Source organism: Marmota monax, unplaced genomic scaffold, assembly GCF_021218885.2.
Source record: "Marmota monax isolate L192 unplaced genomic scaffold, Marmota_monax_Labrador192_F-V1.1 WCK01_AAM20220418_F8-fsc00025, whole genome shotgun sequence".
Classification (NCBI taxonomy): Eukaryota; Metazoa; Chordata; class Mammalia; order Rodentia; family Sciuridae; genus Marmota; species Marmota monax.
The window spans coordinates 10,526,409-11,655,477 of NW_026691950.1; the positions used below are offsets into that span (position 1 = coordinate 10,526,409).

General features: G+C 40.1%; 6 protein-coding genes, 3 long non-coding RNA genes, 1 other non-coding gene and 2 pseudogenes across 29 annotated transcripts; 5 read left to right on the forward strand and 7 right to left on the reverse strand.

Annotated features, from left to right (window-relative positions):
* Positions 1-24,331: 24,331 nt before the first annotated feature.
* Positions 24,332-28,694, forward strand: Rasl11b (RAS like family 11 member B). Its single transcript, XM_046443687.2, has 4 exons — positions 24,332-24,668; positions 25,231-25,287; positions 26,343-26,419; positions 27,220-28,694. Exons 1-4 carry the CDS (start codon positions 24,527-24,529, stop codon positions 27,688-27,690), a joined length of 747 nt encoding a protein of 248 aa, XP_046299643.1. The 5' UTR covers positions 24,332-24,526; the 3' UTR covers positions 27,691-28,694.
* A 7,194-nt stretch (positions 28,695-35,888) lies between these two features.
* On the reverse strand, positions 35,889-448,780 carry Scfd2 (sec1 family domain containing 2). Of its 2 annotated transcripts, XM_046460615.2 has the most exons (9): positions 447,797-448,780; positions 437,122-437,290; positions 402,635-402,762; positions 376,459-376,634; positions 290,926-291,175; positions 83,471-83,616; positions 64,615-64,749; positions 48,325-48,444; positions 35,889-36,299 (listed from the first exon to the last, which is right to left on the reverse strand). In XM_046460615.2, the coding sequence occupies exons 1-9, from the start codon at positions 448,632-448,634 to the stop codon at positions 36,207-36,209; spliced, it is 2,055 nt and encodes a 684-aa protein (XP_046316571.1). In that variant the 5' UTR covers positions 448,635-448,780; the 3' UTR covers positions 35,889-36,206. The 2 variants fall into 2 exon arrangements, with proteins under 2 accessions (XP_046316571.1, XP_046316616.1); XM_046460660.2 differs by lacking the exon at positions 48,325-48,444.
* A 10,097-nt stretch (positions 448,781-458,877) lies between these two features.
* Fip1l1 (factor interacting with PAPOLA and CPSF1) lies at positions 458,878-530,140 on the forward strand. Of its 16 annotated transcripts, XM_046461437.2 has the most exons (19): positions 458,879-459,202; positions 460,317-460,361; positions 460,454-460,493; positions 463,723-463,780; positions 465,094-465,197; positions 470,696-470,760; positions 471,254-471,361; positions 471,899-472,029; positions 472,309-472,377; positions 478,191-478,300; positions 485,098-485,205; positions 496,107-496,200; positions 498,277-498,433; positions 509,935-509,961; positions 511,974-512,028; positions 512,943-512,998; positions 520,912-521,125; positions 526,084-526,221; positions 526,920-530,140. In XM_046461437.2, the coding sequence occupies exons 1-19, from the start codon at positions 459,118-459,120 to the stop codon at positions 527,065-527,067; spliced, it is 1,812 nt and encodes a 603-aa protein (XP_046317393.1). In that variant the 5' UTR covers positions 458,879-459,117; the 3' UTR covers positions 527,068-530,140. The 16 variants fall into 16 exon arrangements, with proteins under 16 accessions (XP_046317829.1, XP_046317393.1, XP_046317928.1 ...); XM_046461873.2 differs by lacking the exon at positions 485,098-485,205 and having other exon boundaries at positions 458,878-459,202; XM_046461511.2 differs by lacking the exon at positions 509,935-509,961 and having other exon boundaries at positions 458,880-459,202.
* Lnx1 (ligand of numb-protein X 1) lies at positions 528,044-696,396 on the reverse strand. 4 transcript variants are annotated; one of them, XM_046461092.2, is made up of 14 exons: positions 696,145-696,396; positions 663,919-663,986; positions 649,810-649,857; positions 641,290-641,413; positions 622,801-623,280; positions 567,676-567,917; positions 567,016-567,168; positions 563,401-563,603; positions 560,432-560,803; positions 548,852-548,986; positions 546,015-546,192; positions 543,949-544,177; positions 529,007-529,165; positions 528,044-528,622 (listed from the first exon to the last, which is right to left on the reverse strand). In XM_046461092.2, the coding sequence occupies exons 5-14, from the start codon at positions 623,190-623,192 to the stop codon at positions 528,487-528,489; spliced, it is 2,199 nt and encodes a 732-aa protein (XP_046317048.1). In that variant the 5' UTR covers positions 623,193-623,280; positions 641,290-641,413; positions 649,810-649,857; positions 663,919-663,986; positions 696,145-696,396; the 3' UTR covers positions 528,044-528,486. The 4 variants fall into 4 exon arrangements, with proteins under 4 accessions (XP_046317048.1, XP_046317129.1, XP_046317206.1 ...); XM_046461173.2 differs by lacking the exon at positions 649,810-649,857; XM_046461250.2 differs by lacking the exons at positions 649,810-649,857; positions 663,919-663,986; positions 696,145-696,396 and having other exon boundaries at positions 641,290-641,468.
* LOC131424894 (arginine vasopressin-induced protein 1-like) lies at positions 592,073-605,518 on the reverse strand (annotated as a pseudogene).
* Positions 696,397-750,919: 54,523 nt separating the features above from the next.
* LOC124105641 (uncharacterized) lies at positions 750,920-780,088 on the reverse strand. Its single transcript, XR_006855808.1, has 3 exons — positions 779,878-780,088; positions 752,582-752,756; positions 750,920-752,216 (listed from the first exon to the last, which is right to left on the reverse strand). It is a non-coding gene; the product is annotated as an uncharacterized LOC124105641 (long non-coding RNA).
* Positions 780,089-813,715: 33,627 nt separating this feature from the next.
* LOC124105559 (large ribosomal subunit protein uL24-like) lies at positions 813,716-814,126 on the reverse strand (annotated as a pseudogene).
* Positions 814,127-825,545: 11,419 nt separating this feature from the next.
* Positions 825,546-835,957, forward strand: LOC124105681 (uncharacterized). Its single transcript, XR_006855819.2, has 3 exons — positions 825,546-826,547; positions 832,452-832,557; positions 834,927-835,957. It is a non-coding gene; the product is annotated as an uncharacterized LOC124105681 (long non-coding RNA).
* Positions 835,958-842,665: 6,708 nt separating this feature from the next.
* LOC124109957 (U6 spliceosomal RNA) lies at positions 842,666-842,772 on the reverse strand. Its single transcript, XR_006857146.1, has one exon. It is a non-coding gene; the product is annotated as a U6 spliceosomal RNA (small nuclear RNA).
* A 77,509-nt stretch (positions 842,773-920,281) lies between these two features.
* Positions 920,282-924,568, forward strand: LOC131424898 (uncharacterized). Its single transcript, XR_009228526.1, has 3 exons — positions 920,282-920,416; positions 922,181-922,246; positions 924,430-924,568. It is a non-coding gene; the product is annotated as an uncharacterized LOC131424898 (long non-coding RNA).
* Positions 924,569-980,227: 55,659 nt separating this feature from the next.
* On the reverse strand, positions 980,228-1,022,387 carry Chic2 (cysteine rich hydrophobic domain 2). Its single transcript, XM_046462588.2, has 6 exons — positions 1,021,926-1,022,387; positions 1,003,259-1,003,313; positions 1,002,972-1,003,127; positions 985,754-985,810; positions 985,528-985,587; positions 980,228-982,038 (listed from the first exon to the last, which is right to left on the reverse strand). Exons 1-6 carry the CDS (start codon positions 1,022,042-1,022,044, stop codon positions 981,988-981,990), a joined length of 498 nt encoding a protein of 165 aa, XP_046318544.1. The 5' UTR covers positions 1,022,045-1,022,387; the 3' UTR covers positions 980,228-981,987.
* A 41,400-nt stretch (positions 1,022,388-1,063,787) lies between these two features.
* On the forward strand, positions 1,063,788-1,065,462 carry Gsx2 (GS homeobox 2). The gene is made up of 2 exons (XM_046462499.2): positions 1,063,788-1,064,430; positions 1,065,021-1,065,462. Exons 1-2 carry the CDS (start codon positions 1,063,854-1,063,856, stop codon positions 1,065,359-1,065,361), a joined length of 918 nt encoding a protein of 305 aa, XP_046318455.1. The 5' UTR covers positions 1,063,788-1,063,853; the 3' UTR covers positions 1,065,362-1,065,462.
* The last annotated feature ends 63,607 nt before the right edge of the window (positions 1,065,463-1,129,069 follow it).

Below are 1,129,069 nucleotides of genomic sequence, written 5' to 3' on the forward strand. Positions count from 1 at the left end.
TGTGCATGGCGAGAGAAAGGGATTCAGTTTCATTTTGTTGCATATGGATTTCCAGTTTTCCCAGCACCATTTGTTGAAGATGCTATCCTTCCTCCATTGCATGCTTTTAGCCCCTTTATCAAATATAAGATAGTTGTAGTTTTGTGGATTGGTTTCTGTGTCCTCTATTCTGTACCATTGGTCCACCCGCCTGTTTTGGTACCAGTACCATGCTGTTTTTGTTACTATTGCTCTGTAGTATAGTTTGAAGTCTGGTATCGCTATACCGCCTGATTCACACTTCCTGCTTAGCATTGTTTTTGCTATTCTGGGTCTTTTATTTTTCCATATGAATTTCATGATTGCTTTCTCTATTTCTACAAGAAATGCCGTTGGGATTTTGATTGGCATTGCATTAAACCTATAGAGAACTTTTGGTAATATTGCCATTTTGATGATGTTAGTTCTGCCTATCCATGAACAGGGTACATTTTTCCATCTTCTAAGATCTTCTTCTATTTCTCTCTTTAGGGTTCTGTAGTTTTCATTGTATAAGTCTTTCACCTCTTTTGTTAGGTTGATTCCCAAGTATTTTATTTTTTTTTGAAGATATTTTGAATGGAGTGGTTGTCCTCATTTCCATTTCAGAGGATTTGTCGCTGATATACAGGAATGCCTTTGATTTATGCGTGTTGATTTTATATCCTGCCCCTTTGCTGAATTCATTTATTAGCTCTAATAGTTTCTTTGTAGAGCCTTTTGGGTCTGCTAGGTATAGAATCATATCATCTGCAAATAGTGATAATTTAAGTTCTTCTTTTCCTATTTTGATGCCTTTAATTTCTTTCGTCTGTCTAATTGCTCTGGCCAGTGTTTCGAGAACTATGTTGAAGAGAAGTGGAGAGAGAGGGCATCCCTGTCTTGTTCCAGATTTTAGAGGGAATGCCTTCAGTATTTCTCCATTCAGAATGATGCTAGCCTGAGGCTTAGCATAGATTGCTTTTACAATATTGAGGTATGTTCCTGTTATCCCTAGTTTTTTTCTAGAGTTTTAGTACTTTGTCAAATGCTTTTTCCGCATCTATCGAGATGATCATATGGTTCTTATTTTTAAGTCTATTGATGTGGTGAATAACATTTATTGATTTCCATATATTGAACCAGCCTTGCATCCCAGGGATGAATCCTACTTGATCATGGTGTACAATTTTTTTTGATATGTTTTTGTATCCGATTCGCCAGAATTTTATCGAGGATTTTTGCATCTAGGTTCATTAGAGATATTGGTCTGTAGTTTTCTTTCTTTGAAGTGTCTTTGTCTGGTTTAGGTATCAGGGTGATGTTGGCCTCATACAATGAATTTGGAAGTTCTCCCTCCTTTTCTATTTCCTGAAGTAGCTTGAAAAGTATTGGTATTAGTTCTTCTTTAAAGGTTTTGTAAAATTCTGCTGTATACCCATCCGGTCCTGGGCTTTTCTTAGTTGGTAGTCTTTTGATGGTTTCTTCTATTTCCTCAATTGATATTGGTCTGTTTAGGTTTTCTATATCCTCCTGACTCAATCTGGGCAGATCATATGACTTAAGAAATTTATCTATGCCTTCACTATCTTCTAATTTATTGGAGTATAAGGATTCAAAATAGTTTTTGATTATCTTCTGTATTTCTGAAGTGTCTGTTGTGATATTGCCTTTTTCATCCCGTATGCTAGTAATTTGAGTTCTCTCTCTTCTTCTCTTCGCTAGCATCACTAAGGGTCTGTCGATTTTGTTTATTTTTTCAAAGAACCAACTTTTAGTTTTGTCAATTTTTTCAATTGTTTCTTTTGTTTCGATTTCATTAATTTCAGCTCTGATTTTCATTATTTCCTGCCTTCTACTTCTTTTGCTGTTGTTTTGCTCTTCTTTTTCAAGGATTTTGAGATGAAGTATGAGATCATTTATTTGTTGTTTTTTTCTTTTTTTAAGGAATGAACTCCAAGCAATGAATTTTCCTCTTAGAACTGCTTTCAATGTGTCCCATAGATTCCGATATGTTGTGTCTGTGTTTTCATTTATCTCTAGGAATTTTTTAATTTCCTCCTTGATGTCTTCTATAACCCATTGATCATTCAGTAACCTATTGTTCATTCTCCAAGTGATGTATGCTTTTTCCTTCCTTCTTTTATCATTGATTTTCAGTTTCATTCCATTATGATCAGATAAGATGCATGGTATTATCTCTACTCCTTTATATTGTCTAAGAGTTGCCCTGTGACATAATATATGATCTATTTTTGAGAAGGATCCATGTGCTGCTGAGAAAAAAGTGTAACTGCTTGATGTTGGGTGGTATACTCTATATATGTCAATTAGGTCTAGGTTATTAATAGTGTTATTGAGTTCTATAGTTTCCTTATTCAACTTTTGTTTGGAAGATCTGTCCAGTGGCGAGAGAGGTGTGTTGAAGTCTCCCATGATAATGGTATGGTGGTCTATTAGACTCTTGAACTTGAGAAAAGTTTGTTTGACGAACATAGCTGCACCATTGTTTGGGGCATAAATATTTATGATTGTTATGTCTTGTTGGTGTATGGTTCCCTTAAGCAGTATGTAGTGTCCCTCTTTATCCCTTTTGATTAACTTTGGCTTGAAATCTATTTTATTTGATATGAGTATGGACACTCCTGCTTGTTTCCAAAGTCCATATGAGTGATATGATTTTTCCCAACCTTCCACCTTCAGCCTATGTATGTCTTTTCCTATCAAATGCATCTCCTGTAGGCAGCATATTGTTGGGTCTTGTTTTGTGATCCATTCTACTAGCCTGTGTCTCTTAATTGGTGAGTTTAAGCCATTAACATTTAGGGTTATTATTGAGATATGGGTTGTTCTTCCAGCCATATTTGTTTATTTATGTTACTAAACATGGTTTGTTTTCCTCTTTGATTATTTTCCCCCCCTTTACTGTCCTACCTCCCACTGTTGGTTTTCATTGTTATTTTCCATTTCCTCTTCCTGTAATGCTTTGGCGAGGATGTTTTGAAGAGATGGTTTTCTTGCTGCGAATTCTTTAAACTTTTGTTTATCGTGGAAGGTTTTAATTTCATCTTCCATCCTGAAGCTTAATTTCGCTGGATACACAATTCTTGGTTGGAACCCATTTTCTTTCAGTGTTTGAAATATGTTATTCCAGGATCTTCTAGCTTTCAGAGTCTGTGTTGAAAGGTCAGCTGTTATCCTGATTGGCTTCCCCCTAAATGTAATCTGCTTCCTTTCTCTTGTAGCTTTTAAAATTCTGTCCTTATTCTGTATGTTGGGCATCTTCATTATAATGTGTCTAGGTGTGGATCTCTTATGATTTTGCACATTCGGCGTCCTGTAGGCTTCTAGGATTTGGGATTCTGTCTCATTCTTCAAGTCTGGGAAGTTTTCTCGTATTATTTCATTGAATAGACTGCTCATTCCTTTGGTTTGGAGCTCTGTACCTTCCTGTATCCCAATGACTCTTAAGTTTGGTCTCTTCATGTTATCCCATATTTCTTGGATGTTCTGCTCATGGTTTCTTAACAGTCTTGCTGAGCTGTCTATGTTCTTTTCCAGTTGAAATACTTTGTCTTCATTGTCTGATGTTCTATCTTCTAAGTGTTCTACTCTGCTGGTAGTATTCTCCATTGAGTTTTTAAGTTGGTTTATTGCTTCCTGCATTTCTAGGATTTCTGTTTGTTTGTTTTTTATAACCTCTATCTCCCTGTATAGTTGATCCTTTGCTTCCTGGATTTGTTTGCGTAATTCATTGTCGAAGTGATCTTTCATTGTCTGATTTTGCTGTCTAATGTCTTCCTTGATACTCCAGATCATCTGAAGCATGTATATCCTGAATTCTTTATCTGACATTCCATCTGCTGCAGCTGTTACCTCTTCTAAAGTTGCGTTGACCTGCATTGCTTGTGGTCCTTTCTTTCCTTGTCTTTTCATACTGCTTGCGTTTCTTTCCTGCAGGCACTGGCGGCGGCTCTGCTCTCTCCTTATTCCAATTGGGATGTCGTGGCTACCACGCCGGCAGGTCACTGGGCCTGTTCTGGGCGCTGGCGGCGGCTCTGTTCTGCCCCTACTCCAATTGGGGTGACGAGTGTACCACGCCGGCAGGCCACCGGGCCTGATCCGCCGGTCGGTTGCAGGTTTGCCTACCCTGCAGGCACGGGCGGCGGCTCTACTCTGCCCCTACTCCAAATGGGGTGACTTGTCTGTCGTACCGGCAGGCCACTTGGCCTGTCCCGCTGGTTGGTCGCAGATCTGCCCACCTTTCGGGCACGGGTGGCGGCTCTGCTCTGCCCCTACTCCAATTGGGGTGTCGTGACTACCCCGCCTGCAGGACGCTGGGCCTGTTCCTGGCACGGGCGGCGACTCTGCTCTGCCCCTACTCCAATTAGGGTGGTGTGTGTACCACGCCGGCAGGCTCCTGGGCCTGATCCGCCAGTCTGTTGCAGGTCTGCCTACCTTGGAGGCGCGGGCGGCGGATCTGCCCTGCCCCTCCTACCACGCCTGCGGACCCCTGGGCCTGATCTGCAGGTTTGTCACAGGTCTGCTCACCCTGCGGGCACGGGTGGCGGTTCCGCTCCGCCCCCACTCCAATTGGGGTCACGTGACCACCACACCAGCAGGGCCTGATCCGGGCGTGGGAGAAGGATCTGCTCTGCCCCTACTCCAGTTGGGGTGACGTGTGTACCACACTGGCAGGCCACTGGGCCTGACCCGCCAGGCTGTCACAGGTCTGTTTACCTTGCAAGTGCGAACGGCGGCTCTGCCCTGCCCCTCCTACCACGCCCATGTACCACTGGGTCGCGGGTCTGCCCACCTTGTGGGTGCGGGTGGCGGCTCCACTCCGCCCCCTCTCCAATTGGGGTCACACGGTCACCACGCTGGCAAGCCGCTGGGCCTGCTCCGGGAGCTGGCGGGGCCCGGCTCCTCCCCTCTGGCTCGACGACAAATTGAGGAGACTCGGGTGTCTGTGCCTCACCACCCCTACCAGGAGACCAACTGTTTATGTCGCCGCTGGTATTGATGAAGTTCTCTCCTCCACCGCTTTCTGATGACATCAGATCTTTGCCATGTTGGTATCCTATGCGAATGGCAGCATTTCGTTCCCCTTGCCGGGCAACCCAAGCAACGGGTGAGTCCTGACCGGCCCTCAGCAGGACCCGGACCGAGAAGCAGTTTCCGCGGGCTCCTAGCCCTGGGCCGGGGCAGTTCCAGGAGCCGGAACTCGGCCGCTTAGTGCTTGGTGTATGCTCTGATAGGAGCAGGGTCCAAGAAGCAGCCTCCACAGGCTCCGCAGCCCTGGGCCAGGGCGGTTCCGGGACGGTTCCGGGAGCCGGAACTCGGCCGCCCCGCACTCGGTGTTCGCTCCGATAAGATCAGGTTCTAAGAAGCCCCCAGGCACTGAACCCTAGCAATCTGTCTGCAAGCCGCAGGTGAATTGCAGCCTGAAATTACCTGTTCTATAGCTGAATGAGCTGAGGTCAGTCGAAAACAGGGATGGTGACGTCAGCTTTCCAACATGGTGGCTGCTGGCCTCCTCTGTGGTCTGACCGGTGTGGAGAACCGAGATGGACCGCTTCCTTCCCCCATCTCAAACCCAGAATTCAGCCCTGAGTACGGTGCTTGCACGGCTGGCAGAAACTGCAGCGCTGTATCCCTGCGTCGCTATCTCCTCGTTTCGCAGCGCGCGCTGCAGACTCTAGCCGCGGGGCGATTTGCTGAATAAGCAGTGTTACCCTCCGTGCGACAAACCTCTCGCGTTTGAGTCCCCGTAGCCGATCCTCGTGCGATGGAAATCCTTCCTCCAGGTTCCGGAGCACCCCACTATTGCTGGAAATTCCTAACAAGATATCCTTTAGCCGTCCTGACTTGTCATACTCCCACACAGTGAAGCAGCACACGGGGGCAATGCACTCCCCTCGCCGCCATCTTCCTTCTCCTTGCACATGTACTTTCAAGTTAATTTTTTTTTTCTTCTGGGATTTGGGTACCAAATACCAATTATTTAAAAATAATTTTTATTTATTTATTTTATTGGTGCATTATAGTTGAATATATCGATGGCATTTGTTGTTACATATTCATACATGCACACAACATAATCATACAATTTGGCCAGCATCACTCCCCAGCATTTCCCCCTCCCTCCCTGCTTCTCTCTCTTTGGTCCCTTTTCTCTACACAGCCCTTTATTTTTTTACATTCTAATTTAGCTTTTTTTTTTTTAATGCTCTAAACTAACACTTAATTTCAGCACCTCAGTGATGATACACCCAGCGGGACTTTGAACTATAGTGATTTCAGATATAAATAACCATGACATGTTAGAGCATTGTCCAAAGGTTCAATAGCATCACAAAGGACAAGCTATGTCTCAATTTCTCTCTAGATTGGGAAATGCCTTTTTCTGAAGGTTTAGCCTTTAGGCAAATTTTGTATGTTGGTAAATTTCGTTGGAATAATCAAACGCCATCTGGGAGGCAGCTCTGGAATAATCAAGGTCCTGGCTTTCAGCCAGAGAGTCTTCATTTGAACCCCGTCTGGCTGTCTTGCCATTTTACAATAGTAGGACCTGGGCTGCCTGATCTCCATCAGCCTCAGTGACCCTCACCTTTGAAGTGGAGAGAAGGTCCACAGTGAGAAAGGAGAGCCACTGTGAGGAGCCTCTGCCTGGAGTCATTCACTGGGGCTCTTCTCCATAGACAGACAACATGACCTGCCTGAACTTCAAGGCCTGTCTCCTCCCTCCAATGCCCTATTAGCAGATCCATGCAGGAGCCGCAGTCAAGAGGAACCCCAAAATAAAAATAGGAATTATTAATTTATAAATAAAATAATCGATAAAATAAATATAAATATTTATTTATGGAATTTTCCATTTAATCTTTTCAGACTTCCCTTGGCCGTGGGGAACTACAGGCACTCAATACACGTAGCCCAGCTCCCTGTTTCTGATCTCTCTGAAGCACACGGTGATGGAGAAGACTGGCTGCACTCCTTGTTTCTCTTTCCCTTTTAATTTTGTCTCAGTAAAATGGGAACGAGGAAGGGAGCCAGGGCCCCCCCGACCTCACAAAGGGCCAGTGTCTGTGGGCTTGGCGATGTCTGGGAGGCCCATTAGGCTGAAAGGGGGTCCTGCCAAGTTTTCATATGGTTTTCATATCAGCCGGCTTGTTTTGACTCCTGCAAGCTTTCTCGCCACAATCCTTCTGGCAGGAAGGAAGCAGAGGATTCTGGAGCAATGGCTGCAATCGCACAGGCAACCCAGAGACAAAGAGAAGAAAACATCTCCAAGGCTGTGCAGGATCCCCCAAAGCTGTCCCCTCCAGGGGCTGTCTCCTCACTCCCCTTCCAAGGCGCCCAGACTCGGGCATGTGTTGGCCTCCAAAGAACCCAGTCATGTCTGCTCCTCCTTCCCAGAGGACAGGCAGGAGAATTTGGCAGACAAACAAAAGCCATTAGCAGTGTCTGGTCTGGCGGAGGCAGCAACAGTTGGGGCAGTCTTCAGGCTCTGGTGGGACCATGTGGGCTGGTCCCTTCATCAGCTACCCCTGGACAACTGCACCCAGGTCATTTCCAATTTGGGCAACTGGTTTCCAGACATCAAGATGGGTCAATCAGTCCAGGCTGATTCTAGGGGCTGTGTGAATGGAGTAGACTCTAGATGGAGCTTGAGGGTACTTTGCAGGAAAAATAATAATGATGACAATTAATTATTAAGTCAACAAATATTTTTGAGCTCCTACTTTGTGCCCAGTACTTTAGTAGTTCCAAATGAAACAAATAGTCCCTGCCAAGGCTCACTGTGTTGGCACTGACACCAAGCATTTTCGAGTTATATTAATGGATTCGCTGATGTGCCTTGTGAAGTAGATACCGTAATTACTCCCATTCCTCCAATGAGGAAAGATAAGTATCTTGCCCAAAATAACATTACTAGAATGGGAGTCACAATTGGGCGGTGGGCAAGAAAATGAAGCTAGGACCTTGCCAACATGAATGTCTGCCTGAGTCACCTACCAAGACTTCTGCTTCCTGAAGCTGCATCTCATCTTAGAAGAAGAGCAGGAGAGGCCTGTGAAATCCTGACTCCATACACACAATGTCGTGCTGAGCTCTCAGGCCTTTGCACTATAACCTGCACAGCTTTCACTTCTACCAAGTGAAGGTGCACGGGGCTGGGGGTGGAGGGAATGGGGGTGTGGGGGGATTCTCAGCCCAAAGCACATCACCTGTGTCCAGGAGAGCCTGGGCCCCACTCCCATCTTGCAACCTTATCTTGTTCTGAGACTGTCTTCAATGACCCCAAGCTCCTTCTCCCCTAAGGTCCTGGCTTGCACCTCATCTGGACCTAGAGTTTCTCTTGACTGGGGCTCCGGCATGGATCTGCTAATAGGGATGGGGAGGGAGCAGAGAGGCCCTGAGGTTCAAGCAGCCCATGTCATCTGTTCATGGAAAAGAACAGATGACCCAGTGGGTCTATGTGGTGGGAAATGGGAGGAAACTACTTTTCGGCTTTCCGTCCTTAGGGCAATTATCCAACTTCAAGGAAGGGGGAAAGCATTATCTCTGTTGCCCTCATTGTCCACTCTGGACACTGCATCTTTATCATAATCTGGATGTGACCAACAACTCTAGTCTCAGTTTTAACCCTTCCCCCTTCTGACTGACACCTTCCGCTTTCCCAGAACACAATCTCTAAAGCTCAACTCAAACCATCTTCAGCCTCAGTGAGTAGAGGACCCAACAAGATCACTGCCCCCACCTGCCTCCTTTCTCACATCCCTCTGTCCCAAGCTTAGTGACCACAGTCTACGTCTAGAATTACTTACTTGCAAAGACCTGCCAGTCACCTCTTTCTCTTTCTTGTTCTTTCCTGGCAGAACATGAGTTCATTACACCTTCACCTGTGCCTGTCTGTAGGCTGCTGCACAAGATTGGAGAGAAACACTGCTATGCTGTTGACCACTGATCTCAAATAGGTCTTAAGACTGCCTGAAAATCCTAATATTCACCTCCCAATTTCTCCTTCCTCGTCCTTATCTCAACTGCTGGCCTTGCTTTCCATGTCACTGAGATGAGGAAGCCCTTGGATAAGAACTTCCACACACTCCCACCATGCCCACCCTCCTGCCTACATCAGTGTGATGCTCTCCCACTCCCCGAGAGGGACAGTGCTGGCTACAGCCCAGGCAAAGATTTCCCTGAAGCTCTAAAGAAACTTCCACTTCCTCTATTTTGTTGACCAGAACTTTGATGCAATCCTTACTGCAGTGGACACTGGGAAATGAGAATTCAGTCCTTTGTCATCTGTTTCAGAAGCAGCAAGGGCCAGGATTGGCCGTTAGATCAGACAGCAACAGTGTTTGCCACAGATAGCCATGTTCATTCATGGCAGCGAGGTGGTTGCCTGTATTTTATGATGTTCTCCTAAGGTTCCCTCCCTCATTGAAGTATGGGGCCCTCATGGTCCTGTTATCCAAGGTGGGGGTACATTTTTTACCCAAGTTAAGAGGAAAGATTTGGCCATTGCAAGCATGTTGATCCTTGCTCCAGCTCTTAACATTAGTTGACCCTTTATCACTTTATTAAAAGGATCAGATTCAATCTCACAACCTAAACACGGAGGCGTGGTCTGCTTTTTATGTTTCTGTCTTTACGATCCATAGATATTTCTTCTTCATTCCCTCAACTACTCACTTATGTTGGGAACTGAGATGGGTTTATATATTGAAAAAAGTGTAATGATGCTGTACAGCAAACAATGATAAAGGAACAAAGGCCTAGCAATGAAGATAAGGAAAAGTTACTCCAGAATATTTAAGATATGCATTCAGTTAAGCATGAATCTTAGCTGCAAGTCTTCCAGGAAATGTAAGGAATATTGATTGTTAGTGAAGAATGAAAGGATACCTCATCATTCCATTAACTTGGTTTCAAAACTAAGCAGGTTTTGAGATCTGTGTCTTAATCAGCTCTTTTCTGTCCAGGCCCCCCCTTGGGAAGTCTCAGAGATGGCTTCTCTGGCTGCTGCCATGTTGAAATCATACCCGTGGAGACTCCTCATTGGACGCTTGAGCTTAGAGATGACCAATGAGAGCCTGAGGAGCCATTTTGAACAATGGGGAATGTTCACCAAGTGCGAAAAGCAAATTGGGAGAAGCAAACACCAAGCGCTCCAGGAACAATGCAGACATAGCCACAGATGCAAAGTCACAAGAAAACCCTGCAAGTGAGCTAAAGGGTCCTGTCTCAAGAGAAGACTACCAAAGGCCTGCTTAACTGGGCAAGAGCCATTGATTAAGGAAGATACTAAAGAATGCCTCTTTTAAAAAAATTTTTTAGAGCATTATAATTATAGTATTTGGGTTCATTTTGACAAAATAATACATGCAGGGGATTTGATTTCAATCTCCCTCCCCTCTCCCCTTTCCCTTCCCCCCTTCCTCCCCCTGATCCCTCTGCTATCCTTTATTGATAAAAATGTTTCTTTTTATTTTGAGTTTATTTTGAGTGGTAAAAAAAGGCTCAAAAGGATTAAAGTAGTGAGCAAGAATAGTTTGGGTAACTTTGAGAAATGATGACTCTGGTTGCTCAGGAGGTCCACCCTGTGAATGGCCACCACGGTACCACAGCCATGGAGCATCGGGAATGTCAGGAGTGTCATGGAGCGCAGGGTTGGCAGTGCATCCACCAGTCCAAGAGAGTCCATGCTTATCCTCCTAGAAATCCACTTATCTGCATGATAAAATGAAAATGTCTCCAGGCAGTTTCGCCACCCCTCCCCCCTTTAGCTGATCAGGTTCTTCTCCCTAAGCTAGAGGCACCAAGAGTTAGTGCTGAGCATTTGAGGAGGATACTTTGGGTGAAACTGTCTCCAAAGATGATCTAAGGACAATAGGTTTAAGTGAGGGCAGGAGGCAGCAAACAGCAAATTGCTGAGTCAGGTTTTCTGTGGAAATTTCTCTTCTTTTTATGTTCCTAAGTAATTAGACATTCTGCTGTGACATCACGGCCAGCTTAATGCCATAAAGCTATCAACATGATGCTAGTCTCAACTTACCCAGAGCATCTTTGTGCTCCCCTGGTGCCCAGTTTGTGACTGTTAGCTTATGTTCAGTAAATCCTGCAGCCAACGAGAAGGAAAAGTCATGGTTTTGCAGAAATTAGGGCAAGGCAGTCCATAAATTTTTACTGACTTCACCTTTCTCACTCAAGTAAGTGTTTAATGAAGTCAAGAGAAAGGTGTCATCACAGGTTGGAAATATTTCCCACCGTCAGCCTTCCAGAGGGAGCAGGGCCGTTTCATTATCCATTTTCATCACACAGGCTGGAGAATCCTGCTCCCAGCCTCTTCAGATGTCTGGTCTCTCTCCAAATGGGCTGAGCTCTCCTCCAGGGAAGGAGGGCTGCCCACCTGGAGGCTTGGTAGAGGAATCCACCATCTGTCTATAAATGTGTTTTAACCTCCCCCCCGCCGAAGTGGAAGAGCTGCCTTCAACTTTTCTCACATCTACTATAAGTGGAAGGATGAACACAAACAAGCACTGGCCCAGTCCTGGGGCCTTGTGCATGCATGTCTCATGCTCTATAGCCATCCTATGTTCTTTAACCTGCAGTCTTGGCTGGCTGGCAGGTTCCTTTCTCTGAACCTCTATTCAGCTGCACTACAACACATATTAAGCATGCAGTTCAGGCCACACTGATGAACAGCTTCAAGAACTTTGTTCGTATTTATTCTACATGGTGTTCTAGAGGTGCCCCTTATACAGAAAATTATATAAATGGGGACCCCTGAATGACAACTAAGTGGCTGCACCTTATATATTTTGTTGATGAGAATAGATGAATGACTGAATGAATGAAATTCTGACTGAACATGCTTTCTTGGGCACACAAGGTTCTCCTTTCTTTTTTTTGAAAAAATATATTTTATTTTTTAGTTTTAGTTGGACACAAGACCTTTATTTTGTTTATTTATTTTTATGTGGTGCTGAGGATTGAACCCAGGGCCTTGCACGTGCTAGGCGAGCTCTCTACTGCTGAGCCACAACCCCAGCCCAAGGTTCTCCTTTTCATTATGTTGTCTATTCTAGCTTGCCTTTTCCTAATACAAACCTAACACATAGTAGATACTCCATAAATATTGCCTGGAGAGTATCAGCTTCTAGATCAAATCTATTCCTATGATCATCTGCTTTCCATTTAGGCAATTTGACTGCTTATGGGAGCTTCTGGACAAGATCTGCTCAAGCAGACAGTTCTTTAGGATTGTTCATGCCCTCACCATCCTTCTTCTCCAGATTAGTGGTTACCCAGGGTTGCTCTTTCTCCTCATCCCATCACTCCTTTACTCCTGCTTGATCCTACAGGTAGATGTCTGCTCCTGGATCACTGCTGTGGTGAGTATTGTTTGTACCTTCTGAGACTCGTGATTCCCAGCATAAGGGCATTGAGAGGTGGCAGGACCCTAAAGATGTAGTTGGGTGGTTAAAGGGATTAGTGCCTTTTTCACAAGGGTTCCCACTCTCTCCAGACTGGATGAGTTATAGCAAGAGCAAGTTGTAATGAAGTAAGGCTGCCTTTTTTGTGTGTTGTCTCAGCCTTGTGGGCCTGCCTGACCTTCCACTTTTCTATCATGTTCTGTTGCAGCATGAGGCCCTCATCAAAAGCTGCCACCAGGCCCTGGGACTTCCCAGCCTCCAGAACCATGTACTTTTCTTTATAAATTCCCCAGTCTCAGGCATTCTATTACAACAACAGAAAACAGATTAAGACAAAAGGGACTAAGCTCCGTGGTTATAGTTTCCTTGTTTTCCAAGAACAAACATCAAAGATGGTCCACAGTTAAGTCAGTCTTTGAATAGTGGCCTATTTCTGAGGTTAGCCAAAGGCGCCATGTTTCTTCTCCTAATTCCTCACTTCCTTCAATCCCTGTGCTTCTAGTGTAATCTGGAGTGCACCTGTCTTGCCAATGGATTACGGAAGGGATGTCTTTTAGTCAGCTTTTGTGTTGCTGTGACCAAAAGATTTGACAAGAACAATTAGTGGAGGAAAGTCTATTTGGGGGCTATAGTTTCAGAGGTCTCAGTCCATAGACGCCATTCTTTGGGGCCCAAGGTGAGGCAGAACATCATGATGGAAGAGTGTGGTGGAGGAGATCAGCTCAGAACATGGCCACCAAGAAGCAGAGAGAGAGCTCCTTCAACAAGGACAAAGGCTTGCCCCCAGTGACCCACCTCCTCTAGCCACACCCTATCTCCTACAGTTCCCACACATTAATCCTTATCAGGGGATTAATGCACTGATGGGGTTCAGGCCCTCATAACCCAGTCATTCCACCCCTGCACTGTCTTGCATTGTCTCACACATGAGTTTTTGGAGGATACCTCGTGTCTGAACCATGACAGGTGGCTAACTGCTATGAGAGCTTTTCCTGCATGTTGCAGTCTTGGTTCACACTGAGTCTGGGTGGTAGCAGCCACTAACGAACGGTCAAGTCTGAACATGCCAGCTCCCAGCTTCCAAGTCCTTCCGTTATTTGGTTACATCTTATATATTGGGTTCGAGTGCCCTCTCTGTCCTCACACAATTCCTTCTGTCTTCACAGCCTTTCCCACCCCCACCACAATACCACCTCCATTCCTCCCTCCTTCAATTGCACACTCTCATCAAATCTCATCCACCCTACAGAGTCCAGCTGGATTTCCAGCTCCTCCGAGAAGCTTCCTGCAGCCACTCCAGCACTTATCGATCTTCCTTTTCCTCCTTAAATACAGTCTGACATTTTTATGGCATAATATATAAGTCATTCTTTCCTCTGTGGATTATTTTGCCTTCCTCAGTAGATTATAAATTTCCTGAGGACAAGGATTATGTCAAATTACTTCAGTGACTTTCACATTGGCACAAATGCACATCGTGATTTAACAAAAAACCGGACTGACCCTATATTATAGTTAAAAACCTAATATTTATGGGGTATCTCTCCTGGGAAATTTTTATTTTTTTAACATTTGAAAAATCCTTAACTTTTTCAAATTTTCAGCATCATGGTGACGAGGATAGTATTTGTTAGGGAATAAACTTTCTGCCCAAGTCAGAAGAATGAGCCATCTGCCCATGACAGAAACAGAATCTTTTCCTCCAAACCAGCTGGAGCCCGTTACCTGAACATAATTGTCACATGGGCAGGACATATGAAGCAATCGAAGGTTCTGTTGATGATTAAACAAACACTCTAGTGGAGCAGTGGCATTTGTCAACAGCCACCAGTGTTTGGCAAATGTGTTCCACGTCATTGAGCACTGGCCCTATTGTGAAGCATTATTCCAGTTTTGAATGGCACTGGCATTATGTAATAGAAGGACAGAAAGTGGAAAAAGCACAACACCAAGACATAGATAAATGCCACTTTTCCTTTTCTAAGCACCTTACAGAATGTCTGGCTTATGGTTGGAGATGATTGAATTGGGACTTTGATGAAAATAAAGAGGTGCTTGGACTGAATGCTTAAATTAAATTAAAAAAGTGACCCTCTTTCCCCCCTCCTCCACTAGGAATAGGCAGAGTCTTGGTTTAGTGGCTTTTTTAGGCAACTGGTCCTAAACTTTCTATGCTCCGACTCGGAATTACATCAGGGTCCTGCTGCTGTCCTGTAGCAGTGATCCACTCAGGTCTAGGGGGAAATACATAAAAAGTGATTTTTAACAACTGCAGGGCCTTTTAGAGTGTGTGTGTGTACATGTGCACACACACGCATGCGCACAGAGGCTCCTGGACTCCAGCCTCCTTCTCAACCTGCTCTTGCATTGCACACATTCCATTCCAAATACAAACCTCCTCCAACCTGCAAGTCTCAGAAAAGATAAAAAGGGGAGATCAAGGCTGACTATAAAGGGCACCCTGCTGGGTGGTTGCTAGACAGTGGGGCCTATTGAAAAGTGGGCAGCACATTCTGAATTGTGGGTCTCTAGAGCCAGAATGTCTGGGTTCAGATGTTGTCTTTCTCACCTTCTTTCTGTGTCTTCCTAAGCAAATGGCCTGATGTGTCTGGACCTGGACTCTATCTCTGTAAACAGGGATGACAACAGCATCTAACAGTCTTGGTTTGTTGTGACAATTAAATGAGTCAGCTTGCTTGGAGCACTTACAATAGTACCAGGCACACGTTCTGTGCTCAGTTGGTATTAGTTAGCATTGCAGGGGAAGTTGTGCAAGTCCCAAACAGGTTAGGAAGGGCCCACAGGAGAAAGTGAGTGATAGAAAACTGTATCTGCCAGTTCTTGCATTGACCCTGCCGTCGTGGATGAATTCATCTGCAAGTGGAAGTAAGTGGGAAGTGCCTGCCCCATGCAGTTACAGTCCAGCGTGTGGGCTCAGTCGCAGATGCTTTAATGGGGAGATGCCTCGCCCTGGATGCTTGGTGAGCAGCACAGTGCCTGGCTCTCAGGAAGGAATTGGTACCATCCTCCCCCTGCAGGAAGGCCTCCCATGGAAGCCCTTGACTGACCTCCCACTTCCATTCCACAATCAGCCACTCACCAAGATCCCGGGCAGACCCACCCACTTGGCTCCTTGTGATGCACCTTCTCTCTCTGCTTCCCTCCAGAGAACATTGCTGCCTGAACCATGAGCTCCAGACTCCCAGTTTTTCACTTCAGTTGCTCCTTTGGTTCTTGCTGAAGCATCTTTGGCAGATGTCTTCACCTGCTCTGTTCTCACACCTTCCGCACCACCGCCCTGCCATTCCCTGTCTCACCTCCCATTCTGAGCCAATGACCTTACTTCTCTTTGTCTGAAACCCAGCTGGCCATCAGCAGCAATCTTTCCAAGCTCTCCACTTGGCAATCAACTCAAACCATGCAGTTCCTCCTTCTGCAGTCAGTGGAGAGTGGGTCAAGGCCAAGCAAGTGCTAGGGCAACCTGAGAACCCTCACCTCCAAAGCTTGTGTTTCATCCCTTCCTCTAACCCCTCTAACCTCCACTCCTGCAGTCCTAGCTTTCTGAGACTCTCTCCAATGCCTCTTTTCTCAGTGCCCACAAAATGCACAGATTCATTCATTCATTCACTCACAAATACCCATGAAGTGCTCACCTGTGTGCTATGGGTTATCAGTTATCCTAGGTTCTTGGGATAGAGTTGTGAACAAAATAAAATCTGTACCTACGTGGAGCTCGCAGTATAGTGTGGAGAGCTGGAAATAAAATACCAAGCAAATGATGTGGCATATTGCATGGTAAACGATCAGCCTCTGTGTCTGTGGTTCTGCATCTGAGGATTAAACCAACTGAGAGTCCTAAATATTAGGGAAAATTTTGTATTTGTACTGAACATGTCCAGACTTTTTTCTTGAAATTATTTCTTTAACATTGTAGAATGAGAACTATTTACATAGTTTTTGCATTGTATAACTTATTATAAGTTATATAGAGGTGTTTAAACTATATGGGAGGATGTTTAAAATATATGGGAGGTTAGATGCAACCACTGCACGATTTTATAGAAGGGAGTTGAGCATCCGTGGATTTGGGTATCTTTGGGGGGTCCTGGAATCCATGAATACTAAGGGGCAATTGTGCAACAATTTGCGTCAAGTAGCACTGGGCCTATGTGAGCTGGTGACCAAAGATGGAGGGAAAGAAAGAGGGAGCTTATGCAGAAAAGTGGCCTGTCATAGTTGCGCCAGTTCATGATGGTGAGGGAGAAGCTGTTCAATCTCCTGCTACTTGAACGAATATTTAAGACACTTCTGGAGTCAGCTGCCTTGGACAGTACAACAGTCTAGATATCGCTCTCCAGAGTGTTCTGAGGCCTGGTGTGTGCTGTGACCACAAGGAGCCTGCCCTAAAGACACAGTGGGTCTGTTGATAGCACAATGCAATAGCTTGTCCAAAAGGAATCATTCCATCTCTTGCTTGGGGATAGGGAGCAGAGGAATGCCCTGGCTCTTGACTCCCCTGCATGTCTTTGGCAAATGAATGCAAGAAATTCTTCAGCACGGGTCTTTCCTCCTATCTCCTCATCTAGGCCCAGGTAATGAGGAATTTGAGAGAGAACTTGATGAGCTGTAAATACACTGCCTCCCAACCACTGATTAAAGGACAATGCAGGCTGGAAAAATAGCTCTTGGCTTCACTCTCATCACGAAGATGTAAACGTATTAAACTTGTATGACTTACTGGCTCTTTCATATGACAGGTCTCATTGGATATTGAATGTATTGTGTGATAAAAAAAAATCTGTCATAATTTATTTACCATTGAGTTAAATAGATCTTTCTGTTAGCATGGGGGACACATTAAACTGCAAAAAATAAACAAATTCTGTTGTTGTTGCTTGCTTTTAGGGTCTGTTAAGAATTATCTCAAACGATACTGAAGTTTTCCTATCTTGTAATACTTAAGGTCCTGAGGTAGATAGCTTTACATTCCAGATGAATTAATAATAATTACTAATGGGCTTCACACAATGTTCCCACAGAGATGTCCCTGCATACCAGCTTTCATACTCCTGATGCTTGGCATACGTGATTCCTCTGCCAGCTGCATTGTGCCATGTGCAATTTCTATCTTGGGGCCAACTTGTTTCTTTATATAGAAACCAGTGCCTTGTCAAATTAAGTAAGTACATGAGTCATTTGTGCATTTCCTAAAAACCATTACATCAAATTTTTTTCTCATCCACTACCTATTTTATTAATTTTTTCATCAGAAGGAAAATGTACTAACAATGCAAATATGGTGAAAATTCCTAAACACTGGTGGTCTACTGTTAAAAAAAAAGAGTTTCTGGGTGGTGACTGAATTTCATCCTTGTTTAAAAAATGATCGCACCTTCCTTTGCATCATCACCAACCAAGTAACTAATACACCTCTGTCAACTTGAGGCTCAACTTCTATAACTTCACACTATGACCATGATAATTTGGACACTAGTGAATGGCCTGAGATAGTAGCATTAATTAGAGTTTGGAAAGGTTCTGATTTACTGTAATTCTGAGAGCCAGGAAAAGCAATCACGATCATGGATTTGGTGCAAAACAAGACTCGATTTCTCGTTTTCTAGATGAAGTGTGAAACGGGGGAAGTGACACTTGTTCTTTCCCTGGATCGTGGGTGGATATTTATGAAAAGTTCTGATTTCCTTTTACTTTAGATCCTTATGTTAAAGGAGCTAAAGCTCTGGGAAGAGGACACCTACCAAAACAATAAGAATTCCTAAAGTGTCCTTAGATGGCTTTTTCTACATTCCGAGGGGCAGTAAGAGGGCAAATATTAGGTGTGTCCAATCTACTTAGGAATTTGAGACCCAAGGGGTTGGCCAAACAATTGGCTTAATTGTTGGGATTCTTTTATGAACCTTTTCTGCCTGTGCATAGCTTCTGATCACAAAATCAAGTATACCAAGAGTGCCTGTTCCTGTGGACCCAAGGCCAAAATTCATTGCTTTCTGCTCCTTTGTTTTCTGGACAAATCATGGGTTAGTGAGAAAAAGAGCAGGTGAACATGTTTGTACTGTTCTTCTTGCTGGACAAAAAAAAAAAAAGATAACGACCCAAAAGAATATTCTCACTGTCTACTTGCAATATTATTAGACTTTTCATTTAACTAAGGGAACTCCTAAAAATGGCTTTATTAATAATGAAGTCATGTCAATTCCTCACATCTTTCAGTGTTCCAAAAGCTATGGAAAATAGGCACTGAGATTTCTACTCCTAAGTGAAAACATGGGGGAAACTCATTAGTTGTCCCAAGTAATGTTGAAAACTTGAGTTTATTCTGAAATATTGTCATCAGATTGCTTACAAATGGGAGATCTGTGTTCCTAGGAAAATGACTTGGGCTATTAAGACTCAAGTCATTAGAGTAGAAGAAAACATCAGATTTTGCCCTAAATGAAAAAAGAGAATTACTTTCATCTTTTCTTCATTATTACATTGAAATAGAGCAAGAGGGCAGAGTCAACCTTCCAGAAGAGGACAGATAAAATCTGATTGAATAGCAGGGGAATATAACTGTGCAACACTAGTTCTTCTTTCTTTCTAAGCCTGGAAGGAGGAATTGTGACCTGTTTTGCTACCATAGAAACCCACCAAGGTATGTGAAGGAGGAGGGAGGGTCCATTCAAGGCCCATCCCCCCACCTTGGAACTTAGGATCCCATTAAGTTAAAGTTTTGTAGTCAAGAGGTGATCTTTCTAGTGGCAAGAGGTATGTATGTGTATGTTCCCTTTTATTTGAGTTCCTTCATGTCTACTTTGCCTTTTAAACCTAAAGATTCTGGCTGTCTTTCAGTCTAGACTTGACCATAAGGAAGGTTGGCAATTTAAAGCAACCCCCCCTGAGCACGCTACACGTCCCCCCGGAGCTCTCTGGTGTGGAATGTGCAGGCCTGTAGGATGTCTAACACACATTTCATGCAGTCACTGCATGACAGCTCTCTGCCATGCCTCATTATATCTGTCCTGTTCCTATTTGTATACTCAGAGATCTCTTTGAAGATAAGTTTTCTAAAGTGAAATTCCTCCCCTCTTTAATTCACAGGCTGTTTCCAAGCCATGTTTTCCCTGAATTAAAAAAAAAATCTGAATGTTAAAAGCTTTTATTGCAAATATTTCCCAACACAGATGCAGGGGCCATGCCTCCCATGCAGCCCATGTCCAGGCAGCTACTGTCCCCATGTCCCTTCCCCACTACTTTCCAAATGCTGTAAAAAGCAAAGCAAAAATGCACCAGGCTTGGGAAGCTGGGAGCACGCCAAAATCTGTCTTTCTGGAAGGAGGCTGGGGAGAGACAATGTGCTGCCGTGGGTGGTAGGGGTCCCACCCCAGGAAGTGTTCTAGATGAGGTGGGCAATCTCATGGTAGGGATATTGTATGAGAGTTCAAAACCTCAGGGGAGAAGTTGGACTAGATACTCTACAATATATATATATATATATATATTTACTAAAAAAGAAAAAAAAAGAATCAGACTACTTTTTTTTAAAGAAGTTTTTGATTTACAGCAAAAATGAGAGAAAGGGGCAGAGAATTCCCACACACCTCCCCTCAACTTCCCCCACAATAGTATATTTGTCATAGTTAATGGAACCTTATCAACACATCATTATTACTCAAAGTCTATGGTCTATATTAAGGTTCAGTCTCAAGTGCTGTATATTCCATGGTTTTGAAAAAATGTGAAGTGTGTCCACCATTACGGTGTCACATGGAGTAACTTCACTGCCCTAAAGGTCCTCTGTGCTCCACCTGTTTGTCCCTCCTTCCCCTTCACCAGGGCCAACCACCGATCTTTTTACTGACTTTATAGTTATGCCTTTCCCAGAATGTCACATGTAGGGTCATCTCTACGTAGCCTTTTTAGACCAGCTTCTTTCACTTGGAGAATATTGCTCGTCTGGATGGACTAATGGCCTCAATTGTAGGTTTTTATCGACAAACATGAAATAAGAAGGATGTGATGGCCTAATGTCTGTAATGTCTACTGAAGAGAGATGGCGGAGCTGCCGAGTTCTGAGTGACGGGTGTGGCTGATGCTGCAGACCCATCCTAGTATGGCAGCAGGGAGACCATGGCTCCAGGACAATAGGAAGTGTGGGGACTTATTCAGTACAAGTGACAACGACTCAGTGATAACCAGTTGGTTCTAAAAAGGGACTGTGTTGACTCCTGTAACTGGATTTTCAGACATGACTGGATGTAGAGCCAGAAAAGATGCCACTTGGGGTTCTGGCTCTTTCTGTCTCTCAATTTTTGCCTTCTTCTAGGCTGGCTTCATTCTCAGGCATACTCACACATGAGGTAGCCAAGATGGTTCCCTGGAGCTGCAAATTCACCTTCTACCAGCTCCTTTGGCTTCCATGGGGCATGTTCCATGAAAGAAAGGAGGACCACACAAACCTCTCGGACCTCTTCTGTCAATATGCATGTCTCTCCTTAAAATTCACCAGGGCTCTTCTTTCCGTTCGTCTGCTGGGAACTATTCTTTGTTTCTTGAATTTGTTTTTGTGATGTGAGTGAGCTCTTTGCTTTATTCACTTATTCTTTCATTTCACAGTCTACAGATATTACTGAGTACCTTCTGTCTTTTGGCAGGGGATGTTTCCTCTATTAAGTGCTACCAGACCACCTTCCTCGACTCCTGCCCCTGCTATATCTTTGCATATCCATGTGTATTTGTACATCATACACAACTTTGCAACCTCTCAGACACTCTTTCACACATGCTTTAATCCAGGATGCTGTATCCAGGCTTATAGTCCTGTAACTCCTGAATTTCTCCTATCAAAATCATTTCCTCACACTCTATTGAAATTGCTTGGTCACTTGTTTCTCAGCTAATTGTAATTGCCATAATGGCAAAGATTTGTCTCTCTTGTTGCCTGTGTAGACCCAAGACTCATGGGCATACCTATGGCCCAGAGGTTCAACAAATATTTATTGAGTTTATATTTTGGTATCCTAAGGGCTTCCGGATACTGAATTATCTTTGGGAGCTCTTAGGAAAAAGGTCAGCTCTGAATATCCAAGGAGGTGATAGAAACTTCACATGCTGAATTTTGTTTTTGAGACAAAATCAAAACCTGGGAAAACATTTATTTTTATTCCTCCTGAAATCACTCATATTTTAATCCCCTATCCTTATCTCTTTTAGTTCCACCAGAGACACAGAGAGACAGAAAAAGAAAAAGAGAGACGTTTAAACCTCTTTATAGCATACGATGTAGCAAACCTCTATTGTACCATAGCATACCATCTCATTGTGAATATCCTGGATATTTTAAATATTTTTGATGGAACATGTTAACATGCAGAACCATGAGCCACTAAGGTTTGCTAAGCAGCAGTGGATAACAGCCACTGGAAGAAATGATAGGAGTGTTGTGAAAGCAAAATGAGATTTTAAAATGCAATATCCTTTTCCTACAGCCCTCAATAAATACCAGTTCTCCTCTCCTGTCTCTTTCCTTTGCTTTTATTAATTCTTTGAATTTATAAGAAGGAATAGCTCTGGGTCATCATCTGAGATAGGTGGACTATATGGTAGATGCTTGGCATTTGAATTGCACTCTTTTCTTTTTTCCATCTTTCTTTCCTCCTTTCTTTTTTGTGTTCTTTAAAGTACAGCCAGATCATTTAGGTCCAAAATAAGAATACCAAATTCAGTCTTTGCGATGCAGACAGAAAAATCATAGGTTTGGTATAGCTTCATGGTAGTGAAAATCAAGCCCCAGAAGCTAAAATGATTCAAAGCAAAATTCTTCCCAACGACTTTTGTCATGTCTGTGTGTGTGGGGAAGGGGGGTGAAAAGCAGTTAAACAAATACTGTAGACTACATAATTATTTTACCATGTAAACATGATAGAATTGCAAGCTTTTGGGGAGGTGGGGTTTAAAAGTACAAGGTTACCTGTAATTATAGTCTTGCTAAGTTTGATTTTATAGACCAGCAAAACTCAAGTTTGATTTAAACCACACAGAAAGACATGAAGCATATTGGAAATGTTCTTTTTCTTTCTGACTCAAATGGCTGATCTTATTTCATTCTAGTGATCTCCCTAGAAGTGAACCTTTTATTATGGTTATTGCTAAAGTTGTGTCTTGGTAATTAAATTGCCCATCCTAAAAGGCTTGCTACCAAAGCAGTTTGAGATTATCTTTTTTCCCCAAAGGCATAGACAGAGGTTTATTTAGGAAGCAGATACACATTCAATGGAGAATGTGGGCTATCTTGAGAATGAGAAACCTTTGGAATAAAGCAACGGATACACATGTAAGGGACAATGAGTGCTATCGAGAGAGAGAGAGAGAGAGAGAGAGAGAGAGAGAGAGAGAGAAAATTATTATCTTTTTATTTCCCCTTAAATTCCTTCAAACTTCTAAGCTTGGAGACAAGAGAGTGCATCACAGTCTTCACTGGATCAGGTTGGTAAATTCTGCTAAATACCTGGTCAGTTAAACCCAGCGTGGAATAGGGTCAAATTGATGCCTGATGTGAAGATAAGGGAATTGGTTTATCATACGTTTACATTTAAATCTTTAATGTGGATATCCACAAGTCACAGAATTTGTTGGAATATTCCACAGGATAAAAGACTCGGGGAAGTCTGAGGTCCAGAAAAGCTGGAAGGAGGGTGCCGGGTGTATGGAGGTGATCAGCTTGAGAGAAGGGTGATGTATTTTGCAGTCAGTTCCAGCTACATAGGGTTGCTTGGAGGAGGAATTTGGCTTGCCACTGAGGATGCATTTCCCTGATGAGAATGTAAGGCTTGGAGCTCGAAATTTTATGAGTGCAGGGCCTACACCTCCCTTGGCATTAAGCCACTTTCAATTAACTCTTCTGGTATCTTGTGCCCAGAGACTAAGTACAGATCCTTTCGGGTTTCTGCCTCCCAATAGAGTCGGCATCCACAGACACTGCATTTGGGGTAACTGTTTTCTTACCATTTCATAGTTCCCCGGAGGAGGTGTGATGTGTGTGAGGCGCTAGAAAGCTTGTTCTATAATTACTTCTTGATTTGCCTCTTGGGGGCAGTACATGTGCTCTGCCGTGTGTGTGTGTGTGTGTGTGTGTGTGTGTGTGTGTGTGTTTTCATGCCAGCCTGCGCTGTCAACAGAGAACGTGGATCTAGAGCAAAATGGGTGATACTATTTTGCCCCCAAGTCAAACATTACATTTTAGGGGAGTAGGTATGGGGACCAATTATTGTAATTGTAACTAAAATTTATGATCCAGGATGCCACTGCGGATGCATCCAAGTCAGTGCAATCACTCCCTAAATTAGGGAGCCCAGCAGCAGAATGCGAGGGAGCTCCAGTCCCCCCAAAAGCTCATCACACCCATGAGGTCCTGCACTGCCCTGAGCAGGTTCCCTAGGTAGGAGCAGCTGTCCAGAAGTCAGCAGGATTCTGGGACGGGTGGGTTCGTGGGCTCTGGGCAGATGCCTGGGAATGCCCTTCGAAGCCTGGGGCAGCGCTCCCCCCAGGAAGGCAGAGAACAGGATACCCTCACTCAGCCGCGGGGCCAGGACATTTCCCAGGGTCTGAGACGCCCGCTACCCCGCGGCCACAGCAGCTGCCCACTGCGGGAGCCGCTGGAAACAGCCCGGCGCTCGCCATTGGCTGAGCGGTGGGCTCCGACCTACACGTTGCTCTCCTCGCGCCCGCGGCCCGGCTTTGCCCTCGCCTCACGGGGCCCAGGCACAGGCTCCAGGCACTCGCGGGGGCGCCGGGAGCGCGGAGCAGCCTTGTGGGCGGAGCTGCGAGCAGAGGGCCCTGGGATTGGCCGCGGGGGGCGAGGGCGGGGCCGGCCTTGGAGAAAACCAGGCGCGTGCCGCCGTTGTGCAGTCCTAGCTCAGAGCTTCTGCTCTCTCTGTTCTGTGCCCGGTTCCTTGCATTTCTTACTTTTTAATTTGTTTTCTTTACCGCGGAGCGCCCCGTCCGCGCCCACTCCTGCACTGCGCCGACCTCCTCCCGCCCCGCAAGTCCCGTCCCGCGCGCGTGGTGCAGCCCCGGCTGGAGCGGCGATGCGCCTCATCCAGAACATGTGCACCATAGCCGAGTACCCTGCCCCCGGCAGCGCCTCCGCCGCCGATTGTTGCCTAGGGGCCGCCGGCCGCAGGCTGGTCAAGATCGCCGTGGTGGGAGCCAGCGGCGTGGGCAAGACCGGTGAGTCCCCGCGCTCAGGAGTTGGCGGGCGCGCAGTCCAGGGCAGGACGTGGGAGACCCGTGCCGAGATTTGTGGCTTAACCAGGCGTGGGGAAAGGTGGGAGCTGCAACTGGACCGCTCTCCCGCAGTCCCGCCGGGATTGCTTCAGCAGATGAGGGTGACTGGGATCCAGATTGGCCACTACCAGCACAACGGGGGTTAGATCTTTGGGGTTTAGAGCCTTGGGCGATGTCTAGCAGAGAAAGGGAAGTTAGTGAACATAATCCCTCCCAGAGGTCTCTAAAATTAGGGGAACGTTCGCTGCTGGAAGGCTTAGGTGTGGCTGGCTGGACTTAGAGGAGGGGGTGGGCCACAAGACCCAGCTGGCAGAGCCATAATTCATCAGGCATGTAACCCCTTCGTCCTGTCTGTCTGGAAGAAGGGTCAAGGAGGTACAGGGTAGGAATTTCCTTCGGTGGCCGGCTGTGGCTTTCTCCAGGAAAGTTGTTTTCCAGATGGGGGGTGGGGTGGAGAGTCATCCAATTCCCGGGGTTAACCCTCTTTCCTCTCTCTGACCTGCAGCTCTGGTGGTCCGGTTCCTCACCAAACGATTCATTGGTGACTACGAAAGAAACGCAGGTGAGGAAATGTGTTGAGGAAGATGCTGTCAGGAGTACTGCCATTCCCATTTCTCAGTGCCTCCCAGGCAGGTTCCTTCAGAGTGACAGTCTGAGAGCATCAGGATTCTGGCACTTACAATTCTACATGTCCCTTTATACGCCCCCCCCCCCCCAAAAAAAAAAAACAAAACAAAACAAAAAAAACAACCCTGCCATCTGCCTCATTCCATTCCAGGCCCATTCATCATTTTATCAAGTGCCTGAAAGTATTCTCCTTGGTATGTTTTAACTATAGGGACCCCAGTTGGAAGCACCCTTTGTACTCCAGGGCCTCTCCCTTCAAAACAGGCCTGCAAAAGTCATAAAAAACATTGGCCAGCTCCTCCCCCTCCCCTCTTCCTCTCTGCTGGCTGCCTTTCAGAAGTGACCTTTTAAAGCAAAGGCCAAAGGACATCAGTTGTAAACCTAAAGTTCTCTTAACAAAGAAAATAACTGGATGGTAGAGTTTTAGAAGGAGAGTTCCTGAATAAATGAGAGGACAAATATTTCAATCCCTGTGATTAAGAATAGCCACTGGGAGGCTTAAGGGCTTTCTACCTATGCTCTTTTAGCAAATTGCTTAAGTCCATAGAGCCTATGAATTACCTATAGGGGATTATTTGAAATGAACTATGCAGGCCATCCCAAGATAAGATATGGTAGCCTTCTGCTTTGATGGAGAGTTGATAATTGTTGTGCCACATTTTTATTACATTTGATGTTAGCTGGGCATTACTAACCATATTTGCTTACTGAGCCATTATATCTCATGGCCCAAATATAAACTTCTTGTCAAAGAATGGTAACATATTAAAACAGAAACCCCACACAGGCTGAGCAACAAAATGTTCTTCAAGGAAACATTCTAGGGTTGAGTATATAATTCAGTGGTAAACTACTTGCCTAGCATGTGTAAGGCTCTAGGTTCTTCTCCTCAGCAACATATATTCACCCCCACCACACACACATGTTTTAAAAGTTGCACATGAAGGAAGATCATAATCTCTTTTTTTGTCTGTTTGTTTGCCTTCATAGGTAATCTCTATACCAGACAAGTCCAGATAGAAGGTGAAACCCTGGCGATTCAAGTTCAGGATACTCCAGGTATTCAGGTGAGAAGCATTGAGACTTACTAGGTCAAAGGGGAGCTTAACTGTAGAATTGTTCAGTTGTTCAGTTGTTCTCAAACTGGAGGGGGAAAAGACTTGAGGAGTCAGGTCTAGACTTTTACATGTTGTTTGACACATTAATTGTATCTGGCTGTTGGTCAATCTTAGCCTGGCCTAATTTGGGAGATTTGGCTAAGAGGCAGAATCCTTCTCTTAGGAAGATTCAACACAGCAGGAAAGACTAAACCAAGCACTTGGAATTGGCGGTGATTCCTTGCTATGGTTAAAAAGGTCAGTTTTTACATATGTGTTTTTGGCATTAAAAACCAAATATCTAGGTATAGTCTCAAATACTTGGAATCACTTTTATGTTATGGAAAGTTACTCTATAGACAAAAGAGCCATGCTAGTGGTTTTTTTTTTTTTTTTTTTCTTTTCTCCCTCTCCAGAACTGGGCAGTTATCCAGGTTTAAATGCTTCCAGCTCCTATCTTTACTTCCCCAGACTTACTGTCTAGCCAGTTAATTTCCCATTTTGTGCAACTACAAAGTCTCTCTGCATGGAGTTCTCTGCAGGTCAATTTTCCACTTGAGTGTGGTGAGCTGCACTGTTATTTATTCCAACTCTGTGCAGCTGGATCAACATATTGTCAAGAAAGCTGGAGTGTGTGGGGATCTAACTTGTTTATGACCTGCAGCCCGGCACTACTGTGAAGGGCTCTTTTGAATTTGCCAGCCACCCAAGCCAGGGTACTGTGCGGCACTGGCACTCCAATTCACCCTGGAACTGCCCTTCTCTTCCAGGTCCACGAGAATGGCCTGAGTTGCAGTGAACAGCTGAATCGGTGCATTCGCTGGGCAGACGCCGTGGTGATTGTTTTCTCTATTACTGACCACAAGAGCTATGAACTCATTGGCCAGCTCCACCAGCATGTCCAGCAGCTCCACCTGGGCACCCGGCTGCCTGTGGTGGTCGTGGCCAACAAAGCTGACCTATTGCACATCAAGCAGGTTGACCCTCAGCTTGGACTTCAGCTGGCCAGTGTGCTGGGCTGTTCCTTCTATGAAGTGTCTGTCAGTGAAAATTACAATGATGTCTACAATGCTTTCCATGTCCTATGCAAAGAAGTGAGTCACAAACAGCAGCCCAGCAGCACACCGGAGAAGCGAAGAACCTCTCTCATTCCCAGGCCCAAGTCACCAAACATGCAGGACCTGAAGAGGAGGTTCAAGCAAGCTCTCTCTGCCAAAGTGAGAACTGTCACCTCTGTCTGAAGCAGGCCACTCAAGGGGATTTGGTTTTCCCGGGAAGAGGGCCTGAGGTTCTTCCAGTGCAGGAATGTTGGATGTTGGATGTAGTTCATGGTTCCAGAGAGGGCTGGAGCAGGGGTGCCCAGAGGGCCTAAGGAACTGCTACAGAAAAGGAAGTGTTGTTTGGAGCAGGGGACAGGAGGACAGATGGATGAGGCTTGAGTGAGCCCATCGAGCCGCTCTGAATTATGTGACATATACTGTGTCTTTTCCTTTCGAGTGAAGAGGGGAGCAGACTGGCTTTGGCTTTTGTTCTTTGCCTTGTAAATGATGGTCAGTTGTAGTTTCACCAAATATACTGATGTGATTAATAGTGGGAAGGAAAGAACAAATTAAGCATTCAAAGCCCCCTTTTTTTTCTTTCTCCCCCTCCCCCTTTCCTGTTGGATCAGTATGATTTGCATTTTTGGAACACCGTTCCTTATAGAATACCTTTCAAACCTGAAGGATACCCAGATTTCTTTAAGAACAAGGAGGAAGCTTCCCCCCCCACCACACACACACAAAAGGTGGAGTTTATGGGCCAAAATATTCTGTATACAGACAGCATAAGCTGTGGTTTTCAGGAAGCGCTGGCTCTCCTGACACAGAATGGGCATGCCTGGTTGGACATGTGTGAATAGCTGTGAACTCAAAACAACTGAAATCCAGACAGACTAATTGTGAGACTGTGTAGTTTTTTTTTTTTTTTTAACTGTTGCTTGAAGTACACAGAAACAAAACTTGTCAATTGATTTTGGTGTGATTCAATTCAATGGCTCACGGCAATGACGTTAGGTTGATTCCTCAGCCTGGCTGAATCGTGGCTTTGGGTGGCTAACATACAAAACACTATGTTGCAGAAAGTGACCTGATGCCATGGCTACCCACCAAATCCCCTACCACAGATGCACTTTAAAAAGCCACTCATGTTTTGGCTGAAACTGTAATTAATTTATTTTATGTACAATAAATCTGATTTTAAAAGAGCAGACATCTGACTTAGTCTTTATTGAAATTTTAACCCTCTGCCCTTCAGATAAAACATCACTCAGTATCTTCTATTTCTTGGGCATGTTGAGTCAGGCATTATACACCTTTCGGGTTATCTCTTAAGTCTCCCAATGAACCATTGAGGTCGTTTGTTGGGGTGTCTTTTATTAGCATCTCCATTTTATAGATGATGAAATTTAGACTTACAGAGCAAGTTGAAGACCTGAAGGGCCACAACCTGTGAGTGTCGTGGACTGCGATTTGTTTGGCACTTTATTTATTCTCCAGAGTAGCTTATGTCTATTCATTTCCTTCATGGTCTTCCAGGTAAACCTAAGACGAATGTCTTACTATGTGAATCTCACAGCAAATCCTCGAGGGTAGAAATGCTTCTATACAAGATCAGTGCTTCTCTATGTGATTTATTTGGTAAGCCTCTTTGGGTGCGCAGTTCTAAAAATACACTTTATTCTCACTGGAAAGCTTACAGCCACCAATGTATGGCTGCTCAGAGGTACTTCCACAGAGCTTTCTGCCAGTGTGTGTGCGATGACCGCTGGGCCTCTTATCTGCTCCCACCTGGGCCTGGAAGCCTTTTTCATGCAAGCTAAGTGAGTCACCATTCTTTGTGGGCAAATAATCACACCTTCTATTTGAGTAGGGTTTTCACATACCTGATCTTGTTCAATCCTGGGGTAACCCTGTGAGAAGGGCGGGGGAGGTGATAACACCAATTTGCAAATGAGAAAAATGCACTCTGAGTTTTGAGTGGTGTCCTCAGGTTCATAACAGAGGACCTGAATCCGTGTTTTCTGAATATATTCAATGTTCTCATGATATTGCTGCATAGGTTGGGTGGTAGTGTCGGGGGAGCAGCCACTGTGACTAGCTATTGGGGTCTACTATCATGTGGACCCAGATTTTCAAATCTGTTTTCCTGGAGGAAAAATCTGACTGTTCTTGACATTGATGCTCAGGTGATGCTCCAAAGCTTCCTCATATGCACTTGGAGTCTCACCTCACCTCAAGGGTGCATATGTTGGGGACAGGGAGAGGAAAAGTTTCCAAGAGGAGACTAAAAACATCTCAGTACAAAGGCAGAGCCAACAATCTCTGACTGGAGTCCTCTCCCTTCATTTATTCTCATTCTGCGTGGTTGTGTTAACAGTGACCAGTGAGTGGGAGGTTAATCTGTATATTTTTTCACAGGGTCTCTTCCCCAGGTTCTAGAATGAAAGGAGGTAAAAGCTTCCCTGTGGATGGCTTTCTGTGGCAAAGGTGCCTTTGCATTTGTCACTGCGATGCTGCTTCCCCTTCCTTTCCATCAGCTCCACACCTCTGTTTGCATTTGGCTGGCCTCTGCTCCTCACTTCCTCACCCCTGCACAGAACTGGGTCTCACATGTCATCTCCATGTTCCAGCTTTAGTCCATTTAGAGGGATACAGGGGTTTGTTTCAGGCTATTGGGGGTGGGGAATGGGGAACAGAGGTAGACACAGAAGCAGAGTCCCAGCCAGGAACCACCCAGGGCCTAGTTCTGCCACCATCTCAGGCTGACTCCACTATTTATAGTGGTGCGGAATATACCATGTTTTCTTTTCTGAATTCAACCTCATGTTTCATTATTTTTCTTATCTCTTTTATGATTAGTATTGTTTCTCATCATTTCATCCCTTCCGTTTCTAAAATTTTCTAAACTATAATCAGCTGGCTCTGAAAATCAGCCCTTTCCCTCCTGGGGCAGGGAAATCTCTCCTTTGCCACCTGGCAAGGGAAGGCAGGGGTGTGGATGTGTCTGGGTGTGGGGCAGTGGAGAAGGGGAAGGAATTCAAATTCAAATTTATTGAATGTTTACAACATGCCACATTACACATGCTCTCTTGTAATTTTTTGAAGAATCCTTAGAAAGGTACTATCACTTCCATTTTAAAGATGAGAAAATTGAGGCTCAGAGATGGCCCACTTAGGGCCACATAGATGGTGACAATGATTGCTTCCACTGTGTTTACTGAACATCTAGGTGCTGGGCATGGTGGGAGGTTTGAAATAACAGACATTTTCTACAACTCTACCATGCATCTTTAGTTTCTTCTCCTAAAAAGAAAATGGGAGGTTCACAAGAACCAAGTAGCCAGCCAGGCTCTGAAGTGGCAGATCCAGGACTCCATCCCAGGTTCTTCTGATGCCACAGTTTAAAACTCTGGGGCCTGCTGGTCCCCGTTCCTTGAATTAGACTCCACCAGGGACCTGCCTTCCCCACTCTGTTCTGGCCTGGGCCTGCTTCCTTCTGCTCCTGGCTCCTCCCTGGCCAGTCCCCCTTTGGGGCTAGGCCACATCTGCTCTTGCCATCAGCCAGCTGCTGCTGGCCTCCAGCCCCCTCGGTAATAAAGATGTCCAGGCAGGAGGGGCGGCCACGCAGCCCGTCTGTCTAAGAACCAGCCGGACCCATGTCTGTCGTGATGTCTGGCTTTCGAGTTTCCTCCCTGCCTCAAATCAAAACCATTTGCAGCCTCTGCAGTAGGCCAAGCAGGGGCTGTGCAGACACAGGGATGGCTGATTTGCCAGCTTGGCCAGCTCTTAACCCCAAGGCTTAGGAGCTATGGATGTGTTTATAGAGACATCCTTGTTTAGGAGAAAAATGGGATTTCAACATTCATCTTACACCCCAAGAGGGAAAAAAAGAAATCTATTTTCTGGGCAAATGAACAAGCTTGTGGGCAAATCCCCACAAAGGAGTAGTTGGGAAACTGTTATCTAGACTTGGCTTAGGGGGGGTGGGATGGTTCAGAAGTCTCTGTAGAGAAAACTCATGACAGGCCCAGAGCAAGAAGGGGTGGGGGTGGGGGGGACACAGCCCAGAAGGAATCATGGAGCTTGTCTGGTTACAATAAATAATCCAGGAAAACTGGTGTTGTTGGCACTCCCTTGAAAGTCTAAAGAGAAGATTCCAGAAAGTTCTTATTGTCCTCATTACTCCCGAATTTGAGAAGAGAACGGGATTACAGTTATTGCTGATGATGGCAAGACCCCAGCCACCCAATGCCTTCTTCTCACAGTCTGCAAATCTCCCATCGTCTTGTTTGGTCTCCTTAAATTCCTTTGAAAACAGAGATGGAGTTTCTTGATGTTTCTTGAGCAGGATGAAGACAATGTTTATAATACTGGATTATTTGTTGTTAAGATTTGGTTTCTGGTAACCAGGGTAAAATAAATAATAGTGGTCTTGGGGGCGGGGAGCTTGATGGAATTCTTTGTTATTTAAATGTGGCTGTAAGTAGGGGCCCTAGGAGAAGCAGAATATTTGCATAGGCCTGGCCCTGGGGACCATGCTGGGCTGAGTAGTTCTGGAGCTCTGCCAGACTCTGTTTGCAGAGGAGCTCCAGAAAGAGGCTTACAAAAGTACAAGTCAATTGCTACAAAGTATTTACACCTTTATCTACTGTTGTTTATAAAAAGTGGCCTCTGAGGTCCTTGGCAGGAGATTTTCATGTTGGCATTGACTCTGGCCAGCCAGTTCAGGTGGTAAACACTCACGCCAGGCCTGAGACAGAAGGAACAGCACTACCACTCAGTTCTGCATTTCATGTCACCTTTGGGTGGCTGACATGGGGTGGGTGATCCCCTCAGAATGTCACATAGGACACAGGATAGAGGCATGAGGATGGTTAGAAAGGAGACAGGTGGGACAACACAAGAGTAACATAATTTGAAGTTCAGATTTACAAGTCACTTTCACATGCCCTGATCACAAACAGCACTATTAAATCAATTATTAGACCTTGTCCACAGGTACACCAATACTATGCTGCGTTTACAGAAGCATAACAAGGAAGAAAAAGAATACCCTGTCCTGATAATGGTCAAATAGCAGTAAATTACCCCCGACTGGCAGCAGTCATGCCCAGTTACCAACCCAAAGGAGAAATAAAAACACCCTCTTAGGTCATGTCCCTGTACTGTTGATCTCACATGTGGAATGCGCCTGGTTAAGATGGTGCCATCACTTGTGCTCTACTCTGTCTCTCAGTGTGGACTTCTTTCTTTTTCTCAATGAGTTCAGTATGTGCTTCACGTTGACCTGTCCTTAAATTCCTTTCTGTGACAACTTCAAGAACCCTAATGGCTAAGTTCAAGTCCACCTGCCTTTTGGGGATCTCCTTGGAACCCTCATCCCAATGACAAATGGACACATTTGGATAAGGGTGAAATGGTAAATCAGGATGTCAATCTCAGATTCTCTATAACTATTTCTGAGTAATGTTAGTGATGGAGAAAGGACTCTTGGAGACAGATGGCCCTGCACAAGTAATCAGACATTAATCACCTACGGTGGTGACTCCAGTGAATGAGCTTACCTCATGCTATATTCCTGCTACATGTGCATCAGCTCTTTTAATTCTTGCCACAACCCAGTGTAGTAGGCCCATTGTCCTCCGATGTCATTGTCAGCTAAGACCAGGAAAAGTGAACCACTAAGTGAAAGAACTGGAATTGGAATGTAGCCATGAGACTGGGCTACCAATACTGCTGTCAGGGTTATCTCGTCTTGGAAATGTACTGGACCAAGATATCCTCCATTTTTCATCCAGAGTGCCTTCAAACTTTTTCTTCATTTATTTTTGCTCTCCTCCTGACACTTTAGCATTTTGTAAAGTAATTTCATCGGTGACTTCAGCAGTAAAGACAGACATTGCTCGGGGGGTCACATGCTAAGCCATTGTGTTAGCAATGGCTCCATAGCATGCCTCCCAAGAGGTGGTACTATTATTATCTGTATTTTACAGATGTAGAAACAGGCTTGGAGGGATCCATATTGCTCTTAGTGGCAGAACTGACCCTGAGAAGGCTTCGGAGTTCTGTTCTGTACTCTGTTCCTTTGTAGTAGGTGAAGAAGGTAAATGGCAGCCCCTCCCTTGCCTGAAAAATGAGCACAGAAACAGTAGCAGAGAACTTCCAAGAGGGGCAGTGGTTCCAAGAGGTTCCAAGATGTGCCAAGGGGACAGTGCTCCATTTCCTGAACCATCATCTTTTTCCTTATTTACTGAAGGCCCTTTGTGGGATTTATACCAAGTTTCTATGATGTTCCTGCTTTTTAACCAATCAGCTGTGTCCAGTCCTGTGCCTCCTGCCTTCTTATTCAAAGCAAACTGGCTAAGACTCACTTCCTCCAGTTCACCTTCCCTCCAAAGCCTTCTGCCGTCTGCTTGTTCGCTGGCTCAGTTCCTCCAATCAGTGACCACAGTGATGGAAACAGATTATAAACAGCACTTTCTCCCCACCACTGAGAGACTAGGCCATGTTCAATGTGGCCATGTTTAATGCAGTATTGAGACCATTTTCAGGACGTGGTAACTACTACATAGTAACACTTATAATTAGTCACTTTCTCCTATTATTATATAAAAGTAGAAGATTTTGAATGTTCTTCTGTAATATAAAAAAAATTAACTTGTAAAAATACAATTGAAGTCACAAAAGTGCCAGGTGCAGTGGCACACACCTGTAATCCCAGCTACTGGGGCAGCTGAGGCAGGAGGATCACAAGTTCAAGGCCAGCGTCAGCAATTTTGCAAGATCCTGTCTCAATAAAAAAATATAAAAGACTGGGGATGTAGCTCAGTGGGAAAGTGCCCCTGGGTTCAATCCTCTTCACTGACCACACTCCAAATTTAAATTTTAATACCAAACAAAAATACAAGTTTGGTATTAAAAAAGAAAAAAAATACAGAAGTATACAGAAAGCGAGACTCCCTCTTTTCATAGCCCTCCCATTGGATATTTTCCCCCAGAGGTAACCTTGTTAGGAGTTTGGTTCTATATTTCTAGAAAGCTTCCTTTGCCTGTAAGTATATGATTTGCAACTTAACCTTGAGAAGATACTCACATAGGGCCCAGGCACAAAGGAAGCACTAGTTGCTTGTTCTGGGAGTGCCACTGAGTCAGGGATGTGTCTCCTCACGCATAACCATGTTTCGGAACCTAATAGAGGGCCTGGAATGTTATTGCAGGTGCTCACTCAACATGTGAGAATGAATTCAGATTTGAATTATATTACAGGTTTCTTCTAATTATACCATTTTATAAAATACTAGCCTCTGCTAACATCATAATGTCTTTGGGGCTACTGCCACTTTCTTCCTCATTCTGATAACTTTTAGACCAGCATGATAAAAAATAAATAAGTATATGAAGTCTCTGATTTTTTTTTAAATATTTGTTTTTTGGTTTTTGGTGGACACAACATCTTTATTTTTATTTTTATGTGGTGTTGAGTAACGAACCCAGCGTCCTGTGCATGCCAGGCGAGCACGCTACCGATTGAGCCACATCCCCAGCCTGAGGTCTCCGATATTTTGCACCAACAAAGCACTAGAGTGAGGGGCAAGAAAATGAATGTCCATTTCTATAAAAAAATCTTCACAGTTTAAAAAAAAATTTTTTTAATTAAATACTTTTTAGAGAACTAAAATCAGATAAATGAGTGTTGTGGTTTAGTTTTATTTCCTCCACCTGTTCAATTCATGTTAGAAACTTTTTCAGCTTTATTCCCTTGTTTCAAACAGCTTTTAGAGATGCCAGAAATTTCCACCAATTGTACACCTATAAATGTCTGGGTTCCAAGCAGGTTTTTTTTTTTTTTTTGGTCTTTCTTTTCTTTTTCCCTAGGGTTCTCATATAATTTCACTAAGTGGGTCTGGGTTTTTCTACTACAGCCAGAAAGAAATTTTAAACTTGCAGAAAAGATATATATTTTAATAGGAACTTGAAATCACAAAGGCCATGGGGGTCGAGGTCCTGATCTAGACTCCCTGGGACAAGATCTCTTCTACTGGGCCTTCCTCTGTGCGGGAGGAAACCTCTAGGCAAGGACAGCGCTCCCCTCGCCCTCTCTCCCACTGCTGTTCTAAGGAGCCTGGCAGCTCTGCCTAGCCAGCAGGCTGGAACAATGTGGCCCTTTGTTAGGCAGCATGATTTACAGCACACAGAGGCTGCCCCAGCGCCACCCCTCCCCTTGCCCGCCTTTTCAGAATTGTTTCAGATCAAGGGAGAAACAGAGCCTCAGATGCATCTGCAGCATGCCCTCCTTGGTTATGTAATCTTAAAGAAAAGCAAACTTTCCTCACACTCATAATTCTAAAGCATGCCTAAATTTTTCTTGGCCAATTCAGATCAAAAGACTCATTGTCATCTACCCACACTTAACAACAGGCTTTTATTTCGAATTAATGAACTTACAGGAAGAATCACAAATAAAGAGTGAAATTATCACTATTAGGTCAGCTAAAGAGAACTTGACACTTTTAGAAAAATGAAAAAAAAAACTTAAAAAAATATACGAGCAATCCAAACAGAGTACCTTGCTGCTCAGTTATCAAGACTCTTCCGGCAGAATGTGGTCATACCCACAATTAGCAACAGGGACACTGGTTTTGGAGGCATATCTGGAATGGGGACAGATGACGGTATTGGTATTCCAGCTTGGGCAGGTCTTATCTTCTTAGCAGTTGTCAGAAACCAAGGTCTGGATGTAGTCGATCAGTTGCAAATAACAGCTCGGGAATGTTAAGTGGCTTCAGGAGCTGTGTGGACAGTAGGATCACCTAACAACAGAAAGGGCAAACACACAGCAGAAATTAGGAAGGTCAATGCTGGGTTATTAGATGATGAGAAATAAAAATGCAATGCGTGTCTTTGGAGGGGTGTGGAGGGAACCTCAATGAAAAAAGCAAAGGTACAGGTTGAACATCACCTGGTGCCAGTGTCCTGGGTGGAAGGAGGGATGCAGTCTGGGGAAGGTGGCCTGAGGGACAGCTGGGATGTTTACCAGACCTTTAACCAATGGTGTACATAGAACAGCTAAGAAGAACCCTGGGTGTACTGGAGCGGCTGGGCCCAGCCACCACCTTGCTGCTGAATTGAATGGTGGCCTTCTCATACAGTAATTTGACCTCAATATTGAGGTTTCTTCCACTTTCAGGAAGTCTTTGCTCCTTGAAGGGAGCAAATGGAGGCGAACCCAAGGTGGGGAATGCTGTTGTTGGGGATGACGATGATGACTCTATTAGTTTCTCCATATCATAAGCCAAATGGCTTAAATAACAGTTCTGGAGATGAGAAGTCCAAGATCAGCCCATAAGGTTGGTTGCTTCTAAGGGCTGCAGGAAAAATTCGGTCCACACCTTTTTCTCACTTCCCTGTGTTTTCCCTTCTACTCATGTTTGCCACTATGTCCAAATTTCTCCTTTCTATCTGGACACACTCATATTGAATTGGAGTCCATGTGAATGATCTCATTTTAACTCAATCATCTGCAAAGACCACATTTCCAAATAAGGTCACATTCACAGGTCTTAGAGGATGGGGTTAGAACTTCAACATCTCTTTTTTAGGGGGAAACATAATTCAATCTGTGATAATCTTGCTGATGATTGCAGCTGATGTTCACTAGTTCTTATGCTATACCAGGTTCTGAGGACTTTCTCTAATCTCCATTTAATTCCTCAGCATACCCTTATGGAATAGTTGTTATCATTCCTATTTTGTAGACAGAAAAACAAAGTACAGAAAGGTTAAGTAGCTTTTCCAGGACAAATGTAAGTGGGTAAGTCAGGAGCCGCTGAGGCTCCAGCATCACCTATCTATCACCAAGGTTCTAGGCATGGCTGCTCTGCTCCTCTAGTCCACATGGACCTTTGGGCTCTCTGGCCCCTTGTTGGGTGATGCTTCCAGCTCCCTCAGCCTGGACTTCACTCTCGGCTGGATTTCTCTCTGGAACACTGGGAGAACCTGATCCTAGGGCTGGGGGTGTGTGTGTGGTATGCTTGGTACGTGCCCAGTGAGGTTCTGCCCATGCAGGTGCTGTAACCCCCTCAGCAAGGAGGTGACTACAGGAAATGGGGCAGGTGGTACAAGAGTTGGAATTTCCCAAGCCAGCGTCTGAGTGAAGGGGATTCCAGGGTGGCAGCATGACTGGGCTTCACCTGGCGATACTGCCTGGCCCTGCTACTTTGGAGGGGAGCAAGTTGGCCTGGACACATCCCATCCCCTTCTTCCCATCCCCTAAAGTAGTCCTCAGTCCACTGTTCAAAACAATAAAGTAACCAGCTCCCATTTCAGCTGGTTCACTGATGAAAACAAAGTCTACATTCCCGCATGGAGGAAAAGTGGAAGGATCTAAGAAAGGAGAAAAGGAGGTCTTTCATCATTTTCTTTTAAAGAAACAACTTTTAACAGTTTAATAAAGTTTTGTCTTTTTTTTTTTTTTAAGAAAAAACACTAGTTATTGGAAACATACAGTTTACTTGTTCTTGAAAGATAATCATTTAAAAAAATAGATGGCTAATGTCTTACCGCTGAATGGTATTTTGGCAGAAAAAACCCATGGAATTTGTGCTTGCCATTTTTCCTTGAAAGCAGACAAAGAGTATTTGAGGACACTGAGCAAATATTAGCATCCCCTTATCACCCACGCGTGTGGCTTAGACACTGTGGGCCTGGAGAGGGTCTCTTCTCATCCCAGGTCTGCACCAGGCCTAGCAGGTGAGTGGTGATGGTGGCTACTAGGCCAGAGCCCACTGCAGACCCTGAGTGATCCCAACTTCACTGCTGATAGGCTACTGTAGCCTAACTTCAAGTCTCCTCGCCTCAGCTATCACAGAAGGAAAAGAATGGCCTGAGCTCCCAGGATTGTCATGAGGATTACATAAGCTCCCGTGTGGAGACCACAGAAAGTGCTCAGCAAGCGTCAGCTGCTGTTTTACTGTGATTTTTTGTTTTTTTTGATTGGGTCACAGGCCTCCTTTTGAATATTATGTAAGTTAAGAACTCTCTAGAAAAATACACATACGTTCATATATAACTTTTCAAATGCAGTTTTAGGAGAGGTTGGTGGACTCCTAGGGATTCACAGAACACAATTAGGAAGCCCATTTAAAAACGCACACATAAAGGCAAAAATTCTTTGCACACTCTCTGGAAGCAGAGTATTCTGAGGTAAGAGAGGCCATTAATGGTTAATATACCAAAGGGCCCAGCAAGGTAGCACCCCCTGTGACTTGCCAGTCCCCATCATACAGCCAGCCCCTGCTGTCCTGCTGTCCTTGGTTCTAATATAAAGCTAGTGGATTCCTCATGGGTGTGAGGGCTGCAGCGAGTCTCCAAGGTGGTAAAGTTTGCTGGCAGAAATGAGGAACTGGAGATTCAGTTAATGTCAACATTTCAAGAGCAGCAATAACTGAACACCTGAGAGTGAAGAATCTATCACTCTTAGGTGGCACGCTGGGCTCCTGACCATGGCCGACAGAGACTGTGGATTCACTGTCCACCACTGAGCTGGCACCCAAAGACCAGGTGCCTCACATCTAAACAAGCAAGTATTTACACACACCCCAGGCAACAGCTTAGTGAGAGCTAAACCAGAGTGTTTCTGGCCCACTCTGTGGAGAAGTGAAAAGAAACAGATGGAAAACAGAGGCAGCTCATAAAGTCGGTTAGGTGGCCTTTGAGGATGGGAGAAAGTCAGGCTTTCTCAGATTCTTCCCAGGAGTAAGAGGTTAAGAGTAAAGGTTCAGGAGCACCCAACTGGAGCTGGAACCCAGCTGACCCTGAAGAAGTTGTTTAATCACACAGATCCTCAGTTTCCTCATTTGTTAGGTATAATTTTCATGAGGATCAAATGGGAACATCTGTGTAAAACAATGAACACAGTAGGCTTCAGAGGGGCCCAAGATGGCGGTTCTATCACCGTCTTGATCACCATCACCACCATCGCCACCCTCACTATTTGCTTCCTCTGCTGCACTCCTCTTGCTGCCCTTCCTCTGCTGTGTAGCCCCTGCTGTCACTAGGGCGATGCAGGGGAGGTGGAGTTGCCAGAACCTTCTTCTCCACCAAGTGTAAATCTGAGGGTATTACTCACAGGCTTCAAATCCTCCGCCTCCTCACTGCCCTTTGATAAGCCCAGCTCTCTGGAGAGTCTTCCAGGCTTCAGAATCGGCTCCTAGCTCAGCTCTTCACACCCCACCCCCTGCCTTCATACCCCTCACCATCAGTCCATGCTCCAGACACCCCAAATTATTAGCAGTTTTGTAACTGGCTTTTCAGGGACAATTTAAAAAGTCTGGAAGAAGGTTTCCCTACTCTTTGGCTGAAGACATCTCAGTTGTCCTTCACTCTGCTCAGGTGTCACCGCCTCCAGAAAGTCTTCCCAGACTACCCTCCCCCAAGACTGTGTCCTCATGGTGGTTTATAATTCACAGCTTTCTCCATTTCCTCCACTGGGCTTCTTAGCACAGTTCCTGATACAGAGCAGGTCCCTGATTTAGTGAGTTCATAAAGAATTGATGAACAGAAACTGTACAGCGAAGGAGGCAGGGAGTTTAGCAATGGTCAACAGGAAGGTTTTCACTCAGAGAAGCTCTGGGAAATGATGCTCCAATGGCTCTGGTTTTCACATGAATTCAACAAAAATCTACTCGTCTAAAATTCCTATTAAAGAGCAAGTGGGGTCCCCCAGCTAAGTTCACACACAGTAAGACAGTGACCCTTAAGTATTTTTTCATCTTAGGCATTTTTGACATTCAGACTGCTTTTGAGTATTTCAGGGTTTTTCTAGTTGGTTCAACTAAAGCCATTTCTGCACAAATGGACTCCAAATGGGGAAGGAAAAAAGACACTCAAAAATGAAAAAGAAAATGCTCAGAAGAGCCTGAGACAGGCCTATCAGATGACGCTTAGGTTTTTAAAACTCAGCCATCAAGTGGGTGACAGGAGACAAATTAAATATTATCTCTAATGTCCTTTTAGAGAATGGCCTGCTATCAGGCAGTGAGAGTACTAACACAGAACCCAGGGCGGCCCCTGTCCTGGCCACCAGGCCACGCCTGGTCTCTGAGCTGTCTACTCCTTTGTCCCCCTTTTGTGTCTTTGCCCTTCTTCTCCGCCTCTCCTGCAGGGCGACTGCAGGGCGTCACTAAGTGTGGCTAGCAGTTCCATAGCGGAGTGTTGGGGACGTAGAGATCCTTCATTAACAACAGGCATCTGGGACATAGCAGAAATCTGACATGAAAAAAAACTGTGCTGGCTGACTGAGTCAGGGGCAAGGACATTACGTTACCCAGAGCCAGGGAACTGATTCCCCACTCCAGCAGCCTCCGGGCCCCATGCTGGTGGCGTTCTGCTCTAAGATGCCCTGCTCTCAGCACCAGGAACAGCCCAGCCCCCAGAGACACCCAGCCTACTCTCTTGCTCAACCCTCCTCATCTGATATAATTTGTAGGTGCCAGCATCTTGCTGTTCTATTTCTGCTGAATGTGGAGGAAGCAGGAAAGTCTAGGATTTGGATGCTCATAACCCTCTGATTTCTAACACTGGGAATCAAAAGAAGCAGGGAATAATTTTGTTTTCTTCCTTTCTCTTTCTTGAGAGATTTTTTTCCCCCACCAAAAGTAACCCACATAAGCACAGGCACCACTATGCATATTCATTGACTTTTTTAAGAACTATTTTTTGAGCACATATCATATTGGAGGCATCATCTAATTCTTGTGTGTGCATACACACCCACGTACACACTCACATACCTGTCTTAATTGTAAAAAGGGTTTGATCTTACACCAATGGGACAATAGATTTTCTTTTTTTGGAAAATTCCTCGTAAGCCATTTGACCTGCTTTCACCTTGTCCCAATCTCGGTGTGCTGTGCTTCAGGCTCCCCAAGAGCCTGGAAGTGTGAGATTCAGGTCATCTTCTGTCCCTTCTGATTTTTTGTAGGTAGAGTTGGTGTTTTTAAATTTACTCACCTCCCTCCCTGGGGCTTCTCATCGATTTAAAAATAACCTGGAAGCAGGTTTTAGAGCAGGATTTAGTTCTCCTTGAACCCCAGAAGTTGTGTACAAAATTGTGTATTTGCATTGTTTGTCTTCCCCTAGTATTGAGGATTGAACTTAGGGGCATTTGAGTACTGAGCCACATCTCCAGCCCTTTTTTTTAATTATTATTATTGTTTTACTTTGAGACAGGGTCTCACTAAGTTGCCTGGGCTGTCTTCATATTGGTGATCCTTTTGCCTCAGAGACCTGAGTAGCTGGGATTCTAGGGGTGAATCACTATATCTAACCTTGTGAACTTGTATGCCTGACCATACTTTAAAAAATATATGATTATCATGTCCTCACTAAATATTCATCTCTGAATTGCAGAACTGCATGAAAGTAGGGTGGGTGACGAGCACAAGCCACCTCTGAAGAATAGCAGGAGCGGGGTCTGCCTGCCCGCCTAGCCCTCCTCTCTCTTCCTCAGCTGGCTCCTTCCTGTTATTTTCTTCTCACAATCACAGGCTTCTGGACTTGCTGCCACCACCCGGCTGCAGATCTCAGGTGACCAGAGCTGTCTGGCCACAAATCCCACACCAGGCAGCCAGTGAGTGAGGGCACAGGGGCTGGTGCTTGGCTGGGGAGGACTCCCACCTGGTTCTTGTGGCTGTCTGGGGTGTGTTGGGGAGTTGCTCTCCTCGATGAAGTCAAGAGAAGAGGGCTTTTTTTGTGGCCAGGAAAAAAGGACTTTTCCCAACTTGCCTCCTTCTCTTACCAGTATGTGTCCTGAGACCATAGACAGTGAGAGCAAAGCAAGCATCCCGTGTGAGTCCCACAGTCCTGGGGCCTAGAGGAGGGAATGTGTTTCTGGTTCCCCATGTTTCATGCTATTCTTGTCACTCTTTGTGAGAGAAAGTTTGTTCCTGCAGGTGCCTTAAAAGACTCCTATAGGCTTCCTTTGAATAGCTGATCCCTTATGTGCTTTCGCATCTCAGATCCAAAATGCTCTCCTCCCAGAGGAACCTGTGCCATCTGAAGGAAGCTTCTCCTCTGGTTTGCCCACCACAGCCCCCACCTGTATCCTCTGCATGTTCACCATGAGCTGCAGATCCTGCCTCTTATCAGTCACTCCCAGTTTTGAGAAAGCAGAAACATATCTAGCTTGACTACTGCTCACCCTCTGCACAAATATTGGCACAGAGTAGATGCTCAATAAATGTATTGTTGAGCAATCAGTTAATTCAATTTAGTAGAAATGATCTTAAGTGTCTCTACTTAGGTCTAAAAAGCACCCACAAATATATAGGATAGGGAAGATATAGATTAGTAGCAATAGATACAGAGATTAAGTGATTTTAGTTGTTCATATTCTCAATATGAATCAATAGGTTGGCATGATCTGTGTGGTCCAGAAAATCTACTTCTCTCTTATGCTACAATAATATAATAAATTTCTAATATTTAGTATCTGACATTCAATGAACATGGATGAATATCCACTAAGTGGCAGACCCTCTTCGAGGTACTGGGAAACGATAGTTAAGAAAGGCAAAGTCCTGAGGCTGGAAGGGAAGAGGTGCATAATAGAAAAGAAGCCCCAAAGGGAGGAGGATGAGACCCTGTGGGGTCTTGTGAGCCATGGCCAGGATGGGAGGAGGTGGCCTAATGTCCTCTGCACTGATCAGTCCACACAAGGGGATGGTTTTTTTCAGTTCCAATTGTGTGTGTGTGTGTGTGTGTGTGTGTGTGTGTGTGTGTGAGAGAGAGAGAGAGAGAGAGAGAGAGAAAATGAGGCTGATGACAACAGCCAGGATCACCAGGGACCTCAGGTCTGTGTCACTGGGTGCAAGTGAGGTGGCTATAGGAACTGAAGAGGAGCCCTGGGCAAGGAGAGGCACCAGCTTGGTAGGTCTGCAGGACTGCCGGGAAGACGGAAGAGCCTCATTTGCTTTGAAGTTCTGTGTGGCCCCAGAGCTGAGTGAGTGAGGGCTCTCAGGAGGCTGACTGGGGCTGCGTCTAGCAGAGGTGGCCTCTCCTCAGGCCAGCCGTGCATGGTGTGTGGATCCTGCAGAACGCCCCCTTCAGTTTTTTTTTTTTTATATGTGTAATGAGAATTGTTTTTTTTTTTTATATGTGTAATGAGAATTGATTTTTTTTTTAATTTTTTTATTGTTGGCTGTTCAAAACATTACATAGTTCTTGATATATCATATTTCACAATTTGATTCAAGTGGGTTATGAGCTCCCATTTTTACCCCATATACAGATTGCAGAATCACATCAGTTACACATCCATTGATTTACATATTGCCATACTAGTGTCTGTTGTGTTCTGCTGCCTTTCCTATCCTCTACTATCCCCCCTCCCCTCCCCTCCCCTCCCCTCCCCTCTTCTCTCTCTGCTCCCTCTACTGACATTCGTTTGTCCCCCTTATATTATTTTTCCCTTTCCCCTCACTTCCTCTTGTATGTACTTTTGTATAACTCTGAGGGTCTCCTTCCATTTCCATGCAATTTCCCTTCTCTCTCCCTTTCCCTCCCACCTCTCATCCCTGTTTAATGTTAATCTTCTTCTCATGCTCTTCGACCCTACTCTGTTCTTAGTTACTCTCCTTATATCAAAGAAGACATTTGGCATTTGTTTTTTAGGGATTGGCTAGCTTCACTTAGCATAATCTGCTCTAATGCCATCCATTTCCCTGTAAATTCTATGATTTTGTCATTTTTTAATGCAGAGTAATACTCCATTGTGTATAAATGCCCCATTTTTTTTATCCATTCATCCATTGAAGGGCATCTAGGTTGGTTCCACAGTCTAGCTATTGTGAATTGTGCTGCTATGAATATCGATGTAGCAGTGTCCCTGTAGCATGCTCTTTTTAGGTCTTTAGGGAATAGACCGAGAAGGGGAATAGCTGGATCAAATGGTGGCTCCATTCCCAGCTTTCCAAGAAATCTCCATACTGCTTTCCAAATTGGCTGCACCAATTTGCAGTCCCACCAGCAATGTACAAGTGTACCCTTTTCCCCACATCCTCGCCAGCACTTGTTGTTGTTTGACTTCATAATGGCTGCCAATCTAACTGGAGTGAGATGGTATCTTAGGGTGGTTTTGATTTGCATTTCTCTGACTGCTAGAGATGGTGAGCATTTTTTCATGTACTTGTTGATTGATTGTATGTCCTCCTCTGAGAAGTGTCTGTTCAGGTCCTTGGCCCATTTGTTGATTGGGTTGTTTGTTCTCTTATTGTCTAATTTTTTGAGTTCTTTGTATACTCTGGATATTAGGGCTCTATCTGAAGTGTGAGGAGTAAAGATTTGTTCCCAGGATGTAGGCTCTCTATTTACCTCTCTTATTGTATCTTTTGCTGAGAAAAAACTTTTTAGTTTGAGTAAGTCCCATTTGTTGATTCTAGTTATTAACTTTTGTGCTATGGGTGTCCTATTGAGGAATTTGGAGCCCGACCCCACAAAAAAATAAAATACTTGGGAATCAACCTAACAAAAGAGGTGAAAGACTTATACAATGAAAACTACAGAACCCTAAAGACAGAAATAGAAGAAGATCTTAGAAGATGGAAAAATATACCCTGTTCATGGATAGGCAGAACTAACATCATCAAAATGGCGATATTACCAAAAGTTCTCTATAGGTTTAATGCAATGCCAATCAAAATCCCAACGGCATTTCTTGTAGAAATAGAGAAAGCAATCATGAAATTCATATGGAAAAACAAAAGACCCAGAATAGCAAAAACAATGCTAAGCAGGAAGTGTGAATCAGGCGGTATAGCGATACCAGACTTCAAACTATACTACAGAGCAATAGTAACAAAAACAGCATGGTACTGGTACCAAAACAGGCGGGTGGACCAATGGTACAGAATAGAGGACACAGAAACCAATCCACAAAACTACAACTACCTTATATTTGATAAAGGGGCTAAAAGCATGCAATGGAGGAAGGATAGCATCTTCAACAAATGGTGCTGGGAAAACTGGAAATCCATATGCAACAAAATGAAACTGAATCCCTTTCTCTCGCCATGCACAAAAGTTAATTCAAAATGGATCAAGGAGCTTGATATCAAATCAGAGACACGCCGTCTGATAGAAGAAAAAGTTGGTTACACATATTCTTGACAGAAGTCTGAGTCCCCACAGATAATTGAGCTGGTGCACATGTCATTGTGTAGATGGCTCAGCCACCAGGCCTGATTCCCAAGGTGCCTCTAAAAACAGGAAACTGAACTCTTAGCTTAGCCACCAGCCATGGCAGCTGTGAGTCTGTCAGGTGTAGGAGAGGAAAATGCCAACACGCGTGATCCCCCTGCTTTACCGAACTTGGAGAGGACACTGTGATAAATGACCCACTTCCCTTAATGCCTTGGGAATCTTCCCAGGGCCTGTTAGCTCTTTGGGGAGCTTTGGGCACAAAGGACAAGTGGCAAACCATTGAGGCTGCTCCTTACGCCCAAAATTCTCTAAGAAGCTCTCTGGGCAGAAGACTGGGCACAGGATCAGATTGTGGCAAAGCCCTTGGAGGTTGGGGCTGTGTTGTCAAACTCAGGTCACAGGGCTTTGAAGACGCCTGCATTTATCCTTTTACAGCGAGGACTGCCATGTCTGCAGGCTGTTACAATGCATCCTTGTTTTGAAGAGCTAAGAATTGGGTTTACCGAGTTAGGGACAGTGAGAAGGGTACTTTCTAATTTTTTTTAATGTGTTTTTCAAAAAAGGCAACTGCTTATTAAATAGATCTTTAACATTGCTGACAGAGAAGGTCCTAAATGCAGCAGAATTTACCAATTTATCAGAAGTTTCACCAGCTATGACCGTAATAGGGTATAGTAATGACAGCAGGAATGGTCACAGCTAATGCCTGGTCACTCCTCTATTCAAGTACCTGTTGTAGCTCCCAAGTACCCAGTTCCAAGCTTCTCTAGTTGATTTTCTGGACACCAATAGAGACCAGGCTTGCTTGACTTCACCAGGTGGCCCAATCACTTACCACAGACTAGTCAAAGGCAGAGGCAGGACTAGAACCCAGGCCTATCAAATCAAAACTGCTTCGTCAAACCAGTTCTCATGGAGTCAATAAATACACCAAACTACTGAGTTCCTGCTACATGCTCAGGCCTAGAGAGCCCCAGTTTGTCCTCAGGGAATTCCTGAGGTTGAGGACACCAGGCCAGCAAAGAGAAAGCAGGTATGAGCAGGGCTTCACTGCACAGTATGGATTTGGGATGCCAGGAGAGACGCAGGAAGGGCCTGGCTCAACAGCAGGACATCACAGAAGGGAAAACAGGGGCTCCCATCGCTGGCTGTGTGGACCCTGATGGCAGTGGGTTGATGCAGCACACAAAGATGACAGTAGGTCTCAGGCAGCCATCCCTGGGCTGGAATCCCACGGCCCCATCCAGCTGGTTTCTGTGCAGCTTGGCGGACAGTCCCCAGCACCAGCTGGCATCCTGCCTGAAGCACTGCACCTCTGTTTGGTGTTCTGCAAGCTACAAAGCACCGCCCAGCTGTGTGTAGAGGTGGCTTGAGGCTATGACCTCCAAATGTCAGGAAGATAACACCCTGGAACCAAGTCCCAATCAGGGGTGGGAGTCAAGGGGAGATATCCAGGTGATGCTGAGGCATGTCATACACCATCCCTCAGGGCCCCCAGCAGGACTGGACCTCAGTTGTACACAGTATAACCAGCCCAGTGGTGCACCTTGTTCTGGATTTCGTCCTCTCACTGATCTCTGTTTCTCATCCCTCACTGTTGTTTCTTGGGATCATCTCCTAAGTAAACCAGCAGCTCTCGTGGCCCTGTCCCAGGGAAAGACACAGGGTGAGGGTTTAAATCTTACCAAGGTACTGACTCTGGGTCCCCAGTCAGATTCGAGCCTGCAGAGGCTGAGGCACTCCTTTTCTGGAAGGCTCTTCACTGGTCCATGAGCCTCAAACCCTCCTCCAAAGCAGGGTGGTGACTACTCGGAAAGGGTGGGTAATCACTGTAGCCACCAGTGCTGCCAGCCACCAGTCAGGCACCGTGTCAGAGGCACATTCTCAAACCGGATCTGATTTACAGCCAACCCACCCAGTTTCCTAAGTGAGAAAACAGGACCTTTCTCCCACAGAGTCCTAGGATAGTCAAAGGCAGAGGCAGGACTAGAATCCAGGCCTATAGAACCAAAAGTTCTGTGTTCTGAACCTAGGTCTGCAGGGCAGGCTTCCTGTTTGGGAAATGGGATGGGACCTCACAGGAGAAAGCTACACACTAGTTATTGTCTCGGCGATATCTGTCCCCTAATGGGCACAGTTGGGAGGAGGTCTCTGAGTTGTCCCTCAACTATAGAGAGCCTAGAAAGCAGGGTAAACTCTTGAGTGACTAAGCACAGGTTGAATAATCAATGCACTAAGGAGTGATGATAGCGACACCTGTGCCTTGGAACCCAGACGTAGGAAAGGACGGGGTGAGGAGAGCTCTCCTCCCTCTGCTCACTTCACCCACCCACCGTCACCCACCTGAGAGCAATTTACTTTGCAAGCAACACAGATTCAATTTAGGGTTAATTTGCTTGATGTGGGAATTAACCTGTCATAATGGACTCTATCTGTGGGGAACGAAGGCCATTCAGAGGGTGCTAGGTTGGATCTGGACAGGAGGCTGGCGGATTCTGGGGCAGGCAGGGGACTGTGCTGGGGGCAGCAGCAGGTGGGAGAGAGAGAAAGTCAGGACAGAGAGGGACACCGGGACACCTGCTGGCCCCTCCCGCTCCTGCCTCTGGACTCTTGTTCTCATCACCCATGACTTCGTACCTGGGCTCCTGGCTTCAGGGAAGCCACAAGGTCTTTGACCATTTTGGCTTCAGAGACTGTGATGCCACCCACCACGAAGAGGATCAGGAGCGGGTGGTCGCTGGGATGAGGCCGGCTCACCTGCAAAACAGAAGACCACCAGCGTCAGAGGTGGGCCCAGGGCCGCCACCTCATCATGCACTGGGACTTTGAGAGACTGTGATTTATCAGCCATTAGGTGTGTCAGTGCTTAGTGACTGAATTGACCAGGAAAATAACATGGTCCCTTATCACACCCATTTAAAGACTTTACCAAAAGAAAGGTCTCAGGAGCTGGTGGCTACCAGACAAAAGTGAAGGCGGAGGACAGCACGTTATACACCTCAGAATTGTTCAGGTCCCAGCGCAAACTTGCTTCCCTTCGTTGTTGCAGTGGTTACTTCCTTCAGAGCAGGTCCCACAGCCTATGGCCACCATATTCTCTTATTTGTTTCCTATCTGCTGTCTCCTGTACTAGAACAGAAACCCACCAGGGTAGGCACCTTATCTACCTGCTCTCTGCAACTCCCAGGATACCTAGTGTTTGGCCCAGAACAGGTGCTCTGCAAATGTGGGTGGAACTAATGAGCAGTTAGAACTCGCAGCAGGCGGGGGCAGGGGAGGTGTACAAAGATGGAGGAGACTGGGCCACCCTGGGGAGAGCAGACTCTAGCACAGACCTCGACTTCTTCAAACAGTCTTAGTGGAGAACCCCCACTGCCTGGAACCTACAACAGATGCTGTAGAGAATTCTTCATGATTACAAATGATTTCACCAATGAGACCAAGTATTATTTTATCCCTAAAATCAAAATGACTCTTTATAACCACTCAGGAAATGCAAAATAACCCGTGAACAGACTTAGCAAAATGATACCAGCCGGACAATAGGGTTTCTAAGAATTATGTTTTGAGTTATTTTTGGAGGCCGGAGTTGAATTGGTGAGGAGTGGGTAGGAGGGAGGGTGGAGCCAGGGTCTGGAGATAAGTGGTCGCCAGCTGGAAGGAGCAGCTCAGGGCCTGGCCAGGATGCACACCTGGAGGCACGACAGAGGGGCTCCTGTGTTCACTCACTCTGCTCACAGATGCACAAGCCTCTGCAGGCCTTGGAGTGACCCAGGAGCAGCAGGGTGGGCAGTGGGGCACCAGGAAGTCTTTCTGTCCCTGTCCCAGCTCCTTTCTCAGCTGGGTTCTGCTGTCCCTTGCCTAAAGATACCCATTTCTCAGTCTCTTATTTTAAAAACTCTTAAAGGGATAACACATTAAATATTCCAAGTTTTATAACTTATTGAATTCTGCAGAGAAACTCACAGTAGGAAGGAAGAAAGGAAGTTGAAAAAAGGAAGGGAGGGAGGGAGGAAAGAAAGGGTGGAAGACATTCTAAAGGTCTGCAAAATTAGTAATGGCGAATATTGGAAAAAGTTACAAAGCCCTTTCACCTTTAGAATAAGATTGTCGCCAGGCATGGTGACACACGCTGTAATCCCAGAAGCTCGGGAGGCTGGGGCAGGAGGTTCAAAGCCAACCTCAGCAAGAGCAAGACACTAAGCAACTCAGTGAGTCCCTGTCTCTATGTACAATACAAAAAAAGGGCTGGGGATGTGGCTCAGTGGTCAAGTGCCCCTGAGTTCAGTCCCCAGTACGCCCCTCACCCCAAAAGAGAAAAAGATTGTCAACTCCTCACCCACCTCTAGCATCCTGCTCTGTCTCTCTCCTTCCCTTTGACCTCTTTTCCATTTGTTGACTTCTTTCTTCCAACCCACCATCCATAACACCCTCTGAGACCCTGCTATTGTCACACTATCCCCTGGAATCGTTCACACTGAAGTCACTAATGGCCATTATATTGTAGGAGTCAAAGGATACTTCTTTGACTTTATTTAACAGGACATTTCTGTGGCATTTGTCACAATTAATGACACCCTTTCTGGTTACCATGATGATACTCTCTTGGTCTTTCCTCTTTCTTCCTTTCCTTCCCCTCCCTCCTTTTTCTTTCTTTCTTTCTCTCTCTCCCCCTCCCTCCCTCCTTCTATCCTCCCTCCTGTTTCTCTTTCTTTCTTCTCTTTTTCGTTGGAGAGGGCACCCAGGCCCTCATGCACACTAGGCAATTGCTCTACCACTGAGCAACACCCCCAGCCCCGGTTTCTGTTTCTTCTCAGATAAATGGCCCTGCTTAGGGCTCCATGCTTGGTCTCTTACTCTTCTCCCTCAACACACCATCCCAAGGGACCTCATCTTCTCATCTGCCTTTGACAATTTTTTAAATACTTCCCAAGTTTGTCTTCAGCTCAAACATCTCTACGATCCTTGGACATTGCCACCTGGATGCCTCCATGGATTCTAAACTCAACTGGCTTCAAATTTGATGTGCAACCTTCTTTTGATTCTACCCTTCGCTGGAAACTCGAACCACATGCCATCTTCACAGTCACTTGAGCCAGATGTAGGAGAGCCACCTCAGACTTTGCTGCCTCTTTTGTCTCTCAGGTTGAGTCCTGCCCTTTCTGCCCCTCATGGTCATCAGTATCTTCTGGACTCCCACATCCCCAACTTCTTCACTAGGTTACTGCTACAGCTTTCTGCTTCATCTCTCAGTCCCTGGTCTGGATATTCTGCATCCATTCCCTTCATTTCTACCTAGTAATCTTTATTTTCTTTTTTTTGTGGTGCTGGGGATTGAACCAAGGGCCTTGTGCATGTGAGGCAGGCACTCTAGTAACTGAGCTACATCCCCAGCCTATAGTAATCTTTCTAATATACCAATATTTAGAATTGATTATAGTGAGCACAATGCTACTTGTGTGCATTTTCTTTTTTTAATTCTGAAAATATCTTTAGAAGGCAAGTGCAACTATTAATGTATTTACAGATGAAAAGATTGAAGTAATGAAATTATAGAGCTAGGGGCTACAGTCCTACCTACTGCTCAGCTCTGTTATATGTGCAGATTCTCTGCATAGAGTTTCATGGCCACGAAGATGAAGTTCAAACTCCTCTATATACTTCAGTATATAAGGCTCATATTGCATAGCTTTGGGTTAAGTCTTCATTTCCTCTCCACATTTTTTTTTCTGGAGTCATTCACAATGACTTGTGCATGCCTCAATGCTTGGTTATTTGCATTTTTTGGGAAATTCTGTTGAATATGTGACATTTTATTGAATATAGGCCCCAGAAAGTGCATTCATCACAAGTGTACAATTTCATTTATTTTCACAAAGTAAATAAACCTGCATGCCCAACACCCAGATCAAGAAGTAAAAACTTGTACTTCAAGCCCCCTCCTGTCACCTCTTCTAGGATAACCACCACCCTGACTTCTACTGCTCTACATGGTACTTTGCTTCTTTTGCTTAACTATAAGCCTGGGAGGTTCTCTTCTCTTCTCTTCTCTTCTCTCTTAAAAGCACGCCCTCCTCTGAGAAGTTCTCCCCAGATATCTTTCAACCTCTGCACATGATTCCAGCCTGATAGCCCCCTCTGTCTTTGCCTTGGAAAACCAAACTGCTACCCTGATATACCATCTCCTCCAGACTCTGAGTTCCTGACAGGAAGGGACTGCATACATTTGCCTTGAAATTATGGGGCTGAGCATAGTACCTAGTACACAGGAAATGGTCAGAAATTGTTACATAAATAAAACAGAGGAATGAACAAGTGAATGGGTTGCACAGGTTAATGGAGATGCCCTTCTTATCTTAGAGAGCTTCTAGAAAGTGCTTTGCTCATGGTTTGTCTGGCTGAATAACTGACCCTGGGATTTCTCCCAGCCCCACAAACAACTGTCGTTTCTCAATCCTAGAACAGAAACACAATTGACTCCAGAGCTTCAGCATGGTACAATATGTTCCCTGTGACATATGCTTTCCATAAGAGAGTCTGGAATCTGTAGTACATGGCAAGAATCTTGGAAAGATGTATTGAAAGATGAAAAGGGGAAAAAGAAACGAACAGCAACAACAAAGAGCAATTCCCTGGAGGAGTGGAGGGAATGCTGGTTTTGTACAAATAAATGGGTCTAATTAATGCATGTTGCTGTTTGCTGTTTGGGTTTTAGTTTAGATTTATGTTTTGATACCAGACTTTCCCTTCAGACCATGTCAGGTCAGCAGGCTGTTGGGAACTGGAGCCTCTTCCACCCAAATAACGCAATCTTTATTAGCAGCCATACATGGCTGGGTCCCATTTGTAAGTTAATTCATGGTGAGACACTTTGAAGATGAAAGATTTGAGCATCATTTCTGCCATCACACATGCACAGATTAATAAAGCAAGTCAGTGTCTCTGCTCTTTCATTTTCAAAACCTTTGCCAGCTGTGACTTTAAGACAGCAGTTCTGGTCACAGAAGATGGTTTCCCTCCATATTGCGTTGCTGCCTTTCCAGCAGAGGCTGTGGGTCCTCTTTGCAGGTGTGGACCCTAAGGGAGCCCTTTGATGTCTAAGTGGCTTCCAGGATGGGGTTGTCAAAAGGCTTTCTGTTGCTTCTGGTTTCTGGGTGCTTTCTAAGAGCCCTGGGAATCCTGTGGTCACTTCCCTCACATGGTGTTCCTTTATTCAATTTCTCTCCCTCTGTGGCTCACTTGTCCCTAGAACAAGGAAGGTCAGGTCCCCGATTCTCCATCAGTGGGCAGTGCCTTGTAGAGGCAGAAACCGGAGCATGGGCCTTAAAGAGTACTAAACTCTGGAAAGACCCAGGCTGACTTTGAAGATGGCCCAACAAGGGCTTTTCTTCCACGGGAGTTGGTAACATTGCCACCACTGTCACCAGATATTTAATGTCTAATGCTGTGCTTCTTATTCAGTTTTTTTGTCCATTCAACAAATATTTATTGAGGGTCAGATGCTGCTTGAAGCATCTGGGATTCAGCAATGCACCAAACAGAGAAGAATTGGGGTGTTAGTTAGTTTTAGTGGTAGAACTTAGTTTTAGTGGTAGGGTGGAGGGTGGAGGGTGGGGTAAAAATAAATAAGTAAGCTGGTAAGTGCAGAAGGTGGTAAGTGCTATGGAGGAAAACTGGGGAGAGGGGAGCCATTACTCTAGGCAATACTTAGAATCTATGAAGTAGGAAGAAGCCCCATTTTATAGAGACACTGAAGCTTAAAGGGTAAGATAATTCAAAGTCACCAAACTAATATGCTGTAGGATTGAGACTAAAATTCAAGACTATCTCCCTGAAGAGATATAAATGTCCTCCTTTGCAATCCACACACTGCCATTGATAAACCAATTCTTCAAACTGAAAGTTCTTTAGAAACATCATTCAATTACCAGATTCCTGTGGACTTGCCCATTCAGTCACATTGCAAAAGGCTGCCATGCCACTACGCCACTCTGCTGTTGAGCTTGACCTCCCTGCTGCATTTGCTGCAGTAGATGGCTTCCTCCTTCGTGAAACTTCTCCCATGCTCCCTCCTCCCTGAGCCCTCCTAAGATGCTGTTCTCTTGCTCCACTTGCTCCATTACATATTGTGCTCCCATCTGGTCTGGTCTCCTATATTAGTCAGGTTTTTCTTGTCATTGTGATCAACATACCTGATAAGAACAACTTAGAATTGGAAAAGTTTATTTGGTTCACAGTTTCAGAGGTTCAGTTCATGTTCAGCCCACTTCATTGTTCTGGGTCCAAGGAGCATTGTGACAGAAAGGCATAGTGAAGGAAAGCTGTTGAACTCACGGTAGCCAGAAATCAAAGGAGGGTGGGGTGCACCGAGAACATACCCCCAGTGACCTATTTCCTCCAACTATGCCCCATCTGCCTACAGTTTCTACCTAATAATCTATTCAAATCACAAATTCATCAAATGAAAATCATCATCTAATTAGGTCACAGCTGCCATAATCTAATCATTAACCTCCTGCATTAGCACAGGAGCTTTTGGGGGACACCTCATATCCAAATCATAATACCTCCAGTTCCTGCTCTTTTCCCCACATCCCCCCTAGGCACCCCTCCCCCCTCACAGGTCAACACCTCACACATTCCAAGGGCTCCAGCTTGCTACTGTTGGACCAGGTTCTGCCAAGCCTAAGGGCTGTCTCCCAAGCCCCTAAGCTGTTCACGCCAAAATAGAAGTTACCTTCTCCATTTCCTGCTTCCCAATAAGAGATAATGTCAACCACATCCATCTAGTCACTCCAGACCAAGCAAATGGCCCTAGGCAACTTCCTCTCACTGCCACATTCAATCAATGCCCCCTCATTCCCTGAACCCTGAGCTTAGATTCTCACCTTCTCCCTTTCCCTCCCTGCCTGATGCCAGGTGGGCCCTTGTTTTCCCTTCTCTTAATGCCACCGGGACTATCTTCATGAAATGTAAACTTGTTGTGTATTCTTAAAAAAACTTTCAATGCCACTTCATTGTTTGGGTCACATTCCAAACCTCCAGCCCTTGTTAATCTAGCTTCTGCTTACCTCTGTCTTAATATTCTTCTACTGCCTGCATGCCACCTTAGCTCCTCACTTGGAACTAAAGCAATTCCCCCCATACCACAACAGTTCATTACTTTGTTCCTGATTCCTATTAGTCTGACAAAATTCAGTGTCTCTGGGAAACTTCCTCTGATCCTGGTTGAGCTACTCCTCTGTGCTCTCATATCACCTTTCCTGCACCACTCTTCTGTCTTGCAATCCTCAGTTTTCTTGGGAATCTCCCCAACAAGCTATAAGAAACATGACCTAGCTGTGCTGTGGTGTCTAATTCACTCTGATCTAGTTCATCTTATGTCTGCCTTCCACACAGCAGAAGATCTCAAGAATTATTCACTTCCAGACAAAGCAAAGCAGCAAGTTCTTGTTTTTTTTGCTTAACGGGTTGTACCAAATGTCCATTTCACTAGAACTTATGGAACACATTTAGCTAGTGTTAGACATCAATCAAACCCCACCTCATAAAAAGGAACTCCAGAACTTGTACTCATTTAATCAACAACTTGAATGCTGAGATGGTTTCCTCTTGTCAGAAACGCTGTTAAGTATGATAGACCTAAGCCAACAGTTTCTCTCTGACTCTTGTTTCTCTTGTGTGACTAAGAAGGAGCTGGACTAGATGATATCCAAGGTATATCTACCTCTCAAGTTCAAGGATCTAACATCAAAATTCACTTGAAGCCCAGTATTTCACTCTTCATTCCAAAATGGGTATTCATTCCAAAATTGGGTATTTCACTGCTGACACCTGCGGTAGATTCCTCTGTAGGTCTCTCTCCAGTCCACAAGCCAGTAGTCCCCCATGCACATGTTTGGAGCCATGTAGTTACAATGTGATCCTGCTGCCCAGCTACAGTTGATTGGTCATGGAATGGAGTCCAGAACTAGGCTAGGCCAACTACAGACCTTTTCCTCTGAATCAAAATTTGAACTAAGACAGATGAGGCTCCAAGCTAGGCTCTCAAAAAGAACCAAGCCATGGACTGGCTACTCAGCCATTCATTCAGCTAGAACTACTGAGCACCTAACAGAGGCTGGGCACTAGCCAGCTCCATACCTCCCTCATGGCTTTTCAGTTCTTAGTCCTAGTCCTTCCTGAGGTCCACTGCATTGCTGTGCTTGAATTCTCTGGGACACCCCTTGGTCCTCATAATTGCCCTTTCTTGGATTAAGTTGTCACAATGTGTTGACATATTAATTGCAAATGAAAAAGTTTCAAATGTTATCTTCTCACTGTGCCCAGTTTTTCAGGGCCTGCTGAGCAGTCGTTCATTTCTCCTTGTGGGTCTTTTTCTGTCACCACCTTGGGCGATGGGGCTTTTGTATCAACTCAAAGACAAAGCTCAGAGGTAAGCCTTGGTAGCTTTCATGAGCTTTTTCACAAATCTCTTATTTTTTCCAATTAAACATGGCCACATAACAACAAAGAACACTACTTAAAAAGCACACAGGATAGGAGGTGAAAGGGCCTCATGCAATAGATAAAACCCACCCTCCTCCTCATGCCGATTCCAGCAGAGAACACATCTTGACAAATCATGTCCTCTAGTCAAAACAAGCCGAGGTCCAAACACATGGAGTAGATATAAAATACATTGTTTTCAGGAGACTGAACTCCAACCCACAAATTCCAGAAACGCACTTTAAAATTGCTGCTTATTAGACATGCCAGTTTTAAATTAAATTAATGTGGGGGTGAGGAATGTTTTGATTTATTTATTAGATTGCTATCAAGCTTTCCTCTAAGGAGCTCAAGGTGCTCTGTGCAGAAGAACTACAGAGAGGGAGCTGGGCTGTTTCAGGAATGTCAGGGTTGGCCCTTCACAGTTCTTCTGAGTCCCACAGGAACCCAGTGGGCTTCCTGGTTGCCCTTGGAAGCTGGCAGTCAAATGGGTGAGCCACAAGTGCATCAGGCCAAATTGGAACAGTTTCTTAGAGGTACAGAAGAGTGACCTGGTGGACATGCTAGCTCTTCTACCCAGCTGGTCTGGTTTACCTTACAGGATTCCATAGAAATTGAGGAAAGTTCTGTACCTCCATTTCTTCGCAGGAAGTTGATTTTGTACTTTTTCCCCCCCTCCTTTTCCTTTAGATTATATTAAAAAACATCCTGGATAAATAGCAAGTTAGCCTTCATCATGAAAGCCTTTCTGGGCTCACTTATTTTGAGGCCAGGTCGGTAGTATGTATGATTTTCATGTCTTCTAGATTGGAGGGAAAACTCCTAGCTTCAGCCCAACACTGCCCTTACCCAGCCGGAGAGTCAAGCATGTATTTAGCGGAGTGCAGACTGCATTTCTCAAGAGTGATCCTGACAATGTTTTCTGTTCCTCATGCTCTTGGTCCTTTTTCAGTCTCTTCTTAAACCTGGGTGTGCATTGGTGTCTGTCTCTCTACTATGGAAGTGATGCTGCGTGACTTTGAAGACTGCATCGTAAAACACAATACAGCTTCCACCTGGCTGTTCCTCTTTGGATGCTTGCCCCTAAAACACAGCTGCCGTGTGTGAGAAAGTTCATTCAAGAGGTCTATGTGGAGAGGGACTGGGGCCCCAGCCCATGTGCATGGTCAAGCTACCAGGAGCTGCTCAGCATAACTTAGTGTCCATGAGAATGAGCCACTCTCCCTGGGGGGTGCACCCTGAGCTCTGCCTAGACTGCAGAGTCATGAACATAATGGGGGGTTCGTATTATTAGTCAATGTTTTGGGATAACTTCTTAAGAGACAACAAATAATCAGAACAAGTGGGATGAAAGACTTCTCTTGACACTCTGATTTACACAAGAAGGCTTTGCAAAGAGAGGTTCAATGAATCGTAATATGATATAAATGAAGTTCTGTCACTAGTGAGGGTGGAATCCAGCTACCTTGACTTCCCTGCTCATGTGGAATTTGTTTGATGCACAGAATCTTAGACACCCAGGCATTTTCATAAAATGCTGCCTATAAAAATGTATATAAATAGACTGGTTTTGGGAGCCACTTCCAAGTGCCTGGAATGGAGGCCTTCATTTGCCTAGGGAGCTGAGTCTGGCCCAAGAGCAGCAGCAAATCTGGTGGACAGCTCCTGCCCTCTCCCAGCGCACAGCAACTATGCTACTGAAGCCTTCTGGGGAGTCAGGGTTCTAAGCCATCTTGGGCTGGGCCTCTGTGTTCTGCATGGCCAGGGTCTACCGCTGTGGGCCTCTAGGCCTTGAACCCTCCTGTGTGGTACCTGTACAGTATTTCGTGGGCTCATCACAATTTGCCATAGGAGGAATAGTGTCCCCCAAGACTGAGGAGCTTGACAAGCTGGACCATAGTGAAGAAAGAAATGAGTCTGGAAAACCACATCACAGCCTTATGAGGGTGACTTCTGACAGACGCAATAAAGGAGGGCACTAAATCACATGTCTTTCTGTCAAGAGCAAATTGCTAGTAAAATCTGCAATGTCTGTGTCTTCTTTGGGGATGGGGTGTCAATTCTATTCTATTCTAGGCATTGAACTCAGGAGTGCTTTGCCACGGAGATACATCCCTGTTCTTTTTAATTTTTTTTTATTTTTTATTTTGAGACAGGGCATGCTAAGTTGCCCAAGCTGGCCTCAAACTTGTGAACTTTCTGCCTCATTCTCCCAAGTCACTGGGATCATAGGCATGCACTTACTGTGCCCAGCTCTTCTCTTTTATTGAATCACTTATGCACCCAACAGTTTGGCTGTGTATGCCAAATGCCTGAGTACCAGCTGTGTTCAGGGATACAAAGATGCTCTAGGTGGCTACTTTCTCAAGAGTCACAATTCTAGAAAAGATCAGCAAACGCTTACATAGCACTTACTACAGGCTGTGTACTGTTCTGAGTTCTGTGTATGTAGTCACTCATTTAATTCTCATAACTGCCCTATAAAGTTGGTGCTATTACCATCCCCATTTTATAATTAGGAAAGTCAAGAAAAAAGAGGCTAAATGATGTGCCCAAGGTCACATAGTTGGTGGGGCCCAAGTTCTAAGGCATGGGTGTGACTTCAGATGTGTCACATGACTCTATTGTAAACAGAAGGCAGAAGGAAGTTAGTACAGAATGTATGAGATTGGTGGGAAAGGAATGTGCAAAACAGATAGCCATCTATTATTTACAGAAACTAAAAAAAAAAGGAGGCTAATAGAAAAGAGATTTCTCAATTTTTCAGATCTCCCCTGGTATCACTCATCTTCTATCTGACCACTCTTAGGATCTTTCTCTCTCAATTCACTTAATTTCCCTAGCAAATAAGCCCTTTTGCTTTTGTCCTTTTCTCCAAGGAGACAAAGAAGTTGGAAGAAACAGGTTTCTATGCTGTTTGTGTGGAAAGGGGATGAGACTATCATTTGTTTTTGACAGAGGTGGAGGTGGCCTTGCCTCTGCTGTGCACGTGGTGGGAGGGTGATGAGCTCTGCTTTGGGGATTATGTAATGATGACCCAGTGGTCAGCTTCACCTTGCCTAGTAGCCACTAGAAAGGAGGACAGGGACTCCACTGAGGGTCACTGGAGTTGATTGATAAGGCTGCTACCTTCTATACATAGCTTGTGAAATTACCGAAATGAAGCTTGGATTCAGAGCTATATAGTACGCCCACTTAACTGATCTTTTGCTTTCCAGTTCCACTTACCTATGGTCAATTGCAGTCTGAAAATATAAAGTGGAAAATTTCAGAAGCAAACAATTTGGAAATTTAAAACTGCATGCTGTTTTGAGCAGTGTGATGAAATCTTATACTGTCCTGCTCTGTTCTGCTTGCACACATTGTTCCTTTGTTCAGAGTATCCATACTGCAGATGCTACCCACACATTAGTCACTTAGCAGCCATACTGGTTATCAGACCAACTGTGGCAATACCACACTGTTTGTGTTCAGAACCCTTATTTTACATAATTATAGCCCAAAGCAGAAGAATAATGATGCTGGCAATTCCAATATGCCAAAGAGAAGCTTAGAAGTGCTTCCCTCAACTGAAAAAGTGAAAGTTCTTGACTTAATAAGGAAAGAAAAAAATAACTGTATGCTGACTTTGCTAAGACAAATGGTAAGAGCCAATCTACCCATGAAATTGTGAAGAAAAAGAAATCAGTTCTAGTTTTATTGTCACACTACAAACTGCAAAAGGTATGTCTACAGTGCATGATATGTGTTTAGTTAAGATGGCAAAGGCATTAAATTCATGTATGTGTGTATAGAAAAAAAACAGTCCACCAAGGGTTTGGCACTATCTGTGGTTTTGGGCATCCACAGTAGTCTTGGAGTATATCCCCCATGAACTGATAGAGTTGGAAAAAGGAATCAGTGAGTTAAAACTGCTGCTTTCTGAGAGAACACTATAATAGGTCCACTCTTAACCTCCCTCCCATCTTTGGTGAGCACCAGTTACGGTTTAGGTATGAGGTGTCCTCCAAAAGCTCACATGTGAGACAATGCAAGACTGTTCAAAGGCAAAATGATTAGATTCTGAGAGATGTCACCTAATGGGGCATTAATCCTCTGATAGGGATGAGCTGGGAAGTAACTGTCAAACGCCTCCTCCATGATTTTGTGTCTCACTTTCAGCTCAAATTTAGGGGGTTGGCCACTTATGGACTGAGACCTCTGAAACTATGTTTCCTTCTCTGAAATTGTTCTGGTTGGGTCTTCAGGTCACAGTGGTGAGAAAGCTGACTAAAACACAAGGCTTAGCCAGATGCCAAGTACTGAGAATACAGAAGAGAATCTGACCTAGATCGCCTTCCGCTCTCACAGCCATAGCTGTTAGAAACACAGTTAAATCACACATGGGTGTGTGTGTGTGTGTGTGTGTGTGTGTGTGTATATATATATATATCAGCTCCTAGAATTCTGATCTAGTGTATTCTACTCGTGTCTTTAAAATAAAATGTTGATTACAACCCATTGAAACAATGTCTCTTTCCCCTAATGTGCAATGGACCGAGTTGTGCTAATCTGAAGAAAAACATTAATCTGCAGAAAGAAAGTTAACAAGTGTGATTACAGCATACTGTGTAAGGGTAGCCACAGGAGTGTGTACAAGGCATAGAGCTCTGAGGAGGACAGGAGCCTGGACAACTCTTTCCTGTGCTCTGTTACTGGCCATGAGGGCAGACACAGTACACCCCGTGGGAATCACTGAGGTCCTATTTCCAAGCACATCTCTCACTGGTTTCTCAATCTTCCCTTGTCTTCTGCACAGTCTACAGATACTGCCTCTGGGTGACCTCAAGCAAACATGGTTCATGAGACCATCTCTAAGTACAGAGAAAGAGCAGGACTGGGCCAGCAACTTGGCTCCCTTCCAGCTGATGCTGCACTTCTAGAATCTCCCATTTGTACATAGTGCCCCAGGCAGGGGAAGGGCTCCACATGGATGGTTTTGTTTCATCAGCTCTGCCTATTTATTTCCTCCTGGCTCAGCACTGGGGAGTCTTGAGTGAGAAGTGAGGAGCAGAGGCACAGAATAGGGCAGCAAGTGGCAAGAAAGGCATGAGCGATATGTAGGCTGCTGATCCAGAAAGAAGAGGCCATGTGCAGAGGCAGTTCAATAGCAATGCACACATTTATCCTCCTGGGGTGCACCACCCAAGAGCCTGCGGCCAAGTCCCAGAGGAAAAGACAGGGTGCCAGCAGAACTGGCTGTCTGAGGGACCAACTCAGGCATAGACTTTATTCACAGCTACACAGATATTGGAAAGGGAAAGCATTTGTGCTTGTGAGTAATTCTGAAGAAAACCAGAATTAATAACATACGAATATTTAACTTCCAAAAAAATGCCTGGCAGTATCTCAGAGCCAAGACATGTGGACAGGAGCCTGGGGTTTGGATAAATCCTGGTGTCACCACTATGTTGCCCTTTGGAGAGCACCTGAGGACAGAGGAAAGTGAAACACAATCCAGCCTTCTGGAGCTCACTTCCACTGCTCAGCTTTTCTGACTCAGTTTCCTCACTGGAGAGACAGGGATAATGACAGGACCTACCCCTTAGGGTGGTCACGAGGCTTAATACAAGAAAGGATGGAAACACACTGATCATAGGTTATTTCTCAAAGGAGACTGGTAAACCACCATAACCAGGTGAGACTGTGTCTTCCACACCTCTCTCTCCAAGGGCCTTAGAGTGGAATGGAATCTCTTCTTGATGGGTTCACCTCCATCTCAAAGAAGTGTCTTTGGGAAATTAGGGGTTCCTCAAAACCCCTATTGGCTGCAAGTTTATCACAATTATGTCCAAATCCTGAACACATAGGCCACACATAGCTTTCTTTGCCGAGCTCTATGAAATGTCAGGAAAATCCCACCATAGAGACTCAATCAGAAATAAAACAAAATGATTCTTCTTTGGGGGTACTGGGGTAGCAAGGGCTTTCCTACCAGCCTAGGGAGAGTCTCTCTAGCCCAGATGGACAGATGAGATGCCCTGCCCAGAGTTGAGGACCGAGCAGTGGATACTGACAGCTGTTGGTAGAACAGGGTGGTCTTCCTCCTCCTGCTTTTTTTTTTTTTTAATCATTTATGCGCATAGAACTCAGGGCCTCACACATGCTAGGCAAGAACTCTTCCACTGAGCTACAACCCAAGTCCTTTCTATTTTATTTTGAGATGAGGTCTGACTAAGTTTCTGTGGTTGGTCTCAAAAATGTGATCCTGGGCTGGGGATACAGCTCAGTTGGTAGAGTTCTTGCCTTGCATGCACAAGGCCCTGGGTTCAACCCAACACCAACACACACACAAACAAAAAAGTGATCCTCCTGCCTCAGTCTCCTGAGTAGCTGAGATTACAGGTGTGTGCCACTGTGCCCAGCTCTGATTCCTTTTTCTTAATTCACTTTGTGGAAACCTACCTCTGATATCATCTTCCAGCTGCCAGAGTGTTTCTTCATGAGCCCTCACAATGGGGTTTGGAATGGGGAACTTGGGAAAGAGGGAAGTGCAGTTTCCCAGTGCTGGCCCAGGATGGTTCTAAGATTCCTCCTAGGCCAAGTGCATTTAGCATAGTGGAGCTTCTGATCTCAGGAAGATGCAGAGTTTAAAGGGTAGCATTAAAATGTGACATCTCCTAGATGTTCCATGTCATGGAACAGTGGTGGGAAATGCCTGTGCGTGGTCCTCCCACAGTACAACTGTGCAGCCTGTCATGCTCCATGGTCACCTCTGAAAGGCACAGGGTCCATTAGCAGGTAAAGCCTGGATGGTGAATGACACAGGTAAGTTGTTTTTTGACCCAGCTTTTTACAAACCTATGTGATCGTGGAACCCTTTTTGCTAATAAACTGTTCTTCCTGTCCAAGGGACATCATTGGACAAGGAATAGAGTCAAGGTCCCCTCTCACCCAAAACTCACCTCTTAGAGTGCAGCAAACTGCCATTTGCACCCTTGGTCAGACCCCTTCCTTCAGGGCCCAACTTTACACAGAGGAGAAGCCTGTCTGGGAAAGGACAGAGAGGCCACTGTGCCATTCTCAGTCCTTACTGACCTGGACCTGAAACTCCACACTTGTTATTTAGTGTCTCTTCAGGAGTGAATGTGAGAATGAGAGAGGTCAAGTGGAGAAGGTTGGAAACTATGCTCAACCTGGAAGTGTTTGAACAAATTAGCAACCACAAAGGGCTAGTTAGGAAGAGGAGCCGCTCAGCGATTCTGGACTTACTGACACTCAATGCAGAAGCCCACAGGTGCTTTTAAGAAGTGGATCTAGGGGCTGGGGTTGTAGCTCAGTAGTAGAGCGCTCACCTAGCATGTGTGAGGCACTGTGTCTACATCTCAGCACCGCATATGAATAAATAAAATAAAGGTCTGTCAACAACTTAAAAAAAAATAATAATAAAAGAAGCCGATCTGCATTGCTTCATTAAAGAAAGAGAAGAAAAGAAAGAGGAGGAGGGGGACCTGTAGGAGTTGGAAAATGCAGCAGCCAGGCATTGCAACAGAAGTTGCTGGTAATTGGGACCAGCAGAACTGAGCCCTGTGTGTCTGCTCCAGCCGTTTACTGCTTGGTTGAGAGTCTGATTGTCTGGCGTCTGTCCTCGGGCTTTGGAATAAGCTGTTTTTCTGGAGTATGCATTTATTGAATTCTGAAAGGCCAGATCTTCTATGGAGATTAATTCACGATTTCAAAGACTTTTTGAAACTGGCAAAACATTCTGTTATTTCCAAAAGTTATGACCACTGAAATCCTGGCATAGCCTGGGAGGTCAGCCTGTAATCTTGTTTAGATTCTTTTAAATTTAGAAACTTTATAGTAGGTTAAAAATAGAAGCCACTTGTGTACTTTTCCTCCTTTCATCCCTGCTTCAAGGGCTGTTCAATCATTCTGACCCACCCCAGATATGAGCCAGAGAAGTTCTAGCACTTGTCACTTAGAAGCCTCCTGGACCTAAACCCAAGTCATTCATTTCCAAATGGATTTTAGGTTGATGTTAGTCACAGGACTGTGCAGAATTGCTTGTTAACCTATAACATAAGTTCTAGAGTTAAGAGCAAAGGATTATCACTAGGCCTGGTGAATAGTATATGGATTCATGGTTAAGTGAAATGAGGGTCACAAGGAGAGAAGTTTCCAGTGCTGTTCCCCATGTGGGAGTGGGTTGGTGTATGCCACCTTAGGCTGCACTAGGGGGTGGGAAATGACAGTGCTCAGGTCAGAAGAAGCTGTATGAGGCTGCAAGGTCAGGCTACTCATAACCAAAAGGTAAACAAAGACTGTCCTGATTTTAGAAGAGCTAAAATACAGACAGTTATCTGTGTGGCTCTGGCCAGGGATATCAGAGCACCACATTTTCATGCCCAGCCAAGGGAATGTCATTCTCCTCAGGATTACCTCTTCAAGGCTGCTTACCTTCATGAACATGCTAAATCCAGTTTTAAGGAGATCAGTGAGGCCTGAAGACATATGCTCAATATCAACAGGATCTGGCTTCTCAGGATTAAATATTTCTTCCACAACCTGCTTCAACAATGGCTTATAGATTGCCTGGAAAGACAAAATATTGTGCTGTAAGTGAAAGCACTTGTTGGTTGTGTCTGGAGAAAGGACATCTTATCTGCATAAAGGAAAATAAAGCAAGTTTATTTTGATACTGAGCAATGGCTGTGCTTTGTGTGTGTATGTCTCTGGTTGTGTGTGTGTGTGTGTGTGTGTGTGTAAAGAAAATGAAACAATATGGAGTTTCTTTGATACTCTCATCCTAATTCTTTAACACTATGTTCTGCCTCTTACATCCCTTTCTATAAGCAAATCTCTTTTACCAGAGTTATAATTATAGTTTGACTAATTGTTCAATTTTTTTTTTAAGTACAGGAATTGAACCTAGAGGTGCTTAACCACTGAGCCACATTCCAGCCTTTTTTATTTTTTATTTTGAGACATGGTCTCGCTAAGTTGCTTAGGGTCTCACTAAGTGGCTGAGGCTAGCCTCGAACTTGTAATCATGTTGCCTCAGACTGGCTTCCATCTAGATTTAAAGTGACAATTTTATGTGTGAAGTATGCTGGAAAGCAAAGTCCGGGCCTTTGATGGTCTCCATTTTTTTTCCTAAATATTTTTAGAATTACATTCCCCTCTGCTAGAACTCGAATGTTTACTGATGATGTGTCATCAACATCCAAGTTTGAACCAATCCCCCTTCATCTAAAGAGCACAACTCCAAGCTCTGGCCAGAAAAAGCAGCTCAAGATGACAAAACAAATCTGACCGAGGTCAGGGCAGAAAGCAGGCCACAGAGCACTACAGGAATTTCAGCAGAATTAGGGTAATGTTAGTTTACAACAAATCCTAGAGTTTAATAAACGACGCTTTCCTCTTCTCTGACTTGAATAACCCGTCCATCTTTAGGTTGCACTGGGAGGCCGCTGTCTCATTGACTGCTGTGCTTTCCGAGCAGCTCTTTCCTAAGATTTTCCCCATCTCTCTCTTTTTTCATTTTCATTTTTTATTTATTTGTTGATTTCGTGGGTGGTGCAGAGCTGGGGATGGAATCCAGGGTCTCAGGCATACTAGGCAAGCACTCTACCATTGAGCTACACAGAACTGATTGATTGACTGATTTTCTTTGCCATACTGTACCCCACCCCTTTTTAAGTTCTCACTGGAAGTTCTTCTGCGTCTTTGCTTCCCCTTAGCTGGGCCACCTTCCTCCCAATGTTGTTGTTGCTCCTGTTGATCAGCTCACATCTGGTACAGCATCTGGCAAATGCAGATACAGGGCAAAGGCAGAAGAAAAGTCTCCCCTCCATGCACTCTCTGATCCACAAAGAGCCGTGGTCTAATGGTCTAACAGGGCACTGTGGGGTGCAGCGGACTTGAACTCTGTTTCTCTCTTTGCGTTGGCCAAATATGTGGCTGCCTGTAGCCGTGGTCACAGGTATTTAGTACACTGACCTCATCCCTGTCTTCATCTTGCTTTTTTAACAGACATATTAAATTTATTTTTCCTTTATTCCAATTCTCTGGAAATATCTTAGAAATAAAGCAATACCAAGCTAATTAACATTAAAAATGTCCATTTATCCAGAATATATCTGGTCTATTCCTCAGGGATATGATGTAGGGAGAACCAGTATCCGCTCAGTTGAAGATACCACCTTCTACCTTTTGATATTTATTAGTCAAGCAGACCATTGTGTGCCCAAAGATTTCATGATTAAATAAATGATCATGAAGGGCATGCACTGAAAAAGGAACATTGATAGGATAGCAATCTATATAAAGCTATCAATCACCCTTGCTAATAATAAGAGAAATTTGAATTAACGCTATACCAAGATTTTTTTTTTCAACTTAGGCAAGTATCCAAAAGTTAGAAAATACACACTTTTGATGAGGCCCAGGGGTCACAGGCACTCTCTGATGTGGCTGTTTGGAATGTGAATTGTTGCAACCAACATGAAGAACAATTTGTCAATACCCATCAAAACGACGATGCATCTGATGTAGCAATTCCACTTTTTAGAAGTTTATTCCTTGGATATGTTCATGGATGCAAATGAGATCCAAAAAAGGCTGTTTATTGTTTGAAATAGCAAAACCAGAGAAACCACCCCAGTCCTCATCACTAGGAGCTGTTGAATGAGTGAGGTGGATCTACAGGGAGGAAATTCACGCATGTGAACGGGGCGGGGGTGGTGGTGGGAGGCTTCTGCGTTGATGTGGCAGAAAATGGGTGCAGAATCATGCGTGATGGAAAAGGGCAAGATGAGCCACAGGGTATGGAGGGCTGCCATTTGTGTAAAGAGTGGGAGGAAGAACACGACAGTTTCTATTTGCTAAATACACAAAAATAAACTGCTGTGATTTAAGCAAACTACAATCAGCAGAGATCAAGGGAACCAGACAAAGGGAGGAGGGAAGACTTTCCATTGTATCATTTTTATTTTTTTAAGTACATTTTAAGATACCACTATAAATAATAATAAAAAACTACCTCCTATTTGTTATAAATTAATAAATTATTTATGCTTGGGAAAGAGATTAGGGTAAAGCACACTGACATGTTAATCAGGGCTATTTTATTTCTGTGCTCAGGAAGTAGGAGGTATTTATTTCTTATTTTTCCAAATTAAAAGGTCTACTTCTGGATTCATAAAACAATCCAACAAATAGCATGCTAAATGTTAACGCCCACAGAGAGGCCTCTGGTTCTGCAAATACTCTTCCTGGAGTAAGTTGTCTTTGGAGCACTTCTATCATCTTAATCCTTCAGGATATTTATTCTCCTCAACTTCAATTTTAATCTCTTTAAACCTTCTCCAAGAAGAAAGAATCATCAGACATTAAGTTCTTCTTTCTTAGCAATAGATTCCAATTTTCAGTCAGCTGACTAAAAGACTATCTCCTCCAGCCTTCTTTGCAGTGCAGTGTGGCTGTGTCCCTAAATTCTGCGCAATGAGATGTAAGTAGGAGAATCATAAGGGACTTTCAGAAGTCTTCTTTTTAAAATGGAAACACATGCTTTTCTCTTCATTCTCTGTTCTGCTGCCTGGAATGTGGAAGTGATACCTGGAGCTCCAGCAGCCATCTTGGAAGACAGGGCTATTCCTTAGAGATGGAGCAGAGAACTGGGGAAACCTTGGGCAGGGATGATCTGTAGCGCGTCCATAATCGAACACAGATAGGCTAAATAAGGACCTATTCTACATGACAAAACTTTGTGGGTTTGAGCTACTGTTTTTCAGATTCCTGCCACTGAACTGAATGAATTTCTGATACGAAGCATAAAGGGAATATAGAGTCATAAGAGGCCATTCTTTACTTCTAGGAGCTTACAGTTACTTGTTTTATTAGCATATATAAAATTTGTTCTTAAACAGCAACTTGACGTGAAAACAGAGAAATACACATAGGCTTCATATTTTAGAAAAAAGATATATACTTCCCAATGAACACACCCACAAAAAGGTTGCTGCTTTTCATTGATTCTGAGGGCTGGGGCTGAGGCTCAGTGGTAGAGTGCTCACCTAGCATGGGTGAGGGAGGCACTGGGTTCAATCCTCAGCACCGCATAAAAATAAATAAAGGTACTGTGTCCATCTACAACTGAAAAATTAAAAAAAAAAAAGAAAGAAAAGAAAAAGAAAAGCAATTCTGACCTAAGCTCAGACCATGGACAAAGGTGGCTCTGTAAACCAAGCTAAAACACTACTCTGTTCTCCTCTGTGCTAGACACAGTATGTTCAGGGTGACAGGATTGTTCTCAGAGTTCCAGAGACCCCAAGGTAGACTGGAATAACAGGCAAGAGGAGGCAGGGGGGTTAGGGAAAGCAGGGATTCTGGGACCTTTCTCTCTGCACCTGCCTCTTTCCCTCATTCTTGCTCCACTCTGGGCTGGACTTTGGGGAACAAAGCACCCCTGAGCACATCATACGGGGTGAGCAGAGATTTAGAAGTGCTGCTCCTTTAACACTTTTATTCTTGAGATTTTTGTGGAGAATGTTGGAAGTCTTTTTTACGTTATTTTTTAAGATAGTAGGTGAACAGTTATTTAGAATGAGAAAATAAATAAAATTTAAAATACAAAAAAAGTAATAGATAAAAAAACACATCACATAATCCAAAAAAATAAATGTTTTTATTAACTGCTTGACATGCCCCTAGAATACTCGTTTCTTATGCTTTTAGCTGCATTCTCTCTGGTTATTTATTTATTTATTTTGTGTTGGGGATTTAATTTAAGGTCTTGCTAAGTTGCTGAGGGTGGCTTCAACTTGTGATCCTCTGGCCTCAGCCTCCAGTGTTGCTGGGATTATAGGTGTGTTGAGCTCTTGTCTCTCCATTTTTAAAAGTTCCCTTTTAGACTCAGTTCTGTGATGCTGGTCTTTGCAAACCACATATGTGCATAGCCAATTGGGTATGTTAGGCCCTGCCTATAGGGGTCACTAGAGGGAGGCTGGAAGGCAGAAAGAGCAAGCATGATTTCTCCTCCCTGGGGCTGTTCTTCCTGTCAGCATTGCCCTGGCAATGGTCTCTCACCAGCAGAGGCTGACCTTCTTCTGGACTTTCGTCATAGGCTCCAGCAAATTACCATTCTTGTTTAAGCCATTTAGAGCTTTTTTTCTTTTTTCTATTTTTACTTATAACCCAAAGATAGTAAGTAATAGAAGTATTACTCATTTAAAGAGAAGTCGATAGCTTTTGTCATCTCATACTTAGAAAAAAAAAAACCCACTAAATTTTCTATTAAAACAACTAGACACAAAATGACTAAGCAATATTTAAAAGTACAATTTGGGAAAGACTTTCTCGGGTACAAAGCATTGCTTGTCTTATGCCTTCTTAGGAACTACATCTGAACTTTTTCCAATTAGGGTTTTAATGATGAGAACCTTTGACTCCTTAATTTCAGCCACTTAATTTGAATTGTTCTGATCCCCAAATCATGTTTGAAATCTGAAAAAAACTGCCTTGCCCATGGCTTTTTCAGAGATGAGATGAGAACCTGATTGTCACAAAATTGTCTACTTAGCCAGGAGCCACCCACTTCTCAACAAAGGACCCTGCGGAAGATGAAAAGGAAGTGGGTATCATTTCTCTGGAACCCTACCAAAAGTTTTTCTCACATGTTTGAAATGGCCAGAGGGTAGATCAGTCATGTTGTTTGCTTCAACTTTAAGAGGGTCAACCACAGTAATTTAAACTTTCCTAATCAAACACTGCCTAGCAGTTCACCTTTTTGCGGGGGAAGGAGAGGAATTAAAAATTCAGACAATTTGCTCTTTCCTTTTCTCATTGGTCATTTATTTCTTGCTTATTTCACATGCTGTAGGAGTGGGTTGGGGTGGTCTGTGTTCTAGACAACCATTCAGAGACCAGGTTCCTGCCACTGAATGAGGCACTGGAATTCCACACTGGAGACTTCACATTTCCTCAGCAGATGATGAGAGAGAGAGAGAGAGAGAGAGAGAGAGAGAGAGAGAGAGAGAGAGAGAGAGAGATGCTATGGGCCTGGCTTGAAAATGTGTCACTTCTAGCCATAGTTCATTGGCCAGAATTAGTCACCCCTCCATATTTACCTACTAGAGAATCTGGAAAATGTACTCTCACTGCATACTCAGGACAAGTAAATGGAGTTTGGGGAACACACAGTATTGTCTCTGCCACAGACACACTGTAAATTTTGAAGCAATATTAATATAATTATTCCCTTAACAATTGGCATGGTGCATGTGTGAGCAAAGGATCATTAAACCCTTTTTCTCTTCTGCCTAGGAATTTGACCTTTGGTTAACTTTCTAGCTGTTTCCCTGGAAACCTGATAAAGAAAGAATGTCAAACTATGTAGCCAGGCAAGAGTGCTTATGACAAAATGACCCTGGCTTAGTGCACTGCATTAGACTGGGAGAACTACAAATATTTGATAGAAAGCTAGAGCTCTGGGCTCCTGAGTACGATGACTTGAATAATACCTGGGCGTGTCCCTGGGAGGAGCACTGGAAGCTATGCCCACGGAGTTGCTGCTGAGAAATGAGCTCCTGTAAGACATGAAGCTTTAAAACCAGGGACTCCTGCACCCACCCGATGAGCAGCTAGTCCTCTCACTCCTGAACGTCCCCTCAGGACCAAAATGCATTACTCCTTCCTTGATAGCTGCATGGGCTGCTTCATGCTTTATGGGTGATCACGAGGACGACTGCAGGGAAGCCAACCCCTGGTGCTCCTCTGATGGCAAGCTCTGTTCCTGTCCTGGGGACTGCTGTCAGTGGGGTTATGACTACAGAGCCAACTTATCTGGAAGGCACAGGACACATAGACCTCGGGCCCACATTACTTTTCAGGGTCCATGACAATGTCTTAATTTTTTATATCAGAAGGAAAAAAAGAAGAAGCTTTAAGTCAAAATCATGTTTTGAAATGAAATATTAATATGTTTTCCTTTACATCAGTAATAATTATACTGAATGTTTTAACATTTCTTGTTTTTATGGGAAGGAGCCTACAAAGGCAAGAGTGGTCATCACTCGGCTGGCCCTGTCTGCTGGTCTCATGGGGCTGAAGGTTTGGTGGAGCCTGAAGAGATGCCCTGATAGCAGCACACGTGAAACAGCCAAAGCGCCACAGAGCTGATCTCATATCAGAAACTCCTTGCCTTCCATTCTTTAAATGCCTAGTATCTTCTTAAGAACAATCTGGACTTTTAAAAATGCCGTATTTAGGGCTGGGGATACAGCTCAGTGGTTCTGTGGTAGAGTGCCTCCCTGGTATGCACAAGGCCTGGGTACTAATCCCCAGGATCACAAAAAATATATAAAAAATAAAAATAAAAAATCATAAAAATAAAAACTGAAAAGCAAACAAGAGATGCCATATTTAAACAAAATATGAAAAATAAAATACTCATGCCAATGTCCCCGGTTAATCTTGTGGTGGAGATAAGCAAAGTGTGGTTATGTCTAGAAGACTTTCATTGCCTGAGAAAAGGAACCGGGTACAGCAGCAGTGTCCAACATTATCCATAACAGTCTAACTCCAGCCACTTCTAGAATTTGGTGCACTTTAAACACGGTCCAGGATATCCATTTCCAAGGAAACCTGAACTGTCACCCCACGCTTGTCTCTCCCTCTTACACAGAACTGACTCCAAACACCAACTTCTCATGAAACTAGACTTGTAGAGGGTATTCATTTTGTTTCAGTCCAAGATGGCAGAGATAAACATCTGCTTGAAACTGTGGCTTTACTTGACTATTCCACGGCTTATTTATTTTTATTTTTTGCTATACTATGACCTATTATTTTCTCCTTTCATCTTCTTAATGGAAATTGTTTGCAGATTAAATCAATGATTCATTTGTTTATCTATTCACTCATCCATCCATCCATCCCATCCTTCTATATAGAAGATTATTTTTAAAAAATTTGAACGTAGTCCCTCAACTTCAATATGAGGCAATCAAAACCAAAAGATAGTAAAGAAATTTGCTTGAGTTTACATGGCAAGCTCTGGGAACAAATCTTTACTCATTTAAAGAGAAGTCGATAGCTTTTGTCATCTCATACTTAGAAAAAAAAAACCCACCAAAAGTTCTCTATAGGTTTAATGCAATGCCAATCAAAGTCCCTTATGATTCTCCTACTTACATCTCATTGCGCAGAATTTAGGGACACAGCCACACTGCACTGCAAAGAAGGCTGGAGGAGATAGTCTTTTAGTCAGCTGACTGAAAATTGGAATCTATGTGGACAGGGCCACGTTTCCTGGCTTTCAGTTTTAGTCATGTCCCATGCTGATTCTTTCCATAAGGCCACTTAGCAGGTCTGGGTTTAGGTAGATAGAATCAGGAGAAGGAATCAAACTTAGTCTGGGAAATGAACAGCTGGCAGCCAGGGCTGGGGCTCGCTGAAGAAAGAGAGGGGCCTGGAGATGTTCAGAGATCTATTTTTCACTGGGCACAAGATGAATCAAACTTCCTGGGCACTGTTGGGTCTAATGCTCCCGTTCAGCATGCCAGAGGCACAAGAGACAGCACACATCTGTGCAGAGTTTCTCGGCACAGCTCTGCTCTTGGAGACTTATGCCAAGGCCATGAAAGAGCCATTGACATTTGTCAGAAACACCTCTTGAGCTCCTTGCCCTGAGACCTCTGCTGATATGCTCCTGATGCCACCACTGAGGAACAGGAGCACATCAAACACTGGCACCAACGAAGGTGCCCACGGCTCCATGGAACCGGGACGTGTGCAATAAGAAAAGGAAGTTGGGGCTGGGGATGTGCCTCAAGCAGTAGCACTCGCCTGGCATGCGTGGGGTGCTGGGTTCGATCCTCAGCACCACATACAAATAAAGATGTTGTGTCCACCGAAAACTGAAAAATAAATATTAAAAAATTCTCTCTTTCTCTTAAAAAAAAAGAAAAAGAAAAGGAAGCACTAAAAATTCTGCTGCACAGGCACCATGGGAGCCGGGGCTTCGCTGGCCGTGGTGGACCCACAAACACAACCTTTTCAGACAGGAGTTAGCACTAAACAGCAGTAATGGCCAGTTTCAGAAGGTCCTCCTGCATAGCTCTCACTCAGTCAAAGGAAAGGATGGATGCTGCAGAAGACAACCAAGGGACCGGCTCTCTGCTCTGCATTTCTTCATGGCTGTCATTGCAAATATTTATGTGATGGTGATTATGTGTCAGATGCTGTCCAGAGAGTTTTATAAGTATTAACTTACCAAATCCTTAAAGCATCTTTGTGAGAGAGTCACAATTATAAGTTCCTTTTTATAGAGGGGGAACCAGGAATAGACAGGGAAGTGAGTTGCCTAAAGTCACTTTGTTAGTGTGGGGCTCAGCTGGTCTGTGAACACAGGTACCCTGGCTCTATAATCTTCTGTTAACCTCTGTGCTAACCTCCTTCTCAAAGAATGAAGAGCACAGGAAATGCCATTCTGGGTGGGGACCACACTCTGGCATCCCTCCACCTACCTCCCTGCTCACCCATAAGCGGCAAGCACTGGGCCCGACCCTACAGATCCATGGTGAGCAGCACAGAGGCTGCTTCCAGCTGTGCGGCATGTTCTTTACATCAGGATCTTCAGCAGCAGCCTCCTCGACCCTACCATCCCAGTCCCTGACTGTGGCGAGGTCCTGGCTCCCCTGGAGTGCCAGATCTGGTGATGTTCGAAACTTATTTCTGGAGGTCCAGTGCAGATCTCTCTCCTCTGGGTCTTCCAGAGGTTTGATAATCCCTTGTATGAACCACATTCTCCTTCAAAGGCAGGAGTGGGGTCTTCTTTCTGCATCTGAACCATGATGGACACATGTAGGATAATACATGCAGATACAATAAGAAGCACCTCCAGCACCAGTGGGGAAACATGCGTACCTCTGAGAGTTAGCACGTGTGCACCAGAGCAGGAGAGAGGGCACTAGAGAGGGACCTGAGGTGGCAGGGGTCCCAAGACCCAGGGCAGAGAGCCAGAGCACAGCACAGGGCAGATCTGGAATAGGAGCTGATGGCCCGACCAGGTGTAGTGCTTTCCTGGGTGTGCTGGGGAGCCCAGGATATCTCTTTTGCAGAGAGATAGCACAGCACTGGACAGAAAGCACAGATTTCTCCTGGAGCCATGGGTTGAGGACCAAACTGGGAGAAGAGATGGATAGAAAATTGCCCAGCCAAGTCCTATCTTCAAAAGTAGAACCAGCACTTTCTATACCAATTCATCCTGTGATCTGTAATAAAGACGTAAGTATTCTACAGAGGATGCATGTAGCAAGTATTTATTAAGCACCCGCTATGTGTAGGACACCTCTTTAGGCACTGAGGATATGGCAGCGAGCAAAACAGATCAGAAGCCCTGTGCTCACAAGGCTTACATCTGTAATTTAAAATTTTCTGAAATTTCAAAATACTTGAAAAGCCAAACAGGTAAAAACGATCCCTAATCCCATCAAAAGGTTTTCCTCTAGATATTAAATATAAAGCAGGAAGTCAGTGTTCCTCCCTGTCCATCCAACTCTCCTCGTCCTCTAGAAGGTCTCTATTATATATATATATATATATATATATATATATATATATATATATATATATATATATTTTTTTTTTTTTTATCTCCATATTGCTTTGCAGATTGGTTGCACGAATTTGCAGTCCTACCAGCAATGTATGAATGTGCCTTTTCCCCCACATCCTCGTCAACATTTATTTTTGTCTGTATTCTTTTTTTTTAATTTTTTATTGTTGGTTGTTCAAAACATTACAAATTTCTTGACATATCATATACCACACTTTGATTCAAGTGGGTTATGAACTCCCACCTTCACCCCATACACAGATTGCAGAATCACATCAGTTACACATCCATTGATTTACATATTGCCATACTAGTGTCTGTTGTGCTCCTCTGCCTTTCCCATCCTCCACCATCCCCCCTCGCCACCTCTCCCCTCCCCTCCCCTCCTCTCTCTCTACCCCCTCCACTGTATAACCCTGAGGGTCTCCTTCCATTTCCAAGCAATTTCCCTTCTCTCTCCCTTTCCCTCCCACTTCTCATCCCTGTTAAATGTTAATTTTCTTCTCATGCTCTTCGTCCCTACTCTGTTCTTAGTTACTTTCCTTATATCAAAGAAGACATTTGGCATTTGTATTTTAGGGATTGACTAGCTTCACTTAGCATAATCTGCTCTAATGCCATCCATTTCCCTGCAAATTCTATGATTTTGTCATTTTTTAATGCAGAGTAATACTCCATTGTGTATAAATGCCACATTTTTTTTTCTTATCCATTCGTCTATTGAAGGGCATCTAGGTTGGTTCCACAGTCTTGCTATTGTGAATTGTGCTGCTATGAACATCGATGTAGCAGTGTCCCTGTAGCATGCTCTTTTTAGGTCTTTAGGGAATAGACCAAGAAGGGGAATAGCTGGGTCAAATGGTGGCTCCATTCCCAGCTTTCCAAGAAATCTCCATACTGCTTTCCAAATTGGCTGCACCAATCTGCAGTCCCACCAGCAATGTACAAGTGTACCCTTTTCCCCACATCCTCGCCAGCACTTGTTGTTGTTTGACTTCCTAATGGCTGCCAATCTTACTGGAGTGAGATGGTAACTTAGGGTGGTTTTGATTTGCATTTCTCTGACAGCTAGAGATGGTGAGCATTTTTTCATGTACTTGTTGATTGACTGTATGTCCTCCTCTGAGAAGTGTCTGTTCAGGTCCTTGGCCCATTTGTTGATTGGGTTGTTCTCTTATTGTCTAATTTTTTGAGTTCTTTGTATACTCTGGATATTAGGGCTCTATTTGAAGTGTGAGGAGTAAAGATTTGTTCCCAGGGTGTAGGCTCCCTATTTACCTCTCTTATTGTTTCTTTTGCTGAGAAAAAACTTTTTAGTTTGAGTAAGTCCCATTTGTTGATTCTAGTTATTAACTTTTGTGCTATGGGTGTCCTATTGAGGAATTTGGAGCCCGACACCACCGAATGTAGATCGTAGCCAACTTTTTCTTCTTTCAGACGGCGTGTCTCTGATTTGATATCAAGCTCCTTGATCCATTTTGAATTCACTTTTGTGCATGGCGAGAGAAAGGGATTCAGTTTCATTTTGTTGCATATGGATTTCCAGTTTTCCCAGCACCATTTGTTGAAGATGCTATCCTTCCTCCATTGCATGCTTTTAGCCCCTTTATCAAATATAAGATAGTTGTAGTTTTGTGGATTGGTTTCTGTGTCCTCTATTCTGTACCATTGGTCCACCCGCCTGTTTTGGTACCAGTACCATGCTGTTTTTGTTACTATTGCTCTGTAGTATAGTTTGAAGTCTGGTATCGCTATACCGCCTGATTCACACTTCCTGCTTAGCATTGTTTTTGCTATTCTGGGTCTTTTATTTTTCCATATGAATTTCATGATTGCTTTCTCTATTTCTACAAGAAATGCCGTTGGGATTTTGATTGGCATTGCATTAAACCTATAGAGAACTTTTGGTAATATCGCCATTTTGATGATGTTGGTTCTGCCTATCCATGAACAGGGTATATTTTTCCATCTTCTAAGATCTTCTTCTATTTCTCTCTTTAGGGTTCTGTAGTTTTCATTGTATAAGTCTTTCACCTCTTTTGTTAGGTTGATTCCCAAGTATTTTATTTTTTTTGAAGATATTTTGAATGGAGTGGTTGTCCTCATTTCCATTTCAGAGGATTTGTCGCTGATATACAGGAATGCCTTTGATTTATGCGTGTTGATTTTAAATCCTGCCACTTTGCTGAATTCATTTATTAGCTCTAATAGTTTCTTTGTAGAGCCTTTTGGGTCTGCTAGGTATAGAATCATATCATCTGCAAATAGTGATAATTTAAGTTCTTCTTTTCCTATTTTGATGCCTTTAATTTCTTTCGTCTAATTGCTCTGGCCAGTGTTTCGAGAACTATGTTGAACAGAAGTGGAGAGAGAGGGCATCCCTGTCTTGTTCCAGATTTTAGAGGGAATGCCTTCAGTTTTTCTCCATTCAGAATGATGCTAGCCTGAGGCTTAGCATAGATGGCTTTTACAATATTGAGGTATGTTCCTGTTATCCCTAGTTTTTCTAGAGTTTTGAACATAAAGGGATGCTGTACTTTGGCAAATGCTTTTTCCGCATCTATCGAGATGATCATATGGTTCTTATTTTTAAGTCTATTGATGTGGTGAATAACATTTATTGATTTCCGTATATTGAACCAGCCTTGCATCCCAGGGATGAATCCTACTTGATCATGGTGTACAATTTTTTTGATATGTTTTTGTATCCGATTCGCCAGAATTTTATTGAGGATTTTTGCATCTAGGTTCATTAGAGATATTGGTCTGTAGTTTTCTTTCTTTGAAGTGTCTTTGTCTGGTTTAGGTATCAGGGTGATGTTGGCCTCATAGAATGAATTTGGAAGTTCTCCCTCCTTTTCTATTTCCTGAAGTAGCTTGAAAAGTATTGGTATTAGTTCTTCTTTAAAGGTTTTGTAAAATTCTGCTGTATACCCATCCGGTCCTGGGCATTTCTTAGTTGGTAGTCTTTTTATGGTTTCTTTTATTTCCTCAAATGATATTGGTCTGTTTAGGTTTTCTATATCCTCCTGACTCAATCTGGGCAGATCATATGACTTAAGAAATTTATCTATGCCTTCACTATCTTCTAATTTATTGGAGTATAAGGATTCAAAATAGTTTTTGATTATCTTCTGTATTTCTGAAGTGTCTGTTGTGATATTGCCTTTTTCATCCCGTATGCTAGTAATTTGAGTTCTCTCTCTTCTTCTCTTCACTAGCATCGCTAAGGGTCTGTCGATTTTGTTTATTTTTTCAAAGAACCAACTTTTAGTTTTGTCAATTTTTTCAATTGTTTCTTTTGTTTCGATTTCATTAATTTCAGCTCTGATTTTAATTATTTCTTGCCTTCTACTTCTTTTGCTGTTGTTTTGCTCTTCTTTTTCAAGGATTTTGAGATGAATTGTGAGATCATTTATTTGTTGGTTTTTTCTTTTTTTAAGGAATGAACTCCAAGCAATGAATTTTCCTCTTAGAACTGCTTTCAATGTGTCCCATAGATTCCGATATATTGTGTCTGTGTTTTCATTTATCTCTAGGAATTTTTTAATTTCCTCCTTGATGTCTTCTATAACCCATTGATCATTCAGTAACCTATTGTTCATTCTCCAAGTGATGTATGCTTTTTCCTTCCTTCTTTTATCGTTGATTTTCAGTTTCATTCCATTATGATCAGATAAGATGCATGGTATTAGCTCTACTCCTTTATATTGTCTAAGAGTTGCCCTGTGACATAATATATGATCTATTTTTGAGAAGGATCCATGTGCTGCTGAGAAAAAAGTGTAACTGCTTGATGTTGGGTGGTATATTCTATATATGTCAATTAAGTCTAGGTTATTAATTGTGTTATTGAGTTCTATAGTTTCCTTATTCAACTTTTGTTTGGAAGATCTGTCCAGTGGCGAGAGAGGTGTGTTGAAGTCTCCCATGATTATGGTATGGTGGTCTATTAGACTCTTGAACTTGAGAAGAGTTTGTTTGACGAACATAGCTGCACCATTGTTTGGGGCATAAATATTTATGATTGTTATGTCTTGTTGGTGTATGGTTCCCTTAAGCAGTATGTAGTGTCCCTCTTTATCCCTTTTGATTAACTTTGGCTTGAAATCTATTTTATTTGATATGAGTATGGACACTCCTGCTTGTTTCCGAAGTCCATATGAGTGATATGATTTTTCCCAACCTTTCACCTTCAGCCTATGTATGTCTTTTTCTATCAAATGCGTCTCCTGTAGGCATCATATTGTTGGGTCTTGTTTTGTGATCCATTCTACTAGCCTGTGTCTCTTAATTGGTGAGTTTAAGCCATTAACATTTCGGGTTATTATTGAGATATGGGTTGTTCTTCCAGCCATATTTGTTTATTTCTGTTACTAAACATGGTTTGTTTTCCTCTTTGACTATTTTCCCCCCCTTTACTGTCCTACCTCCCACTGTTGGTTTTCATTGTTATTTTCCATTTCCTCTTCCTGTAATGTTTTGGCGAGGATGTTTTGAAGAGATGGTTTTCTTGCTGCGAATTCTTTAAACTTTTGTTTATCGTGGAAGGTTTTAATTTCATCTTCCATCCTGAAGCTTAATTTCGCTGGATACACAATTCTTGGTTGGAACCCATTTTCTTTCAGTGTTTGAAATATGTTATTCCAGGATCTTCTAGCTTTCAGAGTCTGTGTTGAAAGGTCAGCTGTTATCCTGATTGGCTTACCCCTAAATGTAATCTGCTTCCTTTCTCTTGTAGCTTTTAAAATTCTCTCCTTATTCTGTATGTTGGGCATCTTCATTATAATGTGTCTAGGTGTGGATCTCTTATGATTTTGCACATTCAGCGTCCTGTAGGCTTCTAGGATTTGGGATTCTGTCTCATTCTTCAACTCTGGGAAGTTTTCTCGTATTATTTCATTGAATAGACTGCTCATTCCTTTGGTTTGGAGCTCTGTACCTTCCTGTATCCCAATGACTCTTAAGTTTGGTCTCTTAATGTTATCCCATATTTCTTGGATGTTCTGCTCATGGTTTCTTAACAGTCTTGCTGAGCTGTCTATGTTCTTTTCCAGTTGAAATACTTTGTCTTCATTGTCTGATGTTCTATCTTCTAAGTGTTCTACTCTGCTGGTAGTATTCTCCATTGAGTTTTTAAGTTGGTTTATTGCTTCCTGCATTTCTAGGATTTCTGTTTGTTTGTTTTTTATAACCTCTATCTCCCTGTATAGTTGATCCTTTGCTTCCTGGATTTGTTTGCGTAATTCATTGTCGAAGTGATCTTTCATTGTCTGATTTTGCTGTCTAATGTCTTCCTTGATACTCCAGATCATCTGAAGCATGTATATCCTGAATTCTTTATCTGACATTCCATCTGCTGCAGCTGTTACCTCTTCTAAAGTTGCGTTGACCTGCACTGCTTGTGGTCCTTTCTTTCCTTGTCTTTTCATACTGCTTGTGTTTCTTTCCTGCAGGCGCGGGCGGCGGCTCTGCTCTCTCCTTATTCCAATTGGGGTGTCGTGACTACCACGCCGGCAGGTCACTGGGCCTGTTCTGGGCGCTGGCGGCGGCTCTGTTCTGCCCCTACTCCAATTGGGGTGACGAGTGTACCACGCCGGCAGGCCACCGGGCCTGATCCGCCGGTCGGTTGCAGGTTTGCCTACCCTGCAGGCGTGGGCGGCGGCTCTACTCTGCCCCTACTCCAAATGGGGTGACGTGTCTGTCATACCGGCAGGCCACTGGGCCTGTCCCGCTGGTTGGTCGCAGATCTGCCCACCTTTCGGGCACGGGTGGTGGCTCTGCTGTGCCCCTACTCCAATTGGGGTGTCGTGACTACCCCGCCGGCAGGTCGCTGGGCCTGTTCCTGGCACGGGTGGCGACTCTGCTACCACGCCGGCAGGCTCCTGGGCCTGATCCGCTGGTCTGTTGCAGGTCTGCCTACCTTGCAGGCACGGGCGGCGGCTCTGCCCTGCCCCTCCTACCACGCCTGTGGACCGCTGTGCCTGATCTGCAGGTTGGTCACAAGTCTGCTCACCCTGCGGGCATGGGTGGCGGTTCCGCTCCGCCCCCACTCCAATTGGGGTCACGTGACCACCACACCGGCAGGGCCTGATCCGGGCGTGGGCGAAGGATCTGCTCTGCCCCTACTCCAGTTGGGGTGACGTGTGTACCACGCTGGCAGGCTGCTGGGCCTGACCCGCCAGTCTGTCACAGGTCTGCTTACCTTGCAAGTGCGGGCAGTGGCTCTGCCCTGCCCTTCCTACCACGCCCGTGTACCACTGGGTCGGGGGTCTGCCCACCTTGCGGGCGCGGGTGGCGGCTCCGCTCCGCCCCCTCTCCAATTGGGGTCACGGGGTCACCACGCCAGCGAGCCGCTGGGCCTGCTCAGGGCGCTGGCAGCAGCCCGGCTCCTCCCCTCTGGCTCGACGACAAATCGAGAGAGACTCGGGTGTCTGTGCCTCACCCCCCCTACCAGGAGACCATGTATTATATTTTTTTCCCAAAATTTTAAAGACTTATTAAACATACATACTCATATATATTTTTATTTTATTATATCTTTATGAAGTAGGATAATGCTTTACAGAATGATCTGTAATGTTTTTCTCCACCTAATGAATCATGAACCTATTGTAGTTGGACTTTCCCAAGAATCAGACCTTGGGACAGAGATTCCATATGGCCCTTGCCAGCATACCAAGCTTAAGCCCATTTGTTTTATGGCTGTGCAGTATTTCACTATGTGTTCGTAGCACACTTTATCCCGCCCCACCCCCCACTTCCTGATAGTGGCCATCTAGGGTCTTTGGTGAGTGTGTTGATGTTACTGATTCCCTATAAGGGGAGGTAGATGCAACAGGCTATGACAGAGGACAGAGTTCTGAGGCCTGGAGGACTGGCAGCAAGGAATCCATCTGGACTGCTCATCATTGTCCACATGACGCTCAAGGTTTATAGCTAATGCATGTGTATGTGAATGAAGCAGGCCAAATCACTTACCACGATGATCAGAAAACGGAAAAGACCTCATTAAATTAGTGGTTTATTTCCTCTTTCTAACTATAGCAGTTATTTGCTTCTTGACTTCTTTGGCCTAAACTTTATCGTACATCACCAGTTCTATCATTCTTTTGGAACTAATCCATACGGAAATATTTAAATTGCTGATTTTTTTTTAAATGACAAAACTGCATGTGATTAGTGATCTAAGTGATTGTATTTTGTGGCAGTGCTATCCTTAGATCTTTGTTTCTAAGTCAGGTGCCAGTTTCTATGGTCTTCAGTATAGTGGCAAGTGATTTTGGGTGACCATCAGCACCATCAATCAATACTTCTAGAACCTCCATGAGAACCATAGTACAGAGGAGCAGGAGTTTTTTGTGTTGGCTGCAAAGACCCAGAATCTGCCGCTGGTCACTGTGTGCCCGTGGTAGGTCAGTTGACTTTCCCGGGTCTCGGATGATGCCTCTTTGGCTTACTTATTGGAATCCAAGGAAAAACTAAGTGCAGAATGCTGTACTTAGGAACTTCAGCTGCTATAGGAACACACGGGGGAGAATCAGGATGTGCTAGCTGTCATGGGGAATGTTAGCTTGTCTATACACCCCCTTATAGAGCAGACTTTCTGAAGCTTAGCTTCTCACTGTGACACAGTCCTCATTAAGAGCACATTCAGCTCTCTAAGAAGTTTTATCAAATGCAGTGGATTTTACTAAAGATTTCATGGGAAGATGAGAAGATTCCCACAGTCAAAATTCATGATATTTTCCATCAGAAACATCTCTCCTTCCCTGGAAGCTCAGGCTTGGTCACCAGGAACCTTAGAGAGACTCCCCATGCTCCATGGCTACAGCTTTTTTTCACTCCTTGAGCTCCCCTCTGGCTTCTTCTGTGCATTCCCCACACTGAGTTTCATTTTAATATTGGTTTCTCATACTATCTTCCTACTCAATGGTCAAAACATTCTTTGATGTTCTCTTACTCTCCTCAGACAGCCCTGAGGGGGTTTTAATAATAAGTATTTGCCCCTCACAAACTTCTTTTTCCTTATTATATAATTTTTAAGTATTTTTATTATTCTGATTGTTCAAAATGTTTATAGACTGTTTAGATCCAGAAACTTAGGACTCATCTAGGGGCAGTCCTTCATTTGGCACCTCCCAAAGAAACCAAAACACTTGCCTAGGGCTATAAAATAAGCCTATGACAGACCCACAGTCAATAAACTATGGATGTGCTGGGTGCAGTGGTGCATGCTTGTAATCCCAGGTGCTCTGGAAGCTGAGGCAGGAGGATTATGAGTTCAAAGCCAGCCTCAGCAAAAGCAAGGTGCTAAGCAACTCAGTGAGACTCTGTATTTAAATAAAATACAAAATAGGGTTGGGAATTTGGCTCAGTGGTTGAGTGCCCCCGAGTTCAATTCCTGGTTACCCTCCACCAAAAAAAAAAAACAAAAACAAAAACAAAAAACAACAAACTATGAGTGAGTCCCAATCCAGTGCTCATCCTACTGCATCCCTCCTAGGGTACAAGTGAATTGAGAGGCTTTCAGAGTCAGTGGAACCCAAGCCCAGAACTAAAAGGGAATAGGCGTTCATCTAGAAAGAACCCCTCATCTTAGGAATTAAAATGAAGGCTTTCCGTACGTATAGTTGTAGCCTTTGAATCCTCAAAGTGCAACCAATTAGACAGTCACTTTAGGGCACATGCACTTGCCTGGTGGCCGTGATTCCCAGGGACACACACAGACTTGAACTGTTTCATGAGACTCCGAGCTCCGGCAATGTCCCGAAGAGTACTGAAGAGCTCATCCACGGCAATTTTGGATTTGTGAGATGTCAGGTTAATTGAAGAGTCACAGCCTGAAACAATCCAGAAATATTTTCTTAGGTGAGCAAATTTTTAAATTAAGTTTTCTTCATGACAGCTTGAGCTTGATAATACAGTTGGGAATTTTTTAAAAACCCCATTTTGCCCTGGCTGTTTACCAACTGGGCTGTTTCAATCACACATGAGCAACAAAACATATTGAGTCTAAATGCCTCTGACAGAAGTGGTGCTCAGAATGCTTGGGGTCATAGCCACTGGCTTAGACCCCTACACTGCAGACGGTTCATAGAAAGAAACTCCCTAGGGGCTGCACTCTTCAGAATACAGCTTTGGGAATGTCTAAGGAGCCTCAAAGGAAAATATAAGAGACCCCTTATGAAGCTCTCTTGCTTGAATCCCACTAACTGTTTCCATAAAGTCAGACAGAAAGACTGAAAAAAGATAATAGAGTTGCTCCAATAGCAGAACTTTCTGGGATGGGCATCTGTCTGATGTACTAACAAAGCATAAGGATATTTCAAAAGGCAGCCATTCAGAGCTGAGGAGACACAAAGGGGCCTCACAGAGTGTTCTTGGCATTCATTCTATTTCCTTTTGAATTAGATGGACTCACTCTCTATTTTGTTAGAAGCTCATTCAGAAGAGAAAAGATCAAGAATAAGACAGAAGTTTTTAAAATGGAGAAAGATTAAAATGTGTATTCTTGACCCTCTTATTTACATCAGATGAGCACTGACTCATTACTTCTCACATCGCCCTGGTGAGGTAGGAGCAATTATGTTCTTCATCTTGAGGATGCAGGAACTGAGGTGTAGGTTAGATAACACTCCCATAAGTGGACATTATCAAAATCCTGTCCATATCTGCAGTGTCACCCCTCATGTCACCTGTAGGTTTGCTGAACAGTTCTTAGGCACTTTGAGTGCTTTCTAGCTCAAGTTCCTGCATGTCTGTCTGTCTCCGTCTCTGTCCCTCATCTTTGTCTCTAGTTCTCCTCATCTGGAGTTTTCTCTGGTTGTAAGAGTGTCAAACCTGCACAGGTGCAGACTGGAAGTGCTGGACAGTCCATATACATAGAAATAACTCTACTTTCTCACCCCTTGCAGGGACACTTTTGAGTTGTGGTCTCCATAGCCTTTCTGAGGGGATCAGCCACCCACAGCAGAAACTCATTCATGAACGTCCCCTTGATCAGCCTTCCTTCCTTCCCTGCTGGCTCATTGTGATCAGGGGCTACCTTTACAAATGCAGTAACTGCACTCAAATCCTTGTCTCAAATCCTTGACTCCAGAGCTGCCACTGCAATTGAACCTAGGCAGGCTGCACCCAGAGCTGTCCTCTCCTTTGTCATTGTTGTTTGGTAATAGCTTTATTAATATGTAAATCATTCCCTATTTAAAGTGCACAATCCAATAAGCTTTTAGTATAAGACCATCACCCTCACAATCAATTTTAGAATAGCTTCTATTGTCCCAACAAGAAACTACACAACTGTCAGTAATAAATCCCAATTTTTCCCTTCCACTACACCCTGGCAACCACCAAAGTGCTTTCTGTCTATGGATTTACCAATTCTGAACATTTCATATAAATAGAATCATAGAATATGTGACATTTTGTGACTGGCTTATTTCATTTACCATGTTTTCAGGGTTCATCCAAGTTGTACTGTGTATCAGTGTGTCATTCCTTTTTATTGCCTACCATATTTCATTGAATATACTCATTCTACATTTTATATACCCATTCTTCAATTAAGGGATACAGGGCTCCTGTATCATGCCCACCCTCCCTGATCTCCCCTCCCACCCTTCTCCATTTACTCAAGTCCATTGCCTTTAGCCGAGGCAGAATGGTGGTTTCCATGGCTCTACCAAATGTTAGTTTTGCATGTACAATTTTTTGAGTGGATACACATTTTTCTCTTGGGTATTTACCTAGAAATAGAACTGCTGGGTCATATGACAACTCTGTGTTGAAATTTTTGAAGAACTGCAGACTGTTTTCGAAAGTGACTGCACTATTTGACATTCCCAACAGGAGTATAAGAGGGTTTAGCTTTATCTGTTTGTTATCCAAATTATCCATTTTCTTGATTATAGCTATCCTACTTAGTATAAAGTGAAGAGACACTTGTTGATTTTGATTAGAGAACTTGTTTTTTAGGGAGAAATTATAGAATCAAACAAGCTTAAACTTAAAAAGGAATTTATCTAACATTTATAGAAGCATTCAAAAGAACCCAACTCTATCAAGTAGCAAGGTAACACACAGGTAGCTGAGTCCATGCTCTTAATGACTGTGTGACATTTTATATAATAACTCTCAAAGGGAGGACAAAAATCCTGTGTCTAATCTTTGTCTTCTTGCTTCCAGAAACATCTGACTCATTACCATTAAGAAAAAAAAAATCAAAGTATAGTTGTGCTAATCCATTTTTTATTGTCATAATGAAATACTGGGGACTGGAAACTTTATAAAGAAAAAGGGTTTATTTAGCTCATAGGTTTGGGCTGGAAATCTAATATTTGGAGAATCTCTCTGTTCAGCCTCTGACAAGGGGCTCTTTAGCTATACCACAACATGGCAGATGATGGCATCATGGTGGGAGAATGTATGAGAGGAAAAGATCACATGTTGAGAGGAGAAGCCAGAGAATGAGGAGAGACCAGTATTTTTCCTTTAATAACAACTTGCTATTTTGAGAACTCTCTCTCTGTAAAACCAGTATTAATCCCTTCCAAGGTCAATGCCCCTAATGACCTAATAACCTTCCACTGGGTCTTACCTCTTTACAGTTTTACCCCTAGTTATATCACCACATTGGAGACCAAACTTCTAACACATGACCCTGGAGGACAACCCACACCCAAATCATAGCCCAGTGAGAAAAAAACATCCCTGTGTTCAATAGACCCTACACACATGGATCTATGAACTGCAGGGGCTGGAAGGGAGCCAGCTGATCGAGAGGATTCAGGGGTCACATGTTCTTACTCCCTGGAACCCAATGCCAAACTTTGTGAGAAGGAGCACGTGTGCAGTTTTCTAAGGGACACATTCATAACTTCCTCCTGATTCCTAAAGAGGTTCATCACCAAGAAAAGCTCAGATCCACAGGTACAGACCATTGAATGACATCACACCATGCTTGTCCTTGGTAAGACACAATAGTCTGTGCATCAGGCACCAATCAACCAGAAGAAGTCCTGGAAGGGAATGGCTTCTCACTAAATCAAGAGCTTTCTTCTTACAAATTCTCAGACTGAACCATTTAAGATGTCAGAAATTATATCAATGATATCTAAAGATCTAGAGTATGTATTGCTATTTCAAATAAAAAAGGCACAAAACTAAGGAGAAAGAAAATGATACTAGTTCTAATACTATGTAAAGTGTTTTATTTCTCTAAAAGACAACCTATCTAACAGAGTGACATTTTTTTATTTAAATCAATTCACTTTCTATAGAATTGAGAAATTTATCCAATTTTTTTATATGGCTTAATTTTTTGGAAAGTGAGGAGTATATTTACTCATTAAGCTGAGTGTAATAGAATCATCAGCTAGACTAAAGATTATTTACTAAAAATTCTAGATTATACATGGAAGTTGTTGATTGTACACTGAAGTTAAGCAAAAGCAACAATTAAAGTCAACAGTGAAGCAGGTTGTTTGAAAGAAGTGTTTATAGGTTCTGGTGAATTGAGCTCAAATGAATTCAACAGGAAAATAAAACTGTCAAATTGCTGGAAGGAAAACAAAAAGTCCAAAATTGACTAATAAAGTAAAAGTCCCCTGAAAAATAGCCAATTACGTCCATTGTTCAAACCAGCCGTACCAGGGCAACTTCCATCCAAATCGTTAACTCTAATTCATCTGTTATCCCCAAAGAAGTGTGCAAGGATGTGCATGCTTTGGCGACACTAGGTGAAGGGGATTTGTTTTTTTCAGTCTTTAGGCATTTTTCCTAATTAATCTTCACTAGAAAATCTATTTACCCAAATTGAAAGTTAAACGTGCAAACTCTTTAGAAATATGGTCAGAGAAGATAAATATCTTGTGGGAGATCACATATTGCTACCACCAGCAGGGCCAGGGTCCAAAATGTCCCTGTCTACAGACCTGAGCTGTCCATGTACATGGCCTCCCACCACTCAAAGTCTCATCCTTGAAGGCTGCTCATTTCAAGTTCACGATGAAATTAACAGATAAGAGGGGATGTGGATACAAAAGCTATTAAGTGGGGTGAGTTATTTTCTGAGAGGATAGTAATCCCTATAATCATGGAATGCTCACTCTATGCTAGGAACTATTCTAAGAAATTTATTCATATTAGCATGTTTAACCTCCACAGAAACCCATCAGATACTGCTGTCATTCCCATTTTGTAGATGGAGAAAGTGAGCCATAGAGAAGTTCCACAAGGTTGTTTCTCGAGTCAATGGTAAACCTGAGATTCAAATCCTTGCAGGCCCTCTCCAAAGGTGGTTCTGTGAATTCCCAGTACTGACTGCTGTCTCAGATGTGTTAAGATCATACATATAAAAAATCGATAGTACCCCCCCAACACACTTTTTTTTTTTAATAAAATACTTAATTCACTACCAAGCTAAAGAAACACTTTTAAAATGGAGGGAATGGTAAATGCCTCTCTTCCTGGGAAGACCTGGGCCTGTCCTGGGAGCAGATGCTAGTTGGCGGTTCAGGTCTAGACCCTGGCCCTTCTCCCTTGGTCACACAAGGTGTGAGGTTTCCCAGGACTGGCTGTGTGGGCTCTTTTGAATCTTTGCTCTGTACGGTGCTGTATTCAGTTACTTCTAATAAGCCCCTGACAGCCTGCTTTATTAAGCCAGTTCCTGAGATAACAGCATTTTGTAAGGGAACTCTTAAGTGTACAATTCCAGTGAACTCCATTTAATCCACTTAGTTAAATAGGTAATAAAACAGAAGCTGATCCTAGCCTTTAGCTAAGCATAGTCTGTGTACTTTAGTTGCCTACCTCTTGATAAGGGAGGCTCCTGTTTTCTTCCCAAATGGGGGAGGGGATGACTCATTCTTGCAGTTTCTTTCTCTGTGGCCTGGCATCTCTTGGGCAGGGGTCCAGTTACTCCTCAGAGTAACAAAGCAGGGCTCCTGTGTCATGCCCACCTCCCTGCCCTCCCCTCCCACCCTTCTCCATTTACTCAAGTCCATTGCCTTCAGCAGAGGCAGAACGGTGGTTTCCATGGCTCTGTACACGGTGGGCCACATTTTCAGCCACAACAAGGTTAAAATGGAAAGCAGGCTGAATCACTTAGCGATCCTCTTGGGATGGCTGGAATGAAGCTCTGCTCCTTCCTCTATGTGGCTGAGATATTCTATTCTGTACAAAATGGTCTTGAAGGTTTGTGGTTCTTGGGACATCTTTTCATTGTTTCCATGGTTTGATTTTATTCCTTGTGAATTCAAGAAAATAAAGCAAATAAAGCATCTTGTATGGGAGACTTGTCTCAGTCTGGACTGGAACTGAAGTAGCTCTTATCTAAGGCCTTACACACATACACATTCACATACACACACACACACACACGCAGATTAAACGATTAAACACAGGGCACAGTTACTTGTGTGGCTACATGTGCTGAAAAGCAGGGAGCGTGGCTAGATTAGGATTTGAAATGTCTCCCTATTTACTGATATTATTCTCCTCATAGTTCTAAAAGTTTTTCTGGCCCCTCATAACTTTGGAAAAAGGTAGGGTCAAGAGGCCTGGTCATAGGAGGGAAGATGGCGGCGAGGGGAGTGCATTACCCCCGTGTGCTGCTTCACTGTGTGGGAGTATGACAAGTCAGGACGGCTAAAGGATATCTTGTTAGGAATTTCCAGCAATAGTGGGGTGCGCCGGAACCTGGAGGAAGGATTTCCATCGCATGAGGATCGGCTACGGGGACTCAAACGCGAGAGGTTTGTCGCACGGAGGGTAATACTGCTTATTCAGCAAATCGCCCCGCGGCTAGAGTCTGCAAGGCGCGCTGGGATAGAGACGCAGGGTTACAGCGCTGCAGTTTCTGCCAGACGCGCAAGCACCGCACTCAGGGCTGAATTCTGGGTTCGAGACAGGGAAGGAAGCGGTCCATCTCGGTTCTCCACACCGGTCAGACCACAGAGGAGGCCAGCAGCCACCATGTTGGTAAACTGACGTCACCACACCTGTTTTTGACTGACCGCAGCTCATTCAGCCATAGAACAGGTAATTTCAGGCTGCAATTCGCCTGCGGCTTGCAGACAGATTGCTAGGGTTCAGCGCCTGGGGGCTTCTTAAAATCTGATCTTATCGGAGTGAACACGGAGCGCGGGGCGGCCAAGTCCCGGCTCCCGGAACCGTCCCGGAACCGCCCTGGCTCCGGGCTGCGGAGCCTGCGGAGGCTGCTTCTTGGACCCTGCTAATATCAGAGCAAACACGAAACACCAAGAAGCCGAATTCCAGCTCCCGGAACTGAGCCCGCGGGGACTGCTTCTTGGAGCTTACACTTATAGGAGCTTACACCGAGCACAGAGCGGCCGAGTTCCGGCTCCCGGAACCGTCCCGGAACCGCCCTGGCTCAGGGCTGCGGAGCCCGCGGAGGCTGCTTCTTGGACCCTGCTACTATCAGAGCATACACCAAACACTAAGCGGCCGAATTCCGGCTCCCGGAACTGAGCCCGCGGGGGCTGCTTCTTGGAGCCTACACTTATAGGAGCTTACACCGAGCACGGAGCGGCCGAGTTCCGGCTCCCGGAACTTCCCTGGATCGGGGCTAGGAGCCCGCGGAAACTGTGTCTCGGTCCGGGTCCTGCTGAGGGCAGGTCAGGACTCACCCATTGCTTGGGTTGCCTGGCAAGGGGAACGAAATGCTGCCATTCGCATAGGATACCAACATGGCAGAGATCTGATGTCAGCAGAAAGCGGTGGAGGAGAGATCTTCATCAATACCAGCGGTGACATAAGCAGTTGGTCTTCTGGTAAGGGGGGTGAGGCTCAGTCACCCGAGTCTCCTCAATTTGTCCTCGAGCCGGAGGGAAGGAGCCGGGCCGCCGCCAGCCCCCGGAGCAGGCCCAGCGGCTCGCCAGCGTGGTGACCGCGTGACCCCAACTGGAGAGGGGGCGGAGCGGAGCCGCCACCCACACCCGCCAGGTCGGCAGACCCACGACCCAGTAGTACATGGGCGTGGTAGGAGGGGCAGGGCAGAGCCGCCCTTCGCGCTTGCAAGGTAAACAGATCTGTGACAGCCTGGCGGGTCAGGCCCAGTGGCCTGCCAGTGTGGTACACACGTCACCCCAACTCGAGTAGGGGCAGAGCAGATCCTTATCCCACGCCCGGATCAGGCCCTGCCGGTGTGGTGGTCACGTGACCCCAATTGGAGTGGGGGTGGAGCGGAACCGCCACCCGTGCCCGCAGGGTGAGCAGACCAGTGATCAACCTGCAGATCAGGCCCAGGGGTCCGCAGGCGTGGTAGGAGGGGCAGGGCAGATCCGCCGCCCGCGCCTTCAAGGTAGGCAGACCTACAACAGACCGGCGGATCAGGCCCAGGAGCCTGCCGGCGGGGTACAAACACCACCCTAATTGGAGTAGGGACAGAGCAGAGTCGCCTCCCTTGCCAGGAACAGACCCAGCATCCTGCAGGCGGGGTAGTCACGACACCCCAATTGGAGTAGGGGCAAAGCAGAGCCTCCACTCGTGCCCGAAAGGTGGGCAGATCTGCGACCGACCAGCAGGACAGGCCCAGTGGCCTGCTGGTACGACAGACACGACACCCCAATTGGAGTAGGGGCAGAACAGAGCCGCCACCAGCTCCCAGAACAGGCCCAGTGACCTGCCGGCGTGGTAGCCACGACACCCCAATTGGAATAAGGAGAGAGCAGAGCCGCCGCCCGCACCTGCAGGAAAGATACGCAAGCAGTATGAAAAGACAAGGAAAGAAAGGACCACAAGCAATGCAGGTCAACGCAACTTTAGAAGAGGTAACAGCTGCAGCAGATGGAATGTCAGATAAAGAATTCAGGATATACATGCTTCAGATGATCTGGAGTATCAAGGAAGACATTAAACAGCAAAATCAGACAATGAAAGATCACTTCGACAACGAATTACGCAAACAAATCCAGGAAGCAAAGGATCAACTATACAGGGAGATAGAGGTTATAAAAAACAAGCAATCAGAAATCCTAGAAATGCAGGAAGCAATAAACCAACTTAAAAACTCAATGGAGAATACTACCAACAGAGTAGAACACTTAGAAGATAGAACATCAGACAATGAAGACAAAGTATTTCAACTGGAAAAGAACATAGACAGCTCAGCAAGACTGTTAAGAAACCATGAGCAGAACATCCAAGAAATATGGGATAACATTAAGAGACCAAACTTAAGAGTCATTGGGATACAGGAAGGTACAGAGCTCCAAACCAAAGGAATGAGCAGTCTATTCCATGAAATAATACAAGAAAACTTCCCAGACTTGAAGAATGAGACAGAATCCCAAATCCTAGAAGCCTACAGGACGCCGAATGTGCAAAATCATAAGAGATCCACACCTAGACACATTATAATGAAGATGCCCAACATACAGAATAAGGAGAGAATTTTAAAAGCTACAAGAGAAAGGAAGCAGATTACATTTAGGGGCAAGCCAATCAGGATAACAGCTGATCTTTCAACACAGACTCTGAAAGCTAGAAGATCCTGGAATAACATATTTCAAACACTGAAAGATAATGGGTTCCAACCAAGAATTGTGTATCCAGCGAAATTAAGCTTCAGGATGGAGAATGAAATTAAAACCTTCCACGATAAACAAAAGTTTAAAGAATTCGCAGCTAGAAAACCATCTCTTCAAAACATCCTAGCCAAAGTATTACAGGAAGAGGAAATGGAAAATAACAATGAAAACCAACAGTGGGAGGTAGGACAGTAAAGGGGGGGGGGAAACAATCAAAGAGGAAAACAAACAATGTTTAGTAACAGAAATAAACAAATATGGCTGGAAGAACAACCCATATCTCAATAATAACCCTAAATGTTAATGGCTTAAACTCACCAATTAAGAGACACAGGCTAGTAGAATGGATCACAAAACAAGACCCAACAATATGCTGCCTACAGGAGACGCATTTGATAGGAAAAGACATACATAGGCTGAAGGTGAAAGGTTGGGAAAAATCATATCACTCATATGGACTTCGGAAACAAGCAGGAGTGTCCATACTCATATCAAATAAAATAGATTTCAAGCCAAAGTTAATCAAAAGAGATAAAGAGGGACACTACATACTGCTTAAGGGAACCATACACCAACAAGACATAACAATCATAAATATTTATGCCCCAAACAATGGTGCAGCTATGTTCGTTAAACAAACTCTTCTCAAGTTCAAGAGTCTAATAGACCACCACACCATAATCATGGGAGACTTCAACACACCTCTCTCGCCACTGGACAGATCTTCCAAACAAAAGTTGAATAAGGAAACTATAGAACTCAATAACACTATTAATAACCTAGACCTAATTGACATATATAGAGTATACCACCCAACATCAAGCAGTTACACTTTTTTCTCAGCAGCACATGGATCCTTCTCAAAAATAGATCATATATTATGTCACAGGGCAAGTCTTAGACAATATAAAGGAGTAGAGATATTACCATGCATCTTATCTGATCATAATGGAATGAAACTGAAAATCAACGATAAAAGAAGGAAGGAAAAAGCATACATCAATTGGAGAATGAACAATAGGTTACTGAATGATCAATGGGTTATAGAAGACATCAAGGAGGAAATTAAAAAATTCTTAGAGATAAATGAAAACACAGACACAACATATCGGAATCTATGGGACACATTGAAAGCAGTTCTAAGAGGAAAATTCATTGCTTGGAGTTCATTCCTTAAAAAAAGAAAAAACCAACAAATAAATGATCTCATACTTCATCTCAAAATCCTTGAAAAAGAAGAGCAAAACAACAGCAAAAGAAGTAGAAGGCAAGAAATAATTAAAATCAGAGCTGAAATTAATGAAATCGAAACAAAAGAAACAATTGAAAAAATTGACAAAACTAAAAGTTGGTTCTTTGAAAAAATAAACAAGATCGACAGACCCTTAGCGATGCTAGTGAAGAGAAGAAGAGAGAGAACTCAAATTACTAGCATACGGGATGAAAAAGGCAATATCACAACAGACACTTCAGAAATACAGAAGATAATCAAAAACTATTTTGAATCCTTATACTCCAATAAATTAGAAGATAGTGAAGGCATAGATAAATTTCTTAAGTCATATGATCTGCCCAGATTGAGTCAGGAGGATATAGAAAACCTAAACAGACCAATATCAATTGAGGAGATAGAAGAAACCATCAAAAGACTACCAACTAAGAAAAGCCCAGGTCCCGATGGGTATACAGCAGAATTTTACAAAACCTTTAAAGAAGAACTAATACCAATACTTTTCAAGCTACTTCAGGAAATAGAAAAGGAGGGAGAACTTCCAAATTCATTCTATGAGGCCAACATCACCCTGATACCTAAACCAGACAAAGACACTTCAAAGAAAGAAAACTACAGACCAATATCTCTAATGAACCTAGATGCAAAAATCCTCAATAAAATTCTGGCGAATCGGATACAAAAACATATCAAAAAAATTGTACACCATGATCAAGTAGGATTCATCCCTGGGATGCAAGGCTGGTTCAATATACGGAAATCAATAAATGTTATTCACCACATCAATAGACTTAAAAATAAGAACCATATGATCATCTCGATAGATGCGGAAAAAGCATTTGACAAAGTACAGCATCCCTTTATGTTCAAAACTCTAGAAAAACTAGGGATAACAGGAACATACCTCAATATTGTAAAAGCAATCTATGCTAAGCCTCAGGCTAGCATTATTCTGAATGGAGAAAAACTGAAGGCATTCCCTCTAAAATCTGGAACAAGACAGGGATGCCCTCTCTCTCCACTTCTCTTCAACATAGTTCTCGAAACACTGGCCAGAGCAATTAGACAGACGAAAGAAATTAAAGGCATAAAAATAGGAAAAGAAGAAATTAAATTATCACTATTTGCAGATGATATGATTCTATATCTAGCAGACCCAAAAGGCTCTACAAAGAAACTATTAGAGCTAATAAATGAATTCAGCAAAGTGGCAGGATTTAAAATCAACACACATAAATCAAAGGCATTCCTGTATATCAGCGACAAATCCTCTGAAATGGAAATGAGGACAACCACTCCATTCAAAATATCTTCAAAAAAAATAAAATACTTGGGAATCAACCTAACAAAAGAGGTGAAAGACTTATACAATGAAAACTACAGAACCCTAAAGAGAGAAATAGAAGAAGATCTTAGAAGATGGAAAAATATACCCTGTTCATGGATAGGCAGAACTAACATCATCAAAATGGCGATATTACCAAAAGTTCTCTATAGGTTTAATGCAATGCCAATCAAAATCCCAATGGCATTTCTTGTAGAAATAGAGAAAGCAATCATGAAATTCATATGGAAAAATAAAAGACCCAGAATAGCAAAAACAATGCTAAGCAAGAAGTGTGAATCAGGCGGTATAGCGATACCAGACTTCAAACTATACTACAGAGCAATAGTAACAAAAACAGCATGGTACTGGTACCAAAACAGGCGTGTGGACCAATGGTACAGAATAGAGGACACAGAAACCAATCCACAAAACTACAACTATCTTATATTTGATAAAGGGGCTAAAAGCATGCAATGGAGGAAGGATAGCATCTTCAACAAATGGTGCTGGGAAAACTGGAAATCCATATGCAACAAAATGAAACTGAATCCCTTTCTCTCGCCATGCACAAAAGTGAATTCAAAATGGATCAAGGAACTTGATATCAAATCAGAGACGCGCCGTCTGATAGAAGAAAAAGTTGGCTACGATCTACAGTCGGTGGGGTCGGGCTCCAAATTCCTCAATAGGACACCCATAGCACAAAAGTTAATAACTAGAATCAACAAATGGGACTTACTCAAACTAAGAAGTTTTTTCTCAGCAAAAGAAACAATAAGAGAGGTAAATAGGGAGCCTACATCCTGGGAACAAATCTTTACTCCTCACACTTCAGATAGAGCCCTAATATCCAGAGTATACAAAGAACTCAAAAAATTAGACAATAAGAGAACAAACAACCCAATCAACAAATGGGCCAAGGACCTGAACAGACACTTCACAGAGGAGGACATACAGTCAATCAACAAGTACATGAAAAAATGCTCAACATCTCTAGCTGTCAGAGAAATGCAAATCAAAACCACCCTAAGATACCATCTCACTCCAGTAAGATTGGCAGCCATTAGGAAGTCAAACAACAACAAGTGCTGGCGAGGATGTGGGGAAAAGGGTACACTTGTACATTGCTGGTGGGACTGCAGATTGGTGCAGCCAATTTGGAAAGCAGTATGGAGATTTCTTGGAAAGCTGGGAATGGAGCCACCATTTGACCCAGCTATTCCCCTTCTTGGTCTATTCCCTAAAGACCTAAAAAGAGCATGCTACAGGGACACTGCTACATCGATGTTCATAGCAGCACAGTTCACAATAGCAAGACTGTGGAACCAACCTAGATGCCCTTCAATAGACGAATGGATAAAAAAAATGTGGCATTTATACACAATGGAGTATTACTCTGCATTAAAAAATGACAAAATCATAGAATTTACAGGGAAATGGATGGCATTAGAGCAGATTATGCTAAGTGAAGCTAGCCAATCCCTAAAAAACAAATGCCAAATGTCTTCTTTGATATAAGGAAAGTAACTAAGAACAGAGTAGGGACGAAGAACAGGAGAAGAAGATTAACATTTAACAGGGATGAGAGGTGGGAGGGAAAGGGAGAGAGAAGGGAAATTGCACGGTAATGGAAGGAGACCCTCAGGGTTATACAGTGGAGGGGGTAGAGAGAGAGGAGGGGAGGGGAGGGGAGAGGTGGGGAGGGGGGAGGGTGGATGATGGGAAAGGCAGCGGAGCACAACAGACACTAGTATGGCAATATGTAAATCAATGGATGTGTAACTGATGTGAATCTGCAATCTGTGTATGGGGTGAAGGTGGGAGTTCATAACCCACTAGAATCAAAGTGTGGAATATGATATGTCAAGAAATTTGTAATGTTTTGAACAACCCACAATAAAAAATTAAAAAAAAAAAAATAAAATAAAGATATTTAAAAATTCAAAAAAAAAAAAAAAAAAAAAGAGGCCTGGTCATGAGGCCATGTTTTCTTCTGGCCCAAGGATGTTCTTCTTGTCCTTCTAACTGGTCTGGAATTGAAAGCACAGGCCACTTTCTTGTTTGTCCCCTGCTGGCTGCTTCTCTGCAAGCTGCAGGGGGCCCACCTCGAAGGACCAGTCAGAGAAAAGATCTGCTAGGGGGTTTGACATGGCTGGATAGGGCAGAGCATTGGGAGGTCACAACCTACCTCATCCATCCAGCAGTGTGACAATGCCTATTCTCTCTTTTGAAATGATTGTTTGTAAAAATGGAGTTTTGTTTCTCAGGGCTTTCATTAAATGAGAAAATAAATAAACAAAATAAAAACCAAGAAGTCTTTAGCAAGTGGTGTCACATCTAAAATCTTCTAATGATGTGACTACATAAAATGACTCCTGAGTCAGGTGGCCCTGCCAAGTACATAAGGCAAACAATAGAAGCTCTCTTTTCAAGTGTGACTGGGAAAGACAGGAGACTGGGAAAGTTATTTAAAGAGAGGAGCACGAAAAATCAATATCTCATGCACATATCCATATCCATCCATCCATCCATCCTTATACACATATAAATAAATGTATTTTTTAAATTAAAACATAAATGTTGGGGCTGTGGCTGTGGCTCAACGGTAGTGCCCTTGCCTGGCATGTGTGAGGCACTGGGTTCGATTCACAGCACCACGTATAAAGAAATAAAATAAAGATCTATCAACAACTAAAAAAAAATTTAAAAAAACATAAATATACTCTCATTTAGTAATCCTTTGATGAAAGGCCAAGGTCTATTTTTTTGAGCATTGTCTGCTGGTCACAGTTCTTTCTTAACAACATGCAGGATGCACCTTGTGTGGTTTCTGATATACCATTTACTCCATTTAAAATGGAACTGGCAGTTAAAGAGAACTTCAGCATAATCTGAGGGCAGAATTCTTTTATAATTTATTGTCTTTTGATCCTTTATAGTTGCCTTATTTACACCTAATCTGAAAGGTTTATTTTGTTTGTTTGTTTGTTTGTGTGGTGCTGAGGATGGAGCCTAGGGCCTCATACATGATAGGCAAGTGCTCTACCACTGAGCTACGTCCCCAGCCCACAAATGCATTTTTAAAAAGTGACTTGTCTTTATTTTCAAAAGCATTCAGTTAAGTTTGTCACTAAAACAGTTTTCTTTCTGAATTTCTATTTTATCACTACATGAAAACATTTAATCAAATTTTGCAATTTAGTAACAAGTATAACTGGCATAAGTAGGTTTGGGGACAAACGTAGCCGACTATTGAGAAGTACCTAACTGGGAAGAGCAAATGTGCATGGGCACACAGAGATGGCTTTAGAACTACGAGGGGGTGAGTGTTTTGGCATTAGTCATATTTTACAGAAGGATTACCAACATTATTTTGGTGACTGGGTCATGTGAAGGCAGGTGAGGAATACAAGAAATGTGTGTAAGTATACAAAAATTTATATTCATTATATATATTATTACAAATGAGAAAAAATCTAAACACATTCCTGAAGTTCCAGTTATACTACCCAGACAGTCTCAGCTACATCATCAATCTCATCTAAATGACCTGGTGTGACTTTTGAGTCCTCTAATAAAAAGAATCATAATCTAGGTTGTCAGATTTCGGGTGTCACAGAGCCCATTTTCTCCTTCATTGTAGAGGCCCTGAGCTACACCACACAGCAGGGGCTTCTCAGCAGGGGTAGAGTAATGTTATGGTTTAGATAACATTTTGAAGTGCCCCCAAAAGCTCACCTGGGAGACAATGCAAGAGGATTTAGTGGTGAAATGATTGGTTCGTGAGAGCCTTAACCTAATCAGTGCATTAACCTGCTGATAGTTAACCCGGTAACTGGGTGGTAACTGTCAGCAGATAGGGGGTGGCTAGAGGAGGTGGGTCCTTGGGGGCGTGCCTTCAGAGTATATATTTTGTCCATGGTGAAAGAAGTCTCTCTCTTTGCTTCCTAGTGCCATGTTCCCAGTTGCTTTCCTCCACCACACTCTTCTGCCATGATGTCCTGCCTCACCTCAGACCCTGAGGAATGGAGTTGGCCATCTATGGACTGAGACCTCTGAAACCATGAACGCCCCCAAAACTTTTCCTTCTCTAATTGTTCTTGTCAGGTCTTTTGGTCACAGCAGAAAAAAAAAAAAAGCTGACTAAAACAAGCAATGACATGAATATGTTTAAGTGTATGAGGTATTCTAACAAAATCTGTGCCAGAAATACCAAAGTGAGGCCACAAAGGGTCCAAGAGAGGTAGGCACCCACGAAGGCTATTTCCTGAAGTCTCTTCATAAGCCTCCCTCTGGCTTCTGGTTGGACAGTCCTATTGGTTTGCTGACTCTTGCTCTGTATCCTATAATCTCTTATCCTGCAACTACAGTTGTTGCCTAAGTAACAATGGAGGGAAGCAGACAGAAGGACAAGCTTCAATGGGAGCAAGACTCTGAACTCTCCTCTGCTGAACTCTCACTGCTGGTCCCTAGCACCGTACCTGGCCCACTAAATATTTCTTAAATAAATGAATGGGGGAAAATAGAGAGGTTATAGGAAAAATAGTGAAATCAGAGTAAATATTCTGTACAGCAAAAGCACTGATTTTCTTGATAATAAACTTTATCTCAAAGATAAACTACCTCTGCAGGAAATTTCAAACAAAGAGCTCCCAGATGGTTTTGAGCAACTGCAGCCTACACTGGGAAAGAGATCAACTCCCAAAAAGGCGACCAGAGAAGAGCAACCTCTGTGGTTGCTCTGATGAATTCTATGCAATGATGAATTCTGTTTGTCTATTTAACACACAAAACTAAACCACACATGGTTTAGGAATATATACATATATGACAAAACTGTTTTTAAAAGAAGCGAGAATGACAAATACACACTTCAGAGCAGTGGTTACCTCTGGACAGAGTGGAGTAGGGACGTGTGTAAGCAAAGGGACAGGACAGGGTGGTGGGTCCATGGGTGTTTATTATATAATTATGCTTCTTAATGTATGCCACCTAATCTTTTATAGATAACAGCTATCTTCGTAAAAATATAAGAAAAAACAGTTCCACTGCTTTCTAAGCCTCCAGCAAATTCAGCTTTTTAAAATAGATGATTAAAGGAACAAATGACAGCTGAATTCTATTATCATCAGGCAGGTTTGGGATGAGTGGAAGACATGGGAAGACTTGTACAGTCAAGAGAGAATGTGACATGCTGCATGTGGATGCCCAAGCTCTGAGGCTTTTGAGGAGAACTCATGTAGGAGGAAGAAGGAAAGAAACTGTTAGGAACATGCTTTGAAATACACCCGTTTTTAAGGGTAGCTCTGCCTGGCAGGGTTCAAGGTCAAGTTGTCAGGCCCAGAAAGCAGAAATCCTATCTGAGGTGCAAGCAGAAGTGCCAAGGAGGCAGCAAATCAGATGATACTAGATTATCACAAAGCCATGAAATAACCCCAACTATTTCTAAAAATCTCCTCTAAGATGATTCTGAGAAATATCTCCAAGGTGGCTCTTCTGATTACCATAACTGAAAGATAGAGAATTTCTTTATCTTAAGAATGCATGTGGCTAACTATGGGAATCCTTGAGAACTTAATAGATGATATGATACTGTATCATATGAATTAATACAATTTCATGTTCGTCATGATGTTGTCTATCAAACCAATCTAAATATATTATAGGCAAAGAGATCCTGAAGTTCACCATTCAGAGTAACTGAAACAGATACAATGTTTGAGGATATTTCTCAAAAAACGTAGGCATTGGATTTTTGATTAGTTACATAATCTTCTATTATTGGGCTTTTACCATGGAAAAATCAGATCTCTTTCATATCAATTTTGACTTTGGGCTGCTTTCCCAGTCATGAAACCTGCCATACAGCCACTTACAGAGCATGTGTTCACAAATCTCACCATCCCCGAGGAGTATGGGCTCCTACTAGTCACAGCCAAGGGCTCAAAGTGGCAGATCTCACTATAAGTGCTTCCTAAAAAGTTGCTTGTTTTTGTTCAGTTAAATTAATTCTACTGAATTACAAGCTTGCCATTTATACTATAATAAGTCCCCTTTCAAAGTGTGGTGACATTTCTGCTGGGTCTGAAGAGCTCAATATGGTTTGCCCACTCTCAGAGCTGCCTTGACAGGTTACCTGGATCTGTTTTTTTTTTTTTTTTTTTTTTTAAGGGGGGGGGAGAGAGAGAGAGAGAGAGAGAGAGAGAGAGAGAATGAATGAGAGAATTTTAATATTTATTTTTTAGTTTTCGGCGGACACAACATCTTTGTTTGTATGTGGTGCTGAGGATCGAACCCGGGCGGCACGCATGCCAGGCGAGCGCGCTACCACTTGAGCCACCTCCCCAGCCCAGGATCTGGTTGTTTTCAAAAGCTTCCAGGTGGCAGAGCCCTGGGAGCTAGGCTGCACCTTAAGACCACCTGAAGGCCACAGTAGAGGAACACTATGACAAACTGTTACTGTGACTTCTCCTCTGAACCAGAAGAAAACAAGGTACACAGAGCAATCATCACACCCTGCTCACAAGTTAAGCACTGCTGGTGATATTTATGTTAAATTTTGCTTACTTTTTTTTGGTGGGTGGGGCAGTAGCTACAAAAGATGAACTGCAACAAAGATAACACAGGATGGATGAGAACAGGGTTGGAAAAATGTGATCTGCTTATTTTATTGTTCTCTGAATTGGAGAAAGCCTGCCAATCCTTCCATTACAGCTGAGAATAATATTTCCCTGGTGCAAAGTTTCAGCACCCATGGGCCAGGCCAGCATGTCAAAGAGAGGGAAAGGGAGTCCAGATACTCCTTCCATCGATGGTCTTTCCCAGACCCACTGGTGGCTGATCCCACCTGCCCTACAGGAAGCATGTCTGATGTACCCCTTCTTGCAACTAGCTTGTTGCTGTGTTACCCTCCATACCCTGTCCCGCCCTGTTCTCCATCGTCGCAAGGGTATTTGTGTGTATTGGTGGAAGAGGACAAGGGGGCATATTTGGGGACCTGAACAGATACAGCTGCAGCAGAGACTCCAGAGCTCCCCCAAAAGACCACATGGAAGTCTTCCTGCAGGTGCAGGTCAAAAAAGAAGCTGTGAAGAACCACAGTGTGAGGACTGTTTGTGTTCCAGTCTGATTCTTAGCCCATTTCCAGTCTAATTGCTGGTTTGAAAAATACTACCAAAAGCCCAATGCACATGAGGAAAAAGAGATAAGATTGTACTTCACTTTAGAAATGCCAATGAAAGTGGGCTTAAGAGTGTGCAAATAATACAGTGTCATTTCTGGCTATGACATGCTGCTGGGAAATGCTTTCTTACCCAGGTTGCCATGAATGCTGCCCTCTGTAATGCTGTTAATTACACAAACCTGCACTACGCTAATTGTCCATTTGTAGAAAAGGGTGAAATCAGAAGTTCAAATCATGGCATATTTAAAAGCTTTTCAAATTACTGTCTGGCTGTCTCCAGGCTCTTGTTCCCACTGTCATTTGGAAGATTTCTTTAAACCCTTTGTTTTCCATTTTGTTTTTTGAGCTGTGGCTCCACTGGGCTTGTTATGAGATTCTGGAAGCACAGGGGGACAGCAGTGTCTTCTTACCCTCATATTTTTGGGGGAAGATGAAGTGGTTAAAAATAAGGGATCATTTTCTGATCTCTTTGGGGAATAAGGAAGAATAAAAGGGAAGCTTACTGGCCTAAAGTTTCTTTCATCCCTTTTGTTTCTTAAAAGAATAGAAGAGCAAATGGCGTTTATTTTTCTTCCAATAGCAGACAGATCAAGTGAGGCCCCTCCCTCTCCCCACCCCCATGGGCACACAGCTCCGGCCTCACTCTAGGTCCCCTGCACCTGTTGTTGTAAATCTCCATTGAACCGAGCCAGCATTGCTGGGCCTGAAATTTAAGCTCTCACTAAATGAGGCCCCTTATCTATCACTTTTCTGTATTTTCTTTTGGAGTGGCGTGGATTAGTGTGTGGGTCAGCCATTCCTGATTCAGAGATGGGATGCAATCCAGAAAGGGCTGCCAATGTGCCTGTGGCAAGAGAGGAGGACAAAAATATCTCCCTGAAACCAGGAAGACGCTTGAGACAGACCCTGGAAACAAAGGCAGAGAAATCAAGGAAAGCTCACAGGCTCAAAGCCACTCAGGTGACACCCCAGTGGTTAGGGTTTGGAAGGGGCAGGACAGAGAGCAGCAGTTCTCTGCCTTGAGGAGTGAGTGAGGGTTTCTTGTCTGCAGCCTTCAAGGGACTCCTTACCTGCCTAACTACCGTCTAGACAGGCTCCACACAGCTTTTACCCCTTTCCTTCAACCTTTGCTGGAGATAACTGAGCTGAATCCCCTGGTCGACAGGTGACTCAAATTCTGTCTACAAAAAGAACTCATCACAAAGATGTAGGGCATCCACTCTTCCGCTGGCTTCTGAGCAGGGACATTGTGAAGCCCACAGCTATTTTCACCATCACTCTATAAAGGTGAGGGAGGGTGATTTTAGGCAAGATGGCTGGGCAGAGCTCTTCCCTCAGTAGGATGGGGACCGGAGGGGTTAAGGCACAGAACCAGCTCTGTGATCTGAGGGCAGAAGACACAGCAGCCCAGAGAGGGCTCGACATCTCATGGGCCTTGAAAGAGCCAGTTGGAGTGAATTAGTTGAGAAATAAAGACTGCGCAAAGGTTAGAATTTCTTTTGGCCTCCACTGTGCAGAGAAAACCCCCACTAACCCAGAAGGGCCACCTAGATGACACAGGAATTCCCTCCACACCAGCATATCACTGCCTTCCTTTCTGGGCCCAGCACTCGCCTCCATCCCAGTGAAACTGTGCCTAGGGCTCGGGACCAGCCTTAAGGAACAGCCACATCCCCTTTACCCATGGTTGCCACAACAGCTCCATTGTGAGCTCATAAAATGAGCCCGTCTCAGGCCTGCAACAGGTTTGGCGCCTCGTGCAGGGCCAGGCACCCAGGAGGTGGTCCATAAATGTAACATGTGGTGAGATTCAAAATGTGTAATTATTCTGGAAACAAAACAAGACGAAAAAGCCCTGCATGGAAGTTGCTGGCTATAGCTTCAGGCTCCAGATTTTCAGAGGCCATTGCACCGTCTGGTTTGCTTTGGGGCCAGGGGGACATGAAGGTCTGGAAGGTACACGAACTCCAAATGCACCTCCGGGAACTTCTGCAAAGCTTCCCACAGGCATAGTCAACAGGTACTGAGTGCCTACTGTATGCTGAGCTACTTGGCCATATGTGGCTAGTGGCTACTGAATCTCACTGTATGTCACAGAATGCAGATTAAGAAAGAGCTAGAGAAGTGGTGCACACCTATAATGCAGTGACTCAGGAGACTGAGGCAAGTTTGAGGCCCTGTCTCAAAATAAAAAAAAAATTCAAAAAGGCTGAGGATGTAGCTCAGTGTTAAAGTGCCCCTGGGTTCAATCTCCAGTAACCCCCCCCCCCAAAAAAAAAAGGACTAGAGAAATAAGATAAGGTAAAAGTTCCAAGGGATTTCATAGTAATATTGTTTATAATAATAAAAACTTGGAATTAATTAAATACCCATCAGTGGGAGGATAAAAATTAATGTGTCTGATCTATTATTGATTAATAAGAGATGCTAGATTAACTGACAAGAGTAGGTTGTTGAGCAGAACTACAGTACCTATGTTATATAGCATATGTCCTATCTTGTACACACACACACACACACACACGTACCCATTTGTATGTACATATACAAAATAATGTATTACAAACTGTTTCACTTATTATTCCTCTGGACTTTCTGCTTTGATAGAAATATCCTGTATCTGTGTTGCCTAATACAGTAACCACTAGTCACATATAGCCACTGAGCTCTTGAAATGTGGCTGGTGTTTCTGGTGAAACATTTAGCTAGTGGCTACTGTGACATACAGCACAACAGTAGAACATAAACCCAGAGAGGATAAAGACCTTTGTTTAACTACTGATGTATTTGAACCTTTTAAAATAGTGCCTGTGCTTGAAATGTGGTAGGTGCACAATAAATCACTGTTAAGCAGTTACCTCCTAAGGGTTCTTACTTGTGAATTATAAGAGGTTTCTACTTTCTTCTTTATGGGCCTCTGTTCCATTTTGATTTTTTAAGAAGCATATAATTTAAGCATTAAGAAAAATAAAGATATGCTATCTCTGAAAAGCAATCCACATCAATCTCCTTTTACTTTTCATGGCTGACCCAAGTACTACTCGCTTTGGTGGGCGGGGAGGGCGGCTGGCTCTGGGTAGTGGTGTGATTCATTGCTGGGTGCCTAGACTGACTCGCTCCCAGTGAACATTCCTGTGTGTCACAGCTTCACTCACTTAACCCCAGCCCCCTGTCCCTGATGCCTAGCAGAAGCCTGGGCTTCAGATTCATCTTTCACTCCTCAGTGCGGGCTCTCAGCAAGGTCAACAGCAGAGGCTCTATTTCCAGTGGGTAAGAAACCCTGACAGAAAATACAGTCTCTGTCGTTAAGATGCAGGGTCGGGCACATTCCTCTTGGTTATTTACAAGGCCAGTCTTGGACATGATTTATCACCTTTCGAAGTCAGCGAGTGTCTAAGTGGTAGGATCCTAAGGTAGCTCTCCTCTTCGCCCGCACACCTGTCTAGCCTGTCTGTTCACTGAGTCCCCAAGGCACAGTGAATGCCACTGCTTGACCTTCAGCATCAGGCCGGGCCTTCCAAGTCTGATGCGGGAAGCTGACTCAAGACTATTCTGCCCCTCTGCCTCCTTCAGCTTGTGCACCTGTCTGCCACATCCACGTTCCTAAACTTGAGTCACTTCTCAGTCATCTTCCCTTCAGCAATTCCTATGTACAGTTCAAATTTAAACAAATAGTTAGGAGAAAGATCAGTCTAAGCTATGACAGACCTAAATTATGGATTATTTAGAAAGATATTATCTTTATTACCTGCAACTGATACTAGGGCTCATCTGTAAGATACTAACAAGCACGGGAGTCTGCTTCTTGTTGCCATGAACATTTAAGACTGGATTTCTGCAAAGTGCCCAACACTAACCACACACCCCTCATATCATTAATGTGCTTTGTTCTCTCCAAAAAGCTAACAATGCCATTACCATTTTCTTGATTTTACTCACTTATGCAACAACCTTCACTTGATCTAGGTGAAAGGAATTTAAATTAAGATTTCATTGTACAAAATTAGATTCCGCTCCCAGGTTTACTCATCTCCAATGCCCCCGGGTAGTCACTGGTGTTGAATAGCAGCCCGGGTCCCCTCTTCCCGGTGTGTGGTAGAATTTCATGCTTTCCCATGTGAGGAGCAGCATGGATTGGCAGTGACAGGTGCCATATCTCAGTAGAAGCCTTTAAAAGCCAGTGTGTAGTTCACTTACTTCCTCTTCTACCTGCCTCTGTGCCCACGGAAGCCAGGAAGCCTCTGGCTGCCTGCAGGGCCCCTACAAACCAAGGGGGACACAGGATACAGAGAAATTGTTATCATTTAGATATAAGGTGTCCCCAAAAGCTCACATGTGAAATAGTGCAAGAATTTTCTGAGGTGCAATGATTAGAATATGAGAGGTGTGACCTAATAGGTGGATTAACCCACTGACAGGTTAGCTGGGTGGTAACCATAGGCAGGTAGGTATGGCTGGAGGAGGTTATTGGGGATGTGCCTTTGGGGTTGATATTTGTCACCGGTGAACAGAGCTCTCTATTTCCTTGTAGCCATGTCCCAAGTGGCCTTCTTGCTCTGCATCCTCTGCCATGACTTCCCACCTCAACGTGGTCCCAGAGCTATGGAGTTGGCTGACCATGGCTGAACCTCTGCTACCATGAGCCCAAATAAACCTTCCTCTTCTACATTGTCCTTGCCAGGTCTTTTGGTCACAGCAATGAAAAAGCTGAATAAAACACCAGTCTGCGTTGTTGTACACCACAACAACATGGCTCTCTGTAACTGGAGGTTCTGCAGGCCTGGGTTCAACCACTGCAGAGAGAAAATTCTTGGGGAAAAAACTGCATCCATATTGAGCATTACAGACTTTTTTCTTGTCCTTATTTCCTAATAATGTAGTGTAGCTACCAACTACATAACATTTATATTGTATTTGGTATTTTAATAATCCAGAGATAAAGTATATAGGAGAATGTGTGTAGGTTATATGCAAATACTATGTACCATTTTATATCAGGGACTTACTTGGACGTTTGAGTATTCTGGTACCTGTGGGAGTCCTGGATATCAAGAGATGACTGTACTGAGATTCTAGGGTTGTTTGTTATTAGCTCATCCTAACCTACACAGATACCAGCACTCTAAATTCTAGATGAAAGTGGAAGAAAATGAATAAAGAATCTAGCTAGTCAACTGAGAAGAAAATGAAAACATTAGGTGACCATTACTGTATTTTAGATATGTACATGTTACGCACACCTAACCTCAGTAACACTGAGGAGTAGGTATTATCTCCATTTTATATTGAGGAAACTGAGGTTCAGAGAAGGAGGAGAACTTAGTCCAAGTTACATAGCGAGTTAAGTGACAGAGATGAGTTTGAATCCGGGTCTGCATGAATCTGGTGATTACACTATGCTGTCTATAAAAAAGCATGACAACTAGATTGCTCCAAGGGCCAAACATGGGAACGCCGGGAGGGAGGGGCACCCAGGCAGAGTCCCGCCCACCATGCTAACCTGCTGTTGGGCACTGGGGTGGGATCCCCAGCACACAGGGCAGCTATGCTGCTGAACTGGTGGTGTTCTAGGCTACAGTAAGTTTCAGGATAGCACAAGAAGAGCTGTCTTGCTTGGGTAGGGATTGGGTGGGACTTAGGGACACACTCAGAGGCAAAGAAAGAAGGATAAGGGAACAAGAGAGGGGAGAAGGGAAACCAGGAAAGCAACGAGAAATAATGGCCAAATACAGAAGTCCTTCTCTTCCTGCCCAGATTTGCACACATTTGGTAAGAATATGCCACATGCCTTGCCCTGACACACACAGCTATGGTGGCATGCTGCTACTGCTTGAAAGACAGGTGCAGCCCCACCCTGTCGTCCACAGCAGCCCCCAGCCCAGCTGGCTTAGGAATTCCCACCAGGCAGGGAGCTCACTCCCTGAGGCACCGACGGACCTTTGTCTGTCCGTCTTCCTGCTCATTTATAAACTTATCGTATCCACCACACCTTGGACAGTGCCACTGGGCAGACAGCGCAGAGCGGTGGAGTTAGAAAAGCGTCCCAGGAAGCTGAGGGGCTGTGGAGCAATAGTAGGTTTGACGTCCCTGACAACCCAGTAACAGATCCCCAGAGTGGCTCATGTTTGTTCCAATTACCTTCAGTGAGGGTGGGCTGGGGGCACCATGGGGATGTTGGTGTGAAAGCAGTCGAGAGGGCTGATTCCAGTGTCAACAGAACCTGAGGAACAGGGAGCTGATTCAGAGAGACATGACCATCTCGGTTGGAGGTTCTGATTTGAAGAGATGGGATCTTGTGGTTGTTAGAAGCAAGGCCTCTGGAACCAAGGAGACTGGAACAATTCCTATCCTCTCTAGCACTGGCTATGTGGGGCTGGACAAGTTGCCTAACTCCTTGAGCTTCATCAATGCATTATGGGAGATAACAGTACTTTTTTCCTAGAGGTGTTAGGGGAGCAGATAAGTTACATGGGAAGACCTTGAAGTGGTGCCTGACCCTCAGGGAAAGCAGCTTGGTCAGGTTACCTTTAGATGGCACTTTCAATGAGTTACACCTTGGTTTGGAACAGAAGGTAGGGGGACTAAGGGACCAGGAGAAAGCATAAACAAGTGGATTAGTGTGTTGATATTCAAAATGTTTAAGCCATCCTGAGCATGTCGACATGAGAATGTCCTCATCAAGATGGGATTTGCCTCTTAACAAAACATATAGTTGCTGAAGACTTGACCTATATAAATCTACCCTGCAAGAAAAAAAAAAGCACATAAAACAAGTATTAAGAGAAAGAGAACTGGGCATTATCTGAATATGCATTACCCTGCTGCTACTAGAGAAAAATCTTCTAAAATGCTTCAGGATGATTAAAATGAAAGAAACGTGTGGGAGTAGCCCACCAATTCAAGATGGTGTCCCTGGCACAGGAGGCTGGCGGCAGTTCCCAGCTCCTCCACACTAGCAATCAAGACTATGCCTCACGGAATGTACTGAATTCTAAATATCTCACTTGAAACAAATCCTGTTAGTAACTCATGTTTTTTTTTTTTAAATCCCTGTTGAAGGTAGGCATTAAGCTTATGGCTCAGTCCATTCCATAGGACTATAACAGAATACTTGGGACCAGGTAGTTTATAAAGAATAGAAACACATTTCCTCATAGCTCTGAAGGGCAGGAAGTCCAAGATGAAGGTGCCAGTATCTGGTGTGGACCTTCTTGCTATGTCCTTCTGTGGCAGGGGTCAGAAGGGCAAGAGAACTACCTGCCTCCCTCAGGCCCCTTTATAAGGACATTCTGCTCAGGAAAGAGATGTGCTCCTGGCCTCATCACCTCTGACAGGTTTGGCCCCTAACACTGTCCCACTGGCAACCCCCGAACTTTGGAGGGTCAGATCACAACAACTATATGATGGCTCTGGGTGACCAGCTGCATTTCCTGTCCTCCCAACCCTTCAATGCACCTAAAATAGAACCACATTCAATCACATGGTCTCCTTTTATTTTTAGCCCACTGAGAACATTTTATTTACAAAAGACTCTAATAAAATGAAAGCCTAAAACATAAAAGCACCTGGATATCTAAATGTCAATGGTGCAAACAATTTTCAGCAGATAAACCCTTAGAAATTGACAAGGATAATAAGAACTAAAAATATTCTCAATGGACTTCACTGAATGATAGATAACACTTGTAAATTTAAACCCATCCTGTCTCATCGAGTTGTGTCTGAATTTATACAGTTTTGCATAATTACTATAAGTATTATCTCTTACTACTTATTTTATGTCAATGTAGAACAAGACTGAGAATTCTCATTTCTTTAATCATACAAATGACATATTAGTACTTATTTTTAAAAAAGATTTTCATACTTCCACAATATTATTAAGTTTCACTCCAGGAGCCCTGTGGTTGGGGGAGAGAAAAAGTGTGCTGTTTTTGTAACAACCACGTCTTAGAGATCATGTCTTAAGCTTCATGTCCTCGATACTTAAGGAAGAGACCACAGGATGAAAAAGAATCATAACTACATCATTCTATGCCTCAGAGTTCATGTCAGAGAACTGTGCAATACTGCAAAGAGATGGGTGGCGTGGCCTATATCTGCTGTTTCAGTGACACATTTATCATCTAAAGTTTACGCTCGAGAACAAAATTGACTGGCCTTTCTTATATGTCTTATGTGAATATTATGCAGCCAACAAAAATATCTATATGGGAAGATCTGAAAAAAACTCTTAAGATATATTAAATCAGAAAAGCAAGCTGCAGAACAATATGTTGAATATGATGCTCATATATGCTTTAAAAAGACTTATATACTTTTAAGCATCCCTTTGCATATCCATTTGTTATGTGCATACTTAAAAAAGAATGTGGAAGACTGTATCCAAACTAATGATAGAGGTTATTCAGGGAAAGAGGAATGGAATAAGAAAAGAGGAGACACTGAGAGGGACTTGTACTTTCATCTATATTGTCTAAATGTTGGTCAAGGAGAAAAAATCCACACATTCAAGCATCATGAGTCTGACTTAACTACACACTTATTTTTCTTTAAGGAACTTATCCCAGTAAATCTGGCTGCCTTCTTATTTCTAGAGCTCTGTCCCCCATTTAAGATTTTCTACTGTCAAATAATCTCTACGTAAATACATACATTTGGAGTCTAAACTGGCTAAATCATCCTGTATCCTCCTTGTCATGGAAAAAAGTGGGGCTAGAACACTGATCTTTTTACAAATGTTTCTTTTTTCATCAGCACTCAGTGTTGATCCATGGGAAATGTGTTCTGCTTCTGCTAAGTCAAGAATAAAAAACTCCAAATCAGAAAAAACAGCATCTCCACAATAAACAAAAGCAAAAAGATAGGATTCCTTATCAGCAGAAAGCCACAGCTCCCACTAGAACATGACCTTCTCACAGCCCCTGGTGACCAGAGGTCTCTAGATGTACTTTCCAAGAGCACATTTCAAACGGAATGATTCTTTTACTGACTTTAGATTTAACTCTTTTTTTTTCCTCTCCAAACTTTAAGTTATGGAAGGATTCAAGAGAACTGTAATACTCCTTTCTCTTCTTTAAGAACAAAGAGGGTGAGTTTTATACATCAAACTTCTGTGTGTGGGGGGATCTGATTCTTATTCTTAAATTAATGGTATTTCAAAAGCAAATCCTGCATCCTTTAAAAAATCATCTTCTAGTTCTTATAGTCTTAGGAGAAAATAAAAGTTGTGAACTTGGAATAATTCACAACAATAGAAAAAGGAAATAGGTTACTTGTAAAAGGTTCATAGAATAAGACGCTTACATCAAAAACTGAATCTCTTGGATTGGTACGCAGGATCTGCATTTTTAGCACCGACGGTCAGTCCTGACGGGTAGCCTGCTATCTTTTCCTTCTTGGTGTAAATGCATCTTCTGAAGCTGTGATTAGCAGCCATAGATAGTCTCAAAAGGCCAAAAATATCCTCAAATTCTCACAGTGAAAGATTTTAAAGTTTCTATTTAAAAATAAGTATATCCCATTGAGTGATTTTAAAAGGAGGAAGAATGCCATATTTCAAAATTACCAGAGCATTCCAACTCTAAAAGAGTTGAGGTCATTTCCGCCCCCTTACTGTTTGATGTCTATACCTCAAATTCATTATTATTTCTTAAACAAGGAGGAGTATTAAGTTCTCATAAAACTTTCTAGAGTTGGAAATACAAATGCTTTACCATGACAATGACTCTGCTGAAGGTCATGAACCAGCATTACCATTCCTGTATCCTCAACTAAAAATATTATTTATGTTTCTATTGTTTTTCATAACACAGCTACATAGTTTAATTTCCATAAAATCTTCAGAGTTAAAAGAAAATCGGTTCTCATCCTTTAAAAATTCTCATTTTCCAGTGTTGGAGCCATTGAGAATAAAGGATTGGCATTATTACCCAGGGATTGTTTTTCTTTAGATCTCAGGTATTTATGGTTGGAAAGCTGGGAGAGGCAGGAAAGTACACATCAGAAGAAAAGGGTAATAATCTTTGGAATGAAATTGGCTGGCCTGTCAAACTCAGCGGGCTCGAAGACACTATTGTTGTTTTCCCCTGATGCTATTTTTGAACCTCTTGTCTTGCTGATGCTTCCCAGCTGCTGGAGCCTGTGCACGGTGCCTGGGTGAGTGTGAGTGCGCTCATTCAGGCCACCTTGGGGTTCCAGCTATCAGAGTGGTGCTGGTCCTCGCCCTGTTCTTACAGTTTTTTTTTCCCTCTACCTAATTATATATATTTGATAACTCAGCTTGAAAAAACATCTTGGCAAATCACACTACAATCATTTCTCCTTTTGGCTCACCATTGAGAAAACTACATACTGTAATAAACCCGAGATTCAGTCACAAACAGCTATTCCAGGGAGCTTCAATTCACAGAGAAACTGCCAGACAGAAGCCAGGAGTCGATTCATTGTTCAGAGCAAGCTCTGGCTTTCACACACCTGTGACAGATGAAACTCAAGTTCCATCAGGGATTACTACTGTAAAGAAGTATCAGTTCTCCTCAAATTAATCTATTAATGCAGAAGAATTCAATGAAAGTCACAAAGTAAGGGGCATATGTGTAATTTAAAAAGTTGATTCTAAACATCTATGGGAGAGTTTAGGGCTAACAATAACCAATGCATATATGAAGATTAACAGTCATTAAACACATATGGTAATTAAGACAGTATGGTACTGACATAGAGATAGACAAAGAGACAAATAAAACCAAACAGAGGGCTGGGGTTGTGGCTCAGCATTAGAGCACTCGTCTAGCATGTGAGAGGTGCACCACATAAAAACAAATAAACAAAATAAAGGCACTGTGTTCAACTACAACTGAAAAAAATGTGTTTTTTTTTTTTAAAAAAAAAACAAACAAACCAAATAGAGGGTCTATGAACAGTTCCAGGCATATATGGAAACTTGATATTCAGCCAAGATGGCACTGAAATTCCACAGCAAAAGGGTGAACTACTACTGATCAAGTGGTATTTAGACAAAAACACTACAAAATCTCATCCCTACAATACAAAGTACATGGGGGAAAACTCAGATGCATTAAGACCTACAAGTGAATAACCCGAAACTTGAAAATTTTTCAAAAGAATTTAAGGATACCACAAACCAAGTGAAAAGACAAACCTAAGCTAGTCTAAGATACTTGTAACATATAGAACCAACAAAGGGTTGTCTAAACAAATGAAGAAGTTGATAAGAAAATCAATAGAAAAATGATAAACTTCTGAGTGGATAAGCAAAGAATTCAAACAGGCAAATCACAGAATAAACGAAGTGAACTACAAGAAACACATACATTTTTTTTTTTAACACAGATTCAGGAAAATGAGAATGATACACATGTAAAGCCCCTGAGGGATACAGCAATGGCTGGAAACCTCAGGTGATGATGCTGTATTGAAGATAAAAACTGTAAGAGGAAATGGGACAAGGAACATTATGTCCTTAGAACATGGCACGGCTTTGCTGACGACACACTTTCTCTTCCTTCTTTACTCCCTGGAACAAGGTTCCTAATACAAGATCAAGACATGACTGATACACCTGTGGTGCCACAGAAGAAACAGGGAGGTGGGGTGAGAAGACCTGGACTTATAGCAGCAAACTGTGGACAGACTTACAAACTTCGAGCCTCAGTTTTCCCTGAAAGAGCGACAGTGGCAATGAGCTAATGAACTGCAGCATAGACTCTGCACAGCTCCACAATGTAAGTCAGGGCCAATATCTGCTACTAGTGGTGACATGCCAAGTCTCTTCACTGCAACCAGTGGCTCACACATGGAAATATCATGATAATTTCCAGCTCCTACTTCTGTGTATGAAGTATGCATCCCAGAGGATGTAGCACCAGCCTAAGCAGCCAACAGAACAGGCTGGAGCCTTTCTGTTTCTTGCCAGTGTGTAACTTCATGGGGGTGGACAGGCTGGATTTAAATCAACAGGCGGGTTGATTCTTTTTGTGTCTATTTCCAGAGTGATAATATACATTCTCTTTCTTCCACATCCTGCCTTCTATTTTCTTCTCCCTACACAGGCACTTTGAATACCAATTTATTAAAAGTGGGCATCTTAAGAGATGGCTTAAAAAGACTCTTGCATCATCAGACTGAATTAGAATCTGAGCATAAAGCCTTCTTATGAAATAGCATGGACAGCCACATGACAAGATCTGGACTTTGACAGATGTTGCAGGGCCACCAACTCTCTGTGCAACTGGGACCATGTGACCTTGCTGGTGCTCCATGTCCCTATCATAAGTCATAATAGGACAGTAAAATATCCTCAGAATACTAGTCTACAACAAACACACATCTAATGCTTCTCTTCATATGTTCGTAATTTAACAGTGAGATCTTTCCCAATATGTACATTATGAAAATCTGGTTCTAGGTTCAGAACCAGGAGCCCAGGGAGAACGCAGGGCTGCTCTTCATAGGTAGGTTGTGTTAGTCTCTGACAACCATTTGTATCTGCAGCTGTCTCTGAAAGCTGCCACATTCCTTTTTGATGTCCAAGGTTCACCACTTTCCTTTTTGACTTAACCAACAGGTGTTCACTCGTGCATTGCTTTTCTGCATGAGCCATCTTTCTTCAGGGTTCCTTGCAGACAGAGTTTTTTCTACAAGATTACTGACAAGCATGGATAAATAAATCCCCCCAGCCACTGGCTCTGCTCTGAGAGCCGCAGCCTGTTATGTTCACCCTAATCTCCTCCTTCCTCACTTCTTGGAAGATGCCTGGTTATAGGAGTGATCTGAAAGGGCCAGACCCAAATGCTCCATGGAAACAGTGGCACCCCAAATTTTTTATCCTTTGATTTAGGATATAAAAAAATCCAGACCTATACCCCCAAACCACAGGAGTAGGCAAGATATTTGAACCTTGGTGCAGAATCCAGGAGGGTAAAGGGAAGCAGAGCCTGGAATTGTGGCACATGATGGATTGCTATGGAAAGCTGCTCTGGGCACAACAGATGGGCAGATGGGACAGCAGACACATGTGTATGCCCAACAGGACAGCAGACAGGGGATGAGGCAGATGAAGATGCCTTTAGATTAAATTTGGGGCACAGAACAAATAAGTTACCTTGAGAGCATGAGCATGGCGGATGGTATTTAAAGTATTAATGGACCACACACACGTGCATGGACTCACCTTTCTTTTGACCTTACGACCAATAACTTCTCTTAGATGTTGAGTTACTAAGTGAGGTCCTGAGGATATTGAGGAGTGTGAAAGAGACAAGTCAGGCTTCTTACCCCGAGACTAGAGAAATGTCCCTGGGTTGTGGATGGTGTGGAATTGGGTGTGGTTGTGATGTAAGGAGAGGAAAAATGTTGGGAACACAAAGTGTAACAAATGTTACAGGATCCTAAAAAGGGGGCCATACTCTACTCTTTATATACCTTTTCAGTAAAGGCTTGGGAGGAGGGAGAGAGTCCTTGGATAGACATATTTGTAGGTCTATAGAACAAAGAGGTCTATGCTTCACCTCTTGGTGATTCAGAGAAGAATTGGCTATGACATGTGTCATATGAGGTCACAGTGTTTTCCATGGCCCAGCACTGTCTGTGGCTCAGGGTGGCAGGGCTGCAGATGAAACCTAATAAAGACTCTGAGGACCCTAGGACTCCCTTGCTCAAAGATTGCAGAACCCAATGGAATTCAAAGAGACTCTGAGAGACAGTGAACTGGCTTCCAAACAGGAGCCAGGGACACCCACCAGGACCCTGTAGACTGACAGTGGAAGACCAGTGGGACAAAGGCTGTCTTGGGGATACTGTCAGAAACAGATACCAGCTCTTTATAGCCTTGGCTTTCAGAATATATTAAAAAATGGTTGGGGCCCTAGACTTGCCAGAGAGTAAGTTTCTGCAACCCAGGAGAATGGTAACACAATATATAAATTAAAGAAGTTAGAGGAAAAATATTTAATGTTGCATTTGCTATATACCTAAACATTTATCCTGACACCAGTGCTCACCACAGTGGTAAAAATCAACCTATAAAAAATGAGTCTAGTTTATGATTAACCCACTCCAAGAAGTGGTTTTGACTAACTGATTCTTCTCTTTGTCATTCTCTCCTCTCCTTCCTTTCTTCCCTTCTTCCTTGACTCACCAAATAGCCAGACACCCTGTTGAGTACTAGCAGTACTTTTCCCCTAAACATCTGTTTTCTTCCCTCAAGATTTAGGAATTGAGCTTGGAGTGGGAGAAGCAGAGAGGGGCAGGAACAGGATTCTGAAATTAGATCTAATGCCATATAGTAAGATGTGGCAACATGGATACTGTGGCCTAGGAGCAGAGGAGGGCTCATTAATTTGAGACTGGAAGGTCTTTGAAAATGGGTATCTCTTGCCTGGTCAATAAGAATCCCTAGGAAGACTAACTAACAATCTGAAAACCATAATCTACCCTGTAGTTCTGAAAATTCAAGGAGATTTACTATGGTGGAGACATCATCTGCAGAAAGACTATCCATGTGACCCATCTTGTCCTGCCCCCACTTCCACCCCAGCCATTTCCTTCCCCAGATGGGTACCCCATGGTGGGGCACAGGCAGTGACACATGCCACAGCCAGGGATCTCTCTAGGGATGATCTGAAAGCAGCTGCTCTCCCCCTGCAGCCCTCTGCAGTCTGCTCCCAGGCAATGAGCAGCTAAGGTTTGCACCTTTGGAAAAGGTTGGCAGTTGCTGAGAGAGAAATACTGCAAGCACATTAAATAAGGCCAGTTAATACTACTCTGGAATGAAATCTGTCTTCTCCCTCTCACAAAAAAAGACTTTAAAAGCACTGCCATTATGACTTCAAAGGCTATTTCAACAATATTTTTTATTTGTTCCAATCAGTTATACATGACAGCAGAATGCTCTTCAATTCATTGTACACAGATGGAGCACAGTTTTTCACTTCTCTGGTTGTACATAAAGTAGGGCCACACCATTTGTGCAATCATACATGTGCCTAGGGTAATGATGTCCGTCTCATTCCACCATCTTACCTATTCCCACAGCCCCTACCCTTCCTCGCTTTAGGCCAATCCAAAGTTCCACTCATCCACTCCCCCGAAAGTAGAATTAATCAACAATATCTTTTGAATGCGTGGCAGCCACATATAGAACCAGGGAGGTGACTCAAGCAACAGGTTGCTGAAGATGTTTTTCTTTCCTGATATATAACTCCCAATTTAGGAGGAACAGGGTGGATGAGAACTTTGTAATTTGTTGGTGACAAGGGGACACTTGCTGGAAACAGTCCAACAAAAAACTGACAGTATTTCACTCTCCCCAACATTAAATCCCCCCTATATTTTCTCAGATAAATATACAACTCTTCATGGAACCTAACTATTCCCTGGGAGTAGGGCACTGGTAATAAAATTACAACCAGCATCTTGAAATCTGTGGAAGTATCTTTTTAATTGCTACAGAAGAGGGGAGTGGTGTCAATAGCTTTACTGTCCCACAGGACCAACAGCTTACTCTACTGGTGAGGTTGAGTGCAAAGGCCTGTTCAAAAGTAACAGCAAGCAAATAAGAATGACAACCAGGCCAGGATGACAACCACAACCACTGCATTAGAGGAGCATTTACAAAGTATTGGGTGCAATATAAAAATAAAGATGTCTTTAGAATTAAACAACAATAACAAAACCACAGAATGCTGGGTGTGCTCCACGTATTTCCATCCTCAGTCCTCACAGGAGCCTTTGAAGGACTTACTATTATGGTCTCCACCCAAAATTTATCTATAGAAATTTCCAATGCTGCACTCCAAAGAACATGCGTCCAGTTGAGTTTTACACCTGCAGCCTGACTGTCAGTTGATGCCATTGACCACGACTTGGAGTAAGAGGACAACCAGCTTCAAGCAGAACAAACAGAAGGGAGGAATGTCTACTATGTCCACTACGTGAAGAGGTTCAGAGGCAGTGCTGACCACAGTCCTGCCAAGTCAAGTGCCTCCAAGCTGAGAGTGAGCAACACCGGGGGAGGCTAGCGCATCTCACCATGCCACGGTGCCCTGAGCACTAGAGCAGGGCCAGGCAGCTGCTCAGCAATGCTACGTGATTTCTGGGGTGAGCCTCCCTGGTAATCATGGCCATTTGCTCATCTGTAGGTGGCAGCTGCATATCTTGTGGTCTGGGAAAGTCTTTTCCCCTGTTAGAGCTTGGAAATTGATGATTTTCAGCCATTTCTGAACCACCAAAACAATTTCATATGGTTCAAATGAATATTTTCAAGTTTAGATTATAAAGATAAGTTCCCAGAAGAGCAGGAAAATAGCCACCTGCTCTGAGTCCCTGCCACTGAAGAGTACTGTCTGATGGTGACAAGAAGCTGGTTGGCTGTCAGGACATGAGAGCAGCTCCCACCCAGATCATAGTGTTCCGTACCTGCTGCTGCTCTGAGTGCTCCTCATAAGCCTCACACCAACCCCCACAGCACTGGGATTTAGATGTCTCCTGCCATTAGGGAGCAGAGGCATGGAGAGGTAAGGCATCTTGCCCAGGATAACACAGCTAGTAGGTAGCACAGACCAGCTGGGCGCAGGTCTCAGCCACTAGACCACAGGCAAACACTTGAGTAGGTAGTAAGTGCTCACCTGTCCTTCGTTGTAGACTGCTAATAGCATCAATCAAATATACCTGATATTTGATTCTCATTTGGGGGGTATCTTGGTTGTGTTCATGAATTGGTTTTTCTGGAGAAACTCTAACATAGGTCCATTAGTCATTCTCTACTTGACAATGAACTTCCCCAGGTATGTTAACGACTCCCTCCTCAAACTCATGTAGCTCCTCACGTTTTCAAAATCTTCTTCATATTCATCTTTGCATTTGTTCCTTACAGTCCCTGACTCCTCCAATTTCCTGTATTTTACCCTAATACCCATGGGCAAACACATCTAAGGCCCAGAAAAGCAGCACGAAAGAGGAACACGCAGTCTAGCAAAAACCAGAAGGGAGAGTCTGAAGGAAAGCAAATAAAATAACCATGACTCACGCAGCTGCATCAGCATCAAAGAAATGCATAAATTAAGTCCAGGATCTAATCATGTCCTCCAAGCACAAATACTGGCTCAAGGGTTGGCAGGCTTGCAGATGAACACACTGACTAGGACGTGGGACAAGGAGGGATTCTTCAGGGCCATGAAAGATAGAAGGAAGGGGCTCTGCCCCTGACCCCCACCCCAGGCGACGACCCCTCTCTGCATGGTGCAGACTCTCTTTCATCTGTTGCTTTTCTGCCTGCTCCATTTGATCCCTAAAGGAACCTCACCCACCCACCCTCCTGCTCCTGACGTCAAGCCTTCTCCCACGCTCTACCCTATTCTTGAGACTTTTCTCACTCCATCTGGTGGCTACTTTCCTCCCACCCTTTGAGCTTCACCTTTCATCTCCTCTTGCACAAAGGCAACCCTGGGAAGGTAGCAATACTGGTTGACTTTCTGCCTTGAGTACTATTGTTCCAGAGTGTTCCCTCTGATCTTTGATGAAGTGGGAGGGCTCTGGAGAGGGGTTTCCAGGACTTCCCTCTGCTTAGGTAACTAAGGCACAAAGAGGATCAATGATTTGTTTTAGGGACAGCATTGGTAAGCCACAGAGCTACAAGTCCAAACAGGAAGTCAGACTCCAGAAACCTGCTCTTAGTTTTCCTCTAGAAGACTCTTGAAAATTGCCTCATTTTCCCATAACTTTGTAGGACATTCATATAAAGACCCTGGCCAGTTGGTCATGATGGAGCACACCTATAATCCAGCAACTTGGGATGCTCTCTGGCCATATGAATATTTTCCAGGACCATATCACCCTGGATTGCTGTAGCAAGCTGAGGTGCCTGCTGCTGTGGTTGGCAGTACCATGGGGACTTCATTACAGGCACTGACATTTGTTGGTGAAGTGAAGGCTATAGTGGGCTCAAGTCTTCCTTCCAGTCTCGGGTCTGAGATGCCACAGGAAGGGCACTGGGATAATCTTCCACAGCAGGAAGTATGGAAGAAGCCCACGGTCACTTCTGGAGCTTAAAGAACTGTCCTCTTTGCAGCAGTGGCCACCTCCCTACAGCAGGCCAGAATCGCCTGACACATTTAGAAGGAAAACCTCCTCCTGCTTGGAGACTGGAAGGGGCATGTGGTTGAAGGGCCAGAGGATAGTGCAGTGGCTTCATAACAGAGACCATAGCAGGAGTCAAGGGTTCTACACTAGGATTCTTATTGCAGGTGACCGAAATCTAGCTTAAATCATATTTTATGGCAAACAGTGGAATGAATTGGTTCAAGCAATGGAAAGCCAAGGGAAGGACAGGTGACCAGGCAGGTCGTAGAACACTGAAGTAAGACCCTAAATCCTCCCAGGCCCTTTCATCTCTTTTCTCTTCTCTCTGAGGATCAGCTTTCTTCTCCTACATACTGGTGTCTTCCATGCAGTATGAAACATGGCTGCCAGCAGCTTTCATGAGCATATCTTCTCAGCTTCATGGTTAGGAAATAATGTGCTTCCTTTCATGTCAATTAGTAAAGTCCTAAACAAGAAATCCAGATGGCCCAGTTCAGTGGCAAAAAAGGTGGGGTAGTGTGATAGACAGCCCACTAAAATCTAATGGCTGGAGACAAAGAGTGTTTCCCCACGAAGAATTCTCAGGAGGCTGGGTGCATGGCAGGTGACATCACGATGCCCAACAAAGGATTTTCTAGTACAGAGCCCTCAAGTCTCTGCAGTATGGTGGAACACTGCCCCAGGGTGAGTAGCCAGAGGTTGGCCAAGGTGGAAGACACGATGGGCTGGAGTTGCTGAAATTTTAGCAAAATTCAGCTGGAGGTCAGAATGAATATGTCTTTATAACCCAGGTCTTCAGTGTTTTGGGGAACTCCTATGGCCTGGGAGATTGAAGTCACAGGAGAGAGGAGGGAAGTGGATCAGAGATACCCCAAAAGTCTCAAAACTACTCTGGGCTGTATATTCAAAGGTTGCATTCCAGAGGAGTAGGCTTGCAAACACAGCATTGTAAATGTAAGGGACAGGTGGGGGCACAGCACCTCCACCTGAGCCCTGAAGAGCGGCTCTGACAGCTGGCGTGGGATGCACAGCTGGGTCCACAAGTGCTGGGTGTGTGGTTCTACTTACATCAATAACCGGGGCACACAGTATAAACATCAGATGAACATGAAAGCTGTAACATCTGGAGAACTGGCACCATCTGCCACTCTGAGAGGCAGATTTAAAGAATCAGCAGGAGAGGAGCAGTATGTGGTCTGAGTTAAAAAAAAAAAAAATGTTGGCAGCTGCTGCCAGCTATCAGTTGCTGAGAATAGCAGTGGTTCTTCCTGACGTGGCAGTTTATGGGCTCTCACAAATCCCGGGTGACCCCTCACAAAGGCTGAGGCCCACATACCACACGGCTCCAACAGCCATCACTCACCAAGCGCATTCACCAGGTTTTGTTCTCATCTCTTCCGTTGCTTCACAATGGCAAGTGCACACCAGGCCCCAAAACCAGAGAAAAAGGGAGGGGAGGCTACTCATGGAGATGTCAGCAAAAGAATTCTCTCTGCTGTCTGACTTCGACTCAATCCTCATTTGATTTTGTCCACAGAGATGGGACTTAAACCTGCAGTCCCAAGTCCTGGGCCAGGTGGCCCGGGTTTAGATGAAAATCTAACCTGCTGGAGGAATGGGTTTACATCAGACCGAGGTTATATTTATGTCTTAATTTGGTAGTATAAATCTCAGCTAGCCACTGCAAGCAGGACTCGGAGGGCTGTTTTTATTAACTGGCTGGTTGGTGCTGTTTTTAAGGGAGTCCCATTAAACCCCGCACACAGCTTCCTTGTGCAGCAGAACAGTGAAGGTGATTATGATCCAATGGCCATCTCCAGGCACTCCTCAGAACACAGGCTCATTGTACACAGAAATCAAGTCAGACACAAAGGAACAAAGGTTCATTTTCTCTCATTGCATTCAAATTGTTCCTTTAGACTAGGCACAGCTACTTTTATTCCCCAAGGTAGGGAGGAAAAACAATGACACTTTAGGTCCAGTTAGAAAGTACACCCAGCATACACATTTGATCCGAGTCTTTATAACAAGGTCATGAACTTGGGCTTACATACTAAAATCTGACTAGGCTAAGAGACCCTTTTGTCAATACAGTAAAGTGGGCTTTATGTGTGTGTTTATTTATGGTTAGGAAGGAGACTAATTGGTCTCTTATTCCAGTTCTGTCACCAACCAGGTACTTTTCTCACTTCTCAATGGAGGAAGGGAAGGTGCTGGACAAGGTAGTTTCCTGAGGTTCCTTTTAGAACTAACATTCTAGAACATGATAGCATTTAAAACAATTCATTTAAAATTATATTGTTATATCATGTACATGTACAAATATATAACAACAAAACACACTATTATGTATAATTATAAGGTACCAATAAAAAACATGAAAAAATAATGCCTAATACAGCATAAATTCTATGTAAAAAAAATTGGTCAATATAATTCCCCAGAGTTTTTCCTTTCCCTCCCTTTGGTCCTTTTCCTCTATTCTATGATCTCCCTTTGATTTTCTTGAGATTCCCCTGCCCTACACCTTACATTTCCTTGTTCCTGTTTAGTTTCCACATGCGAGAGAAAACACACAACCCTTGACTTTCTGAATTTGGCCTATTTTGCTTAGCATAATGTTCTCAAGTTTCTTCCATTTTCCTGCAAATGGCATAATTTCATTATTCTTTATGGTTAACAAAACTCCACTGTGTATATATACCACATTTTCTTTACCCATTCATTCACTTATTAATACCTAGGCTGGTTCCACAATTTGACTATTGTGAATTGTGCTGCTATAAACACAAGTTATCATGTACCACTACAGCATGCTTTCCTTTTCTTTTCCATATTTTTATTGGTGCATTATAGTTGTACATAATGGTGGGATTTGTTGTTATATATTCACACATGCACGTAATACAATGATATAATCTGGCTAATATAATTCCCCAGTATCTCCCCTTTCCTTCTCCTCTTCCTTCCCTCAGTCCCTTTCCTCTACTCTACTGATTTCCCTTGGATTTTTGTGAGATCCCTACCCTTCACTTTTCTTTTCCTTTTTCGCTTCCACATATGAGAGAAAACATATGACCCTTGACCTTTTTAGTTTGGCTTATTTTGCTTAACATAATTTCTTCAAGTTCCATCCATTTTCCTAAAAATGACACAATTTCATTTTTTCTATATGTCCGAATAAAACTCCATTGTGTGCATATACCACATTTTCTTTCCACGCATCCATTGGTGGACAACTAGGCTTGCTCCATAGTTTAACTATTGTGAATTGTTCTGCCAAACACATGGGTGTGCATGTATCACTATAGTATGATGACTTTAGTTCTTTAGGATAAACACCGAGGGGTGGTATAGCTGGGTCATATGGTGGCTCCATCTTTTGAGGAGCCTCCAAACTGATTTCCACAGTGGTTGTACTATTTATAATCCCACATGGTGACCTTTTCTTTTTCTTTTTTTAATTTATTTTTTAGTTATAGGTGGACACAATACCTTTATTTTATTTTTATTGAGCCCCGTGCTCACGCATGCTAGGCGAGCTCTCTGAGCCACACCCAGCCGCCATGGTGGTCTTTTCTATGTGCTTGAGGAACACTCATAACTGGTCTTTCACTGCAGTTTCTCCTCCACTCCCAAAACTGACTTTAGTCTCTTACCACCAATCTAACATCTCTGTGTCTCAAACAGATGGACTTCCTCATAGTCACCACAGGCTCAAGAACAAAGTAAAAATTTTCCAAAAGGGAGTTTCTAACTTGGGACCAGTTGAATCCCACATCAGTCACCCACTACTAGCATGGCAGGAGGAGATGTGTGGTCAGGGCTGAGAAAAGGGGTTTTTGTACTTCTTGCTCCCAGAAACACTTTGCCATTCCATCCCAAATAGTATTGATGCCTTCTGGAAAACTACAGGTAAGTACAGTTCAAGCAGGGAGGTAATTTACCATATATAACAATAAGCTGATAATCATACTTGGGTACTAGCTGAATTCATTTATTAGGTAACATGCAAAGTACTTTACATGTATGATATGTAATCCTCTTGGAGATAGGAAACATTATTCTGATGTTACAGAGTAAAACACTAAAGATTAGAGAGGTAAAGTAATTTGGAAGAGGTCTCAGGGTTTGGTGGTGGTCAAGTTGGCATTGGGATCCAGACATTCTGACTTGAGTCCACGTTCTTAATCACTATTTAAGATGTCTCTTAAGAGAGGCAAAAGAGCAAAGCTTTGGGTGGGGTGTCAGGAGCCCTCCATAGTATTCTAGTCTAATGGCTGTGTGATGTTCAACAGGCCACTTCACAACTGTTGGCTGCAGTTGCTTGGTGCCTGATAACATGATATTGGGCTGGGTCAGTGTTTCCCAGAGCTTGGCAAACCAACCACTCCTGCCAGAATCACCAGATCTGAGCTCCACTCCAGATCTACAAAGTCAGAATCCTTGGGGTAAAGGGATTGTTGAACAAGAACCCAGGTGATTTTTAAGCATTAAAATCTGAGATAACATTGTCTGTGATTCATAAATCCACCTTTATTGTAATGGCCCAAAGTTTCCTTTGGTAAGAGACTTTTCAAGAAAGCAAGTTTTACTCTTTCATTGAGTCCAAAGTTAACCCTGAAATATCTGGAATATTCTTTAGATCAGTTGTATACAACACCAAGATCTTGCTTCTTACAGGAGAGGCAAATTCTTTATCCTTTGAAAGGTTGAAACCATACCAAACAAATTCCTCCCATTTAAAAGGAATGCAAAAACAAGATGACATGACCTTAGCTGAAAGAATTTTCTTAAAGTTGTTTCTCAAATAGAAGTGAATAAACATATGGAACTAGTTACTGAGGAAAGGGTCACTAGATCAGGGACTATTGACAGCACATATGAGAGAGGAGGTGGATTCCAAACTGAAACACTCACACACGAAAACAGGTAAAATTAGGCTGTAAGTGAACAATGTGAGAGCAAATAGGTCTTGTCACCTTTGACCATGGTCTTAACTTTTTCTCCTAATTTATGTTGCTGCTGTCTCCTGAAAATTTCCCCTTCACCCCATTGTCTTCAGTCTTTCCTTTTGGGTCTACTGATTTTTGTCCCTCCCTGCTGAAACTTAGGTCAAGAGAGACCAAATAACCTGCTCTCTATGTTCCCTGTAATTCCATCATCATGCTGCCTGACTTGTAAGGATGTAAATCTCCTCAGCTGAGGCCTTGACCCTGGCCACGGATGGTCAAAGACCTACATCAATTCAGCAGCCACCAGACCCAGGGGCTGCCTGCTGATCCATTTCCACAGAGATGCACTTCTCCTTTACCCATGCACTCATCCCTCTTTCTCAAACACACACACACACACACACACACACACACACGTGGGCACACACCAGCAAAAGTCATCCTCAATCTCAAAAATTTATCATGTATCAATGATGCAAAATAAGTTCCAGGGTCTATGAGCAAAACAAAATTGTAAATATGAATAAGATATGGTGTCCACCTTTAAGGATCTTAGCCTTCAGTTTTAGAGTAGGAGGGCTGCAGAAAGTAAGCATGGTTGGAGTTCATGGTCATAATGAGTAGTCTGGTTATAAAATGGTCTCCTGAGGGACATGGGACCTGAGGCTGGCCTTGGAGGAGAGACCGAGGAATCAGAAAGAGGCAATGTCTGCATCTATTTCCATTTATATTGATAACAGCACATTGATTGTCATTAAACTTACCCTTGGCCCTTGTGGTTCACTTGAAGGATTCAAAACAAGCCATATTTGCTTAAACCACGGGCAAAGAAAAGCTCTCCTTTATCTGGGTTTCCCATTCAGAGGAAGTAGCCTCAGAGCTATTGGTGGTCATTTTGCTACTACCTTGAGAGGGGAGACCAGAGAGGGAAACCAACATAAAGGAAAGCAGAGCCAAGTTGGAGAAAGACTCATAAGGACAAAGACAGAGGGAACCAGATGTATCCTTTTCATAAGAGCTGTTTGTTTTACCTTAACTTTTTATTGTGCTGAAATGGGCTTCCACATAAATTTGATGGGTGTAAGTGAGATGAAGGTGGCATGATTAAGAAAAAGCACAGATGGACTATGACATGATTAAGAAAAAGCACAGTGGAAGAGGTCATTCTCCTTGGTCACCTCTCAAAACGTGCTGTCCCCCACCCATTGTTTTCTTATTTGAAGTAATATGTTTAAAGGATAGTTGTGTAAATACTCTGATGAGAACAGCTTAGGGGACACAGTATGACTGTCTCCCCCCTCGCCTCCTTCAATCAGCCACAGGAAACCTGCCTCACCTTGATGGCTCTACCTGGCCACAGAATCTGGCTGCCTCTGAAAGAAGTCTAATCCCTTTTACTCAGGACCACTTATCCAATATTTTACTATCTGGGTCAATGTGAATCTTTCTTTTCCAAATTAATTATCTCCATGCATGGCACAGCTGAAGTTCTGAGCTTGGATGAGATCCCAAAAGGACAGAAGAGGAGGAAGGGCCGAGGCCTGAATCCACACAGAGGTGACTTGTTTACACATGGCTCATTGATTGCCTTCTTTCTCCTGCCCCAGCCCAACATGCACAAATACTGGCTTCGTTTAGATCAAGAAGTTCCTAAACAAACACAAGTTTTACTAAGTTGACTGAGACTCTAGAAGTACTCCATTACTACACTAGGGCACTTTAATTACTCTTTTTAAAAAGAACAAATGATTTTCTGTAAATTAGCAACTTGTTGTGAGAAATGTCCTGGTTGCTAATAAAAACCAAAACCAAAAAACAAATGAGATTACTCTGGAACTATTTTTAAATGATACTTGCATTAATATTCTGATAAGAACAAATAACTTGCTTTTTAATTGAAAAAAAATTCTACCCACTGTCATTTTTCCTGCTGTTATTGTTTTCTTCTGATGTAACATGAGATTGGAGGAATAGTGACACTATGTTGGGTCACTCACCCTTCCTGTTTTAAAAACGTTTATATGTACTTAATTCTTTTGCATTAAGAATTTGCTAAAAGGTCCTTGAACTGCCTTCTCTTCCCTGTTTCTTGGAGCAGGTTCTCAAAGCAATCCCATCTATCTTTCTCAGAGCACCCATGTCCTTGATTTGTCTTCCTCTTCCTCCTGCCCCCCTCCTTCCTCTTTCCTTTCTCCTCTTCCTCCTCCTCCTTTTCTTCTACTTCTCCTCCTCCTCCTTCTTCATCTCCTCCTCCTCCTCCTTCTTCATCTCCTCCTCCTCCTCCTTTTTCTCCTCACCCCTCATGTTCCTTATGCAAAACTGAACTACTGCAAATAAATATAAGTATCTAAGGCAAACTTACAAAATTTAACTGTCTTCAAGGTCTCCCCATCAGAGCCTGGGGGGTGTAGCTCTAATGATCTATTTGGTTTTCTCAGACAGAGGGGGAAGAGAACTTCTGAGACAGGTGTATCTTCTGCAAGTCTAATTAGTAGCAATCAGTCTCCCTCTCTGTCTCAGATCTGGGGCAAGAGGGGGTAGAAGGGATATGGACATGATCCAGTCACAATATATGTATGTATGGAAATGACACAGTAAAAGCCATCAATCTGTACAATTACTATGTGCTAATAATCATAATGAAATTAAACATTTTATAGGCAAATAGAATAATGTGCAATAACAACAAAAAACAGATGTGGAATGAGAAAATTTTGCATTCTGATCTCATCTAAATTGGTCAAGACAAGCATCAGTAAGTGGAACTTGAAAGTTCCATGTTGAGTAGCTATCTGAATAATTAATCAAATACATGAAAATCAAGAGATGTTTAAGAAAAATTAAAACTGGGTGTGAACGATTGGTCATATATTTGTCCTTCACACATTACATTATTCCTCTGTGATTGAGAGAAAGAATAATATAGAGATTTTTATTGAATTATTTCTACTAAAAAGCTCAATATTGAATTAACTAAAATCAACACATCTTTCCCTAGATTAGGTCACTTAGCAATATTCTGGGCACCAATTTTAGAAATGGAAAGCCTCCAAGTTGTTATGTTCCAAGATTTTTAAGTTAATTAGTACAGAGAAATTATTTTTATCTATGCATCATGTAAAGATTCAAAAACTAGGTCAGGCTTTTTTCTGTCAGTTGTTTAAGTTCTAGACTGGTTAAAGGCACAGGAGCTTAGCAGAAGGGTGAACAAGTATATATCACCAGGTTGGATTTGGTTCAGAGTTAATTCAGTAGTGATTGCTGACTGCTTTAACCATGACGTTCAATATTTTCTAATTAGAAAAGAGAAATCTTTTATTATATTATGAGGGGCCTCATTTTCTGGAAACCAATATCTTTTTCAAAGGCCTCTGCAGTCCCCTGGTTATCTCCATTCACACTCCCAGGCACAATCTATGAGTTGTAGGCTTGAGTTTTCATTTCACTTAATGAATGGTTCAAAGCTAAACATAATCATTTTGCAATATGAAGACAATATACTCAGCTACTATAATCTACCTCAGACTGTCATGAGAATATGGACCTTCAAGGATTCAGAGGTCACAAAAAAATGAACTCAGAATCAGAAGGGATCCCTGAATCGTTTAATCCCAAACTTCCATCCAGATTAGTTAGTGGTCCAGCCTTCACTTGATTACTTCTAAGGATGGGACAGATTGAAATAGGATGGTCTCGGATAAGCATTTGAAATAACCCATGTTAACTTGGTCTGTAATTTAGAAAATATACCACTGGAGATTCTATCCCACAATGGAAAAAACCTCACAGAAGCTGAGAAGAGTTACAGAGATGACATTAATCATATTATTCCTGACCACAAATGTCAATGATCAATGTGTCCTGCAATTCACATTAATTCTTGCAGCTAGCTGCATTCTTCATCGACACAATATTTACTTCAAGAAGAAATAGACATATTAATGGATTCCTCTGCTTTAAGCTGCTTGCGGAACTTACCTGGACTGTGTATCACTTATATGCATTATGAACTGATACAACAATTTGTAATAGTACCAGGGTATCTTTGCTGACAGTGTCATCGGTGGTACAATTTTTCCAAGGGCTTCTTACTTGGAGCCGTCAATGGCTTGATATCGTGGCGTTTTATATCCTCCTCCTTCTGCTTGTAGCAGGTTGTTTATGGTGGATGGCTAAGTGTGTTGGGTCGGTAGTCAAAGACGGGTAAGATCCAATTACAATGGTACCAACCTAAGACAGGAGGCTGACGATTTGAGGTCAGACCATCCAATGACGGGTAAGGACCATATGTAGTATTGGACAACCTAAAACAGGCATGGTCCCTAAGCCATATACTTGTTGTTTAATAAAACAAAAGGGAGGAGATGTTGGGGATGCAAATCAAGTCAAGATGGCGCCTGGCACTTTGCCAGGAGGAGTGGTTTGTGAAGCAACGCCAGTGAGCCATTAAGAAGATGAGGATTCCTTAATGACTGACTGCTGTATCTAGATGATGTTAATTAAGTTAAGCTGTGTGTAATTAGTTGGGTATATGTACCTCTGCTGTCTCGCAGAGAAGGGGCTCCTGCTACCTTGGGTGCCTGCTACTTTGAGTTCTCACTCAGTTCCCGCTGAGTTCACTTGCAATAAAGTAGTTCCCGCTTCAACCTTCAAGTTGCTTGTCACCTCTCGGTTATTTTGCCCAGCCCGACTACGGCACACAAGTGCAGAATTAATTGTGATTCATGGACATAGAAGATTCACAATAATAACCAAACCTGCACAAAGACACACATATAAGTGTTATTCCCTGATAGAACCTTTGCTCAAAATGCATTTATTGAAAACTAAAAACCTTTTTCTCAGCAAACAACAAACAAACAAAAATAATCAGTGAGATGAATAGAGAGCCTACTAATTGGGAACAAATTCTTACCATACATATGTCAGATAGAGCACTAATCTCTAGAATATATAAGGAACTCAAAAATCTTAACCAAAGGGAAAAAACCCCAAATAACCCAATCAATAAATGGGCCAAGAAACTGAATAGATAATTCTCAGAAGAAGACATATAATCAATCAACAAATATATGAAAAATGTTCAACATCTCTAGCAATTAGAGAAATGCAAATCAAAACCACTCTAAGATAGCATCTCACTCCAGTCAGAACGGCAGCTATGATGAAGACAAACAACAATAAGTGTTGGCGAGAATGTGGGATAAAAGGGACATACAGAGATTTTTATTGAATTATTTCCACAGAAAAGCTCAATGTTGAATTAACTAAAACCAACACATCTTTCCCTAGATTAGGTCACTTAGCAATATTCTGGGCACTAATTTTAGAAATGGAAAGCCTACACTGCTGGTGGGACTGCAAATTGGTGCAGTCAATCTGGAAAGCAGTATGGAGAATCCTTGGAAAACTTGGAATGGAACCACCATTTGACCCAGCTATCCCACTCCTCGGTCTATACCCAAAGGACTTAAAAACAGCATACTACAGGGACACGGCCACATCAATGTTTATAGCAGCACAATTCATAACAGCTAAACTGTAGAACTGACCTAGATGCCATGCCCTTCAGTAGATACATGGATAAAGAAAATGTGGTATATATACACAATGGAAAGAGAATAGAATCATGGCATTTGCTGGTAAATGGATGGAGCTGAAGCATATAATGCTAAGTGAAATTAACCAATCCACAAAAACCAATGCCAAATGATTTCTCTGATTTAGAATGCTGATCCATAATATGCTGGGGGGGGGGGTAGGGGGATGGGAGGATTAAAAGAATTCTAACTAGAGCAAAGGGGAAAAGGGAATGGAGGGGAAGGGCAGGGTCATAGGGGTAGGAAAAATGGTGGAATGCGATGGTCATCATTACCCTAAGTACATATATGAAGACACAAAGGATGCAACTCTACTTTGTGTACAGCCAGAGATATGAAAAATTGTGTTCTATATGTGTAATATGAATTGTAATGCATTCTGCTGTAATACATAACAAATTAAAAATTTAAAAAAGCATTTATTGAATACAACTACCAGCTATACACAACATGGCTACTGAAGGCTGAGCTGGAGAATATCAGAAATTTTCATGCTTCTATCCATGCCATTTCTGCAACCTGGTGTATGCCTTTGTTTTTCTGGGAGCTATATTGAAAACATCCTAATCACTTAAGTAGATTATAGAGGCTCAAGAAGGCCCTAATATTGATAGCTTCCTTAGCATATTACCAAACTTCTTAGATTTCCTAACATTAGGGCACACTATTTACTGATTTCTTGCCTTAGCCCAGGCCACATGGCTGTCTGGCAGTCCCACCCCAATGCTCACTTTTCTTCATGCATAATCTCTTTAATTCTGTCCCTGTCAAGCTAGTCATGCTAGTGTTTGTTCTGCCCACACTGTGCCATATTTTCCTACATCCACAATTTCCTTGCCTTCTTCTCCCATCAATAGGTCAGAACCTGTGCATGCCCAATTTCTATACTACTGCATAGATTTCAAAATGGTGTCAACATTACTTATAGGTCAGCTGCCAGAAGGAGTGCAACAGGACACACATTGGGCTGTTCTCTGCCCATTCTGTTTTTCCATACTTCCTCTAGTGCCCTCTGCTGTAGCCAGTATGCCTGGCTGGATCAGGCCTGTAAGCAAACACCTCACCACCATCTTTGTGGCCAAAACCTGCTCTGATTTGATTTCATCTGGTTTGACAGCTATTATAAAAAGACCATAGAAACTCACAATTCATTCTTCCATAGTTATGGCAGGAATATCATAATTTGATTCCTTCTTCTGTCATGCACTACTCACAATATTTGATTCTAGTTTCTTCATATGATATTCTGCAGTAATAATGCTACAGCTATTGGGATTAAAACAACATGGATAAACATGCCAAATATAGAACTCTGTGAATGCTAAAAATGTGTTAAACTTGAATCTAATTTATAAAGGCTCTCTAGGGACTTATAGGGATGAGAATTCAAAATGGCACAATCCTATTAAAATGAATGACTTATAGCATCAGCAATTAACATTTCCGTTCTGACATATTTGGGTACCCAAGTCCTCATGGACATACCAGATCACCAGGATTCTGGAGCCTAGGCCTCATGCCCTGCTTGGTGCCATTTTGTCCATCCCTAAATTGTCAGAGTTGTTTTGCTTTAAGTAAATGCCCAAGGATGCAGGTTTTGTAATTTTCCCTATTTGAAATTTGAAACAACCTAGAGTGATGATGTCTGCTTTTGTGCCTTCCTTCTACAAAGGTGCAAAGGAGGATGAGTGTGAGCACAGGTCCATGACCACCTGGGTCTTTTTCTAGCCAGGCCAGTGATCATCCATTTCCTTGCCACTGTCACCAATCTTCTAAATCTTCAAGTCCCTTTCTTCTTTGTCACATTACTATACAAATCACATTTATAGTCTGTTTTCAGGCTTATAATGATTTCTCCAGAAATCACAACTATCCTTTACTCTAGCTAAAGTAGTTCCAAGGCTTTCTATCTTCTGCATATTTATTTTTTAAAATAAATTTGATTTTGTAGAATTGTTTCAGATTCATAAAAAATGTAAATGAGGGAACTGGAGAGATGTTGATCAAAGAAAGCAACATTTCAGTTAGGAGGAGTAAATACAAGGGATCTATTGTACAACATGTTGACTACAATTAATAACAATGAATTGTACTTGAATATTACTGAGTGTAGATCTCCATATTTTCTCACCACACACACATAAGTGTTAACTATGCAAGATAATGGATATGTCAGTTAGCTTAATTTAATAATTTCATAACATATATACCATATATATGTATATACTATATATACATGTACACTACAAATATATACACTTTTTATATCAGTTAAAGTAATTGTAAATTGAGAGTTTTGCTGCATGCCTTTACTCCCAGCTATTTAGGAAGCTGAGGTGGGAAGACCACAAGTTCAAGGTCAGCTTGAACTTGTCTCAAAATAAAAAAGGAATGAGATGTAGCTCAGCAGTAAAGTGACCCTGAGTTCAATCCCTAGTACTTGCTCCAAATTTAAAAATTGTAAAGATATACAGTGGTGCATGCCTGTAATCCCAGCAGCTGAGGTAAGAGGATAGCAACTCCATGAGGCCCTAAGCAACTCAGGGAGACCCTGTCTCTAAATAAAATATAAAAAAGGGATGGGGATGTGGCTCAGTGGGTGAGTGCCCCTGGATTCAATCCCTGGTACAAAAAAATAAAACTGTTACAGAGACTTCTCATATTCCTCTGTATGCAGTTTCTCCGGCTGTGGTAATTTGTTACTATTAATGAATGATATAATTTTGTTGCATAATTGTAACTAAAGTCTACACTTCATACAGATTTCCTTAATTTAAAAAAGTGGTGAAAATATGTAACATAAAAATCTACCATTTAAAAATTCTAAGTGTGTATTCAGTGCATTCAGCATACCCATAGTGCTGTGCAACTAGTACTGCCATTCCATCTCCATAATTATTTTCATCTTGCAAAATTAAAATTCTGCCCTTGAACAATGATCCCTGGCAACCCCTGACCCCATCCTCGTGGCAGCCATCATTCTAATTTCTGTCTCTATGGGTTTGAGTACTATAGGTACCTTATGTAAATGCAGTCATACAGTATTTTGTCTTTTTATGAATGGCATGTGTTCAAAATTTACCCATGTTGTCCATATTCTGCATCTTCAACCCACTTTGAAAAGGCATGTTCTTCACATTTCCCATCTTCTACTATGGCTTTAATCTTCCTTCTAACTGATTCTCCACACTGGAGTCAGGCCTCTTCTACATGGAAATCCATCTAGCTTCTAGTTCTGGGACCTTTGCCTAAATCTCATTTAGTAACTGAGTCCTAAGAATGCCTCCTAGATAATAGTTTTGTTTTATTTTATTGTGATTATTTTTTGAGATGAGATTCTCACTAAGTTGTCCAGACTTTACTGGAACTTGTGATCTTCCTGCCTCAGTCTTCCAAATGGCTGGAATTATGGGTGTGTACCACTGTGCTCAGCCTAAACCACATCTTTAGAGTGCTAACTAATGGCAGTCCTTGCTCTAAGCAATTTTACATATACTGTTTTATTTAATCTTCACAACATCCTTGAGAGGTAGGGACCACCTTATGTAATCCCATTTCACAGATAAGGAATCACAAGCAGAGGGAGGGTCAAGAATTTATGAAAGGAATACAGGACAGTCCTGGAATCCCAGCCCAGCAGCTCCAAGCATCCTGTGGTGTCTGTTAGTCCCGGCTGGTCCTGGCTGTCCTTCCACCAGGGAAGAGGTTCGGCTCTCTGTACTCCTCACATATCTCCAAATAAACTCACTTCTTCACCCAATTACAGCTGCATCTGATTCCTCTTGGAATCCGTTTCTGTTATTTTTTGTCAGTTTGGGCCTGGGGGTGCCAGGTTTTCCTGAGCCATGCCTGAGCTTGCACAGCCTACTAAACCCTGCCTTGACCACCTGGGCTCTGCATGATTCCGCCCCTTGCCCCTCCCCCTCTCTTCCCTATTCCACTTCTGTCAGTGTTGCGTCCCTTCCCAGCTCCAGCATACCTTTAGCCATGGTCCACTAGGTCATTCATTTCTTAATGTAATTATTTAACTACAGGACAGGTGGCTTCTTATGTCCCATCAACACTTTACTGAATAATCTAGAAGGCTGGCAATACACAATATTCAATCCAAAAGCCAAAGTGGTCCTATGACCTGGACATGGACCACTGTGTGCCAGGGACAGTGCTAGGCTGAACGTACAGGTACATCACCCAGCTGTGTAGAGGGCTGCTGCTTGGCATTTGAGATGCTGGGCACAGCATTCTCAGTAAAAGGCATGAAGTCAGAAGCGGCAGCAGGGAGGAGATGGGGTGCTTAGGATGACACCCTGCATTTAAAAGGGAGCAAATCAGAACATGCAGGTACATTAGGTTGTACTATGGAGCTGGGCTTTGTTAGTGCCTGATTTTCTGATCTGTGGCCAGAGGGCAAACAGGTGATCAGATCTGCCTGCCTGTGTGTGGTCAGCATTGATGCAGTTGCAGCTGGCTGACATGGAACAGAGTCTATGATAAATTCTTCACTGCAACAGAGGAGGGCTGAGTAGAGATGGTTGAGAACCTAGCCACAGGACAGTGGGCGTGACACAGCTCTGAGTTACACTTCCAATACCGCAAGGCAGAATTGGACAGGGCAAGAAGGAAGCTGCTAGTTTGGGAACTGGTAGCACACTGTGTGTGTGTGTGTGTGTGTGTGTGTGTATGTGTAAGAGAGGGAGAAGGGGAGCAGGGGAAGGAGGGCATGTGCACATAAGAGATTTCATGTGCAGGCAACCAAACGTTACTTGGGGGTGGTGCCATAAGACACATTCACATACCTGTTCTAGAATCACACACACACACTGCTTCTGTGAGGAGGAAAATGGTTGAGTAATTAGGGTTCATGATAGAATATGACACATTGAGGGGATCATAAAGGGCATTCTCAAACACCCATCTCATCCTTCCAGGCACACGGGAGACGTACAACTCTATTCCCTGCAGGTGACCTGGCGGGTGACTCCTGTGGCTGGTGGAAAGCGAGCTGAGATCATGGGTGTTGTTCCAGGCAGAGCTTTAAACCGCATGTCTGTGATCTGCTGTTTCTTCTTCCCTGCTGCAGTGATGGCAGAAGTGCGTGTGGGGACGGGGCCTGGGCTGGGGGAGTGAGGGAGTGACTGACAAGCAGAGCCCTCTGCCTACCTGAGCTGGAGATGCAGAGTGAATGTAGGCGGGGTAAGCCCCTCAGATTTGAGGGTTAGCCACTACCATGAGCCGTGAGCGTGATTTGGAAAACATGAATATCGTGAGCCTGGACGAGAAGACAACATGCACAAGTGAAAAGCACTGTTAAGCCGGACCAGGTGATGCACACCTGTAATCCCAGAAACTCAGGGGGCTGAGCAGGAGGATCTAGAGTTCAAGTGGAGCCTTAATAAACTAGCAAGGCTCTAAGCAGCTTAGACTCTGTCTCAAAATAAAAATAAAAAGTGGTTGGGATATAGTTGAGAGACAGAGCATCCCTGGATTCAAGCCCCAGCTCTGGAGAAAAAGAAAAATCAGAATCTCTAAAATGTGCACTTTCCTTTAATATGGCTATATTTTCCACTTAAAGTATTTTTAAAGGATAGAGAGCTATAGGGATATAAAAGACAACCAGTAGTTACTAAGATTCTATTCAGGTGCAAATTTGAACTTAAGGCAGAGGCTTTGGTAAAGAAAGCTTCCAGCTATGGCTGTAGAAGTGTACTGCTGTTGAGATGAAGAAACTCCGACCTGGTGGGAAAGTGTCACTTTGATAAACAGAATTTGTTAGGGGAGGTATTTCCCTTGTCTTTCAGAGCCAAGCAGAAAATTTCTTCCTCGGAAGTCTCAAGAAATTGTAGCTCTCCCTTCTCTGGCTCCTGTTTTAATCAGAAGTGTCATCCAAATTCAGACAGCCACTTCCCAGGACTTCACCTCCTCCTGAAATCACAGAAAGTCCAGCAGAGAGTAAAGGCAGCTGGACCACAAACTTAAAAGACAAAGCTTGATGACACTCAGAGAAAGCTGGGCTCAGAGGAGCCACTGTGCCAATGCACCCATAGCATGTAAGGAACTGGCATTCCTAAGGACCAAACACTCAGATGCCTCACTGTGGCTATCAGGTGAATCCAGAGTCTACAGCTCATCCCAGCTTTGTTGTTTACTCCCACTGAGAGGGATGACATTTGAGATTTTAGCATTAATCCTAACAGGCAGACTTGATTTGAATCCTGGCTCCACCGTTTACTAGTTGGGTAACCTTGGGTAAGTTACTTTACCTCTCTGTGTTTAATTTTCTGATGTGAAAAATTGAGGTAATATAAGTCCTACTTCTTAAGGTTGCTGAAGGATTGAAGAGTCCTATTTGTAAAGTCCCAGCATGGAGCCTCACACACATAAGCTCTGTGGCAGGCCAGCTCCTATTGCTGCTATTATTCTTATCCAAGTCCCTGGAACTCCCTTGAAATGTGAACTTTACTTTGAACTGTTGTCCCCACAGGAGAGTTAATTTTGCCATGTGCCCTTGGCAGCAGAGAGAAACTTTAGGGCCTGTACATAACTGACGATTCTTGGAAGAAATTCAACTATTTTTGTACAATATTCATAGCATTATTAAGTGTCTGAAGGGGCCACTTACACTTGACTGCATTCTGTGGGAGAAATTATGTGCTATTATAGGACCATTTAGGAAACTGAACAGCTGCTAGGGAATCCTTCCCAACAGGGTGAAGGGTCTACCACATTCCAGGCTCAGGTAGAGAGGGTCAGGTACAGAGGTCACATCCCTTTCCCTTTCTTAGGGCTGGGAGGTGAGAGCTTTGTGGGAAGAGGCAACACAGCATTATCAGGGAATCATGGCTGCGGCCAGCTGGGGTACTTTGGGATCCACTGATCTCACAGGCCAGACTACAGACCAGAAAAAAGACAGGCTGTCTGGTAGGGAAAGACTAAAAAAGAGGGCATCAGCTTTGCTTCTAGATTATTCCATCCAGTTAAAGATGGAAGGATTGGGGCAGACCCTGTTCAGGAATGATGACTGCAGGACTGGCTGGTTTCTCTTGTTCTGTGTTATGGGGAAGATGAATAGAAGGTGAAGAGAAAACAGACACCGAGGAGCTGTTGGGACCTCCAGAGCCCTGCTCTTGCTTCAGGTGTATGAGTCTGAAGCACAGAAGCCAGCGCCCTCCAAGAATTCTTCCAGCCTGCCAAGGATACACAGGCACACACGCTGTGTCTGGCAGATGAGAAAACGCTCAAGCAAGGGTGTTGGATGTGTTGTTGGTCAGAAGTCTGAAGTGACACAGAAGATGAAAGGGGCTTGATTCTAAACTCAGATTCAGGATGATTTCTTTACCTGCCTGTTTTCTGTCTGTACTCAATGGCTCTATGGAACCGAGAGCTGCACTAAATGGACCACTTGGTTCACTGCTCTACCTCCAGCCTTAGAGCAGTGGTTGGCACACAGGTAGTGCTCAATAACTCCTCATGGGAAGGGTGAACAAAGGACTGAAAGAAGTATTATGGAGAGGGAAGCAGGAAAGCCAATGGCCGTGTTCACCAAGGGAGAAATGCAATCAGGAGTCTTGGGGCCAAGGCCTAAAGTGGAGGCTGATTCCAGAAGGTGTGAAGGGTCAAGGCTGAGGCAATGCTAAAAGTACTGTGGGGCAAGAGAGCGTCCTCTTAGGCAGAATAACTGCACGGGAGCCCTGGCCATTGCTCTCCCTGGCCTCTGGTCTTATTCCCAAACGACCCTCTAGGCACTGCTAAGGAACATTCTCATCAGAGTCTGGGAGAAGGGCCAGATTATGTATATCTGAGCCCAACCTTCCATGTGGAAAATTGCAGTGATACATCTTTCAGGGAGGATCAAAAGCAAGAATGTATGTAAAACACCTGGCACAACACTTGGTGTACCATTAGCTCTCAAAAAAGGTAGCTATTATTGTTGTTTTGAAGATATCAAATTGTACCGATGGTTTATTTCTTTAAAATTTGTTTTTAGATTATTTTTGTAATCATTGGATGTTTATTTGGATTCATTGTTTTATAAAAATAAAAGGGCATATTTTGCTTTAAAACAAGAAAACAAACAGAAGGAAGCAGCAGCAGTGGATAAACATGGTTGGGACATGAATCGTGGGGAGCATGTGTGTTTATGAAGAGGGTCTTGGAATATCACCAAGGCATCCACAGCTCTCTGGTTCTAGTAAAACAACACTAAAAATATGGCATTTTTTTTATAAGTATCACACTCAGGGTTAAGCAGGAGCAATCATTAGATTCCCAAGAAATATGTGTTTCCAGACTCTATAAACTATTGAACTATTTTTCTTTGAAAGTAGTTAAAAGTATAAAGTAGAAAAATGGATTATTCAAAGGACTAAGGAAATCCTCTTGCAACACACCACCTGCCTGATCCTGGAGATGAGACTTCTCCCAAGCTGGCGGGTGTGACCCACACCCCCAGAGTGTAGGCTTGCCAGGGACATATGCAATGACACAATCCATATTCCCTTTTGTCTCTTCAATTTTCAGGATGTTCAGAAGTTGTCTTTACAAAAAGATAGATACATGGATTTTTTTTCTTCTATGTCATTAAAACTTTACACTCACACGCCCTAAAATGAGGTATTTAAAATATACAATAGCACAATGAAGTACTTTCCCATAATCAACAGATCTCATTTATATGCACTTAAAGGTGCATCCAAATTCACTTAAAAGGTCTCCTGAGTGACAAAAAACATCAATTCAGAAATAACAAGGTCAGTTTTGCCAGACAGAAAATTGCCATAGTAAAAAAAACCGGAACAGGTTTATAAAACCTGTCCTGGCACCGAACCTCACATTCCTCAGGGTATGTTGTTATTGGCAACATAGTCAAACCCAATTACTTGCACTCATAAGACGAAGAGACATATACTTAATAGAAAGAAAATGGCAAATCTAAAATCGTGTTTGTTTTTCCTTTGAAAAGAAGTTAGAGACACTTATTTAGAAACAGAATAATCTGGGTTGGTTCCCATACCCCATGTCTCCCTCAACCCACCCGAGAGCAGAAACCTGAGAGTGGATCAGAACTTCTCCCTTCCCTTTGTTGTGCTTACCCCCTCACTCTTGGTTCCTCAGTACCAATCACCGCTCTATCTGCTCTCCACATCTAGGTTTTCAGATCCCCAGATTACTCCTTGTTGTGCCCTGCTCAGATCTATCTATGGCACACCACAGATCCCAGGGCACCGTTTATATAGACTACAAGGTGGAGGGCATCTCCTGGAGTTGGGAATACCACAGACTTCTCTCACCCCATTGTCATCTTTTAACATGCAAATATGGTTATGGTGTTCTATTTCTTAAATCCTCAAAAAGGGATTAAAACCACGATGTTGAAGATGATAATAGAGCAGGTCCCTGTCCTAATTAAACATTTAACTTGTTTAGTTTTCACAATAGCCCAGTGTGTCAGGCACTATGATTATTCCCATTTTACAGATGACAAATAAGGTTCAGAGGTGTTAGGTAATTTGCCAAGATCATGTGGTTTCTATGGCTCCTTTTCTCTTAGAGGTAGAAGAGCATGGAGCAGGACTTAGGAGGGGGTCAAACTGGGCTGGTGTCTCCCAGGACTGCAGGAGTTATACCATGTAAAGAGGATTTAGTGAGGTCTCAATAAAGTTAGCTAACAATGTTATTATTTGTTTTTTAGGACACTGTTCAAATTTTATGGAGCACATGTGGAACATACCAGGAGCTTCATGACATGGCACCTGTCTTTTTACAATTTTGTCTCTGGCTACAGACGCTCTTAAACTCCAGCTATTTCCAGAGGACACTACTACTTCCTGTTTCTCTGCATACCTGACTCCTTTTCTTGAAATGCTTTCTTCTTTGGCAGGTAAATATCATTCACCCATCATGCTTCGCTTGGTCCTCCATACTGATGGAAGTACTTAGTTGCCCCAGAGCTCACAGAACCTTTCTTTATTACTTCACCCAGTTTCTGACATGATTTATTGATTTATTGATTTTGCATATGAATCTTCCTGCTAGACATAGCCTGTACTTGGTATGGTGCCTGGCATCTGGTGGATACTCAGCAAAGTGCAGAAACTGGATGGGATTGATATGCAGAGGGCTCAGTTTCTAAATAAACCTATTTCAAAATTCACCTTTGTTTTTCTGGTACACTGATTTAAGAACATCTAATTAGTTATTATCTGCTATAGGCAATGGAAGAATTCTGGTTTGGGACCCTGGGAATCTAAGATTGGAATCTTAACAACACCGTCCTGCTAATGAGAACAGTATAAATTATGAAAATGCACTTTTAATAAAGGATGGTTAGAATTCCAATTTGGATACAAACCCACATGTAAATGCTGCATTTGGATAGAAAAGAGTGAGAGAGCAGTACATTTACTTTCTATGGAAGATGGAGTCTCCTGCCTGTTATAATTGTAGGCTTTAAGGCTTCTTGTATGGTATAAACATCCCTCTATTAATTGAAAACATACATCTCAATTAAAATATACATCTCAGTTTCAAAGTACTGTATATTCCTGTAATATACTTGGAAAATATTTTTCCAATGGCTTGTGGCTAACCTCTTGTATTGTTTCAGGATCAGTGCATGGTAGAGGTTTATTAAAAGACAAATTCAAGAGAACAGCTATCTTTTCAAGGGAAATGGGAAGGTCATTGCTGGAAAGGAATAGCTCTCTATTTCATAGAGGAAGAAATCAAGGCTCAGATGATTAATTTAATTTACTTCTCCAAATCACATCACCTTTAGGCAGAGGCGATAGCACGTAAGAAGGCCCTGAATGAGAAAGAATGTGAGTGGGTGCAGGGTGAAGAAGGGGAGATGGTCAGGTTTGGTGGGCTGCCACCAGGGGTATGGGATGCATTCTGATGAAGTTGAAGGGCTTCCCACAAGGAAACAGTAGGTTCTGATCTATGTTTTCAAATACAAATATAGTATCACACTGCTGCTAGGAGGGGAAAGACCAGCTGGAGACTCTTAAAGTTGTGCAGGTATGAGATTATGGTAGTCCAGCTGAGAGTGTGATGATTGAATTGGAAAGAAGGGGTGGATTTGAGATACATTTTGGAATTGGAATCAAAAGGATTTGTGGGAGGTAAGAAGAAGGGAAGATCAAAGACGACTTTGACATTTCTGGTTTGGGCAGATGGTGTTCCTGTTTATGAGACTGGAAGATACAAGTACAAGGAATGAAGAAACTGGCTTTGGACATGGTTATGTGAAGCTAGAAATGGAAACAGTGCAACAGAGGTTGCAATGCATGGTACCTAGCACTGAGCAGGCATGATGGTGGTGATGTTATTACCACCAGTGCCCCCATCACTACCACCCAAGGAGAGTTACAAAGGCCCAGGGGACAGATCTGAAAGATGATACAGTTTGGACAAAAGTCAGTTTAACTACACTGTGAGTGACAGGCAACTTTCTTAGTAAACTCATGCAAATGCCTCAAACTTTTGGTATAAAATGGCATTCATTGAAATGACATGATTTTGATGACTCTTCTATATAAGTAGTCAAAAGCATGCTCTGGATTATAACTAGTACTGATCTAAAGTTTGAACAGAATTTGTTACTGAACTTTTCCACTCTTCCAAAGTAAACAGCTTTAATTCATAATAAAGAAAAAATAGCATAAATACTACCATTCCTATTTGATTGGTCCATTCTCTAAAAATGGATATATCTACAACATAGTTCCAAAGTGTCCCTCACTGTCAGTGGAAAAGTGTCTTCCATTGTCATCTTAGGAGAGCACACCTTTCCTGCCTGCCCCCCATTCCTTTCCTGAACATCTTGATTTGGGCAGGCTGAGTGCTTGGCATTCCTCTACTGCTCTCTACTGTTCAAAATCATTCAGCAGCTGGATACATGTCCACACATGGCAATGCACTGGGGAAAAAGTAGCAACCTTTATTTTCTCTATCTATACTTCATCCAAATTTATTTTAGAGAGACATACATGACAGAAATAGTCAAAATAATGGTCCACACGGGACACCAAATACTTTTAAGAAAATCCAGCCTCATGGAATTCCATTGGGCATTATTTATGGTCACTATTCCCTACTCTCTCAGAGAAGGTATTTTTATTGAGCTCCAGTGTGAACTATTTGATCCCTTGCTTTATTGTGATGGCTTTTGACAGTGTTACAACTTGAAACACTTACACAAGGCATTGTTCAACTTACATAGGCATTGTTTCAATCCTTCAACCTAAGGCCTGGATGTTTGCCAGAGAACAGAGTCTATGAAAGTTCACGAATAAAGGGATAGAAGGACATGATAATTCTTTATACAGCCACATAAGGACACCAGATCCTAGAAAACCAAATTCAAATGTTCAATATATACATCTGCCATTTTTGATGCTTATAGAATGGGTTTTAATAATGGACACACCTAAAAGCACCATATGGCAGAGATTTGTGATAATATTTATAACTCTTCTTTCGTGTTAAATGATTTAAAGGGGGGGAAGAGTCACATTTTAAAGCTGCCAAAATAGTTTCAAAACTGTAGTTGTGTGTGTGTGTGTACCTGTTTACACAAATGTTCAAAGGCAATTTATTTATTTTAGCTTAGTGGAAATTTATCTCAAATGCCAAGATCTAAATTAAACTTTTTCGACAACCTACATATTCCAGACAATTATTATTTTTTTAATTTAAATAAAACACAGTGGCTCACAGAGGGTCTGTGCTCAGTTCCAAGAGCTAAGTGCTCAATTTCCTTGATCCTTTCAATAATTTGTCTATTTTACATTACAGAACCTAATAGTTTCTATGTTTTAGACTTTGAAACCCATCTAGATCATGAAAATGGTGACCTCTGCTGGAAAAAAATCAAACGAAACTACAGGCACAAACTCTGTCCTTTGTTTCTAGTTTGGTTTCATTATCTGGGATATGAAAAAAAGAACTATTTGCTTGCTTTAGGAGTAAGTCTAGTATCCTTGCTTGCCAGAAGCAGACTCTCATTAAGACAGATGCTCCACCTGGTCTCCTCTGTCCTGGGGAATTTAGACTGTTTTGTGGGACATCTCTTTTCCTAAGTCTCACCTCAATTATTGATTCCTCATAGCTTTCTTCCCTTCCTCCATCTCTCCCCCTCTCTCTCCCTTTCTTCTTCCTTGGTGAATATGGATCATAGGAATTTAAAACTAAAACATGTCACAGAGTTTGATTTTAATCTGGAAAGACATGCTACACTCCAGCAATCAGATTCTGGGATAATCCCTGTATCCTTACTATCCACTTTTAATCTGAGTTGCTTTCAATGGGTTTCTCTTCTTTAATACCAAATATTCTCTAAGACAAGGCATGTTTAAAATTGTCATTTTGATAAATAAATTCTGGGGAAAAAGATACCTTACATAAAATACCCTATCATATTCTGCTAGCATTTTAAATTCTCTTAAAAGAAGTACCATCTATTGTATTTTATTTTGCTTGGTCAATTTTAGAAAAGTTGGTTATTTTTCTTTTTTAAAATTATTATTTTAATTGTACAAATTTATGTGGTACAATGTGATAATGTAATACATGTATCCAGTGTATAATGATCAAGACAGAGTAGTTAACATTTCCATCTTTTTATACATTTGAAATTTTTTTCATTAACATAAAATTATAGATATTCATGGGGTTCAGGGTGATAGTTCAATACATATATACAGTATGTACTGATCGCTTCAGGGTAATTAATGTTCTCCTCTTCTTATCATTACTTTGTGTTTGGAGACTTTAAGTCTGTCTCTTCTAGTTATTCAGAAAATACATAATATGTCATTATAAACTCTAATCCCCAACTGTTCTGGAGAGCACTGGAATCTATCATTTCTATCTAGCTATGTTGGGATGCCTATTGTTCAAGTTCCCACTCTGCCTCCTCCCCACCTTCCCAGCCACCAGTAGTCACTATTATACGTTTTGGTTGATTTAAAAAAACAAACAACATATCCACATGGGAGAGAACATCAAGTATTAGTCTCTCTGCTTCTGACTTATTTTACTTAGTATAATGTCCTCCGATTTCATCCATTTTGCTATAAATGACAGAATATTACTCCTTTTATGGCTGAATAATATTCTTTTCTCTCTTTCCATTTCCTTTATCTATTAATCCATTGAAGGACATTTAGGTTGATTTCCCATCTTAGCTATTGTGTTGCAGTGAATATGGGCATACAGGTATCTCTTTGGTAGACTGATTTAAACATCTTTGGATATATGACCTGTTGGGAGTCACCCTGGCTCCAAAGACTAACTTCCCCATCCCCCGAGAAGAGACGTCCAATGGTGAGCCCTGCTGGCTCACATGATCCTAACCCACCAATCAGACTAGCCCTGCTGGCTCACATGATCCTTACTCACCAATCAGACTAGCCCTGCTGGCTCACATGATCCTTACCCACCAATCAGAAAGCACCCCATGCCAACTGTCAAACCGTTCAACCATTAAACTGTCATAACTGTCAAACCACCCCTGGCTCTATAAATATGCAGAGCTATTCCTCAATAAATGGGCATTTTCTCTTACGACAAGCCTTGATTGTTCTTTCGTGACCAGAAGTGGGATACCTGGATCAAATGTAAACCTAATTTTTAGTTTCTTGAGGAGGCTCCATCCTGTTCTCCATAGTGCCTATACCAATTTATATTCTCATCAACAATGTATGAGACTTTCCTTTTCCCCACATCCTTACCAGATTTATTTTTTATCTTTCTGATGGAGTGAATAGGGTTATCTCTTTACTGCTTCTGTGCAAAGCAGCTGTAGTGCTTGAGTCCATGGAAGAGAATGTAAGTGAGTGGTAGAGCATTCAAAACGCATGCTTCAGTCCCCCTGGGCTAGGTTGCCAAATAGGAAGCCAGTGACATGTGTCATAAATATGACCCCCTGAATGAATTACTCCAAAGGCACTTTTTTGTAAGACTCTAACTTTGGAAAGGCAGAGACTGTGTCATATATGTCCATATTGAAATAAAAGGAAGGAACATATATAATACTAGAATCACTGATAAAACAAGGTGAAGAATTTGAATGTTGGCTTGTCTTAAAAAGTAACTTTTCCTGCTGCTTTATAAAATAGTGATCTCAGCACTCTGTCTCAAAGACACCATTGTTATGAGTGCTGCTCAAACACTCCTATGAGTATCCAACGCCCTTTTATTTCTTTGTCAGAGAAACAAAAAGTGCCTGGCTGATTGACACTGGAATCAAATGCTTCCCAATGGAACTAAACTTGTAAAAGAGCTCCCAAGGGTTCAAGTTGCTCTGAAACCAGGGTCTCTTGAGGACATATATGACCTAAGAGTGACTATTATATGATAGAATGAATGGGAAATAGTTTATCAGTTGTGATTCCTAAACAAGTCTAAGTAGTTCTTCTTGTGGTTGATCACCAGTGACAAACCCTTAGGTCAGCAGAGGCCTAAAGTCATCTATCATTCTGATATAAAGGGAGAGGGGCTTGTGCAAATGTTTAACCTCAGCTTCCAAGTATTTGAATTTGAGTCCTCTTTTCTTCAGGGACTGTCTTCAACTTTCCAAAACAACTTTAATGAAATGCAGCTGGATTTTGTACCTTTCCCAATAATGTAGGAGATGGGGAAAATTATTTTGTTTACTTGCCCACACCTTTTATAAGGCAAAGTGCAAATGAACTATCAAAACCTTCTGAAACTTATTAAGCTGATTTCTGTCACCAGTAACACATTTTATAACTTAAAAAAAAAAAGCTATGAGGAATTTTGAGCAGGACATGGGTACTTAAAAACACAACTCACTCATTTAATTGGGAACCATACAGCTAAGCCTCAGACAATTTAAGTTTTAAAATTTCTCCTGGGGTTTTAAGAGTATTGATCATAAAATATTTACTTAATATTGTTGGACGGTGTGACTGTTTCCTGGCATTAGGAGTAATCCTTGCCCTGCTCTTATTCAGCTCAGAGAGCTGCACAGAATATTCAGCATGCATTAGTGAAAACCAGATGAACACCCAGCATTCTTTAAAATTTTGGGGACCTTCCTAATGTAGCACAGTCATTTTAGTTATTTCCAGTAAATATTTATTTCACTTGGCATGGTGCTTAGCTCCATATTTTATTAATTAGCCTTATGTTTCATCCTAAATATTAAAATAGAAGGCTTTCAAGTTACTAAGGATCCTGAATGCATTTCTAATGAAATGCTCATTTCAAATTGGTGACTTTGGGGATTTGGGTGTTGATAAATTTGAGGGTTTGTTGGAGAGGTGTCTACTGCCATGTTGCAGCATGTTATAAAACCATGACAGTTTTATTCTATTAAGAAATTACACCCCCAAAGGTGTTTGGAAAACTTCCTTTAGAAGATTGCAAAATGCCAGATGTAAATGTTTTCATTTAAAAAATTAGTTTAGGAACACAAACATCAAATGTTTGTGATTTTAGAAGACACAAGTAGCTGTCTGGAATTCTGGGTCAAAGACAGCAGGTTAGGGTCACATTAGGTTTAAAACAGTTTCTCCAAATATGCAACAGATGATGCTCTGCACATCCAGCTATGTTCCCCCATTCTAGAACAAAGCCCTAAACACACTCAGGGGTTTCCAATCAGATAAGCAAAATGCCAAGGAGAGGTGGGGCTATATGTGGAGATTTTTAAAGGTGCTGAAGAGATCTCCAAGGAGTAACTTCTAAGACACCGAAAGGACATAAATGGTGTGCAATTCCATATATTCTGCTCTTGCTCTTGTCCCTCTTGACATTGTGGTGGTGGAGACACATCTGAGCAGATCTTATTCTAGCCACCTCCCTTGTAGCTGACCCTCTCTGCAACCCTGGAGGGAGGATACTGCTGCACTTCTTCCTCTTCTCTCCCTTCCCTGGGCTACAGAAAGGAAAATGGTATAAGGTTTTCTTAAGGTTGCTGATCATATGTAAAGTTTGAAGCTTCTTTATCTTCTATTTTGCATATCAGGGGCAAGTTGTATGCTATGAATCTCACTCTGCGACTTCCATGACTAACAGTGAAGGCCCTGAGTGTAGAATGAGTGAATAAGTATTTTCTCAGCTACCATCGTGTGCTGGGTGCTGCAGGGAATGAGCCCATGAGTAAGACTGCATTCCTTGACTCATGCAGTTTAGGATCCAGTCATGGGATTGCAAAAATACCTAATTTAAAAATTTATATCTCTACAAGGAAGAATTAAGTATTTATGAGAAGAGAAGTAAAATCAAAAGTCTAAACCATATGAAATTATCAACATTTGGACATTTTTTAATCTATGAAATGGAAATTTCATATAGCTCAACCTAATGTTTTGTGAAAATTCTGAGTTTGATATACAATGTCTTGAAATGTTTAGTTGCAAACTAACCAAAGTTTGAAAGGATTTTTAAATGAGTGATCTCTGTATCGCTCCCTCTCCCCCTTCATTGTGCTTTAACAATACAGTTGAGGAAACTCCCATTTCCTATCAGCCATTCCTTTCCTCTTCATGACAATGATTTTTTAGATCTTGCTCTCTTTTTCCTCTCCCTTTTCTTGGAGTCTCTAGAGCATAGGTTCCTATAGAGTTTCTTCTTCAAGAGAGTTCACAGGAAGGTGAGCCATCTATTCTGAGATGGAGAGCACTTGAGACTGGCAATCTGCCATCATTATCAGCACCTTTTGAAAATTAGAATAACTAACTTTAAGCCTGCTTGGATTCTTTTACCTTTATCTTTCATTTATTTGAATTATTTTTTGTGCTTATTATACTGTTAACTGAGAAGGTGATGGTATATGCAACTAGCCGTCACCCACAAACAACAGACAAAACACACAATGCAATGCCCTCTCATCAAATTGACCAAGGGCAATAGCCGGAATATTTCTCCATGTAGAGGGACATACAGGCAAGAAATCAGGAGCATTGGGGTAACTCAGAAGATCCTCCCAAGGTTTGCCTAGAGAAAGAGCCGAGTACAACATCTGACCAGAGAGCTCACCACAGCATCAGACACCCTGCCCTCCCTCCCCTTTGGCTTTCTGAACTCTAGCTTTGCAGAAATTAGATGCTGCAGTTTTCTCAGCTGTGGGAGGAAGAAGAGAACCCTTAAGGGTAGGAAGAGAGAAGCAGCCAGCCACAACTCCCTCTTCACCTGTGGTAGGCAGAAACTTGAAAACTGAACTGTAATGCATCTTCAAATCCCTGACTACCACATGAGGTTGGACGTACATACTACTAACTCAAGATTACATTTTCTAAGTGTGACCAGGAAAGCATAGTTCAAGACATTATATATCAAAAGAAAACATAGTTCAGTATGATTGTGGACTTTCTCAAATATTCAGTCTAGGCTAAGGAAAGAATCAGGCCCATTGAATAATTTAAAGTAATAGGGAGAAACCAAGTAAGATTGCTTTATGATTTGACCTCATGAGCCACATTTGTCACAGGTTCCATAATTTAGGAGGCTTCTAGGAAGGGTGTAAGTTCAGAGGATCAAGTCCAGGGGGAAATGGCTGCTGCTAATTCTCAGGTTTTTGAACATTATAAAATCAGACTTCAACCTATGTAATACTTTATTGTTTTGTAAAAGCTGACTTGCCCTAATTTTCATCTTAATGTTGAGATACAGATTATGACATTTTTGAGGGATGCCAAACCTTCATTTTAATAACCTTTCATGAAGTCTGTGGCTGGATTTATTCTATTTCTGTCAGTATTTCCATTTAGGTACACACTCAGAGGCGATAGAGGATACATTTCCACTTTGTTATATGATAAATTCACTCCAGAATACTTTCTCATTTATTCTCCTTGAATTAATCATGCTCTCTCCCCCTCCTGCCCCTTTTTTCTAATACATTAATACATTTTCTTTTCTTCTTTTCTTGTTGGAATAGGGAGCATGTACTAGGGATTGAACACATGGTGCTTTACCACTAAGCCACATCCCTAGCTCTTTTTATCTTTTTAAAAAAATTTTTAGTTGTAGTTGGACACAATACCTTTATTTATTTGTTTATATGTGGTGCTGAGGATCGAACCCAGCACTGCCCACTAGACCAGCACTCTACTGTTGAGCCACAACTCCAGCCCATTATTTTTTATCTTGAGACAGGATCTCTTGCTAAGTTGCTGAGGCTGGCCTCAAACTTGTCATCCTCCTGAGTTGCTGGGATTACAGGTGTTACAATGATGCCTGGAAATACTTTTTCTTGATTATAAGACTGCTGTTCATTACTATTCAACTATTTTCTATAATACAAAATAACAACCACATTTGACCACTCACTTGTTCTGAATACAGGTGGTCCCTGACTTACTATGATTTGATTTACTATTTTTCAACTTTATGAGGTACAAAAGTGAAACATGTTCAGTAGTGATTGCACTTTGCATTTTGGTCTTTTCCTGGACTGGCGATGCTCAGTCTGATACTGTCTTGAGATGGGCAGTGGCAGTGAGCTGCAGCTCCCAGGCAGCCATGGGATCATAAGGGAAAAGTATAGAAACTCTACAAGGGGCTGATTTACTAAATGATGATGTTTGATAGGCTAATTGCAAAACCATTTTTCCACTTAGGATATCTTCAATTTATGAGATGTTCACCAGGATGTAACCCCATTGTAAGTTGAGGAGCACTAATATTTAATATTTTTTATCTCTGATAATCACGATAATCCCAGGGGTAAAGGAGCAATATGTTACAGGAGAAATTGGGACCTTAGAGAGGCCAAGTTAGTTGCTCCAGTTGGTAAAGTTAACACATCAGGAAGCCCAACCTCTGCCTAGTGTGTCCAATACTTATTCTGTTTGTTTCTGAAAGATGCACTGAATGGGCAGGCATTTTAAGAAAGGAAGAGAAATTTTGAATGACACTCCTAGTAATGCAAATGATTCAAGGATTATTTGGTTAGTCTTTTAATGTCTTTTTGTGAAATCAACACCTATTTATTGATTTTAAAGGGATGTTATGAGATCAATATGGCACTATTGATAATGTACACTGAGGAGAGATGATATAAATAGTCTCATTAACAGGCTAACTTCCATTTTGTCTTAATCCACACTGTGATCTCTAATATCATATATGATACATATTACACAATATAATATCATACTATAGTGTTTCAGCATCTGAAACATTTGAAATGTTCTAATTTAGGAATTCAATTATGATAAAGACACTGTAAGTTTCCCTAGTGTGCATGCTTCAAATATAATGCAAAAAAAAGATAAAAATGCCATGGAATGGTTCTGGAAGTGCCTGCAGCAGCATAATTTCTATCAGAGAAACCCTTTGCTTCTTTGTTAGATGTAATCTAGTGATGCATATTTTCCATTTTTGGCATTGAATTATATGCACCCTGATTTCTCTCTTCATTTTTAAAATTCTACTTTCTTCCCAATCTGCCCAGTGCATTTTGTTTTCTCAAAACCCTGGCTTTTCTGCTGGGTGATTCATGATCTCTCCCTCTGGGTACTCTGTGCCCTCCAGACACCCCCTCCCTGTGCTCTCTGCTCCATGTCTCAGGCGGGTGCTCACCTCCCCTGTTTTCCTTCTCTGACTCTCCACCTCTGCCTTGGCTCCCTCCTCCCCTCCCTCTCATCCTTCATGTCTGCTTCAACTTTTGCTCATTATTGCTGCATGCATAAATAGGCTGAGGTGATCTATCATTTATCTGAACACTCTGAGATAATCTCCTGTGGCATTGCATAGAAAGTAGTTAATCTAACGTGCTCATTTATTATCCTCCTAGAATGAGTGCTGAAGCAGGGGTCAAAAATGAAAGAGACATCTTAACATGATTCAGGGGCTCCTGAAGGACAACCAGCTATAATACGAAAGCTGTCTTCTTACATTTAAGGTTGACTGCAAACATGCTTCTAATGAGACAAAGCTGCTGCAAAGATTAGTGAGGACCTGGCAGATTCTAGCACCTCCCCACCCCACACACATGCCCGATGTGTTTTATTAGCCTTGTTTCACCATTACAATGAATAATGACTTGTTACTGTGCACTTCCAGTGTGCCAACCTGTTACTATTCCTTTTTAATTATTCAAAGCAAATTATCAAGAATACAAGTAATAATAAATGTTGGTGAGGATGTGGGGAAAAAGGTACACTTATACATTGCTGGTGGGACTGTAAATTGGTGCAACCACTCTGGAAAGCAGTGTGGAGATTCCTCAGAAAACTTGGAATGGAACCACAATTTGATCCAGTTTTCCCACTCCTTGGTATATACCCAAAGGACTCAAAATCAGCATACTACAGTGATGCAGCCACATCAATGTTTATAGCAGCTCAATTCACAATAGTTAAGCTATGGAGCCAACCTAGGTGCCCTTCAACAGATGAATGAATAAAGAAAATGTGGTATATATATACACACACAATGAAATATCTCTCAGCCATAGAGAAGAATGAAGTTATGGTATTTGCCAGTAAATGGATGCAACTGGAGACTATCGTGCTAAGTGAAATAAGCCAATACTAAAAAAACCAAAGACCAAATGTTCTCTTTGATATGTGGATGCTAACACACAATAAGTGGTAGTGGTGGTGGAGAGAACAGAACTACTTTGAACTAGAAAAAGGGGAATTAAGGGAAGGGAGTGGAGCTGGGAATAGGGAAGACAGTAGAATGAATCAGACATAACTTTTTTATGTTCATATATGAATACATGACAAGTGTAACTCACATCATGTACAACCACAAAAATGGAAAGTTTTACTCCATGTATGTATAATATGTCAAAATATACTCTACTGTCATGTCTAACTAAAAAAAACAATTTAAAAAAATTTTTAAAAATAAAGTGAATTATTAGTTGAAGGTTCTTCATATAGTTGCACAGTTTGTACAATGCATTAAGGAGTCCTGGCAAGGAAGAGAGCTGATGTGGCCTGCCAACCTGAAGGCACAGACTATCATTTATTCCCACTGTTCAGATGTAAAACATGGGGCACAGATGAATTAGGTAACTTGTCTAGATGGAAGAACCATGCAAATTACCAAGTTTAAACAGTCTATTTGAACACAAATGACAATGACAAATGTATAGTATATTGACCTCTCTCAGCAAAGCATGAACTGAGAGCAGATACTGTGTCTATGTTATGCATTTTTGTAGGCAAGGTTATCTTAGAATAAATGACAAAAGTAAAGAGTAGAAGTCATGAAACATCTAAAGGATTGGTTTTTCTAACAAAAGAGAAATACAGGATCCCAAAGAAACTGGCTACAATTGTAGCTCTTAAGCATTAGCTTCATCTTTAGTTCCATCAGAATGAGGGCTGAGGAGGAGGGAGTAAGCAAGCCTGGGCAGACCCACCTGAACTTGGAGCAGACTGGGCTATAGGTGGGCATGCAGGGAGGGTCACTGGTGTGCACAATTGGGAGATCATGCTGATTAGGAGTGAGCAGGGTAGGAAAGGGGCGAGAGAGTTAACTGAGGGCTACTAGAGAGCATCTTGCAGGGCTAAAGAGGGACTGAGGAGATGTGGCCTGCCAGAAAGCTTGTTTACAGAAGTACAGGGACGCTCAGGAGCTAGGTGGTTGGTGTCTGGAATGCTTGGGAGAGGTGAGTTTAATAACAATAGTGGCTTCGCAGTAATTATTTATGTGTCAGGTCCTGTCTGAAACACTTTGTGAGCATTATCTGACTTCATCCTCACCAAAACCTCTAGGATTGTACTATGATTCCTCCTGTTTAAACATAAGGAATTGTAGCTAAGTAAACTGTCAAGGTCTTAAGGACAGTAGAAGGCAAACTATGGATTCATTTCAAGATCTGCTGATTTCAGAGTCCATATTCTTGCCTTTTCCCCTTAGGCAGAGAGTTTGGGGTCCAGGGGGAGACCTCCCACCACCAAGAAGTATGGGCAAAGGATGGAAGGCTCCTGAATTTGGAGGTTCAGGGAAATCACATGGTTTTTGAGGAGGGGCTCAACTTTGGGGAGAGCAAGATTGGCACCTCAGGACAAAGCCTAGTGAAGGTCAGGGGAGAGGGGGGATCATCAGAGACAAAGAAAGCCTAGTTACAAGCTCCACATAGAAAAGCTCAAGGTGTTTGGATGCTGCTCCACTCGACTACCCAGAGAGGGAAGTGCTTTTAATTCTAAGGGCAGAATAAATTACGGAACCTGCGGTGGAACCTAACTATGGAAAGCAGGGTGCCCTGTGCAGGCAGAAATCATTTTGTCATTAAATTTTTGAGTTCCGATTGTTCTGTCTGCCAATATTTTTCCCAAAGCTATCTCCAACCTTTTTTGGAATGAGTTGGAGTCTAAACCTAAAAAAAAATGTACATCTGCATAGTGAATACATTTCTCCAGGCAACCTTAAAAAGTGTGTTTTTTTTTTTCTTTAATTGGACATTGTATGTATGTGCTGCAGCTAAGTCATCCAAATACCTACCGTGGTTCACTAGATGCATATCTAAATGCAGCTCTATGTTTTGGTCTCCAGTGTGTTTGTAGGCTCCATGTTAGTTTTTTTATTAACTTGTGCTTTTCTCTCCTCCAGATGACTACTTTAAGAATGAAGGAACAGACAGTGGCAAGGAGCTGGCACACAGGGACTGTCTGATGAAAACAAAATGCCACTGCACAGATGCTGGGGGAAGTTGGCAATATTGTTGGAGTTCCACCCCAAGTTTCCAGACAGTGAAGATAAAAATGTCTATAAAATTAATTTAAATCACTGTAACTGTCTAGGACAGGTACTTTTTTTTTTGACACTGAAATTATTCATAGACTGCTATGTATTTGGCAGTCATTGCCCTCAGGAAAAAGAACTGGAGATAGAACTGTGGGAAGTAACTGGGAATGTCAGAAAGATGACAGGCATGGGGTTAGGAACTGCAGGCCTTGGTGGCTGTGCCATGGTGAGGGAACATGGCACATGTGCACCTTGCCTGCCCTGCATGTATCTTCCTGAGGCTGCTCCAACCCTGGACAGGTGCAGTGGAGCAGGGCTGCACTAGAGGCCACTGTGGTCAAGAGGGGCAGCTTCCCAAAGCCAGGAGTGGACCACTCAGGGGCCATTCCCGGGGCATTCTTGGACCAGCATCTCTTCTGAATGGTGGGCAGAAAAGATGAAAAAATACCTTGAGGCCTGTGGATCACAGATGGGGGTGCCTGAGGAAGCCCAAGGGTTCTGGACCAGTTTCGCATGAACTGTGACTAAATCTGGAGAATTCTCTATATTTTTTTCACATTGCTTTTGTCTTTCACCTTTCTACCAAGCCCTCACATTTCACTAGCAGCTTACGTTATGACCATCCTGGAATTATAAGGGAACGTGGAAAGAATAAAGGACTTAGTGCTAGAGACCTAGATTGTACCTCTGGTTCTGCTAGCACTTCAGGTTAAGTGCATTGGACTTTCTGGTATCAGTGTTTTCCTTGGTAAAAGGTAGAGAGTGGACTGCAAGAGCCAGTGCTCAATGAGGAATCTGGAGATCATCTAGCCCACTGGACACAAGACAAGGACCACCTTTTAGAGATGAGGAGAGAAAGGCACCAAGTAGTCACATGCTCCCCTGACATCTCAGGTGGTAGAGGTCCTGCACTTAGACTTCAAAGCTTGTGACCAGTGAAGTCCTGTTTGCTGTGAAATGCCACAGAACAGTCTGGCTTGACACAGCTTCTGCTATCATTGCTTATGATACAAAGAAGCTCACTCATTAACAATAGGAAAGAATGAGAGTGTCTATATCTGTATAATATCATAAAGTATATTTACTGTCATCATCATCATCTCATAAAAATAAAACCTTTACAAACACCTACGGTGTTAATAATACCACTAACATATGTTGCTTAGGAAGTTCCTTAAGAAAGGAAGGAAACTGATGCCGTAGTGTCATTACAGTGTTGATTTGGTTTCTTTCTTTCTTTTTAATTTTATTTTATCTTTTTAGATTTGGTTTCTTAAGAGTAAGAACTAACTCCTAACTCCTTTTGTTTGACTAGCACTCAGCAACATGCCTGGCCTTGGTAAGACAGAAAGAGAAATAAAGTTCAGAGATGGTCCTGAAACCTTCCATCTCTTTTTCTTACCACTTCCCAAAAGATCTTTGTTGAAACACTATTGAAGCTCTGCTTGTTTTGAGGAAGTAGTATCTCTTTTGACCCCATCTCCAAGGAAAGGGGCAAGGAGCAGGTAGCAAAGGGGAAAGGAAAGAGGGAAGGGGCTTAAGGAAGTCTGAGCCGAGAAGGCAAGTGGTTGTAGGTGACTATTGGGTTCCATGAGCATCCCCTGTAGTGTCATCTCCCATGCACCAGCTCTGAGGTTGCCATTCCCGCCCAACATGGGAGGCCTTGATGGTCTGGCAGTAAGGGGACTGAGCTAGATTCTCGCTCAATGCCACTTCTTGCCAGAGTGATATCTGTTCCCAAATAGCATTAAATAATGACTGGAATCCTGGTACTGCCTTTGAGTCACTATCTTCCTCTGTCTCTAGTTTAAAGAGAATAAGGCCACTTATTCTCACATCACAAGTCAGACAAGGACCAAACTTTTAATTTGAAATTCTCATGCTAAAGGAGATAGAGGGACCCATTCCAAGCCTCTCTAGCCATTAGGACCCGTTCCCTTCTGGAACTAAAGCAAGGTCTTAGACACTTGATATGCAGACGATAACGGAGTAATGATAAAAACCCTCCAGCTGGAGCGGGCTCCCCTCATCACCTCTGGAACCCCCATCCCCGTTTCCTGTGTGGTGCATATTGGAAACACATTGGAGCTATTTTCCTCTTTTAAAATGCAGTTTTATGTTTCAGCTTTCAAGATGTCCCAGCTTCTGCCGCGCAGCATCTTCACAGACCGACTCCATGTGCTTCATGTTCACACGCAGAGGGCTTTCCCTCCCTGCCCCTTCTAAGGAATACAAGGAAGATGCTGGCTTCAGGGACAAGCAGTTCTAGGGGTATCAGGGTATGGGGTGGGAAGAGGGATGAAAAAATGAAATTCTACTGCAGCCCTTCTCATCTTGGAAAACCAAAACTTTGTGAATTATTTATGATTCTCCTGACCCTCACAGCAATGCAGGCTGTGGTTCTTGCCAAGAACAAATTAGGCTGTCTGCATCTATTGCTCCTCCCAATCCAGAAGATTTTGTGTGAGGAAGGAGCAAGGTCAGCAGCCAGGACAGAGGATCAGCCCAAGAAAGGGGGAAGATAAGGCCGCATTCCAAGGCTTCTACTGGAAACATACTCTTTGGAAGCACAGCAAATTTTTTTTTCAAAATCCAGAATGAGTACTTGGTTGCATTTTTAAGTCTAAAATGCTCAGAATGCCAGTGTCATCAAGCACATTTCAAATGCTGACTTTTGTCTTGCTTTGGGGTCATGCATGATTCCAGGCAGGTCCTGGGATAGGTTTGGCTTCAGGGACGTTGACCTTCCCCCAAAGCCAGGGTCCCTCTCTATCCTGCAATGCTGGAAATCTTTAGACTGCGTCCCACTGAGCCCACCTCAGAACCTTCCCCTGGGCTCTCACCTGTGTACAGCCAGTCATTATTATTGGCTCCATATGCAGATTTGAAGGGAGCTCCAGGCTTCCCTCCTCCCACTCAGCCCCTTAGAGGACCCTCTGGAGTTGGATGAAGGGATAAAAGCTCTTGGTGGGCCCTGTTGGTAGGGACTATTGGAACTTTCTGTGGCAGGAATAAATAGGCAAAAGGCCTTTTATAGTGGATTCTCTCATCCTTCCCAGGGGCAGGAAGGCAGGCCTCCTGCTTAAGTAGGGCTCAGTTTGAAGCAGAACCTGGGGACAGGAGGTCTGCAGTAGAGGAGGCGAATGCTAGTCCAGCCCTCAGAGAAAGGCCTTTCTCTATCTCAGAGCACTTATCATTCTCTTTGGGGCCTTAGGAATGGTAAAATATCACAAAGGCCAATCCCAGGGCTTGGGAAAGAGGTCCCCTTTCCTGGTTGGGAAAAAGGCCTTAAGTTACAAGAAACCTCAAGGCATCTGTGTCGTGTAACCCATTCACAAGCGTAGACCAGTGGGGGGGGACACTGCATCTTCCATCCACATTCTGGGTGGTCCCTGAGTTATAGGTGGTAGAGAAAGGTATCACACGGATGAACCCTCATTTGGGAAAAAAAAAATACCAACCAAATATACACTTTCTATGATTTCCCTCTGAAATTTGATATGAGAGTGTTTGAATTATCAATAGAGTTAATACATGGAATTAATTCTTAAGGAATTGAATATTACTTTCCAGAACATAAGATGATCCTTGAGAGTGATGGTGAGTAAGACCCTTGGGGACCTGCTCTCATGAATTGACCAAGATGACACAGAATTATCCCAGCTCTCTGATCCTGAAGTCTATTTGAACTTTGCATTTGCTTTGATGACCTCATTTCAGAGTCAGGACAACAGAGAATTCAATCCAATGTAAGCATGAATTACCATGATTTCAAAATTAATAAAGGATGAATTAATGCCATTATATTCCATTTAATATTTTTTATCAGATTTCAGGATTTTGAAAGGACAGAAGAAAGTTATCTGACCCAAGACATCAGAAATACAATTGAGTCCTCTTGATTTAGTTCATTGCTGGTTAAACCTGGAAAAGTCTATATTTCATATCCTTGCAGCTTTATATTTCTGGCCTGCCTTTAGGATGCAATCTTGGGTAAGCTATGACTTTCTGAAATCACCCGAAGAGAGGTCCATGTACTACCTCATGAACAGCATGGTTCAAAGTCAGGTCATTGTGGAGGGGTTCAAGAAGTGTCCAGGGGGAATTCCTTGTTGTCCTCTCTGATCCCTCCTGGACTATGCTGGGCAGTGAGAGAGACAGCAGTCTCTGAGCTCCTGGGACACTGGGTAGTCTATTTACCTGTGTGTTTCTGTAAACACCAGAGACTGCATTTTCCTAACCTCTGCATTCCTCCCCCCGCCTCCCCCGCAGCCTCTAGCACAATCCTTGGGGCATAGCAGATGCCCAAGAAGTGCTGATGGGATGCTGGAGGAGACAGCAACTGTGGGGGCAGAGCTTTCACAGGGGGCTCCCTTTGGTGGTCAGGCTGAAGAGATCCCAGGATGGGCAAGGCTAGAAGAGCCTGTCTAGATGGCCCTTGGGCAGTCAGGTGGTGGCATGTGCTTGACTTCTGTCAGAGGCCCCAAACAAGATTTTGCCCCCAATTTCTAAATACCAAAAGATTTTTTCCATGCATAGGGATTTCCAGCATCTCTTAAGAAAGCAGATCAAGATGGAATGGAGCCCTCATTCCATCTTGGCAATAACTGGCAGGAGCTTAGCAGGAATGACTCCCTTTAGATGGAACACAGTCTCCAATCCACAAATCTCTTGTGTTTATACTCTCCATATGGTTCTCTGTGCCATCTGAATTTGCCTCTGTTCCACTGAAGGACAGGTTAGAAAGCCAGCCAGATGTGTATGGAGGAGCCCTAAGTCTCAAAGTTTCTAGGACACAGCACTGAACTTCTCAACGTCAAGTCTTGGCCTGTTTTTCAGGCAGCCTGCTGCTCCTGGTCCTGGCAGTATGTATTCTCTAAGCAGGGCTGGATTTTGCCAGCCGAGAAAAGCTAGGGTCCCTCATGGGAAGGGAAATAGCTGTTGCAGAACTGCTATGTGAATATAGTGACCATTTGACATATGTTTGCTAAATGATAAATTTCTCCTTACATACTAAAACAGACAAAATATTCATATTGAATCATATTCTAATTGACTTTCTTTGCATTGGCGAGATGTTACTATATTGGGACAATAATATTAAGATTTAATTATGTTGCACTAGAAGGCTCTGAAGAGATAATGTTCCTTCTTGAGTTGCATAATTAAAGCACTAAAAACTGAGGAGTATAAATGCTAAAAAGGAAAGTTCCACTGGCTAGTAGGCCTTGGTATCTAATCAGGTCACTTTTTGAGTTCAAAGCCTTCTGGAGTTACCCCCTACTTCCAGAATAAAGTCCTAGATTTGACATATAAGACCTTTTGGGATCAGTCCCAGCTTACCTTCCAAGTTACCCCTCCCATCTGTCTGTCTGTCTGTATGTCTCTCTCTCTCTCTCTCTCTCTCTCTCTCTCTCACACACACACACACACACACAATCTGAGAACCCCACCCCCACCCCAACTCAGCAATCTGAAGCCTTGAATGTCCCATATTCTCTGATACCTCTACATCTTGTCCACCTGGAAAACTACTCATTCCTCAAGAAACCATTCCTCCAGGGACCATCATAGATGTTAAGGAAGAGGGAGGTGGTTGAGTACCTATGAGCATTTTGTTGACTTCTTGCTCTGACCTTTGAGTCCTCTGAGTTCAGGGCTATGCTCTAACCTTCTTAAATTCTCCACCATGGGGCATTCTGTTAGTTCACAGTGGGAATCTAATATGTATTTATATCATATAAGTAAATTCTGCAATGCCAATAAGGTGAAAGAGCAATGGAAAAGAGAAACATGAAAGTAATTCTCTATCCCAAGATGAGTTTGTTTATTCTTTATTTTCTATCTGTGGAAACCAACTATGATTCCTAAGCTACATTTCATTCCAAAGGCTGAGATTACCCAGTAATGGGTATCAGTTAAAAATATCTCTATCAGTTAAAAGTATCATAAAAAGGGTCTTCAGGGTTTTCCCACATATTTAACATATGCCATAACTGCAAATGGGCATGTATAGTCTCCCCTTATCCTTGGTTTTACTTTGCAGTTTTAGTTACCATAGTTCCATCCAACTATGGTCCAAAAAATTCCAGAAATAAACAATACATAAGTTTTAAGTTGTATACTGTTCCTGTTGGTATGATGAAATCTCACTTAATCTTGTTCCATCCCATTTGGGATGTGAATCATCCATTTGTGCAGTGTATCCATGCAGTATACAGTACCTGCCCAGAAGTCACTTCATAGCCATTTCAGTATTCAGATCAACTGGATATCTGTGTGATATCTCACAGAATCACAAGAAAGGTGAGTAGAGTACAGTATTTTGAGAAACACAGACCACATGCACATAATTTTATCACAGTTCATTGTTATAACTGTTCTACTTTATTATTGTTGTTAATCTATTACTGTACCTAATTATCATTAAACTTTATTATAGGTATATAGCTCTATATAAGAAAACATAGTTTGGTACTACTTGCTGTTTCAGGCATCCACTGGGGATCTTGTAACATATCCCCATGGGTAAAGGGAGACTACTATCATATAGTACCACAGATATACATAAGAGATTATATAATAAAACATTTTGTACCTCCTTAGTTGATAGATAAGCAAATTGAATCCTTAAGAACAAGTCTGAAGGACTGAGGACACAGCCCAACATGCACAGGGGCCTGGGTTCAATCCCCAGCACCACACAAACACACACAAAAAAGAAGATGAAAATACAAAAAAAATTAATAAAGAAAAGAACAGGTTTGAGGTCATGCAGCTAGCTGATGGCAGAGACCAAAACTGAGCCCTAAAATTGAGTGTTCTAGAAAGATCTAGAATTCTTCTATCATTGCAGTACTTAATCAAGAACAGTGAATTACACATTATAATAAATACTACAACACTGGCTGTTTTCTTTGTTTTAAATAAATGAGCATTCTTGATACTTCTCAAATATAATCCCTTGCTATAGTAATCAACCTAACTGCAGTTGTGCAGTTGGTGCTGTGGCCACCTTCTGAAGGACATACTCTTTTGCTGGGAGGGAGCACAGGGTGGCGGAGGAGTCTGTAGCTGCCTCCCTCAAAGGCCTGTCCTACAGTGGTAATTTATGTGTGTAAATTGTTGTTTTCTCTACCAGGACAGCCAAAAGCATGCACAGGGGAGGGGGAATTATCCCTAATTACTCTAAAGAGTTTACTCTAAAGTCATTCTACTTTCCTGCCTATTACTGAATTGTGGTTCTAAATTATTATTACTCTTTCTTTATTTGGCTTAAGTTTTGCTTGATTTGCAATGTACAAAAAAAAAAAAAGATAAAAAACCAACCTTTATTTTCTTGTAGGAGGGGTAAAGAATATAAATATGCCCTTTATTACAATAATAGAAACAAACTAGTTTTTCAGAGGGAGGGTAAATTAGTAAGATTACTAGTTTAATAATTTAAACTTTTAATGATGAGACAGGTTTGTGGGGGCAATAATATAATAAAAATTGTATAACATATAATTAAAAGCCAAACACCACAAACTGACTTAAATTCACATGTATTTATGTGTATGGCAATAGTATATGTAGGTATATTCAAGGAGAGAAGAGAGCTAACCTTTATAGGGCAACAAACACTGTGCCAAATACTTCACAACATCTCACATAATTCTCAGTAAATTTATGAGAAATATGTTATTTTATAGATGAGAAAACTGAGGGTATAAGTGGTTATGTAATTGAGTATACAGTACCTGAGAAGCAAGCTTAGCTAAAACTTGAATCCAAGGTATCAGCTGATGAAATCAATAACTGGACTTGCAATTAAGAAGACCATGGAATAATCTGAGAGCTCGGTTGTGGCTGTCAAGAAGGACAGGAGGGGAAAAGAAAGGCCAGAATGTTGTGGTTCAACAAAAGAAGCATCAGAGAGGCACTGAAAGACCATTTGTGAGAAATCCATGTTTAACAGGAAGTTGGGAGGGGTGATATAACAAGAAATTCTGTCTTTTGGCAGGCAGGGGTGGGAACCTGGGATTGAAATCAGGGATACTTGTCCACTGAACCACATCCCCAACCCTATTTTGTATTTTATTTAGAGACAGGGTTTAGCACATTGATTTTTACTGAGGCTGGCTTTGAACTTGAGATCCTCCTGCCTCAGCCTCTAGAGCCACTGGGATTACAGGCATGCACTATGGTGCCCAGCTGGAATTCTGACTCTTCAAGTGTAAGAAGCTGTATTTCCAAGTCAAGCAGGGAGCCAGAGGTGGGGACATGTCAGGAAAGGCAGATTTTCCTAAAGGAGTTAGAATGCATGCAAGGGATGCCACAGCTGGTCAGTGCCACTCTGCTGCTCTGACATGGAGCACTAGGCAGTGTAACTGATTACCATCACCAATCTTGCATTTATTTAGCATCTGATTCCATTCAACACTTCTTAAGTATCTCCTATGAGCCTCAATTTGGCTTTAGACAATGGGTCTAAAGGTACAGGCAGAAAGAGAATTCATGACTTCTGGGACTTACAGATACATAAACAAATATATGAACAGATAAATCCCTGCCATTAGGACTTAAAGACTGGTTAAACACACACACACACACACACACACACACACATACACACACACACACATCCTAAGATGTCCCCTTGGCTTCCCTTCCCTTCCCTTCCTGTGGGCAGGCGCCGTCATTAGTGCTGGGAGTACAGCAAGAGAGATCTCTCTCCTCAGAGGCTTAGGTTCTAGAGGTGGCTAACCATGTATAGGTGTTTGCATGTAAATTCAAATTCATAAAATTACAAAATTTGTTCCTCAATTGCACTAGCTACATTTTAATTACTCCACAGGCACATCTGGATAGTGCTACATCGTAGATAATGTAGATATAGCACATTTCCATTACCACAGAAGGTACTATTAACTGTTTTGGAGTGTTATTTTTAGTCAGTTCTTCAGAATCTAGCACTGAGCCTGGTAATAAGCACTATTACATAGTTGTCAAATGTTACAATAGTGTGATAAGTACTGATAACAACAAAGGATGTCCCAGTATGGAAACAGCACAGAGGAAGAAGTACTTTGTTTAAGTACTCAAGATAAGTACTTAAATAAGAGAGAGGATTGGTGCTAGGGTTTGAAATAGAATTAAAAGTTCTAGCATGACCAATGTCTGCAACCTGTATACTCAGGAAAATGAAAAATTATATCCCATCTGATTCAAATGTATGATATGTCAAGATCACTGTACTGTCGTGTGTAACTAAGTAAAACAAATTTTAAAAAGATTCAACAGAAAACAATGAAAAAAAATTCTGATATACATTTGGTCAACAGAGGCAGCTTGGAATGATTCTAAGGAGACCATAGTAGCAAAGGATTCCTTTCAAAGCTCAATCACAACTTTAATGATAGCACTAGTCAGATGCTTCTGGATGAGTGAGCTGGAAAGTGAGGAAAGAGAAAGCACACAATGACAGCTTTCAAATCCCTGAGGAATTCTCGTTAGAAGGAAGTCAACAAAACGCATGCCTCCTTATTTTAGGAAATAAACACTTTGCAAATAAATGTCTGAATCCATCCTGGTTCTAAATATTACTATGCTCTTCCAAATGACTGCTCTGTGAGGCCTCCCTTTTAATCAGCAAATATGCTAGTCAGAGCCATCTATAAAAAGAAGTGGTACTTAGGCGGCCATTTCTCAGCCACAGAAGGAAGCCGGTAACAACACATGCACGCTATGTGGTCTGTGGAGACCTCTGGGCCCTGATTCAGAACAGCTCTTGTCTAAAGCTGTCCAATCTGGTGGCTATCCCAGCAACACGAGATCAAGAAGATTGGCGAGTGTGCAAAGGAGACGTAAACAAGTGCCGCCGGGAGGCCAGGTTAGGCTGACTTCAGTGACCAATGTCTGCTGACCAGAGACATGCAGGCAATTATCTTGCATAAAGAGGACCTGGTGGACGGCCAGATACCCACCCACTGTCATTGTAGTCAGAATATGTCCCGTAACTAACATTTAGATACTACATACCAGATATCATTTAGTTCATTAAATCCCTACAATGACCTTACAACAGGGGTACAATTATGACCCTTCTGACAGGTGAAAGAACTGTCACAGAAGGTAAGTGAATTGCCCATGGTCATACAACTACGTTGGTAGTCAATCTGGAATTCGAGAGCATTGGCCATGTGCCATGTGTGGTTGGGGACAGACCAGCCAAAGGAAGGAGGGTAAGGTGGTGGGAGGATTCAATGCACAGATACATTGTCAGAGGCATTCTAGAAACTTTCCAGGGTGATTTCCCTGCCTGGCACCATGAGGACAAGCTGTGTACCATGGAAGTGAGGGGAGTGGAGAGGCGGGGAAGCTCTTACAGTTGGGTGGGTAGTTTAAGGGGTTAAGTGCCTCCCTCCCTCACTCTCTGGAAAGCTCTCTATTCTTAAGAGAAATGGGCTTTCTACTCTTAACTTTGGCCAGGACTCCACTCCCCAAGTCCATGGAGGCTAGGGCAATAGATGTTGAAGAGATCCGCCAATTCTGTACTTTTCCATGAACTCCTGAGAGGGATGAGCACCACTTACCCACCATTGCTGATCTCTGCAGATGGGAAAGTCCCTGGCATGCCTCCTGGAGGTCAGGCACCTGAGCCTGCTCAGCAAGGACTGAGAGCTCCAAGTGTTGGCCAACTCTGTACCCTAGTCACTGGCAGTCATTCATGAGGAGGAGTCTGTGAGGTCTCCCTAAGCTCCTCATGTTCCAGCTGTAGGTTTGTATATTACCCACTACAAATATACTTAGTCACCTGGCTTGGGAAAGGTGATTCACTTTCTTAATTGCATATATTTCCTGAGGTCCTTTGGTTCCATAGGAAATGGTAAAGCTATAAAAAGATGGAATAATAAAAGTTGCCATCAAAGAGACCCAAAGAATAGCACATTAAAAAAATAAGGCTTATGTGTGCTTATCAGAGCAGAAGCAAGTTTCCTTGTGTTGAGTTATGAAAACATCCAGTTTCTGATGAAGCTTCTCAAATATGTGTGCATATGCAAATATAAAAGGCAGAGCATTCTGCTGTCCACTTCATAGTAACGATGGTGGCACCTGCCTTTGAATGTTCTCTACTTTGTGCCATATGCTCCATCCCACACTCCAGAAGAAAGTGGGGTGGGCAGAGCTCTGTGTTCCTGAAACAACTTACCCTCCCCGATCCCTGCCTCTTCTTCAAACTCACTGCCTCATGCCATGATCTGCCTCCGGGCATAAGGTCTACCCCCACGTGCCTGCAGCCCGTGTACATCTAACACCTAAGCCTCCCCATCACTCCTCACCACACCTGTTCCCAGTTTGGCTTTGCACATCCCTACTTGCCTTCATCTACCCCTGCGCAAGTTCCAGATCTTTGTGCCTGCTGGGATTCATGCCCATGAGGACACTCTCTGTGTCTTCAACTTCTTTGAAACTTCCCTTCACCTTCTTGCTCACCCCAAAAGCAGCCTTTCCACTCTCCTGCAGCCTTCCCAAGCAATGGATCTTCTCTCCCCCAAGATGTGGATCTTCTCTTCTCCAAGTTTCACACCACTGTGACTGGAGTGAGAGAATAGTCTCTTTCAGTGGGCAGCAGAAGCAGCACTGCCAACGGCAATGAGGGTTCAGGAATGTTCCTGGATTTTACATTTGGCTTTATAAGCAGGCTGTTTTAAGGACAAGGAAACCTCTTATGTCCTTATGGAGTTACCTAACCTACCTTAGCTAACTTCAGCAAATCATATTCTTTAATCCATTGTTGTTTTTTTTTTTTTTTTTACCAATTATAATCTTATCTGTGCTAGGTATCGAGGCAGTTTAAAAATATACACTGTGGGGCTGGGGATGTGGCTCAAGCGGTAGCGTGCTCGCCTGGCATGCGTGCGGCCCGGGTTTGATCCTCAGCACCACATACAAACAAAGATGTTGTGTCCGCCAAAAACTAAAAAATAAATAAATAAATATTAAAAAAATTCTCTCTCTCTCTAACTCCAATGTGGGGAATGATTAAGGGCATGTGAGTGGTTTCCAAAAGACCATATGTAAAAATTATTTTCATGCACAAATCTCAGACTTGATGCCACTAGAAGTCAGGAAGGAGCGTGGATGGAAGGACAAGCTGGGTGAGCCCTTCATTAGAGACAGCATGAATCCCACTTGAACAGGGCAGTGTTTGCATACCTCTGGCCAATTGTGCTATGGCCTCTGGATGCCAACAGCCAGATTTGCCTTTTTTTTCCCCCAAGGGATTCTAGAAATGCAGATTTTAAAGTAAAACATAAATTTTTAGTGGTAACTGGTAATTTGAAAATTTAAAAACAGTGAGAAGTAGTTTGGTATTGGGTTAAGAGCATGGATTCTGGAGTTAGACTGTCTGTATTTAAATTCTAGCTCTAGTGTGTAGGGAGCAATCCATCTAACTATTCTCTGTGTCAATATTTGTATCTGTAAAATGGAGATATAATAGTTCACACCTCCCAACTCTACAACTTGCTAGCCAGGGCCTGGAGATACTCCATGAAAGTTTGACAATTATAATCATCTACCAAATGTCAGGATGACAACTGGGAACCTCCACTCATTAGCCACCCTTCCTACACAACAGGGAAACACCAGCTGTAAGCACCAGGAGCATTGGTCTTAGTGCATTTAAGTCAATACACAAGAGAACACTTTGGGATGCAAATAAGAAGGGCAGTTTGTAAGGCTTAAGAGATCCCCAAAATAGATTAATATGGAACAGAGTAACTTCCTTAAGAAGGTGAACTTGAGCTGCCCTCTAATGGAGTTATTGGCTAGAAAGCAAAAACAAAAAAAACAAAAACAAAAACAAAACAAAACAAAAAACAGAAGTTAGAGGAAGGTGGGTACATCAGTCAAAGCCTCTGCAGGAAACAGATGACATATTCAAACTGGGTAATTTGAGGAGAATTTAATAAAGGTTTATTTACAAATATGTGTGCTGGGTTGAAGGAAACTAACAAGCGGAGGTCCAGCACTCCTGGGCTAGTCACAGGCCAGGCATAGGTCTGAAGAGCCAATGGAAAGAAGAGTCCAAAACAAAAAGAAAGAAGCTCAAAGGAATGGGTGGCCTCATTCTCCCACTAAAGTCTATAGCTAAAACTCTCCATTAACTAATCCCAACCAGAAGCCATAGGGCAAGGGAGCTTCTGTTGTAGTCCACATAGGATTTGTTTCCTCCCCTTCCCATCCCAGAACAAAGCAGAGTGGAGAAGAGTGGGGAGAGGAGGAGAATCAGCACAAAGGGAGAGATGAAGCAAAATGTGAGCAAGAAAGCTATTCTGAACCTCAATTATTTAATCTACCATATTCATTTGCTTTCCCTAAAGTCCAGTAAATAACAGGAAACTTTACAATGTTGGAAGGACATTGTGGCCATCTACACTCTCATGTAAACATGTTTGGTAAGGTAGCGAAGTAAGAGAAAGATGGAAGTCAGCCAACAGGTCAGGAAACAGGGGTGCATGTATAAGACATTTTCCAAATATTAGTGAACAGTGTCTGGGGGTGTTTGTAGGAGGCCAAACACAAGTTAAAAAAACTTGAACTTGAATGCCTAGCCAGGTTTTTGGAGACAAGCTATAGAAAGCAGCTGACACTGTTTTAACGGGCATGAACTCAAACTTAATGGAATATGACTGGCTTCAAAGTCCAAGAGAAGTATTTTCCAATTCTGTATCTCTCTCTCATGCAGAACTGTATACTTGATTTAGCCAAAACTTAAATAAGTCATTTATGTACTTTTTCCTTCAATGGTGCAAAACAGATATGTGATCCTGACAGAATAATCTACACTCTCATGTAAAGAGCTGGGTCTAACAGCAATCCAAAAGCACTATGTATGTGCATGATCATGTTTTTTCTTTGGATTGTCAGCTTCTCCTCCCAATTACCTTTGATAAACCTGTCATCATCCATAAATGGGTATAAACTCCCACTCTTTTTCTGCTAGTATCAGCTCTAGAGCAACACATTTCACAGTGTTAGGCAGTGTTTCCTCTATCCTGAACTAACTTCCTTCAAGGGATGTTAAAGAACTTGGAGTCCAATTTTTCCAAAAGCACTGTCAAAGTCCTCACAGAAACTTAATGAACAAAGGATTCCATGGTCAAACAAGTTGGGGAAATGCTGGCTGAGACCCATCAAGGTGACCAGGTTATATTTAAGGATAACCTTTTGAGAGCTTTTCATATCAAATGTGAATGGTTGGGTGTACTGGAAAACATGGTATGCAGACATCTTCAAACTTGCTTTTTTTTCAGCAAGCACCTTGTAGGAGAGGTGTGTTGGAATCTGGATTACTAAAGAAGAAAGTGGGGTCCAAAGAACTGGAAATGTTTGGCTGAAGACTTCACAACTAATTGTGGCTTTCCCCTGACTGTAGTGGTACTGAGATTTAATATTGACCTTATACATAAGCTTCATTTACAGACCCAAGTAGGTTCAACCTCCAGTCCTACAGACTGAAGAATCCCAGCTGTTTTGTTTTTTCCCAATATGGCAGCTGTTCTCACTCACCATCCATCCCTGCTCCCCATTTTACTTGCATTTCTCAGAATCTTGCCTGATTCTATCTTTTCTGAGGAACAAGGCCAGGAACAGCATGCACATTCCAGGTGGGAACACGGGATGACTCTGTACATGTTTTTGGTCTGGGGTCCTGCACCTTTCCCAAGGACCCCAGCATTCCATTGCCCTGCAAGACCTCAGTGTTCAGTGTGATTTCTTAGGCTGCAAGGAGAGCTTGGAGAGCATCATTTTCTAAGTCCATGGCTTATGTTTCATTTCCTCCCCTAGATTAGGATGCAGACTATCTTATCCTACCTTGTATCTCCCACAGTATCCAGCCTCCCCTATGAGTATGAGTTTCCCAAAGTTTTACCCTTATTTTGCTAAGTTGATATTTTAGAAGTTTCTTCCCTAGGTCTGATCCTGCTCTGGCCTTAAAGAAAACACATTTGTTACATTTCTGTAGCCTTCACAAGATCTTCTTATTGTTTATATCTGACAGTTAACTTTACAATACCTCCAAATTTACAGTTACCTTGTTTAAATTACTTAAAGTTGTTTTGTATAAATTGGGGGTTTTTTTGGGGGGAGGGGGGCTTGTATTGTTACCTAAATATGACAGATTTATATCCAATCAGAGATTGTCTTTAAAATGAATGCTGGCTTTTATACAATAGCAAAGATGCTGGCAATGAAAGGCACAGTCAAGAGAACACACAGACTTCTGCTCACTGTCAAGACTGACTGCGGAGTCCAGCTGCTCCTTACACACAGCAACAAGGACAGAACATTCTTGGCAGGAATACCTGTCCTTGTGGGCAAGTTGCCTCTATTCAGACCTCCCAGTGCCCAGCACAGTTCTGGGCTCACAGTAGATGCTCAATAAACATACTTTGTGGAATGCATGAGTAAATAAAGGAATGAACAAGAGAACAAAGAAACAATATGGAAAAGAAACATCTTCCGTGTGGGACTGGTCTCTGCTCCAAAGCAAAATTTTTGGTTTTGTTTGTTCCTTTTCATGTTCTTTGGGATCCAACCCCTTCAACACATGTTTTTATACTCTGAGGCCATTCCTCAGATCCCAAACACAGCAGGGGGTAGTCTAATCAGTCATGTCCTTAGAAAAATGAAAATTTAACATTTTTGCACCTCTTTTGTTCCAAGGAGAATTGATGCCATAAAAACATTAATGAAAAACCCTGAAAAAATGCCTTTAGGAAATAAAGGTTCCTAGAGAGTACCTGGAAAGAGTATTCAGTTCAAACACTGTTCTAAAGCATGAAATATGTCTGCTTTAACATTTGTACTTGAACTCTATTTTTCAAAAAGCAAAAAAAACAAAACAACAAAACCCAAATAAACAAAAAACCAACAACAGGCAAAAAGACAGCAGAAAACTGCTTGCCAATTCATGGAACAATTGTTATATTCTGTATCTGTTTCTATGAGGATACTGTTATGGGGCTGTGTTCATAATAAAACCTTCATCCTAAATCTCTGTGCACCTTATGAATTTCACTCCATCTTGGCTTTTTTTTCCTAAAAAAAAGTCCCTCAGGTTCCTTTAATAACACCAGTAAAAAGCTCCAGGCTCCCCCAGCTGCAGAGGTTTACTGTCCTGAGAGATTTTCAATGTTACAATTCAAGCTTCCAATCAAAACAGTGACAGAGTTGACATGATTTACCCAAAAGAAGGACTTGATTAGGGACCAGCACACTACCAAGCAAATATTAAGCAACTACAGGGAATTTTTCATATGCAATATTCTCTCTGTTCACAACAAAAACAAGCCAGAAAGAATTTCCTGTGCTACGGCTAAGTGAGATGGAAGCTTATTTCCAAGGGTCCTCGGGAGCATTGCTCATAGTCGAGTGAAGCGGCCTTCACCTACGAGAAGCACGGGCTCCTTAAATGATTCCATCCTTCTCCATTCAAATGGAAACCAGCTGTACTTCTCAACTGTAACAAGAACACCTATCCAGGAGGTCAAAACTGGGCTGGGAGTCACCTCACTGAGAAATGTTTCAAGCTTCTTTCTCTGTGTTACAAGTTTGATCTGCTGTGTACTGTCAGTGACAACCTGTTGCTGGGAATTTAATCCCTTGATGCTTTCATAACATTATCTTTCTTCCTCTCCAGAAGGACAAATAAGCAAATAATATGCTGTGAATTAAAGACCGAAATGAACGTTGACTTCCAGAGAGAGAAAAAGATTCTGGGAAGACAAATTTAGGGATTTTCCACAGAGAATAATTAATTTTGGAAAGCCAGTTTTAGACTTTTTAAAAAAAATCTTTTAATTTAAATGGCTTGACTCTTTCTTTAGGATAATTTGAGAAGAATCCATCCCCCACTCACTGCCTACAAATTTCCAAAAACAACAGTAAGAAAAAGGTCCTGGCAGAAGTCAAAGGGTCATTGGACCCTAAATAGCTTTCAGGTTCAAGTATGCAGCATAAACAATGAGAAAAGCCCAGCCCTGTTATCATGAGTCACCCCTTGACAAGAGATTTCAAACCATAAAATTGAACAACTGAGTATGTAGCCCTCTGAACTGCCTGACTTACAAATCTCAGGGGGGTAAGTTTGAAATCTGGAGAGGCTGGGATGTCTCATTAGCATAAACACACACACACACACACACACACACACAGAGCAGAGATGGGAGGTGGATGCCAAGGCTGTGCTGGGACGCCCATCAAGCAGGCTGGTCCTCTGTGAAGTGCTCCCCACTTCCAGGAGAACCCAGGGCTATCTGTCTGGTCTGGGCAGAGGCCACATTAATGGACTGTTTGATGCAATTCTCCTTAAAATAAAATTTGAAAAAAATCTTTCCTTGCTCTTTTTCTTTCATTTCTTTGTTTGCATGGGATAAAACCCATGTCCCTCTCTACCCTGCTTCATTTTCTTAGCATTTTAAAAGAGACGAACTTGTGTTTTTCTAATACTGCTCACAAGCACCTTCCATCCAATTGGCAAAAAAGGTATATGCATTTAGGGAGTTAATTGACATCTTATTAATTTTGCTCAGATTCTCTCTTCTACCTCCCTCTCTATTCTTTTTCTCTCTCTTTTTCTTTTTTTCAAGAGAGAAAAAGCTAATGAAAACCATGTTTATGTGCTCAAAGGCACAGAGGAAATTCATTACTCTGAGGAATAGCACACTCCACAAGTGAAATGAAAGTAATCTTATTTATGACAGGAAGGGGCCCCCACTAGACTGCACTGCGCCACACTGAGAGGGCTGCATAGGAGGAGGCTGCGGGGCTCCCGCACCACTTCCAAACAGCAGCCTCGCTGAGAACACGTGTTGCCTCTGCCTTTGAGAACTGTTGGAAACTCTAGAAAAATAGCCATCCTAGACACGGGGAAAGAAAACCTGTTCAGAATGGATTCTTCTTCCCACCTTTCACTATCTTCTTGGGACTCCTTTTCACTAAATTTCAAAAAGAAGCCACATCAAACTGTTAATCCACAACATTTGTCCATGTATGGCCTGTAAACACAGCAGTGCTGGTCTCGTGGCCTTCATTCTCTTATTAGACAAGTTTTTCCCTGCACATTCATGGGCCCTAATCTGTGTGAACTCCTTAAATAATGCTTTTACTTCAAATGTCCACTTGTGCCCTTGTGGCCAAGTCTCCCTTTCCTTCTTAAAAATTCCAACAACAGTGTGTATATTTCCCTTTTTATTATTTGAGCTTCTTCCATATGGCTTTTTAAAAATCTAATTCTTTCAGTTACTCAACAAAATTCTTGTGTACTTGGGGCTGGGGTTGTGGTTCAGTGGTAGAGCACATGCCTGGCATGTGTGAGGCCCTGGGTTCAATCCTCAGTACTGCATATAAACAAACAAATAAATAATAAAAGAGCCATTGACAACTAAAAAATTAAAAAAAAAAATTCTTGTGCACTAAAGTCTGCTTGGGAGACAGTTTCTTCACTTTTTTTCTAGAGAGTTTGAGTCCTCTATGAATCTTAATTAACATTAGTGGGGTCTTGGCAGTGATAAGATGGTTTTGTAGTGTTTGTCATTTGGCTCCAGAGGATGACTTTTGCTGGAGGATCCTCTATTATCATCAGACCTAACCCTCAATTATAGATAGGAAACAGGCTCCAGGGAAGATCCTGGACTATATAGCTTCCTTTTTATTTCAGAGAATATACTTCTTTATACTCTAAGAAAGTTTCGATTTTTACCACCAAAGAAAAGATATTGTGAGTTCTACAGAGTGAATATTCCTCTCATCTATATGAGAAGTGTTTTCTCTTCCTTCAGTATAAAATTAAAAAGCTCAATAAAAAATATCTGGTATTTTGAAGTGACATACAGAGATGCTATATCCCAGAGCCAGTGGCAAATACATTAATTACCTAATTTGACCAACACATCTTTGCTAAGCTCTGAGGTACCAAGCAAGGGTGAGGAGAAAGGCCCTGGAGAAACACCACACACCCCCTTGTCCATGTCTAGGGGAGATTAGGCACACACTCTGCCACATTATGGTGTGGTAAATGCCATGATGCAGAAGCACAGGCCACCATGAGAGAAAAGGCTTCCTCCAGGATGAAAGGAGGAGTGGGTCTGTGGACAGACTGGCTGTGACGCTGCAGGCAGAGGGAAAAGCTTGTTAAAGATCTGGAGAAGAAAGTTTCAGAATTTAAAAAGTCAATATCAGTAATCCACAGTAGAGGAGGTAAGAAAGGAATTACAGTCAGAGCCTGGTTTCTACGGGCCACACCTAAAATCCAAGCGTTCTTTCCTGGCCTTGCCCAAGTTAACATTTTTAGTTTGGTATGTAACATTATTTTGTAGCTATTCTTCTGTAACCCCAGGGACTATTCTCAGTTCAGCTTCACAGCACACAGGTGATACACTTTGTTTGGGAAGGCCCCAAATCAAGCATGTATCAAGCACCTCACACAACTGCTCTCCCCATGTATACGCTCAGCCCTGTGTGTGTATGTTCTTCCACTAAGGCACAGATCACATTGCAGGAGGGCACCCTTGGGTCTCTTAGAGGTGCAGGAAGGATTATTTTATCCACTTTCAAAATCCTGAAACAATGCCAAGCATAGAGTAGGAGATGAATAAATGTTTACTGAAATAATACATGAGTTTGGTGAGTACAGTTCAATTTTCAAAACATAGGTCAATGAGCCTTTTAAAAAAAAGTATCGTGAGGACAGAAAGAGGAGATACTACAGACTGAAATGGAGTGAATTAAATTCTATGCATGAATATGCCAAAGTGAACCCAACTATTATGTATAGTCATATAGACCATAATTCACTAATAAAATCATTTTTAAAAACCATAAAAAAATTTTAAAAGTATCCTACACAATGTATCTTATGTGGATGGTACAGGGGCAATCAAACATGGTCAAGGATCCCTATTCTGTGAAAATGAGCATAACTCAGACTCCCTGCTATTTGGGTACAGGCCTATTTTTTCTCTGAGCCAATGGTATCCACTAGAAAATGTTACTGGTGCACTACTGGATGGCAGATGTTTTGAATAAAAAGTAGACATTACAGGCTAATGATTTAGCAAAATAAACCAAAAGTCAGCAAGTCAGGAGGGAGAAGAGAAGAACTATGTTAAAATGTCCAGCTTTGTTACAGGGTCTGCTATTTGCTACCTCAGTTTCTCATTAAGCAAAGTTCACTATATTTAAGGCAATTTTAAGAGTAAACACAGAAAAACAAAGTATAAAAACTAACCATATACTCAGATGGTCAGAACACAGGCCACGATTATGGATGTTAGGTCTGTGATCTACCACTGTTGGTCCTTAAACACCCATAATTCATCCAGCATTTGATGGGGACCTAGTTTGCACCAGGCACTGGGATGTGCATTGGGAATACAGAGGTAAGAAGACAACAGTTCTTCCCTGAAGGAATTTACAGTAAGGGAATTTATCAAAAAGTCAAAACTAGCCCAACCTTTGGAAGAGGCAGTAGGAGAGCCAGGTGGGCATTCCCAGAGTGGCCACATCTCTCAGGTGCATGTGGTTAACATGGGGTGGATCAGATAAGATGCAGACAGATTAGCATGTGTCTCCCATCACTACTAGAAAAATAGCCCCCAAGCACTGGGTATGATCCAGAGTCATAACAGAGCTTGACGTGCTCCACACTTGGTGTTCAGACTACATTGTCAAGCAGAACATTTATTAAAAATGTATTCATTTGCTTTAAAAAAATCATTAAGGTTGGTGAGGGGAGGAATGGAGAGTAAATTAAATTGGTGAACAGTTTGGAAGCTTTGATTTCCTTGTGCAGTAACCTATTCTGGCCACAAAGAGGCACTCTGGATTAAAGAATGAGCCTGCTTCTCTCTCCCAGTACCTCCTGTGAGGGACTTTAAAAGAAAACATGGGTTTATCTAACATCAGAAGGCCAGCAGCTCTTGTTGGAAGGCAGATGTTTGTCCAGCACAAAGTACAGATGTTTTTGACTGAAGTTCCAACATAAGTCTTATTTATGAAAGAAGAATTAAATGAAGGTGAAGACTGAATTTTTTTTTCTAAAGCTAAAAATAACCATTTTTTTTTTAACCCAGTTACCTGGGGTGGGGAAATAAATAAACAAAACTAAAACATGAGACAACAATAACAAACAACAAAAAACCCTCACAAGCTAAGACAAAGTTCTGGAAACAATGAGGACTTTTTTGAAGAGGACACACTGCTGGAAGCCGCTCTGATAATATTCCCCTTGGCATTGGTTTTGGATGATCCTATTCTAATAGGAATCTTCCTTAACCTTCATGTTGAACGAGCCAATAATCTCATGTTTGTAACATTACAGTCAGTTGCCATGGAAATAAATCTGCTGTCACAAATTCAGCTTTTTGGTTACAACTTCTGGATCATACAGAAGCAGAAAGCAAGAAAATCCTATCTATCCTGTGAGAACATTTTCATTTTTTAAGATTTCAAGCAGATTCAGAAAAACTGAAAAAAAAACTGCATAGTATGAATTTTTAAAGTCTTCCAAATCTATTTGCAAATTTTCAAAACTCTAGCACATTAAAATTTTTATTTAGCTGCAATTCCTGAGCTCTTTAAAACTATGAGTGAGCACTCTGAATATTCTTTGTACTAGACAAAATAAATGAATTGTGCTAAAGATGAGTAAGAGAATATAATCAGAAGATAAATGAAAGAAAACTTATATTTTTCATTTTTAGTTTTAAACTGGATTTGTATGAAGTTTTTGAAAAGTCTCCTGGAGCACTTGAAAAAACAAGAATCCTAAGATTTTCCAAGTATTTCTGGACATTAAAAAATGACCAAAATATCCTTCCTCCTGCTTTCTATCCTCATTCCTTCCCCTAAAAGAGAGAAGCAAAAGTTCTTGCTATAACAATCATATTTGGGTGGGCACCATTGACTAATTATAACACAATAGGCTATTTTCTGCTTCCTAAAAATAAGGAGAGCAATTATCCAGGGGTGGGGGTGTTGTGCAATGGTACCACATGGACCACACTTTACCCACTAAAAATAAACATGGAAAACATTTAAATCACATATGAAAAATAAGGAAAGAGACAGGATGAATAAAAACAAGTTAAGTAAAAACACACTGTGTGAGAGTGAGGTAACTTGCCCAAATTTTTGATGATGGTGATGTGATCTGTTTTATATCTATATTTAACTTGAAAGATGAAACAGTTAAGTGCTGTATGGGTTTTACAAACCTAAATAAAATCCTCAAAACACTTGATGGAACTTCATCTTTGAAACCATTTAGATTAACCATTTAGATTCCATCAGAATATGGCACTTTAAAATAACCAACATTAGTACGATGATCTTCTTTTAAGATAGATTTTTGGAAAAAAATAGTGAGCTATTTGTTGTAGTATAAAGAGCAGTGGGCTGGGAATCAGGAGATGATTGAGATCAGCTGTATAAGCCATGAGTTATGTCCTCTGGGGAGGTCACTTTATCTCCCTGGTGGGTGTCTGACTGACCCTTATCTGTAAAATGAAGGGGTAGAACTGATGATTTCTAAGGCCCTTTCTGGCTCCAGTGGTCCAAGATTTTAGTTGTTACAATCAAACTCTTATTAAAGTTGTAAGTATCAACACTGGCAAAGAAAGTCAGCTAAGAGTTACAGGTTGAAGGCTGAGGAGGGTAAAGGAAAACTTAAAAGTAATTTCAAGAATAAATTTTATATACAATTGATCTTCTACTCAAATCACTAGTGACCCTATCAATTCTCATTCCTCCTGCATTTCTCTGTCCAGGTAGCTGCCCAACATTACACAGGCCCTCTCCTCAACACTTCTCCCCTCCTCTACAACCTCATTCCAGCGGGTGCCTTGGCTTTCTGCTTCTCCAAGAAGCAGAAGTCTATCAGATGGGGCCTTTGTGTGCGCCTATCTCTCCTCTTCCGACCTCTGCACCTGTGCCCACATGCTCATCCTTCCCTCCTGTGTCTAAGGATGAACTACTGCCTCTGCTGCCAGTGAAAATCAAAGTCAGATGATGTCAATACTCTGCTGAAAAGCCTCTGTGACCTACTTTTCATGAAGAGTCAAAGCAAAAGTCCCTGTAAAGGCCAACCAGTCCTGCCTACCCTAAGCACCACCACCTCTCCTCCCGATCCTGCTCACTCATTCTGACCTCCTGGCTGTTGTTCCTGGAGGAGGCCTAGGGAGCTTAAGGGCCTGGGCATTTGTTTTTCCCCAGACCTGGTAGGGCATTCACCCCCAAATCCCAAAGCCTCATGGTCCTGCTCCCTTCAGGTTTGTTCAGATGTAACCTTCAAGGAGACCCCTCCTGATCTTGCCATGTAAAATAGTACCCCCATCCCACTCCATATCCTCCCTGACAATCTCCCCTGTTTTTCCTCCAAAGCTATCATTAGATGGGAGTTACTATAGACTTCATTACTATATTCCACACCAGAATGTAAGCTCCATGATGGCAAAACTTCATTGGTTTTATTTACTGGTCTAGCCCCATAAGTAAATGATCTGATTAATTTCTATGACATTATTAAACATATAAGAAAAGTTGATGAAAATCTGATACTCTAGCAAAATAAAACAAGCATTATTAACTATTATAAATTTGTTGTCCGTGGATTACTAAAATGGAAAAGGAAATAGGTAGCACATGTATAGCTAGAGAAAGGTAGGTCTAAATCTCAGAGCAACTCAGTGTTGCTCTGAACAACATGCGATCCAAAATGAGGTAAAAACAACACTTCTGACAAGCATCGCTCCTGACGGCAATAATCCAATGCTCTCACACTTCAGAGGCCAATTTCCTTCTGGTGATTTCTCCTCAATTCATCCTAAGTAGACAGAATCACTCAAGTCAGAGTGATTTATATTCAGTCAATCAATTTTCTGTCAGCAGGAAAACTGCACTCGGCCTATGAAGTGCAGTTTTCACGCTTGGAGTTCCCTTTATTGTTAGACATTTCTGGGAAAGAGACCCAACATATCAACCCTGAGGACCAAAACAGCATCGTCTGGGATGCTGAGGATGTCTAAACATAACAAACTCATATCAGCCTGACTTTGTTCATTAAGAACAATGTAAGGCACGTGCTCATGCAGGGCACATTTTAGATAGCTATGTCTGCTCTTGTTAGCCTTTAGACTGAGCATGATCACAATGAAGTTTGTTATAATAGCCACAGTACGTATTTGAGGTGAGCAGGTACTAAGAAGAATACTCCATGTAGCTACATAGAGACCAGAGAACATCCAATTTCTACTTGGTGAGTAAAGAATCATACTCAATGCTAAAATGATTTCGGTAAGTCAGGCCCTCTTACATCCAGATGGTGGGAATAAATGGCAGCAAATGTCCTGAGGTAAAATGGGACCCACAGTCATCAGGAGCCTTAAGAAGGATTGTAACCTTTGACCTCATAGTTCCATTTCCAGGACTTTATCCTAAGGAAGTAATCTAAGATAAGGACAAATATTTATGCACAAGGATATTCAAAAGCTAGAAACAACTGAAATGTACAAAAATAGAAAAATGCTTAAATAAATAATAGTAAATCTTAGAATATAATGCAACTATTAAAAATAAATTTTTGAAAAACAAAAAAACCCTGATATAAAGATTAATTTTTATTTAAAGCCTGTTTGCGTGTATGTATATACATATGTGTATATATTTTTATATTTACATATATTTATGTATACATTCCTATGAACTAAGAAACTTACCAAAATATTTAGAGTAATTATCTGTAGATGATGGGATTAAAGTTAATTTAAAATTTTTGTCTTCATAATCTTCCACCATATATAGATATTGCTTAATTGTCATTGGCCTGATTATAAAAGGACACTCTGCTTTCATGATCAGGAGAAGAAAGAAATAGTAAAAATTCTACTTGGATTCAAGGGGATTGGACAACTTCAACCCTTGAAAAATATATGCTTTTATTGGTGTTGCTAAAATCCTCTTACTCTATCAGGCATATTACTTTTGTCAAAAAAGTCACTTCCAAACATAAGATATACAAAATTATTCAGCTATGCTACTTGGCTGCTTGCCCCCACCTTCCGGTGGGTTCTCTGGTGGCCACTCTTTGATTTAATTTAGATTAATATGGTGGGTCTTAGGTGACTGCTCTGCTGTGGATCCTAAGCAATGCTAATTATTATCATAAAGAACATGCTAGTCAGGAGGTTTAAGGTTTAGGTGCAGAAAGCTCTGCCTACATTTCTGCCACTTGGCTCACCAAATTACAAGAGTCTGGCAAGTCAGTAGGAAAGACTCCAAACACAAAGGTTGTCTCTGGGCTACTGATCTTGTTGACCCCACCTCAGAGCCAAGAATTGCAGAGCCGTTTTCTCCTCCCACGCCAAAAACCATTAGCAACCAGCTTGTCCTGGCTGATTCTTTTACAACTATCTTTGAATAGGTAATAGCTCTTCCGGTGGTGCCCACACACTAAATTAGCATGTCATTTCATGATTTTCTTCATTGTAAAGGCCTTTAATGTATCAGTACAATACTGTATTTGCTAATGTTAATTCATATTAATTAGATGGTATTCTCTTTCAAATCAGACCTCCGAAAGTCATATGGTAGAGAGTGGAAGTGAAAGCCAGTTATATACATCTGGTGACTAAATGGGTCACTGTTTCAAAACAGTTTTGTGATATGACAAATTATTCAGAGCCTATTCATTCATTTATAATAATTTTCAGACAGCTTAAAAAGAAAGCCCAGATATGGAGAAAGGAGAGGGTACTGTCTATCCTTTGTGTATTTTTTGCCTGCCTGCCCCCGCCCCCCATCTAGTCAGTCACTAAATCCTAGTGATTAAACATTGCTACTGTGGGCTGGGGTATGGCTCAGTACTTGCCTAGTATGCATGAGGACCTGGGTTTAGTCACCAGCCCTGCAACAAAACAAAACATCTCTAGTATCTGTATCTTCCAGTTCACTTCCATACTGTGGTGCCTAGAACAAGGTTTCCTGAAAGATGATTCCAGATCTTAAAGACTAAGTAGCTCATTCACTGGGGTACTTTCCTCTTTCCATGAGGAATCCCATGTTTCCAGCCTCCCCTGTCAGTGGGAAGGCCCTTGTGACTGACTATGGGTGCCACTGACATGAGCACTGCCACACCTGGCCCTAAAAACCTCCCTGGTACTGTAGTAGGAACCAGGTATCAGAGAAGATGAAGGCAGGTATCTGGGTTATGCTTGCATGAGGTTGATCCTGAGGACCTGCCTTAGCCCTTTCATGAAAATGTGGTGCGAGGGTCTTAATGCCAGGGCAGATGGTTTGCTTTAGTACAAGTCAAAATTCTGTCCCAGACATTCCTTCCAGAATTGCTGCTGCAGCCGCCTCATCATTTCTCCCTAAATTGTCTAAGCCAGCCTCAAAGTGGTAGCTCTTTTAAAAGTCTTATATTCTTTTCGAAATAATTTCTACCATGACTAAGCATATGCATCTCTCACATGATATACTCATGTAGTGAAATTTTCAATTAAAGCAGAAAGCCATTTTAGAATGACAAGCATGAATTCAGGTCATTTAATTAATGATGGTCAGCTGTTAAACGTCTGAAGCCAATTTTAAATGATACTGAAGAGTTTCAAATAAAAATTTCAATTGTTTTAAAGTTTTTTCTTTAAAAAGATATCCTAAAATCCAAAACACTGAAATTTCTAATCCTAACTTTTTACAAAACATCTCTAACTACCGTGTTTTTTATAAAAACTTTCAACATATTTTATTTCTCTAGGCTTATTTTCAAACTAATGGAGAACCCTAATATTTTTCTAAACTTGCAAATCACTTCCTGAACGGAAACATGCTGTATGTTATGAACTTTAAAAGATGCAATGGCTTTTCTCCTTTGAAGCCTTTATAGTCTAGTGGGAGAGGGAAATACAAATAAATAACAGCAATACAACATGGGATGAAGTAAGTTCTCCAGGGGCACCTAGAGGGTGAAGGTGTTGGGAAAAGCTCCTTAGAGTAGGTGACATTTGAGATCTGTCAGGATTTGAAGATGTGGGGGAAGAACAAAGGTAGAGAAAAGCCTTGCTGGACTTTTTGACCAGAATTTTCTCCCAATATTTTTTTCTTTTATATACTTCAGCAAAATCTTGTTTTGCTCATATAAACAGTGCCGACAGATGAACATGATAGTTATTTTTCTGTAGTGCCTCTATACTTGGCCCTAGAGGCCATAAGACAGAATCCAGGTGACATTCTATGATGACTGGTGCCAAGCCAGCAGATGGAAAACATTACTTAGCCCATTCTACCCCAATGACTGGATGCCAGCATCCCCATGTGAAAAATGAGGAGGGGGTCACAGGTCCATGTATCAGAAAGCATGATGGTTAATGCCACTGGGGATGTTGTCAAGTGATTTGTGGGATTGTCGGAAGCCCTTCTACTATACTCTTTTGTTATTTAAACTTTGGGAGTAGGGAAGATATTATCTCTAGTAGGTTGGAAAAGGAAACTGAACTATGTAAGGATGTCAAGTGCAGGTTAACTATTGAGAGATGCATGTAAAAAGGAAGAAACTTTGAAAAAAATGTTTTTCTTGCTGGGGCATGGCTTTTTAAAAGTCGATAGTGATGAGGAATACAAGCACAGTATCTTTCTGTTCTTCTCCTCCCATAAGTCAGTCCTGAAAACATGCTGGGGCCCACAAGGTCAGGGTCTCAAAGGTCACTAGAGACCTACATTAAATCAGATAGCAGGTATAGAAAAACCCCTATGTTCTGATTGTTCTTCTCTATTTTCTGAAAGATATGTATATGGCATACACATATAATGTATGTCATTATAAACTATTATGTCATAAATAGCTCATATAATGTTATATTAATATAATGTCATAAATCGCTCTTTATCTTTTTTGATCTAGCAAATTGGAAGTCAGAAAAAAAAAATAAAAATCATAATTGTGAGAATGGTTTAATAGAGAAAGGTTAGGCCTTAGAGTTAGTGGCTAGGTTTTGAATCCCAACTCTGCATAACCTTGGCAAGTTTAAACTTTTTCCTTGTCTCCAGAGAGGGGATTAATTCCTGTAAAACTACCTCATAGGGAATTTAGAGATCAAAATAGAAATGAGATAGTACTTAAGAGACTCACTGGTCAGCTAGAAAAAAGTGCAAGGAGAGTTAAGTTTTTCTTCTTAATGTCAAGTAATAACAGCAAAATAATAATTGTAATGTACGTAGAGATTTTGACATTTTTATTTATTGCTTTATCCCCAGTGCCTGGCACAGTGCCTGGCAAAGAGCTAGAGTGTAAGAATTATTTATCGAACAAATAAATGAGTGGGCCCAAGGTAAATCTACAGATTAAGCAGTGCTTTCACAGGCTTTTTTTTTTTTTAGAAGTATCCAAAAGGCTAAAGAAAGCCACATTAAACCTCTAAGTATATCAGTCAACTGGTTTAATTTATGGTGCCCATGGGTAGTTGTATCTTCTTGAGACCTTTGTACATAGAGAACTCAATAAATATTTAGACTCAGGGGTCAGGGGTTTAAATGTAGAGTTAGACTCCAGGGAGGGAAAACCCTTTCCTGAGAAACTACACCTAATTTTGAATTGCTAGTTCACTTCCCTAAACCTCATTCCTTCCTTCTGATTTGAATTTTTCCCCTAAAAGATGAATATTGCCGGGATGAAAAGTTGAAATTTGTAATTGAATTATGATTCAAATTCTAACACTGTACTTGGAAAAACTAGGACATCACCTTCCAAAAGTACACTTTGGGAAAATGAACCATGGATCCATGTGAACTCTAAAAAATATTGCTATAGCCACAGGAAGTACCAATAATCTAGGAAGCACAGGGTCTATTTTGAGGGGTATAGTCTAGGTGGGCATGATGCTATGACATTAATCACTTCTTTTCTAAGATCCCAAATTCTAACCAATCTTAGTTCCTCATTTTTTTTAGCTCCTAGGAAGCTCTGTGATGAATCTAAACCAATTTCAATCATATAGGACTTTATGGCTTTTGCTTTATGGCTTTTATCTTATGCTTTATAATTATACTCAGTGGTTTTCTTTATCATGCCTTTAGCTTAATTTTATTTTATGTTTTTATTTTTTTCTTTCCCTGGTATTATCACTTATTTTATAGTATGTTTCTCTATAGCCACTTTGGCTCTCTTTTGAAAAGAGAGGTATTATTAATAAATGCAACTTCCAGTGCCAGCAGCCCTGAGTGTGAGCTCTGCCCCACTGGTTGTGGCATCTTCTTACCATGTGAGGGTGATCATTTAAGGGGCAACTTCATCCCACATTGGAAAGGCCTATTTGCATGAAAGATTGAGGGTGAGAGGGAATCCCTATTGATGGAAATCCAGAGTTCTAGAGACACTGTAAATTAAATAAATCTAAAGCTGGCTTGGAATGTAAATGCCACAATCAGCTCTGGCCTTTTTGAAGGGCCTCCAGAACCAACCAACCAATGGAAACCTGCTACTCTCCGTGTGTCTGCTGCCATTGAATTGTGGCTGTGTTTCTAAAACTCTAATGGCAAGTCAGCAGTCATAAGGAAGGCTGAAGATTCACATATCTCCCCAACATGAAGGATTCTAGGCTAAATTGTGGCCACAGAAAAGTCCTCTAAAGAGTTGATGGCTGGTCAGTCTTTTCTTATTTAACACAAACTGGACAACAAATGCTGAAAACCCAACATTCTCTATTTAACTTGTTCCATGTAACAGGTAAGCAGGATTTAAAGCTCTGTTTTTAAAAACAGCATGATTGACTTGGAGGAAGATACTGAAGGAAAGGTCTGGGGGAGGGGAACAACATAGAGGAGGCAATCAGTAAATATTTGATGTATGAATGGTTAAATGAATAAACAACAGGCCAGGACACTATCAATTGTTTACTATCAGTTGTTTGGTTTGGCCTATTTCGAAGACTAGCTATGTAATATCAAATTGGGGACTTTACTTTTTGCTGAAATAAAATAAATAAATAAACAAATAAAATAATCATTTTTTTCAGAAATCACTGGTAGCATTTTCATTAAAAGTTTATTTTAAATATCTCCAGCCATTTCCTTTGGCATCAGAAACTCCAAATAAGTTTTTAGCTGCCCCTAGGGATAATGTTACTATGAAAGAGTTCCATTGTCCCTTTAACTCTGTCCTGTCACCAACTCAATAAACACACATGGCCCAGATTATCCCAGGGCCCAAACAGTTTGAAGAAAGCAGTCCTTGGTAACTTGGAGACTGGTACAGCTTCTGAACTTCTTCTCCAGAGTTTCATCTTAGACTCTGCTAATATGCACTACCCTTAGCCCACTAGTTATTATTCTATGCCTTAATCTGGTTATTGCTGAATGGGAAACATTGTGATTAATTTCACTCTGTGAGCCTCTCCATAGCCCTACTGTGGACTTTGCTGAAAGCTTCTATTATTATAACCTGGAATAAAGAGAATGGAATGAAAGAAGAGGATGGAATGGAGGGAAGGTGGCTTAGCCCTTCTGGGTGGTCACCTCTGAAATAGAAAACTATACTTGCAAAAATCCTCAAATCATATTTATATACTTAAAAATGTCTTTTTTCCAAGTTGTAGATGAAGCACAGATGGGAATATCCATTTTACAACAAAATGAGAAAAATCAACACTAAAGCAAACATTTCTGTTAATCCATAAAACTTTTTTTAGTTTAATTGATACCAAATAGCATAGATACTTCCAAACTAAGAAACACATCAAAGAAAACTGAATATCCTCTGTATTATTAAGGAAGAATGCCTAGTAAGTACAATTTCAAGATGATCGTTAGAGTACTGGGAGACAGCCCTTCCCCAATTTCCATCATTTTAGTTAAAGCACAAATTTCCCTACCAAAGTCAGTCACTTTTATGCTTTCTCAGTATATTCTATCATGATACTGCCCATTATCCACGAGCAAAATATCTCCATTGCAAACGCAAAAGACTCAAGTCAAAAAGAGAAATAAAAAGCTACTCAACTCATGCAGGAGAAACAACCATACTGAAAGTTCTTTGAAGACAAGAACCTTGTCTTACTCACCTCTGATGGCCCATGTGGCCTGAAGCTGGGCACCATAGTAGACCCAAAACTCTTATTTAATGGGAGGCATGTCACTTGTCTTCTGGATTGAATTTGAAATAAAATTTCTCTAAATCTAACTTTTGTTAAATATATGCACAAAGCTGATATACTTGATTTGCACAAGGCCAGTTTCACAGATTAAAATTTTCAAGAAATCTTTTTACTTAGACTGAATTATGTTCTTAAAAAATCTACTTTAAATAAAATAGATGGAATAAATGACTACCGTTTTAGTTTTCTTATTTCCCCTTCACAGAAAAAAATTCCACATTTTACAAAAATGATTCCATCATTTGGAAAAAAAAAATCAAAAAACCAAAAACCAGAATTCCTTCTCATAAACTGTTACTTTTTATTACAATGTCCCCTCGCCACCCCCCACAAACTGTTTTAAGTTAAGTTACTCCTGGTCCCCCTTAGAGATACCAGGAAATTCTCTGCTTTGGGGAATAGAATATTCCAGTTTTAAGCCCCTTTCAAGAACATCCAGTCTAAGTTCTTCACTTATAGAAAAAGGAAACTTGTCCAGAGCCCACTGCCAATCAGAGGCATAACTGAAGTTTTACAGTGCTGGAACTGTCACTGTGCTTCCAAAGACTAGCATGACACTTGGTGCACAGCAGTCATTCAGTAGATACAGCTGGATAAATGGATGATTTAACAGGAGCTAAAAAGGCTGCCTCAGTTTCTAGTCAGGTCTCCACAGCACTATGGACAAGTCACCAGACCAGTTTTGCAGTGGTGCACTGAATGAAAAATGATAACCTGGTCCATTTACGGAGTTAAATTAACCTCTTGTCAGTTGGTAGACACTGGGATTAAGTTATAGTGAAAACTCTACAAGTCCATACTAGCTTATCATTGTGTTGCTGTTGCTAACCTCTAAGTTCTAAGTGATCACACTAGTAGCCAGATCCTTTTAGATGTCTGAAATACATTAAACTTCTAGGCAACTAGAGTAGTCACAACTGCTACTACTTGAAGGTTGTTGGAATAGGGTGTAGTACAGGCTGGGTGAAAGAAACAATGAGAAGCAAACTTTTAAACTTAAACCACTGTGCAGGGGGAAAAGCAAGAAATGGAGAATACAAATTCCAAAGCTGAAAATGATTACTAAGCTCTTCCAGATTTTTCCTACTAGTAAAAGTGTGAAGTTTCAAAATAATTCCTCTGGTCAAATTAGATGTGTGTGTTTTGAAATAGCAATGAATTAACTGTCACCCTAATAATCTGACAGAATTAACATAGACCAATGTAATAGATCCCCTTAAATTCCTAACTAACTACACCACCAGTGAGAGAACCAGTTTCTGACTGAGTCAGGATCATCCAGAACCATAGACTTATTTCACTGGAGTGTTCTAAACTCAAGAGCTCTGAAAATACATTCTCTCAGCCCACTGTGTTCTTCCCATCCTTCTAGGTCTTGTTTGTCTGCCCTCTCCACACAGCTGCCCGGTCCCACACATCTTTCTTTTGCAACTGAGCCCTCAGAAGTCATTCACAGAAAAGGTCTGGTCCAGTTCTGAAATGTCCTGGGCAGTGATGTTGGAAAAGTGGGCCAGCTTGCCTGTGCTGGTCTCCTGATAGGCATGGGTAGGATGATTAAAGAAGTCACTCCCAGCCCCCAAATCTATAGTTCCATGTACTCTCTTAGTATGTGTCACTTGGTAATTCTATAAATTCCTCACTTGGAAGTCTCAGGTGTTGGGGTGATTTGTTGAAGAATATGAGTAATGGATATACATATATTGAATGCAAAGTAAGTAAATTTTTGTGCTAATTCGGATTTCATTATTTTCTTCTTTCTAGACAGATTAGAGGTAGCAAGCATTAAAGTGTTAAGAAAAACATGAGAGAAATGCTTGAAGTTTTATCCATTAACTTCTTTTTTGGCAAATTAGACAAAAAGGCTATTACTATTTTTATTTTATTGATAAAAATATCAATAAAAAGTAAAATAAAGTTAGCACCTTGGTAAAGTTAGCAATTGCAGAATATTTTTTTGTGAATCATATTATAGTATTATTTACCTGACTTGTGGATATATATTCTCAATATATATTGTCCAACACAGAGAGGGATTGTGTCACATTCCTTCTGTGACTCCCTCACAACATGGCTCAGTGATACATGCTGAATATAGAGGAAACAGAAGAGAGGGAAGGAGGGGGAAAGTATAAGGAAGAAAGCTCTTTCCCAGGGTTCTAAGTTTTCCCTCCTCAAGCATTTAATGAGGTAAAGGGGGAGTGATTGCTTGACTCTTTTCTAGTTTGCTGAAGTAACTTTTTTCCTGAATTCTACCACAGAGTTGATTCAGTCACTTGATGAAATGTCCTTAGGGCTTATGAGGGTTGGAAAGGTCCAGTGTATTATAAATTGGCAAACTGGAGAGGTTTTCTGAACATTTCATTGATAAATGCATGTTACATGTAATTTACACCTTGCTTTGACATTCAGTTCTTTGAAACAAAAAAAAAATGTCAGTTTATAATACTCTATTCCAATACAAGAAAAAAGGCAAGCAATAGTAATAAAAAGAATTCTATTATTCAGGGCTCAAACAAATATCAAATGTTTTTGAGCTATAAAATTTTCCTTTTAATGTGGTGTGTGTGTTTGTATGTATAAAGGAAAATCATTCTATAATTTTACACTTTACCTATTAGGAAGAATCTGGAAAAGTTTAACACCAATCTTCATCTTTGGAAAAATCCTACCAAAAATATTTAACCTCAAGTGTGCACACGTTGCTTTTCATTAGCTTTGTTCTTCTGCCTATTCAATTTCATCAAGTACCAAGTCCTATTCAATTGCTGAAAATGGCAAGAAGGGAACAAGGCAAAGCCTTTTGGTAAGCATGTAGTCAGAGGCCCAGAGAACAGGATAGAAGCCCTAGTATTTTCTTCTGCACTCTTTTGGAACATCTTATGTGTGCACTGTACTTTGGAGACCTGCTCCTTAATTCAAGTTTTTATTACTTGAGTTTAATTACAAAATGCCTTCACTATAACTTTATTATTCTATAAACAAGAACATGGTATGAATGGAGTTTGGTAGCTTCCTTTCTTGGAAAAAAATTAGAAGCAATATGGTAGATCTTTAAAATTCATAACTCTGGAACAGAATAAAGTATTCAGAAATATACCCATACATATATGAAGAACTGATTTTGATAAATATGCAAAAGCAGTGCAATGGAAGAAGGAACATCTTTACGACAAATGGTGATGATATTATTGGATGTCTGTAAGCAAAAAAAAAAATCTAATTAATACTTTATACCTTACATAAAAATTAACTCTAAATTGATCAACTCTATGGTAGAATTCAGGAAAAAAGTTACTTCAGCAAACTAGAAAAGAGTCAAGCAGTCACTCCCCTTTAATATTTATCTCATTAAATGCTTGAGGAGGGAAAACTTAGAACCCTGGGAAAGAGATCTGAATATAAGAGTTAAAATTATAAAACTTCTAGAAGAAAGTATAGGAGAAAAATATTGGAGGTTTTATGTTATGCAAAAATTTCTTAACTGATATCAGAGCCATAATTCATTTAAAAATGATGAATTAGATATCATCAAATTTAGAAGATGCAGTTGAGAGAACAAAATTACAAATGCAGTATGAGAGAAAATATTTGCAAAACAATATCTGATAAAGAACTTGTATCCAAAAAAATACAAAATACATAAAACTCAATAAGAAAACAATCAGTGATAAAAAAAAATGGTCTATAAGATGGTATAGATTAAAAAAATCTGACAGTTTTAAAAAATCAAATATATTTACTACATGACTCAGTAATCCCAATCTTGTGCATTTACACAAATGAAATTAAAGCTTGTGTTCACACAAAAACCTTTATAACGAATTTATTCCATAATTTCAACAACTGGAAACAACTCAAATGTCCTTCATTAGTATTGGGTAAATTAACTGGCATCTCTATACAATGGAAGACTTCTCAACAATAAAAATAAATGAACAACTGACACATACAACGTTGGTGGATCTCAAATGCATTATGCTTAGTGAAGCAAGCCATATTCAAAAGACTATATTCTGTAAGATTCCATTTTATGAAATTATGAAAAAGGCAAGATTATAAGAACAGAAAACAAAATAGTGGCAAAGGTGATAGTGGGAGAAGGGCTTGACTACAAAGAGACAGTATGGGGAGACTTTTGAATGATGGGACAGTGCTGTATCTGGATTGTGGTGGTCACATGACTGTGTTCATTCCTAGAACTTTACACCAAAAAGTAAAGTTTATTATACTTAAACTAAAATGAACAACAATATTTCATGTAAATACCTAACAGCTGAGGGCTAATTCAAATGAATTATGAGAAAAATGAATGAAATATTCCTGTCCAGGTATAAGATAGATTTGTATGCACTTGCAAGAAAAGTTGTCTAAGAGAAAAGAAAGTTATAGAAGTTTAGACATATGGTTAGTCCATCTTAAGGAACATATGCACATGTATGTTAGTAATTGTATAGGAAAAAATAGACGAACATATTCTCCAAATAGGGAGAAATTTTCTAAGAAATTGGATGATAAGAGACTTTCATTTTCTATGATTTACCTATTATTATAGAGTTTTCTAAAAAAGATTTTTCATAATATAAAAATATAAAGATCTAACATGTCTCAAGCTGAAGATATGCATGTATATTCCAATAAAAACAGAATTTAACTGATATCATGCCAGCCACTTAAAAATGTGTTTTACCTATAATTCAAAATAGAATCTTGATTTTTATTTAAAGAGTCAGATTTGAGAGTAAGATTGGCAGTTTCTCCTTGAGCCAGCATTTGTATGTCATTTAATGAAACCCAATCTGATAGTATATTATGGAAACATTTGCGTTGCCAATCAGTAAATGCCTGCCAAGTTTAAAAGAATGTTTTATGAAACCAATGACAAACACAAACTAATCTGAGACCTATTCTGTAAGCACAGGTGTATGTAAAAGCACAGCTTGCACAGCCCCTAAACTTAAATCTTTTTGGACACTTATGTTCTCTTGGATTTGAAGTTGTCTTTTCACAGAAAATGTCTAATCTTTTAAAATCGTATCCATCCACTATAGGCCAGAGAACTCATCTGCTCAAGGCCTAGGAAAAAAAAAATCTACAATAAACATGACAACAATCCAACAATGAATGTAATGTCATGGTCCGACCAAACCCTGGGAAATATAGATCTTGGATATTTTCTTGGAATACTACACTTTATTGTAAGCCAGAATATGGAAGTTTTTATTAAGACTGCATTCAATGAAAATAAAATGGTGGTGCTACAGATCTTTTTAAGAGTGTTGGCCAATGTTAGGCTGTAAATGTAATATTTTTGAAAATTAATTGAAAACACAAATTGACTCTAGAAGAGCCACATGGTTCCCAGAATTTTTCTTAATAAGAACAGCATGTTGAAGAGATACTTCTGAAAAGAAAAAAATGAATACAAGTCTAGAAAAAGTCATGTTTCCTGATTTACTAAGCTATTTATTGGCATTCACTGGAATCCAGTAAGAGAACCCCACCTCCCTACAGTTGACAAATCCTCTCATGAGTCTCAAGAAGGTTCCATGGACCAGAGAACCTTCCCAAATGCAATCACCTTTCCCTGGCCCAGCCTCAACTATAAAGGCAACTCCTTCTTCTTGGATATAATTTTTCAGATTGATTACTGGGCTTCTTTATGTTTCCTTACAAATGTTCAAATGTTCACTGAAGAGTTTGTTTAAAACTGCTCTCATTAGACAGTCTGGTTTTGATGAAAATAGAACTGCAAGGAGAGTTTCATGTAGCAAACGTGCCTTCTGTCTGAAGTCTCTAAGCCATGGCCATACGAGTTTCCCTCTAAGTACAACAGCATACACAGAAAGAACCCAGAAAAACACCAGGTTCTTCACAAAAATGTAAATATACTTTAATATTAACAAATATCTTCTTAGATTCTCTCTCAAGATGGTAGTTTGATTGGAATTTGACATTTTTTTCCTCTAATCATACCTTAATTTTATAAGATGGGGTCATTCAACCCAAAATTTAATTACTATAATGCAATGAAATGAAATGATCATTATTACTTTATGTATGTATGTGGCTGTATGACCAATGTGATTCTACAATATGTATACTCAGAAAAATGAGAAATTATATCCCATCTATGTATGATATATCAAAGTATATAGTGCATTCACTGTCATGTATAACTAATTAAAACAAATAAAAAAAATTTTTAAAAAATCTCTTAATTGTACAATATTAACAATCCCTATTCTTTAGGTTTCCTCTATTCTCTGCAAACCTCAGCCATAAGAGTTCTTACGTGGGGCTGGGGTTGTGGCTCAGCTGCAGAGCCTAGCATGTGTGAGGCACTGGGCTCGATCCTCAACACCACATAAAAATAAATAAATAAAATAAAGGTATTGTGTCCAACTACAACTAAAAAACAAACATTAAAAAAAGTGTTTGTTTTTTTTTTAAAGTTCTTACGCCTCTTAGGAGCAGGTTCATGAATCTTCAACATTGCCAATAAACACTGTAATTTTTAATTATTTAAAACTTACTGATAAATTTTATAAAATATCTTTATCAAGAGTGAAAATGATAATTTTGAAAACAGATTAAGACATTTTAAACTTGTTGGTATTAAATCTTTTGTGAGCGAGATAAAACCCTTGCTGAACTTAAATAATTGCTCAGGTTTTGGGTGTTTACTCATTTCCCTTATTTGGTGAAGGGAAGTTAAAAAAAAAAAGGAAACCACAGGGTCTACTCAGTCTATAAATCTGCTATTAGACATATGCTGTGCGTATTTTCATAAAGACTTTTATTATGTGGTCTGCAAGCAGCATAGCCATGCCAGATGGGTGGACTGAAATATAAAGCACATCTCTCAGAAGAAGCTATTATTGGGTCAGTAATGTGCTAATTAAAAGGGCTTATGCAACCATCTGTGGGATCCCCAATGGCAGAGGCTTATTTCTAGAATCGTCCATGCTGTTGCATCCTATGTTGCCTCCTATAGTTTTTGGATGCCTGAGACGTTCTCACTGATGGGAACAAAAGTGTTGGAGAATCTGGTGGATTTATAAGGTGTTCTTACACTTGACTAGTATTTCTAATCATTGCACAAGACTTGGTAGACTTTAAGAGTTTTTATGTGTTTTGTTGTTGTTGCTCTAAAAACAATTCTATGCAGAATACATCAACATCCATTACAGTTATTGAAATAGCATTTAGCTGCCTGGTGTAAGTAAACAAGTGAATAACTTGCATATCACAGTCTCCAGGTCTAAATGTAAGAATTCAATTTTACAAGAGTATTGGGTGAAGATAAGAGCAACAAAGAAAATGAGCCACATTGTATTTGCTTTTGAAAATAAAAAAGGCCACTTGGTACATGTGGTTTAAGGTTTGGTTGATATATCTCTTAAGAAATACATACATTGTTGCTTAAAAATCCCTGTTTGGGGTTGCAGCTGTAGCTCAGTGGCAGAGCGCTTGCCTAGCATGTGAGAGGCATTGGGTTCAATCCTTAGGACCACCTAAAAATAAATAAATAAAAGAAGGCATGCTATTTATCTACAACTAATTTTTTTTTTTAAAAAAATCCCTGTTTCACTATTTCAGTGGTAGTACAATTACTTAGAACTGTTGGTGCTGAAATTCTTAGTTTTTGTTCTTGTCTGACATTCTATAGCATAGCCCAGGGTCTACTCAGTTCTTCAATTTTATTATCCACTATCCTTAGGAGTTTCCTTAATTTTTATATATGTCCAATTTTCAGTATAACAGCATGATGCATAAATGTTCCACTTTGTTAAGATAAGCTGCAGGACAAATAGGCTCTGTCAAAAAGATAAAGCATATCTCAACATACTTAAGAGCCCAGACCTGGTCTCCTGGGTCTAATTAAAGCATGGATACACTTCTTTCAGCAGAGCTTGACTATGCTTCCAACAGATGACTTCTGGGCCCTTTAGTCATTCACAACTCTGATGTGGCTTGCAAAGCCATTCTTGATGGGGACCACTACATGGCTTTTCTCTAATTCTCAAAACATCATGGTGGTAGAAGTACCAATTTCCCAACCCAAATGTGGAAGTGCATGAAGCCATTACATTGGTTTCACCAACCTGACATCACATTTATTTTTATGTGAGTAAATAAGGTTTCTTTAAAAAACAAAACAAAACAAAACAAAAACAAAAAACAAAAAGCTGCAACAACAGTGTGCCCTCATTCCCACCAGGCCACAATAAGCCAGAGTGGAGGAAGGGCCAGTGCTTGTGTTATAGCCCGGCATGGTTCAACACACCATGTTCTTTGCCTTTCTTGATCCAACAGAAAATAAAAGGAGGTATGTACTAGAATTCCTGAAACTTTAAAGCAGGGTCTAAATATCTTCATAAATAAATAAAATAATGTGTACAGGAAAACATATATGGGAAATTTCTGGTATCAGACAAAAGTTCTTGCACATATTAAAAATTGAAAATACTTGCACATATTAAACTACTCTCCTTTTTGTTTTGTCTCAGTCAATATTTTCCATCTGAGTGTTAATCCCCTGTATTCTACTTTCCTCTATTTATGCAAATGTTAGATTTCCAAAAATAGCAATACAATGGAGCTCCAGAATCCTTGGAGCCTATCCCCTTTCTTGGAGCAGCCTCTTGTGGTTTCTTCTTGGTACCATGCTGCTGCCATCCAACTGGGATCCCTAGTTTGTCATGGAGCAAGGTTGGGCTCAACAGTCACAGCCAGAGGTGGCATGTCTTCCTCTGTCTTTTGTGACAGAAAAACCAGAAAGCACCTAGACTTTATAAGTTAGAACAATAAGGGACCACAGGCACTGGTTTCTAAAAGTAAGTCCCACTTTACCATTTCTGACCATGGCAGTGGATTTGGAAACCAACAAAACACAATTATGTTAAACATTAATCAAGAGGCTTCTTATTAAACAGAGCAGGAGTGAGAGGAAAGGAGGCTAGGAAAACATCTCCATAAAGCTCTGCTTCAAAGTGCTGTAGGCAACCCCAGATCAGATGGAAGCAGGAAAGGCGCTGTGGGGAATCAGATGAAGCCCACATCAGGGAAGAGTGGAGCAAAAGTGATGGCGGTGAGCCAAAAGGAGGCAGGAAGCAGATGGCAGTGAAATTAAAGTGTCATGATTAGGCTGGAGATCTTAGGTGGCTGTCAACTAACAAATATAAATGAGTTAGGGAGATTTGTCATGCAAGAAACTGTATTGAAAAGAGAAACCAGCCATGTATAACTCTAAATGATTGTTGACTGTGAAATTTCATGCATTTGTAAATAAGAATTAGTTAAATCGCAGAAATATAAAGAAAAGATAATTATTTGGAAAATAATGTTTGGATAATCATATCAAAACATGAGGATTAGAATAGGAGAAACATTTTAATAAGTGTTCAAGGTCTCATCTTGTTAAACACAAAACAATTGGCAAAAGTATTATTTTTAATATTGTTCCACTTTTGTATATAACATGTTACACATATGATATATATGTTGTACATATATAATGTGTACTTATATATGAAAAAGCTGTGTGAGAATACATACCATATATTTCAAGTAGTAAAGGGAAATAGAAAACATCTGTATACTTCTGTATTATTGGAAAACTTTAAAAAAGACATCTTTTAAAGTTTTTCTTCAAATAAAAACATAAAATATTAAAAAATAATAAATTTCCCAAAATATATTTGTAAAATAAGGAATCTCTATTATTTTTGGACATTGATATGCAGATGGGGAAGGCACTGGACTTGGCCATTTCCTCCTAAATCTCCTTTAACAGGCAATCTTCAGTCCTGAATTCCCCTGTGGCTGTTCTCATCTTGTCAGACCTGCACCAGGGTCTGAGGTCCTCCCATCCCTGATCAGCCTTTCATTGTTGTAAGATGGACATCACTGTTGTAAGATGTCCCTGCTCCACTCTGCTCTGCCCCATTAGACACACCCCACAGGCACTCTTCCTCCTCCTCTTGGAGAGCTCCTCTCTACCCCGGATTCCATTGCAAAGGCTTTTTTACTTCTCTCTCTTTTTTAAAATTTTTTAAAATTTGTTTTAATTAGTTATGTATGACAGTAGAATGCAATCATGCACTTTGATATATCATACATAGATGGGATATAATTTCCCATTTTTCTGAGGGTACATGTTGCAGAATCATATTGGTCATTTAGTCACATATATACATACAGCAATAATGTCTGTTTCATTCTGCTATCTCTTCTATCCTCACATCCCCTCCCCTCCCCTCCCATCACTCTCTCCAAGGTAACACTATTCTTCTCTAGTTCCCCCTGCCTTATTGTGAATTACCATCCACATATTAGAGAAAACATGTGGCCTTTGGTTTTGTGGGATTGGCTTATTTCATTTAGCATGATATTCTCCAACTCCAACCATTGACTGGCAAATGCCATAATTTCCCTCTTAGTTAAAGCGGACTAGTATTCCATTGAGTATATATACCACATTTTCTTTATCCATTCATCTATTGAGGGACACCTAGGTTGGTTCCATAGTCTAGCTAATGTGAATTGAGCTGCTATAAACATTGATATGGCTGTGTCACTATAGCATGCTGATATTAAGTCCTTTGGGTATAAACCAAGGAATGGGATAGCTGGGTCAAATGGTGGTTGCACACACACAAATCAACTCAAAGTGGATCAAAGACTTAGGCACTAGAACAGAGACCCTGTGCCTAATAGAAGAAAAAGTAGGCCCAAATATGCACCACGTTGGTCTACGATCTGACTTTCTTAACAAGACTCCTAAAGCGCAAGAAGTAAAATCAAGAATCAATAAATGTGATAGATTCAAATTTAAAAGCTTCTTCTCAGCAAAGGAAACAATTGATAATATGAGGAGAGAGCCTACAGATTGGGAGAAAGTCTTTACCATGTCCACTTCCAATAAAGCATTAATATCTAGGATATATAAAGAACTTAACACTAAAAAACACAAATAACCCAATCAATAAATGGGCTAAGGAACTGAACAGACACTTCACAGAAGAAGAAATATAGTCAATCAACAAATATATGAAAAAGTGTTCAACATCTCCAGCAATTAGAGAAATGCAAATCAAAATTACTTTAAAATTTCAGCTTTTTTACTTCTTAAACCATGAATCTCTCCTGATATTATGTATTGTATAGGAAGCAGGTATGTGATCCAACCTGCACCAATAAGCATTGTAGCATATCATAAATTATCCCCATCCCCTTTTATTTTTGAGATTATAGCTGTTTATTTAAAAAATTGTTATTGGTGCCCATCCCCTCTTTATGCTGTGTGTGCTAGCTCAAGTAGGGTTCTAAGACATGTAACCACATCTCCTAACTACTACATTTAATGACCAATTTTCTCACTTCTAGTACATTTGTATGACATGAACATCACAGCTGAAGGTGTCCCTAAAACTTTATGGGAATTCCTGAAAGGCACATTGAAAATAAAGTATCTATAAAGAAAGTACTACTTCCCAGTGATTTTCATCATGAAAATACAACTTTACACCTTTAAAAAGTTTGAGACCTATAAACAAGGACAGTGTGAGGTTTGGGAATGAACACTGATGGAGCCTAAAGACCTGGTTTAGAATATGAACACTGAAGGAGCCTGAAGTCCCGGGTTATATGACACTGGGAAAGCCAATTTACTATTCTGGGGCCTAACTTTGCGATTTTTTAAAAGTGTGGATTTTAGACAAATTTATTTCTAAGGTCCCTCGTAATCTTATAATTCTAGATCTGCTTAGGACTGTTTTGCCAAAGATTATGACAGTGAATAAAATGTACAATGTGCTCAATAAATAATTTAGTTTGAATAAATTAATAAGCCATTAGAAACTTTGAGCATATTTTTGAGGACTTAGAAGCAACTAAATTAAAATATTTAATCTTGTAGACAAAGGAAATATGATTCATTTTTTTTGTCTCCTTAAACTCTTCTGAAGTTTCTGGGATTCTGTTTTCTTCCCCTTCTAGCATTTTAGCTCCTCTTAGAAGCACCCTCATCCTTTTCACTAATTCCTCCTGCCAAACCCAAGCTCAAGATAAGCTCCTTTCCTTACCTTCCTGTCCTGTGTCAGATTCGCTGAGTGACAGGCGTTAAAAAGTACTATGCAGTAATAATATATTTTGTCTGTATTTATTTGTGTTCATCTCCACCAGCTATAACACAGGCCTGCAAAGCCACGGAGATTTGTTTCATTCACATCTATATCTCCAGTGCTTAGCACACGGTGCTTCACAGGTACTTAATGAAAGCTTGTTGACTGAATGAAAGAAAGATCATTGTGAATATGGGTTTGAGTTATTTGGGCTAGAGACATAAATGTGTGGATTTCGAATGGGAAATAAGGAATGTCAGAAGAGGGGAGGGGCAGTTGTCATTTTAAAAAGGGCAGGAAGCCATCTAGCAAAGACCTGAACAGGTGACAGAAAGAGCCATTCTTTCTCTTACTAAGGTCCATGGGTTTGGATCTTGGCTTGAACACAGGCCAAAGCTACCACACCACCAGCTCCACTACCCTTACCGGAGGCAGAGACGGGAAGGTGCGGAGGTCCTGAGGAAGGAGCAGTCCTGGCAGGTTTGGGGGATGTAGAGAAACTAATGTAGCTCAAGTGGAATGAACGAGGTAAGACAAGGAGGAAGCGAGGTCTGAGAGGTTACACATGTCATGGGCTCCTAAGGCCACTGGGAGACTTTGGTTTTTATGCTGAATGAGGTGGTAAGTTACTGAGGGCTTTTCAAATAGAAGACTGATAAGTTTCAATATATGTTTTGAAAGGACAATTTTGGTTGCTATGATAAGAAAAGATTATAGGAGAGCAATAGCAGGAGCAGGGAGACCAGTCTGGATATAACATAGTGACTCCAGTTAGACAAATGCTCCACAGCCTGTCCAAAGCCACTGAGCCAAAGTCGAACCCACACTGTCCTTCCCAAACTTGCTTCTTCATCTATGTGTTCCACCTTTAAAAAAACAGCATCACTCAACACCCTGTTGCTTAAACCAGAAGCCATTTACAACTGACACATATTCCAATGGCTCTCCCCCAGGCACCTCTTAGAAGCCATTCCCTCCTCTCCACCAATGCAAGGGCTCTCATCAGCACTGGCTTGAACCCAGCAGTATCCTCCTAACAGGGTCTTCTTTCCAGTGTTGCTCTTAGCATAGTAACTTTTGAAAACCCAAATGTGACCACATTAGTCTCCATCTTCGATGACTCCCTACCACTTAAAGAATAAAATCTGTTCCGCAGGGCACGCAAGGCCTTTCAGGAAGTAGTTTTTGCCTAGCTGCGCAGACTCTGCACTCACTTCCTGCTCTCATGTACCCTACTGTCTAGCCTGAGTAGAAAAGTTATTGTTCAAAATACCCTAACCAGAGAACTTGTGACACAGTAGGTCCTAGATTTCATTCTTCCTCTTCCTCCTCCTCTTTGCTTATCTGAGTTTTGCAAAGTTCTCTCAGTGATTCAAATGCAGCAATGATTAAAGTCAGAAGGTCCTATAGTATCATGCTATAGTTCTGTCTCTGTTTTTACACAGTGAGTCTACTGGGAGGCAAGAGTATTTCTGCTTCTTTTTGCCAGCTCTTATTTGCATTCACTGTCTCCTTATCCAATTCCCACCTCCATTCGCCTCAAAAGAAAAACTGCCTTGAGTCTTGGCTGAGCTGTAGAACATACAGTCACCTAATACAATCGTTGATAAAAATGTACTAAAACTAAACAATGCTATTGCAATTTTAAAAAGTCAATAAATCTGTACCTGCATTCAGTGGACAATGGCAGGAGAAGCGCCACTCTGCTCTAGGAGACAGCATGGTGCCCCAATACACCACAGCACCAAGTGAGCTTCACAAAGACTCAGGCTACCCAAAGAAGAATTCAGGCACATTTTTAGCATTTTATTTTTTCTCTGTACTAAGTTTTACCAATATTGTTGTTTTGACTTCATGGACTCAACTGGAATTCATTAACATTTGTTTTATATTACAGACTTTTAGTTATTAGTATTCAATGAAATATGGTAGTGGTATTTGCTTTTCTAACCCTACAGGAACATCACTGGCAGGGGCACTTCATTTGTCAAAGTAATTTGTGTTTTCTTGCTATGTACTATTATGCCAAGGCCAACACATTTCTTATTAGATATCTAAGTCAGCCTTAAAAGTGTAATTTTGAGTGTCTGTAACATATTACTATATCTAGAACTTAGGTATATATAAAAATATGTTATATATGTGAATACCTTTTTCGCTCTCTGCCTAATGAAACATTTAAAATTTTATTTTCTCTCAAATTTCTTTATAAAATTAGATTGATTCTTATATATATGCATATCTTATATCCTTCCAAATAATGTATTTTTCTTTGAATGTTTATCATAAAACTTTTGGCGTACACACACACACACACACACATATATATATATACATATATCAGTGTTCAAAATGCTTAGTGGAAAAGTGAATAAATTAGTCTATCTACCAGTTATTTACATATTTTGGAAAATCAAAAATAGTCTGTGGCTATATGGATAAGCTCCTGTCAACTTAGAAAAAATTTAATATGCCCTAAAATGCTCTTCATAGAGAATTCTCTCATAGTTATCCAACTCCTTAAAATGTAGAGATTTGCTAACTATCCATGGAATTAAAAAACTTCATAGCTTCATATATCTGGAAGGTACCCCAGATCATTTAGCTGAACACTCATTTTAAAGATGAAGGAATCAAAGATCAGAGATGTCAAGTATATTCCCAAAGGCTACACAGGTACAGAGGCTGGACCAGAATCCAGCTCGCTGCATCTTTAGTTTAGTTTTTATTTTTCTTCTACTGTGAGGTTGAAAAGTTAATACTTAAAAGTATTTTCAGTACAAATCTTCAATGTTAAGATGATAAATTTGGGTATGGGCACACATTATTCTAAAACATGTATCTTTTTTTTAAACAGCACAGGTTGTTTATTATTTTGATACCCTGAAAAATCACTAAAAGAGAACAAGTTCCAGAAAATAATGTTTCAACTAGAAAGTTCTGGTTTCAGTGATACTTTACAGTCCAATTTTAACAATGTCATGTATTACAGCAAAAATGTATATAGTAATTATTTCCCCAAGTTTTTATTTTTCATATTTCATTCGATAATCACTTACTGAGTGCCTACAACATTTTAAGAATTTTTCTACAACTTGGAGAAAGAGAATAAAAAGAGAAAGAGAAATTTCCTGCTCCCCTGTTATTCTTGCAAGTATAAAACACAATTCTTCTCATGGATTGCTTCCTCTTGCCCATTAACTGTCTGTTCATAACCATATCCACCCCACCCCCAGCCCAATCTGCACACATCCACAACTAGTGCACACGCACATGCACACGCAGGCCAATACTTCTACCTTCTCACAATTTTGAAATTCAAAAATCTCCCTACTTTTGGCCTTGAGGTTCTACTTAGGTTGTTTCTACCCAAAGAAGGCCATTAAGGACACATTTATTTCTCCCCAAGAACCCCATATAAAGCTTGCTTTGCTATTTTGTTTACCTTGGCATAATGAATGAAGTTAAAACCTTTCTGAACAGGAATTTCCAAGTGGGTAACTCCCGGGATCTCAAATGATGATATTTTGCAGAGGTTTTAGTTCTGAAAAAGTGACTGGCTGCAGGCCTGACAGGCCTCCTGCCCCACATAGTCGCAGAGGCAAGGAGTTTGCCTTATGTTTGGTGATGGCTGAATATGGCTCAGGCATTCATTCAGCCTTTCCACAAGACCCAGGAGCATCTGGGGTAAGGTAACTTGAAGATACTTTAAATACTCTAAAACTTAGTGGCTCACTTTAACCCTTACAGTATTGTTTTGACCTAAAAAAGAAAAAAGATAAAAATACACTATTAAAACATCAATTTGGGGAGTGATTTTGTAGCTTGCAGAGCGAATCAAATGAATAGTAAATGAGAATTAGAAAACATGTCCCAAAGACTAAGTACAATAAAATGGTGTATTTGCTTTTAACCCAGGTCAGTTTATTTAACACAGAATACATCACAGACTTATTTCCATGTGGAAAAGCATTTTCTTCTTGGGAACAAATTTAAACCTTTAAGAATCTGGAATTTATCAAGAAGGGCAAAAAGCATAATTATGATGCCAAGGGCTGGAACTTTGTCTGACATGCATAATCTTAAGGTGGGTGGGTGAGGAGAAGAAATGTACAATGACCCGGGGGGAGGTTAGTAGTAACAGTAACAACAGCAATAATGCAAACACTGCACAGCGCATTCCATGTACCAGGCGCTGTGCAGAGCTCTTTTCATATCCTGAACTGAATCATTTCACCCTCAGAACGTCTTGAGGGTAGGTCTACAGACTGCAGACGCCCACAGGAGAGCACCAAGAGCCCTAAACCATGATGCTGACCCCTCACTGCCATCACACACCCCTACTGCCCAAATAACAAAGTGACATATAAACGTGAGCAGAGAGGCAGCGGGGTATGGGGTTCGGGGAACACAGCAGTTGAAATCATGGATCTTGCCTGACTCTGCCCCTTGCACCAAGCTGTCTCATCTCAGTTTTCTAATAATAAGATCTACACGGACCTCATGCCAGGTAATTTCATAAAATATTTTAGAAAACAACCATAAAATATTTCTTTAGAAAAGTAGCATACAAAATTATCTATACAAACTATGTAAAAATGCACAGGCAAAATGTTCTTCTTCAGTGGAGGGATTATGGGTCATTTCATAGTTTTCTTTTAGGTCTGTTTTTTCTGTTTTCTTCTTTTGGATTTTCAATACTTTAAAACTTTCTTCAGCTGACATGTTTTCATTCATGTACTTACTCACTCAGCAAATGTTTATTCCTGCCATAAAAGTCTATAGAGATTAAAAAATAAAATGGAAAAAAGAAACAATAGAAGATATTCTGATAAGTGTATGAAAGTCCATAAATACTCTAATATGACATGTAAACATAGTTGTATAAAGTAGGTAAAAAAATTTTTCCCTTTAAAATTCTATCTTAAAAAAAAATAAAAAAATAAAATTCTATCTTAACTTTTTTTTTTTTCCCTATGGCTACCTTTAAAAGCAGAAAATTTTAAACTATTGATTATTTAAGAGAAGCAAGACCTTACCGGAGATACTTCACCCTCCCCAATAATGGTTAACAAATGAGATGTCAATTCAACATTTTCATAATGGCGTGTGAGGCAGTCAGAGGCACTGCTTTCTACTAGCTCCAGATTAAGTGGCGGCAACCCTTGCCAGCAATAGTCTGGCTAAATAGCTGACGTGATTAACTGGATTGAGACAGACAGTAGAGAGGCCATGAGGAACATTTCAAGATGACAAAGAATTCAGAATTGGATTAGATTATTCTACTTCAATAATACAGATAACATCTCCATGTCTGGAACTGAAAATCACTGTCCATCCACTGGAGCCTGAGAGTTTTACATACAGTGGTAGGAGGTTCAGAGGGAAGAACAAGAACCAGGAAACGCCACACAGATAAAGCACCTGACTGCTGACACCATCCCTGGCCTCACTCCAATCCACTCTCAGCAGTGAGATCAACGTTTCATAAAACACAGATGTGGTCATGTGACTCCTAGGCTGAAACTCCTTCAATGGCTTTACCTGCTTTAGTACCCCAAATGTTTTATTTTCATGGCCCACCAGGCCCTGGGTTGTCTGGCTGCAGCCCCCTTCTCTTTGGGCTTCGGCTGTGCTTCCTTCAGTTTCTAGAAGCCCAATGCACCTTCTCTTGCTCACTCTGAAAGCTGCCTAATACTGTCTCAATTCTCTGTCATCTCTTAGTGACAGCTTATCCACATTTGCCTTAGAGGGACCTTCTCTGAACACTTTTTTACTACGTCAGGTCTCCTGATACATGCGTGCTCATACCTTCTGGCCTTTAGAGCCCTAATTTCAAATTTACAATTAAATTTTTATTTGTGTGATTGCTATATAAATTTCTGTCTCCTGGCTAACCTGTCAGATCCTTGAAGGCAAAGATCGCATCCATCTATTCCTCATGCCTAGTTCAGCAAAGGCACTAATGAAGACTTATTGGATAAAAGACTGAATATAAATAATTGCAAAAAGTAAGACCAGCTTTAGCACACTTTATGTCATTGTGGTCAACTGGTGAGATGAAGACTCCTTCTTATTTTTTTTTCTTCCTGGTACTTGGAAGACATTCGTCAGCCTCCCTTCCAGTGACGCTCTAGGGCATGCAGCTGTGCTCTGGCCTACCAAATACAGGAGTGATGAGAGCTCCTCCCAGACCTAGCAACAGAACACCCTGTCCAATCTTCTATACCACTCTGATCCCCAGCAGTATGGTGGGAGGCTGAAGATTCCAAGCTGTGAGACCGCTTAGGGCCAGGAGAGGTATCACCTGAACACACCATGTTTTGCTTAAGTGAGAAAATAAAAATTTTATTAGGGCAAGCTGCTTTAATTTGGGTTTTCATTACAGTAGCTAGGGTAAGTTATGCTTACTAGGATAATTGCTGGGATCGCTAATGTGCTGCTCCACCTGAATGTAAAGCCAAGCTCATGCACTAGGATAAACCACTGAGGCTTCCGTGCTCACCTGCCTAAAGTTAAAATCCTGACATTTATCCCGAAGAAGCCTGTTTAAAGAAGAAAGTAAGGGGCTGCGGCTATAGTGCAGTGGTAGAGCACTTGCCTAGCATACATGAGGCACTGGGATCGATCCTCAGCACTACATAAAAATAAACAAATAAAATAAAGGTATTCTGTCTGTCTACAAGAACCAGAAAGAAGAAGAAAGAAAGGTTTTAAAATTTGTTCTCCTGGGTGCCTCCTTCACATCTTAGTCAAAGGGGAGAAAGTTCTCGAAGTAAGGAAGGTAAAATATACAGAAAATATCTAAACACATCAATAAATGAGATGAGGATGGAGAGAAGAATGGCCCCAGCTTGCTGTTCTGGTGGGCCAAAATCTGGGGCTCGAATACTCAACACCAGGCCCCCTCTCCTTTAATCAAAGCACAACAGGGAATCTAGTTTAAAAAGGTAAAATTGGGGGGGGGCTAGGGTTATGGCTCAGTGGCAGAGCACTTGCCTACCATGTGTGAGGCACTGGGTTTGATTCTCAGCACCACATATGAACAAATGAATATTTAAATGTTCATCAAAATCTAATAAATTTTTTTTTAAAAAAGGCAAAATTGGGCTGGGGTTGTAGGCCAGTGGGAGAACACTTGCCTAGCATGTGTGAGGTACTGGGTTCGATTCTCAGCACCACATATAACTAAATGAATAAAGTAAAGAAGTCCATCAATAACTAAAAAAAAATAATAATAATAAATTATAAAAAGTAAAAATGCATCATATAACTTTCCTTATTGAGTCTTTCAGAGGTTTTGCTTGGCCTTCATAAGAAAATCCAAGATCCTCACAAGATCATATCCTGTCTCTGTCCCCACCCTCAACTCTGTCTCATCTTCCTCCTCATTCCACACAACCAACTGTTTCAGCTTCTGAACTTCAAGGGTTTTTCTCCAACTTTACAGCCTCTGAATATGCTGTTCCTTCTGGTTAACTCCCACTCAGCCTTTGGTTCTCAGCTCAGCTGGCACTTCTTTGAGAAAGGATTTCCTAACCTCTAGAATAGGACACAATTTTGACTGATTGCTCACTACAATTTTTTTGTCACATGTCCCTATGTCTGCCACCTAGTAAGTTTTCAAAAGTCATTTAATTGATGGGATGGAATCAAACTTAAAAGCTTCTTCACAGTAAAGAAAACAATCAAAAATGTGAAGAGAGAGCCTACAGAATGGGAAAAAATCTTTAATGTTTTATCTGAGGTACATGTGGTAATCTCCAGGATATATAAAGAACTCAAAAAACCTAACATTAAAAAGTCAAATAAACCAATCAATAAATGGGCAAAGGAACTGAACAGACACTTCAGAGAAGAAGAAATATAATCAATCAACAAATACATGAAAAAAATGTTCAACATCTCTAGTAATTAGAGAAATTCAAATCAAAACTATACAAAGATTCCATCTCACTCCAGTCAGAATGGTAATTATCAAGAATACAAGCAACAATAAATGTTGGCAAAGATGTGGGGGAAAAGCTATATTCACATTGCTGGTGGGACTGCAAATTGGTACAACCACTTTGGATAGCAGTATGGTGATTCCTCAGAAAATTTGGAATGGAACCACCATTTGACCCAGTTATCCCACTCCTTGGTTTATACCCAAAGGACTTAAAATCAGCATACTATAATGACGCAGCCTCATCAAGATTTATAGCAGCTCAATTCATAATAGCTAACCTATGGAACCAACCTACATGCCCTTCAAAAGATGAATGAGTAAAGACATGTGGTACACCTTAAACTCTACTACAGAGCAAAGATAAAAACTGCATGGTATTGGCACCAAAATATATATATGAAAGCCAATGTTACAAAATAGAAGACACAGAGACAAACTCATATACATACCGTTATCTCATACTAGATAAAGGTGCCAAAAACGTACATTGGAGAAAAGATAGCGTATTCGACAAATGGTGCTGGGAAAACTGGAAATCCATATGTAGCAAAATAAAATTAAACCTTTATCTTTCACCCTGCACAAAAATCAATTCAAAGTGGATCAAAGACTTAGATGTTAGAACAGAGACTCTATGCCTAATGGAAGAAAAAGTAGGCCCACATCTTCTTCATGCCAGGTTAGGACCTGACTTCCTTTACAAGATGACTAAAGTAATGGAAGCAAAATTAAAAATCAATTAATGGGATGGATTCAAACTAAAAAGTTTCTTCTCAGCAAAGGAAACAATAATGTGAAGAGAGAGCCTACAGAATGGGAAAAAATCTTTACCACATGTACCTCAGATAGAGCATTAATCTCCAGGATATATAAAAACTCAAGAAACACAACACAAAGAAAACAAAGAACCCAATCAATAAATGGGCTAAGGAACTGAACAGAAACTGAACAGAAGAAGAAATACAATCAATAAACAAACATAGAAAAATGTTTATCATTTCCAACAATTAGAGAAATGCAAATCAAAACTACTCTAAGATTTCATCTCACTCTGGTTAGAATGGCAATTATTAAGAATAAAAGCAATTAAATTGTAAACCTCTTCATGTTAATGGTTACTTTCTATTTACCTTTGAAGTATATGAAGTTTTAGTGTGGCTTTTTGGGAACCCAATATTTATAAAGGGCCAAAAATATTTCATGAGTATAACTTAGGAGAGAGAAAACTACACCTATCATAATGCTGGGTACACAGTCATAGAAATTTTCAATATATTCTCTTGCTACACATAAATACAATAAATAAGTGAAATAATACTAAGTAGCCTAGTATTAATATGGTTAATTAATAAAGGTTACATTCATAGAATAAAGTTTGTTTCACATTTTTATTTGCCTTTATTTTAAACGAGCTACGTGAAATTTCTACTTTATCTAGGTAAAATGAATATTGTAGTTTCTTATTGCTCAACTCAATATATTCTTATTTTTTATATTTTTCTAATTTAATAAATAAAAATTAATTTTTCCTCCTAAAAAAAGAATAAAAGCAATAATAGTGTTGTGAGGATATGGGGAAAAAGGTACACTCATACATTGCTGGTGGGACTGCAAATTGGTACAACCACTTTGGAAAGCAATATGGAGATTACTCAGAAAACTTGGAATGGAATCACCATTTGAACCAGCTCTCCCACTCCTTGGTTTATACCCAAAGGACTTAAAATCAGCATACTACAGTGATGTAGCCACATCAATGTTTATAGCAGCTCAATTCACAACAGCTAAACTATGGACCAACCTAGATGGCCTTCAACAGAAGAATGGATAAACCAGATGTGGTACATATATACAATGGAATATTACTCAGGCTTAAAGAAGAATGAAATTATGGCATTTTTAGGTAAATAGATGGAACTAGAGAACATCATGCTAAGTGAAATAAGCCAATCCCAAAAAACCAAAGGCCAAAGTTTCCTCTGATAAGCAAAAAAAAAACTGGTCCATAGTAGTGGGTAGGGGGGCTGTAAGAAAGAATGAAGGCTCTTTGGACTATGCAGAGGTTAGTGAGGGGAAGGGTGAGGCTGTGGGGAGGGGTGGGGATATGGGGATAGGAAGGATGGTAAAATGAGAGACATTATTGCCCTATATGTATGCATGATTACACTACTGGTGTGACTCTTCACCATGTACAGCCAGAGGAATGAGAACTTGTGCTCCATTTGTGAACAATGTGTCAAAAAATGCATTCTACTGTCATGTATAACTAATTAGAACAAATAAAAAAAATAAGTAGAAGGGAGGTCAATAGAATAGAAGAAGGGGATGAGGAGGAGGGAGGGAAGGGATAGGAAAGGTACTAGGGAATTAAATTGATCAAATTATACTGTTTTATTGTGTGCACATATGAATATATTACAACAAATTCCACTGTTATGTATAATTATAATGCACCAATAAAAAGGGGAAAAATGTGGTATATATGTAAACAATGGCGTATTACTCAGCCATAAAAAGAATGAAATTATAGCATTTGCTGGTAAATGGATGAAGCTGGAGAATATTATGCTAAATGAAATAAGCCCAACCCAAAGAATAAAAGGCCAAATGTTTTCTCTGATATGTGTATGCTGGTTCACAATAAGTGGGGGGGGGTGTCTAGGGAAAAATAGAGGTACTATGTATTAGACAGAGGGGAGTGAAGGAAGGGGAGGGAGTATGGAGATAGGAAGGAAAGTAGAATGAATCAGACATTATTACCCTATGAGCATATATGATTACAGGACAGGTGTAACTCTACATCATGTACAACCAGAAGAATGAGAGTTACACTCCATTTAGGTATGATGTGTCAAAATGTATTCTACTGTCATGTATAACTAATTAGCACAAATAAAAAATCGTGTAATTGATGAGTTAGAAGGCCATGGGAGGCTAAAGAGTAATGAGATAACTGAAACACTCTTGAACAGAACTTCATGGTCTTCAATGTTCCAACTACTGACAGATCCGTACTCCCTCAGGTGGGAACATGTGACAATTCCCAGCTATGTACCACATGATGACTGGGGCTTATACTATGAGCATTTTGTAAAGAGGGTTAAAATGAAAGTGGATAAAAAGTCCATTCTAAGTTTGTTTTCAGGTAACTAAAGGTCAACATGTGAAGGAAAAAATTAGTCACAAGTGGCCGCAGAGGTATCTTCATAGGATGCAAGTTACAAAACAAAAGTACTGCTACACGCAACAATAGAAATGGATCTCACAGATGAAATAAAGACGGAAAGAAGCCAGAAATGAAAGAGCACGTATTGTATGATTCCAGTTATCTGAAGCTCAAAACTGGCAAATTAACATATGGTGACAGAGGTCGGAAGGTGGTTGCCTCTAGGATGTGGAAGAGGGCTGCTGTGGTGTTGGGAAAGTTGTCTGCACAGGTGAGTGCTCACTATGGAAACTTCATCAGGCTGCACACTTAGGATCTGCATTACCGTATGGGAAGTAGAAGCTGCAATGGCTCTCTCACAGCTGGGGACAGCAAGCCTTGCTCAGCAAGGCTTATAAAGCTCTTATTACCCAGACCCTCAATGGTCTCTTCTCAATTCCTGACATCCCACACTCACACACTATGCTCCAGTCACACCGCTCCCACTCCACAGCTCACCTTCATGCTTTGGGGTTCATTCTTCCCTCTGACTAGAGAGGACAGGCCTGCCTTCCTCCTGACACCTTCCTACCCACCAGGTGTGTTAGTCAGCCTCACATTATGATAACAAAATACTTGAGATGATTTAAAAGGAGGAAAGGCTTATTTTGGGTTATGGTTTCAGAGTTTTCAGTCCATGGTTGGTCAGCCCAGTTGCTTTGGGGCCTGTGGAGAGATGTACCTCATGGAGGGAGTGTGTGGCATAAGAAGCTGCTCACTTCATGGTGGACAAAAGAGGAGGGGAGGGAAGGGAATTCAGGATCCCAATGACACCTTCAAGTGCACACCCCCATATGATCAGGAAACTTCCAACTAGGCCCACCTCTTAAAGATCCCACCCTCCCCCAGGTTGGTGACCAAGCCTTTACACACAGGCTACTACAGGACACTTATCCAAACCATAGCAAAAGGGAAGAATGTCCTCATAATTCCCTTGGTGAAGACTCCCCTGCTTCCCTGGGCTGGATCAGGAGTCTGCTCTTGTTCCCTGTGTATTTTTCATTCCTTTTCTAATGACAACTAGCACTCTGTATTGTAGTTGAATTTTTAGGTATTTGCTTTTCCCAAGCTTCTATAGGGCAGAATCTTACACAAGTCATCTCTGTGTCCTTAGCTCCTGGCATGGTGCCCACTAAACAGAAGGTGCCTGACAAATATTTGTTGAACTCAAATAGAAAATAAAAAAAAAATACAGAGATATAATGGGTAACAAAGATCAAAAGTACAGTTTAAACAATTTTTGATTTAAAAAAAACTAAAATGTTTTAGAGCACAAGAAGCTGAAGACAGATGAAGAATCAGCATGAATAGCTTAATTATCAAAAATAATTTTGTTTAAAAAATTAAATTCCAACTTTAAAAATATAAGTTAAATAGGTTAAATTTAACAGGAAGAGAAACAATGACAGCAATTATGGGTGGGTTTAGGGCACAGGATAGGACATTCACAGCAATAACAGTGATAACAGCAAAACTGTGGTGTCTAACATTGATTGTTTACTATTAACTAGGAAATTTGCATTCATTATCTGATTTAATCTTCATAATAACCCATTGAAGGTCTGCATTATTCTCTATTTTACCATATTAGAAAACTGATCCAAAAGGGTAACTTGCTGGAGGTCACACACAAAGGATGTGGTAGAGTTCAAATTTAAGCCAGGCCCATGAGACTCCAGAGCCTGAGGAAGAGGGACTATGGCCAGGATCCCTCTCACAAGGGCCCTTAGAGCCCATCATGGTGGATGACAGGTAGAAAAAGGACCCAGCCTGTTTCCCCTGTGTCTACCCACAGCATTTAAACCTTCACAGCTGCTAGAGAGCTACCCCTGAGAAAGAGTGCCTCAGAGTCCCAGGGGTTTAGAAAGCAGACTCAAAACAGGCTCATTACGAAATCACACGTGGCACAGTGTAGTGATTTCCTGTAAGGTATTCATCCCAGTAAATATTAGGGCAAAACAGAACCACCCTGGAGGAACCCACAGGATGAAAGATCTGAAGAAATAGCTACTGGTGTCCACGTACAAGGAAATAAAAAGAGGAAAAGAGAGAGGAAAAAAAACCACCAGAACTCACCAGTCTTATGACAGATATATGGGTCATACAGCAACCCACAACAAACATTCTGGTAAACGCCCTGGCACACCAAATGCCATCTGGTTCATTTGGGGCAGATCTTGGGTATAGTATATTTAGTGTGGCTTCCTAGGGTTTTGGGTATTGGAGCATGTGTCTACTCCTGGGTCTCCCTCCTGACTAGCTGAAGTGAAAATCATCTCTCTGGCCAAAGCAGACTACCATCATGAGAACCACCAGCCTCGTGGTGGCTCTTCATGTGGTTTACTCCTAGCCCCGACACTTAACTAAAAAGGAGGGATAATGACATACCCCAAAATGAACATGTGTATCCCTGGCACTTTTACCAAATCATGTTGCCATATTTTTTTATATGTTATTCCTCAAGGTACCTTCCAAAACCAACATTTCCAGGGTGTCCTGCTACTCTGTAATATAACTAAATTTTTTTTTTTTCAGGTCATAGGGGAAGGCAAACAGACACATTTTTTACATTGACAGGCCTAAAAAAAACAACAATGCACAGCCTGTATTATACAATAGGAGCCTTGTATTTTTACAGCTAAGCTGCATTAAAATACAGCGAGTGGATCTAGACTAAATCAATTTAATGACCCTCAGGTGAAGACCCAGGGGGATGTCCATTCTTACAGCAAGTCCTAACCATTCAACCTCAGCCATGGTTTAGCACTAGGCCCCATCAACATCTCTAAAATGCTAATGTGAAATGTATATGTTTTACGTCTCAGAGAAAGGACAGCTCCTGAACTTAGAGAAAGAGTAGATTTTATAGGCAAATGCTAATTCTATTTTATCCACAACAAATGGATTTACATCAAACATTTTCTAAGCATTATTCAATCAGAATGCAGAATCATGCATGATGTACATTTTGGACAATAACAAGTAGTATAAACCACCATGACACCAACTTCAAGATTGGATTTTCTGTAATATACTATTTCTTTTAAACTTAGCTTCTCTAGTAAGGAACCATTTTTAGCCACCAATAAATTATGTTTCTATACTTTCCCCATCTCCTGCAGCTTTAGAATCTTATATACACTACAATACAGTAATGATGGGGAAGGAGAGGGGACACCTAGTGGGAAGACTATAAAGAATGGAGAAGGAAGAGTAATGAAGACATGGAAAGAAATACTGGGAAAGAGACCAAAGTCAGGTACAGTTAACCAACAATATCAGGGACAGGGTACTTGCTATCAAGGCAGGGGGTAGGTGTGATGTGTCTTCAAGGTTTAGGGGGAAGGTCACTAGAGGCTTTTCATTAGTTTTCCAAATATGGTAGAACATAAAACTTAAGCCATATATACCTTGTGCTGTGTTAGTTTTTAAAAATAAAGTTATCAGCACTAATATTTAGCAGCTGCTGGGCAACAAAAAGACTAGCAAGAACTTGATGTCAGCTTACAGAGTGAAGATTTCTAATGGCTAGAAAATTACTCAGCACTCCCTATATAAACCATCCCAGAATTCGACAAGAGGAAAGTTATTCTTCCTCAGCAGAAAATTTTCCAGTATAAATAGTGCTATCAAATAAAACCTGACCAACCAACAGGCAGCTGAATTTGTTATTAGCTAATTACAAATATATTTCATTTTAACGTTCTATCATAAACAATGCTCAGTCAGGAAGATATAGGTGGTAATTTTAGTACCATTATAGTGCTATTATATTTAGTGCTACTACAGAGATTATTTAATAAAGAATCCTATTTGACTTATACATAATACTTCATGAGTATATTTCCATATAATTGTGAGGAGCACAGTAGGAGATTCATTTGTGTTAAGAAAAGTATTGATGTCATATTTAGCAAAATATGTTGAAAAATATTTGTTTGATTGCCATAATTTTTTATTTTGATCAAATTATTTTTGTGGCACTGGAGAACCCAGAGCCTTGCACACACAGTAGGCAAGTGCTCTACCATTGAGCTACACCTCCAGCCCAACAATGTTTTTAATAGACGAACCAATCATACATAGACAGTTCAAATACATACAGTATCCCAAGAAAAATGACAGAAGTTTAGGATAAAAGTCTTCATAGCAGTGGTGTCACTTTGGGAGCTTCAAAAATTACTATTCCTAGGTCACACTCCAGGCTAAGGACATCAGAGACTCTGGGGTTGAGACCAGGCACCAACAGCTGTAAAGCTCCCCACGTGATTCCAATTTGCAGTCAAAGTTCACAACAATAATTGCCAAAAAGGAAAGCAAAATCACCCCAACAATTTGCCCTTAACTGGATCTTTTTGTTTGGATCTTTAAGTCTGGATCAACTTAAAAGGAAATAACAGTGAGAACTTTTAGTTAAGTGTAGAAGAATAAATTCATAAGCTCATATCTGTTTATTTATCTGTTTATTTCCCAACCCCTAAAACTACCAGTAAAGTATATTTAAAAAAAGTTACTAACCTACAAGGACAAAGAAATTGGGAAGGAGGTGAATTTGATTCAAGGTAGACTTGGAAGATAGCACGCAGAAAGTGGTAAATGACTTAGAGCTAAGGAAGCCACCATGTGGCATGCCATTCAGTGCCACAGCATCTCAGAAATGCCCAGGACCACTGTGGGCCAGGGTATAGAGTAGAGCTCAGTGGAAAAAGTGGTTTAAAGTCTGTATAGGAAAATCCTGAATAAAATGAAACACAGAACTCCCAAAACCAAGGACACCAGAAACAGAGAAAGTTTGTGCTTGTTAAATCCCCCTACAACTGTGCGAGGGAGGTGTCTTGACCCCTTCTTACAGGTGAAGATGCCTCTTTATACTAAAAAAAAAAAAGTAAAGAACTTTTTTATACTAAAAATAATGAGAAATCTCCAAAAACTTTTGTTTATGTGGGTTTTATCTACTGTTGGTTAGAAATTAAACCTGAAAATAATAACCCATTACATGTTAACAAAGTTACTTATTTTTATATCTTTAAAAACTATATTTCCAAAAGCAACAAATATAGTGAATATATTTCAAATTTTTGCAAATTTCCTAAATCTCTTGCTCAAAAGAAGGCAGATAGCATCTTTTATTTCCTTTTAGATTCAGTCTGTTGTGATATCACCCCTCAAGCAGCCACTATGAGCTCATGAAAATAAAAACCAGAAAGGCAGACAATGTATAGTCTTGTCACTTAACTATGGGGATGCATTCTGAGAATGTGTCATTAGGTGTTTTGTCATTATGGGTGTATCATAAGTATATTTACACCTAGATGGTTCAGGTCCATCTCTCGATGCGACCTCTTGATACATACAAGAGGCGGGGTGACATGGTGTTTGTGAAGCTGCTGTCAGTGTAAACACAGTATGCTATCATATGGTCAACAACTTGTATTAAGTATAGTATAGTAAATACCTAAACCAGAAGTCTCAATGATCATATGAACAGTTCAAGAACTGCTGCTATACTGGCTCATACACACAGAAGGAACCGGGAATTCAGAATTTATCCCATGATTACTTTTGAATAGCAAAAATATGTTGCACTATATTTTTGGTTAAAAGCATTAACCAAGTACTTCTATAGATAGCATATAATATAAATTTATATTAAATTATACAAATAGAAAATATAAATATCTAAAATATACCATCATTTTTATAAGCCTGTTTCATCATTTCTTTATTAGATGTGCTAAGAACTTTAAAAGAATCAAATCTTTCTTGAGTTCTATATCTATTAGCAGAGAAAAACACAAAATTGAACATTTTGTCATTTCCAATTCTAATGGCTAATATTTACTGCAACCTTGCTTGAGCCTGGTCTGTTTCTAAATGCTTTCCACTCGTTCACAACTGAGTCCTCACAATGGTGCTCAGGGAGGGGACTGAAGCCCAGAGAGGTTCAATTAACTTGTCCAAGGCAGGATAGTTGGTATATGGACCCAGGCAGTGTCTAACCAATGCCCATGCTTCAAACCACTGAGAGAAGTGTTACAGAATAATCCTGCTTGGCAGAATACAATGCAAATGAGGAGAGGGAAAACACAAATCAGAGAGGCTTTTAAGATTATGTCAGGCCCATAATGTAGCTGGGGGTCTATGGTTCTGCCTTCTGTTGCTTTTACATTGTGGGTTCCTTTAGGGCAGAGTTCTGCTTACTGCAGTTGTGTTATTTATTCATTTGGAAAATAACACCCTATGTGTGAAGTGCTTCAGGGCTGGGAGATCAGATGGTAGTTTTTAAGGACTTTTTCCCTGGGGAGGTGTGTCACAAGAAATTCTCATAAAGGCAATATGTCCCCCGTCTCCATTATGCAAATCTGATTGCCTTAGTCTTCCTTCAGCAACTTACAAAGAACTGTGACACTAGTATACAAGTTGGTACAAAAGGGACAATAGGTCACTTTTCCCAAACCCACAGCAGGACAGAGGGCTGATGTTATTATATCCAGATGTGATGCCAGCCTTTAGTTCAGGGAGGTAGCAAGATGCTATTAGGTGATTTAAAATATATATTATTATCATTATAATTATATGAGATAGTATGCAAAAGCATAATAGTAACAGTAGTAGTAGTAGTAGTAATGGAGGAGGAGGAGGAGGAGGAGGAGGAGGAGGAGGAGGAGTCGTGTGTGGAAAACTTATGCTCAAACTCTCATCCTAGTTATCAGAGAAGCAAATGAAGAATTAGAGGTACTTTTGCTGAAGCATCACAACATGCCTACTAGCCAAACATCATTTTTCTTCAGCTGGAAAATTCAGGAGCGGAGAGACCAGTACTCCAATGAACAAAATCAAGAGCTCTTTGTACTTGTGCAAACGTTTTAAATCTTGCTCAAACTTTAAGTTTTATCCTGTCATAATATAAATATAATACAAGGGTAAAATTATGACTTAACACACAAAAAAAGTATTTTTACTTCAAGTGAGAGGTTATGCAAATCACATCTGTGATTTAACATAAGAAAACCTGGATTTTTGAGTATCTTCCTGGGACTTAGTCTCTCAGGTAACAAGGCTGGCATTAGTACATGGAACCCATATAATTTAATAGGTACATGATGATATGAAAACACTAAAATGTGAAATGACCTTGCCCTACCAAAAAAATCATTGTCTTGCAATTTCCTGAGTTCTTTTCACATTGAGATGTCGAAGTTGAAGTTTCAATTTTAAAATATATGTTCACAGCTAAATACCTAAGATAAGGTCCTGCTCATAAAAATAATTGTTTACCATATACTTGTTAATAACATGGTAAAGATTAATTTAGCAATTTCATATCCTTCACTATTGGAAATATGATTGGGAACAATTCCTTTTTGGGCTTTAATCTTTATAAATCTGATCTCATGGCACTCAACTTCAAATGTGAAAAACTGTTTTATCTATCTTTACATTAGAAATTCTAACCCTCCATCCCTTTAAAGAGAGAGAGAGAGAGAGAAAGCAATTTTTCTGTATACAATTCATCTTTCAATGTAACAGTCCTCCAAAAGCAGTAAGAGAAGCATATTTCCTTAGAGGAAATGTATCCTAAAATACATTTAAAATAAAAATTCTGATTTTAGAATGAGATAAAAAGGGAAGGGAGAGGCCTGATTTCACTATCAAATAATTCAAATAATATAATTATCTCCTTTAACAGGTAAGAAGAGTGAAGCCCAGAGAGGCAATGCCACTTGCCCAAAGTCTCAAGTCTGCTCAACAGGAAGTTAGGGTTCAATCTCGATCTCAAATCTGTCTTGAGTCCAGTACAATAGTGATGATAATAATAATCTTTCATTAAATGAGAAAAGTGAGAGAACATTACATCACCTGAATATGATTTTTTTTTTTTGGTATTGGGGATAGAACCCAGGGGCACTTAACTACTCCCACATCCTCAGCCCTTTTTAAAATTTTATTTAGAGACAGGGTCTCACTGATTTGCTTAGCACCTCGCCACTGCTGAGGCTGGCTTTGAACTTGTGATCCTCTTGCCTCAGCCTCCAGAGCCGCTAGATTGCAGACATGCACCACTGTACCCTGGCACGATTCATTTTTGAATGATGATATCCAGAATTTATTCTCTTCATTGAAAGTGAGTTCATCACTAAAACTAGAGTCACTTGATTAAAGTAACCCTCTGGGGGAAACCCCAGATAAGCATGATCAGCTTTTGGAAAAGGGTATCTTTGGCAGTTTCTATGCTTATCAGAACTTGTTGTTGTTATTACATTGTATACTTCTATTTTTTAAAAATTTTTAATTTGTTCTTTAGATATACATGACAGTAGAATATATTTTGACTTAGTATTCATACTTGGAGTCTAACTTCTCATTCTTGTGGTCGTACATGATGTGGAGTAACACTGGTTATGTATTTACATATGAACATAGAAAAGTTATGTCCAATTCATTCTACTGTCTTTCCTATTCCCATCCCCTCTCCCTTCCCATCATTCTCCTTTGTCTAATCCAATGAACTTCTATTCTTCTTCCCTTCTCCTTATTGTGTGTTAGCATCCTCATATCAGAGAGAACATTTGGCCATTGGTGTTTGGGGATTGTCTTATTTCACTTAGCATGATAGTCTCTAGTTCTGTCTATTTACTGGCAATAACCATGATTTCATTCTTTATGGCCGGGGGTTTTAGTCAGCTTTTTTGCTGCTGTGAAAAAAAGATATGACCAGAACAATTTTAAAGGAGGTGAAGTTTATTTGAGGGCTCACAGTTTCAGAGGTCTTAGTCCATAGAAGGCTGGCGCCATTCCTCAGGGCTTGAGGTGAGGCTGAACATCATGGTGGGAGAGGGTGGCAGAGGGAAGCAGCTCACATCATGGTGACTAGGAGGCAGAGAGAGAGACTCCACTCTCCAGATACAAATACATACACCAAAGCCACGCCATCCAGCCACACCCCAACTGCCTTTAGTTACCACTCAGTTAATCTCATCAGAGATTAATTCACTGATTGGGTTAAGACTCTCACAATCCAATCATTTTTCCTCTGAAACTTCTTACATTGTCTCACACATGAGCTTTTGGGGGACACCTCATATCCAAACCATAACACTGAGTAATATTCCATTATGTATAGATAGCATATTTTCTTTATCCTGTTGAAGGGCATCTAGGTTGGTTCCACAGTTTAGCTATTGTGAATTGAGCTGCTATAAACATTGGTGTGGCTGCATCACTGCAGTATGTTGATTTTTAAGTCCTTTGGGTATAAACCAAGGAGTGGGATAGCTGGGTCAAATGGTGATTCCATTCCAAGTTTTCTGAGGAATCTCCATACTGCTTTCCAAAGTGGTTGCAGTAATTTGCAGTCCCACCAGCAATGGATGAGTGTACCCTTTTCCCCACATTCTCACCAACATTGTTGCTTGTATTCTTGATAATTGCCATTCTGATTGGAGTGAGATGAAATCTCAGTGTAGTCTTAATTTTCTTTTCTCCAATTGCTAGAGATGTTGAACATTTTTTCATATATTTGTTGACTGGATCATCAGAATTTATTCCAGTTAAGCTCAAGGCATCGGGCATTTACCCTGGATTTTCTATTGTTTGTGGCTAACTTTGAAGAAAACTGGTCTCATGTCCCCTTTCCATCTTCCCTCTCTCCCTTCTTTCCTTTTTCCTCCCTCTTTTCTTCAATCTCCCTCTCTCCCTTCCTACAGAAGTTTGCTCTTTATATGAAATATCCGTGTCAACTCAAGTGTACTTTCTTTCTTTGGTAATGGCTCCCAGCACATCCATTTTTGATCAAACACCTGAATGCAACAAGAAAGCCACACTTTGGAGAAGATTCTAACAATATCCTGTTACTGCAAATGGTCTTTTGGAAATTGAAAATGGGGGAGCACTGAATTTATTACTAGGGTGAGTGTCTTCAGGACACTTGTGCCTCATTTTCAAAACTACAAGCTACATTATTAACTTTCTGAATATATATAAATATATAACAAAGATTGTTATAAATAACAATCTTTGAAAATCCTGACAACAATCCAAGTAACAGTCCCAGATCTCTGAGAAAGAGAGAAGGGACAGGAAGGCCTGATGTTTGACAGTGATGCTCTGTTACTCAGTAAGCCCCATCAGAAGATATACACTAATGCAATGGAATTATCTGGAAAAAAATATAATCACAGTCTTAAAATATGTCCTTTCAAAGTCTGGATTCCAGCTCCACCACTTACTATTTATGAGCCTTTGGACAAGTTTACTAACTTACTTGAGCTTCAATTTCCTCATTGGAAAACAGGCATAAAAAAGGGAATGATTTCATAGGGTTCAGTGAGGTGATTCATGTAAGGTGTTCAGCTTAGTGTCTGTCATGTAGAAATGATTCAATCAATCATGATTTATAATTAATAATGCTCTTAGTGTTTTTCTTTGGGGACATCCATAATTTTCCAATAGAATGCACACTTCTACAAGTTTACTTATGAAAGCATGTTTCTTTTTAGAAAAGATTCAATTTGTTTTTCCAACAGTCCCAGAAATTAAAATTTAATCAGAAAATACCTTGAGAGTGACAAGGACACTTTCAGCAGAAGCTCATCCTGGTAGAATAATTACTACACAAATGAAAGGCACGTAACTAGAAGTGGTCACAGATTACTTGTAGTAATTAGCACAATAAATTTAATACAGCTTTTATGTGTTAAGAATAGTTATACTGCAGGATTTTAATGCAAAAAAAAAGAATAGTTATACTGCATATAAATTACTTCAAGGATATAGACCAGGGAAGTAACCTGGGGAAAAGGATAAGAGAGAAAAACTTTCATATAAATTTAAAAGGAAATCTGTAAAAAGTAATGAATACTTATACTGTAAGAACACTCACTACACAAATAATAAGTCAGATGTCAGATTACGAGAGAGCATGGAAACCTCCTCAATCCTACTGAGAAACTATCATAGCAAACCATCAATAATACTCTGCTTTATCTAATAGAATATATTATTTTTCTTAAACTACAGTCATATTTCAAGACATTAAATGCTTATTGTTTTTAAATTATTATCACACCTCAAAGTACAGTCATAGTATATTTTAGATTAACATTATTCAATAGCATTACTATTCTAGTTCAGAAAATTTTATTTTTAAAGAAAGAATATATGATAATTTTCTATTTGGTTTCTGTTACCATATCAAAGTAAGAGTTTTCTTTTTAACTTAAAAAAACTCAATATATATAATGCTTCCTGTAATGAACTATAGTTCATTTAAAAAAAAAAAAACGCACAGTATAATCCTCAATTTGCAGAAGTGAAACATATTGTGAACTGAAAGTTTCAAAAAGGAAATATCCAGCAGAGCCCTTGAATAACAATACCATATATTTCACAACCAAGTTTTTACTACTGTATTCACTGAACAACTCTCACAGAATAAAACTTTAAGAAACATAAACTGTGGCAAGAGCAGACAGAATATTCTGGAATTATGCTTTGAAATAAAATAATTCCTTTAACATCAGGAGATTTAACACTACCATTTCACCATGAAAATAATCACAGGTGAATGTTCTGACCAGGACTAATATTGTCTTTGAAGTTCTCTAAGTTCAAGAAAAATGGTGCTTGACAAAACTTTCACCTTACCAAAAGGTTACAAAGAAAACAATTTGTGGGTAAGGCCTAATCTTTTTTGGCTAATAGCTAAAATCAAAGCTGTAACCTTAAGCAAATTTTAAAAGTATATAAAAATCATGTTATTGTGACGACCTAAACTTGAGAGCCTGACCTTTCATCCTTATTTTACAGTTATCAGGATGATGGAATAACTGCGGGGTGACAGCAGGCTCTTAGTAATCAAAATCAGAATAGTCATTGTGTGTGCTTTTTCCTTGTGATTGTTTATGATATGTGTTCAAATTCTGTAGCAAAAATCGCAGCTGTAAAAACAAATTTTATAGCTGATACAGAACACCCAAAATAAATATAATAGTCTCAGAAGAACATTTGCTTGCACCTGGATGAGTCCTGTGGGGCTGTTTGGAAGTTGAAACATTAAAAATTGAAGGCTGTTCAGTGATCTGGGAGCCTCCATCCAATCAACAATATTAAAAAGAGCTTTAGCACATGCTGTTCCTTCTGCCTAGAAAACCTTTTGCTCCCTCTCCCTAGTTCACGCCAATTCTTCCTTCAGGTCTTGGCTGATGTGCTATTTCCTTGGGGGCCAGATATCTGACCTGCCAGATTCAGACCTTCCCAATACTGTATGTACCTTTCCTCCACAGCACTTGCCCCAGTTCCAACTTTACATTATAAAGTGTGTTTACTGGCTCAGTTCTCTCCCGTTCAACCGCAAGCCTCAGGAGGGAAAGGGGCCACAGATGTTTGTTCTCACCATTGCAGCCCCAGAACCTAGGGCAAAGCCGGGCATATACTTTGACATGTGTTTATGAAGGATGAAAGAGAAAAGGGGAGTCATTACCACTTAGCTAGTTATTACTGGTCGGTTAGGTAGTAATAATGATTAGCATTCTACCTGAGAGCCAAGCACAGAAGAGTAGTGTACCATCCACCAATCATCCTTTATTTCCTTCCAACTTCTATCTTCTTCCCCGTCTTGCTGCAGGGAACACGGGTGGAGAAAGAGAAGTCGGGACTGGCATGGAGGTCTCAGTCCCATCTGTCTGACCTCTAGCTCTTGCATTTATCCCAAACATGCTGTACTCATCCTGGACCTCACACCTTGATTTGGGGTAGTACAATTAGTATTCATACTTACATTTCAATAAGGGCTCTCTGGGGGCTGGGTCATAACCCAAACAGTGGTGTCATAGCACTGCGCAGCTTTACCGAATGGGCCTGTGCACTGGGCACAACAGAACCTCGGAGGACCGTGTCCTCACCAGTACGCAGACATCCAGGGTAAAGAGACAGCTTGGTCCTTAACCAGGAAAAAGGCAAGGGCTGATAGAGTCTGGGCTTCAAAAGGCCAGAGGAGCCAGCCAGGAGAACCAGCAGGAAGAAACGGCCCTCAGAGTGCGCAGCCAGTCCTGTTCTTTCCTGACTGTGAAGAAATTAAAGATGGCCAAAGCAGTGCAACGGAAAGGGTCTTTTAGACTTTTCATAATAGGCTTTTTTTAAAAAGAGAAGTTTTAGCTTCACAGAAAAAATTCAGCAGAAACCACAGAGAATTCCCATATCCTGTCCCTCTATCTGCTTCACCGTGTCTAAAATATTTTTTTAAAAGATAAAAATGTAACTATCAGAAGTAAGATGTTCTGAACTATGTCCTTTTTTCAATTAACTAGTAAATGTCCTATTTTACACAAGTATAATTGCTAACTTATTTTAAATGACTTAATTTTTAGTTTATTTTGAAAATTCAATAAATAGTGATGAAGTGGGGAGAAAGAGAAAGAGCATAATTCCCTAATGAAAGGTAACTACAAAAAGTGTGTTGGAGTATATCTTTCAATGTAATATTTTTTTCCTGTGTATGTATTTTTTAAATTTTAAGCACAAAATAAGATAACATTCTACATTGCATTTTGGTTAAATAGATGATAGTTATCATTATCCATATAACAGAATATTCTGACAACCTTTGCACTTCATTAATTAATTCTTCAGTGCTATTTTTAAAGGCAGCATAATATTCCAGCTTGGAGGCCCATAGTCTTTAAAAACCTGTAACTCTGAGCTTACGACATTCAATATTTATGTGTGAAACTACAAGTATCTATTTTCCCCAATTCATTCTCTTACACCTCTTTAAAGAACAGCACTTGTAGGGTGGGAAAATGAGCACAGAGAAACACTATATAATTTATTTCAATCTTTATACAAGATCCTAGTGTTGGCAAGACAGGAGAAAAGAACAGCTCTTCCTATGACCCTCGTTTAACTTAAGACGGATGTACATGGTCCAAGGCCAGCAAAGCAATAAATAGGTTTTGGCAGCTCACTCTCTCTACCTTGAGTAGTATTACAGTGTGCCATTGGAGTGGGTCATTTAGAACAGGAAGCCAGGGACACTGTGTGGTGTTCTCCCAGGGTGAATTCACAGATACCTCATAGAAGGCTTTGGCAGGATTCTCAGTGGGCACAGAGAAGCATAGAAGTGGCTTTATCTTTGAGTCTCCAACTCAGCTGAAGGATTCGCTAGGGAATCCAGTAAAAGGGAAGGCCTGGGCTTGGGTTAAAAGAGCTGGTTTATTCTTGCTTGTACAGTGCACAAAAGCTTTACTGATTTGCCCAGCAGTCATCTGCTAATCTCACACCTTAGGATAAGTAATACCCACACATCCTCATTAACACTGAGTCCTCGACTCTAAAGGGAAGGATATTCAGGAGACAGAATTTCTAATTCACATTGAATTGAGTTTCTATATTTTCACATCTTAAGGCAATTCAGCGTAGCTATTGCCATTCAGCCCACACAGGCAAAGCAAAGAAGCCTCATCAACAGAAGCAGCTGTATATCACAGTACTCACTTGGGAGGTGTTTGATTTTACCTAAGTGGCTATTTCATTTTTAGAAAATAAAACTGTGGTGGGGAAAAACTGCTACCTTTATTTATAGATTTCTTATTACTTTTCTCCAAAATGAAAAAAGCTTGTGAGTTTTTCTCCCTAGTAATAAAAGTACTGCAACATGATACTGTAAAAATCCATAGAATATAGAAAAGAAACTCCCCAAAGTAAAAAAAAAAAAAAAAAAAAAAAATCACCTCTAACCCCATCACCCAAAGATAGCTGCTATTAAAAGATTGGATAGCTGGTGTATACTGTGAGAGATCGTTTTCTCCCTGACACTTAAATATTTGAAAAAAACACATTAGAAACACTTTTTAACCTTTTCTACTTTAACAATTTACATATATATGTTTCTGTGTCAATCAACATTGATTTTTTACAGCTGCAAAATTAACTATTCTTAATACTTGTAAAAGGCCTGACATATTTTTATTTCAGCAATTAAACTAGTAAGACCATTTGAGGGGAGTTATGTGTTTCATGTTGACATCTGACTTTTTCTAAAGAGGGAAATTTCTTAGTAGACATTAATTAAAATAAATAACCCAACCATTTATAGCTACAAAGTTATGCATAGCAAAGAAGACTGTATTATAAAAACAAAAATAAAACAATTAAAATGTCCAAAAAATTTATTTTCTTAGAATGGGTTTTTATCAGTTGCTTACTTTTGAATGAATTAAATAAAATTTTTGAGATTTTATGTATTGCCCAACATGTGTTACTTAAAACATGAAAATAAAAAGATCAGATTCTTTGTACAAAGCAAAAGCATTAAAAGCAAAAATTCAATTAAACTAAGAAAAATGTTCACTGGACTTTATTAATTTGAAATTAAATTATTATGAAAAGCAAAAGTCAATTAATTCTCAAAAGAAACCTTGATTAGTGTCCAAAATGATGAAGGGTATAAATAAATTTTAAAATGAAAAGGGTGTAAATAAATTTTAAAATTGTTTAATAATCTTTTAAATAATATATCATAAGCAGAGTGCATGAAAAAGAAGTCTTTGGCTTATGATGTGTGAAGCAATTGATTTAACAGGGCAAATTAAAATAATCAGCAATTATTATCAAATTTTATCCATGCTGTGTACATGGCAGCACCATATCTGGGTTTGAGAGTGGGGGAGCATGGGGAGGAATAGACAGACCCTAGATAGGCAAAGCGGGGGAGGGGAAGTGAGAGGGAGGAGGGGAGGAAAGGAAGTGGAATGAGATGAACATCAAGTGCATGTATGAAGACATGAATGGTGTGACCCTACACTGTGTACAACCAGAGATATGAAAAATTGTGCTATATATGTGTAAAATAAATTGAAATGCATTCTGCTGTCATATAGAACTAATTAGAATACATTAAAAAAAAACTACCTTTCTTAGTTGAGCGTTTGGCTAGAATAGCCATGTGACTAACTTTCAGCCAATGAGATATAAGCATAAGTGCTGTTACTTCCAGGAAATGTTCTTAAACATGGTCTTCTTTCACTCCCTCCTCTGTGACTTCTTCTTCTTCTTTTTTTCTGTTACAGCATGTTTTTGTAAAATTTTTTCCCATTTTTTAAAATTTGTTCTTGTTAGTCATATATAAGTAGAGTGTATTTTGACCTATTATACACACATGGAATATAACTTCACATTCTTGTGGTTGTACATGATGTGGAGTTAAACTGGCTGTGTATTCATATATGAACATGGAAAAGTTGTGTCTGATTCATTCTACTGTCTTTCCTATTCCCATCCTCCTCCCTTCCCTTCATTCCCATTTTTCTAATCCAATAAACTTCTGTGTCCTCTTTATTGCTGGACTGAATGTAATGATAACTTGGAGCTTGAGCTATTTTGGAATATAAGAAGGAAGTCATAAACTTAATAAAGCAAAACAAGACAGAAGGAGCCTGAGTACCTAATTACTGAACCAACATGCTTGGTCTAGAGGCTTATCTCGAGTTTGTAGGTTTGAAAGGGAAATGAACTTAACATTTCATAAAGCCACAGTTACTTTTAAGTGTTCTGTCACTCATAGCTGAACTGCTTATTAACAGATACAGATGTAAACACATGTAAGTTTGCATATAATTTTAGGGTGTGTGTGTCTGTGGACCCCAAATTTAGAATATTACTTTAGGGATATGCATAGGATACACTGAGCGCCACTAGTGTCTGCTCTTTAATTAGCAATTTTTTCATGTCCATTTTATTCCTTGATCTTCACAATCACCAATGAAGTAAATATTGTTTTAAATCTCATTTGTTTATTGATTTAAAAACAAAAAATCCTGAAGCTCAGCGTGTATCGCTTGTACAAAGTTAAAAATGGGGTGAAAACTATAATCAAGGTGAAGGATTCCAAATCCCATCCTCTATCATTTCTAATAACTGCAGTACATTTACAGGCATGCCCTACTTTCACAAAAACTAATTCTTAAAAACAAGTAAGAAAGGCAAATGCATACAACTTAAGTGTAGGGATTATGTTCTAAAAGAGAGTTTCTATTCCCATGTAACTAAAAAAAAGTGTAGAGATTATAAAGCTTTTTTTTTTTTTTTTTTTTTTTTTGGTGGTGCTGGGGATTGAACCCAGGGCCTAGTGCATGGAAGGCAAGCACTCTATCAACTGAGCTATATCCCCAGCCCCCAAAAAGCTTTTGACTATTTAAAATTGTTTTTAGTTTTCTGTATCAGATAGTAATAGAATTTTCACATTATTAAAAACATAAAAAGCAATTAAATTTTTGCTTAACATACAATGCTGTAATATCACCACCAAAATCCTTTCTAAGAGTGCCATAGGCTGACAAACAAGCCTTCAGCATGTGGGCTCTTGGGCAATATTTAAGATCCAAACCATAACAAGAATGCCAAGAATTACATGATAGTACATGTAGTATGTTAACCAGGACCTGTCACAGAGTGAGTAAATACTGAAATTTTTTTGTGTTCATTGATCCAAGACCAACTAATCCAGAGGCTGGGCTGAGTTAGTCAGACTTTTTTTCTTGAGAATTTGAAATTGGGATGCAAATGAGTTGGTTAGCTGTGGAGAAGTGAAGTGTAAGATTATGAAGAATACAGACAACTCTATGTGATACACCAACACCCTGAGTGAGTGGGCTAATGAAGAAGCAGAAACCAAGAAAGAAGATGATCCTGGTCTGTAAAGGGGACAAGCACATACAAAATTGTGTGTGTACTACCCAGAGAGAGACTGCCTGAATGAGACTAAAAGCCCAAAGGTTAGAGCTCCCCTGAAGATTGGCTGCATTCTGCAACTGGACTCCAGATGGTTCTCCATTCTTTATCATCAGTACCCTTTCTCTTGAACTGGTTTGGGTTTCTGACCTTTGTTATCAATACTTCCTTTTCCTCATATTATTGCAACTTACTCTCTACTGCTGGTTAGTATTCTAGTTCATCTAGCACAGTATCCCCAGCATAGAACATGCATTAAACACTTCCTTAGGACTTAGCCTTCTCATCCCTTCTGCTAAATTTCAGACATGAAAGGAAGCAAAATTCACATCTGAGGTGACTACCAACACCTTCCATAATTACTTCCTGGTAAAAGTCAGTGCTACTGGGGCTCCTTTTAGGCAAATTCGTCAGGTATAACGGATCAAGTTGGATTTTTCTGGTGGTCATCAGAATACTAGTGGAAAGGGATATTTCTTTGCTTCAAAAATATTACTTTAGGAATATGCATAGGATACACTGAGTGTCACTAGTGTCTGCTCTTTAATTATCAAAAATTACACTTGATATCACATTTTACTTAATGAGGTTATGTTTTTCTTCACATTTATTTTGTCTTGAAATCAGTTTCTTTCTGATGGTGCTCTGATTCTTAGTACATAATGCAAAATCATTTCTTAAACTTTTGTAAATGGAATTATCTCTATTGACTCTAGCAGCTTGCCAGTTATTCTCATTGTCAAGTAATAATAATCTGAATATAAATGCAGAAGGGTATATAATCACTTCCTACATTGTATGCTTATAATGATTCTATTTTTACATATTAGGGATTCTTAAAGTAGGATACAAGTGTGTGTACATACCATGACAGAATACATGTATTATTCTTCCTTGTATAAATGTACAAAGCTTTGAAAGTTATTCATTTTCTATTGCTTAGATAAAGCTAATTTCATGGGTCTAATAAGGCTGATTGGGTCCCTATAATTTACCTGTGCTTTGTTTTGTTCCTAGTGGTAAATACTGGCTGAATGAGGCTGGCATACCAAGCATTCCAAACCTTCTCACCCTATGAACTACATTTGGATTGTCCCTCTGAAAATGAGATCCAGATGCTAAAAAAAGGAGAAGACATTATTTTTATTGCCAAAGGGTTTATAGATATTCATGAATAAAATGACATATATGTGCAGAGATTATTTACAAGAAAAAAATAAGAGAAGCAGTTATACAGCAAATGGTAAAATTTCTTAATGACATTTAATGAAGCCTGAGCCTCAACAGCATTGGTCTCTTCAGTCTTAATTTTCTTGTATTACAAAAGAAAGCCTCTACGATAGTTATAACTTTTCACATGGACAACTGGACTAGTTATTCCAACCCCTTACATTCTTTTCTAAAGAAATCTTTGAATCAACAAAAACATTCAGTTATTTTCTTTTAGTTGAAAAAACAACACCCCATCTTATAAAGTAGGTGTTCTCTACAGCATCAAGGTTGATGAAAAGCATTCCCTTGAACAGGAAGTGTGGAAGACAGAATGGCAGACAAGAGCTGACCCATCTGTGTGGAAACATGTCACCATCCTGCGAGGCCAAAACCACTGACAAGAGCATACCATTATTTACGAGAAGCCTCTGCTCCCTGGCTCTTGTCAGGCTCATTCCCAAGCCGCTGTGGGGCTGAGTGAGCGTGCTGATATCTGCCTGGCCTTGTGTCCTCGTTACTGTCAGGAGCAGAGGTGCTAGTGAAATGTTAAGGGGAAAATGAGGTGGATGGACCAATCACTGGCAGAAGAAGGCATTTAAAAAGCTGTGAGTTAAAAAGGACCTGCCAACTCTGAGCATTTAAATACAGTTCTCCATCCAATTTAATGAACCTTCAAATGGTGATGAGCAAGGGGTTCGGGCTTCTCAGCAGCATTTCACTAAACTGGCCCAGAGGAGGCTGCTGGCCACACTTGGATTTAGCCAATGTTTTATCTCATTTCCTTTTTTTTTTTTTTTTTTTTTAAGAACAAATTATTTCCTCATTCAGCACCAGAACAGAACCTGGAAACAATAGGCTTGGTAATGGCACTAATTTTAATACATAAGAAGTCATTTTATATATTGCTCAAAGTTTGCCAAGAAAAGATTGAAGAGTCAGTTCAGTTGTAAAGACATATCTCATCTGAGCATCCAGTGGCATCTCATAAAACTTACACTGTTCTTCTTATGAGGAAGAATCTCCCTTTGTTCTTCTAAATGAATCCAGTTCTAGGGTTAAGGCTACATGCATAGGTAATCAGCCTAAGATTTAATTTTAGATTGCACAGTGTAGCAGGAAAATAACAACAAAACTAGAAAAGATAAATGGATGGATAGGTAGATAGATAGATAGATACATAGATAGACAGACAGATAGATAAAGGTTAAGGAGGCTGAGAAGTCCTATGATCTGCCATATAAAAGTGAAAGAACCAGAACATCAGGTAGTGTCATTCCATCTGAGTTTGAAGGCCTGAAAATACTGGGATGAGGGGGTGGGGTGAGGAGAGGCGAAAGGACTGACCATATGAGTCTTAGTCTCAAAGTCCACGGAACTAGAAGCTGGAACATTCATTTCAAACAAGGAGCAATTTTGTTCTATTCAGGTCCTTTGTGAATTGGCAGGTGCCTACCCTCACTGGTGAAGGAAATATTCATTTCTTATTCTTTCAATTCAAATGCCATTCTCATCTGCAAACAACTGCACAGGCACATCCAGAAATAATGTTTTATCACCTCCCTGGGCATCTTTAGCCCATCAAGTTAACACATAAAATGAACCATCACACTGAATTAAGATGGAACAGAATAAGGTGCAAATCAAGCAAGAACACAGCATTGCCATGGATCTGAAGCAGGTTTCCACAGGTATCCTACAATTAGGCACCACCACAGGCTATAATACCTAGATAGAGGGATCTAGATAGATGTAGCACTGAGAGTTTATCGACCTCTATGGTGCCCCTGCTTTCTAAAAGTTACTCCTCTTTCATCAGGAGGGATTCTGATCTGGACTGGAAACAAAGCGAAGGGGAGAGATTGTCACAGGCATGTGATAAATCTAATGTGAAAAGGATTTTCAAATAACAGGGATTCAGATTGAAATTAATGTTAGAGTATTCAAAGTACCTAATAATCATTACTATATGGCTCTCGGCACAAGAATCATTAGATTCTTACTCATGTTGATACTCCATTTATATCTTGTTTCATCACTTGTATTTATTATCCAATTTCAAATCCTCAACCAAAAAGATGAGAAAGTCATTCTCTCCATTACAAATCACCCTTAGGCTAAGACCCTAAGGAATAGTTGATGGATATATGGCAATATACAGATACATATTCGTGCTATACAGAAAACATATATAAGACGATTTATATGCATAAATATACATTTTAATATATACATAAAGAAATTCCTTTCTTCACATGGGAATAGTTAGGTATTCCTGTTGCGTAGCACATATGGACAGATGGTAAGGATTAACATATTTGTTTAAAGGTAATACCAGTGACGCTTTGCCTTTGGAGAAAAAGACCATCACATAGACCAAGTGTTTTAAGAATGCAGATTTTCCCTCCCTACCCCTTCCCCTTGACAATTTCTTCTCAGCATGCTAATTCTGAGTTCTCATTTCATGTTTAGATTTATAAGAAGTATGAACATTTTTAATAACCAGGTTCAGTCTGTCTTTAAGGGTAAAACAAACATTTTGTAAACAATGGATTAATAATATCATCTCAGTGTCCACTCAGGAACCTAAGATTTTTTCTGGTTTAAAAGTCCTTAGAGAAGACACTCAAGCAAAACTTTAACTTTCTTGTATTATAGGATATTTTAGCACAATTAGAATATGTTATGGCAACAAAAACAATTAAATTATGCTGTAAAATAAAAACACTGAAGAAATTCAAGATTTCAATTGAAAATAACATATGTAGAAACAGAAATTTTAAATGTCAGGGTAAGTTTCCACTTACTCCTTCAAACCACCCAAAGTAACAGAAAAGAATCTACCAGTAGGAACTGTGATAGGACTTTCTCTGGCCCACAAAGAAACTAAGTCAATCATTCTCAATATTCACTGTGCAAAAAGGACAGGGAAGGGGTGTGGGAAGCCTTCCTTTAACCTCTGAGAATTATTATTATGCAATTAGGAGATATGTCAACAACCGGATTTTAAAACCTCAAAATAAACACAACACTGGAGGAGCACTAACAATGATATTTCAATATAAATAGCTCTTTAGGGAACAGAAAAGCTAATCTGGTATGGCTGACCACTCTACAAAGGCACTGGAAGCAAACACACAATACAAAACCACACTTTTCACCACATTCAAGGCACCATCAATTCTATGTTCCATCTCAAAGACATTAAAATTTGAAAAAAAATGCATATTAAAGTAGACAAAATACAGCAAGTATGTGATAATTCTAGCTTCAGGGATTATCTAGTGTATTATTTCAATTACTTGTTGCAAACTATAGTCTACTTCCTAATGTTCTATAAATGCAAGACATAATTAAGTCTACACTTGAGCAAACTTGAAGCAGAATTTCAGGCAATTACCTTACTGGCTGGGTTAAAAAAGTCTAGGTGATCTCTATATAACCTACCATATAAACCCTAAGAGGAACATTTTTTTTGTCATACATAACTTATTAATAGGTAAAAATACTTAAGAATATAAGACTTTAGGAGGAAACTCTGGGTGAGTGATTATTCGTTGGAGTATCTGGATGATTTGTTGTTGTTGTTAATTGATTTTTATAGGCTTCCTATGCTGATTTTTCTTTTCTTTTAAAAATGTATTTAACTTCTTTTTTCTTTTGTTTTCCTTTGTTCTATACTGATTTTTTAAAAATGGGACAATTTACATATTAAAATTTACCACTTTAAATTATGAAATTCAGTGGATTTTATCATATTCACAAAGTTGTACAGCTGTCACCACTATCTAATTCCAAAACACTTAAATCATCCTTTAAAGAAACCCAGACCCATCAGGAGTCATTCCTTTCCCCCTTCCTCCTCCCTCCCCTTCTCTCCAGTCCTCTGCCAGGCTCTGGCAAACACTAATCTTTCTGTCTCTATAGATTTTCCCATTCTGGACATTTAATATAAACGAAATCATACAATATGTGGTTTTCTTGTGTGTCTGGCTTCTTTCATTTAGCATAATGTTTTCAAGGTTCATCTATGTTTTAGCATGTGTTGATATTTTATCTATTTTCTTACATTGTATAGATATAATACATTTTGCTAAACTGTTCATGAGCTGATGAACATTTGGGTTGTCACCAATTTGGGGTTATTTTGATTAATAAAAATGGAATACTCATTAGTAAGACTTCTGAAGCTTGAGAAAGAATAGAAAGAATTAATAAATGGAGTGGCATCATATTAAAAAGTGTCTGCACAGCAAAGGAAACAATTAAGAATGTGAAGAGCACCTACAGAATGGGAGAAAACCTACTTTTCTGACAGAGGATTTATATCTTGGGTAAAGAGCTTGAAAAAAAAACTACCCCTAAAACCCCAATTAATAAATGGGCAAATGAATTTTTTCTCAAAAAAAAAAAAAAGAAATACAAATGATCTATATCTTGAGCAATTAGAAAAATACAAATGAAAACTACACTGAGATTTCATCTTACTCTAGTTAGAATGACAGCCATCAAGAATTTGAGAGAGAGAGAGAGAGAGAGAGAGAGAGAGAGAGAGAATATACAAACAATAATAAATGCTTCAGAGGATGTGGAGAAAAAGAAACACTTTTACACTGTTGGTGGGATTATAAATTAGTAGAATTACTCTGGAAATCAGTATGGAGGTTCCTCAAAAGACTAGAAATGGAACCTCCATATCCCCCAGCTATACCACTCCTTGGTATTTATCCTAAAGAACTAAAGTCAGCATACTATAGCGATATGTGCACACCTATGTTTATAGCAGCACAATTCACAGTAGCTAAACTATGGAATCAGCTTAGGTGTCTGTCAATGAATGAATAGACTTTTTAAAATATGGTTTACGAGCCCTAATATCCAGAGTATACAAAGAACTCCAAAAATTAGACAATAAGATAACTAACAACCCAATCAACAAATGGGCCAAGGACCTGAACAGACACTTCTCAGAGGAGGACATACAATCAATCAACAAGTACATGAAAAAATGCTCACCATCTCTAGCAGTCAGAGAAATGCAAATCAAAACCACCCTAAGATACCATCTCACTCCAGTAAGATTGGCAGCCATTAGGAAGTCAAACAACAACAAGTGCTGGCGAGGATGTGGGGAAAAGGGTACACTTGTACATTGCTGGTGGGACTGCAAATTGGTGCAGCCAATTTGGAAAGCAGTATGGAGATTTCTTGGAAAGCTGGGAATGGAGCCACCATTTGACCCAGCTATTCCCCTTCTTGGTCTATTCCCTAAAGACCTAAAAAGAGCATGCTACAGGGACACTGCTACATCGATGTTCATAGCAGCTCAATTCACAATAGCAAGACTTTGGAACCAACCCAGATGCCTTTCAATAGACGAATGGATTAAAAAAATGTGGCATTTATACACAATGGAGTATTACTCTGCATTAAAAAATGACAAAATCATAGAATTTGCAGGGAAATGGATGGCACTAGAGCAGATTATGCTAAGTGAAGCTAGCCAATCCCTAAAAAACAAATGCCAAATGTCTTCTTTGATATAAGGAGAGTAACTAAGAACAGAGTAGGGACGAAGAGCATGAGAAGAAGATTAACATTAAACAGAGATGAGAGGTGGGAGGGAAAGGGAGAGAAAAGGGAAATTGCATGGAAATGGAAGGAGACCCTCAGGGTTATACAAAAGAACATACAAGAGGAAATGAGGGGAAAGGGAAAAATAATACAAGGGGGAGAAATGAAGGTCAGTAGAGGGGGTAGAGAGAGAAGAGGGGTGGGGAGGGGAGGGGAGGGGGGATAGTAGAGGATAGGAAAGGTAGCAGAACATGACAGTCACTAGTATGGCAATATGTAAATCAATGGATGTGTAATTGATGTGATTCTGCAATCTGTATATGGGCTAAAAATGGGAGTTCATAACCCACTTGAAGCAAAGTGTGAAAGATGATATATCAAGAACTATGTAATGTTTTGAACAACCAACAATAAAAAAAATAAAATAAAAAATAAAAAAATTTAAAAAATATGGTTTACACATACAGTGGAGTTGTATTCAGCCATAAAGAAGAATGAACTTATGTTAGTTGCAGGAAAATGGATGGAAGTTAAAAATTATACTAAATAAAATAAACCAAACTCAAAAGTCAAGGATCATATATTTTCTCTAATATGTGGGAGTTAGAGAGGAAAAAGAAAAAGTGGGGTGGGGAATCTCATGAAAATCTAAGGGAGATCAGGAGAGTACAGGAAAGGGACCAGGGAGGAGGGGAGGCAAAGAGCAAATAACTGGGAATGATATTGGTCAGATTATATTATTAGATTGTATGCATGTATGAATATATAACAATGCAGACCACCATTATGTTTAATTATAGTGCACCAAAAATACGAAAAAAAGAATGTACAGGGCTGGGGATGTGGCTCAAGCGGTAACACGCTCGCCTGGCATGCGTGCGGCCCGGGTTCGATCCTCAGCACCACACACAAACAAAGATGTAGTGTCCGCTGAAAACTAAAAAATAAATATTAAAATTCTCTCTCTCTCTCTCTCTCTCTCTCTCTCTCTCTCTCTCTCTCTCTCTCTCTCTCCCTCTCTCTTTAAAAAAAAAAAGAATGTACAAGCTTTGAGTGTGCATACATCCTCGATGCTCTTGGGAGTGGGTTGCTGGATTAACTTCTTGGAATACAATTGCTAGGTCAGATGATAATTCCAAGTTCAAATTTTCTGAGGATTGCCAAAACATTTTCCAAAGTGGTTGCACTATTTTATATTCCCACCAATGGTGCACAAAGGTTCTAATTTCTCCAAATCCTCATCAATATTCCTTCCCCTACCCAAATTACTATAGCTATTGCCATGGGTATGAAATGATACTTTTTTATTGGGGGGGGGACCAGGGATTGAATTCAGGGATACTCCCCAGCCATATTTTGCATTTTATTTAGAGACAGGGTCTCACTGAGTTGCTTAGCACCTCACTTTTGCTGACGCTGGCCCCAAACTTGCAATCCTCCTGCCTCAGCATTTCAAGCCACTGGGATTACAGGCATGTGCCATGGTGCCTGGCTTAATCTGATTCTTATTGTGATTTTAACTTACATTTACCTATAGGTTAATGAAGCTGATCACTTTTTCATGTATTTACTGGTCATCATCTTTGAAAAATTGATGCATCTCACTTGTATGCATGTATGAATATATAACAATGCAGTGTAGAATGAGAAACCTTATGTTGAAGATGTCCACGTAGGGCTTTCATAGATAGACAAGCTAAAGGATGCCCAGAAAACTGAGGAAACATTTGTTTGAGGTTACTTGCAGAAGACATAAGCATTTGAATTAGTAGACTGAGTAGAAAGATCATCTGAACAGTGAGGTAGGCCATGATCATAGCCACTGACGGCCTGAACAAAACAAAAACACAGGAAGACCAAATTTAGTCTGTGCTTGAAAGGGGACATCCATCCTCTACCCGGGGACAACAGTGCTCCTGGTTCTAAGGCCTTCAAACTCAGGTTAGTTGGCTCACTTGTTTCTAGGACTTCAGATTTAGATAGACTCATTCTCCTGGCTTTCCTGGACCTCCAGCTTATAGAACGTGGGGTATGGGATTCCTCAGCCTTTATAATTGCATGAGTCAATTCTTCATAATCTCTGTCTGTCTCTGTACATTCTATTGGTTCTATTTCTCTGGAGAACCCCCTGACTAGTAACAGATGTTAATACAGGGAGTGGAGTGCTGCTATAATAAATACCTAAAAAAGTAGAAGCAACTTTGGAACCAGGTAATGGACAGAACCTGGAAAAATTTCAAGGTGCATGCTAAAAAAGGCTAGTTTATCATGATAAAAACTACAGAAGTGATTCTTAGGAGGGCCCAGAAAGGAAAAGAGAAGGGCTATAGAGAAAGTCTCAATCTCCTTAGAAAATACTGAATGAATTGTGAACAGAATGTTGGTAGAAATATATGGATATGTAGAGCTGTTCTGGTGAGGTCTCAGATCAAAATGAAGAAGTTATTAACATCTGTAGGAAAGTCCGTCCTTACAAAATGGCAAAATTTGTGGGAATAATGTTCATGTCCCAGTATTGTATGGAGAGTGGAACTTTGGAGCAATGTACATTACAGGCACACCTCATTGTATTGCACTTCACAGATACTCTGTTTTTTACAGACTGAAAGCTGTGGCAAATCAATATTGAGCCAGTCTATCAGTACCAATGCTGTTTTTCCAATATCATTTGTTCATTCTCGTCTTTGTGATACATTTTTGTGACCTTCACAATATTTCAAACTTTTCATAATTATTATATCTGTTATGGTGATCCCTAATGTTAGCCTTGTAATTGTTTTGTGGCGCCACAAATCATACCCACATAAAATAGAGAATTTTATTGATAAATGTGTGTGTTCTGCCTACTTAGCCCACCAGCCATTCCGGTCTCTTTCCCTCTTCTAGGCCTTCCTAGTCCCTGAGACAAAGCACTATTGAAATTAGGTCATTTAACCCTGCATAACCACTAAATGTCCAAGTGAAAGAAAGAGCAATGTATCTCTCATTTAAGTCAAAAGCCAGAAATGATTTAGCTTGGCAAGAAAGACATACTGAAACCAAGATAGGCTAAAAACTGGACCTTGTATGCCAGAAAATTAGCCAAATTGTTAATGCACAGGAAAAGTTCTTGAAGAAAATTAAAAATGCTATTCCAGTGAACAAATGAGTGATAAAAAAGCAAAATAATCCTATTGCTGATAGGGAGAAAGTTGTAGCAGTCTGGAAGAAAGATCAAACCAGGCACAATATTCCCTTAAGCCAAAGCCTAATTCAGGTAAAGGTCCTAACTGTCTTCAGTTCTATAACGGTTGAGAGAAGTGAAGAAGCTGCATAAGAAAAGTTTGAAACTAGTAGAGATTGGATCATGAGATTTAAGAAAAGAAGCCACCTCCATAACATTAAAGTGCAATGTAAAGCCGCAAGTGCTCATGTAAAAGCTGCAGTAAAATTTCCAGAAGATCCAAATAAAATAATTCATGAAGGTGGCTACACTAACCAACAAATTTTCAGTGTAGAATGAGAAACCTTATGTTGAAGATGTCAGGTAGGGCTTTCATAGATAGACAGGAAAAGTCAATGCCTGGCTTTAAAGTTTCAAAGACAGGCTGGCTCCCTTCTTAAGGGCTAATGCAGCTAGTGATTTTACGTTGAAGGCAGTCTCCATATACCATTCTAAAACTCTTGGGTCCTTAGGAATTATACTAACTCTACTCTGCCTGTGTGCTATAGATGGAACAGCAAAGCCTGATGGCAGCACATCTGCTCACAATATGACTTACTGGATATTTTAAGCCCACTGCTCAAGAACAAAAAAAAAAAAAAAAAAAAGATTCCTTTCAAAATATCACTGCTCATTGACAATGCACCTGAGAGCTCTGACAGAGATGTACAATGATGTCATGTTGTCATAAGGTGGACAGCTACTGTGGTCTCCCAAGAGCTCTGACAGAGATGTACAATGATGTCATGTTGTCATAAGGTGGACAGCTACTGTGGGTAGTTATTTTTCTGATAGATCTGGGAAAACATGAATTGAAAACTTTCTAGAGAAGATTGGCCTTTCCAAATGCCATTAAGAACTTTGGTAATTCATGGGAGGAGGTCAAAATATCAACATGAACAGGAGTTTGCAAGAAGGTGATTCCAAAACTCATGGAGTACTTTGAGGGGTTTAAACTACAGCTGTGTTAGGAATAGCAAAAGAATTAGAATTTGTATTAGTCAGCTTTCATCATTGTTAAAAAAAATACCTAACAAAAACAACTTAAAAAAGGAAAGATTTATTTTGGCTCACAGTTCCAGAGGCTTCATTCAGTCCATGGTCAGATGGCTCATTGCTTGGGGCCTGAAGTGAGGCAGAACCTCAAAGCAGAAGGGTGGGAAAAATAGAAGGGTATGGTGGAGGAAAGCTGCTCAGCTGATGGCAGCTGGGAGCAGGTGTGAGGCGGGCGAAGGGAAGGGAGAGAAGGGGCCAAGAAAAAGATACAGTACCTGAAGACATGCCCCCAAAGACCCACTCCTTCTAACTAGGTTCCACCTCCTACAGTTCCCAACATCTTCCAATAGTCCATTCATCTATGAATACTTTGATTGATTCATCCATTTATGAGGTCAGAGCCCTCATAATCCAATCACTTCCCTAAATCTCCACTTCTGGTCATTGCTGCACACTGGGGACCAAGGCTTCAGTGCATGAAACTCTGAGGGACACAACATATCCAAAACATAAGAAAATTAGAAGTAGAGGCTGAAGATATGACTGAATTGCTATAATCACATATAAATTTTTAATGCATCTTTTAATGCTGCTTCTTATGGATGAAAAAGAAAATAGTTTCTGGAGAGGGAATCCAATGGAACCTGTGAAGACACTATTGAAATGACAACAAAGGATTTAAAATAGCTCATAAAGTTAACTTATAAAGCAGTGGTAGGGTTTGAGAGGTTTGATTCCAATTTGAAATAGTTCTACTCTGGATAAACTGCCATCAAACAATATCACATGATATACAGAAATCTTTCATGAAAGGAAAAGTCAATCAAAGTGGCATACTTCATGATTTTCTTATTTTACAAAATTGTCACAGCCACCCCAACCTTCAATAACCATTACCTTGCTCAGATAGCAACCAACAACACTGAGGCAAAACCCCACACCAGCAAAAAGACTGTGACTAGCAGAAGAGTCAGATGATTGTTAGCAATTTTTTTTTGTAATAAGCATTCTTGAATTAAGATATATACATTTTAAGACAGTAGTATTGCATTCTTAATAGACCACTATATAGTCTAAGCATAACTTTGATATGTCCTGGGAAACAAATCCATGTGACTCACATTATTGCAATATTCACTTTATTGTGGTGGTCTGGAACTGAACCTGTGATATCTCCAAAGTATGTTTGTTTTTAGCAAAAGCTGTTTCAAAGCAAAGTACTGAAAATGAGGTTTGGCTCCTTCTCATTGTTTATGATAAAACGAGAGAAAATGGAAATGTTTAAAGATGAAAAGTAAAAAAGGAAGTGGAACATTAAGATTTGCAAGATTCTCAACCTATTTTACTGAAAAAAAAGAAAAAAAAAACAGTAAAGTAAGGGTATGTCCAAGGAACCACTTGACAAAATTATGGATCAGACATCTCAACAGAAGCCAAGAGTAACCACAAAAGAATGATACTGAAGTAGATTCAGAGATCATTAGGAGGCTTCCTTTATTTCAAAAGTGTGGGATAGGGGGCAGGAGTCCACCCCACCTTCCAAAGGCCCGATGACCTCCATGCAAAATTGTGAGGGCAGGGCTGCCCAAAACAATGAGGGCAGGTACACTTAACCCTTGGGGTCCCAAGCCCTTTCTGGCAAGGCTGCAGAGACAGGACCCCCACCCAGTAGCTTTGCTCTAGTTGGTCTGGAAGACAGAGCATCGAGCCAAAGAAAATGATTGTTAAGCCCTATGATCTCAAGGAGTTTGAACTTATTTAGGATCCATCACCCCTTTCTTCTTTCCTATTTCTCCCTTTTGGGATGGAAATGTCTATTATATGCCTTTCCCACCATTTTATTTTAGAAGCATATAAGTTGTTTGGTTTCACAAGCTTATTGCTTAAGAGAAATTTGCTTCAAGATGAAGCATACCTTGAAATGTTGTCCCTACCTGATTTAGATATTTAGATAACAACTTAGATTTCAGATTTTAGAGTTGGAGCTGGAATTAATTAAGACTTGTGGGTCTGTTGAGATGTAATGAAAGTCTTTTTTACATGTAAGGACATGAAGGAGGGGGGCGGGGCAATGGTGGATGCTATAGATTCAATGTTTGTGTCCTCCCAAAATTCATATAAGGAGGAGCCTTTGATACGTGATTAACTAGGTGAATGGGATAAGTGTCCTTATAAAAGAAACTCTGGAGAGCTTCTACCATGTGATGATTCAGCAAGCAGATTCCATGTATGAACCTGAGAGCTGGCCCTCAGTGGACATTGAATCTGCCAGAAGTGTGACCTAGGACTTCCCAGCCTCCAGAACTGTGAGAAAAAAATTTCTGCTATGTTTATACCACCTAGTCTTTGGCTTGCTCATGCTTAAGTTGTATTATTTACCTCTTTAATTTTTGAATAATAAGAATTCTTTATATATTTTGAATGCTAGATTATTATCACATATATGATTGAAATATTTTATCCAATTCTTTTGAGTTGTCTTTTCACCCTCTTTCCATTGTCCTTTGAAGCAAAAAAGCTTTTAATTTTGATGAAATGAAATTGTGCTTCCCCATCCCACCCCTGGTACTGAGGGTTGAACCCAGGGGAGCTCTACGACTTTGAGGCACACCCCCAGCACTTTTTATTTTTTATATTGAGACAGGCCTTGCTAAATTGCTGAGGCTGGCTTGGAACTTGCAATCCTCCTTATTTAACCTCCCAAGCCACTGGGATTATAGGTGTGTGCCACCATGCCCAGCAAATTATGCTTATTTTTAAAATCATAAAATTCTTTATAAAATGTGTCATTATGAAAATAGTAAGATTAAAATATAGGGCTTTTAAGTTATTTATGACAAATAACTAATGAAGCAGCCTACAATTTCTCTACTGGCACAAAAGTGAAATTTTTTTCTGTTTAATTCTCTAGTTATAAAAGAGATATCTATGAAATAACAAGTTAAAAATTTCTTATTCAGATGACACTGATTCATTTTGTCATAAGGTCATAAGACATTTATAACAAAAGTATGTATATATATATTTGTGTGTTATGTTTGTGTATGGATATATATATTTGTGTGTATGTGTATAAATTGCTTAGAAAAGCATTAAAATAAATCCTATAGGGCCATCTTTAGATAGCCTATCTGCTTAAAGAATTTCCATATTTTTAAATTAGCTTTATAATTTAATCAGCATTTGAACTAAATGCTAATATTAATCCACAGAAATATTTGCTTGGCATCATTTCTGAAGTTGTAAAGATATACAAATATTTCCCCTGTGACATTCCAAAACATGCTTAACCATTAAAATAAAATTAATTTAAAGACATCTGTGCCAATATGTGTGACATATTTGTTTCTTCTACAGAGAGCTCCACACCAGAGTTTCGCTCTGGTAGTTATAAAGTATGCTATAGTGACTTCCAAGCACTGTACTGTTTTGCAATGAAAAACAAGTTGGAGAAGCTTTGAAGGTTTGTCAAGAAACTGTGATGTCTGGGTGGCAAGTGGGATTTTGCTAGGCCCAAGGGACTTTGTGAAACCCTCTTCCAGGCCATCTGCTGCTTTGTATGTACAGTTATGCTGGAAGCCAGTCAAAAAAAGGATGACAAGTGAAAACTATTTTGGCAACAAAACAAAAAATAAAAAACTGAAAACAAACATCTTCCCATAAACATTTGGGCTTTCTGTTGGATCCAAATTATACGTGGCAATGCTTTCTAGAAGGTACACATGTTGAACTCACTGACAATGCTGTAAAAGAGAGGATGGAGAATGAAAAGGAACCAGCAGGGGGGCCTCATCCAGAAGCCGGAAGCAGCAGGTCTGTTTTTCTTTCCAAGACAAAAATATGGGGATAGGAAGGATAGTCGAATAAAACAGACAGTATTACCTTATGTACATATATGACTGCATGATCAATGTGACTCTATAACATGTACAATCAGAAAAATAAGAAATTATACCCCATTTATGTATGATATATCAACGTGCATAAACAGATTCTATAGCCATGTTTACTAATTAAAACAAATTTTAGAATTTTTTAAAAACCTCCTTGAGGGCAGAAATGAAAACCTTTACACTAGGTATTTTTAGGAGCTCAATGCTAGCTAAATAAATATGTGAAAATAGGGTATAGGAAAGAATCATAAGATCTGGATAGAAAAGAAAGAAGCTTCCATGAAAAGCTTCTACAGTTTGTGATTTGGAATGAGAAAGAGTCCAACTGATTACATAGTAGTATTCCTGAGTAAGGTCTTTAATAACAATTCATTCACTTACTCAGTGTTTGTGAATCTACAATGAATAGTCTTAGATAATGAGAATACAGCTATCAACAAAACAGACCAAATCTCTGCCCTCATGAAGCTTACAATTAAAGGCTAGTAACTATGGAACACTGATATGTGCTAAGCATTGTACTCAGGGCTTTATATGTCTTATCTCCTTTGATCATCACATCAGCCCTATGAGATATACACTATCACTTCCCATTTTACAGGTGGACAATCGAAGTTCAGGAACCAGTGACTCAGACACAGGCCTGTCTAGGCATTCAGTCCCTGTTCTTCACAACTGCCCAAGCCATCACTGATTCATCATGTCAACCCAAGACCACAATCATAATTGCTGTACCATACCGCTTGATTTTGGGTGCCAATTATACAAATGGTTGTTATAATATCTTATTATATATTATACATTGTGGTCATTAACAGATGAGAGGGAGTTTCCAGATTTGTAAAGCTTAAGTCCAAGGGTTCAAAGAAGGCAACTTTGTGCCTTTGATGATTGTTGAAAGGACAGGGTTAGGAGATACAAAGTTAAAAGAGATGGTTATAATGCAAGAAAATAATATTATGAGTTTTTCTGAGATACAAGGGAGCTCTCTCCCAGCAGTTTAGGAGGCTGAGAAAGGAGGATTATAAATTTAAAGCCAGCCTCAGCAATTCAGTAAGGCCCTAAGCAACTCAGTGAGACGCTGTCTCTAAATAAAATTTAAAAAGGATGTGGCTCAATTGTTAAGTCCTCCTGGGTTCAATTCCTGGTACCCCCTCCCCGCCCAAAAAAAAAAGAGGAGGAGGAGGAGGAGGGAGCTCTTTCCCATGAGGGATAAAGAATTAACTCTTAGAACATAGGGAAAAGAGAAAAATAGGTAAAAGAATTCTGGCAAACTATGCTAGGGTGGTATGGAAGACTCAAAAGTGATTATTAACAAGAGATTAAAAACATAAAGCCTAAAAAAATCATCTGAATATGTATTGTCTCTGATTATCTTCCTTTAATCCAGACTCTGGAAAAACCTTATAAAAATATTAACACAATCCTCTAGGAATATCTATATAAATCTTATTGCTAAATAAAAGTTAATTACAATTTATTGTTCCATAAAATGTCAATTTAGTTCAACCTCAATAGTTCAAATATAGGACACCTAAAGTCCCTCCTGAGTGCAGAGGCTACAACTTTTGCAAAAATTGCTTTGGCAGACCTGAGGGTTTCTTAGGGGAGAGATGTACTCTCACATCTGGATTATATAAGACTGCTGGAATATGGAGTCCAACACTCTCAATTTCATTTTAGCAATGTCATATCTTCCATGTTAATACATTCTATGTCATATTCATTTTCCATTTACAATAACTTGAAGCTTCACCCTTTAAAAAATTCTTTTAATTTACATTCTGCTGGGATAACAAAATTCTATAAGAGACACCAATTTGATAATTAAATATAAATCCTCCAGAGTCAAAATCAACATAATTGTAGGTTTTTAGGCAAGTGGGGAATAAAAGGAGACATCAAAATTAGAATATTATTCATGCGAAATAATCCCACGGAATCAAAGCCACATTAGAAATTATCACATTAATAGGCCATATTATAGCCCATACTTGTGATTCATTTCATTCAACAAATATTTACACAATACAACATGTCATGCTAGACCTTGTGCTAGAAATGTATGTTTATATATATATATATATATATATATATATATATATATATATACACACACACACACATATACATACATACATACACACACACACACACTGACAAAATCTCAACCTTTTTTGAATTACAATATGGCTGATAAAATACATAACATGACACATAATAAAAAGCTCCCTTGTTTTTAAAACATCTTAAAAGGGAAATGATCTTAATTATGCTGGTTGAAATGTAAAATGATATTGCCATTCTGGAAAATACTTTGGCAATTTCCATAAGAAATAATTGTATACTTATCTGACAACCCAGCCATTATACTCTTATTCATTTATCCTAGAGGACTGAAAACTTATATTCACACAAAAACCTGAACACGAATGTTCATAGCAGCCTTGTTTGTAATAGCCCAGAATTGAAAATAATCCAAATGTCCATCAATAAGTGAATAGTTAAACAACTGTGGTATATATATGCCTAAAGCTCAATAGTGAAAAGCAAGATGCGGGATGCCAAAGGAACTATTGGGACATGACACAACTTTAACAGATTTCAGTGGCAGAAATTTGAGAAAAAAAGCCAGTCTCAACAGGTCACTTACCATATGATTCCATACGTATAATATTCTTGAAATGATAAAATTATAGAGACAGAAAGCAAATTATTGGTTTCATGATGTAAGAATAATGAAAATTAAAATATAGTATGTGAGATGGCAACAAATATTATGATAAAAAATAAAGGAAACTGAAAAAAAAAAAAAAAAAAAAACAACCAAGGGCCAATTTGGGGACAGGAGTTACTGCATTTTGTGTAGGCCATTCAGCAAGACTGCTCTGAAGGAAGAAAGAGTGAGACAGTGGTTCTGAGGAAGAGAAGATAAATATGATTTACCTTTAACAAAAAGGATGGGGAAAAGAGATACATGTATTTGTGTGTGTGTGCATGCGTGTGTGTGTGTGTGTGTGTGTGTGTAATGTCCCCACAAGAAAACACAAGATACTGAGGTATCTGGTGTCTCCAGGAAGCATAATGGTGGTGGTAGGGCTGGTGGAGCAGGTGGAGTAGGCTGGGAGGAAACCATTTCAACTGTATGTAATTTTTAAACTTTGAACTAAGTGACTAAAAATGAATAGCACTGAAATTATCTTTCTTATTTGAAATAGGTTATTCATATACTAATATAAATAAGAAGGGGAAACTTAAGAGAAAGAAAATTTGGCTTTACTAGGGGTATAACTTTAGCCAAGCCACACATCCTTTCAGAGCAGGGAGGTTGACAGTGCTGGGGATATAACTCAGGGGTGCTTTACCATTGAGCCACATCCCCAGTCATTTTAAATTTTTTTTCTTGAGACAGGGTCTTGCTAAGTTGTTTAGGGCCTCACTAAGTTGCTGAGACTGGCCTCAAACTTGCAATTCTCCTACCTAAACCTTCATGAGTCTCAATTTTCTCATTTGTAAATGGGACTCTTGTAGAGTAGCCTTACTTTATCTTAAGTTATTCTCCATTGTGCTTTGCACCCAGCCCCTTGTCTATTCAAGCATGTGGTTTGTATTAGTTTGCAAGGGATGCCATAATAAACACCACATACTGGGTGGCTTAAACAAGAGAAATTTATTTTCTCACAATTGTGGAGTCTAGAAGTCTGAGATCCAGGTGTTGATAGGATTGCTTTTTGTAAGGCCTTTCCCCTCGGCTTGCAGATGGCCATCTTCTTTCTTCCTGTGTGTCCACATGGTCTTTCCTCCATGTGTATCAGCATCCTAATCTTTCCTTATATTGGTACTAGTCATACTGGATTAGGGCCTACCCTAATGACCTCATCCCACTTTAAATTAACCTCCTTAAGGACACAATCCTCAAAGTCACATTCTGAGTTGCTGGATGTCAGTGCTTTCACATATGAATTTGGGAGGGCTGCAATTCAATTCACAACTTGGCTCTAGCACTCTACCCTTTTGTTCCAATATCATCATTTTTTTAACTCTCCAACAGATAATTTCTTCTTCTTCTTTTATTTTCCTTATATACAGTACTGAGGATTGAAATTAGAGTGCTCTACTAATGACCTACATTCCCAGCACTTTTTATTTTGGGACAGGTTCTCTCTAAGTTGTCCAGGCTGGCCTTAAACTTGTGATTTTCCTGCCTCAGTCTCTCAAATTGCTATGATTACAGAATGTACCACCATTCCCAGGTATAGATCATTTCTATTGGCATAAAATATGCTTTTATTTCTCTTATCAAATATATATGCATTTATTTCTAAATATATATGACTCCACTTTCCCTTCCTACAACCAACTATTTCTTCTGTCTCCTTTATAGATTAAGTGTTTCAAAGAGGTGTTCATAGTCAATGTCACATTCTTGTTTTCTAACTGTCTATTAAATGTAGTCCTACAAAGCCTTGCCCCTTTGCTATATTGAAACTGTTATTTCATTTGTCAACAATGAACTCTATGTTGCAAAATACAGTGGTCAAAAAGTGGTCCGTGTCTGATTAGCAGCATTACTGACATATTTTAACTTGGCTTTAAAGATAACATATTCTTTGAGGGAGTACTGGAGATTACACCCAGGGATGCTTTACACTAAGTCACATCTTCAGTCCTTTTTTTTATTTTGAGACAGGGCCTTGCTAAGTTGCTGAAGCTGGCCCCAGACTTGTAATCTTCTTTTTTTAGCCCCCTGAGTCACGGGGATTCTAGGCAAGCGCCATTACCCAGCAAGATGACATTCAATTGGGTTCTCCTTCTACCTCACTGGTTGCTCTTTCTCATTTTTCACTGCTGGTTCCTTTCTTCTCCCCTTCCATTTAACGTAAATCTTTGGTTTTGCTTCCTTCTCTAACTATTCTTACCCGTTGGTGATATGATTCAGTCTTATGACCTTATATAACATCTACATTCCAATGGCTCTTCAATTTCAGCCTTGGATGCCCAAACGATATGTCAACCTCAGCACAGCCAAGGGGAATTGATGTTTTTCTTTCAAAAACTACTTATATAAAGCCTCCTTCATCCCAGCTGACTTTAACTCCAATCCTTCTAGATGTCAGATCAAAAACCTTGGAGTCATCTTTGACAGCTTTCTTTGCCTTATGTTGTATAACCATTCCATATCCAATCCTTAGTGTATAACCCTCAAAATAAATACAGAAACTGATCTCTTTGAACATCCTTCACCGTCCTGGGCCAGGCTTCCACCACCTCTCACACAGGGCACTCTGAAAGCCTCCCCTAGGAGTTCCTGCTTCCGCTCCTGCTTCCCTCTTCAGTCTCTTTTCAACAGAATCCACAATGTGATCCTATGAAAATAAAGTCAGAGGGGACTTTTCTTCTTAAAATGCCCCAAGGGCTCTATGTTTCACTGAGAGTTAAAACCATAGCCCTGTAAAGGGCTTACAGACTTCATGGTATGCCGTTATCTTCCCCTTATCTTGCTCATTCTGTTCCTTAAACTTTCCCGACTTACCCAGCTTAGAAGCTTTGCTTTAAGCATTCCTTCTGCCTGGAAAGCTCTTCCCCCAGATAACTACTTCATTACTCCCTGAACCCTTTAAAATCATTTTTCTAATCTCATCTTCTCAATGCACTCTGCCTGGCACTTCTATTTAGTACTACCCACGTGAGTGCACACACATGCTCTCCAGATTTCCCTAACTCTATATTATTAGTTCTTCCCATAGTCTCAGCTTCCTTCAACTACCATACTATTACTTTCCCCACATCCCCTACCATCTAGTAAGATACTCTGTCATCTACTCATCTATCTATCCACACATTTTGCTTATTTCTTATTAAGTTTTTCCTTCAGCTAAATTGTAGGCTCTGTGGGGAAAGGGATCCTTGCGTGTATTGTTCACTGCTATATCCTGGGCATCTCAGCAAGTGCTCAAAAGCTATTTTTAAGTCAGTGAACACAAACACCAACATGATTGGTTCCATCACTTGTACCACCACCATTAATGTTAGAAATACATGAATAGTAAACAATTACAAATCATCACTAGTTTTCCAAAATCACTAAAGTCATTCACAGGACTATTTATGCAATCTGTTTCTTCCAAATGGGTTCATAAAATTTCACAAAGCCAAGAGTTTATCATTACATTCCTCTTACCTTGTGCCCACTAAGCACGCAATTGTTAGCTCTTTTCCTCACAATATCCTCTAATGGTTGTAACTCTTTTGAGGGATATTGTTACTTAACAAAATAAGGATTTATTAGTAAAAGGCATATTAATGTTCATAAAATACTGGACAAGACTGAATTGAACCTCATTCGAGTTTAGTGACATAGATAGTATAAAAGGGGAAGATAATGTAGTTTAGTGGCACTACTAAGCGCAACCCCCAGCACAAACAGGAGAGAGAAAGAGAGAAAGGAAGAAAGGGAGGGAAAACTAGTTATGAAATACCAATAAATTATGGAACCAACAAAGGAAACCAAAAAGAATATGGATATCAGGGAAGTACTGAAATAAATAATAATAACAGCACTCTAATATCTTTTAAATTTTAAAATTTTAAAAAATTTATAATGGGAGATTTCACTTTGGCTCTTATAAAATTCATGTCAGACAATGTAAAAGGAGACATATGCACTTGAAAATTATATTATTATTTCTGAAATGTTATTGCCATCAGGGGTCACATATATTTTTATACATACCTATATAAATACTTTTATGCATGTTTCAGGACTAGTACAGGGACAATATAATCATGGTTTTCCTATTGTGTTTCATACTAATTCTGAAACTGTTGTGGGCAAAAGTTAAAATTAAAGAATTAAATTAGATTGAATTAAATTAAAGAATATCAGAAACTTTAAAAACACAAAAGTAATAGGGCCGGGTACAGAAATGTACAACAAACATTGTCTATTATTATTATCTATTAAATTCCAAAAATATTAACATTTTAGTGATGGCCCTGAAGTTGTTAAGAATCAGAAATACCATCACAGTTAAGAAAGATAAAACAAATTATGCAAGCAAATAAATAAATGTGCACATACATATGTGTATAGTGAGAGAGATGGTTTCTTTTTTTATAACTTTATTCTTTTTTATAACTTTATTATGGATATCAGGGAAGTATAACTGATAACTTTATTTATAACTTTATTTATTTTTATGCAGTGCTGAGGATCAAACCCAGGGCCTTCCAGGTGCTAGGTGAGCTCTCTACCACTGAGCCACATCCCCAGCCTGAGAGATGGTTTCTTAATCTGATCAATTAATCTATCCATGCTAGACAGCAAAATTGAATTGCCTTCATTAAATTAGGTGTTGAAAGGTTATTAGGACTATATTATATTATAAAAAGATACTTTTATAGGTATTTTGAAAAATCATCTGTGAGAATAGGCTCTGGATGAGGGATGAATGGATGGGATGCAAAACCAGATTCACGAGACTTCCTATGGAACCAAATATGACCTCAGGCCAAACCCAACAAGTATTGAGAGTGAGTTTCTAGTTTTACTTCATCATTATTCTAAAAATGTGTGAGTTGTTTTGTTTTTTTAGTATCTATCTTTGGTAGTGAATGCAAGATATACCAATGCTAAAAGTGAACTGTAAAAAATAAAAAATAAAATAGTTTGCAAGTTTCCTTAAATCTCATGACTATGGAACTATTCCAGAACTTTTGCATAAAGAACCACCATCCCTAACCTGTGTTTCAGAATAAATCATGCAACCCACAGCTGGGAGACTAGGTATAAAAAAGAAAGATCTGCACTTCTGGCACAACTTCAAATGCCTGAAAAGAGACAGAAAAATGTCAAATGCAACGATTACACTGAAGCACTGCAGCTCCCAGGGACAGGAAGAAACTACCAGTACTTTGTGTATGGCAAAATACTTAACCCACGTCACCTCTGGAAAGGCTGGCTTGTAGAAACTCAGAACCAGTGGCTGTCTGGATTTACAAAAGTCACTCCTATGGTGTTGAAGAGCTGTGCTACCACATGCTGACGCACCTATAAGGAGACTGGGGCCTTTCTCTGGTCATTTTCCTGTCTTTGATTCCTGTCAAAACATTTCTGTTGCATTAATCCAAAGAGCAACCCACAGAGTTCTTGAATTATATTCTTATTTGATAGTAGTTGTTTTTTTAAGTTCTAGATAATGAAGGGTTTCAGTAGATTCCAGCTCACAGAACATGTGTGAAGTTTTAAACTTATCTACTGATGTAAAGGATGTTACTCATGGAAGAAATATTTTGATGCTAGCTAGCATAGAGTCTGGATGTACTGAGATAGTTTGAAATGACAAAAAAAAGTACTATGCATTGATTTTTAAATGAAAATTCAAAAAAAAAAACTAATAATGGTAGAGAAAACCCTATTTACAATGACATGGAAAAAGAGATAATACTTACAAGTAAACTTTAAAGTTCCAAAATATATAAATAAAACACTCCTGTGAATACAAATGTAGACTTAAATGGATGGAGAAACATTTCTGATTCTTAGCCAGGATATTTCAGCATCAATAGAAGACGTTTGTTATCACTAAGTCAATATATAAATTTTGTGAAATCCTAGCTTAAAAAAAAAGAAAAAGAAAAAGCCTTTTTACCCTTCCTGAAAAAAGACAAATTGACTTTACTACATCTTAAACTTCCTACAAAAAGAATAACCAAACAAGAGTATCTAGGAAAACAATGAAAAGGAAAAGCTGTGATGAAGGAATATCCATACCAGAAACATTAAAACCTACTAAAAGTCTCTATAATTAAAATGGTATTGTGCTGGAACACAAAGAGATACACAGACCAATGAATAGAGAACCATGAGTCCATAAAGACAGTCAACTGCAGATGGAACAGGAACATCTCAAAATGCTGAGACAAAGGTAGACTTTTTTTTTTTTTTGGTACCCGGGATTAAACCCAGGGGCACTTAACAGCTGAGTCATATCCCCAATACTTTTTAATATTTTTATTTAGAGACAGGGTCTTCCTGAGTTTCATAGGGCCTAAGTTTCTGAGGCTGGCTTTGAACTTCTGATCTTAGACTTTATAACAAAAGGTGATGAGACAACTGAATAGCTATTTGGAAAAACAAATTTTTATCAATTTCTCATGCCAGCCATAAACATGAACTCCACATAGATCTGATACCTAAATATAAGACTATACAATTAATTTTTAAGCTGCCAATTTACTCTATAACCTGAATGCAGAAAGGTTGTCTAATTCTGAGTTAAAAGCCAGATATAATTTTTTCAAAAGACTGATATATTTCACTATCAAAATAATGAATAGCAAAATATCATAGGCAAAGTCATAAGACAAATAAATTAGAAAAAATATTTGAAAATATACCATAAGAACAAATGTTCCTAATTTATAAATAACTTTAAAATTTTGATGAAAAGAGACCAAAAGTACTATAGAAAAATGGGCAAACAACATGAATAGACAATTCACATAAAAGATAAAAAGTTACTTTAAAATAGGAAAATATATTCAACTTCCCTTAAAAGAGAAATCCATAATATAATTACATCAAAATACCATTTTTCACTCAGCATATTAGTGAAAAAAAAAATCTTGATAATACAGTTGGTTGGTGAGATTGGAGGAAAACTAGCCCTCCCTCATGTGACTAGTGAGAAGGCAGACAGTTACAACAATGTACAAGCATTTCTCAATGTCTAATTAAACTATACACATTAACCTTTATCCCACATATCATGACTACAATGACCTATTTAGAAATTTACTTTGATAATATACTTTCAAAACATATATACAATATTCTCCAGTAGATCATTATTTGGAATCATAACCTAAAAAAATGCCTAAAATTTCAAACATAGAATATGGTTGAATTAACTCACACAATTGAAAGCTAGGCATATAAGAAAAAAGTTCTCTATGAACTGATACAGAATAACTTCCAGGATATATTATTCATTTTTAAAAGCACAGGAAAAAACAGTATGTATGTATAACATGGTACTTTTTAATATATGCGGAAATAAGACAGCATAAATTTTCTCTTATTATTTTTGAAAAAGAAACACAAAATAATGAATCAGAAACTAATAAAATTGGTTACCTAGAAAGGGATTAAATGGCAGGAGCACAGGATAGAGAAGTGAATGACATTTGTGATTGTACCTTTTTATACAGTTTTAAATATGGGAGAATATTAATCTTTTACATATTGAAAAAATACAATTAAATCAATAAGCATAGGTAAAAACCCTAAGTTAAAATACAAACACAAACTGAATCCTGACTGAATTATAGAACCACATTGGGAAAGACGGGTGAGGGAAGGCTAGAGAAGAACTAATCCAAGTACCATTAGAATATAGTATTTTAATTAATACCCTCAGTCTGGGGGAGGGGAATCTGCAAGTAAATCTTAAACTATTTTTGTAGACTTTCTTTGGGGGGTTGGGAGGGCAGGTACTGGGGATTGAACCCAGAGGTACTTTACCACAGCCCTTTTTATTTTAAATTTAAAGACAGGGTCTCACTAAGTTTCTTAGGGCCTTACTAAGTTGCTGAGGCTGAACTTGAACTTGCAATACTCAGCCTAAACAGTTCCCTGATATGAAGACAAACAACTAACACCACCAACATCCATGTACACACATACACACACACACACATACACACACACATACATGCACACACCCAACCACACACAACCACACACACACAAGCTCTGATCTTGGGAATCAATGGGGAAAAAACTTGATGAGAAGCACAATATTTGTATGGTCTCAAAATAAATGACCATGAACCACGTATTAGTCACAAAGGAGAACAGTAACTTTATTATAGGAACAAACTAGATAACATCTTGACCATCAAAATTAACATCATAAGTGAAGAGGTGGCTCTAGAGACATATCCTGAGAGGCCACAACTTCACTTATGTGCTCTTTCAGGTGAGATGGGGGTGAATCTAAACAATTTAATAAATGGATGATGGTGGGAGCCAGATTTTTTTACTGTTGGTATGGAAGTGTACAGACATATAAGGATATGAGGCTATAATCCATCCATTCACATAGGTAATAAATTAGAGTTGGAGATATCAGTATAACCAATGTTGAGCTTAACTGGAGAGAGATGGTTTCATAAAGAAATATTTTAGATATGTGCATCAACATGGATCTGAAAAAAAATACACAGATATACACACACACACACATACTTGCTCTATAAGCTAAGAGGATTTAGAAGGACAATGACTTCTTAGTAGTAACAAGCATACTTAGCTCTTGATCTTGATTTCTAATACTCTTCAGTGAAAAGAAACAACCCTTCTTGAAGAAATACCTGATTCTAGGACTAGGGCAGGAAATATATAATGAGTCTAGATCGTTTTGTAGTTCCTGAATGAAGGAAGAAAGGAAGAGAGCTACAGAGGGAAGAAAGAAGGAAGGAAAAGAGGGGAGGGGGGGAGGAAGATGCATAAAGATGAAGAAAACAGAAACTGACAAAAGTCAAAGATAAAATATTAGGAACAACAACAAAAAGAAGTATGGGATTATAACCCAAAGTACAAAATACATGCCCATAGTGAAATAAATAAATAAGAAAATCTCTTTTATAGAAAAACTCCAAATAACTTACATAAATATTTTGCCATCAAGGAGGCAGAACATAATTCCCATTCATTAGTATGCTCCACAAAATGACTTCCTTCCAAAGAGTGCATGCAGTATGTAAAGGGGAAAGAAGAATAAGTGCATCATGGAGAAAACAGGACTCTACCAAGTATCAATGTCACATTTATACTACATACCCTTGATACAATGTGACATAAGGATACATGATTACTAAATTTCATATGGTCCTGGAACAGAAAAAGTATATTAGGTTAAGTATTAAGGAAATGTGAAAAAATTAGAGACTGTTGTTAATAAAATATATCAATATCTGTTATTGGAATAAATGTGCATATTAACATGTGATGTTAAAATGTTAGCAAGTTTGAGAACCCCATATTAGCTTTGCAATTTTTCTGTAAATGCAAAGCCATTATAAAAAGTAAAATTTATTTAAAACAAAAATAAAATCCACACCAGCTGAACAGTTTGTGCTAATAGCTACTGTAGAATATTAACACATAACAAAGACCACTTGTCATTTCCCCACAGTTCCCTTCTCCAAAGCTCATGGGGTCATCCAGCATAGCACAGTTAGAGACTTAGTGGTAAAAAAGGAAATGAGGCAGAATATGACCAATAAGACATATTATTACTTAATTTTCTGATATATATAATTTCCCTTCTTTTATCATAATCTTGTTTGAAATTATTCTGAGTTATCTCTGATTTTTTCATCTTTCAAGCAAAACTCTGTGACACTTAGAAAGGCAAAAATTAGAGCAAACTGCAGATTAAAGATTACTTGGTAGAAAAGCTATTCTGGATCATAAAGTCCTGAGTACCAAGTGAGTCTTTGGACATATAATTGAGAAATGAAAAGGAAATAAATTATATAAGTTGAATTTTTGTACTTCTATCATTACTCATAGCATTATTGTTAATTTTACCGTTTAAAATTTTTCATATTTGAAAATATTGATTTGGGTTTCTGATTGTGTTATCTGAAATTTTTATTACAGATGATATTTTAAGACTATTTGTGTTTCAGTTTATCATACTGAAATTTCAATGCTATAAAAAGATCAGAATGAAACGCCTTTCATCCCTCTATTCTTGGATGTATTAGGAAGTAACTGTGCTTAATATCAAGATGAGTGTATTTGAGAAAAATAAAAGAAGTATAAAAAATGAGTTCCTCATTGTCAAGGAGAACAGACTACAAAGGGGAGTAGGGGGTTAATCTAAGACAGATGAGCTTAAAACAGCCTCATGAATGCAGGTCATTTAGTACGGTAGGCAGAGGCTGAGGAAGGTTCATAAACCAGTCAATACTGAACTAGATCTTGAATTTTTATGTCAATAGAGAAGATGGAATGGGGCTTTTCCACAACAATTTTAAAGACCACCTTCTAAATGACCTTGCCATATTGCCCCAGAATAGATGTCACTCAGGAAGTGTTTGATGACCAAATGGTTGATGAAGAAAGAAAAAGAGAACAGAGAATAAGACGGGAGTGGGGATGAAATTAGGAATGACTATTCAACTAAAATCTTTAAGGTAGTTTAACCAACTCCAAAATATCTTATAATACAAAAGACTCTAGTCCTAATGTATTAATCAATTCAAATGGAAGCATTTAAATATGATTTCCAATTTTCTTAGTTTAATGCCACATAATTATAAAGTCATCTGGAATTTACTGTGCAGCTGGCATGGCTCTAAGGTGAGCAAATATCAGTGAGTCATGACATCTGCCATCAAAGGGTCTGCAAACTCCACCTGAGCCAAGTCAGAGCCCTGAAAGTTTGTACCCTTTTTCTATTACAGGAACATAAAATAAACCTCAGAATAGTCTGCTGAAATAGTGTGACAGAGCACAAGTCTTGGAACCAGGCTCAGGTTTGAATCCCTAGTTTGGCACCTAGAAGCCCAGCTCTGTTCTTTCTCCAAGCTCGTTTCCTCACTGAGAAGACGTGATCAATAGGTTCCTCAGAGGATCTTGTCTAATCTCTGTTTCTCCAGTCTACCCACTTCTCTCAATTGTCACCGTCTAAATCGAGTCTCCATCTTCTCTAGCTCTATGGACCTCAGCATCCCCACTGGCCTACCCTTATTCATTCTTTACCCCACCCAATCCTATCTATTCACACCAGCCATGGCATCCTATCAAAAATACAGCTGAGTCTTACTCCACTTAAACCCTCTTATTGGCTTCCTGTAACTCTTAGGATAAATGCCCACTCTTTAAGCTCGCTCACAGGCCTGCAGTTAGTCTCATCACGTCGGTCACATTTGCCATTTCACCTTCTTTCTACCTCAGTCCCTTTGTCTTCTGCTTCAGAATTCAAATCAAACATTGCCTCCTAAGGAAACCTTCCCTGACCTCAGGACCAGCCTGGCAGATTTTAATGCTGCTCTCCCCCAAATTTTTTATTTTCCTACTTCACAGGAAGAAAGGTAGGACTACACTTCTCATAGTCCAAGTTAGGGGTGACCATGAGCCTTTCTGTGGCCACTGAGGCATGGGCAGAAGCTACTGTGTCACATCTGGGCAAAAAGTTTAATCACCAGTCCTGTTTACCTTGCTCTTTTGCTTTCCTCTGGAGAATAGCCACGTATTAGTGCTGCTCTGTCCATACATTTCTGGAGTGAGGAGGATGAAAACAACAATGGAGTACAGAGCTCTCAGTCCTCTGATGAACATGTAGGATAAGCCAGAAATTTATTACTTCAAGCCACTGAAATTTTGAGGTTTTTACTTCAAAATAATCTATCCTATCCTAATTGGTAGGCTTCAGTTAGAAATTCCACTAGAAGGCTCTCCCCACTAACAAGTCTCCTCTGCAATACTTCTTACCACTGCGATCATGTGAGTCATCTGTTCAATGACTCTACTGCTAGAAGAATATAATCACACCAGGATGGGTTTGTCTGTTTACTTCTGGAGCTCTAGAAACTATCACAGTACCTGACACAATTCTCAATAAGAGTTGGACAAAGGAACATATTCATTCTATGACATAATGTATATAATGAGGGAATGCATATAAAATAGAATAAATCAAGGATACAGAAGTTTTTCAATAATAATGACGTATTATTTGTCCTTGTTTTTGTTATTATTGTTGTATAACAACAAAAAACAAATTAGAGGCATCTTAGTGTAATGATTAAGAGCTAGACTTTGAAACCAAATTCTTCAGGTATTTGAATCCTGGTTCTACCACTAATTAACTGTATGACTTTGGTTAAGTTCCTTCAACTTTCAGTCAATCATGTCCTCCTCTGTAAAGTATGGGACAATAATTGCATTGGGGAGTAAATAAATTTTTAATACACCTAAAACTATACCTGGTATACACTAAGCACTAGGTGTTTGTTAAATGTACGCATACACACAGCATACATAATTATGAACATAAAAATGTGTTTGGTAGCTTTTGTTGAACTATATACCCAGGCTTCTTCAAAGCAGATGTACAGGGAGGTTCTGCGTAATATGAAGTCAGCATACTCTAACTTTTCTCTCCCACTGAATTCCACTACAAGATTTGGACAGAGTATTTAAGCTGAGGATGATAAAGAACCAACTTTGAAGTCTCATCAAAATTATGGTGAGTATACCATTTCTTCCCTTCTGTTTACCCAGCCTATACTCAATGAAACCAAAATGCAAATTCAAGTTGACTTAGGATTTCACATCAGAATCATAAGCCAGAGGAAGTAAAACTGTTTTAAAGTACTAAAAGAAAAGAAATACATTCAGTGAAACAGACTTCATAATTGCAGGTGAAATAAATTTTTTCAGATGAAAGAGGAGAATTTGTTGACAACAAAATTATTTTTTTAAACAATTTGCTTTAAAAAGTTATTCAGATTGAAGGAAATGATGTCAGGGAGAAAGGTGTAACATTAGAAATTAAGGCAGAAAAATAGACATAGTAAATATATTGGTAAATATAATAAATTATTATAGGCAGATCTTTAAAAGATGTTCAATAATTGAAATAAAAATATAATATTAATAAGCATAATTTAAATGTATGTAAATATAATACATAAGAGAATTACAACATAAAATAACTTAAGTACAGAATGCTTCTACATTATGCCTTGAATAGTAAAATGTTGACTGTCAGGATACATGTTAACTTTGTGTATGATAATCCCTAAAAATAGAATACAAAGAGATAAAATCAAACACACAATATAAAAATTGAAATTAAATAGTAAAAAGATGTTAAAAAAAAACCTTAACAGTAGTCAGGAAACAGAAAATAGAAGAATGAAAAAAATGAAATAAACAGAAAAATAATAAAATGGCAAAACTTAATCCAAACATTTCAATTATTACAACAAATGTAAATGGCCTGTACACAGGAAGCTAAAAGGCAGACAGTAGACTAGGTTAAGAAAACTAAAAGCAATGTAGGCACATAGACAAACTGGAGCGGCAGAAGAAGATATACTAGGAAATATAGTTAGGAGACTTAGAACTATCTCAAGAAAAAACTGAAAGAAGGTGATAAGAATAACCCTTGGCGAAAAGACTAGGACAGAACATCTTTAAATTTGTTTAAATATACAGCAAGAAACTGTTCTTTACTCAATGCTGCTCAATCCTAGAAGCTTTCACACTCATAGAAGTGGTATAAGATTTGCTTTTTTCCTGATTCCTAGTGGACAAAATTAATGACCATAAGAATACTAAAAGAGAGAGGGCAGACTTACCCTCTCTTTGGAGGTATCTTTCCTAATGCTGAACACATGCTGAAGTTGTAGGAATGCTGTGGAAGAAACTGGGGAAAGCAAAGCCAGTCATGTTACTACTTTAATCTCATGTTTAATTACTGATGATTGGATTATGGGGCTGGCAGGATATTTCCCCTTTGAACTTGCAATTTAAAAAAAATTTCTCTGACACATATATATGTGTAGCATGGCAATAAAGATGATAGTCAAATTCTCTTCAAGATGATAGTCAAATTCTCTTCAAGATGATAGGCAAATTCTCTTCAAGATGATAGTCAAATTCTCTTCAGTAGGTTTGTACAGACACTGCCTTTTTTTTATTTTTAATTTTTTATTGTGGGTTGTTCAAAACATTACAAATTTCTTGACATACCATATTCCACACTTTGATTCAAGTGGGTTATGAACTCCCACCTTCACCCCATACAAAGATTGCAGAATCACATCAGTTACACATCCATTGATTTACATATTGCCATACTAGTGTCTGTTGTGCTCCGCTGCCTTTCCCATCCTCCACCCTCCCCCCTCCCCACCTCTCCCCTCCCCTCCCCTCCTCTCTCTCTACCCCCTCCACTGTATAACCCTGAGGGTCTCCTTCCATTACCATGCAATTTCCCTTCTCTCTCCCTTTCCCTCCCACCTCTTATCCCTGTTAAATGTTAATCTTCTTCGCCTGCTCTTCGTCCCTACTCTGATCTTAGTTACTCTCCTTATATCAAAGAAGACATTTGGCATTTGTTTTTTAGGGATTGGCTAGCTTCACTTAGCATAATCTGCTCTAATGCCATCCATTTCCCTGTAAATTCTATGATTTTGTCATTTTTTAATGCAGAGTAATACTCCATTGTGTATAAATGCCCCATTTTTTTTATCCATTCGTCTATTGAAGGGCATCTAGGTTGGTTCCACAGTCTTGCTATTGTGAACTGTGCTGCTATGAACATCGATGTAGCAGTGTCCCTGTAGCATGCTCTTTTTAGGTCTTTAGGGAATAGACCAAGAAGGGGAATAGCTGGGTCAAATGGTGGCTCCATTCCCAGCTTTCCAAGAAATCTCCATACTGCTTTCCAAATTGGCTGCACCAATCTGCAGTCCCACCAGCAATGTACAAGTGTACCCTTTTCCCCACATCCTCGCCAGCACTTGTTGTTGTTTGACTTCCTAATGGCTGCCAATCTTACTGGAGTGAGATGGTACCTTAGGGTGGTTTTGATTTGCATTTCTCTGACAGCTAGAGATGGTGAGCATTTTTTCATGTACTTGTTGATTGACTGTATGTCCTCCTCTGAGAAGTGTCTGTTCAGGTCCTTGGCCCATTTGTTGATTGGGTTGTTTGTTCTCTTATTGTCTAATTTTTTGAGTTCTTTGTATACTCTGGATATTAGGGCTCTATCTGAAGTGTGAGGAGTAAAGATTTGTTCCCAGGGTGTAGGCTCCCTATTTACCTCTCTTATTGTTTCTTTTGCTGAGAAAAAACTTTTTAGTTTGAGTAAGTCCCATTTGTTGATTCTAGTTATTAACTTTTGTGCTATGGGTGTCCTATTGAGGAATTTGGAGCCCGACCCCACCGACTGTAGATCGTAGCCAACTTTTTCTTCTATCAGACGGCGCGTCTCTGATTTGATATCAAGCTCCTTGATCCATTTTGAGTTCACTTTTGTGCATGGCGAGAGAAAGGGATTCAGTTTCATTTTGTTGCATATGGATTTCCAGTTTTCCCAGCACCATTTGTTGAAGATGCTATCCTTCCTCCATTGCATGCTTTTAGCCCCTTTATCAAATATAAGATAGTTGTAGTTTTGTGGATTGGTTTCTGTGTCCTCTATTCTGTACCATTGGTCCACCCGCCTGTTTTGGTACCAGTACCATGCTGTTTTTGTTACTATTGCTCTGTAGTATAGTTTGAAGTCTGGTATCGCTATACCGCCTGATTCACACTTCCTGCTTAGCATTGTTTTTGCTATTCTGGGTCTTTTATTTTTCCATATGAATTTCATGATTGCTTTCTCTATTTCTACAAGAAATGTCGTTGGGATTTTGATTGGCATTGCATTAAACCTATAGAGAACTTTTGGTAATATCGCCATTTTGATGATGTTAGTTCTGCCTATCCATGAACAGGGTATATTTTTCCATCTTCTAAGATCTTCTTCTATTTCTGTCTTTAGGGTTCTGTAGTTTTCATTGTATAAGTCTTTCACCTCTTTTGTTAGGTTGATTCCCAAGTATTTTATTTTTTTTGAAGATATTGTGAATGGAGTGGTTGTCCTCATTTCCATTTCAGAGGATTTGTCGCTGATATACAGGAATGCCTTTGATTTATGCGTGTTGATTTTATATCCTGCCACTTTGCTGAATTCATTCATTAGCTCTAATAGTTTCTTTGTAGAGCCTTTTGGGTCTGCTAGGTATAGAATCATATCATCTGCAAATAATGATAATTTAAGTTCTTCTTTTCCTATTTTGATGCCTTTAATTTCTTTCGTCTGTCTAATTGCTCTGGCCAGTGTTTCGAGAACTATGTTGAAGAGAAGTGGAGAGAGAGGGCATCCCTGTCTTGTTCCAGATTTTAGAGGGAATGCCTTCAGTTTTTCTCCATTCAGAATGATGCTAGCCTGAGGCTTAGCATAGATGGCTTTTACAATATTGAGGTATGTTCCTGTTATCCCTAGTTTTTCTAGAGTTTTGAACATAAAGGGATGCTGTACTTTGTCGAATGCTTTTTCCGCATCTATCGAGATGATCATATGGTTCTTATTTTTAAGTCTATTGATGTGGTGAATAACATTTATTGATTTCCGTATATTGAACCAGCCTTGCATCCCAGGGATGAATCCTACTTGATCATGGTGTACAATTTTTTTGATATGTTTTTGTATCCGATTCGCCAGAATTTTATTGAGGATTTTTGCATCTAGGTTCATTAGAGATATTGGTCTGTAGTTTTCTTTCTTTGAAGTGTCTTTGTCTGGTTTAGGTATCAGGGTGATGTTGGCCTCATAGAATGAATTTGGAAGTTCTCCCTCCTTTTCTATTTCCTGAAGTAGCTTGAAAAGTATTGGTATTAGTTCTTCTTTAAAGGTTTTGTAAAATTCTGCTGTATACCCATCCGGACCTGGGCTTTTCTTAGTTGGTAGTCTTTTATGGTTTCTTCTATTTCCTCAATTGATATTGGTCTGTTTAGGTTTTCTATATCCTCCTGACTCAATCTGGGCAGATCATATGACTTAAGAAATTTATCTATGCCTTCACTATCTTCTAATTTATTGGAGTATAAGGATTCAAAATAGTTTTTGATTATCTTCTGTATTTCTGAAGTGTCTGTTGTGATATTGCCTTTTTCATCCCGTATGCTAGTAATTTGAGTTCTCTCTCTTCTTCTCTTCGCTAGCATCGCTAAGGGTCTGTCGATTTTGTTTATTTTTTCAAAGAACCAACTTTTAGTTTTGTCAATTTTTTCAATTGTTTCTTTTGTTTCGATTTCATTAATTTCAGCTCTGATTTTCATTATTTCTTGCCTTCTACTTCTTTTGCTGTTGTTTTGCTCTTCTTTTTCAAGGATTTTGAGATGAAGTATGAGATCATTTATTTGTTGGTTTTTTCTTCTTTTAAGGAATGAACTCCAAGCAATGAATTTTCCTCTTAGAACTGCTTTCAATGTGTCCCATAGATTCCGATATGTTGTGTCTGTGTTTGCATTTATCTCTAGGAATTTTTTAATTTCCTCCTTGATGTCTTCTATAACCCATTGATCATTCAGTAACCTATTGTTCATTCTCCAAGTGATGTATGCTTTTTCCTTCCTTCTTTTATCGTTGATTTTCAGTTTCATTCCATTATGATCGGATAAGATGCATGGTATTATCTCTACTCCTTTATATTGTCTAAGAGTTGCCCTGTGACATAATATATGATCTATTTTTGAGAAGGATCCATGTGCTGCTGAGAAAAAAGTGTAACTGCTTGATGTTGGGTGGTATACTCTATATATGTCAATTAGGTCTAGGTTATTAATAGTGTTATTGAGTTCTATAGTTTCCTTATTCAACTTTTGTTTGGAAGATCTGTCCAGTGGCGAGAGAGGTGTGTTGAAGTCTCCCATGATTATGGTATGGTGGTCTATTAGACTCTTGAACTTGAGAAGAGTTTGTTTGATGAACATAGCTGCACCATTGTTTGGGGCATAAATATTTATGATTGTTATGTCTTGTTGGTGTATGGTTCCCTTAAGCAGTATGTAGTGTCCCTCTTTATCCCTTTTGATTAACTTTGGCTTGAAATCTATTTTATTTGATATGAGTATGGACACTCCTGCTTGTTTCCGAAGTCCATATGAGTGACATGATTTTTCCCAACCTTTCACCTTCAGCCTATGTATGTCTTTTCCTATCAAATGCGTCTCCTGTAGGCAGCATATTGTTGGGTCTTGTTTTGTGATCCATTCTACTAGCCTGTGTCTCTTAATTGGTGAGTTTAAGCCATTAACATTTAGGGTTATTATTGAGATATGGGTTGTTCTTCCAGCCATATTTGTTTATTTCTGTTACTAAACATGGTTTGTTTTCCTCTTTGATTATTTCCCCCCCCCTTTACTGTCCTACCTCCCACTGTTGGTTTTCATTGTTATTTTCCATTTCCTCTTCCTGTAATGCTTTGGCGAGGATGTTTTGAAGAGATGGTTTTCTAGCTGCGAATTCTTTAAACTTTTGTTTATCGTGGAAGGTTTTAATTTCATCTTCCATCCTGAAGCTTAATTTCGCTGGATACACAATTCTTGGTTGGAACCCATTTTCTTTCAGTGTTTGAAATATGTTATTCCAGGATCTTCTAGCTTTCAGTCTGTGTTGAAAGATCAGCTGTTATCCTGATTGGCTTACCCCTAAATGTAATCTGCTTCCTTTCTCTTGTAGCTTTTAAAATTCTCTCCTTATTCTGTATGTTGGGCATCTTCATTATAATGTGTCTAGGTGTGGATCTCTTATGATTTTGCACATTCGGCGTCCTGTAGGCTTCTAGGATTTGGGATTCTGTCTCATTCTTCAAGTCTGGGAAGTTTTCTCGTATTATTTCATTGAATAGACTGCTCATTCCTTTGGTTTGGAGCTCTGTACCTTCCTGTATCCCAATGACTCTTAAGTTTGGTCTCTTAATGTTATCCCATATTTCTTGGATGTTCTGCTCATGGTTTCTTAACAGTCTTGCTGAGCTGTCTATGTTCTTTTCCAGTTGAAATACTTTATCTTCATTGTCTGATGTTCTATCTTCTAAGTGTTCTACTCTGCTGGTAGTATTCTCCATTGAGTTTTTAAGTTGGTTTATTGCTTCCTGCATTTCTAGGATTTCTGTTTGTTTTTTATAACCTCTATCTCCCTGTATAGTTGATCCTTTGCTTCCTGGATTTGTTTGCGTAATTCGTTGTCGAAGTGATCTTTCATTGTCTGATTTTGCTGTTTAATGTCTTCCTTGATACTCCAGATCATCTGAAGCATGTATATCCTGAATTCTTTATCTGACATTCCATCTGCTGCAGCTGTTACCTCTTCTAAAGTTGCGTTGACCTGCATTGCTTGTGGTCCTTTCTTTCCTTGTCTTTTCATACTGCTTGCGTATCTTTCCTGCAGGCGCGGGCGGCGGCTCTGCTCTCTCCTTATTCCAATTGGGGTGTCGTGGCTACCACGCCGGCAGGTCACTGGGCCTGTTCTGGGCGCTGGCGGCGGCTCTGTTTTGCCCCTACTCCAATTGGGGTGACGAGTGTACCACGCCGGCAGGCCACCGGGCCTGATCCGCCGGTCGGTTGCAGGTTTGCCTACCCTGCAGGCGCGGGTGGCGGCTCTACTCTGCCCCTACTCCAAATGGGGTGACGTGTCTGTCGTACCGGCAGGCCACTGGGCCTGTCCCGCTGGTCGGTCGCAGATCTGCCCACCTTTCGGGCACGGGTGGAGGCTCTGCTCTGCCCCTACTCCAATTGGGGTGTCGTGACTACCCCACCTGCAGGACGCTGGGCCTGTTCCTGGCACGGGCAGCGACTCTGCTCTGCCCCTACTCCAATTAGGGTGGCGTGTGTACCACGCCGGCAGGCACCTGGGCCTGATCTGCAGGTTGGTCACAGGTCTGCTCACCCCCTGGGCACGGGTGGTGGTTCCGCTCCGCCCCCACTCCAATTGGGGTCACGTGACCACCACCCTGGCAGGGCCTGATCCGGGCGTGGGAGAAGGATCTGCTCTGCCCCTACTCCAGTTGGGGTGACGTGTGTACCACACTGGCAGGCCCCTGGGCCTGACCCACCAGGCTGTCACAGGTCTGTTTACCTTGCAAGCGCGAATGGCGGCTCTGCCCTGCCCCTCCTACCACGCCCATGTACCTCTGGGTCGCGGGTCTGCCCACCTTGCGGGTGCGGGTGGCGGCTCCGCTCCGCCCCCTCTCCAATTGGGGTCACGCGGTCACCACGCTGGCGAGCCGCTGGGCCTGCTCCGGGCGCTGGCGGCGGCCCGGCTCCTCCCCTCTGGCTCGACGACAAATTGAGGAGACTCGGGTGTCTGTGCCTCACCCCCCCTACCAGGAGACCAACTGTTTATGTCGCCGCTGGTATTGATGAAGTTCTCTCCTCCGCCGCTTTCTGATGACATCAGATCTCTGCCATGTTGGTATCCTATGCGAATGGCAGCATTTCGTTCCCCTTGCCCGGCAACCAAAGCATCGGGTGAGTCCTGACCGGCCTTCAGCAGGACCCGGACCGAGAAGCAGTTTCCGCGGGCTCCTAGCCAGGGAAGTTCCGGGAGCCGGAACTCGGCCGCTCCGTGCTCAGTGTAAGCTCCTATAAGTGTAGGCTCCAAGAAGCAGTCCCCGCGGGCTCAGTTCCGGGAGCCGGAATTCGGCCGCTTAGTGCTTGGTGTATGCTCTGATAGGAGCAGGGTCCAAGAAGCAGCCTCCGCAGGCTCCGCAGCCCTGGGCCAGGGCGGTTCCGGGACGGTTCCGGGAGCCGGAACTCGGCCGCCCCGCGCTCGGTGTTCGCTCCGATAAGATCAGGTTCTAAGAAGCACCCAGGCACTGAACCCTAGCAATCTCTCTGCAAGCCGCAGGCGAATTGCAGCCTGAAATTACCTGTTCTATGGCTGAATGAGCTGCGGTCAGTCGAAAACAGGGATGGTGACGTCAGCTTTCCAACATGGTGGCTGCTGGCCTCCTCTGTGGTCTGACCGGTGTGGAGAACCGAGATGGACCGCTTCCTTCCCCCGTCTCGAACCCAGAATTCAGCCCTGAGTACGGTGCTTGCACGGCTGGCAGAAACTGCAGCGCTGTATCCCTGCGTCGCTATCTCCTCGTTTCCCAGCGCGCGCTGCAGACTCTAGCCGCGGGGCGATTTGCTGAATAAGCAGTGTTACCCTCCGTGCGACAAACCTCTCGCGTTTGAGTCCCCGTAGCCGATCCTCGTGCGATGGAAATCCTTCCTCCAGGTTCCGGAGCACCCCACTATTGCTGGAAATTCCTAACAAGATAGCCTTTAGCCGTCCTGACTTGTCATACTCCCACACAGTGAAGCAGCACACAGGGGCAATGCACTCCCCTCGCCGCCATCTTCAGACACTGCCTTTTAAAAGATCTAAGAATAGGATTTCTGTTCCAGAACAAAAATAAAATGCCGCAGAAATTTTTCATTACTTCTCAAGACATAAAAGATATATTTCATTTAAATCTGACCAATATTTATCTTCCACTTTTCTGAAATCTTTATTTCTTTTGGGTCCCTACATCTCTTTCATCTAGCCATGAACATTGGGTGGGCTGATTTCCCCTTGATTCAAGGATAAAGATGTGACACTGGTCTGATCAATCAGAACCCTGAATTCCTAGACCATGAGTTTGGTTCAAAAAATGGGAACATCAACTATCATGGCTCCTTAGAATTAACAGGAGCTAAGGGCTGTGGGGCATGCTTGTAATCCCAGCAGCTTAGGAGCCTGAGGCAGGAGGATCACGAGTTCATAGCCAGCCTTAGCAACTTAGCAAAGTTGTAAAGAAACACAACGAAATCCTGTCTCAAAATAAAAATATATTTAAAGTGGGTATGCTAGGGATGTGGCTAAGTGGTTAAGTGCCCCTGGGTTCAATCTCCAGTACCAAAAAAAAAAAAAAGGAAATGCTGGGAGTAATATTGGTGGTGAATTGTGTTTTTTATATTGTGTACATTTATGAATATGTAACAAAAATATTCAATCAATATGTACAACTATAACACACCAATAAAGGAGCAAATAAAATAAATTTAATCAATAAAATGAAAATTTGATGGGGAAAAAAACAGAATTAATTCTAGGACTCTTATTCAAGCAACCAGGAGAGAAATACCTTTTGTTTTAATTTGTGTATGAACCTGGAGTGTGTATAATAGTTAGGATAGGCTAAATTATGTTGCAGTAAAATACCAAAACCTCAATGCAATTATAGTTACCCCTCACACTATTATCATAGATCAGAAGGGGAACACTCCACTAAATAAAGTCACTCAGGGACTTTTACTCTTAGAGGCTCTGTCTTGACACATTGTCCAAGGATTGCAAGGCAGGGTGAAGAGGACATAGGGAATAATGCACTGGTTCCTAAACTCCTGCCCAGAAGTGACACATACCTCAGAGCCCAGTTTATTGATAAAAGCAAATCACATTGCCATACCTTATATCAGAAAACAAAGAAGCTTAATCCTACCATGTACCCAAAAAAAGGAACTCTGGTAAACATAGTTGGTAAACAACTAACAATTACACAGAATTTATTACATAGTCCCCTACACTGGAAGAGGGAGGGAAAGATTACTCTGGGCATCTGAATCCAGCTGTGCCTAAAGCTCAATGTCCTTGGACTACTCAGTTATGTGAACCCAGTAACTCCCTTTTCTGTTCAATTCACTTGAGTTTGCTTTCTTAGATAACAACTGAAAGAACCTAAGTCACATACTTCCCAGTGAATAACAGAGTTAGCACAGTATTTTGGTGTTTTGAGGAAAATGGAAGAAGGCAGAAAGAGGTTAACAGATTGAAATACACACAGGTCATTAAGCAATCACAGAGCCTCAACACAGATGTCCTGAAATTCTGTAGTGGATAAAAGTTGAAGCTGTTGAACAAAGAACACAACAGTTGCATTAATTTTAACTATACCTAAACCATGTGTCGGCATCTTAGCTGAGAAATCCCAAGAAATAACCATGGAAAGGAGGGGTTTTTCTTCTTCACAGAGGTGAGTAGCACTCTCCTGGGACAAAGCCACAGAACCTGAGGGAATCCCAGACTGTGTTGACTGCTCCTATGACCCAACTGCGGAGAGCTGACACAAAAGGGACCACTCTTCAATTCACTACTTCCTGTGATCTGCCCAATTAGCCCCAGAACAGTGTGGAGGAAAAGTCTTGATACCTGTAAGGCTTAACCAAGATTATCCATTAAGACAAGGAGGGACATGTCCTTGTTCCCATATAGCTTTGAATTGAATTTGGGTTCAAGTTCTGCCTCTGCTACTTTTCTACTGAACATTTTTGGAAAGTTCCTTAACTTCTGAGCCTCAGATTCCTTGTATGGACAGTGGGGCCAGTAGCATCTCCCACCATTTCTCAGGGGTATGAGATGATTTTAGGAAAAGGTAAAATGTTCTACACAAGCCTGACTCACAGAGTGGGAAACTGAGAGGTCAGAGCTTGCCTCCCTCTTGCCTTGCCTTTCCTGTGCTACTGCCTTGCTTTTTTCTGCAGGTGAGAAAAGGGAGGCTGCTGGTGTACAGGCAGGGTAGGAGTTTTGTATACATTAGGGAAAGAATTTGTCAGGCCGCAAGGTCTAGAAAGTTCAAGGATAAGTCCACCAACCATGGTTTGTATCTTTGTAAAACTTCCTTTAACACAGTTTTTGATATGCTCAAGCATCACAGGCAATTTTGTATAAATGGTATCAAAGCAAAGAACTTCTTCAAACAGAAAGAAAATGGTAGTAATCAAGATCTATTTTTCCATCTAATCAGACTGATGGAGATTATAAATAAATAAAACATCAAGACAAGTTAGCCTTGAATGAAAAAGCTTAGATCTTTTTTTTTTTTTCCTTAAAGAAAAATTCCCAGAAAGAGAACATTGGACTTCCATTTCAATTAAGTTGCACTCAATTCACCTAGAATTGATGTAGGGTACTTACTACATGCCAGATACTATGCAGTGTGAGAGAGACATAAATATAAATAAGTAATGTTGCTATTAAGACAATCTCTTTGAGTTGGGAACAGTAGTACTTACCTATAATTTCTAGCGGCTCAGGAGACTAAGGAGGAGGATCAGGAGTTCAGAGCTAGCCTCAGAAACTTAGCAAGGCCCTAACCAACTAAGTGAGACCCTATCTCTAAATAAAATATAAAAAGGGCTGGGGATGTGGCTCAGTGGTTAAGCGCTCCTGGATTCAATCCTCTCCTGGATTCAATCCTTAGTACCAAAAAAAAAAAAAAAAAAAAAAAGACAATCTCTCTGAGGGCAGGGACTTTTCTAGCTTCTTATTCGAGCCCTAGAACCTCCTCCCACCTGTACATGTGTACATGTAGGTGCTCAGTAAATAAGAAATAGCTTGATGAAATGATTAGCTCAAGAAGTTCATGGTTTCCTGGGAGTTAAGAGTAAGCAGCATCTGTCATAATGGTGACTGCATTTCTTCACCTATATAGTTACTGATTAGACAGAGTTATAGTGGTCAATGTGATGTGAAAGGATACAGGATCACAAAAAGAGATCATCTGAATATTCTATAAGGAAAAAAATGTGCTTAGAAAGTGCTTTGAGAGCATGAGATCCCATAATTGTAATAGTAGAATACTCTTAGAGGTTCTGTCTAGAGTAAGACATGGGAGGCAGCATACTATTAACTGTGGGCAGGCTCCTCCCTCCTCTCTGTGAGGGTGGTGCTCCACATTACTGACTCCCAAAGTGGGAAACTGAGAGGTAAGAGCTTGCTAAGGTCACAGCAGAACTGTGATACATTCAATTCTGACTCTTACACCCCCTGCTGCCATTTAGCCCCACACATTTCCTGTTATAGCCTGCAAGGCATCCCCCCTCCTTTTTTTAATGGAAGGCTTTTGTTCAGTGGAAGCCATATCACATGAGGTACAAAAGCCACTCTGGGAGTCAATTCTAATTTTGATTGAAGGCACTATATCTTGGTAGAAACCTGAAAGGAGACTTTAAGAAACTAGAAAGCAAGAGCCTGGCATAAATATTTTCTTTATGATGTTGCCCCTGAATCAAGTGTCTATTCAGAATAAGTAAGGTGTGGATCAGAAGGAGGTGGCAATGAGGCCAGCAAAAAAAAAAAAAAAAAACAAACCTGTGCTTTGATGGCTAAGAAAAAATTAAGTCCCCTTAAAGTCAGCATACATTGTCAAGTTTGCCAGTATTTGGGATAGGCAAGTCTTACCCCTCAAGTATAGTTTCACTTCAAAACTTTTTATAATCCTCTGGGGAAAACAGATATGCTGAGGTATTCTAACAACACAGATGAAACCCAGAACCCCAGGGCCAATCAGCAGTTATGTCACCCAGAATTCCAAAGTTGGCCTCTCACTGCAAAGGGCTTAGGCAGAAACCAGAGCCTTATTTTCCTTCAGCAATCAGGGATTAGAAAGTGTTGGGGTTTTAAAGAGTAATTTCAATGGGAGGATAGTCACCTTCCTTCAAACAGCCTCATCCACCTTCCATAACCAGGAAAGCAGCGGGCTGACTCCTTGAATGCACACCTGAAAGGCTCTTGCTTTGCCATATCGAACTTGGGGAAAAACACATCCGATATTTTTACAGTCTGATGATAAAAGGACTTGGCAATTCTCAAAGTAATGAGTGCATTTAAGAGAAATCTAGCACACTTTAACAAATACAATTCTATTTGTCAAGTATACCTCAATAAAACTGGGGGGAAAAGAGAGATACAAAAGAATTTCTTATTGGCTACCTCTCTATGATTTAAAGCAGATATCACCATTGCAATCACTACCCCACTAGAGCAGCAGCTGCCATTTGCTGAGGTCCACAATATAGCAGGCACTGTCCAACAATTCTATCTATCTCCAGAACCCCCAGGATACCCATTTTGTAGATGAGAAAATTAAGCCAGACATGTGATACAACTTACTCAAGGCCATAATACAAATAAATAGTAGAACCAGGATCTATTGCCAGGCAACTAAGGAGCCCTAGTTCTGAACCACTGTGGTAAGAGCAGTATTAACTTTTATGTTGACTGGTGGGGCAAGGCCCTGGTGTTATTAACAAAACAAGGATTCCAAGTTACCACCAAAATTCTCTGGGGCCCAGAGACACAGAGGTCTGTGTTTCATAGCCTACAGTGGGAGAAACAGACAGCATCAGGTTAGAGAAACTATGTGGCCCAACTGAATCCAAGAGGACATTTGCTTGGATGAAAAGAAAGAAAATTTGTTGAAATTTAATAAGGTCACCAAAGTTTAATGTCCCCAAAAGGGCTTTGGGATACAGTGGCCAAGGTATCCCATCACAAAATAAAAATAAAATCCAGTTTTTCATGGAAATGGAAAATTGCTAGTTGTCATCCAAACTCTGCATGTATTTAAAGAACGTCATTAATATCCCCGAACTGCCCCATTATGTCTCCTCTTCCAGCCAAACAAATGACCCCGAGTCCCCAAGCACTCAGGGGTTCTAGTCGTAGATTCATTCATTTAACAGATGTTTGCCAAGTGGCACATCCTGTGCTTGATACATTGCTGGGCCTCTAAGGACACTCATAGCTGTGTGGATTTTGAGTTCCTGTTTGCAAAAAAAAGTGACAGAATATTAAGTGAGCCATTTCCAAATTGGTCAGAAGTGCTGCTAATTATATTCCTCCATTCCACCAACAGGAGGGTGGAGGGAGCACACTGCAGTGACGGTGAAGCAGAGGCCACCAGATGCACTGTGCCTGGGACCACAGGTAATAACTGTAGAATATATCAAGGGACAGATTCTGGGGCAGGATGAAGAGCACAGACTGCTTCTAAGGGGCAGCCACCAGCCAGCTCCAAAAGTTCCCACATTTTCAGAAAGAAAAATTAGTAATTAATTAATTAATTAAAATCCAACTATTCATGAGAGAATCTATTGTTCAAATGGGTCTTTGGATTGAAAGTTAACATGAACCCTGAGTAGGCCAAGCAAAACAAGCCCCAGAACAGCAAAGGCTTGGTGGTTGTAAGTCTGGGATACAGTTGCTTCTGAGGTATAGAAGAGAAGAGCTGACCGAATCTGGGAAATGCTGGTGTGAACCATTCCTTCAGGTTCCTTCCAAATACACAGAAGAAGTGACCCTGGGGTTAGTGGCACAGCTTGCAGAGGGCTATGCTCACATCTTGACTCCTTGGTGCAGCACGTGACAGTCCAGCCAGGCTGCCTACATGTGGTTTCATGTGACACAAACATAACCAAGTGCTTATAACTTGTACAATGATTAAAACTATATTGCCAGTGTGCTTTTTAAAAAGTAGACATTAAGGGGAGGGGAGGGGATAGGAAAGGTAGCAGAATACAACAGACACTAGTATGGCAATATGTAAATCAATGGATGTGTAACTGATGTGATTCTGTAATCTGTATACGGGGTAAAAATGGGAGTTCATAACCCACTTGAATCAAAGTGTGAAATATGATATATCAAGAACTATGTAATGTTTTGAACAACCAACAATAAAAATTAAAAAAATAAAAATAAAAATAAATAAAAAGTAGACATTAATCAAGAACACCAACAGAAGCAGCTATCAATATAACTCTTATTCTTTTCAAAAAATGAGTCCTTCTTTCTTATATGTCAATGCCATTATCACATCGTGTTATCCATTTAAACTCAATGTTTACCAACTGGAATCACTTACAGAATCCCTTTCCAAGATTCACTAACGGTGGTGCTAAATATAAGGAACCAAGGGGAAAAAATCCTGGACCTCTGAACCCTGACACACTGCCAGCTCCAATTCCAGCTCGCTCATGAAAGGGAAGGAAGAGTAGGAAGAATTCTTATTTTGGAAGGTGCTTCAGCCACTAAACAACTTCATCACAACAAACAATGAAAGACAAACAGATGAGAAGGAATTGCTGGAGTGGTTCGGCCCAGAACCAGCCGGCAAGACAGCACAGAGATGAAGCAGCCTTGCCTTGGCCCCCTGGCCTAGGGTTGATTTCTGACTCTAGCATAATAGCAGTGTACATTAGATATAGCAATTAATCCTCTTCTATAAAACCAGTAGATTAAATGAGGTAAGTACACAAGGTATTTTATAGGCTTCCACTAAATGGTGGTTCTGCTTTTGTTTTTTTGCTGTGCTGGGGATTGAAGCCCAGGCCTTGTGCATGCTAGGCATGTTAGGCAAGTGCTACTACTGAACTACCCTCCTCAGCTTTACCTATTTTCATATTATTATAGTAAATGTGTAACTTATTTGTGTAAGAAAATTGAGACATTTCTTCACTGTGAGATTATTCACAATGTGTCTGTAATTCACATCCAATACTCCCCTCTGTTCCTGTAAAACTCTATAGAAGGACTACTTTGCCGACCCACTCTCCATCTAAATTATCATCACAGATCCACATTTTCAATGAAGACTACTATGTAGGATATCCACAGTCTAGATGTTAGTTGATTCATTTTCATTTCCACCACTGATGTAAAGTATGCTTCCTTCCCCTACCATTCCTACCTAACCCAGTCTGACAAGTATATGCAAAGATATCATCTTCTAAAGAAATAAAAAACAACATGCACAAACACTTCACCACTAAGTTTAAACATTACTAGTCAAAGTGAAAGTCAAAAAGATTAGGCTGCATACTAGAACAGCTATCTTTCCACACTCTCAGAATGGGTTTAAAAATGTTTCAGGTGAGCATGGGACCATGCACATTTCTACAGTAAACACTGCTCAGTGTTGGGCAACGCTGAGGAAACAGCCAACCTGAGACCAGGTTGCTGCTAACATGGGATGGGGACACTGATGGACACAGCCAGTGTTAGTTGAGTGCCAGTGAGAAGCAATGCTCATTGATGCGCAAAAATCTGTTCAGAACCTCTAGGCAACCCCTCCAAGAGGGAAATTCCCACCACCTTGTTTGTGTGATTCACAAGAGAGGCTGAGGTCCGGGCTACATCAAATGGAATAATATTTCAAGGAAAACCCCTTCTCCATCAAAAGGACTGCAAAAAAGAGCACACGGTTCCAGTTCCATACAGAGCCCCTAAACCACCTCCTCAACTTTCTGATTCAGTAGGTCAGGGAAGAACCTGCAAATGTATATTTTTAATGATCATCTCAGGTGATTCTGATACAGCTGCTTTGCAGAATAGTGCTTGAAAGCCACTGTATCTAAAAAAGAGTTCCTACTGCATCCCTGTACCTAGCACCACCTCAGATGCCCAATTGTTCCTCTATAGCAACTGGTTGAAAGAAGAAAAACAGGAAGAGAGAAGGGAAAAAAGAAAGAACAACCCATTTTGAAAGCCTAATTGTACATCAAATCATAACCGTTTGCAAATGTTGGGCTACGATGGTAGAATGCACCTTCCTTCATAACTGGTCTGGAAGCCTCTTCATACTATGTGAGACAAATGAGTTATCTACATAACTACAGAGGTGTTAGGTAATGATTAGCTGTTAGTTGCTGTGTGGATGAGCCACGACCGGAGAGAAAATGGGATTCCCAGGATCAGCTCTTATCAGGAAACTTTCCTACCCTCTGTGAGTTCTTTTCCACAAAATTTCTTTGGTTTGTTTTACTCCTATTGTGATCAGGTTAGAGAAGGATTTTCAGAAGACTGGAGGGTTAAAATATGGGTCTAAAATGTTTTGCACTCTAAGTATTGGCAGGAATGCTCAGTATCTGACTAGGAAAACAAGATGAGGGGAACAAACGGGGGAAGGGAAAAACAATAAAGATGAAGGAAAAAATGGGAAAACAAAATAGCTAATTTAACCAAAACTTCCAGAATTTAAAAATCTGGTTGCATAAAAATATCAAAGCACAAAAACAACTATTTCATTAATGCCTGATAGTTGTTTTCACTGCATGAAATATTTTCCTAAATATATTTCAAATAACAGTTTCAAAATGCTGTTCATAGCTGTGGCTTCCTTTGATGTTCCATTTTCTTCCTCAATCAGCCTTTCAATTCTCCAAGGCTGAGTCCCTCTGGTAAACCTGAAACATATTTGCCCTGTTGCAGAGTCAGAGTAAACCCAGAAACTGAGTGAGAGTTTCCTTCTTATTCTCTCATTCATTCAATTAATAGTAATGAAGAGCCTACTGTGTGCCTCCAAATATGATTGCTGTTTGAGATATGACGGTGAGCAAACCTTGTGGAGTTTGTGGTCTGGGAGGGAAGGCAGCCACTAACCGAATGATCACACAGCTATATAATAAAATGCATTCACTTGAAGACACGTAACGGTGTTGGAGGTGCCGAGCCAGGCTGGAGGGTCATAGACGGGCCTGAGGAGCTGGGATTTGGGCTGAGCTCTGAAGGGGTTAACTGAATGGGGCTGCGGAGGTGGTTGCAGAGAACTGCTTGTGTGAGGACCCCAGGTCTGAAAGGAGCATAATATATTTAAGGAAATGAAAAGCCTGTGGTTAGAGCACATGAAATAAAAGAATAAAATGGCCTCAGAGTGAGAAGGTAACCATGGGAAAATCACATTCTGCTGCTCTGAAAAGGTCAGTACAGAAGGGTGTGTCACTTTGGTCCAGACACAGAGGACACAGTGGGTGTATCACAGTGTTTGGTAACTGTTCCTGGTTCCTCCCTACCCTGGAGAGTAATGACCTAGATTTTTTTTTTCAGCCTGATCATGTGCACTTTTGCTATTATTTTAGGCAAAATATTGATTATTTTCACTGACAAACTTAAAAACAAGAGCCATGTCCTAAAAAAAATAAGTCAATAAAACAATCACTATATGGGGCTGGGGTATAGCTTAGTGGTAAAGCACTTGCCTAGCACGTGCAAGGCCCTGAGCTAGATTCCCTGTACCACACACATGCACACACTCACACAAAGAGCCAATATATGTATGTTCTCAGAATATTTTTATGATTTTTTACACATTGAATCTGAGTTTCAAACACATTTAGCCATGATTTGGCTCAAGAAATAACTGCAAAGATATAAACAATAAGGAAGTAATTAAGGAACTGATATTTTGACTTATCTTTGCACAAGCCCTACCTAAAACCTCCCAACAAAAATACCCTGGTGGCTTTTGTTCTGTTCTGAACTCTGTGTACGAGCAGCTCAGATACATAACAGCTTCAACACCTCCATCCTAATATCTGGCAGGGCTGCTGCTCTGAAATGCTATAATCACCCTAAAGTCAAAAGCCATTAAAAAAAAAGTCCATTCCTACAATGAAAGGGTTGTACTCATCTCCGATGATGTCATTTTGTCTGGACGCCTGTGTTCCCAAGGAGAACAACTTGAAATCATCAGGGAAGTGTGCAAACTTCCCAAGTGTCGGGGGGTGTGCACTCTTTCTGATTTCGTTTAGGTGTGAGATTAGGAATGGAAGAATGGTGAAGGAGAATAGTAGGCAAGAGATTAAAGCTTAAACATAAAAATAAAGAAACAATTACAGACTAAATTTATGTCTTGGAATCAGTTTCTTGAAACCAAATTTAAGGCATTCTATATTATTTAATATACAAAAAACATGTGCTTCATTTCTTGTACATGAAAGAGATGACCAAAATACTACACACTATAACCACAAGTGTTACTGTTTACTTGGTAAACTGTTTCTACAATTTTACAGAAAGGATTTGCATCTCCAGTTAAACACATTTTAACTGTGAAGAAAGTGTTCCTGGCCAAAGATTAAATTCCTTGTAAGGCAGAGATTTGTACAGAAAAGTAACCCTAAATCCTACCCCACTAAGTGAAAAGAACAGTTTGGATTTAACTGATTTTTCTCACCACCACAACAAAAATAAGAAAATAAAGAGTCCGTAATTTTAGAGTATAGTTTGGATAAAACCACAGTTTCTAAAATTAAAGCCCTAAACCATTCTGCATTTTAGAAAATGTAAATTGTTAATGAACACTGTACCATATCAGTTTCCTGTTCCAATTGGCTCTCTGTCAGGTTGGCAGCAACTCAAGAGCCTAAAGAAGAGGTGCAGGCATATGTTTTGTGTTTTAAAAAAAGAAAAGAAGAGGAAGAAAGAAGGGGGTTTCGTTTTATAAACACTTGAGTGAAAATTACCATTCCATTTGGGACCAATTCTATCCAGGTGTTAAGGAGGAATAAACAGGCATCACATGAAGGCAGGAAGAGGCAGGCTTCTGTGGGAATTCGCTTCTTGGTTACATTTAAAACTAAACTTCAAAATACAAATCAATATCACTGTGGTTGCACATACACATTCTCCTTTTAGTTTTTAAAATGCTCATCTTCCACTTTTGCATCATATAAGAGCTTGTTGTGTCTTTTAAAACATTTTTTTTTCTACTGAAATTTTAGGCTGAATAGTTTGTTATTTAAATGTTTTTCCTACCATCCAAGATCCTAATGCTTCTCCTTTTGGGGTTAGAGGATCCTCATTATTCTCCAATTAAGGGTAATTTTACTTTGCAAGAATAATGTCTCTTAGAAGTTGGGACACAGATGTTGGGACACTAGCATTCTCAACAACTTCCTTTCCATTGCTAGTTGTGAGATCTTTATGTTGATAATACATACATACAAAAATATATAAATAAATATATATGTATGTGTGTGTATTTATTTATTTATTTATTTATTTATTTAATTCTAGGCACTATGACCTTAGTAGATCAATTGCAAAATAGATGTAAAACAAAATTCCACTTGATACCTTCACCTAGGAGTATGTCTGGGATCTCTCTACGTACCAATTGATTTTGCACCAGATTTTGCACCAAATATACATTGAAATACCAACAGTCATTTTTCTCTATAGTGAGTTTAGAGGTAATTTTAAATTTTATTCTGTGCCTCTTAAAGAGCAAGAGATCTTTCAAGTATTCTTTTTTTTTAAAGAGAGAGAGAGAGAGAATTTTAATATTTATTTTTTAGTTTTCGGTGGACACAACATCTTTATTTGTATGTGGTGCTGAGGATTGAACCCGGGCCGCACGCATGCCAGGCCAGCGCGCTACCGCTTGAGCCACATCCCCAGCCCCTCTTTCAAGTATTCTAACAAGTTTGTCTTCTGTAATAAGGAAAAAACTAATTTATAAATATTTTTAAGGAATATGTAAAACTCCTGAATGAAGTTTTAAATTTTATCCAAAGGAGAATCCCTGCCCTTCTAAAGCTTATATTGCAAGAATTACACATAGTTACACAGCCACCCATCACAGGCACAATTACAGAAACTTGAGGGTTGAGAGGCAATCACAAGATGAAAGCACCTTTAGGTCTAAGAATTATTTTAATTAACAATTGCTCTGACACTGTTTTTCTAAGAGACCATGTAGAGAAAATCCTATATAATTATTTTTTGGCATGAAAACACCGACTCTTTAAGCAGTTATTCAGGTATCGGTGATATTTCCTTCCCCTTCTACAGGCAAAACAATAAATTTGAGAGAGAGAAGAAAAAATGCTTACATTTTTTTAAAACATAAAGATACAAACCTGGTTTACTAGTAAATGTTCTTATGTTAAACATCTAATTTTTCTATGTCAATAACTCCTTCTTTTATGGAATCATTCTGACTCTTACTCTAAGTAACAAAGATGGGACTGTCGGGCTGGGGTTGTAGCTCAGTGGTAGAGCACTTGCCTAGCATGTGCAAGGCCCTGGGTTAAATCCTCAGCACCACATAAAAATAAATAAATAAAATAAAGGTATTGTGTCCAACTACAACTAAAATATAAATATTTTTAAAAATGAGACTGTCAATCACAATATTAACTCCAAGGTCCATTTCTACAAATCCCAGACTCCAGTGCCCTCCCCCTCTTACGCACACACACACACACACACACACAGTCTGGCCACGTGGCCTGGCCAAAAGGTACCCCATCCCCTGCAACAGTGACTGAAAGCCAGTCACTTTCTTTCCTGGGATTGGAAAAAAGCATTCCTTTTCATGGGTTGCTATTCTGTAATGACATAAACCAGGAGTGTCTGGGAGGTATGAGAGGTCATACTGAGCAGCTGTGATAGGGAAGAATGGGACCAATGCCTAAAGGGAAGTTTAGAAGATGCAGAGTCCTAATCACATTGTTGCTCCTGCCTCCACTTTTATGTATACCCTCCCACCCCACTCCCACTCTCTGCAATTCCCAGATAGGCAAATACAAAAGGCAAACCCCAACCAGGAAAACATGTGACTCAGTATTAAAAAAATTTAAATCGAAGTGCTCAGATCTGAAATCATTAATCATATAATGAACAATTCAGTAGGAAAAAAAGGAAAAAAAAGGCCATAGCAATAATCAATAAGATAAAACTTGTAAGTATCCCCTACATTATTCTGTTTCCAAATTTTCTACAATGAGAATGATTGATTATAATAACCAAGAAAAATCTTAGATGCATTAATATACAAAAATAAATTTGAGAATGTTTGCCTGATAACAGCATGCAGGATGAAATCTAGGGGAGGCGGCCATGGACCACCATGCCTCTGGGGGAAAAGGAGCACCTTTGGAGAGATGTGAACAGGATCTCAAAGGAAACAGAAAAGGGCTGCAGAAAGCAGCCAATGACAAGGGGGTGAAGCTGAGTCAATGGCTCCCTTGCTTCTCCCCAGAAATGATGCCAGAATCCCTGAAATGACAGACTGTATGGAGGAAGAGCTGATTGGGAAGTAGGGGAAGTGCACATTGATTCTGGTAAAAATAAAAAAGTCCATGGAACTAGAACCACAGAATGGGTAAACAAAGAGGAGACTTAAGATGTGCCTAGTACAGATTCTCATGTTTTGATAAGGATACTGAGGCAGCAACAGCTAAGTGACTGACTTGTGAGTTACAGAAATACAGGCATGTTTACAAGCATAAATTGGCCCTCTTCCTCCCGACTGTTTTCTGCATAATCCAATTTCTCCTTCTTGATTCTCAGCTATGAGTTCAAGAAAACTACCCTTGTATCCATTTCTTCTTCCACAATTGAGAAATGTATACATTCAATATACAGTTAAGAAGAATCAGTAATGATTAATCTTAAAGAACTAGATAATCACATTCAATGAAAGTCACAGGTCTCCTAACAATGAGGAATGTGTTCTGAGAAACGTAACATTGACAATTTCATCATAGTGTGAATTTATATAAATCTAGACGGTATAGGTCAATCACTCAACATGACCTCTTGATGCAATCAAGAAACACAGTAAACAAAAGACGGAATTGCATGGGACCACCATCATACATGAGCTCAACTGTTAACTGAAACCTTGGTATGTGGTGTGTGACACTGTTGGCATTGTGTGCAGACCCAAAAATTAATGACATGGACATTATGTCACATGCATTTGTACAAATATAAATATGAGTACAAGATCTGTTCCAGTTTCTTAGTTAAGAATGATTGTTTTTATGATATGCCATGGAAAAATTAAGTATTTAAGAAAGTAATTTGTAGGGATCCCTTAACACATTAAGCACAATTGCTTTTCTAGTTAGCTACCTCAATAAGCAGCTCAAATTTTCTTTCTTTCTTCAAGCTTAAGATATATTTTAAATATGTACTAAACATTTGAAACTTCACTTGATATAGCTGTTTAGTAATGTGTGCTGTGGTTAACTATTTTAATATGTTGAATAGTAAAACGAAATGTAACAGTTCCAACATTTCTCAGGGGAGTGATTTAGGGCAGACATATGTTCTTCATCAGAGTTTCCAGCAGAAATCTTGGAAATCAAGAGGAAAAATAGACCCTATTTTACCAAACAGTGTTGCAAACTACAACAGAAAACAAAAACGTTCAGAGCTATTTTGTTTTGGCAGGCCTAAAACAGAAATCTGAAACACTAGAAATGAAGGTATGTATGTTCCTTTATAGAAAAATCTAATATCAGCATGCCATAATAAATGGGACTCAAAAATATGAACCAAGAGATGGGGTGAAACTTTCTGAAATAAATCTTTTTCTACATTTTGAAGTCTTCTTTCAGTTTAGTTAGTGGATTCTACTGTCATAGTTTTATTCACTGTCACCTACTGTCACAAGCTAAAGTTTCCATTCAGATTTCAATAACATGAAGATTGGTGATGGACTTTTAAGATCACTCTTCCAGTTACCATAGCAACATCCTTGTCATTGCCAGGCCAGGAGTATATTCAAGGTTTAAAGAATAAATTCTCAAGGGACATATTTTTAAAATCTTGAAAACTGTTTTTCAGTTGGAATAGCATCCTTAAGCATATAAATATGCAGAAATGCATATTCCTAAACTTGACAAATGACTGAGGGAAAACTGTGAGATGAAGGTGGAATGCAGAGGTGATTGATAGTAAAGGAAGATTACAAGGAGAAATTCTTATTAGCTCCTCATTTTTTATAATTCTCTGTTTGGGAGTACTTCATAATTTATTTAAAATTCTAACTTTATACAAGACTATGAAAAAATACCTGGCCCAATATGAAAAATGCTTTGTTTGAAAGCATACCTCCTCTAATATAATAAACAGAATGTCAATGCCCTGTGCTAAAGGAGATGAAGGCTTTTATATCAAATAGCAGTCATGAATAGCAATAATGGTTTTATAGGACCTATGTTTACTTGAATTTTTCAAAAACAAAAGATGCACTGTCATAAACAAATGATTACAAATAGGTTTTTACTGTTGGTTGCAGAATGTAGCTTTGTTTTACATGGATAAGAGCATATGTGTGTTTTCCACTGGAACATAGACCTGAAAATGTCATGAGCTGCCTTCCACAACCCAAAGGAAAACAGATCCTTGACTCCTTCCCACATTCACAGTGGATGAGAAGACTCCTTTTTGAGATTTCCATGAGGACATGCAATAGAACCCCAGCTGAAGCTCACTGGACTATGCCTAGCTTAAGTGTCCTTAAGAACAATACCATCTGTCTATCTATTGCTGGGCACTTTTTCCATCTTGGCTGCTGTCCATAGTGCTGCAGTGAACACTAGAGAGCCAACATCTTTGAGAAAATGGAATATTATTCAGCCTTAAAAATAAAATCCAGCAAAGGTAACAACCCAGATGAACCTGAGGACATTTACACTAAGTGAAATAAGCCAATCATTAAAGATCTATGCTAGAGGATTCCACTTATATGAGGTATCTAAAATGGGCAAATGTGTACAATGAAAGAGCAGAATGGTGATTACCAGGGGCTTGGGAGGGAGTTAAATGGAGATAAATCAATGGGCATAAAGTTTCCATTACACAAGATAGAAATGTTCTAGAGATCTGTTGTATAACATTATGCCTATGTTTAACAGTATCAGAATGTACACTTGAAAATTTGCTAAGAGCGTAGCTATCCTATAAGTGTTCTTACCACAATGCAATAAAATTTTAAAAAGAAGAGTGCTTTCTAAATTAAATCCGCCTTCCTCATTTGTTAATATGCAGTTGATTTAAAAGAAGACAATGAAAGGAAACAATCAAGAATGTGAAAAGAGAGCCTACAGAATGGGAGGAAATCTTTGCCACCTGTTCCTCAGATAAAGCATTAATCTCCAAGATATATAAAGAACTAAAAAAAAATTAACACACAAAAAAACCCATTCAATAAATGGGCAAAGTAACTGAACAGGCACTTCTCAGAAGAAATGTGATTGATCAACAAATATATTTTAAAATGTTCAACTTCTCTAGCAATTAGAGAAATTCAAATTAAAACTACACTGAGATTCCATCTTAACTCCAGTCAGAAGGCAATTATCAAGTATACAAGTAACCATAAATATTGGCAAGGGATGTGGGGGAAAAGGCACACTCATACATTGCTGGTGGGACGACAAATAGGTGCAACTATTCTGGAAATCAGTATGGAGATTCCTTAGAATATTTGGAATGGAACCATCATTTGACTCAATTATCCACTCCTCCATATATACCCAAACAACTTAAAATCCATGTACTATAGTGACGCAGCTTCACCCATGTGTATAGCAGCTCAGTTCACAATAGCTAAGCTATGGAACCTTTTCAACAGATGAATGAGTAAAGAAAATGTGGTGTGTTGTTGGGAGCTGCTCTGGACAGAAGCTATGCACGCACCTTTAAGTCCCAGGTAAGGAGGTACTGAACAGGTATTGCACCCTGCAATACAGTTTGGACTTTACCTCCACTGGGATAAAGAGGTGCAGCTCCAGAAGTGGGCGTCATCCAATGGGGTTGGATTACACCCACTTGTTTGTTGTAACCCTACCCCTTGCCTCATTTGAATGACTTCTTCCCAATAAAATCCGGGTTCAAGGCGTGCTCTTTCTCTTTCTTGCCTGCCTTGCCCCCCTTGTGGGAGCTGTGGCTGAGGAACAGTCACTGAACCCAAAGAAAAGGTACTTTCTGTGTGTCTTTATTTAGTCCCCAAATTCATTTGGAGTAACCCTGACAGGTTTAGTCATGTATCATGATAGTGTATATATTCACCTGTGTAAATATTCAATGGAATATTTCTCAGCCATAAAGAAGAATGAAATTATGGCATTTACTGGTAAATGGATGGAACTGGAAACTATCATGCTAAGTGAAATAAACCAATCCCCAAAAACCAAAGGCTGAAGATTCTCTTTGATATACATATGCTAACACACAATAAGGGGGAGGAAAGGAAGGATAGAAGTTCACTGGATTAGTGAAGGGGAATGAAGGGAAGGGAAGGGAAATGGGAATAGGGAAAATAGCAGAATAAATTGGACATAACTTTCCTATGTTCATATATGAATACACAACCCATGTAATTCCACATCATGTACAACCTCAAGAATAGGAAGTTATATTCCATGTATGTATAATACGGCAAAATATACTCTACTGTCATATATATCTAAAAAAAACAAAAAATAATAAAACAAGGTAATGGACAAGTGAGACAGAACAGAGAATAAAAACTTTAATAAACAAAATGCTTTAAAGTCAAAAAATTTTAAAGCTTTTAAATGACTTTTAAAAATTAAGCATAAAGGTAATTTATACATTTTATGCAAATCAACATGGAGTTTTTGATTATTCTAATTAAGAGTATCGGGAGTCCCTATCTCATTATTTTATGGCAAAATTTTAGGTATGATAAAGCAAAGGAAACATAATTACAGATCTATCTAGAAGAATATTATCTTCACAGAATTGAAAGAGAACTTCATGTACTTTCTACAAAACTCACTCTTCACATTCTGTAGGTACTTGAAAGTCTTATAACTCAATTAGTACAATTCCCAGTGCAAGTTCTTTGTGCTGGGAAGCTCTTCTCATGGGGTAAGTCAGACTTTCTGGATGGCTTTATTTTCTAGAATTATCTTCCCTTATATTAAACCCAAAGCTGCCCCTCAGCATTTTTTGTCCAATAGACAAGATTTCTGTGAGACATCTACTTCCACTTAAATGGTATCTTTACAGAATCTATCTAGAAGGAAAAAAATCTATGCAATCTCACTAGTAATCTTATGCCAGATAAAAATTTTAAAAATATGATTTTTAGTTTTAGTTAAAAGAGGTAGAAAAAGGACATCACTATATTCCTCCTTTACTTGCATGCTTTTTTCTTTATTATTATTGTTGTTTTTGCAATAACAGAAATAGAGCCCAGGTCCTTGCACACATGAGGCAAGTATTCTACCATTGAACTACATCCCCAAGCCCCCTTTCCTTTGCTTTCTCATGAAAACTATAGCACAGCATTTCATCCATATGGATCTTTTAGATTTCTCATAAGTTCAGAAGCTAAAGATCCAGTTACAGATTCAAAAATCATTCCTCTATGAATCAATATTAGGGCAGGATCTCTAATATAAAAATTGTAACCTGCAAGTCTACAAGTTGAATCCTACTTTCCAGTAATATCTTAAACTTACACAGTGTTTAAAAAAAAGACAATTTCTTAAACTTGGATGATATCAATTTTCTTTTTTAAAAAATCTAGATTCCTGCTTTCTTGAGAGGTTAGAATACTAGATGCTCCCCTGGAAAAAATAAGAGCATCTTCAGTTTGCCACAATCTCTCCCTCTTCCTATAGTCCACTTTAGTAAGACTAACTTTATTTTGTCATTTATTACTGTATTTTTCACTTTTGTTTTTCAAAACCTGAACTACTGTACTAATTTATATTACTTGCTACTCCCTGAAGGCATTTGAGTTTGAGATTTCTATTATAATACGTGGTTTCCCATTTTTAAAGGATGTGTGATGTCATATAATCATGCTTCGGGTATCTGTTAATTGGAGGACTCAAAGGGGGAAAGTCCTATAAATTCATCAATATCTTTAAATGAATTAATCTTTTATAAATCACAATAGCACCTAAAATATTTGTATACTTATATGTAAAGAGTAATAGTTTGTGGGTGACAAATACAGTACAAAGCAGTGAACCCTTGCTCTAAGTACTATGTTTTTACAGATCTAAGAGCCAAACGTTGAGAATCACTGTTTTAGTAAAAGAATTCTGGAATGAGAGAGAGAGAGAGAGAGAGAGAGAGAGAGAGAGAGAGAGAGAGACGAAGACTCCAGCCCCATTCCTGCACTCTACAGGCTATTTATTGGTTGGTTGTTTAAGGTAAGCCAGTTAACATTTGAGGTCTTGATTTCCTCATGTGCAAAGTGAACAGACTGGATAATTGCTGAGACTCTTTCTATTAAGAAAGCATAACAATCTATACCTTATTAGCTCTTTTTTGTTGGTGGGGGAGTACCAGGGATTGAACTCAGGGACACTCAACCACTGGGCCACATCCCCAGCCCTATTTTGTATTTTATTTAGAGACAGAGTCTCATTAAGTTGCTTAGTGGCTCACTTTTGCTGAGGCTGGCTTTGAACTCGCGATGATCCTGCCTCAGCCTCCTGAACTGTTGGGATTACAGGCGTGCACCACCATGCCTGGCTCTTATTAGCTCTTATACCTAACATAAAAACCCAGGTAACTACAGGACCTCCCAAAAGTGTATCTGGATTTATTAGGGGAAGGAATTGTCATGGAAAAATGAAAACAATGAAATCTGCAACTCTACTATTTTAAATAAAAATATAATTTTATCATCTGCCCCAAAGCATGTTTGAAAAACTAGTAATTTGTGAATAAATGATCTCATAGAGAAGTTAGCATAACAGACATATTTAACTTGAGCTCAGATGCTTGGGGATATATGTTTATTACACATGCAAGCTTATGTGCTCATGTATTCCATTTAAGGGATTGCATATGAAAGTGATATCAACACTATATTGTTATTACCTAGGCTCGTCAGGTATTATAATGCTATTACCTGGCATTACCCTGATCCTTGTCTATATGGGATTCTATTTGGTGAGACTTAATACAAGAATGTCAATTCTTTATTCATGCATATCATTTAATACCAAGTCATTGTGACATTCATTTTCACCCATTTTGGATGCTTAACTTCTTATTATGATATTTATTATGCTGTTTTGTGTGGTTTTCTATGTCAGTCTTGTCTCTAAAACAGCTTTGAAAACTCTAAGAGACATTTCCTGATGATTTTAACAATGATAAAAATAACAATAATGGTAAATGTAACAATGATGATGACACAGTTAGTTAATATATACTGACAATACATTATGTTTCAGGATCTGTGCCAAGCACTCTATTTTATTTCATGAGTTTGGTTACTATTATTACCCCCACTTAATTTATGAGGAAAGAGGCTCTGTGAAGTTAAACCATCGACTCAAGATCACACAATGACGAAGAGCCAGCACCCAGATCCACCTGACTCCAAACCCTGTGCTAAAAGAGCCACAATACTCTGTACTGCTGCCCATGTGTTCTACACATGGAGGGCTTATGCTAGACACCTACCCATGTTAATAAATATCAACTAGTTGAAAATGTTGGTATATAAGACCAATGAGCCAGCACAATATTATCTTAGTATATTCTTTAAAATAAATTTCCATGTCATTTTACTAAAATGAAGATACTGAAGATACATAGCAAATACCAGTTTCTTACCTAATATCCAATCTCACATTCTTTTTTTCCTAAGAAAACCCTAACTTTGTTCAAGACAATATATGCACTCATAAGACTGTCTTGTAGCTAGCGGTAACTGTGCAATGCAATTCTAGCCAAGGATACAAGTCTTCTAAGTGAGGTTTTCAAGAAAACTATTATTTTTATTAGAAAAACTACTGTGTGGGGACAGACTCAGCTAACATATTCCTTTTTCCTTCATCTCATCTTTCTTGCCCAATGCATGGGCACGATGCCTCAGCAGAAGTGCTCCCCTTGTGACCATGAAAAAACTACATCTTCAAGACACTGAAAAAGGAAGTAAGACCCTGAGGTCTGCCTGTCTCTGTGCTTTTGGCTGAAAATAAATCCTGATTTATTAAGTTAATCTGGTACATTTTCTGTTGCACACATCTGGGTGCAATCCTAAGGCAATGACGACAATTGAAAATCCCAGATTATCAACAGGAAGTCAAATAAGAGTTTAATAAACGTAAATGACAATTTATATGGTATTATCATGCCTCTATCATGAAATAACAGAATTATGAGATACTTCAGATCATTCATTCTCTTGCTTAACACTATGCCTAACTCAATAGATCTGGCCTTTATTGACTTTGTCTTTAAAGCTACCATAAAAATGCTGGGAAAATAAATCAATGAGTAATAAAAATTATTGTACCAAAAAAATCTTCCAACCACCATTTTCCCCAGCTATCCCACTTCTCAGTTTATACCCAAAGGACTTAAAAACAGCATACTACAGGGACACAGCCACATCAGTGTTTATAGCAGCACAATTCACAATAGCTAAACTGTGGAACCAACCTAGATGCCCTTCGACATATGAATGGATAATGAAAATGTGGTACATATACACAATGGAATGCTGTTCAACATTAAAAGAGAATAAAATCATGGCATTTGCAGGTAAATGGATGGAGTTAGATAATATTATGCTAAGTGAAGTTAGCCAATCCCAAAAAAACAAATGCCAAATGTTTTCTCTAATATAGGAGGCTGATTCATAATGGGGTTGTGCGGGGAGCATAGGAGGATTAGATGAACTCGAGACAGGGCCAAGGGGAGGGAAGGGAAGGGAGGAGGCATGGGGGTAGGAAAGATGGACATCATTACCCTAAGTACATGTATGAAGACACGAATGGTGTGACTCTGTGTACAACCAGAGACATGAAAAATTGTGCTCTATATGTGTACTCTGAATTGAAATGCATTCTGCTGTCATATATAACAAATTAGAATAAATAAATAAATTTTAAAAATCTTCCAAATAGTTTCCTGTGTCAAAAATAATATGGAAGTTTTGCTTCTGTTTCTTGATTCAGAGTTTTCTGACCAACCTGCCTTAGAGAACTGGTTTGCTCTTAACTGGCTACAGGTGTGCCAAGCTGCTGCTTCACCTCAGTCCAAGGGTCAGCTGGGTAGGAGGACTGCCTCTGACCACTGCAGTCTTATCTGTGCACACACCAGGTGAAAGGCTTGAAACGCTATCAAAATAATGATTACCGACTGACAATCCCAAATGGGCCCCAAATTAGTTCACACACATAACATCATTTTATTCTCTGTAAAATCACAGCAGTCAATATGGCACCTATGTTTCGTGTCAAGTTCAAGACGGGTGATTCGCCCACAAGCAAACAACACAGCTAGGAAACAACAGAGCCTGGACTTTCAATCAAGGATCCAAACCCTGCATTTTTCTCTGATAGATCTCTCTGTATGATGACATTCCAAAGCCTATACAGACCTTTAAAAATAGCATTTGATTTCATTCTCTGAAGTTCAAATGGTTTTCCTTTGTTTTGTCTTGTGACTGCCCTGCAAACATTAACGTATACAGAAACTGATACTCTCTTTGAACTTAGCAGGACTGAGAAAGCATAACATTAATCAGCATATTTAGGCTGTACCACTTTTCTTTTTACAGCTCCCCACTCCCAACCTCCAGAGAGCTAATCCTTGTTATTTTGTGTGAGTTGGGGAAATTTTTTTTTTTTTTGCTCACCACTCTAGAAACATCCCCCAAAGTAGCTATTATAAAGAGAACAGATTAAAAAGAAAATGTCATTGACGGACATGTTAAGTTTTTGTTTTGCCAATCACAACTTCTTATTGCCCTTTCTACTTGATGAAAGAATACAGAAAAATGAAAGAAACTGTCAAAAATAAATTACATAATGATCAGAAAAAAAGGGAACTATGAATTTTAAACACAGGACAATTATTGTCAAGAGATATTACTGAAATCAACAGAATTTATATTTTCTACTTCTGCTTCAAAAAACTAGATAACTGTTAGATTTCAATGGCTGGAAATAATATTTCAATTTCTTTATAACAGTGCCAAAATGAAGAGGATTCATGTATGAAAACAGGAAGGTATGGAAAACATCTACAAGTAGCTAATATAGACAGATAAAAAAGCACAGGCAATATCCAAAATATTAATGAGAATATTAATTCTCCATTCAGAACCTCATGGGACAGTTGAGCACACATGGTGTAAAACAATATATATACCCAACCATGAGTTACAGAATATGGTAACTTCAAAGGTTACAATGGTCTTAATCTTGAGAAGTATAGAAAAAGGGTTACTTTCTTGATCCTATCCACAGTTAAGAGGGAAAACTGCAGAAACACATAAAAAGTAGAGTACTTGTATTAATTGTTTTCAAAAATGCTTAACAAAATTTTCATCAACCACAAAATATGCACAAGGCATAAAATAAATTCTGCCATTAATAACATGAAAGTCAAGAATGTACACTGGAATAATGTAAACCCAACATTGTAGGCAAGTTCTTCATAAAAGCCAGGTTAACCTAGTTCCAGGATATGCTGAGCACATTTGAAAGGTAATTCAATTATCCCAATATATTTCACAAAACTGAATCACCCAATATTATGCTATTACTTTTTATCCCAAGATGTACCACATTCTCCTCAGCCATCTTAACTGTAAATATAAACCCTTCTATTTAGAAAATTTGGCTTCTCAACATATTTAATAAGAGGCATATCCACACTGGCCATTAAAAAGTCTGTCTTCAGAAATAAAGTCCTGTTGGTGTCTACAGAGGCTGATAAACATCTCTCTCTCTGTGTGTGTGTGTGTACATGCATGTGCATGCGTCTGTTTGAGTGGTTAGTTCACTTATGTGAAAGTTAAGTAACACAACTTCTCCACACTGTTTAAACTGTACACTCCAAGTTAATCCAGGCATAAATGTATACTTAATATTATAAAATATCTCTGAAATTTAAAGATACTAAAATTTCCACAAATTCTTGTTTTTTAATCTTCAATTTTGAGCTTACAAAAATTTTTCTAATATAAACATGAACTCAGACATATTTTAAAAGCAAGAAAATGCAATATTCTGAACAACCATGAATAAAGAAACTAATAAAAAAGGAACTGTTGTGTCAATGAACACCTTTAGTGAATGCTAAAAGAACACTCTTACAGCATGACATTACTTCCAAAAATAACATGGAAACATACAAACGTTATAAAAATCTATCCAAATGACCTCAGTTAAAATATATCGTCTTTGTTGTCTGTTTCTGAAATTATGCTCTTAAGAAGAACTTCCAATTAAATTCACCTAGCATTAAAATTTACTTTAAATTAAAGCTCTGTTCTAAGTACTGTACAAACCATATTAAATCTTCTTAAGTCAATATTCATTTATAGCCAAACAAACCCATTTTATCACGTATAGTGCTGAACTTAATGAAATGGAAACAAATTCCACAAGTTTTGCTCAAGTAGATTTGAAGCTGGCCAACAGTCTCTATTCTAAGCAAGGAAATGTTTCATTTCTGTGGAAACTTTGGTTTCCATCTCATCAGGGTTTCACTTTCCAAAACCAACCACAGGAAAGGTTAGCAGTGGGCACAAAATAAAGCACATATGCAGGAGACACCATGGTTTATGGCACACAGTTCTGAATAGTCTGGAGGCTTTCCCAGGGAGAACCAACACAGGACAAGGGGAAAGTGGAGGATATTCAGTCTTCTTCAGTTGAGCCTTTCTGAATGAAGAGGTCTGTATGCATCTGAACACACACACACACACACACACACATACACACGTACACATGAACAAAGGGAAATTTGCTGTTTTTAAAGTACTGATGTTTTACACATAAGTTTTAATAACTTCTCACTCCCAGACTTGGGCTCAATCCATAGGAATAGAAATATGTTTTAACCAAACTACTAGTTTGAATTTGACACAACATACACAAATGGGTGTTTTTATGAGTTATATCATAGGTATTGTTGGAAATGAAAACAGATGTTATGTTATTTAATTATATATTTCCCCCAAACTGACATAAACTACTTACTGTAATGTTAGGGCATCATTTGGGATAATAACAATTAATTCAAATTGAAATGAAGTATGAAAAGACAAAATATGAGACTATTCCTGAAAATGGCAATTTTCAACCCTGTAACATTGTATAACATCTTAATAAAAAAAAACAGTGTTAAGTTTGAAATGACAATCTCAAGAAAAACATGCAATAGAAACCCTTAGTATAAGATGTGCCACATTTTCTTTTTTTCCTTAAATACAACATTATTCTCATAAGGAAAATGAATTCTGATGCTCATTTAGAAAGAAAGCCATTTCACTACCACAACTAGAAAAGAAAAACACCACAGTGAAAACCTGACTCTACAGGTGGCTGGCATTCCTCAGGCCTCAAGAGATTCTGAATGATGCCAAGGGAGATGCTTATATCCTCTTCTTGAAATAGCCTTTACTTTTAACTCTGTTTTCTATATCATTGGTGTTTATGTCCTATAACTTTGTCGAACACTGACCTGTAATTTTTTGAAGCAAAGGTGACAACTCGGACTCCTCACAAAAAGCCTGAGCCAATGCTTTCTTCACTTTTTCTTCAGTATCTCCCAGGTCTTTGTCCACCACAAATTCTCCAGTGACAGAATGAATATATATGAGGAGGATCAGCAGCTCCTCAAGGTTATAGTCATCATTGGTCCTCTGGGTTGAAGGCTTAATCATAGGTAGTAGCTGACTTAATACAATAGACATTGATGATTCCCCAATGCTCTGAAATAGAAAGTGATAATAGGAAAATATGTCAATCTCATACAAAGACACAATTTATGCACCACAATTAGTCCAAAAATAGCTTGCAAACAAGTCTATGATTCTCACTGACCACACTGTTTTTAATTTATGTTTATTTGTCCTAGAGAGAATATTGCAAGAAGTTTGTCGTAAAAGTTGTTGTTTTGTGAGCTCTAGTTTTGTAAAATGGCTGGTTACTATTGCTTAAACAAACAAGAGTCCACTAATTTTAAAAATAAAATGTTAAGTATTTCAGACACTTGAAATTCTAAATAAAAATAATATATTGTAAAATCATGTAATTTTTTAAAAATAAACAAATATGGCAGATCTATACACACAAATTAATGCTGACCCTCCCTTATAGAATCACCTCAGATTTTGCAACACTCTTTTTTTAAAACTCTAATCTGTTATATATGACAGCAGGATGCATTTCAATTCATATTACACAAATAGAGGGCAATTTTTATATCCCTGGTTGTACACAAAGTAGAGTCACACCATTCGTGTTTTCATACATGTACTTAGGGTAATGATGTCCATCTCATTCCGTCATCTTTCCTACCCCATTGAACCCCCACATTTCCCTGCCCTCCCCTTGGCCCTATCTAGAGTTCATCTAATCCTCCCATGTTCCCCCCCACACACAACCCCATTATGAATCAGCCTCCTTGTATCAGAGAAAACATTTGGCATTTGGTTTTGGAGGATTGGCTAACTTCACTTAGCACAACATTAAAATCATGGTATTTGCAGGTAAAAGGATGGAGTTGGATATTCTCTTTTAATGCTGAATACCATTCTATTGTGTATGTATACAACATTTTCATTATCCATTCATCTACTGAAGGGTATCTGTGTTGGTTCCACAGTTTAGCTATTGTGAATTGTGCTGCTATAAACATTGATGTGGCTGTGTCTCTACAGTATGCTATTTTTAAGTCCTTTGGGTACAGACCCGAGGAGTGGGATAGCTGGGTCAAATGGTTCCATTCTCAGTTTTCCAAAGAATCTCCATACTGCTTTCCATATTGGCTGCACTAATTTGCAGTGCCACCAGCAATGTATGACTGTGCCTTTTCCTCCACATCCTCACCAACACTTATTGTTGTTTGTATTCTTAACAGCTGCCATTCTGACTGGAATGAGATGAAATCTTAGAATTTTTTTTTATTTGCATTACTCTAATTGCTAGAGATGTTGAACAGTCTTTCATATATTTGTTGATTGGTTGTATATCATCTTGTGAGAAGTGTCTGTTCAATTCCTTAGCCCATTTATTAATTAGGTTATTTGTTGTTTTGATATGAAGATTCTTTTTAGTTTTTTATACACCCTAGAGATTAATGCTCTATCTGATGTGTGTGGTAAAAATTTGCTTCCCAAATATAGGCTCTCTATTCACCTCACTGATTGATTGTTTTGCTGAGAAGAAGATTTTTAGTTTGAATCCATCCCATTTATTTATTCTTGATTTTTATTCCTGTGCTATAGAAGAATTATTATGGAAGTCAGGACCTAATCTGACATAATGGAGATTTGGGCCTACTTTTTCTTGTATTAGGTACAGGGTCTCTGGTTTAATTCCTCGGTCCGGTCCTTGATCCACTTAGAGTTGAGTTTTGTGCATGGTGAGAGACAAAATTTCATTTTGTTGCATATGGATTTCCAGTTTTCCCAGCATCATTTGTTGAGGAGGCTATCTTTTCTCCAATATATGTTCTTGGTGTCTTTGTCTTATATAAGATAACTGTAGTTATATGGGTTTGTCACTGTGTCCTCTATCCTGTACCATTGGTCTACCAGTCTATTTTGGCACCAATACCATGCTGGCTTTGTTACTTTTGCTCTGTAGAATAGTTTAAGGTCTGGTATAGTGATGCCACCTGCTTCACTCTTCCTTCTAAGAATTTCTTTAGCTATTCTGGATCTGTTATTTTTCCAAATGAATATCATAACTGCTTTTTCTATTTCTATAAGGTATGTCATTGTGATTTTGATTGGAATTACATTAAATATGTATAGTGTTTCTGGTAGTATGGTCATTTTAACAAATTTAATTCTTCCTGTCCAAAAACGAGGGAGATTTTTCCATCTTCTATGGTCTTCTTTAATCTCTTTCTTTAGTGTTCTGTAGTTTTCATTGTAGAGTTCTTTTACCTTTTTTGTTGATTCCCAAGTATTTTTTTTTAGGTTATTGTAAATGGGGGTAGTTTTCCTCATTTCCCTTTCGGAGGATTTGTCAGTGACATACAGAAATGTCTTTCATTTATCTGTGTTGATTTTATATACTGCTACTTTGCTGAATTCATATATATTCATATATTCTTAGTTATAGAAGTATTCTTGTGGAATTTTTGGATCTTCTAGGTTTAGTGATGCCACCTGCTTCACTCTTCCTGCTAAGCATTGCTTTAGCTATTCTGGGTCTCTTATTTTTCAAGGTGAATTTTATGACTGCTTTTTCTATTTCTGTGAGGAATGTCATTGGGATTTTGATTGGAATTGCATTAAATTTGTATAGTGCTTTTGGTAGTTTGGTCATTTTGACAATATTAATTCTGCCTACACAGGAACAAGGGAGATATTTCCATTTTCTAAGGTCTTCTTTAACTTCTTTCTTTAGTGTTCTGTATTTTTCATTGTAGAGGTCTTTTACCTCTTTCATTAAGTTGATTTCCAAGTATTTTATTATTTTTGAGGCTATTGTAAATGGGGCAATTTTCCTCATTTCCCTTTCAGAGGATTTGTCACTGATATGCAGAAATGCCTTTGATTTATGGGTTTTGATTTTGTATCCTGAATTCATTTACTAGTTCTAGAAGTTTTCTGGTGGAGTTTTTTGGGTCTTCTAGGTATAGAATCATATCATCAGCAAATAGTACTAATTTGAATTCTTCTTTTCCTATCTATATCCCTTTAATTTCTTTCATCTGCCTAATTGCTCTGGCCAATGTTTTGAGAACTATGTTAAATAGAAGTGGTGAAAAAGGCATCCCTGTCTTGTTCCAGTTTTTAGAGGGAATGCTTTCAATTTTTCTCCATTTAGAATGATGTTGGCCTGGGGTTTAGCATAGATAGCTTTTACCATGTTGAGATAGGTTCCTGTTATCCCTAGTTTTTCTAGTGTTTTGAAAATGAAGGGGTGCTGTATTTTGTTGAATGCTTTTTCTGCATCTATTGAGATGATCATATGATTCTTATCTTTAGGTCTATTGATGTGATGAATTACATTTATTGATTTCTGTATGTTGAACCAACCTGGCATCCCTGGGATGAATCCACTTGATCAAGGTGTACTATCTTTTAGATTTTTTTTTCTTTTTTTGTATTCGAGATGCCAGAATTTTATTGAGAATTTTTGCATCTATGTTCATTAAAGATACTGGTCTGAAGTTTTTTTTTTCTTTGATGTGTCTTTGTCTGGCTTTGGAATCAGGGTGATATTGGCCTCATAGAAAGAGTTTGGAAGTGCTCCTTCTTTTTCTATTTCATGAAATAATTTGAGGAGTATTGATATTAGTTCTGCATTATAGGTCTTGTAGAACTCAGCTTTGTATCCATCCGGTCCTAGGCTTTAATTGGTTGACAGGCTTCTGATGGCATCTTCTATTTCACTGCTTGAAATTGATCTGTTTAAATTGTGTATATCATCCTGATTCAATTTGGGAGAACCATATGACTCTATAAATTTGTTGATGCCTTCGATATTTTCTATTTTATTGGAGTACAAGTTTTCAAAATAGTTTCTAATATCTTTTGTATTTCTGTAGTGTCTGTTGTGATATTTTCTTTTTCATAATGTCTGTTAGTAATTTGAGTTTTCTTTCTCCTTCTCTTCGTTAGCATGGCTAAGGGTCTATCAAGTTTATTTATTTTTTCAAAGAACCAATTTTTTGTTTTTATTGAGAATTTTTGCATCTAGGCTCATTTTTTCAATTGTTTATTTCATTTCAATTTCATTGATTTCAGCTCTGATTTTAATTATTTCCTGCTTCTACTAATTTTGGTGTTGGTTTGTTCTTTTTTTTCTAGGGATTTGAGGTGTAATGTTAGGTCATTTATTTGTTGATTTCTTCTTCTTTTAAGGAATGAACTCCATGCAATAAACTTTTCTCTTAGTACTGCCTTCATAGTGTCCCAAAGATTTCAATATGTTGTATCAATGTTCTCATTTACCTCTAAGAATTTTTGAATCTTCTCCTTTTGCAACCCATTGATCATTCAGTAGCATATTATTTAGTCTCCAGGTATTAGAGTAGCTTTTATTTTTTATTTTGTCATTGTTTTTTAGTTTCATTCCATTATGATCTGATAGAATGCAGGGTAGTATCTCTATTTTTTGTATTTGCTAAAAATTGTTTTGTGTCATATTATATGGTCTATTTTAGAGAAGTATCCATGTGCTGTTGAGAAGAAAGTATATTTGCTTGTTGAAGGATGAAATGTTCTTTACATGTCAGTTAAGTCTAAGTTATTGATTGTATTATTGAGTGTCCCAAGATGGAGGTGGATTAGGCCTGGGCTCCTAGGTGGGGGTGGGGGGTTGGCAGACCCAGACCTACCCTGGGCCTGGGTCTCATGCAGGTGGGCAGAGGAGGATCTGGGCTAGACCTGAGCTCCATTGGGTGTCTGCTAGTGGCAGGATGGACCCAAGCCTCCATATTCTTTAATATTATTTTTTAACACACTCTGGAAAATATTGCTCAGAAAATATTTACAACAACAAAGTCATTTTCTGCTAAATTTTATTAATAGAATAAGGGGTAAAACTGAGTAATGTCACTTAAGGCTCTAGATTTGTTTCAGTGAATGTGAAGGTAGTTCACCTTAAAATTTTAAAAATTTATATTTTATCTCTCCATCAACTTTTTCAGTGATTTTTTAGCAGAGAATTTTCAAATTTTTTTAATGTGATTATAGCATTGCATTACTAGAAACTACTTAACTCCCAAGGAACTACACTCAATCCTAATATAAATTTTTGGTGAATACACAAATTCTAATTTTAAAACTCATAATTTAATTTCACTTATAAAACAGCCCCATAAAATTAAATTCCATTATTTGTATTTATATTCAGATCAGGGGCCAAATTATTACAACTTGCAACTTACCTCAGAAGTGTTCTCTGAGCACCTACTAAGTTCCAGCTACTATTCTAGGTCTAAGGATATAACAGTGAGCAAACATTCCCTGCTTTCATGTTGTTTACATTCTAATGGGAGAAACAGATAATTAAAAAGCTAAAGAAGAAAATACATAGTGCAGTAGCCAGTGGTAAGTGCCATGGGGCCTCAGGGGTGTGTATATGTCATGTACATGTGTGCATGTATATGCAGCCACTATTTTGTATAGGTCGAGCCAGGTGAAGAAGAGAGTACTGGGAAGGGCAAAGACTTGTAGAAACTCTCAAGAGAAAGTTAACAGTAAACAGCTGAATGTTGTTCCATACTGGAATGAGCACGCCAAGTGAGCTTTTCTAGTCATTTCTACACCTGGACAAATTTGGATAGATCATGTTGAGGTTAAGGTTCCCAATTATATTTTGTATACACATAAAGACATACACAGAGAAGTACATCTGTTGCCATTTATTTCCACTGAAAGTCTTGGATGTTCGTAGTGTACCGCTCAAAAACAAAATGCTAAGTATTTGGACTGGATAAGGTAAAAATGGAAAAGAACAGAGATTTTACTGGCATATGGTGACAGGGATGATTTACCAAGTATAAACAAATACACTCCTCACAAGTAACAAGGCCGAAAGGCTGCAGGCACTCTATGACTGTCCCATCGCCCAGAGTGTCTAGAGAGGAAACCTCAGGGGCTCTTTCTTTACTTTACTAGCTGCCAAAGTAATTTAAACAAAAGGAGCCATATGGTTGACCTGTTCAAAAAGGGCCACGAAGACTGCCACTTGCATTTTTGCTTTTGACTCTCCAACTCCTTGGATGTCAGTGAGCACTTCCCATCATTGCTTTATATCCCATTTCTAAAAAGCAGGTATATACCTAAGTATCTAACCTATAGGAGCCCTGTGGTTCTCTCCCCAGAGTAGAAAGTTTTTCTAAAAGACCATTTGAAAAAGTAAACCAGGGTAAGATAATCATCAATCATTTGTAAGTTTTCACACACTACCATCTGACTTTCTGGACTTCATGTAAGTCACTGGTCTATGATAGGGGCCAGAGTGTAGAATCCCCCCTCAGTGAGACTCTAGCAGACTTATGCTACACACCAATTTCAAAACTTACATTTGAAATCTGCTTATTGCAACCCCAGAAACCAAAAATTAAGTTGAACACAAAGCCAAGAATACAAACCAGAGGCATAAAGTATGGTGGGGAAAAAAAAGAGAGAGAGATTCCATTTCAGAAAGTGAGATTCCAATCCTGATTCTTTCATTAACTAGTTCCTTGATTTCTTGGGATCTTTTCATCTCTAAAATGACATGATCTGACTAGAGGAGGGTAGAGCAATGAGTGACATTTTGCTCAGATCTTCATTTTCATTTTCTTCGCTCCCTCCCCTTCCTTTTTTTACTTTAGCATTGGTAGTAGAAGGCAGCACTTTGTATTCTTAATATTCACTACTCAGCAAAATTTAAATGCTCAGCAAAGAAAAGCTTTACCATAGATGTGGATAAACAAGTTCAGAAATAGCTAAAGGTGCATGTGTAATGTGGGTTGGCACATTTCCTAATTTTGCCCACTGAAATGATCTGAAAGTGATGGCACCTCAGTAGCAATAAGCACATCTGGTAGCCAGACCTTGGTTTCTAATATCATTCTCCAAGAAAAGAAGCCCAGGATCTCCAGAAAAATGAATGATTCGAGAGATGGTGCAGGAAACACACAAGATGAACCAACGTTAGAGGCAGAAATCAAGAAAATGCTCAAAAAATGAAAGAATCAGAACCTGTCAAAAAGACACAGGAATCAACTAAAAGACTTCCAAATGACTGAAGCTGGGGTCATTTGAACAACAGTTGTATTTGTTTAAACCTAAAGTATACAATACGGGCTACGGTTGTGGCTCAGCAGTAGAGCACTCACCTAGTGCTGCAGTCCAGCTGCAGCAAAATAACCGGGGGGTGACGAGCAACTTGTGTACATTGATACAGCAGGAGTGGGAGCTGTTTATTGTAGGACAGGAGGGGTATATATACATTACACACAGCTTATCTTAATTAACATAAACTAGATACAGCAGTCAACCAATAAGGAATCTCCACACTTAATGGCTCGCTGGAGTTACTTCACAAACCACTCCCTCTGGCAAAATGCCAGGCACCATCTTGACTTGTTTACAGACTCTAACATTTCCCCCTTTTGTTTAATTTAAATAACGACCATAGTGGTTTTTACACAAACACCACAAATAATCTGCTACAAGCGGAAGGGGAGGATACAAAAATGCCACAATACCAAGCCAATTGATGGCTCCATGCAAGAAGCCCTTGGAAAAATTATGCCAGCAATGACACCATTTGCAAAGATACCGAGTTACAATTTGTTGTAGATTACAGTTTGTTGTCTCAGTCCAGGTAAAGCAGTTCAGGTAAGTTCTGTAGGAAACTAGCTTAAATCACAGTCCAGGTAAGTTCTGCAGGCAGCTAGCTTGATCCGAAGTTTCGTCCAGTTCTCAGCAACACTGAAAATTCTTCCACCCTCGTCCTCACCGGCACTGGGATGAAGGCAGGAACTCCGGCAATGATGCTAAAGAAAATCCCGTCTTCCGCCTGCAGCCTCCCAGGCAGCCCCAGATGGCCCCAGGGAGAGTCCAGGAGTGTTCCGGACTCAAACTGCCACTGGGCACAGGGAGCAAGAGCCTGCGAGACTGTGCCTCCGGGTCAGGTTTGGATTTGAGCTCTCGAAGTGGCGTCCCGCTCCCCGGGCAGGGGGCAGGGAAGAGACGGCTGCCACTGCTTGGAAAGTCCTTGCTGCGCCATGACCGGCTCGAGCACGTGGCAGCCGCGCGCTGATTCACGCACCCTCTGGTAACGAAAAGTATTCAGTAATAGCCTTTTGCTGCAACTTTTTTCCTGATAATCCTTCCTCCTCTGAACTTTCTTCTTTCTGACTAGAGTTCCTGGGCTTCTGTCAACACATGCCCTAACTATTCTTGGTTCCACTGGGGTGCCTCTTTCCCTTATCAATTTACTTAATACCCCTTCCATATTTTCATCACAAAGACAATACAATGAGACAAAACAAGACACAAACATACTGTATCAATCCTCTCCATTTTCTCGAAATGGCCATTTTTCCTCTCGCCCTATCTGTCTAGGGACGAGCAGATTTGCTTCCGTCCTATCTAGGGATGGGCAGCATTTTTTCGTCACTTACCCCTGAGTGTCCCGGGGCTCCCGGTACGGGCCACAATCTGCAGCAGTCCGGCTGCAGCAAAATAACCGGGAGGTGACGAACAACTTGTGTACGTTGATACAGCAGGAGTAGGAGCCGTTTATTGTAGGACAGGAGGGGTATATATACATTCCACACAGCTTATCTTAATTATCATAAACTAGATACAGCAGTCAACCAATAAGGAATCTCCACACTTAATGGCTCACAAACCACTCCCTCTGCAAAATGCCAGGCGCCATCTTGACTTGTTTACAGACTCTAACACCTAGCACCTGCAAGGCGCTGGGTTCAATCCTCAGCACCACATAAAAATAAATAAATAAAATAAAGGTATTGTGTCCAACTACAACTAACAAAAAATTTTTAATAAAAATAAAGTATATAAAAGACATCCATCAATCAATAAGTATAAATGTGGAGAAGAGACAAGCCTTCCTTTAAAAACTCCAAATTACTTATGTAGATACTCTCTCCTTAGGAGATGGGGCTTATTTCTCCGAATCAATTGTATATGTCCATAGTCATTTGTTTCTAAAGAAGAGAATATAGAAAAGACAAGAGCAAAATAACTTGACCTTATCTAGGAGAACAAGGTTGACATAACCAGTGGTGTCATATTATTAACCCTAACCATGGACTTCACTTTTGCAGTGTTCTTTCCCCAGACCCATAACTCAAGCCCAACCATAACAAAAACATCAGACAGATCCCAACTGAGAACACTGTATAAAATGCCTGACTTACACTCCTCAAAATTGTCAAGATCATGAAAAATAAGGATCAACTGAAAAACTGTCACATAGCCAATGAGACTAAAAAACCATAACTACAAAATGTAATGTGGCATCCTGTATGGGATACTAGATCAGAGAAAAAAGGAAGAAAAACTAATAAAATCTGAAAAGTCTGGAGTTTATAGTTGATATTAATGTACCCGTGTTGGTTCCATAGTTTTAAGGAATGTACTACAGCAATGTAATATTATAATAATAAGGTGGAGGCTATATAGAAGCTATATCTGTAAAATGGAAAAAGCACCACGAATACCTGATTATTAGGCAATGCGATAACAAAACAACATGTGTATAACATTGAGACAAATTGTTTCAACTACTCTGTGGTTTAGAATAAAGCACTAGCACAGTCTTTGGAAGGATTCTAACATAAGGTGACACCGTCTTTCCTGAGGACTAATTTAGCAGAAAATACCTTATCTTATTTAGGAATACACAATCACAGATTTGCTTCATCAGGTTGTTTTGGAGATATAATGACAAAAGTAAGCCACCCAGCCCAGTGCTCGGCACAAAGCCCCTTATGAATATCAACTGTGATTGCTACCATTCCCCCACCAGGAGGGCTGATGGAGGAACAGCCTACCTTCTAGGAATAGGAAGTCGTCTCAAAGGAGGGAAAGAGCCTACAAATACTGGGTTTGAAACTACACCTCAGAACTCAACTGCAGCCCTTAGTAAAAGGTCAAAGGAAAAATAAACATTATTAAATACCACCACTGAAAACAGAGAAGCGCAGCAAGCCATGACCAGTCAGGGGAAAATGGCTTCTTTGTAAAGTACCTGTGATGAAGTTTCTCAGTCACTTTATATAAATGGGCTTCCTAGTAGGAGCAGGGAACTAGAGCTGAGTCTAGAGTGAATAGACCTCTGTTTGTCTGCAGTCTGTAGCTCCTGTTGTTCTTGAATCAGTCCCCAATGACTCCACACAAAAGCCTTGTGTAAAATGTGTTATCTTTAGAAAAGCTGACTTTTTGGCTGAATTAAAACACCTCTGAGAAGCTTAGTCTCTGTTCTGGCATAAGCAGCATACTCCATATGACTGCAGGGCAGGCCAGGCCAGGCTGGCCCCACACCTGCTTCTCTGAGGCCAGAACCTGGAGACAGTGGTCGAAACTCCACGCCATGGCTACAGAACCTATCTCTGAAACTCCTCCCAGCCACGGTGTGCACAGGCATATGGGATGTTGCCAGTGAGGACCCAAGAAAGTGCCCAAGGGCCTTCTTCACCAAAACATCACTTACCTAAAACCTGTCACAAGGCTTTAAACTCCTGTAACTAAAGCCACTCTGTTTCTTTTGGGCAATGGGCTTATTTTTATATACTCCAGCAATATGCAAAACTATAAATTAGTATGTGTAAGATAATCATGGATGTACTCATGCATCAACAAATACATCAATACATATTAATTGTGCACACAATATGTGCCAAAGCCTGTGCTATGCTCTGGAAATACAAGAACAAAGCAAGACACAAAATTTAAGGAGCTCACTGGTGAACAGTGGTAGGAATCAACTGCTATGGCAGTATTAGAAATAAGTTCTTTAACAGAGGTGTACATTTAGTTTAGAAACACACCTAAATCCTGGAAGAGGTGCACCTCAGCTAACTCTTAAAATAGTTAGCATCTAATATCAGGGAAGATCAAGGCTCTAAGAATGAGTAGTGGAATGGAATCCTCCCTTCATTCCTTTAACAAATATCCAATATGCAGTTATTAAGACTGTACAATAATTATGGGCCTCCAAAGAAGCCCATGCCCCAGGCCCTAGAATCTGTGAATATGTTACTTGATATGGCAAAAGGGACTTCGCAGATGTGATCAGAGCTATAGATCTTGAGATGGGGAGATAAACCTGAATTATCTGAGTAGGTCCAAACTAATCACATGAATGCTTAAAAACAGAGAACCTTTCTCTGCTGTGATCAGAGAGATGTGATGATGAAGGGTTAGAAAGATGCAGCGTTGCTGGCTTTGATGGAGGAAAAAGAACTACAAATGCAATGGGCCTGTGAAAGCTGGAAGGGGAAAAGAAAGGAGTTCTCTCCTACAACCTCTGTTAAGAAATACATCTCTGATAACATCTTCATGTTAATCCAGTAAGACCTCCAGGAATATAATGTAATAGATGTCTACTGTCTTAAGCCACCAAGTTTGTGGTCATATGCTGGAGCTGCAGTAGGAAGTTAGTGTCGGTGGTTTGTGTGAAGTAGGGTATGAGCCACTGCACCAGAGCAGAGAACTGGCCCGTGGTAGGCCTGGATGTTTGCCCCCTCTAAAGCTCATGCTGAAATTTAATTGCCATTAATACAGTACAAGAGATGGATCTTTAAGAGGGATCCACCTTTGGAGTGGAATTTCTGCTACTATAAACAGGTGAGTTCTGCCACCTCTTGTTCACTCCTGGCCCTTCCACCTTCCACTAGAGGATGATGCAGCAGGAAGGCCCTTGATAGATGCAAACACCTTGATATGGACTTCCCAGACTCTAGAAGTATGAGCCAAAATCTTCTATTCATTATTAATTACCCAGTCTTGAGTGATCTAGTACATCAGCACAAAACAAAGCAAGATGTAGGGCTCAATATATGTTTGCCAAATGATTGCATGAACAATCAAGAGCAAGTGTGAACAGGACCTCAGTGGTACTTCTTTCTTTTGTACCACTAGAGCCAGTGAGTACCTTCAGATATGATAGAAAGGGAAGGCTTCAAGACACTTCAGAATTAAAACCTTCTAATTAATGATTTTGCCTACAACTACTCAGTCCAAAACCATGAAGTCTCCTAAGCTAACATTTATCAGATCCAGAATGATCACATAGGACAGTGGTTTTCCAAGTGGGGCACTTAGATCCCTGAGATCCCTGAGACCCTATCAACAGGTCCATGAGGTAAAAATTATTTTTATAATAATACCAAAACCTTCTTTGCCTTTTCCATTGTGTGGACACTTGTACTAAAACTGCAAAAGCATAATGGGTGAAATTGCCAATAACTTAACACAGACTAAGTCTGTGGCTCCAAACTATGCTAACAGTTACTATTACACTCTGCTACGTATTCATAGTTGGAATTAAAATTCTGAAAAAAGATGGTTTCACTGAAGAATTTAAGTTTCACTGAAAAGTGTCCCTGATGAGAGTAAAATTATTAACCTTATGAACTCTCAATGCTTAAATATCTTTTTCATATTCTGTGACAAAAAGGAAACCATATATGAAGCACTTTACTGCATACCACCGTATGGTGGTTATCTCTAGAAAAAGCCCTAGTGCAACTGTCTCACTTATGAACTGAACTCACTGCTTCCTTCCTGCAAAATCCCATTATTTGAAATAGTGATGGAGAAAGTATGATTATTAAGAGCTGGGTATTTGGCAAGCACGTTCTCAAAACTGAGCAAAGTGAGCCTGTTCCTTCAAGGAAAACAACTGATGCATTTATTGTAAATGACAAAATTCTGGCTTTTAAGCGAAAATTGAATTTTTGGAAAACTTGTATCTGTCATTGCCAGATTCTCTATTCTTAAAGACTTTTCTGATGAGATAAGTGGTGATGTTAAAGTGTGATTTTTTTTGAACTGTAAAATAAAATGTATCAACATTCAGAAGATCTATAAAATTCAATTGACCAATGCATTCCAAATGACCAGGCACAGGATAAAAGATCCATACAAAATAAAGGTAAGCCAGTGTACGTAAAGTAAATAGGTACGAAAAGCTCATTCATGGTTTCCAGTTCCACATCACAACTTACCTTTAAGAGATCACTATCTATAGAGTTTAAATATGGTATCAAAAAAGGATGTCTATAAACATCTGAAAAGGCGATCAAAATATTCTTCCCTTTTCTAACTATGTATCTGTATGAGGCTGAATTTTCTTCACACACTTCAACCAAAAAATTATGGCAGCATATTGAATGAGGAAGCAAATTCAAGAAGCCAGCTATTTTCAAGCAATAAGACATTTAATAGATTTTCAAAAACATAAACCAATGTTATACTTGCTTTCTTTTTTATTTTGGAAAATAGTTACTTTTCATAAAATATGTTATTTATATTAGCATGTAAAGGGCTATTACTTTGTAAAGGAATAAAATAATATTTTTAATTTTCTATTCTAATTTCTAATATTACATATTCATATTAATATTTAATAAATTTCAAGATGTTACATCCTAATGGGAAAGTTTATTATTTTCAACTTCCCTTAGCAGAACTGTAGAAAAATGGTGGCAAACCAGCTTCAACTATGTTCTTAGAGAAGAAGGCCAAGCAACAAGATAGAAGGAAGATAGGTTCCTGAATCAGGGCTTCTCAAAATTCAATGTGCATATATATTACCTGAGAATTTTGTTAAATTTATTAGGTCTGGGATAGGCCCTGAAGATCCTGAACTCTTCACAGGTTTCCAAATGAATGTCAATGCACCCAATTATTTCTAGACCACAGCATAAAAGTGAAATAAATGATCCTATTTGAGTCACTGTATGTGTTCTTCTGATACAGAACACTTTAACTTGAATACTAAATAATATGATTCATAAATGCATCATCTCTAGCCAAATTTTTTCCTTTGTTCCAAATCCAATCTATTAGACTTTTCCATTGTATATCTCACCTGCAATTTTAATTCACTTTGTCTAAAACTGAAATCAATATTCATATCCCAAAATTTGAGCTTCTTCTGTATATCCTATATTATCATTTAGTACTATTATTCTTCCAGCTGGTCAAATCAAAAATTTGGACTCTTCCAGTATCTCCCTTATCCTTGCCACAGGACATCAGCCACCAAATACTGATGATTTTAATATCCATTCTCTCTTCTCCAACCCTTTTTCTACTACCAAAGTTGCAAATATCATTACCTCATTCTAAAAATTTGATCTATTTGGATTTATTTAGTGACAATAAAGGCTTCCTGATAAAGCCCTTACCATTAACACAGACATTCCTTTTACCCCCGTGGCCCTCATCCATCAGGAATCCTCTCTTCATAGATCCCAATTCAGCTTTCTGAACTTTTTCCATTTGCCTCTGAGCATTTGCATAGGCTTATCTCCCTGCCTAAGAATGTTCTTCTGCCTCTTCACCTGGTCTCAAGAGTCAACTCAAGTATTATCCTCTCTGAACTTCTCTTTTTGGATTAAATATGTCCAGTTAAAATACAAAATAAAAGAAAAATAAGTAAGTATGGCATTTGGTTTATGTTTTTTAAGATCTTGTTCAGAGAGGCTGATCTCAAAATACAAATTTTCCCAAATTTAATCCCTACCAGAAACAAACTGGCATTCTGTGTCCGAGAAACAAATTATTCCGTGGCAGTGAGGTATAGTGAATTCCTCATGAACACAAAAATACATTCCATAAATTTTCTCTCCCATTATAAATGCCACCAGATTTTAAAAAAAAAAATGTGAGATATTCACACAATGGAATACTATGTAGCAATGAGAATGAATGCTCTACAATTTCACAAAACAAGAAAATCAATGAATCTAATAAATACAATGTTGAATGAAAAAGTTAGAAAAAAATAACATATTATACAATACCACTTGTTCAAACTATAAAAAGCAGGGAAAAATAATCTATGTTTTTAAAAATCCCTACCCCATGGGAAGAGGGAGCAACTGTGAGGCAGCAAAAGGGGCTTCCAGGGTAGCTGGTAATCTTCCAGGCTGATCTGGGTGCTGATTACACAGCTGTCTTCAGTTAGTAAAAATTCATTGAGCTGTACTTTTCTATATTATGTTTTACTTCAATAAAAAGTTTTTAAAATGCCATTATACCAGGCCATATTTCCTGTGTCCTGGGAAGAACAGAGCTATCTACTTAGAGTTCTTATTACAGATTAGCATTTATCCAAAGCAAGAGCAGGAAAACACAAGAAGCTTACAGGATTCATCAAATAATCTCATTGGGCTACGCATACCTTTGGCTAAGGGGACAGGGAAAGGTCCTGATTTCAGAGAGAGATGGAAAGAACAATTTCAAAGGCTGCTCAGTTTAAAATGCACATATGTTTCAGGGGGAATATAAACTTTCTTGTAATGTTTTTCCCCATTATGCTGTACTTTAAACAGAACTGCCAAGTTTAAGAAGCTGTGTTCTGTAAACAGGCTAGCAGGGCCTTAAGTCGCATGAAATGAGGGACAAGTGACTTCTTCCGAGAGCAGAACAGAACACCACGGGGAGTTGGGAACTGTGCATCCAACAAAACCGCCAGCCATTTGTCTTTATCTGGCCACCTTTAATGATTTAAGAGCTCTTGTTGTCATGTTATCATCAATCAATGACAATGATGGAGCAGCCTCTAAAATCCAGAGTTTTTAAAATGCAACTATCCGTGACCTAAATTTCCTGTGGTTCTGTTGGCCCCAGGTTAGGTCTGTTTGTCTATCATCAAGGGAGCCAATATAAATAATAAAAACAGGTCAATGCTGGGCCTTCCAAACTCTCTACAAAAAAAAAATTAAAATCACACTTCTCAAATCAGTGCCTATTTAAGATGCCCACTCTTTGCTTGAGCTGTTATAAATTCTGCCCCTAATAACAAAATATTCCACAAAATTTGTATATTATTTTAAAACTTATTTTGTTTTCTTCTTTCCTTGCTTGCTTTTTTTTTTTTTTTTTGATCTGGCCAAGCAACAATTTTGCAACTCTTAGCAGGCAACAAAAGTGATATCATTTCGCTGACTTCACAAAAAGGAGCTACATTTTTGGCAAATTAGGAATGATAGAAGATAAAAATACAAATTTTAGCTCTTTCAATGGAGAATGTGATACCTTGTTCCCAAGTCCCTGCTAGAATTTGACTTCAAGAATCCACAGAGAGGGAGATCCAACATGGCGGCGGGCGTGGAGAGATCAAGTCTCTGACCTCTTCAGCTGCGCGGGCATAGGGAGTCATAAATTGTCTAAATGCTGTTTGCTCAGGATCACTAGGCAATGCTGAGCTGATGTGGATCTGGGGCGAACAGTCTGGGCCCCACAAAACACACACACCGAGCCCGGATCGGCTGCATTCAAGTTCCGGTTCCCCTGCTTCTTGTGACTCAGCACTAACAATCCTGCTGAAATAACTGGCCGGCCCTTCTGAACTTACAGAGGTAAAAGCCAACCGAGCCTTCATAGGCAGTGGCCACAGGATTGAAACGGGGATTGGGAGAGACAGTCAGGACCCACCCGTTGCATTGGTCACCCAGCAAAGGGAAAGAACGGTCACCATTTGCATGGGATACCACCATGGCAGAGAACTGACATCACAGGCGGAGGAGATAACTTCATTGAAACCAGCGCGACAGGTGTGTAAACCCCTAGTCATCTCTCTCCACACAGCGGGGAAACCTTAAGGGCCCCTCCCAGCTCTCCTGTGAGCGCGATAGCCAGACCAAGGGAATCAGGAGTGGTGCGGGACTCGCGGCGAGGAACTCCCGGCTACCGCTCCCACCAATGCTGACAACTGAGGTCTCTTGCACCAGCTACTGGGGGCATGGCTACCGGAGGGCAAGCAAATTCACTGGGGGTTCTCAGCCCCAAGCTCTACAAACTTAGGGTCTGAGGGAGGCAAACAGGGAGAGTGTGCCCAGGCGTTCATGAAAACAGGGCTCCCAGGAGCAGCACACCTGGCGTGTAGCCAGTATTGTGGTGAGCGTCACAGGTGAGCGGGGCCTGGCTTGAGGAAACACAAGAGAAGGCCCCAGGCACCCAGGATTGGAGACCTGCCCAGTCTGGGAGGAAGAGTTGCTGCACAGTGATTGGTTCCCACCTATTGAGAGGAGAAGCTTGGCCCAGTGGGCACAGCTCCACCTACTGGAAGAGAAGTTAATCGAACTCTATGACTGCATTTATTATTATTTTTCTTTTTCTTTCATTTTCACTTTTTTGTTGTTGTTGTTCTTTAACTTTTTTTAATGTTTTTAATTTTTTTTAATATTTTTATTTTATTATTATTATTATTTTAAATTTTAATTTTCATTTTTTTATTATCATTATTTTTTAAAAAAAATTTTTTTTCTTTCTTTTTTTATTTTCTATTTTTTTCTTTTGTCTTTTCATTTCTTTTCAATTTTCTTATTCCCCCTTCCTTGAATTCTACCTGCCTACTCTCATTCTCTTTAGTGACTTCTTCCCTTCCCTTCTAATATCTTTCCTCCCAAGCATCAAATAAATTTATAAGAGTAAACAGTAACTCAGCAGTCAAACAGAACAAGAAGTAACATGAGCAGCATAAAAAAGCAAGGAAGAAAAGGGGTACAAACAATGAAGAACAGCCTAAATATTCAGGAGGACCTAGAGTCAGCAGAAAAATGGTCATATAAAGAACTCAAGGAATACCTTAGACAGATGGAATGGAACCTTAAAGAGGATACGAGACAGCAAATCCAAACAGTGAAAGAACACTTTGAAAATGAATTACATAAACAGATAAAAGAAGAAGTTAAGCATCTTTATCAGGAGATTGAGATTATAAAAAAAAATCAAACAATAATTCTAGAAATGAAGGAAACGATAAACCAAATTAAAAACTCAATTGAGAGTATCACTAACAGAGTGGAGCAAGTAGAAGCCAGAACGTCAGATAATGAAGACAAAATATATCATCTTGAAAAGAGCCTAGCCAACTCAGAAAGGCTGGTTAAAAATCACGAGAGAAACATCCAAGAGATATGGGATAACATAAAAAAACCAAACCTACGAGTCATCGGGATAGAAGAAGGTACAGAGACTCAACCCAAGGGAATGAGTAGCCTGCTGAATGAAATAATTACAGAAAACTTTCCAGAAATAAAAAAGGAAACGGATATACAAATTTTAGATGCATACAGGACACCGAGCACACAAAATCACAGTAGACCAACGCCAAGACACATTGTTATGAAGATATCCAATATACAGAACAAAGAGAAAATATTAAAAGCTACAAGAGAAAGGAGGCAGATTACATTCAGGGGTAAACCAATAAGGTTAACAACGGATTTTTCATCACAGACGCTGAAAGCGAGAAGTTCCTGTAACAACGTATTTCAAACACTGAAAGACAATGGATGCCAACCAAAAATTCTGTATCCAGCAAAATTAAGCTTCAGGTACGACAACGAAATAAAAATCTTTCATGATAAACAAAAGCTAAAAGAATTTGCAGCCAGAAAACCAGTATTGCAAAGCATCTTGAGCAAAACACTACACGAGGAAGAAATGAAAAACAATAACCAAAACCATCAGTGGGAAGTGCCTCTATAAAAACAGAGGGCGGGGGGAAAGCTAACCATGGAGAAACAAACTAAATTAAATAAAAAAAAAAAGAAGATAAATAATCAAACATGGCTGGAAGTACAAACCATATATCAATAGTAACTCTAAACGTTAATGGCTTAAACTCTCCAATAAAGCGACATAGGCTGGTAACATGGATTAAAAAAACAAATCCAACAATATGCTGCCTCCAGGAGACACATCTGATTGCAAAAGACATACACAGGCTGAAGGTGAAAGGTTGGGAAAAAATATACCACGCACACGGTCCTCGTAAGCAAGCAGGGGTGGCCATCCTCATATCGAATAAAATCGACTTCAAGACTAAGTTAATCAAAAGGGATAAGGAAGGACATTATATACTGTTAAAAGGAACCATTCACCAACAAGACATAACAATTATCAATATTTATGCACCAAATAATGGTGCTGCGACGTTCATAAAACAAATTCTCTTCAAGTTCAAGAATCAAATAGACCACAACACAATAATTATGGGTTCTTCAACACACCTCTCTCACCATTTGACAGATCCTCCAAACAAAAGTTGAATAAAGAGACTATAGAACTCAATATCACAATCAACAACCTAGACTTAACTGACATATATAGAATATATCAACCATCATCAAGTGGATATACTTTTTTCTCAGCAGCACATGGATCCTTCTCAAAAATAGACCATATATTATGCCATAGGGCAACCCTCAGTAAATATACAGGGGTGGAGATAATCCCATGCATTTTATCTGATCATAATGGAATGAAACTGGAAATCAATGATAAAAGAAGGAAGGAAAAATCCTACATCACATGGAAAATGAACAATATGTTACTGAATGATCAATGGGTTACAGAAGACATAAAGGAGGAAATCAAAAAATTCTTAGAGATAAATGAAAATACAGACACAACATATCGGAATCTATGGGACACAATGAAAGCAGTTTTAAGAGGGAAATTCATCGCCTGGAGGTCATTCCTCAAAAAAAGGAAAAACCAACAAATAAATGAGCTCACACTTCATCTCAAAGCCCTAGAAAAGGAAGAGCAAAACAACAGCAAATGTAGCAGAAGGCAAGAAATAATTAAAATCAGAGTGGAAATCAACGAAATTGAAACAAAAGAAACTATTGAAAAAATTAACAAAACTAAAAGTTGGTTCTTTGAAAAAATAAATAAGATCGACAGACCCTTAGCCATGCTAACGAAGAGAAGAAGTGAGAGAACTCAAATTACTAACATACGGGATGAAAAACGCAATATCACAACAGACGCTACAGAAATACAGAAGACAATTAGAAATTATTTTGAAAACCTATATTCCAATAAAATAGAAGATAGTGAAGACATCGATAAATTTCTTAAGTCATATGATTTGCCCAGACTGAGTCAGGAGGATACTCACAACTTAAACAGACCAATATCAATAGATGAAATAGAAGAAGCAATCAAAAGACTTCCAACCAAGAAAAGCCCAGGACTGGATGGGTATACAGCGGAGTTTTACAAAACCTTTAAGGAAGAATTAATACCAATACTTTTCAAGCTATTTCAGGAAATAGAAAAAGAGGGAGCTCTGCCAAATTCATTCTATGAGGCCAACGTCACCCTGATTCTGAAACCAGACAAAGACACCTCAAAGAAAGAAAACTACAGACCAATATCTCTGATGAACCTAGATGCAAAAATCCTCAATAAAATTCTGGCGAATCGGATACAAAGGCACATCAAAAAAATTGTGCACCATGATCAAGTAGGATTCATCCCTGGGATGCAAGGGTGGTTCAATATACGGAAATCAATAAATGTTATTCACCACATCAATAGACTTAAAGATAAGAACCATATGATCATCTCGATAGACGCAGAAAAAGCATTCGACAAAGTACAGCATCCCTTTATGTTCAAAACATTAGAAAAACTAGGGATAACAGGAACTTACCTCGACATTGTAAAAGCTATCTATGCTAAGCCTCAGGCTAGCATCATTCTGAATGGAGAAAAATTGAAGGCATTCCCTCGAAAATCTGGAACAAGACAGGGATGCCCTCTATCACCACTTCTATTCAATATAGTTCTCGAAACACTGGCCAGAGCAATTAGACAGACGAAAGAAATTAAAGGCATAAAAATAGGAAAAGAAGAACTTAAATTATCACTATTTGCAGTTGACATGATTCTATACCTAGAAGACCCAAAAGGGTCTACAAAAAAACTACTAGAACTAATAAATGAATTCAGCAAAATGGCAGGATATAAAATCAACACGCATAAATTAAAGGCATTTCTGTATATCAGCGACAAAACTTCTGAAACGGAAATGAAGAAAAACACTCCATTCACAATATCCTCAAAAAAAATAAAATACTTGGGAATCAACCTAACAAAAGAGGTGAAAGATTTATACAATGAAAACTACAGAACCCTAAAAAGAGAAGTAGAAGAAGATCTTAGAAGATGGAAAAATATACCCTGTTCATGGATAGGCAGAACTAACATCATCAAAATGGCGATATTACCAAAAGTTCTCTATAGGTTTAATGCAATGCCAATCAAAATCCCAACGGCATTTCTTGTAGAAATAGAGAAAGCAATCATGAAATTCATATGGAAAAATAAACGACCCAGAATAGCAAAAGAAATTCTAACCAGGAAGTGTGAATCATGCGGTATAGCAATACCAGATTTCAAACTATATTACAGAGCAATAGTAACAAAACCAGCATGGTACTGGTACCAAAACAGGCGGGTGGACCAATGGTACAGAATAGAGGACACAGAGACTAATCCACAAAGCTACAACTATCTTATATTTGATAAAGGAGCTAAAAGCATGCAATGGAGGAAGGATAGCATCTTCAACAAATGGTGTTGGGAAAACTGGAAATCCATATGCAACAAAATGAAACTGAATCCCCTCCTCTCGCCATCCACAAAAGTTAACTCAAACTGTATCAAGGAGCTAGATATCAAATCAGAGACTCTGCGTCTGATAGAAGAAAAAGTTGGCTCCAATCTACATATTGTGGGGTCGGACTCCAAATTCCTTAATAGGACACCCATAGCACAAGAGTTAATAACAAGAATCAACAAATGGGACTTACTTAAACTGAAAAGTTTTTTCTCAGCAAGAGAAACAATAAGAGAGGTAAATAGGGAGCCTACATCCTGGGAACAAATTTTTACTCCTCACACTTCAGATAGAGCCCTAATATCCAGAGTATACAAAGAACTCAAAAAATTTGACAATAAGATAACAAATAACCCAGTCAACAAATGGGCCAAGGACCTGAACAGACACTTCTCATAGGAGGACATACAATCAATCAACAAGTACATGAAAAAATGCTCACCATCTCTAGCAGTCAGAGAAATGCAAATCAAAACCACCCTAAGATACCATTTCACTCCAGTAAGATTGGCAGCCATCATGAAGTCAAACAACAACAAGTGCTGGCGAGGATGTGGCGAAAAGGGTACTCTTGTACATTGCTGGTGGGACTGCAAACTGGTGTGGCCAATTTGTAAAGCAGTATGGAGATTCCTGGGAAAGCTGGGACTGGAACCACCATTTGACCCAGCTATTGCCCTTCTCGGACTATTCCCTGAAGACCTTAAAAGAGCGTACTACAGGGATACTGCCACATCGATGTTCATAGCAGCACAATTCAGAATTGCTAGACTGTGGAACCAACCCAGATGCCCTTCAATAGATGAATGGATTAAAAAATGTGGCATTTATACACCATGGAGTATTACGCAGCACTAAAAAATGACAAAATCATGGAATTTGCAGGGAAATGGATGGCACTAGAGCAGATTATGCTTAGTGAAGCTAGCCAATCCCTAAAAAACAAATACCAAATGTCTTCTTTGATATAATGAGAGCAACTAAGAACAGAGCAGGGAGGAAGAGCAGGAAGAAAAGATTAACATTAAACAGATACATGAGGTGGGATGGAAAGGGAGAGAAAAGGGAAATTGCATGGTAATGGAGGGAGACCCTCATTGTTATACAAAATTACATATAAGAGGTTGTGAGGGGAATGGGAAAATAAACAAGGAGAGAAATGAATTACAGTAGATGGGGTAGAGAGAGAAGATGGGAGGGGAGGGGAAGGGGGATAGTAGAGGATAGGAAAGGTAGCAGAATACAACAGTTACTAATAGGGCATTATGTAAAAATGTGGATGTGTAACCAATGTGATTCTGCAATCTGTATTTGGGGTAAAATTGGGAGTTCATAACCAACTTGAATCTAATGTATGAAATATGATATGTCAAGAGCTTTGTAATGTTTTGAACAACCAATAAAAAAAAAGAATCCACAGAGAAAGCAAACACTACCAAATGTTTTCAGAGGAGGGAGATAATGGCCAACAAAAAAGACCTGTGTAGGGGCTGGGGTTGTGGCTCATTGATAGAGTGCTTGCCTCGCATGAGTGAGGCACTGGGTTAGATGCTCAGTACCACGTAAAAATAAACAAATAAAATAAAGATACACACACACACACACACACACACACACCTGTGTAAAAGCTGTCTGTGAAAAACAATTATCTTAAGTATTATTTCAACACATTTCATATCACTTGTTGGGAAGTAGAGAAGGGCACTCAATGGTCAAGGCCTCAGGCTCCTCTCTGAGAGTGACCAGCAACACAGAAATGCTACTCTGCAACAAAGCACTGTTCCTCATTCACGACCAGCCTATAGAAACCTGCTAGCAGTATAACTGGGACAAGATCCTGTAGTCCCCTCCCAGAAGTGTCCCAGCCAGAAGCCCTTCAGGCTGAATCAGCCTACTACGAAGCAATTCTGGAATGTTCTCTCCTCCTGAGGGGAAGTATGGACAAAGGCCTGAAAGGTAGAATGGATAGCAAAAATCATAGAGTAAATTTGCCTTTTATGGTCTCCCCATTCTCTCTGGCTTTGATTCTCTCTGTCCCCATCCAGAACTCACTGACTTCTTCCTATGAGCAAATAAGCCCATTCTTCCTCCAAGAGATGAATGACTAGGTGGCCAAACTCATCCAAGAAAAGTCTGCATTTAAAAAGAGGAGAGAGGGCTGGGTTTGTGGCTCAGCGGTAGAGCACTTGTCTAGCACACGTGAGGCACTGGGTTCCATCCTTAGTACCACATAAAAACAAATAAATAAAGGTATTGTGTCCATCTGCAACTAAAAAACAAACAGAAAAATTAGAAAAAGAGGAGAGAAAGAACCTCAGAGGATGTGGAGCTAACTCCTCAATGGAACTCTGTTTCAATAAGAATTTGGCAATAGAAAGCCTTTCTGAACCTACCTCAAATCACATTCTATAGAAATTAACTGAAGAGTACTTATTACCGTTTTCCTCTTTTGAAAATGCACTGGTACAGATTCAGAAGGTAAGCATCTCATTTCCTTGTAGAATGAAAGACTGCAATTTAAGTCACACTGTACCTCTTAGCCATAGCAAAGCAGTTAACATCTCTGAGTCTTGAATTCTTGATACAAAATAGGGACAATACCACATACTTCACTAGGCTTTCATGGAATATAAACGAGATGAGCTCTTTATAAATTTTAAACAATTATATATTTGCTTTATTACTACATTTATTACTATTTTTTCGACTTTTCTCCAAAAGGATGCTTCTATGTAGACAGGGGAACCAGATGTATTTATATGCCCCTTAAGATTTCCCTGCACCCTGCCCTCCAACCACCCAACCAAGCCTTAGCCACTTGTTCAATGGAGTCTCTGAGCTACTGCTGCCCTGCCTGGCCCAGGACTGCTGAATCCTTAGATTTCCCTGGGGAAGACAATTTTGTCATGATTACATCATGCCCATGCAAGCTACAGCAGCTCCTTACCAAGATCAACCCCAACTGGCCTGCAGGAGGCTCTGGCTTCCTTCATGATCACCTAGAGGAACCAGAGGACACCATCTGGAAGTAAGAGTGATTGACATTCTTTGAGAAAAACTTTAAGGCCAATGAGACATAAGAAGACAGAAAAGAACTGGCAGATGCACCCCTCACCCAGACTCTCCCCTGCTAACTATCTCTGGCATCAACAGTGCTGTGGAGCCTTCTTCAGGTTGTCGCATGATTGAATAACAAGTGGTGTTTCTTGTGAAACGATGGCCATTTCAGTCATGGATCCTCTTGTATTTGCTTCCTTTCCTTCCTTCATCAATTTTCCTTTTCCCCTTGCTCTTGCTATTCCAGGATTCTAACCCATCTACTTTAAAGAATTACCATACAAATTTTGCCCCAGAGTCTGTTTCCTAAGAAAATAGGACAAAAATACTTAGGCCACAAAGCTGAATTAGGCAAGAAGAAGGCTCCTGGTACCTCTGAGCTGTTTGAGCATGTGTGCGCATATGTGTGTGTGTGTGTGTGTGTGTGTTGTCTCTCTAAGTATCTACTTGTATGAATTTTTAAATAGATAATCTTGAGGACAGAGGAAATCTCTGCCTGCACTGATGTAATGAATGAAAAAACAAATTCTTCTCAATGTGATATGAAAGGATCTTGACTATTGTTTTGAGTCTAATGGAGATTTAATCCTAGAGAGATATGGAGTGCACTCTGCATACTGACCTGCATGGTTCTGCATGATGGGCCCTGCCTCCCTTTATCTTAAACCACTCTTACTCCCCACCCCTTCCTTCTGTTTGCTCCAGCCACACTGCATTCACCCAGTCCCCCACCTCTGCCTTCTATTTCTTCATAGAAATTGCTACCATCTTATCTACTATAAGCTTTACTTATTAACTTTATTTATTATCTATCTCATCACTCTAAAATGCATGGGAATAACAGGATTGTTTTCCATTTTGTTCATTACTGTGTCTCCAGTGTCTAAAACATATCTAATACATAGTAGGAACTCAGTGTTTGCTGAATGATTGGATGACTGAGTAAATGAACCTTCTGACATGATATGATTTTCTTCAACTCATCATTTCTCAGATGTACTTTTTTTTCCCTTTTTTTTTTTGTGTGTGTGGTGCCAGGGTTTGAACCCAGGGCCTTGTGTATGAGAGGCAAGCACTCTACCAACTGAGCTATATCCCCAGCCCTCAGATGTACTTTCTTTATTATTGTTGTAAAATATATGTAACACAGATTTACCACCTTGATTTTTTTTATATTTTTCTGTTTTCCTTGAAAGATCTTTTTTATTAGGGCATTATAGTTATAAATACTAATTGGTTCATTTCGACAAAATCATACATGCCCCAAATTTAATTTACTTCACTTTAGGCCCTAGTGACCTGGCTTTCCCCTCCTCCTCCCTTCCCATTTGCCCTCCTCTATTTGTCTTCCTTTTTACTCATTTATTTATCTAATTTTAATTGGTGCCCTACAGATATAAATAAAGGTGGAATTCATTATATCTATGCATGCACATGGTGTAACTCATTCCACATTTCCTCCCCTTTCTCATCTTTGTTCCCTCCCTCTTTTTTTTTTAGTTTTGTTGGAGTTTATTTAAAAATGCATGGATTTATTTCTATTTTTCCTAACTAAAGCTATCTGACATACTGGTATACTACTGTCCTTTTTCCTTTTTCTTTTCTTTCATTTATTTATTTTTATGTGGTGCTGAGGATCGAACCCAGAGCTTGAACATGCTAGGCGAGTGCTCTACTCCTGAGCCACCCCAGGGCCCTTTTCCTTCCCTCTTGATCTGCATCTTCTACTCCACTGATCTTCCATTTTTATGATAACAGACACCCTACACACACTTTCTTTCCCCTTATTTTGTTCTAGCTTCTGCATATGAGAGAAAACATTCAACCCTTGATTTTCTATGTCTGGTTTATTTCCCTTAGCGTGATGCTCTCCAGTTCCATCCAATTACTGGCAAATGCCATGATTTTATTCTTCTTTATGACTGAGTAAAATTCTATTATACATATGTATGTATATCACATTTCATTAATTCATGCATCTATTGACAGGCATCTGGGCTGGTTCCATAACTTGACTATTATGAACTGTGCTGTTATAAACATCGATATGACTGTGTCACTACAGCATTCTGATTTTATTTCTTTTGTATAAATACTGAGGAATAGGATAGCTAGATCACATGGCTATTCCATTCCTAGTTTTTTGAGGAATCTTCATAGTGCTTTCCAGAGTCGTTGTACTAATATGCAGTTCCACCAACAATGCACAATTGTCCCTTTTTTCCACATCCTTTCCAACAGTTATTACTATTTATTATTGTTTGTATTCTTGATAATCGCCATCCTGACTAGAGTGAGATGAAATCTTAGTGAAGTTTTGATCTGCATTTCCCTGATTGCCAGAGATGGTAAATGTTTTTTCATATATTTACTGGCCATTTATACTTCTTTTAAAAAATGTCTGCTTAGTTCTTTTGCCCACTTATTGATTAGGTTATTTGTTTTTTAAGTGCTAAGCTCTTTGAATTCTTTATATATTCCTTCTTGGTTTTATTTCTTGAGCTTTAGGGATCTTGTTAAGGAAGTCAGTATCTGCACAAATGTGATATTTTTTAAGTGTACAGTCTCTATAAATTGAACCACACTATACTCTTCTGGAAGTGAAAAAGACATTTTTTTCTCTTGTAGCTTATGGTTTATTCCACTTAGCCTAGTGTCTTCTGGGTTCTTTCATATTGTAAAATGTGTCAGAATTTCATTTCTTTTTTTAATTTTTTTTTTGCAGTTGTAGATGGATAGCATGCCTTTATTTTATTTGTTTATTTTTATGTGATGCTGAGGATTGAACCCAGTGCCTCACACATGCTAGGCAAGTACTTTGCTGCTGAGCAACAGCTCCATCCCAAAATTTCATTTCTTTTGAAAGTTAAAAAGTATCCCATAATATGTGTATAACATTATGCTTATGTGTTCATTTGTCAATGAACATTTAGGTTGTTTCTTCCTTTTATGAATAATGCTGCTATGGATATTGGTGGTTCAGATGCACTTTCATTAAAAAAAAAAAAAAAAAAAAAAACAGAATGAAACATCAGAGATCATGACATCCAATCCTTGCAATATATATCAATTCTCTTTCTTTGCCTGAGTTACAACAAGGAAAAAAAATCTATGAAAAAGGTTGCTTGCTGAATAGGAATCATTAACTCTGCATTGGTACTGTATGGTACACTACCGTCCTTTTTCCTTTATGTGTTCTTGGTACCTCTGTCAAAAATCAACTGATAGTGCTGAGTAATATTCCATTGTGTATAAATGACACATTTTTTTTTATCCATTCATCTACTGAAGGGCATCTCGGTTGGTTCCACAGTCTAGCTATTATGAATTGTGCTGCTATGAACATTGATGTAGCTGTGTCCCTGTTGTATGTTCTTTTTAGGTCTTTTGGGTATAGTCCGAGAAGGGGAATAGCTGGGTCAAATGGTGGTTCCATTCCCAGCTTTCCAAGGAATCTCCATACTGCTTTCCAAATTGGCTGAAACAATTTGCAGTCCCACCATCAATGTAAGAGTGTACCCTTTTCCCTACATCCTCGCCAGCACTTGTTATTGTTTGACTTCATAATGGCTGCCATTCTTACTGGAGTGAGATGGTATCTTGGAGTGGTTTTAATTTGCATTTCTCCGATTGCTAGAGATGGTGAGCATTTTTTCGTGTATTTGTTAATTGATTGTATATCCTCCTCTGAGAAGTGTCTGTTCAGATCCTTGGCCCATTTGTTGATTGGGTTATTTATTTTCTTGTTGTTTAATTTTTTGAGTTCTTTGTATACTCTGGAGATTAGAGCTCTATCTGAAGTGTGAGGGGTAAATATTTTTTCAGGGAAATGGATGGCATTTGAGTAGATTATGCTAAGTGAAGCTAGCCAATCCCTAAAAAACAAATGCAGAATGTCTTCTTTGATATAAGGGGGGGGGGACTCAAAATAGAGCAGGGAGGAAGAGCATGAGAAGAAGATTGCCATTAAATAGGGACAAGAGATGCGTGAGAATGGGAGAGAGAAGGGGAATTGCATGGAAGATGGTAGGATACCCTCATTGTTATGCAAAATTACATATAAGATGGTGTGAGGGGGAAGAAAAAAGAGAGAGAAACGTGTCACAGTAGATTGGGTAGAAAGAGGTGATGGGAGGGGAAGGGAGGGGAGGGGGGATAGGAAGGGCAGCAGAATACAATAGACACTAGTATGGCCCTATGTATAAACGTGGCTGTATAACCAATGTGATCCTGCAATCTGTACATGTGGAAAAATAAGATTACGTACCCCATTTGAATCAAATGTATGATATATCAAGATTATTGTAATGTTTTGAGCAACTAATTAAAAAATTTTTAAAAAATCAACTGATAGGCAGGGTATAGTAGTACAGCAAGCCTGTAATCCCAGTGGCTTGGTTTTATTTCCTGAGGCAGGATGATTGTGAGTTCAAAGCCACACTTAGCAACCTAGTAAGGCCCTAAGCAAAAAGCAATTTAGCAAGACCCTGTCTCAAAATAAAATATGAAAAAAGGGCTGGGGATGTGGCTCATTGGTTAAGTACCCCATGGTTCAATTTCTGATATCAAAAAAAAAAAAAATCTTTAGAAATGCATGGATTTAGTTCTATTTTTCCTAACTAAAGCTATCTGACATGATTTTTAATCCTCTTCAATTTATTCAGAGTTTGTTGTGGCCTAACATATAATCCATCCTGGAGAATATTCCATATTCACTTGAAAAGATTATTCTATTAATGTTGGATGGCATGTCCTGTACATGTCTGTTGGTCCATTGGTCTAAAGTATGATTCACATCCAATGTTTCTTCATTATTTTCCATCTGGATGATCTACCAATTATAGAAAATCTGGCAATGAAGATTCCTACTACTACTACTACTACTACTACTACTACTACTACTATTATTAATTTTTTGTAATCTGTCTTTCCCTTCAGATCCTTTAATATTCTCTCTATATATTTAGGTCTCCAATGTTGGGTGCATGTACACTTATACTAAGTATGTCCTTTTGGTGAACTGATCCTTTTATCATTGAAGAATACCCTTCTTTGTCTCATTATAGATTTTGCCTTAAAGTCTATTTTTGTGTAAGTATAGCTATGCCTTTTTCAACCCTTCACTTTCAGGTTATGTGTGTTGCTAAAAGTGAGGTTAATTTGTTATAGGCAATTGTGGGTTGTTTTTTTCCCCCATCCATTCAGCTAATCTATATCATTTTTAAAAGAATTTAATCCATTTACCTTCAAGTAACTATTGACAGGTAAGGACTTAATACTGCTATTCTGTAACTTGCTTTCTGGTTATTTTGTGGATACTTTGCTCCTTCCTCTTTTGCTGTCTTACTATCTGATGGTTTTCTGTACTACTATGCTTTGAATTCTTTCTATATATGTTTTGTGATCTACGATAGATTTTTCTTTTATGGTTATTGCTATGAATTTGGGTGTCGTGCATCTTTAAGGGCTCATGTGTTGGAAGCTTGGTCTCCACTGTAACAATGTTGGAAGGTGGCAGAATCTTCATGAAGTGAGGCTTAGTGAAAGGTATTAGGTCACTGCAGGCACTGACCCTGAAAGGATTTATGTGTTTCTCATGGGATACTGGTTAGTTCCTTTAATGGTGAGTTGTTAAGAAAGAGTGAGCCTGACTCCTGAATGCCTTTCTGTGTTCCTGTCTTGCCATATGATCTCTCTCTCACACACATGTACTACTATCATTATGCCATCTGCCATATTGCAATATAGTCAGAAGGCTCTCACTAAGGCTAGCAAATGCCAGCGTCATGCTCTTAAACCTCCAAAACCTGTTACCTAACTGAACTTCTTTTGTTTCTAAAACACCCAATCTCAGGTACTTTGTTATAGCAACAGAAAATAGGCTAATGTTAACATGAGGCTTACATAAAATATTTTATAGTTGTTATTTAATCTGATAACAACTTAAGTTTAATCAAATAAAGTAATTCTACACTTTCATTCCCTATCCCATACAATACAGACATAAAAATAAACCATATAGAAGACGCAGATCCTAGTGACTTAAATAGTGGAATTGTAAAATATATAACTATATTTAAAATGTTCAAAGAAATAAAAGATGAAAACAAAACAATTAAGATGGGAAGAAGAGACTGTCAAAAATAACCTGAAGTTTAAAAGAAAAAAAATACAAGTTTTTGGGCTGGGGATGTGGCTCAAGCAGTAGCGCACTCGCCTGGCATGCTCGTGGCGCTGGGTTCGATCCTCAGCACCACATACAAATAAAAAAAATAAAGACGCTGTGTCTGCCAAAAACTAAAAAAAAATATGTATATATTAAAAAATACAAGTTTTTAAAAGTGAAAAATATTTGAAATAAAAGCTCAAATACTGACTTCAAATATGAAAAGGACAAATAATAGGCAATAAGGCTAAAGATATTAACAAAATTATGGCAAAGGAAGAAAAGACAAAAAACCCAAAGATGAATACCAAGTGAGAAGGTCTAATACATGTTCAATTGGGATTCCAGAATTTTTAAAATGGAGAAACGTATGTCACTTGCTGGTCAATGGATGAAACTGGAGAACAACATGCTAAGAAAAATTAACTAGACTCAAAGTCAAAGATTTACTCTCATATGCAGAAGCTAGAGAGAAAAAATATAAAAATGATCTTATGAAAATAGAAGGGAGAATAATAAAGGAAGAGTACACAGGTGGAGGGAGTAGGGGAAGAAAAGTGAAGAGACTGAGAAATAAAATCAACCAAATTATGCTATGTGCACATATGTAGATATCACAATGAATCTTAATTTTAGATATATCTGTAATACACCAATTAAAATAAATAAAGAGGATAAAGATCAATAGAGGAAGATGATCAGGGGGAAAGAGGAAAGGAGAGAAAGGGAAAGAACTAGAGAATGAAATGGAGTGGATTGTGTTATGTGCAATGAACTCTGGTATTATTGATGTATTATAAGGACATGATAAAAATGGAGAAGAACCATAATGTATTAGAATTTTCCAGAACTTACAAAAAACATAAATCTACAGACACTGAATATACAATATATGCCAAGCAGGGCAAATGTAAAGAAATCCAAAATTAGATATAATATTGTGAAATTGCAAAACACACATATACACATATACAAATCTGAAAATCAAACAAAATGGATCACATACAAAGGAACTGGCATTACAGTGACTGCAGATGTCTCAACAGTGACACTGTAAGTTGGATATAGTAAAATAAAAAGTGAAAGTACTAGTCATCTTTGTGCACTTAGCTTCTATTGTAGTCATACGCATATTAAAGAACCCAGAAAATGCTGGTATAATAAATCAGATCTATTTTCCATCTCTACTTCAATCAAATGATTAAATTAGGCATTGGGATACCATTAATGAAAATACCATTAATGATATCTGAAATTGGCTTAATTCCTCATATTGTTAAGAGTGCTAGGGCTGATGGCAAGGTACACAGTTACAAAGTGAAAAACATCTGCTAATAAAAACAGTAAGTCCCCACACCCCCACACCTTTCTCTATGTCCTCAGTTAAAAGAAATGCCTTTTAGTTAGTACAGTTTGCCTTTGAGACAGTACAGTTTCTTTTATAAAAAAAGATTCATATTATCTATGAAAATGTTTTTGCCCGTGCAGGTAGCATAGGCCACTGTTTTGCATGTTGTGATGGATGAATGCATCATGTTGACTACAGAAAGTCTTACTCAGCTCCAACTTCAGTTTACTTGGGGGTTTCATATTCTGCTGACTACAGACAAAACTTTATCCCCCCAACAATGGCTGCATATTTTAGCCATCCCCATAGAATTCCACAGGAATGTGAACTGAAATACAGGAACTCAGAAGGTACCCTAACAAACAGCAAAATTTTCAAATCACTTTCAGAGTTAATAACTTTTTCCCTGAACTAAAAAACAAATATTATTAGAAAAGAAATAAATTTTCTTTCTTAATGTAATATGATATATTTTAGCTTGGTTTGAATTTTTAAATTTCCTGTTTTTAGAAATGAAGAAATTGGATGTACAAACTCACTTGAGACAAAACTGTAATATTTTCCAAGTTATTCAAATATAACCCAAAATAGCCAGGCATGGTGGTGCAAGCCTGTAATCCCAATGTTTCAGGAGACTGAGACAGGAGGACAGTAAGTACGAGGCCAGCCTTGGCAATTTAGCAAGGCTCTAAGCAACTTAGTAAGACACTGTCTCAAATTAAAAAATAAAAACAGCTGGGGATTTGGCTTGGTGTTTAAGCACCTATGGGCTCAACTCCTGGTACAAAATAAAAAGCAAGCAAAAATATTACTAAATTTAAAATTTTACTTGCACATGAAACAAAACTAAATAATTATTTTAATCTGCAAGCAATTCAATGAGCTTGCATGATTACTATGTATTTCTGAAATCTTTCCATTGTCTGTAGCATTTAGACTGAAATTAACTCCTAAGTTAACTTAAATACTACCACGAATTAGATTCATATCTGTTACTAGCTTATTTATGCCCTATTTTCTCAGAAAAGGTGTAAAGCAAAAAAGATCAATGACTGGTTTAGAACACTTTGGCATCCTTAAATTTGCCTCCGTGGACTATTTCATCAGACTGCATAACTACAGGCCCTAAGAGTCTCAAAAATGGAAAAGCACTAAACTAACAGGTAAGACAACTGCCCCTTTTAGTGACTTTGGATTTGTCTTCTCAGGTATGAAATGGAAGCACTGCCAAGAGGATCCTCAAGGTCCCAGTTCTAGCTTTATAGTTCTGTAATACCTATGGAATTTTCATACCTTCCAAGCCCCTGACTTCCTTCTCTATTCATTAAAGATCGAACACCAAAACTGTGAATTACAATTATGACTATGATTTTTCTTCCATTCCATTCTTTAGATCTCTCTACCTTGCACATACTAGCCCATTTTCAATTTTTTTCCTATTCAAATGATTTTTTTTTTCACTTTATTTCATAAAACAGGTTCATTCAATTGGGAAAGATCACTCAATCTGAGATAATAATGGAATGCAATATGGTAAAAATGTGTCATTGAATACTTAGATTTATACTAAGTAACACAGATAGAAACACATCCACCTATAAACAACTCTTTCTAAAATCTGTAACAAAATACAGGAGAATATATTTTACCAAGTCTAAAAATACCACATAGATTTTTAAATTAGTAATGCTTGAAAATACAGATGATATTCAAAGGAAATTTACTCTTGTGAAGTAGTAAAACATGATACATAGTTTAAACACATTATTTAAACTTTCCTTAAATCTCTTGGGGCTTGGCTGAGCACTGTGGCACAGGCCTGTAATCCAGCAGTTTGGGAGGCTGAGGCAAGAGGATCATGAGTTAAAAGTCAGCCGCAGCAACTTAGCGAGGTCCTAAGCAACCTAGCAAGACCCTGTCTCAAAATAAAATATAAAAAATGGGCTGGGGATGTGGCTCAGTGTTTAAAAGCCTCTGGGTTCAATTCCTGGTATCAAAAAAACACATTATATACATATATGTATACACACACACACACACACACACACACACAAACACACATACACCCTCCAACACACACATTTTCTTTATATATCTCAAGGCTCCCTGGGAGTGAACTGATGAGACAACCTGGGGAGCGAATGGACTATTACCTGGCCAGTGCATCAATAAGCTGACACATAAATGCTCCACGTCCACCAAACCTAAAGCACCTCTGATTCCTACCACAAGCTTAGAGGAAGGACCTGAATAGAGAGGAAGGAACAACTGCCATGGCAAGGAAGCAGGCATCACAGGGACCAAAACCTTCTAGACCCTGTACTGAATGTCCTGTCACTTAGGTGCATCAGAGAGAAAGAACTTTAACTATAATGACTTAATGAAATCAAAAGTTGTTCTCCCATTTCTACTTCTTGTCTCCTCAGCCCCAATCCCTCTCTTTCTGAGAAAGGTCTTACTTTGCTGCTTGCCTCAGCCTCCTGGCAGCTGAACTACAGACCAGCACCACCGCACATGGCTCTCTTATTTTTCTTTTGTTAGCTTTACCTCCCACCTCTTCCTTCTCTACACAATTCATTCTTTTTTTTTTCAGTTGTAGTTGGACATATATTTATTTATTTTTATGTGTGCTGATGATCAAACCCAGTGCCTCGCACGTGCTAGACAAGTGCTCTACTACTGAGCCACAACCAGCCCCTACCATTCATTCTTAATATCTATTTAACCAGTGTGTGTTGTGTGTTTAGTATTGAGGGCCACAGACAAGTCAAGATGGCGCCTGGCACTTTGCCAGGAGGAGTGGTTTGAGAAGTAACGCCAGCGAACCATTAAGATGATGGAGATTCCTTAATGATTGACTGCTGTATCTAGATGATGTTAATTAAGTTAAGCTGTGCGTAATTATTAAGATGATGAGGATTCCTTAATGACTAATTGATGTATCTAGATGATGTTAATTGAAACAAGCTGTGTATAATGAGTTAGGTATAAATACCTCTGCTGTCCTACAATAAAGCGGCTCCCGCTGTATCAACCTTCACAAGTTGTTTGTGGTGTCTTTCCTAACAGGTGCTATGTAGGAGCACAGAGGATGCATCAGTTCTCTCTAGGAAGAAGATGGAGGGGCTGGGGCTGTGGCTCAGCAGTAGCGCATTTGCCTGGCATGTGTGAGGCACTGGGTTTGATTCTCAGCACTACATAAAATAAATAAAGGACTATCAACAACTAAAAAAGTAAAAATTAAAAAAAAATTTAAAAAGAAGATGGAAATCTTCACCAAGGAGGTGACTTAAAAAACAGGTCTTGAAGGATGAGGCTTCATATATGGCATCTTCAAGAATAAAGGATTGGTACAAGGGCCAGGGCAAAAGTTCTCAACCTGAAGGTATTATCCTTCTAGGAGGCATCTGGAACTGGAGACAGAATATTTTTGGTTGACACTATGACTAAGGAGCACTATAGGTACTCAGGTAGTCAGCAGACAGTGTGGCCAGGGGCACTAAATATCTTTCAGTACCCTAGACAGTCCTGCACAACAATGAACTGTGCTGCCCAAATGCCAGAGGACAGGGTAGGTAAAGTTATATGGTGTGATAAAGGAGAAAGCCTTTTCAAAGTGGCCTTTACAGTTTTCCTCCACTGTCTCCAATACCCAGCCTTCACTTTCAGGGCATCAACACATGGTTATACACCATATAATTAAGGGAGCACTATTCAAATAGTAGACATCACAGATTTTTATAGTGATTGTGGCAGTTTTCAGAGAGACACACTGGCGTGTCTGGAGGAAGCAGAGTCTTTTGTTACTCTTATAAAGGTTAGTTAACTTGTTAACTAGTAGCAGTCCTGTGCTTTTCCTCTCTAACTCCATAACTATCCAAGAAAAACTGGTTCTAGTAAAGGAGAAAGTAATGGTTCTGATGGGTATGCACAGAAAGGAGAACAACAAGGAATCGGTCCACTTTCACATTGGGTCCCATTCTAATGAACCACGACTGTTAAAGGTCACCCACCAAGGGCTGCAAATAGTCTCTAGTCTACCAACATTGCTCTTATACATGAACCTACTTCCTCTTGAGTCCTGGTGACTTCTGTTTCCAAGGTTTAATGGATAAGGGCTTATAGTCATCATCCACTTGACCTAGTCAGTGCTGCTCTCAAAATTCATTCTGGGCTCCAAGCTTCCTGCTTCCTGATCTCTGTTGCTGATTACTATTCCCTGGCAAGGGTCTACTGCTAGTTAGGAGGGTCCTCCAGACACCCAAATATCAACCAATAGCAAAGACACCAAACATGGTTTTCAAATGTTCTATTCAGTATCTGAATTAAACTAGAATTACTATAATTCATTATTTTAGGCAATTATTTTAATACTAAGTAATAAAAGGCATGTGCATACACACACACACACACACACGTCCCTGTACATGAAGATATTTCAAATTAACTGTGATTACAATCTGTAACTGAGACTTTCAGACTTTCTTAACTAAACTTCTTTCTAAGGTTAATGAACATTTTCAAAATAAAAGCATGCTACATAAAATTTGATAAAACTGGCTCCAAGTTAATTAAATTCATTTTCCTTCAGTAATAACCTGCCCTCCTACAAGCACAACATAAATAGCTTTGTAAGAGCAAGGCAGAAAACTATGGAACAGACAAAACAGCAACTACTAATGTAAAACATCAAGGGAGATACTCTGATCTGTAAGTAGAAATCTACAAGGGCGGACTTACTCTACAATCAGCACTTTTCAAGATTTTATTTGTGATCATGAAAAGAAACACTTAACTCTTGACTGTATGCAAGTCACGTCCCATACACTTTACATGTATTAACTCATTTGATCTTAACAGCCATGTGATATGGCTGCATTATTCTCCTCATTGTATAGTCTGATTTTTCCCATCCTTCAAGGTCCTTCATTAATTACTCCCATCTTCCCCCATCAGCTCAAACTCTTTTCTACATCTCCCTTTCTCCACTCTGTTATGTTTATCTCTTTTAGAGAAGTTATCATAGTTCACCCGAAAGCTCCTTCTGCATGGCTTTTTTTTTCCATTACATCACAAGTTTCTGGAAAGGCTGATGACTCTACCTTATTGATTTATTCATCCCTACAGTGCCTAGCAGAGATTCTTGCACAAAGAACAGTCCAGAAAATGTTTGTTGAACTAACACTAGCATTATCATGGGAAAAAGAAGAAAGGAATTTAGCTACAGCTTTAAAAACAAAGAGTAGTGAATAAAAAGCAACAAGCAACTATTCTTTGTCTGCACACCAGAGAACAAGAGATCCCAGGGATTATGGGATAAAATATTTAAATATGAAGTAAGTCTTAAATCATAATTATAATGAAAGAAAATACAGGTGAATGTTTATATAATCTTAAGTGGGAGGCCTAAAATGACACTAAAAGCAAAATCAAGCAAGAGAGGAATTAAATAAATGGTCATGAGAGCCAGTTCTGAGTCAGGCTGTAGGGATTCAATTCCCAATTTGGTGTTTGTAGAGTCAGTCTCTTCATTGGTAAAGTGAGGTTGATAACAGTGCCTGATGCACACAGTGGTGGGGTGGAATGAATGAGAGAATGACTATGAAGTTCTTAACCCAATGCCTAATATAATGTCTTCCATAAATGCTGAAAATCAAGCCAATAAAGAAACAGATAGATCTGACTGAATAAAAATAAATAAATACCAAAGGCCAAACATGAAAAAAGATTATATTCTAAATATAGGAATAGCTTTTACAAAATAACAAGAAGATAAAAATCTAATAAAAAGGAGACAAAAAAGAAAAATGGAAAGCAGAATGTAGTATTTCAAAGACTATTAATATTGCAAATGAAATAATCAAACATAAAAAATCCATGTTATTTAAGTAATTAGAAGGCATTAGTTAAGGTTTTTGCTTGTTCATTTTGTTTTTGTTTTGCTTATTAAAATAGCTATAGATATGGTATAAAGTAATGAGCATGCTTCTGGATCTTTGTATAGAGCTTAAATTGGCATATTTCCAAAACATATTAAATTGGCATATTTTACCAAGAACCATCAAAAGCCTTAAAATGCACAAACATTTTGGGCTAGGAAATCTAGGTATTTATATCAAGGAAATAATCATTAATATGTACAAAGATACAAACTGCAGATTTCTATATAAGAGTGAAAAAGTGAATATAATCTAGTGATCCAACAAGGATAGTTTATAAATTATAGCATAGTTACAAAACTGTGATCAAATGCTGTGATCTTGTGGTAGAGGGGGTTAGCAATGATGGTGGAATGTGATGGACATCATTATCCAAAGTACATGTATGAAGACATGAATTAGTGTGAACATACTTGATATACAAACAGAGATATGAAAAATTATGTTCTATATGTGTAATAGGAATTTGATGCATTCCACTGTCATGTATTTAAAAAATAAAAGCCATTTTTAAAAAAAGCAAATTGTACAACAGCATTATCATATTGTTCCTTTTTCATTAAAACAACTATAACAAAATGTGTATAGGTTCAAGAGTGTACACGTACATACACATAAAGAAACATCAAAATGCTAACAGTAATTATCTCTAGGTAATAAAAATCTCCAACATTTCCTAAACTTTTTAGAAAAATGTATTTTATAATTAAGAAAATAAGAAAAATTACCTTTTCCAAAAAGAAAAACTAAACATTAGGAGATATTCATGAGTCATCCAGATATCCCTGACACTACACTATGTTTTCAATATATATTATATTATATAGTGGCTTCTTACAAAGGCATACAGTAAAGAGCTTCTGCCCACAGGTTTTATGGGTAAATAAGCAATCTAAGTAATTCAGTGAACAGTTCAACTAAATACTAAAAATAACTACTCAAGGAGACATCCTATGTTAATGGCTAAATGGCATGAAAAAAAAAAGAAAGAAAGAAAACTATGTAGTGCTACAAAAAGTAAAGACTTTCATCTCATGTTTAGTCAGCAGCAAAAAGAAAAAACAAAACAAAGCATTAATTATTGAAGATTTAGTGATCTGTATGGTTATAGTTCCAGAAACACTTCCATTGTATGTTTATCTATGCTGTAACTCATTTGCTTTCCACAAATTTAAAGAAACCTCTTGGTTAATAGTTCAAATGCTTGTTCACAGCTGAGGGGAAAAGAACCCATTTCAACCACTTCAGAAATAGGCAAAAGGCAAACATTCTCATGTTTCAAAAATGGCACATCTGGCCTTGAACTATTCTTTAAGCTCTTGGGAAGGAAGCAAGTTCTTTCTGAGTTCCATGCTGGGAAAATATAAGCATATTGCTGCTGGAGACCTCTTTGTTACCACTTAGAAAGAGACTACCAAAACTGAAAGTAATAAAGGGACTAGAACTAAGAAACAAACTCCTGATAAACCATTTTAAAAATCTGGATCCAATCATGCCTGAAGCTGTTAATTACCATTTGATTTAAATTTCTGTCACATGAAACCAAAAGGAGGCAATAAATATGGGAGAAAAGGAGGTTAGAGGATTGTCTCTTTTCTCCCCCCATTTATCTACCTGTCTTAATCAGCTTGAGCTGCTACGCCAAATCCCACAGACTGGGTGACTTAAAGGAGACACATTTCTTTCTCACAGTTCTAGGGGCCGGGAGAGTTCAAGATTAGGGTGCCAGCATGATCAGGTTCGGGTGAGGCCATCTTTCTGGTTTACAGACTTTGCTTCCTTGTTGTTGTATTTTCTTGTGGGAAAGAATCTTGTGAGCATGCACATGTGATCTCTCTGGTCTCTTTATTCGGGCACTAATTCCATCATGAGTACTTCATCCACATGACCTCATCTACACTTTGTTTATCTCCAAATACTATCACATGAGCAGGGAAGCAGGTAGAGCTTCCCTGAATGAATTTGGGAGAAACACATTCAGTTCACATTATCTAAATTGTTTTTAGACACACAAAAAAAAATAGTTTGGAGGAGGTTATTTTATGCTACCTCCAAGAAGATCCACATAGCCTTCATTGTAGCAGAACATTTCACTAGAATGTTGGCTACATCCTTAAGTTCATTTTTCTACTTACCCCAAAGACTAGTTTAGTTCCTAGTCAGAATATCATTCAATAAATATTTGATGAAAAACGTATATGTGAATTTGACACTTACTTTCAATACAAACTAAACAATAAGATGAAAGATAAAATAAATGTATCAGCAACATGATATGAACATACAAAGGAGGAGTCCAATTCTATATGAAAACCAGAAATTCTAGAATCACATTCCAATTCTAATTGATCTGACTCCCTCCTGTTATATTCAACTTATCTCCTCATCTTTTCTTTAGCCCTACCTTCAACAAACACAAACTACTTTAATAATGGAGAATAATCCCTAATAACTGGTCTCTTCTATTCAACTACCTGAAGAAACAGCTCTGAAATGTAGATGTGGAGACGTGTGTGTGTGTGTGTGTGTGTGTGTGTGATGACAAGGCGTGGCCCACCTGAGCTTACTTCATATGCTCTTGCTTCTTTGCCCCAGCCACATGGACCTCCTTATTCATTAAAAATACTTGGCATCTTGCACGTCAAGCTTTTGCTGTAACAGCTGCATGCAGATGTCCTAATGTAGCCTAATCTCATATCTCTCTTTAGTCTTTGCCTAAAAGTCATCTTCTCATTGAGGCTTTCTTGACCATCCTATTTATAATTGTAAACATCTTCACCACTAACTTCCCGTTGCATAGCCTTTATACTTCTATAACATTATTCTTCATACTTCTATAACATAATTCACTTATTGATTTTCATGATTTGTCTCTCTCCACATTAAGAAGGTAAAATCTATGAAAGCAGAGATTTTAGTCTGTGTTTTATTCTATTTTGAACACCAATGCCAATGAAATAGTAGGTATTAAATAAATTAACAAAGGGCAATGAAACATGATAACTACAAATGGATCTTCAAATGCTCTGATCAATATAAATATTTTATAATCCAGTAAATTACAGATTATGCCTATGAACTCTTGTAGAAGTTGAAACCAGAAAATTGCTACAAATAAATTTAATATCAGAATTGCCATAAAACTGTTCCAGACAGTACAGAAATTAAGACATAAAATCATTTAAGAAACACATTATTGAAGAAAAACTATACTGATAATCAGAAAGCATAAGATTTATACTTATTGGCTTTAGAGCTAGAACAATATAAAATATAAAAAATAAGTAATATTCGTTTGCAGAAAAATCAAGTCTGAAAATATTAATAAACTTAGATATATCAATCTAATATTATATTACCTCACATAGAAATTAAATCAAGACATCACAGCCTGCTGCCCCAGAGAGGTCTGACCCACAAGGCAGCCCCACTGGAGAGGGACACCACACCTGCCCAGAGAGGAACACCACACCACGGATCCCTATTCACCAATATGTGGCTCCACCCAAACTGCCTACATTTTGGGACACTGCAGCCACCGCCATAGCCCTCCCCACATGGTAATTTCCACCATGGGATATCGGACAGGGCCAGGAGGCAGCTGCCTGTTGCAGCACGACAGGCACACTGCAGCATCACTGAATAGGCCACCCAATGCCATCCTACAATCCATCCTTCTAGCCTCATCTCTGAAAGCAGTTGCCTCCATCTTGGGACACCTCCACTGCCATCTTGGGTTACCTCTGCTGTCACCTCTGCCATCTTTAGCTGAGGCAGCTTCCACCTTGGGACACTGACTGGGACCTGGAAGCCCAACATCAAGGTACCTACAGGACTGATGCCACTACAGCCACCAACTAGGGATATGGCCACTTCCATCTAGGGACAACAACCAGGACTTGGAAAACCATCACCAAGGTCCCTGTGTCCCAGCTGCACCAGATGTATCTCTACTAGGTGTGCTAACAAACACCATCCTGTTGCAGAGGTAACAGGGAGCCTTTCATGGGGTTGCCCCTCTCTCTTTTTTCTCCTGCTAACAGTCAACTTCTTTTCATTACTCTTTCACTAGTTCTATAATCTAATACCTCTGTATTCTCACATCCTACCTAATAAACATCACAGCCCCTACTTACCATTAGAAACTGTAAACCATTATGCAAACCTACTGGCTAGATGATAGAAGACAACTGAACTCATCATTTCTGTTTATAGCAACAAAATTGTAAAGGTCAAAATAGAAGCTTCTTGATTTATGGCTACATAGTGGTTGCATTGAGTGCTGTAAATACTGATATTTCCTGCTTAAAGGTGAAGTATTGGTAACCTGAAGGGACACTATAAGACTCTAGGGTAGAAGCTGCAATACCTCAGATCTACACTGCAAGAGAAGAAAACACATAGACAACATGAAAAAATAATGGAAGAAAGTGCCCCAAACAAACCAAGATACTAAATCAATAGAATACATGGGCAGAACAGTAGATGAAATATCAGAGAAGGAGTTCAGAATGTACATAATTAAAATGATCTGTGAATTAAAGAATGACGTAAGTAAGCAAATACAGGCAAAAATTGATCAGTTCAATAAAGAGATAAGAGAGTAAATACAGGCAACCACTGGTCACACCAAAAAAGAGATAAGAGAGCAAACACAGGTAGCAAAAGATTACTTCAAGAAAGAGATAGAGATTCTGGAAAAAAAAAAAACAGAAATCCTTGAAATGAAGAAAATAAACCAAATAAAAAACTCAATAGAAAGCATCACCAACAGACTAGAAAGAAAGAGCCTAAGACAATGAAGACAAAAATATACAATATTGAAAATAAAGTTGACCACATAGTGAAGATGATAAGAAACCATGAATAGAACATTCGAAAATTATGGGATAACATCAAAAGACCAAATTTAAGATTTATTGGGCTAGAAGAAGGCACAGAGATTCAAACCAAAGAAATGCATGATCTCTTCAATTAAATACCAGAAAATTTCCCAAACATGAAAAATTTCCCAAACATGAAAAATCAAATACAAGAAGCTTACAAGACACCAAATGTACAAAATTATAATAGATCTATACCAAGACACATCATAATGAAAATGCCTAGTATACAGAATAAGGATAGAGTTTTAAAAGCCACAAGAGAGAGGAATCAGATCACATATAGGGGGAGACCAATTCATATCCCAGCAGATTTTTCAGCCCAGACCCTCAAAGCCAGGAGATCCTGGAACAGCATAAACTAAGTTCTGAAAGAATATGGGTGTATCCTGTTGTGTGTTTTACTAAACTCCCACCCCTTCTACTCTAGATTTAAATCCCACTGCAGAGTAACATGAAATCAAGGTCAGAATTGAATTTTCTTGTTCTCCCACTAACTCCAACTGTGTGACTATGTGCAAGTCACTCAATCTCTCTCCCCTAATCTATGAATGAGGACGGTGATTCCTCTCTGTTCTCCTCACAGATTTGTTGCGATGATTAAATGGATAATTGATATAAAAATGCTCTGCAGAGAAGAGGTATAAATGTTAATCTTTGGATAGGAATGCATATTTTTAAAATATTATAAAGCAGTAGCACCTGATATAAATCTTTAAGGGTGGTACACTGAGAGAGTTTGATTATCTATTTGGTTAGTGGCATAAAAAAAATCAAGCATAAGATTACATAGGAAATGTAAAATATTCATATTAAAAACCATTTCTTTATTTTACAAAAATTTTGAGCATAAATAGCACCTAATTTGTCAATGCTAAACTGGGAAATGACTAAATTTCCTGAGAACTAAAAATAAGTTTACGGTCAAACAAGTTCAGCTAAATAGGTTTTCAAGAAAAATATATACAATCAAAAAAAGTCTATCCAGGAATGAAAAAGAAAAAAATGAGCAAGAAAAGTCTGTAAAGGAAACAAAGACAAATAAATGCTGATATTAAAATATGTGTAATGAGCTGAGATTCCTACTACCTCTAAAGAGACCCCAACAGGATTTCGTTAAGTAGTTAACCAGCTTTAAGATCCCAGACAGTCAAGGTTGCTGTGATTATCTGTTGAAAGAAACAGACCTTCAGAGTACAAATATTTTCTAGTAACAGTAACAAAAAGACAAAAATAATCTAAGAAGTCCTTGAGGCTTCCTGTCACTACATCCATCACTTAAATCTATGGACCTCAGTAATTTGGGATTGAAAATTAATCAAAATGGTCCATAGGTCATTGGTCAGGTTTTTTCAGTCATCAAAAAAGCTGGCCTAATTAACCAAATGGATTTTTAAAATGTCTTTTCTGGAAACCTTCACCTCACCAACAAAGGGAACTTCTAAGACTAAACAAAACCAAAGCAATTTCTCCTATGCTGTATTCTACTTAATTTCTCAGATCTCTGTTTAAGGGGCAGAAAAGGACAATAGCGTACATGACAGGATTTATTTTTCTTGTCTTTTTAAAAAGGTAGAACCTTAAGTATTCTTTTCTTTCTATCACTACTATTTCAAACAAATTTTATTTTTATCAAAGGAAACATGAACATGGTCCATAGGATTTCATACAAATAAACAGAGTGATCTATAATGAAAAGCAACATCCTCAGCCCTTACCATGCCTGCTCCTCCTTCTTAGAGGAAACCACTTTTGTTGATTGTTGGTTTAGTGTCCTCTGAAGATTCAGCATCAATCAAATGATGTGTCATAATTATACCACTTATTTTACAAATCATGATTGCTGACATTATCCATTGGCTTTTCACACACACAACTCACACACCTACAGACAACACATATTTTTATCACAGCTTTGGTTTCTCTATTGATTAGCTTCTTAATTTTAAACACTGAAAATACTGTTGCCATCTTTGTTTCTTCTTCAATCAACTACAGACCATACTTCTTATCTCACAGGTTTTGTTAATCAGCTCTCTGTCACTGTGACAAAGAACCTGAGAAAATCAACTTAAAGGAGGAAAAGTTCATTTTGGCTCATGGTTTCAGAGGTTTCCATCCATGGCCACCGGGCTTATGGTGAGGCAGATCATCATGGCAGATAAAGCTGTTCATCTCATGGCAGTCAGAAAGTAACATGAGAGAGAGAGGGGGGGGGGGAAGGGATAGGGTCATTGGTCAGGTTTATTCAATCATTAAAAGAGCTGGCCTAATTAACCAAATGTATTTTTAACAGGTTTATTCGATCATTAAAAAAGCTGGCCTAATTAACCAAATGTATTTTTTAAATGTCTTTTCTGGAAACCTTCACCTGGAAACCTTCACACTCCCAGTGACCTATTTCCTCCTACTAGCCCTACTTCCCAAATGTACCACCAGCTGGAGACCAAGCCTTCAACATATGAGCCTTTGGGGACATTCCAGATCCAAAGTATAACACAGCAAACATACTAACAAGAGTAGGGTTTTTTTCCTCCTCCTCCTCCACTCACTTCTACTACCACTAGTTTACCTTATACCTCAGAATGTTTTTTTTTTTTTTCCTTTTGGTCCATGCTTATGCCAACCATGAAAAGAAGAAATTCACTATTATCTATCACAACCATCTTGAAACTTATAATTACATAAGCATTTGTGCATTGATACTTTTTGTAATTTATCAAAATAAATCTATTGAAATTCAATATCCACTGTTAATGCATAAAGATCAGCACCTGATATAAATTTTTAAGAACATTTTTGTTTTCTTTTAGCACAAAATATAGTGGAATAAGTAAAAAAAAAAAAAGAGTAATGTCAATTACCTGAGCTTTAGAGGGGTTTTTGTGTTTAAGAAAGTATTATGTGGGGCTGGGGATGTGGCTCAAGTGGTATCGCGCTCCCCTGGCATGCGTGCGTCCCGGGTTCGATCCTCAACACCACATACAAACAAAGATGTTGTGCCCGCTGAGAACTGAAAAATAAATGTTAAAAAAAAAAATTCTCTCTCTCTCTTTAAAAAAAAAAAGAAAGTATTATGTGATGAAGACTGTTACTATTCATTATATTCTTTTCTTCGTATTGCAAGTGAACATGGGTAAAATTTCTCAAGGACCTAAATTTTACGCATTCAAGGAAGCAGTAGTTAGAAATGATTAAGAACTCTTCTGCCTTCAACTTAAGGTCAGTGTATCTTTGAAATGAGAGGCCTTCCACAGTAGAATTCTACCATTAGAAAATATTACAGATTAAGGTTAACTTAATTGTTTGGAAAGATTAACTACCTTCCGATTAACAGGATTACATCATAATCCTCTGCACAGAATATCAGCCTCCTTGACCAAAGAGCCATCTTCGTCACCATCTAATGACCTCTGGCACAGCCACCTTATATCCCCTAAGCCTCCAGCCCAGTATACAACAGAAAAGAATCCATTCCCATTTTCAAGGTCTCTCATATGGGCATCATGGCTTTAGATATAGATAAAGCTTCTAATTAAAAGTCCACGAATCTTGCTGGGCACGGTGGGCATGCTATGATCCCAGCAATGGGGGAGGCTGAGGCAGGAAGACTGTGAATTGGAGGCCAGCCTCAGCAATTTAGTGAGTCTATTTCAAAATAAAAATTATAAAGGGCTGGGTATGTTGTCCAATGGTACAGTGCTCCTGGGTTAAATTCCTGGTACAAAAGAAAAAAAAAAGTCCATGGATCTCAATAGGACAGGGTTGGACATTAACAGGATTATAAATTACAGATGTGATGTAGAAACCCCATGTGACATTAAAATCAGAAAATGATCCTGCACTATGTAGTGATAAAAAAGGCTAAGAGCTTGGGCTAAATGACTGGTTACCATGATCACTGCCACACACAGAGGTATAACCTGAGCATGTGATCCAAGCCTCTATATACCAATTTCCCCATTTAAAAATTGAGTTGTTACAAAAAATTAAAAATGATGTCTGTAAAGCAATTGGCATGGTATACAGTTATTTATAAAAGCCTCACACAGGAGACCCACTAGTGTTTCTGGTCAGAAAGCCTTAGTTTGACCTCCCCAATTTTTTTATATTGGACCTAACTACATCTTCCACCTCTGCATGCCTGATAAAGTCAAATGAATGACTTTCCTTTTCAGAAATCTGCCTTTGTCTCTAAAATCCATCAAGGCAAATAGGTCTGTTAGGCAAATAGCCTTAGAAGATCCTTCTTGGGGCTGCACTTCCTGAGACTTTAACCCTCACAATCTTCCTGCAGGCCCTAGTTTCATGTTGTATCTCTCAAATGCTTTCAACATGACATTTCTTATAGTCAGTCTTTATTTTAAGGTGCATTTGGAACTGGCTAAGAATGCTAAAAACAGATGTGCTATCTTTCAGATAGACTGAAGAAATCCTAAGAAAATACTGATTCAGAACTACCTGGATTGTGACTAAAATCCACTAAATAGTAGCTACTATTAACAGCACAAAGAAAACAAGTTTTGGTGCAGTGTTAAACAGATTTGAGGGCAAAGGAAAGTACATTTCTATGGAAATTTTTAAGGTACTACAAATGAAATGAAAACAGAAATTTAGTTCATAGACCAAAATTCACCATATGTGAAATATCAAATAAATAGCTACTCTAATCTCAAATAGTAATCTTTCCTTTCAGCCTTTCTCATTTTATTGGACTAAATATTTCAAGCCTCATCTATGTTCTATTACATTCCCAAAGACAATATGATATCTAGGCTAGTGTTTATATATAAAAATCATTTTAAATCAGGAGGTGATATAAACTGATAGCCAGATTCCGTTGTCCTCATGACTTTATATAACTATATTGTCTTTTTTAAAATCCTGAGATGATCATTTTCTCCTTCGGCACAGAGTTTTTTGGCTCTACTCTTGATGCCAACTTAGTCTCATCATGAAAATAAATTAAAAGTAGGTGGTCTGGTTAGTTTTCACAGTGCTACATTTTAATCAGGCAAAGCACTGAAGAAGACGATTGTAGAAATGCTGGCATATCATCAAACAACAGTGCATGCTGTCCATTTTACTCACAATGAAAAAGCTCTTCCAGAGATTTCGATAAAGGTTTCCCTCCTACTCGCAGTCCACATTTGTAATGTTTATATAAGTGGGGGATATAAATCTTTCTCCAATGAACCCCATGGTTTTTAAGGCAGACTTCTTGTTATAAACTGCCTGTTTCCGATTTGCCTGCCTAAGCAAGCCAGGCAAAGCCCATTCGCGAGAGACTGGAACTAATTTAATATGCTCCAGGTTTAAGCCCCTGGCCTCTGCGCCTTTACAGGGAGATTTTACACAGTGGATTACTGCTGACTTTAACAATGATTCATATGATAAGTGGCTTTCGATTTGTTTTTTAATGTCAGAAAATATGCATTGGCAAAATAAATGTCATGAAAATCATTTTTTAAAAGCAATACCCATAAAAAAAAGGAAAAAGAATTCATCTTTTCCCCAAAATAAAAGGCAGTCAGAATGTTTTTCATGCCAAAGGCTTGTTCACATGAATTTATAGTTTACTCAATGCAAAACAATACAAAGTTGTTTACAGTTACATTTAAGATTGGATGAACCCCAAGATGACTGGTTGAATCGATATACTTTACCACAAGATTTGTATCTGGTATTAAAAATACCAAAGCCACACTGAAGATAGACAAAAGCATCATTCTTCATCCAGCCTCAATGAATTTGATGCTTTTTTAAAAGATGCAAAATTCCTTGAAACCAACACTAATTAAAACAAAAACACATTCACAAAACCTTGAGTAAGATTCGTCGTCTCCAAGCATGTCAGGAGAAGAAAGTTTCCTCTGTTTAACCCAAAGGAACAGAGTAGCAACAACATTAAAAGAATACAAACTGAAAAACAAAAGCATGCATTATGCTATTATTCTAGATTTCTTCTTTCAAGGGGACTGAACCGCTTTTCCGAACAGGATTTTAAATGCCAAATGTAATGAGATAAACTTGTCCCCAGTCATCTGTTGGTTTCTGTTTTCCCCCTTGATGTTCCTTTGGAAGGGCCACACAAAGTCTTACAGTAGGGGGCAGTATTGTAACATCATGCTCATACTTGAAGGGACTGAGGCCAGATTAAAGGAGGAAAAATGGCCATTATTCTTCATTAAGATTTAACTGTGCTGGTATAATCACCCTCATTTATTACAAAATTTCGGGCTTTCCCCTAAAGCCCAACCTGTTTTTTTCACCACCTACCTCTTTAAAATAAGATATCTTAAATGATACAAAAAGCAAAATTTTTATTAAAAAAAAATACATATCTGAGACATGCTGATTGTTGTTTAGCAGTGGAAGGAGAACTATTCATTTAATGTCATATTTCAAAGCATGAAAACTTTTCCAAATGAAAATATCCAGATGTTCTTTATTGTAAATATAATATCATATTGGGAGATGGTTAAAAAATAAATAAATGAATATTTCATCTTGGTACAAAATGAAATGCAGAGCTAGTTTGTAAACACAAGCCAATGTGCCCCATGCTAATTAGATGTTAATTTCAAAAATATGGGGTAAAAAAATATTTACAAGTACAAGGATGTCTTCATATTTTCCAGAAATAAACTTTTTCTTTCCATTTGCCTAGGATAGCTCTTGGCTGGCCTATTAGGAAATATGGAAAATGAAACTGTGCTGAATGCTTGGCTTCTAATTCTTACAAGGCTTTAGGGGTTTGCAGAGGGAGAAAAACAAACAAACAAACAAACAAAAAAAAAAACACAAAGTCTTTTCCAGGTCCCAAGAATAAAAGAGAGAGATAGTAGTAATTTTTTAGCATACCTAATGGTAATCCATATGGATTTCTCTTGATTACTAAAAATTTGAGTGTTTGAAACACTTATAATACTTGAAAGCTAGTTACTAAACAAAACAACTAATTATTTAACCTTGAAACAAACATCCTACAGACTTAGCAAGTTTTATGTTCATCTTTGTCTTCAATTTCAACTCAAAGGTTTATTTGCTTACATGCTTTAAGAAACTAGGGTGTTATTAACTCAAACAAGAGGGTTTTTTTTTTTTTACAAATTTCATAATTTTAATAAAAACTGAATATTATAATTGTTGATAGATACATAGGCTAATATTGTTAAATGTGCAAAAGGAGATGCTAAGAATGCCAAAACTATTCTAATATCTTAAGAAACCACCAAGAATGTATAGAACCATATCTAAATGCTCTCAATTTTAATTCAGTACATTCTTCTTACTATGGTACACTCTATCCATTTGTGTAAGTTGTTTTGGTGATGGGGGTTTCTTGGTTTTATGTTGTGCAAGTGTGTGGGGACATTCACACTTGTGTGCATGGTATTTGTTTAAAGGTACCAGGAGGCCCTACTATGCTGCTACCTGGAGAACAGGATCTGTCCCTATGCCTTTGCACCAAAGTTCTTTCAATTGTGCTGATAGGCTCCTTTTCAAGACTTAACAGAAACACTGGCCTATAATTACCACCACATTTCCCTCAAATTGAGCTAAACATTTAACTTGCCAGATGGTACATAATTCTTCATAATTATTGCAAAAAAAAAAAAAAGAATTGTGACAGTTGCAACAAAGTAATTGGCTAATGGAAGAGCAGCAGGTATGCATGTCCCAGAAACATCTGTTTGAAACTCTGGGTCATTTGAAGAGTTTGTAAAAGGATCCCATCTTCTAATTAGTTTCTCACTAACCAAAATATCACTGTCAAGGTTGTTTGAGGGGCCAAGGTTCTTCTGCAGCAAAGCTGATGTAACCGCTCTGTCCCTCCAAGGGCAAGCACTTGTTTTACCTCTGGATGATGGCATTTGTGATGAAAAAGGAGGCAGCATTTTCTCCTAGCAATAACACATTTTCCTCATTATTTAAGTCATTTCTCTATCACCTATAGTCAAAAAGCTTCCTGACACACTATATTAATGCTTACTTTCTTGCCTCTCTTCGTTTTTTATGTACCTAATGATTGAGTGAGGAGATGATCGCAAACAATAAGGTATGAGCTTTGGATTAAATGGCATAAGAAATCAATTTTGCCTTTGTCCTTGTTCCTGGTAAAAAGCTCCCACAAACCCTTAGAATTTCCTGAGAGACAGAAATGTCTTGTTATTTCTAATAAGCCCCTTTTGATCACACCTGAGTTTAGGCTAATCAATGACTTACTGTGGGGCCCCTAGATGGTGTCAGCATGGATGGGGCTGGTCACCGGAAAGACCAAGTAATTAGAAGGCTGGAACTTTCAGCCCCATCCCCCAGTCTATCAGGAGGGGAGTGGGGCTGGAGATTGGGCTCTACAAAAACTCTTGAACAACAAGATATCAAGACCTTCCTGGATGTGAGGGCAAACTGGCTGCAACATCTGTCACCCATTGGTCACCAGGGTTAATTCTGATGATCTCGCTGGCTAGGCAGGTGTCCATTTTCTCCGTCATCCCGATATACGTTTCCTGAGTAGGAATGGGTTAAAGCCAGGCTGTCTCCCACATGACTGATGACAGACTTTGGAGTATATTAGTCAGCTTGAGCCATACCAAAATACCACAGCTGGATGGCTTGAACAACAGAAACTTTATTTTTTCACAGTTGTAGTAGCTGGAAGTCTGAGATCAGAGTGCCAATATGATCAGGTTCTGGTGAGGGTTTTTTCCCCCTGGCTGGCAGATGGCTAATTGCTTACCATTTTCTCAACATGGCAGGGAGTGAGGTGGGGTGGGACATAAGTGCTTTTGTATCTTAAAAGAGAGCGAGGAGAGTCACATCCTTATAACTTCATCTAAATCTAAATACCTCTTCAAAGGCCTCATCTCTAAATATAGTCACTTTGAGGATTAGGACTTTAACGGGATTTTGGGGGAGACGCAGTAGTATATAGTGCTAAGGCTGTTGGCCAAAATCAGAAATAGAGCTTGTAGTCAGGAATAATTCCTCCAAGGGATGAGTGTTTATTCTGCACCTGAAACCTTTGAACTAGAATCAAAGACACTGAGTGAATCCTAGAGTCAGGGTAATAGAGGCTTGTCTTAATCCCTACTGAGCAACTTCTGTTCTTCTTCCCATCCCTCCACCTCCAAATTCACCCTCAACAAAAAACTCACTGTAGAATACATAAAGTAGCACAAGTAGGAATATCTGAAAACTTTGAACTATTGTGGATTGAAAATTTAAAAAATTACTGCAGCATCCTGATATGATCATATTTGAAAGGGAGCATAAACACTGTCACCATGACTAATGACAGAGTTTTTCCCTCTACTTATGGTAAAAGCAATAATTTGTTTTCTGTTTGGAGAGTCAGGAGATGGAAGCACTCTGCTAATAACCAAAAGAAGTTTTTCTCCACAAAGTAGAGTCTCTGGTTTGGGCAAAATGTGTTAAAATCAGATCCTCACTATATATTTATTGAGAAGTAAATGTAGATAAAAGTACATTCTGTCTTAATGACATGCATTTAATCTACATGTGACCTGTACAACCTCTAACAGACTCAATCTGAACACACATGCATGCTGAATGAATTTGCTTTAGTCACTCAGTTCTGTGAACATTTAATTTTCCACTAAGATTTCATCACAACCATGTAAGCTCATTTTCCAAGTTAAAAGTTTTAAAACTTAGAAAAGGGTGAATATTTTATAGAAAACAAAATGTATATAATCATTTATAAATAATAGGAACTTGAATTTCAAAACGAGACAGAATGTGGTCAGATAGTCCTTTAAATTTATATTTGACTCCAGTAAGATAATTAGGCATAGTAGAAGATTTGCAAGTAAGATTGTCAATTTTAGAAAGATAAAAGGAATTCAGCATTAAGATGGCAAACTAAATGCATATACATAAACAAAGTCATTCACAAATCACTGCTAAAATCACCAAAAAGAACAAGGTTTTATTCTTTATTCTTATTTTTTAATAAGTATTCTCTATTTTTTAACAAGTAAACTCATAAATACAAGGATATCTGGAGAGGATATGATAGAAACAAAATTTCAGAAGCTGGAAATTTAGTGGATAAGTGCTAAAGGATTTAGAAGAACCAAAAAGGCCAAAATCTAGCTAATAGAAAAGCTGAGAAACAACACTATACTACTAATCAGGAAATGGAAGCAAGAGGTTCCTCTGAAATTAGAAGAGAATGGGGGTGAATTAAGAGTAAATGAAAGAAAGTTGTCTGAATCAACTGGATCCCTAAGTTTCTTTCAACTCTCCTTGTCACTTAGAAATTGCCTCTCTCTTACTTTGACAGCAGACCAGGGGTTTATTCTTTAGAGACCATAAGACAATTGAGTTTTAGTCTAGGGATTGATTGGCAAAAACTTTACTGAAGATACACCAAAACCTGGATACTAACCTTTCTTCCATATGAATCCCCAAAGATGCCTCCATTCCATGATGAAAATTGGAAAGGCACTCATTGAGGGAATATGTCTATCTCAGGAGGAAAGTCCTAATACTAATTTTGATGTATTATGGTTTAGATAAGAGATCTCCCCCAAAATCTCATATGTGAGACAATGCAAAAGAGTTTAGAGGTGAAATGATGGGTTATGTGAGCCTTAATTTAATCAGTGCATTCACCTACTTGTATGGATTCACTGAGTGGTAACTATAGGCAGATAGGGTATGGCTGGAGGAGTTAAGTTACTTGGGGCATGCCTTTGGGTTTTATATTTTACCCTGGATAAGCAGACTTTCTCTGCTTCCCAGTCATCATATCTTAAGCCACTTTCCTCCTCCATGTGCATTTGCCACAAGGTTCTCCCTCATCTAGGGCCCAGAGCTACAGAGTTAGCCATTTTTATATGCACATATAAACACCCTCCCCAAAATCTGTGTGTGTGCGTGTGTGGTGATGGACCTCACACATACTAGGCAAGTGCTTTACCACTGAGCTATATACCCAGCCCAAGAACTCTTAAAATTAAAATGTGATAGCAAAAATAAAATTAAAAGCTTAGAAGATAAAGTTGAAGACATCTCCCAAAAAAGCAAAAAGGAAACAAAAGCAATAGAAAATAGGAGAAAAAAAATTTAAAAATTAGAAGACCAGTTAAAGAGGTGAAATCCAAATAATAGGAATTAAAGAAACAGAAAATAGAGAGAATGGAGAAAGGAAATCACACACACACACACACACACACACACACACAAAATCAAGAAAATTTCCCAGAGAGAAAGACTATGCAATTGTATACTGAAATAACACCCAGCAAAATAGATGAAATTAAGTCTACAGCATTGTGCATAATTATAAAATTTCAGAAAACTGGCAACAAATATAAGACCTATAACTTCCCATAGAGGTAGAAAAGAGTGTTACAAAGACTTCAACATCAGGCATCTCAAAAGCAGCTCTGGAAGCAAGAAAACAATTGAGCAATGTTTTCAAAATTCCAAAGGGAAATTATTTCTAAACTGGAATTCTTTACTCAAATTATCAACATCTGAAAAGATATATCCTTGTGTTCTCTTTCTCAGGAAATTACTAGTCAATATTTTTCATAAAAATGGGTGGGGGGGTGTTAAGATAAAGTAAGATATGGGATGGTAAAAAAACAGGAGATCCAACACACACACACACACACACACACAAAAAGAAGAAGAAAAAAAAGGAATCTGCAAATAGAGAAGAAATAATATTTGATCACAACTATGCACTAGGCATATAAGATAAGTAGTCCAGACTGGACCCAGTGGACAGGCATGATGAAGGCTGTCATCATCAATATACCCTTTACCACTCTGCTGTCTATTCAACCTGCCAAATAACTAAAGGATGAGCTCTACTGAATCAGAAGAGTAAACCAAAAAAAAAAAAAAAAAATGATCCAATAAAACATGATTCAATTTCAGGAAAAATGCAATTGAAATCTGAAAGTTGACAGCAAAGAATGATGATGCTCAGGATGAAAACTACGCAGAGATAGAAAGAGAACAGAGGTTAGAAAAAGAAACCAAAGCAGAACAGGACTGCTTAAAACCCTGTCCCTAATGTGATTAACTGTAGGGAAAATTATAAAACCAACAAGAGAAAAAAAGAGTATTTAAAGATGCTCCCCAAATTACTAATAGATACAAGGCAAACCTAAATCAAAAATAAGATAGTTTATTAATTGAAGAAAAATAGAACATAAAAATACAAGCACACTCACAGTATATTACAAGGCTCAGCTGTGAATACTATTTGCTTGGTCATTTTTAACACTAATTATTAACCAGCTCAAATTTCAGTTACCTGGGGATGTTAACAGGGAGTAATTACTAAAAGTACAAACCTTACTGCTAACTCCTCAATCCACACATTACTGCACAAAAACCAGACATGCATCAAGATCAGTGACTAACTGTGTCACTTTTTTCAGGGTAATCAGTGATTGGTCACTGTCCATCTGTTATCCAGGTCACACAGAGACAGCAAAATGTGTGACGGTTAGTTGCTCATCATCTCACTGATGAGCCCTGTGACATTTTTACCAAACTAAAAACAAAAAAACAAAACAAAACAAAAACTGAAAGGGGAAATTGGTCAATGAAGATGAAAGTGCAGTAATAAAAAGTAATACCACTAACAGTGAAACACAAATAGAATGCAGAGTGAAGGCACACTCACCCATATGAAACAGGAAATTGGTTGTGATGAAGAGGATAAAGAGGTTCCAGAGAAGACAATGCAGGCAAAAAACTCTCACATGGAAGCCAATCCCCCAAAACCAAAGGCTGAATGTTCTTTCTGACATGCGGACACTAACACATAATAAGGGGGACAGGAGTAGAAGTTCATAGGGTTAGACAAAGGGGAATGAAGGGGAAGAGGGGGATGGGAATAGGAAGACAGTGGAATGAACTGGACATAACTTCCCTATGTTCTTACGTGAATACACGACCAGTGAAACTCCACATCATGGACAACCACAAGAATGGGAAGTTATACTCCATGTAAGCATAGTATGTCAAAATACACCCTACTGTCATGTATATCTAAAAAGACTAAATAAATAAATATCTCACACTGAAGAAACTCTAAGAGACATTCATGGTCTTGACAGTGCAAAGAGTAGAATGTTGTAATACTAATTTCTCCATACAAATACTGACAAGACTAAATGAGTTTTTAACATTTTGACCAAAAATTTTAAAGTTCACGGAACAATTATATTTTTCTCATTGATTAATATCACTTTACACAGTTTCAGTTAATTGTCCTCACTATAGTCAAAGTGAAGACTGTTTATATTTGACCTTTAGAATAATATGCATGTATTACTTTGATAAATTAAATTAACAGCACCTGGAAAAGCCTAGGAATTTAATATAGTTTTTTGGGGAAAAGAAGTATGAAAACAGGAAGGAAGAAAAAAAAAGAGCTCACATTTTCAAACTGCTGTACTGATAAAACCAATAATCCTTAATGTCCAGAAAGGGTCAAACCTGAAGAGATCCTGGACCAACAAAAACACGGCTGAGCAGTTTCAAAATCAATATTAGAAATGTTAAGTACTAAGCCTGGAATGGTGGCGCACTCCTGTAATCCCAGCAACTCAGAAGGCTGAGGCAGAAGGATCACAAATTCAAAGCCAGCCTCAGCCTCAGCAAATTAGCAAGACCCTGTCTCCAAAAAAGTGGGGTTGGCTTGGTTATATAGCTCAGTGGTTAAGTCCCCCATCCTGAGTTTAATCCTCAGTACCAAAAAACAAAACAAAAAAGAAAATTTTAAGTGCTTACATCTGGAAATAACTGCTTTTTACATATCTTATATAAAATGAAAATTCTGATATTGGAAAAAATAGCTTATCAGGGCAGTAACAAGTGGATAATTCATATATAACAACAATGCTTTTACAGACATTTATTGACTAATCTAGTATATGACATACACGTTCCTACAAATTATTTGCTGATATTCTGAACAATCTTGAGACATTGCAGTTTATACAGTCAGCACTCTATATCCATAGTTTCCAAATACAAGGATTCAACCAACTGTGAATTGAAATTTTTCAAAAAAAAAAAAAAAATCCTGGAAGTTCTAAAAGGTAAAACTCACATTTGCTGCTCACTGTGCACTAGGCTGAATCCATGCCAATGAAGTGGTATGCAGGCATACCCTGCATTAACCCCCTGCCTCTTATGATTGTGTCTGTACTAACATGCATGGAATTTTTTTTCCTGCTATTGCTCCCTAAAAATACAGTATAACTCTATTTACATAGCCTTTATATTGTATCAAGTATGATAATTAATCTACAAATGATTTAAATATACAGGAGGATACACATAAGTTATATACAAATATTATACCATTTTATATAAGTGACTTGAACATTCCAGAATTTTTGTGTCTGAGGGCAGTCCTGGAACTCATCCCCAGCAGATACCAAAGGATGACTAGACTTTAGATGGCTAATATTTGTGTTCATATATTCCTGGAGAACTGAAAGCTGAAGCAGGAAAATGTAATGATTCTCCTTAAAAACACTAATGGTCAGTTCTTCCCTGAATGTAAGAATGTCCTCTTGGCTATTCCTTCCTGTAGTGCTAACAGAAGAGTCAGAAATCATTGATAATGAACAGATTTCATCATGTAGCCTCTGATTCATTAATTTATTTATGCATGCTCTCCCTGCATATTCAATTAATAAGCTTTCACAGACTATCTCCAATAGCCAGACATTATGTTAAGACTAAGAAAAATATGACAAGACATGCTGTCTGTCCTGAAGAAACTACACCATAAAAAAGTGGAATACCGTTTTTAGAGATTATATATTATTTTGAAAGTAACTTAAAGGTCTTACTCCATTTTTTAAAAATACAAAATTTAAAAGAGTAGATGTTGCATTTTGAGTGTGCCTTATGCCGAGGTCGGAGAATGGCAATCAGCAAACCTAAAGACAACCTGGAACTACATTAAAAGTTTGGGTAAGCCCAGCACAGTGGCTCACACCTGTAATCCCAAATACTCAGCAGGTAAGGGAGGAGGACCACAAGTTCAAGCCCAGTCCCGGCAACTTAGCGAGACACTGTCTTAAAAACAATAAACGTAAAAAGGGATGGGGATGTGGCTCAGAGACAGAATCTTCCTGGGTTCAATCCACAGAGAAAGAAAGAAAAAGAGAGAGAGAGAAGGAAGGAAAGAAGGAATAAAAGAAGGAAGGAAGGAAGGAAGGAAGGAAGGAAGGAAGGAAGGAAGGAAGGAAAGAAAGAAAGAAAGAGGAGGGAGGAAAAGAGAGGGTAGAAGGGAGACAGAGAATTATGGGTGAATAAATGGATATACCATATATATTGCACATTTTTAAAATGTTGATGTATGTATGTATCTTTTTTGTTCTTCTCCCTTTGAACTACTTTCCAATTAACCTGGGCCTGACGACTGTGGATAACTTCAGAAAGTAGGATCACCCATTCTCAATTAACCCTTTGCTATTTTCACAGATCTTGAGTAGAAAGAAAGAAAGAAAAAAAAAAACTCTTAGAGAGACATCTGTACTATCTATTTGCCTCTAATGCTTGGGGTTCTAGTCCCCAAACTGTAGATAGCTAGGATAACAAGTGTGTGGAGGTGGAAAAAGCAATGGGTTAATACTTAAGTGTGGTTGGGAAGATTTGCTTTGGCCAAGAGTTCTCAAACTGTGGTCAGGGAATCACTTAGGGACTTTTCCAGGGGGTCCTTGAGGCCAAAATGATTTTCATAGTAATACTAATACATTATTTGCCTTCTCCACTCTCAGTCTCTCAGGAGCATACAGTGACGCTTTCCAGAAGCTCTCTGTGTGTAATACAACAAATGATTGAATGCAGAAGTGGATAGGAGAATCCAGCTGTCTTCTATTAAGACAGGTATTAAAGAGATGTGTAAAATACAAAACGATGCCATTCTTCTCATTAAATATATGTTTTGAAAACTGTAATTATTTTCATTAAAAATATATTCATGTTAGGCATTCATAAGATATTGTTATTTTAGTGAATAACACTTATTATTATAATATTTAATGAATAAAAATAGCTCTGCTTTAATTTCTAAAATTATTAATATCAGTAGATATAAGCCATATAAACAAAAGTTTCTTGGCATCCACAACAATTTTCAAGAACATAAAGGGGCCCTATGCCCCAAATGCTTGAGATCCACTGGGTTAAACCACATACTAATTAGCCAAAAACACCAGCTAATGATTATGAATGTTAGGTTCATCAAGGACAATTTCTCCCTAGGATTTTACTATTACACTTTTGCTTTTTCTTTCCCTCTTCAGTTGCCTTATTTGGGTTGGATAATATATTCTCCAGCTGTATTTTAGAGTGCCCAGTCATGCACCTCTGTTCCTTCTATTGGAAAATAGTCCCTGACCTTAATACAATTCACTGTTGGGAAAACATTCCCTTACCCTCAAAATAAAATGCTCCTTTCCTTCCCCAAAGTTGGTAAAGTTAACCACATAGAATAACCTATAAAGGGCCAGGACTGGCAAGGGTCAAAACAATACAAATGTTGGATACATGTTCACGTTCAGCACACCCAAGCTGACAAAACCATGAAGCAATCACCTGGCTCATCTCACTTCCCAAACCAACAACGCAATCCAGGACAGGCTGCAGACAGTGTCCAAATCAAAAGAGAGCAAGAAGCTATTGCACATGAACAGAGACTAGCACGATAAAATATTAAGGAGATAGCGAGGGAGTGAGGGAGTATTTGTGTGTTGTGGGAGATCAGAATTAAGGTATAAGGAGAACTGTTCGTATTATAAGTGGGCCTTTAGAGTAGTTCTTGTGATACAACTGTTACGTGAAATCTTTTTTTCTCTTAAAATGGTGGCAGTTTTCAAAAGGAAACCAAGTGAACCATTCAAATCCTACTTCCCAGGTGAATCTTAATTCATTTACAATAATGACATCACTATATTTGGTTTGTTTATTTTAGCCAGCACATTTTACTTTTTTCTATATTGTTAGCAAATATAGTTAATTTTTTAAAAACAAATCTACACATGAGAGAAAACCAAATAGTTAACTAGGTGTAAGTAGAAAGGCAGCCAAGGAACATGTTCAGCTTATATGTACCAGGATGGCTTGTTCTATTTAAAATATGGAAACACTTCAATAATAATGATAAATGAAGTATGTATAAACACAGATGGCACACATACATACTTGCCAGCAATGATGACTGCATTAAAATTATTTAGTAGGCTTAGTATAAAAAGCATTACCTTTATTATAAAGTTTATATCTCAAGACAACCCAACTGCATAGAAAATTTTAGATATGATTATCTCTAGCATAAGCATAAAGACACGAGTAAAGACAGAACTCAAGATCACTATCCTTTTATGTTTTATTGCTGCAGGTGTATAGGGAAAAAATTCCCCTTGATGATACACAGCACCAAAACAAACCCTCTAAAAGCTACTTTGGAATAGAAGAAGAAAAAATGCCTCTGACTTAATTCATTTCTCTTCAAGGATGTGAATTTGATACAAGAAGGGTCTGAAATTGAAACCAGAGTGAATATGACCTCCAAAGTCTATCTGCTTTCAGTCAACCCTGGGGGGGAAAAAAAAACTTTTGTAAAAACCTTTAAGAGTTCGTATACAAAAACTTCATGCTAGTTCAAGCTAAAATACACTTAAGATGTTCAGGCAAATATCAAAGCATAAAAGAGTAACAGTGGAATTTTGCTTCAAATTTTCTCATTCATCCAACTAATAATGTCTTGATTTTAAGGTTTTATGATACGTAAGATCAAAATATAAGTGAAAATAATAATAATGGTTACTACAACCAACAGAGCCAATAAGGCCTCAAACTTTGCCCAGCCATTCTTCCCTCCACACCTCCAAGCTTAGGCCTACTCTAGCATATAACCCAGCAGTGGCCTCCAACCTGCATGAGGATACACTTTCCTTCCTGATGTTTCTATCTAGAGCATTCTCTCTCCAGATGGCCTCTCTTCATTCAGGTCTCCTCTCAAATATCATTTCTTCATTTGCACTGCTCCGTGCCTGAAGTAAGGCAGAACATCATGACAGAAGGTTGTAGAGAAGGAATATAGCTCAGAACACAGCAATCAGAAAGTTCTCACTTGGGACAACATAAAAACCCCAAAGGCACACTCCCACTGACCCACCTTCTCCAGCCATACTCTATGTGCCTATAGTTACCACCTAGTTAATCCCTATTAGTGGATTAGTCCACTGATTAGCTCACAACTCTCCTGATCTAATCGTTTCACCTCTGAACATTATTGCACTGTCTCACACATGAGTTTTTGGCAGACACCACATATCCACACCTTAATAAGAATATAATGTTAAGCAAAATAATCCAAACTCAGAAAGCGAAAGGTCCTATGATTTTTTATATGCAGAAGCTAGAGAGGAAAAAGAAAAAGAAAGGTAGGGGAGTCTCATGAAAATCAAAGGAGATGAGTAGAGTAAGCGACCAGTGGGAGGTAGGAGCAGAGGGAAAGGAGAAATACTGGGGAGTGAGTTTTGGCAAATTATATTGTCACACTGTTTGCGTGTACAGGTATGAATAATGAATACCACCACTATGTACAACTATAATATACTAATAAAAATACGAAGAAAAAAAGAGTAAGGTGACACTGATAACTGGTGACTCTCTTCAAGGAAAAGAGGAAATAAAATAGTATCTCATTAGAATGATAAACTAAAGAGCAATGAATTTAAAGACTGAAAATCGAAGGATACAGCGCTGCAGTTTCTGCCAGCCGTGCAAGCACCGTACTCAGGGCTGAATTCTGGGTTCGAGACGGGGGAAGGAAGCGGTCCATCTCGGTTCTCCACACCGGTCAGACCACAGAGGAGGCCAGCAGCCACCATGTTGGAAAGTTGACGTCACCATCCCTGTTTCGACTGACCGCAGCGCATTCAGCCATAGAACAGGTAATTTCAGGATGCAATTCGCCTGCGGCTTGCAGACAGATTGCTAGGGTTCAGTGCCTGGGTGCTTCTTAGAACCTGATCTTATCGGAGTGAACACCGAGCGCGGGGCGGCCGAGTTCCGGCTCCCGGAACCGTCCCGGAACCGCCCTGGCCCAGGGCTGCGGAGCCTGCGGAGGCTGCTTCTTGGACCCTGCTCCTATCAGAGCATACACCAAGCACTAAGCGGCCGAATTCCGGCTCCCGGAACTGAGCCCGCGGGGACTGCTTCTTGGAGCCTACACTTATAGGAGCTTACACCGAGCACGGAGCGGCCGAGTTCCGGCTCCCGGAACTTCCCTGGCTAGGAGCCCGCGGAAACTGCTTCTCGGTCCAGGTCCTGCTGAGGGCCGGTCAGGACTCACCCGATGCTTTGGTTGCCCAGCAAGGGGAACGAAATGCTGCCATTCGCATAGGATACCAACATGGCAGAGATCTGATGTCATCAGAAAGCGGTGGAGGAGACAACTTCATCAATACCAGGGACGACAGAAACAGTTGGTCTCCTGGTAGAGGGGTTGAGGCACAGACACCCGAGTCTCCTCAATTTGTCGTCGAGCCAGAGAGGAGGAGCCGGGCGGCCGCCAGCGCCCGGAGCAGGCCCAGCGGCTCGCCAGCGTGGTGACCGCGTGACCCCAATTGGAGAGGGGGCGGAGCGGAGCCGCCACCCGCACCCGCAAGGTGGGCAGACCCGTGACCCAGTGGTACATGGGCGTGGTAGGAGGGGCAGGGCAGAGACGCCGTTCGCGCTTGCAAGGTAAACAGACCTGTGATAGCCTGGTGGGTCAGGCCCAGTGGCCTGCCAGTGTGGTACAAACATCACCCCAACTGGAGTAGGGGCAGAGCAGATCCTTCTCCCACGCCCGGATCAGGCCCTGCCGGTGTGGTGGTCACGTGACCCCAATTGGAGTGGGGGCGGAGCGGAACCACCACCCGTGCCCGCAGGGTGAGCAGACCAGTGATCAACCTGCAGATCAGGCCCAGGGGTCCGCAGGCGTGGTAGGAGGGGCAGGGCAGATCCGCCGCCCGCGCCTCCAAGGTAGGCAGACCTGCAACAGACCGGCGGATCAGGCCCAGGAGCCTGCCGGCGTGGTACACACACCACCCTAATTGGAGTAGGGGCAGAGCAGAGTCACCGCCCGTGCCAGGAACAGGCCCAGCGTCCTGCAGGCGGGGTAGTCACGACACCCCAATTGGAGTAGGGGCAGAGCCTCCACCCGTGCCCGAAAGGTGGGCAGATCTGCGACCGACCAGCGGGATAGGCCCAGTGGCCTGCCGGTACGACAGACACATCACCCCATTTGGAGTAGGGGCAGAGTAGAGCTGCCGCCAGCGTCTGCAGGGTAGGCAAACCTGCAACCGACCGGCGGATCAGGCCCGGTGGCCTGCCGGCGTGGTACACTCGTCACCCCAATTGGAGTAGGGGCAGAACAGAGCCGCCGCCAGCGCCCAGAACAGGCCCAGTGACCTGCCGGCGTGGTAGCCACGACACCCCAATTGGAATAAGGAGAGAGCAGAGCCGCCGCCCGTGCCTGCAGGAAAGATACGCAAGCAGTATGAAAAGACAAGGAAAGAAAGGACCACAAGCAATGCAGGTCAACGCAACTTTAGAAGAGGTAACAGCTGCAGCAGATGGAATGTCAGATAAAGAATTCAGGATATACATGCTTCAGATGATCTGGAGTATCAAGGAAGACATTAAACAGCAAAATCACACAATGAAAGATCACTTCGACAATGAATTACGCAAACAAATCCAGGAAGCAAAGGATCAACTATACAGGGAGATAGAGGTTATAAAAAACAAACAAACAGAAATCCTAGAAATGCAGGAAGCAATAAACCAACTTAAAAACTCAATGGAGAATACTACCAGCAGAGTAGAACACTTAGAAGATAGAACATCAGACAATGAAGACAAAGTATTTCAACTGGAAAAGAACATAGACAGCTCAGCAAGACTGTTAAGAAACCATGAGCAGAACATCCAAGAAATATGGGATAACATGAAGAGACCAAACTTAAGAGTCATTGGGATACAGGAAGGTACAGAGCTCCAAACCAAAGGAATGAGCAGTCTATTCAATGAAATAATACGAGAAAACTTCCCAGACTTGAAGAATGAGACAGAATCCCAAATCCTAGAAGCCTACAGGACGCCGAATGTGCAAAATCATAAGAGATCCACACCTAGACACATTATAATGAAGATGCCCAACATACAGAATAAGGAGAGAATTTTAAAAGCTACAAGAGAAAGGAAGCAGATTACATTTAGGGGTAAGCCAATCAGGATAACAGCTGATCTTTCAACACAGACTCTGAAAGCTAGAAGATCCTGGAATAACATATTTCAAACACTGAAAGAAAATGGGTTCCAACCAAGAATTGTGTATCCAGCGAAATTAAGCTTCAGGATGGAAGATGAAATTAAAACCTTCCACGATAAACAAAAGTTTAAAGAATTCGCAGCTAGAAAACCATCTCTTCAAAACATCCTCGCCAAAGCATTACAGGAAGAGGAAATGGAAAATAACAATGAAAACCAACAGTGGGAGGTAGGACAGTAAAGGGGGGGGGGAATAATCAAAGAGGAAAACAAACCATGTTTAGTAACAGAAATAAACAAATATGGCTGGAAGAACAACCCATATCTCAATAATAACCCTAAATGTTAATGGCTTAAACTCACCAATTAAGAGACACAGGCTAGTAGAATGGATCACAAAACAAGACCCAACAATATGCTGCCTACAGGAGACGCATTTGATAGGAAAAGACATACATAGGCTGAAGGTGAAAGGTTGGGAAAAATCATATCACTCATATGGACTTCGGAAACAAGCAGGAGTGTCCATACTCATATCAAATAAAATAGATTTCAAGCCAAAGTTAATCAAAAGGGATAAAGAGGGACACTACATACTGCTTAAGGGAACCATACACCAACAAGACATAACAATCATAAATATTTATGCCCCAAACAATGGTGCAGCTATGTTCATCAAACAAACTCTTCTCAAGTTCAAGAGTCTAATAGACCACCATACCATAATCATGGGAGACTTCAACACACCTCTCTCGCCACTGGACAGATCTTCCAAACAAAAGTTGAATAAGGAAACTATAGAACTCAATAACACTATTAATAACCTAGACCTAATTGACATATATAGAGTATACCACCCAACATCAAGCAGTTACACTTTTTTCTCAGAAGCACATGGATCCTTCTCAAAAATAGATCATATATTATGTCACAGGGCAACTCTTAGACAATATAAAGGAGTAGAGATAATACCATGCATCTTATCTGATCATAATGGAATGAAACTGAAAATCAACCATAAAAGAAGGAAGGAAAAAGCATACATCACTTGGAGAATGAACAATAGGTTACTGAATGATCAATGGGTTATAGAAGACATCAAGGAGGAAATTAAAAAATTCCTAGAGATAAATGAAAACACAGACACAACATATCGGAATCTATGGGACACATTGAAAGCAGTTCTAAGAGGAAAATTCATTGCTTGGAGTTCATTCCTTAAAAAAAGAAAAAAACAACAAATAAATGATCTCATACTTCATCTCAAAATCCTTGAAAAAGAAGAGCAAAACAACAGCAAAAGAAGTAGAAGGCAAGAAATAATTAAAATCAGAGCTGAAATTAATGATATCGAAACAAAAGAAACAATTGAAAAAATTGACAAAAATAAAAGTTGGTTCTTTGAAAAAATAAACAAAATCGACAGACCCTTAGCCATGCTAGCGAAGAGAAGAAGAGAGAGAACTCAAATTACTAGCATACGGGATGAAAAAGGCAATATCACAACAGACACTTCAGAAATACAGAAGATAATCAAAAACTACTTTGAATCCTTATACTCCAATAAATTAGAAGATAGTGAAGGCATAGATAAATTTCTTAAGTCATATGATCTGCCCAGATTGAGTCAGGAGGATATAGAAAACCTAAACAGACCAATATCAATTGAGGAAATAGAAGAAACCATCAAAAGACTACCAACTAAGAAAAGCCCAGGACCGGATGGGTATACAGCAGAATTTTACAAAACCTTTAAAGAAGAACTAATACCAATACTTTTCAAGCTACTTCAGGAAATAGAAAAGGAGGGAGAACTTCCAAATTCATTCTATGAGGCCAACATCACCCTGATACCTAAACCAGACAAAGACACTTCAAAGAAAGAAAACTACAGACCAATATCTCTAATGAACCTAGATGCAAAAATCCTCAATAAAATTCTGGCGAATCGGATACAAAAACATATCAAAAAAAATTGTACACCATGATCAAGTAGGATTCATCCCTGGGATGCAAGGCTGGTTCAATATACGGAAATCAATAAATGTTATTCACCACATCAATAGACTTAAAAATAAGAACCATATGATCATCTCGATAGATGCGGAAAAAGCATTCGACAAAGTACAGCATCCCTTTATGTTCAAAACTCTAGAAAAACTAGGGATAACAGGAACATACCTCAATATTGTAAAAGCCATCTATGCTAAGCCTCAGGCTAGCATCATTCTGAATGGAGAAAAACTGAAGGCATTCCCTCTAAAATCTGGAACAAGACAGGGATGCCCTCTCTCTCCACTTCTCTTCAACATAGTTCTCGAAACACTGGCCAGAGCAATTAGACAGACGAAAGAAATTAAAGGCATCAAAATAGGAAAAGAAGAACTTAAATTATCACTATTTGCAGATGATATGATTCTATACCTAGCAGACCCAAAAGGCTCTACAAAGAAACTATTAGAGCTAATAAATGAATTCAGCAAAGGGGCAGGATATAAAATCAACACGCATAAATCAAAGGCATTCCTGTATATCAGCGACAAATCCTCTGAAATGGAAATGAGGACAACCACTCCATTCACAATATCTTCAAAAAAAATAAAATACTTGGGAATCAACCTAACAAAAGAGGTGAAAGACTTATACAATGAAAACTACAGAACCCTAAAGACAGAAATAGAAGAAGATCTTAGAAGATGGAAAAATATACCCTGTTCATGGATAGGCAGAACTAACATCATCAAAATGGCAATATTACCAAAAGTTCTCTATAGGTTTAATGCAATGCCAATCAAAATCCCAACGGCATTTCTTGTAGAAATAGAGAAAGCAATCATGAAATTCATATGGAAAAATAAAAGACCCAGAATAGCAAAAACAATGCTAAGCACGAAGTGTGAATCAGGCGGTATAGCGATACCAGACTTCAAACTATACTACAGAGCAATAGTAACAAAAACAGCATGGTACTGGTACCAAAACAGGCGGGTGGACCAATGGTACAGAATAGAGGACACAGAAACCAATCCACAAAACTACAACTATCTTATATTTGATAAAGGGGCTAAAAGCATGCAATGGAGGAAGCATCTTCAACAAATGGTGCTGGGAAAACTGGAAATCCATATGCAACAAAATGAAACTGAATCCCTTTCTCTCGCCATGCACAAAAGTGAATTCAAAATGGATCAAGGAGCTTGATATCAAATCAGAGATGCGCCGTCTGATAGAAGAAAAAGTTGGCTACGATCTACAGTCGGTGGGGTCGGGCTCCAAATTCCTCAATAGGACACCCATAGCACAAAAGTTAATAACCAGAATCAACAAATGGGACTTACTCAAACTAAAAAGTTTTTTCTCAGCAAAAGAAACAATAAGAGAGGTAAACAGGGAGCCTACACCCTGGGAACAAATCTTTACTCCTCACACTTCAGATAGAGCCCTAATATCCAGAGTATACAAAGAACTCAAAAAATTAGACAATAAGAGAACAAACAACCCAATCAACAAATGGGCCAAGGACCTGAACAGACACTTCTCAGAGGAGGACATACAGTCAATCAACAAGTACATGAAAAAATGCTCAACATCTCTAGCTGTCAGAGAAATGCAAATCAAAACCACCCTAAGATACCATCTCACTCCAGTAAGATTGGCAGCCATTAGGAAGTCAAACAACAACAAGTGCTGGCGAGGATGTGGGGAAAAGGGTACACTTGTACATTGCTGGTGGGACTGCAGATTGGTGCAGCCAATTTGGAAAGCAGTATGGAGATTTCTTGGAAAGCTGGGAATGGAGCCACCATTTGACCCAGCTATTCCCCTTCTTGGTCTATTCCCTAAAGACCTAAAAAGAGCATGCTACAGGGACACTGCTACATCGATGTTCATAGCAGCACAGTTCACAGTAGCAAGACTGTGGAACCAACCTAGATGCCCTTCAATAGACGAATGGATAAAAAAAATGTGGCATTTATACACAATGGAGTATTACTCTGCATTAAAAAATGACAAAATCATAGAATTTACAGGGAAATGGATGGCATTAGAGCAGATTATGCTAAGTGAAGCTAGCCAATCCCTAAAAAACAAATGCCAAATGTCTTCTTTGATATAAGGAGAGTAACTAAGATCAGAGTAGGGACGAAGAGCAGGAGAAGAAGATTAACATTTAACAGGGATGAGAGGTGGGAGGGAAAGGGAGAGAGAAGGGAAATTGCATGGCAATGGAAGGAGACCCTCAGGGTTATACAGTGGAGGGGGTAGAGAGAGAGGAGGGGAGGGGAGGGGAGAGGTGGGCAGGGGGGAGGGTGGAGGATGGGAAAGGCAGCGGAGCACAACAGACACTAGTATGGCAATATGTAAATCAATGGATGTGTAACTGATGTGATTCTGCAATCTGTGTATGGGGTGAAGGTGGGAGTTCATAACCCACTTGAATCAAAGTGTGGAATATGATATGTCAAGAAATTTGTAATGTTTTGAACAACCCACAATAAAAAATTAAAAAAAAAATAAAAATAAAAATAAATAAAGACTGAAAATCAGCCCCTTTTATTCCTGATCAAAGGAGCCCTATTGAGACTAACTTGTTTGTCTTTAATTTTGCCAAGATCTTGCCTTATAATAAAAATTGTAAAATTAAATTAGAACCCCACTCAATCCAAGTCTTATGAATTAAAAGACCTTTCTAATAATTTATTCTTGACAATACTACCACAGTCTGGAATGGTAACATCACCCCATCTCTAACTCCTTCTCCAGTGGTGATTTGCCATGGATTTTGATCTAATGGCTATTATCCAGGTTTCAGTGATATTTTTTTATGATTGCACTGATTGCTTAGTTACTTTTTTACTTATTGCCCATATAAATTTCAAATCAAGATTTATTATACTATAAGAGAAAATCAGTTTCAGATTAAAATAGCACTTCCAGGAGACAAACTGGATGAAAGTAAAACCAGATTAATTTTGCTGGAAGATGGAAATGAGAAAATAAGAAGCAGGGAGAAAGCAGAAGCTCTGTACCTCAGGCAACACTTCCAGGCCTTGAACACCAGCAAGCACCATGAGAAGCTACCAGAAGAGGCAGCAGAGGAATCACAACAGAAAACTGCTCAGTTCCACACATGGAACTGATTCTGCTGACTGTGTCCCTTTGTTCCTGGGGTACCTGACATTACGTTGAAGGAGTCAAATTTCAATATCAGCAAGTTTCCTGAACATATTGTTTTCTCATTAGGAGCATTACTGAAACAGCTTTTCACAGCATCAGTTAACACCTCGAAAATCTGTTCCTATATAACTATCTCATCTGGATTATGCCTTTCCCCTTAGACCTTTAGTTTCTTCAACACAGGAAAATGTACAGATTTTAATCATGTTCTAAAACAGTAAGAGAAGCAACAATGACTCAGTGAGTTAAAATACACACACACACACGCATATGTATGTGTGTGTGTGTGTGTGTGTCAGTATTGAAACATGGAATCCTGATTGTGTCCCCACCACAGAGAGCAGAGAGAAAACCACTGAATACATAGACACTTCAACATTCTTCTTAAGGCTTTTACTGAAGAAATTATTTTTAAATTATGCAAATATACCACCATGAGTGGTTTGCCAAAAGGCTATTCTTTTATGAATAGGAGAGTGGATATCTATGATAAGTTTAAAAAATATTGTTACAAACTTTTGTTAATAAAATCTTGAACTCACTTTTAAAAAATTTTTTTTGTTGTTTAATAACTTATTGTGGTAACTACTTCAATGACAGTTCTGGAGGAAGAAAAAAAAATGACTTGGAATTTTAACACCAATTAAATTCATTAAAAGTTGAAGACCTATTCCAAATAGTATTTTTCCCCTATAATATTGATTCCAAATGATTTTCCCAGTACAAATGAGTACTAGTTCTGGTTACCATATTTAATCATGATTTCAGAGAGATGTCAAAACATCAAAGAAGTATAGTCACAAGTAATATGCTAGGAGAAAAGATCTGGTGCCAAAAAGTTTAAAGCCCTAATTTGTATTGTGTCCTATCTAGTTACTGTTATCTTTGAAAAGTAATACAACTTCAGCTTTATGCATTTAATTTGGGACCCAGATATTTGCAGACACGGGCAGTAGCAGATTCTACAGAAATGTATTTATGTAGTCCCTCAAAGGAATTTTTGTTTTCTTCCCCCCAGAAGAGCATGGACTGGTCACCAGATGTGGAGCCCATATGGCACATGCACACAAGAGCCCTGGGACAATAAGAAAGGAGCTAATAAGCTCAACAGGCAGGAGCAACCATTCTAAGATGATGGACAAATGGCTGCTTCTACTGACTTTCTGGAAAAAATAAATAAATCACTTTATTTTTAAACACAGAAATATGCCTTGGTCAGTCATTTCTCTAACTCATTTTTTTAGTTTGAAAGAAAATTTATCCACATGTAGTCTATTGCTTGGTCTAAATTCTGTCTTTTTCACATGAAATTTGTGGTAAAGGAAAGAAAACTGAATCAGGAACAGATAGTAAAATTGCTTTAACTGGTGAAGAGTTAAATTCTGTTTGCTTGAACTTTCAAGGATCTGTTACAGCAAATCAGTCACTAAAGGCCTATATATTCTGTTTCTGACTTACTCTTGGATTTAATCCTTCGTCTCCCACTTTCAGCCCTTTATCCACAAAGGTGTACCTTAAAAACCCAGCCACGGTAAAAGGTCCTGAGGTCTACCGTGTGCTATTGGGACTGTGCCCTTGTGTGTATAGTCCTCACTACCTTGCATGTCTTTCCTAACCACCCTAACTAGCAAGTTTCCTTCCTTCAGAACATAGTTTAAGTGGTAACTGCTAATGGAAAATGTTTTTGACCTGCCTACCCCAAATTATGCCTTTTTAACACCATTTAAAATGAGCCACTGGAAATAAATTCACCAATACTTTTCTTTTTTATTATTTTTTAGAGCATATAGAGCACAAATTTTTCATATCTCTGGTTGTATACAAAGTATATTAACACCAATTTTTATTTTCATACATGTACTTTGGATAATGATGCCCATCACATTCCACCATCATTTCAAACCCCATGGCGCCTCCCTTTCCCTCCTACCCCTCTGCCCTATCCAGAGTTCATCTATTCCTCCCATGTCCCCCCTCCCTACCCCACTATGAATCAGCCTCCTTACATCAGAGAAAACATTTGGCATTTGGTTTTGGGGGATTGGCTAACTTCACTTAGCATTATCTTCTCTAACTCCATCCATTTACCTGCAAATGCCATGATTTTATTCTCTTTTATTGCTGAGTAATATTCCATTGTGTATATATATATCACTTTTTTTTATCCATGCATCTACTGAAGGGAATCTAGGTTGGTTCCACAGTCTAGCTATTGTGAATTGCACTGCTATAAAAATTGATGTGGCTGTGTCCCTGTAGTATGTAGTTTTTAAGTCCTTTGGGTATAAACTGAGGAGTGGGATAGCTGGATCAAATGGTGGTTCCATTCCCAATTTTCCAAGAAATCTCCATACTGCTTTTCATATTGGCTGCACCAATTTGCAGTCCCACCAGCAGTGTATAAGTGTACCTTTTCCCCCACATCCTTGCCAACACTTATTGTTGTTTGTATTCATAATAGCTGTCATTTACCAGACCTTAAACTATACTACAGAGCAATAGTAACAAAAACACCTTGGTATTGGCACCAAAACAGACTGGCAGATCAACGGTACAGAGTAGAGGACACAGAGACTAACACACAAAATTACAATTATCTTATATTAGACAAAGGTGCCAAAAACATGCATTGGATAAAAGATAGCTTCTTCAACAAATAATGCTGGGAAAACTGGAAATCCATTTGCAACAAAATGAAATTAAACTCCTATCTCTCACCATGCACAAAACTCAACTCAAAATGGATCAAGAACCTAGGAATAAAACTAGAGACCCTGCGTCTAATAGAAGAAAAAGTAGGCCCTAATCTCCATCAGGTGGGATTAGGCCTCAACTTCCTTAATAAGACTCCTGTGGTGCAAGAATTAAAATCAAGAATCAATAAATGGGATGGATTCAAACTCAAAAGTTTCTTCTCAGCAAAAGAAACAATCTGTGAAATGAATAGAGATCTTACATCTTGAGAGCAAATTTTTACCCCTCATACATCAGATAGAGTACTAATCTCTAGGGTATATAAAGAACTCAAAAAGTTAAACACCAAAAAAAACAAATAACCCAATCAATAAATGGGCCAAGGATCTGAACAGACACTTCTCAGAAGATGAAATACAATCAATCAACAAATATATGAAAAAATGTTCATCATCTCTAGCAATTAGAGAAATGCAAATCAAAATGCCTCACCAATACTTTTCTATTCTCAAAAGAAGGAAACAAAGATAGATACTGATGAAAGATGACATTTATAGAGGTCTCTATGGCATACTCCATGCAAATTGTTTTATGCAAGTATCATTCAAGGTTATAGAATTGATATTCTAAAAGCTCCTACAAAAGTATAAAAAGAATATATCACAGATCCTGCAGAAACACAAAGAACATAAAAATTATTCATTTCAGCTGAGGTAGGATGAAAATGGTGACAATTTCTTCATTTTTCTCCTTTAGGAAGTGAAGTTTAATTTTTTCCCTTTGGCTCTGTGATAGTCTCTTCAAGTTCTGGAACTTCCAAGGCCAAGTTATAAGAAGGCTTGCAGTTTTTACCAATCTCCCCAAAACAATTTCTCTGGGCCACTTAGCCTCCACTTGAGAAGTCAGACTACCCTGAGACTGCCATGTTGGAAAGTCCACTGTAGGCCCTACAGCCAAACCCATCCTTCTGTTTCCTATGTATACCAAACAAGTGGCAGAAGCCATCTTGGGTCCTCCCCCCACCATAGGAGTATTACCAAGTTACCTCAGTAGATGCCATGTGAAGCCAGAGAATTGCTGAGCTGAGCTCTGTCTGAATTCTTGCCACACAAAATCATGAACTATAACCAAACTCTTACTTTAAGCCACTGAGTTTTGGGGTAATTTGCCATGCAGCAGTATATACCTGGAAAACCTAATGCTCATAAATAACTACAATAATCATTTTGATGTGTATCCAATGTTTCTATTAATTCTTTCTAAGCACCTAAGTTCCTTCTACTGTCTTCATGTTTTTAATTATATAACAGATGAGTTCATATATATATATGCAGTTTTATTTTTCATATCCATATAAACTATTTTTCCATTAACATGACATAACATATCTCCACATCATTAAAAATATTCTTCCAGGGCCCAATTTGACCACATTTATCCTGTTATTTTTCTTATCCATAAGTATCATGTATATCTATCTTTGTCTTCATGGAAAATGCTGTTCCCATTTTGTTTTCACTTTAAACAAATCAACTTACAAAAAACAAAGAATACATCATCCCTACATAGACTAACTAGTAAAAGGAAACTTTTGTACTCTCTTGTAAAACCACATCATAGATGTTAAGAAAAATCACATGAATGGATTACAAGAGCTCCATGAATCAACGTGGCAGCCTATCAATTTTCAACACATATTTTCCCCTGGAATAGGCTTTTGGGGAATTTAATTTTGCTCATTTACTATGTTTTTTAAATAACTTTAAATTGGAAGATTAAAAAACAGTGTTTCCTATATATGTGTTAGGGAAGGCTCCTATTAAAATATATGGTGTGACCAATGTCACTGTGGGTTTTTTTTCCACAAATATAAAATGATATGTCACTCTAAAAGATGTATTTCCACAATGTTTGTAAAATGATACCACAACACCAGACTGCAGGTTATAAACCAGTACTGCTCCCACTGCAAGCACATAACAAATGGTCCTCCTTAAGAGCGCCCCTCTGTGCAGCTCTGTATCATTCCACAGTCATCACTTCAGGCACCCACAATCTCTGGAAAGAAAAATCCAGAGTGAGCCGTGTCCATTCAACACTTCACACTTCTGCTGTCAGCTCGTTGACTCAGAAGTAAAAAAGTGACAAAGGGGACTGCCAAGGCACACACATGCGGTCAGCCACTTCAGGTAAGCCAGATTCAACCATATCCCCAATGTCCCTGGCCAGAAAGGAACTGGAATATTTCTTGAAATATTCCTCCAATTTTTGAACATTAACAGCCCTTGACCAAAACAAAGCCAAACAAAACACCTCAATAAATAACTCACTCTATCTAGCCTTTGAGAATAGGAAAAAAAAAAAATGGAAAACAGAGGAGAAATCTATGCTCACACTCAAACCTACTACTGTCTAGCCTCAGGACTCACTAGTGTTAAGCTAAGTTCTAGCACCCTCAGAATGATTATATCAGAAGTGCTCTAGATAGTCAGCCAGCTAAGGGACAAGCCACATTGATACTTAAGAATCCAGATGTTTAAAAGAAGAGAAAAAAAATCTCAGCAACCACTAGGGTGACCAGACTGGTACAAACAGCTAGAGGGAGTGGCTCAGATGGAAGATGGAATCAGTGCAGGGAAGCATACTCTGTTATTATTTCCCTTGGTCAAGCAAACCGGAATGGTACCCTTCTTGTTTTTTCCCAGATGAACCCACCCACATTCACCTTCAGTCCCTGGCATAAAGTCTGTATTTGAAACTTTTTTGGTTGACCCATAAAATACTTAGAACTAAAATTGTTAGCCTTGAATTTACTTTGCCTGATTACTAACTCTGGCTTCCAGCTGGAATAACACATGATATCACTGCTTCTAGGGCAAGCCCAGTTTAAAAGCAATAGTTCACAGAGCCTATGCATTTGACTCTCATTTCTAATCACGTGCTTGGCACAAATTCACCTAACTCCAAATCTGGCAATGTGTCCATCCTGGGTAAAGGAATAAGAAGTTCATGGATATTAGCTTCTCTATTTTTCCATTTGTCTCTCTCCTTTATTATTCAAAAATACAATATTTTAATGCATTAGAGAACAATAATAAAATATTTTGCATAAAACAGTAAAATTGAATGATAAATATTTTTAAAAATGTGTAAGCCTCTTAAAGTTGAAATAAAGGCTTGGTAAGGAGTGAAACTCAAGATGAAAATCTAACTTGAATGCAAAACATTTTTAATAAACATTTAATTTATTTTTTAATTGTTGCATTTAGTTATACATAAAAGTAGAATTTATTGTGACATGTTCATACATGCACATGACAATAGTTTGGTTACTTTTATTCTGCTGTTCCTTCCCTTCCCCTTCCCTCCTCCTTCCCCCTCATTCACTTTCCTCTACTTCACTGGTTTCTCTTCTATTTTCATGAGATCCCTCCCTTTTAAAAAAATTCCTTATTTTCCTCTAACTTCTGCAGGTAGGAGAAAACATTCAACCCATGACTTTCTGCATCTGGTTTATTTCACTCAGCATGATATTCTCCAGTTCTATCGATTTATCAGCAAACGACATTTCATTCTTCTTTATGACTGAGTAAAACTCCATTGTGTATATTTACCACATTGTCTTATCCAATCATCTACAGAGGGACACCTAGACTGGTTCCATAGTTTGGCCGTTGTGAACTGTGCTGCTATAAACACTGGTATGCATGTATCACTACAGTATACTGATTTTAGTTCTTTTGTATAAATACCAAGGAGTGGGATAGCTGGGTCATCAGGTGAGTCCATTCCAGATGTACTAATTTACAGTTCCACCAACAATGTTCCCCACATCCTCACCAGCAGTTATTATTATTTGTATTTTTGATGATTGCCATTGAATGCCAAACTTATAGATAGATCAAGGAAAAGCAAGTTAGTAGGAAACTTTGCATTTTAGTGATTCTGGAACTCATAATATCATCAATTTAAACACATAAAAATTTGAGCTTTTATTAATGAGTTATATAGACCTTTCATGTATTAAGAACTTTTTTTTCCCTCATACCTGAGAATAAGTATGAAAGTGGCCAACAGCCATTCTGATGCCTTACCCCAGGACAAATATTCCAGTAGTGCATAGTAGTGAAGAGCCTGGCTTGAGAATCAGACAGACTTGGCTTTTAACCTGACTCTGATACTAGCAAATGGAATCAAATTCATGACATGTCCAACCTCTGCTATGCAGTTCACAAGTTCAAATCAGCAATTTAAGAAATGTATTTAAGAAAATTGGTTGATCAGAATCTAGGACTTTCTTATAGAGGCAATACTATTGATACAAAACTTAGGTACTCAGACCAACCTACAATATTCTATTTGGGCCTGTATCCCTGGTGATGGCACAAATAGTGCTAAGGTGCCTATTTCTAATCCACATTACAAAATAAGTTGCAGCATAAGCAAGAGACATTATATGTTTCGGTTTTATAATTTCACTGTTTGGAAGACATAACACGCTCAAAAGATGGCTATTTCATGGAATACAACAGAATAATTTCTTTTGGAAAAGGTTTTTCAGCATTTTCTTTACTCATTTGGGGATGACACCTCTAGCAATGAATTAGAGGGCAGAGGCTTCCCTGGAGAGAAAAGAAAGTAATTAGAAGATTTATGTTTCTGAAAAATAGTAATATGTATGTATTAACATATATTGTTATTATTGTTATATATGTTATATATATGTTATATATATTATGTTATATGTTATATATGTTACATATTTTTATTTATTATATGTTATAATGTTATTATTAACATATGTTATTATCATATAATATAATAATATGTATATTACTAGTTATACATATATATGTTGTAGGAGAACACAATACCTTTATTTTATTTTTTTAAAACTAAATTTTTTTTGACACAATATCTTTATTTATTTTTATGTAGTGCTGAGGATCAAATCCAGTGCCTCAAGTGTGCGAGGTAAGTGCTCTAACACTGAGCCCCAGACCTAGTAATGTTTATTAATTATCCTACCTATATGAGAGTGCCCCCCAGGTGTTCTGAATTGCAAAAAGGAGCAGAGGAGTAAAATCCTATCACTTAATAAGAGTCTAATCATGTGAACACTTGAGGAATAAATATGTTAGGCTACTCAGATCTCAGATTAAATTCCTGCCATTAATCTGGAACTTTTCTCAATTTGTGTGGAAAATTTTAAAACTCCAACAATTTAGTACTGTGCTAAGATAAATAAATCTTCATAAAGTATGAAGATGAACATATTTGCATATGAAAATACAGATAAGCAAGACTAAGTAACGGAATGTCTGTAAGCCAATATGTTACTCAAAATCAGACAACCTCCTCCTCCCAGTTACAGGCAAGCCTTGGCCAGGGCAGACCTCCACTGAAGGCACAGGACAGACTGACCACCCCCTGTTCCCAGCTCACTCTAAAGAAGAGTAGAGAAAGAATCAGCAGCTGCTACCCAGTGAGAGCAGATCCTAACCCTGAAGAGTGGCTCAAGGACCCTCCAAGAACAATAAAAGCAGAGTTGAGCCTAGCCAACCATCCCAAAATTACCAGCCAGACAAAACACCTCTGTTGCTAGGAGAGGAAGGAGTAGAATGTCAGAAAGAGGCGAGAGTGTGCCTAGGAAAACCCTTCGTCATGGAAATCAGGAGAGGGAGAAGATGGTTTTGCTCCAATACTTGCCCCTGCAGTTATTCTGAAAAGCAAATTTCACAATTTGCCTTCTCAGCAAAAATCCTATCAAAATCTTTCCCTCATCTATAAACAGTGCCCAGGTCTGGTTTAGGAAATCAACTTTCTCTGTTCTTTCCTCACCTTTTTTTTTTTTTTTTAATGATATAACAGATGTGTTTGCAAGTGACAACATACCATGGTGCTGAATGACTCTGGATATCAAGGTCCTTGCCCACCGAAAACTAACTGGTAAAAACTTCCCAGAAAAATTCAATCCTAACTATAATCAATAAAAAATAAATAAATATTTAAAAACAGGACCACCTAAGGGGACAGTGAAGTCAGGAACAGCACAAAAATGAGCTATTCTATTTTCAAGCCAAGCCATATGGCTTCAGAGCTAATAAAAGCATTAGACAACTCAAAAGGCAAAACCCACCAAATTGTTACAGAACAAGCAAATACAGTATTATTTAGTTTGTATGAATTTAGTTTGTTTTAGAAAAAGGTAATCTAAAATTTAATATATTTTAAAAATGAATCCTACCTATGAAAAACTACTTTGGCAACTAATGATATAGTATGGTCTATGTTTCATTGCAAAGAGAGATAAAACTTAAAACTAAAGCAATATTATACCTGTATTATCTTGAGTGGCTTTATAATTCACTTGTATTTTAAAGTCATTTTCCAAGTTGTATTTCTTGATGTAAAATATAAATTGTGCCTAAAGAAATAACTAGAAATGTATAATACATATATTTAGAAAGCATGTGCTTTAGGAAACATAAACACAGCTGCTTCCTCTACTCCATATAGTCTGCTAGTATTTTATAACCACAGTAAATAATCCTACACCCAATAAAAGTTTTTCCTGTTACAACTAGCATAAAAACATCAGCTATACATTGCAGGTTTAAAAAACAATATTGCTAAACATTATCAAACATATATCAAAATATAAAAAGACATTAACATTTTTCAAAGTGACAGACTCATTCTTCCTCAATAAATTTTAATTTAGGAAAACAATATTAAGGTGAGAATATTATTAAGGGATTACTCACATAGAATAAGTTGGCATTTTTTAATATTTTGGCTCAGCTAAAAGAATAAATAATAATTACCATTTATTGAGCAATTGGTATTTGCCAGGCCCTGAAACTTAGTGATACAGACATATGATCTCACTCAATCCTGAAATAACACCGGAGAGTAAATGCTTTCTTCCTACTTAGATGAGGAAATAAATTCAAAGTCTTTGCTACACTGTAAAAAAGGTATTCTTCATGTCATTACCAACAAATTAAATAAATCTGTACTCTTAGAAAGCAAAGTTATGGGAGTAAGAAATTCTGATGTGTTCTTACACTGTAGGTAACTATAATTTACTGTTTCAAAAATGTTAGAAGAAAGGATTTTGAGTTTTCACCATAAGGAAATGATAAATGAAGAGATGTGTTTAACTTAATTTAAACATTATACAATTTATACATGTAGAAAACATCACATTATCCCATTAATATGCATGCAGTTGTATGTTTTTATGTATTCATTAAAAATAAATTGAATTTAAATTTTTTTTTAAAAAAATCAGTGTGATGCCCTAATTATAAACTGATAAAATAAAAGTAATTTAAAAGAAAAAAAAACAAAGAAAGCAAATCTACTTGGGGAACATATTCATTAATACCATAAATGTTTCTGTGTTCAAGTTAAACTTGTTCCTTTTTAAAACAGAAACATAATGATTTGATAATTAGCATACATATATTCACTGCCTAAAATACTGTCTGTGATTTTGGACACTAAAGAGAAAAAAGAGTCACGAACATACTTTATTTCCTTTGGCTTTTTAAAATATATTCATATGCTAATAAATGAATATTTATATAGCATTTTATATGTTCAAAGGAGGAACTCTGAAAAAATGAATATTTTCAGAGTTCCTCCTTTGAACATATAAAACGCTATTTCTTAATAGAATTCCTAAATCACTTCTAAGAGCCTAAGTCAAATGAGAGTCTTGTGAACAGTCCTCAGCTCTGTTGCTGACTCTCGTGAGATCACCAGAACCTGTGACCCATGAGCTAGCAGTGAGTTGAAGAAATTCTGCAAAACATTTTGAATTGTAGATTTCCAAGACTGATTTCTTTTTCTTAACCAAGGTCGCCTATAAGGTTACTTAGGCCATAAAGTCAACACTGAGGTTTCAGTGATGGAGGCCTGGTAGAAAACAGTAGAAATAAGTCTTCCCAAAGAAATAAACAATTTTTAACATTAGCTGAGCTTTCTCAGTGGCTCTCAAGCCCTTGGGAAAAGCTAAACATTGCCCTCGTGCTCAAAATAAACTCAAATGCTCCATTTTCTAATCAAAGTCTGTAAAAGAGACAGATGACCATACATTATAACCTGTTACACTAATGGATGAGTGCATACTGTATAAAATAAGCATGTTCATAGACAAAGAGCAATTATAATGGCCAGTTTATGAGTTTGCCTATGCTAAAACCCTAACTTTTAAGGATCCAGAAATGACTAACACAGTGCTAGCCAGGGTGATATGCAATTATGATGAAAGTAGAGTCTTAGTATTTTAAATGTTTACTTCTTTTCCCCAGTCCTTTTTTCTTTTTTCTATTTGCTGAAAGCAAAACACCAAATACCGTGTTCACATCTAGTAGTCTAACAGTCTAATAGGAAACAAAAGATTCTGAAAGTTAATTAGAAATAAATTAAAATATTAAGAGTTTGTCAAATTTCTTCAAAAACCTCTAATAAATTGACAGATTATCTTTCTTAGGAGAAAAGCTCTATCTATTCTTGTTTAGAAACACTTTTATTTGGTTTGGGGCTACCTACTCTCACTTTGGAGCTACATTCTCCAGAGTGAAGGGTTTGTGTCCACCTGGTAGGGCAAGGGTCAAGAGGGAGGTTGCAAAAGTAACTTAAAGCAGGTTATCAGAGCACAGAGGGAGTCTATAGGGAGAGGCAATCACATCCCAGTGCAAGAGACCAGGGCCAAAGCTAGTGAGGAGGTTTTCTATGCACAGGTATGCCAGGGTCTAGTGCAGGTTATTGAAGCCCAAGGGAATAGAGGGGGCATCCACATGAAGGATGAGGTAGGCAAGTCCCAGTGCAAAGTACAAGAACCTAAGCAAGTTGAGGAAGGTGTCCACATGACTATCAAGGACCAAAAGTGGTAAAGAAGACATCCTGGGGAGACGGACAGAGATGGGATTATGCAGCAGCAGCCCTGCTTGGCTTATCAGAATCAGAAGGTCTCCATGCAAAGGCTAGGGGACAGCAACTAAATCCAGCAATGTTTGTGTGTGTGGAAACATACCATTGTGTGTGTGTGTAGGACCAGAAATACAATAAAGACTATTTAACATTTAAAATTTTTGAAGTACAATTCATCATATTAACAGATTAAGGGAGAATAATGAAATAGTCACCTAAAATTTCCAAATCTGCGTAACATAAAATTCAATACTAGTTGAATTAACAAACACAAAAACCTCATCAAGCTAGAATTAGGATAGAATTTCCTTAGCCTGAATAAAAATAAAATAAGGGGATGAGATTGTGGCTCAGTGGTAGAGCACTTGCCTAGCATGCATGAGGCACTAGGTTCAATCCCCGGTGCCACAATAAATAAATAAATAAATAAATGTAGTGTGTCCATCTACAACAAAATATATAAATATATATTATATTATATATTTTAACATATATATGTTAAAAAATAAAATAAAACCTCAGAAAATATAATATCAAATCATAAAATTCTGGAACATTTCTTTAAAGTCAGAATTAAGATGAAGATGCCTAACATCATGACCTGTTTTTAACAGTGGCCTAGTATTCCTAGTCAATGTATTAAAGTAAGAAAGTGGTAGCAAAAGTGAAAAGGAAAAAATAAAACTGCCATTATTTGCATGTGATATTATTGCCTACATAAAAGATCTAAAAGAATAAATGAATAATAGCAAGAAGTAAGGAAACAAGTTTTTTTTGGTACATAATCACTATCCAAAAGCTGAGCTATTCCTTAATGCCAGCAATCAACTACAGAAGAATTGAATTTTAAAAAACCAAATTCAAAATAGCATTAAAGTCTTTAGAATATCCATGCACAAATCTAATAAATCTCTTTTTCAGAGAAGAGCATAACACTGGACATACGGACTCAAAATCCCTGACCAATAAAATAGACTAGAAACTAAAAACTATAACCTACTTTACATGGCAGCTTAATACATTATGGATCAATGTGGAAAAGATAAATATATTTTATCTTTAAAACATCAACTAAAATGGCTTAAGTAATAGAATAATTATTGTTATAGTTTGGATAAAGGTGTCCCACAACAAACCCAGGTGCACTTCAACAGATGAATGGATAAAGAAAATGTGGCATGTATACACAATGGAATATTACTCAGCCTTAAAGAATGAAATTATGGCATTTGCTGGTAAATGGATGAAACTAGAGAATACCATGCTAAGTGAAATAAGCCAATCCCAAAGAACCAAAGGCTGAAATGTTTTCTCTGATATGCAGATACTAATTCACAATTGTAGGGGATGGAGAGGGAAGAATAGAGGTACTTTGGATTAGACATAGGGGAGTGAAGGAAGGGATGGGGATGTAGGGGTAGGAACAATAGTAGAATGAATCATACAGTATTATCCTGAGTGCATATATGATTACACAACTGATGTAACTCTAAATCATGTACGACCAGAAGAATGAGAGTTATACTTCATTTATGAATGATGTGTCAAAATACATTCTTTTGACATGTATAACTAAGTAGAACAAATTTTAAAAAGACTGAAAAAAAAAAGAGTCAGTGGCCACTAAGTTACAGTTAGATCAAAGCTAGAAGTTCTGGGGCATATTGTATTGTAGGGTGACTGTAAATAACAGTAACATGCTATCACGTTTTGAAAAGCTATAAGAAAGGATTTTGAAAGTTTACACCATCATGGAATAACAAATGTTTGAAGAGATAGATTATGGTTAATCTGATATGAACATTACACATTTATACATGTATCAAAACAAAACATCACAAAATTTAATTTTTTAAAAACTTTACTCAAATGAGAAAAAAGTCAATTATATTTGTTGTCAAATATGTTTATATGAGTAAAACTTTCAAAATTAAAAAAAAAAAAAGCTTACCAAAAGCTCTGCTGGAAGCAAGAGGTGTAGTGATTAGATTATGAGAGCTGTAACCTATCAGTAGATTCATCCATTTGATGGGGATCATTTTAAAGAACTGGGTGGTAACTGTGGGCTGGTGGGGCGTGCCTAGAGGAAGTGATCACTGAGGTATTCTCTTGGAGGTTATGTCTTGATCCTGTCTCCTTCTCTGTTTCCTGGCTGCCAGGATTGGAGCAGCTTTCCTCCCCCACCCCTTCCACCATAATCTTCTGCCTCATCTCAGGTCCAAGGAGGTGGCCAACCATGGACTAAAACCTCTGGAACCATGAGCCCAAATTAAACTTTTCCTCTTCTACATTGTCCTTGTCAGATATTTTTGTCATAGCAACCAAACACAATTATCATGTCACAGAGCAAGATATTTTGAAGTATTCTCAAAGTCATCACTTAGGACCCAGACCATTCTGTCTTCCTCAGGATGCCAGTGAGCTTCCCTTCTTATCACAAAGTGTGTAGAGTGTCACAAACATACATTAAGAGGCAGAAAAAGTGACTTGCTTCTATACTGTATATCTTTTCTATCAAAACAAAAGAAAACCCTCCCTAGAAACACCTCCAGTAAACTTCACTTTGCCTCGTTGTGCCTAGAACTGCTATATCAATCACCAAGTATGGAAATAGGAAGAGCAAGGTAATCTGAGATCAAACAGGATTTGCGTGAACCATATGGAAAACAGAAATTGAAACAAAATTGGTATTCTGCCAACATGAGAAAGAGAAAAATGACTATTAGAGAAGTAATCTACAATATAATAGAATATTCCATAAATAGTATAGGGAGATTGGGCTATCTATGTGGAAGACAAAAAAATAGATACTAATTATATCATAAATGTAAATAAATTCCAGATGGATTAAAAATTCGAATGTCAAGAATAGAAGTTAATTTACAGTGGAAAATACCAAACAATATATTTAGAAATTAGGGGTAGAAAAGGATTAATAATATAAAACATAAACACAAACTATAAAGAGTAATATTTAACATATTACTTATATGTTAAAATTTAAACTTTTATATAATAAAACATATCAAAATTAAAGTTGAAAGACAATCTGAGAGAGTATTTACATGATATAACTTTAAAAAGTCTAACATATAAAATGTCAGACCAGATTTTCGTGACACAACAGATAAAAAATAGGCAAAATACAAGAATGAATGATTCAGAGTAGAGAAAATTAAATAGCCAAAAATAAAAGATAAGATGATCAGCCTCATCGGTAGTCTAAGAATTGCAAATCTATACAAAGAAACAGTGATGAACAACTATAAAAATGGTTTAGTTTTATTCATATCATTTTTATTTATATACATGAATATGTGCAGGCATGCACACACACACGCACACATACACAAAAGCACCAGCTGAACAGCTTAACTAAACATCAATATGGATTAGATAAATAAATTGTATATTTGTGGTATAGATTAAATGAACAAACTAGAACCTTAAATAGAGCATATTGGGTTATCTTAAAAATAAAATATTCAGAGGAAAAAGCAAGTAGTTTAGGAATATTTATAGTATTATGTCACTTAGGTAAAAATTAAAACCTATAACACAATATTCTGTATTCTTTATGAAAAGTAAATACTTACAAAAATACCTCTGGAGAAAGTAAATGGAGAATCAAATCAGAGAAGGGTTCAATAACAAGGATGCCTCAACTTTATCTCTAGTTGTATTTCTTTAGTGAAACAAAGTTAAAAGATAAATATTTTTAAATGGTAAATTACACTGAGACTATATAGAGAGTCCATAGACGTTTGTCCTTTCACCTAAGTTTATATTTTAAAGTACTTTATACTTTAACAATATTTTATAACTTAACAATATTTTATAATTTTTAAAGCACAGTATAATTTATACTTTATAACATAAAGAATGTCTTTTTAAAAAAGTTTCCCTCCATGTACAAATTTCTGCATAAACACTACAAATGGAGTTCATCTCTTTTCGTCTTTTGCTAAACATCATTAAGGCGCATGCTCTATGTTGTTTAAAGATTAGAGATTAAGTAGTATCAGAAAAAAATGTAAATAGCAGTGCTATTTTAAAGGACAAATTGGAAGGATTGAATAAAGATGCCATGAAGATCAAGAAAGGTCCAAATGGCACAAAATTGAAAGGAGGTTTCCAAAAGTGAGTCAAACATTCAAAAAATATTCCCAGTATTGAGAAGACAAAGATGTCACTGTCGAAAAAATTCTAGAAACAGGTCTGGCAAAAGTTTCTATCAAATTTTAATTTGGAGGTGCTTACTGAATGTGATGCAGCACACATGTCAACAATACATTACTGAAACTCTAGTAAACATCAAAGTTTTCCCTGTAAGTCAAAAGCTCCTATAGCAACATACCTGGAGAAGGAGCCTTTCAAAAGCTAGAAAGTTGTCCCACTTGGCTGTCTGCGGGTGTTTCAAAGTTTGAACTGTGGCCAGCCCAAGCTGCAGGAGTCCACAATGATTCCTTAGAGCTTTGAGATTGTTCTTGAAGAGCTGAATATAGGATGTAAGCTGTCCTGGCGAGACTCTCCCTGGAGAAACATAATAATTAATCAGCATACCCTCTTCTGGGAGTAGGAAAAATAATGATGCCATGAAAAACACCATTGTCTTATATTTGCACAGAACTTTAGAACTGACTGCACGCTTTCCTAAGCTGCTGTAATCTTCCCAACAGGAACAACAGCAAAGATGTTACCTGCATTTTTCAAGTAAGAAAACAGATGTTAAAGGACCAAACCAAGGTCATATGGCCAGTAGAATACATTTTAAAATCCTGTGATAAACTGTAAACAATTTTCAAATAAATATCAGTTTTATGTGACTATAGCTAGAACTTCAGATTACCACTCCATGATATATGATATAGGAATCCAAAAGGTCAGATTCCTAATTATAGGTATAACATAAAATAAGAGAAGAAATATGTTATGACTATAGCTTAAATTTTATCATTGATATCAGTGGGTTCATAAACACTTGTGAGGATAAAAACTGTTACATGGAACAAAAATGTATGGAGAAATTGGGTGGCAAAAACACTAGACAATGAAATATCAGAAGAAAGGGTTTGGTATGACATGTAGCACATTTGCTATACTGGTCACCCAGATATAGAAAAGGTTAGAGATTTTACAAGATACACATAGACACACATGCACACAACAATTTGTTAATTCATTCCCCCAGACCCCCTAAGTCCAATTTCTTCCCATAGCAGTCTTTGACTCACTCACTGCCACTCTCCAATCTTAAACTTCATCCCTGCCATTCACTAGTGCTTTGCATGAAGTCGCTGGACACCAGATTTCCATCATCAGGCATAAAGAAAGCAATGGGGTCAACATAGCTGGAACTCAAGTAAATCATTCCTATACATTTTACCCACCTCCTCCTTGTGGGCTGTTCTTTGATACTGAAATTCAAGTATGTTTAGTTGTTATTTCATACACATGCTAGGCAAGCTCCCTACCACCAGCCATAGCCCCAGCCCCACCATATGTACATTTTAAAGGTAAGAGTGTCTTCAGTTAAAAAACATAGGCAAACTTTTTATTGTTAGCTTTTCCTGGCTAAGAGTCAGACTCAGTCACTCAGATTTATATAATGCTACCTTCCCACATAAGGCATGTGATCTAAAGAAACAAAGTGGGTTATTTCATAACAGGAAATGCCAACAGAGCACAACACTGTGAACTCTGCAATTATTCACCATTTCTGCTCTATTTTGTTCCCCTTTGCACAGTAAATCCTTTTCTCACAAACACTTCATTAGATATGTCCTAATAATTTATAACATGCTAACTGAAATTCAATAAAAAAGTATTTCACAAAAATGCCTTAAAATATAGGCTTGTGACATGACACTTTCAAAATTTTAATTTAATCACAAAAAATGTAATTCCAAAAAATGGAAATCAATGAATTGGCTACCAAAAATGTTGTAGTAAGATTAATGACTTGAATAAAGATTCTTAGTTCACATCAACTAAAACAATGAGCAACTAGAACCAGGTGTTGAAAAGTAAAGTGCAGAACATTTATCCATACCTTACTTTTAAAATAGGAAAAAAAACAACTTGTCAGGCAGATTTATATGGTGGTTTTAAAATGTCAACCCAGAAGGCTTTGCAACACATTTTTAAAAGCTATAAAACAAGGATTATTTTATATCAAAATTGCATAAAGTATAGTAACTCTTTGAAAAGTGACAATTTCACATTTGAAAAGTGGTTTTCAAGCAAGAAATGCTATTGGGGTTTATTGTTCTTCTTTTTTAATTTTAAGGAAAGAAATAAACTTCTGATTTCAATTTAGTTAAGAGAAAAATACAAAGCTTATCACCAATTCTATACATTTTTTAAAAACTCTTACTGAAATATAATTATCTTTTAGGGGAAAGGATTCAGATCTGGAAAATAAAAGAATTTAGTATTGTATTTTAATATTCTCTAAAACCCTTTCAATATTGAATTCAGTTAAATTCAAATGAATTATGGAGATTATTCTTCCCATTACTGCATACACAATAAATTATAGTTTGTTCAACCTGTTTTGTGACTTAGTAAAATTAAGTAAATTACCTACATATATTTAATTCTCTATTGGAATTCTTAAAATAAAGAGTATTTTCTTAGTGCCATGTATGATTTAATCCCATAACTGTTGTGGTGGGAACAAATAATAACCAACAAAAATTTTGTTTAAAAATAGTACATTTAGCTATTTTTTAAAAATCTCTTGATATAACATATAACCATACTGTCATTGCACATTTTTCATTCATCATATTCCCACAAACATGAATGAAAAACCCAATGTGTACAGACTTTATATTTTTAAGACTCACATCCCCAGAAATCAAATATTGGCATTTCATTTTTCTCCTTTCTCAATCATTTTCTAATATGATAAAAACAAAGCATATGGGAATATTTAAATATAATATACTCTTCTAAGACCCTGTTCATTATTTCATACACAATTGGCAAAACAGAATAATATTAACATTTCACAAAAGTCACACCTGTTGATTTGTGATTTTTTTCCTCATTATTTTAATATTTGGTATCACCAAATAACAGCAACTGAACACAAAGTAAATGAGCACAGCTGGATTCTGCAAGCCACAGAAGGAACTAAGTATTGCATGAAGTGCCCATTCATTCCCAGCTCTTCCTCTTGGCTCTGCTGGCCACATGCCCTATCTTAAAATGTTTCCTGTTGGATTTGCCTGATCTTCAGTTCATTTTGCTTTTGCTTCCATAACTAAACAACTTCAACTCCTCTCATACTACCTTGCAATGAGCTATCTTCAACTCTTTCATCCACATCAAGTCCTACATTTGCTCTAACATTTACATATAGAAATTGACCATGTCTTTCTAAATGTACTAGTATTTTTATCAAGATTTTTGTTGTTTGGTTTGTGCTCTGATTACAAGGTTGAATAGATTTTTTAACAGGCTACTGCCAATTTATTTATTTATATATATATATATATATATATATATATATATATATATATATACACACACATACACACACACACACATACATACACACATCTCAATCATGAGCCTTGACACCTAGCACGTGATTTTGCAAAACAAAAATTTTCCCTTCCAAAGCAGGCAATTCTGCTAAAATTATTCACTGCACCATTCAATAAATTTTGAGTGTTAATTCAACAGTTAACAGAAAACAGCCTGAATTCCGTATATGGTTTAGGAGTTTTGTTAATAATGTACAAAAGGCTCAAATGGCTACCCTGAGCACATGTGTTTACATCTATTTCTCAGGAGATCTCACCAGAATTACCCACCAGAATGATAGAAAGCTGTAAAAAGGGGTAGGAAGATACCAACAAAAAGATCATCACACAGCCCGAAAGCAGACAAGAGTTCAACACCTTCTTCCCCCACTTATTGGTTATCTTTAAAACTTACATTACATGCCAAAGCTTTCTTTTTTGCTGTCAACCACTGAAGGTATCATATGGCTGTTCAAGTTCTAAGAAGAGGACATTAAGTCCCTGATCCTTCCCTTTATTTCTTTTTCCCCCTTTCATCTTTTAAATCATCTTTTATGTTTTTTATGTTTATCTGCCCAAAATTGGTAGCACTACTTTTATTCCATAACCATGATTCAGTATTATCTGTTTTTGCTATATTTGATTCTAAAAGTTCAAACTCAATCTATACTATTTACATCATTGTTAAGTATGTAACTATTCACAATTTACTTATTCACAAAGAATATTTTATTTCTTTTTAGAATGCTCAATCATGTTTTTTGTTCTTTAGTATTTTTATTATCTTCTTGAACAAGCTTTAAACTATTCTAACCTTGAATACACTGTCCTATCTTTGTAGTTGATGCTTTTCCCCATTCCCAGAATACTCCACTGTGGCAGTTTGTTCTCTAGGCCTATCTACACAGCCATCAGCCAGAATTCCTTCCATTGCTCGCTTCAGTTGGATCTATATTTTCTTTAAGTCCCCAATTTTTCTTTCTTAATGAACTATATTGTTTTGGTGAATGTCCTTAAGCTGAATGGAAAGCAAAGTATTTTTATGTCAGAAAATTATTTTTTCCTGCCTTCACAGTTAAAGACAATGTATCTGAATCTAGGATTCTTGGATTGAAAATAATTCATTGTTTCATTGTCTTCTGATATTGAAGGTTGCCAAAGAGAAATGTGTGCTTTTCTCAGTCTTGTTCATCTGCATATGAGCTTCTCTTGGGGTCCTTAAGATTTTCTTACTCTTTGGTATCTGGGGAATCACAGAATCACAGTGTTTAATTTAGAGGGTTTTAAAAAAAATCTTCTCTACTTGCTTGGATAAGACTATTTAATTTGAAATTTTTTAACACTAGGAAAGATCACATTTTTTCTTTGCTAATTTCCTGTCCTCTACTTCCTCTCTCTGAAACTTTTAATAGTTTGGGGACCCCTGAATTCATTCTGTGTATCTTTAATCTTCTTTATTTTCCCTCATCTTTTAAAAGTCATCTTCTTTTTTTCTTACATTTTAGATTTTTCAGAACTTATCTTCAAACTTTTGTTGAATATTTTATTTCCACAATGATTTCTTTAATTTCTAAAAGCTCTTTTTAAAAATAGCTTTGCAGAGATATAACTCATATACCATCAAATTCACCCTAAAAACGCACAATTAAGTGGGTTTTGGTATATTCACTGAATTATACAAATGCTATGTAATTTCAGAAAAATTTTATTACCTCAAAATAATTCCCCATGCCCAAATGAAAAAGTACCATTCATATTAGAATATAACTGGAACAGGACATCCATCTGGGAGATATACTGTATTTAGTTATACCAAGAAACAGAGAAGCAATAGAAATGAGAAAAAATCAAGTAGTAATAATTGAACTCTTTTTTATATATAGTGAAACAATTATTATGCATTTTAATCTAATGAAATATAATTTCCTGAAAGGCAAAAGAGGAATGTAAGAGTACTAATTGATAAAGCAAAAATCATCATTATCATCATCATCATCATCATCTGCTGCTGCTGCCATCTCCATAAAAGACTTTACCTGGAATATGTGAAAAGACCCTGCATCAAAGAGGAAGCCACCTTTCCAGAACATGAACTCCAAGATCAGAAGCCTCTGGTATAAAGGAGTTGGTAAGTGAGGAGCACAACATGCATATAGTAAAGCACACAAATCTTAAGTACATAGTTCAAATCAGTTTCACATATGTCTGTCCATATAATCACCTCCTGAATCAAGGTCTAGCATACATTCCGTATCCTAGGAGATTCCCTGGAATGCTTATCCAGTCAACAATTCCCAAAAGGTAAACCAGTACTTTGCTCTCTATTACAACAAATCACATTTTGTCTGCTTTTGAACTTCATTTAAATGAAATTCTACGTATGTACTCGCTTTCACCTGGCTTCATTTGCTCCATACTATCCAAAAATCCATTTTGTTACTGTGTTTTATTGTTCTGTATGACTACACTAGTTTCTTTATACATTTTGCTATTAAAGCTCATTTATGTTTTATAGTTTGGGGCCATTATAAAACATTATATGTTCATTATTATGAACATTCTAATATATGTCTTTTGGTGGACATAAGCACTCATTTCTACTGGATACACACCCAGTTGTGAAACTGCTAGATTTTACTTAATATGGTATAGTAGTTTCCCATGGCTGTATCAATATCCTCATACTTAAAATATTATTTGATGTAACAATTTAACATGATTTTTAAAATAGATATAAGGTTTAAAATGAAGCGCAACTATATAATTAAGTTTCCTCATGGTTTTTATGCTGGGTAGCCAAAACTCTAATAAGAGGGAGAGAGAAAAATCAGGATGGAAACCACATTACTATACTATTAGCAAGCACCTTGATTTTGTTTTCTCATTTTTGTTTGTTTTTTTAAATTTACTTTCCTAACAATTTACATAGACAGATGCTTGGAAGGCAAATATTAATTTAATTAAAAAGTTACTTCAAAAAGCAGGGTAGTGGGAGTAGTGGAATGAAAGAATTATATGTTCACTTTTTATTTTACGTGTATTGTCATATGAATTTTTTATAAGCTTGAGCTAGTGTAACTTTTAAAATAATCTCTTGGCTCTAAAACAAAGTAATGTCTGTTTCTTGTAGAGTGGACAGATATTTGTTTTTCTCTGAGAAATTTGACTTTATTACTATCACTGATTTGTGCAATGGATAAAGCATGGTCTTTCAACAAATAAAGAAATAGAAGAGTAATAATAACTGCCTGCTTCTCACCTCAATTGAGGTCAAAGGGTAAAGAAATATGGTTAACATACAGGTGGAGAGATTTAAATCAGACCTGGGGTAAAAATCTTGATCATGATGACTATGAGACATTGAAATAAGTTATTAAAGGGGAAAGAGGGAAGAAATTACAAACCTTCTCCCACAGGGATTTGAAGGGCAGTATACACAGCCATCTGTATAGTGAAACTTGGATAAAGCCCAGCTGTGAATTTATGTTCATTTTTATAACACCATAAATATTGAGAAAAGTGTTCTGGTATATCCTTTAAATAGTATGTGTTTCTTGTTACACAAAATTTTTTTTTAGCTCTACAACCATTATAATAATAGTAGAAGAAGAAACTAATGTGAAAAGAGTATTTTAATTACATAAATCAACTCAATTCCATGGGTCCAAAATTGAGAAATGTGCTATATGCTCTATTTCCAGGTTATTATGGAATAAAGTAACTGTTGCAGGATCAGGGGTTACATACAGAAAATAAATAGCTCTCCCTGAAGTTATGCAGAACAGCGAAATATAAAATCACCAGAAACATTTATGATTTGGCTTTCTGTGGAAATGTAGCCTTCCTAAAGCTAACTTAAACACTGGTTCAACATTTATAAACGATGTATAGAGCAAAGAAGAAAAGAGATTCTCCCCCAGCCCCACACCCTGCCTCCAGTTATCCAGGGCAGAACTCTAGCTTGCCAGAGAAGAAGCATCTCCTTGATGGTCCACTCTGACTTGGAAAGGAATTTCTTCTCCTAAAGGAGAACCTCCCACCCTACAGCCATGGGCCTTCTCACCACCTCATGCTCTCAGGGATTTTCAACTCCTGCCTAACTCATAGCATAACCTTCAGGATTCCTTATGTTGAGAAAGCCTAAGAGGAGTAATAAGCAAGATGGCCGACTAGAGGTGCTCAATGCTCGCCCCCTCCTCCTCCACCCAGGGGAAGGATCAATAGAATGAATAAACAACTGCTCTTTGTAGAGAGTGACTAAGAGGAGACTACTGGATTCTACAGTACAGGAAAGAAGCAGCAAAAATCCTGTGAAGCACAAAACTTAGGATGGCCACATAGAGAAGGAAAGGAAACATTTTGTCTCTGTTGCCCTATGCCCCAGTCTGAAACAGAAGGGTGGGTCTTCTCCCTACAGGAAAAAGGTATGCAGGAGGTTTCCAGCTGCTCCTGTTCTCCCAGACACTTGCTGCCTCAACTACTGGAGAATCCTACAGGCCTCACAGGTCCTGAACTCAGCTTAGGAGCTACCTGGAACTGCCTACAGTGGAATGCAGATCACACTACTCCAGAAAAGTTCATATTGTGTCCTGCCCACCATGGCTCAAGCCGCTAGTATTTTGTGCATCTTCAAGCCAGAGCTCCTTCTAGAGTTCATCCTGCTCCAAAGTCCAGTAGCCACTGCATCCCTTCATCCCTAAGGCTCTGCCATCATAGCACCATGTATGTACATATGACAGAGCACCATTTCATGGCCAAGCTATCACAGTTTCAACTGCAGACAGTTTCAACCGAAGTACAGCACTGTTCCCTGCAAGACCAGCCTCTCAGAGACCTGCAGCCCTGGTCCAGCACAGCATTTGTACCTCCAGGAACCTGAAATGATGTGGTGTCCTTCTCTTCATGGAAACATTGCCTTATCCGAGCTGTGCCACCCACCCTCTGGTCCAGAGAGCTACAGAGCTACAGAGCTCTTGGATCTGAACTAGTCACCAGAGTCTGAACTGATGAGGAGTCTCAGCTCTCTGGGCAGTACACCTATCATTTCACTTCCATGCCCCTTCCCTTTTGCCATTCTGAGTTTTTCATGCTGTTTTACCCAGTCTCACAGAGCCAGACTCACTTCTGGGTCTCATCACCCTGGGGTCTATAAACACCTCAATGCAGTACTCCTCTCCTAGTGCTCCAGTTACCACTGTACCCTGTTGACTCCAGAGCCCAAATTGCAGCTGTGCTCTGCTACCCAAGATTTAAGTCTCTGGAACATTCCTTCTTCCCCAGGGCCATTCCAGGGTTGTTCTCCAACCTCCAGGATCAGAGTCACAACTATACCCCTCCCTCCTAAGCCCAAGCTACAAGGGAATTCTTCAAAGCCACAGTCCCCAGTTTTTTGGAAAAGTTGCATCTACCCATGTATCAGGGATTGAAACTGTGCCCACATTGCAGGTATCCCAATAGTTCAGCAAGACACTAATCCCCTGACCCCAGTATCTACAGCAACTTTAACCATCTATTGTGGGAAGCCATTCTCACACGTGATTGGGCACCTCCCTGACTGGTTGTGAGGCGTTCTGGCCAAGCTGTGTCAGAACTTATCCCCACCCTTTTTAGGTGCGAGAGCCCATCCGTGTGGGGGTGTGACTGACCATTGACCCTGAGACCAATCACTGACCCTGACCTTGGAATGCTGTCCCCCTCGACCTTCATTGGATGGAATTTTCCCCTGAATTTCTTGTTCCCCAATAAAAGGCCACTCTCTGGCATGCTCCTTCCTCTCTCCTGCTAGTCTCTTGTGTAAACCTTGCTACCCCACCAGGTAGCTCGAGGTAGGAGCCAGGAAGGGCCGTCTCTGAACTGGTCAAGAAAAAGGTAAATTGAGTTTATGTGTGTTTATTTTGATCTCACTAGTTAACTTCTATGCTTAGGACCTCTAGCATGAAGCTAGTCACACGTGCTGGTCACACGGCAGAATCTATGCCCTGGAACATAGCACTGCTGTGGTTGTGTATAGGTCACATCAGACCTGATACCAAGAAAGATGCCCTCAGCTAAGTCACCCCTCAATAAGAAAAAGAGAATTGGAATACCCCTAAAATTCTTGCTGCTGAGAAGCCTAACAATCTACCCTGCCACCACTTCTGCCAAATATTCCCACAGCCTGGGCCACTAAGGTACCTGTAGCCATTGCTGACATTGAACCCAGCTGAAGAAGCTGAACGAAGATAATTCTACTGGGTTCACCTGGAATCAGAGTCAACACACCCAACCAAAAGATATCCAAGGGCCTATCTACAGGGGAAAGTCTCTATGAAATCCATTCTAACTTTGAAAGAGGATTAGATGCACAAGTATCAACACAGAGGCAAAAGAAACATGTAAAAGTGAGGATAGCACCAAAAGAACATAATACTTTTCCAGTAATTGTTGCAAAGAAAAGGAAATTTCCAAATCGCCTAAAAAGGAATTCAAAATAACGATCTCTATGGAAACTAAGAAACTCAGTGAATTACAAGAGAATGCAGACAGGTAATTTATTCAAATCAGATAAATAATTCATAATATGAATAACAAATCCAACACAGATAAATATCATCAAAAAAGAACCAAACTGAGGGCTGGAGTTGTGGCTCAGTGGTAGAGCGCTTGCCTAGTATGTGTGAAGCACTGGGTTTGATTCTCAGCACCGCATATAAACAAATAAAATAAAGATCCATCAATGACTAAAAAAAAAAAAAAAAGAACCAAACTGACATCTTGGAGCTGAAGAATTTGATGAATGAGATAAAAAGTAGAGAGCTTCAACAGCAGACTAAATCAAGCAGAAGTAGATCTGTAAACTTAAAATTCACCTTTTAAAATAATCCAGTCACAGGAAACAAAAGAAAATGCAATGAAAGAGTAAAAAAAGTCTACAGGACTTACTAGACACTACTAAGTAAACAAATGCAAGTAATAACAAAAAGAGAACAAGAGTTACTATATTTAGATAAAATAGTCTTCAAGTCAAAACTGTTGTCAAAGACAAAGAAGGACATTATTTAATGACATCAGGGTCAGGTAATCAAAAGGATTTAACAGTTGTAAATATATATGTGCCTAATATCAAAGAATCTACTAAATATATAAAGCAAATCTTAATAAATCTGAAGAGAGAAATAGGTTCCAATACAATAGGTTCCAATACAGGAGACTTCAATACCCCTTTTTCATCAATGAACAGGTCAGCCAGACAGAAAATCAATGAGAAAATACTGGAATTGAACTAAATTTTAGACCAAATGGAGCTAACAGATATATGTAGAGCATTACATCCAATAGCACGAAACATGCATTCTTCTCTAGCACACATGGAGCATTCTCCAGGATGTTACATTACAAAATGTCTTAACAAATTTAAGGGATGAATCTTTGAAAATTCACAAATATGCATAAATTCCATGTTCCTGAGCAACTTAGAGATCAAGTAAGAAAAAAAATAGGAAATTTTAAAATATCTTATTGAGACATAAAACAATAGAAACATAACCTATGGGATGCAACAAAAATAGTTCTAAGAGGAAGGTTTATGCCAATAAATAATTACATTAAAAAAGAATAAAGATACCAAATAATAGCCTAACATACCTCAAGGAACTAGGGAAAAAAATTAAAAACAAAGTAAACCTTAAGTTAGCAGAAAGAGGAAAATAATAAAGATGAGAACAGAGCTCAATTCAACAGAGTACAGAAAAACCATAGGGGGGAAAATTGATAAAATCAAGAGTTGTTCTTTTTTCAAAATATATAAACAATATTTACCAATTCCTAACCAAAAAAAGAGAAAAGACTCAAAGAAATAAATAAAATCAGAAACAAAAGTTGAGACATTACAACAGACCCCTCAGAAATAAATAAGAGACTATTAAGACCAATGATATAATAAGAACTGGATAACCTAGAGGAAATAAATGTTTCTAGAAAAATATAGACTTCATTGAATTAAGAAAAAATGGAAGGCTTTAATAGCATTCTCCACCCCTACCCCGACCAAAGAAGCATAGATTTAAGTAGCAATGTTCAAATTTCTAACAAAGAAAAAGCCCTGGACTAGATAGATGGCTTCACAACTGAATCCTACCAAATATTCAAAAGAAAAATTATTACCAATAAACTCTTCCAAATATAGCACTTGAGGGTTATGTTTACATATATTTTATGATATCAGCAATACCTAAGCTAGACAAAGACATTATTAAAAAGGAAAACTATAACTTAGTATCTCTAATGAATACTGATATGGTAATCCTCAATAAAATATTAGCAAACCAAATTCAACTACATCAAAAAGATTAAATATAATATCTAAGATTTATCCCTGTCATGAAGGCTGATTTAAGTGTGCAAATAATCAATGTAATACAAATCATCAATAGAATGAAAAATACAAACCACAAAATTATTCTCAATTGATGCAAAAAAAGTACCTGACAAAGCTCAACAGGCTTTCTTAATAAAAAAAACTGTTAATTGTTTAGGAATATAAAAAAAAATTCCACAATGTAATAAAGGCCACTCATGAAAAACCCAAAACTAACACCGCAATCAGGAGAAAAACGGAGAGTTTTTCTAATAAGATCAAGTACAAGGCAGGGATGCCCACTGTTGCCACAACATAGTACTGTAAGTACTAGCAAGAGCAGTCAGACAAAAAAAAAAATGAATAAAAGGTATCTAAATCAGAAATTAAAAACTTACCTATTTGTAGATAACACAATCCTTTATGTTAAGTATCACAAAGATTCTACCCAAAACACTGTCAAAACAGGAGCTGAAGCTGGAGCTCAGTAACAGAGTGTGTGCCTAGCATGTGCAGGGCACTGGATTCAATTCTCAGCACTACATATAAATAAATAAAATAAAGGGTCCATTGACAACCAAAAATAATATTTTTTAAAAAACTGTCAAAACAAATAAATGCATTAGTTAAGTTGCAATATACAAAATCAATATATGAAAATGAGATTCTTTTCTATATACAAACAATAATGTAAATGGAAAAGAAATCAAGAAAACAATCCCATTTATGATTGCATCAAAAAATTACTTAGGAATAAATTTAAGAAAGGAGGTGAAATATTTGTACATTGAAAACTATAAAAATCAATGAAATAAATTTTTAAAAAACAAATAAATGGAAAGATATTCTGTGTTCATGGGTTGGAAGAATTATATTGTTAAAATGTTCATGCTGCCCAAAGCAATACACAGATTCAATGCAATCCTTATCAAAATTCTAACGGCATTCTTCACAGAAAGTGAAAACACAACCTAAAATTCATGTGGAACTACAAAACAAATAAGCAAGCAAACAAACAAAACAAAACAAAAAACCCTGAATATACAAATCAATACTGAGAAAAACAAAATTGGGGGGCATCACACCTCCTAATTTAAAATTAGATTACAATGCATAGCAATCCAAACAGAATAGTACTGGTACAAAAGCAGTAGGATCAGTGAACCAAATAGAAAGTCTAGAAATGAATCCAAACACAAGTCAACTAATTTTCAGCAAAACCTCAAGAGAACATAATGAGAAAACAGTGCTGGGAAAACTGGGTCTCCTCGTGCAAATACACGAAATTGGACCCTTTTCTTACACCATGTTAAAAAATCAATTCAGAATGGATCAAGACCTCAACGTAAGACTGAAAACAATAAAATTCCTAGAACACAAGACACTGACTTTAGCAATGATTCTTTGATATAACACCAAAAGTAGACTTTGGTTGTTTTTATCACAAAAAGTAACTATATGAGAAATATTTTCATTTGATTCATTGCACTAATGACTTTACTATCAAGATATTTTTATAAAATCATATTGTAAACCTCAAACATACATATAAAATTCATTATTTTTAGGAAGAAGATAATAAGACATAAAAAGAGGAAACATCTATTTAAATTAAAAGTACAGAGCAAGAGAGTAGATGTTTAAAGGACATTAGAAATTCAGATTCCCATCTACTGATGAAGAAATAAAGAAACAGAAGCAATAAGTGCTGCTATAGGTGATGGAGTATAAGCTGAAGCATTATTTAACAATCTTAAGACTCTGTCTCTTTCTCTAGATTCTCTTCTTCTCCACACCTCCTAAATGGATGTATTCCTTAGGGCCCTGATTCAACCTCTTATTAGGTCTACCATTTCTCTAAAATCAACCTTATATGATACGTATTTCCTTCAGAAACTCATCACTCAGGTTTCAATATAATCATTAGGCAACTAATCCAAATCTTACTCCAGTCACACTTCCCAACTAAAGGAACAATTTCTACAGATGGAATGATCCCACCCCTAGATTTGATCTGGTAGAGTATTCTTCATATTCAGTTGCAGGACTCTTGGTCATTATTTTTATATCCACCCAGAGATAATAACTTCATCACGCTATATCCTCACTTTACTCATATCTTGAATTCTTCACAAATGCTATGTTCCATGTAAGTCATTTCATCTAATTATCAGATTAACAAGTACTAGAATCCTTCCTTTATAGATAAACAAACTCAGCAAAGTTAAAAATTTGCACATTCAAAAACAAGATATTTTACATGTTTTCTATCTACTACAAAGACTTACTATATAGTAGGCATACATAATATTTTTTGAACAAAGGAAAATAGCCTGTTATCTCAAACTCGGAATAGCATCTAGAGAAGAGTTCGATGAGCTTTCTCATCCTTTCTGATATTCAACTGATTCCACTGATCTCTAGGAAATTGTGCCAATAGAAACCCCAGAGAATATGACCTTCTTTTAAGTAATGGTTCTCAAAGATATTCTACAAACCCCTGGGTCCTAAAGCACATTCTGGCAAAGACAAACAATCTTCATAATAAATAATACTGAAGTTTTACTTGATTTTGTTACTATATTATTTGGTGGGTAAAAGTGTTGATGCTTAGCATAAATCCAGGCACCAAATTATATTAGTCAGTGTCACTTCCAAATGACATCAGGAAACTATAAATGTTATTAATTTTATCAAATCTGAACCCTTGAGAAAACATCAATATTCCACATAAATAAATGGGAAATACGCAAGTGGACTTCTGGTACATACTAACATATAATGGCTATCTTGAGAGAAAGTTCTGGGGTGGTCACTTGGATCATGAACTTAACTAGCCATTTTTCATGCCAAACAGAAGAGACAACTAGATAACATGTTCTTCAGATATCTCCTAAAACATGAATGAAGTAAGCCTGTCACTTTGAGAAAAACTATTGGCATTTATATTGCCAATGACAAAAGACAATTTTGTGTGTAAAAAACTAGAATGTGGGGCTGGGGATATGGCTCAAGCGGTAGCGCACTCGCCTGGCATGCGTGCAGACCGGGTTCGATCCTCAGCATCACATACAAACAAAGATGTTGTGTCTGCCGAAAACTAAAAAATAAATATTTAAAAAAAAAAAAAAAAAAAAAACTAGAATGTTTGAAAATTTGTATTTGTTGCTGAATCTTTATATTCCCACACTCAAAGATTTTCTAATGATATCAGTGGTAATATCAATAAATATGATTTTATTATATTGCATAATATATGTCAGCATTTAGAAAATTGATATAATTTAGATAACCAATATTTTCAAGACACTAATATAAATGATTCATTCAAAGTGCAAGAGAGATGAATGGATTTTTTTTTTAATTGGAGCTTTATAGTTACCCGTAGTAGTTGGGTTTGTCCTGACAAACTCATATACACAGGGAGCTGGATTTCAGTTCATGATCTCCCCCTCTTCCCTCCTAACCTCCCTCCTCTCTCCCATTCTCCTCCCTCTACTCTACTAGTTTTGCTTTTGCCTGTCTATTTATTTGTGTTTGATTGGTTCCTTTTGCTATCCTATCTTCTCTTCCCCCTTCCCTTTATTTTGCTCAAGTTTCTGAATACAAAAGAAAACATTTGATCATTGAGTTTCTGGGTTTGGCTAATTTAACTTATCATGACATTCTCCATTTCCATCCATTTACCAGCAAATGTGGTAATTTCATTGTTTTTAATGGTTAAGTAGAACTCCATTGTGTGTATGTATATTTGTATATGTATGTATGCATGTGTATGTGAGATATATATATCACAATTTCTTAATTCATTCATCTATTCACAGATGCCCTAATAACATAATTCAGCTATTGTCAATTGTGCTGCTAAAAACATTTATGTGGCTGTGTTCCTGTAAAATGCTGATTTTAGGTCTTTTGAAGAAATACCAAGGAATGAGATAGCTGGGTCATATGGTGGTTCCACCCCTAGTTTTTTCAGGAATCTCCATATAGCTTTCCAGGATGGTTGTACTAGTTTGTAGTCCCACCAACAATGTATAAGTGTACCTTCCCCCCACCACAACCTCACCAGCATTGATTATTGTTCATATTCTTTTTTCCATAGCTTTATTGAGGTAAAACTGAAGTACAATAAAATGCATATATTTGAAATATGTAATTTGATCAGTTTTGACATGTGTGTAACCAATACAATAAATAAAAAAAGCATTTCCATTGCTTTTTTAAATTTGAAATCATACAGACTGTGCTTCCTGTATGATTTATTATATTAGAAATCAATCATCTTTAAATATATAGAACTCCACACCCATATTTCAACTATTTCAAAATTAAGTGGTGCACTTATAAGTATCTCAGAGATCAAGGAAGAAAGCACAAGAAAAGTAAATAAAAATTGCTTTGCACTAAGTGATAATAAAAGCTTAAAATATCAGAATCTCTGGGATGAAACAGTACTTAGACGAATGTTTATAACTTAAAGTACTTGTATCAGAAAGGAGCTAGAATAACAATTGTTATTCATGTTCTTAATCACTGACATTCTGACTGGAGTGAGATAAAATCTTAGTGAAATTTTGATTTGCATTTCCCTGATTGCTAGAGATGTTGAACATTTTTTCGTGTATTTGTTGGCTATTTGGGTTTCTTCTTTTGCGAAGTTTCTGTTTAGTATTTTCGCCCACTTACTGATTGGGGTTTTTTGTGTGGGATTGTTAAGTTTTTTGAGTTCTTTGTATATTCTAGTTAATCCCCTATTATAGGAGTAGCCAGCCAAGATTTTCTCCTATTCCAAAGGCTCTGTCTTCATGTTTTTAATTGTTTCCTTTGCTGTGCAGAAGCTTTTTAGTCTGATGGCATCCCACATACTACTTCTTGGTTTTATTTCTTGTGTTTTGGGGCTCTTATTAAGGAAGTCAGTGCCAGCACCTATAAGATGGAGTGCTGACCCTATCTTTTCTTCTACCAGTTGAAAAATTTCTGGTCTAATTCCTAAGTCTTTGATCCATTTCATTTTGAGTTTTGTGCAGGGTAAGAGATATGGGTCTAATTTCATTTTTCCACATATGGCATCCAGTTTTCCCAGCATTTATTAAAAAGGCTATCAATTTTAACATTTTTTTAAAAGGCTATCTTTTCTCCAAGACATATTTTTGGCACCTGTGTATAGTAGCAGATGGCTATGGGTATGTGGATTTGTCTGTGTCTTTTATTCTATTCCATTGGCCTTCATGTCTATTTCGATGTCAGTATCATGCTGGTTTTGCTACTATACCTCTATAGCACAATTTCAGATCAGTTATTGTGATGCCTCCAGCTTCACTTTTCTTGCTTAGTATTGCATTGGGTATACCAGGTCTTTTATACCTCCAAATGAACTTAAGAAATTATTTTTTCTAATTCTGTAAAGAATGTCATTGGTATTTTGATGGGGATTAAAGATGATTGGATTTTAATGGAACACAGTATAAAAAATTCAAAGATGTTTTCATATTTCAAACTGCAACTACCATATAAGAAACTACCTTTTGTAAAGTTAATGTAATATCAGAGAAAGAGTGTCTGTGGTCTTCTGAAAAGATTATTAAAATACTCTTCCTTTTCAAACTTTTAACTTTCTTTTTTTAAGTTTCTTTTTTAAAATACCTTTATTTTATTTATTCATATTTTTTAATGTGGTGCTGAGGATTGAACCTAGAGCCTTGCATGTGCTAGGAGAGTGCTCTACCACTAAGCCACAGCCCCAGTCCCAAACTCTTTATCTTTCTAAGGCCAACTTTTCTTCATATGCTTCATCTAAAATGATACAGCACAGTAGATTGCATGAAGAGACAGATATTAGGATGAAGACAGTTGTATTTTGTTAAATTAGACAGCAGAAATATGCAAACGTGTAGAGTACTGCCCCTCTTCTCATTGCTTTAGAAAACAGATTTTTTTTTAATTTTTAGATGTTGATGGACTTGTATTTTGTTCATTTATTTGTATGTGGTGCTGAGAATCAAACCCAGTGCCTCACACATGCTAGGCAAGCACTCTGCCACTGAGCCACAACCCCAGCCCCAGATTTTTTTAAAATATTATTTTTAGAGGCTGGGGTTGTGGCTCGGTGGTAGCATGCTTGCCTAGCATGCATGAGGCACTGGGTTCGATCCTCAGCACCACATAAAAATAAAGAAAATAAAGTCTATCAACAACTAAAAAAAAGAATTAAATAGAAAATAATTGTTAAAAAAATTTTTTTTAGTTGTAGTTGGACACAATACCTTTATTTATTTATTATTATGTGGTACTGAGGATCGAACTCAGGGCCTTGCACATGCTAGGCGAGCACACTACCATCGAGCCACAACCCCAGCCTCAGATTTTTTTTTTAATAACTGGTAATGGTTTATTATCTTTATATAAATTAATAAATATTTACAAAATGTTTCCTACTTTAATTCCCAATATGATATCTTCTACCTACTCATCCCTTCATTTATCTATCCTGTACATATCAATAGATATAATTCACATAAACCAAAAGCCTGTCAGCATCCTCAATAATTTTTTTAAAAATTGTAAAGGAATTCTGAGATTAAATAGTTTGAGAAGATATGTTCTAAATCAACATTGAACTTGGTTTCCACAGGAAAGTAATAGAAAATGTAACCCATTAAATAGATGATAAATCTTGACACTGATAATTCAAAAATTTATTCATCCATTTCATAAATACTTATTGAGCATATAGCAAGTTCAAGGTCCTGTGTTAAGTACAAAGAAAATGAAGAAACACAGATAAGAATTCCAAGCCCCAACTACTCAGAGTCTGGTAGTAACTGCTATAATAGCAGAACAAACAAAAACAGTACTGAGAGGAATACAAGATGTCATCTCTTAGAGAAGATGGTATGGGCTGGGATATAAAGGAGAAAATGTTGGGAAAGAATTGTAAAAGCCAGGAGACAGAATTGTAGAAAATGAGTGTTCTTGTTTTGGAGGGAGTGAAAGTAGGGGAAGGCTTTAAGATCAGTAGCAGTCACTAACTGAACATCTATATGCAAAATATGTACAAGGAAACAAAGACATCTACAGTCTTCTAGCGAACTAGAAGTAAGGAAGAGAAGACATGAAACAACTAGGAAGAGGAAGCCATCAAAACCGCACAGTGATATGAGGACAATAGGAAAAAAAGCCCAAGAAAGAAGATGTGAACAGAGGAGTACAGAGACATCAAGAGGAACAAGAAATATCAGAAAAGGAGAACTGTAAACACAAATAATAATACTAAAATTTAAAATAGAAATATTCACTGTCTATTCCACACCACAATTACTGCCACACTTACTGAACCAACAAGTATTGAGCCACCCACTATGTACTAAATTCTTCAAATGGCCAATAAAGAACACGACATAAGGTTTTGGATTGACACACATTCAACTCTATTACACTGTAGCAAGTGCTAAGGAAGCATCAATAAAAGAGCTGTATATCCTAAGGAGTCAGAACAATCCATTCAGCCCACAAAGAGGGGGTGAAAAGCAAGGAAGAAAGGACTTAGATATAGCTCCACAGAGAAAGTGACAACTATTATCAGGTCATGAAAAATAAGGTGGGTTTTAACAGGAAACAGACAAAAATGTGTGTCTGTATTTGTGCACACATGCACCAGGGACACTATTTGGAAAATGAGTGTTCACAAAGTCAAGGCTGTGGCAGCAAAGAGCATTCTCAAGCAGTGAAAATAAGGAGCTCTTAACAGAGACAGTTCTTATGCGAGTGGAAGCTGGGAGAAATCTAAAGCTTTAATGAAAACCAACAAGGGAAGGATAGAGGAATGCAACCAACTGCATCCTGGCAGGAAAGAAGCCAAGTGAACAAGACCCTAACCCAACTGATAGGCAAAGGACAGTCAAGCCTTTGAGGCAGCCCATAAAAGTCAACCTCCAGAGTCACAGGTAGAAAAGAGTGCAGAGTGGAGCTCGAGGAAAAAGCAAATCAAAGTATTTCAGCAAAGGCAGCAGAGACCTGGATCTGCAAAAGCCCATGTTGGGGAATGGGGAGAAGAGAAATAAAGCAAGGGGAGTGGACGGGTGAAGTCAAGAGGCTCAAAGGCAGAAATTTTTCATAAACGGCATGTTTGAACACTATCTTGAGCCAATGGGGACCCCTCAAAGAGTTCTAAGCAGGAGGATGGCACGATCATATCTGCATTTGTAGCTCTGTAGATGCCACCCCCACCCCAATCATCAGATTCTCTATCCAAAAAGAGTCTTGAGACAGAAGTCACATAGACTCAGGTTTGTATCCTGGCTCATTCGCTCATTGGTGAGTCATTTCAAGGCCCAGTCAGAAGGCAGTCACACACCAGCTTTTGAACAGAGAAAATCTACTACAAAAAAAAAAAACAACTGTGAACTAGGGAACTGAAAAGATGGAAAATCTCTAGGGTATAATGGAGGTAAGAGCAGTCACTACCACTAGTGGTAAGAAAACTGAGAGAGAGGAGAGAGAAAAAGAAATTGGAATTACTAAAATTTACAAACTCAGGAACCTGTGAGCTTAAATTTGGAAAATTTGGACCTCCAAGAATAGAATATTCATGGACTGGGCTGGGCTGGGCTGAGCTGAGCTGCGCTGGGCTGGCGCCTCTGAGGTGTGAATGCCATGAAGTTGCATGTGTTGCCAGAGCTGCAAACTGGATTCAGTTGCTGCCACAGGAAGCCCCACAACACCCCTGCCAATACTGTGCACAACACAAGCAGAAGCAGAGTCTCTGGCAAGCAGACAGGAAGCCCCAGGTTGCTCCTTCACCCTGGAGCTTTGCAGTCTTCCTCAACACTCTCCATCAGCACAGCATAAAGGGGGCCAGCCAGGAGGGCAGAAGTGTGCTCTGCACAGTCCCAGCCCCAGCAACACCCAGCAGAAGGGGGAGTTTTGATCTGAGAGACAACAACTTAACAACTGGCACAGGAATCCTGGAAAAGGGAGCCAACCTTCTGGGTCTGTTTTCCTTCTTGGTGAAATGGGAGTGAAACGGGAGTACCAAATTCACAAGATTTGGGGGAACATTAAGTGAACTATGCAAAACTTCTGTTATAGCACCTGAAATAAAGTAGCTATTTGATAAAAATTAATTCCCTTCCCTATTCCCAAAATTGTGGTAACAACCAAAACATAAAGATAAGGATGAATGAGAGTTGAGAATCAATGTGTCTTACAAGGCATCTTTTGTAAGTTACTATATATCACATTGCATGTTGTTCTTATTAGGTTTTAACCTATCCTTTTTACAAAGTTTGCCAACTTCCCATTTCCCCATCTGTTTTTTCCTTTATCTTTCTCTCTTTTTACACTGTCCCTCTCACACACACAAAAATGCGCATTCATACATGCTCCCCTTAATTCCAGACAAAATTCTCCATAATGACAGCAAAAGTCATAAATGTAATCAAAACATGGCTATTATGCAGCCAAAACTGTGCTAATTCAAGTACTGTGGGAAGCCGTTCTCGCACGTGATTGGGCACCTCCCTGACTGGGTGTGAGGCGTTCTGGCCAAGCTGTGTCAGAACAAATCCCCACCCTTTTTAGGTGTGAGAGCCCCTCTGTGTGGGGGTGTGACTGACCATTGACCCTGAGACCAATCACTGACCCTGACCTTGGAATGCTGTCCCCCTCGACCTTCATTGGATGGAATTTTCCCCTGAATTTCTTGTTCCCCAATAAAAGGCCACTCCCTGGCGTGCCCTCTCTCTCTCCTGCTAGTCTCTTGTTTAAACCTCTCACTACCCCACCAGGTGGCTCGAGGCAGGAGCCAGAGGGGGCCGTCTCTGATCTGGTCAAGAAAAAGGTAAATTGAGTTTATGTGTGTTTATTTTGATCTCACTAGTTAACTTCTATGCTTAGGACCTCTAGTATGAAGCTAGTGTGCTGGTCACACGGCAGAAAGTACCAAAAAACAGGAAGCAGAGGACTCTCAATAATGTTGGAAAATGACATATTGAATAAAATTTTAGAGTGTTTTGATTTATTGCTATTTTTTAAAACTAGTTGAAATTGCTAAATGTTAAAAGCTGGAAACAACAGCAAGCAAGGCATTGGGGGGCGGGGACAAAAACCACTGATCTTATGTGGAACTTGATTAAGAGGAGTGTGGTGTCCAAAATAAGGGAAGGCCAAGACAGTATCTTTGTACAGCTGAGAGGTTAACTAGAGCTTTCCTACTGGTTCGGAACTAGAGGCAGCCATGATGGTACAAGGTGGGCAGGCTTGTCTGTTCACAAATGGTTCAAAGAATTCATCATAAATTATTTGGAAAAGAGAAAATGGTGGTGAATAAACAGGGCTGACACTAAGGTGCCCCAGAACTATGAGAGCAAATTGAGAAGTATCACAGCATAGTGAGTTGGATTATGATCTAGAAACGTAACTCAAGAGATTTTTCTATAAAAGTGTGGACCATAGAGGCACAGGAATTCCTAATACAGTCAAGGTGAGATAGGGTAGAAGTGAAGATGTGAATGGAGTTGGAGAAGAAGTTAATCATAACTAAAGTAAAGTGAAAAACTATTCAGAATTATGTATAAAGAAAGACTTGGTTAAACCAGCCACCAGGGCACAAATCTGTAATCCTAGCTACCCTGGAGGCCAAGACAGGAGGATTACAAAGATGAGGTCAGCCCGGGCAACAATAAGACCCTATCTCTTTAAAAAAAAAAAAAAAAAAAAAAACAGAAAGGAAAAAAAGAAAGGAAGAAAGGCAGGTGCTTCTAGAAAGTAGATATTCAGACGAGATCGGGTGCGTTCAGGGTGGTATGGCCGTAGACAAACACTCAGCATAAGGCCTAGAAAAAGACAAGTGAAAAAGAATGAATAGTATGTTCCTCTCAAAGAAAGAAGACTTTTCCACAGACAGCACACAAATTCCAATTTGCTTCAAAGTGTTAACTACCACTAAGATCTGAGTTTTCATTCTCTTTCAATTTCCAGGAAGTAGATATTTCTCCCATTTTATGGATAAATAAATATGTTTGTCTAATAAGTGGCAGACCTGTGATTCAACCCCAAGAGAATTAACTTGGTACTCCATCAAAATCAGGAGGACCAAAAGTCATAGAAAACACACCAATGAGAAAGAAGCAATAGCCTAGAAGTGGATGCCATAGAGAAGCCGAGAAGAAAAAAGACTGAGGAAGAAAAAATCTCCTTAGTTTTAGTGTCTGGGAGACTTTTCAGTAAAAAAGTACCAGCACCTAGACTGCACTAAATTATAAACAATAAAACAACAAAGAAACAGGCATCAAGTACAGAATACTCTCAAGAATTGTAGCTGCTAAAGAAAGGACAGTATTATTAAGAGATCTGTTTCCCTTCAGCTCTAACAGGATATTCTGCTACAAATTATAAACTGAGGAATGTATCTCTTGTTCACAGAGCTGTAGGGCAGACAGGTGAAGATCTCTCGACCACCATGACCACAATGGTACTCCAGAGAAGATTCTCTCCAAGGTATCAGAGTTCAAGACAGGCATCTTCTCATTTCTTCTCTAAGTGGCTATTTTGGACACAATCAAATAGATTCTTAGCATGTATTTGTTTCTTACTTTCAGAATACATTTTCATTATGGAATCCAGTAAGAAAAGTACAAGTCATTCTTCGTGTTTTTTTTTTTTTAAATCACTCTTCTGAAACATACTGCTTAACTGACAATTTAATAACAAGCTCTTAGAAAGATGACTTATGTTTATATGTGCAATGATAAAATGATTTTTTTATTTTAGCAAATAAACTCTTATCATTTAAGAGAGTGGTGTTTATTTCTCTTGGTGCTCATAATGTTTAATATGAACTTACCTTGTACTGAGAAACTTTATATTTAAGATCTAAGGTTTCAGTCATGAGATCCTTCTCATTGAATTTACACAAGAGAATCCTCAGTCTAGAAATAAAGTCTGTTTAATGTCTAAAAAATACCAGAAGCCTCTATTGTAGTCAGGAAAATTTATACTTCAGTAAGAGTTACAGCAGGGGTGGGAGGACAGTGCATAATTTAAAGTGCACTTCATAGTATTTCATAGTCTTAAATGCTGCTAGAAAAAAGCATTTAAATCATTTAAGAGAACAAATCTTCATTTTTTAAATAATAAGCTTATGATAGGCAGTTTTCAAAATTCAATGTCATTATGATTAAAACTTTCAGCTCTTTTTCTTACTTGCATAGTTATATGCCTGTTTATATATGGAAATGAGACACGTAAGAAATTCCAGCTAATGATATGAAGCAGAAATGGGTAGCTACACTGTGTTATTTTTTTACAAAATTATAATTGGCACAAGGATAGAGTATGAGCCAGTCTTGCTAGCAATCACCTATTTCTTTGTTTCTTTCTTCCTCTTGGATTCCACCCTCATGTGTGGAGTTTTGGGATAAAGAAAACCATTTACCTAATATGGGGGAGAGGAGAAAATGCAAACATTGACATTTGATTTCCTCATGGGGAATCTGCCTTTTTATTTTTTTCTGGCTCTTCACAAAAAGTAAAGTTTCTTGATCTTTTGAGAGTCCTAGAGTGAGCAATCAGAATTGATTCTGCTCTGTGACAGCATCATAAGGTTATGTCACTGAAACACAACGTAAACTAACCTTATCATTAAGACCCCTTGTGCATTCCTACTTTTGATGATTCACAATACAAATTAGTTCTTGTTTCAACATGTTCATGAATAAGGGATTCTAAAAGGTAAATACACTTGTTAGTAATGTTTACCTAAGACTGGAAATAAAAGAGGGAGGGAGGAAAAAAAGAAAGAAGAAAGGCATAAGAAAAGGAAGGAGGGAGGGAACTAAAATTGGTAATTAAATGCCAGAATGCTCTCAAAGCAGTAACTTTATTTCTACCCCAAACAACATGTAAGACTTCTGGCATTGGTTACATGGAATTAGCATAATTTTATAAACAAAGTGTACATCCTCTGCCATCAGAATACTTGGATTTGAATTCCAGTCCTACCCTTTATCAGATGTATGATCTTGAGTGACTTAATTTTTGTTTGTTTCCTCATCTGAAAAATGGGATATGTGAATTGTTCCTAGCTCATAGAATTACTGTAATGATTAAATAAAACTACACATGTAAAGAAGTAGAAACTCTTGGCACAAATGTTAATTATTTTCACTTTTCTTATCATCACTATGTTCTTTAAAATTCTCACATATAGTCACTTAATATATTAAAAGTCATAATTGCATTTTCATGTAATGACCCTATAACTTTTTTCTTCCTAGGCTCATCTACATTGTTCTATTTCCAAATTTTTGTTCTATTTCAACTTGATAGTTTGACTTTTAATTATTGTACCATAATTAAAAACTTAGGCTACCCTCCATGGAAAGCAGTATGCAGATTCCTAAAAAATATAAAAATAGATCTACCACACTATCCAGCAATTCTACTCCTAGGTATCTATCCAAAATAAAGGAAGTCAGTGTGAAAAACATATACCTGCATACCCACATTTATTGCAGTAGTATTCACAATAGCCAAGGTATAGAATCAGGCTAAATGCCCATCAACAGATGAGTGGGTTAAAAAAATATATGGGGTATACACACACACAATTGAGTTTTATTCTGCTATAAAGAAGTATCATTTGAATGGTCTGGAGGTTTTCATGATTAAGTAAAATAACCAGACATAGAAAAGTATCACAAAAGTATCATATTACTGAAAATAAAAGACAGACTATCAATAAACTAATATTTAGTAGATATCAAAAAGCAGATTATAAGAAACCTTATTTTTAAAATAATTAATTTTTGCAAGTTTCCAGAAATAAATTCTACCTATTAACCATACTCAATAGTCATATTTAAATATTTCCATATTAAAATTTAATGTATTATTAAAAACAAAAAACTTTAAAAGCCAAATTTATTTTCTAAAATAAAAATATTACTTCTGTGATTTTTTTTTACTTTTTGGTAAAAAGAAAAAATATTTTAAAGAAATTTCAGCTGCAGATGTACCTCAGTGGTAGAGCACTAGAAAGCACAAGGCCTTAAATTCAATCTCCAGTATCACAAAAATAAATTAATGAATGAATTAATAATGTTTAAAACACTTAAAATTCATTGCAGCCATATTCTTCCAAAGACAAAGTTGAATGTTAGAAAGAGAGAGAGAAACATGAAGTATGTGATCTATGGTGAAGAAGAAGTAACATTCATGTGACTGGACAATTAGCAGACTGCTCTAGGGTGAGGGGCCAGGATAGAACATATCTGTCTGCTCAGTTGCTTTTTCAGAATAATAGTTCATTCATTAATTCAAAACCAATGAAAGAACTTTCATCTACTATAAGTTGGACAGGGAGAAAAAGGGGAGTAGGGGTGGAATAGAATTAAGGGAAGATAGTCCAGACTGATTTTGATAGTTTTAGAATCAGTTAAGAAACTAAAAGAATTATTCTTTGTAAGCAAGAACTTTCCTAAAGTTCCCAAGCATTCTAAGAAAAGTCATCAATGCCAAGCCCAAGGGCAGTGTGCACATAATTCTTCCCTATTCTTTCAGCAGTTCACAAATGCATTCAGTATTTTCACCACATTGGCTAGACTGGTACACAGTTCGGAGCAGGCTTAAAGAAGCTTCCTAGGTGGAGTAGAAAGGCTTACCCATACTCATCTTGATTGGCAGGTTTTCTCTGCTTGCTGCTTCCACTAGATGTCTCCGAACTTCCATCACTGCCTCTTTGTGCTTGGTGTTCAGTAAGGCTTCCCACAGGGCTTTCGCAGCTGTGTCACTGCAACAGAACAACCACAACAAGAGCTTTAGAATAAATTTATACCAGAAAATGTAAAGGGTTGAAAGCACTTTTGAGCACTAATACAGTTTTTCTTACCAACAGACTCATTAGGATTAGGATTCAATAAGGAATATCTAATTTGTTTAATTGGCACAAATTATCGAGAAATTAGGAGATCATAAAATCAAAACAAAACAAAACAAAAAAAGGAATAAAAGTTATATTGTGCCATGAGAAGTATAGTAAACTACATAAAAACTTTTTTGAGATTTTTCACTTGAAAGTACTTCAGAGTGTAATTCAACTTTACTAGAGTAACATAAGTGTTAAGCAAGTCAAAATTAGATATTTGTCTAAAAATTACTTTATCAGTGATTATAAGCCACGTGTCAATTTAAAATAACATACTTTTCTGAGAAATACAAAGCAATCACCAATGAGAATTCCGGTTCAAAAATTACTCAATAGACTTCCTAATTAGTAGGCTTCTTGCTGAATAAAAAATCAGGACTAGCACTAAGAAACCATGGGCTAAAGTATTCCACTTTGGGCCTTAGGTTGGAAAGATGGCCCTTGCAGAAGCCTTTACAATTAACTGTTTATGACTGCTCGAAGCATTGCATTATGCAGGGTCTCATCTGGGTTTCTTCCCCAATAGCCCTCTGTCTTACCCAACATGCCATGTCCAAATTATAAATGAGTACAGTGTTCTTTCCGGAAGATATCTGCCATGTAGCCAAGTATACACATTTGTAAAGTAACATTTTCAAAACAGAACATAAAGAAACAAAGATGACTTTTGTCCCTTTTTAAGGACTTCTTCCTCTATTTAAAGCACCACTAACTCTCCTACTATCCAGTTAGCACTCGTTTGAAAATGAATGCATTTTTTAAATCTTAGTTTTAAAAGTTTAGCTTTAAAGTTATACCTAACAAAATGCATCTTTCAAGTCTGGATTTGAGCTGGAATGCTGAAATTTCATAACTTAGCCCTAATTTTAATGTCTGGCACACAGTGATCTTTCATTAAACAGTAGTTGCTTTATTATCATCTATTTCCCCATAGTGAAATGAAATCACTGTTCAACATACTCTTCTTGGTTTAATCTGATCAAAACTTTCATCATGATTACTCTTGTGATGGTTAATCTTGGCTGTCAACCTGACTGGAATGAGAGACAACTAGAAAATTAGTAAAGCATATTTCTGGGTGTGTCTATGAGGGTGTTTCCAGAAACACTGGCATGTGGGTCAGCCAACTGAGGTAAGAAGACCAACCCTGAATGTGGGTAATATTATCAAATAGAGTGGGGGCCCAGATGGAACAAAAAGCAAAGGAGGAAAGTCAGTCACATGCACAGTGAGTGGTTCTTGAGCAGGTGTGGCTTTTGCTGCTTCCATAAGACATCAGCCTCCAGGTTCTTCAGTCTTTGAATGTGACTCACACCAGCAATTCTCCAGGGAGCTTCCAGACCTTCAGCCTGGACTGGGGCTACATCAATGGACCCTCCTGTCCTGAAGCTTCCAGTTTCTTGGATTGAGCAGTTACTGGTTTTCCCAACTCTCCAGTTTATAGATGGCCATTGTAGGAACAGCATCTAAGCCAATCTAATAAATCCTCCTTTATAATTATATACCCATTCTATTGGTTCTGCTCATTTAGAAAACCCTAATACAACTCTGCATCTATTATAAGTGTAATTTAAGTGAGGAAGTAAACTACATGCCAAGCCTGGAATCTGGTTGGAATTTAGATTCTAAAAACAAGATTTCAATGACTTAGTCTGAAAGAGAAATTTAAAAAAAAAAAAAAAGTGTGGTAAGAGCCATGATCAACACTTGCATAGATCTTTATGCAAATCTAATCCTGTCTAGGAGGTGAGGAGCTAAAGGAAGGATTTCAACTGGAAATGATGAGCAAATACAACAAAACCCAAACTCGAAAAAGCGGCCAAGGAAAGAAGTTATAACTCAATCTAGGAAGGAGAAGCCGTGAGGAAAGGCTTTAAAGAAAATATAAAATTATAGTCACAGAAGAAAGTAGGACATTTTGGAATATACAAAGTCCTAGAACTGTTTTGTTCTATGCCAAGGTACAAGGGGAGGGACAGAAGAAGTAAGGGCAAGAGAGGATGGGAGCCATACTATGAGGGCCCTGTATTTCTTGTCAGGTCTTTTGGCTTCAATCTGTAAGGGACAGGATGCCAAGGAATTTGTAATTAATTTCACACTGTAAGAAGAACAGCATAGCTTAGCAGTTTTGAACATAGTCTTTATCATAATTCAAAAGCAGGGTTTTCAGAAAGACACAATTTCTCTAAAACTCAGCAGGCAATGGAAAATCACTGTAGAGTTCTGAGGGGGTAAAAGTTTCACTCCCAGTTTCCCTAACTTATGGTCCATAAATATACCTTACTTTTATTCTCAGAAGGACCTCTCCCTAGACCACAGAGATGTCTCAGAGAACCTCCCCAGCATAACATGTCACTACCCTTTTCCTTGCCACAAGAATATATATTTCTCTAATATAGTATGTGCCCAAGATCACAGTGAGTTAGGTAATGCTGTGGTTGACCAAATGAGATTAGTGTAGAATTAAAACACGGGCTCTGGAGTCCAACCATTATCTTCTTTGCCCACTCCAAATATATGGCCTCCCATATCATCCTCCCAAGAACAAGAACCTTTTCCCCTCCTTTACCAGGAGCACTCTTCCTGAAAACATTCCTTTATTCCCAGGTATCTGCTGAAATGTCACATTATCAGAGAAGTCTCCCCCACCACGCTAGATAAAAGAGTGATAAAGCTCATCTCACTACCCCATCCTTGCACTCTTGCCTCCTCACTTGGTTTTACTGCTCCACATAATCCTTGCTGCGATTGGACTTACTGGATGTTTCCATGTTTGTTTGTTTGTTGCGTATCTTCCTCATGAAAGGTGAGACCCTCTGGGAAGGTAGAGATTTTGTTTAACTCATTGCTAATTCCCCACTACCTAGAACAAGGCAGACCTGTGGACGGCACACTCAATAAATATTGAATAAATAATACTTGCTAGTTGTGTACCTTTGTGCACATAATTTGTTTTCCTCAGTTTTCTCATCTATGAAGATGAAAGTAATAAGAGTAACTTCACAGAGCTGTTGTAAGGAGTAAATAAAATAATGTACCTTAAGCAATTTGATTCACAATAAATTTTGAATAGATGTGTGGTTGTCACTGTGGTTGTTACTACTATTATTGTTCTTATGAATAATATTGTCCTATAATTTTTAATTCAGTATGCTCAAGTCTTGGCAATATATTGTCCAAATTCACTTAATTACATTGAGGTTTTTTTAACCATAAAGTACATTGAGTTTTTTTTTTTAATATTTTTAGTTGTAGATGGACACAATATATTTATTTATTTATTTTTCTGTGGTGCTAAAGATGAACCCAGTGCCTCAGTTGTTCGAGGAAAGGACTCTACCACTGAGCTACAAATCCAGCCCTTACTTTGATTACTTTTATTCATAAGACCTTGATTAATGTCATACAGTATACTAACGTCACTTTGGGCTTGAACTTTCTGCCTTTTATCTATTAAAACATTTTAGGAGAAATATATAGTATCCATGATCTCTGACACTGACATGTGGACAGGATATGTTTCTTTGAAAATTGTTTTGTTTCTGTAAATAATTCCAGAATTACGTCTGACTTACTAATATCTACTTCCTCTCCTAAACAGTTTCCTAAATATCATACTAACCTCCACATCACATATGGTCACTTTAAGTTGATCAAATGAACATTCATGAATTAATCCAGGTTCTCTGAATGACTGACACTGAGGACAATCAAAGCCATACTATCTGGCTTAAATTAATCATCCTTCACATCTTCAGCAGGACTAAGCCCAACCTGACACAGACAGATGAAAATCCATTTGTGTTTATTTTTTTTTCTTTGTTTTGTGCTATTAGGGATTGAACCCAGGGTCTCACACATGCTAGCAAATGTTCTATCATTGGTCTATATCCCCAACTCTATTTGTATTTTATTTTAAGATAAGGTCTCACTAAGTTACCCAGGCTGGCCTCAAACTTGACATCCTCCTGCCTATGGAACTCTGTGGAGTCACTAAGATTACATGTGTGTGCCACGATATACAGCTGGCTCAATATCTTTTTAATAATCAGGCCCCTCATTGTCTCTTTTCTGGGGATGGTAGGGTGGTGGTGACTAAATTAAGAAATAGTTTTGAAAAGTAAATAAAGTATAACTATTTTATATTAAGATCTACTTTCAAATACCATCACTGTACCCTATTTTAAAAGCATTTACATACATATATAAAAGCATTCACATACATACATATAAAAGAATTTACAAAATACCTTATATATCTCATTTGATCCTCACCTTATGAGCTAAGCCATTATTAGTGACCAGTTAGATCCTCTGAGATGCCAACTGACTTAAGTACACTCAACCTGTAAATGGCAACTCAACCTGGCAAAAACAGGACTCATACCAAGATAATCTTTCTACTATAACATGCCTTGTTGATGGTAAGCAAATCATCAAAGAGAATCAATTATGTAGAATGTTAATTATTTTCAACTTGGTTTTCTCTTCTAATCCTTAACATCCATTATTTTTCTTTTAAACTCAAATGTGGACCCCACATAGGATAAAATGGAAAAGAGTAAAAAGTGAAGATCTACATAAAGTTATAAAGCAGGTAAAGCTCTCTCAGGATTCTGCATTTTTTGTTTTAAATAATGTCATACTGTTACCCTTTTTTAATATCTCTGGTTGTATACAAAGCATATATAGTCATCAATAGCCACTGCTTTGTTACACAATACTAATTATTTCCCACTTTTACTCAGCTTTCTTTTTTAAATATTCAGCTTTTGTTTCTCTCCAAACAAAACTTTGCTGAATTTTCAAACATCCTACTTATATCATTTATATAACCAAAACACAAAAAATTAAAGTCTAAATTGCTTAGAGGTATTATTTTCAATCTAGCTATTATTTTATGTTCATTATAACCTCAGGAAAGAGTAGGGGAAATATCCTCTAGAAACTTTATGACCCATAAACTGAGACAAAAATAAAACCACTTGCCTAACATCTCGTTTTTTTTTCATGCCTTATGTACTTTTTTTAATTTTATTTTTTATTCTAATTTGTTATATATAACAGCAGAATGGATTACAATTCATATTACACATATAGAGCACATTTTTTAATATCTCTGGTTGTATACAAAGCATATTCACACCATTCGTGTCTTCATACATGTACTTAGGGAAATGATATCCATCTCATTCCACCATCTTTTTTATATCCCTTTCCCCCTCCCTTCCCCTCCCTCCCCTTTGCCCTATCTAGAGTTCATCTAATCTTCACATGCTTCCCCTCCCAACCCCACTATGAATCAGCCTCCTTATATCAGAGAAAACATTTGGCATTTGGTTTTTTGGGGATTGACTAACTTCACTTAGCATTATATTCTCCTATTCCGTCCATTTACCTGCAAATATCATGATCTTATTCTCTTTTATTGCTGAGTAATATTCCATTGTGTATAAATGGCATTTTCTTTATCCATTCATCTACTGATAAGCATCTATCTAGATTGGTTCTACAGTTTAGCTATTGTGAATTGTGGTGCAATAAACATTGATAACATCTCATTTTTAATAAAAATTTTTCAATAGAGCTCAAGTTCAATGAGCTCTTTCTGTCACTTTGGATAATTCAATTAATCTTCTTGGGGCTTCTCTTTATAGGTGCAACTCATTTTTTTTTCATTTATTGAGAGCTCAATATGTCATAGGCAATATAACTATTTTATCTCACTAAATAGCAATCTCCCAGGATATGTATCATTGACCCCATTTCATAAATAACAAAGCTGATTCTTACAGAGATGAAATCATCTGTCCAAAATACACAGCCAATAAATTAGGGTTTGAACCTGGGTCCCTAAAACTCCAAAATCTACTTTTTACCATGATTCTACACCATTCTATAAAATTCAAGTTCTGGTTGAACTAAAATGTCAATGTTGAGGTTCTTTGGGTCCCAAACAAACTATAAAGTTTCCATTATGTACTAGAAGTTCACATTTGTGAATATGCCTGACTTTGCCAACCTCAGCAGAAGATGGGTGGATATCTCACAATGCTTTTATTAAAACCTTTTTCTTTTTTACAAATCTAGTGACATTAATTAAAAGAGTTAACAAAAGAAACTTCCCAACAGCTCTATAGTATATAAATGAAACAATTTTCTATCTTCTTCTGTTTTTAAAGTTATATTTTTGGGGGCCGGGGTTATATGTAGCTCAGTTTTAGAGATCTTGCCTAGCACGTGTGAGGCACTAGGTTTGATCCTCAGCACCACATAAAAATAAATAAATTAAATAAAGGTATTGTGTCCATCTACAACTAAAAATATATTTTTAAAGTTATATTTTCCAAAAAGATAAACTTTGATTCATTGCAGCTACTAGAATACAATTTTATTTGTTATAATTAACTCTCTGAAATATATAATAAAAAGTACTATATTTGAACATCCAATATATTACTATGAAATGCAATTAGTTTCTATATTTTCATTAACTACAACTGATACTAAATACATATCAAATGCATGTGCTTTTGATAAACTGATTGTTGTATCCTTAGAAATCAAACTACTTTTGACAAATTATCGTCTTTGAAGACCACAAACCAGTAACATACACATATTAATAAACTGCTAAAGGTCATTTTTTAAAGTCTTTCAGAATACTTCTCTACATGAAGATATGGTTCTTTCAGATCATTCTAGACTTTTTATTCAGCAGTTTTTCTCTACTTTTAATGAAATCTTAGAAATGGCCTTGGTTTGGCATGTATGAAATGTCAAATGCAGAAACAAACAGGAAATACTCATCACCAAATAAAACAAAGAAGACAGCTTTAACTCTTAAAAGGTGGCTGACTGGTGAATCATGGTACTACCTCAGTCAAGTGGAAAGCATACAATTAGGAGACTGACAACTAAATGTGAATGCGCACAATCATCTTGTGACTAAACTCAGAGAAATAGCTTTTTAATGGCATCCACAGGAAGCTAAGCTTACTCACAGAATTTGCAATAACAGCGACATTATTCCGACAGAAACACAATGACAAAAAAAGAAAAAAATATATTTTCAACTAATTTTAAACAGAAAGCAAGCTGAATCGTTTTATGCAGCAGGAAATTATTGCTTCCATCAATAGTAAGCTTAATAACTCTTAAGGTAGTTTTGTTCATGAAAACATTCACAGTGACTTCATTACTCATCTTTTCTCTTAATTACTTTTTTAAACAATTACTTCATCTTTAAGAAACTTATCCATTATGTGGAATTCATATTATCAAAATGGCCATACTACTAAAAGCAATATACAGATTCAATGCAATCCCTATCTAAATACTAATGACATTCTTCACAGAACTAGAAAAAAAAATAGTCCTATAATTCGTTTAGAAAAATAAGAGATCCAGAATAGCCAAAGAAATCCTGTGCAAGTTCAAAGTTTAAGTCTTTACCTATAGGAGAATGAAGAGCCACTGAAAGAATTTCCCAGGGTAGGACTAGAATCAAATTTACTATTACTTTCACAGCTGAATGAATACATGTACCTCCCAGCCAGTGAATATAATCTATCAGGATTTTGCTATTGATGGTTCTTCTTTGGGGCTTTGTTCTTTAGTTAACAAATATTTATTAAGTGCCTACCATGCACCACACACTGTTCTTGGGACTAGGATACAGCAGTGAGCAAAGCAAACATAAAACCACTGCTGTCATGTAATCCATGTTTTGGAGTTTATTTTCAGAACATGATAAATAGAAATCTTAAAGAGGAATTGAGATCTTCCAGCAGTTCATTAGAAATTATCTCATCTACCTTCTTTCTAAGAAGAAAACTGTGAACATGATGATATACTAAGTACTTTGCTCAAGACCATAAGGTTTTGGTGAAAAAGACACCATACCACTATAAAAAAAAAATCAAAAACTGTACAGAAGCCACTCAAGGACACACACATACACAATCATCAACAGAAACAGCCGTTCATATGTGGTTTAGTAATTGATAGGAAAAGAACTATTTTAACAATTTTTGTATCCACTGTCACATTTGTTAAAAAAATGTCTCCATAACTATCAAATACATTCAAAAGAAAAAAGACCAATTTAAAATATTAAATATAAATATCTCCTTGTAGTAACATTTTGGGAAGAAGCAGAACACAATGAAAAAGCCTGAACCTTCACACAGTTCATTCTTTGGAGAAGTCACTTCTATCTACCTTTCAGGTCTCATTTATACTACAGGAAAGTAACTTTTACTATTTCATTCAACAAAAATAAAGCATCATACTAATTTAACATGTATTGTTCTAACTAAGGGAAAATATGTTATTTCAAAAGCATGAATAAATGTCTATTATAAACATTCAATTAGCATAATAAGCTTGTTGTGAATTATATACTTTTGGCTTGGTATCCAAAAATTTAAAGATGTCCTAAAAGAATTCAGGCTCCTTCTGCATTAGTCTATAGCTAAGAGAAAATCCATCTGTGTGATTAGTTCCAGATTATAAATGCACTAAAATATTTTTTAACAATATCAAAACCACAACCACATGTTCATAAAATTAAATAAAATTCAGGATAAACACCAGATTTATAATGTTTGGAATATGTGAGCAAAGTTTCATCTCTTTCCGATATATACTCAATTTCATCATTTCTTCTTTCAATATGATGCTTTCATTCAGCACTGTCACAGACCTGTGAAACCTCTTACAAAGTAGATCAAAACATAACAATAGGGCTGGGGTTGTGGTTCAGTAGTGGAGCAACTGCCTACCAAGTGGGAGGCACTGGATTCCATTATCAGTACCAAATATAAATAAATGAATAAAATAAAGGCTCATCAACATCAAAAAATAATTTAAAAAAACAACAATATATGAAATGTTTAAACATCATATAAAATAACTAAGGCTAATTGGGCTTCATCTCAGTGCAAATAAATATCTTTTATTCCTAATCCTACTCTACCAGTTCATTAAGGGAAATGCTATAATCCACACAACTCATTAACAAGGTCCTCTTAGCAAATAATGAAGTGTAGGAAAGACTGTTTTTCATATGGATGATCTATAAATTTAACTCAGTATGAAGATGTTAAATCACTAACACAACTAGCTTACTTGAAAAAAAAAAAACACACAACCCCTTTATGCACATTTTTCTACCTCCAAAAGATTTACTTTTGAGTCCCTCCCTAACCCACTCCAAAGGCCAGCACTTGCTCCACTGAAAAACCCAACTCTAGACTCAATTGGTTACAACTGGTTGTTCAGGCTCACATTCAAGATTTTATGGAAAGTTAAGGACTAATTCCTGTGTCAAGGAACTCTTAGAAGATTAGTGACAGTTGTTTAGTGAATCTTAGAAGCAAACTTTATTTGCCTGCTTTACCCATCACTTTACTCTATGAAGAATGGTTATTTCAACATCACCATAATCTATTGTACTATTAAATACACAGTGATTCCAGAATCTATCACTCTGTTGGGTGACACCATTGTACCCAAACACATACATATATACGAAACTTCAAAGCTACTAAATTGGGAAAAGTTGATCTGTCAAAATTATTAAAGTCTTGATTTTTCCCTCATTGTTTTTTGTTTCAGTTTTGGTTCAAGTGGATATATATTTGTTTTGCTCCTATTATTTACTACCTTAATGCTCATAGATTTTGGTAAGGTATTTCATGCCACCTCCCTTAATAGCATAGGAGTTTAGTGTTGAGGTGTTAATAGAAATACAATCCTGAGAAGAGCATAATATACAGTAGTTCTTTAAATAAAAGGTTTTTAGGATTAGCAATCTCTTTAAGGGAGAGAAAAGAGGATTTATTTTGAAGTTCTATTGGCACAGTAAGTGTACTATTTTTACTTAGCATAAATGGATGAAGTTGGAGAATATCATGCTAAGCAAAATACGCCAATCCCAAAAAACCAAAGGCCAAATGTTTTCTCAAATATGAAGATGTTAATTCATAATGGGGTCAGGCACTTGAGTAGAAGAGATTTGGTAGAGGGAAGTGAAGGGAGTGGAGTGGAGGAGATGTAGAAATAGAAAAGAAAGTAGAACAAAACAGATGTTATTGCTTTATGTATATATGTGACTGCATGACCAATGTGATTCTACAATATGTACACTCAGAAAAATTAGAAATTACATCACATCTATATATGATATATTGAAGTGCACAAATGCATTCTACTGTCATGTATAACAATTAAAAAAATAAAAATATTTTAAAGAATGAAGTAGAGCTTCTTGAGGAGCTAAATTGTTCACCTTAAAGCTTTTTTTGCTTTAAACAAGATAAATTGTGTATGTACGTGGGTCTGGGTTTTGTGTAGTAAAAGAACAGGACCTTACTTGACCCATAAAAAGGAAGGAGCTCTGTGTTGTTTGATTTCTCTGCTTCATAATAGCCAAGTCTGAGAACCACTTCAAAAAGCTCCAGGCATAAGGAATAAAGACAAACCTTCAAGGTTCTTTCCAGGTTCTTGTTGTGAAAATTGCCCCACTAGTAAAGGAGAGTCAAGGCAAAAATCCAAAATGAAAGGATACTAGGCACACATGTCTGGCATGTCTGCCACAAGGAAGAGCAAAATTCAAAGGGCTGGAACAACTAACACTCACTCATTTTTAGTCAATCTTCGGCTGAGCAGCACATCACCTCCTAAAAATCTCTTTAATATAGTTCTAAAATGGACCTGAGATTTATTTTAATCAGTATGACAAGACATACTGACACTAAAATGACTGTCAAGAAGAAAAAAATGTTTATACTCACAGAGTCACAGATCCCCTAAAACAAGAGGCTTGTCATGCCCTTCCAGACCATGCCAGGCCACAGGGGAAGCATGGGGCTGGTGAGGAGGCAGAGGGAAGGAAGCAATACAGAGTCATAGAAGCATGCCATCATTGTGGTTTAGTGTCATTGTGTTTTAGTGTTTAGGGTTTAGAGTGATTTCAGTGGGCTCTAAAGAATAGGGGGTGCCCCCCACTCCAGTTGTTTGGTACCTAACTCTGGGGACCTTAGAGTAAGGAAACATTGGCCTGGGGTGAACACCCCAGAGAAGGAGGTGGGTATGCCTAGATGTATGTTAGTTCACACATGAAAGGCACATTTCCAGCTAGTTGTTTGCTTTCTCTAGGACCCATATCAAAGCATCAAGAACACAGAAAATAGAATACTGTTAATACAAACATTGAGATTACTTAACTATATATTAATAAGTACAGCCTGGGAAAGTAGGTTAATAAAAATTATAGCAGATGAGAAAGGTATCTGTGACTAATCTCAACTAAAGATACATATGACACTGAACCAGCAATCAGGGCCTGTTTTCCAACCCTAATGGACCCTGCAATGCTCCTTTCCTCACTAGAGAGACTATAAAGTTCTCTCTCATCTTTTTGCCTCTGAAATACATTTTCCTTAAGTACCTGATACAATCCAGAAAATTATTGTGTGTGCGTACACTTGAGTGCTCATATATATGTGGCAATAAAAGAAGACTCGTTGCCTTTCCAGGGAAAACAGATGACAAAAACTCTCAACATAATACATTCCGAAGAAAGTAAAGTATATTTGGAAGCTGAGACCCAGCAAAACATAAATGATTAACAAAAATAATTAAAGCATTGTTCAATCATATCACAAAGAATTAGAAGAAAAGGAGAGAAAGATGAAGGAGTAAGAAAATAGAAGAAAGAAACAGGACTGGTCTTCAAGAGATACAATTTAGGTAAGCATTAAACCAAGAAGGTTCCAGAATCATTTTGCCAAGGCATATTGTGAGACTCACTGAAAGCAGTTTTCAGTAAATACATAAACAAATCTGAAATCCCAAAGGTAAGATAGGTGCTCTGAAGGAACTAGGCAAAGCATTTAACTTATCTTTACCTTCTTTGAGGCTTGCTGAATAAGATAGGATGGACTGATAGTAAAAGAGGAAGGCAGTTAGGCCAATGGGTCCCCACGAGGCTTCTCTAAATGTAAAGACCACTCCATGAAATTAACTTTTATAAACATTCCAAACATCCAGCTGATTCCTTTGTCTTAGAGAGGCAGGAAAAGAAGAGTAGACCAGACCTGAGTGAAGGCTACAGACTCAAGGCCTAAAAGCACACAACCAATCAGAAAGGTCATGGGCTGAACCAATAGCCCTAACACTTTCCAATACCTGTTTAACACAGATACAGACCAATAGACTTGGCTCTTTTCCAATACCTGATTAGCAGGATTTTGATCAATGCCCCTACCTGGTAACCATTTTAATCTTTAGACTAGTACACTTAAGTAGCAACCAGTGGCAATCAGGTTCCCTCTCACCAGTGAAAGTGCTGCTTCTTTTCTTCTCACTTAAATAAATCCTATTCTGATGTGCTTTCTCTTCATTGTGGATTTCATTCTTTGAATTTGTGAGACATGAACCCAGCAAGAAATCTTCAGTGAGCTTCTGGGGTCTGCTGCAATACTAGGGGACACACCTGCCACTGGGGTCTGCTGCAATACTAGGGGGCATACCTGCAACATACCACTGCAATAGTAGCAGTGAAGAGTCCAGCTTTCCCAGCTGTGATCCATAGAGCTGATGCCAGTATGCATTTCCCTGTTCTGATTAGCAGCTCCCACTAAAATGGGCTTTCTCAGCTACAGAAACCTATAACTTAGGCAGACTTCCCTCTGGCAATTACAGCAGCAAAAGAAGAGAATTTAATTTCATCTACAACTCCAGTTTTATTACAACCATATATCGCTGGCATTATTATAAACCAGTTTTCAGATGAGGAGTCTGAAGTTCAGAGAGCACAGGTAACAGCAACACTTCAAACAATATTTGTTAAGAGCCTTTCAGGATACTGGAGTTCAGACTCCTAACTCCTCCCCAAAATCAATCCTGGAGGAACTAAAGAAAAAATAACAAGACATGAAAAAGTCTGTGAGAAAAATAGCAAACCAAATATGTAAGAAATAAGTCAAGGATGGCCACCATTACCACCCTTGTTCAACATCATGTACAACAATAGAAGAAATAGAAACCAGCTTCTTGTTACTAGAAAATATGGTTTAATATCAGTTTTATTAAACATCAAGATCCAAATTCCCCCAAATTCAAAACTTAAGTCAACTTTAAATGTCATGAAATAAATAACTTAACCTACAGCTTCCTAAACATGCAGTTGGCAAGTTGATTTCCATAGATGAACTGATTAATTTTCATTATATTAATGTAAACCAGAAAAAAATGTAAGTAGCACATGAAACCCATGACTTTACAACTACACAGCTATCATTTCTTAGAATAAGGTTAACATCAGGTACTCCTCATTAAAGTTTAAAAAGCAACCAACCAAACAGGATCTTCCTTTCTTTACAAGTTAGTCCTAATAAAACAAAAACTCCTTCCTCATTTAGTTCCATTAGGTGGTACTTCACAAGAGAGGCATCCTGATGGAGCATCAGAGGTTAAGTGTCAAGTAGACAGACAAAATCTAGCATGGAGTGCCGAAGTCAGAGAGAGGTAAGGAGCAATTTCAGGGGGAGGGTTCTCTGCAGAATGCAGGGTGTGGGAACCCAAGCAAGAAGAGAGGGGCATCTGCATGAAGGGATCAAGGGCCCTGCTGGGAGCATCAAAGCATAACCAGGATGAGGACCTCCACATGGAACAGTGGGTAGCAGCAGTTTGACTCAGGGAGGCAGACCCCAAGTGGGATGAGAAAGGTATCCATGGCTCAGATGTCCAAAACCGAGTGGAATGGTAAGGATACCTTCACAGGTGTCCAAATGAAAGGGGTAAAGAGGGGTACAATGCCAAGGCAGGCCAAGCCAGAAAGTATCAGAACCTGAATCGTAAAAAGGACTGTCCAGGCAGTGTGGGGTGGATGCTGTGGGTATTAGAAACTAGGAGGAAAGAAGAAAGCGCTGATACAGAAGAAGAGGAAGAGGTAGCACTGATGAGAGTATATTGGTTAAACACAGGGGACTGAGCAAATAAGTATGTTGAGGGGTAAGAAGAGCCAATTTACCGATCAACTTACCGAGTATATACATGGAAAGCAAAAATTTAACTTGTGATACTGGCCTGAAACTGAAGTATTATTGTGAACTCATGATGTTCAATACACAGAGAAATCTGTGTAAATGTGTGTGTGTGTGTGTGTGTGTGTGTATTAATTCCTTAACTGTGTCCACTGTAAAGACCTGGGAACAACAACCCTCCAAAAACAGCAAATACACTGAGCACCCAGATCTTGACTGCTAAATAAAGTTCTCCACTAAAAGAAATCGGTGCTCCCTAGAGAAATGACTGGTTCTAGGACTATAGAAGGAAAAGTATAAGATGTACCTGAACTATCTGATACCAAAAAGTAAGGGAATATTCAAAAGAATGATGATGATATATCCAAAGGACATAGAAGAGTGGACACTATGGAGTGTGGATTGTCTCCCCTGATGATCCTATGGCTGGGAGCTGTGGCTCTCTGCCACTGTCTCATATCACATAGAGTATCCTACCAGATATTGTTAGCCCAGGAAAAAAACAAAATTCCAAATTCAAAGTAGTTTCTGCTAAATGTGTATTGTTTTGTTTTTGTTTGTTTGGGTAGTTGTTTGGGGGGTTTTTTTGGGGGGAGGGGCTACTGGGAAATGAATGCAGGGTCACTCAGCCACTGAGCCACATCCCCCCACAGCCCTATATTTTTGTATTTCATTTAGAGACAAGGTCTAACTGAATTGCTTAGCACCTCACTTTTGCTGAGGCTGGCTTTGAACTTGTGATCCTCCTACCTCAGCCTCCCGAGCTGCTGGGATTACAGGAGTATACACCATGTCTGGCTGAATGTGTATTGTTTTTCATATCATGGTAAAGTCAAACATTTCAAGTGTTGAAAGAAAAGAAATGTCAACCCAATCCTATACCAGTGAAAGTTTCACTCGAGAGAGTTATGGGGAATTAAAATATTTTCAGATGAATAAAAGCTAAGTAATTTTGTTTCCAGTAGACCTTCTAAAGAAAATTCTTTAAAAAGAAAAGAAATTAGAAATATTTGAGATATCAGAAAGGAAGAAAGAACACAATAAGCAAAAATAAAGGTAAACACAATAAGCATTCCTTCTGAGCTTTCTAAACTGTTTGATGGTAGAAGCAAATATTATAACAATATCTGATGAGATTAAAAATGTATGTAGAGGAAATATTTAAGATGATTCTAAGTGTGGAAAGGTAAAGGAAAATAAGAGGTAAGATTTCTACACTTCTCTCAAACAGGTAAAATGACACCACCAGTAGATTGTGATACTATAACATCCAATTATAGTATATAGAAATGTACACATAGTATGTGCAAATATGGTATATATGTGTACATACATATGTGTGTGTGTGTGTGTGTCTTACAGGTAATATGTTATTTCATGTAATACCTAGTGCAACCATTGAAGAGTCATACAAATAGGCAGCTCAAAAACATTGAAGACAAATCAAGTGCAATTCTAAAAACTGTTCAAGTAACCTGCAGGAAAGCTAGATAAAAGAAACAGAAATGAAAAACAGTGGGCATAAAAAGAACACAAGAACAAGAAGGGTAGATTCAAGCCCTAACATAAAGGCAGTTCCATTAAATGCAAAGTGTCTAAATACATCAATTAAAAACAGAGATCGGCAAAATGGATTTAAAAATATGACCCAATTATATGATTTTTATAACATACTCCCACACATAATGATAATGGCTAATTAAAATAAAAGAAAATAAAAAGGTTTATCAAGCAAACATTAAACAAAAGCTATAATAAATCAGACAAAGTGATTTTAGGACAAAGAAAATTACCAGCAACAGAGTGACATTATCTAATAATTAAAAGGTCAATGCACCAAAAAGACAATATCAGTCCTAAAGCATATACATCAAACAGCAGAGCCAAAAACAAGGAGAAGTACAATCTAATAGAACTAACATGAAAACTTGAGAGATCACAATTGTGGAATTTCATTACCCCCGTATCAACAATTGATAGAAAAACTAGAAAGAAAATCAGCAAAAATGTATAAGCACCCAACAACACCATCAACCAAAGGTTCAATCAACATTTATCAAATACTCCACCCAACAACAGCATTATACACGTTCTTTACAAGTGTTCATGGAAGAAATATCAAGGTAGACCATATCCTGGGCCATAAAACAAACATTAAATAACTCAAATCATACAGAGGGCATTCTCCAATGCACAATGGAAACAAACTCAAAATCAGTAACAGAAAATAAAACATGAAACATCTCCAAACACTTGGAACCTAAATGGCACGGTACTAAATAATCCATCAAGCAAAGAAAAAAAATCACAAGGATTGCCATCAAATAGACTGAACAGAGTAAAAATGAAAATACAGTATGTCAAGACTTGAGGGCATGAATAAATAAATGCTGAGACGAGTTTTATAGCACACATGTATACATTAAAGAATAGGAAAAATTCTCCCACCTCAAAAAACTATAACAAACCAAACTCAAAATGAGCAGAAGAAAGGAAATAATGAAAGAATAAATTCACAAAATTGAAAACAAAAACCAATACAGAAAGTCACTGAAACAAAGAATTATTTCCTTAAAAAAAAATCAGTAAGATTAACAAACTTCTAATAAGACTGACAAAATGGAGAAAATACATAAATTGCCAATATTAGTGATGAAATATGAAATAGCAACACAGAAAATATGTACATCAAAGGGATGATAAAGGAATATTACAAACCATACTACACATGTAAATTTGACACTTAGATGAAATGAGCCAATTTCTTAAAGAACTATCACAATCCACCCAATGTAAAATAGATAACTTCAAGATGGTGGGCTAGAGGGTGGCTGCATTCTGTGTCACTCCGGGACCTGGGATTCAAGTAGTAGGAATATTGTTTCTCTGCGAGTGATTTGCACAGGATTCCCTGCCCCTCTTCCATGCAGGTCCTCTGGGTGCCCAAGTAGGACCACCAGCATTAGCACCCATGGAGGACTCATGGCTACCCACCCACGCAAGAACTCCAGTAGCCACTCCCATGTGGATCCAATATGAGGATCTACCAATATGAGGTTCCTTCAGTCGCCCCCATCTTGGGGCACTGCAACCACTGCCACAGTCCCCTACACACGGCAGCTTGTACCTGGGGACATTGCACCAGGTCCACAGACAGCTGGCAGCCACAATACTACACATATCTGAAGACGCAGCTCAGTGTCACTGCACAAGCCCCACCGGACCTGACACTCCATCACTGAAAGCAGCCAGCTCCCTCTTGGGACACTTTTGTCACTATCTTTAGTTGGGGCAATTCCCAGCTTGGAACACTGGCTGGGGCTTAGAAGGAATATAGATGTATGGAAAGTCCCCAACTCCCCCCTCTCACAGGCAGCTGCTAACCAAGCACAGTGCCTGCAGCTACACAGCTGGTCTGGAGCTTGCAAAACCAGGTCACAAAACTGGATCCTGAGCTGCCCAATATAAAACATCTCTCAGCGACATCATACTCAGCCTCCAGAGCACAACTCACAAGACCTCGGGAGAGAAATGTCCCCCATTAGGAAATAGAAAAGGAGAGGGTGAGTGAGATACAGTTTAGAGACTAAATTAGAGATCAGGAACTGCGAGGTCTACAGGAGATATGAGGAAATAAGACCAGGCACCCATATCACACGAGCAGGTCCCAAAGGAGATCCTGGGGTGCAGTCTCCCGTCAAGGACTGGCAGGTACCATACCCCACTTCCAGGTGCCCTGTACCCAAGACCAACCCTTCCACCCTGGAAACCTTCATCATACTGAGGATGCAGACACCAGCAAACAATAGACAACCCCACCTATTGGATGAGAAGGGAAGCTGGAAAGATACTGATCTCCATCTAAAACAATCCTTGTTTCTTCCTTCAAGATTTTTCTTTTTTCTTCCTCTCTATTCTCCTGCCCTCACATCCCCAACATTGCGAAACCAAGTACTTTGCATGAACTAGACTACTAAGGACTGGGATGCCTGAATAGTATATTACAGTGGTATTGTATATTCTTTTATCTCTTATTTATACATTTTTTTACTTTTCTGTATTGATGTTTGTTTGTTTATTGTACTCTACTGTCTTCCCACTTACTTGACTCCCCAAAGTAACTTTCTCTCTCTTCTCCTACTACTAACAAACTTCTTTAGATTCCTCTTTCACACTTTCTAAGATCTAATAGCTTTATATCCTCACCTCCTACCACCTCAGAATCTCATCCTACACCTCACCCCTGGTTCTGCGTCCACCATCAGAAACTGTATACCCTTTTGCAAACCTGCTTTTTATACTGAACTCACCATTTCTGTATATTGTGACAAAACTATAAATGTCTTAATAGCAACTATTTGGTTTAAGGTTGTCTATTGTTTGTATTGAGATCTGTTAACATTGTTCCTCCCCTTAAAGGAGAGGTATTGGAAACCAGCAGGGGCACTAGAAGCCAATAGAGTAAAAACAGTAATGCCTTGGATCCACGATGCTAGGATGGAAGACACAAGAACATGAAAAACCAAGGGGAAAAAGTACTCCAAACAAATCAAGATACTACATTATTTGAATCCATGGTTAGCACAACAGAACAAATGACAGAGAAGGAGTTCAGACTGTATATAATTAAAATGTTCTGTGACTTAAAGGACAATACAAGAGAGCCAATACAGCAGCAAAAGATCATTTCAATAAAGAGCTACATAAGCAAATACAGGAAGCAAAAGATTACTTCAATAAAGAGACAGGTTCTGGAAAAAAATCCTTAAAATGAAAAAACAATAAACCAAATTAGAAGTCCAACAGAAAGTATCCCCAACAGATTACCATTGGAAGATAGGACATCAGACAATGAAGACAAATATATATAATCTTGAAAATAATGTAGATTACACAGTGAAGATGGTAAGAAACCATGAGCACAACATTCAAGAAATATGGTATACCATAAAAAGACCCAATTTAAGAGTTACTGGAATAGAGGAAGGCATAGAGTTCCAAACCAAAGGAATGAACAATCTACTCAATGAAATAATATCAGAAAATTTTTCAAACATGAAGAATGAATTGAAAAACTAAATATTTAAGAGGCTTACAGGATGCCAAATGTACAAAATCAACAGATCCACAGCAAGGCACATTAAAATGAAAATACCTAGCACACAGAATAAGGAGAGAATTTTAAAAGACATGAGAGAAAAGAATCACATTGCATATAGGGGAAACCAATAAGGATATCTGCAGATTTTTCAACCCAGATTCTGAAAGCTAGAAGATCCTGGAACAACATATACCAAGCTCTGAAAGAAAATGAATGCCAGTCAAGAATCTTACATCCAGCAAAATTAAGCTTTAGATATGATAATAAAATAAAAACCTTCCATGATAAACAAAAATTAAAAGAATTTACAACTAGAAAGGGTGCATTACATAGAACATCCTTGGCAAAATATATCATGAAAATGAAAAAAACAATAAAAATCAGCAGAGGGAGGTATTACACTATAGAAAAAACTAATAAAAGGAGAAACCAAGTCTAGTTAAATACCAAAAAAAAAAAAAAAAAATGGCCAGCAATACAAATCATGTCTCAATAATAATCCTGAATGTTAATGGCCTAAACTCACCAATCAAAAGACATAGACTGACAGATTGGATTTAAAAAAAAAAAAAAATAGTGGACCCAACAATATGCTGCCTCCAGGAGATTCATCTCATAGGAAATGACATCCCCATACTGAAGGTGAAAGGTTGGGAAAAAAAACATACCACTCGCATGGACTGTGGAAGTAAGCAGAAGTCTCTATCCTCGTATCAAATAAAGTGGACTTAAAGCCAAAGTTAATAAAACGATAAAGAAGGACATTTACACTGTTCAAGGGAACTATATATCAACAATACATAGCAATTATAAATATATATGCCCCCCAAAATGAAGCATCTACGTTCATCAGACAAACTCTTCTCAAGTCCAAGAGTCAAATTGACCACAACACAATAATTCTGGGTGAGTTTAACACACATCTTTCACCACTGGATAGATCTTCCAAACAAAAGCTGAACAAAGAAACTATGGAACTCAATAATACAATCAATAACTTAGACTTAACTGACATATATAGAATTTTTCATCCATCAACAAGCAAATTCAGCAGCACATGGAACCTTATTTAAAATAGACGAGATATTATGCCACAAAAGCAATTCTTAGTAAATACAAAAAAGTAGAGATACTATCCTGCATTCTATCAGATCATAATGGAATAAAATTAGAAACCAATGATAAAATACAAAATAAAAGCTACTACAACACCTGGAGACTAAATAATATGCTATTGAATGAACAATGGGTTGCAAAAGACATAAAAGAGGAGATTAAAAATTCTTAAAGGTAAATGAAAACACTAATACAACATATTGAAATCTCTGGGATGCTATGAAGGCAGTACTAAGAGGAAAGTTCATTGCATGGAGTTCATTCCTTCAAAGAAGAAAAAGTCAACAAATAAATGACCTAACATTATACCTCAAAGCCCTAGAAAAAAAAAGAACAAACCAACACCAAAATTAGTAGAAGACAGTAAATATTTAAAATCAGAGCTGAACTCAATGAAATTTTTTCAATGAAATTGATAAAAGAAACAATTGAAATTGACAAAACAAAAAGTTGGTTCTTTGAAAAAAATAAATAAAATTGACAAATCCTAGACATGCTAATGAAGATGAGAGAGAAACTTAAATTACTAACATATGTGAGGAAAAAGGAAATATCACTAGAGACACGACAAGAGTACAGAATAATTAGAAATTATTTTGAAAATTTGTACTCAAATAAATCAGAAAATATCGAAGGCATCAACAAATTTCTAGAATGATATGATTTGCCTAAACTGAATCAGAATGATATACACAATTTAAACAGATCAATTTCAAGCAATGAAATAGAAGACACCATCAGAAGCCTACCAAACAAGAAATTCCCAGGACCAGATGGCTACACAGCTGAGTTCTACTAGACCTTTAAAGAAGAACTAATGGGCTGGGGATGTGGCTCAAGTGGTAGCGCGCTGGCCTAGCATGCATGAGGCACTGGGTTCAATTCTCAGCACCACATAAAAATAAAATAAAGATATTGTGTCCACCTAAAACTAAAAAATTTTAAAAAAGAAGAACTAATATCAATACTCCTCAAATTATTTCATGAAATAGAAAGAGGGAACACTTCCAAACTCATTCTATAAAGCCAAAATCAGACAAAGACATATCAAAAAAAGAAAACTTCAAACCAATATCTCTAATGAATATAGATGCAAAAATTCTCAATAAAATTCTAGCAAATAAAATACAATAAGAATATCAAAAAAATAGATAGTGCACCACGATCAAGTGAGATTCATCCCAGGGATGCAAGGTTGGCTCAACATACAGAACCAATAAATGTAATTAATCACATCAATAAACCTAAAGATAAGAATCATATGATCATCTCAATAGATGCAGAAAAATCATTCAACAAAATACTGCACCCCTTCATGTTCAAAACACAAGAAAAACTAGGGATAACAGGAACATATCTCAACATTGTAAAAGTTATTTATGCTAAACCCCAGACCAACATATTCTAAATGGTGAAAAATTGAAAGCATTCCTTCTAAAAACTGGAACAAGACAGGGATGCCATCTTTCACCACTCTATTTAACATAGTTCTTGAAATACTGGCCAGAACAACTAGACAGATGAAAGAAATTAAAGGAAATACAGATAGGAAAAGAACTCAAATTAGCACAATTTGCCAATGATATGATCTACACATAGAAGACCCACAAAAATTCCACCAGAAAACTTCTAGAACTAATAAATTAATTCATCAAAGTATTAGGATACAAAATCAACACCTATAAATCAAAGGCATTTCTGTATATCAGTTTACAAATCCTCTGAAAGGGAAACAAGGAAAACTACCCCATTTACAATAGCCTCAAAAAATAAAATACTTGGGAATCAACTTAACAAAAGAGGTGAAAGACCTCTACAATGAAAAACTACAGAACACTAAAGAAAGAAATCAAAGAAGACCTTAGAAGATAGAAAGATCTCCCTTGTTCTTGGACAGGCAGAATTAATATTGTCAAAATGACCATACTATACAGATTTAATGCATTTCCAATTGACACCCTAATGATATTCCTCATAGAAATAGAAAAAGCAGTCATGAAATTCATCTGGAAATATAACAGACCAAGAATAGCTAAAGCAATCCTTATCAGGAAGAGTGAAGCAGGTGGCATCACTAAATCAGACCTTAAACTATATTACAGAGCAACAGTAACAAAAATGGCATGGTATTGGTACCAAAATAAGACTTGCAGACCAATGGTACAAAATAGAGGACACAGAGACAAACCCACATAATCACAGTTATAAATATATTAGACAAAGGTGCCAAAATCATATATTGGAGAAAAGATAGCCTCTTCAACAAATGGTGCTGGAGAACTGGAAATCCATATGAAACAAAATGAAATCAAGCCCCTATCTCTCACCATACACAAAACACAAGTGGATCAAGGCCCGAGGAATTAAACCAGAGATTTTGTGCCTAATAGAAGAAAACATAGGCCCAAATCTCCATCATGTTGGATTAAGCTCTGACTTCCTTAATAAGACTTTTATAGTGCAAGAATTAAAATCAAGAATCAATAAATGGGATGGATTCAAACTAAAAAGCTTCTTCTCAGGAAAAAAAAAAAAACAGTGAAGTTAATAAAGAGTCTACAGGACAGCAAATTTTTACCACATGCACATCAGATAGAGCACTAATCTCTAGGATATACAATGAACTCAAAACTCTTAACACCAAAACCAAAAAAATAACCCAATCAATAAATGGGCCAAGGAACTGAACAGACACTTCTCAGAAGATGATATACAATTAATCAACAAATATATGAAAAAATGTTCAACATTGCTAGCAATTAGAAAAATGCAAATCAAAACAAAGATTTCATCTCACTCCAGTCAGAATGGCAGCTATTAAGAATACAAACAACAATAAGTATTGGCAAGGATGTGGGGGAAAAGGCACACTCATACATTGCTGGTGACACTGCAAATTAGTGCAGCCAATATGGAAGCAGTATGGAAATTCCTTGGAAAACTAGGAATGAAACTACCAATTTGATCCAGTTATCCCACTCTTCAGTCTATACACAAAGGACTTAAAAACAGCATATTATAAGGACACAGCCATATCAATGTTTACAGCAGCACAATTCACAATAGCTAAACTGTGGAACCAACATAGATGACTTTCAGTAGAAGAATGGATAATGAAAATGTGGTATATATACACAATGGGATATTACTCAGAATTAAAAGAGAATAAAATCATGGCATTTTGAGATAAATGGACAGAGTTGGAGAATATTATGCTAAGTGAAGTAAGCCAATCCCAAAAAACAAAATGCCAAATGTTTTTTCTGATACGGAGACTGATATATATAATGGGGATGCTGGGGAGAACATGGGAGGAAGGGGAGGGAGGGAAAGGGAGGAGGCATGGGGGTAGGAAAGATGGCAGAATGAGATGGACATCATTACCCTAAGTATATATATGAAGACACAAATGGTATGACTCTACTTTTTGTACAACCAGACACATGAAAAATTGTGTTCTATATGTATAATATGAATTGAATTACATCCTGTTGTCATATGTAACACATTAGAATATAAAATAAAATAAATAATAATAATACAAATAAAGCTACAGAATAATGTTCCTTATGGATATAGATGCAAAAATCTTTAGCCAAATATTAGCAAATAGAATGCAGCAATATGTAAAAATAAATATATATCATGACAAAATGGAGTTTATTCCAGTGATGGAAGGCTGGTTTATCACTATTTGGAAATGATTCAACACTTCCTTAGTTTAATGGCCCAGTTAATGATGTAAATACACTCCATTCCCAGGTTGCTTAACAATGTTGAAGTTAAATTGGTTCATAATTGTTAAGGCTCAAGCTGTTGGGTTTGTGTTTGATCTGCCCTGTATATTACATTGCTTTATAGTCTAAAAACAGAATCCTATCACCAAACTAAAAACTAACATGAAAAATGGACTTAAAATACTATTCTTGGCCTGGGGGAATAGCTCAGTGGTAGAGCACTTCCCTAGCATGTCCAAGGTCATAAGTTAGACCTTAGGTTAGCTACCAAAAAACAAAAACAACACAACACAAATTAAAAAAAAAAAAAAACTCTTTATAAACCAGATATTCATAATTTCTGAATTCATTTGTTTTCTTATATGTACATTCAATTAATCATGTGTCAGAAAGTTGGTATGATATGGTAGAAAAGGCATGTGCCTTGGAATTAAAAGAGAAAAAAATTTCAAGATCTGACCCAGTCACTTACGGAAAAAAAATTTTTTTAATATTTATTTTTTAGTTGTAGTTGGACACAATACCTTTATTTTATTTATTTATTTTTATGTGGTGCTGAGGATCGAATCTAGGACCTTACACGTGCTAGGCCAGCACTCCACCACTGAGCCACAACACCAGCTCTCACTTAGGGAAAATTTGACTTAGATCAAGTTGCTTAAGACTCTTCTCTCAACTTCTATAAAAACAACAATAAAATAATAATAATAATATCTACCTTCTATAGTTGCTTTTGAATTAAGTGAAACAATAACTAAAATATCTAACACAATGCCTGACAAAATTCAGTTACTGAATTTCACTTACTTTCTTCTGACTTAGACAATGCAGTGCATTTGGTAAAGAGTACACACAAAAAAGCCTGTCCTACAGAAACTTAATGAAAGAAATAAGAGGTGCTCATGGACACACTCACAGACACACACCATATAATAACATTTCAATCAACAATGGAACACAGAGATGATGGCAGTCCCATAAAATTTGATGGAGCTGAACAGTTCCTGTATGTCTAGTGACTCTGCAGCTCAAGGTGTGTTGGTGGTGATGCTGCATTACTGCATTGCCTGCTGTATGAAGTATAAGAAAGCAATTATGTATAGTACTTGATAAACAACTAAACATTGTTACTGGTTTATGCATTTACTATTCTTTACTTTTAATGTTAAAGTGTATTTCTTCTTTTAAGTTTATTGTTAAATAGTATGCATTTAACAATGGCAATAGCCTTATACATCCCATATCCGTACCTCTTCATTTCATCAAGAGGACATGTAGAGTGATTGACCTAAACTATCTAGGTTTGTGGAAGTACAAGCTGTGATAGTTTCAAAACAATGAAATCGCATAAGGACAAATTTCTCAGAGTAAATCTCAATCTTAAGCAACCCATGGCTATATATATAAATGCCAATCAAAAATGCTCTTCAATGACTTAAGTACTGAAATGAGGCATATAAAGCTTTTCAAGGATTTATGGCATTATTTTTATATTTGGCCTCAAATCTAATGTTAAAATTTATTCAAAAATATTTATTTGACCATTTATTGGTTGTTTTATTCAATTCACTAGCACCTCTTTGAGTGCCAGGATACAATTACTACTTTCAAGGAAGTTACAATTTAATAGAAAAGAAAGATATAATAATTACAATGTAGCATTTTAATAAACCTTTTAAAAGAAATAATAGTTCACAGGGGAAGGAGGACCGCATAGGCAAGAGAAGCTTTCTAGAGGTTGAAAAGAGAGGTCAACTTTCTTTCCTAGGAGCAGAGAACTTGACCTTAAGAAGAAGTAATGTTTTTATTGAAATATTATTTCTACCTATTTTTAATAAGATATATATTCATATGACTGAATAATCAGAACACAAAAACTAATAAATATAATAAGATACCCTCTTCTTTCCTCCATCTTCACTTCACTAACTTTTCAGTCACCTAACAACCCTCTATGGAGAAACATAATGTCATCAGTACCTTGTACATTCTTCACATATATTTAAAGTATCATAAGTAAATTTGAATATTTTACAAATATTTTGCTAACCTAATGACTGTTTAAAGATTTAACAATTACAGTCTAGAAAGTCCATTCTCTATTTTGGCTAACTCTCTCTTAGTCAAGTAATACACTCCCCTCATGTGTCCTGCCCTGACAATAGCCATCACCATTCATTCCTTTCAACAGGTATCTCTGGAGTGCTGGTAGTATCTAGGCAAGGGGACATAGCAGTGAATAAAAGTGACAAATATCCCTGTTATCGTTAAATTCTCTAGTGGAAAACACAACATAAATAACTATATTCAACAGTAATAAGTGCAGGAAGAAAAAAAATGAAATAGAGGAAATTGAAGTGCTAAGATGGTCATGAAAAGACTCACTAAAAAGGAAGAAAAGAAATATGAGGCAAGTGTGTACCTGTGGGAAAAAGGATCTACGTGTGGGGAACATCAAGAGTCAAAGCCCTGAGGCAGAACCCTACATGCTTCATTGGAGGAATAGCAAGGAAGCTTGCTTATGTGGCTGGAAGAGTAAGTAAGGAGGAAAGAATAAGTTAAGAGAGGAAAAGGAAGTCAGATGGCACACAGACTTTAGGCCATAGTAAGGCCTTTGGCTTTCAATGGGAGGCATTGAGAAGCAATAAGAGAAGGGGACACTGGATTCAGCAGAACCAGCATAACCATGGGTGAGTGGATAGGCCAGAGCTGGGGCACCAAGCACAGATATTGTCAATATAGGAAGGGAATTGAACAAAGGTTGCTTAAGGAGTTGGAAAAGACTAATGGGTTAGAAGAACTGAGCTGGGGACAGAAAATAAAAACCTACTTCAACAGGAGGAAAACATAAGAACAGAAATACTCTGCCTCTTTCTTGCCAAAAATATTCCATATAATCCAGGGAATAATAGACACGTACTGGAAAACCATGTTGTAATGCATTTAAGTTCTCAATTTCACGTTTGCATTGGCAGTAACTTCAATTGCAATAATTACAAACAGCCTATTATAAAAATTATATTAGCAATAAATTTTTATTCTGAAGGCTTATATCATAGTTAGAAAGTTGATTTTTAAAGATTATTCCACTGCATGCACATTTGTTGCCAAAATGCCCATCTGTTTTGCATTTTAGTACTAAATGTTTTTATTCTCACTCTGGTGTCATTGAGAAGTTTCTGAAGAGTTGTCAGAGGTGGTAGTGGTTACTGATACTTTGATAGACATACAGTATATTCTAGGAAAAGTGACTTGTTTCAATTCCTTCTTTGCAGAGAAATTAATTGATGAAATTAAGTCTTCCAAGAAAGACTGAAAAACTACCACTTTCTCCCAGTTAACTGCTTTATGCCATTTGTTTTAGTCAGCTTTTTCACTGCTGTGACTAAAAGACCTGACCAGAACACTTATACAGGAGGAAAGGTTTATTTAGTGGCTCACAATTTCAGAGGAATCAGTCCATAAGATGCTGACTCCATTCCTCGGGGCTCAAGGTAAGGCAGGACATCATGGCAAAAGAGTGTGGGAGAGGGAAACAGCTCACATTTTGATTAGAAAGCAGAGAGAGACGTCTCCACTTGCCCGTTACAAATATATACAGCACCACTTTTTCCACAAAAAGAAAATTAAAATCTCTCTTAGTCTGTCTTTGATTCAAGTTTCAGGTGTAATGTTGTATTGTGTTAATTGTTAAAAGCCCTGCCTTACCTAAGATAAGGCTCTGCCTCCCACCTTACTCCATGTTAAAATGGCTCAAAAATAGGCTAGACTTCAGTTCATTTAAAGTTGTGTTCAAAAGATTGATTTTTGTTATAAAGATTACTATGGTCTCAAACAGGGGAAATAGGTATAACTAAGTAAAGGTTCAAGATTTTTCTTTGTTCATAGCTATTACACAAACTGAATATGTTTTTGCTCTGTAATTTCATTTTCCTTGTTAACGTTATTAACTGTTGCCTATTAATGTTGTGTAGAAGTACTGCTTCTTAAAAAAAAAAAAAAAAAAAAAACCCTTGGGCTAATTTGAGATAATAAAGCCATCACCTACAGGAAAAATATTATATAATGCTGATTTCCAGTACTAATACCCAATTAAATGAAAGGGGTGACTGTAAAAATATAGATATTGAAGTTATAACCTGTTACTCCCTTTTTATGTCTGGTGAAACTGTTTTGCTGGGTGTTTAAAACCAAAACCTTGGAGACCAAAGTCAAGAAAGTAAAAAGGCCAAGGAAAAATCATTTTGTCACTTGCCCTCTACAGTCAGCCAGGACCCAGAGAACAATGCGACCCCTCTCTGGCCTACAACTCTGTGAGCCACCAGATCTGCTGATCAGGGAAATGGAGAGGACCCTAGAGAATAGGAAGCCAATCAGTGCACATTCTGCAAAATGGAGGGTCTTTAGAGACATAAATGTCCCTGATGCTTCCAAGAGAAGCCACATGTGGTCAGCAAGACCCCAACCCATCCTGGCAAGTGGCACCATGGGTAGAGAAAAGCTAAAAGATCCAGGAAGCTTCACACATGTCCCAAAGAGTGATCTCTGAGGAATCTCAGCTGACTCTTAAGAATAAGTAGGAACAAAGTCATTTTGACCAACTTGGTCTTAAACACCTGGCAGGAGAGTATAACCTAAAAACACAGTCCTACATGGACCATTTAAAAGGAAAAACAATGGTTGTTTAAATGTAACTTAAGATGCACACTTGTGTCAGTTCTACCAAAAAGTAAGTAAAGCTGGAGTCTATAAAGAAAGGGTTCTGGTGTAAGAATGAATAATAGTATTGATCACAAGAGTCCCTAACTTGTCCCGAGTTAATTTGAGTCTGATTTCATAGAGCTACAAATCTTCCTAACCTCCTACATTGATGAACTTGATCTGTTTTTCACTCATAATACTATGAGTCACTGTCCTCATGGTTTTCAGAGACCCTGGCTGAAATATCAATAGTTTTTGTTCTAATTAATTACAAAAATGTAATGCTTTGCTCTTTATTGTTGTCTTAGCATGATCCCTGCCTTAAGTATGCCTTGTCCAGTCACCTGCCATCTGCCATGTGGACCTCTGGACTGCTCTGACGCTAGATGCTCTTAACTGTCCACACCCCAGCTGATAGAAAACAAGGACTTTGGGTTACTTCCCCCAACTTCACCCCCTCAAAGGGGAAATAGCTTAGAGATGTCATCACCCACTTTCCACAGAAATGGAAGCTAGAAATTGACAATGGGGAATTGTAACAGGAGTTCAGTTGATGCTTTGACTATATCCCTTGTGCCTTTGAAACTTACATGCTTTTGTTTTCTTTTTCCCAACCTTTTTCTCCCTGATCTTCTCTTCCCTGATCTTCTTTTTCCTAACCTTCTCCTTCCTAATCTTCTCCTCCTTGATCTTCTTTTCCCTGATCTTCTCCCTCCTGATCTCTCCAATCTCATTTTCTCTGAATCACCTCGTTAAAACCCCCCTGTTCCTGCTGATAGGTAGAATCACAGACTTTGGGGCAGGAGTCCCCTGTATTTCTCCTTTGCTAGCAAAGCAATATATTGTCTTTTTCCTTTTTCTCAAAGTAAAAAATACACACACACACATACACACACACACACACACCAAAGCCACACCCTAATTCTCACCTCCTCTAGTCATACCTTACCACTTTAGTTACCACTCAGTTAATCCCTACCAGGGGATTAATCCATTGATTGGGTTAAGACTCTTACAACTCTTTCAATCATTTCTCATCTGAACCTTCTTGCATTGTCTCATATGTGAGCTTTTAGGGGACAGCTCATATCCAAACCATAACACTATTTTTGCTTATAATTTTCTCACCACCTATCTCTTTATCATGTACAACCTCACTTCTAGTTTCACTATTTCATCAGAATTGTTCTCATTTTCTTCTTCATTCAGATCCCTCTAGAACTCATCTTTGAGATTTGTGAATATACTCTCATCTTTGGATGGCACTCAAAGCCCATTGTCTAGGATTACATTTGTTCCTAATCTATTGAGAAGAACACCAATGGAGAAAAAGAATTATAAGAAAAAACACATAAATGAACATACTCTAAGTGTTGAGAGGTGGAACTGAGTCACAGCAAGGGTTGAGTTAGGATGGATTATTTTAAGGGCAATAAGAGGCTTAGAAGTCAGTTAAAGCAATGTCTTTGTTTTATAGATGAAATAACAAGGTATAAAAAATGTGCCAGGATTACAAATAATAGAAAAAAGCAATTTGGTTTGGTTTAAACAATAAGGAAATGTTTTCACCCACACAATATGAGCTCCAGAAAGTACAGGGGGAAAACCATAGTGCTCTTTGCAGCAATCTTTGTCACGGTACCTTCCATGGGTTAGCATCAACTTCTGGGCATCAGCAAGATGGCTGCAGCAGTTTTGAGATTTACATGAGAACCCTCGGGAGTTGGGGGAGCAATGGGAGCAATAGAAGGTTCTGTATGTCTCTTAAATCGTTTTTAAAAAGCAAAGAAACTAATTTACATTTCCACCAACAGTGTAAAAAGTGTTCCCTTTTCTCCATACCTTCTTCAGCATTTTTTTATTATTATTATTATTATTATTATTCTAGAGTTTGAACCCAGAGGTGGCTTGATCACTTAGCCACATCCCCAACCATTTTTTGTTCTATTTAGAGACAGGGTCTCGCTGAGTTGCTCAAGAACTCACTAAGTTCCTGAGGCTGGCTTTGAACTTTCTATCCTCCTACCTCAGTCTCTCAAGCCTCTAGAATTACAGGCATGCGACATCGTGCCCGGCTTTGTTTTGTAGTCTTGATGATCGCCATTCTGACTAGAGTGAGATGAAATCTCAGTGTAGTTTTGATTAACATTGCCTTAATTGCTAATGATATTGAACATTTTTTCATATATTTGTTGGCCATTTGTATTTGCTCTTTTGAGAAGTATCTATTTAGTTCATTTGCTTATTTATTAACTTTTTTTTTTTGGCCTTAAGTTTTGGGGGTTCTTTACATAGTTTTGGATATTAATCCTCTATCAGAAGAGCTCCTAGCAAAGATTTTCTCCCATTATGTAGGCTCTCCCTTCACATTTTTATTGTTTTTTAGGGGGTGGGGGATTGGAAATTAGTGCAATCACTGTGGAGATCAGCATGGAGTTCCTCAAAAGATAGGCATGGAACTACCATATGACCCAGATATACCACTCACTCCTCAGCATTTATCCTAAAGAATTAAAAGTCAATATGCTACAGTGATATATGCAGACCCTTGCTTATAGCATCATAATTCACAATAATCAAACTATGGAACCAGTCTAGGTATTCATTAGCAAATGAATGGAAAATGTATGTATATGCAATGGAGTTTTATTCAGCCATAAATAAAAATGAAATGTCATTTGCAGCAAAATGGATGAAACTAGAGATCTTTATGATAAGCAAAATAAGTCAAACCTAGAAGGTCAAGGGACATGTGTTTTCTTTGATATGCAGAAGCTAGAGAGGAAAAAGGAAAGAAAGGTGGAAGGGGACCCATGAAAATCAAAGGGAGATAAGTAGAGTAAAGGAAAGGGACCAGGGGCATGGAGGAGGGGAAGAAAAGATGTGTACCAGGGTGCAGTGGTACACATTTGTAATTCTAGCTGAGATAAATCATTGTTACAAGCAAGAAAAGGGTTCCTTAAAGGCTAGAATGATATTTTATATACTTTTATGTCCTTCATATATTCCTGCTCAGTATTTCTACTGAGGAATGATATTGGCCAAATTATATTGTTATATTGTGTACATTTATAAATATATAACAACAAATCACATCATTATATACAATTATAAGTACCAATAAAAAATGGGAAAAAAGAAGCAAAGAAATCTGAGCAGGAAGTCCTAAGAAGACTCCCTCTTATCATCTGCTCATTTCTCCATCAATCACTGGCAAGTGATATGGGACTTCAAGACTGACCTGGCGGGCTGGGGATGTGGCTCAAGCGGTAGCACGCTCGCCTGGCATGTGCATGGCGCTGGGTTCGATCCTCAGCACCACATACAAATAGAGATGTTGTGTCCGCCGAAAACTAAAAAGTAAATATTAAAAAAATCTCTCTCTCTCTCTCTCTAAAAAAAAAAAAAAAAAAAAAAAAAGACTGACCTGGCTGACACTTGAACTAAGCTTAAGATAGAATGAATGCTTGAGAATCAAAATTAAATAAATTGACCATATGAAAACATAAGTTATAGATCTCGAAGCCACCTTTATTCTAACATTTGTCTTATTATACTTCTAAGAATTTGTGTATTTTCCTGCTCACTAAAATTGATGGATTCAACACCACTCTTTTGCAAACTTCTCTGGGGAGCTTGCTTGCTCTTGTTCTACAGTTGGAAGTGGTGGGCTCATTTCCAGCTCTACCTCTATACACTTAATATGTTACTTAATATTTCTTTGCCTCAGTTTCCCTACCTATAAAATTGTAATGGAATGATAATACCCACCAATTTGGGTTTCTGTGAAACTGAAAATGACTCCCCAAATGTAAATGCCTGGGAGTATCTATGCCTGGCATGTAATATGTCCTGAAAAATGTTCACAGAGTTGATGGCAGCAGTGGTCCACTAAGGTTGTCTCTCTTCTCTACACCCCGTCACTACAGACCCTATGTTTCTATACCTGTGTTCATGCTAGTCCCCTCCTTTTTTCTATATCTCTCAAGACGTAATCAATTCAAGCATCACCCCTTCCATAAGGCCCAGACTGTCCCTACAAAGACAACATTATCCTGATACTTCACTTATAGGAATTATAATTTGAAGCACAGACACATTAGTCTTGATTTCATATCATTTTGACTTTTCTTGTTCTTATTATAGCTGGGATAAATCATTGTTACAAACAAGAAAAAGGGTTCCTTAAAGGCTAGAATGATATTTTATATACTTTTATGTCCTTCATATTACTTAGCCTAAAATAAGACTCAGAGTTAAATCCTTAATAATTAACTTCTGAAAAGCCCTCTAATAGTGATAAGTATATACAACCACAGTTATTTCTAGGTTTATATAGCTGCAGACCCTTGGTCTATGATTTTATCATATGTTCAAGCATTAAAAAGAAGACAGTCACCCAGGGTGCAGTGGTACACATTTGTAATTCTAGCTACTTTGAAGGCTGAAGCAGGAGGATTACAAGTTTGAGGAAGCCTGAACCATTTACTGAGATTCTACCTCAAAATAATTTTTTTTAAAAGCTAGGGGTGTAGCTCAATGATAGTGCACAAGCTTGGCACAGACAAAGCCCTGGGTTCAGTCCCCAGTACCTCCCCCCACCCACACACACACACACAAGACAAGGTCTAGAATTTTTCATTTTCTTCCCATGCTGATCCATATGCACGCTCTGGGCATCTGTTAAATGTTATTAACTATCCACAAAAAAGTTAAAATTTTAAGAGTTTCAAATAAATTATGTATATGGTAGGAAATTCCAAATGTATATATTACTGTTCAAATTTAAAACTATAATGCCAAAAGATTCTTACTTAAAAACAGAAATAAGAGAAACAGTTTTAGACATCTTTTTCCCTTTTTGTACAATTTTTAAAACAATAATAATTGTTTTAAATAATTCTGAAATATTGTATGGTTTCAAGTATTCCATGTTTTCTCTTTCTTTATTTTTTTTTTGTTATATGTGTATGTGTGTGTGTGTGGTTCTAGGGATTGAACCCAGGGCCTTATGTATGCGAGGCAATCATTCTACTAACTGAACTACATACTAGTCCATCTTTCGTTGCTTTAAGCATGTAAAAATAATATACTTACAAACAAAAACTTCTCCCATTGATGCCCAAGAGCATATCATTTACTTATTAAAAGATGGCACTGATTCATAGCTATATGTGTCACTTTTTAGTCAAATGGGAAAAAAATGAGGAGGCCTAGTCACAATTCCATATGAAACTATCTGTAAAATTGAGATACATCAACTGATTCAATTGACAATAGAAACAAGCTTATATCGTCTCCAAGTAACACTTCTGTAAAATGCCATACTCTGTGGCTTATTGTTATGTTTAATGGATGTAATTATTTTTAATTTAAAAATGATTCTTTCTAAGGGTATCCATTATGAATTTTTCAACTATACCAACTCATCAGTGTTTCTTTGAACGTGGATACTCAGTGAAGAATAAGAAGAAAGGGAAAAGAGAGAACAAGAGAACAAAACTATACAACTTACTTGGATTGTGCAAGACAGCCTGGTGCAACCACATTCTGATTCTCCTCTTCTTGCTGGAGTGCAGTGAGCTCTACCATATTAACCATCACATCATTCGTGTGGCCTGGAAGTTGTGGAAGCGCCGAAATGATTTTCTCTACTAAGTTATCTCCATGATGTCCAACAGCTCCTATTTCAGCAGAAAGAAAATGTAAACTCACAAACCGGGAGGAAAAGGTTAACTGGATAAATCCTTTATAATATCACTTCTATAAAAAATAATAGTCATTTTTAGTTTCTTCTACACAAAGCAAGTACATAAACCTAGTATTTTGGCCTTTGTAATACTGATCATATTAATCACCTCATCGATGTGTGCCTCATGGATTGACTTAATGCTCTATGAGGACAGGCATCTTATCTTCTCTGGTTACTGCTATATCCCTGGCACCAGCACAGTGCTACATATAGCAGGTGTTCATAAGTACTTACTGAACAAATTTTCAGCATATAGTCAATCAGTTAACTAAGTATCATAGGATGATATTAACCTGAAAATTTAAAGCAGTATTTGATTTTTATTGACAAAGACACTAAAATCCAGGGCTTAGGAACCTCCACTATAACCTCATCTTCATAATGGCAAAAGCCCTGTTTATATAGTTCACCTACAGCCCACCATGTCTAGCATGGAAATTGGCAGCTAGTTGTCTCTTATTAAATATTTGTTGGATAAAGGAAAGAATAAATAAACAAATGGTAACAGCTAGCAATGACACAACATTTGTTGAATGTTTTTTGCGTACTAGGTACTCAAAGAACTTTTCATGTGTTAGTTCTATTATGAATGAATGAATGAACTCAAATTAAAACTCAACACTAAACAAATCTTCTTTCCAAAAGCCATCATCATTTGAAAGACATTATTCTATCAATGGGTGGTATCTGCCATCCGCTTCAAATCAACCAATATTTTGCTTCCTAATGTTATTTTCTGTCAGGTCATATTAATGGGACAGAAGAACTTAGATAGGAAAGCCCAAACCAGGAACCCAAGGTATCATCACCATCCTCATCTTCATGAAAACAGCTAATAGTTATTGAGGGCTTATGATATACCAGATGCTAAGTTCCATACAGTACATTTACTATCAACTTAATTCTTACAACACCTCTAATATGTAGGTACTGTCATGTTCAGTTACATAACAGAAGATCAAATCACTTTCTCAAGATTAAGTAAATAATTAACTTGTTAATTAAAAAGAAAGAATTCAAACCCAGGAGTCAGATAATTCCAAAATCCATGTTCTTCATTAAAAAAAAAAAATGGCCTCACAAAAGTGATTTAAGATAGAGCCAGTGTGAGTGTTTCTAAGGTAACTCTTTATGTTAAAGAATAGTTGCTTGTACTACCCGCAGAATATTTACTTATTCAGGGCAGAAGGAATATGGTTATCTTATTTATGAGAGGTCAAAGTGTCTAAGTGAATTATGTCTTTAAGACCAAATTGGAGATACAAGACTTGTTCATAACATCATAAACATCTTTTTGTCTCCACTAGTTTCATCTTCAATTACTAAAAAACTTTAATAAATCTCCAATTATCATCATAACTTTTCTTTGATACTGATGCCCAAATTCTGATCTCTTCTCCAAAGCTATACCTAATTTTTCCTCTGTCATTCATAAAAATACAGTATAAATAAATGTTCTGTATGTGCTCTTGCTTTCCAGCTTATTTAGCCGCACAATCTGGTATCACTCAGTCCTCCTTCCTATCCAAACTTGGGGATCATCAGCAACTCTCAGTTCATTAAACCCTCTACAAACTGAAACTGTTGACATTCTCAAAATTTTCTGAATATGAGAAGCCCAGATATAAAAATGCTTGTATTTTTCTTAAGGTTTAATGGCTATTAACTTTACAAAACCAAAACATCGCATCCTAAATGATCACAAGTAGAGAAAAAGGTTTGTTTTTTGTTTTGGCTTGTTTGTTTGTTTTTATTTGTTTGTTTGTTTGTATCAGGGATTGAACACAGGGGCGCTTAATCATTGAGACATATCCCCAGCCCTCTTTATTTTTCATTTTGAGATAGGGTATTAATAAGTTGCTTAGGACCTCGCTAAGTTGCTGAGGCTGACTTTGAACTTGCGATACTCCTGCCTCAACCTCCAGAGTCACTAGACTTGTTAAGGTGTGTGCCATCATGCCCAGCTGAGAAAAAGCTTTCTCAACTTGCAATATATTTATTGAAGCAGTTCTCAAATTAAGATTTTAATTCCACTGTATTTATGCAGAATTTCTAAACTTCCTATGGTGAATATATATCCCTGTTGTAATAAGAATAAAAAATGTACTGTGTACACACACACACACACACACATAAATATCCCAAAATCTTAAATCTTAACCAGGGTTATATTTAGATCTAAGATTATGGTTCTACCAAAACTTCAACTCTCTCCAATATTTGCTACAAAGAGCACAATTTAAAAATTTATGTTCTATTAAAACTGTTCAAAATAATCACATCAGAGGAAAAACAAAATGCTGACCTGAACTGACTATGATAACTCCACTGCTTTTTTATGAATATGGTTTCTCAGATGTCCAGCTTTAGAGGGCTCAACATTCATCTTTAAAATTCAATTAGTGCCATTTTCACTTAAATGTAGACTAAGTATTTGGGCCTATCAATGTTTTCAGAATCTCCTTTATGAAATGAATAAAAAGCCAAGAGTTTTATAACACTTACATCTTCAGGGAGCTTAATTTTTCCTTTATTAGAAAAAATTTAAAATATTGTTTGAGCTACTCTGGAGTGGAAGTCACCAGAACCCAGTTATTTCTTCCTTTTCCAACTTTGAATATGGTCAATAGAAATGTGGTCCCTAATGTGAGCAAAGAATGGTTCAATTCTCAATGCCATCTTTTCTTTTTTTTGCAGTGCTGGGGATTAAACCCAGGGCCTTCTGCATGTGAAGCAAGCATTCTACCAACTGAGCTATGTCCCCAGACCCTAATGCCATCTTTTTCAAGGAGGTGTAAATTCAAAAAAACAGAGACATGTGCTCAAGTGGTTCCTTCCTCTACTAGTTTTTTTTTTTTTTTTGGGGGGGGGGGTTCTCTTTTACCAATCTAAAAACTCAGAATTGGTCCAACTGACACCTAGGTTATCTTTGAACTTCAGGATTTGAGATTGTACATTAATAAGCTACTGCTTCAGGCTCAACTTTTTAGTTAACAGTCTCAGAAAAATACCACTCCTGTGAATCATAATGTAATTACAAACATTAGTGTCATTATAAGGTATGTAGCATCTTCACTTGCCTTTACTTACAAAGGATAAAGCAAGAACTAGTGAGTCTTCATAACAGCTCAATCACACTATAGTGGAGCTCAACAGATAAAAAGGCAACAGCAGCCATTTCTACATATCACAAACAGAATTTTGGGGGGATTGTTCCCCTTAGTCCTTTGTGGTGAGATCTGCTACCATATGTCAAGGATCTACCTGAATCCCCACATTCCTTACATACATGATCCTGTATAACATAAATCTGATCATGCCACATCACAGCTCTAAAACCTCCAAGTGTTTTCCCAATGTACTCTGGCTTGTATTCTAAATCCTCATTTTGCCCTATAATGCAGTCCCTTTACCTATCTCTCAACCTCGCCTGTTATCACTGTTCCCCTGTATCACAATACTTCAGCTACACTGACCTCCCACTGCTCCTCAAACATGTCAAGCATGTGCCCACTTCAGACCCTTTACAGTTGCCATTCCCTGGGTCTTATATGTTCTATCCATAGATAGCTTCCCGACCTGCTTACTCTCTTATTTCAGTCCCTGTTCAAATGCCACATCTTCAAGGAGGTCTTCCTTAGCAATGTTATATAAAATGAAAACTCCATCATAACAATCTCTAATGTCTTACCCAGTGTATTAGTTATATGATATATAATATATTTTGCTATATAACATATTACCCCAAAACTTAGCAGCTTAAAACAAAATTTACTTATTTCACAGTTTCTGTGTACCCAGGAATTCAGAGTAGCTTAACTGGGTTCTGACTCAGAGTCTGTCATAAAATTGCTATCAATATGTCAGCTGGGGCTGTAGTCATCTGAAAGCTTGACTGGGGATAGAGGATCCACTTCCAGATGACTCACTCAAGTAACTATTGCTAGGAAACCTCAGTGCCTAACTAGCGGGTGGAAAGAACCCTGCATGGGCCTCTCCACAGAGCTGCTTGAGTGCCCTCACGACATGGCTGCTACTTTCTCCCAGAAGAAGTGATACAAGAAAACAAAGCAAGGAGGAGGGAACATGCCTTTTATGATCTGGACTTAGAATATGTACATTGGCATCTCTACTAATGCTAATGTGAGAGGGCAAGTGGGTCACTATACCAGCACACACTCAGGAGAAGGCAATTTAAGCTCCATTTCTTGAAAGATGTATCAATGAGTAGATACATTTAAACTTACACCTAGCTTCATTTTTCTTCATAGCCTTTATTACTACCTAATATTATGTAGTAATTTCTTTACCATATTCTTCCTCTAATAAAATCTAACCTTCATAAATATAAGAACTTTGATAGTTTTAGCACTATTCCTCCATTCCTCAAGCAATGATGTTCAACACATGTTGAATATATGAATGATTTCATGTCCTTCCAAAAGATTGACATTTTTCCTTTATTACAAACGAGAAAACTCTTCAAAGGCTCAGTGAAGACCATATAGCAAGTTAAGTCACTAAGATAGGAAATGAGGTTACACTGATATGGATTTATCGTCAGCAAACTAGTTAGTGCTTTATGTGGCCCTCCAACTGTGCCTCAGACCTATGCTTAAACAGTACCATCTAAACTCTAAAATGAAGATATTAGTTGGTTAATTCACATTTGTGGAAAAGTAGATAGGGGAGGGGAATTCTATTTAAAAAGTTACTTTTTAAATAGATGCTTTAATGAGCAGCACTTAGTCAACAATTATGCTTAGTATCTGAAGCTGCTAACTTCTGGACACCAAATCTGTACTCTCTCTACTATTCAGGACAAGGATTCTGAAACTCCCCACAGCCACACAGATGACAGAGCTCATGGGCACAGGCTCTGGAGCAAACTGTCAAGGTTCAAATTCTGCCTGTACCTAGCTGTGTGATCTTATGCATGTTACTTAACTCCTCTTCAGTTTCCTCATTTGTAAAATGGAGATGGCTATAACACTTACCTCAAAGAAATATAGTGAAAATAGTAGATGATTACATATGCAGAGTGTGGAAAAAAACAGTATACTATTAAATATTTGCAAGTATCAATAGTACCAAATTTCAGTACTTCAATGAATAAATATACAACTATACTTTAAAGCAATGATACCCCAGAACCAAGAGCCACTTAGTGAATCAAAACTTAATTTTTGCCAGGTGCAGTGGCACATGCCTGTAATCCTAGTGGCTCCGGAGGCTGAGACAGAAGGATAGCAAGTTCAAAGCCAGCCTCAGCAACAGCGAGGCACTAAGCAACTCAGTGAGACCCTGTCTCAATAAAATGCAAAACAGGGCTAGAAACACAGTGGCTTAGTGGTCAAGTGGCCCTGAGTTCAATCCCTGATACCAAAAAAAAAAAAAAAAGTTAATCTTTAATCAAATAACTTTGATTTAAAAGTTCAAATCAAGCTAGACTTCAGAAGAAAAAATTTAAATCCCAAAATTACCATCACTGCCTAACTTTTGATTTTGAATTTGAAGACTATTAACCTAGCATTCTAGATAATCTCAAGAGCCAGACCCTAATATTCTAGTGATGCATGAACCAATTCTTCCTTTTAATTGTGTCTGGAGACAAACCAGAAGCCAGAGCAGGCCACAGAATAGAGTGTAAATCTTCTGTGCAAATATGCCTGAAGCCTGGGTATCCAAGCTCCTGGGTAGCCTGAAAATGGTCAAAGCAATGCAGAATCAAAGGGATAGACAAATATGTGGTCACTTACTTCTCAGAAATTTTAACAAACATTCCATATGTTTTAAGTCCTGAGAATTTATCAACTGCTTCAGGAAGGCAAGGACCTTGTCTGTCTTGCTCACCACTGAGACTTAATATTCATTTCCTTTTGGTATCTATATGAAATTGCTATCAAGTGGTATAAATTGAAATTTCAGCCAGACTCAGTGATGTACACTGTAATTCCAGTGGCTAAGGAAGCTGAGGCAGGAAGATCAAAAGTTCAAAGCCAACTTCAGCAACTTAGAGAGGTCCTAAGCAACTTAGCAAGAACTTGCTTTTTCTTTCTTTTCAATTGCTGCCTTGAATCTACACACACACACAAAAAAAAAAAAAAAAACCCTCCAATTTTGTCCCTTGGAGCAATGCCCTTTCAATAGTGAATAGTTTCACATGATTTCATGAACCTAACATCTCCCCTCATACCAACCTGCCTAACTAGGTAAATTCCCTAATTTAAAAGACACTCTGGAAGTCAGACAACTAACAGAAGGATCCGTAACCAATGTACAGAAAGTGAGGACTTCACAATAACAACATTTACAACTCTCCCTTGACAATTCTAAAAACACAAGTAACATAACTTAGACGTTTATAGAAACACTGAAGCAGGACTGGGGATATGGCTCAAGCAGTAGTGCGCTCGCCTGGCATGCGTGCGGCCTGGGTTCGATCCTCAGCACCACATAGAAACAAAGATGTTGTGTCCGCCGAAAACTGAAAAATAAATATTAAAGAAAATTCTCTCTCTTTAAAAAAAAAAAAGAAAAGAAATACTGATGCAGTATTTTCACACCTGTATAGCTACTTAATGTTCATACTTTTTCCAGTAAGAAATAAATCTTGAGCCTTAATTTCTTTGTTGTTAACTAACCTAACTTGTGAGAACATCAAACAAGGTAATGTGAAAGTGATTTTAGCCATAAAATACTCACATGATATGATTAATTAATATCACAATTTACTTTCTCCAGTTTTACTGTGTGCCCAAACTACAAAATGAAAGAATATTAAGAATCTGTGCACCTTAGTGCATACCTACTGTATCTGTGGGAGTGACTAAAAAATCTCAAAAGCAAATAGAATGTGTGCTAACATGTATGAAAGTTTAGTTGGCAGCAACTATTAATCCACTTTCATTCAACAAATATTTGATGAATTTCTACTGTTTTCAAAGTTCTCTTCTGAGTGCTGGCAAATAACTATAAATTAAATAGAGCCCCTCCTGCACAAGCTCCCCTTCAGGTGGGAGGAGACAGGCAATCATCACTTGGCAGTGCCAGGCAGTTGGAAAAGCTATGACAAACAAAGCAGGGCGAAAGGATTAGAGAGGACAAAACAAATGGTCAGAGATGGTCTCTGAGGAATTAGGAACAGGCACTTGATCAGAGACTCAAAGAAAGTGAGGTACAAAATAAAGTGGATGCCTGAAAGAACATTCTAGGCAGAGATACAGAGGAACTTCAAAAGCCCTGAACCCGGGGGATGGGGCTGCAGCTCAGTGGCAGAGCGCTTGCCTATGCATGAGGCACTGGGTTCCATCCTCAGCACCACATAAAAATAAACAAAAAAAATAAAGGCATTCTGTCCATCTACAACAACAACAAATTTAAAAAAAAAAAAAAAAAAAAAAGCTCTGAGAATGGGACATGCTTGGCATGTCTGAGGGGTGACAAGGTGGACAGTGTATACCCAGAGTGTAGGTGTGAGGGGAGATTAGAGAAAATGCATGACATGCATGGTCCTGAAAACAATGGTAAAGACATTAAATTTAAAAGTAGGAGTGAGATGGGGCTGGGGTTGTGGCTCAGTGGTAGAGTGCTTGCCTAATACTTGTGAGGTCCTGGATTCGACCCTCAGCACCACATAAAAATAAATACATAAATAAAGGTATTTTGTCCTTTACAACTACAACTAAAAACTAAATTGTCCAACTACAATTAAAAACTAAAATTAAAAAAAAATAAAGGTAGGTGTGAAAGGAGGCTATGTAAGGACTACAAGCAAACAAATGGAATGTCAGATTTGTGCTTTGATGAGATTACATAAGAAACTGGCTCCATGGACTACTTATCTGTATATTTTTTGAATTTTTATACATTTTAAGCTATTTGTTTTACTGTTTTAATACTTCTTTGAGGTTCAAAAAAGGAGGGCTGATATTTGAACACTAAATTTGGTGATGTAGAAATCATTGGGAGCCCTGACAAAGATAGTGTCTGGAAAGTATTGGAAAATAAAAACCTAATTTAAGGGGAGTTGAGGGAAAATTGAACCAAATGATTGTGGAGACAGCAAATATATAAACTCTTTCAAGTCTGTTATAAAATGAAGCAAAAAAATCCCCAAATGGACTGAAGTTGGAGAAGCAATCAAGGGTCAAGAGAGGAGATGTTCTCTCCTGCTTGGATGTAATGGTGAAAATTCAGAGAAGAGGAAAAACTTAATCTAGATAAGGGGTATTTGACAAAGGTAAATTTATGAGAAGTAAAAATAGAGAGGGTCTGCATAGGTGAAAAAGTCGATGTTTGTAGCAGAGACAGTATATTCCTTTTTTTCTCTCTAATGGTACAGGGGGATTAAACCCAGGGGTGCTCTACCACTGAGCTATACCCCCCAAACTTTTTTGTTTTATATTTTGAGACAGTTCTCACTAAACTACTGAGGCTTGTTTCAAACTTGCCATTCTCCTGCCTTAGCTTCCCCAGTAGCTGGGATTACAGGTGTGCACCCTGAACTTGGCTACTTGCCTTTTTAATATGAAGGAAGAAAAGAAAAATACATGTGTAGAGATATAGAAAAGTTGGTAGAGGCCTGGGATGTAGCTCAGTGGCAAAGTATTTGCTTGCATTCACAAAGTCCTAGGTTCAACTCCCAGTTACAAAAAAAACCAAAAAACAAATAAATAAAAAAGAAAAGGTGTTATTTGGTGATAGAAAATAAGGAAGTTTTCTAATGGCTTCTGTTTTCTCAGTGATTTTACAAGCAAGAAAGCTGAGGGTGAGTTGGGGATGGGGAAGAGATCTAGAAACTTCCCTTGGAGAAAGTATGAAATGATTGCTATTGCGTGCCAATTTTGTTTTTCCATGGGTCCTTATTTTCTAAGTCTTCCTTGACTGCTTTATGCTACCACTTTTACAGAGAAGAAGCTATGCTTACTTCATTTATTCTATATGTGAAAAAAAAAGCATGTACAAAGATTAGATATTGAAGACATAAAAAATTATTGCTATGATGCCGAGCAGCCAGAGCACTGAAGTCTTAGAGGGAAATGAAAAAAATATACAAACTTCCTGATTAACTATGAAATAATAAGTCACATTTTTGGCATACAGGAAGAGATGCATAAACATATATACAATTCATTAAATATCTTAACAAGCATATACTCATCAAGTATTATAGTTTTAATCCTCTAAGCATCCAATTATGTTACAATTATTACTTATATTTAAATTACAGTTTCACATTGGACACCTGGTTTTCCCAGTCCAGTCGCATAGTTAAATTTCCCCCTCAGTACTACCATTGCTTCACATTTTATGATCTAAAAATTCATCTTATTAAGGTAAAAAACTCAAATACTTTACTATTGTTTATATAACTTCTTTCAACCTTTTTAATTACCTACTAAAGGGAATGCTAACCAATGTTAGTTTCCTGAGTATTCTTCCTAAACTTGTATGACTAGCATTTACTACTAGTAGCATTGTATCTACCTAGTTACAGAAAAATAAATGTAACCTTTGAAAATAAATACACACGTCAAGTATCACAAAGAGCTTTTCTTTAGCCAATTTCAAGGTTACATTGTCCCTTATGTGTATAAATATTTAATACATTATTATGATTGAGACTACATACCCAATTGTTAACAAAATGTAAACTAAAGAAAGATCCAGGAGTGGTGGTATACACCTGTAATTCCAGCTACTCAGAAGTCTGAGGCAAGAGGATCACAATTTCAAAGCCAGCCTCAGAAACTTAGTGAGACCCTGTCTCAAAATAAGAAAAAATTAAAAGGGCTAGGAATGTGGCTCAATGGCTAAGCGCTCCTGTGTTCAATCCCCAGTACCAAAAACAAACAAAAAACCTAAGAACAAATTAATAAATATCTGAAAACATTTATATACTTCTGTTGCAACTAATTTACTAGGAATATTTATGGGTAGTCTCATCTTTTAACATTTACAGGAAACTAAACTTCAACTGTCCATTATAATTTCATGTTTTGCTTTATAGTTTTCCTTCCCCTGTGTCATCTAACACCTCTCCAATAGATCAGAATCCTCTTATGAAAGATTTTTGTAAATGATGGCATCTTCAAATTTTAGAAAGCTTCCAGGTGGACAGTTCTCCGTGTGAGCATAATTCCATTCTCCAGTCTCATGTAGAGGCAGTTGTTTTAATATGGCAATGAATATAGAAGCTATGTTTACCCATTGCGCACACTCAACAAATTGTATTATAATTGCTAACTTTCTTTTCTTGATCTCCCTTCTAAACTAAACTCTAAACCCTGAGAAATCAAGGACTGTGTCCATTTAGATCATCTTTGTCTCCTCAATCTCACATATAGTGAGAGGCCAATAAAACATGCTGAATCAATGAAAGTGCCTCTGCACTGTAGAGAGTGAATGTGAATAACTCCATAGCAATGCCACTTACCTGTGAGATCCAGAGTTCTATCCACAAAGACCACAGATGCCCTGCCTGTAGCATTCTTCCTTCTGTTCTTGGCAGGAGCATAATTGGCCAGATCTGCAGCGATGATCCGACTGAGGGAACCCACAGCAAAACACTCTTCACGTACCCCTAAATGCTCACAGAAAGAACTGAGACCCGACACGAGGCACCTGATCTGCAGCAGCAGCTTTGGAGTCAGGGTAGAGGCATCCACCTCACCCAGGCTTCCCAGCCTCCTCTTGTCCGGTCTGGCACTATTAAGGAGATGTACATCCTGGGGTAGCAGTGGGAAAAGGGAAGCAAAGGCCGGAGTTAAGGCAAGGTGCGGAGCAGCAGGGGCGAGCAACAATGGGACGTGCAGCACCTCGGCTGTGTAGTTCATGTTTCCCATCCATTCACACAGCTTCTCCTCCAGCTGCTCGAACACCGGATGCTGCCCCTCCAGCTCGGCAGCTGCAGCCGCTGGGACATGGTTAGCCGTGAGGTGGACAGCGTGGCTCACTGCTGTGACCACCACACAATACTGGAAGTGACTGCGGCATATTATGTCCCTTATGGTCTCCACAGTCCGACCTTTCAGCAGGCAGCTCAACACAAACACTGCCTTGGGCTGCTTGACTCCTCCACCAACTGCATCAGACTGGAACTCCCTCAGGTGAAACTCGGGACCACCCACAGCCTCTAGGAGCCGCGTGGATCCGCAGCCCCAGTGCAGGCTCTCGGCGCAGGCGGCATCCAGGTAGACCACAGCCCGTTTCACTTTGGCCAGCACCTGCTCCCAGCCTTGCTGGGTGAAGGACACCACGCCCGGGGCACTCATGGCCGGGATTCGCAGCCTCGGGAAAACTCGGGTGCAGGAACTTCTGGCAGAACTCACAGCTTCCGGAAATTGGGTGTCCTCAGACTTTGACAGTCAACACAGTACACGTGGTCCTGTCCTTGACGCGCCTGGTGACCGCGCACGGTGATGACGTAACTGAGCACTGATTGGCTAGTTAGGAGGCTAGAGGAAGGGTGGGCGGGACTGGGAAGAAATGGGCGGAGCTCCGTGGCCCTGGGCTTCCGCGAAAGTTCCAGAGAAGAAAAGGGGCTGTCTAGGAAAGAGCTGAACTACGTTACCTTTGTCCCCCATCTGTCTGCTCAAGTTACCTTTCCGTGCTCCCTGAGAAGTCTTAGGAATAACTAAACCTGATCTGAAGTTTAATATCTTTCTCGGATATGAACACATCTCTGAAATTACAGCCACTTTCCCCATATAAAAACAGCAACTGCTATGTAATAATTTGTAGTTGATAGGTTGCTATCACACGCGTTATTGTGCACACAAGCCTGTTTTTTGTTGTTGGTGGTGGTGGGTTTTTTTGGTTTTTTTGTTTTGTTTTGTTTTTACTTTTTTTTAGTTGTATGTGGACTCAATGCCTTTGTTTTTATGTAGTACTAAGATCCAACCCAGTGCCTCACCCTTGGGAGTCCCTGAGCTACAACTCCAGCCTGCAAACAAGCCTCTTAATAAATCTTATTTCCCTTTCTCCATCTATTCACCTGCATCTCATTATCACTAAATCTTGACGTGTTTCAAAACTCCTAGAAACTAGTTCTACCTCTCCATCCTTGCTGTCACATCACTCAGCAATATCACTCACCTGGACTAACACAATGATTGTCCCATGATTTCCCAGTTTTCCATCTCTTCCACCTTCGATTCAGGTTTCTTCCTAATAAACTAAGATGGTCCTTCCATTTTACTGCTTCAAAGCTTCACCTGGTCCAGTTGCCTATAAGATATATCCACATTCCTTCAAAGTTACCAAATCCTTCATGATTTCTCAATTTCTCTGCACTGATTCTCCCAGCCTGGAACATTATGTACCTGCATAACAAAATCAACGATTGACTCTGGAGAGTTTCACAGGCTCAGTTTGTTCAACCAATATTTATTAAACAATTAAGTGAAATCACTGTGCCAAACTCCAAGATGAAATGATTAATAAATCATAGGACTCACAAAGAATTTGCACCTGATAAACTCTTACCCTAAAAAACCATTCCAATTATACATTCCATGTGAGTGTTTTCCTAACTCACTACCTCTACTACCCTGTCCTCTTCTAAGTCTGCTAAGTACTTGCAACATCATTGGGTAAGTTTCAACATACCTATTTTCCTTAACATCTATTCTACTAGATTATGCACTAGACACCAAGGAATCCCCCAAATTAGAAGATAGTATGTGTTCTATAAGTGTTTGTTGAATGCTCAATTAATAACTTTAGATAGGGCAAAGGGGAGGGAGGGGAAGCAGGGTATAAGGTATGGGGGTAGGAAAGACTGTGGAATGAGCCAGACATCATTATTATAAGTACATGTATGAAAACACGAATGGTGTGACGCTATTTTGTGTTCAACCAGAGACATGAAAAATTGCACTCTATTTGTGTAATATGAATTGAATTGCATTCTGCTGTCATATATAATTAATTAGAATAAATAAATTTAAAAATTAAAAAATCCATATAATAAATATTCAGAAAACTTTTAATGAACTTGTACAGTATTCCAGACCCTGTGTTGGGTATTCAGGATATGAAGAGAAATAAGCTAATCCTTGTCTTCAAAAAGAATTATACTGAAATAAAAGAACTCATACCAAGTGCAATAAAATATCACAGAAGCAGTGATTTTAAAAAATACATAGGAGTTACTAGGGAAAGGAATAATAAATTCTGATTGAGTGAAAGAAAAAGGGAAGTGGTCAGAAGAAGTTTCATATAGAACATGAGTTTTTAGTTTCTTTCAAAGAAACCAGGTGTTTTGCAGGTGGACAAGATAGGGAGGAGTATTCCTGGTAGCCCAGGCAGAAAGTGCAACATGAAAAAAGTTGTTGAGGTATGAAACTGTAAAATGTGTTCTTAGGAACTACAAATAGGTTATTTTAGCTGGAGTGCACTGCATAAAGAAAGGTCTAAGAAAAATATGAACATGTAACTAGAAAAGGAACAGACAAGATCATGAAGCATCTTATTTTCTATTCTAAATAGTAGCAGCCAATTGGAAACTGTTGAAGTCTTTGGGTAGAAATTGCTTGTTCACCTCTGGATCTTATTTACTTATTTATTTATTTTGGTACCAGGAATTGAACTCAGGGGCAATCAACCACTCAGCCACTTCCCCAGCACTATTTTATATTTAGAGACAGGGTCTCACTGAGTTAGTTGCTTAGTGCCTAGTTTTTGCTGAGTCTGGCTTTGAATTCACAATCCTCCTGCCTCAGCCTGCCACTGCACCCTCCTGCCACTGCACCCAGCTCACCTTTGCATTTTAGAAAAATAGGTTAGTTACCAGCAACAACTATAGCTAAGAGTTGTTAGGGATAACAATAAAAGAGAATGACAGAGGGTGGTGTATAAGAGACATTTAAAAAACAATGCCAGGGCTGGGGTTGTGGCTCAGAGGGAGAATGCTTGCCCAGCATGCGTGAGGCACTGGGTTCAATCCTCAGCATCACATAAAAATAAATAAATAAGGATGTTGTGTTCATCACTAAAATATATATATATATATATATATATATATATATATATATATTTAGTTTATATATATATATATTTAGTTTATATATATATATATATATATATATATATATATTTAGTTGTAGTTGAATATAATGTCTATTTTATTTATTTTTATGTGGTGCTGAGGATCAAACCCAGCACCTCGCACATGCTAGGCGAGCACTCTACTGCTGAGCCCTAGCTCCAGCCCCCCCAAAAAATATATTAAAAAAGATATCCTGTCTACATATAACTAAAAAATAAATATTAAAAAAAATAGTGCCAAAAGGTTTGGTGAGTTATCTAGCAGAAAGAAGGATGCAGCAGGAGAATTTTAGGTTAGCACCCAGTGTGTGGATCACTGGTAAATGGCAGTGAATTATATTTGAAAAATCAGAAAAGCAGCAGATTGGGGAATAATATACTGAATTCAGTTGGAACATTTTTTAAAATTATGAGAACATATGCATATCATAACATTTACCATATTAACTATTTTAAAGTGTATAGTTCAGGAGCATTAAGTATATTCACACTGTTGTATAACAAATATCCAGAACATTTTATTTTGCAAAACTGAAATCCCATACACTTTAGACAGTTCTTCATTTCCTTCCCAAGCTTCTGGCAACCTCCACTCTACTTTGTTTCCATTAGTTGACTACTCTAGCATTCCACATAAGTGGAATCATACAGTATATGATTTGTTGTCTTATTCTAGTTAGCATAATGTCCTATGTTCATCTATGTTGTAACATGTGTCAGTATTCATATCCTTTTAAAAATTGATTAATATTTCATGGTATGTATATATAGTATCTATCCATTCACCTGTTAATGGACATTAGTTGCTTCCACCTATAGGTTATTGTCAATAATACCGCTCTGAATGTGTGTACCAATCTCTATATCCTGTCTTCAATTCTTTTGTGCATATATCTAGAAGAAAAAATGCTGAATCATACAATAATTGTTAATATTTCAAAAACATTAGTTCTGTTTTCCACAGTACCTGCAACATTTTATATTCTCTATGACAATGCACAAGGGTTCCAATTTCTCCACATTCTTTCCAACACTTGATACTTTCTGTTACTTTTAAAGTGGCCATCCTAATAGATATGGAGGCATATTGTTTTGAAGATATTTGAGGGACATCTGGGTAGAAACATCTAGTAAGACATTGGATATATGATTCTGGATTGCAGGAAATAAGTCTGATATCTGGGGAGTCATATGGTATGCTTGAGTTAGCTTTAAAGGAGCATGAAGAAGAGACATGATAATGATAGAAAATGGAGCAATTTCTCTGGGCAGGCAGAATTACAGTCTGTGTGAGAAGCCATGGGGGAAAAGTGTTTCCAGAATAGCATGATCCATGGTGGCCAAATGTCAGAGAAGGGGGAAAGGAGATAGAATCTGAAAAGAATACACAGGACTTGAACCTGTGCAGGAAGAAATTACAGACATGATGAGGAGCAACAGGGGTGCAGGTATAATCTTTCCAGGCTTCATGGTACAATCAGGCAAAAGATAATGGTGGGCATGTAGTATAAAAAGATGAGAAATGATGTCCTTGTCAATAAATTTTATAACTGAATATCAGTTTAAGTGAAAAGTAGGGTCATCTTTCTGCTAAATGTTTTCTTTCTTCTTTTTTGTGTGCTCTGCCATTTAGCCACACCCCTTTACAGCCCCTGATCCTTTCTACTAAAATATGAGATTTCTCGGAATGCACACTAAATGGAACAAAGGTAAAGACTGAATTAAATGCATCATTGGGAATCAGATCTGCAAGAACTGGAAAGGAATAAGCATAGATATTGTCTCAGTTCAAGCTGCTAAAACAGAAATACCATACACTGGATGACTTGAGCAATAGAGATTTATTTCTCACAGTCCTGAAAGCTGGGAAGTCCAAGATCAGAGTGCTGGGATTGACCAGTTCTGGTGTGGGACCTTTTCCTGGTTTGCAGATGGTTGTCTTTCAGTCATGCCATCATGTTGCAGACAACAAAGAGGAAGGGAGCAAGCTCTCCTGTCTTACGACGGACATGATATTCTTCCCTATCAAGGAGGGCTTCTTTTCTCCCCAAGGACCATCTTCAAACACCAGCATATGGTGGATTAAAAGGTTTCAACACAGAAATTTTTTTGTGTGGGTGGGGGACACAAACATTCAGTCCATAGTAGAGATGTGAAGGAACGACACTACAATGTTGACAAAAGATGATGAAGAATGGGGGGATAGGGAAGATCCCTAAACGTTGCTTAATGAATAGCCTGTGTAGCCTCATGAAACTTTAGGACATACCAGACCATGAAGGAGCTTGTAGGTCCCAAGGATTTGCATTTGACATGTCAGAGGAAGCCATTGAAGGGTTTTGTGTTACTTGAATTTCAGTATGGCAGTAGAGGTGGAGAGAAGACGACAGATTTGGGATATATTTTGTATATATTTTGTGAGAAGACCTAAGAGTCTGCACAGTATGAGAGAGGCAGATGAGGGGAAAAAAAAAAAAAAGAAGAGGAAAGGAAAAAAATGATTCTTTGGGTTTGTGTTGACATAATTATTTGAATAGTGATTACTAATATGAAAATGGTGTTTTAATCAGCTTTTTTTTTTTTCATCTGTGGCCAAAAGACCTAACAAGAACAATTAAAAGAGAAAAAAAGTTTATTTGGAGGCTCACCATTTTAGAGGTCTTGGTCCAGCCGGCTTCATTCTTCAGGGCTCCAGGCTCGAGGTCAGGCCGAACATCAGAGCAGAAGAGTGTGGCAAAGGGAAGCAGGTCAAGACCTCATATCAGGAAGCAGAGACTCTACTCACCAGACACAAAGAATATACCTCAAAAGCACGCCCCCAGGGCCCCATTGTCTCCAGCCACATCCTACCTGCTGTCAATTACACCTAGTTAATCCCATCAGGGGATTAATGTACTGATTGGGTTAAGGCTTTCATAGCCCAATCATTTTACCTCTGAACCTTCTTGCATTATTGTCCCACATGTGAGCTTTGCGAGACATCTCATATCTAAAGCATAAAGGAAATCTGGGGAATATGGCAATAGGATAGGACAAGCTTGAGAAGGGAATTCACAAATTCTGTTCTGGGCATAAGTTTGAAATGCCTATTAACTATCAAAAAGATTCATCTGATGAAATATCTGAGTGATGCTGAGAGTCCTGAGCTCAAGAAGTGAAAACTGCAGGTAGGAATTTGAGAGTCTTTGGCTCCCAATGATGTAGGTGGTACTAAAAGTCATGTAACTGGATAAAATGTCCTTGATATGCAGGGTAGACAGAAAAGAAAGCCACCCAAAAGTGATTTCTTTGTCTCAGATGTTATGGTGGAATAGAATAAATTCCTGCTAACATGATCTGCTTAAGACTGTCACAGTTACCTTATTAAAATGTGATTTGTACTTCTCTGCTCAAAATAGTCAGCAATTCCTAAAAAAAAAAAAAATCAAACATATTTCCTTTCTAAGTCCTCCATATACAGGATCAGTGCTTGGCTTAAGGATTCACTGACCACTTTCCATGTGATGGACATTATGAGACAAGATCTGGTGACTACACAGATTAAAACAAAATTTTGTTCTCATCCTTAAAGGGCACACCCAGTTTACATTAACAGTGTATGTGTGAATAGGAGACAACAGAACTTTCTAGAAACAACTAGCAATACAAAGTGTAAAGCTAAAGGATGTTAAGATGCAGAGGAGGATGGCTAACTGGGACTAATTCATCACTGAAGTACCAAAAAGAAGACAGGGACAGCTCTGCACAGGTGTAATTATTCTGGTTGTTCAAACAAGGATAGGCCTAGAAAAATAAATAAGTAAGTAAGTAAATAAATAAATAAATAAAAACAACTAAAAAGAAAAAGAAAATGTTGGAGGGGTGGTGAGGAAAAGCCTAACCCATAACATGGCACCTCCTGGCCTCTAACTGGTCAATTTCTTTGATGTTTGCAACTTCATTTAACTTTGTTATCCTTTTAAGCACTGGTTATAAAACATTACTATATCAATTTACTGACATGCAAACTAAAGAACATTGACACTTAAGTGACATATCTAAAGTTGTGCCCAAATGCCATATCCATGAAAAACACCTTTTTGAGTACTATATTTCCACACGCTGGTTGCTGTGCAAGACCTTTTAATTTGATTCTCAACTCTTGTCATCATTTAGCCACCATTTAATCATTTTAATGAAACATTCCTTGAGAGTGCTTCTCAGGGATAGATACATTAAAATCAGATTATTATTATTATTATTATTATCATCATCATCATCATCATCATCATTTATTTATTTATTGGGATGGAGGGTCTTGCTATGTTGCCCAGGTTGTAAACTTGTGGGTTCTAGTGATTCTCCCTTCTCAGCCTCCAGAGTAGCTGTGACTACAGAGGGGTACCACCATGCCTGGCTTATTATTTTTCCCAAGAAATAACAGATCACAAAAAACAATAAAATACTAAACCAATATGATCAGAACAAATGTAGTAGTTTGATAAGATTATAGTGTGCCGCAGTCTGACTGGGCACAAAATCACGAGCCACTCAAGCAGGAACAAACTTTATTTCCAAAACTCCCGCAAACACCATGCACGTGGCCTTCTTCCGGGACACACCACACCAACCGGCAATCCCTCCTCCGGAAATCCCTCCTACCGCACTTCCCCAACCAATGGGAACTCTCGGGGAGTCCCGCAGAGCTCCAAAGTAGCAGGCTGAGGCGGACAGCAGGGGTCTAATATCCAATTGAATGCACATCTTAACATAATCATTATCATCTCAATGGCTTGCTGGCGTCACCTTTCAACCAAAAATGCCATGTGTCATTCCTACTGGCTATGGCTCTTAGCAATAGTGTATAGGGTGGGAAGAAGTGTATAAAATATCTTCAAACTATGTATCTTTGACCTCCCCCCTCGGTGAGTAAGCAGATAAAGACACCTTTAACTAAGGAAGTGTAGTCAGGCCAGAAACTCAGTTTGGAAGCAAGGAAGGAAGAGGACTTTTAAAAGTGGTTATTAGTGATTTATGGGCTTCTCTGCTTATAGAAATGTTCATTTTCAAAGCTAAGCTCAAATGCTAACCTCTACCATGAAGGTGATCTCATGCATCAGTTATTCTTCACCAATTCTTTAGTTCAGTTTAAGCAATGCCTTGAAAGGGAAGCTGTTTTCAGGCAGCCAGGAGACGAAAAAAGCCCCTCAGCAAACAGCAATTGGTTCTCCCTTGAAATCACCAGTCATTGGGGATTTTTAGAATAATAGACAAAGAAAACCTTCATTCCATTTCTTTCAGCAAAACCAAGAAGGTCCATTTGGTGTTTTGTACCATGCAAGAAATGGTAGCAACAAACAAGATGCCCTGTTTGAGGGAAGATTAGGTCTAATGAAGAGTCTGAACTGTACAATGTGATCAACTCATGCCATGGAGGAAGCACAAGGTCTAGACAGGTGATTAGCTCTGCCCTACTTATTCTCCAATACCACTGACCTCATCTACATTTCGTCATCATTTCAATCCAGGTATATTTGGGTTCTTTGAACATGCCAAGAATTCTTCTACCTCAGGGCCTTTGCACTTCCTAATTCCTTCATTAGTCTATTCACACAGGAATCCACAGGGCTTACATCCTGTTTTCATGCAGGACTCAACACTTATATCACCTCATTAGAATAACTTTTTCAGACTACTCGATATAAATTTGCACCATCCCTCTTCATCACATTTCTCTGGACCTTCTTATAGCTTATTCTTCATAATTCTTAATATTTTTGTTGTTGTTGTTGTCTGACTCTCAAAAGAATGAAAGCCCCAGGAAAGGAAGGACTTTCTTTTTTTATTTAACCCACTGCTAAATCTATGTAATTTTAAAGAGTTCCTGACTCTCAGTAGACTTTCCACAAATATTGATTGCATAAGTAAATAAATGGGAAGAGATGAAGTGGGATTCAGGAAAGATTTTACAAAGGTAAACAGAATTTAGAAGAATGTAAGGAATTGCTTTCAACAAAGTAGGTAGAGGTTCATTCAAAGATAGAGAATTAAAACCACATGGCTTGTTTAAATAACAGGAGATGGTGTGGAATTGGTGGGGTGTAAACACTTCCACCTTTTCCTTGAGGGAAAGTTAATTGCTTACCACCCTCTGTCTTTCTCAATAAACTGAGAGCTTTTTAAGGGCAATCCTGTTTTACTCATGTCTTTATTTTCCACCATCTTAAACATAGCAGGTACCAATAGACTGTGGAATAAAGAAACAATATTTATTCATTAGAAAACACACACAAAAAAGTCTGTTCATTGATTTGTACAATCAAAATAGATTTCTTTCTGTTGAAAAATGAGTATCCCACTTGAAATTTGTAGAATTAAGGGAATCTTAGAAATATCTAATTCAGCTTTCTCACTTTGTAGGTTGATTACCCAAGGTCATACAACCAACTAGTTAAGAACTGGAATTCCATTTTTAACACAACCAATGTCATCTTGAGGCATTATTTATTAAAATAAAAACTACCCATTCTTATGATCCAGCTTGAGGAAACACTTGGATAAAACTTCAAGAAACCACAAGGATCTTTATTGTAGGATTTCTTTCTTCTGGCAAAAGATTTGAATGCAATCATGTGCATCAATAGCTAAGTAGCCATACTCACTTTGTGATAGCCATGCTACAGATTTTTATCAGCTTAAAAAAAGACACATACTAGGACTGGGGTTGTGGCTCAGCAGTAGAGCACTCGCCTAGCACATGCGAGGTCCTAGGTTCGATATTCAGCACCACATAAAAATAAATAAAATAAAGATTAAAAAAAAAGGCAGGGGACATATACTAAAATTAAAATGATCTTCAAGACTTTAGTAGGTCAAAAAAAAAAAAAAAGCAAGTCGCAGGATGTTAGAGTACTACTACACTATGCCTTTTAAGGCTCAACTTCAAGTTCTTCCAACAAGACACCTGAAGTAAATGTAAGAAAAATTTCAGAACAATGCACAACAAACAAAAGGGTGACCTCTGAAGCTGAGGGTAGTGGATAAGGCGGTCTTTGACCTCGACTTCAATTATTATTATTTTTTAAACAAGGAGAATGTATTTTTCATGACAATTTTTCTTCGCTTGGCTTTTTAAATTAATTTTTCGAGACACCAAGTGTAGATGATTTCTTCTCTAATGAGCAACTTTGGCCCGACAGGTGACAGTGACGATTCGGTATCCTGCGTGCAACATGTCAAGAATGAAACAAAAAGCCTTTAGGAAAACTTAAGTAACTAAATGGGACATCAAAGCAAACAGCAGCAGACAGAAAACAAACAATGGAGTGGCAAAAGCCCAGAGCGATTGGAGGGAAGGCTGGGGGAGGGGAACCAAGCGGACGCAGGACGCCCGCGAGAAAGCCACGCCGAGGACGCCGCGGGCCTCCGTCGGGGCGGGGCCTACTGCATTGCGCATGCCCAACCGGGCCCAGGTGCAGCCGCCGCGGAAGCCCAGCCACCTAGAGACGCCGCGCCGCTTAAGTGCCGCTGCGCGTGCGCAGGCGGGCCGGCGCAGGAATCTTCATCTTTGCCGCCTTCGCCTCCGCCTTCCCTGGATTTGAGTCTCGTGGTTTTTTGGTTCGCTCACCTCTGGGTTCGCGCCTGTCTCGTGCCCCGGGACAGCGAATCTGGGGAAGGGGTTGGAGGGGGCTGTTGATCGCCGTCTTTAAATTGTGAGCGGGGGCGGCCATGTCGGCCGGCGAGGTCGAGCGCCTAGTGTCGGAGCTGAGCGGCGGCACCGGAGGGGATGAGGAGGAAGAGTGGCTGTATGGCGGTACGGAACTTCCTGTCCCTGTCTCTCTCCCGGGTCTCTCGGGCCTCCCCTCTCTCGGCCCGCAAACGGCTGGCCTCCCGGTCCCTCGCGCCGCCGCCGTGGGCCTCCCTGGGAGCCTGTCGGGCCTGCCGAGGCCGAGCGCGGCGTGCGCGCCCCCAGCCCCGCGGCCTCCTCCGCGCAGCCCCGGTCCTTGACCCCCTGTGCACCACCGCGGCAGTGGAGGACGTGGGACCCGGGCCCAGCTCGACTGTGAGTCCCGCTCGTCCGCCTCTTCCCCGGGCCTCCAGGCCGCCTCGCCTCCTCTCCCTTTATTCTTGATTTTCCTATCGATTTTGGAGTGTGTTTGGTGCATCTCTTGGTGCCTTCTTGTCCCTTGCTTTCAGAAACAGTCATTCTGTAATGATAGCTAAATAAAGTTAATGCTGTGAAACTAATGTCTTGTTTCTTGATGGTCAGTTTGTATGGAATGCACCTGCAAGGGTACCTCCTTGTCTGAAAGTCGTACTTTAAAATTATCATTTAAAAGACAGGAAAAAAAAAAGAGATGGAATGAATACATTATGGCCCACAAAGAAAATCTCTGTCTCCTGTGTTAAGGTGAAGTTTTTCTTTTTTAAGAGATTACTCTTTAATCCACATCATAGAAGTTCATGACCCTTGGGTTTATAATTTCCGGTGTCATCTCATGTATTTTCTTTCTCCTCAATAATGCATCTTGTACATTTTGAAGTGGACTTATTTAACATCTGGTTTTAAAAGTCATAATCCTTGTCTGGTAGTGACTCCAGATTTGAAACCAAACATTTATTCCTTGACTAAAAGGTAAATTCTCTATTGTTTTAGAAGAGTACATTAAATCTGCATGTTGGGCACCATGCAGCTCCTCAATGATGTAACTTTGATAAACTTGTAAAGAAGTACATTATCTTTGGTGGAGAGATTTAGCTTTAATACTTTGAAATGTGAAAGTGTGGAATTTCTTTTATGAAGATCTGGAAATCTTCAGTACCTCTTAAGCTTATTTTTATAGCAGTAAAGTCTGATTTTTTTTTTCCATAAAAGACGTATCTTGTTTAGTGATTATAAGGTGATCTAACTTTGGATATGCTTATAGGCCCATGGGACGTGCATGTGCACAGTGATTTGGCAAAGGACCTAGGTTAGTGCTTGTGATGATCACTTCAGATTTTCATAATACTGCTTTCTTTAAGCTTGGTTTATTTATTTATTTTATTTTATTTTATTTGGTAGACGAAAATGAAGTTGAAAGGCCAGAAGAAGAAAATGCCAGGTTAGTGAAATTTCCTGCTGATGCTTGTACAGACTGTGTGCTAAAGTAGTTCTATCAACAAATTGTCAAGGTTGTTATGATTATTGGCTTGACTATAACATTCGGACTAAAGGTTGGAGGATATTCAAGACATAGTCTTACACTAATTCCATCTTATTTGCTAGGATAGTTTTTAAAGTTGGGATTTGAATACGTTTTAAATAACTTTTAAGTGAGCTTAATAGTGGTGTACACAGCATAATCACTGCACTACTGAGGAAAATACTTTAACATTTAAAGAAACTATGAAAATTATTGCTTTTATAATATTTTTAAAAATTTCAATGTTTTATTTAACTTCAAAATAGAATTGACTAATTTTTGGTAAGGTTGATTTTCTTTGTTAAATTATCAGGAAGGTATAAATAACATTTGTAGAATATATATGGGGAACAGAAATTTACTCCAAATTTCAAAGCACCTCATATAAGTACATGGTTATGCTGACTGTACTCTGACAGTACCTTAGTACTCTAAATCATGGAGGGAATAGTTTTAAAAAGAGCACTTAAGGAATATTTGGATTTTAAAAATACGAGGAAATAACTACCCAGTAGGATGGCTATAAAACAAAAAGATAAAACAAGTGTTGGTGAGGATGTAAAAAAATAGGAATCCTCATTGTTCCTTATTAAAATACCTCTGATGAGATTATAAAATGGTCCAGTTACTTTGACAGTCTAATGGTTTCCTCAGTGAAACAAAGAGTTACCAAATGATCCAGCATTTCCACTCAGAAGGTAAAGTATACATCCACACAAAAACATGCATGTGAGTGTTCATAATATCAGCCTTATTCATTGTAGTCAAATATTGGAAACAATCTAAGGATCCATAAACTGATGAAATGATAGGTTAAATGTGTGTGACAGTGAAAAGAAATGAACTATTGATATATGTTACAACACAGAAGAAATTTCACTTCTGTGAAACATAGCAAGTGAAAAAAAAAAAAAGTCACAAAGGACAACATGTTACCTGATTCCATTTATATGAACTGTTCAGAATTAGCAAATCCATAGAGACAGGAAGATTAGTAGTTGTAGGCTTGGGGAAAATGGAAAGCAACTGCTGATACACAGAATATTTCTTTTGGAGGTCCATGCACATGTTCTAGAGTCAAATAGTTATGATTGCACTGTGAATACGTTAAAACTCATAATTATACCCTTTAAGTGGATAAATGTGAATTATATCTCAGTAAAGCTGTATAACAACAAAAAAAAAAAAGAATAAGGAAGAAGTGGAAGTGGAAATAGTTTAGGAAGAGCTGAAATTACAGTTTTTCCTCACCCAAATATACCCCTATATTTCATTCAATTTGTTATGTGAAATTTAATCATTTAGTTTTGAAATTTATGTATTCAGCTCAATTTCAAATCCTATTCCCAACCACAAAATTGGGATTAATATATAGTTATGAAAGTGATTAAATATTTCTTTAAGGAAGCAATTAGTTGATTACTGGGTATAGAGCTGTAATCAAATATAGTCTTCATACCATTGTTTTTTGTTCTTAGCTGTAATTCTCAAAATTTCTTTTTGAACTTTAACTCTCTAGTATACAGCTTGATAAAATTTATTGAAAGAATCCTACTTGCTCTTAGTGTCACTATTATAATTTATTCATATTCTTTATTAAAACTTCATTTGGAGAGCTAATGCATTTAATTCATCCTGTTGGGGATGGGACCTGACCATTTTAATGGTGGTGGTTAATTAAAACTTCTGAGAGAAGTCCCTCGAAGAAAGGAGTTCTGCCAAAACTAGTATCTAGCTTGGTACATCACTGCATTGTTCTTCCTAGGTCCCTGCTATTGCAGTTTGCCCCCACTTCTTTGTGACTGGTTCATTGCTGAAGCGTCTGCCCTTAAACTATTACATTACACTGTCTCTGGTTCTGTTATGTTTTATCTGTCCAAGTTTTGACTGAATATAGTATCCTGTTTTGTGACACAAAAAGCAAATGAGTGTTCTCTCTCCTGTGCATGCATGCACACACTTATATACACCAGAAAAAAACAAGTAACACTTATGTCTATTTAGAAATTTATTTAAGCAGGAAGTGGATATACTAATGAATTATAATGGAAATGTCTTAGAAATGCTACTAATTTTTTCTGGGATTTAGACCAGATCATTTCACTGCTTTGTGCTTTAGTTTTCCTATCTATGAAGTGAAGTGGTGGCTTGTTTCCACTGTTGAAATCATAATTATTCAATTACAGAGTATTGAAAGTGTTATTTGTTGGTTAATGGTCATCTTGAGTCTCTTGACAGTGTGTTTTATTGTTACATTGTATATAGTTTTTGTTGTGAAAGGACAAATTCAAGTATTAACTGTCCATATAAAAGACTAGGCCTAGGGGCTGGGGCTGGGGCTGGGGCTGGGGCTCAGGGGTAGAGTGCTGGCCTAGCATGTGCGAGGCACTGGGTTTGATCTTCAGCACTACATAAAAATAAATAGAATAAAGGCATTGTGTCCAACTACAAAAAAATAAAAAGACTAGGCATGGGGCTGTTAATAATATCACATTGGAGGACTGTCTTGCATGAAGATTAATTTTTTTTAATATTAGAATTTTGGCTTTTATATAACAAAGGACATATCCAATAAGACTGATGAAACAGGAAACCAGGCAGATATGTTATATTAACTGGATACTAAGAGGTATCACAAATCTGAATTTCATGGGCACGAAGGAAAAGGAGAAATTATTACACAGCTCTTGGCAGTTATGATATTACCTTGCACATGAAATGTACCATAAAGATTTATGATAAGGAAAGTTGATTAAGTGTGCTGCATATTTTCAAAATCTAAAAATTATATCCCATCATCAAATTGTAATTTATTAACAAATTATCGAGGCATTTCCGTTTCCTACTTCTGTTTTTCTTATTGGTGGTTGTGATGAGGGATTACACCCAGGGCTTTATGATTGCTAGACAAAACTTTAAGCTACACACCTAGCTCTTTAATTGCTGAGTACTGTTTTATGCAAGATATTAAGAATAACCCAGAATAAGACAGATTTTATGATCCTTATTCTTATCATCCATTGGAGACATTAATTTAGAAAACCTTATCAGGCATTGTGTAAAAATATTAATATAATCTATCTGTATGTTAGTATAATCTCTCTGTACTTGAAAAACAGTATCTGACATGCACTTATTTTATCTGTAGCGCTAATCCTCCATCAGGAATAGAAGATGAAACTGCTGAAAATGGCGTACCAAAACCGGTAACATAATTATAAGGCTTTGAGATCCATTTACTTTCCTGTTTACAATTTTTATCAGTAACTTCACAATTGACTTAAAAATAAAGCCAGCATTTAACATAATGTGCAGTATCTTGTGTGATTTGGCCTCTCCTTGCATCTGTTACTTCATCTGGTACCATCAAAAGTATATGTAGGAGTTAATGAGGAGAATAAATAGTAGGAAGAGACTTCAGAGGAAATAATAACATGCAAAAGGCTTGATGGTTATTGCTTTCAAAGAAATGAATAATAGACTACCTGAATAGATCATAATTTGATTTTTTTTTTCTCTCAATTACTTTACTTTTTGGCAGTGCTGGGGATTGAACTCAGGGCCGCACACATGCTAGCCATGCACTTTACCACTGAGCCACATAGTTTGATTTTCAAAGCAAACATTGAGTCTCACAACCTAAGTTTATTGTGAGTTTTTAGCAGTGCCTTTTTTTTTTTCTTCTCCATAGATGTGATGGTCCCTGACTTCATGCCTATCGAATTGGTATTTTGGAAGGTCTTATGAATATTTGTACATTATATTAATATTTTGCTTGGGTGATATGCTTATTTACTGTTATGTAACTGTGGACTTAATAGTCTTTTAGAGCCATAGTAAAACCTTTATAAGTGGACCCACTTTAACTCAGCAGAATAGGATGTTACCTCAAGCATCTTTAGGCAAGAGCCATTTTAGGTATAAATGAATGCCAAGAGTAATCCAGCTGCTCCTGTACTATTTGGTACTTTTTAAGCTTGACACTGAATCTTAAAATTATTTTCCTTTTATTCATATTTTTGTTAAGAATACTTTTTAAGGGGCTGGGGTTGTGGCTCAGCTAGAGTGCTCGCCTAGCACATGTGAGGCCATGGGTTCGATCCTCAGCATCACATAAAAATAAATGAACAAAATAAAGGTATTGTGTCCAACTACAACTAAAAATTATTTTTTTTTTGAAAATACATTTAAAAAATAATTTTGTGGATCTCTTATTTTGCCTTAGATTCTTTTTATAAGAAGGGCAGTCATAAATAGTAAAACAAAAATGAGTTGTTATTTGCCAAGAGAAGGTGATGCTGAAAAAAAGACTTTTATTGTACAGAACACCAAAGTTATAACTGAGTTGAAATACAGATATCAGCTTTATAAGCTTGTAACTTTTTTCTCTAAAACTATATCTCAAACAGGATGGTTTTATTTGTAGTTATTAAAACAGACCAAGTAAAAATAGTAAAATAAAAAAAAATTTTGTTGTAGACTATTGAATGTACTTTTAAAATGTTTATGTTGATTATAGAAAGTGACTGAGACAGAAGATGATAGTGATAGTGACAGTGATGATGACGAGGATGATGTTCATGTCACTATAGGAGATATTAAAACAGGAGCGCCACAGTATGGGTAAGTTATTTTTAATTAGGTAATATTTATGTGAAAGCTGTATAGCAAAGATATATGTGATTATATCAAGTTGTCAATGGTTGATTTCACTGTTTTACATTTTCTATTTTAATGTAATATGAAGGAACTCTTGTTACAATTTTACTGTGAAGATATTTCTTTCCTAAAGATTAAGTTAATTAGTTACATGGAAGCAGTAGTTTTGATTCATGGCATTTAAAGTATTTTCATAAAAGAATTTGAATGCTGTGAATTTGTTGGCTATAATTGGAAAATTTTGAATTGTAATTTGGCATTAATTCTTTCATATTATTACTTATCCAAATCTTAATTTAGGTTTAATTTTTTTTGTCTAGTAAAAACTGTATCAAATGATTTTATTCTTTTATTGCTGAGTAATATTCCATTGTGTATATATGCCACATTTTTTTATTCATTCATCTATTGAAGGGCATCTAGGTTAGTTCCACAGTTTAGCTATTGTGAATTCTGTTGCTTAAACATTGATGTGGCTGTGTCCCTGTATGCTGTTTTTAAGTCCTTTGGGTATAGACCAAGGAGAGGGATAGCTGGGTCAAATAGTGGTTCCATTTCCAATTTTCCAAGAAATCTCCATACTGCTTTCCATATTAGCTGCACTAATTTTTGCAGTCCCACCAGCAGTGTATGAGAAATCATGGCATTTGCAGGTAAATGGATGGAGTTGGAGAAGATAATGCTAAGTGAAGTTAGCCAATCCCAAAAAACCAAATGTTGAATGTTTTCTTTGATGTAAGGAGGCTGATACATAGTGGGATAGGGAGCTGGAGCATGGGAGGAATAGACGAACTCTAGATAGGGCAGAGAGGTTGGAGGGGAAGGGAGGGGGCATGAGGTTATTAATGATGGTGGAACATGATGATCATTATTACCCAAAGTACAGGTATGAAGACACGAGTTGGTGTGAATATATTGTGTATACAACCAGAGATATGAAAAATTGTGCTCTAAATGTGTAGTAAGAACTATAATGCATTCTGCTGTCGTATATAAATAAAAAAATCAAATGTATTTTTGTTTTTTGTAATTATTTTTCAAATTAATTATCCATTATATTTCACAAACTGGACCAAGTAAATGACTGTTCCTGACTCATTGAGCACATAAGGAATATGAAAGGATTGAAAGAGAATGCTCTAAAGTATAGATTGAGATTTTTAGTTACGCTGGTAGAATTAAGAGTCAGTATTGTTTGTTTTTCAGATTGTCTACATAATATGATTACTAAAGCTTGTACGTTGGACACATAAAATAACCAAATTAATTTTACTTTAGTTTATTAAGCAGCCTTATCTGGAATCTGTATCTATCTATATACTTTATAATACTTCTTCAGTAGAGCCATTTTTTACAAAATCTTTTCAGGAAACTTGAATGTTGAAATTCAGTAATTGTCATAGATAGCTTTGCATTATGATAATAGCTACCTATTTGGTTTAAAAATCTTAGCAGCTTTTTAGGAAACAGGGTAGAGAAGAGACTCAACTGCTTATATTAATGCTGGAAAGTCATTCCCACTTGAGAAAGTAAATAATTACCGGTGGACTGTAATACAATACTAGTAGGTCTTTGTTCTAGTAGGTTTTTACTATCTGCATTATGATAATCATTGTATATTTTGTAGATTTTGTTGTATTGTCTTATTTGTAAGTTAAATCTGAGTAGCAGTTTTTGTTTTGTATTTGTAAGATAAATCTGAGTAGCAGGTTTTTTTTTTAATATTATGAATGTGATCAGTTTTCTTTTTTAGTAGTAATTGCATGCAAATATTAAATGTACATATATTTTCATAGTACTTTATCAGAACTTTATTCCTCATAGTACTTCTTAGTTTCATGAATTAATAGTTATGCTTGTATATGTTCATCACTTTTAGACAATCAACTCATTTAGAGTAGAAATTATGTTCTATGGATTTTCCTTTTCCTCACATTACCTAATATATAGTAAGTATTCAGTAGATGTTTGTTGAATAAATTGACACTGTCTCTAGATTTTTTCCCCCTGCAACATTTGATGATGAAAATTTTCAAATATTCAAAAACCTGAAGGAAGGAATTGACCTTTGAACATTCACCCATCACCCAGATTGTACAATGTACACTTTTCAATGTTTACATTAAGTCATACATGTTTCTGTCCTTTATCTATTTGTTAGTCCACTTATTTTAATGCATTTCAAAAGTAAGTTACAGACCTTTATGAAGAGTGCAGTTTGCTTAACTTTAGTATCTGGAAATATAATATTATAAGATGAAACTTAAACCAGTTTAGTATTGTCCCTTAAACACAAATTGCCTTTTAAATTTGCTTTTAAGAATTCAGTGCACAAAGTATTATTTTCTTACTGGCTTTCTTTCAGTTTTCAAGGGAAATATCTCTAGATACTGAAATAAAGCAAAGTAGAAAGTAAAAAAAGCATTTTTTAAGGTAACATGTTTTTGTTACAAGTTCATTCTACATATAAATAAAGTTTAAAATAAATCTAAAAACTAGAATACTTTATCTTGTAAGGGAAAATAATTTGTTGGCATTATGTAAAGTAATATAGAGAGTGTGCCAACATTAAACCATCAGTGGTTGATTCCATTGTTTTTACATTTTCTATCTATCATGATACAAAAAAAAAAAAAAAACTCTTGTTGAAGATTCACCATAAAAAATTTTCTTTCCTAAAGATAAAGTTACCTATTTAGGTAAGGAAACAACAATTTTTGATTTCTAAATTTATTAACTGGTGATGGAAATACAAATTTAATAGGTTTTTTTTAAATTTTCTAGAAGTAGGGAGGAAGACAGATAAGTAAGCAGATATTTTCAGTGCAACATAATGCTGAAATAAGCACATAATAGTGATTTGAAAGCTTTGAGAGGAGAGTTGCTGAAAGCCACAGGTCTTGAAGAGATGATCCTAGAGGTAACAATTGAACTTACTTGAGTGATTCTTGATAAGTTTTAGAAAGAGGGCACTGCTAATAAAATAAACAAAGTAGACTTAGAGGAACTATATGGTTGGAAGCTAAGGTTGAGGAAAGGGATGGTTGAAATGTCCTTTGGAAGGAATTAGGATAGTTTTGCCCTGCCCTTGTGAAGCCTGTAAAGGTTTTTAGGCAGGCAGAAAATGTGAAAAGATAAATCTGAGTAGCAGTAGTTGGGATGGATTTGATAAGAACTTGGCTAATGTACTTGTCCAGGTGAGGTGATAAGCCAGCAGCAACAGTATAGCGATGAATAGGAAAGCAAAGTATATTTGAGTGTGATAAAGAGAATTACCATGATTTACTGGTTGGTTGTGGGTAAATTAGAGACCAATGACTCAGTAACTTAAAGGTTTTTAGAGTTGTTAATTAAGTACATATGGAAGGATCAGGTTGAAACACACTTATATGACATTAACTTTGAAGATTCTTGAGAAAATGCAAGCCCAGTGGATCCAGCAGTTGGTGTAGCCTGAGACTTGTGGAAGTAGGGACATGTATAGATTTGCTTAAGTGCAATTTCCCCTACAGCTAAGCTCCTTTGCACATAATGATTTAAAGACTTGGTGGCTTAATAAAGAAAAGTGATGTTTTAAGAGGTAAAACGTAGTAAACAAAGAAGTTCATTTATAAGTTCATTTATTGAACACTTATGGGTAAACCTCTTATAAATGTTTTTCCTGTAGCAGACCTGTTAGAGGATAGTTTAAAGACAATCCTTGATATTTGTGCATTAGTCTTTGACTAGAAATTTTATACATTATACTGTACATAAATGATTATATTTCTAAGCTACCTTTACTGTGCTGAACTTAGATTGTTGAAATGTAAGCATCATGAAAACTGAAACCACATTTATCTAGCTCCTCATTCTCCCTCTTTAACCTAAAATCAATTGGGTTTATTTTTATGCTCAGTAAACATTTATTAAATGAATTGATCAGTTAAAGAAGATTAAACATTGCTAATTGTTAATGATAATATTGCTTGAGAGTAACGGTTTAATTTGGGCTACTTTAAGCTTTTTTGCATTTATATCAATGGAGCTACAATTATTTGTGTATATTATTGCATTTGGACTTTTTTTAAAAAATAAAAACCAAAAATAAAACTGCTAATGTAACTAAACCCAAGTTCCATAAATTTAGTAAATTGGAGACAAAGATGCAGATAATTATTAGGCAGATCAAAAGATATGAATCATCACAAGTCGACTTGGTTGAGCCTGTGAGGGAAAGAGCACCAAATTAAATAAACGGTGAATACAATGTGAAAAAATGTATCATTTAAGATATTATCTATAACAAGAAGTCTTCCTGATATCTTTGTTCAGTATGAATCTCTACAGTCTCCTCTATTCCCTTTTCCTTAACCTCCTCAACTATATGTAAGTCTGTTTTAGTTGGTATATTTGATATTTCTGCTTATATACATTTCATGCTTTATATAGAAAAGGAAAAAATTGTAAACTTACCTTACATAAATTTTATACAAGGTTTATAGGGTCTGAGAGACTGGGCCAAAGTTATACAACTAGTAGTTGATAGAACTTGTATTTGAATATGGGTTAATCTTTTTATATCACATATGTGACTACATTTCAAGAGGTGCTGTTCAATAATTTTTTGAAATGTATGCATTCATGTAACCTCAACCCAGATCAACATATGGAATGTTAGAAGCATCCCAGAAATTTTCCCCTTTTTCCTTCTCAATCGTTAACCATACCACCACCAGCAGACCCTGTTCTGCTTTTATCCCAGTCTTTTTTTTTTTTTTTAATGGTACCAGGGAATGAATTCAAGTGTGCTTAACCACTGAGCCACATCCCCAGCCCTTTTTATTTTTTGAGACAAGGTCTCACTAGGTTGCCTAACTGCCTTGCTAAGTTGCTGTGGTTGGCTTGAAACGTAAAATCCTCCTGCCTCAGCCTTCTGAGACTCAGGGATTATAGGCATGTGCCAACATGCTGGGGCATACTCATTTTAAAATTCCATATAAATGCACTCATTTTTATGACAAAATATGTGAGCATTTGAAAGAGGTTTTATCAACAGTACAAAATGTGGAAAGCACTAAATTATTTTATTATTTTATTTTCATTTATCTTATGACCACTGGCTTTAGGAACAAGGTAGAGAAATTTCACTCTATCAGAATTGCTATATGTTAAATAAAACTAGGAGATAAGAGAATTAAACAAAGGCATATAAACTATTCTTTGCTTCCCAGCCAAATTTCTGGTAAAGTTTGCAACAATAGGATATCGACTTAGTGGCAGGGAAACTTTTGAGATGGAAACAAATCAGATATGTACGAAAATTTTTTCTGTATCTTTTCTTACGCAAGTGACAGATTTTTAAATTATTATAAAGTGTTTTCTAAAATGTTTTGAGTCTGTCAGCTTATGTGGGTACATAACACATTAAATATTGGTATGTGTACTTTGTTTCTCAGTATAGTTTTTATTTTGTTTTTTAGGAGTTATGGTACAGCACCTGTAAATCTTAATATCAAGACAGGGGGAAGAGTTTATGGAACTACAGGTAAAATTTATATTTGCAGTTGTATCAGTAGGAAAGTAAGTCACATTTGCAAACTTTTTCTGTAAAGGACCAAATGGCAAACATTTTAGGCTGTCCTGACTATATAGTTGTCATTTATTTTTTCTTTGATTTATTTTACAACTTTTAGCAAAAGTAAAACTTTACTCCCAGGCTATACAAAACAGTGATTTCAAAATGGAAATTTATGTTATGTTACTTCCTATTAGTATAGTAATTCCTTATAAGTAATAAGTCCCAAAGTTTTTCATCCAGTTAATCTTATAGTTACACCATAAAGCTTGAGGTCATCTAATTTTTTTTTTTTTTTTTTTTTTTTTTTATGGTGAACATTATTCTAATGTTTGTTTGGAACTTTTGCCATTTTTTTTGTGCCAGGAGTATAAAAAGGTGCTAGTGTTTTCTGTTGGTCTATGGTATCTCCCATGTTCTTGCTAATGTAGCTCCTTTACCATTTTATATTTCTGTGAAATAGGAACAAAGGTCAAAGGAGTAGATCTTGATGCACCTGGAAGCATTAATGGAGTTCCACTCTTGGAGGTAGATTTGGATTCCTTTGAAGATAAACCATGGCGTAAACCTGGTGAGATTATTATGTGTTATGTTGATTTCAAAAAATGTATTGTTTGATGTTATCAGTAAAGTATTTTTGAGCATCAACTTAGGTTATTGTTTTTTCAAGGTTATTTTTATTGTGTTAAGCAAATGATGAGTAATAAAGACTTGTATTATTAAATTTGCCTGTGGTCTAGCATAACTGTAAATGTTGACATGCATGTTTATTATAATGCCAAATAATTTTGGTCAAAATGTTTTGTAGTCTTTTTGTTTTATGGTGGTAATTTTGAGAACTAGTAGAATAGAAGGGGTGGTAAGACTGCTAGAATATTAAAATTTATGTTTTAGTACTTCATTGTATTTTTTATAAAAAAATATTTTTAGTTGTAGATGGGCACAATACCTTTATTTATTTTATGTGATGCTGAGGATCAAACCCCTTGCTTCACACATGCAAAGCATATGCTTTACCACTGAGCTAGAATCCCAGCCCAGGTCATTGTATTTTTGCTGCTGTATAGCATTTAAATATTTGCACACTAAAAATATTTTTTTTCTTTAGGTGCTGATCTTTCTGATTACTTTAATTATGGGTTCAATGAAGATACTTGGAAAGCTTACTGTGAAAAACAAAAGAGGATACGAATGGGACTTGAAGTTATACCAGTTACTTCTACTACAAATAAAATTACGGTAATTAGTAAATATTCCAGAATATGCCTACCTTTTTTACTGTCCCACTTTTACTCCCCAAATAAGTCACATTTTCCCTATGAAGGTGGTTAAATGCTACATGATAGTTTAAAATTTTCATTCTCTTCCCTGTTTCTCTTCCTTTTCAGAGTTTCTTATTAATGATTATTTTTGTTCTTAGTTTCAAGTCACAAACTAGCTACAGCTAGTTTGTCTTTATATGGCCTATCAATTAAAATTTGTGTGGTATCTTAATGGGGAATATGTTATCTAACTTAGGCCGAAGACTGTACTATGGAAGTTACACCAGGTGCAGAGATCCAAGATGGCAGATTCAGTCTTTTTAAGGTGAATTTTAGTAAATTATCCTTGGTTGCTCTCATTTTTTGTTCTTGAGTCTGCTCCATACCACTATTGAAGGGTCAAATTTAAAGTAGAAATAGCTATCTTTTTTCCTAAACCTTCAGCTTCCTGGTGACTTACAAATTTGCTGATTGTTGTTTTATCTCCACTTTTGCAAGCGTGTGAATTTATAGCCTGTCATTACTAACAAATGCCAAGTTAAACTATTCTTCACTGTATTTTGTGGTTTTATTTTGAGTACAGCACATGTTTATTTATAGGAGGTGAAAGTTCATGGTAACAGGGTAAGCTGTCATTTTGTTTTGTAGCTCATGCTCTAAGTTTTATAAGCAGAATTAGGCTTATTTTTCCTAATTTTCTTTAAAAAAAAAAAAAAAGGTAAGAATAGTGCTATGGTTTTTTTCTATCTGTTTGACACTGAAATTGTTGGTGTGATGTCTCTTGTAGATCAAGGTGTTTTCAAGAGTTTTACACATTATCTGAGAGTCTCTAAGATCTCAACAAAAGGGATAAAGCCATTGATTTTTAAAATTAATACTTAAAAGGAGTCGGTTTATGTGAGAAACTTGAAGGATGATATTACCACTTTAGATATCAAGTCTGTCTTCTGGCTTCTCCATGCCATGGTAGGCTCATACCCAGTTCAAAAGTGAATATTATATTTTCATACTTGAAATTCGGTTGGGTAGTCTTTTCTTCCTTTCCCTTAATATTTGATTCTTAACATTGGGTGTCAGTGTGATAAAGATTTGGAGTGGCTTTTAGACTGGCAAAAATACTTAGGAAACTTATGATCTGCCTATGGAACTCTGCCCCTTTTGAGACTGCAGCGCTGTCTACCAAAATACTGCCTTATGCAATGCGTGTGCTATATCTGCAGATGTAGTTGCTCTGTTGGGCACAGTTCTGTATAGAGAATCAAATTTTAAATTTACATCCTACTATGGGTAAGTATTTGGTTCTTGTTCTGTTGCAAATATTTTGAAAGTACTTGATAAGATCTATCATATTTTAAAGGGTCATCAGGTTCTTTTTGGTAATGTTGTCTACTTAGGCATTGAATATTTTGTTATACTTGATTATGACGATGAGATAGAAAAGTTGTCTTAATTACCTCGATTGTTTGCAGTGGTGCTTTTTTTCTTCTAATAGAAATGAGACTTGTTATAAACTCAGCTTCCGGGTACTTTTTCATTTCTTTTATGGTAGACTTTTAAAAACAGAAAAAAAATCATAGGGGCTGGCTCTTATGGCTCTTACAGATGGAAGCCTGCTGTGATATATTTTATTCCCAAGAAACTTGGTATTATGTTTGCATCCCATTGTTTTTGTAGTAATGCAGTGTCCCCTCCCCCCACGAATACTAATGATTATGCTTATGCTTGTGTTATTTATTTATTTTTTTTCCTGAATAGTTTGTTTTCTTCAAGTTGGTTTTTGATGTTATTATTGACTTCTGACTTTGACTTTTCTCAAATGTTTATTGATTGTTGGCCATTCGCTTGTTTAAGAGTGGGCTGCTAAAAGTCAACTGGAAGTTCCTGTAGGATTAAGTTTTTTTCATGTTAGTATCTTTAGATTGTTTGCTCTCCCCCCCCCCCCCCTTATTTTTGTGATAATATGACTTTTCAGAGAAGGCATTCCAGTATTGTGCCTAGAGGATATGTGCCTGGCTGATTCAGATCTTCTGGGAGCTGGAGTTGTCAGTTTCTGAGCCTTTTGGGTCCTGCCATGTCTGATCAGGATGTCTTTGCTTTCTCTTAGCAACTCAGCATTCAGCTTTCTGTTCTGCTCAGTTACTATTTTCCTCATCTTTTTTCAAAGTCTTAAATGTCATTGCTGTCCCAAATGTTTTGTTCTTGTGGATTGAAACAAATTGTGATTATTTATGGCTTTGCCCTTTTCCTTTATTCACCCTAACATTATTTGGTAAATGTTTTCCTAGGTTATAGGAAAAAAATTAAAATTTTTTTTAGTTCTAATTAGTTATACATAATGGTAGAAAGCATTTTGATACATCATACATGGAGTATAACTTCTCATTCATTTTATTGTACATGATAAAATTTTTTGATAGTTATAATTTTTTGCATAATCTACTATTTGAGTATATCACTGTTTTCTAGGTTTCTTTTTTAAAATATTGTTCATATTAAACTTTTATAAAAATGCTGTAACGGACTAAAAAAACATTCAAAAAATAATTCCCAAACTTTGGTTCTTGGGTAGCATCATTTGGGTGAATATTTAACTTTTCTGGTGTATAGATTTTAAATGAACTACCTCCCCAGCCCTTTGTTTATTTTGAGCCAAGATCTGAGTAAGTTGCTCCGGGTGGTCTTGAACTTGTGATTTTCTGCCTCATACTCTGAAGTCACCCAGCCAAAATTACATTGGTTATAAACTCCATATCTTTTGAAGGAATTTGAGGAAGTGATATTTAAACTAAGCCCCAGAGTCAAACATTTATTAGAGTTCTTATTGAACACCAGATACTGATCTCTAGTTACTTTAGATACAGATTTGTTATACATAGTCCATGTCTTCAGAGATCCTGTAAACTGGCAATAGACAGTAATCATAAACAAAACAAGATACTTTCAGATAATGATACTAGTAAGAAATTATGGGAAAAAAAATGATTGGGAGTGGTTAGGGAAGGCCACTCTTAACGAGCTAATTGAATAAGACAGGAATCCTCCTATATCTGAAGGAACACATTGCAAGACCTTTTGGGTATTATAAAAGTTTCCATACATACCCAGGATAATGTTTAATGTGTGAATTAGGAAGAGCTAAACAATAATAAAATAGAATGATTATAGCAATATATTGTAATAAAAATTATGTGAATGGCCTCTCTCAAAATATCTTACTATATTGTAGATCTTAGTAACTTCAGAATACTTGTTTTTTCTTTGCTTACTGAATCTAGAACATTTACCTTTTCATTTAATGGAAGCACTTTACAGCTTCTCTTTGCATATCCAAATTGCCAGTATCACTACGCTTGTTTTGGGGGACTATTATTGAGTAAAATAAGGGTTAGGAACACAAGAACTATGATACCACCAAAGTCTTTCCAGTGTTCCAGACAGCTAAATGTTTAATGTACAGGTAGCACAGACAGGATGTACTAGACAAAGGGATTATTCATATCCTATGTGGGATGAAGTTAGAATGTTCAGAATTTTATTATGCTACTGTCATTGCACTGTTTAACTTACAAATTGTTTATTTTGGAATTTTTCATTTAATATTTTTGGTCTGCTTTTGACAAGTGGTAAATGAAAATACAGAAAGTGAAACCAAAGATCCGAGATAGGGAGGCTACTATTCTTGATTAGAAGGAGAAATCCATGAGTTCTATAGACAGAGCATTCCAAACAGAAGGGACATGTAGTATAAAAACCCTGGGAGGCTGGGGTTGTAGCTCAGTGGTAGAGCACTTGCCTAGCATGTGTAAGGCACTGGGTTCCATCCTCAGCACCACATAAAAAAATAAATAAAAGTATTGTATTCAGCTACAATTAGAAACATTAAAAAAAAAAAAAAGCCTGACAAATTAGTAGCTTATATGTTAAAAAGGACAAGAAAAAAAGACCATATGATTGGACATAGTAAAGATCAGTTGGGGAAGAATAGAGGAAAACAATGTCAGAGTAGTAAACAGGGCCCATGCCAAGTAGTCCTTGTAGGCTGCCAAGACATTGATTTTTTCCCTCCTAGTTGCAATAGGAAACTTGGACAGTTCTGAGCAGTGAAGAGACATTAGTTGATTTAAACTTATATTTTAATAGATTGCTTTGGCTGTGTATGGAGGATGGATTTTAGAGAGGTAAAAGTGGTGAGACAAGTTCATGTAGCAGAATGGCTGAGATTATATTGGTGGGTTTGACTTTGGGGGCAAATAGACATGTTGGGCACTGTTTAGTATAATAAGTGATCTAACTGTAAAAAAGCAAGATTTTTTTTCACATAATGACCTTTGGAATCAAATCAGTGGTTCAAATATATTAGAGTCAAATATCTAAGATTCTCTTTGTCTTTTCCTTTGGGAAAGGTCAGTGATGCTGAATTTAGATGGAAAGAGGACCATAGAATTTAGGGCCTAAGATATACTGTGATGTTATTTAAGTGGAGGGGGCTTTATAATAAATGGTGGGATTTTTGTATATGTTGTAAAGGTTAAGTTGACATATTGTACACTGACATATAGTTAATACTTAGGTGTTTGTTTTCCTTGAGTAATTTATGATAGAAATGTATGATGATAGAGCCATTTGTTTATATGAGGAAGACTCAGATAGGATCAGATTGGGGAAAATCAATAGTTTTTTGGCCAAGGCATCTTCGAGATTTCAATTAGACAAGTCAGATGTTGCATATAAATTATTTGTGTTCATTAGCACTATAATGTCAAGTCTGAGTATTCCTGACATCCCTAGACAGAGCAATGCATTTTTTTAAATTGTTTCCATAGCATCTTTTGTCTGTATTTTTCATAGCATTTATATATTGCATATTTTGAGGTCTGTTTTTCCCTGAGGTTTGGGATACATTGTATTTTTCTCTGATGTCTCAGCTTCTGGTATATAGTACGTGTTTTGTGGTTAATAAATGGTGAATGAATTATGTTCTGTTTTCCAGTCACCAAATCCTGTCAGTTTTACTTATCACATGCCTGTCAGTTCTACTTCAGTTTTTCTGTCTCCATTGCCTTAGTGTTGATCCTTATCTCCTTAGGATCAGTACATTTTAAATAGACGTGTTGGGTGCTATTTAATGTAATTAATAAGTGATCTAACTGTAATGGCTTAAAGCAAGATTTTTTTTTCCACATAATGACCTTTGGAATCAAATCAATGGTTCAAATATATTAAGAGTCAAATATCTGAGATTCTCTTATCTTTGCCTTTGGGAAAGGACAGTGATGCTGAATTTAGATGGAAAGAGGACCATAGAATTTAGGGCCTGCGATATATTGTGATGTTATTTAAGTGGAGGACAACTTTGATTAAATTTAATAATTTGATGATTATTTTAAGATAGAAGTTGAGATAAAAGCAAAAGAGCATAGACATAAGTCTAGAGGAGTATAACTAGACCATATTCAGAGGATCTGATGGAAGCAGAAAGCATGGGCAGACATGCTTTAATAATAATAGACAAATAATAGACTAAATGGATACCTGGTTTGGAAATAAGTATAGAGACTGAAGAAGTATGAAGGAGACAGAAGATTGATGATAAGTTTTTAGATCTATAGAACTGGCAGATGGTGGTACTGAGAGTGTGATGGGAAAATTGAAGAAATGGTATGGATTAGGGGCAGATTATTTGTATTTATGTTGCAGCAAATCTAAATAGAAAATGGTCAGAATGGCTAAAATGGCCACTAATTGTTTTGAATGAGGGTAGTGAACACAGATGGAAAAAATTCTTCAAGGCCTTTCTTGAACTCTGACAACTGGAGTTATACTGAGTATTTTGAACTCATTTATTGTATATCAGAAATAATTTGTGAAAGTTCCAAAGAGTTTTAATTTCTTGAGTATCTATGTGACAAAATTAATATTTTAGTAGTTGGAACATTTTGATCCCATAATCCATTTTGATGCCTTTCACTTAAGACTAATAAAGAAGTTAATTTTAATAAATATTCAGCCATAAAAATTTTTATATGTAACTTCATATAACATTTATAAATTTATAAATGTTATAAATTTAACATCTTAAGTATTTTGTGTTTTATATTAAATAAATAAGCTAATATTCTTGAATGTTTTTGTTTAAAGGTACAGCAGGGCAGAACTGGAAATTCAGAGAAAGAAACAGCACTTCCATCTACAAAAGCCGAGTTTACTTCTCCTCCATCTTTGTTCAAGACTGGACTCCCACCAAGCAGGTTAGTAGAAGAGTTGTAACTCAATTATTGTAAGGCATTGGTGTCTTTTATATTTAATTTGTGCTATATTAAGTATAAAGTTAGTTTCCCAGTGTTCTACCAACAAAAACTGGAACTTTGTGGTTCAAAATGAATTCTTTGTGAAAATATCTTCTGGATGCTATTGCATCTGGAAGAAGTAAAAGAAAACCTGGGTAAGCAAGAAATGAAGCACAGTATAAAGTTATGTGTATATATAAAGATAGTAATCTTAGTAAAGGTGATAAAAATGATCTTGCTCTTGTCTGTGTATGTTATTTTTAAAGATATTTGGCTTCCTACATCTAAGGGTTTTGCTGATCTTAGTAAAAGAGGTGGTAGAAATTTCATTCTAGACATCTTTCAAATTAAAAGCATTTTTTTCCTCTTTGATTTTAGTGCCAGTACCTAATTTTGTTCCTTTAGTTCACAAAGTACAAGATATAACTTGCAAACGTGGAAAATGTCCTTTTTACTCAATTGTGACAAATGTTTATCTGTTTCTCCATTACAAGGATAAGGGCAAAGGATAGGCTAAGGCTTGAGAAGTTTGATGATGCTGGCAGTTTAATCTTAGGTTAGATAAACGTGTCTGAAATCTGGGCCTGGAACCCAGCAATTTCTAGTTCTCAGCCAAGTTACTTACTATTTGTGTTACTTGTTTAAATTTATTTTGTACAGTTTTCTGTTTTTAATTGTATAATTTTTTATTGTCAAAAAATATTATACTTAATAATATACTAATGCAGGAAGAAACCTTATGGGAGCGTATAGTTTAACCCTTAGGTACAGATTTTTTATTTTAGCCAAAATTACATATCAGAAAGTGGTCCAAAATTTTTATGGATTGTCATTGACACATTCAAATGTGATTATTTAAACTAAATGCAATCTCATAGATTGATAAGAACTTATGATAGCTAAAGGATATTGATTTTTGTAATTCATAGTATTCCTTTAGATCTTCCTCTTTTTTTTTTTAAGGGAATCAATTTTCATTCATTCAGTTGCTGATGATTTGTAGTATAGTGTTATGAGCTTGGAATATGGAGTTATACTTCAAGGGTTCAAATTCTGTGTCTGAAACTTAATAGTTGTTTGTCTCTGGGCAAACTCCCACATCGTTTTAGGCTTGGATTTCGTAATCTATAAAATACTATAATAGCACTTCCTTCATTACATAGCTGTATATGTTAAATGCATTCATTTATGTAAAGTATTTCAGAACAGTGTGTGGTACGTAGAAAATATGCTGTTGATGTTTGCTGTTTTAATTAACTATTTAAAAATAATTAGCAGGTTTTCTGTACATTGCTTTTTGTTTATTATTTAAATTTAGGTCAGATTATATAAGACCTTATCCCATTATAAGAGCTTTGGCTTTTCCTGTCATTGAAATAAATGGGAAGCCATTGTCAGATTTTGAATGGAATAATTAGATAATCTTATTTAGGTGTTAATTTTCTGTTGAGCTGCTTTACTGTGAACATCCTATAGAGTAATTAAGGGAGGAAATGGTCCAGTTGGGAAGTTAACAGCAGTTATTAAAACAAGAGAGAGTTGTGATTTGGACTAACATGATAGTGGGGAGAAATAGTCAAATACTGGCTATATTTCAAAAAGTAGACCAGTAGCCTATTTTGATGGATTATGTATAGATTTTAGAGAAAAATAAATCAAGCATGAATACAAGATTTTTGCCCTACTCAAGTGGAATAATGGAGTCCTTTTTATGGAAACAGAAAAGATTACTGGAGGAGTGACTTCAGAAGGGGACGACTAAAAGTTCAGTTTAGGGCATAATAAAACTGAGATGCTTTTTCAACATACAAATAAAAATGTGAGTGGGAAATCGGATATGTGGGTTTGGAGTACAGGGGAGGAGTATTGGCTAGAGATATCAACTTGAGATGAACACTGTTCGGTAGTAAATGAAGCTATGAAATGGAATTTGAGCATAACAGAAGTATCAATAGAGAGTAAGAGAACAGAACTTTGAGGTATTCCTGTGTGGATTAGAAAAATAAAGGAACTCAGAAGGGACAAATAAAGAATAATGACTATTGAAGAAAACCCAAAGAAAAGGGTGTGTTTTAAAAAGAAATGATCAACTACCAAAAATTAAGAAAAGGAAGATTGAGAATAACTATTAGATTTTTATATGTGAAGGTCATTGGTGATCCTGACTGGGATCACTTTCAGCCATTCAAGGTAAAGTTAAAAGACTAGAATGGACTTAAGAGAAAATGGGAATAGAGGAGTTAGAAAAAAAATCTTAAAAAAATTTCAAGACTTCTAATTTTTTCAGTGGGGGCCAGTGCCAAGAAATGGAACAGTATTTGAAGGGAAGTGTGGCATCAGGAGGTGTTTCATGGTGAAAGTCATTGGAGCATTTAGTATACTTAGGGGTTGAGTTACTAGAGGAGAAATTGATCATGCAACAAGTGAGAAGGGGTCAGTTGTTGTAACACAGTCCAGAGGGCATGGACTATAACATGCTGAAGTTATCCTTAAGTAGGAGCATGGACAACAGACAATTTACTCATAACAGGAGAGAAAGTAGGATACAGAGCCCCATTGCATGTAAGTAGGTGGATAATGGAAATGGGAAAAGTTATTTCTCTCATCTTTTTCAAGTATGTGTTGAGGAGTAGTTAGGGTTCTAGGTGTTGAACTCACGGGTACTCTGTCACTGAGCCACATCCCTAACCCTATTTTATATTTTATTTAGAGACAGGGTCTCATTGAGTTGCTTAGTGCCTGTCTTTTGCCAAGGCTGGCTTTGAACTCATGAACCTCCTGCCTCAGCCTCCCAAGCCATTGGGATTACAGGCATGCGCCACTGTGCCCAGCGTAGCTAGAGTTTTCTCACAGGAGTGTAGGTTGTACCAGGTAAACATGTACTGAGCAGGTACTCAAGGGGTTGATAATAATGATGGACCATGGATCTAAGTAGAGATGGAGACAGTAAGGAGAGATGGGAGAACACAGATGGGCAAGGAACAAATAAAAAGTAGGTAAAGAAAGAATGGAAAAATTAGCAGGCCCATCATGACTAAAGAAAAAGTGAATAATTTATCTCTGCAACCTGTAGAAACTAAAATTACCTCGCATATCAATGCTGTCACTTTTGTGTATAAAGGACACTATTTACTAGAAAAATTGCTTTCTGGATTTATCTTCAGTTGACCAAAAGGATATTTTCTAGTCAATGTGAAATATTTTTTTAAAAAATTAATATAATTTTTATTCATATTTGTGGAGATTGGATAAAATCTTTGAATATAAAATTTTATTGACTTTAGAGAGAAGAGGATAATTTAGGTGTTAATTTTCTGTTGAGCTGCTTTACTGTGAACATTCTATAGAGTAATTAAGGGAGGAAATGGTCCAGTTGGGAAGTTAACAGCAGTTATTAAAACAAGAGAGAGTTGTGATTTGGACTAACATGATAGTGGGGAGAAATAGTCAAATACTGGCTATATTTCAAAAAGTAGACCAGTAGCCTATTTTGATGGATTATGTATAGATTTTAGAGAAAAATAAATCAAGCATGAATACAATGTTATTAAAACATAGTAGAGGCTACAAAATAGGCATTTGAGTAATTAGCTGCACTGTTGATGTAATTTCTATGTTTCCACTGCTAAAATCTTAGATTGCCTTACAAACTTATAAATGTTGATATGCTTGCATAGAACCTTATTAAAGAAAATTTTTGGTACCTTATCTGAAGAAGTACTGGGTTTCTAGTTTCTTATACTGCCCAGCAAATTGTTATACTTTAGTGAAAGGTTAATATTTAATATATTAGAAATTCTGCTTGATCTTCAAAAGGTTTTGTATTATTTACCTCTTTTGAAGTACATACATACAGAAAAGTGACATTAACAATTTACACCTTAGTAAGTTTTCACAAACTGATCATACTCATGAAAATCATTACATAGATCAATAAATAGAATATTACCATTCTCCTGAAAGTCCCTGTTTTACCTTCTTCATTTTTATTTTCTTAATATTTTTTGACAAAAATTCAAAATTCCAAAGAGTTGGAAGAAAAATACAAAAAACTTCCATATACACAGATTCACCAGTACTAACATGTTGTCATATTTGCTTTAATTTCTAAGAAGTATTTTTCTTCTGAACCTTCTGCATGTTAATTGTGAGCTTTACTTCCCTCTATCCCTAAATATTTCTGCATGTTTTCCTTAAGAGTAAGGACATTCTGTTACATAATCATAGGGCACAGTTATCAAAGTGAGAAAATTTTAATAATAATTGTATCTACATAGGTTATAAATTTTACCAATTATTCCAATAAGCCCTTTATTGCAGTTCTTTCCTTTCCTCCTGGAGTTAGAATTCAGTCTGGGATCATTCATTATATTTAATTCTTTTATCTCTTTATTCTTTTCAAATCTGGAAAAGCTGTTCAGCCTTTCATTATTTATATTGTGGTATTGAATTTTAGAAGAGTACAATTCAGTTGTTTCACAGATGATCCTTCAATCTGGGTTTGTCTAATGTCTCCTCATTATTAGATTTAGGCTTTGCTTTTGGCACAGTAGTAATATGTAAGTGATGTTGTGTCATTTCCAGTGCATTACTTGGGGATACATGATATCACTTTGACCCGTTATTTTACTAATGATGATAACCATCACTTACCTTGTGGGTGGCACCCTTCAGATTGCAGCACTGCACAGTTGCTGTTTCCCCCTTTGTATTTAATAATTTTGTGGAGAAACTGGGTGTAAATACCTCATTCCTTTACAAACTTCCCAAGAATTTTAGCATCCATTGATGGTTTTCATTTTAATCAGTTACTACTGTATTGGCTCAAATAGTGATTACAAACTATTATCTAACTATTTCTCTTCATATTTATTAGTTGGCATTCTACTTTTAAAATGAGGTTTCCCATCTACCTCACTTACTATCTCTTCGATTTAGTAATTCTTTTTTTATGTGTAAGAGAGCATGTATGTATGGCTTATGAAGAAGGCTTTTTTGTATATGTAGTGTATAAAGTGTATGTATGATTCATGTGTACTCTAATTCATTTTGATGCTCAAATTGTACAGGTTTAGGTCAGTGGGAGCTCTCTTTAAATAGGCTTCTGTAACTTTTTAACGTGTCACCATTTTTTTTTTAATATTCTTTATTATATGTCATTACTAAGACGTTCCAGGCTTACCTTGTACTTTCCCTGCTTTTTCCCAAGAAGCAGTCATTTATTGAAGGCACTCTCTACCTCTTAGTGGGAAATGGTAATTAAAAACAGAGACCAGAGTGCTGGCTATGCTTATTGTATTGAAGAACCATTATTTCCAGGCCTTTTCAGTACTCAGGAAAAAATAATTTCAATATGAAATTGTCTGTATGCATGTTCTTTTTACAAAATTTTAATCATGAAATTATATTTCTTTTGCATTTAGTTCAACCCCAGAGTTCCTAATTCTCTTCTCTTCACCTATTCCATGTTACATCTCCCTTTTCTCACAGAGAGAACTTAGATCTCAACAGTTTTATAAATTTTCATTTGATTGATGTTCAAGTACACCTAAAATAGATTCAGAACTTCTCTACACTTACATTACAAAAAGCAAACCCAATAGGTAGAGTTCAAGATTCGTTTGCATTTCTTTTTTTTTTTAAGACTGAAGGTGAATAGTCAAAGTATTGCGTTCAAAAATATCCTTCAGTGGTTATGTTATTTAAAATATAATTTGTTTCATTATATATGTTTTCACTTTTTTAAAATGTTTTTTTTTAGTTGTTGATAGACCTTTATTTATTTATTTTTATATGTGGTGCTGGGAATTGAACCCAGTGCCTCACATATGCCAGGCAAGTGTGCTACTGTTGAGCCATAGCCCCAGCCCCTAGGTTTTCACTTTTAGCATTTCTTTTTTTTTTTTTTTTGGCATGGTTACTGATAATTTTATTTTTTGCTTATGTTAAATATTGAAAATAGCTTTAAAGACAAGAATATCCAAAGGTATATAAAGACTTTGTCATTCTTGTTTTATTATTGTGAGATTTCATTCCATTTTGTTTATGGTTTGTTCTTGTGTCCCTTTTTACATAAGTAAGCATATATATTTTGCTAGTTTCTTTGCATGAGCATTTTATTAGACTTTTAAAGGGCTGGCAAGAGTGTAAATAGCTGAACTTTTTATAGAGTATGTCACTGGGGGATAAAATTAACTTTGTAGTTTTACTGTGAAATAGTTGTTACTTTGAAATGGAATTTTAATAAAATATATGTATTTAGTATATCGGTTCTAAATACATATATTAGTGTATATGAAAATAATTAGTATTATTCTTAACTGGTTGCACTAACAATACCTATATCTGTTATTGAAAAATGTAGGGAAGGAAATACCAAAATTTTGAATAAGATTTTGTGAAACTATAGAAATTAATGTTATTCATTCATAGTCACGGAAATTTATTTTTTGATAATTTATTTTAACCTGAAACAAACGCTTGGTACTTTTCTTATTTCTGCATTTTGACATCATGCTATGTTGAATATTTCTAAAAATATTCTTGAGTTATAATATATTGGTAATACTAGTATTTAGATGTCCCTAGTAGTCTTAGTTCCACAGCAGGTATTTTATATGACTTGAAAAGGATGATACTATAGGAACATGTTAAAGAACTTTAGCAAAATCATGTCAAGGAAAAAAAGAAAGAAACAGTACAAGGGGGGTCAGAGACAACAATATGTAAGAAAAAACATAGAAAATTTATCTCACCAGAAACAGCACCTCTTCTCAGTCTCAGACAAGTACTGCCTCCAGAAAAGCCAATTCAAGCGTTGGGAAGTGGCAGGATCGATATGGGAGGGCCGAATCACCTGATCTAAGGTAAGGCTATTTTTAAACATTGGATAATCCCTGATGTTTGGATCATCAGTGTTGTTTTGTCTCATTAGTAAGATAAGAAATTTCGATTAGTCTACCATATTTTTACCCCCCATATTATGCTTTTTTAGAGTATAGTTAAGGGTTTTTTAGTTACCTTATTAATGAAGACCTAGCATGTATCTTGCCACTCATCCTTCTGGCTTTTTATAATACATAATAAATTGTATTAAACCACACTAAAGGGTGGTCAGTAAATATTTTACTCTCCCCCTTGCTGCAGGTTATCTCTTCTTTTTCATATAATATCCTGTTAAAATATTCCCAGGTGCTTTTTACCACCTATGGAGTAAAATCTAACCTTTGAGACAGTATTTAGAGCCTGTAAAATTTGACTCCACTTAAATCTTTTCAATTTTTACACCCAACAGTAGTGTATAAACCTCTTATTCCATTAAGTGGGTCTACTGTCTGTCCTGGTTTGTACTATTTTCCTTATTGTTATGCTTTGATGACTTACCTCCATAGAATTTTGGTTTGTTTTCTAAATTTTATATTTACAAAGCATATAATCTTTTATCATTTCTCTGAGCCTGTGAAATAGAAGTATAACTTTATTCCTAAGGGATATAATGAGAAGCAACTGTGTTAGTATGTGAAAATGCGTTACCAATATTAACCAGCCTGAGAGATTATGCTTCAGTGCCTGAAATGGGAATAAAGACCAAGATAGCTTCCAAATATAACCATAGAAGTTTTAAATAACTGTGGTATTGTAAGGGTATTTCTTTTTGTTACAAATTATTAGACTTTCTTTCTATACAACTTATTTTTTAAAGTACTTTTTGTATCTTATGATGATGGCTTTGAATTAAATAGTTTCATAACACCTTAAAATAAGCAAAGGGAAGAAACAATTTGACTTCTTAGATTTCTTTTTCTATGGAGTCTTAATTATATATTTCCCATGAGTTGTAAGAATTTCTAGTCAATTTACTTTAATAGAATTTCCTGTTAGGAGAGAATAAGCTTAGACATTGTCAAAAGTAGGTATTCCTCTCAGTAAAAAATAATTTGACTATAAAGAGTATTAAAACTACAGTTTAGTAACTAATACAGATAAAAATGTGTTATCTGTGTTTTCAGTGTAGTGTTACCTGTGTTGCTTTAGCAGGTTAAAGAATGAAAATTTATATATCTTATTTTAACAGTACTTTTTTTCATATGTATTGTATACTAGAAATGAAAAATTTCCAGAGCTGTTTTAAGGAAAGAAAACTTTAACAAATGTGGACATGAACTTTTTCACACTTGTCATCTCTATGGAATCCAAAGTGTTAAATGCTCACTAATATAATTTCTCTGTTACTAACTTTATTTAGTGCATGGAGAAATACTTGGAATTGTCTTTAAAGTGATCAGTAACATCAATAGCCCATTTAATTAGACAATAAGAATTTTAGTTATAAAATTATTATGCTATTGTTAATGAGCCATCTTTGTATATAAAGAATAAAATTTTCTTAACAATTGTCTCATGGCTAAGTATTGGATTTGGATCTTAGGTGTAGTTTTGTCAGTAACTCCCTGTGTGAATTAAGTAGAGTCTCTAAAGTCTATTTCTTCATTACCACTGTGTAAAATATTGGGGCTAGACTATGCAATCTGGAAAGCTTCTTCCTTTGGTCCTGAAATTTTTCTTATTTTCTGGTTAGTTCCTGGTTTATGATGAAATAGAAGATCTTGGGAATTAGGGAATTTGCCCCAGTTCACAGGTAGTTAAGCAGCAAACCCTGGGTTAGAATCCCTTCACTGTAGGCAAGTTATCCTTTGTAGGCAAAGTGTCATAGGAATACATTAAATCCATTATTTTTTAATTTTAAAGTTTATATTTTTTTGTACTGTTTGAACATCTGAAATTTCTTTTATATCAGTCATTTACTTAGAATTTTAAAAATTTTGTTTCATTTTTTATATAATATTTTATTTCTTGAAACAATTTGGCTGGTTTATGGGAGAATATTGGTTCTCCTACCTGAAAATGATGCATCTCAGTGCTTACTCTATGTAAACTTCCTCCACACTCCCTTCTCCCCCTTTAAAAAAAAAAAACAACAACTTTGGAAACAAAAAGAACCTCTCCATTCTGACTTTGTGATTATGTTGGGAAATATATGTAATAGGAAAGTGAATACTGTATTTTCAGTGCATTTTTTTGTATTTTTGAAAATTCCAAAATCCCTAGGTAAGAGCTGTTTTTCTCTTTTTAAGCATTGTATAAGTGTGTGCATGTGTATGTAGAGTATATACACTGTATGTGTATACACACACACTTAATGTTAAAATAGAAAGCTAGATTTCAGCTTTTTTTTTTTTCTGTTTTGTTTTATGTGTGTATGTGTTGTGTTTTTTTGGCGGGGGGATGCCAGGGAATTGAACCCAGGGGTGCTTAACCCCTGAGCCACAGCTCAGCTCCCCCCCCCCTTTATTTTATTTTATAGTTTTTAGCTGTAGTTGGACACTTGCCTTTATTTAATTTATGTTTATGGGGTGCTGAGGATTGAACCCAGGGCCTCACATGTGCTAAGCCAAGTGTTCTGTTCCTAGACCCCCTTTTTATTTTTTAGGAGCTCTGTTCCTAGACCCCCTTTTATTTTTTATTTTGAAACCAGGTCTTCCTAAGTTGCTTGAGGTCTTGCCATATTGCTGAAGGTGGCCTTGAACCTGACATCCCCTTCCTTAGCCTCCAGAGTTACTGGGATTACAGGAGTGCACCACTATCCCCAGCTCAGCTCTTATATTTAATGTAATTGAGAAATGTGGACTTTGAGGCATTGCTTAAATCTGAAGGTTGAAATTCTTTTAATAAGCTACTGTATTTGAAGCCTTGGACTTCTTACCTCACACTAATAACTCTTAATTTGCATAACAATGTTTTTCAAACATTTTAAATAGTATTCTTTAAGCTAATTTGGTATCTATAACAATGGCATTTTATTAAGTTTGCTTCATAAATTCAAATTTGTAACACTTAGAAAACCAATTAGAAGATTGGAGCACTTTTAGAAAATAAACAGAAAATTAAAATTCATATATTATCATTGATTGTTGGCTATAACCTACCCTAATATCCAGTTTATTTCTTGTTTCCATTTTATAGTATCAAATTCTTTTAGATAATGAATTTCAAATTCTGTTTTTTTTTTTTTTTTTAAAACGCTTATGTTCCTGTCTCAGAATACTTTTTACCTGATTGAGATTCTTCAATGAGGATTGGTAAAATTGCTTTTCAGTGTTGAATCACTAATATATTAAAACCTACTTATACCTTGTATAATAAACAAGCACAAAACTTGTAATAAAACGGGATGTTTAATGCACATTATGTCTAAAAAAATCACTTCTTCATCTGTTCTTAAATACCTATTTTATGTGTCAGTGAGACAGACCTTAGTGTATTTGAGCACTCTGCATGCTTCTATAATTTATAGCTTATGAGATTTTATGTGATTGGATGTATGAAGGCCTTTGTTATTTTATAAAAAGTTTCCTGGAGAGCTGTGATTTTCCTTGTCAGTGATAAATTTAAAGGCGTGAATTTAAGCATAAATATTGCAGGTAAAACTTTATTGCAAGCTCTGTACAAAAATGAATAAACTTGATTGCATTAATGAACACTTTCATGCCCTCCAGTGAGTCAGTTTGAACATATTTCATCTTTAAGCATTCAAGGCCTTTTGTTTTGTTGTAAATAAAGCTTAAAAAGTAACAATATTTCACTAATTCAGGTCCCAGAAAATTAGCGTGGAAATTATTGGTTTTTGGAAGAAGGGGAAGGGCATACTGAGTTGGGAAAGGCATACTGTAAAGGAGTATATGGAACCTGAAACATGGTACTGCAATTTTAGTATGCAAAAGAGCCTTTTGGCTCATCATAAAAATGAAGTTAATTGAATTTATGCCTCATTTGCAATGTTTTTCTTTATGGCTGAGTAATACTCCATTGTGTATATATACACCATGTTTTCTTGTTCGTTCCTCTGTCAAAGGTAACATAGGTTGGTTCCATTACTTGGCTATTGTGAATTGTGCTGTTGTAAACATGGACGTGATTGCATCCCTGTAGTATGCTGATTTTAGATCTTTTGGATATATACTGAGGAGTGGGTACTGTGGATAGAACCTGGGACCTACTATCACTGAGCTACATTCCCATCCTTTTTTAGTTTTTATTTTGAGACAGGGTCCACTTAGTTCCCTGGCTGGTAAGGAATTTTTGATCCTGCTGCCTCAGCCTCCTAGGTTACTAAGATTATAGGCATATGATACCACACCTGTAAATCACAGGTTTTATCCATCTCTTTTAAAATTGGTGCTAAGAGGAAATAAATCACACCTCCTTGAAGATGTTTTAAATTCTGTGATTTGTATTTTGGATGTATGTTATTTTTCTAGTTAGGATTTTTGTTTAATAAATCCATCTGAACTCTAGAAAATATTAAATTTTCTTTACAAAAGTATGTAATGAGTTTCACCTTATGTTAATTAATAGGCCTTGATAGTATGACTCTATTGAGCAGTAAAGCATTAAATATTAATTTTCAACAACTAACTTTTTTCAAGAAGAAAATCAAATGCCTGTTGGTCTCTTCTTTGAATATGTTCTTTATGTTGTAGTCTGTAGTCTTCACTTTGACTGTTTGTTGGAATTACTTGGGAGACCTTAAAAAAGTATTGATACTTAGACCTTAAAAAAATATTGATACTTGTTTTAAATAGTGTGATATGCACTCTGGGCATCATGGTTCTTTCTTTCTTTCTTTTTTTTCTTCTCCATATTTTATTGGTGCATTATAGTTGTACATAATGATGAGCTTTGCTGTTACATATTTGTACATACACACAATATAACAATATAATTTGGCCAGTATCACCCCCAGCACTCCCCTCGCATCAATACTTCCTACCCTTTAATTCCTTTCATCCTCAAATCTCCCTTTGTTTTCCATGAGATCTGCCCCCAGTTTTCTTTTCCTTTTCTTCCCCAGCTTATGTATATCAGAGAAAACATAAGTCCCTTGACCTCTGGGTTTGACTTACTTTGCTTAGCATAGTCTCTAGTTCCATCCATTTTCCTACAGATGACATAATTTCATTTTTCTTATGGCTAAATAAAATACACACCATATTTTCTTTATTCATTCATCTGTTGATACACACCTAGTCTGGTTCCATAGTGTTGCTGTTGTGAATTGTGTTGCTATAAACATGGGTATGAATGTATCACTATAGTATGATGACTTTAATTCTTTAGGATAAATACTGAGGAGTGGTATAGTTGGGACTTAATTATGGTGGCCCCAAGCCTAGTCTCTTGAGAAACCTCCATACTGATTTCCATAGTGGTGGTACTAATTTACAATGCCACCAACAGTGTAAAAAGTGTTCCTTTTTCTCCACATCCTTTCAGCATTTATTATTATTTCTATTCTTGATGATTACCATTCTGATTCGTGTGAGATGAAATCTCAGGGTAGTATTAATTTGCCTTTTCCTAATTGCTAATGATGTTGAACTTTTTTCCATATATTTGTTGGCCATTTGTATTTCTTCATTTGAGAAGTGTCTTTTTAATTCATTTTGGGCATAAGGATTCTTAAAAGCTCCCCAGATGAATGATGATGTACAGGTAAATTGAGAATCATTTTAATGTGAAGACTTAATTCTGGCTGGGCATAAAAATTAAGATCAAATGCTGGCTGGGCATTTTGGATTTTGAAGTAAAATGATAGATTTAGCTATAATGAACTGACATTTGCATGGCGTTTTATAGCCTCATTGAGTTCTTTATGGGCTTTTCATTTAATTTATATTCTCTGCCTCTTTGGAAAGTCTTTTGGTTGGTAACCATTATCAGGTGAATTATGCTGCTGGAAGCAGAGTGCTAAATAATATATTTGCCCAAAAGAAATCCTATACATAAAAATATTTTCCCCAATTCAGGCTTTTCCCTCCATTTAAAATGTCCTTGCTTCTCATTGTCTAAATCCATCCTATTTGTCTTTCAAGGTTCATTTCTTTCCTACAGTAGCTTAAAAAGATGTTACACTGATTTCTGTGCAGAACTGTACAGCCATATCTTTAAATACATGATCTGATTTAGACATCATGCCAATTGCATCTGTCTTGGGAATATGAAAATACCACATTCTAGTTTTTCCCCTAGAGAATAGACTTCTGTACTGTCTGCCACTCAATTCTCATTAGAAGCTCTATTATGAGAAAAATAGATTTCCATAAGAATATGCGATTCATCCTTTCTTTTAAAATAGCGATTCTCAACTTTTCCTTAAAGTAATAATCTTTTTGAAATTTTGCTGCAAACCATGGTCCCTTGTTTGAAATTTACATATATACACATGCATTTATTTAGGTTCAGGGCCTCTTGATTCTTCTTAGAGAACCATGTGTGCTAGTTAGGAACACTTGCTATCAAAAACATAGTAAGTCCTTAGATCAAGCCTGACCATTCAGAGGAATAAATACTCAGACCACATTGTTTTGCTTGCTTTTATTTTAATTGCTTCTTATTGTTATGCTTTGTATAGATAGCATTGAGGAAGATTTTGAGAAATAGCTCCGAGATTTACTTTTGTTTTGTTGTAATGTTGGAAACTTCGGAGCTTTTCAGAGAATGGAGTTACAATCCATTAGTGGTTATGAAATCAATTTGCTGATTCCTACCAATATATTGTTTATTTTGCTTTTTTCCTCTTATATATAAATATTAACATTAAATTAGAGTTGATTTTAATATTTTTTCTTTATGGTAAGCATTATCTCGTGAAACTTTTTCTTTAGGTTTTATATACTATCATTATGTTCTGAATTGCCATGCAAAATGTATTTCTCACTATGTTTTTAAAAACTCTTCAGCTCTCATGCTTTCTCTTAAGTGGACTCAAAGACCAGAGTTTTTCTCCTTATTATCATCTATATGGAAATAATAATATTTATTATGAGGAATAAACATATGTAAAACCCTTATAGAACAGTGTTTGTCTAACAGAGTAAGTGCTTAATAAATACTGCTATTACCAGCAAAAGCAAACTTCAGAGGAAATGATTTTTTATCTTATGTACATTAAAGATTTTTATATCAAGGATGTTCTTTGCTTTGATTGCTAAAAATAAGTAGCTCAGAAATCAAATTATGGCAAAAGATTAACAATTAACCTTTTTACTATCTTTGCTTGGCCCCAAGTTTTCTATTAAAAGTTTTTGTTGCATCTCTGCAAGCAGCCCTTAAACTTTTTCTGAGATATCAGAATCATAAAAATATGATATTTTAAATTAATTCCATTATAATTTTAGAGATATTTTCATATTCATCTGTTCCGTGAAGCAAGGTAGAAACTCTTGTGAACCTTCATTACCTGTTTAAACCGTAGACTTGACTTGGATATCCAATGTAGTTAGTTTCTGTCTTAAGATTTTACTAGATGGTTGAGTTCAATTTAGAGAAGAGAATTGTTATAGTGGCATTAGCTATCTAGCTTATTGAACAAGTTTGCAGACCCCAATTCAACCTTTAGTACATCTTAAGTTATAGATTTCCTCATATTGAAGCTCTACTAAATGTTTTTATGCAATGAAATAAAAAGCTGTCCTTCAAGAACTTTCATAGAGGGCTGGTAATATACCTCAGTGGTAGAAGTCTTGTCTAGCATGCCCAGGATTTCATCCCTAGCACTAGGAAGGGGGAGAAAACGTTCATGGGATAATACAGCTCAATATTGTTTTCCAAATTATAACATCATAATAACATCAAATTTTTAAATTATTTGTGTTAAATATTATTTGCTTTTGGTAACTTAAGTATATGCTGTGTACCTGTCATAAGACATTTGCAAGTAAATTTCATTTATCATTAATTAAAGGTAAATCTGTGAATGGTAAAAATGCCTGTGCAAAGAGGTCTTAATGAAAATGTAGGAAATTGGAATTTTCTGAACTTCACTGTAGGAATATACACTTCTTAAGAATGCTTTCTTGTATCCTTTTAGAAATAGTATCTGCCGTTTTGAATTTTTAGTAATCAGGCCATTTAAAGCTGGTGGGGGGAAGCGAATTTCTCTGACCATATTTAAGACAAATTTTAAGATGAATATTCTTGTGTGTTCCAGGTTTTTTGAAAACCTAAGGCCCTTAAAGATCGGTGGTAAAAGACAGCTAATTGAAGTCTTTCCCTTTAACAGAAAAGTTGAGAGTCATGTCTAGATTTGATTTTTATTGCTTTTAACAACTTGGGAAATTCCAATCTAAATTGTAAACGTAAACACAGTTGGGAGAATTTGGTCTTGACAGAAATAAATTTAAACATGGAAAGGGGACAAATTCTGCAACTGGGAACAGGAAAGAATAGGAAATGAAATAGTATAGTGAATATACAAATTTTGACAATGAAATCTAGGTATCAACAATAAATGATGAAGGAAATCCTGGCTCACTGCATACCTGTATCGGGTAGGATGTTAGAATCTGAGAAGTATATGTATCAGAGCAGATGGTGTGTACTTTGATGGGAAGTTGTGGCAGGCGTAGAGTTAAAAGATTTAGGATAAAAATTGGAGAACTTTTTTTTTTTTTATATTGGAGGTGCTTGGAATTTTCCTAGATGTGAATGTTAGGATGGTTCCTCAGTTATATTGGAGCATATAAGTTAAGTGAACTCACTCTTGGCTTTTGAGACCATAAGGGAACCAAGGAAGTTAGGGATCCAGGCATAAAATTAGGAAGACTATAACTTTTATTTAAAATTGTAGAGAAGGGAAAAAATTGGCAGGAGATGGTATTGACTATGTACTTGATATTTCAGGTGTCATTATATACTGATAGTAATAGGGGTGTCTTTATTTTTATGAGTAAAAATATTATTTGTATAGCTAAACTGTGAAACCAACCTAGATGCCCTTCAGTAGATGAATGGATAAAGAAAATGTGGTATATATATATTTATACACAATGGAATATTACTCTGCATTAAAAGAGAATAAAATCATGGCATTTGCAGGTAAATGATGGAGTTGTAGAATATAATGCTAAATGAAGTAAGCCAATCCCAAAAAACCAAATACCAAATGATTTCTCTGATATAAGTATGCTGATTTATAATAGGGATTGAGAGGGACAACATGGGAGGAATAGATGAGCTCTAGATACGGCAAAGGGGAAGGGAGCAGGCATTGGGGTAGGAAAGGCAGTGGAATGCGATGGACATCATTACTCTAAGTACATATATGAAGATCCAAATGGTGTTTTTATGTTGTGTACAACCAGAGATATGAGAAATTATGCTATATATGTTTAATATGAATTGAAATGCATTCTGCTGTCATATATAACAAATTAGAATAAATTTTTAAAAAATTATTTGTGGAGTGTGTTAAGGTTCATTTGAGATAGACTTTTGCTGATCCATTATTTCCAGAAGAATTTTAAATTTCTCAAATGGGAATTATTTTACTAGAAGATAATATAGCTCAAAGGAAAGGGTTTTAGGCATTGATCTGAAATATTACAGGTTTGAAAATTACTTTTGCCATTTAATTATTACTTGGTGACTTCACTCTCAGCCCCAACTTTATCATATCTAACTGTACAATAATTTTTAAGTTGAGGATTTTTATGAGGTTTTTTTTTTTTTAAGAGAGAGAGAGGGAGGGAGGGGGAGAGAGAGAGAGAGAGAATTTTTTTTTAATATTTATTTTTTAGTTTTCGCAGACACAACATCTTTGTTTGTATGTGGTGCTGAGGATCGAACCTGGGCCGCACGCATGCCAGGCGGGCGCGCTACCACTTGAGCCACATCCCCAGCCCTTTTGTGAGGTTTTGGTATAACAGGTTAGGCATTCAGCAAATAATAGCTGTTGTTTATTATTAATCATTTTAGGAAGCCAACCTGGTCACTGGAAGGGTCTGTGGTATTTTTAATTGCTTCACTTTTCCTAAAATGTTTTAAAGGTGGAATTGTTTAGAACTGAATGATGAAAGAGAAATTCCTCTACTTTGTACTCACTTCTCATTGTCTATACCTGCAAGTAATTTCTGTGTCTTCTTAGACATATATACTTTAAAAAAAATTTGTTCAAATTAGTTATACATGACAGTAGAATGCATTTTGACACATCATACATAAATGGAGTATAACTTCTCATTCTTCTGATTTTACATGATGGTCATGTAGTTATATGTGCACATAAGCATATATACTTTTATGGAGTCGTTCCTCAACTATACAATAGCTTTTAACATTTTATTTTTAAAAATTTAACTTACTAGGTTTTCCTATTAAATTAACAGTATTGCTTTGTGGTAGACTATTTTCTCATATACTCATTTATTTAAATTTCAAAGGGATTGTAAATAGAAATAAAAATAGGGCGGACTTTTTAAGTATTTGAATTTTTCTATCTTACGGCAAATTATCAGTAGTGAAAAACTGGTTTTCTAATGCTTGAATATATTATTAGGGATAATATCCTCTTGTATTGAAATGAGCATTATTTCTTTTTAAACCTTTTTTAGGGAACTTTAAAAGTTGGTGTTAATGGAATTAAGATATTTGTTCAACAAATTTTAATTAAATATGCTATCTGATCCAGTTTCTTGAGCATGATTCAGGTGGAGACGTAAAAGATAGAAGAAAAGCTATACAAGTACTTAAAATATAACATTATGGTCATTGCTGGATATTGAGAGCTAATTCAGTGAAATTCTTTCACTGTTTTTATTTTAAAAATGTATTGCAAAAGGTTTTAGTTTTATTTTTCACTTAATATTTTGATTATTTTTCAAACATATAATTTAGGAGAAACTGAGTTGATCTAATTTTTATGTTACAGGAGATTACCTGGAGCAATTGATGTTATTGGTCAGACTATAACTATTAGCCGAGTAGAGGGAAGGCGACGGGCAAATGAAAACAGCAACATACAGGTTTAGTATTTGAAGATCAATTATATTTTAACTGAGGGATTATAACTGTATAATAATTTATTTAATGAATATTCATAATACTGTGCTATGTGTTAGGTGCTTTACATTCTAGAAAGAGATTGAAAATGTGGAACTACTCACCCTTATAATTATTACAAAAGCTTTTCCATTTAGAATTTATAATCTGTGGGTCTTTCTTAGTAAGGTTTTTCTTTTTCCTTATTATAAACAATATATATTCCTGATTAAAATTTTGGGAAAAAATCAATAATTCTATTACCTAAATTATGTCACATTTCACATTCTGGCACAGCTCTTCCTTATTGCTAAGCAAAATTGGGATGCTATTATTATTACATTTTCGCATGTATTTTTTTCATCTAAAATTATTTGTATTTTCCCAATATTAATCTTAAAAATATGAATTAAGATCTTTTTATGAAAGCTTTATTGTATGTGCCATAATTAATTTCATATGACATTTCTGAGGGAAGCAGAGTTTCTTTGTTTCCAAGTGGAAGAGTGAAATGAAATGAGTTACGAGTAAATTGACAAGTAATGTTAGAACTTCAGTAATAGACTGCCAGTTGTTCAGCTTGGCTGTGCTTTTTCATTATTTGTTTGTTTCTTTTCAATACCTTAAAAAATGTCAAAAGTGTTTTGAATTTTAATCTCCAATTAATTATGTAAAATATTCTTTTTAGTATTCTTAAATGTAATTATTTCTGAAATGAAAAGTAGCCTCTTTTTCCTTCTTCTATCATTAAAATGCCATGACTTCTTAAAATAATTCTGTACCTGTTTTAAGAAATGTAAGTTACGAGTGTAAGCTTTACAAAAATTACTGTATTTCAGTATACAAAAACTTAACAAAAGAGATTATATGTTAAATGATATGCTTTAGTTAACCAAGATTCAAGAAGTGTAAATTCTGTTTAAAAAATAACATAAAAAAATTGCTATTTTCCAAACCTATTTGAACTTGAGAATCCTTTAGGCAACTTGTTAAAAGTCCAAATTTCTAGGTGTCATTTTGCTTGCCATTGTATTTCAGTAAGTTTGGAGTGCTTCTGTTGGTGCATGACTCTTAACCTGTTTACACAGATTAGCATTTTGCCAACACTGCTTTATTTTTCAGGAATGAACTTTAGTTTAAATTCATAGGGCTTACATGAAAAAGTAGTGTACATGTATTACTGTCTGTTACTTGCAACCTGTTGATGGATGCTTTGCTTTGCAACCCGGTTATGATGATAGGCCCTGATATGGTGAATTTCTGACTTGCTGCCATGTTAATTTGTCAGGGCTAGTATCTGTATCTGAATGATTATGTTTCCTTAATTTGAACCTTTTAACTTTGGTTGAATAACAAATATACTTGCTACTTTGTATTTACAAGGTTCTTGTTTGGAATGTTTTTATTGTTTCTTTTTCTTTTTTTTTTTTTTTTTTTTGTAGATAAACATAATACCTTTATTTATTTATTTTGTGTGGTGCTGAGGATCAAACCCAGTGTCTCAAAAGTGCTAGGCAAAGCACTCCACCACTGAGCCACAACCCCAGCCCCATTAATTGTTTCTTATTAAAAGTTTCCTTGGTGCCAGGCATGGTGATGCATGCCTGTAATCCCACTGGCTTTGGAGGCTGAGACAGAAGGATCCAGAATTCAAAGCCAGCCTCAGCAATGGTGAGGCTCTCGCTAAGCAACTCAGACCCTGTCTCTAAATAAAATGAGAAGTAGGGCTGGAGATTTGGCTCAGTGGTTGAGTGCCCTGAGTTCAGTCTCTGGTACACTCGCACCTCCTCCTGTCCCCCAAGAGGTTTTCTTGGTGATAATCTGCTTACTTTTCCTAGGCTTTCAATATGAACTTTTGAAAAAGTATTTTGTGCGAATGAAATGCAAATGTTATAAATGCATATCATATACATAGAATTATCACCCCCCCAAAACATATATGTATATGAATTAAACTACCTTTTATTTTATTTCTTAGATTAAATGAAATTAATTTATTAAGATTAATCTTAGATAAGAATATTTAATCATCTTTCTAATGAACTATGCTTTAATTTTAGGTCCTTTCTGAAAGATCTGCTACTGAAGTAGACAACAATTTTAGCAAACCACCTCCGTTTTTCCCTCCAGGAGCTCCTCCCACCCACCTTCCACCACCTCCATTTCTTCCACCACCTCCAACTGTCAGCACTGCTCCACCTTTGATTCCACCACCAGGTAAATAGCAAAAAAGGCATTTGACTTTGAAAGAAAAATAACCGTGTTTCTTTTGAGTTCACAGTGAAAATATATATTTGAAAATAATGTTTTGATTGATTACATTAATATAATAGATACATTTATTATCTTTAACAGATGCACATTGAAACATTATATATATATATATCTTGCTATTTTGGCATAGCAGAAACAATATTCTAAAATAGAGAAGAACATACAAAATATAGTGATCCCCAAACTAAAGTTACTAATAGTGTATGTATAAATCCATACTGAAATGTAAACCATATATAAACTTGTTTTGAAAAAAAAAATTAAAGATACTTTCACAATTGGAGTAGGTCCAAAAAGTTTACATCCTGTGAAGATATTATAATTAAAATTTGTCTGGCAGTCTTCTTTCTTTGTGTGCTGGTTTCCTTTTAGGAGACTGCTACTGGGTACCAGGTACCTGGTATTTACTACTTTTAAACAGAAAAGTAATTTTAATTTTTTATTATATTTTTAACTGCTTTAGATTATTAAAAACCCTTTCAGTGGTAGTAGAGAAAAACTTTACAATCCCCAAGCTTCACATTTACTTGTATTTTTGATCTTTCATGCAATGACTTTTCTCTTTCTTTCTAGTAAGTTTCAGTTTTTTTCCTTTTAGCCAACTTTATTGAACAAGATTGATAGAGATTCTAATTACATTGTTCTTATAGAAAGTGCCAGTAGTAAATGGTAACAATGCTGATACTAATCAAAATTACATGGCAACATGTATTAGAATTTGCTATTAGTAAAATCAATTTATACTAGACAGTCATATACTTTCATTCACTTTACATTTGCCAGAGAGCTGTTTTTGCCTTGAGATGCTAATTGTAATCAGAGCACAGAACCAAAGGGTTTGCATAGGCCTTCCCTGATATTCTTCCCTTGACCTCTGAATGTCAGCTGTGCCTTCTACCCTTTATTCTCTTACCACCTTTGATTTCCTTCCATCCCTCAACCCTCAGAAAAGTTGAGAAAATATTACAAAAAATGATTCGTGTCTTTTAGAGAATCTCTTTTCTCCAAATAGAGGAAAAGAAGACCAGGATAGGTTAGATGTGCTTATTACTCCAGACAACCTAGTTTCTAGAGTTCAGTGACTTTCTTATTTAAACAACTGAATTGAACTCAACAGTTATGAATTGGAATTAGACCTATGATTCTTGGGTCTTACTGTGCTGAGAACTAACCAAATGAAAGGGGACTTAGGTGATTCATACTTAATATGATGCTTAAATGAATCTTTTGTCCTCTGGAAAAAAAGAGATAAAGTGTACAGTTTTGAATGTATTTGATTAATAAGACAAAAAATAATTAATGTTTATGATAATGGTTCTTATGCTGAATTGCTTTATAATCTTAAACTTTAGGTACTAAAGGGGATTTGAAATAATTTTCTTAAAAAAATTTTTAACTCTTTAAAATTTTACTTATTTATTTTTAAACTTTTTAATTATACATGGACACAATATCTTTATTTTGTTTATTCATTTTTATGTGTTGCTGAGGATCGAATCCAGTGCCTTACATGTGTGAGGCAAGCGTTCTGCCACTGAGCCATATCCCGGGTCCTAAAATTTTATTTTAATAACAAATAATTCTACACATTTGTGGATACAGCATGATTTTCACTGTATATTTACATTGTGGAATGATTTTGAGCTAATGAACACAGTCATCACTTTATATATTCATATTCTGTGGTTTGAACATTTTAAAACTATTTTTTTAGCAATTTTAAAACACATTTATTAACTGGTCACCATGCTGTACGATAGATCTCTAAAATTAATACTTTCCTGTTTGATTGTTACTTTGTACTCCTTGAACAGCTTCTCCCATTTCCCACCCTCACCTCAGCTTCTGGTAACCTCCATTCTACTCTCTACTTATATGAGTTTACTATTTTTGGATTTCACATATAAATGAGATCGTGTGTATTTGTCTTTCTGTGCCTGGCTTATTTCACTAAGCATTGTGTTTTCCAGGTTCATGCATATTGTCACAAATGATAGAATGAAAGAAATTTTCTTATTTATTAGCTAATGGTTTGTCTTCAGATGGCTAACATTTTTATATGTTCAATATTAGCTATTTAGGAGAAAAGTAGTAAGAATTAAAGAAAAAATAAATACTTTGCTAGTATTAGAATATTCAGAAGCTTTCTGTAGGGTATTGTTGATAGGCATTGGATTATCTAGAATTGGCATTACTGTTTTTTTCAAAACCACTCCATTTTTTTGCCATGTAATTTGTTTATAAGAATAAGAAATCTTTTAGATTGGCCAAGTACTCAAAAAAAAAAAAGAAATCTTTGAATAATGTTTAGGTTATTGATGACATTATGCTATAGAATACCATTATCTTTTTTGCGTAGTCTGTTTATCTCCTGAATATTAATTCTCAGCTCCGTGCTTCCTATCTAGATTTCCATTAATGCTTATTTTTGGATTATGTTTCCCTGCAGTACTGTCAGTATTTAAGGAATATAGATTCAAGTTGAATTCTAATGCTGACTTGCATGGTGCCATGCTAGAGGTGGGGAGAATGTCAACTTTTATTAAAACTGAATATTGGTTAGTTGAGACTATCTGAATTACTCCTTATTTTTACTAGAGTATGGGTTGTTGGAGCGAGTATGGGCTATTATTTTCATCTGTTTTTCCCTTGGTACTAGTCATAATGTCTTGTGTACACATCATGTTCCCTAAATGTTAGCTAATTAACAACATTTATTTTTTACATAACACCAGAGGTGATTTTCAGATTAACAATTAGTACATTCAGTCCAAATTTCCACTGGCTCTCAACAGCAGCATGGCTGCATAGACAAATACCAGCTGAATGTAGACCCTGCTGAAAGCTATCAAGTTGCTCTTGGCCACAAAACCACATAAATATACCATGGTCTCTAGTTTGTTGTAATTTAAATCACCTTCAGGCTCATAAGCAGCCAATGAAAGAAAGCTGTGATTCAAGAGTCTTTTAAAAAATATTCCCTTAAAGGAATTTTTCTTAGAGAAACTCTGAGTTTCCTTTTTTGGTTTCTTTAAAAATATTGAAAAGAGGAAAAATTTGACAGGGAGATGGTACAAGGGATTGACTTCAGAGATGCTTAACTACTAAGCGACATCCCCAGTCCTTTTTATTTTTATTTTGAGACAGGGTCTCGCTAAGTTGTTGAGGCTGGTTTTGAATTTGTGATCTTCCTGCCTTACCCTCCTGGAGTCTCTGGAATTACAGGCGTGCGCCACCCACCAATGGGAAAAATCCTTTGAGAAATGATTTAAATGTGTTTTAATGTTGACTTTGTTAATGTTAGATTTCTAATGCATAACTTTAAGACTAAATTTCTATATATGATAAGATACACAGAAGTGGTGTATTACATCCATATTTTAGTTTGCTGCCAGTTTTGTTTTTATAAGTAGGGTGACTATACATACAAGTTTGCCTGTAACAGACCTACGTTACACATTCTGTCCCACCATAGTTATTGCTGTTAATTCTCAAACATGTCCTCATTTGGAGGACAAAATTTATGGTCACCTCTGCTTGGAGGTTTACAGATATAACTCATCACATAACAAAATAGTTCTTTTTTATTTTTATTTTTTTTTTAATTGTAGATAGACACGATACCTTTATTTATTTTTATGTGGTATTGAGGATCGAACCCAGTGCTTCACATGTGCCAGACGAGCACTCTACCACTAAGCCAAAATCCTAGTCCCCAAAATAGTTCCCAACAATTATGAGATGAGGAAACAACTCTTAGTCAAGATTTTTACTGTCAGTTGACAGAGATGTATTGCCTCTTCTCCCCATAAACACATATCAGCAAACATGAAATCTTGTAAACAGGGAGGACAAAGTATTTCTGGCCACAATAGATTTATATGAAGATTGGAGGAGATTTTTGTATTAGAGTACAACAAAGATGAAAAATACCTCTGGAAATATGGTTCCTTGCAGCCATACTGACAGTAGCTTGAAAGTAAATACTGGCAAATTATGATCTTCTGTTATTTTCATTTTCGAGTGAACCAGAAAATAGAACCTGTTTTTAAGTTGTTTTTTTCCCTTCAGAAACACATTAGAGCAATTTTATGCTTTTTTTCTGAGTAATAATAGAAATATATCTATTCCTTCCTAAAAGGACATATTCTATGTATTATCTTATTTGATTTTAGAACAATTATTTCTGATTTTATAGATGAGCAAACTGGGGCTTAGTGAATTTAAATAATAACTAGAAATAGAACCAGAATTCTAATCCAGGCAGTTTGCTGGAAAGACTGTTTTCTTTCTTAACTATATTGAAATGGATTAGTACCTCTCAAAGATATTATTTATTGGCTTATGTGTATTTACAGCAATAATGTTAGGGACAACTCACTACCCCTTCCCCAAGCACTTCCATGATGTTGAAATGCATTCATATATATTTCTGGGTAGGGAAATAACCAGAAATTAGTTTTATGTTTTGTTTTTAACTTCAGTTAACTAAAGTTTTATTATTTGCTTGATTTGTGTTAATTTGTCTAAGCCTAACTGAATAAGCAGCTTTAAATTCTTGTTCATTAGAAGAAATACTATATAAAACTGAAAGGATTGATATCATACATAGGCTAGGTGATCTGGTTTATGTTGTTTATTTTAACCATTTAAGAGTAGAGGTCATTGTGTAACCATCACCCATCACCCATGATCTATATCTAAAACTTCTTCATCCCCCCCAAAATTTTTGTGACTTTTAAACATTATCTCCTCCCCAACTCCCACCCCCCCACCCCTGAAAATTCCCAGTCCCTGTTAACCTCTATTGTAATTTCTGGTCTCTCTGAAATTGTTTACTCTAGTACCTTATGTAAGTTGAATTATAACAATGTTTGTTCATCTGTCTCTGGCTTGTTTTTGTTTCTAAAATAAAATAATTTTCATGATTTGAACTAACTGTATTTATGGTAGGCTATAATGTAGGCTTTTAAATGTTAATTTACTTCAGACATTAGTGTCATATATTTGTTTTTGATAATGAAGCATATTGGAGGGATAGAAGGCAAGGTTAATTTGACGCATTTTTTTGTTGCATTAACTAATATTAGGACTATTCTTGAGAACAGTGGAAACAGAGCCCAAGAGTAGAATTCTTAGGAGTTGACAAAGGCTCTTTGTAGCTCAACTATTCTGAATAACATTTTATCACTGATTTAAAAGCTGGATGTGGAGTTTACTTGTTTATGTAGAATTCAAATATTAAAAAATTCTACATTTTAGAAGACATTTGATTCCTTCCTAAAAGATTGTTGTCTTATAGATCAGTATCTTACCTAGTCATTGAGTACTGCTAATTGTATGAAGTTAAAATTTTTGTGCCTTAAATATCTTGATTTGGGGTTCATCTGAGATGTTTTCTGCATTTTCCAAAGGTCTGCATTCTCTTTACATGATTTCTTTCTTACTACTATGGTTCTTTAACATTATAAGCATTTCCGAAACTTTGGTCACATACTTCTTTGAACTCCTAAAAATTACTGCAGACCCCAAAGACCTTCTATTTATACATGTTGTATCTGTTTTTTTTTTTTTTTGTATTAGAAATTAAAACTGAGAAATTAAGGTATTTATTAATATAAAAATACCTATAACCCATATGTTAACATAAAGAACGTTTTTAATGAAAAAGTAGTAATTTTTTTCTTAGAGCAATTAAAAAATCCTCTAGTTAGAAGAAGTGGTTTTAAACTTAAAGAAGTTTAAAAGTGGTTTTAAAACTTTTGTAAATCTCTTACTATGTGACTTATTAGAAAAAGTGGGGCTCTCCTATTTGTTTCCTGCATTAAATCGATAGTGACATCACAAGTTCTATAGCCTTTAGAAAACTTGACCACACATTTTTAAGAGAATAAACATTGAAGGCAACATGTTAGTATTTTTATGAAGGTAGTTTAGACCTGAGGAAGATCTCAGAGACCACCCCCTGAAATTCCTGGACAAAATTTTGGGAAGTGCTGCTTTGGCAGAAGGTTGGCTTACATTAGATGAATATTATCAGCACTCTTGAGTTTTGTACTTTTAATTGAGAAGTTGTTTTCTGGATGTAGCATTCATTAAGCTATAGTGTGATAGCTTTTGATATTACCCAACAGATTTCATATTAATTGGCACTATTTGCCAGAATTACCCTTGAAAAAAAATTTCTTGAAATCTTTGAGAACTGTATTCATTTTCTCTTTTGTTATTTTGCTAATTATATGTAAATAATAGTATTTTTTGAAACAATTAAAATTAACTGTAAATTTCATGGTGATTACAAGCCTCTTTAGGATGTTGGTTTTTCAATGTCTTTTCCCCCATTGATGTTCCCCTTATAATAGTTATAGTTTCTTCATTTTATAATATAAAATTATCTTTTTTTACTTGTTTGATATGCTGGCAACTTTTTGGTTGCTTTAAGTTTTGTGACCACAGCATTTTCTAAATACATTTTTTCTTGTAATTAAATCTTGAATCATTAAGAAATGGTTTAGGGTATTTTACACTTGATGTTTTTTTAAAAGAGTAGTTAGTAGATGGTGTGTGTGTGTATCTTATTTTTACAATCATGATATATAGAAAAGCATTTCTTACAGAAGGTGGTATCTTGTCAACAGCCATATTACCTTGAATGTGCCCAATCTCGTTTGATAGAAAGTGGTATTTAAAAATTTTTATAAATCTGTCTCTTCACTCAATTTCTTTGTGCATGCTTTCTGAACTTGATGTTTGTGAAGTAAAATTGTGGCTTTAAGTGATCAGGGTTTTCTACTCCTTACACACTTAGTGCTGACGGTATTTGAAATTTACTAGTGAGAAATAGGAAGCAGAATTCATGTTATTTTGCTATTTTCTTTATTTTGAACTTTATTAATAGAGAAAATATAGTTATTATATTGTTTGCTGTGTCATGAACTACCCCAAAATGTAGTGACTTAAAACAACATAGGGTTATCAGCTTTTCTTAGTCAATAATATAGGAATAATTAACTGGGTTCTGTGCTTCACAGTCTTTCAGACCTCGCAGTCATCTCTGAATATTTGATTAAAGAACTGTACATGTAGCTTACTCACTTGTTTATTAAAAGGAGTCAGTTTTTTTCTAGCATGTTGGGATGAGAGGGTTTCAGTTCCTCACTGTCCGTGGGCCTCTCCAGCATGACAGCTTACTTCATTAAAGCATGCAAACTGAGGTGGCAATAATAGAAAGAGTGTCATCAAAATAGAAGCCACTGCCTTTTATAATCTAGTTATGGAAGCGATGTACTATCAGTTTTGCTATTTATATTTCATTCGTTAGAAATAAGTCACAACATTCAGCCTACACTCAAAAGAAAGGGCATGAATATCAGTGATTTTATAAAGGAGAATATACCAGGAATATACCAGAGATCATTGAGAGCCAAGTTAGAAGTTGCCTATCACAAATTGATGAAGGAATACATTAAGAATGAGCTTATTTATAGACAATCTTTGTTCAGTTTTGTGGTGGTTTGGGGGTGAAAAAAGAGAAACTGCAGCCCATATTAGTTTTGTGGGAATTTTCAGTATTGGTAAATTCTTCTTAATATTATGTTTAACAGGATTAACTGCCTTTCTGTTTCCTTGCCTTAGTTCCCCAAGAAAGATTTCAGGTTTCCATGTCCTAGTACTCCACTTACACATTTCGGAGTGTATATTATGAACTAGAAAAACTAAATCATCTTTCCCCTCTCCCTCCTTCCTTCTCATTGTTTGAGAATGCTGGATAGTATAGGTTGTAATATGGTTTTACTCTTTGTATCACATGTAGATGCTTTAGTAACAATTTACAAATATATCTAGTAATTGTTACTAGATATATTTAATCTATTTTGAGTTTCTCAGCAGTGAAATTAGAAGAGAAGTTTAGAATCTAATCCACTAAATCTCAAAGTATGGTCCCAGGTCAGCAACATGATTATCTCCTGGGAAATTTGTGGGGATTCAAATTTTCTGGAACCACTCTAGACCTACTGAATCAGAAATTCTAGGAAAAGAGCTCATCAGTGTTTCCAGGTGATTCTGATACAGGTTGTGATTTCAGTACAACTAATTATTCCTTTCATTAGAGTTTGAATTACTTTTCCAAGAGGCTTTGGTCAGTATTAAAAACCTTATTTTTACTACTGTTAAATAAGGATTCTCAGGAAAATAAATATTTTTTTCATACTTATTTTACAGATAAAGGATATAGAAAAGAAACTCAATAAGTTTTTCAAGTCTGTTGGCTAGCATAGGCAGTTTGTGTGTTGGCCAGGAACGTGGAGGTGTTGAATGGAGAAAGCAGGGATTTCTTTTTTTAATTTATATATGATAGCGGAATGCATTATAATTCTTATTAAACATACAGAGCACAAATTTTTCATATCTCTGGTTGTATATAAAGTATATTCACACCAATTCATGTCCTCATACATGTACTTTCGATAATAATGATCATTACATTTCCACCATCATTTCTAACCCCATGCCCCCTCACTTCCCCTCCAACCCCTCTGCCCTATCTGGAGTTCATCTATTTCTCCCGTGCTCCCTCTCTGTATCCCAGCCTCCTCATATCAAATGAAATCAGCCTCCTTATATCAAAGAAAACATTAGTTATTTGGATTTTTGGGATTGGCTAACTTCACTTAGCATTATCTTCTCTATTCTGTAGTTCCATCCATTTACGTGCAAATGCCATGATTTTATTCTGTTTTATTGCTGAGTAATATTCCATTGTGTATATATGCCACATTTTTTAAATCCCTTCATCTATTGAAGGGCATCTAGGTTGGTTCCACAGTTTAGCTATTGTGAATTGTGCTGCTGTAAACATTGATGTGGCTGTGTCCCTGTTTTTAAGTCCTTTTGGTGTTGATTGAAGAGGGGCATAGCTGGGTCAAATGGTGGTTCCATTCCCAATTTTCCAAGAAATCTCCATACTCCTTTCCATATTGGCTGCAACAATTTGCAGTACCACCAGCAGTGTATGAGTGTACCTTTTCCCCCATATCCTCGCCAACATTTGTTGTTGTTTGTCTTCATAATAGCTGTCTTTCTGACTGGAGTGAGATGAAATCTTACAGTAGTTTTGATTTGCATTTCTCTAATTGAAAGCAGGGATTTTTGAGGTGGATTTTTGAGATGAATTTCCTCTCCCTTACATTATTTATCTTGTGGTTAACAAAAATCAAATACTAAATAGTGATTTTTAAATGAAAATGTTATTTGCACAATATTGTATCAGATAATAAACTTAGTTGTAGTTTGAAAATGTACTTGATGGTTGTTAAGGAATTAGTTGTATAATATTTCAACTTTATAATCCTGTTTCAATGAACATTTACCAATAAACATTGAAATAAAATTTCAGGCGAAATGGAGGTCTCACAGATAGAACTTTCTAGAGTTCATGCCAACTTTTTGATGTATATAGGTATTTTTTTAAATCTATATAAAACATGATTTTTCTTTGTACTTAGTTCCAGTTGACTTTTTTAAAAAAATCTGTCCCATGATACTACTGAGATGAAACTTAACGGCAAACTGTAATTTTAACTTCCTTAATTGTATATTTAATTCAGTTATATGTCTTTCATCTTTGTTTTATGGTCATTTCACAAAACTTGAATGCTTTTCAATCTTGAAGGGGCTAACTAGTGATTTCTTGATTTTTCTGCACAAATTCACATTTTAGTAAACTGTAGTAAACACTAACTGAAGCGATACGTGCTGCTCGCGTATTATTCAGGTAAAGTTATTAGGTTCATAGTATGACAGTGGATGGCTGAGTTTTGTATAGTCTTTTATTTTACTTACCAAAGAAAGTAAATTTAAGTGGGGAAACTAGGATAAAAAAGTGAAGTACAGTAGTGTTCTAAAAAATCTGTACTGTTCTAAAGAGAATTATGTAATAGTATATATTAAGAGCATTTGATGCTTTGTCTTCCTTATTTTTCCATTTAGTTTGGAATCTGGTACTCTGTTAGCTTGTCATTGGCTGCTGGATTCTTTTAGTTCTGTGATTTGGGAGCAGCAAGGTAACCTCATGATGGATGAGAATTGTCATTAACTGTGGGTTAGTTTGGTAGATTGTGGAAGCCTAATGATTTTTGAAACATGGGTGTCTTACCTGCCATTTTTAGTCTTGTTGATTTTGTAAGCTTAGCATATCCTTTGATTGCATAGGTGGTTGTATCAGGTTGAATCAGGTCTGTATTTTAAGGCCATTTGCTGTCTTAATATCTTTTTCATATAAACCTCTTATTCTGATAAAACAAGGGTATCACAACATTATAAACTAAACTATTAGTAGGTATCCATTTTCAATAAAACATCTGAAAGTGATTCTGTTTTCATTTTTTTGCATGCATTTATTTAATGAATTTGATTTCCCCCCATCTTTTGGACTAATTTTGATGTAGTTTTTAAGATTTAGTAAACCACTCTAATTGTGTTGAATTTATCTGTGGTATAAAGCTTTTTCATGAGAAAGTTGTTTTAAATTTTTTCCTATATTTCTACTTAGAAATCTTACTTTTCTTCAACTGAAAGTAGTTACAATTTGCATGCCACATAAATTGCCTTTCTTGTATCTCTTAAATTTAAAATGCAGAATTTAATTTTAGTTTTTAGTAAATCAATTTTACATTAGGATTTAAGGGCACATTTGGCCAATATAATCTGAGAATATTCACATATAATTTATTAAAGTTTATAATGTGTGCAAATAATGAGTTAGAATCACTATATTTGATGACACTGTTAGAAGTAAATCATCCACATTTATTTTAATGTGCCCATATATACATATATATATATATACATGTACATATATATTAATTTGCTATATTCCTACAAAACAAGGAAAATATTAAATATTGCCCCACTCCTGCCAATAGTAATAAAACATTTCATAGTAAAACGATGTCTCATCAACTTTATATTCCATTCATTTGAATGGCCCACATTGAGCTTTACAACAGTAAATAATATTCATAATCATCAGAGTTGTCTTGCACTTCCTATAGTATTAAAGAAGCTCACTGATCAGTTTTTCTAATAAAAGATTAAGGTGCTAAGATCAGCCATTGATTATCGAATTTAGTTAGAATCAATATTTTGGAGTTTGATATTTGTGTATGCACAAGGGTGCTTTTTAACTTATTCTTAATTTCATTTGTGATTACAGCTAGTGGGGGAAATTTTGTTATCAAGTTGGTAGAATGGGTTTTCATCAGGGAAGTTGGATGTTATACTGAATTGTTGGTCTGCAAGAAAACAGAATTCTTTTCTTGAGTGACTAAGCCAGGATAATCAGGCAAGGGGTTTTATTTCAAAGTTTGTTTTGGTGATGGCATAAATACATAACAGGTTCTGAAATCCAGTTACTATATTAAATTTCATCACTTGTTTTTTAGGTATTCCAATAACTGTACCACCTCCAGGTAAAACTTTTTTCATGTTTTCTCCATCATTGTTAATGAACATGAAATTTCAAGCTTATAGGAGGGACAGTGTTGATGCAGTTAGAATATGAATAGGCTATTGGGATTTCAAGGTCCTATTTTCAGCTCTGCCTTTGCTTCATTCCCGTTTTAAGATACTTAGTTTTCTTATACCTACCTGTCTTACCCATTTCTGTAGAAATAGAGATTCTGAGAAAATTCTCTCCTTATCAATTGGTGAAGAAAACAGTATGGGATATAAAAAAAAATTTATTAAAAGTCTTTTTAGATTAATGACATTTTTATATGATGAAGTGACTATAAGAGAAGAGAAAAATGATTTATCTTGACTTTATCACGGTTTCTGATTTCTCTACCCTTGTGGCATAACTCGGTATCATGAGAAAATATGTTGTGAGTCACACAGCAATTAGAAGGATTATTAACTGGTCAGGTGGATGTTCTCAGACTGGTGATTTGTTGTTCATTGTTAGAGTGGTATGGTCAGTAGGAATTTATGTGTAGCCCAGTTTTGTTTTGTTTTTTTGGTCAGTTATTTCTTTTTATTTTGTGAGAGCAAACCCTATTAGTAATCATGTTTAGTAAGTTCAGTATTTTAAAAGCCAAAGGATATAAAGAAAATGACAGGTGATATTGCTTGGGTCTAAATTCAGAATGGCCTAAATAAACGGAAGTAGTGAAGTTGAGATTGCAAAGGATAGTGTAAATATTTGCATATGTGATAGTCACTGATTGTGTATGAATGTGGCTAAAAAAGACTTATCAGAAATCAAAGTAATTGGTGTGTCTTTTTAGTTTAAAAGGCAATGTGATTGTGAGGCTGTGTAACATAGGATTGTGGACTCTAGGACTAATGTGGCAATGGCTAAACTTTTGGTTATATTGATACGTTTTATAGAGAAGTTATAGACCCTAAAATTGTATACAGTGGAAAGCATGATAAACTTGGAAGTAGTTTAAAGCAGAACGAAAAAGATTTACATGGAGTTTTGAGAAGGGATAAGATAACAGGGATTCATTTTTACATAGACTATTAAAAAGGAAGCTTAATGGAAGAGTTTTCAAATATGTAGAAGGTAATAGATAATATGACAGTAGAATACTTGTCCTCATCAGGACAGCAGATGAATTGTGTGAGGAATTTCAATTATATAATCTAATGCATTTCCTAATAGTGAGAGTTGTTAAAACTTGGAAGGAATTGGTATTGTAGGTTGTGGAATCTTAAAGTCTTTGTTGTGATGCTATATTGCCTATCTGAATTTGAAAGTGTAGAGTAGATTAACTGTTAAAATCCCTTTTAGCCATATTATCCGTGGTATTTCACTTAAGTATTATAAATTATTGAGAATGCAGACCTCATGATATAAAGGTACAAATTATTTTCCTCCAAACAAATCAAAAACTCCATTATGTGCCTTTCTTTGTTAAGTAATTTGTTGGGGTTGTGCTATTTAAAGCATATTTAATGGCGGATGTTCTCAGCTTTAAGTAGTTATATATTTACTGGTAAGATTTGATTTAAAGTTACACATTTTTAAAGGAAATTTTTATACATGTAGAACTCAAGCTATTTTTTAATAGAGGTAAATGCTATTTTATTTGCTTTTCTTCTAAAATATTTCAAGTATAATATATCTGATGGCAACACTACTACTGTTGTTTATATGGAAAAGGTAAGGCATTGAGACTAACTCTCATACTCACAAAATGGGCTGTGTGTGGTGCTGAAAATAAGACCGGGTGTCCTGACTCCCAGTTTGTGTTCTGTGTTAGGCCAGACTGTATATGGAAATTTTTATTGCTCCAGAAATCTGTTTATAAGTTTAAGCTCCATTTTTTTTCCTGTCCATTTTAACATAGAAAAGCACGTTTATGTCCCCAGAGAAATTTAGTGGTACTCAGCAACTTTGTTTTGCTCTTTACATTAAACATATATTTTGTTAATTTATTTATTTATTTTTTTTTTGTCTTATGATTGAATGTTTCAGGTTTTCCTCCTCCACCAGGTGCTCCTCCTCCATCTCTTATACCAACAATAGAAAGGTAAATCATTATAAATACTGTAAATTTTTTATCATTGTGATTGCCTTTTGACAGAGAATCACGTACATGTCTTGGTAATATTTTCAAAGATAATTTTATAAACACAGCACCTGCCTTTTAATTTATAAGATGTTAGACCTACAGCCTATTATCAAAATAGGGCAAAGGAAATGAAATCATAATATTTTGAAATAATATCTTTGGTTTCTGATACATTGGTTAAAGAAACTGCTAGATGGTTAAAAACTTTTGAGTATCATCAGTTTTATGGGAAATAGAGTTTATTGGAAATAATGAATAATGCCTATCTCTTAAACAGTTTATATCACCTGGAATGCTGTACTGAAGAATATTCTGAGTAATATTGAGTCAATATTGTGTTTAACAGCAGAGGGTTTAACAGTGTATTTAATAACATTGAAATCACAGTGTTGCCAGGCAAATTTCATAATCTTTTTGAGACTTAGTTTCCCTTTTTACTATACAGATTGATAAAGTTGTGAAGATTGAAGCTCTAGCACAATTCTTGGCAGATAGAAATCATTCAGAAATAAACACCTAGCATGCACAAGTCCTGGGATCAGTACTCAGTACTGCAAAACAAAAAATAGGTGTTAGGCTTTTTGAGGTTAAGAGCCTGTGTTTAAGTATTTATAAATAAAATTATAGCATTAACATATATCAGAGTTGAATAAAAGTTTTGCCAGGCACAGGGCTGCATGCCTGTAGTCTGGTATTCAGGAGGCTGAAGCAGAGGATTTCCTGAGCCCAGGAGGTGGAGGCCATTCTAGGCAATTTAGTGTGATCCTGTCTCAAAAATAAGTTATAATTTTACCTTGCTGTTTTTCCATTTGTACCAAACTATTGAAACTAATTTGCAACAGATGTAAAAATACATTTTTTTCCCTCAACAGCGGACATTCCTCTGGTTATGATAGCCGTTCTGCACGTGCATTTCCATATGGCAATGGTAAGTTGTTAGTCACCTAGATTCAGATTTATAATTAGTTGCCCATATTTAATTTGATTCAATAAAGTACATAACTATTTTAAAGCAATAAAAATGTGTTTCTGTGATTTAAAATAACATCTTAAAGAGAAGTGAAAAAAATTATCTGAAGAAATAACTAGGTTAAGTATCTGCCAGGTTACTTAACAAAATAATTTTTATTTATTTGTTGATTTAAACTTTGTTTATTTGTTGACTAAATATTTGTTGATTAAACTTTTAAAGATTAGTAAACAGTAGCATAAGAGATATTTGTACCTTTTCCTAAAAGGACTTAGGATTTGTCACAAATTTGTCTTGTATCCTTGTATGAGTCATAGTATCCATCTAATATTCTTATTTTTCCCCTCGATACTTTAATTTTTCTTGTAAATTATCTGTAGGTCTTCTTTTTTGTTCATGTGTAATGACTTTATTCAAGTTTTTTTGATACCACTTTATTCATTTATTTTTAAAATGCTGTGCATTGTACTAAATTTTAAGGCTACAGCGAGACGTGGTAGTCACTCTCATCAATAGACTAGAAAGGGGATGGCTTATTAAAAGTGTCATGGGAGTTTGGTGGAAGGGGTCTTGCACTCCCGAGGGGTGTAGTAGTAGATGATTTGACTTCCATGTAGTTCAAATATAGGGGATGTGAGAACATGATAGGCTTCATGTAGGGGAGTACAAGCATGTCTGAGAGATGTTACACATTTGATTCTGAATGATTGTAATAAAACAAATGTTGCAATAAAATAAGTCACACAAAGTTTTCAGGTTCCTAGAGCATGTAAAAGCAATGTTTACACTATAGTTAACAGTCTATAGTACACTATAGTAACAGTGTTCAATAGTATTATGTTTAAAAGAACCTTGATTTAAAAATACTTTATTGCTTTTGAAAAAGAAAGAAAAAGAAAAAAATCACCTGAGCCAAATCTTAACATCTTTGCTGGTGCAGGGTCTTGCCTCAATGATGATGACTGCTATTGGTAGTTGCTGAAGGTCGCGTGGCCGTGGCAATTTCTTAAAATAAGACAACAATAATTAATTTAGTCTTCCTTTCAGGAAGAATGCTTTGTAGCTTATGATGTTATTTGATAGCACTTGATCCACTGTAGGACTTATTTAGAAATTGGAATCAGCCCTCACAAACCCTGCTGCTGCCTTCTCAATTACATTCATGTACTATTCTAGATCTTTTGTGATTTCAACATTTTTCTCAGCATCTTCACCAAGAGTAGATGCCATCTTAATGAGGAGCATTTCTCATGCATTAAAAATTTATGATGAGATTGCAGTAATTTCATCACATCTTCATTTTTTGTTTCTAATTCTAATTATTTTCCCATATTCATACCTGCAGTTACTTTGTCCACTGAATCCTAACCCCTCACAGTCATCCAGGGAGATTGGAATCAGCTGCTTTCTAATTGTCATTAATGTTAATATTAACCAATAAATCACAACTATTCTTAATGGCATCTAGAATGGTGAATCCTTCCCAGAATTTCAGTTTATTTTGCCCAGATCTAGCAAAGGAATCACTATGGCAGTTACAGCCTTAGGAAAGGTATTCCTTAAAGAAGCTTGAAAGTCAGAATTACCCCCTTAATCCAAAGACTACAGAATGAAAGTTTTGTTAGAATGTAGGTAAGCAACTCAGAGCTCTTGATATTTTGAAAGATATATTTTGTTTTATAAGGAATAGGTCTTCGTGTGCTTAAAATAATCAATAAGCCATGTTTTGCTGCCATGCAGGCTTTGTTGTTTCATTTACAGAGCACACGCAAAGTAGACTTAGTGCAATTCTTGGGCCCTAAGATTTCTGGAATAGTAAATAAGCATTGACTTCAACTTAAAGTCATCTACTGCATTAGCCCTAATAAAAAAGCCCGCCCATCCTTTGAAGCTTTGAGGCCAAGCATTGATTTGTTCTCTGCAACTATGAAAATCACAGGTGAATCTTCTTCCATTAGTAGGCTGTGTTTAGTTTACATTAAAAATATGTTGTTGAGTGTAGCCACCTTCATCACTGTCTTAACTAGATGTTCTGGATAACTTGCTACAACTTTTGCATCAGCACTTGCCACACCACCTTGCACTTTCATGTTATGAAGATGGCTTTTTTCCTTTTTCTTTTTTTCATTAAATCTCATGAACCAAACTTTGCTAGCTTCAAGCTTTTCTTCTGTATCTCTTTCACTTCTTTCAGCCTCCATGAAGAGTTAAGTCCTAGCTCTAGGTTAGGCTTTGCTTAAGGGAATATTACAGATGATTTGATATTCTTTACAGACCACTAAAACTTGCTCCATGTCAGCAATAAGACTAAAACTGTTCTCATTATTTGTGTTTACTAAAGTTTCCTTCAGGAACTTTACCTTTGCGTTCATAATTTTGCTGTCTGGTGCAAGAGGTCTAACTTCTGACCTAAGCTTTTGATGTGCCCTCCTTCACCAAGTTTAATTATTTCTAGCTTTTACTTGAACACTTAGAGGCCAATTTAGTGTTATTAACTGGCCCAATTTCAATATTTTGTCTTGGGGAAGAGGGAGGCCTGTAGGAGAAGGGAGAAAGATAAAATAGGCTGGTCAGTTGAGCAGACTGAACACACATGTTTGTTGATTAATATTGCTTTATTGGTGGAGTTTCATGCCTCAGAACAATTATAGTAGTAACAAAAGATTATTGATCACAGATCCCCATCATAGAAATAATAATATTGAAAAGTTTGAAATATTTTGAGACTTACCAAAATGTGACATGGAGACATCAAGTGAGCTCATGGTGTTAGGGAAATGGTATCAATAGATTTGTGTGATGGAGGGTTGCCACAAATCTTCAATTTGAGAAAATATCCACAAAGCACAATAAAGCAAAGATCACTTAAACAAGCTTTGCTTGTATAGCCATGCTGTGGAGCTTGGACCTCTTAGAGCATTGTGAAGAGCCAATTAGTTTTTTAAGCTGAGTTGTGAAATTACGAGATTCACATTTGAAAAAGTTCCTTTCTGCCTATTTACTGTGAAGAAATTGTGGATTTATAGGGTGTGTATTAAGGTTGGGATTGACAAGTGTTACCTTCTTGGATTAGGAGGAAAATTAGAAGTTGTTGAGTGTGTAGGTAGGTCAGGGTAAAAAATAACTTTCTGTCTACATAGATGACTCCTCTAACAAAAGACAGATTAATAAGAGAAAAAAAACAGGTATGCTTCATGTGATATAAGATACCCAGGAAATGAGTAGTTCTCAGAGAAGTGACTTAAGAAAAAAAAAATCTGGCATAGATTGGCATCTACAACAAAGAAACGGAAAATTTTAGAGAAGTGACAAGACAAAGGATCCAATGCTGGGAATGCAGTATATATAGTAGACAAAGGCTAGTTGGTCGAGATTGTTATATAATTTACTCTGGTGTGTTCTCCAGTGTGATAAGGGCTTAAAGATATCTGTAGATCAGTGTCTTTCTTGGTAGAGAGGGTAAGAAGGACACCTATGCCTTTTGTAAAATTTATTTCCATTTCTAAGCAAATGGGGGAGGGCAAAGAACTTTTCTTTTATCTGCTTCTCATTTACATTCACCTCAAAATAATCCTTAAACCCATTTATCATTGCCTCTCTCCTTTTCCCCACTGTTTTGTTTCTCTTTATTTATATGCTTGACCTCTGTTACATGTGTGGTCAACCACTACTAGGTAGAATATTAGTGCATCTTTGTTTTGTTTGGCTGGACATGCACTTAGAATATTTACATTCTGTCCTGGAACCCCAGTTACCTGTACTCTTAACAGATTTTTTATTCTAAAAGCTGAAAAATAAATAATATTCACATTGTTATGGCTCTGTAAACTTTGGGCACTGCAGAGATAAATTATAACACCTAAGCCCCTCAAAGGAGATAGATCTTATAGCAAGTATGTAAACTCATCTTTTCCTTAATACTTCATCAATTGTATAAAGTCATATTACATCTTACTTTGGTTGGTTCATAGTTGGATCATAATTTTTTCTACCTCAAGTACATAAAGATATTCTTTAATGCTTTTATTTCTTCAAAAAAAATGTAAATTTTGTTTTTCAAATGTAAGTCCTTAAGCCATCTGGAATTAAAGTGTCCCAGCATCATTTATTGAATAATCTGTTCTTCCTGGGGGACCTACAATATCATCTTCATATATCAGATTTCCAAATATGAATGAGTCTGCTTGGGAGCTCTGTAGACTATTTGGCTAATTAAATTGACTAGTTATCTACTAATAATGCTATAACCTCTTAATCACAAGTTTCATAATGTGATATCTGGTGCAGCAATATTTATCTTCCCTACTCTGCTTCGTAAGTATTATCATACTTTTCCAAGTTCCTTGAAAATCTCTGTTGTGGTTTTGATTAATAATTAATAACATTATATAGTGTTATTTGTAACACTGTTCGGAGCAATTTGTTTACATTAACTTACATTAATTCACATAGTCCTGACAGCCTTTAAGTAGATAGTACTGTTATCTTCATGCTTCATATGAGGAAATCAAATACCAGGTTAATTGATTTCCCTAGATCGACATAACAAATGGCAGTGAGAATTTGAATTCATATAGCCTGGCTTCAGAGCTCTTGCTTTTACTAGACTATATTAGAATTACATTGGTGCTATAGATCATTCTGTGTAGAATTCAAACCTTTGCAGAAGTGCATATATCCCTCAGCGAAAACTCTTCGTTTATACAGATCTTCCTTAATGTGTTTTGATAAGCTACTATAATCATATCTGTACACCAGCATATTTTGGGTTAGATGTAGTCTGTAGGTACTTAATACAGAGTTGCTTCTGCAAATGGTATATACATTTGAACCACATGTTCTATTTATGTTTGCTTGAATTAGTAATAGAATTGGTTGTTTATTATATTTATCTTGTAGGCATTTACCTTGTTTAAATCTCTCCAATCTATTCAGACAGTAATATCACCTATAGATCATGACAGTTTTCTTTTCAGTTACTTATTTCCTTATCCTCACCCTCCTATTTTTTTTTATTTATTTTTAATTATTGTTATGTTTACTACTAGTAGTAGTAGTTGTAGTAGTAGTAGTAGTATTTGACTTTTGTTGTTGTTGTTGTTCTTATTCTGAATAGGACCTTCCATATAATGTTGAAGTACTAGGAATAAAATTATCCTTTTTCTCTTTAAATGCCTCTGGATTTTTACTATCATGTTTTTAATGGAATCATATCAGATTAAGAAAATTTCCATCCTGTCCTACTTTTCCAAGGGCTTTAAACTGTAAATGGATTTTGAATTGAATCAAGTGCTTTTTGAGATGATTATAATTATTTTTCTTTTCTGATCTGTTATTTTGAGAAATTAGATTTCTGTGTTATTCTAATATTAAACTACTGTTGGTTGCTATGATTAACCTAACTTGGTTGTGATTGATTATCTTCTTTTGATTAAGCAATAATTGCTAATATTTAGAATTGGGGCGTCTAAATTCGCATAAAACTGACCTATGATTTTTATCTGTATCAAGGTACACAAGCCACATGGGAAAAGTTAGGAAATAATCTCTTCTTCCCTCTATTTGGATAATATTGGAATACTAGATCTATACCTTATAAATTATTGGAACTCACCTGTAAAAGCTATTTGGCTTTGTGGGAAGATTTTAAATTATTGATTCAATGTCTTTTATGGTTATGAGATTATTCAAGATTTCTTTTTCTTCTTGAGTCATTTTTGTTTGCTAAAGTTTTGTTTTTGTTTTTTGTAGGAACCCATTTCAGCCATGTTTTACACAGTGCAATGTTATAAAGTATATAATGTTCTCTTTATTGTTTAACTCTGCAATATCTAGTTGGTAGTCTCTTTTGGTTCTGATATTGTTTATATGTTCTTTTTAATCTTGTTAAATGATTGTCATGTTTTTCCTAGTCTTCAAAAACCACCTTTCAGCTATTTACTTTTATATGGTGAATTTTTATTTACTTGATTTCAATTCTCTATCTCCCTTCTATTGGATCATTTTATTCTTAAGTTTGTAGGTTGGAAGCTTAGCTCATTAATTTTCAGTCTTCTCTAATAGTGTTTTAAGACTAGATTTCCTTCTAGAACAGTTTGTCTTCCTAAACTTTCTATAGATCATATTTTTTTGCCGTAGGTTTAGTTTATAGCAATTTAAATTTAGGAATTTTTTGGACCCATGAGTTATCAGAAATATGTTTTTAATTTGTAATGTATGGATGTTTACCCATAACTTTTAGATTTGACTTTTAACATAAATTGCAAGGTAGTCAGAGAATATGGCATTTATTATTCTTATCCTATGCATGTATATTTTAAAAGTTTCTGGGTGCTTGAGAATAAGTACTTTTTGTTAAGGTTAGTATCCTATGTCATGTTCATTAATTCAAACTTAATATAATCTTTATAAACTTTTTTGTCTGCTAACCTAATATGTCGATAATTGAAAAATTATCTCCCATGGATTTTACTATTTCTACTTGTGCTTTCATCAGCATTCATTCTAAAATTTAAGGTGATTTTGTTAGAACAAATTTAAACTTTCAGGGATTTTCTTGTTGGTGAATTGCATTTTTTCATGTAATCATTTTTTCTTTCTCAGGTAATGATTTTTGTATGAATCTGCTTTATCAACACAACTAATCATCTGGGAGATTCAGAGGGTTTTTTAAAAGTATAAATCAACAGTTTTTATCTTTGAACTGATGAATTCAGTCCCTTTTTATTATTGTGATTTTAAGTCTTTTGAATTGACTGTGTTTTTTGGTTAATTATTTAATTTCATTTTTTCCTATATTGTTTTGAAATAGTAAATTTTTTCTTATTTCTTTAGTGGATCCTCTGGAAATTTATTATGCGTAGTTAAATGATAGCTGAATCCCCTTCCTCATCAGTAGAGACCTTAGGACACTCTTCTGACATTCTATTGTGATTCATTGTTATAAAAAAAATGAATTTTTTAATTTTATTCTTAAAAAAACTCTACTATTGGTTAGCATAATTTATTTGTATATATGATTACCATTTATTTGTTCAATTATTTCCTCCTTTGATTTTTTTTTAAATCTTTAAAATTTGTTTTAATTAGTTATACATCACAGTAGAATGCATTTGTTCACTTTGATATATTATACATAGATGGGATATAATTTCTCATTTTTCTGAGTGTACATGTTGCACCCTCCTTTGATCTTACAGCTTTCTAGAGTAACTTCTTTTACTAATTGTCTTGGATCTTTGTAATTCACCTTTTTTTTCAAAGTTTGTCTAATAGTATATCTTGTTTTCTTGAAGACTTTTGATACTGTTTGCTTTTTTTGTTTTATACATACCATTGTTTTATTCTTTTTTATTTATTTTTTTAGTTGTAATTGGACATAATACAATGGTATTTTATATATTTTTATGTGGTGCTGAGGATCGAACCCAGGGCCTCACACCCAGGGCCTCACATGAACTATGCGAGCACTCTACTGCTGAGCCACAACCTAGCCCCATCATTGTTTTATTCTTAAAATATAATTTTGTTGAGTATACCTTTGTAGAATAATAATTATTTTCCCTCAACACTTCGAAGATGCTCCAGTGTATTCTGATTTCTACTTTTTATATTGGGAAGTTTGTGGTCTAATTCTGATTCCTATTTACCTTGCCAAATGAATGGACTTTAAGATTTATTAGGTCTTTTGAGATTTGTTGCTAGATCTTTATTTAATATCAGGGGTATATGCCATTTGGTATTTCTCTTTTAATCTTGTGACACTTTTTTTGGGGGGAGAAGTTTTTTTGTTTGTTTGTTTTTTGGTCTTTGTTTTTCAAGTACCATAACCTTTGTTTTTAATTACTGTGGTTTTCTTTTTTTTTCCTTAGTTGCCTTTCCCCATCTTACTGGTTCTGCTCCTTCATGGCCTAGTCTTGTGGACACCACCAAGCAATGGGACTATTATGCAAGAAGAGAAAAAGACCGAGATAGAGAAAGAGACAGAGACAGAGAGCGAGATCGTGATAGGGACAGAGAACGAGAACGCACCAGAGAGAGAGAGAGGGAGCGTGATCACAGTCCTACCCCAAGTGTTTTCAACAGGTTTGTTGGGTGTGCATGAGTTTGTACATGCATATTTCATTTAATCTTTCAAATTAGTACTTGGGGTAAGGAAGTGAATTCCAATTAACTTGGAGAAAGGATGCTTGAAAAGTAGTTAATAAACAATTTAAAATCGGATCTGTTCCATGCTTACAGGCTTCCCATTACTTAGAGCAAGTCTTCAAATTTATTTGGTCACTTATCCCTTAAAAGAATTTCATACCTCCTTGCAAATTTGGATCTTAACCATTTAAAATTTTAGTTTAAATAGTTGACAGTATATTACAAATATACCTTCCAGTACATTGTAACTTCCAGTGTATTGTAAATGTTAATATTTAAAAATAAAAGTGTCACTCTTTTAAATGTGTCCCATGGATTAAAAATATTGTGGTTTGCCAAACACTATCATCCATTTTTAAAAAATGAATAGATTCTCTTTAACAGTTGGAAATTTACCTTGTTTTTTTATGCTTGAATTTTCACTTTTGTGTCACTTTTCCCAAAGAATGTTTAGTCTTAAAAATTTTTAAATTAATTATCCTATCTTTTCTGCAATATATGTGTGTAAATTAAAATATTTAAAGTAGCTTTTTTCATGACCTAGGTATCTGAAATGGTTTTTCAAAAATTTATCCTGATTTTAATTATTATTTTCCTTATTATAAATAAATATACTAAAAACAATGTAATGGAAATATATCCCATAAATGTGATGGAAGAACTTTTCCTCATCCCCAGTTAATATATGTATTCATGAATGAATATTATTATTGTTAATGACTAAATGGTCTGTCATTAGCTTTTTTTTTTAATATGTAGAGGTAAGCACTAAGAAGCCTTGTTTACATATATTAGGGCAGTCTAATTCAGTGTGATCTCATCTTAACTTGATTATTTATGCAAATATCCTGTTTCTAACTAAGGTCACATTCACAGATACCAGGATTAGGACTTGGCTCCTATTTTTCTAGGGCTTGCAGTTCAGTGCCATACATATGGTCAGTAATAAAGTCTTTCACTTTCTCAGTTTCTTGTAAGAAGTGGCAAATTTATTAAAAGACTACCAATTATATTTGTTAGTCTTTCATTTAAAGACAGTGTAACTTGTTTAACTTAGAAATGGTTGGGAAGACCAAAATACTACTAATTTTAGTACATATTTGCTAAAATATTGTTAAAAAGGAAAACAGTGTAATATGTGTTAAAGATTTATTTTAATGAAAACCTTGGAACTGCAAATTTTCCTCATTTCACTTACGGAAAAGAGCTACAATGCAACTTAATTGAAAAAAGATATTTCTCACTGTCCAGCCAGACAACCAGTTCACAATTTCTGTCAGAACAAAGTCTGGCTTCATTTTTCTGTTCAGATAAATGAGTTAATCTACATTGAGTTAATCTGTGTTCACTGTCAAAGATGAATGCCGTTGTCACAGAGCCCAAAATAAGATGCTGAGTACCAGCACTTAGTTTTGCTTTGCTTCGCTTCTGCTTTGTTTTGTTTTCCTGGGACTATCCTCCATACGGATTTTTTTTTTTTTTTTAATTTCTTCACTACTGAATTTAGAACAGCTCAGGAGGACATAAGCCCAAATACTCCATTTTGTACTATTTGGCATTGATAGGAAGAGCCAAAGCGCTATGGAAGTTTTATGGTTCCTTAAATAAAATAGTTCTCACTGAAGTTGATACTTTAAATTAAAAAGAGTTAATTTAAAGTGTACTTGGTGGTTTCTGTAAACTGGACCACTATATGATGGTAAAATTGGTGAAAGAAACGTCTTTCTTTTCTAAAAGGATAAGATGGTGATAGAGAAGAGATTGCTAGAGAAGTGGTTAGTATCTATAGGCAATTGAGAAAGTACTTTTACCTCTAGAGTATACATATTCAAAAGTAAGGAACTTAGTGCAAAAATTTAATATGAAAGAAGATTGAAATGAATTGCTTTGGTATAACTCATGTTTCTTTGCATAAATATGCTGTATTTTGAAGATTTGAGGCTAAATTATTTTATTTCAAATATGCACATGCACAGATATTACTGAATTTTTTTTGAAACTGAAAAGTGTTAATAATAATGCCAGGCGCAGTGTCACACACCTGTAATCCCTTAGCAGGCTAAGACAGGAAAATCTCGAGTTCAAAGCCAGCCTCAACAAAAGCAGGGTGCTAAGCAACTCAGTGAGACCCTATCTCAAAATAAAATATAAAATAGGGCTGTTGATGTGGCTTAGTGCCCTTGAGTTCAATCCCCAGAACCCCCCCCCCCTCGCCGCAAAAAAAGGTGTGTGTGTGTATGTATGTATATGTCTACACACACTGTTAATAATAGTTAAAATTAGGTAGGGAATTAGGAGTCATTGTTTACCTAAATTTAACTAAAAGCTTAAGGCCAGACAGGCAAAAGGCAAAGGAATTTTATACATTCTAAATCATTCTAGGAAAAAAATTGCCCTCTAGAAAAGCTGCATGAAATATATTAAGTAAAAGCCGTTTGTTTCTGAAGGCTGACAGAAATATCTAAAAAGCAGTGTGGTATGTAGTATGTGTTGCATTATAAATTACAGGGTCATTGTTTTGAAAATTATAGGCCAGTTTTGACATCTGTTTTTTAGGCAGCTTAATTGTGGGCCAGAAAGAAGATTGGTCATTCTAGAGTGTTTCAAATGGCTCTAATTATTTCCAGACCCAGAGAAATGTTTATGTTGAAGCCACTTACCAGAAAAGGGATGAAAGTAGGAGGGTCTTCATATTTTACCTATAGGACCAATGCCCCTACGTTCCTGTCATAGAGCTGTGTCTTCATAATCTAAAGGCTATAAAGCTAACAAGAGTTAGTTTTAGGATAAGAGGGAAAAGAGAGGGATACAAATGACAAATTATGAGATAATTGACCTTAATTATTTTTATGTAAATCTAGTTGGGAGTCATTACAAAGACAACTTCATTTTTTGAGAGGGTTTAATTATTATATACATTGGCTGTGGTGCTAGTTTTTCTACTTCAGAGATAAGCAATTCTTACAGGGCCAGTAACCTTTATAAAAAATATTCTGCTTCTGAAAAATTAACTATTAAATCCACCCAAAACTCCCATTTATTGAGTGACTACTCTTATACCAAGCACTTTATTATCAAATGTGCAAAAATCCTGAAAATGATTATTGCCAATTTTACAGGTGAGGAAACCAAGGTTTTTAGAGAGTTTTAGTTATAGCCTGGGTCCCTCGTTTAGTAATTGCTAGTCAGGATGTGATCTGGGTATACTCTGCCATATTCTTTACCCTGCCTGTCATGGCTTGTTGCCTTCTAGTTGACATGTTTCCAGCCTTCCAAGTATAAAGCATGCTTAGGAAAAAATAGATACATATATGTATATACATATGCATATGTATGTAATGTGCATTTTCTATTATTAAACACTTTGAAAATTTAATATGTCACAGATAATTTGGTAGCAGTGTGATCTGGCATTAAACCATATATAGCATTATTGGAACATTACTTTTGCTGGGAGAACACAAATGGCTTGTTCTTTTATATGGCTTATACTTTGACCTGATTTCATTATATCCCACCAAGATTCTTGAACATTGCAGTGTTTCATGAAGATTAGTAGTTTGTATTAAACATATTTCTACAAACTAAACCTCTTGGATACAGTGTTCTAAAAGATAAATTTATTAGATTAGTGGACTAGAGGAAGGAGATTGAAGGGAGGTAGGAGGTATGGGATAAGAGAAGAATAGTGGAATGAATCTTACTTAACTTTGCTATGTTCGTAAGAATATACCACAGTGAACCTCACCATTCTGTATATATCCACAAGATACTAATTTTAAAAACAGTGTAAGTAAGTAGCAGGAAGGGGAGTAGAGTAGAGGGAAGGAGAAAGAAAGGGAAAGGGGGAATACTGGAGACTGAATTAGAACAAATTATATTCCGTGCTTTTATAATTATGTTAAAATCAATCCCAATGTTTTGTATAGCTAAAAAGAACCAATAAAAGTTTTAAAAAGATAAATTTTTAATGTGAGAGAATTTACTGATGTTATGTTGTAGAAAGTTATGATTTCTATGTCAACCTCCCCACCCCACTCCCTAAAAAAAGAAGACTTGAAGGATAAGAGAAAGATCGAGTGAGGAGTGTCAGTTAAAAGACATGAAAAGAGTGACAGATCTGGGAAGGAAAAGAAAAACTACTCTTTAACTCTGGCCATCAGTTCCAGTTTCCAGTTTATGTAATTCTGTTTAAAATGAAGAGCTGTAGCTTACACTTATGAATTCAGCATTATTAGCCATGTGCAAACAAACCCCCACCCCTAAGAGTTGTAGTATGAAATAATTGGGAATGCCAGAATGCAGGTATGTCCTGTCTTCATGTATTCTCTATGGGTGTTATAGAAGTTGGTTTGATGTCTCTGTTCTTCATATTTGTACCTCTCTGCTAGTCGAATGTATTTTCTATAATTGATAAGCCAAATATTTAACATCTGCTTTCTACCTTGTAGGCATTGTGAACCATATATTTTTAGAATCCTTACTGTGTGTCCAGGACTTTACAGATAATGTAGGAATTTTGATTAGAAATCTGATATATACAAATATGCTTTTAATTCTAAATGGAGCAAAAAGAAACTTGCTAATTAAAATTTAAAGGAGTTAATAGTTCCCATTTTTTAAAATAAATACAAAAGTATTACATGAAATCTATGTTATAACATTTATGACAGCACAGAATAGACATAATGTGTAATTATCATATTTTGTATTCTTACATTAGATCTAGTACTAATTTGTGACTCTCAGTTCAACAAATACTTATTCCCCACCTACCCTGTGAGATGCCAATATGCAGGTTTCTGTTGGACTTCAGAGTCTCTTCCTTTGTAATATGCAGTAATGAAGAATAAATAGTCCAGTGTCAAGAAAACTTGTTTCCATTTCTGTTGCAGTGATGAAGAGCGATACAGATACAGGGAATATGCAGAAAGAGGCTACGAGCGTCACAGGGCAAGTCGAGAGAAAGAAGAACGACATAGAGAAAGACGACACAGAGAGAAAGAGGAAACCAGACACAAGTCATCTCGCAGGTAGGGAATTACTTTGAAACCAAGATACAAACTGATTTGACTTCAAAAAGTAAAAGCAGACATTTCCAAATATCCAGTAGAGTACATGTTCCTAACTGGAAGACTGAGGATATTCTGTTGAAATAGTTGTTTCCTCATGAGCTTCAACAAAGATTTTTAAATCTTAACAAAACTACATTTAGTAACCAAAATCCATAATTTACATGGAATAAAAATAATCATGAGAGAGTTGGGTTTATTACATTATCTCATTCCAAGGGGGGGAATTTTTGTGTATGAAACAATTCTTAATAGTAAGTATTATTAATCAAAGTAATGTTTGTTTTAGAGAAAAAAGTTAGGGCTTATAGTTGAAAAAAAATCATTAAATTTTAATACCTATTGTTTGCTGAAAATCAGCCTGATAGCATTGTACTTCCTGTTTTGATAAAGTGCTTCCGTTGCCAATTTCTATTTAGTCTTTCAGAATAAAGTAAATGGGAATCTGGGATATTACCAGTGAAGATGCCCCTATAATGTAATCTTCATGAAAGTCTCATCAAAACTGATTTCTTTGCAAAATGCGTTTAAGAGGGAAAGAAGGGGTTAAATTATCTTAAACCTAGTTCTGAATTATGAATTCACTTTAAATGGGTTGATTTTTGTCACTACTTGTGTTTTTAAACATTTTTAAACACAACACTCTTGTTTTTCTTTAGTAATAGTAGACGTCGCCATGAAAGTGAAGAAGGAGACAGTCACAGGAGACATAAGCACAAAAAGTCTAAAAGAAGCAAAGAAGGAAAAGAAGCTGGCAGTGAGCCTGCCCCCGAACAGGAGAGCACTGAAGCTGCACCTGCGGAGTAGGCACACTTTTCGCCTTTTGTGTATATGAGTGCCAGAAATAGAAACTATAAATCTTGTTATTTTTCTGGATAATGTTTAAGAAATTTACCTTTAATCTTGTTCTGTTAGTATGGAAAGTTTAACTTTTTTCCCAAAATAAACGTGAATTTTTCATGTTAAGTTAAAAATCTTTGTCTTGTAATATTTAAAAAAAATAAAAGACAGCTATGACTTTATATTCAAGAAAGTAATGTGAATGAGTCACTTAGCAGGGAATTTAAAGAGCTTTCTTTAGCTTATGCACATACACAGTAAGTACCTGATGGAGGTCAAGGATCCACCTTGGCCACAGGCTTCTTGTAAATGCATCACCAGTCTCATAAGAGGTCGCACTGCAAAGGCATTAAAAGGCCCCCCTGAGTCTTTAACATTACTGCTATGGCAGTCCTGCTTAAGCATACTAAAGAACTTGTACACTTTTTTTATATTATAATTTTTTATAACAAGTTTTCAGCATTATAAATTTGTGTCCATGGTAAAACTGAACCGGATACTTTTATATCCAAATTAATGAAATCTAGAAAGCATTTGGGTGACCTGTAAAGTAACTTTTCTCTGTGTAGTTTTTAGCAGGCACATATAGATACTCGTCACTGTGACACAAAGTTGAATTGCCTCATGGCCAGCTCTGAGCCAGGGTCAAGCCGGTTTCACCTTTCTTGAGGTGTTTTCCAAGGCTTATTGATAGAGTAGTATGTGGATTTTTTAATACCATTACTAACTATATTGTGAATAAAAATAAACTTCATGATAGGAGATTTAGATTAGTCATTTCTTGTTAAAACTAAGAAAACAAAAGTGAAACAGAATTTTAGGGATAACTTTAGAAGGCATTTATAAATTGTGGTAACAACTTGGTGTTTCAAAGATAGAATTACTGGGATTTTTTAAATGGATGATAATAGAAGTAAACAATAGAATCAAATACAAAGACAACTATGATTTTTGAAAAATATTTTATTTCTCAGTTGATGAAATAAATGTTTCTGAGCAATGCATTTTTTTAAAAAAATCCTCTGGCTTTTGAATTAAAAATCACCATATACACTCTTTCTAAAACTAAGTATGTACCAGATTTTTTATTTAAATCACTGATTTGAATTCAGTGGGGCATATAAACCATTTCTTTTGGACTTTTTAATCAAGTGTAAAAATATAAACTTAAAGTTGTAATGATAAATCTTCCACACTGAATTAAAAACTATTAATAGTGGTTTTTATTTTGAGAATATTCTCTGAGGTGTAACTGGCTTTCATTAGGTCATTTTTTTTTTTTTTTACATTTTTACAATGTATTCTTTAAATATAAAACTTGATAAATAACATTGCTTCAACTTAGCCTATTTGTGATTTTTGTTTTTCTGAGGCCCATCATTGATTTTATAAAAAAGTGCCAGGCCAAGAAACAATAGTGAGGGTAATTCTTCCTTTAAGTTCTTTCAGCATCCTTGCCAAGCAAGCATGTATCATGCCTGATGTACTTCTACCATTGACAGCAAGAAGAATATCACCACATCTAAAACAAAACAAGATAGATTATTAATATTTTAGTCCATTGCTTAAGTTTTTATTGGTCCTAGTTTTTGCTATATCTGTTCATTTTAATTACATATTACTCTAGTTGAGGATCCCCCCACCCCCTAAAATTCTCCAAACTCACTATTCATTCAGCTTGTGTTAGAAGGGATGCTAAAAGTACAGGAAGTTGCAGTACTGGGACCAAGAGGGCGTGTAATTTTGAATTTCTTAGAAATTAAATGCTACACAATGTTTAATTTCTTATACCCCCCCCCCACAATAAGTACAGTACCTACATACTTTGTTTCAAATGGGTCCTTACTTTTGCATGTAGAAAACAAAATATATGAATGTAAGTTTTTTGTTAAGTAGTTGTCATTACCTAATTCTTCCATCATTGTATGCTGGTGTTCCTTCAACAATGGATTTGATAAAAAAAGGTTTGTTTCCATTGTATTCTTCATAACCTCCTACAATGCAGAAGCCCAGGCTTCCAGCTGTGTTTCTTCGTAATACAACATCTTTACAGTTATATAAGTACCTGAAATAGAATGTAATCAGTGTATCTGCACAGTTAAAAGTTTTAACTGTTAATAATTGTGATTTCATCTCCCATTCTTTTTATTGGCATTTTTTTTAGGCCAAGTAGCACTGGAGAGGTCCCATTCAAATTCTCTCATAGCCCAGTCACCTTCATACCTTAAGCCAGCTCTTTGTAATTGATTCTCTGTTTTCCATAGCTGAAGACCCTTAAAAAAATCACGTGTTATGTTCAGTTTTTATGTCTTCTGGGAAAGATAATCATAATTCTGACAAGTTTGAATATGCATTAGTTGAGTATGCCTGAATCCTTATTGATAAACCAAAGTGAAACATTCCTGTGAATATCTTAATTTTATGTACTTGTGGATATGAATTTTTAATGAAGGCAAAGATCCTTTGAGTAAATGATTATTATCAATGAGAAAAATTTAAACTTACACTAATTAATGAAGTTCTGCAATTTTCTTGGTCTTTGAAAAATATTAGTTGATACTAATTTAAGCTCAGAAGCATGCAGGCATGAAAAGAATAGAAATTGAGGCACATTTAAAGATTATAGGAATAAATCACATTGGAGGAAAAACAACCTGGCATAAACTGAATTAGAAGTTATAAAAGGAATGGGAGAAGGAAAGACCACATCTTTTCTGTAAATGACTAGAATCCTCAAAATAGAAAATGAAATTAAAGAGAATCTTTTGCTATTCAGTGCTCATCAGATCAGTGTTCACATATGTTCAGGCCAGGTGCAAACTGTGTTCCAGTTACCATAGAGACAGGTGTGTCAGGAGCTAGAGTTTATTCTGAAATCCCCCTGTCCACCTTGTGTAGCTGTAGTTCCAGAACTGGTCTGACAGAAAATTAGCATTTTCATTTTGATAAAAATCAAGGTATGACTGTTTTGTTTATAAACTGTACCTTAAAATATTCATTAACTGTTTTTTGACACCAATAAAAAGTCTCTTGTAAAATATTTAATGAAGTTGGTCATTACATGTGCTACTGACCTTGCTTGTCAATGTAACCTAACACTTCATGATGGCTTTGGGATTGGTTTGATGGATACTTTTAAAATGTGCTAAAATTCAACACCATACCCAATTTTGATTTGTATCCGTTGTCCTACAACATTTACAGTAATTGATTTTGTTCACCAAGATGACAGCAAGAAGTATGAGTGAATTTCATTAAGTGAGAAAGATGCCTTTTTTGTTGTAAAATATTTGCTCTGTTTCATAGTAAACCTTGATATCAGTAGCCAATTCATCCTATAAGAGCTGTGGTCTTTGGGTACACATCTAAAAGAAAAAAATTTTTCTTAGTTGTCAGTCAGTGAACCTTTATTATATGGTGCTGAGAATTGAACCCAGTGCCTCACACATGTTAGGCAAGTGCTGTACCACTGAGCCACAACCCCAGCCACTTTGGATACACATATTACATAATGGTCAATGCTCAGTACAAAGCAGGTAATCACCTGTTCCCCAAACCCCTAGCATTATACACCAACCTGGGTGGTTGTGTGCAATTTTGGGGAGAAAGGAAGCTCAGAAGCGTGCAGGCATGAAGTGAATGGAAATTGAGGCACACTTAGATTTTAAGGATAATTCATATAGAAGGAAAAACAAATACTTAGATCTGATTCCAAACAAGCTTGGGTGATTTCTCTTCCAAAGTCATGAACTATTATCTGTTTTAACATTTCCTAGTTGTGATTCTTTAATACACACACACACGCACACACAAACAGAGCACTACTTGAAACTGCAGTGTTTCTCATTCTTTTGTCTGCTGCTTATGGTTGGTTGGTTTTTTTTTCTTTAAGTATCTCCTGGGAAATTATTTGACCCTTAAGGAATATTTTATTCCATACAAATAAACAACCATCTAAAACTTAACATTTTCAACCTTTTTTAAGTCACAAGTGTGTTTATTTTTCTGGACTCCTTCGAAAGCAGGTGTCTTCTTGGGTCATTTTTCAGATGTTTGACATTTGGATATTGCCATTCTCTAGATACTGGGAGTATATTGGTGAATAACAGAGATTCTTGCAGCATTCATTCATCTAGGTATCAGGTTAATAAGTTTGTTTTGTTTACAGGGTTTTCATTTGTGTTGTCTAGTACTTACCTTTGTTGTATGTAGCAGCAAGAGCTCAGTATATTAAGTCCTTTCTAGTCAGGCCCTGGTTAGTTGATACTTAAGGGCATTGTTTTCTTAGGTTGCATTATTTTACTTCCCAGTGGAGAAACTGGTAGCTGGGTTTTTTTGTTGTTTGTTTATTTTTTCTTTTTCTTTTTTGTAGTTGAACAGCATGCCTTTATTTTATTTTTATGCAGTGCTGAGGATCAAACCAGTGCCTCACACGTGCTAGGCAAGTATTCTATACTGAGCCACAACCCCAGCCCCTGGCAGCTGTTTTTGATCAGTGGTCTTTGGGATTAAGCAACTTTACCATCTGAATATAAATATGAGCTTTTTTCCTATTCTGAATTCAGTCTCTAAATTTAGGGTTAAGACATGACATAGTATAAGGAATAACAAGGACTTCGGTCATTTTTTCCCAGTGAGAAAATATGATTACCTCAAATATAAATTCAGCTCTATTGAATAAGTTGAGTATGGGGAAGTCTCAAGTGGCTCAGGAAACTCAGGAAGCTAAGGTTTTTCTAAATTTTTATTTTCTAAATTTTCTGTATTGTCCTATATGCCAATTTATTCAATAAGACACTTGAGAATACGAGCCTGGGTAATTCATGGTGTTAGAATAGCAGAGGTTGGAAAGACAGTGAGTGAATGAAGGATATTTATTTGGAGCTTGCCCTGAGTGCAGGAAATTCAATCTATAACCAGTATTTGCCTTTTAACAAAACAGTTGCCTTTTAACTTTGCTACCCCTGTTTGTTCAGAAAGGTTTTAACTTTTTAGCTTGAATTGCGTGTAACCATTACTAGTAACTCAATGAATTTGAGTGTACAGTACAGAGCCTCCTATTATTGATTAACTTTGTTTATCCCAGCTTCTGAAGCAGCTATGTCTCAGCCAGTGGTGAAGGACCACCTTTTATTTATTTATTTTTATTTCCAGCTCACATTTTTATTATATTTCAATGTAAAAGTATTTCAGTGAATCTAAAACAGAATGAATTACAAAAACAATAGTTCACTTAAAGTGTTTAACAGAGATTTACCCATGATTTCTCAAGTTTTCAAATCTGAATGAAATTAAACACAGGTACACTAAAATAGGTTGGAAATAACCCAGAATTTATATGTTAATATTATTACTATATTGTCATATGCTATATTTTTATTCTTTTTAGGCATACATGACAGTCAAGTGTATTTCGACTACATACATGGAGTATAACTTATTCTAATTAGAATCCCATTCTGTTATATGCTATATTTACGTTTTTATGGGCGTTCCACATATTGGACAGTGGGACAGAAAGGATTAATATAGATGACCATTGTTACAACTTTTTATTAACTCAGTTACTTTCCAAAAGTTATGAGAGAAATAGTATCCATATTGAATGCCTTTGTGCACCCCTGGAACAAATGTATATAGCATTTTAAGTATGAGATCACCTTATTACTAGGTTGTCTTAAGGATGGTGCTACTTGCAGTGGATAAAGGATATTCAAACTGTATTTTTACTACTGTACTAGAAAAACCAGCCTCAGATGTGTTCATGAGAACAAGAAAAAAATCTAAAGCAATTTTAGTAAGCTTGGATTTTAAAGTTGAATAAAAAAGATAAAGCAGATGATAATTTAACTTCAAGGTTTATCCATTGACAGGGCTGAGGCTGGGGCTCTGCGGTAGAGCGCTCGCCTAGTACATGTGAGGTGCTGGGTGCGATCCTCAGCACTACATAAAAAGTAAGTGAATAAATAAAATAAAGTTATCATGTCCAACTACAACCAAAAAAAATTTAAAAATTTATCCAATGATAGTTGTTATAACAATAAAAAGTTACAGTTTTATCTCTCAGATGATGTGAATTTTAGATTCATGAATTTCCTTTTTATCAGTTTTCTGAAAAATCTATAATTATCAAATCTGTAAGATGTATGACGATAACATTTTGCAGATATGCAATATCAAAACTTACCTCACCACCTCATTGATAATTGCTGTTAAATTACATCATGACAATTTATGGAAACTATTCTTCTAAGCTTCTAACTTTCATTTGCCCTTTGATCTTACTGGCCATTGAAAAACATCTTGAATTTCTTCCTTGCAGGAAATATTAAGCTCAGTAAAAATACCAAAGATAATCTGGCAAATAATAAAGTTTGGCTATCCAGTTTACATCTTTAAAAGGTGGAACTAGACTGACTTTCTAGCTTACAGAAAAAAAATAAAGGTTCAATCTCTGGTCCAAATATTTTTGAAAGAACTTTTCTTTCTAACCCTCTTATTCAGAATGTGATAACTGTTCTTTATTATTAGTTTCCTTATTTCATAATAAAGAGAGTAAGTTAGAATCTAATGCATTATTAGCCTTTACAGAGCTCTCGGTTGTTACCATATCCCTGAACACATTGTTCAGGTCAGCTGACATCTTTTCTCATAGCAGAGTTTCTCAAAGGAAGCATTGTATCAAGTACATTCATTCAGGTGCAGGTTCTTTAATCTGGGTAAAGACTTCAGAAAGTTTGCCAATCAAAGCATTTGCACCAGCAAAACATAGTCCTACCTAAAATGTAAACATCCAGTTCACTGACAAAAGTAAACTTTTGATGGTGGTATATGGTTCAGTTAGTTATGTTTATTGCCAAAGAATTTTAAAAAGAATTCTCACATCACAATTATGTTTAAAGTTTACACCTACTAAAAGATTTGCCAGCATAGTAATGCCTGTGCACCAATGAAAATGAAAAATATGTTGGAAAAATAAATAATAAAATCATAAATAATAAAATAAGTAAAATGAAAAATATGTTGCTGGCTTTATTCTTCTATAAGTTGGTTTTCTATAATGGTTTTTAGCCCCCAGAAAATGGTACTTTTTTTTTGACCACAGATTCATCCAATGTTTCTAAGCATACGGCTAGTCTTCACAAGTTCCTTGACAATATATTATACTTATTTAAGCTTAGTAACTCAAAATGCTACTTCTTGACTTTTTAATCTAATACCTTTTTCTTTCAAAATTTATTTTGGTTTTGAACTTATTTTGTGTATAAGTGGCATTTATTTATTTCATTGCGTCATCAGCCAATACCTCTGTAAGTAAAGTGGTTTTACCATATTTCTAACAACCTCAGGTACAAAATTAAAGTTCCATAAATAAGTAAAAGTAATATGCACTTTGCCTTTATTTAAAAAAAAATCACTTAGATCATTTGAAATTACTTTTACCATTTGTTTTCAGAAAAGTTATGCCTTGTCTTAACAAAAGTCCAGTGAAACATGATTTATAGTCGACTAGGAAATTTACTTCCTTAATTTGGCTCATAATATTAAAACACATTTAAAACACGTTTGATTTTTAAAAATTCAATGATTGCAAAATTAAAATTTTATCATCTCACAGGTTTTTTCAAAGATTTTGTTAACAACTGAAAAATTAAAGGTACCGTTGGTGGAGGGGGGGGTCCTGCTTTGCCTAACTAGTATGCTTGCACAAGTTAACTCACCAAGCAAGTTCAAGATGAGTTTGCTGGTCATATGCCAGAATAATTAGCCATGTCAAGTTGCTATAAAAATTTCCAAATGACCTCAATTTCTGCTCTTACCAATAATGTAGTTTGTGTATCAAGCACTGGTCTCACCTACTGCTCTAGATAATTTTTTGAAACTGTAAAATACTTAAGAAATATTATGCATTTCTTTAAAATTTCTTTAAAAATTTCTCTAGATAATTTTTGAAGCTGTAAAATACTGAAGAAATATTACACATTTCTTTAAAATTTCTTCAAAAAGTTATTCTTAAGGAAAAATGTTAGACTAAGATTCTGCCTAAACAGGAGGATAAAATTTAAAATTCTTTGTTAGATAAATTTTACTGTAGTAGCTGTTCATCCTTATTTTTATCATTGCCAGTAATGACTACTCCCCAAATTCTCATTTCAAGTATTCCATTCTGACCCCTTCTGTGATCTTTCCAAACTGTTTACTTAGTGCCCCATTCTTACAAATGTTTGATTGCATTTGGACGGCTGCCTACTATCGTCTAGGTAGTTAAGAAAGGGCTCTAAAGAGATGCCAGTTAGTCCATCACCTGAATCCCAAGAAGTAGATGAAGCATGGAAGAGCATTCCAGGAAGGAAGAGTCTGGACCATTTTACATTTAGGAGAAAACAGAATGTGAACTAAAACTTATAAGAAGAAACAGACCAGGAAGATGAATTGACCTGTGTTTGAGATAATCTGTAACAGGGCTAAACTTGGAAATGCTATCTTAAGTTTTCTTCTAGTGGTTTTCTCATTATAAAAAATTATAGCCTCTTATTCTTAAAATTATATTCAAATATTGTATGCCAATCTATATTCAGTATTTCATATTAAAATATTTTGGGGGCTGGAGGTGTAGCTCAGTGGCACAGCATGTGCTCAGATTTTTTTTTTTTCTTTTTTTAAGAAAAACCATCTTCCAGATGGTTCTACCTTGTTTATTTTCTGGTTTCCATGTTCCCTTGGCACTCACTTTGTTCCAGATTATATAGAGTATGCAAAACTGGATTCTTTCTCACACAAATCAGAAGGTTCTGGTGTCCTGTTAAACCTAGTTCACGGTCATAGCAGGGAAGCAATGATGTTTGGAACCAGGAAAAGATGTACCACGAGCCATCCCCAAATCTGACTATGCTCAGTCTTCTACCACACTGTTTTGAAAATGCTTTTAAAGCCAGCATTTTTACAGTGATGTGTTTTGACCTTTGAAACATATTTTGGACATTTCCTTGCAAGTATTTCTATTACATCAATTTTGGTTGTGAGACCTGAGCTTTAATCATTTAAAAGATTGAGCCAGGGCCCAACGACATTGTTCTTTAGTAAGTTAATCAGATTAGTGATAGACATTATTACTTTATAAAATACAACTAGAGATCATAATACATGCATGGAAACACACTGAATTCCAAAGTAACAACCATGAAGATAGGCACTCCTACAAGGTTGTGGTCTCCAACTTCTAGTAATTCTTGGAGTCTCTACTCAGTTCCTTCTTCTACCTCACCTGGCCACAGTCTGCTTCTCTGAAGTTCTCACACTTCTCTCGCTCACAAGTTCTAGTCACAGTCTTTTTGCTATTGCTGGTCTATGCCAGGTCGGTTCTTACCTTTAGCTTTGGTGTTAACTGATCTCCTGTGTGGAATACACTGCCATGCTCCACATGACTACATGTGTCAGTGATTTGATGTTCACCCACAGTGTCCTAAGACCTAGGTGTAGGTTTGGAGAAAATGTACACCATTAGATAATTCTGAGGGTTGTGAATCTGCCAGGCAGATGGTCCAAAAGGGTGGTTAAGAAAGGACTCTAAAGAGATGCCATTTAGTCCATCACCTGAATCCAAGAACAAGGTAGCTATGTGAAACATGGCAGAGTCTTCCAGGAAGGAAGTGCCTGGACCATTTTACCTTTAGGAGAAAATAGAATGTTAAATGTGGAAAATACTGATTAAAAAAAAATGGTTGCAGCAAGTGTCCAAATCTAGTGGATATTTTCCTGTTCTCTTGGTGTCCTTCAAGGCTCCCCTTTCCACAGTCCCCCTACTCAGTAGACCTCAACATTCCCTAAGTCCCTATCCTGTACTATGGGGCCACCATGATCAGGAGCAAAGCACGTAGGAGCTTAGCACGTACTCTTAGCCTTGAGCAATGAAGGTGTGGAACTGGCTTCCGCTTGGCAAGGAAGTGCAGCTCTGGGAGTGGGTGTCCCCCAGTGGGACTGGGCGACACCCCCTGTTTGCTGTAACACAATCCCTTGCCTTCTTTAGGTGGAATATTCTCAAATGGCTTCTCCCAATAGATGGGAGAGTTTCGGGCATGCTGTCTTTCTTTTGCCTGCCTCTCTTGCCTCCTTTGTGGGAGCTGAGGTCGAGCAGCCGTCACTGAACCCCTCAAAAGGTATTTTCTGTCTCGGTGTGGTTATTTAGTAGCCGATCAGGTACTGTGCCATCTGCATATTGATCCTGCCCCGATCTAATTTTATCTTAGACTTTCCTCCAAAGTGTGATCCCAAAGTATGTGCCTTTCAGGGAAGATAAAAATAATTTTCATAGTAGATATGATCTGCCTTTTTTACTCTCATTATGAGCACACCAATAGTATTTTCCAGATGGTGGGTGATATGACAAGAGACTGAACACAGAAGAAAACACAAAAATCCAGTTATCATCTATTACACCAAGCATTAAGAGGTCTTCAAGTAACACAAAACAATGCCACTCTCACTAATTTTTTAGAAAATATTTTTCTCATAAAGTTGTTATTAAAATATCCCTTAGACTTATTTGTAGTAAGGTAAATATGAGATACACATAAAGAAAAACTCTTTGTGATAATAAATACCTTTTTATTTAAGAGACATTTATGTATGTCTTGTATGTCCCACTCAAAATGTCCTGAACAACTACTATCCCCTCATTCTTCTCTTTTCTTTTTGGAACTAGGCATTGAATTCAGGGGCACTCAATGATCACTGAGCCACATCCTCCTATGTTTGTATTTTCTTTAGAGACACGGTCTCACTTAGTTGCTTAGACCTTTGCTTTTGCTGAGGCTGGCTTTGAACTTGGAATCCTCCTGCCTCAGCCTCCAGAGCCACTGGAATTACAGGCATGCACCACCGCACCCAGCCTCTCATTCTTTCTTAATGTGACAAAATAATTGCGCTAATGGCCCTAATTCTTCATACCACCTTCCTTGTGTCTATGATAGTTTGTAGTGTCCAACTGCTTTGTTTCTAGCTTGGCTATAAGAGTATCAGTGGGATGTTTGCCTCAGCCAGCCAAAGCCTAGACATCCAAGCATGGCCAGATAGGATCACCAGCAGTGCCATCCAAATGACCCAAGAACAGAGCATAAATATATGTGCAAGCCAGTCAAGATCAACCAAGCCTAGCCCAGGCCAGACGAACCCCCTAGACTGATTGATAATCAAAATGATTCTTATATTCTACCAAGGGTTTGCAGCTGGTTGTTATGTAGCACAACTGTGAAAACAATTGGTATTCCTGCTCTCCTCTTTTGGTCATATCATCCAACAAGATGACACAGACCACCCACTCCAATGTCTTGTCTAGTTTCCTAAAGTAGCATGTGTCTCGCAAGCATCCATGAGTTTATGATAACTTTCACAATTCATTATTTTAAATAATTTATGATGACATTTTGTTATTTACTTCATTTGGTTTAGAATAAAGTTCTTGAAGGTCATTCCTAGTATACAGTAGATTACTTTATTCTTTCATTCAACAAACGTTTGTTAAGCACAGCCACTTAAAGACCTTCAGGAATATTAAGCATTCTTTTCTGTTGGAGGCTCCACCCATTATTATAGCAAATGTCTTAAAAGAGAATTTAATATCTCATATTAAATGTAGGTAGGTTTGGGCTGGGGATGTGGCTCAAGTGGTAGGGCGCTCTCGTAGCATGCATGGGGCGCTGGGTTCGATCCTCAGCACCACATACAAATAAAATAAAGATATTGTGTCCACTGAAAACTAAAAAATAAATATTAAAAAAATTCTCTCTCTCTCTCTCTCTCTCTCTCTCTCTCTCTCAAAAAAAAATGTAGGTAGGTTTGGGGCAGATATTAAAAAAATACTTTAAGAAATAATTTTGCTCTTGAAATGATTTGGCCATGAATAACTAACTCATTTGATTTTTGATTGATAATGACTTACTAATAATCATCCCATAGGGAAGGTGATGGGGTGGGGGAAGTGACAAGAAATTTGAGGCCTAAACTGTGAGCAATGACAAAAGCTATACAGACTCTTCTGGGGCTGTTATAAGAAACACCAGGTAAATGACAAAGACTGTGTCATTCATATTCCTCCAGAACTGGCTTTATGGTAGAGAAAAAAACAAATGACATAACTCAAATTATTAAAGCTAAACATAGGCTTAACATCCTATTGGGAATGCTCCCCAAACTTATTAGTGCACAGTGCTTAAAATTACATAGACTTCAAAACAAAACTGGTTGAACTTCCAGCTCTGCCTTTTAATAGCCACACAACTGGGCAACTTAACCACTCTGAGATTAGATTATGTTTAGTGTCAGGATGCTCTTAATATCTAATTCACAGAACTGATGTGAGTTGTCAGTGACTGAAAAATGTAAAACATGATGCTCTTGGAAGAGTGCCTGGCACACAGGAAGCATTAGCCACCGGGCCTCTTTGTTAGTACTCCATGACACGGCTGTGCCTGACAATGTCACTGTCTCACAATTGAATGTGAAAGATTTTTGGCTAAAAAAAGAGAATCCCTGATATCTGCTGCTTTGCTAGTCACTATAGACAATTGTGATTAAAATGCTTTTAAGAGTTTCAGAAGACTAAAAGGTTAAATTCTAAGGAAGAGGAGAAATGAGTTAATGCATATTTTTATCATACTAGTTCAGATGAGAGCATGAATTGAAAGCCTTCCAGATGTGGGTCACAGGCCTTGAGATCCAACAAAGAAGAAATCAGAAAGCCGTCAATGTTTTCTGAATCGCCTCCTATTGGATGGGAGCTGACAACTTGTATAGACGTTGGGAGGCAACGTCACTTCTGGCACACAGTGCTCTCTCAACAAGGGCACTATTGATAATGCACATTTGCCTTGAGCTTTATCACTCATTTTTACGCTCTCTGCCACCGCCTGTATCTTACAACAGTGGCTCAGCAGAGATACTTGCAGCTCATTGTGCCAATGTCACCTTCTTCTGTGTATTCTGTGTATCTAGCTTGGCTATATCATGAGGACATGATATACCCGAGGACATGATATACCCGAGGACATGATTGCAATGCTTTTCCTGATTCAAGGCCTGCAGACATATTATGTTTTCATGGAGAACCTTAGGTAACTGGCTGAACCACACAATAGGGAAAAAAGCTATGTAAGAGTGTATATGCTACCACAGTGTGTGTGTGTGTGTGTGTGTACACATACATACATGGACCAGACTCAGCAAGCGACAGCCCAGCATACTACCTAAATTTGTTAAGAAAGCTTTATTAAAACATAGAGCCATTCATTCACAGATTAAATATGGCTGCTCTTCAGCTACAACAGCAGAATTGAGTAGTTGTCAAGAGACTACACGGCCCCCAAAACCTTAAGTCTCTGGCTCTTTTCAGAGCCTGCCAGCCTCTGACATAGGCTCTCCCTGGGAAAAGTTCACAAGAAATTGGTAACACTGATCACCTCTGTTGAGTGGATCTGAGAGGACCAGGGTGGGAGGGAGACCCACTTTCCACTCCCCCCATACTCTTTGAACCCTCTGAGTTTTGTACTGTTTATTATATTACTGCAGGACAGACAGGAATGAAGGAAACAAAGACTTTCCAGAGTCCTGGAAGTCAGTGCTCTCTGGGCTGGCATTACAGCACCTTCCCTTCGGCTCTCCTCTCAGAGGAAATGAGCAAATCCAGCCTTAATCCAAGGCCAAATGACAGAAAGCGAAGAGAGGAGGCCATCACTGGGCTGTATTTGGAGAAAAAAGCACTCCACACGGACCTGCCTTACGAGAATGAACCACGGGGGACCTTGACTACATGACAAAATCACTTTCAGACAAAAACTAAAACATGACTGAAGATTCAAGTTTCAGAAACTTTTTTAAAAATAAAAATTTTTTGAAGTATTACTCTCTTCTACTCAGCTTCGGCTGTAAAATGTTTCAAGATTTAAAGTGTCAATACCCGGTTTTCAACTTCTAAGCATTTTTTTAAAGTGTACTGTTTTAAATTAATTTATCATATCGTGAAGGTTCAAAACGAAATCTAGGTCAGTTTGTATCTGAGGCAGGGAAGCTTTTAACATTTAAAAAAAAAATGAAAGGGACCTATCTCCAGCCTCAAGAAAAAACATTCTAAAACCAAATATCTTCCAGTATCTTGCTTTCACTCATTTAATCCTGTGCCAGTATGTCATCTTCAGCAACTCTAATATTTGATATTTAAGTCTTCTGAAGGTCAGTGTTTACTCCAATGCAGGTGAGCAAACACTAGTTTATCTGTCCTTTGCATATTTAATTTCTGTACAGAGCTATTTAGTGGGGTGTCTCAAACCTCTCACTATGTGAAATGACTTCATACTTCACTTATGTCCCACTAAAATGACAACAGAAAGCTTCTAAAATGCTTCTCAGGAGCAGGCACTAAGGAGGCATGAGCTGAGAAGCATCTCAACCAGCAGATGCTTGGCTTCTGGGCAAAGGCAAAGTGTTCTGCTGCTTGTTGGCTTTCTGTATTAAAAAAGGCTTTATGTACACCCAGGGTTTGTGTATTCCTGTGGCCAACTGAAAGAGGCAGTGGCAAAGCCACAGTCAGCCTCCATACAAGTTCCTGGGGTGCCAATAGCAGATTAGGCAAAAGTGAAGCTTCCTCTGGGCAGACGCAGCTCAGCTCCCAAGTGAGTAAATGCAGACTTGAAGTCTACTCGCTTGTTAGAGTCTGTAAACAAGTCAGGATGGCGCCTGGCAAATGTTAGAGTCTGTAAACAAGTCTGGATGGCACCTGGCATTTTGCCAGAGGGAGTGGTTTGTGAAGTAACTCCAGCGAGCCATTAAGTGTGGAGATTCCTTATTGGTTGACTGCTGTATCTAGTTTATGCTAATTAAGATAAGCTGTGTGGAATGTATAAATACCTCTGTTGTCCTGCAATAAACGGCTCCCACTCCTGCTGTATCAACATACACAAGTTGTTCGTCACCCCCCAGGCTATTTTGCCACAGCCTGATTGGTGGCTCGTTACGGGGAGCCCCGGGACACTTGGGGGTAAGTGACGAAAAAAAGCTGCCCGTCCATAGATAGGACGGGAGCAAATCTGCTCGTCCCTAGGCAGATAGGGCGAGAGGAAAAATGGCCATTTTGAGAAAATGGAAAAGATTGATACAGTATGTTTGTGTCTTGTTTTGTCTTGAAATGTTGTATTGTCTTTGTGACGAAAATATGGAAGGGGTGTTAAGTAAATTACTAAGGGAAGGAGGCACCCCAGTGGAACCAAGAGCAGTTAGGGCATGTGTTGATAAGAGCCCAGGAACTCTAGTCAGAAAGAAAAAGAAAGTTCAGAAGAAGAAGGATTATCAGGAAAAAAGTTGCAGCAAAAGGCTATTACTGAATACTTTTCGTTACCGGAGGGTGCGTGAATCGGTGCAGCAGCCTCCACGTGCACGAGCCAGTCATGGCGCAGCAAGGACTTTCCAAGCAGCGGCAGCCGACTCTTCCCTGCCCCCCACCCGGGAAGCGGGACGCCACTTCGAGAGCCCAAATCCAGGCACAGTCTCGCAGGCTCTTGCTCCCTGTGCCCGGAAGCAATTTGAGACCGGGACTCTCCCCAGGGCCATCTGGGGCTGCCCGGGATGCTACAGCTGCACCAGCGTCCCTGATGTTTGGTCATTTTCAATGCCAATAACTAAGCTACAATGGTTCTCCCACACCTGGAGGCTGATGAATAATGAGCACTATTAAGGCTTATTTCAAATGTAAAAAACCTTGAGATAATGTACTAAATTGTTCAGAAGGTTGTTTTCTTAGTGGAATGCTACAGGATTTTCTTTAGCCATCCGGAGTTCCTGCCTTCATCCCAGTGCCAGTGAAGACGAAGGTGAAAGAATTTCCAGTGTTGCTGAGAACCGGATGAAACTTCAGATCAAGCTAACTGCCTGCAGAACTCACCTGGACTGTGATTTAAGCTAGCTGCCTGCAGAACTTACCTGGACTGTGATTTACCTGGACTGTGAGTTAATCTATTGAGACACTGCTTTACCTGGACTGAGACAACAAACTGTAATCTACAACAAAATGTAACTCGGTATCTTTGCTAACAGTGTCATTGCTGGTATAATTTTTCCAAGGGATTCTTGCATGGAGCCATCAATTGGCTTGGTATTGTGGCATTTTGTATCCTCCCCTTCTGCTTGTAGCAGATTGTTTGTGGTGTTTGTGTAAAAACCACTATGGTTGTTATTTAAATTAAACAAAAGGGGGAAATGTTAGAGTCTGTAAACAAGTCAGGATGGCGCCTGGCATTTTGCCAGAGGGAGTGGTTTGTGAAGTAACTCCAGCGAGCCATTAAGTGTGGAGATTCCTTATTGGTTGACTGATGTATCTAGTTTATGCTAATTAAGATAAGCTGTGTGGAATGTATAAATACCTCTGTTGTCCTACAATAAACAGCTCCCACTCCTACTGTATCAACGTACACAAGTTGTTCGTCAATCCCCCCCCCCGCCCCCACTATTTTGCTGCAGCCGGACTGCCAGCCAGCCGGGCTGTGGCACTCGCTCTTGCCTGTCTGCTGAACTGCTTGTTGCATGAACAACATATACAGATGTACATGGCACCTCTGCAAATATTCAGTGTGAGTGCCTGACCATGTTTGTGTATCCAGACCTCTGTCCCTGCCTTAGGATCACTACATCGTGCATTTTCAGTAACCAACAGGAAGACAGAATTATTTCAAACAATCCCATAACCAAGACTAGGTCTCATTAAGATGCTAGTGCCATGAATCAGCCCAAGAGAGTGAAAACAGTGGTTTAAGAAATGGAATCATTTTTCCCCCGTCCCCAGAGGGATGGACTGTTGAAACTCACCGTGGTAATTCCAGCCACATGACCCAGGACGGGGCCCAGTCACCGGGTGGGGTCAGGTTGTGGTTGGAGTCCAGGGCGGCTGGGTTGCTGCCATCTTCTGGGGGCTCCTGTTCTTTGACTTCCAAGGCTCTGAGTACCACCGAGGAGGACGTGCTTTTCAGTAAGGCAACCGCCTCGCTCCTGCTGACTTCTGTGAGCTCAGTCCCATTGACACTCAACAAAATGTCACCTGATGGCCAAACAAGCAGAAGCCATGTTTAGTGAGTGCAAACAGGGCCCATCTGCTTCAAGGGCAAAGGGACAAGGATGTGGGACATGCAGAGGGCATGCGTGTATCACTTGTCACTGGCGTTGATGTGAGGCTGCTCCTCACAGAGCGAACTCCCTCCGTACTCTTTGAACAGGGGAGCAATGCTGTTTGTTTGGGGTTATCTAAAGACTATCTATTGGCATTTGGCCTTTGCTTTAAAAATCAAAAAAACCTCTACTTTTCATTCTTTTTGTTTGTTCTTAGCATAAAGCGGGAGCTCTTGGCAAAAGCTCCAGCAACGCTCAGAGCCTGGCATAGAGCCCAAGCCCAATAAATATGGAAAGACCAGATGATAAGAAGCTACCCCTGATGGCTCTGGCAGAGGAGTCCAGAGCAGCTAAGTAAGACAGGGTCTGGACCTGCGCTCTTAGATGGAAAAAAGAGTGAACGTTTCTGCTGTCTGTCGAGGGATGCAGCTAAGCACCTATGTGTGCAGGACCATGTCCATACACCCTGGGTATCGTATTCCAGCTCGTATTCCCTCAGTGATTCACTTCAGTTGGATTGCGTTGTTCTGCACGCAGGCTCTCGCAGAAAATCCAGAGAAATGAAAATACAAATCTTCCCTATTGTCATTTTCTATTCTTTCATCTCTCCTGTTCTTCGGATTCTCTTCTTGATCATCTTTTTTTTTTTTTTTTTTTTTATACAGAATAACCACAGCAGGAGTCAATAGGCAAGGAAATACAGATGGAAAGGCCTGGAGTCCTTGCTGATGTGTCAAGCATCCTTGGGGTGGCCGACTGAGGTCTTAACACGCCAGCCCCCGGGGTTCTCAGGCTGAGCAACCGGTCTTCAGAAACTTCACATTTTTCTCTCTTACCGCTTACCCTTCAAAGGTGGAATTGTCCATCCACCTAAGCTACCCCCCTTTGTGGGCATTGACAATACTGTTACCCCTATGTACTTGTAGAAGTAATTTTTTAAAAATTTATTTCTTTCATACATGATAATAATGGAATGCATCACATTCATAACTATCCATTCACAGCACAATTTTTCATAACTCTGTATATGAAGTATGTTCATGCCAAATTATGCCATTATACATGAGCTCTCTTATTGATTTTTTTTTGCCTTACAATTCTTATTACACCTTTATACCATCATTTATCATATCTCTGTTTGTATATAAGGTATGTTGACATCAAGTTCACATCTTCATACATGTATTTTGTATAATGATGACCGTCTCCTTCCAACCACCACCTCCCTTCACTTAAAGTAGCCCAGGAAATGTGTGATGAAGGAGGGTGAAACACTTTTTCTCTAATGAGAAAACACCTAGTGCAATACCGATAAATCAAAATCTACCAAATAATTCCTCTTATCCAACCCATAAAATGGAACAATTCATGAATTAATTTCGTCATAGGATCAATCCAATAAAGAACCACTTAGAATGAACACAACCATTTTATATAGGTTTTATATATATTAGGATATATAACCAAATTATATCCTAGAAGCAACTGCCTCATAACGGCAGCCATTGCCTGTTCGTTCTTGGCACAGCCTGGTGGTTCTAGCTTTACCGGCAGGCTAACCAGCCCCTAACAATCCCTATGGACAAAGGAGTGAACCCCGGTCCAGCTGCTTTGTGCCAACTAATCATGGTCAGCCCCTAACTGATGTCCTAGCCAGATCCCTCTCACATTGTCTTGGTAATTCTTGAAATCAGTAACCTAGCCTAGGGAGCTTTAATTTCCTCTTAGAGCTCTGCCACCCCAGTGTCTTAATTCTCTTTGCTTTTTACCTGTTTTTATTCTTCCATCTCTGCTTATGACTCCTCCAGGTTCAACGCTGATGACGAAGATAGGCAAGTCCCATTCCCGATGCGATGCTCCCCCTGAAACGGTCATGCCGAGAGATTCACTGGGGTCTTTTCGAACATTTATCACTTTCTCGTGACAGGTGGCTGCAGGATGGAAGGGCTGAAGGCACAGACAGAAAAAAAACATAGTGCATGTATTCACAAGTGGGTTGTCTTCATGCAAAAATGACCAAAGTTGCATATGTTATGAAAATTGAATCAATACGATGACGGTCCTTGGGATCACAGAGAAAGACACAAAAAAGGACTGTCATTTTGCATCCCTCTACAGCAGGTACATTATCCCAAATTCTATAGGCGAACTCAGAGAGAGTTTCCATTTGAAAAGGCAGTAGTAAAAATGGGGAGACAGCCAGGTTGGAGATGAGGGGAGAAATCTGGGGTATACAAAGTGAACTGTATCTCAAATTGGTCAAGCAAGTCACCCATTCCGGAGATGGTGAGTCAACATCTCAAAAACTCTCATCCTTGATGAATATCAGGAATGTTTTGTAAGTTGAAAAACAAGTGACCCTTTCTTCTCTCTTCTCGGTGCTTACTGCACAGCCTTGTCTGCACTCAGCGAAGTTATGATTAACTGAGCATCGAGGGGTTCAACAGGATGAACCAAAGGAACACCACACAAATGAAATTTTAGTCAGAACATAAAAAACTAAGACATCAAACAAGCCATTATGTCCACGTATGTCCATGTGTCCTGAATCTCCATTTGCTCTCCTAATCCGAGAGAGGTCCTAGGCAGTGATGGAAAAACCCAAGTCTCTCAAAAAATCCTTCACATAGCATTTCCGATCCTGGGGAGGGGAGGAGGAAAGTATGATGGAAATAATCTTTTTTATTTTTCTTTTCTCCCCACTCTTCCTTCCATACTTTGAAGACCTTGCAATGTTCCTTAATGCTGAAAAACAATTTCTGATGAAATAGTTCAAGCAGATTAAAAATAATCATACTGCCCAATACTTGGTCAGCCAAGGATTCATCACTCAAGCTAGACAAAATAAATATATTTAAGAATATTTGCTCTGGATTTTTAAAGTAAAAATTTAGACACCTAAAAAAACTGTATGCAGAATAACATCCCAACCTACCATGCACCCTGCAACCCGAGGTGAAAACCAAATGTTCCGCATATGGTTAAAGGGCCCGAGTGCCCCCGGTCACATGCCTTTTCCTCTCCCCCAGAGGTCATCCTACGCCTATTATTCCTTGACTTTCCAATGGACCCAAAGCTTTTCTGTTCCATAAATCCTGGCTTGCCTCCTGTGGTATGTCTTTGAATCATTTATGCTCCTATTTTCAAAATGCCACACTGTTTCTTTTTTTTTTTTTCACACTGTTTCTTAAATCAAGGGGAAAAAAAAGAACTTGAGTCAGAACATAAAAAAACTAAACCATCAAACAAGCCATTGTGTTCTTTAGTTTTATATTAAATATGCCACTCTTTTTGTAAGGACATTTCAGAAGGCAGAGAGAACTACACAGTTTCCCAGAAGGCCAGTGTGGAAGTGTTTCCAGGAATTCAGACACAGGACAGAGGGTTGTGGCAAAGTGGGCAGACCCCCCTGGCCTTGCCATGACTCGTGGCAGGTGGCGGGAGGCCTCCCTTCTAGTGGTTTAATGAATTAGAATTAATATATTCTACTTAATTCAACTAAAACCAGTTAATTATACAAAAAACTTTAGTTAATGAAGCCAATACACTAGTTTTTCCATTTTTAAAAACTGTCAGTTTAATTTAAACACGTTTAACAGTGTTTATAAGCAAGAAAACATCAGGAAGTTCTTATCTAGAAAATGTTTTAAAAGATTGTATTTGGTCTGTCTAGGTTTCTTATTATAAACATGGAATTTAAGGATCTATGGGGCATAGCTGGCTGGAGATTGGGGAAGAGGATGTAATCATATAAACTCTGGAACAATATAAAGCAATCACGCTCTTTAATTAAAATTTTGAATATTGTTTCTGCATACATTGCTCAAAAACTCAATTTATGGATATATGTGTGTATGTATATATTAAAATATACATATATGTGTATATGTATGTATATGGGGAGAGGTTAAAGTGTGGCCTCTCATAGAAGCTACAGAGAGAGCAGCACAAGTTGGGTTGAGTCACCTCACTTGAAGGGAGGCTGCAGACTGGTTGCCTGAAAGATTCTACCCACAGATCCATTCTGCTTGATCCAGAATGTTTTAAGGTTTTTCTGATTTTTCTAAGATAGGACATGTTCTCTGGTTTGCTCCAATCCCCACCACTCCCTAATGTTCCATTCCATGAGCTTCAAGTGTTTAAATCATCTTCCTGGGTCTGTTGTAAAACGTAAACATATTTAAAATAGCAGAGGAATAATCATTCTTTATTTCCAGTCAGACTGGGAATCTTAAGAACCAGAAACCAAGCAAACCTCTTGTTTCATTTCAAAGTAAATGGAAAACAGTCCTTAAACGTAATGACTCTTGGTAAGAACAAGACATGTATTTGGCTTAGACTAGAAATCAGGTCCCCACATGAGGTCTACTGTAAGAGCAGGTTTTAAAACTCTCTTGGCCCCTTCCTTGCTCCTGCTTGGATAGGAGACACCTGTTATCTCACCAATCAGATGATGGGACTCTGGCCCTTAAGTTTTATAGGTGCTACAGTGTTTCTGTAAGTGACAAAGTCCAGAGGTGACACTTTGAAATAATAAAGTGAGCAGTTTTCCCAAGAAACAGCTCCTTGCAGGAGCAGCAGCGGACATGCCCGGGCTGGGCCTCACCTTGGGAGTGTTGCTCCTCTCGCCTGGGTCTGGGGACCAGTTGCCATTGCTGATCCAGCTGGCTTCCTGAAGGATGTCTGGGCTGTGCTGTCGAACCTGGCGGGACACGACGAGGTGGACGCGCCTTTCGCTGGCCTGGGTGGGAAGACACAGCTGTTATCCACTCTCAGAGCTCATGTGGACAGCATCTGCTCTTCTTCTCTAGCTCGGATGATGGGAGCTGGAGGTATTAGCTTTCTGCCCGCCGTGGTCTCAGTGTTTATTCCAACCAAAGCTCATATGCTGAAATCCTCACCGACAAGGTGATGGAATTACATGTGGAGACTTAAGGAATGAGATTAGTGCCATTATAAAAGAGGACTGAGGGAGTCTGCCTTTCCACGAAGTGAGGACACAGTATCTCAATCTTCAGAACTGTGAGGAATAACTTTCTGTTATTTTTAAGCCACCTGGTTTAGTGTACTTTGTTACAGCAGCCAAATGGACTAAGATGTTCCCTCTCTTCTCTTCCTTCCCAGGGCACATAACCCGTATCTCTCAGGAACCAAGCCCTTGTTTAAAAAACTTTAAGCAGTATGAACCCTTGGCAATGAAATTATTTCCATGGTTGTCTAACACCGATCAGCCCAAATCTTTATGACTTTACATTCTTATATTAATAAATCTCTCTTCTCAGGGCTTTCTCGAACCTCAGGGGTCATCAACTGGATGGTTGTAAATTAGATGGACTTTTTAAGATAAGATTGCTAAAATGCAGTGAGTATGTTGAATGTCAGTATCACAATGGATGGTCATTCAGGCTGAGGCAGGAAGGTCGCATGTTCAAGGCCAGTCTCAGCAACTTAGCAAGGCTCTAAGCAACTTAAAAAGACCCTGTCTCAAAAAGAAAAAAAATAATAATAATAATAAAAAGCGTAGTGGTGCATGCCTGTAATCCCAGTGGCTCAGGAGACTGAGGCAGGAGGATCATGAGTTCAAAGCCAGCCTCAGCAACTTAACGAGGCCTTAAGCAACTTAGTGAGACCGTGTTTCTAAATAAAATATAAAAAAGGGCTGGAGATGTGGCTCGTGGTTAAGCATCCCTGGGTCCAATACCCAGTAGAAAGAAGGAAAGACAGAGAGAGGAGAGGAGAGGAGAAAAAAGAAGAAAGGAAGGAAAGAAAAAAATCCTACTAAGAATGGGGTCCAAAAAGTAAGTTTGAGTCCTCAGCGGGCTCTTCTTCACCGGGCCCAGCCATCTCCTGCCTAGTCCTGGCCTCTATGCCCTCCCTTTGTTCGCCTGCCCATCTTGCATTCCCTGGTGTTTCTCATCACATAGAAAGCCTGTGTCAGAAGAGAGCAAAAATAACAAGCCTAGGAAATAATCATGAAGATGCTGACATGCAGAACTACGGCATTAGCCAACTGTCGATCCTTGGAATAATAGCTGTGTCTCTTTCTTTGGCCTGTAAGCCTCTGTCATCCTAATAAGGTTATCTTTGGGAACTCTCTGAAGCAAAAATCACTAAAAGATAAGCAGCAGCAAACAGTCAGGTCCAAACTTCAGTCACTGAGCCTGAATCTGCTCTTATCTTCGGGGAAATCCACTGTGGCGCAAGCTCCCGGCAGCCGGTTTGTCTCTAGGCCCACGAACCGTCCCAGGTTCATCTTTGGACAAGGAGCAGGGCATGATCTAAGCCCCTCATAAGAACTGAGAACACTGGAGACGTACGCACGGGGTCTTTTTGCCAGGCAAAATGGATGTGGCCAAGGAGCAGCCTGCGAGAGCTATTCAATTCACATTTTCGAACACAGATTTCTCACTGTGTTTTCAAAGGCTGGCTCTGGTATTAAGTTGTTGGCAGGAATAATGCTCCAATAAATAACTCTGGTATCAACTTACTTGGAAATAAATTCTCTGTGAGGCTGGATCTGTGGCTCTCACCAGCCACCTTGTAAATTGCTCACAGAGAGACTATTTGAGGCACTTTCTTTTGTAGTGTTTGAAGATAGAAGGTGGAAAATGGGCTAATGTGTTTGTCCTGGCTCTTACCTCTCAGGAGCAGCAGGATTAGGGTAGAGAAACAGCCTGGCCCCAGACTCTTTATTTCTCCCCCACTAGTGAGAATGTGATGTGGGTGTGAGAAGACGGACCAGGAGCAGAACAGGGTGAAGGAGAATGCTTCTTTTTCTTTTTTTGGTACCGGGATTGAACTCAGGGGCGCTTAACCACTGAGCCACATCTTCAGCCCTTTTTAGTATTTTACTTAGAGACAGGGTCTCACTGAGCTGCTTAGGGCCTTGATAAATTGCTGACGCTTTGAACTTGGGATCTGTTGAGAGCCACAGCCCAAGGGGCCCCAGCAAACTTCCAGCTGCCGGCTGATGATTGGCTCACAGCGGCCCCAGCAACATCTAGCTGATTGGCTCCTCTGCGGTGATGCTCATTGGACTGTTTCCCTGCCCTTTCAGACCACGGAGCTGCTCATTGGGGGACTTTTTTGGCTCCGCCCACGTGACCCAGCCAATCGGCCTCAAGAGCAGGAGGATTGGGGGAGGTGGAGAGAAGCTGTGTGGGAGAGAGAGGCTTGTGGAAAGCCGGTGGTGGCAGTTGAGGCTCTGAGGGTTTTTCCTGAGAGGCTGTTTTGTTTGGCGTGTGTGGTTCTAAAAATAAAGTTAGTTTCTTTTGACAAGTGGCTCCTGATTGTGCCCAGCCAGACTGCGGCAGGGATCCTCCTGCCCCAGCCTCCTGAACTGCTGGGGTAACTGGTGTGTGCCACCATGTCTGACAGGAGACTGATTCTTAATTTGATACCTATATAATACGTACCAGGAAGATGGGTACAGTGGACCTGTTATTTTAATGATAAATAATGGCTAGAGGGCCAGCAATGAGTTCAGGCAGAGAAAAAGTTGATAGATCATCTGCACATGGAGGTGTTTGCCTCTCACCTAGCCAAGGGCTTTTCTATTCATGTGCTAAGGAGGACAGGAGACAAGCTAGATGTACTTTTGGTGCTTTTTTTCTTTTTATTGATGCTGAAATAAAATGCTAACTAAACTGTATTTAATTCGTGTTGTTTCATTCATTGTCTTTCTTCTACTAGCTTTATAAACTCTCTTTCCTTCTTAAAAAAAAAAAAAGAAAAACACTTCAAATTAAGAGTCACTCCCTTCCCCCAGCATGCTGCAGGGCATCTTTCTATGCAAACAACCTGAAAGGGAGACTCCAAATTAATAGTGGGACCTCAGGATTGTGTTGCTTAGAGTAGGACAACAGGGACACAGTTCTCTGTAGAGTGCAGTCTAGGTCCACAGGAGGCTCACCAACTGCGTGGCTCCCTGATACAGGCAAGTGATGGCAGGGGTGGGACTTACAGTGTCTGCTGCCTGGAGAGCTGGTCTCTATTAATGTTCCATCCCTTAATATCAGAAGTTTTAAAAAATGATCATCTTTTAAAAAACCAAATTCATTCTGCATTCCCCAATGGCTTCTTTTCTAAAAATCTCAGGTTGAGGTCATCTGGCTCAACTGATTCTCAACATAGGCTTGTGGGGCTGGTTCTTTCTATCCTGAATGGCTGCCCCTTTTAGCTTCCCTCCCAGCAAATTTCAAGAATCATGCTCAGCTCATCCATCTGTGCACATGGAGCCCAGGGGGAGTGGGGGAGCACTGATTATATTTAATTAGAAAGTCACAGATATGCAAGAGATGTCAGACATCATCTAATCCAACATTTTCCCTCTAGCCCATGGTTCGATTTCCCTACAACCTCCTTGCCAGTTGTGACCTAGCTCATGAGTCAATGCCCCCAATGACAGGAAGCTCACTGTGTGCCCATTTTAGACAGCACTAATTAGAAAATTTGCCTTTAGGTTAATCTTAAATTTGTCATTTTCTCCCTTGCCTTTGGTTAGGCCCTACAGGATAACCCCAAATAAATTTCCAAGTGACAATCCTATTTTAAGATGGCTCTCGTCGCTCTGTCTTAGTTCTTCTACTTTCCGGGTCAGTTCTTTCTACTTCCTGCAATATTTAATGTTTTCAAATCATCTCAAAAGTCTGGTGAACTCTGGACTCTAATTATAAAGTTGGGTGGAGGTGGGGTGTTTAGAACCGGGCCCAGAGGCTGAGTTCTACTTTGACCAGTATAGCAAGGTTTTTTGGCTGATGGGCCAGATGCACAGAGGACCTCGTTGATGGAACTCCCACCTTGCATAGAGGATTGTCTATATGTTTCATTGGACCAAGAACTCCATAGATTCCTGTCTTGATCATTATTGATTAATTAAAAGATAACAGACAGGACTGCACCACACAACACATTCTAGCAGCTCGGCCTACCTCTGAAACCGTGGATGGGACACAGGCCTTACATGACAATATGGACAACTGGAGGCATCAGACCCAAATGATAAGCTAGAAAAACAACAGAGTTCAGTCACTCCTACTGACTGAATCACATACTACATACTACACAACAAGGACTGGAACAAGGTCCTGGCCCTTACCCTTCTCTCCAGGGAGCAAGAGAACTTCTGGGGTGGGAGGAATCCTTCCCATTGAGCAAAGAATTGGAAACTTCAGAAATATAACTCGAGAATAAGCTAATGGTATGTGGCAAGTTGATGTTCCCTATAAAATGAGCTTGATGAAACCAAATCTGGTATGTGTGGATTTGTTTAGCATTGAAAATTTTAGCATCTAGCACAGGGCCTGGCACATTATAAAGGGAATTCATGAATGGCTACAGAGGTGGCATCTCTTTCAGTGAATGAAAAGCAATTAGAGTTTGGATGAGGAGAAAGGAAATTAAGGAGGTTTGAGGAAAAAGTGGGGAAAAGATTTTTGGATTTGACCAGGGTAGCAAGAGAAAATTAGGATAGCAATTTGGTTTATTTTTTCCAGTGTACCGTAGCTCACCCCCTATTCCCAGAAACACACATCTTTGAGGTATAAAGAAATTAATGATGATGATAGTACAGATGGTGACTTAGGCAGGGTCATATGGATGTCAGTTCCAAACTCAAAATAAGCATTTATTTCCTGCATTGCTGAATCTGCTGTTTGTTGAGTCCATAGAGTGAACCTACTCCTCTGCCTTAAACACCATTTCTCTTAAAGTGTCTAGAGGTTACTTGCAGGATCAACTCTGTTCCATGGTTTAAAAAAAGAGAAAGTGCATGTGGCCAGTAGGCAGTGTTACACACCTATAATCCCAGCTATGCAGGAGGCTGAGGCAGGAAGATCATAAGTTTGAAGCTAGCCTGGACAACTTAGGGAGAACTTGTCTCAAAATAAAAACAATTTTAAAAGGGTTATGGATGCAGCTCAGTGGTAAAGTGCCCCTGGGTTCAATCCCTAGTCTTAAAAAAGCAAAACAAAAATATGCATGTGGAGGATGTGTGTATTGGAGAAAGGGTAGTAAAGTGTCCAGATTCCTTAACGTTCAGTGTAGAGCTGTGCCTAAGATTTGCATTTATAAAATTCTAGGTCGGAAAGCTGTACAACTTACCAAGGCACAATTTCTCAAAAAACACATGGAATTTGGAGCTGTATATAAAAATCATTTGGACCTTGAGAATTCAGCTAGAGGAGCTTTAAGAATCTATGTATAGTTTAGTCTATGTGTATTAAATTTACTATAGTACCATGGAAAGACAATTTTAGTAGGGATTGGATTCCATATTAGCTCGGCTGATATGTAGAAGTCACACATAGACCTATCAGGTCTTATTTCACTGGTGATTCTTACTGGCTCCACGGGACTTGAATGTTTAAATTACTGCAAAAGTTTTGCCTTTTCTTTTTTTCCAGGTATGTAGCAGAACTCATGGATTTAGAATAAACCTAGGTAATATGATAAGATATTACTTGCCTTCTGGCTTTGTCTAAAGCCCTGTTGTAGGGAAATGGATGGCATTAGAGCAGATTATGCTAAGTGAAGCTAGCCAATCCCTAAAAAACAAATGCCAAATGTCTTCTTTGATATAAGGAGAGTAACTAAGAACAGAGTAGGGAGGAAGAGCATGAGAAGAAGATTAACATTTAACAGGGATGAGAGGTGGGAGGGAAAGGGAGAGAGAAGGGAAATTGCATTGTTATACAAAAGTACATACAAGAGGAAGTGAGGGGAAAGGGAAAAATAATACAAGGGGGACAAATGAATGCCAGTAGAGGGGGTAGAGAGAGAAGAGGGGAGGGGAGGGGAGGGGAGGGGGGATAGTAGAGGATAGGAAAGGCAGCAGAACACAACAGACACTAGTATGGCAATATGTAAATCAATGGATGCGTAACTGATGTAATTCTGCAATCTGTATATGGGGTAAAAATGGGAGCTCATAACCCACTTGAATCAAAGTGTGAAATATGATATATCAAGAACTATGTAATGTTTTGAACAGCCAACAATAAAAAAAAATAAAGCCCTGTTGTATTCTTTTTAAAAGTCTGAAGTGCCTGGTTGTCAGTTTTTCTTTAATAAAATAACTCTCCATTTAAATATTAACTCTTCTGAAGAACAAAAGCACATGTCAGTATTCATGAAAACCCCTCGTTTTATCATCTCTACTAACGGTTAAGAATTTTTTTTAGTGTCTACATCAAGTCTGGGGTTGTCAAAAGACAAAAGCCACAAGAGGGATGCTCAAGTTTGAAATTCACAATTACCTTCTTTCTTTATTAATTATATACATGAATTATATTTGCTTTCTAAATAAATATGTATACATGAATCTAGAATTGCCAAGAAATGAAAGCATCTCAAAATAGGCATACCTCTCAGAATAAAAGACTCATGCAAACGGGGTGGATGCATGCTGACCTCCCAGGTGTGGGATGTTGAGACTTCTGTTCTTCCTTGTGTCTCAATGCTTTAGTCCATTATTTATTTGTTCTATTATTTTGGTATGACATCAAACAGTTTCCAAAACACTGTCTCTTATATACAGTTAGTCCAATGAGAGTACTCAAAACACTTGAGAAATTAACAACAGTGAAAAACCAATTTGTACTCATGAAGTCAACTGCTCTGTGTTGGACGTTTCTGTCTCTTTAAGGTTTTTCTTCTCAGTGGGGCCTGACCATCTGTCTAACACTAGGGTCTGGTTAACCCAGGCTGCTGCTGAATAAGCTGAGGTCAGGGCTCAACATATGTAAAGTTGGTCAGATTTAAAACAGTTGCGGTCTCTCTGTAATAACTCTTCCCTGAAGTAATGCAGAAAAAAGCAGAATGTGGGGTACTGTGGGAGAGAACATGGTCAAGAGGACATGTTGTCTGGGAATTTCTCTGTAAGGCAAATGTGATTCATGGAGTAGACATACGAGGGCTGCAGAGCCAAGGAATGGGTGGAAATCTGAGTCTCAACCTTTGAAGGGCATTTAGTTTAATCCCCCCAGCCTGGTGTGTGTTACAAGTAACACATAAATAAAATCCATTCTTTAGAAACAGCAAGAGATTGTTTGGCTGAGTTTTTCCAGCATTCTGTTTTTTTCTTCATTTCTTTTCCAACTAGCTTTGCCCTAGTTTTTTTTTTTTTTTTTTAAAGAAAAACTTTTCCTGCTTATAAAGCACATTGGCTTTGTTTAGTAAGCAAAAGAATCTTTTAGGAATTCCCACTGTTAGGCAAGATTTTATTTCATAAATTAACTTTCTCAGGGATTTTTTTTGCTCTTCTGTTATTAATCTACAAAAGTAGATTGCCACATGCAATCAAGATTTTTCCAAATAACATGAGTAAGAGCTTTTCCTTTGCCTCTTGCGAAGTACAGTTGGCAACAGATCATGTTCAAAATGTGAGTTCCCTTAATTGACCTGCAGAGGGCGCTAACAATGTAACGTGAAAGAAACCTTGATGATCTCCTAAAAGTTCTCCTTTTGGGAGAGAAAAAATAATGCTAAGAATGGAGTTCCTTGATGGGAAAAATAAAACAGACTCTTTTTCATGCACATGGTCTATTTTGTGTTTTCACCTACTGGCTTATGCAGACTAGAGCCACACATCTCATGCTGACTTATACTTGAGATCAGAGTCAAGAACGGGTGCGTTCCAAGCGCTATAGGGCCAGGAACTGCATCAGTCTGGTTTGTCACTATATTGCACATCTCTGGGTACACAGAAGCTTCTCAAACAATAATGTGAACAAATCCAAGGAGAGATTATATCTTGGGGAAAAATAGCATGTAAAAGTAGATGCACTTCTTGTTCTCTGGTAAAATGGTTTAAAAACAAGTCCCTGTGAGGTGGAATTAATGTGTAAAATATATCTTTCATACATTTACAGATTTATAATTTGACTCCATTTTTCAAATTCAACAAAATTTTCAAACCGTAAGTAAATGCTTATTAGAGTGCCTGCTCTTGCCAGGCACTGGGCTAAGTGCTTGGAATACAATATTCCACCATATTATGCCACCCTAGACTGGCAGGTAATCATAAAACAGCTGGTAGGAAAGAAAAATAGGTGAGATGACGGACTCTGTGTGTGACAGGTCCACTATTTTAAGTGAGATTGTCAGGGAAGGCTCTCTGAGAAGGAGAGACTTGAATGAGGTATGGGGGTGAGTCTGACAGACATGAATTTTCTACAAAAGATTCTTCTAGGCAGAGGGACAGCAAGAACTTGGGCTCGGAAGTGGAAAACTTCTTGAAATATGTGCAGAGTGGGAAGAAAGCAATGCAGCTAAAAATGGTTAAACTAAGTAGAGAATACCAGAAATTCTCCCCTTTGCTTGAGAAATGAATCTGGAGAGAGAACGAAAGGCCAGAGTATGTCTGTGTCTGCCCACCATGCCAAGGCTTTGTAATTTTAACCTGATTATCTTGAGAAGGCCCAGAAGGCTGAGAGCAGGAGAGTGGCTTTGCAAAGAAGTCATTCTGCAATTGAGTGTGGAAGCAAGGAGGCTGGTTAAGAGGCTCTTGCAGTGGGCCAGCCTGGCTGATGGAGGCCACGTAGGTGGTGAGAAATGAACTGGGAGAGAAGGATGCTCAAGTACGTGAAGACTCCTTTTGGCCAAGTAACTGGGGAAATGGCACCATTTCGGGAGACTGGAAAGAAGAAAGGGGAGAAGGTTTGACCATGGATGGAGTGTGGAGAAGTCAAGGGATCAGTTTTGGACATGAATTTTGAGATGTCTTTAGACATTAACTTTATTTATTTATTTATGGGTACTGGAGGTTGAACTCAGGGGCACTCAACCACTGAGCCACATCCCCAGCCCCATTTTATATTTTATTTAGAGACAGGGTCTCATTGAGTTGCTTAGTGCCTTGCTTATGCTGAGGCTGACTTTGAACTAGTAATCCTCCTGCCTCAGCCTCCCGAGCCACTGGGATTACAGGTGGGTGCCACTGCCCCTGGCTAGACATTTACTTTAGATACCAAGTAGACATGTAGCTAAGTAAGTGTGGTGGTCAGAGATGTTGGGGCCAGGTAATTTGAATTCTGGTGTAAACCCCGAGAGGATATGCCTCTGGTAACCCTGCTTTTTTCCTCCACCTCCTCCACAGGGTATGAGCTCAGGCCTTCTTGGGCAAATGAACATCCAGGGGGCTGAGCATTACCTTGGAACTGGGACTCCCACCAAGAGCCACTGCTCAGGGCCCAGGCACCAGGTGTGTTTCCTGCCCTCATGAGCAGAGGGAATAGGGCAAGTCCCATGCACCCTCTGTCCCTGGCTGCCCAGGTTTCAACTGGCAAATATACAATGTACTGCTCAATTCTCCTTGAAGAAGAGGGATAAGCACACACACAACTATGATCAGAGTTGCTGTCCCTTGGAAGAAGTCCATGAGTAGGTGCCAAGGGGAGAGGGAAGCATGAGTGCTTGATGATCAATCAAGTCTTGAGGGCAGCTCTGAGCCCTGCAGGGTTCAGATTCTGCTGCTGACTGTCTATCTCTCTCAGGACAGATCTTTCTGGAAGATTCACATCACCTTCCTTCCTAGAGCCATCCAATGATATTCCATGGCTTTGGGGTTATTCTTGGCCTTAGCATGGCTCATAATACTCTCCATGGCCTGGCCCTTGCCTCCCACTTCTTCCTTGTGTATTTGCTGCTATTTTGAACCCACTAGGCTTCAGGTATTAGCCATTACTCTGATGGGACAGAGGGAAATGTTCTTCTGTGTTGTATCTCATTAGAATGATTCTCGCTGCTTATCCACCTAGAGAACTTCTGCTCATTCCTGAAAGCTCCAGTTCAAGACTTTCTTCTGCCACAAAGAATTCCTAGGTAGGCCCATCTCAGCAAAGATCTCTCCAGCACCTGCACCAGCCGGACTTTAGTTCTCCATTGCAGAACTATCACACCATATGACAGTTGTGAAGAGAAAGTCCACCCTGTCAGAGAGTGGGCTCCTTGGGGAGAGCAACACCTGCCTGTTCTCTGCACCTAACCCAGGGCCAGGTTAGCAGTGGAAACTTAATACATGTTTGATAAGTGAAGGGAATGAATGGGTTAGAACCCAAGAGCTCAGAAGAATATCTGTCCCTTTAAGAATAAAGCTGTCAGCTCAGGCAACATTACTGAGATACCCAACTATCTGAAGGAATCTTCAGAAAATTCAAATGAGTGAGAAAAGTCAATCACAAAAGCTTATATACTGTATGATATATCTAAAAAATTTAAAATTCAAAATTACAGAAATGGAGAACAGATGAGCAGTTGCCAAGGGTGAGGAGGAGGCGGGGTAGGAGGAAGGCAGATGTGGCTATAAAAGGATCACTTTCATAAGGATCTTTGTGGGGATGGAAATATTCTGCATCTTGATATGTCAGTGTCAACAGCCTGGTTGTGATACTGTACCAGGGTTTTGCAAGATGTTAACACTGTTGAAAAGAGAAAATGTGGATAAGGGATTCCTCTGTGTTGTCTTTTACAACAACCCAGAATTATTGCTTTTTTTTTTTATTAATCCAGAATTATCTCAAAATAAAAAGTTTTTTTTTGTTTTTTTTTTAAGAGAGAGTGGGGGAGAGAGAGAGAGAATTTTTTTAATATTTATTTTTTAGTTCTCGGCTGACACAACATCTTTGTTTGTACGCGGTGCTGAGGATCGAACCCGGGCTGCACGCATGCCAGGCGAGCGCGCTACCGCTTGAGCCACATCCCCAGCCCCTCAAAATAAAAAGTTTAATTACAAAAAAGAAAAGGAAGAAAATTCCATGGTGATCCAACCACAGTCAATAAGATGCACACTCATCTAAATGAAATCACACCGATCAGAAAAATGTATTAGTGCACTGTCAGGCTATTGTGAACTCTTTCTTGAGGGAGTTAATACAATAGGCTGTCTTGGAGGTTTCCAGAGGTATGGGAATGACTCCTAGGTCTGCATCTAACACACTGGGTACAAAGATGACTTGACCCTGCTAACCTTCGGTGACCTTAACCTTGTGAGGCTGCAACACACAGCTGCATGTGTTCAGTTGCATCTGGAACAATGCACAGGGAATGCACTAGACCCCAAGGCACATCAGTTGCTTGCATACGGTTCTTACCTGGGCGGAAGCTTTGGCAACCCTGGCCTTTCCACTTAGACTGCCTGAAGGGAGGCACATGCTCCGCTCAAGCTGGGGGGGTTCTGACTGTGACCCACCTGAATCAGATGAGCCGCGCTCTCTGGGCTGCCATATCGGAGGTCATGTCCATTGATGGCCAGCACGCGGTCGTTCTCCTCCAGCTGGCCGTGTCGGTCCGCCACGCCCCCATCCAGCACATTGAAGATGAACACCCCAGGTTCGTCCACTTTGCGCACCAGTTTTATTCCCAGCTGCTCCTCGGGGGTGCTTTTGTTGAGAATCACATGGAAACTGTCATCCCGAGGTCCGTAGGAGTCCAACACCTGTCCATTGCTCCTGCTTCGGAACTTCTGCTCTCGCAGCACGGTGAGCCGCAGTACCTGGCAGGGCTGTCGCAGGAGGCGCAGGGCGTAGTTGTGGGGGACGTTGCTGATGTCCATTCCGTTGACCTGGGGGAATGGAGCATCTGCAGTCAATAACCCCTGCCATCACCCTTCCGCAGAGGCCCACACTCACCTGTTCAGGGCCCTGGGTGAGATGCTGCAACACTAAAGAAGTTAAAGGCCCAGGACCTCAGAAGACCCAGGGTGCTGCTCCCTTAGAGACTTCCCAGGCTCTCCTCTTATCCTGTGTCCAAAAATCCCCATCTTCCCATGGTACCTTTCAGGCCTCTGTGAGTGGGGACCCTCTGTCTACAAACTTGTCCTCACACAGGCTGCCCATTTATTTACAGAGTTCCAATCTTCATTTCTGTTGCCTTCCAAGCTTAGTTTAGCTGGTAGGAGGGGAGGGAAGAAAGAAAAAGTAGGAAAAGACAAAAGAAAAGGAATCTTCCCATCCAGCTCTGTCAAATGATTACATAACTAAACTCTTATTCTTTTTTGTGATTTTTTTCATGCATGCTAAGCACATGCTCTGCCATTGAACTCTACGCCAGCCCCAAACGATAACATTAATGGCCGTTCAAACCAAGCTGAGTTGACATTTTCTTTTCAAAATTCTTCAGTTGGATTTTTCTCCCTGGGTCACCCATACTGGAACTTCTTTTTCCCATTTCTCTCTCTCTCTCTCTCTCTCTCTCTCTCTCTGTGTGTGTGTGTGTGAGTGTGCGTGTGTGTGTGTGAGAGAGAATATATAAATCTGAACGTGTGCACGTGTGCATATGCATGAGTATTGTTACAAGTGATAGTGCATGTGTGTTTGAGAATGTGCATATATGCATGAGGGTGTATGTATAAGTGTGTGATGGACAAGTGTCTAAGTGGTGTGCATGAGTCTGTTTCCAAGTGTGTGAGTGTGGTAGTGAAAGTGATAGTGTGTGTGTGTGAAGACACTAAGGTACTCATCTTGTCTGTGTTTCCCCCCAGCAAAAATGTGGGGAGAAGTCCTCATACAATTTCAAACACACCAACATGAAAGGAAGTTTCTGGGCTCCCTTATTGAAAGGCTAGCTCACCTCACCTACTTAAGCTTGGCCCTCCCATTTGTGCCTCTCATAACAGCATGCAGGGCTGTTGCTGCAGCAGGCTTTCTGGTTTTAATTACTCCAGCTACGCAGGTCCTGCCTGGGGGCTGCAGCCCCCAGCGTTAGGCACCTCTCTGGAAGAAACCAATTCAGGGGAGCCCTGCACTCATTTCTTGAGGAGGGGGCCCATGAAGGAGCCACAGCCTTCTTGAATTTCTCGAGTTTGGTAAGATTTCTTGTACTTGCAGCCAATTGTTAGAGGCGCCTTGGAATGAGCTTCAGAAAAACCTTCCTGAGGGACAGTCACCCGTTCTCTGCTACAGCTCCAGAGAAGAGCAGGGGCTCCCCATGCAAACACAGGCCACCTTTGTCCAAGCACAGGTGAGCAGAGTATGGGGCCTGCTTTCCCCATTACACCCAGGCCAAGAGGTCAGAGTTGCCTGCAAAGAGTGCTGGCAGCCCTTTTGCCTGCAAGTGCCAGCTGAAGACCACAAGAATCAAAATGTTTTCTTATGCAGCCCTCCCAGGCAGCAGAGTTTCCACTAGTTGGGGAGGAAGCCATGCAGAGCACTGCAGATTGCACTGCTGGCGGCCCCCTGGGGTTGCTTCCCACCTCAGAGGCCAGTGGGAATGTCAGCATTTCTGCAATAACTGCTTTAAGTTATTTCTCCTCTTCTTCCAATTAGTTTGCCAAACAAACAGCTCACAGTGTGACAAGAGCTTGTCCCTTAGCAACCTAGAAGGGGAGGGATGCAGCTGTTATCTGAGTATCAGGAAGGGAGGGATCCCTCGTCACTTCTGGCACACATTTGACTTCTGTCTGATAAACAACTCTTACTTTATCCTTTCTCCTGAAAAGTCCTCCTTGAAGTCCCTCTCCTCACCCAAGTCTTGGCGGACAGTGTACCCAAGACAACTCACTCCTCCATGTGTCTCCCCTGCAATGTCTCTGAGTTGGTAAAAATAGCTGAGGGATTGTTTTTATTTTCATGGAGAACCATTAAACCATAGGAAATTTACTTTAGAAGAATATCTGGATGTGATTAGATAAAACACAAAATGTTCCATTAATCTGCTCTAAAAATAATTTAAGAAAATATATGTTCCAGTTTTATATTACTTAAATGCTGAAGGAGAAGGAGGGGGAAAAAGAGAGGTAGAGAAGGGGAAAGAAGATTAAAAAGTAGCAGGGAGAAGAAAGAGAGGAGAGAAGGAAATAGAGAAAATAATACAGGAACAGAAATATTTACAAACTGGAAGGGGAAAGAGTGAGAATGAAAGACTTTCTTAATTATGATAAATCTCACATGAAGAGTCATACGACAACTATGGAAAATGAATGTCCACATTTATTTTGCTATTTTCTCCTCATCCATTCAACCAACCATCCATCCACCCATCTACCCACCTACCTGTCCATCCGTCCATCCAACCATCCATCCACCCACCCATCTGTCTGGCCATCCATCCACCAACCTACCCATCCGTCCATTCAACCGTCCATCCACATCCATCCATCATCTGCTCTGAAGGGTTTTTATAGGAAGGGCCTTGTCACAGCCCCACAGCCACAGTCTCTACCTTGAGGATGATGTCTCCTGGCAACAGCCGGCCATCTCTAGCAATCACTCCATCACGATAAATGTGTTGGATAATGATATGGACCAGTGGGGTTTCGCTGCCTCCCACAAGCCTGATGGAGAGGCTTTCGTTGGGATCCACTCGATTGATTTTGATGCTGGTAATTTCACCATCTGGAATCAGGTGATACAGCCTTGGAAAGACTGAAATGGGCAAAGATAGTATTTATTTAAGACAACCACCCAGTGGCATTTCCAACAGCTTTTTTTGCCAAATTAAACTGTTCATTGTTTCTCGAGTGTGTTTTCTACTTTTGCTCCCTTGGTGCCAGGGTGAGTTGCTCTGCTGGAATGCTTTTCATCCTGGGCCTAAAACCAACTTTTCCTACAAGGCTGCATGAAATGATCCCTTCCAATTACACTCTACCCTGATCCCTCTTTCCCTTGCTCTCTCTAAACATGCCATTTCCTGTAAGCCTTTCTCTCTATTTCTTATGGCATTCAACCTTCTATTACGGATATTCATGCCCCTTTCTTATATTGCCCACTTGACGCCAAAATCCTTGAGGGCCTGATTTCTGGCTTCTCCTTGGTTCTGTGTACAGATCTCTGCATGCAAGAGTCTTCTGCTGATATTTACTGGGTGAACAGGAATGGATGAGCGAATGAAGGAACATCTTTTACAGAATGGACTGCAGTGTCAGCACCTGCTGATTTAAGGACAAAAATAAAACAAACCTGCTCTTCTGCCTTCTTTGATCATTTTAAGGATTCTTTCCTCTCAAGACCTGGCTTTTTAGGGTTGGGGGAATCATCAATCCTCTCTGTCAGATGCCACTTTCAATAGTTAAAGTCACAAGAGCTGTTTCATGAGTAAGAAGAGTCCAAGGCTTAGCTTCTGGAGGTTCGTCCCTGATCTGCCTCAATCACTGGATTCAGAGCTAAGGAGATTTAATGATTATGTAGGCTGGTGTTTCCAAACTTATTTATTTATTTTTTTTAGCTGCAGAATCTGCTTTCCCCATGAAACCTTTAGTAGTTCCCTCTTTCCTCCCCCTTCCCATCCTGCTATGACCAGGTAAAGAGAAGCAGCTAAGATGGTGGCTGTACGGCCTTTTCTGCTCCTTAGCTTGTTCCAGCAGAAAGGGGAAGTGAACCAACTAGCTGGGGGCTGCAGAGTCAGGTGACCCTCAGAGCCAGGTCTGAACCTGGTGCCCCTGCTGATTGCTGACTGCCTCCACCAGGCTTCCTGGAACCAGGTATTCACAGCCAGGTAAGAAGCCACAGGGACTTGTCCTAAGGAACCATAACCCAGCAGGGGCACACTTTTCCATTTCAGCTTGAATTGAAGTGTATGGAGGAGAAACCATTAAGTGCTGGGACCCAGCCTCCAGATCAGGCAGGAAGAGTGGCTCTCCTGGGTAGCCTGAGGCTGAAGTTAGGGTGCAGAGGGACGAGCTTCTGCCTCCTGCAGCTGCTCACAGCTGTCTTTACCCTGAGAATCTCCTTTAATGTTGTCATCTGGAAAACTGGAACACTGCAGGCCTGATTCTAGATAATCCATTTTTTGTGACTATTTTCAAAATCTATGACTTCAGTCCATTTTTCCTAATAAACCCAACTCTCCAGGAACCATACATTAAAAAAAAAATCACAGTTATTTCTAAGTATTACAGAGCATGGTTAACAAGGTAATTTAGTGGCCAGAGCAAGCCTGAGACATTGTAAATGTGTGCCCTTAAACTCCGCTCAGATTTAATTTAATGGAAATGACTGGCTTTGCTATAAAGCAGCCAGTAGCTGTCTTAATCTGTCGGTTCTGGTGCTAACAGTACTTGGGTGTTTGAGTTCAATCAGTGTTTCAGCTACTCTGATTCCGTTAGGTGGGCTACCCCACAGCAACTGTCAGGACATGTCTAGGAACAAGGGAATGGCGAGTTCTTAAAAAAATTATTTTGAGCAAAGAAAGATTTGGAAATAATCATCAAAGCTGCAGATCCTCCCTCCCTCTGTCCCCTCCCTTGCTACCTAATTCCCAACAGAGTTACAAAAACCATACTCCCAAACCTAAACCGCTCAAGGACATCTGCTTTCATAGTCTGAAAGGACAGACCCAGTCACACTCGTAGTAACTGATGTTAATTAGAGCCACACCAGCGAGACCCTAGTGACTCCAATGCATTAAAGTCATTTCTGAACTGTCAAACTTGCATTAGTCTGGAAAGAAAAGAATTTATTCAAAATTGCACGCTCCCCAGAGGTCCAAAGTATTTGACAATTATTATTGTTTACAGTGAGTTCATTGTACAGTGGCACTGAGCTAAGCAATTTGAATGGGTATTTTGAGGTCTCATAATAATAGCAGTAGGGTGAGGAAAAGAGGTAAAGTTCGTACAAGACTGTAAGAGTCTCAGATTAGTTTGAGCGCACGCACACAAATACACACACACACACACAGAAACAGAGACACAGGAAGAGAACACACACAGGGTAAGGGGTGGTCATAAGTAAGTAAGAAAGAAGGGGCATAATGTACCTCCTCAAGAACCTTCTGAGGGCATAATAAATATGGTGGTTTAGGTTCCACCTTTCAATCCCCAAGAATGAAGGGCAGAATAACTTAGTGGTTATCAGAGTAGTTTCTGGAGCCAGAGGATCTGAGCTAAAATCCTAGTTCTACCATTTCTTTCTTTCAGCTGGGTGACTCTGGCTTAGTTGCCTAATCTCTCTCTCTCTCTCTCGTTTCCTCATCTACAAATTGGGAATGATAACCCTCGTTCCTTAGCATTGTTGTGACATTTAAATGGCTCAGAACTCTACCTGGAACACAGAAAGAACTCATCTTTTATTTAAAAAGCTATTATTATTACTACTCAAAACTTCTAAAATGAAATGAAAAGAAATGGGTAAGACGGTATTTCTTCAGCTCCCTTTAAACTGCCAAAACCACATAGGATCTACTGTCTACCTACTGACTTTCTTTGCATGGATTCTAGAGCTGTATTCAAAGTTCAGCAAGATAAGCTAGAACAAGCTACGTAACATCTCTGTGCCTCAGTTGCCTTCACCTGTAAAACAGGGATAATAATAGTAACTTCTTCATTGTGTGGAGGACTGAGGAGATGCACGCAAAACACTCAGAACCACACCTTGTACACAGTCTAATGAGAACAAATTAATATGTCATTTATTTTGTGCCAGCACTCTTTTAAATGCTTTCCATTTATTAACTAGGATTATCATTCTTCACATGCATTAAGCTAGCTCCTTTTTGTTTTTTTAAAAGAATTTAACCTTTAGTTTATTCATTTGTTTTTATGTGGTGCTGAGAATCGAACCCAGTGCTTCACCCGTGCTAGGCAAGCGCTCTATCACTGAACTACAGCCCCAGCCCTCAGCCAGCTCTTAAAGGTAAGGGATCTGACACCTTTCCCTCACCTGTAAAAAAGGACAGCATTCATTTCTGACTTCAGTTACTTACAAGAGAAGGACATTGATCAAGGCGAAAAGTATTTTGTAACCTTGGGAAGAGAAGGTCGGTGGTGACCAGGTTGTCCTCACCCTGAATTACCCTGGGAGCCCACCCAGGTCCAGCCTCCTGGGGGACTTCACTTACCTTCAGGGGCAGTGGGATTTGCAGGATGTTCCCTGCCCTGGTCAGTTTGATTAGCAACTGCACTCCCACTCTTTGTCCTTCGAAGAACACTCAAAGCTCGGTTAATTTTTTTAAAAGATCTACTTCGGATAGTGGATCGCTCAAAGGGCCGTGCTGAGGAAAAGCGAGGTGATAGAACCAGTAGTTAATAGAAATCATCTTTCATGGACACATCTGATAAAATACATGAAAACCTGAACAGTGATGACCTCTAGGTAGTAGGATAACCTCTAGGTAGAATCTGCTTACCTCTGCTTTCTAAATTTTCTACAGTGAAATACATGTGGCTTGTTTTAAAATCAGCTTTCCCCCCTTGGGAGAAAGTGAATGTAATAGCACTTTTCTTGAGCAGGCAGGGAAGGCCCTGGCACTGGGGGAGTGATAAATCATCTGGTCTCCCTTCACCCCCTTTCACCACGTCCGAGTACACAGTTCTAATGACCTGAGGTACTCCTGGTTTCATTTCACTTTGGAGAATTGGACGCGGAGTGGCTGCCAAAACTACCAGAACCATTTCCCTTACAAAAACATTTCCAGAATTTTCCACAGTGAGTATTCCGTAGAGGGCAATCCCAAGGAAGGCCAAGAGCCCATTCCCCAACACCCACCCATTTGACTCACCCCTAGTCCGGTTGCTCCGGCCAGAGTCCAAGGGACTGTTTGCTGGCTGACCATCCTCGGCCGTTGACACGTAGGCAGGGTTGTCTAGGCCAGGCTCGTCCATCATTAAGGAGATGGTGGCAGCCGCAGAGACCTCTGGGGAGAGCGCCGTCGCTGTGAGGCTGGCGCAGCCATCTGGGCAGCCATCTTGTGAGCGCCTCTTCCTGTCTTTGGTCAGGCCATAGTGGGAGGCACCTTTACAGCTGAGACAGGAGGAGTGGGGAGGTCAGAAAGGGGTCCCCCCTGTGGTCATTGTTCAGTCAGGCCTCTTCAAACACATAGGCCAGCCCTATGCCCCCTTCCCTTTTCACACGTAGGAACTCAATATACCAACATTGCCACCAAATGGATTAACAACCTGAGAAAACAATTAAAGGGTTCTTATTGTATTCTCCTAATGCAGCCTCTACCCCAGTTGCTGGAATGCAAATCTATGAACATTCTGGTGTCTACGTGACTAGGGTTGGAGGATGGTGATCTTTACCTGTTTGGACTTGGTAATTTCTTCTTGCTGGTATCTATTTTGACCATGAAAGCTCATAGTCATACTCTCACTCCTTTCTTTTGGGTTTTGCTCCCACAGTATTGAACATAAATACAAAGCTCCTCCCAGAATCCATATTTAACTGTCCATGGAAACCAAAGCACCATTGCCACAAAGCCACAGGAGTTTTCTCAGTATCGCTATTCTCTAGGGGCAGGCTTGGTGGCTTCCATTTCTGCCTCTGGGCTGGTCTCCAAGGACCTCCCTTATTGCTCAGAGAGGCTAGGACCAGGGATGTTATACACTGGAAAATGTCATTCATGGTCACATTTTCTAACATTAGGAGAATAAAATAGTTTTTATTTTATTTTATTTTTTAACAAAAACATATTTGCTTCTATCCATCCATTTATGTAAACCTATTTGTTTTACCATCCATTTATGTAAAAATCAAACAAACTAACTCTGTAAGACCAGTCATTGATGTAATAGGGAGAATTAGAAAGAGAAGATGATCCCTAAGCTTGGGAGTCCAAGGTTTGAGATGATCTAGGCCCCTATTTTGCCATGACTGCATTTCTGTTGTCACTGGACAAGTCATTTCCCAACCAGAACCTTGCTCACAGGCAAGGTTCTGGTTGGGAAATGATGATGATTTAACTATCTCATTGCACTGTGGTGAGGGTAGGCAGCTCCCATAGTTGAAAAAACAGAAATCATTCCCATGAGTTCCTTTAAGAAGTGGCCATTGGCATGTATTAGACATGCTAATTAGAAGTTATTCTGATCAATTAATTATAAAAAACCCTATTTGATTGAGCTATTTAAAAAAGACTTTTGTGATCCTGTGGGAAATGATGCTTCATTGGAAGAAAAATCCTGGAAAGGAACAGAATCCAATGTTGGTCTACAGTTGATCTGCATGCATGATGTCTACTACCCTTATAACCATAGAACTGGCAGGATAGAAGGCCCTATTGTCTGGATCAGAATCCTTGCCCTTAAATTTACTGAACTGAGGGATGTGGGGCATTTTTTTTAACCTGGTTAAAAAATCTACACTTACTTCTTGGTATGAAGTTTTGTTGATACTGTCTTATTAACAGTTTCCCTTGCTCCTTGGAAATGGAGACTATCATGCTAAGAGTTTACCTTGCTAGATACACAGTAAATGTGAATTGTAGACCTTTCCATTATTTAGCTATTTTTAAATGCTTATTTTTTTCATATTGTAACAAGTGTGATTGATGTGGGTACGTGTTTGTTGCCAAGGAGCAGTCACGACATGGATGTCATTGCCTGAGAGTGGCCACACAATCACAGGTGTCTTTCTTGTCATTTCTGCTGTGTTGGCCTCACTCTTGGCACTACAACCCTGAGTTTAACTGCCACTTAAGTATCTTAGAAAAGCTTACATTATGAATCAGCACTGAAATGAAAAGCTACCGTACACATAGAAAGTCTCAGAAACAGAGCAGAGGGGTACACATTGGATATGGATAAAGCAAATATTCATCCTTAGTAGATCTGAAATCCCACATTTTCTTGCAAAGGAAAAAGTAAATGCTTTATTTGCTTAGAAAGACACCTCCAAGGAGATGAAAGGTGATGTTACATTTTGTTATTTAGATCTTCAAAAAGGATCAACTATGTCCTATCAAACAACACAACACAGGGAAGGAGAAGTTGCCAATTCTGCCTTAAAGGATTTCAAAGCACAAGAGTCTGTTGTGAACAATCCAGTCACCATGGGACCAAACATCTTTAAAGATGTTTCAAGATCTTTTAACCAGTGGAACTTCTAAAATTTATGTTTCTTTCAAGCACTTTCAGTATGATGTTTCTTAGAATTAGTAGCATCTTAGCTATGATGAAACATGATTTTAAATCTTAATGGAAAAGAACTAGGATTATACAACTGTGTACCCTCATCTTCTAGAAGAAGAGAAAGGCTGGGACAAGGCCCAGTTCATACTGCTTATACCGCCCCCCTGGGAAGAGTTCAAGCTCCTAATTGAGTCAGTGAGATTTTATCATACCGACCAGCTACTTTGGCTTGAAAATATTCTGCTTAAAAATAGCAAAGTGGTTGATATGGGAAATTCAAAAACTGGAAGAAACATTGTGTGATGGAAAAAATAGAAGCCAGTGTGCATTTGAGCAGCTCCCAAGTCATAAATACATGAGTGGAACACTTCTATGCAGGCCAGCAATATTTGGTCAGCAAGGCACAGGAAGGAAGTTCCTAGACTGCTTAGTGGGTCTGGAAACAGCCTTTATTTTTTGGGGGCAACAGTTGCCCTTGACCATATGCCCTGCCAGAGCAGGAAATTAATTTTCCAATTGGACAAAAGGCTGGCAAAGGCACAAGCAAGCTCTTATTGGGGAGGACATGGCATATCCCAGTAAAAGAAAGTGGCATCTTATTCTGTTTCCTGATCATTGAAGATGGGTGAAGCATTCCTAAAAGTTCTGAGTCCCCAAGACTATGCCATTAAAGTAGCATTGCTATTTCAAATTCCTGGGGTTCCAGGAAAGGCAAACTTCATGCAATGGGTAAGGACCTTCCCTTTGGCCCTGGGTCACAGCTGTTCTTATGACTGGGGAGGATGCAGAATTAAGAGTGAAACAGACTCATAAGCTTTGTTTGAAAACAAAAAATAATCTTGTTTAAGTAACTCATCCTTGTGCAATGTTAGCTTGCTCCAACCTCTTGGCTAAGCTGGAATCTAAGGCACAGAGTGATGGATGGAGGGAGCAGCTTTGTACTTACTAATTATCTCTTTTGTGGTGACTAATACTGGGGCCTCTTGATTTACAAGCACACAAGAGGGAAGGAGAGAGGAAGAGCTGGTTACCGTTGGCCAGTTCAGGAACATACTGTGAGCCCTGGGTTGTGTTCAAAGCAAGCAGGATTTATGCTGTCTTTCAGTTATCCTGAGCTTGCTAAGTGCTCTCAGGTGGTGATGGCTCTGAACTTGAAGGATGAACACAAGGAACACAGAAAACCACTTTCCAACTGAACCACAAACTCTGGATGTTTGAACGTCCATTAAAACAAGCAATTCGGAACACTGGTTGTCTTGGTGATAATGGAGTAGGGGGGGCCTGCGCTCCTTTATCAAAGCAAGCAGAGGCAAATCTGGAAGAAATCTAACCCTAGCTCTGCTGCGATTTTTGTTTCTTTTGTGGGGAGAAAACAAACCTCTTTCCTACAAAATTCCTTGGTCTGTGAATTCACTGTTAAAAGTGAGTTGGAGATGAAGCAGGACAGATTCCAGACACAATTCACAGAGGTCCTGAAGAGTGTCCTCCTGGTTGGGCCAGCCAGGCAGCAGTAGCCTATTTATAGGGAATGGCAACCTGCTATGGTGAACTCATCCTCTTATGACAGGAGAGCAAGAGTTGTCCACAAGAAAGTGACCTTCAATACCTTCATCACTGTCGTCGGAGCAACTACCTAACCTCCCCTCAATCTAACTTTTATTCTTTCTTTCTCATTTCACTTTTATACCAGATAAACAACCAGTTTGCTCCTCTCTTGGAGTTCATTAATCACCCACTCTGACCTTCCTTTAAACCTGGGCTTGCAAACTCATAGTGCTTTGAGGACAGGAGGGAGGAGGGACTGGGTGGGGACCATGGTGAAGACTGCTATTGGGAGTAGGACCCAGTGGCTACTATAGAGCTTTGCTGATTGTAGCCTTATGAAGGCCAGTCCCGTGCTGCTGGAGCAAGCATTTTGCATGCCAAGAATCATTTTTTTAAAATGTGAAATCTCTCTTGATTTTTAAATGTTGGCCACAAATTCAAAAATTTAAAAAAAACACTGCATGGTCCAAACAAAACACATATGTAGGAGAGATCTATCTCAAGAGGTGGCACTTTCCAATCTCTGGTAATAAGAAAAAATGGCCAGGTGGGTAGGTTGGGTCCTTTTCTCTTTTCAGTGCCTCAGGCAGCAACACTGCCCTCCTCCTCCTCTACCCCCAATCTCCCTTTCTTCCCACCTGTGTAAGGTATGTGGGTGAGATGTGTGTGTGCCTGCACAGGCGTGTGTGCATGCAGAGGTGAGATGGCCCCTGAGGGCGGCATCCCTTTCATTACCTGCCCCACCCCCATTTCCAGTTCATTTGGAGAAAGAGGCTGAAGTCTCAACTGCTTCACTCCTGAGAGAACGAACAGCTTTCCGGAAGCTAATATTTAACTGTAAAGGGAGACATTAACCCCTTGTGGATGTGCATGTTCTTTCTCTCAGGCAAAGGGAACCAGGATTAGGACACTCTGGAGAGAAGCGGGTTTCCCTGCCAAGAGCCGAGTGTGAGGCTCTTGCTGTTCCATAGAACAGGATGAGTGATTCTGATGGGAGATGGTGGCTGGGGGAGAGAAGCAGCTCTTCTCCATGTTCTTGGGAAGGCAACTGGGAAACAGGCTATGGGAGTCTCAGGGACTCACAGGGCTGGGGCTCAGAGAAGGTCTTCATCAGGGTGCTGGTGACCCCAGAGACTGAGGGTGGGCCTTAGTGTGCTCAGCCCCTAATTCCTTCTCCAGGGCCACTGCCTTTGCCCTAGTCCTCCTGCACCACACCTCCTCCTGAACCCCCTCCCTGTTCCAGGTCTATGTCCCCAATTTCCCACCGTCCAGTCCACTGTAACCACACTAACACCATTTCCTTTTACTCATGGACTTCCCTTGGAAATGTGTCCCACTGCTTGCAGGATTGGGTCCCACCTTCTCATGCTGATGTGGGCCTTTCCTGACCCATTGCGTTGTTCATGGTTTCATCTACAGGGTCCAGCAACCCAGCAGGAGGTTGCAAGAGGAGACGAGCATCGCTCACGTCTCATCTTGTAGTCTGCATCATGCTTCACAAATGAGGCCTTGACTACCTTCCCACCTGCTCCCAGCTATCCTGAGGCATTGGTTGCACCACCTCACTTTATAGATGAGGATACAGAAGCCAGAGGGAGAATGAGTCCAAGTCCACAGAGAGGAGCTGGGATCTGAATCCAGAATGTGGGTTCCATGCTTTCTCCCTGGGCCTCTGGCCCAGAGCTTCCCTAGGACTTCAGACTTTTTATCAGAGCACCCACTGCACATCTTCACTTGGACATCTAACAGGCATCTTCAACCTAACACACAACACTCCGACTCTCCCTGCCAAACCAGCTCTTCCCACATCGTCCTTATTTTACATCCTTCCTTTGTTCAGCCCCCAAATCTTAGGCTTGTCCTTGATTCTTTCTCTCTCTTGACACCCAGATATCATCCAGCAAGAGATATCCAGAACTCCTTAAGTTACTAGGCTGGCTTTGAACTTGTGATCCTCCTGCCTCAGCCTCCCGAGTTGCTTGGATTACAGGCCTGTGCCACTGTATCCAGCTCAATATAGAATATGTGAGTGAAAGAATGACTTTCCCTAATAAAAGAATTAACTCAGTTTCTAGACTGTAGAGAGAATCACACGTTGCGCAATCCTGATCAAAAAGCTCCTAAATCTGAAGCATTGTCAGCATTGACATAATGCCCCAAGTGGAACATTTCACATCTGAAATGTGATGGGGTCCAGTCAATGCATGTGCTAAAAATACTGAATAAAATTACCCTTGGGCTATATGTATGAGGTGTATATGAAACAAACAAATTTTGTGTTTAGCGTTAGGTCTCAACCCCAAGATATCTAATTATGTGTATGCAAATATTCCAAAATACTAAAGGAAATCTGAAATCCAAAACACTTTTGGTCCCAAGCATTTCAGATAAGGTATTCTCAATCTGTATCTTAACTGGATATTTATATTCATCAGATGACTCAGGTCAGTTGTGCTTCTACCCAGATGAAGTGCCCCTTGGCACTGTACCATCTCAGTGTGAAGTCTATACCCCACCACTGTGGTACTCAGTCTCTGCAGGCTAAGATCCTAACTCATGAATGAGGCCAGATGTGAGATGCTGACCTTCATGGTGAACATTCCTTGAACAATTAGTCCAGGCACATTCATTTTTAAAATTATTGGGGGGAACAATATTTTAAAGCCTAAATATACCATCCAAACAACAGATTTTGTGACTCAAAATTCCAATGCAATAACAATTATTATACCAAAAAAAAATCTATGATAGGGGAGCATTTCACAGAGAGATTGGAATTTACTAGTCTATAATTAAGTCAATGGAGACAACCTCTAAAAATGGCAGGCTCGCTCTCTAGGACTGAGGTGGCTTCCTCATCCTGGTGCTTGGGAAGAACAGGCTCCTAGATTCCCATGTGTTTCATGGCCACCGGTCAAGACACATCAACTCTGCTAACTGGTTAGCTCTGGGCAACCACAAGGCTCTAAGTAAACATTTGTTGAATTGAACTGAGTAACAGTCACCCCTTTTAGTGTTCTGTTTGTTGAAATTACCATGTTGGGGATTTCAGGCTGCACCCACATGGCCCTGATAACACATAATTACTTGTGGGTGATTGTCATACCAATGGGCATCTCCCTTTCCCTCAGCAAGATCATCATTATTTCCTTTTCATTTTCATGCACTCCAATCCAAGGCCAGAGAGAGGGGTGGGGGTGGAGGTGGGAAGGGAAAGGTAGATTTTTTTTTTCAGTTGGTCTTCCTTTTGTTCATATACTTCCCTTAAAACTTTCATTGGATTTTATTTGCTCTGGGTTTTAAAACCTGGGACTAAAGAGTAATTATTGCCATATACCGTCCCCTTTGACACATGATGTTGGTTCCATAGGGATTTTTTAAAGTGATACTGAAATATAATTTTGGATTCAATGAATGCTATAGAGAGCTTCCTCAGAAAGATGGTACGGTGAGATGGAAATAGTGCAGGCTTTCAAGTTTAAAATACCTAGGTGGGAATCCTAGGTCTGCCATCAACCAGCTCTGCAAAGTTGGGCAAATTCCTCAGTCCCTTTGTACATCATTTCCCATCTGTAGAATGGACACAATAATTTTTATTTACCATGAGTTTAAAGATTCATTAAAATTGCCCAGCTGTGTAGTAGCAACTCATTAAGCAGAAACTAACATAATTATTATGCCTCGAGGCATATTCTTAGGCTGCATCTTCTTGAATAACATCACTTTGGGCTAAGAATATTAGGTGGAGTCATTCTTCCTCGTTCAGATGGCTTTTTGTCCCCTTCTAGGTTATAATCCATGTTCCCTGGGATAGACCCTCATGGCCACTTACACAGGTATCAGAAACCGTACATGAAAACACCCCCAGCACTTGTAGTCACGGGTGACCTGTCAGTTAATAGAAGAAATCATCATCTCGGCAAGCCCACCCTCTGGGAGTCAGCTTAGATCCTGAGTATGAGTTTGATTCTGAGCAGCCCCTGAGCTGGAGAACCATTGTTTCTCTTACATCACCCCAGCCACACGCTGCCTCCCCTCATTAGCCCCTTTCTTCTGCCTCCAAACCACTGGGGAGAAATGTCCCTAGTGGGCATATATGTTCCCAGTTCTTCTAACCACCTCTGTTTCACTTGCTGATGAACACCAGAACACCAGAAAGGGAAAATTCAAAACAACCTGGAGAGATATGCGAAAACAAAGGCCAAGTTAGGGGCAGCTGGATCCGCTGTTTCGTAGCTTGGTGGGAAGAGGAGCAGAAGGTTCAGCGTGTCCTCAGGATAGAGTTCACTCAGGTGACAAATGGACCAAGGCCAACCTAAGCAAGCACTTGACTCAGTTTTGCCAAGATACTGATGTTTGCAGTGGAGGTATTATCCAGTGCTGGGCAGGTGTGAGAAACAGCTGGCCAGTCTCTGAACAAGGCCAGTTTCTACCTTGGAGGGTAGAAGGGAGGGAAAGAGGAAGTGAACATTTTTCCACCTAATGTTAAAGATGTCCTTTCCTATCTCTCTTTTCTATTAGTTTACAGAATTAGCTTCTGTAAGAATCTGTGATTCCATCTGTGATGGTTAGGATGTGAGGTGTCCCAGAAAAGCTCACGTGAGAAAATATAAGAAATGATTGGGTCATATCCTTAACTTAATCAGTGAATTGATCCCTGATGGGATTAACTAAGTGGTGACTGGAGGCAGGTATGGTGTGGTTGGAGGAAGCAGTTGATTGGGGGCGTGGCTTTGGATAATGGAGGCCTCTCTTTCTGCTGCCTGATCACCATGTGAGCTGTTTCCTGCAGCCACATTCTTCCACCATGTTGTTTTTCCTCACGTGGAGACCTGAGGAATAAAACTGGCTGTCTATGGAATGAGAACTCTGAAACCGTGATCCCGCAAATAAACTTTTCCTCCTCTACAATTGTGCTGGTCAGGTCTTTTAGTCACAGTTGTGAAAAAGCCAACTAAAACCTCATCTCTTATCAAATCTCAACCCACAAATCAATGACCACATAGTTATGGCCAATATTTCCAGTCCACTTATTATCATCTATGGACTAAACCCTGTTTTACACACTCTGTACACATAAATCCATCCAGTCCTCACCCCATCCACTCAAGGGAGATCCTGTTACATGCCCACTTGGCCTATGAGAAATCAAGGCACAGAGAGATGAAGTAACTCTTCCGGGGTCACATGGTAAGTGGAAGGTCTGGGGTCTGAACCCAAGGCAGGCAGAACTTAACTGGGTGCACACCCCAAGATGCCATGTAGACTGATGGCTGATAATTGGGAGGTGATTGCAACATGGGAGGCAGAGAAAAAGCAAGGAAAATTAGAAGCAGGTTATTTATAATTTTAGACTCTTTGCTTTTGATATCGTTTGCCGCCAGTTACTGAGTGGCTGCTATGGGGAACACAGGAGGCACAAGCTGTCAAGCGTGGCCTGTTCTTATCCAGTTGGCATCTTGGGGCCTAGGGTGACAGGCAAGAGCTAACTGTGACCATTATGCTGCCTGTGCCTTCATGTCGGCCCTGTCATCAGGGCCATTTGTCAGTGGAACATGTTGCTGGGTCCCTGTGTGCCCTCGAGCTTGTTTTCTCATTGCCATTCTTCCTCTCCAAAAATAACGTAATTATCTCCAGGATCAGGCGTGGCCTCTGAATCCTAGAGATGGAGCCTTGAAAGGATCCTGTGGTGACAGGGAGGGGCAGGGTGACTCCTCTGTGTGATTTATCCATCCACCTCTAGGGGGAGCCCGTTAGTTCAGGCATTGGCATATTCCTGTGCACTCATAACAGCATCTGCCCTGGTTGTAAACAGTGAGGAGAGGAGGCCAAGGTGACCACGACACTAGCTAGTACACTATTCTCTCTCTCTCTCTCTCTTTCTCTTTCTCTCTCTGTCTGTCTCTCTCTCTCTCTCTCTCTGTATCAGAGATTGAATCCAGAGGAGCTTATCCACTGAGCCATATCTCCAGCCCTTTTAGTAGAGACAAGGTCTTACTGAGTTGCTGAGGCTGTCTTTGAATTTGCGATCTGCCTGCCTCAGCCTCCCGAGTTGCTGGGATTACAGGCATGGGCTGCCACGTCCCGGTTGCTCCTTTTAATCACAAGGCTCATCAACTGAGCTGTTGTCTGCTATTTGATCTTTATTAGCAGGCACAGTTCTGGGGCTTATCCTATTAAACATGGCCCCAACTGGATATATTATTCCCATTTTACAGGTGTGGAAAAATGAGGTTCAAAAAGGTTATGTAATTTACCCCAGATGGCACAATATTAAAGCAAAACCTGAAAGTTAGACACAGCTCTGACTGTTTTTTTTTTAATATTTATTTTTTAGTTTTAGGTGGACACAATATCTTTATTTTATTTTTATGTGGTGCTGAGGATAGAACCCAGGGCTTCACACATGCCATGCAAGCGCACTACCACTTGAGCCACATCCTCAGCCCCTGACTGGGTTTTTATTGCTGATTTAAATTCTCTACATATGTTAGGTCTCAACTAACACATATACACACAGGCCTTAACCTGGGTCAGGTTGGTCTTACCCAGTTAATTCTTCCAACAATAACCTAATGAGGTAGGCATGATCATTGCCTCCGTTTTGCATATTTGAAACAAGGCATAGGTTAACTTGCCCAGAGTCATATAGTTAGCATCTAGGATGATGAGCAGTCCCAGACCTGGTTTTTGAGAGGTAGAATTTTTAGTTTTAAAATTGGTCAGTCCCAGGCAAAAAACAAGATGGTCACCTTATGAGTGGCAAAGACAGAGTTTGGCATCAGAGTTATGACTCTGAATAGGACACTCTTAACCATGATTCTGCAGTACATCTTCTGTCTTTTCCTATGTTTTTGCTCGAAGATTTAAGAGAAGCAGAAGCTGGTTTTGGAGGGGACCTCATGCACCTCCCCAGCACAGGATCCTAAGCTGCTCTGTTAGATGTTGGGTTCCAAAATGCCATCCCCAAACTGTCTCAGTGCAGCCCCTCATGGCAACCCTGGCTAGTCCAAACCTTACACAATTCCAGAGCTTCCAGCAACTAAAGGAATTGAACCCACTGTTTAGTTTAGGAAGAGCTGAGCTGATAGCCAGGAGCGCCTGATAAATACCAGTGCTGCTCCCTGGGCTGAGGCTGAAGAATTCCAAAGCCGAAACCAGATGTGAGGTTGACAGTGGTTAATGAGGGAAGGTGGAGGGCTTGGGCACAGTCCACATGCCAGGTCCATTCTTCACAGAGACGTCAGAGTAGTTCATCCGTTCTGTGAGTCTCTGACATCTTTGGGATCACTGAGTTCTTTCCCTAGACACTTTGGGGGAGGGGAGCAGATAATTCCCATGCTACAGATGATTTGAGTTTTCTGTCAGCTGCCATGGATGGATTCAGGTATGTAGGTGTGGGGGGTAGTCAGTTTCTTTGGGGTTAACCTTTGTTCCCTGCAATTCCTGTTTCCATTCTGAGTGATTGTACTTAAGTTTTTGGGAGGTTGGAGTATCGTGGATTGAACTCAGGGGAACTAGGTTAGTGAACCACATCCCCAGCCCTATTTTGTATTTTATTTAGAGATAGGGTCTCATTGAGTTGCTCAGTGCCTTGCTTTTGCTGAGATTGGCTTTGAACTCATGATCCTCGTGCCTCAGTCTCCTGAGCCACGGGGATTACAGGCGTATAACAATGATCCTGGCCTGAACTTAATTTTATAACACTTGCAAATGACAGAAGCTTGGCTCAGATCAACTGTGCTTTCCATTTCAGGATTGATCAGGAAGGATTTTTAGGGTAACTGGAAAGGGTGGTGTTTATGGTGGTGAAAATTTCTAGACATACTATCATTGAGCTTTTCTGATCAGCTTTGAAAGCAGCCTTGGTGTGCAGCTTCCTATAATGTTTGTTGTTTGTTTGTTTTTGAAGCCTTTGTGTTTTTGTAAGGTCTTTACCATCCCAGGGGCTGCTCAGAGTCTGTCCCAGCTCAGTGTGAAGATGGAGTGTGGGGGAAGGTGGTGTGGCACTCGGGAGGAAATCATTTCCAGACGTATAAAAACATTTCCTTCAGTCCTCCAAGAGCATTCCATTGCACTCCTAGGATAACTATGAAATGCCAGAGTTTGTCCAAACCTTTTCAGGACTGGGTGTCAGACTCTTACATGCACTACCCGACACTCGGATATTGAGAAATTGTGTTCTTCCTCCTCTGTGTTTGAGAAAATGTCATGCAAAGATATTCGGCTCCTTTTGCCAAATCTTTTTGCATGAAACAAAAACTCTATTTTTCCAGTCATTTTATTTGCTAAATGAGCTTCCTCCCCTTTTTAATTTTTTTTAAAAAGCCTTTTTAGTTGTTGGTGGACCTGTATTTTCTTTATTTATATGCAGTGCTGAGAATCAAACCCAGTGCCTCACAGGTGCTAGGCAAGTGCTCTACCCCTGAGCCACCACCCCAGTTCTTCCTCCCCTTTTAATCTATTCAAAACAAACAACCTTCTTCCTCCTTCTGTAAATCATACTTTATTTCTTCTACACTGTGTTGTGTAAATGGTGGGGAGCAGAGTCATGCTTCTCCTGTTGGCAGGAAATGCCAGCTCCATGTTGACTTGCTGGATAACCGAAAACCCCTTCTTTCTCCATCATTTTTCCACCTTTTGGCTACTGTTCTGCTCAGTTCCTTTCATTTGGCACAGTCACTGCATATTTTTGTCAGCTTTTTCGCTGCTGTGACTAAAGGATCTGACTAGAACAACTGGAGAGGAGGAAGAGTTTATTTGAGGGCTCATGGTTTCAGAGGTCTTAGTCCATAGAAGGCTGGCTCCATTCCTCAGGGACCCAGGTGACGCTGAACATCATGGTGGGAGAGTGTGGCAGAGGGAAGCAGCTCACATCACAGAGATCCGGGAGCAGAGAGACGAGACTCCACTCTCCAGATACAAATATATACACCAAATCCACACCCCAATTCCCACCTCCTCCAGCCACACCCTACCAGTTCAGTTACCACTCAGTTAATCCCTATCAAGGGATTAAATCACTGATTGGGTTAAGACCTCACAACCCAATCCTTTCTCCTCTAACCTTATTGCATTGTCTCCCATGTGAGCTTTTGGGGTCACCTCATATCCAAACCTTAACGCTGCACTACACAGGCTTCTTTCAATCAGGCACAGTAACAAACGGTCTCTCTTCACCTCCAATCCATCTCTACCATAGGTCTTTGCCCAGGCTGGACTCTAGTGGCCACCATGCAAGTTCCACCCATGTATCCAAAGCCTACCTCAAATCTTGTTCTCTCTGCTGAAGCTTCACAGTACACCAGCCCCCACTTATCACCTGGGGATACATTCCAAGACCCCCAGTGGATGCCTGAAACTTCAGAGGGTACTGAATCCTATGTATATTATGCTCTCCCTATACATAGATGCCTATGATAAATTTTGATTTATAAATCAGGATTGGTAGAAGATGAACAATAACTAAAAATAGAACAGTTATAGCAATATATTGTGATGAGAGTAACATGATTGTGGTCTCTCTAAACATCTTATTGTATTGTACTCACCCATCTTCTTTTTGTTAACCATGGGTAACTGAAACTTTGGGAAGGAAAACCATGGATAAGGGGTGGGGGGACTGTTATAATCTCTCTCCTCTTGGAACTCATTCGTTCATTCATTCTAATTTGTTTTGGGGTACTGGGGGTTAAACCCAGGGCCTTTCACATGCTGGACAAGCACTTGACCATTGATCTACATTTGTAGTTCTTTCGTATATTTAATTTTGAGATAGGGTCTCCCTGCATTGATCAGATTGGCCTCTAAGTTGCCCTCCTGCTGCCTCAGCCTCCCAAGTAGTTGGGATTATAGATGTGTGACTCAATACCTGGCTCATTTCATAAATATTTAAGTGGCTAATAATATCTACTGAATGTGGGACATAGGTTAGGTGCTCCTAAGACTCTTGCTGGGTGTGGTCGCCCATGCCTATATTCCCAATGGCTTGGAAGGCTGAGGCAGGAGGATCGCCAGTTCAAAGCCAGCCTCAGCAAAAGCAAGGAACTAAGCACCTCAGTGAGACTCTGTCTCTAAATAAAATACAAAATAGGGCTGGGGATATGGCTTAGTAGTTGGAGTGCCCCTGAGTTTAATTCCTGGTACCCTCATCCCCCCCAAAAAAGGCTCTGCCCCTGTAGTAGTTAGTAATCTAGCACAGCACTAAGATAGGCAGATAACAAGGACATGGGAGCTACATAGTCCTCCACTTCCACAGGTTCCACAACCAAGGAGTGCACCAAGTGTGAATCAGATATATTCAGGGAAAAAAAATTCCAAAATATTCCAAAAACCAATCTTGAATTTTCCATGTATTGAGTGCTACACTGAATCCACTTGAATGTACTAGATAAACTACAGGCGTACGATGCTGTAGCCCCCCTGCCTCTGCTGGCATGTCAAAGGTCAAACTCCCTGCAACCACATCCTGTATGTCTTCTCTCAAGAATAAAGTATTGTTTTACGTGGAAGCTGTTTATAAAATGCTTCATTGGTTACATTAGAGTCAAATAGAAATAGCTCGTTTTGTTCTGATTTCAAAACTGAGGTTTAGGGAAGAGCCAAACATTTTTGAAAATATGGAAAAATAAAAAGAAGAAAATAAAAATAATCCATAATTCCATCCCAAAGAAAACTGCTGCTGCTCTGTTAGTATTTAGCCTTTCAATCTTTTCATATGCCTAGACACGCACATATAGGTGTTTATATTTTTGTATTTTCCTACAACTGGACCAAAAGAAATGCATATTTTTAGAGACTGTACATTTTAAGGTATATTGCTAAGCAACTTGACCATTGTTCTATCAACATGCCTTTTCTATCAAGCAAGGCATAATCTCTGGGTGGGTCTACTATACACTGGTATTTTTGCAAAGTCCCCCAGGTGATTCCAGTGTATAGTCATGTTTGAGAGCCACAATCCTAAAGTGTTCCATCTCATTTAATTGACTGAATTACATACATGTACTTAAACCTAACTGCCCACTGACCAATCACTGCTCTGTGAATTCTTGAAATCATTCATTTCATTCTTCAAGGCTGGGTGACTAGGTGTCCGTGCTCCCAGGGCAGTTACTAGGCTATTTTCCTTATCCCAGGCTGTGTGGGAACTGTTCATAAATAAAGCATGAGGTACTGGGTAGTCCCTCTAGGAAAGAGGTAGAATGGGTGCTTTTTCTTTTTCTTTTTCCCTCAACTATGGGACTACTTGGACTTGGAAAAAGGAAGAATTCAGGCTCACTGCCCTCTCTTCCACTAGAGAGCATCCACTTACCCTGACCTTGGACAGTGCCAGACTACACAAAGCAATGTATTCTCTAAATTACTAGAAGTTGACTTCTGACAGTTTTATTATTTGCATGATACCGTAAGATACAACCAGGCAAATGACCCATCAAGAGGGGCTGATAGGATCACAAAACATTCCCCAAACTTATAGATAGCTCAAGGTGTACATTTCAATAAGCATAATGATGGATTTCTCTGGCTTAAAACAACCCTCATTAAGGGTTTCATTTTTTTCCATTTTCTTAAATAATTAAAACTTTCAAATGAGGTCTACTGGACCCTCTTCCAGCTCTAACTATAAGCCCAAGATCTGTGCAGGGGACGATGGTGATGCTCCAAGTGCAGCAGATTCTCAGGGAACACCTGTTCAATGACGATGCAGGAATAGTTCAGTAATTAGGTTCTTGATTCCAATTCCTGACATAAAAACTAGTCACTCTGTTCCTGATTCAGAAACCTCACTTAAGAATTGAAATAATTTAGCTAGACATGGTGGCAGACACCTGTAATCCCAGTCGCTTGGGAGGCTGAGACAGATCACAAGTTCAAGGCCAGCCTCAGCAACTTAGCAAGGCCCTGAGCAGCATAGTGACATCCTATCTCAAAATAAAAAATAAAAAGGGCTGGGGATATTGCTCAGTGGTTAAGCACCCCTGGGTTCAATCCCCAATACCAAAAAAAAAAAAAAAATTGAAATAACTTTAAAAAATACCCTCATAATCTCATTTACTTTTATACTCATCTTTACATACACCCTCAAACCATGCACACTAAGGTTATAAACTTCTCAAGGTGGGTAAATGTCTTAAAATACTACTTGCCCACCATGCATATTAGGGTGATTTCTATAAGCACAGTGGAGGTTTTGCACACCTGGTAAAGCCTCTGTCTTTACTATGAACTCTTCAATAGTCAGTGTTTAGTTTTGATTCCTACTATTCTGAATCCTAAACATGGCCATACCTACTGTTTTTTTTTTTAATCACTTGTGGGCTAAAAGTTTGCCTTTTGGGTCTCCACCCATTTCTTTTTCCTTTCACTTTTCTAGGAATTTAATAGCCTTGTGGAAGAGATAGCAAAGAACAGAAAAAGAAAACAATGTGTAAGTGAAACATAGAGTCTGGCCATCTGCCAACCACTCAATTCATCACTCAACTTACTCATAACTAAAATCTATCACCAGAGAACGCACTGAGATCAATGGGGTCAAACATTTCAATCTGTCCAATTTTTCTAGAAGGAGTAAACAGCATCCCCAGATTTATTAGGGTGCCATGGACTTCCAAGTTGTTCCAGTCAAGCTTTTGCCCATCTGCCAAAAATGGAAACAGGAGATGGGAATGCGAAGCTGCAGGGGATTAGGGCAGTCAGCAAAGACGCAGTCTCCATGTGGTGGATTTTGAAGCTAACATCCTTTGGATCTGAACTCTCCTAGATATTGTAAATTTTTATTAAGATGTTAGACATTTCATTTACTGTGAGTTGTTTATGATAATATAAAACAACTGCACAGATCTCCAACTACATTAAAGAATAGGACCCTCTAGGAACATCCCAAGGAGACCCCAATCTAGGCATGCATTTATGTTCTTGACAAAGACTAAGGATTGTTCTAGTACTATCCTGTGAATCTTGGAAAAGATTATCTCAAGTCGTGCAAGTTTTCGAATATAAATGTGCACATTTCATTCAAACCCAGACAGTGCTCTGTGGGAAAGAAATTTTCTGATTCACAGGTGAACTTGGAACTATAGTTTGTGTATCTCCAAAAGAAGACAAACCCAGGTAATGGAGACAGGCCTAGGTATATTACAGAAATCATTCTGCATCCGGGTAATTTAAGGTATTTGAGACAGTTTGCAGCCCCTTTTACTTTGCTAATTTTTTCCTAACATACTCAGTGAGGGCTCCACTCTCATTATTCCCCCATCATCCTGCTTGCCTGACAGTGAGAGTATCTGGTTAATTACAGGAGAGGATTGAGTTTCCACACTGAGAACTGATAGTCAGAAGACAGTTTCTTTTCCATTGATTTAACTGTCATTGGCTGGTCAGCCTTTTCTTAAATTGACCATCAATCTTATTATATAAGACTGACATTTCATATAAGTTTTGTTCCTCCAGAAAACCAGGAGATTTGGACTCCCTGTCTGCACTCTTAATGTTAATGGTAGGGGGATGTGTTTTCAGAAGATACAGTTTGATAAGCAACAGTCTTATGGTTTAAATTAAATAAATAGTCAACAGGCTTTCACTGGACTTTGATAGCAATATGGTCATGTTCTTGTTGAAATTATGATGGATTTGTAGAGCTAGTGATTGAGAGTGGAGATCACCTGTCTTAAAAATAAATAAAGAGCTAATGGAAGTGGCAGACATGGCCCTCAATAGAACAAACATTTGTTGACCCCTATACCCTCATCTCATAGATGGTATTTATCACATTTAATACTCACCACTAAATCTGAGGACCAAGGTGGTGCTGTTTTTCATTTAGTAAATTAAAAAAAATAGATTCAGAGAAGTTAAGTTGGTCATCCAATGTCATACAATAGCAAAGATTTTCCTTGAAGACTCAATTTAATACAACTAGTAGATGGTAAACCAAAATATGGGTAATAAGCCAGTGTGATAGCAAGCCCATGTTCTTTCCATCAGTCAGTGTCACATCTTGGGCTCATTCAATTCCTAGAAAGTCAGCTGCATTTCTGAGGAGAACATACGTAAGATTTAAGAAAAGTAAATACAGTTGAGCAATTTGGGTCCTGCACACAGGAGTGCAGCTGAGGAGTTGGGGGGGGACTCCCATCCAGCCAGTGCCCTGCTTCCCAACACATGTGCCAGCAGGGGATATGTCTACCAAGAGGATGGGCCCTTTCTTGGCAAAACAGCTCTGTTCATGCTGAAGTATTTTTTTACCAATTTCCATGTGATCTGAAGGAGGCCTTGCATGGAAGAAGCCTTGCAGTGTGCAGCTGGAGATTTGTGCATGGTTTTAGAAGCTTCCAGAAAGCTTTTGTGTACTGCTAGGTATTACTCTAAACTTATTAGCCCTTTGCAACCACAGAGCCTTCTAATATTTACACATGCTCACCCTTCAGTTCCACTCTCATTTAGAATTCTTGAAGCTACTCAGCATGGACAAGGTTCCCCCAGTGACAGATTTTTAAAACTCCTTAAAATCTCTGTTACTTGTTCAAAGTCAAACTGCTGGTAAACCAAGAGAACACAAGCCTAAAACTTCTTACCTCTTTCATTCTGCTTTTGCTTTTCCATGGTTTCAGCCCAACCCACCTTATCTAGCTAACCACACAGATCAAAAAGACATTGGCCCCCTGTCTGCAATTCCAGTTCTATGGTGGCCTCAGGAGATCTAAGAACTATATCTGTTCCATCTACAAAGTCCACTGGCCATCATCCACCATGAGGAGAGAACTGTAAGACCCGTAGATAGAGAGAGCTCAATACTGCCATTTCAGTGCCTCAAAACTGCTTAAAGGTAGACTTGGTCAAAGAAGGTTCTTCCTGGATCAAAAACATGGCCAGCAATGCTATTGAGCTGTGGCTGAAATGGCAGGCCCTGCCAGGGAGAGCACTCCTGGGGCAGGGACAGGGCTGGGGGCGGGGCACTGGCAAGCTGGGCTGCTAGTTAAAATAATGAAGTTCTTTGTGAGCTCAGCCCCATTTTTGGGAAATACCACCTGAGCAGTGCCAGCCTGTACCCTGTCATTTAATAAAAGGGGCAATTTGCAAATTGGACTCTGCAAATTGCCAGTATCTATCTAATTATTGCTTAATCAGAATAATTACTTGGTTATTGGCACTCCATTTTTGAAAATGCAGGCTATTTGTCTGGAAGCTGCATAAAGGAAAAGTATTACAGCAATTCCTGACTTAAAAGAGTTCAAATTAGAGTTTTGGGCTTTTGTGATGATATTAAAAACAAGATGCATTCGGGAGGATTTGGGATTTTGAAGTTTGATCTTTCCCCAGGTTCTCTATATGTGGTCCCGTCTTCTCTTGAGATGCTAGGTGGTGGCAAGCCTCAGCTCTAGTCGCCACGTGATCACTGAGGGAAACCACGGACACTCAACAGTACAGATGGTACTGTACTACTGAGCAAAGACACATAGGGTTTTGCATGTGGCAAATGCATTCCCAATTTACAATGGGTTATCAGGTTGTAACTCTATCCTAAATTGAGAAGCGTCTGTATACCCTATTTTTGGGACTTTTTAGGAAAGAAAAAATATGTAACAATTTCTGCTATTATGCATCACATTGATCAAGAGGCCTCTTTCTGTTGGTGATACAAAAAACCAAAACCCCCTCATTGGACAATTGCTTCAGTACACATTCCTAAGTATTCATCTCCATGTTCATATAAGAAATTGAATTTTGGAAGTATATAAATCTTGACATAAAATTATGTGTATTGGTTAGTGCATCAACAAGACATAACAACTACTTCTGAACTATCTCCTTAATTCTGAATTCTTGTGTCTGAATTTCCAATCGATTAAGCCATTAACCCCTGAAATGCAACATAACATCCTAATGATTACTTTTAGAAAGAAATATTAAAGCCCAATGAAAGCATTAGCCAAGATGCTGGTAAAGGTATTCTGAAGGAATCCATGGCTTCCCACAGTCCCTGTGATGAGGGGTGCTTCCCTCCAGCCACACCAGCCACCTGCCCTGATCCTGACACCAGCAGCCACCATCTCAGTGCTTTTCCATCTGCTCTTTCCTTGTTATTGCCCAACAAAAATCTCCCTTTGCATCTTCAAGACCCAGCTCAAGGGTCATCTCTTAAAATCTTTTCGTTAAGCCCCAGGGTAAAAGCCCAGTAGGCTCTCCACATCTGCAGATTTAACCAACCTGGCATTGGAAAAACTCAGAAAAAAATGCATCTGGACTGAACTTGTACAGACTGTTTTTCTTTTCATTATTCCCTAATCAATACAATGTAGCAACTATTGACACAGCAATTACATTATATTAAATATTACCAGTAATCTAGGGATAATAGATATGGATGAATGTATATGGATTGTGTACAAATACTATGCCATTTTATTTTATTTTTATGTACTTTTTTCCCAGCCACTTAAATTATATATATTTTTTTAAATTTTAAAATTTGTTTTAATTAGTTTTACATGACAGTAGAATGCATTTATGCACTTTGATATATCATATATAGATGAAATATAATTTCTCATTTTTCTGAGTGTACATGTTGCAGAATCACATTGGTCATGCAGTCACATATATACATACAGTAATAATGTCTGTTTCATTCTACTATCTTTCCTATACCCACATCCCTCCCCTCCCCTCCCATCTCTTCCCTCTACCTAATCTAAGGTAATACTATTCTTCCCTAGTGCCCTCTGCCTTATATGCTGTTTTATGTAAAGGGCTTGAGCATCCCTGGATTTCAGTATTCTAGGGAGGTCCTGGAACTAATCCATCACAGATACTGAGCAACAACTATATTTTTTCTTTTTGAATCTCTGAACCTCTGACATTTACCAGTTGTGAATTTGTTACCACTTAAATTCTAAGCCTCTTATTGGTAAACATGGTATCTTACAATTTTTATATCTCCAGAAGCTGACTTCAAAGAAGGCTCATAGAGTTTGTAGAATGAATTAAAATACAGAGCAAGGAGCTGGGAACGTAGCTCAGGGTGAGCTTTTTCCTAGCATGTGCCAGGCCCTGGGTTCAATGCCTGGTATCAAAATCTAAATAAATAAACAGACAAAAAAATTCCCCAAATACAGAGCAAATTTCTCTTTGTAAGCTATGCAGTCATCTTTCTGAAGTAATAGAAACTGATATCTAAATCAGGAGTGGGGAATTCATTAATTAGACACCATATACATGGTAGGTGAAAGAAGTTTTCAGACTCCTTTTTTTCCCTAAAGACAAAAAACCCACCCCCCCCCAAACAGAAACCAACCCTAATAGTGTTTATAGACATCAACCATGTCACTAAGAATTTTAAAATGCAGTTCTATATTGTCAGCACCAAGATTAACTTCATTTCATCCTGGCATACTAATCACAAAAATTTCAGTTAATGGTACTTTTATATCTACACGTTCAATGAACTAGATAGGTTCAAGGTATAAATAAGTTATTTTTCTAAGTCAAGGATGACTTACTTATCCATTGTAATTACTTTCTTCTAGTTTGGGAATCTGTTTGCCTTTATGTGTTTTCCTAATTTGCAGTGGTGCTCACTATCTTACAGCTTCACAATCCTTCTGAGAAAGGGGCTGAATCCCTCACCCCCAGAACAAGTTTCCACAAGCCTGGTGCTGACTTGGTTATCTCACAGGTTTTAGCTTGAGGCCACTCATGGCCCCACAGGTTCTTGTAGGTGTGCTGCAGCCTCTTTCACACATGGGGTTCATGCACAGGAAATGCTCCGACTCCACTATACTTTCCCACTGACAGATTCGGTATCTTCCCAGACAAATAAGGGAGGAAGGGGAAGGATTTTTCATTGCAGTCCTATTCCTCCCCACCCCTGTCCGTGCTGGGAATTAAACTCAGGTGTGTTACCCCTGAGCTACACCCCTAGTCCTTTTTATTTCTTATTTTGAGATAGGGTCTCTCTAAGATGCCCAGGGTGGCCTCAAACTTGGGATCCTCCTACCTCAGCCCCCCCGCGTTGCTGGGATTACAGGTGTGTGCCACCATGCCTGTCACAGTTCACTTTTTCATTCATTCATTCAACCCCCCAATATTAATTTTGATCCTATTATGTGCTGGGTCTTATGTTTTCTAAGTTAATCTAACATTTGGGATTCAGTTCAATTGTTTTTCCCATCTGTCTCCAAAAGTCCTCATAACAATGCAGAAATTGTTGCATAGCCTTTTGTGTTTATCTGCTAGGTATATTTGCCCTTTGAAAACTCTCCTCCCCACCTAGAGGAACTATCAGTCAATCACGTGGGCTTGCACGGAGATGATATACAAAATATTTTAAAAGCAAGTGTATTCTGGGCAGAAACTAGTGAGAGCAGATAACTGATCCAAGCTGGCCTGCAAGTACTTTATCTACCTCTGCATCACCTTCCTTGGAAGAAAGAATAGGTGGGTAGAGCATGTGATATAATCTAGCCAGTCAGGACATCTAAAGAGATTTGTTCTAGTAGGGACATGTGACAGAGATATATTCAATCAGAGTTGGAACCATTTACAGTTGTGCCTCAATATCCTGGGAGACTGGTTCTAGGACTTCCCTCTGATACTAAAAACCATGGATGCTCAAGTCCCTTATATGGAAAGGCACACAATTTGCACATAACCTATGTATATCCTCCCATCTACTTTACATCATGTCTAGGCTACTTACAATTCTTAATATAATGTAAATGCTGTGCAGATAGTTGTCCTACTATATTGGTTAGGGAATAAGACAAGAAAAAAATCTGTACCTGTTTAGTACAGATGTGATTTTTTTTTCCCATGAATAGTTTTGGTCTATAGTTGGTTGAATCTGTGAACTCAGAACCCATGAATATGGAAAGATAACTGTATGTTTCATTGGTGGAAAAGAAGCCAGGACAGAAAAAACCTAACCTGTGAGGTGGCAAGGTAGATTCATGCCGATGGATTCCAAGATCCAATGATGTCTAGATGTTTCACTATGTGAGACATGCTATCTTTGCTGGCTTATTGGCATCTGCAGCTTAAGAGTTCTGCCCAACATGTGCGTGTGCGCACACACACACACACACGCACTATAGCATAAGAAAATTTAAAACACCAAAACTTAGACAATGCACTGACATAATCTAGGAGATGGGGGTGCTGGAACTGGAGCTGGAAACCCCACAGCTACACTGCCCCGTGAAACAGAAGAGATTACAGCTGGTTGGGGGTGGGTAGGGAGAAAAAAGAAGGTGTTTCTTCTATGCTCCTCTCTGCTCCCTGGTCCAGAGACCTAGGCAGGGGTTTTCAGTTGAAAAACAGGGAGATGTGGATTTTTAAGACAGCATATTAAGTTATTGCATTCACATATTTCTATACTCGTACAGAGACTGTATGCACAAGAAACAAGAGAATTAAAAGTCAAAGGGAAAAGGGGCAATAATGGCACTATATCCTGAAAGGGATGGTCTGCCAGTAAGGCATGAAGCTACTGTCCTTGTTGACAGGACAGATGCAGGGAGGCTCCAGGAGCAAAGAAGCACGACACCAACAGCTTCACGTACATTGTGAGTGCCAGAACTGGCACTGCAGCATAAGAGTGTGGTACTCAAGCTGGCACTCACAATGAGAACTGGGAGGCTGCGGCAGCACAAGACTCAGTAAGGGAGACCTTCACTGGAGAGGACCTGCCACATGAGGGGATGAACTGGGCTTAACCAATTCAGTAGCTGTGGGCCAGAGGCCACATGAGCCCTGTTGCATGATTACCAAGTTCATGATTGGCAAGGGAACTGGGCACACACTGTCCAGGTCACAGTCTTCAAAGGACTTCCCTAATTTATAGATGGGCAAAGAGGACATGATTTACATGGGGCCTGTGAAAAAGAGCTCAAAGATTAGGAGAAAATGAAGTGCACACTCAATACAGAGAGTCTCAATAGGGTCACCTCCATGTAGAGAACTTTCTACTTTTCAAAGAAATGCAAGAGATCAAAGTTGGCATGTTTAATCGAGCAGAAATTACATGCTTCTCTCCATCTAAAAATGTTCTAAGCTGTTTGCAATTATGAAAATCATTTGCCTTCGTATACAAAAACTAGCAAACAATAATAGTTGTGTTAGAGTGATGTGGTTACAGATACTTGCACTCTGCTTTCCAAGCTTTCCTTAAGACTAAATAATGTTTTAAAACATACAGAAAGACGCTGGGCACTGTGGTGCACACCTGAAATCCCAGTGGCTCTGGAGGCTGAGGCAGGAGGATCATGAGTTCAAAGCCAGCCTCAGGAACTTAGTGAGGCCCTAAGCAACTCAGTGAGATCCTGTCTTTAAATAAAATACAAAAAAGGGTTGAGGATGTGACTCAGTGGTTAAGTACCCCTGGGTTCAATCCCCCATACCAAATTTATATATGAAAACAAACAAATAAATAAAATATACAGAAAGAATAATAAGTAATATTAAAAGACTGATAACTATTGAAAAACTATTTGTAACATGCATAATTAAACAACTAATATATAAAAATATATAAAAAGTATATTAAATTTTAAACTTTAACATATAAAAATATATTAAATTTTCCCTCAAAAGCCACCAATGGCAACTAAGAAATATTGAAGAAATGGACATGGCAAAATTTGCACTGGATGCCCCTGAAATCTTACAGTTGTGGGCCCCAGCTGGCTCAGACCTGTGTCCTTCTCATATTCTCTACCCAGAGGTCCCTGGAAGAGGCTCACAGAAACAGGCAGTGGTCAGGACAATATTTAGTTTTAGAAAAGTTTTTAGTGTAAATTATTTTAGCTTGAAATTAGTTGTTAGGTTTTGCCAACTCTGATGCTTCTCCACCATGTAAACATATAAGCTCACGGAGAAATGTAAAGAGAGGCCTAGGAGCTCAGAATCATCGTGTAAACTGTGAGCAAGGACTCCATGTGAGACTGAAAAGCTCCACGTTTGCAATACGTTTGAACCGAGTTGCTGTTAAGCCCACCAGTTTTGCACTTCATTTTTCTTGACGTTGGATCATAATTAATGCTCGGAGTTCTAAGAGGGAGCTTGGGACCCTTAATCTTCGGGTGTTGTTGCTCTTTGCTCTATCACAACATCCTGGTGATATATTTATTTCTCTCTTCAGGAATGTTTAGGGGACACAGTGTGGCTGCTTTGCAGGCTAGAAACCACTTTCTGCCTCAGTTGCTCTCTTCTCTGGAGTTCGCCGGCTCTGGTACTGTTGTAAGAAACCCACAAGCCAAAAGCTGACACTGTGAGCATCTATTCAGTCTTCCAATGAGAAACAAGTAATGACAACATTATTTCTAAGTACAACTGTGCAAAAGCTTATGTCCTTAAGAAAGAGGTGGATCAAGGATATAAATGTCATCAATATATTTAGTGTCCCTTTTAAGAAATCACCTATGACACAAGTCATCAGCTGTAATACCTGGAAGTGCCAAGGGCATCCACAGATGGGAATCGCTTTGGCTGCCCGGCTGCACCCAGGCTTATTTTACACAAAATGGTCATTTCCATAAAGAGCCACACACACGGAAGGCCCTTCCCTAATGAATGGAGCAGCCCTTCCAAGCACAGTCTTTTGATAGTGAAATTCTCCTCACTCCAGTTGGAAAATAACATCCCCAGTATGACCATTTGGAGAGGAAGTTCCAACCACAGGAGACAGACTAAACAACAGAATTCCTGAAAGCACTGGAATCACTCATGCTAGAAAGGCAGGCATCAGATTGGGCTTTGCTAGGGCCCAGCTTCCACCAGACCACAGGGAGATGGGTTCCTGCAGAGGTGGTCTCACCTGCAGGAGGGATCAGGTCCAGCCTTCCTTCAGGAACACTCTGGCTGCCCAGGTGATCTGTGCCTGCTGAGCTGAGATCTTCTGCATCCTTTCGGGATCCAGAAGATCCCAGCAGGGGTGTGTATGTAGTTTTTGTGGGTTATATAACAACAACATGGACATTACCTTCAAAAGGACCCTGTCATTAAGCATAAGTGCTTCTGAGACACAAAAGCAGCCCACTTAGCAGCAGACAGCATGGTTTTGTTCACTGGGTCAGTGAATTGCCTTCTGGGTAGCTCAGTGGGCCTAGCCTGGGAAGGACAAACTGGGCTTTACCATGTTAGATTGCTGTTAATCCTAGAGGTGGCCGCAGAAGAAGGAGCAGGAGCACATGGGAGCACCGAAAGGGAAGAAAGGCCCAGTATGCATAAGGGATTACACTGGCTGGAGGAGCTGATTAAAAATAGCATTCTGGGTCTTCCTCTCCCATTAGGGATTACAATCCCTAAGACAGTGGTTCTCAACCCCACGGGACCTCTGAAAATGTCCAGTGTCTGATTGCCACTACTTGGGAGAATGCTGCTGGCATCTACCCAGAGGTCAAGGATGCTGCTAAACATCCTATAGTGATCAGGAGGACCCTGCCCTTGCCCCAGAACAAAGAATTACAGGATCCAAAATGTCAACAATGCCAAGGCCGACTGCTCTGTGGAGGAGAGGGAGATCAAGTGTCTGTGTTTTCACAAGTTCCCCAGGGTGCACTGAGGTTTGAGATCTCTGCCCATGCCTTGGCAGCCAGCAGCCAGATCAGGGTGAGGGTGGTGCTGGTGGACAGCCGTGTTCATGGCAAAAGCATTAGCCCTAAATACAGCATGGCTCGCTTTGCAATTGTGCCCATGAAAGCCTTTCACCATGGGACTGTGTGTTAGCACTGGGTCCAGTTATCCCATGCACGAGGGCCAGCATGAGCTGAACAGCTCAGAGATGTCAACTTCACTGCAGATTTTCCCACCAGTGCTTCGACAGCCTTGCTAACTGGCTCTTGGAGAGCGTGTGAGTCCTCTAGCACATCATGCTTCTGGGTAGGACCTATTTCCAGTCTCAGCTATCACCAGCTGGTAATGGAAGAAGGGGAGAGAATTCTAGACCCTGCATTTCAGTCACTTGGCATGCAACAGAAGAAAAAGATGTGAAAATGTTTCCTAGAAACACCTCAACTGTCATCTAATGCTCAAGAAAGCACCTGTCAAGAGCCAATGATGTGTGGTCTTTTTTTGTGTCTCTAATCACCAGGTGAGTCCTCTGGATGTCTGGGGGCCTCAGTGTCCTTGCCTATTGTAAGGCTTGACCTATTACCTCCCAGTGACATTGCAAGGATCACTCAGAGAATGTTGGGTAGACAGCCTCTTAAGGAATCACAATGAAAAGAAATGATTGCTTGGAAGCAGAAGAGACTGACACCTCAGCATTAACCGGTTAAAATGAAAATGTTTTCCTGTTGATGATAGGAGGTGTTTATCCTTTTTTTGGAATAATTATAACCCTCAGGGCTGGAAGGAATCAGGATAAACATAGAAGCACATTTTTCTTTCTGCATCGGAATTTAAAGTTTTAGATTTTTTTTTTTTTAAGGAACACAAAAGATATAACCATAGTCATGTGAGACCCACCAACATTGCTATTTCCATTATAAATTAAGTCATTTAACAGAGTTATATAGACCCCATAAACAACTGAGACACTGTTTTGCTGTTTGGGTTGCTTGAGGCATGACTCTTTTTGTCCTTTTTGCAAATTCTACTGTAATGGTTATCTTTTTCTTGCAATGTTATTATTTCCATGACATATCTGCATCATTTTATTTAAACTTTTATTTGCATTTATCTGATGGCAAGTTTGTTCCTGTGCCACAGGTTTCTGTTTCTCCTGTTTCTTTGGGGATATTCTTTTTTTTTTTCTATGACCTTCCTCTTCTGGTTTATGAACAATTCTTCCTTTTCAGTAAGATCATCTCAACATAGCAAGGGGATCTTATGTATGGGATAATAGGACCATGAGCTCTGTAAGAATGGTGGTATATCTTGGCTGCTTTTTCACCTGGATATGCTCAAATGACCAGAGACTCCAGACCTAAGCTCTACAGTGCAGCATTCTCTGTGTTCTTAAGCATGTGCAGCAAAAATTCAGCACTCTTTTTGGGCCACTGACCCCATGCAGGTTGCTATTTGGCCTGGGCACAACTACCAACTCCACATTTCATGCCAGAATGGCACACATTGCTTCTTTAAGGTGACATCTTTCATATACTGGTGGCTTTTTGAATATGTATAACTTGATGGCCTGGGCTTCTGGATTATGTGATTTTATAGGGTATTCCAGGTCCAGAGAGTAGCTAACCAGTTTCACAGTTGATCTCAAGACATCTACAGGCAGAAAAACCTAAATCTTAATGTTGCCATAAATGAAATATTGCCCCTTGGCCAAAAAATAACAAACTATTTTCCTCTGCTTCCCGACAAGGGAACATGAGAAATCAGTCCAGCAAAACAAATGGGCTCACTTTGTTGTAATGAAATTGAACAATAGTTATTTTTATGATTACTTTTATCATTCTACTCCATTAAGGAAAACTTTAAAACACTGTGTTAGGGCTGGGATTGTGGCTCAGCGGTAGAGCGCTCGCCTAGCACGGGCGGGACCCAAGTTCGATCCTCAGTGCCACATAAAAATAAATGCATTATATTGTGTCCATCTACACCAAAAAATAAATATTAAAAAAACTGAGTGTTAATATGCTCAGGGTAAACATTACCATCAATTATGAAAACTATCCCAATCCCTTGATATAGGTTGAAATGAAATATGGGGGTGAGAGCCAGGAAGATGGGTTGGGTTTGCTTGGCTCGTGGTCAGCCTGGTCCCTGATCAGAGTAACCAAGGCCATTTCTACATAAACACAAGGCCCTCTATGAATGTACCTTCTACATTCTCAAGGGCAAGTCAGTCTCTCAGTGGGAATCCCATGGGAAATGCGTACTAGAATTTCTTTCAGTGACCAAAGCTCAAATAGATGGACAGATTCCACTACACACTCCTTTGGAAGAGGCCTCTAACACAAAGGCCACAGCCCCCGGAGGTGTCCCCTGAGGAATTTGTAAGAAACAAAACAAAAACAGCCATAGTAAAGCACCCAGAAGAGGTACTGAGTGGAACAGTGCCCAGGCCACAAGCAACTCCTGGCTATAAAGTTTTCCTCTTTATCCTCGAACTTAGTCCTAGAACACAGTGTGTTCTACAAAGGCACACTACAAAAAGGAGTTTGGCAACCCTGAAGCACCAACTCTGGGTTAGATCTCAGGGCCACTATGTTCCCAGTCTGGGGCTCCCATTCCCACAGCACTTCTTTATAAAAAGACGTACAGATACCCAAGTGATATAGCTTCCTCCAGTGAGTGTTCCACAGGCCTCCCCAGAGTCTTTGGTCACTGGAGGAAGCACAATGTGTTCATGACAAGTCACTCCTTTGTGTGTCTGTAATTAGTTGATTCTCTTCTTAATTCTACACTTACTGATGTATCATTTGGTTAAACAACAACACAAAAGCTGTGATCAGCTGCATTCATCACAATATGCTATAAATATTAACATCAATGTGGAATTTCTGCTCCAATCCCAGGATATTTTTTTTCTCTGTTGGTAGCAAAATTCAAATATCCCTAACATGGCGATAACAGTGGTCAGTTTCTAATTACAGGAAAATCTGCCTTTTTGTTTATTGCTTTTTCATAGCCTGAGCCATTCCCCCATGCTGATCGGTGAAAGGACTCACCTCTAGAACTGTATTCTTTGCATCCTGGGGTGGTAGTGGGGAAGGTATACTGATTTTCTTGTCAAAGTTAATATGCCTGAAAACATATGATAAAGGTGGACATATTAAAAAAGGAGGGGGGGGAAGACAACTGCCACGAACATCTGGCACCCAGATGAGTCAAACACCCATCAGCTGAGTGCGGTGGTGCATGCCAGAAATCCTGGTGGCTTGGGAGGCTGAGGCAGGAGGATTGCAAGTTCAAAGGCAGCCTCAGCAATTTAGCGAGGCCCTAAGCAACTTAGTGAGACCCTGTCTCTAAATAAAACATAAAAAAGGGCTAGGGATGTGGCTCAGTGGTTAAGTGCCTCTGGGTTTAATCCCTGGTACCCCAAACCAAAAACAAACCACTCATCAAATTATAAAGGAACTATGAGCATGCTGATATGTGTTTTTCGTTTTTAGTACTGGGGATTGAACCCAGGGGTGCTTACCACTAAGCCACATCCCCAGCATTTTTTTTCTATTTTATTTAGTGACAGGGTGAGAACTGGTTGCTTAGGGGTCTTGCTAAATTGCTGAGGCTGGCTTGGAACTCGTGATCCTCCAGCCTCAGCCTCTGGAGCCTCTGGGATTACAGGGGTGCATTACTGTGCCCAGCCCTATATGTACTTTGATAATGGTGAACAGCATCCTTGAAGTCCACAAGTATGATCCATCGAATCTGTTGGCTGAGGCTGAGTTCTAGTCCTCCCTGCATCTAGCCTTGTTTCTGGGTAGAGGAGGGAGGGAAATTAGAGTGTTTCTATGCCAAGTAGTCGGATGCAGGTTCTGGGAAACATTGATTAGTTTTATTCCTTTCTTAGTTAAATAGATGCGCACACGGGATAAGTACTTACAAAGGAGAGGGATATGGTCACTCTGTTCATTTAGTTCTCTCTCACTCCAACTTTACACAAAACACCAGGCTCTACTGCCAGACTTGGGAGGCTCTTGGTACAGCCTGGGGCCTACACAGGTGGATGGCCCTGGGCCCCTTTCTATGTACTACTTGTCCACCTGTCATTGGCCTGTCCCTACGTCTCAGGGCAGCCTACCCAACCTCACCCTATAACACCAGGGAAGGGAACGGCTTTGACACTGACAACAGAGAAGGCAGTTTTCCACGTGTTGCTCTCCTTCCTTGTAAACACATAGTCTGGTCCATCCAGTTCCTTCTTTTCAGAAAGGAGGGGTTGTGGGGAGGCCAGGGGAGCTGTGCCTGCACCTCCCTGAGGGAAGTCAGAGTATCCTAAGGCTGGGCAGCCTGTCTACTGTCAGTGGTTGCTTCTCAAATTATTCTCCTTCTGAATATGAAATTGTAGGGGACACAAAGTATGTTAAGGAAATTTGCATACATTTAGTTTCAATCAGCCATTGGCTAAATTATAGATTTCTTATTCATTTATTTGTTTATTTTTGTGGTGCTGGGGATTGAATGCTGGGTTTTGCGGGTAGGTAAGTAGTCTCCCTGCAGCCCCCTAAATGCCTTATTAAAGAGAAAAATTGATAATTACAAAAATGCTATGAAAAGTTCACTTCCAAGCAAAAACCCCAGAACACAGGAAGGGTAATGTGTCACACGCAGGGTGGGCTTTGGGCTGGCTCCTGGGGATGGGACTGCATGCCCTTCCACTAGAGTGGCCAGGAAGCTCCTGGGTTGAGTGGGCCCTCTTGAGCAAACCAGGTCAGCAGCCACAGAAAAACCTCTGGTGCAGTGTTTTCTGCAACCTAGAGCAGCTTTCCTTGTAAAGTTGTGCCACATCTGGGGCACCACCACCCCCAGGGGGAACCCGGGCAGGAGGCATGTAACGTGAGGTGGGGTGTGAGGTGGGAACCCCAGGCTTCTTTTCTGAATGAATTGGGGTCATCTCTGAAAAACCACTTAACTGCACTTCAGAAACAATGAATCTGAGCCTGGCCTAAATTTTGGAAATGTCAGAATCAATCAGCTAGCTGGCTCTGTCAGGTGGCTTCAGTCTGATGCATGGCATGTGTTTGGTTAAAACCTCCTCCCTGCGTAGCCTGAGTCTCGCTTGATGCATTGGTGACTCCAAAGCTTGATTGAAAGTACCTTCAGACACACAGGTGTTCAGCTCACTGGGGACACTACATGACAACTCAAAATGCAGCAGCCATTAGTGTCTGGTCTCATTATTTTCATGGCCAGGAAAGGCTGAACACGGACACATCAGAACAAGAGCCCTTTTGGAGGCGCAGTGGGGAAAAAAATGGTAACTGAAGACCCTCAACAGGGACAACATGTTCTGCCCTTCTGGAAGTAATCAGAGGAGAAGCCAAGCAGCCGATTAACGTTCTTGCAGTCTTGCACGGCCAAGTGCAAGAGATCCGAAGAGTTGAAGGGGGTCCAGAAAGAGGACTAAATCAACTTGGTTCCACTGAAAGTGAGTCAGGTCCAAGGGCTTAATATGTTTTAAGGGTTTTTGTTTTTGTTTTACTTCAACTAAGTTAAATTTCCTGACTAAAATCCGATCAGTATGCAATCATTCTGCTACATCAAAGAGGTTCACGGTGCTTTACATCGACTGCATGGGTCCAGGGCTCCATCAGCCACCCACTGGGCCACGAGGACCCCTGCCAAGTGGAGCTGCCAGATGCCCAAGGTCAAGGTCTGGACCAAAGGAACGTCCATGTGTTCCCTTCCTTAAAGATCCCTAGTGGTTGGTTCCTATCCTTCTAGTCCTCTAATTTTACAAAATCTGAGAAGTAGGAAAGTTATTTTGCCCTTTGCTTATAAGAATAATAATAGAGACTATAGTTATTTGCCACTGAGTTCTATCTGGGTTGTTAAAATGCCTAAATATTCCCAATCTTTCTCTTTCAAACAACTTGTTTATTTTTAAGATTTTTAGTACTTTGAAAATATTTTAAAATTCTAAAGTTTCTTTGCTACTAACATGAGCACATGATTTATAAGACTATTCTTTTATTTGAAGAAAATAATCCAGTTCTAACTTGCTGGGTTTATCCCCGTGCCAACCTCTTTAAAAATGGATCTACACCGAAGTCTCAACACCAGGACTATTGTTATCTAAAATCCACACCATGTAAGACATTGCTTACTGCCTATTTCCCAAGTGTGCATTCAGAGGACCGGGACAGTGGCTTCCTGTGAGCTACCGGGGGTGAGGGTGGGGGTGTTCCCCACAGCAAGGCTGCTCTATCTTTGAAATCAGCCACCAAGTATTTCATTTCAGCTGTTCGTGCCTAGGCATCCTTGGCAAAAGCTGATTTGGCCACACATTTAGAAGCAGAAATTTAATATTTTGGGTTGTTCCAATTGTTTTTGCTCTAGCTACTAACGATACAAAATCTAATGCTATTTGAATAAAGCAAAATGGCATAACAATAACCTTGTTCCTGCTAACAGATGACAATGAGACCACTTGAGCACACGCCAACAGCAAACCCAAGCCAAGTGTCACTCCATCTTGTAAAGACACTTGTTAAGAATAAGAGTTATTGCATTAGAGACAGAGCCTTCTACTGGAGTAGTCATCAACACAGAGTGGCGACAGGTTTAGATGTCCTCACGTACTGGGGTCAAACATTTGTTTTTAGTAAAATAAGGGCATTGGATTAGATTCTAAAAATAAATGGCAGGAATTCATTCTGTGATTTCAGGATTCTCCAGTGAGTGGGTGGAGGTCTCAACCCAGTTAGGATACCATTAGCAACTGAATAAACTTCTGCAAAATGCTCTCTAAAATAATGTGGACTTGGCAAGGTCGTGTTGAAAAAGAGGCTGGGTTGAGTAAAACCATTTCTCTGAGGAAAGGTGAATAATTAGTGCCAAGCTGTTCACCTCGTGGAAAATTCTAGGCTTTGAAAGACTTGACAGTTTCTACAAAGCTGATCTGATCAGCACATTCCATTGCTCTTTGTTTTTTTTTTTTTTTAAAGAAATTTATAGTACATGTTTTTTTCATTCTAGTTTCTAACTATTTATATCAAGTAGAAAAAGTAGGCAGCTATTCAGTCATGTGTCAGAAACCCTTAGAATCAAGGAACAGTTCCGAACACTGGAGGCAGGAACAATTAGAGGCCAAGACAATGGGCTGCATCAATTAAGCTCAGCAGAGAAAAACACATGTGTTGAAACAAAACATCTTAACACATTAGCAATAGCTTTAAAATCCATAAGCTCATCCTGAGTCATAAAAAATAGGCCAAACCGCTTGATAGAATGCAGATCTACAAGTAAAAGAGCAAATGCGGGAATTAAAACACCCAAATGCTAGAACTCTTTCAGAGGTACAAAGAAGTGAAATCTGGAGAATTATAAACTCACATAGATAAGTTTGGACAACAACAAAAACAATAAGTAAAGGAATATTTGGCAAACATGAGCACACATTAGTCAGCTGGACACACAGCCCCGGGGAATAAGAGAATTTGACTAATATGCTTACTGAACAATGGTGTAGTAAAAATGAATAATTATCTCTGAAAAATTACTTCACACTCAGGGGGACGTCCGAAAATTGGGAAAAGACCAACAACATGTGATAGTATGCAGAAGGAAAACAAAGAAGGAAGAGTGAAAAATTATTAGGTAATATAAGTAATCGTTGGTTTAAAAAACTTTAGAATTGTAGGGAAGTAAAATTTCAGAAAGCCAAGATTGAATGAACAGAGGACAATTTGCATTTAAATTACCAAGACAAGTTCCTGGGATTATCTTGAAGACCATAATACTGTTCTTGATGTAATTTAGAATATTAAAGGATTGGAGGTGGTGGTGGTGGTGGTGGTGGGGTGAACCCCTCATGCAGTGGCTTGGGCAAGATTTTATTTTTACTGTTAGAGCAAAGATACAGAAGGAAGGGGTATTGCTGAAATGGACAGAAATCACGAACCAAGGTGGTATGAAGCCCAGTCATGGGAAGGCACTTCAGAGGCTGTCACAACAATCCACCACCTCATCTATCTCAACGCCCCGACTGATGACCTGGGAGTAAGTGTCACAAAATTTATGGATGACATTCAGGTGGGAATACCCCAGAAGACAGGAGAGGAGGTAAAATAAATAAACTGGATTAGACCCAGACACATCTACAATTAGACAGCACATACTGAAAACACAGATAGGAACGGACTGGAGAAATTTAGAAAGCAGCACAATTTAGAGGTGAGAAAATGCAACATGAATTCACACTGAGCAGGGATGCCAGGGAGGCAGGGAGGTAGGCCACAGGCATCTTCTGCTCCATTTAAATCTGCATGCCTCTCCCCTGCTTCTGGAATAATCCAGAAGAGGTGAAAGCAAGTGGAAATAGCAAAGACGAACATTCAAGAGCAAGACCCTTCTACATGTGTCTCGTCTGCTGCTCACAGACATCCTGTGGTTGGAAGCCATTATTGGCACCCTACAGATGTGGACCTAGGCCACAGAGTGTCCTGATTTCCCGGCTGCATTGGCTTGTCCTGACATCAGAGGTCTCCACTGGCGCCTCTCGTTTTCCATCTGGCACCTGCCCCAATGCCACTTTCTCACCAGGCCTTCCTATGTGACAGCATCCTTTACTCTGGCTACTTTTTTTCAAGCCATTTATTTCCATCTGATGTACTATATGTTTTCTGGCTTTCTCTCGGGGGTAAGCCCCAGAGCCCAGAATATGCCCAATATCCTGATATTTCACAAGCATTTGATAAATATTTACTACTGTTATACTCTTCCCAGGAGTGAGTGTTTTTGTTGTTGATGAAGGAGTGTGCTTGCTTTGCTTTGCTTTTCTTTCTCTTTTTTCATTTTTTTTTTCTTTACTACCTAAGTTTAAACTCTTTGTTCAACTACCAGGAGGTTACCTGTTTAGAAAACAAAACACTGAAGACTTTCCAAGAAGTGGAAAACAGCTTGCTGATTTTTTTTTTTTTTTTGAATGCCAGTGTTTTTATTTGCCATTTAAACCACCGTTTCCTCATGCTGGCCTGACAGCACCAGAGGTATAGGACAGGGTGCTGGCCTATGGGTGACAGTAGTAGCCAGCAGATTAGGGCAGATGTGGTGAGGTGCTGCATCTGAGTGCCTGTTGTTTGATTCCCAGGAGAATATCATGCAGGTCAGGTATAGTGTTAGATCAAGAAGGGCTGAGGCAGGAACAGTCTGTGTCTTCTCACTCTGGTAAGAATGGGTATCACGTGGTGTAGAGCCCAGGGGAAGCCTCCAGGCCAGTACCAGTGGCCTCTTTCCTTCATTTATCTGTACAGGGCTGCCTACCTCAGGCCTTCTGTCTTCACCTCCCAGGCCTTTGGCAAAGTTCCCAGGATTCCTGGGGAAGATCTTGCCATTCCCAGCCGTTTCCTGGCATCAGTGTCTGATCTGGTGAAGGTAGCCTGTGGGGTTTGGCTTCCTCCAGTTGTGGCGGATCCTGGCACTTGTCCTCCTGGAGTTCTGGTGCTGTTCACTGAAGGCTGTCTTGGGGGCACTGCTCTGTGCATTGGCCAGTGGAGATCAGGGCTCTGGATTCTGAGCCAGATGCAGTGGTGGAGTGAGTGAGCCAGGGGTTTCTGCCTTGGGGATCTCTTCCTGTGCAGCCTCCTTAGGGCCTCCACCACTCGATGGTCCCCTGTGCACTCCCAAATGATTTGGAGAGACCACTTCTTGGCCAGCTGGTTCCCACTGTGCTGAAACAGGCCCTGGATCTGCAGCAGGTCAGCATCCTGGAAGATGTTGGCTGAGGCCTGCTTACGACCCCGGGCCTCAATGGGGGCTTGCCAAGGGAGTGGCTCACTCACCACAGAGGCTGGGGTGCCCATCGTGGGCGTTCTGATTGCCTGAAGCAGGCTGCACACAGCCCCTGATTTTTTTTTTTCAGAACATTAACTTGCTTCCACTGGACAAGAAAACCTGTTTATGTTTTACAGAAAGTGTAAAATGCCTTTTGATTCACAGAATTCCCTGCCTTTGCTAAATCAAAACAATGTCAAAGAAATTGAAGGAGAATCAAATCACTGGATTCTATGGAGGTCCCCATGCCTCAATTGAACCCTGCACTCCAAAAAGAAAAGGAGGGAGGGGAACTTATGTCCAAACAAACCTTAGCTGAAGAGCCATAAATCAGTCACCCTGATGCTTCTTTAAACGACACCAAGCAATTGAATGGGATGTTTTTAAAAAATCAAATTGACCCTATTTCTGGTTATTTTGTAACTGAAGAAATAAACTGGAGTCCAGAGAACACTGGGTTTCTTAGTCTCCTTCACTCCCTGGTCATATTTTTGAGCCCCAGACATCACTCCTGTCTAGTAACCACTGGGCTTCCAAAACCTCTGAAGCAGATTATAAGCATTTGGAGGTCTCTTCGTGGAGAATTAGCACTTCTCAGGGGGTCTCATAATTCTTCTATGATGTTTAAAGAATCCTAATTCACTGATGAGTCGAGATGCTGTCCTGAGCAGTAGCCAAAAGTGGGCATCTCAGGGAAGATCCTCCAATAAGTAGACAGCAGTGTCACTGCCGGATATCTCATGGGTGTCTTTTCCAAAGAGGAAAGTGCACAGGGAGTGAAGAAAGGAAGCTGGGCTTGTACAATAGCAAGCTGGGAACACAAATAGCTGGCAGAACTATTGCCACCAGCCAGGCACCCACTGGGGCTGCATGTGCATGATAAGTTCTCGAGCGACCTTAAGTTCACTTAAGTTCTCTAGGGACCTCCACGGGGCTGCTATGAGGATCGTCATGATTCAGAAGTGGTGGCAATTGCCCGAAGATATGCACCCAGTGAGTGGCAGATCCACTGGCTCAAGTTCATGCCGTGATCATACTGCATGTCCCCAGTGACACCTCGGGCCCATCAGGGATTCTAACAAGGGGAGGAGAGACTTCTGTACCTCTGATGGTGACTGGATTCATTTTCTAACAAAACAGCAGTGGTATCTTGGAAGAATTATTTCAGATGCACACATAGTAGGAAGCCTTTGATCCTCTTTAATCTATCAGCAATTAGTCATTAAACCCAAAATGTTTTTGGCTGACCACTTTTTAAAAAATGTCTTTGGGACTTCTTGTAGTCTGCTCTCTTAGGTTACTTCAGTGGGAAGCTAACTGTTCAAGCCAAATAAAGCTCCGTCTTCAGCATATCTTTAACTGGTCAAAGAAACAATCTAAACATTCTACTAAATTATCTACTATTCTAATCTATAAAGCAATTACTTATCTGGTTCATAATCTGTCTCTCTCCGATAACTCACCCGCCCCTAGCAAATTACAGGTCTGAAGCAACACACACCCCAGTGATGCCATCTGTCACCATGGCAACAAAGTGTGGTGCAGTGGGCGGGAGGGGGGGGCCTGGTCCTGCAGTCAGGGTGCCTGCCTTCGAGGTTGGCTAGGTCATTTAGGGGAGCTTCCTTCAACTCTCTGAATCTAAGTTTTTCTCATCAATAAGATGGGAATTCACTGCTTTTGCTGTGAATTTATTTACCATGGCTACTGTTTATAGGATGCTTACAATGCTCCTGGAGTCTACTAAGTGGTCCATGAGTAATATATCTAGTTCTGACCCCCATGAAGCAGGTACTGTCATTAAGAGCTCTGATTTAAGAATGAGAAACTTGAGGTGCAGCTGAGGCTGACATTAATATAAACAGGGTTACACAGCTAGTCAGCCACCAGCCAGGATCTGAACTCAGGTTTAAGTGACTTTAGAGGCTGCATTTTTAATGACTACAAACTAAAGCTGCTTTATGACAGGACTCTGCCCTTCCCCTTTGCTGCAGTCCTTTGTATATGAAACCCTTAGAATCCTGTCAAAACCTTGGAATGCCACATGCAAATGTAAAAGCTTTATTATGGTCAAATGGCCCCAGGTTGCATTTGTACAAAACTGGCCAAAGAAGTGCCATGACACCATTCTCTGAGCATTCCCAGGAGGTCAGACTCCTTCAGGGGACACTCAGCTCCTAATGGGTGACATGCATGGTCACATGTCTCACTGTCTCACATCTATGGCATTGCTTTGCCTAAAGCTGTTAGTTGAAATTTTAACAACTAGCTCCAGTTTTATTGCTTCCCGAGGTCACATTTCATACAATAATGAATGCATTAACATTGTTTCCAATAAAACATCATGACTTGTTCAAGGTCACATAGCCTAATACTGATAGAACTGAGTCATTTGAGTACACTACTGTGCCTCAGTTTCTTCACCTATAAAATGGGAAGTTTGGTCTAGATCACCTCCAAGGTCTCCTGAAGCTCTAAATAGCTCTGGTTCTGGACCATAGATTCCACCTGCCAAATGACACACTGGGCTGAGACTTCTTCTTCAAGTGGAGGAAGGGGGAAGCTGGACAGGAAGGAGGAAGTAGGAGCCACCATGTGAGGGTAGCTAGAAATGAGCTGAATAGCTAAGGAATGACTCCTGGGGAGGAGGGCTGGCAGAGGTAAGAGTTAGGGGCAGGTGTGGTCAAGGCTCCTAGGAATCTGCTGAGCAGGTGTGGACCTTGTTTGTTGCCAAATGGCTCTGGTAAGAGGCCAGACTTCACCTAACACCCCTTTCTCAGCTCAGATAACTTGCCTGCCTCTTCAATGAGAGAGGGAAGAAGGGACTCTGTGGTTTCAGCAATTCCTCTGATTTCTGTCCACCCATGCTCACTGTGGATGAAGTTATCACCAAATTTCATCAAGTCCAAGACTCCATCTATTATAAACTGTAACATTATTTTATATGTCATCAAGATAAAAAAGAAAAACACAAATGGTGTGACCACTTTGCGTACAACCAGAGACATGAAAAATTATGCTCTATTTGTGTAAATATGAATTGAATTGCATTCTGCTGTCATATATTACAAATTAGAATAAATAAAATAAAAAAAAGAAAAACACAATCAATTTTCTTTGTATTCAGCCTCCTTTCAGAGATATTAAAGTTTGTATTAGGACTAATGACATACTTTCTAGTAACTACCGACCATTACTAATAAAACTCACAATTTAAGGGTTTCCTGTGTGCTCAACACTGTAATAAACTTCAGATAATTTTATTAAATACTCATGACAACCTGTGAGGTAGGTGTTGTTACTCCCATTTTAGGGCAAGAAAAATTCAGAGGCTAAGTAATTTGTCCCGGTTGCCCAGCTGGCAGAGACTGTATGAGGGATCTGGGGGTGTCTGCCTCCAGTGTGTGCCTGGTCACTTTTTCACAAGGTCATCTCACCTCCAATCCTGCAGTGGAGGGTCACTTGATCACGGTTGTTCGGGTGACCAGTAGACTCACTTGCTGTCTCGGGGGCCTGGCCCCTTCCTCTCCTACTGCTGTGGGTAGAGCTGCTAATGAAGGAAGCGGGTGGGGAAGGACACACAGCACCTCAGGAAGACTGTTCTGGCTCTGACCATGCAAGGGTCGAACAGGAGAAGTGGGCTTTGAAGGGCACCAGGACTGCAGCGCTGCTTCTCTAGGGTCTGTACAAGAAGGACACAAGGGGAGTCAGAAGGAAAGTTGAAGTTGAGACCTGAGAGCTCTGGCAGGAAACAGGATGACTTCAAGACTGATGGCCATGGGTCCAGGTTCCGGGCATGTGTGGGCCCCACCCAGAAGCAGCAAGGGGAACTACCAGTTATGGACTCTTCTTTAAATGAAGGTTTTAAATGATCCAATATTTCAGGTTTGGCAAACCTGGCTCCTCCCAAGCCCACCCCTGTGCCATCAGGGGTGGTGGAGAGTGGGGTGGCCGTGGAGAAAGCAGATGGGCAGAGAGGGACAGGCGGGCACATAAAATAAGGATATTCCCTTTTTTTCTGTCCTGAAAAGGGAATATGACTAAGAGAAAAGGATGTCTGTTCCTTTCGCCCGCAAGTTTTACTTGGCCTGTAAAAGTGGGCCATTTCCTGCCCCATTCCTTCCAAGACCAACTCCGCAGACTGACAGTAAGAATGTCCTCTGTTAACATGGAAACCCTTGTGTTCCTACGCCAAGAGTTCAGAGGGCTTGTTTCTCAAGCAGCAGTCTCCAAAGTGTCAGGAACCAGGGGAGACTTCACTAGAATGCTAACAGCTTTTTCTCAGCCTTTAAAAACACTTTAATGCATGTCCTATAATGGATATATTAATGCACCAGTACATGTGTGTAATTTATAGATAACTATACATATGACAAAAATATAAGCTATACATATGTATATGACATACATAAATCAAGACTGACTATATATATATATATAATACATATGAAATATGTATATGTATGGGTAACTATACCTAACTACATACAAATACATAAATACACACATGACAGGCATACAAACAGGTAGCTTTATTGATATAGGCTTATGAGAGAGAAACTTGGGGAGATAAAATCACTCTAGGGAGAAGACACTTCTCCGTTGTCTTTAAGTCCTCCCCTGAAAGCACCTGGGGACAACGTCATCAAAAACACTCACCTCAGGTAAAACTGCAGTTAAATTCACAACGGCTTTAGTATTCAATGTTTTCATCTCTCTCTCTTAATCATTCCCTCAACTTGGATGTTAAATTAAAATCATTGTTCTATTTTTCTCTTTCAGTTTCTAGTCTAGTATTTCCAGTTTTCCAAAGCTGGATTCCTCAAAAATCTAACTCCAGATCTTGTCCGTGTCAGTGGCATACAGAAGAGAGAGGAAGAGGGGGAAAGAGACTTAGAGCTATGCCAACCGATTGCAAGATCGTATTTGGCACACGATTCAAACAAAGCGTAGTAAGAAAAATTATGAGACTATAGGGAACTTTTGAACTGACTGGTTATTTGATATTTAAGTATTCAAATTACCTTGTTCTGGGTTTGAGATTAGCATTGTAATCATACTTCTTAAGAATCTATCCTTCAGCGATTAAATGCTGGAATTTTTGCAAATTTTTTTGCAAAAATTTTGCAAAATTTTTGCAAAAAAAAAAATGATAGGATGAATCTGGCTTCAAAAATAACTCAAAGGGACATAGATAAAATAAGATTGGCTGTGAAGTGGTAAGTGTAGAGATGGTTGTAAAATACTTGGGCATTCATTATGCTTCTATTTTTGTATTGTTTGGAATTTTCCATTATAACAAGTTAAAATAAAGAAGAAAATCAATCAATCAAACATGAATTGATGAGACTTTTAAAGAAACTCCAACCTTGCCCCTTCACCTGACACAGCCACCGGACTAGACAGGAAACCATTGGCCACACACAGGAGACAGGGAGTCAAACTGCTGGGTTTTGATGGGGGTAGGAGTTTTCCAAGGGAGAGCATTTTAGACCAGAAAGTGAAGAGTTTGGAACTGGAATTGCCTCCCTGCTGGCAAAAAGGAACTTGTTGACTCTGAAGGAGGAAAAAAAAAAAAAAAAGACCTTGAAACAGGATCACAATGCTCTTTGGACATCAAAGAGTCATTACAAAGCAGCATTTTGATGAGTTCAGTGTAAATAATCAGGAACATGCAGCTTCAATTTCCTTCAAAATACACAAGTCTAAAAAGTTGAGGGAAAATGTCCCATTAAAACACGCGCTGAACCGAAATACTTCCAAAGACATTGAGAGTCACTGAACCCAAACGAGCCCTGGCTTTGTCCCCCAAGACTGGACCTCAGTCCTGCTGGAATATGGTCTCTCCGCTTCACCCCATTTCCTCTGTAAACTCTACCTCTTCCCTGATCCAAACTTGACTTCAGGTGCTCAAAACATGACAAATAAAATCCAGAGATCTGTAGCATTTTTTTTCCCTATTCAATTTTGGCAGAAAAGGAACACATTCTTTGAGACTCAATTTGGAAAACATTTACCGGCAAATCCACAAACCTCCCCTGGTTTGTGTGAACTTTGAAAGCATGGGGTTAGCACAGTGAGACAAAGTGGGAGGAAACGGTGCTGAGGTAATCCCACTGCATCCCTCATTAGTCCTCCTCGCCCCGGTTCACAGAAGAAAGAAGAAAGAGTGCAAGGACGCAGAGAAGCCCGTGTGGCTCTCCATTAGGATAAAACGTTCAGAACAGGCGCTTCCCTGGGGATGATGTAGTTTTCGGCCTGACACCTGACCCAACTCTGGCTAGTTTTGCTATAAGGCCTTGAACTAGAAAAGGAAAACTGAGAAGCTAGATTGCCTAAAGAGTGACATATAAAAGGTGAGCCATCTTCTCACCTGAAGGCCCAGAATGCCCCGCTGGGTTTGATTTAAGGCTCTCTTTGACCCGTGAGCCCCAAAGTAATGTCCTTGTGCATGAAATCAGTACAAATTGCCAGAAGCGTGTTCTGCAGGTTGGTGTGAGAAAGTCCTCCTAGAGAGAGGTGCTGGGTGGTTGGAATCCTTGGCCCTAAGACACTTGATGAGTGCTGCGTGTCCTGGCTCCTGAGGCTGACCCCAGTTTGCAGGAAGGATGCACACAGAGCACCCCCCAGAATTCCTGCTACTCTTGGCAGTTTCTCCCGGAGTCCTCATCCTTGCACCGCCCTGAATAATTCAAGCAGAACTGGAATCACTCACTTTCATTTTCTGAGTACAAAACTCCAGTGGGAAGAAGCCATCCCCATTGGGAAATGTGATGTCACAGGGGTCAGGGAATAAAGTGTAATTTTTTTTTTTGTCTCCAGATTCTGGCATGAATACTGTTCATAGTGATTCCACTTACAAACCAAAAATATTTATCCGACTCTAAGCTAGGTAGATAGCTGGCACTTCCTGGCTTCCCAAGTCACACAGCTAAGCAGTAGCGCTAGTTTCCGAGACTGGTGACCCTCCAGCAATCATGCTGAGCTGTACTGTAGATAAGCAAGGCCCAGCTTACTGTGTATCCACTCAAAGCTCATTCAGAGCCTGCCCATTAGGCACGAGCAGGTCACAGTGTCCACAGAAATGACAATGAAAAGTATTCTCAAGGGTGATGAGAATTAGAAATTTGAAAGGTGAAGGCAATATTTAAAAAATTATATTTTTTGTAAATGGCTTTTGTGGGTTTTCTGGGTGCACCATGAAATGTATCATATGCTGCGCCCCATCCCAATACCAGTGTTTTCCCCATGGATGTTTGCTAAACTAAATATTTAAAAGTACAGGAGATACTGACCAGGGAAATGACAATCTTACTTACTCAAGTACAGAGCTGCATTCTGAGACATTAAGCTGAGGCTAGCTTGGATTGTTTTGAGCAAGATCCACTCTCCCTCCCATAGAAACCAAACCAGAGTCTCCATTATCACAGCTTGCAATGACTACAAATTGGCTAAGATGTGAGGCAAATTCATGTCACTCAGTTCAACCTAACTAATTGAGTGCAGAACTTGGCATGTGACAATCTCTCAAGCCCTCCTAAGAACTCACCAGATAGAGTGGGAAGACCATGCCCAGCAAGGAGGACACACTGAGAGGAGCAATAATTTTCAACAGGAAGTCAGGATGCTGTCATCTTAGCTGGAGGGAGGGAGTCTTGAAGTCTAGGGCCAAAGAATCACCTGGGGAGCCCTTTTGGCCTGGTAGTGGTGAGCCCCATATGAGTCACACAAAGAGTTCAAGGAACAACATGGTGGCCCCACCCCTAAAGACTATAATTTTAGTGGGGTTTAAGGTACAAGAATCTGAATTTGAAAAACAGACTCAGCCCCAATTCTGATGGAAGTGCTCCTCTGAACCTACACTGTTCTAAGGCCTTCACCTGCAAGTTTTCATGTGCCCGGCCCTAAGTAGGCCAGAAATATGAGGAGGTTCATTTCCTGCTTTCTCTTTGGGATCTAGGAAATTCAGAAACAGAGCTGGTGGAGACTGGGGGTGAGGGCCTCAAGGGTGAACGAGCCGGGCCTTTTTCCCATGGCATGCCATGTACAAAGTCTGGAGCATCCCAGGCTCCTGACCCTTACTTGATGGACTGGGACTCCATGCCAAAGACTCTAGTTTAGACTGCTTCTGTCAACTTACTCTCCTTTGGATCAAGGCACCAGGTGACAAAGGTCATGTTTATTGAAGGAGCTGCTCAGGGCCATAAACTATGGGCCCTCAAGGCCAAATCAAGCATGCAGAAGTGACCTGCTGAGTTGAAATTATCTTAATTTGAATTTGAATGAGATATATATATATATATCTCCATCAACCAAAGGCCTCACCATCTCTTTTGTCTTATACTTGAATGATTCACATTTTAAAATATTTTTTGCCTGCCTCCTGCAGGCATCTGAGTTTAAGAACCTTGGACTGCATGATAAATTTGAATCTGTTTCCTCCTAGTTTCAGTGTTCTAGCTGGATCCCAAGGAATGAAGCTGAGAGTGTCTTCTTAGACAGAAAGGAAAATGCAAGAGGGGTCTCTGGCTCTGTAAGCACAGGGGACACAGGGCAAGTTTCACCCAAGGTCAGGGCTCAAAGCTCAGATGAAAAGAGAAGGAAGCCTGGCAAATCCACTGAGCTCTCCTGCCTTCAAGATCCCAGTGGCCCACAGTAGGTAAGAGAAAATCTCTCAACTCAGGGACCACGCAGCCCCATTTATTCTTGAAGTTGTTTTTCAAAGCTTTGGTGGCAATTACAACCATGCTCAGCCTTTCTGTCAATGTTGTTTATGCTGCTGCTGCTGAAATGCTTTCCCTTTTACTCTTAATTCTGCCTAATCTAGCTCCAGTTCAAATCCCAAAGATCTCTAGGAACTGGAGGTGGACAATCTCCACCTCCTCTTCTCAATGGACTAGCTACTCTACTTTGAAAAGGCTTATCCCTCTGCTTTGGCTCATTGTTTCCATTTCTTATGTGTATAAATTTCATCTCTTCAATTCGATTGTAACTCCCACTGAGGGGGTGGATACAGCACCAATATTCTTTAGAGCCACTATACATGAAATGTGTCATTGATTCACCAATTTGTCAATGATCACAGCAGCACCAGGCAGAGGCTTCATGGAATTCCCTCACCAAGCATCCTCGGCAATTGGAAACTTCTAAGAAAGTTCTGTCAAATAAATTTGGGAGTACTGTCCTGGACAATTCCCTAGCATCATGCTTTGGGGGTCACATCACAATTTAGACCTGGGTGTTCACTCAGTTATTCAGCAGAAAAGTTCCCTTTGATTCATGCACTTGCAGAAAAGAAAATTGTTAAGGCAAGATAAATTCTTTCTTCCATGAGGCTATGAAACTGGAAGTAACTAAATGGAAAGGCCCTGCGGTAGCAAAAGATTGAATTCGCCTCTAGTCTCCAATTCCTGGAAAAAGATATGCCCACCAGAACTGTGAATGCTACCTTATTTGGAAAAGGGTCTTAGCGGTGCAATTAAGTTGAGGATCTCAAGATAGCATCATCCTGTAGGCCCTAAATCTGATGATGAAAATTTTTGTAAGAGGAGGAGACATAAACAGAATTGGACAGGTGCAGATGGAGGTGGAGAGTAGAGTTAGGCAGCCCGAAGCCAAGGAATGCCAGAAGCCACCAGAAACTGGGCTGCAGGGTTAGATTCCCCTACAGCTTTTATGGCAACTGTGGGCCTGATGACATGTGGACTTCAAGCTTTTGGATTTTAAAACCGTGAGAGAAATATCTAGACAACCAGCATGTGGTGATTTGTTACAGCAGTCTTTGGAACCAACACAGCAACTAACAAGGGTGGTGGAGGGGCATGGGAATGGGAAGGACTGCTTTGGTACTGGACTGCAGAGATCCATACTTCAGCATCCTTCAGGAGAGAGGGAGGAGCCTTGTCATTATCCAGGTAACCCAGTTAGCATGTATTTCTAGAAAAGCTTCCATCGTGGCATCATTTCCCCCAGATGTGCTCATGATTTGGGCTTCAGACACCTTTGAGAGTTCTTATCTAAGGTGCACTGGAATTGTTTTCCAATAAGGGGACCAGATAATGCTGAGAGGTAGAGTCCCCCAAACAAATGAGCTGTCTCCAAGGACCTATCTCTATTCATCAAGCATTTATTGAGCAGCTACTGTGCTAAACAAATTGGTTAGTCTAGCTAATTACAAAAGAGGCACTGGCTGTCACCACCCAGTCACGGGTGGCATCACCATCTAAATACGACAAACCATGTGTTTCTAATCAGGGTTCCATGAACTCTGTTTAGAGTTCCTGTTTTCATTTGCCCACTGACTCTCATTTATACCAATTCTTGCTATTTTCACCTGCCTGGTTAACAAGGAGGAATACATCTTTGTAAATGCTCCAAACACCGAGGTACACACAGCAATACTTTTTACGTGATCCCTTGAAACTGTTCACCCCAGTCTGCAATCCTCTTTCAAAGCTTACTAACAAAAGGAGCCAAAAAAATGTTTATTTTAGAGAATGGGGACATGAGCTATTTCCTCTCATAAAATGGACATCAATTGTGTAGAAAAATGTCTTTGATTTGGAGATGTATAGTGAAGTATTTCAAGGTGAAATGTCCTGATGGCTACAATTTACTCCAGACCATTTTTTTTATCAGCAAAAAATAAAATATATGAAGCAAATGGAGCTAAATATTCATCATTAAATTGAGGTGATGGGAATATGGGTGTTCATGGCATCCTTCTATATTTCCCATGTGTTTAAAATGATCAAAAATAAAAATAAAATGGATATGTGTGTCTTTCAATCATCTGTCTATCTATCTACCTACCTACATATCTTATACATAGGGTTTTTTTTTTTTTTTCCTTTACCGATATTATACCTGTTCTCAGGTATGGAGACCCATGCATGGCTCAATAAAGGGATCATGTCCCCAACCTCTAAAATAAATATATATTTTTATTTATTTCTGTTCTCAATTACAAATACCCTATGGAAGAGGGAGAGCTATTCATGGCAGCTCTGTTCTTAACTGCTACTTGGGTTCTATTTATGGGCAGAACACACATCTATTGAGAAAAAGCAGACTATGTAAAAAGCTGCATTGGCACAGAAGCAGAAAAAAAAAATGCTGTGCTGAGAAAGCACCTCGCCCAGGAAGATGGTGTTTTCCTTGTTAAATCACAGTAAGCGGCCAAGCTGCCGGAGGGGCATCATGCTCGAGCGAGTCCAGTGGATGGAGAATGAATTCCTCCAAATGGACAAACCAGCCAGGAGCAGACTCAGGTCCCACCCCCGACACCCCGACACACAAACACAGGCAGGCAGCAGGCAGGCTAAGAGAGGGGACTCACAGTTCTGAATACAGGAAGTGCAGGTTGCCCACATTGTCAATGTAGTTGGCAGGACTGAGCCAGGGCAGGACCAGCAGCAGGAGCGCCTTCATCTTCCCAGCAGGGTGCCGCTTTCTTCCTGCCACCTTCCCTCTGACAGCTGCAGGGCCGTGCCAGCCCAGCCCCTTTAAGCAAACCTGTTCATGTCCCCACAATCAGTAGATCATAACGAATCTGACTTAGAGCCTTTAGATTAAGCGACGCTATAAATCATGGGCCTGTAAGAGGATTATGTCCTCTGATTCTCAGATGAGATGATGGGAGATCGGAGGGACCCACCATGGTTGGCAAGAGGGCTTAGGCAGAGAGCAGGCAGGCTGATGCCCGGCAGAGGGCCCAGCCCCCCTGCAGGATGCGGACTGGTTCTTGGGGAGCAGCTGGTACATTGACATCACTGGCCTGGAGCTGCCAGGCTGGGGGTGAAGCCGTGTCGGAAGAGGGCAGAAGCATGGCATATTCAGAGCCCACAGTGTGAATGAGCAAAGAATCAAATCTGTCCTACAGTCTGCCAGAGCAAGACAGCGGAAGAAATCAGCATCTTTGGAACACAGCCTGGAGGGCCGCCGAGCTCAAAGTGAGTCTCAGACACTGCGACACAGGAGTGGCTTAGATACAAGCCAGCTCCCGCTCCGGAGCACTGCCTGTCTATCTAGAACTCGTATTGATGACATTTTACCAACCACCATCCTGACTACACTGATGTGTGTAAGGGGTGGGATGCTCCCTTGCCACTTTTAAAAATTGCCTCTGTAGAGGAATTGAATCTGTCCTTCTCTTTGAGGAGGACAAGGGCCTGACAGGCATGAAGTTCTGTCCAAACAACACACAGGTTGCTGTTCTCCTCCCCCTCCTCCTCTGTAACAGGATGGAGCTCTGTCACAAGCTGGATGACCATCTCATTGAAGCTCCTGAGTCCCAGTGACCTCGTCTTTGTAATGGGACTAATAGTACCTGGTCCAGCAAGGACTGGGCCCCATCATCTCTTCCAGCTGTAAGATCTGCACTTGGAGCCTATGGAAGCTGTCCTACCAGACTTCATTGCGTGTCTATGCTCTGGAATGACACAAGGCTCCCGGACTCCCCTCATTTTGTCCCATATTTAAGAAGATTAAACTCCATTTTACCACGTTGAGGCTTAAATCTTAATAGAGATGGGTCACAGGGACAATTACACTAATGACAACCGAGCAATCCTAGCAAACTACCCTTGATAGGAAGAAGACTAGAGAAGTCTACAGGATGAGACCAACTGCCATCAGAGTGTAACTAGAAATTTGACATTGAGGTTCTGCAAGGACCTGAGGCAGGAAACAAAGAATTTAAATATAATAGAGCCCTGGTTGGTGCAGATTTAACTTCTATAATTTAGATAAAAGATAAGCAACCTTGATAAAGCGTGGCGTAATAATTTATGATATTGTTGAGGCCCAAATTTGAATGGTATTCCAGTAAGGCTGGAATGCAAGTGTGAGTCAGAGATGGTAAAAAACAGTAAAAAGGAAGTCAGGTTTGGTATTTGGGTATTAGAGTCAGAGAAGCTTGAGCTTCTGCCACATACTAGCTGTGTGACACTGGGTAAGTTGCTCAACCTCTCTAAACATCCGTGTCCTCCTCTATAAAAGAAAGACAATAATAACAGCACTAAGTCAGAGTATTGGTATGAAGGTGAAATGAGATTATGCCTGTAAAGAACAGAGTCCTCACTGAATATTGTTATTAATAGTTATTAATACTAGGGAATGAGCCTAGCTGGCAGCTCTTCACGTATCTCCAAAAGGCTTTAATTATTTTCATCCCTTCTTTTCCTTCTATATTATTAGGAACATGACATGTAATATAGTCTTTTCCAAAAGTGGAGTTTTACAAAGTTCTGGGGACATGCTCTTCTTGAATGTCCAGGAGCTAGTGCCTAGCTCATAACTCACAGGTGACTTGACCTGAAACACAGGCTGCGCACTTCATAATGGTTTTGGGTTGTACCTCTGGCAATCTTAGACATGTCTAAGATTGAACCATGAACGTCATGGTTCCTGACGTTCAATAGGTCCTCTACAGAAGAAGAGAGTACTCATCATCTTGCAAATCAAGGGGATAAAACTAGTTAATGAACATGGATGCAATATAAGTATTAAAGTATTGTTTTCAGTTGTTATTTTACATCACTCTGCAGCCACTGCTGATTGCCTATCCAATATCTCATCTCTCCTTCTTTCTTATAACAGAACCAGGTTTTGTTCACTGTAGCTCCTCTGCAATGGGTCATGTGACAAATATTAGCCAATGAGATACAAGCAGAAAATACTAAGTGAGGCATCCCAGAAAGCTATTTAAAGGAGTGCCTCGGTTTACACATTGGGTGTTTTTCCTTTCCTTTTGAGATCATGAGGTGACAAACTTGAGGAGGGAAACTTAACTGAAAATCAGAAAGAGCCTGGATTCCTGGTGTCAACATGGCTACCTCATCCTGGTCCTAGGCTTTCCACCACAAGACTTGTGTTACGGTTTGGATGTGAGGTGTCCCCAGAGCTCACGTGTGTGACAATGCAAGAAGGTTCAGAGGAGAAATGATTGGGTTAGGAGAGCCTTAACCCAATCAGTGAATAAATCCCTGGTGGGATTAACTGAGTAATGACTAAAGGCAGGTGGAGTATGGCTGGAGGAGGTGGGTCACTGGGGCATGGCCTTGGGCTATATATTTGTATCTGGCCAGTGGAGTCTCTCTGCTTCCTGTTCAAGATGTGAGCTGCTTCCCTCGGCCACTCACTTCTGCCATGATGTTCTGCCTCACCTCAAGCCCCCAGGATTGGAAACTGCTGTCTATGGACTGAGACCTCTGAAACTGTGAGCCCCCAAATAAAATTTTTCTCCCTAGACTTGTTCTTGTCAGGGCATTTAGTCACAGCAGCAAGAAAGCTGACTAAAACACTTGGTGTTACATGAGAAAAATAAAACCGCTACCTGGTTAAACCCATATAACCCGGATACACCATCACCCACCAGATGTAATCCCAATTGGCACAATACCCTGGGACTAAAGCCCCACCTTCCAGTGATCATAATCCAATGATCACGGAGTGCTCTCTGGCTTCCTTGCCAGTAAACAGCCCCTACTGTTGTCCTATTTATCCTTAAATGACACCTTGGACATCACCTATCACCTCCTGTTTTCTTATTTCTTTCCTCTTCACTGCACAGGGGTGAGGTAGAGGCCAAGAGGAGGCTGGGTTCATGATCAGAAGGTGTGGTAAGCATGTGTGCCGAAGCACAATAGTCGTGCAGGTGTTCAGCCAGGCTGAAATGACTAAGACTCGCAGTACACCAACCTGTCCAGGGGTGATTCTTCCCTAGAATTCTTCTCCTCCAAGTGAAATCCCCCCTTGCCACAGAGCTGCCTGAGCCCGGCTTATACTAAACACATTTCAGAAAAGGGCAAAGGTCAACGCAGGTTCCAGGCAGAACTTTGGAGAAGAAACTCCCAGGACATTGGGTGCAAAGTTAATCAAGGAAATATTCCCAGAGAACCTGCAGCCAGGTGTGTCTTGGGCCAATTACATCACATTTCCATCCCCCACTCCTTTCAAAACACTGAACAATGATCTCTTTATTCAAGTACTTAAGGAGGGTCAGCTTTATTATCTCTCATTTTTTAGAGAGTAAGAGAAATTGAAGTGCAATGTGACTCGCCCTATGAAACAACCTAATGTCTGTGCATTTTCAGCTTCTTTACCTTTAAAAGGTCATTTCCTCAGAGGCAGAAATCATGGCTTTGGTAGATTTCTCTTTCATCCAGAGCATGGGCTAGTACAGATCATTGAAAAAATATCATATATGCAGATGACAGTATTACATAAGGCAAATATGGTCCAGGGCCCAAGATGAGCCTCGGTCAGGATGGAGGAAGGAAAAGCTTTGCCACCATGCTCTGTCTCACTGACGGTCTGCATCGAGAAAGATGTGCTGGCCGGATCCTCCGTACTGGCCCCACTACGTCCCTGGCAGTGTGTTTTGGTTAGGAAGCTGCCATTCAACTCAACAAACTTATCAACCTGCTGGGAATTCCCTGCAGAAGACCCATGTCATGGGAGTCTGTAAGCTTCCCAAAAGGTAGAAGTCAACAGAATTTGCCAGAAGATTCCAAATGCTAGCTCACATGCTCAGGGTTACTCCCAGAGAAGAGCTCTCTAGTGTGAAATTGGAAAGATTTGTCCATGTAGCCCATGAGCCATCCAGGCCAGGCTGAAAAGTTCTGCTCAGGATCTAAAGTAGGAAGACAGTACTGTTTATAAATGACATGAATCCAGGAGAAAACAGGTAGCATTTGTTTAAAAATACCATGCTGCCTGCCCACACCCCAACTCAAGCCTGCTGTTGGTCACTTTCAGTTAGGCAGAAGAAGTAAGTTCAAGAGATCTACATTAACACTGTTAATGCTTTGTAAACTTGAAAATTGCTAAGAGTAGATTTTAAGTATTTCCATCACAAAAATAAATACGTTTGTGAGGTAATGCATCTAAATAAGCGTGATTAAGTCACTGCACAATGCATATACATTTTCTAATATGGTGTTGGACACCATAATTTGTATTAGTCAATGAAAAAAATAAACATTGAAAACTTATTTACTGAATAAAGTGATATTAAAGAAAATGTAAAATTTATAAACAAAATCACACGTGTATGACAATACTCCTAGCAGATTGGAAGCTTCCTATAGAAAAGTAAAGAAGATGCAGGTCCCCTGGGCACCTCCTAGCTTCCCAGTTCAAAGGGCTGCAGAGGTATTGATCATAGCCCCCTTACTCTCTCCCCTAATGGAGGAAGGGGTGGTCAAGGCCCAAGAGGGATCCAGAGTCAGGTTCTAGATGATCTCCAGATTTTTAGTTCTTGCCAATGAAGTGTCCAGGGACTAGAGGGGTGGGGGGTGCATTAAGTGTTTGATGACTAACACACAGGGTATATTTTGGGAAATGCTGGCTTTGACCTACTTAGGCAGCCAGAGTGTGGAGAGGTTCAAGAGTAGGTGTTGAGGCCTACACCTATTTGAGGGAGGAAGAGCTGCCCGGGGACCTGTGAAGGACTCTGGCCACAGCTCAGAGAGGTGACAGGATTTCTGTCAGTTTGGGGTTCCTTCCTCACTGCTGTTTCCCTGATGTTCACATCATTATCAGCTGAGCTGCAGCTGGGCAGGGCTCCCTCCCAAGCTTCCCTGAGGTGTGAGGGTCATGCTGCTGTGTGGGTGGTGAATGCTCTCTGCTCGGCTGGGGGCAGCTGTCCTCTCTCCCTGGAGCCCCACAGGTATCTGACAGCCTCCTCCCAGCCTCTGCCCTGGCCTCACTCTCAAATCCATGTGCCATCTCACCCCTATTTTTCAGCCCACTCTCAGCCCAAGTCAGCTCTTGAGAAGGGATGAGGAAGAGCTGGGTTTTCACTTTCTCCCCAGAAAAGGCCTCCATTTCTTTCCTTCACTCTCTCATAACTCCTGGAGTGGGCAGAGTGACGAGCCCCAAAGGTGTCCACCTTCTGATCTCACAGGGCGGAGGGGACCTTGCAGAAGTGACTCAGTGAAGGAGATGAGGAGACTACACTGGGTGATCCAGGTGGGCCCCACATGGGAGGTGGGAGGGTCAGGGTCACAGATGTCTTGACAGAAGCAGGGGTCAGAAAGAGAAACCGGAAGACACAGTGTGGCTGGTTTTCAAGATGGTCGAAGGCGCCACAAGCCGTGGCAGGCAGCTGGGAAGCATGAGTAAAGGAATCCTTCCCTAGGGCCCAAAGGAAAGCAGCTGGGCCAACCCCTTGAGGTTGGTCTGGTAAAGCCAGTGCTGGACTCCAAACCCTCAGAACTTAAGCTAACAAATTTGAGATGTTTTAAGTCACAGATTTATGATGAATTGTTACAGCAGCAACAAGGAACTAATACCACTGCCCACACAAATATGCAGGTTACAACGTGTCGGGAATGGGATGGGGTGTGGGTAGTGGAGCTCCATCAGGACTCTCTCTCCTCGTGCTCCTCACTTTCCCACCCAGTGTGGTCCTGGTCTTGGCCTTGTGTGGACCAGCACCTGACAGCATCTATTGGGTGCCTTCACACCTAGGCAAAATGTCCAGCAAAGGTCACAAATAGACCCCCTTCCTCCTTCTCCTTTGGCCACTCTTCTTCTGGGGAATCAGGGAGGTGGGGTATCCTAGTCTACACCCCAGCATTTGCAGATAGCCAGCTGTCTCCTGCAAACCCAAGTAAGAAGCATTTGGCTCAAAAAATGAGTTCACTGGCATAATTAGCATGGGAAACATGAGCTAAGCATCATGCTCAGGTCCTTGCTTTTGATACAAATCTTCATGTTAGAGAATTTATGTATGATCCAAAAGACAAAGACACATCTGTGCCCTATGGCAAATGACCTTTACAAGAATGCCTGCACCTGCCCTTGCTCTGGTCTCGGCAGAATCCAATCCAAGATAAACACCAGGCACCAAATTTCCTCTTACAAAATGATTGTGGTATTATTTTCACCCTTGATTAAGCACCCTCAATGTCCTAGGAGAGTCCCTCATGTGGAACAAAAATCAGGGCCACCTGCCCGTGAGGCCATTCCCACAAGGACTGCCCAGAACATGACAATGAAGTGGCAGACAGGTGGAGTAGGTGACGCCAGCCACCACCAGCAGGAGCAGCTGTAAGTCTGCCACCAGTGTGGGCTCCCTGGCCCTAAAGTTAGCAGAACCTGTCACCTGGAGGGCCAAATTTTATCTTCTCAAAGAACAGTTAGGCATTGTCAATTCTAGTGTAGAGGAAATTCTAATAGTCCTGGGTGAAACTGGGAGATATTTTTTCCCCCTAAGGTTAAAAAAAAAGAAGTCATGCCCACCCGAAATCTTTTTCTCAGCAGCTCCTTCCAGTATCTTTCACATTTCAAAACATAGACATGAAGCAAGCTTGTCCTGAAGGACAGTAATATGTGTTTCCATTTCTGTGAGGTACTTAAGGGCAGTCAAATTCAGAGAAAGTACAGGGGCAGCTGCAGGGTCCGGGAAGGGCAGAACAGGGAGTTCTCATTCAGTGGTGCAGAGTGGCAATTTGGGAAGATGTGAAAGTTCCCAAGATGGACGGTGGTGATAGCTGCACAAAGCACTTAATGCCACTTAACCGTACACTCAGTAATGGTTAAAAATAGTAAATTTTATGCTCTATATACTTTAACACAATTTCAAAGAAAAACTATAAACATACATACACACAACACAACTCTCCATGTACCATTTCTTCACACTGATTCTCAGCCATAAACACCTAGAATGTTTCTTATTTTGAATGCATCTTTCACTGGTTGCAAAGAAAGTGAGGAGCAGCATCCCATGGAGCACCCAGCGCCCTGGAAGCCCCGTCCCTCAGGAGACAGAGGAGTCCCCACTGCATCCCTTCAGATGAGTTTGCAAGCTAGCAAAGGGCAGGACTGACCTGGTTTGGAAGTGGTGCTGGAGATCACAGCGCTGCAGCACCTCTGAGCAGTGCTCTGTGAAAGGGCAGGTGACCAGCAGTTTGTTAAGCAGCTTGTTGACCAGGATGCTGGACTTCTTGCAGTGCTGCAGGACCACAGGCTTGCGATCCACGGGACAGAAGTCCTTCTCCACTAGGAAGTTGGTGAGGCACACGGTGCAGTAGGTATGTCCACAGGGAGTGTCCAAAGGGTCCAGCAAAGCTTGCAGGCAGATGTGGCAGATAAGGTCGTCGTCCACGTCTTCAGAGTAGGTATAGAAGTGGTTTTCCTCGGGGGAGTGGGCTTGGCCACACACCACACATAGCGGGTAAGGGCTGGAATCCGGGTCATCCACAGAGTCTGGCTGGATCATGGTCAATTGGGGAACAGCTGGACCGTAAATCCAGTAAAACAATACTTCCTCAGGACAAGTCAAGATCTCCTAGGTGCCATCTGCAAACCTGGAAGAGAACAAAATGGTTCATATTTGCTTCACAACACACAAAACACTGATGCTCAGTGTGAGACCCTGCTACCAGTGGACAGGAACTCAGGCCTAATCCAATCATGGAGTAGTGTTCATTCTGTGACTGACAGGCAAGTGGCCTTGCCTTGATGGGCCTCAGTCTCACCCTCCACTCCAACGGGACTGACATGTACCAGTAGCATCCTTGTGTGGCCATACTAACGATCACCTGGTAATATCTGTGAAATGTCTGTGTAGCTTAAAAGAGATAAACTTGAAGAAATGTAATGTTAATGAAATTAAATACAAAGTGACATAAAATTCTCTGTCCCAACAGGATAAGAAATAAAACAGTTAACACTGAAGATTTTCTCTTTAACTTTTCCCTATCTTTCTCCAAAACTCAGAAACTGTGGAAAATCAGAGCCTTCGATAAATCATCAGAGAAGAAAGAAAAGGTGCAGGGTCTTTTGCATTTTTACTAAGGGAAGAGCAGTTTCCTTCTGCATGCATTTCCCTCCCCCTCTCATCTGCCCAGTTGCCACTGGTGAAGTGGGTTCTGGACATATGGCCTGGATTCAAATCCCAGCACTACTATGGGCCAGTGACTTCAGCCTCTGATTCCACCTCTGTAAAGTGGGAATAATAAAGTCCTACTTTCTAGGACTGATATGAGGACTAAACAAGATCTGTCTCACAAAGCTCTTAGATTGGTGCCTGGCATTTATTAAATGCTCAATAAATATTAGCTACTCTTCTTACATGTATTCATTACAGAATTCATTTTTTGTGTCTTCACTTGACCTCTGTTGGACCAGAAACTGAAAGCTACAGTTCCCATAAGGGGTCTTTTTAGCTTTGTTCTAATAGTGCTCCTCTATTCAATTATATATATTTTCAAATCAACAGAGTACCAAAAGAATGTGCATTTTCCTCTAAATTAGACTGGGCCCCCCAAATAACAGAGATTTTCAGCATGTTTGATTTGTGAATAGGAAGTCTCATGGATAGTCAGTTGATGAATATTTTTTCAAGCACCATCTGTGAGCTTGGTAGTGAGTTGGGAGTGAGACCTCAGAGAGGGGCATGAAGGATGGGTGTGCTCTCAGGGAGTCCCCAGTCCAGAGGAGAAATGGACACACACAAAAGTAACAGAAGCCCAGGTAATACCAGGCCTCCGGGGCCACTCTCATGACAAGTAAGAACCCAACCTCCCTCTCACCCCCAAGTCAGCCTTCTTCTTTTCCAAAACTAAATAAGAAGACCTTAAACTTCCTACAAGAACATGAAGACACATGAGTGACCTAAATGGAGACTAGCTGCATGTGGAAATGGCGTGACAACATAAACTGTGCTATATTTTTTCTCTCTTCCAAATAAAGTCTGAGGTTGTTTGTACAAACACCGCCTTATCTCAGAGAGAAACTACATCGACTCCAAACTTTCATTGAGTCAGCTTTGTTGTTTACATTTTTGAACTGCACTAGGATGCCTGGAAGAACCCTCTGGACAAGAGGTTGAAGTAAAATGCCCCCAGTGTGAAAGCACTTAAAAGGCACAGCATTTTATACAGTGTCAGCCGGGACCACCGGCCACAAAGACAGGGGCTTCGAGAAGGGATGAAGTTTTCAGTCAAATTTCTTGGGAGCCTCCACAGCTGCTATTTGTCCTCAAGGCTGCTAGAAGGTACTGGAACCCCACCGGAAATGCTTTCAGTGACACTAGGAATAGTTAAAAATAAACAAGAAAATGGAAACAGGCCACCCAAAAGGCTATCATTCACAGATGGTGAACGGAAGCTCTGGAGCTTGTGAGGGTTTTCTGGAAGACCTTGGTCACATACTCCCACGTACTCCCGTCCTGTCTGTCCCTTCTCCTCTGGCTGTTGGGAAAGTCTGTAAGAGCAAATGGGCCTGTAACTCCGGTGCTATCACTGGAGACATAACCTCACATTTCTGAATCATTCTTTTATCAATGAAATGGTGGCTTGAAGCAGACTTTTAGTATTTAAACTATTCTAAAAGGTGTCAGATGCCTCAGCTTCCTCAGGAGAGTGGAGGTAGAAGGAGACAAGGAGAACCCTTGGCTTGGATGAGCATCCTCCAAAGGTACACGTGTGAAGGGCCTGTTCTCCGGGTGCTGCTCTTGGGAGGGGGTGGAGCCTCCTGGGAAGTCACTGGGGGTATGCTCCTGAAGGACAAGGCGGGACCCTGGCCTCTCTGTTTCTTGGTTCATGATCTGAGCAGTTCGCATGCTCCCATCATGATACGCCACCATCACCAGAGGCCCAAAGCAATGGGGCCATGTGATCTTGAATTGGAATCTCCAGAACCATGAGCCAAAACAATGCGTTTCCCTTTGTAAGTAATTGCCTCTGGTATTTCATTCCAGTGATGCAGAGCTAACTAATAGAGCACTTCTCCCCAGCCAGGCTCGGCTCAGCTTGTATTTCATTGACATATTAATACTCCTCATAATATTCTCTTTGAGGACTGGGGTTGTAGCTCAGTGCTAGAGCACTTGCTTAGTATGTGTGAGGCCCTGGGTTCCATCCCCAGCACCACATAAAACTAAATAAACAAAATAAAGGTATTGTATCCATTTACAACTAAAAATTTAAAAAATTTTTCTTTGAGGTTTAAGAAATAAAAATTGTAACCCACCAGACAAGTGTAAAGTACCTTTCAGAAACAGGATGTCTGGAATCCACCCCTTTCTTTTTTCTTTGCTTCCTAACAGTTTTTTGAGCATTTTCCATGAGCTGGGGACTGTGTTAAGGGGCCTTATTATATTATTTAATCCTCACAAACCCCCAGAAGTTTCTGTTTTTAATTTAACTGACAAGGAAACCAAAGTGTGGTACATAAGCAATTTGCCAGTCACACCCAAAAGGAAACCAAACAGGCAGGACTGTCTTCTCCCTCCACTTTCTGCTTCTAACCATTCCACCACTTCATCTCCCAGCACCTTTCTTGACCACTCAGAACCCCAATAGTGTAACTAATTCAATGCAAAAGGTCTCGGAAGTCAGAAGGTTTTATGTCTCTTTAGGCCCCACTGCAAGTAGATATAGGGAAGATGTTGGGAGAAGAAGATTCCTTGACTCTACTGAGCCCTGGAATGTCTAAGATAGAATGAAGGGAAGGGGGAGAAACATGGCCTCAGCCCCAACTGCAGGCCTTGCCTCTCCTCCCTTCCCCTTCTCTCCCTTCCCCTCCTGTCTCTTCCTCCTCTCTCTTCCTCCTTCTTTCCCCTTCTTCCTCTCTCCTTCCTCTCTTTCTTTCTGTTTCTGAGAGCAGTTGAAGGCCCTGGCACTTACCCATATGGTAAACCAATTTCTTAATGTATTTTTAATATAAACACTGATGCATAGATTTTCTGAATTTACTCTAGACTAAATAAAGCCTTTTGTGAATCAAAACAGATGATGAGGAGATCGACTGAAGCAGCAGTTTGTGCTCTAAAGCAAAGAACTAGGTAGATGTTTAAACAGAGGTCAATATCATTTACCTGGCAGTTCATCTTTCCAGTTTCTATCTTATAAACACAGATGATGTCGCATGTTTTTAGACACAGAGGAGCCTTGCTGATGAGTGGAGAGGAAATGATCAAAAATCACTGATGTAACAAGTAAACTATTTTCCACCCCAAATAGTAAGAGAGAGGGCCTGTTGGCTTTGAGACCATCTCAATTTACTCCATGTGTCAGGCTGCAGCACTTCTGGCCCTGGCTAAAGGAAGCAGAGAGACTGTCACGGGGCTTTCTGCAGTTTAGAGTGAGGCAGAAGAGCCTATGCCAACCTCAAGTGTGTGTGTGTGTGTGTGTGTGTGTGTGTGTGTACGGGGTTGTACTTTCAGGGTTACTGTGCCTTCACAACTCTCTCCCCACCCTTCTAATTTGGAGTAGGACAGAAGCTGAAGGTGATTTTTTTTTTTAATATTTATTTATTTATTTATTTTTAGTTCTCAGCGAACACAACATCTTTGTTGGTATGTGGTGCTGAGTATCGAACCCCGGGCCGCACGCATGCCAGGCGAGCGCGCTACCGCTTGAGCCACATCCCCAGCCCTGAAGGTGATTTTTATAGAAATGTGTCATCAAAGCCATCAATGTAGTGCTGAGAAGCGCCAGGAAGAAGCATAAAGAATACAGGTGCTTCCTCCCATCATTTCGGGGTCTGATACCTGGACAGAAGCCTGGTTTTCAAACTCTGAACTTCCTGGCTGTCTCAGTCATTTTCTGCTGCTACAACAGAATACCACAGACTGGGAAGTGCCAGAGCAAGGCACCTGTGCCTGGCCAGGGCCTCATGCACCAGAACATGCAGACAGGCAAGAAAGAATGCGAATGGGGACTGAACTTCATCCGGTTATCACCAAGCCCCTCCAGAGAGACCAGTGTTGGCCATTCCTGAAGGCCGGTGTTCATGACCTTCTCGTCTCTTACTACTCTCACAACAGCACTTAAATGTCAATGTACACTGAGGGACACTCAAACCGTAGCCCTGACTGACAACAAAGGTGCATACCAGAGCAAAAGTGAGTTGGTGCTGTCTGCAACCTAGAGGGTCCCTGGAGATTGTGTGGAAACTATCACTTGCACTAAACAGATTTAAGAACAGCCTTTGAAATATAGCCTGCCTGATAGGAGAAGATTTCTGTATAAGGTCCTTTAGAACAATGGGGTCCCTGGGGTGCTACGGTCCTGCGAATTCTCCTTTCAGTACATCTTGACTATAGAAAATGGTTATCTGATACAGTTGTCACTGATGATTTCGTATTTTCCTCCTATTGAAAAACCGGATTTGACCCTAAAGCTTCTCTGATATTGTTGCCTGAGTGCTCATTTCCGACCAGTAAAGAGGATTCCATATTGTTCAAAAGAATCCATCCCCCCACACTGATGGCAGCAAGTCCTGCTTTGGTGCTTTAATGTATTAAAAATGAAATATTGTAGCCATAGACTCTGAGTTGAAAGGAAATTTTCAGGGATTATCCTGAAGCAGGTCTTTCTTACTTCATAAAAAAGACTATTCTGTCTTTGGACAGTCCTAGTGGGGGGAAAAGTTCACATATTGGGCAAAATTTTGCCTCCATATAACTCCCCCACCGCCCTCCATGAATGAGTACCAGTGTTATTCTAAGTCCTGAAGTATTCCAACACCCATCGCGTGCCCTCTCCCAGGCTGATCAGCCCTACGTTCATCCAACGTTTTTTCAGGTTTCTAGATTCTACAGCCACCCTGCACCAGCTCCCTGACTTATCAGTGTCCCTCCCACAAGGCATGGGTAAGGTGAGCTCCACAACCTCAGGACACACCTCGGATTCCTGCGTCTGATGACAGCCAGCCGAGGCTCCACCTGCCTGCTGGTACCAGTGGCACACCTGGCTGCTCCTGAGTGGGCCGAGCAGGATTCTGCCCTGAGGCCTGGAGGAAATGATTCCTGGCTACAAGGGACACAAAAAGAAAATATGTGTGTACATGCCCCGCATGTGTGTGTGTGTGTGTGTGTGTGTGTGTGTGTTAGTCAACCCTCTGTATGGGAGGGATACAGATTCATGGATTCAATCAACGATGGATGGAAAATGCTACAGAGTTTTTATGTCAATTCTAAACACGTACAGACTTTTTGCCTTATCTTTATTCCCTAAAAATAGAGTATAATGACTTTTTACATAGCTTTAGATTGTATTAGATATTATAAATAATCTAGAGATGATTCAGCATGTACAGAAAGATGTAAGAAGATTATATGCAAATATTGTGACATTTATCTAAGAAATTTGAGCAGATTTGGGTATTCTCAGGGTCCTGGACCAATCATCCAGCAGATATTGAGGTCAACAACTTCTCTACTTATCTACCCATGTGTGTACGTGCGTACATCCATCCATACATACACACACATCTTAAGGGTAATAAAACAGAGAAATGTTTAGATTTTTAAAAGCAGAAACAAGAGCTATGAACACAGTTTAGAAAATGCAAAGATATTTGTGGTTTAGGTGGATTTATATAAACACAAAAAAGTATTCAATGGCTAAACAGTTTAGTATTGGAATCCACAGTGCATCCTCATTCCCTAGAACAAATGGAATTTGGGGAATTTGGAGCACTCCTATGTGTTTGTAAGCATTCCTTAATTCTGATAAATCTCATTCCAAAATGTACTGACATGATAAACAGCACAGGAAAACAGAACTGGAGACCAAGTCAACAAACAGTCAACTACAGATTAGTTGTCCCACCCAGAGCACAAATACAGATTAATATTCACAGTAATTCAATAACAAAAAGAAAAAGTTAAAGAAGTGATAGGTCAAGGGCAATTAATGGAGAGTAATAGGAAGAACTGGAAGCCTGCAGCTCTGAACACCTCTTCCAAAATAAGAAAAAGAGAAATCGATACACAAATATTGGAAAAAGAAAGTGTCTGAGGAGGCAGGCTAGTCACCCTGGTCCATAACAATGTTCCCTTCCCCTTTTCTGCTGGAAAGCCTTGCTTATGGCAATTCCTCTTTGCTATGAAAAGCATGTTCAGAAAGATGCACTGAATATATTCCAAATAACAGACACATTTTTCCCATTAGTGCTGTGCTACGCCAAACTGCAGTTTGAGGTGAAAGGAAAAAAACATGTCTCAATATACATGTTTGTGTGTCCTTCTAAAAGTTATTTTTTCCCAGATCATTAAAGTAGTTGAAAAAATGAGGGAAATAGGAAAAGTAGATATATTAAAACATGTAACTTAAAGCTTAGACATTTACTTATACTAAAAACAGAATTTTTAAGATAGTTTTACTTTCCTGATTTGAAAAAGAAGCAAACTCATCAATATTTTCAAAACCTACCTCCTCTTTGCTTATCTCACTTTTGAGGACATGCCATGTTGGACAATTTCTCTTGACCAAGCAATCATCTTAAATATTTCCATTTTAAATAACCTTACCTTATGAATCTTCTCCTTACTTTTTAAAATTTTATTTCTTATTTTTGGTACTATGATTGAACCCAGGAACACTTAACAACTGAGCCACATCCCCAGCCCTTTTATTTTTTTTTATTTACAGAGTCTCATTACATTGCTTAGGGCCTTGCTAAGTTGCTGAGGCTGGTTTTGAACCTGCCATCTTCCTCCCTCAGCTTCCTGAGTCTAGGACTACAGGTGTACAACACCACACCCAGCTTGATCTTCTCCTTAAAGTTTTGATCTGTTGTTCATCATTGATTTTTTCATTAATTTTGATTTTTAAAAAGACTTCATTAAAATCATGATTGAATTTTTTTGGTAACTTCAATTTTGCATCCCAAGGGGTCACCTGGTTTGCCTCACCTTAACCATGACATTGTCGCTATTAGTTTTAGAATCCCAGGTAGAGAGCATAATGTGTCAAAACTGTAGCTTGGATCCAGCTGGGATATCAGTCACCTTTATGGGTCTCCACATTTTCCTTTCACCTGACCTGGATGCCAGCCAGGTGCAATGTCAAAAACCACAGAATTGCCACTGCTTCACAGATGTGCCACTAAACTTTAATCATCGTCTAACCTGATTGTGGTTCCACCTTATGGTTACACTTGACAGAGATGCCAGGTAAGCAGTTTGCTGAAGGGTTCATGAGGCAGAGGGAATGACCCGCTTTAGGACCCTTTGAAAGAAGGTGCAATCCAAAGCCAGGTGCCTAAAAAGATCAAGGAATAACTGGAGCTGTGTTTCATGCATATCTGAGAGCCCGGTCATGAAATCAACTGTTCTCTCCGCCAGGATGCTGCACAGAGCACAACCCTGGACACACAGTGTGACTGCGCAACAGTCATGTTTGCTTTGTCATTTTTTGACTTCAAGTTGTTCAAAATCTTTTAATCCCTTCAAACAACCTAAGGTTTTACAGTGTGTTTCAAACACACACAGACTAACACTATCCCAGATGCTTTCACAGGTAACTGTTACCTTCAAGAATCTGAGTTTAGCAAGGCCGTGGCACACACCGGTAATCCTAGCAGCTTGGGAGGCTGAGGAAAGAGGATTGCGAGTTCAAAGCCAGTCTCAGCAAAAAAGAGGCACTAAGCAACTCAGTGAGACCCTGTCCCTAAATAAAACACAACACAGGGATGGGGATGTGGCTCAGTGGTTGAGTGTCCCTGAGTTCAATCCCCAGTACCAAAAAAAAAAAAAAAAAAATTCTGAGCTTAAAGCTGGGCATGGTGCTATAACCCCTAGTTCCAGCCATTCAGGAGGCTGAGACAGGAGTTTGAGACCATCCTGGGCAACTTAGCAAGATCTCATTTCAAAAAAGAAATAAATAAAAATCTGAGGTAACAATTTGTTGTTGATGATACTTTAAAATTCGGATGAAACTCCTTGGGTCAGAAAGATTGAATAGTTGGTTTCATACTGGTCACTGGGTCTGTACCTCAGTGCAAAGATCAGAATTGCAGAAACATTGTCCTGAGCACAAATATACCTGTGCAGAAACCCACTGGTCAGTACCAGTAACTTCTTTCCACAGTGTTCTGGTCTCTGTAAAATAATTCACTAATAGTTCAGTAATTCAGGCAAGGTCTGTCACCACTGCCCTGGCCCTAAACGTAACTCCTAAATTATATGATTTGAGGGAAAGTAATTACCAAAGTTAGGGTTAACTATCTTTTTCTACCAAACAAGGTAAATTTAGAATTATTTTCTAAATTTTAGATAAATTTAGTAAGACTTGAAGGTATCAATACTGTGCCATTGACTTTTTAAAAAATAGATCTTTATGGTTATACATGGTAGTTGGGCTCATCCCTAGGAACAACTTTTTTTTTTTTTTAATAAATACCATTTGTGAGCTGTTTTCCTAGTTTGTAGACTCATACATAATAAGGAAGAATTAGATGCTTTAGTGATCTGCATAAAAAGGGGCACACAGCCAGGAGCGGTGGCACATACCTGAAATCCCAACTCCTCGGGGGGCTGAGGCAGGAGTTTGGGGTCACCCTGGGCAACTTAGTGAGAACCTGTGTTACGTTTGGGTATGAGGTGTCCCCCAAAGCTCCCTTGACAGCTGTAACCTAATCAGTCCATCCTAGTTTGAATGGGTTCACTGGGTGGTAACCGTAGGCAGGTGTGGCATGACTGAAGTGGGTGGGTTGCAGGAGCTGGCCCTGGCAGGGGCCATCTTCCTGGGGGCCCCTTCTGCCTTTCCCTCTTTCAGCTTCCTGCTGCCATGAATGGAGCAGTGCTCCTCTGCCACGTGTTTCCACCCTGATGTTCTGCCTCATCCTTGGGCCTAGAGTCATGGAGTCGGCCTACCATGGACTGAACCTCTAAAACTATGAGCCATGATAAACCTTTTGCCTTTAAGTCATATTTTGGTCAAAACAATGCAAAGCTGATTAAACACCTTGTCTCAAAATAAAAAGGGCTCGAGATGTGGCTCAATAGTAGAGCACCCCTGGGCTTAATCTCCAGTACCCACAGGAAAAAAGAAAAGAAATAAAAAGGTCATGCACGGGATATGAACTGCCTTTGAACCAAGAGCCAAGGTTGCAGTGGTGGGGAGGGGCTGTGTGTGCATGTTGAGAGGACATGTGCACTGCAGAGGAAGATGGGGAGCAGGTGCTTACAGCCTGCTACAAAGTTGTGGTTAGCTTTGTGTCTGCTTAACATCTACATCCATGGCCTCAAAGAGAGAATAAGTGACTCATTAATGAGATGTGTTAATGACATTCACCTGCATAGTACTTCAAATGCTAGAAAGGACAGCAGAAAAAAGGAGGGGGGGTATCTTTACGGCGATCAGAATTAGGTCAGGAAATTATAGGAGAGTTGAACTAAAAGGAGACAATGTAACACATCTGGAGTCAATAACCGAGAATACAGATATTCATAAAGTGGGAAAAACAAGGGAAGTGGTTAAGCGAAAAGACTCCCAAGTGACTAACCAATCAGATACGAGTTTTAGAAGCCAGGAAACACCTTTCAGAAGTAGGTTGGAGAAGAGCTTCGCCTCTCCTGTTGGATTTTACCACCCTCCCCTGGGGTGTCATGGTGCACCCTTCATTCTTGGATTTGTCTGTGAAAGCTCTACTGGACAAGATGTTCTTCTATTTCCTAGCCTATAAACATGGTGAAAGAGCCAACAATAAAAATGAAGGCAGAGTGTTTTACATTGACCAAGCACTCTGTCCACGCAGTCAGCACAGGACCCTGGGAGGAGCTGATGTCAGAGGAGAAGCACTGGAAAGAAGCAAGCACACTGGCCTTCTTCCCTGCAGGAAGTACTTCTGGGTTTTTAAAAATCAGATAACTAAGTTTTATGGAGAGAAAAATGAGATGAAGAAAGATATTTGAATTCTCAACGTCTTCCTGCTATTTCCATTATACAGGTGTTCACTGATCACCTAGTCTATGCCTGGCATTTGTCTTAAACTCAGTGGAAGCTTCCAGAGGGAGTTCAATTTCAGCTTTACTGAGTTTAAATCTAAGTAGGAAAATAGAGCTTACAAACCCGGAAAAATGGTAAAACATTACAAATGGCAACAGGATGGTCCACCGAGGTAGGAGCCATAAATAGATAAGCTTTGGAGGTGGAACAAGAGGGAGGCCCGGAGTGTGGCCCGGAGCAGCTAAGGAAGGTTCATAGGAAAGGTTATAAAGGAAAATGGAATTTGGACAGATGGGAAGAAATCTGAGTGAGTGCAGAGACCTGAGCAAGTGTAGCACTCAAGGAAGAGGAGTGTACCCATTAGTGTCTGGTGTCCACATGTGACGAGTTGAGCTTTTAAAATTATTTACTCAGCAGTCATAGGATTTTGAGTTAGGTAAGGATCTTAGATTCTTACCAAATGGGGAAATGCTCTTCCAAAACATCTAAGGGATGACCTACCAACTTTTGCTGACACACTGTTGGTGATGGACGTCAGTTTCCCAAAAGCTGGATGCTTCCTTCTTGTTACTCTGACCTTTGGCCTGGTTTCTGCCTTTCAGCATAACATCTGTCACACTGACTCCCTCAAATGTGACAGCTGCCCCCGTCCCCCGGAATTAAAGACATCATTTGGTGGTTTCTCCTCTGTCTTTTCCTTTCATCTCTGGTCCTTTCAGCTGATTTCCTGGGTAGTCAAGTAGTAGAAAAGGATTCTAGTTTGTTAAGGTTCCCTTTGAAAACAAGGCTCCTGGAAGTGAACCATAATTATTGTGGTTTGGTGGACTCAGAATTAAGGAGAGTGATCACTTCCTTAACCAGGATTCTACTCACTTACTAATGCAACATGGTCATTGCTGATTTTTCTCAATAGAGTTGATTAGAAGAGCTCATTAGGTCTTAGAGTTCAAAACCCCTCATAGAAATAAATGATGGCCATGGGGAAGGCTGCCTATTCTAACTCTTCTTGCCTGTACTTTGCATCTTCCAAGAGGATAAAAACAAATCTCTCCATAAATAGTTGGAGGGTCCCATATATATGGATATAAGTTGGAGGATAGAGTGGATAAAATAATGGCCCCTCTAAGTGTATGTCTACATATTAATCCCACAATTGGGAATATGGCTTATTGGGGAAAATGGGCCCTTGAAGATGTTATCCACTCTAAGATCTTGAGAAGAAATCATCTTTGATTACCTCAGTGGTCCCTAAATCCAACAATAAATGTCCAGATGAGAGACAGAAGAAGAGACAAATGGAGGAGAAGGGGATGTGAGGACAGGCAGAGATTAGAATTATATAGTTGCAAACCAAGGAATGTCTGGAGCCACCAAAGGCTGGAAGAGGCAGGGGAAGGTTCTCCCCCCACAGCCTTCAGAAGAGGGAGCTGGGCCCTGCTGACATTTTGATTTCAAACTTCTGGCCTCCAGGACTGAAAGAGTAAACCCACATTGTTTTCAGCCACCAAGTTTAAGGTAATTTGTCATGGCACACCTAGGAAGCCAGTAGAAGCGGGGCTTGTGTTTTTAGGACATTCCCACAGGAGTGGGTGAACCTTCCCAATGACCTTCTCCAGCCCTTCTCAGGATGCCTTAGGGATAGGGAAAATATTTTGAGATGGCAGTCACTTAGCTACGTAACTTAGGGATAGCAGCTCTTCTCTAGCCCTAAAAGGTCATAATTTCCTTTTAATCCACTAATAAGTTAGAATACAGACGTCTTCAGTGATGACTGTCAGGCCGATTTGCAAGGCCTCAAGGCGTGAAGGGCCACAGACGGGATGGCCGGGTGTGCTCGTGTTATGGAAGACATAATGCAAGCATGACAATGATACTTAATGACGAGTTTGAAAATACCAGGTGACTCACGCATTACCATGAGCATGCAGGAACCTCAACATGCAGTGTGCTATTCCAAAAAAGCCACGTGACTGACAAAAGTAGTCATAAGCAAGTTATGCAAATCATCTCGACAGATAGCAGTGGCATAGTTAGACCTCCCCATCATACATGTGCAGTGGCCAAGCTCTGTGCCAAGAGGCTATTAAAGAAAATTCTTGGAGAGTTTTCACTCTGCTGTGGGTGAAGTCTTTTGTGTGCCTGTCACAAATGTATCCAATACAAGAAGCAAATAAGAGTCATTTGAAAATAATGGTGGAATTTAAGTCTACAGGTTCCAAGTCATATTCTTGATGTCAACAAACAAAAAGGTGGGTCTGGGATGTAGCTCAGTGGTAGAGTGCTTACCTGGTGTGACTGGGGTTCCATCCCAGCACTGCTAAAAAGAAGAAGGAGAAGGAGGAAGAGGAGGAGGAGGAGGAGAAGGAGGAGGAGGAGGAGGAGGAGAAGGAGAAGAAGGGGAAGGGAAGGAGAAGGAAGAGAAAGAGGAGGAGGGGGAATAAGTGACTGTTATTTGGGATAGAACCTGTTGCCACCATAAGAAGTATACTAGTCAACCTACCATGTCAAGGAACATGGCTCAAGGGACAAGAAGAACTTCTTTCAGAAAGGTACAGGACAAAGCACAGGGAGACAGAACAGGAATGAAGGGGCTGTCATAGAAACTGCACATCTCAAGTTCACATATCATCTCATCTACCCTCTTTACATGTGCAGTGTAAGGAATTCCTTTTTAGAATATAATATAAATTAAAATAATAATTGTTACTTCCAATGAGCAATTTATTGCATGCAAGATACTGTGCTAGGTACATGGCATGTATCTTCTTATTTAATCCTTGAAATAATTTTGTGAGATTCCTAATAGATCCCTCATTTTATGGGTGAGTGTATGTGTGCTGAAGAAACACAAATATTCTTTGTCATCCATCCATCCAACCATCCATCCATCTATCCATCCATCCATCTGTCTGTCCTTCTGCCCATCCCTCTACCTGGCAAACACATACCAAACACTGCATATACCATGAAATTGTCACTTTCGGAGACCAGAAACTCAGTACCCCAAAAGGCAACCTGCTATACTTTGGACAACTCTAATTCATAGAAAGGTCTTCCTCATGCTGATCTGAAATTGGCTCTGTTTAACTAACCAATAGGTCACTGTGGTGTCCTTGTGCCACACAGAATGAGATAGGAGGAAATAACCGATGTAGGAAGTTTACCAGAGTCAGCAACCACTTTCTGTTCCTGATTTGAGCTCAGTGCAGTTTTCTGTACTTAGGAACTTTCATGGTTTTCATGGCAAACCTCATTCTTTGGGGACAGTAGATGGTTAAATCTCATTAACCCACAAAGAGTGACACACAGTCTGCCCTACAAATAGTTTTGAAAGGCCGTTGATAGTTTGGAGGTACTGTCAGAAGACAATAAATGTGCCACCCACGTAAAAGTGAGTCTATGTAATACCAGTACATAAATAGCAAGAATAGTTCCATAGTACCAGGAAGTCCAGGGATACCGAGGCAGTGAGGAACCACATTTGAGAGCCTCCCTGACTTGTCCTCTCTCCTGGGAGCATCTTACGGATGGCCTTTTGAGTGGCCAAAGTCCTAGCAGACCTTATTTTTCCCACCTTAAGTGAGGAACTCAAATACAAAAAGGAGATCATGGCCAAGGTCAGGTTGAAGAGGCTCTGGGAGGTGCGAAGCTGGGAATCATGGCAGCAGCAGCTGATGATCACCATGTCTCACATCACAGATCCTACTGTCTACTGGTCTGCAAAAGCCCAGCTCTGTAGCTGGCAGCTATTCTACCCTAGAGAGCCCAGGTAAAGAAGATGATCTCGGTTAACAGGTTTTCCTTCTAAGCCTTTAGGAGAAATCCATTTTTTCAGTCTTCGGCCCTCAACTTATTAGAATTTCCATCATTATATCCAGACTTCAGCATGATTAAGAAGATTGTTGGGGCTGGGGATGTGGCTCAAGCGGTAGCGCGCTCGCCTGGCATGCGCGCGGCCCGGGTTCGATCCCAGCACCACATACAAAGATGTTGTGTCCGCCAAAAAAACTAAAAAATAAATATTAAAATTCTCTCTTTAAAAAAAAAAAAAAGAAGATTGTTATTGTAGCCAATGTGACATTCTTTCTGTAATAACATAACAATAGTTAACACTGACCAAGCATTTATATGCCAAGTACTGCACATGTAACTGTTTTAATTGTTTGTCACAACAGCCTTGAATTTGTTAAACATTTAATTTACCCGATGATCAAACTGAGGCAGAGATATTGAGTACCACATGGAGGCTAGTAATTACATGGCAGAACTGGATCTTGAACCCAAATCTGATTTCACCACTAAGCCATGCTTTCAAGAAAATAATGCATGTAAGAGTTAAACTTCCATCAGGTACCATTTACATATTGCAATTCATTTCATATTTGCAATAACCCTATTTTGCTGCAGAGATAAAGCAGGTTAGTGAATCTGTTCTAGCTGGGGATGTAGCTCAGTGTAGAGCAATTGTCTATCATGTGCAGGTGACCCTGGTTGGATCCCCAGCACCTAACTTGTCCCAAAGCACACAGGTAGCACGTGGTTGGACTGGGTTTTGAGCCCAGGTGATCTGATGCCACATACCAGGTCATTATTCTAGAGCAGAAACGTTTCTCCACCTAGAATTTGGATGAATACGATTCCTATTTCCTAGCAAGACATTGCCCCCCCACCCAGCTCCAGTCAGTCTGACCCACTTGCCTAGATGGGAAGCCCACCTGGCATCTGTTGTAAGGACCAACAGGGCTGTGAAGCACCCCATCTTAGCGTCCTTTTTTGGGGAACGATGTAGACAAGGAAACTGATGGGCAGGGAAGTCAAGGTTCTTCCCCAGAGTCTCCTAAGCAAGATAGAAGTACTTTCAAGATTAGAAGCCACTGTCCTTGGTCCACTACTCCCTGGCTCTTGAAAGGTGGAAACCTATATTATTCCTTCCGATAGGGTGAGACCAGGAGAAACCCCCAGGGCCCTGAGAACACCCCTGTTCCTATGCAACAGCTCAAGGTCACTGAAGGTCACAGGATATTCCACTAAGGGGGCACCTAGATCCAATGGACCCTGGAACCTCCATTATACAATACAGTGCAGGCTTCAGCCCTGCTGTCTGTCCCCTCTGGCTGCCATCTGCTCGTGCAGGCCGGGTTAAGGGTGTTTATCTGCAAGATTGGAGGCAACCAAGTGCCCAGTCCAAGCTGGAGATAGCACAATTGAAAACAAACAGGGCTCCCTGCCAAGTCAGATTACAGCAAATGACAGCGGCATATTTCCCCCTGAAGGCCAGGAGGAAGCCCATATTTTGTGTGTCTGTTGTGAGAGCTGTGAGGTGGGGAAAGGAAGGAGTAACTAACTTCCCCAAAGCTTTGCCTAGGAGCCTGGGAGACACTGGTGCATGTCTCCTTTCAGGACATCCTGTAGGCACTCACCTCCCCCTGGTTTATTTCTCCAAACTATTCACATTGGAGTTAATTACTTCCAATTAATGACAATGACAAGAACCACCACGGTTCCTAACAATTGCAACCACAGGAGATCTTTTAGCACAGTAGACTGGACCATCTCCACACACCCAAGAGAGTTCTTTCAGGAAAGATGGACCCGCCTTTATTTGGCACTGGCTCAGCCCCAAGCACTGGTTGCTCTAAGCTCCTCATATTTTAGTTACCTTCTTTACTTCCCCTGACTACAGTATATACAAGGGATTGTTCTCTCTTGTCTTATTGAGGAAGAATCTGGAGGTCAGAGAAGTAATTTGTACAGAGATATCAGAGGAAGAGATTTTTCCATCAGGCTTTATGTCCCTTGATCTAAGGGGTGAAGTTAATAAAGGAGATTTGGACAGAACTCAGGTATGAGTTTTCCAACAAACCAGCTACATTGTAGATGTTCTGACTCTGAATTTCAGTCTCTCATTTTTTCCCTTTCTCCTATCAGGGGGCATAAGGTCCATGGCTTTGATCTTCAGTAGCTAGAGATGCTGACATGAAGAGGTGATGTGTTTAATCATAAGTTAACTATTGTGAAAAGAACTAATCAACCATAGTAAACCAGAGGGAATACAAGGTTGTGGAGAGATTCAGGACTTTCCACACACATTTTTAACCAGAAGGTACAAGACTCAGATCTTTTTCTCTCTGCTGACAAAGCTCTGAATCAAGTAAGAACATTATTAAGGTACAAGCAGCAGTCTCCACCCAACACACAAGTTCAGGGCACAGAGGTCAGTGAAAAAAGCAATCTGAGAGGCTGGAGTTGTGGCTCAGTGGCAGAGTGCTTGCCTAGCACGTGGAGGCACTGGGTTCGATTCTCAGCACCATATACAAATAAATAAATAAAGTTATTATGTCCATCTACAACTAAAACATATTAAAAAAATAAAAATAAATAAAAAAAAATGTGAGCTTCCTAGGAGTAGGAGAGAAATTGGCAACAAGAGCAGGGCAGATTCTTAGTGGTAAGAAGCAACTGTCTGCCTAAGATGAAGATTTCTTAACTTGTTCTAATTCATACTCTTGGAAAATTTACATGTAATTTAAATTTCTGGGTGGATAAATAGTAGGTAGTATAATTCCTAATAGATTTTTCCCCTTTGCAAGCCTACTTGTTAACTTAAATCTCAGAAAAACGGCCTGTGAAGGAATCTGGAATGAAGAGCCTCACAGGTTATTTCATTCCCCAGGTTTCCCAGATCACCCCAGTAGGGAGCTGGGTTTGGAGATGGTTTATTGGCTTTCACTAACAACAGAATAGAGTTGTCAAGGGCTGTCCAGAGTAGAAGGAGTCCAGGCCACGTGATCAGGATGAAGAAAACAAAAATGGATCCTAGCGATACAATTACTTTGAAAAAGTCAGACCCTGGCAGAACAAATCTCTTCTATATATTTCCTATTAAAAGAAAAAGAGAAAAAGCAAAAGTGTTCCCCAAAATAAAAAATTAGAACGGAAGCTGTTACATCTTTGTGGCCTTGAAGGGATAATCTTTATTTTAACCAAAGGTCAACAGACAGCCAATCTGAGTCTGAAGGTAAAGATTCTGATCTAGATGGCACAGTATTTTTGTGAAAAGCACTCATTTTACAAAGAGCAAAAATCCAGTAGATCTTTTCTGAGAAGAAAGGGAGGAAAATGGGAGGGACGGTGCCTTTTGAGTTGGTCACCAGAATTCAGGTACAAGCAGGTGTCCGAGGAACATGTTGCACAGGTTTAGATCTCAATTGTTTTTGAGATGAACACAGAAAGCTAGGCAAAGCCAAGCGAAAAAGAAGCAACTGAACTTTTTCAGCCCTGGGGCCTTCCAACCTCCATTAAACGGGATGAACAGGTCTGCACCTTTGTGCTAAGTTTCAACAAAAAAGTCTCTACTCCACTCCTTTCTGGGATTTAAAAAAAAAAAAAATCAGATCAGCTTCGCAGACAAGCAGAGGCTGGATTAATGATTAGGAGAAACAAAAAGGATTGAATACCTGACCTGAAAGAACTATACTCTGCAACCAGAACGTCAAGGACATTGTCTCCTCTCCTCTCAAAAGAACTTTACCCAGGGCTAAGGTATTCGGCTTTTACTCAGATTCACCATTTAGTTCCCTTCCATGCCAGTGGTCTAAACACCAAAGAGAAAAAAATGGAGTTTCAGCTCACCTTTTCAAATGTTTGGGGCTCTCAAAATAGCAGTCGCCAGGCAGCTCCCACCCCTTGTGGCTGAACGGCGAAGCTTCTTGGGCTGCCTGAGCTCTGACCAGCCTCAACTTCAGTGTACAGGTGCCTGGAGGAAGGAGGAGGGCATTGGTTGGTCCAGAGCAGGAAATGTGTGACATCACAGGAGCCAGGACAGATAAAGCATTGCTGAGACCTTAGCATTGAGACATTCAGTAGGTCCCGCCCACCTATCATTTACCTGAATACCTGCAAGCAGGTAGGTGGCGTCTCTTAGAGGACAAATGAATCAGTTAGAGCAATTTGCCAGATGGAATTTACTTTCTTTCCTGAGCACAGCACGTGTCCAGCCCCATGTACAGATATGAACTTAGACGCCTGATTTTTTTTTCCCCAAGCCCTCTTCACTCCCCACAGCAGCCAACACAGAAGTTAAAAGGGAAGTTTAACCCATTAAGTCCCAAGTTTTCAACTCTGCAAACATAATAGTTATTTTGAAGTTATGATAAGTGGTATATTTGTGGTTCAATTTAAGTTTTTACGGGTGTTCCACACCTGGGATGCTGGGACAAAATTGGTTAAATACTGAAACGAGACAGTGATTTAAAAAAAGAAAGAGAAAGAATATGGACTCCTTAGAAATATCTGAGGTTGAGCCCCCAAAGCCTTTTGGAATGCCATCTATTTAAACCCTGAGTGATTCTCTGTTCCAATATCAAGACAAAGTGGAGGTGACATTTCAAATTCATTGCTTAAAAATCTAAATCTGATCATTGTCAGCAGTTCTAAAGTCATTTCCAAACACTTTTTCTCTAAGCCATGCCCCCCCCGCCTCACCTCAAGCACTTCAATTCCATTTTGGGGGGATCTGTAAATCTTCAGTCATTCCTATTTGGGCTTGCTGGGCAGTTAGAGTCACAGGGCGGTTACAGTTCACTGTAAGCCTGCAATTAGGAGCTTTTGAAATGATTCAGATTTGAATGATAGTGCAGTAATAAGGCGATGTTGTCTGCTGCTAGAGCCAGGAAGGAGGAGTCAGAGTTATTTCGGTCCCAAGCTGTGTGTGACCGTCGGCAAGTCACTGCTGCTTCAGCCTTTCCAACAGGAAAGGGAGGCTAATGCTTGACTCAGCTGGCACCTGAGCGGCAGCCAGGAAGAATCCCCGCTGTTAAGCCCTCTGGCATCTGAAGACGACTGTAAACAATTCCTATCATCCTATTGAATCATGGCCCATGTCTATGACCGCATCTAGCATCCCCGCACAATTTATTTACTCTCAGGAACGTGCTGCCTGGGGGGACCTGGGGACTCAACCTCCCTGGAGGATGGTCTGCTTGCCCAGAGAGATTTTGCCCCTCCTCCTGATCTTGGAAATGCTTTGCATCCACGTGTTTTAATAGTGTACTACCTAGAGGTTTGGGGGCGTTGGTTGGCATTTTACCTGGGGGAGGAGTGAAAGAAGAAGGAAACTTGGGAAGAGGTTAGGAAAAGGAGTCTTGATCCCATCCCTGGGTTTCCACCTCGGCTGCAGCCAGTCATTCAACAGCTGATAAAGCAGTGGAGGAGGGGTGCAGGAGGAAGAGAAATGCTGGGGAGGGCGCGGGGTGCATGGTGCACCCTAGGCTCTTCACCTGCAGGGAACTGGCTCCCCACCTCCCCAGACAGGTCTAAATTCCTTCTCCACCTGGGAGCTTGGTGCCTTTTGAGGGGAATTGGAAGCTGAAAAAACAGACAGGGGCTGGGGTTGTAACTTAGTGGTAGAGTGCTGGCCAAGCACTTGTGATGCACTAGGTTCCATCGCCAGCACCACATAAAAATAAATAAGTAAAACAAAGGTATTGTGTCCATCCACAAAAAAAAAAAAAAAAAAAATTAAACAACAACAACAAACCAAACAAGTTATTCATGCCTTTATCTATTAGAAACTAAGGTTAGTTGTGGCTGTGCCTTTAATATGCAAATAAAAACAACCAAGAAAAAGACTGAGGCAGAGAAATTGTTTTGCTTGCAGATCTTTTAAAAAGGGAAAAGTATCAGCCCACCAAAACAAAGACTTGATCTTTCCAGTGACCTAGAGTCCCTGGGAACAGAGGGAGGGATGGGCAAGCCTGTCCACCTGCTGAATCATCTAGAAGGACAGGCCTCCAGCAGCCAGTGTGGTATCCATTACACTGCGGCTTTTCAGAAGGTTGGGGTCTGACCTGGGAACTGGATATCAGGCTTAGGTTCACAGCACTGGCCGCAGGGAGCAGGGGAAGTGAATTTTCAGGAGGTGACAGTACATAAAACTTCACAAAAAGGACTCAATACTATGGGGTTTTATTTAATACTGTATACCAAACCCTAGCTGTCTGCATGTATGGTCTGAGGAAAGAAAGGAGGGGAAAAAAGAATGAAAATGGAGAATAAGCATTAAACTTGGAGTGGAGCTCCCAGGTAGTGTCTAAAGGAAGAGAAAACACTGGGCTGTTTCACACATTAGCCATCTAATAGAATAATCTCAGTAGTTATATTTCTAAGGTACTGGGGAAAAGGTGAAAATAATAATCATAAAAGCTAACATTGAGTAAGTGTTTGCCAAGTTCATTTTTGTTCCAAGCACTTTGCTCGGCTGACCATCTAAATCAGGTCCTAGTGCTACCTACGTTCCGTAGTTAGGGAAACCGAGGCCTGGATAAGCTGAGAATTTGCTTCTGGATGGCTTATGCAGCAAGAGGCAGAGCCAGAGCAGTTTAAAACCAGGTCCTTATTAACCGCTGGAAAGAAAGAGGGGAAGGTTCTGGTTGGATGCCCACTGGACAAGGTCTGGACCCTCCCTCCTTCAGCGTCTGACCTATCCATTGTTTGGAAAGAGATGTCTTGTAGAAGTAGGCCTGGGAGTGTCCTTTCTAGGAAGAAAGTCTGCAGTTGCAATGCAGTTACAACTAAATTAGTAATCTGCTTTATACATCGAGTGTGTCTGTATAGGACATATATGCATGTGTATACTTATATTTGAGAAACACCATTATCATTCCTGGGAGCATTATTGAAATCTTTTTTTCTTGGTACCAGGGATTAAACTCAAGGGGCGCTCAACCACTGAGCCACATCCCCTGCTCCTCCACCCCCAGCCCTCTTTTGTATTTTATTTAGAAACAGAGTCTCACTGAATTGCTTAGTGCCTCCCTGTTGCTGAGGCTGGCTTTGAACTCACGATCCTCCTGCCTAAACCTCCCAAGCCGCTGGGATTACAGACATGTGCCACTGTGCCTGCCGAAATCATCTTTTTTATGGCCTATCAAACCAACCCTAAGAAGTAAACCCAGTTTGAAGGATCACTAGAGAATGACCAGTTGTAACTCTCTATGACATCTTTTATGGCCATTTCTCTCTATAATTTTAGCAGCATCTTTAAAATTTGAAAATTTTGCCAGAACTGCCACAAGATCACTAGACTGCATCCAGTTGAATAATACAATACAATGTTAAGCTAAATTCCATTATCAACCTTACCAGGATGAATGGTTTAGCTCAGGGTTGGCAGACGGTAGACACACTGCTTCATTCCCTCCTCCCCTGCCGCTCTCATTGTCATTGCCAAGGTGCTCTGGATCTCAGAGGTTAGCTCTGAACTTTCCAGCCGCATTTCCAGGCGCAGTGGCAGTTGATATTGACCCCTAAGATCAAGCCATTTACTATCCCTAGTTTGACAGTAAGCGGGAGGGATAAACCAGAGGGAAGGCGTTGCTGTTGCTGGCGCCATGTTGCTGGTCCATGAGCAGGACCTTGGAGGATGTGGAGAAAGCAGAGACCACAAAGGACTGCAGGCAGAGTCGCAGTGTTCAAGTGGGGGGGCTGGAATGATCCAGGCTATGTGTGCTGGCAGAGCGTGTGCGTGGTGGGGAGGAAAGGAAGGTGAGAGGCCGCTGGGCCAAAAGGATCCACTGGGCACTGAACTTGTTCAGGTGAGATGGGACCAGATTATCAAGAGCCTTGACTGTGGAGTTTCTCAAGTCTTTATATTACTCTAGGCTGCTTTTCTCAGGAAGGAGGGAGAAGGAAGGAAGGAAAAGAAGGGTAGATGGATCTTAGGGTGGTTTCTTAAGAATGATGGTGTTTTCAGGGTTGCGCCAACGTCCATGAGTTTCCATTTCTGCTACCCCATGGTCTTCTCTGTCTTTGCTGCCTCTGTATCTTGGAAGCAGTGTACTTCAGAGAGGCAGGTGGGAAGCATTAGAAAGCTCTCTGAACTCAAGGTTGGGCCCGTCCTACTTAACCAGCCAGCTCTCTCGGGCTTTTGGATTAGTTTGAATGCCTTTATGCATCTTGACAGGGAAATGGAAGGGGAGGAGGAGGGCTGATTTCAAAGCTCTTTACTTCTAGATTCCCACAATGAGCATTGGCACCGTCAAGGATTCCTCCTGGCAATGAACCTACTGCTAAGACCCTACCTCGTGATTCGGGAGAATTATTTAGCCTCTGTATTGCTTCCTCCCCCGGCCCCAGCCTATTTATAGAGCTGTCTAAGATGACTGAACGCCACAACAAAAATGAACATATTTCGTCTGATTTTAATAGAAGTCATCTCTAGAAAAAGCCTCAGTTACATAATTTCTGGAGATATTCAGCATTATGAGATGAAATTGCTATATATACATTGCATCACATAGGCCTCAATTTTGAACCAGCTCAGCTCCAAATCTTTCATTGGCTAATTACAAGTGCTTAGCATGATGCACATGAGCACATCTCAGAAGGGCAATTATGGGAAATAATAGTAGTAATCATAAATATCAGCTGATGTGATAGCTGCCATCTGGTTGTGTGGCAATGGAACAGATTCCGTTTCTCTCACAAACTCACAGCGCATGTGTTGCCTGGTTTGCACATGCGCCCCTAGAGTACCTCTGGGTCCATAGCTTAGGAAGAGTCAATTGTCTGGTTCGTGTGCTCTTGTGGGGACAGGGAGTATCTTGGGAAAATGAGAATTCATTCATTTATTGGAGATGGCATACGTTTGTGAATGTTGACCTTGCAGATATGTGGTCAGCACACTGTTCTGTAATAGAGGGAAAAAAAAATGTCTTCTTCGTTGCTGTCTCTGTAATCATCATTAGACCTCTATTTTGTGACAGCTGTAAAAGTCTTTATGTCTGTATGATCTCCTTCCTGCTATAAACCAGGTGAAGTATTCTCAAGCAGCTTTTTTGGTGGTGGTGGTTGATATTTTGAAGCTTGTCGTGTCTTGTTTCATACATGACTACTTCAATTGAACCAATTCCACACATAAAGAAATAAAATGTCCCTTCTCTATTAACTTTGACCTAAGCCTAAGCCTCAGAACTTCCATATCCTTATAGATAACCCCTTAAACAAACATCCTTAATCTCCCCAACTATAAATTACCTTAATTCTTCTTGAGCTACCCATTCACAGACTTACCCCTTAGATCTTGTTACCCCCAAGTCTACCATCTCAAAAGCAAAGAAATATGAGAATGCACTTCTCTTCTGTGTCCTCTGTCTGACCCAGTTGAGTTTTTCATTCCCATACTCAAATTTTACCTTCTCCTCTGCATTGACTATGCTGTGTGGATCTTGGACCCATGGAGGCTACCAAGACCCCATCTTCCCTGCCATGTTCAGATCTCAATTCCTTGCCACATTCTCTCCTTCCTAAGGACTTGGCAAAACCATGTCACCATCCTTCTCTCATCCTAGAAGCATGGGGATCAGTGCCACCATATTTTTTAAATTTAATTTTTATTTTTTTAGTTGTCAATGGACTTAATTTTAATTATTTATATGCAGTACTGAGAGTTGAACCCAGTGCCTCACACAAGTTAGGCAAGTGCTCTACCACTGAGCCACAACCCCAGCCCGCCACCATATACTGATGCTATGCAGTGGCAGACACACTTGTCACTCCCCTTGGCAATCTACCCAGGTATATTCCTGGTCAGTCCCTCTTCCCTCTCTCTCAGTAGTCACTTACCCTCAGTCCTCTGCCTCGTCTCCATGCATGGCTCCTCAAGGTATGGGCCCTGGATGCCAATCAACCTCACCCACATGTCCTAATCCTTTCCATGCCCAGAATAGCAGCCCCCTTGGCCTAGGAACACCATGTTAGCTGAAGCACTCCCCTGTCCCCATTGCATTGTCCCCATTGCCACAGGGAAACTGTTTGCTAAGCATACTGCCTGCTCCACCCTTTGCTCACTCTGCCCCAAGAGTCTCTGACTGGTAACCGGGGAAAAGCAACTGGGCAAGCTTGGTTTTGCTCCTCCTCTTTCTGTCCAGGGAGTGCTCCTGAGTTTTCCCCTGTTGCTCCAGGGGCTGTGTCTTTCCTGTTGGGAAGCTGCCTTGCCAGAGCTGCTCAGTTGGGAGCCATCTAGCTCTACTTCCTCGTTCTATGCTGATTCTCCAATTTAGCCATTAGCATTTTGAAGGTGATATTTTGGCCTCTATAATCACCCTTCTAATTTTTCCTCAACCCAGATGGAAAAGAGGGGCAGTGTTCATTGGGGTTCCCCTGGGCTGCCTCTAAAACCTGATTGTGGCTCCCATAACAACCGGGCTGTCTCTTCTAGGCTCCTTCCCATGCAGCACCATGGTGACAGCGTTCATTTATCATTGCCTGGATAGTTATCATGCACTTTGCCTCTTACCTTACTGAATCTTGGCAGAAATCCCATGGACGGTGTTATTAACAGAAGAAGAAATTGACTCTTTGAGAGGTACTGTAACTTGTCCTACATGTCTGGCTGGTTCCAGGCAGACATGAGGCTCTCTCCCAGGCTGTTAGGAGTACAGTCTGTGCAACTCCTGCTCCATCTCAGAGCTCGACTCTGATGCGCTCTCCCCTGTGGAACCCTGCCTGACTTCCCTTCGCAGATATTGGTGCCTGTTCTGTGCTCCTGGCAAACTCCATTTGAGCAATTATTTGACTGCTTCTAGTTTTTTAAAGACTTTCTCCTCTCTAGACTGCAAAGTAAGGAGAATAACTTCTTCTGTCATTTTGGGCTTAGTTCAATACCTGGAAGGGACATTGGATGACTTTAACAAATTTCAGTTAAAAGGACTAGAGATGGAAGGCTGGGGATGTAGCTCCGTGGTAAAGTGCTTGCCTACCATGCAAGAGACCCTGGGTTTAATTCCAGTACCACAATAAATAAAAAAAGACAAACAAACAAATAATAAAGAACTAAAGATGAATACCAAAGAAAAAAATGAAGGAAATACACATTGTTACATTAAATCCTGAGTCTTTTCCCAGGAATCAAGACCTATATGTTTTGGGACGGGAGCTATCACATTTAATTCTCACAGTTACACACAATAATCCCAATATTATTCACACATTCACTCACTTAAACAACAAATGTATGAGTTGCCTCCAATATGCTAGTTGGTGTCAAGGATAAAAAGAATTTGACTTTAAGGAATTTATTTCATAGTCAAGAGATTTATAGACAAATGAAGTGCAAGGTGGAGATTACCATGACAGAGGAAGGTTGCAGATGCAGTTACAGGAGACAGGGGGCCAGCTTGCTTCTTCTAATTTCAAGACTCCAAATTGTTAAAAAGCACTTGCCTGAGATCACCCACCAAGTCAATGGCAGAGCTAACGTTTGAGCACAGGCTGCTATGTGGTAGATCCATCATCTTCCCAGGTCCCCAAACAGTCTTGCCTTGACCCTTAATCATGTAGGGCCACACAGAGAAGAAGGCTCATGAAAAGAAGGATCTCTATCTTCTTCTGGTTTTGAAAGTTCAATCACCCCAAAAGATCTAAACTTTTTAGGGTATCATGGTTCACAATAATGTTAGAGGCAGGTTCTCTGAGTAGGTACAAAGACCAGCTAGGTCATAAATTTGGTTTCTATTTTCATGTCCACAGTCAAGGTTGGCTGGCTTCTTGACAAGGCTTTGAAAAATTTCTGGGCTGTGCGGTGACAATAACAACTGAATACTAAGACGAATTAAAGTCCTTTAAGTAGAGTTGGCATCTCAGTAGACCTTTATTTAAAAGATGCACACTTGAAGCATTATAAGTTTAAGCATTATAAGTTTCACTTTTCATTCTACTTTTGTATGTTCAGTCTTCAGTAGAAAATAACAAATTGCTATATTTTTGTGTCAACCATCCACACACCCCCTGGGCTTTATGCTGTTTAGTAGAGGACTCTGTTCAGGTTTAAAAGCACAAGTCTTCAAACATTTTCCCAAGGGGGTTGAAAATTCATAAAGTGACTTAAGGACACATACACACAAGAAATGTTCCCAAGGAAAGTAGTGGAAAGGGTAAAAGCAAGATAGGAACCGCATTGCTGGACCACGTGGGGGTGAGACGTACAGGAGAAGCCAGCTTTCTTGGTGGGGAAGTGTTTTCCTTCCAGTGAACTTTCACTTCCATGCAAGAAAGGGCAGGGCCTCCAAGACAGAAAACACACCAGAGAGCCCATCTCCACGGTCCTCCTGAGTGGAAAAATCGAGGAAAGAGAGAATAATGAAAACCACTCACCAGTAGTAGGTAGACGGCCTCTCAGTCAGCTTCTGAGCAACAGGGTCTCTGCAAAGGGAAGCTCATTTGACTTTTCTCCAATCATGAGGCATGAAAACACTCCTTTTCTAATTTGGACAATTACACTGGATGGAGTGACCTCTCTTCTCAGCCCTTTTAGAGCTGAATTCTTCACTGCCAAGGAGAACCCCAATAAACAGGTGCTAATCCATGGTGAGGTGCTCAAGGCAAATAAGGTTAGGCCTCTTGGTAGCCATTAAGCCACAGCAAAATGGAGCAGTGGGTGTGGACTCAGGGAGGGCTTGTCCTTCTGTTTCTGATAACTCTGGGCCCAGAAGTAGCTATCTCCTCCCAGTATGGAAGCTGAACTTCCAGTCTAGAGCTTACATTATCACCAAGTAATGAATACTTTCTTTGCAACTGTCCTTAGTCCATTATAAGACTGTGGGGTATTATTATAATGTACCTTCTCTGGAGTCCCCCGTTATTGAGTAGCTCAACTAATGTTGACTTTCACTGCAGTCAAGGTACCACAGTATAGGTGAGAAAGCAGAAGCTAATTCCTTCTGGGATATCAGAATACCAGAGAAGCAGCTTGTATTTTGTATTAAAATCCATTCAGCTTGGTCCACTGATAGCATATGGAGGGTTAAGAGCTAGATGCAGTGTTATTAACCAGTACAGATAGTACAGGCCCCAGATCTCCAAGTTCCTTGTTTGTGATGTCTTAATTTGAGCCTTTGTCGGTATCAGTGCCAGCCATCATCCAGGGTGACCAGACTGGTTCTTCCGGCTGCAGCCTTCCCCCTAAGATAGCACAGTCCCCTCCTCAACCACTTTCTCTTAGTCTGCCTAGGAGGTGGACTGGAAGGACAACCCTGACGAGTCCCGCCCCAGTTGTACTCACGCCCCCAGATTGAGTGACTCTCACTAAGATGCCTCCCCAGGGTGACCAGTCCTTCTGAGTGATTAGACTGCACCTGAACATATACCGTTCCGTCGGTTCACCCACAACTCACAGCAGTTGTGAGTACACATGAGTGTGGCAGCAAGCAGGTGGGGTCCTTACTTTTCAGTACCATGTAGCCATGGGGTTTTGGCAGAGAGGACAGCAGTTATGCTAAGGACATCCCCTCCTCATCTCAGTTTCACACACCAATTCCTTGGAGCCCCAAGGTGGGTGAAGGTCTGGGAGGTTCCTGGTTTGCCTTCAACTCATCTCAAGGTAGCATCTTCTCTGGAATGAGGAACCAGGAACCACATACCAGGGTCACTGACAGGCCAGTTCCCACTGACAGTCATACGAAAGCCAGTCTCTCCCAGCTGGGTACCACTGTTTCTGCCTGTCTCTCACACCCGTGCCTACAAGTCCTCCCACTCTGTGGAATCTGTAAATAGGCTGCGTTCTTCACCCCTGCTTGAATGGCTGCCACCTCCCATGAGCATCGTTGTCCTCCCTTGGAGAAGATCACACAAGATTTCATAGAATAGCAGAAGTGGCTCCTCATCACGAAGCCTTAGAATTCTACTGATGGGATAGAGTAAGACATGGAAACTGGGGTCTATCGATGCTCCTGCCCAAAGCAGTGTGAGACATTCCCCTCCAAAGTGTCATGGGGATTGGGGCCAAAGGTAGCCAGTGAGCCTTGCTGCCTGTGATCCAGACACCACCCTAGGATTTAGTCCAGGTCCCTTGAGCAGCAGACACCTTCAGGAGATAAAAGACCTATGACTTGATTAGGGGAAATAACCTGTATGAGCGCCCTGGGTTATGGCGTGAGAATGGCTGGAAGAGCTGTCAGACTGCAATTCAAAGCCAAGGTCAGTGAAGGAGGAAGAGGAAAGGTTGGGTGGAAGTGTGCTTGGGCCACAGGGCTTTCAGATCTACCCCGATAGATGATAGATCATCTCGCTCTATTTCAAAGCCAGCTAAACCTGAAAGTCTAGAAAGTTGACAGCTTTCTTACTTTTTCGAGTGTGCCTTAGCATTGGCTGTGTGTATGAAGCTCCGAATCTGCTTTAGATACTAAAAAAAAAAGGAAAACAGGCAAAAAATTAGCAGAGACAATGAGAGGACTCATCACTTGTCACTTTTTCTGTAAAAAGGTCCTTTCCAGTTGTAAAATGCTAAAAATCAAATGATGCTCTGATCAACAAAATTCTTAATGATCAAAGAAAACATTTTTCCAATAGGGGAAGCACAGCCATGTCACAGTCAAGGCTGCCCAAATCTACTTGTGGTTTCATGAATTTGATGGAGAATAATTTACCCAATTGATGCTAAGTCCATTTGAAGTTGGTGATAAGCTGCCGAATTTTGTTCTTACCCTTCATAGGAAAAAAATATTATTCTTTCCCCACTGACACACTAAATGTACACTAGAAGCTAAAGCTGCACTCTATATTTGTCTTCTTATCACGAGTATGTACTTCCTGCACTGGATGATGTTTGAAGAAAGAAGAACTGAGACCAAATGAGAAGTGACATGTCTTTAAAGTCCTTATGCTTACAAGATGCTTAAAGTAAAGAGCCCATGCTGAAGTGGGAGTATAGAGGCCGGAAGGAGGAAAAGGAAATAGCCCAGGAACTTACTGAAACTGTAGTGAAGATTCTGAATTCTCCTAGGTGGTGGTATTGGGGGTCAGGCCAAGTTTTAACTAGACCTCAAAGGGTGTGCAAGGTCATATCTGATGTCTGGAATATACTTAGGCTCTGTTTATTTGTTTCTTGTAACCAAAAATCAATTATGATACCAGCCCAAAGTGAGAGACAGACTAAATTTTCTTTTATGTAATGAACTAGAAGGTAAATCACCCAAGTCTAAGGATTTGTGCTCATGTTTGATTGGGAATTAGCCTTTTGTTTGGGAATGGCAGGTTACAGGTTAAGAAGAGAGGGTGCTGGGGCAGGAAACTGGAATAGAGGCTGCTATGCATGCACCAGATTCCAGGAGTGACATGCTACATTATGTGCCTCTGAATTCCCCTTCCAGATTAATGGAGTGGTTAAGTTTGTGATGTAAGTTTGTTTCCTCTCTCTTGAGTGATATTGGCTCCACCCATCTCACTCCGACACAAACTATCATTGGGTCCTGCATTCTCCCATTGGTTATCCTACACCCTGTGTTGCACCTTGAAAATGGTCCCTTTCATAAGCTGTTTTCAATTACCTGACAAGGGCACCTGCTTCCTGCCCAGATCGAGACACTGGCTCAAAGACACACCCAGTCCTCTTTCCTCTGTGCCCAGGGCTTGTAGGAAAGCTGAAAATCCTGCTCCTTTTGTGGCCAGCAAATGTATAGATGAGATTAGAATCCGGAGAAAACTCAAATAATGGTCAAACCAACGACATCATTGTATCAAAATAAAAGTGTAAAAATAAAATCAAAAAAATAATAAATTAAAGAGAAGAAATAAAATTAGGTACGGTTGTCCTTTATTATCCAAGGGGGCTTGGTTCCAGGACCTCCTGCAAATACCAAAATCCATTATATGATGTCAAATCCCTTATATAAGATGTTGAAGTATTTGCACATAACCTACCTACATCCTCTTCTATACTTTAAATCATCTCTAGTTAACTTATAATACCTAGGACAAAGTAAATGCTATGTAAATAGTTGTTATACTGTATTTAGGGAATAATGACATAAAGGAGTGTACATACATTGTTATGGTTTGGATGTGTAGCTTCCCCCCAAAAGCTCATGTGTGAGACAATGCAAGAACATTCAGAGGTGAAATATTTGGGTTATGAGAGCATTTACCTAATCCGTGAATTAATCCCTTGATAGGAATTAACTGAGTGGTTCCTGAAGGTGAGTAGGGTGTGACTGGAGGAGGTGGGCCATTGGGGATATACCTTTGGGGTACATATTTGATGAGCTGAGCTTAGTTTCTCTCTCTCTGCTTCCTGATCATCATGTGAGCCGTTTCCCTCCACCACACTTTTTCACCATGATGTTCTGCCTCACCTCAAGCCCAGGGCGATGGAGACCCGAAGATACTTTTCTTCCTCTACAATTGTTCTTCTCAGGTCTTTTAGTCATGGCAGTGAAAAAGCTGACTAAAACATGCATAGTTGGTACAGACTTAATTTTTTTGAACATTTTCAATCTGAAGTTTATGGAATCTGTGACTTTAGAACCTGCAGCTATGGAGGGCCAGCTGCACATCCATCCACCACGTAGTAGTGCCTCAGAGAACATGGCCTTGCCTCCCTCCAGCACTGTGCACCTGTAGTCAAGTTACCAACGACATCACTAAAGCCGAATCCAATGGTGATTGTCAGCCTTAATCTACTGCTTCCCCTTGCACCCCACTCCAGCCACACTGGCTTCCTTGCTCTTCCCTGCACATGTGAGGCGCACCCCACCATAGGACTTGGTAATGCCTGTTATTTCTGCCTGGACTACTCTTCTCTAGATGCCCACATAGCTACTCCCTTTTGTCCTTCACTTTTATTCAACAGGGCCTGTCATGACAATGCATAACTGCAACCTACCCTCTTATACGCTAGTGCCGTGTACCCTTCTCAACTTTTCTTTGTCTCCTCAGCAGTTAGCACTTGTAATACACCATGTTAACTGCTTCTTTGTTATGGGTATTGTTTATCACATCTTGAGATCAGGTGTCTTTGTTTGACCCACCAATGCCTAGACTAGGATGTAGAACAAAGTAAGTGTTCAATTAATATTTTTTGAATAAGGAAATAGCAGAGACTTTCCTATTACACTGAAACACACAATTTAACTGCATGCTGTTAATACGGTGAAATAAGGGTACAGACTTAATAATGGGAAGAAAAGAGGCACATGCAGAGGTAAAGAGATCTGAAATATAAAATTAACATCATCAAAGGTAGAATTTAAGTGTAAAATCATTCAACAGAATAAAAAGAATAAAAAGAGGATATTTGGGCAAGACAAAAGACACTTTTTAATAAAGAAGATATAATGATCATAAAACTGTGTACATCAAACACCAAACATCTAAGAGGAAATCATGAACTCAAATAGAATTCCATGCCATGTATGAGTTTGTCGGGACAAACTCAACTAATATGTACAACTATAAAGCTCTAATAAAAATAAATAAATGAGTAAACAAATGTACCTGGAGCATAAAAACTCACCACTGTTGTATATTAGATCTCTAGACTCATTAACCCTACTTGTAGAAAACAAAAACTATTAGAAATATAATAACAGCTTGATTTTTTAAAAGTATAATTATAGTAGGTAACCTTAGAATGTCATTAGAATAAACCTGAAGCGGTGAGCAGGAGATTAGATAAGACAGAGATAGGCAAAATTAATGGAAGGCAATTGAATTATCTATGAAATGTTGAAAGAAATGAAAATAATTTAGAATCAAATCAAGTAGCAAAAAGATGAATCTAAAAAAGTGATAAAACAACCTCCCTCTCCCCAAACCCTGTGTTTTTCACACTCCTCAGAGAATTGTGGGAGAATACAGGAGACCCAGATCACAAAACCAGTGAGACTTAGGGTCCCCATTAGTATATAGAGAACAAGCCGCCCGGACAGCTAAGTGCCATACCTAGAATGAGCATGGCATTAATTCTCACATATTCTAGTGACCAAAGGAGTCATAAAGGCCACCAGATTTAGAGTGATGGAGAAAGAGACTCTACTTGTAGATGGGGAGTGGCACAGACTCCTGACAGAGTGTGAAGGATGGGAAGAGTGGTATGGTACTCACTTGAAAAATACAATCTACTGCAACAGATGATTGGAACACTTAAAAATAAATTTTAACATATTATCATTTTAATTTGTATAAATTTAAGGTGCACAACCGAAATGTTTTGATATATATATATATATATATATATATATGGTGAAGTGTTATGGTTTAGATGTGGTGTCCTCCCCAAAGCTCACAGGTGAGACAGTGCAAGAAGGTTCAGAGGAGAAAGGATTGGGTTGTGAGGTCTTAACCCAATCAGTGATTTAGTCCCCTGACTAAGGATTAAGTGAGTGGTAACTGAAGTGGTAGGGTTAGCTGGAGGATGTGGGAACTGGGGGTGTGGCTTTGTGGTATATATTTGTAGCTGGAGAGTGGAGTCTCTCTCTCCCTGCTTCCGGATGATGGTGTGAGCTGCTTGCCTCTGCCACACTCTTCTGCCATGATGTTCTGCCTCACCTTGAGACCTGAGGAATGGAGCCTGCCTTCTATGGACTGGGACCTCTGAAACTGTGAGCCCTTAAATAAACCTTTTCTCCTTTACAGTTGTTCTGGTTGGGTCTTTTATTCATAGCAGGAAAAGAAGCTGATTAAACCATGAAGTAATTATTACAGTTAAGTGTGTGTGTGGTACAAGTACCTAAAATATACTCAGCAAATGTACAGTATACAATACACTATTATTAATTACAGTCCTTATGTTGTATATTAGATCTCTAGACTCATTCGTCCTACAGAACTACAACTTTGTACCTTTTGACCTACATCTCTTCATTCTCCCCCTCACTCACACCTGTTACTCATTCTACTCAGTTTCCATGTATTCAGTTTTTTTTCAGATTCCATATATAAGTGAGATCATGCAGTATTTTTCTTTTTTCTGACATTTCACTTAGCATAATGTTCTCCAATTTCATTCTTGTTGATGCAGATGTTAGGGGTGTGTGTGTGTGTGTGTGTGTATACCACAATTCCTTTATTCATTCATCAAGCAATGGATACTTTGGTTGTTTCCATACTGTGACTTCATGAACAAAGCTGCCATTAACATGGACATCAGATAAATTTATCAGGTGATGACTTCATTTTCTTTGGATACAACCCCAGGGAAAGGATAGCTGGGTCATATGATAGTTCTGTTCTTTCTTTCTTTTTTCTTTTTTTTTTAAGGAGCCTCCATAATATTTTCCATAACAGTTGAACCAATCTACCTTCCCATTAACAATGTAGCAGAGTTCCCTTCTCTCTACACCCTCACCAACACGGTTATCCCTTGTCTTTTTGGTAACAGCCATCTAATAGGTATGAGGTGACCTCTCAATGTGGCTTTGATTCTGTTCCCTGATGATTGGTGATGTTAAGCACCCTGTGACCATTTTTGTGTCTTATTTGGAGAAATGTCTATTCAGGTACTTTGTCCGTTTAATAAGATGGATTTGTTTGTTTGCTTTTTGCTATTGTGGTGTATGAGTCCCTTACATGTTTTGGATGTTAGCCCCTTATCAGACACATGGACCATAAATGCTTCTCCCCATCCACAAGCTCCCTTTTCAGTTGGTTCATTGTTTCCTTTGCTGTGCAGAAGCTTTTTAGTTTGATGTTGTTCCATTTGTTTATTTTTGCTTTTGTTTCCTGTGGTTTTGTTATTCTATAAAAAAAAATCATGTATACAGGAAGACCAATGTCAAGGAGCTTATGTTTTCTTTCAGGTGTGTCACTGTTTCAGAACTTATATTAGGTCTATAATTAATTTTGAATTGACTTTTGTGTAAGTATGAGTTAAGAGGCCAATTTTATTTATTCATTTTTTTGCATGTGGATATTCAGTTTTCCTAGCACCATTTATTGAAGAAAATATTCTTTCTACATTGTATCTATCTTCTTGGTGCCCCTGTTGAAAATTAGTTGACCAAATATGCTTGGGTTTATTTCTGGGCTCCATACTCTGTGGGTCTTTTCTTTCAAGAAAACTAGTAAAATACTGTGATATATTAACTTTATATCACATAATTGATAGTGCAGTTAAACATGTTAAAGAGGTTTCATAACTAGGTTGTAAAATTTCCCTTAAAAAAGATTATATTTTCTGCTAAATTTATAAATTTAATAATATCTTTAAATTTAAAAGCTAAGTAATTATTAACCTCTTAGGATGTAAAAAGCTGGATAAAGCCTCACTAACACCACTGTACACTTCAGATCTTTGAAAGCAGTTCAGGGAAGGTGAGTTGCAGGATGGAAAAGGAGCATGCAGGATAATCTACAAAATCATAATTTTTCTTGGGTCCACTAGAGAGCTGAGGCTATAGGAGCAAGTAGCCTGAAATCTAAGGAAAATTTCAACATGCAAACTAGCTTACCCAAAGCAGAGCATGAGAGAACAGATGTGCCAGGCGCGGTGGCACACACCTGTAATCCCAGCGGCTCACACCTGTAATCCCAGCGGCTCAGGAGGCTAGGGCAGGAGGATTGCAAGTTCAAAGCCAGCCTTAGCAACAGTGAGGTGCTAAGCAACTCATTGAGACCCTGTCTCAAAATAAAGTACAAAATAGGGCTGGGGATGTGGCTCAATGGCAGAGCACCCCTGAGTTCAATACCTGGTACCAAAAAAAAAAAAAAAAAAAAAAAAGAGAGAACAGATGTGCTATAAAAGCAGGTATGAAAAACTTGTAATGAGTTTCTGAAGCTAAGTTTAGAAACTCTAGAGCCCCAATTACAAGGGGAAGTCACATCCACATACAAGCTCTTCTCATAACAGAAGACATCAAGCCAAAATTCATCATTGATTCACTGAACTTTTTTTTTCTTTTTTCCTATAGGGTATTGAACCCAGGGGCACTTAATCACTGAGCCACATTTATTTTTTATTTAAAGACAGAGTCTTGCTAAGTTGCTTAGGTTCTCACTAAATTGCAGGGGCTGGCTTTGAATTTGTGTCCTGCCTCAGCCTCCCAAGCTACTGGGATTATAGCATGTACCACCATGCCTGACCCAATTCACTGAAATTTTGAGAGAATACCATGCAGGATAAATCCCTGCCTCTCTACCTCATGAAAAACAATATTCTTAGACACATCACATTTAAACTGTTGAAAACCAAAAATGAAGAAAGAAGATAGATGGCAATCAGAGGAACAAAAATAGCAGATTTGTCAAACTATCAAAGTCAAAATACCATGTAAGAATATCTTTGAAGTGTTGAAGGGGAGGAAAACTGTCAACCCCAATTCTGCACTCCGTGAAACAGTATTCCAAATAGGAAGGGAAATGAAGGCCTTTTCAGACATGGACTGAGAGCATTTGTTATCATCAGACATGCGTTACAAGAAATCTTCAGGGAAGTCGTTCAGGCAGAAGGAATGTGCTATCAGACAGAAACCTAGATCTACATAAAGAAATGAAGGACACTAGAAATGGTAAAAATGAATGGACTGCCGAACTCAGATCGCTTAACATACTTGGGAGTACTTCTCTACTCCAGACTAATGACACAGGACAACTCATCTTCCCCGAACTGCTTTCAAAGATCCAAAGTGTACCAACAATTGCTACTTATGTACAACTTGGCAGAAGACCTCTCAGTCAAGAAAAAGTGGGGCTGAATTTACTGAAGAACAAAAGGGTGGTCAAGTGGGAGAAAATACATAGTGAAGATAAGAAAAACTCATTGAAGTTAGATGAGCATTGAAAAATCTACTTTAAGAAAAAGAGATAAGGAAGAACTAAATTTTACAATTTATAATTTTAACAACTTAAAATGTAATTAAAAATAAGAATAATATGTTTTAATCTACAAGCCATCCTTGAACACACCAAAAACATTTCAGTGACTCAATATATCTCTTTGGACTGTGTTGGAATGTTCTGGAGAAAGAAAAAAAAAGAAGGAATCGACTAATTCTTTTTACTTATTTAGTAATTATATAGCATCTTCCATGTGCTAATTCCTATTCTAAACATCTTACGAATATTAAATAATTTAATGCTCACAATGACCCCATGAGGCAGATACTATTATTTATATATTTATAGATGTGCTCAAGGTCATGTATAAAGTCAAGATTTGAAAGTAAACGTTTTCTATGAAGTCCTTACTTTTTGTTTGTTTATTTAAGATGAGGCTTTTGCTAGCTGCTCAGGCTGGCCTCAAACCTGTAGGTTCAAACAATCCTTCGGCTTCAGCCTCCCAGGTAGGTTAGATTGCAGGCACGTGCCATGCCCCCTGTCTGAAATCTTTATTTTAACCTATGTGCCGTGCTTCTTCCCACACATGACAAATAAATAAACTCCCATATTCCTGCTACAAAAATTTGCATCATTTTCTACATATCCACAGAGCATTTAAAAAGACCATTTAAAAAGCATTTAAATACCAAAGAAAAGTGTAAAGACCTCAGTTTATGTTATGTGATCAAAATTCCATAAGTAAAAAAAAAAATTTTAAAGCTGACAAAAATAAATTGAAAGTTAAATACTTCAAAAACATTTAGCTCAAAGAGGAAATATAGAAATTACTGATAATTTCAAAAACCATAAAAAAGAGAACTTTGTAACATTCTCTAGGAATCTGAGAACGTTCTGAAAAATTCTATAACCCAAGTGCTTGCCTATGGAAAACTTCAGATGAGAAACTAAATCCCCATCCTAAAAAATCAGAAAAAAATAAGAATGATCGATAAAGGTAAAAGCTTAAATTAATGAAAACAGGAATCAGAACATGTAGTAGAATATATGAATAAATTTAAAATTTTGTTATATAAAAACATCTAAACACGTATACATATCTGTAAATAGGCTTAACTTTTTAAAAAGGGGAAAAAGCAAAATTATAAATGATCAGGAAGCAGAAAGAACAGATATTAAAATGACTAAGGGTATTAAAAATAATAAAATATTAAACTATGACAACGAACTTGAAAACTGGAATAAACATTGGAAAAGAAGAAGTAAAACTATCTACATTTGCAGATGATATGATTGTAAACCTAGAAAACCCAAAGGAATTTAATAAAAACATCATTAGTCCTTCTCTACTCTAGAAATTAGGGGTGGAAAAAATGTATTTAAAATGATGAAAACCAAAAAAATTCCTGTGAAGTGCTTACAAATAGATGCAATAAGAAGGAAATTAACAACAATAACTTATTCCCCTTATGTGCAAAAGGGAAAATGAAGAAATGGAAAGAGGTACCATAATCTTGGATGGGAAGACTCATTGTCATAAAAGTATTAGGTTCCTCAAATTGTATGTGTGTTTCACTAAAAATGACAAGATATGTTTTTGGTTTATTCATTTGCTTTTGGTAATTGGATAAAGTGACCTTGAACTATTAGAGAAAAAAATTAAATACCAAAGAAAAAGACAAGTAAGTTTGGAAAAATAACTAGAGATGGGCAGGGGACTTGCTTAGAAGTTATTAGAACCTTTATAAAGCCACTGTATTATAGTAAGTGTCTTTTTAGATTCCAATTTTATTGAATATTCAATGATGTAGTACAAATATATGAGTGAAAAATATAAAAAGATAAAGTAAAGCAAAGCACTTACAAGGAAATCTAGTAAATTATATGTACTATATGGAGGCAGAAAAAAAATCTTCCTAATCAAAACTCTGAGAGAAAAGACAGTTATGTTCAACTATAAAAATTATAGCTTTTTCTGTAAAAATAACCTAAGATACAATAGACTACAACAGATTTGAATAAAATATATGTAATCCAGATAACATGTGTTTGCTTTGGCAGCACATATACTAAACTTGTTTTGCAGATAATAACAGTGATACGCAATAAATAATAATTTGATAATAATATACAATGATTCACTGTAATTTGACAAGAGAAACAAGAAAGAAAATAGAAAAATGAGCAAAGGATATGCATAGGCAACACCTAGGAAACCAAATCCAAAGTGACCAAGAAACAAGGGAAGGTTGGTTCGTGTTTTTGTTTGCTTGTTTTTTTTTGTTTTTTTTTTTGCAAACGGCTTATAAAAACTAGAAAATGCCTCCAATAATAGATGGTTGAATAAATCATATATCTATATGATATAACAATATGGTCACTGGAAAGAATGAATTAGCATTTGCTGGTTGACAGGAAGAATTTCAGAAGGTATTGCTTGCTGATAGGGTGCACCATGCAGAAGAAATGTATATTCTGGTCCTATTTTTGTGGACTAGACAGATCAGAAAGCACATGAGTGTGTCTGTGCTTGTATGTGTCCATACACCATTATATGGCCGTGGGCAGAAATAGGAAATATACTCACTAGATTATTAAGTGGGTTTCTGGGTAGGTGGTGGGTTGGGACTTGAAATGTGAGGAAGACAAGAGGAAGCCTCAAATCAAAGTGAATAAAAAAAGATAAAAGGGAAAGTAAACAAATGAAAAGATCACCCATGGACTGAGGTTGTGGCTCAGCGGTAGAGCACTCGCCTACCATGTGCACAGCCTGGGTTCGATCCTCAGCACCACATAAAAATAAATAAATAAAATAAAGATATTGTGTTCAACTACAACTAAAAAATAAATTTAAAAAAATGAAAAGACCACCCATGCCTGCCTGTACTCACATACCTGTGCTTGAATTGATCATGCACCTGCATTTATGAAAATATATGAAAACATACAGAAATGACTCGGCTGGTTCAAGGGACTCTGATAGCTTATTAAGTTCCGGGAAATTTTCGGTTGCATTTGTAACCCTGAACCTACACATTCTTCAGGAAAGAATTTCTGACTGTGGGATTCTGATACTTTATTCTGGGACTTTCTCTCCCATGACTCGGTGTTTCATCCTGGACACAGCACTGAGGAAAGCATCTGACACCCCTCTGAAGTGGGTGTCCCTTTGGGCTTTCCACTTCTGCCCCTTCTTGTCCACACTTGCTTTTATGAAGTGACCCTCGTGTTAACCTTTCTAGGCAGAGCAAGGCAGGCCTCGTCAGGCATGTTTTCTAAGAGTATCAGGCTGCGGTTCTTCCTTGTGCACACTGGAGAAGAGGGACTCCACAGGGGGGCACCTGGGAAAGTGACCCTTGCTCGTTGGGCTAGAGGTCTCAGATTTTTAGGGTTGTCTAAATTGTGAAATTCTTCAGGGTCAAATGGAATAAAACACAAGAAGCCAAGAACCCTAACTGGAGATCCCTTTAGTCAGCCCACGCTGTTTGCAGCTCAGGAGTCCCCTCCTGGATGCAGACAGAATGTTCGCTGGGTCCACATTCCAGGCTCCCAACCCTCCTCCTCCAGCCTCCTTGTGGTGGAGCAATTTCCTTCACTTCAAAGGAAGCTCCAGGTGCTGGGAAGACTCCAGGGGTGTGGCCCAGCCTCAGAATCTGGCTCCCTCTCTGTACTCAGACATGTATCCTCTTCCTTTCATCCCAAGTTGACTTTTGGAGCTATTCCTAAATGCATGGGTCTGCTTTTGAACTCTGAGAGTGAGAAAGAAATGTAGTTTTCCTTAAGTTATTGACCCTAGTTTTGTCATGACACTTCAAATTAGGTAACTGCAGAAAGAACCTGGAGGGATAATTACACATGTCACCAAAGAGAAAATGCCACAACGGAAAGGGTAATAAGTAGGGTGTGGGAGATTTAGTGTAACACCTGGTGGTTTGTTGTGCAGCAATGGTTAACTGACACTGTGTCCACCCCTTGGCAATGCAATGCGTCTTTCCTCAACTAAAGGTGGGACTTCTTCTGACTACACGGGCTGCCGTTGGGACAGTGGGAATTCCAGAAGCTTTGCATCTTCCACTCCTGCCCTCTTGAGACCTTGAGATTACCAAACTGTAAAGACACTCAGCCTAACCTACAGGTGAATGAGTAATCTTAGGAAGAGAACTGAGGCTCTAGCCAACAGCCAACACCAACTCCCAGACACGGGTAAGCCCATCTTGGACTTTCCTCTGTGGTGATCACAGGCAAAACCTTTAGCTCACCAACCCACAGAATTGTGCCAAATAATGAATGATAGTTATTTGAAGGCACAGAGTTTTGAAGTAGTTTGTAAAACAGCAACACCTGATTATTACAGGGGCATGAGCATTTTAATTTAGTATCTTTATTTTTCTAGTTTTCCGTGTAAAATAAAGCACATTTTCTATTTTTTCCCCCTGAGATTTTTCTTAGAAATCTAGGAAAACATATTCCCTACATGGTCACAAATAATTCCTTTGTACTGTGCACTGCAAAGCTCACAGGAGACGGAAAATTTGCAAAAGCAGAACAGCATCTCATTTCTGCTCTTGCTGTCCCATTCCCTGGGCAGCAGTGTACGGCAGTGGGAGGTCAGCATATGTGGACCAAATTAAGCATTTCACATGACACCTGTGTTGCTTTCATCCCATTTCCTGGGTACTTGAATATGTCACAAAATGGTCTGGTTGTTTAGCTTACCTGGCCAGCTCTGCAGATGTTCCCTGTTGCCTCACTTCTCTATATCCATGGCTCTCTAAGGACCCAGCCTGGAAAAGGAGAACATTTTTTCAGTTAGTGGAGAACTGAGCTCATTAATCAAGAGAATAGTGGTTGCAGTAAGATGAGTGGTAGCAGCTAACATTTGTTAAAACCTGATAAATATGCTGGTTCCTATGCCATTCATTTTGCATGAATTAGTTAATTTAGTCAATTAGTTCTTTGTCATTTCCACGAGGACACTGAGGCACAGACGGGTGAATTGATTCTTACTGTTACCAGGCGAAGCCTCAGCTCTTAGCAAACACTCTGGCTCTAAGTGTAGCTCGCTGTGAAGACACAGAGGTTTAAACTAAGGAATTCCAAAATAGTCACTTATAAAAGTCCCCCGGCTAAAGTCACCCATGTTACAATCTCTTAAACTTTTGAATGTCATATGTACTTCCCATTAATCAAGAAACAAAATATTGAGCATATAAAGCCATCTGTGTCTGAGCCGGTTACTATAGAAAGTTATACAATAAATTATAATACAAAAAAAAATCATCTGAGAATCTTGGTTCTAAAGGGGTTTATACTATTTTGAAGAGACCAAAGTTACAAAATGAAGTAAGCAAAGAGTAAGACAGGATATAATAATTTTTTTTTAAAAGAGCAGAGAGATTTTGAGATCTTACTTCTTGCAGGAAGAATCTAAGTCATATTTCAGGTTTTCCTTTCTCTTTCTTGGAGCAAAATCACAGATTTCATTTTTGGATGTCACGGCACTAGAAGATGTTTCAATAGGCCAAACTAACCTGTGTTCGCAAGTAGAGTAATCTCCAGAAAAGAAAATTTACTTTGGGATTTAAGATGATCAAATCTGATTACTTCTCAAGAGGCTTAGAAACCCAAAGCTGTAAACACAGCTGGGGAAATACTTGAATGCGGGTCCATAAAAACTCCAGCAAATAATCCATCTTCCTGGCTCATGACTTGGACACTACTCCATGTACATGAATCTATAGGAAAGCAGTAAATATTTTTATACAACCTTGTTGGTGAGGAGAAAAGAAAAATGTATAGATTCATGCCCATCCACATCATCTCTGTGCAGACTGTAAATAGCTTCCTTGTTTTAGCTGAGGTAAAGGCAAAATGTTGTAACCCAGGAATGTTGTCTAATCAAATCTATAAAAATTGGATGTGTCTTCTCAAAATTTAGAGTGCTGACAGAATTATCTTTGATTGGATGAAAGTAAATGTTCCATTTGTTGGCCAGGAGTCAACAATAGAAATTGAGCCAATTTTCTTTTTGCAGAAAAATTTTGACTGATCAAAACCTTTATTTTTTTTTTCTGGAAGGCTAAACATCTATGTATCAACAGTTATCTCTGGTAGAAGAATTAGGACTGTTGGCTATTTACTTGTCTTTACTTATTGGTGTTTTCAACATTGTTCGGAATAACATCTGCTGTTTTTATAGTCAAAAGATATTACGATTTTTGTAAAAGCAACCACCAACCTACTTAATTTTCTTACTAATAGACATTTTTTTTTCATTCTAAACCATTTAAGTAAATTACCTCTAACTACTTTGCTTATGAAATAAATCTTTGTCTTTGACTCTTTTTTAAATAATTTTCCCTGCTAGGAGAGTTCTTATGATCACTGTATCTAGAAATACATGTCAATGTTAATGATATTTTGATGCAGGACTTGAGTCTTGGAAAAAAATTTACTCAGAAGAGGAAAGAAATTATGCCTTAAAAATTTCTTTTTCAGATGACTTGCTGTGTAGTTCATTAGCAAGAGACACAAAAAGTACTTTCTAAAATAATAATGGCTCAGAACCTTGCTCTTTGAGATAACAAGGCTCTGTTTTCGCAGGTGGCCTTCTACTCAAAGAACAAAAACTGGAAACATCCATTCAATTGCCCTGTTTACATGTGTTGAGTCATGCTAATGGGACAGAGCTCAGGGAGCTCCGGGTACAGAGCCCTTGTGTGAAGGAAAGACCAGCCTCAGCTTCACCACTCCCAGACGCCCATACTTTTCATGGTGTCTCTCCAAAGACACCTGATCTATTGGGGAGGACATTTTAAGCAGTGCTGCCAATAGAAAGATAATGCAAATCATGTACAAAACTTAAAATTTTTGCTAATTACATTTTAAAAAATAAAAATAAAAAGGCAAGCTCATTTTAATATTATATTTTATTTAAATATATCCAAAATAGAATCACTTCAGTTTAAAAGTGTATTGAGATGTTATATTTTATTTTGTAAATGCTTTTTAAAAAATTTTTCTTTAACACTTTTAACATCATTTTCTTTGTAAAAGAGCTCAGGACACACACGGCTGGTGGGTACCCTAAAGGGCAGTGCAACTCTAAGATGAAAATGTTATAATCAAGCAGGATTACAGGATTTCTTTTTTTTTGGTACCAGGAATTGAACCCAGGGGTGCTTAGCCACTTAACCACTGAGCCACATCCCCAGCCCTTTTTATTTTTTATTTAGAGACAGGGTCTCACTAAGTTGCTGAGGCTGAATTTGAACTTGTGAAATTCCTGCCTCAACCTCCTGAGTGCTGAGATGACAGGCGTGCACCACTGAGCTCAACTTGGATTATAGGATCTTACAATCATTTTTGTACTATAATTTAATACTATAAAATCAATCCTGTTAAGCATAAACTCAATGGCTTTTAAATTTTGCACAAGCTCAATGTGTAAAAAGTCATATAGACAATAAAATAAACATTTAACCAGAACTTAACTTCCGACTAGAATTGTTCCATTAAGTTCCAGTCTCTAAATATTTTTTATTTAATAAGTGTCATTTTCATCAGAGTCCATCACTTTTCTTTGTTGAGTTCAGCTGTTTTCTCTTTCTTGGCTTACGTTTTCAAGGATTTCCATCAAACCTTGTTTTGATACCTTCCCACTTAATTGTTTCTCTTGTCTTCTGTGTAAGATAATTCTCTGCTGCTTTAGTTTCGTTCAGGCTTTATAAGTTACTTAACTTGGCCTCAAACTGACTTGTCTAGAATTTGGACGAAGACTCTGTTTCCCAGAGCTTTGCTTCCTGTTATATTCCATCACAGGGATCCGCTGGACTGCCTGGGCACCCCCAAGTTGGGGAAAGCAGCACTGGCAGTGTCCTTGACCTATGGGGCAAGCACCTGCCACCCAATTCGGTGGTTTTTAGTTTATTCACAAGTCTGTGCCACCATCACCACTATCTAATCCTAGAACATGTACATCATCCTCCTTCAAACCCAAACCATTAACATCACTCACTCTTCCTTGCCTCTTTCCCCAGCCCTGGTAATCCCAATCTGCTTCCTATCTCTATGGATTTGTATGGAGATGTTATATTTTATTTTATAAATGCTTTTAAAAAAATTTTTTTTAACACTTTTAGCATCATTTTCTTTGGAAAAGAACTCAGGACACACATGGCCGGTGAGTACCCTTTTCATATACATAGAGTCAATGTAATCTGTGGCTTTTTGTTCCAAACTCCTTTCACTTAGCATAAAGTTTTCCAGTTTCATCTATGTTGTAGCAGGCATCAGGACTTTGTTCCTTTTTATGGCTAAATGATATTCCATCATATGAATATATACCATGTTTTGTTCAGCTATTCATAAATGTATGGGGCTGTTTGGCTACTGAGAATTACTTCTATGAACATGCATATAAGTTTTTGTGACACTGTATTTGCAATTCTATATAGCATACACGTAGGAGTGGGGTTGCTGGGTCATATGATAATCCTATGTCGAGCTTTTTGATGAAATACCAGACTATTTTCCAAAGTGGTTGCACTGTTTTACATATCCATCAGCAACATATGAAATTTCCAATGCTCCACATCCTTGCCAACCTTTATTATTGTCTGTCTTTTTTATTATAGCCATACTAATCCAAGGTCAGCTGGTATTCTCATGGGTTAAGAAAATATAAAAACCATGGTTATAAAACACAAGAGGATCATATACTATTCCTAAAGATTTAAAAGATTAGGAGCTAAACTCACATTTGCCCAGTCTATTTGCTAAAAACAAACAAACCACCTTGAGGCTTTATGCAAAAGATTTTAGTCTCTCTGTTCCATTAGCAAGTGTGGCGAGTGGTTTTAGGAATGTTAATTAATACCGATTTATAATTACTGAGTTCTTTACCTATATTAGCTCATGGAATCTTCACATTAACTTAGGGGGTAAGTAATATTTCTATCATCTGCACTTTATGTATGTGTATTCTGAGGCTTAATAATAAATAGCTTAGAGTCCACACTTTTAGCCTTATTTATTAACATCCCTTGGCAGGAAGTTATTGAAGGTCTCCTCTAGACCAGTGGTTCTCAAAGTGTTGTTCCCAGGCCAGCAGCAACTGCATTACCTGGAAGGATAGTAGAAATGCAAACTCTTAGACCCCACCCCAGGTGGGATCTATCATCCTGAGCTATAACAAGCCCTCTGGCTAACTGATGCAGGCTAGTGTTTGAGAAATTTTTTTCCTAGAACAAACATAACATAGACCAATGTTTATAGAAAAACTGTGGGGCAGACCCAGTATAAGGTGTTAGGTACATTCAGTTTGAGCATTCAATACTGAAAAAGACATAGCTGTCCCTCAGTGTTTAGATTCATGTGACTTTGACAGATGAGTGGATCAGTGTTAACTTGGAGGGTAACACATTCTAAACAAAGCTGTGCATGTGATGACCCACCCAGGGAAGGGGCTGAGTAAGTTTCCCTGTGGAAATGACTTAGGAGCATCCAATAAACTTGGAAAGACAACATCGGTTTGAAGATATCAAGTATAGTTGTTGCCACTGTTACTTCCAAGAGAGAATCCAAATTCTACAGGGGGCCTTCAATACATTGTAACACTGTAACTGACTCCAGCTGATGTCTCTGCCTGTGTCTCCCTTGTAGTTCCCTGTTACCCCAAGTGTGGTGCACAAAACCCACTGACATCACCGGGAACCTATTAGCTTTGTTAGTGAGGCAGAATCTCAGAGCTTGCTTCTGACCTAGGAATCTGAATTCACATTTAACAAGATCTCCAAGTGACTTGCATGCATATGAAAGTTTCAGAAACTCTGCTCTGGGGACTGGAAACGATTCTCAATTTTCCAACCTGCCAGATGATAGCACTGTGTAGAACCCTGTGCTTGGGATATCCTACCCAGGACGTTTGACAGAATCACACAGGAAGTTAAGAAGACTGGGAGGTCACCAGGGGTGAAGGAGAAAATCTAGTTTCTACTTCTGAAAAATTTGCATTATGATTTCTTATTATATTTTGGTTTACCCAAGCCCACCTCAAAGGGCAAAGGTGGTGACATGAGACAAGGTCTGGGTTGACAGCTGAGTCCTAAGTTGCATGCTGATCACAATGAATTGCTTTGGGTCTCTTTCATTTCAGACCCCTGGATTGTCTCCTCATTCATAAATGAAGGAATTGGAGTGAGTGATCTTGCTATATGCAGCCGCCCCCCTCACCCCCCTGCTTACATATACTCATGAGTCTTTTTAAGCATGAAAATTTGAAGATTTTTGGTATGTAAGTCTCTTTGGAAATGAAGGTTTTATTTGAACAGCCCTCTGGAGATTAATAATCATTTCTCATAATTTTATAGGCAAGTTGCACTGTTATGTTTCCCCATACATTTTTTTTAAATCACTTATTGTATATGTAGTGTTTCATGAGAAGGAAATGATTAAACAGAACCTGCCTCAGGTATGCCAGAAGCCAGGAAGAGTGGATTTTGATCACAAAAATTGGCATTTGCAATAAATCCAATTCTATTCTGAGTGATTAAGTTCTTCAGAAAACCTATTGACTTTTCAAAGAGTGCGTGGATTAGAAAATACTGACAATTTTCAAACCATCAGCCTTGCATGTTAATGCCCTGGTGTTGCGGGAGGGAACAGTGCAACCACTGTTGGCACACACTGGGCCTCTCAGCCCTCGGAGCGTGGCCACCTGATCAGCGTGGAGAGACCACGGCTCCCTGTTTCCTCCACCACTCTCCTGCCCCTGGCCGGCAATGGACCATTATCTCTGATTCTGAAGAGAGCAACTGAATGCCAGGAAGGAAGCTTTCCAAATCAGTATCAGAAACAAAATCCTCTTCTTACAACAGGATACGGTAAAGAAAACAAGGGAGGAAGTTCATGAGAGGGAAAGGTTTAAGACTGTAAACGAAAAATACTCGGGAGAAAAACAAGACATCCCTAACCCGGTGCAGTTTCTTGTGTTTACAGGGAAAATATCAATTGCTGGAGAGACGAGAGGATGGGAGAGACTGACATAGGGTGCCAGAAAACGTGGCTCGTCTGTGTCACAGGACTTTACGATCTGACCTGTGTGCCTAGGAGTCACTGGTGTTTTCTTTCTCAATTTCATTTCTCATAGAAGAAAAATATTGTTCTTTGGGAGGGAGTTTTAATGAGTGAATACAGTTGCACAAGATAGGTGGAAACAGATTGTCCTTTCATTAGCCAGAGATGAAAAGGAATGTTTTATGGTGACATTTAGCTGTAAAGAGCTTTAGTGACTTATTCTAGCTTGGGGTTGGAAGAGATTTCAAAATGGTGCTGATCTCATCACTAAGAGGGACCATCCTGAACTGATCACCTGAATACATTTTACAACTGGAATCTGCAGGGCTGACTTTGTCTCAGTTATACCAGAGGATGGTGCGTTTAATGAATGCAGAAGAGACTCAACTCCGTATTGCATGAAGGACAGAAGATGAGAAGAGAGTCATGTGTATTTATCATATTTTTGTCAAGAGTATTGGAATTTCCTGCTAGGAAGAGGGTTATGGTAGAATAAAATAGAATTTTAACCAAGCCTCAATTGTAGTTACTTGGATGTGTTTCATTTTTTTGTGAGAGGTACAGCATGTATAGCTATCAAGAGATTTATGTGTAGGTCTCATATAATCCTGATACAACCCCATGAGATAGGTTTATCACTATTCCCATTGTACTGAAGCCCAGAGCAGTTAGTAGCTCGCTCAAAGCTGCACAGCTAACAAATAGCCAAGCCAGATCTGTGTGTAGTTAGACCTCAAGTGCTAAATTTCGAACTTCTTTTAGTTTAAAACACTGGCTTGTGTTCCAAGATCTCTATATAGGTATGTTTTTCTGATTTCTAAGTTACTCATGAAAGCTAAGCTCTTCATACTATCCTTGCTACTCATCTCTGCAATCTGGGCTCTCAATTATTCCTTTGCTAAAGCTGCTCTAAGGGGCACTTGACCACTGAGCCACATCCCCAGCCCTATTTTGTATTTTATCTAGAGACAGGGTCTCACTGAGTTGCTTAGCTCCTCACTTTTGCTAAGGCTGGCTTTGAACTTGCAATCCTCCTGCCTCAGCCTCCCGAGCCTCTGGGATTACAGGCATGTGCCACTGCACCCAGCTGGGATAATTCTTAATTTGACTCTTTTGTACCTTTTAGTATTATCTTATTTCTCTTTTTCCCAAGCAATGTTCTCTTTAGTTGTGACTCCCCTAGATGGCCTCCCACCTGCTGAGACTGACCTGGCATAGGCATTCATGCTTTCTAACTGCCAAACTTCACGGACTATCCTGGGACCCCTCACCTTGACCTCTCTGCAGCATTGAGTCTTACAGACCTCCCACTTTTTGGAGGACTGCACGTGCATATTAAGCACACAGAAATTTATTAAATGATTGATTAAATAAAATATTTAAACTTTTTCTGAATTTCTAAACAAAATGTATATATGGGTAAAGGCCAGGAAAACTTTTTCTCTTTTCTTTTTTTTTCTTCTTTTTTAAACATATAAACATGATTCTCCATTTAAAAAATACTCATAAGAAAGTGATTCCAGGACTGGGGTTGTGGCTCAGTGGCAGAGGGCTTGCCTCGCACATGTGAGGCACTGGGTTTGATCCTCAGCACCACTTAAAAACAAATAAACAGAATAAAGATATTGTGTCCATCTATAACTAAAAAAAATTTATAAAAAGGGAAATAATTCCAGTTAAAGGAAACTGCTCAGCATTGCAGCAACAGCTCTCTTTTGTAGAGTAAGGAATTAATTCAGTTGTTCTAAAAGATACATATGTTTTTAAGGTTAATATTTGAGAAACTTGCAGGCATATCATGTAATAATTAAATCAAAGTGAATCAAGGACCTACATGTAAGAGAAAAAGCTATAAAACTCATGGGAAAACAGAAGAGAAAATCTTCATGACTTTGAATTAGGCAATGGTTTCTTACTACAACACCAAAAGCACAAATAACAGAAGAAAAAAGCAACTGGTTTTCATCGAAATTAAAAGCTTTTGTGCTTCAAAGTACATCATTGAGAAAGTGAAAAGATAACCCCTGTAATGTGAAAACATGGACAAATCACACATCAGAAGAGGGATTATTTATATTAGAATAAATAAAGAACTGTCACAAGTCAAGCAAAGAAATGAGCTGTATTAGTCCGTTTTCATTGCTACAACAAAATTTCTGAAGCCAGGTAATTTATAAAGAAAAGAGTTTTATTTAGCTCAGAATTTTGGAGGCTGACCATCCAAGAGTGGGTGTTCCCATTCATTTGGCTTCTGACGAGAGTCCTCTGGGCTGTGACACATGGCAGGTGGCATCACAGTGGGAATGTGTGCAAGAGGAAGGGATCACACAGCAAGACTAGAAGCTAGAGAGAAGGGAGGGGCCAGTCTTGTTCTTTTATAACAACCCTCATTGATATTTTCTGAGGGCAGATTTCTGCAATGAGATATCCCCCAATGAACTAGTCACCTCCCACTAGGCTCCACCAATGAAAGGTCCCGCCACCTCCCTATAGCACCACACCAGGGACTAAGCTTCCAACATATGAACCATTGGAGGACTTACTCAATTATATCCAAACTATAGAATAAGCCAATTTTAAAAATGGGCAAATGATATGAATAAATATTTCTCCAAAGAAAATACACAAATAGCCAATAACTTCATGAAAAGATGCTCCATATGATTAATTGTTAGAGAAAGGTATATCAAATGGAGATATCACTTGATACCCACAGGGATGGCCAAAAAGAAAAGGAAAAAAGGCCTTTGGGAAAACATTGAGGAGGTTCCTCAATATCTCAGAATAATTGAGAGCAGGGACTCAAGTTGATATTTGTACACAGATGTACATGGCAGCATTATTCATAATCGTCCAAGGTGCAAGCAACCCATGTGACCACTGATTGATGATTGGATAACCAGTGTGGTATATACTCACAATGGAATCCAACTCAGCCTTAAAAAGGAAGGGCATTGTGACCCAATGAGCATATTATGCTAAAGACATCTAGATTGCATGATTCCACTTACACGAGGTCCTTGGATTAATAAAATTCATAGAGACAGAAAGTAATTTTCAAGGGCTGAACCAAAGAGGGGCAATGGAGAACCATGGAGTGGGCCCAGGGTTGCTTTTTTGGGGGATGAGGTGTTCTGAATGTTGATAGTGGTGATGGTTGCACCGTCTTTTACATGAACTACGACCCACTGAGTTGTATATTTTACTCAGGTGAATTTTATGCTGTGTAAATTATAATTCAGTATGTCTTTGTACAAGGTAAAATGAATAAATAGAGGTTTGTGGCCTGCAGACTAGTATTCATTTCCTCTGTCATTCAAATTCTCGTTGAACACACTGAGCCAGGGGCTGGGCGAGGTGCTGGGCATAATGGCATTTTGAAGCCACCCGATTCAGTGCAGAGACCAGGTCACTGGGGCATCAGCAGCCATATGGATAGTAGAAATTGGGGGGCAGCCAAGATAGAAAGTCTTCTCTTCTCAGTCAAGTGTCATTTCTTCACATTCTTTTGGCCATAAATAGGCAGGCCAGAGAAAGGAGACGAGCTCTCCGTCAGCTATCTTGTGATCCTCAGTTCCTTAGGGGCTTTAGAATCATGAGAACTAAAGTCTTGAGAATTAAGTTCCCTTTTGAAATCTAATAAGAACCACACCAGGCGCCCATCTTTAGCATGAGTCTGGAATGGAAGTGGATGCCAGATGACAACAAGACCTCTGGGGAAACTTTATCCTTCATACGTTTTGGACAAAACAGGCGTGGCACGTGAGGGCTTCTCCTGTCCCCTTCAGCTACCTTTGCTCCAGGTACACTCACTGGGGTACAGCGGGGCTCTGGCTCAGGATGCTGGCAGCTGTTCCCAGCCTTTCTCCCTCAGGCTAGCAGTGTCCCGGGGGAGAAGGAGAGCTTAGCTAGGGACAAGACTTCCCCAGATGGTAGATGGGGACCAGATCTGTGTTTGCCTAGGAGTCTCGCTGTCCACTGGAGTCTCGCCGTCCACCGAACTCTCTTTTCATGTCCTTGAAGGCATAGGGTGGACCTCAGCATGTATTTATCATTCTTCCTGATAGACGTAAATTGCTCAGGAACACATCTAAGAAAAGCCCTGTCAAGTGTTGGTAAACTGATTTGAGCAATCCTTTTGAAAATGTTACTTTTTTCTAGGTGAGTTATATGGACTCCCACATCATTTCCATGAGAATTGCTGTTAATGGTGGGAGACTTTTAATTTAAAAAAATCAAATAATTGTTCAGTGAAAGCACCCCTTTTCTATGTTCAGGTCAGTCCTGAGTCAGACCTATGTAGATGGATGCCACCATCTGTATACAATTAACCCTCTGAGCCGCATTGGATCCTGGAAGCCTCCTTTGCTATATCTATCACTGCTCCTCAACGAAGATCTAAAGTTCTTGGTGCACATGGGAAGAGGATAATTAATATTCAGAATAAATAAAGAACTTTCACGAGTCAAGCAAAGAAATAAGCTGTATTAGTCCATTTTCATTGCTACAACGAAATTTCTGAGGCCAGGTAATTTATAAAGAAAAGAGTTTTATTCCGCTCAGAATTTTGGAGGCTGACTGTCCAAGAGTGCATGGGTCCTCACCCTTCCCCTTAGGTAGGCCTCCATCTGCACTCCCTCTGGGTCAAGTGGAGGCAGGTTTATTTCATTATGACTACGCAAGTCTGTGAGGGAAACTGCGTATCGGAAGCAGCCAGACGCAATCCTGGGTGTCTGTTTACAACACTCCAGCTTCAGAGGCCTCTTCAGGTTTCCAAGTAGGAGAGAAAGTGAAAATCACTAGAAACCAAATCATCTCTGGAATTTCTATTAGGCAAAGCTTGGAGGCAGCCATGTGGTTGGAAGGTTGGGAGTGAGTGGAACTTCTGTCCCTAAGACAGTCCTTGGGGCATGCACCCAGGGTAGGATGTTCACCTGAGCTGATAAGGGGGTTCCTGGAGGTGAGAGCGGCAGCTGAGCACCCCTTCCTGCCTGGCCATCCCTCCATGCATCCAGGACTGGACACAGGATGGGAAGTTGTGCCTAAAAGACAGAACAATGGTGACAAAGTCCTTTCAACCAAGAAACAGACTGAGTTTGGGCCGACTCCCCCAAAGGGGCAGACTTCCAGTGCTCTGGCTCTTATACCCTCACTATGACCGTGTCGTCTGCCTTCTGAATGGTTTGCCCACTGGCTTGTCTGCACCACCAGCCGTTGCCCTGCTCAGAGCTGATCAAAACCATCAGCAAAGCCATTTGCCTCAAAGATGAGGCAACAGCACTGAACTGGAGGTATGGGACGGGCTCAGACCCAGGGCATGGGAGAAAAGACACCCTTTCTCAGTGTGTGCTCCGTCTTTGGGGTGGTAGGTGTGGCGGTGTGGTTGGCCTGCAACTCATCTCAGCAGATGTCACCTGAAAGACACTAGGCCAGCATCTTGGCTTAATAGAGTCTCCCTTTTGTTTTTAAATATTACAGGTACATTTCAGATTTTAAAAATGGATGATCCTGTTTAAAAAATAAAGATCCTCTGTATGTGCACACAACAAAGACCATAATTACATCTGTTTTTCTCATTCCTCCAAAATACTAATCCATTGAAAAGTCAAAATCTATACAATGTACCTGGACTATTTCTTCTATTTCATTGGTGCGTGTGCACACACACACGTTAATGCTACATAGTATTTCAGGAGCTTGTGCTTAAAACAGAGGCTTTAATGGGCTGGGGATGTGGCTCAAGCTGTAGCGCGCCTGCCTGGCATGTGTGCGGCCCAGGTTCGATCCTCAGTACCACATACAAAGATGTTGTGTCTGCCAATAACTAAAAAATAAATATAAAAAAATTCTCTCTCTCTCTCTTAAAAAAAAACAGAGGCTTTAAAATTAATAACAAGGAACAAAAACATTTTGTCATTTAGAATTGGGTGCTTATATAGTCAATCTTAATTAATTGTGGATTTCATAGTTGTGAGTTTGACTTCTCCATAAGACTTAATTGTAACTACCAAATCTATATTCATGGTGATTTTGTGGTCATTTATGGACATGCCCAGAGCTGCAAAAATTTGAGTCACCAGATGCACACATTCCCAGCTGAGGTTGAACAAGATGACGTTTGCCTTCTTGTTTCAACAAGTGGCCTTTTTGTTTCAACAAGTCGATTTAGAACCACACTTTCACATTTTTGTGCTTTCTGTTCATGGTGACATCACCTATTACCTGCCGCCTGCCTCCCCCGCCTCTGCAGCTTCCCCTCCTCCTCCTCCTCCTCCTCCTCCTCCTCCTTTTTTCTTCTTCTTCTTCTTCTTTTGTAGTACTGGGGATTGAACCAAGGGATGCTCTACCACTGAGCTACATCCCCAGCCCTTTTTATTGTTTATTTTGAGACAGATTCTTGCTAAGTTGCTCAGGGTCTTGCAACTTGTGATCCTCCTGCTTCAGTCTTCTGAGTCACTGGAATTACAGGTGTGTATCACAGTGCCTGTCTGGTGACTTGTGCTGAAGAGCTGTCTAGTGTCCCAAAGTAAAGAAGGCTGTGAAGTACCTCACAGAGCAAATACATATATATTAGGTAAGCTTTCCTCAGGCATGAGGTATAGTGCTATTGGGTGTTTGATGTTAGTGAATCAACAATATATATTAAATAAGCTGTTTTCAATTACACACATAAAACAACGTTATATATTGGATGGTTGATTAAAATGTGACTAGATGCTTACAGTTCTCCTAGGAACAATGGTTCAGAATTTGCTAATTTAGTGTTCACAGAGACATAAGAGAACTCAAGTATCAAGAATTTACTGAATTACATCTATGAATACACCACCAGTGTAACTCTGTATCACGTACAATCAAAGGAATGGGAAATTATAGTTCCTGTATGTATGACATGTCAAAACACACTCTACTGTCATGTATATCTAAAAAAAAAATTTAAAAAATTTAAAAAGAAATAAAAAAATAAAAAGAATTTACTGAATCAGGCTTAAAAGTAGAACAGAAAAACAAGAATAAAGCTTAAGAACCCTCTCCCAGGTTGGGTTAAGGTCTACTTGCTTGTAGAAGCCAGCTGGGGGAGACCAGTCCGGGTGAGACTACAGGGCACTAGCCAGAACTTTTCAGTGGGTTCCACTGGCCAGAAGTGTGGTCCTATGGACTGGGTCAATCTGGGATGTGTGTGTTCCAGACATGGTGGGGGCAGGGCAGAGGGCCATGGAATTAAGGAATGCAGTTTCTTGGAGACAATTTTAGCAGCCAATGCTAGTCTTTCTGGCCTTGTGTGCAATGAGGGTGATGGATGGTTCTTCTAATCAATTGCAGCTTGACTTGGAAAAGAGTCAGGCGGGCCACTGAGGGGAGAAGGTTGGTACTGGGCATGTCTAGGGCTGCATTATCACAGGACTTGCTCAGTGTCAGGGTAGCTACCTGGAATTGACTGCTGCAATGGCTGAGGCTTCAGAACTGAACTGGGCACTCAGAGTGGGATTTCCAGTGACCACCAGGACAGCGGCTCCTTCTCCTCTGGTTTCCCATCCTTCCTTTCCCTTCACAGTCAGAGGCTGTAGCGGGTGTGTAGAGAAAGCTGTTATCATGCACGGCTCTCCTTTGCTGACCTTTGGCCTGCTGCTGCAAGTGCTGCTGCAAGTGACTTACAGCCACTGCCTTCTTCCACACAGCTGCTCCTTTGAGGTATCACCCCCATCGCCATCCCTCTGCACCCTGGCTAAGAGGGACAGCCCATAGGCGATAACCAACTGATATGGTGTACAGAAGTCTGCTCCCTCATCTCAAGGCAGGATGAATTCTCAGGTGCAATTCATGCTCCCTGGGATCAAGCTAAACCTGGCCCTGCAACAGCTATCTCCTTGCTTGGAATTGTCCCCTGCTCTGTCCTGCTTCTGTCACATCCTTTCTCCTGAGAGTACTTCCTCAAGAAACGCTTTGTACAAGAATCCTTATCTCAGACTCTGTTTCTAGATAAGCGAAGTCAAGTAGGTGATGGGGAGGGAGGGGCAGAAAAAATATGAACTTTGAAATCAAATAGATCTGGCTTTAGACCCAACTTCATTAGGGATTAGTGGCAGGAACCGAAAAAGTTAGCTGGATTCCATGAGCCTTTGTTTCCACCTTCACATATATGCAGAAGGACCACATATCACTTGCAAAGATGTTGTGATGATAACATTAAATGTAACAGGAAAATGGATGTGAAAATCTATGGCATGGGATAGGGATGCAGTGATGTCAACCTGCCCCGCCTCCTAGAACCTGGAGACACTCCCTCCCAGCTTTCCTCTCCACTCTCCCCGTGGGTCCCCCTACACAATGATTTTTGGAGTCTTGCCATGTCCTCCTTCTTCTCTTGAGTGTCTTCCTCTTTCTATCTCCCTTTCCCAGGGTTTCTTCACCTATTTTTTGCACTGCTTTTCATTTCCTTCGGCCATGATGAACTCAGAAAAATGCATGTCCATTCTGTGGGGTACACACAGGGAAGCTCCATGAGGTTATCAGTTTCTGTAGGCTCAGCAAAGTTAGGTTTGGGTTCATTTTCATAAACAGGACTCAGGGGACTGGTTTGTGGCTTTTCCTGACATAGTGTTTAGCCAGGGAAGGATATGCTATTTTCCTCACAAGATGAAAATCAAGGCCATTAAAAACCAATCATAGTGGTGCTTGACATAAGAGCCCTCATCAATCTTCCTCATCTGAGCCAAATGGTGGCCCAGAAGGGAGCCCATCCCCACAGTCAGGACATGAGACAAGAGTTTACAGACTCGGCCACAAACTGGCGGTGAGACCCTGGGGAGATTGCATCACCTCCTTGAGGTCCAGTATCTCTATCACCAGAAAGGCTCTACAGTGAAATATGTGCCAGCTACTCCACAAGGGACCTGCTGGGATTCAGAAAATACTATTTGGGAGGCACCGGAACCCAGTGCAGAAACTGGGAACAATACATTTTGATACTAATATTCTTGTTACGAACACCATGAAACCATTGCAAATCACTCATCAGGTCATCGAGCATATTGTTTTTTGTCAGCTTTTTCACTGCTGTGGCTAAAAAAACAAAACCAGCACAATTGTAGAGGAAGAAAAGTTTATTTGGGGGTTCATAATTTCAGAGATCTCTGGCCATAGACAGCTGGCTCCATTCCTGGCTCACATGATGATCAGGAAGTAGGGAGAGACTTCACTTGCCAGATACCAAATATGTACCCCAAAGCCACGCTCCCAGGGACCCACCTCCTCCAGCTACACCCTACCTGCTTTCAGTTACCACTCATTTAATCCCATCAGGGGAATTAATTCACTTTATTGGATTAAGGCTCTCATAACTCAATCATTTCTCCTTTAAACCTTGCATTGTCTCATGCATATAGCTTTTAGGGGACACCTCACATTCAAACTATGAGAATACTGTGATCTACATCCTCTATGGTAACACCATGGAAAGGGTGGAGAATCTGAAAGTCACACATTAGCCTTATGTACCCAATATTAGCCACTCAACTGGATTTTTATTGTAATTATTTTAATCACAAGCCCAGTAGAACAGCCTGAGATAATTAGCACTTAATGTCTGCCCATCTCAGTTTTCCATTCTTCTGGCGTTGACTGATACTCCATTTCTTCTGGAGAGCTCCTCCTCCATCCCCTGGTCTTAGTGCCACTGACAGGTGTGACATTGGCCAACCAAATCACCACCTTCCATGGCAGAAGGTGGGTGCAGGACCTGGCCTCAGGAGACCATAGTCCATTTCTCCCTGGTCATGGATTGGCCCCAAAGGTGGCCGATTGACTCAGTCAATGATTCCTTCTCAGCATGTTTGAGCTCTCTGACTTGTAACCAAGCAAGTTAGGATCTTTTCTGTCCCATGGGGTGGGATACCAGTTCCCTATAAAGTACAATAGTGCAGTGGCCAGATGCTAGCGGGGTGGGAGTGGGGTTGGTGGGGGTTACGCGGGGGGGGGGGGGATCAGTATTGTTGGAACCAGGTCCCCTCCTCTAGACTTCCCTGTTTTGTGAGCCAACAACATCCCTCTGTTTCTTTAATCAGTTTGAATGAGCATTACCTCACATAATTCACTATAATGTTTAAAAGAATCTATTTTTTAAAATATAAATTTCCATTAAGATAGATGTTCTCCTTCCTCAAGCATCTTATAGTAAAGAACATTTGCCATTTGAATAGAATGAGTCTATTCATCATTAATACATTGTAATTATTCAATAGTATTACAAAGAGACATAGGACTGATACCTGATAAGTTGTTGATTATTTAACGTAAAATCTATGTATTGGAAAGTAGGGGCATGATTTGATACATGTTCTGTTAACTCATCTTAAAAAGCCATCTTATATTCAAAACATTGAAAACATCCAAGAGATTAAAAATGGCCAAGTATTCGTCTTTGGGTATCTCAGGGTTTAGCCTACTACTTTTCATATCAAGGAGACTATGTCTATGTAAGTCAAGTTTATATTTTCTCACATCTGTTTTATATGCACATATATATCTAGGAGTACTTCTTGTCGTAACTGCAGCTGGGAAGATATAGAAAGCTGTAAATATTTATGTGAATGTGCATAAAACAGCAGTGTGGTCTGATGTGGCCCATGTTGGGGGACTAGGAGTATTAGATTCCACTTTTGGCTGCATCACTAATTCCTGGTGTGACCTTAGGTCCGTCAACTAGTATCATTTACGTAAAGGAGATACTAATATTTACTGGCCAGCACTCTAAAAGCAATAACCTCCGAGGACAACGCCTGCTATTCAGAGTGGAAATCAAAGAGGAATCTCACAGAGGCCGCACATTCTATTACTTTATCTTTCTTTCTTTTTATATTTCTAAGGAGGAGGAGTGTTGTGGCTGAAGGGATACAGCATCCTCCCCAGGCTTCAGGGAAAACAAAGCTTGATTGTCTCTAACATATTAGCTTACAGCTGCCTATGCATGTCCCTGTGGTTAGGACACAACATGACCACAGCAGCCAGGTTTAGAAATGTCCCTCAGAGAAGATCATGGGAGAAATAAATGATGGCAAAGGAATTATGATGGCATTTGAGACTCTAGTTAGACCTTCCTGTCCCTTAGAATACAAATTGGGGGCTTGGGGGTGTGGCCCCAAAGTGGAATCTAATTGCCTGTTTTATGTGAGGCCCTGGGTTTCATCCCCAGCCCTGGAAAAAAAAAAGAAAAATGGAAAGAAAGAAAGAAAAAAAAAGAAAGAGAGAGAGAGAGAGAGAGAGAGAGAGAGAGAGAGAGAGAGAGAAAGGGAAAGACAACTTGAGCCAGAAGGATTTAGTGTTAAGCTGATTTTGTTCCTCATCTTGTGACCTTAAGCAGTTCATTTCACCTTTAAGTATAGGTTATTTAACTGTAAAACAGAAAAATAATATTACCCATACTTAAGTGTGTTGAAACCATTACACAAAATGTCCAAGAAGCACCTGATAAACTCTGGTTTTCTGTCCTCTCCCATTTGCCCTCTTACGTGGAGAGCCATTTGACACAAGGACAGACAGCAGACAGAGCCACCTCCATACTTTCCTCTCTGAGCAGACTCTCAGCACCTTTCAGTGCTGCACTCCTGGTGAGCCTACCGTCGTGTGTCCACATTGGACTCTGAAAACATGTCTTGGATCTATTTTGTCTCTTTCCATCAAGGAACGAACAACCACATACCAGGAAACATGTTCCCCTGAACTTGAAACATTTGGAGTGAAGGCACTGGAAGCTTTTTCTCCTACATGGAACCCAGGTGTCCACCCTCCACCCCAAAGAAGCAGCAGTAGCCTCCGAGGTGAGGATCTGGGGATCACAGATGGAAGATTCTTGAGCTGCATTAATAATTAGGACTGGGTAATGGCCTCAGTTGTTCCCTTTCCTTTACTGCTGCAAGGACAGGATATAGGTGAAGGCAGTTCTACAAGAGGAAACCCAATTTGTACTGGCAAAGAATCTCGTAGTACAAAGAAGAGAATCCCAGGAACTAAACCACGGGTAGCCTCATGGTCACTGAGCCATAGTCCTGGGGAAAGCACAGCCCTGCCCACCCTCCCAAAATTGTGTTTTGCTTTTTTTCTAAGTTCTGGTTTTCAAATTGCTTTAGGAACTTCTTTGCAATGACCAAAATTGTATGACCCACTGAAATAATTTGTTTGTACCAAGCCTTGCCTGAAAAACATATAATCTGAATTAGCAGAGGTCAGGGCACAGCCCTTATGAAGTTTTCCGAAAAAACTTGAAAGTGAAAGAGTGAGCTCTCCCAGTCAAAAGTAAATACTCATAAATAATAATTCCTTTGTTAGCAAGTGCTCTGCCCTGTACATTTCTTTTTGCATGTTGTTGACTTTTTCATGGCCCTGTGAAGCTGCAGCATTGTTAAATCCACACAGCATCCTGAGGGAGCATCCCTAGTGCTGTATTTCATCACTTCTATGAGACCAAAGGGTGGACCGTGCATTCTTATTTTATGTACCACCCAGAAAGAAAACAAAATGCTGCCATTTAAATGACAATGCATCACCAGTTGCAAAACAAAGCAAAACAAAAACCTCACAGAGTTTCAGAGAGGTTCAAATGGGAAATAATGAGTGGCTTAGAATTGATGGGATACAGACTTTCTCCTTTGCAGATGAGGACATTTACGTTGTGTTCAAGGTCAGGACTGCTGATGGGGTCTAGACCACCACTCAAACTCAGACAGACTTCTTCCCAGATGGATTCTGCTCAACCAGAACTAGCAATTTTGATGCTGATCTTGGGAGCAAAACAGAAGATTCCCATCACATATTCCAGAAACTAACACTTTAGAAGAAAAGATTTTTTTACTGAGACATGGCAGCCATCCTGGTAATGACTTTAATAAGACAAGACAAGCTGTTTTCCAAGGGAAGTATAAATAACCACCTGCCTTCTGTCTTCATAATATATTGTATTTATACAACACAGGTATGATCAATACTTACTATTTGCAGATTCCATAGTTTTAAATTTGCCTATTCAATAATTCTTTTTTTTTTGAGGGGGGTATAGTGATTAAACCCAGAGGTACTCTACCACGGAGCCACATTTACAGCCACTTTTATTTTTAATTGTGAGACATGGCCTCACTAAGATGTCCAAGCTGGCCTTGAACTAGTGATTCTCTTGCCTCAGCCTCCTGTGTTGCTGAGATTACAGGTGTAGATCACTGTGCCAGGCAATAAAATGAATGCCCAATCAATCAATACTCAAAGTGCTTTTGTGGTCATTTGTGGACAAGCTCAGAGCAGTGAAAATTTGACTTACCAGATCACACATCCTCAGCTGGGGCCCAACAAGGTGACCTTAGCCTTCTTTTTTCAGAGGGTTCTATAACAAGGGCTCTTTTTGAGGCCTACTTATTGGCACATTTTTCTCATTTTTGTGCTTTTAACTTGTGATTTCACTGTTTCAAATGGCCCTTCAGTGTAGTGCTGAAGTGTCTAGTGTCCCAAAGCTTTAAGAAAGTTGTCATGTGTTTTAAGGTGCAAATATTTACATTAGATACCTTCCTTCAGGCATGAGTTACAGTGCTTTTTGGACACACGTTCAATGCTAAAGAATCAATCATGTGTATTGATAAGGTTTCTTCAAACAGAAACACACCTAAGACAAGGCTATGTATTGATAATTTGATGAAAATGTGGTGACCAGAGACTTGTGGTCACTCAGTATTTCTCCCTAACCAGAATTGGCTGCATTGAAGTGCTAAAGTGTCAAATGGCCTATTTCTTTTGTTTTCATCTTATAAGCGGTTCATGATCATGACCACAAAACCCAGTGGAGGAGACAAGTCAGAGGAATAATCAGGAGTTATATGTATATTCACATGCTAAGTGAATAGCATGTGAATTTTCTAGAAGTCTAGACCCCCCACCCCCCACCCCCATGCCTTACTCTGCTTACATGAAAATCGGCTCAATAACAAGATCTAGAAGGAGACACAGAGACCTGACTGATAGGATAGTGGTGGTAGAAATATAGATTTTTAACTTTCTTTTGTTACTTTTAACTCTTTGGAGATTTAGGTGTTAAAACAAGAGTGTCATACAGGTAAGGAAGCAGCTCCTCATGAAGCAGGTTTGAGGAAAGCAGCCCAGAGAGTCACAGGGAGGTGGCTGCACATCTTTCTCCCCCGGCAGTGCCTTTTTGGCTGCAGAACAAGATAACTCCATTACAGAAGCAGCCTGGAGATTTGAGTCAAACTTTTAGCCTAATCTTTGCAAAAACCATAGGAAAAAGTGAGAAGGAAGAGGAGTAAGAGAGACAGTCTATGCCCCTGGTGCTTTCTGTGGAAGATGGAGCACTAGTAAGTGCATCAACAGCCACACGCCTCTTTGCTAAAATATGAAAGTTCCGGGTGCTTTTGTTTTAAACCTTGATGTGATATTAACAATAAAGAACCGTCAATTTAGGGGAAAATACTGCAACCATAACCCTAGGAAATACATCCCTGTAGGGGGAGCCTTGACAATGGTGGAAACAACCAGTAAGACTGCTGTTATAAAAATACTGAGACTTGCTGGGGTGCAAAAGAAAATGCCACACAGTATCTTACAGAGAGGGTAAGGACCTCGGCAGGTGGATTCTTTCCTTGTGTCCAGTGAACTGATTTTCCCCAAATTGTGCACTGGCTCCTTCTCACAAGAGTTTTGACAGCAGATCCAGGTTTCAGGTTTGACTCCCATGAGCTATGCTTGGACAGTCTTTGTTTTTCCCAGTCTGGTCGGCACTCCTTCCGGGGCCTCCCTCAATCCCTGGCTGGAGCTGAGCCCTGGCTGTTGTTGGGGATGAAAAGGTATTGGAAGCCCGGCTGCTGTAATTGGAGCTTGCACCTGCAGAGCCCGGCTTTGGAGGCAGCACCGATTCTGTTTCTTCAATGAACACTGAGATACTACACGGGTTTTTTGGCTTGAGGCTGCTGGAGGGGATCCAGGTTGCTGGGACACCTTCTCTGTTCTGGGGGAGTGGGGGCCACCCTCTTCCCTCTCCAGGAGGGAGGGATCTTAGCCATGCAAATCCATCGGGTGTATTTTGATCTCTTGCTTTTGGTCCCAAGAGGAGAGTTAGCAGATAAAATGTGCCCTTCAGGAACAGTGAGCCCTAGCATAGTAGGGCTCTCACCTACCAAGAAGCAGATATGTTGTTTCTGAGTTCCTCACACTTCCTTAACAATTGCCAGACAGGGCTGAGGAGTGATGGCCACAACCCTCAAGTTCATTCAATCCAAGGAGAGAGAAATGGTGGAATTTCTTAAGTGGACCAAGTGACTATGCCTCTGTCCCTGCTCCTAACACACAGGGCTCCATCCTAATGCACATATTTAATATCACAGTCCTAATGAATTTTTTCATACATATATACCCATGAAATTATCACCACAATCAAGATAAGGAGCATACCCATCACCCCCAAAAGTGTCCTCCTGGTCCCTCCACCACATCCCCAGGCGAACACTGATCTGGTTCCTATAACTCTAGGTCGTCGGCATTTTCTAGAAGTCTACATAAGTGGAATCAGACAGTGGGCATCCTTTTTTTGACACTTTGGAGACTCATATTGTGTGGGACAACACTTCTCACAGTGGGGTAGTATTGCATGGTGTGGACACAGCATAGTCACAGTTATTCAATCACCTATGAATGGGCATTTGGGGTGTCCCCAGTTTGGGGCTACTACCAATTAAGCTGCTGTGAAAATATGAGACTTGCTGGGGTATGACTCTTTGGACGGGGGTAAGTTTCTATTTCTCATGAGTAAATATTTAGGAGTGCAATGGTTAGATCCTATGGTAGGCTTATTTTAATTTGTTCTCATAGAATTTTCAGCACTGATCAGAGCATGTGGGGAAGAAGCTGGGAGCCCAGGGCCTTGTAGCCCTGTGCATTCCCCATGCGCCTTACTCTGCTTACATGATGCAACGGGGCTCATCCAAAGTCAAGACTGGTTCAGGCCACTTTCACGTTTTACAGCTCATGAGAGATTAACAATCAAAGAAATCTCAAAATAGAGATATGAAATGATATATTTTAAATGTTCATTTGGAACAAATTAATGATTTTGAACATATTTTTAAAATTCAGCAAGCATATAACTTTGGAGGTTATGTCAATATTTTAGATTTGAGACCTATTCTGGGGCCTGGGATGAATGGCCTGGTGGCCTGCCACTGTCACCTTATGATAGGCCACGAGAAACCAGCACCACACAGTCCTTCTCACATAGCCTCTATACCCCTAAAGTCATATCTGGCATGGGTATTATAACCCCTTGTGCTGGGGGTGGGGGTTGTCAAATGAATGCACAGGTATGGCCTGGAAGAAAGGACCATCTCCAGAAGGTACCCATTTCCTGTCCAGATGGTAATCCTGACCCTGCAGCCTTCTGTGGGGACTCTTGCTCCACCCACTTACAAGTTGGTGATACCTGAGGCTTGCTTGAGGCTGGTTGGAGTCCCAGTCTTTTCTGTCAAGTTTGAGACCAAAATGCTGCCATGTCTAGAGATCATTCTCCTTGAAGAATTACCAAAGACTACCCACTGCTGCCCAGGAAGCTCCAACCCCTGGGGACTTTGACCATGGCCTCTGAGGAACTGTAATCTCCCTTTGCCTCTGTGTGCAGGGAGGATGCTGGTGCTCCAAGTGGGTGATTTTGTGCTCCAGAGGCCATGTGACATTGTCTGGAGACATTTTTGGTTGTCAGATGTGGGAGGAGCTACTTATATCTAGGAGGCAGAGGCCCAGGGTGTAGCTAAACATCCTACAACACACAGGACAGCCTCCATGTCAGAAAATTACCCAGCTCCAAATGCCTGTCCTGGGAAAACTAAATCAGGTGGCACCCAGAATGGACAGAGTGTGACTGATGCAGAGAATGAGATGGAGTCTATGTTCACTAATCAGACAAGGGCTGTGGGATAGAGAGTCACAAAGCCTAAGGGGACCGAGGAATCAATGGCTTGAGACCTCACACCATCTCCCATTTCCCTCACCTCCTTCTGCCTCCTAAGAGCTTCAGAGTGAAGCAGATCTGGGTTCAAACCCAGGCCCACTGTTTTGGACAACTTTCTGAAGCTCTTTGCACCTCATTTTCTTTATCTGAAAAATGGGAATAACAACAGGACTTTCCAGAAATCTGAGGATGAAACTCGTGAAACCAAACCGAGCTGAGTTTGGGGTGCCCGGCCCACAGTAGGAACTCCGCAACAATTAGCAAGATTCCATGAATCTGGCACTCACAGAACATCAGGCACCTGCCAGGTGTGTTTCCTAGCCACTCAGCACCAGTTGGTGACAAATTTTTATTTGTCTACTAAAATGTTTAGAGAACTCGGAAGTCTTAGTAACAGTGACCCCTGCCCTTCAAAAACAAAACCCGATGGGTAAGTTGAACTCATTGTTTTGCATTTCATTTTAGTGATAAAAGAAAGAAATGGAAAGTGATTTAAGTACTGTGTTGATAAGTGCCCATGAAAGAGTTTACAGTCCATGATAAGAAATTTACAGGATGAAGTTTGTCAGAAAATATGGCACCATCTGTGGCTCTAGCAGCAGATCCTCGGATGACCATGACTGCCCCTTTGCAGGACCTAGTGGGATTCCACGTCAGGTGCTCAGGAGCCTCTCAGGTGGGGAGATTAATTTGATACCTGAAGGGCCTGTTGCCAGATGGAGAAGCACAGACCTGTGAGGCTCCTGCTAGAGGGAGCTCCGCCTGGGTATTCTGGGAGGTCGTTGTTACAAACCCAGAGAACCAGTTCTGTGAGGTTGGCTCAAAGGACATATTTAACCAGAGTGACAAAGAGGTGTGGCAAGGGGGTGGAGGAAGTCTGGGAAGGGATTATAAGCAGCACAGTCAAAATGCTGTCCTCAGTTTTTAAGAGAGAAAGAGAAATAATACCTACCTGCCATCCAGGCCCTCAGATAGCTGCGGATTGTTGCCAATCAGGAGGGGAGTGAGCTCACAGAATCTCCAGAGAGCAAAAAGATAACCCAAGTCAAGGCAGCACCCAGGCCAAAAAATAAGGGCAAAAAAAAAAAAAAAATGGCTTCACTGTCTTTGGCGTATGTGTTTTCTCTTGGGACAGGAGCACATTTGAAAGTGCAGATTTGCTCTGCACCTGGAGAGATATGATAGCCAGAACACAGTAGGAATCCAGGGGAGAGAGAGGCTTCTTTAGCAATTCTGTGGAGGCTTAGGAGACTGGAGCCATGGGAGAGCTACCCAGGAACATTCTAGAAGGCAGTTGAGATTTCCTGGCCTTTGGTCACCAGCCCAGGCGTGTGGCAGAGTCCTCTCATGCAGCAAGTGAATGAATAGATTTAGTAATTTCCTTCCTTTCCGTGGGTCATTGGCATTTCTCCTCAGGGCTATTCCAGAAAACAAAGGAGGTTTTCCTTACTTAAATCAAAAGGTCAAGGGCCACAGAAATTGCTTTTTGGTAATAGGCTGGCACTAAGGCGTGCCACCAAGAACCTTTACTTTGTCCCTATCTAACCATGGAACAGGGCACGGTGGTGAACGCTTATAATTCTAGCAGCTCAGGAGGCTGAGGCAGGAGGATAGCAAGTTCAAACCTAGTCTTAGCAATTTAGTGAGGCCCTAAGTAACTTAGAAAGACCCTTTTAATTTCTCAAAGTAAAATATAAAAAGGCCTGAGGATGTGACTCAGTGGTTAAGTGCCCCTGAGGTCAATCCCATTACCAAAAAAAAAAAAAAAAAAGAAAAGAAAAGACAAGAAAAGATTTATGGAAGGAAGATGTTTGAGTGACAGGCACTCTGTCCATTCTTCTAATGCTCCATGAACTGTGAATTGACATAGCAGGAGCTAGCGGTTTGCTCTGCATTATCTTGGCTTCTCAATGACTGCCCACCAGGTTTAATTAGGTGGGATGTGCCCTCCTCATCTCTTATCTGTGGACACTGGAGAGAAAGACTGCCACTTTCCTTCTCTAATGCTTATTTTAGTGTCCCAATAAAGGGGTTTTGGAAGAGTGATTGAAGTGATGGGACACATGCGTGTGTCAATGAAGGTATTGATCACTCTTTTACTCAGTTCCCTTTGTAAAGTCTGATGCAGCCAATTCCTATTCTCAGTTTAGGAGAGAAGAGCTTTATACCTGGAAAGGGGTGGCTTTATGGGTGACATCACTGCCCATAACTTCCGCTGCACATATCTTCCTTTTGCTCTCGTTGACAGGAAGCTCAGTTGAATCCAATGCCCAGCTATATCGATTGAGAAGACTCTTATGTCATCTCTGCTGGGTTCTTATTTTTTCTGGCCTTATCAACAATCTCTTTAATTTGCCCTTATCCTAATTCAAACTCTTTTTTATATATATTTGCCATATTTTATTGCAGAACTCCCAGACTCAAATTCCCCCAACTCCTGGGCAGTTGAATAATTGAAGTGGGTGGGGGTACTGGGCATAGTGGGGACTGGCAATCTGGGAGAGGTCTTCCCTCACATTTTACTAAAATGATGTTGTCCCCTACCCTATTTTCAACCTCTACCCCTTAGCCCTAAGTTATTCATGGCATTTATAATTCCCTTTATTTTTCTCATTATCTATCTACTTGGTTGCTGTCTATTTCACCTCTGCTATACCCCCATACCTAGAATAGTGCCTTGCACAGAACTGTCACCAGATCTCTTTGCTGAGTGCATGAATAAGTGAATGAATGTAGGGACAGTAGGGCTGGATTTTCTTGTTTTAAAAGAATTCAAAATTTAGATTTTTATATGAAATTTCCTAATTTTTTTAGATGTTAGTGGATATTAGAGTTAAAAAATTAAAACTCTGTGCTGGCCAGAAATGGGCCATGCTAATTGTGTGGCCTCAGTTCTCCTTTCTGTCCTGCAGTTGTTGCCTCAGTCCCTTTGTAGAATGAAGTGGAATATAAACAAATGAAAACACACATCTGGTTTAGGCTTTACAAAGCTCCATCACTCACTATTCATTTTTTTTTTTCACTTGTTGTTTCATTATTGTTCTAATTTAGCATGAATCAATTAAGATGCCTCACATGGAGATGAAGTGAACGTGTGTGTTTAGAGGTGGAGAAAGCTCAAAAGACTAGGAATGGAAACACCATATGACCCAGCTGTACCACTCCTTGATATTTATCTGAGAGAATACTATAACAATATATGTATACCCATGTTGATAGCAGCCCAATCCCCCACAGCCAAGTTATGGAACCAGCCTAGATGCCCATCAAAGGGAATGGGGATGGGAGGAGAGGAGGGAAAGGGGAGGTACTGGAAATGAAATGGACCAAATTAGGTTATATGTGTATATCAGAAGGTATCCCATTATTTTGTATTATTATAATACACCAACAAGAATAAAAGAGGTGCAGGAAGCTATATGAGGCAGGAAGGCTCTGGTAGCCCAGGCTGGACTCCTGGCCAGGTAACTTACCTGGAGGAGGAAAGGATCCTGGCTCCATCTCCTTTCTTCTTCTTGGACCACAGTTTAGGCAGATGCTTTACCTGCCATGGCTGTGCCCTCACATTCAGTTTCAGCCTCATGCTGGTCTATTTCTACAAATTTTTATGTAGAACTGGGTTATCAGGGTGTGGGTTTCTTAAAATCCTCTCATATACCACCTGACATCCATCAAGAACTACAGCCTGAAATATTTCAGTAGCACACTTATGTGCTTCACACCTACACTAAAAAATAAGCCTGTTGCATAATGTATCTTCATTTCTGTACCTTCAATAGGATGCCACCTTAGGTATTTGGAGGCAATCTCCTTATAGTTAATTGGTGGAGTTGTCTGGTCTTTGTGATTTAACACAAAGTGTCTTAGATAATCTTTAAAGGAAGCACGGCCAAGTTCTGACCAAGACTTTATATATATAATTTTTCCCCCAAAAGAAGAGCCTTAAAATAAAATTTAAGTATTATAACATAGGTCTCCACCTATGAAATATTCTAGGAAATACTGAGATATGGGAAGTTTATAAATACTAGGACTCTTTTTCCTCCTACAGTTCTCCTAATCATCTTCCCCTAAATCATTGATCCACCTTTTTAATAAACAAACAAACAAACTACAACCAAAAAACACTAATCCAACTCATTACCATTTTTAAATTATGGTAAAATACACATAACATGAAATTTGCCATCTTAATAATTTTTATAAGTGTGCAGTCAGTAGTTAAGTACATTCACATTGTTGTACAACCATCACCACTGTTTCTAGAACTCTTTCCAGTTTGCAAAACAGGAACTCTGTTACCATTAAATAATAATTCCCCATTCCCCCAACACACGGCTCTTAACCATATTCTATCTCTATGAATCTGACTACTCTAGATGCCTCATGCAACAGGAATCATATAACATTTGTCCTTTTGTAATTGGCTTTATTTCGCTTAACATAATGTCCTCAAATTTCATCCAACTTATGTCAAGTGTCAGAATTTCCCTTTTTTTAAAAAAAATGTATTTATTTTTAATTTATTCTACTTAGTTGTATATGACAGCAGAATTCATTTCAATTATCGTACAAAAACGGAGCACAACATTTCAATTCTCTAGTTGTATATGGTGTAGAGATTCCTTCTCTTTTAAGGTGAAATAGCATCCCATTGTATGTATATATTACATTTTGTTTATCCATTCATCTGTCAGTGGATACCTTTCCTTTCATCTTTAAGCTAATGTGAATAATGTTACTATGAACATAGATATACAATCATTGGTTTGAGGTTCCCACTTTCTAATCTTTGAGTTATATACCAAGAAGTGGGATTGCTGTGTCATATGACAATTCTGCTTTTAGTTTTTTGATGAACTGTCCTGTTGTTTTCCACAATAGCTGCACCAATGTACATTCCCACCAACTGTGCACAGAGGTTCTAATTTCTCCACATCCTTGACAACATTTGTTTCTTTCTTTTTAACAAAAATTATCCTATGAGTGTGAGTTGGCATTTCTCTGTGGTTTTGATTGGTGTTTTCATAATGATTAGTGGTGCTGAGCATCCTTTCATGGAGGTCTTGCTCATTTGTATATCTTCTTTGGAGAAATGCCTGTTCAAGTCTTTTGCCCATTTCTAAATTGTTGTTGTTGTTGAATTTATATTCTGGATATTGATCTCTTATCAGATATATGATTTGTAAACATTTTCTCCCACTCTGGGTCACCTTTTCACTCTGTTGATTGTGTCTTTAGGTGCACAGATGTTTTTAATTTTGATATATCATTGGCATTTTCCTCTTCCTCTTTTGGCTCCCCTGGTTCTCAGGGATACGGATTGTAGGGAAGAGAAGACCACCACACAGCTCTAATAGCAGGGCTAAAAGGCCATGCTAAAAGACCACCATGGCCTACTGCAAATAGACTTTCAGAAAAGTTTCAAGAATTATAAGGCTCCTTGCCCTTCCCACAGATACACTCATGATGCAGAATTGATTTAGCAATAATTCTGCTTTAAGCTTTGGGGTAGCCTTGGTGGTTGTTATTGGGTTGTCAGGAAGATCATGACCATTACTGTTGGCCCAGAACCCACTGAGTGCACACAAAGGCCACCCCTAACAATGGGAAACCAATAGACGAGAGGTCTCCTGAGCATGCAGGGCAACACTAGGACCATTCAAGGCCAAAACAATGAAAAGGTTATGATGCCCCACTCCCCAAAACGTATCAAAGAAAACCAAGAAGTCATAAAATAAGTCCAAAATTTTCTGATTTTTCAGAAGACAATGATTTCACAGTTTCTTTTGAAATACTCAAATCTATTTTTTTTTAAATTTCTTTCTTTTAAATAATCTGAGTTTTTTAAAATTATTTTTTAATGCTCCTGCATTGCCAGTGCCCTAACCCATTTTGATCCACCTGTTGGAAAATCATATTAATATCTAATATTGATCATATGCTTCATATGCTGTGCATTCTGTGTGTACTATGTAGAAGAACTTATTTAATCAGGTAAGTCCCATGAGTCATCACGGTTACAGCCTCCAATTTTCCAGTGAAGAAAACTGAGGCACATTAATTTGCCTAAGATCGAAAAGCTAGTAATAAGTTGCAGAACCAGGTTGGACCCGGAGAGCTCGGGTCTACAATGCAGCCTTTGACCTGGTGTGCATGGTCCACCTGGACCAACTTGTCTGTCCAGCCCCTGCCCTTGCCTCTGGCCCTGGCACTAGTCACATTAGTTAGCTGCTGGAATTTACCACCCATTTCTCCCTTTTGCCCTTCACACCACTCCCTTTGCCTCCCTCTGGCCCTCCTTCCCTGTTGATCCTGACCCATCCAGGATTCCCCTTGAGCATCTCGTTTCTCCCCCTGCATTTGGGTTAGGTGCCCTTCCTCAGTAAGACAGCTCTCATTGCCTTTGGCCATGTGGAATTGTCACTGACTGCTTGTCTACTGCCTAGTAGACGGAGTGTCCCTTAAGAATGGAAACCCTAGTTTTAAATCTCTGTGTCTAGCTGGGTGCGGTGGTGTGCGCTTGTAATTCTAGTGGCTTAGGGGGCTGAGGCATGATCATGAGTTCAAAGCCAGCCTCGGCAGCTTAGCAAGGGCCTAAGCAACTTGGCAAGACCCTGTATCTAAATAAAATACAAAAAAAAAAAGTAGGGGGGAACTGGTGATGTGGGTCAGTGGTTAAGTGCCTCTGGGTTCAATCCCTGGTACAAAAAACCAAAACCAAAAACAAAAAAACTCTGTGTCTCAATGTAGAGAAAACAAACACCTGGTACTAGTGCTTCATTGCTTCATTAGTACCTGTTGTTGAGCAAGGGAGAGCCTGGGCAAGATCTTGGCAGAACAGAAATAGGAGCAGTGATCGCAGAGAATAATTTGTTCCCTGAAAATGTTGTTGCTACCCTAAGCAGACCCTGAGCAGCCCGCGTCCTTGTAAATGAGAGCAGTACTGAATGGGATGGGATAAAGGGTGTGAGCTCACCTCTCCAGGCCTGGGGCCAGGAACACGTGCCCTATATACCTGAAAAGACAGCTCTGCCCCTCAAAGCTCAAAGATAGGAATGACATAATACAGATCCTTCTCGGGGTTACATCCTGACTAATCCATTATAAGTGGATAATATTATAAATTGAAAATGCACCTGATATACCTGACCTTCTGAACATCCTAGCTTGGCCTAGCTCACCTCAAATGTGCTCAGAGCACTTACATTAGCCTAAAGTCAGGACATCGTCTCTCACAAAGCCCATTTTATAATAACATCTTAAATATTATTGAATATGGTACTGAAAGTGAGAAGCAGAATGGTTGTATGAGTACTGCAAAGTACGGTTTCTGCTGAAAACATATCACTTCCACACCATCCTAGAGTTGCGAAATTGTAAGTCAAACAATCATAAATTAGGAGCCATCTAATACAGAGGATGGACCACAGTCCTTAAGGTCATTATGTAGGGTCAAGCAAGGTAGGCACCACGCAGGAGTGGTGGAGGGATATAGAGGCCCAGACCACGCGTCAGAGCCTAAGCAGGGAAGGAGGGCATCTGTGTGGGGACAAGGACGGGGCTTGTGCCAGCTGTAGGTTTTTGGGATCCAGGGCATAAACAAATGAGCAAAAATATTAAGCAATTAAATGATTAAATATATGAATATATCTTAAATTATATAAAATAATATATAATGTATTGTGATATATTATAAATTTATAATATAATCAAATATATATATAATTGGAGTCTGGTTCCAATAAATGTTAAAGAAGGGAGTTTTCATGGAAATCTTCTCCTTTGCTTTAAAAAAAAAAAGGAAACTAACTTGCAAAGATTGTAAAAATGTATGCAATCCCAGTAAGATTAATTGTATTTATATAACATGGAAAAGGAGAAAACAGAATGAACTCTGTGCTGTTGTATTGGACTTGGAAGGACCCAGAATGCATTTATGGTTTTCAATACCTGTAGATCACTATGGAAATGAATATATATGTGAAGAGAAAACAAAGATAGGATTTGAAATCAAATCTGTGTAGCTCTTCTTGCTGTTCTATGCCACCTCCCTCCACATACTGCCTCTGCTGTGAAATTTCCCACCTCCCCACCACAGGTCACCAAAGCCTCCAGCCCAGCTCTCACACACTTGGTGAGCCCCCCAAGCCCCCTCCATCCCCAAACATTCATATCATGCTGCACACAGCTCGTTGCACACTACCTCACATGTTTTCATCAAACAGAAGGCAGGGCTCCTCTTATCTGTGTTCCCAGCCTCTCCTTTGCAGCCACACACATGCTCATGGTCTTGCTGTCAATGTTCACCCCACAGACTCCTCCCTGAGGACATGTGCTGATCTGAAATGCTCTCCCTCAATCTACTCTCCTCTCTGTGCTAAGGCCAAGCTTTGAAGAGCCCCCACCACCTCTTTGGCATTCCTTGGGCATAGAGCTTTCACTGTGACATAGGACCCAGTGTTGGAACAGTGTCTCTTCTTGCAACAAGAAAATCTAGTCCTGCAGAAATGAAACAAAATGTGCCTGTGAATATGTTTTAAAAACTAATGAAGAATAATGTTATATAAATACAATTAGCCTTACTGGGATTGCATACATTTTTACTGATCTGTTTTGCAGGTTAGTTTCCTTTAAAAAAAGCAAAGGAGAAGATTTCCATGAAATCAGTAAGGAAAAAAAAAAATTGACCTAAAAAGCGCTATCATCTGGAGGACTTCCTAGTGTTTTGAGGAAGGTCCCTACTAGGTGTTCCTCCCCAACTTGGGGGTGGTGTGCATGTGTGTCGGATAGAGCCAGGGTAGGAGCCTGGGCAGGGGCAAAGTACTCTGAAATTGCCTGAGATTCCACCTGGTGGGGGAACCAGGCCCTCTTACCTTTGCTGGGTAGTTTTTCAGTGGTGTGAGGCCTCTGGGACAATCCACCTGGGAGCTATTTCTCTGGCTCAGCAGCAGATCAGGAAAATTCCCATCTCTCTCCTGAGTCCCACCTTCTGAATAGGCATGAAAATCCCCCTCCTCAGAGTTCATTCAATACATCCCCTGCACTAATGAAGACGTGGGGAGCAGATCCCCAATCCTGAGAGCAACCTGTGGGCATCCTCCAAGGAGAGCACACCACAGAATGGCACTTGTTAGCATCAATGACAAATCTGGGCTGGTTTAGATGGACAGAGGCTCCCTTGAACTTCCTCTTTCTCTTGCCAAAAGCCAGGATGGTTTGTTCACCTTTGGGCTGCCAAGTCAGGCTTACCGCACCCCTGGATGTTGTTTTCCTGCAAGCAATGGGAAAATGAGTTTGCAGCCAGGGAAGGGAAATCAACAAGGAAATAAACACAGGGTCACTGTACCTTCAGGCTATCATTAGGCCAGGGACATTTTTTTAGTGGGACCAGTTTCTAAATAAGCAGGAGCTGCTGACCCACGGGCCCCAGAATCCTGGGCATTCTTATATTTTTGAATATGCAAAGAAGTGTGCACTGAAAATTGTATCAGACAAACCAAGCAATTCTGACTTTTTCCTCACACCTTGCCAAAACTTTCAAAGGTTTTCCATAAGGCAGTGTTGTCATAACTGAACATTGGCCACTGTTTGTAAACAAAAAGAAAGAAAAAAACTAACATATTTATGGCTAAGACTTTGTCTAAGATATAGAATTATTGTTTATATAAGGGTTTCTTCTGCTCCCTCTTTGACAACATCACCCTCAGCAGCAGTAACGTCTTGGCTAACAGTTATTAGACATTTTACTGTTTTCCAGGTCCTGTGCTAATTATCTGTATTATTTCATTTACTTCCTAATGCCATCTTAGAATGATCACCCCCATCATATAGATGAAGAAACTGAGGGTGGGAGGGGTGAAGTCACTTGCAAAGTGACCCAGCTAGTTGAACATTTACACATGGCATTTCTGGAAGTTTTGTGCTTTTCCAAATCTTGCTTTTCCTAGTGGTTGGCTTAAGCACTTCTGGTGGCTGACAGTTCCAGTGATTTGCCAAAAATTGTGCTTGAAAAACTGTTAGCCCTGGCAAAGGAATTCTTTTCCGTCATGGAAGTAGGACCCGTGTCACCCAGGTACCCACTGGCCTCTCTAATCACAGCTGCTGCTGCTGACTGCTGGGTCTCCACCACAATTCTGAATTCCACACGTGGATGCTGCAGATCCCTTGGCCTCTGTGTGTGTTTCTGCCATGGCCTGATGGCTAGTTTGTCCTTTTGACTTTAGGAATCTAATTGTGACAAGATTCTTTTAATCAATAATCCACGGAATGGATTAAAGTAAGTCCCACCTGGAAACTTCAGCTTGCCAAGGAGAAGCCTGCACATGTGTTCTCAGTCCTAAGGGCCAACTTTGACTTGTTTTCTTTATTGTCCTCGTCTGTACTTCCAATTGTGAGCAATTAGCTCGCCTTTGCCGTGGCCGTTACCCAGGGCAGCTGGCTGCTGGTCAAAGACAAGTAAAACAGTCCTTTAGGAGGCAAAGTGATGCCCTCCAGTGGGACCCAAGTTACCATTTGCATAAATATGCGAGTTATGACATTAGAGAAGTTGTCCCCCTGGTCACCTTGGATTTGGTCTGGTGGAGCTTTGGGATATTTTGCCTTAAGGCCACACAAGTCTTTTAACTTGAGGTTGGTGAGATATTTTTTCTCATTGGAGACTAAAGACTTATGTACTGAATTTAGGGTAACAAAAAGGAAGATCAGAGGGAGGTTGGGCCTTTAGTTTAGATGCTATTTCACTTTTCTTTCCAGTGTTTTACCGCTAAGTGCCCTCTCTAGGAATGTTTATGGACTCTGATTCTGGAGATTTTTTTTTGTTGTTGTTTTAGTACTAGGGTTTAAACCCAGGGGCACTTAATTACTGAGCCACATCCTTGGTCCTTTCAAAAAATATTTGATTTAGACACAGGATCAGGGTCTTACTAAGTTGCTTAGGGCCTTGCTAAATTGTTGAGGCTGGCTTTTACCTCACTATCCTCCTGCCTCAGCCTCCTGAGCTACTGGGATTACAGGCGTGTGCCACAGCGCCCGGCATAGTTTTTTGATGAGGGAAGGCAATATATATCAGTCACATGCACCTCTTTAACCTTATCAGATGAAATGAAAGAACAAAATGTGGGAAAGGAATGGAAACTGTCCACCTAATGGAAACTATCAAGTTCCTCATCTGCTTCACAGCTTCTCATCACTGGAGAACAATGACAGGAGATTTGGGGATGCTGGATGTTTGGGGTTTTCCATTCAGAAAGGTAAAGGACATGGATTTGATTTCTCCTTCCTCTCCTGTGAGCATCTGGATAGGTACTGATTGATTTGGTTCCAAGACTCAAGTCCATTCTGGGAAAGACAAGAAACACGCACGCTTCCAAAAAAATGTTTTTTTGCACGATCATGTAACCAAGGCAGCTGACTGTTTAAAACTGGAAACGGAGAGAAGTCACGGATGAGAAACAGGACGTATTAATTTAGACTTACAAATGTGCCCTTTCCAAAGCCAGAATTACTCACTGCTGGCAGTCCTCTGCATGGAGGCCAGAGTCTGGTCAAACTCCATGGCTTTAGAGTGTCACTTCCACTTGGAGTGGGACTTTCCAGCGAGTGGTAAGGCTCCAACTCAGCAATGTCCAGATGCAACTAAAATCCTAATCATGAAGGAAAAGCAAATGGTTTTCGCCCAGAAGGCAAAATGGCCCCTTCTTAGAGGGTCTCAGAAAAGTGACATGCCCAGCTAACTGCACAGAAAATTGGTGTATTTTGAGGGAGGGGTATTAAATCTGGGAAATGCAAAATCACAGAGGAGGCACTTCAGTGTTCCAATCGCAAGAAAGAAATCAGAACCCAATGGACTGGAGATGGGGCTTAGCGATAGAGTGGTTGCCTAGCATGCATAAGGCCGTAGGTTCAATCCCCAGCACCCAACACCCCAAATACCACCATTACCACAAAAGAACGCGAGCTACCTTTCTCTCAGGCCCATTGTCACTCTTATGTGAAGTGTGGGATAAAAGTGGGTTTATTATGATAGCAGGTAGAAGTTGATTTATTTGAACCATTATGGACGAATCCATTTCCTTCTCCACTTTAAGCCTATGGCTTGGTTTACCTCCCTATAGCTGTGGTGTGATTGGCTGTGAGGTGTGCAGGGCCCCATGGTGGCTCCAGATACCATCTCTGTCCCAACAGCTCCCATATGGGTTTCTCTGGTTCAGAGTTCAGAGCTCCTTCTGAGTTTTACGTGCCTCGCAGGACCTCACCGTGATCTCAGACTGCACACCCACCCCCCAGCCAATTCCTCATTTTCTCTTCTTGCCCCTCCTCCTGTGTTCCCATCATGGTGCAAGGCCCTCTCATCCACCCAAGTGCTGCAGCCTGTTATGGTTTGGTGCGAGGTGTCCAGAAAGCTCACATGAGACAATGCAAGAAGGTTTGGTGGAGAAATGATTGGGTTATCGTCTAAGCCCAATCAGCTGGTTAATCCCTGATGGGATTAACTGAAGTGGTAGGGTGTGGCTGGAGGAGGTAGGAATTGGGGCATGGCTCTGGGTATATATTTGTATCTGGAGAGTGGAATTTCTCCCTCTGCTTCCTGATCACTGTGATGTGAGCTGCTTCCCTCTGCCACCCTCTCCCGCCATGATGTTCAGCCTCACTTGAGCCCTGGGGAATGGCCTTCTATAGACTAAGACCTCTGAAACCATGAGCCCTCAAATAAACCTGTTCTCCTCTACAGTTGTCCAGCTCAGATCCTTTTAGTCACAGCAGCGAAAAAGCTGACTAAAACACTCTGACTCATCCTACACATGTCCTGATCCCTCCTGCAAACTTTAGAGCAACTTTGACCACTGCCCTAACCCCACAGCCACGTGGTCCAGCCTCCATTCTCTTTTACCTGACTTCCTGTGGTCCTCTCCCCATGGGTCCCTGCTCCCCTTCCCACCCCTAGTCCCTCTGCCAAATCCACACTCCACATCCCAACTGGACTAGACTTTTAAAAAGTAATTCTGATTCTGCCATGAGCCTATCTGAAGGCCTCAAACCTCTCCATCGTACTCAGGATATGTCACCAGATCCCTTAATTGGCCCACAAGGTTTGGCATGAGGAGCCTCCGCTGGCTTCTCCAACACCACCTCAGTTCCCTCCCTGCTCAGTGCAGTGGGGCTCTGGGCTACCTGCTGGTGGCCTCTTACACACCCCCAGCTTTCCTCATCTCCCAGCCTTGGCTGTTCCTGGGCTGGTCTATTCTGACCTCCACCCCACCCACACACAAACTCTCTTCCTGCCTAACTCTCATCTTTCAAGCCTCAGCACCAATTTCATTTCCTAGAGATACTCCCTGCCCTCATTTCCTTTGTACCACTTAATATGGCTTGTATGTGTATTATTTATTTGTCTATTTGCTTAGTATTGAACTTACAGTTAACTAACCCACACCTACCCCTGCACCTACAATTAGGTTTCCTTCCATGAAGGAAGGAAGAGGGTCTGTTTGGTTCACAATTGTCTGTCCAGAACCTGGTATATAACAGGCTCTAAATTTTTAATATAGAAATGAGTAACTGAATGAGAAAATCTTTTATCATCTCAATTTCAGTCATTTAAGGAACTTGAGGTTTTTTTTATACAGCTGTTGAGAAGAACTTACATCTTGTTTAGATGCAGGTACAGAAATGGAAAATTAGCAAGTAACTGCTGTCTTGGAGAATCTACCCAAGGCTTCTCTTCCAAAATCCCAATTCAGTTGTTCCTGGAAGAGTTTTGTTCCATGGGCCAGAGAAGGAGAGAAGGAGTAGCGAGAGCCCCAGATGGCACACGCTATGCTAATATATTTCTGGTTTTCCATGTTAGATTTTGTAATTCATTATTCAGGAAAACAATAGGGCAGAGGGAAAAATTGTACTGGTATAAAAACTTTTAGTGGCCCACTTTGGGAAACCAAATATCAATTTGCTTTGGAACATCAGTTTATGGGGGGGGGGAAATGTGTTCCAAATTCTAACAACTAACATACCCATCCCCAAATCACTCAGAACAAAAACTGAGCAGAGTGTTTGTCTGTTTTGTATTTCATATGAATTTGCAAAAATACAGTGACTCATCTCCCAGCCACACACCCCCAACTTTCATGTTAATTGGGGTGCTGGTTAACATATGTTGGACAGCATTGGGAATGCCTACAAGATAATTTATTCACACAGGGATTATATTTATTTGGGTTGAGGCAGAGCCAGGAAACATTTATTTTCTTGTCCATGTTAGGAAGGGACTTCCTGTATAGGAGGGTGGTGCAAGAGGGAACCACTCTTTTGAACTCTCCAAATTCTGGACTTGCTCCTCCCTATAGGAGGAGTAATGAGATGAGGATACGAGGAGTAATTGGTGAGAGGAGGGGTTTCTGACCAATCTGAAAGATTAGGAGTCATTGGCCAATCTGATTGGTGAGACAGGGGAAGCATGTTTTACCAGGTGCTATACTGAAAAAGCAAAGACCCCCTTCTGTCTTCTCTCAGATCCTATGTGCCTGCCATGTTTGGTGGGCAGGGAAGAGGAGGAGCCTGACCAGTCTCATCTCCCTGTTTTAAGTCAGCCACCTATTGACAGGGATGCCAGGCCAGCTGAGACATGTCTCTGTTCTCTTGCTTCCATTTCCCCGCCTTTCACTCTTTGGTGCATTATCAGACCCTTATGGATCCCAAAGTTAAGAGAGAGCAGGATAAAGCTCAGAGTCACTTTTAATCCAGTTCCTCAGAAGGCTTATATAATATTGAAAATCCCTGATTCACTTTTTGTTCTTGTCCTCAACCAGAACGGGACTCCCCAACCCCAAATCAACGATCAGTAATGTGGATTGTACTTTCAATTGTTTTTTTCCACAAACAACTTTACTATTCCTGTGTGTAACGTGTTTGTGAAAATAGATCTCACACTGGAATTAGAAAGTACATAAGACAAGGGCTTGCCTCATCTGCAAAATCAGTGTGAAATTCTTCCTACATTTTAGATTTTTTTCAAGGAAACTTAGGCAAACTCCCTCAGGAATTTTATATTAAATGTCTTTACCATTGAGTCAATCCAATTGAACACACACCCATGTGAACTGTAACTCTGTGGCTAGAATTTCTCTTCTTTTGTCAACCTTCTAATAGTTTTGTGATGCTTGGCTCACAAGAATTATTCCATTGTATCAATGAAGGGAACCAACCCTAGAAGCATGTGAGTGGCTTGCTCGAAATCACAGTGTGTCTTGGAGCTGGTCATATGGAGCATATGGAAGCTCTCAAACCTTCTCTCTGTGTATCCCAAATTGCTTGCAGTGGCTACAGTTTCCTCCTGAACATTTCTTGGGAAAGCTTGACTTGCAATTTCTTGGGAAACAGTCTTTTTCATATTTATACACCTAAGATGCCCACCTGATCCTGTCTTGAATGGGATTTGGGGGCAGATGTTGAACTAAAAGCAGTAGGGAAAATTAAAAGAAGTTGCTGCATCAAGGAAAATCTGATTTTTATTTGCAATGCCCCTAAGCTTTTAATCAGAATAGGAAGAACAGGTTTGAATTTCTCCATTAAATCACAGATTTTAGGGCTGAGGCTGTGGCTCAGCGGTAGTGCACTTGCCTGGCATGTGTGAGGCACTGGATTCGATTCTTAGCACTGCATATAAATAAATAAAAATAAAGGTCCATTGACAACTAAAAAATATTTTTTAAAAAATTACAGATTTTAGAAATTTTAAGCAATTGGTGTATAATCCCTAGGGGTTAGGAAGATGTCCTCTTTATATCATGTTTCCTTATTTCACGCCTTTTAAATTTTTATTTTCTTTCTTTATTTTAATTAATTGTGGTGCTAGGGATAGAATTCATGCCTTTTTCGAAAGTTAGACATTTCCCTTTGAAGGGAAATTGCCTTTTCCAGGACTCTGTGCAAGGCCATAAGATTAAAGATCGTGCATCCTGTAAATAATCTCAGAGACCCAAGCTGTTGTCTATTAGGCCAAAGCTAGTGCCTCCTTGAGGATTTTGTTTCCAGCCCTGAAGATGCTGTCAACACCTAGTAAATCAGTTAAAAAAAAAAAAGCAATAACAAACATTATAAATAAAAAGAACAGTGTGAGAGAAAATGCAGGCTTCTTGCCCTCCAGGAAGAAATTTATGGATTTATCTCAGACTTTGGGGGAAAAAACCCCCCACAAGTTATCAAAAGGGTAATTATCTCTATTTACAGTGGATGAGAGCCTTTAGACTCTTTATTTTGAAAAGAACTTGTCAATCACACAGATTAATTGATTTGGTCCATAAAATTTTCAAAACTTCATTGCAATGAAAAGTGATTGGAAAATGCATAGGAGCATTTTGTTTTAAACACGGTGTTCTCTAAACTGGGTTAGACAGCTGAGCCCCATTTTGTGTTTGTTTTTTCAAACAGATCCTCCATATTCTAAACTAGATCCAGCTGTATGTTCTAATTGCACTGCAGTGACTAGGTGGGATGTTGACTTTTGGGGAAAATCTCATTTAATAGGAAAACGGGTGCCTGAACCTCACGGCAGTTGAGCGAGCTGTTACTTCTGTCCCTGCATGATGCTTTGCCCAAATGTGTTCATGGTGGTAAACCAAGCCTGAGCTGATGTTCTGAGCATGTCCTGCAGTTACAGGAAGGACCAGATGCCCTCTAACGACTCTCAGAGGAGTTGACCTTCTTCCCAGCATAAATACACACGTGCAAGCAAATGTTTCAAAAGATCAAGAGAAATTATTTTTTTTTGTTGTTTAAAAAAATTGATAAGTAAAATATCATCAGTGAAAAGCTTCAAACAAGCATGAAAAAAAGCCTAAAGAAAACAATGTGAATCTGCCTTTCCTTTAGCATCCAACAACAACCACACACACACACACAACACACACATACTTATTCCCATCCTCTGGGAATTATCTCTCTCATTAATCTCTCTGTGCTACCATTATTTGCCTTGTATTCATTATCTAGTGTTACATAATAAATCATTCTAAAATTAGTGGCTTACAATAAGACTAAACATCTACTACCTCTCACTGTGTTCTGTGGATCAGGAATCAAGGAGCAACTTCACTTTTGCATGGCCTGGTGTGGGACTTCTGCGAGGCTGTAGCCAAGTGTCAGCAGAGACTGCATCACCTGAAGATTTGACTAGAGCAGGAGGTCCTACTTCCGGTGGCTTGGTCACACACCCACAGGGAGCCGACTGTTGGCGGAGGCCTGGGTTCCTTTTTGTGGGTGTTTATCCATAGGCAGCTGAAACTCCTCTGGGAATGAGCCTGACTTCCTGCAAAGACTGGTGCAGGAGAACAAAGTGGCAGGGGCAAAGCCTGCACTGACCTAGCCCCACAAATCACGCATCCCTTCTACTCTATTCTATTGGACACATGGGCTAGCCTGGGTTCAGTATGGGAGGGGGCCACAGAAAAACACAAATCCCAGAAAATGACCATGATTTGCAGATCATTTGGGGTGATGGCTACTACACAGCTCCCATTAAGAGATGGAATCTATCTCCCCGCACCTTGAATCTGGGCTAGCTTTACAACTCCCTTTGATCAAGAGAAAACGGTGGGAAAGACATTGGGCATCCCCAGCCAAGGGGGATTTGCGGGTTTCACTCTCAGTCTCTTGGGGTTGTAGCTGCCGTGTAAACAAGCCTGGATTCACTTCCTGGAGGATGAGAGGGCAGGTAGAAGACAAAGACCAGGCAGTTCTAAGGAGGCCCCAGCAGTGCCTGCTTGGGGACCCATCATCATTGAGCCCACCTCTAGTCGAGATGAGTTGTCCTGTCTGAGCCCAGCTCAAATTGCACACAGAATCAGGTATGAGCAAGTATGTGATTGCTAAATAGGACTTTGGGATGGTTTGTTACATGGCAATAGGGAACTGCTACAACGTGATAACGTAACACACTGTGGGCATCTTTTTGTAGCAGTATCTGCAGTTCTCGTTCATATTTAAAAAGAAAGTATTAATATGGAAATTTCAAAGTATGAAAGTGTCACAATTATGTAATCATATTCACTATGAATGCACATTTAGATATGTCTCCAGAATGTTTTGCTAATGTAAGCAATGACAGATGGACTTTATCAGTTACTTAAATTCACAAAAGTGGATTTACCAACTCCAAGGGATTAGCGATACCTTCAATTATTTTAAATGTCAAATTGAACTTCAAAATGGTTGTACCAATTGCATCCTGCTGACCATATATCTAACATTAGAGGAAAATCTTAATAGCGTGTTTATGTCCTCTTTTTGAATTTGCCTCACTTGGAAGCCAGGGGCTGGGGAAGCAGCTGAGAGGCTAGTCACACTAGCGTTTTCTTGTAAGCTATAGTGAGAACAGACCCAGAAGCTCTGTGGGGAGACAGGGTGAGTTTGTGACGGGGTGATGAAGGCTTGGAGGAGCTGGCTCCTCTCCTGGGATCCAAACATCTTATGGCCTCTGAGTGTATTTAGAAATAATAGAAAAGGCTGCCAAGTAAAAGCTTTGTTTTTAAAAAATAAAAGCATGACTGTAATCGCATTAAATCTGAAGCATTAAAGATAACAATAATGATTAGGAGCTTAGAAAAATTTAATATTAAGTCCTTAAATCAAATTTGTCCATCAATTATTTTAGCCAGAGCATTTGGAAGATCCCCGGGCCCCAGAACCCCTCTGTGATTCTAGATGTGCAAATAGTAATGACACCTAACAATCACTATGTAACAAATACTATTAAAAGCGCTTTATATATATCATTGCATTTAATTCACATAGCAGCTGAAGAAACTAGGGCATTGGAATAGCTAAATAACTTGGTTAAAGTGCAGTGATGGTGAGTAAAAAGAGCCAGCATTCTGATCACTTGGATCCTAGTCTAGAACTTGTCAATTGGTACTTGACCGTATAGTTACAAAGACCAAACCCCGTATCTCAGTGAATCTGACTCCTAAATGAGATCAAGAACCAGTCCTTGAATGCAATGAAGGTTACCAGGCAAAGAATGCAAATCTCTGCCCCTACAGCTTTGAGGGTGAAGGAGGCAGAGTTCAAGGCTAGCTGTGTGCTAATTTTAGAACTGCAGAGCCTGGAACACAACCAGCCAAATCCATGGGAACACCATGGGGAAACAATGCCTTCCAGATGCTTCCAGTAAGGTGGGACATGGCAGTTGAGAGTGGACAAGATTTTCTCCCAGACATTTGTTCATTATTCTTTACAAGCTTTGTCCTTCAAGGAAAAAAAAATTAGATTGGTGAGAATTTGGGGACGGTGTGTTTATTTGCTTGTTTATTTATTTTAAAGCCTCTTTATATCAGTTTTTTCACATTAAAAATTAAAGTATCCTCACCGAAGAAAATATTCCACCTTACTGGAAGCAGCTGGAAGGCATTGTTTCCCATGGTATTCTGTTCGCATGCCTTTGGCTGGTTTGTGTTCCAGGCTCTGCAATTCTAAACTTATCACATGGCTGGCCTTGAACTCTGCCTCCTTCACCCTCAAAGCTGTAGGGGCAGAGATTTGCATTCTTTGCCTTGTAACCTTCATTGCATCCAGAAATGAATACAGGGACAGGGATTGTCCCTTGTCCCTCTATTCCCAGCCCCTCGTCAGCTCCCCTCTGACCCTGTAGCTATCTTGCCTGACTTGTAGAAGTAGCCATGGCACCTCATTTGGTGTGTGCCTTTCTAAACATGTGTGTGTGTGTGTGTGTGTGTGTGCGCACGCGCGTACACACACACGCAAGCGCACAGAAAGAGAGTAGATTATCTTAAAAGAAAAATCCATTGCTGTTCAATCTGTGATCAATACTTTCTGCTACCATGCCAGAACATCTGAGAAGTATTCAAGGTGAAAAAAAAAAGAGAGAGAGAGAAAGAGAATGGGGAGGGGAAGGGAGAGAGAGAGATAGAGGGAGAGGGATATGGGCTAGCTGAGTGTGGTGGTGCACACCTGTAATCCCAGCCACTCTAGAGGTGGAAGCAGGAGGATCATAAGTTCAAGGCCAGCCTCAGCAACTCATCAAGGCCCTTAGCAACTTGGCGAGACTGTGTCCCAAATTAAAAAATAAAAAGGGCTGGGGATATAGCTCAGGAGTAAATTACCTTTGGGTTCCTTCGCCAGTACAAAAAAGAAAAAAGAGATGGGCTTATGCTTGGGATCCCCTGTTTGAGTCCCTGGATTCTCTTGACTCTTCAATACCAATTTGAATTAATTTCAATTTACATAAAAAAACATGTGGCTAGGGGTTACATTGGACAGCATGGTCTAGGAGAGACCTGGAGGAAGAAACCTGACAGGGAGAGCCATGGCCCCAGGTTCTCCCACCTGGTTCTCCTTTCTAGGGCTCTAGCCCTGATCCATGGGATAACTTGGATTCTGCAGATGACAACTGTTAGATATAGGCACACTCATTGGAGGTCAAGAGAGAGGGGACGATAGCATCTGCCGTAAAATAAAAATAGATTGAGTCTATTTCTTTGTTTTTATAAGGACAATCACATGGCCAAATTCTGTGCTATAGTCATGTGTTGAGTCAAAGAAGGAAATCCCCTGCCTCAGTATCTCAGGCCAACTTACTGGTCTCACCCTAAGTGACTCAGGGACATCTTGTCCATTCCTGGACCGAGGATGGAGCAGCTGGTTAGCATTTCTCTTTTTGCTCTTTCCTTCCTTCTCACTGTGCTAGAGTTTGAACCCGGGGCCTGCTACAGGCCAAGCATGCACTGTCTCACTGAGCCACACCCCTGTCCCCATTTCTCTTTCTGGATTGTATCTCAAAAAAAAAAGAAAAAGTTTCAATCTCTATGTTTGATTTTTGAGCTTTTTATTCGAGGTCTTTGGTAATCACAATCGGCCCTAAAGAGCTCTTTTTGCCCCGAAGGGCAGGGAGCAAATATCTGGAAAGTCTGAAGATGATTTTGTGGGGAGTCAAGAGGTACCAAACAGCCTGTTCTTGGAACCAAAAACGGTGTGATGTGTACCTGGCACCCTCTCATCCAAATCTGTGTGCGTCTGATTTTCTTCCATCTCTTCTCAAATCTTTGTGTGGCCAGAGGATACTAATTCGTTTAGTCATGTTGTAACTTTCAGGCCTCCTTGAGGCAGCAAACATACCTGAAGGTAGTAGATACATGTGGGTCTTTGTTTCTTAAATAAAAATTTTAAAAAGTGAAAAAAAAAAATCTCATTTTTAAAAATTAAAAAACAATTTCAGCCCACTATTTAAAAATGAAACAAAGATGGGGATGGTGGCTCACAGCTGTAATCCCAGCTACTCAGGAGGCTGAGACAGGAGGATTGCAAGTTTGAGGCCAGCTTAGGCAAGAACTTGCTTCAAAATAAAAAATAAAAGGGGCTGGGGAAGGTGGCTCAGTGGTCGATTCCCACAAAAATAAATAAATAAAATAAGTATAAAAAAAAAGAAAACAAAAGTAGAAAGAAGAAAGCAAACATCACCAAAACCTTCACCCAAAGATCACAATTAGTAATTTTTTTTTCCTTGAGATGGGGTCTCACTAAGTTGCCCAGGCTGACCTTGAACTTATGTCCTGCCTCACCCGTGTGTGTGGGATTGCAGGTGTACACCACAGCACCAGCCCAGTTAATAATACTTTGATGACTATTATTTCAGACATTTTCTCTGCATGTGTGCACATGTATCCATTCTTATGTCTGCAGCATCTGGAAATGGTGCAAAAGAAAAACCTGGGGCCATGGCTCTCCTTGTCAGATTTCTGTTTCTAGAAAGAGGGGATAGTTGATCACTCATTAACTTGGTCTAGAAAATGGTTCAGAACATTGCCCTGTTCCTCTTCCCACTATGGCCTCCATACTCTTTTCTACACCCTGCCTTTTCCCCAGAAATCCCAGCTCCATCTAGAGGCCCAGGGCCCTATCCTGCCTCACCCTGTGAGGGTTTCTGTCCTTACTAAGCAGATAGACGTGCAATCTTCATGCACCCCAGGGAAATCCGCTGTGAGGGCTGTGCTCATCATCATGTTCATCTCATCTTGGTGACACTTGGCCACCAAGTAGCTTTCTGTGTTAGTCAGCTTTCTGTTGCTGTGACACAATATTTGAGATAAACAACTTAAAAGGAAGAAAGGTTTGTTTAAACTCATGGTTTCAGGCCATGGTCGTTGGCTCCTTTGTTTGGGGGCCTGTAGTGAGGCAGCACATCATAGAGGGGAGCCCATGGTAGAGCAAAGCTACTTACCTCATGGTGACCAGGAAGCAGAGGGAGAGAGGAAGAGGCTGGGGTCCTAATGATCCCTTCAAGGGTGCACCCCAATAACCTAACTCACTCCCCTAAGGCTCCACCTCCTCCTAAGGTCCCACCAGCTCCCAATAGCTCCAGAGGCTGGGGACAAGCATTTACCACATGGCCTCTGGAGGAGTTAGGATGTTACCTATTATAGTGCCCCTGCCCAGACATTTCAACCCTTCTCCACTGGGAAGTTGTGAAACAAGAGTGTGACTCACTCCAACACTTCAAGGGTAGGGAGGGGCATCAATAAAACTTGATTTCTATCATAATTTTCTGTCAATCAGGCCAGACCCCCCTCCCTTTAAGCCTTGGTGTTTTCATCTTTAAAATGAGGATGGAATTGCTGGCAAGATAGGGTTAGATACAGATGGCGATATAAAAAAGGCCAAGAGAAAGACAGATTCCTAGACAAGTGGCTGATTGTTTCCCAAAAGGTTTCTGAAGGTATCCACACCTGATGTTCCAGATCGGGTTCCTGGCTTTATCAGTCCGGAATTTGGGTTATTAGTTCATTCAGATAAAGCTCTGGGGTAGGTACTGGTGTTGGGAAGAGACTCACGTTATCAAACTCACGATAGAATGAAAGAATGCACTTTTGTAAACAATAAGAACTATGGCTTGTCTTGTTAATTGGAAAATTTACAGGGAAAATAAATTATAAGTTGAAGATTCCTGGGTGAACCACAAACAGAGCCAGGAATTCGCTGGGTGATCTTAGTGTTAATGTTATCTGATCGTGATAGGGCAGCTATGTCCCCCATGGTCATGGTGCTGCTGCATGGGCAGGCTGGGGCACATGGCTCAGGGCAACCTCTCAGCTCCTGGCTCCCTGCCCAGAGCTTGCCGTGCTCAGACATGAATATATTAGCATTTCTCATTAGGGGGCAGCAGAGCTCCTACCTAGATTATCTAGGTAGGGCATTACTTTTATTGGAAGCCACTGGGCGTTGTTATCAAAAAGGGTGCCATCAAGAAAGTTAAGAAAATATAGAATTAAAAGGTTTAAAAAAAATTATCCTATTCCTCAGAGGCTTTGAACGTGTGTTCAAGGCTGGATTCCAGTGCATAACAAAGCAGCACTCACCCGACCTTTTCTGCTCAGCTTCTCTGCAAAACGGGGTAACAGTACCTCCCCCACAGGGGTATTAACGGGAAGAAGTGAGTTAATAGGTACAAAGAGCTCAGAACAGTGAGTGCATGGCACAAATTGAATTCTATGTGTTTGCTATTATCATTGTACACTGAATTTTAGATGACTTCCACACCTGCTTATACTATATATATGTACACCCAGAGACATATGTGGTCCTTCTCTGTGCTTTAAAACTTTGAATAAATGGAATTACACCCAGCTTGTCAGCTTGCAACTTACTTTTCCCTTTAATGTTAAGACTGTGTATAATATTGATGTAAGTATTTAACATTGATGTATTTCCAGTTTATTCATCTATATTGCTATAATAGATTCCACTGTATAAATCACCACCACATAATTATGTATAACATGTTGAAATACATTCTACTGTCATGTATATCTAAAAAGAACAAAAAAAATTTATTCCAAAAAATTAATTATTCTCATTTTATTGGGCATGTAGGTTTTTTTCTAGTCTTTGCTAATTAGAATTAGCAATTTTCAAATATATTGAAAATATTCTTGTGCATGTCTCCTTGTAGGTTTTGCATTTGATCTGCCGGGATGAATTCTGTGGGTTTTTTTGCAGTTGAATTCTCACAGAGTAATCTTATTATTAAGTTCTTAGGGGGATAATGGAAATTATATAACATACTGAAAACGCAGTGCCTGGCTCAGAAAAAGGTGCCCTGTTATCCCACACACTTTCATTTGTCTTTCCCCCATCATAGCCTAAACCCCAAGAAGAGGAAATGGGAAATCTCGGCAGGTTATTTTTCTCAACAGCCTTCAGATCTTGAGGCAAGTTGTTTGGTCTTTGGGCCTCACGCTTGATCATTTGCAAAGTGAGCTGTTCTCTCTCGGGTCTTTCCAGACTTCTGTCTGTATTCTACAGGATCTCAAATGGTGTTGGGGCAGAGAAAGCACTCAGTAAATACTTGTTGATTGAAATGGGGCCAAGGTGACAAGATGCACTTTTAAATAGCTGTTCCATGAGTGTCAGAACAGAGTGTTCTCCTAGAGTACAGGACACAGAGACTCATAGAAAGCTTTTGGGAAACCTTAAAACAGGGGAAGTCCCCCAAAGCAGACATTGGCTCAATTATCATAGAAGAAACATCAGGAAATTGCATAATTTTGTAGGAACCAGATTAAAAATGCTAGCGGAAGGGGACATTCCATCTTCAAGAGACACAAAGCAGGAGGCAGGACCCAGTTGTTACTCAGAGAGAAATAACATAGGAATTCAACAGTCTCTAAACATCCTCTCCCCCATGAATGGTTTGCTGTCTTTGAAGATTTTAAAAACAAGGACAGAAGGTTATCACTTCCACCAGCAGACAAAATGTTCTAATGTCCCCATCTAAAAGTTCTCTCCTTTGACCTTGAATTCTCCTCCTAGGACTCCCGTGTTGGACCTCCTCACCCCTGATCAGAGCACAGAAGGGTCTTTTGAGATAATAACGCATCCAGGTCTCCCGTGGACCCATATAAAGCCTTCCAATGTAAGAACACACCAAGCTCCTGCTGGGGACACTGAGTAGAACCAACACTCTGCAGAGGAGACAAAGAAATACTAAAGAGAAGTGGATAAGGACAGACAGACCCAAACCAAGATATGGACACGATCATACCAGAAAGTAGAACACTCCCAACCGTGGCTAAGACAGCTGGTTGTCTCCAAACATCTCGTCTTCCCTCCTGAATAAAAATTTAAGCCGGTATGTTTCATTGCTGTGACCAAAATACCTGACAAGCACAACTTAGAGAAGGAAAAGTTTATTTTGGACTCATTGATTTCAGAAGTTGTCTGTGGTCAGCCGACTCCATTGCTGGGGGCCAGAGTGGGGTGGAGCATCATGGCTGAAGGGAGTGGTGGAGGAAAGTTGCTCAGCTCTTGGAGGCCAGAGAAGCAAGAGAGAGAAGGTAAAGGGGCCACAGGGAGGATGACCCCTTCCAGGACATGCCACCAGGGACCCTCCTCCTTTAGCCGTGCCCTACCCTCAAATGGTTACCCCCCAGTCCATTCAAACTAGGATGGACTAATCATGTTATAGCTCCCCTAATCCAATCATTTCACCTCTGAATATTCCTTTATTAACAAAAGAGATTTTGGGGGACACCTCATGTCCCAACCATAACAGCCAGGCTCACAGATGTTCACTCAAAAAAATCAATTTCCCAGGCTGCTTTGCAATTAGGTGTGGCCACATAACTAGGATCTGGCCAATGGAATTTGAGTTAAAGTGACTGATGTGTGCAAATTTCTAGCACTCAAAAGGAAGAGGGTGTCTTATGCTGACTTCTTCTCTGCCTTATGGCTGGAATGGAGATCTTGTGGTGGCAGCTAGAGTATCGCTCTTGAGTCATGTTAGGAATTGAGCTGTGTCCTCACCAAACTCAAATGTGGAAGCACAAATACCCAATGTGACTGTGTTTGGAGATGGGGGTAGAAGGAGGTGATTAAGATGAGGTCACAGGACTGGTGTCCTTTAAGAAGAGGTACTGGCACCAGGTTTGTGCACTCAGGGGAAAGCCTGTGTGGACAAGTGAGAAGGTAGGTGTCTGCAAGGTAGGAAGAGAGGCTTCACCAGGAACCAACCCTGCTGGCACCTCAGCTTTGGGCTTCCAGCCTCCAGAACTGTGAGAAAATAAGTTTCTGTTGGTTAAGCCACCAAATCTGGGCATTCTATTATGGCAGCCTAATGCAGGCTCAAGATGTGATGACAAGACAATAAAATTAGAAAGATCCTGGGTTTATGATGATTGTGACATTACCATAAGAGCCCTTAGCCCCCTTCCTGAGCCTCTACCCGACAGTACACGAACTTCTACTAAGTCACTGTTATTGTGGGGTCTTTACTAAAACAGCCAATATAACACAGCAACCCTCTTGGGTAAAAGAGGCTGGGTGGTTGTTCTGGTTTGGATATAAGGTGTCCCCAGGAAAAGCACATGTGTTAGGCAACATAGCAAAGTTCAGAGGTGAAATGATTAGAGTGAGAGCTATAACCTCATTGGAGGGTTAGTCCATTTGATGGATTCATAATTTGGATGGACTACTGGGTGATAACTGTAGGCAGGTGGGGCATGGCTGGAGGAAGTAGGTCACTTGCGAGTGTGGACTTGGACTATGTCTTGTCCCTGGCTTCTCTCTCTCTCTCTCTCTCTCTCTCTCTCTCTCTCTCTCTCTCTCTCTCTGCTTTCCAGCTTTACCACAAGCTCAGCACCTTTATTTCACTGTTTTTGTCCTTCTGCCATGAGGTTCCACCTTGAGCCCACAGTAATGGAGCCAGCTGACCTTGGACTGAACCTGTGAAATTGTGAGCCCAAAAGGTACTTTCCCTTGTCTAAGTTGTTAAGTTTTGGTTATAGCAACAAAAAATATGACTAACACCATGGTCAAAGTGAAATATCCCTTTATTATATATTTGTAATTAGTGATAGTGTTTAATTTAACTATATAGTAATATCAGTTAATAATTTGTCCATAGTGAAGTAAATTATTTTCAAATATATCCTTTTTTTTGGTCTTGCAGCCTAATTAAACCCCTAACTAGGTATTTATTACACAATTATTTGGACTGAGATGATATCCACTAAATATATGTTCACTAAGCTGGTATATGACAGGGATGTTCTGGAATTTTCTGTAGCTACCTGCCCTTTCATCTTCCATTTGATTGAACAGGAGATGGTACTCAGGATTTAGAATGTCTGACTGGAGTAGGACAAATGCTATAGTTTGGATCTAAAATGTTCCCCCAAATTCCATGGGTTACAGGCTTGGTTGTCAGCTTGGTACTATTGGAAGGCAGTGAAACTTTTAAGAGATACAGCCTAGAGTGGAAAGAAGTTAGGTCGCTGCAAGGGGGCGTGTCCATGAAGGGGATATGTGACCCTGGGCACTGCTTCTCTTTCTTTTTCACTTCCCAGCATGTGCTCCCACATAACATACCATGCTGCACAGGCCTCATGCAGCAGGGCCAACCAACCGTGGACTGAAACCTCTGAACCCATGAGTCAAAACAAACCTTTCTTCTTCCTAGGTTGAACATCTTAGGGATTTTGTCATAGTCGCTGAAAGCTGACAAACCCTGACAGGTAACCATGTGTTTGCAATGCTTCTGATCTGTAGCCTTGCAGAGAGATGAAAACCACAATCTACAAATGTTATCAGAAAGCTCAAAAAAGGATGTATGAGAATGGAAAGGATTTTGTGTTGAACTTGATTCACTCTATTCGTTAGTTAACTGTAATAAAGAACTCAGGGTTTAAATCAGTTCCCCTCTTCAGATGAACTATGTAGAAACAGATGCTAAAATTTACCCTTAAAATATCTTAAATGTAACATAGTTAATATTATTGAAATAACTTTTTGAAGTTGATAGAAGGGATATGTTGAGATAATTTATGTTTGGGTGTATGGAAACCTTCCTATATCATGAATCTGAAGGATGGCCTGGCGGCCTGTGGGATATTTACACAGCACACATGTGTGTGTGTATACAATACACTTACGAACCCTCTGCATCATTTGTCTTCCACCGCTCAAAGTCCTCTTCAGAATCGAGCTACCTCTGCATTTGCTTCTTTCCTGTGACATTTGCTATTTCTCTGCATCTGGCCCAGTTCCTTTCCTCCTGGTTTACAATAACCATTCCCCTGGTTAAAGATGTATGGATAGCCACCCGCTCTGACTCTTAAAAGTGCTCTTAAAATGGATGGCAGTCTTTGCTAAGAATTTTAAGGATTCACAAAATCAAATATAAACTTTCCATTTGTCAGTCCCAGAGTGTGGGAACCTGACCTCTGAGATACAGGCCATATTTTATTCCTCCATCTTAAAGAAGTTCCCTTTCTTCCTTTTCTTTTCTTCCCCCACCCCCCCCCCCCTTTTTTTAATCTTGAGATAGGTTCTCACTAAATTGCTGGGGCTGACCTTGACCTCCAGATCCTCCTGCCTTAGCCTCCCAAAGAGCTGGAATTACAGATGTGCACCATTGTGCCTGCTTGTGCCTCGATTTCTAATTGAATGCCAGGCATTGTGTTTGGAGGACAGTAGTGACAGAGATAAATGGAATTCATGCTCCTCCTCTGTCCAGCTATTAGTGTGGAGGAGTTGAGCTAGATTTGGGCTTTGCTGTTGCTGTCATTACCTTCTGAGAACAGTAGCCTTTCAGCTCCTCTGGTGCGCTGTCTTCAGCCTTTCTTAGTGAGAGGATTTGGATGCTAGGGTAATTTTTTCTGGACCACTATACCCTCAGGTGCCAGCTACCCCTGTTTGTGCCATAGAGAGTTTCTCATTCTTTACTCCTGCCCCTGATATGTTTCCCCTCCCTCCCTCCCTCCCTCCTCCTTCCTTCCTTCCTCTCTCTCTCTCTCTCTCTCTTTCTTTCTTTCTTGGGATTGAACCCAGGGATGCTTTCCCACTACTGAGCTACATCCCCAACTCTTTGTATTTTTTTTTTTTTTGAGACAGGGTCTCACTGAGTTGCTTTAGGGTCTTGCTAAGTTGCTGAGGCTGGCCTCGAACTTGTGATCCTCCTGCCTCAGCCTTCAGAGTCGCAGGTGTGTGCCATGGCACCTGGCTATTGCTTGTTTCTTGATGCTAGGCTCTTGAATGGGTGACAGTGGGGGAATCCTCAATTCTCCTGTGTTATGCGGCACTCCTGGCTTAGCCTCAGTCTTAGGCAGGGACTGTGTGCCTTGATCTTGAAATTAGGCCTCTCCCCTCACTGCCCATGACCCCAAATTATGTCTTGTAAAGTGTATACTCCTGGGCAGAAGGTTCCCCTGCACCCACCCCAGGGGCATCAGCCCTCTGCTTTGCCTTGGTGCAGGATCCTGGGTCCAGGTGGTTCTCTTGCCCCCTCCTCTCAGGGAGGACGGTTTTTGTTTCCATCTTCCCCCAGAAGCAGTGGATCTTCACCTTGTTTCTCGGGGGCAGGAAGGAAGCATGAATACTGTCACCCCAGAGGCAGATGGGGTTTCTTGAGCACAGAGACTTTTGTGGTATGTCACCCAGTGGCTCAAGAGTTCAGCTGTGTTTGACAGAGGGCTGGGGACAGCATGTGGAATTTTCCAGTTCTCCAGTGGAATGAAACCCCTTCTTTCAGGCCAGGGGCACTGAGGGGTGCTGTGGCCACTCTCCTGTCCTGTCTTCAATCTTCAATCTGGTGTCAGAAGCAGGGAGAAGCTTGAGAGTGAGAATTCCCCTTGTGTCCGGCTCTCGGTAAAGCAGGCCGCACAAGGTCTTCATGAATGTCTGAAGAACTTCAGCTCCTCTCTCCTTATGTCTTTGGCAGCCATCTTTCCTCAGTGTGCATTGTCAGATGGAAACGCCCCAAGGAACTCATTTCTCCTGGCAAAGTCCTGTCACTTATTTGGTTGTCTGGAGACCTCCGTTCTCTGAGTGCCTCAAACAAGTAACGATTGTGTGGTGATCTACAGAACCCTACTTCCTCCCTCACTTCCCACGTCATCTGTTCCCAGTGTCAGCCAGACTGATCATTTAAAAACTCACATCAGATCATGACATTTCTTTGCTTGAAACTTTGTAACCAGTCTCTACCTAACATCAAATCAACGTTTTTAAATGCTTGACAGGGTTTACGTGATCTGCTTGTTGCTGTGCCTTCCAACCTGACCACTTTGCAATGGCTGCTGCCTCTCTCTGAGCTGCATAATTACCCCTCCCTTCCCCTTTGGGTCTGTGCTCAAAGGACTCTCTTGACCATGCTATTTCTATTGCTGCTCACCCTACTCATAATTCTAATCCTGCTTTTTCTTTTTCCTATCATATTTATCACTTTCTAGCGTACTACATGACTTATTATTGTCGTTATTATTATGGTGCTGGGGATTGAACCCGGGCCTCGCACATGCTAGGCAAGCACTCTTCCACTGAGCGACATCCCCAGTCCTTTTATTTTTATCTTAAGACAGACTCTTGCTAAATTGCCCAGGCTGGCCTCCAACTTGTGGTCCTCCTGCCTCCTTCTCCTGGAAAGCTGGGATTATAGGTGTGGTCCACCATGATTGGCTCCTGATTTACTTCTTTATTAAGTCTTTTTGCTTCTTTTCTGTCTCTTTCTGTTGGACTGTGAACTTCAAAAGTAGAAGAATTCTTACTTGTTGAATAAATGCTGATGGCAATGTTATCTGTGGCTTGGGCTGCTGAAAGTGACCTATTGCTGGGATGGCGGCAAGTAAATACTGAGTTTGTGACTCATGAGATCTATCCCATAATGCAATATGCAAAACTAAAATCCACATGCATGAAAGAAACGTACTCATTTTGCAAGCTCACACATCAATAAAGATATGTTCTAAACACACTGGAAGGGGTGCTGGTAGGAATGGGCAATGAGAACATGGAAGGGAGATAAAGGGAAAGAAAGAAAGAAGAAGGAAAAGTGGAAGAAAGAAAGGGACTTCCCAAGGACAAATTAAAATAATGCATCATAAGCTGAGAATGCAAAATAATTTGACATTAGGCGTGAAAGGTTTAAAAATGCACTTCAGAACTTTTGCTAACTCAAATTGCTCTTTCCTCCCTGAGTCAGAACAGAGGTTTCCTGTGGTTTCCCTTCTCAGGTGGGGAGCCTGCGGGGTAGACAAAGTAAATTATACAAGAGCTGAGAGTAAGAGACCAGGCTCTGGCCTCAGCAAGGCCACGTTGCACTGTCTGGAGTGACTGATGGCAGTGCCACACAGCTGCCCAGCCTGCTCCTCGGTGTGTTCTCCTCTCTCCCCTCCAACAGATAGGTCTTCTGTCTCCAGTGTAAACTCTGTTTTCCTCCCTTTTCAGTCTTCCACTTATTATTGTCATTATTATTATGTTGCTGGGGATTGAACCCGAGCCTCGGTTAAAAACAGGTTAAAAACAACCTGTTTTTAATCTGAAATGGAATTCTCAGTCCTCCCTTTCTTTTCTTTTGGTACTGGGGATTGAACTCTGGGGCACTTAACCACTGAGCCATATTCCCAGCCCTTTTTTTTTCTTTTGTATTTTATTAGAGACAAGGTCTCACTGAGTTGTTTAGGGCCTCACTAAGTTGCTGAGGCTGGCTCTGAACTCACGATCCTCCTGCCTCAGCTTCCCAAGCTGCTGGGATGACATGCGTGCAACACCACGTCTGGCTCACTCAACTTTCTTTTTTGCTACTTAAGATCAGTTACGCACTCTGAGAGTGTATGTAGTTACTGACATGCGTGGAGCAATGAACACAAAACAAATTTCAGAGTAAAGAGCCAACCTGCATGGGCCCTGTCCTGTGTGGTTCATATATTCTGGAATCTTCCTGAGATCCAGCTTTGCATTTCTCTGAGACCCACAAATATTTATTAGGAAACTCTCCTATCTGCTTGGGACATACAGTAACACTGTGCAGGTCTTTTCTTCATCCAGCTCACAGGGAGTGTGTTTTACATCAGCTTTTTTAAATATCCCCAACCCTAAAAGAAATGATTTACTACCTTTCATAAAGAGGTGCACAAGGAAGGGACTTCCCAAGGACAAGAGGATGGCAAGGAAACTTCAGCTGCTTAGGAAGAAGGAGCCTGGCTGGGGCTGGTCCTCACCTGCCTAGGAGCTGCATGCATCTGAGAGGAAGGGAGATGGGGCTGTGGGCCTGCTAGTTTCATGTGTTGGAAGCTCAGTCCTCAGTGTAGTGATGTTATGAGGTAGAAGGACCTTTAAGAGGTGGGGTCTGTTGGGAGGTTATGACTGGCCCCTCCCCAGTCCCTCTTAGCTCTCTGTTAAGCCGGAAATCTCTCTCTTCCATATACTTTGCCATAATGTGCTTATCAGAGCTGAGATGATGCCAGCGTCATGCCCTGGAGGAACTGAGAACTAAATATTCTCTTCTGTATACCCAGCCTCAGGTGTTTCATAATAGTAACAGAAAGCGGACGAGCACAATGCCCTTCAATAGAAATACCCAAAAAGGTCCCTGAGGAGCTATTCCAGCAGAAGAGGAAACTGATGTTAGAATTGAACCAAAGGCCTTTGAGGGCAAAGCTGATGTAAGAAATGCACTCACTCAAGAAGGGAGTTAGAGGGTCATCAGCACATCTCCCTCATGTGGTACTTACAGAGCAAGTCTTCTTGAGGTTTCAGGATACATGGGCTAGAAACATATGAATTCCATTCCCCTAGCATCTCTGATGTCTTTCACAAAGAGGGGGAAACTGATTTGAATACATACACATGAGGTTACCCTTAGTCCCCAAACCTCCTAACATATTTTAAGCCATTTTACTGATTTCAAAAAATAAAGTCATTTTCTAGACAGGAACATGTTCTTAGCTTGAGTAATAAATAGTAGGCATTCCACCCTCCTAGGTAAATTTTCCTAGGTAGCAAGTCTGGCCAGGGCCCCAGACACCTGCGGCCTGGGGAGAATTTCTAGGAACTGTAGGTCATTACTGGCAGGTGCTTCTTCCTATTCCCATGAGCTTCTCACTCTCATTCTCTAGTAAGTTGGCTACATGTGTCCCTTATGACAGAGGCAATGTTCCTGCAGAGAGAGGAGGTGAGAAGGTATTCATTTGTTGAAAGCCATTTTCTCATTTATTTATTTACTTATATAACAAATATTTATCCAACACCTTCCTGAGTGCTGCTGGTTGCATCTTTGGTGTGATAGACTGTATTCCTTGACCAGCACTGCTGTAACTATGTTACCCAAAATGGGTGGTTTGAACAACAGATGCATATCATCTCACGGTTTTGGAGATCAGACGTCCAAGGTCAAGGTGTTGGCAGGGTTGGCTCTTTCTGAGGCATGTAAGGGAATCTCCATGACTCTCTCCTAGCTGCTGGTAGTTTGCTGACGGTCTTTGGCATTCCTTGGTTTATAGAAACATCATCCTGATCTCTGCTTCATCTTACATGATATTGGCCCTGGTGTGTGAAGCTGTCTCCAAATTTCCCCTTTCAATAAGGACACAGTCACAGTGGGATGAAGGCCCACCTCAGTGGCTTCCTCTTGACTTTATTACCTCCTTAAAGACCCCACGAGGTCTTTAACTTACCGTGGTTCCACTCAGAATTTCCGATTGTACAATGATGCCAGAGTGATTTGCATTCAGTAGCAGCAGTAGTTTGAAGTTTGAATTTTGAAGTTTTCCTAGACTAGTTTAATACAGCTGGACACTCATGGTGTTGGGCAGCATCAGGGAGCACAGCTCCCAGGCAGCCACACCATCATGAGGGGAACCACCAGAATCCCACAGTGCTCTGGGTGGCTAGCGAGGATGTTTGGTAAGTTACGGGCATTCAATGCATTTTTTTTTCTTAAAATATTTTTTCAACTTATGATGGATTTACTGGCTGTAACCTCATCATAACTCAAGAAGCACCTGTAACTCCAACTAAGGTCATGTTCTGAGGTTTGTGGGTTAGGATTCCAACATATAAACGTGGGGTGCACACAATTCAATCTGTAACATGGGCCAACCAATATCAGATTGGCTGCTTTTCCCTTTTACCTTCCTTGAATTGCAGGAGTATAACTCCTCTGCACAGCTGTGTTTCCCCAAACTTGGGAGCCAAGAGTACCCAACAATGCTGCAGGAAATAGAAATTCTATCTAGGAGGTGTAGGTGGACCTAGAGATCCTTTTAGTAAAGAACCTACTTGTATTTTGATTCAGAAAATTAGATGGTTGTGAGAAGTTCCCAATCCTCTTTTAAGACATAAGGTAGAAGCATGTACCTTGGCAGGTGTTACTTCAAGTGTCCAAGGCTGACATCATTTTTTTGCATTATGTAAAATACGATTTGAATTTTATTCTCTTTCTCTGTAACCAACAAACTATTATAATTTGGTCTGGGGGAACAAAGGTAAGTTGAAAAAAATTAATGTTACCTACCAAATGGCAAGAAAAATATTCTGAAACTATAATTTTTACATTTCTTTAGCTAATGCTACACATTTGTATCCTATTCACAGAATCAGGGAATCAGAGAGCTTTAGAGCTGAAAATGTCTTTGGAAATCAACTCTTGGAAACTTTGCATTGAACTCAGGAAGCAGTTAGCCAGGAGAGAAGGCTTCTTCAAGGTACTGGCCATGCTAACAATTCCCACGTGCCCAGCATGCTAAGCACTCTCTGTAGATTGTCTTGTTTTCCCACATGGTTGGTAAGCTGAGAGGGGAACACAGGGACTTGTCACTACCTCGTGACAGTGGATTCCTGGTAGAGGCGGGGTGTGCAGCCAAGCCTACTGACCCCAGCCTAGAGTTTTTCCACTTTCCACCTAGCTTTCTGTCTTGCCTGACTCCCAGCCCAGCTATGCATACACTTTTGGAACAATCTCTGTGCCGTACAAACCTAATCAGAACTGTTTTTTTTTTCCTTTTTACAAATCTGCAATCATCTTCTCTTACCTACCAAGGTTAATATTCAATGTCCACGACAAAAAAAAAAAAAAAATTCTACTCTTGTTTCTTACTCTTGTTCCCTTGCATCTACTACAAAGCTTTTCAGCCAAATTCAGTTCCCAGCTCATCTCTGAAAGAAGCCTGTCTCTTCTGCCTTTGTAGATGCTATTCCCTAGACCTAGAAGTCTATTCCCTCATTTTCCTTTAGAACAATCTCAAAATTCCTCTTTGTACTTTTTTTTTCTTTTGAAGGTGGAAGTGAGGCAGAGGGGGTTTTTCTGTTGCTTTTGGCTGAATTTTGCTAGAAAATGAGTTTGTGGAGATGTATTTCTGCAGTAGTATTCCAGCAGGGTTCTCTCAACTCCCAGCTTCACAGGAGTCAAGAGGAAATTGTGAGGAGGAGGCAATGTGGATTCCAGTCCCACCTCAGCCTTCTGACTTCCTACCTTCATGGAAGAGGTAGTTGTTCCCTTAACTGGTAAGTTCTGCAGTGTCCTAGAAGTCTCCTGAAGGCTCGACTTAGACCATGCTCCACTAGCACTTCCATTGATTCTCTCTCTCTCTCTCTTTTTTTTTTATCTTTTATTGTTTTTTAAAAATACAACAGCAGTGGAATGCATTCCAATTCTTATTACACATATAGAGCACAATTTTTCATATCTCTGTGTATAAAGTATGTTCACGCCAATTTATGCCTTTATACATGTACTTTGTTTTTTGTTTTGTTTTGCATTATAATTCTTGTTTCTTTGACCACCTGCAAACCTTCACATTTTTCCTAAGACATTTCTTAAATTTACCATGTAGATTTAGATAAAATCACAAAGCCAGTGTTGCCTAACTTAACACCCCATATTTATTTTTTTGCATTATGTAAAATACGATTTGAATTTTATATAAACATAAATATGGGGTGTTAAGTTAGGCAACACTGGCTTTGAATTCTGGCTCTGCCAGCTCTTACCTGGGCAGCTCCAGCCTAGTTACTTGGTCCTTCTGAGCACCAGCTTCCTTACCTGTGAGCACTGCAGCACTCATACATGGAGTAACTTTCCACTCTTCTGAGCTGCCTCTTGATGATTTTTATCAGGCTGTAGGGACCTCGTGAGTCACTCGGAAAATACCAACCACAGAAACCAACATGTTCACATCTGCTACTCAGGCCTCATCTCCCCCATGGAGCAAGCTGGAAATGCTGACGTGTCCTTCAGTTCTCCTTTTGCCACAATTTGGGCAGCTATGGCCCCTTTGATTTTGGATGCAAGGCTGTGAGTCACCCTTCCCTAGTCCAATTCCCTACAGAAAGAGATGATTGGAATTCTAACTTCCCAGCTCATTCTTCCTATGTTCATAGATGCTTACTCTCACAAGGCCCCCTGGGGGTCATGTGGTCCAATCCTCCCAAGGAAATCTGTGGTGCCCTGCTAAGGACTTCCCTCCACTGCCAGCCTCACCAAGGGGCATCTGGCCCCTGCTGAATGTCTCTACCTTGTCCCAGGGCAGCCTGTTCTGGGTTTTGACAGCACAATCATTATAAAGTCCTTCCCAATCTTTTCAGTCTGTCTCGTTTCTGGGAGGTTCACCACTTAGGAATTTTAACTCCCAGCACAGGATGGGATAATACAAGGACTGTGCTCCTCAGAAAGCTAATCTAACTCCTTATATTTATCCTCAAAGATGTCAGTTTGGGGGGATTTGAGGCAATTCCTCTTCTGCTGCTGCTATCTCCACATGGGCTAGTGATTTCCGTATGTTTTTAATTAAGCACCTCCATCAGCAAATAATCTTCAGCATGCATCTCTCAACATATCTATTTTTATTTATGTAATTGAATATATACTGTGTATACATGTTAACATTATATAATTAGTGACATAAAATAGATATTAAAGGACATAAAAATGTGAGAAGAAGTTCAAATATTTTTGAACGAGATCGTCTTGCACATCCATTGAACTGCGTGTATCTATCTTCTTTGGAAAACATTGACCTCCATAGGATTTTCCTCACAGCATGGAGGCTCCTTATATTTTTTTGTTCACTGATGTATCCTATTGCTTAGAACAGTGCCTGTCACACTGGACATTTCTAGGAATTTTTTTTTTTTGCATCATAGAATGATTCCCAGTCATAACATTCCTGTTCTCAAATAATATTACTATGCTATTTATAGCATAGGCTCTTTGTGTCTGTCAAACAGCTTCAACTGGATCTCCTTAGCAATTTCCTTCCTTTCTTCCTCCCTCCCTCTCCCCCCAACCCCTCTCTCTTTCTTGTGGTCTGAGGGTTGAACCCAGCATTCATGAATGCTAGGCAAGTGCCCTACCACTGAGCTACACCCCCAGCACTCTTTAAGATATTTTCTGGGACAGGTTCTTGCTAAGTTGCCCAGGCTGACTTCAAACTTGCAATCCTCCTGCCTCAGCCTCAGCCTCAGCTGTGATTACAGGTGTGCACCACCACACCGAGCACCATTTGGGTTTCCCTGCATGCTTCATGATTGCTGCTGTCTGGCTAAACTGGTAGGAGCTAAACACACAACCAGGCTGATCAATCATACTTTATTTAATCTTTATTTTTTTGAGACAGAGTCTTGCTAAGTTGCCCAGGCTGGCCTTGAATGCATGATCCTCCCCTCAACCTCCAGAGTAGGTGGGAGGACAGGCTACCGGGCCCAGCTCTGATCTCACTTTTAATTAAGGGCCCTATATCTTAGGGGCCACTATCCACTGCCTGACAATCCTAATATATCTGTCTCCAACCTCTTTTCCTGACCTGTGACTATGACATGCCTTCTCTCTTCTCAAAATTCCAACATGCTTCTACTTCCTCACTCCTACCTGAAAATTTAGCTAAGACACCTGGAGAGGATTCCTGTTGATAAGACCAAATCTACCACACTCGAAGCAATTGAAGTCCTATGTTCCACATTTCCCCAGTAAGTAGCATTGTCCCTGTTCCTGAGAGTAGCCCTACCACCCTTGTACATGCTTCCATTTTCTATTCCTCTTGCTTACCCAAGCCTATTTTTCTATTTTTTTTTTCCAGCATTGGGGATTGAAGTCAGGGGTGCTTTACCTCCAAGGTAAAGCCCTCCAGCCCTTTTAATTTTTATTATTATTTTTAATTTTGAGATAGCATCTTGCTGAGTTGCCCAGACTGACCTTGAACATGCAATCCTCCTGCCTCCACCTCCTGAGTCGCTGGGATTATAGGTGTTTGCCACCGTGTCTGGCTCACCAACAGCTTTGACTCCTACAATTCACCCACTTTGTCCTGCTTTGCTAATGTCCTCCCTTTCTACTGATTAATTCCCCAAAAGAACACAAAATAAAATCCCCTTGACCTTTGTCCCCTTCAGCTCCTACCTCATCTCTCAGCGCTCCTGCAGGCCAAGATCTTTGAAGGAGTCCTCTCTAGTCCATTGTCACGTTCTTGCCTCCCATTCTTTCTTGAGTTTTGTCACCACCCCTTGGCCAACATGGCCCATGATTACCATCTAACTAGGTCCATTCCCTGCTCTTGCTTTTCCAGACCTCTCGGCAGCCTGTCACACAGAAGGTCACTTCCTCCTTCTCCAGACAATGTCTTCACTTGGTGTTCAGACCACTCTTTTGATTACACGATCATCTCCACTTGGTTGCCTTTCCCTTTCTTTTAAGCCTGATACAGTTGGGTAAAAAGAGACAAAGCATTTGCTCTCAGGGATCCAGATATGGTGGCGCATGCCTGTAATCCCAGCCACTCAGGAGGATTGCAAGTTTGAGGCCAGCTTCAGCAACTTAATGAGACCCTGCCTCAAAATAAAAAATAAAAAGGGCTGGGATGTAGCTCAGTGGTAAAGAGCCCCTGGGATAAATCCTCAGGACAGACAGACAAACCAAAGAAGGAGGAGGAGGAGGAGGAGGAGGAGGAGGAGGAGGAGGAGGAGGAGGAGGAGGAGGAGGAGAGGAGGAGAAGGAGCAGGAGGAGAAGCAGCAAAGGGGAGGCAGGCATGGTGCATACCTGTTATCCCAGCTGCTCAGGAGGCTGAGGCAGGAGGACTGCAAGTTCAGGCCAACCTCAGCAATTTAGTGAAACCTTATCTCAAAATAAAATTATAATGGCTAGGCCTGTGGCTTAGTGGTAGAGTGTTTGCCTGGCATTCAGGAGGCCCTGCATTCAATCCCCAGTACTGCAAAGGCAAAAAAAAAAAAAAGGGAGAAAGAAAGAAAGGGAGATAATGACGCAGGATACTAAGTACAATGGAATCTAATAATTGAGGGAGTTAATTTGGAGGCTCAGCTTCGGAGCTGCCATATTGAATAGGATGTCAGGGTTGGCCCCACTGTGCTGACATTTGAGTCGAAGCCTGAAGGAGGGGGGAGCTAGCCATGTGCATTTCTGGGTATGAGCAGGAACTAGATCCTGGTTATGTTCTAATCCCTAGCACCCAGCACAGTGGCCAACTCCCCGCCCAGCAGGCCTTCAAAGACATTGAATAGATGTGTGAATTGAGTTGTCCAGTTAAGAAGCTAGACTCTCTTTTTGTAGGGCCAGAGTTTGTGGGATTTCATTTCTTTTTTTTTTTTTAATTTTTTATTGTGGGTTGTTCAAAACATTACAAATTTCTTGACATATCATATTCCACACTTTGATTCAAGTGGGTTATGAACTCCCACCTTCACCCCATACACAGATTGCAGAATCACATCAGTTACACATCCATTGATTTACATATTGCCATACTAGTGTCTGTTGTGCTCCGCTGCCTTTCCCATCCTCCACCCTCCCCCCTCCCCACCTCTCCCCTCCCCTCCCCTCCTCTCTCTCTACCCCCTCCACTGTATAACCCTGAGGGTCTCCTTCCATTACCATGCAATTTCCCTTCTCTCTCCCTTTCCCTCCCACCTCTCATCCCTGTTAAATGTTAATCTTCTTCTCCTGCTCTTCGTCCCTACTCTGATCTTAGTTACTCTCCTTATATCAAAGAAGACATTTGGCATTTGTTTTTTAGGGATTGGCTAGCTTCACTTAGCATAATCTGCTCTAATGCCATCCATTTCCCTGTAAATTCTATGATTTTGTCATTTTTTAATGCAGACTAATACTCCATTGTGTATAAATGCCACATTTTTTTTATCCATTCGTCTATTGAAGGGCATCTAGCTTGGTTCCACAGTCTTGCTATTGTGAACTGTGCTGCTATGAACATCGATGTAGCAGTGTCCCTGTAGCATGCTCTTTTTAGGTCTTTAGGGAATAGACCAAGAAGGGGAATAGCTGGGTCAAATGGTGGCTCTATTCCCTGCTTTCCAAGAAATCTCCATACTGCTTTCCAAATTGGCTGCACCAATCTGCAGTCCCACCAGCAATGTACAAGTGTACCCTTTTCCCCACATCCTCGCCAGCACTTGTTGTTGTTTGACTTCCTAATGGCTGCCAATCTTACTGGACTGAGATGGTATCTTAGGGTGGTTTTGATTTGCATTTCTCTGACAGCTAGAGATGGTGAGCATTTTTTCATGTACTTGTTGATTGACTGTATGTCCTCCTCTGAGAAGTGTCTGTTCAGGTCCTTGGCCCATTTGTTGATTGGGTTGTTTGTTCTCTTATTGTCTAATTTTTTGAGTTCTTTGTATACTCTGGATATTAGGGCTCTATCTGAAGTGTGAGGAGTAAAGATTTGTTCCCAGGGTGTAGGCTCCCTATTTACCTCTCTTATTGTTTCTTTTGCTGAGAAAAAACTTTTTAGTTTGAGTAAGTCCCATTTGTTGATTCTAGTTATTAACTTTTGTGCTATGGGTGTCCTATTGAGGAATTTGGAGCCCGACCCCACCGACTGTAGATCGTAGCCAACTTTTTCTTCTATCAGACGGCGCGTCTCTGATTTGATATCAAGCTCCTTGATCCATTTTGAGTTCACTTTTGTGCATGGCGAGAGAAAGGGATTCAGTTTCATTTTGTTGCATATGGATTTCCAGTTTTCCCAGCACCATTTGTTGAAGATGCTATCCTTCCTCCATTGCATGCTTTTAGCCCCTTTATCAAATATAAGATAGTTGTAGTTTTGTGGATTGGTTTCTGTGTCCTCTATTCTGTACCATTGGTCCACCCGCCTGTTTTGGTACCAGTACCATGCTGTTTTTGTTACTATTGCTCTGTAGTATAGTTTGAAGTCTGGTATCGCTATACCGCCTGATTCACACTTCCTGCTTAGCATTGTTTTTGCTATTCTGGGTCTTTTATTTTTCCATATGAATTTCATGATTGCTTTCTCTATTTCTACAAGAAATGCCGTTGGGATTTTGATTGGCATTGCATTAAACCTATAGAGAACTTTTGGTAATATCGCCATTTTGATGATGTTAGTTCTGCCTATCCATGAACAGGGTATATTTTTCCATCTTCTAAGATCTTCTTCTATTTCTCTCTTTAGGGTTCTGTAGTTTTCATTGTATAAGTCTTTCACCTCTTTTGTTAGGTTGATTCCCAAGTATTTTATTTTTTTTGAAGATATTGTGAATGGAGTGGTTGTCCTCATTTCCATTTCAGAGGATTTGTCGCTGATATACAGGAATGCCTTTGATTTATGCGTGTTGATTTTATATCCTGCCCCTTTGCTGAATTCATTTATTAGCTCTAATAGTTTCTTTGTAGAGCCTTTTGGGTCTGCTAGGTATAGAATCATATCATCTGCAAATAGTGATAATTTAAGTTCTTCTTTTCCTATTTTTATGCCTTTAAATTCTTTCGTCTGTCTAATTGCTCTGGCCAGTGTTTTGAGAACTATGTTGAAGAGAAGTGGAGAGAGAGGGCATCCCTGTCTTGTTCCAGATTTTAGAGGGAATGCCTTCAGTTTTTCTCCATTCAGAATGATGCTAGCCTGAGGCTTAGCATAGATGGCTTTTACAATATTGAGGTATGTTCCTGTTATCCCTAGTTTTTCTAGAGTTTTGAACATAAAGGGATGCTGTACTTTGTCGAATGCTTTTTCCGCCTCTATCGAGATGATCATATGGTTCTTATTTTTAAGTCTATTGATGTGGTGAATAACATTTATTGATTTCCGTATATTGAACCAGCCTTGCATCCCAGGGATGAATCCTACTTAATCATGGTGCACAATTTTTTTGATATGTTTTTGTATCCGATTCGCCAGAATTTTATTGAGGATTTTTGCATCTAGGTTCATTAGAGATATTGGTCTGTAGTTTTCTTTCTTTGAAGTGTCTTTGTCTGGTTTAGGTATCAGGGTGATGTTGGCCTCATAGAATGAATTTGGAAGTTCTCCCTCCTTTTCTATTTCCTGAAGTAGCTTGAAAAGTATTGGTATTAGTTCTTCTTTAAAGGTTTTGTAAAATTCTGCTGTATACCCATCCGGACCTGGGCTTTTCTTAGTTGGTAGTCTTTTTATGGTTTCTTCTATTTCCTCAATTGATATTGGTCTGTTTAGGTTTTCTATATCCTCCTGACTCAATCTGGGCAAATCATATGACTTAAGAAATTTATCTATGCCTTCACTATCTTCTAATTTATTGGAGTATAAGGATTCAAAATAGTGTTTGATTATCTTCTGTATTTCTGAAGTGTCTGTTGTGATATTGCCTTTTTCATCCCGTATGCTAGTAATTTGAGTTCTCTCTCTTCTTCTCTTCGCTAGCATCGCTAAGGGTCTGTCGATTTTGTTTATTTTTTCAAAGAACCAACTTTTAGTTTTGTCAATTTTTTCAATTGTTTCTTTTGTTTCGATTTCATTAATTTCAGCTCTGATTTTAATTATTTCTTGCCTTCTACTTCTTTTGCTGTTGTTTTGCTCTTCTTTTCAAGGATTTTGAGATGAAGTATGAGATCATTTATTTGTTGGTTTTTTCTTTTTTTAAGGAATGAACTCCAAGCAATGAATTTTCCTCTTAGAACTGCTTTCAATGTGTCCCATAGATTCCGATATGTTGTGTCTGTGTTTTCATTTATCTCTAAGAATTTTTTAATTTCCTCCTTGATGTCTTCTATAACCCATTGATCATTCAGTAACCTATTGTTCATTCTCCAAGTGATGTATGCTTTTTCCTTCCTTCTTTTATCGTTGATTTTCAGTTTCATTCCATTATGATCAGATAAGATGCATGGTATTATCTCTACTCCTTTATATTGTCTAAGAGTTGCCCTGTGACATAATATATGATCTATTTTTGAGAAGGATCCGTGTGCTGCTGAGAAAAAAGTGTAACTGCTTGATGTTGGGTGGTATACTCTATATATGTCAATTAGGTCTAGGTTGTTAATAGTGTTATTGAGTTCTATAGTTTCCTTATTCAACTTTTGTTTGGAAGATCTGTCCAGTGGTGAGAGAGGTGTGTTGAAGTCTCCCATGATTATGGTATGGTGGTCTATTAGACTCTTGAACTTGAGAAGAGTTTGTTTGACTAACATAGCTGCACCATTGTTTGGGGCATAAATATTTATGATTGTTATGTCTTGTTGGTGTATGGTTCCCTTAAGCAGTATGTAGTGTCCCTCTTTATCCCTTTTGATTAACTTTGGCTTGAAATCTATTTTATTTGATATGAGTATGGACACTCCTGCTTGTTTCCGAAGTCCATATGAGTGATATGATTTTTCCCAACCTTTCACTTTCAGCCTATGTATGTCTTTTCCTATCAAATGCGTCTCCTGTAGGCAGCATATTGTTGGGTCTTGTTTTGTGATCCATTCTACTAGCCTGTGTCTCTTAATTGGTGAGTTTAAGCCATTAACATTTAGGGTTATTATTGAGATATGGGTTGTTCTTCCAGCCATATTTGTTTATTTCTGTTACTAAACATGGTTTGTTTTCCTCTTTGATTATTTCCCCCCCCTTTACTGTCCTACCTCCCACTGTTGGTTTTCATTGTTATTTTCCATTTCCTCTTCCTGTAATGCTTTGGCGAGGATGTTTTGAAGAGATGGTTTTCTAGCTGCAAATTCTTTTAACTTTTGTTTATCGTGGAAGGTTTTAATTTCATCCTCCATCCTGAAGCTTAATTTCGCTGGATACACAATTCTTGGTTGGAACCCATTTTCTTTCAGTGTTTGAAATATGTTATTCCAGGATCTTCTAGCTTTCAGAGTATGTGTTGAAAGATCAGCTGTTATCCTGATTGGCTTACCCCTAAATGTAATCTGCTTCCTTTCTCTTGTAGCTTTTAAAATTCTCTCCTTATTCTGTATGTTGGGCATCTTCATTATAATGTGTCTAGGTGTGGATCTCTTATGATTTTGCACATTCGGCGTCCTGTAGGCTTCTAGGATTTGGGATTCTGTCTCATTCTTCAAGTCTGGGAAGTTTTCTCGTATTATTTCATTGAATAGACTGATCATTCCTTTGGTTTGGAGCTCTGTACCTTCCTGTATCCCAATGACTCTTAAGTTTGGTCTCTTAATGTTATCCCATATTTCTTGGATGTTCTGCTCATGGTTTCTTAACAGTCTTGCTGAGCTGTCTATGTTCTTTTCCAGTTGAAATACTTTGTCTTCATTGTCTGATGTTCTATCTTCTAAGTGTTCTACTCTGCTGGTAGTATTCTCCATTGAGTTTTTAAGTTGGTTTATTGCTTCCTGCATTTCTAGGATTTCTGTTTGTTTGTTTTTTATAACCTCTATCTCCCTGTATAGTTGATCCTTTGCTTCCTGGATTTGTTTGCGTAATTCATTGTCGAAGTGATCTTTCATTGTCTGATTTTGCTGTTTAATGTCTTCCTTGATACTCCAGATCATCTGAAGCATGTATATCCTGAATTCTTTATCTGACATTCCATCTGCTGCAGCTGTTATCTCTTCTAAAGTTGCGTTGACCTGCATTGCTTGTGGTCCTTTCTTTCCTTGTCTTTTCATACTGCTTGCGTATCTTTCCTGCAGGCGCGGGCGGCGGCTCTGCTCTCTCCTTATTCCAATTGGGGTGTCGTGGCTACCACGCCGGCAGGTCACTGGGCCTGTTCTGGGCGCTGGCGGCGGCTCTGTTCTGCCCCTACTCCAATTGGGGTGACGAGTGTACCACACCGGCAGGCCACCGGGCCTGATCCGCCGGTCGGTTGCAGGTTTGCCTACCCTGCAGGCGCGGGCGGCGGCTCTACTCTGCCCCTACTCCAAATGGGGTGAGGTGTCTGTCGTACCGGCAGGCCACTGGGCCTGTCCCGCTGGTCGGTCGCAGATCTGCCCACCTTTCGGGCACGGGTGGAGGCTCTGCTCTGCCCCTACTCCAATTGGGGTGTCGTGACTACCCCGCCTGCAGGACGCTGGGCCTGTTCCTCGCACGGGCGGCGACTCTGCTCTGCCCCTATTCCTATTAGGGTGGTGTGTGTACCACGCGGGCAGGCTCCTGGGCCTGATCCGCCGGTCTGTTGCAGGTCTGCTTACCTTGGAGGTGCGGGTGGCGGTTCTGCCCTGCCCCTCCTACCACGCCTGTGGACCCCTGGGCCTGATCTGCAGGTTGGTCACAGGTCTGCTCACCCTGCGGGCACAGGTGGCGGTTCCGCTCCGCCCCCACTCCAATTGGGGTCACGTGGCCACCACACCGGCAGGGCCTGATCCGGGCGTGGGAGAAGGATCTGCTCTGCCCCTACTCCAGTTGGGGTGACGTGTGTACCACACTGGCAGGCCACTGGGCCTGACCCGCCAGGCTGTCACAGGTCTGTTTACCTTGCAAGCGCGAACGGCGGCTCTGCCCTGCCCCTCCTACCACGCCCATGTACCACTGGGTCGCGGGTCTGCCCACCTTGCGGGTGCGGGTGGCGGCTCCGCTCCGCCCCCTCTCCAATTGGGGTCACACGGTCACCACGCTGGCGAGCCGCTGGGCCTGCTCCGGGCGCTGGCGGCGGCCCGGCTCCTCCCCTCTGGCTCGTCGACAAATTGAGGAGACTCGGGTGTCTGTGCCTCACCCCCCCTACCAGGAGACCAACTGTTTATGTCGCCGCTGGTATTGATGAAGTTCTCTCCTCCGTCGCTTTCTGATGACATCAGATCTCTGCCATGTTGGTATCCTATGCGAATGGCAGCATTTTGTTCCCCTTGCCGGGCAACCAAAGCAACGGGTGAGTCCTGACCAGCCCTCAGCAGGACCTGGACCGAGAAGCAGTTTCCGCGGGCTCCTAGCCCCGGGCCAGGGCAGTTCCGGGAGCCGGAACTCGGCCGCTCCGTGCTCGGTGTAAGCTCCTATAAGAGTAGGCTCCACGAAGCAGTCCCCGCGGGCTCAGTTCCAGGAGCCGGAATTCGGCCGCTTAGTGCTTGGTGTATGCTCTGATAGGAGCAGGGTCCAAGAAGCAGCCTCCGCAGGCTCCGCAGCCTTGGGCCAGGGCGGTTCCGGGTGCCGGAACTGGGCCACCCCTCGCTCGGTGTTCGCTCCGATAAGATCAGGTTCTAAGAAGCACCCAGGCACTGAACTCTAGCAATCTGTCTGCAAGCCGCAGGCGAATGGCAGCCTGAAATTACCTGTTCTATGGCTGAATGAGCTGCGGTCAGTCGAAAACAGGGATGGTGACGTCAGCTTTCCAACATGGTGGCTGCTGGCCTCCTCTGTGGTCTGACCGGTGTGGAGAACCGAGATGGACCGCTTCCTTCCCCCGCCTCGAACCCAGAATTCAGCCCTGAGTACGGTGCTTGCACGGCTGGCAGAAACTGCAGCGCTGTATCCCTGCGTCGCTATCTCCTCGTTTCCCAGCGCACGCTGCAGACTCTAGCCACAGGGCGATTTGCTGAATAAGCAGTGTTACCCTCCGTGCGACAAACCTCTCGCGTTTGAGTCCCCGTAGCCGATCCTCGTGCGATGGAAATCCTTCCTCCAGGTTCCGGAGCACTCCACTATTGCTGGAAATTCCTAACAAGATATCCTTTAGCTGTCCTGACTTGTCATACTCCCACACAGTGAAGCAGCACACGGGGGCAATGCACTCCCCTCGCCGCCATCTTCCTAAATCCTGGGGATTTCATTTCTATTGGGTAAATTTTGTTTTCTGCTTTTGCTAATCACATGGCCCTGGGGCTACATCCTGAAGACCATATGGGCGTTTTCACAGGGGTGGGCACAATCAAAGTCTGACAAGAAAAATATTTTTGAAATTACAATTGGACATATGAAACATGTTTTTCAAAAAATAAGCAGAAATTGCACATTTCTCTAAGGCCAGTTTTGCCTTAGGTAATCAAGCACCCAGAACCCAAGTGCATCTTAGGATGCAGTCAAAACACATTGGGAATCTACATCAGGTCTCTCACCCCCCAAACCTGTCTTTCTGGTTCTAATTTGAAGATCAAAATATGAAGGACATTTAAAAAAATATCCCAAACCATGTTTGGATAAGATCATTGAAAATGACAAATTAGCATGCAGATTTATTTATTTACCTTTTATTTATTTTTAAGAAAGAGATATGTAGAGGGAGATGTTGGGGGGTAGACGTTGAGTTCTTTCAACTCTGGAAAATTGGACTCCCAGAGTTGTTGAAAGTCCTCCTAAGATAATATTCCCAAACGCTTGGCACCAAGCTTGCTGTCGTGTGACGCTCAGGAAATGCTGGTCCACACTTTTCTACAATAATTCTCCAGACTGTTAGTCAGCGTTCTGAGTGTTCTGGGTGTAGGAGGCTTCTCATGATGACAAGATCATTTTTCTCATATGGAAACATCAGGGCTGAAATATGACATTCCTGGGCCCCTTCCTCCATAACAATATCAATATGAGCTTTCTTTTTGATATCACTTTAATGATTTCAGCATTGTGTTTAATTTTTATTTTAGGAAAATTTTAATGGATTTTTCATAGGTCATAAAAATTTCATTTTTTTTTTCTGGATTGAGACAAAAATAAAAACTTTTTTTTTTAACATTGAAAGTTCTTTTTTTTTTTTTGGTACTATTTTTAAAAGATACAAAACCATGCACTCCTAAAGGCATAGAGGGTCCTGTGCTTGGTGGGTAATTGATGGCAAGAGAAACCAAAAAATGAGGAGCAGAGTGCAGCCACTTGAACTGTTTGAGAAAGGGGTCTTGCTTCTAAGGGGAGGTTTCTCTGTCCTCCAAATGGGTTTTCCTGGCTCTTTGGCCTTTCATTTTTCCTTCAGAGGGTTAGTGAAGGGAGGAAAAATATAAAATTTGTCCCTTGCAACTGAAGGTAAATAAAACAGCAATCTGTGATGGGGTTGGTAATCTTCAGCTAAGGACAGCAAAGGACTTGTCTAAGGAGGAAATCACATGTTCCCATCCAGGCACACCCAGGCCTGGCATAAGACCTGTCCCACGACCAGTGGTGATGTCTGCACACAGCCCTGAGACTGGAGACCCTTGGGGCCTCCAGGCAGATGAGCAGGAGTCACCTCTCAGGAGGGCAAAGCCAAACTGAGAACCTCCGCCTACTTTGGGGGCAGGTGACCCTGTACTATTACGGAATATCAAAGGGATGACTAGTGGGACCCTTAGCCACTTTTCCTACAGTACTGGCCTATCTCCTGCATCTCTCATGGACTCTGTGAATTGGTGTCCCAGGGACACAGGGCAGGAAACCAGTGCTGCTCGAACTGAGCGGACAATGGGAGCCTTTTCTCAACTTTCCCAAAGGTCCCTGGGTGTCTCTTGGGCTTTTGTTTCTGTTGTGATGCTGGGTGGAACCCAGGGCCTTGCACATGGTGCTCCACGGCTGAGCCCCACCCTCGTCCCCCTGGATTTCTCTTCTGTCCTTGGAGGATGAGCCCTGGTGGCTCTCTGCTGACATTCTTCCTCACTAAGCGATTTCCCCAGTATCCTGGGCATACACTAGATGAGGAAATGAAGAAATATGCTCCTCGGTTTTTGTCTTTTAATTTTAATTTCTTTCTTTTATTAATATTTATTGACAATAGGCATGATGCTCTTTCATTTAATAAATGATTATTGAGGACCTACTATGTGCCAGACACTGTTTTAGGCACTTGGAATATAGCAGTAAACAAAATTAAAATCCCACCCTCGTGGAGCTGACATTTTAGAGGTGGAAATAGTAGGAAACAATGCCACAACATCACAGCACCACAATATCACAGTGCTACAATATCACAGCACCACAATATCACAATACCACAATATCACAATACCACAATATCACAGCACCACAATATCACAGTACTACAATATTACAGCACCACAATATCACAATACCACAATATCACAGCACCACAATATCACAGCACCACAGTATCACAATACCACAATATCACAATACCACAATATCACAGTCTGCTATTTCTAAGGTGGCAGTGATAGGCGAGGCACTGTTATTCTATACTGCTAATTAGTTGTTGCATCATGATTTAATGTGTGCTAAAATGTGAAAAAAAAAATCATGCAACTTACAATTGGTTACATGTGGAAAATAAATCACAGTATAATAGAAGGTGGTTACAAAAAAAAAAGGAAGAAAGCAAAGGACATTTGGGAGGGGGATGGTAATATGGAACAAAGACTTGAAAGAAGTGGGACCATTAATTTAATGACGACTTGAAAGAACAGCGTTATTATTGAAGTATAATTTACACATCATAAAATTCATCCTTTTAATTATATAATCCAGTGAATTTTAGTAAATTTATAGTTGTGCAAGCCTTACCAAAATCCAATTTAGAATATTTTATTATGGTAGGGACAGTTAACATGAGGTTGTCTTTAGTAACAAATTCTTAAGTGTCCAGCACAATACTCTTGACTAGAGGCACTGTGCTGCCAAGCAGATCTCCAGAAATTCATCCTCAGGCATGCCAGGAACCTTGTACCCTCTGTGTATCTATGCCACATTCTTTAAATCCATTCATCTACTGAAGGGCATCTAGTTGGTTCCACAGTTTAACTATTGTGAATTGTGCTGCTATAAACATGGATGTGGCTGTGACCCTGTAGTATGCTGTTTTAAGTCCTTTGGGTATAGACTGAGACATGTATAATACAAATTGTAATGCATTCCACTGTTATTTATTTTTTTTTTAAATCAATTCAAAAAAAGAAACTTAGTACCCTTAAGTTTTCTATGTGTCCCTTCTCCAGCCCCCGGTGACTACCATTTGCTCTGCTTCTGTGTTAACTTCAGATCCCTCATGTGAGATCACACGGTATTCATATTTCTGTGCTGGCTTATTTCACCTACCATATTGCACTGTCCTCTGGGTTCATCCATGTTGTCACAAATGGCAGGATTTCCTTTCTTAAAAATGACAGAATTTATCCACATATTCTTTATTCATCCATTCATTGACGACCATTTAGGTTGGTTTACCTCTTAGCTGTTGTGAATCGTGCTGCAATAGACACTGGGATAATAGTCTCTCTTCTAAGTCTTGATTTTTTAAATTCTTTGGAATAAATACCCAGTTGTAGGACGGCTGGGTTATATTGCAGGTCTATTTTTACTTTTTGATGACCTTCCACGTTGTGAGCCATAGCAGCCATACCATTTTATATTCCTACCAAGAGTGGTGTGTCAGGTCCCGATCTCTCCACATCCTGAACCACACTTACCTTTTACTGTTTTGACCATGGACCTCCTAAGACGCGTGAGACGGCATCTCCCTGTGGTTTTTGATTGCATTTTCCCCGTGATAAAGTGAACTCGAGCATCTTCTTTCCATCTACCCATTTGAATGGTGACGACTGAATGGCTGTGACCTCCAGGAAGGCAGACATAATTTGCTCACCCCTTGTCCCCACTGTTCAAGTCGTTATCGTTGGCGTGTCCAGTTGGGGTCCAGGTCCTTGGTGTCCCAAACAAAGAATGGAGCAAGACACACACAAGTAACAGGTGAAGTGCATGCAAATTTATTGAAATTGGAGGTGAGGTTAGTGCTCCATGGAGTAAGAGCAGAGAGCGCTGAGCAAGAAAGTGGCTCAGGGCCCCAGTGTTTGGGAATCAGTGTCTTACAGGCCGAGCTGCGAGGTGTTCTCTTTCCTATATGGACTGGGTGGAAGACCTTACCCCATTGGCTCCCATTGGTTACTTTATGATACCTGATCAGAATATTGTCCAATTTTAGAAGACCTAATTAGAATACATTTAAAATATCCAACCTGTGGCGTGAGTTGTCATGGTGACAAGTCCTCGGGGGCCAGACTTGTCATGGTAATGGGACTTACAGTAAACAGGGACATGACTTGTCTTCTGTCCCAGTGGCATCTTTCTTTTACCCTGTGTCTGCCATCTTGGTGTCCTTGAACTACCTGGCAAAGTGTCTGGCACACAGTACAGGTAGGCACTCAATACATATCTGTTAAAAGAGTTTGCTATTATATACTGTTATTGTTGAGATATGAGATATCCCCCCATGAGCTCACGTGTGAGACAATGCAAGAACATTCAGAGGTTATAAGAGCCTTAACCTGATCTGTGCATTAATCCACTGATAGGGATTTATTGGGTGGTAATTGTAGGCAGGTAGGGTGTGGCTGGAGGAGGTGGGTAACTGGGGTGTGCCTTGAGGTTTATATTTTGTCTCTGGTAACAGAGCTTTCTGTATTCTTGTTGCCATGTCCTTAATGGCCTTCTATGCCACACCCTTCCACCATGACCTTCTGCCTTACCTCAGGCTCAGAGCTGTGGAGTTAGTTATCTCAGGACTGAGGCCTCTGAAGCTGTAAGGTCTTTTGGTTACAGAGAAGAAAAAGGTGGTTAAAACACAGGCACTTCACAGATATGTTATTTGGATTCTTAGCAAATGCTCAGAGGTAGACATTATTGCAGCCCATTTTACAAGTGGTAAAACTGAAGATCAGGAAAGTTAAGTAACTTGGCTCCTGCACACAGCCAGACAGGGAAGACAAAGGAGGTGAACCCAGGTCTTTCAGATATTGACACACAAACCCCTCTCGACATCGCCCAGGCTCCTCTGCTTCTTTCCAATTTAATATCCTTCCTGTGCAAATTGGGACCTCAGGCAAGCAGGGTCTCTGGATAAAAACCAGACTCACAGAAACCAGGATGAAACCTCTGGGAACAGAAAGCCCAGTCCCTGCCTGGGAAATGCCACGTTTTGCAGAGTTGCAAGAAGTTTGGCTTGTTATTTCAGATCTCTAGTGTTTGCTGCCTTCACTTCAAAATCCATTATATGAGTAAATTACAACTCCCTGTCCCCAAAGAGAAGATTTTTATTTAAAAACAAAACAAAACAAAACAACTCTTTCCTTGTTAAACAGTTAAACTGGCAGTACAACTATTAAAAATAAACTTCCTTTGATATTTCATAAAGCATGAGGCCAGATAACAATGGATGTGCAAATCTGCTACATCTTTCTAGGATTTAGTAAAATATCCCACGTATAGAAAAACATCTTGTATAAAACCTGTTAAGTCAGTATTGGCTTAATTCACAACTACATGTAATTGGGAACAACTGTTTTTCTTTAGCCAACTGGCTATCCTATTGTTTTTTGGTAAGAATAATAGAAAGTCCAAATTCTATTCCCCAAGAAAGCTATGTTTCATATCAAATCTTGACAAGGAACCACAGTGAACTGAGATCTCCTTCTCTACCTCTCAGTGGGAGCATTGTCAGTAGTTAGACAAGGTCCCAAAAGCCTTGAAATTCTGCCTTCAACAAGGATAAATTAAACATGGTCCTATGAACTAACCATTGGCAGGGGTCAGAATTCTCAAGATCCAAAGGCCTCTGTGGTCTTGCTTCATTCATACCTTGCTCAGGGGAAAGTCCAAAATGAATCCTATGAACCAATAGATCATTATTTTCCATTATGTGAGTGAGTAGCATACCAATGTTGACTTTCCTGCTTTTTGAGTTGCTATGAGATAAGGGAAGAAGTACCCACAAGCCACAGGCTGGGGGAGCAGGTCATGGTAGTAGTTCTATGGACTGAATTGTGTCCCTCCAAATTCATATGTGGAGGCCTTAACCCCTACTATTACTATTTTTGGAGACAAGGCCCTTATGGAAGTAATTAAGGTCAACGAGGTCGTAAAGTCAGGTCCCAGGTCCAATAGGATTAGTGTCCTTTTAAAAACACACATCAGAGTTGGTTTTTTTCTCTCCGCCTGTACAGAGGCCATGTGAGGGAACAGTGGGGAGGTACCACCTGCAAGCCAGGAAGAGTCCTCCCGAGTTAGGCTCATACCCTGGCTTGGATGTCCAGCTTCCAATATTTCTTTTGATTTTTTTCTTTCCTCCTCCCCTTTTATTAGTGCATTATAGTTATAACAAAGTCATACATACATGGAATTTGATTTACTCCATTGCAGTCTCTCGTGCTCCTTCCCAGCCTCCAGAATTTTGAGAAATCAATCAATTTCTGTAGTTTAAACCTCCTTTTGTTATGTTCTAACAGACTAATACACATAGATTGGGGGTAAGGTGCTATTGATCCAAAAGGCATAAGAAGGAAAGTTTTACATAAGAGAGATGGAAATATTCCATATCTTGATTTAAGGAGTAGTTACACAATGAATATCTTAGACAAACTTATCCAATTGTCCATTTCAAGATCTGTACATTTTTTGTGTATGTCAATTTTACTTATGTTTACAAAAGGCCTTTTAATCCCAATCTTTCCCAATGAATCTGTTTTTTCAAAACTATCACAATATAGGGGCTAGGGTTGTGGCTCAGTGGTAGAGCACAAGATGCTGGGTTTAATCCTCAGCACCACATAAAAATAAATAAATAAAATAAAGGTAGTGTGTCCAACTACAACTAAAAAATAAATATTTTAAAAAATATTACAATATAGTCTTTTACAAAATTTTAAAAATTTATTTTAATTAGATATACATGACAGTAGAATACATTTATACACTTTGATAGATCATATATAGACGGAATATAATTGTCCTTTTAAAAGGACACTAATCCTTTTGGACCAGGGTCCTCACTTTATGACCTCGTTGACCTTAATTACTCCCATAAAGAGTATACATGTTGCAGAATCATATTGGCCATATAGTCACATATTTACATACAATAATAATGTCTGTTTCATTCTACTGTCTTTCCTATACCCACATCCTCTCTCCTCCCCTCCCATCACTTCCCCCTCTACCTAAGGTAACGCTATTCTTTCCTAGTGCCCCCCCACCCCCGCCTTATTGTGAATTAGCATCTGCATATTAGAGAAAACATTCGGCCTTTGGTTTTGTGGAATTGGCTTATTTTGCTTAGCATGTTATAATATCTCTAGCAATTAGAGAAATGCAAATCAAAACTACTCTAAGATTTCATTTCACTCCTGTCAGAATGGCAATCATCAAGAATACAGCAACAATAAATGTTGGTGATGATGTGGTGAAAAAGGTACACTCATACATTGCTGGTGGGGCTGCAAATTGATGCAACCACTATGGAAAGCAGTATGGAGATCCCTCAGAAAATTGGGAATGGAACCACCATTTGACCCAGCTATCCCACTCCTTGGTTTATACTCAAAGGACTTAAAATCAGTATACTATAGTGACACAGCCACATCAATGTTTATAGCAGCTCAATTCACAATAGCTAAACTGTGGAACCAACCAAGGCATCCCTCAATAGATGAATGGATAAAGAAAATGTGGTATATATACACAATATAGTCTTCATGCCTTTGAGTAGATCCAGTAGACTGGAAATGAATGTTTATTATTTATCTTGTATGTGGGTTCTGTATCTGTGGAGTCAACCAACCACAGATAGAAAATATTAGAAAAGAAAACCAATTGCTTCTCTACTGAACACACATGTTACAGACTTTTTTTCCTGGTCATTATTCTCTAAACAGTACAAGATGACAAATACTTACATTGCATTTACATCTCTAGTGATCTAGAGATGATTTAAAGTACACAGGACGGTGTGCACAGGTTATATGCAAACACTATGCCCTTATATATAATGAACTTGAACATGAGTAGGCTTTAGTATCCATAGGATCCTGGAACCAAGCACCCCAAGACACCAAGGGATGACCGTGTTTATATATGTTTTGGTGTGTCATAAGTACCTTGGGGATTAAGCAACTTACCCAAAACAATAACTCCCAGATGCAGATCTGGGTTCAGACCTGAGCTCACAGACTCCTGCCCATCATCCTCTGCTTCCCACACCAGACCTGACTGCAAAGCTGCTCAGCAAATGGCATGTGCAAGAAAGACACCTGGAGCAGGGAGGCCGAAGCTCAGCCAGGGCACCTTGGAGTCAGGAGGCAATTCTGGGTGAGGTACCTGAGTCACCATCTCTGCCGATTTTGCTGCAACTTATACTCTACCATCCCACCCCTCAGAAAGGAGCTGAAGAGAAGGCAACTGCAGAGAGCAGCCTGTAAGGATGAAAGCAGCTCCAAGAGAGGAGCCACACAAACAGCTGGGCAGCCGTGCCAAGAACAACAGGAAGCTGGCGGCCGCACCCCTGCTAGTTGCAGTGCTGGCCTGGAGACCCAGGGTTATGCGCTCCAAAGGGCCTCTGCAGATGTTACATAAACAAAACCTCCATTGACTCCAGTTCTGGGCCTGGCCTAAAATAGCCCTGGGGCTGGACTCCACAGCCTCTCGGTCAGCCCTCATGGTGGCAAGCTGCTTCCCTCTGTAGACCACGTGTGCAGACACACTCTGCAGCATCCTCAAGAGACTGGGGTCCTCAAGAGGCCATTTCCCCAGGGACAACCCAAAGCAGAGTGGGTTTGCTTGCCTTCCCTGGACCGTCAGACATAGGTGTCCCGCTAAGACCCTGGATGGCTAGCAGCCAAGGGACACGTCTCCTCTCTCCAGGGAGGCAGGAAGCTGGACTGAGGCACAGTGGGTTGAGCAGTTTTCTCTCTCTCTCTCTCTCTCTCTTCCTTCCCTCTCCACTCTCCTCCTTGGGTAGAGTGGAGCTTGGAAACCCCAAAAGCAAACTCTCCAGGTAAGAGCCAAGGTATCCATGTCAGGGTTTCTACTTGCACTTGATCTAACAATTGACTTCTTCTGAGCTCCTGTAAGTCACCCCAACTCCATCTGTGCTTCAGCTCCTTCATTCTCAGAAACCATTTCTTCATGACCATCTGGAAGCTCACAGATCTGTGCCACAGCATGGGGTCACTCTGGGCTTTGCCACTTCAACACAGGCTCCTGGAAGCTATTATCTTTTCTCCTCAGCTGCCTGCACTTCCCCAGCATCTTAACTGATAAAAAATAACAAAAACAACATTCGCAACTAAAAAGGTATTTGATGGGATACTAACTATGTGCCTGATGCTATGCAAAGCATTTGATTTTTTTTTTCAAGTTCTCATTGAACAGTCCTGTGAGATTGATACAATTATTATCTCCAGAGAACAGAAGAGCAAACAGAAGTTTAGAAAAGGAATTGTCAAAGTTGCCACAGAGGTGGAACCCCGATGAGAGTCTGTTGGACTAGTTTCCTTGTGTTAAGCATCACATCACACAAAAGACGGTAGAGTTTACAGAGCATCTTTTCCACTGTCTTCCCTCTGTTCAAAGTTCAATCTGTTATATCTGACATCATCAGAGTTAAACATATCTAACCAATATTCACTGAATATGTTCTCTGGACAAGATGCTATTCAAGTCTATATCAGGCCAAAAAAGGCAAACAGAAAGGAGAAAGTGTATGATATATACTAGGTGAATGTTTAGTTTGTGTTTTATCAATAGTTACACTTTGATAGTGAGAGGGCCTTGTGTTTTCCTGGGTTAGATTCCCAGACCAGTTCTCCAGCCTGGAACTAAAGTTTTACCAACCTAAAGGAGAGAAGATGAGAGGAGCAGTAGCAATATGGAGAACAAGAGGATGCCTCAGAGGCCCACACTCGGGTGAGAGGCCAGAACCACGCTGTGGGGATCCAGCAGGGGCTCACCATCTGTGGAACCCGGGCATTCTGAGAATTTGGGTTCCAATCCTGATTTTCTGTACTCTGGGGCTTTCTATAAGGTTAGTTCTAGGATGACCCCTTCTCTGCCATTCCCCTTCCCTGAGTTAAGGCGACTATGCTCTTAGACTGAATCAAATCAAATCAAAGCTTTGGTGTGCCACAAGAAAAAAAAAAGAAAAGAAAAGAAATCTTCTTCTGTGGGTTCCCACGGATTGAATTTTTACTCATTTGCCTTATTCACCTATCTACCCATCTGTTCATTCATTCCAGAAATATTTGTTAAGCCTCTACTCTGTGCTACTAACAGGCTCTGGAGATGCAGAGATGCATTTTTAAAATAATGGAATATGATCCTTGCCTTCCAGGAGTTCCAGTTCAAATGCAGGAAACAGAAAAGAAAACAGTTTGGGAGCAGAATGACAAGGCCAGCGATACATGTCATGGCAGGCTCTGGAAGCCTGGGTGAAGCCCCTGACCTGGCCTGCGCACCAGATGCTGCTGAGCCATGTGCATGCCCACCTGTGCCAGTGCCGGGGGAGGAGGTGAGTGGACACAGATGAGGGCCTCCAGAGGAGGTTGCCGGGGGACAGATATTTCCTTCTCTTGAGTCTCCTTCCATGTTCCTGGCCTCTTGCCCACCCTACCCCTCTTCATCATAATCTTCCCAGGAGACAAGAGGAATGACTTATCTGATTGGAGAGTTTGTGGTTCGGGAGAAGAAGCTGGGGCAGGGTGACTCAGTCCTTCCCTGGTGGGAATTGTTTCCTTCTGCTCCTCCATGCCATAAACTTTACAGGGGCCGGCTGTTGTGAGAAGGTGCTGCTTGTGGCCAGGTGAGTGAGTTCAGTACAGTAGGGGGATTCCGCAAAGTCCCTTTGGCTTATATATTTAACACCGTATCCAACAAACCAACTTTTATCAGTATTATCTGTTTTGATCTCATTTGCCTGATTCCTGTGGCGGGACAAGAAAGGTGCTATTTATTGGGCTTTTTTGAACCCAAATGCAGATGATCCTCTGTGTTGTACACAAGTGGGTGAGGCTCCCTGTGGAGCCAGGGCTTATCACAGAGAGCAACCTCCATTCCACAGCTAAATGACCTTGAGCTCTGTAGAGAGGAAGCACATTTTCAGAGACTTTCCTCCCTCATCCCCTGCTTTGGGGTTCCTTTCTGACACCGCTCTGCAGCAAGAGAAGAAAAAGAGCATGCAGAATAAGAGCCAGGCATGGTGGTGGACACCTGTAATCCGAGCGACTTGGGGTGTTGAAGCAGGAGAATCACAAGTTCAAGGCCAGCCTGGACCACTTAGGCAGATCTTGTCTCAAAATAAAAAAATAAAAGGACTGGAGGTATGGCTCAGGGGTGCCCCTGTATGGTCCTCTTAAAAGTATGAAGCAGTTCTACAAAAGATCATGAAAAGTCTTTGGTCCAATTCTGAAGGTCCCACTAATGTCCCAGGAAAGAAAGACTCAAAACAGCTGCCTGCTCTCATCTGGGGAACTCTATTTTGGAAGGGCTCCTTTTGTAAATATGTTCTGGCTTATTTTTATGGAACACCTTTGCCCTCTTGTTTCTGGTGCTTGTCGACTTCCTGTGGAGCTGCATTTAGGATTATATTTGTCCCTAGAAGAATAAACTGGGATCATATCCTGGCTCCTCTTAGGTGGCGAGTTCTATTCTATGGCATGATTGTAAAAGCTTCAGAGTAACTAATAACCCAGTAGAGGGCGCTGTTTTAAACAAATTCCCCAGCTGATGGGCAAGACAGTCATCTGAGCAGGTGGCCCAGTGTACACTTTGGAAGCTCCAATTATTAATGGGGTGGTTGCTTGTTTAAAAGCCCTGAGCAAAGCATTTGCAAGGTGGTATCTTGAGTTTTGTGGGCTGCCTGGAACTGTACATCTTGCTTCCATCAGCAGAGCTTGGTTTTAGCCTAAGGTATCAGTGCCACAGTTAGCCTCGCAGATCCCTTAGGCTGGCCCGGACTCCAGCATGGTGAGGGAGATGAGCAATTTCGCTGACATTGCACATGCACACACCGGACAGCGTGGCTCATGCTCATGGTCTGCAGAGACAGATCCTGTGTCAGAGGAACCTATAACTTAGTGGGTTTGTTAGTGACAGGCTTTGAACAGTGGCCAGGAAGGAAATATAGTGAAGGAGAATCTTGCAAAAACATTGGGGATTGTGTTCACCTAACCCATCCAGCTCCCTGTGGGCCCTCAGACCAGACCAAGTTGAGATCCTGGACAGCCCTTGTTATGGTAAAGGCTTTTATTAAATCAACCTCTATGACCAAAGCAATTATGAAATGTGGAAAGCATCAAGCAAAAACAATAATAACCTGTGTGTGGATGTGTGCTTTTGTGTGTGGGCTTGTCTGAGAAGAGAAGTTACTGAAATCGATTGTGAGCCACAAAGGATACCGATGGTAGAGAAAAGAGCTAGCAAAATTAGTATCCTTAAGGACTCAGTATTTGTCCACAAGTTAAAAACACAAGCAAACCTGTTGGGAAATGAGATGGAAACCAGATGGTATGTGAGATTTGACATGTACTTCAGTCATTTGACATGTACAGCTGCCATTACAAAGTACCATGGATTTGGTGGCATAAAAAACAATATTTATTTTTCTCATAGTTCTAAAGGCTAGAAGTTCAAGACCACAGTTCCATGTGGTTTATTCTATAGAAGGTCACTCTCTTGTTGCCTCTGTGTGTTGTCCTTTGCACACAAGGCCCTGGTATCTTTCTCTTCTCATAAGGACATTGGTCACATTGGATTAAACACATTCTGAGATATTGGGAGTCGGCATTTCTATACATGAATTTGGTGGTGGGGGTGGGACATGATTCACGGTATAGCACCACGCATCTCTATAAGGTTGAAGAAATTGTGTTGATTGTAGTAAGTAATGCCAGTTGTTATAATTAATGAATTCTGAAGTCTTAGGACTTGACACAATTAAAAATGTATTTCTCACATCCAATCAGCTAGAGGCTGTGGGATAACAGGATTCAGGGACCCAGCTGCCATCTTCAACACATGCAGTGTCCAAGGGTACTTTGGCATGAGGAGTCAGAGGAAAGTACGGAGATGGCACAGCATTGCTGGTGGCCTTGACCCAGAAGTCACACATCACTTCGATTTAGGTTACTTCAGCAAGAGCTAATCTTACATGCCTACCTAGAGGAAATGGCCTGAGGAAATCTAAGCCTAGGAAGGGGAAGTGGGTTGGGTACACATCTAGTTATTCTTTGCAGTAATGAATGAATGAATGAATGACTTTTGACTCATTTCTACACTAAAGATGAGGCAGTTTTTGGGGACATGAGGCACTTGCGTCAAGTAAATATGTTTAAGGATAAGAGCATTAAGAAATCCTTTGAGATTCTGAAAACCATGATAATTCTGTTGTTTTTTTTTTTTCCTTTGGATATTAGGGATTGAACCCAGGAGTGCTCTACCACTGAGCTACATCTCTAGGGCTTTTTACTTTTTATTTTAAGACAGGGTCTCCCTTAGTTGCTGAGGCTGGCCTTGAACTTGTGATCCTCCTGCCTCAGTCTCCTAAATTGCTGGGATTATAGGCATGCACCATCATGCCTGGCTTAAAACTGCTCTTCAGTGGTCCTCCCCAACTTTTTTCATGGCACACACAGGAAATGATAAATCCCATATTGCATGTTAGACGCTATGGATGAGATTATTCAAGATCAGAAATATGGATCAGGGGCCCTATTTACTCTAGGTGGCTACCTGATATCATGAAAGCTGAGGATCATATGCCAGCAACTTCTTTGCTATTGTACTGCAGCTCACAGGTGTGGAAGCTGGTGTTTTGAGAACAAAGGCCATGACATATGGCTAAGATGTGCAGTGCATTCTGTTAAGACCAGAGCTGATGCCACTCTCATAGGATAAAACAGAGAGGGAAATTAGGGGCAGCAAAAGCCAGAGAGAGTAGAACTGCCCTGGAGGATTTGACAAGATGACAAAGTGTTGGGACCACAGATTTTCCCTTTGTCTGGAGTCCACATTAAGTATGGGAAGGCCTCTCTAGTGAGCTGGACTCGAGAGCTGAGCTATCATTTTGCTATATTTGGAACAACTCTTCCTTCTTTCTCCTGCATAATTAATTGGAAGGGAATTACAAGGGGAAACCAGACACGGAAATTAATATCCTTCAGAAGACCCAGTGAAGGAGAAGAAAATAGAATGTAGATCCTCTAACACTTTAGCTTAGGTTCCAGATTTAAAAAAAAAAATTATACATACATCTTTGGTTTGCTCTAAATGTTATCTACTGTGAATGAACAAACATTTAGACTCATCTATAAATGACTCTGCTAACGCTTAGACCTTGTAGGAAAATGTGGTGAGAACATAGTGTGGCAGGAGGCAGAAAACCAATTCAAAGCTCATATGCTTTTAACAAACACTGCACTAAAAGACGTCACCTTGCATCCCTCTGATTATTGTTCCTTCAGAGAGTCTTTGCAGTGTTATTAACCTTGGCCATCTTCAATTACACATGTCAGATAGTACTTAAAACTGATGTAGGGTGTACTTTGAGATTAAATGGCATTTTTGCCTAAAAACCAACTCTTTCACAGAAATTGTTCTTGTTTTCCACAGAAATTATAAAAAATAATTTGGAGAAATTGTCTATTAATATTTTAAAAGCAAGAAAATAACTTCCAGGATAATAGCCAAACCCTCTCTCATTTCCTTTCTCCATTTTCATCAAATATGGGAACGCTTAACCACACAGGAAGAAGTTGGTGGATTTGGAAAGTTGCTGAGTTCTCTTATTTGAATCAATCCACATTAAACACAGGCTGTTGTTTTATTAGCAAGTGAGGAATAGACATAACTCAAGCTGAGGGCACATGGAAGAGAATTTGGTTCCGTAAGGTCCAGCAATTCTTGAGCAAATGAATGATTCTAACAGAAACCCAAGGAGAGAAGGATTCCCTAAGATTGGGTAGGGCCAACCTGCTGATCCATTAGCTTCCTACAAGATCTAGCCTTAGCGGATCATTGGTTCCTTACATCACTAGGAGTGCAGAGATGATATTAGATGGTTCAAAGATAAACCTAATTTTAGTAGCAATGTATGTTAATAAAAATAGATCCAGCATTGTGGCAAGGCCCTCAGCTTGATCCCTAGTCTCTCTCTCTCTCTCTCTCTCTCTCTCTCTCTCTCTCTCTCTCTCTCTCACACACACACACACACACACACACACACACACGATTGTTATTATTCAGGAATTCTGCATTTGTGAATTCACCTGCTCATGGAAATGGATTTGTAATTTCAAAGCTGATACTAGCATCACTTTTGTCTCCACCTATAGACATACACAGAGCAACAGAAACTTAATGATCCATCGTGCATCTTCCCAGTTGAGGTCCAAGGAGAGAATGCTGTCCGAGTTTTTAGCTCTTATACTGCAAATAAGTGTCTCAATAAGTGGTAGGTGTATTTTGCTGTTGTTTGTTTCTGGTTTTTTTTTTTTTTTTGCATTTTTGTGCTTTTGGTTGGTGATCTGCTATTTGAAGTGCCCCCCAAGTACAGAGCTGAAGTGTTGAGGTGCTGACCAGTGTTCCCAAGCACTAGACGGCTGTAATTTTCCTTGGGGAAAAGATATGTAAGATATGTGCTTCACTCAGACATGAGTTACAGTGCTGTCAGCCCTGAATTCAGTGTAAACAATTTGTATTCTGTAAAGTATCTTTAAAGGAAACACATAAAACAAGGTTATGTATGGATTGATTGGTGAAAATGTTGAGACCAGAGGCTTTAATTCTCCTGGGAGCAATGGCTTAGTATTTGCTAATGCAGTGTCTGCAGAGATTTTATTGAATACAACTAGCACGAATGAGAATTGACCATGAAAAGCAGTGGAGGTCTCTGTGGTAGACACAAGAGGCTCCTCCCAGAGCTGTCAAGAAGGCCTTGAGCCCGGCCATGGGGAATGGGTCAGCAGTCAGCTCCCAGCTAGGAGGGTCCCTCTCAGCTGCAGAAAGCCACCGTGCCCTAGGTCATCCTCTTCTTGGGTCTCGGCTGCCCGACTGGGTGCAGACCCTCCTTGCTCCAGACCTTCCCCCCTCCTGTCTGCATTGGCTTCAGCTTCACGGGGCTGCACTGAGTTCTGGCTTTCCCTCTGCTCATTTCTGCCTCCTCCCCATTCCTTCCACGGTGCTGATCTGTAACCACCATCTCACATCTGACCTTCATGTCACCTTCAGCCTCTGCGGAAGCCAATCGCGGTGGTGGTTCATTGGCTGGGACACAACACAGAGAATCACCGCAGAGACCCTTCCTCTCCTGCCCTCCGCAGATCATCCATTTATTTGCTCTCATCTTCCGGGTTCCAGGCTCTTGGTCTCTAACCAGATGCCGACACCTGCCCCAGTCCAAGGCCACTGCTAAGGCTGGGTAGAGGCTGGGTGCTGCTCCAGGATCCACTGGAGGACATGAACCAAATCCAGCTGAGGTTCCCATCACACCCACAGGTCCTAGAGAGGAGACGTGCTGTTTGGGAGAAAGGGTCCTAATCCTAATTGGCTCCTGGAAGCGGTGTGGCTAGACACTATGGTAGCCATCCCCGCTCCCCATCCCCACGTGGTCTGGATCTTCCCTCCCTGCTCCTGCTCTCTGGACCACGGCTGTCTTGAGCAGTGGTGGCTTTTGTACCCGCCCCCAGCCTCAGCATCCTCTATCATCTGGTCTCCTCACTTGGGCTGTCTCATCCCTGCCTCAGACACTGAAAGGTTCAGAACTCATGAGCTGAGGACAAAATCACTCCCTTTCAGATACAGTGCCCTGTTAGAGACAGTGCCCACCCTGCCCCTCCCGGGCCCTCTAACTCATGCGTGTGTCCTGTGTGCTAAAATAAAGCCCATGGGGCAGCTCCCTGGGAGGCCCTTCCAAATAGCTGAGAGAAATTTATAAAAATAATAGCTCGTGTTTACTGGGCCTTACTCCCTGTCAAACACTCTGCTAAGAGCTTTCTATATTTTATTTCATGGAATCCTCATAACACCCTGAAGAGGTTGGTATTCATAGTCCCATTTAGCAAGTGAGGAAACACAGGCTTGGGGAGGTTAAGTAATTTGCTTCACCTCAGGAATCTGCAGAGGGGGCTGCAGATGGGCTTTTATCTGACTCTAGAGCTGCAGTGAGCACTCTGCAGTCAGAGGAGACTTGGGCTCAGCCTGAAGGGACAGGTTCTGGCTGCCAGAGAGCATGAGAGATAGCAAGCACAGGCAGAGGGACAGTCCTCCCGTGGCAGGACGGAAATGATGCTCTCTTTTCCTCTTTAAAGAACTCAGCTGAAGCCCCAGATTGAGCTGGGATCAAGATCTGAACATTCGAGGTTGGCTGGCTTCATTTTAACCATGTACCTAGTAATTTGTCATCATTTAAAGACCATTTCCTCTGCACCTGCATTCAAAAGGCATCCAGGGCCCAATGTTGTAAGGAGGAATTCCGCAGACCCCCTGATTTTCTCCTTCTCGACCCATGCATCCTGCTTCCAACAATGCGGTTTGTGGAGACCCTGGCCTCTGAGGCTGGAGGGTGGGAAGGAGAAGTGAGGCCCACCACTCCCTGACCAGTTGGCCTTTTGACATTTCAGAGTTGGAGGTGAAACAAATGATTGAAATGACATTAAAGACTGAACTGTGCTGTAATTTATGTCCAAACGTCCAGGAGAAACACGAAGATCCACAGTTTTCAATGGATCTCTGCTTGTATGTTTTGTCCCTCTTTGAAAAGACAAGGAAGACATTGAAATCCTGTGCCCAGAGTCTTAGGGCTGAAACTTGCTATGGTCAGCATAGTGACAGAAAAGATCATTCTGGGCAAGATTCTTTTTCTTTTCTTATTTCTCCAATATTGGTCAAGATGGACAATTGTTGTGGATAAACTTATTCTTATGTGAATAACCTGATTTATTAGCATGTCCGCTAGAGACCCACATAGGGATGTCGATGACATTCCAAGTTTGACCCAGACACCCCAGCTTTCAGTCTGTCCATCTGGCATGCTGGGTGCAGGAGCTCTGGATCTCTCCCCTCGGCGGAGATCCTGGGATTTCTGAGGCCTTAAATTTCTAGCTCTCGCTTCCTGGTGCTCAGCGTGCTGAGCCTGCTGGTCGCTTTTCACTGGTGAGGCATCCCACACAGGTCCTGCTAGCTCTTAGGACTCGCCTTCCCTCTCGAGCATCTTTGGAATATATTTTTTCCTGTTTAAAAGAAGAGGTTGGAAAGGCAGCGAAACAGAGCTCATCTCTAAGACTTTCAACAGTGGAGCCTGGAGGTTAAGATGAGAGAAAGGAACAAATCTGGATCAAATCCTGACCTTGGACAAATTCCTTGATGATTTCCTCCTCCTCCTCCTCCTCCTCCTCCTCCTCCCCTCCTCCTCCCCTCCTCCTCCTCCTCCCCTCCTCCTCCTCCTCCTCCTCCCCTTCCTCCTCCTCCCCTTCCTCCTCCTCCTCCTCCTCCCCCCCCTCCTCCTCCTCCTCCTCCTTCTTCTTTTCTTTTGGTACCCGGGATTGAACTCAGGGGCGCTGAACCACTGAACCACATCCCCAGCCCTTTTTACTTTGAGACAAAAAAATTGCTTAGGGCCTCACTAAATTGCTGAGGTTGGCTTTAAATTTGTCATTCTCTCACCTCAGCCTCTTGAGTTGCTGGGATCACAGGCCTGCACCACCGTGCCTGCTTCTTGACTTCTTTGTGAGCTTCAGTTCCCCATCTGTAAAATGGGTATAATCATATATGCCTCATTCCATGGTTGTGTGGAGCCCTTCGGCACAGAGAGGCACTCCATAGGTGACAACTGTAGGTGCTAGTAAAATAGAAATTCATTGTCATCACAAACTCTCATCTAGAAGTCACATGCAAAAGGCCACCTGTTATATAATTCTACTTATATAAAATGTCGAGAATAGGCAAACTATAGGGACCGAAAGTAGATCAGCAATTGTCTAGGGCTGGCAGTTGCAGGAATGGGGTTTGGCTGTAGTAAGCATGGCTTTTATTTCAGGGTGATTAAAATGTTCTGGAAATAGGTAGTCGTGATGGTTGTACAAATTTATGAATACATTAAAAACCACTGAATTGTAGACTTTAAAAGGATGAGTTTTATGTATGTGAATTATATCTTTTGAAAGTTACATTTTAAAAGAAAAATCTCTTAGGCTATTAAATCATGAACTTTGAAGCTACTTTGTTTCACAGACTCTCTACTTCTGCAGTCCTGGAAGAAGAATTAAATGTCATCTCATTGGAAGTCTAACTCTCTATAGATAAATCATTTGTTATATGAAGATTACACAATAAATGTCAGCCTACCGCCATTTTGGCATTGGTGGAGATTGTAACAGAGTTCTCTTGGCATTCTCTGTGAGACTGCTGAACAACCTAGATTTATGGGCATAAAGAGCCAACCTACCATTCCTAAATCAAGAGCATCTTAACTCATCTGGGAAATATTCCAGGTGGTAAAGGAGAAATTTTCTCTCCAGGATGGAAAAACAAAGGCAGGGAAAAGAAATTAATCTTTTGGACTAATGGTGACTATTTGATGTATCATAGGCATTGATTCTAACTGAAGGTGTGTGTGTGTGTTATGGGGAGATAAGTAAGGGAACCTTGCTAAGAGGAAAGGGGAGCGTTTGGAATGAGTTGGTATGTATTCCAAAATGGCTTAATTCTGGAATTTCATTGAGCCCATTCAAGGCTTCCAAAGAATGATTGAAAAAAAAATGCAGAGTGTTTTTGGATTCACGTCTCAGACAGGGTTGTCAGCACTGTTTAGGGATGATTTCTTTTGGCGTGAATAAGGTTTCAAGATTTTGATAAAAAGTTATTTCTTTGTCGTTTGTAGTGTCCATATAAATTTGTGGTCTTTCTTTTTTCTTAAAAACATGATTAAATATGCTTTAAAGAATCAAAGACTTCTGTCTGGGTTTTGAATTTCTTCCAGATTTACTGCTGATTAATATTATATATGTCAGGTTGGGTGTTTTTTTGTTTGTTGTTTGTTTGTTTGTTCAATAGTGCCAATTGAGATTCTTTCAAAAAAAATAAAAAAGGTTTATTAAAAAGATAATCATTTGTGCATTGCATTATAACATCAAGATACTTATCAAAATCTTTATCAGGAACACTTTATTTTTAAAAAGTCTTTCTTTGCTGGAACTGCTAGGTGGAGAGGCGAGAGGAGAAGCTGAGAGAAAACATAGAGCAGGAAGAGAATCAAAGAGAAGGTTCATATTAATAGCTTTGCACGGACTAGCTTGGACATGCTGGGCTCTTTTTTGATCTTTGTTTTTAATGAGAATGTGATGTCAGGTGAGAATTCACTGAGACTAAATGCAGTACATACCATGTTATGTGCCAAGAACCTTTAAGAGACAATGAAAGATGACCTGAAGAGCAGGAAGATGACCTGAAAATACAGGTCAGGTCAGCTACCAAGTATTGACTGTTTAATTCCAGGGCCAGGTGCTTGACTGGGAATTTCATTATCCATCACAAAACCCAGTGAGGTCTTTGTGATTGAGCCCATTTTATAGATGAAGAAACTAACACTCTGCAAGATTAAATAACTGAGCCCAAGGTCAAGTGACTTAGGTTTGTCTAAAATGCGAACCAAGTCCATTTGGTTCATGCTTTTGACTATGCCGAAAAGTCTAACAGATAGATCTGCCATCTTGAAACTGGGATAAATCCCTCTTTCCATAGTTACCTGCTGCTTAATTTCTCTTTTCTTAGAGGCGGGCTCTTTTCTGAAGCTTAGTAAACCATTCCTCCTAGTGCCTTCCACCCACAAGTGAGGCTGTCGCCCAGATCAGAACCTGAAAGGTATTCCAGGTGATCCCTTTTCCTCATTCAGCACATGGAGAAAGTGAGTGGCAGAGATTCTGCCCCTTCTCTTTCCCGAAACCTGTCTTCTCCAAATCTACACCTGCCACGATAGCTCAGAGGCTCACCGTTTTGCTGTGCTACTTCTACCAGCCTCCTAACTGGCCTCCCTGCCTCCAGTCTTGCCCCCTCCACACCATTCTTCCCAAGGTGCTTTCATTCTTAGAGTGATTTTAAAAATAGAAAAAGAAAAAAAAAGTGAAACCAACTCTGTTGGTTCCTTACTAAAAGAAATGTTCACCCCCTTTACATTGTTTTAAGAGGAAATTCAAATTTCGTAATATTTCTTAGATGATTTTACCGATCTGGCTTTATCTTTCTAGGCTCATTTACTAAGTGAGGGAAGAAATCCCTCTGGATCAAGATTAGATTTTGTTGTAAGTGACAGAAAAATAAAAATAACAAGGGCATAAACTTTCTAAAGCTGATTCCTTTTCTGCTCATCTGGAAAATATCATCCATCATCCAAGTTTTTCCTATATTATTTTTCCACTGTCTTTACCATGTAGCTCCCACCTTATCAGCCACCATGGCTGCCTGAGATCAGCTCCCAGGTCCACATTTTAACCCACAGGAAAAAAGAAGGATCAAAGAAAGTCCTGCCCTTCTCTTTATGGCCCCTTCCAAGAAGTTCCACTTAGAAACTTCTGTAGAGTCTCTCTGTAACATTGTCACATGGACACATCTGCTGCAGAAGAGGTTGGGAAAAGTAGTTATTGTCTTGGACAAACACGGTGTCCATCAAAAAAATGGGGATCCTGTTACCAAGGAAACAAGGGATAAAGAAAACTGGGGGCAACTGGGAGCCTCTGACCCTTTCCGCTCAACTGTTGGCAGTGGCCTCTGCAAAAGCAGATCTGTGCGCCCTTGGTGTGCACGACACCCTGTCTGTACCTCCCTAAGAGCACAGATAATATACAACACATGTGGATCCTGTGCGCCTCCCCATTAGTCAGAGCATTTCTCGAGGGCACAGATGACTATCTGGTACTGACGTTCCAGGTTTTTGTTTTTATGTCTTTAAATAGACTGATCGGTTAGCTTAAATGTAGAAACATAACCAGAGATGTCTGAGAATGTGGACACAGGTTAGAATTCTTTATAAGAAACATGCACTGCTGGTGAGGGGAAGAAACAAAGGAGAATTTTTTTGCACCAAGGGGGGAAAAAACCAGAAAAAGCAACGTGCATTATAAGAGTACCCTACTACTCGCCCAGAGACTCAGGCGGGGACACTGGATCTGAAACCAGAGTTAGAAGGAGCAAAGCATGCGTGTGACAAGCTGGGGGAAGAGCCTTGCAGGGGTCAGCGACAGCAAGAGCCTTGAGGCAGGAAGGGACATGACATTTTCAAGGTCAAAAAGAAGCATTATGGCTGAAGAGTGGTAAGCCGAGGGGTGGTGGTGAGGTTGCTTGGGACTGCATCATGTGAAGGCGGAGGTCTCAAGTGTGGCTCTGGAGCAGACACCCTGAGTGACCAGGGCTCTACCACTTACTAGCTGAGACGTGGCTAAGTTACTTATTCTCTCTGTGCTTTGGTTTTCCCACCTGGTTAAAGAACGGTCTCTTTATAGTGCGGTTGTTAGATTTCAATGAGTCAGCACATGTGAAGCACTTGGACCAGTGCCTGAAACAGGCAGACAATCAACAGGTCCTTGACACCTGTCCTGACAGGTGCTGGTTTCTTGCTGTGCCTATTTTTTTAGTATTTTCCTTTTCCTTTCTTTTCTTCTTCTTCTTTTTTTTTTTTAATTTTTCTTCTCTTCCTCTTCTCTGCTGGGGATTAAACTCAAGGCCTTGCACATGCAAGGCAGGTGCTCTACCACTGAGCCACACCCCAGCCCTGAATCTTCCCAATATCTTATACCCAAGCCCATTATGCTCCCATTCTGCCCAGCTCCACAGACTATTAGTTGGTTTCCCAGGATTCAGTTTGACTACATAGAACAACAACAAAACCCTCAAAATATAGCACTTAGAAAACTTTTCCTTGAGTAGAAACCCTAAGGTAGGCAAGCCAGGGCTGAAATGATGGCACAGGGGACATTAAAGATGCTGATCCTTCCATCTTCCTTCTCTCTTATCTTTGTCTCTGGCTAAAGACGGTTGCTGGAGTAAACCATGTGTCCACATCCAACAAAGATGGAAGGTAAAAGGGGATAGGACAAAAGGGCGTACCTCTTTTAAACATGTTTCATGAAGCCTCATGCAACAAGATGCTGCCATCACATAGGCCAAAATTATCTGGCCACACCTAACTAGTTCAGTGGCTATCAAATGTAATTTTTTCCAGCCTAGCAGATTGCATGGGATTCAGTTGATAAGAAAGAAGAGAAAAACATTTATTGGGATGAACCCAGTTTCTTTCCCCTCCTCCAGATTCTAATCTAGCCTCTCCTGCTTTGTCTCCTAGGCTACTTCTCATGGGCTCTCTGCCTACAGGGTTCCGTTCTTCAACCCATTTTACAGAGGAGCAGGGATGTGGTCTGAGTGTTAGGGACCCTCCAAAATTTGTATATGGAGACTTAATCCCCAAGGTGACTGTATTCAGAGGAGCGGCCTTTTCAGGAAGTAGTTACTTAAACCTGGAGGGCAAAGTCCTCCTGAAAAGATTTAGGAGCCTTATCAAAGAGGCCTGAGGGAGCTTGTTTGCTCCTTAATCTTCTGCTCAAGTCCCTTCCTTGACCTGACACGTCCTTCCTCCTCCAGCAAAACTTCCCTTCCTGAGCTCTGTGCACCAGCCCAGTCCCACCCTGTACCTCTCCACTGTAAACTCCATAGTTGTTCATCCGTCTCTTCCTAGCACCTATAAGGATGCCTAGCTCCTAGTCAATGCTCAGTGACTCACCGTTGAATGGATCAGTGGATCTATATAGATACAGATATATATTTGCCATCTCTATGTCTTTGCTCATGTTTAACTCTCTAAAGTGATCTGCTTGATATCTACATGACAGACACTCAGCCAGCCTTCAGAAGCAAACACCCCTCCTCTGGGAAGCCTCTCCCAACCCACTTGCTGGAAGTCACTTTCTTCTTCTCTTAATTTCTGCAAAATCCTAGTGCTTTTAGGAATCACAGGGTTCCTAGGCCTTCTACACTCTGAAAGAAACCAGGTTGCAGAAGACTCAACAGGCCTGGGAAGTACTTGACAGATTTGGTGACAGTGTTTGGAGGGGAGTAAGAGAAAAGGTAGATAGGAAACTACTGAAGCCGTCCTAGCAAGAAGGAATGGTAACTTTGGCTCAGGTGTTGACAGGGAAGACGGAAAGAACTGAATGGATCTGAGAGGTTATCGCATAAAATCAGGACTTGGTGATGTAATGGACAAGGCAGTTGGAGGCAAGGGAAGGGAGGATCAAAATTAATGCTTTACTTAGTTGCCGGTTCATGTAAGAGGGGAACAGTCCCATCACTATCGGAGTGATGAAGCTCTTAGGGAGGACCATGCTTTGGGGTTTAGTTTCAGTCGTGTTGATTTTGAAGGACTTGCAGACATTTGTGTTCAGATGTCAATAAAACGGTAGATACATGGGTTTGGAACTCAGAATAACATTCTGGGCTGAGGATACAAATTTGAAAATTGTCAGAACTATCAGATGTTGAAACTGCGGTTTTGATATGATTATTGAATACTGAGAGAGCAGGGAGAAGAGAAGGAGGATTGTGACCAAGTTCAAGGAATCCAATATTTAAAAATCAGAAGGAAGAAAAAAAAAAAAACCTGAACCTGGAAGAAGATAGGAAGGAATGTCCAAAGGCCTTAAGAAAAAAAATCAAATGACAATTGTATTAGAATGATATAAAAAATACCTATTTGTGTAGCATTAGGTACGTGCTGGGCGACCTCTGAAGGGATCACTTTGGAGATCTATAAAGCCAGGTAGGAGGAGACTCCCTTCGGATTGTTGGTGGGGAGAAAAAAACTATGATTTTAAAAAAAGTAGATGGTGAACCTAACCGTGAACTCTAAGTCCATGCTGGATTCAGTGATGTGGATGTTAAAGATTGTCCCTATGATAATGAGACACAAGGATTTATAGCTCTTTGTCTCATGAATGTGAAGAATGAGACCCACAGATGCAAAGGGTGAGAGCAAAGTTACAGGGTTATTAAAGTAATAGAAAGTGGAGCTTCCATGGTGGGGAAGGGGTCCCAAGGAGGGTTGTGGCCAGGTGACTGTTGTCTAGAGGTTTATGTGATGATGTTAGAGAGGAGCTAGGTGGCCTTGAAGACCGCAGGCTAGAGATTTTAAACAAGTAGGTCTGTGAGTCCAGTCACACCAGGTCACCTGTCCCAAAGGGATGTTGATTCTGTGCTTTGCCTCAGGGACTGGCTCAGGATTTCTGCACACCTCCAGGCTCCAGAGGAGTCACGGGGTCATGAGCTGTCTACTCCATTTGTGGTCAATGGCAGAAATGCGGAAGCAACATGCAGCCTGAAGAGGGGCCCTGAACTCTGTCGCCTAACCTGTCTCTATCTCCTGCTCTCAATAAGACTAAAGAATAGCTACTGGATGGGGCTATATGTAGGTCACGAGTGTCCTCAGGGAGAGACAGAAGTGGCGGGGACTGTTAGGGTTGGAAGGCAGGTTAGAGGAGCTGAGGATTAGAAGAGAAGGAAATGGAGGCTGACCATGGTGTGGCCTCACAGTGAGAATGGGCCGCCTTCATCTTCTCCTGCACCCACAGAGGGGCGCCATGGGAGCCTCATTTACCCTCTTGATACTCGCCCCCAACAAACTGACCCACAAATGGAGGCAAGGAAGAGGAGATACAGTGTATGAAGTCATGCCTCTGCTTTTTCCTGCATCCCCAGGGCAGCTGGTGCTTTGGATTTATTTGTTTTGACAGAGGCCATTCCTTCTATATTGGGCCTCTGCATGTGTGGGGGTTTGGGTCATTTTGGTTTTTTCAAGCAGGAGTACTGGGGATTGAATCTGGAGGAGTTTGACCACTGAATATAGCCCCAGGCTTTTTCTTTTTCTTTTTAGATACAGTCTCACAAGTTTGCCCAGACTGGCCTCAAATTTGTGATCCTCCTGCCTCAGCCTCCTGAGTTGCTGGGGATTATAGGCATGTGTCACCACACCTGGCTTCTGCATGTGTTTTGTGTTTGTGCACCTAAATGACTTTTTTTTTTTTTAACATCACGGAGACCTTTGAAAGAATCGCCTCTGCAGTTCAGGGATGTTCTCATGTGGCTGCGGAAGATGAAGAGTTTCAGGATCGAAGGTGATGTCACTCAGAGAAAACAAATTCCCTGTGCGATCCAGGAGAGACCCGGCAGTGGAACACACAGCTCCGGGGCTTCTGTGCATTTGGGGGGCAGGGGGAACTGGAGATAGAGCTCTTGAGCTGTCCTACTTTCTGGGAACATTTGAGAACACGGTGTTCAGATTATATAGGTGAGAGTGGAATGCAAGAACAGTAAAGGTTGATAGCTGGATTTTTTCCCATTAAAGTCAACCTATCCTAATCACTAGTGATCCTTACTGATCCAACTTTCAAACTCTGTTGGAATTTAGGTGACTAGATCCTAACATCAAAAGGTGAAAAATACAAATATTGACTACATAACCTGGGCTTTACAGAGGTCTTGAATTTTAATTCCATCATTCTTCTGGATCGGTCATTGTCCAATACCAAATAATGCAAGACACAAACATAATTTCAAATTTTCCAGTATCCTTTCTAAAAAACTAAAATGAACCAGGCACAGGATTGCACGCCTGCAATCCCAGCAGCTCAGGAGGCTGAGGCAGGAGGATCGTAAGTTCAAAGCCAGCCTCAGCAACTTAGAGAGGCCTTTTCTCTAAATAAAATATAAAAAAGGGCTGGGGATGTAACTCAGTGGTTAAGCACCCCTGGGTTCAATCCCTGGTACCAATAAATAAATAAATAAATAAATAAATAAAATTTAAAAAATGAAATGAGATTATTTTACAAATATATTTTATTTAACCCAACATGTCCAAAATATCATCACTTTAATATGCAACTGCTACAAAATTTATTAGTGTGTTATTTTACATTCTTTAGTACATACTAGGCCTTTGAAACCTGGCATGTATTTTACATTTGCCACTCTTCCTGATTCAAACTAGCCCCAATTCACAGACTCAACGGCTGCCTGAGGCCAGTGGCTACCACAGTGAACAATACAACTCTGCACAAATTCCCAAAGAATCACGTACAAAGACAATCCCACTTAATCAGAATGTGGGAAGCTCATTTTCTCTGAGCACATATTATGTGACAGCCACTGGCTCCCATGTCCTTTACTCCTCACTACAGTCCCACCCCATAGATGCCATGATTTACCCTTTTATGAACAGGGAAACTGAGGCTTAGACTGGGTCAGTAAATTGGGCTCCACTTTCGTATGGAGCCCAGGGTTTAAGCTCAAGCCTGTGCTTCTCCTAACATACAATGTTGCTGCCTTTGGAAGCACAAATAATCAGTGAAGACCCCCCACGTCCTCATGCACATCACGATATTCAGACAAGACACAGGTTCACAGTAGGAAGAGCCACTTCAGGTCACAAAAGAAAGGGAAATTTAGACCATAGCCAACTCCAGTTCTAATTACATAATGGATGTGTTGACCAACGAGCAAATCTTATTGAGGGCTTTTCTAGTCTAGTAATCATGATGGAGGGGAAAAAAGAAGCACATAAAATGACTGGTCCTGACCCACTTGTGCCGGCTCCCTCCTCTGCCCTCCCTTCCCTCCATCACAGGAGGCTTTCTGTATCTCCACATGCCCTTTGCGGCCTCCCAGTTCTGCCCTCCTGTTGTGCAGACTGGGAGGTTCTCCCTTACCCACTCCCCCACAGTAATTGACTTCTCCTCCTTCAAGGCCTGGCTTCAATGTCCCTGCCCACAGGAAGTCCTCCTGACACCCAGGCAGAGCGGCCATTTCGCCTTCTTGGTTTCCCAACACCTTGTTCATCCTCCTATCAGAGCGAATATCACACTGTTGCTCCTAAATTCATTCCCCTCAGAGCCTGGGCTCCAGGTCGGCCTGTTCAACTGTGGAGCAAGCCCACAACCCAGCCCTCAGCTAGGGTCTCTAGAGCTAAGGTCAGCTTAGTTCTAGATAACATTGTCTTGAGTCCTGATTTCATAGATAAGGAGGCACTCCCTGAGGGCTCGCCACATTCTGGGGGAAGTTTTTGTGGTCTTATGGCTGATTCTGTTCTTCCATCTTAACTTTGTCACATTTTCTTTGCTGCACATCTTGTATTTCTTTGCTTCTCAGCACCCACATCACTTCTCTTGGACAGTCCTTTACCCAAAACAGTCATGAAAAGTAAGACATTTTACTGAAGACCAAGAGATCCCAAGGAAGGGGGCCATACCACAGAGCAAACATCCTAAAATCAGGAATTAGATCTCTCTGGAACCCTACTGCCCACCTCCCAAGCAACATCCCTACCTCTTATGCACCTTCCAGGTTCTCTCTCTCTCCCTTTTCTGCCACCACCCTACTTCCTCCTCTGTACCTTCCTGTTTTTTTTTAAATTATTTTTTAGTTGGACACAATACATTTATTTATTTATTCATTCATTTATTTATTTAATGACAGCAGAATGGCATTACAATTTTATTCCACACATAGATCACAGTTTTTCATATTGCTGGTTGTATACAAAGTATATTCATACCAATTTGTGTTTTCATACATGTACTTTGGATAATAATGATCATCACATTCCACCATCATTTAAAACCCTATGTCCCCATCCCTCCCCTCCCACCCGTCTGCCCTATCTAGAGTTCGTCAATTCCTCCCACGCTCCCTCTCCCTATCCTGCTATGAATCAGCCTCCTGATATCAAAGAAAACATTTGGCCTTTGTTTTTTGGCTAACTTCACTTAGCATTATCTTCTCTAACTCCATCCATTTACCTGCAAATGCCATGATTGTATTCTCTTTTATTGGTGAGTAATATTCCATTGTGTATATATGCCACATTTTTTTATCCATTCATCTATTGAAGGGCATCTAGGTTGATTCCACAGTTTAGCTATTGTCAATTGTGCTGCTATAAATATTGATGTGGCTGTGTCCATGTAGTATGCTGTTTTTAAGTCCTTTAGATACAGACCAAGGAGAGGGATAGCTGGGTCAAATTGTGGTTCCATTCCCAATTCTCAGAAGATGATGTACAATCAATCAATCAATATATGAAAAAAATGTTCATCATCACTAGCAATTAGGGAAATGCAAATCAAAACCACTCTAAGATTTCATCTCACTCTAGTCAGAATGGCAGCTATTATGAAGACAAACAACAAAAAGTGTTGGTGAGGATGTGGGGGAAAAGGTACACTCATACATTGCTGGTGGGACTGCAAATTGGTGCAGCCAGTATGGAAAGCGGTATGGAGATTTCTTGGAAAACTGTTTTTTTTTTTTTTGCCAGGTGCTAAACCCCAACACTCCTCTCTCATTTTCTCATGTAGAAGGTGTATCTTCCTTTTTGCTTGGGGTCCTCCAAATACCAATGTCCTCAGGGATCCTCCAACACAAACACCTAGCAAAGTCTTTTCCCCAAAAGACAGTTTCCACTTAAGAAAAAATCTTAGCCAACAGTTAAGGTAATGATTACACTATTATTGTCAAGAGCAGGGGTCAGCAAACCTTTTATGTAAAGAGTCCAACAGTGAATAAGGCTATAAGATTTCCAGCTACTCAACTCTGCCATTATAGCAAGAAAGTGGCCATTACATAAATGAATGAGAATATCCATGTGCTGGAAAAGACTCACTTATAAAAATAGTCAGGGCCCACAAAAAATAAAATAAAATAAAAATGAAAACAGATGGGAGTGGGGAGACAGAACTGGCTCACGGCCATAGATTGTCCAGGAGCAGGATTCCACTTTTTAACTTTTTATATTTTTAATTGCGGATCCAGAGAACGAGTGATGAAAAGCCCTGCTCCCAAAGAGCTTAAAATCAAGTTGGGGACAATAGGTTGGAAATGTGAAAAGGTCACTGACATTGACGGGCATGATGGCACACACCCGGAATCCCAGCGACTCAGGAGCTCAGGCAGGAGGATCACAAGTTCAAGGCCAGCACCGGGCTACATTTTGATGAAAGTTTCTTCATGTGATGTCAATAAAACACAAATGACTTCAGGGTAGTATTTGGGGAGAAGATCTCTTTTTGGTGAGTTAAGTTCCTTTGCTCTAAGGCCAGCAGTCATCAAGGACAGGTGTCAACATCTGCAGCCCCAAACTAAATCTTACCCACCGCTTGTTTTTGTAAATAAAGTTTTATTGAAATACAGACACACCTGTTGGTTTACCTATTGTCACTATCTGCCAGAGTGGAGTAGTCTCAATAAATGTGTAGCCCACAAAATTGAAAAATATTTGCTATCTGCTCCTTTATGGAAAAGATTTTTTGACCCCTGACATGGGACATTTGCAATGTGGGATTATTCCAGCAATGATTTTGGAAAGGAATCCAGGTGTTGGGCTGTCACTTTCTGAGTGTGGCATGGACTAGTTATTCACCTCTCAGATTTTAGTTTTCTCACTTGTAAATAGAATTAATGCCAATTTCACAAAGCCACTGTGGCTGTTCAGTGAAACAACATATAAGTCACTGAATACAGTGCCTAACCCACACAAGAGTATTATTCTCCTTTCTCCTATTTTTCCCTCCCCATTCCAACTATTTGCAAAATAATACTGCATTCATCTGGGTTCAACTATTGGACTAACTTCTGAACAATAGCAATGGCAGCTCAGACAATATTAAGACGGGCAGAGGATCACACATAAAGGATATAGAGATTCTTTTAAAGTGAACTTCAACAATGTTGCTAAGTTAGCTTGTTGCTCTTTTGTTTACAAGTGGCATGGGACCAAGGCAAACTGGTTTTGGAAAAAGAACATTTATTGGTTCATATAACTAAAAATTCCTGGATTGAATCTTTGTCCATGGTGGGTCCAGACACTCAAATCACGTCATGGGGAATATGTGTTCTCTTTTTTCCTCCTCCTGGCATGTTTCTTCTCTGGAGCAGCTAGACTTAAGGCTTAGAAGTCTACAAACTATAATTCTAGGACCAAATCCCACCCAAGGACTGTTTTTGTGCAGCGTAGGGCTAAGAAAACTTTTTATATTTTTTTGCTAGAAAAGAGATGGATGGTTAGCAAAGCTGAAAATAATTATTATCTGGCCCTTTACAAAAAAAAAAAACAAAAAAAAAAAAACTGTTTACTGACATAGCAGCTCCAGTACCCAAAGAGCTATTCTTGTTCATTGTTTCCAGTAAAAGACCAAGACTGCCTTCCTCGACCTGGTTTCCCTGTGCTTTTTTTCTGGAATTGTTCTCATCTGTCTCAAATATCAGGGGGGACTGGATCAAGGGCTCTGTGGTTCTCTCTTTACTGCCCTTGAGTTTCAACCTTATTGACTTAATTGTTCACTCTCAAAGTTCTATTGGGTACAATCTGCTAGACTTTATGGTGGCTCTTTTGCTCTTATACTTCTTTCTTACCTTCAATCACTGTAAAGATTCTGACTTTATACTCTGTCTCGTCTCTGAGCTTGGGGAAGATTTAGATCTTCTATTGCTCTGCCTGCTGGCATTGGCTTATATGTTTGGATTTTTTAAAATCTTGGATTTCAAATTCATCTTATTTGATGTATAATCCATGGGAGTCCCAAGTCTCTGGTTTGAGGGCATCTCCCCAGTGCTTCCTTTATCAGAAACTTTGGGTACATTTAAGAAACTGTTTCTATGCTAACTTAATACCCAGAGGTCTCCAGCACCAGATAGCGATTGCAACTTTAAACTCCACAGTTAGTGAAAGGGAATTTCTTTCCCCCTCCACTCAGAGCTCACACGAAGGAATGGAAACTTCCTTGTCATTTCCGTGGTCTTTTTCTTTTGGGTGGTAGAGGGTGGGGTTGGTGGTGGTAGGACTTTTTCCTTTTACCCTTTCACTAAGGGTAACAGCATTTTGTGGGATATCAATTCTTCCTTCTGACCCAGATTGACCATTAAATCTCAAACTCCTTGGTTTGTGAGATCATCCAAAGCCCCCAGGTAGCCCTGGCTTCAGTTTGCTGGTTATACTCTGTTTTTTAGTTTCCATTTCAATTTTGGCTTTTGGGATTTCCTTTTCCTTCTTTTGAGCTCAGCTGGACATTTAGAGGGAAGCTAGTTCTAGTTTGGACTGCTTTTCCAGGTGTCTCCTAGCAGGAGGTGCTTCGTGTAATGCAATCCACCACGTTGACCAAAATGGAAATGCCATTAGGCCCCTGAGACCCGCGTGTAACACTACAGCAGCATCATCTGCCACCTACCACCTCTCCACTTTTATCACCTGGAATAGCAAGCGCTGTGTGGGGTGCTCACAAGAGATGCATAGGAAGACCACTGGGAGGGGTTCAGGAAGGCAGAGGGCGCCTGCTGCTGATGGTTCCTGCAGAGGTACTTGCACTCCTGTGCGCCTGGAGTGGAGGTGCTGTGGGGCAGCCTGCAGTGGAAGAGCAGGCACTCTACAACACACTAGCTCAATTTTTCTACTTCCTAGAAAGGTCACACTGGGCCAGCCCATTGAATTCCTCATTTCCCAGTATGTGAAATAGGGTTAGTGAAGGAACCTGTCTCAGAGGGTTCTTGTGAAATGAGGTAATATACAAAGGGCCCGCAGAGCAATCTGCTCTGATCAGATGTCAGCCTTTGCGAGCAGAAGGGTCAAGACCAGACCTGGAGAAGAACTCTGTCTTCTCAAAGCTCTCCCTTGCAAGATTAGGTATAGGGACACCAAAACCCATCGGGATAAGCCTGCCTCTCCCAGAAGTAAAATAGGGAAGGAGGAGGAGAGAGAAGGCTGAGGTCCCCTTCATAACTGAAGAGAATTTTGGCCCCGCATTCAAGGGGAGGAAAAAAGCAAGATTCTAAGAAATGTTCGTCAAAATGTGGTTTTGGGTGAGAACGACTTGAAGTTTGTGTGTCCTGACCCACAGAAGGGTCTCGTGGGCTTTGCTAGGCTCAGAGAGGTCACCCTTTCTTATGGAGGCTGTAGGGAAAACAAGGAAGCATATTGACCTTCAACCAAGGTGGACAGGGAGCTGGGAGGAAGTCAGTGATCTCTGTCCTTTACCACCTGGAATTGTCTACACCACCATTAGGCACCCTTCTGTCTATCTCTTATCTGATTCTTAAGTATTGAAGTACCACGTGATGTCCTTGGGAACTCCTCCTCCTCTTCCTCCTCCTCCTCCTCCTCCTCCTCCTCCTTCTTTTGGTAGTACTAGATTGAATCCAAGGACACTCTACCACTGAGCTATATCCTTAGCCCTTTAGAAATTTTTTTTTTTTATACAGGGTCTCTGTAAATTGCCTACATTGACCTTGAATTTATGATCCTTCTGCCTCAACCTTCCAAGTACCTGGGATTATAGGTATGCACCACTTGTGTCCAGCTCTTGGGAACATCAGGAATGCTGGAGGACTTTACTCTCACAAGAACAAAAGACCATCAGTAACTGTTAAGTACTTTTAAGAGAAACTTAAGCAGAAACAACATGCAAAAATGTCTGTAGATTTGAAATGCGTTCCTGCTAGAATCAAATTGTAAAAATTGAGTATTATAAAAAAAATTTGATTATAAGAACTGTCATTTGTGCTCTTGTGTTTTTAAGCGGATGGTTTGGCACTGAGGAGCAGGCGTGTGCTGATTAGGAAGTGGTCCTTGGGCTGCTTCCTCCTGAAACATGGTCTGGACCCTGGGAATTACTTTCTCACTCAACAAGTGCTTTTTCAGCAGCCTGGGAGGCAGAGAGAGGTGATTATGGCCAGAAATCAGCAATGGTCCATTTAATTTTCTTTAAAAGCTACATAACATTTGTAGGAACGATTATCTATCAGCTTTGAACAAGAATTATGTAGGATTCAATTAAATTCCATTTTTAAAAACTTGCCATAAAACTAGCTGTTTTATAATTAAAATCATTTTTCTGCTCTCTCTATATTTGGGCAAAAATAGAAAACAGTTCACACAAATCATTGTGATCTATATTCTTCCTGTGTAAACACACTGAATCATTTAGTTTTTATTTATGATTTTTTTCTTTTCAGAAAGCCAAAATCTGTACATTGTGACAACTATGAAGGCTTCTCTGCTCTAAGCAGTGCAGAGCTAGAAACCATAGGTTGAAGGTAAGAAGAGTACTCCTTGCTTAAAAAGGTAGTAGGGGATCATTTCAAACACTGACAGCTGTCCATCCACTGAAGGCTTTGACAAGGAGTAATCTCCCCATCACAGAGAGCAGCAGAAGTCAGCATCAGGAATGCTGTCATTAGGTTTCTGAGTTAAATGTAGGATTAACACAAGACGCAGCCAGGAGTGGTAATGCATGCCTGTAATCCCAGCTACTCAGGAGGATGAGGCAGGAGTATTGTAAATTCCAGGCCAGCCTGAGTTATTTAGTGAGACCAGTCCCATCACCAAACCAGACCAAACCCACAAGATCCTACATCGTCCAACCTTAAGACTGTATAAAAGCTGGGCACGGTAGTGCATGCCAGTTGTCCTAGCTCCTTGGGAGGCTGAGGCAGGAGGATCACTTGAGCCCACAAGTTGGAGACCAGCCTAGGCAACAAAGCAAGACCCCATCTCAAACAAACACATTTCTATGATCTTATTTTTTTAAAAATGCTTTTTTCATTATATTTGAAAGTTTTTTAAAAAAATATGTATCCAAATTTATTTATATGATCCTAATATAATATATATCCTAATTTAGTTTTCACCTTTAGAGATAAATTGAAAACTGATTATTAGAAAAATGAAATATCATCATGTGTTTTAATCAAGCACAAAGCAATGGAAACACTGTATAACCTTTAGCCTGCTACAAAACTCTTGCCAATACATTGGATTGTCACCTCTACAATAAACCTATATTATCTGGAGACCAAAAATCAAATTTTAGAGAAATTAATTTGGGTTAATCAGTTTTATGACTCACTTATAAAACTCACTTGGTCCCATCTTCCCTCTGGATTCTTCTTCTTTTTTTTTTTTTGCCAATTAGAACTTAATTTTTATTTTTCAAAATGATTCCATTTTTCAGAGCCACTTTTTAAAAAAATAGATTTAGGGTTAAAATATAGTCAATTCTCTTTCTCTTTTTCTTATCCTTACAATTCTCCACAAAAGGATCTTTCTGGGTGGAGCATATTTGTATGTTTATTTTATTTATTTATTTATTTATTTATTTATTTATTTATTTATTTTATTATTAGTTGTTCAAAACATTACAAAGCTCTTGACATATCATATTTCATACATTTGATTCAAGTGGGTTATGAACTCCCATTTTTACCCCGTATACAGATTGCAGAATCACATCGGTTACACATCCACTTTTTTACATATTGCCATACTAGTGACTGTTGTATTCTGCTGCCTTTCCTATCCTCTACTATCCCCCCTCCCCTCCCCTCCCATCTTCTCTCTCTACCCCATCTACTGTAATTCATTTCTCTCCCTTGTTTTTCCCCCCTTTCCCCTCACTTCCTCTTATACGTAATTTTGTATAACAATGAGGGTCTCCTTCCATTTCCATGCAATTTCCCTTCTCTCTCCCTTTCCCTCCCACCTCTCCTCCCTGTTTAATGTTAATCTTCTTCTCATGCTCTTCCTCCCTGCTCTGTTCTTAGTTGCTCTCCTTATATCAAAGAAGACATTTGGCATTTGTTTTTTAGGGATTGGCTAGCTTCACTTAGCATAATCTGCTCTAATGCCATCCATTTCCCTGCAAATGCCATGATTTTGTCATTTTTTAGTGTTGAGTAATACTCCATTGTGTATAAATGCCACATTTTTTTAATCCATTCATCTATTGAAGGGCATCTAGGTTGGTTCCACAGTCTAGCTATTGTGCATTGTGCTGCTATGAACATCGATGTAGCAGTATCCCTATAGTATGCTCTTTTAAGGTGAACCTCATATACATGTATTCGTTGATGTTTTGAAAACTGGAGGTTGCTTTTCTCTGACTTTATAATATAAAGAGAAATATAAACAATAGAGATTTCTGAAGAAAGATGATGAATAGAGACTCACCTCCCTCACTATTTAAAATATGAATAAAATTAATGAAAACCAGCAGAGAACAACAAAAAAGAAAAGAAAAACCAGCATCAGCAAGTGGATAAGGAACTGGGTATAACCTAATGCCACTTTCTGTAAAAAGAGGAAGAAAAGGAGAGAAAGGGGAGATTTTAGAAGAGTCCAGTGTCCAGCTCTGGATTCATCCTGGAAGCCTTGAATCGCCAAAATCTTAAAAAGTTCTACCAACAGTTTCAAGTTTTGAAAGAAGCAAACCAGCAGGGCACAGGGCTTCTCCTGAATGCTTTGGGTTCTAGAAGAGGCTTGCAAGAATATGAAATTGACATGCTGAGCCCCAAACAGGAAATGATGAGACAAGAGAATGATCTGGGGGAAAAAAATGGCTAATTCAGTCCTATGGAAACACATTAAAAATCAAAATAACATTATTCTGGAACAGAAAAATAAGTAAATAACAGCAAAAAAAATAGACACAGCTCAAAGTAAAATTACACAGAGAAAACGCTTAAATGCTTGGAGGTAAATAATGAATGCTAAAGTAGATGATCTACAAACAGGCTGGAGTAAACATGCAAAGTGTGAAAATAAAAGGAAAACCATGATGAAAGCAACAGTGAAAGAGCCTTTCAAAATGGGGTCTGGAGGCCATTCGTGGAGCAGGACTTATGCACGTCTCAAACTGCTGCCTGACATGTTGATGGACAATGAATTTCTGCACATGAGTTCACCTGACTGCCACATCCGGAAGGACCAGTAACAACACTGCAATGCATTTGAAGAGGTTACTGGACTCCAGTTTGATGGACATTTCTGTTCTGATCGTATATCCTTTTCTTTATCTTCTTCCATCACCAGCCCCTGCACTTTCTCCACACTTCAGTAGAAGTTTCCTACAAAGGAATGTTTATTGCTTCGTCATAAATTGCACTGCTTGCCTATAGAAGCTCTCACCTCCCTGACTTCTTGGGAACACTGATTCAGAATTCTTTGAACCAGTGTCTCCCAAATTGCAATTCTTAAGACCTCAAAAAAAGTCCTTTCACTTCTGCATTTTCTGAGTTTGAACTGGTTGACAAAAGGAAAAAAAAATACGGAAATGGCTCTGACTAAAGGAGAAATGAATCTGCAGACAGAAAGGGTACACCAAGACCCAGGAAAAACAAACACTAGATGATTGATTCTGAGACACATCCTCATTAACTTATTAGATTCCAAGGACTTAACACAGAAAGTTCTTTTGCATAGAACATAAAATATGAAAGAAGCTAATTAGGTTGGCTTCTGACTCTGATCATCTATACTCAACACCAGGATACAAAGAAGCACCATCTAGAATTTCCAAGAGAAAATGTGTCTCAGGAGTATTTCACCCATCCAAGATGGAGTCTTGCTAAAAGCAACAGATAAAATATTCTGACCCACCAAAGAACTCAGGGAATACACACCCCTGGGTCTTTCTCGAGGAGAATTGTTCACTGATGAAACCCAGACAATTCAGAGATTTTAAAAAGTAGTAAAATTGTTGGGAAATGAAAAATTGAGGCTAAAAAGAATTTGTCATAAACATATAATTCATTTGAACCTGAAACTGATGATATTGTGCAATTATGAAAGAAATGTTTCCCCAACAGAATGTGAATATTTTAAACTGTGATATTGTAAAAACAGTAATAGAGCCAAAATTGAGAGATGAGGGGTGGGGAGTCGGGAGGAAGCACAAGTCTAAAGATTTACTCATCTTTCATAATCGTGAGTCATTCAATACCATCTAAAATTGAAACATGTTGCTAAAAAAATGATTCCAGCCTTTTTAACATTTTGCACAATTTTTTTTTCTTAACCTTACTTCCCCAGGAGGGAATCTCTTAATTAATCACTTAATCATATCTCTTGTGGCAATGAATTAGAGAGCAAAACTCCTTCAATTTTAGTTTTGCTTTCTTAAGGTTAAATTCAAGTAATAAAAAATCTATTATTTTATTTTAAAATAGTGTGTATAAATACACTCATATTTTTGTGAAAATATTTCTGCCTATGTCTATTTGTATTTCTTTCTTTCAGTCTCTCTTTGGCAACCCCCCCACCCTGCACCCCACCCCCACCCCCATACCCTCCCTCCTGGGCCCAGCCCCTTTCTTGATGTTCATTTCCTTCCCCAAGGCAGCTGACAGACTTCAGGGGACTCTGCCCAGTTCCAGCCCTAGGGGTGCCAACATGAGTCTGAGGATAATCCCATTTTTCCTTGTCTCAGGGAACTCAGGTTGGAGCTCACCAAAGTGTGACATCTTCCTGTTTAGAGTCTGGAATGGGCCAGGGAATCTCGAGGGGAGGCTTGGTGGAGACCTCTAGGGAAACAGTGTCCCCAGCTTTGACAGGAGGGTCATCACCAGAAGCTCCCCGCCTCCCTTTCTCTCCCCACCTCTCTCTCCAGATTTGGTAGTTTTATGGTGCAGACTCCATGGCTGCTGCAGACATGTTTATTGCCACAAGTGAAAGCAGACTGAGACTTGGGCCCCCACGCACAGGGGGGAGAGTCCTGGAGAAGCAAAGCTGGATTGGCCCAACTCGATGATCACCCGGTCTCTGGATGTCAGTCCCACGAATCAACACATTTCCATGTGTTAAAGCAATTGAATCTAGACTTTATCCATATTTTTGGAGCTGAAAACATTGTAATTGGTACATTTGCTTAGGAAGATATGCAATATCATTCACCTGATGGTAATCATTTTGAGGTTTTTTTTTGTTTGTTTATTTTAAAAATGATTCTTACCTTCAGTCTAGTCTATTGCTTAAATATTTTATAATGAATATAAATCATTTTTAAAATGAAAAGGTCAGTATTTTTATACATTAAATTAGTAAATACGAAAGTAATATGTCCCCATTGTAAAAAGGAAACAGAAAACAAAAACCCAGGCAACTTCTCTGCCAGGTGCCTTAAGAAGAATTAGAGAGAAAGAATGTTCTCTGATCAGAAAATATAATAACGATGATTTTATTTTATATCCTGCTACTTTGCTGAATTCATTTACTAGTTCTAGAGTTTTCTGGTGGAGCTTTTGGGGTCTTCAAGATATAGAATTATATTGTTAGCAAATAGTGCTAATTTGAGTTCTTCTTTTCCTATACGTATCCCTTTAATTTCTTTCGTCTGTCTAATTGCTCTGGCCAGTATTTCAAGAACTATATTAAATAGAAGTGGTGAAAGAAGGCATCCCTGTCTAGTTCCAGTTTTTAAAGGGAATACCTTCAATTTTTCTCTGTTTAGAATGATGTTGGCCTGAGGCTTAGTGTAGATAGCCTTTACAATGTTGAGATATGTTCCTGGTTCCCTAGTTTTTCTAGTGTTTTGAATATGAAGAGGTGCTGTATTTTGTTAAATGCTTTTTCTGCATCTGTTGAGATGATCATATCATTCTTATCTTTGAGTCTATTGCTGTGATGAATTACATTAAATAAAATCAATAAAAAAAGATGATTGTAGAAATAATCAACCTCTTAGCCATGCTAAGAAGTTTACATGGGTTATCTCATTTTATTTTCACAACATATCTAAAAATATGTTTTTCCATTTTACAAACAAAAAATGGTACATCCTTCTGCAATTGCCTAAAACTCCTTTGAAAAGAGTCAAAGTCTTTAACAGCATAATTAAAAGGTTCATAACAAAAACATGATGAAGAAAATGAATATGCATATGAATAATGTTACTCAACAAGTAAATGGGGGTAACAGAACTGAGTTGACTGTTTCAATGTTACATACCTAGCAGTCAACCTAGCACATAGCAGGTGCTCAATGAACACTTGTGGAAAGACAGAGGGAAAGGGAGGGAGGGAGAGAGGACGGGAGAGAGGAAAGGAAGAAGGGGGAAAGGAAGGAAGGAGTATTGTGGGTTTCTCCCTGATCTGCCCACTGGATCTTTCTGCAAGTTGATGCCGCCATTAAAAGGTCAGTACACATCTTCCTCTTCCTTGGTCTTCCCTGTGAGCTGGCAGGGAGACACATGATGTCAGGAACTTGAACTACTGTCTTGGACAGTGAAAAGAAGCTACATTTTGAGAATGACAAAGTAACAAGATGGAATCCTAGTTAAGCCCTGATTGAAGCTCTCTCTGGACTGTCTCCCAGACTTATGTTTGGTACCCGGTGGGGGTTGTCTGTCTTGTTTAAGTTGCTGTATTTTGAGGTCCCTGAAACAGCAGCCTGCTTATTCTTGACTGCTTGACTAGTCAAATCCTAACACATTCAAATATAGACCATCGTTATAAAATCATTGACTTTTTAAACTTATTATTTATTCTTTTGAAACACTAGATTTTTAGAGATTCAGCTGGCTTGAAGGAGTTTATTTGGTCATCTATTAAAAACCTCAGGGCACTCTGAGACCCAGGTATTGTTAAATTTAAGGGGTAATGTATGGCTCAGTCTCGCCCTTGGCTCTGCTAGTCTCTGTTTTGTGCCAGCTCCTACTCAGGACCTCCCTATAAGTTGGTCCCTGAAAGCTCCTGGCTCCTGGTATTTTTGGAGACAGCGGTTTCAGTGGGACAAAACTCCTTATTCCCAGGGTTCCATGAGAGTCTCAAAACTGACTCTGATTGGATCAGGTGCCCATCTCTGAGCCAATCACTGTGGGCCTGTGGTTCATGCCTGGGGCTCTCATCTGCTCAGCCTGGAGCTTTATAGGAGGCCTGTGCTTTGAGAGTGGGAGAGATGAGGGTCCCCAAAGGAAGTTCTTGGCAGAAAGAAAAGGATGAATGTGGCAGGGGACAACTCCAGCTGTCCACTGTGATTTATTTATTCCTAATTCAACCAATATTTACTGAGTACCAAGAATGTACCTGGCTTTGTCTTTGGTGTTTCCTGAGGTTAAATTCAAGTAATATTAAATCTATTACTTTATTTAAAAGTACTGTGTATAAATATGCTCATATTTCTGTAGAAATAGTTCTGCCCATGTCTGTTTCTTTCTTTCAATCTGTCTTCAGCACATACACCCCTTTCTTAATGTTCAGACCCTTCACCAGGGAAATGGTGACAAAGCAGACGAATCCCCTGCCCTCTGTCCTAGTCCATTCAGGCTGCTATAAGAACACATCATAGGGACCAGTTGGCTCATAAATAAAAGAAATTTACTGCTCACAGTTCTGGAGGCTTGGAAGTCCAAGAGCAAGATGCTGGCATATTTAGTGCCTGGTGAGGGCTAGCTTCCTAGTCCAGACAGCACCTTCAAACTCTGTCCTCACATGGTTGAAGGTGCAAAGCTGCTCTCTGGGACACACACACACACACACACACTCAGGATTGAACTCAGGGTAGAGGCCACTGAGCTACATCCCCAGTTCTACATTTAGTCACAGTCTTTCTAAGATACCCAGGCTGGCCTCAAATTTGCAATCCTCCTGCCTCAGGCTCTTGAATCACTGGAATTACAGGCATGTGCAACTGCACCTGGTCTGGGGTATCTTTTATAAGGGCACTAACCCCTTCCATGAGAGCTTCACCTTACCTGACACTTATGTCCTTAACAAAAAAAAAAAAGTGTATCTTTTTCTGGGACATTACAAAACTAACTAGGGACTCTAGAGCAATCTTTCTCTTTTTTGCAGTGCTGGGGATTGAACCTGAGGCCTTGTACATGCTAGGCAAAGGCTCTACCACTGAACCCCCATTCCTGGTGTCCCTAAAAGTGATCTCTAGGCTCATAAAGAATGATTTGGACTTGGATGCTGTGGGGAGAGTGCAAAGGCTGGGTGGGGTTTTGGTTGTAAGGTTGAGAAGCTCTAATCAGGAGCCAAGAGAAAATCGATTTGACATCTCAACAGCTCGTACAGAGAATCTATGCATGTGGGTAGGGAATCATGGCATTCTAAGGAGGACTCAGTTACTATCTCCTGCCACCACCTCATCTTGTAGCAGACTTTAAAAGGCTGGAAGAAACACACTAGTCTGACATATGGGCACCAATTAGACTTTTATAGAGTCGAGGAAATAAAATGCTAACTACTACGGTGGCTCCTGGTGAACAGAGCAGGGTGATTTGTCTGCGGGGAGGACAGAAGCATTTGCCACAGCCTCCTGTTCTGCGTGACGCTCTGCACGGTGCCAGCTTGTTGTCTTGACAAATTTATTTTCCATAGCGCTGGAACATATGCTTATAATTGGAAGAACGGAGGCACTGGAGATAAGGAGGAAGTTGTCATTGAAAAATGAGCCCACTGACGTTGTTTCCCAGCCCCGTATTTCAAGATATGTCACTTGGTCTCCAAAAAGTGACTCAGAGTCAACAAAATTGATTCAGAGATTGGTGCAAACTTGTGACACAGGCACCCACCATATTTTAAGTGACATATCAACATTGACTTTGTGTCCCATCTCCTCAACGCTGGCCCTATTTTCTCCTACCCAGTTGCCATAACTTGTTGAATAGTGACCACCAGAAGGTTTTAATTTACTTAAGCAAATGTCTGGGGAAGAAAGCAAATAAAAATAGTGGTCTTTTGGTGGTGGTTGAGAAGGTGTGGGGCCATAGACTGGGGAAGAGCTGAGAAAAGGTCAGCAATGAATTTCATCCTCGTCCAGTATTCAGTCGGGTGTTTGGGGTGACCTGTTAAGTCCTTTCAGACAGAAGGGCCTGCTTCACAGTGGGTAAGAAAACTTTTGTGCTTGTTCTTTGATTCAACTCCTTAAAACCAAACCAGTCTCTCATACATGTGTTTATAAGTTGTGTTCTCTCTCTCTCTCTGAGTCTCACTTTTCCTCCTCTGTGGAATGGGGTTAATAACAGCTTTTGGTGTGGTTAGAGGATTTGATGATATATCCCATAGAAAGCACCAAGCCCCCTGCAGGCATAGACAGGGTACAGGAGAAGGAAGCCACCCACAGACATGTGGTGCCATGTTGGGGGGGGGCGGCTCTTCATGTTGCCTGGACTGTAGTCCTTCTGCAGATAGGTGTCCTAGGCTGCGATGTCACCAGGTTCATCTCAAGAGCCACCCAGGTGTTTGGGTGACAGGATCGTTCAGAGCAACCACTTCAAACCTAGACAAAGACAGCTCCCCCCGATAACCAGAGCATCTATCTGTTTTCCAGCCCCAAAGAGGCCATTTAGATAAAACAGGCAAGTCGGAGATGTGCAGTGGCTGATAGTGACCTAAAATGGGCAGATCCAAGGTGAAACAAAAGCCCTCTGCTGTCCATCAGTGTCAGCGGCACCTGCGTGTGAAAGGTGGGTGCAGGGGCTTCCCCTAGGAGGCTGGAGCCGGTCTCCAGAGACAGGCAGGGGGTTAGAAGCTGCTCACAGCTCCGGCCGGCGTCTTACATGAGGCGCCTTGTCCTGCAGCCTCGCTCCACAAATGAAGAAACTGAGGTTCAGAGAGGTTCACTTGCCCCACAGCCTACTGTTAACCTGGAGGCAGAAGGAAGAAAGGGAACTCAGGTCTCCGCCACTGAACCCAGGGCTTCCTGCGTCTCCCAGCCTGGCTGGAGCTTGAGAACAGTTTTTCTGGGCAAGTTTAGAGCAAAGGAGAAGGGAAGTGCCACCAAGCAGAGAGTTGTCAAAGAAGAAAGAGAAAGGGAAATTCTTTTTTTTTTTTAAATTTTAAGTTTAAAAGTGAAGGGGGGTATTTAATTTTACAATCCAAAATTGATTCGTGCTCACTAAAAAAAATGCTAGACCGTTCAGCACTACAGAAAGCAGAAATGAACAATTCCAGGCTTCTCATCAAACCCAGCCTTCCCCAGCCCACTTTTCCCCCAGAGGCAAAAATCTGTTAATAATTTTTGGTGTAACTTTCAGACACTTTTTAGACATTTACAGTGTTTGTATAGCCTTTTTAAGAAACTCAGATGGGGTTATCCAATATATACTGTTCAGCAATTTGCTTTTCTCTTTGTTTGTTTTACTTAATAACATACCATCCACAGTTTTGGGTGTCAACGCTTGTAGATCCCATTGTTTTAAGGGGCTCTAGTGTGTCTCGCCATGTGGGCGAAGCATGATTTATTTCACCAGTTCTCTAACACCAGGCCTTCAGATTGCTTCTAGCATTTTCCCACTCATACAACCCACTGTTTTCTGAATGCTGTTTGCAAGTACCTTCTTGAATTCTAACTGGAGTAGAGCACCCATTTGTGCAGAGAACAGTTGTACTTTTATCATGAGTTGCTTGCTTTTATCTTTTTTAAAATTTTTTATTTGTTTTAATTAGTTTGCTTTTATCTTTTTGTACATTTTCAAGCTTTGCTTTTACTTTTTTTTTCTTTTTTGGCTTATAATAGTGTTTTTTGGTAAACTAAATAAATTAACATGAATGTCAGGTCAATTTCCTAGTTTGTTTGTCTTTGGGCTTTGTTTGTTTGGCCAGTTTAAATTTTTGCACGGTTGAGTTTATAAAATCTGTTCTTTATATCATCTTGGTATAAACCTCCTCCTCTACGCACCCCTGCCATGGTGTACTGTGCCACCACAGACCTGAAGCCACAGGGCCAACTGGACTAGAACCTCTGAAGCCAAGAGCCAATGTAAACCTTTCCTCCTTTAGGTTGATTACCTCAGGTATTTTGTCATAGTAACAGAAAACTAACAACTATTTACCTAAAATACCAATGTTTTCACAAATCAAATTCCTATTTATATTCAGATTTTTCTCTGAACTCTATTTTGTTCCATTGACCACTGTGTTCAAAGTACTCGATAGTTCTGTTTTAAATACTATAGTTTTATATTGTATTCTTAGTTTCTACTAAGGCTAGTCTTCACATAATTCTTCTGTAAAATGAAGTTCTTTTGTTTGCTTAAAAGGACCCTTGATTATGGCTCCGAGGAAAGACATATTTAAGGATGAGCAATGATTGTATTTTATTAAAGCTACCCCACACATATTCTTCAGGTTTTGACCCACATAAATTAGCAAAGTCTTACAATGTTTATAAGATCTTTCTTCCTAGGTTATAATGTGTTCCTGAGCCTTGGAGCCTGATACATTTGGAACTTTGTTATTGCTATAGTAGGGGCAGGGGGCAGCTGTGGGGGGTCATGGGAACAATGAGCAGCTCCTTGAAGCCTCCTGTCCCAGTGAAGCTACCACAGGATTTGCCATCCGGGAAGGTGGGTCTCAGACACAGAAGGACAACGAGGAGGCTGAGTAGTAGAAGTCTTGTCATGTAACTTCCAACCTGACCGTCCCACTCCAAGGTTCTTGGACTCTTGCCCTATTCAATGCCTTAACTTTTACACATGGGACTTGGTGAGGTTGTGAACTCAACTGACATTGCAATTCTGAAAGCCTCCCCTTTAAATTCTGTGTTTAATTTCTAAAATATCAGCCTTTGGCCATAATAAAAAAAATTCTTTTAGGGTAACCATGGAAATTTCTGGTCCTGAGGCCATGACTTGAATTGGGAATTTAAGGATTTTAATTTGTCCTTTGCTTTCTACAAATGTTTCCGTGCGATCTGAAGGATCCATCCGACACCACAGGGGCCCCACCAAGGGGCATTTGCTTCTGTGCCTAATTCACCAAAATTACCATGGCTCAATCAATTGCAAAGCTACTCCATGCCCTGGGGAATTAACATCTATTTGCCACTCAGAAAAATACATCCCTTCACTTAAACCTAAAGAGATGATCAAATTAACACCAAATCTCCTGGTTGAGGCTCTGTCTTCTGGAACACTCCTGTCAGCAGGAGACAGATGCACATCAGTGTTTGAACAGGGAAAATTTAATGCACAAAATTGTTAGCTATTAAAAAGTAGTTAACTACTTAAAAAGAACTAAGGAATTCAGGCACAGGAAAAAGAAGCTATTACCTCTAAAGTAGAAAAAGTATAATGAAAGAACAGAGAACATGAAAGAAGACCTTTTTCAAGTTTAGCCCTCAGTGGGAATGGAGTGGCTGCAGGGAAACATGTACCTACCTGTCAGTGTTGGAGAAATCTGCCAGAGAATTTGGGCCCAGATGGTCTGCAGGAACAGCTTGCTAAGTGACTGAGAAACTCACTGGACAGCAGGGAGCTGCCAGTTGGGTACCAAAGGACTGGGGCTGATTTACAGGAAGCCACCTGCAGCCATGCTGGCTGGTGGAGTCTGTCTTCTGGAGGTAGACTGCTGGGTGCAGGAGAAACTGGGTGAGAGTGAGTCTCTCTGCTGGCAGCTGTACCACAAGAGGAAGAGAAAAAGCACACCAGGAGTGCAGAGAGGAGCCTCTCCACATATTGGCATTTGAAGTCAGTCATGTTGGCAGCTCCAGTGTTTGTGGTCCTTTTTCAGGAAAAGCTCATGAGCTGCAGGATTTTGCCCATGTCAAGGATAACGCAGGCCTCCCGCTAACACAGAGGGTTCGAAATATGACCCCAGATCAGCGCCACCTGGAAACTTATCAGAAATGCACATTCTAGGCCCCCATCACTGACTTCCCAGGATGGAGCCAGGATCTGTGTTTTAACAAGCCCTTTAGCTGTTTGAGATGCAGGATAAAACATTTGGGACAGAGTTGAAGTAAAGTGTTGGCTTTTGCACATTTACAGTCAAAGTGAACTTGGTGAGACATGGAATCTAAGCCTCAGTCTCCTCATCTGTGACATAGTGCCTTTATGTCAATCATTTATAGGCTTGCAGTGAAAATTAGAAAATCAGTATATAGGGCTTGTAAAAGTGCAGGTCACATAGGACTCAAAAATTGTTTTTTGTTGTTGTTTTTGTTTTTGTTTTCTTTTTCCAGGAGTAGAGGGACTTGTGGTTTTTGTTTGCTTTTTAGAGATGGGGATCTTGCTATGTTTTTGAGGCTGGCCTTGAACTTGTTGGCTCAAGCAATCCTCTTGTCTCAAGTCTCCTGAGTAGCTGGAACTACAGGTATGTACCACCAAACCTAGGTTAAAACTAGTGTTTTTAGAGAGTTTAGTATAGTAAGTACCAGACATATAGTAAAAGTATGTGCTTAGTAACAGTAGCTAGTAAAGGTTCAGTGGTAGTAATACTCCTTAAGACCTGTATTGAACCTACCTTGTACTAGGCATGCTGGTGAGCCCTCTACCTCTGTTTTAATGGTTCCAACAGCTGTCTGAGATAAATATAGCATAATTATTACCACTTTTGGGAACAGGTACAGAAAAGTTTAACTTCTTCCTTAAGATTGTATAGCTATACGTGATTGAGCAAAGATGCAAAAACGGGCATCCTTCCTCTCTCCTTTCCTTTTCAGTGCTGGGGATTGAACCCAGGGCTTCATGCATGCTAGGCAAGCACTGTACCACCGAGCTGCAGTCCCAGTCCTATTTATTTATATTATTTTCAGACAGGTCTCACTAAGATGCCCAGGCTAACTTTGGGGAAGGAGGAGAGACTATGCCATTTTATATTATGAATTTTAAAGAGAAGCCCCCCTCCCTTTTTTCCCTGAAAACAGAGAATATCTTCTTGTACAATTTGCAAAGCAATGATAAGCAACATTGCCTCCAGATTGGGGTTCCCTGGAGCGGGGAGAATGTTCAGTGGGAGCCCAGGGCTGGGGTGGACCAGGCTGGGTCTATGTCTTTTCCACTGGTGATGATCTGAGAGAGAGGAAAACAGAACCTGTCAGTTTCATTGGAATCGGTGCCTTCGGGAAGTGCCCAGCATGACAGATGAAAGTGTCAATTAGTGAGAACTTAGAAATTCTTGGCAAACTTGAGCATATGCAAAAAAAATCTAATCCCAAGTGGGCCTGGGGAGGGCAGGGAAACGCACAGGTCCTTTTAGCCTGCTGACCCAGCACGCTGTGGATAGCAAAGCTGATGCTCTTCCAAAGAGCCCAGGCCGCAGCAGGCAGGAATTGGAGAGGCTGTGCCGGAAGGTAGAGAAAGGGGGCGAGGCTCCCCCCCCTCCTTCCCTCTTAGCCTGTACGGATGCACCTGGAATTTGGCCTTTGGCAGGTGCAGAGAGACTTCAAAGACTACCACTGTTCTAAAGATGTCAAGGAAGAGCAACCACAAAAGACTGAGGAGCAGAAGAAAGGAATTTTTAGCTGTGAGGATGATGTGGGCCAATGACTGGCAGGCAGTGAGACCCATTTGCTAGAGTGTGAAAGGTGAGCAGGAGAGGAGAGGTTCAGCTGACCCGTGTGTGTTACATGCCTACTATGGGTCAATTACACTCTAGGTTTTGGTGAAATAGAGATAAATGAACCACAGGGGTCTCTTGTCCTGGGAAGTTGCCAGTCGGATGCGGGAGAATTGTAGACAGATAAATTACCTAGAGTGTAAAATGGGGCATAAGAAGATGTCCTGAGAACACAGATTGGGGTTATATAACTCAGCTTAGGCCCCAAAGAAATGGTATCGTGAAAGTCTTCTCAGAGGAAGGTATTACTGAGCTGAGTCTAAAAAGAAGAAGAAGAAGAAGAAGAAGAAGAAGAGGAGGAGGAGGAGGAGGAGGAGGAGGAGGAGGAGGAGGAATGTGCCAGTTAGCATGGTTTTGCTGCATATTGCAAAAACTTGAAACCAACAGCCTTACATGATAAGGCTTATTTTGATACTTATTTTGATACAGCATTTAGAGTTGGTTAATTCAACAGCTGGACAATGTTATCAAGGATCTGCTTCTTCCCACATCTTAGTTTTGCCCTCCTCTGTGTGTTAGCTGTGTTCCCAGATCACCATCCTCATGGTCCCAAGATGGCTCCAGAAACATTGGACAACATCTGGGAACATCCATGTCAAGAGGAAGGAAAAAGGTACTTTTCCCATTAATCTTTATTTGAGGGAAGTAAACCTTTCCCAGAAGCCTCCCACAGAACTTCTCTCACATTTCATTGTCCAGAATGGCTGTTCATGCTCACACCTAACCCAGTCCTTGCAGGGCAACCAAAGGGAAAATAAACTCCCTAATTAACTTAGGCCATGAGGATCCACCACCCAGGAGAAGAGTGTTTATCTAAGCAAAGGCAGTAAGGGCCCAGATTGTAGAGGCATTACATGAATTCTATTTAATAGGGAAGAAGTTAGTAATAACCCCTCTTTTTTTCTTTAATAGCTTCATTAAGTGATGACTGACATATTAAAATTTTCATATACTTAAAGTGTGCAATTTGGTAAATTCTGACAAGTATATATACTTGGGAGATCATTGTCACAATTGAGGTCATGAACATGACCATGACTGTTTTAGTCAGCTACTTCCCCGCTGTGACCAAAAGACCCAACAAGAACAATTGTAGTGGGGGGGGGGCTTACTTGGGGGCTCACAGTTTCAGGGGTCTCAGTCCATAGATGACAGCTCTATTGCTCTGGGCCTAAGGTGTGGCAGAACATCATGGCAGAAGAGTGTGATAGAGGAAAGTCACTCAGAATATGACCACCAAGAAGCGGAGTAAGCAAGTTTTTCTCTTACCAAAAATAAGACATAGGAACTTCCGGATCCTAGAGCCTAAACATGGACGTGAGCCTAAGGAACTTCTGGATCCAGGGGCCTAAACATGGATGTGCACCTGAGGAACTTCTGGATGCTATGGTTTAAACATGGAGGACTGAGGAACTTCTGGATCCGGGGGCTTAAACATAGACGTGCACCTAAGGAACTTCCGGATCCTGGGACCTAAACATAGACGCCTGAGGCACTTCCCGGATCCGGGGGCCCAAAGATGGATGTGCACCTGAGGAACTTCCGGATTTGGGGGCCTAAAAATGGATGTGCACCTGAGGAACTTCCTAATCTGGGGCCCTAAATATGAATGCCTGAGGAACTTCCGGATCCAGAGGCCTAAACATGGACGTGAACCTGAGGCACTTCCCGATGCTTCGGCCTAAACATGGATGTGCGCCCAAGGAACTTCCGGATCTGGGCGCCTAAACATGGACGTGCACCTGTGGAACTTCCAGATCCGGATCCGGGGGCCTAAACATGGACGCTTGAGGAACTTCTGGATCCGAGGGCCTAAACATGGACGTGTCCCTGGAACTTCTGGGTCCTTGTGCCTATAAAGGGCAGGGTGTGACTCTCAGAAGGGACATGGCCCATGAAGGGGAGCTGAGTATGGGGCCTGTTGGGGGGGCAGACTGAGCTGTCACACCCTGAATTTGAATGTGATGGTGGCCTCACTTCCCGGCCTTCCCTTGGGTGTCACTTCCTCCCCTTCCAGGTGGTGCCAGGGAGGAAGTGAGACCAGATGCAGGGGCCAGGCCCTAAGGAGGGACACCGTCTTTCTCCTCACTTAGCCAAGCACCCAGCCTGGCTGGGGACAGGGACGTCTTGTGACACTGGCTGCCTCCTACATCCCTGCCCCAGGACCTCAGGGACCACAAGTGGGGACAGTTGTTGACATGATTCTCCCCTGGCCGCTGACCCTCAGCCCTGGGGTCTGCCCAGGGAGAGTGCTGTCTCCCAGAGGGTCGGGGGCCCCTGTGACCTGCTGTTCCTTACCCACCATCATCCTGGGCGAGCACAGTTCAGGACACCAGACGCTACCGAAAGTGACATCTTCTGGATGAGTGGCTGGGGACTTTGCCTCTGTCCCCATGTCTCAGACACCGGATGATCCCTCCCAGAGACAGAAAATAACCCCACACTGCCCAAGACTTATTTTTAAGCTTTAGATTCTGAAATTTTCCTGCTGCCACCTTCCTTGTGAAGCCAGTTTTTCAACAGAAACAATATTCCAGGGGAAAATAAAAACAAAACATGGAGTCGATCAAACCAAGCTGACACATCTGGTCCTCCAAGAGAAATCTGGATTGGAGGGAGAACAGCCATTCTCAACTGGCGAAATAGTGAAGTTCCCTTGTCCTTATTTTGTGTAAGCAAAATAAATACTCTGATGTTAACTCATCAAATTATTTTTGATGAGTGCTTGGCTCATAGGAAAATTGATTCTGTTTTATGGAATGAAGTGTTACCTGATTTTAAAATTAAAAATGAAGCCAATAAAAAAAAAGAACTTATGGGGTGCAGGTGCTCCACAGGAGCTTCAGAATCCCTTAAAGCCATTCCCTGAGGTCTGAAGACCCTGCCGTACCCTCCTGTAAGATGCTCTTCCCTCATCACCCTCTCCCTGAGGGCAGCTGTCTTGTCCTCTCTGGATGCTCCTGGTCTGCAAAGAACTCCTCATCTCTTACACCGTAACACTGAGCATTGGGGGTCATGGTAAGGACCTAGGGGTGCAGTAATAGGAGTCCTTGAACCCCGTTCCTGTTTCCCACATCAATGCTACAGCCCAAAATTCCCATTTTGTTTAATGTAAGCCTGTACGTTAGAATAAATTTTGTTAAATAAGTGAATTAAAAAAAAAAAAGAAGACATAAACTTCAAAGACACCCCACAGACCCACCTTCTCCAGCCACACCCTACCTGCCTACAGTTAACCACCCAGTTGATTCCTATGGGGGATTATTGCACCGATTAGGTTAAATTTTTCATAATCCAATCATTTCACATCTAAACTTTCTTTCATTATCTCACACACGAGCTTCTGGGGGAACACCTTATATCTAAACTATAACATCCACAAAAGTTTTCTCCTCCCTTATGTAACTTTCCATCCCTATTGATGTGTTTGTGTCATCTACAGTTTTTACAAATGGAATAATCATGAGGTATATACTCTTTGTCTAGCTCCTTTTGCTCAACAACATCATTTTAAAAATCACTCATGTTTTTGTATTAGTGGTCCATTTTTTTTTTATTGTTTCACAGTCTTCTGTTGTAAGGTCGTATTACAATGTGTTTATCCATTCACCTTGGATAAATTGGCGGGCATTTGGGTTATTTCTGGTTTGGACTATTACAACTGTAAACAGTCATGTAGAGGTCATTGGATAACCAAATGCTTTTATTTCTCTTCAGGGAATCTCTGGGAAGAAAATGTCTGGATCCTACGGTTCTTGTTTAACTTTTTAAGAAAGTATAATTTTTTTCCCAAGTGATTATGCTTCCCACCAGCTGTGTCTGAGCTTTCCAGTTCCTCCACATCCTCACCACTTGCAGGGTCAGTCTTAATTTTAGGCATTCTAGTGGGATCAACAATTCCTTTTTTTATATATTAATGTTTTGTAACACCCCTTCTATGCTGCTAAACTAAAATTGACCATTATTATCACTACTACCTGTAATTCACCATTGGAAAAAAAAGACAAATGTTTTTATATGAAGTGGAAAAGAAATAAAAAGAAAACGATTTCTAATAAAATAATACTTGTGTTAGTGTGTGGATAAGGTGGCATAAACAAGAAGCACAATAAAATAGTCACCATTCATACTTGCAAGCAGAATCCCGTGGATGATCTAGTAACAAACACAGCTTCACCCAGGTGTTCCCAGCAGTGACACCAGAAGAACATTCTCTCTGCCATGTAATGTTTCAAAATAGTGAACAACTTTCCTTCAATTCCAGAAAAGGACAAAGTACATTCTTCCTTGGTTTTTCCAGTAACTGAACATGTGTAAACTTTAATGTTCATTAAAACTATGGAAAAATCATGCTGTGTTTACTTATAAAATAAAGTTAGATTCTAGGTACAGAAACAAAAAGATTTTTTTTTTAACCTACATGAACGTCCAGTGGATCATTAGGAAGTCATATGATAGTGTATGAAACTTTTAAAAATCCAGATGCTATTGGCACCATTTGACTATGGACTGTAATTTATTGATACAAACTAGAATCGCATCCATGCTGAGGTTCCTGAATGTAACTTCTGCAGTTATATAGGGGAATGACCTTGATGCGAGGAACGATAAATCGAAATGTGGAGGGATGAAGTATTATGGTATCTGTAATTAACTCTCGAATGACTCTGCCAGAAAAAGAGTCAGAGAAGGAGCTAGAACTGGGTACCTTTCCACTTAGTTGACAGCCATTACTGGAGGGGACCCCAGTGGTGTGCCCTAATTTAGGGATCAGGAGAACTTATGGGCTTTAGAGCTAAGCAGAAATTACCTCCTGTCCTGGAGCATGGTGCCCAGATTAGCAGCTGCTCGGGCTTAATAGAAACTCAGGCCCTCAGGCTCTGCCCCCCAACTTCTGAATCACAGTCTGTGTTAACAAGGTGATGTTCACATATACCAAGCTGGAAAGTACTGCCTTGGACTCTGGATTTTCAGCTGTTCTCTCTGGGCAAGGCTCTTGAGTGGTGGGTGGGGAAAGGGGAACCACCTTTATTCCTGCTCCAAATGGGTTCAGCTCCTTGAGTTCCACTTACCCTCTGGATTGAAGAAAAGGTTTGAAACACGTGAAGCCCGCTCTGCAGCCCTCTGTTACCAACGAGAAGTGGAGGCCCACAGAGCTTATGTGTTTCTGGGGGAGTCAGAACTCAAGTCCAGCCATCCAGTCCAGAGGGAAGTGCTCTTTGCATAGGGCTCTGGCCTTGTTTTCCTCAAAGACACAGGGAGAGGCTGGCCCAGGCCATGTTGCTGTCCCTGAGCCACCAGGCCCACAGGCTGGCCTTGAGGCCTCTACTCAGCCGATCCCAGTAGCAGGGAGGACTTATCAGTCTCTGACTTATTTCTTTGCGGAATATTTTCCATAGCCCTTGTCACACTCTATGCATGTGCTGAGGATTTTATGCATATTAACGTCACTGAAGTCCCGTGACAGCCTGTGAGTGACCAAGGTGCAGCAGGGTTCCGCCTGTGGTAAGTGCAGGTGACTTCAGCAATGAGCAGCTGGAACGTCCTGTTGCCTGGGGTCCTCCTCAGAGTGGAATTTTGTCAGTCTTCAGTGCTAAAGCTGGGTGCCTGTGTGGAGAACAGGCAGATTCAATGAGGGGCATGAGAGTCCCTTCAATTTTCTTCTGGGCTGGTCTTTCTGACCAGGACAAGGCTGCTTTGGAGACTGGGCACAGAGAGGACACCGTAGGTGAGGGGCCAGTGTGGTCAGGCCCAGGCTGCCCTGGGAAACAGGGCTGTGGTCTGTAGATCCCTGCCGCCTAGCTCAGTCCTGGTCTGATGCTGTGCTGCTTTGTAGACTTCTGAGCCATTAACAGGTACTTAAAAATTGGCCCACTAATTAAAAAAGAAAGAAAGAAAAGAAATTGGCCCAGACCACATAGGCTTTTGTAGGAGCCCTGACCTACCATCTCCCTAATACAACCACAAAATAGCACCCCACCCTTGCCAAATTCTGTGCAGGTCCAAAGAATCTCTTCTTTATAATCTAAACCAGAATTAGCTCCAGAATCTGGGATGGATTTGTTAAATTTTTTCCAGTCACTGGTGCAGGGGGCCAACATGATGGCCATCTTTCCCAATGCTCTTACCTCCCAAGGGCTGCCTGAGACGTTTTGCCCGCAAAGTCCTTTTACAAATTATCATCTACCTCTTAGGCAAGCTGTCTTTATTAATTCATGATCTGAGGCATTATTGATTCATTACTTAGCTTTGTGGAGTGACTTCTCTTTAAGAGGCCAGCAATTAATCACTTCTCCCTGCTCCAAGTCTTGATTTCACTTCCTTTTATGTTTTTACACATATGCATGAGTTTGAAATAGTGAAACGACCCGAAAGGATATATGAAACCCCAAATTGGTCTTTTATATGTTCAAAGAGGGTAGAAAAACCAATTTAAAAGGAAATATTTTCATCTAATTGGAAATGATTGTGGCCTAAGCTTCATCTATTTGGACACAGCCATTCCTCTGCAGGGCCAGGACTGGGCCTCTGGGGGAGACAGGGCAGCTGCCACTCAGACCAGGGCAGTACTTAGATCTATCCAGGCCCTGTTTTCAGCTGCCTGATTAACACAAACCTAACAAAAGCACCAAACTTAAAGAGCAGGTTGTAGACTGAATATTCTTCTGTTTTGAAATTTTCTGCTATTATTTAGTAACTAGGGGAAAAAGAGACATTGAAAAGTCCATTCATACTATCCTCAAGGACTTTTTAAATGTTAGGTCCTTTATACTTACTCTAGCTGTATCATGATCAATCCGAGATCATTCCAATTAGCTAAATTTAAAACTCTGAGGATTAGCTAGCTGAGACCTTTCTAAGAATCTCACCATAGGGCCAAACAGTGTTCACTCACTGTGCATGTCTCAGGTTCATGTGGTGAGGCCCAGTGCTCACTGAACCTTAGTTGTGCTGTGTTATGGGCTGAATTGTGTCCCCCATAATTCATAAATTGATGTCCTAACCCATGTACCTCAAAACAAGACTGTATTTGGAGATAGGACCTGTATAGAGGTAATTAAGTCAAAATGAGGCCATTAGGATGGGCTCCAATCCAATATGACTGGTGTCTTGATGAGAAGAAGAAATCTAGATACAGAGAGCTTCAGGAGATAGACCATGTGAGAACCTGGGATATGATGGCTGTTTACAAGGAGAGAGGCCTCGGAAGAATCAACCCTCTGACACTCCATCATAGCCTTTCGGCCTATGAACCATGAGGAAATAAATTTCTGCTCCTTAAGCCTCTCAGTCTGTGGTACTTTGTTATGGCAGACCTAGGAATGCATATATGCAGCTTTCTTTCAGGTCCTAAATTTACTATTTAAGTCAAGGAATAATACACTTGAGAGTAGAAAGTTGTATGTGTTGATGGTGAATAGAACTAATCTAAGAAGAGAATTTGGAAACCTTGAAAGGCCACAGAATGAGCTCATGATTGTCAGATAATCAGATTGTTCTCAATGCCTTGGTCACTGGCCAGGTGAATGTCAGACCCTTCAGACAAGCTTCTTTTCTTACAGGTCAAGATGAGACAAATTATGCATGAGCTCAGAAGTCTTCTTTGAATTTCCTGCCCAGAGAAACTGAAGCACTATGGAAATGGGATGCTAGGAAAAAAACGTGGTTCCATGATTGAATAAAAATATGTATGTATCTCAAACTGGGCTTGTTAGGTTATTTAATGTGAGCTACCATAATTGACACTCCTCAAGACTGCAGTGTCTTCACCTGGGAAAGTTTGTCATCCTTTATACAAAACTTGATGTGGCTCGGCATGGGTTTTCCTCCAAGTGGTGACTCAGGGATCTATGAATCGTCCGTCATGCTGCCAGCTCAACATGGGGCTTTCAAGGTCACTATGGTAGAGGAAGAGAGAAGGAGAAAGAAGGAGGCTATACATCAGCTTTTAAGTTCCTCAGCCCAGATGTGACACATACACTTATGCTCCACAGGTTCCAGGGAGGCTGGGAAATGTAGGGGAGCACATAGAATACTTGGCAGCTCAGATGGTGTCCACCACATTTTGTGAACTTTCTTGATGTATTAGATGCAATGTCAAGAATGTTATGTAGACTGTCTTGCTTGATCTATTTTTTACATATGTGGAAACTGAGGCTTAGGGGGATTAAGTTGCTCAAGGTCATAGGAATGTAAATGGTGGAACCCACCTGGAGACTCAGTTCTATTTCCAGAAGTCCATCATCCCTGGATTTGATGGAAAATTTTGTACTAACACCTCAGAGCCCTTAACTTTAGTTTTATTTGTCTTCTGAATCACTCCAAAAACTGAAGCAAAGATGAGAGGCCAAAATCCTGAAGTACTTGAAGTGATCGTCTACCCTGTCCCCTGTTATCTGGGTGACCTGAAGATACAGAGGCTTGGTTTTAAGACGTGGTGTGGGATTTGTTTTACTTTTAAAGTTAAAAGATTTTACCAAGGTAGTAATTCGTCACCCCTGTGCTTTGATTTACTTTAAAAGGAAGATGTTGAGACATCTCACACTCCTTTAACAGATTGTCCCTCAAATGTCAAATAAATAAATAATGGAGTAAAGGGATGGTGCACAGCCCACTTGGTGGAATTTCCACAGACACCCCAGAAAAGAGGACACTGCCCTCAAGATAACCTGCAGCTCATAAACTAAGAAGAACTGTGGGATGTCAAATGGTCTAAAAAGATCTGAAAAAAAATATCAGAGCAAGGGAAGGTCACGAACGCCAAACAAATCAGAGCCCCCAAACATTGATCGGAGCCATGCCCTCACCTCGGGGCCAAAGTTCCTTCTCTCTGTCCACTTGCACTGTGATAAATTATCAATTTTAAATCATTGGTCATCTCTAAAATACGCTGTTTGGTTTTGCCCCAAGACCTAGGCACCGTTGAGTTATTGAGTTTAAACACTCAATAACTTCACTAACACCATGATTTTACTTTGTAAAAATTAGAGACATGCTCATATGACTCAAAGCAGAGTACTTCTGACCTCTGAGACTTGCCCTTGATTTGACCTTGTCTTCAAGAACCTTCCTGGAGACAATAGGGAAACCTCAAATATTCAGACTAATTGCGTGGTGGGGGAGGATAGAAACCAGATGAAGGTAATGGAAAGTCTGAGTTATAAAAGAGTATAATAAATACCATCCTATTTTTTCCCAGTTACATTCAAAATCAAAGTGTTGTCTTAAAAGGCAAAGGATAGGTACTCCCAAATATCTGTTCCTGCACTGGTGCCAGTCAGCCGTTTGGGGCCCTGTTTTTGCTAGTTTGTAGCAAAATGAGATAAACCAGACCAGAGTAATTATTTGTTCATGGGTTAAATGTATTCAGCTTTTAAATCCTGATATTATTTCATTTCTACCTTTTATTTTTTAAATTAGTCTTTCTTTAATAAAATGCAAGTGGAATGTATCTTTAAAAATTCATGTAGCAAAGTTGAAAAGTTGACAACCTTCTGTCAAATTCCCATATGTTTAAAAAATCGCACTCATCTATAGAACCTGAAAATGATGGGCTCAGTGTCTTTAGGGATATAGCCTTCTTATGAAAGAGTAACAGGTTGTTAATTTTTTCTATGTCAATATCTTTTACGATGGAGGTAATAGAAGTGTGGAAGAGCTTTCGTTGTTGTTTATAAGGTTTTGTGGTCAGTCAGACCTCAGTTCCAAACTCGATTGCATCATAACAGTGGTGAGACCTTGGGAAAGTCATGTGATATCCCTAGACCTCCCTTTCCTCTTCTGTAAAATGGGAATAATAACAGTACAGCGTCTAGTTCTTAGTATTAACATGAGAAGTCAATGAGAAAGTGGATATGAAACAATTAGCACATTGACAATCCTCAGTGGATGTTAACTATTAGTATTATCAACATTATTAATATTATTAATAAATGAATGGCTGCTTGAAATGTGTACACTTAGCAGCTGTTCAGTATAAACACTTTCCTTTCTATTACCAGTTTGCCAGGCAGACTCTGTCTTCTGGATCAAACAGACCCGGCCCTGTTACATGTTTTCAGACTACATTATGTCAAATTGTGAGGCTTTTTGGCCCCATTTGTCCCCCTCCACAAAGAGAAGGAAGAAAGCCCTTTCTGCTCTCCCCAGCCCACCTTGGACTCTCTAGAAACAAATGCCCTTTAGGTGCCCTTTGCTTTGCTCAGAATCTGCAGAGACACTCAGGAAAATTGCGGATAGATGTTAATGGTAGCTCTTGTACTGTAGCTATGCACAGACTCTCAATTGAGCTTAGGGACAATGTTTGTGTGTGACATCATTTTATGCATGAGGCAATTAACATCAAGATGGTTGAAGTGACAGGGAGCAGTAGTGTTATGGAGGAAGAGAGTCAAGGCTGAGAGCATGTTTAAAGCCATATTTCTTCTAAATAACAGTGCCCTGTAGAAACACTGAACCTCCTCTCAGTACACACATGCACATGTCCACCACCAAACCTGGAGGGAGAGTTAATCTTGGGGTTCAGGCTAAGTTTTCTTCAATGTTCGGCATCCTCTTCCCCACTGAGCCCCACCCTGCCACTTTTTGGGCATCTCTTTCTCACCCTGCCCCCACCCCACCAACATTCAGTGACCTCAGATGGTTCCATTCCAAGCCCTTGTCATCTGTTCTCATAACGCCTTGTACTCTTTCCCCCCAGATCTTATCACAGTTAAAATTTTCTCTTGTCCCTTCCAGACACTAAAAACTCAGAGGGGCTAAGTCTGATTTTGCCTAGTACTGTGTCATCATGGGCCTTCAGTAAATGTGTTTTGGGTAAATGAAGGGATGGAGGGATGGATGACATACCGACACTATTAGCTTTATTCTGTGGAATTCAGAGATTTGGGTCTTTTGCTACTTTTTGCCCCACCAAAATGCATGGGTCCTATTTCCCATTTCCTATTTCTTTGTTCTCTGAGTCTTTTTAATTTATTAAACATGTTTGAATAAAGGTTCTCCAAAGTAATGTTATGTGCATTTAGCAGGAGACTTTAATAAAAAAAAAAGGTCTACTTGGTAACCCTTCAGCTTAGCAACTGAGGAACCGCGCAAGTGTTTCAGGGAGGGTAGAGTGGAGGCTGAAGAGTGAGGCTTCAGGAATCAGACTCCAGTTCCACATCGGGTGGCCAGGTACCTCAGTTTCCTGCTGTGTAAAATTGCAGTGATACTCTACAATCCATAAGGTAATTGTGAGAATTAAATAAGATAATCCATCCAGAACCCTAGAACAAGGCCTACCTAGCCTGCCTCAATGAACGTTAGCTATTATACTAACTCCTGCCTTGTCTTTTTGCCCCAATCCACTTACCTGGTTTGACCACATACTCCATCAATCAGATATAAGCATCTTTCTCCAAATCCAAGCCAAGAGTTGACTAGCCACCATCGAGCAGGCCCACAGACTGTGTCTTTGCTTGAGGCCTGTTTTTCAAATTGCCATCATGAATAAAATGTCCTCTGGGTTGGTGACTTTGAGGAGGGCAACCCACAGTAAATTCTGTTTTTTTTTTTTTTTTTCCCCAGTTAGCTGTATGAAGGAGGTGGATTTCCTGAGCTGAAAGCCTATCCAGGGAGCCCGGATGTGAGGAGAGGAGGACTGGCAGACCTGCGTTCCTTTCAGGTTTGGGCCATGAAGGCCCATTCCTAAGGCAACACTCGCACCACCCCTAACTTTTGGCCCCAGAGTCACCTACGAGCTGTCCTGTTGTCCTCTCTCCCTCCGGGGCCCTCTTTCCCATTTTCCCAGAGCGTGTTTACCTTCGTGGCAAACTCATATCTCATTACTAATGGAGGCTCAGGGCGGATGAGCAGCTGTTCTTTCTCACTTTGCTTTACAAGACCTCAAAAGCCTCCATTAAACTTCTTGAACAAAAGTGTCCAAGGGACTGCGGCTTACACGCCTGTCCCCTGGGAGGTCTTATTTATGTGGAAAGTAGAGGAAAACAGAAAGCAGTCAAAGAAGGCGAAATCCAAGGATCAGACATGGATTCTGTGATTGGAAGCCATCAGGCCCACAGAGCGGTGTCTTCTGCCCTTTCACTGATGCCTGGGGCCTGTATAGGCCTAGAGAGGACTTGCAAAAAGCCAGAGGAGCTGGGGTGTGCAGGGGGGGGTAAAATATTGGACAAAATTCCAAATGTCCTGGAACAATTATCTCAGAGCTTTTCCAAACACATTCTGCTCCTTGGAAAACAGCACACACTAAATCAGAGCCCTGGAGGATGAGATGTGTGGAGGTGGCTTCTCTTCCTAGCTGTTTAGAAACCCGCCTGACCTCCCTTCACCTGGTACTGACTTGAGAACAGATGACCCGAGAGCAGGCTCTGGGCTGGCCACCCTGAGAAGGTTCAGGAAAACTCTGTGTAGTGAGCCTGCTTCAGAACCAGGAAGATGGGAAGCTTGCTCTCTCTCTCACCTCCCATTTCTGACATTTGCCCTATTTTTAACCGGCTCTCCTACTCTCTTCTGAATTTCTTCCCTCACAGAGCAGCTTCACCAGCTGCTTGAACATAAAACTGTACTCTGATCCTTGCACCTGGTAGGCACTTGGTAAATATTTGTTCAGTGAATAAACCATTTTGTGTTTTTTTTCTCCTGAGAGGACCCATTATTTGTAGAAATTTATTTCGTCTTTCTAAACCTCTCTTATTCTTATTGCTTAATTTTATCCTCAAAACACGTGTCTCAGGTTGACCACCCCTGGGAAAAAGGCACAGGAGCATTAGTGAGGTGCTCTTGGTCAAGGTCATCCAGGCTCAGCAGAGAGGCTCCTGGTGGGTTTCTCAGTGGTCTTTCCACACTGCCACGGAGGCCCCACTCTCAGGATAATAGCTGCCATTTATTGAGCAGATACTATGTGCCAGGTACCAGGCTGAGAGGTGAACATGGGTTATCTCCTTTTATCCCATGCTTCAACCCTCTGATAGAAGTACTATTATTATTTCCATTTTACAGAGGAGGAAAATAAAGCACAGAGAGAGATTTAAGTAAGAGGGATGCAAAGGTCTATGATGAATAAATCGTTCAACTAGAATGATCCCAGGATGTCTGGCAAGGAGTCCAGGCACTTGACTTCTGTAAAATTACTATCTTAAGATGAACACCATGTACAATTACCTGCCAAAGAATTTTTCTTTAAAGGAAAAAACAGGGGAAGAAGAAATGTTTACTCCCAAGGGATGGCTCCCAGTGGTGAATTTACAGGTACCGGGGGGACTCTGAACAGGGCTGCATGGACACTTCTCTGCCCCCAGTCATTGAAACGTATTTGGCTGGGATGAACTTGGTAGGGAAGATCCAAATGCATTCTATTTAAAGTAAAACTTTGGGGAATGCTGCCCAATTTTTACTGATCTTGCTTAATCTCTTTTCAAAGAGATCATCTACAAAAAAAATAATTTATTTTTTTCTCAAGGTCCTGTGGATTTCACTAGCTCTCTCCAACTTGTGTCTCTGCGCATTTGGTTCTGTTCTGATTAACATAAAGAGGGTAATATTAGCCTTTAGTTCATATTATCTTCCTCAGTGATAATACATTTCCAAAATAGGAGTCTCCTAAAAATAAAAGCAACAATATTCTCCCTGAGTAGTTAGAGGATCCCATCACTTCCCTCAAGTGTTACAGGTATAATCCTCATTATTGCGAAAGTCAATTTGGAGGGGATATTCTTTTAATGCTTTCAAAGGAAAAGAATATTTCCTGCATATGTCGGCATTTTTAAGGTAACAAATGGAAGATACTTAAATAAAACCACCTTAATTAATGGAGGAGATTTCTTGGTTTATTTAACTAGGAAATTCAGGGGGTGAGTGGGCCTGAGAAACTTCTAAGATGCACAGGACGCCATTTGCTCCATCTTGTGTGCGCGCTCTCTCCTTTTCTGCTCTCCTCACCTTTCTCTGTGTCTCTGGTATTTGGGCCTCTTTCTCCCATTATGGCTGAACCTCTAGCATGGACAGAGCAAAGTGAAGAAGAATCTGGCCTCAGATAGCTTCAGGCATATCCCTCCTAATGAAAATTTCCAGAGGAAACCAAGGGTCCCTCCCACCATCTGTGTCAACAACCCTGAGGAAGGATCCTAATTGGTTCCTGGTAGTTCAAATGCTTAAATTCTGGGCCAATCATGGAGGCTGCTGGGGGTGTTTTTGACTGGCTGGACCGATAATATCCTTTCCCCCATTATTGGGGTGAGTAAGTGCTGAGATTAACAATCCTTCTAGAACCAAAGGCAGTGGGAACAGGTGCAGAGAGGTAGAAGCTGTAACTGGACTGGCTGTGATCATATGTGACAGTCGGACCAAAAGCCCAGTGTTAGGGTCGACTCTCACACAGACTTATTCATTTGAGCTAAATAGGAGATTTTAGTTAGAAATACAATAAATAATTTTATTAGATTGACAGAGCCTACTCTCCCAATTACACACACACACACACACACACACACACTTATTGAGCACCTACTGTATACCAGAAAGACACGCAAGGCTATGTTTAGCAAAGCACAGGCTCTTGTCACATATCAAATGTGTGACCCTAGATGAGTTACTGTTCTTCTCCTGTCCTCAGAATCTTCATTTGTAAGGGAAACAATGGTATTCCATATTTCAAAGGGTGACCAGGAGGATAATTGTGTTCATAGATGTAAAGCAGCTGGGATGGTTCCTGGCACCCAGCCCATGCTCTAGAAGTACCTGTAAGTAGTACTATGACGTGGCCTTGGTAAGCTAGACCACATCTTCAGGCTGCTCCTCTGTAAAATGGGAATGATATACCTATATCCAAGTCGGAGATCAAGGTAAGAACAACACATGGAAAGCACCAAGCATATTTCAAACAAACAAATGTGGCCTCTATAAGGCAGAAATGTATTTGTTTTACAACTGCTGGCCTCATTCAGGGACCCTGACCATGAAGAGAGAACCCAGGGTATGTGAAGAGAGAACCCAGGGTCCGTGGGACACCCTGTTGGTGATTCTCCTCCCGCTGTGTGATCCAGTGCTGCTTTGGAGTACTCAGCAGTCCCCACATGCATCCAGTTGGTTGGTTTCCTACTCATGGTAATGTTAACATTTGATCTAAACTGAGGACTGAACTCAAGGGTGCTTAACCACTGAGCCACATCCCCAGCTCTTTTTATGCTTTATTTAGAGACAGGGTCAAGCTAAATTGCTTAGGCCTTCATTCAGTTGTTAAGGCTGGCTTTGAACTGGTAATCTTCCTGCCTCAGCCGCCCTCCCCCCCCCCACCCGAGCCAATGGAATTGCAGGTGTGTGCCACCCAGCCCCTGGCAAGTCAACATACTTTTGATGATGGGAGGGGAAAAAAAGCAATTTCTCACCATTTAAATGATAGTTGACTCTTCTCTGTTCATCATTCATATTTCCAGTTCAAAGCCATAGACACTTGTTTGAAATTTTAGTCTTAACTGACCCAATAGTCCCTAAATCACAGTCAAGAGAACTGGTGACAAGTTAACCACAAGATAACAACAAAGAAGGGACCCACCTCGTCCCTCAAGTTTTTAAGGTCCTTTGGGAGAGGACCCACGGCTGTCTCCTGATGCAGCTGTGTCTTAAATAATTTCAAGTAGCGTTTTATCACTCTGTCTACTTTCTGATGGCAAATTACCCTTCAGTGTCTTTTCTCACAACCAGAGTCTGGCACTAAGTTTTTAGGCAAAACAGTGAGATAAAACAAGACCTTAGCCATGTTAGAAAGTTTTGTCCAAACCAACAGTATTCTCTTATGATGTCTTTTTTATTTTTTATAATTGAAACACCAATTATTAGTAACAATGAAAGATAGATAAAATGGGAATCTTGGATCAGAAAGGGCAAAAGTTAGGCATAGGTTTTGTTTTAATAGCTTTATTGTATCACTGGCATATAATCAATGGCACACATTTAAAGTATCAACTTTGATAAATGTTGATACATGTATAGACCTGTGAAACCATCACCATAATCAAGAAAAAGAACCCCTAGGGCTGGATCAGATGGTGCATGCCTGTGATCCTAGCAGCTCAGGAGGCTGAGGCAGGAGGATTGCAAGTTCAAGGCCAGCTTCAGCAATTTAGCAAGGCCCTGAGCAACTTATTGAGTCCTTGTCTCAAAAATAAATAAATAAATAAAATAAAATATGCTGAAAAATAAAACATGCTGGGGATGTGGCTCAATGGTTGACCACCCCTGAATTCAATCCCTGGTATCAAAAAATAAAAGAACACAAAGGGCTGGTATCATAGCTCAGTGATAGAGTGCTTTCCTAGCATGTGTAGGGCCCTGGGTTTGATCCTCAGCACAGGAAAAAATCTCTCTCTCTCTCTCTCTCTCTCTCTCTCTCTCTCTCTCTCTCCATCTATCTGATATATCACCCCCAGAAGCTCCTTACAGGATTTTGATGTCTCTTTTTCTTCCTTCTAAAATATGTCAAGTTTTTTCCAAGGTAAAGAAAGACACTGTTTCTTCATAAATAGAAGCAAAGATTTTAATACACATGGGGAACCTAGAGAAGAGCTGGGAGTGGAGTCACAACTCTCTTATAAAACTGACTTATTCATTTATTTATTGGCAGTACCGGGGATTGAACCCAGGGATGCTTTATCATTGAGCTACATCCTCATCCCTTTTTATTTTTTATTTTGAGACAGGGTCTCACTGAGTTTCCAAGGCTGGCCTCAAACTTGCGATCCTCCTGCCTCAGACTCCCTGAGTCCCTGGGATTACAGGAGTGTTCCACTGTGCCCAGCTTAAAACTGACTTTTAGTTCTAGGAGGAAACTAGCCACCCTTTGGATAGAATATCTGTTTTCCTAACTGCAGCTCTGCTATGAAGGGACTTTGACGGGGGATGAATTGTTCTTCAAGGATTTCTGAGCACCCCAGGAATAAGGCTCATCCAACTTGATGGAGCTTTGTGAGGGCTTATTATTAACAGATGGAGAAGCCAAGTACATGGGTCCTCTTTCCAGAGTCACTAGGCAAGTCACCAGTGAAGTGACATAGATGGCTGTGAAGATGTTGTCCCTTGACTTCTAAATTCATGAGACCTAACAGTCCCAGATAAAGTTCAAGACACATACTCGGAAAAAAAGAAAGATGAGATTAAAGGAACCATTCCTCCCCTCCCCCCCCACCCCCGAGTCAGTGCAGCTTCTGAGCTGGATCTCTTGTGAAAGACGAAAGAATCATGAAACGTTTGGCTCAGCGGGAGGAATGAGTGTTCACCAGATTGTCTTGCAAAATGCAGTGCAGGAAATTATCCATCAGGTGGGAGAGGATAGCACTGCAATTCCATCCAGATGAGCCATGATCAGAAAAATGAGAGGGCTAGGTTGAAAAATGAAAGAAAGAAAAAACGAAATCAAGTGGGATGAGAAGGAGGGATTGGGGAGGCTAGGAGCATTTGAAAATATGCCAACTCCATGTACACCTGGACTTCAGAGTATTTTCTTCCCCTATCAGTCTATCTCCGTGCTCTGATTCACGTCTCCTGAATTCTTTGGAAGACCAGGAGTGGGTTAAAGGGAGGAGGGCATCAAGTAATGAGAAGACAGGGTGCCATATATCACTGTTGAAATGGACTCAACGTTACCAAATCTAAATAAACACCCTTCATCAGACGTGAAAGGGATAGGACCAGTTCTGAGCCTCTTGCCCTGAAAAAGCGTAAAGATCCCAACAGGGAATCTTATCACCAGATTCAGAATTCAGAAGGAGGTATGAAGCAGTAGAATGTAACCATCCACCAGACAGGATCAGGAAGACAAACTGGGCCCACTGAGCTCCAATTGTCTTTCTTTCCTTTCCTTCCTTCTTCCATAAAAGCTGATAAAGTGTGTGCAGAGACTGGAGATTCAGGAAACATTATATTTCCAAATAAGTGGAAAACTGACTGCACTGTGTAGGAAGAGACCTTTCCCTTGACGCTGACCTCGTGAACAAGGTTAGCTCAACCTGGGATTTACTTGTTTGGGCATAAATTTCCCAAGCCTGACCTTGCGGGCAAGCTTGCTTACTGCTGCATCCGGGACCCTGCCTGAATGAAATGGGCTCAGAAAGTGGCTGAGGCCTGAGGCCAAAAGAACCCCCCTACACTGAAATTCACAAGGCCTGAAACTGGTATCCTTCCTAAACCATTTCTGGAGCCAATAAGCTCCCTCTTTGGTTTAAGTCCATGGAGACAGGATTCTCACCATCTGAACAATATTTCTGATACCGACAGATTCTCATGAGCTCTGAGCCCATTGGCAATAAGCCACCGGTGGAAGAATCCGGCCTGTGTGTCTGGGCTGTAGGCCTGACTCCAGTACTGCTTTCAAATCCTGGGCTGGTGGCTTTATCAATGTGGGCTCATCCCATGGAAGAGATTGCTGGAAGAGAAGAAATCTAAATGTCTCCTCTTAGGCCATAAGTCACAGCTCTGTGATAACATTGTGTCAACACTTCAAGTTAATCTGAGGTTCTGTCTCCAACCGCCACCTCCACAACCCAGTGACAGATGACACTGATTTATTTTAAAAGTTGAAAAGCAAATCAAAAGAACCACAGTATATGCTTCAAGGAACCAGCAGATAGAGCAAGACCAGCTCTAAAATATCATGATGATGTAGATTCCTCCGGAAGTGTGTTAATGAGGTGAATAATGTATTAATGCATCAACCATTGTAACCATTGTATAGATTAGTAACAAATATTTTGTTTTAAAAAGGTCTGCCCCTCCAGTTTTGCTGAGCTAAAGTAAACGAAGACCCTAGTTATGTCAACAGATGACAAAAGTGTCCAGAAGTGATGCTTTCTGCTCAGAGGAGGGGGCAGAGAATCTGGTCACACCCCACTTCTCCTTCGTCAGATTTCCTCTATGTACTTTGATGAGTTAGCAGTTCTCAGGATTTCAGACTCGGGCATGGAGTGATGTTTCCAAAATCCAAATGGACCATACCATTCTCCTTCCCACCCTCCATGGATTCTCGGGTGCTTTTGAGATAAATTTCAAAGCCATTGGTTGACATATAAGCCCTTCGTGATGTGAGCCTTGCTTTGAATTCCACATTGCAGCATGACCGCCCGCCCCCACCCCTCCTCTTCATGCACCTTCCCACACGGGCTAACTAGGTTAATGTACAAACCACTGAATCTTAGCCTGACCCCCACCGTGGAGCAAATGCTTTCCATGTTGGCTGTTGGAATGCAATTAGTCCTGCAGGACTAATTAGACGCAGGACAGCTCCTGGGCTCTTCTGGCCTTACTCTGTGCTCAGGCTTCCTCTGTTCTGTGTTTATCCACCATGGCGGAGCCCTGCAGGCTGCATTTCATAGGCTCCTCTGTCTCAGGTATCTAGCTGGTTGGGTTAGGCCAGTGGGAGGTGCTGGGCATGCAGCATAGAGTAGAAAGGAGGGAAAAGTCCAGGTATTTCTCTTCTTGCTGTCTTGGGGAGCTTCTGCAGCATTGCTTGTCTTCTTGGTAGTCACAGCTCTCGCTGTGCCAGAGATGGTGGTGGTGGCTTCCTGCTGCGGCCAATCTCTGCATGGCCTTGTCATCTGAGCTCAACTCGCAGCACCTCTCTCCACCACTGACCCAATCCCCTGCTTTAAATTCTCTGTGTGGTAAATGCATGAAGAAGGGTCCATTTTCCTGGGAACTGGCTGATTTGGGGTAGCATGCTCTCGCTCCCAGGCTTTCCCTCTGCTCTGCCTCTGCCTGCTCAGCCTCCAGGTGAACTCCTGCTTTTTCTGTAGGACTCTGTCCTACCCTGGCCTCCTCTTTGAAGCTGTCTCAGTTTCTCAACCCACTTCTTCAACCCGCCTCTCTTATAATAAGAGGTTTACTCTTGGAAAATTCCAGTACAGACCTGATTTTCTTAGAAGCAAGCATATTCTTTTATTCAAACTATCTCAAGCCTGTCATAGAGAAGATGCAAGTATTTATTGAATGAATAATAAACACATATTTAAAGAAGCATTTCAAATCCAGATAAAAATCATTGTACACTGTCTTTGCAGCAGAGGCTGTAAGTTACCCACTCAATAATCGTGTCAGCCTCCTTTGTGCTGTTAACTGAACCCTAATTCTACCTGGAGGGTCGCTGACCCTGGCTCTAAGAAGTGCTTGATTTCCCAGCATCCATTGCAGCTTGAGGTGCCCACACAATAGTGCCATCCACTGAATGAGTGGAAGACCACTGGGGAGATTTCCAGAAAAGCTTTGCTGTCCTGATGAAAGGACAAAAACACAATGGGGATACCACTCCTTCTTCTCACCCTGGTTCTTCCATGCCTTGAATATTGATGTGATATCTGGAGCTATTGCAGCTAACATGAAACTATGAGACAATAAAGTGAGGGGGGATAGCCAACACATTTAGAATATCAAAGCAAAATTTAGAAAAGGTGGGGGTCTCTTGTGGCATCACTGGATTTCTTGACATGAGAGAAATTTAATAATTTTAATAAAATCAATAAAATTCTTTTTAAGCTATTATTTTCAACATTATGTTACTTGCAGTCAAATCCATTTCTAATGGATAGAATGTGTTATTTTGAGACAACATATTGTCCCTTTTTATCATCTTAGACAGTCATAGATTCTCTCATATCTGTGATAAATTTGGAGACCCCCCCAAAAAAATAGTAGAATGCTAGGGCAAGATGGCTAATTTTATGTGTCAATTTGTTGAAGTCACGGTATCCACCTATGTGGTCAAACACCAAACTAGATGTGCAAGTATTTTTAGATGCAATTAACATTTAAAGAAGCAGCCTTTAAGTAAAGCAGGTCAGTCTCTTTAACGTAGGTAGGCTGTATCTATCTAGTCAAGTGAAGGTCTTAGGAGAAAAGAAGAGTGAGGTCTTGAAGAAGAGAGGATTCATCCTACAGACCGACTTTGGATTTGAGCAGCAGTATCATTTCTATCCTGGGTTTTCAGCATCCTCATCTGCTGTACAGACTTTGGACTTGCCACCACCACAAATATGTGAGCTAGTTTCTCAAAATCTTTTTCTCTCTCATGTTCTCCCTGTGCGCATGTGTATACACACACACACACACACAGAGCTCATTGGCTTTGTTTCTCTTGAAGAACCCTGACATTGGGTGTAAAGAAACTCAGGGCAAGAATGACCTTTTACTAGGAAACAGAGATCCCTGGAGATACACCTTTGTGGAAACCATTAAGAATTGTTATCCCCAATTTTGTTAGCTTCCATTTTTTTTAACCTCTTGCTATTTTTGATAGAGAAAAATTGGAGGTGACCTCACTGTCTCTTTTGATCCAGGATCAGCCGACCTTCCTCCTGAGCTCCACGTGGCCAACCTCAGCCCTCTGCTTTCCTCCCCTGTGGAGCCCTATCGGTCAGAGCCTGGCCCACTGGCTGTCAGCTTTGCGAGCTTTTTTTCAACTAAACGCAGAGGGGAGTCTCCTGGCCATGGGGTTCACATTTACTGATGCCAGTCCAACATCCAAGGGTTTCTTTGTTGCTGTCAGAGTGAAACCCTGTCCTCTGCCACCTAGAATAAAAGGTTCAGGATGAGAACAAATTGTCACCAGAAATGAATTACTTCTGAAATCAGAGTGTAGTATTTTAGCTTGTGAGTGTCTTGCTGGGAAATGACAACATTTCTGAGCTGTGGATGGAAGGCTGTATTGACGTGCAGATGTTCGCCTGGGCTCACTTGTTCTTCAATGAGGTTGCTCACTCCGAAACAGGCTGGCTCGGGCGTCCCAAAGAGTGGAGGCTCACTCAGGCCTCCAGGTTCACTTTAGATCCTTTAGCCATTGCTCGTCCTCCTGAGGCCATCACTGCCATCCCCTCCTCTCCTGACAGTGTCAGAGGAGACAGGAGCCCCACTTGTTCTCAGATATCTTCTGAAGCCTTGCTGATGCAGGTGGGTCATCTGTTCAGAAAAACTTGGCCTAATTAAACCTTCATCTAGCAGGGCTTGCCAAGTATAGCCCTTGGGCCAAATATGGCCTACAGAGCCTACTCAAGTTTAAATTGTTTTTTGTATCAGGGATTCAACCCAAGGGCGTTTTACTACTGAGCCACATCTCCAGTCCTTTTCATTTTTTATTTAGAGATAGGGCCTTGTTAAGCTGCTTAGGGCCTTTAAGTGGCTGAGCCTGGCTTTGAACTTTCAATCCTCCTGCCTCAGCCTCTGGAGTCGCTGGGATTACAGGAGTGCACTACCACACTCAGTTTAAAAAATTTTCTTAACATATAAAAAATATGGAGCTGGGGGTGTAGCTTAGTGGTAGAGCTACTGTCAAGTATACATGAGGCCTTGAGTTTGATCCCCAGCACTGCAGAAAGAAAGAAAGAAAGAAAGAAGAAAAGAAAGAAAGAGGAAGAAAGAAAGAAAGAATTATTTAAAAGAGAATAAAGAAAAAGGACATGTGAGGGACACACATGTAACTTACCAAGCCTAGAATATTTGTTTCTGGCTCTTTCCTGGGCTTGCTGGCCCCTCTAGGTACTGGAGGCGGGAAGGCCTTGGCAGTGGCATTGCTGGCCTGAGTAGGGAATGGAAGGACTTTGTGCTGTGGACTTTGGCCAGTGCTTTTCAACATAGAAAGGGAAAAAGGAGATGGAAAGATAAGTTCTGGAAAGTTCAGGGCTGAATAACTTGTCATCAGGAAACGGATGCACTGATAGATGCCAGTGGCAGGGAAAAGCCTGGTGACTTTATTATCCAAGATCCTGTTGAAAATTAACCACCAGGTGCTTCTGTTAGCAGGTACTTAACTAGGTTCTGCTGCCACCCTCATCCCACATAACCCCCACGAGGTAGGTGTAGGTACTGCCCTACTTTGTGAATAAGAAATCAAGTCGTAGAGATTGAATTGGTCCAAGACGCAGAGCTGGTCAGAGGAAGACGCTGGACTCCAATTCATGTCTGTCACCCACATGTAGCCCCACCCTACATTTGCTTTCCTGAAACACAGGACATGCAACATCCCATGTTTTCTTCCACAGCTGTTTTTCTTCTACCACTGGTGGAAGGCTCCTGATCCTTAAGCCAGCTTACCCAGGCCTCTCTGCCCTCCTGATCCCCATCCTTGAGCTCCAGGCCTCTGCAGCCCACTTCCTGTCCCACTGTGGGGCCCGTGTGGGGGTGGAGGGAGACAAGTCCAGTCACTGAGCCGTATTATGCAACCATGTAATACATCCCAGTCTTTGGGAAGTTTGACAAACTGGGAATATGTGTTTAGATTTCTAAACTCAGAGACATTTCAGAGCAAAGAGGACCTGGCTGTGTCCTCCAGATGGTTACAAATGGTTTTATTCTTGTGTTTGGGAGAGTTGCAGCTGCTGCTGGAATACAGCTGTTTTCAGAGTCTGGGAAGGGGAATGTGCGGGGGAACGTCAAGGTCCTGGGGCTGCTTCTTCCTCCCTCTGGGAGGGAGGGTGCGTCGCTTGTGAATTTTTGATATAACAACACACCCATCAGGTTCTAGAAGAACTGAGTGAGGAGGTGCAGAGAGTTGAAGGCTCTTTTCCTGCTCAAGGCGAGCCTGCAATGCAGTGTGTCAATGAGTATGTATTAGGTTCCTGTGGTTGCTATAACAAGTTACTACAAATGAGATGGCTTAACTTAACAGAAATATATCCTCACAGTTCTGGAGGCCAGAAGCCTGAATTCAAGTTGGTGGCAGGGCCATGTTCCCTCCAGATACTCTTGGGGAGAACACAATCTTTGCCTCTTTCAGCTTCTGGTGACCATTGGCCTTCCTGGACTCATGGCTGCATCCCTCCATCTCACCTCTAAGGATACCTTTCCTCTTCTGTCTGTATCCTCATCTGTGTGTCTCTTATAAGGACACTTGTCATTGGACTTAGGACCATCCAGATAATGCAGGTCTCATTTCAAGACCATCAACTCAATTATATCTGCAAATTCCTTTTTCCCAAATAAGATCACCTTCATGAGTTCCAGCATTAGGATGTGGACATATCTGTTAGGGTCTCCATTCAACCCATGCAAGAGAGAATTAGTGTGGGAGAGAGAAATAGAGAGGCCCCAGGGCAGGCAGGAAGGATTTGCTCACACAGGAGTCTGCCATCAATATAGCCATCCCTGATCACATTTTTTTTTTGCCCCAGGGGAAATGCATTATTTCCAATTTGCAATCAGTGGTGTCAAAGCTACAGCGGCTCACACAGCGCAGGCGCTGACTTACGTTCATCAGGTAAAGAGAGGTTAAGAGACAGACAGTCTAAGACTATGATGCTGCTCCATTATCATCTGGGACCCAGGCACCTTCTGCTCCTTGTCTATACATCCAGATTTAGTTCCAAGGATTCCATCCTTAAGATTACCATGTGGGTCAGCCAGGTGGCCAAGGCTTCAGCCATCACGTCTACATCTCGGGAAGGAAGAAGAAAGAGAAGTGGGAAGAGCAAATGATGTATGCCTGCTGAGCCAGCTCATTTCAGGAACTTTATGGAGTGCACAGTGCTTATATTTCATTGGCCAGAACATAATAACTCCTAGCTGCAAGGGAAGCTGGGAACAATTCGTGTGTGTGTGTGTGTTTGTGTGTGTGTGTGTTATAGAATCTAGGTGCACTGCTCTACTGAATAAAATGGAGGCTTGATTAGCAAGGAAGGAGTGAAGAATCAATTTGGGGAGGCAATTAGCACTGCCAACTCCAAGGGCCTTACAAGCCATGGAAGTTTTAGCATCCATGTGGTAGACTCGGAGAACACAGCGGACCCCACTATATGTAAAAATAAACAAAATCAGCTGACATTGTCTGAGCGCTCACCCTGGGCCAGTCCCCGGTTCGTTAAGCTTCCCAACCACCCTTTGAGGTCAATCTTCTTACAGCGCTGTCGTTTACAGATTAAAAAAAAAAAATCATTGAGACTCAGGGAAGTTGAGCCATTTGCCTAGGTCACCTATCTAGGAAGTGACAGAGTCAGGATGTGAACAGGTCTGTCTTCCACAGCCCAAGCTCCAGGATTGTCACACCTCACAGCCACATTGTGGGGAGACTTTCACGAGAACCGTGGGGGCACTTGGCTAGCTGTGGGCACAGGGACCACTGGGCACTTCTGCAGGGGCCCTGTCCTTCTCTTTCCTGCATCACCTAGAAGGAGCCCTGATGTGGCATCTCCCTGGGTTGTGTTCCTCTCCTCTAAAAGTGTCCCCTTACCCTCCCCACTGTCTACTTAGCTCAGGCCTCCCTGGCATGTGTCCTAGTCCAGGTGCCCTTTACTGACCACTCGGATAGGCACATGGTGGGGAGTGGACTCTCCAGGCTGGGCACGCTGGCCATGTGGCCCCGGCCCCACACGGACCTCTGCTCCTCCACTGCGCCTGGGCATTCTGCTCCTGCCCCACCTCCACACCTTTGCACCTACCAGTTCTGCTTTCTGGGATGTTCTCCCTTTTCTCGGCTTAGTGTAAACTTCAGCTGTTTCCACCAGCCCCAGAGCAGGCGTCCTTTCAGCTGGACGCCTTCCTTCCCTCTCTGTGCTTGCTGACTCTCGTCCCCGCCCCCTCCTGGTGTCACTGAGCCTCACTAACTCCTCTCTGCACAGCTCGCTTGGCCTTGGGTTGCCTCATGGGGTTCCTCCTTTTGGTGCACATGGGGATTTGCATCTTTTGGGACATGTGTGTTTCAAAGAACTGGAGGCATCTCATTCACCTTGTGTCTGCTGTTCCCCGGAGCCACCATCCCCTTCACAGCCACCTCCCTCCCTCCCTGCAACATGGCCACATGCCTCAGAGCACTGGCTCAGTGAGTTCTGGACTCACTGAAGGGTGCTTGTGCGCTCTCTCTCTCTTTCTCTCTCTCTCTCTCATGCACGCACACACACACACAGTCAATTCAGTTGGCCAGGAGGCAGAGCACCAGGAGGGAAGCAGTCAGCTGAGCAGGTGCAACTTGTCCTGCCGTGGCTTCCCCTTTGCTCCTGGGTCCTGTCTGAGGCCCAGCAGCTGCAGCACTTTGAGGATGGATGTTGAGAGCCACAGCCGAAGGGGCCCCAGCAAACTTCCAGCTGCCAGCAAACTTCCAGCTGCCGGCTGATGATTGGCTCACAGCAGCCGCAGCAACATCTAGCTGATTGGCGCCTCTGCGGTGATGCTCATTGGGCTGTTTCCCTGCCCTTTCAGACCACGGAGCTGCTCATTGGGGGACTTTTTTGGCTCCGCCCACGTGACCCAGCCAATCGGCCTCAAGAGCAGGAGGATTGTGGGAGGTGGAGAGAAGCCTGTGTGGGAGAGAGAGGCTTGTGGAAAGCCGGTGGTGGCAGTTGAGGCTCTGAGGGTTTTTCCTGAGAGGCTGTTTTGTTTGTCGTGTGTGGTTCTAAAAATAAAGTTAGTTTCTTTTGACAAGTGGCTCCTGATTGTGCCCAGCCAGACTGCGGCAGATGGAGTTCTGCCGGAGGTGGGGAAACAGCACAGGGCTTGCTCGGTCACTGTCCTTTCGACCTTGGCTCACCCCATCCAGCAAGAGGAGCTTACACTAACAATCCATGTGTTTCCACATGTGCGACTGTTTGCAAACACCAGGCTCTCCTGGGTTGACCTGGACTCGGCCTCGGAGAGCCTACATCCTCATCTATGGGGCAGAGGTGAATCAGTGCCCTGCTCCCTCTCGTCCTTGAAGGCCATGTTTCTTGAACTTACCCAGGTGGCTGACTTCTGCCTCTCGTTACCACCTATGAAAAGGCTTCCAACAGAGTGAACCCTGAGGTACCTTAGCAAGGACATAAGACCAGCAGCAGAGCGTGGCAGAGGCTCTTCTGATGCTGAGCAGGGAGGCTGAGGCCCGGGCCTCCGGTGGGCTAGCTGCCTCTCCCCACCTTCTGCTCTAGGCCTCTGAATTAGCTTCAGAAATCAGTATTGGAAGGAATAGTTTCTTGAACACATGAACTGGGTTGATCCATGTAATAACCCCCTTAATTCTTAGTGGCCTCAGCTCTAGTATTAATGATTGTTCAACAGTTTTGGAGCAAGCCCCACACTCCACCCCTTTAAGACTCTTTCTCTTCCTACAGTGCTGGGGATGAACCCAGGGCCTTGCGTGGACTGGGCAGTAGATCTACTACTGAGCCACACCCCCAGCCTCCCAGTCCATCTTAACAAGGAGACAATGGAGAGCTGACGTTACCCTGAACTACACCCATGAATCTGCTGTAAGGCTCCAAATGCTCCTGTGATTGAGCTACAACCCACAGCTGACTGAAAAAGGCTTATGTCAGTAGAAACTGAACTCCATGGATTAGATACGTGTCCACATCCACCGTGGGGTAGGCGTCGGAAGGGTCAGTGAGTGTCTAGGGGATCAGGAGATATCTCAATCCCTCCAAGGGTTGGGCTCGGGAGTGTCTCAGGCTCATCTTTGGATGCCCCCAGTCCCCACCCCAAGTCCTATAGATCCTTCCTTTGCAGAAGCATCCCCACTCTGTCCCTCATCGGTGCCACTCCTGGGGAGGCATTTACATCCTCACACCTGGATGGTGGGGAGGTCAGAAGCCGTACTGCCATCTGTCTTCAAAACCCTCACCCACTCACACCCTCTCCTCCTCTCATTCTTATATCATCTACCCCTTTGCTCTGCCTAATTTGTCTTCTCTCTCTTTGTTTTGAAGATCAAGTTACAAATCTCAATGTAGAGTGCAGTGAAGTTTTACACAGGTATAGACCCTTACTAACATCACACCTTCTCAACATGGAACATTCCAGCACCCCAGAAAACACCTCTGTGGCCCTTCCTAGCTGGCACCCTTCTTAAGGTGACCACTGTTCTGATCTCTACTCCTGTAAGTTAGTTGTGGCTATTTTTTTTAAAGATAATATCCATACATAAGGGAGAACTACTGGATCAAACTGCAAATGAACGGGCACAAAGAATTCTTACTGTATGATTGCATTTACGTGAACTTGAAAAATGTTCCAAGGTCGCAGCTGGATGCCTCAACCACAGAGAGTACTGAGCTCCATGTATGTACTGGTTTTCCCTGTGCCTACAGACCTATGATAAGGTTTAATTCACAACTTAAGCACAGTAAGAGATTAATAACAACGACTAATAATGGAATAGAACAATTATAACAATACACTGTAATAAAAGCTTGTGTTTGGGGCCATTGTAAGTAAAATAATAGTTCCTTGGACAAAAACTTTGCAATCTGATAGCCAAGGGTGCTTCTGGGTGACTGATGGGTAGGCAGCATTTATAGCGTCACTGCACTGGAAGGAGGAATGATTCGTGTCCTCAGTGGGAAAGAGCAGAATGGTGTGAGGGACTTATCACATTACATAAAGCTTATGAAATGTTTATTTCTGGAATTTTCCATTTAATATTTTCTGATCACTATTGACCATGGGTAACTGAAATCACAGAAAGAGAGCTATAGGAAGTGGAGAGTACTGTACTTCCTTCACTCAGGTTTGTGTCTTCAAGTTTCATCTACATCATTCATAAAACATTTATTTTTCTTTGCTGTGTAGCGTTCCACCAGATGAAGAATATGCCACCAGTTATTTATCCACTCCCCTGTAGGTGGTCATTTGAGTTGTTTCCATTTTGGCAATCACAAATAACAAATAAACTACTACAAACATTCCCACCCAAGTCTGTGTGCCCTTATGTCTTTTCCTATCCAAGTTCCACTCAGGTTTTCAATTCCCTCCCTTTCCCCTTCTTTCTTCCCCTCAGCGTACACACCCAGCCAGAACTTTTCTAACTTAAAAGAAACACAAAATCCTTGAACCATAATCCACATATGGACCCTCCTTCCCATCCCTTCCCTTGTTCACTGGGTTTCCCTTTGGGCGTGTGGTAGATTGCCATCTCCATGTCTGCAGTGCCCACATAGACACGTGCCTCATGGAGCCATTCCTGCCCGCTCCTGGGCCCTCTCCTGACCCTCCGCCCCTTGCACTCCCACATGATGCACGTCCTGCATTGGGGCTGATGATGAAATGACTCCCAGGCTGCCCGTTGTACTCCCCAGCACTCAGTCTGCAGACCCACCCTTCTCGCCCACTGACTGCTGGTGTTCCTGCCATCACCTCTCTGTTCCCTGCAGACAATCAGCTGCAGACAATCTCCATTTCCTGAGTCCCTCTGTTTGTCATTTGAGCCTTCTTTATGGCCGTTAGCACTGTCTGCCTCACACTCTCATTACTTGGGAGTATGTTCCAGTGCCTGCCAGGGCCCGGAGTCTCTGTGTGCATGCCCTGTGCCTGGGTCACCCTGAGCTGCCCCAGCACACATCACAGTGGGGGCCTGAGATGACTTCTTATTGAATGAGCACTTCCTCCCTTTATCTGGATACACCACCTCCGAAACACATCTGAAAGGTGGAGACCTAACGCACAACACGGAGAAATCTACCTGGCTGAGGCGGTCAGATCTGTCAGCCTAGTGGCCTGGAGTGAGCGAGCTTATCCATGTGTGGGGACCTGTGGGGGACACTCAGGCCATGCAGGGCGGGCTGGACTCAGGTATGCAGGCAGCTTCAAAAGCCCAGCTGGCCCTGACTCAGCCTTACTGACGATCACAGTCCTTAGAAGAGCGGGGAAGCAGGCAGCACCTGCCAGGCATCTCAGGGACCCAACTGGCTGACAGCAGCCAACTCAGCTCTGCAGAACTTCCCTGTGAGGCCTCCCAGTCTGTTTCTTATCCCAGTATTTTCACTAGCTGCTGACAGATGGTTTTTCTCTCTGATTCTGTCTGTGTGCCTCGGGGTGGGATCAGAAGGGGAACCAACTTTATCCTCCAATTTTCCTCTTAGTCTTGAAATGTGACCAATATAACCAAAGCCACGATTTACCGAAAGTCAGGTATGTGTGACATCACATTTGGACGCCAAACACTATGTTTTGTCACCATAGAATAAGCCTGAGGCTCTCTGCCCTCCAGCCTGGAAAGTTGTGCCTGGCCGAGGAACAGCGACTTCTTTGTAAGACCCAGGTGCTGGCACATGCACCCCGCCCAGGGCCACCCTAAAGCAGGCTGTGAATGACCTGATCCTTTCCAAGGAACACGGCTGAAAAGGCAGCATCCTGGTTTGTCCAGAATAAGCATTTCAGAAGAAAGGTGAGTTCAGTGAGTTCAAATAATCCAGCATATTGTTTTTCCAGTGTGCTGAATATCAATCTTGGATTTTATCCTCAAAGAAGAGAAAGGATGGTAAAAATCTGCTTGAGAGGTCGTCCTCAAGGTGAGGCCGGTAATTAGGAACCACTGACCTTTCTGGGAGGAAAAAGAAAAGGATCGTTGGGTTTTTGTTTAATATCTAGACTAAATTGTTTAGAGCAGTTTCAGGTTCACAAGAAATTTGAGCAGAAAGTACAGTGTCCCCGTCCCTCCCCACACACAGCCTCACCACTGTCAACATCCTGCACCAGCGATGACATTGATTACGATAGACGAGCCGACGGTGACAGGCCATGATCAATCAGTGTCCACAATTTGCACTAAGGTTTGCTCTTGGTGGTGAACAGTGGGCTTTGACAAGTACATAATAATATGCGTCTATCATTTCACTTCCGTACTGAGGTGACTGTCCCCAAATCATCCACCCGCCTGCTCTTCACTCTTCTCCTCAACCCCAAACAACCACCGAGATTTTTATCGCACTGTCTCTTCATAGAGTTGGACTCACACAGTAAACAGGCTTTCTTCTTTGCTTAGTAATGTGCGTTCATGCTTCCTCGTGTCTCTTCAGAGCCTCAGTATCTCATTTCTTTTTAGCACTAAATAACCTCCCACCATTAGAGGTAGTATTCACACCCACTCGCCTGTTAAAGGCCAGACTCTGGCTTCCAGAACTTCAAGAACTGTTGTTTTCTGTGTGGCGATTGTGAATAAAGCTGCTATAAACATCCATAAGGAGGTTTTTGACTCATTTGGGTAAAAAAAAAAAATGATTGGTTTTGAAACAAACATGACAGACACTATCCCTCACACCCACCATTATAAGCAAACTCAGCACAATCAGAAGGATCCCACACTCTGTGCAGGAATGCGGGTTCCATGTGCTGAAGCCGAGGACACAAGTCAGGTGCCTCTGCCCTCATTCGTGGTCCAATTGATCAACACATGAAGTTCCTAAGAAACACAACCGAATTCAGCATGTGCTAAAGGAGAAATTCTGAAATAAGGGGGTGGAAGTTGAAGAGTTACCCGGACTTCAAACTAAACAGAGGGAAAGAAAGAAAAAGTGGGACCTCTCCTGAAAGTTAGTCCCTAAGTCACTAAGTGACACAGGAAAGCACGGGCAGCATCCTGGTGTCCCCCCTGCCCTCCAGCTTCTCACTCCCAGCAGCCTCCTCCGCCCAGCAGAACACACTGTCAGTCCTGGGCACCCCTATGGAAGAGAGGAGGGGGCCTGTGAGCCAAGTAACATGGACAAGTCAAAGGGCCCATGTCCAGATGTAAATGTGTTGTCCTGTGGACTGGGCCAAATGATGGTCCCCCAAAGGTATACCCATGTCCTGGAACCTGAGGATGTTACCTTATTTGGAGAAGGCATCTTGCAGATGTAATCAACTTAATGATTTTAAGAGGAGGAGATCATCCCAGGTCATCTAGATGAGTAGTGTCCTTTTTTTTTTTTTTCATTTAGCACTTTTTAGTGTAAGTTATATATGGTTCCTTCATTCCAACATCTTCTCAGTTGTCACTTCTTTCTATTTGCCCTTTTCCTTTCCCACTTGGCAAGGTTTGGCCTTCCGTTCTAGGATCTTTTCGTGGTCTTTGTCCAGGTTTAGCCTGGCTATTACAACCTTGCTGGGGTGAATGTCCATATGCACAGCTGTGCAAATGGACTTTTCCCACTGCATCTATTCAATAGAGATGACATGATTCTTCTGTAAACCTGGACCAGTGTCCCCACCCAACCTGAACTTCATCATCCTCCTGGATGGGTGTAGATAGAACCTTGTGCTTCTGTCTCAGCTCTTTGGAGAGGGGAAGACATTATCTTCCTGCGAATGTGGGAAGGTGCATTGAAATGTCTTTTGCAGTTTCTTGTTTCCATCAAAAGTCACAAAAGCATTGAACTTCATTTTGGCCGCAAAAGGGAAAAGGTCTACGCATTTCTTCTGGTTTTGTAAGTTAACTGAGTAATGTCCTTATAAGAGACGCACAGAGGAGAAGACACAAGTAGAGACAAAGTGACCAGAGGCAGAGAATGGAGTGGTGCCACCATGAATCAGGCCCCAGAAGCTGGAAGAGGTTGAGACCAGCCTAGAGAGGGCATGGCCTGCTGACACCTTGATTTCCGGCAGAACTTCAAGAGGATTTCTCTCTATTGTTTTAAGCACCCTGTTTGTGGTGATTTGTTACAGTAACCACAGGAAAAGAATGTATCCTCCTATGGACATTTTCATTTAATAAACACGATATATTGATTGATGATAATTGTATTAGACACTGTCACTGCCCCCTCACCATCTGAAACCCCACCCAATGTTTTGGGGTATATTGTTTCACTTAGGTGCAATGATCTAGGCTATGAAGTTCTAGTCTTTGCAGACAGGCACTGGCGGGCAGCAGTGCTCGGGCAAGGAGTGGCTGCAACCTGGCAGCAGAAGCTGGCCCCGCAGCTGCCACTCCTAGGAGGCTGATCTCACACCAGCTACTGCCAGAGAGGAAATGAGTGTTTTCCGTAGGGCTCCACTTAATGTACAGTGGCTTAAAATGGAGCCCATTTTAAATGCATCATCTGGTTTAAATTCATGCACTGAAAAGGATAAATACCATCCCCCTCAGAACATCAAAGCCCCCATCATCTTTTCCTCCACCCCTAGATAATGTAAAGTCCTTTTGTGTTTCAGAAATGTTCAAACCAAGAGTCCTGACAGTTAAATCTGGAAAAAAAGCAATTTTCACATGGGATCTTGAAATACTCTTTTTATAAGTCAACCGTTCCTGTTTTCTTGTAAACCGTGAGCACTGGTTTAGTTAATATGTACTGTCAATTAAACCTGATGCACAGAAATGACACTTTGGAATTCCCTGGTGGTGTGTTTGGGATGAGTGTTTCACAACCTGGCTCCTCTACCACGTAGGAAAGAGGAAATGCTTCTTAATGTTTGGAAACATAATTCAACCACGTTAAAAACCAGTCTGGGGTACATTAAGCAATCAAGAGCTTATTTGCTATTCGGTCTTCATAAAAAGATGTTTGCCACTGTCGGTGTTTTCCCTGGACGAATCATTTCTGGAAATCAAGAAGAAACTCACCTCTTTCCTTTCTACTGGTACATTATAATTATACATATCATTGGGCTTCAATTTTTTGTAACATATTCATACATGCACACAACATAATTTGGTCAATTTCATTCCTCAGTACCTCCCCTGTCCCCTTCCTCTACCCTACCAGTCTGTCTTCCATTTTCATGAGATTATCCCATCCCCCTTTCTTTCCTTTTTTCTCTCGATTTCCACATAGGAGAGAAAATATATGATTCTTGATTTTCTGATTTTGGCTTATTTTGCTCAACATAATGTTCTCGAGTGCCATCCATTTTCCTGCAAATGACATAATTTTTTAAAATTTTTTTAATCTGTTTCAATTAGTTACACATGATGGTATAATGACCTTGACATAATTTTGTTAAGAAGAAACTCAACTCTTGAAGAAAGCCAGGGAGAAGTTAGATGGCATCTCCTTTCACTTTGTAAAAAGGAGGAACCATTCTAATTTGCCCTCAGCCAAAATGCTGAAGTTGCCATCTCAGTTCCTGCAGGGGAAACAATGCCCAGAGGACCCACTTTCCCTTCTACTATCCTGTGATCCCCATAACAAGGCAGATCACCAAGGGCTGCATCTTTAGTTCCTGGTCAGACATAATGAGATTTATTCCCAAGTGTTCAGATTCTGATTCACTCTCTTTAGAGGCAAAAGAAAGTCTGTTTTTCCTCCAACCTGAAATTACCTTGCAGGACTTTGGGTCATTAGGGAATCCGAGAATTCCTCCATGAGAGCCCAGTATCTGTTGATGTCTTCCAATATATCTCAAGTAAATGTGAAGCCTTTCTAACTGGATTGAGTGACATTTACAAGGGGCATCTGGGTAGGAAGCAGTAAATAGCTTTAGGAAAGGGGCAGGGTTATCTTGAATTTGTAGGTCTTGCAAATATTTATGCAAGGTGCTAAAAAGTAGCATCTTCTCTTCTTAAAATTATTGACCAAAGTGGGCTTATGACATTACTTTGAAAGTAAATATTGCTGCAACATTCTAAATAGATTTATTAGGCCCGTCACCAGCAGCCAAATATTTATGTAAGCTCTGTGGGTTGAAAAGGTAGTTTAAGGAGACTGTTTTAACCGCAACTTTGTAAATGTTTAAGGTAACATCCTGTCTCTTTGAAACCTTCCCACCTAGCCATATCATCATATTTATAATGAAGAGACAACGTACTCAGAGTGATGCATTATTTCCTGCCTTCCAACATTAGGCTTCTGTCCTTTTATCACAGCTGAACAGAAACAAGAAATGGTTTCAGAGAAAGATCCTTCCATGTACTACCTGGGGAAACGTCACCAAAAATGTTAACAGTTGCAGTCAAGAGAGGGAGAAAATAGAAACTTAAGATGTAAAAAAAAAAAAAAAAAAAAAAGGAATGATTTTAAATATTATGAATAAGTCTTGCTTACACACACAGATGCATTTAAAGTCTGCATTCATCTTTTCCCACTTTTTTATTGGTGCATTATAGCTGTACATAATGATGGCATTTGTTGTTACATATCATACTTGCACACAATATTACAATATGATTTGGCCAATCTCACTCCCCAGCACTTTCCCCTCCTCCCCATCTCCCACCCCTTAGTTCAGTTTCTCCACTGATTTCTCTTTGATTTTGAGGGGATTCACTCCCAACCTTTTTTATTTCCTTTTTCCTCTCTAGCTACCACATGTGAGAAAAAAAAAATATATGACCCTTGACCTTATGAATTTGACTTATTTTGCTTAGTCTGACAGTCTCTACTTGCATCCATTTTTCTGCAAATGACATCATTTCATTTTTATTTATGACTGATTGCGTATATAGACCATGTTTTCTTTACCCATTCATCCATTGATGGACCCTAGAGCGGTTCTGTAGTTGGGCTATTGTGAATTGTGCTGCTATAACATGTATCAGTGTAGTAAGATGACTTTAATTCTTCAGGATAAATTCTGAGAAGTGGTATTGCTGGGTTATATGGTGGTTCCATGCCTAGGATTTTTAAAAAAATTTTTAGTTGTATATGGATACAATGCTTTTATTTAATTTATTTATTTTATGTGGTGCTGAGGATCGAACCCAGTGCCTCACATGTGCTAGGCAAGCGCTCTACCACTGAGCTACAGCCCCAGCCCTCTATGCTTAGTCTTTTAAAAATTTTTTATTTGATCTTGTTAGTTATACATGACAGCAGAGTGTATTTTGACATATTATAATACATGGAGTATAACTTCCCATTCTTGTGACTATGCATGATGTGGACTTTTACTGGTCGTGTATCATATAGGAACATAGGACAGTTATGTCTGATTCATTCCACTGTCTTTCCTGTTCCCCTCCCCTCCCCTTCCCTTCATTACCCTTTGTCTAATTCAATGAACTTCTATTCTTCCCTCCCTTACCCCCTTATTGTGTGTTAGCATCTGCATATCAGAGAGAACATTCCTATGCCTAGTCTTTTAAGGAGCCTCCATACCATTTCCATAGTGGGTTGAACTGATTTTCAGTTCCACCAACAGTGTAAAAGTGTTCCTCTGTCTCCACATCCTCTCCAGCATTTATGATTATTTGTATTCTTGATGACCGCCATTCTGACTTGTGTGAGATGAAATCTCAGTGTAATTTTGATTTGTATATTTGTTTTGATTTGTATATTTTAAACTAATCTATTTTGCTGTAGATGTGCCTCAGTAACTACTAATGAAGTTTGGTCTCCAAGTCTGGTCTAGTTCTTAGAACAAACTGTGTGTGTGTGTGTGTGTGTGTGTGTGTGTGTCTAGTTGAGTGAATTCTGGGCTTTACTAAGCTCGGATCAGTCTCATTTGCTTGTGATCATGTTGGTCTCAATATCAGATTATGATACATCAGCAAAGACTCTTTGAGTTGCAAGTATAAGAAGCCAAACTCAAATTAGCTCAAACAACAAGAGCCCTGCTAGCATTGGCTAATAAAATAGAAAAAGCCGGGGATACAGCTTCAGGTACAGTTGGATTCAGATACTGAGCACTATTGCTAAAATCCTTTGCTCTACTTTCCTTTTGATTGGCCTTGCTCAGACAGCTTAACTGCTAGAGTAGACATGATGAGCAGCCACAGCTCTGGGTTTTCATCTACCAGCTTATTGCACCACAGACAGAAGCTTGGCCTACACCAGAAGACATGCCTCTTCTCAACAGTCATTGTGACTTTATGTGGCTTACCCAGAACCAGGGACATCATGTAGTGGTCATGGTCAGCTGTGATTTACCCCATCAATTGAAAAATCAGAAGGTGTAGTTATGAGGGGAAAAATTAATGTGAGTGAAGTAACGAAAAAAGGGGTTTGGCTAATGGATGGGGAAAGACAATCAAAACGAACCAAACTCAGATCATGAAAGACTAATTGGTATGTGTGTTGAGATATTGCTTAGAGACCAGAAGCCACCTGTGAATCTTGTAGTCAGTGACCTGGCCAAGACCTCACTTCATGCAGGGAGAGGATGAGGAGGTCAGCAAACTCATTCATTTGTGAGTTTACAAAATACCCATCGCTGAATATTTCTCCAGATCTGCCCAAACTTGCTAGCATCCAGAAAGGATTAACCTAATACCAGAGTTAAGGACTAGGACTATTTATCCCCAAACATGATCCCTCTTTCTCTTGAGCTGCATGTGAAAATTCAGATTCCTGGACCCCCTCGTCATGCTCTCTGGGTATGGGCTATGTACATTTTGATAGGCTGGATATCTGCATTTTAGCATGCTTCCTAGGAGATTTTTTATGAACTGGTTTCCATGATAAAATCTGAGAATTTGGGGTATGAGATATATGCTTCCACTTTTTCCATTTGGAACTTGCTTGTCACTTAGCAGGTGTTAAATACACAAAAGGCCACGGCCCCACATTATGACTAAAATATGGATGGGTACTTAGGAAAAAAAAGGTTGGTGTAGAATGAATTATTGGCCATCAACTTTTCACCTCAAGAACCACCTTCTTGTCTTGACCTCCAATTGGCAGAGTATATTTTTGCCTCTTGACTCTGAGTTTGGTCATGTGACTTGCCATGGCCACTGGAGTCTGGACAGATGTACACGATCTCAGACAAGACTTAGACCTTCAGTATGTCCCACTTGTCCTCTCACACTTCCCACAGAACCCAAGAGAAGCTTGCCCTGAAATGAGTTGCTGCATTGCATTCTGAAACCAAAGTACACACATTGGAAGCTTATCTCCCCAGGTAAGTTCAGCAGGCCCACTAGTTAAAGCAAAGCCTTCCCCATAAGTCAAACCTACTTCAATGGACCCCAAGATTGCTGACAGATTCATAAGAAAAAGCAATTACCATTTTAAGTCACTGAATTTGGGGTGATGTGTTGCATAGCATTGTTGTAGTAACGGCTACTAGCCAGTGTAATCAGAGGTTGGAAATGTCTTTGGGGGATTGGTTAGGTTGGGTTGGGGCTGATCCCCTACTTGTACTGAAAAAAAGCAATTTGGAGGACAAGCAGTTGCCACTTCACTAGGAGGGGTCTTTTCGGGTGAAATGTGGCTAGCTCCACCCAGAGGAGATGAGAATGAGACCTGTGTTTACTAGTTTATTTGTTTGTTTGTTTTGGTACCAGGGATCGAACCAGGGGTGCTTAACCACTGAGCCTCTTCCCCAGCCCTTTTTTATATTTTACTTAGAGGCAGGTTCTCTCTGAGTTGCTTAGGGCCTCACTAAGGCTGAGGCTGGCTTTGAACTCATGATCCTCCTTGCCTTAGCCTCGGAGCTGCTGGGATTACAGGCATGCGCCACTGGGCCTGGCAGAGACCTGTTTTTCCTGTTGGCACCATTGCTGTCGATAACAACTGGGTGATCTACTGTAGGCCAAGTGCAGCATGGGAGTGCAAGAGGCCTGAGAAGGGCCAGAGCTCTAGAAACGTGCCCACTACATTGCGGGGCTATACATGGCTCTTGTTTGAAAGATCATCTCAATGTGTTGACTCAGATTGTCATATTTCTCTTGGGGATCCATATAGGGATCCATATAGGGATAAATTCTCCCTGATTCTACCTGCCATCCTAATTGTTACATCCAGCAAGCCTTCAGCACAGAGGTTCCCAAGGAGCCAGAAGTAGGAGGATGACCTTACCGTGGGTGACCCTGCAATCTCTCCTCACTGCTAGTTCCTGAGGGTTTCAGGTTAGCAGAGCCAAAAGCTCACTTGATGTATTAGGTACAATCAAATGCTCTTTCCTCCCTGGTGCCCCTATTCTCACGTCCAGGTGGAGACTGCTCCCCAGGATCAACTATACAATTTACAGGGCTAGATACACAATGAAATATCAGGAGCAATTCAAAAATTGAATTACAAGACAGAACCATAGGCCATTAAGCAAATGTGGCCTCCTCTGAGCATGAGGCCCATTGTGATGTCAGGCCTCCTGCCCAGGAAGCTGCCCTGCTGCCCACAGAAAGGTAACTCAGCCAGTGCCTATGCATGTGTTAGAGGAACCACCAGCAGAGTCCACTCCCGGGTACAGAGGGCCCCTCCGTTGATCACTCGGCTAGCCTCCAGGGTGCCAACTACTTCCAGACCTCCTCTGAGGCGGTGGTTAAGCCAGTAAGGGCCAGCCCCAGGAAGCAATCCGGGTTGCCTCCTGCCAGGCAACTCCAGGTGCCCAATGACAAGGGTGGGTGCCACGGTGACTGGGAACCATTCTGCAATCCCAGCACCCCGCCTGCTGGGCGTTTGCTCGCAACCATTTAGAAAACATTTCTGTGAGCCCCCCAAGGTGCTTAAAATGCAGTCCAGACAAGGCTGTGGGTTTGAGCGATCACAGCTGTATTTAAAGATTGCGTAAGAGAATCACAGCAGCTTTTCTACAGAGGCCAGGAGACCTGCCCGGAGCTCAGGACCGCACGGAAACACTCGTGCAGGCTCCATGAAGGTAAGAGAATTGCCCTAAAGCCTCGAGAGCTGCAGGGCTCTGGGATGCGTACACGCAAGGCTGCTCATCACGTGCAGACATTTGGCCAACAGGCCTTCCTTTGAAGTCCTGGCAGAGCTGGGGCAAGCTCTCTGCTGGAGAACATGTGGCTGTCAGTGGGAGGAGGGTGGAATGGAGGCCTGTCACTCCTCCCCCAAGGTGAAGCTGCTCCTTTGTTTTCCCTATAGAAATGCTGCTAACTCAAAAGCTCTGAAGGCTGCTCTACTCTTTATTGTCTTCACAAAACTCAGGACAGTGCTTAAAGCCATGGAGAAAAGGGCCTAGTTTGTATGCTTCTTGTTGCCCTTGAATGAGATAAGAAGGAGGATGATTTGGGTAACGGTGGGCATGGTCTAAATCAGTGGTTCTCAAAGTACAGTCCCCGGACCAGCATTATCAGTGAGCTGCAAACTCTTAGAAATGCAGATGCTAGAACTTGCTCCTTACTGCAACATGATACCCAGTGACCAACCTCTCTTCTGCTCTCCTCAGCCTCCAGTAACCACAACTGTATGCTCAAGTTCAATGAGATCAACTTTTTGGATGCCATATGTGAGTTCTGGCTTATTTCACTTGACATAATGTCCTCCAGGTTCATCCATGCTGCAAATAACAGGATTTCATCCTGAGGGTGACTACAGTTGACAATAAAATAGCAAAATGTTTCAAAATAGCTCAAAGAGCGGATTTTGAATGTTCTCACCAGGAAGAAATGATAAATGTTTCAGGGGATGAATATGCTAATTACCCTCATCTGATTATTACACAATGTACACATGTATCAAAACATCACATTGTATTCTATAAATATGAACAATCATGTGTATCAATTTTTTAAAAAATGAAATACAGATTCTAGATGTCTCTAAATCTATGAAGCAAAAACCCTGAGGACCAAGATCAGTAATCTGTTTTGACAATTGCTCTTGGTGATTCTGATGCACCCCTGGTCAAAAATAGACCTTCATTGCCTTCATGTTAGTTTGCTAGGGATGTCACAATGGAATGCAGCAGACTGGTGGCTTATACAACAGAAATTGTCTTTCTCATGGTTCTGAAGCTCAAGGTGCTACAATTGTTGCTTTCTAGGGAGGTCTCTGTCCTTGGCTTGCAGATAGCTGCCTTTTTATTGTGTCCTTGTGGGGCCTTCCTGGATGCCATAGCACCCTGGTGTGGCTTCCTCTTCTGTTGTGGACACCAATCATGTTAGATTAGGGCTCCACACTTGTGGCCCATGTTGTCTGAATCCCCCTCCTTAACAAACCTGTCTCCAAATAGAGTCACGCTGAGTGTTAGAGCTTCGATATATGAGTTGGGAGGGACCCAAGTAGTCCATAACCGTCCACTCTCATATCACTAGTTTTCAACATTATACTTTTTTAAGGACTAGAATAACACACAGCCGTAGATCTGGCAAACTTCCATTTGCTGGGTACTGTGCTAAGTGCTTTGCATGAGTATCCATTACTATCCCTACTTGGCCATTTGGGAAATAGGCTTGGGGTTGAGTTATTTGCCAAACCTCACAAATGATAGCAAAACCAGGCTCTAAACACCAGAAGTCTGGCTCCAAAGTATGAGCTCTTAACCCCTAGACAGGTAGTAGACCTAGGTCTCTTTCACCATTCTTATGTGTTACTGTTGTTGTTATCAGCATATTATGCATATTTTTATTCTTTTATATAGCTGTATAATATTACATTTGTGGATATGCCTTCATGTAATCAAACATTCCTCTAATGTTAGAAATCTAGGGTTTTTCCTAGGCTTTAGTTTTTGTTTTGTATATATTTAATATACTATATGATGTTTTGATATACATAGTAAAATGTTTACTACTCCAAGCAAATTAGCATATGCATCATCTTATATGGTTACCCGTGTGTGTGTGTGTGTGTGTGTGTGTGTGTATGTTAAAAGAACCTAAAATCTCTCCTTAACAAATTTCTGATATGCAATTCAATAGTACTAACTCTAATACTGTGTTGGTCAGCTTTCCATCGCTGTGACACAATACCTGAGAGAGTCAATTTAGAAGAGGAAATGTTTATTTTGGCTCACAGTTTGACTGTGACGGTTGCAGCCCATGGTCAGTCAGTTGGTGCCTTTGTCTTGGGGCCTGTGGCCGGCAGAGCATTATGGCAAGGAGCGCATGGTACAGCAAAGCTAATTGCCTCATGGGAACCAGTAAACAGAGAAGCATTTGGGTCCCAATATTCCCTTCAAGTGCATTCCTCTAAGTGCCCAGTGAACCCCACTTTCTAAAAGTTCCACCATCTGTCAACAGTGCCATGGGCAGGTAATAAATGAAACTTCAGGGGATATTCTAGACAAATTTTACAGTCTTCCTACAGTACATTAGACTTCTAGAGACTTCTCCTACATAACTGCAACTTTGTACACTTTGACCTTCTTCTCTTCTCCTCTCCCCCAAGTCCCTGGTAACCACCATTCCATTCTGGGTTTTTTTTTTTTTTTTTTTTTTTTTTTTTGCGTTCAACTTCTGTTTATTTCAATTTCACATGTAAGGACATACAGTGTTTTTCTTTCTGAATCTAACTTGTTTTCACTTAGCATAATATCCTCCAGGTTCATCCATATCACAAATGGCAGGATCTCTCTCTTTTTTAAAAAAGCTGAGTAGTATTCCATTGTTTACATATGCCACAATTTCTTAATCCTTTCACTCATCAATGGACACTTAGGTTGATTCCATATCTTAGCTATTGTAAATAATATTGCAATGAACATGGGGTACAGATGTTTCCATGAGGTACAGATTTCATTTACTTTGGGTATATTCCCAGAACAATGATTGCTAGGTTCATATAATATATCTTTACTTATTTTTAATTTTTTTAAAGATAATTTTTTAAAGATTTTTAAAGATAATTTATATGGTTACCAACTATACAAGGGTTCGCCTTTTTCCCACACCTTTACCAACACTATCTCTTGTTCTTTTTTTTTGGTGCTAAAGATTGAACCCAGGGCTATTTGAATGCTAGGCAAGAGTTCTATCACTGAGCTGCACTCCCAGACTATCTCTTGTGTTTTTGATAAGAGCCATCCTAACAGGTGTGAGGTGACATCTCACTGTGTTTTTAATTTGTACTTTGTGATAAGTGAGGTTGAGTGCATTTTCATATGTCTACTGGCCATTTTTATGTCCTCTTTGGGGAAATTTCTATATTAGTTCTTTATCCATTTTTAATTGAATCATTTGGTTTTTTGCCATTAAGTTGTGTTGAGCTCCTTATGTGTTTTGAATATTAACCCTTTATCAGATATAATGTTTGCAAATATTTTCTCCTAGTTTGTAATCCGCTTTTCATTTGGTTTGATATTTCCTTTGTTATGTAGAAGCTTTTAGTCTGATGTAATCCAACTTGTTTATATTTGCTTTTGTTGTCTGAGCTTTTACTGAAAGCCAAAAAATTATTAAGACCAATATCATTCAACTTTTCCCAGATGTTTTCCTATAGGCTGTGTAGTAGAAAAAAATTTGCTAGTTCTACATTAGCTACTTGTCCTTTTTGAGAACTAGAAGAAAATAAAACTCAAATTAAGCTTAATAACACAGAATCTGCCAGCTGTATTCCAACTGCTTAATTAAATGGGACTCAATCACAAGGTAGTCATGTTTATTTTATCCACAGCATGGATAGAACATAAGAGAGGAACTCTCCTTGGCTCTTCTGCTTTCTGAAACAAGAAGGGAAAAGACAACACCAGTGAATTTTCCAAAACAATACCTTTTTTGGGGGGCGGGGAGCAAAAGAGAAACTAGTTGCAAAGGATCTAGAGTAGGAAATTCCCTGCACAACAGTTAAAACATGGCAATTTCAAGAGAGACATAAAGAAAGGTGGAGTCAGACTGCTTCCTAGGTTTAAGAATCCAGCGTCACAGATTGTCAAGGATTATGTCTTATGCCTCAGCTCCAGCAAATTCAGTAACGAGGTATACTAGAGGAGAAAGACCTGAGTTTCCTCCAAAACAGATTGCTACATCCCTCCCATTGTGAATCCCTAAAATAACTCTGCTGTGCCTTAATGAGACATGGTTGGGATGGAGGATGCTCACAGTAACGATATTGTTTCACATGTACCTGTAGCACTTCAGCAACTATGTCCCAAACAACCCAGATACAGAACCACAATTTGGTTCTGTATCTGGGTTGTTTGGTGTGATACAGTTCCAAACAGGACTTAATTGAAATATATTATAAAGAAGTCCAAACAGGACTTCTTTATAATGGCAGCTCCCATTTATTAACAACTTACTGTGTGTGAGCCATTATCCTAACTGAACAGTAAAGGGAATGGGAACACACACCAGTTACTGCATAGCTTGTTTGTTCCCAGTTATACTGTTGGTAACTGAAGGCACCAGAATTCCTCCTAGGCCATCTGTGCTAGAGCCAGGGCTTTTACCCAGAGTTCCACCTCCTCTCAAATGCAAACTGAAAAGAAATTTGGTACTTACAGAAGTGTGTCAAACACTTCTACTTTAACCAATAACAGAAACCAGGATCTGAAAGGAGCCACAGAAGTTCACCTGGTTTGGCCCCTTGGCCACAATCCAGAGACGGTGTCACCACCAGTAGACGAAATGGCCAAGGTTCTTAGGAAAAACAAAACAAAACCTGACCAAGTTTATTCAACCAATAAATGGTGGCTAAATCAACAAGCATGTATTAAGTGTGTGTTCATTTTACTGAGTCTTGTGGATCATAAATCAGAGGAATTTCCAGGAGCTTTGTGGGGCCTCCTCACTGGGGTCTGTTTGGACCACCCCAAGGCTGGGATCGCCATTCTGTGGGAGCCTGGCTCTTACCCACAGGACTCCCAGGGCCTGGCACATAGTTTCTTTGCTGGTGGTTGTGCTGGCCTGGGCCCATGGGTAGCTGGGAGGCCTCTCTGTACACATACCCACCCCTTTCCATGGCTCCTTGCAGCTGAGAACAGGGCTGCTGCCAACATCTAATGGAATACCCACCCCCAGAAAGCAGGACTGTAGGCAGTGGCCCTTGTGGGCATGGCTGGGTTATAGGACATCTACAAAGAGGAGCCAGGACAGACATGACCTTGGAACCAAAGAACCATCTCTTGGTGGGAGACCATCTCTTGCTGCTGTTTGGCATGAAGTGAAAGGTCTGATGAGGACACCAATGTGTACTTGAAGTGACTTACTGGAGAAACAAACCTCTGCTCCCTGGAACCAGACTGGCATCCCTCCTAAAATGTCTAACGGCACATGTGGTCTCAACTAGCAGTGCTGGGAAAGGTGAGTGCCTGGGACACAGGGGGTAATGACTCACGCATGTCCTGCAGGCCCTGAGGAGGGGAGCTGGTGATGTGTCATATGCTAGGGGATTTTGTATGAGAGAGCCTCTTAAAAGGGTGAGGTGACCCCAAGAGAGAACCACCCAGAAATCAGAGACCTGGGGTAGGAGGCAATCTTAGCTAGTTGAAAGAGGCCCCTCCTCAATGGACATTCAGATGGGAAATCTTCAGTGCTGAGGGTTCCAAACAGCCCAGGGGCCAAGCCAACCTTGGGGCACACAAAAACAGAGAAGGCCCTAATGCTGACTTTACCCATTTTCTCTTATTCCTCCAAACTCCCCACTACCAACACCCAGTCCTGACCCCGAGAACAAAACTGGACCTTCCAGTAGTGGAGGCGGTGAGGAAGGGAGAAGAGATGACCAGGTCCTTTCTACAGAGGCAGGTCAGAGCTGAGGGGACAGAAAACATTCTCACTGGATAATTTTAGGGTTTTAATATGGGACAGGACTGGACTTGTAATATTTGAAAATGACCAAGCATCCATAAAATCTGAGATTTTACTCAATGGGCGCTGAAGATGAATTCAAGTCCTCAGAGTTTTTGATGGGTAAGAACTGGAAAGGCAAACATTGCTTTCTGGTTAGAATTTTTGATGTTTATTTCACTCAATCATATATAAACATCTCTCTCTCCCTCTCTCTCTCTCTCTCTCTCTCTCTCTCTCTCTCTCTCTCACACACACACACACACACACACACAAGCACACACACCTCTCTTTCCAAATATTTCAAAAGTACGAGGAAGTCCAAATAGGCAGGTTGGTGCTGGGTGGTTCAAAGATGAGGTGGTGTTACAATAGTTGCAGGAGCGTCAGGTCCACCCAGATTGAAGATTGGAAGTAACCAATGCCAAGGTTATTTCTTGGGTCCTTTGTGAAGAGATCCTGGCCAAATGACGTCAAGAAGGTAACAAGAGCACAGAGGATGGGGGATGGTGTGTTCAGGCAGAAAACTCCGTGTGGTCGATTCAGGGCCCAGTGCTATTTTGTAGCAGGTGATCAGGTAATTCCATTTCTTCTAGTGGACATTTTGTGGGCTGTCTCACATTGTACCTGGAACCATTAGGACATACAGGTGGCATTTTCAAGTAGTAAGCATTTCCATCACCTAAGTGAATTTATGAGTAGGGAAAATCATGAAATAATACTCATAAAATACAATCAAGTTGCCCTCTCTTAAAAGACTCCATCCTTCACAGAAGAGAGATTTTGTGTAGTCACAGACAACTTATTTTCTACTAGAGCCTGTTTCTAATAGAATCATGTGTTCACTTTTTGTCACTGTGACCAAAATTCCTGACCAGAACAACTTAGAGGAGGAAAAGTTTATTTTGGCTCATGGTTCCAGACCCTTGGTCAATGGTCAGCTGACTGCATTGTTCTGGGCCCCAGGTGGGGAGAATGTCATGGCAGCAGAGAATGGTGAAGGAGAACCACTCACCTCATGGTGGCCAGGAAGCAGAGAGAGAGGGAAGGGGCCACAGGGAAGCTGCACCCTTCTAGGGCATGTACCCAGTAACCCCCTCGTCCAGATATGCCCCTCCTGCCTACAGTTACCACCCAGTCAGTCCATTCAAACTAAGATGGTCTGATTAGGTTACAGCTCTCAAGATCCAATCATTTCACCTCCAAATATTCCTACATTAATACAGGAGCTTTTTGGGGATACCTCATATCCAGACCATAATAAATCTCTAATTCAAGATGGTAGACATGTTTAATGAAGCAGAATCAATGTCATTTTCTATAGATTAACATACTCATACTGGAGTATGGGTTGTCCTTTGCTTGACTTGGGGGTTTCTTTGGAGAATTTTTGGTAGTCAGCTGTAAAAATATGCTATATATTTTAAGCACCAAAAATTTTTAGAGTGCACACACAGTCCTAGAAAAAAGAAAAAAACTATGATCTTAAACACTGTCTCAAACTTTGTAATGATACTAAACCTTATGTATCATTAACACTCAAAGACCCCCAAATACAGAGTGTTAAATAAGATGGGAGTTTTCTTCTCTCTTATATAAAAGTCCAGAGTGAAGCAGGTGGTCTTGTGCTGGCAGTTGGCTCAAATCCATGGCTCTTCCAAGCGTCTAAGTTTGGGCTCCCTACACGCCTCAGCATGTGGCTTCACTTTTGAGTTCAAGAATGCAGCTCTGAATGCCACTGATACCATTGCCCGGTGGCTAGAAGATGACCCAGATGTTGCACACATCACACTGCCTTAGCCCCAGTGTGGCCACAAGTCTGCATCCAGCTGCAAACAAGGCTGGGAAATATGGTCTCTCACTAGACACCCATGTGCCCAGCTGGAACCCAGGGATTATATTTCTAAGTGAAAAACGAGAGATTGAATATGGAGAGTGACAGGGTGGGGTTGACAGGAGTCTTCTCTGTGCCTCAGCAATTGCTGAATGAAAAGATAATTTCATTGGACATTTATTGACTGCTTCCTGTGTGCCAATGTTCTAGTTTACCCTAATTTTCCAGGAAAAAAGGCCTTGTGAGTGTAAAACCTTTAAAAGGAAAATCCTAACCTATCTATAAGTAAACCAAATTCACAAGTAGGATCATTGCTTATGTATTTTTTTTTTGCAGGAAATTATGCCAGAGGCAAAGTCTTCTCTTTTCACTGGGTGTCAACAGAGTTAAAATGTTTTGATCCCCCACAGGTGATATGGCCCTGCTGAGCTCGTGGGGGTGTACAGACCTGGTGCCATATTCACTAGGTGCTTGGAACCAGACCATTTTGTTCTGGCAGGAAAATTAATGCCAGGATTGCAAGTGGTTGTCACAAGGGCTTTGCTGTGTGTCACTCTCTCCTCATTCTCCTATTGCCCAAAACAAACACTCTAACGTTGTCCTACGGAGAGAGATCTAGGCTAGGAGGCAGGAGCTGGAGGTGATAGTGGCTCCACTCCTTAACAGTTGTGTGACCTAAGGAAACAACAGGACCTAGGTTTCTGGTCCATTCATTCTTCTGGCAAGCATGAATTGTCACCTGCACAGCAGGCTCAGTGCTCTGTCCCTGAAGGTGTTCTCCACGTCCTAACTTCTTGGATCTTCACAATGCCGTGGGTAACCTGGCCTCAAGAGACAACACAGACTCGGCTATACCCACGTCACATATGTAACGAAAACACACATTGAGGACATTGGTGTTTGTGGCAGAAACTGCTGATTATCTCCCAGTATCCATTCTTCTGTTTTTCCTATTGTAATCAAATCCCTGATTGTGAGTTGGACGTGAGGCTGCCCCTTCACTTCTCTCTGATAGCAACTAAGTATGGTCATGCAACTAAGTTCCGGCCCGTGGACTGTGGAGAGAAGCTTCCAAGTCTTTTCTGAAAATTAAGAAGAGTTGTGTCCTCCCATTCATTTTCCCTGTTTCTGCCGGCTGGGATGTGTGCATGGTGGTGAGTCATCTTGGACCTGTGGAGGAGAGTGACACCCAAAGATGGCAAAGAAACAAGATGAAGAAGCCTGGTACATACCCAGCGTTACTATTCTATTCCTCTGTAGTAACTCATCCCCGACTGTAGTGGCTTCAATATTCCTGATCTCACAAATTCTCCTGGTCAGGAACCAGGTGGTTCTCCTGGTCTCTGAATCAGGGTCTCTCATGAGACCACAGTCAGGGGATTGGCCCCAACTCCTGCATCTCAGCATTCAGTTGGGGGAGGATCTATTTCCCAGCTCCTTCACAGGGCTGTTGGTAATCCCAGATGGCTGTTGACCAGGGACATCAGTTCTTGGCTAAGTGATCCTCTCCACAGGGCAGGTGATTCCATGGCAAGTGGCTTTCCACTGAAGGATCAAGAAAATGAGTGGGAACAAGACAGAGCAAGGGAGAGACAGGAGGATGGAAGCCAGTCTTTTCATAGCCCAATCTCAGAACAGACATCTCATCACTTACACCTGTGCTATTTGTTAGAAGAGAGTTATTGGTCTTACCCACAGGCCAGGTCATGATGCAAGGCCATGAGTTCCAGGAGGAGAGGATCCTGGGAGCCACTGGAGAGCCATCTGCTGTACATCCTGCCACCGAGGAGTGGCTTCTTGTAGCTGGTCTGCTGAAGCTACAGCATGATGTGAAAGTGAAATAAATAACGAACCGTCTTCTTTAAAGACGGGGTCTGCATCTGAGCAGCCAATGTGTTCCAATCAATTTGACTCTTCTATGGAACATTTCCCCAACTTGTGAGGACCCTAGAGCAGGTGTTTTCTGGAAGATCTGCCCAGCTATATCCCTTTCATCTTCCACTCTGCCTCACCTCCCCTTTTTGGAGATTCCCATAATCATTTTTATAACTACTTGCCTCCAACTAATTGAAGAAAGGGTCAACAGACAAGCCAAGGTAGGCTAAATCCTCCCTGTGGGCATTTGGAGTTAGGATCCAGAAACCCCTATGAGTGTCCCTTGAGGACTGGACTCCAGGTGAAGCTAGGACTGATTGGATCTGCTTGTGGGAAAGCGAGGAAACCCGTTTGCAGAGAGAGAAGGAAGAGGCGAATGTCAGAGAGTAGGCTTCCAAATGGACTCAGTTCCTGGCTTCCTGTTGTGGGACTTGCTGGAGCCCGTTTTAGCCCCCATCCTCAGCTGTGTGAGATATCCCTGCTCCATTCCAGAACTGTCCTTTTTGCTCCTCTCCACACCTTAATAAAGACTCAACCAGCTTGAAAGTAAAGAGTCTCTGACTAATAAACCCCTTTGCTTTGTTGAGTCCCACACCCAACGCCATTGCAGCTCATGGCATCCTGGTATGCTCTGCAACACCTCTACCAGGAAAAATAATAAATTCTTGCCTAAAAGCACATGTGATGGGTCATCTTAGCTCACCCAGGAAAGAATAGTGCAAGGAAAAACATTGCATTGATATATGTCTGTATGTCTGTGAGGTGAGTCATTGCTTTGTTGGAGGTCAACAGGAGATGTCTTCGTGCAAATAGGTGACAAAGAATCAAAGGAGTCATCTTTTCTTGCTTCAGCTCCCTGTTCACTCACATGCTGCTTATCTAGACTGTGTGTCCTTGTGTGAAGTTGTAGAAAGAGCCCCCCAATCTCTGAGCAGTCCCCAGCCGGTTCCCTGGAGCAGCTTTGCTCTTACTCCTTTTGAATTCCCTGATGGCACTTGAAGAAGCAGTCTGGGCTCTGGGAGAGCATCTCTCTCCACACATTCCCTCTGTGTGCTACTTTCTGGATTGTTTACTCTGGAATCCAGGCCAGGGTGCTGGGGATGGGTTGTATTTCTTTGGTGGAATTCTGCACTCCACTTCCCAAGTCACACTCTGCATTCTTTCGATGCCTCTTCCAAACTGGTGGTTGGTTTTGCAGCAAAGCTATTGGCTGCACAAGCCCAGGAAGAGTCTGTCCTCAACCTTGTCCTAACAGTTGACCCTCTAGTGTGGAAGGGGCCAAAGTAGGATATAGTAAACAGGAAGACGGCAGGCTTGGCCTAGCCTGGCCTGGCCTGGAGAGCAGGAAACATCAGCCACCATGCTCAACCCTGCCCCGGATCAAAACCTTCTGGGGTACAGCACCTCCCAGGCTGGTCCAAGGAGTGTTCTCAGCAGCTTGGGATTGTCAATACAGCAGGACAAATTTGTCCTAAGACACCAACTCAGGAATTTTTATGGTTTCTGAGCCTGGTGTGATAGATGGATAGACAGATGGAGGAGAAGAGGACAAGCAAAAGTTAGAAAGGAAAGAATGGTTGAGTGATGGATGGGTCCACTTTTTTCTAAACAGCTACTTGCCCCCATGCTACCTCAGATCCCCAAACCTTCCTGTCTGGGCTGTGTTTTTCCATTGGTATAATTTCTAACATGCTATACTTCACTTTCAGAGTTAACCTGTATTAGCTTTACGTGACTGTGACCAAAAACCCAAGAAGATCAACTTAGAAGAGGAAAAGTTTGTATTGGCTCATGGTTTCAGAGGTTCAGTCCATGGTAAGTCCATTCCATTCCTCTGGGCCCAAGGTGAGACAAAATATCATGGCAGAAGGACATGGTGGAGGAGCCCTGCTTTGCTTGTGGTGGCCAGGAAGGAGAGTGAGAGAGATAGCTGGAGGGGCAACTGGGAAGAAGAACCTTCCAGAACACACACCCAGTAACCTACCTCCTCCAACCACACCCCACTTGCCTACAGTTACCATCCAGTCAGTCCATTCAAACCAGGATGAACTGATTAGGTTACAGTTCTCACAATCCAATCATTTCACCTCCCGGTATTCTTGAATCAACACAGGAGCTGGGGATGGGTTGTATTTCTTCGGGGAATAAATCATACCTGAACCCTAACACAAATCATGGTAGAATTCAAGCTCTGTGAAGGCAGGAGGCTTTGCTCACTAACGGATCTCAGAGTCTAACAGTGCCAGGCACATAGCAGGTGTCCAGCAAGTATTTGCTGGACAAATGAATGGATGAATGGGTGGATTTCCCTAGTGATGTTTTGCATGATTTTCTTACTAAATTTCTTTCTCCATTTTCCTGCTGCTCTTCAAACTGAGAATGTCCTCTCTTAACCCTACCAGTCAACCCCACTCATCTTTCAAGTGCCAACACCAATGCCACTTTCGCTGTACAGCTGTGCCATTAAAAGCCAGGCTCTTGCAATCTGTATATGGGGTAAAAATGGGAGTTCATAACCCACTTGAATCAAAGTGTGAAATATGATATATCAAGAACTGTTGAGAGCCACAGCCGAAGGGGCCCCAGCAAACTTCCAGCTGCCAGCAAACTTCCAGCTGCTGGCTGATGATTGGCTCACAGCGGCCCCAGCAACATCTAGCTGATTGGCTCCTCTGCGGTGATGCTCATTGGGCTGTTTCCCTGCCCTTTCAGACCACAGAGCTGCTCATTGGGGGACTTTTTTGGCTCCGCCCACGTGACCCAGCCAATCGGCCTCAAGAGCAGGAGGATTGTGGGAGGTGGAGAGAAGCTGGTGTGGGAGAGAGAGGCTTGTGGAAAGCCGGTGGTGGCAGTTGAGGCTCCGAGGGTTTTTCCTGAGAGGCTGTTTTGTTTGGCGTGTGTGGTTCTAAAAATAAAGTTAGTTTCTTTTGACAAGTGGCTCCTGATTGTGCCCAGCCAGACTGTGGCATTATCTGTTTTTAACTGTTTTGGAACACCCACAGTGGCAAAATTTTGTAAGCAATGAGCTATAACATCTTTAGTTTTTTCTCCGGCATGAAGGGAGCCCATCAAAAATCCAGAAGAAGTATCAACTGTAACATGCAAATATTTTAATTTTCCAAATTCTGGCAAGTGTGTGACGTCCATCTGCCAAATATGGTTAGGTATCAATCCTCTAGGATTGACTCCAAGATTAACTTGTGGTAAAAAGGTCACACAATTTTGACATTGTTTTATTATTTGTCTAGCTTGTTCCTTAGTTATTTTAAAACGCTTTTGTAAAGTATTAGCATTGACATGGAACTTTTTATGAAAATTTATAGCTTCTTCTAGTGTAGAGAAAATATGTATGTCATGTGTAGTTTTATCTGCTAAATCATTGCCCAAACTAAGGGCTCCAGGCAATCCTGTATGTGCCCTGATATGTCCTATAAAGAATGGATCTTTTCTGTCCCAGATTAGACTTTGTATAGTGGAAAGCAAAGAGAAAACAGTAGAAGAAGGGGAAATCCTATCAGCATCTTCAAGAGATACTATAGCATTAACTACACACTGACTATCAGAAAATAAATTAAATACAGAATCTTTAAACATCACAAAAGCTTGTAAAACTGCATTAAGCTCTACCTTTGAGCTGATTGTTTGGGTACTAAAAATGTAAAAGTTTGATCAGGGGTAACTATTGCTGCTGTACCATTATTTGACCCATCAGTGAATATATTTTGAGAGGCTTGGGGAAAGCCGGTGGTGGCAGTTGAGGCTCTGAGGGTTTTTCCTGAGAGGCTGTTTTGTTTGGCGTGTGTGGTTCTAAAAATAAAGTTAGTTTCTTTTGACAAGTGGCTCCTGATTGTGCCCAGCCAGACTGCGGCAAAGAACTATGTAATGTTTTGAACAACCAACAATAAAAAATTAAAAAAAAAAAAAAAGCCAGGCTCCCAGAATGCAGATCCCTCCTCTACTGCTTCTGAGGCTCCCTGGTGGCCAGGTGGAAGCTCTTGACTGCATGCTCAGTCTCCTTACCTAGTGGGTTCATTGTCAAGATGAAATAACATAACGTCCAGGACATGCTGAATTCACATATGCCCCCTGGTATTCCCCAGTTGAGTGCCTTCTCTCCCTTGTTTAAGCATCTTTTTTCATTGCGACTCTCTGAAGAACTCCTCTTGTTTTCTCTTGTGTTCTAGCTGTTCTTGCACATGTGGTATTTTCCTTCACAGAAGCTTCTCCTGACACAGAGATTTGCAAATGCAGACTTTGGAATCATGTGCCAGACTTGAACAGAAACATCGTAGCACAGGAGCAAACATTGCTGAGATGGTTTGGGGAGAGGTTCCTATTCTGAGGATGGGTTGGGCACTTTGGGAGGGCTTGAAGGACAGGACAGGGTGGTGCAGAAACACAATGAAAAACAAAACAAAGCAAAACTGTGCAACATAGCATTTCATATCATGAGCTGCAACTTCATAAGTTTTCCGACCAGAGACCAGGAGTAGAAGTCAGCCCTCCCCTGTGAAGCAGAAGCCCCCATTTGAAGGGAGCAAGAGGCAGTCCCAAGCAGAAGGCCACAAAGGGTTGGTATCTGAAGAAAAGGACCTGCCCCTTTCTGTGACAAGGATCCTCTGGAAAGGCATTTGTGATAAACACGGCTGTGTTTCTGCAATCTGGCTTTTATCCCTTCAAAGGTTCCTGAGCTAGAGGCAATTAACAGAGCTGGGGAAGCCAAGAAAGTGCACTGTGAATATAAACAGGTTGACAGGACATTTATACAGCAGCATTGAGCAGAGTCCCTGATCCCCAGGGTGGCGCAGGTCACTGGGAGAGTTTGAGACTGAGAGATGCCTTCTTTTGTCTTACCACTGGGATGAGTTTCCTCCACCAGGCATGAAGGATCCTGGCTGGGTTCCAGGAAAGACTGGAGGACTGGCTGGGATTGCAGAGTAGTGATGGACAAAGGAACCTCCACATTGCTCCCACCCAGGACCACCAAAGCTCCATTACAGGGAGCAGAAGTCACTGTCTCACTTTTCCCCCTCAACTTTACTAAGATGCAATGGACCATCTCCAGCCCCTGATAACCACCATGTCTTCTTCCACGAGTTTGACTATTTTAGATCCCACATGTGCGAGAGATCATACAGAGTCTGTTTTTCTGCATCTGGCTTCATTCACTTAACATAATGTCCTCCATGTTTGTCATGTTGTCACAAATAGCAAGTCTTTAAACCTGAATAATATTCTAGTGTGTGTGCGTTATTTTTTTTTATCCATTCATCCATTTGTTTATCCATTCATTTATCAACATTGAGGCTGTTTCCACATTTTGGCTTTTGTGAATTACGGGACAGTGAACATGGGACACAGGTTAATGATCAGGGAAAGGCACATCGAAACCCCAACAATATATTACCTCTCACCTGTTGGAGCAAATATTGTCAGAAAGACAAAAGATAACCAGTGGGTGAGGATGCGGAGGGAAGGGAACCCTGCACACTGTTGGTGGGCATTTGAATCCATACGGGCTACATTTTGAAAAGCGGAATGAGCTGACCAGTGCTCACTGGATATACATGGTCAGGATTTGGGGACGATGGAGCTGATCCTCTATCTTCTCTCTCCCTGTGCACCAGCCAGGCTGGATCTTCGCCCTGGAAGAGGGTTATAAAGGTCTCAGAGAATACCATGTGTGTCCATGCCTCAGGGACAGGCTGACCCGAGATCCAGCAGGGGCTCTTCCATCTACTCACTGTCTTGGCAAGGGACTGACTTCTCCAAGACTTTTTTCTCTTTCTGTGAAATGGAAATAAAGTGAATACGCCCTCACTGGGATTGTCTTTAGGAATAATAATGAAAGAAGCACAATCCCAGTGAAGGAGGGCCTCAGACCATTACTGAGACATGAATCCATGTTCTGGGGTGGAGGTGGAGGGGCCCCGTGTCAGAGAAAGGAAAGGAGTTTTGATCTTCTGAATCCAAGTGGAAGGAGTGTCTGGAAGCCCCACACCAGGCTTCCCTGTTTGAAAAGAGAACGACAACTTGAGAGAGGATGGGTCTGTCCACTATGTTGACCATAGGGATGGTTTCAGAGTCGTATATGTGTATCAGAACGCATCAAAGGACGTATTTTAGGTGTGATTTATTGTGTTTTATCATATCTCAATAAAGCTGTTAATTAACTTCTAGAGCAGCAACAAAAAGACCATAATAATAGTGACTTTCAGGCAGATGAGTACCTGGGCACGCAGGTGGGTAAAAACACCCTAGGAGACAACACTGTTCCCACGCGACTATTCCTCGAGCTTTCCCTTATACCCTCCTTTCTCTTCCCCTTCATCTGTCCAGATCCTTCATCTTGTAAGCCCCAGATCAAATCCCACCTCCTCTCAGAAGCCTCCGGAGATCGCTCTGTCTCACTGCAACAGCATCCCTACACACGGCCTGGCCCCCGCACACCATCCTTTCTCAGATAAAGCCTTGTGACAACTCGCGTGCTCATGTTCCGTTACTTAAGTCGTGTAACTCGTCCTGTGTTTGTGACTATGGGAAGCTTTTGGAGAACAGGAGACATCTTTTGTGTCTTTGAGCACATAGCGCTTGATGACCATTTCCTGACAGATGATAAAATTCATAGTTGGAACCCCTAGGCTCAACTCGCATCCCCATAGGCTCTGAAGAATGACCCCAATGCATTGGTGTCAAAATGAGCAGGCCATCTGCAGAGCCTTGACCATTCAGCATTATTTCCATGGGAGGATGTTGCTGAGCTGTATTCCTTGTATAAATCCACAATGGCGTTTCACTCACATCTGCAGGCTCTACGACTTGAAAAACCCAGATGCCTGGTTTGATGGCAGCAGACTTTAAAACATACATTCCTGCTCTTTCTACATGTGAACAGCATCCTTCTGGGTCCCAGCCAAATCTGGGCCCCGGATGCCGAGGGCTTGGGAACAGCTCCCCAGCCACCCCAGCAGCAGCCCTGATCCTGCTCCATTATCCTAAGCCTCTCCTTGTCTGTTTGCTTGTTTTCCGTTCTCCTGGAAGTCTAATGGCGTCTGTATCACATCTCCCAGAAAACGAATGACATTTATAACCCCTTTCTGCTCCTGCAAATGGAGGGGTTATCTTAGGAGTCCTCCCATCCCTGCTCTGTGAGTTCAGGCAGCCTCCTAGCCCGGTACCCTTGGCATCAGCTCCAAGGCTGGTGCTTTGGCAGCCAGGGAGCCTCAGACCCCAGCCTCCACATGAGGCCACAGCTGAGAGTTAGCAGGACAGCTCTAAGTATCCTCTTCCTGTTCCAGAGGGCTGCTGGCAGGTTTCTGAAAACCTGCAGCTTATTTATGTCTGTAGTCCTGGGCTCCCTGCCACACTCGTTTCGGACGAGAGTAGCCCTGCTTGGTATTAGTATATAAGCTTAGTTTGGGCCGCTCCTCCCACCCCTGCCGCCATGAGAGTAAGAAGCTGGGCTGTGTCACGGCCAGCTCCGGCCAGGGAAGCAGTCACAGGGTTCGCCTTGGGAAGCAGCGAGGAGTGGTTTGTTTTTCTGGTGTCTAACGGAAGACAGAGAGCAGCTAAAAATACAGGAATATTTAGGAGGAAATGCTTTTCCCCCAAAACAATCTTTTGTGGTTTTGTGTTTCCCTGAAATAATAGTTCTTTGCTGGATGAATTGTTGACACTAGCATTTCCTAAGCTGGGTTCCATGGTTTCAACAGGTGTTTCTCCAAAAGCAAAAAAGTGTAGGTAGAGTGTTCCATGATCAAAATGGTCCAAGAAAGAAAGGTCTGGAGAACAGAGGCCCTAGGCCCAACTCTAGAGACTGGGGAGAGAGAACTTCAGAGTCTGACCTGATTCAGACCAGGCAGAGAGGAGCCGGGTTGCAGAGCAAAGAGACCATCAAATTAGAAAATAAAAATATCCAGGGAGAAAAGACTTGGAGTCTGGTGTCATGAATTTTTACTTGAATTCCATGAAAATGTCATCCTTTCTTATTGTCTTCAGGGGAAACATTGAAAGCCGCCTTCTCATCTGTCTCCTTCAAAGCCCGTAATTGCCTGTGCAATAGGAATAATAATAATGACACACATTTCCATGCACACACACATGCTTCTTCCTTACTAGGAGAGCCTGATTTTTGTGTAGGTGTCCCTTCCAACACACCTGTGGTAAGGAAAAAGGACCCCTCACCCTACCCAGTAGGTGGATACTGGTTAGTCTAAGCTAACCATAGTACAGTTGGCCCTCTATAGCCTTAGGTTCTACATCCATGGATACAAACAACTGCAAATCAAAAATATTCAGAAAAATATCACATCTGTACTGAACATATACAGACCTTTTTTTTGCCATTTTCCCCTACACAAAACAATATAACAACTATTTATATAGTATTAGGTATTATTATTTTTACATTTTATTAGGTATTATTAGTGATCTAGAGATAATTTAAAATATATGTGTTTTATGTAAATACTATGTCATTTTATATAAGGGACTTCAGCATTCTTAGATTTGGGTATCCTTGGAATGTTCTGGAACCAATCCTCAACAGAAACCATGGATCATTTGGGCCTGGTCATGTCACTCAGTGCTAACAAACGAACCTGGAAAGAAATCCTTTCAGGGCTTCTGGAAAGGTTTTTCTCTGTAATAAATAGACATCGACACAGGGGAAGAAATGGGAAATGCCCAGTTCTTTCTTGAGTGTGGTTTTTCTTTTTCCTTTTTATAGGCACATCATAATTATACCTAACAGCTTGTTGTTACACATTCATACATGCAACAATACAATAGGACAATTTCATTCCCCGTCCTGGGTGTGGTTTTTCTGCATGAAACTTTAGGAACTTCACAACCATTGTGCAAGTTGGCAGGGGGAGAGGGACATCTGAGTCCTTGATGACGGAGGTGAGTGGCCAAATTAACCCTGGAAGCACTCACTCCTCTCTGTCCTTTATTCAGTGACATGATCAACTCCATTTCTGCTTAGGTTGCTTTTAGTTAAGTCTTCAGTTCCGGACAGTCAGCTGTTTCATGGTGAAGAGTCTTGCCCTTGAGAGAACACATCTAACAACTTGATCCATGATGCACCCACCCCAGTCCTTGGCCAAACTCCTGGCTTAGCCCTTTCTGAGTATCCAGTTTGATGTTCAGGCTGCCCCTGAACAATGCCCTCCTGCACCTACCCACTGTTCTCTCCTTCGTATTTGTCTGTCCCCTGCCTACTGACTTCAGTCATACATTTACCATGGCACAGGAGTCTGACAGCTTTGGGTTTCATCCTGACTCTACACATTTGTTACAGTCTTTATAAAAATATTTTCACTTCTCTGAACTTATTTTCTCACCTGTACATCAGGAAAAATACCTCATCTCTATTTTAAAAATTAAAGTGAGGATAATGAAAAGAGCTTACCACCATGCCTGACATCCAGTAAGTGGTCTGTCAATCATAGTCTGAACAATGACAGACCCTGTCTCAAAAGAAAAAAATAAAACGGACTGGGGATGTGGTTCCGTGGTTAAAGGCTCCTGAGTTCAATCCCTAGTACCAAAAGAAGAAAAGAAAATTAATAATTGCTTTGGATTGACTATGCTTCCCTAATTCAGATTGGTCATTTGAACAGTGTGTTGGGGTGGGGGGGGGCATTGCTATTACTTAATGAAGCCCTCAGTGAGGAATGGCAGTAATAATGCACTGCCTTATAATTTTATATTTTTCTAATTATTTTTGTTACTTTGTTTACTCCCCCCAAAGAATCCTTTTTTTTTAATTGGTTGTTCAAAACATTACAAAGCTCATGACATATCATCTTTCATACATTTGATTCAAGTGGGTTATGAACTCCCATTTTTACCCCAAATACAAGTTGCAGAATGACATCGGTTACACATCCACGTTTTTACATAATGCCATATTAGTAACTGTTGGATTCTGCTACCTTTCCTATCCCCTACTATCCCCCCTCCCCTCCCCTCCCATCTTCCCTCTCTACCCCATTTGCTGTTGTTCAATTCTCTCCCTTGTTTTTTTTTTCCCCTTTCCCCTCACAACCTCTTATATGTAATTTTGTGTAACAATGAGGGTCTCCTTCCATTTCCATGCAATTTCCCTTCTCTCTCCCTTTCCCCCCACCACTTGTCTCTGTTTAATGTTAATCTTTTCCTCATGCTCTTCCTCCCTGCTCTGTTCTTAGTTGCTCTCCTTATATCAAAGAAGACATTTGGCATTTGTTTTTTAGGGATTGGCTAGCTTCACTTAGCATAATCTGCTCTAATGCCATCCATTTCCCTGCAAATTCCATGATTTCGTCATTTTTTAGTGCTGAGTAATACTCCATTGTGTATAAATGCCACATTTTTTTTATCCATTCATCTATTGAAGGGCATCTAGGTTGGTTTCACAGTCTAGCTATTGTGAATTGTGCTGCTATGATCATTGATGTGGCAGTATCCCTATAGTATGCTCTTTTAAGGTCTTCAGGGAATAGTCCGAGAAGGGCAATAGCTGGGTCAAATGGTGGTTCCATTCCCAGCTTTCCCAGGAATCTCCATACTGCTTTCCAAATTGGCCGCACCAATTTGCAGTCCCACCAGCAATGTACAAGAGTACCCTTTTCCCCACATCCTCGCCAGCACTTGTTGTTGTTTGACTTCATAATGGCTGCCAATCTTACTGGAGTGAGATGGTGTCTTAGGGTGGTTTTGATTTGCATTTCTCTGACTGCTAGAGATGGTGAGCATTTTTTCATGTACTTGTTGATTGATTGTATGTCCTCCTCTGAGAAGTGTCTGTTCAGGTCCTTGGCCCATTTGTTGATTGGGTTATTTGTTATCTTATTGTTTAATTTTTTGAGTTCTTTGTATATTCTGGATATTAGGGCTCTATCTGAAGTGTGAGGAGTAAAAATTTGTTCCCAGGATGTAGGCTCCCTATTTACCTCTCTTATTGTTTCTCTTGCTGAGAAAAAAACTTTTTAGTTTAAGTAAGTCCCATTTGTTTATTCTTGTAATTAACTCTTGGGCTATGGGTGTCCTATTAAGGAATTTGGAGCCCAACCCCACAATATGTAGATCGTAGCCAACTTTTTCTTCTATCAGACGGCGTGTCTCTGATTTGATATCAAGCTCTTTGATCCATTTTGAGTTAACTTTTGTGCATGGCGAGAGAAAGGGGTTCAGCTTCATTTTGTTGCATATGGATTTCCAGTTTTCCCAGCACCATTTGTTGAAGATGCTATCCTTCTTCCATTGCATGCTTTTAGCCCCTTTATCAAATATAAGATAGTTGTAGTTTTGTGGATTGGTCTCTGTGTCCTCTATTCTGTACCATTGGTCCACCCGCCTGTTTTGGTACCAGTACCATGCTGTTTTTGTTACTACTGCTCTGTAGTACAGTTTGAAATCTGGTATCGCTATACCGCCAGATTCACACTTCCTGCTTAGAATTGCTTTTGCTATTCTGGGTCTTTTGTTTTTCCATATGAATTTCATGATTGCTTTATCTATTTCTACAAGAAATGCCATTGGGATTTTGATTGGCATTGCATTAAACCTGTAGAGAACTTTTGGTAATATCGCCATTTTGATGATGTTAGTTCTGCCTATCCATGAACAGGGTATATTTTTCCATCTTCTAAGATCTTCTTCTATTTCTCTCTTTAGGGTTCTGTAGTTTTCATTGTATAAATCTTTCACCTCTTTTGTTAGGTTGATTCCCAAGTATTTTATTTTTTTTGAGGATATTGTGAATGGGGTGGTTGTCCTCATTTCCATTTCAGAGGATTTGTCGCTGATATACAGGAATGCCTTTGATTTATGCGTGTTGATTTTATATCCTGCCACTTTGCTGAATTCACTTATTAGCTCTAGTAGTTTCTTTGTAGACCCTTTTGGGTCTGTTAGATATAGTATCATATCATCCACAAAAAATATGGAACGCTTTACAAATTTGCATGTCATCCTTGCACAGGGGCCATGCTAATCTTCTCTGTATCGTTCCAATTTTAGTATATGTGCTGCCGAAGCGAGCACCCAAAGAATCCTTTTAACTCTCATTGTCATTCCCATCTGACTGAAGCAACTGAGGTTGAAGAGAACCTAATCAGTGCCTTAGCTCACACGACTGGTGTCTTGTTCCACCACTTGGATTCCTCTTCATATCCACACAGCCCACCACCCTGGACCCTCTTACCTTCCAAAGTTTTGTGATTGCCTTCTGTGGCTACCTAGATTGGTCAGTTTCCTTCTGTTTAGTACCTTTCATATTAATATCCCTTGCAAATGTCCAGTGGTTCTGAGAGTCCCACTTGGCTGTGGGAGAAGAGGAGATGGCCCACAGCCCAGTGTTCCAGCACCCTCTATGAAGACTGGCTTGGCAGCTGCACTGAGTACAAGCAGCTCCTGGTTTGGGCAGTAAGTTGGGTGTTCACACGCTTCTTAGCCTTTCTTTGTTTACCCAGGGGGTGAGACGCAATGATAACGAGTCTCTAATGAGGCTGCTGTGACCAGGAGTGGACATGTGCTGTTCAAACTGTTTAACTTAATTTCCTGGAATGTCAGCAGGGTCCACTGTGTGGCTGTCAAGAGATGCTCACTCAGGCAGAGCATGAGAGATTTCTATTCAGAGAAAATAGAGATTGGTTAGAAACTGAATTAAAAAATCCAAATGATTGAGTTTAATGATTGACTCAATAGCTTGGGAATATTGATCAAGTCAATTCTTAGTGGTGTTCTTATATGTGATGGTCTCAATTGCTCCTTCCTGATAACTGTCCATGCTTTTAGAAGCTTTTTTATTTATCTTCATTCTTTTCTAGCATCTTCTATGGTCAACCCAATGTAGGCATTTAAACATGAAGTTCTGGTTTTCTGTGGGTGTTCTGCAGTATTTAAACTGAGGATTGAGAAGATCCTGTTCAGGGATCTCTGGAATGAGTGACTCTAATATCTCCCCATTGAATTAAATTAGTCTTTACCCCATTTCCATTGCCAGGATCTAACTGTGAGCATTGGTTGGATGTCATGTTATCCCAAAGTTCTACGTGCCTGAGGTACTGGACTGCTTGTGTATCACTTGTGTTCATTTACTCTTTCAAGGTTCCGAGAAAGAGCATTACCTCTTTGATATATATTATTGTTTAAGGAATATCTCAGTCTAGATCCCCCAGAGGCAAGAATTTGAGTACCAATAGTTTATTTAGGGGTTAACCATGGAAGCATCAGTAAGGAACTGGAGTAGTGTGATATTGTGAAATATATATTTGGTGGGCTTCCCCTCCTCCCATTTTCTGGCCTAAAATCCTTGAAATTTTTAAAGTGATAATTGTCTTTTTGTATGTTAATGAGTTGACTGATAGCTGAGGCCCCTAGGAATCTTCAGGATGGGAGCTGGTCACAGAAAAGTCTAAGGCAGCATTAGAGGGTGAGTCTTTCAGTCCTACCCGAACCTCTGGGGAAGGGAAAGAGGCTGAAGGTTAAGTTGATCACAGTGGCCATCGGTGTAATTGATCATGCCTAATATTGAATCCTCCATTAAAACCCCAAAGGACAGGGTTTGGAGAGCTTCCAGATGGCTGGACACATGGAGGTTGCTGGGGGATGGCACTCCTGGGAGACGATGGCCACTTTGCACCCCTCCCCCCATATCTTGTCCTGGGCATCTCCTCGTTTGTATCCTTTGTAATATCTTTTATGATAAATGTAAGTGTGTTTCCCTGAGTTCTTTGAACCACTCGAGCAGATTAACAGAAAGCAAGGAGGGGGTTGTGGGAACTCCAGTTTATAGCTGGTCCATCGGAAGCACTAGGCTAAATCATGGGAACTTGCAATAGGCGTGAGAAGTAGGAGGCAGGCTTATGGGACAGAACCCTCCTCCTGTGGGACCTGATTCCAGGTAGATAGTGTCAGAACTGGATTGAACTAGAGGATGCCAGCTACCATCTACGGCAAAATTATAGATCATTGTTAAGAGAGTCCCATATGCTTCTTGGTGACCAAAAGTCACAGAACTCTTCTATGTCGGTTGTTGAGTGAGAAAATTGAAACAAACGCTTTGGTGTTTTCCCTCTACATTGTGAGAAGAAATGAAACACAAAAGGTAAGGAAGCCATTGAAGAGCGTGTTACTGAGCAGGTTATCACTGGGAGCAACCAGAATGCAATCTACCGAGGAGCTCTGGGGAGACGGTACAGAAGGCACAGAGTTATCCCAACCCAGGGTCTAGGAAACTGGGGAACCCAGCCACCATAAACATCTCCTTTATGACATTGATTGAAGGGTGATTTCCAGGGATTTTAACTCTTTGGTGTTTCTGATGTCCCCTGCGCTCAAGCTGAGCTTAACACTGCAATCAGGAGAACCCTTCATGGGAACTTGGCAGATGTTCACAGCAAATGGACCCAGGTATACAGAGCAAGCAAGGTGAAGGTCAAGGGAAGAGGTGAAGGTCAAGGGGATATGGGTAAGGCACCAACAACATGTGCTGGTAGATTATTGTCCCTGTAGTTCTAGCTTTTGAATTTTCTTTCTGATCTTAGGCACTTTTTTTTAATGGCCCTTGTCAGGAGAGTAGAAATATCTTTACATTCCACCACCACAGCTATTTCTGATGCTATAGCTCTAATCAGCTCTTTGACATTAGATCATGACTTAGAAGACTACGGTGAAACACCTCTCATAAAGTGTTAGTGAATTAAGAGAACTTAAATTGCGAGTGAATTAAAGAAATGTTCCTGTGGAGTTTCAAAGATACTATGTAAAGTTTTTGTTGGCTACAGAATCTGTGAATGGATTATTGATTGTTTAACACAGTAGAACAACATAGTGTGTGTTTTTCTTCTCCAATTAGATATACCCATTGAAGATCTGACATAATCTTGAATGTACAATGTTGTTTAAATATTTGACAAAAGAAAATTATCATTAGTTATCTTTATCAAGTACACACAAGAAAAGAAGTTCAGGTTACGAGAACTGTGCTCGTCAGCTTTTTCTCACAGTAGCCAAAATACCCAACAAGAACAATTTAGAAGAAGAAAGGTTTATTTTGGCTTATAGTTTCAGAAGTTCAATCCATGGTAGGCCAACTCCATTGCGCTGGGCCCAAGATGACCCAGAACATCATGGTAGCCAGGAAGCAGAGAGAGAGGGGCAGTCGTGAGGCGGGGGGGGGGGGGTCATGGAAGGTGTACCCTTCCAGAGCTTGTCCCCCTTGCAGAGCACACCCCCAGTGACCACCTCCTCCAGCCACAGCCCTCTTACCTACAGTTTCTACCCTACTACCCATTCAAATTATGACAGACTAACTAGGTTATAACTCTCATAATCATTTCACCTCTGAATATTTCTGCATTGACCTAGGAGCTTTGGGGGGACACCTCATATCTGAAACATAACCAGGACAGTCCTTATCACTGAAGAAGACAGGCTCAACACAGAATGAAAAAGATATTGAGAGAGATTTCAGAAGGGAATTTCTTTCCCCTGAAAGAAAGAATGATTAGAAGATTATATCGTGGATATCAGTTAAAGATGTTGGATGGAGCACATGCTTTAATGTTTACTGCCTCCTGTGATACCACTAAAATAATGGCATAAAGATGAAAAAAGGCATAAATGTATAAGAACAAAGAATTCCAGAGCAGACAATGCTGCCCAGTTGTGGAAGCCAGAAAGCAGATGGATGAATAGTTACTGATCCAAGAAACTTAAATCCTGTACGGAGAGAGTGGAGGCGATTTATAGCAAAGAATCCACAGACGCCACATGCTTTGGAGGCATCAAGGTTTTCTAGATGTTAGGAGAGCAGTGACTCTGGAACAGGTGGTATTGAGTGAAAGTCTGTTTAAGAAGCCATTAGTTCCCTTGTACTCCTTCTCTCATCCCATGAGCCTGGTGACAAGCTCTCTTTTACACTGGAGTGAGACCAAGAATGGCCTTTGGAAAATGGTAAATAGGAAGGTCAAATGAAGATTTACTGGATTTTGAAACAACTAGTCATCTCCTCCTACATGGCTCTCAAACCAATGGAGACCAGGTTTGTCTCTTCCATGCAGAAGATTGGCAGAAGCTTCTCTGTGGAATCTAATCAAGTCACAAGAAAAGACCTAACAGTCTTAGTGCCCTCCCCAAAGAAACATGGCCTCTCCAGGTCACCCTACAGCAAGTTCATAGTCAATAACTCCACTAATGGGACGTGGCTCATGCCTGTAATCCCACTGGCTCAAGAGGCTGAGGCAGGAGGATCACAAGTTCAAGGCCAGCCTCAGCAATTTAGTGAGGTTCTAAGCAACTTAGAAAGACCCATCTATCTCAAAATAAAAAATTAAAAGGGCTGGGAATGTGGCTCAGTGGTAAAGTGCCTCTGGGTTCAACCCCCTGTACCAAAATAATAATAATAATAATAACAATAATAATAACAACAACTCCACTAATCCAAGAATTTCTCGTCAGCATTTCAGTGCCCAACTATTTCATGTGAGCATGCAGCCAAGTAGGTGTGTGGGGAAGAGCCTTAGATACAAAAGATTAGGAACAAAACCAATGAGCCTCCCTTCACTTGAGATGGAGCCCTCCGCAAGTAAGTCAGAGGAAGCAGAGACAACGAAGGGGGAAGAAACAAAGCTGCTGTTCATATCATCAGAAAAAAAGGTGGCTCACCACGAAATAGGAGCAGAAAACCTCTGACATAAAGAAGAGGACTTAGAATTTCAAGGGAAGATCTCAGAAATTTTTAAAATTTCAGAAAGAAGAAAGAGAAAAAAAAAGAAAAAAAAATTCCAAGAGTTCCAATGTCCAGGCCTTGCACCCTCCAGCTGCTAGGAAGGCTGGCTGCGGCCTTCATCCATCTTATGTGGCCATCACAATTCCTGACGAGATACACTTCTTGCAGTTCTGGAAGCTGGGCAGTCCAAGATCATGGCACCAGCATCTGCCTAGACATCTGGCTTGGGCCTTCTTGCTGCACGATCCCACAGGCAGAGCAAGTGTGCTTAGCTGGTGTCTCTCTTCTCTTTACAATGCCATCTCCTGGCCCCACCTCATGACCCCATCTAATCCAATTGACCACCCTCAGGCCCCACCTCTACATATCCTTAACATGGTAATTTGGGGACTAAGTCTCAACACATGAACTTTGGAGGTACATTGCCTGCCACAGAAGCTGCTAAGGGCACCCAGCTCCCCTCTCTGGAGAACAGCCTTCAGCCCAGCAGAAGCTATGCCTTTTGGGGGGTTCCACCCACCACTCTGCTCCTGCTCAGAACTCACAACCAATGACCTACTGACTTCAAGGTTCAAAAGTTCAGTCACCTTGCCTTCAAAGGGGGACAACTCTGTGGGACAATTCTTGGTCCCCGGTACCCCCTCAGTTTGCCGGGAAGCTCGACTCCAGGGGAGAGCCGTTCTTCAGCTCCTTCCCAGGCCCTTCATGCTGCCCTCACCTCCCTTCCCTTGAGATTAATCCCTCAGTTAATCAGGTGCATTTCAGTTCTATTCAGTCTGTGTCTCAGGGGCCCCACTTAAGGCAACAGGGGGTAAACGGAGGATTCTAAAAGCTTCCAGAAAGCAAACACAGGTTTTATACAAAGGGTCAAGAATCAGAAATGGAGTCTGCCTTCTCAACACCAGAAGCTAGAAGTCGATGGAGTGATTCCTTAGACTTTCTGGAGGAAAGGGACTGTGGCCTAGGACTCCACGTGCAGTACTTGAGATAAAGGAAGGCAGGGCTTGGTGGGCATTTTCAAAATCCAAAGAAGGGACCTCCTCTGCACTCTTCCTCCTCCTCAGCCGTGCTTCAGCAAATTGAGAAAATAAACCAAGAAACAGGCTGAAATGAACGCAGGGGAGAGGAGCCTAGGAAGGGAGAGGTGAAGGGAACCTCTGGGGAAATAAGGAAGGTCATCCCCAGAGGACAGCTGCGAACAGGCTGCAGGGTCAGGGTCAGGCCCAGCAGGCGCTTCCTCAAGCCTATGAAATCTCATGAATAAGAAGATGTTGAGTTACTGGGCTCAGGGAGACTTGGGGAGTACAGTGGTGACCTTGGGCAGCTTATGTAACTTTTCTGATTCTTTAGTTTCTTGTTCATGAAACAGAAAAACTGGCAGTTGCTTCCTTATAATTTCCCAGGAGGATTTAATTAGCAAACACAGTTCCCTTGTGGGGAGGAGGGAGCACTGGATGTGTTTGCTGGGCTGTTTCATCTCTGCAAAGGCAAAGACTGGACGAATAGGGAACACAGTCATATTTTGGTATAGGTGGTTGGGGAATTATGATATTAGGATGGTTATAATTGTGGGCATTTCTTAAAATCTACTTTTAACATTCTTGCATTTGGAAAAAGTCATTTTAGTTGGGCACCATGGTACATACCTGTAATCCCAGTGACTTGGGAGGCTGAAACAGGAGGATCAAAGTTAGTGGCCAGCCTGGGCAATTTAGTGAGACCCTGGTCAAAAACAATGAATAAACAGAAAGGACTTGAGATATAGCGCAGTGGTAGAGCAACCTGGTAACACAAAAACAGTAACACAAAAACAAATAAATATTTAAAATTTTTAAAGGCATTTAATTTTTAACATTTCATTGAATGAATGTTATAGTTTAGATATGAGGTGTCCCCCAGAAGCTTGTGTGTGAGCGCAAAAGTGTTTAGAGGTGAAATGATTGGATTATGAGAGCTTTCACCTAATTAGTGACTTAATCCTCTGATAGGGATTAACTTGGTGGTGACTGTAAGCAGGTAGGGTGTGGCTGGAGGAGGTGGGTCATTGGGGGCATGCCTGGTGGGTCAGTATGGGGGTGAGCCTTTGAGGAATATATTTTATCCTTGGTGAGAGCTCTCTCTCTGCTTCCTGGTGCCATGTTGAGCTGCTTCCCTCCACCACACTCCTCAGACCCTGAGGAACAGAGTCAGCCATCTATGGACTGAGACCTCTGAAACCATGAGCCCCAAAATAAAGTTTTCCTCCTCTGACTATTCTTGTCGGATCACAGTGGCAAAAAAGCTGACTAAAACAATGAACATTTCCCCAATTTTTTTTTCCTGGCTTGCTTGTTAATGACTTTCCAAGCAATGATATACTGAAAGAGCCAAAGGAGGGTGTGCACCAATAATTCATAAAAATCCCATTGAAAAGACACTCAGAAAAATAAAAACACCACCAAATGTTTTGAAAACAATTATGCTCATGAAAATACTAATGGCAGAGGACCTTTTTTTTTCTATTATTAAACATTTAGAAAAGATTCAGTTTCCAATAGCAAAGAAGAGTGAATTCCATTATAAGATACTTAAGAGAATCTTGTCAACACTAAAATTAAGACTGTAAAGGTGATATAGTCACAGTGCACATGGAACTGTGTAGAATACAAGGTTTAAAAGAAAGCTATTTCCATGTGTCTTGAAACAGAACTGAAAGTGCATGAGAGGTGGATTCTCTTCTCTCAGGTCCCCTTCCACCTCCATTTCTTGGAACTTCTTATTCTAGTCTGTTCCAAAGCAGACAAAACCATGGCTCAGCTCCATCACTTGAGAGCTGGCTTCGAAACATGAGGTGGGTGCCGGGGGGACACAGTGCAGCCCTTTCACATGGGAAGAGGGGTCACCACCTCATGCTTTCTCCTTGTGTGTTCCAGTCAAGCCCACACTTGCAAAAAAGAAAAATCTGGGGAAATTTATGTTGACACTCGGTTCCACATATGGAAATGCTGAGGTCAGCTACGATCCTCAGTGTTGTGGTCATTCTCTGCTTGAGCAAAACTTCAACACACCTTGCAGGCAAGTGCTTTTCTTTCCAGAGACCCAAGACATTCCAGTTTCTCCTTCCAAAAGCTGAGTGGGTTTAAATGTTCAGGCCACAAGGATAAATATTCCAGAGTTTTCACTTGGAAAAGTCCAGAGTTGGGTAAATCTGCTACCTGTTAGGTTCTGGTGGTGAGAAAACATTTTAAATAATACTCCCTAGATTAAATACACTGTTTAGAATTTTGTTTTCTCCAAAGACTTGATATGAGTTTTAGGAACTGATTAAACATGATAATTTACATCCCATGCCTTCTGCCTTTCTGAGGGGAAAATGTTAAAAAGAAACAAATGGAAGTTCTTTGTGAAGTTAGAAAACACTTGCAAAAGAGACGAGAATTAAAGGAAAATTTTGTTACTTTATTTTACACAAAAGACAAAGGTCAGCGAAAAGAAATGGAAGTAGAACCTACTGCTACATAATATTTCCTCTTTTCTTCCTATTTTGTCCAATTTGTCTTTCTATAAGGGGAAAATCACTGTTTATTTATGCCCTGACCTAGTTAGAGAAAAGGGAATTGGGTGAGAATATTGTAACAAGTGTTTAGTCTCCTTGGACTTGATTTTGTCAAAGGAGACAAAATAGCAGACATGTAGAATTAACAAGCTTAGCACACCACTAAAATTAATAAAATTGTATTGCATTAGGGGTTTTGTTAAGTAAGTAGAGTTTAGCTGCTCTTATCACCAAAAAAGTGACTGAGATGACCGACATGTTCATCTGCTCCACTATAGCAACCATTTCACTAACCATATTTGCCCCACAACATCATGCTGGGAACCTCAAGTATGCACAATACAATGTATTGGTTTTATTTTAAAAAGTTCCTGTCCATCATTAACCGCTATCTGAAAGTGCTCTACCATATTGCCACTCCAACCCCTTGTTTTTCAATGTCATAATACCTTAGAGGGCAGTCTCGATTCTGCTGACACTATTCCTTCGAGAGTTCTCAGCCCTTAGCTCAAGCAGCAGTGCCCCATTAGACCTCGGCACAAATGTTTGTTCACGTGGCTCCTGACTCAGCTCTGTGTGTGTGTGTGTGTGTGTGTGTGTGTAAGATTAGTGGTGAGGGTTACTCTTAATGTTATTGTTGTTTTTTTATGAAGCATCTTAGTGCATACTGGCTTTTTCTATTTTAAATAGTTTTATTAGTGCACTACAATGATACATAACAGTGGGGTTCATTTTAACATAACCATACTTGCATGGAATATGATTTGCTTCTTAGTGCCTATTGTGACTGAGCACTACAAATGATGGAGAAACACAAAAGGAGACCCTCTGTATCACCCTGTGCCAATCAGATAGTCCTAACTCTGCAGGCAGGACAAGCCCTCCACGCACTGTCCCCCAAGAGAAGCCATGGGGATCTGATTCACCGCGGCCAATGAAATTAGACCACCCCTGAGAAGAGCACATGTGGGTCACACAGGGTCAAGAGATCCTCGTCAGATACAGACATCCAGGCCTCATGTTCTGTGACATGGTGCTATTCAGGAAAGCTTTGAAAATCTGCTTTTCCTAAAGTGCATCTGACACTGGGTAAGTAAATACACTATAAAACCTGAACATCTGACTCAGCACCTTAATGTGGAATTTCCTTAGCCCTCATGTTGACTGATCAAAGAAGCAACAGCCTGAAAGTTAAAAACACAGACTCTCGGGCCTGTCTTTCTGGAGCTGGATCTCTGCCCTGCCACTTACTAGCTGGGTAACCTCAGGCAAGTGACTTAACCTCTCTGTTTATTTTTCTGTAAAAGGGAGATGCCAATTGTACCTACCACATAAGATTGTTTAAGCACATTTTCAAAGTGCTTAAACCAGGGCCTGGAAAGTGCTTGGGTTTGCAGGATTAAATTAAGTAGCTGTGCAGAAACAATTTCATTCCTGTTTCCATGTGTTTTCTCATCCCAGGATTCTGTTTGATTTAAAAAGTCATTGAATGTTTCTTACTTGTCAAAGATCTTTTATCCTTAACTTTCAAATTAAATTTATGCAGGTGGGACCAGCTTTGCCATTGGAAGCAGGAGTGCTGAACAGACATGTGGTGGCTTTAAGTTAAAATATTAATTTAATGTTCAATAGTTAGAGACTTGGGAAAGTCTCTGAGCTTCCCCAAACTCAACTTATACAGCAGTAAATTGGGAATAATGTGAACCTCTCAGAACTATTATGAAAAGCATTAAGTTATGTGTGCATTTAATCTGGTGGAAAGAAATAGGTCTCTTAAGATCTGGGTTCTTTTTGCTTTAACCTTCCTGCCATCAACTGGTTCCCTTAGAATCCCTTAAAGCCTGCTGGGCTCACTGTTCATAGTAGATTCTAGGGATGTTTTCTGATGTAAACAGTTAAAATTTTATTTATTTATTTATTTACTCATTCATTCATCTTTTTGGGTACTGGGATTAAACTCAGGGGCACTTAAACACTGAGCCACACCCCCAGGTCTTTTTTGTATTTTATTTAGAAACAGGGTCTCATGGAGTTGCTTGAGGCCTTGCTAAATTGTTGAGGCTGACTTTGAACTCACAATCCTCCTGCCTCAGCCTCCCTGAGTTGGCTGGGATTACAGGCGTGTGCCATTGCGACTGGCAAAATTTTATCTTTTTCAGGGTTTCTTGCTATTAATTTTTTATTACATGTGTATCTGCTCATTCCATTTGGAGCAGCCTTTCTATGACTCTTGTGAGATCCAAAGAGTGGGTGGAAATGATTTGACTGTTAAAAACAGTTTAGAATAGTACAAGTCAGGAAAATCTTCCAGACCTGGATGTTACTCTTGAAGATCTATCAGCAAAGCTAAGATTCTTTTGCACTTTTGTTTGCAAAGCTCCATACCATTAGGTAAGAACAGCTTGACTATTTCAAAAGAACTTTTTTGCAAGGTGAACTTTTTAAGATTATATCATTTTTTTCAAATTTAGAATTGCATTTTAAAATGTGTCAAACTTACCCATGACATTCAGCTGCCCAACGTCTGTCTTGCATATGTTCCTTCTTAACATGGATTATTTTTTTTCTCCCCAATGTCAAGTTTAAGACCCCAAATCCTCCTTTAAAACCCATTTAAAATATTGAGCAAGTTACTCTCTACAGGGTTTGCTGGTGCAGGGCCGCCTGTGTTTGTTTTTACAAATGAATTGCTGTTCCCGTTACTTCACTCTGAATATTTCCTTGGAGAATTGACCAAACCGGCACACTGTCCCTCCTGGAGAAAAGAATCCAGTAAGTGCTCTGTGTGTGCCATGATGCACTCTGTCCCAGACACACACACAAATCATAAGCTCTGGGACGCGGAGACCTGGCCCCTTCCCCACAGAGACACGCTCAGCCACAGAGGCACCAAAGTCCTCTCAAAGCACAAAAACACAAAAGGGGTCTATGGTTACTATGATTTGGATAATTGCCCCTCAAAAGACCATGTGCTAAAGGCTTGGTCCCCAACCTGTGGCACTTTTGGAAGGTGGTGCAGACTTCAGGAGGTGGTGAGGTGGGGTTGTGTGGGAAGTCTTCAGGTCACTGGGGGAAGTCCCTTGAGGATAGTGGGATTCTAGTCTTCCTCTTTTTCAGATTCTAGCTGTGAGGGCAGTGGCTTTATTCCCCCGCCCCCCACCTGTGGTCCCTGCCATGATGTGCTGTCCTTCCACAGCAATGGGGCCACCCTACTTGGACTGAAGCTTCCAAAAGCTCAAGCCATGATAAACCTTTTCCTTTGCAGGGTGGCACAGTACTGAGGATCCCACCCAGGGACACTTTATCACTGAGCCACGTCCCAGCCCTTTTTACTTATTTTTTTTATTTTGAGACAGGGTCTCACTAAGTTGCTGAGGGTCTCCCTAAATTTCTGAGGCTGACCTCCTGTGTCAGCCTCACGTGTGGCTGGAATGACAGGCATGCGCCACCACATCCAGCACACACATTTTCTTTTCAGAAGTTCATTGTGTCAAGTATTTGGAATGGAAAACTAATACAGTGGTAAAAGCAGGCTAGAGAATCTTTGGAAATTGGTTTAAAGACATGGTGAAGATCACAGTTCTTGAAATTGTAATGTTCCTTAACATAGATAATAGATAGATAATTAGAGACCAAAGTTTATTTAGGAAAGCAGAGGCACATTAGAGGGAGAATACGGACCATCTACAAAGTGAGAAGCCTTTGGGGTAAAGCAAAGAATACACAATCAAGAAAAAATGTGATGCCTTCACAAGTATATGAATAAGTCCAAGTTCATCACTTTGTATGCAATGAATATGTGCAACTTGTCGTGCATCAATTATACCTCAAAAAAGCTGTTTTTTATTTTTTTTTATTTGTGCTTTATAGTTGGACATAATATTGAGGTTCATATTGACATAATTATACAACTATGGAATTTAATTTGCGGCAATTCAGTCCCCAGTCCTTCCCCTTTCCCTCCTCTCCTCCCTCCCGCTGTTCCCAATAAAGCTTCTTTAAAAAAAAAAAAAAGTGAGCATGCATGTGATTATGTGTGTGTGTCTGGTCCCTGTCTATGTGATCACACTCCCAAATCAGACGGAGGATTTAGGATCATCTGTCACTTGCAATATTTACTCTTTCTCTTCACTTTGCTAGCACAGATTATTTAGAGTGAGTTGGAGATCTGCGGAGGACGTCTGTAAGAAAATGGAACAAAGTGGACGTGCAGCAGAGGTTGGAAGAAGCCAGCTGCCCACCACGTGCATCTGTCCAGCCTCCAAGCTCTGCAAAGAGAACTAACTACAAAGTCAAGCTATTTTCAAGCTAATTTTAAGCTGATTCAACAGCCCCTCTTTCTCTTGCAAACAGTCTAGCCACACGAGAAATGGGTCACAAACTGCAGATTTGCAGCTTGGTTTCAGTTTTTCCTGCCTACTCCCCCGGGTCCCTCCACACCATGCTTTCTGAATTTCCCTGGGCTTCAAATTCTCTAGCTTGTTGCCTTCCCTTGCCAAATTCTCCCTGATCCCAACTGCAGCCTTTGCCTAGCTGACTGTCCCTCATCTTTTATGTGACGGTCAAGACATCCTTTCTTCCAGGGAATCTTTCCTGAGCCCTCCACAGAACTGGGTTGGCCGACCCTTCCCTGGCCTCCCTAAGCAACTGAATACACACTTTGTAACATTCCCTGGTCACCACTGTGATTGAGTCTGTTTATTGATCTGTGTCTCCAACCAGACTGCAAACTCCACAGAGGAAGAAACTCTCTCTTTCTTTTGTGCCCCACGGTCTCCCCAGAGCCCAGACCAGGACCTCTAATGTGACAGCTGTTTGATAAATACTTGTTAAATAAGCGAATCAGCCTGTCAGTGGGTCAATCTGAGCCTTATTACAAGGTGTAACAATAAGAGTCTAACACCAAATTCCCAAATCCCCAATTTTCATCTGCCAATCTTTCTGACGAATGACAGATTGCAATCCAGCGACTCAGTCTCTGAAGTCATCTTCTTCAACCTGCAGGGGTGCATGGCAGGAGGGCAGCCTCTAATTGACAGAAAGAACGTACAACTTCACATCTCCTGATCTGCACTTGTGGGCCATCCGGTGAGGGCTAAAGTTTGTTTCCTCCTCATTTGATTTTATATCTAAAACATCAGATTCATAACAGCTTAACTGGGCCAGTCCTCAGCCTTGCCGGGAAACCCGATTCCCATCTTTGAGAATCTCACTGACATTTTTTTTGACTCATTGCATAATAAAAGACAGATACATATGGTCACACTCAAGCTCAACGACATGCATTTCTCCACTATTCTTTTACTCACTGAACTGAAATCTTACCCCACTGCCAAATTCGTATTCTAATAGGATGACAAGGAGCTATTTCCCTAAAGCAATCATGAATCAGTGTGTGTCAGACAGAACTGCACCACAACGCCCTTCCTGGTTGGAAGACAAACCTTGTAAGCTGGACGGTTTCAGAGAAACAAATTACTCCTGGCTACAAAAAGAGATGACTGTGTAGTTGACCAAGAAAAACACAGAAACACCCCTTGGAGATGAATTACTTGAAATTAGGAGGCTTACATTCCTGGGGCCAGATAGCAGGGCTATTTCACCCCCTTAAGACATGATGCTAACGTTAGTCAGACATTTCCAGTATTTGGGCTTTGTGGGGAAATATGTTGACCCCGTGGCAGAACACTGCTCTCAGGACACATCATAAGTATAGCCACAGCATAATAAGGCTTTGGAAGAGAATTAAGCAAAGGCTGTTTCTACAACCCTTGCTACCTCTTTAATAACTGGAATTGCAGGAAGAGTGTTTTGGCAGTAGGGGAAGCTCAAGAATGGGATTGTAAAAAAACTCCCACCCACTACTGTAGGATGACTGATGACTATATGCTTTACCCTTGACAGTTCTTTGGTTTATCCCAAACTCAGCAAGATAATATGTTTCTTCTGAACAACGGCTTGGCCAGCTGTCAAAGCTCATAAGTTGCTCTCTGCCATAAGTGCATAAGTTAGAGGGTGTCAAAGAATGTAGAGAATGACCTGCAGGGAAGGCTGGTATATTAATTAAGGTAACACTAGCCACAACTGCAAAATCTCCGCAGTCTTATACGGAGGAATTTTTAAAAGCCAATCAGGTGGGAGATGGGAACACAGGGAAGTTACATTCTGAGACCCAGGATGACGGAGGCTCTACCTTTATCATATGGCTTCCAAAGTCACCCTTGGCATGAACATCCAGTTGGTCTGTAGATGAAGATGGAACATAGAAGATTGTATGGTAGGGTTTTTTTTTTTTTAAATTATTTGTTCTTTTTAGATATACATGACAGTAGAATGTACTTTGATATATTATACATATGTGGAATATAACTTCCCATTCTTGTAGTTGAACATGGTGTGGAGTCACACTGGTGCTATGTTCATATATGAACATAGGAAAGTAGTGTCTGATTTATTCTGTCTTTCCTATTCCCATCCCCCCTCCCTTGCCTTTATTCCCCTTTGTCTAATCCAATGAACTTATATTCTTCCCTCCTCCACCCATATCATGAGTTAGTATCTACATATCTGAGAGAACATTCAGCCTTTGTTTTTTTAGGATTGGCTTATTTCACTTGGCACGATAGTCTCCATTTCCATCCACTTACTGGCAAATGCCGTAATTTCATATGGGAGGTTTCTATGGGCCAGGACTGAAAGTGGCAAAAAGGCTTTTCCTACAGATTCAGGCACTTGGCCCCTCATAACTGCAAGGGAAGAAAGGCAAGAGGACTGGCTGTGTGTACAGGAGGTAAAGGAGACATGTTTTGGTGAACACAGACCATTCTTGGTCACTGTCCAACACTTGAGTCACCAAGAGTCCATTTCTCTTGTCTTCCCACATCAACAACAAGCTTTTCCTCTCCTTAGGGGGGATGACTCGAAGTTCCACTTTAAACTCCAGAACCTCTACAGAATGCAAACCCCTATGTCACCTCCACACCCTTGTGATCCAGTCACCTGTAAACAACACACACAAGCACACATGCACAGGCACATACTACTCAGTGGGGAATAGAGAATAACTGCTTTGAAAACTCATTCACAAATAGGAATCACAGTGAACACTCGGCAGTCATTAGGACACAGCAATGATGGAGTCCTGCCAGGCAGGTATCATGAAACCCTTCTCTGTGGGTAGGGAAGCGTCCTTGATTCGATCCTAATTCCACTAAGAAGAACCTTAGATGGAGGTATGTTATTTGCCATGACCCACGGCTCTCCCCTCTGGGACATTCTTCCTTGCTACCGTCACCTCCTTGGTTATACCTGAAGTGGACATTGGAAAGTATGCCCTCTTCAGGGGTGGCTCAGTTGTCAACAGTTGTTCCTGCAGGTTGAGATTTTGAGGTCTAAAGGTTTCAAGCTTCAACTAGAAAAGGTTTTTGTTTTTAGGTACATGATTCTTTTTTTCATATTTCTCTGGAAATAAAACTTCCTCAAAAACATACCAAGGTTCCTATATGTTTCCAGTCTCTTCCGTATGTTAGTTCCTAGAAAGAATTCTCAAGTCCGACAGGTGTCTTTCTTGATCTCATTTGACTCTCTCTTAATGCAGTGTTAACAAATTTGAAGTCATTTGGCTTGGATACGAAAACCACACACCTAATCTGATCTTGCTGTAAATCTGAATCTTAATGGGCCATTATTAAATTTTTTTCTCAATCTTATTTCTTACTGTTTGGAGTCTAGATATAGATGAGTTTTTGAATCTTTTAATACACCAAGTATCTGGACTCTACAGGCTGCTTTTTATTTCCTCTCAAATCATCAAATCCTTGCCTGGGGGCTGGGGATGTGGCTCAAGCGGTAGCGTGCTCGCCTGGCGTGCTTGCGGCCCGGGTTCGATCCTCAGCACCACATACAAACAAAGATGTTGTGTCTGCCGAGAACTAAAAAATAAATATTAAAAAATTCTCTCTCTCTCTCCCACTCTCTCTTTAAAAAAAAAAAAAAAAAATCCTTGCCTGAACGGATCTTTTCTGATACTTTAGTAAATGCAACCAGTCACAAGGAACATGCATACTGTTAATATTCTATTTCCCACTGTTTTTACTTAAAATGAAGGGTTATAATTATTATTTGGTCTTCCTGCTACATGAGCCAGGCACATGCTTTGCTACTACAAATCATGGGTCCTGGAGTTGGCTAACTTTCCAACCTCCAATATCACTACCTACCACCCAGCTACTAAAACAATGTCACTTAATGGAATATTTAGTCCATTTATATTTAGTGCAGTTAATGATATATTCTTGTTTTATCTATTATTTTGCCATTTACTTTATATTTGACACATTTATTCTTTCCTTTTCTCTCTTTTCCTATCTATTTTTAACTCTTTTGATTCCATTTTATCTTAACTTAATAGTGAAGCACATCTTACTCTTCATTTCAGGATCACTTAGAGGTGAAAAAAGTATCACAAGCTTTTTGCTAGTAAAAAATGACTATTTTTTACCATTTACTATATAATGCTATAGTTTTAGGAAGCTTTAATTCCAGTTATACCCTTCCCATCTTTTGCATTGTTTTCCTGTATATTGATCTCTCACACACACACACACACACACTCTCTCTCTCTCTCTCTCTCTCTCTCACACACACACACACACACACACACACAGAGTCAAACTATCTTCTGTTTCACTAACCACATCTGCTGTGTCTAATTGGTTTTTCACTCATCTAATGAGGTCTTAATTTCAGGTTTTATGCTTTGTATAATCTAATTTTATTAGATTTATTTTATTCCAAAAAGCTGTGAATTTCACTTTGATCTTCTATTTCTCCCATGTTTCCCTCTATTATCTCAACTATAGTAATCATAGTTATTTTAAAGCTCTTGTCAGCTAACTCCAATGGAGATCTGTTTCCATGATCTGTTTTATCTCTTGATTTTTATTTCACTGTGCTGCCCTTTGGCATGTCTAGCAATTTTTTAAAGAATTATATAAAGGACATTAAATATAAAAGATTATATAAATCCTTCTAGTAGGAAAGATTTGAATCCATCGGCAGACTTCCTGACAATTGAGATAATAATTACATTTGTGTATCTGTTACTTGCAGCCAAAGTATTCTAACTCATGCAAATTTAGGTACATGAGGGAGAACATGCAGCTTAGAGGCATGTGCCCAGTTCTTCCTATCAAGGAATAATGAGAGCAACACAATTAAGAGCTGGCCATCTCCTTAGTGTGGAACTGATTCCAGATGAACTGGCCTGTTCCCATCTAGGTGAAGTTCTGTGCCCATGGACAGGACCACTTGTAACTGTACCTGAAATTGTACCAAGCACTTCTGGATTCCCACACTGCAGGTACTGGCCTGGGAAGAACTAGAAGAGGAATTACACAACAAAAAAGGCAAACAGAATGCCTGCCAGAAGCAAGGGTTTGAGACCACCTGTGTCTCGTTATGGGTTGTGACTCATTAGACCAACTGTAGCTCTCCTTTGCCTAATTTTTTCCACAAGAAAATAGAAAAAATTGCAGCCAGAGAGATGTTAGATGATACCTTCCTGTGCTCTCATGGTAGGATGTTTCTTTATTCTCTGTATCTTTCCATTCTTAGCCAGATGCAGTTTTGTCTGACCCAATACTAATCAACCCTGAAGTGGGAAATTACTTGTGCTGTCTACATTCTCACGTCAGACAGTGGAAAATTGGAGATTGGTGTTCTCAAAGAATTCTTTAAAAGTCCAGAATCCAGGCTGCATTGGAATATTGTAGGACTTTCAGATGGATCTTCATAAATATAGGCACTTTCTAAAGTGTCAATTTGATAAACCTGGTATGGTGGTGCACGCCTGTAATCCCAGCAACTCAGGAGACCGAGGCGGGAGGATCACAAGTTCAAGGCCAGCCTCAGCAATTTAGACCTTCAAAATAGTATAAAAAGGACTGGGGATGGACTCAGTGGTAAAAGTACCTCTGGGTACCACACCAGTATCAAAAAAAAAAAAAAAAGTCAATTTGAATAACAGCTTCCAAATCAACACTCATATTAGGTGAGTTTTGGCATCCCTATTTTACTGATGAAAACGAACTTTTTTGCTGATACAAAGAATTTGCATTAAGTACTCATCAAAACAGGCATGAACTGAACTAAGAATTAATAAAACAGCAACCCAAGTGCGGTAATGAATGTATAAACACGTAGTATCATTTGGGGGAGGCTCTGGACACAGGCTTGGCCCTCAGTTGAGGGGGGCACCCTTGGTCAGCCCCAGATCTTTTGCCCTGAAGAAACACAGGCCCAGAGTCCAAGATCTCCCATTTTCCAAAAGACAGCAGCATTCTGAATGTTTTTGTGCAATTGAAATCTTATTGTTAAGCATTGGCAACTACTAAAAAGTTTTTCAGCTCTCTGTAGCCAAATAAAATACAGCTGTAGGCTGGAGTCAGCTTGTAGCCGCCTTTTGCAAACTCCAGTGTCTGTCCTGGGTGGCTGGGAATCAGTTTGGGTTCTTTTGTTCTCTTAAAGAAACATGGCTCCTTCAACCAGAGGCCAGAGTGCTTTAAATGGTCATTAAGGGTTCAATACTGTGGCCTGACCACTGCCCACCCACCGCCCCTGAGAAATGCAAACATGCACGACGTTACTCCTGGTAACATGTGTGCATAACATGTGAAATCACTCTCCTGTGAGACTTGAGGGTCCCAGTTGACATGGGGGTGCCCAAGGAAGAAGATCCAAGAGAGAAGGAAAAAGGAGAAAGACCATGAGCTCACCCTGCTGAGTGCTGCCCACCCTCCGAACTCCCCCACCGTCCCCTAATTGCTGGCTCTTGTCTGTTTTCACCATTCAGAGCCCTGAAGCCCAGCATTCAGAGCCCTGGCCCACCATTCTTCATTTCTGATTTCTCTCCTCTAGGAGATAAGGACGACCCAGGGCCCCTCGGTGTGTTTTACATCAAAGGCTGCTAAAGGGTCCTGACAGGCTGGATGTCAGTGCTGTAAATAAACCATTAATCACCCTGCCATTTCATGGACACACTCTTCCCAGAGGGCATGAACTTTCTCCAGGTCACTAATATAAACCACATCTTCCCTGAGCCAACGGGGGAGGCAGGGTGGACGTCATAGCTCAGAGAGCAGCTCCCTCGCTGGTACACCAGTTACTTCCCTCTTAAGCCAGCAGGTCACTGCTATGGTCCCAGCAGATTGTAAATGGTCTGTTAGAAACGAGATGATGGAGATGATTAAACAAAGGTAGTCACAGCTTTGGGGAACATGTGCACTACAGGACAGCCACTTCCACCTCCTCTGAACTCTTCACCTCTAGACCAGGTACCAAGAGAAAAGCCACAGGGACCCAACGGGACACTAATGATTTTGCCAAGGACCCAGAACAATACCCGGTTGGCAGACCTCTGTGGCCTGAGTTCTAGGAATCAGAGCCCAGGAAAAAGACGTGAAACGTTTCCCAGAACAGGGCTTCTCCTCTGAGACGGAGTTAGGATCACCTGGCCAATGCTTCTAATTTTGCCAAGGTTACCCAACAGAGGCCACACGTTTGCTGAAGGTTCATTCACTCATTGAGCTGCTTCTACAAACTGACGCTGCTCAGGGCCCAGTGGAAATTTTCTTTGGGCATTTTACCTGTTTCTTGGGATCCGCAGTCACTACACATACTAGTGATAAAGCGATAGAGGACATAAAGGAGGAAGGGGGGTGTCAGTGGTGGGGGGTTGAGTGGAAAGATAAGAGCATTCCTTGTCCAGGAACCAAACATGGTAGCAGGCACTGTGGGGGAGGGGTCGTGACCAAAGCAGCAGAAGGAGTGGTGACTATGTGGGAAGGACCCCAGGGCCCACCTGGAGAGGGGAGTCAACATGACAGAGTCCTTCAGAAATTATGAATCTTAACATGGAAGCCCAAAGCCTGAGGTCTCAGAAACACAGCAGAGATGAGAGCAAGCTATTGTAAGCCAGGACAGGCTTCTCCAAAATGGTGCATCTGGGCAGTTGGGAACAAACTCTGCACTCACTTCATCAGGAGATCAAGCTCAGCTCCTTCCCACCAGGCCTCCGGGAACAGAGAGGATTTGGTCCAGGGCTGGATCCCCTACGCAAATTGTCAGAAAGGAAAGCAACACAAGGTTCCAGACTTCGGTCAGAGTTGGAAAGAAGAGCAGAAAGATACGGAAGAGGGCTTCACACTCACTGGTTCCTCCAACCAGAATATGACTATTGTGTCTTTGCTCATCTGGCTGGTTCTTGTTAACTAGACCTTGGCTGCTCAGCCCCGCCCCTCCCCCCACCTCCCTACGGTATATTGTCTTCAGAGCACTTCACTATTTGACATCTTTTGTTCCTTTAGCCATTTAAGTGACTGTTTTATGGTTTTAACCTCTAGAAAGTAAGCTTGATTGACATGGAAACTGTTTTTGTTCTCTGCTGTACCCCCATTGCTAAAATGCCACCTTGTCCATGGGAAAACCTTAACAGGTACTTGTTGAGTTAATGAGTTCAGTGCCTACTCTGGGCCAAGGACAATGCTAGGCTTTTTAATGTAATAATGTGATGTCATGTTTAATTCCCAAAACAGTGCCATAGGTAGGTATCATCATACCCATTTTACAGATGAGGAAACTGAGCCCCAGAAAACCCAATTAATTTACTCAATATCACATAGCTAGTAGGCAGCAACTAAACCCAAATCTGCTCAACCTTGAAGTCAACATGTTTTATATTTATTACTTTCTTTCTATGGAGAAAATAGAAAGTAAAATCAGGAACTTTAAGGATCCAAATCAAGTTAAGATTCACATGACACAATTAGAAAATCAGGAAATGGATTTGGTTGTTTGGTGATGGCCAAGAATAATAGGGGTCAAGACCAGCTCAGGTAAGGACCCACAACCTGCTCATGTTCACCTGCTGAGACAGGGGAGAAGGCTGTCACCAACAGAAAGATGAGCAATGGGCCTTTACTCATACACCTGTGCCCAGAGGCTAATACAGCCAAGCACAGCTCCAAGAGAACCAGGGCTGGGTGACATCCCGACATCACTTCCTCCCCAGAGTTCCAACAAATGGAGTAGAAGCAAACAGTGGGGAGATGACATGTTGAATACATGACTTTGGTCATGCCTCAGGTAGAAAGGCTAACACACCAATCCCCAAATTATTCCATGAAATAGAAAAGGAGGGAACCCTTCAATCTCATTGTATAAAGCTAGTATAACCCTGGTACCAGAAGCAGACAAAGACACATCAAGGAAAGAAAACTTTGGGCTAATATCCCTTATGAACATAGACACAAAAATTCTTAATAAAATACTGGCAAGTCACATATAAAAACATTAAACCGATAGTGCACCATGATCAAGTGGGGTACATCCCAGGAATGCAAGGTTGGTTCAACATATGGAAATCAATAAACGTAACTCACCACATCAAATAGACTTAAAGACAAAAAGCATATGTATATGATATATAAATATATAAAACAAGGTTGACCTCAGCTGGCCCATAATATCCAAAAGAGGAACGGTAAATAAGGTCACCACTGCTTGAGCTCCAGGATATGGCAATGGTTGCTGAGAAAGACCCTGAAAGTCCAACAGTCCTAGTACCAAACAGCAGGATAATCATTGTCAAAGTCAAGGTGGTGGCAGGGGTGCCCCATGCCCTGGATGCTTGTCATCTCTACTGCAGAATTATATGTGGCTGCCACTTGAGTGAGTTTGCTGCCATGAAATGACAGAGCCAGCACCGGCCCTCAGCATTCACATCAGGGGCCAGCCATCTGCATCACGCGCTTTGCATAGAAGTAAATGTACAGATTCCCATGATTCCTTGTAAAGGTGGGTGACAATAGCTACCATGTACTGAGTATTTATTGTGTGTCTGATATTGCAAGGCAATTTATATAATCTTTAATGCGTAAGCCTATATTATTATTTTCACTTAACAAGTAAGAAAACTGGAACTCAAAGAGGTAAAAGAAAAAAATTCCAAAGCCATAAAGAGTGAAGCAAGGATTAAAAGTGAGATACATCAGATTTCAAACCAGTACTCTTTCTACCCTACTAGAAGTTACCATATTCAACCCACACATCTGACACAGCTTTCACAATTCATGAATGAAATGAGAAAAATAAGGACAGTATCATACTTACCTTAATTCTGCATCAAGTACTTTAAGAAAACAATTGCTTAATAATATACCCAAGGAGAAAAAAAACCATGATAGTGCATATGTTTATTTACAAAATCAAGCTATGGCTGAATAAAACTCCTTTGTGTATATACCACATTTTCTTTATCCTTGCATCTGTTGATGGATACCTAGAATGGTTCCATAGTTTGGCTATTGTGAATTGTGCTGCTATAAACAGGGATATGCATGTAGTTCAATAGAATGGTGAAAGAAAAAAATGAAATTATGGCATTTGCAGGAAAATGGGTGGAACTAGAGGCCATTATGTTAAGTAAAATAAGCCAAACTCAGAAGGTCAAGGGTCATATGTTTTCTGTCATATGTGGAAGCTAGAGCAGAAAAAGAAAAAGAAAGGTAGGGGTGGATTTCATGGAAATCAAAGGTAGATTAGTTGAGGAAAGGGTCCAAGGAGTAGGAGGAGGGGGTGGGGGAAGTGCTAGGGAGTGATACTGGCCAAATTATATTGTTATATTGTGTGCATGTCCAAATACATAACAATAAATCCCATTATTGTATACAATGATAATGCACCGATTAAAAAAATGTAGAAAAAAATCAAGCTGGATGATGATTTCAAAATTGTAGTATATGACAAAGGCATATCTTAGAATTGAAGAATAAGGAACATGTTGGTATAAGATTCTAACTCTCATAACTTAAGAACTGTACATTATTGTGTTTTATGTTATTCTCATTTTAGGGTTTTACCCCTTTCTACAAAATCAGAGAATAATAGAGGATAGTTGCTTTTTAAAAAAATCTATACGAGCAAAAGTAAAAAATACAAATATTTTTGCAGTTTTCCTTTTACTACTTGAAAATTTCAAATGTTTAAAAACCAATACTCCACATGCTAGTGTTCCACTCCCAATGACAGATGTCACAGGCTGTGAACTTTTAAGTAAAATCAACCCATAAAAATGCTTCGCTTTGGCCACAACAGGTTTGAAAATTTTGTGCTAACTACAAAACATTTTAAGTAGGAGAATATATATATATATATATATATATATATATATATATATATGTAACTCTGGATTTCTGACTTTCTGTTAAAATTCAGAGTTGGGTTACACTAGGTCCACCTAGAATGTAGTACCTGTGGAAGAGGTGACTGTCCAGTAGGGCATATTCTGTGCCACTTCCTGTTGTACAACATCTGCACAGATTGCAGCAATGATGACCCCTGTGTGCCCATGCCTCTTGGCACCCACGCCCTTGAGTGGTCCTTTTTTACACTCCTGTAACTGGGCTGGCCTGTGAAACTAGCTTCAGTCAATGGGGCAATAATACAGCCAGAAGCTTAGACACAGATTTTTGTCTTCTCTGGCTTCTGGGAGCCTTAAGACTACCAAGGAGGCTGTGGACAAGAGAGACAAAGTAGTCTGGCTAGCGACCTAGCAGGACCCCAGAAGGTAAGCCACCAAGGACTGTGACCATGTGAATGAGCCCAGATAAGATCAGCAGAAAGACTACCAAGCAAACCCAGCCCAAATTGTACTATTAAATGATTGTATGATTGTGTGTATATGTATGTATACATACATATATATATACATATGTAATTACATATGTATATGTAATTTTATTGGTGCTTTATAATTATGCAAAATTGATGGATTTATCATGATATAATCATACATGCACAACAAAATGGTCAATTTCATTGCCCACTTCCTTCCCTTCTTGTCCCCTGTTCCCACTCCCAATACTCATTTTGAGATGTTCTGTTACAACCTTGCTTATCCACCTTAACTCCTCTATTGGGAAGGCATTGAAGTCTGTTACTCCTTAAGATATCAAAACTTGGGCTGGGATTGTGGCTCAGCGGTAGAGCTAGCACATGCAAGGCCCTGGGTTTGATCCTCTGCACCACATAAAAATAAATAAATAAAGATATTGTGTCCAACTACAACTAAAAAATAAATATTAAAAAAAAAGATATAAAAACTCACTCCACACATATGCATGTACACACACACACACATACACTCATACATACACAATGTATAGGCATTCAATTATTCAATAAAAGCAGAGAATTTAAATTGTTCACTTAGCCCTGTGACCAACACCTGACACACAGTTGGCACTTAATAAATATCTTTTGAATGAATAAATGAATTCACAGATGTTTTGCAAAATGACTTAATTTAAGATGTACCCCAGAGGTGGTCACCCCCCCAGGACTTAGGCACTGGAGGAATCTCTGAGATAATCTCCAGGTGGTGTTGGGACTCACCCAACACCCATTGCAGCTGGACCCCGGGCTTCAGACCCCCTGCTGTATCTGCTAAACCAGTTTGGAATAGCAGCACATGTGAGCCAACTCAGTGGGGACTGAGGTTTGACAAGACTGGTAATAACAACCGATTTGTCATTTGCATTTAGCTTTCCACTGGTGTTGACAGAGGTCTAAATGGCAAGAGGACTTTCCTACCAAGACTGAAGGAAATATGATGTAGCTGTGGGTGTTGGCTGAAGGGCCGCCAGCCTGAGAGCTGGATCCTATTTACTCACTGAGCGAATTGTGACTGTTATTTTTCAAGGGATTAAAAAAGGAATGCCAAGGGAAGGAAAACACAAAATATTCTGAACACACTGAAATGAACACTTAACCTTCTTATTTTACCATAAAAAATCCTCAGCAGAGTCTTGCCTCCTGCCTTTTACCACGTTCTTGCTCTTCTTTCTTCTCTCAAAAACAAGAGGATATGCATTAAATTAATCAAAGACTGTTCTGGAAAGATACATAGCAACCTGGAAACTATCATGATGGGAGGAGTGGAAAGCAACCTGGCATTACAAAATTGGAAGCCCTAGGTTTCAGTGCAAAAGCTGCTTCTTGATTACTTGGTAACTGAAGCCATCCGTCGACCTGCATCCCAGCTCGCTTCCTACGGGATGGTGGAAACAATAGCCATCTGCCTGTTTCACAGAGCCTTTGGGATTAAATGAGATGATTCAAGTAAAAAAAATGTCATTCAGACATTAATTACTGTCAAATAAAAATGGTAGAAACAAATACAGGAAAATAAATAAAATCCACCTAAGTCCCTCCCAAAATGGCACCCTGGAAGAGACCAGAAGAACCAACATCTGACCATCAAGGAAGACAAGAGAGGAATCAGGGCAAGATTAACAAGGTGGAGTCAAAACAGAAAGATATGGATCAGGCAGGTACGGTGAACAGGAATGGGACATAGTGATGCTGGGGATCTGCCATGGTGGGCATTGAGTGAACAGCTGCTGTTCTTACCTGCATGGTGTCCATTCCTCCTCCCTGGCTTTCCCAAAGCCTGGCTGAGCTTCCCCTAGGAACAGACCTGTTGGAATCAGGGTCTCTTTGTGCAGAATGGAAATCCACTGGAGTAATACAAGAAATGAGAACTATTAGAACTGCCATGTGATCCATCAACCCCAACCACTGGGTACATGTGCAAAGGAAAAGAAATCAATATGGTACAAAGATTATCTTTACTCATAGGTCTATTGCAGCATTATCCCCAATTGCCAAGACATGCAGGACATGGAAATGCCAAAAGTGTCCATCAATGGATGACAGGATAAAGCAAAGGTGGTATACATATGCATTGGAGTACTATTGAGCCATTTAAAAAAAAGAATGAAATCCTGTCATTTGTGGCAACATGGATGAACTTGGAGGATATTCTGTTAAGTAGGATAAGCCAGGCACAGAGAGATGAACAGCATAGGTTCTATATGTGGAAGTTGAAAAGTTGATCTCATAGAAATGAAGGATAGAACAGTGATTACCAGAGCCTGGAAAGGGCACAAGGAAGTGGGGATAAAAGGAGCGCTCCAATGTTCTATAGCACAATAGGGTACTGATCATTGAAAACTGAGTACTTCAAAATAAATAGTAGAGAGGGGCTGGGGGTATAGCTCAGTTGGTAGAGTGCTTGCCTCACATGCACAAGGCCCTGGGTTCAAATCTCCAGCATATATATATATATATATATATATATATATATATATATATATAGAGAGAGAGAGAGAGAGAGAGAGGGAAAAGAGAGGATTTCAGATATTCCAGCAAAAAAAGAAATTATGAATGTCTGAGGTGATGCAATACCAGTGACTCTGATCTCATCACACACCACACACAGGAATTAGGTTGCCATACTGTGCCCATAAAATAAATGTACAATGACCACGTGTCCATTAAAGATTAAGAAGAAAGAATGGGAGGCGCTTGCAGTTGAATACATTCCTTAGGAACCTCCTAAAGAGGCCACCCACAAGCCCTGCTGCCGAGGTCTCCAAGGCCACTCTCTCCAGGCCTTTCTGAGCCCTGACTGGTCAAGCCCATCAAATCTCCCTCGATGGGATGAGCCACAGAGACTCCTTCCAATACTGTCCTTTTTAGAAGGGGGTTAAGTTGACCAGAGTCGGTTTCTGCTGCAGGTCAGGACACAAAGGAGCACAAATGGTCACCCTTGGTTCTAGGTTTCTCATCTGGGACAGGCGACCTTCATCTCTGCTTGCTCCTGGGCATGTTGCCCTGCCTAACCTGCTTGTTCCTCTGAGTTTTCTGACATAATCTAAGCTACCATTGGGCCTTGAGCAGGGAGGTATGAGGAAGAAGAAGGCTGGGCACCCAAGGCTGCCTTGCAGTAGCCGCTTCAAGCAAAGCCAACTCTGAAACCTGAGAACAGAGAGGTGAGCAATGACTCTCCCTCGTATCTGGTAAGGCCAAATTGTCATTAGAAGGTCATGACCAGCTTTACATTCCACAACTGTAACCCAGTCTGAGGACAGCCACAGTGAAAGAAATAGGGCAGCCCAGGGATATAGTTATGATCATGGCCTGCCTGGGCTCAGAGCTTTGTTCCTGCCTGTGGTAAGCAGTGTGATCTTCGAAAAGTTACTTAACTTCTCTGTTCCTCTTTTACTCTGTAAAATATAGATGATGGTAATATAGGTGCCAATTACACACTGTTGCTATTGGTTAATAGTTTGGTATTTGTAAAGGCTCTTATAATCATATTTGGCACATAACAAGAGCTACATAAGGGTTTGTTAAAACAAATAATAAAGGTTCCCCCTAAAAGGGTTGTAGGTTTGAGGTGGATTTGTCCAGAGAAGTCGGAGAGGGAGAGGGAGAGGGAGAAAGACAGAATTCTTCTCAGTAACACATGTGATTTTTGCCAAGCTACTCACATGCCATTTTACACTAAAAAGAGAATTGAAGGAAATCAGCAAACACGGCCCTGTGTCATGGGGTGTGGGGGTCAGTTACATCGATGGCCCTGACTTACCCTGTCTGAGAAGAGGGAAAGGGCCCCTTCGAGAGTACTGAGGCACTGGTCTGGTGGTCCGTGTAATGGCGAGCAGTCTTAAAACACAGTCAGCAAGGAGGGGTCACCTCTGCAGGTTGGCAGCTCGGGGTGTTGTCAATTCTTTGTGTGTCACTTGATAGGGTCAGGCACGTCTTGGGGGAACTATCCATCTGATCTTACCATCTATGATGCTTTGAATGACTTTGTCCCTCCAAAAATTCATGTTGAACCTTAATTCACAATGCGACAGTATTGGGAGGCTGGCTTTAGGGACAGGGTTGGGTCACAAGCCTCACCTCCATGGACAGGTCTGACTGCCTCTTGAAAGGGTTCTCCAGGGGAGTTGGCCCCTGCTGCCCTACTGCCTTCTGCACATGATGTTTCTCCCCTGGGGAGGACACAGCCTTCAAGCCTCCATCTTGGATGCAGAGAGCAGCCCTCACCAGACACCAACCCTGCCAGTTCTTGACCCTGGACTTACAGCCTCTAGAACTGGGAGAAATAAATTTTTGTTCTTTATAAATTACCCAGCCTGTGATATATTGTTATAGCAGCACAAGCAAACTAAGACACGGTCTCAGCCGCTGACTTCCTGTCTCACTACATAATGGAACACCCTCTTTCCTTCCCCGGGGTGGTGGGTGTACAGGTGCTTAAGTGTGTGATGCGGACAGCCACCAGTAGCTTGCCCAGCTACTGAGGAATCGACCTGATTCAAAGTCAGCACCTCCCTTCCCAAGGAGCACCAAGTTCCAACTACCACCCAAGGGAGGGAACAACCACAAGCCCAGTTCCTCTGGAATTTTTTTTAATGCATTTTGAACTCTGCTCAGTGAAGATAGATGATGGTACAGAGCAGGAAAAAAAGATAAAAGAAGGAAATATCACTGATAATCCAAGAGATGACTAGTGAATGGCTAGAACGAGAACTGCTCTTAGCATCAGGTTCCGTTTAATTGTTCCTGTTTAGCTAGAAGGTTTGTGGTTCAGGCTGTCGGCAGTTCTCCTCTGTCTGATGGTTCTCCCTGTGCTACGTGCTGAAAGATGCCTGGGCACAGACTTTCTCTCCACTGACTTGGAGGTGAAGTGGGGACCTGCCAATGATGGGACAAGCAGGGCTTCCGTTACTCCCTCCCCACGCTGTCCACCCTGTGTCTCCAGAACCTTCCCAGACCCCACACTCAGCAGGCTCATTGGCCACGGCCTCGCACACCACTCAATATCCAATTATCCTGACATTCCTCTCCCAAAATGTTTTTCCATTGGCTCCCCAACCAGGGTCCATGCACATTCCCAGTCTTCATGAGGGGGAAGACCTCCATAGACCCTAGGCATTCTTATTTCTGGAGGCCTCCCCCACATCAAAGCAGACACCCCAACTGCAAACATAGCCGTCATCAAATGTAATTTCCATGTAATAACAGATGAGTTGCTTCACAATCGGCTGGTTGACATATGATTACTTTTTGTGGATATTTAATTAAACATTGTAAATTATAACATTGAAACTTTCTTTTTTTGTGTGTTTTCTATCCAGAATTTTTTTCAAGGATAAAACATGAGATTTTCCTTTGGAAGTCTTGTAGGCCTTAGATACTATGCCTGTAGTGGATAAAATAGCCTCCTTCAGTCAAGAACAATCACTAGAAAGGTACCCATTCCTTTGTAGTTTGGGAAGCTAAACTGTGCATTTGGAAATGGTAAAATCAGGCTGTGGGGTGGTGCAGATCTCAGGGTGAATTAACCTGAATATGGTACAGAATACAGCTGATGAGGTAAAGATCACAGATCCAAATTTTATCAGCATCATCGTAGATCATTATTAGAGTCCTATTAGCCGCTGCTTATTAAGCACCGCTTGATGGATGTTTTGTTTAAGTCATCTCATCTAAGCTTAGAACTCCATGCAATAAACCTATGTGCAATTTTCTATGAGTCAACCAAGACTGATGGAGTAAAGAGAGGCCCAGCTGTATTTGACCACAGGTCCAACTGACTCCAAGGCACATGTATTCCACTTGCCCACACTGCCTGACAATTCCCTGTACTAACTAAAATCGTCAGGCCTATTAGGGCCTATATGCATCTGTGATGGTTGATTTTATGTGTCAACTTGATTGAACTATGTGGTGCCCAGCTATCTGGTCAAATGTTAGTCTGGTGTGTCTGTGAGTATGTTTCTGGATGAGCTTAACATTTAAATCGATAGTTTGAGAAAAGCAGTCTTTACTCTTATTCTATCTAATTTGGGTGTCTCTCGGCCCATCTGTTGAAGGTCTGAATAGAACAAAACAGGCTATCTTCTCTGACTAACAGAGAGTTCTTTTGACCTGACAGCTTGAATTGAGACATTAACATTTTTCTGCTTTGGGATTCAAATTCATTGGCTCTTCTTAGGTCTCAAGACTGCTGACTTTGGACAGGAACTGGTCACCAACAATCCCTCATCTCCAGCTTGCCAGAGGCAGACCTGGGGACTCCTCAGCCTCCATATTTATCTGAACTCTTTTCTTATAATCTTTCTCTCTCACCCCCTCCCTATTTCTCTCTCTAAAATAAATAAATAAATATGTATATTATGCTATATTATATTTCTAAGTAGTGCCCTAATACAGTACCCAAATCTTCAGCCTCCTCATGACACATTCGGCTGAGGGACTTCTGCAAACACTCTATGTCAGGCAGAGTATATAGACAGCAGTCTCCAATGTCACCTTCTTTCTCCTTTTAGGAAAACAACCAAGCATTAACCACCACATTATTATTTTATTTTTTATGCAAATGAACAAAGAGAGATGCTTGACCCAAACTATAGTTGATAGACTTAGAAGTCTTTCTACTTAGCCCAGCAGAGATGGGATGAAACAGGATAGCAAGGGGCAGGGGAGGTGCTCATTGTCTCTCTTGGGAGTTGGCATCTGTTTTGAGAACTGCTGCTATTTTGTCTGTCATCCAGAGGGCAGGATCCTAGTAGAAATGGCAGGTAGAGAAGAGAGCTCTTGTTTGGACACAATTCCTTTGCAGACACCATAAACTGCACCCACATCCACCATTGAATATAATTTCTGCGCAATTGTGTAATAGATGAGTTGAGCTGCAGTTGACTAATGGACATATTGTTTTTATAGACATTTAGTTAGATGTACTCAGTTGTGGCTTTCAGCTCTTGTATTCAGAGGATAGGTGCAGAACTTGGGACGAGCTGCTGCATGTGGGGAGTGAAGAGGTCTGCCGTTGGCCACTTGACAATTAGTCCCAGAAAATCAAGTGCTGAGCCCCTTTACTCTGGGTGGGCAGGTGCTCCCGGGGAGAGAAGGTTATCAGCACGCAGCAAATAGCTCTTGTCTGGTACTGAAGGGGGGAATAGCTTGGCCTAGTGACCAGGATGATGGTCCCTGTTTTCCACCCTGAGACAAAGAATCTAATGGCAAAGAAAGAGGAAGGCAGCTTGCACAAAGTCACCTGATTAGCGAGGATGATGAAGAGGAAGAGGATTAACTTTTTTTTAGAATAATTATTTTATTTATTGATAGATTTATTTACTTTTATGTAGTGCTGAGGACAGAACCCAGTGCCTCCCACATGCTAGGCAAGTGCTCTGCTATGGAGACCCAGCCCCAGCCTGAGGAGAACTATTTGACCAACTCATGGTCCCCAGGAGGCACCTTCTGTCCATTCACTATATAAGGACATATATTACTCTGTGTTCTCCTCCTTTCAGGACTGAGGATACCAAGTCTCACAAAATTGATGGCCCCCGTTGCCATTTCTAGTGGGTGGAGATGAGATTTGAACCCACATTAGCTTAACTCCAAGCCCAGGCCTCCTGTTTTAGCAGTTGGAAAGAGTTTGGAGTCTTCTTTTCTCTCTTTCCCTTATCTCAGCAAGTGAGACAGCTGAGCCAACCTGATTGACAGCCCAGCAGCCACACTCTCCCTCAAGAGCTCTGGATCCCATTATCCCTGAGTTGCTGGTTAGTGGAGAAGCGTTTTTTATAGGCTTCTGTTTTTCACTCTGACTGTCACGATGGTTACCCCAGGTTGACATAATGCAGCACTCGCCGGTTTAATTGTTGGGAACCTTGAAATTACCCTCCACTCCTTTCCAAGCCCGTGTGCATGGGCTCCCAATTGAAGACTGGGCTGCTCTACCTCCTCCTTGTGTCTCCCTGCCCTGGCCGCTCCACTCTGAGCTGGGCAGACTCCGCTTTCAAATGCACTTTTGCCCTCCAACTGCTGCTCTCCTGCTCTGCCTGAAGAGGACAAGCTATGGCCACATTCGGGTGTGATTAGTTAGCTTCACCCACTGTCTCCTGTGTTTATGGCTTCCTGCCCAATACGAAGTGACAAACGGTCATCCAAAGCCATGGGCTTGACCCCGGGTGACCTGCTGCTTGATTGTCTTCTTCCCAGTGCACGGGTCAGTGGACAGAGACTCCCACAGCTCTGGCTCAGCTGGTAATTGAATTCTGTGTGAATTCGTGGGCCAGCGGGTAGAACTGGGGCCCTGGGCACATTAATGGCACAGGTTAGGAGCAGCCTACTGCAGCCACTGTTTAGAGCACGACCCTCAGAATACTCACTTCAAATAAAGGGCCTGTATTTGAGGAACCCTGTCATTGTACCCAGTGCCAGGAAGGTACAATGACCCCTGAGAAGGATTCCTATCCCAGGGCACCCAGACCTCTTCCACGAGCACTTCCCAAGCCTCGGTTTCTTTTCAACCTTCCGTCTGGCTTCCCTTAGATGATGGCCTCCAGTTCCACCCATTTCCTGGCAAAGGTTTTTACTTATGTTTTGAATTTGCACACCACATTGTTGTTTTTTTAAACAGCCAACTATCTTTTAAAAAGACCTAAAGCTTCTTGGAAAGACGCCCAATGGGGATGAGGCGGGTGCCGCATCAGGGCCCTGGTGTGGGATGTGGCAGCTGACTGGTCTCTGCGGGGTCCTGCAGCACTGAAGCTGTGGGGCTCTTGGAGGCAAAGCTGGGGACAAGTTGCAGGTCCCCTTCGCCAAGCTGGGCCACCTGCTCAAGGACCTGAAGGTCACGTTCCTGGAAGAGATCCGTCTCTTGTCCCTGCGTGTCGGAATCTCAGGTCACTCATGCTGATCCGCGGACTGGGTTCAAAGGGGTTGTGGTTATCAGGGACTGCAGCCGTCATGTGTGTTTGAGTGTGAGGTTCTCCAAGGAGGTGACCTCCAACACCCAAGAGCCCATCACCCTGGCCAGGTTCTCCTTTAGCCCTGTGCAGATCACCACTCCCACAAGCCCCTCACCATCCTTTGCAAGGTGACAGGTGCTGCAATTCTGCCCTGATGAACCTCATCCCTGCCCACAGAAGAACTGGCACCAACCCAGCCCCTGTGCCCGAGAGGCTGCTGCTGCTGACTGGTATTGAAGTGTGCTAAACCTTCAGAGGCTGCACTGCTACTCTGGGGAACTTTGCCAAAATCACTTGTGTTAGTTAGCTCTTCATCACTATGACCAAAATACATGACTTGAGTGAGAGGAGGAAAGATTTATTTGGGCTCACTGATTTGGAGATTTCCATCCATGGTCCACCAACTCCATTGCTTTGGATCTGAGGTAAGGCAGAGCATCATAACAGAAGGGCATAGAGGTGGAAAGCTGTTCAGCTCAGAAAGCAGAGAGAGAGAGAGAGAGAGAGAGAGAGAAATGGGGTGGGCCTGGGACAAGATATGACCCCCTAGGTCATGCCCTTGTAACCTTCTTCTCCCAACCACACCCCACCACCTCCCAGTAGTCCATTCAGTTATCAGTAGATGAATCCATTGACGAGGTCAGAACTTTCATGAGCCAATCACTTCATAGAAGTCCCACCTCTAAATATTGCTGCATTGAGGACCAAACCTTCAACACAGGAGTATCGAGGGGACACTTCATATCCATCTTCCAGACCTGACCAATGACCTTTGGTAAGAGGTCGCATTCCTCCTTATCTGAAATTCACCCACCATCTTGCAAATCCCACAGCAGAGTGTCCTGCAGAGGCCCCAGGCTCCAGCTGTGACTATACATAGGGCATTTATATAAGAAAAATAGAGTGGATCAAACCCATCCAGAGAGATGAGTGAAAGAGACCTAAATATCAAAATCCTCCTCTGTTTACCCAGACAGCTCCCATTCCCAGGGCTCCTCATTTCTTTGTGTCTATCCTTTTGCTCTCTGGTCCCATTTTCCTTCTGCCCAAAAGACTCGACTTCCTTTAACATTTCTTGGCAGGCAGGACAGCAGCTGATGACTTCTTTCAGATTTTGTAATCTTCGAAGAGTCTATTTTCCACCTTTGTTTTTAAAGCTTTGTTGTCACTGTGTTTTGTTTTTGCTTTTGCTGGGTACAGAATTCCAGCTGCCAGGGCCTTTGTGTTTCATGGTTTTAAAGGTAATTGCTCCACTAGCTTCTCACTTGTATGTTTCCTACTCTGGCAACTGCTGTCCTCCTTATCTTTGTTTCTTAGTATGTATTTCTGTTTTTCTCTGGCTGCTTTTAATAGTCTTTAACATGGGTTTGGATTAACTGGATAGTTATGTCCCTTGGCGTAATTTTCTTCATGTTTCTTGTGCTTCAGGTTTATAATTTCCATCAAACTGGAAATATTTCCTCCATTATTTCTTCAAAATCTTTTCTCCTCCCCTTCTTTCTTTTGAGAACTCCAATTCCACACATATGAGGTCACTTGAAGTCTTCCCACAACTCCTTGATACTTCTTTCCAGTTTTCTACGCAATGACTTGTTACATAAAACATCATAAGAACAGCAACAAAAGGAAAAATGGATGTATTGGACCAAGTTTGTGCCTTCAAGGACCCTAGTAAGAAGGTTTTGAAAACACAGCCCATAAGTGGAAGAGAATATCTGGAATTCATATATCCCATCAGGATCGAGTGTCCGGAATATATAAAGAAAACTTGTGGCTGAACAATAAAAAGACAATCTAATTTAAAAATGGGTTATAGATTTGAATAGACATTTCTCTAAAGAAAGTAAATACATGGCCAATAAGCACATGAAAAGATATTTCACGGGATTAGTCATTAGAGAAATGCAAATCAAAGCAAACTCACTTCACACCCACTTGGTTGGCTCCAATAAAAAATCATATATCACAAGAGTTAGAAAAGATATGAAGAAATTGGACCTCTCAGACATTGCTGGCAGAAATGTAATATGGAGAAGCCACCTTGGAAATCAGTTGGGGCGTTACACAAAAAATCCAACATAGGCCAGTCATGGTGACGCCTGCCTGTAGTCCTGGCTTCTAGGAGAATCACTGGAGTTCAAGACAAGCCTCGGTAACAGAGCAACCCCTTATCTTAAAAACATTTTTAAAGGAGATAAGCAGAATTAACATTTGGCCCAACAATGCCACCTATATCCAAGAGAATTGAAAATGTATGTCCATTCAAAAACTGGTATACAGATGTTTACATCACTATTATTTGTAACAGCCCCAACATGGAAACAACCCATATTTCCATCAACTGATGGATAAACAAAATGTAGCAGATCCATACAGTGAAATCAGCTGTCAAAGAGAATGAGGTACTGAACGAGGTGCTATAACATGGATGACCCTTGAAAGCCTTATGCCTAGTGAAAGATACCAGACATGAAAGACCACAAGTTGTATGATTCCACTTGTGCAAAAGGTCCAGAATAGGCAATCTTAATTCTTAATAGGCAATCAAAATTCTTGATTGTCAGGAGCTGAGAAGAGGGGGAAAGGATTTCCAGTAAGCAGGGGATTTCTTTTGGGGGTGATGAAGACAACCTGGAATTACAGTAGTCTCCTCTTATCCACAGTATCACTGTTCATGATTTCAGTTCCTCAGACAACTGTGATCCAAAAATATTAAATGGAAAATTCCAAACACAAACAATTTTGTAAGTTTTCAATTGCGTGCAATTCTGAGTAAAGTGATAAAATCTCATACCATCCTGCTCTGTCCCTCCAGAATGGGAATGATCTCTTTGTCCAGCTGTATACTTCACCTGCCTATTAGCCACAGTAGCTGCCTGAGTTATCAGATTGACAACAGGGTAGCTTGTGTTCAGCAACCCCAATGTGAACTGTTCCCCTCTGCCACACTCTCCCCCATGATGTTCAGCCTCACCTCAAGCCTGGAGAAATGGAATAGCGTTCTATGGACTAAGACCTCTAAACCATGAGCCCTCAAATAAACTTTTCCTCCTTTAAAATTGTTCTGGTCAGATCTTTTAGTCACAACAGTGAAAAAACTTGACTAAAACTGTCTTACCTATCCAACTCACCTAAGCTTCTGGGACATCTGGGGTGGACCTCACATGTCATGATGGTTTCCACTCCTTGCATGATACCTCTGGTGACTGATGTAAGAGTGTGGACTCCAGGCCAGCTTGCCTTGTTCAAATTGCGCCTGCACCACTAACTAGCCCTTAGTCATGGGAAAGTCACTTAACATTCATGCATGCCTCATGCCAGGGATAACAATACTACTTACTCCATGGTGTTGATGAAAGGAATCAATTACTTAATGTATTTAAAGCATTTAGAATAATACCTGCACACAATAAGCATTATATACATGTATATATACATGAAAGTATATATATATATATATATATATATATATATATATATATATATAAATAACTTTGCATATGTATTAGGTATCTTTACATCATAATATTGTGTATTATTCTATGATAGTAGCAATTATTGAACCCTGAGCATGTACCAGGTACTGAACTGGTATTTTGCATGGTTTTATGTAATTCTCACCATAAAACTAAGAGAAAGGAGTTCATACAACAAGTAGGTCAGTAAGCATTTCTTCACCATATACCTGGTCCCAAGTCGATACTGGAGTCCAGGGAAGTCAAGTGAGCTATCTACAGTCATAGAGGTAATGACGGGGAAGCCCAGCCTGACTCCAGAATTTGGGCTACTGCCCACCAAGTGCTGTGGCCTTCCATGCCAAAGCAAGTCACCACATACACATACAGGAGTATGTAGGAGGGGGCCGAGGGAATCCAGCATAGGGCTTTGGGGGCCACCCTTTAAACTAGGCATCTGGTCATCAAAAATGCAGAATGTGTGCATCCCCAGCCTAGAGGAGGCTGGTGGGCTGGAGAGAGGAGAGCAGAGGGCTCCTGTGATGGTGTTGTGGCTTCCAAGGCCCGTCACTCCTGCCGCGTCCAGGAGCACTCCCGGGAACACGAAGCTGAGCCTGCAGCATCTCCTGGTGGACCAGCAGCCACCGATTCTAGAGGCCCCACGTGGCACCAGGAGAGCAGAGCCCCACGACCAGGCTCAGCTGACAGGCTCACACAAATCTTATCAGCTAGTCACCCAGCCCCCTTCGTCTCTAGAGCAGATAAATCCTCTGTCTCTTTTCCTGGTGGCTTTATGACCCAAAGCTGCTGGATGTAAAAGAAGACAGAAATTTAAACAGATCCAAGAGGACCAGGAAGAGTGGCTCAGACCCTCGGCCTCCCGTATCCTGAGAAGACCCTTGGCCTCAACTCTAAACCACTTCACACTGTCCAAGGTTCCCCATGTCCCCTTCCAAAAGTCTGAAAAACAAAGTCCCTCATGGGCTTTTGCTCCAGCCACCCTTCAAATACCGAGAATGTTTAAATAAACACTGTCACTGTGCTCAGATTTCAAAGTGGGCTTTCCCAGCCCCAGATTATCACTTAGATGACTGTCCTGGTTCAGAGCAACGGCTGCATATCTGGCCTCTGCCGTGCTGTCTCTAATTCTCTACTTGGCCCTCTGTCTCCAAAGAGAGAATAAAAGATAGGAAAAGAAAAAGAAAAGACTAGGGTTTTTGTTTTGTTTTATGGAAAGCACTGCTTTATTTCAGAATTGTGGCTTTTCTCCCTCCTAAAATTTCTTCTCATGACTCTACCCCATCTTCTAAAGGATTTGCTGGAGTCATTTACTCCACATTAAGATGGAACCTACGCAGAGAGGAGGGAAGAAAGAGAGATAGCTAAGTGAGTGAATGGATGCAAAAAGAATGAAAGAGTGTGTGTGTGTGTGTGTGTAGTGTGTGTGTGTGTGTGTGTGTGTGGTGTGTGTCAGGGCTTAAGAATAGTAGGTAGGGAGGAAAGAGGGCACGAAACTCCAGGATTATTTTTCTATTCTGCTTTCACGAAGGGAGGCATCACCAGTCTGGCTGTTTAATTAAATCATAATCACCTTTGGTTTTCATTTAATCTTTACTTTCACGGCTTTGGATGGGCACCAAGATTGGAAGTCACTGTCCCATAGGTCTATGTATCTTTTACATTTTTAAGTTTCAATATGATTAGAGCCATGCTGAGCTCTTACTAAAATTCTAAAAATTGGGTGAACCGTTTAAGATCACAGCACCTCAGCGCGGTGACATTTTTTAGTCCTCATTTCCTTTTCATGTTGTTAAGTTATTTCCTGAATGTACAGGTTCTGGCCTGACCTAGAACACAGAGAGGTCGGTCTGGTTAGCCCTACAAGGCAGTAGAAGGGCCGATGGCAGATGCCAAGAGGAACAGTCCTGTCCTAAGACAGTCTGTGGAAAGATTGTAGACTTGGAAGTCAAAATATCTGGACTAGCTGGGGTGCAGCTCAATCGTAGAGCACTTGCCCGGCACGGGCAATGCCCTGGGTTCCCTTCCCAGCTCCACAGAACAAACAAGTAAAAACCCAGTTCTAACCTTGCCTTGATCAATTGCCAATCTGACTGGCAAGTTCAGGTAAGTCAAGTAACTTCTTTGAATTTTAGGCATTCTCCTCTCTAAAGATGGCAGAACCCATCTTATTTGCAGGGAGGATTAATGACAGCAGGTAAAGTCGGTGTTTGAGATTTTCCTCAGGGTTCTCTCAAGGTCTGTGGTTCATTTTCTTTCTCCCTTGCTTCACCGGCTATCTTGCTAAATGGAGAGGCACCATTTCCCACCAACATTTGCGCCTCTGAGTAGCATTCTTGTATATCAGATCAAGAGACTCAATTTTCTTTCCTAAAACTCAGCACATTCATTGTTCTAACAGGGAGCAGCCACGTGGAAGAATTGATAGCAACGACCATGACATTTCTTCTGCATTGGGCTAAGCCCACAGCATGCCTTGTAGCAAGAATCCCCAACCTCAGAACTATCTGGATTTTGGACCAGATAACCCTTTGCTGTGGGAGCACAGTTAATAATATATATCTCAAAATTGCTAAAAGAATAGATTTTTAACACTCTTGCCACAAACAAAAAGACAATTGATGAGGCGATAAATAGGATGAGTGTAACTGAATCTTTCTACAATGTGTACATAGATCAAAACATCATATTCTACTCTACAAATACATGTAATTATTATTTGTCAATTAAAACTAAACTCAAATCTAAGCCAGGCATGGTGGTGCCCTCTGAAATACCAGCGACTCAGGAGGGTAAGGCAAGAGGATCACAAGTTCAAGGCCAGACTTGTCACCTAGTAAGACCCTGTCTCATAATATAAAATAAGAGGGCTGGGGATGAGGCTCAGTGGTAGCGCACTACTGTGTTCCTCCCCAGTAACAAAAAATAGATTAATTAGTTGATTGATTAGTTAAAATCTAATTTGAGACAATTTGTGGATTACCTCTCCGCCCTCCCCTCCTGCTGCCCAGTTCGACTCTGCCCAATCCCACATGCATAGGAAGATTGTGTACTGCTGTTATTAGTCCCACTCTACAAAGAGCAAGGCCTGGGAGGGTGTGAATTTCCCAAGATCACAAAGCAGAGTAGCTGAGCAAGGAATTGAACCCCAGCCTCTATTCCAAATGGGGTATCATGACAACTCTTGCAACATGCTTTCCCAAATAATGAAAATTAATTATCATCCTCACCTTCAGAAAGATGCAGATACATATTCTGGCCCATAATTAAAGAGGGACTGTGTGCTGCAGTACCGTACGGAAGGGAAACCAAATGGGGTGAGGGAAGGGACAGACTTTACCTTGACCCAGGACTGTAACTCCCTCAAGGCCAGCATCCCCTTTCTATTTTGTTCTTCATAAAGTCTGCACTGTCAGATATAATGTCTCCCAGGTAATCTGAGCTCAGTAAGAATCCATTCATCCAGCCATCATTTATAGTGTTGACCTGGTTCTGGGCCCTGGGCAACAGGCTAGGGAATCATAAAGAGCTCAGATATTCTCTCTGGCCTAAAGACACTCACAGTTCATAGCAGCGACAAGAAAAAAAGTTGGCAGGTGCCATCATGATACACTGGGCCACTGGGCATTCATTCAAAATGAATGAATTAATTTTGAATGAATGAATTCATTCAAAATGAATTCCAACAATAAAAGAAGACCAGGTGTCTAAAAATAAGAAACTGTTAAAAAGTAACAGAAACATGCATAAGGTAGAGTTCTGAGTAAACATTTGCAGAAATTTATGTCTTTATATAAAAATGTGAGCCAATATGCTTTAGATAAATAATGCAGACTAAAAATGGCATGTAAAATATGCCCTTAGTATACATCTATGTGTTAGTCAGATTTCTGTTACTGTAACAAAATACGTGAGATAAACAACTCATAAGGAGGAAAGGTTTATTTTGGCTCATGGTTTCAGAAGTTTCAGACCATGTTCCCTTGGACACTTGGGTCTGTGGTAAGGTAGTATGTTATGGTCGGGGGAGGACATGGTGGGACAAAACCATTCATCTTATAGCAACAAGGAAGTAAAAGGGAAAGACAAGTCCTCCTCCAAGGACAAGTCCCCATTGACCTGCCATTCTTGCACTATGACTCATCTTTTAATGCTTACAAATAGAGCCAACCTGGGAACCAAACCTTTAACCCTTGGGCCTTCAGCACTTTCTAGATCTAGACTATAGCAACCTGCAATACAGATCATCTAAATGCAGAAAGAAATGCACCAACATAGAGCAGAGACCGTCTCTGAAGGGTAAGATTAAGCATTGTTTTTGTGGGTTTCTCATTTGAGCTTATTCATACTAATTTTCAGAAATATCTCATTTTACTCCATTAAAGTTAATCTTACTTATATCTACAAAAAAAGCCACAATTCTCAGAGGAATCCTTGTTCCAATGTCGAACCAAAAAAGAAGTAATAAAAAAATTATGTAATCAAAAGCTCTCTACCTTCTATTAAAAGAGTGGAGAGTGGAGGGAATGAAACCTTGAAGGGTGGAGAGAAACACATCGACATGTGACAGGTGTTGTCCTTGGGGAGTGATTTTTCTTTTTTCTTTTTTTGTCTTTTTTTTTTTGTCTTTTTTTGCTTGTTTGGTTTTGGTACCATGGATTGAACCCAAGGGCACTTAACCACTGAGCCACATCCCCAGTCCTGCTTTGTATTTTATTCAGAGACAGGGTCTCACTGGGTTGCTTAGGATCTCCCTAAATTGCTGAGCCTGGCTTTGAGCACTGAGAGATCCTCCTGAGCCACTGGGATTACAGGTGTGCGCCACCTGAGGAGTGATTGTTTTTGATCTCTAGTTTACAGGCAATTTTTTTTCAAGTTTTCTACAGAGGGAATCGTCCTTAAGTATTCAGTGAACAAGCAGGAACTACCTGAGAGATAGGAATGAGGGAAAGGTTATGATGAATCTTTATTAGTGTTTCTAGGAAATGTAAAGGCACCTGGGGGTGGGGGGATATTTTGGCCTCAGACTCCCATAAAATGTGGATTTTTCCACCTAAAAGGGATTTAAATGCCCTCCCCATTGCCAGAGCCAATCAGCCAGGACAGAGGGGCAGCAACACCGCCATCTTCACTCAAACCAAATGTTGATTAAAAGTTAGTACTGAAAGCTCTTTGTTCAAGAAATATGAACTCACAGTCAAATAACTCCCCACAGTGAGTACATAAAGCTCAGTATAACCTGCAGCACCCCAAAGACGCTACACGGTCTGAAACAAAGTGGGATCTGCCAGGGTGTCCTCAACACCGGGGATGAGATTCATCCTGTCCTAGGCCTTCTTGGAAGAGCCATTGGCCCTTGAGTGAGGAGCAACTGGAAATAGTGCATCATTTAAATATCAATAATTTTCAACAAAACTTTTTTCAATTTCATAAAGTCCTTCATTAAAGAACCACTTCAGGAATGATTAGCTAGTTGCTTTAGTGAATTGGACTTTACATAACAATAACCATCAAAATTCCAATGCCCAAGTGAGAAAATTTAAAAAATAATAACCACCATCTAGGTTTGTATTTTCCCCAATCCCTTTACATTATGTATTATCTGAGCATATTCCCAGAGCAACTCCATGAGGCAGGTAACATTGTAAACCCTGTTTTCCAGAAAAAAACAGCCTTTAAAAGATGACAGAATTTCCCCAAAGCTACTCAACTAAAACGTGAACATATAACTTGAAATTGGAACTTGAATCCAAATGTCTGTAACTCCAACACCCACACTTTAGCCACCAAAGTAGGCCATAAAGAACTTTTTTAAATCTGTAATTTCTTTTGGTACTTGATTTTAAGATATTGTGTCTGAATATGCTATATGTTATACATGATTTTCTTCTTTCATTGAGGATAAAATGTAAATCAACATGGAAAAATGGTATGTGCAGAACCATAAGCACATATTAATTTTTAATGCCCATTCTAAGTCCTTTTTAAAATTAACTCATTTACTATTTATTTATTTATTTATTTATTTTTACAGTGGTAGGGATTATAACCAGGACCTCAATGATGCTAGGCTTGCTTGAGATCTGAAATATATCCCCAGCTCTCTTTATTTTTTTATTTTGAGATAGGTCCTTCCTAAGTTGCCCATACTGACCTTGAAATTGGGATTCTCCTACCCCAGCCTCCCAGATGGCTTGTAATATGAATGTGTGTCATGGTATCTAACTTAAAATTAATGCATTGGATCATCACAACCATCATGTAAACTAAGACTAAGTAAGGCAGGTAGGAGTGAAATAACTTCAAAACCATAAGGAAAAGGCAGATCCAGGGTTTGAACCTAGGCCTGTCTGATCTCAGAGTCCATGCACTTAGTAGATGCTCCATAGCTAGAATTTACACAGCAATATACACACAAACAACAATGCCAGCCGAGGTAAGACCCGCCGAGTGAGGAGTGAAATGCTTTTTCACACCATTATTAAATTAAGCACTGTACAGGCAACAAGTCAATGGTCCACGAACACCCATCTATTCCAGAACTTAATACACTGCAGGCAGATGGCACATGCACAAAACATTGGGTTTTCTTCTTTTTTCAAACAGCTGATTCAGATTGAAGACATTAGTGATGTACTACAATGCCATCTCCAAATTCTGTTTCCTCCTTGCTCTATTTTCTTTCAAAAAAGTTTTTCACTTATCTGTCCCATTGGAAAAAAAAAAAAAAAACTCTCTCTCTCTCTCTCTTTTTTTTTTTTTTTTTTTTGCTTTACACTACTGACATTACAAGGAAGATAAAAATTTAAAGAGAAATGAGAGTTAACATCTTATGTTCCACTTGATTGAAGTGAAAAAGCAAAGTCACCTTGACCTTGGCCAGTCATCTCAGATGGCAAGAACCTCTTAGTTGGAAAGACTGAGCCAACCACTGGAGCTAATGAACATGAGACCCAGAATTCTCTCCCCTTGGGAGATCCTTCTGCATTTGCCTAAGTGTGTGGGAGGACTCAGCCAAATGTCCCTGGGTCTCAATGTCCCTGCAGATTACTGAACTATGAACTGTCACTGAAGCATCTAATAATTACACTTCACCTTGTTACCTTGCAGACTCCACATGGGGACAGGTCTTAAAATGACCTCTGTAATTAGACAGACAAAAAATTATCATAGTTCAAATAAAGGTAGAAGGAAGTTCAAATTTCCATCTCTCTATCGTTTCACCCAACAGAATATCAAAACACCAAAATGAGGATACTGCCTGCACACTCACGGCGCCACTGGCGGGAACAGAGGGGCTGCACCATTCTGAAAATGACCTGGTGAGGTGGCTCCAAATTCACAGCACTCAGCATTCACTTCAGTTCACTTTCACTCAGCATTTGCCCTTCTAGAAATTAATCCTCCAGACACGAGGACGTCATTACGTAAGGATATACGTGCAGCACCTGTTGTGTGGAATACTAAGCAGCATTTTATTTTATTTTTTATTTTTATTTTTAGATATAATGACAGTAGGGTGTATTTTGGCATAGCATACACACATGGAGTATAACTTCCCGATCTTGTGGTTGGACATGATGTGGAGTTACACTGTTGTGTGTTCAAATACGAACATAGGAAAGTTATTTCTAATTATTCTACTGTCTTTCCTATTCCCCATTACCCTCCCTTCCCTCATTCCCCTTTATCTAATCCAATGAACTTCTATTCTCCCCACCCTCACCCCTTATTCTGTGTTAGCATCTGAATATCAGAGAGAACATCTAGCCTTTTGTTTTCTGGGATTGGCTTATTTAACTTAGCATGATAGCCTCCAGTTCCATCCATTTACAGGCAAATGCCATAAAGTCATTTTTCTTAATGGCTGAGTAATATTCTATTGTGTGTGTGTGTGTGTGTGTATCACATTTTCCTTTTTGGGGGTGGGAGTACTAAGTATTGAACTCAGGGGCTCTCAGCCACATCCCCAACCCTATTTTGTATTTTATTTAGGGACACGGTCTCATTGAGTTGCTTAGCACCTCGCTGTTGCTGATGCTGGCTTCGAATTCAAGATCCTCCTGTCTCAGCCTCCCAAGTCGTTGGGATTACAGGTGAGTATCCCTTACCCAGCTATATACCACATTTTCTTTATTCATTCATCTATTGAAAAGCACCTAGGTTGGTTCCACAGCTTAGTTATTGTGAATTGAGTTGCTACAACCAGTGATGTGGCTGCATCACTGTAGTATGTTGATTTTAAGTCCTTTAGGTATAAAACCAGGAGTGGGATAACTGGATCATGTTGTGGTTCCATTCCAAGTTTTCTGAGGAATCTCCATACTGCTTTCCAGAGTGACTGCACTAATTTTCAGTCCCACCAACAATGTATGAGTGTTCCTTCTCCCTCACATCCTCGCCAACATTGTTACCTGTATTCTTGATAATTGCCATTCTGACCAGAGGTGGGATCTCAGCATAGTTTTTTAATATTTATTTCTTAGTTGTAGTTGGACACAATACCTTTATTTTATTTATTTATTTTTATGGTGATGCTGAGGATTGAACGAACCCAGGGCCTCCACGTGCTAGGCAAGCTCTCTACCTCTTGAGCCACAACCCCAGCTCAGCATAGTTTTAATTTGCATTCCTTTAATTGCTAGATAAGTTGAACATCTTTTCATTTTGTTGACCGATCATATTTACTCTTCTGTAAAGTGCCTGTTCAGTTCCTTTGCTCATTTATTGACTGAGCTACTTGTTTTTTTGGTATTAATTTTTCCAAATTCTTTATATATCCTGGAGATTAATGCTGTGTCTGAGGTGCAGGTGGCCAAGATTTTTCTCCCGTTCTGTAGGCTGTCTCTTCACGTTCTTGATTGTTTCATTTGACTAAGCAGCAATTTAGAAAGAATGTGTTAGATCCACATGGATTGAACCAAAGAAATTTCCATGGTACATTTAGGGGAGAAAAACAAGATGTGGAAAAATAGACATAGCAGGCAGCAGAGGCCAGGCAAAATAAAAATTTGAGGAAAATATTATAATCTAAATGAAAATACAGACCAGACCATAGAAAAACTCCCTCTGTTTCATCAAGCATAAAGTGGATATAGTAATAATATACATGTCTCAGAGAGTTAATATGCAAATTAAGTAAGTTAATGTATTTAAAGGACCTAGGGAAGAGCCAGGTGCATAGGAGTATTATATTGTGTTATTCTTAAATTCTATCTACAATACTGCAAAGGTGCACATATCGAATGAAAACAGAGATGTAAATGGTAGAAGGTGATAGAGGTACACACACATTGCTTTGATCTTTGATTAGGTGACAGGATTGTAGGCGTAACTTAGAGATTTATTTTCCTTTTTTTTCCTCCCTCCCTGCTTCCCTCTCTCCCTTTCTTTCTTTCTTTCTCTCTCTTTTTCTTTCTTTCTATATTTTAGCGCAGTTCTGAGGGTTAAACCCAGGCCTCATGCATGCTAAAGCAAGCACTTTTCCACTGTGCTACATCCCCAGTTCTTTTTATTTTTATTATTATTTTTTTTTTATTTTGAGACAGGGTTTCACTAAGTTGCAAGGTTGGCCTCAGACTGTGACCCTCCTGCCTCAGCTTTCAGTATAGCTGGGATTACAGGCAGCTAGAGATTTGGCACACACCCAGCTAGAGATTTTTTTTTTGTTATTATTATTATTTGCAATGCATCTTTTGCCCTAAATTACTGTTGGGAGTGTGGTGGGTAATCTCATCTAACTCAGCGTCCACATGTGAAGAAGGGACCATTTCTCCCCGATAAGGCAAGTGGGTAAATTTTCCTGTCCTAATTCTAAAAACCATTTCTCCTTATCAATATCAAATCACTGCTTTAGTGTTGTACTCGGAAGGGCCATTCACCTTAGAAGGCCTCCCTTTGATTACAGTGAACATATATTTAGACTCTAACACCAAGACAGTTTATAGAACAAAGGGGCTGTTTGGAGAATTTGCAGAAAGCCATAAAAGTTAAATCACACTTATTTATACATTTACTAAATACATGACTTTTATTGAAAAGAATGAACTTCCATGAAATTGGGACTGCGCTGGAGAGGCCAAGAGGAAGAATGGCCGTCTGTCTGGGCAAAGCCTGCGGGGAGTCCACATCCCTCCTCACGTCTCTGCAGAGGCCTCGGGATCATCCTATTCATAAATCTCAACATATTTGAGGACACCCTTCAACTTTATCTTGGGACAGAGTGGCCACATTCTGCTGGACGTGGCCCAATCTCTCTGGAGACGGGCCATGGATGTCCCATCTGGAGAAGGGCCCGGCGGATGCCAAGTCCAGAGAAGGATCATTTCCGGAGGCTTCTGTGCTGTATGCCTAGTCACATAAATCTTTGTCAGCAGAAGAGCCAACAGGCAGGCTCCTCTCTGAAAGGAATCTTCACATTCAAAGAGCAGAGGAAACCCAAGAGTTAAGAGTCTTTATGTGCTAGTGGTAGAAACTGGCTGTAGAACCAGCGAGGCTAAATTATAAAGCTTTGGCAACCCTCAGCTCTCTCTATGTCATTTTCCTCTGGGACTAGATGAGAAACAGCTGGATGCTGGAAAAGAAAAACCACTGGAAAAAATCACACTGCTTGACAACCCTTCTCCCAGACCTTCCATGGCCGATTCCTGGCCCCAGTCTCAGCTCCGTAGTCACCTCCGCACTCTCTTTCGGTGACACTGGACCCCACTCCCTCCTCTCAGACATATCAACCTCTTCCTCATGCACTCAGTGCTACTGGGAATTCTTTTATTTACTGGTTCACTACCTCTCTCCCCACCAGAATGTAAGCGTCTTGAGAGCAGAAGCCTGGCTGGCCTCTCACGGTCAAGTCCCACTGCTTAGAACAGTGCCAGCACATAGTAGGTGCTCAACACATGCAGGTCACGTGACTTAAATGGGATTGAATAATCATTGTGCTTTTCTATGTCTGATTTTTTTTTCAATGTCTCTTTAGTAGATACAAATTTAGTTTATGATCATTGAAACAATATTTATCTGAAAAAAGGAAAAATTAGTCAATCTGAGAACCTTAGCAGCTTAGAAAATCTAATTAATGCCAGTTCCCTTGGGTTCTATAAGGTGGAGGTTTTGTCTTTCTCATTTCCATACATCTAGCATCCAACACGCAGCTTGGCCCACGGTTGGCGCTCCATAAATAGGGGATCTGTGTGGCTCACGGGCTTGGCACTGGGCTAGTCCATTCATTGTATTTCTCATAACCTGTCTCTTTAAATCACTACCACAACCCTGTGAAGCTGACATTTTACAGATGATAATGTAAGTCACATTTTACAGATTAAAAAAAAAAAAAAACTAAGGCTCAGTAACTTCTTTATGAAAAATTCACATAAGCTGGGTGCAGTGGTGTACCTCTGTAGGCCCCAGCAACTAGGGAGGCTGAGGCAAGGGGATCATAAGTTGGAGGCCAGCTTTGACAACTTAGTAAGGCCCTAAGCAATTAAGCAAAACCCTGTCTCAAAATAAAAAAATAAAAAGGACTGGGGATGTGACTCAGTGGTAAAGCAGCCCTGAGTTCAATCCCCAGTACCAAAAAAATAAAAATATCAAACACTTGCTAGTAAGAGTCAGAGCTAATGTTGGAATCCAAGTCTGTCAGAGGCCAAATTCGCCTGATTGCTGCTCCTTACAGTCCCCCAAATTTCCATAATACAAAGCTACTCCACAGCTATTTTAAGTGGGAAGATAGAATCCGTGATGCTCTGGCCGGCCATCTGCCGACTCCAACTGTATCCAGATTACCATCCTATCCAGGATTGAGTAGTTGTTCACAAAATCGTTCTTGGTTGGAAGAAGAGGGAGAAAGGAGGGAAAGAGGAGGGAAGGCAAGGACAGCCTCTTGCTTGGCCTTAGGAGGGGCCCCTTGGCACCACAGAACTACAGACTCTGCTTCCAGCCTCCATGACAGGAGCTGCTGGCATCTAAGGAATCCAAACCGCCCTCCCTGCATGTCTACCTACCTGCGGTACCTCTGGGCCCACCAGCATTTCTGCCTGGCATTCGAGGCCTCTAAAGGAGATCCAGGAGCTGGTTGGGTTGACACTGTGACCTGCTGGGGAGGGAAGGAACAGAGGAACACAGCCCTCGGTGAAAACTCCCCAGTCCCTCTCCTACCTCTAAGAGGAGACTGCAGGGCTCTGGGTGTAACTCAGTGCCAAACTGCTGGCTGGCTCTGCTTAGGCAAGGCCTCTCATGGGAAGCAGTGTGGCAATTCACTATATTTCTCCGCCTCTTTCTCTGCAGGTGTGAGCTGGGAGGATCTCTGCTGGGTTTCACTGTGTAGAGTTAGGGTGCCACCAGGCCTGGGCACGTAGGAGGCATGCCATCTTATTTGTTAATGTATACACTCTGGATCTATTCATCGAATGCAGCTCACAGTCTTATTTGCAATTCCAAACTCCAAAAAACTTCTGGACACCAAAAGATTTCCTAGAAGTTGGCAGCAAGCTCCCTGGACAGGAACTCCTGATCCGAACAGATAGGAGGCTCTTTCAAGTCCTTACTGATCTCCCTCAATGTGAACATCCATAGACTCTGCAGGTTTCAAAGCCGATGGGCAAATGGGTTTGATTAGGGGATCCCGCCCCAGACTCTGCCAGGGTGTTCTGTAACTTAGTGATACGTACCATATGACCTTTCTAAATTCTGAAAAATCCTGAATTCCCCAAACATTTGGCCCAAAGGCTTCAGCTAAGGGGTTTGGAGTTGCATCTGCTTGTGGTAGGCATTGTAGGTGCTGAGAACATTGTGGTGGGGTAAAGTCATCAGGGTCATTGCTACGGGATTTATTTTTCAGTTAACCAGACAATAACAAGGAAGTAGATAAATAATGAGAGTGAAGGTTTGAAACAGACCAAGCCAAGAGAATGGGATCAAGATGTGATGGGAAAATCAGAGAAGTCCTTGCTAAGAAGACCTAAATGAAGAGAAGGAAGGAGCCATGTGCAGAACTGATTTCAAGGTCCATCATTGACTGTAAACCTGTTAGGGATCAATGGACCATGCCCATTCCAACCTGAGAGCCTTTGCACATGCTGTCTCTTCTGCCTGGAAAAATAAATCACTGAAGCTTCTCAAACTTCAGCTTTGCTTAGGACTGCACATATCTTTAAAGGGCCAGGGCTGGAATAAAAATCCAAGCTTCAACATATAAAATCACATTGGAGATCTGTAAGAAAAACACCAACTTGTAGAGGAGGTCCTCAGGATCTCAAAGAAGCTCTCCATGAACCATAATGGACCACAGCTGCTATCACATCACAGTTTCTCCTGTCCTGAAAATGAAGACTCAGCCCAGGGCAGGTTCTCTCTGAACCAAGAATGTAGTGTTCTCCCAGAAAAGCTGGCGCGTCTATTGACCTGCCCAGCCAAGTCCCATGCCCCCTCCACCAGGGGCTTCAGTTTCCACACATGAACAGACACAACCCAGGCACCCTGGGGATCCTCGGCATTGTTCTCCAGCAACTATGAAGCCATAGTCCCTCCTAGGAGCCAGGACCCGCCCAGCCAAGAGGGTTGCCAGTAAGCGCCCTGGCCTGGGTTGTTTCACCATTATTGATGCCGTTATTGCGGGTTTCCCTTGGTCTTCCTGTTTAAGAGACCGTGGGGGCTGCGACAGGGGTGCCATCATGCCTGGAACGAATGCGCCTTTATTGCGGACTAGCTCGGTGATTCAGGGCACGCCAAGAGCTTGGTGATAAAACCCTGCGAAGGCCGGGCGGGATGCCCAGGAGCATGACCAATCGCCGGATGGGGGTTATTGGCTTGGACGTTTTATTGTGCCATAACATCCCTCCTTTCAGCTTTAGATGTCAGCAGCAGGCGACAAGCTTGATGACAGGCTTGGCTCTCCCGGGGCTGCACCGCGCCCCCTTGGCCAGCTTCTCAAACCTAGTGCACATGCATGAGAACACTTCTTTCCCCAAGCAGGAGCACCCCCTCTTGCGGGGCAACGCTCTATTTTCCCCATTTCAAAAAGATGCTGTTCTCACTAAGGGAAGGGAGAGTCGATATGAGAACTGTAGAGAAGAGTGTCAGACATAATAACGTGTCCTTTTCTGCTATAAATTTGCTCTGCCTCTGCTGGGGGAGGGATCATATTCTAAATCAGTCCCCTTCAGTCTCCTTCACAAGATCTCTAAGAAAGAACCCGCTTCATGTACCTGCAAGGGGCTTGTCGATGCCTCTTCTGTGCTCTGTCCAAACTCACCTGGTGTTCTCACCTGCTGTCACTTCCCTGAGCTTAGAGATGTGTCAGCGCTGTCACTGCCATACACAAACATCCATTTACAAAAATGCTCCCCCCCACACACACACATCGTCTGAGAGGAGGGCTGGAAGGGCTCTCAAAGAGAACCTACCAAGATCTGGTACCTCCTTAGTTTAGCAAAACAGTCTTTGGGCCTTCCTCTTAAAGGACAACATTTCCCATACTTTTTCTGCCTTTGTTGACTTGGTGAAAGTCAAATCAGAAAATCTCTTTTGTCAGACGGCAGCTCTCTGCTAACAATTTGGAGAGCCTCCATGCCTAGTTGACTGCCTTCCCCAGGACCTGCTGCCTCCCCCAGACACCAGCAGCTTCAGGCTTCCCACTTATTTATTTGGTGTTGCAATGGTTTGGGCCATTCTGTGGGACATGTCCCTGGGCACTGGGACTAGGAGCTAGAAGGGATTCCTAGACTAGCTCTATCAGCATTGATGTTTGACAGATTCCATGTATTCCTGGAAAGGCCACCTACAGTCATCACACTGTCTGGGTGCCTGCTCAGACCAAGCCAGGCCTGGAAGTGAGGACAGCGGCTTGGCCCTGCTTGGCCCTGCTGATTCCGTGCTCAGGGGGCAATTGCAGAGGAAATACGGTAACTCTCCGGTCCACCCAAGACTACCCCATGGAGCCTCTAGCATGCAGCACTAGAGACTTTATGAAGCAAGCATGTGTCAGCCTGGCCCCTCAGGGACTGCTGGGGTTGAAATGTTTTCTTTTTTTTTTTTTTTAATTTTTTATTGTTGTAGTCAGAGAAGAAGCTGCAGATAAGAGGAAGAGAGATCAGTCCCCCAGCATGATGCCTTCACTTAGCAGCCCCCAGGACAGTTTGTAAAAGGCCAGCCTTTCCCAAATGAGGGAAATAAACTTTTAGTTTCTATTTCCAGTCTGCATCACAAATTAACCCTGTAAACTGGCTTTTCCCCTAGCCTTAACCCACAGCTCAGCCCTCCTTCCTCTAAGCCTACCCGGGAGAAAGACCTCGGAGGAGGAGAGTAGGGAAAATTCCAGAAATTACTTTTTGGTATTTCATGTATATTTTAAATAAAAAAAAAAACCTACTAGGATTTTTATTTTTAAAAACCCCTTAGCTTTTGCAGCAAGTGTACATTTTCTCATTAATAAATAGAAACTGCCTTTCCTTCCATCAGCCTGTGTTGGACTCAAAGAATAAAACTTCCAGTTTCATAAGGAAAGTGTATTAACCCAGTACTGTCCTATTTAAGGGGCAGTCACTAAAGATTGTGCTCTACAAGTAGTCCCCAGGGACTGTAGACTTTTCTGTAACTTGTTTCCTTTCTTTGCCGCCCCCCCGCATACACTGGATAATAATTTCTCAGTATTGAATCTTTTGGTGTCAGTATTCTCAAATGATTTCAATACCCTAACCATTCCTAATCTGGCCACTGTGGTATTCTGTGCAATTAAGTTGCTAAAGACAGGACAGAGCCCTTAGTTTCAGATTTCAGCTTCATGTGTCTGAATAGAAGCCCTCATGGGGACACACATTCTTACCACTGCTTTGCTAAAACATTTCCCACTTTTATCTGCCTGATTCTATACACATGGGCACAAGCCAATGCAAATGGCCCATCAAAGGCACATAGAAGAAAGATAACAACTAAATCAACCTATTTCCTGATTTTGCTCTTTGATGGGTATTTTCCTACTCTTACATCGACCTTACCTCTGATCATTTGAGAGCTCTCATTGGTGAGAGGGTATCAAGGATTAGAAGAGTCCTGACATTCCTTTTGGAAAGGTAATATCCCTGGCTTGATGAGATAGGAAGGCGCAGTAGCATTTTCACAGGGCTTTTCAAAGGGTAGTGGAAGTGGAAGAGTTCCCTGGAACCCCTTCCCAGATTGTGACTTTATCTAACCATGTTTTCCAAACTGTCAATCAAAGCGCATAGTCTGAAAAGTACAAGTTCCTTTCTGCATAGTGAAGCTCAATAGATCTATCCACAGAACTGTCCTAGGAAATAAAAGACAAAGAGTTGCTGTAAAGGGAGCTAAAGTCGAAGAACACAAAACCACATGAGGCAGATTCCACACTCTGTTTGCCGGAGTTAATCCTTCCCTTTCCATGCAGAATACCATCTCTGTTATTGTCACCCTGATGTCTAGTTGAGCACGTAGCAGATGCATAGATATAGATTGTGATTTATTGATGGGTTGCATCCTCACAAATATTATTTTTAAAAACTTTTAGACCACAGTAAATAACTTGCCTTTGGGCGCAAAGCCAACAGGACCCTAAACTGTAACCCTAAATAACTGTAACCCTAAATAACTCTAAACTGTATTCCTCTGCCTTTCATCCCGGATGTTGTCTTCATCCCCTTTAAATGTGAACACATTTCCACAAGAAAAAAATTAAATGCAAAGTGTGATTCAAGGCAACCAAAAATGAACCAATTCATTTTTAATTTCTAGTTATGAAATTTCTACTTATGCCTATTTAAAAATGTATAAATTGTTCCACAAGCAAATGCCTTTCCGCTGCTAACATTGCTTCCAGAGACTCAAGCACAGTGGCACTAGATTCAGTTTCCAAAATCCCTTCCTTTGCATCTCACACAACACGCTGAGGAGAGTATCATGACCAAATTATTTGCAAAGAATTCCTCAAGCTGCTCAGACAAAAGCCTTCTCTTCCAAATGAGCGGTTAGTAAACGTGAGAGGTGATCTTTTCCGTTAGTGCTGACATGTCACTTAGTGCCTCGGGTTTTATCTTGAGCTCACTGGGTAATCCAAACGGAAAAGGGAGACCTCCAACAATGGAGTCTCTTTTCAGTTTGACTTCTACTTTGGGGGGGGCCAGCACTGAGCAACCCTCATGAAATGGTATCTGGTGCAAAGTGGTGGCCTTGGGTAAGCTGAAATGTTTGCGATGCCAAAATAAAGATGTTCACAGAGCCGAAACCTCCCAGTCATACAGAGAACAACCGAAATGGAAAGACTGGCCAAGGTTTGGCTCAGCAAGATGGAGTTAACTCTTTGTCTGACACCCTCTGAGAATGTGGCAGAAACCCAAGGTGGACGACAGGGGGCAGTGTTCGCTGCATCTTTCATCCCTCTCCGCTTTCTGCATTTTATCGAAATGCAGCTGAGCCAAGAGAAAACTATGCCCAGCATTTCATAACACAGGAAGTGGGGAAGGAGATTAGATATTGGGCTCTGCAGTCACCACAAAAGGAGCACGGCGCTTGTAAAAGTCACTTTTTGTTTTTCCTCCTATGCAAAAGCCTGACCATTGGAGAGATGGGGGGTTTTGTTTTTGTTTTTCAGTCTGATTGGCTAAATCTCCCGTTGAACATAACAAAAATGCATGTCCTGTTTTTCCAACTATCACAGGTCGTCAGGACGGATCATTTAGTTCAGACCGTTCGTTTTGCAGACGAGGACCAGATTTCTACATTTATCATTCGCTGCTCTTTGTGCTCAGATTTTATCAGCATGTGGGGAGGGAAAGTCGGATTTCGCTCTTGGAGGTATTTAGAGAATTTGCAGTCATTTCAAAATAAGATCCATGTGTATGCTGTGCATGGAAAAAGCCAGGTCCCAAAAGAGAATGCTGTCCTCTGTCCTGGTTGTCATCATGTGGGGTTGAACTTGATTCACACTCTTTACAAAAAGCTTACCATGGATGTGCCATTACACTCCATAGCAAGGATTGCAACCCAAGCACCCAAAGGTGTACCATTCATTAAGGTACCTATCTATCATTAGCTAAAAATACCTACCGTCTTCTCTTTTGGAGAAGAACTCCCTAAATCCAGAGTGATTCCCTTCTTCCTATAAATATTTTTGAGCCCCTGATACATATAAGGCTCTGTTGTTAGATATACAAAGGTGACAAGCTTCTAGCCTTTAAGAAACTAGCTGGGCGGAGGCACGTGCCTATGATCCCAGCAGTCCAGAAGGCTGAGGCAGGAGGATCCCAAGCTCCAGGCCAACTTCAGCAACTTAGTGAGATACAAAGCAATTTAGTCTCAAAATTTTTAAAAATAAAAAGGACTGGTGATGGGGCTCAGTGGTTAAGTCCCCCTGGGTTTAATCCCTAGGGCCTTAGTAAGTTGCCTCAAATTTTTGATCCGCCTGCCTCAGCCTCCCGATTTGCTGCTGATTACAGGTGTGCACCACTGCACCCAGCTCTCAAATTGTTCTTAAAAGAAGAATCAGACAAGGCCCTAATTAGCCATAATGCAAAACAGAATAGAGTCTGTTTGAAAGAAAAATACAAGCAAATTGCAAAAGAAAAGATTATATTCATCTAGAGCCAAGAACTGAAAGGAAAGTCTCATGAAGGAGTGAGCCTTGGAGCTGGGCCCTGAACCCCTGGTAGGTTTCCAGAGGCACACAGATGAACAGGGAAGGGAAGCCCAGGCCTGAGCAAGAGCCAAGGTGTGGAAGACTGTGGGCCAGCTGGCGAGCACAAGCAGTCCAGTGCTCGTACCTGAGAGTGGAAGAAGTTGACGAAAAGGGAGGAAATGCCCCTTGGGAAGGATGCTGTCATCCCAGCAACTCAGGAGGCCGATGCAGGAGGATTGTAAGGCCATCCCAGGAGATTTAGCAATAACCTAACTCTAAATTAAAAAAAAAAAATTAAAGAGTTGGGGATATAGCTCAGTGGTAGAGCAACCCTGGTTTCAAACCCAGTACTGAAAGAAAAAACAAAACAAACAAAATATGGCAGGATGTACCAGTTAAAGCCACACCATGCATGGCAGAGCGCAATAGCACATGCCTGTAATCCCAGCAACCCGTGAGGCTGACGCAGGAGAATTGGGAATTTAAGGCCAGCCTCAACAACTTAGCAAGGGCCCCAGGCAATTTAGCAAGATCCTGTCTCAAAATAAAGAGTAAGAAGAGCTGGGGATATAGCTCAGAGGTAAAGCACCCCTAGGATAAGTGCCCAGGACCAAAATATACAAATAAAGCCACACCATAAGTTTCATTATCAGGCCAGTGAACTTGAGTTCAAAGGGAAATGACAGAAACATAACTGAAGTTTTTTGAGCCAAGCAGGGTCATGATTGGAGCCAGTGTTGGGAAAGTTCATCTGACTTTGTAGAGATAGAGAAGAAGGGGAGGAGGCTCGTTAAAGCACAGTCACAGCAGAAACAGATCTGACGAGGTCTTTTGGTCACCCTTGCACGAAAGGAAAGAGGAGGAGCAATGGGGAGGCAAGGTTGGGTGGCCCAGTGAAAACAGAGGAGTGAGGTTTGAAAGGGTCGTGAACAAAGCGCACGGGGCGTGGAGGGAAGGTCAGGACTTTGGGTTTGGGCGTGTGACACGGACACTGCAACAGAAGAGCCTTGCAGAGGTGTCCCAGGAACCACAGAAGACCAGGACTGGTGTTCACAGAGGGTCAGAAGGATACCTGCAAATGTAGCCTGGGAGCTGCCCAAAGGTAGGCATTCCAGAAGACCATCTTGACACCCCAACAAGAAAGGTCTAGCAAAGGTGGCCATCCGCTCCTCCAGGTACCATACTGGTGGTTCAGCAGTGTGGGTTTTGTGAATCTTGTCTGGTTTCCGCTTGTCTCGATAATGACATACAGTGGCTTAAGAAATATAATCCCGTAAGAAAGAGAGTAGAATGAGTCACACATCACTTTTCTATGTTCATATAAGAACACGTGACCAGTGAAACTCCACATCATGTATAGTCACAAAAAAAAGGAATCCTAATTAGATAAGTTCTACTCCATGTATGTGTAATATGTCAAAATAGATTCTACTACATCATAAATATAGTCCCAATATAAAAGCAAGGATTGACGTTAAACATGAGTTTGTCCTCCTGAAAGAAGGAAAGGGAATTCTTGTTTGCTTAACAAAGCAATTATTCCTATCAAGGTGTTTTGTCATTGAGTCCCACTAGAAGGACCCTGAAAACATTTATTTAAACATGATCTGGCTTTTATAAAATCCATTGAAACAGCTTTAATGGAAAACCTCCATTAAAAACTCAGGTATGTCATTATTTCAGGCAGACTAGCTACTTTATTCTTGAGTAAATGGAAACAATGTTATTGCAAGAGAAGATAAGACTTTAGATGACAGTATGGTGTGTGGAAAGTTCTGGAATCAGGTTCAGATCCAGCTGGGCCTCTTACTCTGTGAGCATGAACACATTGCTTCACTGCTCTGGACCATAGTGTCCATATCTCTAAAACAAGAAAATAACAGAATGTTCTACCTAACGTTATTGTATTACATAGGGTCATTTTTATGAATTGCTTTGCACAGTCTCTGACACAGAACAGGCAGATGAAGGGTTGAGGCTTCCTCAAGGTCCACTGGGAAACCTCTCTGGTCCCATAATGATCATCTCTTCCTTGTCTCCTTCCCTGGGCTTCCTCCCACCTGTATGCAGTGACATGGGGTACGCCATCTCCCAGGTTCTGATTCTTTCTCAGAGTTTGGGTCTCTTGAAGGTTTTTCTTTATCCACAACTCATCTGGATGATCAAGAAGGCAGGCCCTGCCCCTAGCTAGAGGGCAAGCATTGCACATCTGACCCAGGGAACCAGGACCACTAACTTTAGGGGGCTCTGAATTCCAAAGGGTGCCTGCCACCACAGGACCAGACAACGGAGCCTTCCTGACTCCCTGTTCTCTTGGCGTCTGGGAAAGGTCACACAGTTCCCACAATCTTGACATTATTGAGCATTTATAAGCTGCATAGCACTATTCTGGGTTCTGGTTACAAAATACTCTCATGATCAGCATTTTCTTTTATCTCCACCTCCATGATGAGCCTATAGGGAAATAATCAGGCTGTTAAGAGCATGGACTGGTGGGACCAGATCTCAGGTCCAGACAGCACTCCTGAGCTGGGCAGTTACTCATTCTTTCTGTGGCTCAGTCACCTCCCCTACAAAATGGGTTTAATAAGAGCATGTTCTTCCCATGAGTTATTGTAGAGTTTAAATAAGGTAATAGACCTGCAGGAGCCCCTAGTACAGAACCTGAGGCACAGCCAATTCTTTATTTTTATAAATTTTTTGTGTGGTACTAGAGATTGAACCCAGAGGCACTCTACCACTGAACTACATCCCCACCCCCTTTTTAATTTGATCCAAGGTCTTGCTAAGTTGCTCAGGCTGCCCTCAAACTTGCAATCCTCCTGCGTAACTGAGATGACAGGCATGCACCACTGTACCAGGCTTATTTTCTTTATTAGTATTTCTGTTTTGTTTTGTTCTGGATTTTTAGTGTTGAAGATTAAACCCAAACCCTGTGCATGCTAAGCCTACTCTGTCTCACTGAGCTGCATCCCCAGTCTCACAGCAAGTACACTAAAAGTACTTTACCCATTCTCCTCCCAGGAGAAAAACATACCTCAAGATCATACCTCTTAAATGACAGAGCTAGACCTTAACCTGGGAGTTCACTCCATAACCAGGACATGCATGATGACATCACAAAGTCAAAATAAAAGCCTCTTTTTCACTACCTTTTACAAAGACTTTTCACATGAAGCCATCTCGGTCTGTCTCATTCCTCTTCTTCTCTCCAAAAGGTTAAAGGTCAGGTTGTACAAAAATAATTGTGTATTGCAATATCTAGAGCTTGCTCTCCCCCTCTCCTGATCTCGTCCATTCTGCCTCTCACGTCTGAAATCAAGTCCTCTGATAACCTCATTATTTCCATTTATCTGTTTAGCAAATACTAATTGAATTGGCATCCTATTAGGCACCAGATGAAATGACCACCCCACCCCAGGTGATAGTAAACTAGTTAAGTTCTTGTTTACCAGAAGTAATTGAGTTACCAAAGAAAATTATGGAACATTCTCCTCTTTCAGAATAAGGTTGTTTCTTAATCAGTTGCCCATCTGGCTAACTTTATCTAGAAGACAAGAGAGCAAAGACCGGGGACAGATTCTCAGCCATGGGGGTGGGAGGGGAAGGCTCGTTTTTTTGGCAATTTGACCAAGACCCCAGAGCAGAGCTCAGAAGTCCCCAGACGTCCTCCTCCCATGGAAAGCAACGCACAGCAAGGCAGGGAAGAGTCCAGGCTTGGCAGGATGGATGAGATTGGCATCCCAGCTCTGCCTCTCCCAAATGGCGAATCTCAGACGAGGTTCTAAGATTTTTGACCTCGCTTGGCTTCCTCATGAGACTCCTCATGCAGTTGTAGTGAGGATAGAAGTGGTCAGCAAAATGCTCAGCATGGAGCCTGACCTGGCTCCAGTAACCCAAAGGCAAACTCTCCTCCTGGCTGGGGAAGACCAGGCCAGCCTAGCTTCTACTTCTACAGGGCTGCAATCTACGGGTTCCAGAAAGGTCTGAGCCAGGCTTTTAGCTGCTAACTAGTGGACCAGGCTGTCCACCTTTAGATTAACAATGCCACCAAGCTGCTAATGCCATCAGGTAGCCAAACATTTCTACCTTGTCCATCTTTGCCTATGGTCCAATCTTAACAGTCTCCAAAGAGAAAGCCAGATTATGTCATTCCTCTGCTCCAAACCTTCCAATGGATATCTTCTTCTTCTTGCAGAATAAGTCATAGTTATTAAAAAGGAAGTTTGTTGCTAACCCTTTCTCCAGACAGACACAATCCTGCACCAAGGCTGCAATGCTTCCTGCTATGAACAGCCTGTGCACTGTACTGAGAGGCCACTTCACCTCTCATTTCTTCTCCTGCTCTTCATCCTCTCTGATCCAACTGCACATGAGTTCTTTGGATACCCCATGGGTGCTTCTGACTCAGGGCCTTTGCACTTACTGTCCTCTATGTCTAGAGTCTCATTCTCTAGGTATCCTCTGTTTTGCTCCCTCACTTCATTCCCTTCTCAACTGCATCATCTTTGGGTAAGGTCTTCACCATTTCCATGTTTAACACTGCAGCTCTGCTCCCTGGAGCGGACTTAGTCATATTCCCTGTTACTGCTTTATACTTTCCATAGCTCCTATCACCATTGAGCCTATTATATTACCCAGTGCTTCCCCCACTGGAATAGGTTGCCTGAGGGCAGGGAGTTTTTACTGTCATTCACTGCTGTATCTCTAGTGCCCTGGGATGTATCAGGTTAATGAATGAATTGTCTTGAGAACAAACCAAACAGCCAAGGAAGCCTCAGCTCCTGCCTCCAGCCTCAGAAGCTGCAGAAAGCCTTGTGTGATTGCTGCTGCTGACTCCCTGAGGCTGGAGCATGAGGCTGGCACTCCTCAGAAGCATCAGGCCCAGTGAGGCTGTGCATCTTGACAGGAGTCTCCCAGGAAGCCCTGGAATGTAGAAGGTGCTCAGTGGACATTGAAATGAGTCAATGGCCATGTCATCCTGTGGCTGAACTGAGTCGCTGCCCATGTGACACAAAATGATTCTCCCTGCAGCAAGGTAGCAAGTTGGCAGTCACTTAACTTGAATGCTAGCTCTTTCATCAGATCCATAGAAACCACAAGGCACATGTGGCTGATATTATAGGGCTGTTGTGAAGATCAAATGAAGGACTGTGTGTGGTGGAGACACTGCACCTTCTTCCATGGCCAGTACCCCTTTCTTTCATAATAATACAGTTGTGAGCAGTAATAGACCACATTTCCCAACCTCCTTGGCTGCTGGAAGCAGCCGTGTGATTTAGTTCTAGCCAATGGGGGGTGAGCTGAAGGGATGTGTTTATTTTCAAGCTCTTGCCCTTAGAAAAAGGGCTGTGCCTTCATTCTTCTTCCTAAGCAGAGAAGATTGTGAGCCAGCTTGGGCCATGCACAGCCCTTAGTCACTTCAGGAAGCAGAGCTGGTATACAAGTTTAGGTTTGTACATGAGAGGGAACTAACACTTTTTTAAAGTCACAATTATTTGGGGTCTCTGTCTGGGCAGTTAAAATAAAGCCTTGGGGCTGGGGTTGTGGCTCAGTGGTAGAGTGTTTGCCCAGCAAACATGAGGATTCAAGCCTTAGGGCCACCTGAAAATGAAATAAAGATATTGTGTCCACCTACAACTAAAAAATAAATATTTTTTTTAAATATAGCCTCATTCATCGCTGCTACAAAAAGCACTTACTGAGCATCTATTGTGTGATGGGTAAATATAAAGTGCTGAGATTGAGGCAAAATGGTTGAAGAATCAGACGGGCATTCAGCATCTGCAAGTCATTGCAACACAAGAAGTAAGAGCACCAGTGGAAGACTGAGCAAAACTAACCCAGCCCGGGCCTGGTTGGGTCACCCAGACAAACGAGTGTACTTGGGCAGGACCCAGCATGTTTCCCCCTCACTCACACCTATTGATAATCTGTCAGCGTGTGGGGACTGGATTTTAGATGAGCATGGATTTGAGAAGCCCTGTCGTTCGTGAGACCTAAACTATGAGTAACTTTGCCTGGGATCCTGTAAAGACAAGCAATCTTCCAGTCATCATCAGTACAGGACTCTGGACTTAATTTGCCTCTTTGACATTTACAAAGCACACACAGTATTTCAAAAAGGCACATACATCCAGGTATGGTGGTGCACGCCTGTCATCCCAATGGCACCAGGGACCCAAGTTCAAAGTTAGCCTCAGCAACTTAGTGAGGCCCTAGGTAACTTAACAAGACCCTGTCTGAAAATAAAAATGGCTGGGGTGTGGCTCAGTGGTTAAGCACCCCTGGGTTCAATCCCCAGTACCCAAAACAAACAAAACAAAATAAACCCACACATATACTTGAATGTGCTTGGCAGCACTATCCACAATAGCCGAACCGTAGAAATAACCCAAATTCCCATTCACAGATGAATGGATAAACAACTTGTGGTATATTCATGCAAGGGACATTCATTCATCTCTGAAGTAGAATAAAGGAGTGATACATATTTTAATATGGAGGAACCTCAAAACAGCATGCTAAGCGAAGGAAGTCAATCACACAAAACAAATACTGTATTGCTATATTGTGTGCATGTATGAATAGGTATCAACAAATGTCATTGTTGTGTATAGCTATAATGCACCAATAAAAAATGTGGAAAAAAAATATTGTATGATTTCACTTACAGGAAATGTCCTGAAAGAAACAAATCCAAAGAGACAGAATGCAGGTGACTGCAGGGGCTGGCGTGGGGGGTACTGGCAATGATAAGTACACATTTTTGCTCTGGGGTCAGGAAAATATTTTTGAAACAGAGGTGGTGGTTGTACAACATTGGGAATGTATGCAGTGCCACCAGTTGTTTGCTTCAAGGTGATTAATTTCATATTATTCGAATTTCACCTCGAGAAAATTTTATCTTTACCGAAAAGAAAAAAAAGCCCATGCACATATTTGTTTGTGAAATCTTTACATACAACCTGCAAGGTAGATATTAATACTATTGTTCTCACAAGAAAACTGATCCCAGAGAGAGTAAGGGGCCCCATTCAAGGTCACACAGAAATAAGACTTGAAGCTGGGGTCAGATGAACTTCAAAGCCTTGATTTTCTGGCTGGGCTTGGTGAGGCACACCTGTGATCTCAGCAACTCGGGAGGCTGAGGCACGAGGATTGCAAGTTCCTCAAGGTTGAGTGTGGAAACTACAAAGTTTTCCCAGGAGAACCGCAGAGGGGTGGGGAGGGGGGGTATGCTAAAGGACAGAAGCCAAGGAGAGAAAGGGTCAAGGCAGAAAGGCTGTGGGGTGTCTTCAGGGTCTTGATTGAGTGTGCCCAGAAATGGGCCTATTGAACCTCTTGGCTGCTGGTACACTGACCTCTCAATTCCTTCTTTCAGAGGGCAGCGGAGGACATGGAAGGGGTAGGGGTGGGAGTGTGGATGAAAACTTAGAAGATGCCAGAACAAATATCCTATTTCTCTAAAATGTCTTCAGTCTGACTCAGCCTGCAGCCCTTGAGTGACTGGAACACAAGCCTGTTTTGAAGAACAACACATTCCAGCCAGGTGCCGTGGTACACACCTGTATTCCCAGGGGCTGGGGAGGCTGAGGCAGGAGGATCGAGAGTTCATAGGGTCTCAGCAAGATCAAGGCACTAAGCAGCTCAGTGAAACCCTGTCTCTAAATAATAGGCCTGGAGATGTGGCTCAGTGGTGGAGGGCCCCTGAGCTCAATCCCCAGTTCAAAAAAGAAAAAATGAGCATGTTCCAGGTGCAGCCCCCAGAGGGTGGCAGATGGTGTTCCTCAGAGCAGGGAGCAAGGTGGGAGGAGAAGGAGGTGATTGGGAGGCTGGTGGCGGAGAGAGATGGAAGGAGGACATGGCTGGTGAGTTCAACATGTTTAACAGCTTGGGGTGGGGGTGGTGAGCACAGGAGAAGCTCAGGGGAAGCCTTTGAAACGCCACCCCCCCCCAGCGGTTTTCCCAGTGTCTCCTCTTTGTTCCTCTTCAAAGCCTATTAGCGCCATGAGGCTATCCTCACAGAGGGTACCCAGTGCAGGCTCAGGGCTCCATGTGTTGCAAGAGGGCGGTGCATCTGGGACAGGTAGGGTCGCAGGCAGCAAGCCAAGGCAAGCCAGTCTTGTCCTGTGTTGTCACTTCTCCTGTGTTGCTGGCTTGGCTTCTTGGCCAGGACTTTTCAGGTCTCAGGGAATCAGAATGCAATTGCAACTGCCCCTCTATCTCCATCCCCCCGCCCCCCCCCCAAAAAAGTGTTTTATTGTTTCATTGTCACATTCTCCTCTTTAGTGATTTTTCTATCTATCTATCTATCTATTTATTTTCCTATCTATTTATTTTCGTGATGCTAGGGGTGGAACCCAGAGTCTTACACAATCAGGCAAGTGCTCTACTACTGAGCCACACTCCCAGCTATCTTCCCATTGATGCTGGTGATGATAAGCCCTGGCATTTATTGAGCACTTACTGTATACTAAGTACTCCTCTCAGTACTGAGCATACACTAACAGCAGATGCTCACTGCCACCCTACGGAACAAACTTATTATTCTATTATTATCTAACTTTTAGAGAGGAAGCAACTGAGGCACATTTTAAGTAGCTTACCCAATGTCACACAGCAAAGGTAGAAAGGTGAGAGTTAGGGCAACGAACTGAATTGGTTAAAATGATCTTTAGTCTTTCCATGGCCGGGTGTGGTGGCACATGCCTGTAATCCCAGGAGCTTGGGAGGCTGAGGCAGGAGGCCATCTTAGTGTAGCTGAAACCTGGCTGCAGGGGATCAAGCCCACCTTCAGTGTTAGGGTTCTGGGGAACAGCAGATTGGACTCCAGGGAGACTGCCTAGGCAGAGTCCTTTGCTTTTAAAAAGTCCTTAATGTTGCTGTCAAAGCTTCTCCATCCCCGTTCCAAGTAGCTCAGAGCCCAAGTACCCAAATGGCAGGGACTTCCTACCTGGCTGCTGCATGGATGGGCGGCCACTCAAGCCACTCAGTGCTGTTCTCACCCTTTCCCTTAGGAAGACCCCAGCTGGCTCCTCAGGCTGTCAGTGGGGCACTTCACCCCAGGGAAGAGGAGGCTGGAAGATGTGAACCTGCAGAGAAGCCAATGGTCTCATCCTCCATCGGCTCAATTAACTTGACCCTTGATGAAGACCCCACAGTCCCAGGGGAATGTGTACATTCGTCTCAGCCACCCAGGCTCACAGCTTTACAGGCACCACCCAGGTCCTTGGGAACAGCTCAGATCTTGGGGCAGTTTCAACTGGTACTGAAGCACCACGGGCCAATTCAGTGAGTGAGGAGGGTGACATCTGCGGGGAGATGACATTCAGCTGCACGAGATAAAGGCCACTGGATAAGCATTTCGTCAGACAGCTCAGCGCTGATCCCTTTGAAGGGTTCTCTCGTGCCTGGTGTTTTAAATACAGTATTAAATATGAGTAAGATATTTATTGGGAAAAAAAAAGATGAAAAGAATTGAAATTAAATGGAATACCAACAGATGTGTGTGTGGAAGAAAATAAGATGGAGAATGTTGGCAAGTGCATAATAAACGGGGGAAATGATCGTCTGGATGTTGTTAAGGTCTCCAGAAGTTTCCCCTCAACCTTCATGTGAGCTTTCTACAGGGTAGTGGTTAAAAGTTCAGGCTTTGGAGGCAGAATGTCTAGGTTCCTATTCCTGCTCCGCCACTTAGCTGTGTAACATGGAGCAAAGACACAACCTTTCTGGACCTACTTTCCTCCTTGGGGAAAATGGAATAATACAACTGTGTACCTGACTGGTTGCTCTGAAGGTTTGTGCAAACCATGGACATAAAAGAGTGGCCGATCTGGTCCATCACCCATGCAGGGCTGCTACCTTACATGTTCATGTTTTAAAAATAAAAAAAATAATAATAATAAATGAAACATTTCTAGGCAGAAAGAATGCTTTCCCCTCTGAAGACCCAAAGCATCTCCCTTAATGAGTCCCTTTAGCTACTAAATATATATTGAGTGCTCCCTGCCAGGAGCAGATTACTGCCTCAAATACATTGGGGCTGTGAGAGAAAACATACCTACAGTGTTGTCCTGACCTTTTCTGTGACAGTGTAGATTGCTTTCTAGATAATTGCATCTTTAGTACCAAACACTGCCACAGGAAGATTGCACACATTTCAACCAGGAAGATAGGCTCAAGGCCCACTGTTAGTTCCTCAGCTCCTAGCAAGAAAGTACAAACAGAAGACACAATATTAATCACAGTAGCAGCAATCATGGTGTTTTCTAGGGCCCCATTTTATGCAGACACTGTGCTAAATGTCTTACATTTATCTTTGTATCCACTGCTACTAAATCTTCTTGGCTTACCCCAGGTGGCAGACGCTTATTAGCTCCATTTAACAAATAAGGAAATGAGTCCAGAGTAGTTAAATAAAGGCATCCCCAAACCAGGTTCCAGGCCAGGCCTGTCTGGCTCAGAGTCCATTCCTTCCTGCCCAGAGTGCCCAACTAGCTCTTGATCCTTTTCCCTATAATCTCTGAGACCAAAGCAATGCCCTTCAGGACCTAACCATTTCCCCAAGTTCTCACATCTACTGTAAATCTCATCTGATAGGACTTGTGCTTCACTCAGGCCTTTCCTGCATTCCTAGTTATTGTTGTTGTTGTGATTAGTTATACGTGACAGTAGAATTCATTTTAACACATACACAAATGGAGTGTAACTTCTTATTCTTCTGGTTGTACATGATGTAGAGTTACACAGGTCACGTAATCATATATGCACACAGGGTAATAATGTCCGATTTAGTCTACTATCATTTCTACCCCTGTGCCCCTTCCCCTTCCTTCACTCCTCTCCATTTAATCCAAAATACCACTATTCTCCACACACACTTATTGTAAATTAGCATCCGCATATCAGAGAAGCATTCAGCCTTTGGTTCTTTGGGATTGGCGTATTTCACTTAGCATAATCTTCTCCAGTTTTGTCCATTTACTGGTAAATGCCATAATTTCCTTCTTCTTTAAGGCTGAGTAATATTCCATTGTGTATATATACCATTGTTTATTTATGCATTCATCTGTTGAAAAGCACCTAGGTTGGTTCCATAACTTAGCTATTGTGAATTGAGCTTCTATAACATTGATGTGGCTGGGTCACTGTAGTATGCTGATTTTAAGTCCTTTGCTTTCCCTGCATTCTTGACATACCCACTGCCACTCTTGGTGATCTCATAGGGTCTTCCTCTTCAGCCACTTGCTTTGGTTTGAATGTGTCTCCCAAAAGACCATTTGTTGGAAATTGAATCCCTAAATTCATTTTGTTTTGTTTTGAAGTGCTGGGGACAGAACCCAGGGCCTCACACTTGCTAGGCGAGCGCTCTATCACTAAGCGACACTCCCAGCCCCTCAAATTCATGTTAGTGGTTTTTGGAGGTAAAGCTTTTGGAGGATCAAAAGATCAGATAATGTTAAGAGGGTGGGGCTCACGATGGCATTCGTGGCTTTGTAAGAACAAGAAACAAGACTGGAACTTCCCTGCTGGCTCTGTCTTGCTGAGTGACGACTTCCACCATGGTATGAGGCAGCAAGGCCTTCACCAGATGTTGAACAGGTGCTGAGGCCATGCTCTTGGGATTCCCACATCCAGAACCATAAGCTAAATAAACCTCTCTTCTTTATAAATTATCCAGACTCAGGTATTCAGCTGTAGCAACAGAAACTGGACTGAGACACCAGTGGTTTACAACCTGGGAGTTTCCCCCAGGGGGAGACTTAGCCATATCTAAGGATATTTTGGAGCAGAGGGTATGCTACGGGCATTAATGGGTAAAGACCAGGGAAGCTGCTAAATATCATGCAATGCACAAAAGAGCCCCCCACAACAAATGATCACCAGGCCCTAAATGCCAGTAGAGCTAAAACTGAGAAACCTAAAAACAGAACTCTCAGTTTCTGTGCCTGAGTCCATTGTTACTTGAGTCTTTCCATTCTCAAAGTCACGAAAGCTCACTCACAAGTTGTCCAGATCTAAACCTAAGAGTTTTCCTTAATGTGTTACACCCAGCTACCCTTTGCCACCCTCTTTATCCTGTAGTACTGGGGATTAAACCCAGGGCCGTGAGTATGCGAGACAAGCACTCTACCCCTGAGCTCCCTCCCCAGCCCTTTTTATTTCAAAATTTATTTCAAAAAAAGTCTTGCTAAATTGTCCAGATTGGCCTCAAACTTGCCATCCTCCAGAGTAGCTGGGATGGCATGCTTGTACCACCATGCCCACCTCTCTCACCCTCTGTCATGTAAATTTTTAGCTATCACTATGAAAGAAATTCAGTGGTATTTGACTCACATCTCTCTCCTGATGGGGGATGCATAGGCACATCACAATATCCATTTACTCCATCAACACTTGTTTAACGAGAGAACATCAAGAGCTCAATATCCTTATCAGCTGTCACTGGAACCCTGGGAAGTCTCCTGACTTCTCACACTTTCACACAAATACAGTCTAGCACCAATGGGCAATTCATTTGATAGTGCCAAAAAATTTTGCAAAACCTCTAAAGACATGTTTAAAATAAAAATTTAATGGCATAAAGCAAAAAGAAAGCCAGAGGACACAGAGGCAGAGTTCCTCGCACAATAGTCATTGGAAACTCAATCAGTACCAGGTGGTGTGGAGGGCGTTGAAGCCTGTTTGGGTCTTTGTCTCCAGGTTGCTAAGAGTCTATATGCACTGTAGGAAGAAAAATAGAGATTACTTAATCAACACCCAGAACCAGTAAGTCTGGTTGAGTGCTGGTTGCCCCTTGACTTCTCAAAAGGGTTTTTTGCCTCTTGCAAATCTACAGAGCAGGCACTGTGGGACCACAAAGACCATCCCACTAAAGAAAGCCAAGAACTCCAAAGATGCAGCTTGTAATACTCCTGCACCCCCTCTAGAAATCCACTCAGGAGCTTTTTTTTCAAATGGCCATCCAAAGCCTTTAGACAGAACATCTCAAGAAATGATCCCAGATGCAACTCTGCCTCTGGACCCACAAAAATCATTCCAATGGATCCAGGATGGTTAAGGAGAATGCTCCGTATCTAAGTGACCCCTGACAGTGCCCAGAAGGCCAGCCACAAACCATACTATGGAATAACTGTGACTCCGTGTCTTGGGAGTGAGCTGGGTCTTTAACAGGACTAAGCATTCTTCTTCAGTGGTTCAACTGTGGAACCATGGGTTAGGTCACCTTAAGTACGTCTCTCCGACTGGAGAGCATCTTTTTTCTCATTGGTAAAATGAGGATAATGATACAGTACAGAGTTCCCATGGAGAAGTAAATAAGCTATTAGATGTAAAACACTCATGATTTACTTTACACAAATATAACTGTATGTATGTTAGTTAGAATTTTATTATTATTATTCTTTGGCTAAGAGTTTGGAACAAATACACACTTAAGGTATAGGAACTAATATGAATTGGTCCTAGGTGAGACCTAGGTGGTCCTATAAAACTCTGAAATGCTGGGATTCTTCCCAAGGTGTATATATTTGGCCTGGGGTTGTAGCTGAGTGTAGGGGCGGGCTTAACATGTGCAATGCCCTGGGTTCCATCCCCAGCACCAAAGCCAAAAATGAACAAGCAAACAAACAAAGTGAAGATTGTGTGGGTTGGGGTTGTAGCTCAATGATAGAGTGCTTGCCTTGCATGTGTGAGTCACTGGTTTAGACCCTCAGCATCACATAAAAATAAATAAATTAATAAAGATATGGTGTCCATCTACAATGACAAAAATAAATTTAAAAAATTTTAAAAAGTGAAGATTGTGTACAACCATTAGAAAGACAGAGGCAGAATAAGGGTATGGCTCAATAATAGAGAGCTTGCCTGGCATGATGGAGGCCCCGGGTTCCATTCCCAGCACTGCAAAATAATAATAATTGAAAGAAAGTAGCAGAAGGAAAAAAATCAGAAGTTCCTCTTACCAAAAGGAACAGGCACCCACTATTTGCCATGCACTCTGCTAGACACTAAAAGGACAATAGTGAGTTAGTTAGAGAAAGTTCTTACTTTTCTTAGTGGTTCTTAGAGATTTTAGGGTCACAGGCACCTTTGGAAATTTGACTAATGTATTTATACTTTAATGATGAAAATCAAGAGCAGCCCTAGTTGCCAGCCCTGTTACTCCTGCTCCAGTTGCATTACAAACAGTCGAGCTCAGCTGGACCCAGAGAGTCAACTGGGAGTGAACTGTGAACTTCACCTGGCGTGGCGGCCACACCCACCTGGAGGAAGGTGCGTCCTGCCACCTGCAAATGCTCTAAGGAAGGTGGAGTGTGCACCAAGGAGGCCTGAGGACCATGATACGATTTCCACAGGATGAGCTAGAAAGATAGGAGCTTTGCATTATGCTCTTTTGTTTTTTAAAAGAAGTAGCAGAGATAGCTAGAGAGGGACACAGGGACAGTGGATCTCTACGGTTTCTCCTTCTCTGATTATAAAATTCTGCTTCCTTTTGAAGCCAGTTCCAAAGGTTTCCTTGTGACCGGAATCTCTGCAGTTTAACCCCTACCTTCCCGTGAGCCTGGCTCAGGGTGACTTTCCCAGCCCATTCCTGACTTAGAGGAGAACAGCCCCAGGCTGCATGGAGGACAGGCCTGGCAGCGCCCCTGTTTCCAGGTGTGAGTGTATTTGGGGACTGAGAGGGTCACTCCTTGACACTTCCTGTTTGTGTTGGAGACTGACCACAGGCTGGCCGAGTTGGAGGCATAGTTAGATGGACATTGCAGGCCTCCTTCCCCCACAACCTCCCAGCTAACCCTCAAGCCTCCACAACCAGGGGCCACCTCCCCTGCCTGCACACACTCCCTCTCCCCTGGCTGCCTCCTCTCCACCCTTGGCCTATACCTTCCCTCTGCCGGAAGCACCATAGCTGTCCACACCAAACTGTGACCTTTGTCCTCCTTGCCACCTTTCCAAATGCCCAGGACAGACCCAGGCACTCCCTTCACCCTTGAACTTCCCTCTCCTGGGGTTCCCAGTGCCCCATGTGGTATTAAGTCATGCACACAGCGCTCCTCACAGGTTTAGCTCCTGGAGGGCTAGAGATGTGCTCCATTTATTTCAATTTCTGGGTGTAAGAGGGAGAATCTCAAAAAACATGGAATAAATAGGTAAAAGTAATAATTTCAGACTGACACAAGTCTGAAATTCCTAACTGAAATTACTCTTCTATAAGATTGTAGAAAGACTTTTGATTTGTTTTGTTTTGTTTCGTTTGGTACCAGGAATTGAACCCAGAATCATTTAATCACGGAGCCCCATCCCAGCCCCTTTTTTAAATAATTTGTTTAGAAACAGAGTCTCGCTAAGTTGGTAACACTGACTTTGAACTCACGAGCCTCCTGCCTCAGCCTCCCAAGCTTCTGGGATTACAGGCATGTGCCACCACACCCGGCCATGGAAAGACTAAAGATCATTTTAACCAATTCAGTTCGTTGCCCTAACTCTCACCTTTCTACCTTTGCTGTGTGACATTGGGTAAGCTACTTAAAATGTGCCTCAGTTGCTTCCTCTCTAAAAGTTAGATAATAATAGAATAATAAGTTTGTTCCGTAGGGTGGCAGTGAGCATCTGCTGTTAGTGTATGCTCAGTACTGAGAGGAGTACTTAGTATACAGTAAGTGCTCAATAAATGCCAGGGCTTATCATCACCAGCATCAATGGGAAGATAGCTGGGAGTGTGGCTCAGTAGTAGAGCACTTGCCTGATTGTGTAAGACTCTGGGTTCCACCCCTAGCATCACGAAAATAAATAGATAGGAAAATAAATAGATAGATAGATAGATAGATAGAAAAATCACTAAAGAGGAGAATGTGACAATGAAACAATAAAACACTTTTTTTTGGGGGGGGGCGGGGGGTGGAGATAGAGGGGCAGTTGCAATTGCATTCTGATTCCCTGAGACCTGAAAAGTCCTGGCCAAGAAGCCAAGCCAGCAACACAGGAGAAGTGACAACACAGGACAAGACTGGCTTGCCTTGGCTTGCTGCCTGCGACCCTACCTGTCCCAGATGCACCGCCCTCTTGCAACACATGGAGCCCTGAGCCTGCACTGGGTACCCTCTGTGAGGATGGCCTCCCCCAGCCCACCCCAGCTGCAAGGAACCTTCTCCACTGGCTCAATGGCTGAAGGAGCCCCTGAGTGAGCTCCCCCACCACACCAGGGAGGTTGTCATGGGCCCTTGGAACTTTGTCCTACCTATGGGGCAGGGACAATATGGTAAAGAGAAAGCCACCGACACTTGCCTTCTGACTGTGGAAGTGGGAATCACTGTCATGCTTTTCCTTTGGAGTTTGGAGGGGAGAAGTCCCTTTTCTTTCTCTCTCCCAACTGCTGAGCCAGCTTAGGAAAAGGAGAGCCAGCTCCAGGCTCCGAGCGTGGGGCTTGAAGACTTTCTTTAGATGGATAACTCTGTTGGGAAAGGGGACCCTTAGGAAAGTTCTGCAGGGTCTAATGTCAGGATTCTTTGTTTCATTTATTTTTTTTAATATTTATTTTTTAGCTATAGGTGGACACAATATCTTTGCTTTATTTTTATGTGGTGCTGAGGATCGAACCCAGTGCCTCACGTGTGCGAGGCAAGCCCTCTCCCTCTGAGCCACAACCCCAGCCCCATGTTTCATTTATTTTTTAATGTAAAAGTTTTTTCCTTTTCCTGATTACAAAAGTAGCAGCTACAATTAGGCCTCTTTCCATGGGTTCCATATCTGCAAATCCAACCAATGGCAAATAAAAATATTCAGAAAAAAATTTCATCTGTACTGAACATGTGTGGTTTTTTTTTTTTTTTGTTCATTTATTATTCCCTAAGCTATGGCGTATAATAACTATTTCCATAGCATTGCATTAGGTATTGTAAATAATCTAGAGATTACTTAAAGTATATAGGAGGACATGTGTAGGTGACATACAAATATCACCCCATTTTATGTGGGACTTTAGCATTCACAGATTTTGGTATGGTAGGGATGCATAGTCCTGCAACTAGTCCCCTATAGATACCAAGGGAGAACCTCACTTGTAAAAAAAAAAAAACTTCAAGGAAAACAAGTGTATAAAACAAGATATTCCCTCTTCCACTCAGCAATATCTTCCTTGAAAACTATAAGCAAATACTTCAGACATTTTCTTTTTATTTACACATTTTTAAGTAGGAATACTACACAGATGACAGATAGACAAAATAAATACAGACCTGCAACTTCTTCCAGAAGATAATTTAGATACTTTAATTAGTACCTCATTTTGCTTAACATTTGAAAAATTCATTTAACCATGCAATAAATATTTATTGTTCACCTACTATGCACCAGATACCATGCAAGTCAATGGAGATAAAGCAGTTATTCATAAATGGATTTTTTTTAAAAAAAAGATATAGATGGACACAATACCTTTAATTAATTAATTAATTAATTAATGTATTTATTTATTTATTTTTACATGGTGCTGAGGATTGAACCTACACATGCTAGGCAAGCACTCTTATCACTAAGTTGTAACCCCAGCCTCTGGACTCTTTCTTTCTTTTCTTCCTCCTTCTTCTTCCTCACCACCCCCTCCTCCTCCTACTACTACTACTACTATTCTTCTTCTTCTTCTTCTTCTTCTTCTTCTTCTTCTTCTTCTTCTTCTTCTTCTTCTTCTTCGTCTTCTTGGCTTTAGCAAGGCATACTGTAATAAACATCTTTTTACATATGTCTTGGAGTACTTGTACAAGTACTGTAAGAAAAAGTCCTAAACATTTGAGCTGTGGTTGTGGCTCAGTGGTAGAGTGCTTGACTGGCATGTGTACTGGGTTTGATTCCCAGCACCATAAATAAATGGCCCATCAACAACTAATATATAGATATAGATATCGATTTTAAAGTCTAAATATTTGCTTGAAATGTGGTTCAGTGGTAGAGGGTTTGTCTGGCACGCAAAAAGTGCGGGGAGGATGAGGAGGAGGAGAAGAAGGAAAAAAGAAAAAAAAAATTCCTAGAAGCCAAATTACTTTCCAAGACCAAAATTAAAAAGGCATGACAATTTATATTTCTACCTATAAAGTGTGAAATATATTTTTGTATACAATATACATCTCAGTCAACAACAAATATCATTCTTTGCATGCAAGGCCAATCTCCAAGATGAAAATTTACATCTTTATAAAATTACTCTTAGGATTGACTTTTTTTTTTTCAATTGGGGATTGAACTCAGGGGCACTCAACCACTGAGCACATCCCCAGCCCTACTTTGTATTTTATTTAGAGACAGAGGCTCAATGAGTTACTTAGCTCCTCCCTAAATTATTGAGGCTGGCTTTGAACTCTCCATCCTCTTGCCTCAGCCTCCCAAACCACTGGGATTACAGGCGAGCACCACTGCACCCAGCACTGTTCAATATATTTTTGAATTGTTTTTCTTAGTGAATTGCCTGTTATCTATTTTTCTATTATTTAGAATATCAGATTCTCATTGACTTGTTGCAACTTTTATATATTATAGATCTCAAATCCTTTGTCATGTATATTGCTGATATTTTCCTCCAGTTTGATTATCTTTCAACCTTCTTTTATGGTAGGCCTTCTTGAATAGAAGTTTATTTTTTTATTTTTCTTTCTTTATTTTTTTGTGGTGCTGGGGATTGAACCCAGGGCCTTGTGCATGCAAGGCAAGCACTCTACAAACTGAGCTATATCCCCAGCCCAGAAGTTTAAATTTTTATATTGTCAAATTATCTTTTGCAGTTTTAGTTTCCACATCATGCTGGATGACTTCTTTCTTATTCGTGGATCAACATGCTGATCCAATTTTGATTATGGAAATGGAGTCTGTTCTATGTGGAATATTATGCTGTGTTTCCTTTATGAGGACAGCTATTGTTTGTTTGTTCGTTTTCTTTTGTGGTGGTGGGGATTAACTCAGGGCGCTCTACCACAGAGCTACATCCTCAGCCTTTTTACATTTTATGTTGAGACAGGACAACTCACTAAATTGATCAGGCTGGCCTTGAACTTGTGATCCTCCTTCCTTAGCCTCCTGAGGAGCTGGGATTACAGGTATGCACCAGCATGCCCAGAGAGACAAGCTGTTTTTAAATTCTGTAATTACAATTTAGAACTAGACCAAATTATCAAAAAACATTAGGGAAAGAATGCAAAAAACAACATCCACTTAAAAATGGATATTTACTTATCGCTTTTAAATACATGGTTTGTTTTGTACCTGGGATTGAACTCAGGGGCACTTAACCACCAAGCCACATCCCCATCCCTTTTTATTTTTTATTTTAAGACAGGGTCTTGCTAAATTGCTTAGGCCCTTGCTAAGTAGCTGAGGCTGGCTTTGAACTCACAATCCTTCTGCTTCAGCTTCCAGAGCTGCTGGGATTACAGGCGTGCACCACTGTGCCTGGCTAAATACCTGCTTTTCTAACTACAGAAGTAATAGATATTTATTACAATGGAGGATTATATAATCGTACAAGGAATAAAAGTTTCTTTCACAATGCAACTCCTCTGAATAAGCACAGTTCATATTTTACTACTTTTCTTTCTGGTTTCTTTCTTTCTTTCTTTCATATTTGTTAATAAAGTTGGTTCCATGCTCCTCTGGAATAGGCTTTTTTCACTTCATATCAGATTGTGAATTGGGGGAGGTGAGTAACCACTGTATCCTCTATTACAACCTAAGGCTGATTAATCTACCAGTATCTTTTTTTTTTTTTCCTTAAGGAGAGTCTTTTAACGTGATAAGGGATACACCCAGCTACCTTTGATTAAGCACCTTTTGGCCATCCTTTGATCTTTTTATCAACTCCCCCTTGCTTTGTTTTTCGTTTGGGTTTTGTTTTGTTTGTCCCAGGCAGCTGCAGAGCCGTGTCATCTTGGCAAGGTCTCTCTGCCCTCCATCCCCCTTTCCACACGACCTTCCTTAAAGACCACCGTCGAGCCCCGCTCTGAGCGCCCTTTCCGGGGCTGAGGGAAGGCAGCCTTTGCTCCCTGCCCCTGGAGTCTCTCTATCCTGACCTCTCCTCCTCTCCCCATCACACCGCAAGACACCCTTAGGTTCTGACGGGTCTCTGACTTCTTGTGAGTAACTCCCCAAGTACTGGTTCTGAATTTCTGTCGCTCCACCGAGGGTCCTCAGTCGGGGCAAATCCCCTACCATTCGCGGACAGCCAGATCCGCTGACTTCGTCGCCTGGTGGCCACGAGAACGGAGGGACCGCAGCTAGAGGGCGCTCACATCCACGCATTTTGGAGGACTTGTGAGAGGCCCAAGATGTTTTCCATTAATCTTTAATCTTGGGTTTACAGTCTTGGGAGGAGCCAGACCAATATACTTAGGCACATGCAATAACAGCAGGGAAACTGTAACATGTGAATTTTTCAAACTAACACATAATGAGTACAGCATGTTAGGTGCTGTTCTAAACCCCTAACAGCACCCCCTAAAAGGCACTTACCCTCCTTTTCCAGAGGAGGCACTAACAGATTTAGTCTATTTCCCAGGGTCACAGGTTGGGGTGGGGGTGGGGGCTGGGGAGGCGGAAGTCAACTCAGGCAGCCTGAACCAAAGCCACACTTACAATGAACTGGCTGGAGATAAATGCCAAGAGACAGACATGGAATTAATAGTGGAACTGGGAGTATTGGGAAACTACACTATTTATTTTCCACACAAAGTTTTGTATGGTCAAAATTATTTCCAAATCACAAACTATCATGGCTACTTTTTTTTTTTAAATACTGCATATTGAACCTGGGACACGGTATCATGGAACCACCTCTCCAGCCCTTTGTATTTTATTTTGAGACAGGATCGTGCTAATTGTTCCAGTCAGCCTTTACCTTATGATCCTCCTGCCATGGCCTCCAAGTAGCTGGGATTATAGGCATGTGTCACCCTATCCAGATACATTGCACATTTTTTTCAAGGGGGAAAATACCACAAACAACAAAATCTAAAAAAATATATACTGTACCTCTATTATTCTCTTTTTTCCCCTACTCATTTGAATGCATACTTTTTGTATGAACATCTCCTCATATGACAATTTTGCAAAATCATTATCATAGACAGAAGAGAAAGTAATCCAAATGTATTTTTAAATGCCATTCTAAAAAAAAAGGCAATACAATGGTAAGAAAAAATGCTATTATATTGGATTGAGCTACACAACTGTTTAATCAAATTGCCCTTAAACTATGTATAATAACTTGTGGATGAATATGTGAGTGTTTTGTTCCAGGAACACTTAGATTGCTTTGCTGAGGTTTTAGTGCTTTTAAATGTCAGTGTTTCTGATATTGCCAGAGTTCATCAGGATAAGGTGAATCAGATATGCTAAGATTGATTCAATATGTTGGTAGACATAAAAACGCAGCTTGGCATGCACAAAAACAATACTTCGCAGTTTAGAATATTGCTATAGTTGCATGCTCTACAAACAAGAATTCTAATCAATTCTGTTTTACTCTGATTCCTATTTTAAAAGTATGGTAAATGTGGTGCATCATTATTATATACACTGCATTCTTGAATATCTTCCTGAAGGTCATTCTGTCTTGATGAGACCTCAGTGAGAACCAAATAATCCACTCATCATTTTATGCATCTGATGACTGCAAGAACATTCCATAGATGGCCTTTGCGGACTATGCTTTTTGACCCTGGTTCTTTTCCATCACCCACACATTTCCAGTGTCAGGCTTTGCAGGATATATAATCAGTAGGACCTGAGATGCCCATGACTGTTCCCTGAGCATGAGTGTTTTGGAAGCCATGACTAGAGAGCAAATCACCATTTCTTAACTGTCCATAGAAATGAGTGTGGACCACATAAGTAGATCTCACTGAACCCCCAGAAAATACATCTCTGACTCAATCCCTCCTTAGCTGGCATCCCCAAGGTACCCATGGCCTCTCCATCATCACACACCTCCTCAAGGAAATTGATGGACAGGGAAACAAAGTGGGAAGAGAAAACATCCTTAGCCGATTGTGGTTAAAATCTGATTTTACATTTATGCCTAAAGCTTATGACCATTCGGGCTCAGGCAAGGGCGCTTCTGGGATCTTGGGAGTTGTCTTTAGCTCCAGGAGATCCCAATGTTACGCTTCTTCACTTTCCCATAAATCTGCTCTCACTGTGGTGGAGATGGTCACTGCAACAAGAGTTGTGATCGGGGAGAATGGTCAAGGAAAACATCACCAGGAGGCAGCGCTGCGCAGGGCCTTGAAGCACGGGAAGGATCCAGTAGACAGAGGAGTTGGACGGGCCTGAGCCCCAGATTCTGCAGTCTGCCAAAGTAGATATGCATGTATGTGGATGTAAAACGTGTTCTCCTGCCAATGAAAACATTTTTCCATCACTGGCTTAGAGCTACCTAGTAAGAGCCAATGGCAATACATTTACACATCACCAAAGAATGAGGAGCAAACTTTCTTCCCGGACCCTTCTCCCCTATCACAGTCAGCAGATGATCACTCCTAAGCCAGGATCAACCAGAGCTACAGGAGTTTGGCACACGTGTGCACCATCCGCCTCCTTCCAAGAACAATGGGTTCACACTGCAGACCCAGGGGAGGCCAAGCCCGGGAAGTGGCCTGAGACACAGTAAGTGAAATTGGGAGAATGTTCCACCTGTTGGAGGGAGAAGGGAGGCCCACCCAGTTCTCACCCAGATCCCCACCCCACCCCTGCTTCTCTTGTGACATTAAATCCCAGGGACTAGGCAGGGAAGAGGGAGGGGGGAGTGTTTCCTGCCAGAGGCCACAGCCACCCCTGTTTGGAAGGCTCAGAGTTGATCTTGGCCATGTTCTTCTGCCTGTGTCTTTAACATGCTGCATTTGATTCTCACTTTTGTTCTGGAATATCAGAGAAAGGCTCCCAGCAGGCCCTTGAGGGTGAGAGGACTCTTTGCAGGATTTTTCAAGAAACTCTGAGGTCAGTTCAGGGTCAGGCAACAAGAGCTACAACCCATGGGCACTGCCCGCCACGCAGTGAAGTCATTTTGTCCACCCACTTTTGTTTACCATCGACTGAATGCCAAGGGCACTCTAAGAGCCAGGGTAAAGCTTTGTGTTCCCAAGTTCTCCCTTCCAGACAATAAATGTGATAATCTTCATTTGGTTTCCCGTAAGTTTATGTCTGGGAAAGTTGGAATTTCTCTCTCTCTCTCTCTCTCTCTCTCTCTCTCTCTCTCTCTCTCTCTCTCTCTCTTTCTCTCTCTCTAATACCAGGGATTAACTCAGGGGTACTGGACCACTGAACCACATCCCCAGCCCTATTTTGTATTTTTATTTAGAGACAGGGTCTCACTGACTTAGTGCCTTGATTTTGCTGAGGCTGGTTTTGAACTCGCGATCCTCCTGCCTCAGCCTCCTGGAATTTGTCTCTTTTACCCAAATTCCACATCAGTTCTGGAGCTCGGTGGTATTAGAACCGAGGTCAGCCCCACGGCATGGCACCAGCGATCCTGCTTGCTACCAAGCAGCCCTCCTGCTCAGTGGAGGATGGGCAGAGGGAAAGAGGGACAATTAAAAACAATCAATGAGCACTAGGTTAAATTAATTTCAGACTCTGGTTTAAAGGAGGAACCTAGCCAGGTGTGATGACGTACCTCTATAATCCCAGCAACTGGGAAGGCTGGGAAGCAGGAGGATCACAAATTTGAGGCCAGCCTCAGCAACTTATCAAGACCCTGTTTCAAAATAAATAAATTAATTAAAAGGGCTGTGATTTAGCTCAGTGGAAGAGAAACTCTAGGCTCAATCCTCAGTACCACTAAATAAATAAGAATCTATCGTGCTTTCCCCCTAATTTTAATCTGTATAGGAAAACCATTGGATAAATAATTCTTGTTTTCCCTTTATTATGTTCACATAATTGTACATCAAATTATTGTCTGTCTGTAAGTCCAATTTCAGCTCATTGCCAACCCCACTGGCCTGCCTCTTCATCATTGCTCTCACCTGCATGGCCAGATCCATTTCTCCTAAATCTCACTTCTGTCCCTATCCACCTCTCACCAACTCTCTTGCCCCTCTTCTCTGGGAGATGGGAAGAGAGCATCACCTCAATCCTCCGCCCGTTGATGATCTTGCATTCCTTGACATAGAAAATGTCACCACCACCCCTTGATCCTTTGGCAAAGAAAAACAATATCTATAGCCCTGGAATATCGGAAGTGTTCACAGCCGGAACTCAAAATGGCTTTGTTGAAATAGCAAATTAAGTGCAAAACCAAGTTATTACCAACAAGTTTCTCCATAAACTACTCAGTACTCTATGAAAATGATTCCAATTCCAATACACACACACACACACACACACACACACACACCTCTGCTGTTGTGCAATCTTGTTCTTGTTTTTCAGATTGGGTCAGCTAAAATTGTGTCAAGTAAAGCTCAGCATGGTGACCTCATCCGAGTTACTTGCAAAGTAAGAGCTATTCATATCATTGCCTTTGTTTGCTTATTCATTTTTGCTGGTGCATTATAATTATACCAAACAGTGAGATTCATCTTGCCATGTTCATACGTGGCTATAATAAAATTGCTTTTGTTTTATTTTGTGGGGAAAAATGTAAGATAGGGTGAGAATATTATCAGAGCGACAGATTCTAGAATTTGAAGCCATGAAGGGGAAAACAACTAGATTAACAAAATTATTTTTAATTGGCAATTTGAGATTTTTAGAAGTGCAAAGAACATATTGTGCATAATCAAATCATATATGAATTTATTAAACTGGGCTTTTGCAGAGTGTAAAAGTTTGATTTAGTACAATAACATTTATTTTGACCTTATGCAGATTGGAAGACAAGATAGACCCTTGAAACAGTTCTTTCAATCAATATTTTTTAATATTAAAAACTCTAAAATGAAGCTGGATGTATGTGGTGGTGCACACTTGTAATCCCAGTGGCTTGGGAGGCTAAGGCAGGATTACGAGTTCAAAGCCACCTTAGCAACTTAGTGAGGCACTAAACAACTCAGTGAAAACCTGTCTCTAAATAAAATACAAAATATGGCTGGGGATGTGGCTCAGTGGTCAAGTGCCCTTGAGTTCAATGCCTGGGGACCCCCATCTCCCCAAAAAACCTCTAAAATTAAGATATTTCCCCACTGTACTATCTATATATATAAAAGGAACAGATGTTTTTTTTTTTTAAAAAAAAAAAAGAAGTTCAAAGATATTTCACAATGACCCAATGCAAATTTGGTCTTCTAAACTTTTTGACAAGAGTCTGTGTTGTTCAGCTGTCACATGAGATCTGTCTCCTGACCTCACCCGTCTGTGCGCCCTCCTTTTGCATGAACCTACTGCAATTTAAGGAACTCAATGCAAACAGGGTTACAGAAGTGTCCATGGAGCCTATGAAATCCTGGATAACTTTCTCTAAAGCCAGGTCTGTGAGGGACGGGAAGGTACCTATAGTGTGTGCCCCATCCAGAGAGTCTTGTGCATTGGGATGCTTCAGAAATACCTCATCGAGTAGACCAAGCTGGAGTGGAGCCCAGGCAGAGGACCTCTAACAGGCTCTCTGGATGCCACCAAGTCTGAGAAGTCCCCATTAAGCTCAAGGTTCCTCCAAGGCAGAGAAGATCTTCACCCATGTTTGTGTTGGGGGGCTTGGCACTGTGCCAGGCATGTATTAAGGACTTGATCAATATTTATTAAATTGATCATCATTGGTATTAAATTCCAGTTGGAATTTAAAATTTTAACATCTTTTTAAAACAGGAAATAAGTAATTGAAGTAGTTTCCTAATCTTAGCCCACTCCCCAAAAGGATACTCTTATTAAATTGAACTCAAAGAAAGACAAAAGTCATGAAAAAAATTTTCACAATTTTCACTGCTACAAATTCAATTGCTGTCAGGAATCACTAAAACCAAGATTCTTTCATGTTGCCTAAAGCAAAAAAACATATCGCTCTTTCACAAAAGCCAGAGGCAGCAAAGAAAAAAAAAAGTTCAGACTTTTATGATATGGAATATTTAAAACTGAAATCCAGACCTGGGGAGGGAGCTCAGGGGTAGAGCACTTGCCTAGCCTGCCTGGAGCCTTGGGTTCAATCCCTAGCACCGCAAAAAATAAAATGAAATCCACCTTGTCATTGAACCACACTTCAGTTCCTTTCTCTCCCCTGCTCTCTCTTGTTGGAGGACTTTCTCTTGTCCCTGCTTGTATCATTCTGTCACCCTCTTCAGTTGTCACCCTGGCTCATCTTCTTGGAAGCAATTGATGAATGAAGGACTCAAATGGTCTGAGTGGGTTGTGGAATGAATGAAGCTAGAATGGTAGAGAGAAGACGAAGAGAAGGTCCAAGGAGGCTCCCTGAGGGACCCCGGCCTTGAGTGTGGACTGTAGCTGGGTAGAGAGTAGAAGGGGAGAATCCTAGACTAGGAACCTGTGAATGATTCAGTGCCCGCTATAGGTTGGGTCTTAAATGTCCCCTCAAAGGATATATGCTAAAGGCTCGTCACCAGCCTGTGGCACTGTTGGGAGGTGATGGAAACTTTTGGAGTAGGGTCTGATGAAGGAAGTGAGGCCATTAGGATTGTGCCCTTGAAGAAGACATGGCGCCCCTGCCTCACACCTCTCTCTTTGCTTCCCAGTGGCAAGAGGTGAACAGCGCTTCCACCAGGTACTCATACCATGACGTGCTGCCTGACCACAGGCCCAAAGCATCAGGGCCAAAAGACCCTGGGCTGAAACTTCTGAAATCAGGAGACAAGGTAAACTTTTTCTCCTTATAAGTTGATTATCTCAGGTATTTTGTCTTAGTGATAGAAAGCTGATTAACACAATGCCCTTAGAACACTTGCTGTTTGGAGGATCACAAGTTCAAGGCCAGCCTCAGTAATGGAGCAAGACACTAAGAGATTTAGTGAGACCCTGTCTCAAAATAAAAAATAAAAAGGGCTAGAAATGGAGCTTAGTGGTGAAGTGTCCCTGCATTCAATCCCTGATATCAAAAAAAAAAAGCAGAGAATTCTTAACAAAAATTCATAATTATGATGGTGATGGTTAAGAACACAGACTCTGCAGGCACACTGGTTTCCAAAACAGAATAAATATACTGCTATGTGTCTTTGGGCAGCATATTTCTGCTCTGTGCCTCCATTTCCTCATCTCAAAAATGGGGATAGTAAGAGTCAATGTGAAAATTAAACTAGTATCCCGTGTCCTGTGCAGTCATTATTATTTGGCCATCACCTTCGTCCTTTTTAAAAGTATATGAAAACAGGCACTTACAACTTAGTTTGGGGTAGTAGGCAGGATAATATGAGTAACTCATAACAATGTCTCTTTTCTGTAAATCTGATTATTTTTGCTTTTGTTTTTGAGCAGGACATAGTTTACAGATACAGTCATCCCTCTGTATCCAAGGAAGATTGGTTCCAGGCCCTCCCCCCGTGCCAAAATCCTCAGATGCTCAAGTCCCTGGTATAAAATGGCATAGCATTTGCATATAACCTGTGCACATCCTCCTGCGGACTTTAATCGTCTCTGAATTATTATACCTCGTACAACGCAATTGCTTTGTAATGCATTGTAAATGCTTAAGTAATACATAACTATATTACTTAAGGAACAATGACCAAAAAAAAAGTCTGTGCATGTTTATAACAGATGCAGTTTTTTTAAAAAAACATTTTGAATCATGATTGGTTGAATCCACAGATGCAGAACCCATGAATTTATTTATAGAAAGGGGAAAATATTTGTTGAAACACTTTGCCAAGTGCTTTACCTAATTACATTAATTAATTCTCACAAAGCCCTATGACAGCTCTCTGATCTCTATTATTACCCCTGTTTTGAGAAAACTAAGGCTAAGAGGGGTTAATTAACTTGCCCAAGGTCCCACAACTGGTAAGGGGCAGATCAAACACTTGAGCTCACGTCTCACTCCAGTTCTTAAACCCTTTTGCTGCACCATGAAATAAGCAGAGAGCTTCACACACGGTTACTGCTGTCTTAGCGGGTGGTTCAAACTCTGTTGGCCTGCAGAATAAACCATTCCCGAACCACTCTCAAACCCCACCCAGATGACTCACCAAGAAACCAAATGACAGTGTCATTAGAGAAGGTCATGGAAACACTCAGGATCTTTTCAAACTGCCCAGACAAATGGAGCAAGCTCTGGGGGATGAGGAAAATCTTTTGCTAACTTGGGATGGCTGGTTGCTGGGATTTTGCTGCTGGGTTCTGGTGGGCTTAGGATGCATTTACTGGGCTCCCAGACACAGCATCTTGGAGCTCCTGTCTTCAAGCCAGACAAGAATGAGTTGCAGGTAATTCATCCACTCGTCAAACAATGCAACCTCCATTTGTCTACCAGTCAAATGTCACACAGATTGTGTATTCAGCAATGGCAAGGGCTTTGAGGTCTTGGTCCATCCTGGCTCATAAGGTCCCACTCCCTAGTGACATTCCAGGGATCTCTGGGGAAGAGTGACTGCTCCAGGCCCCAAAGAAACTTGGACTTGGATAATGTCCAATATCTTACAACCAATCTCTTTCTCTTCTTTTTTGGATGTTTAAGAATGTGTTAATAATTCCCCAGAGAAATTGGCCAGGATTACCTAGTCATGACTAATGAAGCTGTCATCTGCCATCCCTCCCCGCTGTTTAATAATGCCTTCCAAAGAGTGCTTTATGAAGATGGATAGTATGGTAATGCTGCACCCAAGAAACTGGCACAATGTCAATGAACACAGAGGCCAGCTTATTTTGCATGCCACTCTATTTTTCATTATATTTCACAATAACTTGTTATTAAATGAAAATGAATTTGCCATTAGGGACTAGATACTATTTAATAACCGCTCAGTCATGTTTCATGATTTAATTTTTTTTTTCTTTGTAACTAGAGCAACAGCCATGTGAGTAGATGTCACACCGGATTAGGTGAGGTTGGATTTTTCTAGAACATTAAAAAAGAAAAAAATTCCTAACTATTTTATGGAAGTTCATCATTAAAGCTTTGTGTGATTTGAAGCTTGCTTTGCAAAATTTTGACTTTGAATTGACCATTTTAAAGAAAGTAAAAGTAAGGTAGTTTCTCTCCATGTGTAATATCAAAAATGATGTGGAATGGTGAGAGGAGAAAGATTTGATTAGCAAGCACAGTGGTGTTTCCTATAGGGGCCAGGAGACTTTCCAGATAGCAGACTCCTCAGCATCTCCAAAGAATCTCATTAATCAGTTCTTTTTGTTGTTGTTGTTGTTGTTTGTTTTGTTTTGTTTTTTGTTTTTGTGGCATTGGGGTTTTAACTCAAGAGTACTCTGCCACTGAGTTATTCCCCCCCCCCAAACCCAAATATATATATATATATATATATATATATATATATATATATATATATTTTTTTTTTTTTTTAAACAGGTTTTCACTAAGTTGCTGAGGCTGGCCTCAAACCTGCAATCCTCCTGCCTCCCAAGTAGCTGGGATTATAGATGTGCACTGGACTAATCAGTAGAATTCCTTTGCAGTAACAAATAAAACCCCAAACTTCAGTGGCTTAAAATGATGAAGGTTTTTTTCTTCTTGTGCTACATATTCATTGCCTGTCATGGGTTATCTTGGAAGATTCATTGATCAAGTACCCACTATTTGGAATGGAGACAGACAAATAGAGCTCTGGAGGGTCTCATATAAGCAATTGAAAACTTGATCTTGAACTGATCACATGGCCCAATCACAAGGGAGTAGATGGAGCTGTGTTAGTCAGTTTTCCATTACTGTAGCAAATGTTTGAAGTAAATCAACTTATAAAGACAAAAGGTTTATTTTAGCACAGTTTTGGAGTTTCTAGTTCATGACTGAGTGGCCCTGGCTCTCTGTGGGTCAATCTGATGGGAGCACATAAGAGAGCAAATCACTCACTTCAAGGCCAGGAGGTGAAAAAGAGGAGGAGAAGGGGCTGGGTCCCCTCTTCCCCTTCCAGGGCACACTCCCACTGACCAGAAGACCTCCCACTAAGCCAACCTGTTAAAGTCCCCATCACCTCACAATTGCACCACAATGGGGACCGAAGACTGTACATCAGGGGCCTCTGAGGGACATATAAGATCCAAACAGCAACTGGGGCTAAGAATTACAATCTTACTCTGTACTCAAAAGGCCACAGCAGCATACAGAGTATTCCTCGATTTAAATGAGTATTAATGTGAAGGAAAGTGAGAGCCTTATGATCTGTCCAAAAGTACAACAAAAAGTCCTTGCCTCTGGAGAAGCCTCCACTTCCCATCACACTCCTCACTGGGCTCACAGAGGTGCTATACTTGTGAAGACAGGCATTGGGTCACAGGACACTGACAGGTCCCTCTCCTGCCTCTCCAAGGGACCAGTCAGCCCAGGACTTGTTGATACCACATGATCTGCAATTTTAGTTCATTTCAATTAAGTTATATGTTTGAAAATTACTTTACGAATTATAATTACTATTTAAAGTTCAGCTGCACATAGGTAATTAACAATCCCTTTACCTATACAAATTGCAAGTTGTCTTTGAACATAAATGTGTGTGTGTTTGTGTGTGTGTGTGCATGCACATGCTGGAGATTGAACCCAGGGGGTTAGGGTCTTGCTGAGTTACTTAGGGCCTCAGTTACTGAGGCTGGCCTTGAACTCATGATCCTCCTGCCTCAGCCTCCTGAGCCTCTGGAATTACAGGCATGCACCACCACACCCAGCTAAACATGAACTTTTAACATAAAATGTCTTTGCATTTTTTAAACAAACTTTATCAGGTCTGAGCTATTGCACTAAGTAGTTATTGCCTTCTTTCAAAAAAACGGAGACTTCATCATTTACATATAACAATTTTCTTTTTCTTTTTCTTTTTTTTTTTTTTCCCCGCAGTGCTTGGGATTAAACCCAGGGCCTTGTGCATACTAGGCAAGTGCTATACCACCAAACTACACCCCCGCCCTCTATATAAGGATTTTATATAAACTTTGCAACTCTATGGTGAACTCAAAAGAAATGGTATAAATTATTTCAAATGATGAATCGAAAAGAAATCATATAAATGGAAGAGCTGCTCAGATGAGTATCCTGTGGAGTACTTTGTATAAAGAACTGTCCTCACTGAAGAGTGAAATTAATGGCTGTTTCCTTAGAGAAGAGCAAGCATTTTCTAAACTGTCTCACCAGAACTTTCCCTGGACCTTTGGTCTGGGTGCCTCCAGAGCCTGTCCTGAGACACGACAGCCTGAGTGCAAGCGGACAGATTTTGTACATAAAATTTTTGGGGTTCTTCTCCAATTATTATTTTAAGGTAAATTCCCAATGGAATTATTAGGTCAAAGTATATTGACGTTGTAAAGGTTTTTTAGATTAGTCCAAGGGATCACACTAAATCCACTCGCAGCCATGAAGTTGAACTGCACCTGTTTCTTGTGCCACTTCAATGACTTCATAGTTAAATTTTGCCCTTGTATTTGGGCTCAAAGATTTTGACCTCTCTTCCCTGAAATTGGACAAATACACAATACTATTTCCTTCTTTTCTTTGGGGGTTTCATTCTTTACTTTAAAAAATTGTTTTCTCTAGTAAATACTTCTTCACCTTGGATCTGTTTCTATTTATCTGTTGTTATTGTTGTTGTTATTATTATTATTATTATTATTATTATTTCAGGGATTGAACCCAGGGGGCACTCAACCACCGAGCCACATCCCCTGTCCCTTTTTGTATTTTTTTTAGAGACAGGGTCTCACTGAGTTGCTGAGGCTGGCCTTGAACTTGCAGCCCTCCTGCCTCAGCCTCCCAACCCTCAAGCCTCAAGCCTCTGGAATTACAGGCATGCACTACCACACCTGCTAGTTTTTATTTTTATTTTTATTTTTTCTTTATGGATTTATTTCTGTGCAAAAACAAGTAAAGTATGTATTAACTATTAAGAGCTTCCTGTATTTGGCAGTGTAATCTCCTGTCCCTTGGAGTATTTTTTTTTAAAGGAAATTTTAAAAAAATTACAGAGAACAATATATCATTACCTATCACATAATTATTAAAAAATGCTAACATTTTAACATAGTTACCTCAGATGTGTTTTTTAGGAAGAGAAATAAAACACAAAAGATTGATTCCAAGTCCCTTATGTGGTCCCCAGCTCACACCATTTCCTACCACACCAGGGGTAGCCATGAATTGAACAGGGAACCTTTCCATATATGCTTTAAAACATTGACTTCATATATATTTGTCCATAAATAAAGTTCTGCATTTTTTGTGAGTTTTCACTTGTTCTTTCAGATGAATTTTAGAATTATCTTGTCCAAATCCCTGTAGACTTCCTTTCAGGATTTTTATTGCAGATATATTGCTTTGGGGAGAATTGACATCTTTATATTATTAGTTTTTCCCTCCAGGGACAAAGTATGTTTTTCATTTATTCAAGCCTCCATTATATTATGTACCTTTGCAAAATATTTTTATTTCCTTCTTGTAGGTCTAGCACATTCCTTGCTAAGGTAATTTATTTTCTGTCTAGGTAATTTATGATTTGTGTTGATGTCAAGAACAGCATTTTATTTTTGTATTGTAATTTCAAACTCATTATTACCGAGATAAAAGAAAGCAGCTAACTTTTTAAATTTGTATTTAGCAACTGGCCATATCACTGGATTCTTATTATATCTAACACTGCAACTTTTGAATTGATTCTTTTGTATTTTCTTGGTAGACAATTACACATTATGTATAACACTAAAGATTTTTAAATAATGATAATTTAGTCTGCTTCCCACTGACACACTTTATTTCTTATTCTTATCTCAATGAATTAGTTAGAACTTCTGGAACAACATTAAATTGTAATAATGGTAGACAGTATCCTCATCTCATTCCTGATCTGAAGAAGAGTGCCTCCAATATTTCACATTTATATAAAGTGTTGACTGTTGTTTGAGACAGCCTTTATCGTGTTTTTCCTTTTAGAATAATGAAGGGCTTTTCTCTCCAATCTGTACATATTTGCAAAGATAGAGTGCCTTAAAAAAAAAAAGGAAATTTCTTACATTTTGGGGTAATATTTTAGAAAACTGAAGACCTAGCTCTCTCCAGCCTCTCTCTGGATAATTATTCATTTTATTTCCTTCTTGTAGGTCCAGCACATTCCTTGCTAAGGTAAGAGCATAGTTCTGGCTTTGAAATTAGTTAATGATTTTAGTTTGATCACATTCTCTCACTTCTCTGGGCCTTGTTTTCCTTCCATAAAAGGGGGAGGAAGAAGATTATCTCCCCTCCCCCCCCAAAAAAAATCTATTTCAAATGTTTTATGAGTTTAAGTCCTGTTTTAATGAAAACTTAATCTTTTAGTCAAATAATAAATTCTTACACCTATTAAATGGACAGGCTGAAGATTAAAAGCCTAGGTAGAGTGCATAGGCTAATGAATCAAAGCCAGGCATGTAGCAAATGCCTGTAATCCCAGCTACTCAGGAAGCTAAGGCAAGAGGATCTCAAGTTCAAGACCAGCCTGGGCACCTCTGCAAATCCCTGTGTTAAAATACAATAAAAAGGACTGGGGCTGTATTTTAGTGGTAGAGTGCTTGCTTGCCTATCATGCACAAGGCCCTGGGTTCAATCCCCAGTACTGGGGGGGCGGGGGAAGCTCAAGATAAGCAGACTATGAAACCTACATTAAATTCATGGTTAAAGTCCTGAAAATAATTATTACAATGAGGGAACTAGAGAGGGGAGACCACTCAACAGTAACACAGGGGGGCCCTTCAGCTCATAGCCTGGGGCAGACACAGGAGCATGGGGGAGGGGCAGTTTTTGCAGTTAGGCCCTTACTAGGAGGTGGTCAGGGAAGGGTTCTTATGGTCCTCACCTCCATTCTTTGAGCTGGTCACTGTTCCTTGTTGAACCAGGTGTTTTCAGGATTCCAGTCCCAGACAACGATTTCCTTTCTTTGTATGATGATGGAGTATTGTCTGGGGTTTAGGTCAGACTGAGTCAGAGTGACAGTGAGGTGACTCTTCCTCTAGGAAGGAGGATATGTTTCAAAATGGTGGTGCCTGTGTTGAGTTCTTCCTAACACCACCTATTGAGTACTTTTGATGTCCCAGCATTAGTGTTCCTGGGACACTTGCAGTACAAACTGTTGTTTATAACAATTCTATCATTTCAGAAAAATCGTTTCCCCACTTTATAGATGAGGAAACAGGTCACGAGGTGGGAACAGTGTAGGCTAGCTCACGAGACTAAGTCCAGTCCAGCTTTCCCCCAGATACCTTCCTGCCTGTACTGCTTCATCTTGAAAGCCTAACTCCAGATAGCCCTGTCCCCAGCACCACCAACCCCCATCCCATGAAGGTAGGATTTAGGTGACATCAATCAGCTACTTTGGCCAGAGATGTGATTTTTTTGTGTCGTGGTTTGTTTTGAGATGAGGTCTCGCTTGCTATGTTGCCCAGACTGGTCTCAAGGTCTTCTCAGTCCCAGTGATCCTCCTGCCTCGACCTCCTGAGCAGCTGGAACTGCAGACACACACACTGGGCCTGGCTAAGGTGTGGTTCAGAAGTGAAAAGAGGCAGGGGGAGGGCCACAAGCAGCTCTGTTCTACACACCACTGGCCACATGTGCAGCTTTGGACCCTACAGCTCTGGGAGTGACTTCCTGAGTCTCAGATCACAGTGAAGGCTGGGGACCCTGGGAACCCTGGACAGCAGTTCACTGAATCCTCAAATCCCTCTCTGCTTAAATCACAATGTACACAGTTTCTGTCTCCCACACTTCAGCTCCCCTGATCTAAGAGGTGAAATCTTCCTTCTCTAAATAGGAGAGGCATGCAGGATCCTGGACCAGACATTGGATTTGGATCAGGTGACTTGGTTTCTAATCCCACCCCTGATGTTTAGTAGCTGGGTGACTTTGAAGTTTCTTTACCTTCCTTTATCTTTGAGGTGAAGGAATACAGTGTCTCTTCTGGCTCTAACATTCTACCATTATCACTGACCCAGAAGAAAAGTAAACACCCACGATGCAGATTACCTGTTCTATGGGTCACTGGTCACGGTAAACCACAGAGCTGACACTGGCAAGGCTGTTTCCCAAGTCTTGGATCCTCTTTGCTTAACCCATTGGGCTGGATGCTCTATGGTGGACGTGGAATGCAGATCCTCCTCCAGATAAAGACTTGAATCATTGGATCCTCTTGAACACTGTGGGGGGCAGGGGTGACACCGATTGGACTTGGCATCATTAGGAAACCTCTGAGCAGGCCAGCTGAGGGTAACAAAGCCTGTGGCTGCTAGAGATCAAGCCAAGTAAAAGGTCAGGAAACTGGAAAATCAGGACAGAACCACCAAGAATTCGGGGGCGGGCAGAGGTCAGTCACAAGTCAGGGATAGAAGTCAGGGAGTCTAGCCTGGGGTCAAGGAGCCGACCATTCATAAAGCTCGGGTCCAAGCCAGGAGAAGGGAGGGACAGGCACACAGGCCCCACCAGTGAGGAAAAAGAATTCAGAGTCCAAGCAGCCAGGTCAGGTGACAGCCACATCCACAGGACACCTGCCAGCTCAACTGTCTCAGCACCCAGGGCTGGAGGCCTTTGTCAGAGTGGAAAGACACTCCAACATGGTGGTGGCATCAAATTGACTTAAATAAGACCTCAGGGGTCATCCCACAGAACAAACCTGGTCTCAGAACAGATGTTTCCACAACCTTCAGCCCACATCAACTCTCATGCTGCCCTTTCTAAATCTGCTTGCAGATAAATCCTTTTCATCAAGGAAGTTGACAAAGATATTCATAATAATATAGAAATGACTGAAATAACATATTTTGTTTCCCTTCTCAGAGGTTGTTGCCTTTATTTATATTTTTTTCCAGTGCTGGGGAGGGAACCCAGGGCCTCCAACATGCTAGGCAAACACTAGGCAAAACCGCACTGATGAGTTTATGATATCAGGGAAACAGTCTGGTGTAGGAATAGGGTTAATGGATCTTGCCCTGAGGGATGTCCAAGTGATCCTCATTATTCCCAGGTTCCATATTTGTGAACTTGGCTCCTCAGTAAAATATTGAAACCCCGAAAGCAACGCTTGGCAAGGACTTCGTGGTTATGCACAAACTTACACAAATTGGCAAAAATATTTAATTCACCCAGGGGGCCTGGTCCTCAGCCCCTGTGAACAGGCAATGTTCTGCCATCTTGATTTTACCACTCCTACCCTAAACAAGTGGGGGTCCTCTCCACGGTCTAGGTAGGGTCAGATTTTTGTGCTTTGGCAGATTTCACTATTTCAAATGCACCACACACACACACACACACACACACACACACACACACGTTGGTGCTGCTGTATTGCCTACTGCTCCTGAGGACGGGAAGGATGTGACATACCTTACAGGAGAAGTGCAGAACTCAGGCATTAGGGAAGCTCCACTCAAGTAGGAGCCGCAGTGCTGCTGGCCTCAGGTTCAATGTCAATGAGTCAACAATACATATTAAATAAGCTGTCTTACACAGAAACGCACATAAAACACTGTTATGCCTTGACCGATTGATGAGAACTGTGACCAGAGGCTCACAAGTCCTTAACCCTCTATTTCCCCCAGAGCTGTAGTTGGACCTTTTCTAATTCAATATTCACAGTGACTCTACGGAATACAAGTTCCTGAATAATAGGAATGAACTGTACTTGGCCTGTGCCCAAACGCTTGCTTTTCCTAACCGCCTTCCTAGGGAATGCTTGTAGGGTCCTCTTATATGATTGCCACAAATAAATAATAAAAATCCTTGGAAACATTTTTCAAAATCTTTGTCCTTAGCCTGTTTTACAGGCTGGCCCCAGTCCTCCTGGACAAGCCCTGAGTGTGCTGGGCCTCTAGGATTGGATGTGCTGCTGGAGACTGAGGGGAAGGGAGCTCAGGAGCCATGCTGCGGCACCCTTCTCACCGTCCCGTGAAGAGATTCCTGACGTGAGTCCAGGGTCCTGAAGGGGCTCCTGGGATGAATAACCTCACTTGAACGCTTCCGCAGACTTTCTGCACTGACTCTAGGCAGGAAGCCTGGTTGGGACAGAGGTGGGTACCAGAGGTTTATAGTGGGGTCCTCACTCTACTCCAGCAGATGGGGGGCGGGGGTTGATTCAGTCACCAATGGAGGAAAATCTGTCTCTTACAAAACTATCCTGACTGGAACTGGAATCTGAGGACCCTCTGGCAAGACAAATTCAATGACAACAGGAGACAGAGCCTTTCTGATGGTGGGGGGAGGGGACACGCAGCGTGGATGAGAAGCCTGTGTTGGGGCCTGTGCTGTGAGGCCTCATGGGCCATTTCTCCCGTGTTTTTCTTTTCTGTGAAGTTGGGGTGAATCTCTTTTCATCATTCACTGCTCCAAGGGCTCTTAAATATGACATATTCTGAACGCCACATCCCAGGCACATATTGCTCCCAGAAAAGAACCCAAAGTCTTCTCAGGAAGGCCTGTCTAGGCCTGCACTGGCCTGGCGGGAGCTTCTGGCCTGGCCTCCCCAGGGCCTTCCCCGGGCCTCCCTGCTGTTCAGCCTTTGAGCAGCCAAGCCCTTGGAGGAATCTGCAACTGGGGACCAACCGGGGTCACACGCCTTCCGGTTTTCTACTTAGTGACACGCTTTCTCACACAGGGGTCAAGAGTTAAGGCCTCACAAATGCATCCTTGCGATGAGCTGCTAGAAATGTTTTCTTACTCCGAGTCCTTTTCTTTTCCCTCGAGACACTGAGAGTTTGAACCTCAGACCTTTCAATCCCTCGACAGACACTATAAACCACAAATGTGCTCCATGTTGAAATGACTTGCAAGTGACCAGCATCGTCTTCTCTGAGCCGGCTGCTCGGGCAGTCTGCCTGCGCCACGGGGAGCGCAGAGGGGGAAGCTTCCTCTGCCCTGGAGGGCTCAGGGAACACAGCAGCTCTGGCCTGTGTCCCCAGCAGGCCTCTTCCCAGCCCCCAGCCTGCCCACCCCCAGGCACACCATTCTCTGCCTGTGTGTGGACGGCCTGCTTGGTCAACCTCCTCTAAGAAGCCTGCCTGAGAGTCTCACTCGGCCTGTTGCTGTGAGGCAGGGAAGGCCAGCTGCTGCTCCCCAGAGAAAATGGGAGAGCTGTACCACTGACCAGCCACCAAAGAGCCAGGTGTGGCCAGGCTGTGTCCCACCCCAAAGCCAACACATTTGGAGCTTATCATAGTGCACATTTCCTTCTCTCTTTTTAAAATACATTAATTGTGCAAACATTTTTGGCATGTTAAAATGTGTGTGTGCACTTGTGCATGCACACCAGGTTTGGGACTCTATTTTTGGAAAACAGCAAAGTTTGAACTTACAGGAGGGTAAGTGAAGGAGAGGGAGAGGCCAGGCACCCAGCCAGGCAGGTGAGGGCACTGACTGTCCTCTATCAACCCAGAGCCAAGAGCTCTTTCTTCCAGGACCTTCTTCCTAGATGTTCCTCCCTTTGTTTCCTGAACCCCAATCTGCCTGTCACCCTCCCGGCTGTCTGAGCCTTGGGCTTCCTAGTTTTTCCTTTGGGGGTCCTGGATCTTGCAGGGGGTCCACAAATGCCCCTCATGGGTCCCTGACACAATGGAGGCTCCCTTCTCTCCTAGGTTCTGCTCAGGCTCTAGCCACCTGAAACTCTGTGTTCACAGCTTCTGCCTTTCGAGTTAAATTTAACAGAATTTGTTTTCTTACAAGATGCAAATGTCCTCAGGGTGATCTGGCACTTTAAAAATTGTGATTATGATTGTGAATATGGTGATCTTATCCAAACACCCAATGAGAATATTTCAGAAAGCATTTTCAATTTTTAATGAGATAAATTCTATTTTCTAGAATCTTTATGTGCATAAATCATAAATTGCACAATTTTTGCTACCAAAAAAAAAACTATAGAAGGAAAGCTACTCCTTTCCCTGCATCCTGCCCCCACAACCACTTTGCAGGATGGATGACTGTGATTAAGAGTGTGTGTTCGTCCTCCGGGGGGTTCTTTAATGTGCGTGTACATGGTCCTGAGCTTGTGTGTCCTTTTCAACAAAAATAGCACCACACTTTGCAGACTGCTGTGGCAGTTGGTCTTTTTTTCAGTCCCTGCATTAGAACTTCCTGGAAGAAGTATTTTAATCAATGAATATTATGTAAACAATTTTCAAAAATGACATTTCATTTACTACCCATTTCATATATCACCTTTATTTGTTTTTATGGTTCCTGGCCTTTACCAAGCAGACTCAAATTATAGGAAGTCAGGGATGTTTTTCCAGGGCGGAGTGGCCCTTGAGTCCCCTGCAGTTAAGGTCATTTTTCTCCATCTGTAGTATCCAATATAGTGGCCACTAGCCACCTGTGCCTACTGAGCATTTGAAATGTGCCCAGTGTGACTGAGGAACTGAAAATTTAATTCACTTAATTTTAATTAATTTAGATGTCAACTTAAATATCTATGTGTAACTAGTGGTTACTGTATTGGATGCTGTATATCTAGATTTGGGATAAGTACTATTCTATACTTAGAAGAATGATAGAAAGAAATTTCAAAGTCAGACTTTTGAATTTAAAAATTGTGACTATGATTGTGAATATGGTGATCTTATCCAAACACCCAATGAGAATGTTTCAGAAAGCATTTTCATTTTTTTTAATGAGATAAATTTTATTTTCTAGAATCATTTCTATTGGATGTTGTATATCTAGATTTGGGATAAGTACTATTCTATTCCTAGAAGATAGAAAGAAGGATAGAAAGAAACTTCAAAGTCAGACTTTTAAATTCCCTATTTCTTTCCACTTGCCAGCTGTGTGACATTGGACAAGTTACTCAACCTCTCTCAGCCTCAATATGCTCATCCATAAAACATGATAATAGAAATATCTTTGGGTTGCTAGAATTCAGTGAGTGGACATTTGTAAAGCAACTGAACCGGCGCTTCAGCACATAGTAAGTGTTCAATACATTTTATATACATAGTTAGTTTCTGAGAGTAGGAATAGAGGAGGAGAAAGACAAAGCTTGAGATGGAAAGGGGAGAAGACCGGAGAGAGAACTTGAGTTGAAGAAAAGGGTGCTTTATTCCCTCCATTGGGTAGATGGATGGTGCTAACAAACCACAACAACCTCTCAATATTGCTTAGACTTCACCTTGACCAGTCTTTCAAAGGGGAGGCCAGAAGAGTGAACCAGAACATTCTGTCTGCAAAGTGAACTCCTGTAGCCCTTGATTAAATTCCCTTTTCCCCAGAGGGCCCCTCCCCCACAGGACTGCTCATAGTCCTAGGACCCGCTTGATCCCTGCCTGGGGCCAGGCAGGACAAAGGCCTGCTCAGGAGGACCACCAAGCCCAGGTGGCTGCTGGCCCCCTCCCCACTCGGTCAACAGCAGACAGCAGGCACAGTGTTCTGGGGGGGGGGGCCCCAGGGCAGGGCCTGTCCTGCAGCGTTTTTTTTTAAGGCTAATTCCAGCAAAGGACAAGAAAGAAGAATTGAACTTTGTCACAGAAGCAAGATGCTTGCGCCAGAGCAAAAGCAGAGTCTGTCCAGTTGGGAGTATAGCGGGATTATTTCATCAGGCTGTTTTTTCCTGATTCAATCAGACCACCAGCCCTTCACACTCGGCCAAGAGGGCCCGCGGCTGGGACATGTGGAATGTGTTTCTCTGGCCTGAGATGCCACCCCAGGCAGCAGAGGCCCTTGGCCTCTTTGTCACCAACCCCTGCCTCAGGAGGGGTTCATGAATGAATGACAGGCTGTTGCAGGAGTCTTTGAAACCTATATTCCAAAATGTATGTTCTCTGAACATAAAGCTTCCCATGCGTTAGCATTTAAATCAGAGGAATTTAGTATGTGACTGCTCTGGGGTCTGCATGAATTATAAAGATTTCCAAAAAATAAATGCACCCTTGGGAAAAGGCACCCACCCCAGGTTGGCCATCAGGACACCCTCCGGCGTAAGTCTTGACTTCCTTTATTGTAAAATGTGGGAGAGACACAGCTGACCCCAGGATCCCTCAGACCCGTGTGTCATAGGCAGCCTGGGCTCCCAGGGTGAGGCCATCCTCTCCACCCAGTCGCCATTTCCCAGCCAGGAGGCCACCAGCCAGCCCTTTTCAAGAATCACAGGATACTGTTGCTCTTGCTGCAGCTTCTAAAAGGGCCCATTAGGCCAGTGGCAGGACAGAAGGGTCCCGGCAGTCTTCCATGGGAGCCAAACCCATCTCTCCAGGCCCCAGCGACAGTTCCAATCACCTCGGTGGCTTTTGAGGGGGGATTTCCATTCACAAGCCCCATTCAGAGGCTTTTTGGAAGTCTTCTGTCTTGGTGCAGTGAAGCAGGCTGCCTCTTTTCCCACCAAATGTCCCAAAGGGAAATGACATTCACCAAGAATTTGGACAAACTTTTTTAGAAGAAGAAACAGTGTGAACGTTGCCCAGATCCTTGTTACTTAAAGTGTTTGAGAAGAAAACTGCAGGAAGTGGTAGATTCGGGACATAAAGGACATCATTGGCCTGCCTTATTATCTCATTTTTCAGTGGGGCTGACAGGACAGCTGCCTGTTATTACAGAGCGCACCAGGAAATAGTTAGCTGCCAAACAGAAAAAAACGAGCAAGGATTAACGGCCCCGTTCATGCCACACAAATAGAATTCTTGCACCTGGTAGTCATGCAGTTAGATTTATCATCTTCGTAGGGTATGTTACTTAAATCCCATTTACAAAGAAACAAAACAACCCAAAAAGGCGCCTTAATGTCATTGTAATTATGATAAGTATTAGTAACCATTTTGCAGTTTTTCGTCTCGATTAAATTAATTGGCGGTGGCTTTCATTTAATCGCACTAATCTCTTATTTGGTTTCTGTAATGTTGTAAATTTACTATTCAGTGTTGTAAATCTAAAGTGTTCTTAAAAATGAAAGATCAATAACAGTTTAATCCTCCGGAAGGCTGCTACGGTTGATGGTGTTGTGTAACAATAGAGATCTCTTTGCAAGGTGGCCGAGAAGTGACATTTCAAAGAAAGGAAATCATTTCCTTCTCGGTTTCATTTTGCAGCGCAGGAGGGTGGAGGGGGTGGGTGGGGGACCAGCGATCAGGAGCCCAGAGCCAGAGAGGTGGCAGGTCACAGGAGGCTCTAGTGGCCTCCTGTTTCCACCAAAAGTAAATCTGCTTCTCTCCTGTCAAGCCCCAGAAAAGAATCAAGTAAGAGGAAAAAGTTGGTCTTTGATCTCATGAAATCCACCCCCTAGTACCCCTAAGGGAGGTGATTGGGTGGTTGAAGTGGAGCCCTCCTGGATGGGGTTAGTGCCCTTATTAGAAGAGATACAAGTGTTCTCTGGGTTTGCTGGCACCTTGATCTTAGATTTCCCAGTCTCCAGAACTGTGAGGCACAAGTTTGCTGCTTAAGCCACCAGCCTATGGCAGTGTGTTACAGCAAACTGATATGTGGCCCCTGCTAGGGCCGCTCAGTGCCATTCCCCTATGTGAAGAAGGGTCTGACCCGCAGGAGCCCCTCCCAGGCTGACAGATCCAGCTTAACAGGGAGGCCTCAACAAGGCTGGGGAGTGCTAGCTCTCCAGGTGGGCAGGAGTCAGGGACAGAAGGAACCAGAAAAGGGGCACCTAAAAAGTTTGAGAGGGGAACTGCAAGACTTCAGCTGTGACTAGGACTGGAAATGGTCACCAATGAGTGGAGGAGGCTGGGGATCTTCTTCTTGCAATAGAGAACTGTAAGCATAACAGTAAATAACACGGGGGGGGGGGGGGGTGTTTGGGATTAGTCCCCCAGCATGGGGGTGGATGAATCTGAATTAAAAGAAGCTAAAGGGGAAGATTTAGGAGACTGTCAGGATGCCCCAAGGAGAAGACAGTGAACTGCACAGCAAGAGAGGAAAAGAACAAATGGGCCCAAGACCTTTAGGACTCAGCTTCCACAAGACACCGGTGGATACAGAGAGGAGGGGCTCGAGTCCCACTCAGGCACTCAGGTGAAGAGCAGGCCATTACTGAGCATGTGGGATTCAGTAGAGCAAGGGAATGAGGGAGGCTTGATTAGCTACACCGGGCTGGTTTGAGGATCTCTGGGCTATGTGGGTCAGTAGCTCAGCACAGAGTCTGATCATTTGGGCTCCTGTGTGACCTGGGGTACAGAGGAGATGGGGAATGGCAGATTTGGTGGCTTCATTAGAGCTCTTCTGCACTTATCTGAGTAGAGACAATTGAATCCACTGATTGAGCAAAATCCTGAGGACAGTTTGTATTGAGAATAAATGTAGGTAGGCCAAAGTTCAGGGTCAGAGAATACCGTTCAAGACCTGTGGGATAGGGAGGAGCCAGCAAAAGAGAGCAGTGGTCCTACCTCCAGGGCACAGCACGCTCATGAGACGTTAGCCACAGATCACCTGCCAGGCAGGCTGTGTGTTTGTGGGAGTTGACAATGATCATCCTGTTGAGCAGTTTTGTTGGGGGTGGGGACAGGATGGGGAATCCTGGGTGGGGATGAGCAAAGACACTTAACCACTGAACCACATCCCTGGCATTTTTTTTTAATATTTTTTTTTTATTTAGAGACTGAATCTCACTAAGTTTCTTCCTTAGGTCCTTGCTAAGAGGCTTGCTTCGAACTTGAGATCCTACTGCCTCAGCCTCCAGAGCTGCTGGGATGACAGTTGTGCACCACGATGCCCTGCTGCAGAGATCTTTTGCTTGGTGTGACTGTAATGGAAAGGAAAGAACCAGAGACCTGCAAAGAGAGTGGGATTAAGGAAAGGTCTCCATTTAAAAGATGACAAAACCCCGGATCACATGTATATGGCCTTAGAAAGGAACCAGGAGAGACAAGGGTGACAGAATGGAAGGCGCAGGTGCAAACCTTTCCTCTGTGTGAGAAAGGACAGCTGGGTAGAGCAACCTGTAGCCTCAAGGTGTGTTTGCATGGCGCCTGTCTCCTCTGCTGGAAGAGCTCCTCTTTGCCTCCTGCTCCCTCACCTCCCACGCACATCCTCCACGACCCCCAAGAGCTCTTTTCTCTGAAGATGCCCGATTGCTCCAGGATGATGTTTCTCTTCTCAGAACCTGGACACTTCCTCTGCTCTTTGCTCAGGGGACAAAATGTTCTACCTTGTGTTGTAATTATTTGTAATCAGGATGCATCCCCATTACTAGAAGTTCAGCTCTTTGCGGGGAGGACCCAAGCCCTCTATCATTTCCATGCCTCCCAACTTTCCAGAACAGTGCATTCCAAACACTAGGGTTCAATAATATTCTTTAAAAGAAAGAGAGCATAGCCTGAAACTCACTTTAATCCCTGCTAACTTCAACCACTTTCTGCCATCATCTGTTTTTATTTTCTAAAAATACAAATTATTTTCATTTTGGCTTGAATAAAAGGTACTGGAGAGATAAATCTACTGTGATCAAAATCAGATATAAAAATATTGAAATGATCTTTGGCACCCAGAGCAAATGATATAACCTCTTAGAGCATGTTTTCTTGATCAGTAATGTGAAAATAACAAGAATACCTACTTTACAAGGTTGTTTCAACCATTATGTGAGATAATGTATGTGCAGTGATTAGCACAGTGCCTGTCATACAGTTAGTGCTTAATAAACATTATTATTACTAATAATGTAGTTAATAATAATAACAGCTATTATTAGTCAACCAAATAATCTGTGAGGTCTATTCCAATTAACTTCTATAATTCTTTCTCCCTTAGTGCATATGATTAAGAGTAGGCCTTATACATAGAATATGCACACATTTTAAATATCTTAAATATGCACATATTTAATAATATACCATAGCCATGGAGTTAGAGTTAATCCTACATTTGACATTTAAAGTAGGGGAAAAAATGTCAGAACTTAAAGCAAACAGAAAGTATCCCTTCTGTTTCATCATACACATTTCTAATTTGATTCGTGGCTATTTTAGCTCATTGGTTTACAAAATTGCGTGAGCCTTTAGATTGTACAAGTTGCTCTGGAAGGTGCTGCAGGGGAATATGAGGAAGAATAAACCACAAGCTTTGCCCTGGGGTGAAGGGAAGATACACTAATTGCAATACGATGTCATATAACAGGGAATGGGCGGCCCTCCCTATCTACAGGCTCTATTTTCTCAGATTCAGATAGAAAATATTTGGAAAAAATTTGCATCTGTGCTAACGTGTATGGACTTTTTCTCCTTGTTATTGTTTCCTAAACAATAAGTTTATTTATATGACATCTTCTCTGTATTAGGTATCATAATTAACTCAGAGATGCTTTAAAGTGTATGTGAGGATGTGCATAGTAATATGCAAATACTACACTATTTTATATAAGGATCTAGAGCACTCTTGCGTTCTGGTATCCTGGGGATCCTGGACCAATCCTGTGGGACTGAGAGACAAATGTACTCAAAAAGAAAAGTTTCGGAAGGGGAAGTCTTGAGGAGAAGGGAAGGGGACACAAACAAACCCCCACCAAGCACAGGGATTTTGCTTTTATCTCCTGGATTAAGAAAAAACTTGCTGTTTGTCTATGTTTCCTTCTGTCCTTCACATAGCGGGAGAAAGGGACAGACCTGACAACATTAAGCATCCATAGGGCATCCTATAGACCAGTGTCCAGGTAATTTCCACTGTTCAGACTGCTGGGTTTCTCAAACCCCAGGGGCAAAGCCATTTCTACAGGAAGAATGGCTTTCTTTTCTTCTCCCACCCCCCCATCCCCCATCCACCCCCCACCCCCACTAAGTCTCAGAACAGCCAATGGAATGAAAGTCTCCTGGTGGAAAAAGGCCTAAGTCTGGGCAGTCTATGGAGACCAAAGCTGTAAATTTGGTTGTCTGGATGTTTGGGTCCCAAAATATTCCCATCATCAGAAAGACAGCCTTGTGCTGTAAGGAAAATATGTTCTTCAAAAGCTCAGCATCATTTTAAAATAGAATTTTCCACCCCATGTGCAATCTATAATCCTGGCCTGAGCTCTGAGCTTCCTGAGAGGAGACAGTGAGCAAACCCTTGGGATTCTAATGACACAAAGGTCAGCAGCCATCATGGAAGAGCTTTAGCTGGGGGTCAGGGGTGGCTTTGCCACCTCTTCTGCCTGTGACAGGATTCTGGAAGGGACCACCCTAGAGGCCACTGTACAGTCTGCTGGCCGGGTATCTACAGATTGTGGACTGGAGAGTTTCATAAATGAAGCTGAAAGTTATGGCTTTGAAGGTCTGCGTGAGAGGTGAGCCCCATGCTTGTAAAAAACATTCCTGGCTTCAAAATATCTCTAAACTTATTGGGTACTGCTGACAATTTGAATTATTTATGTCAACCTAAGTTTGGGGTCTTTCACGGGAACTTTTAGAGCATATTTGAGACAACTTGTAGATATTTTGGGTTTTTAAATTTAATATGAATTTATTAAAGGAACAAATTTTAACTAATTCTAAAACCTAGTTTTCCTTAAGTCTTAAAGTTCAACATAGAAATCTTATTATTCTATTTACAAATCAAAAAGTTTAACCATCAGTTTCAAGGGGATCCAAGTTCTGTCAACTAAAGCTTTAGGAACTAAATTCTCTTAAATGGTCTCGTTAACGTGTTTAATGAAATTCCCTTACAAATTTCAAACTGTATTTATATTTTTAATATACTGAATCTTTTTTAGGACTTCAGATACTTCTAACAAGCAGAACATTTTCAAATATTTATGTGACGGTAGGAAAATGAAATTATAGCAACTCAAATTCTCTGCAGCATTCCAGAAGGCTTTTAAATTTTTCTTTATATCTTTATACCTCTAAAAATATACACTCTTTAAGTTGAGATCACAATTCTCTAACAGATTAAGTTCTCTTTTACAAATATTTGAAATACCAAACAAATACATATTATATTTGTAAAAATCTCTCCACAAGTTTACACAGAAATGCTAACCCTATGGATTTGGCTTACTCCACTGTCTCCCTAGCTCAAAGCCTGGAAAGGATGAAGACCCCTTCAGAAAGGAGTTTCACTAACCCACACCAGTGGTGGTCCCTACTACAGTAGGACAAGCATCCATTTTGGCTTGAGGTTGTTGGCTGAGGTGTGAGATTCATTACTCAGACCTTATGGGCATCTTTCCCTAACTCAATCAGTATGAGATTTGGTTTGCTCCATGACAATGATCTTCAACACAGTAAACTCTTTTCATCATTACCATGAGCCAAACCAACTCCAAGTCCATGCCCATTACAAAGTGCTGGTCTCTTCCAATTTTAAAATACATCCTTACCTGGTGTATCTATAAGCCTGACACTGCCCCAGTTAGCTTACCACTTTATCAGCCAAAATAATTTATTTTTTGCTTGATTCTATTCTGAATGTGTTTCTCCTTCTTCCATTCTGGCTCTTAGAAATATTTAAATGACATCCTACAAAATTCTGCATCTCTCTCTTCCCTTTCCCTGGCTCTGCCCATCACTTGATCAGAGTGATGGACTCAAACCAACTGGTCCCCACCAAATGACCCGAAAGTTGACTCAGGTGCTGTTCCATTGCCCCATAAGTCCAACTCACATATAAAGTATATGTTTTGTTTGCTCCAAAAGTGCTGCAACCCGATTCAGAAATAGCAGAGCAATTGAAGTGGACCCAGGCTCTGTAACAGGGTCTCTCAAGTTGCAAGGTACATATGAATTTCATTCAAGTACATATTTTAATGTAGGTCCTGATTGGGGCTCCAGACTCCTTATTTATTTATTTATTTTTATTTATTTTTGGTACTGGGGATTGAACTCAGGGGCATTCAAGCACTGAGCCACATCCCCAGCCCTATTTTGTATTTTATTTAGAGACAGGGTCTCACTGAGTTTGCTTAGCACCTCACTTTTGCTGAGGCTAGCTTTGAACTCATGATCTTCCTGTCTCAGCCTCCCAAGCAGCTGGGATTACAGACGTGCACCACAGCGCCCAGCCAGATCTTCACTTCTAACAAACTCTGCAGTGATGCTAGTCTGTTAGTTCTCTGAATGGAGAGGCTCTGCATTGTGGATGATATACGAGCTGCCTGGTCAATGGGGTGTCCAATTTCTGTAACTTATGCACCCAAACATCTAGTTTTCCTTCACTCTCTTTTTCTTTGGGGTGAGGAGGAAGATACTGAGAATTGAACCCAGAAAGAAGTTCTTTACCACTGAGTTACAACCCCTGCACTTTTTTTTTTTTAATTTTGAGACAAGTTCCCTCTAAATGGATGAGGCTGGCTGGCCTTGAACTTCCAATTCTCCTGTCTCAGCCTCCCTATTCTTTGGGATTCTTTCTCTTTTATCAGTCATTGGTCCTCAGCTCATTCTTATATTCTGCCTCTTTCTTTCTCTATCTCCCACAAACGCACACCCCTCTCTGGCCCTTTTTAAAATCTGCCAGTGAAATATAATATTTTAGTCACTTGAAAAGTACTTTCCATGCAGAATTGGAAAGAAGGTTCCAGAGAGGACTATCTGGGATAGCCAATATAGCTATGCACTAATAATAACAGTTACCATTGATTGTGTGCTAATTGCATGCCAATCGCAAGAGCTCTCATAATAAAACCCAGTGAAACTGGTATAACTGTCTACCTTATTAACAAGAAAGGACAAGAAAACTGAAGCTCAGAATGGTTGGGTAATGCTGTAGCACTGAGCATGGCAGTGAGGTAGGTGTCCATACATTCTGTGAAGCTCATGCCACCAGGCTGGCCCTGACTGATAGAATGTGGGGGAAGTGACTCCCAAGCTTTGAGCCCTGAAGGGTGTTCAGCTGCTGCTCTGGCCCTGTGAACACTCACCTTATAAACAAAACCAGGCTCACCTCCTCGAGGATGAGATTTCATGGAGAGAGGCCCAGGTATCCCAGTCATTCCAGCCAAACCAGACGTAAGAAGCCAGTGAGGTCACATGGAACCAACCACCCCTCCGTGATCTGATTGAAACCCCTGTGTCATGGGCAGAGACCAGCCATCCCAGCTGAGCAGCCCTGAAAGGCTATGCATAGAATCAAGAACAACAACAACAACAAAAAAAAATACTAGTTTTTGTGAGTCTCTAAGTTATAGAGTAGTTTGTGATAGAACAGTAGATAGCAAGCCAAGACTGGGATTCCAAAGAAGTGTGACTCTAAACCTCTTCTGACCCCAAAGCCAGGGTCCACCAAACCCTAACTCTCGCTCCATCACTAATATGGGTAGTGTTCGTTTCCCTGAGTTCTGGCTCCAGGCCTGACATAACCTGTGTGTCATTTCTTATTTTCCTCCACCATCAATCACCAGCCTTGGATTGACTAACTATCTTGCCCTCTTTCTTTTGGGGTTGCAGATCAAGCCCACGCTTTCTATTTTTCTTTGAGCTGCCTTCCTCATCATCTGTATCTGGAGTTCTTGTTTGGGTCCTCCTTTGGTTTCCCAGTCCATTGTTAATAAATTTTAACATTCTGAAAAATTTTCTGTGGATTTTGTTAAAATGCAGGTTCTGGTTTAGGTGTTCTGGGGTGGGACCTGAGACTCTGCATTTCAATAAGATCCAGGTGACGCTGATGTGCCAGTCTGAGGATCATGCCTTGAGCGGCTAGGTTTCAGGCTACTCTGTGGAGCAATGATTCTGTTGTTCCCCCATTCATAAAAATAATGATTAGATAAAGAAAATGTGGGGTGTATATATACACACACAATGGAATAGTACTCAGCCTTAAAGAAGAATGAAATTATGGCATTTTCTGGTAGATGAATGGAGCTGGAGAATATTATGCTAAGTGAAATAAGCCAATCCCAGAAAAACAAAGGCTGAATGCTTTATCTGATATTCGGATGCTAACTCACAATAAGGGGGGTGGGGAAGAATAGAGGTATTTTGAACTAGACAGAGGGGAGTGAAGGGAGGGGAGGGGAATGGGGGTCAGAATTATAGTAGAATGGATTGGACATTACTACCCTATGTGCATATGCGATTACATGACCTGTGTAATATATAACTCTATATCATGTACAACCAGACGAGTGAGAAGTTATACTCCATTTATGTATGATGTGTCAAAATGCACTCTACTGTCATGTATAACTAAGTAGAACAAATTTTAAAAAGTCATTAATATAAAAATTAATCATGATCCAGTCAGAGCCAGTGAGGATCTTGGCTGGACCTTCACTCCTGCATAGGAGGGTTTCGAAGTCCTGAACAGCTGTGAACCTACCCTGTTTAACCCAGGCAACAATGTTAAATAGAGGAAAGGAGAAAAGGTAAAGACCCCATTTTCAAGGCATTCATTCAATAATTCACCAAGCACCTATCCCAAATACTACGGGGTGGTATCCAGGTAGAAAACCCAGGACCTCCTATTTTGTGGACATGTGACCCTAAGCAGATATTTTGTAAAGAATCTTTCACTAGTCTCCTGTCTTATCTAGTGGAAGTCTTTGAGCTTTGAACATCATGCTGACTGATGGAATTTGTTTATAACAAGCACTTTGAGTTTAGGGTCAATGCTACATCTGAAATTTGAGAGCGTGGTTGGTGTTTAGCTATCTGTATACAGGGGAGTGATGTGTCTTTAGGAGTATGTGCTGGGGCGGTCCACACCATTTCTTAATAAGAATCAGGGATGCATACATGTAACCCTGTACATAGGGTCATACAGATGCCTCATTTGATCTGAATCCACAATCTTTCCTTAGGGAATCTAGGCTCCCAGAGGAGGACATTCTGGGGCTCCTTGGATAGATACCACTATGTAGTGCCTGGCCCAGAAGCTTGATAAATATTTGTCATATTGCCAAATGAATGCCTTGGAAATAGAATCTTCTTTTTACTACTGGGGATTGAACCCAGGGGTACTCTACCCCTGAACTACATCTCCAGTCCTTTTTATTTTTTAAGACACTTAGGTCTCCCTAAGTTGCTCAGGTTGGCCCTGAACTTATGTTTCTCCTGCATCAGCCTCCCAAGCTGCTGGGATTACAGGCATGTGCCACTGTGTCTGGCAAAATCATTTTCCTTTATTACTTTTCTTCTTTTACCTGCTGAATTCCCCTAAGACAAGTGCTGTCTCTTCCTCATCAGATGTAGGACCTCCTTTGCCTGGAGACCTTTAAGCTGCAGGAACAACCCCACCTTCCTCGGGCATTCACACAAGCCCGGGGTGGGGAGGGGAGTCATTCTCAACTCCTCTCACCAGCCATGGTCCACCCCATTTCCTTTTCCCTGGGCCTCAGCCAAACCTGGATGAAAACTGTCTTGGGTTTGCAGTGCCAAGGTCTGTCTCTGAGATAATGAACTCTTATCTTTTTTTTTTTCTTTTGTAGTTGTAGATGGATAGCATGCCTTTATTTTATTTGTTTCTTTTCTTTTTCTTTTTTTTAATGTGGTGTTAAGTATTAAACTCACATGCTAGGCAAGTGCTCTGCCACTGAGCCACAACCCCAGCCCCAACTCTATCTTTAATTAGCCTAACACAGGTAAGCCCCTGGGAAGCAATGGGGCCTAAGACAGGTGGATGGGACATGCTTGGGACACTACAAGGATGCATGTGACAATGGAGAATATGCAGTGTTAATATGCAGTGTTACTCTGGGAGCATTGAGGGAGGTCACTCATCCTAGTCTTGGGAAGGGTGCTGGGAGTGGGAACAGAAAAGTCTTCCCTAAGAAGCTATCACCTATACTGTGTGTTAAAAAATGAGTAGCATTTAGCCAAAAGGTGAGGGAAAAGGAAGGAAATGGGTAAAAGAATATCTTGATATCTGGAGAAAAGTCATTGTGTAAAGTAAGTTCAAGGAACAAGAATCAAAGTCAAGTCCAGGTGGCGATGGCAGTTGGATGCATGCAGCAGATTACTCTACATTTCTGTTTTGAGAAACAGAATGCTCTGTTTCTGTTCTTTGCACTTGGTCTTGCTTGTAGAGACCGAATTCCACACTGGGAGGCTTCCCTGGGGAATATGTAATTACACAATACTGGGCTGATATGAACCTCTGCTGCGCCTACAAAGGAAAGATTTGCTGAGCCACCAAAAGCAGGGAATGTAGTTCATTTACTTTAAGAACACATTTTTTAGCATTTTATAAGCACATTATATGCAATGATATTATGCATTCAATTAAAATCTGCCTCATCTAGCTATCCGAGCAAGTTGTAGCTGAAGATCTGCTGGGAAATACTTAGTTATTAAAAAATAAAATTTAATGCACAAGATCCCATGTTCAATCCCCAGTGCCACAAAAACTTAATTAAATTACACAATGCAGATTTTAAAAGATACTTGTATTAAAACTTTATTAAGTTATCTGAACTCCTAATCTATCTGACCTGTGACATTTCACCAAATTTGATGGATGCTAAATTTCCTGTGGTTGACTTATATTTTTCTTCAGCTTTGAATATAGAAAGGAAAGTTTCTTAATTCTTCTGTTAATTTCAGTTTAAGTACGACTAGAAAAAGTTCAATCAAAATAAGCCCATTTCAAAGGAACTGAACAGGCACTTCACAGAAGAAATATAGTCAACAAATATATGACAAAAGTGTTCAACCTCTCTACGGGTTAGAGAAATGCAAATTAAAACTACTCTGAGATTCTATCTCACTCCAGTCAAAATTATCAAGAATACAAGTAACCATAAATGTCAGCAAATATATGGGGAAAAGGGTACACTCATACGTTGCTTATGGTACTGCAAATTAGTGCAACCACTCTGGTAAGCAGTATGGAGATTCCTAAGAAAGCTTAGAATGGAACCACCATTTGACCTAGCTATCCCACTCCTCAGCATATACCCAAAGGACTTAAAATCAGCGCACTACAGTGATGCAGCCATGTCTATGTTTGTAGCAGCTCAATTCACAATAGCTTAGCTATGGAACCAACCTAGGTGCCCTTCAATAGATGAATGGATAAAGAAAATGTGGTATATATACACTGTGGAATATTATTCAGCCTTAAAGAAGAATGAAATTATGGCATTTGCAGGTAAATGGATGGAGCAGGAGAATATCATGCTAAGTGAAATAAACCAAACCCCAAAAACCAAAGGCCAAATGTTTTCTCTGATACCAGATGCTAACACACAATGGTTGGGGGGCAGGGGTGAATAGAAGTTCATTGAATTAGACAAAGGGGAATGAAGGGAAGGGAGCGGGGGTGAGAATAGAAAAGACAGTAAAATGAATTGCACATAACTTTTCTATGTTCATGTATGAATATGCAACCAGTAAAACCCTACATCATGCACAACCACAAGAATGGGAAGTTATACCCCATGTATGTATGATATGTCAAAATATATTCTGCTGTCATGAATAACTAAAAAGAACAAATAAAAACTTAAAAACTAAGCCATTTATTAATAGAAAATTTAGGCCTAGCCTCTTTATCCAAGTGTCCTATGAAGAATAGTGAAACAGTTTGTTTTTGAAGGTCCAGCAAATATTGTTGATTTACTTTTTAAATTTAGTGCCCAAAATTATAAAATAGCAAAACAGACCTGTACCTACATGACACCTTATAACCCATTTAATATGAACATGTGTAGCTTTCCATTAAAGACATATTAGTGTGTTTGATTACATAATGCTTTCCAAACCCTTGGTGTGAGTGTATAGACATGTACCACATAGCACTTCTATAGTCTGCAGAATTCTGGATTAAAGACATAGGTTTGCGGGGAGCGGGGGGTAGATAAAGTATTATGAGTCCCGAACAATATTCCACATCAAACACAATCCTGAGATTTTAGTTGTGTATTTTTACCACCTCGACACATTCCACTCTGGCCTCACCTCCCATCTCTCCAGCATGCTCCTTCCAGCACCCCAATTTTCAATCCTTCTATACTATGGGCTCCCATTCCTTGCTCCTTGCCCACTTTTATACCAGGTCCTATTTTCTCTCCTGAACTGACTGACTGTGTCAGTTTTTATTAATTACCCACTTTAGAACCCCTCAAACACCTTGCTCTTCTGTGGCTTGTCACACTTTCCTAGCAAAAATACAACCCTGGAAAAAATCAACACTTTGCTGAAACTGGAGTGGTTGATAGGTCTGGTGTAAAGCTTTGACTTGCAGACTAGTCTCGTTTTGAGTTCCTGATCATGAACTCTTAAGAAGGGAGAGGATATGAAAGAAAATGAATACTTTTACACCGTTGGGAGTACTGTAAATTAGTACAAGTACTATGGAAATCAGTATGGAGGTTCCTTAAAAGACGAGGCATGGAGCCATCATATGATCCAGCTATAACACTCCTCAGTATTTATCCTGAAGAAGTAAAGTCAGCATACTACAGTGATACATGCATACCCATGTTTATAGCAACACAATTCACAATAGCCAAGTTATAGAAAACATGTAGGTATTGGGGGCTGGGGATATAGCTCAGTTGGCAGAGTGCTTGCCTGGCATGCACAAGGCCCTGGGTTCAATCCCCAGCACCACAAAAAGAAAAAAGAAAACACGTAGGTGTCTATCAACAAGTGAATGGATAAAGAAAATGTGGTATATACATGCAATGGAGTTTTATTCAGCCATAAAGAAAAATGAATTATAAAATTTTTAAATCATTTATAAAATGATATAAATTATACCATTTGCAGGAAAATGGATGGGACTAGAGACCATCATGTTAAGTGAAATAAGCCAAATTAAGGTCAAGGGTCATGTTTTTTCTCACATGTGGAAGCTAGAAAGGAAAAAGGAAAAGAAAGTGGGGGTGCAGGGATCTCATGAAAATCAAAGAAGGATCAGTGGAGGAAAGGGGCCAGAAAGGGAGGGGGAAGTGCTGGGAGTGATATTGGCTAAATAATATTGTTATATTATGTGTATGCAACAATAATTCCCACCATTTGCTTGTAACTGTAATGCACCAATAAATTTTTTTTTTTGGAAAGAGAAAACATAAAAATAAAAAAATAATGTGTACATGCCTGTAATCCCAGCAGCTCGGGAAGCTGAGGCAGGAGGATCTTGAGTTCAAAGCCACCCTCATCAAAAGCAAGGCGCTAAGCAACTCAGTGAGACCCTATCTCTAAATAAAATACAACATAGGGCTGCAGATGTGGCTCAGTGGTTGAGTGCCCCTGAGTTCAATTCCCGGTATCAAAAAATAAATAAATAATAAAATGGATCTTTAATGCTGCCTGCATTCATAGTCCTGCTTGGGACCACAACTGCCTTGGGTTTTAGAAGGATTTTTTTTTTTTTGGAGTATTGGCATAGATTTTACTGGTTGAGCATCCCTAATCTTAAAACCCAAAATCTGAAATGCTCTGAAATCTCAAACTTTTTGAGAGTCATGGCGGGACAATAGTGATCGAGAAATTTCGAACTTCAGATCATTTCAGATTGTGGATTGGGGGTTGGGAATGCTGAACGGTATGTTCTCCTAGTCCCTTCACTCCTCCATTACCCTGTAGAACAGTTCATACTTTTTTCCCTCCCCAGACCCCTAATAACCCCCTTTCCCACTTCCTCGCAGCAGATTACTCTACATTTCTGTTTTGAGAGAAGCAGAAGAAAAGTCGCAGATTCCCATTGCCGCATCTACCCCCTGCCCTGCCCTTTGCCTTTCTGCCGTGGCCCCATCCCTCAGCCCCTGTCACCTACTGCAGCCCCATCCCTCCCGCCACTTGTTCTCCTCCCTCCTGCATCATTGATTCTCCTGCACCAGATCATTCACTCAATGGACGATCACACACAGACCTGCTGTTATATCTCCCATCACCACCTACCAACCCACACCAGCTTTAGAACTCAGTCAGATGGGCTCTCCCCTTTCACACTGAGCACTGACAGTAGCCTCCAGGTCCCATACCACCTGACCTGCACTGACTCTCCTCTGCATGCCACACCAGATCCTCAGATCTTTCTTGCCAACATGGCTGGCACAATCCTGCCTCTGGCCTTTGTCCTGGCTGCTCTGTTTTCCCTGAGTGTTCTGTTTCTAGAGGTGCAGAAGGCTGCTTCCTCACCAACTTCAAATCTTTACTCAAGATTCCCCTTCCAGGGGCCCTCCCTGCCCACCCCATGGAATATTGCTCCCCATTCCCAGCCACCCACATCCTACAACTCCACTTTGAACCTCTTACCCTGAACTGCTATTTCCTTAGCACATAGAACCTCTAACATATTACATATGTTGTTTCTTATACTTATGAATTTTTTGTTTGCTTCTCAACCCCCTGCGATGCCTAGACTTGTGCAAATGTCACAAAAGATAAGGATCTTCATTCTGTTCACTGAAACACCCCAAATGCCTAGAAAAGTGCCCAGCATGTAGCAGACTTCCAGCACATGTCGAACACATGAAAGATTTTACTTAAACATCCCAAAAACATAAATTGGGTTTTATGTTATTTTATATAGGAAGAAACTGAGGCTGAGAGAAGTTTTTAAAATGTGCTCGTGGTCAAGCCACAAGAAAGGGACACAGCCAGGAACCCAGTCTTCCTGACTACAGTATGCTTGCCAAATGGCCACTCCATGTGACCTCCCCAATTGTGCCTGCCTCATGGTTTGGAATAAACACGTTAAATTATATCCACAATAAATAAACCACCAGTCATTGCTTTAGTATGTTCCCTTGGGATACATGACAGCTTGGTAGTTTTGATCTAAGATCAAATGCTACTCAATTTACTTAACTAAAGGGAAACAGACCAAAAACCAGTCTATTCCCAACCAACCAAAGGGGTAGATCTTCATTTGTTCATTTATTCATCCAGCCATTCATTTATTTATTGAGCACCAAGATATACTGTGAATCTTCAATTTGAGTGTAGTCAACAAACCAAATTTCTCTTCTTCTATCATCCAGAAGGAAAAAAAATGTCCATATCATTTTGGAAACAAAGTTCATAGATAAAAGATGATCATTTCTTTACATGGTAACTAATGAATGCCACCCCCCCAGCCTCAGAGGCATGCATGAGCTGCATGGCGGATGGTTTGCTAATTCTGAATAGCTCTGTGCTGGAATTTGGAAGGAATGTGTGTAGAGCTCCAGATGAAGCTCCTTCAGCTTCAGGGACCATTTTAATTAAATTAATTATCTCTAGAAGAAACACTTAGAGCTGTTTAGTCCTAAACAATAGGCACTTGTTCTCATTTCTAACAGGAGTCACATTGTTCAGAGAGTCCTCTTGGTGAGCTGAGGACAACACCATCACCAGATACTTTAGAAAAGCCCCCTCCCTCGTGCCCTGCCCCTGAGTCTTGTGCTCTGTCCTCACTTGCAGAGGACCCCAGGACTGCTTACAATTTGCAATTCCAGGCAAAAGGGCCCTTAGATACCCCCTCAAGGATCGAGGGTCAGGCAGAGCCTCCTCTGTGTTCTGTTCTCTCCCTCTTCTCTACCACCTCCTCCTAGGATGTCCTTGCTTTCAAGAACTCCAGGCTGATTTTTTTTTTTTTTTTTTTAATATTGTACACCCAGACTCTGCAAAAAAAAAAAAAAAGAGAGAGATTTGATCTGACTCACTTGTGCCATTCTATCTCTTCTTTTTGCAATTGAAGTGCACAAGAAAGAAAATAAATCAACAACCTCACTCCTCCATCTCATTCCCTCATTCTCTACTCTTCACAGCTAGCCAGGTTCCCCAACCTTGCCACCAGGAACAAAAATGCAGGAAAGTTCTCTTTACCTTCAAAATTCCCTTTTCAGGGGCTGTAGCTCAGTGGCAAAAAGCTTGCCTAGCATGCTTGAGGCACTGGGTTCAATCCTCAAAACTACATAAAAATAAACAAATAAAATAAAGGCATCTGTCCACCTACAACTACAAATTTTAAAAAACTATATATTAAAAAAACACACTCTTCAGAGCTGTGTGTTATCTTTGAGGGTGCATTATTCCTTTGTAGAAAGGCTAAATACTTACTGGAGTTTGTTTGCTTTTATTTTCTAAGTGGGGTCTCACTATGTCATCTTGCTTCTCCTGCCTCAGCCTTGAGAAACTGGAACAATAGGCAAGCACCATACCAGCTTCTGCGTGGTGGCACACACTATAATCCCAGTCCTCCAGAGGCTGAGGCAGAAGGATAGCAGGTTCAAGGCCAGTCTCTGCAACTTAGCAAGACCCACTGCAATTTAGGGAAACCCTGCCTCAAAAATAAAAATTAAAAAAGGACTGGGAATGTAACTTGGTGGTAAAGTGCTCTTCCAGTACCAAATAAATAAATAAAGTAAATAGTAATAAATAAATAAAGTAAAATAAAATTCCAATAGAAAGTGAGACTGCTGGAAATCTCTGTGCTGTGCTAAGCCCCCCTTCCCTCTTAGGTACAATTAACTTTATTTAACTCCCTCCAGTCCTTAGTAGAGCGCCAAACAGTCATTCAGAGAAGGGGACATTGACCTCCATTTTTTGGTGTCTCTGCTAGTGAGTAACCACTGGACATAGCAGAGAACACTGAAGGCAGTCAATAAATAAAATGGATTGGTTGACAGTGGCAGTATTAGGGGTTCCAGGGTTAGTTTACTGAAATGAATACAAAAACAAGCATCCGGGCTTATAAAATTAGCTTTACTAACAATACTGTGCAATTGCTTTTGGAAAAGATGGTTAAAAGCCCAGGCCACAGGCCAAACAGATTCCCACCAGATTTGACTATCTATAATTAATGTTTAGCAAGTAGGACATGGTCTGCAGCATCGTGATAATTTCACTCTGCTTTAACTAAAGTGATAAATAATAATGACACTCAGAATTACCTTTAATTTACTTTTGGTACATTCTAATTCAACAATAATGGGCAAATAATTTTAAAAAGAAGGAAAATGGGTTTATTTTATCTTTCATCATTATTTAAAGAAAAAAAGCAATTTTATTGTAATCAAAATCTCATGACTAGGGACGGGAATGTGGCTCAGTAGTAGAGCGCTTGCCTAGCATGCTCAAGGCCCAGGGTTCAATCCCTAGTACCGCAAAAAACAATCTCATGACTAATTATTAATATTTTTTTACCTTTCTTTTTTAACTCCCATCCCATTTGGCAAAAACATTGTTTTAAACACATCCCAGATTCCAAATCTTTTCAACATCATTTGTTTGCAGATAACAATCATGTGGACAGACCAAATGCAAATGACAAATTTTACACAGTTGTTCTAATCTGCTCTGGTTCTATGTATTTCATACCATAACAATATTGACTAAAACATTTTCTCCTATAAGGCAAATGAACAGTAATGCACCACTGTAATCTCAGTGACTGGGAGGAGCAGGGAGGGGACTGAGGAAGGAGGACGGCAACTTTGAGATCGGCCTGGGCAACTTAGCAAGACCCTGTCTCAAAAATAAACAATTTAAAAGGTCTAGGGATGTAGCTCAGTAGTGAAGTACCCCTGGGTTCAATCCCCAGTACCAAAAACAAAAGAAAAACAAAGATCCAGTAAAAATTTCAGCAAAAATACATGTCATTTAGAGAAACTTTAAGTTATGAACTGCTAAACTTTAATTTGACTCACAAGTTACTTGTTTCCTAAGATTAACTGTCTTAGAATACAGACGACTTTCCATATTTGAAAACAAAGTTTGAATAAGGAGAAAAAGGAGAGGTAAATAAGAATAAGTAATCAGTATCTGATTCCCCCAAACTTTTAGGGGGAACAGTAGTGGAATGAACCCAGGGCTTTAAGCCTATGTGCTCTACCACTGAGCCATGTTCCCAGCCCCCACTTTCCACTTCAAATGTTCAGCAGGCTTTACTTGACACACATAAGTTTTATATTAGAAAATGCATTCTGATTAAGTTCCATTGTTTCACTCACTTGATTTTTTTTTTTTTAATCTACCTTACAGAATTTGAAGATTCTTCTGTGGTTGGGAAGGAGAGTGCTGTACGCTTTGTCTCTCAACTATTTTGGACAAACTTGAAGGGCAGAAATGTTCGTGCTGCTTTGATTTCATGTGTTTCCCCTCATAGGACAGTCTATGTGTGGTCTAAAATCATGATCTATCACATTTACATATTTTCAATGTAGACTTGAAACCTTTGTCGCATCTCTCTTCACATCCCACATACCAGTTAGCCTTTTATCAACCACATCAGGCAAGTATATTTGTTTGCTTAAATCAAAGGTAAACCAAATGCTCAAGTGTATGGGAAGAGATTTTTAAAACAAGACACTGTCTCTATTTGCCATTTTTGCCTATATTGATAATTGACTGATAAACTTTGATATTCATTCAGACATTCTCACCCTCCTTCTATTCTGAAGGGGTTTGATATGTTTGTATGTGGTGCTGGGGTGGAACTCAGGGCCTACACACACTAGGAAAGCACTCGAACCCTGAGCTACCCCGCCGAGCCTTATATGAAAGGGTTTGGAGACTATTTTTGCATTATCAGTAGCTGGTATAGGTGAAAGAAGTTACAAGTGTTTTCAAAGTAAGGAATGAGTTATGAGATAAGAAATGAAGTATGTGTGCTGGACACACACAGCCTTGGGAGAAACAAGGCACATTTTCCCAAGGTCAAAGTTGAATGGCAGGAGCCTGGGGTATAGCTCAGGGGTAGAGTGCATGCTCAGCACGTGCAAGGCCCTGGGTTCCATCCTAACACATAAAGAAAAAAAGAAAAAATTGGCAGGTGCAGGGTAGGAAAGGGAGAGCCCAGGAGTAGGAGATCATTCCGGGAAATACAGGGGGGCGGGAAATGTTGAAGGGCAAGAACAGTTTTATAATAAAACAATATGGTTACAAGATTTATTTATTTATTCAGTCAATCAATATTTCTGGAGTGCCTCTGATGTGTCAGGCAATGCACCTGCTCCTGGGAATGTAGTCCAGGGAATTAAACCAACCAGAGTAGGCCTTCAATTCCAGGGAGCTGATATGCCAACAGAAGACACACCAAATGATGGAAATAGGAAGGAGATAAATCCAGACAGTGAAAGTATAATGAAGAAAATGAAATAGGATGATGTTCTAGTGATGGGTGGGGAGAAACAGCTTCCCTGCACCTGTGGGGGACATCTGTGCTGAGACTCATGTCATGAGAGGAATCCATCAGTCCAGGCTGGGATAACACCGGACAGAGGCTCTGAGGGAGGGCTGGCTCTGCCTTTTTGAGTAACTGAAAAAGACAATGCAGCCTGACAAGGGTGGGTGAGACACTGGTGGTGGCCAAAGCCAGATTGTGCAGGAAGTTGAAGAATGGTTCAGAGGCTATAGTGGTAATTCAGGTAAAAGCCAACAGAAGATCATAGAAACAGACAAAAGTGAAAGCAACGAATATGGAGAGAAACAAATGTATTGACAATGCATTTTTGAGGTTGAGTGAGGGTTATGAGAAATGGAAAGAAAATGAAAGTTCTCGTTTTTGTCTTAAATATCAGAGAAAAAAGAGAGGTGCTATAATATGAGCAAAGAAGAACGAACAATTTTCACAGGGAGAACCTTTTTGTTTTTGCTGTGCTGGGGATTGAATTTAGGGCCTCAGGCATGCTAGTCCTAATGCTGAGTCACAGCATACCAAACTGTTTAAATTTTTAACTTCTTGTCTCCAAACTAGTCAAACTTGACTCTACCACTGAGTTCCATTCCCATCCCCTTTTTATTTTTTTTTACTTTGAGACAGGGTCTCCTTAAGTTGCATAGTCTGGCTTCAAACCTGTGATCCTCCTGCCTCAGCCTCCCAAGCAGATGGTATTACAGGTATGCACCACTGTATCCAGCTACTTTGGCCATTTTGAGTGTAAAGTCCTTTTGTTGTTCAAGTAGAGAATGGTCAAGTGACATTTGGGGATCTGAATTTATAGCTCAGTGGAAAGGTCAGAGCTGGCAAGACAAATTGCATACTAATGGTGCATAAGCCATGGAAGTATATGAGATCAATACAACAAAAGAAATGCAGAAGTCTTAGGCCTAAGCCTAAGGTATAAGAGGGGGAGCTGGAGTCCATGGATGAAGCAAGATGCAAGCACTCAGGAGCACATAGTGTCAGAGAAGTCAAGCCCAGACAATGCCTGCAGAGGATGGACTGGCTCACTGTGAACATTGGACAGTAACAGAGAAGTGGCACAGGAGAGGTGAGTAGCAATCTGACAAGAAGTTTTGGGGGGGTGGGGAGAACATAAAATGACAAGTCTAACAGGGACCTGCATTCATGATCTAGCAGGGAACATAGACGTTTTACAAATAACTACACTTAATGAATATTTAAGTTCAGTTGTGATAAACACTATGAAGGCTGACCAGTGCAATATTTAGATAAAATGGAAGTGTGGGAATGAGTAGTTTTTACAAACTGTCCTTTGAACTTTTGCAAAAATGTTTAATGAATGTGTTGTTAGAAGTTTAACATTTTGACTTATCTTTTTCAAATATAAAAAAATACTAACTCAAAGTCAAAATCTAAAACATAGGACAAATATATTGATACAGAAAAGAAGGAAGTACTGATCAATAAAGTGGAAGCAGCACTGCTATGGTAATCTAAAAACTAGACCAAAGGGGCCATTATGCTGGAGTCAGAGTGCATGCAAGAATTGGGCTCAAGATCACAATTACTTTGGGACCAGTTCTTAAACTTAACATTATGCTAGGCATGGTGCCAAGTGATGAGAGGGGAAGAGCAGCCCTGGAACATAGGAGCTAGCTTGTTATCTAGCGGCTGAGCCTTGGAGTTCTCTTATTGAACATAAATTTAATCTCCCAGTCAAGGTCACTCTGTAACCTTGATGAAATGAGACAAACAGAAAAGACTTCTTCATATCTTGTCTAAGTACAGACAAAAAAACATAGTCACAGTGCAAAGCACAGCAAGCCTTTTAGCACCTAACAGGAGTGACTGCTGCTCTTGACCAATTACAGCTTTATCTTCAGTTCATTTCTCCTACTGCCTGAGTATGATCCATTAAGAAACCCAATCATAAAATTACCCCACTTCCTGAGAAAAATCCAAATCCAGTGCAAACTCTAGCTTCCTTGAATCCTTCCCAAAGCACACAATGTAAGTTCAAATCCTACAGCCAGGCCTTTCAGCACCCATGATTCCCCAGGGCATGTGCTGTAATTTCAACAAATGATAAACCCAATTTGGTTTAATTCCTGTGTGCTCCTGGGATTGAGTGCTTTGTCAGTAGAACATAGACGTTATGATGTTTAATTCTTATAGCTATTTCTTGAAACAGATGCTATTTAAAATCCATTTTACAAATGAGGAAATAGAGGTATAGAGCACTTCAGTAACATTTCCAAGGTCACACAGCTGGAAGATGTCACAGCCAGAATCAGATTCCAGGTTTACCCCCACCTCCCCCACCCTCATCCCCCCCCAAAAAAAGATTCCCCAATGATGCTCCAGATGATTATCCAAAATCGTTAGTAGGCTAGTCTTCATTTTAACAAAGAGAAAAGCAGTTTTTTCTACCCCTCTATTCCTTCTATCTTACCCGTTATTTGGTGTTATTGCTAAACAGTGAGTTCTTTAAGAAATTGCCATGTAGGCTCTACAGATTAAATCAGGCTAACATTGGAGTTTACTGTCAAGGTCAGTATGAGCTTTATTAATGATCAGGTCCACTCACATGCTCAACAACCTTAAGATTAGAATTGAAATTTCAGCTTGACACATGTCTCTTCTCCCATTATTGGCCTTAATTTCTTAAGGTTTCTTCGTGATTCACTAATTTGATAGATAATTGTTATGTACCAGATCATCTCTCCCTATTTTTGTCATGCAGAACACCTCAGTTTTTAACACATCTTTACACCTCTGCCTTCCCATGTGTTAAACTTCAGCTGGCGACTTTTCCTCCCAATGCAAATCATTCTGCTTCTTTGTAGTCCCACCACGTCCTGTGCATCCCCTCACCAAATTAACCTGAAGGATGACTCCACTAGAACAATTCAAGTGTCTCCAATTTCATTAGTGACATACTTCTAGCAGTGATTCAAGAAATCTATGTAGATTATTTATTTAATAAATGGTGCATTAGCCATGATTGTGACTATTCGTTTTTAGATTATTTTCTAAAACCTATTGTGGATTAAAATACAAATAACTGGATTTCATTTTGCTCACCTAAGAACAGCCATTCAACAGGTCATTAGATTATGTAGTATATATCATCTTTTGGAAGCAAACTATATTTTTTTCAAGTCTTCCTTTGCTATTCTAGAATACTGGCTATACTTGATTCAGGGATACAATGTAATAACAGCCTTCTTGAAAACAGAAGGAAAATAAATACCAATAAAAAAAAAAAATTAAAAAATAAAATAAAAAAAAAAAAAAAGAAAATAAATACCAATAACAAAATAAAACAATTCAAAAAGGAAAGATTAGGGGAAGCAAACTCAAGAGACTGGGAACCAGCTACTACTCTTTTCTGTTCCTTTTGAATTAGGAATTTTTTTATTAAATATTTATTTTTTAGTTTGAGGTGGACACAATATCTTTATTTTATTTTTATGTGGTGTTGAGGTACGAACTCAGCACCCTGCGCATGCCAGGAGAGCGTGCTACTGCTTGAGCCACATCCCCAGCCCAGGAATTGATTTTTTATCAATAAAAATACTCAATAAACCTAAAAATGTTGTTGCTGGGAATGACAGAAATAAAGTCATACTGTTATGATTATATTTGAAATAACTTGAGAGGCAACTTGTCTATGTCAGTGTAACAGACACTCCAATTAAAGGATAGGTTTTTTTAAAAAACTGAGCTGTATTTCCTTATTGTTTCAGGAAAAGTGATTAGCTAATCAACTATTTAAAAACTTTTAAAATTGGTAACAAAGAAAACATGCTTAAAATGGCACCAAAATATTAATAATAATCCAGGCACGGTGGTACATGTCTATAACCCCAGCAATTTGGGAGGATGAAGCAGGAGAATCACAAATCCCAGGCCAGCCTTAGTGAAACCCTATCTCAAAATGAAAAGGCCTGGGGATGTAGCTCAGTGAAAGAGCACCCATATCCGGGGATAGGGTGGGGGTAATAATGTCAGACTTCAGTAATCCTAGACATCAAAACGCTAAATTCTTCACTGATGGATGTTTCTTCAGGAAGAGAATTCCAAAATGATGTTTCTGAGAGTGCTTCAAACATTCAAAAGAAAAGGAAAAAAGAAAGAAAGAACACTCATAAAAGTATTTTTGTAATTTTAAAGCATATTTTATATTTTTACAAAAAAATTTTTTTAGAAATTTACATCTTTTTTAAATATATATATATATATTTTTAGTTGTAGAAGAATATAACACCTTTATTTTACTTATTTATTTATTTGTTTTTATGTGGTCCCCGGGATTGAACCCAGCGCTTCACGCATGCTAGGCAAGTGCTCTACCACTGAGCAAAAAAAATGATCCCCTTAAAAATATATCTTGAGAGCTTCCAATCACTCCTGCAAGGTAGGCGGGCCTGCGACCCACCGGCAGAAGAGGAGCAGCGGCCTGCTGAGAGGCAGAGCCGCCCCCTCCCCCTGCACCGGCAAGGTAGAGGGAACTGTGACCACCCACAGAGCAGGCCCAGCGGCCTGCTGAGGGGCAGAGCCGCCCCCCACCCCCCGCGCCTGCCAGGTAGGCGGAACTGTGACCACCGACAGAAAAGGCCCAGTGGCCCGCGGAGGGGCAGAGCTTCCAATCACTCCTGCAAGGTAGGCGGGCCTGCAACCCACCAGCAGAAGAGGAGCAGCGGCCTGCTGAGAGGCAGAGCCGTCCCCTCCCCCCGCGCCTGCAAGGTAGACGGAACTGTGACCACCATCAGAACAGGCCAGACCTGCAACCGACAGACAGAACAGGCCCAGCGGCCTGAGGAAGGGTAGAGCCGCCCTGCCCCCCGCGCCTGCAAGGTAGGCGGACCTGCGACCCACTGGCAGAACAGCCCCAGAGGCCTGCAGAGGGGCAGTGCCGCTGCCTGCGCCTGCAAAGTAGGCAGAACTGCGACCACCGACAGAACAAGCCTAGCGGCCCGCAGAGGGACAGAGCGGCCGCCCGCGCCTGCAAGGTAGGCGGACCTGCTACCGACCGGGAGAGCAGGCCCAGTGGCCTGCCGGCGTGGTAGGCACATTGCCCCAATTGGAGGAGGGGCAGAGCCACCCCCCGCGCCTGCGAGGGAGACTTTGCAACTATACAAGACCAATATAAATATATAGGGGGAAAATTCAATAGCACAACAGTTTCACCAAGTAGAAAGTAACGCGAACAGTATGAAGAGACAAGGAAAGAAAGGACCACAAGCAATGCAGGTCAACTCAACGTTAGAAGAGGTAATAGCTGCAGCAGATGGAATGTCAGATAAAGAATTCAGGATATACATGCTTCAGATGATCTGGAGTCTCAAGGAAGACATCAGACAGCAAAATCAGATAATGAAAGATCACTTCAACAATGAATTACATAAACAAATCCAAGAAGCAAAAGATCAACTATACAGGGAGATAGAGGTTATAAAAAACAAACAAACAGAAATCCTAGAAATGCAGGAAGCAATAAACCAACTTAAAAACTCAATTGAGAATACTACCAGCAGAGTAGAACACTTAGAAGATAGAACATCAGACAATGAAGATAAAGTATTTCAACTTGAAAAGAACATAGACAGCTCAACAAGACTGTTAAGAAACCATGAGCAGAACATCCAAGAAATATGGGATAACATCAAGAGACCAAATTTAAGAGTCATTGGGATACAGGAAGGGACAGAGTTTCAAACCAAAGGAATGAGCAATCTATTCAATGAAATAATACGAGAAAACTTCCCAGACTTGAAGAATGAGACAGAATCCCAAATCCTAGAAGCCTACAGGACGCCGAATGTGCAAAATCATAAGAGACCCACACCTAGACACATTATAATGAAGATGCCCAACATACAGAATAAGGAGAGAATTTTAAAAGCTACAAGAGAAAGGAAGCAGATCACATTTAGGGGTAAGCCAATCAGGATAACAGCTGATCTTTCAACACAGACTCTGAAAGCTAGAAGATCCTGGAATAACATATTTCAAACACTGAAAGAAAATGGGTTCCAACCAAGAATTGTGTTTCCAGCGAAATTAAGCTTCAGGATGGAAGATGAAATTAAAACCTTCCACGATAAACAAAAGTTAAAAGAATTTGCAGCTAGAAAACCATCTCTTCTAAACATCCTTGGCAAAACATTACAGGAAGAGGAAATGGAAAATAACAATGAAAACCAACAGTGGGAGGTAGGACAGTAAAGGGGGGAAAATAATCAAAGAGGAAAACAAACCATGTTTAGTAACATAAATAAACAAATATGGCTGGAAGAACAACCCATATCTCAATAATAACCCTAAATGTTAATGGCTTAAACTCACCAATCAAGAGACACAGGCTAGTAGAATGGATCACAAAACAAGACCCAACAATATGCTGCCTACAGGAGACGCATTTGATAGGAAAAGACACACATAGGCTGAAGGTGAAAGGTTGGGAAAAATCATATCACTCATATGGACTTCGGAAACAAGCAGGAGTGTCCATACTCATATCAAATAAAATAGATTTCAAGCCAAAGTTAATCAAAAGGGATAAAGAGGGACACTACATACTGCTTAAGGGAACCATACACCAACAAGACATAACAATCATAAATATATATGCCCCAAACAATGGTGCAGCTATGTTCATCAAACAAACTCTTCTCAAGTTCAAGAGTCTAATAGACCACCATACAATAATCATGGGAGACTTCAACACACCTCTCTCGCCACTGGACAGATCTTCCAAACAAAAGTTGAATAAGGAAACTATAGAACTCAATAACACAATTAATAACCTAGACTTAATTGACATATATAGAATATACCACCCAACATCAAGCAGTTACACTTTTTTCTCAGCAGCACATGGATACTTCTCAAAAATAGATCACATATTATGTCACAGGGAAACTCTTAGACAATACAAAGGAGTAGAGATAATACCATGCATCCTATCTGATCGTAATGGAATGGAACTGAAAATCAACGATAAAAGAAGGAAGGAAAAAGAATACATCACTTGGAGAATGAACAATAGGTTACTGAATGATCAGTGGGTTATAGAAGACATCAAGGAGGAAATTAAAAAATTCTTAGAGATTAATGAAAACACTGACACAACATATCGGAATCTATGGGACACACTGAAAGCAGTTCTAAGAGGAAAATTCATTGCTTGGAGTTCATTCCTTAAAAAAAGAAAAAACCAACAAATAAATGATCTCATACTTCATCTCAAAATCCTTGAAAAAGAAGAGCAAAACAACAGCAAAAGAAGTAGAAGGCAAGAAATAATTAAAATCAGAGCTGAAATTAATGAAATCGAAACAAAAGAAACAATTGAAAAAATTGACAAAACTAAAAGTTGGTTCTTTGAAAAAATAAACAAAATCGACAGACCCTTAGCCATGCTAGCGAAGAGAAGAAGAGAGAGAACTCAAATTACTAGCATACGGGATGAAAAAGGCAATATCACAACAGACACCTCAGATATACGAAGATAATCAAAAATTATTTTGAATCCTTATACTCCAATAAATTAGAAGATAGTGAAGGCATCGATAAATTTCTTAAGTCATATGATCTGCCCAGATTGAGTCAGGAGGATATAGACAACCTAAACAGACCAATATCAATTGAGGAAATAGAAGAAACCATCAAAAGACTACCAACTAAGAAAAGCCCAGGACCGGATGGGTATACAGCAGAGTTTTACAAAACCTTTAAAGAGGAACTAATACCAATACTTTTCAAGCTACTTCAGGAAATAGAAAAAGAGGGAGAACTTCCAAATTCATTCTACAAGGCCAACATCACCCTGATACCTAAACCAGACAAAGACACTTCAAAGAAAGAAAACTACAGACCAATATCTCTAATGAACCTAGATGCAAAAATCCTCAATAAAATTCTGGCGAATCGGATACAAAAACATATCAAAAAAATTGTGCACCATGATCAAGTAGGATTCATCCCTGGGATGCAAGGCTGGTTCAATATACGGAAATCAATAAATGTTATTCACCACATCAATAGACTTAAAAATAAGAACCATATGATCATCTCGATAAATGCGGAAAAAGCATTCGACAAAGTACAGCATCCCTTTATGTTCAAAACTCTAGAAAAACTAGGGATAACAGGAACATACCTCAATATTGTAAAAGCAATCTATGCTAAGCCTCAGGCTAGCATCATTCTGAATGGAGAAAAACTGAAGGCATTCCCTCTAAAATCTGGAACAAGACAGGGATGCCCTCTCTCTCCACTTCTCTTCAACATAGTTCTCGAAACACTGGCCAGAGCAATTAGACAGACGAAAGAAATTAAAGGCATAAAAATAGGAAAAGAAGAACTTAAATTATCACTATTTGCAGATGATATGATTCTATACCTAGCAGACCCAAAAGGCTCTACAAAGAAACTATTAGAGCTAATAAATGAATTCAGCAAAGTGGCAGGATATAAAATCAACACGCATAAATCAAAGGCATTCCTGTATATCAGCGACAAATCCTCTGAAATGGAAATGAGGACAACCACTCCATTCACAATATCTTCAAAAAAAATAAAATACTTGGGAATCAACCTAACAAAAGAGGTGAAAGACTTATACAATGAAAACTACAGAACCCTAAAGAGAGAAATAGAAGAAGATCTTAGAAGATGGAAAAATATACCCTGTTCATGGATAGGCAGAACTAACATCATCAAAATGGCGATATTACCAAAAGTTCTCTATAGGTTTAATGCAATGCCAATCAAAATCCCAACGGCATTTCTTGTAGAAATAGAGAAAGCAATCATGAAATTCATATGGAAAAATAAAAGACCCAGAATAGCAAAAACAATGCTAAGCAGGAAGTGTGAATCAGGCGGTATAGCGATACCAGACTTCAAACTATACTACAGAGCAATAGTAACAAAAACAGCATGGTACTGGTACCAAAACAGGCGGGTGGACCAATGGTACAGAATAGAGGACACAGAAACCAATCCACAAAACTACAACTACCTTATATTTGATAAAGGGGCTAAAAGCATGCAATTGAGGAAGGATAGCATCTTCAACAAATGGTGCTGGGAAAACTGGAAATCCATATGCAACAAAATGAAACTGAATCCCTTTCTCTCGCCATGCACAAAAGTTAATTCAAAATGGATCAAGGCGCTTGATATCAAATCAGAGACACGCCTTCTGATAGAAGAAAAAGTTGGCTACGATCTACATACTGTGGGGTCGGGCTCCAAATTCCTCAATAGGACACCCATAGCACAAAAGTTAATAACTAGAATCAACAAATGGGACTTACTCAAACTAAAAAGTTTTTTCTCAGCAAAAGAAACAATAAGAGAGGTAAATAGAGAGCCTACATCCTGGGAACAAATCTTTACTCCTCACACTTCAGATAGAGCCCTAATATCCAGAGTATACAAAGAACTCAAAAAATTAGACAATAAGAGAACAAACAACCCAATCAACAAATGGGCCAAGGACCTGAACAGACACTTCTCAGAGGAGGACATACAATCAATCAACAAGTACATGAAAAAATGCTCACCATCTCTAGCAGTCAGAGAAATGCAAATCAAAACCACCCTAAGATACCATCTCACTCCAGTTAGATTGGCAGCCATCATGAAGTCAAACAACAACAAGTGCTGGCGAGGATGTGGGGAAAAGGGTACACTTGTACATTGCTGGTGGGACTGCAAATTGGTGCAGCCAATTTGGAAAGCAGTATGGAGATTTCTTGGAAAGCTGGGAATGGAGCCACCATTTGACCCAGCTATTCCCCTTCTCGGTCTATTCCCTAAAGACCTAAAAAGAGCATGCTACAGGGACACTGCTACATTGATGTTCATAGCAGCACAATTCACAATAGCAAGACTGTGGAACCAACCTAGATGCCCTTCAATAGATGAATGGATAAAAAAAATGTGGCATTTATACACAATGGAGTATTACTCTGCATTAAAAAATGACAAAATGATAGAATTTACAGGGAAATGGATGGCATTAGAGCAGATTATGCTAAGTGAAGCTAGCCAATCCCTAAAAAACAAATGCCAAATGTCTTCTTTGATATAAGGAGAGTAACTAAGAACAGAGTAGGGTCGAAGAGCATGAGAAGAAGATTAACATTAAACAGGGATGAGAGGTGGGAGGGAAAGGGAGAGAGAAGGGAAATTGCATGGAAATGGAAGGAGACCCTCAGAGTTATACAAAAGTACATACAAGAGGAAGTGAGGGGAAAGGGAAAAATAATACAAGGGGGACAAATGAATGCCAGTAGAGGGGGCAGAGAGAGAAAAGGGGAGGGGAGGGGAGGGGAGGGGTGATAGTAGAGGATAGGAAAGGAAGCACAACACAACAGACACTATGGCAATATGTAAATCAATGGATGTGTAACTGATGTAATTCTGCAATCTGTATATGGGGTAAAAATGGGAGCTCATAACCCACTTGAATCAAAGTGTGAAATATGATATATCAAGAACTATGTAATGTTTTGAACAGCCAACAATAAAAAATTAAAATATATATATATATCTTAAGTTGTTTTTAAGATGGTAAAATTTCAAACTGCACAACAAGAAGTTGTGAAATGGGAGATTCTGGTCAAAAGGCATTTAATCAGTAAAAACAATTTGAGATATTTTAACTTACAGTGTTGGTTACCACTTTTCATATTTCTATGACACATAATTTTACTCTCAGAGAATATTTTACCTACTTATGACCAAAAGTCATGATGTCATTATTACTGAGGACAATAGCTAAAAGTAGGGTCTTTCCTGTCATTTCTCAGGCACCTGCTTGTCAGTTACCCCAATTGGCAGCCTGCTAGACAGCCAACTCCCTTGAGCTTTAGTTCTTCATTCCAACATTTCAGTTCATTATATTAGGCAATCACTATTTCCTTCCATCACCCTTCCAAATTCTATTATAACTTTACAGAACTTCACCCAAAATAATCTATTTGGGAGAATGACAGAGTAGGATTGAATAATTCTATCATGACATCTAGTGAATGTTAACATCAAATATTGTTTTTATATTGATGCTTATTTTCAAGAGGTTACTTTCTATCCACATGGATGTGAAACTAGAATTGCAAGTCTGCGGAGAGCTGTTTTACTACACAGCTGAGCAATGATGCCCAAAGTACTCTTCATTATCCCTAAGCCCTTATTACATAAGGTATACTTCATGGAGCTTAAGTGCATAGATTTATACAACAAGTAGGTTTCAATGAAATTAATGTTATGACACATTACAGTTAGTTTAAACTTTAAAAGGGAATCAATAGTAAAGAGATAAAAGGATATAATTATCACATTATTTACTTGTTTGATTGGAAAGTTTAAACAGAATAACCTCACTCTACCCCACGCCCACAAATCAGTATTTGTAGTGCTGTCTTTTAGATTCAAAATGTTAATTAAATGTAAATTTTTTAGCATAAAATTCATGAATGTTTATCCTTTGGTTGCATTGTGTCAGATCTTGTATGAGGCATTTAAAAAATTTTTTATTAGTCCCAAAGTCCCTATTGTCCTTTTCCCTTCTCACCACCACCAAAGAACATGCATTTGATAACCATAATTAGTATGAGGGTAGTAAAATATAAAATAATTTTGATTTAGAAAACAACACACTTCTTGCATTTCTTGTAATGAAATCAAGTTTCTGGGTTCCAAGCTATTCATCATGAAAAGAATGTGTTTAATCTGATGTAAAGTTGGCTATCCAGCAGTCTAGTCAAGCTGTAAAGTGTTTTAACTCTGGGTCTGGTAGGCTGCCAGCCCTTCTAAATGTTTTCACACGACGAGTAATAAATAATTAAATGTCTAAGACACAGTTCTCAGGTTGGAGGCAGTAGAGAGAACTAACATTACATCACTAACAGAGAAGACAAGCTATGTTTTAATGGGTGGGACCCACAATGTGCCTTTGGGTGCTCTGGGTATAAGCAATGCTGAGTCAAAACCAATTGTGATGAGACTTTTTAATGTGGATTGTAATTACTACCTTTGAAAGAAAGGAAGATTCTGTGTATAATATTTACTGCAGGAAGACCCCATGTTTGTGATATGCCTAAGGTCATATCCCCCAAGTTTTTGTTCTGCACTGTCACTAACAATCTGTGACTTTAGACAAGTGACAAACTTCCTAGGTCTAAGGTCCTCATAAAATTGGGTTCGAATGGAGCACTGGGGATGTAGCTCAGTAATGGAGCACTTGCCTAGCCTGTGTGAGTCCCTGGATTTGATTCCCAGTACCAACCCCACTCCCACAATTAGGTTAGAATGGAAAGGTAAGCTATTTTATCATAGAGAGTATTCATAATAAACATGTTCTCTTTCTCTCTCTTCCAAATTCTAATGGTGGTAGGGGTTATCGATGTGTTTCCTTCCTTCCTATTCCTCCTTCTGTTCCCTTTTTTCTTTCCTTCCCTCCCTTTCCTTCTTTCCAACCTTCTGTTTCCCTCATTTCTTCCCTTTTTCCCCCTTCTCTTTCCTTTCTCCCTTTCTTTTGTAGTCCATTTGGTTCTCATTGCACATCCCTGCTTGACACATCTGGGGTTTCTTCCAGCTGAGATTCCACATTTTTTTTTAAATGAATGGGGACTATGGCTAAGTGAAGAACCAGTGCTGACAGAGAAAAGAATGCACTCCCACATATAATTTCTCTGAAGTTTTCTTTCCTGGAAGTCTAATTGTTGATGGTTTGACTATGCAGTGCTTTTATTTATGGATGACTTAAGTCATCTTTGCTCTTAGTATTAAAGGATTGTTCTCTAGAGTGCTGCTGCTGGAAGGTGGTAGAGCATTTAAGAGGCGGGGCCTACTTGGAAAAAGGTCATTTGTAGGTGTGCCCTCAAAGGGGACTGTGGAACCCTGGTCTCTTCTTTCTTCGTGTCTCAAGCACGAAGTGGGTTGCTTTACTCCCTCCGCCATGATGCGCTTCTTTGCCACAGGTCCAAAGCAACAAGGCTAAAACTAATCATGGACTGAAATCTCCACAACTCTAAAATAAAACTTTTCTTAGTTATCTCAGGCATTTGTTGTAGTAAAACAAAACTAACACACATTAAACAGAATAAAAAACTGATCACTCAAGGCAGAGTGGTTGACTTCTTATTCTTACATTCCACTACAAAATTACCATCCAGCAAGCCTGGAGGTGTAGCTTAGTGCCAGTGGTAGAGCCCTTGACTAGCACGAGTAAAGCCTGGGTTTTATTCCCAGCACTGTAAAATAAACAAATAAAAAATTTAAAATACCATCCATCAGGCATTAGGTATGTTACTACCTAAGACTAAAAAGCTGGATTTGCAGAGCCCATAAATCTTAGAATGCCTTTGGTAAATTCTATGTATTTTTTGAAAATAACTTCATGAGTTTTTGTTACATGTGTGACACTTAGAATAAAATCCCACTGTTCATGTTTTATGTACATGAGCAGGGATACCTACCTTTGTAGGCCACGTTTTCCCAATGTAAGAATGTTAAACCTTAAGGTAACTTAAAAAGTCAGTTCAATACATTAATTCCATCTTTTTAAAAAACTATTTATACAAAATAATGTCTTTATAATCTTAGTTAAAAATTTAGCTGTTTTTCAATTCTTATCACTCTTAACTTTAATATCATCTAACAAAAGACTGGTACCACTAATATAGAAATCTTGACAAACACAGCCAGAACTACCAGGCTGAATACATAAATTTTTCTCTATTTTTCCAAAATTCAATCTTTTAGGCTGGAGTTAATTTTGTGTGTGTGCATTGTACTTATATATAATAGTGGGATTTATCTTGACATATTCATATATGTAGATATAGTTTTCTTCATTTCAGTCCTCAGTATGATCCATTTCCTCTACTGTGCAGGTTCTTGTATTTATTTTTAGTTGGTATTATTATATGTAAAATGGAATGCATATGATATATTAATACATGCACAGAGCATAATTTGGTAAAGTTTATTCCCCAGTTCCTCCCTTTTGGCTCCTCTCCTCCCTCACCCTTGGTTCTCTGCTTCTACCCACTGCTCTCATTTCTATTTTCACAAGACCCCTCCACACACACCTGGTTTTTTGTTCCTTTTTACTTTCTAGCTTCCACGTGACAGAAAACATGTGATCCTTGACTTTATGAGTCTGGCTTACTGCACTTAGCATGATGTTCTCCAGTTCCAACTGTTTATGGAGTTCCTTAATTTAAAAAACTTTAAAAATATTACAGGGAAAATAAACAAGGATAAATCAAGATTTGGTGATAAAAGACAAAAATTGTCACAAAATTTCGTCAAAATTGGGATTAAATCCACTTGAAGCACAGTGGCTGACAGCATCTTTTGGAGAAAAAAAAAATACTGAAAAGAAACAGTAAATATGGGAATTAAGGGTTTTCTTTTTAAGTTTTTAAGTCTATTTCATGTTTTCCAGAGATAGCAGAATTCATTCATCTTTCCCAGATTATTTGATATGAAGGAACCTAGAATTTATACTTTTGTTTTGCTAAAGTAAATAGCAAATTGTTTTGAAGTAAGCAGTCATTTTTCATTTCCAAATAACAGGTAATAATTGAGATGCTTCATGATCAATTTTTAATTCCTTCAGACTTCTCTAGCATTTTTTCATGGTTTCTATATTATTTTTTTGACATTTCCAATTTAAAATATCTAAAATGTCTTCAAGTTGTACAGATGTAATATTTGTGCTTTTTTTTTTTTTGGTACTAAAGATTGAACCCAGGGACTCTACCACTGGGCTATCTCCCAAACCCCTTTTTAAAATTTTGAGAAAGGACTTCACTAAGTTGCTGAGGTTGACCTTGAACTTTTGGTCCTCCTGAGTCACTGGGCCACAGTGCCTGGCTGTCCTTTGATTTTAAAAATTATGTTCACACTACATAGTTTGAACAATGTAAGCCACAAAAGGGGTAAGACACAGGAGTCTTTAGCCACTTCATGGATTGTACTGGGTGAAGATATTCGAGATGGTCTCTCCTACTCAGATTATTTGGGTTTTATAGTATGAATAGTCTTTGTTGTCCAGAATGTGATAAAAAATAAGGAGCATATAATTAAAATCAATTCATTCTATTTAGCATCCTTCTCATATAGGAACATGTATGAAGATTTGAAATATGCTAGTCTTCAGAACCAGACTGGTTCATGTATAGGATATCTTTACAAGAAAACTTAAGGTCATAAAGTTTAGAAAGACTGTCTTAAGTCATACTCTAAAAAGGACTCAAAAAGAGGAGAGAGCCACCTCTTACCTCCTCAGAAGTGTGTCTCACTTTTTAAATGGCCCTCCCTATATTAGTCAGTGAGGTAATCCATGTGCCAGCCCTGGCTTCAAAAGTGGGTGGTCTTTGCAAAGGGAGGTGCTCACTCACTCTACCTCTGGCCAGAGCCAGTTCCTGCAGCTGGACTGAGGGCAGCCCAACAGACTGCACTCGGCACATTTCTTCATTTCTCACTTGAGTGCCCTTCTTTAGTTCCTTTTCAACTGCCCACTTTATATCGGCTTCATTACACCACCGCTCCATTTGTAATGTAAATTGGGAAACTCGGGGAAGTTTTTCTTTTGGCCTTGTCTACGGAAGAATACCAAGAGGTATTCAAAACGTATTAACACAAATCAATGGCACCAATAAAAGCAAAATCTCCTTAGCAACATAATCTTGATTGCAAAAGGAGAACTGAGAGCATTTAGCAGAACAGTGGCCCACATGGAATACGCATTTGTCTGGAAGAATCCAGCACAAAGCCTAAAAGAGAGATTTTGAAAAAATCCAAAATTAACTCACAGGGAACAGTTACTCTTTTTTTCAAAAGTACACAATTGGCTACATTAAATCTATCGTGTGCTTTTGGCTCAGCAACATTGTATCACACCGCTTTGCAAACTGAAATTACAACACCCTGCATGCTTCACATGAGTTACAGGGTGTTTTTTGTTTGTTTTGTTTTTTGAGTTTTTTTTCCTTGGTTGATTTCTTTAGTAAAGCAAACAAAAAAGTCTCAAGAAATATTCATCTCACACACAATACAAAGAAAATTGAATGGATATCTAACAATGTATAAGACTATAGGTACAAAGGATTGGGCTATCTTACACTTTCTCTGATGGATTCTAAGACAGTAACTACTGCAAGCAGTAATGGCATCTTTTGCTGGAGTCTCCACTTGTGGAAAAAAAAAAGAAACAATACACTTCAAAGAATACTCACATTTATGTTAAAATGAAAAATGTGAATAAAAGAATAGAAATACAAAAATAAATAAAATTTCCTTTTGAGTTTTTAAATGTTTCATGTATAACCAATTGTCATTTGTCTTTTAACTAAAACAATACAGGTAAGGTAGGTAAAAACATCTTTAGTGTCTACCGCAGATGTCTTAGTCAACTGGGTCATAGTTATTCAGTTGAATTATATCTCAATGTGTATATATGTTATATATGTATACTGGAATCTGAGTCAAAATGAAAAAACTTCTGTGACAAGTCGCTGGATATAAAGCAACATACGAGCTTTAGTAAATTCTGCTAAATATGTGCATTTACAGGAGAAATTTATTAGAATTATTTCTGCCTTCTTAAAAACCTAAACAGTATTACTGATAATACTTTTTAAAAGCTGACCTCATTTAAAAATTGATAACTAAAATAAGAATTTCAAGGTCCTTTTTTCCCATTCTTTTGTGGCTGTTTTTGCTTTTGCAGCACCACAAATAGAACCCATACATGCTAGCTAGGCAAGCACTCTACTGCTAAGCTACATCCACCCCATTTTCCTGTTCTTTTTTCCAGCTATTTTGCAAGTTCATGAACACATAATATAAAAGTTTCTTTAAATGTACTATATAGTTCCTAAGTTTATATTCATGTCAATTTAGTTATTTGATTCCTAGACATTTGTGTTGGTCATGGCTACTAAAGTTTTTGTGTGGTTTTATTCCATTCATTTGGTCATTTTAACAGCCCTTACTAGTTTGATCAATTCCTTTAAAGTGAATTTATCTCTAAGTTCCAGCATTCCTTTTCCAATTCCACCTAGGTTGGCCTAAGATTTCAGTACATTCTTCGGAGACTAAATGCTGTGAATATTTTAGTTTTGAACATAGAATTGTGTTGCAATCACATGTTGCAATAGCATCAGTTAAAAACAACACTAACTAGACAAAGCAAGCAAATTTAAAAAATAAAAATAAAATCCTCTAGCTCAAATTAGGTCTCATTTGATCACTAAAAAAATCCCAATCAACAAGAGCTTAATTTTATAAGACTAAATATACACAACCAATAATGCACCAAGTCACTTCAACTACTAGCCCATCTACATTACTTCTTCACAAGTACAAAGGCCAACAAATTTTTATCTACACCCCCATTTCCATTTTAAGTAAAATAGACCATGTCTGTCTGTCAGTGGTTTCAATTTGTTAATGATGAAAGAAAACATAATACATATCTTTGAAATTCAATCTTTTATTTTTATCAATGTTATTTTCATTTTTTAAAATGTTACTGGACTTAACCTGAATGTTATTAGAATTATCTAAAGCACAACTAAAAGGAATACTACTCTTGGTTCTGCATAATTGATTACCATCAGAAATTTCTGCTTATTCGAAAACTATTCCAAGCTCATTTAAGTACACAGGAACAAATTCCTATATTCTCTTATTCAGCAGGTTTTTCTAAAACTTGTCACATTTAAATTATAAAAGATAAATAGAAGTACACTTCTTTTGTTTTTAAGGTAGTCTCTTTTTGAAGGACATGGTAGTAGAAGAAAAATATTTAGAACAGTATTTTTTATTAAAAAAAAATATCCAATGTAATCATGGATAAGAATGTGTTAATGTGTAATGCCTGACCATTGTATAACTTTTATCTTTGCAAACCAGTGCAGGATAACAATGTAGTTATTTCTCTTCGCCAGTAGATTTGTTAACATCTTGCCTTCTAACCATGTATACCTTGCTTCTACTGCCATAAATGCTAAGCTTCTCAATACTCCACTCTTCTAAGAGGATAGAACTCTATCAGCTTCAACAAAAGTTAAGAAATAGAACTTAAAATGGCTTTGATAACTTGAGGGAACACAAATTCCTGTTTATGAAGACTTTGTAGCAATGTAATAGGATTGTTTTAACTACCTAATTAAAATAAACTGTTACTACAGAAGATCTTTAATTTTAGTACAACAGGTTTCTCGGAGAAGCAGAAGACTATAATCCTTCTAGACTTTAAATATACATAGTAATTAATATCAAGAGAAAGAACTGGAATTAGATCAAGACCCAATAGAAGATATGATAGGAGATATATTGCCTCTCAATATGAGAGTAGACAAAATACCCATCTATCACTTATCTCGTTGAAGGCTGACGATACTATGTTTCTTTAAAAAACAACAAAGCAATAAATAGCTTAGTTGCAAAAAATTAAGAGTGCCCTGTGTGCTTAATTCATTGAAATATTTCTGAGATCAAGAACTAGAAAAGCAATTTTTGTCTTTTTCATAAAAAGAAAAAAAAATCTAGTTTGAGTTAAGAACATCATGTTTATGAAAGCAAGGGGAATGTAAAAAAATAGGTGACTTTAAGTATCTTAAAATATGTTTTAAGTGTCTCATTAGAAAAAATAAAAAAAAACCTAAACAGTATCACTGATAATACTTTTTAAAAGCTGCCCTCATTTTAAAATTGATAACTAAAATAAGAATTTCAAGTATTATATTTAATGTTTTCCTAATTTGTAAAATATGTAAGTACATATAGGGAGTACCCAGCCACTTTCATTTTAAATGCAAAACCTGACAGTAACCCGAGTTTATGCTGACATTGAAAATGAGTTATAAAAAGCTAATCAATCATCACCATTAAATATGTATTTACTTTTAAATAGGTTTTAATAAGTAACAGGAATTACTGAAACTATCATTTCAAAACAAGATAACACCATGAGGCTTGAGGTGTGGCTCAGCAGTATAATGCTTGCCTAACATGCATGAGGCCATAGGTCTGATTCACCATACCAAGAAAGAAAGAAAGCACAATGAGGTAGTCACAGCATCTTCTTGTTTTTGGAAATGAAAATAAAAGCAAAGAGACCAAGTAATTTGATGATCTTGTAGAACATCAGAAATGAAAGCCAGATCAGGATCAGCATCCTGATTTTGTTTTCAATATTAAGATAAGTCTTGCTTCAATTTGTCATCTTGGGGGAGATACTGACCTCTATTATAGAATGAAATACACAGAATTATGATTAATAATATATACAATATTTAGGCTTTTCTTAAATTGCTATCTAAAAATCTTTGTAAATTTTCAGAACAAGATCACTCAAGATTTAAAGACATACTTCAAATCTCAACTTGTATAAAAAAGTATGTTCCTAAAACAACATGAAGTTGGCTATATCAATTAAAAGAAAAAGTTGATTTCCTTTTTTAAAAAGGTTAAGTGTTTACACACAAACTACTGTGGGATGATTAATGGTTTGTTTTAGGACTGGCCTATCCTTTCCTAAGCAAAACTAGACATAAATCACTTCCTTCAAAAACTGGTCTGAGAAGGAGTCTCTGGTTCATCCTATTTCCTTCTCTTTCCCTACCAGCCCCCAGCTCTCAGAAGTCTGGATATGATGTATTGAGAAGAAAAACACCAACTGCACCAATTAAGAAACTCCCTTTTTAAAAAATTCAAGTATCACTTCTGCAGAATTGAGGGTGTTTAGCCATTCATCACTTAATGTGACTCACTTTAATTGGTCTTCTAAACACCTAGCTAAGCATGCAAAAGAAATAACATGCTCACTGGGAGCTTTGGGTAAGAAAGATAAAAAGACAATTCTGAGCTATGTCCAGGTGCTTCAGAAGACAGAAGAAAAGAGGGTCCAGGACTAGATGCTGGAGTTTGGTCAAAAACAGTTTCAAATACGTTGTAGTTTTGGATTTAGTACCACTGACCTAGAGCAAGCCAAAGCAAATATTCACAGTGAAACATCAGGCATGCAGCTAAAGGGTATAATTGTGAGGCCAAATACCATGAAATTTCAAACAGTCTGAATACATATATAATGTTATATAATGTAGTAGTGCCTGAACTCATACATCTGTAGGTCCAACTGTACATATTGTTACTTAAAATCATTTTGCAGCCAGTGACTGAAATGGAAAAGATTTTTCAAATTCTTTACTTAATATCATCAACTATGAAACTTATCTTATGTTAAAATATTTTTATTTTATTTTGAAAAATTACTATTGACAGAAGTCAAAGTCTTATATGGCTGGGCTATGTCTACTAATATAGAAGTTCTCTGTAAATAACACTGAAAACACAATCATAGGGAAAGGTGTGGCTCTTCTTGATTTGAAAGTATTCAATTACAAAACTAACTTTTCTAATAAGAAAGAAATAATTGTTTATGATTATTTAAGGTTTTATTAATATAATAAATTTTGTGGATTTTAGGTTCAAATTACAAGTTTATATTTTAAATGACTGAAATCTGGTCATTAAAGAGTCTTAATAAAGCATCTGACGATGATTTTAGATAGGGTAAGGTGACTTCTTGCCCATCTATGTACTAAAATACAACAGGATTTGCAAAGTACATTATTTGAGGAAAAAAAAAGTTTCTATACAGGAATAGTGACTGCCTATAAAAATGCAGGTGATGTATTTTAAAAGACCCTAGGTTGTTCACTTAACCTATATAAAATCTTTACATTGGATTTTCTGCCAATATCTTTTCCTGGCCAGTTTAGAAAGTACCTTTGATTCATATCTCACAAACTCTAAATTAGAAAACAGGAGCTGAAGAAAAAAATTGCCATTTTAAATATTTTCTTGGACTAATAGTCATATAACGGGTATCTCTGACATTTCTGATTTACAGTAACATGGGTACTTAAATTCATGATTCAAGAAAAAATAATATACTGGAGAATCCTTATGAAAATCCAAGCATGAAATTCTAACAGCTCAAAGTGGCTTATGGTAATGCAATATATTCAACATTTATGGTTCTTTTCTACACACACATTGGAAGTGTAATGTATATTCTCAGGGAATCTTTACAACAACTGACTTACCTTTCAATAAAATAGGAAAAGCTTTTTGAAATTCTATACTTAATATCATCAACTATGAAACTTATCTTATGTTAAAATATTCTTACAGGAATATAATTTTGAAAAATCATTATTGACAGAAGACTAATAATGGGAAGAAAAATATATCTAAATAAGTAAGTTCTTTTTATAAAGCTGATTTCTACAGCATTACATGGATTTACACAATTTTAAACAGGGAACTCTGTGTTGCATAGTCTACACAGTCATTACATTTTTTTGCTCTTTCTGAATCCTGAGGCAGATTTAGTATTATATGGAGATACAGTATTTTCCACACTGAAACCAGACAAATACTGGAGTTTTTGAATAGCGTTACTTTTAATTGCACTACTTTAAAGTGGCAGGACACACTTCAGACACAAGTTAAATAAAAGTGGAAGTATTTGAATTCTTTGTACTTTGAGCTCTTCACAGGAAAAGTATTCTATAAATTCAAGTTGTTAAATTATGTGGGGGACAAGGCAAACAGATCATTCTCTGACAAAAAAAAAATAATAATCCTAGCTTTTAAGATAATTCCTAATGTCCAGTATAGTATATAGGATGCAAGATACTGGCATTTAACTATTCAAATTTATGTAGAAGTACAGTACTTTGGAGAAGTACAAAGAAATACCTTTTTAAAAAAATACAGGTATATAAATTAATGAAACCAGTATTTAAAAGATTTAATACAAGGAAAAAAGGTATTGTATAGTGGTACCAATTCTTAATACAAATTATTAAGCATAGTTTATATAATTTCAAAAGTTATTCACATTATTGCTCGATACCACAGTTGCATGGAACAAACTCTTGACACACATTAAAACTTGTATAATTTCAGGCTTATAAAAACAAAAATTTACACATAGGCCATATAGATATCTAAAAAGTTTTTAAATGCATGGAGGTTATCTATAATCAAAAAGACAAAAAAAGTATGTATGTGTATAGTGTATATTTAAAAATAATAAACTAATGATTCATGTCACAGTCACTCTCAATCAAAAAAAGTAACATAACTGACTGAAAGTGAATGCACAGATAAAAACAGTACTAAATATGTCCTCCATTTCTTAGTAGGAACTTGTTCTAAATACCATTGGGGTATTAAATAATAGCTTACTTTTAATCTAGAACTTTTGTTTTCTTTTCGAAACACTTTAGAAACATATCCATTCTACAACTACATTTGATTGGGAGGAATATTTTTTCTTAGAAATTTTTAAAGGAGTACTGCCATAGTTTTGAATATAAGATATGGTGAACAATAAAAATAACCCAAGTAAGGCCATTATTAATATCATCTTGACCAAAAATATATGCAGATTGTGATGCTACTATATTTTGTGATCCTGAGCTCTAGTAACCATTAGATGCATGCATACCATTCATTGATTTGCCTATTCTAATAAAAAATAATTTAATTCTGCCTTACTACCTTTGAAGACAGAAATATTTTCAAAACTTTTTGATAGGTCTTCATTATGTTAACAGATAGATCTGCTGTAAAAAGAATATTTAGGAATTATATGACAAAGGGTATGTTATGTAACAAAGGCTATTAAAGAAAACTTATTATTTTAAAGTAATTTCTATGTTAAATTTAAAAAAAGGAAGAAAAAATAATACAAAGAGTGTGTTTGCTAGAATAGATAAGTAGCGTCTTACAGGGGTGTTTTTCTATGTTAAGAAATTTATAAATAAAGAATTGTGTGTACCTTGGTGATAAAATAAAAAAGGCTGGCCACTTTGTATGCTAAGTTCAAATGTATTTTTTTGAGAATACAAAAAGTAATCCTTGAAAATCAGAATACATAACAGAATAAAGCACAATAACTTAAGTATTAAACATCTGTATGAAATAACTTGCAAAGTTTGACAAATATGCACACACAGAACATGCGGTTATTTAAAAAAAACAACAAAAACGAAAACAAACAACAACAACAACAAAAAAAAACACCACACAATTCTGTAGAACCAATGTTATGTCACCACCAGGAGAGCACCAAGCAAGGCACCATTGGAAAGACAACATACTTGGAAAGTCTCTATAAATAAAGTAAATGCTAATCTGGTCGAAAAATTGGTGTCTTTGGTAAAAATTCTATGAGGATGACCTGTAAAGGAAGAAGAGAAAGTTTTAAAAGGACTAAAACAGTTTTTTATCTTAAAACTTCACTTTCATCACTTAGAATTTTTTGAAAATCCATTCACATATCAAAACTACAAATTTTCTTAAAGCAGACATTTATTTGACACCCCAGAACCTCATCATTGAGAATTTTTCTGAATTTCAGTTCTATGAAGAAGCAGGCAAGTAAGTAAAATAAGTCTGAGAAGGTAAGTAGAGGTGGTTGATACAGACAGTGCCCCTGACAAACTGGAGGAATGCACATACTTGCATGCACATTATGAATGAATGAGAAGACTGAGAATTGCAGATGAAGTGTTATAGTCTATTTAATTCCAGCAATTTATGAGGTATTAGCACTGCTGTTTACAAATGAGAAAATTGATAATCTTACAAGTTGTAACATTATGGACTATGGAGTAACTATTTGAATAAAAAAGTTGTTTTAACTCCAAAGCCTTGTCCTTTCTATTGTATTATGTGACTATAGCTGTCCCAATATTTTCCTTCAGGCTTCTTCCCTTTTTCAACCCAATTCTGTAAGTTTTAGATGTTCTCATTTTACCACAGGATACTGGTCTATTTCTTTTAATTTTTTAAAGACCTTTTCTTCTTGAGTTAGCAAAATTAATTAAAATTTGGGGCTGGGGATATAGTTCAGTTGGTAGAGTGCTTGCCTTGCATGCATAAGGCACGGGGTTCAATCCCCAGCACCATCAAAGGGGGAAAAAAAAAAAAGATTAAAATGTGTTTGTTTCAAAGAAACTTTTAATAGGAAACTAAAAGAAAAAAACAAAAGCAAAACACAATACAAAAACATACAAGTTGATGACAGCTAATTTTTATTCTGAACTTGAGTCATCTTAAATTTTAATTTAACTCTCTCCCTTGCTCCATCTCTGTATGGACTAGTGCTGACTGAAAAGGCATTTAATCTGAACAATTTCCAAGTTTGGTGAGCACGTCAATTATTTTTTTCAGAAATTATTTTTTTGTGTGTGTCTTGATATGATCTCCAAATCTGAACACATTTACATGTTAATCCATTTGAACTAGCAAACTTTGTATTCCCTTGAGTTCTACTGGTTTCTTTTCCAGGGTCTCCCTAAATTGCCCAGACTAGACTAAAACCTGGGATCCTCCCGCCTCAGCTTTGAACAGCTGAGATTATAGCTGAATGAATCACAACCGACTGAATTATCATTAGTTTTTAAAAAACATATCCTACAAAACTCTTTTCCTTCACCAAGCACTCATAAAAATTGGGTACTTGTTTCTTCTAAATCATATCCCTCTAGTGTATCTGAATAAAGAAAAATTAGTATAAAGTTGGTATTTTTCCTAGATTATCTCCGAAATTCAAAATACTACCAGGAAGAATTATTTTTCTTTTTAACTAATAAATGACATTTCTGTAAGTTATAGAAAAGCTGAGGGAAGGAAGGCTACGTGACAAAAAAGGCTTGAATTCCTTAGGTAAGGAGGCATTCACTCTCTTCTTACTGGATTATATGCTATTTTAACTTTTAAAAATTACCCTTAGGGACTTTTTTTTTTTTAATATTTATTTTTTATTTTATTTTATTTTTTCCGGTGGACACAACATCTTTGTTTGTATGTGGTGCTGAGGATGGAACCTGGGCCGCACGCATGCCAGGCGAGCGCGCTACCGCTTGAGCCACATCCCCAGCCCCCTTAGGGACTTTTTGAAGCTATGTTATTTTTGCTTTTAGCTATCAAAATCACATTCTTTGTTAGCAATTTTTAAATTTTTTTTTGTTTTACTACTCTTCTAGGTATCTTCTATGATAATATAATACAATCATTTTAGAAATGCTTAATTATCTAAAAATTCAAGGTAAACTATTTTCCAAACAAAGCATAAAGTTCAGAATGTTTTAGAAGTTACTAAATTATTTTAATTTTGGTTAATAAAAAAATGTCATGAAATCTTTTTAAAAAATTCATATACCCTACTTGAAAATTACAGCATTGGAAATAATTTTTTTTTTTAGTGCTGGGGATCAAACAAAGGCCTTGAGCATTTAGGTAAGTGCTCTTATCACTGATTTATATTCCAAGCTCAGGTATAATTTAGATGTTTTCTTTTCCAAAGTAAATTTAGAAATGTACAAAAATAATTAATGCCTCCAACTTAAGCTTATTTGTTTGGATTTACAGATATAGCAAATATTTCTTACAAAATCCCTTAAATCTCCTAAATATCTATTCCTCCCCACAAAATGTATACACAAAACCCTCTTACTATCTATAATAAAAAATATGACTAATATTTTCATAGGTCAACCTTAAAACAAGTTACTCAAATGTGCTTTTCTTATGATTATAAAGAAGTATCAAGTGTCTTTCTCATCATCATAAATTAACATGTTTGATATAATAGATAAAGAAAATCTACATTATTCTGTTCATTGAATAGAGCTAGTTTATGGGAAAAAAAAGACACTTAAAAATATCTTTTTTGTTCAAGGCTAGAAATGGGATTTGACGACATGTTAATGAAAGAACCGGAAAATGCTAATAGAGAAAAATGATTTTATGATAATTTCCAACTATTTAAACACTGTTTTAATCAATCTTTTATACACACATACTATCTATGATGGTTATATTGTTTCAAAGAAAAGACAAAATTCATCAGAAATGTTATAACAGGTACTTCACAAAGGCTGTGGTTTTAATTTTCAACAATTAACTCTTCCTTAGATCTTTTTCTTTTAATGTAATAACCTTTCCATATTTAAAATAAAACACTCAAGTTAAGGGAGAAAATAAATATTCATAATTTCCTATAGTTATTTTCAACTTTTCAAAAGGAAAACAATTGTCCAAGTAAATCAAGGAGTCATTTAAAAGTTCTAAAATAAACTGTATATACATTCAAAATTAACTATCTTTTAAAGAAAAAACACAGAATGATCAGCATCTCCTTTCCTGCTTACTTTTAAGATAATTTTCACAAAGCAATATTCTAATAACACTTTGAAAGATTCTCTAAAGGCCACTGAGGTATACTGGCAGTTAAAGTCTATAAAGGCTAAAGGTTTCTTAAGCTCCAATGACTTGGCTGAAAGGTTTTCTTCCATACTTGGAAACTTGATTAGCATTATATAAAAAAGCCATATCTGACTTGCTGCGTAACCAAAGTTGTGGTTATTCTTTATACAGCATTTAAAATTTCACACTCCATCAACACATGTTCAGGCTATTTTATCTTGGCAATTAATTTATTATTTTTCAGAACACAGTGAAGCCTTGTTTTCAAGTCATTCATAACTTTATAAATCAGGCTTGCACATGAAACCCATGCATCTGTGAAGCGTAGAAAATCCTTGCACTCAGGAGATTAAGCTCCTGACACCTTTGCTGATTAATAATCATGGAAAGAATAAGATCAGAAGCAAAATAAATGATCATTTAATAGAGAAACTCACAAAACAGCCCTTTAACTTACATATTCCATCATGTTATTCGTTTCACATTTCCTTTTGCTCAGTCTCCAGTGCAAGCACAGCTAGACAAGTAGGAGAGTAAAAGAAGAAAAATGAGCTCTATTTTATTGCAGCACACAGACTAACCCATTTGTCCACCTTTCATATTTTTAGTTCAACAAAAGCATCTGTTTCCATACTGTGCAATTCAGACCCCAACAGTACGAAGTTGCTCCCTGTGGTACTCACCTTGTGGTATAACCTATTGTTTTCCCATTCTAATAACTTCTCAATCGATCTTCGTGTCTGGAAGACAAATGAGGAAAAAGTTTACTCTTGACTGGTTTCAGAAAAACTTTGTTTTGCAGCTGCTTTTTGTGTGAAAAGGGGAGAAGTACATGACAGTGACTGAGTATAGGATAGCGTCTACCACTATCAATGTTCTAGCATGAAATAGAAACCTGAACAGAAACAGTACTTTTCAAATAAACATACACTTTGGTTTATTTGCATATGTATTTTTTAACTGTTTCAAATTTACTAGCTTCTGATTTCAAAGTATCAACGTCTAAAAAATTATTTATCTGCCAAATGATGTATGTTTAAGTTCTAAGTTCTTTCAAAAATACTTTTGCAATATTTAAATAGTAACAAAGGCCCTTAATACTTTAAAACAAGGATAATTTAAATATTAACTAACAAAATGCAAAAGCCCTTTAAGGTAAATCTTAAAATGAAATAACTGAACATTTTTAAAGAAAAAAACCCACCGAACTATAAAATTCAAATTTTAACATCATACTTTAAAATAATGTCTACATTTTAAAAAATATTAATTATTTCAGTTAGAGTTTCTAAACAAAGTCAAAATTTTGTTCAAACCAATATAAAAGTAGTGTCTGGTAGTCAAACCAAATTCTTAATACATGGTACTCTTTAAAGAATCAACTGAGAAATTCACTTCACTTGATTGTTCCAGTATATATATGCAGCAGGATATGTTTCTTGTTTGGAAGGATGAATAAAGGAGAGTATAATTCATGATGCCAGGTGTTAGGATGAGACTGACACAGCTGCAGGTGCAAAAGTGATAGTATTGCCACAAGGATCAACTGCAACTTGGTGCAGCTGCAGTTTTCTTGAGAAAGAAGGAAAAAAGCATCTACTGCTATTAATATGGTACAACTGTAAATAAATACTAATAATCAAATATGTAATGCCTGTCAAACAAGGATGAGCTAGGTGAAAATTTTTAGGATCAAGTTGATTTTGAATTTTAATGTTACATAGTAAAAGATTAATATTTATTTAAATATTTATTGTAATCTAGTTCTAAATATTACCTTTTAGCATGTTGAACATGCTAAAAACATACCAAAATCACCTAAGTGCCAATTATAATTCATAGCTACCAACGAATTACCACTACTGTCTTAAATTTTCCAAGCTTAGGCCATAGAAATCAGAAAATCAACTACCTTTCTGGGTGATAATACGCCAATGACTAATTTATTACATTACTTTTTTTGAACAGTCTTTTTGGCAAGAATTTTAAAGAAAAAAAAGTGCCCTTGTTAACAATGATCAGCAGACCTCACTTGTTTCTTTGTAAAGATAGCCTTTTAGAGGCAGCTCTCCTTTTAAATGAAAATAGGGCAGCAGTTATGGTCACACTTTTTGTTAATTTAGTTGCCAGTCAGCCCCAAATCAAAAGAAAATAAGGCTGCAGAGTGTAATTAACATTCAGTTCAGTCGTTTTGTCCCTTGTCTAGCCCCCAAGCTTTGTTAAAATTGCCATCTGAATGCTGAAGGCTGTAGGGAAATCGATTTGATTCTAATCGCACCATGAAAAGAACATGATCTAACTGCTTTCAGCCCTCCGTAAATCTGTACTAGGTCTTTAGCACAATGCAACTTCCAATTTAAAAAGCACTGAATGTCTCGTCAATGACTTTGTGAAGAAAAAAGAACAAGGAGCAGACATAAAAATTCCAATAGTTGTTTAAGCATTAAAGTTCATTTGCATCACAGCGAACCTGAAAAGGGCTGACCTCTCAAACCGCCTCTCAGGTCTATGAAGTTGTAGCCTTGACAAGCTCACATTGACAGAGCTCATTGACTCTGAAAGGCTACTCTATCAATGGTGAAAAATGGCAATAGGTTCTACTATGAGCAGGCATCTGCCTGCCCACCCGCTGCTAAACCAATGGTAAAACCGATTCAAAACCTGAATCTACCTTGTAATCTTCCTTTCTAGGACCTTTTAATAATAGATTAAGATTACTATACAATTTGAGGTTTTACTTTTACTGATGGTTTAAAGGTTGGAAGGGGTGTTGAAAGAAACAGGGTAGGGAGAGAGAACTAGCTTTCCAAGTCTATTGTTTTATATTAACACATAAAAATAGAATCCAAAAGCTTAACACTACACTTTGCAAATATTTACTACTTAAAGAAAATAATATTGTTAGCATCATCTTATTGCATCAGAAATTTAAATCCATGAAAATCTACATTATGAAAATGGAATTCTTTATGATGCATATATATATATATATATATATACATACACATATACAAACACAATTTAAAACTTTAAAATATTTACTTTACATAACTTACATCAACTACCAGTATTTGAATAAAAAATAATTACATAATTACAAAGTATGAACCTAAAATTCCAAAATACTTATGTAGGAATTCTGAATTTATTCTTTGCCTCTAATTGAGAGTTTAACGATAGGGTTTGTTATAGTAATTGCGTCTTAAAATATTTAAGAATTCTAAACCAAACAAACCCTGCTATGCTACATTCTGAATAAGCATCTAAATATACAATATTTCTACACACTTGACAGTCTGAAGTAAAAGCTGTGAATTAGCACCATCTAATCTTGCTATAAGACTTCTTTCCTGCTTGACAGGTGAAAAAAAAAGGCACTTGCACGTGCAGCTTAATTAATCATTGCACTTGACATCTCAATGATTTACAGTGAGGAGCAGGTGAGAACATACAAAACCAGAAAGAACCCTTGATTTGAGTGGAACATTTCTTGCACACTAAGGTGACAAGTATGTAGATTCTAGCAGAGATTAAAAAATAAAAAAAAAGAAAGAAAAGAAACTGTGCCACAAATTATTTGTTAGTAGCAACAAAAGCTCAAATTAAATGGAAAAAAAAAAGCTGTAACTACTGAGAATGTTTAATACTCTGCAATTAATTTTAGTTAACAAAATCAAAATATATTTTCAAGATTAAATACAATACCAATTTGACAGATCATGAAAAAAAATGACACTTAAGCATTTATAAAAGCAATTTCAAAGCTTTCAAACTTCAATTGCAGTCATTTAGAAATAAAAGTTAAGAGTTTATGTCCACAGGACTATCAGAGATCTATTTCTAATTTCAACATTGCCAAACTCTACCGTAACTAACTGGACAAGCAAACTTAATCATATAAAAACCTGTCGTGGAATTTAAATGTTTATATTGACCTCCAAGTTTCAAAATAAAGCAAATTAAACCATTAGAAAAAAATATGTAGAGGCCTACCAACAAAAAATACCAATAAAACATTATCTTTCTAGGCCAGCTTTTAAAAATGTCATCTTAATTTTCTTTAAAGAATTTAGTGCTTGTGAAAAGCCCCGAATTGATAGTCATGGGAACTAAGGATCTTCTATTTAGCTGAAAGAACAGGGGAAAGGGCAGTGCAGGCTTCAGTACAAGGTTCCCTACAGTGGGCCTTAATCCTTTTCAGTGCTTACACCCTGGGGGTGAGAGGACAGGTTAGTGGTTCTTTACCAAGGAATCCTCAGTCCTTCTGCTTAAGATGATCAATAAGAAATCTAATTTTATGATGGATTCTTTAATTAAAATTACCAGGACCACCAACTTACACCATGTAAGCAAAACAACTTTTTGTGAGAATGTCATGTCACTAACCTGGAAGAGGACAGCTTCAAGCATTTGGACTCCCACCCACCTCCCTTGAGAGTTCATTTTGAAGGCCCTCCCTTTTAAAACAGTAACAACACATTTCTTCATTTCAACATCTTGGTGGTTTTATTTTCCTTATTAGTGAGTTACTTCTAATATAGCCTCTTAAAATAACAGATTAAAAAACATAATTCAATTAATAAATATACGTTATAGATTTAAATTGAGTAATAAGCAATAGTACCATAAGGAGAAACATTTTGGCTTCTACTCTTGTTGTGCTTGGTTGCTTTGAAATGTTTGGTAAAACTGTGGGAATAAGCCAAAACATGAGAACTGCAAGAGAAGTCAAAAGATATGAACAATGCACAAAACAACTTACTTAGGTGACTAATCAACAAGGTTAGATATGACATACCCGTAAGTTCCAAAAAAGAATATAAAGTAAGCTTACAAAAGTAAAAAAAAAAAAAAAAAAAAAGTATGAAACACTGTGAAAACCTAAATTACTGAAATACAAAATCAGGATTTCCTAAAAAACCTCAAATTTGATTATAAAATATTTTTACAATTTCATTTAACTAACTTTTTCTCTATAGATAAAGTTCACTACTTATAGGTTTATTTGAATTGGATTTATTCATAACATCAGAGAATGTCAAAGCCAAATTTCAAACATTCAATTTCTTATTTAAAACAAATTTTGAATTTTAAACTTCTAAAAGTATAATTCATTAAGCTTTAACTAAAATGCTTTAAATGTATTCATAATCTTATTTTTAACTTTTAAATGTTTTTCAAATAAGAATTACACATATATTTAGACTACACTACAAACTGAAATTGTTAAAATAAGTGAAACAATTAATATTTTTAGTTATAAGTTATTAGAAGGAAAACATATGATTTGGAATGGATTATTTTAACTTTGGAGAACTAAAGAGAAAATTACTTGATTTACTTCTGTTTGTTCTGGATTAATGTTAAATCTTATATTCCAATTATGTGCAGAAAATTCTATGTCGTATCTCAAAATTATGACATATGAAAAACTTGGATTACCAATCATATAACAAGAATATGTATGAATTGCTCAAAGGAATTTTTAACCAAATTCCCTTCCTCTACATAAAAGCTCCTTTTAAAAATTGTTATGTGAACACTGAATTTCAAATAATCTAAATATACTAAAATATCCACTAAAGTATTATTAGAATAAAGTTTTTAGTAATGTTTGTTAAAAAGTAGTATTGTTGGGGCTGGGGATGTAGTTCAGGGGTACAGCACTTGTGAAGCCTGAAGAAGTCCTGAGTTCCATCCCCATAATTGCAAAAAAGAAGAAGAAAAAGTACCCCTGTTAGAGATAAGCTAAACAACTGCTAACATTTGTGGATCAAAAATATCCTCCAGGCAGCACTGAGCCATCACTTATAGGTGCTAATCTTAAGTAATGTATGATTAAGCTGAATTTCATCAAGAGTTTATGAGCTAGACTAGTGAGTGGCTCATAACTTTTAAAATTACACCATTTTATAAATGATGAAAGTTAACAGACTCTTTCTCCAGAAAAAGAGACACATATACAGAAATACAAAATGCTGCACAAAATTTCAAGGGAGTGATCCACTAAATCCCAGTTACATTTAACAAAATACTAATAATGTTTCAGGAAACTAAAACCGAATTTCAACTGAATCAGAAAATTTAAAGAACTATTCATAAGACAAATTAATTTCACCAAATAAGTACTACTACAGGGACTTTTTGAAAAACTAAACATAATTTTTAAAGGATGAATTAGTGCTTAGGACCAAGAAGTAGAAAAGCAGTTAAAAAAAAAAAAAAATCAACTGTTCATTGATTAAAATAGACAACTGGAGAAATAAGAATGAATGAATGGATTAAGAATTATTGTTTATGGAACGTGATATGGGGTCTGACCCATGCTAGTATATTCCTTTTGTTATCTTATTTATTAACCTGCACAACAAAACCTATAAGGTAGATTGTATTACTTTCATTTTACATATAAGAACTGAACCTTACAGAGGTCAAGAAACATTAAAGCTACATTAGGAAACAGTGGAGCTAGGATTTGAAAATTAATATGGCCTACAACCTCATACTTTTTCTGTGGTACCTATTACAGAGCTATTGAGTTTGTAAAGAATGTGTCAGATTTAACAGATGATCTTGAGACAAATAATATATCTATAGCATGCAAATTATTTAAGTCACCAACCAAATTATTACTTACTGACCCTAAAATTATGATTAATTAATATCCAAGAAAACAGAGAGTAAAGACAGATGGAAAAAACAGAGAATTTAAAAAGGGAAGTGAAGTCTATAAAACATGAAATGGGCATCCTAGAATTAGAAAGCATAATATTTGATAGTAAAAAAATCTCACTGGACTGGTTAACAACAGATTGGTGACAGGAAGATAGACAAATCTTCTCATAAACTACCACATCAATAATACCATGCTAGAGAACTGCAAGTCAGCCAGATATGAGAAAAACACATTTTCCATTGCCACCTCTGTACATTTAAGGCTCAAACTTACACTTTTATCAGTATCCTCTTTATAATGAGAATTTAGAAACACGTTTTTACCCTAATTAAAAACAAGTTCTCAGTGCTGTTCACACTAATGATCTCAATTTATATAAGAACCAGTTTTCTACCTTTCAAGGCTAGAACAGTCTTTAAAATGAAATAGCAATAAATGTATTCCTCTAGTTTTAAGAAATCTTGTATGAGACCACTTTTGCAAAGTGAAGGAAATAAGATTTCTTTACTGCAAGAAGAGGCAAAAAACAAAACAAACACTTCACAACCTAAAGTAGGGTTAGAGGAAAACCTGATTCTTCTTTTCATCTTTCCAACTTTGCATGGCACTTATTACATGTCATTTTTAATCAATCTGAGAGTAAATACATGTTTCAAAAAAAAGAATGCAACATTAGTGAAAAAAGAGCTTTATCAGAAATCATGAGCGCGTATTTGCTAGGGAGTAGGAAGCAAAAATTTTTTCAAAGACAGAGGTCTGTTCATTTTCATTTATTTTTTATAAGACTTGAACAGTAAAAGCAATACATCAACTCTGAGATGTATAAAATCTTATTAAAATATACTTTTATCCCATATCCACTTTACCTGTTTTACAGTCTCTTTCCTTTATTGGTTGTAGCTTCAATAAATGCAAAAGATAGAAAAAAATTGTAACAGTAAAACTGTGAAAAACTAAACAGAGCATTTATCATTGGAAAATGACAAAACAATGCTTATATGCTATTGCCATTTATCAACTAGATAAATTTAGGTAAATTATAACCTACTATTATGAACCTGAATTTTCTAACTTGAGAAATCTTTCAAATTGCTAAATTTCTCTAGTTTATAAACTGAGAAACCTCAAAAAGGTTACTTGATTTCTGAGTCTTAAAATAGGAATAATATGAATGTCTCTACTCCTGAAATTTTGGGAAGTATACAATACAAATAAATTGGTTAACTCAATCCCTGAAATACAGAAAACATTCAATGATTACTAGATGCTACCATGATATTTACCACATAGGATTGTTGTGAAAATTAAAGGAGAATATATATTTTCTGCCTTGTAAGTATACAATAATTATTCTCCTCTTCATTTGCTTCTTGAAGTCTATTATTCCACTGTATGTCAATACAGATTTTACTTTTTAAGCAACATATTTTAAGTTATACAAATATCAGGAATTTAGTGATTTGGAGTAACTGGTATTATAAGCCATTACACCTTAAATTATATTACTTGTAAATGTCAAAAATCTAAAATTATGTGATAGACTTTCTTATATGTAAAACTAAGATATTTCTAATTTAAATACACAAACTTAGAATTCATGTTGGTTTTTTTTCCCCAGGTTTTCTTGTTGAAAATTTCTAAAAATTGTATTTCAAATTGCTAAATCTATCACTTTACCTTCAACTTTTAATGTATAAATGTAGTAGAATAAACTTTTCCACTACAACAAAGACCAGATGTTTCAGAACTTAATAAAAGCATGTAAAAGTCAAAAAAGAAGAGTAAAAGATTAAGATCATCAAAGCAAATTAAAATCCTTATAAATATATTTACTAAAATAAAGCAAAGTGGATAGCATTCTTTTAAAAAAAGGTTAGCACTATATCTTCAATCAATAATAACAGTGTATTACTAGAATATACTTCATTCATTATGCCTTGTTCATTAGAAATTTTTCAGGAGTCCTACTTCACTAAAATTTTGATAATATCCTTTCAAATGTGTTTGCTTTGTTTCATTATCTGCAATATGTTAGAGGCATTTTTCTTATCTAATTCTTCTTCTGAATGGTCAATGCCTTTCTCATTTAGGATTCAGAGTTAATGACTACAAATGTTCAAATCCCAAATATAGAGGAAATCAGTTTGAAAGTTCTCAATAACTTTCAGTACCATTAGTATAACTGCATATATTTCAAATCCCTCCCATATACAAATATACTTAACTTTCTGCTTAGTTTCTCCTTGTTCACTTTCCCTTGGTGTTCTTTAAGATTTTCAAGGCTACCTGCTGCTTCAAAGTAAAAAATAAATCACTACTCTTTACCTCTTCCATTAATTTTTTATTCCATCTAATTTTCTTTCTTCCCTTCCCTCCCTCTCCCCCTCCCTCTCTCCCTCTCTCTTTCTCTCCCTCTCTCTTTCTTTCACTGAAGATTGAACCCAGGAGTGTTTAACCACTAAGCCACATCCCTTTTTTACATTTTATTTAAAGACAGGGTCTGAGTTGCTAAGTGTCTTGCTAAATTGCTGAGGCTGGCTTTAAACTCACAATCGTCCTGCCTCAACCTCCCAAAGCTGCTGCTGGGATTATAAGCATGTGCCACCATAATATTCTATAATATTCTCAGTGCTGGGGATTGAACCCTGATCTCACATCGGTAAGGTGAGTGGTCTACCACTGAACTACTCACCCAGCCCTCTGCCGTTTAGATTCTCAACTCCTAATACACCTTAAACCAGAGTGACCCACAGTTATTGGATAAGTAAATTTGAGATTGAGAAAAGATATTCAGAAGTAACCCTAAGTATACTAAAACTTTAAGTAAAACAAGGACTTAAACTCTATTATACTATTTATTTGTATGCAAAAGAAAACTTTAAAAGTAAAAAAAAGGTTAAGTTGATATTTAAACAGTGTGAAACTTTTGAGTTCTTTGTTGAGAAAAGGGCTAAAAGCACATATAAACAATGTCTATAAAGTCAGGATATGATATATGCATATATATAAAAACAAAAAGTGAAACAGTTACTTAGAACAGAAAACAATAAAAGCAAAATTCCTTAATACAATACACAATAAAATTATGAAAAATGTTTCTTCAAAGAATGAGCCAGCCCAGGCACAGCGACATACACCTATAATCCTAGCAAATCAGAAGGCTGAGGCAGAAGGCTCACAAGTTCAAGACCAGCCTCAACAACTTAGTGACACCCTATCTAAAAATAAAAAATAAAAAGGCTGGGGATATAGCTCAGTAGTTAAGTACCAATGGGTTCAACCCCCAGCACCAAAAAAAAAGAAGACATGGATATACATTATACATTCTCTAACCTCTAACACTATGAATTGGGCACAGCCCAGAAGCAAAGCATAAACAAAACTAAGCTTCTGCAAAGCAAATATCATAAAATCTATTTAATAAAGCTGAAACATTTTATTTATTTGTAAGCTTCTCAGTCTCTTACAAAGAACATGCTGAAAGGCTGAGGTTTACTGTTTTATTGTCTTCTAAGCACTAATTACAACTTAAAATTATTTTGTATTTATTTTATTGCTTTTGTCTACCTTTTAAGTCCACAATAGAAACTACATAAACTCAGCATCAAAAACAGTACGAAGCCCACAGTGTTATATCAGGTACATTCACTGAATTAATGAGTAAATATAATCCAAGAGGCTTGAGTTGTATCTCAGTGGTAGAGTGCTTGCCCAACATGGGTAAGATCCCGAGTTTAATCCTCAGCACTGTTGCGGGTGATGTAGTGGTGAAGGGGACCCAAGAGAACAGTACACTAGCAGCATAAAGAAATGGTAACCAGCTTACCAATTTTATAGGAAAAATTCCTCCCTCCCTCCATCCTTCCTTCATGGTACTGGGGACTGAACCCAGGATCTCACACACACAAGGCAAGCACTCTACCATTAAGTTACATCCCCAGTCCTTAAATGACTATATGAACTTAAGCTCAATAAACAATTACTTAAAAAAAATCAGGAAAATGGAAATAAACAACTGGGGTGAGGGGAATACTAAAATGAAAGAATTAAATCTAGCCACATCAATAATCAAAAGAAATGTAAATAGTCTAAAATCCCTAATAAAAGGGTAGCAATTATCAGGCTAAATAAAAAGGAAAGACCCAATACTACTGGGTGTGGCAGTACATGCCTATAATCCCATCTACTTGAACAGCTGAGATAGGAGAATCTTTACATTCAGGCCGGTCTAGGCAACTTAGCAAGACCCTGTCTAAAATAAAAAAAGGTTGAGGGTATAGCTGGGGGTATAGAGTTCTTGCCAAGCATAAGTAAGGCCCTAGATTCAAACCCTAGTACTGGGTGAAAAAACTAAAAACAAAACAAAACAAAAAAACTAAAAACAAATAATAACCCCAAATTACCTATACAAAATGAACTTCAAATAAAAGGCACAAACAAGCTAAAAGGAGAGAAAAAGAAATACTATACAAACTTTAATGAAAGGAAAGTTGAAATGACTACATTAACATACATTAAATGGATTTCAGAGAAAAATAAAGGTCAATTCATAATGATTAAGCAATCTATGAAGTAGACCAAAAAATCTGAAAAATTAGGAAGTTATAAAATGTCAAAATATATAAATCACACACTGAAAAAATAACTGATAAAATTAATGGAGAGAAAAATCAATAAAAATATCAATCTCCTCAAAAATCTAGGAATGAAACCACCATTCGATCTATCTATCCCACTTCTCAGAATATATTCAAAGGATTTAAAATCAGCATACTGCAGTGACACAACCACATCAAAGTTTATAGCAGCTCAATTCACAATAGCTAAGCTAGAGCTAGAGCCAACTTTGAAGCCCTTCAACAGATGAATGGATAAAGAAAATGTGCTATATGTACACAATAGAGATTAGCCATTAAGCAAAATGACTTTATGACATTTCCAGTAAATGGATAAATCTGGACAACTATCATGCCAAGTGAAATGAGAGAAGTCCCCAAAAGCCAAAGGCCAAACATTTTCATTGACATGTGGAAGCTAACCATAATAAGGGGACGAAAGGGGAAGAACAGATAGGTTCTCAGTAGATTAGACAAAGGGGAATGAAGGGAAGGGAGGAGGGAGAGTTTTCCCATGTAAATATAAATACACCATAATGAATCCCATTATTGTGTACATCTACAAGAATGGAGTCCTAATTAGAATAAGATATATTCCATGCTTATAATAATTACATCAAATGAATGCTACTGTCATATACAACTAAAAAGGAAAAATTGGAAAAAAATTAACATAACTGACATTTTTAAAAAAAAAAAATTTGAATAACAGGTAAATACACACTCTTTTTTTTTTTTTCTCTCCTTTTCTTTAGGAGTAGGGTATACCAGAGATTGAACTCATGGGCACTCGAACACTGAGCCACATTCCCAGCCTTCTTTTGTATTTTATTTAGAGACAAGATCTCACTGAGTTGCTTAGCACCTTGGTTTTGTGCAGGCTAGCTGTGAACTCATGATCCCCCTGCCTCAGCCTACCAAGCACATCTGGCTTAAATACCCATTCTTTTTAAGTATATATGGATCATTTATTAAGACAGTTTATATTCTTAGTAATAAAATAAGTTTCACTAAACTTAAAAAGATTCAAAACATATGAAATAGGTTATCTAACCATAATTAAAATATGTAATAGAAATATCTCTAGAAATTTTCCAAAATATTGAGAAGTTAAATGCAATACTTCTAAATAATTCATTGTTCAAAAAACAAATCAAAGGCAAAGTACAAAGTAGAATGAATTAAATGAAAATTAAAACACAACATATTAAAATTTATGTGATACTAGTAACATAGTACTCAGGAAGAAAATTTATAGCACTAAACACACTAGGAAAAAAAAAAGGGTCTCATATCAAGGTCCCTTATTTCTACCTTAAGATACTAGAAATAGAAGTATGAATCAAACCCAAAATAAGAAGAGAGGAGTGTACAATGAATCAAAATGCATTGTGCTGTCATATATACTTAATTATAATGAACAAATAAATAGATAAATTTTTAAAAGAGAGGAAATAATAAAGGTCAAAGTGAAACCAATGAAATATAAACATGAAACTAATAGAAACAATCAGCAAAATCAAAAGCTGATATTTGAGAAGATCAATAAAATTAATAAACCTTTACTCAAATTGGTCAGAGAAAAAAAGAGAGAAGGGAAATATCTTCTATTTGCCTAAGCAAATTCATAGATATGATACTAAAAGCAGAATTCATTTTTTTAAAGTGATAAATTGAACTTTATCAAAATCAAAAACATTTGCTTTGTCAAAGACATTGTTAAGATTTTTTTAAAAGACAGGCTATGGCTATGGGGGCTGGGGATGTGGCTCAAGCGGTAGCGCGCTTGCCTGGCATGCGTGCGGCCCGGGTTCGATCCTCAGCACCACATACAAACAAAGATGTTGTGTCCGCCGAAAACTAAAAAATAAATATTAAAATTCTCAAAAAAAAGACAGGCTATGGCCTAGAAAAATATATTTGAACATAATCTGACAAAAGACTTGGATTCAGGGCTACATTCAAAACCCTTCAACAATCAATAAGGAATAACAATTTTTAAAATTAAAAACTGTTTTTCATTAGTTTTTATGGTGCTGGGGATGAACCCAGGGGCCTCTCGAATACTAGGTAAAGCACTGTACCACTGAGTTACACCTTCAGCCCTCAACACTTTAAAAAGGAAGATGTATAAACAGCAAATAAGCACATGAAAAGATGCTCAATATCATTAATTATGAGGGTAATGCAAATTAAAACCATAATAAAATGCCACCACTTACATGTCAGAATAACTAATATTTCTAAAATTAACATTACCAAGGTGTGGCAAGAATGCTGAGCAACTAGAACTCTCATCCATTACTGGTTAGAATGCAAAATGGTTTACTCACTTTGCAAAACAGTTTGGAAGTTTTTTATAAAATTAAGCATACACTTACCATAAGACCCAGCAATCCTACTCTAAAAATAAAAAATCAGGTTCACACAAAAATATGCATGTGAATGTTTTTAAGCAAACTTTATTCAAATCAGCAAAAATGAGAAACAACCCAATGTCCGTCAAATGGTGAGCAGATAAACAAAATATGATATATCCACAGAATGAAATGCTATTAGCAATAAAAAGAAAAAAAACTAATACATAAAAAATAGATAAATTTCAAATGCACAATGCTAAATAAAAGAAGCCAGATTCAAAAAGCTACATATATTTGTATAATTTTATTTATATAATATTCTAGAAAAAAAATAAAACTGTAGGCATAAATCACAGATTAGTGGAAACCAGGGCTTAAGAAGTGAAGAGGGTATGACTACAATGGGAAAACACAAAGAACCTTTTGGAGAGCACTGTGATGTACTTTGATTATAGTAGTAGCTTTACCTAAAACTCTATGCATTTATCAAAAATGATAGAACCATACACCAAAAATAAGTTTTTCGGTATACTAAGAAAATAATTTTCTTCCTTTTTTTTCTTTTGTGATACTGGAGATCAAACCTAGGGCCTCACACATGCTAGGCAAGCAGTGTACCACTACGATATATTTCATTTCCAGTGCAAAAAATAATTTTCAAAAATAAACTAAAGATCATTTTAAAAAAAGAAGGAAAAAACAGAAGGTTGTTAATAATAATGAAGTCAAACAATAATAATAGGATAAATTAAAGCCTCTGAAATAAGAACAAGTATTAAAAAGATAACAGTAAGTTGAAGATGAGTTTCAAAGGAAAGACAGAAATTTAGTTACCAAAATTTGTGACAAATGTCAGAAAAATGAAAATGCTGACTTGAATATAAACTATACATTTGGTCCTGATTTGTCCTGGAATCTGAGATAATTCTAACTGTATAAGAGGATTCTACATCACAGATAAAGGAGAAAAGAGGCTCACAGACTAGTAATCAGGCAGGGCTTTAGACTTTTTTAAAATACTAGCACCTCTAAATGAAGGATCCTTTGTTTTCTGGGGGTTTTTTTAAAATATTTTATTTAATTGTGAAACATTTATTTATTTGTTCTTTTTTTTTTTTTTTTTTTTAATTTATAGCAGTACCTGGGATTGAACCCAGGAGCACTCTACCACTAATTATGTCCCTAGCCCTTTTAACTTTTTATTTTGAGACAGGGTCTTGCCAACTTGCTGATGCTGGAATCAAATCTGCATTCTTCCTGCCTCAGCCCCCAGAGTCACTAGGTTTATAAACATGCATGACTGCACCCGGTTCAAGGGTTCTTGATACATAGTATCTAGATAGAATTCTGGAAGTTCAAGAAAGCAGATAGTATAAAAATTTATCTTCATTTTTAACCTCTAGCTATGTACTATATTTCCTTAGACTGTGAATATATAAAAACAACTATCTTGACTAAACAGGATTTTGCCTTTATTACTCAAAGAAATCATAGTGTTCCTATTGTATGATGGTATCATGGATCTGCTACTATTTTCTTTTATATGCATTCTGAAAAAATAATTTTCAAAAACAGACCTAAGATAATTTTTAAAAATTCAATTTAGAATGTCTAATTATAACAGGAGAGATTAAAAACAAGGTCTCTGGAAAAAGTCATAAAAACCGGGCATTAAGGTGGGGATGAGTTTCAAAGGTAGGCAGAAATTAAATTATCCAAATTGGTCACTAATGTTAGGAAAATGAAAACACTGAACTGAATAAAAGTGTGCCTTTTGGACCTGATTTGTACTGGAGTCTAAGACTCATAAATTTATTATTATTATTTTGGTAGTAGGGATTTACCCTAGGGGCACTTTACCATTGAGCTACATCCCAAGCCCATTTTTTATTTTGAGACAATGTCTCTCTAAGTTGCTTAGGGACTCACTAAATTGCTAAGGCTGTCTTCGAACTTGCCAACCTCCTATCTCAGCCTCCTGAGTCACTGTAATTATAGACAGGCACCACTGCACCCAGCTAAAGCATAAATTTATAAATCATATATTTACAAATCATATATATGAAGTTTTTTAGTACTTTGGTAATTACTCTGCTCCCATCTTACAAAACTCCTCTTTCTTTTCTTTTCGTTCTTTCTTTTTGGCATATTAGGGATGGAATTCAATGGTGCTCTACCACCGAGCTACATTCCCCAGTCCTACATATTTTTTTTATTTTGAGACAGGTTCTCACTATGTTGCCCAGGCCAGCCTCCGTCTTCCAATCCTCCTGCCTCTGTGTCCCAAGTAACTGGGATTACAGGTATGCAGCACTGCAACTGACTCAAAATTTCTTTCTCCAGGTTCTCTAATATCCTACATATATCTATGAAGTGTCACTATCTCAATGGTTATATAACAGTTTACACCCAAGACAAGGAAATGCACAGCTTTTTTTTAGAGCAATAGTTATATTTCTTTATCCTCACTAGATAGTAGAGTGTACATATGTAGATATAGATTTATACATAAATATATGCAAGTGCTCTACCACTAAGCTACTTCCCCAGTCTTCCATGTAAAATTAAATCCATCAAATAAATGTTCCATCTAGTCATATATATATAAAAAGAGAGACCTGACACTGAATACTATAGGGCTAAATGAAAAGTACTTTCTGAAACTACAGATAGAACTAGTCTAAAAAAACCACATCTATCTTATGCACAAAAAGAAATTTAATAAAGGTATCTCAAAAAGGATTTTAAGTTGATAATATGTGGGGAAGTGTAAAATGTTTACTTTTGTCTCCTAAATACACTACACACTCATTGAGATATCTTGCATTATTGATTTAAAAAGTGAAAAACACAGGATCCGAAACCAAAACCAAAATAGCTAGACCTTAAAGGTTTCTACAGTAATACACTCCTTTGGTTCTTTGGGTTAAATAACAGCAATTACCAACCAAGTGAGATACAGCAGTTATTTAAACAATACAAATGTTTAAATGGTAGAGGGGAAAGTAAAGGGATCTAAGGGCAGCAATTCAACTGTGGATCAAACTACCAGAGAGAAAAAAAGAGTTTTCTGCAGTCTAGAGATAATCTAATGAGAACTATGAAAAAGAGAAATGTTCTTAGAGATAAGTAAATATTATAAATATAAAAGAAAATATTTACAAAAGTAATTTTCTTATAAAGGCATCATTTCCTTCCCATCAATAAAATGTACCAGTTTAAAAAAAAAACAAAAAAAACTTCAGATACACCTCTTATTTTATAACAGAAATCAAGGGCCAAATAGAATTTGCTATTCCATATTTCCTTACCATTATTTGGTGACAAAATGAAATGTGTAAATACAGAACAACTTAATTTCAACTGAACACTATTTTATTTGAATGGGACACTTTACCATTGAGCATATACCATTTAAAAAGTTTTTTAACAAAAACATAACAATATATTCAATCTATACTAATTTGCCCTATATCCACTAACCTCTTAGGAATCTTTTATTATAAGCTGTCAAATTATTGAGTTTTTATATGATTTTTTCTGATTGCATAGTCACTACATGTTCATTACAGAAAACTTACAATAACAAAAGAATTCCCCATAATCTTACCAACTATAAATAACCACTAATTATTTTATTTCTTCTGTGAGTACTAGCTTACTTAGTAAAAATGCTATTAATCAATACTTTTTGCCCACTTGTTTTCAGTTGTTCAGCTAAGAGCTTTATAAACACTATTTTATTATTATAACAATCTTATTCAAGAAATAGGTGAATATTACCATTACAGTTTTTATCAACTACAGTTTAAAGTGGTTAGGAAATACGTCCATAGTCACAGAGATAAGTGGTAGAGTTGAACCCAGCATCTTTGATCACTATACAATATCATCATTGATATAGATGATAACATATTCTTCTCTTTGTTCCTAAGTAATTTCCTATATCATAAAAATTATAATTTTAGATGGCTATCCAATATCATTTGAATATATAATAATTTACTTAACCACTCCTCTATTAGATCAGATTATTTCTGTATAATATTTGTAAAGGTGATTCATTAAATAGAAAAAATAAAAACTAGGATTGGGGATATAGCTCCCAGGTAAAGTACTTGCCTAGGAAGCATGAAGCTCTGGGTTCAATCCCTAGTACCATCAAAAAATAAAATAAAATAAAAACTAGGTACATGCAAGACTTGTTTGATTAGTTTAAACTTAAAATTAAATATATGATTCAACTTACTCTTTTACTGAGGCATATAACTGGCCACATACTGCAACCTAATGTGCAGCAGCAACAAAGGCAGCCACAAAGTAGCCAACGTACATTAACAGGAAGGTTCTTCTTAAGACAACTGTTAACTCTGTTGATGCTGGCTTTAAATTCTTCAGGAGCTACCTAAAGAAAGAGTTTAAGAAATAACAACATCGAAATATTAACAAACATGTCTCATACATTTTGTCTAATTTTCTAGGAAAAACTTTAGTTTTGAAACATCTAAATAGGAAATAAATAATTGAGCTACTCACTTTTCCAGTTAATGAAGAAGGGAATTCTGATTCAAATTTGTTGCTCAGTCCAAATCTATTTTTAAAAAAATAAGAAAATGTTATATTATGTATCACTGTTATAAAAAAATAAAAAATGTAAACATTTAGACTAACTCTGTGGCAGAGGCTTGTAATCCCAGAAATTTGGAGGCTGAGGCAAGAAGATCACAAGTTTTTTGTGGTACTGGGGATTGAACTCAGCCTGATAACTTAATAAGACTATCTCAAAAGAAAAATAAAGAGGGCTGTGTGCTGGGGTTGTGGCTCAGTGGTACAGCAATCAACTGGCATGCGTGAGGCACTGGGAGCAATCCTCAGCACCATATAAAAATAAATAAAGTAAATGTACTATGTCCATCTACAACTAAAGAAAAAAATATTTTAAAAAATAAATAAATAAAGAGGGCAGGCAGCAGGGCAGGGAGGGGGAACCTAGCTCAGTGATATAGTACCCTGAGTTCGATCCCCAGTACCACAAAAAAATAAATAAATATTTAACTTAAAGATCAGAAACATCAGTAGAATGTAGATTAATATATATAGAAGTTAGAGACAAATGTAAGTATAAGACACAAGAGTTTCATAATAATCAATTTATGAAATTTAACAAGCAATTATTTGTCAATGAATCAAAACTTTCATATAATAATATGAGACTGAATGTTACCTAATCAGCAGTATATAAGTAAAAGAATAGATGATTCATTTAATTTGAGCTACCACCTCCTCCTTAAAAACTTCAAAGCATTTTTTTTTTTTTTGCGGGGGTGCTAGGGATTGAACTCAGGGAAACTTAACTACTGAGCCACATCTCTAGCCCTTTTTATTTTTTATTTTGAGACAGGGTCTCCCTAAGTTGCTTAGGGACTCACTAAGTTACTGAGGCTGGCCATGAACTTGCAATCCTCCTGCCTCAGCCTCTCGAGCCTCTGGGATTACAAGTGTGCACCATAAAACATATTACCTTTATAGACATGATAGCCAATTTTCTAGTTTTGAATGTTAGTGGTAGAGATAAGCCATGGTTTTGAAGGTTAATAGGTGTCCTTGGTAGACACAAGTAATAAGAGAAGGAAAAAAGTGGGAAGGAGGAATAGAAGAGCGAAAGGAGAGAAAATATAAATAAAAACAAAGTAGGGCTTGACAAAATGCTACCAAGAATTATCTTAGGTGACACTCAATACCTACTTGATTGTCAGTGTATTAAATGGTATGAAAGAAAACCCAGACACCTCCTCTATGGCCATCTATTCCTATTACCTGAAAAATCGTTCCTTGAATTTGGATTAAAATACTACATGGCTTTAGAAGTGATAAACGATTTTCAAAGATTACAAAAAAATTATAAACTTAACACACTATGATCTTACCTATTAGAAATATACTAATACTTGGAGAAAAGGGCATTCAAATTACAAATACTGAACATCTTCTATGAGATATGTCCTGATGATCCTATAATGGAAGTTTTTAGAACTTTTTTTTAAAAGAAATAATGTACAAGGTCAATTTACTTTTATATAATTTAATTTTTAGGGGGCTGGGATGTGGCTCAAGTGGTAGCGCGCTCGCCTGGCATGCGTGCGGCCCGGGTTCGATCCTCAGCACCACATACAAAGATGTGTGTCCGCCGAGGACTAAAAAATAAATATTAAAAAAAAAAATTCTCTCTCACTCTCTTTAAAAAAAAAAAAAAAATTTAAAGTTCATGCACACTCGTACATTGCTGGTGGGACTGCAAACTGGTGTAGCCAATTTGGAGAGCAGTATGGAGATTCCTTGGAAAGCTAGGAATGGAACCACCATTTGACCCAGCTATTCCCCTTCTCGGACTATACCCAAAAGACCTAAAAAGAGAATACTACAGGGACACAGCTACATCAATGTTCATAGCAGCACAATTCACAATAGCTAGACTGTGGAACCAACCCAGATGCCCTTCAACAGATGAATGGATTAAGAAATTGTGGCATTTATTCACAATGGAATATTATTCAGCAGTAAAAAATAACAAAATCATGGCATTTGCAGGGAAATGGATGGCACTAGAGCAAATTATGCTAAGCGAAGTTGGCAATCCCTAAAAAACAAATGCCGAATGTCTTCGCTGATATAAGGGACGTGACTCAAAACAGAGTAGGAAGGAAGAGCATGAGAAGATTACCACAAAATAAGGAAAGAGGAGGGAGGGAAAAGGAGGGAGAAGGGGAAATGCACAGAAGACGGAAGGAGACCCTCATGGGTTCACAAAATACATATCCGATGGTGTGAGGGAGAAGGAAAGGGGAAAAAAAGAGAGAGGTTAAGTGTCACAGTAGCATAGGTAGACAATAGGGATGGGAGGGGAGGGGAGGGGAGTGGGGCATAGGGAGGGCAGCAGAATACAACTGACACTAAGATTGCTGTATGTATACACATGGATGTATAACCAATGTGATTCTGCAATCTGTACGTGTGGAACAATGACAATTCATACCCTATTTGAATCAAATGTATGATATGTCAAGGTCATTGTATTGTCTTGAACAACTAATAAAAATAAATTTTAAAAAAAGTTCATGCAAAACATTAGGCAAAGCTTTGAATGTAACTTGGCGTTTATGTAGAAATTAATTCTTGCAATAGGCTTGTTGTATTCATATTCCACATACTTCCAGTTCACTATGTCCTCCTTCCTATAATCTACAGCCATAACTCAAAGTGTAAACTAAGCTGTTACCTTGCTTTCTCATTTCATCCAATTCAGCCTTTTCCTTTCCTGACAGAGCCTCCCTTTTAAAATCCCCTTTACTCTTTCCTTTGGAACTCCTAATCTGTTGTTATGCTGCTACCAGTATACCTCCTTATATCTTCTCTTCATCAAAAGGAGATCAACAGAAAAGGAAACAGATCAGGGGAGGGAGGAGGGAAGGGAAAATACTGGAGAATGATATTGGCCAAATTATATTGTTATATTGTGTGTATATATGAACATGTAACAACAAATTCCATCATCAGGAGCCAGGCACTACATGTCTGTAAATCCAGCAACTGAGGAGACTGAGGCAGGAAGATCACGAGTTCAAAGTCAGCCTCAGCAACTCAGCAAGACCTTGTCTCTAACAAAATATAAAAAAGGGTTGGGGATGTGGCTCAATTGTTAAGCGCCCCTGGATTCAATCTCTGGCACCAAAAAAAAAAAAAAATTCCACAATTATGTACCTCTACAATACACCAATAAAAAAAAAATGTGGGGGGCTGGGGATGTGGCTCAAGCGGTAGCGCGCTCGCCTGACATGCGTGCGGCCCAGGTTCGATCCTCAGCACCACATACAAAGATGTTGTGTCCGCCAAAAAACTAAAAAATAAATATTAAAATTCTCTCTCTCTCTCTCCCTCTCTCTTTAAAAAAAAAATGTGGGGGAAAAATGCCTCTTTCCTTAGGAATTCTCAACTGTAACACATTCTTAACTTAATGAATTATGAAGAAATTAAGCTCCATCTAATTCAGCAGCGTATACACTGTAATATATAGTCCGGATACTGTTATCATTGGGACTGTATCACCTGAAATTTTGAACTGTAAAATTCTATTACTACTATTAAACATTCCATGTCTTCCATCCTTACACCAAGGTTTTTGGGTCTCTGATTATATCTTTTTTTTTTTTGCTGCTGGGGATTGAACCCAGGGCCTTGTGCATGTGAAGCAAGCACTCTAGTGAGCTATATCTCAAGTGAGCTATATCCCCAGCCCCTCTGGTTATAGCTTACTGCTTTTCACCCCTTGAAATCTCCCAATGGCTCCCATTTCCTTCCCTATGTGTCAGAACTATATACTTAATCATTTTCATTTGTTGTTGTTGTTTTTGTTTTTTTACAAAACTTTTAATTGTTTTGACCATACTCCAACAAATATCCATTATCATCTTTACAGTATCTTCTGACAACCCAGGTTCAATTAAACTGTTTACTTTCTTCACTTCAATTCTCACTGCCTGGAGCTACTAGAAAAAAAAATCACCCTAACTTATAAATATATTATTTCTAATTTCAGTATTATTGCCTAAGCAATTTTTTTTTCTGTTCTATTAAATTACCTTACCCATATTCCATGGTTGTTGTTCCTCTTCATGTACTCAGCTTTATCCTCACAACTCACAGTTTTTGCAGATAACCATAGTGGTTAACTCCAAGTGGGGAAAAAAAAAAAATCACTGAATATAAACTGCTTTAGCTTCCCTCCTTTTAACTTTTAGATTTAGCCACATGTCTTCTATATCTTTCTCCCTCTCTCTTTGGGTACTGGGTATTGAACCCCAGATGCTTTTACCACTGAGCCCCAGCCTTTTTAAAATTTTATTTTGAGACAGGATCTTGCTAAGTTGCCCAAGTTGGCCTCAAACTTCTGATCCTTCTGCTTCAGACTCCCAAAGTAGCTAAAGGCTTGCTACCAACTATCTTCATGAGTTGCTTAGGGCCTCACTGAGTTGCTGAGGCTGGCTTTGTACTCGTGATCCTCCTGCCTCAGCCTCCCCAGTTGCTGGATTTACAGCAACTATCTTCTCAAAGCTAACTATTTGCTCCTGATTGCATATCCTCTGCAATCCCTGTCTTTGTACACATAGACTACAAACCTGCATAAGTCCACATGGCCTGAATGTTTTATAGGGATTTTCTTCTCCCTCAATGTATGATAACATCCATCTCTTGTTCTCTCTCAGAGTCTTGAAAGAGTTCTTTACGTCCACTATCTTTAACTCAGATCCCATTCATTATGCAAACTATAACAATCCAGGCTTTCAACTGCATCTTTACTGATGAAACTGATCTCATCAGAGCAGTTAAAAAACAACTCTTTTCAACAAGTCTTCTTTTACAGTATGCCTTCTCCTAGTAAAGAACCTGGGCATCAGAAAGTCTTATTTGGCAAGGCATCAACAAATAATCCTTTGCTATATCTTTCATCTTTGCCAAAGCTTTTTTATTTTTTAAATCAGTCAACCAAAGCAATACTATCAGATCAAGTTTTTACAAGATCATTGTATTTTATTAAACTGATATGAAAATCCATACTGCATGTTTGATAATATAACTGCAAAATATCATCTTTGATTTTCTATAGATTGCTAAACGTTTTTTTTCTTTTTCTTCTTTTTCTTTGTGGTGTGGGATTGAACATGGAGTTGCTTTACCACAAGCTACATTCTCAGCCCTTTTTAATTTTAACTTTGATCTCACTAAATTGCCCAAGTTAGGGACTGGGATTGTGGCTCAGAGGTAGAGAGCTCACCTAGCATGTGTGAGGCACTGGGTTCGATTCTCAGCACCACATAAATATAAAATAAAGACACTGTGTCCACCTATAGCTAAAAAATAAATATTAAAAAAAATTGCCCAAGTTAGTCCCAAACTGGAAAAGTAGCTGGAAAAGCAAGTGAGCACCACCTTGCCTGGCATAAATTGCCTATATACCACCTTAAGCTCTGACTTTTTTTATTTTTTAAAAAAATTCAGCAGGAAGCAGATTTAGAATGGAATTAGGATGAACGTTTAAGTTTAAATTAACAGCTTTACAAATTACTCCTTCAAATGGTTAAAAAAAAAAGCAACTTAATTAGAAGATAAATGTGCAATTGACCTGGGACTATATTCAAAAAGCCAAATTTTATCCCATAAAGTGATAATTTGATGTGTTGGGTGAAGTGTAATAATTTCAACACTGGGTAGAAAAGTGAATCTCAACTCTAATAACCTAACATTCCATTAATCCAAAAAGCTGCAAGTAGCACTTAATTTAAAAACATACAATTCAAGGTAGGCAGTATCTTAATTCAGTTATCTACAAAGACTAATAATAAGTAAAATAAAATTTTTAAAAATATTTTATTTTGGCAAGAAGGTCTCAAGATGGAAAATTTCATGTATTATATCAATAAAACTATAAATTATCACCACCATTCCAGAAATTAATTTGGCATTAAAAATAGTTATACTTCTGTCACAGTAAATTCTCTTTTAGAAATGTAAACCAAAAAATAATGTGAAATGTGGATAAAAATTTATTCATAAACAAGTCAGTGAAATTTTATTCACAAAAATATTTACTCAGAACACTATAGTAGATAAGTATCTCCATAAAAGAAGACAAAGCCTAAAAATGAAACCTTCAAACTAATAACACGAAAATTACAAAACTGTAGCTTAGCACAATCTCAATTGTTTAAAAAAAAAATCTAGCCAGGTGTGGTTGACACTCCTGTTATCCCAGTGACCAGTGACCGGGTAGGCTGAGATAGAAGGATCCCACATTTGAAGATAACCTCAGCAATTTAGTGAGACTGTATCAAAATAAAAAATACAAAGGGCTTAGGATGTTCTCAGTTCATTGTAAAGTGTCCCTGGGTTCTATCCCCAGTACTGCAAAAAAAAAAAAAAAAAGAATGAGGGTGGGGGGGAACCTTATAAATTGCTATAATCTTCAACAGTACAATCTAATAGTGTATAAAAAGAATATTAAAAAATATTCCCAGGGTCTGGGCACAGTGGCACATTCCTGTAACCCAGCAACTTGGGAGACTGAGACAGGAGGATCATGAATTCAAAACCAACCTCAGCAACTTACTGAGGCCCTAAGCAACTCAGTGAGACCCTGACTCATATTTAAAAAAAAAAAAAAAAAAAAAAAATGCTGGTGATGTAGCTCAGTGGTTAAGGTCCCTGGGTTCAATCCTCAGTACTAAAAAAAAAAAAAAAAAAAAAAAAAACTAGGCTGGGGATGTAGCTCAGTGGTAAGCACTTGCCTAGCAAATATACCAGGTTTTAACCCAGTACTGTAAAATAAGATAAAGTAAAATTAGAAACAATAATCCATAAACACATATAACATACGCTTACCTTTTATATATATACATATATATCATGCTTATCTTCTGACCCAGTGATAATTATTGTTATTATTGGCAGTGTTGGGTATCGAATGGGTCCTTGCAAATGTTAGACACAGTCTACCATTGAGCTACATTCCCCAGCCCAGTTGACCCAATAATTCTACTTCTAGAACTATATTACAAGAAAAAACACAGTGGTACAGATATGTGAAATACTCTACTGTTTGGGGGAGGTTATTAAAGACCTTTTGTTTCATTTGTTGTTTCACAATTTTTTAAAACAGGACCTATTTTTAAGTAATGGTAACTGTTGCTAAATAAATACATTAAATGTATTTTTGTAATAAGTATTACAATCACAGTTTTTCTTCTATAAGAATTTTTTATTTTGTATAACTAGGCACTTAATCATAAGTGAAATAGGGACGCTTAGGTTCACTAATCAAGTCTTCTGGAATGCCATTCAATCTTTTCCATAATGCAGGTTCACATAATCACTAGCCCTTTTTATACTTTTTAATTTTTATGTTCCTTATGTTTCCTCAGATTATATCTTTTACAATTCATTACTGCACTATCATTTTGAATTAAGAACATATTTTAAAATTGTGAATTTTGACTTAAATACAGAAAAATAAGAATCTAACTGCTTCAACTTGTTTCACCCTTAATAAAAAGATGTGTTCAGTATTTATTTTCCTTTCTTCTGAGTTGTAGTGCTGTTGTTAACAATGAATATTTTAAAACTACAGAAATGTCTTTCAATTATATAAATTATATCAATCTAAAAAAAAATAGTATAGCTCAAAACCATGTTTATAAGATAGAAGCCCATTACTGTGAATGCCTAACTAGGATCTCCCTACACTCTGGCTAGTTAGACCACAAATGGAATTTGCTTTAGGAACAGCTAATCCCTGGGCTGGCTAGTAGCACATGGGATGGCAGGGGCCAACAGGGCTGCCCCACAGACAACCTAACTAACTCAATCAGATCTCTCTCGAGGTATCTGCAAGACAAATAGAAACATGGATAAAGAATGAGTTTAAATTGAAGTCAAAATACAGTACAGCCATGAATAAGAGAAGTCAATAATAAATGGAAACCAATAGTAAGCAGAAACTATGAGGTACAGGGGAAAGAGGTCTGTCAGTTCACAATGCAACAGCAGAAGCTGGAACTGAAAGTAGGTGAATCACTGTGACAACAGCCCTAGAGTAGAGAGCAAGGGACACATGGTGCTGACAAAATGACAGAATAACTAGATCACCAGAGCAGTACTATATCCAAAACAATAATTTTTCGGTCTCCTGGAGCCTGGCTGTAAAATGGCAATGTCTCCCATCTTCCTTAGTCCCCAGGCATTCTTATAATAAATTTCTACTGTTTAAGGTCACTAAGGCGGTTCTGTTCTTTGAAATCTAAAAGACCCTAATACTTTTTAAGAACCCATAATGATGCTCCAAATGAAATATTAGATGAAAAATGTAAAAAACAAAATATTAGTATCACAATTTTTTAATAAAAATCTTTACATGCAAAAACAAAAATTTAATCCATCAAAATATGAACAGTAGTTAATCCTAGGTAATGGAATTAAGGATATTGTATTTTTTATATTTTCATGATTTCCCTAATAATATATATTAGTATTCAAATACAAAAAAAAAAAAAGTTTCTAGAAAAAAATAAAATTAGAACAACCAGGATATATGATATGACCTTTGTCTCTTGGTGATTATAGGTTATTATTTTATTTTCCACTTCACTGGAATACAACTTCTCAATTTCTAAATACTTTGTTTTCTGGTTTTTTTTTTTTTAATGCTGGGGATTGAATTCAGGGATTCACACATGCTAGACAAGCAATCTGCCACTGAGCTACATCCCCAATTCCTTTTTAAATTTTATTTTGAGATAGGGTCTCACAAAATGTGGCCACAAACTTTCAATCCTCCTTTTCAATCAGGATTAAAACCTGAAGTAAAAAATAGATGACTAAAGTGTTTGGATTTTAGTCACAATAAAGAAATGTATATGTAAATGACATATCTAGATTTAAAGACAATTCTAGTTTCAAAGTATACTTCAGGGTTTTTTGAGAATATTTTGAAGACTATTTCTATCTACATTAAGTATATTATAAGGAAAAAATTAATTTTTAGTTCCACAACAGCAGAATTTCATATTCTGACAGCTAGAAGAGACCACAGCTTTCTGTGTCTAAACATTCTATTTTAGAGATGAAAACTGATGCAGAAGAGACAATAACTTAAAACAGTTTCATGATCAATTAATAAATAAGATCGAGGCTAGGGTCCTACTCTTGAAACTAATAGCTTTCTCTGTAAGAATAGAAAATGTTAATCCACTTGAAATAGAACATTCTAAATTTAGAAACTGAGAATGGGGGGGGTCTTCTTTTTCTATCAACAGATGTTATAAAATTAAAATTAATGCACAAATTACACTAAAGTTCTGATAGGATCTAAGAAAAAATCTCTTTTTGACCTTTCACATTTGTACCTAACATGCTAAGATATATGAGACTTTGTTACAATGTTCATGTTAAAATGAGAATACTTAGCTTTGTTGGTTTGGTTCAACAAAATAAAAGAAGTAATTAGGCAAAAAGACTGTAATCATACTACATAGATTAAAATAATCCACATACATTCATGTACTTCCAAAACACTTCCATATACTATGTATCACTCTGATCAAATTTTTACCTTTTCTGAGCCTCAGTTTTCCTACTTATCCACTAGTAATTATACTGCTAAACTCACAAACTGAGTTCATATAAAGCACCAAAAATATGTGGCGTATATCTTAGCTGCTTTTATTACTATAAAACAATGTGTTTTTTTATTGTGGTGATCATCATTTTAGTAAAATGGGTAATACTATCATTTAATAACCACTATGGATAACCCAATAAATTAGAGAATGTCCAGATCTCAATGACTTTACAAGTATCATCAAATAGCTTCCAAATAAAATTGCCAATGATCAAATTGGTTAACATTAACTGCAAAGATTTTCTAACTTTTTAGCAAATAGGATACACAAGGGAGATGTGGGTTTCAAGAAAACCACGTAATACTAAAGAGTTGACAGCTAATATGGGGAAGCATTTGGCTAGGAATCCAGGCAGGCAACACAGAAACTGAAAAGCACAAAAAGGCATTGTGGTGAAGTTAGAACAACAACAAAGAACAACTGAATTCAAAAATCTAGGTTTAAATATCAACTAGATATTATTTTATGAAGCATATCTTCCTTCTGGTTTTATTTGCCTCAGATAAGGCAAAAGACTTCTATCAGTCATAGATGGCCCAAAAGTCAAATGCTATCCCAAGTGGGCTTAGTAGCACATGCCTGAAATGCCAGCAACTCAGAAAGCTGAGGCAAGATGATCTCAAGTTCAAGGCCAGCCTCAGCAACTTAAGGAGACTCTATCTCAAAATTTAAAAATTAGAAGACTGAGGATGTAATTTAGTGATAAAGCAACCTTGTGTTCAATCCCCAATACTAAAAAAAATTTAAAAACACACTTTCCCAAAGTTGGTTTTTTATTTGCTTGTGTGTGTGCCTGCATGTGTGCGTGTATTTCAGTAATAAGAATCAAATCCAGAGCTTGTGCTAATTCCCAACCCCGTTCCAAAAAAAAAAAAAATTAGCAACGCTTTCTAGGTTCATTTCCTAGATGAGACAGCTGCTATAAAAAAAATAAAATTTTAAAATTTCCATTCTTGTCCAAAAAAGGTTATTCAAAGTTTTTCTCTTTAAAAGAGATGTTTATCAGAAGTTCATACTATAACAAGTCTGGCTCATCTCAACTTCTAACAGTGGAAGCACTATGAAAAAAGAAAAAAGTAGCAAAGAGTAAGGGGAAGGTGGATGAGGTGGAATTCTAAATAGGGAGGCAGGTAAGACTCATTTACAAAGATAGTGGAAAAAAATTTGAAGATGATGAAGGACCTACCCTCTAGATATCCTGGGAGAGTGTTCAGGAAATGTGGACAGCCAGTACAAAGATTGAATCAGAAATATGCCTGGAGTAATTCATGGAATAAAAAGAAAACCAATATGACTAATGTAGGGTAAACAAGTGGAAGAGGAGTCAGAGAAGTAACCATGGGCCATGATGGATCTTAGAGACTATTAAAAGGACTCCAAAGGAGATAAGCAGACTTTGGAATGCTGATACAGAAAAGAGACATAATCTGATTTATATTTTAATAGAATCACTAAGGCTTACGTACCAAGGAATCTATAAACAGGAGAGACAAAGGTGGCAACAGGGAAAAGTATTAAGTATAAGGCAGAAGAAAGAAACAATGGCAATTCACACCAATGGTGTGTCAAAAAGGGGTCAAATTTTGAAGACAGAGCCAACAATTTCTTGAAAGAAGGAAATGTAGAGAGAGAGACATCAAGGCTATGCCAAAAAGAAAAAAAAAAAAAGGTCTAAATAAATAGGACTCTGGGTCTGCCATCAACTGAAAATAAAAAGGTTGCAGTTGAAGGGGTGGGAGGGAAAGGGAAGGGGCAGGAGGTTAGCAAGGATGGAGGAATGTGACAGACATCATTGTCCAGGGTACACATATGAAGACACGAATTGGTGTCAACATACTTTGTGTACAACCAGAGATGTGAAAAATTGTGCTGTATATGTGTAATAGGAATTGTAATGCATGGGGCTGGGGTTCTGGCTCAGTGGTAGAGCACTTGCCTAGCACATGCAAAGCGCTGGGTTCAATCCTCAGCACCACATAAAAATAAAAATAAAATAAAGGCATGTGTCCAACAACAACTTAAAAAAAAAAAAAAAGAATTGTAATGCATTCCGCTGTCATTTATTTTTTTAAATCAATAAAAAAATGAATAAACAAAGGTTGCAGTTGAAGCTGATAAGAAAGGAAAGTTTTGTATATTATGAATTCTGACACGCTCAACCTGTAACAAGTCTGGATTCACAGAACTTTATCTTCCATGGATATGACAAGACCTATGAATATATGAACTAGAAACTTTGGACTCAGACTGAATATATGAGTTATACAGATGGTAAATAAAAACAGTACTTAGTTCCATTTGCTGAACTCTAAGTTCAATGGAATTAGATTTCTAGCTATTTTTGGAGATTACTATAGTATGGATCTAGTAATGTCCCCCAAAGTCTCATGTTGAAAACATGATCCCTATTACAACAAGGTTCAAAGGTGGGGTTATTAGGCAATTATTGGATCATGAGGCTCTAACCTCATCAGTGAATTAATCCATTTGATTATTCCACTGATACCTGAATGAACTATTTGGGTGTGGGACCTGGTTGGAGGAAGTAAGTCACTGGGGGTGTAACCTGGAAAGATTTATTTTCTCCCCAGCCTCTTCTTCACCTCCATACCCCCTCCCCACCACTCTGCCACTTCCTGGATGTCAAAAGCTGATCAGCTTTCCTTCATCAATCCCTTTTGCAATGATAATCTACCCTCACATCAGGCCCCCCAAAATGGAGCAGGCTGACCATGGACTCAAATCTATGAAACAATGAGCCAAAATAAATATTTTCTCCTCTAAGTTATTCTTGTCAGGTATTTTGATGACCACAAAAAAAAAAAAAAAAAAAAAAAGCTGGCTAACAAAAATGTAATACAACAACTATGAAAGAAATAAACGGATTTTGATGCCTACAAATCATGCTTTAAATTTATCTGTCTTAATATATGTCTGGGTATCAATGTAGTTCAAGAACTAAATGACAGAACTGAAAGTGTACTCTTTCCACCCAGAAGACACACGCCCCTGCAGTTTATATATATATATATATATATATATATATATATATTTTTTTTTTTTTAAACTATATAGAGATATGTCTTAGAATCAGTCTAAAAATTTTAATTCTGTGACCACACTTTGAACAATGTTTGAGTTCATTCAGCTCTCTGAAAACACAGTATAATTCATGAAAATGTTTTATAATATTCTAACATTAGTATTTTATTATTTTTTATTTCTTTTTCTTATGGATTGAACCCAGGGGTGCTCGGGATGCTGAGAAAGGATCATAAGGTTTGGGCCAGCCCCGTGGACTTAGCAAAACCATGACTCAAAATAAAAAAAATAAAAAATGGGAGCCGAGGATGTAGCTCAGTGGTGGAACACCCCTCAATCAATTATCAGTATCACCATAAAGAAATAAACAAATAATAAAAAAGGTATGGGGACGTAGCTAAGTGATAGAGTGTCCTGGGTTCAATTCCCAGTACCCCTCCCCAACAGAAATGAAATAAAAAGACTTACTTGAAGACCTATAATATTCTAGATACCACATTAAATAGTGGAGAAATAAAGACCAATAAACACCATCCCTGCCCTCAGAGAATTTTACAGCCTGTGGAAAAATATCAAGAAGACCCTCAAAAATCTCAGAACAGACAGGAAGACTGTAAGTTTGATTACAAACTAAAATAAAAAGAAATGGAGGTGTAGCTCGGTGGTAGAGTGCTCACTTGGCATGCTTGAGGCCATGGGTTCCATCCCCAGCATGATATATACATTAAAAAAAAAAAAATCTCAAAACAAGAATTTTTATCTTTAAAAATGGAACATGCCTAGCAGAGTGCTATAGTGCAGGCCTGAAATTCTAGCACTTGGCAGGCTAAGGCAGGAGGATAGTTTGAATTCAAGACCAGCTTGGGCAACACAGAAAGATCCCACCTTAAAAAAATACTAACTCAAAATATTTATAAAGAAAATAGTATGGGGTAAAAATGGGAGTTCATAACCCACTTGAATCAAAGTGTGAAATATGATATATCAAGAACTATGTAATGTTTTGAACAACCAACAATAAAAAATTTAAAAAAAAAAAGAAAATGGAATATGTCTCACCTATTAGGCTGGGTGGGAGAAAGAGGAAGGAATTATGACATTTTAATAAATCATTTAATTGCAGCAATTTTGTAATTTGGGCAAACCATGTTGAATTCCTACGGCTAACCACAGAATCCAGTAGCAGTCTTGAGATAATTATAAATTTCAAGACAGACAATATTTTATTACCTTTATCATTTGAAAGGTCAAAAAACAAGTGTTCTTACAATGTCTATGTAAATGTCATGCTGCACCCCAAAACAGTTTCCAAACTTTTTCATTTCAAGTCACATTATTCAAAGTCTTCAATTTTCCTCATCTCACTAGCTGAGATGAAAACAAGAAAAGGGTGGTATCCCACAGCCATTAATAAAAGCTGGTGCTGAAAAATGAGGAATTACTTTTGGAGAGGGGAAGAAGATTATACCTCAGAAGTACATGAAGATATGATAATATAGTAAAATTAGAAGACTATAACATTAGAAACAAACCTCTACAAAATAACTCTACAACACAATTTAAGTTAGAAGTCATAGATTATAAATACTCTAGGAAAGCCCAAGTTTGAATTTGATATGGATATCTATAAGGAAGATGGGAGAGAATAATGGCAGTCATAAGGACAACTTGGCTAGAAAATACTGGCCTCAAATTACTTTTCAATATCTAACTCTTAGATTAGCACATCACTTAGAGTTATCATACTTATGAAAAATCAAAAGTCTTCAATAAATGATCAATATATTTTATACAAATTTCTTCTGAGAAATAAAAAAACTCCATAATTTAAATATACTAGCTAGTATGGCCAACAATATCTAATAAGTTAGTCATTTTTTTCCCTCATTTTCATTACATAACATTAGAAGCCATGGAAAGAAAAATCTATTTTTAACTGAATTGCCAGTTCAAGCCTTTTAAGTTACATGTAAACAAATATTATTAAATATTATTAAATCTACATTTCCTTTCATTCCTTCTATTACCACTTTTCTTCAAAATATGCCTTTACACCAGATTTTCCCTTCTGCTAAATACAACCTAATAATGAAGAAAAATGTTACCCATATCCAGAAGAATATCAAGAAAGAACACTGCTCACAATAAGAGTAAAATTAAGTGTCTAATTTGGGGTCATATGAAAATATTGTATTAAAATCCACTTCAAAGCAGACTTTGTTCACAAAAATTAGACATTTTGTATCCTATGCCCCTAAAATCTGATTATGCTTCAAAACTAAGCTGGACCTGCCTATGTAGTACAAAATGGAAGATAACTTACTTTTTCACATCATCACCATGACATGCCAATTATGTCATACAAGAATACAATGATTTCTAAAATAAAACCAGGATTAATAATAGAATATATTAAAGTAGAAAAAATGAAGAAATATTCAACCTACTCAGTCCAATCTATAAAAAATATAGAGACAGATTTATACCCTTCCAGAATGACCTGAATTAGATGACTCAGTTTACACTATTATTTACTTTCAAATTGGTAAGGGAAGACTGCTCTGATCAGTGACTTAGTTAAAAGGTGGGGGGATTATAGTCTTACTAGAACTTGTAATTGCCCTTCCCATTTATATTTAAAGGCAAGAAAAACTGAACATGCTCAACAGTTATAATAACATATAAGCATCAATTTCAAAAACATTTACAGGTACTAACTGGGCTACCCAATCTAGTATGACTGGGTAATGTGCTTGTCAGTCATGTAAAAAAAAGTTTTATGTGGGGCACAGCAGTGCATACCTGTAATGCCAGCAACTTGGGAGGCTGAAGCAAGAGGATTACAAGTTTGAGGCCAGCCTCAGCAACTTAGCAAGACCCCGTCTCAAAATAAAAATTAAAAGGGCTGAACCAGCACGGTGGCACACGCCTGTAATCCCAGTAATTCAGAGGCAGAGAGGCAGGATGATCGCCAAAGCCAGCCTCAGCAAAAGGGAGGCACTAAACAACTCAGTATAAAATACAAAATAGGGCTGGGGATGTGGCTCAGTGGTCAAGTGCTCCTGAGTTCAATCCTTAGTATTCCCCAAAATAAAATAAAATAAAATAAAATGGACTGGGGATGTAGCTGATTTCAATCCCCAATAATAACAACAACAACAACAAAATTATACTACTATTATTAAGGTAAACTGCCCCTGAATTCAATCCTCAGTAACAACAATAAAAAAAAATTACATTACTATTATTATACCTATCTATGTTATTACAAAACAGGCTTACTAAGTTTTCAGTACAAAGATTCTTATTCTGATTGAAATACTTCACAGTTATTTAAGATCATACAAGTTCTTTAAAAAATAGAAATACCAGACTAAAGTGAATCATTGTAAGGTTTAAAAATGGCAGTTCTGATTTTTTAATATGTTATTTTACACTTGTGTGTCTCAAAGTGGAAAACTATACCTGAGAAGGATAACAAATAAACACTTTCAACACTAGTATTTACTGAGCACAGCACTACACACTATGATGAATTCTTTGCATTTATCATCTTACTTAATTCTTAATAATCTAGGGACTGTAACTATCCCTATCTGAAATGAAGAGACAAAGATAAATAATTTACTCAAGAAGTGGTATAGATGGCTTTGAATCCAGAGCCTAGAACCAAGGTAATTAGGAGAAGAAGGAAGTGATCAAGAAAGATTACAGAAATATTAACTCCTAATGTAGAATGGCATATTGTTTATTGATGGTAGTTCTTCCTTATATCCTGGAATAGCAGGTTTCAGTTCTGTCTACACATTAAAAATCACCTGCAGAATTTTTTTTCCCAACTATTCATTTACGGGATCCCTCACTCAGATAACCTGGCCTTAAACTGATCTGGGGAGGGCCACAGGTATTATTTTTTAAAGAAGCACTCCAAATGACTCTAAGGGGGCAAATAAGATTGAAAACCACTAATAATTCTTTCCCACCCTATTAAACTCTCTATCCAACTACAATAAACTTATAGATCACCTATTTGGTTCTGAGCACTCTATTATACCTTCCATTTATCCAACAAAGTGCTTAGCTTTTCCTCCTCTTAAACAGAGGAAGCATTACTACTACAGTTGAACCTTTATTTCTTGCAGTGCTCCTAGAACCTGGCCCATGCTAGGCAAGTAATCTACCACTGAGCTAACATCCCAAGTCCTAGCTGAACCTTCTAAATTTTAGCAGCTTTCCTTTGACATCAGGAATACGAAGGAAAGGACAGAACACATGAAAAACTTTGGATGCTTCCTTCAACATCCATATACTTCTGAGGTTTAAAACAAGGCAAAAAAAAAAAAAAAAAAAAAAAAGTCTTAAGAGTCAAACTAAAAATGAAATGACAGGTTATGACACTAAAAATGTTCTGTGATATATGTTAAAAATTTTAATATATAGCTGGGCATGGTGGTTCACACCTATAATCCCAACCAATGCAGGATTGCAAGTTTGAGCCCAGCCTGGACAACCTGGGGATACTATGCCTCAGAATAAAAAAAAAAAAAAGGGGGGGGGGTGTAGCTCAGTGATTGAGTGTCCCTGGGTTCAATCCCTAGTATAAATAAATAAATAAATAATATTTGATTTTATTTCTTAATTAAGCTGATAATGACAGTTAAATCACTTACTGTTATTGTGGTGATAAACTCCATTGTCTTGTCACGATGCTTTGAGTGATTATGCAGTATTTTTACCCTTTAAGTCACCTGAATATAAACTAACAGGTGCTAAAGGAATCAAAGCATTACATAAACATACCTACACACCAATATGGCTGGTCAAAAAATGTACTGGGAAAAAACAAGGATTCTGCTGACAATTTTATATGAGAAGTCTTACTGTTTCACTAAGTTACTAAAAGTACATCCCACTCACCGTATACCAAAATATAATGAAAACAGTTCCAGGCATTCTCAGACTTGCTGGCTTTTAGTGAAGAGGTGAAATGCAGAGGCACAGGAAAAGTATGGAAATTTGAACAAGAGATCTAACATGAAAGAGTATCAATACTTCAAGTTGGACAAAACTCTGGACTTCAGAGAAACATTACAAAACTTCCTGTTTCCGGACAGCTCATTATTTGGTCCAATCTTCACATTCCTTTATTAGTCATGACCTTTTCAGAAAGCTTTCATTCCTTATTGTTTGAATAATTTGGAACTTTTGATGTTTCCAAAAAGACTCACAGGAATCTTTATCAAATGAAGAAGCCAATCAAAGAGTTCATGCCCCAAGGTACGACTTACATTGCTGGGAGCTCTCAGTAATGTCAGCAGATTGTAACTTTTATTTTTAACACATTGTAAACATATATATTTCTGCGCAACTTAAATTTCTGCTCATCTATATATTTTTATCACATATAATTACAGGAACTTGCATTAGCTCCGCAGAAATTAACTCTGTTGGGGAAGACCTGTGGGTATGTGTGAAACACAGATCTTCGACGGTAAACCTCATTGCCAATGGTCATTGGGGTCTTGCACGGGCCCAGATCTGGCCTCTGAGCCATATGTCACTAGGTTCAAAGGCACAGAGAACCACAGGGTAACTGGGCGAGAAAACGAGGGGGAGGCACCTCATAAATACGTGCACTTCCAACCCGAGGCTAGAAGGGGTGCCTGGAAAGGCAGACCCTAAAGAAAAACCTTTCCTATTGGGATCCGGCACATCACACAGGCCTGCAGGGCCTGCTGGACAGGGGGTGGGGGGCGGCCCCCTCTTTGGAGACCTAAACAAACGAAAATAAGGCAAGTTCTCACTTCCTGGTCGCCTGCTCTTCCCGAAGGTCCCCGACACCGGACAGACACCGGGGGGAAGGGAACTCCGGGCAGTAGGTGGGGCCCACCCCAGCCCTGCACCTCCCGTCCTCGCCCTCCTCCGGGCCTTACACGGTGACGTGACCGGAGCCGCGGACCACCACCGGGTCTGGCGAGTACTTGAGCAGCTGCTCTTCCAGGGCCCGCTCCTCGTCCTCCTCCTCCTCGTAGATCTCGTCGAAATCCGCCATTCTGTGCCTCCGAGCCCCCCTGCCCCAGGGGCCTGACTCCAGGGTCTGGCGCCGGGGTTCCGGCTGGCGAGGCGGCGAGGCTGAGGGAGTCGCTGCCGCCGGTTCAGGCCGCGGAGTTCGCTCTCGTCTGTCTCGACTCCGGCTAGTGAACGGATGGGGTCCGAACCGTCGCCACCGCCTCCGCCATTACCATCGGCAATAACAACAACACAATGTCAACATCCGCCCAGGGGCCGACACCTCCACCAGCACCGCCGCCGCAGCAGCAACTCAGGCAACCACAGCAACAGCCAGAGCCACCCGCAGCGGGACCAACCGGCTACGGCATCGCGAGACTTCCCGGGAGTGGGGGCGGGAGCGTGCGTGGGCGCGCCGGCTGGCGGGCGGGCGCGCGCGCGCACGTGAGGCCTCGCGCGCTCCCAGGACGGTGTGCTCCTTCTCTTAACACGCGCCGGCACGCTGGGGCGCGCGCTCCCGCCGGCGCGGCCCCGCCCGCCAACTCCTGGGTCGCGGACCCGGAAGGCGGTGGCCGTAAGGATTGGAGGCTATGACCTCGACTTGAGAAACGGAGTTTGGAGTGTCCGGTGGGACATACAGTTCCCCAAAGAAATCTCTAACCCAAACAAACAACCGAAAATAAAAGCCCTGGTTGGAATAAGTAATGAATCATGCGTGTGATTGCCAGTTATCTAATAATCTCGATTTTGTCAGTTTTTTTCTTTTGAATTTGTGATGAGAACCAACAGTCTGTACTTTCCCAGCATGAGGAGACCAACAAGATGCATTCCTGTCCACTGTACTACAGGACTTCCCAAAACCTCCAAATTGAAAAATTTGTCCCTTTTTAGCCCTTTGAATATAGTCTGATTTGTGAGGCCAGTGGTACTGATAATTATTTCTTGCAAGAAATCTCCACTAGTTATGCTATGAAACAAAATTGATAAATTTTCCAGATTCCAGATTAGAAGATGCAGTTTCCTGCCCCAAATCCCTTACAAAACATCATCTGTTTTCTTCTGTTAAAACCTTAGAGAATTTTGTTTTCTTTCTGACCAAAAACTTAAAACACACACACACACACACACAGAGAGAGAGAGAGAGAGAGAGAGAGAAATGTAAAGAAGGGACAGAGAATGTTTTGCTGTTTATGTGGGAGGAAGGAAGGAAAGACAATTGTCTTCATAGATTCTGCCTATCTGCCTTGTAAAGGCCCAAGAGTCACCTTGGATACTTGGTTTCATAGTCAACAACCTGTCAGGCAAACAATACAGGGGCAGAAGTGGGCTCCTGAGGACAGAGTCCTGAATAATTAGGGTCTACTTTTAGGGGGATGAAGGGATAGTCCTATTTGACCCAGTGTGTCAGTATCCAAGTATAGTGTTCACATCCTTGAAGTTTACTTTACATGGGTCATTGTCCAAGGAGAAAAAGTGGAAAGGAGGTCAATAAGGACAGGGAGAAATGCCAAACAGCCTCCTATTGGAAATGGCTGGAGAAAAAGTGCATAGTCAATCAAATAAAGGTGGAAGAAAAACAGTGGTTGTTATCAGACTTGTATACCATCTCAGAGGTTTTATTCATTCAACAAATAGTTAATGAGCTTCAACTATGAATCAGGAACTCTGCAAGAGTGTGTGTGTGTGTGTGTGTGTGTGTGTGTGTGTGTGAGAGAGAGAGAGAGAGAGAGAGAGATTGAGCACACACACACACTCAGAGAGCATGGTGGGGCACATATGTCATCCCAGCTACTCTATGGGGGCAACTTAGCTAGACTCTTCTCTCAATAAAAATAAAAAGGGCAGGGATATAGCTCATTGATAGAGCATTTGCCTAGCAGATTCCAGCTCTGGGTTCAGTCTCCAGTACTGAAAATATATCACCATCACACACACACACAAAAAAAAAAAAAAACCCCACAAACAACAGGTGTGTGTGTGTGTGTGTGTGTGTGTGTGTGAACATGACTCCTTTGCTTTTAGTACCTTATCTACCATTAAAGGAAGCAATTATAGTTTTTCATCAGGTGTTCAGAAGTCTGTGTAGATGTTCTAGTAGAGCACAAAGGAGACAGCTTGGTCTGGTAGTTAACAGTAGATTCTAGAACCTGCCTGCCTGCTTTTGAATCTTGGCTCTGTCACTTATTATGTGACCCTGAACCAGTCACTTACCTCTCTGTTCTTCACATGTAAAAGAAGGATACAATAGTACCTACCCCACTGGGCTGTTCAGATTAATATGTGAAATATGAAACGTTTAGAAGAGGACCAGGCCCTCAGTAAAGAGTGACAATAGGCATTCTAAAGGGCCCATCCAGTTCATTAACTATGAGAATTACAATTTTTTTTCAGTACTGGGGATTGAACCCCTGGGTGTTTTACCACTGAGTTACCCTCGTAGCCCTGTTTATTTAGAGACAGGTTCATCACACTTAAGTTGCTGAGACTGGCCCCAAACTTGCCATCCTCTTGCCTTAGCCTCCTAAGTTACTGGAATTACAGGTGTGTGCCACCAAGACCAGAGAGAATCACTACACTTTTTTGGCATTATGTAATGTTTTGTTGTTTATGAGTGACATATGTAATATATCATTGGATATTTTCCCCAAGAGCCCTGTCAAGTAAGCAGGAAGATGTTTTTTCTTCAGTTTCAGAAATGCCATATGACTCTCTCATGGCCACACAGTTATTTAATGGTCACTCAGGGCTTCAGCACCAACACATTGGATATGTCAGGCTTCTGAATTTCCTTCTTAGCAGGAACCAGGAGGATAAGGGCTACACTCAAAGGAGTGCCTTCAAATGGGAAGGTAAGATAAAAGCATAAAGGAGGAAGGTAGGTCTATTCCCAGCACAGCCCACCCCCATCTTCTGTGGCTGAGAATTCACCTTTTTGTAGAAACAGTGACCAAGACAAGGGGCTGCTGCCTGAAGTACCTTAATCATCACAAAGCTGACCATGACCCAAGGGCAGAGCGAGACAAACACAACTCCTTAAATCTCCAGCCACTTTCACAGTTCCTATTTCAGAGAAGGAGCTCCATAAATGTTGTGTGAATTGAGCAATATGGTTACTGAAGCTATTTCCAGAAAGCTATGAGTTAACAAAGCTTTGGAGGACTGTGGGAATCTCACCCCTAACTATCTTAACACTGGTTCTATGTGGGAGAAATGTTCTTGCTCTAAGAACTATTCAACAGAGAGATCTTTGTAACTCCCACTGTTTGGGTATAAGGTGGGGGTTAATTTTTCGTTTTTTTTTTTTTTTTTGGCTCGTCTTTTTTCCTGTTCTGAAAAAACCTATCAGTGCCAGAAAAGGGGTGTGGGACCTGGGAACAAGGCCAAGAGGGTGAGGGAAGATGAGTCAAACATTTCCCTATGATAGTTGACATCATAGTTCCAAACTCCACCCCCAACCTTCCAGGGTTCAGTTTCCTGTCAAACTTCTTTCCCCAACCACCCATTTCAGTATCTTTTCCCTCCATGTTCAAGAGCTCTTCTTTGCCCTGCTGAGTTCCCATCCCTGTGTGCACTCCTCTCCATTTGAGTTCCCCTTCAACTCCTGTCTCCCATACTTTCACATTTACCTTCAGACCAAAATGACTCAAAGCCAAACAGGATAATGCTTCGGGAGGCAGCCAGTCTTCAGTTGCTGTTGAGGCAATTGTTCCTGGATTTGAAAGCCTCCAAGCTCTGTCCCTACCTAGCTGAGAAGCCTTTGGACGATTCAATGGTCTAAGTTTATTCTTCTTCATCCTAAAATAGAACCTGTGTCGTGCGGTTATCAAGGATCAGAGGAGATAATACAAGTGCTTTAGACTGAATTGCACCCCACCACGTGTACATTGAAGCCCTAACCCTCAACGTGATGGTATTTGGAGATGGGGCCTATTGGGTTTAGATGAGATCCTGATGGTGGAGTCCTCCTGGTAGAATTAGTACTCTCAGAAGAAGAGACAGCAGGAGCTTGCTCTTTTCCTCCCTGCCATATGAGAAACTAGCAAGAAGATGGCTGAGTGCAAGCCAGGAAGAGAACCCTCACCAGGAAAAATTTTGGATGGCACCTTGATCTTTAATTTGCTAGTCACCAGAACTGTGAAAAATACATCTCTGTTGTTTAAGCCACACAGTCTACAAAGGACTGAATGTTTATGTCCTCACAAAACTTGTCTGTTGAAATTCTAATCCCCAAGGTGATGGCATTAGGACGTAGGGCCTTTGGGACATAATTATATCATGAGAGAAGAGCCCTTGTGAATGGGATTAATGCCCTTAGAAAAGAGGCCCCAGAGAGCTCATTTGCACCCTTCCACTATGTGAGGATATGGTAAGACAGTGATTTGTGAAAAAGAAAGTGGGCCTTCAACAGACACCACATCTGACAGTCTGTGATTGTGGACTCCCTAGGCTCCAGAACTGTGAGAAATAAGTCTTTGTTGTTTATGAGCCACCCAGTTTATGATATTTTGTTATAGCAGCTTGACCAGACTAATACTCAATCTGTATTTTTTTGTTATGCATATAAATCCTCATTTGTTCATTCATTCGACAAATGCACACTGAATGATTCCCATCTGCCACACACTGTGCTAGGAAATGGAGACTTAGCAGTAAGGCAGTACATGAGACATAGGCCCTGCCTTCATGGAACACAAAGTCCACTGGGGAGATAATTGTGAAAATAAATAATTATTGGAAGTGTGATCAGTCCTGTGGAGAAGTACAGGAGCCAAAGAGAGCAGTAAACAAAACTAACTCACTCTGAGAAATCGGAATTTATTCTTGGAGAAGAAGAGATTTAAGCTGATGAACTAAGCAAAGTAGTAGCGGTAGGGAAGAAGAGAGAAGAGAGGGGAAAATTCCAGACAGTGGGAACAGTATGTTTAAAGACCCTGAGGCAGAAAAGAAGATGGTACAAATGAGGTACAAATCAAAGCCAGTGTGGCTAGATCATGTTGAGGAAGGCAGAGAAAAGATTTCTCACTCCAGTCAGAATGGCAGCTATTATGAAGACAAACAACAATAAGTGTTGGTGAGGATGTGGGGGAAAGGCACACTCATATACTGCTGGTGGGACTGCAAATTGGCGCAGCCAATATGGAAAGCAGTTTTCCTTGGAAAACTGGGAATGACCACCATTTGACCCAGCTATCCGACTTCTTAGTCTATACCCAAAGGATATATAATCAACATACTATAGAGACAGAGCCACATCAATGTTTATAGCAGCACAATTCACAATAGCTAAACTATGGAGCCAACCTAGATGCCCTTCAGTAGATGACTGGATAAAAAAAAAATGTGGCATACATACACAATGGAATTTTACTCAGCAATAAAACAGAACAAAAATCATGGCATTTGCAGATAAAGGGATGGCGTTGGAGAAGACAATGCTAAGTGAAGTCAGCCAATCCCCAAAAAACAAATGCCAAATGTTTTCTCTGATATAAGGAGGTTGATTCATAGTAGGGTAGGGAGGAGGAGCATGGGAGGAATAGATGAATCCTAGATAGGGAAGAGGGGTGGAAGGGAAAGGGAGGAGGCAGGGGCTTAACAAAGATGGTGGAATGTGATAGACATCATTATCCAAAATACATGTATGAAGACACAAATTGGTGTCAACATACTTTATATACAACCAGAGATATGAAAATTTGTGCTGTATATGTGTAATAAGAATTGTTACGCATTCCACTGTCATTTATTTTTTTAAAAAATTTTAAAAATCAATAAAAAAATCTAAACAATTAAAAAAAAAAGATTTGAGATACAGTCAAAGAAGTTCATGGAAACCCAATGGTCTTTGTAAGAAGTCTGAAATTCATCCTGAGAGTAAAGATGCTGAAGATGGGAAGTTGGGCAATGACACTATTAGATGTGTATTTTTAAGTCCCCAAATTGGAACCCAGTAGTCCAGCCACCGTGCATGTATCATCCTCTCCTGTTCTGCAAATAGTATGCATTCTGCATCACAACAGCAGAATCTTTGGTAAATCCTATCTCCCCATTTTCAGGTCACATGATTGGGTTAAGCTGATTGTACCTCCAATTCCAGTAGTGAACATGTGACCTAAAATATGCAAGATATGCCCCAAACTTAGAGAGTTTTTGGTACCCAGGGAATCATGGGAAACAAAGCTGCTGCTCCAGTGCCCCAGGTTTGAGGAAAGCCATGTGCAATACAACTCCACAAAAGATCTCCAGGGAGCAACAAGTATCTTCTTCAGCTTCCATACAACTGAGGCAACTAAGGGAGAGGGAAGGAAGATGGTGTAAGCTAAACTAGGGGCTTCCTGAGGGCAGAACCGATTTTGTTTGGGGGAAGAACAAATGCTTTCATCGCACACATAGTGTGGCAGGCACTATTCTAAGCACTGTGTAACATAACAACCCCGTTAGCCTTACGAACATCTGTACCACATAGGTACCCTTTTCATTGCTATTTATATGTCATGCAAACTGAAGTGCAAGGTAACCTGGCCCAAGGCCACATAACTAAGAAGTGGTAGAATCAGGACTTGAGCGTAAAAACTTGTTTCCCCACCCCCCATGATACCACATGGGATTAAATTCCAGCGGGGAAATAGTCAGGTGACATACCTCTATCTTCCCAATAGCTACACTATTTAATTAGTACTTAATGAATATTAAATAGATGGCTACATTGTATAAAATCATTCTTTTATTTTTTTCTAGGTAATTTCACGCTGAATATTTAGTTCAAACTATATCCCTAAAATATTTTATAATAAATCTATTATAAAATGTGGATTTTCCCATTTGAGAAACCTACATGGGTGGACATCAATTCTTTTAAAATAATATGTAAATCAAAATATTATCTAAATACAATCCAATTTAAACCAACACTATAAATATGAAATACAAGTTGTGCCAGGCTCTCCTCACTACTATGTTTTCAGTTCATAAAGGGACCGTCAGTTGCTCCCCAAATCATAGGCTCATCAATCGAGAATGGAGCCCAGAAGTCATGCAGTCCACACTGGCCTTCAAAACCATATAACAGTGTACATAATGTGGTGCTTCCCTCTGTACCTAAACACCTCCAATAATTATATGAAGTATCTAGAGCATATTGAACTTATGGGGAAATTCTCTTGTGTTCTTCCACATAAAAGACTGGATTCTTAAAGTCTGGGATTATGTTTTGACTTTTTTTTTTCATTCCAAGTCCTTGAATATTACCTAGAATCCAAGAATCATGGAACCTATCTTCAACTATTCTCATTTCAGTCTCTGGGACACAAAACTAGTCTATTCCTGTGTGATATGAACTAGAGTCCCCATCCCATGTCTCTTTTCTTTGAGCTAAATATGCCCATTTACTTCAACAACATTTCCTCCAGGAAGGTAGTTTTAAGTCCCCAAATTGGAACCCAGTAGTCAAAGACTGACTCTTTGACTCCCATCAGCCTTTGTTTGTCCAATAGCTTTCTTAACATTGGGGGCTCAGAATCACAAATAGCGTCATTGAAATGAGTGTTATCGTCAACCTCCAAGATGACCTCCTATGAGACTTCTCATCTGCTCTGACACTTTTCTAGTACCCTCCCACACTGAATAGAGCTAACCTATATGACCAACGGGGTTTGTGAAAGTGACAGTGTGTGGCTTCTAAGATCGCAAAAGACCTAATTTCCAAATGGTTTTCTTAAATCACCCACAGTGGAAGCAGTCAGGTCCAGGTCATGAGGATACTCAAAGAGCCCTGTGGAGATTCACACCAAGAGGAAGTGAGGCCTCCTGCCAATGATATGAGCAAGCCATCCCAAATCAGATCGTCAAGCCTTCAGATGACAGTAGCCCTAAATAACATCTTGACTGCAACCTCGGGAGGGACCCTGTGCCTGACTATCTAGCTAAGCCACTCTTCAATCCCTAACCTACAGAAATCATCAGAAATAATAAATGTTGGGTTGAAGTTGAAGCTCAGTAGTAGAGTGCTTTTCTAGCATGTGTGAGGCACTGGGTTCAATTCTCAGCACCGCATATAAATAAATAAAATAAAGGTCTATTGATATCTAAAAAAAAAAATTTTTTTTAAAGAAAGTGTAGGGCAGGGGTGTGGCTCAGAGGTAGAGCACTCACCTAGCATGCGTGAGGCACTGGGTTCAATCCTCAGCACCACATAAAAATAAAATAAAGAAATTGTGTCCACCTATAACTAAAAATTAAATATTAAAAAAAGAAAGAATAAATGTTTATGGGCTAGTGATACAGCTCAGCAAAGATATGGGAATGGAGAAGAGGTAGAGTATTTGTCTAGCACATTTGAGACCCTGGATTTACTTAACAGTCTTGTCTTTGTTTTTTGTTTTGAGACAGGACCTTGCTATGTTGCTCAGACTTGTCTCAAATTCTTGAACTTTTGGTTTCAAGTGATTCTCCTGCCTCAGGCTCTCAATGAGCTGGGACTACAAGTGCATGACAGCATGCTCAGCTTGTTACTGTTATTTTTAAGGCACTACATTTTGAGTGATTTTATGTAGCAATAGATAATTATTATGGGCAAGGCCAGAAGAAAAGGAGATTAGCCCTTTCTTCCTAACTCAAGATATCATAAGAAAGAGTAAAGCTGATGTGGAAGCACATGCCTTTAATCCAAGTTACTCTGGAGGTGGAGGCAGGAAGATTACAAGTTTGAGGCCAGACTCTGTAACTTAGAGAGACCATATCTCAAAAGTAAAAAATAAATAAATAAATAAATAAAAGAGCTGGGAATGTACCTCAGTTGTTAAGCACCCCTGGATTCAATCTCTAGTACTGCTAAAAATAAATAAATAAATAGATAGATAGGAAGTGTAGAAAGACAAAGAAAAATAGATTGAATAGATTGATTAAACTCTTAATTTGTGAAGTTTTAAGTTTTTGCTATTGTTGTTGGTTTGTTTGGGTTTTCCTATATATAAAAGTTTCTTTCTTTCTTTCTTTTTTTTTCATCAGTAGGGATTGACCCAGGACCTCACACATTCAAGCATTCTACCACTGAACTATATCCCCAGCCTTTTTAAACTTGATTTTAAAGAAAGAGTATTGCTAAGTTGCTCTGGCTGGCCTCAAATTTCTGATCCTTCTGCTTCAGCTTCTTAAGTAGCTGGGATTATAGGTGTGTGCATCACATCTGGAAAAGTTCCTTAAGGCATATTTTTAAGGAAGTTGTTTTGTTTATGCCTCTGTAGCATAGCCATAGTGCCACACTTACATAGACAATTGGAACACATCTTTCAAGATACTGGATTTCACCTTAAAGGCCTGAGAAGTACCAGCAAAATTTGCTTATGAATAGATAATATGAAAATCCACTTTCAAACTTTTTAGAACTCTCCCTGGAAGCCAATGTCCTTACTTACCAGTGTTAAGATTTTTCTACAGTTCTTTGCATATGAATATGGAAGGGGTTGGAGTTGATAATTATTATTATGTCGGCCTTCGGACTTGAATTTAGGTAGCATTCAGTTACATTTGGGACATTAGAAGAGGACTTTCCCTAAAATTTTTTTTCCGAATATGCCTACATTCACATTTTTCAAATTTCTTTCTTTCGTTTGTTCTTTCTTTCTTTCTTTTCTTTTGTATCAGGGATTGAAATCATGGACACTTTACCACTCAGATACATCCCCAGCCCTTTTAAGTTTTTACTTTGACACAGGGTCTCCCTAAGTTGCTGAGGCTGGCCTCAAACTTGCAATCCTCCTGCCTCACCCACCACAGTCATGGATTACAGGAATGTGCCACTGAACTCGGCTTACTTTTCTATTTTCTGGTATTTGATCTTCTTCTTCCTCCTCCTCTTCTTCCTTTTCCTTCTCCTTCTCCTTCTTTTCTCCTTCTTTTTCTTCTCCTTCTTCTTTTATTAGAGCTTTATAATTATACATAGTAGTTGGGTTCTTCCCAATAAACTCATATGTGCCTGGAAATCCATTTCAGCTCACGATTCCCTTTTGTCCTTCTCCCTTTTCCCTCCTGTCCCCCTTCCTCTCCCCCATTCTCCTTCCTCTACTCTCCTAGACTTTCTTTCAGATGTCTCTTTATTTATATTTGATTGATTCTTTTTACTTATATATAATGATAAAATTCCCTATAATACATTTATATTCAATCTCTTCTTAAAACACGAGTTACTCTTATGCAGAACTGTTTTTAAAGAACAAATTCTTTCAAATCAGTTAACTTTAGGGCTTCAATATTCAAGGTATTATATTGCTCCTAGAGATGTTGAACACAGAAGGAGATATGTGAATGACTTTAGGCTTTAGAGATCATCTGAAAATTTGTACTTCATGAATTTAAAAAGACCAATGTATTCTTTGAAACTGGACTAGAGATAAATTGGAGGATCAGAAAATTAAATCACTTACAAAGATAATAACTTGGGCTTGCAAGAACAAAATAGTTCTAAGTGAACTTCTTGAGAATTTCTCATTGCTTTTATTTTGTTGTTGTAGTTAATAGCACCATTTGGAAGATATTTGGATGTGAACATGTTTGGGAATACAATGGCTTTATTAAAAAACAAATGTAAGGGAAAAGATAAGGCAAAGAAAAGAGTTGAAATAATATTATATCAATAATATTTATGTCAATGTTTACATATTGTTTTACATCTTACAAAACATGTTCATTACAATGTCACATCTAACACTCATGACACCCTAGGGATCTAAACAGAGAGATATTATTTCAAATGCATAAACTTCAGCAGAAAATGAAGTTAAATGACTTACTCCAGTTCAATGGTTCCTAAAAGGGTGAAGTACACCTAGGATCTAAGATCCCTAGTGTTTTTATGGGTAAAAGTTTCTACTAAAGGGAGAGAAGAAGGAAAAAATTGTAAACTTGATGAGAAAATGAAGCTAAGTATTTTGATTCAGTATAATGAACAACTGCTAGGTAGTTATTTAAAAGTTCATATGCACTTCACCAAATATTTAACAACCTCAGAATCATGTATAAGAAACTGGGGGAAGAGTTGACTCAACACTTGTTGTCCTGGTCTGTGCAGTAGAGCTAATTATAGTGCTCACTCCCAGAATGTTGCAAGGATTAAATGAGATAATACATATGTAAAGAATGATAAGCACTTCCTAAATGTTAGTTGTTATTGATGATATTGTTGTTGTTGTTAATCAGGGTGGAGAGAACCCTAGATAAAAAGCAGTACACATGTGTTTTCACGCTGCATTATAATCATCCAACTCTAAATTATCTTTCAGTTCTTTTATCTAAAGAATGAAGACAATATTCTTAACTGCCTCCTTCACAGAAATAATTCACCATAGTGGACCATGTTCTGAGCACCTTGTAAAAATACAAGAAATTTTTTCTTTTCTTTCTTTTTTTTTTTTTTGGTACTGGGGATTGAACTCAGAGGCACTCAACCACTAAGCCATATTCCCAGCCCTTTTTTGCGTTTTATTTAGAAACAGGGTCTCACTGAGTTGCTTAGCACTGCTTTTGCTGAGGCTGGCTTTGAACTCACGATCCTCCTGCCTCAGCCTCCCGAGCTGCTGGGATTATAGGTGTGTACCAATGCGCCTGGATACAAGAAATTTGTACAACCATTTCTCCCTTCCAGTCTTTCCTTCCTGTTGTGAGCAAAGCCATACCATGGGGCTGCAGAAAGTGTATATGAGCCATCATCCATGCTGGCAGTCGTACTGTAGAAAGAGGTTCCAAGGGATTAGGCTCCACAGGTGTAGATTGGGCTATGCTTTCTTTAAATTTAGATTCTCGCCCCATGCTAAAACTAAATATTCAAGGACATGAATTTAATGGGCTACTGGATACAGGTGCAGACCTTAGCATCATCTCTCGTCAAGAATGGCCAAAACATTGGCCATTACAACAAGCCACTCAAACGCTTCGAGGCCTAGGAGTGGCGACTAATCCCCATAGAAGTGCAATGGTATTAGATTGGAAGGATCCTGAAGGATGTGAAGGAACTATACAGCCATATGTATTGGATCATCTTCCCGTAAATTTATGGGGATGAGATGTCCTAGATCAATTAGGTTTGACATTAACAAATAACATCAACCAAAATGCACCCACTATTATGACTAGACAAGGTTTTAGGAAAGGAAAAAGATTAGAAAAACAAGAACAAGGTATAGCAGCACCAATACAAATAGATCAAGGAACAGACAGACATGGGTTGGATTTTCAGAAAGGGCCACTGAGACAATAAAAATTACTTGGAAATCAGAAAGACCAGTATGGGTTCCTCAGTGGCCCCTGACTAAAGAAAAGATACAAGCAGCCCATGACCTGGTCAAACAACAATTAGCAGAAGGACATATACAACCTTCTGTATCTCCCCATAATACTCCCATTTTTGTCATCAAAAAGAAATCTGGTAAATGGAGATTATTGCAAGATTTAAGAGCCATTAATAATGAGATGGTTATTATGGGACCTGCTCAATCAGGGATTCCTCAGTTGTCTGCTTTGCCAAAAACCTGGTATGTTTTAGTTATAGATATTAAAGATTGTTTTTTTTCAATTCCAATTCATCCTGAGGATAGTCCACGTTTTGCATTTACTATCCCTGCACTGAATCATGAAGGTCCTGATCAGAGATATGAATGGAAAGTACTCCCTCAAGGGATGGCTAACAGCCCAACTATGTGTCAAATTTATGTTAACAAAGTAATCCAGCCACTTAGAAATCAAAATCCTGAACTACAAATATTTCACTATATGGATGATGTATTATTAGCACACAAAGATAAAAACACATTGCTAGAATGTTATGCCACACTTACAAACTTATTAAAAAATTATAATCTAGAGATAGCAATAGATAAAGTACAATTAAATTTTCCAATTAATTATTTAGGAGTTCTATTATCCTCAACCATGGTCCGTCCACCAAAAATTCAAATACGAGTAGATCAACTCAAATCACTTAATGACTTTCAAAAGTTATTAGGAGACATAAATTGGATAAGGCCTTATTTAGGTATACCAACAGGAGAGTTGGGACCTTTATTTGATATCCTAAAAGGTCCATCAGATCCAAATTCACCCCGAATGTTAACGCCTGAAGCAAGAAAGGCATTAAAAATCATTGAAACATATATGGAAAATATGCATTTGGATAGAATTGATATAAGTTTGCCTTTATTATTTATTGTACTACCAACAAAAAATATTCCTACAGGAGTATTTTGGCAAGAAGGTCCATTATTATGGATACATTTATCTTATTCTCCTAACACTATTCTTACTAGGTATCCTGAGGCTGTAGGACAATTAATACTCAAAGGAATAAAAGCAGCAAAGGGAGTGTTTGGAATTTCTCCCAATAAAATTATTACTCCATATACTATGAATCAAATTGATGAGTTAGCTAATGAGTTAAATACTTGGGCAATAATCATGTGTAAATCTAATGTTTCATTTGATAACCACTTACCATCTAATCCTTTATTGTCTTTTTGGTCATTGCATCCTGTAATTTTTCCAAAAATGACAAGAAAAACACCTATCATAAATGCTCCAAATATATTCACTGATGGGTCAAATAATGGTACAGCAGCAGTAGTTACCCCTGATCAAACTTTTACATTTTTAGTACCCAAACAATCAGCTCAAAAGGTAGAGCTTAATGCAGTTTTACAAGCTTTTGTGATGTTTAAAGATTCTGTATTTAATTTATTTTCTGATAGTCAGTATGTAGTTAATGCTATAGTATCTCTTGAAGATGCTGGTAGGATTTCCCCTTCTTCTACTGTTTTCTCTTTGCTTTCCACTATACAAAGTCTAATCTGGGACAGAAAAGATCCATTCTTTATAGGACATATCAGGGCACATACAGGATTGCCTGGAGCCCTTAGTTTGGGCAATGATTTAGCAGATAAAACTACACATGACATACATATTTTCTCTACACTAGAAGAAGCTATAAATTTTCATAAAAAGTTCCATGTCAATGCTAATACTTTACAAAAGCGTTTTAAAATAACTAAGGAACAAGCTAGACAAATAATAAAACAATGTCAAAATTGTGTGACCTTTTTACCACAAGTTAATCTTGGAGTCAATCCTAGAGGATTGATACCTAACCATATTTGGCAGATGGACGTCACACACTTGCCAGAATTTGGAAAATTAAAATATTTGCATGTTACAGTTGATACTTCTTCTGGATTTTTGATGGGCTCCCTTCATGCCGGAGAAAAAACTAAAGATGTTATAGCTCATTGCTTACAAAATTTTGCCACTGTGGGTGTTCCAAAACAGTTAAAAACAGATAATGCCCCTGGTTATACTTCTACCTCTTTTAAACAATTTTGCTCAACATTTGGCATTACTCATATAACAGGAATCCCATACAATCCACAGGGACAAGGCATAGTTGAAAGAGCTCATCAAACTATTAAAATGTACTTATTAAAGCAAAAAGAAGGAATTGGGAAAGGGTATATATTCCCCAAAGATAAACTTAAAATAACCCTTTTTACTCTAAACTTTTTAAATTTGGATTCATCAGGACTTAGTGCTGCGGAAAGGCATATGTGTCCAAAAAATGTACATAAGCCCAAGGTACTTTGGAAGGATATTCTAACAGGACAATGGAAAGGTCCTGACCCAGTAATTGTCTGGAGTCGAGGGTCTGTTTGTGTGTTTCCACAGGGAGAACAGCAGCCGATTTGGATTCCAGAGAGATTAACCAAGGTCCTGACCCAGTGATTGTCTGGAGTCGGGGGTCTGTTTATGTGTTTCCACAGGGAGAACAGCAGCCGATTTGGATTCCAGAAAGATTAACTAAAGCGATTTCTACAGACCAAAAAGAAGATGATTTGGCTCAAATCCATAACAACTGATATCCAAAACTCCAGTTTGGCTATTCTTACATCTGCAACAGAACCAGGATGCTTTTTTCAATATCTATTTTATTATTGCCCTTTGCCATATCATGAAGTTCTATTTTGTTTTTTGAGCTCATACAGACCTAGGTTAATGTTTTGCTGATCAGTTCTATTTTTTGACTATAGAGTTTTTAAACATTGCAATGGAGATTTCACCTGTAAAAAGTTATAAGGCCTTTACTATAATGTTATGTGTTGTATGTATTATATTATGTGTGCACACTTGTGTTTTGTGTTATATGTTTGAATGTACGTATGTCCATATATCATATATGATGAGCGCTCATGATAAAATGGATCCAAATATTTTTTTTTTTCACGTGATTTATATGGTTTAATTTAAATTGGGTAAACAACTGTTGAGGATTGTTTTAATATGTAAACAAAAAAGAAGGTTAACAGATCTGTTTGTTTACTTTCACCTTTCCTTTTCATTATATTTAATAATTCTCTTAAAGATAATGTAAATTGTTAAGAAAATTGTTTTCTTTTAGTGCCTTCTGTAATGTTACATAATTTTTTCTTTAGCCATTATTGCCAGAATTCCTATCTTCATCCCAGTGCCGGTGAAGACAATGTAAATTGTTAAGAAAATTGTTTTCTTTTAGTGCCTTCTGGAATGTTACATAATTTTTTCTTTAGCCATTATTGCCAGAATTCCCATCTTCATCCCAGTGCTGGTGAAGTCAAAGATAAAACCAATCTACAGCTTCTACAATAGCCATCACTGAACTGCTTGCAGAACTTGCCTGGACACATTGTGAGCTCACCTGTATGCATTGTGAACTATCTGTTGGTGCAGGGACTTATGGTAGTGTTGGGGTATTTTTGCTGATGATGTCACCGGTGGTACAATTTTTCAAAGGAGCCCTCAATTGGCTTAATGTCATGGCATTTTGCATCCTCCTCTACTAGTGATGGTCTAAAATTTGGGGGCCAACAGAGGTGAGGCAAAGAACCTCACCCCCCCACAGGTGCAAAGGCCTATCCACAAGTATGGCTGTATGCTGGACCGGTAGTCAGTGACGGGTATGATCCAATTGCAGTGGTACCAACCTAAGACAGGAGGCTGACGCCTAGAGGTCAGTTCATCCGATGACGGGTAAGGACCATATGTTGAATTGGACTGCCTAACAGGCACGGTCCCTAAGCCACATGCTTGTTGTTTAAACAGAGAGGGGGAGATGTTGAGAGCCACAGCCAAAGGGGCCCCAGCAAACTTCCAGCTGCCAGCAAACTTCCAGCTGCTGGCTGATGATTGGCTCACAGCGGCCCCAGCAACATCTAGCTGATTGGCTCCTCGGCCCCAGCAACATCTAGCTGATTGGCTCCTCTGCGGTGATGCTCATTGGACTGTTTCCCTGCCCTTTCAGACCACGGAGCTGCTCATTGGGGGACTTTTATGGCTCCGCCCACGTGACCCAGCCAATCGGCCTCAAGAGCAGGAGGATTGTGGGGGGGGGGAGAAGCTTGTGTGGGAGAGAGAGGCTTGTGGAAAGCCGGTGGTGGCAGTTGAGGCTCTGAGGGTTTTTCCTGAGAGACTATTTTGTTTGTCGTGTGTGGTTCTAAAAATAAAGTTAGTTTCTTTTGACAAGTGGCTCCTGATTGTGCCCAGCCAGACTGTGGCAATCCATTCAGACCTATGTGGGTTGGCAGTTGAAGAATTCAATGACAATCCTCCTTTCTTAGCTCAGAAGGCTAAGACAGGAGGAGTACAAGTTTAAGACCAGCCTCAGCAACTTAGCAAGACCCTAAGCAACTTAGCAAGGCTCTGTCTTAAAAAATAAAAAGGACTGGGAATATAGTTCAGTGGTTAAGTGGCCCTGGGTTCAATCCCTAGTACCAAAATAATAATAATAGTTATTATTATTATTATTATTATTATTATTATTATTCAATGACTGAATGGGACAGAACAGTTGACTTGATTTTATCATTTTCTGAGAATAAAATGAACAGTGCACATCTATCTATGAGGGTTCAAGGAAGTGGCAATGCATGTATCATCTAAGGAAAGACAGGTTGTTTATCAGTATTATTTATGGGATTGCCATAGTGATTATTTGTGCTGAGATGTAGCTCAGTGGCAAAGTGTCTGCCTTGCATTTGCAAAGCCCTGTGTTCCACCCCCAGTTCCAAAAGAAGAAGGAGGAGGAGGAGGAGGAGGAGGAGGAGGAGGAACCACTATAGTGATTATTAGTCTGTAAGAAGAGATATGTACTCTATTATACTCACTGCACACTCTAGATACGATCCCAATCTGGCCCAAAGATTTCCCTCTGCCAGTGGTTCTACTAGGTCATTTTAACTTCATTCTTATAGCCACCATCTGCCCACCCCACTGCCAACCACAAGGACTTGTTGTTCAAGGGCATGTCGCCTGAGTAGGTGATCATTCTTGGCAGTGTCTTAGAGCAGCTGATCATCCATGATGAAAGCATTGCTGTTGACTAAATTGGGGACCTTTTGGACCCATCTACATCCTGTGACATTAGCATGTGGTTCTTTCCTGTGCTGCCTGATCCGAGATGTTTTAGGGATGATGTAACTTGGCAATTGAATCCTAAATCAAAATCTTTTTTAGATGATAATCTTGGATTAACTAAGAGTGGTGCCAATCAATTTATGAACATAATGCTTCTCACATGTTGATCTATAATTAGTGTTCACTAATAGAGGCTTTTTTTCCCCCATATTACCAAAATGAGTTTACAGACTAGATAGCTTGGGATCCTACTGTCATATGCATGTGAAATGTCATTTTATAAATACTATTGCCAAAGGATCAGATATGATTCTCTAATTTATTTCAAGGATGATCCAAAACAACATTTCAATGGTTGGCTTGAGCAGAGCAGTCTGGTCAGATTAAATCCAGTCAGATTAGGCTTATGCCATTCGGGATAGTCTTATAATCCTTTTTAATCATTTGTTTCTGGATGATCATGAAAATAATATAGGAACAAATTTATTAACATAGTTTGAATTATATTTGTGCATATTAAACATTTCATTTTTCTCTCACTCAACCTTAAGAAAGAAAACTATTGTGCTTTTACAAACTATTATCATTACATCTTTTCCTATATGACATTAAATTATGCAATCTTGGAAATTTTACTGTATTCTATCTTGTCCAAGTAATTGTTAAAACTTCTTCTTCCATCTTTTATTCATTTTCTTTCCATGAGATACGTAATTTCTTTCTTTTGATCATCATCATATTGACCTTTTTTCTTTTTATTCTTTTCCTTTATTAATATTTCAAAGGCATTTTCTTTGCTGAAAAAATATGTCAAAGATTTAAACCATGTGCCCTTTTTGAAGATTAGTATTTAGGGAGATTAAGTTGCACTTAAAATGCCATATCAGTATATATAAAATTATTCCTTATAAAATAGAAAAGATCTTAGTCACAATGATACATATTTTATCCTCTCTGGGACATCAGTTAACAACTGTCAATTGTCAAAATCAATTTTCAATGTAAATTTGTTTTGAGAAAATCTAGTTTTATGAAATGCTTCTAGAGAAATAAAAAGAGAAGGATAACTTCTTTAAAGTGGAAATTACTCTGCTTTGAATTGCAATTACCAAAATTCCATGCAAACTATCTCAATAAATAAAGGCACTTATTGACTTCACTGATGATTGAAGTTCAGAGGCTGGACAGGCAAGGCACAATATGATCAGTCTTCTATTACCATTTCTTCACAATCTTTTGGGCTCAATTTTAGAATAAGTCAGATCCTTCCCTTTTCTCTGCAAAATGACTACAGAAGATCCAGCCCTCACATTTACAGAACTTACCTCTTAACTGAAGCACAGTCTTAAAAATACAGAAGACTTTGAACCTGGAAAATAAGTGTTACAATGACACCACCCCAGTGACTTTCATTATTGCTAATATTTAACATAAGGAAAGGTTAGAATGTAAGTCCATTAGGAGAAAACTTATGTTTTGTTCACCATTTTTCCTTGGAGTCTTGAAAAGTACATAGCATACATTAAATACTCAATAAATATTTGTTGAATTAATGAAGAACTGTTTTTTAAACAAAGGGCCTTTTATCTGAATATTAGAAAGCTTTGTTCTGAGAAAACAGGGGAAGTGACTTATCCATCTTTCCATGAGACTTGGTTTCATTGAGTCAAGTCCTACATTTTCCTTTACTTCCCTGTATATCATTAACCAAAATACCCAATCTTCAGAAGAAAATTGAGCATCCACATGTTCTGTAACATAGAAGAGTACATTTATTTAGAGCATTCTGTACACAGCCCTGTGAAAGAAGGCATGAAGAGACATCAAGAAGATACTAGAGGGTCTAAGGAGGTAGCTCAGTGGTGGGTATTATGCTTAGTACACGCGAGGCCTTTGGTCTGATTCTCACCACCAAAGAAGAAGAAGAAGAAGAAGAAGAAGAAGAAGAAGAAGAAGAAGAGGAGGAGGAGGAGGAGGAGGAGGAGGAGGAGGAGGAGGAGGAGGAGGAGGAGGAGGAAAGGAAGAAGGTTCTAGAACCATTTTTGTCTTTTAAAAAAATGAATATTGGCCAGGTGTGGTAGCACAGGACTTGGGAGGCTGAGGCAGGAGAATGCAAGTTCAAAGCCAGCCTCAGCAACTCAGTGAGACCCTGTCTCTAACAAAATACAAAAAAGGGCTGGGGATGTGGCTAGGTGTTTCAGTGCCCCTGTTCAATCCCTGATGCCAAAAAAAAAAAGAATACTGGGGCCAGAGCTGTAGCTCATAGGTAGAGCACTCACCCAGCAGGCCTAAGGCTCTATGTTTAATCCCTAGTACTGCAAGAAAATAATAATTAGAATAATAAATTATAATTTTTAAAAATGATCACTAAAAATATTTGAGCCACATAGTCTCAAAGACATGTTTTTGTTGTTATTGTTTGGGGGGCAGGTCCTAGGGATTGAACTCAGGGATGCTTTACCACTGAAAAACATCTCCAGTCCTTTTTATTTTAAGACAAAGTCTCATTAAGTTGCTGAGGCTGGCCTTGAACTTAAAATCTTCCTGCTTCAGCCTCCTGAGTTGCTGGGATTACAGGTGTGTGCCACCACACCCAGCCATGTTTTTGCTTGTTTGTTTGTATTTTACAGTGCTAGGAATTGAACCCAGGACCTATCATATGCTAGGCAAGTGTTTTGGTCACTGAGCTACATCCCTACCACAAAGACATGAGTTTGACAGACATATGTGGTCAACTAATCTTTTTTTTTAAGTTGTCTATAGATTTTTATTATTATTATGTTTCACTTATTTATATGCAGTGCTGAGAATCAAACCTAGTGCCTCACACATGCTAGGCAAGCAGCATTCTACCACTGAGCTGCAACTCCAGCACCATAATCTTTGACAGAGGAATCAAGAAGACACAATGTGGAAGGGTTAGTTTCTTTAACAACAGTGTTGGAAAAACTGGATATCCATATGCAAAAGAATGAAATCGGGTCCATGTCTTATACCATATAAAAATTAGCTCAAAAATGGTGTAAAGAGTTTGCTATAGTTTTGATGTTGAATGCCCCCAAAGGCTGATATATTAAAGACTTGGTCCCCAGAGTGGCACTAATCAGGAGGCTATGAAATCTAAAAGGTGGGACCTAGTGAATGGTGTTTAGATAATTGGGAGTGCACCCTTTGAAGAAGATTGTGGGACCCTGGTCCCTTTTTCTTGCTCTTTTGCTTCCTGACCAGGAGGTAAGCATGGACCCCAGAATAACAGGGCCAATGAATCCTTGGCTAGAACCTCCAAAACTGTAAACTAAAACCTTTTTCTCTTTACAAGTTGGTTATCTTGAGTATTTTGTTATCATGACAGAAAGTCTGACTAACACAGACTTAAACATAAGATCTGAAACCATAAAACTCCTAGAAGGAAACAAAGAAAAGGCTGCTTGACATTTGTCTTACCAATGATTTTTTTTTTTTTACTATGACACGAAAAGCAGTGATTAAAAGTAAAAATAGGGCTGGGTATGTGGCTCAAGCGGTAACACACTCGCCTGGCATGGGTGGGGCGCTGGGTTCAATCCTCAGCACCACATAAAATGAAATAAAGGTGTCCACCGAAAACTGAAAAATAAATATTAAAAAAATTCTTTCTCTCCCTCTCTCTTCTCTCTCTCTCTCTCTAAAAAAATATTTATTAAAAAAAAGTAAAAATAAACAAGTTGTCCATTAAACTAAAGAGTTTCTGCAGAGCAAAGGAAATAACAAATAAAAAAGTTGACCTACAAAATGGGAAAAAAGTATTTAGAAACCATATATTTAATAAAAGGTTAATATCCAGAATATATGAAGAACTCATACAACTCAGTACTAAAAAATAAATAAACAAATAACCTGAGCTGGGGCTGTAGCTCAGTGGTCGAGTGCTTGCCTACCATGTGTGAGGCACTAGATTCAAGCCTCACCACCACATAAAATAAATAAAGATATTATGTCAATCTACAACTAAAAAATTTTTTAGTTAAAATAATGATAATCTGACTTTAAAGTGAGCAAAGAACCCAAATACATATTTTCCAAAGTACACATATGAATGGCTAACAAATATATAACATCATTAATCATCAGAGAAGTATAAATTGAAATGACGAGATATCACCTCACCCTATCATAATGAGTCTTATCAAAAGTCAAGAGGTAAGTTTTGGTAAAGGAAAGGAGAAAAGGCAATCTTTGTAAATTAGTACAACTAATGTAAATTAATACAACTGTTAGGGAAAGATTATGGATGTTCCTTAAAAAAAATAAATTAGAACTTCCATATGATCCAAAAATCCTACTTGGATTATATATCAAAAAAAGAAAGAAGGAAAGAAATCAATAGCTTGAAGAGGTATCTGCACTCCCTTGTTTATCGTAGAGTTGTCCACAGCATCTAACATATGAAGTCAGCTTAAGTATGCATCATTGAATAAATGGATAAGGAAAATACAGACACAAAGGGATACTAGTCAGCCTTTAAAAAGAAGGGTATCATATCACTTACAACATGGATAAGCCTAGAGGGCATTATGCTGAGTACAATAAACCAGACACAGACCATTTTAAAATGGAAATTTCAAAAGTCAAATTCATAGAAGCAGAGAAATGGATGGTGGTTGCCAGGGCTTGGGATGGGGACCAGAAATGGGGACATGGTGGTCAAGGGAATAAACTTTCAGTTATGAGATGAATAAGTTCTGGGGAGCTAATGTACATCATGGTAACTATAGTTAATGTTGTATTATATGCTTGAAATTTGCTAAGAGGGTAGATCTTATTAAGTGTTCTCACCATACCACATGCAAAATGTAACTTCTGTGAGATGTTGGAGGTGTTAATCAGCTTGATTGTGGTGATTGTTTCACAAGGTGTACATGAATCAGATCATCACAGGTACACTGTGGTTCAGATATGGTTTGAGTTGCACCCCAAAGGGTCTTATGCTAGAATTTTGGTGCTTAGTATGGTGGCGTTGAGGTGGTACAACTTGTAAGAGGCGGGGCTGAGTGGGAGGTCATTGAGAGGGCCAACCTCAGAAGGTAATAAATGTCATTGAAGTTATTAATGGAATTCTCGTGAGACCCTGGCGAGCTCTCCAGAGAGTGGGGTGCTATCATGAAAGGCCACCTTATGCAGTTGCTGGTTCTTTTTCTGCTTTTCCTCCATGTGTGATATAGGGAAGGGGCCCTTTACCAGGGGTCAAACCGGTCATGTCACCTAATCTTGGACTCTCAGCCTCCAAAACAGTGAATCAAATAAATTTTCTTTCTTTATAAAGTACTCAGCTTTGGGTGACTTAACAGAGCAACAGAAAATGGACTAATACATATACTTTAAATATATAATTTTTTGTCAATTATGCCTCAATAAAATTAGAAAAAAATAACCATAGGTTTGAATCCAGGTTCTGCCACTTACTAATTAAGACCTTCAGACAAATTACCTCTTTGAACCTCAGTTTCCTCATCTGTGAAATGAGGATGATACCCTTCTCACTGCTTATTGTGACGATCAAATGTAATAATATATTAAAATGCTTATTACCGTGTCTGGCACAGTAGACACTCAAAGAATGATAGTGTCATTATTATTCTGATGCTCTGAGAAACTTCAACTTGACCTAGTCAGATAGCCCATTCATCTCACCCATCTCTCTAGGCAATGCTGAGAGTTAGTTTGCAAGGGATTCCTACGGAAAGATGAAAGGCATGCCTTAGGCATGTTTGAACAGCTCCTTTGTTGCCTTTGTATGAGAAATCACATCCCAGGATATGCTATGGAGCCATATTACTTAATATTGCCATATACGGACCCACAGAGGAATTTGGGATGATTTGAGTTTTTAACATTAGGAAGAAAAAGTTTTGTGGAAAAGCTACAGTTTTTTGTTTGTTTGCTTTGTTCTGTGTGTGTGTGTGTGTTTTGGGGGGGTGGCAGGGACAGGGATTGAACCCAGAGGTGATTAACCACTGAGCCACATCCCCAGTCCTTTTTTATATTTTGTTAGAGACAGGGTCTTGCTGAGTTGCTTAGGGTCTCTTTAAGTTGCTGAGGCTGACTTTGGACTTGCAATCCTCCTGCCTTAGTCTCCTAAGCAGCTGGGATTACAGGAGTGCTACACCAGGCCCTGCAAATCTACAGATTTGAGTAGCACATCAAACATTAAAACTAGATGAATGAGAAAAAGGTAGAAGCACTTTAAGTGGAGAAAGGTATGAGTAGGAAGCCTCATATATGGTAAGATAGCAACCTGCACTGAGGACCATAAACAGGCCTGCCAAGTTCAAGTAGGAGACTGATCCAGAATGCAATGAGATGAGGGCAGCTGTCCAGGTAATGAGGTAACTGATAAAACGTTAATAGCTATAGCTGGTGATTTGTTATGGTACTGTATATAATTTTGTGCACTGATTGACCATGTCTCTCTCCTTCCATCTACATGGGATCTCAAAGATGAGCAGTCTTCTTTCTGGAGGTAGATATGACAGACCATTTTGCAAGCACTTCAGCTTCTTCAGGAAACACAAACAAACATGCTATGACCTGGAAGATTCTGACTCAGACTCTCAGACTGGGAATCTGAGCAATGTTGAGGAGAATGAGCTAGGACCAGGGCACAAACATCTGGGTGCTCTATTCCATGGGATTCTTGCCATGTTAAATTGTCAACAGGTCATGTGGATATAAAGTTGACTGAGTCAGAAAGTGTTCAAGCTCTACATGGAAGAGGCAGTCTTCTAGAAAGAAAAAAAAAGTAGGGCATCTGATTTCCCTACTTCACCGTGTTTCTATAAGATGGGATGAGGAAGGAAGGCTCAGGCCAATTCTTGAAGGTACATGTTTGGTTCAGGTGAGTTCAAAAGGCTGTTTGCAGCTCTGATTTCCTATTCATGCCAATTCTTTCTAACTCTAATCCCATATTCACACCAAACTGCCTTACAACCTTGATCCGGTATCCCAGGTTTATTCCAGCCCTGCTGTCAAGTGGTAAATACTAAACCAGATAGACTCACCAAAAGAATAGATGATTCCTGACAGCAGGGGAGTGAGATTCTTGTACTGATTCAGTTTTCAACCTGTTACATACCATGTACCAACCAGTCTGGCAGGTAATGAACCCAAGTGACTTTGAGGTCTTTCCTGACCATCATCCTAACCACCAACCCAACTTTGCGTAAATTCATTTTTTTCTTATTACTTCAAATACTACATGTAGTTTTGCTGGGTGCAGTGGCCCAGGCTTGTAATCCCAGTGACTCAGGAGACTGAGGCAAGAGTTCACAAGTTCAAGGCCAGCCTATGCAATTTAGCATGACCTTGTCTCAAAATAAAAAATAAAAAGGTCTGAGGATTTAGCTCTCTCTGTGGTAGAGTGACCATGAATTCAACTTATAAGTACTGTAAAAATAAATAAATTACATGTAGTTTAAATATTATAAACTTGCCATTTTTTTTATTTCCAATCTCAGTATCTCTTAAATTTAGATTTATCTATCTAACTGCTACTATACATCAAACAAAAATTCTCCCAGATTGTTCTTAAAGCTCAAAATGTCAGCCAGGCGGGGCTGGGATGTGGCTCAAGCGGTAGCGCGTTCGCCTGGCATGTGTGCGGCCCGGGTTCGATCCTCAGCACCACATACAAACAAAGATGTTGTGTCCGCCGATAACTAAAAAATAAATATTAGAATTCTCTCTTTCTCTCTCTCTCCCTCTCTCACTCTCTCTTTAAAAAAAAAAAAATGTCAGCCAGGCACTGTGGCACACACCTGTAATCCCAGTGGCTCGGGAGGCTGAGGCAGGAGAATGGCAAATTCAAAGCCAGTCTCAGCAGTGATGAGGCGCTAAGCAATTCAGTGAGACTCTATCTCTAAATAAAATACAAAATAGGGTTGGGGATGTGGCTCAGTGGTCATGTGCCCCTGAGTTCTGTCCCAAGTATCCCCCCACACAAAAAAAAGCTCAAAATGTTACCTGAGTGTTGGTACACACCTGTAATCCCAGCAACTCAGGAGGCTGAGACAGGAGGATCACAAATTCGAGGTCAGACTTAGCAACTTAGCAAGACCCTGTCTCAACAAATAAAAAGGGCTGGGGATGTGGCTCAGGGTAAAACATCCCTGGGCTAGATCCCCAGTACAAGAAACAAACAAGCAAACAAAAAAGCTCAAAATGTTAAAAACCAAATGATTTTCTTCCTTTTCAACCACTCCACCCAGAACCCCATTTGAAGGGATGAAAAACTGTTTATCTTCTACCTGTAACCACGGTATTTGTCAGCACCATCACCATCAACACAGATACCTGAGCTAGAAACCCAAGGCCCTGCTGGCTCTTTTCTCTTTCTGTACTCCATCCTATCTCATGAGTAACCCAGGCTGTTTATGCGACTTTAAATTTATCCTCTCTTATCCATTCATTCCACTATAGATTAAAGGAGCCCTCATCTTCTCAAATCTGGACTTTTGTACTGTCTCTGGTTTCTCTCTGTTCCAATCTTTGTGTGTGTGTGTGGTGCTAGAGATTGAACCCAGGGGCCTTGTGTATGTGAGGCAAGCACTCTACCAACTGAGCTGTATCCCCAAACTCCCAATCATTCTTTGCAATTATTATAACATATGGACAGTCCTCAACTTACCAGGGTTTGATTTACCATTTTTTGATTCACAATGGTGCAAAAATGATACATATTCAGTAGAAACTAGATTTTGATTTTTTCCTATTTTTATTAATTTTTTAAATTTATAAATGACAGCAGAATGCATTACAATTCATATTACACATATAGAGCACATTTTTTATATTTCTGGTTTTATACATAGTATATTCACACCAATTCACACCTTCTTACATATACTTTGAATAATGATGACCATCACATTCCACCATCATTTCTAACCCCATGCCCCATCCCTTCCCCTCCCACCCCTCTGCCTTATCTGGAGTTCATCTATTCCTCCCATGCTCTCCGTTCCTACCCCACTATGAATCAGTCTCCTTATATCAGAGAAAATATTAGGCATTTTGTTTTTTGGGACTGGCTAACTTCACTTAGCATTATTTTCTCCAACTCTATCCATTTACCTGCAAATGCCATGATTTTACTTTCTTTTAATGCTGAGTAATATTCCATGGTATATAAATGCCATATTTTTTTAATCCATTCCTCTGCTGAAGGGTATCTAGGTTGGTTCCATAATTTAGCTATTGTGAATTGTGCTGCAATAAACATTGATGTGGCTGTGTCCCTGTAGTATGCTGTTTCTAAGTCCTTTGGGTATAGACTGAGGAGAGGGATAGCTGAGTCAAATGGTGGTTCCATTCCCAGTTTTCCAAGGAATCTCCATACTGCTTTCCATATTGGCTGTACCAACTTGCAGTCCCACCAGCAGTATATGAGTGTGCCTTTTCCCCCACATCCTCACCAACACTTATCGTAGCCTGTATTAGATTTTGAATTTTGATCTCTTCTCTGGCTTGCAATATGGAGGGCAACATTCTGCCGCGATGCTGGTTGGCAGTGATCCCAGCTCCAAGTCAGCCACACTTTCACAAAGGTAAGCACCCAGGACCCTCCAGGTACACTGTTGCTAAGCTAGGACTTTCAGTAGATTAGGTATACAAAATGCACATTTTACTCACAATACTTTCAACTGATGATGGGTTTATAGGGATGTAGGTCCCCTGAAACTGGAGGAGCATCTATAATCATCTCAATTCTATGTTTCCCATCTTCCAAAGACTGTTTATTTAATATGGAGACACTTCACACTCCATGTGCCACTCGGAGCCCTTGTTTTCTGCCACCAGACACTCCTTGCTACTTCTCTGTCCTGCATGCAGCTCTGCCACCTCCATCAGCCTCAGGCTCATTCATCCTCTGGGCCTGTGTGCCCTAGACCTTAGGCCTAACATTCTCTTCCCCTGTTCTTTTTTGTTGTTTTTAATCTAAGAATCTCTTCTGAATAGTTCAAGGCCCAGTCTTAGCAAAACTGATACCAGCAGGAAGAAAGAGCTGCTCTCTCCTCCCTGATTCCATAGATGGGCCCACTGTCACACCTGTATTAGAACCCATCACTGGCTGTGGTTAAGTTCTAGTCATCTTTGTGGCCCCAGCACCTACTGCACGTAGAAGCTTGGTAAGCAATGGTGAATAAAACTGATCAACAGCAACTATCTTCTATTTCCAGAAGTTCTTCTAACACCATGACTCAGGCCCATATTTAAAGTAACCATTATTCTGATGCCTGTGTGTGTGTGTGTGTGTAGTGAGGTTTTTTGTTTTGGGGGTTTTTTTTGATACCAGGGATTGAACTCAAGGTCACTTGACCACTGAGCCACATTCTAGCCCTTTTTATTTACTTATTTTTAAATTTTGAAAAAGGGTCTTACTAAATTGCTTAGGCCCTTGCTAATATGCTGAGGCTGGCTTTGAACTTGCAATCCTCCAGCCTCAGCCTCTGGAGCCCACTGGGATTATAGGCATGCACCACCATGCCCACGCCCAGATAGTTGTTATTTTTGACAACTAAATACCCTTAGAGTCCTGTTTGGGTCAAGATCATTCTCTGGCCAATACCTGTGGTATTGGAAAGATTAGTAGCCATACTATTTATTAAAAACATGAACTTGAATGATCTCAAGAAAGGAAGGAAGGGAGGGAGGGAGGGAGAGAGGAAAGAAAGAACAGAAAGCACAGATGAAAAAGCCCTCTCGGGGCTGAGTTGGTGGAGTGCTTGTCTCACATGCACAAGGCCCTGGGTTCAATCTCCAGCACCGAAGAAGGAGAAGAAGAAGGAGAAGGAGAAGGAGAAGGAGAAGAAGAGGAGGAGGAGGAGGAGGAGGAGGAGGAGGAGGAGGAGGAGGAGGAGAAGAGGAGGAGGAGGAGGAGGAGGAGGAGGAGGGGGAGGAGGAAGAAAGAAAGAAAGAAAGAAAGAAAGAAAGAAAGAAAGAAAGAAAGAAAGAAAGAAAAAGTAAAAAGAGAAAAAGCCCTCTCAAGATCAACAGCAAGGGCTATGACTTTGGCTCAGCAATAGTGCACTTGCCTGGCATTTGTGAGGCACTGGGTTTGATTCTCAGCATCACGTGTAAATAAATAAACTAAAGGTCTATCAACAACTAAAAAAAATATTTAACCACCACCAACAAAAAGATCAGCAGTGATGCACTTCACTTTGGGCTACCATTACATTTTACATCAATCATTATTATCTCTGCTGCATTAGAGGACATAAAACAGGAAACTAGTGTACACCTGAGACATAATAAATTCCAAATAAAAATGGTATGTAAATAATCATCGAATAATCAATCATTGAATTAATATTTTCATAAACCATTAAATTGTCCTTTTCCTTGCCTTGTTCAAGAATGTTTACATGCTATATTTCCCCATTCACATAAAAAGTGACAATTTGAACTGGGGGTATAGCTCTTGCCTCGCTTGTGTGAGGCCCTGGGTTTCATCCCCAGAGCCCTCCAAAGGAGCAACAATTTAGGTCATTTCAATAATAACAAATAATTAACTGTCAGCGGGGCATGTTGGTGCACGCCTGTAATCCCAGTTGCTCAGAAGGCTGAGGCCAGAAGAGTTCAAAGCCAGCCTCAGCAAAATTGAGGTGCTAAGAAACTCAGTGAGACCCCTGTCTCTAAATAAAATTCAAAATGGGCTAGAGATGTGGCTCGGTAGTCAAGTGACCCTGAGTTCAATGCCCAGTACAAAAGGAAAAAAAAAAAAAAATATATATATATATATATATATATTAACTGTCATTTACTTTGCTATCTCCTTCAGGAATAAAATATTATTTTCAAAAATGTGTAGAGAGCAGGGCATGGAAGTAAATGCCTGTCATCCGAGTGACTTGGGAGGCTAAGGCAGGAGGATTGCAAGCTTAAGACCAGACTGAGCAACTTAGCAAAACCTTTAGCAACTTACTGAGAGCCTGTCTCAAAATTTTAAAAAGGACTGGGGATGTAGCTCACTGGTAAACTACCCAGTAAGTACCCCCACTTTCCCCAAGGCATTCAGAATTGGTGATTTTATTTTTATATCTGTCTCCTGAATTAAATTGTTTTTAAATTACTTTTTCAGTTTATTATGATAAATTCTTGTTCCAACAACAGCTATTGATTGATTATGAGGTATCAATGGCCTGGTAAGGGGAATGCCAATTATTATTAAGCATCTGTGGAAGACAATGGTGCTGTGTGTGCCTAGAGAATTAGAAACATTGTCTTGCTCAATCAGTTTGCAGTCAATGAGCTCATCAGCTAAATCTGATGGACTGACAGAGAACCCAAACATGAGGAAGAAACAGTAATACACTGACTAAGACAGTGTCCCCAGAGCAGTGAGATGAGGGAGGGCACGGAGCCAAGCCCAGGGAATCAGGCCAGACTCTAAATGAGCTCTAGAAACAAGACAAGATCTCTTGTTTTCAACCCCGTGTAAATTACAAAAACAAAAGGATGTGGCCATTGTGATGCATTCCCTAAGCACCACCCATTTAGCTGGGGTTTAAGCAGCTGCGCAATACCCCAGACAGATAGTGGAGGAAGGACCCTAACCTTAATCCCAGGGTCAGATTTTAGAAGGAGCCACAGTGAATCCAATAGCCCATTAGTTCTCTTCATTTAGCCCAGAGGTCTAGAAACAAAGAACTCATCTCCCACTAAAAATGACATTAATTTAGATTCTGATTCTAGATCCGACTGGGACAAATCCTTTTACCTCTCAATACCTCCTTGTAGAAGTAACTGTTTTTTAAAATCGAATCTGGCTTCCATAGTTGTGCAGATACATTGACATAATTTAACAAGAGTCACCTTAAACTCTAAAGTGCTACATAGAGAGACAGATAGTTAGGCATCTACCTAGAACTCTGGCCTTCTTCTCTCAAGCCAACATCCAATAGCGACTGAGTGCAGGTGCTATTCTTCGAGATCCTAATGAACAAAAACTCCAGGAGCTTTCATTCAAGCAGGGAGATTCGGACAAGAAACATTTAAACTCACTGCAATATATAGTACATTGGAAAGGGATCAATGCTAGGGGAGAAAAAGAGATAGTTATAAAACTGGAAGGTAGCTGGGCATGGAGGCACACTCATGTAATCCCAGCAGGACGGGAGGCTGAGGCAGGAGGACTCCTAACTCCAAGCCTTAGCAACTTAGAAGGGCCCTACACAACTCAGCAAGGTGCTGTCTCTAGGTACAATATGAAAAAGGACTGGGGATGTGGCTCAGTGGTTAAGTGCCCCTGGGTTCAATCTCTAGTACCAAAACAAACAATCAAAAACAACTGGAAGGTGAGGAAGTGAGACAGTGGGCTTGTAGGGGAGGAGTTCTCAGCAGAACGGGGAGCTAGACCAGCAAGAAAAGCAGAGGAGCAGAAGCAAGAAGCCCAGTAGCTGAGGGCCTTTTAGTCATTTTAAGGTCTTTGGATCTTGCTCTGACTTCTAATTTGAAAGGACCCTGCTGGCTGTTTAGTAGAGAACAGACTGTGGAGGCAAGTGGAGGAAGGAGAAGCTCAGTTAGGAGAGTATGAAGTAGTCTGGTCTGGACCACAGTAATTGTAGTGGGATGTTAAGAAGTGGTCGGTTTCTGGATATGTTTGAAGGCAGACCCATTTGAACTTCCCAGTGGTTAAATGTACAGAGTGAGAAAAGAGAAAGGAAGATTCAATGGGTTTGGGTTTGAGACCAAAAGATGAAGTCACCAGTAACAGAGATGTTCCAGCAAGACAGAGAATTTGAACTCCTCCTTCTTTTCTCCTCCTGGTTGCCTAGTCATTTTCTTGCAAGTGTGAACACTGTGGGTAGAGAACCAAAACTGAGATATTGCTACTTGATGACTGTTAGGCAGGACTGCCCATTTAGACCACTTGATCACTCTGGACCTCAGTTTCCCCAGGTGTAATATGAGACAGGTTATCTGGATAAGGGATTCAATGGGTTGGGGTCTGAGACCAAAAGATGAAGTCACCAGTAACAGAGATGTTCCAGCAAGACAGAGAATTCGAACCCCTTTCCTGCTGTTAAATTCAAAAACTTAAATATTACAATCAAGAACCACACTTTTCAAGATATTTTTTCATACATATTTTTCCTTGGAAAAACATCTTAATAAAGAAACCCAATATTTAATGACATTCTTTTTGGTTTAAAACAAAATTATGTTGCAATCCTAGTTTGAACATTAAAAAAAAGAATTTGAATAACCCAGGCTTCTTTTAAAAATAATAAATAAATATGTCCTGCAATTGTTATAACAGTACCTTGTTCCAGGAAGGTACATGGCTAACCAGGAAACATATTTCCTATGTCATATTTAATAGGAAGTTTTGCTCCCAAGGTTAAATTACTGCACTTATTTTGTTACTGTGAAAATATTCCTTTCGTTTTAATGGGCCATGTGTGGACTGGAAATGCTCTAAAGCTGCCTAATAGAACAGTCAGCTCCTGAGGGTTCTTGCAGTCTTTTCCCTTCCCATTGTGATTTTCCCTTCCCATTGTCAATACCATTTGATAAAATCTGCCCAGGAGGGGAGAAGTCACTAGCAGTGATCCACAAACAGACATCAGATAGTCATCATAGTCTGATGCTAGGGAAGGATGTAATTGTGTGCCAATTAATTTAAATCCACAGACAATCAAACTTTGCAGCCCACCAATACAGCATTTCTCTTTCCTCATAACATTCTATCGGACCCAGAAACATCTTTATCTTAGCGTATTTGCTGTGAAGTATAATGAGTGCTAACCCTGTGCCAGGTATTGTGCCAAGAATGTCATGACCTGCCCCAATGCTCACAACCACCCTATGAGAAAAGTGCCATTATTATTTCTATTGTTATAGACAGAGTTGGGGGATTCACACCCAGGATCTCCTAACTCCAAGTCCCAAGCTTAATAGTGCAATGGAAAGGTTAAGGGTGGGGTAGAAATGAAATGGATTTGCACTTATTTCACGCATTGTCTCCTCCTTATTATTGTCTGTCTTGTAAACTTCTCGGTGTCCTTCTCCACGGCTGGAGGGCAGAAGCCAACATTTGAATCACTCAAGGGCATCCTGCCAAACAGTTACACACCAGCAGAAGACCCAAAATCCCAGTGGAAGCACCATGAAGAGTGACCCTAAGCTATACTGTTCTGCTTTTCCCAGAGACTGAAACAGCTGGCACACTGCAGGCACACCATAAATGCCCCTTGAGTAGATGAACAGAAAGGTGATCCTCAGGGCAAGAGAGCAAAAGGGGGGGCAGGTGAAAGAGGGGACCCTGAGGTAATGCTCCCAGATCCCCTACCACTCGGCTTTGACATAGGGGACAGGGCACACTCCCCGCCTCCTCCCTACTCTCCGAGGACCCAGTTTCCAGCCTCAGCTGGCGGGAGCTGGCAGGGGCTAACGCCTGCTCCAGCGCCACCTCCCACTGCCGGGAAGCTGACCGGAGCGGGGAGGCGGGCGCAAGGCGCGGCCCAGGCACGCACGCGCGCTCACACGCAAGCACGCACTCCTACCGTTGGCGCAGTCGGTCACACGCTCACATTCACACCCCACTCGCACTTCCCACACCCTCCTCGGCCCGTACATCCTCACGGTCTTTCCTGGCCTCACATTCATATATTCACGCGCTCCTGTTCGTACGCGCTCCTGCTCAGGTCCCTACGCGTGTCCCGCACATTTCTGCTCCTCCCAACGCACTCTTCGCCTCCACACACGTTTGCGGAGGCATCCATTCCCTTCACACACCCTCATACACCTTGTCTCACTTTGCACTCTTTCTCACGCTCAAACACAATCTTCTCGTGCACTTGACAGATGCGCTCAAGTTCTCGGGCCTCACACCCACGCATGCGCAGAGCCTCGCGCAAATTCGCCCTCTGGTTCGCGCTTGTGCACCTGTCCCGAAGGGTCCGCCGTCCGAGCTTGGGCACGCCTGTGTTTGGGGACCATTGCTGATGGGTTGTATCCAGGCTTTGGGCCAGTGCGATCGATTAAGATTCTCTGGGCTTCACACTGAGAAATAAGCCAGGAAAAGCAGGGAGACAGAGACCCACGGACAGAGACGCGAGGAAGAGAGCAGGTTGTGCTTCTTGCGGAGTGAGAAGGGGAGCAGCGGGCACTCAGAGAGCACCCAGCAGCCTCGAGCCCGTTTACCCCCAAACAGGGAGCGGCCTCTCCAGCCTCCAGCAGCCTCTGCCTCTGCCTCACACGGCTTTGCCTGCCTCAGCCCGGATTTCCAGTGCTCTGTGCCTTTTAGCCTGGGACACAATCGCAGGAGGCTGTGGGCTCAGCTGAAAAGATATGCACAGTCTCAGCATGGGAAACTGGTCTGAATACTCCTTCTGCCACTTCCAATAGTGTATCCAAGAGTTTGTTTCCCTGACTATAAAATGAGGAATCATTAAATAAATATGAACTACCCTTCTAATCAATGCCAGCTCAGACTGGAAGCTGACATACACCGGTGAATGAACAAAACGGATCCAGTTTCTGACCTGGTATCGTTTGCAGTCAACTGGGGGAGGTACCCGAAAAAGCAATTTCAGTGGTGCACGTCTATAATCCAAACCACTTGGGAGGCTGAGGCAGGAGTATCCAAAGTTTGAGGCCAGCCATTGGCAAATTATCAAGGATCTAAGCAACTTAAAGACCCTGTTTCAAAATAAATAAATAAATAAAAGGACTGGGGATGTGGATTGATGGTAAAGCTCCAACAGAAATATGTATAGTTGGGATAGAGGCTTTTGAAGTAAAAGTAGAAAATATTGCTTTCATCAACCCTAATTTTTTTTCAGAGCTCACTAGGTTCTAGCATAGGTGAACAAAAACAATTATGTTCCCTACCCACATCTTAATTCCACTCTGAGCCTTCTACCTCCCCACTCCCCATCATACTCAGGGGGACTCTACCACTGAGCTACATCCACAGCCCTTTCTGTTTTTCATTTTAAGACAGGGTCTTGCTAAATTGCCCAGGCTGGCTTCCAACTAGGAATCCTCCTGCCTCAGCCTCTGGAATACCTGGGATTACAGATGGCTAGTATGTGCCCTGTTATGTGGGCCACATTAAGCTGTCCTTGAAACTTTTAATATGTAGGAAAATCACAATAACCAAAGAGTGGACAATAAACAACTGTTTATTGTCAGAATCACTGAAAAATGATGCATTCATCTTAACCTGTTGCTGGATGCACAGTAGGTACTCAGTACATGGCAGTTGTTACTTGGAGGTAGTATTGCCTCATGCTTAAAAGTTCAGGCCCCTACATCAGACAGACAGGGTCTGAATCCTGGCTCTGCCATCTCTAGCTATATGACCTTGAGTTAGTCTTTGAACTTCAATAGACTATGGGTTCAAAACCCAGCCAAGGGGCTAGCATTGTGTCTCAGTGGTAGTGTGCTTGCGTAGCAAGCACGGAGCCCTGGGTTCGATCCTGAGCACCACATAAAAACAAATAAAGGTATTAAAAAAATGAACTTTACTTAAAAAAAAACAAACAGCCAAGGTGGTACCTTTTCTGATAGGACTGTTGAATGAATTAAATGAGGTCATGTGGGCAAGGCACAGGGCCTGGCATACAATGAGAGATCAGGAATATTGGCTGTGCAGACTGTCATATACTTGACTAGTGCCCATTTCCATCTTTCTGAACCAGCTGGGTGTATAGCAAAGCTGGGAGGTTTTTGGAGACCACAGGAAGGCTTTGAAATTCAGGGCATAGTCCTAAGTGGGGTTAGCCAGGACACCAGGTCCTTTGATGTGGTGGGGAGTGGGATGGGGCTGCAGAACAAAGATATGCCCAGGAACCAAAGGCACCAGGCACCAGGTGTGGAGGAGCCTCACAGAGTGAAACTTGGTCAGCAAAGGAGCAGTGGGGTCTGAGAGTGATTGGGCAGCTTTTAGGTTGCTGCCAAGACTGAGGGGCCCCTGGAGCTATAGGTATCAAATAACAATAAAAACAAGAGAAGCTAGGAGCTCTTGCCAGGCACCAGGTACCACCCTAGCTGGTCCTTAATTCCTTACAGCGACTTGAGGTCAGTGGCCCTTTTCCTATTTCACAGCTGCAGAAATGGACATTTTCCTCCATTCTCCTTGGTGTCCTTTCAGTTCTTGTAATTAACCAAGAGAAACTCTTCCAAGGCTCTTATGTGGGACTGTTAGTGGCCTTGTGGCCAGGAACATGTTCCCCATCCCCCTTTCCCAGGCCAGCACTTGCTCATCCTGCAGGTCTTCACTTTAATGTCACTTCAGGCTTCCATTTTTATCAACTCCAGAGTTCCTTGGGCTTTTCTTTTTACATTCCCGTGACCTTTTTGTAACAAGTCAGCTCTGAGTTGATCTGTTGATTTGTTTAAGTACTGGAAACTCCCAGGGTACCCCTGGGACCCCAGGCATAGAGGCTGGTGTATAGTAGGTGTTCAATACATCCTTTCCAGCTATCAAATGACTGAAGACGACTCCAAGATATTAAATTAATCTCTTCAGAGTCCAGGATGAGGGGTAGGAGATAGGGGATAGTATTTATCAGTTATTTTCAGTCCTGGAATTAGAAACTGTTCTGGCCTCATGTCATTAAATCAAAATGTCTGCAAAAGGCTCACTTATTTTTTGGTAGCACCAAAAAACAACAACAAAAGTTGTCTTGATCCTCATAATTAAGCAGCCATTTCAGCTTGATGTTGGCAGCAAATTTAGACCAAAAGAAGTGTGAAGTTGATATGCATGGGAATACTTCAACCCTCTCTTATCCTTCATGCCCCTCTCATGCAAAAACCACCATCCCTGAAAAGGGTAGTGAAAAATGTTACTGGCCAAGGGAATTGGCTAGGGAAGGAGGGAGGTGGAGCATTTGCTTCAATTATCCGGATAATTGTTCCCCACCTCAGGCCATTGTTACTGAAATGAAACAATATTCTATTGGATACTGTCTTGGCCTTTTCAGGCAGGCTCCCCGTGGTGCCTAGCACACGCTGGGCACAGAGTAGGCCCTCAATAAATTTTATTCTGATGACAGAGGAGAGCTTTAAGAGTCAGAGAAGGATGCCTGGATTTGGGGGTGGGCGAATAGTAATTAAGGTGAAATGGGGAACAGAGGGGTTATGTGGTAGGCATGCAGGGCCATCAAAATTCTGTTCCAAGGGTGAGGAGAATGGGAGACTGGGCTTTTCCTGAAATTCTGAGTCAAACCCCTCACTCCTTTCTCAGGACCCCCCCCCCCTTCTTCTTGGCTGAATTGAACTCTTGAAACTGTGGTGAGCACAAAGGCGAATTCAGGTTTCTCAAAAGCTCATCTGCTCTAAATAAGCACCAGGCAGAAGCAAGATCATTTTTGGTGGTGCATAAGCAAGGGACCTGCAGACTGTTTTCTCTCTGGAAAGGCCATGCCCAGATATATGTTAAAAGCAACAATTTGGGGGGGGGGGAGGGCTGAAGGGACTGCAGGCCTTTGGGCCCCCATTACTCAGCCAGGACCGCAATATGAGGACTAACTCCCAACTGCCCTCTTTCATCGGACCCACAGCTTTTCAAGAAGAGCTTGAGTTCTCTGTGAGTGCGTATTTGCTAATTGCAGCCTCAGCTTTAATGAGATTCAACTCCCTGCAAGCTCGTTTGCAGGTTACAGCCTTATATGGGGACCCACATTTTCTATCGTGGCAACACGTCCTGTGAATAATCGCCTCTCCAGAGCCTGAAAGGAAAGTGAGCGCCCCATTTCTACTGAATGCACGTCTCAGTTCATCCAAGGCTGGCGGGCTTTTGATGGCCACAATGCGAGTTACGCCCAAAGAGTGTCTCTTTGGTCAGATCGACAACGCTTGGCTTCACGTTTGCAAGTTAAACCGGCAAAAACCCAGCTGAAACTCCCACGCCAGACATTTCCCTTCACCCTGCTCAGAGCAGAACTAGGGAGTGGGTCTGGACAGGGGGAGGAAAAAAGGGAGCGGTGGGGAGAGGAAGGGGTGGAGGAGAAAGGAGTCCCGATTCCCAGCAGCCATCTAGAAGGGGGGGGGGCTTTTAATCTGGCATTTCTTTCTTATTTATTTATTTTTTTCATTTTGCTTTGTTGGCAGCTTTCCCCAAACAAAAAAAATAAAACGAGAGCATTTTCTCCTTGTCTTCACCTAGGTAGCTGCTTTCCTCCAGTCCCTGAAAATGTGACTCCTTCATAAAATCAAAATTTATGATTATTCAAATGTTGGGGACTGTGAAAAGAGAGGAAGAAAGAGAGAAAATTAATATTGCAGCTGTTCTTCTGATTAATGAGAGATAATTGCTCATGAAAAGTCACCCCTGTGGCATTTTGTTGTCTCCTGGATCTTTGTTCTTTTCCACTATTATTGAGGACTTTCTTGAAGACTAAGCGGTTCTTTTCAATTTTTGGGTATTCAGAAAGGGTTGCCTGGTTACAGAGAATGGGGAAATCTCGGGCTATATCGGGTAAGATGTGCCACAGACAGCAATATCACAATGCCACTCGGAGAAAAGGATGGATACAAGTTAACGATGCGCTTTCAATAAAACATTCATAGACTTGTTCACGCTTTGATAATGACCTCATTAAAGGGAGCTGGGGGCAAGTAAGTCCTGTCTCCTGTTTGTGTTCGGCTAACAAAACCCAGCTTTGAGATCATTCATCGCTTTGGAAACTAATATGAAATCAATGTAAGAGGAGCAAATAAATCCGAGGCGGCCCCTCCAACTCCTGGGCTGTCCCGCCCTGCTTGCGGCCTCCGTTTGGAGCAGGAGAACCATGCTGGCAAATGCTGACACTGAGAGAAAAAAGGACTGGGGACAGATAGGGGGGAGTTCTTGGAGGGATGCAGAGGAAGGGGCAAAGTGGAAGTTACAGCCCTGATAAAAAAAAAAAACTGCTAAGCACATCAGGTCAGAACTTTTGAGGCCTGTTGAATAAGCAAGGCTAAGTCTCCATCCTTTACTTTCCCTGACTTTGCCCATGAAAAGAGTTAGGAAAAAAGGGAAGTGAGAGGGGAATGTGGGGTTCAAGTCAGGTTCCATTCCAGAGGTAGAAAAAAGTACTGGAAGATCTTTTGAAACCTGCAACCAAAAATTCAAATGTCAAGACTGAGCTAGAAGGAAACCGCTCACCCAAGGTTCCAACTGGAGAGTCCAGAGACAAGAAGGCAGCTGCTGGTGTTCTCTCTAGAACTGCTGATTGTTTTCTCTAAGTTGAGGGTAGGGTGGGGGGGGGGTGCCCTGGGCAGGAGGAGGGGGTAAGAACAATTTTGTTTCCTTCTGGATTATGACAGGACCTTGCAGTCAAGGAAGACAAAGCCATCCTCTATCATCCTGAGCGAAAGGGATAGAATCAAAGGACTTCCCCTCCCCTTAAAAGAACTCATTTTCTCCTTGAGTTATGAAAGTAATGGCTTAGGTAACAGCCTGTACTCTGTACCCAACTGCTTAATTCCGAATAAATCCTTCCACGTGGCTCCCCAAGTCGTGGCAATTAGAGCTCATTATAGGCTCATAAGAGCTCTCATTTTGGGGATTACTTAATGGACAATGAAATTTTATCGGACAGAATCACTGAAAAATAAAATTGTGCAGTGGCAAGCACTGTGGGCACACGCCAAAGGTCTGTCTGACTGAGCATGGGGTCCCCTTCTGCTTTGAGCTGGTTGGGGTGCTGTTCCCTGAAAACAGTCACCTGACCAGGACCGGTGGTAATGCTGTCCAGGACCATGCAGGACAGGCATACTTTAGACTGGCTTCTGAAGATGTGGGCTAGATGGAAGGAAGGAAGGAAGGAAGGAAGGAAGGAAGGAAGGGAGGGAGGGAGGGAGGGAGGGAGGGAGGGAAGAAAGGAAGATGGAGATACTGGGAAATCCAAAGATAACTAGAGAAAAGAAAGAGGATAGAGATTACCCAGGGGATACCAAAGTACTTGCTCTTTGTCATCCAATAAATTAACCAAATACTGTAATGGGTACTGTAATGGGTCCTAGTTTTAGCCTTAGCTTGTTCTGAAGCCCCTAACCCCTTGAGCCCTAAGTAATCTCACAGGTCTCTCACCTTTCTCAAAATTCCTTGGTACTAGAAACTGAATGTTTCCATAGTCAGACATAATTTGAAGGGGATGCTCAAATCTTTTGCATAATAAAGATTTACTAAAATAAAATGGCCTGCACACAAACACAATTTCTAGCACATTAGTAAAGGAGTTCTTTCTGTGAGCACACTCAAAATTCCTGGGAATATTGTGATACAAGTGTCAGCCCCAAACAGACCTTGGATAACCTTCTACCACACCCAAAGGATGAAAAAAAGAGAGCAAAAGCTATTACTTTTAAAGAATCAAGGAGGTGGGTTAGGAGGGGGTGGAGTCACCTACTTGAACAATTCAGGCCATTTAAAAAATACCCTCCCATAAAGCCTCTCTCAATTGTTGAACTCCAAATCTTCCCAAATCTGGGGCTGGAATGATTGTGGAGACTGCCTGGATTCTCCCATCAAAAGCGAGGGTGGGCTGGGGTGAGGCTGGGTGTCTACAAGGGCTGCACTAGCCAACCTTGTGGTACAAAAGTAGTTACAGCTGAGCTGCCCCACGGTAAGCCCTGAGACTCCTTAATTGTTGTCACAAGATGTTGGATTAGCACATTTCTGGAATAGCTGTCTGTTTACACTCTGGAGACCCACCGTCCACTAACCGCTTTCTAATTGAATTCTAATCACATTCAAATAGCTCAATAACCAGCCTCAGCTGCAATTCATAAAACTTTAATTGCCATCCATAAATCCTAGGCTCCCCAGAGCGGGGCGTCCCTACAACCCAATTACACTTCTCCAGCAGGCAAGAAAGACAGTCACGGAGACGGGAAAGGGAAGAAAGACAGGACAGAGATGGTGCTCTCCTGTATTGGGGGCACTTTGTTCTCTCCGATGGAGAGAGTCCTGTCTTTAAGTTTCTTGGCACCTCTGTGAATTCAGGCTTGGAGTCAGCCATTCTGGGGAAAAGACCCAACTTGTAGCTGTTGCTCAGCCTCCCCACTTCAACCTGCTTTTCTATAAAGAAAAAGCTGTCACCACTGCTGTTTCCCCAAAGATCAAGTGTCCCAGTCTTAGTAGCATTTTCTCTCTGGCAGCTGGGGGTGAAGGACCTGCGCCACTGAGAGATTTCCTTTACCAAGCCACTTCTCATGATTAGAGATAGGATTCCTCAGGTGGTACAGTCCCCTCCATTCTTTTTAGAATTTGGGGATGCAGAAGGACAATGCTTCCTGTTAAGACTAGACCATTGTCCAAGAACAATAAAAATGAGAGGAACAAGTGATCACTAGACTCAGAGCAAAGGCCTCCCTCAACCCCTGCCCAGTCTCCGGGAGGGCTGGTGTTTGGTCCTCTTTCCAAAATCTTTGGAATGGAATTTGTAGGGGTTGACCTGGAAATGCAGCAGTATAACTACTTGGAGAAATAAAAAGATGACTCTTCACAACCACCACCCCCTCTCCATCAGGAGATAGTTGCTTAGTAGAAAGTGGCACAAGGAAGGGTCCTTGGTATAAGCGACCCCAGCAGGGCCCTAAGTACAAAGGCTTTTAGATCTTCTAGAATATCAGAACAAGCTTGGCGGCTTCTTAGCTGGGAAGCCTCACTGCTACCACCTGATCCGTCATGAACTAACCACATGAATGACCTTGACCAAGTCCAAAACTGGCTAACAGGGGTAGGTGTGAGCTTGGCCTCAGCTGCCCTCAGGTGTCCTCAGGACCGCTGCCAGTCCTCTGCCTGCACACCCTACTGCAAAGCACAGGCCTCACTCTTCACTTTGGCGTAGTTACGGCTGACACTGAAGAGCCGGGAGCGTTGGGCATCCCTATTAAAACGGTCTTGAAGTCTCCACCTGGTGTGCTCTGCCGCAGGGCGCCGGGAAGAGTTGGGTTGGGGTCCAGGCTAAGGAGAGGGGTAGGGTAGAAGATGAGATGCAGCGCAATGATTTCTCGGAAAAGCATAGAGAAAGAGGGGGAAGGAGGCCGGCCTCCCTGGGAAATTAACAAAACCTACACTTTGCAAAGTCTCCCCCTTCCCCTCCCCCGTGTTCTTTCCTGCCGCGCGCCCGCCCCTCCTCGCCGCTTCTGTTGTGACTCGGGCAGCCTATCCCGAGGGTGGGGAGCTGCTGAGGAGCCTGGGCCGTGCGGTACTCCGCAGCATCACGTGCCAGGGTGGGGGCTATAAAATCCAGGAGCCCGGGAGCCGGGCGGGGGACGTGAGGACCAGCCCTCTCCAGGGACCCCTTTGTTCGCGGCCCAGACGCCGACACCTTCGCGTCCCCAAGGGCTTGACCGCCGGCGTCCACGCTGCTCCGGGGCAGAGCTCAGAACACAAGAGCGGAGGGGGCGCCGCAGCCAGCCGGGCCCTCCAGCCATTCGTCCCTCCCGACATGTCGCGCTCTTTTTATGTCGATTCGCTTATCATCAAGGACTCCTCCCGGCCTGCACCCTCGCTGCCTGAACCTCACCCCGGGCCGGATTTCTTCATCCCGCTGGGCATGCCATCGCCGTTGGTGATGTCGGTGTCGGGGCCCGGCTGCCCGTCCCGCAAAAGCGGTGCTTTCTGCGTGTGCCCGCTCTGCGTCACTTCGCACCTGCACTCCCCTCGCGCGCCCGCAGGCGCTGGTGGCGGGGGCGCAGGGGTTGGGGGTGCAGGGGTCGGGGGCGGCGGCGGGGCGGCAGGGGGCACCGGGGCCCTGCCTCTGCTCAAGAGCCAGTTCTCGTCGGGTCCTGGGGATGCGCAGTTTTGCCCGCGGGTGAGCCACGCGCATCATCACCACCACCCGCCACAGCACCACCATCACCACCACCAGCCCCAGCAGCCAGGCTCCGCTGCTGCAGCGGCTGCGGCGGCCGCGGCCGCTGCGGCCGCAGCTGCTTTGGGGCACCCACAGCATCACGCACCTGTCTGTGCTGCCACCACCTACAACGTGGCGGATCCGCGGAGATTCCACTGCCTCACCATGGGTAGGGCGGGGTCTCTGGGTACCTGCGCGCCGCGCCTTTAGCGCTCCCAGTAGTAAACTTTCCTCCGCCACTGGAGGAAGAGAGACCGGAGAAGGGGAGGGAGGAGGGGCTTTTGGTGTAACTGTGGGGCATCCCCAGAAGTTCTACAAAGGTGCAAGTTAGCTTGCCAAACTCTCCACATATCTGCGGAGAATGCAGAGGTTAATTGGCAGAAGTTTGGGGTGGGTGTGTGGGTGTGTTGAACTGAAGTATGGCATCCCGTGTCCCGGCTAGATAAAGTATTTCAATGCTTTTGGCTGTGCCTGCGACCCTCTCTACTAGGCTCCAAAGGAGACAGCCAGACAAGTGCAAGCTCCCACCCCCTTTAATCCTCTAACTTTGTGTCCTACGCATCTAAGGTCTTGACTGGCTTTGGGCGTATCTTTCCTCCTCCAATAAATAACGACGTGCCACGAAATGGGAAAGAGTGAAGGATCAAAGCAGGTGTTTGGGGTGGGTCCTTGAGAGGCGTCCTTTCCAAGGGATGGCACGTAGGGTGGGAGCACCTCTCCCGAGCCTTACCTCTTTGCCCTCTCTTGGCTGGTCCGCAGGAGGCTCCGACACCAGCCAGGTACCCAATGGCAAGAGGATGAGAACGGCGTTTACCAGCACTCAGCTCCTGGAGCTGGAGCGGGAGTTCTCTTCCAACATGTACCTGTCTCGACTCCGGAGGATCGAAATCGCTACGTACCTGAACCTGTCGGAGAAGCAGGTGAAAATCTGGTTTCAGAACCGCCGGGTGAAGCACAAGAAGGAGGGGAAGGGCGCCCAGAGGAACAGTCACGCGGGCTGCAAGTGCGTCGGTAGCCAAGCTCACTACGCGCGTTCGGAGGACGAGGACTCCTTGTCCCCAGCCTCCGCTAATGAAGACAAGGAGATTTCCCCTTTATGAGGGGGCCTCCCCAACCCTGCCCCTCGCACACCAGCTGCTCCCGTAGCCAACACCTAGGGCATCCCGGGGCCAAAACTCTCGCCCATCGCCCTCGTCCCATCTGGAGAAGGAACTAGTGACTAAGTCATGGGAGTTCAAAGCTGGGCCTAACCCTGCGCATCTCCTTCTTGACCTGTTTGGGAGTTATAGATCATTTATTAAAACAATGTAAATAATCTAGAATTCAACTCAGTCTTATTATATAACAGAAGAAAAACAGGGTTGGTTTACTACTGTAAAGGGTTTTTTGAAAGTGCATGTCATTTCTATGTCCCTGTTTTTCAAAACCTGATAAGAACACAGGTTTCTTCATTATTTTTGTTGTTATTTTAAACTGAAATCAATGAGGTTACCAATAACTTAGAAATTAAACCCTGTAGGTCTTGCTTTCTGAAAATTTGCCTGGGGAGAGTTTCAAATCCATGTTGCTGGAAGTCCCTTCATATGTGAATAGTTTTATATAAAATTTATATTTATATTTATTTAAATAAATGAAACAGAATCAGGGTTTTAAATTTGTGATGTGTGCTCTCCCCATCTTCTCCTACCCACTCCTCCTCTCAAGTCTACAGAAAGGCATGTACAGGAAAAGAAAAAAGAAAACCTATTTGAAATCTTAGAGAAAAAGGTTAACTGAAATTTGATAATGTAGGTCTCTTGGCTTAAGGGAGTATGTGGCTTTATAGGTTTTCTGTGTAACAGAACTTTCTGCCCCAAGAAGACACCTTTAGTTTTGATACCACCTACCAGATGGTCCCCCCATCCTCAAAGTAGGTGATATCTTCACAGTTGTCAGGGGAAAAAAATCACTCCATTTAGAGTGACATTGACAATGACTGAGAGATAAACCTTTTACTTTGCATGGACAAGTAAGATATTCCCTACCTAGTGTGTATTTCATACCACCCTTTACCCCCTGCCTGTCTATTTTATCTCTCTCACAATTAAAACCTGAATTATGTGAAGGCATTCACATAGTCAAGATAGTTCTCTTTTTCAAGATAGTTTTTGAAAAAGTAAGAATTTATCAAACAAGTCTGAAGTGAACAAACAGAAACTTACAAATGATGCTACAAGTGATTAGAAAAGTTAATGCTCTTGGTTGTCTGTCTAACTCAGAAATAAGCTGCTTCCTCTCAATGCTGAGAAAACAATAAGTCAGGGACAGGGAAGTATTCTGTGTAAAGATCTACAATCACACATTTCCAAAACAGCCTGGAAATAAAGAGAAGCAGAAAGTAAATAAATAAAAAGAAAGAGAGAAAAGCACAGCCCAGAAATGTCTTTGGACACTTGCGGGGGTGGGGCACTTCTTGTTGTCTCTGGTCTCTAACTTTAACCCAATCCAGCTCTTTTCTAGTTCCTCTTTTCCCGTGGCTGGAAGAGTTCATTCCTACCGGCCAGAACACTGAGTGTTCAATTCTTCCTTCAGCAGGCAACCTGGTCTCTCCTCAGTGCAGCCTGGGTCTGTAGCTGAGGAAGTGAAGAAGATGGAAGATGCAAACTAGAGGTTCTCAGTCCCACTAACACCCATTAGTGTGATTTCTGGTCGTTTTCTATAAAGATGCCTGCCACCCAATAGGTTCAAGTCACAGGAACTGTTTAACACACACACACACACACACACACACACACCTTCTTTAGGTCTGATTTACTTTAGGCAGGTCCTATTGAAACCTCACCAGGAGCTTCTAGGACTCTAAAGCTGTGGACTTAAGGGAGGAGGAGGAAGGGATAATGCGACCACTCACTGTTTCCTTGAGTGTTCGCCCCCCTACCCCACCCCCCACCACCACCACCACAGTAAGCTCAGGGGAAGGAAAATCCCGTTTTCAGACTCCCATTGAGGCCCTATCCGGGCATGCAGGAGGGAGGAGGGACGGACAGCAGTGCCCTTCCTTCCGAATAAGGAGCCGCGGGCGGCTTTGTGCAGCGAGCTGGGCCTGGCCAGCGCCACGGTCCCAGGCAGCCGGCTTCCTCCGCCCAGAGCCCGGGAGGCTCTGGGTCTCTGGATCCCTGTCCTTCAGTCTCTCGCACGCAGAGCTGCTGGCCCCTGGCCCTGCCCGCCGCCACAGGGAGGAGGCGCTGGCCGGTAGACTTGCTAAAGATCGCGTCTCCCTTCTTCCCAAGAAACAGGCCTCTCCGCGAGCGAGCAAAGAGGAAGGAGGAAGGGAGTTGTAGGCGCAAAGAACAGGCATTTAAAGAGAGTAATTCCTTCGCAGGAAATAACGGGAAGGACAAAGAACCCCCGCGGCCGCTCTCCGCGCTCCACTCCCGAAGCGAAGCTTCATCTGGGCTGGGGATAGACCCCTAAGTCCCCTTCCCACGCACACGCAGGTCAGCCCCTCTGTAGCCCCACGTTCGGGTCTGGCGCTCCTTCAAGTCCGTGACAAGTTCGGACCCGTGCCTCTGCGACTCACCAGGCTCTGCGACCCAGGCCCTGTGCCCAGAAAGCGGGGCCACGCACTTGCTACACCGGGAGATGCACGGACCGTCCTGCTCTGCTCTCGGGCGAAGGAGAGGTGCGGCACCAGTTTGTGTTGCTGGGATGGCCGCAGCCCCTCTGGTTCCAATTTTCGGATAAATTCCCCAGGGAAGGGGAAACAAACAAAATATCCCTCTTCAGAAGCAAAAAAATTCAGGCAAAGACGCCCAACTCCACGTTGGATATTCTCTGAATAAAGAAGTTCTCCAGGATGCTCAGGGAGGTCCTTCCTCGAGAACATCCGATGTGGTGTATACCTTTTTGTCACTTTTGGAATGGAGCATGGAATCTTCTACTCTATTAGGATAGATTTTTACATCCCCCAACCCTCCAAAACACTCAGTTGATGTTTTCAAAGTTTTCAAACAGGAATAAATCTTCAGGAATGTGGAATCTGATTTTAAAAGTCTATTCTTTCACGTTAGGCTAAGAACACAAGTCAGCATTCAGACACAAACTCTTACACAAATGCTCCAAGCGATGTTTCCCTACATCTATTAGAGAATAAGGCTTAAGCTGTATGGGGCCACCCTGAACAGTGTCTACCCAGGAAGGAAGCCCTGGATTCTAGCTTTCCCTATGCCTGCACTTGAGAAACAGAAACAACACTCTTCACCCAAAATGTGACCTATTCGAGACTTATAAACATAAAGGGAAGAGAGAAAAATTGAAAATGAGAATTAGAAACCAGGAACTTTCTTCACTAAGAGAAAAGAGATGGGCAGCAGGAACCATTAATGTGGTTGAGTCCACTTCTGAAAACAAGTCCCCAGTTGACAGTTTTAAAAAGGAAAAGAGCTGAGGGTGGGTGGAGGGCAGGAAGGATGACCTCTCACCCCTAGTGCCCTGGTTTAGCCCAGACATTCAGAGCAGAGAGGAGGGGCCAAGACCTTTCCCCTCACCCTCCCACTCAGTGATCAACAAACGCCCAAGGCCAAGGACCTGACATGGATAATGGCCCCAAGCAAAGCTGTTCAATTGTAAACCCTGCCAAAGGCAGAAAGAACCATTCTGTTAATGGGCTGAGGTGATAGAGACACTGGTGCCAGTAGAGCCCATCCCTTTGGGGTTCTTATTCTGAACTGGTTTGAAGTAGTGCTCCTAGTTCGGATCTCCCCCACCTCCCCCAAAGTATGCCAAGCATTTAGGAGAAGCAAACATTTGGTGATGTGAAGTCTTCAATTTCAGGTGTCCTTTTTCCTCCTCTCACCTCTGCTCCCCACTAGTTCAGGTCTGCTAACTGTGCTCAGAATTGTTCAGTTTTCTTGGATCACTTTAATTATGGCCAGACAATTGCCAGAAAGGTGGTTGATCTAAGCAAAAATGGTCATAAGGGGCAATGGTGTCTGATGTGCGCATTTGTGTAGTGTTTGTGTGTATCATGCATGGGTGTATATGAATGTGTGCGTGTGTATGAGAGAGAGAGAGAGAGAGAGAGAGAGAGAGAGAGAGAGAGAGAGAGAACACAACAATTGGTGATGGTCAAATAGGAGAGTAATTTTCACCATCCTCCTTCCCCCCTTTTGCTTCCTCCTTGTACCTTTCTTGAAGGTTCCACTCACTTAGCAAGATACTTCCAAAAAGATTTCTTAAGGGAGATGTAAAGATACTGAGAGTGGGTTGGGACAAGGAAAAGACAAGGCAGGGAGAGAGGGAGGAGAGCTGTGGGGGCAGGAGCTCAAGCCCAGACTTCAGGATGTTAGAGGGGAGAATGACACTTTCAACAGAACCTATTTGCTGGAGGAAATTGGGTTTAAAGGAGCAATCACTCCTTTAAAAGGAGCTCCTCCCATCTTCTCCAAACACAGCCGAAAGCTGTCCTAGACAATGAATGCGGCTCAGTGCATCAAAGCAATTGTTCCTATTTTCATTATTCACAGGGAATCTTTGAATGTACCTGTTAAGGTGACAGACCTTTTAAAAGGGAACATTTTTTCCATGCAATTAATTGGTGCATTTACTAGGCTTCTATTAACATAATTTAATATAAATCTATTTTATAAATCTTTAGGCTTACATTACTGAAAATTGAGCTCTTAAAAAAATGCCCACAGTGCTTCCCGAAATTAGATGAAATAGAATCCAAAAACTTGATATTCTGAACCAGCTGGAAATATGAAAGGTAGAAGAATCTTTTGTATTGTCTTTTGTTAATGGTGGAGATGGGAAGAAAAGAGGCAGCTTGTCTTACAGAAGATGAGAAATTCCAGAGGACCAAGGGCTCCTACACCCCAGATCCTGGCACTTGGAGTGAGTTACACAGGCTTTAAGTTCCTTAAATAGATCTCTTAGGAACAGAGTTGAATCAGAACTCAGATAAAAAAAAAAAAAAAAACCAAACTAAAAAGCAACAGTCTAACTTCCAAAGAAATTTATATACAAGTTTATTCTGTCTCAGGAAAGAAAAAAAATCAAAGCTGTGAGAGAGACCTTACAGTCCCTAACAGTCCCTAATGGTACTTCACGTGGAAACAGATATTCTTTTCTGTTCCTGTAGCCAGCCTCCTTATGTTCAAGTGCATCCTCCAAAATCCTGGGCATCCCATTATCTCTAAAAAATAGGGTTTTATGCTCTCTAAATATATGAGTGTCAATGCACACCCTTTGTCACTGGGCATTGCTTTTCTTCCAGCTGTGTCCTACGTTTTCCTGAACCCTGTTGTACCTTTGTTGAGCCCTCCAAATCCCAAACCCAGGAAGGCCCCAGGGGCTCCTGAGTGAATCCTGACAGATCGGAAGTGTGTGCTGTGTGCTTAGGAAAGTAACTAGTTTCAGATTAATGAAGCAGTGACAATTTCAATCTGCTTAAAGGCGGAGGTTGGCACTGCCCAGGCCTGAGCGTGGGGAGCTCGCCAGGCTGGGCTTTATATTGTCCCCTTTTCTGAAGAGCAGACAAAGATGGATAGAGAGACATTGAAAAGCAGGGGGAGTATTTAAAACAGCCCCATAAAGCAAGCTGTCACTTTAAGACAAGAACCATAGTGCTTTGATGACTTTGTATTAGCTGCACCATTTCAAGTAAGAGACTCAAGTTTCTAGTGAGAGGGAGGAAAAAGGAAGGGAGGGAGAGACCAAGAGAGGGAGAGAGAAAAAGGGAGGCAGGGGGAGAGAGAGGGAGACACAGAAAGAGAGAGAGAGAACAGAGAAGGAGGAGAAAACAGAGAGAATGAGGCAATATTTAGCCGGTGAGCACTGTAGCGAGACTAATTCTTAGGAAACTACTTGATTTCTGAAGTTCAGGGGGGAAACAACCCACAGCAGGTGCAGAGAAAAAAAGGCAGGTGGGAGTTGCTGCCGGTGGGAAAGCGCTCCCTGTCCGTGGGTCGCAGCCGGCTCCTCGGAGCTGAAGCCAGTTTGGCCTCAGTTTTCTGGGAAGGGCTGGAGCGGGGCGCGCAGCTCCGCCCGCTCCAGGCTGCTGCGGATTATAATGGAAATTTTTTGAGAGCATGAAAGAAAAAGAATAGGAAGGAGGGGGAGGGCATGCTCTAGGAGACCACCTTCACAAAGCCTAATTTAAATTGTTTGGGGTCAAGCAGCAGCAAGCCACCTCCCCCTTTTCCTCCTTAATTAATTAATGACCAAGATTAATTATTAGGGTCTTGCATCTCAAGGCTTGAAAACACCTTCGCCAAGGGCCAAGGGCGGAGGAGTTGCTTAACTCAGACACGCAGTTTGAACTTGGGAGAAGGGAGTTGAGACTTGGCGGTGGGCTTGCGGTTACGGATTTCTCCCATCCAGTCTTCCCAGGCTTTAGCTCACGTCTCCTAACGCCAGGTACCAACTCCCCGGAGAGGGATGAGGATGCTAATGCTTCTGTCCCACGCAAGTGCAGGCATCTCTGAATTAGCGAGTCCTCCGTGTCTGGAAATGGATGGGCAGCAATGTGTTTCACCTTCTGCATCCAGAGTAATTGACACCTTAGATTTTTTTGTACCTGTCATAAAACTTACTCTTACTTTTTTTTTTTTTTTTAAGATGTTGGAACAAGGGCCGGAGACCCCGGGGGCTTGAAAGCTGACGACAGGGCTCCGCGGTCGGCGGTGCTGGAGGGAGAAGCGTTTAGTCACTGTTTCATTAGGCACTATTTGAACCTTGCAACATGTGGTAATTTCTGGGGCAAACTGAAAAGGGGGGATTATGTAGGAGGGACACAAGGAAATTAGCGAACGGTTAATTTAACTCGTTTTCTGCTAGACTTTTCGATACATTCCTAATTGACTGAGGGGCAGGTGAAGCTCCCGCCCCATGCAGGCTCATTCACGGTGGGAATAAATGGCTCTTTTTAACTCACACTGCTCACAATATATCATCAGGGAAAAGGCATGCAATGAATATGTTGATTTTTTTATTAATGGAATTACACCCTGCCATGCAGGTGTGAGGGTAAAAACCTATACTGCAATGAAATAAGATTAACAATGAAATTAGAATTTTATTAGCTTTATATGTCACATAGACCTGGATTTGAACTGTCAAAACAAGCAACAAGAAAAGATATTCTGAAGGCAGTTCTGCCAATCAACCGGGAGAAACGAACAGCGTGGTGTCCAAATCATAATCAGCTTCCAGTTCCTTCGGGACCTTACGTGGGCGGTAGTGGGCAAGTGGAGGGTCTCGCGTGGGCAACCGCCTGGCCTACCGATCCGCAGGTAGTAGGTGGGAAACACCGATGGAGCTGGCGAGGCTTGGCCTAGAACCTGCCAGTGTTGGGGCTGGAGGAGCCTGGAAGGCCCGAGGCCGCTGCGAGGTCAGCTCTGTAGGCCTCAGGCTTCCCATCCTCCAAATCAGCTGCCGGGTCTGGCTGTCACGCCAACGAATGGAGAGAAAAGTCCGATTGCGAATGCGGGGCTCTAGGAGGGGTAGGGTGCCCTTTGGAAACCAAACTTTTTTTTTTTTTTTAAACCGGGGGCCCTGGAGCTTCGGCGCAGCTACCTGGGTCTGGCAGACGAAGAGGTGCCCTATGCAAATGGTTCACTATTAGGCGAGAAAGAAACACTTCAAATGGCCCTTTGTAACCTTCTATAGAAAATCGAGGTACTCTGCATGACAAAGCACAATTAAGCTTTCTATTCAGGAGTTCTGCAGCTGGTAGTCCATTGGGAAAGTGGGAGGAAACGCGAATATATTAATAGTGTGGCAAAAGTTTTTTGTGTGCGTGTCCTTTTCTGGGTCGGGGGTGGGGAGGGGCGGTGGGTAGACCCGGAGGGGAAGGAGGCTCCGCCTTGGATCCTTGCCACCTGAACTCCTTCGCTTCCACCCACGTGGAGAGTCCAGCTTGTCTGGAAATCAGAGAGTTCTTACTGGTCTCCGTGACCCTGGCGCGAGCAGCAGGGCCAGGCGGACCCCACTGGGATCAGCCTCCGGGTGGGGGAGGGACGCGTGCCCCGGCCTCCCCTGTAACCCTTAGAGAGCTGGGCTGATCCAGTTGTCCTTGATCACAGGTGTAGGAAGGAGTGTCCCCAGGCGTCAGTATAAGGATGGTTGGTAGCTACATCGAGCATAAGAGCGCAAGAGGGTGGTGCTGAGGTGGGAAGGGCAGAACCAGACTCCGCTCAGGTCCAATTTTCACTTCCTAATCGCTCATTTTTTACAGTTCTCCAACTTTTTCTTTGCTTCTAAATAAATCAGGTCCCCTTACCTGCTGTGCTGGTTACCGTCCCTTTGCCTATTTCTGTCCTCTTCTGCATTGCCCTGAGCCTTTGGATTCCACCTTTGTGGATTGTATTATTTCGTTTATAAATATGCACTATCTGCGGGGGCCTTGCCTCTAGCTTGTGTATGGGTTTGGTGAATGAGTAGCTTTGGAAATAACCAAACACCTGAGGAGAGAGAAGTGGAGATGCCTATTATTGAGAATGCTGACTTGTCACAGTACTGGCAATGGCTGCTTCTCCCTTCCTCTCTGACAGCCTCTTTCCTGAGATGCCCACTTTTAACCAGGTTCTCCCTGGGCCTGCAAATGTGAGTGGAAATGCCTTCCAGCTTCTAGGAATCCCTGGGTTCCTGGGTACCTCAAAATTCGTGCTGGTTCCCTTAGCGCTACACACATCTCTGCAAATAGTGGCTTTTAAAAAAGTTTCTTCAAAGTTCTCAATTCAGCCAAGGGCTGGGATGCAGCTTATTGGCAGAGCTCAAGTGCTGGGTTTAATACCCAACACTAGGGGTGGAGGGTGGTTGCCTGGTTCTTGATGTTAGGGTTGAGTCATTCCCTTCTATAACAGACAGATCACCCCACTTTTGTTGAGACAACTCCTGGGAGAACAGCTCTGTCCTCTAGTCCATTTCATTTTCAGACAGTTTTGACAATTAGAATCACCCTTCCGGAATCTGTGTTCACCGTTTTCTATCCATTGGTTCTACCTAATTCTTCTCCATGGGATTTCCAAGTGTCTAACTAGAAGTGTCTGTCTTCTCCCCTATACCCAGCTCTGAGATCCTTGATGACAGATGATGTCCCCAAGTAACTTAACTACATCAAAAAGCAAAGCTCAAAAATATTTAAAGAATAAAACCCCCCGAACCAGAAATGAAAACCTTAGCTTCCAAGTCACAATAAATATTGACCAGGTATCCAATCAAAACATATGAAGCATGAAAAGAAGCAGCAAAACATTCTATGAAGAAAAAACTCAGTAGATAGAGAAGCAGACCCAGAAATGACACATTTGGTAGAATTAGCCGAGAAAGCTATTGGCTATTAAAACCATACTACACACTGTGTATGTGTGTGTGTGTTTGTGTGTGTGTATACACACACACACACACACACACACACACACATATATATATATATATATATATATATATATATATATATATATATATATATTTAAAATGTATTTTTTGTTTCACAGTGCAGGGGATTGAACCTTGGATTTGCACATTAAAGGCAAGTGCTCCACCACACCCTCAGGCTACAACTACATTTAAAATTTTCTTCCATATATTCAAGAAGGTACAAAAAATCATGACCATAATAAAGAAAGGTCTATAACTTATTTTTTTAAAAAATACCTAAATCAAAATTACTAAATCCAAAAGTACAATGTTTGAGAGGTATCTCACAACAGTGAGATGCTGCAACTAAAAATTAGTGACATTAAGGACATAGCCATAGAAATTTGTATCTCATTCTTGAACAAAGCTCATCTAACACACTAACACATGTATATTAGGGTTTTCTACTTAGAATGCTAGATAGCACTTTAGTACTGCACTTGGGGGCATTATTTTTCATTGTGTTAAGATTATATGCTATAAAATTTACCATTTTAATTATCTAAAGTAAATAATTCAGTGGCATTAAATATTTTCATATTTTTATGTAACCATCACCTGATCCATCATGCTCCAGAAGTTCTTGGTCTTCCCAAACAGAAACTCCATTTCCATTAAGCAATAACTCCCTCATCCTCCCTCCTAATCACCGTTCTATTTTCTATCTTCATGATTTGGAGTATATTAAATACTTCATATAAGTGGAATCATACAATATTCATCCTTTTGTAACTGACTTATTATACTTATCATAATGTCCTCAAGATCCATCTGTGTTGTAGCACATGTCAGAATTTCCTTTTCTTCTTAGGGTTAAGTAATATTATATATATATATACACCATATTTAGTTTATCCATTCATTCATGGATGAGCATTTGGTTGCTCCAATCTTTTGGCAATTGTGAATAATGCTGCTGTAAATGGGTATACAACTATCTTGTCAAACCTTGATTTTAGTCCTTTTGGTATACACTTAGAAGAGAAATTGCCAGATCATATGGAAATTCTCTTTATGTTTTTTTAGATATTGCTCTACTGTTTTTCATAGCAGCTGTGTTGTTTTACATTCCCTCCAGTATTGCTCAAAGTTTTCAATTTCTGCACATCCTCATCAACACTTGTAATTTTATTTTTTAGTAACAACCATCCTAACAGGTGTGAAGTGGTATCATATAGGGTCTTCTCTGATGATTGCTGATGTTGAGCATCTTTTCATGTGCTTATTGGCCATTTGTATGTCTTCTTTGGAAATGTTTATTTGAATCATTTGCTCTTAATTATTTATGCAGTATTGGGGATGAAACCTAGAGTCTCAAGCATGCTCGGCAAGTTCTCTACCACTATGCTCTATTCCATCTCCATTTTCTTGTTTTGTTTTGCAGTACTGGGGATTGAACCCAAGGACACCCTACCCATGAGCTACACCCTTCGTTCTTTTTATTTTTTTGGTACTGGAGATTGAACCATTGTGCCACATCTCCAGCTACTTTTAATGTATTTTTAAGAAACAGGGTCTCAATGAGTTGCTTAGGTTCTCCCTAAATTGCTAAGGCTGACTTAGAACTTGCAATCCTCCTGCCTTGCCTCTTGAGCTGCTGGGATTACAGGTGTGTGCCACAATGGCTGGCTTCTTTTTTCTTTTGAGACAGCCCACCCTTACAAATTAATAAAATCTTGCCCCTACCTCTGTTTGGGAGTAGCTGGTCCCTCTGCCAGATTGCTGTCTACCTTCAGCTGAAGCCCTGCCTGTATGTATGTCCATGTGACTCAATTTCATTTCTACCATCACTAAATCAACAACTCCCATCTCTGGTGTAATGTGGTATAAGATAAGGGTCTATTTCACTCATGTACATGTAGATACCAAGTTCTTCCAGTGTTGTTTGTTCAAGAAGCCGGGAGTGATAGCACATGCCTGTAATCCCAGCAGCTGGGGAGACTGAGACCCAAGGATGGCAAGTTCAAAACCAGCCTCAGCAACTTGGTAAGGTGCTAAGCAACTCAGTGAGACCCCATCTCTAAACAAAAATATAAAAAAGGGTTGGGGATGTGGCTGAGTGAGTAAGTACCCAGGGATTCAATCCCCAGTACAAAACAAACAAACAAACAAACAAAAATCCCATTGTTGTTTATTGAAGAAACTGTCCTTTCCCTATTGAATGTTCTTGTGCCATGTTTAAAATCATTTGTCCATATGTGAAAGGATTTATTTCTGGATCATCTATTCTATTTCACCAGTCCAATATCTGTCTTTATGCCAGTCTTGCATAAAGCATACTATTTTTCTTATAGTAGCTTTGTAGGAAATTTTGAAATCAGGAAGTATCAAGCTTTTACATTTTTTTCTTCTTTTTAAAAAATATTTTTTAGTTGTAGGTGGACACAATACCTTTATTTTATTTATATGCAGTGCTGAGGATCAAACCCAGTGCCTCACTCATGCTAGGCAAGCACTCTGCCACTGAGCTACAACACCAGCCTCTTTCTTTTCCAAGATTTTTTTTTTTTTTTTACAAATACTTGGGATCCCTTAAAATTTTATTTGTAAAATTTTAGGATTTATTTTTTTGTTTCTGAAAAAATATATATATAAAACATTGGGATTTTGATAGGGTATTGCAATGTATCTGTGGATCATTTGGGGTTTATTGGCATCTTAATAGAACTATGGCTTCAAATCCATGAACATGAGATGTTTGTATACTTGTTTCCTCAATTTCTTTTGGCAATATTTTATAATTATCAGTGTATATGTCTTTTGGGTAGGGGCAAGGGAATTTTAAATAGCAAAATCATCAACACAAAGCACAAAAACGCCAACAATGTAGCACTAAATAGACTACAGATAGGACACTTATTACCGTAGAAGGGCCGAAACAATGAAGGCAGAGCCTTACTTTGTTCTACCTGGCTGGACCACACACCTCAAAGGTGCTCTGAGAATGTTCACTGTTAGGGTTTGGGTCTGGAAATGTCCCCTGAAACCTCATGTATTGAAGGCTTGGTGCCTGATGCAGTAATGTTCAGAGATGGGGCTTTAAGGAAATGATCGGATCATGAAGGTTCTAACCTCATCAGTGGATTAATCCATTTGATGGATTCATAATTTGAATGGATTATTGGGAGTTGGTAGAAACTGTAGGAGGTGGGACATAGTTGGAGAGAGTGGGTCCTTGAGGGCATGACATTGGGGACTGTATCTTGTCTCCATCCCTTTCTCCTTCTACCTTATCACAGCCCAGAAACAATGAGGCCAGCTGACCATGGACTGAAATCTGTGAATCTGTGAGCCAAAATAAACCTTTCCTCCTCTAAGTTGTTTTTCTTGGGTATTTTGTCACAGCAAGGAAAAACTGACTAACATACTCACAAATGACTTCAACAGCACCTGATTTTTAAATTACCAAGTTTTAGTTATAAGAAAATTTTAACAAGTAGGTGACTTCACAATATAAAATCTATAAATAATGAGGGACAATTTAATATAGAATTAAAACACATGGCAGCAATAGCAGAAAGGCTGGGAGAGAGAATTGAAGTACAGTGTTGTAAGATTCTTATATAATAGATAAAGTTCTTATAGGATAGCTGCTATAACATTATTTAAATGGAGACTGTGAGAAGTTCCACAAACAAACCCAAATGAAGGAAAATAAGCAAAAAGAGACACAACTAAAATGTCAACAAACACTATAAAATGGAATAATAAAAAGTTCTTCTAGAAAAAAAGAAAAAAGTTCTGGTAGGGCTAGGGGTACAACTCGGTGGTAGAATGCTTGTCAGCATGCAGAGGCCCTGGGTTCTACCCCAACTACTAGGGGGGAAAAAGTTTAGCTATCAAGATATCAAGAGATGAAGAAACAAAAAAGCCCATTAATGAAATCATAATGACTGAAGAAAGAAATCTACCAGGGGTTAGACGTGTAGCTCAGTGGTAGAGCACTTGCCCAGCATGCATGGACTCTGGGTTTGATCCTCACACCATCAAGAAAACAGAACAAAACAAAATCAACTTGAATATTCAAGATGAGAAGGAAAGAATCAATGAATTCTATTGAATGTGTGTGTGTGTATTTTGCTGGGAATTGAACCCAGGGCCTCACACATGCTAGGCAAGTGCTCTGCCAAAATTCTAATGATCTTGAAAGTACTTTTATTGCATTTGCTTATGTACCTGAATAATGAATTGTTTAGTTTTATGATTCTTTTTCAAATATGACATTTTGTTTGTCACTCTAATTGTCATTAAATTGTAGGTAATTTGTCTTATTAGCTGCATTCTGTGATATTTGATGTTTTGTATTTCACAGCCATATCTGAGTGTACATATATATACACGCACACACTCAGAAATGGCTGACATTTGTGTACATGTGTGTGTGTGTGTGTATATATATGTGTATGTGTATATCTATATAAAATTCTTGGTATATATTTTCATTTTGTGTCTGTGGCTTAATGTCTTATATTACTTCTGAAAATTCTTGGTCAGTACATTGTTAAATATTACTACTTCTCATTTCTATTTTCTCTTTCTAAAATTCCTTCCAGATGTGTAGTTTACCTTCTCATTTTGTCTTCCATCTCATAATCTCTAGTCATACTATCTATTTGGAGGTGAGAGATCTGTGTTTTGAGTAATGTCTTCATTTTTACTTTCCAATTTACTAATTTTCTTTTAAATGCTATCTAATCTTTGTCCACATAATTTAGATTTTTACTTCAGCAATGATATCTATTTTTAATTTAAAAATTCACTTTGTTTTTTTCTAACAACTTTATTAGAATTTGTTGATAATATCTTACATTTTAAACCATCTTTATTTCTCTTATTTGTGCTTCATAATTTATTGTTTTTGATTTCTTTTTTGTATTTATTCTAATTTGTTATATATGACAGCAGATGCATTTCAATTCATGCTACACATATAGAGCACAATTTTTCATATCTCTGGTTGTATACAAAGTAGAATCACACCATTTGTGTCTTTATAAATGTACTTAATGATGTCCATCTTATTCCACTGTCTTTCCTTCCCCCATGCCCCTCCCATCCCCTCCCACCCCTTTGCCCATCAAGAGTTTGCCTAATCCTCCCATTCTGCCCCACCCAACCCCTCTTTATATCAGAGAAAACATTCGGCATTTGTTTTTTTGGGATTGGCTAATTTCCTTAGCATTATATTCTCCAACTCCATCCATTTACCTGCAAATGCCATGATTTTATTCTCTTTTACTGTTGAATAATATTCCATTGTATATATAAACCACACTTTCTTTATCCATTCATCTATTGAAGGACATCTAGGTTGGATCCACAGTTTAGTTATTGTGAGTTGTGCTGCTATAAACATTTTTACCACACACACATCAGATAGAGCACTAATCTCTAGGATATATAAAGAACTCAAAAATCTAAACACAAACACACACACAAAAAAAAAACCCAAACAAACAAAAAAACACAACAAATAATCCAATCAATAAATGGGCCAAGGACCTGAACAGACACTTCTCAGAAGTAATATACAATCAATCAACAAATATGTGAAAAAAATGTTCGACATCTCTAGCAATTAGAGAAATGCAAATCAAAACTACTGTAAGATTTCATCTCACTCCAGTCAGAACGGTAGCTATTAAGAATACAAACAACAATTACTGGGGAAAAAGGCACACTCATACATTGCCAGTGGGATTGCAAATTGGTGCAGCCAATATGGTAAGCAGTATGGAGATTCCTTGGAAAACTGGGAATGGAACCACCATTTGACCCAGCTATCCCTCTCCTCCATCTGTACCCAAAGGACCTAAAAACAGTATACTTCAGGGACACAGCCACATCAATGTTTATTGCTTTGTGATTTCTATGTCCTTAAAATATCTTATACATAATTAAATATTTGTGCCTGATAAATATAATATCTGAAGTTATTGGTGTCTAAATCTGTTGTTTGTGATTTTTGAAGCCTCTCATTGAAACGTACTTCATTTCCATACAAATTTGAAGATGACATTTGGTTATCCTTAACCTCTGGAAAATCTATCTGTATACTGAAACTTTGGATGGGTTATCTTCTGCTAGGAGCCATTTTAGACCCTTTTCTTTAATCAGGAAGTCTCAAATTCGTCATCTTCTTCCACTTATCCAAAATTCCAGTTTCGTATTACAGAACTGATACCAGCACATGCTTGTAGGACAAGCTGATGTTTGCCAGATCTTAATACTTCTGGTTTTATTTAGTTAAAGGTTTTCTCATGTCAGAGGTTTTGCATTATTTCCTGAAAACCAAGTGATAAACATTTTGTTCTGTGCAGGATCTCATTATTTTGCAGTGGGAAGTCCTTTTAGACTATCTTGTCTTTCATAAGAACAAGTTTCTTATCTCTCTCCCTCTTTTCTTAGCTAAGGGTGATTTTTTCCCACTCTTTCTTTGGTTATTAATTCATATGTTAAATAGTCAAACTTACTTTAAAGGTGTGTCAGAATGACAAATTTTGTCTACATAGCTGACAAATAGATTTGTGAATAGAATAGAGATTATAGAAACATATCCAGGTATTTGTTAGGGCTTAATATATGATAAGGATTGTACTTCATTAATAAAGTATGCTCACATAATAAGGGTGTTAACATATTTGTTTGTATATCTAAATGCACTGCATATATAATTCCATTATGTAAATATGTGTGTATAGACATACACTAAATCTGATGTCATAATATTAAAGTAAAATGTATAAATATAGAACACTTCTTAAATCATTAATCCAATGTTTTTTGAGTGCCTACTATATATTAGATGCTGGCAGGATTTAGAAATATAGTGTAAAGGACATTGATATGAAGCTTACATACAAATGTCAATGGCCAACAGCAGTGACTTTTGCTTTGTAGGACTGGGACTTGGGGCAAAGTGCACTTTTAAAATATTTTCTCTATTTCACTTTTATTTCTACCTTACACAACACTGAATTGGAAGGCTTTTTTTTTTTTTTTTTGAGAATGGTTGTGTGTGTGTGTGTGTGTGTGTGTTGCTAGGGCCAAATCCAGGGTCTCACACATGCTGAGCACGTCTTACCACTGAACTATATATCTAGTGTCAGATTACATAATTTTAAAACCCAATAAAGATTTTTTTATTCTTTTTAAAATTTATATATGATAGCAAAAACCCAATAAAGGTTTTTTAAAACCCCAATCATTACTATCTATATGTTCAAACATTTATTTCACAGTTTCAGAAAACTCACTAAAGAAACTGGTTATTGGTAGAGTGTCGGCCTAGCATGTGAAGCCTTGGATTCGAATCCCAGCCCCAAAAAACAAAAGGAAAAATCTGCTTGTAAAATGTGCTCATTCTAGAATTCAAAGCTTTCTCATAACAATCCTGTGAAGGCATTGGGTGATCACATGACAGCAGAGATGCAATTGGTTGCTAAGAAGACTGACAAGTCAAATGACTAGTTTTCCATAGGGATAATAGTAAAAACTTGGATTCTTTGCAGAGAAAAAAGAAAAAGAAATAAGAAGGAACCAGGCATAGGGGTAATGTCCTGTAATCCCAGTAATTTAGGAGCCTGAGGCAGGAGGATCTCAAACTTGATGCTAGCCTCAGCAACTTAGTGAGTCCCTGTCCAAAATAAAAAATAAAAAGGGTTGAGGATGTAGCAAATGGTAGTGGGCTCCTGGGTTCAATTTCCACTACAAAACAAAACAATGCTGGTGATGAAATATGCAGAAACTAGAAGGAATTATGAGCACATCCATGCACTATTTCACCAAGTGGTATTTTTGTTGTTTTTAAGAAAAATATGTTAATTAAATTTATTTTTTGATTGACGTGTAAGATTTGTACATATTTATGAAATTTTGATTCAGGTATATATGGAATGAAGCATAAAATTTAAGATAATTTGCATATCACCTTTAACTTTTATAATTTTCTATGATGAGTATATTTAAAATCTTAATTTTTGATTTATAATGTATCATTATTAATAACATTCATTATTAATAATAATATTCATAATATTATAAATAATATTTCTGATGTTATGGAACATCAGAAACATCCCATCTAACTGAAAGTTTGTAGCTGTTGACCAACCTCTCTCTATTCCCTCTGCCTCCTCCTCTCCCCAGACTCTGGTAACCACTATACTATTATAAATTTCTTTAGATTCTCCAAGAAAGTAAGAACATGTGGTGAATATCTTTCTATGCCTGATTTATTTCACTTTACCAATGGTCTCCAGTTCCAACCATGTTGTCATAAATGACAGGATTCTTGTTTTTTTATGGCTGAATAGTATTCCATTTTATACATAGCCCACATTTTCTTTTTCCATCCATCCACAGATGGACATTTAGGCTGATATCATACCTGGGCTATTGTGAATGTTGCTGCAATAAATATGGGTGTGCAGGTGTTTTTGTGACATGTTGCTTTAATTTCCTTTGAGACTTTACTTGGCAGTGGAATTAATGGATCACCTGGTAGTTCTATTTCTAGTTTTTTTTTTTTTCTAGGAAACTTCCTATTCTCCATAATGGCTGTGCTAATTTACATCTTCATCAATATTGTATAAGTTTCCCTTTCTTTGCATCCTTACCTGAATTTGTCTTTGTTGCTGTTGTTCCAGGGATTGAATGCAGCAGCACTCTACCACTAAGCTGCAACCCTAGCCATTTTTATTTTGAGACAGGGTCTCATTAAGTTGTCCACGTTGGCTTTGAACTTGGGATCCTTCGGTTTCAGTCTCCCAAATCACCGTGATTGCAAAGACCTGCCTCAAAATGGAGTCTTTGAACCACTTGCTTATCATCCAGGAATATGTCAGGATGCACATTCCTGCTCCCATCTTAGACTGCCCACATCACCCCTCCCACTGGGGTCCTGTATTGTAAACAGACACTACTTGACCTGTAGACAAGTGTTAAACACAATCTAGCTCCTGGGACTCATCTACACCAGAGAAGGAATTTGCCTCTCCTTGGCCAAATTTACTCTGGATTCTTTTTTTTTTTTTTTTTTTTAATCGTCAGCACAAACAAGAATCTGGTACCAATTAGTTTTGTTCCTTTTTCTAAAAGGTCTATGTATCTCATTAAATCTAATAACTTGATTGCTAGGGGCTGAAGACTATAGAGAAAATAATGCTATTTTTGGTGTTTAATTTAGGCACCAATTAGTAATTAGTGAGTCAAGTGTCTGTGCTCCTTGGCAGCAAGTGGCTCTGAGTGTTTCTTCCCTGATAGAAGCCCCCACACTCAGCCCCTGTCTGCCCTGCTGCTCTGCCTTTTCAGGTGTTGAATTCATTTGGGCTGAGTGGGAACAGTGACCTTCACCATGGCTCCCTCCATTTTCTACTCACTAGGGAAACTTCACACATTTTGTTCCTGAACTGCACTTCATACAGAGTCAAAAATACCTGGAGCTGGCACGAGGGCACATGCCTGTAATCCCAGCGACTTGGGAGGCTGAGGCAGGAGGATGGCAAGGCCAACCTCAGCAACTTAACAAAGCCCTATGCAACTTAGCAAGACTCTGTCTTAAAATAAAAAATAAAAGGGGCTGGGGATGTAGCTCAATGGGAGAGTGCCCCTCGGTTTAATCCCTGATACCCAATTAGTATCTAATACTATTAATCTAATACTAATAATATAATAGTACTAATACTATTGCCATTACTCTTACTAATAGTAATAATAGATAAAATAATGCAACTGAGTCATTTTTTATGATTCCTTGCTCTTTCTTTTTCTATTAATGCCCATTTTCTAGTCATGATCTAGCTGGATAAAGAGCCACCTACTCTTATTCCATTTAAGTGGCTGATGAGTTCAGTAACATGATGTTGTTAATAGACTTTTAAGCACACAAGCAACAAATAGACATATCTTCTTCATTAAAAATTGATATTACAAATATGGCTAAATCCCCCTTGACCTCCCCAATCCTGCGCTTCTTCTGTTCTCTCTAGTGGTATCATTATTTAGTATGTATTCCTTTAGGCCATTTCTGAGGCACTTAAATAGACAAATATGTGTTATGTGTATATTATGTGTGTGTGTGCATATATATATATATATATATATATATATTTTTTTTTTTTAAGAAAGTGATAATCAATGAATCATTCTGCAATTGAGTTTTCATACTCACCAGTAGATTTTGAAGATCTTTCTAGGTTAGTATATAAGGATCCATCTCATTCTTATTAATAAATGCCTCATTTTTTTTACTGTAGAACTATATTACTACAGTTTATGTAGCTGTTCATTTATTGATGGGCATTTTTAGATAAACATTATGTTATTCAGCTTTTCCTCACCATGACAAAATACATGAGATAATCAACTTATAGGGAGGAAAGGTTTATTTTGGCTTGTAGTCTTGTAGATTTCAGTTAATGGTCACTTGGTCCTGTTGCATTGGGCCTGTGGCAGACAGCACAGTATATCATGGAGGGATTGTGTGGTGGAGGAAGACCATGCGCCTCATGGCAGCCAGGAAGCAAATAAAGAGAAAAGGAGGAACTGGATCCCAGTATCCCAATATTCAAGGGCACGACCTCATTTCTGCCAGCTAGGCTCACATCCTAAAGGTCCCACTACCTCCCAATAGTACCATATGCTGGGGACTAAGCCTTTAATACAGGGGCCTTTGAAGGACGTTTCTGTTCCAAACTATAACAAACATATTTACTATTTTAAATAATTGTGCAACAAGTATGCTTATATATTTTTTCTTATTATGTGGACATGAAAATGTAGACTCATTTCACCTTCGTAGTTTTATTTTTTTATTTATTTTTTTCCTACACAATTTTAAAATCCTGGATTTTTCTCTCCCTCTTTCTATTTTGCTGTTTTCTTCTTTTTTTTAATTTTTATTTTTTATTAGTTGCTCGAGACAACACAATGATCTTGACATATCATACATTTGATTCAAATGGGGTATGAATTCTCATATTTCCACGTGTACAGATTGCAGGATCACATTGGTTATACAGCCACGTATATACATACAGCAATACTAGTGTCTGCCCTCCCTGTTTTCTATAGGAAATAAACAACTTCATGAATGTGAAAAAAAATTCCAGTAGAATATTTCACATTTCCCTTAAAGGCCTCATTATCAATTCCTGCTCCCAGCAGCACAGAATGAAAATGCCTATCTTGCTACATATGGTGGTACAGACTTATAATTCTTGCTACTTGGGAGGCTGAGGGAGGAGGAAAGTTCAAGGCCAGCCTCAGCAACTTAGTGACTTCCTAAGCAACTTAGTGAGACCCTTTCTCAAAATAAAAGATAAAAAACCTCGAGATGTAGCTCAGTGGTTAAGCCCCTCTGGGTTCAATCCTCGAAAAAAAGAAAAGCCTGTCTTCCCATAGTCTTCCAATATTTGAAATTGTTAAACTTGGTGTTTTTGCCAACATATGTAAAAAAAAAAAGGTTACTTCACTTTTATGTTTATTCACTTTTTGCCATTTTTAATAAAGTTGAGTCTTTCCATGTTTACTGTTTCCATTTCTATTTTTTAAAACTACCTATTGATGCATTTTTTAAATTATAGTATTTATTTATTAAGTAAATTAAGTCACAATTGTGCAAAGATTTTAGTTGGAGTGCTGGTGAGCACCCTAGCCATGTCTACGAGGCTGGCATGGATCATATACACTGCGTATTTGATTTCAAGCAGAAGACCTCTCCTAACATATTCTATAATCCATTTTTGTAAATTCAGATTGGTGATCCTCAAAAGAGTCCTTCTTTCCCCTTGCTGATGCTTGCTTGTGGGGGTGGGCTCCTGTATTCCCACTGGCCCACTGGCCTGCTCCAGCTTGCCACCCAATGTGCAGAAGGAGAAAAAGAAGAAAAGGAAGATAAAGGGGAGAGAGAGAGAGAGAGAGAGAAAATAGATAAAATATGTTGAAAGGAAAGAGTGAAAATTGCAAAGGGGAGAATTTGGAACTACATGTTCAAGTGCACTACTTGAGAGATGCTGGACATCTGTTGATGTGTTCTGGTGTGCGCTTGTGTCAGTGAAATCACTGGTTTGGGGAATAATGGTTTTTGTTTTGTTTTGTTTTGTACCCGGAATTGGACCCAGTGATGCTTAACCACTGATGCATACCCAGCTCTTATTTTTTATTTTGAGGCAGGATGTCCCCAAGTTGCTTAGGACCTCACTAAGTTGTTGAGGCTGGCTTTGAACTTGCGATGCTCCTGCCTTAGCCTCTCGAATTGCTGGCATTACATGCATGCACCATAGCACCCAATTGGAAGTAAAAGTTTTTAACCCTAGACAAAACTGAGAAGCCAATTCATCAATGAGACTTTGGAGATGGTGAGTGTCATAGTGTAAATATTTCTGTGCCTCCCCACCATCCACCCGTGCCTCATCCTTATGTTAAAATCCTAACCTCCAAGTTTATATGGAGGTGGGGCTTTTGAGAAGGTGATCAGATTGTGGGGATGAAGCCCCCACAAATGAGATTTGTGTCCTTATAAAAGGGGCCTGTTAGAAAGGGGACCTTCAACCAGATACAAAATCTGTCTGTGCCTTGACTTCTGGACTTCCCAGAGTTCAGAATTGTGAGAAATAAATTTCTATTCTCTACAAGCTACCCAGTTCATGCTATATACTATAATAGCCTGAACAGGTGAAGACAGTGGGATATGATGTCTTATCAGGATATGCTGCAGTACAGTTAAAATGAGTTGAGCTGGGCACGGTGGCACATACCTGTAATCCCAGCAGCTTGGGAGCCTGAAGCAAAAGATTGCAAGTTCAAGAATGGCCTCAGCAATTTAGCAAGGCCCTAAGCTGCTTATGGAGACCCTGTCTCTAAATAAATAAATAAATACATTCATACATAAATGAATGAATGAATAAATAAATAAATAATAAAAAAGGGCTTGGGATGTGACTCAGTGGTAAAGTGCTCCTGGGTTCATTTCCCAGTAACACTACACACACACACACACACACGTTAAATTTGCAGCAGATAGGACTAAACCATTGATCACATGGTCCAACGCAGTGTGCAGAAAACAAAGGGGAATCTCCCCCACCTGTACCAATCAGCACCGGCCAAGGTGTAGAGCAGGAAAAAGCTCTTTCAATCAGGAAGGAACTTAATACTTATGAAGCCATTGGTTTTGAGAGGAAGCAAAAGTTGGTGACTGTGACTAGATTTTTGGCTTCAAGGTGGCTTCATCATTGCATCCAGGGTCCAGTGGTCAGGAAGCCAATGTGGCTGTTGAGTGAACAATGATGCATGTTGCACAGCTGCTGTGTGCACTCCCGTCTGCTGGAGCCCATGCATCCTCTAGGACCTCCACAGAAAACCACTGGCTGCCACCTTTATTCTGCTTCCAGATCTCAAGTGTCTCAGGGGCAGAACCCACATCTCTCAAGGAGACTGGGAACTCTCATGTTTAGCGGTTGATGCTGAGGGATGGAGCATGTTTGAGGAGGACGGAAGTACCTGTGCAAAAGCAATAGTCTCCATCTTCCCAACACAGTATTTAAACCTTGGTCATCGCTTGGAGGATACTAAGAGCCTACCCTGTGCACAGCATTCTCATTTATCTTGACTAATCACTTCATAGGTAGAGTTTCCATGAAATATCAAATGGCAGACAGACAGCACTCAGTCTCTGCAGTGCTCAGCTACTCTCTCCAGGTCTCAGGACTGGCAGGTGCAGGTGTGGGGTGGGAGGCAACAGAAGCTGTTCTCTTAGTCCCTTCCCCTCCTGAATTGTCCCCTTCTCAGTGGCTCACCTTCACTTCCTTAGCAGCTCATTTGTAGAACATGAAATAATGTCTGTTTTCTCACATTTTCTTATCAATAGATTGCATTTTGGGCTTAAAAAAATGTATGTCATAGTCCTCTGCTAGCCACTTTCATGGGATATTGCTCTATGGGACATTAACAAATTATTAAAAAAATAGAATGTGAGGGCTTGGAGATATAGCTCAGTGGTGGAGTGCTTGCCTAGCATGTGTGTGGCCCTGAGTTTGATCCCTAGTACTACAAAATAATTCAATGATAAATAAAAAACAATCCAATAAAATGTGGCTCTTTTGTATTCTAAAGGTATCTACAAAAGAAAATGGGGAAAAATCAATTTATTGCTGATTAAATCTTCCTAATAGATGACAGTTAATGAGTTCTCAGTTTAATATCATCTAAAAGTTGTATGGGCAACAGCTACTTTTATTTTCTTTTAAGGTTTGTCCAGAACTCAGGCACCCCATGCCATTCATTGTTTCCTGTGGTTTAGCCAGGCTTCCAGAATATATATTCTTTAGATATTACCTACAATTATTTCTTGGAAGTTATTCTTTGGACTATGTCCATAGGTTCCACATTCCAAGATCCAACCAACCCCATATCTAAAGTATTCATAGAGGGAAAACACACATCTATACTGAAGAGTTTTCTTATCATTATTCCCCTAAAAATACAGTATAATAAGGATTTGTACAGCATTTACATTGTGTTGGTATTATAAGTAATCTAGAGATGATTTAAAGTATATGAAAGATACATGGGTTATATGCAAACACTACCCCATTTTATATAAAGGACTTGAGAATCTGCAGATTTTGGCATCTGTGGGTGAGGGAATAGTGGTGTCCTGGAACCATTCTCCTGTGATACAGAGAGAGGAATTTTACACACACACACACACACACACACAGTATAAAGAGCTAAATTGAGGCTGGGATTGTAGCTCAGTGGTGGAGTGCTTGCTTAGCATGTGTGTGAGGCACTGGGTTCAATTCTCAGCACCACATATAAATAAATAAATAAAATAAAGGACATCAATAACTGAAAATATATATTTTTTTTAAAAAGAGCTAAATTGTTGCTCATACACATAAGAACAGTTATGGGTTCAGTGGTGTATGCTCATGAGGCTAAGGCAGGAGGATCATGAGTTTAATGCCAGCCTCGGCAATTTAGTGAGGCCCTAAGTAACTTAGTAAGACCCTGTCTCTGAATAAAATATTAAAAATGGCTGGGAATGTGGTTCAGTGGTTAAATGCCCTTGAGTTCAATTCCCAGTACCTGCCCCCCCCAAAAAAAAGTTTCCAAACTTTTGAGTACATGAAGTGCAGCAGCCAGTAGCAAAGGACAGACCAACTGTGCTTTTCTTTCTTTCTTCCTCTTCTTAAAAAATATTTCTTTCCTTTTTTTTTTTTTTTTAAATTGGACTTTCTTTCTTTTGGTCTACTCAGAAATTTTCAAACCTATAGGAAATTACCCAAAGGAGATGTAAATCCTGTGGGGAGGATATAGTCACAATGTTTAAAATGTGTCCTTGAAAGAGTATACAGTGTTTTTTAATTGTTGGGAAATAGTTTATTCTCAAATGTGTGAACCTTTGTTTTAATTTGTCACATTCTGAGAAAGGGAGTGTAAGAGGGCATAGTTTTTAAGATATATTTTATAAATTCTAGAACTTTTTGATTAGAGGACTTTCAAATGAAATGTATTTAGAGCTGGGGAGGTAGCTCAGTGGTAGAGCTCTTTCCTGGTGTGTGTGAGGCCCTGGGTTCCATCCCTAGCACTGCAAATAAACAAAGCAAATGGAATATATTTATAGAGCTGAAAACCAGAACATAATTTTAAAAAATAAATAAAAGTGATATATGTGACCTAAATAGATTTTGAATTTATCTAATAATTTTGTTTTCTAATAAGCTTGAATTTAAAATGAAGAAGTAGGGATAATTAATACCTTTTTAATTTTTTTGCATTATTTTTGAAAACCATAAAAATAAATTGTATCTCTCTCAGAGCTCCCACAAGCTATAAAAATCCATAGCTTATCCTTGCAAAAAAAACTTTACTTTCAGTCTTATCAGGAATTTCAAAAAAATTTCACTTTGAAGCAGAATTGGTGGTATGAAGAGTACTTAACTAGAAGATTAAGGGCCCAGCTGGGTTTTAGCTCTGGGTCCTTTTCTTACAACAATTATTTTTGCAAAAAATAATTATTGAATGTCAATATCTCCCCCCCCCCTCTCTCCTAGAATTAGATTCCCAGCCCTTTTTATTTTATTATTATTATTTTTTAATTTTGACCCCATGATTAGTGCCCAGGCTGGCTTTGAACTTTCAATTCTCCTGCCTCAGCCTCCAAGTCACTGGAATCACAGATGTGCGCTTATTGGGCCTGGCTTGTTTAACTTCTTTGATCTGCAGTTTTTCTTATTTGTAAAGCAGAGAGTTGTGAGGATTAAATGAGATAACATACGGACAGAACAGTACCTTGCATACTAAAACACCATGCAGATACTGGGTTATGAAGCAGTTTAGTCCAAATCCCAACAGCTGTTGAAAGATGAAGATAAAGGATAAAATGTTTACATGATTGGTTTTATAGAGTGAACAGGAAGATGGCCAGGACAGTAGAGGATGGGGAGACCCTGTCGTCAGAAGTGTGGGTGAAGGAACTATGGCTGTCATCTGGAGACTTGAACACTATTTGTGGCCTGGCCTCATGGAAGCCCTGCTGTGTGATCTGGCCTAACCAGTGTCAGACTTTTAAAAAACACTTCTTTTTAATTCAGATATGAATTATCACCTTCTCTCCCCTATTTTCCTCTCCTTTTAATATTCCCTTAATCTAAAAACCAGAAAGTTTTTTAGATTAAGGAACACGTCTTCACGTGTTCCAGGTTGGTGTCTCTGTGCATGCAGAATCCTTTCAACGCCAGAAGAGAGGTAAAAATGACATTTGGACATAGTCCCAAGACAAAGGTCAACACATATATCCTGGAGGAATGTGAAGGAAATAGAAATGAAAGAGGAGGACAACAACAGGTCAAAAAAGTTTGACCTTTGAGGCCCCTCGGGACTGGAAGGTGTTGAATGGCAGGTTGGATGTACTTGACTCTGCTTCTCAGCGCAGTGGTGTGCTCAAGCCTAGTGAACCCATCGCTCAGGAGTGCACTGTGTGTTGGGAACATCAGTTTGCATTCAACCTATTGTTTATGTACTTTCTATTGTTTAATCAAATTAAGATTGATGTTTGGAACTCCAATTCCCAGGCATTCCATTGTTTCTCTTTTCTCACAATAAAGATTCTGCTTTTCTCCCTCTTTTTATTCAATCAAGTAAGACAGTGAGTTTAATGAGTTTTGGTGTCTTCCAGTTTCGAAGACCTGTCAATATTTCGTAGCAAGCAAAAAGAGGCACTAAAAGGGTCCTATTAAAATATTTTAGTCACTTCTGAAGATGTGAAGACAGGTTCCTTTTTTTTTTTTTTTGCAAAGCTTTATTCTCTTTTATGAATTCCTCTCTTTGCTGATTTGTCTTTTGTGATTACTCAAAGATCCAGCAGCTCACACAACACATGAGTCCGTTTTATGGATCTGGCAAGGTAGCCTGTTGACTTGCCTTCTTAGCTGTCAACGTGTAATTAAGTTGTCATACATTTTCAGCTCACTACCTATTTTCTGTATAAACAATTGGTTGCTGGTTTCGAACTATTTGTGAATACAGGAATTTAAAAAAAAACACATTTCTTTGGTTTTAAAAGAGCATCCTTAAAAAAAGGAAACTTACAAAATAGTTGATGTTTCATTAGAGATATGAATATTTAATTGGAGTTGTAATTTTTGGCATAATGAAGAGTGAAGCAAAGATTTTGAGAGATTTGAGGGATTTCATTGTGTGAATTGACAGATATATGTGTATGGTTATAATAGCATCATCATCCCCGTGGAAGTGGCTTCATTAGCAGAAAATATAATATTCAGATTATATAATTAGAAGCTTGCTGCTCTGAATGTTCCTTCTTTTATCTATTTATACTCTGTACCAAAGAAAGTCTCTCCCTGCAAATGCAGTGGGCTAGATATGAACTGCTCCATGATATTTGATGTTTGAGTTGCTACCGTATCTGTGTTCTAATCAAATTTGCTTTGATCCTTAGCCTTCACTGGCCAAAGCAGTGAGAAAGTCCACTTCAGTGATGTTGTGGGGATTTCTCCCTCTTGTTAGGGTTGTCTAAAAATCTGGGTTGGATGGGGTCATTTTCTTGTCCAGCAAATGGGAGGGACCTGGTCATAAGTCCAAAGCCCTGGACTTCATAACTCGTCTTTCCTGCCATGAACTCTGCTGCTCCAGCTGCTCCTCGCTGCCAGTCAGGTTCAGAGACCCAGTGACTATTTGCCTTAGCTGTGGAGACACTCCCTGGGGTCCCCAAGCTTCCTGTGCTTGGTTCCTGTCTCCCAGGGCTTCCTGCAGCCATCTTTCACAGGGTGCTGCGTTCAAGTAAAACCTGGGCCTCTATTGCCCTCCCTAGGGCTCCCAGCACCTTTACTCTGTGTAGTCTCCAGAGACGACATTTTTCCTAAGCCACCAGCTTCTCCTCCTTCCCCCTGATAGACTTCTACAACCCCCCTTGTCCCCTGTCTCCCTAAAACCAAAATAAAACAAGCAAAGACAACTTGTGAGGTTCGACTTCTAGGATTTGGCCACAGCAGATGTTAGCACCAATCTACCCATCTCAGCCCTCAGGTGCCCTCCAGTGAGATGGTGGTGACACCACATTATGACATTGTGAGTGTCCCACACGCCATGGAATTGTTAGTGGTTTTTTTTTTTTTTTTTTTTTTTTTTTTTAACTCAGGAAGCTGAGGCTGGAGGATTGTAAGTTCAAGGGTAGCCTGGGCAACTTAGCAAGACTCTGTCTCAAAATGAGAAATAAAAAGGGCTGGGGATGTGGCTCAGTGTAGAGTATTTGCCCAGATGTGCAAAGCTCTGGGTTCAACTCCCAGTACTAGGCAAATAAATAACTGTGTGAATTTTGTGTCTACACCAGTTTCACCTAAATAAGTTGTTTAAAGAAAAACAAAGTCAGTTGATTCTTCACGCTGGTGCTATGGATTCCATGCCCAGGTAGCACAGTGAGCTACAAAGAGCTGCCACTCACACCGTACCCCGCCACACCCCCTCCACTGAGTCAAGTACTCATCCCCAGATTTTTCATCCATAAAATGGTGAAAATAATTCTCATCCAGTGAGGATACTGTCATGACAAAATTAGGTAATTTGCAGAAGGAGCAGGCACAGTGTTTAGTCAATTAAGGGAGTGTTATGGACAGAATTATGTCCTTCCAAATTTACATGTTTAAATTCTCATCCCCAGTATGAAGGTCTCTGGAGATAAAGTCTTCAGGAGATAGTGAATATTAAATGCATAGGACATGGTGGCGCATACCTATCACAAGTTCAAGGCCAGCCTAAAAGCAACTTAGTGAGATCCTGTCTCAGGAAAAAATCAGAAAGAGCTTTGTATGTAACCTCAGTGGTAGAGCCTAGCATCCGAGAGGCCCTGGGTTCAATCTCTAGTACTACAACAAACAAACAAGCAAACAACAATGGAGGTTAAACCAGTGGGACTGAGTGTGTAGCTCAGTGGCAGAGTGTGTGCTTAGTAGGCATGAGGCCTTGGTTTGCATCCCCAGCAACACACACACACACACACACACACACACACACACACACAAATGTGGCTCTAAGAAAGGGACCATAATCCAATAGGACTTCAGCCTTATATGAAGAGGAGGGAGAGACATCTCAATTTCTCTTTCCCCCAAGGAAGGACATAGTAAGAAAATAGCCATCTTCAAGCTAGGACAAGAATCCATAACTTAATCAAATAGGCTGACTTTATTTTTGGTAACAGGGATAGAATCCAGCAGTGTTTAACCACCAAGTCACATCCCCAGTCCTTTATATTTTCATTTTTTAAAATTTTCATACAGGGCGTATTATATCCTCCCATAACACTCAGGGTCTCATTAAGTTGCTTAGGATCTCTCTAGATTGCTGAGGCTGGCTTTGAACTTGTGATCCTCCTGCCTTAGCCTCTAGAGCTGCTGGGATTACAGGTGGGGGCCACTATGCCCAGCTGTGCTGGCATCTTGATGTTAGACTTTCCAGCCTCCAAAACTGAGAAATTACATTTCCAGTCTATACTATTTTGTTATGGCAGCCTAAGGAGACTAATATAGAGGTGTCATGAAGTGTCCCCCAAACACCCATGTGTTGAAGACTTGGTTTCTAATGCGGCAATGCTCAAAGGTGGGGATTTGGGGAAGTAATTGTATCAAGAAGTCTCTGATCTCATCAATAGATTAATCCATTTAGGGATTCTATAGGTGGCATTATTAGGGGGTAGTGACAACTGTAGGTGCTCGGGCCTCACTGGGGGAAGTGCACCTCTCGTTGGAGCTCTGGGGCTGCACCTTGGAAGGGTATGTCTTGTCCTGGCCACTTCTTCACTCTCTGCTCTCTGGCTGCCACGAGCTGAGAAGTTTTCCCTCTACGATGCCCTTCTGCCATCATGTTGTGTCAAAAACATGCCAGCTGACCATGGACTAGGACCTGTGAAATTGTGAGCCAAGATAAGTCTTTCCTCCTCTCAGTTGTTTTTCTCAGGTATTTTGTCCCAGCAATAAAAAGCTGACTAAGATAGGAGGTCACTTTTCCACTCCAGCTCCTCATCCCTGCTTCTTATGCAGATGATATGGGTTCTGCCAAGGCCTTATTTTTTACCGATTGGCTTTGGGGGATGGAAGGAAATGTCATCACCACAGTAGGAGAAGATATTGGATGGAAAAAGATGCTCTGGGCATGTGCTGAATTTGAGAGAATTATGGCGTGTAATAGGTAGGAAGCTGGAGACTGGGCAACATACAATGGCAGTCGGTCTGTATGTCTTAGGTTTGAGTCATCCGTATGTAGAGGTCTTCAGGAAGGATATGCCTCTTGGGGAGACTGGAGTGAAAAGGGCAGAGGGCTTGGGATGAAAGATTAAGGAACATCAAAATTCCAGAGTTGGGTAAGCTGGGTATGGTGGCACACGCCTGTAATCCAAGTGACAAGGGAGGCTGAGGCAGGAGGATCGTAAGTTTGAGGCTTGCCTAGGCAACTTAGTGAGAGTGTGTCTCAAAATTTAAAAACAGGGTGGGGGCTGGGATTGTGGCTCAGTGGCAGAGTGCTTGCCTAGCCTGTGCGAAGCACTGGGTTCAAGTCTCAGCATCACATATAAATAAATAAAGGCCCATCAATAACTAATAAAAAATAAAAACCGGGTGGTGGTTGTTCTGGAGTTGTAGCATCCCTGGGTTCAAGGACCACTACTGGAAAACAAAGAAACACAAAAGGATTAGGCAAATCCTATGCTCATTAATGTCATTTGACCAGCTCTGTCCCAGCCTACTTGTCCCCCGCCATCTCTGCTTCCTCTATTCTGACTCCGCTCATCTCTCTAGACTTCTGACTGTGGAGTTTTTCTGCTCTTGACATTTGCTTGGTTTGCTTCTCTGCTCTTGGCTCAGGGCTTTTTTCTTAAACCATGTAAGAAACTTCCTACAACAGAACTCCCTTTATCATCCTTTGGCCACGTGCAGCTGTTCTCATGTATCTCATTTTTTCTTTCTTTTTTTTAATATTTATTTAGTTGTAGATGAACACACACTATCTTTATTTATTTTTATGCGGTGTTGAGGATTGAACCCAGGGCCTCACACATGCGAGACAAGCACTTCACCACTGAGCTACAGCCCCAGCCCCTCATCATCTTTTCTAATATGTTTATAATACACTTGCATTAAATAGCATGCTTCTAAAGAAAAAGTTTTAAGATTGTACTATGCATTTGTTCTCTCCATTCCCTTCTGACAGCCCTCAGAGATTCCTGCAGATCCAGCTTACATCTGGATTAATTTCTCTTTAGCCTCAAAAGCTCCCTTGAGTGTGTCTCATAGTTGAGGCCTTGAAGTGACAAATTTTCTCTGTTTGTATTTTCATTTTAATTTTTACTTGTATTTTATTTATTTATTTAGGTACTGGGGAGTGAACCCAGGGGCACTTAACCACCGAGGCACATCCCTGGCCCATATTTTTACTTATTTTTAAATTTTTGTTTCTGGTGATTGAACCCAGGGACTCTCTTGTCTTCCCCCATTTTTTCCCCTACCTGTGGTACTGGGAATTGAACCCAGTGTTGCTCTACCATGAACTACATCCCTAGGGCTATTTTATTTATTTATTTTTTTAAATTTGAGACAGGTTCTTGCTAAATTGCCTGGGCTGGTCTCCAATTTGCTATCCTCTTGCTTGGGCCTACCAAGTAGCTGGGATTATAGGAAATTGCCATGGGGCCCAGTTTCTTACCTTCATTTCTTTTTCTTTTTCTTTCTTTCTTTTTTTTTTTTGGTATCAGGGATTGAATCTAGGGCCACTCAACCACTGAGCCCCATCTGCAGACCCTTTTCATTTTTTATTTGAAGCAGTGTCTCCCTAAGTTGCTGAGGCTGGCATTGAACTTGCAATCCTCCTGCCTCAACCTTCAGAGCTTCTGGGATTAGAGTTGTGTGCCACTGTGCACCTGGCTATTGACTTGTCTTGGAGTTCATTTATTCTTTTTTTTTCTGCTATATTTATTGGTGACTCAACTCACCCAATGGATTCTTCATTTTAGATATTGTTGAATTCTTTTTTAAAGAGATTTCCATTTCTTGGCTAAAATTCTTTACCTCTTTACTCATTTGGTTCATCTTTTTATCTAAATTTTTAATATTTTTAATATTATTTGACCAGCTCATTTGTTTGCTAATTACAACACCGGGATTAGTTATAAGTGTGGGAAATTGAATCCAGGACCTCACACATGCTAGACAAAGCCTTTAGCAGGGCTTTGAAGTCTTAGTACCATGGAACTACAGGATCTCTGCTCTCTAGCCCAGTCATTGTTTTTGTTTGTTTTATGTGTGTGTGTGTGCGCGTGCGCACGCTGTAGGAGCCAAACAGGTAATTTATTTATTTATTTTTAATTTTTATTGTTGGTTGTTCAAAACATTACATAGTTCTTGATATATCATATTTCACACTTTGATTCAAGTGGGTTATGAACTCCCATTTTTACCCCGTATACAGATTGCAGAATCACATCGGTTACACATCCACTGTTTTACATATTGCTATACTAGTGTCTGTTGTATTCTGCTGCCTTTCCTATCCTCTAGTATCCCCCCTCCCCTCCCCTCCCCTCCCCTCCCCTCTTCTCTCTCTACCCCATCTACTGTAATTCATTTCTCCCCCTTGTTTTTTTTTTCCCCTTTCCCCTCACTTCCTCTTGTATGTAATTTTGTATATGTCTCCTTCCATTTCCATGCAATTTCCCTTCTCTCTCCCTTTCCCTCCCACCTCTCAACCCTGTTTAATGTTAATCTTCGTCTCATGCTCTTCCTCCCTACTCTGTTCTTAGTTACTCTCCTTATATCAAAGAAGACATTTGGCATTTGCCAAACAGGTAATTTAAAAGGCAGGAGTCATGAAAGTGGGGACTATTGTGATCTGGAGTGGCCGGGGTGGGGTGCATGATGATGGTGGGTGGTGTCAAAATTGACTCTGTGTTATTGATACCATGTAGGAATTTGAGTCCTGGCTGTCAGATGGTCTCTTCCTTCTCCTCTGCTGCCTCCTCCTCTTTTCCTGAAAGATTCCTGAAATACACATCCTTACATGAAATTTCTCAGCATTTCATGTTGGTGAATGTTTTGAAATTCTTTGAAAACATAACTCAGGCCTAATAAAATATGTTAGCTTAACTCAGTACATGGACTACCAGTTCTCAGTTTCCAGCGTGGTCTGACTTCTTCATGTTAGATGAAAAGCTAAGGCCCCAGAGTACTTAACCTTAGTCCAGCAAAGAAGACTTTCTGGAGCTAAAAACTAAACAAATGAACAATGAAACATTCTTAGAAATTAATGCAATTTTGAATTTGATTGCAGCTTTATTATGTGTTTGCATCAGATTTTGCCCCAGTGAGAAAATATGAAAATGATTCATTCAGTGGAAAATGGTGGGTGGGGTATCGGGTGGGGTATGGGGGATTGAACTCAGGGGCATTGACCACTGAGCCACATCCCCAACACTGTTTTGCATATTATTTAGAGACAGGGGTTTTTGCTGAGGCTGGCTTTGAACTTGCAATCCTCCTGCCTCAGTCTTCTGAACCGCTGGGATTATAGGCATGCACCACCGTGCCTGGTGAGACATCTGATTGGTTTTTTTTTAGTTGTCAATGACCTTTATTTTATTTATTTATATGCAGTGCTGAGACTCGAACCCAGTTCGAGTCTCACACATGCTAGGCAGGTGCTCTGCCTCTGAGCCACAGCCCAGCCCCAGAGAGAACTAATTTTTAAGCTGCAGATTCCTTGCCCTCCATCGTGTTATGAGGCCACAGCATAACAGAGGCTGGCACCCTGCTCTTGGACTTCCGGCCTCTAGAACTGTAGGAAAAAGTTGTTTATTTGATATAAATTACTCTGTCTCAGCTATTCTGTCATAGCAGCAGAAACAGACTAAAACAAAAGACAACCGATATTCCTTCCTCATAACTGAATTAATGGCTGCTTTTCCAAAGTTCCCTAAACAAACATGATTATGGGGACAGGGTGCTGAATTTTGTAATTAAATCCTAAAGGCCATCCTTTGTCTTTTGTCCCTTCGCATCTTTATATCTAGTCACCCTTCTACTTCCCACAGGCACAGAATCACAATTCTACAACCGACTGGAATGAATGTATTTTATGGTGTATTTATTTCTCTTTCTAAGCTCTGGAAGAAAAAATGGGCTATAAGCCGATGTCCATTACATACTCATTTCTTGCCAAGAAGCTATTGTTATTTGTTCAAAACATATTCATAGAGTTGCCACTGTAACGACTTGGAAAGTAGTTTAAGATCCTCTTCCATCCTCCAGCAAATCTGAATTCTGACTCTCACTGAATATTTCAGGAATAACCAACAGGACTCAGATTTTTCTTTTTTTAACCTGTAGGCTTGGCATTTGAGTGGTCCTGGGGTGTAAAGTCTTGGAAGGTGCTACGCTTTGGATGTTTTGTCTTCAAAGATTCATGTGCGTCACGCCTGGTCCCCAATGTCAGTGTTGAGAGGAATTGGGGTCTTTGAGTAGGACTAATGCTTTTCTCATAGGAGTAAGTTCTGACTCTCTTGGGACTGGATTGATTATTCTGAGAGTGGATTGTTTTAAGCGTGCCTGGCACTTTTCCCAAGTCCTTGTTCTACACACACACCATGGCTGCTCTCACATGTGTTTACAATGTGTGATACCATCTGCCATGTTGTGAAGCAGCATGAGGCCCTCACCAGAGGCCAGTGCTGGCATCTTATGCTTGTGCCTCCAGAACTTTGAACTTAATCAACATTTTTACAAAGCACCCATTCTCAGGTATTTTATTATAGCAACACAAAATAGATTAAGAAAATTTGATCTCCTTTTCATTCTCTTGTCCCTAAATGTAGATAACCCTAAGATTTTGTCCTTTCCTTACTCCTATTCTATTCCTCAGAGCTCTCACCTCTCCCATGGGATCAATGATTTCTTTTGTAAGGATGGTTAGCAGATCTAGCATCTTTTGTGTATGTGTGTAATATAAAAATAGCATGAAATTTAAAATATATTCTTCAATAGTATTAAATGTTCAAGCATCACCACTATCATCCATCCCCAGAACTTTTCATCGTTCCAAGCTAAAATTCTGCATTCACTAAATAATAATTCTGTTGGGCACAGTGACATACACCTATAATCCCCATGGATTGGGAGGCTGAGGTAGGAACTTGATTGCAAGTTGAAAAGGCCAGCCTTAGCAACTTAGTGAGGCCCTGTGACACCCTGGGTCTAAATGAAATATAAAAAGAGCTGGGGATGTGTCCCAGTGGTTAAGTACCCGTGGGTTCAATCCCTGGTATAAAAACAAAAACAAAACCCCTGCCAACTATTCATTCATCTCTCTGTATAGCCCCTAGCAAATGCCCTTCTACTATGTAAAATACCAAGGCACAAGGATTGCATAATTCTACTCCAGCATGGGCAACTTATTGAGACCCTGTCTCAATATTTAAAAAATAAAAAGGGTTGGGGAGTAGCTTAGTGGCAGAGTTTGGGTTCAACTCATCATACCAAATTTTTAAGAAGCCATTCTACTTGCTGTCTCTATGACTTTGACTTGTTGTATGGAGTCATATATAGGTGGCATCATAAAATACCTTTTTGAATCTGGTTTATTTCACTTGGCATAATGTCTTCAAGGTTCATCCATGTATGCCATGCATCAGAATTTCCTTCCTTTTTAATACTGAATAATATTCCATTCCATGCATGTATATGTCACATTTTGCTTAAGCATTAATCTCTTTGTAGATAGCTGGACTGTTTCCACCTTTTGGCTCTTGTGAACAATGCTGCTGTGTAGGTGGTGTGCTAGTATCTGCTCTAATATCTCTTTTGGTAGTTTCTGTCCTTAACTCCATCTCCACGTTTCCAATGATTCCTGGATCTTTTCCTTTAGCTAAACTCCTTCTGAATGAGATTCCTGCTTCCCAGCAACTTGAGCTTAAGAAGTACAATTATCATTTACTTTGAATTAATTTTTAACGATGTCAACATCTAAACTGAGGCCCTTAATATTTCTACTGTTCTTCCAATTCATCCTGTTCTATGCTGCCAACATAAGTGTCTTAAAATATCTTCCATCACTTTCCATTCCAAATGCCTCTATCCTTATTGAGAATTGTCCAAAATTTTTGGCTATATATTTAAGACCCTCTTCATCTATTCCAAACCAACATCTCCTCCTCCTCGTCCTCCTCCTCCTCCTTTCTGGTGGGGAGTGTGTGTGTGTGTGTTTCTGGGGATTGAACCCAAGAAGTATTCTAAAACTGGACTATATCCCCAGCCCTTTTTATTTATTTATTTATTTAGTTAGTTAGTTTTGAGACAAGGTCTCACTAAGTTGCCAAGGCTGGCCTGGGACTTGTGATCCTCCTGTCTCAGCAGTCCCTGGGACTACAGGGCTTGCACCACCACACCTGGCTAACATTTCTGTTTTCATTTCAGTTGACTCATCTCAGTAACCTTCTACTTCACTTTATCTCTGCCCATTAAACTCACTAAATGCTGTGGGTTTTCCTGCCCCGGTAACCTAGGAATCCTTTCTTCCCCTCATACCTCTTATCCTGGCCTTTGTAGACACCTTTGTGTGCACCCCAGCATGCACTGACCTCTCCCCTTTCTGGATCTCTTTAGTAAGTATTTCAAATCTCTCTTTTAGCCCATAGCAAATGGATGTCTTGGTATTTTCCACCTTCCTAGGTCTCAGCACCCAGTCTGGATTGCATATTCTTGGAGCCAGGGACTTATTCATTTCACAGTGACTATCTGCTGTTATGGCCCTGTCCTGGATTACAAAGCTGTTTGTAGTATGTGCTTTGCTTCTAAGAGAGTCACATTGTCACATTGGATTGTAGTAGTTTGTTTTTGTGGGGATGAAGGCACAAAAACAAACTACTACAATCCGATGTGACAATGGCTTTCTGATGGCAAAGGAATGGTTAACTTTGCCCAGGTGAGCTGGAAAGGGCTGATGCCTCTTCACATTTCCACATTGACTAACAGCCTGGAAATCACAGAAGTTCCTTGTAGGTGACAATACATGATTTCTCACAATTGATTTCTCTGTCTCCCTGTAAAACCATTAGTCTCTTCATGCATTGGCCTGCAGCATTCACATGCATAAAAGTTTTTAAACCACTTGTTTGAAAAAATGGGCCCTAACAAGTTAGACTGATGATTCTCACAATTCAGATTTATGATGGATACATATGCTGCCCAACCTTGAAGACAGTATTCCAGGGGCCAGAGGAAATTCATCAGGGTATATGACCCAGAAACCTGGCTGACTGATGGAGGAGTGAGCTGGAAAGTGACAGCATTCAGGTGTCAGTGCTCAAGAGAAAGGACCATCGAACTTTGAAAGATGAGATCATTTTTGATGTGGGTGTGTGCATTCCCGCTTCTATAACAAAACACCACACACTAGGATATTTATTTATTTATTCATTTATTTATTTGTTGGTACTGGGGATTAAATGATTTTTTAAAAATTTTTAATTTTTCTCTCTCTGTCTCTCCTTTTTTTTTTTTTTTTGGCAGGGATATAGAACCCAGGGGCACTTAAATACTGAGCCACATTCCCAGCCCTTTCTATTTTATTTTATTTTATTTTTGATACAGGGTCTCACTAAGTTGGTTACAACCTCACTATTTGCTGAGGCTGGCCTCAAACCTGTAATCCTCTTGCCTGCAGCCTCCCAAGCTGCTGGAATTGTGTGTGCCTCTGTCCATGTCTGGCTTCTTTAACCTCTTGTATAAGAACACTTAATACCATTCATGAGGTGGACTGCTTATGCCCTAATTACTTCTCAAATGGCCTGCCTCTTAATACTATCACATGGGGTATTAGGTTCCAATATATGGATTTTGGAGGGACACATACATTCAAGCCATAACAGGTGGGCATCTGACATATAGTCTTTGCTGCACTCTCCTTCCTGTGAGGTCTATACCCCAAAACCTGCTGCATGCAGGTGATTTCATGGGTTAGAGAAGGGAAAACCCTTCCCTGTTTCAGACCGCCTTTGCCAGAGTTCAACTAATTAGAAAAGGGGAAAAACTGGATTTGAAATTCTGCTCCTACTGGTGCCATCCCAGCTCCTTGATGCTGCATCTACAATATTTCTCAGCTGTAAGTTCAATGAAATTTGAGGCCCTGCCAGCCCCCCCCCCCCACCCCAACCATCACTACTGAAGATTACCTACCTGCTAGGGGCTCAGGGTAAATCACACAGTCTAGTGGAGGGACAAGCAAACTTCACAAACCAGAGTAGATTAGACACTGTGACAAGGTCTAGGAAGGAAGCACAGACGTCAGAGCCCTGAGTTTCTCCAGAGAGGGGTTTTCTAAGAGGATTACCTTTAAATTGTCAGAAAGGGAAGAAGGAGCCGGGTACCCTTAGAGAGGATGGAGGCATATCCCAGGGAAGAGAGAAGAGTGCCTGTGAGGGTCCCTGGGTCAGGGTGTGTGTGGAGGGGACAGCCAGAGAGCACAGCCTCTAACAGGGCTATGGGAATGGGAGTTACAGTACAGACCCGGGACTAGGCTGCCTGGATTCAGGCCCCAGTTCCACCTCTGGCTAACCTGATGACCTCATGTAAGTTTAACTATATATATTTATTTAGCCATATCTTATCTCACAGGGTTTGAAGAGAGGCTATACCCAGATTTTTACATGCAATCTCCCAACTTTTAAATTTTGATCATTAATTTTAAAAGAATGTTTTTAAAAAAATAACTGAGCAACTTAAGCCCCACTGTGAACTCCTGATGACTTGGGGTCATCAGTTTCCAGCCTTTCATTGGGAGCCTCATACATCATGCACCATGGTTTGAATTTTTTTCCCCAAGTATTTTGGGAATTCATTGAAGTGACCTGGTCTGTCTGACTGTTTTTTTCCCCCTCTACTGGGGATTAAACCCAAGCCCTCATGCACGCAAGGCCAGTGCTCTATCACTGAGCTATATCCAGCACTTATTTTAATTTTAACACAGAATCTTGCTAAGTCAATGCGGCTGGCCTTAAATTTGTGATCCTCCTGTCTCAGCCTCCCAAATTGGTGGGTTTACAAGTGTGTGTCACGACACCCGAGTGGACCTAGGTTTTAAAGGTTCTGTGATTGCCAGCAAAAATAGTGATTAGAGAAGACAACAGTGAAGCAATAGGACTTGTAAAGACTTGGATGCAATTTCTGGAAGGACCCCAGAAAATGTTAACAACCCAGCTGAATTGTGCAGTGCTTTCTTTTCCATCTCACCCATCCAAAAAGCCAAAAGTCCAGAATTATTTTAAGACTTTCTTAGGCCCCATTTACTTTGGGGAACTCCAGCCCACACTGTCTACCTACTTGGGCCTTTGTCCACCTGTTCAGCAAACACTTACTTATTGTTTTCCTCAGTGACGGGCACTGTTCTGAACACTCGGCATTTATTTCTCACAGCCTTCTGGAGGTAGGTTCCCTTATTATCCCATTTTGTAGATGGGATAATAATATATCCCATTTCTTGCCTAAGGTGACACTTCTAGAAGGAGGAAAAGAGTTTTTATCTGAACAGCCTGGTTTTAGAATCTTGTCATTGTTTGTTCTTCATTCTGAGCATTTGCTGCTACAATATCCTACTTTGAATATAAAATATTGCTGGGCGTGGTGGTGCACGCCTGTAATCCCAGCAGCTTGTGGGGGCTGAGGCAGGAGGCTCCTGAGTTCAAAGCCAGCCTCAGAAAAGTGAGGCTCTAAGCAACTCAGTGAGTTCCTGTCTCTAAATAAAATACAAAATAGTGCTGGGGATGTGGCTCAGTGGTTGAGTGCCCCTGAGTTTAATCCTCAGTACCAATAAATAAATAAATAGAATGCATAGTTTGTTGGGGAAAATGGTGGCGATTGCTACAATTTTGCTTTTGAAAATACATATCTTAGGATCTCAAGCACATACATTCAGTGACTTGGGAGGCTGAGGCCAGAGGCTGGCAAGTTTGAGGTCAATCTCAGCAACTTAGCAAGACCTTGTATCAAAATAAACTAAAAGGTGTTGAATGTAGCTCAGTCGTAGAGAGAGCCTTGCCTAGAATGTGCAAGGCCCTGGGTTCAATCCCCAGTACTACAGGACAAAACAAAACAAAATCAGAATCTCACTAAATTTATGATAGATATGCTTATTAAGAAAATCTTACAAATGAGAAAATCTAATCTACAACTAATTTTCAATGGTGGTGAAATGTTGGTGAATACTAAATTAACCATGAGTGATAGTAACATAATGCAAGGGTTTGTAGACATTTAATCAACCATTCTTTAATTTTGAATTTGCTGATTCAAAAGTATTTTATTTCAGGTTCAAGGTCCACTGAAATTTCAGTGGACCTTGAACCCTAAGAAGCTCAGCTCCTGCCCCTAGTGCCTTGAGGAATGGGCTGGCCCTGCGCTCCCCAGTCTTAGTGCCCCAGTCTGTCTCTCTGTCCTTTGCTCCAGTCTCCATCTGTATCTGGGACCCCCAGCCCCGCTGGCTGAACCTGCTAAGTGCCTGCTCTGGGCTGGGTTCCTGCTTCTCGGTTTCCTCTTGCTAGTTGTGTAATAGGGGGATGGAATTTTGCCTCAGGGTTCAGGGCACTGAGTCCTAAGAAGCCGTCCTGGGCAGCCTGGCCTGCTCTCCTGCCCTCTGAGCTGCTGTATCCCACTCCATCTTAAACTACCAGACTGGAAATCAAGGACTGAGACCACTTCTGAATGAAGGCCTGAGAACACCATGCATTGTGCTCCTTCCTTGGACCCTGTGCCATCTGGGCAAAGTTGTTGTTCAGCCTCCTTCATACCCCAGAGCTCAGGGCTTGTGCTGGGCCCCGATGTGGGTTTTTCGGTCCTTTCCCACTGTCTCGAGCAGACCCTTCTGAACAACAACTCCTTTACATTTGCTTATGTGATCCTTTGAATCAAAGTGGCCTTCCTTGCTCTCCATAGATTCTGCAGGGGCAGGATGGGTGTGGGGCAGGATGGGTGTGGCCCAGCACTGGGTCCCAGCATCCCAGGCAGGGCCATGTGCCTAGAAGGTGCTTGGCGTAGCTTTATTGCACGAGTGAGTGACACAGATACTTTTTTGATTGACTCTTCCTCTTTAGCGTCTGTCTCTTCCCCTTTCCGTTTTCCCCTGGTTCCTCTTCTTGTCCTCCTCATACTCTTGATCCCTTTATGTGATAAAAGGCATTTCCCCTTTCATGGCTAATGCTTTGAAGCAAAGAGCTGTTGTCCCACCAACAAACTCTCATCCTCGTTTTCAAACGTGTGGTCACTCAGTGCTGCTCCTCCCAAATATATATGGTAGCGCCAGCAAATGAAATCACGAGGTGAATGCACATATAGTACCTTAAATTTAATAACACATAAAAAGAATGGTCAGATGAGAAAGACACGTAGACTCTGCCCTGAAATAAAGAGAGTTGGTAATAGTTGTCAAAAATGTCTACATCTCTCTATGGTTAATACATGGACTTTCCTGAGGAGACAACTTGTGAATTGTTTTTAAACTTCAAAATTTGTGTGGACAATAAGTCCATATAACTTGATGAATCAGAAGTATGTTTTGTTTTGTTTTGTTCCTACTTGGGATTGAACTCAGGAGCATGCTACTTCTGAGTTGTGTCCCCAGTCCTTTTTATTTTAGGATAGGGTCCCAACTCAGTGACCCAGTCTGGTCTTGAACTTGGGATCCTCCAGTCTCAGTCTCCTGAGTAGCTGGGATTATAGGTGCCTAGTTCAGACATTAAGTATGAGGATTCTTGTCAGATTTGGACATAATAACAACCCATTAATCTAGACCTCTTTAAAATAAGACTCTTTCTTACAACAATTTTCTTTTTTGTACTAGAGATTAAATCCAGGGGCACTTAACCACTGAGCCACATCCTCAGCCCTTTTTATATTTTATTTGCAGGCAGGGTCTTGCTAAGTTGCTTAGAGCCTTGCTAAATTGTTGAGGCTGTCTTTCAACTCTCTATCCTCCTGCCTCAGCCTCCCAAGTCACTGGGATTATAGGCATGCGCCACCACATCCGGCACAATAAATATTTTTTAATTCCTAAAATGCTTGCCTCTGAGGCCTTCCAATTGCCAGCCAATACAAATGGTCTTACATTCCTGTGGACAAATGCATTTCATAATATTTTGTACTGTGGACAGTGTTTCTTGTGGGAGCCTGAGCCTAGCTCATCCTCAGGCCAGTGAGACAGAGAGGCAAGGATACACTTAGGACATGAGACTTCCTATTTTGTAAGCAAAGAAATGAATGCCCAGAGGTCAAGTGACCACACAGCATTTCCTGGATAAACAGATGGAAGTATGGGGAACTTGCAGAAAGCCCAGATTTCTCTTGTGGGGCTCATTAGCTCTGAGGAATTAAAGGAAAGGGGAAATCTTGATTTGTCCTTTGTTGAAAAGTTTGTCAATCTTTTGACCTTCACATAATTCTGGGCTATTCAGTATTCTTTTATACTATTATTAGGAAGTATAAACCAACAGATTGGTTAGTTTGTACATTTAGGACAACTTTTCTGGAATCTTGGGGAAAGCCACACTGCAGAGACAGCAGCAGTCGGCTCAGTGTCTCCAGTCCTGGCCCTGCCATGGAGTAACTGTCTGTGTGGCCCTGGGCACATCATTCCCTGCTCCAGACTCAACTCCTCAACCATCAGAAGAGGCGGAGCTCAAACAATGAAAAGAAAGGAAAGGAGGAAGAAAGGAAAGGAGGAAGAACTGAACAAAACGATCAAGTTATATATTAGTTGTAATAATCAAAAGCATGACTCTTTGTAAAATTTTCTGTTTTGATTGTCCAAAAAGTTATTTTGGTTCTTAAAAAATTATTTTTACTCTGTTACAACAGTTTCATAAGAGCTACCTCATAAGAGAAAATATGAAGTCATGGTCGATACATTGGACTTTCTTCCTTCTACTTCTGGTAGGATATCCAATGAATGTCTTCATTCTAGAATTATTTTATTATTATTTATTTATTTATTTTTTGCTCTGTGTTTTCTCATTAAAATAAGAAGCTGTTTAATCACAATACCAGGCCTTAAATTATACTGCAGAGCTATAGTAACAAAATGGCATGGTATTGGCACCAAATCAGACATGAAGACCAATGGTACAGAACAGGAGTCACAGAGACAAACCTGCATAAATACAGTTATCTCATACCAGACAAAGATAGCCTCTTCAACAAATGGTGCTGGGAAAACTGGGAATCCTATGTAGTAAAATGAAATTAGATCCCATCTCTTACCTGCATAAAAATCAACTCAAAGTGGATCAAGGACCTAGGCATTAGACCAGACCCTATACCTACTTGAAGAAAAGGGCCCAAATCTCCATCATGTTGGCTTTGGAGTGAATTCCTCAACAAGACTCCTAAAGTGCAAGGAAAAAAAATCAAGAATCAATAAATGTGATGGTATCAAACTAAAAAGCTTCCTCACAGCAAAGGAAACAATCAAGAATGTGAAGAGAGAGCCTACAGAATAGGAGAAAATCTTTGCTACCTGCATCTCAGATAGAACATTAATCTCCAAGACATATAAAGAAATCAAAAAACTTAACACCAAAAAGCCCGAATAACCCAATCAATAAATGTGCAAAGGAACTAAACAGACACTTCACAGAAGAAGAAATATAATCGGTCAACAAATCTATGAAAAAATGTTCAACATCTCTAGCAATTAGAGAAATGCAAATTTAAACTACACTGAGATTTCATCTCACTCCAATCAGAATGGCAATTATCAAGAATACAAGTGACAATAAACATTGGCGAGGATGTTGGGGGGAAAAGGCACATTCATATATTGCTGATGGGACTGCAAATTGGTGCAACCACTCTGGAAAGCAGTATGGAGATTCCTCAGAAAATCTGGAATGGAACCATCATTTGACCTAGTTATGTCACTCTTCGGTATATGCCCAAAGATCAGCACACTACAGTGACGTGACCACATCAATGTTGATAGCAACTCAACTCATAATAGCTAAGCTATAGAACCAACCTAAGTGTCCCTCAACAGATAAATGCATAAAGAAAATGTGGTACATATACATAATGAAATATTACTTTATCATAAAGAAGAAGGTAATTATAGCATATGCCAGTAAATGGATGGAATTAGAGACTATCATGCTTAGTGAAATAAACCAATCCTTCAAAAAACAAAATGTATTTTCTGATATGCAGATGCTAATTTAAAATAAGTCGGGTGGTGGTGGAGGGGGAAGCATAGAAGTTCCCTGGATTAGACAAAGGGGAATGAAGGGAAGGGGAGTGGGAATAGGAAAGACAGTAGAATGCATCAGACACAACTCTGCTATGTTTTTATATGAGTACATGATCAGTGTAACTCCACGTCATGCACAACCACAAGAATGGGAAGTTATTCTCCATGTAAGTAAGATATGTCAAAATACATCTATTGTCATGTATAACAAAAAAAAAAAGAAGCAGTTTAGTTATGCATGGTGGCACAGACCTAAAATTCCAGCTACTCAGGAGGATCACAGATTTGAAGCCAACCTGGGCTCCAAAAAAAAAGGAAGGTGGGCAGGGGTGGGGGGCTGATATAGCTCAGAGTAGATTGCCCCAGTGTTCAATCCCAACGTAGCCAACAACAACAACAACAACAACAACAAAAACATCAAAAAGGATTTAACCAGTCTGGGTCATAAGAGGACAGACACCCTCCGCTCCATGGCGAGGAGAGTTGAACAGGGGCAGAGTTGCTGGCTGACAGGGGCAGAAGCTGCAGGGGCCATGGTATGCTCTTATTTCCTTCTTTGGCTGTGTGTCAAGTTTCTAGAAAAAACACATACCCAGTCTGGGGAATATAGGGAGGTCAAACGCACTGTCCCCACCATAGTGAGATCTGGATGGATGCAGAGAAATGGGTTCTTTCTCCTCAGGGTGTGGAGCTTGTCCCCTTCCCTTCCCTTTGTTTACATGCTTAGTGCAAAGGCTAGAAAACTCTTACTCAAATGGCCTTCAGCAAGGGGAGCTCCTTGGCTGCGCATGTGAACAGTTCAGGCACAGCTGGATTGCAAGATGCAGAGGATGTCACTGAGGAAGGCCTATGTCTTAACTCGACCTCCCTGCCAGTGACTTTGCTCTCAGGCAGGCCAGTAGAGCAGCCAGACCTATCTTCACAGTGTGTGTCCAAGCGACACAGAGTACCTATTTTCTGGTCTCCTCAGCCAAAGTTGTGGGATTGGCTCCCAGTGTGTCTGGTTGGGTGGGGCGCCCTTCCTGAATCTGTCACTGTAGCTGCTGAACGGGGTGCTCTTATCATTCAGGTCTTGTTAAAGGTCAGTACAAGGGACTGGGCATGGTGGCAAATGCTTGTAATCCCAGTAGCTCAGGAGGGGGAGGCTGGAGCATCACTAGTTCAGACTAGCCCGGGCAAATTAGGGAAACCTGTCTCAGTAACTAACTAACTAAATAAATAAACAAATAATAAAAGGGCTAGGGAATATAGCTCAGTGGTAGAGCACCCTTGGGCCCAATTCTTATTACTGGGGAGGAAAGAAAAAAAAAAGGTCAATTCAAGGAGCTAAGAATGTGGCCATCATCTTAACTACAGGAATTGATAGTGTGAAGGAGAAAGGAGAGACACAATTATTTCCCAAAGAATAAGAGAATGCCAACCACATTATTCCACAGTATGAATCTCTCCACTCAGGAGAGTAAAGGGGGTTGGAAATGGGAGATCAGTCCGGTTTAGGTTGGACACTAATTTAACTCAGGAGTGTTGTTTTTCTGTGGATTCACTGGACCAAGTAGTAAATCTGCTTGTCCACTTCTCTGCAAATCTTCATCACATTACAAGTTAGAATTCTTACCAAATTCTTAGGGAAGCTGCTCCTTACAATGTGTACACAGGGTTTTAGTAGATTATTGTTCCAATGTTGAAAAGGGTTTCTTATTTCATCCCTCATTCATGTTGGCTTTTCATAGTGTGCAATTTTGCTGCATTTATGATCATTATGCACTTTGTTTAGGAAGAATACATTTTGTCATAAAAGCTCTTCACACAACTAGAAGAATGATCAGCATCACCATCAATATCGCAGCACAACCTGTTTTTTTTCCCCCCTGGCCTGAGAATATTTCAAATAAAATGTGAAATTCATATGGATAGCAATTGAAAATAGAAAACTGAAACGAATTGGATTCTCTTAATCAAGAAATAATTAATTTGTGCATAACAATATTAGAGTACTACATAAAAAGGACTGGACGTATTATTCCTCTCCATTTCCCTTTCAAGAAGTTATAATTTAAATCCAGCTTTGTTTGTGATATAATAATGTAGAGCTTGTGCACAAAGTGAGACAAAACTAATGGGAAGACTTTTCTTATGAATAGGAGAAATGAATGTTTTTTTAATTTAAAGGAAACGGTATTTAAAATGCAATTTTTGGAAAATATAATAAAGTGAAATATAAATATTGTGAGCAGATGTTTCTTAAGAAGCTTCTGAAATGAATAGTCACCATCTGGAACTATTCACAATGAGAAGAAGGTAAGCAGGCACCTGTTCCTTTCTTTAAAAAGGTGCAATCTTTGTACCAAATTATAAACAAGTATGGTAGTTTCCCTAAAAATGTTAAATTCCATTTGCCAAACTTTAGAGAAATATTGATAAGAATGTAGATGGTTTAGAAAAGTGTGCTTCTAAAAGCCTTCGTCTGATTCAAATATCTTTGCTTACTTTTAATTTTTTTTTTAAGATAAAACACTTCAAAGTGGATGAATGTCCTATACTTTTAAAATTATGTGGGGAAGAGAAATGTGCATTACCACTGCCACTGCCACCACTATTGGCCAGGTGTCTGTTGGCCCTTTACCACATTTTAGATGCTGCTGAGTGAGGACAGAGGAAATCTCTACCATCCTGTATCCTTGGTAGATGGATTGAATTGATGGTTCCAGTTTATGGCCTTTCCGTATCCTTGTCCTTGGGTGTTGCTGTAACTCCCACCAAGAGGTGAAGCTATTTTCCCCATCCATTTCATCTAGGCTGCATTTCTGATTTGCTTTGGCCAAAAGTACGCAGGGAAAGGGTTGGGCACAGTGATGTGCATGTGTGGTCCTAGCTACTTGAGAAGCTGAGGCAGGAAGATCACTTGAGCCAATGAGTTTAAGACCATCCTGGGCATCACAGTGAGACTCCATCTGGAAAGAAGGGAAGGAAGGAAAAAAGATAGGAAAGAAGGATGGGCCAGTGCTAATCTAGATCTTAAAGAATTTGCAGGCTTCCATTCTCTCTCTCTCTCTCTGTCTCTTTCTCTCTCTCTCTTGTGGGACCGGGGATTGAACCCAAGGGGTGCTGTACCACTGAGCCACATCCCCAGCCTCTTGTATTTTTTTATTTGGAGACAGGGTCTCCCTAAGTTACCTAGGCTGGTTTAAATCTGCAATGCTCCAGCCTCAGCCTCCCCAGTAGCGGGAGTGACATGCCTGCACCATCACTCTCTGGTGCAGCCCTGCCTCTGTCATGTAAATAAGCTGGGCCAGCCTGCTGGAGGGTGAGAGGCCACACAGAGCAGAGCCCAGTTATCCCGTGAAGGCCATACTAGTGCAGCTGTAGCCAACTGACTCCCCAGCATGTGAGGGCCAGCCAGGATCAGCAGAGCTGCCTGCAGGGTGCACAGGCCCTGGCCCTTTTGCCTCCAGAGAGAAGGCTTTGATTTCTGCTTGTCTAAATGGCTGGAGTGGGTGATGCAAATTACTAAAGGATATGGGAACTTCTGGCTGCTGTTCTTGAGCTTTTGGGAGGTAGACACAGGTGCAGACAGAGAGTTCAAAACAGAAGATGCTGGGATTTACAGATCTTGATATGAGGTTGGAGGCTGTAAATACCTGAAGGAAAAACACACGGAGATGATATCAGAACGAGGTTAATTTACTGAATAGGATGATCTATTTTTTCTATTGTTTTACTAATTTCTGTATATTTATGACTATAATTTAAAATGATGCTGCAAGCCCTGGTGGTGCATGCCTGTAATCCCAGTGGCCCTGGAGACTGAGAGATGAGGACTGTGAGTTCAAAGCCAGCCTTAGTAGTTTAGTGAGGCCCTAAGCAACTCAGCAAGACCCTGTCTGCAAATAAAAATATAAAAAGGGCTGGGGATGTGGCTCAGTGGTTGAGAGCCCCTGGTTTCAATCCCTGGTACAAGGAAATAAAATAAAAGGGCTGGAGATGTAGCTCAATGGTAAAGTATCCCTGGATTCAAGCCCGGTAGAGGAGGAGGAGGAGGAGGAGGAGGAGAAGAAAGCTAATCTTTTTGTCAAAACTTAATCTTTCTATGAGGGAATTCTTGTTCGACATCTGGCTCTGCATGGTATATGTTCTTTTAAAATTTCAACCAATTAATTTATAAAGTAATTCTACTTGTTTCCTGGCCAGTTAATCTTAATTAAAATAGTTTTACTGTAACTGAATTAATTGAGTTGTTTTAACCCTGTTAATAATAGATCGACCTTATGGCTATTGAAGCTGAGTTTCAAAGAGTAAAGCTTATGTTTTACATTTGTGATGATCATTTATTAGTTAATTTCCTGCCATCCATTTTTCACTTTTTTTCTCTATCCTTATTTCAAAACTATTTTCCATTATTCCTGGTCATGTGGTCTGGGTAGAAATAACTTTACAAAAAGTTTTAGGATGAGCTCTGATTCGCTAATGTCCCCTGGCCTCCTGTATTGGTCCTGGAGAGATGAACAACACACTCAGAGCCAATCAGACACAAGGAGATGCTTGGGGGGCTTCTGTTATTGGGAAGCTGGGCTGTACCCTTGCATGCTGTGAGATCTGGAATTAAGGGAGTCTTTTTCCAGAAGGAGATGCTTGGTTGCAAGTGGGCCATAAAATACAGCCTAAGTGTAGAGCCAAACCATAGAAAGCAGAAAAAAAAAAAAAAAAAAAAGATATAGAGAGAAAATAAATGGGTCATTGGAAACAATGAGCTGCTGGATATAGCCTTGCCTGAAGTTAACTTTGCCTCTGGAGTTTTCACCGAGGTGATCAATAAATCCCTGTGTTAATCACTGTAAGTGAAAAAGGCACTCACTATACCTAGTCTACTGATCATCCCAGCTTAGCCACACAGAACACGGAAAAGTGCTCATTTTCCCTCTCACGATCAGCTGGCTACAGGGAGCTATGGTGTCCCGTCCCGCAGGACACATCAATGGCAGGACACATCAACGTGGGCAGCGAACCTAAATGGGCAGGAATGAAGGGACAAGAGACACAGAAGGATGACAGCAAGACAGGAGTTCTGATCAAGCTGCAAACTTTTATTGTTCACACAGGGGTATTTATATGCTGGGGATGGGGAAGCTCTCTAATCAGCAATTGCAGGATGTAGGTGGTAAAACTGCCAGCTGCAAGATGTCTGATGATCCTGATAACAGCAGGGTGTTCCAGGGAGATAGGTAGCTGCAGGATGTCTCCCAGGGGGCTGTCAGGCTATTCTTTGAAGGAGAATTTCCTTCTAGTCCCTGACATCATGGCTCGATGCCCTGAATCTTGAGAGAATCCTGTACATATTAGTAGCCCAGGAAAAGGCCCAAATTTAAAATTGAAAGTATGGTCTCCACTGAATGTGTATCACTTTTGCATCATCAAAAAGTAAAAATATTTCCAGGTATGCTGGTGTATGCCTGTAATCCCAGCCACTCAGGAGGCTAAAGCAGGAAGATTGCAAATTGGAGGTCAGCCTCAGCAACTTAGTGAGACCTTGTCTCAAAATACAAAATAAAAAGGACTGGAGATGTAGCTCAGTTGCAGAATTCCCCTGGGTTTAATTCCCCAGTACAGGGGGTGGGGAGGGCAGGTAAAAAAAATCAGCAGTGGGACTGCTGAAGGTGGGAATGGTGGAGTGCAGGAGATCAAGCCCAGGACAGGACACATGCTAGGAAAGCAGTCTTTCACTGAGCCACATCCCAGCCTTGATCATGCCATTCTCCTGGCTTGGTCATCCAAACTCTTAGTGACTTCCATGAGGAGGGAATGTGGCTTTCCTATAGCCTTGGCCTAAATTTTATCTTTCCCTTTAAAAGATACTTTGAATAGCTGGCATGGTAGTGCATGCATGTCATCCCAGTGACTCAGGAGGCTGAGGCAGGAGGATTCCATGTTCACAGCCAGCCTGGGCAGTTTAGTGAGACTTTGTCTCAAAAAACAAGGCAGGAACAGGGTGACATAGTCTGGGGATGTGGCTCAGTGGTAAAGTGCCCCTTATTTGAATTCCCAGTACCAAGAAAGAAATGAAATCTGAAAAGCACCTTTTTTGGGGGTGCTTAACTGAAAATAAACACAAATCTTTCTTTCTTAAAAAAAAATGTATGCTCAGATACACATGAAGTATTGGAGATAATTTAAAAGAAAAATAAATGCTTTGCATAAAATAAATTTCTTAAAATATAGTTCTAGGTTGTAAAACAAAGAAGTGTACACAGATGCCCTTTTTAAAAGAATATTTAAAACCCATTATTTAAATAAGTCTCTTACAAGGCAATAAAATCAGGAAAGCAAAGAAGTAAAAACTTCAAATCTCTCTGACATATTTCTATTTTTGTGCCTTATTTGTCACAGTGGAGGGAATTGCTGACAAGAAAGTTAGGAAGATGATGTAAATAGAGAGACTGTTGCTAACTATAAGGTTACAAGTTAAAAATTGAATTAATTTTCATTGCATGTGATTTTTTATAAATTCTTTTAAGTGTAGTCTAAATTTTAGTTTAATGCACTTAAAATAAAATTTATGCCATTTATCAAAGGGAAATGTGGGCTGATTGTTGCTTCAGCCTTTGTATCAGGGATAAATGAGTCAGAACCTTCTAGCACCTAAGCTTTTCTTAGATAATAAAGAAAGATTCTTGGAAATCTTTATTAACTCTTTCTAGCCACTTAAGCATTGTTCAGAGAGCTACAGTTTGAAAACTGCTAATAGAGAAATTGGGAGGACCCAGAACTTTTAAACTGATTTCTTTCTTTTTTTTTTTTAAAGAGAGAGAGAGAATTTTTTAATATTTATTTTTTAGTTTTCTGTGGACACAACACCTTTGCTTGTATGAGGTGCTGAGGATCGAACCCGGGCTGCACGCATGCCAGGCGAGCGCGCTACCGCTTGAGCCACATCCCCAGCCCTTTTAAACTGATTTCATTCTCTTATTCACTCAATAAGTTATTCCCCATCAATCAAATATCCAACCTTTAGGATATCTGTCAAATACAAATAGTTTGTTTTGAAAAATTCACACATAATAACTGTACTTTTTAAAAATTATTTTTTGATACTGGGGATGGAACTAGGGTGTTCTACTACTGAGCTACACCCCCAGTTCTTTTTATTTTTTATTTTGAGACAGGGTCTCACTAAGTTGCTGAGGCTGGCTTTGAACTTGGAATCCTCCTGTGTCAGTCTCACAAGTCACTAGGATCACAGGCATGGGCCCCCATTCCTAACTATTTTGTGATCTTGATAATAATTGATAGTGCTATGGGAAGTGCTCTGCAAGAACTATCTTTTTTATCCTTGCAACAATCTTGTTATGGGAACTATTACTCTCTAGTCCCTTTATACAGTGGAGGTAATTGAGGTTCAGAGCAATTAAGTTGACTACAAATCACCCAGCTAGGGAGAGTAGGAATTACAAGCCAGATTTTCTGACTCTAAACCCATACATTTAGCCACAATGGTGTAGTACCCCTCACCAGAATGTTCCTAACCTAGTAAGGTGTAGAAATAACAGCACCAATTTCTGAGGTAATAATGAAGAGCTTAATTTAAGCTGTATTTAGAACTTGAATTTCACATAGCAAATATTTTTTCCTCACAAGGACAGAGTTTTAGCAATCATAAAACCTTCCTTTTTCTAGAAAATAAGGACTTCTCTGATCTCAGGACATTTGATGGTTATCAGTATCATTTTGTTTTCCAACTACTTGTTTTAAAATAATTTAAATTCTATTGGTATAGATAAATCCTGCCCATCTCCCTATCAACCTTCAGGAAGGAAAACTTGGAAATCAGGGTATTAGCCTGATTGATGGGAGAAACATGACAGGGATCTGTCTCAGGGAAGATGAGCTGACAGATTCTCAAGTATGGGGCACTTTTTCAAAAAAATAAATGCACTTCGAGGAGCACTACAGTCCAGACTTTTTCATACTTGACACAGGACATTTTAAAATGTAATTCAAAATTTTAAAAAAAAAAAAAAAAGGAGCCGACTTGCACTTTGAAAAGTCACAGCTGTGTTCTTGAATTTGTGGGTGCCTAGGCAACACCTCCAGATCACCTTCAGCAGACATTCATTCCACTGCCAAAATAATAATGTTTGGGGACAGGTAAGGCTGCTCTGACCTTGACTTCCCAGAATGTCAGGATGAAAGGAGAGAAGCAGAGATTACAGCCTGAGAAGGAAAGGGACAGAATCCCAAGCAGACAGAGCCCACGAGAAGCCCCTTACAAAACACAGAACTCCTGAACAGGAGAAAGTGGGCAGGTCCACGTTCAAGAAAAACTGCAGCCCTGTTTCTGGATCATGGCGAGATGAGGCCGTCTCCTTTCAGCTCTGTTCCAGCCTATGAGCCTGAGTCACTCAGGCCTTTGACTCGGTGTTTTGCAGCCAGGGTGAGGCTACCCGGCAAGGCTTGCCTTCTGTCATCTGTGGGGAGATTCTGCAGTCCCTGTGTTCTGGGATCCTGTAAACAAAATCACCAGAGAAGAGGAGAGATAAGGAGCAGATGTGATCATCCCAATCTGAAAGACAAAGCAAAGCAAAACAAAGGGCAGAGTTTCCTCCACTGGCCCATACCATAGGGATCAAGACAGGTTTCTGGAGATGATTGTGTTCTCCTAGGCCCAGGGCGCTGTGGGAGGGAAGTGAGCCTCCCCAACACAGAAAGCAAGGGTCTCTCTTGGCTGTTTATCTAGAAGGTATTTCTAGATCAGCCATTTTGATTTGCAAAGGTGTCAGATGAATGCCCTCTCTGTAGGAGTCTGGAAGACCAGTTCTTTAAATGTGAATTTCCCAGAAAAAAAAAAAATTTACTAAAATTTTTTTAAAAATGTACAGTTAACTTGGAATTTTCCATAATAGTTACAAGTGCTTTTTTTTTTTTATGAACTGTTTAGTGCAGCCATGTGGAAAATATTATTCTTCATCTGAGCTCTGCTGGAAGGCTTTAGATGGTGTTCTCCTTCACCGTCCTGGTGTTTATCTGTGGCTGACAAGCCACCTTGACAGGTGGCCCTGAGAATTCTCCAGGGCCCGGGTGAGGCCTGGCCCCCGCTCCCGGGTGGTCTGAGCACGGGGTGTTCGGGAGCCAACTCAGCATTCTGGGTCTGGAATCATTTCTCCATCCCCTCCTCAGAGCTGCTGGTTGTGAAGCTATTTTCCTTCCAACATATGAACGGGAATTTTGGCTGCGTGAGCTCATTAAGAAAGCTCATGTCGCTGTCACAAGTGTAAAAAGTGTTTCAAATGTTCCTGGAAGGCTTTCAGCTGGTTCTGTCCATGCCCAGGTCCTTCCTCCGATTTTCCCTGTTCCTCCCCTCCCAAGATGACGGGCAGACTGGCTGTGTGTTGGAGATGGTGAAATCATTGATGTGGATGACTAATTGACATTGTAAAGTTCCTTAGGGATGGCCGGAGGGGGTTTCAAGGCTGGATTTATGTTAATGTGGCCAAGAAATAAAATTTATAACAACCTTCAAGAATTTAATACTCTTTTGCAGACAGGCTCCCAGAGGATCTTATTAAACACACAGGCTTATTTTGAAGCAAAGAAACTCAATGGCTATAAAAGTAGAGGGGAAAAAAAATACACCAGCCTTTATTTGTAAACATTTATTTCGGATGGTATTGCTCCTATTGCAGCCTCATTCAAATGTATTTTTTTTTCTCCTGCTTTTTCAGCTTAGTTATTCTGATTTTTAAAAATTTTAATTGACAAAAATTATATATATATATATTGCTAGACACGATGGTGCATGCCTGTAATCCCAGCAGCTCCGGAGGTTGAGACAGGAGGATCACAAGTTCAATGCCAGCCTCCACCAACTTAGTTGGGCCCTAAGCAGCTTAGTGAGACCCTGTCACAAAATAAAAATAAGAAGGTTGGGTGAGTGACTCAGTGGTTAAGCACCCAGGGTACCAAAAAAAATTATATTTATGATGCATAACAGATGTTTTAAAATTTGAAATGACTAAATCAAACTAATTAACATATGCATTACCTCATTTTATTCTAAATTTTTTTTGGGGGAGGGCACTGGGGATTGAACTCAGGAGCACTTGACCACTGAGCCACATCCCCAGCCCTAGTCTCACTGAGTTGCTTAATGCCTCACTTTTGCTGAGGCTGGCTTTAAACTCACAATCCTCCTGCCTCAGCCTCCTGAACTGCTAGCATTACAGGTGTGAGCCACTGTGCCCTGCCTCAAAAAAAAAAAATTAATTTTGTGTGTGTGTGTGTGTGTGTGTGTTATAGGGAACTAAACCCTGGGGCTCACTACTTACATTTCCAGCCTTTTTCTATTTTTTGAGACAGGATCTTGCTAGGTTGCCCAGGCTGGCCTCCAACTTGCAATTCTCCTGCATCAGCCTCCGGCGTTGCTGTGGCTACAGCTGTGAGCCACTGTTCCTGGCTATTTATTCTAATTTTTAATGAGACTCCCACCCCCCAAAAAATGTTTACTGAAATCCTTGTGTGTGTATAGTCGGCATGGCTAAGAACACCCGCAACTGAGCCCTTTGAAACTGTTCTGAGGTCCTTGGGATATTTTTATGTTTTCTCCTTTCTTTTACGAAAGAAGCTTGCGCTAGTACTAAAGCTATGGCATAACCCAGTACCAGTCCCAGGGGATCAAGGAGTATTAGCTGCATTCAAAAGAATATTACTATGGTTTGAACAGGTGTTCTCCTGTTAAAAGATGGATCTCCAGACTGTGGTGCTATTGGAAAGTGAAGGAAACTTCAGGATGTGATGCCATGTGGGAGGAAGTTAGGTCATTCTGGATGTCCCCTTCAAGGGCATATTGGGACCCCAGCCTCTTTCTCTTTTTCTTTGCTTCCTGACCACCATGAGGCGAGCAGCTTCTTCTGCATGTGTTCCTGCCAATTCGTTTTGTGTCACTGAAGGCCCAAACGCAATGTTGTCAGGAGACCATAGATTGAAACCATGTGTGGACATATACCTTTCCTCCTTTTAACTTGTTAACTTCAGGTATTTTGTCACATTCGTGGAAAGCTGACTAATCCAATGATTCTTAAGAGAATGAAATGACAAGACCTGAAAAAATTATTTGCAAAACATATATCTGATAAAGACTTTTAAATCCCAAACATGCAAAGAACACTTACACTCAACAATCAAACAAAAACAATCCAATTGTTTTGTGGTGTTGTGGCTCAGTAGTAGAGCACTTGCTATGTGTGGGGCACTGGGTTCGATTCTCAGCACCACATATAAAATAAAAAAATTTTAAGAAAAGGTCCATCAACAACTAAAAATAAAAAAGATCTGAGCAGACATTTCACCAAAGATGTGCAGATGGAATAAGCATATGAAAAGGTGTTCCACATTGTGTGCCCTTAGGCATTGCCAACACAAACATTGAGCCAGCACTGTACACCTGTTACAATGACAGAATCCCAAATCCAGTAACTCCCATTTATTGTTGGTGAGCATGCAGAATGACAGTGAACAGTTTGGCACTTTCTTACAAAGCTAAACTTAGTCTTATTGTAGGATCCAGCAATTTTGCTGAAAACCTATGTCTACTCAAATACACATTACAGGTGTGGTGGTGCACACCTGTAATCCCAGAGGCTTGGGAGGCTGAGGCAGGAGGATTGTGAGTTCAAGGCCAGCCTTAGCAACTTAGTGAGGCCCTAAGCAACTCAGTAGACCCTGTCTCTAAATAAAATATAAAAAGGGCTGGGGATGTGGCTCAGTGGTTAAATGCCACTGGGGTCAATCCCTGGTACCAAAACCAAAACCAAACCAAACCAAACCAACAAAACAAAACTCATGCATAAACATTTATAGCAGCTTTATTTATAAATGTCCAAACTGGAAACAACCAAGATATTCTTTGATAGATAAATGGGTAGACTGTGGTATATCTGTAAAATGGAATATTACTCAGTGATAAAAAGAAATGAGCTATTGGGTTGGGTGAATCCTGATGTAAACTATGAATTATATTAATAACCATACATTAGTATAGATTTATCAATTGTATACATATACCACACTAAATGCTTGTTGTTAATGTCAGAGCAAGATTGGTATTGGTGGGGTGTATTTGGAAACTATGTACTCTTAGCTCAATTTTTATTAAATTTAAAAGTTAAACTTAAAACTAATGCCTGCTTGGGCCGTGGACCTCTTATCTCTGCTCTCAGCTGTGGCCGTTAATTAGGGAGATACCAGACAGGGGTGACAAGTGATAAAGAAAAGACAAACAGACACACATAGAGAGAAAAAGTTAGGGCCAGGTGGGCAGCCAAACTCTAATGGAGTTGACTGACCCAGAGCTAGCTCAGCATGTTTATTTTATAGGTTTCATCAAAAGGGAAAGTTTCAGCAAAGCAGGCAATCTGAAGGACACAGGACTGGCAAAACATTAGGGTCATCTAGTTAGGCTTAGAATTCTCTGTTTCTGGGAGTTGTGGCTGAGCTCAAGGTCTCAACTCTGGCCTTTGCACTAGGTTTCCTCTGGCCAGTATCACCATAGCAACTGGGCCATCTTGACCTGCACCTTTGCACAGGCAGTTCCCAGCACAAATGTAGCCATGAGAGAGTCAGACCATGATTCAAATCACTGCTCTCCACATGTGTCAGGGACTAGAAGGAAATTCTCCTTCAAAGAATAGCCTGACAGCCCCCTGGGAGACATCCTGCAGCTACCTATCTCCCTGGAACATCCTGTGGTTATCAGGATCATCAGACATCTTGCAGCTGGCAGTTTTACCACCCACATCCAGCAATTGCTGATTAGAGAGCTTCCCCATCCCCAGCATATAAATACCCCTGTGTGAACAATAAAAGTTTGCAGCTGGATCAGAACTCCTGTCTTGCTGTCATCCTTCTGTGTCTCTTGTCCCTTCATTCCTGCCCATCTAGGTTCGCTGCCCACGTTGATGTGTCCTGTTGATGTGTCCTGCCGGTCGGGACACACATGTGTGCATATACAAATATGTGACAACAAATGGCATCATTATGTACAATTATAATGCACCAATAAAAATATATGGAAAAAAAAAGATAAAGCCTATTACCAAGTATGGTGGTGCACACCTGAAATTCCAGCAAATCAGGAGGCTGAAGTAGAAGGATCCTAAGGATCCCACATTCAAGGCCAGTCTTGGCAATTTAGTGAGACTCTGACTCAAAAGAAAAAATAAAAAAAAAAAAGGTTTGGGTACTTAACTAAGTGCAAGAGCACCCCTGAGTTCAATTTCCAGTATTTTTTAAAAACTCATAACTGGTATAAGTGTCAATCTTTGGGGAATTGGAGATCCACATTTAGCCTGATATTGTTATTGGCTGTGTGGCTTAGGGCAGATCATTTAACTTCTCTGAACTTCAGGTTTCCTATCTGTTACATGAAGATGATTTTATCTGATCTGCCTAGGGCTTGAGGGCTCTGTCCAGGATAAATGAGAAGATGCAAGAATGGAGGCAAAAACACACTGGGGGAGCCTCTGGCTGTCTCCTTCACTGGCTCCCTAAAGTCACAACTCCTGGAGCCTCGCTGAAGGTGTGAAGGCAGCATCCTAGACAAGACCCTCCAGCCAGTTACCTGCCCAGGCATCAGGCTCAGTGGGGTCTTGACCCCTCACTTTGTTCACTGGCTCCTCAGGGGGGTGGGAAGCACCAAAGTTCACGGGAGAAGGAAGACTCTTAATGAAGAAGACTGTTGGAGGGGCAAAGTGGTACGTGCTTGTAATTCCACCAACTGGAGTTGGGGAGCTGGGGCAGGATGATTGCAAGTTCAAGGCCAGCCTGGGCAACCTAGCAAGATCCTGTCTTAAAAAACAAAAAGGACCAGTGAAATAGCTCAGTGGCAAAGCACCCCTGGGCCCAATTCCCAGTACCCCAAAAAAACAAACAATAAAAACAAAACATTCTGGGAAAAAAAAAAACCAGACACTGACAAATGAAACCAACCAAATTATGTTGTGTGGATGCACAAAAATGAATCCCACTAATATTTATATGTATACATGCATATATGTAATTACAATTATAGTGTACCAACACAAAAATTTTAAAATTTTAAAATAAATTGAAAACATCCTGGCCAGATATCATCGTGGCACATGCTTATAATTCCAGTTACTTGGGAGGCCAAGGCAGGAGGATGACAAATTCGAGGCCAGCCTGTGGAACATAGTAAAGTCCTGTCTTAAAAAGAAAGAATTAATTCTGATGTTTAAATGTGCTCTTTGTCATGAGATGCTTCAGAGTTTCTGTTCTGAAGGTGGAGGTGAGCGCTCACACACGTGTGCATGCTAAAAATGTGCATGTGTCTAAAGAGAAAGCAGTTTATTTTCTCTTGCTATAACAGAATACCTGAGACTGGGTTACTTATCAAAAAGAGAGGCTTATTTTGGCTCATGATTCTGAAGGCTGGAAGTCCAAGATCATTGTTTTCTTTTTTGTATTGTGGATTGAACACAAGGATGCTTAACCACTGAGCCTCATCCCCAGTCCTTTTTATTTTTTGAGACGGGATCCTGCTAAGTTGCTAAGAGACTTACAAAGTTGCTGAGGCTAGCCTTGAACTTGCAATCCCTCTGCCTCAGCCTCCTGAGTCCCTGAGATCACAGTCATGCACCACTGTGCCCGGCTTTGAGTTCTTTTTGTTGTTGTTGTTATTGTTTTGTGGTATTGGAGATTCAACCCAGAACCACAAGCATGCTAGGCAAGCACTCTACCACTGAGCTACAAACCCAGACCTTTTAAATTTTTATTTTGAGACAAGGACTTCACTAATTTGCCCAGGTTAGCTTTGAACTTGTAATCCTCCTATCTCAGCCTACTGAGTGGCTAGGATTACAGATGTACGCCACAGTGCCTGGATTTGACTTAAGTTTTTTTGTTTGGTTTTTTTTTGAGGGGTACAGGGGATTGAACTTAGGGCCACTCAACCACTGGGCCACATCCCCAGTCCCGTTTTGTAATTTATTTAGAGACAGGTTCTCACTGAGTTGCTTAGTGCCTTGCTTTGGCTGAGGCTGGCTTTGAACTCCTGATCCTCCTGCCTCAGCCTCCTAAACTGCTGGGATTACAAAAACACATCCAAACCAGAGCAGAGAGGCCATTGTGAAGCCTTTGGGAGGGTAATTCCTGCTTGACGTGTATAAGGTATTCCTCTCCCGGGGGTAGCAGTATAAAACCTATTGTGTTATAAAGCTGTGAGCCCTTAGAAGATGCTCTGTCAGAGGCCATATGATTGTTCCAGAGGGTAGACTCGAAGTGAGACCTGGGCGATTGGAGGCTGGGAGGCAGGAGGAAAAGGTTTTGGGGGATGGGTGCAGTTTCTGTGGGGCTGCTAGCACCTAGGTCCATGCAGACATCAGCCTCAGGGGTCATTCTGTAGCAAGAACCACAGAGGGGTGTGTGGGCGGAGTCCAGAGCAGTGGGAGCAGAGGACTCAACCAGGACTGGACCCAGCGCCCCTCCCCCAGCCACATGGCACGGCACATCAGGGCCACCAATGATCTGTGAACCTTGGTTAGTTCTTTCAAGGCAGCTTGGCTGCACCCCTGGACATTGAAAGCACAAGGTGACATTCATGGTGAGGGGAGGCTGGGAGGGCAGAGGCTGTTTGAGACTAGGTCACTTAACCTCTGTAAGCCTTATTTTCATCTTCTATAAAATGGAATAATGATTTCTGTCTGGGTTGGGGTGCAGTGCAGTGGTAAAGTGCTTATCTGGTTGTACAAGACCCTGGGTTCAATCCCCAACATGGATAAACCAAACCAAAACAAACAAGCAAAAACCCTCTACCTAGTTACCTATAACAGGATTAGGGATGGAGGGATGTAAATAATATAACGTGTCTGACACATTGTGAGAGTTCCATCAATGCCTGTTATTGTTTCTTGTGATACTTAAATGAGTAATTTGTATAAATGCATAATTTGCATCTTATTTGATGACATGTCCCTTAGGGAGAGGCTCTGGGTGTGTTCATCTTTGTCTTTTGTTTGGAATGCTGGGCATTAAGTCCAGGGGTACTTTACCACTGAGCTACATCCCTAGTCATTTTTAGTTTTTAGTTCAAGACAGGGTCTTGCGGGCTGGGGATGTGGCTCAAGCGGTAGCGCGCTCGCCTGGCATGCGTGCAGCCCAGGTTCCATCCTCAGCACCACATACAAACAAAGATGTTTTGTCTGCCAAAAAACTAAAAAATAAATATTAAAATTCTCTCTCTCTTAAAAAAAAAAAAAAAAAAGACAGGGTCTTGCTAAGTTGTGGAGGCTAGCTTTGGGTTATCCTCTTGCCTCAGCCTCCCGAGTTGCTACAATGATGGGCATGCGCCAGCAGACCCAGCTCCATCTTTGCCTCTCTTTAGAAGGGAGAGCCCCCTGAAGGCAGGGACTGCTTCTGATTCTTCTAGATCTTCATTCCCAGCAAAGGGCAGCCACGTGGTAAGCAGTGTGGAAAGTATGATGAGTGAATGAGTGAGAGCCACGTGGAGATGAAGGGAGTGGAAACCAGATCAGAGTGACTTCCATATGCCTGTTATTTTTGCTTGAAATTCATTCCCAGATCTTCTCTGCCGGGATCTTGGCTGTCATGCATTTGCTGGGGTTGACTGGATTATTTAATTGCTGTTTTCTGTCTCTAACTACTGTGATTATGACTCAAGTAGTGGATACGTTTAGAATGCTATATAAATAATAATTATTTTAATTATGGTTTGACCTGTACGATATACTCAAACAGCATAGCTGACTGTGCATTTGTGTACGTGCCCTCTCGAGAGTGGCACAGAAATCTCTCATTGTGAAGATACAAAGGAGTCGCCCCTCTGTGCACATGGTGATTTTAGAATTATAACGGGGAGAAGTATAATACTGCAGTAATTATAGCAAGTTTTGCAGAAAGAAACGGCTTTGAAATAGTATATAACCTAAGTGTCTGGTATTTAGATAATGTAAAATTTAATTTCATTGACAAGGCTTTATTTTTAGAACCAGGAAAAATGGGCATAGGGCATTTTTTTTTTCAGATTTCCTCTCTGAGTATGAAAGTACCTTGTTGGTTTAAATAAGATTTAAGCAAAGTAATTTGCATGGTGTATTCAGCTAAGTGTCTGGTATTTAATAGGTGCTTGATGAGTTTTAGGGATCATCATTTAGCAACAGCGTATATCTAGGTACCCATTTAAAGCACCCAATGTGTCTATATAATTTTTAAATGACCTCCATTGTAACAGGGGTTTGCTTGATGCTTTGACTATATCCCTTGTTGCTTTTTTCTCCAACCTTCTTTTTCCTGACCTTCTCCTCTCTGATCTTTTCCCTGATCATCTTTTCCCTAATCTTCTCCTTTCTGATCTCTCCTCTGTAATTTCACTTCTCTGAATCACCTCTTTAAAAAACCCCTGCTCCCCATGATGGGTAGAATCACTGGCTCTGGGACAGGAGTCCCCTGGGTTTCTCCTTTGCTAGCCAAGGAATAAAACATTTTCCTTTTTCTCAAGACCTTGTCTTTGTTATTGGATTGAAATCAAGGACAAGGACTGAGTTTTTGGTTATGCCATGAGGAACTCAAATTTGGTTCACATGGCACCTTGGAGACCCTTATCAACTCAGCAAACATTATTTTTTGCACTTGAAGTGCTCAGGGACTGCATTAGACACTGGAGGAGCAGACAATGGTTGGGGCCCACGAATAGAAAAAAATGAAAAAGATAGTACCTGCTCCTAAGTCAAGTCGTTAAAGGTCAACATTCCAACAATTTAGCTTTAAAATCTTGATTGGTGCCTGGTTTGGTTGCACACACCTGTAATTCCAAACTACTCAGGAGGCCGAGGCAGGAGCATCTCAAATACTGAGAAACCAGCCTCTACCTCAGAGCAAAGCCTGTCCAAGGAAGGGGGCGTGACCCTTGCCCTTGGAAAGACCCACAGAGCACTCCTAGGCACATTCTCACCCTGTTAAGTTGTTTATCTACAAATAACAGGAGAGATCTGCTGTGCCTGATGTCCCTGACTTAGTCAGGCTAGGTGGGGATCCATAGCAACCCCCTAGCAGCGACCAATCAGCATGAGACAGGGAAATACCTAGGATGCCAGATGACCCTCCCAATAGTTTTTGGTGGTTGATAACATGTTGGGGAACCATGTAGTTCAGCAGGAACACCCCTCTTGACTTAAACCAATCAGTTCAAACGAATCCCCCTCTTGTGCTAACCAATCACCCCTACCCAACTTGTTCCCGCCAGTGAATGTGGTAATCATGTTTTAGAGTTGTTTTATGATTTTCCCGCGGTGTGTGATGATTTGCTAAGAGATGCTATGATGTATGTGAAGTCCCTGCCTTCCCCAAAGAGTGTATAAAACTGTTGCAAACCCTGGGCTCGGGGCCTCTCAGCTTCACCAGTTGCTGTGTGTGCGTGCAGAGGACTGAGCTAGCTCGCAATAAACACCTCTTTGCTGCTTATATCGATCTTGGTCTCTGGTGGTCTTTTGGGTATCCCGAATTTGAGCATAACAGTACTAAGCCAGCCTGAACAACTTAATCAGACCCTGTTAAAAATATTTTCAAAAATAAAAAATAAAAAGGGGATATAGGTGAGTGGTAAAGCACCCCTGGGTTCAACCTCAAGTACCACAAACAAACACAAAAACTTATTTGGCTTTGTTTTTGATTACAGAATCAGGCAACATTTTATTCCATAAAAGTAGAATAAGTGTCCCAAGGAGCCAAGCAGAGAGGTTGCTTTTATAGATAGGGAAGAGTTGAACAAAATAATGAGAACAAAAAGTGGATCTGAGCTGGGCACAGAGACCTATTCCTGTAATCCCAGCAGTGAGGGAGGTTGAGGCAAGAGGATCACAAGTTCAAGGCCAGCCTCAGCAAATTAGCAGGGCCCAAACAGTTTATCAAGATTTTGTTTCTAAATAAAAATATTAAAAAGGGCTGAGGAATGTGGTTAAGTACCCCTGGGTTCAATCTCTGGTACCAAAAAAAAAAAAAAAGTGTGTGTGGGGGATCTGTCATTTCAAAGTTTCTTTCCTTATGAAAGATAGAAGCCTGGGCAATAGATAAACAACTGATTGCTAATATTAGAGATTAGATTACTTTTTTTGTGTGTAAGGATTAAGGAAGGGGGAACTTCATTATCATGCTGATAGAACTGGCCTGTAGGCTGTTATCTCTTTAATCTTGATTTCTTGGAAAGTCCCATAAACAGTTTAGTTATTTGGACCATCAACCTCCATCCCCCCAGCTGAAAGGTTTATTTAACCAAGTGAAAGAAATCAGACAATCATGGAGCAATAATAAGACTTATACTGAGCATCGACAGTACTGTTCTAATTGTTTTACTCATCCTAACTCTTGGACCTTTACCCAAGGAAGGAAACTGAGACAAGGGGAAGGAAAGGATAGTGTTAGCAGATGGACAGCAACCCTGCTGACTCCGGAGTTCATGTTTCTGACAAGGACATTACATTGTCTCCCCAGGGTATGCAGATGGCGGTAGTGCAAATATAATTCACAGCCAGATGTAGTAATGCACACCTGTAATTCCAGCAACTCGGGAGGCTGAGGCAGGATGATGGCCAGTTTGA

What these genes read in the sequence shown, in the direction of transcription:
- Rasl11b (XM_046443687.2), top strand. Translation starts at nt 24,527, where the DNA reads ATGCGCCTCATCCAGAACATGTGCACCATAGCCGAGTACCCTGCCCCC. An exon ending in CAGCGGCGTGGGCAAGACCG is followed by an intron (nt 24,669 to 25,230) that starts GTGAGTCCCCGC and finishes TCTGACCTGCAG; the next exon opens with CTCTGGTGGTCCGGTTCCTC. An exon ending in TGACTACGAAAGAAACGCAG is followed by an intron (nt 25,288 to 26,342) that starts GTGAGGAAATGT and finishes TTGCCTTCATAG; the next exon opens with GTAATCTCTATACCAGACAA.
- Scfd2 (XM_046460615.2), bottom strand. Translation starts at nt 448,634, where the DNA reads ATGAGTGCCCCGGGCGTGGTGTCCTTCACCCAGCAAGGCTGGGAGCAG. An exon ending in TAGAACTCTGGATCTCACAG is followed by an intron (nt 437,291 to 447,796) that starts GTAAGTGGCATT and finishes CTGCTGAAATAG; the next exon opens with GAGCTGTTGGACATCATGGA. An exon ending in GCCAATCAAGATGAGTATGG is followed by an intron (nt 376,635 to 402,634) that starts GTAAGCCTTTCT and finishes ATGTTTCTCCAG; the next exon opens with GGAGAGTCTCGCCAGGACAG.
- Fip1l1 (XM_046461437.2), top strand. Translation starts at nt 459,118, where the DNA reads ATGTCGGCCGGCGAGGTCGAGCGCCTAGTGTCGGAGCTGAGCGGCGGC. An exon ending in AAAATGGCGTACCAAAACCG is followed by an intron (nt 463,781 to 465,093) that starts GTAACATAATTA and finishes TGTTGATTATAG; the next exon opens with AAAGTGACTGAGACAGAAGA. An exon ending in GCCGAATCACCTGATCTAAG is followed by an intron (nt 485,206 to 496,106) that starts GTAAGGCTATTT and finishes TTTATGTTACAG; the next exon opens with GAGATTACCTGGAGCAATTG.
- Lnx1 (XM_046461173.2), bottom strand. Translation starts at nt 623,192, where the DNA reads ATGATCCAGCCAGACTCTGTGGATGACCCGGATTCCAGCCCTTACCCG. An exon ending in CAGCACCACTTCCAAACCAG is followed by an intron (nt 567,918 to 622,800) that starts GTCAGTCCTGCC and finishes CTCCTGTCTCAG; the next exon opens with CTGTAAAGGTGCCTCCCACT. An exon ending in GCGCGGCTCATCTGATTCAG is followed by an intron (nt 548,987 to 560,431) that starts GTGGGTCACAGT and finishes CTTCCCACCCAG; the next exon opens with GCCAGCGAAAGGCGCGTCCA.
- Chic2 (XM_046462588.2), bottom strand. Translation starts at nt 1,022,044, where the DNA reads ATGGCGGATTTCGACGAGATCTACGAGGAGGAGGAGGACGAGGAGCGG. An exon ending in TTATATGCCTCAGTAAAAGA is followed by an intron (nt 985,811 to 1,002,971) that starts GTAAGTTGAATC and finishes TTTGTCTTCCAG; the next exon opens with ACACGAAGATCGATTGAGAA. An exon ending in ACAATAGGTTATACCACAAG is followed by an intron (nt 985,588 to 985,753) that starts GTGAGTACCACA and finishes CTACTTGTCTAG; the next exon opens with CTGTGCTTGCACTGGAGACT.
- Gsx2 (XM_046462499.2), top strand. Translation starts at nt 1,063,854, where the DNA reads ATGTCGCGCTCTTTTTATGTCGATTCGCTTATCATCAAGGACTCCTCC. An exon ending in ATTCCACTGCCTCACCATGG is followed by an intron (nt 1,064,431 to 1,065,020) that starts GTAGGGCGGGGT and finishes GCTGGTCCGCAG; the next exon opens with GAGGCTCCGACACCAGCCAG.